At 42.1% G+C, this 1153433-nt stretch overlaps 1 protein-coding gene across 1 annotated transcript; it reads left to right on the top strand.

Annotated features, from left to right (window-relative positions):
• The first annotated feature begins 562629 nt into the window (after window positions 1–562629).
• Window positions 562630–1052009, top strand: LOC124606299 (beta-alanine transporter-like). The gene is made up of 11 exons (XM_047138280.1): window positions 562630–562899; window positions 653740–653843; window positions 711861–712015; window positions 828879–829047; window positions 869064–869190; window positions 944967–945085; window positions 953085–953299; window positions 968032–968210; window positions 1012698–1012876; window positions 1035065–1035121; window positions 1051525–1052009. The coding sequence occupies exons 1-11, from the start codon at window positions 562630–562632 to the stop codon at window positions 1051742–1051744; spliced, it is 1794 nt and encodes a 597-aa protein (XP_046994236.1). The 3' UTR covers window positions 1051745–1052009.
• The last annotated feature ends 101424 nt before the right edge of the window (window positions 1052010–1153433 follow it).

Here is a 1153433-nt window from a genome sequence, read left to right as displayed (position 1 = left end):
CCCAAAGAGAGGTATAGTCATCGATGCACGTAATAACTCTCTTTCCTAGAACTTTGGTCAGTATTTTATCTGGTAAAATGTACGTAAGAAACATGTAGCGCAATATTCTGTCCGTCTCGTCTTTAGTGGGGCAGTAATTTATTGTTAATCTCTATGATCAAAATGGAAATAACCGTGGCTATCGGTTTAAACTTTCCAAAAAAATTAATCAATGTTTTACGTATAATAATCAATTCCTACATGAGAGTTAATTAATATAAATTTCGCAACAGGAAGAGCAAAATTTGTAGCTACTTATATATTACATATAACAAAAAGTATTTACTTAAGTATATCAGCGACCAATCTGAGAATTGGGATATTACAAAAAACAGCTAATTAATTAACTTGAAGCTCAAGGAGGTTTTTAATAGCTACTCGGATGAAAGCAGCAAATATACAATATGGGATTTCTTATAAGATTACATCGTGCCTTTCAGGATCAATAGCAGAACAGAAGTGAATCATTTCATATCAGTCGTAACAATTTATCTTGTGTAATTCCAGCGATAACAAAATTTTAAATAAAGATCAGAGTTATAGATACTACGAGTACTTTATGTGCATGGCAAAGATTACCGTGATGACGCAAAGAGCGTTAACGTAGCAAAATTTATATAAGATTTACATAATGAGATGACATTGTTTGTCATCGATAATGAGGGATGTAAATTTTAGCAGCAATACACATGAAGTGTTAGTTCCAGCATTAGGTTCACTTCCAATCGACTGCTCTGCACCATGTCAAGCAATGCATACAACGTTATAGTTAGTGATACCTACTGTATGAAGGAGCTGTTAACGCCATTATCCCTCTGTTAACGCAGCTATTCTTAATTTAATGGCTCATTTGAAACGAAAGAGGCCACTTACGGCGCTTGGTACAAACACAAACATATTTTTCCTTGACTCTCATCAAACCCGTATGTAAATTTGTAAATGACACCGGTAATGGATGGCAACTGCGACATCTAACATTCACCTCTGACCCAAGCAAGAGCGTAGTAAAGCGAATTTGTAAATCAACCCACGCCCATCTGGTGCAAAGAACGAAGCAAGAAGTGCGGGAAAATTTAAAAATTATGTTTGCAGACTCATGCCGGTAAATCTCATTCATTTTTCCTGTACAGAGGTTTTTGTATTATTATAATTTCCGCGGTGTTTCAATGTGGTGCATGGAAATCGCTTCTGCCTGCCACAAAATGTCCCTTCTATAAGAATTTAGATGTTTCCAGCAGTCACGAAAGGTATCACCGTTTTTCACCCTCGAGTACCAGCCATTCCTTCCCTGACTGGAGATGTCGTCGTATCAGGACCCTGAACTTGTAATCACGAGGAAGGTCTCTTACAGGATTTTAGACATGCATTACACCTGTAATGCGGAATGAAAATTTTTAGCAGCTATGCACATAAGGTGTGTGATGTTAAGAACGTATTACTTTCAGCAGTGTTAGCATTCCGTTGCTAACGATTTCGATGTTGAAAATAAATCATCTTGGAAAATCTGTCTTTCTGCCGGTAACCTGCGTCGCACTTGTACGATATTTCGACCGTGTAACTCGCAGTCTCCATCAGATGCTCCCTGAGGCTGAACCCTCCGCCACTCCAGGTCCTCCGTCCAAGGCACGCGCCGCTCACTGGCAGCAACTGTAGTATTTTCCAGCCGTAGCTGTTCCGACTACTGTGCGTGCACCTTTTGGCCGTTTTCAGTTACTAGTTGGTCATCCGACATTCTATCCTACCTCCAAGTTGTACTGGGTTTTCAGTCTTCTGATTGCCGTCATTTAAGCTTTCCTGTGCAGTATGATGATCTATTTCCGTACCCGGCTGCGTCAGGCTCTCCGCCCGAGGTCCGAACACGCTAGAGACGGATGTCGGATTATTTTTGGCCGCTGATGTTCGACTTCCCGTTCGTTCTCGCCTTGACCTTCTTAGTTACTTGATTTGCTGTCTGAAGTATCACCGTCTGTTCGCCCTGTGTTGGTTGTGCTGGGTTACTTGCCCTGCCATCAATTCCAAAGTTATTTCTCCAGGAGTTTGGATGTTGCCTCCACTGCGTCTGTAGAAGATTGACTGCCAGATTCTAGGCGGAACAAAGCACAGCAACAAGGCATGCTACAGTTGATAAAGTGTCCAGCAATGTTCATTTGTCTAGCTAAAAGCTGTAGTAGAAAATACTAGACCACTACTGTCTACTGCAGGTCACAACATACGTACAATTATCCGGTAAACGGGATGTGGCTAGTACTGAAATAAATGTTTTAACTTGGAAATGTAACTTTTCAGGTGTATTTTTACGATAAAGATCACTGTTAATACTGCTAAGTCCGTACTAAGTTTCTACACAATGTAAAGCTCCCACGCACACCACAATCACACACGTAGCCAGTTTATGGTATTTACACCCTTTACCGAAGTTAATAGAGTTCACCGGATCGTTTAGCTATGAAACTGCTCGCTCAAATATTGTGCACTCTGCTCCACACGTAATACCTGTTCCAGTCTTAGATCGCACAACACGCCACGCGGTTTTAACTAACAGTCAAAAGCAAAAATTTTGATATTCCGTCCGAAATTCCACATGACTTCCACTATACCGTTCACTTACTTACACTTTGTACTACTTCGCTAACTCGTAATTAGCATATCACAAATAGCAAATCAGGTTGCAGTATTATCCCGCGCTAACCCACGCTTTACTTCAATGACCAATCATAGTAAAACATTTCTTTCTATGGCAATTGCTAAATAAATAAACTCAGAAAAGTATCAAATATAAAATTACTCCTTCCGAAATTGCCTATTAATTTGTGTTCTACTCACGATTTATTAGTACCGCAAACTGACTGCACATTTAACTAGAGTAAATCCCCTGTATAGTTTAACTGGTACTTCGTGAACAAACAAAACAATTTTCATATGCTTCTGTTCTTCTTCACTCATACAACACTCACACTGCTAATTACTACACATATAAAACAATTATGATTATGCAAATACATTAAATATTAATCAAACATAATTTTACAACATTGTTTTGACTACAACTGCTAGCACTGCCCGTCAACTGCTGACCTCTGCCGCCTACTAGTACAACTACGTGCAGCTCTGTAACTCAGGTCCATGTCAGCTGGTGACATCTGTCGACGACTCATGCCTATAACGATATCGTCCTAACAAGTGACAGGAGGGATGCGAAGGCGCTTGAATCTGCTTAGTGAATTCATCTCTTGGTCTTCCTCTATGGTTTTCATCCTCCGTGCTTCCCTCCAATATTAAATTGGTGATCCCTTCATGCCTAGCAACGTGTCCGACCAACAGATTACTTCTTCTAGTCAAGTTGTGCCACAAATTTCTTTTTCCCCAATTCTGTTCGGTACCACATCATTAGTTACGAAATCTACTCATCTACTCTTCAGCATTCATCTCTAGGACAACATTTAGAAAGCTAGAAAGCTTCTATTCTCTTCCTGTGTAAACTAGACATCGTGCATGTTTCACTTCAATATATGGCTACACTCTATACAATACAAATACTTTCAGAAAAGGCTTCCTGACACTTAAATCTGTTCTAGATTTTGTTCAAAATTTGTTAAAATTGTTCTTCAGAAACACTTGCCTGGCCATAGCCAGCGCACATCTTATATCCTCCCTACTTCGACAGTCATCAGTTATTTTGCCTGACAAACAGCAAAACTCATAAACTACTTTAAGTGTCTTATTTCCTAATTTAATTCCCTGAACATCACATCATTTAATTCGACTACATTTCATTATCCTCGTTTTGTTTTTGTTGATGTTCATCTTATATCCTCCTTTGAAGACACTGTCCATTCCCTTCAGCTGCTCTCTGCCACGTCCTTTGCAATATCATCGACAAACATCAAAGTTTTTATTTCTTCTCCGTGGATTTTAATTCCTACTCCACTTTTTTCTTTTGTTTCCTTTACTGCTTGCTCAATACACAGGTCGAATAACATCGGATATATGCTATAACTCTGCATCAGTCCCTTCTCAACCACTGCTTCCCTTTCGTGCCCCTCGACTCTTATAACTGCCATCTGGCTTCCGTACAAATTGTAAATATCTTTTGCTCCATGTATTTTATCCTTACCACCCTCAAAATTTGAAAGCAGGTATTCCAGTCAACATTGTTGGAAGCTTTCTCTAAGTATACAAATGCCATAAGCGTCAGTTTGCCTTTCCTTAATCTATCTTCTAAGATAAGTCGCAGGGTCAGCAATGCCTCGCGTGTTCCAACGTTTCTACAGAATCCAAACTGAACTTCCCCGAGGTCGGCTTTTACCAGTTTTTCCATTCGTCTGAAAGGAATAAGTGTCAGTATTTTGCAACCGTAGCTTGTTAATTTGACAGTTCGGCAATTTTTACACCTGTCAGTATCTGCTTCCTTTGGAATTGGAAATATTGTATTCTTCTTGAGTGTCTGAGGGTATTTCGACAGTCTCATACTTCTTGCTCTCTAGATTGAAGAATTTTGTCATGGCTCGCTCCCCCAAGGCTGTCGTAGATCTAATGGATTGTTGTCTATTGTTGTCTACTCGTGGGGCCTTGTTTCGACTTAGGTCTTTCTTATTCACTGAAGACATAAAGTCTGTAAATGAGTCCGCAATCATTTTTTGGCATTTCATTTTTACAAGTCCGTCTTGTTAATACAGGTTTCTTTCACAATATTACCGGTTTCGGCTATGGCCATCTTCAGGTGATTAAAATATTGTGATGTAAATCATCGTCAAGTCAAACATGTGAGTACATGGTTGGTCTTTCGGTGCTCTGCCAAACTCTGCACGCAGTATCATGTCTCCCATTTCATCTTCATCTATGTCCTCTTCCATTTCCATAAAATCGCCCTCAAGTACCTCGCCCTTTGTAGACCCTGTATATACTCCTTCCACCTTTCCGCTTTTCGTTCTTTGGTTAGGTCTTGTTTTCCATCAGAGCTCTTGATATTCACACATGTGGTCCTCTTTTCTCCAAAGATCTCTTTAATTTTCCTGTAGGTAATATCTATCTTACACCTACTGATAAATGATTATACAACCATATACTTGTCTTTTAGCCATCCCTGCTTACCCATTTTGCACTCTCTATCGATCTCATTTTTGAGACGTTTGTATTCCTTTTTGTTGTGTACATAGTTCCGCGTACTCAGCGCGTACACAACTTTCCCACTAGAGCGCGCCCCGCTAAGCACAACAGCGCAGGCGCAGCGCTCGTCCGTCTCCGCACTACGAGATAGCGCTGCCTTAGAGACGGACCAAATTCTGCTTCCGCCGATCCAAGTATTAATATGTAATGCAGCCAATGTGATTGCTGCTAACGTAGAACCTTTTCTCCTCGCGGATCAAACTCGCGCAGTGATACATGAATGCACGAGGTGTTATAATGAGTTCACAGACCTCCGATTAGTCAGTCTGCATTTGTCTGCACCAGTCTGTACCAGTCTGCATTTGTCTGTACCAGTCTATACTCAAGTTTCAGTCTGCACCTGATAAGATTATCATATTCCTGTACATAGCCATGAAGATAAATGTATAGACACTTTGTCAAGTATGAGAGATGTGTGAGAATAAGATTAACGTACCAAGACAAAAGGAACTTCAGATTGTCAGTTGTAAATAGCATCTAGAATCACGTTAGGTAAGGTTTATGCTTGTTATATATTTTAATAAAGGTGTGTGAAAATTAATCAAGTTATATTTAAAGTTGGTCACCGTCAATCTGCTACTCTAAGCGTCCAAGTGGCATTTCTATCATCTGACCTAATGGCAGAAGATAAACACGCCACGATAAGACCACGAGACATATTGCTGACACTCGCCTACTTCGTTAGAGCGACAAGTCAAATAATATGATGGTGTGTGTACTGAAGGTCTTACAGTACGCACACCACACTTTTCCCCTGCTTCATTTACTGCATTTTTATATTTTATCTTTTCATCAATTAAATCCAATAACTCTTCTCTTACCCATGGGTTTCTACTAGCCCTCATCTTTTTACATACTTGATCCTCTGCTGCCTTCACTAGTTCATCTCTCAAAGCTATCCATTCTTCTTCTACTATACCTCTTTCGCCTGTTCTTGTCAATCGTTCCCTAATTCTCTCTCTCTCTGGTTATTCCAGTTTCTCTAGGACCCATCTCCTTAAATTACTACGGTTTTGCTGTTTCTTCATCGTTAGCCTACAGTTCATAACCAATAAATTGTTGTCTGTGTCCACGTCTACCACTGAAAATATCTTACAATTATCTGTCTTACCATTATATAAACCATCTGAAACCTTCCAGTGTCTCCAGGTCCCTTCCACGTATACAACCTTCTTTCATGATTCTTAAACCAAGTGTAAAATTCTGTTAAGCTATGCTCTGTGCAAAATTCTACCAGGCGGCTTCCTCTTTCCTTTCCTACCTCCAGTCCATTTTCACTGACTACTTTTCCTTCTTTTCCTTTCCCTATTTTGATTTTTACTGCCGTGGCTGTTCCTGTCTGGTTTGAGTATATCGAATAACAAGAAAATAAGAATAACAATTGATGATAATAGTATGTGATAAGTTTATACAAACTAGGCGCGCTTTAGCAATGGCTTTTGCGTTCAGCTGTGGTAAAAACTGATGTTTCAAAGAGAGCGCCGCAGCGCGTAGTGTGAAGCAGTCGCCCTCCGTTTCTGGCAATGGCGCCGCTGTGGCAATCGCAGCTTTGGTGTCTCTCTCTGGTAGGAAAGGGGAAAGGTTGCCTTTTCACTTGCATTTAAGGGGCGCTGTGATCTAGCTAAGGGGTCAGTTGGCCAGCCAGGTCAGTGTGGGTCAGCCAGTGTCTGTCTGTCGTCCGGAGTGCTAGTATGTATTAGACCGCCAGTCTGCAAGAGTTTCTTCAGGCAATGGTCATTGGCGGTTGGATCGATCGGTTGGTCGGTCGCACACTGAGACACAAGATGACTTGTCCGTCTTGAGCGTCGGCGCATGTGAGGTCGCCACGTCAGTCCAGTGGGCCGCGCCGTATAGCGAAGGGTAGTGGCTTCGCGGCCGACACGAGAGCAACAGGAGTCAACCTACGACATCGGTCTGGCCGGAGCGAGCTGCGACGGCTTGAGACGGGAGATCGGCACGCCTTCATGCGTCCGTTGAAGCGGCTGGCAGCGGATGGTTCGGGAGAGTGTTTTGTGGGTGCTACGCCAGGTCTTCGCCAGACATCGTAGTTTATTAGAAGTTAATTGATTCGTAATATGTTGTTTCATTTACTTCTTAAATTCTACTTGTTTTCTTGGTTAGTCACTTGTCCCCAGCTTGGTCATCTGTCTCCCGTCCGCATCCGTTAGGCAATAGTGTCTATCTGTCTGCCTGTCGGTCTGCCGTACGTTAATAGCTGCCTCTCTCATGTTTGTCGGATTCGGTGTTAACGAAATTATTGCTTGAAGTGTAACGGCTGAATTCCTGAAATATGTTTTTATCGTGCCTATCATTTTGAGAGGCGGTATATGTGTAATGTAGAGCATGTCTGTATATTTTATGTACGACTGCATTTCATCGGTTTTTATATAAATGGTCATTTTAATGTATAAAGTTGCCACCCTTACACCGTAAGAGTTTTTTTTTAAAATAAGATTTCACCTACAGTTGCAAGTTAATTTTTTTAATGTTAGTGTTTTGTACCATTTCCATCCCTCCTACGCGGTGCATAGTTTATGTGCTCGTGTGAGTTGTTAAAAATTTTAGTTTAAAGTAATCTTATGTGTTGCAGATTTGCACCAGGGTAGTCTTTCAGAGGTTGTTGTCAGTGGTCGTGATTACGGCCGTGTCAAAAGGGAGCGGCAAGGTTCTCAGCCCGAAAGCTCATACTGTCAAAATTGGTTCTGTCTGCCGCTGAATAAATTGTAACTTGGTATTTAGAGGGTGCTTTCTGATTGTAATTTTAAATTTGTTTAAAAAAAGGGCTTTAGGGATAAAATTTCCATTTGTTGAAAGAAATTTAATTTGTTTCCATCGGTTACCCACTGGCAACTACTTCCACGCTCACATAGTTTGAGTAAATTTGTTAATGTTCTTGATGAATCTCTAGTAAATAAAGTAAATTCTTACGAAAAGGTTTTGAAAGTAAATTCGCGATTCATGCGTGAAGTCCGTTCATTGTAAATTGACCGTGATTTTGCTGAAAATATCGGACTTCGTAGTTTGAATAATTCCAAAGCTTTGTTTCGTACTGAACCTTTGATATAATTCGTGACACGGAACCTTAAGCCTTGCCAAGACGCGGTTTAATTGGAACAACAGCTCGTAATATAAATGAAACACACATTTAAATGATAGCACTGTATTCACAAAATATCATATTAAATTAACAATATAGACACTGAAATTCTGTTGCTGTGTGCACGATGAGTAGGCCTAGTGAGATTGCGTCATTATATATATATATATATATATATATATATATATATATATATATATATATATATTAATGGCAGTGTGCCAAACAAATATCTGCCGCTATGGCAGTATTGCGTCCAGTCAGGACGACTAGCAGAACTAAAAAAGTTGCCGTCTTCTCGGCAAGACAACTGAACTGCGTAATTATTCTAATGTTTCAGTGGTTTCATGCCAGAATCGATACAACGGATTATACTAATTAATATCTTATGTAAGTCTTTATTTATATGCTGGTCTTATTTCTACGTGTCTGCTATATATCCACTCTCACCCTGCAAATGTGCCTTTAAGCCACTATCGAATTCCAGTCTCCCTTGACTATTAAATTTTCGTCTAACTTAACCACCTGAATAATTTCTTTTATCGCATCACACGTTTCTATTAATCACCTGCGGACCTAGCTGGTATATAAACTTGTACTACTGTTGTAGACGTGGGCTTCGTATCATTCTTGGCTGCAATATGCATTCACTACGCTGTTCGTAGTATCTTACCCGTGTTCCTATTTATTTGGTCATTCTAAACTTACTCCTGCATTACCCTTATTTGATTTTGTGTTTATGACGTTGTATTCATCTGACTAGAACTGGTTTTTCTCCTGCCACCGAACTTCACTATTCCCCACTATATCTAACTTGAATCTATCCATTTCCCTTTTCAAAATTTTCTAAGCTACCTGCCCGATTGCGGGATCTAACATTACACTCTCCGATCCGTAGAAAGCGTTTTGTTTCTCCTGATAAAAACGTCCTCCTGAGTAGTCCGGGCTCGGAGGTACTTAATCCAAGAGGATGTCATCATCATTTAACCATAGAGTAAAGCTGCAAGTCCTCGGGAAAATTTACGGCTATAGTTTCCCCTTGCTTTCAGCCGTTCGCAGTACCATCACAGTAAGACCGTTTTGGTTGATGTTACAAGCCCTGATTTATGTGTCATCCAGACTGTTGCCCCTGAAACTTGGTTCTGCATTAACGCATTACGATACCTACTAAGTCGCGCTGCCAATCAATAATATTACAGCCCACACTAGACCTCAGAGTATCCGCACTTTAATTATAACCATGTGGTACGTACACCCTCCAGTCTCATTAATGTGGCCATCGCCTAAGTTTGACGTCAACGTGCAGTAAAAATCAAAGACGGCAGGTGGCAGCACTAGCAGCGAAGGGTAGTAAATTGTGTCGGAGAGACGCGGAAAAGGTTGCAATAATTGTAAAACGGAAACGTAGTGATTTATCTGGCGTCAGAAAGGCCATGATCGTTGGCCTTAGAGTCAAGGTGGAAGCATTCCCGTAGTTGCTAAATATGTAAACCGTTCGCATGACGCCATGGTTAAAATGTCCTGTGCACGGCAAAACAGCGCTATGCAAAATCTATGCCGAGGGAACTGTGGTGAACCACACGGACCATAGACGACCAGGGTGAACGACGGTAGAGGAGAGGTGTACGAGCGAAGAGATGCGCAGTATCTGAACAACTGACGGCTCAGATGAACCTAGGGGTCACCAACAGTGTCTCCTTAGCGACCGTTCAGCGATCTTAGTTGTGTATTGGCTCCAGCAGGAGGCGCCTTGTTCATGCACCCATGCTGATTGCTTTCGGTTGGCATCGAAAGCTGGAATTTGCGCTCCAGTAACGCAACTGGACGTCAAACGAGTGGCGACAAGTGGTCTTTCCAGGTGAATCACATGTCATGCTCTATAGGAGAGAAGGCCGTTGACGTGTATGGTGTGAAACATCTGAGAGCATCCATCCTGCAACAATCTTAGGAAAGTTACAGATCAGAAGAGAGAGTGTTGTGGTCGGGGCAAAGTATTCGTGATCTTGAAGTTCAGGAAGGCACAACTGATCAATACACGTATGTATTCAGGAACTTCTCCACCCCTACATGTAGTTTGTTTACTTCTCTACGATGATACATCCCAGCAAGGCATTATAACAAGTTCACCAGGTCGTAGTCTATGTATGTTGTTCAAAGAGCACAAATCTGGATTTATCGTATTTCACTGGCGACTTAAATTTTTAAATGTGTGGGAGCACGTCGGTCGGACTGCACGAACCATGTATCATCAATCGAGAGACCTAGTAAAGATGGCCGCCGCACTTCAGTCTGTACCTTGCAGAGCATCATTCACTCTCTTCCTGCACGTGTTGCAGCGGTGCGTGCCGCGACGTGCGGTATTCAGGCTTTTAACAGAAGCACACACAAATGTGTATGTACGTTTTATAGAGCCGAAAGGAGCCCTTTACGTGAAATGTTGATTGCTAAGAGCGGTTAACTCATTTTATGTCCACTTTCGATATGTTTATAAGATAAGAGATATTTGCGTTTCTGAAATCATCCGACGCACATAAACAAACTAAAATCTAATTTCACCTAAGTTAAAAGTACAGCACTTCATAATTTTTTCTTACGAAATACAAAGGCAATACAATAACGGCGTTTGCTCTTTAATAAAGGCATAGAACCTCTTTTGTCTCTTAGGTCTGGCCTTACAAAGCTAGGTGGAAATTAAGACTGCTGAGATTATGTTGGCAGGTCACAATAAAATTAGCGTTATGGAGGAAGAAATGAGACAGGATGATGGTGAGAGCGTGTGGGTGGTTTGGAGTAGGAGGGGGCTATATTGCGAGCACAGCTTCTGCAGATCTTCCGGAGAACGAACAAGGGGAAATGCAGCCCTTTCGTGCTGCGGGTTGCTGCGATTATGCCAGCTGGGGTTGTTAACTGTTATAACCTCGCCACCAACTGCTACAAGGACGTCCGCTTCGAAATGTTGCGGTGGAGGGGGGGAAGGGGGATGAGGGGGCGCAGATGGAGCAGATAGTGGTCTAAAATCTGGAGCCTGCTTCCACGTGCTGGGAGCCGAATTGGGATTACTACTACAGGAGGGAATGGTCAGATACGAGGAAACTTGAGATTCGGGAGACTGTTGCATCAGCGACTGCGAGGCTCCGCACAGGTCACTCACGTTAAGACATTCTGGTTAAGCAATTTATTAAGGCTAACTGATAAGTGTATAACAGCTTGACACTAATTGAGCACCGACCTCATATCGGAGGGCGCGGGTCGGCTTGGGTTAAAGTGGAACAGGGAATTACAGAGTAAACTGTACGATACTAAATAAATAACGTGTTATGTAAACTGAAGGTGAAGGGGAAAGTAAACTGAAGTAGGTGATGATGTCATATGCTTGCGGATTTTATGCGAACGTATGCCAGACCGGGATTCAAATCCGAGATATCCTGCTTACTTGGCAGTTGCCTTAACCACTGCGCCACCTGGACACAGTGTTTACCGCAGTTGTGCGAACTGTCTGGGTACAGACACCACACATTCATATGAATAAATAACTTTTTCGGAAAGTGCACTGACGCATGTGGATAGTGTTTTACTTTGAACATACGAGCCGGACTCACCATATGTAGATATCCTTGGCGAACCTTCCCTGTCCAGAAAATACGGTCGGTATTTCGTATGTCTTCCTCTAACAACATTTCTGTAGTCTGTCCCTTTCGCCGCAATTTAGGTGCTCAAACTTTCAGAACGTCTGCTAATTGATGTCCGTGCTGAGATAGCTTCGTAGTTCCGAACAGGTGAAAAGCAGGAGTAGTCAGCAACAGTCCGTTCGTAGGGCAATACCTGGAACCCAAATTCGGCGATGACAGCCGTGGTTTCCCGCCTGGTATTGGGACAAGCGCTGCCGTGTTACAAAGCCACTTTTTCGTTACGGTGCACACTCTCCACATATTGCCACCAATCACCTGTTAATATCCGCAGTGTTTACACTTTCCTTACACAGAAACCACGTGGTGTGGTTATGTGCTTGATTATAATGCTCCATGCTGTTCACTCACGTAACGACAGCAGTTGGGAAAATGAGCTGCACTGTGCAGGAATTACACCACTATTATCCTCGTGCTACCTTAATTTGGACAAAAGTACCACCGAATTAATGATTAGTCAATTGGTGCAATATGACACATGGAATGAAAATTAAATGTAAATCAGTATGGAATGACTCTATTGTTTACTATTGCTCTCCATGTCTTAGTCATCTGAAGTAGCCACCGTGGATTTGGAGTCACAAAAGTTTCAGTTTCCACTAGTGCAGAATTAATTATGAGGCTGACTGCAATACGATGTTTATAATCAATTTTTTCATAACTTGAAACACTACTGATAGGGTCATCAGAATTTTATTTTCACTTTGTATCAGTAATTCACATTTACTAACGCGTTTCGAGATTAATTCGTCGTAGAAACATCTGTAAAAGGATTACAAAAGACATACCAGAGTAAAAAAAATTCTGAATCACGATTTGTAGAAATATTTTAAAGCATACACGGGAAACCTATGAACGTACCTGAGAAGAAACGTGGAACTCTTCATGCGCTGTAAGGTTTCATGTAGGAGCTAGCTTCTCTGGAGTACAACTGAGCGTGAATCGAATTAAAAGGTAGCAAAAAACAAGAAATCGGAGGAATAGAAATGCAGAACGCGCATAGACTGTCGATATACCGTTCCAAGCAATAACGCCTGTGGAGAAAGAGTAGGAGCTGCAGAAAGTCACGTTCGTGCTCAGGTGCAGGGCGGGATTGTAGCAATCGCTACATTAATTAACGCATTTGGTAGAAATACCAATGCCTCCTTATCTAAAATATAACAGGCTTGTCAGTCTGTGTGTGAGTGTGTGTGTGTGCGTGTGTGTGTGTGTGTGTGTGTTTGTGTGTGTGTGAGTAAAGTCGATGACATGCCCGACGTGTGATCCGGTGTACCTAATGTACTTCCAAATCTAATAGTCCACATAATGAATCAGTATATGCATACTAATATACACTCGATTCAATGAACGTAAAAAACAAAACATACTACAAAAGCAACTTATGAAAACTTCCAAAGCACCTGTGCAATACGACTGCTCTGTGGTAGTAAAAAGTCATTCGATTTAGACTTCGGGACGAACTATACACACAAAGCCATTCTCGACGAAAGGAGGCTACGGGTACCGGATATGATGTATTACACGATTAGCGTATTTCATATACAATGAGGATGGAGGGTAAATAAAGTTACGGCAAATGTGATACAGAGTGGAAAGGAGAACGACTTCCAACGCTGAAATGGGGAATGTGGTAAGCACAGGGTAACACAATTCTCTCCTTCAAACAGCGTAATTACCAGAGATTCTTCATCAGCAGGAAACGTTCAACAGTGTTGGAGGATAAGGTCTTCTCTGAAAAAATGCTCTTGTGTCATAACTGTCATGGAACTAACGGAGTTCTTGATTCTTGATGCAAGTCAAATATGAATAGTGTGAAAACTAGACAAGAAGAAACTAGGACTATTTCAAATTGGACTACGCGAAAAACTTAACTGGACAGGAAAAGTACGAAATTACGTGGTACAACGGAAATTAGATACCACATGAAAGGACAGGACATTGCTATATTTTCTAAGTAATCGAGGAAAGATTAAAAGTAGAACAGTGTATAGAAAAAAATTTTTAGGTGAAACCAAACTTATCTTTCCAAAGCTGATTACCATGATGTTGCGCTTAGTTTGTACACGGAATACTGTTACTCTCCTGGCGATATACCACTCCCGTTTCACGACAGAGACAGGAACCAGCTCCATTCATTGGTCAAATACGAATATTATTCTCCTGAAATTAGCTATGATCTCTTTCTCTGTCTACTCTGTTCCTTGCACTTATCTTAATGTTGTAAGCGCCCTTTGCTTTCCCCATCCGCACCTGTCTCTCTCTCTCTCTCTCTCTCTCTCTCTCTCTCTCTCTCTCTCTCTTACACACACACACACACACACACACACACACACACACACACACACACTACTTCGCATTGCCTCCATACAAATATTACAGAACACTTCTCGCAGTATGCACACCTACGCCTTAATCATACATTAATAAATCTGAATACGCTGCATGAAACTGTTCATGCAAATGATTTTAGGCACTCGAATTCGAAAAGCAGTTACTTTTTCATAGAGAGAGGATTGCACATACATGTTTAGCTATATTGATGTGATGATGAAATCATTATGTCAACGTCTTAGAATGACATATCATATGTGATCACTGTTGCTTTCATTTATAATTTTCTTCTTTCCCTAAATGAAGAATGAAATTGTTATAGATTCTCTCGAGCATTGTGTCTAATGATATAAGTAGTATAACAGGAAGGTGCGAGTGCAGGTACCCGTCGGGACACTTTATTACCTCACCTAAAGTGAGCCACAGTTCTTGTATCCCAGGCGGCCTACATCAAAATAGCGAGCGAGATAAATATTGATTGGCCTCCCGGGTCTTATATTGACATTCTGCTCAGTATCACAGCCTTGGGAACATATGAAGTACGACCCTATCTGCAGAGTCACTGATTCTGATGGATACTGGCGAAGGGTGCTAGAAATAGCACCACTAATACATAAAGTTTTTAGAAAGAAAACAATGAAATATATTTCGAAGTCAGTACAAACAGGGTACTCTTAACCGAGGGTAGCCTCGACTGACAAAAAAGCATTCACTCGATGACATACTGAAAAAGCTTTGACCTATGAGAAGTTGAACCGGAAGACAGTTGAGAGGGAGAAAATACTGAACCATGAGAATTAAATTTCGGCAACATAATGAGAAGTGGTAGACTTCGGTGAACATTACCGCATGGTTGGTTCTGCTGCTGTCCCACACTACTCGCGATCGCTAAATGCACGAAATGGCTATCGAATCCGAGCGCCAGTGACTAAACTGTGCCCGAAGTATGTAACCAAATACACTTTACCGCAGCATGACGGAGTGTGCCTGTCACCTGATTTCGTATTCATTAACTATACCTTGGCGCATTCTTTGTTTCCGGTACTTCGCGGCTGCTCAAGCGTGCCTTTGAGGAGGGTTCCTAACACGATGTGTTACGTGGCGCGTAACTTCCGATGGGCGATCACACTTTCCACAACAGCTTGTTGCGCATCGAGGAAGTTGCAGGAACCCCTTAGCCCACATTCGAATCATCAGCATCGGCCTGTGATACTGTAATACCGTAACTAATGAGCAGTCAGATAACAGAGCTGATTCAGGGAAATCCCCTTCTTTTCAAGTTACACATCTGGCGTCAGGTCACATATTTCGTTGACTTATATTCAAGTCCCAAACCCCTCCCCCCCCCCTCTTGGACCACTGGGAATTGGTCAAGGTACCCAGAGGAGTTCCTTCTCATACTTTAGGAAACCGTGGAATTTGTATTCAAGGTCATGAACTCTATACCTGTCACGTTATACACTCCTGGAAATTGAAATAAGAACACCGTGAATTCATTGTCCCAGGAAGGGGAAACTTTATTGACACATTCCTGGGGTCAGATACATCACATGATCACACTGACAGAACCACAGGCACATAGACACAGGCAACAGAGCAAGCACAATGTCGGCACTAGTACAGTGTATATCCACCTTTCGCAGCAATGCAGGCTGCTATTCTCCCATGGAGACGATCGTAGAGATGCTGGATGTAGTCCTGTGGAACGGCTTGCCATGCCATTTCCACCTGGCGCCTCAGTTGGACCAGCGTTCGTGCTGGGCGTGCAGACCGCGTGAGACGACGCTTCATCCAGTCCCAAACATGTTCAATGGGGGACAGATCCGGAGATCTTGCTGGCCAGGGTAGTTGACTTACACCTTCTAGAGCACGTTGGGTGGCACGGGATACATGCGGACGTGCATTGTCCTGTTGGAACAGCAAGTTCCCTTGCCGGTCTAGGAATGGTAGAACGATGGGTTCGATGACTGTTTGGATGTACCGTGCACTATTCAGTGTCCCCTCGACGACCACCAGTGGTGTACGGCCAGTGTAGGAGATCGCTCCCCACACCATGATGCCGGGTGTTGGCCCTGTGTGTCTCTGTCGTAAGCAGTCCTGATTGTGGTGCTCACCTGCACGGCGCCAAACACGCATACGACCATCATTGGCACCAAGGCAGAAGCGACTCTCATCGCTGAAGACGACACGTCTCCATTCGTCCCTCCATTCACGCCTGTCGCGACACCACTGGAGGCGGGCTGCACGATGTTGTGGCGTGAGCGGAAGACGGCCTAACGGTGTGCGAGACCGTAGCCCAGCTTCATGGAGACGGTTGCTGGGAAGTGGCGGTGCGGTCCCCTACGGCACTGCGTAGGATCCTACGGTCTTGGCGTGCATCCGTGCGTCGCTGCGGTCCGGTCCCAGGTCGACGGGCACGTGCACCTTCCGCCGACCACTGGCGACAACATCGATGTACTGTGGAGACCTCACGCCCCACGTGTTGAGCAATTCGGCGGTACGTCCACCCGGCCTCCCGCATGCCCACTATACGCCCTCGCTCAAAGTCCGTCAACTGCACATACGGTTCACGTCCACGCTGTCGCGGCATGCTACCAGTGTTAAAGACCGCGATGGAGCTCCGTATGCCACGGCAAACTGGCTGACACTGACGGCGGCGGTGCACAAATGCTGCGCAGCTAGCGCCATTCGACGGCCAACACCGCGGTTCCTGGTGTGTCCGCTGTGCCGTGCGTGTGATCATTGCTTGTACAGCTTCTCGCAGTGTCCGGAGCAAGTATGGCGGGTCTGACACACCGGTGTCAATGTGTTCTTTTTTCCATTTCCAGGAGTGTATAAAATTGCCGGGAAACCCCTCCCATCTGCCTACCTCTCAGCCAATGGAAGCGCAATAGAATGGCGGGAAACCCAATGGACTAACAAGATTCGAGCTCCCCCTCCTTTCTCTGATCATCCCTTACAACTAGTTGAACCGTGGGTACGCCTCGCCATTCGAGGTCTGAGATCATGGGGAGAGTTTCAGGTGTGTTATTAACAGTATTTCTATACAGTGGCAGTTTGTGGAAATAAAATTTGTCGTACAACAAATTAACTATAGGTTATTAGAACGTACTTGTAATTGTACAATATATTTTTTACATTCATTTGCTTGCTAAATTTTTTTTATCGAGAATGCTGTTTGTTATATATACAATGGATTCTTGCAAAGCTCTTTCTTTATAGACACAATAGTTTTATATAAATATATATAGGGTAAATCACATACGTCTTCACCACAATTATTGAGGACATGGAAATTGCCACTGACGTGCAATTTTCACTGAATGGATTGGTAGCCAGAGGCTCGTTTTGTTAGCCAATTAACAGATTGTAATAATACTTAGAGCCTGTTTTTCCTGCAAACATACGCGTTTTTAAATGGAACACTGCTACTGACATTAACAAACTAAAAGTAGAATAAATTAGAATGTCATTCATATCTGTGACATAATTCTAGTGCGAGTCGTTCACAAGGTATTGTACTTTAAAAAATTCACACACCGACACTTGTAGGACACCTGTGGTACCAAACAGTAAAGAACAACACAAGTGCATAAATTAGTTACGTGAATTCAGAACAGTAACGAGGCTAGTTATGTTCGCGCTTCCAGTCTGGTATGGAACGACTGCTGCACACGCTCTAGCACTTCAGAGGAGATGTCTGAGCAGATTGCAGCAATACCCCGTTGCATATAATAAGGGTGCAGTTGGTATGTACTTGTAGAAAGCGATTTGGAAACAATTCGTGGAGACATGGTGTACTATTTCGCGCACAACGGACTGCACAGCCATCATGTAGGTAGCACAGGTTCCTCCTAACCTCCAGAGGAACGTCTTCTTTATCCGTAGAGTATGGTCTGTTATGAGGCAGCGGTGCTTGTTCGCATTCAGTGTTCCGTCTTTGGAAAACGGACCTACAAGCTGATGATTCACTATCCCATACCACACGCTTAACTCCATGAACACTGACACTCAAACTGACGAAGCCAATGGAGATTATCAATAGACTAATAGAGCATGTTTCGGAGGTTTACCACGCAAGGATTGCTAAATGTGGCTCTATCGCTAAAGGCACGTGACACATTTGGAATATCCGGTCTTAATGCTCACGATTCTCATAAACGTTTCTGTGCAGATCTTGACGGAGAGATAAGTGATATAAATGGAACACACGTCAACGGAGAATGCATAACACACTTGCCTGATTCGTGCACTTTCCTCGTGAAACTGCGCGGGGGCAAAAGCGCTCATCAACTGCAATGAAACCTACAATTATGGATAAAGGGATATAAGGCGAAAAATTAGGGCCCATGTACCATCATGTGTCATTCACTGTAACTACGTTATTGACATAAATACCTCTGAAGCAGGTAGACCTTTGGAAATCACAATTTCAGTTAATTAGAACACAGATTGAGTAAGATATCAGACTTCAATAATAGGGCAATAAAAAGAGAGAGATCTTGCTTGATAAGAGTTTAATCAAACCCAAATTGTTAAGTAGCTCTCAAATTTAATTAAAAGGGAACAGGCAGGCCTTCAACAACTTCAGTTAAGTAAAATTACCAAATAGAAAATAGGCAGGTCTTCTATAATAACAGCTTCAGTTAGCCTAAATGAAATCACCAAATAGAATACAGGCTGGCCTTTTTTAATAACACCTTCAGCTAAATAAAATTACCAACAGAAAACAGACAGGCCTTGATTAATAACAGCTTCAGTTACGTAAAATTACCAAATAGAAAACAGGTAGGCCTCCATGAGTAACTGCTTCAGTTATGTAACCAAGGGTTTGAATTGTCGACACAAGGTGTGCACCAGAAGTCTTATACGCAAGGAGCGCAAGACTACAACAAATAGGAATTCCAGGAAAGGTTACAACTAGAGGACCGGTCTTCCAACGCCTTCTTTCCTGGGTACAGATTGGCAAAATAAATATTAACACAGCAAGGTTAATTATGTGAAATCAGCAATAACTAGTAAGACAGTATAACTGCCTCACTGCAAGATACCGCCTCCACAACGACGGCGAAACGGCCGAAAGAAAATATGCTGCCGAATCCAACTACATAGCCTCATCGATTTCATATTTTAGATGCTGTCACCTCCTGAGCCAATAAAGTTAAGAGGGTGATGACGTCTGCAATGCCCAAAGGTATCTCTAAACCAGCACAAGGCGATATTAAAAGAAAGAGGTACTTCTCCTGATGTTCGAAAACGTTTGTCGGGGAGGTTGGCTAAAACCTAACCATCTAGGTACTGCGTGACGTGAGTCGGAGGAGTAGGGGGGGGGGGAGGGGAGGAGGGGGGGGGGGGGGAGTTGGGATTTGGCCACACCAGGGAAGAAACACGTTATCGCTCCGGTTCAGAAAACTCCATCGGTTCACACGGGTTAAGATAGCCTGTTAACAAATAAGTAAAGCCATTATCGACTCAGGAAAAACACACAACAGCCCAACAACCACAATTCAAGGACCCAACGGGTGGTGAAACAGATCGGGTAAGAAATCTCAATGATCGCAACAGACCTATAGGTATCAATAAGACAATAACAGTTAAGACTCTCACCGGTGTGCCACGTACCTGAGTGGGCTGGCCACGCTATACTCGGAGTCAGCCACGGATTCATATCGGCCCACAAATGTGGCCCAGCAACCACTCGCCCGACTCTTTGAGCTAGTGCTCGCCCTATTCGACGGGCGAATCTCTCACACCGACCTCCTCTCTCCGTTACCACTCCCCGACTCGCCTCGCCACAACACGCCCCGTCCTTATCAACTGCTTCGAGGAAACATCTCAGTGGCCTCAATTCAGAGGGACATTACACGACAGAACGAGCTAGTGGCACCAGGAATTCCAAAGGCGACGCCAGCAACCCCGCCACGGCTCATGCAACAGCAGGAAGAACATTAATTTCCATTTCTTCTGTCATCAAATGTTTCATTTTGTTACGTTGTCTAGATGTTACAGTACAACCTTCACATAACTGGATGAAGATAAATAACTGCGAAGATGGTTGACGTCTTTGGGTTCTCTTGCCACATACACTGCACAAGAATGAACTGCATTCTTCCTACACTCTCCATACACTATGACCATTTCGGCTTTCTCTGCATTGGTAAATCCCATCGTTCATTCACAACCAGCACTATCTGACAAACAAGTTGCAAATTACTCAAGGAACACACAACCACACTGTAACATCACATCTCACCTAGCAACCAGGCAGTTGAATGGCGCAAAAATGTTGTTGTGCAAACTATTCAAAATACGATATCTCGTAAACGACAATGATCTTCAAATTTTGTTGGCGTATTTTCACAGCCATATACACACACATGCACGCGTGCGGGTGTATATATGAAGTAACGGAAACTTTTTATGATAAAGCACAAAAATCAAAGTGTATGGAGATCTCTTAGGTACTTTCCTTTAAAACTGCAAGAATGAGAACTATTAGAATCATAGAACAAACTGATTTCAAATTAAATTATAGATTTGTGCTAAAAATTATACAGAGTAATCAGTAGGAAGGGGCTTAAAGAATAGGTTTAAGAGAGGGAATAATAAATGCATATTTTGTTCTCAACGGTGTGGTATTCTCCATCCAATATTACCGAGCGAGGTGGCGCAGTGGTTAGCACACTAGACTCGCATTCAGAAGGACGACGGTTCAATCCCGTCTCCAGCCATCCTGATTTAGGTTTTCCGTGATTTCCCTAAATCGATTCAGGCAAATGCCGGGATGGTTCCTTTGAAAGGGCACGGCCGATTTCCTTCCCAATCCTTCCCTAACCCGAGCATGAGCTCCGTCTCTAATAACCTCGTTGTCGACGGGACGTTAAACACTAACCACCACCACCATCCATCCAATACCTCTAACTTGCAAGCCGTATCTGTATGGAATGATAAAAATAGTTTGATGGACTGTAAACAGGGTGAGGTAAGGAAATCAGCCGTGTACCCCATCTCAATGTCAGCGATCCACTTATTGGGTGACCCAGTTTCATTACTATTCTGAAAGCTTTTGCCCCAAAACTGGCGCGTATTAACGTTGAGAATCTAGATAAGAGAGCTGTATATTACTTTTATATGGTCGCTTCTGGCTAGTGATAGGAATTAATCGAAAGATTAACAGCGTAGAAGCAAACATGAAACATCTAGCGTCCGGGGGCATTATAATTTCCAAGGCATATCATTTCCCCGTAGATCTCCAGGACGTTCCAAAGATAGAGAGGCAGAAACACGACTATTCAATTCACGTATACACCCCAATGTTAATAAGTAGTTAAATAAAGAACATGAACACACTGTGCAGAACAAATATGTAAACCATAAAGTTGTAGAAACCCTCTACTTTTCTTAATTATCAGGTGTGCAACCCAAGCATGTTGATTTGTTGCTATTCCCCGAGGGTGATCGAAAAGCAAGTCCACCTAAGGTCTGCTTAGTAGATATCTCAACTCAGATACTCAGAGAGAGTATCTTGAATGGCACGTCATTGATTGACTGGGCCAGGAAACGCCATTTGTCGAAATAACTGCCAATGGTAAATATTTCATGAAATTTTAGAATACCTTCCGCCAGGAGCAATGTTCCTTAGTTGTACATGTTGATGTAGGGTGACTCCTAGCTTCTTTGGTGTATTGTGTACGCTACAAATCCTCTTTCCACAATAACTTGACAGAACGGCACGTACCATATGCTGCATCATATTAATCTGTATGCTCGTAAGACTCCAGTCACCACAAATTCGAATAAGACGTAGGTGATAATCCTGCGAGATGGTTGCTCGCTGAGCTCAAACTATATGTGTGGAAAATTGTTCGCATTTATTGCATCAATGATCCCATGACCGACTCAGAGGAGAATGATACCTTGCATGAGGTGCCTGCTATCTGATTTATTTGTGGCCTGCCTTTGGAAAGAGAAAAGGAAACGCCACGAAGAAAGCATTGTCATGTAATGGAGAAGTTCCACGGCACATCTCAAAACACGTGCTACTTGAAGTACCAACGGGAACGGCGCATACCTGACTTCTTGCACAATTTGGACTGGTATGATGCTCACTCTCTCTTTCAGAATTTGGGTGTTTTCCGTTTGAAGGATGATGAAGCCAGATTAGAGACAAGACAGAGGCTTTCTGACAATCATGCTTCCCATGCGCTATTGGTAAGTGGAATAGGGTGAGAGGGTACAAAAAGTACTATCCACCACACACCTTTAGGAGCTGGCGGAGTATAATCTAGATGTTTTAGATCCCTAATACCGTTCCTTAGTACTTTTCTTTTCCCAAGAGAATCACGCCAAAAATAATCTCCACTTCCTGGGTTCTTATCCCTTAGTGCAGTCCTGTCTTCAGACACATGTAGAGACTTTGCTTCAGGAGTACATTCATAACAACAGAGCCGCATATCCCTATGATATCCCTGTCAGCTAGTGGCGAAGAAAGCGGCTGTCCACATGAATACCTGGATTCAATGGAGAGAGTGTCCAAGAAACCACATCACCCAGCCCGACCACATTCCCGAGTAGATTAACAGGCAATGCCTCAAAGGATTGAGAATGACCGTGTGGTCAGGGTACAGCAAGAGTTTGGCCTTCCTAACTCAAAAGAATATGCTGGATTATACATGAACACACATGCACACCTGCCCACGGATATTTTCGAGATATTCCGGAGAGTACGCCAGTGCACATAATGTCTGGAATTTGCCATCTGCTTCATCACGCGTGGGCTTTCGTGAGATGCATCGAACTCTTGAATGACGTTCAGATGCTGCTCTTCAAACGCAGGATTTGCAGCGGACTTTGCCAATGCGTGCATGTGGTTGGTTGGTTGATTCGGGTGAGGGTCGTCAGTCCCATCGAATTAGGAAGGATTGGGAAGGAAGTCAGCCGTACCTTATCAAAGGAACCATCCCGGCACTTACCAGAAACGATTTAGGTAAATCAGGTAAGACCTAAATCAGGATGACTGGACGCGCGTTTGAACCAGCGTACTCTCGAAAGCGAATCCAGAGTACTAACCACTGTGCCGCCTCGCTTGGTGCACATGTGCACATGTGCGACAAGGCGATTAACCCATCAAAGAGTGATGAGGAGTACAAGGCAACTGACGACTGACGTTACGTCTTTTACTTGGATGTAAACAACCTCTACTAATAAGCCATGCAATAAGGTCTACCATTTAGAGACTTCTGATTGGTGAGCAAAAGGGAAATCACCAGACTGAATGAAAACCTCTATGATGTGACTGTGGGTGCTGGTGACGGATGTATTCAGGAGTAAAACTTTCAAGTCCGACACATTTGTATGACGAGCACAGCAACGTCCGTCCGTCAAAGTGATTCCCTGCCGAAGCTGTCGACAGCGTTGGGGAATAAGCATCGTTATATCCTCCACAACAGTGACCTCCAGCAATAGCTCATGTTGGGGAAGGGACTTGTTTGAATCAGCCACTGATCTCCATCAAGTAGCTTTGTAACTGAAGGAGAACACTGATGTAAACACCAAATAAGGAGCCACCACCATACTGAATATAATTTAGTCTAAACAGAATTAGAAAGTTCTTATATGATATAAACAATAAACGTATTTTGCAGATAACCAATAGTTTTTTCTTTAGAAGTTTCTGCACGTCAGGGCAAAGAGACATGTGGGCTGTCTAGTGCCCGTACTCATATCCATTTTCGTCATGGGCCTGAAATAAAACCTCCCCACGACTATCTGCTAACTTGGGGAGGCGAGGCGGTTTCATAAATTTCATGTCCAACACATTTTTCTTCAATATCTTGGATTCCAACTCGGAACCACAAGGGCTACTGGACGTAATCATGAATCAGGATAAAGTAATGTAAAAGGTAGGAGTATTTCGCTTGTATATTTTCAAAATTTCGAGACACATATTCCTTATTGGGAGGAATAGGTGGTCCGATTATCAAAGGCGCCTCGTGGCAGCCTGTGTTGATCCATGAATAAAGTGTCATTTCGAATGAGATTTTCACACTGCAGCGGACCGTGCACTGATATGAAACTTCCTGGCAGATTAAAACATTACTGTGTGCAGGACCGAGACTCGAACTCTGGACCTATTCCTTTCGTGGGCAAATGCTCTACCATCTGAGCTACCTAGGCACGACACGTGACTCATTCTCACAGCTTCAGTTCTGCCAGGACCTCGTTTCCTACCTTCCAAACCTCACAGAAGCTCTTCTGCGAACCTTGCAGAACTAGCACTCCTGGAAGAAAGGATATTGCGGAGACATGACTTAGCCACAGCGTGGGGTATGTTTCCAGAATGAGATTTTCACTCTGCAGTGGAGCGTGTGATGAACTGAAACTTCCTGGCAGATTAAAACTGGTTCAGAGTTCCGGCACACACTTTTAATCTGCCAGGAAATTTCGCAGTGTCATTACGTCATCACAAATATTGGCATTTTCTACTTCCTTAATGATTCTAGACTAGAACTCCTTAATTTTCAGAGTTTTGACTAAATTTTGCTTCATCAGAAAACAAAATGTTGCTTAATTTTTTGCGACACTTAGCATTTGTCTTTGCGATTTTTTTTCGTTTGAGAGGAGAATGTGGTGGTGGAGGTGTACGCTATAGTGTGATATCAATCGATTGTAGACCGGGGAACAATCTGATTGGGAATCACTTTCATGAAAATCGGCACAGCTAGTTTAGGATAAGATTGTTCGTCTTTTCTCCATCTCTCTCTTAAGATTAGTTACCTTCTGTTGGTAAAAATTGATACAAACTCTCGGTTATTACTGAGTTTGTCAGTTCACGAACCTTCCCTGATGTAATGATGAACTGCGTTGGTACAACACAGATCCACAGATCTCAAATAACACTAAAACACACTTGAACTGTTATTATATCACAGTGGTAGTTTTCATCAGGTACCAGCGGAGCAACCCGGCGTTGCTCAGGTATTTATTTACTGCTCTGCGTCAACGATCGTACTACCCATGGTCTGGCCCACGCATAATGTTTATGACATAATATCTCCTGACCTGGATGTCGGCCAATTACATAATATTGTAGGTTGATTCGGTGGCATGTATGGATGCTATCTGCGAAATTTTTATTGGATAGTGTTAGTAGCAAAGAAGTAATACAATTGAACATCATACATGTTGCGGCAGTTCTCATGCATCTCATTATTTATGACGTCATATCTCCTGAAATACGTGCTCTACAGTGGTATAATTTTTCACTTACATTCAGTGATATTTGTGCATACTGTCTGTGAAATGTGTTGTGCAAACAAATGGTCGTAAAGAAGTAATGCATTATAACGCCATGCCTCCTGCAATACTTTTACAGCATGAAAAGTTGAGAAGTAGTTAGCGATAACATTTTTTTCCTTTCAACATTTTGTGGGGTATGTCAACGAGAAAATATTTCGTGAAGGTTTGAATTTGAATGTGAAGTTTCATGCACCTCGCTAAGTGCTCTTATGCTCAAATAATGGCTAAACAAAATCTGGGAATTCACAAGTTGTGGGCTACACTTCTTTTTTCATGTCAGCCCCACACCTTTAACAGTAAAGTGGTTCTTCCCCACACAGCAACTGTTGCCTGATCCTAAGTCATACAGTAAAATACATGTGTACTAAGTGCTGAAATCGGTACAATATTTATGGATACCTGTCGTCAATCGTCTTTCAGTTCGATGAGAGGCATCTGCAATAACATCCAAAATTCCTAGACTTTCTTCACTGTTAGGAGAACACATGCCTGTAAAACATTACGAAATTGTCTCAGAAATTAACCACCAAACAACAGAATTTGAGCACGGTTCCAAGTATCAGTAACATGTCCACTAAAGTGTCAGCTCCTTCTTCCTTCCTGTAATAATAATCAACAGCTAGACTACCGATTTTTCCGAACACAAGAATTTCCCAAAGGTATAACAGTGTGCCATTTATCCCCTAAAGAGTTTTTGGCCGGGTTCGGTTATTGCCTCTTTATTTGGTTGCCTTACAAATCCTTAAATATTGTGACTCAGTTTGCCAACCAGTACACGTAACCCATGACTCACTGTGTACTTTCCTATCAGAGGTGAGAATGACTGTTAACATTTTTTCAAAGATACATATGTATGGCAAATACCGTTGATGTAGTCAATTAGCTCATAATCTCATGTTAACTGCCAAAGACTTAAGAAATTTGATTTGAATTAAGGAAGCTGAAACTAATTTAAAACGGAGTGTCGGTGACTGTTGAGTAACTACATAACTAAAATGGTCAAATAATTCTATGGACATGTAACGTGGATCTTAGGAAAGGAGCAGAAAAATAAGTGTAATCGTTCAAAACGCTGTACTGAAGAAGGAAGACAAGAATTAAGCTGATATATCAAGCAGGAATACAAAAGATAACAAGGTGGTATAAAGACAGGCTGACTAAGAAACCAGGTGGAAACTCTTACAAGAAAATACCACAGCTACAGCGGTAGCATGAAGTATAATTATGTTGGAAGATAACTAGAGGTATAGATATCCAGTTGTGGAGAATTATAAAAGTAGAAAACAGATTATAAGAGAAGTTAGATACAGGAGACGTCTAGAAGGATAGGAAAGATCAGCAATAAATGAAACATATAAAAAAGACTGACAGGGAAAGCAGTGGCAAACACCTAAGACCAGGAATCACAGCTGTAGCTGTAGCATAAAGTACAATTTAGTTGAAAGAACGCTTCAGGGCAAAAAACATCCAACTATAGGGAATAATGAAAGCACAAAACAGACTATGATCCATACAGGAGACGTCTAGAAACGATAACTAAAATAAAAAAAAATTTTAATATTGATATCTCAGATATTATAAGCGCCCTACTTTTTTCCCTTTCTCTCTCTCTCTCTCTCTCTGTGTCATTCTCCCACACTCTCTCTTTCTGTCCCTCTTTCATATAAGAGAATCAAAGCCCTGTATGCCATGGAACGAGTTTTATAGCTCTTTGTGTAAAAACCGCAGGTTGGCGCCAGTTTTTTTTTTTTTTTTTTTTTATAATATGTGTTCCAGTTCCAGTTTTAATCATTAAATTATTTACTAATGGTCCATAGCTTTCAGGATTGGTAATTCCTTTAGTCATTTCCGACTGATTTACAGAGAGATCACCTCTGAGTTACTCGTGATACCACGGTGAGATAGAGTGCAACGCGACCCTGCAAATGGGCGCGGGTCGGTGCACACGAGCTTCGCTTTTGTCTCTGGCACTCTGCCATGATCAGAGGCGGTGCCTAATTGCAGCTCTCGCAGATCGCCGGGGTAAATGAAACGAACCTTTCACCCGCCCTTGCTCCGCTTTCCATTCTAAAAACCACCGCTTCTGAATTTCAGATTTGGCAGTGAACCTCAACAGATGTTCACGTAGCGCAGCAAAGAACTGCACTGAATGGAGATTCAGACAGCACAGAGCTATCGCCACGTTCAAAAACGCGCTTCTGTGAAGTTGGCAGGCAGGAACGAGGTTCACTTACACAACTGTAATACACAAACGTATTCTGGCATGCCCACGAACGATAACTACACAGTTGGGTTTGGTCGAGAAGCATTTGAAAAACATGTGGAAAACTATACTACTAAATGTGCCTCCAGTATTAGATGTATCCCTCTTTAAATCCTCTCATTTAGTATAACATTGATTTTAGGCTCAGGGCGTCGGATATTTGTTCCATAAAAGTTTACACTGCCGAACTAGCGATGCTCATTAATTACAGGATGGAAGCTATCACTCATTTAAGCTGTGCTGTAGTAATTAAATGAGGAAATAATAACGTAAAGGGGAAGTCAGGTTCCCCATTTCTTATTTCTACTCTCCTTCGGAGTACTCTGTATCACTGTTGTACAGGAAGATTATAGCTGTTTGTAGAGATATGAATATCCTCATAGTTACCGAAGAGAAGTATATATCACATATCGATACACTATATTAATTTGTTTCAGTAGGGTGAACGATAATTCTTCTGGCAATCGTTCAAAACTACTTTGGAAATTTTAGCGAAGGTCCCAGTACTTTGTCTTGACCAAGGTATCGTCAGTAACGCCTAGGTATGTGTGATACAGTACCGCAAATTAACTGGGACAAGACTCATATTTTACAAGGAACTGAAGTTTGTTAGTTCGAACCAATTTTATCAGGCCAGTTGTTGGACTCTTGGGGACTCTTAGCAACAATTCTAGGATCCCTCCAGTTCAATTGAGTGCTTCTTTGAGTAGCAACAGCGTCTCTTACTTCTGTATTCTCAACAGTAAATTTATTGTTAAAATGGACATTTGGCCTAAATAGTGCGTAAAAACAGTTGCTCTTCATGAACACACATCTATAACTGTAAGAAATTTTGGCTTTTTTGTTAGTGTGGGAAAATCTCGTGTTTCAAGACTTATTGTCTCCTTAGAGGAAAAGGAGGATGTGGACGAAAACAAAGACCAACTCTTAGAACTGACGAAAACGAAGACCAACTCCTAGAACTGACAAAAAACTACCTAGAAACAGTAGAATCCTTCCTGACAAGACAAGTATAGATCTCCAGAGACATATATCGGCTACTTGTGTTGAAACGCTCTTCAGCGATGTAGCGTTGGCTTCTTGAGTGTGGGCGTAAGGCACGAAACGAACAAAAATTCGATTGTTAACACGTACCACAAACAAACGTCGGTTGGCACAGGCCAAAACGTATAAATCTGGTTCCTTCAATAACTGGAAACATATAATTTCCTGTGATTAATCACATTTTATTTTTCCACAATACAGAGGAAAGGTCATCAGGCGAAGCACCCACAAGGCAATGAGAGTTGAGCATCTTGAACACATTGAAAAATACCGTCCCTAAAAATGTTTTGGTGTTTCTTCACTGCAGGTGGTAACGGGGCATTATTTACTGTTGGCATGATCGATTCAACCAAATACATGGATATCCTTAGGCGCAAGATTGTGCCGTTTCTTCAGATCATTGCAGATTGTGGAAGACCATTTAACATGATCTTGCTCAATGTTACACTTCTAAAGCAGTCAGTACGTTAATGGAAGAAAACAGTATCAATGTACTTCAGTGACCTGCTAAATCATGAGTCTTAAATCTCATCAAGAATATGTGCAGTATTGTAAGAGGCGTCTTCGTAAAATTGTCTGTTCAAAACCATACTGCATTTTACTAAATGTGTAAAAGTGCCGTTTCATGACGGTAAGTACGAAAAATTTGCTCTAACCTGATCTAATATATAGTTCAGAAAGTTATTAAAAAAATGAGGGCACATTAATTATTAGTATTCAGTTAGCTACCATAATTATTAGTATTCAGTTAACTAGGAAAGGTATTTTGTTCTTTACATGCGAGGCTCCTCCAGTAAGTATTTCTCTGCAAAATGTATTGCGCCCTTGGTATGTGAAACCTCGCGACTTCGACCAGTATGTGTAGACATTCTCACACCGGCTTATGATGCACACCACAGTATTTTCCCAGTATGATGCCAATTTGCATGGACTTACGGTTTAAAAGTGTGTCTGATTGTGAGCTGCGCTTTGTCGTTCCCTTTCTCGCACCAAAGCAACCATACACTCTCGATGTCGATCGGGAGTTAACCTCTCTCTATTGGAAAGGCCGCATCAGCAGTCGAGTGGAGATGACTTGAGTCTCTCCTTCGACCCTGAGATAAAACGTCAGACGTGACAGAAACCTGGCAAAAGTGCCCCGAAAAAGGGGAAACTCACATATTCGCCAGCAAAATTTATGGTAACCATCATAAACAAACACAGCCGAGTGGGAAATTGACACGAAAACGGCATGTGTGCTCCAAAACGAGATAATATGCATCTGTTGCAGTTTTGTTCAAAAACAGCTTATCTAATGTGCAGAATTATTACTGCATACTTTGGTTCAGAATATTAACCCTTATTTTCGCTATTTAACGAGAATTTTACATTTAAAATCAACTAGGTATCACTCTGGAAACGCCAGACATGTGATTCTTTCAAAGAAGCCACTGTGTGCCATCACTGGACAAAACGCAAAGTAAGGCAAAATTTGGTTTCCCAAAGAGGCAGCATACGTGGTTATATCCTTTGAGGAAAGACATGGGATGTTATCGTGGAACCAAAACATTGCCTTGGACGACTTCTCGCGATATTTCTTATTGACAGCCGCTCCTAACCTCATCACGATATTCGAGAGTATATTGCTCTGACGATTTACTCTTTACAAGCATAAAATCTGTTAGAGCCACATCATTTCCTAAACACACTCAGATTCACCCTGTCCGAAGATGGGCTGGTTTTTGTAATTTACGGCGGTGGTGAATCCATATGATTCCGCCGGTTGAGCTGTGTGACAATGTTGAAAAGTGGTCCATCACAAATTTTCTCTTTTCCCACCGACGCCTCTGTTGCGGTACGCCCGTCTCCAAACCCAGAGCTTCTACTTATCTTGCGATAGCCAACAAGACGCAGAGAGATGGTCTCATCGTTCTTCGTCATTCAGGTCGTTTCTGGTACCTAAAAATCTTGTTACATGATGGTGCCTTATTCCCTTTCACTTCCAACAACTAATCATTGAATCTTGCAGCTTTTCTGTGTTTCAAATGTTACAGACAAGTTACCTCACGGCAGTCCACTTTAATAATCGTCTGTGACATTTAGTTTCGGCCCTCTGGCAGCCAAATGCGGTACTTAGTAACGGAGGTTTCAATGTTCATCATGACTGCAAACATATACCTCCAAAGAAACAAAATGTTAATTCTTTAACTTTAATTTTTCAGAGTGATACTGAAAACTATATTAATACCCTTGCAGTATTTCAGCGGGGTGGACATTAGATGTGTCGACACACACGGCGTCTTGACGGGTTCTGAAAGACAATACAGTTGTGACGGTTACGCCGGAATGGGTGTAACTAGTAAAAGTACATCAGTTGATGTTAATTAGGCAGTTAGATGAAGATAAGTTTGGTTTTAGGACAGGTAAAGTCACCACACAGGCAGTTCTAACCTTTCCGTTGTTAATGGAAAGAAGACTGAAGATTCTTCAAGAAACGTTCTGTATCAAAAATTGTGTAGGACGTTCGAATCCCCGATAAAAATAGGCGCAGCCTAAAGGAGGAGAGAAGTAAAACACAGCCTGATCAAAAACACAAGAAGTGTCAATAAGAACAGAACACCAGGGACGAAATACACAGATTGAAAAGGATGTAAGACAGGGTTGTAGTATCTGGGCCATGTTGTTCAATAATCACTTCTTTCTTGGTCTTCAACTCTCGTTACTCCCTTGTACGTACCGTATTTTACCCGAATGTACCTATTGATTACCCCTGTTTTTCTCATAATTTTGAACAGCTTGCACTATTTTACATTGTCGAACGCTTATTCCATGTCGTGAAATCCAATGAAGGAAACTTGATTTTTCTTTAAACTTACTTCCCTATTAAGCGAAACGTCAGAATTGCCTCTCTGGTGCCTCTACCTTTCCTATAACCAAGCTGATCGTCAACTAATACATCCACAACTTTCTTATACATTCTACTGTATGTTATTCTTGTAAGCATCTTGGATGCATGAGCTTTTAAGCTGGTTCTGTCCCAATTCTCACACTTGTCAGCTCTTGCAGTCTTCGGAATTGTGTGGATGATATTTTTCGAAAAGTCAGATATATTCCCAGACTCATACATTCAAAGTCCTCCAAAGCACTCTTGAATTCTGATTCTAATACTGGATCCCCTATCTCTTCTAAATCGACTACTGTTTCTTCGTCCATCACATCAGGCAAATCTTCCCCCTCATAGAGGCCTTCAATGTACTCTTTCCACTTATTCTCTCTCTACTCTGCATTTAATAGTGGAATTCCCGTTGTACTCTTAACGTTATTACCCTTGCTTTTAATTTCACCAAAGGTTATTTTAACTTTCCTGTATGCTAAGTCAGTCGTTCCGACAATCATTTCTTTTTCGATTTCTTGAAATTTTTCATGCAGCCGTTTCGTCTTAGCCTACCTGCACTACATATTTATTCCATTCCTCAGCGACCTGTGTTTCTGTATTCCTGAATTTAACTGAACAATTTTGTACTTCCTTCTTTCATCGATCAACCGAAGTATTTCGTCCGTTATCCATGGTTTTTCTGCAGTTACCTTCAGTGTACTACGCTTTTTTTTTTTTTTTTTTTTTTGCAAATTCCTTGATGCCCATTTTAAGAGATGTCCATTCCTCTTCAACTATACTGCCTACTGAGCTATTCCTTATTGCCATGCCTAAAGCCGTAGAGAACTTCAAGTGTATTTCATTATTCCTTAGTACTTCCGTATCCCACTTTTTTGCATATTGATTCTTACTGACTAAACTCTTAAACTTCAGCGGACTGTTCATCACTACAGCATTGTGATGCGAATCTATATCTGTTCCTGGGTACGCCCTAAATCCAGTATCTAGTTTCTGGATTTCTGCCTTACCATAAAGTAAACCAATTGAAATCTACCCGTATCACACTGCCTTTTCCAATTATATCTCCTCCTCTTGTGATTCTTGAAGAGAGTATTCGCTATTACTAGTTGCAATTTATTACAGTCTTTCTCCTCTCTTACTCCTTCTACGAAGACCAAATACTCCGTAACTTTTCTTCTACTCCTTCTCCTACAACTGCATTATCGTCTCCCATGACTATTAAATTTTAAGCTGCCTTTATGTTCTATATTATTCTTCCAATATCGTCAGATACTTTCTCTATGTTGTCATCTTCAGCTTGTGACGTTGGCATATATGACTGAACTATTGCTGTCGGATTTGCTTTGCTGTCGAATCTGATGAAAACAAACCCATCAGAAAATTCTTAACGTAAAGTAAAAGCACAGATGTCCCAGTGCTCGAACCGGGCTGGTTCTATAAGAGGACAAGGTCAGCACAACTCACAGGTCAGAGCTGGATATGGTGTCTTTTAAATAGTTGGAGTGCAAAGGACATATATAGGGTGAAGAAAAATTCGCGCACTCAACCTTCGCAGTGAGATTCCTCTCATACTAGCAACACATAAAATTCTCTCACATAATTTCGTCCTGCACATATTTCCGGCAGTAAATGGACGTCAGAGACTGGCTGTCTGGCAAGACCGTATTCATGACCACGGTAGCTACGTCCATTATCATTAAGTAATAGCTTTGTGCAGTTGGTGCAGTTGAAAGTGTTTTAGGTTAGCATGCAGAAAGTGGAGGGTTCGATTCCTTGTCGAGGCTGTTTGGCTTTACTCGCTAAATTCACTCTGCATGATATCTGACACCTTAATCGTCATACTATGGTTACTGTGGGTCTTTTACAATCCATTTGTACTTTTGCTCTACGAGCACATAATTGGAAGTACGATCATTATGACTGGTCAGATTTTAAAGTAGTATTCTGCACGTCGTGGAAGCGAATTGTTTCGCACCACTGTATCCACTAGATTCCAAACCTTTTTTCCGGGTAGTATTCCAATCGATCAGTACCAACTATTAATCTTCCCAAGTTCAGGTCCATTACATTTCGTTGTGGCCTTACGTCACCGATAGGTACTTTGCACATAATTTCCAAACCTGGTTATCATTTGTATATATTATTACTATGGTACCACTAATTATGTCTCTCAGCATTGAATCTGATCAGCACGTGCTGTTTACTAAGTATCTTCATGCGATAATTTTATTATCAATATCATCATTATTATTATTATCGATGGAAATGCTGATACATCACATCCATTACTGGCAGGGAAACACTGTAAAGGGCGGATATGTGTGGCTTATGGAACGGTGTGTATTACAGCATCATGGCTGAATGAAATTGGGAAATAAAAACAAATACATCTCTACCCATAATCGCAGTGCGGGGTAGTCGCGTGGTCTGAGGCGTCTTGTCACGGTTCACGCGGCTGTCCCCGTCGGAGGTGCGAGTCCTCCCTCAGATGTGGGTGTGTGTGTCGACCTTAGCGTAAGTTAGTTTAAGTTACATAAAGTAGTGTGTAAGCTTAGGGACCGATGACCTCAGTAGTTTGGTCCCATAAGACCTTACCACAAATTTTAAATTTTTCGACCCACGCCGGCCGGAGTGGCCGAGCGGTTCTAGGCGCTACAGTCTTGAACCGCGAGACCGCTATGGTCGCAGGTTCGAATCCTACCTTGGTCATGGATGTGTGTGATGTCCTTAGGTTAGTTAGGTTTAAGTAGTTCTAAGTTCTAGGGGACTGATGACCTCAGCAGTTAAGTCCCATTGTGCTCATAGCCATTCGAACCATTTTTGTTTCGACCCACAATCGAACCTTCAGTCTCCTACATGCTAATCCACAACGCAATCCACTGCACCATCTCCACAGAACTACCACTGTGTCCTGACAGAGGTAGGTACCGGACATGTGATTATAGTGTTGCCAAAGGCAAACTTTAACGTCCATTTACTGGCGGAAATATGCACAGGACGAAATTTTGTATTTTTGTATGGATACATTGTGAGGAATCGTGCTGCGATGTCCGAGCGCGAGAATTTATCTTCGCATTTAAATCGAAACGCTGAAGTAAGGCATTTACGCTGCTGTTGTGCGTAATTCGATATAGAGACCTCTCCGATCCAGCAGTTTGCGTTATGTCGCTACGAGCAGTGGGCGCATACCTAGCAGAGGGGAGCTTGCCGGCGGGATCACGCGAGGAACAGTTGGTGTCGTCCCCTTTAATGACACCAGGGTCGGAGCGTGCGGCGGGGCGGCGGTGGCGGCAGCGGCGTCGGCGGTCGCGTTAATAGCGAGGCGGCGCGCACTTCAAACAGCGGCAAACAGCCGGCCGGTAAATACCGGACGCCGCCGTTCATTATGTACCGCGGGGGCGAGTGACCCGCGCCGCTGCTAATTGGAGCGCAATGCACCGCTCCGCCCTGCTCCTTCCCGCACCGGCTGCAGGTCGCGGCCTGGCGACCTCTGCGTGGACCACAGAGCGGGACGGCACCTGCCCCTTTAGCCGTCACGCGACACACTAACCTTTGGATGTCTGACAGACTCGGTGTAGACAGGAACGTTACACATCTGCCTTTACTGCATTTGCTTTACGTATGTCGCCAGGCTTTAGTAGGCGATGTTGCTGTTGGTACGATCTCCCGATCTCGTGAGGCGTCAGACTCTTCAAAGTCCATTGCTCAACGTCTCGATGTCTCTGCTGCCCCCCCCCCCCCCCCCCCACTTCACTTTTTTTTTTTTTTTTTTTTTTTTTTTTTAGGATTCCACTGGTGTTCATGGGTGTCTGAATGCTGCCGGAAAGCAGTCTCGCGTCCACATACAAAATGTCACAATACTGTGGGGTAAAACTGCACACTTAACATTTAATTAGCGATGCACTGAAAGAAACTTTACAAATTCCAACTGACATTTCATCTCACTTTTGCCCAAATTGTAACAGGTCTAGTGAAGAGACACCTCTTCTGGAGTACTACTATGTGGTGTGGTATCAGCTGTGGCTGACAGACGGCATTGAAAAAGTTCAAAGATGGGCGGCCCATTTTGTACCGCCGTGTGACACTGCTACCGACATGAAACGTGAATTGAGATGGCAATCATTCAGACAAAGCCGTTTTTCGCTGCAGCAGGATCGTCTCGTGAAATTTCAGTCAGCAACCTTCTCTTCCCATTGCGAAAGTTTTCTGTTGGCTCCGATCTAAATAGGTAAAAATGATCATTATGATAAAATATCAGAAATCTGACCTAGCACCGAAAAATTTAAGCATTCGTTTTCCTCGCGCGCCAGTCGAGAGTGGAACGGTAGAGAAACAGCTTGAAAATGGTTCGATTAACTCCGTGCCGGGCACTGAATTGTGAATTACAGACTAGTCATGTAGATGAACAAGGACCGAAGTCATATGCAAAATGGACACTTTAATGCGCACTTAGTAAAAAACTAATGCACTCACAATCTTACCAGGCCGTGAGGTAAGAGTGCGTTATTAGTGAAGTAAGTTTGCATGTTATTATTAAAATGAGAAAAAAAAACATAGCCGGCCGGTGTGGTCGAGCGGTTCTAGAAGCCTCAGTCCGGAACCGTGCGACCGCTACGGTCGCAGGTTCAAATCCTGCCTCGGGCATGTGTGTGTGTCATGTCCTTAGGTTAGTTAGGTTTAAATAGTTCTAAGTTCTAAGGGACTGATGACCTTAGATGTTAAGTCCCATTGTGCTCAGAGCCATTTGAAGAAAAAAAAACACATACGTGTTATTCAGTTCTTCTTCTTTATGTAATTTATAATGTTGTGGTTGGCAGGAGAGCAAAAAACACATACGTGTTATTCAGTTCTTCCTCTTTATGTAATTTAAAGTGTTGTGGTTGGCAGGAGAGCCAACACCGTGTTACTAGAGGCGGCCGGAAGGCACGCGTTTTATCTCACGCAGGCTGGCGTGAGGTCTGGAACAGGACAAGGGAATTAGAATTTAGAAAAACGGACGTAGCTGGTGGAATACTTAACTTTAATCCATTAATGATGAACGTCGCTCTTGACGGTACATGATTCACAATATCAATAGTAACTGAATATGGCGCCTTGCTAGGTCGTAGAAAACGACGTAGCTGAAGGCTATGCTAAACTATCGTCTCGGCAAATGAGAACGTAAGTAGGCAGTGAACCATCGCTAGCAAAGTCGGCTGTACAACTGCGGCGAGTGCTAGGAAGTCTCTCTAGACCTGCCGTGTGGCGGCGCTCGGTCTGCAATCACTGATAATGGCGACACGCGGGTCCGACGTATACTAACGGACCGCGGCCGATTTAAAGGCTACCACCTAGCAAGTGTGGTGTCTGGCGGTGACACCACATTCCTCCCCCGTAAATCGGCGTACGGTTGTGGCATAATGCTTCCGCCCGCCGTGGAGAGGACCGCATGTTGACGTATGCGACGAGGTGGGCAGCCTAACAACAGGCGAGGCTGTGCCACCCACACCCTGCCATTCGGACCGCGTGCACGCCAACATGCGGTGTATGCGCCCTCAGAGAGACAGGAGGGGCCGAAGGGTCGACCTCCATCGGGCCGGGGCACCCGACAGGTGAAGACGACATGTGGTCCGGAGCGGGGCGTGACCCAGGGAGGCGCCCGGCGGCTGCAGCGACGCGTCCACTGCGGGCGTCGCCGGCGGGAGAATGGGCGGCGGCTGCAGTGGCGGCGGCGCGTCGCCATGGGGCAAAATGGAAGGCAGCGTCGGTAACACCTGGGGCTTGGGCGAGCCAGTAGATGGGTCCCCAGGGCGCTGATCGGACGGCACCGTCGCTGAAAGCAGACGGGGAGCGGCAGATCCCGTGTGACGACAGAGGCGCAGCTGATTGAGATGCAGACGTACCTCACCAGAGGCCCCGAAAAGCAGATACATAGCGCGGCCGAGGCAGCAAAGAATTGCACCCTTCGAGCCAACGCCGTGAACCTCGAAGGTGGCGATAGTAGACAACGTCGCCTGGAGCTAAAACATTTGTCTGCCGCTGCACAGGAACCTGATGCGGCGGATGTAGCAAAGACATCAAGGTTCGATGATGACGACCGTGGAGCAACTCAGCCGGCGAGCGATCATCTTGGGACTGAGAGCGATACGAGGACAAAAAGAGCAACAACGCGTCCTCCCGAGAACGCGACTCTTTCAACTTCAACATTTGTGACTTGAAAGTCCTGACCAATCGTTGAGGGGCACCGTTTGACTGTGTCAAAATCGGCGCGGACGTCAGATGTTGAATACCATTGGCCTTGCAGAATGACTGAAGGCCTGCGGACATGAATTGTGAGACATTGTCGGAATCAATGGTCTGTGGAAGACCTTCAATGCAAAAGATAGCAGATAACGCTTGGATGGTGGCAGATGACGTCGTGGAAGACATCCGGACAACAAAAGGAAAATTACTGAATGAATCTACCACAACTAACGATCAAGCATTCCAGAATGCACCAGCAAAATCGATGTGTAAGCGTTGCCAAGAGAAAGTGGCTGTTGGCCATGCAAAGAATTTCCGCGGTGGTGCTGATTGTTGTTCGGCACACACCATGCAAGAAGAGCACATATTCGTAATCACGGCATCGATTCCGAACCAAGTACAGTGCTGACGAGTAAGCTGTTACGTTCTCACTATACCTCAATGCACTTGGTGCAGAAGCATTACGACAGTGGACTGTAACGAACGTGGTACCACGACCCTGGACTGATCATTATCAGAACGTAAAAGCAAAATGCCACGTCGAACAAAAAGTCTCTCCTTGTGAGCAAAAAATCGGCTAACCAACGGATCCCCGATCCGTGACTTTGACAAGGGCCATTGCGTAGCAACAAAACGCAGAACGGTAGCAATGACAGGGTCGGCAGCTGTGGCTGTTACTACACGACTAAAATCAATCGGAAACGATTCGACCACGTCATCGGTTTCCGAATCAATGAACATGCAAGCAAGTTCGGAGGAATCGAATGCTCTATTCTCAGCAACAGGCAAACGGGACAACGCATCGTCGTTTCCGTGCTTATCAGTGGACCGATACAAGATATCGTAGCGGTACTGCGAGAGGAAAATAGACCAGCGAATGAATTTCAGCGCTGCACGTGGAGGCACAGGCTTGTTCGAATGAATTATAATTTAGAAAAACGGACGTAGCTGGTGGAATACTTAACTTTAATCCATTAATGATGAACGTTGCTCTTGACACAGCGTTAGTATAATTTATGTACCTTGTTTCTCAACATGTAATATTTACTTTCATTCAACATTTCATTTAATTAACTATTCTGTGGCTTGTAATCAAAAGCCTGCGAAAATATTCCAGTTAGAAGATATGATTTTCAACAGATGTCACAAATGAAGTATTTAGAATATTGATAAGAATTTGTGCCCCTCCTCTCACTTTATAGATTGAATCCACTCTTGTGTTGGTGGATTATTTACTTTTTAATATAATGTGGAGAGTGAAAAGTTTGTGGATTTTCCATCGATGTAGTAAAGTTCGGCCTTTTTCTTGTTGTTGCTTTCGCGGAATCAAATGGAGCCCTCTATGGTTTTTTTCTTCCTTGTGTTCATAATTGGAATTTCAGTTGCTTCTTCAATAGGATCCGAGATACCATTTCTAGCTTCTCCACTTTCTTTGGTCTGATTTCGCAATCTTTTCTTCTTCGCAAAGGAATTATTAATTTGTCCTTCCTGCAGTTGGTTTGTAGATACCTCAACTTTGGTTCTGGAGAGATCCGGATTCAACTTAGGTGTATCATTAAAATTTTCACTCTAACTCTGTTCTGTAACAGTTGAAGCCAGGAAATCTTCCTTGTTGAACATGTGCAAATCGACAAGGTAAGTATCGTGTATGTTGAACGACTTTGTTTCCTACGTAATTGTGCTCGTCCTCTTGCGTAATTACACGTACAGAGATATTCATAAGCCACTGGTCACATCCTTTGAACGAAAGTCCTCCAGCAGCTTTCAAAAGCAGCGATCCGTTGGCTGCAGTTCGTGGCTGCTGTGTCGAGGAATGGTAAGCACCAGAATATTGTGGTCCTTCCAATAAAGGATGGCATTCAGACTCAGATGTGACGAGTATTTGTACAAAATTAAGAAAACCGGATTTTCTACTGTTGGCTGTGTATGTTTTCCAAAATGATGGGACCTTGTGAGACACAGACTTGAGTTGAAACATCCTGTGCCAGAATATCATTACTGACACTGAAGGAGCACTAGTTTTCAAACTCCCCTTCACCATTTTTCGAGGAAAAGTTGATGTATATTTCTGGAAGGGCGTATGATTTCAGGCAGAGACGAAACACGAGCCTTCGGAATCCACAGAAAAAAAGTCTCGGACATGCGTTGGCGTCCAACAAACAGGAAACGAGCATCTTCTTTGATAATTTATCCACTATAATGGAGACATATGTAGTTAAACTAGTCACATATCTAATGTGGTTGAGCTGGCGGGCTTCCAGGCAAAATAAAACTGTTATCATCAACAGACCTCTTTTTCCGAATGCAATTTTGGCTACGCGCATTTGCCATATGTTTCAACCACTTTCGGAACTTCAATCCCCGACTCATCATGTTAATTATATTATCAGTTTAAAATCTATATTTTTCCGTAGTCGAAAGACGATCAAACGAGAAGCTCATTGGCAGTTTGTTGAACCCCATCACAAGTCCGGGGCTAATTCTCTATCGGACCCGAAGGCTAATGTTTCGTCTGTGCATAGAATCATACGTCCACTCCTTTCTGTACATCTTGCTGTTTTGACAAATTTAGGGTTTATATTATTTCTCTCAGCGTTAGTCACGCACTAATCCTCTGAAATCTTTCACTGTCATACCTTAGTAATGTCTGTCCAAAGATCTCCAGTGTACCGGGAGTTTCGGGTGCTGCTCATCATTAAAAGTTTTCCCGAATCTTTCCAGTTACTTTACCTCAGGCCTTGCTAGTATTTGGGGTAGTAGTATAAACTTTAAGCTTATCTTTACGTAGGCAGTAGGCCCCGAAATATAACGAAGTGTAGGTGAATGTACACTTGAAATTGCGTCTAACCAGTTTCAGGCGACTTCTCAGAGCAACTTTAATTATTCCACGTTCCCTAGCCCTTGTCGTTTACATCCCTCAATTTTTCAGATCCTCTTTTGCAGCTTCCAGCTTTGAATGCATGCCTTCCGTTCACTCATTCCTTTTTAGGCACTAAAATAGAGTAATTGTTTCCTTTTAGGCTATAATACCCACCTGTAACGTTCACAAACAGTTCTATCTCCCCATCGACGAGAAAGCTGGTAATTATAACGCTTAGGGTAGGATTATGCCTTGTGCAGTTTTCCCCCACTTGCCACGCGCAATCGTGCCCCTTACTACGCAACTGAAGCTTTCGTCTGCACATGGAAAAACTTGGTAAGAACGTCGATGTGTTAATACACTCCTGGAAATTGAAATAAGAACACCGTGAATTCATTGTCCCAGGAAGGGGAAACTTTATTGACACATTCCTGGGGTCAGATACATCACATGATCACACTCACAGATCACAGGCACATAGACACAGGCAACAGAGCATGCACAATGTCGGCACTAGTAGAGTGTATATCCACCTTTCGCAGCAATGCAGGCTGCTATTCTCCCATGGAGACGATCGTAGAGATGCTGGATGTAGTCCTGTGGAACGGCTTGCCATGCCATTTCCACCTGGCGCCTCAGTTGGACCAGCGTTCCTGCTGGACGTGCAGACCGCGTGAGACGACGCTTCATCCAGTCCCAAACATGCTCAATGGGGGACAGATCCGGAGATCTTGCTGGCCAGGGTAGTTGACTTACACCTTCTAGAACACGTTGGGTGGCACGGGATACATGCGGACGTGCATTGTCCTGTTGGAACAGCAAGTTCCCTTGCCGGTCTAGGAATGGTAGAACGATGGGTTCGATGACGGTTTGGATGTACCGTGCACTATTCAGTGTCCCCTCGACGATCACCAGTGGTGTACGGCCAGTGTAGGAGATCGCTCCCCACACCATGATGCCGGGTGTTGGCCCTGTGTGCCTCGGTCGTATGCAGTCCTGATTGTGGCGGTCACCCGCACGGCGCCAAACACGCATACGACCATCATTGGCACCAAGGCAGAAGCGACTCTCATCGCTGAAGACGACACGTCTCCATTCGTCCCTCCATTCACGCCTGTCGCGACACCACTGGAGGTGGGCTGCACGATGTTGGGGCGTGAGCGGAAGACGGCCTAACGGTGTGCGGGACCGTAGCCCAGCTTCATTGAGACGGTTGCGAATGGTCCTCGCCGATACCCCAGGAGCAACTGTGTCCCTAATTTGCTGGGAAGTGGCGGTGCGGTCCCCTACGGCACTGCGTAGGATCCTACGGTCTTGGCGTGCATCCGTGCGTCGCTGCGGTCCGGTCCCAGGTCGACGGGCACGTGCACCTTCCGCCGACCACTGGCGACAACATCGATGTACTGTGGAGACCTCACGCCCCACGTGTTGAGCAATTCGGCGGTACGTCCACCCGGCCTCCCGCATGCCCACTGTACGCCCTCGCTCAAAGTCCGTCAACTGCACATACGGTTCACGTCCACGCTGTCGCGGCATGCTACCAGTGTTAAAGACTGCGATGGAGCTCCGTATGCCACGGCTAACTGGCTGACACTGACGGCGGCGGTGCACAAATGCTGCGCAGCTAGCGCCATTCGACGGCCAACACCGCGGTTCCTGGTGTGTCCGCTGTGCCGTGCGTGGGATCATTGCTTGTACAGCCCTCTCGCAGTGTCCGGAGCAAGTATGGTGGGTCTGACACACCGGTGTCAATGTGTTCTTTTTTCCATTTCCAGGAGTGTATATCGCAAGGGTGATAACATACCGGAGTATACAATACAAAATTAAATTTCTGAAGGTGATTATTGCTTGAGTTGTAGCTGATTATTCCTACACAAATTTTTCATCTAAAAATAACGTAAAACAGTTCTTAGGATATTGCACAACCATTGGTGCCACGACAACACCCAAACGAAGGCCACAAGAAATAAGCCACAGAGTCTGTTTCCTGAACTGCAGAGTACGAAACTGTTGGATTTTTAAAACTCAGATACAGGCGTTGTGCAGTCTCACCTGTTTCGCAAAGTGCCCTGTTTTCATGCTATTTCCCGAAGAAGTGGAGTTACTGGGTAAAGGTCTTCAGGATGCCACTGGGTGGTCCTGCATCATTAGGTAAGTTCTGGAAGCAGGTATTCAGTGAAAGAGAGAATGCAAAGTAACGTTCTTCTTTTGCTGCCTGGTTTATTTCCTGACAGCTTTGAACGTTCCTCACTAGCCGTGGCTGGATGTTCATGTAGCGTCTACCGACGAAGACGGAAAGCCGTAGCTGTCATCTCTACTGAAATCTCACAGAATTTTTTTCAATAGCGTTGACGGTACTGTGTTCCGTATTCGCGACTAATCGGTGCTAAACACCCAGCGACCCTGTAACTCCACATCTTCGGGAAAATCGGTGGAATGTAGTATTTTATAGGTGTACAAGATATTGTCTGTTCCAATAACTTACGGGTTTGCTGCCGGGTGACGTCGTCAAACACCGCCGATATTTCGACAGGAGCTCACCCTGCCATTCTCAAGGCACAAATGGAAGGAAGAAAAAATGTGCAAGCAAATTTAATACCTCGGTTCACAGAGGAGAGACAAGGAAGACACCACACACAGAACAAGTGTCAACACAACCAAAGATAACCAACTTCAGAAATATCAATAGTTACTATTAATCAACAGGTGAGGTAGCACTAATTCTGTCCCTCTGTTTTTTGATGAGAGACAGAGCCGGATTCAAAGAAGCATTTAAACAAAATCCACCATCTCTGTTAATAAGGTTGCTTGATAGTCTGATTTTAACAGCTTCCTTAATAACACTATCCCAATAGCTGGACGTGCAAGCCAGAATCTCCGTCTTATTGTATTCCATAGGATGACCGTTGTCAAGGCAATGTTCTGGAATTTGCTCGGCTGTTTCAAGTGTGTGTGACGCTTATGTTCAATACACCGGTCTTCCACAGTCCTGATTGTTTGACCAATATATGAGATGCCACAACTGCAAGGAATACGATAGATCCCAGCCTTACGCAAACCAAGATCATCTTTTAGGGACGCCAACTGGGCCTTAATCTTAGCAGGTGGTCGAAAAACACATTTCACATCATATTTCTTCAAACTACGGCCAATCCTGTTGGAAATGCTTCCTGCGTAAGGCAAAAAGGCCGTAGACTTAGGTGCCACTTCGTTGCCATCGTCACTCACCCGTTGCACAGAAGGCTGATGGCGCAACGCGCGTTTGATCTACCACTCACTATAACCGTTCTGACGAAAGGTGACTTCGAGATGTGCTAGCTCAGCTGTCAAACTTTCAGGTTCTGAGATAACGTGGGCCCTGTGAAGTACCCCTTCACGCTGATCTGGATGGTGACAACTATCAGCTCGCAGATACAAGTCAGTGTGGGTGGGCTTCCTATAAACAGAATGTCCCAACGTACCATCAGTCTTCCTTTTGACCAACACATCAAGGAAGGGAAGCCATTCATTCTTTTCCACCTCCATAGTGAACTGAATATTCGGGTGAATTGAATTCAGATGTTCCAAAAACCGGTTTAAATTCTCGCTACCATGAGGCCAAACAACAAAAGTATCGTCTACATATCTGAAAAAATTCGCAGATATCAAGGTCGCTGACTCCAATGCACATTCCTCAAAGTCCTCCATAAACAATTTGGCCACAATAGGTGACAACGGGCTTCCCATTGCAACTCCATCAGTCTGTTCGTAGTACTGACCATTGAATAAAAGGTAATTGGAAGTCAGCACGTGTCGAAACAAATTTGTTAACTCGACACCAAACTTAACCTCAGTTAGCTGCAACGAATCAGAGAGAGGAACGCGAGTGAAAAGAGAAACCACATCAAAACTGACTAAAATATCAGAGTCATTCAAACGCAATCCCTGCAATCGACGTAAGAAATCTGCAGAGTTCTTAATGTGGTGTTTACACCTACCTACTAGTGGGCTCAACAAACTAGCAAGATGTTTAGCTACACGATATGTCGGAGCACCAATATTAGAAACAATAGGCCTCAACGGGACAGCCTCTTTATGGACCTTAGGGAGGCCATATAATCTAGGTGGTACAGTACAGTAAGAATTAAAACTCTTGATAGTCTCCTGTGACTAAGAACTTTTCTTCAGAAGGTTATTTGTCTTTCTCTCAACACTCTTAGCAGGGTCAGCACCGATTTTGCGATACGCCGAATCAGAAAGTAGACACTGCATCTTTTGAATGTAATCGTGCTTATTCAACAAAACGGTGGCGTTACCCTTGCCCGCAGGTAAAATAGCAATATCATAGATATATTCGAGTAATGGGCCCTGATCTTGGAACAACGGAGTCGAAAGCCAAGAGGGAAAATCGTTCTCATTACTGCGACAGTGGACCTCTTCTACAGGAAGCTCTTAGCTTTCGATATTTTGGGAGGAGTTTGTGTGGACCAAAGCAGGAATAAATTGTCCAGTAGTCGCGCTCTCTGAAATTCATCCCTCAAGAGGTATGAACACTTTTTTCAGTAGAAGAGATATGTTACGCAGTAGCAAAATGAACAAGTGGTCATAGCTCTTAAAGTGTGAATTTTAGAGCCTATTTTTACTGTACTTTTTTCTTGCTTTGGTCTATATTACCACCACTGTAAGTTTCCTAACCTGCAATCTTAGCAACAAAAATAACAAGCCACCTGTTTCACTGTCGAATTAGAACGTACTTCGCTTTAGATTTCGACTCGGTCGTTTCCGGACGAGGGTCACTTACCTCAAGACGTTACATTTATCCTTCTGCAACATTCCTGAAAGCTTGTAACATTATCACGGTATCACCCTGTACAAGCGACGAAAGCTGAGCGTACCAGCAGTCATAATATACATTCAGTGGTTTTCTTTGTAAATTCAGGCTGTAACACACGATCTAGGTGGTTAATATGTACTCAGGTACACCTCTCTCTCTCTCTCTCTCTCTCTCTCTCTCTCTCTCTCTCTGTATGCATGGCAGAAGAACAAATGTTGTAGGTGCAATTCACATGAACAGGAAACGAACACCAAAACTTAAAACCAAACTGCGAAGAGAAGAGATGAAATTTAGGTCAATAGGCGCTATGATGGGTTTGAAGTGGCGTGACAAGAGAGTCATGTACGTACGTTGACCATATGTCATCGAACGAAATACTCTATGGACGTATACCGCTAAAAAAGTACCAAAAAATTTTAACTTAAATGTGTATGGGAATGCAACGAACCTGTATGTACAGAGGAGAAATACGGCATGCTACTTAGCGTGGCGGGATGTGTTCGAAAAAACACCTAAATGCTGCAGAAAAGACTGATTTTTAATTCCTCAGTGACTTGTGTGCTCAGTTTCAATGTTATTTACAATATCAATTCCACAAAGGATACTTCAGTCATCAGATTTCATCTCTGCCTGATTCATGATACTCTGGAGACGTAACACCAAAGAAATAAAGTATCAGGGGTTGACGAGCAATACCCATTGCGCCTATCGAGGAAAGCACATTCCAAGCACTGTTGAATCGTGAGATGCGCCGTATGCATCAAAAACAGGAAACGAAAGGGATCGCATTCCTGCTGTGAGCAATGTGATGTGGGGCTGTGTGTCGTGCTTTGTAATGTTATCTAGATTTAGAAAATTCAACAATAGAGAATAGTAAAAGTACATTTTACTTTAATATCTAATCGGTGAGAATAAATTCAGAAGAGTTTTCGGCGATAACGACTCAGAGCAACAGGGCCTGCAGATCTTACAAGCGGACCGTACGAACTTCCCCTCAGCGACTTTTTTCGTACTGATAGGTTATGTACGGTACGACTAGGGATTCAACATGTGAGAACAGGACGACGCAGATCTAGGGAAAACCGAGTTTTCATATTTTGGCCATGCTTATATACTTCGTATGGTCGCTAATACGCAACGTGTCTGCACCGGAGTGAGTAAGCGCCTCGTTTCACAAGCGCGAGGTATCTGGATCGAATCTCACTGCTGATACGATTTCTTTTCGTGAGTTATCTGCACCAGTACTCGGTGATATGCTCCGATATGCGTGTGACGCTGCGAAATTGTGTGATGACCGGGAACCGTTCATGGATGTAAAGCAAGTTAGTTTTGCAATAGAGACATTGAAAAAAAAAAAATTCGCATTCGTGAGGTGCTGGCTGAAAATGACTTACAGGTTCGTGGCTCCCTCAATCGGTAATCACTAGAGTATTGGCCCACCCTTAGCCCTGATGACAGCCTTCACCTACGCAGTCATACGTTCAATCAAGTGCTGGAAGGTTTCTTGGGGAATGGCAACCCATTCTTCTCGGAGTGCTTCACTAGGGAGAGGTATGATGTCGGTCGGTGAGACCTGGCACGAATTGGCGTTCCAAAACATCCCAAAGGTGTTCTATAGGATTCTGGTCAGGACTCTGTGCAGTCCAGTCTGTTCCGGGGATGATATTGTCGTGCAACTCCTCCGCCACAGGCCGTGCATTATGAGCAGGTGCTCCATCATGTTGAGCCATCCAATCATCATCTCCAAATTGCTCTTCAGCAGTGGGAAGCATGAAGGTGCTTAAAACGCCAATTTAGGCTTGTGTTGTGACAGCACCACCCAAAACAACAAGGGATGCAAGCCCCCTCCATGAAAAACACGACCACACCAAGCACCACCAAAAATGGTTCAGATGGCTCTGAGCACTATGGGACTTAACTTCTCAGGTCATCAGTCTCCTAGAACTTAGAACCTATCTAACCTACGAACAGCACACACACCCATGCCCAAGGCAGGATTCGAACCTGCGACCGTAGCGGTCGCGCGGTTCCAGACTGTAGCGCCTAGAATCGCTCGGCCACACCGGCCCGTTCCAAGCACCACCGCCTCCGAATTTTACTGTTGGCTCTACACACGCTGGCAGATGACGTTCCTCGGGCATTCGCCATACTCACACCCTGCCATCAGATTGCCACATTGTGTACCTCGTTCGTCATTTCATACTACGTTTGTACACTGTCCAGTCGTCCAATGTTTACGCTCCTTACATCAAGCGAGGCGTCGTTTGCCTTTTACCGGCGTGAAGTATGGCTTATGAGCAGCCGTTCGATCGTGAAATCCAAGTTTTGTCATCTTCCGCCTGTCATAGTATTTGCAGTGGATCCTGATGCAGTTTGTAGTTAGTTTGTGATGGTCTGGATAGATGTCTATTACACATTACGACCCTCTTCAACTGTCGGCGGTCTCTATCGGTCAACAGACGAGGTCGGCAAGTACTATTTTGTGCTGTACGTGTACCTTCACGTTTCCACTTCACTGTCACATCGGAAACAGTGGACTTACGAATGTTTAGGAGTGTGGAAATCTCGCTTACAGATTTACGACACAAGTGACACCCAGTCACCTGACGACGTTCGAAGTCCGTTGAGTTCTGCGGGGCGCCCCATTCTGCTCTCTCACGGTGTCTAATGATTAATGAGGTTGCTGATATGGATTACCTGGCAGTACGTGGCAGCACAATGCATTTAATATGAAAAACGTATGTTTCTGGGGGTGTCAGGATACTTTTGATCACATAGTGTCCGGTGGACAAAGTTAATAGTATAAAACAAATGAGTCTTCTGGGGAAATCATCATCAAGCTCGTGAAATGAAGCATTCCCGAAAGTCGAGGCATGACTGACAGCACTTCAGGTTTTGAAATATTTCATCCCGAGCTATCAACAAGATTCCTTCCAAGATTTGCACGACTGAAGACTGATACCCATTTATTTGCCATACCGTTCTCGGTTTTGACTGCTGGTGTACGTCATTAATTCCGTATTGAACTGATACACGTAGAGTTCAATGAGTTGTTTGTCCAGCCTGGGAATAAAAAGTAACCCTAAGAGTAACATCCTCCACTACAGAGACAATCCACTAAAGTTATTTAAGTGTTTCGTTGAACATAGATGTGCGAGCATTTTTTTATCTGTTAGTATATTGACAAAATCCTGCCAATTTTTGGGTTTCAGAACTGCAACATGTGTAATATTACTACCAAGAGAACTTAATCTTGAATGCCTGTATTTAAAGCTTGTTTTACTCCTGCACACGTTATTTGCACTATCTAATTTAGTTATTTAATTAAGTAACGGAGATACTGGTATGGCAGAAAAATATGTTTCAAGTAAACACGACCGTTAAATCCTGCTTAAAGAATTAAGCTACAATATCCACCTCTAACAAGTAGACGCACTGCGTTACTTACACGTCTTCCTACATCCCCGCATGTGCAGCTTTCAGCAAAACAACTTCTCACCCACACACCTGCTCGCAATTGCGCAGTGGTGCGGCAAGCCGGAGCGCGGAGCGCGAGATTCCTGTGGGAACGCAAATATTGACTAGGCATGATATAAATTAAATGACTACACTGATTTGATTGAAAGTTCTCATATATCCCTTTTTTCATTTCCAAACTCCGTAACAAAAACCTTTATCTACTTATTTCATGTTAAAGATGAAGAAAAGAGTAGATGGATGATCAGATATTGAAGGTGATGCAACTTTCAACCGTTTTTGTGAAAACTGAGTTTGAAAATAGTAGGTGCGCTTGTGCTTTTAAGCATTGTATTCGCATTATTGTTCACGGAATCTGCAGTCGAGCGAGTATGACATACATCTTCGCCGTAGATGAACGCCTTGTGTATATGTGGCCGTATTCGCAGTGGTGCGGTCCGCTGGTTTAATAGGATGGAGCAAGTGCTGGAGCGTCAGTTATCTCGGCTCACTCTGAAGATGGCTGGACCGTATTCAGCTGAAATATTAGAAGAAGAAGTCGAATTTATGCGGCTGCACGTCCGAAATTTTATTGATCAATTTAGGACGTAGGTTGCATTCTCAACTTTGAGACGTGAAGTGTGGCGTATGGGAGGAATTCGCGGCGGGCTGCATGAAAGTTCTAGGACTGAGGACTGAAAGGAAACGTATTCCAGTCTCCGTCTCTCTCTACAGTTTTAACCCTTTACAACTCCCTTTAGCAACACGAAAATTATTTCCTGGCATCTTAACAGATGTCCAATCGGCCTGCTCCTTCTTCTTGTCAGTGCTTTACACTTCTTCATTTCCTCAATGAGTCCGCTGAGAACCTCTTATCAGCCCACCTACTCTTTGACGCTCTTCTGTAGCACCACCTCTCAAAACCCTCGATTCTCTTCGGTTTCGGTTTCCCCTCAATCTCACTATCACACAATTCTGTGCTCCAAAAGGAGATTCTCAGAAGTTTCTTCCTCAAATTAATGTCTGTGTCTGACACCACAAGTCAGTAGACTTTTCTTGGCAAGGAGTGCCATCTTTGCCTGTCGTAGCCTGCTTTTCATGTCAGTGGTTCTGTAATAGTGGGTTATTTTGCTCTCGAGATAGCAGAATTCCTTCATTTCATCTACTTCGTGATTTCAATTTTGATGTTAGGATCCCTGCTATTCTCATTTCTGCTACGTCTCATTACACTCGCCTTCCTTCGATCTACTCTTAGTCCATATTAAGTACGCATTAGAATGTTAATTCGATTCAACAGATCTTGTAATTGTTCTTCACTTGCACTGAGATCAGCAATGTCATCAGCGAATCGTACCATACCTTCATCTTCAATCTTAATCCCACAATCGTACCTTTCTTTTGTTTCAATCATAGGTTCGTCAGTATACAGATTTAACATTATGGGCAAGGGACTACACTCCTGCCTTACAGCTTCTTTAATCCTAATACTTCGTTCTTTGATTCCCACTCTTAGTGTAGCCTCTTGGTTGTTGTACGTTCCGTATAACACTCATCTTTCCCCATAGCTTACCGCTGTTTTCCTCAGATGGATCATAGAGTTAAAAATGGTTTTTGTAACGTTCTGGACGGTCTGTAAACACTTTCATTACAACATCTGTGCGCTTCGGATTCATAAATAACGCGAAGATATACTTTTCGTGTTACCAAGTGATGAATAGGCCAAGTTCGTTAATCGAATTATGGTGTTCTAGTTCAACATTAAAATTAATGTCACTTATATTCTGAAACAATCAAAAGGTTTCCACATATCACTTGTGCTACATAGTTTCTTCCCTTGAGGTCCTATATTTGTTTAAAATTTGTTATCCATATTATTAATGAATATTTTGGCCAAGTTACTTCCTAGAGTATTACCCACGGCGAAACCGTCTTTTTGAAGACACATCTTCCCATTGAGCTGAAAATACGAGACTCTAGCAGCTTTCCCATCTCAGTGAAGTAGCCTGCATGTAACTTCTTATCCAACGAAAAAATGGCTTTCATAATCTGTAAACTTTTATTGACTGGGTTACTTATGTATAAGCTGGCGATGCCTAGTGACACTAACTTTGTACCGTCTGGATTACAATTTCTGCTACGTTTCAGGAAGTTTATAACCTTTCCTTAGGCTGAAAGATTGTTAAGAAATGTAAACTTCTCTTCATTTTCTATTCAGCACTTTCTGTTCAGTTCATAATAAAAGACCTAACACTGTTAACAAACAGCCTACTCAGTTTCTGTTCTCTATGTGTATTAATTCGAGATCTTAATTTTGTGGTGCTGGGATTCATGTTTTTAACAGACTTCTTTTCGTTTTCCTTACATAGGACAGCGGTATTATCTATGTATCTTTCAAGGTATTACGACAGACTGTAATAGGATCTTTTTATTCTCGATAATGCCATTTGACTTGAAGAAGGGATCTGTTGTCTTAATTTTCTCGTTGTCATACATAAAAACAGAGTTATTGCACTTATCTGCTTGGAAATGATAGATTTCAACTTTTCTAGTGTTTTATTTAGGTTATTTAGTTCTGAAAGTCATTAATAGCTGAGTTATTAGTGTTACGTTACTCCGTTGGCATTTTTTTAATTTTAACAGCAATTTAGTTTATTAATCTTAGCAACTTTAGTGGATAATTTTGTTTCGACACTAATTTATTTGATTTAATTCGGCTTCAGCTCGCTTCAAACATTGTATTGTAGACCTTTAACATTTATTGTATTTATTTGTTAATGCAATTTGAGCGATATTTGCTTCCTTATCATAGGACTTACCATAATCTTCGGTTCAACGATTTTACTACATGCCCTATACGGGTTAGATATCTTTCTCTCGTGTAGCTTACAAGTGGGGTTTTTCTCACACGACAGTGAGTATCACATATAATGCAGTTAAAATGATCCCGAGTCAGAATATTACTTAGTTGCACTTGTATTAGTGAATACTTTCTATTGAGGAAGTATTCAACTTTGTATCATTCACATAACTGCACTTTCATAGTAGTGACGTCAAGACATTATTCCATCCTTGTTCCCTGCCAGTATATTCCTATACTCCGTAAAGGACGTCCAAATACCTATCGATAGCATCCATAACCCGTTCACTGGTTCACTGGACGCATAATCTTTTCCCGCCATACTTTTACGGTTATAGTCAGCGGGTGAATAAGATGCAAGATGTAAGCGTAGAGAGAGGAGCAGAGTGTGGCTCCTAACATTGTACAGTTGCTTCAGAAATTTATTTTCCGATTAACACCAAGATAAAATAGGAGTATAAGGAGGAGGATGTTGGAAGTACAACTACGAGGATTGTCCAGAAAGTAAGTTCCGATTGGTCTCGAAATGGAAACTACTTGGAAAATCCGGTAAAGCTTCGCACAGATGGGTTGGGCAGTGTCTCCAATATGCAAATCGACCGGGTCGCGTCGCTCTTCAGTTTTGAGTAAACAGTGAGCACGTAAAGATGCGTAGGGAACAGAGTCTCCCGCCTAGTATGAGGGCCTGGTTAGAGATTTCGCCTGTATCATGCTCCCCACATACCACAACTGTCGAGCAGTACGTTCTTCATGCCAATTCTCGGCCTCGCACAGGAGGGGCAATGAAAACGCTTCTGCAGCGTTTCCGATGAGAAGTGTTTGATCACCCACAATACACTCCGTAGTTGGCTCCCCCTGAGTCTCATCTCCCCTGAGTCTCTGCTCACAAGTACCACTGACTATGAAGACAAAATTTTTCCACAGACAACAAGCTGCAGACCAGTGCAGCTAACTGGCCGAAAGCACTGATGGCTGCTTTCTATGACGAGGATATTGGAAAGTTGATACAACATTACAACAAAACTTGAACCTGGAGCGGCGCTATGCTGAGAAGTAGGTGGAAGATTTACCTAACTGTTGCAAATAAAACGTTTCTGGTTTTCACTGTGGTTTCCATTTCGCGACCGATCGGAACTTACTTTCTGGACAACCCTCGTATAAAGGAAAAGTTTGGATCAGCAGAATTGGAATCTAAGACAGGAAGTAATGGTGCAGGACTAGTTTGGTAATAAACTATATGGATTCCTGAAACAGTCGATTAAGGAAGCAGCGGAGGAGGCTTTAGAATGGGAGAGAAGATTAAGAAGTTGTTGGAGGAAACGAAGAAACTGTCACACATGGTTATGTAATGAGAGTGAAGAGGATTGAAAAACTGACGAGGAAAAGGCAGGAAATGAAAGGCAAATGGACCAGGAGGAGTCCTGATAAAATTGTGGAAATATAGGCCGTCGGTAATGATGACACTTAAATGTAAATTGTTCAGTCAGATTGTGGGGCGAGAGACATACCAAGAGAGTGATAAATATGTACATAATTACTTGCTACACCCAAAAATGAAAACAGGGAGCCCCCAGCAGTTATACGTGGGATAGTGTAAAAGCATCTATCAGCAGATGTTTGGGCGCTATACTGATAAGTAGGTTGGAGAGTGAGATTGAAAGATGTGAAAGGATTTGGCAGGTTTTATGGTTGTACGATCTTGCATGGACCACGAACAAGAGAGGGGGCGTATTCTTGTAGTCAGGAAGTAAAGCAGACGCTGGCGGACTTAGGAAAAGCTTATGTTTATGTACCAGTCAAAGCACTGTGTGAAGTGATGGTGAATGTACGTTTAGCACAGAAAATATCCCAATTTCGGAAAATATACCAGCAGTCATGCCCAGTGTTATAGTAGGGCGAAAGTCAGAAAGACTTAGATTGTCGTGCAGTACGTCGCCCACCCTGTTTGAAATATATATTTAGTATGTACTGGACAGTTGGAATCAACCGTGCGGAGGTATGGGAATTCCTTTTCAACATGGAACTATCTACGCATTACTATTTGCCGATTATCAAAAACAGAAAGCAGCAGGATGTAGAGTTAACAACAAAAAATTTACTGGAAGCATTTGAACGACCTGGGCTCATAATCACTGTGAACAAAAAAGCTTACTTAGTAGCGGGAGGCGATGAAAGTGGTATAGTACTGTCACAAGTAATTATTAAAGCTGTAATGTAGTTTGAATATTTAGGTTCGATCATCCATAACTCAGGAAGCTGTGAAGCAGATGTGGAAGGCAGGATTCAGCAGGTAAGCGGGATAATTAAGATGCTACCTAGACTTCTCTGGAGCACGACAATATGAAAAGAAAAAAGGAACAGGCTTCAGCAGATAGCAGTTGAAAGTATACAGAGCAAAAGGCTCGACCCTGATGGAGAGGCAGTGAAGAAGAGTGCAAGTAGTAGATATGGAGGGAATAAGACTGAATTGCAATATACTGAGAACAGAGATGAGAAGTAATACGGAAATTAGTGATACACTGATAAGGAACCACTAGTAATGCATGGAATTGAGGAAAACGCTACTCAGTGGTATGGCCATGCACGGTGAATGGAGGGTGGAGGATGGGGAACATCAATGCTGGAAAGGTCGACTCCGGGGAGGAGACGGCACGGACTACCGCGACTAACATGGAGAGCGGCAATAATAGGAAGGATGACAAAGAGAAGTCCGAAAGACGAATACCACAATTAACTAATGAACTTGAATTCCGGAGAATGGGAGTACAGGGCAACTGCTGAAGTATAGAGAAATCCTTAAAAGTAAATGTATGTACATTCCTTCAGAAATGGAAGCTGAAAAAGAAGTTTTCATATATGGTTTCATGGTTGCTCTAAGAGTTGTCTTGGTAAGGTGTGATGATGCGCCCCTGTGACAGAGGACAGAACGCCAAGTACTATAAGCTACGCTTCACTGAAACGCCAGACCCACACACAGCTCACGGAACCCCATTGTTGCCACATTTCGCTGATGCTACCAAGTCGACGAGTTGTGTGATAACACCCTCTGTAGAATCCAGTACTCTGGCAGCAACATTCACGAACATGCGGTGGCATGTTGAACTGTGTATACAGCTGAGTAAAGTATCTTCCTTTCTAAAACGTAAATTTATGTCACATATAAATTTTCTTTCAAGTTATCTTTGCTTTTCTTTTTCTTTTTTGCTATATATTTTCCAGTCTTGTTTTCCTCTACAAATATTACCGTCTACAGCTCCCTTTGCTACCATGGCAGTTAATAGCTGGTGTCTTAACAGATGACCTGGCGTCCTGTCAATTATTCTTGTTAGTGTTTCTCATATATTCTTTTCCTCGCCGATTCTCCAGAGAATTTCTTCTTTCCTTACCTTATCAATTCGCTTAATTTTCAACATTCTTCTACAGCATCACATCTGTAACGGTTCGATTCTTCTCTGTACGGTTTTCCTTTAGTCCATGTTTCACTGTCATAGAAATCTGTGCTCCAAATGTACATTCTCAGAAATCTATTCCCCAAATTAAGGCCTGCGTTTGATATTAGTAGACTGTTCTTCACCAGGAATGTCATTTTTGCCAGTGCTCCGACCGCCGTTGATTATTTTGTACCTAGGTCGAAGAATTCCGTAATTCCGTAACCTAATCTACTTCGTGACCATCAATCCTGAAGTTAAGTTTCTCGCTGCTCTCATTTCTGCTACTTCTCATTACCTTCATCCTCCATCTATTTACTCTCAATCCATATGCAGTAATCATTAGACTGTCCTTTAGATACAGCAAATCATGTAATTCTTGTTCACTTTCACTGAGGATGTCATCAGAGAATGTTATTATTGGAATCTTTCACTCTGAATTTTAATTTCACACTTGAACTTCTCTTTCATTAACTCCATTGCTCTTTTGAGATACAGATTGAACAGTATGGGCGAGAGACTGCATCCCTGTCTTAAATCCTTTTTAGTTCGAACACTTCGTTCTCCATCTTTGATGCCTTTCAGTTTTTATCGTTTTCTCCTCACATCTTCGTCCTTACAGCTGAGACATTCTGAAATTTGTATCCTATCACCCTTGCTGAGCAAACATACCTTCCTACCTTCGTTAACATTCCTTGTAGAACCCGTCGTCACAAATGCTGTCACAGCCTTATTATCGCTGATACCTTCCTCCGTTAACTGATTCGATGAGTTCAGGTCTGTTTGTTGTCAGGAGATCTAAGACGTTACCCTCCCGAGTTGGTTCTCTGACTATCTGCTCAAGGTAACTTTCGGACAGGACATCCAGAACTATGCCACACGAATCCTTGTCTCTGGCACCACTTTTGGTGGGAAGATTTTCTTCCACTGGCTCAAGAATTTGTCTCAGGATCTTTCTTTCAAATTTGGCCAGTTGCTTCTCGTCAAATTTTGTTACTACGCATGTTTCAGTACCTTACGTTATCACCGGCCATACTAAAGCTATATGCAATATAATTTTAGATTTCCTGAACAGCAGCTTAGCTCACGGATGATTTATGAGAGCATGGTAGCACTTGTTGGTGGACGAATTTTGTTTCTGGATTTCAGAACTGGCATTCTTGCTGTTTTCTTCTGGTATAAAGTCAGTAAAACTAGATATGAACCAATATCTATGAATGGGGGTCGATTAGCATAGTCTTTGTTTGTTACTTACTTCTTCCTTCATTTATGAGTATTTTCAGCTGCTTATCAGCTGTTCATAGACTTTTAAGCGGCGACCACGATGAATCCTTCTACATGGCTCAGTGTACCCAAGGAGCTATCAATTAGAGACTGGCTGACAAAATGCCACTGCGTGACAAAATGCCACTCTCACTACGTTTGCATCATGCAGCAAAGATTCTTGTTTTTACGAAACTAAACTCTCTGTACCACTTCCTACATCAGATAGATCGTTCCTTCCCCGGCTGGAACGGGCTACTCTGTACCACTACGTAGCGGCACTGTCGTCGTTCCGGGTGAATACTCAAGTAGTCATGCCGCGTGGCATTGAATAGCCGGCATGTCACGAACAAGTAAAAAGTAAAGTACAAAAAGAAGCTGAACTAAAAAGGATAGTAAAATAAGGTTCACGTAACACGCAGTTGTGACATCACGGCAGATCAGCGTCAGAGTGAGCGCAGCGCTTGTCGGTTGTTAGCCACGGGCGGATCAGGAGTGAGGAGAGTCCAACGTTCACTCTAGCGTGTGTACGTGTCGGGGAGGGCACCGGGCGTGGGCAGCGCGCCCGCAGTCCTGGCCCATCGTCAATTACTCTGCTGCAAAGTGCGTCCTCCGCATCCCCTTTACACCCCCGCCCCACTGCCATTCTGCTAGCGACTGCCGCCACAGCTCGCTACCTGCCACTGTTCCTGTCTCCGCGGCTGTGTTTATGAGCCGAATGCTGAAGTCTGCACACAGGAGAATGAATGTGCAGACTCACTCATTACAGCGCAGTGTCACACGGGCACAGCACCACTGCAGGCGGGGCAGCTCTCGCCTGCAAGTATAGCGTCATTTTTCGACTCGGAACTGCTATTAAACAGACCAAAGATGCAGGGGTATTTGTAAGTTCTACAGCAAACAGACACACATTAGCGGATAGAGCATCTCTCTAAATTTTTAACATATAGTTCAGGCGCCAAATATGGGCACCGTCTGTGACGCAAACGTAAATATTTGAATACAGTACTTCAAAGTATTACAGCTAGCTACCTTGAAAGGTGCTACAGAAGCCTTTATTCTGTTCTGTCCGTTTCCCATCTGCAGCGGCGAACTTATTCGATGCGACAGTACTTAACCAATGGTTCGTTTAGTTGTTCTGACACCCATGGTGCTGCCTGCCACTAATCGAAACTACTAAATATGCTCCACCCACTAATATGTGTAAGTTTTCTGTATCTCCTGTAGTATGCCATGGAGTACTGGAGGAAGTTAAGTGATTTCTGGCGTTCCCCAAGGTAGTGTTATATGCCCTTTGCTGTTTCTTATCTCTATAAACGATTTGGGAGACAATTTGAGATGCCGTCTTAGGTTGTCTGCAGATGACGCTGTCTTTTATCGACTAATAAAGTCATCAGAAGATCATAACAAATTGCAAAACGGCTTAGATAAGATATCTGAATGGTCAGAAAATTGGCAGTTGACCCTGAATAACGAAAAGTGTGAGGTCATCCACATGAGTGCTAAAATGAATTCGTTAAACTTCAGTTATACGATAAATCAGTCAAATCTAAAGTCCGTAAATTGAACTAAATACCTATTAATTACAATTACGAACAACTTAAATTGGAAGGAACACACAGAATATGTTGTGGGGAAGGCTAACCAAAGACTGTGTCTTGACAGGTCACCTAGAAAATATAGCACATCTACTGACGAAGCTGCCTACACTACACTTGACCGTCCTCTTTAGAATACTGCTGCGCGGTGTGGGATCCTTATCAAATAGGACTGACGGAGTACACCGAAAAAGTTCAAAGAAGGGCAGCACGTTTTGTACTATCACGAAATATGGGAGAGAGTGTCACTGATACGATACAGGAAGAAAGGCGTTTTTCATTTCGACGGAATCTTCGCAACGAATTCCAATCACCAACTTTTTCTTCCGAATGCGAAAGTATTTTGTTGACACCGATCTACATAGGGAGAAACGATTACCACGATAAAATAAGGGAAATCAGAGCTCTTACACTATACGAGAATGGAATAATAGAAAATTGTGAAGGTGGTTCGATGAACACTCTGCCAGGCACTTAAATGTGATTTGCAGAATATTTATGCAGATTTAGGGGTAGATATAGATGTAGATGTACTTCTGATTCCTTTATCACGCCTAAATCATGGAAAAGAAAATTTTGTATGTATTTGACACACAGTGGTTACGGTTACTACAAGCCACACCACAAGTTGGGAAACAGGGCACAATTTCTAATAGTTTTCTAACATTATGCGTGGTTTCTGTTTGTTCTAAGTCGTGTCTCCCTACCACTTTCGCGCAACGACGCTCTGAGCGTATTTTTTTAGGGAATTGACTAGTTTGAACCTTAGACCTGTTGCTGGTAAGGAGACGCCAGACCACATATGACATGTAGAGTTCAGAAGAGTTCAGTGAGACTAGCGATGATATATCCAAGTACTTAATGATTTCAGCGTCAGCTCCACTGCACTCCCTGTAAAAGAATCTTAATACTAACTAAATTTAGTGGAAGGGGTTCAAGGCTTTCCTATTTCTAGTTAGCTGGTAAAATAACGTCGAAAAAGCAGTTAAGTTTACCATTGGAAATTTTATTCTACTCACAAAACATTGTTTATAAATTTCACTATTGGTAAAAGGAAATGTTTTAGTAGAGGATGATAAAAACCAACTGCGTTCAACGAAAATGTGAGCTAATATTCCTTGAGTGGGTTTCCAAGTTCTACAATGGATCGAAGGATGACCTATGCCGTATCACATCTAGAATCTAGGTTGAACTTAAGTTTCACAAAAGAGAAAACTTTCAAAATGGTCTACAGTGACCCTCAATTATTGTTAATTACTTATCTAACTTGTCGTAAATTACAGTGGCTGATGTGGCTTCCCAATAATTATATAAAAGGAAAATCATCGCGTTTCAGATTTTAACTTACGTATCAAATCTGAACAGCATGAGCTTCAATTGACGATCGACACTAGTATTACGTAAAATGGGGATGTAACAGATGAGACTTCTGCAGTTCTGAATGAAGCCTTATGCGCTCAAAAATGCGGCATCGCGTGCATTCATTATCTTGTCGGTGTTCATCAGGGGGCAGCGGACAGCACAGCTCCACTCACCTCGTCGTCTCAGAAGCAACTCTTCCCTAACTTCTCCTTCCTACAATTTACCAAATTTGGTTTAAAAAAAACTATCTGGCTGTGTTTTAATCTTGACCAATCGGGTTCGCAATGCTAACCTTAAGCTCCACCTACAAAAATTCTGTCTATCCAATGAGAAACGTTATACTTTTTGTGGTGGGGCAATGTTTTTAAAGTTTGCAATGTAACAGAGACGCGAAAAAGTCTCACGCTAAAACTAGCAGCTGGTGTGGCCCTTCTAATGTCATCATAAGATATATTCTGTTCTTCTGGAGGGCTCTATCTTTTAACATGGGCTGGGGGGGGGGGGACGGGGGTGGTCCTGGTGGTTACTTTTCCTGGTGGCCAATGTTTTTTAGGTTTGCAGAGACGCAAAAAAGTCTCACGCTAAAACTTGCGGCTGGTGTGGCCCTTTTTGTGTTATCGTAAGATCTATACTGATCTTCTGGAAGGCTCTAGCTTTTAACATGGGCTGAGGGGTGGTCCTGGTGGTTAGCTGGCGACGTGGGTGTCTGTCTCTTATCGCAGGGCCTTCTAGCTTAACACGGTTCTGCTCTCGGCTTCTGTTCTCGTTTCTCCCCTCGGAACTGCGTCTGTCTCACGGTGGGAAGGTATGACATGCATTTAGGCATCCTCGTGTTATTCTGTGGTATTCCATTCGCTGACTCGTTACTCGTATTACATTGGTTAATTTAATGTCATGATTTATTCGGAGCTATGTGACATACTATTGGATTTGCTCATCATGTCAGGGTTTTCATTTAAGGTGTTGGATTTGCCTGACACCTTACGTATCACCACCCTTCGAACTTAATTTTTGCACTGAATTTAGGCAATGATTGAATCATTGTATACGTCAGTCAAAAATTATTTCTGTATCTAAATTTTGTTGCCTACTGTTCAGCCACATTATTCTGGTTCTATGCTAGTTTGTATTATTATTTTATATTTTTATATTCTTCCACATTATTCTCAAAAATATGTTTATATTGACAAGAGAAGTATATTTATATATCATTATCATTAATTTTTAATCATTTTCTTTCTTTATTTAAGTTTGAAGTTTGTTCTTTAAGAAGTTTGTTATCGAAAGTGAGGAGTCTTTCAAATCGATTTTCTTAGAAATATTTTTTTTTATAAATGTAGTAATTAAGTAAAATCTATTCCTAACACATTTTATAAATATCTTGCACAAGTAAAATGTTTTTGTTTCTAGACACTCATTTCATTATTGTTACACTAACAAATAAGAATTATTTCCAAGAATTGATTTGACAAAGAAATGTACATACACAAGTATTGAGATATTATCCTAACAAATGATACAAATGTTAAAAAAAGGAAAACATCCAACAAGATAATTTTTTATTCTTTGTTTTTATAAGGAGAAAATAAGTAAAATATGGTTATTCTTTTATTTTTATGAGGAGAAAATAAGTGGCATATAGTTTTAGTGTTTATTATGCCTTACTTTTGTTCTTTATATACTGTCCATTTCAGAACTAGTGACTTATTTTTATCGACAGTCTATTTTTTACTTAAGTCCATAGTCAACTACACATTTCTTTTGCACAATTCTTACATCACATAATTTGATTTCACACATTCACACAATCCGAAGAATGTTTAAGCATGAGGTTGGCGAATGTTTTTGCACGAAGATGATGGACTTGAGTGAGATGGATGTAGGCAAGTATTTGATGTAGAGCTTCGTTCGTCATTCCTTGTTGGCTTTGTAACAGTGTGTTGCTGTTGTAGGGGTCCCATAATGGAATGCAGCTGTGAGTGCAGAATATCATGGTTTACTGGCTTTGTATGTGTGAAAGTCATCGTTATGTGTTGCTGAAAGCGTTCGTTTTTCGTTGTAATACTTCACAGACGACTAGTTTACAATAGGATAGGGATTTGGGAAGGTATGGTGTCTATTCTTCACCCATCTTCTTTCTTGGTCTCCATCTTGCGAATCTTCAACTTCTGGTCATCCTGCTTTTCCTCTGCTTCTTACTTATTTCTTGGTTCTTCTCTGGGCAGGATATGGATATATTTATTGATAACTAGTCGCTTTGAAGTTCTCCTCTTAGTAACAGTTTGATAAATTGTTTGGATGTGTCATTTTTATTTTGTGGAAGTTTTTTCAGTTTTGTGCATCAGCGTGTTGTTTAATAGCAGTAGTGTGACTTTTACACGTAATTTTTTTTTTTTTTTTTTTTTTTTGCCAGTGGTGGCTTGTCCAAGCGGTGTTCTCGTTGGGCCGCTTTTTTGCTCGCTCCGCTGAGTTGGGGCGTTCCGTATCTGCAGGGTTCTGCCACTCTGTGGTTCCGTGTTCTGTCCCAGCAGGGTTCCACTTAGAGGGCAGATTTATTTCCCACTTTCGATACAAGGGCCGTTAGTCTCGCTTTCCTTTCCATTCTCTCGACGCTTCTGCCTTGTAGGAAACGTGTCTTGCTAATTACATCCTTTTCTTTCTTGATACTTCTCGCATTGCAACTTGTGGGTCATTGCATCTGGTCTTTGCTGGAGATATTACAATGTTCCTTACAAGAAGTTTTACTTATAATCATCTAACATATGTCTAGTACCTACATAGTTTTACACCTTCTTAAAAAGCTTTACAAATTTCGGCGCCCTTTCAATGTTACAATTCTAAGATATTTTGAGTCTTAACGTCTACAAGAATCCTCAAATTCGTTTTTTATTTTTGTGTAGTGTCGTGGTGTATAGCATTTTAGTTTTTCATGCTGTTAGACTATCTACGCTTTATCCCTTCACCTTAATCTATGGTACTATTGGTCTTATTTCTGTTTTGGTTTTTATTTAAACTACTTTCTTTTTCCTACCTTCCTCTCTCTTCATTCTTCTTTCTCCTGACGATCTTATCTGCAACATAATCTTGAAATATTGTGCTGATTATTTACCAGTAATAAAATTAATCTTCAAACTTGTACTTAAAGTGTTTAATACTGCCAGTCTTAAGTAAAAATACCTCTGCTTTATCTCGTAAAATACCCTCTAATTCCCTTTTACTGTGTTCTGAAATACCTTGAACTGCTTGCAATTTTTCGTCGATTTCTTTATGGACTTCTAACGTGAGTTGAGGCGATTCCCCCTTTTGTGCATACCATTCTAATTCTTCATCCTCTTCATGTCGCATAATCCTTAATTGTTTGTTTATAACTGGTATTTCTTCTAATTTTAGCTTTTGCTCAAAGAGAAGTGTGACATTCCCGAATGTTATGCTACCTTTCCCCATATCTATTATCGCTCATCTCTCATTTGAAAAATCTGCACCTATAATCAAATGTACAGTTAGTTTAGGTATAACCACGAAGTTGGCTTCGATCTTTTGACCTTGACACGAAAGAGTTAATGTTGTTTGTCTCGTAACTTCCGCAGCATTGTTTCTAATAGGACCTCTTACTTTAATCTTACGTGTTTTCAGAACTGGCAGTTCCTCATTGGCATTACACTGCATGAATAAATTTTCTGAGATCGCAGTTCACTTCCGCTATCCATTACAATATTGACCGGGATATGCTTTACTACGGCCATCACAATTGGTTGAATTTGAAAGGGATGGTTCTGTTCTTCTTCTTCTTGCATCAACGAATCCTCCACTGAATCATACATGAGTCTTTTCAGGAATTTCCCTTGTGAATTCGAACGTTCTGTAGGATAAGCTTCGACTGCTACTTCTCTCTCTTTTATTTCCTCTTCTCTATGTCTTCCTTCATTTATGCTTTCTTCAACATCCTCTAGTTTCTCCTCGTCCTCGTCTATCTTCTCCTTCTTCGTCGCTACTTCCACATAATCGCATCTAAATGCTCTAATTATCGCTTCATAACTTCCTTCATTATACACGTTGGGTTGTGTGTCCACTAGTAACTTATTTTCAACTTCTGTCGACTGCGCATCATCCTCATTGAATTCCCTTTCCCTGGTTTCCATCTCCAATAGCTCTGCAATACTCATTACTTCGTCCTCTCCTCCTACATTCGTTGTGCATGCCTCTGGTAATTCATCTTCGTCGTCAGTATTCTCCCAATTAATTTCGTCCCAATAAGATATTGTTATTTTCCTGTCTTCGTTTTCATCTGGTCCCTGTGGTTTTGTTTCTTCCTTCTTCTCTTCTCTTGATAAGGTATTTACTTCTATGTTCAAGGTGCTGCAATTGTCCTGGGTCGGTAAGTCATTCTCTTTGGCATGGGCGCTTAGCTGTCAATTCGAACGTTTATCGGGGTTTGGTGGTCTTATCTCCACCTCTTCTATCTGTATTCTCTTTTCTTGTTCAGCTTGTTGATAGTGGTTTCTTTGTTGATAATTTGTCGGTCTATTGGTTCTCCGGTACCTGTTCTGGTTGTCGTTATTCCCTCTGTAATAGTTGTTGCCGTTCCTGGGTGAATTATAGTTATTGCCATATTCTCTTCTAAATCCATAACCGGTTCTTTGTGAAAATCTATTGTCGTTTCTTGGTGCGAAGTTATCACGTGGTTCGTAATTATTGTTTCTTCGTACTGTGTCTTGTGGATTCCACTGCTTTTTGCTTTCGTTTTCACGTGCGCTTCGACTTTTTCTTGCGTCATCTTCCGAAAATATGAACTCTAGTTCCCTTAGAATACCTTTAAATGCTTCGACGTCATTGCCTTCGCGACCTACTAATGATTGCTGGTATTTCAATGGTAACTTCATTGCGCATAATTTAATCAACTCTCCGTCACTGTATGGTACATCTAAGCATTGATTTTTGTTTGCCATTACTTCGAAAAATTTCACGCGACTCTTCTCTCCTGAATTTTCAAAATATGGGTTCTGTAATAATTCGTACTTCACTCTGTTCTGTGCTTCGCTGGACCAATATCGTGAGAGAAACTTCTCCCTGAAATCTTCGTACGATCGGCATGTCGCTGCAACATTCTGTATGGTTTCTGCGACTGTTCCTGACATGTGTGCACATATAAAGTCTAATTTGTGTGCTAGCGTCCAGTGTTCTGGTAATCCTACTCGGAATTGATCAATAAAAGTTCGTGGATGTAATGAGTTTCCTTCTCGAAAGTGTTGAAATTTTCTGACTGTGAGGAAATGATCGTTGTCGTACTTCGTCATAGTTCCATACGAAATTCGCGATTCTTCGCCACTTTTGTTTCTGATCATTTCTCCCGTCGGTCTTTCCGGTTGTGGTAGATCCATTGGATATTGTCCACTGTAACTTTCGCCTACCCTTGCGTAGTATCGTTGGAGTGGTACGCAGTAATTTTCTTCCATCGGTTGTGAACGTGTAGCTGAATGCATTGCACTCTACTCTTCGCGACGTGGCTTTCCATTATCAGGTATTGGTTGGGTATCTTGTCGGGCTAACCTTGCCGCTTCATTGCACGATCCAAACTGCCTTGAAACGTACATTTGTGGTTCCGCATGTGTTTGTGGTGCCGTTTGTTCATCAAGAATTTCGAAACGTGTTTGTTGCGGTGCAGGCTGTCTGATTTTACGTATGTTATTTTCCGCCAGTGCTTGGAATCGAAAATGCATGATATCTTCGTTAATTGCTTGTTTTTCCGGTGCTGTTACAGATACGGATGTGGTTGCAGACTCAGTGCTTGTTCGATCATGTTCACTACACTCTTCAATGGTTTGCAACAACTCTGTTCGCAATTTCTGAAATTGTCGCTTCGTTTGCGCTTCTATTTTGGGTATGCGGTTATCATATCTTTTCAGCGCTACTTTTGTGATAAGTTTGTGTAACGCACTGTTTTGAACAATTTCACGCGCTGTACCTGCTGCTTGTCTAGTAATTTCATTTATCTGTTTCTCTGGTTTCTTGACTTCTCCCTGGGTGTTGTTACGTAATGTTTTGATCTCGTCCTGAATGTCATCACGCAATGTTAGTACGTCCACTTGTACCTTGTCAATGTCTCTTCTCAATTGATTGTGACCTGTTTTTAAGTTTCCTATCACTTCTCGATATTCTTTTGCCTCGTCTTCAATATGACTTAGGTGTAACTGAATGTTTTTGTTTTGTTCTTCAATCTCACGCATTTGTCTCGTGGTTTCTGCATTCTGAATTTGAATGTGGTTCGCTATGTCTTTATTTTGCCCTGTCATGGTTTCCGTAATTTGTTGTAATAATTCTGCCAGATTGGTAGGTCCTATTGCGTTTTCTTCCGATGTCCTACGCTCTGTTTTTTCGCCCAAGTGTTGATTTCCAACCGATTGCATTGAACTGTGCGGTGACACGTTTCAGCTCGAATTCCTTGTACCCTGTGGTGAGGGAGCTCTGATTACTTGTACTATGGGTTCTACGTATTCAAGATGCAAGTTAGAATCCTCTACTGTCTCTCTACTTCCCTGCTCCTCTGCCGTATGCTGATTTACGTTTTCTATGCCTTGACGTACATTATCCTCGTTATGGTGCGTTATATGTCCTATTTCTTGCGATACCGCATCGTCTGTCCTACTGTCCTCTATTCTCTGTCCATTTTCATGCTGGGTCTCTACCTCAATTCGGCCAAGGTCTCGATCTGCCATTGCTATTCTTCCCGAATCCCTTATTTTCTATTTTAAAAGCAATTCACGAGCCCTACCTCGAGTCAACATGCGCTCATACGATCTCACGCGTTTCATTAACTTTTTGTTCACACGACTTGACACTTATTATACCCAAGACTGACAATCCATCCACTTACTTGTTGGGTCACAGCCAAGGAATAGAAAAGCAACTGGAATCACTCAATAGAGGAAAGTCCACTGGACCTGACGGGATACCATTTCGATTCTACACAGAGTACGCGAAAGAACTTGCCCCCCTTCTAACAGCCGTGTACCGCAAGTCTCTAGAAGAACGGAGGGTTCCAAATGATTGGAAAAGAGCACAGATAGTCCCAGGCTTCAAGAAGGGTCGTCGAGCAGATGCGCAAAACTATAGACCTATATCTCTGACGTCGATCTGTTGTAGAATTTTAGAACATGTTTTTTGCTCGAATATCATGTCGTTTTTGGAAACCCAGAATCTACTATGTAGGAATCAACATGGATTCCGGAAACAGCGATCGTGTGAGACCCAACTCGCTTTATTTGTTCATGAGACCCAGAAAATATTAGATACAGGCTCCCAGGTGGATGCTATTTTTCTTGACTTCCGGAAGGCGTTCGATTCAATTCCGCACTGTCGCCTGATAAACAAAGTAAGAGCCTACGGAATATCAGACCAGCTGTGTGGCTGGATTGAAGAGTTTTTAGCAAACAGAACACAGCATGTTGTTATCAATGGAGAGACGTCTACAGACGTTAAAGTAACCTCTGGCGTGCCACAGGGGAATGTTATGGGACCATTGCTTTTCACAATATATATAAATGACCTAGTAGATAGTGTCGGAAGTTCCATGCAGCTTTTCGCGGATGATGCTGAAGTATACAGAGAAGTTGCAGCATTAGAAAATTGTAGCGAAATGCAGGAAGATCTGCAGCGGTTAGGCACTTGGTGCAGGGAGTGGCAACTGACCCTTAACATAGACAAATGTAATGTATTGCGAATACAGAGAAAGAAGGATCCTTTATTGTATGATTATATGATAGCGGAACAAACACTGGTAGCAGTTACTTCTGTAAAATATCTGGGAGTATTCGTGCGGAACGATTTGAAGTGGGATGATCATATAAAATTAATTGTTGGTAAGGCGGGTACCAGGTTGAGATTCATTGGGAGAGTGCTTAGAAAATGTAGTCCATCAACAAAGGAGGTGGCTTACAAAACACTCGTTCGACCTATACTTGAGTATTGCTCATCAGTGTGGGATCCGTACCAGATCGGTTTGACGGAGGAGATAGAGAAGTTTCGTCACAGGGTTATTTGGTAACCGTGATAGCGTTACGGTGATGTTTAATAAACTCAAGTGGCAGACTCTGCAAGAGAGGCGCTCTGCATCGCGGTGTAGCTTGCTCGCCAGGTTTCGAGAGGGTGCGTTTCTGGATGAGGTATCGAATATATTGCTTCCCCCTACTTATTCCTCCCGAGGAGATCACGAATGTAAAATTAGAGAGATTAGAGTGCGCACATAGGCTTTCAGACAGTCGTTCTTCCCGCGAACCATACGCGACTGAAACAGGAAAGGGAGGTAATGACAGTGGCACGTAAAGTGCCCTCCGCCACACACCGTTGGGTGCCTTGTGGAGTATAAATGTAGATGTAGATGTAGATGTAGAACTTGTCAACGATGTATCCGTCACCTGCGCACTTGCATTGAGCAGAAAACTTAATTCAAACAATTTTTAAAATTCATAATTTAATTATGCTATTGTCTCTGCTAGAATGTCTCACTTTTCATGAATACTTCATTACTATCTATCGCTGCAGCTGCTGTTTTCAACTATTTATGCCTTTCAAAAAAAAATTTTTTATTATGAAAATTTTTTAACAGGAAATTTTTCTGACCTATTTAGGTAAGTGGTCGAACTACAATCATGGTATTTTACCATCCTGGCAGGGTCGCCATTCTCTAACATTCTGCATGGTTTCTGTTTGTTCTAAGTCGTGTCTCCCTACCACATTCGCCCAACGACACTATGAGCGTGTTTTTATTAGGGAATTGACTAGTTTGAACCTGGGACCTATTGCTGGTAAGGAGACGCCAGACCACACATGACATGTAGAGTTCAGAAGAGTTCAGTGAGACTAGCAATGGTATAACCAAATACTTAATGATTTCAGCGTCAGCTCCACTGCAATCCCTGTAAAAGAATCTTAATACTAACTAAATTTAGTGGAAGGGGTTCAGAGCTCTCCTATTTTTAGTTAGCTGGTAAAATAACGTCGAAAAAGCAGTTAAGTTTACCATTGGAAATTTTATTGTACTCACAAAACATTGTTTATAAATAGCACTATTGATAAAAGGAAATGTTTTAATACAGGATGATAAAAACCAACTGCATTCAACAAAAATGTGATCGAACATTCACTGAGCGGATTTCCAATTTCTACAATGGATCGAAGGATGACCTATGCCTTATCACATCTATAACCTAGGTTTAAATTAAGTTTCACAAAAGAGAAAACTATCAAAATCGTCTGCAGTGACCCTCAATTATCTTTAATTACTTATCTAACTTGTCGTAAATTACAGTGGCTGATGTGGCTTCTCAATAATTATATAAAAGGAAAATCATCACGTTTCAGATTTTAACTTACGTAGCAAATCTGAATACCATGAGCTTCAACTGACGATCGACACTAGTATTACGTAAAACGGGGATGTAACAGATGAGACTTCTGCAGTTCTGAGTGAAGCCTTATGCGCTCAAAAATGCGGCATCATGTGCGTTCATTACCTTGTCGGTGTTCGTCAGGGGGCGGCGGGCAGCACAGCTCCGCTCACCTCGCCGTCTCAGAAGCAACTCTTCCCTAACTTCTCCTTACTACAATTTATCGAAGTCGGTTCAAAGAAACTATCTGGCTGTGTTTCCATCTTTACCAACCAAGGTCTCAATGTTAACCTTAAGCTCCGACTGCAGAAATTCTGTCTATCCGATGAGAAACGTTATACTTTTTGTGGTGTGGCAATGTTTTTAAAGTTTTCAACGTAACACAGATGCGAAAAAGTCTTACGCTAAAACTAGCAGCTGGTGTGGCCCTTTTAGTATTATCGTAAGATCTATACTGTCCTTCTGGAGGGCTCTATCTTTTAACATGGGTTGGGGGGTGGTCCTGGTGGTTACGTTTCGTGATGGGGCAATGTTTTTTAGGTTTGCAAATACGCGAAAAAGTCTCACGCTGAAACTTGCGGCTGGTGTGGCCCTTTTTGTGTTATCGTAAGATCTATACTGTTCTTCTGGAAGGCTCTAGCTTTTAACATAGGCTGGGGGGTGGTCCTGGTGGTTAGCTGGCAACGTGGGTGTCCGTCCCTTATCGTAGGGCCTTCTAGCTTAACACGGTTCTGCTCTCGGCTTCTGTTCTCGTTTCTCCCCTCGGGACTGCGTCTGTCTCACGGTGGGAAGGTATGACATGCATTTAGGTTCAAAATGGCTCTGAGCACTATGGGACTTAACAGCTATGGTCATCAGTCTCCTAGGACTATCCTAAGGACATCACACAACACCCAGTCATCACGAGGTAGAGAAAATCCCTGACCCCGCCGGGAATCGAACCCCAGAAATCCCCCTTGACTATTAGATTTCATTTCCCTTCACGAAAATAGCGTACTGAAACTGGTTCAAATGTCTCTGAGTACTATGGGACTTAACTTCTAAGGTCATCAGTCCCCTAGAACTTAGAACTACTTAAATCTAACTAACCTAAGGACATCGCACACATCCATGCCCGAGGCAGGGTTCGAACCTGTGACCGTAACGGTCGCGCACTTCCAGACTGTAGCGCCTAGAACCGCTCGGCCACCCAGGCCGGCACATGCATTTAGGCATTCTTGTGTTAGTCTGTGGTATTCCATTCGCTCACTCGTTACTCGTATTACTTTGGTTAATTTAATGTCACGACTTATTCGGAGCTGTGTGACATACTACTGGATTTGCTTATCATGTCAGGGTTTTCATGGAAGGTGTTGGATTTGCCTGACACCTTACAGTTTACTGTCGAGTTGTGGTTTTCACACACAAATGTTTTATTCATATCTTACAGAAATTAACAGTACGGCAATAAACATCCTTTTAAACACGCCGCTAATGGCAATCAAATCATTTATAGCAATACGGCAATTTTAAAAAATTCCTTTTAAAAAAAATAAAAGTACCAGTACAGCAATCAACAACCTTTCAAAATACGCCGCTATTGGCAATCAAGTCATTTACGGCAATGCAAAAGTTTAAAGATTTCTTTTAAAAACGGCAATCCAGTCATTAATAGCAATACAACAGTTTAAAATATCTTTTCTTAAAAAAAACAGAAACTAACAGTACGGCAATAACAGCCTTTCAAAACACGCCGCTAACGGCAAGTAAGTAATTTATAGCAATACAACAGTAAAAAAAATTTAAAGAACATTAGTAAACAGGCTATTAAAGTAATTACAGAACCTTGTTAATAAAGTAAGGTGAGGTAGTTAAGCTACCAACACCGCCATTAAAAGAAAAAAAAGAAAATCTAAGTCAAAGGTCTCAGCAAACACACGATTACTGGCAATAAAGGAATTGGGGAATTTAAAAAGTTTTTAAACGAAAGTGTCCTGGAATATCATCAGAACATAACAGTTATGACGGACGTGTAAGGCGGCCACAAATCACCCACTCAGGGATGCTCAACTTGGCAGAATACTGACCAATTTAAATACGCCCGTAAACAAAATTGCCACTCTCAGGCTGGTCACTGCACCGACTTTTAGCCAGCGAAAACTTGTAAGAAGATGGCCTAACTGGCTGACAGAGTTAGAGCTAACGTCGTGCAAGGAAACATTATACCACACAGTCCTGAATGAGCGACCACATGATCAACCAACAAGAAGCAAGAATTTACTCATAACACACGACAGAATAGCGAAACAATTAAAACTACCAAAACTACACCTCCCATCGGGCAGTAACGAGAGGAGGAGAAAAGATCACTGTCTTCACTTACACCGGTACCGGGGACAGGAAACCCGATCGCCGGAGGCAACAAGGCAGAAGAGACACTGGTTACGCAAACTTATTACTTAATGATTAAACCTTCCACTAACTAAACTTGCAATGATGCTCGAACAGGCAGTACACGACCCCAGATGCAAGGATCCACACATCCGACCGCGCACGCGTCGCCAGCGTACCCAACACGCCACGGTCACGCAACAACACGCTCTGTCACCGGAGTTCACGTCTTCTCTGCAACGTTGACGGGTAGTGATCGCTCCTTCATGCGGTATCTTCCTTTTAAACTCCAGTGTTGAAGCGAAGGACTTAAAGAAGCTTGTTCACGTCCCACCTAGGTGAAATGAACAGCAACTACTCGTGGGGCGTTTCTGTATCCAACCAACCCACGGAGAGCTCTTCCGTCAACTCGACTCGCTTGTTACACACAACCGACATACATCACGTGGCGACGCGGTACAACCGACCACGCCTGGTCCGTCCTGGCGAGCCCCACTGCCCTCCCTTGTCCACCAGATTCTCTGAGCGCACGCCCCTACTTCCCTGCCACCACACGAAGTTCCACCGGTCAAAGATCTCACTTCCTCCATAGCAGTTTCCCGGAAGCAAAACGCAAATATCGATAGCACTGAGGGAAAAGACAACCAAGCAGCCACTTAATGACAGACAACATATCAAACAAACATGTCAGGGGAAGAAAAAGAAAACCAATGCAATCTAGATACAAAGTGTAGCACGAGTCGATACACGGCTCAGTATTAGTTAGTAACTGCTTGAATTGTGTTAGTAATTTTTTTCCTTAGTATTTACGTGAACATAATGTGTTTTACTTTCGGAAAGCATATAATGGACAGAAATATTCCCCTCGGACAAAGAAACAATACGGCAGAAGTTGCACGAACTGTGAGAGTTCATCGTGTGTAGTGGAAATTTTAAATGTGGCCATGAAAGTTTAAGGAAGGAAGATTAGAATATAACATCCTGTCGACAACGATGTCATTAGAGACGGAGTACAAGCTTGGATTCTGTCATGGATGTGGAAGGAAATTGACGGTGCCCTTTCAAAGAGACCATCCGGACACTGTGGGGAACGATTTAAGGAAATCGTGGAAAACTCAAAACAGAATAGCTGGACGCGTATGTGAATCATCCTTCTGAACGCGAGTCCACTGTGAAAATCACTGCACCAGCCTGCCTGAGTCCACTGTGATACTCACTGCGCAGCAACTGTCTGTCGCAAAGGCTTAACCAATGAGCGCCGTTCTGGGCGTCCAGTAGATGTATCAACATACTAGTGGCAAGATCGTATTGGTTTACTTATCTTACTTCGGTGACTTACAGCGGAAATAGCTGGTGAAAAATCTCGAGTAAATGCTGGGACGACTCTTTCTGTCATTAAAAGCCATCAGCTAGCGTAGACTTGTGAAATGGATGTTCCCGGAGAACTCATTGTTCATCACAAGCAGCAGTCTCACATTTTCTTCTCTCTCAAAAATCGTTTCAGTGCCGGAACAGAAGAGAATTGAAGCATTTGAGACGTGGTGTAGCAGAGAGACGTCGAAGTGGACTGATAACGAATGAGAAGGTTCTCCGCAGTATTGGCGAGGAAAGAAATATACGAAAAACACTGAAAAAGAGATGGGACATAATGGTAGAACATCTGTTAAGACACCACGGAATAATTTCTGTGATACTAGAGAGACTTATTGACATCTGCTCATGTAAATCGTCTCAGTAAAAAGCAGATATCGGAACCGCATACGGTAACACAATGCAGTCATCAATTACGATTTAACGCCGATAATACGATCGCATGTTTCCTGGCATAACTGGACGTGTCAGACTGTGGCGACTAGTTTCCTTTGTCTTTTTTCGTGACTCCCACAAATTGGTTTCACTCGAAGGAAATGAATAACCCATAATCCTACGGATACGTCAAACTACAACGGAGTGAACTGATTTTTATTCGGTTGTTTCCATCGCTAGCCGCGTGCGCTTATACATAATCAATAAAATCATGGGTTAGGTGGAGGTTGTTAGTATACCAATACAAACCCAAAATGATCTAAGGGCCAAATGGATCTGAAGATTCATATATCCTTCAAGAACACAAAGAAGACATTATAGGCTGAAGTATATAAATATGATCGTTGAAACAAGAAGAAGAATATAGTCTTTCTTGTTGGGAGCAAGTGATACATCTTTACGAAAGAAAGAAAAAAACTGCGTTATATGAGAACAAAAAAAATTACTGTTAAATGTGCTAATTTTATTTATAATAGTAAGCCTACCATCCATTGTTATCAAAGAGATAGCTGAATCTTTGAAGCATGGAGAGGAAGAGAAATCTGACGTCGCCTAATGCCCGCTAACTGCAAAATTTTGGTTCCAAAGAGTGTCTAAGGTCCGTCCTTGACACAGGAAAAAATAAATGAAAGTGGGGGAGAATGCTGCCAGATTTCTTCCAGTCGTGCACTGGATCTCATAGGTAGTGAGGTCAGCGTCACTATAAAACAACACCAGGCTGTTTGAATAACAGAAAAACACACACACACTCTCTCTCTCTCTCTCTCTCTCTCTCTCTCTCTCTGTGTGTGTGTGTGTGTGTGTGTGTGTGTGTGTGTGTGTGGTCGCGCACTACAATCGGCGAACAGTTACGGTGCAATGTGATGGTGTTCCTGCGTACAATTTGTTCCGGAGACAGACTTCACGTGGAGAAAAATCTGCGGGTATCTGGAAGGAGGACGAATTGCGCCTAATGTAGGCCAGGAGTTTGATTTTAATCACAGCGATGTTTCAAGTAGATGAGGAGCGTTCCGAAAAAAGAAGCTTTTGTGCGGAGTAGGAGGTGGTCGACCACGGTAAACTGTAGCAGCAGACGACCGTTACATTGTGCAACAGTCAAGAAAAAACCCCATGTCATACGGCTGTTGTAGTCATTGCAACCACAGTTAAAGGTGCTACCAGGTACGTCATTTCACGCTCCACTGTGGCACTGTGACTGCATGGGGGCAGTCACTCTCTCCCCCCCCCCCCCTCTCTCTCTACTCTCCCTCTCCCTCACACTCACCGTCTTTCCTCTTTCTTCCGACTCCCTGGAGCTGTGTTATAGTTACGCTGACCTCATTCCGTCCTCCTTTTTGTGTACGACTGGAAGACGACTACCAACATACTCCCACGCTTTCACTTGTTTCCACTGAGTTTTAATACGTTAAAATAATTTATCCATCTCCTCCTTATTTTCTGTAGAGAAGTGTATTAAAACTTTCTAGCGACACTGAGACGTAACGTCCGACCACCACAACAACAGGAAACAGTCCTGAAAATGAATAAATTGCCCGTCAGTCCGGTTATATACAAACACCCAGTTATACTGTATACTACCGGAAATGTTTACTAGCCTTACGAATTGGTCAGCAACCGCTGAGACAGCACTTGTCCGAATAAAGGCAGTAAGAATGGGATCCGAGCATGAAGACTACCAAGAATTTTGTATTCAGCTGTAGCTACATTATCTGATGAACAATATGAGTGCACTCTAAAGAACAAAAGCGATCCACACGGTGTTGATTAAATGACGGATCGGAAGAGCCACACCATGCTTGTCATAACAAATCCACTTAAGCTACAGCGTTTTCAGTCTGATACTAACGATTAAAATTCTGAATCTTGTACATATTGATCCATTGGTGTGACACAACAAGCGTGGATAGTCGCTGCCAGGAATAAAAGCCAAATATATGAAGCTTAGTTCGTAAACCTCAAGGAGATACTACTCGTTTACTCCGGCCTCTCTGTGGCCAATCACCCAGACATATGGAGAGCTTAGAGACCGTGAACACAGTGAACGTTCAGGAATGATAAAGTAAATATACCGGTAGATTTTTCATGGTACTACACAAATGCACACTCCTATAAGTTTGGAAGCTTCTGTTGAATCATTGCAAATTGTACAGGTGTATAGCTTGGGGAGATGGACTTAAACGTAGGAGACTCTTCAGTTTAGGTCTCTCTTCGTCGAGTTGCCAGTCTGCCATTTGACCATGTCAGCTAAGAGGGGCTGAAATGTTGGTCAAAACTGCGTTTTGACGACTGCATTCAAAAAGGGAGACACATGTGCATAATATATCCATTCTGTCATGTATATATTTATTTCCAGTACCTTGCATTTGCTTTAGAGAACATACGGCCGTTAATACAACGCTACTAATCCAGGTTGCATAGCTTCGTGCTAGTCCGTCGGATTTTGGGAAACCGAGAATGGACGAAAACAGACGACTGCTCGTAAAACTCCAGTAAACTGAACACATACAGTACGACTACAAGCCGCGCGGTGGGTGTGAATATGCTCACGAAACAAGGTACCAGAGGCTGTAAAGTCGACGTTTTCATGCGGTTCGTACTATAATGAGGTAGCAATGCAAGTAGTATGTCATCAGTCACGTACAGTTCCACATTTCACGACTTTAAGAAAGAGCGCATTTCTCTTAAGAGTTTAAATCTGAGGAATAACGATCAAAAGACAGTGCTGTATCTGGAGGACAGGTGTCTAGGAAAATGTGATGTTTTTTAGTCGGTGTTTCAGTGTGGTAACCGATCTTAGAACCACATGAAGTAAAGAGATTTATAAACCGACATTAGTAGTTTCAGGCTTTCTCTACTATTCTTGTTGTTTTGAGACATGAATTTGTGTTTTCTGCAGCGTCGCTAAATATTACGAGTTCCTAATACATGTTTTATAATATCTTAAACATATTTGGCGGATATTGCTAGTTCTTCAGTTACAGTATTTTATGGTAAACAAATTACAGCATATTTTTAGCACTTATATAAGAAGTGGACAGTTAAGCCAAACTTCGTCGCTCATGCACCTGCAATGGTGCAGAGGGAGGATGTTAACTAGAGATTTGCAAAGTGGCCTTGTTGATCTTGCATAATTAAATCACTGCCCTCCAAATATAAAACAAGAAATTTATTATGTAAGAAATTAAACAAGAATCGAAATTAAGTTAGTTTATTACTTAAAAGTACATGATAAATGTTGTGACATATGTAGACAAGACTAAATTAACACCTTCGCAAATACCTTCGCAAATGAGTCTGGGGCCTGACTAACAAAGTCGTATCGTGATTACCAATAGATTAAAATCAAAATGCAGATGGCGGTATGTGAGGGAATGTATTTGTATTGATGGGAGTAATTGAAGGCCTTCAGATTGTACGGTAAAACCGCAATCAAGTCTTCGGTATGAAACCTGAGATTACTGAAACTGAGTAAAATTGACTTGACTGTACCTATGGATCTTCTCTCTGTCGCGGATACGTCTCACCGTACTAATCTGCAGATGAGGCCAAAGTCGCTGCAAAATCAGTTCTTGGTTTCGTACCAACGGCTTACATCTGTGGCTCATCTAGTCTGCTCAAAGAGGCGCCTGGCTTCAGAGAGGCTCGACAAAAGAGATCTTTCTGTGATGGCTTCCCGCTGCAGAACTACTTCTAAAAGGATTACACACGACTCAGCGTTTTTAATTATCAGAGCACTTTGTTTGGCTGCTCTATGGCTGTTAGAAGTGATGCCTAGTGGAAAGATGCCTAGTACGGAGCTTGTACCCTTCCCAAATCTATTGTTTCAGACTGTTAATCAGTAACACTCTCCCTGACACTTTATGTTGAAAGAATCCATCTCTCTGCTTGTCTCTGTCTATGGCCAATGAGGATGGACCTATGTAGCACAACCATGTTCTCTCTCTCTCTCTCTCTGGCATCTAAATTATTCGTGTTACCAATTTCAATAGTTCTTTTTTTATTTTTGAGTCATCACTCTTCTGACTGGTTTGATGTGACCCACCAATAATTCGTCTACTATGCAAAACTTTTCATCTCAGTGTTGCAATTGCAGACTATATTCTCAGTTACCTGCTGGAAATATTTAAATCTCTGTCTTCCTCTACAGATTGTAGCCTCTACATCTCCCACTATACCCACGGAAGTTATTCTGTCTTAACAGATGTACTGTTACCCTGTTCCTTCTTCTTCCAAGCGTGTCCCGTGTGTTCATTTCCTCGCCGATTCTCCAGAGAACCTCCTCATTACTTACTTTTCAGTTCACCTAATTTTCCAACGTTCTAATGTAGCATCACGCCTAAAAGACTTTGATTCTCTTCTGTTCCGGTTCTCCTACACTCCATGTCCCATTACCATACAGTACTGTACTACAATCGTAAATTGTAAGAAATTTCCTCGTCAATATATATCGTTGGTTCAGTGGTTGGGTTTGCTCTCATCAGAATCGACAGCAAGCCACCAGCGACAATGATAATTCAGGTATACATGCCGATGTCGCAAGCTGAAGAGGAAAATATGGAGATAGTATATGAGAATGTTCAGCAGGTAATCCAGTACGTCAAGGTAGATGAAAACCAAATAGTCATGGCATACTGAAATGCGGTTGTAGTCTCCTACAAGAAGAAACGGTTACGAGAGAATGTGGGCTTAGTACTAGGAAAGTGAAAGGAGAAAGACAGATTGAGTTTTGTAATAAACTTCAGCTAGTACTAGCGAATACTATGTCCAAGAGTAACAGAAGAGGAGGATCAACTTGGAAAATTCCGAGAAGTAAGGGAAGATTTCAGTTAGATTACATCATGGTCAGGCAAAGATTCCGGAACCATATACTGTATTGTAAGGCGTACCCAGAGGCATATATGGACTCAGATGACAAAGTACTAGTGATGAACAATGGGGTGAAGTTTAAATGACTAGTCAGACAGAATCAATAACGGGAGAAGTGGGATACGGATGTACCAAGGAATGAAGAGACGCGCTTAAAGTTCTCTAAGGCTATGGAAGGAACAGCTCAGTTGGCGGTTCAGTTGAAGAGGAATGGATGTCTCTAAAATGTGCAATAATGAATGCTGGAAAGAAAAACATATGTACAAAGTAGGTAACTGGGAAGAAATCATGGGTAACAGAGAAAATAACTCAGCTGATCGATGGAAAAAGAATGTACAAAAATGTTCTTGGAAATTAAGGAATACAGAAATACAAGTCGCTGAGGAATGAAATCGACTGAAAGTACGGGGAAGCTAAGACGAAATCGCTCCATGAAAGTGTGAAGAAACTGTGCAAGAATGATTGTCGGAAGCATTGACTAACTACACATAAAAGTAAAAACAACATTCGGTGAAGTTAAAAATAAGGGTAGTAACATTAACAGTGCAATGTGTATTCTAAAGTTAAATGTTAAATGCAGAAGCGAGAGAGGACAGGTAGATGCCTCTACGAGGAGAAAGACTTGTATGATGTGACAGGAGATGGGAGTAGATAGCAGAGGTAGATTATCCAGTATAATAAGTAGAATTTACAAGAGCTTTGGAAGACTTAAGATCAAGTAATGCAGAACGGACAGATAGCATTGCACCCGAATGTCTAAAATCATTGGTGGAAGTGGCAACAGAACGACTGTTCATCTCGGTGTGTAGAATGTGTGCGTCAAGCGATATAACATCTGACTTTCGAAAAAATATTATCAACACAATTTCGAAGATAGCTAGTTAATGATAAGTATAAGAAATGAGAATAGCTAGAAATTTAGCATGTGGATTATTGGTCACGAACTAGACAAAATTCTGCTACATGCATACAAAGTAACATATGACGGATGGAGAAAGAAGGACATCAAAAGCAGGTTAGCACTCTCAGAAAAGGCATTCCTGGGTAAGACCAATATCAAATATAGGCCTTAATTTGAGGAAGAAATTTCGGAGTATGTGCATTTTGGGCACAACATTATAAGGTTGTGAAACATGGACCGTGGGATAACCGGAATAGAAGAGAATCGAAGCATTTGAGATATGGCGGTACAGACGACTGTTGAAAATTAGGTAGAGTAGTAAGATAAGGAATGAGGAGGTTCTGCGCAGAAGCGAAGAGGAAAGAAATGTGCGGAAAACACAGACGGGGAGAAGTTACAGATCTGTGAAGACATCAGGTAATAACTTCGGTGGTAACAGATGGATTTGTAATGGGGTAAAATTGGAGATGAAGAAGAGGGTGGAATACACCCTCCAATTAATCGAGGAAGTCGGTTGCTGCTCTGAAATTAAGAGGTTATCACAAGAGAGGAATTCGTGGCTCGCCGCATCAAACCAGTCAGAAGACTGATGAAAAAAAAAATAGCTGTGAGGCCAGCACTGAAAAAACTCTGGTTGGCAGCAATGCTGTGAATGGCTAACTTCAATACTAAATAACTCGTAAACCACAAAACGTGTGGAATTTTTTTCTTAACGATTATTTCTCAGCACAGGCTCCCCGGTAACACCCTTAAAAGATTCTCAGACTGTTTCTGATGTATATCTTCTCACTCATTCTCAGGGTTTGAATCATTTTATTTAATTATTTTTTTCAATCTAGGGTTGTTAATTTTTTAAAAACATAAATTCGTACCTTACTTTAAGGAGAAATGAGGAAAAACAACTTTTTCAAAAACTATGTACTTTCACTTATTCAAATAAGAGTTTTTCGTACGTCTGGCATTAAGTGTGAAGTTCCGGCTTCCTTTTAAGATTTAGTAACTTGTGCTACCTTATAAATTCATGTTTAAGTAAATTATCAACTACGTTTTTATTTTAATTTATTAAGCGCTCTCTCTCCCAGCTTGCCTGCACTTATCACTGATAATTCTGTTTCGGTAAAAGCAGAAGTGTTTCGAAAAAAAGCATGTAAAATAGAATTTCCTAATTGTTTGGGGAGTTAATCAGTTGCTTTTAAGCATATAGTGTGATTTAGCTGAAGAATTTTTTTTTCTGTGACAGATATTTGTCATCATACGTTAATTTTCTATGAATTTCTTCAGTTAATACAGTTTCAAAAAATGAATCATCCTTGCAAGTACTTTATATCGCATTGAATTTATCCTGAGAATTATTCGTTATCCAGTCATTTGATATCTTCCATCACCACAGCACTAAGCGTTTATCCAGACTCAGAGTTGGCTATTAACAAAACGCTGTTCATAAACATAGAAGATAAACTGAACTAAAAGCTATTTATTGGTACTCAGTAAAAAGCAGATATCGGAACGGCAGTAACAGTTAAAACATACGGTAACAAAATGCAGTCATCAATTACGATTTAATGGCGATAATACGATCGCATGTTTCCGGGCATAACTGGACGAGTCAGACTGTGGTGACTAGTCTCCTTTCTTTTTTTATTCGTTGTTCGTGACTCCCACAAATTGGTTTCACTCGAAGGAAATGAATAAACCATAATCCTACGGATACGTCAAACTACAACGGAGTGAACTGATTTTTATTCGGTTGTTCCCATCGCTAGCTACGTGCGCTTATACATAATCAATAAAATCATGGGTTAGGAGGAGGTTGTTACTGCACCAATACAAATTCTGATTGGTTAATGGTCTAAGGGCCAAATGGATCTGAAGCTTCACATACCCTTCAAGAACATAAAGAAGACATTTTTCAGAAAAAGCAAAAAATCAAGTGAATCAAAGTACTAGAAAAAAAATTTCATTGAAATAATCGCAATACATGCTTACAAGACTCCTCAAAAGCACTTTCAACAGATACTGACCGTACCCCTGATCTGTTGCAGCCTTTTGTGTACGTAGATGATATTATCCGACTAATTATAATGTTAACACCGAAAAATGAAACGATAAACAATGGGACGAAAGAAGTAATATGCTAGGAGACAAAATAAGAGGAATAACTTAATTTCCTGCTTCCAGTTATACTTTGTTTCTTTCTAATTTCGTTAAACTTGTGGAGATTGTTCGACCAACTTCATCCTGAATTTATGAAAAAGCATTAAAGACATTTGGAGCATTTACTTTGCCCCAGTTAAGAACCCATTAAGAGCTCAGGCATTACGTACAAGAAAAGTAGTCCACATTTTCTAACCAAGAAACCGACGACGAAAGCTTGTTTGCTGTATTTTGTAACAAATTTAGCTCCATCGTGTACAAATTAAAAGTGTGTCAAGAACAAGAGGAGAGCGCTTCTCGTAAACTTGTATTGCACAGCATTAACGTATCACCTACATTCTGAGGGTCTCCACTAAAGGCGAAAGAAAGTTAAGACGGTGGGTTGATTTTGAATTATGTACGGTGATGTCTTATATATTCTCGGTACCAAAACATTGAAGAGACAGCAGCAAACGTTCACGTCAGTTTATTGTCCAAGCCGTAAAATTTTTTTCATATAGTCCCAGAGTAAATCGAGTAGAAAGAAATCTGACGTAATTACAAACAGCAAGAAAGTCTGTCTGCTGTACGTCTTTTATAAACCAGGCTCTTGTAAGAAGAGATGGTGCATTATTGATAGAATACCGTATATAAGAGAAAAAAAACCTGTTATCATTAAGTTACAGAAGAGAGAAACTACCATTTTTCTCCACGTTGTGCTACAAGACAAATAACGAAAGTAAAGTTTACTTGAAAGTATCAGTTAGAACCACAGTGCCTTCTGAATTCTTTTCCTATAGGTTCTTGCCGTGTTCATTGACTGGGACGAATAGGCTGTACTGTCTCCTTAATGAATGAAAAACCAAATTATGAGGAACGAAACTGCATCCAGTTATGTAGGAGAGAGACAAGTTTATATAATTAGAATTGTCTTTTATGGAACGTCACCTTGTTCTTTCTAGTTAACTCCAATTTATTTGTCCATTTCTCGCAACTTTTTAACTGCAAAAACTACATCGCCTCAACAGTTAGGTATTCAGCTACAACCCCTTTTAATAAAATATTTCTTGTCATTTGATTGGAAAGGAAAATGATCTTAACTTCGTACTTACCCCAAACCATTTTGTATTTTCTGTCTGACCCCAACACCGTTTAATAGTGTTCACAACTGTGTATATCTGCGCCATCCTCCTCTTCAGAACGTCAGTAGTTGTCTAATGTCGGTGCCCGCTTATAACTGCATTTGTGCCGCTGATGAGGACACTTCGGTGCCCCAGTAATCTTTTATTCTGCCTCCATGCAGTCACTATTCATGAGAATGGTGGGACGTAATCAGAAACGTTCAGTTGGGCTGAAGGAAAACTTCGGCTAATATCGGACTGTTTCATTATATGAATAATTTAAAACCTCACATCTGAATTTCACGTTATATTACAGAGTGAAAACACAGTGGTGTGAATTTTTAACAGTTTACGCTGGTTTTATAATTGTTCACCGTTGTCGCTGTCTCTGTACTTTCTCGTTCTTTGTAAGGGCTGTAGTATTGTCTCGTTACTCAAAACGCACACACTTCAGTCGTGATAATTGTACTACAGTAGTAATAATATAATGACAACTGAGAAACTATTTGAAAACTGTAGGTAATTTCTTTCCCAGAATTTCGGCACGTAAAGTTTCCGATTTTAACTTGTTTGCAAGGATCGGAAGCTCGTGAGGAAGAGTAAGAATACTTGAATCAGCGTGCTTATAGGACACTGTATCTGCCATTTTAACTTTGCACAAATGGCTGCCAGTTTTTCGTGAGCAAGGTAGGCGATCTCTGTCACAACAAAGCTACTGTTGCTATTTTCACCGGAGGTGATGGTATGGGGGACGTCAGGCGTGGCGCGATGACGATTATAGTCACCCAGGAAGTAATAACGTGTCATTAGCGTCCGAACGGCCACTGGTATAATTCTAAGATCAATCAGTCTAACCTAAAAACCTTTTATGCATTTTATCTCACAGAAAACGTAGTGTCCTCAACAATTAGTATCAAACTAAATCACGCGTTAGAGCGTGGTAACTGCGGCGGAGCACTGTCTCGAATATCAGAAATGAAATACAATGAGGAAAATAAAGTGGTACAAAAGTCAAGTTTCTCGGACAGCGTAATTAAGGAGTCTATCGGAATAAAAATGTCAGAAAACCTAATGAACAGGGACGGACGTTCCAGTTTACATAAGGCGTGATTTCCGACACTGTTTAAGGTATCACCATGTATTAGATCCACCAGAGTTGGGAAATGCTAACAGGAGCTACTCCTGACGAATTATTAGAGAAAGCTCTAAAAGTAGAAGGGTATGGAAGGGTGGAGTGAGCCTCGATTTTCGAATTCATTGTCAGCTTTCAATAGCAGCTCGAGACCTACAGTAGTTAACAGCCTGGAGGAAGTTCAATGGATACATAAAGCGGTTCGAAATAAATGTGAAAATATCTCGAGAATGCACGCTTGAATATAAATGCGGATGTTAGCCAAGACTGCAGGTTGCGCTGTGGTATTTGACAGCTATGTAGTGTCCTCAATACGTCGTAAGGGTCAGTCGTGCGCAGAACTGTCTTGCGAAATAGTGTGTGCTTTATGTCTGACGAAGTGAATTCGAACACGAGCAGATTGTTGGTACTCGTATGGCTTCCGTAGCTAAGATGGCTGAAGTGTCGGGTGTTTCATGGCCCACCGTATCAAAGGCTTATACCGCATACAGAGAAATCGGAAAAAACGTCATCCGCTAAGTCACAAGGTAAGCAAATGTGTGTGTGGAGTGATCATGACAGGAGGTCACGGAATAGGATTGTGACGACAAATAAGAGAGCGACAGCTGCTAAAGTCACTGCAGAACTGAATGTTGCTCTTACAAACCCGGAGAGATCGAAAACAAGACGATGAGTACTCCACAAGCAGGAAACTGCAGGGCGAAGTGGAACACCAAAACCAATTATGCAAATGCCTTTAGCAGAGAATCGTGCTACCGAAGCCATAGAAGCTGGACTACGGAGCAATGGAAGATTTTTATGTGGGCGGATGAGTCTTGTTTTACAATGTTTTCAACTTCTGGCAGAGTTTACGTCACAAGAGTCAAACATGACGGAGATTGGGTGATGATTTGGACACCCTTATTGTGGTATTCCATTGGTCTCACGACTATTCGCAAGGTCGCAGTACTGCCAGGGTTCATGTGACTATTTTGGCTGACAAGACCATCCCACCCGGTGGTACTGTGTTCCGAGACGACAGGGAACCTGTTCACGCAGTTTGCGTTGCCCGGGATTGGTCTAGTGAGCACGAGGATGAAGTCTACTTTGGAGAAAAGATGTGTGATCGTTATCCGCCTCCATCAAAGCATACATATCCGAAGGAGCATTGCATCTTAATTCGGAATGACGCACGCACTGCAGTGTCGTATCTATCCACCGACACCGGGCTAGCGACTTGCAAGTCAAGTATCTCCCGCGTACGGGAATGTACGTAATGGATGTATGGGTACAGGTTGTTAACACGTGGTTGGCGATATATGGGAGTTTGGGTCTGGCCGTGAGCCGTGCTCGAATATCCAAATTGTAAGGCGACCGCTCGCAATAAACCGGAATTCCGAGTTCGATTTCCGACCAATTTCGAATACATTCATGTGTAAATTTTAATGGCTGAATTTTTTTTTTTTTTTTTTTTTTTTTTTTTGCACTAGACCTTATCAAATTTTGTGTTCCAGCTTGACATTCACCTAATGGTGCTTAATGCCAATTTTACTTTTCACAACAGCTATAATGTACCAAAAGTTTCGATTTGCTACTGAACTATGGGACTCGGTAGCTTCCCGGTAGACTAACAGCTAATCATGTGAGAAATACTTTTTACATTTTTGTTCCGAATTTCTTTCAGAGAATGTAAGTTCGACAAATATTTTTATAATTTTTATAATTTTCTTCCCTTTTAAAAAATACTATTCGATAATTATTCATTTTAATCAATAGCGCATCACTTGATGACGCACGTGTATCCGTGTGGAGCAGGTAGTGTTTAGAATAAAAGATCCCAAAAAGATAAAGCGGCTTGAAGAGTCTTCGTTCACTGTGAATCCCATCAATTCCTGATATCTTATAATTCTTAAATAGCAACAAACTCTAGTTTGTACTGTTGACGAATGACGTTTATTTCAATCCGCTGCAATAATGTATTTATCGTTTACGCAACGTAGACGATCGAGCCACATTAATGTGACCACCGCCTATAATCAATGTCAACCTGCAGGAACCAATTTCAGACGGCAGGTGGTAGCACTGCCAGAGGAGGCTATGTGAAGTGTGTCAGGAAGACACGGAAAACAGAGCAGTTGTTGTCATAATTGTGGAAAGGGGCGGTTTATTCCATGTCCATAAGGGCATGGTTATTGGCTTTTCGGGCAACAGTGGAAGCATTTCCAAAATGTCCATATTTGTGAACTCTTCGTGAACCGCCGTGATTAAGTTGTACCGTGGATGGCAAAATGGCGCTATCCAAAACCGGCTGCAAGACGATTGTGGTGTACCACGGGTAATGGATGACAGCGAATAGACGAGCAGCTTTTGGGCAATTGACCGCCGAGATGACCAGCAGAGTCTTCTCAACGAGCGTTGGACGAATCATGCAGTTGACACCTGCTTAATGCAGCTATCCTAATTGCTATTCATCGGCGACTGAGACTGGAATTTGCAACGAATACAGCAACTGGACGTTCACCGCGAGGCGAGAGGTAGCCTTTTCAGATCAACCATCTTTCATGTTTAATCAATCAGTCGGTCGTCGGCGTGCACTGCGTGAAACGTCTGAAGGCAAACAGTATGCAACAATCGTCGGTAGAGTACTGGCACAGGAAGGAGCATTATCGTCCAGGGAATGTTTTCCTAGTCTTCCCTAGGTGACTTCGTCATTATGAAAGGCAAAACGGATCAAGACAAATATGAAATATTCCTTGGGGACCACGTCCACACCTGCCAACAGTACAATCCAACGTGTCGAACAGATCCCAGTGTACATGCGTTTACGTGACTATAAGAGGCCCAGGATGAGTTTACTAAACGCCACAGATTAAAACCCGATAGAGAACATGTGGTACCGCCTCGATCAGTCTGTTCGCGTCACAGATCCTTCACCGAGAAACATAGCCTGTTTATACATTCCACTTGAGTCGGCTTGGCTCCACTTCCCTTTCCCACCTTCCAGGAAGTCTCTCACCCTCATCCGGCATGTCTCACAGCGGACCGCGCTAGAAAGGTTGGTTATTCAACTTTTTGACAGGCGGTAACATTAATGTGAGTGGATCGTGTAGCACACTGTACCAACGATCATCTAGTTTGCACTGTTGACGGACATGTTTATTTCAAACTGCTATAGTACCCATGTTTCGAGTGACGTTAACACATACTCGTATTCCAGATAACCAACAAAGAGTCCTCCACACCATGAGGGCTGTTACAGTTCAAGGTCAACTTATAGTATACCATTTGTAGCCACACAATTACATGTCACGTAGTAATCATTCGACGTGATGAAACTTCATCACTTGAAGCCTGGAAGAGAGTGTGACTTCAATACGACGATGCAGCATCTTTATTCGATATTAACTTCTTTCAGTCCCCGAACGACGTATATCGAAAACGGTGGATAGCAAAAGATGATCCTGTGTAATGATCAGTGGATTTTGTTGCTCACAATAAATCATTGGTGTACGAATTCTGAGACGAGATATATGAACAGACCTTTACAGTGCCTGCACTGGCACTAGGTTGTTGTCATTTTGAACATTTACTATGGACATAACTTAGTGTTGTGTGATGTACGTTCGTGAAATGGAAGTTGCTTATGTGAATAAAAAAAATAATCTTTCGTAATCATTAATTAATCGAACAATTAAGTGAGTAACAAACGGACCCCACGCGCTAACGATAAATTACGTGGAAGGAAATGATCGGGGATCAGTTAAACATCATTTCCATTTATAAGAGATTTATTACAAAATATTACAAAGAGCAAATATCCCATTATACAATAGGCAAACTTTCTGAATGTACCCAATGGCTATTTGAGCTTAATAAATATAGAATAAACTGAATCAGAAACGTCCTTTACGAATTTAAGGAGAATTCCACAGAACACTACAATAAAACTTGAACAAGGGATAACGAAATTTGCTATAGGTTTGATTTCACAAACGAAAGGAAAACACTATCACTGTCAACAAATGGCGAAATCAATGTCATAAAAAGGATCACTGGCCTTCTAGAATCATAGAGCACACTTCAAATTTACAAATGGGATGCCGAATTATATGAAATAAAGAACGTGATGGGTAATTACGACAATTACTTATTAATACACACCAATAAAGTGTTACCTCTATAACTAAAAGCCCTGGCGTTGCTGCCTCTGCATCACGGGGTCGCGGAATCGATTCCCAGCCACGTTGGGGACTTTTTCTGCCTGGGGACTGGGTGTGTGCGTTGTCCTCATCATTTCATCATCATCATCATCATCAACATCATTCGTAACAATGGCTCGACTGGACTGTGTAAAACTTTGGACTGTGGAAAAATTGGCATATTTTACGGGCGCTGATGACCGCGCAGTTGAGTACTCCACAAGCCAAACATCATCACCATCACCTAAAACCCCCTTTATTCAGATGATTCGGCCAGTACCAGATAATAAAACTTTAAAAATATCCAACAAATTAAGAAACGGTCAGTCACAGCTCTTCAAAAGATTAAATCTGGCCAGCGCCAGGTAACAAAACTGAGAGAAATTTAAAAACCTGAGCAACGGCCGTCCACGGCCCTGCAAAACATTAACCCAACAGAGTGAAGTTTCTAATCTCACGTTAATTAAAACACGAAGTAGGATAATAACTTTGTTAAAATAGTAAAATAAAACACAAATATTACAGTTACTTCAGTAAACGACCTTCTTTTTCTGGTCATCAGTCTATTGACTGGTTTGATGCGGCCCGCCACGAATTCCTTTCCTGTGCTAACCTCTTCATCTCAGAGTAGCACTTGCAACCTACGTCCTGAATTATTTGCTTGACGTATTCCAATCTCTGTCTTCCTCTGCAGTTTTTACCCTCTACAGCTCCCTCTAGTACCATGGAAGTCATTCCCTCATGTCTTAGCAGATGTCCTATCATCCTGTCCCTTCTCCTTACCAGTGTTCTCCACATATTCCTTTCCTCTCCTATTCTGCGTAGAACCTCCTCATTCCTTACCTTATCAGTCCACCTAATTTTCTACATTCGTCTATAGCATCACATCTCAAATGCTTTGATTCTCTTCTGTTCCGGTTTTCCCACAGTCCATGTTTCACTACCAGACGTACATCCTCAGAAATTTCTTCCTCAAATTAAGGCCGGTATTTGGTACTGGTAGACTTCTCTTGGCCAGAAATGCCTTTTTTTCCATAGCGAGTCTGCTTTTGATGTCCTCCTTGCTCCTCCGTCATTGGTTATTTTACTGCCTAGGTAGCAGAATTCCTAACTTCATTGGTTTCGTGACCATCAATCCTGATGTTACGTTTCTCGCTGTTCTCATTTCTTCTACTTCTCATTACCTTCGTCTTTCTCCGATTTACTCTCAAACCATACTGTGTGCACATTAGACTGTTCATTCCGTTCAGCAGGTCATTTAATTCTTCTTCACTTTCACTCAGGATAGCAATGTCATCAACGAATCGTATCATTGATATCCTTTCACCTTGAATTTAAATTCCACTCCTGAACCTTTCTTTTATTTCCATTCATTGCTTCCTCGATGTACAGATTGAAGAGTAGGGGCGAAAGGCTGCAGCCTTGTCTTACACCCTTCTTAATACGAGCACTTCGTTCTTGATCGTCCACTCTTATTATTCCCTCTTGGTTGTTGTACATATTGTATATGACCCGTCTCTCCCTATAGCTCACCCCTACTGTTTTCAAAATATCGAACAGCTTGCACCATTTTATATTGTCGAACGCTTTTTCCGTCGAAAAATCCTATGAAAGTGCCTTGATTTTTCTTTAGCCTTGGCCGGCCAGTGTGGCCACGCGGTTAAAGGCGCTTCAGTCTGGAACCGCGCGACCGCTACGGTCGCAGGTTCGAATCCTGCCTCGGCCATGGATGTGTGTGATGTCCTTAGGTTAGTTAGGTTTAAGTAGTTCTAAGTTCTAGGCGACTGATGACCTCAGATGTTAAGTCCCATAGTGCTCAGAGCCATTTGAACCATTCTTTAGCCTTGCTTCCATTATTAGTCGTAACGTCAGAACTGCCTCTCTCGTCCCTTTACTTTTCCTAAAGCCAAACTAATCGTCACCTAGCGCATCCTGAATTTTCTTTTCCATTCTTCTGTATATTATTCTTGTAAGCAGGTTCGACGCATGAGCTGTTAAGCTGATTGTGCGATAATTCTCGTACTTGTCAGCTTTTGCCGTCTTCGGAATTGTGTGGATGATGCTTTTCCGAAAGTCAGATGGTATATCGCCAGACTCATATATTCTACACACCAACGTGAATAGTCGTTTGGTTGCCACTTCCCCCAATGATTTTAGAAATTGTGATGGAATGTTATCTATCCATTCTGCCTTATTTGACCGTAAGTCCTCCAAAGCTCTTTTAAATTCCGATTCCAATACTGGATCCCCTATCTCTTCTAAATCGACTCGTATTTCTTCTTCTATCACATCAGACAAATCTTCCCCCTCATAGAGGCTTTCAATGTACTCTTTCCACCTATCTGCTCTCTCCTCTGCATTTAACAGTGGAATTCCCGTTACACTCTTAATGTTACCACCGTTGCTGTTAATGTCACCAAAGGTTGTTTTGACTTTCCTGTATGCTGAGTCTGTCCTTCCGACAATCATATCTTTTTCTATGTCTTCACATTTTTCCTGTAGCCATTTCGTCTTAGCTTCCCTGCACTTCCTATTTATTTCATTCCTCAGCGACTTGTATTTCTGTATACCTGATTTTCCCGGAACATGTTTGTACTTCCTCGTTTCATCAATCAACTGAAGTATTTCTTCTGTTACCCATGGTTTCTTCGCAGCTACCTTCTTTGTACCTATGTTTTCCTTCCCAACTTCTGTGATGGCCCTTTTTAGAGATGTCCATTCCTCTTCAACTGTACTGCCTACTGCGCTATTCCTTATTGCTGTATCTATAGCGTTAGAGAACTTCAAACGTATCTCGTCATTCCTTAGTACTTCCGTATCCCACTTCTTTGCGTATTGATTCTTCCTGACTAATGTCTTAACTTCAGCCTACTCTTCATCACTACTGTATTGTGATCTGAGTCTATATCTGCTCCTGGGTACGCCTTACAATCCAGTATCTGATTTCGGAATCTCTGTCTGACCATGATGTAATCTAATTGAAATCTTCCCGTATCTCCCGGCCTTTTCCAAGTATACCTCCTCCTCTTGTGATTCTTGAAGAGGGTATTCGCTATTACTAGCTGAAACTTGTTACAGAACTCAATTAGTCTTTCTCCTCTTTCATTCCTTGTCCCAAGCCCATATTCTCCTGTAACCTTTTTTTCTACTCCTTCCCCTACAACTGCATTCCAGTCGCCCATGACTATTAGATTTTCATCCCCCTTTACATACTGCATTACCCTTTCAATATCCTCATACACTTTCTCTATCAGTTCATCTTCAGCTTGCGACGTCGGCATGTATACCTGAACTATCGTTGTCGGTGTTGGTCTGCTGTCGATTCTGATTAGAACAACCCGGTCACTGAACTGTTCACAGCAAAACACCCTCTGCCCTACCTTCCTATTCATAACGAATCCTACACCTGTTATACCATTTCCTGCTGCTGTTGATATTACCCGTTACTCATCTGACCAGAAATCCTTGTCTTCCTTCCACTTCACTTCACTGACCCCTACTATATCTAGATTGAGCCTTTGCATTTCCCTTTTCAGATTTTCTAGTTTCCCTACCACTTTCAAGCTTCTGACATTCCACGCCCCGACTCGTAGAACGTTATCCTTTCGTTGATTATTCAATCTTTTTCTCATGGTAACCTCCCCCCTGGTAGTCCCCTCCCGGAGATCCGAATGGTGGGCTATTCCGGAATCTTTTGCCAATGGAGAGATCATCATGACACTTCTTCAATTACAGGCCACATGTCCTGTGGATACACGTTACGTGTCTTTAATGCAGTGGTTTCCATTGCATTCTGCATCCTCATGTCGTTGATCATCGATGATTCTTCCGCCTTTAGGGGCGATTTCCCACCCCTATGACAGGAGAGTGCCCTGAACCTCTATCCGCTCCTCCACCCTCTTTGACAAGGCCGTTGGCAGAATGAGGCTGACTTCTTATGCCGGAAGTCTTCGTCCGCCAATGCGTAAGAAGTAAGAGTTTGCGGTGGCCAAAGTTCAGGAATGGTATTATGTGGTATTAATACTAATCGGTATGATACAGGATTAAATTAGACAATGAGTAAAGCAGAGGAAACTTGGTGTGATGAAGAATATGAGGAAATTATTAACAATTATTAATAATTAATAATAATAATTAATAATAAGGATGATGTTTCCAGTTATGATAGGTTGTAGTGATTTAATAATCATGTGTCAAGAACAAGCGTGAGAATAGTAATGTTAACGCTACACCTATATTTTCGAGGGTTTCAAGGAAATAATCCATCATAACAATAGCAGTTAAATAAGTAGAGTGGTAACCATAATGTTTAGTGCGAATACCAACTAGAATAGTTATGTTAAGAGTTCCGATGTTCTGAAATTTTGAATGTGATATGGTATGTAACATAAAAAATTATCCAGATTCTTGCAACGACAATGCAGGTTGAAACCTCGTTCTTTCGGATATTACCTCCGTTGTCTCCTTCAGGAACAACTGTCGTGGAAAGATGTACGAGAATATCTTATTCAACTGCGCGGTCGCAAATACTTCCTTCTTCTGTAATATGACATTTCCGCGCTATGGACTATTTTAATTCGCGTAGATAATGTTCGAAGCACTGTTTAAAAGGACACTGGAACTTTGGACTGATCCTGGGCACACGATCGCATTTCATAACATTCCCGTGCTTGCTTTAACGAGTGACACTCAGTAAGTACTGCATCTTCTTTATTTATTTGGCAGTTGCGTTTGAAAAAAAAGCGGAATTGCTTGTTTGACATCGTGAGATATTCCCGCTTCAACTTCTAGAGTTTCACAGAGTTGCGATTCGTGGCAGCGCTACAGACAGCCTTCAAAATTTCGTTTGTAACGGAGGTGAATTGGAAGCAGAGAGCTATCACTGAGTTTCCTTTTGACGGGAAACAGGAGCATCGCAGATATTCATAGGCGCTTGCAGAATGTCCATGCCGGCCGGGTGGCCGAGCGGTTTAAGGCGCTACAGTCTCGAACCGCGCGACCGCTATGGTCGCGGGTTCGAATCCTGCCTCGGGCATGGATGTGTGTGCTGTCCTTAGGTTAGTTAGTTTTAGGTAGTTCTAAGTTCTAGGGGACATGACCTCAGATGTTAAGTCCCATAGTGCTCAGAGCCATTTGAACCAAGAATGGCCATGGAGAAATAGCAGTGAACAAAAGCACCGTGAGTCGGTGGGTGTGGCGTCTATAATTATCTCAACAAGGGCTCTCAGCTGAACGATTGTGGTGGTAATACTGAAGCATTTGTGTACCAGTTGGAGTACTCAAAGGACTGTGCTCTCTGGGTTCCTCGCCGCTTAACAGAAGACCAAAAAGAGCAACTAAAGACCATCTGTGCGGAATTGCTCGATGGTTGCGAGGCTGATAGTGTTAATTATTTCATCGAACATCGGCAGAGGCGATGAAACATGGAATCCTCACTTCGAACCGGAACAAAACGGGAATCCATGGTGTGGCGCCACACTACATCCCCTCCGAAGAAAACAGTTCAAAGCCGCACCTTCAATCGGAAAGTCATGGCGACGTTCTTCTGTGACTCTGAAGAGCTTATTCCGTTTGATGTCCTCCCTCCTGGTGCACCGATCAAATCAGAAGTGTATTGCGCTACCCTCGGGAAGTTGCAAACGAACTTCTCATTTTCCATGAGAATGCAAGTCTACGGAACCGGTAGGAGATTACACAACTTCATTGGACTGTTATTCCTCATCCAGCTTACGGCCCAGACCTCGCGTCTTCCAACTGTGTGGCCCAGTGAAGGATGCATTCCGCGGGAAGAAATAACGTGGAAAATAGAGAGGTGGTACCACCCAGGCATACAGGATGTCACAGTAAGGAGACGAAGTGCGTCCCTTCATGTTGAAATAAAATTGTTTTATAACCAAAAGCGTGGGGAGTAAGACGGTCTATTGCAACACTGAATAAAATATACCCACTTTCAGAAAAAACTTGTTGCATTACTTATTGCACCCCCCACCCCCATAGAAAAGAACAAGGCAGTTGACACTTTAGGCCGCTCAGTATGTATGACGAAGAGCCACGCAAACCATTACCTGAGTGCAACCATCCAGCACAACGATCGCCCTGGTACATCTGCAATAAGGAAAGCCTGCCAGGCGAACATCAACAGGAAGTACATTTGTGGAGGCCTTCGCGGCCAGAGTCAGTTGACATAAAAATTTCCTTATTATCGTACCACGTTATAATGTAAGAAACTACGAGGGGGAAAACAATCTTTCGGCCACGGTTGCAGTGGCCTTATTCTGGCTGTAGTAGTTTTAGACCAAGCAGAAGACCGTGGCCGAAACATAAGTATCTACAGTATAGTTTTTTACATTTTGACACGGTACGATGCACAAAGAACTCCATGCCAACAAAACGGAAATGTTCCCCAAACATTGGTACAGTGAAGCACAATATAGAAGGGCAATCAGGAAAGGAAGTAATGCGCAGTAAACACGGAACAGGAGATAGAAGACAAGAGACTCGCTTTCTTTTCATACTTGGCACCCCACTCAGCCAAAAATGACTATAAAAATTCAACTTGAATTAAGTCTTCCGAACTCCTTCTAAGAAGAAACATAACTTGGCTCTGCGAAATACCCACTAAATTTGAACATAACTGGAATATGCAGCATCTCTAGTGAATGTGGCCACCAACATATCGGGCAATGCATCTATATTAAAACCCTGCAAGCAGAACTCGAAGTGTTTGCGCCTGGGACACACGAAGAAATTAGAGATAAGAGAGCATAACATAAAGGTACACCAGACCTACACCTTTCAGAAAACATGGGAGCTATGTCGAACAACCAGCTACTGGCGCAGCTCTATAGAGAAATCCGTAGAAGCAAGGATTCACGAGAACCTGGACATTTGGGACGAAAGACACCGCAGGCAGGACAGTACCAAGCGGTTCATATACGAGTCAGTGTAAATATTACATGCGCAATTTATTGACTCATCGCCAGAAGATGAGGAGTATGGAACTCTTCGAAACACTGTATTTTAACACTGCCACACGGGAGGAGAACCGAAAGCTTTCCCTCGACAGTATACGGCGCGAAAGACAGCGCTCTGATTAGGTTTTAGTTGCAGTCACCGACTCATTTGTTCGCTTATCAGCCGAAATATCGGCCAAAGGAATAAGTTTGGCCCGGATGCACGACCGAAAGATGATGGAATAAAATAGTTCTTTCTATATCTGACGTCACTTAATGGGAAATTCTTTCATAGTGTGTTATTTGTATTTCCAACGTATTATTATGCTTTACTTTTGTAATTGTAATACATCTTATATGAAATTTAAATTTCACGCAGCTTTAACAAATTAAATGGTACAATTGTTTTGCTCATCTCACACCACTAGGATATATCTAGAGAAACAGATATGGCGAGAATATATAGCTGAATAACGCGAAACAAGTCGTCCCACAAAGTTATGATGGTATTGACGTATTACATGATACTGTAACAGAACTGAGTTGTTTGGCTGACGTCCGATATATCTACCTGTTTATCATGTAGTAACTCCGGCAGCCGGCGGTTTCTATGAAACGAATTTATTTTAAAACCTACATACTTATACACCTTACCATGTAAGTGGTGCTCTCTTCTCACATACCATTCGGAGTAGAAAAAAAAAATACAGTTGTTAAGGGCTATCATCAGATATATGTAGGAATGGCTTGTAGCTAAATGAAACACTCGTCGTGCAACTGGTTTCGAAAGCAAGTTTTATTGCTTTATGCAGCGTCTAAAATTGTGTATGTGAGCATCTGTGCCAATAAATATTATCTATTCATATTTGTCGACCGTAATATAAGACCTGCAGAAGTAAAACTCGGAAAGTAATCAGATTAGCGGTAATGAAAAAACTGATTGATGGGCGTTAGTGGGTTAAAGGTGGACTGTTATACTAATTGTCTCTGAATTATTTTTCGCTCGTATTAATGAAAAAATTAGCTTCGCTGCATCCAGTTATAGATTTTACGTAGCCTAGCAAATTCGGATTTTTAATTACAATACTGGGTGACCGTGATATAGAATGTACTAACTTGAGAAATAATTGACGTATTTATTGACTGTATGTTTCTACTGGTGTGGTAATTCATAAAGGTTTTTATTTTTTTAAATATACCCAACACACCTTGATAAGCGCAACTTAAGTGACGTCTAATCCTTATCCCACTTCTCTCCATGTGATTTTCAACGTCGCAGGCGTAACATCTGCGATAGCTGCACGAATGCGATGGCGGAAATCTGGTAGATTACGAACTGGTGTCTGGTGCGCTTGATTCTTGATTGATTGACGAGGGCTGCCGCTGGAAGGACGTACGGATGAATATTACAGTAGCCACTTGAAATACGTGCTCTTTGATGGTGGCTCGACATAGGAAGCAGATTCCTAGTTTCCCGAAGCCGCTTGTCTCATTTCTTGATTGTTGCGTAAGCGGGAATATAGTCAGCCGGTTGCAGTCCATACTCACGCCGAATACGAAATTGTACCAGTAATAACAGACTAAAGTTCCGCGAGACAAAGCACACAGAAGACCTTCTCCTGTGGAGTCCAGATGTCTACTGACAAGTGCTTACGTTTTTTAAAGAAAAGCAATTACATGTTTGCGCACGTGGTACCAACTGCCGGAAGCAAACATAGAAAACACCTTAGATAGCGTACTTGTAGAAGCAAACCACCAAAAAATTTCAGTTACGTCTCAAGTTACTACATCGTTAGCGAAATTGTTCAAATTCAGTCTCCAGATCGCTTTCCCTTATTTCCATATGACCGGTTTCGGGCAACCAGCCTGTCGTGAGATTTCTTACAGAATGTTATTTTACAATTACTATTCGTACAGAATATAAATGGTTAACAATTTAAGTTTATAAAGCTTCAGGATTCTTAAGAAATTTGTTATAGTACAAATCTAAGCAGCAACAAAGTAACGTGTCAAATGTGGAACTGTGAGTTCACTGTTATAACTAGTCCTACACTAACCCACTGCGACTTTATAAAATTTTTATTATGAAACCTGACTGATGCAACACCTACAGCGCAGAAAAGCTCTCTACATTTCTACAAAGTGGACTGATGTAGTTCATAAGGAATGTTCCTCAGTGTAGCAAAGATAGCTTTAAGGTGTTTAATAATAGTAATGGCCTTACGATGTTTCAGTTGTTACTTCTAGGAACATCTTTTATGTGTTATATGAGTCCACAGAGGGTACTTCCAAGCGCTGTAAATTTTGCACCAGTTAGCATCACTAAAACTATTTTTAAAAAATATGTGATAACTGTTTCATGAATTTCTTGTAAAATATTTTAATGTTATTAAATGCCACATACTGTTTTATGCTATAATTGGGAGCATTTCTAATGAATACACCAGTCCCTTCTTTACAAACAAAGAGCACATCTCAACGCTACAGATGGTTCACCAATAAAGGTTCTTAACAGAAAATAAAGCCATGTCACGTTAGTATATGGTTAGTTATGACAGTTAACTTTCAGTTCCACATTCGGAGGTTGCTCCGTTATTGTAGCAAGTGTTATGTTACATGGATCTGTACTGTATCTAATTTCTTAAAAACCTTGAAGCTTTTTAAACCATTTATGATTTGCTCCAGTTGTACTTATAAAATAATTTTATAGTAGTTATGAAGATGGGCAGCTGGCCAGAAACCGATCACATGGAAAAAAGGAAAGCGATCTGGAGACTAAATTTGTACACTTTTTTTATAAGTAACGGTGGCAGTACATCCATGAAGGCGAATACCTCTAGTTTTGATATATTATATTTGATATTATTAGATGTTTAACAGGAACACTCTGTCATAAGGATATTAAAGTCCACATCCGCAGCCAGGGTCGGCACAGATACAAAACTTCTCACTGAAAGCATATTTTTTACGGAAACCAATCTAAATCTAGAGCAGAACAAAACTGAATTTTCCTACCGAGAATGCTGCTGTTTATACAAATGTCTCACATTCCGGAATACACAAACATTACAGGCATAATAAATTTCTAGAACCTTCCAGAAGTACTAAATGTCAAATAATTGATGGCTATGGGAACTAGATTGAAGACCAGCAGCACCGTAAAACAGCGACGGTAAACACTTCACCACACTGCATACAGTACAATTTGCGGCGTTACATGTTTAACCTGTAGGAATAGCGACCCACAGTTTCAGAAGTACTCATTCGGGATGTCCCTTGTATGGCAGCGCCGGCGGATTCTCGCATTCTAATCCTGTTATCACATTCTGTTCTCCATAACGACCATCGGAGGTAGCCCCTCCGACTGAAGCACGCGATTGTCAAATGGGCCAGTAGTATCCCTGAACAAGAAGGCCCATCTTCGGTCTGCGCCTTGGACTGTAGTTGGTATTCATACGGAGGACATGGATGACGTCTCGGCACTTCTATGTTCTTGATGATGGATCATAATCCTCGATTGCGTGTGAGGCGTCTGCCAAGCAACGAGGGATACGGAATGGCCGAAAGTAGTGCATTAGCAACTTTTCCGAAGTTCCTACTTTCAGCACAGGCGTAAAAACCTATACCAACTCTCAAAGACTGTATCTCAGTGGAGGGTAGTCGGATTTATATCGTTCCCCGTCATTTTCCATCCATGGTCGGTAAGCGATCCAGCTGCCTTGCTTCTTCGGTCCTGGTGACGATATGTTCATACAGATCCTGAGTATAGGCCTGCTGAAGCGAGACCAGCATATACATTGTAGTTCCGGCCTCACCACCGTGGAGCAGAATAGTTGAAGCAGGTACGGTCATGCTTCGCAGTGTTGTATATGCATGTCACAATGGGCATTTTGCATTCCAGTGCCACTGTTCGGCATCAACGTATATCGAGTGCATATCCTCCCTACTTTTTATTAAAGTGACCTGTGAGACCATTCATCTGTTGGCGGTAGGCAGTAGTCATCTTGTGAGTGACGTAGAGCTCTGAAATTATCTGTGATACTTTTCTCGACCGAATATCATCAAATGCAGTGCTTTGTGCTTCAGAATAATCTACAAGGAATGATCTACGAGGAACCTTACAATTTTCGGTACTTCTGCAGTCGGCAAGGCTTTGGTGACATCACAGCGGATGAGGTATCCGGTACAGTTTATTATCTATCCTTTCTTTCAGGAGTGCTAGTTCTGCAAGCTTCGCAGGAGAGCTTCTGTAAAGTTTGGAATGTAGGATACGAGATACTGGCAGAGGTAAAGCTGTGAGACCGGGCGTGAGTCGTGTTTCGGTAGCTCAGATGGTAGAGCACTTGCCCGCGAAAGGCAAAGGTCCCGAGTTCGAGTCTCGGTCGGGCACACAGTTTTAATCTGCCAGGAAGTTTCATATCAGAATATGCTTTCTTTCAGGAGTGCTAGTTCTGGAAGGTTCGCAGGAGAGCTTCTGTAAAGTTTGGAAGGTAGGAGACGAGATACTGGCAGAAGTAAAGCTGTGAGACCGGGCGTGAGTCGTGCTTCGGTAGCTCAGATGGTAGAGCACTTGCCCGCGAAAGACAAAGGTACCGAGTTCGAGTCTCGGTCGGGCACACAGTTTTAATCTGCCAGGAAGTTTCATATCAGCGCACACTCCGCTGCAGAGTGAAAATTTCAATCTGGAAACATCCCCCAGGCTGTGGCTAAGCCATGTCTCCGCAATATCCTTTCTTTCAGGAGTGCTAGTTCTGCAAGGTTCGCAGGAGAGCTTCTGTAAAGTTTGGAAGGTAGGAGACGAGATACTGGCAGAAGTAAAGCTGTGAGTACCGGGCGTGAGTCGTGCTTCTGTAGCTCAGATGGTAGAGCACTTGCCCGCGAAAGGCAAAGGTCCCGAGTTCGAGTCTCGGTCGGGCACACAGTTTTAATCTGCCAGCAAGTTTTATTATCTATTTACTTACCATTTGCAATCTTGGCGAACCTCTCCAAGTTTTAGATTCCAATTCGTCTGAAAGGTGGTGCTGCCTGCGGAACTGGTACCAGATGAATCGGAGGTTACTGCGGCACGTGTTTCCGTCGCTGTTCCCTATAGTGGCTCATGTAATTAATGACGAAGCTATCGGAAGAGACCAGGCCAGTGATACTTGGGGTTCACGTTCCAAAACAAAGACGTCATATCACCGGGCCACACTATTCGCGAATGGTTTGAAGAACTTTGTAGACCATTCTAAAGAATGATTGGGCCACTCGCATCGGCCGACATGGATGATCGAGAGGTCGTTCGTGCACAACATCCTGCACCGGCAACACCTCCACTGTTATGGACGGCTATACAGGCAGAAAGACGATTCCTAGAATTGTTGACTCCATGCCATATGGAGCTGCTGCAGTGCGACGTGATGAAGGAGGTCCGACACTATTTCAGAAGGTATTCCATGACTTTTTTCATTCATTGTACTTGGCGGAGCAGTTCGTTGTAGTTATCCTCCACTCATGTGGAGTCAACATAAAACATTACTGTTTCTTACTTACTCGGTTCGACAGTTCTGGTTGCTATAAATGCTGTATCCCTTCTCTTACAAAGTAGCGCATGGCAGAGGAAAAGTTATTGCGGCCTTCCATAACGGCAGTAGGGACCACACAGGGGAATCGACTCTGTTGCCTTTTTCTCTACGTGCAGGCACCTCTTGATGAATTCCTCCGTTATTGTGACATCCCTTACCAGAAGGGCTGGGAGCAGTCTGCATCTTTTATTAGTGAGATTTTAGCAGCTCCTGTCGTATTCGGATTCTTAATGTAGTATTATCCCAGAACAATGGGAATGTAGGACTGCCTCGTTTTCCCCTTGACCGTCGGACCTCTTCTTTAATTGTTCGTTCGGTAAGAGGACTTCTTGCTAATTGTAGCCGAATGTTTTCTTCCGTTCGACCCGGAATTCTCTTCCTTGTTCTCGAAAGCTGCTGGGCTTTGCCTTCCATGTAAACGTACACATCTCTCAAACACATCATGTCATCCCACCTTCTGTAATCGGTTGCTCGGTCGAATACTTTGTCAGTTCGTAGGGTCCCCACCAGCGTCTCTGGTAAACAATGATGGATGTCTGACGGGCCGCTGATTTACTCCTCTACATCTACTCTACACCAGGATCTACAATTACATAGATGCTCTGCAAGCCCCTGAACGGTCCGTGACGGGGGGTATCCTGTAACACTACTAGTAATTTCTTTTTCTGTTGGACTCGCTAATAGATCGAGGAAAAAACAACTGTCTATATGCCTCCGCATGAGTCCTAATTCCTCGTTTCTTGTCTTTGTGGTTCTTACGCGCAATATATTTTGGCGGCAGTAGAATCGTTCGGCAGTCAGCTTCAGAAGCTGATTCTATAAATTTTCTTACAAGGCCTCGAAATCAACGTCTCCTTTCCTCCAGGGATTCCCGCTGAGTTCCTGTAGCATGTCCGAAACACTTATGTGTTGTTCGAATCCACCCGTAGCGAACCTAGTAGCCCGTCTCTGAATAGCTTCGACATCCTACTTCAATCAGATCGGGTACGGATCGAGCAGTACTCAAGAGTAGCTCGCACCACAGTCCTACATGTGGTCTCCTTTACAGCTGAACACCTGTTTCATAAAATTCTCCCAATAAACCGAAGCTGACCATTCGCCTTCCCTACCATAGTTTTCGCATACTCGTGCCATCTCGTAATGCTTTGCAACGTTACGCTCGGATTTTTAAACGATTCGACTCAAACGATTTGACTTTGTCAAGCAGGGCACAAGTAATACTGTATGAGAACATTACAGGATTGATATTCCTACTCATCCGCATTAAGTTACATTTTTCCACATTTAGGACTAGCTGCCATTCACTACGCCAACTATAAATCTTATCTACCTACAGTGACTCAACTTCGACACTTTACCATTCACCGTGGCATCATCGGCAAACAATAGCAGATTACTGCCCACCCTTCCGACAAATTATTTATGTATATAGAGACCAAAAGTGGTCCTATCACACTTCTCTGGGGCACTCCTGACGATACCCTTGTTTGTGATGAACGCCCGTCGTTGAGAGCAACAGACTGGGTTCTATTATTTAAGAAGTCTTCGAGCCACTCAAGTATCTGTGAACTTACTCCACACGCTCTTACCTTCGATAACAGACTGCAATGGGGCACAGTGTCAAATGCTTCCGCAAATTTAGAAATATGGAATCTGCCTGTTGCTCTTCATCCATAGTTCGCAGTGTATCACTTGACAAAAGGACAAGCTGAGTTTCGCACCAGCGATGCTTTCTAATACCATACTGACTCGTGAACATTAGCTTCTCAGTCTCAAGAACGTTCATAATAGTCTAACAGAATTTGTTAAAGGATTCTGCAGCCAAAGCTAATTAAAGGATATTGGTCTGTAATTTTGCGGCTCCCTTCGTTCACCATTCTTATATACTGGAGTCACGTGTACTATTTTCCAGTCGCTTCGGACTTCGTGCTGAGAGAGGGATTCACGATAAATATATTCACGACAAATACACGGTAGTTAAGGCTTGGCTGAAATGGCTCTGAGCACTATGCGACTTAAATTCTGAGGTCATCAGTCGCCTAGAACTTAGAACTAATGAAACCTAACTAACCTAAGGACATCACACACTTCCATGCGTGAGGCAGGATTCGAACCTGTTACCGTAGCGGTCGCTCGGTTCCAGACTGGAGCGCCTAGAACTGCACGGCCACTCCGGCCGGCGATAGGTAAGGGGCCAATGCCGTAGAGTACTCTTCGTAAAATCGAACTGGGATTCCATCCGCACCTGGTTATTTATTTACTTTAAAATATTTCAGTTATTTCTCTGTGCCAGGGGTGCTTATTCCTATGTCGACCATACGGGAGTCTGCCCGATGGTGAAATGACGGTATGTTTGTACGATTCTCTTCTGTGAACGATTTCTTGAACGTGAAGTTTAAAACTACTTTTCTTTTGCTATCTTCAACTGCCACACCAGACTGGCCAGCAAGGGGTTGAATGAACTCCTTAGATTCTTCAATGACTTTACATAAGACCAGAATTTCCTCGGGTTCTCTGTCAGATCTCTTACTAAGAAGTGACGTTGGTAGTTGTTTGCTTCGCCCGAATCTCCACTAACCTTCGCTTTTCGTCATTTATGCGTACTGTTTTAACCACGAGTGCAGCAGCCTCTGCTTCCTCAGCATCCTCCGATTTCTTTACCAAACCATGGTGGGTCTTTTCCATTCTTTATCCACTTACTAGGCACCTAACGCTCCAGATGACTATTTACTCTCATGGTGGGTCTTTTCCATTCTTTATCCACTTACTAGGCACCTAACGCTCCAGATGACTATTTACTCTCTGCTCAAACTTTGCCCATAATTCCTCTTCATCCATGTTGCAGGAACTAAGTTACGCTAATTCACTGCTGTGTCTGGTAGAAACACTCTCCCAACCTTCCTGACTGATTTATTAACTTTCTCAATCATGGTTGCTACAATGACATCATAACGCTAGTACCCGTCTCTATACTGATACTGACGATATGGTCAGGTCTATTTGTAGCTACAATGTCTAAGATTGGTCTGTCTAGGTTGACCGATCTTAAGAATGATGTAATATTTATATTCCTGCTCCTGTCAGTGACGGCGACAAATTTTATTTTACCTAACTGCAGTCGCGGAAATGTTTTGAAGAAACCAGCGTCTCTGCCGAACAACGTCACGCGATACCCATCTAATGTTCAACGTTATTCTGTAGCACTTAATTTCAGAAGTGTCTCTTCTCGTCTGAACTTTTTACCGTCCACGTTTCACTTTCGTGCAAAGCTACATTCCAGACAAATACCTTCAGAAAACAGATCTCCAATACTTAAATTTATGTTAGACAGTAACATTACCCTTTTTCCAGAATTTTTTTCATGCTGTAGTCAGTCGGCATGTTGTATCCTCTCTACATCGGTCGTCGTCATTTTACTTCAGAAATAATAAAACCCGTCTACTATTGTCAGTGTCTCACTTTCTGAATACTAATTCCTTAAGCATAATCTCCTCTTATTCAGAACATCCCATTACCTAATAGACTCTTACAAGAAAACTATTCGTTTCTTTCAATTGTTCTTCCAAGTCTTTTGCTGCCTCTGAAAATACCATAGGTAAAACCCAAATATTCTTTTCCTTCTTTCTAAATCTTAACTCAGTTCTATTTCCCAAATTTGTCTTTATTTCTTTCTACTTCTTGCTCTACGTACAGATTGTATAACATCGGGCTTTGCTACAACTCTCACTCCTTTTGCAACCAAAGGTTGTCTTTCACGTCTTCTCATCTCCATACAATTGATACATTCTTCCTGAAATACGAAGGTATCTCGCCTGTCTCACATATCTTGCACGTTAGGTGAAATAGTTCCTTCTCTCCCAAGGATCCTTTCAACTTACCCAGATCCCATCGCATTAATATCTTATGTTTATAAAAATTTTCAGTCTTAATCAGCAGCTTTCAATCAATAACCTGTGATCCAAGTCTATTTCTGTCGATGGAAATGTCTTGCAATTAAAATATTGTTTCAAAATTTTTGTCCCTAGCTTCCACTGTCGCCAGGCTCCTCCGTAACATGTAATACGTCAGCCTCAGCTGCAAATAGAAACTCATCCTTATCCAGGTTTCGGCCAAAATAATTAGGTCTTCTTCAGAAGCCAGAGACACTAAACTATTGCATGCCAAAGTTTGCCCATGTCGAGTATAAAACCGTAGCACCGTAGTACTACATTACTTGGGCTAAAGAGAAAGAACAGGCCCGACTGGGTGGACGAGGTCGGTAGGCCGCGAGAGCTGCGCCGGAACTAATATGGTATACCGAAAAATAATTAAAAGGGAAGCCCCCCAGTAAAATTTAGTTTCCTCCGCCCAGTCGGGCCTGTTGTTTCTTTTCAGCCCAAGTAATGTAAATTTATGACTGGTTACTACGGTTCCGCAGTTTTATACTTGACATGGCCAAACTTTGGCATACAATAGTTTAGTGTCACTTGCTTCTGAAGAAGGCCAAATTATTTTGGCTGAAACCTGGGTAAAGATTGGTTTGTGTCTGCAGCTGAGACTGACGTGTTAAATGTTCAATTATCACATTTGCTGACAGGGCTGCACAATGTTAAAAATTCTTGCGTTACTACATGATTCTTAAGCCAAAGTTTGACGATTATTATAGAATGCTCTGCGATAAATTTTACTGGGGGGCTTCCCTTTTAATTTCTCTGCGGTAATCGATTTTCTTCTAATTTCCCTTCTCTTCTTTATTGTAGTGTCGAGTTCCTGCCATCCTTCACGAACTTTCGCCTTCCTTAATTACCTTAATAATAATCTTCGTCTCATCATACATTCTTTCAGTCTCTTCATCATCTGCGGAGCTAATCGGCACATAAACTTGTACTACAATGATGAATTTTAGATTCATATCTATCCTGGATACTGTAATGCGTTCACTATGTTGTTCACAATAACTTACTTGCACTCTTGTTTTCTTATTTATTGTCAGAACCAACCCTGAACTACTGCAAAATGTAATTCAGTACTCACCTGATCAGGAAGTCGTTATTCCTGAAACTGCACGTCAAAAATTCACACTACATACAACTACTATCTATTCATTTCCATTTATAAACTCTCTTGCCTACTTACTCGATTAAGAGGTATATTACTGACTATGGGCGATACGAGTAGTTGAGACATATTTGGTTCAAAACCTAAGAAATATTTATCGGCAATAGAGTGACAGTACTAATTATAATCTACATGAGAAACATAACCGTTGCAAAAGGACTAGAAACTCTGTTAAGGAAGTGAAGCGCCTCTCATAAAAAACTTCTGGAAAAGCTAACTACGTCATTCCTGGAAATGAAACTACTGTAAAGCTCTCCAAAGAAATTATTAACGACGAAGAGGTGGTGGTAAGTTAATATGGGCGCAAACTGCTGAGGTCATCGGTCCCTAGCCTTACACACAAGTTAATCTAACTTAAACTAATTTACGCTAAGGGCGACACGAAGACCCATGCCCGAGGGAAGACTCAAACCTCCGATGGGGGGGAAACCGAGCGAATCGTGGCAATTCGCCCCTGACCGCGCCGCTACCCCGCGCGGCTTCGACGAAGAGAGTGAACACTGAACAGCGCGGGTATTCGTTGTTAATGTTTTAAATGTCCTAAGAAGTGGAAAACCAAATGGCAAAGTCATCCCTGTACAAATGTTGCGACTATGGTAAAAATAATTCAGAACTGGTGGCGAGGTTTTGGCATGAGAAATATCACCTCTTCAAGATTAAAGAACACTACAACATGGCTGACGTTCGAACACAGCTGGTCCAGGAACCACTTATATTGTATTAGTGTAGTGCCTGCCTCATTATACAGCCGTGGCATAGAAAAAGATGCCAACCACATTTCCTTTTGGTTGTTTCGACATATACGGCACTACAACGACTACAGAATCTGGTCAACGTGATCTGCCCTCTTCCTAGTTCTACAACCATGTTCCCGGGCTAGAAAATTTTAGAGCTCTCCATCAACTGTATTCACATGTAAGTGAAGTCAGATCACCAGTGAAAGTAATGTAGGTATTTATGATCATGTGTTGACAGCTGTGAAAGTTACTAGCCAGAGGCCAAATGAAAAAAGTTAAATTTTATCTGAGTCGCCCTAGTTATCACCACAGCCACATTAAAAGGACGTATTTAACTTCTGGTCGACAATTTTGTGGACGTGGAGAACTTTCTGTTTTTATGTTGATTTCGAGAGCCATGTGTAGTCCTCTCGTCGGTAAGCGTAGAAGCGAATATTTGTATTTTTAAACGCATCTTCAAGGTGGACATGTCAGATGGGTAAACGAAAGTAAAGAATCAAGTAAGAGAAAAAATAAAAGTTGGGGGACGTGCATCTAGCTCTCGAATGATGTATCCAGTGGCTGCTTAATTGTAATCAAAACGTGGAGCGTTGGGTATCTTCAATAGTAGTCACTGAAGTAAATGCTCTTCGAGATAAAGTGAACACCCTTTGAGACATGACATGAATCATTCTGCGAAGCAATATTTTACGGTAGATCACATAAAATCCATTGCATAAAAAACCCGCTTCTCATTGATTTAAGCTGTATAATGTGAGCCTAAGTGCTACAGTTCTTTTGATTCATCACGAAAATACAACTTTTCATTCGTCAGCTATCAATGTGAATGTCATAGAACAGAACACATACTTCAGCGAATAACCAGCATGGCATGGTATATTGCAAGTGATGTTAGCTGTTGGTGTATGTCACCTGCGGAAGACGCCTGCTAATTTGGTTCAGCTCGTGTATTTGCTTCTCCTTCTAGTACTTTCAAATATGTTATCTGTCGGCTTCTCATGCCTGTCTCACATCATTGTTTACCTTCAGACGTCACTTGAGAAAAGTGCCTCTTTGGGAAACTAATCTACCTGTTGTTAAATGCCATTTCATTCCCTGAGAGTCTCTTATTCTGAAACAGCTATATCGCACCTCAGCCGTTGGTTCTCATAGTGACTCAAGTCCAGTCGTCAGTATGGCAGCATCGGATCCTCTTGTACCTAGAAGGTGGTATGCCTATGACCAAATAGTGTTTTGTTTGTGATGTTGTGTTTTGTGCAGCGTCTATAAATATTGCGAGTTGAGCACATTTAACTGTTTTATAGTATTTTAAAGTCTGCAATACACTGATAATTCTACAGTTGCAGAATTTTATGGTAAATGAAATTCTGCATATGTTTAAAACAACTTCTAAAACGGATGATGGTAAAGCCATACTTGATCGGTTAGGCACCTACTTTCGCCATAGAACATGGAATATTGGCAGAGTAACTCGGTTTAGTTACTGTTTTAACAACTTTACTTGAATTGGAAATGGAAGTTCGTCTTCTTCTCCTACAGCTTATGAAAATGTATTTAACTTGTAACAAGATTTAGAATAACACTTCTGCTGAGTTTTATTTCACTTCCTGATTATTGTTGTGTACTGCAGCTATACAGTGATATGACAAAAGTCGTGGTATAGCGATATGCACATATACAGATGGTAATAGCACTGCATACACATGGCATAAAAGCGCAGTGCATTGGTGGAATGTCACTGGTAATTTGGTGATCTATGTGAAAAGGTCAATGCGTAGGCTAAAGGTAGTTGCAGCGAGGCACATGGGACTTTCCGTTTTGGAAATCGTTAGGGAATTCTGTATTCCAAGATCCCCAGTGTCAAGAATGTGACGAGAATACGAAATTTCAGTTATCACGTCTCACCGAGAAAAATGCAATGGCTGACGAGCATCACTAACGACCGAGAGCAGCAACGTTTTCGAACAGTTATCAGTGTTCATAGACAAGCAGCACTGCGTGGAATAAAGGCAGAATTCAATGTGGGACATACTACGAACTTATCTCTTGGTAGAAATATGGAGAAAATGGATTATGGCAGCAGACGGCCGACGCGAGTACCTCTGCTAACAGCACGACATCGTCCTTGGCGCCTCTCCTGGGCTCGTTAGCCTATCGGTTGGACCATAGTTGACTGGAGAACCGAGTCCTGATCAGACGAATCCCAGTTTCATTTAGTAAGAGCTGATGGTAGGGTTCGAGTGTGAGCGTACTCCACGAAGCCATGGACCTAAGTTGTCAAAAAGGCACTGTGCAAGATGGTGATGGCTCCATAATGGTGTGGGCTGTGTTTGCATGGAATGGACTGGGTGCTCCGGTCCGACTGAGCCGATCGTTGACTGGAACTGGCTATGTTCGGCTACGTACAGACAATATGCAACCTATCATGGACTTCCTGTTCCCAAACAACAAGGGAATTTTTATAGACGACTAAGACTAATGTCACCGTGGCACAATAGTTCACAATTCGTGTTAAGAACGTTCTGGACAACTCGAGTCCGTGATTTGGCCACCCAGATCACCCGACATGAGTCCCGTTTTTATTTTATGGGACGCAATCGAGTCGCGAGTTCATGCGCAAAACCCTGCATCTACAATACTTTCGCAATTATGGACGGCTATGGAGCAGCGTGGTTCAATATTTCCAACGATTTGTTGAAGTAATGCTACGTCATGTTGCTGCACTACGCGGGGCATAAAGAGTTAGGAGATATCCCATGAGTTTCGTCATTTCAGTGTAGAATATATACTTAGGGACTTCGGAAAGTAAGTAACACACACCGTCGCAAGCTAATATCATTGCGCAAAACGAGCCGTCAATTGTCAGAAGAATATACATGTTATTGATGTCCTGTAGAGATAGTTCAAAACATGTGAGTCACAGTGTGCAGGTGGAATGGCACGGCAATCAGAAATATACTCTGGAGTACGCAGGGCCGCACGATTCTTCTCAGAAAAACCTTCAATTGCACACAGTTACACCGTGAAATTTTTGCGGTATGTGGACCAAATGTGAGTTCACCTTCAGTTGTAGTGAAACGATGCTGACAGCTTGACCAACGCCGCATAGACGTCGCTGATGCTGATCGGGAAGATAGGGCACCGACACGAACACAGATGACGATGTTCAACCAATGGAGAAACTGATTCGCAGCAGTCACAGGGGAAAGAGATTTTACAACGCTGAGTACGTTCGCATAGTGATTCTTTAATGGCTCAATGACCAAGAAGATTTTTCTATTGTCGATGAACTGAACTACTGATAGGAACGTCAGACCATTGTTTACAGAGATTGATGGATATGTCGAAAAATAGCGTCATATATCATTGTCACTTGGAAGTGTAGTGCTGCTTTCAATAAAAGTTAAGTAGACTACCATAATAATATGTAATTTAGGTTTCGAAGTCTCCTCGTACAAGAAGCAAGAGGGACGCTGTCAATGTTTTCTGTTAACCTTCACACTGAAGAAGCAATAACGTAAATGTAAGAGCGGTTTTGGAATGGATTTATAATTAAGTTTGAGAGTATAGCAGTGATAAGTTTCATTGATGACGTAGCTGCCTTTAGTGAAAATCATAAAGAGTTACAGGATCTGTTGAATGAAATTAATTATCTATTGGAATGTGGGATGAGAGTATACCAAAGAACGATTAATGAGAAATAGCGGAAATCAAATTACGTCAGTGATGGAGTATGCTTAGGAGACGGAGTGAAGGCATTTTACTATTTTAAGGTAAAACCTAAAGGACTATGCAAATGAAAATTGTCTACCACAAGTAAAGAGGGCATTTCTCGTAAAACAAGTGTACCCATGTAAAAATAAGTCTTCATTTCGGGAAGAAACTTCAAAGAAGTATACAATCAAAGCGTTTGAAGCGTAATGTTACTGAAGATGTCAAGTGGACACAACAAGAATGATTAAAATATCTAGCCCGCATCTCGTGGTCGTGCGGTAGCGTTCTCGCTTCCCACGCCCGGGTTCCCGGGTTAGATTCCCGGCGGGGTCAGGGATTTTCTCTGCCTCGTGATGGCTGGGTGTTGTGTGATGTCCTTAGGTTAGTTAGGTTTAAGTAGTTCTAAGTTCTAGGGGACTGATGACCTAAGATGTTAAGTCCCATAGTGCTCAGAGCCATATGAACCATTTAAATATCTATATGTCCTAAAAGCTATTTATAACGAGAACAGAAAGAAGAATATTACTTCCACAGCTGGCACATATTAAGGAGGCATAAAATTGTGTGGTAGAAACAACAATTGTGATATTGTCTGTATAGAACTACGTTCGCCACGCATACTCAGAAACTACCGTGATAGTCATTTTATAGGGGACCATGTAGAAAATGAGAGACCAAAACGTTTTTAAGCACACACCTTTACAGATAGTACGTCTTTGGCCGACCCTGAGTACTTCATAGGTAAGCAGTAACCATTTATTTGGCGATAGTGGAGGAATAATTTTAAAGCAAAAGTTAATCAATTACAGCAGTTTTGTTACGTTTCTGTACCATTCACATTATTTTCTGCTAAAAGTCGTTGTTAACAATGTTACTTTCTTTTATATGTAAGCAGTATCACGCACTGAATATTGTGATAAGACAGGAAAGGCGTTATACTTCGTACGAACTAAATATCGCGAATCTAGGATTTAGGACAACACAGAACTGTTGATAAAGGGAGAACGAAGAGAGTGAAAACAGGTGCCAGCACTCTTCTTAAAGGGCACTAAGTAGGCCACCAGGCATATCGTCCCCGCCAAACGGTCAATTCACCAAGGAGTGACTTAGCGGGAACCAATGATATACTGCGGAGAAAACTGAAGGTTGGCAGGAGACTCCGATTTAAATTGTGAGAAGGCAACTTAAACTCTATCTCTTTCTCCCTCTCTCTCTCTCTTCATGCACCTAACTAAATAAACATAATTTTCTATTGTTAGGGTGCGAACCTACCCTTTCGATTCGATAGCCAATGAAAACGCCTGAATTAGTCGTAGCCCTTTTAAGTACTATGGCGCAATGGCTGGTAGTTGAACTAAGGCAGTGTCAAACAGAGAACTCACTGACACTCGCAATTCAGTGTACATCACCGGTCTTGGTAAATCTCTTGCAAATACAAAAACTTATAACTCATTCATTTCCCGCCATGTTTGTTTTGCTAGAATTAGAGCCACGTTGTTTGTTTATTCAGAGCTTGGTCCCAGGTGTTCTTGAGCTGCTCGAAGCGGTAAGGTACATCTGCGGAAAGGAAACGTGAATTATGCGGTAAAACAAGATGAATTCCCTCTTTGGTAACGCTAGGTGAAGCTTCACTGCTGAACGCAGACACTCACATGGTTTTTCGGAAAAGTAATCTTCAAATGATTTACTACTTATGACATGTGGGAAAGCGTTTGTTACGATACTGACAGAGCTTTAACATTCTATTGCTCTTGGCTACTACCGGTTCACAGCAAACTGCAACGTGAGCAGACTGGTGAGCGTTTAGATATCAATGGGTTACAGTTAACTGAGATTCGTCGAAAAAAAAAAATCACTGTGTCCAGCTGACCACAATCTCCCTGCTTTTTTTGACAATATATTTCATGACATAAGAAGTATAAAGGCGAGATATTTTACAGAATTGATCAGTAGCAACCAGTTTGGTTATTTATACTGAACCCCATATACAATTCCGATTACTTTCGAATGTATAATCACTTGTTATCATGAACTGCTCCTATGTTTTCCTAAGCTTCGCTAGCTTAACAGGGTTACTCACCATGATAAGTTATTAATGATTTTCATCGGATTAGGAATATTATATTCATACTGCTGAATCATCTTCTGAATACTTAGAATGTTGAAATATTAATTTATGCAGCCTTCTCCGCTAAGTTGTTGAATAATTTAGCTGGGGAGTCGTTTCAAAATGGTTCAAATGGCTCTGAGCACTATGGGACTTAATATCTGAGGTCATCAGCCCCCTAGAACTTTGTTTGTTGTTGTGGTCCTCAGTCCTGAGACTAGTTTGATGCAGCTCTCCATGCTACTCTATCCTGTGCAAGCTTTTTCATCTTCCAGTACCTACTGCAACCTACATCCTTCTGAATCTGCTTAGTGTATTGATCTCTTGGTCTCCCTCTACGATTTTTACCCTCCACGCTGCCCTCCAATACTAAATTGGTGATCCCTTGATGCCTCAGAACATGTCCTACCAACCGATCCCTTCTTCTGGTCAAGTTGTGCCACAAACTTCTCTGCTTCCCAATCCTATTCAATACTTCCTCATTAGTTATGTGATCTACCCATCTAATTTTCAGCAATCTTCTGTAGCACCACATTTCGAAAGCTTCTATTCTCTTCTTGTCCAAACTATTTATCGTCCATGTTTCACATCCATACATGGCTACACTCCATACAAATACTTTCAGAAATGACTTCCTGACACTTAAATCTATACTCGATGTTAACAAATTTCTCTTCTTCAGAAATGCTTTCCTTGCCATTGCCAGTCTGCATTTTATATCCTCTCTACTTCGACCATCATCAGTCGTTTTGCTACCCAAATAGCAGAACTCCTTTACTACTTTAAGTGTCTCATTTCCTAATCTAACTCCCTCAGCATCACCCGACTTAATTAGACTACATTCCATTATCCTTGTTTTGCTTTTGTTGATGTCATCTTATATCTTCCTTTCAAGACACTGTCCATTCCATTCAACTGCTCTTTCAAGTCCTTTGCTGTCTCTGACAGAATTACAATGTCATCGGCGAACCTCAAAGTTTTTATTTCTTCTCCATGAATGTTAATACCTACTCCGAATTTTTCTGTTGTTTCCTTTACTGCTTGCTCAATATACAGTTTGAACAACATCGGGGAGAGGCTACAACCCTGTCTTACTCCCTTCCCAACCACTGCTTCCCTTTCATGTCCCTCGACTCTTATAACTGCCATCTGGTTTCTGTACAAATTGTAAATAGCCTTTCGCTCCCTGTATTTTACCCCTGCCACCTTTTGAATTTGAAAGTGAGTATTCCAGTCAACATTGTCAAAAGCTTTCTCTAAGTCTACAAATGCTAGAAATGTAGGTTTGCCTTTCCTTAATCTTTCTTCTAAGATAAGTCGTAAGGTCAGTATTGCCTCACGTGTTCCAGTGTTTCTACGGAATCCAAACTGATCTTCCCCGAGGTTGGCTTCTACTAGTTTTTCCATTCGTCCTAGAACTTAGAACTATTTAAAACTCACTAACCTAAGGACATCACACACACCCATGCCCGAGGCAGGATTCGAACCTGCGACCGTAGCGGCCGCGCGGTTCCAGACTGAAGCGCCTAGAACCGCTCGGCCACAGCGGCCGGTAGGGGATTGGACCCCCCCCCCCCCCCGTGCCCTGTTTTTCTGACGACATACTGAAGCACCCGTTCATCAGCTAAATTAAACTTGTTCTCGAGAATGGCCGCTGCAGCACGACCGAAGCGTCGGAAATGTAATGTTTTATCATTTTAAGCACTTTATAAGATTACGCAGCGGCACACGCAAAACGATAATAATGAAACGGGCGAAAAAATGTTTTCGTTTAGAATATAAATTCGCCGTCGTGAATATGTAGATGACGAAAACATCGGTGACTGCTTAAATAGGGATATATGAACCCGATTCTGAACAGATAGGTAACGATGATATGCCGAACAAGTGGGTTCAGTAGTGGAACCCGTTATCACGCACAAAGAGGTAATGAGAAACAGACAGAAAAAAGCCGGATGATCAATAAGTGAGATGAAGTAACGTGCGTTCTGAAGACGTAAGTAATACACTGGGGCCTTCAGTTGTGAAGTGTAACATTTTAATACACTAAACAGCAGTTTATTGTTAGGGTTAATCATATTTTTCGTTTAGCCGTGCATGCTCGAGGCAGCAATGAGGTGGAGCTCGCCGTCGTATAGTATTCCTTCAGTCACATGCCGTTACTATTACAGGCTGGAACAGATGCCATTTCGGCATTGCTTACAACACATCTCCAATCGCTGTAGAGACCAGGTCTTGTGTTCGTAACGACTATGGTCAATGACGAATATCACGGGAGGGGGGGGGGGGGGGGGGGGGAGGGCGGAGGGCGCCTTTGGTAAGGCGAAAAATCTGTGGCATCATGGTCTGCTAGAATACTCCATAACCATTACATTTCAGGATCAACAATGGTCTGCGCCGGATGACGTTCTGCGTGAATCTGGTTGTTTTCAACACGTTAAAATCTCTATGTTGCCTGAAACCAGAACGATGATCGTGTATTTCTTTGCTTGTAGGACTGGCGACCAAGCAGAAATTCGTGCTTCTGCAAATAGATCGATACGGTAAGCATACGGCAACTACCATCGTCATCCTTAGCAAAAGATGTTGCTAAGAACTCTAGACAATTTTTGTCCTACGTAAAATCGCTAAGTGGGTCTAAGGCTTATTATCAGTCACTCATTGATCAGGTTGGTGTGGGTGTTGAAGTTAGCAAAAGGAAAGCCGAAGCTGTAAATATGGAATTTACAAAATTCATTCACGTAGGATAATTGTACAAACATACCGTCGTTTGACCATCGCACAGATTCCCGTATGGAGAACATAGAAATAAGCTTCTTTGGCACAGAGAAAGAACTGAGAGAGTTGAAAGAAAATAAGTCACCATGTAACACCCCCGGATGTGCAAATGGGTGGGGTACTTTATAATGACTCCTCGTTTCGTGACCGTTGCTTTTCTTGACCGTGCGCCCTGTCCACACCACGTACCTGGTAATCCCGCGTCGGTCGTACTGTTATGCTCCACACTGCTGCTGGCTGTTGGCTTGCCTGAAATTATCTATCGAAAAAATGCAAGCGGGTTTAGGGCAGCCACTCAACGTTTAAACACATCACTGTCCTATGTCTGGTATGAACATCTATATTCTGAGACGATATGGAAACCACCGGTTGCACTGTTTACACTCTAAATCGTAAATGTTTATCCCATATACAATCTTGATGAATAACAGTCCAAAATATAATTCAGACGAGCGTACGCGTAACCGACACGACGCGGGTGATTGTTGATGATGCGGAAGCCGAATGATCGAACGGAAGTTCTTACTCTCGTCACACATACAGGTACCTGGTAATAGTCCTCCTTAGCACTAGTAATGATATAACACTGTTCGTAAAGTTAATTTTTCAGTTCTCAGCTCTCACGTGTATGAGCGTGCGCGTAACCGTCTCGGCGCGGTTGATTGTTGTTAATACGGAAACGTGATGATCTAACGCACGTCCTCACGCTCGCTACAAGACACTGCCACTTGACTGCATTCTTTTATGGTAACTAATTTTTACTGATTCACATTGGTTCATCCTGGGAGACCGAACACGGCGCGGATGATCGATGCTGTGCGACACGCAACGAGAGGAAACATAAATACGTTATCGACGGCACTGATCATTTTTTCATTACTTCTTGACACACTTTTCTCTGAATCACTTCCCTATTTCATCGCTTTACTGTAACAGCACTTGCAGCAACACTTCAACCTGAATACTAAAAAAGCCTCTCACATGCAGAGCTTCACACTACACAACATAACAGTACCGTGTCCCGCGCTCGACTCACTACAGACGCGGCTGCCCGCAAAGATACTCCACAACTAAGCCAGCGATATGACAATACGCTTACAACCATGTTCGGATGGAATTCGAATTCGGATTTACAAAGAGTGCTCTACAACACTGGTTCTCTTACTTATGTTGCATTTATCAAGAATGTGTCATCCAGAGCTACTGCAAAAACCACAGGTGACTCTAGTATATAAGAAGGGTCAAAGAAAGAATCCGCAAAATTACAGATCAATATACTTCACGTCAGTTTACTGCACAATTCTTGAATATACTCTCAATCCCAATTTAATAAATTTTCGTGGGACAGAAAGCTTCTATTCACGAACCAGCAGGATTTTAAGAACTATCGTTCGTGCGAAGCCCACCTTACAATTTCCTCACATGATATGTGTGAACTATGGATGAAGGGCAACAGGCAGGTTCAATTGTCCTAGATTGGAGAAATTGTTTAGAAAGTTCAGAGAGCCGGCATTTGAAGCTGACTGCAGAAAGATTCCCCCAGCCACTAACGTACATTTCGTGTAAGGATCACGAAGATAAGATTAGAGAGATTAAGGCTCGAACAGAGACATATAGACAGTAGCATTTTCCTCGCTCTCTTTTCGATTGGAAGAGGAAAGGAAATGACTAGTAGTGGTGCAGGGTGCCCTCCACTATGCACCGTACGTTGGCTTGCGGAGTATGTATGTAGATGAAGATGTAGATGTACATATATAGGCTGTGCACTGCATAGAGCCTACACTTCAGGTGTGAGGTTGTTCCTCGGGAAGCACGCGGGATTCTACACGCCAACAGCACTACTCTGAATTTAATTAATAAGATTTGTTCGTTGAACCAGTCAAAACGGAACTCATTAGTATTTCATTTGCAATATGTACAGCGTGCGACACGTCAGACGCAAAGCATAATAAAAATACGATCTAGGAAGACAATTTTAGAAGACGCCAGGAGTGGTGGTTTTACCTGTCGTCTATGTTTGTTCCTTGCCTTGCCTTTTTTTACTTATAAGTTATGTGAAGTGCAACACTTTACAAGTACTAAACAATTACGAAGGAGCTGGTGTTTTAAGGCTGAACGTATGACTAAATATGAGGGTTGGAACTTTAATAGTGACAACTATTTATTTACAGCTCGTACAAAATAGATACATGTTTCAAAGTTTTACTGACCTTCAGAGTAGTCTCCAGCATTGTGTGTAGCACTTTGCCAGCGATGTGGAAGTCGTAAGATACTGTTAGCAGTGCCAGTTGTGTTGACAATTCGTTCGGCGCGGTCTATTGCCCGACGAATTTGTAGCAGTTCTAAAGTGAATGCTGTGAAGTGTTTCCTTCAGTTTAGAAATCGAGTTTGATTTATAAAGGCCTAAGTGAGGGGAGTGCAGTAGGTGGTATAGCACTTAGCAGCCCCATCTGTCAAACAAATCAGTAACAGCTTGCACTGTACGTGATTGAACACTGTCCTGCAAAATGATTGTGAGGTCCTGCAGAAGGTGTCATCACATCTGTCTCCAACCTGTTTGTAGGCTGCGTTCCCAAAATGAACAGCACAGAGACAGAAGTGATGACACTTTCTGCAGGACGTGACCATCATTTTGCAGGACAGTGTTCAAGCACGTACGGTGCAAGCTGTTACTGATTTGTTTGACTGATGGGGCTGATAAGTGCTATACTACCTATTGCAATCTCCTGACTTAGACCTAGTAAGTTCAACTCGATTTGTAAACTGGAGGAAACACTTCACGGCATTCAGTTCAGAAGTGTTACAAATTCGGTGGGCAATAAACCGCGCGGCTCGAACTGTCAACACAACTGGCACTGCTGAGAGTAACCTACTACTTCCACATCGCTGGCAGCGGGCTATACACAATGTTGGTACTACTTTGAAGGTCAATAAAACTTTGAAACACGTATCTATTTTGTACTAGCTGTAAATAAATAGTTGCCACTATTAAAGTTCCAACCCTCGTACATAGGAAAACAAATTTTAAGCTGCAATACGTCATTCATATTAGTATATGAAACTTAAGAATACATTGTCAGGAGAATGCTGCCTGATAGCCTTGTCGATTAAATATGTAGGCAGACAGAGAGATATCGAAGCATTCCAGAGGCGGGCTGTTAGAACTATCTGCTCCGGAAGGTTATTAGTATTTTTTCACCTATCTTTAGAGTTAAAAAATGAAGGTTTCACATAATAGTGTTGTGTACTATCTACAGAATATCTCTTTCTTAAGGTACAAAACTCATGACAGATGTTCCACCCAACTGAAAACTGATAATGCTACTGAGATATCTTTTGCGGATCTTTCATATGCATGTTCAGCTTATAACGTTTGCTTCTCTAATACAGTCCGTCATTTCGACGCACCCCACGGATATGTTCAGTAATTACGGTCAGGCAACCTTTACATGGACTAAGGCCAGGTGCTTCCTGGCCCACCGTGTGTAAACCGATACCGTAATTTAATTGAATATTAATCTGCAAGCCACGGCTTTCTGTGGGAACGGACACGCTTGTTGATCCCTCGAATACAGATTTTAGTGGATGTACATCCGGCTAACACAACACACAAGTACTTCTATTTCGCACCGCCGAAATGATTTGCGCTTTAACAATATTAACAGCTAAAGTAAATACTCTATTCTACGTAGAAGATTCAAGAAAACGTATAAAGAGAAAGACAGTAATGGTGGTATAACATTTGATGTTCATTTACTTCAAGAAAAGAGCATCCAGTTACTATATCACAAAAGGTTTGAAGAGCACATTAGCTTCAATTTAAAAGTAGATAACATCAACCAGGAATGGAGTAATATAAAGGAAGCACTAACGAAAACGGCAACTGGAGTATTTGAGACAAAAGGAATCATAATCCTAAAAAGATTCTAGGGCGCTGAGGTGATGAAATACGTATGCTAACTCAAGATAAAAAAAAGTTTCCTAGTTAAAAATGTTAATTTCCTTACGTCACCAAAATCTGAGACGATATCATAAAAGAAAATCAAGTCTTGTGGAAAGGAAAGTAAAGTGAGTTTAAACCCATAGTTGGGAAAAATGTGTTACAGATTTGAATATGATGTAAGATGAAGAAAAGAAAGCATACAAAATATTGAAACACTTAAGCATTGAAGATGAAATCATTCTAGACATAAATGCAACAGCTGAAACAAATTGATTGCTAAACTATTTAACACCCTGGACAGACGCACAAGATTAGTAGATGGATCTGGCTGAAGTAGATTCGAATGTTTACATAATAACGTTGGAGGAAATACATGATGCAATATCTTTCAGCAAGAACAGGGCCCAGGATGTTGTAAAATATGTATTGACAATATGGTTATACACCCAGAGAACGAAATATAGCTCATATACGCCCAATTTATAGGAAAGGAAATAGAATTGAATTGCAGAACGACAGAGATAGTAGCCTTATAAACGCATATAAATCGTATGCTAGAATTTTAAGGTAATGACTATTCCTAAGAGTAAAAATTATTTCATCAGATGCCAAACACGTTTTTCAAAAATGAAGTTAATGCTGTCGCTGTACCGTCACTATTGTTGTTGTGGTTGTTGTTGTTGTTATTGTGGTCATCAGTCCAAGGACTGATTTGGTGCAGCTCTCCATGCTGCCCTATCCTATGTAAGTTTCTTCATTGAGAGTAATTACTGCAACAGACATCCTTCTGAACCTGCTTCATGTATTCATCTCTTGGCACCCACCTACGATTTTTACCCTCCACACATCCCCACACTACTAAATTGGCAGTCCCGCGATGTCTCGGAATGTGTCCTATCAACCGATCCTTTCCTCTAGTCTAGCTGTGCTACAAATTTATTGTCCGCCCAGTTCTATTCACTAATTCCGTATTTGTTACGTGGTCCATCCATTTAGGCTTCAGAATTCTTCTACAGCTCCATATTTCTAAATCCTCTGTTTTCTTCGGGTCCAAACTATTTACCATCCGTATTTCACTTCCATGATTACACTCCAGACAAATATCTTCAGGAAAAAAAATTATATAATTTAAATCCATATTCGATGTTAACAAATTTCTCTTCTTCAGAAATGTGTTTCTAACCATTGCCACTCTACATTCCATGTCCTCTCTGCATGGCCACCTTCAGTTACTTTGCTGTCCACATAGCAAAACGCAACCACTACCTTAAGTGTCTAATTTCCTAATCCAATTCCCTCACAATTTAATTCGACCTCATTCCAATATCCTTATTTTGCTTTTGTTGACTTTGCATCCCATTTCCATTCCTTTCGACTGCTCTTGCAAGTCCCGTGCTGTCACTCAGAGAATTACAATGTCATCGGCAAACCACAAAGATTTCATTTCTCCTCCGTCAATTTCAGTTCCTACGCCAGACTATTCTTTGGCTTGCTTCTGTGCCTGGTCAAAGTACAGATTGAATAACATCGAGGATAGGCTACAACTCTCCCTCACTGCCCTCTCAACCACTGCTTCCTTTAATTGGCCTTCGACACTTATAACTGTCGTCTGATTTCTGTACAAGCTGTAAATAGCCTTTCCCTCCCCGTGTTTTACCTCTGTTACCTACAGGTTTTCAAAGATAGTATCCCAGTCAATATTGTTAAAAGCTTTCTCTAAGTCCATCTTCTAAGATAACTCGTAGGGTCAGTGTGGCCTCTCTTGTTGCTACATCTCCCTTATATCTGATGTTTCCCGAGGTCGGCATCTACAAGGCTTCTATAAGGTATTAGTGTTATCATTCGTTTTTACAGCGGATGAAGGGAACACAGACAGACTTGACAGTTCGTGTTAGTATTTTGCAAATCATGAATTACTAAACTGTTCATTGGGTAATATTCACACTTTACAGCACCTGATTTCTTGGGAATTATAACTATTACATTCGTCTTGGCTTTCACGGTATTTCGACTGCCTCATACATCTTGCACGCCACATGAAAGTATTTGGTCATGGCTGGATCTCCCAAGGATATCAGCAGTTCGACAGAATGTCGTCTGCTCCTGCGACCCTGTTTCGACTTAGGTTTTTCACTGCTCTGTGACATCCTTCTAGCAGTATCATATCTCCTATTTCACCTTCATATTCGTCATCCTCCATTTCTATAAAGTTGTCTTCAAGTTAATTTCCGCTGTATAAACGCTGAATACACTCCTTCCACGTTTCAGCTTTCCCTTGTTTTCTTAGGACTGAGTTTCCAACTGAGCCTTTGATGTTCATAGAGCCGCTTCTCTTTCTTCCAAACTCCTCTTTTATTTTTCTGTAAGCGTTATCAATTTTCCCCTCAGTTCCTACATCCTTAGATTTGTCATCTAGTCATTCCCGCTTAGCCATGTGGCACTTCTCGTTAGTCTCGCTTTTGAAACTCACGAATTCCCTTTTGCGTGCTTCATTTGCAACATTTTTATATTTTCTCCTTTCATCAGTTAAATTCAATATCTCCTCTGACACCCAAGAATTTCTACTAGGCCTTGGTCTTGTACCAATTTGATCTTCTAAATTGCTGGTAATGCTGTTCAGATTGTTTCAATTAAGTGTCCATGAAGTATGTTTCGGTTTGTATAGGCAATTTTGTCCCTCGTCTTTCCTACAGTCCTTTTCCCTGATCTGGTCAACCGTTGCCTTCTGCTCCTTCTGAAACTCTCAATAACCTATGATTCCTTCAACCTACCCTCTCGTCATCTCCTTAATTTCCTACCATTCTGCAGTTTCTTCAGTTTTTTTCCAGTTCATAACCAAAAGATTGTCGTCAGGGTCCACATCTCCCCTTGGAACTGTCTTACAATTTAAAATATTGCTCCTAAATCTCAATCTTATCAGTATAAAATCAATCTGGAACCTTTCGGTGTCTTCATGTCTCTTTCATATATGTGTCCTTTCATGATTGTTAAATCATGTATTAACGATGATGAAATTATGCTCTGTCCAGAATTCTACCAGACGACATCCTCTTTCATTCCCTTCCTGCTGTTCATATTTGGTTCAAATGGCTCTGAGCACTATACGACTTAACTTCTGAGGTCATTAGTCGCCTAGAACTTAGAACTAATAAATCCTAACTAACCTAAGGACATCACACACATCCATGCCCGAGGCAGGATTCGAACCTGCGACCGTAACGGTCACTCGGTTCCAGACTGTAGCGAATAGAACCGTATGGCCACTCCAGCCGGCTGTTCATATTTAATTACAATTTTTCTTCTGTTCTACTATAAAATTCCAGCTCCCCACCACAATTAAATTTTTATCACCTTTAACTCTCTGAATAACTTCCTTCATCTGATCATATATTTCCTCAACCCCATAATATCTGCAGAGCTAGGTAGCATATTAACTTTAACTACTATCGAGAGTGTGGGCGAAAGTTCTGCCTTGGCTACGATAATGCGTTCACTATTTTGTTCATAGTAGCTTATCCGAATTCTTATTTTCTTGTTCATTGTGAAATGTACTGCAGGAATACCTCTATTTAATTTTTTTAAATTTAAACCCTGTATTCATCTGACTAGAAGTTTCTCATGCCACCGAAAGTCACTAGCTACAAATATATCTCACTTTAACCTATCCATTTCCGGTTTTGAATTTTCTTACCAACCTGCCCAACTAAAAGCTCTAACACTCTACTCTCTGACCTGTAGAACGTCAGTTTGGTTTCTCCTGATGACGATGTCTTCCTGAGTAGCTCCCATTCGGAGATCCGAATGAGTTACTATTTTACTTCCGGAATATTTTACCCAAGAGAATGCATTCATCATTTAACCATATAGTAGAGCTGCAAGCACTCGGTTAAAGTTATGGCTGTAGTTTAACCTTGACTTCAGCCGTTCGCAGAACCAGCACAGAAAGGCAGTTTTGGTTGACACTACAAGACTAGATTAGTGAGTCATCCAGACTGTTCACCCCGTAGCTACTGGAAAGGCTGCTGCTCCTTTTCAGGAACCCCCGGTTTGTCTGGCCTCCCAAAAGGTACCACTCCAGTGTGGTTTCACCTACGGTGTGGCTATCTGTATCCCTGAGACACGCAAGCCACCTCACCAACGGCAGGGTCCATGATAAGGGAATACAATTTACAAATTTATCTTGGTTCATTGACTACGAAAAGATGATTGATAAAGTAAATCGAAACAAACAATGGCAAGATTTAGAGGAAAGGGGGATTCTAATTCACATTATAAGACCTGTACATGGTAGCGAGCAGCAGACAACGTGTTAGACATGAAATCCTCCTTTCCCCTGTAACCTCCCCCTCTCTTATCGACCTTAATGACAGTGAAAAATTAAACCGCGTGTACCTAATGGAAATTTGGGAAAAGCAATCGCCACCGAAGTTAATCTGTCGGTAAAGAGGGAGGAAAGGGTTACATCTAAATGAAAGGAAAAATGCAAATGAAACTGGTGGAAATTAATATTGAAAAGGGGTAAAGTTAATGAAGAAAGTAAATGTGCGGCCGTTACGTTAACAATTAACTAGCGGTAATTAGATATTTCAGATTTGGGGAAAATTACGGTCGCCAGTCCTAAGGACAATTACTAGAGTAACTGAAAAAGAAAGGTAATTACACATATAGTTAGCATTAGAAGCGTGGCAACTGAAGGTTGACACGTGTAGTGTGAAAACTGAAAGTTTGTCAGAAGTAATAAATTTCGCTACACTCTGACTTAATTTAGCAAAAGAATTAATAAAACCGGAAAATGAAAGTTAATTTAGTGACTGAAGTTAATAAGAAGCTTTCTTTCTTAAGCACATCGAAATTCTGTAAAATACGGTTAGTCTTGGACTATCTCAACAATCATTTCGAAAGCTACTTGAATCTACGCAATTTAGGAATAAGAGATTTAGCTTTGAACTTGAATTAAATGATTCTGAACAATTAACAATAGTAAAATTTTGTACGTACCAAGCTGAGCTGCAGTCACAGGTAAGCTAAAATATGGTAACAAAACTCGCACTCTTAATTTGTGCTTGTGTAATCTAAATATTGTAGCCAGCTATGAATACTTTAACTGAACTTTGAAATTAAGGCAGTGAAATTGAATGATGCTGGCGTTTGAATTTCAACGTCACTCGGGTTCATTCCGGAAAAGGAAGGGACCCTGCTTGGTAATGCAATTGGGACAATGAGCAACAAAAGTTCATGCTAAGTTGCTGTAATTTTACGAGGCAAATGGAACAGTTTGAAAAGCTGAGGTCTGCCATACAGTTCTGAAACTTTACGTGATTTTAGTCTTCCTTGTTGGTTGATTGAAGGTTTGAAGTCGTCGATCGAGGAGGTGGCGACAGTCACTCATTGTCGGCTGTCGCTGTTGCAGAAGCTGGATGTTGGCGCGCCTTCTTCTCGACACGGTCACCAGACGAAACGGGCTCTTGATGTGCGCCAGCTAATGCTTCCCGTCCGCGACACCATGTCAGAAACTATCATCGCAAGTCGAGCGCAATTACATGCTGCCAAACCCCGAAAGCGCGGCAACTCGCGGGAGCTACACACAACACACCTGCTCCACTCTCTACTCCAGCCGGACTCCCTCATGCTCTGCCCGCGCTCCACGCGGCAGAGTTAACACTACCAAAGATCCTACACACTTTGATTCTTCACACGACCTATCGATGTAATCGTTCGATAGCAGTTTCCCCTAGGCAAGACCCAGCGTAAAAATACAAATAACCTTTACACAACAAACCAATTATACATCGACATAAATGCATAAATATATATATACAAATAGTAAAACAATTACAATATGTAAAGACACAGAAATATCATATATTCAGGTAGCAAAATTAAGGAAAACAAATCATAGTACAATAGATGGAAATAGGAGGATATGCATTTCCGGCGTTACACGTGCCCCACATTGTCTGAGGATGTTCGTGTAACGTAAACAGACTCAGAAAATGTCCCAAAAAAGAAACCGCGGAAATGCATATGCTCAAAATATCAACAAAATTTAGCATTCGCCTAATTAACCATAAACCAATTTTTAGACGATAATAATTGAGTGGAGACACTCCTAATCTTATCTCACTCTGTCATCTTGATCAAAATAAAACATGTTGACAACATATTAAAATTCATAGAAAATATAGAAAATGGTTTAGCTATTCCAAAATTGTCAAAATCCGTGACACTATCAAGAAATGGAATACTATTTACAAAGTTAATCAGAGTACATGGTCATAAAAACAGGTAGATCAAAATACGCAAATTAATTATTAATTATATAGAATACACATTTTATATAACCTTTTCGTAATTAATACTCTTGCCAGGAGAGTCCACTTAATGCTAAACAAGAAAATAATATTCAGCAGATCGAAAAAAAACATAAATATTGACAGCAGAATTCTTTCACATCAGCTGTCCGGGAAGAAAAACTATTCCGCCTTTCGTACCCGCAAGTACAAAGAATGCCGAGAGCGGCACGGAGAGCCTACGGCGGCACAAGAGCCGTCAGCGGCTCCGCCTCGTCAGTATTGTTGCGCCCGCCTGTGCGGCACGCTTGATCTCACTCGCCTGTCTAACGGCATTTCCAGAACGTCCGCTTCACTGAATTCTTTGGGAGAAACTCACTCCCGAGTAATCTCAAGGAGTCCATTAACATTATCACAGTGGATAACTCAACACTTTCCATCATCACACACATGTACTAGCCTGAAACTTAAAACAGCGTCTAAGTACATCGGCAATGAGTAGTAAAACACATATTCATGAAATATTACAGCTAGTTACAAAATCATATTTACATTGCTTAATCTACTGTGACTCAGCTGAAAACTTAAACTAGCAGCTTTGATTCTTCAATTGATAAATAATCACTCTCTCTTAAATCATTTAGTCAAAATTAATTACTTATTAATTACAACTTCTTTAATGTCCTCTTGGTCAGGCAAAAGCATGGCAATCTAGCAAACCTTAAATCTTACGTTCTATATTTACATACTGTACAAATTACCCATTGTGTGGTATTAATCGATCCTAGGTTGGTACAATTTCAAGTCTACTATATTCCGTATACCTAATCGTTTTCCAGAGCTTGGATACTCCAAGCAATAAGCATTTGTCTGAGGTATACCAATGACTTTATATGGTCCATTATAAACAAACTTAAATTTAGAGATTTCATTGTCTATCTCGCTCGATATCTCATGAGCTTTTACAAGTACTAAGTCTCCGATTGCAAACTTAGCAAAACGCGCTTTAGCGTCATGACGACGTATGCGAGCATCTGCTTTTAGCTTCATTACTTCTCGCAAACGATCTTTTTTCACACTAATACTAATGTCAATCCGTGGGGGGAATTTGATTATCTCTTCCACTAAACTTTTACCTCTGTCATCCAACAGGATTTCCTCTGGAGAAACTCCCGTGGATTCATGTCTCAAGGTGTTCATAATTCTCTCAAATACTGCTACATACACTCCTGGAAATGGAAAAAAGAACACATTGACACCGGTGTGTCAGACTTATCATACTTGCTCCGGACACTGCGAGAGGGCTGTACAAGCAATGATCACACGCATGGCACAGCGGACACACCAGGAACCGCGGTGTTGGCCGTCGAATGGCGCTAGCTGCGCAGCATTTGTGCACCGCCGCCGTCAGTGTCAGCCAGTTTGCCATGGCATACGGAGCTCCATCGCAGTCTTTAACACTGGTAGCATGCCGCGACAGCGTGGACGTGAACCGTATGTGCAGTTGACGGACTTTGAGCGAGGGCGTATAGTGGGCATGCGGGAGGCCGGGTGGACGTACCGCCGAATTGCTCAACACGTGGGGCGTGAGGTCTCCACAGTACATCGATGTTGTCGCCAGTGGTCGGCGGAAGGTGCACGTGCCCGTCGACCTGGGACCGGACCGCAGCGACGCACGGATGCACGCCAAGACCGTAGGATCCTACGCAGTGCCGTAGGGGACCGCACCGCCACTTCCCAGCAAATTAGGGACACTGTTGCTCCTGGGGTATCGGCGAGGACCATTCGCAACCGTCTCCATGAAGCTGGGCTACGGTCCCGCACACCTTTAGGCCGTCTTCCGCTCACGCCCCAACATCGTGCAGCCCGCCTCCAGTGGTGTCGCGACAGGCGTGAATGGAGGGACGAATGGAGACGTGTCGTCTTCAGCGAAGAGAGTAGCTTCTGCCTTGGTGCCAATGATGGTCGTATGCGTGTTTGGCGCCGTGCAGGTGAGTGCCACAATCAGGACTGCATACGACCGAGGCACACAGGGCCAACACCCGGCATCATGGTGTGGGGAGCGATCTCCTACACTGGCCGTACACCACTGGTGATCGTCGAGGGGACACTGAATAGTGCACGGTACATCCAAACCGTCATCGAACCCATCGTTCTACCATTACTAGACCGGCAAGGGAACTTGCTGTTCCAACAGGACAGTGCACGTCCGCATGTATCCCGTGCCACCCAACGTGCTCTAGAAGGTGTAAGTCAACTACCCTGGCCAGCAAGATCTCCGGATCTGTCCCCCATTGAGCATGTTTGGGACTGGATGAAGCGTCGTCTCACGCGGTCTGCACGTCCAGCACGAACGCTGGTCCAACTGAGGCGCCAGGTGGAAATGGCATGGCAAGCCGTTCCACAGGACTACATCCAGCATCTCTACGATCGTCTCCATGGGAGAATAGCAGCCTGCATTGCTGCGAAAGGTGGATATACACTGTACTAGTGCCGACATTGTGCATGCTCTGTTGCCTGTGTCTATGTGCCTGTGGTTCGGTCAGTGTGATCATGTAATGTATCTGACCCCAGGAATGTGTCAATAAAGTTTCCCCTTCCTGGGACAATGAATTCACGGTGTTCTTATTTCAATTTCCAGGAGTGTATTTGTCCCATGCCCTATGGTTGTGATGGCAATAGGTACGGCAAAGTCGGCCTAGCTCGCGCATATACCTCCCAGCGGGATTCCCAGCCGGACAGTAAGCTGAAATATGGATCACCTCGACCCCATTATTTTCCATGCCTTCATTCCACAACTTAGAAGTAAATTGTGCCCCATTGTCTGATAGAATCACCTTGGGCTTACCAATATGAACAAAATAATCGTTCACAAGCTACTATAGACCGCTTTGGCTGTAGCTTTCCTAATCGGGTATAGCTTGATGAATTTGGAAAAAGCTTCTAGCACTACTAAAATGTAGGCAAAGTTTCCTGATGACTTGGGCAAAGGTCCGTACAAGTCCACGCACAGTAATTCAAAGGTGTCGTTAGGCCTTATACTTTGCATAGGACCACGACTCGTACAGTTGGTAACCTTCACCTTCTGACATAAATCGCAAGTTTTCACCCTTTCAGTAACGCGTTTTAACATGTTGTTAAAATGCACTACTTCACACAGCTTTTCCGTACATTTCTTCGGTCCACAGTGACCATACGCCAAATGGTAGTAGTCTATTATTTCCGTGACGAATTTGGTGGGCCAGCATACCCGCCAAATATTACCATCTTCACCCTTACGTATGTACAAGATATGATCGTATATCTTGTAATACTTCCTTAATTTCTCACCTACTGGACTCCTTTCGTCATATCGGGTTTTCACCATATTTAAACAACCATCCTCGTTCTGATGACGACGTAGATTCTTACGGATGTTCACTATTAATTTGCGTCCCTCAACTTCTTTAAAATAGTATAATTTGACCACTCCATCTGACTCCTCTATCAATACATCTTGATTAGACTCGGGCAACCGCGACAGCGCATCCGCAACGCAATTGTCGGTCCCTTTTACGTAACAGATGTCATTGTTAAATTGCTGTAAATACAGCGACCACCTAGTCAGTCTTTCGTGAAGTAGTTTACAATTCTTCAGATAAGTGAGCGCCTTATGGTCCGTATGAATAATCACCTTACGGTCCCATAGGAAACCCTTGAACTTCTTGAATCCCCACACGATAGCGAGACACTCTTTCTCAGAAATCGTGTAGTTTCGCTCACTTTTAGATAAAGTTCGACTCGCGAACGCTATCGTCCGGTGTTCCTTATCCTCTCCTTTACCAACTTCTTGGAACAGTTCTACCCCCACCCCGTAATTCGACGAATCCGTTCCCAGATGGAAGGGTAGCGATAAATCAGGATGAAATAGTATGTTAGATCTTAACAACTCGTCTTTTAATCTCTCGAAAGCGGTCTGACACCCGTCAGTCCACACAAACGGAACATTTTTGCGTAAGAGGTTATTCAAATTTTCATTATTAAACACTTGTCCTTTTACAAATTTACGGTAAAATCCTGTGAGCCCTAGAAAACTTTTTAACTGTTTCCTAGACTTGGGTGGAGGACAATTCCTTATTGCCTCTAGTTTCTCTGGGTCTTTCGTAATACCAGCAGTGGTAATTACATGCCCTAAAAGTTTCAGTTCCTGCTTCACAAATTCGCATTTCTTTAGCTTTAGAGTCATTCCGCCACGGCGCAATGCTCTAAAAACTTCATCTAACAGGTTACAATCGTCATGCCAAGTGGCATTGGCCAACAATAGGTCGTCAACACATACAGTTAATCTTGAACTCAAAGCCGGTCCTAGCACTTTATCTAGGGCCCTGATGAATACGGACACAGATATATTAAGTCCAAACGGCAGTACTCTATACTGATAACACCTGCCCGCAAACAAGAAGGCGGTGTATGGCCTAGATTCTTCTTCGAGTTCTATTTGCCAGTAACTAGCCGTCAGATCGAGGCTAGTCATGAACTTAACGTCGTGAAAACGTTGCAAAATCTCCTCCATACTCTCTGGTCTGTCTGTTTCACGTTGAACGACCCTATTCAACGTGCGTGCGTCAATCACAATACGTACACTACCATCCCGTTTTGCTACAATGACCAAACCGTTATTGTATGGACTTGTACTTCTTTCAATCACTCCCCATTCGATCATCTTATCTATCTCCCGTTGCACTGCTTCCTTTTTGGACAGCGGTATAGCATACGGTCTCACGAAGAATGGTTCGTGCGGAATTACATGCAACTTGCATTTATATCCTTCCACAAGACCCGGTTTGTCTGAAAACACACTCTTATTCCTCATTATCACTTCATACAGGCCTCGTCATTGTTCGTGTGTTACGTTTGACATACCGTCTACAATACTTTCCAACTCAGTTTCTACACTATTGTCAATGCCGAGATTCCTCACATTACAGTAGTTCAAATTCATACCTACATCAATACCATTCGGCCAGTTAACAATGTGTATAGGCTGGTATTGCCTATGCACACCGTCTCCTGCCCCGTCAAAGCTAACTACTATTGTTTTGTGTTGTGACGTACATGTCAAAGTTTTGCTTTCGCAATTAATCACTGCACGGTACTTTAATAGCCAATCTAACACGATAATTACTTCCGTAGTTAAGTCTGGCACGACGACAAACTCTTGTTCAAATCGTGCCCCACATATCTCGAAGTTGGCAAAAATCTGTTTTGTGACCGGTTTACTGGCCTTCCCAGTAGCACCGATAATTATCACTCCTGTTACTGGCATAACTACGATGCCGGGTCTGTCTTTCAGTAACTCAAATATTTTCCCAGATACAGCACTCAGTTCTGCACCGGTGTCAATCAACACGTTTAGTTGTAGGTCGTGCATATTAACAGACACTACTATCTGTCTACACTTGTCCTCGACTGTTTCTTTATTTTCCCACAGTAAATCCTCGTCTATATCCAGGTCATTCCAGAAAAAAACCATCCGGCTTTGATCCTAAATCCGGTTTATCTGGCGGCTTTTTCAGCCTCTGTTCACATACAGTTTTAATTTCAACACGTGTGTCCTGAGGCTTAGTCCGTAGCTTCGCCTCCAATACCGAAACCTTTTCCTGTAACTCGTCAACTAGTGAGTGTTGCTTTGCTATCAATTCACTAATTGTCACCTTCGTTGATCCCTCCTTAGTCAGATTGATCTCATCTGCCAATCTACCTGGAGAAATATGCCCAGTAGTATCTGCAATTACTTCCTCTAGATCTGCGCAACCCACACTGCTATCGTCTGACCATATAAAGTCAGCTCTAACCTCATACACGCTGTAATCTATGTGCTTTTCGACCAATTGTGTCCGGCTATCACTAAAATTTTCGTAATCTTTCTCCTTAATACTCTCGCAATGTTTAAACTGGAGGTTTGCGTCGGATGGGTCGGCTACTTCTACCACTATAACTTTCGGTAAAGTCTGCCGATTAGGGCTAGAACTTTTCGTTACTACTTCAACATCTAACTCCTGCGGGACGAAGCACGACGAATCTTGCTCGTGCTCCCCCTTAACATCAACTATTTCTAGTAAAGTCTGCCGGTTAGGGCCAGAACTTTCTATCACTTCACAATCACTATCTTCCTGCGGGACGAGACGCGGCAAATCCTGCCCGCGCTCCCCATAAACACTTCTCCCGTACAGGCCCCTATAATCTCTTAGTTCGTCGTATAAGCGACCGAGCTGCCTTAACCAGACCTCATCCCTCTCTGCATCCCCTCGCTCGATGACGGACGTTTTATCCAACATCTGATCTTCTTTCAACACTTGCGAATCATTCTTAAACTCAATCTCCAGTTCCGCTGTGGGTATTACAGCTGCCACTTTATAATCGATTTCCGGAACACTACTTAAATTGTTCTCACTGACAGTGAATGTATTTTCTACTGCCGTGTCTACAGCTGATCTACTACTTGTGGGCGCACTCCTTTCTCCTAATACTGGCACACTCTCCCGCCGTTGATTATTCCATACGGAATTTTCATAACGACGACACCTCGGTTTTCTACTGTTATTGGGCCACCAAAATTTCTCCACGCCCGGTCGGCCCCTCACCGACGCGGCTAATGGTTTCCCTGTCTCTTCCCAGCAGATACGCTCCCCGGATGCTGCTGAGGCGGCTGATCACACCCTCTGGCGTTATTACTATTCTGTGTAGCCCGTATCACGTTAGTGTGATACTGGTTTCCGTGATTCCTGTTGTTATTTGCCTTGTACCGATTGTTATTACTGTCGGAACCATTATTGTTATTGCTGCCATGGTTGCGGTATGCATTATTCCCATGGTTATCGTTGTTGTGGTTGCTGTGGTACCCGTTGTTGTTACCACGGCCTCTACCACTGTCGCGATTATTGCGCCAATTGTCCTCGTCCTCCACTCTTTCCAGGATATCATTTATTGTCCTGTAATTGCTTCCTACGTAGCGTTATGCATCATCTGGAAGCTTTTTGTAGAGTTCCCAGACTATTTCGGATTCCGTGCGGCGATCACGCAAATATTCCAACTTGCGGATCCAGCCCTCACAAAACTCCTTCATCGAGCCGCGCGAATTCGCATCGAAAGGCCTCGATACGACAAATTCGCGCCAGACACTTTGCTGTTTTTGCTCTGACCAGTATTCAGCCAGAAACAAATTTTTAAACTCGTCAAAAGTTAGGTTCGTAATGTTGAGGTTTAAGCCCCAACGCTTGGCATCACCAGCCAACACATCAATAACCGCATTAATTTTTCTCTCCTTAGTCCATGATCTGGGTAAAACTCTTTCACAATTTTTAATGAAATCCGTCGCGTGTATACCGCCTTTTTTCAAGGGGTCGAACCGCTCCTCTTTCGTCAACAATTCCGAACTATGTGCACAGATTGGCACATAGCTCTGTTTTTCTTCAAGTTTCTTTTCTAATTCCGACACTCTCGTAATCACTTGGCAAGTGGTTGTCGCAAGCGTTTCCACTTCCCTCTTTTTCTCTTCGCAGGTATTAGCCTGCTTCCTCACTTTGGTATCCGGATACTAAAGCCTTTAAAGTTTCCACCTTCTGTTGATCCTCTTTTCTCACTAATTGAATTTGTTCCGTCACCTTATTCTCGATGATCGGAGCAACTGCGTCTCCTACACTTTTCTCGATTCTGCTAATTTCGGAATCAAAACGAGTATTTATGCTCGCAATTTCCGCCTGAACGCCTATCATTTCCTGTTTAAGATTACCGATTTCGGTATTAATCACGACAATATCGTCTTTGATTTTATCAACTTTTGTGTTTAACAACTTCAACATTGTTGTTAACAACATTAATAGCTTTGTTCTGATTGTCTAGCATTCGTTCAATTTTTTCAGACTGAGCTACTTGCTTGGCAGCCGGAGCTTCTTGCTTGGCAGCCTGATCGTCTTGCTTGGCAGCCTGATCGTCTTGCTTGGCAGACAGAGCTTTAATTTCTGCCGATTGACTCTTGATTTCGTTAATCAAAACATTCAATAAATCGGTTAAATTCCCGGAAACTACCGGTTTTACTTCCGTAGCGGCTTCCTCTTTAATTGTCCCCCCCGTATTCGTCATCAAGGGATTCCGATTTGATTTTCACTTCCGATTCCGAAACATTTTCTAATGTTTGGAATTCCATTTCTGCTCTTTGTTGCGTTTCGGCGGTCGCGTCTTTCATGCTAGCCGCCTGCCCCTGAACAATGGGTACCGCGGTGCGCGTTTCCCACTGTTCGACCGATTGTTCCGTATCCAAGTCTACTAAATTTTGGTAATTGTTGCCTTCACTCATTTTAATATTTTTCAATGTAAATGCCAAATCTCTAATCTAATTAGGATTCCTCACATTAATATTCTCGCTGACGTATCGACCATTTCGTAACCAGTACTTTGTTACGAGATTTGCACAATGCAAAATTCGTGTATAGAACAACCTCAAATCTGTAGATCGTCTTGTCACCAGGTCGCCACGTGTAACCTCCCCCTCTCTTATCGACCTTAATGACAGTGAAAAATTAAACCGCGTGTACCTAATGGAAATTTGGGAAAAGCAATCGTCACCGAAGTTAATCTGTCGGTAAAGAGGGAGGAAAGGGTTACATCTAAATGAAAGGAAAAATGCAAATGAAACTGGTGGAAATTAATTTTGAAAAGGGGTAAAGTTAATGAAGAAAGTAAATGTGCGGCCGTTACGTTAACAATTAACTAGCGGTAATTAGATATTTCAGATTTGGGGGAAATTACGGTCGCCAGTCCTAAGGGCAATTACTATAGTAACTGAAAAAGAAAGGTAATTACACATATAATTAGCACTAGAAGCGTGGCAACTGAAGGTTGACACGTGTAGTGTGAAAACTGAAAGTTTGTCAGAAGTAATAAATTTCGCTACACTCTGACTTAATTTAGCAAAAGAATTAATAAAACCGGAAAATGAAAGTTAATTTAGTGACTGAAGTTAATAAGAAGCTTTCTTTCTTAAGCACATCGAAATTCAGTAAAATACGGTTAGTCTTGGACTATCTCAACAATCATTTCGAAAGCTACTTGAATATACGCAATTTAGGAATAAGAGATTTAGCTTTGAACTTGAATTAAATGATTCTGAACAATTAACAATAGTAAAATTTTGTACGTACCAAGCTGAGCTGCAGTCACAGGTAAGCTAAAATATGGTAACAAAACTCGCACTCTTAATTTGTGCTTGTGTAATCTAAATATTGTAGCCAGCTATGAATACTTTAACTGAACTTTGAAATTAAGGCAGTGAAATTGAATGATGCTGGCGTTTGAATTTCAACGACACTCGGGTTCATTCCGGAAAAGGAAGGGACCCTGCTTGGTAATGCAATTGGGACAATGAGCAACAAATAATCTTTACACAACAAACCAATTATACATCGACATAAATGCATAAATATATATATACAAATAGTAAAACAATTACAATATGTAAAGACACAGAAATATCATATATTCAGGTAGCAAAATTAAGGAAAACAAATTATAGTACAATAGATGGAAATAGGAGGATTGCATTTCCGGCGTTACACCCCCCTCTCTTTTCAGTATATACACTCCTGGAAATGGAAAAAAGAACACATTGACACCGGTGTGTCAGACCCACCATACTTGCTCCGGACACTGCGAGAGGGCTGTACAAGCAATGATCACACGCACGGCACAGCGGACACACCAGGAACCGCGGTGTTGGCCGTCGAATGGCGCTAGCTGCGCAGCATTTGTGCACCGCCGCCGTCAGTGTCAGCCAGTTTGCCGTGGCATACGGAGCTCCATCGCAGTCTTTAACACTGGTAGCATGCCGCGACAGCGTGGACGTGAACCGTATGTGCAGTTGACGGACTTTGAGCGAGAGCGTATAGTGGGCATGCGGGAGGCCGGGTGGACGTACCGCCGAATTGCTCAACACGTGGGGCGTGAGGTCTCCACAGTACATCGATGTTGTCGCCAGTGGTCGGCGGAAGGTGCACGTGCCCGTCGACCTGGGACCGGACCGCAGCGACGCACGGATGCACGCCAAGACCGTAGGATCCTACGCAGTGCCGTAGGGGACCGCACCGCCACTTCCCAGCAAATTAGGGACACTGTTGCTCCTGGGGTATCGGCGAGGACCATTCGCAACCGTCTCCATGAAGCTGGGCTACGGTCCCGCACACCGTTAGGCCGTATTCCGCTCACGCCCCAACATCGTGCAGGCCGCCTCCAGTGGTGTCGCGACAGGCGTGAATGGAGGGACGAATGGAGACGTGTCGTCTTCAGCGATGAGAGTCGCTTCTGCCTTGGTGCCAATGATGGTCGTATGCGTGTTTGGCGCCGTGCAGGTGAGCGCCACAATCAGGACTGCATACGACCGAGGCACACAGGGCCAACACCCGGCATCATGGTGTGGGGAGCGATCTCCTACACTGGCCGTACACCACTGGTGATCGTCGAGTGGACACTGAATAGTGCACGGTATATCCAAACCGTCATCGAACCCATCGTTCTACCATTCCTAGACCGGCAAGGGAACTTGCTGTTCCAACAGGACAATGCACGTCCGCATGTAACCCGTGCCACCCAACGTGCTCTAGAAGGTGTAAGTGAACTACCCTGGCCAGCAAGATCTCCGGATCTGTCCCCCATTGAGCATGTTTGGGACTGGATGAAGCGTCGTCTCACGCGGTCTGCACGTCCAGCACGAACGCTGGTCCAACTGAGGCGCCAGGTGGAAATGGCATGGCAAGCCGTTCCACAGGACTACATCCAGCATCTCTACGATCGTCTCCATGGGAGAATAGCAGCCTGCATTGCTGCGAAAGGTGGATATACACTGTACTAGTGCCGACATTGTGCATGCTCTGTTGCCTGTGTCTATGTGCCTGTGGTTCTGTCAGTGTGATCATGTGATGTATCTGACCCCAGGAATGTGTCAATAAAGTTTCCCCTTCCTGGGACAATGAATTCACGGTGTTCTTATTTCATTTCCAGGAGTGTATATAGACAATATAACCGAAGACTGGATACAGATAATTAAAAAAATTTAAATTAATATTTTGAATGTTTGTGCACAGTTTCACCAAGTAATTGCTAGTCAGAACAAAAATGACTTACAGAAAGCTGCTTTTAGTTTCAGTAAAATGGCCAGAGAATACAACATGAAAATCTCCATTACGAAGACAAAAGCAATGGCATTTTTAGCACAGCATTTCGTGCTAGTCAACATCGAAATAGACAGGCAGACCTTAGTGTATTTTAATAAATTTAAATAGAGTGCGGTATCACCTATGGAACAAATAATGAGATACAAAATAAATTCAGAACAATTCTGCTATTTCTGTAGAACTGTACGCAGAACGTTCGGAAAGAAAGAGTAACTCTACTGTGGTGTATAAGGTTATGCGTATACCTGGTACGTTCCAAGGATGCGTCACCTCAAATCTTAAGAAGGGCAGTGAAATGAGAATAGAACCATGTGAAATGAATTTCCTTAGCTATGTAGTTGGATAGAATTTAATGAATAAAGGGAGAAATGGTGACATTCGAGTTGAACCGAATATGCGACCCATAGGTGACACAATAAAACAATATCAGGTAAGATGAAACGAAGACATGAATCGTGTGCCAGATGTAATAATCAGTAAAACAATACGAGTAAAACAATGTAAACCAAGAGATAAAACATCATCAGGATGACCAATGAAGAGACATCTTGGCCGATTTTAAGCGAGACGGAACGGACCGAAAGACCCAATCCCTGACGTAGATGATTATCGTGGTGACAGTCGTCAAAACGTCTGCGTTAATGGTATTTATGATTTTTCAACCCATGTTCTAAGTGGAGAAGCACTCGTCTCCCTTTCAGACATTTCAGAGCGTAAATATGACGAACAAAAAGTTGCCAAGTTCAAAAGGGATGCCTGCGACAGCTTCGATGAACGCTTGGGTGGAATAAAATATTCCATAATTTTAAATTGGTCGATAGAAAGCAGCGAGTTTCGTGAGCAGACAGCTAGTATATCACTGGATCTCTTACTAAAGCTGCAACATTTCTGCGCCATAAAGTGGAAGGGAATCGGGGAATTGTCCGACAAGAGTGTCACTTATTATTCCGTTTCCCTTTCCTGCATCTATTTTTCATTACAGACTGCGTTGAGGGCGGATTTATAGCACATTCAGCCACTGTGGTCATCTTTATATTCACGGATCACTCGAGAACTGTATCTGGATTATCCTACGCCCATCATACTTATCTTAATCTTAAGCGAAATAAAATAGAGAAAGTATTCATTGAAAACTGTGCAGTAGTGTCGCGACACAGGGGGCGATTTGAGATAATTCAGTTACTTTACATCACAGGGATTCAGTTACAACACGGATCGTCGCGTCATGAGGCAAACTTTCTGTAACGAGGTACTTTATTGGTGATATAATTTTTTAATATGAAGATAAAACTGTCACTTATGTGAGAGTAAACGAGTATGCGCAGCAGATGATCGATCTGCGCTGATTCAGTTTAAAGCGTAGAGTTAAGTTACAGTTAAAATCTGGCTCGTCCGATTAGGACAGCTTTCTTTAACAAAGTACTTTCTGGGCGGTATAATTTTTAAATATGAACATAAGATATTTCCATGAAAGTAAAGGAGTATTCGCAACAGATGATCGATTTGCGATAATTCGGTTAATTTACAGTGAAGGGGTTTCAGTTACAACCATTCCGACACGTAAAATTTTAATGCACTTTCTTGGTTACAATATTTTGTAATATTCGGATAAAACAGACACTTCCGTGAGAGTAAACCTGGTATTCGCAATAGATGGCCAATTAGCGACAATTGGGTCAATCTGAAGCGGAAAGACACAGTTAAAACTTGATTCGTCCCATTAAGACACATGATTTAGAAATTATTTCGTTGGTGGTATAATTTTGTAATATGGAGATAAAAATGAGAGTAAACAAGCATTCGCAACAGATGATCGATTTGTGACGATTCAGTCCATTTATAGCATAAGGTTTAGTTACAGCTAAAATTTATCTCGTCACATTATGCCATATTTTTTTAAACAAAGTGCTATCCTGACATTATAATTTTCCAGCATGGGGATAAAACAGACACTTCCTTAAGGTACACGAGTATTTGCAATAGATGAACGATTTGCGATAATTCAGTTAATTTGTATTGCAGGGATACAGTTATGACGTTTCTCGTCGCAATATGACACACATATATATTTTAATGCACTTTCTTGGGGGTAATTTTGTGAAACATGGAGATAAAAGAGACACTTCCATGAGAGTAAAAGGGTATTCGCAATAGATGATACTTAGTTACCTCCTTATTGTAATAAACACTCCTCCGTTCTGGTCACCTGTCGTCTTCTCTTACTACAATTTACCTCTCGAAAGCCCAAGTTGTAAGTTTTCTGAGTTGTCAGTACCATCACTTACTACGAGTCGATTTCCAGTAGTTTCCCAGAGCAAGATCCAAAACTTCACCATCCTTTGGCAAAAATTCGTTATCGAACGGAGTAGAGAATGCTTTGCGCCACTGATTTTTGTGTTGGTAAGGGACAACGTAATCTGGAATCATCAAATTGAAGTAAATATCCCGTCGAGACTGAGGTCACTGTGTTGAGAGTCTGCGCTCACACGCGCTGTCCCGTGTACGATGTGCACTTCAGCAAATGAGGTGGTCACGCTGTGGTCGACGGCCACAGAACTGCTGTTAGGTCACCTAGTCGACTATGAAACACAGCTAACATGACATCTACCTACTGCATGAGTGTGTAGCGCACGAGGAAAAGTAATATCTATCTTTAATTTTGGATTTCGAAGCATTCAAAAAATCAACACGTGGCTTGCCTGCACAATTGCCGCTGTTCATCATTGTTTTTTAACATGGGGAATTTAACAGATTAAATTTAAAAGTAGTCACAGCGTTTGCATGCAGATTTCATCAAGAAGAGCAAGTAAGTGCAACAAACTGTATTGTAGATCAACAATTTTTTTAATAAATTAAGTTACGTACTTCGCCACTGTGTTGTATTATTTCGTTAAAGCAATGGTACGCTACAACTTCAGACTGTAACGATGGAATAACATGATGTTTACATTACAGGTTTCATAAAGTTGTCCGTCTTGTGTTACTTGCCACCTTCCACTACTTTGTATGCAATTGACGTTGTTTTATATCAATATAAGGAAGACGTTAGATATAAAGTATATGCACAGGATCGAAGAAAAGAACAACTATATATACCAGGTGGCCCACGAACCCCGTCCTCCCTTGATGTTAGTTAATCCCGGATGCTCCGGACGCCGAAACATTTGCGTAAGCGGAACAGTAAAGGGGAATCCACATCAACACAGAGGAGAACTTGCTAAGTATAAGACCAGCAGTTGAAAACAAACCCCTTACAGCTGTAACTGGCCCTCTCGCTCGTCGCTAGAAAACTTGTTTGCTGTAGGAGGGGTGCTGGGTTAGATTCATGGGCACGACAAACGTGTCTGTGTAGAAGACTGACTACCCGTGACCAAAACGATACGCACAAGGGCCATAGCAATTTAATTATCTGTTTTAAGGCATAGCAACATACGACAGCTAATTTATTAACAACACATAATTCGTCAATGACATAAATGCTGTCATATCTTTAATTGCAACAATGAACAGTGAATATAACGAATATCCTACACCTTTAAACATGACTGCTACTCAGAAACATAGGATTATACAAAACAAACTGGGGATAGCGTCTTTTATTACTAATAAAACTTTCTCGGTCCCGGATTCAAAACCAGCCACTGCTTAAATTCTGATTAATAATCAGCACTGACGGCCGAAGCCCCATTCTGCCAACGGCATTGTCAAAGAGGGGAGCGGAACGGACAGATGTTCAGGACACTCTTGGTTCCTTGGGGTGGGAAACTGCCCCTAATGAGGAAGAATCAGCAATGATCAACGCCACGAGGATGCAGAAAGTAATGGAAACCACATAGCGTGTAGCCACAGGACACTTGACCTGTACTTGAAAAGGTCCAGTGGCCAACGATTCCAGACTAGTCCCGCATTCGGATATCCGAGAGGGAATGCCAGGGGAAACGTGGCCATGAGAAAAAAATTTAACAACTACCGGTAGAATAACGTCCTACGAGTCGGGACGTGGAATGTCACAAGCTTGAACGTGGTAGGGAAGCTAGATTATCTGAAAAGGATAATGCAAAACCTCAATTTAGACATAGCAGGGGACAGTGAAGTGAAATCTGAACCAGGCAAGGATTTCTGGTCAGATGAGTATACGGTAACGTCAACAGTGGCAAAAATTGGTAAATGAGAGCAGGATTCTTTACAAATAGGAAAGTAGGGCAGAGAGTATGTTACTGTGAACAATTCACTGATAGGGTTGTTCTTATCGGAATCAACAGTAAACCGATACCGGCAACGACAGTTCAGGCATACGGGCCGATGTCACAAGCTGAAGATGAAGAAATAGAGAAAGTATCTGAGGATATTGAAAGAGTGATTCAGTACATGAAGGGAGATGAAATCTAATAGTCAAGGGGGATTTCCGAGGTTCGATTCCCGGCGGGGTCAGGGATTTTCTCTGCCTCGTGATGACTGGATGTTGTGTGATGTCCTTAGGTTAGTTCTAGGGGACTGATGACCATAGCTGTTAAGTCTCATAGTGCTCAGAGCCATTTGAACCATTTGAACCAAGGGGGATTGGAAAGGAAGTGTAGGGGACGGAATAGAAGAAAATGTTACAGGAGAATATGGGCTTGGAACAAGGAATGAGAGAGGAGAAAGACTGATTGAGTTCTGTAGTAAATTTCAGTTAGTAGTAGTGGATACTTTGCTCAAGAATCACAAGAGGAGAGGATATACTTGGAAAAGACCGGGTGATACGGGAAGACTGCAGTTAGATTACATCATGGTTAGACGGATATTTCGACATCAGATACTGGACTGTAAGGCATAGCCAGGAGCAGATATAGACTATATCACCATGTAGTAGTGGTGAAGAGCAGGTTGAAATTTAAGAGATTAATCAGAAAGAATCAATACTCACTGAAGGGTATACGGAAGCACTATGGAAGGACGATATACGCTTGAAGCTCTCTAAGGCTAGACACAGCAATAAAGAATTGAATTGTCCAGTAGGCAGAAAAGTTGAAGAGGAATGCATATCTCTAAAAAGGGAAATTACAGAAGCTGGCAAGAAAAACAGAGGTACAAAGAAGGTAACTGTGAAGAAACCAAGGGCAACAGAAGACATACATTAGTTGACCGATGAAAGGAGAAGTACAAAAATGGTCAGGTAAATTCAAGAATAAAGGAATGCAAGTCGCTGAGTAATGAAATAAATAGGAGATGCAGGGAGGCTAAGACGAAATAGCTGCATGAAAAATGTGAAGAAATCGAAAAATAAATGGACTTATGAATGACTCAGCATATAGGAAAATAAAAGCAAGCTTCGGTGAAATTAATAGCAAGGATGGTAACATTAAGAGCACGATGTGAATTCCATTGTTAAATGCAGAGGTGACTGTGGATAGGTGGGAAGAGTACACTGTAGTCTTCTATGAGGGGGAAAATTTGTCTGACGTGGTAGAACAAGAAACAGTATTACATTAGAGGATATAGGGGATGCAGTATTAGAATCAGACACTAAGGGAGCTTTTGAGGACTTGAGAACAAATAAAGCAGAAGGGATGGATGAGATTCCATTAGAACTTCTTAAGTCATTGAGGGAAGTGGCAACAATACGACTATGCACGTTGGTGTGTAGAATGTATGAGACTGGGAGACTTTGGAAGAAATATCAACTACACAATTCAAAAGATGCCAAGAGCTGATGGGTGGGAGAACTACAGCACAATCAGCTTAACAGCTCTTGCATCCAAGCTGCTGATAAGGATAATGTAGAGAAGAATGGAAAAGAAAGTTGAGGGTCTGTTATATTACCATACGATCAGTTTGGCTTTAGGAAGAGTGAAGGCACCAGAGAGGCAATTCTGATTTTGCGGTTGATAAGGGAAGCAAGGCTAAAGAAAAATCAAGAGACCTTCATAGGTTTTGTCGACCTGGAATAAGCGTTCGACAATGTAAATTGGTAAAAGATGTTTGAAATTCTGACAAAAACCGGGATGATCTATATGGAGAGGCGGGTAGTACACCATATGTACAAGAGCCAAGGGGGGAACAAGACCCCGCATCTCGTGGTCGTGCGGTAGCGTTCTCGCTTCCCACGCCCGGGTTCCCGGGTTCGATTCCCGGCGGGGTTAGGGATTTTCTCTGCCTCGTGATGGCTGGGTGTTGTGTGCTGTCCTTAGGTTAGTTAGGTTTAAGTAGTTCTAAGTTCTAGGGGACTGATGACCATAGATGTTAAGTCCCATAGTGCTCAGAGCCATTTTTTTTTGGGGAACAAGAAGAGTGGATAACGAAGAACGCAGTGCAAGGATTAATAGTGGTTTAAGTATATGATGTAGCGTTTCGTCTTTACTGTTCAGTCTGTACATATAAGAAACAATGATAATAAAAGTAAGTCTCTGGAGTGGAATTAAAATCAAGGTGAAAGGATATCAGTGATACGTTTCGCTAATGACGTTGCTATTCTGAGTAAAAGTGAAGAAGAATTACATGATCTGCTGAATGGAATGAACAGTCTACTGAGTGCCGAATATGAACTGAAAATAAATCCAAAGAAGACGTAACTAATGAGAAGTAGTAGAAATGAGAACAGCGAGAAATTTAACATCAGGGCTGATGGTCACGAAGTAGGTGAAGAGTAAGGGATTCTGCTGCCTAGGCAGCAAAATAACCAATGACGGTCGGAGCAATGAGGACATCAAAAGCAGACTAGCAGTGGCTAAAAGGGCATTCCTTGACATGAGAAATCTACTTGTATGAAGCAGTGTGAAATACGGAACAGAAGAGAATAGAAGCATTTCAGATGTGATGCTACAAACGAATGTTGAAAATTAGATGGACTGATAGGGTATGAAATGAGGAGGTTTATGGCACTTCATTTCAAGTGACTATGGAATGGAAGGATGAAGAGGCATGTGAATACACTCGTTTCCAAAATTAAAGCAACAAACAGCTATGTCCCGCCCTTTGTCTAATTCACAATATAAACGTACAGACTGTCAACAGATGTCATTACGATCGTGTCCTGCACGGAGGATGTCATTCCCATCAACGGACAACCGCGCCAAGACGGCAGGGCACATATCAAGCGGGGAAATGTTTTCAGGGTAGTCTTGTATCCACAATCGCTGCGTACACAGTCACAGACCGTGCAGTGTGACACAGAGGCTCTCTGCTGTGGAGGGCCATAGGAAGAATGGAAACAGGAGAGTCGCAAACTGATGTGGCCCGATGGCTTAGTGTGAATCGTTCTGTTGTTTCTCGGATGAAGTGGCAGTTTGTAGAGATCGAAACTGTATCCCGAAGACCGGAAAAGGGCCGACCACATGTGACATCAGAAAGAGTGGACCGTTATTTGGCTGTAATGGCATGACGATACTGCCCTAGTACTGCACTGCAAATGCCATCTGACCTCTCAACATCCCCTGGACGTGTTGTATCGAGGAAAACGGTGTACAAAAGGCTTCAGCAGATTGCCCTTTATGGTTGGGTATCTGCTGTCTGATTATCTCTGACGTGTCTTCACGGAAGGGAACGTCAATATGCCGTCCTGACGGTCGAACGGTAGGCCAATATTCTTCTCACAGATGAGTCGTGGTTTGGTCTGTAGAGTGATTCTCGACAGACTCACATCTGGACGTCACGTGGAACATGATGTCGGGACCCAAACATTGTGGAAATAGACCGATGTGGAGAAGGATCCCTAGAGGTGTGGGCAGCGACTATGTTGACCACTCGAACACCTCTTCCTGAAAATGTACGGGTGCGTCACAATATTACTGCTGTCAGGTTAAGGGGGTCTTGGGATCACGTAGGTGGTTATTTCGAGGTGCTGTGTGCCCAGACTTTTTACTGATGGACAATAATGCTCGACCTCATAGAGCACGGGTGGTTGATGTCATTTTGGAAACGGATGATACTGCACGCCTGCCATGGTCTGCTCGCTTTCCCGACATGAATCCGATAGGGCATGTCTGGAATGCGTTAGGAAGACGGGTTACATCGCGTCAGCATCTACCAACCACTCTCCAAGACATGTGAACAGCTCTGCAGGAAGAATGGGCAGTATTGCCTCAATACCAGATTGATGACGTCATTCATAGCAAATCCATCGTAGTCAGGCCTGCTTTGATGCCAAAGTTGGTGACATCCTATACTGAGCACAATAAACAGTTGTCAGAATGTGTGTTCAAATTCGTTAAGTTGGAAGAAAACGAAAAACATTTCTCTCTACCCTTACGCATGATGAAGTGGATTCTATTCTATATTATTTACATTGTTTCTATTTCACTGTCATCTGCTTGTACTGTCTTGTACCAAAAGAAACAACCTTGCCACATTTCCATTTGTTAATTTAATTTTGGACACCAGTGTACATACTTGGGAGATGCGTTGCAGCACATTATGACTCGAAATGAATACCACTACAGCAACAACACTACTAGCCTATTACTGTATTATAGTCTTACACATTCCTCTTTGGACATCGTCACTCCAACATCCATCACCATACAGTACGGTTACAATGCTGATGTCGACAAATAAGATGCCTTTTGACTGCGATTGCTCCTGCTTTTTAAACTGAAAACTATTTTAGTTTATGCCTAACATACAAGACATATGTTGTTATTACCCATAGTTCTCACTGATATCAGGTGGAGAGCGAGGTACGAGTAACGACGCAAGTAAATTGAGGCTGGTCTCACTTGCACAGAATGTTCCAGATTGTTGTAAATGCTTCATTTTAACTACTGAAACAGCAGAGTATTGTTTTAATATTTTATTCGTCAAGGCACTAAGTAAAACAGGGAATAATTTGCTTATGTAAGGCAGCAGCAGAAGATTGCTGCAGCTGTCTGTTGACTGAAATAATTGCACGTAATTCGTGCCACATGGTAGTTACAATAATTTTCAAACGAATTACGAGCCAGCCACGACAAGTAAAATGAGTACAGATATCATCCCCTGTTATGGGTTTTGACTGGCCAACAGTGAAAGAAGGACAAGATGGTACATCTGAGGATGATGAATATTTCAGCAGGCACCACCCTTCCGCTGGCCTCTGTTAAAGCGGCTTAACCCAACTTTCGCGTAATAATCGCCCAGCGCATTTATTCTGCTCTCCCTCCGGCTGCTACTGGGCCGCCAACGGAATTCCCTTTCTAAAAGTGAATGGCATTAAAAAGTTCCTCTTTTTTCGTAACTCCAAGCCGCGGGAATTTTTTGCCATGAAGTATTTCCTTAAGTTGTTCTCGCTCCAAGTCCGATTACTGTGTTGCATCAGACAGAAAAGTGAAGAGACCTTCCGAAACGAAGGAGAGATTGATGACGCTTTGTGTGTCTGTCCTTGGATTAAGTAAACGGAAGCTATACAGTTTACCTCCGGACAAAGGAAATAATAAAACGTGTTAGTGCCATAGCAAATTTAAAGCCTTTTCTTAAATATTAGCTACTATATCCGTGGCTTTCAAGTGCATGTCACTTGATTCCTGCTCTGAACTTTTTGCTTAGAGTTTTGTGTGTTTCAGCTATCTTTGAAGGCAGCTCTTAGCTGGAAAACAGGCCTACAGAAATATAGTGGCATCTTGAGGAAATGCGATATCGTAACTGATAGGGATCCAGGTATTGTTGAAAACATTATTACAGTCTTCGACTGTATTTTCTAATAACTAAGGCAAATTTACAATAATTTAAGTGGGAGAAAATAGCCTACTGAAACTGGTTCAAATGTCTCTGAGTACTATGGGACTTAATATCTGAGGCCATCAGTCCCCTATAGCTGAGAACTATTTAAACCTAACTAACCTAAGGACATCACACACATCCATACCCGAGGCAGGATTCGAATCTGCGACCGTAGCGGCCGCGCGGTTCCAGGCTGAAGCGCCTAGAGCCGCTCGGCCACAGTGGCCAGCCTACTGAGAATACAAAATTCATCCCAACTGAAATGAAAAAAAAACCTCTATAATGTGAAGGTATACGGCATAGAGATGCAGTCTCGAACATTGTTAGACACACAACTTGTTGCGTCAGTATGGCTATATGCAGAGTTGTAGAACAGACATATATGCGAGTGTACATTTGTTATGATTACAGAGGGAAGGAGAAGGAGTGAGTTTAAGAGGAGGAATTCAAATGTCGAGGAGGAATAACTATCTGTCGAGCTGAATTTAGAAGATAAATAGTTGATAATGTAGAAGATATTCCCCCATGATGGTACCAACCTTCTGGGACCTGACCCAGAACACAATAATTGCTAATAGGGAACGAAACCCCTAAACGAAGTCAATGTTCGTTAACAGACGCATATACAGTTTCTCCTTGCTTAACTAAACAAGTGTACGCTGCATTTCTGATTGCCACACTCCCAACCTGACAATCAAACATGCCCGTGGTTCCAATACGACAGAGGCCCAGTTCAATTTGTGGCTCTTTCACGTGAACACTTGCGTCACATGTGCTATAGGAAGAGGAGATTTTGTTTCATGGTCGGTTTGTTCACCAACTAGCTCTAACGACAGCTGTTTTCTCTTTTAAAGTAATGTGAAAATTTTCGTGTCTTCCAGTCTTGTCGTCATTATAGGGGTTGATATGGCAATAATGCTCCCTTCCTATAACACTTTTGTAGTAACACCAGCTCTTTCGCCGAGATACAGAATTCTTTTGTGAGACCGTGTCATTCTTGAATTGAGGCTGTGGAGAGACACCTTGGTCAAGGTTGTGAATGTAGAGCATTGTGCAAGTTACGTATATAACAACGTTTTTGGAAAATATCTCCATTTCGGTTCTTGTCATCGTCGGTAGGTCAAACAGATTTGGGAACTCGTGGAACATATTTTCCTCATCATAGATCTTCAAAGATTTACGAAGAGATGTGGTGAAGAATAAATGGTAAGCTGCAGACCAGCCTGTAAAAACTAGACTTTCGAACATTAGCAGAAGCTGTGTCTAACCATGTCCTGTATAGCCTGTACGCTGTGGTTTGTCTTCATCGCTCGTACAACAGCACAAAATGAAACTCCCATATGAGACGCATCGAATGTAGTGACACTCATGCGTAGTGAAGTTGGGGAAACAATAAATTCACTCAAAAGTAAAAACTCTCATGGAATTGATGGCATTTCCAAAAGAGTACTAAAAGCTTCTTCCCAGCACATAAGTAGGATTCTCAGCCACATACGAAGTAGCTCACTGAAAAAAGGCACATTTCTGGAGGGACTTAAATATGATATTGTTAAACCGTTGCTTAAAGAAGGGGACCGTTCTGATGCTACGAACTACCGCCCAATCTCGCTTCTGACAGCTTTCCCCAAAATTCTTGAAATTTAATGTATTTAAGAGTAGCTTCACATATTTGTTAAAATTGATGTCAGTTAGGATTTCAGAAAGGATTTTCAACAGGAGATTCTATATACACTTTTACTGATCAAGTATTAAATGCTCTGCATAACTGAACATCAATTATTGGGATGATTTGTGATCCCTCGAAGGCTTTTGACGGTGTGAATCATCAAATTCTTCTAGATAAATTTTAGTATTGTGGTATGAGTGGGACAGCGAGGTAGTTTAATGCATATTTAACTGGAAGAAATTAACAGTACGGATAGTCTGCAAAAATCAGCAGAGTCCTTTAATTGGGAAGGTATCAATAACAGTGTCGCACGGGTTTCATCCTTGGGCCCCTTATTGTTCTTAATATAAAGGGTAATTGTAATTAAAGTTAAACTTTCAAACCACTGCAGAAATAACACTACTGGTCAGAACGACGCCAAATTGCAACGGAATATTATCGGAGAAGGAGGAAAACGTATGGCAGAAGAAAAATAAATAGTTACCATATGTAGCAATAGATGGCGCTGTAAGCGTCATAATTTAATAGTGGTCGACTACAAATGGAAAACTGCAACGCAATATTATTGGAGAAGGAGGAAAACGTATGGCAGAAGAAAAATAAATAGTTCCGAAATGTAGCAATAGATGGCGCTGTAAGCATCATAATTTAATAATGGTCGACTACAAATGGAAAATTAATGATACCACAGTGCCTAAAGTGTACGTTTGACGTTTAACAAACTGAACTACTCACTATGCATGGGTGTACAGGTGTGATACTGTTAGTTACCTAGGCCCATCCACCACGGCAATGTCATGGTAAAAATCGGTTTTTAATTGCCCTGGGGCCAAAAACCGCACAAAAAGCACCAATAAAACCCAAATCGGATTATTAATTTCCGTGTTACTGGCGCAAAACATATTCAATATGTTGTCCAGCGTTTCCTGCAACCAGTTGAAATCGAGAAACAGCATGTTCAACAACTGATCGAAGTGTTTCCGGGGTCACGTTCAGAATGTGTTGCGCAGTACGTGCCTTCAATGCAGCTAAGTTTGCATTCGAAACACTGAACATAACATCTTTCAGATAGCCCATCAGCCAGAAGTCACATGGAGCAAGGTCATATGATCGGGACAGCCAATCTGTAGGGAAATGTCGGCTGATAATTCTAGCATTTCCAAAATGGCGTTTCAGCAGCTGCTTAACTGGATGTGCGGAGTTGCGCCATCTTGAATAAAAATAAGCCCATCCACGCATCCACGCTCCTGGAGAGCTGGAATGACGTGGTTGCGGCAAAAGACACTCATAGAGCTTACCATGGCGGTACAGGTAACAGGACCGGAAGCGCCTGTCTCTTCGAAAAATTTATGGCCCTATGATAAATGATGCCGTAAAACCGCACCACGAGTGACCTTTTTAGGATGAAGTGGTACTGGTTGATTTTCGTGTGGATTTTCCTTTGTTCATATTCAACAATTCTGTGTATTGACTTCCATCTGACGGGATCCGTCAGATGGAAGTGGGCTTCGTCTGTCCACAAAATCATCCACAGCCGATCATTGTCCACTTCCATGCGAGCAAGAAATTCTAAAGTAATGGTCTCTCTGGTTCGCAGGTCAACAGGAAGTAACTCGTGCAACTGGTTGATAATGAATGGATAGCAAAGAAGGATGTTCCGTAGGATTTTACGCACCGTGCTCACAGGTATGTCCAATGTTCGGGCAATTCTCCATGCAGTACACGTTTGCACACCACCACTCGTCTCCTCCAGCAGTGCTGTGGACTCTGCTTCCACTGACGTTGAATCAGTTTATGTCCTCCCTCTACCAGATTGCACACAAAACGAAGACGTATTTTCGAATTTCCCAATCGTTTTCTCCAGACCTACGGCAGTCATCGGATCAACGCCTTTTTTCAAACCCTTCAGTGTCCGGAACTTCTGCTGAACGACGAGTGCACAGCCACCATTCTTGTAATACAGCTTTGCAAGCAGAACGCCATCCTGCACCAATACAGTCATGGCAAACGTCGCAGACGCAAAGGAGGAGATGCCGTGTACCCGGCGTATTTATACCAAGTACAATGGGTCGTGCGCATGACAGGTGTTTTCATTTACGTATTCTGACACATACAGCGCCATCTATTGATCAATTTCTCCCCTTCTCCGACAATATTCCGTTGCAGTTTGACGTCACGCTGACCGGTGATGTTACTTCTACAGCTATTTGAAAGTTTAATTATAATCACCCTGTATATTAATTACTTGTCTCTCTACATTCATGAAGATGCAAAGTTAGTACTTTTTATCACGCCCAAGAGACACGAATTAGCTGAGGGAGTTGTAAATGATGTCTTTCGGAAAATTATTAAGTGGTTGTCTGCAAATGGACCCCCATTAAATTTTGAGGAAACGCAGGATATTCAGATCTGTACAGTAAATGACATAACATCATTGATAAATATAGGCTTTGAACAGATGTCTGTGGCTAAGGCAGAATATTAAAAATTTTGGGTATGTGCATTGATGGCAAATGGAATTGGAAGAAATACATTATGGTCGGCTGAAACAGTTATGTTCACCTACTTATGCTGTTAGGGTTGTTACAAATTTTTGTGATAAACTTATCTGTAAATGAACCTTTCTTTTCATTCACTGCTTTTATATGGCATTATATTTTGGGGTAATTCATCATGAAGAGAGAAAGTATTCATTGCCCAAAAGCGTGTAATGAGAATTATAGCTGGAGCCCACCCAATATCACGTTGCAGACATTAATTTAAGGGACTCGGGATATTCACAATACCTTCACAATATATATATTCACTAACGAAATTGTTTGTTAATAACCTATCCCATTTAAAATATAATAGTGAAGTACATAGCTACAACAATAAAAGGAAGGACGATCTTCACTACGCTGACTTTGGAACAGAGAGGGGTGAATTACGCTGCCACAAATATCTTTGGTCATTTGCCAAATAGCATTAAAAGTCTAATAGATAGATACCAAGATTGAAAAATATATTTTTTAAATAATTTCTGAATAATAGCTCCTTCTACTCAATAGATGAATTTTTGGATGTTAAAAAAATTATATTGTGTGAATAAAACTTATTTTAGACTGACACATTCTACATCATTACGAAATAGCGCATTCATGGTCTATGGGACAAGTGTTAGTTAATGTAATCTGTCTCTGGTGACCTACATTGCTAGATAACTGCCAGCAAGGTCATGAGGAAAACAGAAAGCAAGGTCTCGCAGAAGACGATGGTTTGTCTAATTAAATTACCAGAGGTGGTCCAGTTAAGCTGTAAAATATGGATTATACATCTTACATGAACATATTGATGATGGGATCCATCAATCGACAATAAGAAACAAATGGTCACTATATGTTTCATTGTTAAAAGACTTCAAAATGTTTCATGATGAATAAAGTCTGTCTTAAAATGAACAAAGGTTTGAATTCACACACGATAGCCTTGGCAAAGGAGGGTGGATACATAATACCAACAGCTTAAATCTGTGTTCGCGAATATGACCAATGACTGTGTAACAAGATAATGAATTAAAAAAAAGTCTCAGGAAAATATGAACAATCACCAGTACTCTCAACTAAGCACATAGTAGGTGAATATATGGTAAGATAAACGCAACCTCGCTGCATGATAAATGACTTTGCGCACAGTAAATTCAAACACTGCTCATACATACCACTCAAATGATGTTTGAGAGAAGGTGATAGCAGTAGTAATGACTGAGGACTCAGTTCAGCCCTGGCGTCAAAGTTCTCCTCTACATAGGAGACACCTCGCTTTACAGCTCTATGACGAAGTGGACAGTTTCAAGCGCTCCAGAGAAGTACTCACTATGATGCACTAAGTAGAAGTGTCTCCTATAATACCTCGAGGAGAAGTGTCTTTTACAACCACCTGAGAAAAAGCATTCTCTTTTTTAACAAAACTTATCTGGATCTGCCAGCCTTGGAATTTAGATGGTCAAGTGCAACAGACCTTGTTAGTTCTGACAAATGATGAATTAATAAACATGCTACGAAATTCTCTACGTTTATTAATTTCGCCATGGTTAACCAATGAAGCATATTTCTCCCTTGGAGCAGGGTGGAATGCAGAAAATCTTCCCCACTAAGTAGCGATTTCTGGTTATGGCCAATAAGAAGGCGTCCATGTAAATATATCCGGCAAATTTCCCCCACTACCAAAATAATTTCTCTGAGACAATTAGAGATCTTCTTACTAAATTTTAAGAAAAATTTCAGCCGGGCTCCTTCTGGACTGATGGATGGGGCCTGGGGCAGCAACATCATGTTTTCGCCTGTCCTTCAAATGTTATGTTTGCTAAAAGGATTCCATTTCGTTTCATGTGCAGTGATGCTCTATAATGGGCTTGGTCACCCTTGTGACTCATTACAGAGGCACTCACTTGGCTGAGTGCTCTTCCCCCTGTCTTGTTGGCCAACGCATTGGCTTTCAGCAGGAACATTTTTTCAACACACACCATTCCATTAGCGACTCCCGCCTTTTACCAGCCAACTAAAAACCCCATACTGGATCACATTACAAAACTCCTCCACTGTCCTTAAACAAAAAGTGATGAAGCTGTTTAAAATTTTAGTCACTGATAATGTTCATTAGCGCTTGCAAATTCCATGCAGCGGTAGTGATTTGCTTTGATTTACTAGTTAGATCTGCATATTGGATTATTTAATTATGTGACAATTTGGGAAATAACCACCAGGTAACACACGGCTTGGTTAGAGGAATTTATCGATACAATTGCTCCAACCACAGTTTCATTCCTGTATCATCCATCTCGTGTTGAAGTTGACTGATGTCACATGTTGCTTCATGCTTCCTGTAGGAGAGAGCTTAATTAAGCAATTAGATCATGAGTAACATCTATCCTGATCTTGAGTTTATGCGTTACCCTCTGTTTGTAAACTTGCCTACAAAAGCGAAAGATTTGCTCGTATACCTTTTGACTCAGTACTGGATGCAACAGGACCTAATGGCAGCATGGAAGGCGCAAGTCTTAATTCCATTTCTGAGAAGTGGGAAAGAGCCAAATGAAACCTGATCACATTGTCGTCGTGTGATACAAAATCGATGGAGCAAATGCAAAATAATGAGACTGGAATCGTTGCTTTAAAATAGTAATTTCATCCCTTGGACTCAATATGTGCCCAGAGGAACCAAAGGGACTTTCGTCGGTCTACATCTGCTTACTATGTATGTCGCATCAGACTTTTAAACGAAGCCAATAGTCAAATGGTTCAAATGGCTGTGAGCGCTATGGGACTTAACATCTGAGGTCATCAGTCCCCTAGAACTTAGAACTAGTTAAACCTAACTAACCTAAGGACATCACACGCATCCATGCCCGAGGCAGGATTCGAACCTGCGAACGTAGTGGTCGCGCGGTTCCAGACTGAAGCGCCTTTAACCGCGTGGCCATACTGGCCGGCGAAGCCAATAGTCGTTGCTGCTTTTCTTAAATTTAAAGGAGCATATGATAATGTTCATGTACTGATTTCCTTCGACAAGTTGGACAAGTTAGTGCGATTTGCAGTTCCTTCTAGAATAATGCATCGGTATCCTGGTCACTCAATGAACAACCCTCGTCAGACTCAGAAGGCTACTTTCTTGGATCTTTCAGTGTTTCCTAGGGATTGCTACAGGACCCAGTTTTAGTCCCCCCTGTTGTATATTCTGTACGCTCCTTATTTAGAACGTGAGTCACCCTCCTCACTAAAATATTTTACTACGCAGACGTCGTAAGCCGTATCCTCTGTCCAAAATAGCATGACGCACTGCAATAAGCAACGTGTCTTTTGGCGTTAATTGAAGGCGGTAGTTTAAAAATGTGAATCTTTAATGTATTAAAACAGCTGACGTAATTAACAATGACAAAGGAGTTAGATATCTACGAAATTAACCAAGAATGCGAATTAACTCATTTCATTACACAAAAAATGAAAAACAATAGTCATAAGCTAGTGCCTTAGAAAATCTGGACACGTGATATGGGATGTGATTCAAATGAACTTGTTTCTGGATGTAACAATTATATTCGTGTATGTTTTACCGTGATTGCCAAAGATTAGAGATTAATGAAATAAAGTGCTACAGAAGCGCATGTGCTGGCTTCTATGGACATAGTTTAAAATATGTTGAACCTTTTACTGCAAACAAGCGTTCAGAATGAAGAGCGAAATTACCGACCAGGGTTAAAAATTATTCAACTTTGCCTACTGTTGTCTCGTTGTTGCTGATGGATCTCACCATACTCATAATGTGCAGGTGGCGGCCGAAGTGTTGGCAGGATCAGTGGTAGGCTCTGTACCAACAACTTGCGTCTAATTTCAGTTTACACGGATGAGAGTCCCTTGCTGTCACTGTCGAAGTAGAGTCGGGATGACTCCTGGCTGTCCAGTACTGTGTGAGGTGGAATCCAGCTGAAAAGTAAGTTTCTCACAACGAAGATAAGTTCTCTGCATTTTTATGGCATCGTGTAATTTTGATGGGCTAAATGATTAACGTTGTTGGTGCTGTCCAGTAAGAAGCTGTCTTAAAAAGTGCTAGTCTCCCTGGCTTAATCTCATTTCGGATGGTTAACCAGGTGCTACTAAAATGTATCCTACTCTGCCTTTCTCTCTGTCTACTGCTGCGTGTCAGTCCACAAGGATGGGCCTCTGCAATCACAACCATGTTTCTTACTCGCACTTAAATAGCTTAGGTTAACATCGAGTATAGATTTAAGTGTCAGGAAGTCGTTTCTGAAAGTATTTGTATGGAGTGTAGCCATGTATAGAAGTGAAACATGGACGATAAATAGTTTAGACAAGAATAGATGCTTTCGAAATGTGGTGCTACAGAAGAGTGCTGAAGATTGGATGGGTAGATCACATAACTAATGAGGAGGTGTTGAATAGCATTGGGGAGAAGAGGAGTTTGTGGCACAACTTGACCAGAAGAAGGGATCGGTTGATAGGACATGTTCTGAGACATCAAGAGATCACCAATTTAGTACTGGAGGGCAGCGTGGAGGGTAAAAGTCGTAGAGGGAGACCAAGAGATGAATACACTAAGCAGATTCAGAAGTATGTAGGCTGCAGTAGGTACTGGGAGATGAAGAAGCTTGCACAGGATAGAGTAGCATGGAGAGCTGCATCAAACCAGTCTCAGGACTGAAGACCACAACAACAACAGGTTAATCAGTGGTAACCGTTTTTATACTTCGTTGAACATTTTGTCATGACTGCTGTGACAGTGTCTCATAAACGTTTTGGTTCCCACTCCCATCTCTCAGATGTTAAGTTAGCTGTCTGTTAGTTTTACCGAATTCTAACTGTCTGCAGTCCACAAGAGCCTGACTTCAGAAGCTTTGCCAAAACAGCATTTCTCTCTGGGCCACACCTTTCACCAAGAACAGGCTGTGTTGTCATTGCACAACCTAGAGGCTCAACCTACGTCCTGACTTTTACTACGTACAGTGCCGAGGCAGCGTACCTCAAAGCAATGTCCAGTATTATCACCTGTGGAGGATCCACGCACTTGTTTTTCTGGGCCTTCTGTGAATTCTACTTTATGACAAACAGAGCGTCCCCTCACCTACAGCCAGGTGCAAGAAGTTTTCATAGAGGCTTCTGATTTAGGTGTACATGCAGTTCAATATAGCAAACTGTAATCTACATTTTTAGTATTGGCAGTCAGTGGTAATTATTCATGTTACATTTTGAGTCAGGGAGCTAAATTATCCTAATTTGATTTGCCTTTTATTTTGGGTTTTACATCAGTTACAGTACACATTGGAAAAAGACGGTCATGTAACTATACCACACGTCAATGAATGGCTGTCTACTATGGGGCTGGCTATTTCGGCTGAGAAATAGACTATCCTTATTACAAATCGAATTCTGCTCACATTGATGGTCACACCAAGTGTAGAAAGTACGCTTTCCACATAGAATGTAATCCTCAGTTTCTAGGAATAATATTCGATTCTTTATTGAACTGGGTACCTCACATTAAACTACAGTTACTAAGCGTGAAAAAGTTTTACATGCAATTCGCTCACTCAGCCACGTGTGATGGGGAATGTATCAATTTACGCACCATGTACTAATGGACTACTTAGTTTCCAGTAGATTAGGGCGGTCTGCTGTATCACAATCTGCGTAAGGTTTATCTCTCGAAATCAGGTATTCTTCAACGCAGAGCCATTCGTAAATGTCTTGCTAACATACGTTCGACGCAGCGAAGACTCCTTTAGTGGCGGCGGGGGATATACCCTTGTCCATTGGATACAAAATGTTGTCAGCTACATTTTATATACAAGGCGTGGTCTTCACGAACAGTTCTGTCTGTAAACGTAGAGACTGCTTTTCCGATTATGTACTACCTCAAATACAAGAAATAAGGTTCAAGCTGGCTGTACCAGCTTTGACACTTGGTCTAGATTATACGTCTTAATCGATATTCTTCGCACGATCTCAACGAGCTGTCAGATTTTCGGCTATTATTTTATGACGAGCTGCTCGGAAATTGATGAGTGCTAGTGGATATTTCTTGTGGGCTGTTATTTTATGTAAATATGTGAAGGTGGGCACTATATCTGACACAAGTTAATTATTCATCCTCCAGTATAATGAATGAGGAATCGTACGACTGCCAAATGAGAGAATCACAGTTACATTAGTTTACTGCGATGAAATTATGCGTAAGCAATTGATAACAAATGGTAATATTAATGTAGTAAGAGTCTAACACATCTGACAAAGAAGTCAAGGGAAGGATGTTAATATCGTCTAAGAAAAGTAACTGCCACCACAATGACTGTCGTTAGAGAACAGTACTGTAGAGGGAAATACATCGCACCAGTGGTTGAAGGCAGACCATTGAATCAAAATACATGGCTTCAAAGCGAAGCTTAATGTGATCGAAGTTTTATGAAATGACTATAATTTCCCTGTGCATCATATCGAAGATGGGGCTCGATATTATCACACTTAGATGGAGACTGAAGTTACTGCAGTATCAGTTATTCGTGACACCAACGGCAAAGTGCAGATGAGACCGAAGTATCTCGAAGTTCCTGGATACACCAGCTCTGGCGGTAGCAGCCTTCAGCGGCTCTCTACAGAGCCCGAGATGCAGTTCGCTGTGAAGTCTGACGGATCATAATGAGGCGATTTGTAACCGAATGTTTCCTACACTCCATTTTCGAGATATGTATCTGTGGCGTCTGGTGCTTTACAGAGAAAAATTCAGCTATCAATTTATGTGCACAGTTGTGCCTTCTGCAAAAACATTTTTCCCCTTTCCACTCTTCTGTCTCTGGAAAGACGGTAAGGTAGCACGATCTAAATTGCAGCTTTAATCGTCTCGGTGCATCTCTTTGGCCTAATTACACAGGGTGAATATAATAAGCTGACAAACTGCAGGAAAGGATTCCTGAATGGAAACGGAGGTATACAGGTCCTAGGAACATGTGTCCAGAAATGTATCATTGCCACAGCAGATGGCGCTGACGAATGAAAGTCCTTTTGTGTTGCATGCTGTGTGATTCACACAGTAAACTGTTAGCAGAAGAATGGTCCGGTATTCATTTCTAGAACAAGCCGAGATGGTGTTTGTGTGCAGCCAAGTAGATGAAAGTGGTACACAGGCTGCACAGATTTTCCAAAACGAGTGCCTTCACAGACACCAACCAAATCACACAAAATTTCAAGCTCTTTTTGGGTCTTTGTGTGACCCTATGCCCTTTCAGGTAGACAAACGTGCAGGGAGGCGGCGGACTGCGCATGCACCACATCCGGAAGAGCAGGTTCTACAGGATATTGAGGCAAACACCAGCACAGTTTCCAGGCGGTAACTCAGAGTAGGATTATGTATAGCCCTCATGATACTGTCCCCATAACGTGCAATCTCATGGCGCCAACTTTGAACATCTGTTGAGAAGTGGATGCGATGAAGGTCTGTACTACCTTCCGGGACGATATGTTGTTACCCGTAAACTGTCCATTCGCCAAGACATGACCTTTTTTCGTCCATATTCAATCAGGAATCCGTCCCTACAATTTGTCGGTTTTGTTAATGTTCACCCTGTATATGTATGTTTTTACCCATGGATCCAGAATTCTTTAAGAGGAGTACACTTGTTGTACTTCTCTATGCCCGTATCTCCTTGTCTGATAAGCTTTCAGATTGCCAAAATGTTTTCTGTTTCTACAGTGGAGACAGTGGCACTTCTTGAGGCACTCAAGATTGTATCTTCAACTCCCTTCTCAAATATATTGATCATGTCTGATTTGCAGAGCGTCCTCAGAAATATTCAACCCGGAGATGGAATTAAACAACAAACCGTTGTGTTATATATTAGACGTTTTTCTGGAATTTGTTGGCCATATAGGGAGTAGGCAACAGACATCCCATTTGCTGGGGTGCATTCCCAAGCTGGCATCCGTTGTAATGAGGAAACTGATGTATTAACGAAGGAAGCTGTCTCTCCAAATTCTTTCCACGGTCTAAAATTTCGTATACGCACTACTTAAGTTAGATTAATGTAAAAAACCCATTGGCAGGAGACATGGAACGTCTCCCAGCGAACAAAGAGTGGTTATTATATTGTGTTACAACCTCGAATTTCTGCAAAACCATAGTGTACGAGGACAAATTTTTACCGATCAACGATTACCACTATTATTCGTCTCTGCTTCAACCAGGCCGCTTTTCCTCTCTATGTACATCGAGTCAACATTTATACTTCTCCTGCATCCGAGAGTGATTCTGAAACCAATTTAAACAATATCTTGTATTCGTGTCCCCAGTCTAACTACGAAAGCGAGGAGTTTTGAAAACACTGCTAGGTATGAGATAGCACTTCTCTGAATCGTCTTATTCTCTTTCTTTAGTTTACCAGACATTCGCTTTCTTAAAGTAATTTTTATTTTACTGAAGCGTATTGAGAAACAACTGTAGGTTTTAATGGTATGCATATTTCATTTTTATGACTTGTCTGTAATCAAATTTCAGAAATTGTTTGAACTATTAGGTTTACGTCTAAATGTGTTAACAGCTGATGACGGCCAAAATTGTGACATGGGTCCTTGTACCAGTAAATAAGCATTTATGTTCTCTCTTCGTAAAATTAAGTGTACATTGTACCATGTTTTCGGTGGCTTAATTGGATGCACACTGTGGAGGCCACATAAATAAATTAAAGTCAGCTCTTAAAGCATATCGGATTTCTCTTGAATGCCTATAGAATTACGTGGAGTAGAAAGATAGTCATATACTTTTAACACCTCGAAAAAAAAAAAGAAGCAGCGTATTTGAAATCTTTACTTTGATTTGATGTGCGTGGTTGATGTCATTGTAAACTAATGTCCCCGGAACACAGTAACGCAGTACGGCGCTACGGGAGACGGGTTTTGGTGAGGGGAGGGGGGAGGGGGGGTGAAACAAATTGGGCCAAAAGTGGAGATGGGCAGTGCCATTACATTCTAGCTCTTCTAGTGTGCGGTAGTACGGTGTGATTTCGTTGTGTACCACGACTGCAGCCCAATTACCAGCGAAGACACAGAACATTCATTACGTACTTTATTTTCTCGAGGCGATATTAAAAAATTTATGACTCTCCTGTTAATGGTGGAGCATTAAACGACTTTAAGACTAGTTTAGGGCTTGTAAGGAGTATTTCTGTGAATAGTGGTATGATACACCTGTAGTCAGTTTCTTACGTATCTTTGGTTCTTTGGAACGTGCCTTCTCTGACTCGGGGCGGAATGAATGTAAGGAAACATACAGATTACTTAATATTTCAAAACTTATACACTTTCTTTTGATGTATGAAAATGTATCTGTAACGTATCTACCAAATAAGTATCAATAAAGCACGGTACGAAATTCACAATCTGTAGAACGAACGGTAAAATGTTTTTAGAGCAGTGTGAAATTCAAGCATTACCTGAGAAAACAAAATGAAAAATTTTAGTTACATCTTGATGCAAAGAAGTATGAGTAGTAAAAATTTAATCAAGTCAATTGTGATCCCAGCAATTCAGAACAAGCATCGGATAGGTATAAAATAATGTGAAAAAATCACTTCAGCTAAATCAGAGAAATATTACTTGAACTCTTCAAGTAGAATACCAGTGATTCAGCCTTGTTTTGTAAAAGAATGTATAAATGACAACGGAACGACAGAAGTCGTCAACAACATACATAGGTAGACTTTTAATTGAGATTACTCGGGCTAGTTCCATAAAAGTATGGAATATTCTGAGCATTTACAACTTTCTCTAAATATTACAGAGTCACTTGTTACAGACAAATTTCACAAAACTCTGCATTTGAAGAACAAATGAAGGGCTGGAAATCAGAGCGGGGCCAACTAAGTTTTCTTGTATTTGGTGCTGATTCCATCTGCGAAAGGTATGCTGAATTACGTAATTTACAAAAAGGTGGGTTTGGTCCAAATCCCTCGTAATGTAATATAATAACAGCGTTACAAAAAAACGCTCTCTATGAAATTACAGTTCTCTTCAGAACTGCTGTGGGTGGTATCCAAGCAGCCAATAAGAACAAAAGACTCATACAATGTGATGAAAGAATTCAATACAGCTGACATAATGCAAGAAAATAATAATATAGCTACAGAAGCAAGGAAACGTTTGCGAAATTGTGATCAGTGGATGAAAAATACTAGAAAAAGGATAAGAAGCGTGGTTCAACAGTATGTTAATTCAAGTGGGAAATGTGTATATACGAAAATAAACGCAGACAAAGAATGTAAAAGGGACTAGTGATGTTCCTACCGGTTAGGCGATGCAAATGACGGTTGCATGTGCACAGTACGGTCCAGTCAATGGTGATTTCGACCAGGCATCATGGAAATACTAATTGAGAAGAATGTCTAAGAAAATAAATTCGTTACAAATTCGATAAGCAAATTAAGTTTCATCAGTTTTTATACTTTCAATACCACCTTTTTCACGTAAAATTCAGGAACTGTAATATTCTTAAGGATAAGAGACACATCCTCAGTTTAGGCAACAGATTAGTAGTGTGACAGCGGGCATCATGTTCGAAAGTCCTGACTCGTTATCTCTCTGCGCCTTTTATCAGTGGTATTACATTACAACTGAGAGAGTTGCTCATGTCAAATGTCGCTGTGATCATCATCAGCACTTCCTTATGTGGAAGGTCATTCCAAGAATCATGATATCCTGCCACATGCCAAAGCCATGAAGAGGAATGACTACAAATGCAGCATCAAGCATCACCCCCATCCCCCATCCAGCGCACTCAGTGCTTCCCTGTGTTTGTGAAAGTGAAATTTCACTGTAGTTTGCATGCATGTTTTGTCTCACTCTCATCAACGATCCTACCCACACTCACCCCCTTGCACTTCTGCAAATTTTGCATGAAACACCTACCCCCAAGATGCCACCACATGCCTATACACCTTGCACCTCTGATGTTCAGCTGTGTTTGATTTACTGTCTGCCAAAAATTCATTTAAGGATTGACTCACATGTGCTGACTTAGGTAACTTTGATTAGATGCTATACGAGTATATCATTCCCCATGGAATATTGGGATGAGTAGATGGTATATTTCACGATAATAAATTCACATTCAACATTTATCTGTAAAATATAGGTAACAAAATACAAATTCACGTTCATTGAAAATGAGATTTTCTTACCATAATTACATTCCCTCAAGATCTGGACAAAATAGTAAAGGCAAGTCCACTGTCACATACCACTTTCTCTGTCGCCAGCAGACGGCTGCACAAACAAATTGGTATTTGTCCATAAAGAAATAAAAATGAACGTTCGTTGGAAAATATAAATAACAAGTTCGTAATCTGTATTTTTTTGGACAAGTGTATTACCTTAAATACCATCCCACAAAACCAGAAGACAGGAAATAGTAGGAAATACTAGCTCGTCCAGTCACCAGCAGATGGCTTAGCTGGTAAATCACGACCGTAGCTTGTTCTTTGTGCCACACCATTGCATGAAGCACCCGTGATGTTGCAAATATTCAAAAATCTCTGCGGAAAATGGCAACAGTGCAAAAAATGTGTAGTTTACAAAGCTAGTTGAGGAGAAATTCGATTTGTAATCCATGATTTCATATCACTACAAATAGAATGCTGCATGGCTTAAAAAAAAAAGAAACCGAGTCGTAAATTAATTATTTTCACACTTGTAAGGTATTAAGAAAATTTTAAAATTTCCATAAAATACAGCAACAGTGCGAGAAAGTGTGCTGGGGTTAACACATGAGAAACGCTGTTTGGTGTCACAATACTGGAAGAAAAGTCTGCAACGTACAAGAAAGCATGGATTAATGTACAAATATAAACTTAGTCGTTAAATTAGTGTATGTAGTCTAAACTATGTACCCCAACAGTAGATTTAAACTTTTAAATCTCATAGGAATTAGGCCTAAAAATATTATTTCATAAAACTAGCCCCACCAATCCTACAACTGCAAAGAAGTGAGTATTACCTAAGCAAATAAGCAGACAGACTGAACGCAACTTTTCATGACACGCTTTCTAATAAAATATTTCGAGGCACCGTAAAAGATATGATATTTACAGTACTAGTCAGTTTAATACATGAAAAGCTTTGTCTCGTGTCACAGTATTATAGAAAAAGGCATCAGTGTAAAAAAAAGAGTGAGTTAATTTGCACACATTCACATACCCATCAAATTTGTGATCAGATGTCTAATGTATATGTCCCAATAGCAGATTTCAAGGTTTGACTTTTTAGGAAGTAGGAGTCAAAATTCGATGTCCTAAAACTACCTCGACCAGGTCTAGATCTAAAAAATACGATGCCATGTAATTAATAGTGTACTAAGTGCAGAAAAATACGTGTTGACTAAGCAGACTTTGTATTACCACTGTCAACAGTCAAAAGTGTTAAACAAATGCCCCAGAAGTATTAAACTGATACTAATCTCTATAACATGTGTTTGGATGTGGAAGACTTTCTGTTATAAAAAATTATTGGATCGCAACTAGAAATGACGTTAGTGTTTCTACTAGCCTTCATATTGCCCCCAGCTGAAATATATGTTTAATGTAGATCCCTCAACCATATTTTCCGTATTATCATTCCTGGTGACCAAAGCTTAAACAAAATGGCTCTAAATATTATGAGGTATGGTACTTCAACATTGCAGTGTGACACCATGACAGTGCCACTTTGCAGAGACAAACATATCAATGTCTTAATATACAGAAAATAGTGTGATTACTGTATCAACAATGATGCAGAATTCTCAGTACTTGCCAAAGTTATGTAATTATATTTCACAACAGAGCAGATGAAAAGTCTCATGTGCATACCTATATAGTCTTGCACGTGGATCAGATATACATTCTGCAACTGCCTGCAGCCATTTAATGCCAGGTGTACAGCGATATGCATGGTCACTTTATAAAAACTAGAGGGTGGTTACCAATAACATTGCCAATTCCTGGCCATCTGATTTGATGTATCTAATGTGTGGTATGTTATTTTTACTCGCCGTTTGGAGGTCACCCACTCTCAGCAGCCATATCGTATAGCATTATCGTACATCACGTGTATGCAGGATTATTATTAGGTTCTACACTCAAAAATCTTCATAGAACTAGCGAAGTAAGCTGCTTCCAATATTGTAGATTTATACTGTAAATGCTTGCAGTATAATATATGCGATATGAATAAATTAATAACATTACAACATATTCGGCTGAAAAAAAGGTGGCAAATAAAAATTTAAGAGCAAATTCAGTGATTTGTGTACGCTACCAAAAGTCGACAGACGGACTGTACTGCCAATGGTATTGTGGAGAACAACACCTCCCCTGTTTTACAATAGCACTTCTGTCAGCGTTGGTGTACCTCATTATAGCCATATACAGATACATTATAATAGTTAATGGACTGCACGTGCACTGGTAGACAGACTGCTGAAGTGTTTCTGCCCCAGTGTTAGCAGCACAGATGGAATGACAGTATACAAGCATAGGATACACATTACCAGATCGGGTGCATAGCAAGTCTACCAACTTATGTCACAATAGTAGCATTTATACTGTAGTGGCGTAATGTAAGTACTGTTTGCTAACGTTAAATTCCGAATGACGTGTGTACCTCGCAGTCTAAATAGTCTAACTGAAGCTGCATACGATTCACACATCCCATACCTATTCATTACTACATTTATACGTAGAACACATCATAAAGTTCGTGGGTAGGGTTATGAATTGTATCCATAAAGCCAAAGTAGCGTCTTTGGTGTTGTTGTAGGCCACAGTGCCACAGTGGTCCCGGCACGATTTCTGCTGCAGCTGAACTGTATTGAGACCTTATTCTGGAAGGGAATCTGAAGGGTTACCTCCTGCACCTATACACACACAGACAAAAACACACACACATATATATATCTGCAGTTGCCATAACTGGCAGCATAATACACAATGTTACATCATGTGCAGCTGCTGATAAAAAATGGCTACCCCTCTTGCGACCTACTGGTACAACATTAAAGAGATGTCAGGTGTACAAGGCTCTTCTTGGTATCAGTCAAAGCTGAGAAAGTGACATCGAATGACTTGGCACCTTGCCTCTTGGGACCTGTTGGTGCAACTAGAGAACAGTTAGTTCACAACTTATCGGCAACAGCTGCACTATGCCTGCTGGAGATATAAATACCAGTAAGCGAGTTCACTTCCTGATCCTGTGTGCACATCACTTTGTATACTGAATCACTACGATTTTATCATATACAGAGAGGTTCCAAGGGAAACTGCCAGCAAGTAGCAATTGACCACTGCCACTCTGACTCTTGCTGACAAAGTCTACAGATGTATTTCTCCCACCCTTCAATAGAAACACAGATGACATACGTTAAATACCTGCCTTAAGTCTGTAAGTGAGGGTGTGAAAAGTAGGAAGTGAATACATCATACAGAATTCTGTTAAAAAATTAGTATGTCATTTATACTACAAACATTAGTAACAATATTTTCAATTTTCTCCAGTAATAACCATAAGCCAAGGCGTTTACCTGTTGGTCTCTTGCTAATCCCTAACAGCACATTGGAGAAAAACCACTTAATATTTCCACTAGCAGAGAAGCCCCTTTTAGACTCCAAAGATCAAAAATGATTGTAAATCAGATCACATGACCTTCTGCTTATTCCTTCTAAATTTTCCTTGTTCTTGGAGTCTAATTGTAAAATTGTAGGTCAAGCACACTATGGTGCATATAGGTGTTTGTCAATTTCTCACTGGTTTCTCAGATATCAGGCGTTTGGCATCATACACCATGCATCAAGCAATAACTGTATATATATATATATATATATATATATATATATATATATATATATATATATATATATATATATATACTGAAGGAACTGTTTAGCATAATATAAAAATTAAAATATAAATCGGAAAAAATAAAGCTAACAACTACGAAAAAATAGTTCCTCATATGAAAGGAAATGCAGATTTTATAAATTAGTTTTAAAATTTAAACTTTAAGAAGAATTTTTCCAATGATCTTTGTACACTGGCTTGGAAAAGATACAGCATTCAAAGGAACTTTTACGGTCTTCTTTTCAACTGCAAAGGCAGCATCGTCCATCTTTTTTTGAGATCGTTTGTGATTGTGCTGCTGGTCTTGGAATATCGCTCTCAAAACATGTCAAAATACGTTCCATGGTTATGTGAAACTCTTTTGGGAAGGTTTGTCTCGTGAGTCTTCCTTTCATTTCTGCTTCAACCAGTCCAAAAGCCAATGACATGAGAAAGTTGTTTCGACTGTTTGTGCCCTTCTACAAGACATAGGCGTTTATTCCATACGCATCTACAAGCCCACATGTCTATCGCATAGGCCAACGCCTAGTTTTTCTTGCCATTGTCTTGATGTGACATAGTAAATCAAATACTTCGACTTCCACTTCATTATTATTCTAGAAATGTACTATGCTCGATTTCCTTACCTTCTCATGTATTTCACCTATCTCATAGATCCTTCACAGAAGAATAACGTTTTTATTTTTCTTTGAGACGTATGACTCCAACATTTTTGCTCTACTGTAAATGAATACAGATGAAGAAACTGGCCTGTTCTTGGTTTGAAATGGGGATTCTAGGTCTTCTGGTTTGTTACTGCGTAAGGTGGCAGTCTGTGTTACTTTTTGTGAGCCCGTTTCTCGGCTACTACACAAGAAGCAAACCAATTGTCGAACGTAATATTGCAGTTGGTACAATTTATAGGGTCACGTAATTTCATCACGTAATATGTTGGAACTTAAATACATTTATCCCATAGTCTATTTTCCCAAATATGGGATGCCCCCATTAAAGTAATACGTCTTCACGTTGTATAATGGTCAAGAAAAACAATGTCAAGTGAGACGCTTCTTTTTTTTGTCCCGCCTAGTGCACCAGGTACTTGTACCACTATACTCTTTCCTGGCATTCTCGATACTTTTTCACGGAAGGGGTGTGTCTTCCAACAATACCCATTCTTGCCACATAAACTTTTCCTTACTTTGCGATCACCTTCATCTGATCAACCAACCTCAAATGGCATTGCTTTGGATTCGTCATCCTCCTTGTCGTCTGTGATATGACCATCATCAGCTTCACTCCCATCTTCGCCTGATTCACTGCAACATAGGATAGGTTTTCACCCGCTTGACACTCAAATTCTCTTATAGTTTCCTCTAGAGTCCTTAATACTTTGTCAGAAGACATTTGCTGTGTCTGCAAAAGTAAGTACCAACTATTTTGTAAACAAAAAAATTATGGTAAATAACAAGGCGGGAAGTTTTTCTACCCCGACTGACAAATTTTACAATCTGCCTGTTAAAGGATGATGGAGAATAAAGCCTGAGCGATTGTAGCCTCCTCGACGTGAACAACAATGCTGAATGGAAAGGGAGACTAAGACTCCCGACGGAGAAGTCTGTATCTTTATATATATACGCAGCACCCAACAAGTATCTGTCTGCATCTCATGGTTATAATGTATAACTAAATTGTCATGTTACCCTACATGTTCTAGTTTGTGTGTTATCAGATGCTTGTGAGATAACCTTAAGTTAATGATCACATGATCAACATAGCAGAAGAGACACTGCAATTTGTAAGCCTCGAGAAATAGATGCAGGTATCTATATATAACTAAGTAAGTATTTAACACATGTCGACTGTGCTATTCTTGAGGAATAGGAGAAATAATTTTGAAGACTTCGTCAATATGACGTTCAAAGCTAGAGGCAAACAATGGCTGCTTGCTTCCCAGGTCCCTTGTGAGTTTCTCTGTTTATTGCAAAATTCCAATCGTCCAATATGTGAAGTGTTGTACCCGTAAGTTCCAAAAGTGAACTCACTTCCTGGCGTTCATATCTTCAGCGGGTGTGGCACACCTGTTGCTTGTAAATGGAAGAGTCACTTGTTCTCTTGTTGTAACAAGAGCTCCAAACAGGCACGATGCCAAATCGCTGGTTCTCAGGTTCCTGAGCTTCACTGATACCAAGACGAACCTTGTGGACTTAACCTGTCCCTCAGGTTGCACCAGCAAGTCTCAGGAGACATGATATTGCTGCGCTGAGTCGTCAGTTCTTTGATTCCACTGCATCGTGTCCTAACTACAGCATTAAGCATCAGTCGATGAGTGGCCTCTTACTACTAAGCTGCGGATGGATAAGCTGTGTTAACTGGGGTGCATTTACATTGGTAATGCTGAAGTAACAGTGAGTTTTCATTGTGTTGATAGTCTGAAGCATTTGCATGAAGCACATGATCCATGGATAGCACACACTGTGTGGTTTTCGAAATGAATGTTCCTGTCTCATTTTAAAGGGCACTGACTTTGGGGATACCATCTGTCGAACAAAAAGTGCACTTATTACGGCAAAATATTAAATTTGAGGTAGATGTTCTGAACAAAGGTGTGTCGTCCGAATATCATGTGGTTGATGGTATTCGCATGTGTAAAATATGCTTCCAGAACGAGATGGATCAATCCATCTGGACACATTACTACCTGTGTAAATTATGCACTCTCCATTTCATCATGTCTTGCATGTTAGCAGCCTGTAACATCTACAGTTACAGTAATCATTCAACATAATTCACGCAGCATCAGAAAATGGTTTTATTTTTTGCATTTGCAATATATTAAGCTCCACAGTTCACAAATTAATATACTAGCTGCGAACGAAGAGCGCTTCTGTGAAGTTTGGAAGGTAGGAGACGAGGTACTGGCGGAATTAAAGCTGTGAGGATGGGGCGTGAGTCGTGCTTGGGTGGCTCAGTCGGTAGAGCACTTGCCCGCGAAAGGCAAAAGTCCCGAGTTCGAGTCTCGGTCCGGCACACAGTTTTAATCTGCCAGGAAGTTTCATATTAGCGCACACTCCGCTGTAGAGTGAAAATTTCATTCTATAAACATCCCCCAGGCTGTGTCTAAGCCATGTCTCCGCAATATCCTTACTTCCAGGAGTGCTAGTTCTACAAGGTTCGCAGGAGAGCTTCTGTGAAGTTTGGAAGGTAGGAGACGAGGTACTGGCGGAATTAAAGCTGTGAGGATGGGGCGTGAGTCGTGCTTGGGTATCTCAGTCGGTAGAGCACTTTCCCGCGAAAAGCAAAGGTCCCGAGTTCGAGTCTCGGTCCTGCACACAGTTTTAATCTGCCAGGAAGGTACAAAAATATACATTGGGAGTGGTAGTTCCTACCGACCACCCTTTACATATTACAATTATGGAGGTTCTTGTATGGAATAGGAGAAGCTGTCAACGAAGAAAACTTTTTTAGTTTAATTTCTAATTTTACATTGCTGCCTGACGCACATTTTATATCTCTGGGTAAATAATGAAAAGTTTATGTGGCAACAGCGTGCATTTCTGTTGTGGTTAAGAAAGTCTTAATATGGGATATTTAATGCTAATTTTCCTTCTGGTGTTGTGCATATGTATACACTTGTCGCCTTTTGACTGTACTCGATTGTTTACAACCAACTCCATGAGGAATTAAATTACTGTGAGGCAATAGTCAGAATGCGCCTCCACTTCTCTGTTGATGATGGCAGATACGCTTCAATATCTTAGCGTCACTGTTATAGTGAGCGGAATGAGTCTTGGGTCTCGCTGTATCGTATTTTGTGGTGACATAGAGCAGCCCGCGGTCAGACGAGGACGACGTCCGGTCCGCGAGCCGCCGCGCCGGGTCGCCTCTGCCCGCCCGCCGTCCGCCGCTAATTAGTCGCTCAAAGGGCGGAGGGTCGGCGGCCGATGTGCGATGCGGGTCGCCGCGCTCCCACAAAAAGGGGCACTTCTCAGCAGCCGACGCTTGCCTCCCCCTACCCCACCCCCTCGAGTGCTGCCCACGTCCTGCTGCTGCGACGCTGTTATTGCTGCGACTGAAGACCGCAGACTAGTCAATGGGCTGCCTGTGTGGAACGCTGAAAATATATTGTAGCCGTCATCCATTGTCCTTGTTGTTTGGTTAAGACGTGCTTCTGTTTTGCGTACGAGGACTGATACAGTCGTAACATCAAGTAATACTGCCCTGAATGTCCACAGACCACCGCACCAGTGTGAGACAAGGAGGCATTACAAATTGGAACTCTCGTATTTTCTGCATTCATACTGGACATGAAGCTCAATGTACGAATATTACTGTTCTAAACTACTACGACGCACCTCTTATAAACATTATAAAAAATCGATTTTGAAGATCGCTATTAAATTCAAACTTTCTGGTATTAGTGGCGTTCTGATACTGTAACTGACAGATTTCTGTTTCGAAGCTACTTACGCTGTACCTTAATTGCTATACAGGCTGTATCTAAAGGGACTTTACGACTTTTAAAATTCGTGCAACTAATTCTTACTGCCTATAGACTTAGTCTTGGTGTCATCTTGAAGAAACATAGATCGTTTTGGCTCATGCAGTACGCTAGGACAGAATTACCCCACCATTTGCGTTCACAGCAGTTGCAGCAAAGATGGCTGTCTTCACCGGACCCAAGCGGGCTACCTGTGTCTTCCGACTTGAATAGTCGTAGTCTGTGAAAACCGTGCTACGTAATTTTCGTACAGAATATGGAAAAGATACTCCCATTAGGCCTACTGTTAATGGATGTTTTACTATAACTGGTTGTTTGGCTAGACTATACAGATCCTCAGGTCGTCCCAGTGCGTCTGACGATGTCATGAACCAAGTGAAACGATCCTGCGTGCTTCTCGAGAACTGAGCGCCCCCGATACGACTAATCGAATTGAACTGTATTGTTTCACAGGAATTTTCAATTTTCAAGCATCTGAGGTGTATATGTGCAGACTGAAGTAACGAATGGAAATTTATATCAAGGGCAGGATTGGAATCCAGGTCTCTTGCTGTCTCGGCAAATGCGCTAACCACTGCAACAGCCTGGCACAGCGGTGTGCTAGGCTATTCCGTGCAGTTGTGAAAAGCCTCTGTGCAGGACTGGCGTAGTGGTTAGCTCATTGTCCTAGCGAGCACTACAGCCGGGTTCGAATCTCAGTTTCGTTACAAATTTACGATCGTCACCTCAGTCAACACACATACACAAATTATACTTTGCGTGTGTTAAGGAAACGGTTGCGCCTGAAAACATAACAGTGTACAATTGTGCACTTTCTAAAAGGTACTAATGGGACTGCTTTTAAGGACTTCCATTTGGAAATTTCACTTCGGATGTATGAAGATTTAACTAGAAACATTATATTTAATGATAAGTCGTCTTTTCACTTAAGTGGTAAAATTAATAATCACAACTGTAGGAGCATGGGCAGTGAAATTCCAGTAAAATCTATGGAGCATGAACCTGATGCCCCAGAATTGAATGTGATGTGAGCGATGAGAGAGAGCTAAGTTTACAGACCCTTCTCATTTTAAGATAAAACTATCAGCGGAATAATGACTGAAATACGCTGGAAAAGTTCTCAATCCCCCAGACTGACACTGATTACCAAGATCGCAGTGTACAGTTAATGCAAGATGGCAGAGAGCCACTCTGCGTTTCCAGTGTCTGGGATTTCCTACATGTTTGCTGTACAGGTGAGTGAATGGACTGAGCTTCAGCTACTACATGGTCATCTCTTTCACGACACCTGACATCTGGTTTATCTTGATGATTCGTCAACCAACCATGTTTGTTCCACCCTTGCCGAGTTTTGAACCAGAAAGCAGAGCTAGAACCTGTCTCTAAACTGAACATAGTCATGCCTGACGTGCTGCAAAGAGTTTCGCAAGACACTGACTTCAGGTGGGAAGTCTGCCGCAAAACCAACGGGAAGTACGTTGAATGTGTTTACGCATAAGGTGAAATACTTCGCACCATAACCACGTCTGTAATTTAAATGGATAAAATATATGAGTTTTCGATACTGTAAAGTCTATTTTGATACACACGTTATTTACTATTAAACTGTAACGTTAATTAACAAACGCAGGAAGTTCTGACATTATAGAATATCATTTATTTTTGTTGTTGTATCTCCAAACTGAATTCATTTTTAGATCTCAAGCTCGCTTTTTCATCAAAATCAACTGTTTGAAGATAAAAATACTTGAATTTTACTTAATATCATTTATTAAACTTACCACAGAAACCTTTTTAAAATGAAATAGCACTTTGAGATTCATATGAAACAGTCGAGATAATATTGAATAGGATTGCAAAAACACAAATACACATTTAAAGTTGAGAAAAAAAACATGTTGAATGTACAAAACATATAATTCTGATATTCCTGTTAATTTAAACTCTTAAAGAAATCAGTCATTGTCCGCACCTCATGGTCGTGCGGTAGCGTTCTCGCTTCCCGCGCCCGGCTTCCCGGGTTCGATTCCCGGCGGGGTCAGGGATTTTCTCTGCCTCGTGATGACTGGGTGTTGTGTGATGTCCTTAGGTTGGTTAGGTTTAAGTAGATATAAGTTCTATGGAGCTGATGAGCATAGATGTTAAGTCCCATAGTGCTCGGAGCCATTTTTTTATGTACTCGACGTGACATGTTTACATTCATCTGTTTTTCAGGCCAAAATGTAATCACCGTTCTCAGTGCCTCCATAGTCAATTACCACAGTCAATTACCAAGTATCCCATATTGCCCGACACCCCATCTTGGACTACCCAACATAAAAACAGAATCAGTTGTATGGGTAGACAAAAATCCAGAAATATATAACAGCCTATTACTCTTCTATTTCATAAATTACATAATTTTCTTTTTAAGAATACATTTGCAGTAATTATTACATATTTTTGAAAACTTATCTGCAAAAGTTTTTGTCAGACTATTAAAGCAGTTTTTCTGTGCCATAGCTCACACGATGTCTGGAAGCAAATAAGACACAACAAAAAATATCGCGCCAACATTTTGAAGTAGTCCATGTGCCTCCCACTGTGGAGCACAACTGGAATACTCAGAATTTCTTATTGGCTAACCGGAGCTGATGTGAAACATATTTTATTTTTTAATTATCAATTTAATGCCTCAAGTAGAGGGTGGAGCGTTTATAAGCCAGGATGGTGCGAGTGGGTGGTGCAGGCGAAGTGGGAATCCATGATGTTCCAGAGAAAGGCAGCTGCAAATGTAACAAGATTTTTTATTGATGCATCTGCACTGCTTGATACACCGCGTCATGACTGACTGACCCCTGTATTCTGTCTGTACGCCCCACGTTGCTGGCACGGTATTGCGCCCTGGGGCCTCGTCAAAACGATCCCGATAGTTCTGACATCCACAGGGGTGTGCCGAAAGTCTCACTGTAACATCACAAGTTTTTATTTCCCATAGTAATGCACTAGCATGAGCTGGCTATTACGTGTTTCTGAGAAAGAGAAAGAATCACATACAGTCACAGGATGGCCAGTTATTGGTTAATGTACTTTTAAGTTACTCTCCTAAGCAAGCGCCGAAATTTTCCAAGCTGTAGTACGTTGTATAGTAAGGCACAGCAGGTGAACAGGATGTAGAAATGTCATCATTAAACGCTTATGCCTTGCAATTGTAGTAGAACATATTCAAAGGCATCTGCGAGCGGCTTTAAATTATTTCGGACACACTGCAACTGTTTGTAAAGTGTCCTATAGAGAGACGGTGTGGCGACCACCATACTACTCAGAATATGTTACCTTTGGCTCAGCATCAGTGGAAGCCTCTGTTCTTAATGTCACGGAGTCCCCCCCGATAGCTGAGTGGTCAGCATGGCGGATTGCCGTCCGACGGGACCGGGTTCGAATCCCAGCTGGGTTTGAGATTTTTCTCCGCTCAGGGACTGGGTGTTGTGTTTTCTTCATCATCATTTCACCCCCATCCGACGCGCAGGTCGCCCAATGTGGCGTCGACTGTAATAAGACCTGCACCAAGGCGGCCGGACCTGCCCCGCATGGGGCCTCCCGCCCAAAGACGCCAAACGCTCATTTCCATTTCTTCATCTATTATAGAGAGGAGAAGCCTTATGTGTGTGGTTCTGGGTGCCTGCACCATGAACATCACTATCCTCCGCAGAGGAGCGGCAATTTGGCGACAGAGGGGCAGACACGGCAAGGTTCAAGAAATTACAAGGGAAAACACTGTAAACTGGCGCCTTGACACACGGCAACTGCCGTCGTAGTCGATCGATAAAAGTCTTTTCGTTTTCGCATTCTTCCCCAATATACGGGAACGACTGAAACTGAAGCATGCAGATCCAAGCCACTGCATGGTTCACTTTATAACAGACCACGGCAAGTACCCAGCACATTGGAACAGCATAGGCCTTTAAAAAAATTGTTCTAATGGCTCTGAGCACTATGGGACTTAACTTCTGAGGTCATCAGTCCCCTATAACTTAGAACTACGTAAACCTAACTAACCTAAGGACATCACACACACACATGCCAGAGGCAGGATTCGAACCTGCGATCGTAGTGGTCGCGCGGTTCCAGACTGTAGCGCCTAGAGGGGCTCGGCCACCTCGGCCGGCGCATAGGCCTTAGCCAATGCGCTACATCCACATGTGGGAATATGAGTCTCCTGAACACTTGGCGTTACATAGCAACACTCTCACTCTCTTAAGACCTGTGAAAGAATATAATGACATCAAAGAAATGTTATACGTTCCAGACAAATGGTGTGCTCTAGGTATTTCAAGAATACCGCATGACGTCTGCATGCAACAAAATCCGTATGGCAGAACTTGAACAAACAAACAACAAGAAAGACAAAAGGATCCTTGGGAAGACACAGACGCAGTCACAGACACCAATGTAGAGCACTAGCGTAGATCCAAGTACAGAAAATGACACATACACAATATTAGACACAGACTCATAACACAAGGATTATAACACCTAAAGAAAATAAATAACCTAATTAAAAGAAAAGCTGACATAGCGCGTAATTGGTTCATGTATCTAAACTGGACTTAAAATACGATAACTAAATAATATAAATAAAAACGGCTATTATAGGGAACGAGACAGTCATTTTTATAACTAAGGAATACGCCATACAGGGAGGCGAGGATCGAAGTTCCGAAGCTTCCCTCCGGCCTATAGCATGTTTTTGTCTGTCTTCTTATACAATTTTACCCTTTACAGCCCCCGCTACATGCATGGAAGTGTTGCTGTAACAGATGTCCTACCATTCAGTACCTTCCTCTGGTCAGTGTTCACCTCTTTCCTCACCGATTCTGTGGAGATCCTCCTGATGCCTTAGGTTATCAGTCCACCCAGTTTCAGCATTCTTCTGTAGCATCACATCTCAAATGCTTCTTTTCTTCTCTGTTCCAGTTTTCGCTATGCCCTTGTTTCACTAACATACAGTGCTGTGTTCCAAACGTACATACATAGAGATTTCTTCCTCAAATTAAGACCCATCTTTACTAGTAGACCTCTCTTTGCCAGGAATGCCCTTATTGCTGGTGCTATCCACTTTTTACATCAATCATGCTCCGTCCATCGTGAGCTATTTTGCTGGCTATGTAGCAGAATTCTTTATTTTCATCTACTTATTGATCACCAACCCTGATATTAAGTTTCCAGATGTTCTCGTCCCTGCCACTTCTCGTTACTTTCATCTTCCTTTGACTTACTCTCAGTCCGTATTCTTTAGAATTAGATTGTTTATTCTATCCTATAAATCATCTTCACTTCCACTGAAGATACCCTTGAATCTCTTTTTTATTTCCTTCATAGCTCCTTTGATGTATGGAATGAGCAATAGGGGAGAAAACTGCATCCCTGTCTTACACCCTTTTAATCCGATCACTTCCTTCTTTGGTGGTCGACACTTACTTTTCTCTCTTGGCCCTTGTACACATTGTATGTTACCCGTCTTTGTCTATAGCTTACCTCTACATTTCTCAGAATTTCAAACTTCTTGTACTATTTGACGATGTCGATTGCTTTTTCCACTTCGAAAAATCCTACGAATGTGTCTTTATCTTTTTAGTCTTGTTTCCAATATCAGTCATGACGTCAGAGCTGCCTCTCGGGTGCCTTTACCTTTCCTAAACAAGAATTAATCGTCATCTAACAGATCATCAATTTTATTATTCATTCTTCTACATACCATCCGTACCAGCATCTTGGAAACATGAGTTGTTAAGTTTATTGTGCGATGATTCCCACACTCGTTGGCTCTTGTAATCTTTGGAATTGTGTAGATGACATTTTTACGAAAGTGAAATGCTATTTTGCCGTGCTCATACGTTCTAGACACCAAGGTTAATAGTCGTTTTGTTGATACTACCCCCGCTGATTTTAGAAATTCTGATGGAATGTTATCAATATCTTCTGCCTCATTTGATCCTAAGCCTTCCAAAGCTCTCTTAAATTCTGATTGTAACACTGGATCCCCTATCTTTTCTATATGGACTACTGTTCCTTCTCCTCGTCATCAGTGGTCTCGCGGTAGCGTTCTCGCTTCCCGAGCCCGGGGTCCCGGGTTCGATTCCCGGCGGGGTCAGGGATTTTCACCTCGAGATGACTGGGTGTTTGTGTTGTCCTCATCATTTCATCATCATCCAGGAAAGTGGCGAAATTGGACTGAGCAAAGATTGGATAATTGTACGGGCGCTGATAACCACGCAGTTGAGCGCCCCACAAACCAACCATCATCATCATCATCCTCGTCATCAGACAAGTGCTCCCCCCTCATAGAGGCCTGAAATGGACACTTTCCACTAATTTGTTCTCTACTCTGTATTTAACAGTGCATTTGAACTGCTAATGTTACTACCGGTTCTTATAATTTCATCGAATGTTGTTTTTTCACTTTTGTATGTACTGAGTCACTTCTTCCGATAATCATTTTTCATTACTTCACATTTTTCATGCAGCCATTTCACCTTACCCTATCTGTAATTGCTATTTATTTCACTCCTAAAAGACTTATATTACTGTGTTCCCGCATTTTCCTGAACATTTTTTTTGCCTCCTTCTTTCACCCATCAGTCGAAGTATTACTTCTGCTACCCATGGTTTTTTGAAGTTACCTTCTTTGTATTCATGTTTGTCTTTCCAACATCTGTGATTACCCTTTTTGGAGCCGTCCATTCCTCTTCAGCTGAACTGCCTACGGAGTTATTATCGCAGTACCTATAGCCTCAGAGAACTTCTAGCCTTCTCTTCATTTCTTAGTACTCTCTATCCAGTTTCTTTGAACTTTGCTTCTTCGTAAGGAGTTTCTTAAACTTCAGCTTACTCTTGATTACTAGTAAGCTATGAACTGAGTCTGTATCTGACCTTGGGTAACCCTTACAATCCAACATATGATTTCTGAATCTCTGCCTGACTGTAACGGAATCTAACTGAAATCTTCCAGTATATCTCGAAATATTCCTAGTACACCTCCTCCTCTTGTGATTCTTGAACGAAGAAGTCCATACTAGCTGAAACTTATTGCAGAATTCAATTAGTTGTACTCTACTTCACTCCTAGTACCAAGCCCATACTCTCCCGTAACCCGTTCTTCTACTCCTTCCCCTACGACCGCATTCCAGGCCGACAGGGCTATTAGATTTTCATCTCCATTTCCATACCGAATACCCATTCACTATCCTCAAATACGTTTTCTGTATCTTCATGTTCAGCTTGCGATGAGGGCATGTATACTTGAACGTAAGAATTTGAATACTAGTCCTTAGACAGTATAAAATAATACACACAGAGTACTCATGATGTATTTCATTTAGTAATGTAAGAAGACATAGTTCTCTATGCAACTTCAGGTGGGAGGGCTCGGTGTTTCAGTCGAGGGCCTCCCACCTCGAAAAGCAACAATACACATCGTAATTTATATATTATATTTAGTTTTGACAGTAAAAGAAAATATGCAGATTGTCACTTCTTAGCTTTCTATAATTTTCTTCTAAATTACTAACATTTATTATTTTAACATGCCGTTTCCCATACCTAATATAATTTTATTTGTAACTCATTGTTATTACCCTTGTTACTCTGCCCAATACAAATGTAGCTAGTAATGTGGAACAAATTACTATTATATGTAAAATTGTGTAATGTACGACCTGCTTTTTAAAATGCCAGGCGGTAGATCTATAAATATTCAACAAATGAAGCGAAAAGAATGCTCGAATGGCCCGACCGTCTAGTCTTAGTTATCCGAGAGCACTCACTGTGTGATCATGGCGCGTAAACGTGAAATGAACGAGAGTGTGAAAGCAAAACTTGATTCGAAAGAATATATACCGAGTGCAAAGGTCGGTGATCGTAACAACGTATGGGAGAATTTTTTGTTAGTGACTAATAAAGACGTCGGCTAAATTTACTGTGACAAGTGTTCTGCTCTCCTGTCTTAGAGATACACAACCACACATATGACGGCACATGTCTGCAGTACACGACAAAATGTTAGTCCGGCAGCATTACCAGTTTCAGTGAAAGCTATGGTGGTTAAAAAGATGCTTATAAATTTTTGCTGGAAATGTTTGTCCATTTACATCAATATTAGGTTCAAGATTTCGCTCGTTATACCAAGAGCTTTTAAACGTCGTTCCAGAATTGGGACATGTAGATGTGTCCAACATTTTACCTCATCCTACACAGTTGCATGAAACACTGAAAGACAAGCCGATGAAATAAAGGTGAGTATGATGCCCAGAATTGTCCAAACCATAGACATGAATGAATGTGGTTGTGCTGAGGATATATGGAGCTATACATATCGGGATGTGCTACCTTTCAATTACTGTGGACTTTGTTTATACACATAAGGCACTGTGACGTAAGGCACTGGTGACCGCTCGCTTTTCTGAGGAGAAAAATAGGAGAATTTATTAAAGACTACACTGAGGAACGAAACGTTATTTAACCTGTAAGATAAATCCCCAGCATTTAATAAAATTTCATTTGTCAGCTGACCGAGATGCTAATATAAGCAAGGAATTCCAGTCCTTTAAGCATTATTCATGCGTTACGTATGTTTTAAACACAGTCATGAAACACAGTTTCGAAACGATTATTTGATAAATGAGGTTGCAGTGGTTTATACTACGACTTATGCACCCAAAGATATTTTCCGTTTAACGAAGAAAACAGGTGACGTGAAACCGATATAGAGAAGCTTCATGCTAGAAACGGAGGTCAGACATTATAGCTTGTATAGAATACTACAGGCTGTAGCTACGCAGTGTGATAATATCATGCAAATGTTTACCGAGAGAGGCCTCTCTGAAAATCGTACTTTTTACGTCAACAACACAGCAAAAGAAGTCGTGACATTTTATTGAGCCATTCGAAGAGGCAATACAAGTGCTGGAATAAGAGAAGTTTCCAACAGTTAAGTTTGTTTTGGTATGGATGCTCAAACTTTAAAGTCATTATAGCCGCGCGGGGTAGCCGTGCGTTCTAAGGCGCCTTGCCTCGGTTCGCGCGGCTTCCCCCGTCGGAGGTTCGAGTCCTCCCTCGGGCATGGGTGTGTGTGTGTTGCCCTTAGTGTAAGTTAGTTTAAGATAGATTACGTAGTATGTAAGCCTAGGGACCGGTGACCCGTTTGGTCCCGTAGGAACTTACCACAAATATCCAGATTTACAAAAGTCATTATAGTACAGGAGTCGAACGTACGGAGGCAAGTTTAAATTAATAGAGATCCAGTTTTCTTCTCTAAAACATGGTACGCTGCGTGTCCAGTAATTGAGAACTGTGCCTAATTGCAAAAGGCCAGTTTCAGTGTGACCGGTATTTTGGTAGTGCAGTACAACAAGCGTATTATCGTGTATTAACTGTAGACAGCGCTGGAAGAATGTACTTTGCGTCTCGGGAGGAAAAGTGGAAATTCGAACGTTGCACACAATAGTAACGTTTTAGTTGTCGATCCTTGATTATTTAAAATTCCCCTTTTCTGACAGAGATGAGACGCTAAACACCGTCGTCAAATACGTGATGAAGTGTCGGTTCCTGATAAGCTAGAACAACAAAACAACGTGGCAGTAATGTATTATGCTGTTCTTGCGATATTTATTTAAGTCCATTGAGATTATGTCAGTCACGTACGGCAGCAAAAAAAAAAAAATTAACTCTCTGTTACCAGAGAGACAAAATTGTGCCCATATCATACTATATCTACCGATGAAGTTGAATTATATTTACCCGTTCGGGTGGGGAAGAAGACGAATCTGCTGAGATGGAAGCGTAATGGAAGTCTCTTTCCAAGCTCTCTAATTTTGGAAGGAGAATGTTTTGTGACCCCAATCTAAAATATGATTAGCGAAAGAAATTTCAGTGCGGCTTGATATCTTATCTTGGATGGCTGAAGCTGACTTGATCCGAAACAGGTTGATTCATTGTAATTATGCTAATAGGGAACAGTACTTTAAACATAGCTGCGCTACAGCAATGGTTCCACGTAAATCAGACTAAGAACAGCCGACCAGTTGCAAAGGATAAAGTAATCTTTACCTAGGTTTCAATAGATATAAATCTATCTTCTTCAGAAGACGGCAGTATTATAACAACATGAAGTGATATGTCCTTATCGTTTAGGCAAACATCTGCATAGTTACATTAATCATATAAAATATAGCCCTGACAACAGGGTTTGTCAAACAAATAAAATAGGTACATAGAAGTTGCAGAGCGCTCTGCCACTTCTATGTACCTATTTTATTTGTTTGACAAACCCTGTTGTCAGGGCTATATTTTATATGATTAATGTAACTATGCAGATGTTTGCCTAAACGATAAGGACATATCACTTCATGTTGTTATAATACTGCCGTCTTCTGAAGAAGATAGATTTATATCTATTGAAACCTAGGTAAAGATTACTTTATCCTTTGCAACTGGTCGGCTGTTCTTAGTCTGATCTAATAGGGAACAATTTGGAAATTTTTGTCCCTGTTAGATTCCTAATTTCTTATGTGGTAAGATTAACATGCAACAACCTTATGACCACTGCCCATCACAACACTGGATGCCGCCTGGTGACGTTATGGGCACGTGACGCGGTCACTATTGTATCTAATCGGAACAGACACGGACGGGGGATCACCATGACGAAGGTATGGGCTGCAAATGGGGAAATCCACTGAGATAAGCAACTCTGACAAAGAGCAGATTATGATGACGTATAGCCCTTGAACGAATATCTCAATAACAGTGAAGTTAGTCGAACGTTCAGGTGCTACTGCCGTGAGCAACTACGGAAAGAGGTAGAACGACAGTGAAACTACCACTGGAATAAAAATGGTTGAACGTCTACTGCTCTTCACAGAATGTTCGGCTCGGAGGCTTCTTTAATTTGTAAAGTAGGGTAAATGGTGACATGTGGCATCCCTGCCGAAAGAGCACAATGCTGGTACACGCACAAATGTTTCGGAGCACAACGTTCATCGCACGTTCTTGAACATGGAGCTCCGCAGCAGACCACTCCTACGTGTTCACTTATTGACCGAACGGCAGCGTTAATTATGACTGACGGGATTTGATCGTCGAGCAACAGAAACCTGCCGTGTTTCCGGGTGAATCACATTTTTGCTACAATAGGTCGATGATCGTCTTCACAAACGCCGTCGTCGAGGTGAACGGTAGCTAGAGCCGTGCAGCTCGCCACGGACGCCTGCTGGTGGGATCAGTATCGTGCTATGGGAAACGTTGTCCTGCACTTGCATGGCGCCAGTGCTAGCAATCGAAGACACGCTGATAACTGCGAACCATCGGCATCACTTCATGCTTGATGTCCTCCACGACGACGCTGTCATCTTTCAGCAGTGTAATTGTTCATCTGTCGGAGTCAGAACCATGCTACAGTGGTTTGAGGAGCTTTATAGTGAACTCACCTTGATGTCTCGTCGACCAAATTCTCCTAATGTAAATCCCACAGAACCCATCTGGGTCAGTGTCGGACGCCATCACCCCGTACGCAGATCAGCGGCCCTCTATTTAAGCGAATTGCATAACCTGAGCGCAAACATCTAATGCCACGTACCTCCAAAAACCTACTAACGAACTGTCGGATCCCTGATACACAGAATCAGCTATGTATTACGTTCCAAAGACGGACAAACAAGCTATTAAATAGGTGGTCATAATGTTCCGCTCATCGCTCATCAGTGTACGTATATTTGAATCAATGAAGCAGATAGTGTTATCAAAAATAGCAGTGCGATTTTTCGTAATGAGACCGACCATCATTACCACAGTTAGTAGTGAGATAGTTTTCTTGTGAAATTGCAACCATTTCAAAATTTTCCTTAGTACATATTAGGTTTCGAGTCCGAGGATGTCTTCATTTTCCTTTTCTGTCTCCAACGCGGCGACAATAGAGGGAATGGATCTGGGTCCAATGGTGCCGGCAGAATTTTGATTAAAACGCAGGGTGGCCCGAGCTCTTAATTCCAGGAAGACAATTGGTATGAAGGGACAAAACTTGTTTAAAAATTACCTGATCCTCCAGATTGAGGATTGGGGTGTTGGCCCTGCCCCCGATCACTCGGAAAACTTCAGTGAGCCCAAAATCCATGACTAAAGTCTCGGAACCTGATCGCAACTAAACGGAATCAACGCAGCAAATGAAATGGTACATAAATTTTATTACATGGAAACTTTATAGCATAGCAACTAAGAAAACGGTAGTATTAAATGGAATCCTTGTGAATAATTTAGACGTAATGGTACCAACAGAAACGGGAGTAAACAGATGTAGTTACTCATACTTACACTGGAGTGAACAAAGAGTATTGGGCAAAGAAAGGAATATCCGTCGCGTTACGTAAAAGTGAAAACGCTACATTAACAAATGGGGTTGCGTGAACGAATTTCTGACGCCTGTAGATATGAAACCAAAAGGATACGACGATCATTGCAGTATATGCACCCACAGATATGCTACTGACTCAGAGAAGATTAATTTCTTTTATGATTTGACAAACCTCGTAAATGGCAATAGAAATAGGAATGATATGCATATATTTGATTTAATGGACGAGTGGGTAAAGAGGATTCCAGTAAGGTTGTTGGCAAATTTGGGAGGATATTGTGAATGATAATGAGGAGAGGTCGGTAGAAATATGTCGACAGAACGTCTTAAGATATGAAACGGCTATTTCAACACGGATAGATCACGAAATATACACACACAAGCTACAAACAAAATAACAATCTATAATTGATAATGCTATAGGCAAAGAAAGTGATCGGCAAAGGTGGGTGATTGCACAGTCTACAGGTGAGTAGAACGTGTATCTGACCATTTCCTGCTTCGGTACATGTCCGAAAACAATTGTAATCAGAAAGGAGAGATTGCGGTAACTTTAATAATATATGTTTACAAGATTCTTTAGCTGTCTTCCTACACAAGCTTAGAGTGAGTGGGAAACTGCATCAGACTGATGAGACGACAGTGCAAGTAGCGTATAAGAAAATTCTGAGAGCTATTCATGAAGCTGACTTTGAAAGTCTCGGTGTAGCTTAGTACACGTATGAGAAATTTAAAAGTGATTCTTGTTTTACAAATAAAAATTATCCGAATATGCGGAAAAAATTAATATTTCGGTCAACATTTGTAATACTCCAATTACTCTCTCTCAAACCCCACCCTATGGGGGGCGAGGGAGAGATTTAGCTTTAGTGAATCAAAATTTACGAAGTAGATAAGTATTTTTTACTTATACGTAACCATTTTCCACCCAAAAATGACAACATGGATTTTCTTGAATTACAGCGCCAAGTACCAAAGCCAAAACAAATGTTTAAAACAAGATGTACATAGTTTTTTATGTCGAAACTGATTCTGCAATAAAAAATAGGGGTTCATATTTGAAATTTTAAAGTTGCCTCCCGCCCCTCTCCCAGGGGGCCGGGCTGGCGAGCTAATTTTAACACCAGCAGATATCCCCTTCGAAAATAATCAACTTAGGATTCTACACATTTCTTCGTGTGAAGCTTATTTTTCAAGTTATTCTGGTTTGTCAACTTCAGATTTACAGTGTATACTACTACACTAGAGTCCTACCACATTCTGGTTCTCGATGCCACTGCCGCCCTGGTCCCGATATGATGAGAGATGGAAGCACGTAACGAACCCAGAAACGTTCTCGAACATGATATTTTTGGAGGTCCAAGTGTTAGGGTGTATGCCTAGTGTCGCATGAGCCTACTGACCCCCAAATCTATGTGAACGGTACACTCAGTAGTCAGCGTTATTGCGACATTTTACTCCTTCTCCAGGTGCGTCTTTTCAGTCGTGCATTCGGCTCTGACAGCATTTTTATTGACGAGTGGCTGTGTAGAACAGCGCACTTGGAGGAGCTCCAGGAACGAGGGGACATTCGGCGAATGGACAGGCCCACCTGTTCCCCTGGTTTAAATCCCTTCGAGCACGTGTGGGATGCGTGCAGCTTACAGCAGTCTGTTCAGATGCACTAGCGACCGCCCAGCAGTTGTCAACCGCGCTGATCAACGAACTCATTCCTTACCAAACTTGTAGGCAGCGTGAGAGCACGTTGCATATCGTGAATTGCCGTTCATGATGATCGTACATCATACTAGAAACCATGTCCAGGCTTTCTAATGTCAATGGGACCTTCAAGAATCGCAGCGACTTCATTGTAATTACTGTCTTTGCATAAAAGATAAAAGTAGCATTTCTGTTGGTCTCATTGCACGTTTCTTTCAGTTACCTTATCCACATTACTATAGAAAATCATCCTACGTAAGGTCCTAGTTTCATGTTACTTAGCCGTGACACATCATGTGGAAGTTACTTTCGTCAGTAAGTTTTGCACGCAATTGTTGGCTAAAATTATGAAGATGCATTTACAAAAAAATGCAGTACTTTAGACATCGTATTACAAGTAAGCGCCATATAAAAGAAAGCCGATTTTCTGATGTATGGACTGCTGTGGAGACCCAAAGAGGAGATGTCAAGCCTAAGAAGGTTCAAATGGTTCAAATGGCTCTGAGCACTATGGGACTAAACTTCTGTGGTCATCAGTCCCCTAGAACTTAGAACTACATAAACCTAACTAACCTAAGGACATCACACACACCCATGCCCGAGGCAGGATTCGAACCTGCGACCGTAGCAGTCGCGCGGTTCCGGACTGAGCGCCTTAACCGCGAGACCACCGCGGCCGGCGCCTAAGAAGGTGGAGCACTAAATACAACTGAAAGAGCTACGGTGGAACACATTTTCCGATAGGGCAGAAACCTAAGTGATACCGCTCCAAGTAGAGTCCGACATTTTTCCATATTCAACAACATGTCAAATTCTTATCAGCTTATAAAGCCTTGTGGATTGTCAACTACTTCATCTATCTAACGTGATATATCGTTTACTTACAATTTTTCTCCATCTTCGTGTGACGTGGTTAATTCCTTCTACTCGATCACCGACCAAGACACTACGTAATTCACAGGATGTTGCTCAACATTTATGTATTTTTTTAAAAAAAAGAAAAAGGAAAAGAAAAATACCAAAGACGAGTGGAGTTCGTTAGTGATGTAATACTTAATAGCAAAGAGTCTAACAGCAAAAGATCACTTCTTCAATGTCTCATGTATGAAAAACCAAGAAGAAATATCGATCACATCTCAACCAGGTACCAGAATAATTACCTAAAATGGAAACTGGGAAACGAGTTAATTCAAGAAAAAATACATAATTAACAATAGTAATCGCAGATGCAGGGGTTGTTCTACGTACATGGAAATATCGAACCAAATATAAAACGCACAAATACGTTTCCTCTACGTGTAAAAGAGGAAAATCTCTGCGGGTGAAATGGAACCATTTCAGCCATCGACTATATTTAATATTTATATTCTACTATTAGGAAATTTCAGCTATCTTTCCGATTTTAAGTGGCAGTTGAAGTACATGTTCTGTCACCAAGCTGTACAGCCAGGAGCATATGGTGGGCAAATATAAGACTTGCAAGAGGCGTTTTCAGTTTTATACGTCAGCTGTCATTTGACAATGGCGTAATGCCTGAAATTTTCAATGCTGTAAAAAAATAGTAATTACACATGCGCCAGGAAATGTAGTCGTTTTTACTACTATAGTACCACTCCGAAAGAAATTGATCGGAAAACTGTTTCGCGTGTACATAACGGAGAAATGTTTGTTTCTGTATCTCAGTAACCAAATACATACTTGAAGTAAAAGTGGCGAAAACAGTTGAATAAATAGTCGTCAAACCAAATCATTAACAGAAAACGATTATAAAACTTCATCGCGATGCATGAAAACAAAATGACGTTATCTCGTATGGCATGCTATAACCTAATTCTGGAATAAATTTTCATTTTAAAGTGATATAAAACAGCGGGACACTCCGCCAACAAAAAAATCTAATACGGAATTAACACTTAATAACGAGCCATTTAATGGAGAAGTTTAATCATCACTAGCAATTCAATCACATCACATTGTCGATATTGGTGTGTCGCACACTGTTAGCGGTATCAATTCCAGTTTAATTAATATCACATGGTCGTATTTCGTATAGTCAGAAAAGAATGCGGTTATAATTGAGGCCCCTACATGTCTGCATACGTGGATAATGAACAAGCAATTTTTCCGTGTTTTATTGAATGTAGTAGCAGCCCTGCTGGTCATTCTGCCACTTGTTCCCGTGCCTGCTATAAATCATGATCGAGTCTCCCATTCACGTTCTCTATATTTGCAGGCTGACGACATTGAGGCTTGTAAAAAGTATCGAAAGAATAGCTGAATAACGAAGATCAGAGTGGCGCACTTCCCGTGTAAATTCAACAGAAGTGGCTCCTATTAAAGCGGTTTATGTCATCTTAATAATTCAGTGTACACATGTAGACCAATAATGTGTTCAGTTTTTCCCCGAAAGTTTAGCTATGCGTACATTGTGGATAAGAAACATTTAATAAAATACATAAGGCAGTTCCGAACTTTACATTATGGGCAACATGATTTACGGATTCAAACAACTCCACATGAAATGGTAAGTCAGTGGGGAGTGCTTAAACTCTAGCGCTTTGTCTTTCTCGCAAGTCACTTGTAGAAATGAAAATTATTCAGATAACCACCAAAAGTTTTAGTCCTTCGACGTGTAATGCTGTAGGTTTCCTACCTAATAAATTTGTGAAGATTCGCATGTTAAACTGAAAAAATAATCTACTAACTTATGTAGCAGCGTAGGCGATCGCTGTTCTCAAGAGCAGACATTAAAAGGTAAATTATTTTGGTTCCACGACAATATATATTTTATATTTTGTTGTGAAATGTGCTGATTGAAATGTAATGACTATGTTCTATTTCCTACACTTCAGCAACTACCCGTACCACACATTAAAAAATGATGAGATGTCGGAGCGACTTTATAATAACTGTTTCTGTTTACATGTATGTTTCAATAATGGCAATAAATTCATGACGGTTATTATCGGTATCTCCGTCTTAAGTTTACTGCAATTTAATTAAAGAGAATCTTAAACCTTACATGTTTCACTTTATTTATAAAACATCTTTTATGACCCGTCTCCAAAAATGGCTCTGAGCACTATGCGACTCAACTTCTGAGGTCATAAGTCGCCTAGAACTTAGAACTAATTAAACCTAGCTAACCTAAGAACATCACACACATGCATGCCCGAGGCAGGATTCGAACCTGCGACCGCAGCGGTCGCTCTATTCCAGACTGTAGCGCCCAGAACCGCACGGCCACTCCGGCCGGCGACCAGTCTCCAAATTAGATACATATGTCTGTATATTTTTGGTTGTGTTATATTAAAAAGAGCATTTGGTTTATAAAGGCAGTGTGCAATTTAATCTCACAAAGCCTCCTATGTTTCTGGCAGAAGTTGTTCACAATGCAACAAGAGGAAAACATGGTCTATCCTCAGACCGGTACCAAGACATTAATTTACGTCTAACTCACATGCCTTCCGTGTTTATTGACTCCATGGTTATTTCAAGTCGTAGAATTTCTGGTACATGTTATTCAACATATAACGAAATGTCAAAGAGAATTTTAAATATCTGATGGATACCAACGAAAGCTGTACAAATTGTTTCAAAGGAAAGAAACAACTTCTCGTTACTTTCGCCTTATTGAATGTAAATGATTTCATCGGAACTAAATTATAAATAGCTCACGGAAAATGTCAGCATAAGTGAACTTTATCATCTAAAATGCAAATTAAAACAAAAGGCAATCTGATCAAACGGATACGATACAATTTCGACGTACAAGAATATATTGTTCTTGTAAAACATAGCAGGAGTTCCGGAAAGTTTATCAAGAGTAATGATGACGTTTTTCACCTGCAACTTTTACAAAACCGACAAAGTTAAATCTCTATTCTATTCGAATGACTCGATGATGTATGAGTTTTCTTGAAGTCTGCGAAACTGTGAATCTCAGCAGAATTATTGAATAGCGAAGCGAAGCGATTTATCAGTTATCGTTTCACACCATTAAGGAATTACTGTAACTACAGGATCCTTACAAATAAATAAGATATAAATTTTGCTGTCATCCAAAATTCCGTACACACTGGCTTCCCTTCTAGGTTCTAGCAAATCGGAAACTCTTTAATATCTCGACGTGAGGATTACATCTACACCAGCATCTAAATGGATACTCCGCAAGCCTGCGGAGGGGACTCTGTACCACTACTAGTCATTTCCTGTCCTGTTCCACTCGCAAATAGATTGAGGGCAAAAATACTGTCTATTTTCCTCCGTATGAACCCGCATTTCTCGTACTTACCTTCGAGGTGCTTAGGCGCTATCTATGTTGGCGGCAGTAGACACGCGCTGCAATCATTTACAAATGACGGTTCTCTGAATTTTCTCAGTAGTGTGTCTCGAAAAGAAACTTCCCTTCAGCGGTTCGCATTTGAGTTCCCGAAACATCTCCGTAACACTATTGTGTTGTTTGAACCCACCGGTAACAAATATAGCTGTCCGCTTCTTCCTTCAACCGGATCTGGTACGAAACACTCGAGCAGTACTCAAGAACTGATCGCAACAGCGTTCTATATGCGGCCTCCTTTACTGGTGAACAAATTTTTTATAAAATTCTCCCAATAAACCGAAGTCGACCGTCCGCTTTTCCTACCACAGTTCCCACATTCTCGTTCCATTTCATGTAGCTCTGCATCGTTACGCCCAGCTATTTAAACGACTTTCCTGCAGGTCATTAACAACACTGTATCCGAACGCTACTGATTTGTTGTCACCACTCAAGCGCATTAGCTTACATTTTTCCACATTTAGAGCTAGCTGCCATTCATCACACCAATTTTATCTAAGGCGTCTTCTACCTTCACATATAGTTTCTTCATTCAATCACTCAACTTCGACACCATACCGTACACCACAGCATCTTCAGCAAACAACTGCATATTGTGGGCCACCCTGTCTGCCATATCATTTAGGTATATAGAGAACAAGAGCAGTTCTGTCACACTTCCTTGGGACACGCTTGACGTTACCCTTGTATCTAATGAAAACTCACCGTTGAGGTCAAAATACTAGGTTACTAGGTTATGTTACTAAAAAGGTCTGCCGGCCAGTTTCTTATCTGTGGACTGATTTCATACGCTCGTACCTTCGTTAACAGTCTGCAATGGGGCACCGTGAAGTAACGGATAAGGCGAACTCTAGATTGCGGATTATTGGTAGAATCCTGATGCGATGCAGTCCTTCAACAAAGGTAATAGCTTATAATACGTTAGTTCGTCCAGTCTTAGAGTATTGTTCGTCTGTATGGGACCCTTACAAGTTGGGTCTGACTCCATGGATTGAGAAGGTCCAAACAAGAGCGGCAAGATTCGTGACTGGTACATTTAGCCATCGCGAGAGCGTTACAGTTCTCATTGAAAGACTGAAGTGGGACACACTTGCAGATAGACGACGCGCTAAACAGAAGGGGCTGCTCTCTAAATTCCGAAATCCAATCTTCGCCGAGGATGTAGAGAATATATTATTCCCACCAACTTTTAAATCAAGTAATGGTCATCATTCAAAGATAAGGAAACTAAGAGCTCGTACTGAGGCGTTGAGACAGTCGTTTTTCCTTTGCGCGATCTGCGAGTGTAACAGAGGGGGGGGGGGGGGAGGGGGAATATTACTTTGGAGCGAAGTGTGCCCTCCGCCGCACACCGCTTAGTGGCTAGCGGAGTATATATGTAGATGTAGATATGAGTTTCAAGTGCAGGAAGAAACGCCTTTACTAAACTCCACTGCTTGATAAAGAAAGTGATGCACCCAGAAGGGTAAGAAGAAACGAAATAGACTGGCTGAAATGGTGTGTGATGCCAGTGTTTACAATATGGAGTCAAAGGAAGGATGTGGTAAGGCAGATGTATGTTCTCCTGACTCAAGCTAATTCACAGCTGTCGTAACATGTCTTTGATATCCTGGATAATGTCACTGAGACAAGGTTGATGTCCAAACTAATCGTACATATCTAGCGAGGACGGATATGGGTATCTAGCTGGCCCTGAGAGTACCGCAGTCTTACGTAGTCAGTTCATAGAGAGAGGTGGCATCTATGAATGAGCTATTGTCCGATACAAAAATGACAAATGGCTGGTTCAAATGGCTCTGAGCACTATGATATGGTCATCAGTCCCCTAGAACTTAGAGCTACTTAAACCTAACTAACCTAAGGACATCACACACATCCATTCCCGAGGCAGGATTCGAACCTGCGACCGTAGCAGTCGCGCGGATCGGGACTGAGCGCCTAGAACCGCGAGACCACCGCGGCCGGCACAAAAATGAAGCAAAGATACTGAGAGGTGACGCATGTGGATGCTAAATTTTCGTGACGTACCAATGTGCAATCAGGGTACTCTTAGTCACTAATAATCATGACTTGCGGTCACACCCAATGGCTCTACACACCATGAAGACATAATCAACACTGCTATACCTCTCCAAAGTCATGAAAGAATGGGTCCTCTCCTCAATTTTCTGCCATACGCGCACACGATGGTTATCTGGGGTTGCGCATAACCATGATCCATTGCTGAACCCAATGCGACGCCATTATTCAGTAGTCCATGCTTCCCAGTCACAGCAGCGCTCCACATCCATCCTTTTGTGTTGTGCTATTGCACCCTATGCGTGGAACGGTAATTACATTGTCCAGCAGCTGCTAGTCTCAGACCAATGGTGTGGAATGATACACTTTTACAGGGAGTCCATTATTTCTTCTGGGATGGTAGGTACAGATGTGGTCAGACACTGTCGACCAGCTCCCTGACGCAGAATATGCCTGGTTTGACATTCGCATACAGTCCACCATCGGGCTTCGTCACTGTAGAATGCTATACCAAACAGGAGTGCAGTATCCTAGACGATTCGACCGGCCGACCGAAAGGAGACGCAGAATAAGGCCCTTGATAACGTGGCATCTTCGTCTACTTCACGCGACCAAACAACATGTGACACTGTTCACGCCCCTTACATACTCCACCAGCTCTACTAACAACGGTAGACAAGAACAACACTACTGCATCCACTACTCACATACCCGCAGATGGTATGTAGCTGTAGGAAGCTGCGGGGACATGTGTTCCTGTCTGATGGATGTTTGGGTGCTTCTCTTTTCGTCGGGTAGTGTATCCAGGCCAACGGTAAAACACCTTTAGTTCAAAATTAAGGAGAAAATGAAATTTCTAACATATGAGCAAAGATTTTCTCACCGTGGTCGAAGATTTTGTATTCGTGCAGCTGCCTCCAAACATCTGTTCAGGGACAGCATCGCAACAATTAGTTTTTCTCGGTATGTACCGGAAATACCCTGAGCAGGCCGGCAGCATTTTACTTCACATAAAAAATAAATAAAATAAAATAAATTGTGGCTCCAGAACTCAGTGGAAGCATGATTTTTAATTATAAGGGATTGTTCAGCATTCTTGCGGTTCCAGTAGCTGATAGCAACTACAGTTTCATATGGTTGCACATGGTGTGTTAAGGAAGAGTTTCTGACGGAGAAGTCTTCAAGTATTCAACGCTTAGTAAAAAATAATAGAACCTAGGTTGCCTAAGCACACCCCTTTGTCAGGGAGAGAAAAATCGGCCACGTTCGTGTTTGTAGCAGATGATGCATTTCCTGTGTTACGAAATTTGATGAAGCTATACACTGTCAACAACAATCGATCATTGTGAAATGTTAGTAGAATATTCAGTTACCGGCTACGTCGTGCACGCCGCACTATTATTATGTTTTTGGGATATGGGCAGCGAATTTTCGGGTTTTACTGAAACCTATGGTACTTGTCTCTGGCAATCCATCACGTGGGACTCCAACTAGACACGTAGCACTCGAATAATGATGACAAAACCAGCGGCTGATGTGGCAAATCCACTATTTTCTTGTAACAATAGACTATAATGAGTAACCTTGTGAAAATCAACAAGTAAAACCAGTACTGACATATATACAACTACATATACTGGAACATAAACTAAGAAACGCCTCGGCCATAGTTTGTCGACATAGATCATGTACCCTGTGGGTACATATTGATAGTGGCTGTTAGCGAAGTATGTGACTGTGCTCGCTTTCGTGGTGTAGCTCTTTGTATGTATGGGTTCCCCTTAAGTCCATTACTTCATGGGTGTATAACAAAAATTGGCAGCAATAGTTACATGCAAATTTTGTTTTATGTGGATGTCAAAGTAATATAATTTAAATTTCCAACCACCTCTTGATTTTGGTGGTATAACGTGCCAATCGGATAGAATTTGGGATGATATTCCTCAGGAGTACATCCAACAAATCTATCAATAATATAAGGATACATAGCTCGTCGTGGGAAAAAAAATGGAAATTTATGTTAAGGTTTTATGGGACCAAACTGCTGAGGTCATGGGTCCTTAAGCTTACACACTACTCATTGTAACTTAAACTAACTTCCACTAAAGACAACACACACACCCATGCCCGAGGGAGGATTCGAACCTCCGACGGGGGCAGCCGCTCGGATCGTGACAAGGCAGCATTAGACCACGCGGCTATCCCGCGCGGCTCGTCGTGGGCTATGCTTGATGGAAGTCTTGCTGTTAGCTAACTTCAGCCGTGACCCACTATCAAACGTGCTTGATAATGGCTCACGGCCATGATTAGCTAACAGCACGTTTGTAATAAACCACAACGCAGCCTACAACGGACATTGCATGTTTTGAAATTGCAATCATCTGTTTGTCTCCATATGTACATCACATCTACATATTTCCATCCAATTCGGATAATTCCTGCGTTTTTTTTATCTTTTACTTTATTATTTTATTTTATTTTATTTTTTGAGCGCAGCTAAAAGTTTCAAATTCCATCAATGACTACGTCTTGCGCTCAGCGTTATATTTTTATTTTATTTGCTTACCCATTCAACCTCATCCCTAAAGCACCTAAAATATGTAGTCCTTTTATACGCGAAGCCATCTGTAGCGAAGCATCTCTTATAAGTCTCGTAAGATGTGTGTCTATAATCTCAAGGAGAGTGTTCAGAGTAGCGCACTACGATTTTCGGTGAAGACTCACGAATGTTCCAACTAAATGGCTTCAAACTATTACAACGATATTAAAATTCGTATTAATATTCATCGCGCTCCTATTTCTACACATAGAATGGTGTACACTGGACAAAGGGAAAAGTTCTCACTTTAATTAAGCAATATTACGATGATGTTAATGATAGTCTTACTGTAAATTGACCCAGTTCTCTAGCTTCAATGACACTCATCTATTGTGTAATACCTCCCACTCCATCTGCCCTTTTTGTGAAGCAACCGTAAAAAGATTATTTTGGAATAAAGTAGTCTGTCTTGCGAAAATAAATCTTTAACGACGTGTTTCGTCTTTGTGTGGCATCATAACGGATTGAGAGAAATTCGTAGAACTGCTATGCTGTGGAGTAAGTGTACGTCCAGATCGAGCTAACTGGGGTCTCCGATACAGTCATGACAGTCATGACAGGAGGTGCTGACACTGCCCAGTGAGGTCGGTGTGATCGTATGCTTATATCAGAACACAGTAATTATACGAATGCCTCTCAATCCATGATAATCTGATGATGCCTTACGCATCATTAAAGCAATCTTTACGCGACCAAGAATATAAGACTATTTCTCGCTATTACTCGTCACTACTCACTCTGTCACCAAAAACAGAATTATCAGTTGAGAAATACTCAGATATCAAACATTACTGCTTTCAAGGATTCGCCGATAAACAACTTTAGGATCATTCGCTCTTTATTTTCTCTTGGTTTAACTTGACTAATATTTGCTCATTCGTCATTTGATTAATTTGTAACGTGTTAAACTGCATTTGGGATTAAAATAAACGGAATACATTGTGCTTTGACATTTTACTTTGTCATTTCGAACGAGGGCTGCACTGTATGGAGGCTATCAAGTTCCACCTGAAAACTGAAAAGTGGATCGTTACGTTAGGGCGTTCCCGTTCATAATTTTTTATGCAGATTACGTTTCACTTCTTTTATTTTGAAATATCATGGAATCTCTGTACTGTTGAAAAACAATGATCGGATGAAACAAATCAGGAAACCCCTGTAACGCGCCATTACGCATCTAATTTTCCGTGCTAATTTTTGCAGAATTTAGAATTTGGAGATTTCAATTTTACTATCGAAGCATTACTGTATCAAATATAAGCAATTTATTGCTCTATTGATACTAAATGAGTTAACTGCAAAGTAAAATATTTATATCTATTAACTGTATAATAAAGAGGCTAGAGTAACCTAACCTAATTAAGTTAGAAGGCCTCACCTGTAGATAAGGGAGATTTTCTGACACACGATTTTTCCCAAAATATGTTTTCCTCTTCCTGAAGAATCTGTGGCTATTATTTACTCCTCGTGTAATGCCAACTATATACATATAGAATTATTATGTTTCTAGGTTGACAAGGTCTGAACTAAAAGCCACGTATTACAGAGCTTCGGAAAAATCTATACTGTACAACTTTTGCAGTATGTATAATATATGAAGATGTGAAGATAGCGGTGAAAAAAAGGTACAGGAAAATCGAGTTTCTTGAGAAACGTAAGAAACAATGAGTCTTTATGTATTCACTGAAAAAATATATCATGGTTTGATTGTAAAATGTTTCTACTGCGAAGTTAAGGCAAAAAACGAAAAGTAAATAATAACAAGATCAAAAATAAGTGAAAAATCTGAGACAAGGGCAAATTTAGTGACATTCATATCCTTCAGTGACATTCATATGTAAAAAATGTGACAAAGTTCGTCTCGATTGACTACAAAAGAAAAAAAAGAAAGAAAGAAAGAAAACTCAAACAGAGCATCGACTCAACCTCAAAGAAATATCGGCTACCAGAGACTTAAACAAAGCAAGAACCACACTCAGAACTAGCACAGAACTTCTAAATACAAAAGTAAGTGCATCAAATAGTTATAATGACAAATGTGATTCAACAGACAATGTCACTCAGAAACATATGAGTCCACAAAAAAATTACAAACAGCATAGCCCGTGTTCTGTAAATTTTTCGCGACTTTCGCATAGTAATCGACGACATGTGATTAAAAAGTCAGTCGAACGGTCTGAAGGGTACCAAAAAGAACGAAATGTTTTCATTTTTGCAGTTAATTGTGGACATCCGTTATCAGTAAAGGTGACAGATGTGCGAACGACTGTAAATGTCCAAGCCTTTGACAAGCCAGGAGCAGGAATTGGAGAAGTGAAAAAAAAAGGTAAAGTCTTGTGGAGATCATGACTCAGAAGACTGCGTTGTAATATGTGCTGATGCAAATGATGTTGCCAGAGATGTACGTAGTGAACTTGTCACAGTTACAGTCTTCTGAATGGTCTGATGCGGCCGGCTACGAATTCCTCTCCTGTGCCAACCTCTTGGTCTCAGGCTACCATGTGCATCAAACGCCCTCAATTATTTCCTGGATGTATTCCAATCTCCATCTTCCTTTATAGATTTTGCCCTCTGCAACTCTCTCTAGTACCATGAAAGTCATTACCTGATGTCTTAACAGATGTCCTATCAAACTATCCCTTCTCCTTGTCAGTATTTTCCATACTTTCCTTTCCTTGCCAGCTCTGTGGAGAACCTCCTCATTCCTTATCTTATCAGTGGACCAAATTTTCAACATTCGTCTGTAGCACCGCATCTGAAATGATTCGACTCTCTTCTTTTCAAGTTTTCTGACAGTCTGCCGTACAATGCTGTGCTCCAAAAGTACTTTCTCAGAAATTTCTTCCTCAAACAAAGGCCAATGTTTCATGCTAGTAGACTTCTCTTGGCCAGGAATGCCCTTTCTAGCAGTGGTAGTCTGCTTTTGATGTCCACCTTGCTTCCTCCATCATTGGTTAATTTTCTGCCTAGGTAGCAGAATTCCTTAACATCTACTTCGTGATAGACAATCCGTATGCTACGTTTCTCAATGTTCTCATTTCTGCTGCTTCTCATTACTTTTTGTCTTCCTTCGATTTATTCTCAGTCCATATTCTGTACTCATTGGGCATTCAGCAGATCATGTAATTCTTCTTCACTTTCGATCTGGATAGCGAATGACAATTTATATACTTTCACCTAGAATTTTAATTCCACTCTTGAAACATACTTTTCTTTCCATCATTGCTTCTTCGATGTACAGACTGAACAGAAAGACTACTTCACCGTCTCACACTGTTTTTAATCTCAGCACTTCGTTCTTAATCGTCCACTCTTGTTATTGCCTCTCGGCTCTTGTACATATTGCCTATTACTTGCCTCTCCCTATAGCATATCCCTATTTTTCTCTGAATTTTGAACATCTTGCATCATCTTACATTGTCGAACGCTTTTTCCAAGTCGACAAATCCTATGAAAAGCCGTGGTTTTTCATTAGTCTGGCTTTCATTATCATGCGCAACATTTGAATTGCCTCTCTGGTGTCTTTATATTTCCTAAAGCAACACTGACTGGCATCTAACACATCCTCAATTTTCTTTTCAATTCTTCTGTATATTCACTGAAGATTAATTATTGAGCTGGTATTGATGATATTCTGGATTATATTATAAATATTACAGCAAGGCACATATGCCCAGCTTTTTTAGACATATGGAAATAATCTTAGTCCATTGGAACTGAAAATACCAAAAGTAATACCCCTTTATAAAAATCGTTGATGGGAAATGAATACGTAACTATAGGCTTCTGTTACTACCGTCAGAGATTTCTAAAACTGCCGAAAAAGCGCTGCTTTCACAACTAAGTACTTTCTCCAACAGCAATAATACTACTTTTGGAGGCCAACATGGCTTCAAACCCTGCAGTCAACCGAAAAAGGCACTTTCGACCTGATAAATCGCGTCTTAAATGCAGTAGACAACCACAGAAATATCTTAGTTTTATTCTTGGACCTAACTAAAGCTTTTGTGTGACAGATCATTCTGTGTTACTGAGAGAACTTGAGCAGTATGGTGTGGATGAAATCAGATTAGGAATACCGCACTCACGTAACTGAAATTAAGGACATGACAGGAAATAAACTACAGGTACGCCTTTGAGAGCTACTTGGGCAAAGGCAAGGCGTTCAACGGGGCTCTATTCTAGGTCCATTTCTTTTTTGTATACATTAATGATTTCAGATTACACATTATGGAGCTAGAACCAGTACTGTTTGCAGAATACACCAGCTTATTGACTGAAGGAAATAAAGAAGAGGATCTTATTGCATCTCCAAAAGATATTATGAAAGAAGTGCCTGAATGGTTTGCCAGAAATAGCCTAGTAGTTAATTCCCAAAAAACAGTACTCATGAATTTCCACGCAGATCAAAATAAAAATGTGTCATAATCAGTAATATGCGTAGATAACCGAAACGTTAATGCTGTCAATGAAATTAAATTTCTTGGGATTCATAAGCAGGGAAATCTTAAATTGGACTCCAAATAACATCGCATCCATAACTAACAAAAAAGACTTACTTAGTCAGAATTATGTGCAACAAAGCTAGTTTAGAAACAGTTAACACCGTATTCTTTGATCGTGCGCATTCAGTACTGAAGTGCCCTATTATTATTTGGAAAATGTACATACGCAAAAAGAGGTTTTAGAAGAAAAAAGGCAGTTACAAAAGTAATGAAACAGGCAAGCAGCAGAAAACTGTGTAAACCTTTCTTTAAACATCGAAAGATATTACCTTTCCCCTGCATTTATATACTGAACTACTGTAAAATGTAAAATTTGAGGCGGGAATGTCGCAATCACTAAAATGTTCCGCGCTGTTATGCCGTGGTCGAATGGATTTCACTTTAAAACCCTAAGTTTCGTCCCCATCTACGGAGGACATTTTCAGAGGGGATCGTAGCTTTCGTATATGTTTGGTTCATACCCTGGCTCGCTACTAACTACAGCAAAATTACGCTTCCGCGAGCTACCGCGAAGCAGCGTGACGTCGCATGTTTTGAATACGCCAGCGCAATTGGCCGTTGTTGACTGCCGTCGTCAGCGTTTGCTATCATCGCGTGGTGGAACACCGGTACACGTATTCTTCAGCAGTGGAATTCAAATGTCATTCAATTTCGCGACCTCCTCCTTCCTATTGAAATTCCTGGGGTACTCTCTATGGTCTCTCTGTACAGCCTTTCATGGTGTCCACTTGTTGCTGCCAGTACTTGAGTACTATTAGAAGGAACTTGGTGGTCTAATTGCGGTAAGGCATGGTTCAGAACAGCTGATCAGTCAGTCTTCCCTCTTCTACAATTGCCCTTGTGCTCTTCGAGTCGTTTTTTGTCAGTTATTTTCGTAGTACCCACATACACCTCCCCACAGCTACACGGAATCCTATAAACTCCGACTTTCTCCAGCGGCTGGCGAGCATCCTTGGCCGATTTTAGGTGATCGTGAATCTTCCATCTAGGTGTGTAGATTACCGCGATGTTCCTTTTTTTCACAATTTTTCTATGCAGTCAGTCGCGTCCTTGATGAATGACAGGAAAACTTTCGATTTCACGTGCACTTGAGCATCGCTATAATTTCTACGCGGTTGTCTTAATGCTCTTTTCACCACAGTGAACGAATAAGCATTCTCGAGCAATGCACGGATGAGATGTTTCAATTCTGCTTCAAGCAACTCTGGTTCGCAGATTTTCCTTGCTCTATCCGCCAACGTTTTTATGATGCCTCGGTTTTGTTGTGGATGGTGGTTCGAAACCCAGTGTAGGTAACGGTATGTGCGTGGGTTTTCGGTAAACCGTGTGGCGCAAGCTACCATCTTCTTTCTAGAAAACTGGTACATCATTGTTTAATCTTCCACCTGACTCCTGGCGTTTTTGTACATTGAATCTTCGGATTGATACCGTTGAGATCTTTGTAAAAACGATGCAGTTCCTCCCTGCCATGACGCCACAGATCAAACGTATCGTCCACGTAACGGAACCAGACATTCGGTTTCTTGTTCGCAGTTTCCAACACCTGGTCCTCGCATTTTTCCATAAAGAAGTTCGCTGTAGCCGGGCTTAAGGGGCTCCCCATAGCGACCCCATACCGACACCATCCATCTGTTCATAGAACTTTTCGTTCCATTTGAAATAAGTGGTTGTGACGCATTATTTAAACAGTTCTGCCACATAGGGAGGAAAAATCCGATTCAGCTGTTTCAGCACTTCATTGATTGGAAACTTTGGAAATTTGTGATAATGTCTTATGGGACCAAACTACAGAGGTCATCGGTCCCTACGTTTACACACTACTTAACCTAACTTAAACTAACTTACGCTAAGGACGGAAGACATACCCATCCCCGAGGAAGGACTCGAACCTCCAACGGGGGGGCGACATTGATTGGAACCATAGTGAATAGCGACACCATATGCAAAATAAGTAATATGTCCTCCATCTGTACAATTGTGTCGTTTAATTTTGCCGAATTCTTGATATACGAATGCGATCGGCCCATATACGGTCGTAATGACGTTCTCAAGAACTTGGCAATCGAAAAGGTGAGCGAACCAACAGCACTCACTATAGACCTTAGAGGTACATGTTCTTTTTGCACCTTTGCCAATCCATAATGTCTTGGTGCTAGCACAACTGAATTTAACAGAGTTTTCTGAACAAACTGTTTGGTAGAGGACTTCTTTATAAACCGCGTAACAGTTCTAAGACCTTTGTGAACGGGGTCTTTAGTTAGTTTCTTATCTGTTTGCGAATCTAATAAGTCGTTAATCTTACTATAATAGTCAGTCCCATTCAAAATAACGGTTGCAACTCCCTTGTCAGCGGACGGAATGATAACACATTTAGGCGTTTTATGCCATTTCCATCACCTCCCGTTAATTCACTTTTTGGAGGTCTTGCGCGATCTTACAGCTTCCGTATGGACTTCTTCGGCCGTAACCTTGTCCACACTACGAAAGCTTGCTTCTAAACTGGCTTTTATTTCTTCTGAAGGCACAGTTCGCGGGCTAATGGCAAACTTTCCAACCCGGCATTCGACAAAGCTGCGATCCCCTTGAAAATGTACTCCGTAGATGGGGACGAAACGTCGGGTTTCAAATTGAAATCCGTTAGACCACGGAATAATAGCCCAGACAATTAATAGAGGACATAATTATAATGAGAAACGAAAATGTTTTTCCTCAAAACAAATGTGCCCATGATGACAGTGACATGTCAGTCAGTGACACAGAACTGTTAGACACTGTAACACCACATTGTGTCAAAAGGTTGCATATCGTACATGAACAAAACTGTGCAACAATCATCAAGACATATAAAATCTCTTCCTGAACTACGAAGCAAACGTCTGTGACAGCTTAACTAATGCAAAACTGCTACTATTTAATGTCACAGTATCTGATGCTAGGAAAACGTTATTCACACCTTTAATTGAAGAAATCAGTTATAAATGTACACTATTTAAAAAGATTTGGAAGTATGAGCTCTATAGATCCAATTTGTTACAAAAAAGTTTCGTGGTTGTGAAACGAACCGCTAAAAAGGTCTTTTCCCCAATACCTTGGGCAAGATATATGTACTGAAAGAGATATTTTTACGAACAAATGAGTATGTACTTCCTGCCACTCTAGTACACTTTAAAACAAAAAACGAATAAAATAAAATAAATGGCACACAAGAATGAGTTATCCGAATGGGACAGAAATCTGTATATGTGATGTACATGAACAGACAAACAAATGATTACAGTTTCAGTAAACTAGATGATTGGTCCACGTCTGGCCTTTATGAAAGCAAGTATCGGGCTTGGCGCTCAGTGCTAGAGTTGTTGGATGTCCTCCTAGGGTATATCTTGGCAAATTCTGTCCAGCTCGTGCCTTAGATCGTTAAAATCTCCAGCAGGTTCGAGGACGCTCCACATAATGCTCCAAACAATCTCAATTGGGTAGGGGACCGGCGACATTGCTGTCCAAAGTAGGGTTTGGCAAGCATGAAGGCAGGCAGTAGAAACTCTCGGCGTGCAAGGGCGGGCAGTATCTTCCTCAACTGTAGGCCCAGGATGACTTGCCATCAAGGGCAAAACAAAAGGGCATAGAATATCGGTGACGTCCCACTGTGCCGTCGGGGTGCTGCAGATGACAACCAAATGGGTCTTGCTACAAAAATGAAATGGCACCCCAGATCATCGCTCCTGATTGTCGACCCGTGTGGCGGGCGATAATTTGATAGCCCACCGCTGTCCAGGGCCTCTCCTGACATGTCTTTGCTAATCATTCTGGCTTAGTTTCTACATCTACATCTACATGGATACTCTGCAAATCACATTTAAGTGCCTGGCAGACGGTTCAGCTAACCACCTTCACAATTCTCTATTACTCCAATCTCGTATAGCACTCAGAAAGAACGACCACCAATATCTTTCCGTACGAGCTCTGATTTCCCTTATATTATCTTGGTGATCGTTTCTCCCTATGTAGGTCGGTGTCAACAAAATATTTTCGCATTCGGAGGAGAGACAGTTGGTGAATGGAACCTCGTTAGAATATTCCGGCCGCGCGGGATTAGCCGAGCGGTCTCAGTCACTGCAGTCATGGACTGTGCTGCTGGTCCTGGCGGAGGTTCGAGTCCTCCCTCGGGCATGGGTGTGTGTGTGTGTGTGTTCGTCCTTAGGATAATTTAGGTTAAGTATCATGTAAGCTTAGGGACTGATGACCTTAGCAGTTAAGTTCCATAAGATTTCAGAGACATTTTGAACAGAATATTCCGTCACAGAGAAAAACGCCTTTCTTATAAACGTCCAGCCCAAATCCTGTATCATTTCAGTGACACTCTCTCCCATATTTCGCGACAATACCAAACGTGCTGCCCTTCTTTGAACCTTTCCAGTGTACTCTGTCGGCCCTATTTGGTAAGGATTCCACACCTCACAGCACTATTCCAAAAAAAGAACGGACGAGCGTAGTGTAGCCAGTCTCCTTAATAGATCTGCTACATTTTCTAAGTGTCCTACCGATAAAACGAAGTCTTTGGTTAGCCTTTCCCACAACATTTTATATGTGTTCCTTCCAATTTAAGTTGTTCGTAATTGTAATTCCTAGGTATTTAGTTGAATTTATGGCCTTTAGGTTAGACTGATTTATCGTGTAAACGAAGATTAACGAATTCCGGGACACGTCACTGAAGATAATTTACTCCAGTCACTGAGATTCCTGGCCGAAAACGAACTCTGCCTTGGCCAGCGAAGTCACCGGATCTCTCTTCAACTGAGAACGTTTTGACCAATATGTACATAGCCCTCCAACCAGCTCGTAATTTTGACGATCTAACTCGCCTCTTGGATACAATTTGGCACGATATTCTCCATGACGACTTTCAACAACCATCAGTCAGTGCCAAACCGAATAACTGCATGCATAAGGGCTATAGGTGGAACCACACGTTATTGATGTGCTCAATTTGGGAAGTTCTTTCTCTTGAATAAACTATCCGATTTTTCTGAAATGCAGAAAGGAAATATTTATAGACTTAACGTTTTCTGTAACCCAGCTTATACGGATAACATTTACCAGACGATTCTTGTCATCCATAAGCACACAAATTAGCAGTTTTTCATTCCACTATCAACCGTGCCGTAACAACGCACCTTTCTCCTAGTAATCTACAAATTGAAATTAATGTAATGAAATGCATCGCTATTGACAGTGGATATAAACAAGACGTAGTAGGTCGTGTCCTTAGTAACGAGACTGTTAAAAAAAGCATCAACTCTACAAAGTAACAGATCTGCATACAGTAGAGAGGACAACAATAAATTCATTTTCATCCCGCTTTTAGGTAATGGGTCATATAGGATTGAACATCTGCTGGTGGATAAATATAAATCCTTGGTAGCTTTTTCTTCTGTTAACAACCTAAATAAATAACTTGTACCTACTACAACAAATGCTGAGTATACGTTCTGTAATTCAGACATTTACAAAACGGTCTACAACAATTGTCGCAGTTACTATACTGGACAGACTATTAGAATAACCAAGATAAGATACAAAGAACATTTTTTGCGAAAGAAATGTGGTAATGTACACAAATCCAACTTTGCATGACATTTATTTATTGCTGATCATACTCCGAAGGATTTAAAAGATACCGTAATCTTACACAAATAAGTAAAAGGGCGTACATTCAATTTTTGGGAAGAGCTCGAAGTTCAAACACTTAGAGAAAACCGATGACTATATTTTAAAATATCAACTTCAGCTTACTAGTAGACATATTCTGGAACACCTTAAGCCTCTACGTCTGGTAGAGTAGCCAAGGTTACCGCTTATAATGGTCTCCAAGCGGTGTTATTTTCATCAAAATGCAGTGTCATTCAAAGTTATTTTACAATGTACACTTCGTCATCACAGTCAAGTTGGCGTTCCACATTTTAGTAATGAACCACCGTGTAGCGTGTAGCAATTGCTCACCCCCCCCCCTCCACCCCTTTTCTCCACCCCTTTTCTATTTTTAGTATGTTTTATTCTGTGTATAACATCGTAATTTCTATGCACATATATACTGCTCAGCGAGGTTTCGTTTGTTTAGAACTTGACGTATTTTATAAAACCCTATTTCTAGTGTATTTGTTCATACAGCATGTCTTAGCAGCAAATTCGCTTAGCATGATGCTTCAGCAAACAGTGCTTCTCGTTCATTTTGCACATATTTTAAAGATTTGCTATGTTTACCTGAGTCTGCGGGGTCTTTAAACACCAAATGACCATAGAGGCACTCTTTTTTACCCCCTCCCCTCTCCCTCTTTTACAGGTTTTAGTTAATATGTTAATTTTTGTAATGAACATTTACTTGGAAATCATACACGCAGCTCATTGCAGCTACGCGCATACAGGACCAGCAGGAGGGCAACGTGCCAAATGGCCCTTAAGGCTACTCGTCCAGTCGGCACAAGTCACAAACTCTGTACGTGGCATACTTGCGCTCGTTAGGATCCGATACTCCTCTTATTTTTAAATATCATATATGTACAAATCTTTCAAAAGACACGCTACACGTTGTTTGATCCACTGTCAAATATGCAGTATTTTAAAAAGTTGTGACACAAAGCTCTATAGCAGATAGATACTAATTTGATGTGTATTGAATGGCGGTCGGGTGGATGACACGCACATGTACACGAGAGAGTCAACGACTCCTACATCGAATATAGATCATATGTGATACTAGGTGATTATGCTTCGCTAAAATTATCTGTAAACGATTCCTGCAGCCTTGCTTACTGTAAGTCTACTATCTGTGCTCCACACACGGTGTCGTAATATTTGTTGATAGGTACAATACATTCTGAATAAGACGGTTTTAAAACTGTCGAAGCCATGGCGAATATGTAACAAACTTGTATTTAGCAACTGATTGGTTATTGTTTCCAATTCTTGAAGCTCTTTTCTGAAACTGTAATCATTGCTTGTCTGTACATGGAAACCACATCTACCGATTTCCGTCTCATTCGGATAATTCATTCGTGACGCATTTTTCTGCTGCCAGCTTTAACTGTCGTACACATAAGATAGTAATGGAAATGGTTCATTTAAGGAAATGTATCTGGCACTTGCTATACCACTTCTTCAGGTTGGTTCTCACCATGAATCAGCCTAACATAAACACCACGAGACTACTACGTAAACGTGTGTCCAACTTAGCGTCAGTATTTTGTTACTACCGAGGTTTTGTTTGCAGCACTCTTGTTTCGACGCTCCTGTCCTACCTTGATTCCTACGTAGAAGAATTCGTTCAGTACTTTCAGCACTGAACCGAAAAATTTCATAAACGTAACTGTTCCATTTTCTTCTAATTTTAATCATTGTCGGCTTGTTTTGTTTATCCTTAACCCACATTTAGTTCTGAGTGGAAGACCACTTTCTTGCAACATTTCCTACACAACTTGCCCACTCTGGGAGAGAAGAAAAATTTTTGGATATTTTTCTCTTGCTCTTTATTTCTCTTTTGATATTTCACTTCCCTACTTGTTCTCTCAGATGAAAGTAAAACAACAACGACTATACGTTTCAGTCTTATCTTACAGTATTCTTTGCTCAGACTTGTACATTTGCTCTCCCTTTTAATAAATCCACTTTTCATATATTTTGTAGATTCTTTATTTCAAATACGTAACCAAAGTGCTCCTTATTCTATCTTACAATGATCTATCTACCTCACAACAAAGTATAACATTACTTACGGCAAATATCACTTACAATATAGCACAAGGAACACTCATAGCTTGGTAGTATTTGTCAAGCTATTGTGTGGGAGCCTCAGTAAGCACGTTACTTTCCATCACAAATATTTCAATCATTTCTCAACAAATCATATAGTGGCAGTGCCCGTTTCGCTTGTCCAGTCATTATCAACAGCCCATATAAAATGCTTCGCTCCTATTAGTAAGTTCACAATGAAATTTTTGATTCTACCACGTTTCAACGCAACCATGGGTCAAGTGTTATTGATGGGTTGTTTTTAATTACCAGATTGACAAAAAATGATGTGAACGTTGACTGATACCTATTCAATAATAAAAACACATAATAATTCGTCAAAACCTGTTTCAAAATTTCGACAATCGGCCTTCAGTATAGAATCAACGAAGAATTTTCTGTTACCCAAACGTTGCTCAACTTTAGGTCTTAAAGGTACAACGGGAGTGATTATTTTATGTTTTATGTTATAGCTAAACGACACGACCATGCAGCCTGTTTTTATTGCAGTCCGAATTAGAATCACAACTACGACTGACTATGATAACGTGAATAAAACTCTCCGACCGATGTGTTAGTTCATAAAGGTATGCTGAAGATAGAATATTCTGTAAAAGCTAGAGCATTGATATTCTGTAAAAGCTAGAGCATTGGTGGAAGGTTTCAGGCAGGAATGAGCCGCGCGGGGTAGCCGCGCCGTGTAGGGTGCCTTGTCACGGTCCGTTCGAGTCCTACCTCGTGCATGGGTGTGTGTGCTGTTCATAGCGTAAGTTATATTAAGTTAGTTTAAGTAGTGTGTAGGCTTAGGGACCGATGACGTCAGCAGTTTGGTCCCATAAGACCATACCATAAATTTCCAAAATTTCCAGTCAGGAATGAAACTAAGTAATCTGTGAATCGCTTACCTGGTAAGAGTAACATCGGCGAAAGATATTGTTCCTATTCCCAGTTACGGTATGTGTTTGAGTTTCAATCTGTCATAAGCTTAGTATATTATGAAGCCGGAAAAGGAACACACAGCATCTGAAGAAAAGTCTTATTAGTGAACTAATGTACCAGGGCGTGCTGAAAAGTAATGCCTCCGAATAATTTATGTGAGAACTCTTAAATCTTTTCAAGTGATGCAAACATAATTACCACTCTTCATCTTCATTCTTCATGTGTATGTATTGTGCACCTTCTGCCGACAGACGGCTCCGAATTGCAGTATGTAACATGGCCATGTGTAACGTAACTACATCGGTGCGTGGGAAACACCATGCTGTAATCTAGTTTCGGAATCGAGGAGTCCGTCCACATATGGAGCATCGTCTCCCTCAGCATGTCAATGCCAGACCACACACCAGCGTTGCGACATCTGCAACAATCCGACGCCTTAGGTTGACTGTAGTCAGCCATCAGTCCCGACTTGATCCCACCTGGTTTCCATCTGTTTCAGAATCTTAAAGGACACCTTCGAGGAGTCGAATTTGATAGTGAGAAAGTATTGCTTGCAGAGGTAAGGCTGTGGCTTCGTCAAGAAAGTCAAACATTATATAGTGACAGTACCAACAAGCTGGTATATCGTTGGTGTTGAGAAATGAGTATGAAGACATGAAGAATAAAGATGTAGAATGTTAACGTAGTTCTTTTTATTTAAAATCTTTAGCTGTTTTGTCATAATATGATAGGACACATTATTTTTCAGTACGTCCTCGCGTTACGTGGTTGAGAAATGTATTCGAATGTCGCAAATAATTCTCATTTACTGATCCGTCTCAGTTGCAGAGGTTTTAATTTAATTGCCTGTTTCGATCGCTGAGGATCATCTTTATACCAAAGTAGATCCATGTATGTGATTCTAATGAGACATTACGGGCTGCTGACGCAGAGTACTGTGTTTTCTGATGCCTGGTTCTGAGCAGAAAAGAGGGGTTGCTGGCTCAACTACTTAGATCTGAAGATGATCCTAATTAATCTAAACACATAATATAATTGAAAATGTTCCACTGAGGCGGAATAATAAATGAGAATTATCTTAAATATCACTACAGTTGCTGAGAGTCTCAGTACGACTATGTCGGCTATAGAGGTATTCATATTTCATTTTATTTCTTTAGTTATTTAACCTGATCTGATTAGGGCCATCAGGCTTTCTGTTACATAGGTCCAGGACTTCACTCATAAGTTACCTATTTTTACATTACAATTACCTAAGAAACAGCAATTTTAGTATAATAAGCACTATTAAAATATTTGAGTACCTGAAGTGCCAACGTAAGTACATAGTAGACATTAGGAATTAATAAAGTTAATATTGACAGTACTTGTACTAATGTACCTGCTGCCATTAATATTGATAATATTGATAGTAATAATAATAATAACGATAATAACAATAACAGTGACAAGAATAATGGCAATTACAACAATAATGACAGTGGCAGGACATAGATCCTGCGGAAAGGAAATTTAAGGAGACTGCACCAGCAAAGAACACTCCGAAATAGCAAAAATCTGGTTGGAAAGAAGGAAGTGTAAATTGTATCATACTCTGAAGAGCCAAAGAACTTGCTCAATATCGTGCAGTGTCCCACGAGCACGCAGAAGTGCCGCAACACTACGAGGTATGGACTCGACTAATGTCTGAAGTAGTGCTGGAGGAAACTGCTACCATTCTACAGGATTGTCCACAAATCCTTAAGAGTGTGCGAAGGGGGAGAGGGGGGGGGGGGGGGGGGGTTGCAGCAGTTTGCAAGGCTTCAGAGGCATGCTCAATAATGTTTGTGTGTGGGGAGTTTGGCGGCCTGTGGAAGTGTTTAAACTCCCAAGAGTGATCCTAGAGCCACTCTGTAGCAATCATGGACGTGTGGGGCATCGCATTATCCTGCTGGAATTTCCCAAGTCCGACGGAATTCACAATTGACGTTTAGGGATGCAGATGATCAGACAGGATGCTTACGTACGTGTCGCCTGCCAGAGTCTTATCTAGACGTCTCAGGGGTCCCATATCACTCCAACTGCACACGCCTCACACCATTACTGAGCCTCCACCAGCTGGAGCAGTCCACTGCTGACATGCAGGGTGCATGAAGTCATTATGTTGTCACCATACTTGTACACTACCATCCGCTCGATACAATTTGGAACGAGACTCATCCGAGCAAGCAATATGTTTCCAGTCATCAGCAGTCCATTGTAGGTGTTGACAGGCCCAGGTGATGCGTAAAGCCTTGCGTTGCAGTCATCAAGGGTACACGAGTTTACCTTCGGCTCCGAAAGCTCGTATAGTTGATGTTTCTTTGAATGGTTCGCACTCTGGCACTTGTTGATGGCCCAGCATTGAAATCTGCAGCGATCTGCACAGGGTTGCACTTCTGTCACGTTGAACGATTCTCTTCAGTCGTCGTTGGTCGCGTTCTTTCAGAATCTTTTTCCGGCCGCACCGATGTCGGAGATTTGATGTTTTACCTGGTTAGTGATGTTAACAGTAACTCGTGAAATGGTCGTACGGTAAAATCCTCTTTTCGTTCAAATAGTTCAAATGGCTCTGAGCACTATTTGACTGAGGTCATCAATCCCCTAGAACTTAGAACTACTTAAACCTAACTAACCTACGGACATCACACACATCCATGTCCGAGGCAGGATTCGAACCTGCTTCCGTAGCGGTTTCGCGGTTCCAGACTGTAGCGCCTAGAACCGCTCGGACACCCCTGCCGGCCCTCTTTTCGTCGCTGCCTTGGAGATCCTGCGTCCCACCGCTCTTGCGCCGACTGTAACACCACGTTCAAACTCACTTAAATCTTGAAAACGTACCATTGTAGCAGCAGTAACCAACCTAACAACTGCGTCAGGCACTTGTTGTCTCATGTAGGTAATGCCGACCGCAGCGCCGTATTCTGTCGTTTTACACATCTCTGTACTTGAATATGCTTGGCGATACCAGTTTCTTTGGCACTTCAGTGTATATGCAACCGAACTTTGATCGATAATATGACGGATTATTTGTTGTTTCTATATAGTCCTATATGCTGCGACCAATGAGACCAGTGTTCCTGCAACGGTAAGGGCTGTCTACCTCATGAATGCTGCCATTTTCACCGTCGAGACAGGGCGCACCATTTCGGCAAAGTCGGCGGTTCACCGAAGACGACCAGAAGCCCGTCAGGTGCTCACACTGTGTCTCCCTGAAGCCGCTAGTGACACGGTATTGAGGCTGATGGATTCATCCTGCTCAAAGCCCCGCCGAGCCAGTAACACTGAAGCCACTAAGCCCACAATACTCGCACGCACGGTAACTTGGTGCTAGCTTTGTACAGTCTCGGTAGATACTGTACAAACACTAGCGAACCACCTCTCCGTAAGGGCAAGGGTTACAGTCCTTGTCCTCAGGTCGCCCGCATTGTCTGATAAAAAGAGAGGGTTATTTCACTTGGCAAACGCTGAAGGGGAATTAAAAAGGATAGATAGAATGTAAGGGCAAGGCGAACAGTTTTAATGATTTTTATTTGCATGTTTGGATGAATAGGCATGTTGACGATAGATAGCCGATCGAAATTACTTCGAACTAAATTAGCTGAATGCAAATAATTTGGCTTTACCTTTGTTAGGTATAGATGGACTACCTATTGGTGACACAGGTCACTCAGCTGAAGCCAAGTACTCGTTTTAAGCGAAATTATTTCCAAGTTATAAACAGTATAACAGTTAAACTGTTATACTGCTTATCATAAACTCGTTACGGACAATTTATTTTTATCACCATGGTCTGTTAATTGCAGTTCTCTAACAGCTACAGAACCAAATTGAATAGAAGTGTGAAAAGTCACAATCCCTGTAATGTCATCACGCAGTCATCGCTTCAAATACCTATAAATTAAAGAATAGCGAGTAGGACCACATTATATTACTGTTTTTGTCTTCGCTTCATGACGAGAGGGATACAAATTATTCCAATTTCTATCGCGAAATATGGTGAACTCCAATTCCTGCTCACATTGTACGCAGTTTGCCATTGGCAGACGGAAACAACTTGTGCATCAGTGTCAAATACTTGAAAATGCGTAACTGATCGTGGGAAGATGTCAAGAATAAAATTCGCAGACGAGAGACTATCTGCATCTTGTGCAGACACCAAGCTGCACATAAGGACATGAAAAAGAAGCAGCAGTTGCAAGGGAGTGACACAGAATGGCAGCCTATTCCTATGTCGTTGAATCTATACGTAGATTAAGAAGTAATACACTCCTGGAAATGGAAAAAAGAACACATTGACACCGGTGTGTCAGACCCACCATACTTGCTCCGGACACTGCGAGAGGGCTGTACAAGCAATGATCACACGCACGGCACAGCGGACACACCAGGAACCGCGGTGTTGGCCGTCGAATGGCGCTAGCTGCGCAGCATTTGTGCACCGCCGCCGTCAGTGTCAGCCAGTTTGCCGTGGCATACGGAGCTCCATCGCAGTCTTTAACACTGGTAGCATGCCGCGACAACGTGGACGTGAACCGTATGTGCAGTTGACGGACTTTGAGCGAGGGCGTATAGTGGGCATGCGGGAGGCCGGGTGGACGTACCGTCGAATTTCTCAACACGTGGGGTGTGAGGTCTCCACAGTACATCGATGTTGTCGCCAGTGGTCGGCGGAAGGTGCACGTGCCCGTCGACCTGGGACCGGACCGCAGCGACGCACGGATGCACGCCAAGACCGTAGGATCCTACGCAGTGCCGTAGGGGACCGCACCGCCACTTCCCAGCAAATTAGGGACACTGTTGCTCCTGGGGTATCGGCGAGGACCATTCGCAACCGTCTCCATGAAGCTGGGTTACGGTCCCGCACACCGTTAGGCCGTCTTCCGCTCACGCCCCAACATCGTGCAGCCCGCCTCCAGTGGTGTCGCGACAGGCGTGAATGGAGGGACGAATGGAGACGTGTCGTCTTCAGCGATGAGAGTCGCTTCTGCCTTGGTGCCAATGATGGTCGTATGCGTGTTTGGCGCCGTGCAGGTGAGCGCCACCATCAGGACTGCATACGACCGAGGCACACAGGGGCAACACCCGGCATCATGGTGTGGGGAGCGATCTCCTACACTGGCCGTACACCACTGGTGATCGTCGAGGGGACACTGAATAGTGCACGGTACATCCAAACCGTCATCGAACAGATCGTTCTACCATTCCTAGACCGGCAAGGGAACTTGCTGTTCCAACAGGACAATGCACGTCCGCATGTATCCCGTGCCACCCAACGTGCTCTAGAAGGTGTAAGTCAACTACCCTGGCCAGCAAGATCTCCGGATCTGTCCCCCATTGAGCATGTTTGGGACTGGATGAAGCGTTGTCTCACGCTGTCTGCACGTCCAGCACGAACGCTGGTCTAACTGAGGCGCCAGGTGGAAATGGCATGGCAAGCTGTTCCACAGGACTACATCCAGCATCTCTACGATCGTCTCCATGGGAGAATAGCAGCCTGCATTGCTGCGAAAGGTGGATATACACTGTACTAGTGCCGACATTGTGCATGCTCTGTTGCCTGTGTCTGTGTGCCTGTGGTTCTGTCAGTGTGATCATGTGAGGTATCTGACCCCAGGAATGTGTCAATAAAGTTTCCCCTTCCTGGGACAATGAAATCACGGTGTTCTTATTTCAATTTCCAGGAGTGTATATCCAAGGAGATACTTCGGAAATGAACAGAAAATCACGGAGGAGTAATAATAACGGCAAAGTATTGATAAATCAAGTGTATAGAATGCATAGTACCTTGAAAATAGGTGATAAACATCAATGAAATTGAATCAATGCTAAAGTAGTGTAGTCGAATTAAAGCACTCAAAGCGACGTGGAAGTAACAAAAACTGAAGAAAAGGGATTTCTCCTTCTTGAAAATAAATTTGGGGTTATAAAGACCTCTCTAAAACTATTTGTCTGGAATACAGGTTGTTGGTAAGCTAGTTATACAAAAGTAACCTTTAATTGTGAAAAGGGTAAATGGCTTGCAGAAATGTCTGTTGCAGCACTGAATGCAGTGTACCTTCAAGATTGATTCCATGCGAACAGTGATAGTTCACGACGTGCCCGCTAGGCTGGATGCGCCAGATTTATTGCAGCAGTCATCACGGAGTAGTATAACGGTGCGCAGCGTTCGCAGTGTTGTTTAGGGTTTCATGAATGCAAATCCGCTACTACAGTTCAGAGATAATTCAGGACTAAGTATCACAGGCTACCACTTCAAGGAAAGATTCTTATTGACTGGAGCAGTCGTTTCACCGAACCTGACTGTCTAACACTTGGGACGCCGGGCCAGGGTCAGCCAGCAGTCCCTGACGCAGCAGTTGAACCAGTCATGCGATTTAGCGCCGCTGTATGGGGTTACGTTAAAGGGTCAGTGTTTTTTCTTGCTCTTTCCTGAAACGTCGACTAGTTGCGACAATGGGTACCTCAAGCACATGCCACCATAGATAAAAACTTGCTTATAAGATTATATAGCGTATTAAGGGGTGCATCAAACATTTCTGTACGTTTTTTACCTTTTTCACAATGAATGGCTACTTTTGTATAACTAGCTTATAGACACTGCCTAGGTTTTGTAGCGAAACTGAGGGTATTATAGACTGGAAATAACGTGGTCCCATGTTAGACACCAAAAATGCAATAAAATTCAAATTAATGATAAAGCACGTACACGTTTTCATTTATCGATCACGAACCACCAATTCAAAATAAACTCATCGTAGATGTGACTGAGAATAAACAAAACTCATTAACTAGATATGTAGGGGAGGGAAAACTACTTTATGTCATCACAGATCGGAGTCAGTTCAACATACAAGCTTGGGCGGCTGAGAGATGCTGATGCCACATGTCGATCTCGCACTACTGGCTGGAAGATGGCAGACCACATCTCCACGTTGCCCAGCCACGAGTCAGTCTTCAGAACGGCTTAATCTCTTTTTCCCTGCACGTTCCTGGAAAAACCCCTCTCCAACCAGAAAACGCAACCCAGCGGCTGTACAACATTACAGCGTGCACAGTGCCAACTGACAGCGGTGGTTAGATTACAGAAGCGATGTTAGTGTTCTATTTGGAAGCTAAGGTCAACGGAAGGATAACACGGTTGTTTCATAATAGAATCACTGTGCTGGAAGAACGACCGACTAACACGATATGGGACATAAATAAGAAAGAAACACTAGGGTTTAAAGACCGGTCGACACTGAAGTCATCAGTGGGAGAACACAACCTCACATTGTTTCAGAGCTGGTGAAGAAAACCGGACGTAAACTTTCAAGGCGGATCATCCCGGCAGGATTTGGGGAAATAGCGGAAAACCTACATCGGGATGGCCAGACACGGTTTTCAATCGCAGTCTAGCCAAATGTGAGTTCACAATGCTAACCATCGCTCCTCCTTCCTCTGTTATTGGAACAGGACGATGTCACAAAGCGATAACAGGAATGCAGAAATTGAATGCAGGAATCTGTCCTAAAGTATGGAACTAATTCGAGATTAGGCTGATATCCCTTAAGAGGGCAGAGAGAAAACGCATTGCCCAACATGCCATGCAAATTACTTATCGTGACACCTCCGTATCTTCTGAGATGGCCTTCTGTGTGACTCTCAAATCACTTCAGAATGAACTGCTAATAATCTCCAGAAGAGTATCCCAAAGCCTTAACTCCGAAAGATTTCCGAAAGTTCTGGGTTATCAGTTCACTGTTTGATCCATCTCACTGCGAACTCCAACTTACTACCACTAATTACTCTTGAGACTACTTTTGCTCGGTAGTTTTTATCATTTACCCTAGCTCTCTTCTTCAGCGCACTGATTTCCTGCTGTAACGTATTTGTCTTTGGAGAGTTCAGTTTGCAATCTGACCGAATGAACAATCCACTCTGGGTAACAACTCCACTCAGTCAAACTTCCCGACGTTACTTTAAAAAGTCGCTGTGCGGCAGGTGGCAAGTAGCATGGAAATTCTCACGTCATTCTCACGCAAACCCCTGTTGAGGTGCTTCGCACAGTTGGTTGCTCGTTCCCTTGAAGCTTACATGCCAGATTTTCTTATGAAAGTCGCTGACAGTACCTTCAAGTGGCTCTAAGGATTCTCGATCTGTCATGGAGGCTGTAGCCTAACAATCTTTTCCAAGTGCCGTCGGTGCACGGGGTTCGGCGACATCCCACGGGTGTCGGTCGGTTTTTAAATAGGACAGCAATTTCACAGTAAAGCTGGCTCTTTGGTGAAACTGCGCGTGTCCATTTTATGTGGTGTTTAGGAATGTCTCACTATATCGCGACGGCTTAAGTGAAGCCCTTTTGTCCTGTGAGTCTGGCTAACGCGTAATACATATTAAACCGAATCGTCTGAAATGCTTTACCACAGAAAACTGCTAAAGACTAAATAATTAAACCGAGTAAACATAGACCTTTGATATTCGCTATGTGAGTGGTAGACAGGTGGCAATCCTCCTGTCAAGTATGTTAGATTAGAACCTCGGTCTTCACCATGGGGCACAGCTTTTAAATATCCAATAGCAGTACCTGCTGTTCCAGCATGAATATGTGAATCGATTAGTGCCTCATTCAGTAAAATCCACCCATCAGCAAAAAGAAAAAAAGCCACTAGCTATCGGGGCGAATAAGCAACTCTTCAGCTTGGTAAACCGAGTTTGAATATTCCATCAAAGAAATGAAATACATGTCGTTCGTAGCACGTAGTGAGACGCAAACAGCTGGTACAATGTAGAAAGCACAAGTAATTTTGTACATCAGTTTTTGTTGTAAAACAAAATCTGTACCCGTATTTGATGAACAGCAGCTTTACAGTTACAGTTACTGACGGTCTAAGGCACAGAACATGTCGGTGCCCAGTTTTCCTGACCATATTCTTATAATTCAGTTCCCAAGAGATCCCACACCGATATAATAGCATAGGCTTCCGCGGCCAGAGTCAGTTGACCAGAGACCAACGTTCCGGCCATAGTGACAGTGGCCTTGCTATGGGACTTTTGAATAGAAGAAAGCCACTGTAACCGAGACCGAAACATTGGTTTCTGAAGTACAGTTTCTTTTTTTCTACGTTATGACCCGATACGGAACTCAGAAAACTTTTATTTCATCCCACACCGGGTTTAGCTGAAAGAGCTTCGGGCGTTTCTGTGTTCAACTTAACTGTCACAGTATTTCCGCTCCCTTCCTCCTAGATCGTTGAACTTGGTATGAGCATAACTTGCTATATGGGAAAAATAGTGGGATGAATGTGTATGAGGCCTCTTTGACGGCTAGGCGTGAGGGTGGGAGATATTAAATGTCTAAATAAACATAACGGATCGATGCTAGGGTGTACTCTAAAGAGATCGGTGTTGCTAGAGTGAGTGGTGACAGTTTCACCGTTAGGTGTTTGGTGGGTAAAATAGGAACACGGCTGCAAATGGTCGAAGTCGATGAATATTTGTGTCGTTTGAACAATATTCATGGATGCTATCACTGATTGAAATGTATCCGTAGGGATGGGAGTGGAGTGGGGAAGGGAAATATGTAATATGTACAGCAGTTTGACCAGATGTGGTACTGTCTGTCAATGAAGTTAAAATCTTCTGTGTTATTAGGCTGCGTCTTCAAAAGTGTTCGACGTTTCGACCCCTCTGATGGGATCTAGCAGTAGTGGACACCAAAAGATCCTGAGGAAGATACCAGCAGAGGGGTCGAAACGTCGAACATTTTAGAAGAAGCATGACGCGGCCTAATAACCCAGAAGATTTTAACTTCAGTGGCAACGGCCACGAAAGCCTGCAGACTTACATAATACGCTGTCTGTTACTATTTGGAAACGGACTGGAGCTTGGAAGAATAGCATAGCATCCCTTCGTGGAGCTGGGGTACGAGAGAGGTACCTTGGGCCAGAAATTGAAATTAATTATTTTAGCTTCGTTTCCAAAGCCCTCAGCCTCTTGGACTGGTGATAGTATCAAGTGTTGGTATTGGGGCGAGATGAAAATAAGTGGCAACGCTGAGCAAGCGGCAAGTTACGTATTACAAGGCCGACCACAATCTTACCATCAGTTTTCTGACGTTTCTTAGCTGCCTTCAGTCATCATAGACCATTAATTACTCCACGCCTACAATATGTTTGGTTGTTGATTTGGTGTCAACGGAATGGTTGTACAATCTTTTACGATACTAGTACAAAGGCAGGGTGCGGGGAGAATGTGGAGAAAACTGACCCCAGCGCCACGCAATCATGCGATGAAAACGTGGACTAAGCGGACGCCGGGGGCGGGCCACGTGGCTGTGATTGGCCCAGAGCGGACGCGCACGGCGGGCGCCTTTTGTCAGCCCAAACAGGAAGGCCTCGTTAGCGGCGCTCGCTAAACGTCGGACGACCGCCTCGTCCTGCGCGAGGACGACGACAGTGGCCGCGCTCCGGTTGCTGCCCCTAACGTCCTGCCGTCGATAACATTGCAGCGTGTCGTAACAGTCGACGTATCTTGACAATATGTTTCATTTACAAATTAACATCGGGGGCTCTTTTATTCCGAAATTGCATAGACGCACAGAGGAACTCTATGTTCTTCGGAGCAAATAACGATAACGGCGGAGCATTGGTTTTCGTGGTTCAAATTCCCACTCGAACACCCAGGTTTACGCCTTCTGCGACTTGTCTGGATCGCATAAAGCAAATTTAGCTCTGGTTTTCCTGAAAAACACACCCTTTCCTAATCTGACCTTCCTCTCCGCTTCTGATGAAAATCTTGTCTTCCTCCTTTTCGGTACAAAATAACCGACTACTGGAACTTTTCGCGATTGTCTGAATTATATGCTGATGACAGACTGAAGTATTTTCACCAGCTGCATGGCTGTTATCCATCCTTACACATGCTACAGTATGCACTACGATTATGTTACCAAACGCCGCGCATGGAAAGCGAAATTTTTCCTGGGCTCAGACCTCGGCCTCTATTGGTAGTACAAAGGTAGGGTCAACTGTTTGGGATAACCATTGGGCCATGGACCATTTGTATACCCAACAGAAGGTTGTATTACTGTGACCATCATACAGTATAAGATCAGATTTTTAATATTTAATAATTATTATTACATTGTGTTTCTTATATAATAGTTTTCAAGCAATTTTGTAAAAAAAATCGATCTCTTTGCGCTTCATTCACCACTGCCAAATTAGAATATACATGGATAAGTTACAGCTAAGTAAGATAGAAAATGACTAATTTCAGTTCACACCAGGTAACAGGTAAATAATGTATATCTGTTAGTCTGCCTATTACAATAAATTAGATTTGAAACCAAAGTAAACTGTTTTTTACAAAATTAAGGGCATAGCATTTCACAGTGGGAAAGTATAATACAAACAATGTGAAATATGGCTTACCTTCTTCTGCAGCAGTCCACGTTTGCCTACTTTCCCTCCCCTCCTTCCAACAGGCCTTCTTGTAAGTGTTAAGAATTGACGTGACTGATATTCTCGAAAACGGTATCGCAGTTGATACGGAGCTTCAAACATGGAAGCATGTTTTTCCTCAGCTACAAGAGTAGCCACGAAACGCAGTTCTGCATTTGCATTCGATAAGTATCAGCATGGCATCGGTTGCTAGCCGCTTAAACATAGTGGATGGAAGCAGGCAATCCTTGGACCTCGGTCCAACCACATTCCTCCGGATTCTTAATTTCGTCATTCCAATTGGTGATACACTCGGGGAATATGCTAGGAAGCAGCAACCTCAGCTGGTGGCAGGGAAACGATTTTGACAGTTGTTCAAAGTGGCGAATTAACTTAGCCTCTGTGTCCGATGTGGCTCAGAGACTCTCCGCTTACATCACCATACAACGTAATAAGGAACCGTTTACCAACCTCTATGACTGGCACCTTGTCTACATTTGAATTTTTAAGTAATTGTATGTCCTATTGCAGTTCAGGATTTTTCTTCATTGTAATGATGCATTGTATAGATTAGAAGCAGTGTGACGGCCACTAATTGCAGCTGACAGAGAAAGAGACAGTGGAGCTGGGAGAGAGAAGGGAAAGTAATGATTTTTTTTTATTTTGGTCGTCAGTCTTGTGACTGGTATGATGCGATCCGCCGCGAATTCCTCTCCTGTGCCAACCTCTTCATCTCAGAATAGCACTTGCAACCTACGTCCTCAATTATCTGCTGGATGTATACCAGTGCCTGTCTTCCTCTATTGTATTTACTCTGTACAGCTCCCTCTAGTACCATGGAACTCATTCCGTGATGTCTTCTCCTTGTCTGTGTTTTACACGTATCTCGTTCCTCTCCGATTCTGTGCAGAATCGTCGTCCCTTATCTTATCGGTCCACTTAATTTTCAACATTCGTCTGTACTACCACATCTCCAATGCTTCGATTCTCTTCTGTTCCGGTTTTTGCACAATCCATGATTCACTGCCGCACGATGTTGTGATCCAAACGTACATTCTCAGAAATTTCTTCACAGAATTAAGGCATATGTTTGATACTGGTAGACTTCTCTTGGCCAGGAATGCTCTTCTTGCGACTGATACTCTGCTTCTGGTTTCCTCCGTACTCCGTCTTTCACTGGTTATTTTGCTGCCTAGGTAGCAGAATTCCTTAACTTCATCTACTTCGTGACCAACAGTCTTGATGTTAAGTTTCTCGCTGTTCTCATTTCTGCTACTTCTCAATTCTTTTGCCTTTCTTCGATTTGCTCTCTACCCATAATCTTTACTCATTATATTGTACATTCCATTCAGCATATCACATAATTCTTCTTCATTTCCACTCAGGATAGCAATGCCACCAACGAATCGAGTGATTGATATCATATCCTTTCACCTTGAATTTTATTTCCACTCATGAAACCATCTTCTATTTCCATCATTGCTTCTTGGATGTACAGACTGAAGAGCAGAGGCGAATGACAACATGCCTGTCTTACATTTGTAGTCTGAGCACTTCCTTCTTGGTCGTCCACTCTTATTATTCCCTTTTGGCTTTTGTACATCTTATATATTACCCGTCTCTCCCTATAGTTTATTCCTATTTTTCTCAGAATTTCAAATATCTTGCTACATTTTAGATTATTCAGTTTTTTTTTACCAGGTCGACAGATCCTATAAAAGTTTCTTGATTTTCCTTTAGTCTTGCTTCCAGTGTCAACGGCATCTTCGGAATTGCTCTCTGGTGCCTTTACCTTTCGTATAACAAAACTGATTTTCATCTAATATATTTTCAATTTTCTTTTCCATTCTTCTGTATATTATTCTCGTCAGCAACTTGGATGCATGAGCCGCAAAACTGATTGTGCGATAATTCTCGCACTTGCCAGCTCTTTCAGTCATCGGAATTGTGCGGATGACATTTTTCTGAAAGTCAAATGGGAGGTCGCCAGGCTTTTACATTGTACACACCAGCGTGAATAGTTGTTTTATTGCCACTTCCTGCAATGTTTTTAGAAATTGTGATGGAATTTTATCTATCACTTCTGCCGTGTTTGTTCTTAAACCATCCAAATCTAATTCTGTTACTACATCCCTTCTCTCTTCTAAATCAACTACTGTTTCTTCTGTCACATCAGACTATTCTTCCCCTTCATATAGGCCTTCAGAGTACTCTTTGAATCTATCCGGTGTCTCCTTTGAATTTAACAAAGGAATTCCGGTTGCACTTTTAATGTTAACACCTGTAACGTCCTTCGGATCTTCGGTCTTGGCTAACACTCAGCGGTAGAGCAATGAGATTGTTATTTCTTATGTATCGGTATAGACGTTACAAACAGAACATTGATGAACTGAACTCGCTACTTGTGCGAGATATATACTTCCGCAAATGTCGTAATTACATCATTTGTAATCGATGGTTTATCAGTTACTTCCTGGCAGATAAGTTCAAATTATTTCCAGCGACACCAAATTCCCTATAGACTGGTTGTAATCTCGAATCTATAATCAGTCGTAACAGTGTTATTAATTCCTAACGGCCGGCCGCGGTGGTCTAGCGGTTCTAGGCGCTTCAGTCCGGAACCGCGCGACTGCTACGGTCGCAGGTTCGCATCCTGCCTCGGGCATGGATGTGTGTGATGTCCTTAGGTTAGTTAGGTTTAAGTAGTTCTAAGTTCTAGGTGACTGATGACCACAGATGTTAAGTCCCGTAGTGCTCAGAGCCATTTGAACCATTTTTAACTCCTAATGTAAAGGAGTTTCTATATAAGCGCCGAGCGCTTCAGTCAAATAATATCGTAGCACGTTATCTCTATAATCAATATTGTAAAACTTGAGTGATAAATGCGTGAATTGACACGATATGCTGATTTATTACACTAAATTATATGCTTCGTAACTATCGCCAAGTTCCATAGTTCATTAGTTATTACGAATGAAATTGACTATCTGTGTTCACTTCCTAAACAGTGTTAACTTCAGGTTATCTAATTAAAAGTCACTTCTGTTTAATATATGCAAGTCCTCTATCTGAATTCTAAATAACGTAATATTTGAACTCAGAGTTTCGTTTCACTGCGTCATAGTAGATCGCAATAATCAATTCTGAAAAAACCATGTAATTGCGCCTACATATACGAGCATTCAAAAGTATGACCTGCTTCGGCTAACTCTCGTAACGTAGTGACAATGGATTGAATTATCCTTAACCATTACTCACGAATCTCAAAGAATACTCACACGGAGTATTCTTTGGGAACGTTGGTTCTACTTTGCGAATTTTAATTATAATGATTTTGCGATTTACTATGATTTTGAATTTTGAGTTTCATTTTACTGGAATCCTATTTTTCTTTCGTATGTTAATAAATTACTAAGTATTAGATTCCTGATTCAATTACTGTTTAATATCCAAACAATAGTGTTAACTGGAAATTTGTTTGCTTTTTCATTTTTCATGGAATTTTGAACTTATTTTGGGAAAATCTTTGGTAATTTTGGAGCTAATTTTTGATTTTCATTTCTCGTCCGAAAAAGTGGAATTACACACCCTTGCTTTTAGTTTCACTCAATGTTGTTTTCACTTTCCTATATGCTGAGTCGGTCCTTGCGACATTCATTTATTTTTAGATTTCTTCATATTCTTCATGCACCTTTTCCGTCATAGCTTCCATACACTTCCTATTTATTTCATTCCTCAGCAATTAGTATTTCAGTATTCCTAAATTTCCTCTAAAATATTTGTCCATCTTCTTTCACCGATCAACTGAGGTATTTCTTCTGTCATCCATCGTTTCTTCGCAGTTATCTTCTTTGTACGTATAATTTTCTTCAGAACTTCTGAAATTTCTCTTTTTAAGGATGTCCACTCCTTTTCAACTGTACTGCCTACTGAGCTATTTCTTATTGCTGTATCTATAGGCTTGGTAAAATTCAAACGTATCTCATCATTCCTTAATACTTCCGCATCCCACTTCTTGTTCTGTTGATTCTTCCTGACTAATCTCTTAATCTTCAGCCTAGTCTCCATCACTGCTAAATTGCGAGCTGAGTCTGTATCCGTCCCTGGGTACGCCTTACAACGCAGTATCTGATTTCGGAATCTCCGTCTGACCATTATGTAATCTAACTGAAATGATCTCGTATCACCCTGTCTTTTCCAAGTAAAACTTCTCTACTTGTTACTCTTGAAAAGTATTCCCTGTTGAAAACTGAAATTTACTACAGAAATCGTTATCTCCTTTCTCGTTTCTTGTTCCAAGTCCATATTATCCTGTAACTGTTTCTTTTACTCCTTCCCCCATACTACAATCCAATCCCCCATGATAATGAGATTTTCATTTCTCTTTATGTACTGCATTATCCGTTGAATATCCTCATATCCTTTCTCTATCTCTTCAGCGTTAGTGAATCCTCATGCCGTTGATAACTGCTGATTCTTCCGTCTTTAGGGGCAGTTTCCCGTCCCTAGAGAGTGTCCTGAACTTCTATCCGCTCCTCCGCCCTCTTTGACAAGGCCGTTGGCAGATTTAGGGTAATAAATACTGAACCACAGCAGAGAGTGGTTGTGGAAAGAAAAAGCAAGGTGACAATGGCTGCGTGAGAGAAACAGAGGGACACCGTCGCTGTGAAATATAGTTGACAATGACAGAACACAAATAGGAAAAAAACTAATGTGACATTGCCAGTGGAAACGTAATGAAGAGAAGGTAAAAGCGGAGGTGGATAAGAGCTAGTGATAATTAGGGAGAAAGTCTATGACCGTGACCTCGAGGATGAAAGAGACAGTGAGAAGATACAGTAACTATGGGAATTTAAGAATGACATAACAGCGGTAAGAGTGAGCAGTGGGGAGACAGCGACAATGGGATGAGACTGTAGCAGTAGGACAGAAGGAAGGCGACTGTAGCTATGAGACAGAAGACAGTGGCAGAGGGACTCAAAGAGATAAGGGAGCGATTTCATCTGAATTAATGTGGGAGAATGGACAAGTGGGGGTGGATTGGTACGACCGACTTACAGGAATGGCCTAACGGGTGTGAGCGAGACACAGTGAGTAGAAGTTGTGGGAGAGGGGGATGAGGTGCATGTTGAAAAGGGTGAGAAGATATTTGCACGCCAAGATTTTTTGAAAATTTTTAAACGTTCTGATGAATGACGAATGAGACACGTGGTACCCCACTTTTCAGTAGAGTCTTTTAAACCCGAGCATAACCGCCTTTCTAGTATTTCGATAGGAGCATTTCCTTGGCTTGCTTACTACTGGCTGATTCTATCCACGATGAAAAACATTGTAATTTCTACAGCTTTTGACCTGATCTGTCATTAAATTCCAGATTTTTTTGGCGCACAGCAACATTGATGGTATATGTCTACACATCTACAAGAATGGATGTATGAAAACTATATGGAAGGACCACGGACTCATCTAACTGTACAGCATTCTAAAATTTTTGTAGGTCTTAGCTTCCTTCGTTGGTATTCTGTATGAAGTGAGGTAATGGAATATGCAAGAACTAATTAATGAAATGACGCTCTAATTGCTAATTTAGAAATTTATGCCGGTTTCAGCTTTAATATCACGTCATTGTCAAGCGTTATGCTGCAGAGAAGCAACTTAATTCGATTCCAATGATCACTATGACGTTGTTTCTCTACACCATAACTTTCAGATATACTTCATAATGGTCTGAGATAAATGCCGAAATTAGTCATGGGGACATTCTACCTCCACTCTGTCGTCTCCCATTTGTTCTTCTATCACATTATCAGACGAGTCCTCTGCCTCATAGAAGCCTTCAATGTTGTCAGTTCACCTATCAGCTCTCTCCCTTGCTTTTTTTAACAGTGGAATTCCCATTCCGCTCTTAATGTTACCACCATTGCTTTTCATTTCACCGAATGTTGTTTTGAATCTCCTACAGGAGGAGACAGTTTTCCGACAACCATTTCTTCTTCAGTTTCTTCATGTTTTTCATGCAGCCACTTCGCCTTTGCTTCCCTGGACTTCCTGTTTATTTCATTCCTAACTGATTTATATTCCTGTAGTCGTTTCCTCCCCTGATCATTATTGTACTTCCTTCTTTGTTCGATTAATTTAAATATTTCTTCTGTTGCCCAAGGTAATCATTGGGCACTAATTTCAGTGCAACAGATAGAAAACTAATGGGGCAAGAAACCAAATGAAAGTTACTAAATCTATAACCAGCAGCTGGAGAACGTAGACCTCATATTCACCAGAATCCGCAAGTATTCCTGAACAACCTCTGAAAGTTTATCTGTGAGGTTGTGGTTCATATATATACATAGATACAGAGAGAGAGAGAGAGAGAGAGAGAGAGAGAGAGAGAGAGAGACATAATAAGAGAGGGGATGGGAGAATGAGGAAGAGGTGGGCTGTAGAAAGTGTAGCCCACATGTGATTATTGTGGATAGAGTTTGAAGTCCATGCCATATCCTATATCTTCGAATAACCACAATTGCAGCATTCACTTCACCTATTTCTCAGTAAACTTTCTAAAATTACGTACTTTTTCTCTATGTATATGTTTACCTTATTATTACAACTGATGAAAGCACTCTTCTTGTTTCAGGTAATATTCCATCGTGCATCTGTATACACGTCACCTCTCCGTCACCATTGTTATGTGCGTATGCATTTACTCTTTTTCTTTATTTTAGTGAACACATATGTCAACTGCAATATACACATTTACTTTCTCGTAAACTATAGTAACTGCAGCCTAAATATATGTATAGATTTTAAAATAATAATATTATGCATAAAATAAATAATGGGTGATAATTATTCGACTGTATAAAATTAAATCGTCATAACTTCTCAACGGTTTGTGTTAGGAAATTGAAACTGCGCGATTGGCCGCGGGCCATGATAAGAATTAGTATGCGCATGCCCACGTGCCTTGCTATCGTCACTGTACAGCTTGGCTGAGTGTATGGAGCTTGCGAAGACTTTTTTTTTTTTTTTTGTCGTCAGTCTTCTGACTGGTATGATGCGGCCAGCCACGAATTCCTCTCCTGTGCTAACCTCTTCATCTCAGAGTAGCACATGTAACCTACGCCCTCAACTATTTGCTGGATGTATTCAAATGTCCGTCTACCTCTACACTTTTTGCCCTCTACACCTCTCTCTAGTACAATGTAAGTCATTCCCTCATATCTTAACAGATATCTTATCGACCTGTCACTCCTCTTTATTAGTGCTGTTCACATATTCATTTCCTCTCAGATTCTGAGCAGAACCAACTCATTACTTACCTTATCAGTTCACCTAATTTTCAACATTCATCTGTAGGATCACATCTCAAATGCTTAGATTCTTTTCTGTTCCTGGTTTTCCCACTGTCCATGTTTCACTACCATACAATGCTGCACTCCAGACGTACATTCCTAGAAATTTCTTCTTCAAATGAAGGTCGGTATTTGATGTTAGTAGATTTCTCTTGTCCATGAATGCCGTTCTTGCCATTTCTAATCTGCTGTTGATGTCCTCCTTGTTCCGTCCGTCACTGATTATTTTACTGACTAGGTAGCAGAATTCCGTAACTTCATCTACTTCGCAACCATCGATCCTGATGTTAAGTTTCTCGCTGTTCTCATTTCTACAACTTCTCATTACCTCCGTCTTTCTTCGATTTACGCTCAATCCATACTCTGTACTCATTAGACCGTACATTCCATTCAGCAGATCATGTAATTCTTCTTCACTTTCACTGAGGACAGCAATGTTATCAGCGAATTGTATCTTTGATATCACCTTGAATTTTATTTTCATTCGTGTACCTTTCTTCTATTTCATTCATTGCTTCCTCGATGTACAGATTGAACAGCAGGGGCGAAAGGCTACATGCTTGTCTTACACCCATTTTTATACGAGCACTTCGTTCTTAGTCGTCCACTCTTATTATTCCCTCTTGGCTGTTGTACATATTGTATATGACCCGTCTCTCCCTATAATTTACGACTACTTTTTCAGAATTTCCAACGTCTTGCACAATATTACAAATTCGAACGCTTTTTCCAGTTCAACAAATCCTGTGAACGTGTCTCGATTTTTCTTTAGTTCTACTTCCATTATTTACTGCAATTTCAGAATTGCCTCTCTCCTGCGTTTACCTCTATTTAAGTCAAACTGATTGTCATCTAGCGCATTCTCAGCCCCTTTTCCAGTCTTCTGTATATTATTCTTGCAGGCAACTTGGAAGCATGAGTTGCTAAACTGATTATGCGATGATCTTCGCACTTGTCAGCTTTTGCCGTCTTCGGAATTGTGAGGATGATGCTTTTTCGAAAGTTAGGTGGTAAGTCGCCAGATTCATACATTCTACAAACCAACGTGAACAGTCGTTTTGTTGCCACTTCCTCGTATGAGTTTAGGAGTTTTGATGGAAAGTTGTCTATCCCTTATGCCTTATTTGATCTAAGTACTCCAAAGCTTTTTAAAATTCTCATTCTAATACTGGATCCCCCATATCTTCTGATTTTACTCCTATTCATCTTGTACCACATGAGACAAATCTCACCCCTTATAAAGGCTCTCAATGAATTCTTTCCACCTATCCTCTGCCTCCTTTGCATTTAACAGCGGAATTCTCGTTGCACTCTTAATGTCATCACTCTTGCTTTTAATGTCACCGAAGGTTGTTTTGATTTTCCCATACGATGAGTCTGTCCTGCCACAATCACTTCTTTTTCGATGTGTTCATATTTTCCCTGCAAACATTTCCCTGCACTCCCTATTTACTTCATTCCTCAGCGACTTGTATTTCTGTATTCCTGAGTTTCCCGGAACCTCCACCTTTCTTCGATCAACTAAAGTATTTCTTCTGTTATCCATGGTTTCTTCACACATACCTTCTTTGTAACTATGTTTTCCTTCCCAACCTCTGAGATGGACCATTTTAGAGATGCCCATTCCTCTTCAACTGTACTGCCTACTGAGCTATTCCTTATTGCTGAATCTACAGCGTTAGAGACTTCAACTGTGTATCGTCATTCCTTAGTATTCTGTATCCCATTTCTTTCCGTATTGATTCTTCCTGACTAATGTCTTAAACTTCAGCCTAGTCTTCAGCATTACTATATTCTGATCGGAATCTATATCTGCTCCTGGGTACAGCTTAAAATCCAGTATCTGATTTCGGAATCCCTGTCTGACCATTATGTAATCCAAATGGAATCTTCCCCTATCACCTGGCCTTTTTCAATTATACTTCCTCCTCTTGTGACTCCTGAACAGAGTATTCGCTGTTACTAGCTGAAACTTCTTACAGAACTAAATTAGCCTTTCACCTCTCTCATTCCTTGTCCGAAGCCTATATTCTCCTGTAACATTCCCTTGTACTCCTTCTCCTACAACTACATTCCAGTCTCCCATGTCTATTACAATTTCAGATCTCTTTACATAGTGTATTACCCTTTCAATATTATCTCACACTTTCTCTATCTCATTTTCAGCTTGCGACGTCTGCATGTATACCTGAACTATCGTTGTAGGTGTTGGTTTGCTGTCGATTCTGATAAGATTAATTCTTTTACTGAACTGTTCACAGTAACACACTCTATGCCATACCTTCATATTCATAACGAATCCTACTCCCTTTATACCATTTTCTACTGCTGTTGATATAACCCTATACTCATCTGACCAGAAATTCTTGTCTTCTTTCCACTTCACTTCACTGACCCCTACTATATCTAGATTGAGCCTTTGCATCTCCCTTTCAAATTTTCTAGTTTGCCTACCACGTTCACGTTTGTGATATTCCACGCCCCGACTCGTAAAACGGTCTCCATTCGTTGATTATTCAATCATTTCCTCATGGTAATCTCCCCCTTCGCAGTACTTTCCCGGAGGGGATCAATAAGAGCCCAACTGCGTCTCAGTGGAAGTTTGCGACCGAGTTCAAGCTGCAAACAACCGGTCCAAGTGTACTAAGAATCAAGAACTAGACTCGCAAGTTCGAGGGAATGGGTAGTATTCCTGAAGACAGTTCTGATAATGTCGGTCGTCCAAAAATGGTAAAAACGCGTCAAAACATCGAGAAGACACGCGCTATGTTCAAACCAGCACCAGGAAATCGATCAGACGAGCTGCACAGTAGGTGGGAATCAATCAGGAGGAACTGCGAAAAATTGTTATTGAAGACCTGCATCTCTCCCAACACAAAATTCATACCCATCAGATATTAAACCCCAAGTCCATTTAACAGCGGTTGTGTTTCACCAGCACCACAATCCACTGAATTGATGAACGGGACTTTGACGTCAATATGGTTTGGTTTATCGACGAAACCCACTCCGTTTGGACGGGTTCGTCAATAAGGGTAACCGGCGCATTTGGGGGTCCGAGAATCCTCATTTCGCGATCGAGATGACTCTTCTTTCTCAACGGGTGACTGTGTGATTTGCAGTGTCCAGTCACAAATAATCGGTGCTATATTCCTTGACGGCTCTGTAACTACCGAACGGTATGTGAAGGTTTTAGGAGATGATTTCATCCCCACTATCCAAAGGACCCTGATTTCGACAAGATGTGGTTCATGCAAGACGGAACTCGATTCCACTGAAGCAGAAAGTGTTTGAAGCCTGGATGAGCCCTTTTGGGACAGTATTCTGACCTTGGGGTACTCAGAGGCCACCGGCAAGGGCCTCGATTGACCACCATGTTCTTCGGATCTGACCACATGCGACACCTCTTTGTGGGGCTGTATTAAAGATAACGTGTGCAGCAATAAGCCCAAAATCATTTCCGAGATGAAAACAGCCGCTGAGAAGGTCATCGACTGCATCGATGTTCCGACATTTCAGAACGTCATGCAGAGTTTTATTATTCGTCGTTACAACTTAAATCCGAATATCTGTAGTGACGCTTACATGTTGAATAAAGTATGTGCACGCCGTAGTTTGTAGATAATTTACGTTTTTTTTTCATATGGTTCAATAATTGTCATCCTGTATGACGACGAGTTACTGACAGCTATTGCATTAAAATCAATTATGATACAGTATGGGACATCGTAATAACCAGTTCTGATTAGCGTATTGCATTCCACTACACTAATCTCTCCATAACTTTTCTTAATACTGACTAGTTATATGGCCGTTGTATAAATTTCAATTCTTTCATTAAAGTAAAATGAATAGCTTTTTAGCTAATGTATATTTGTTAATCGCATTGACTTCGTTGGCAACAGGTGAAAACTGTATTACAATGTGTAGGTATTTCTATAAGTTTTAACAGCATATCTCATTTCATGCAGTTCGCCTGTGGATATTCTTTGACTGATAGCATATAGAAACATTATTTTTCGCGATCCGTACAAAACAAAAGTCAGTACTACGTCGTGTTGCTCCGTATTTCCTATTAGTACAGTCTTTACCGTATTTTCGACTCTATTTCTGCGAATCTCCATACCCTTAGCAACTTACTGAAGCATATCCTAAGCTTAGTCATTTTAATATGCAGGGTACTTAAATATTTTACAGCTCGGCACAAGTTTTCCGCAGTCGAAACTAGACACAATTATGAATTCACTTTCGGTCTGTGTTGCACATGATGCTCTCCATTAGTTTGACGATTAGTGAAATAACTTACACAGTTAACGCAAATCCACAGAACTATATTTTATATTTATTCATCCTTTCTTAGAAATAACCTGTTTGCCTCTGTAGATTTTAGACATTTACGACAATGTTTTCTATTGTAATTCTTTGCATTCAAGATCACGAGTAAAAGGTATGGTACGTATGAATTTACTGTGGAGAAATTATTATCACGATTTTGTTCTTGGGAGTTTAGGTGTGATGGTTATTTGAGGAAATTAAACGGAATTCCGTCACTGAACGAAGAACAGTAATGCTTAATGAATTAACTGTAAAAAAGACAATTTCAATTGTTGAGTAATGATTATGGTAGCTTTCTCTAAGTAACATAAGGTGAAACTAGAATGATTTCTTCATGAGTGATCTGCGTTGACTGAATAAACGACATGTTGACACGTATCTACTGTCGGCCGGATATGGACTAACACAGAAACCTGCATTTCATCCACAGCTCGACCAGCTGTGGCACGCGAGCACGACTCGCAGACCCGTTTAAACTTGCCACTCAATCGTACATCGTCGGGCCTAAAAGCAGACACACACAAGTGAGCAACCGCAGATAATCTCTTATACTGAGAGAATGTGAGTATTACTTACACATTATTTTGTACCGGTTGAGAGAACGTACTCTCCACAAGTGCTAATTTTATAGTATATGAGCAGTGCGTACACCGTGTCTTAACGGTGAAGAGAACACATACTCCTACTTCCTGCGGATTCGGTATGAGTGGAAAGGAGACAGTGATACGTTAAAATATGTAGTTGGTGAAGTGAATAGCACTCGGCTGGCACACTTGGTAGCGCACTGTCAGCAAGAGGAAATTCCAAGAGATACTCAGGCACACAGTTAACGCTTCCTATCATAAATATCCGAACTTCCTGATACGTCCTTATTTAATAAACACTCATGAAATCGATACACCAACGAAAGCGTGCGCAGTGAATAAAATTAAACATGAATTGCTTCAGTGCATGGTACACAAATGGGGAGTCATTTCGCGACGCTTATTTTCTGCTTTTCGCTTACAGCCTTTCGTTGAGTTTTCTACTTACTAATGTAATGTATGGCGTCACAAAATTCATCATGTTTATTGTAAATCAGGAAGTTTCGCACGAATTAATTCAGAAGGCAACACCAACAACTAACAAAAAGTATCCCTGCATTTTCAAATTGCCCGATACGAATAGCCTCATATCATTTTCGCTCTGCATCCTGGTGGGAGAAGAGTTTGTATTAATTCGTTTTATTTATGGCTGCTGTGCCAAAAATTGTTTAATACAGGTCCGCACTGACCTCTGTCCCGGCGGTAGCAGACGATCCGAGGACGAGTGGCGCTAATTAAATTTCCAGCCAGGATAAAGGCTTTCTATATTAAAACCGTCTTCGTAATGTAGATTAATTCGTAACAGCTGTGCCGCTTGGCTGTTTACCTCACCACCTCTCTTCTCCCAGCTCCTCCCCCTTCCCGCCGACACCCCCACCACAACTGCAGCTCACCCCCTAACCCTCCCTGCCCTGTCGCCAACGCCTTGATCGCTCGGCCGCTCAAATAAGATGCAAATTAAAAACGACCACTTCCTCTGACACGTAGTGAGCCGCCTACGAAGATACTGCTACAGCGTTTGCTAGAACTTTTGGACGACAAAGAGCGGCTACTCAGACTTTCGTATTTCTCTTCCCGTAATGCAGAGTAGAATACACACATTACACAAGCTTCTAAAGGATGATGGTGATCAACTTGTCATTAAAGAAGTTTGTCGATCAACTGTGGTATAGCCACAGACAAGTAAAACACTTGAAATAATCATTCAGTTGGGGCACCTTTCACTGTGCTTTATATTAAGAAAGAGCAATGAAACCTTGAAACCTAAGGCTAGCGACCGAGTACAGCCAATGATATTTTTGAAAGCAATGCCTCTTCTTCTTCCCTAAATGAAATGACGCTTCCCAACTACAGTTTTTAACAACGTGAGCAAATGAGACCAACTCACCAATGCTTCCTGCATTTTGTGAATTGGCATAAAAAAGGTACTTCTCAGTTTGTCAGTATATGGTTTTTTTTTTCAGACGGTGATCCTTCCTCAATAACTTGTTCATTTTCGCTACGTTACTGATACAAAGGCAATCAAATTCATTCTGAAAAGAAAATCATTAAACATGTGGCCATGTGACATTTTCCTGGTAATGAAGGGGTATATTCATTATCGATATCTTGCCTCATATCACGAAAAACCGTAGTGAGGTACCGGTACATGTAACCTTTTTTATGAAGTGACAGGAGCTTGCAAGTGTCAAGAATTTTCACAACTACTTAATTACCAACATTTACTTTGTTAGTGTTACCTAAATCTTTCTGCTATATTCGGTGTTACGTTATTCACGCTTACATTTATTGTAACATAAATTAATCTATGAGACGATGTGCCAGAAATAAAGTAGTTTCATTTATCCCATTGCATCATACTAGGCATTTTCTTCTAATGCCTACCTTTCTTTAATTGTATTCTGACTGGTTTCTTGCGGCCCTTATCGAATTCTCTCCTGCGCTAGCCTCTTCATCTGAAATAGCACTTCCACCATACGTCCCCAGTTATTTGCTGGATTTGTTCCAATCTCTGCCCTCCCCCATAGTTTTCACTCTCTATAGTTATCTCTAGTGCCATAGAGGTTTTTCCCTGATGCCACAACACATATCCTGTCATCATGTCCCTCTTTTCTTGTCAGTGTTTTCCGTATGTACCTTTGTTTACCGATTCTGAGGAGAATATTCTCATTCCTTACCTTACCAGCCCACCTAATTTTCAGCATTCTCATGCAGCACCACACCTCAAACTTTCTGTTTCTCCCAGAAATATCTTCCTGTTATTAAGGTGTATGTTTGATGAAAATACACTTTTTTTCCCAATGACCTGCTTGCTAGTTCATGTCGGCTTTTTACGTCCCCCTCCTTCGTCCGTCATCCGTTTTTTTGCTTACAAGATAGCAGTATTTCAACTCTGTCCACTTCGTGATTACTAGTTTTGATGTAAAGCTTATCGCTATTCTCATATCAGTTACTTCTCATACTTCTACAGTATGTTCCCTTGTGTTTTATGATTTTAAGGTTACAACTGTTTCAATATATCTGTACTGTTCACTATGTTTCAGTTATGTCTAACAACGCTCATCAGCATTTTACATCACTCTAAGCCTTCATTCTTATGGTACCACTGAGTTTTCAGTAATTCATGTAAACTTCTCCTTTCTAGGTTTCAGCCTATGGAGGATGGTAATACTTCTTTGTTTCGAGTCTAAAAGTTATGTTTTCAAAAGGAGAATGTATGTGACTGTATATTCTGTGAGTGCTTCGAACGCATGATGCGGAATTTTTCACAGTTAGAATAATTCTTTTCATCAGCACTTGGAATTATTCATCATTAAATGAATTGACACGACACGCACACATATTAATTAAGTTAAAAATAACTAACGAAGTACGTGCCCTTAATTATCTATACCTCGTGCCCAAGCCGCAAAGAAAGATGCGCGGACATATCTAGCAGTGCACATGCAGCACCAAATCGCATATCACCAATAAAGACCCATCCTTTTGAAATTCCATCTGTTGAATACGTTCGTCGTAAAGTAGAGCGAGGAAAAAGCTACCAGCAATGGTGGCATCATATGTAAAACGGCATACATATTCCATCTGTTAACGTTCAACACAGAGGAAAGGAGTAAAATCCAAATTTATGTTCTCTGAGTCGCAAAGAAATTAGCAAAAGGATTGTCAATCATGTGGTCTACGATGCTACTTGTATGGTTACTGATGGCGGGCAATCCCTGTTTTTTTAATTGTTCGCGAAAGGACAGCCTCAAGAGGGATCACAGTACTGCCAGCAGCAGAGGTGGTGCAGTGATGATGACTCTGGATCCGAATTTAATAAAATTGCTTGATTTCCTTGAGCTTCCCAGAATTTCCTCAGAGAAAAGCCCATTTCGTTACTTTTAGGAGGCTATCCCCGATAATTTCACACGTTTCCTGGCAAATCGATTGATAATAAATTTGTTATGTAGCCTTCAAGTCGCGCCTATAAGAGGCTCTAAGTGCAGATCTGACGGAAGTGCGGTGTCCTATAACACTACTTAAAACGTGGTTTGGTCAAATAAAGCTGCATTCAGATATAGACTTCTCAATGTACACTGTTAAACAGCACGTTGTGTCCTTTTACCTCCGGTTGATAAAGCTGAATAGGAAATTAGAATGTTTCCAGAGACCTCGTTTTCGATGAAATATTAAACCTTAAAACTGGTCCCTAAACATGCAAAAATTAGCTGTTATACGTGTTATTTTATTCAGAGCAATGAACAGTATATTACATACTTTTTGTTAATAATATGTTATGTAGGTGCAGTTGACAACAAATATTGAAAATTCAACCACCCTCGTTAAGATTAAAGTTTCATCGACAGAAACTATCAGCGATCGGATGTCTTTGCATAGGTAGCACTGAGTATTTATGGCTGAGTGACTTACACAAGCCTTCCTCCTTAATCAGTCTTTATTAGTGAAAATCGTGCCAAAATCCTACCAGTACTTCCTGAGATTACCCTTCACACACGGACAGGAACATGCACAGTGGCACTTCGACTTAGTGATAAGTAAACATGACATTTAACTACACAACGCCCTCTGAGCTTGGACAGAACATTTCATTATGAAAAGGAAGGGAAACACTACAGAACCACAGCGTTTACAGTCAAGCGCCTGTCACTTTAAAAATACTCCTGCAGTAAATGAAAGCCAAAGATATTGCGTAGCGACATACTTGATAAAGTTTTCGGAGAAATTCGCTGCATGAAAGGAGCACAGGACTTGTCCTTGATTGGAGTAGTCGCTCGTTCTTTAATACCTGTAAAGTCAGCTGGTCGTAATGTTAAAGCTCCTTGAAAAGGAGTGAAGTAGAATTTTTTATGGATACAGAGTTTCGTTAATACTTGCACGTAAAGAAGTATGCTTTACAGGAAAATTTCTTAAATGCTGATGCACATTGAAGGAATTTCGGTTTGCTATAAATTTTAACGAAAATCTCACTTTACTACTTATCGCGCAAAACACTGTAACCACAATTTGTTATTGTACAGCTTTCTAAGGCAGTGGCGGGATGCATCTTCGCGATATACTGTTTGTCGAGTGCGCAATGAATGCACTTCCTTCTGACACACACACACACTGTGTGAAAGCTCATAAGATACGTAATTTCACGTGTCTAAGTTTATCCTGAAAGACGTGAAGATGCCCGTTTCAGCTTTGTAGCCTACTTGTGGTTCAGTAGCTCACACATACACGCTAACTACTGCTTTGAAAGAAAACAGATAATCGCGTAGGTGACATTTGAGTTTGGAAACAGGAAATTAAACCCATTGTGAAAGGTAGTATCTGTGTAAACAAGAAAAGTATTTGGTTGAAAATCTTCTTGTAAGTGTCGAATGAGTGACGAGTGTTAAATGTGGAAATACGAAGTGGCGGCGTTACTAATTGCGGAGTGTCCTATTTTGATGTGTGTCAGCAGGTGAAAGAATATCGTTCACCATAAATTACTCACATGACAGTTAAGAACTACATATGCTAATGTGGTATTGCATTATCGGTTGTGCGGCACTGATCTTTAGCCAAACGGTTACGTGAATAACAAATAAAGGAAATATTCCAACGTCGTATAACATCTCACATTTCCGTTTACACCAAAATTTAAGACGACAGTGGTCCTTCATCAATATCCTATTGTTCTATATTGAGAAGTTACTTACTTATTGTTTCAAGTGATGATTCATGTTGTATGTTGACCATTTCTCTTGGACAGTGTGTATATGAATATGAGCACAGTATAATGTAGCAAACCCTCGAATGTGTCTTAATACGCGGACAATGGAATTGCAGTTGCCTTTTCCAAAGTAATTGCTTCATCGCATGAATGGCTATGATGCGCAGTAGCCTTCATATTTTTAAATAATATCCACTACCTTTCTTTTAAAAGTATTTGTTTCTTTACTAGATTTATGGATTTAAAAGATGCTGTTTCGTTTTAAGCGATCAGTATCGTCACTTTTGCCATCTCTGATGGATATTACAGGGTAGGCTGGGGTAAAGGTGAGCGCTTAACACTTTGTTTTCCCCTTCTAATTTTCTGTTTACATGAGAATGGAAATTGTAGAAAATGCACCTAGGGTCATACTTTTCCCGTTATCATAGGTTCTAGTTTGCTTGTATAATGTATTACAGTTATATTTATTAAAATGTTACGAATGAAAGAAATGGATCTTTGCCCGAGGCCTGAGGTAAACATTCTGTTGTTACGGGCAAAAAAAAAAAAAAATGGTTCTAATTGCCCTGAGCACTATGGGACTTAACTTCCAATGTCATCAGTTCCCTGGGACTAACTAGCCTAAGGACATCACACACATCCATGCCCGAGGCAGGATTCGAACCTGCGACCGTAGCGGTCGTGTGGTTCCAGGCTGTAGCGCCTAGAACCGCTCGGCCACTCCGGTCGCCAGGGGGGGGGGGGGGCAAAACTGCACACAAAAATAAATTATTATAATTATTACAGAATAATGGAGAATTACAGTATTTTTTACGTACTGCCGTTATTAACTTTTGTAATCTATTATCGTATCAGAATCATCATCATCGTCGTCATTACAATCATCATTATCAATGTCTTTATCATAGTTGTCGATTTAAACACCGAAATATGACACTGACATACCACTAATTTAAATAAAAAAGTTTTAACACAAGGAAACACATTGTACTATTACACTAGTCTGCCTGGTATCAGATGATTGAAATTTAATATGCGTTTCAACGTTATTTCTTATCCTGATTCCAGAACTGTTCTTAGTCATTTGTCTAACACGTACAGTTTTTCCTATATCAAAGTGGGTGCGTTTTGGGGACTTGTATTGTGAAATTTCACTCTACAGATTTACAAGCCGTTGTGTTGGCACAACTGGACCAGCTGTTTATTTTGTTGTTGCTTGCAAGTTAAATGAATGCACTAGCATTTCTTGCAGAGCAGTCATTGGTGTGTTTTCTCTTGGGACGGCATTTTTATGTATAACTTTCCCTGACAGGTGTTATTATTTTAATTTTAGGTATGTGGAATACCTCTTCTATGTGTGATAACGTCGACTCGCAAATGTATGAACAGTCCTTATATTTTCTGTTACATTTGTGGAAACTTCAAAGGGCTTCAGCAACGAACGGACATAACAGACTTAGCTTATTATGCTTATTTTAAAGTTAAACTTGGTGACCAGGACAAGGCATGGGGGTCACAGAAAGTCTTCGTTATTGTGTTGAGAGATTGAGATAAGGACTAAGGGAAAGAAATCATTGATGCCATTTGCAATTCCTATATTTTGGATGGAGCCGGAAGACCACCTTAAGTACTACTATTTCTGTTGAGAGAAAGTTCCGGGATGCAGTGCGAAATATAAGAAACACATCGTGTAGCCAAATATTCATATTGGCATTAGGTCCGTTCCACATGGAGAGTACCTGCCTGCCCCTCTCCCTCCATCTCATTTTGAGAACATGGTACCAGATGCTTCTGAAAGTGATTGCCGAAGGTGATACTGGTAGTAACGACGACTAAAAACCTCCACATGACCTAACGTCACACATGTAGGGCGAGATCTGAATTTGCCTGAGGAATCTGCCTTATTACTAGGGTCTCGTCTAAGAAACAAGAATCTTCTTGCACCAGAAACAAAGTTTTCATGGTAGACACACAGATAAAAAGAACTGCTTCCTCTATTCACACATAAGAATTCTTTAGTGTACTGCAATAATGTTAACAAATTAATGCAATTCTATGGAACTGAACATGATTCTAATCAGTGGAGAGGTTTAATAGACCCATTAAAGAGGAGCGTCAAGGGTGTCTTATTTAGGAATATTTAAGGATCCCTTCCTGCGGCTCATTCAGTTCTAGTGAAGAGACATTTGAGAACCTTAAGCCACTGTTAAGAAGTGTAAAATGTGAGGAATATGGGTGGTTTATCTGTAGTGATTGCAAAGTTATGGGACTGCTATTAGGATAACAGGCGGGATATACGAAAATGCTTGCGTTTTATGTCAGTGGGACAGCCGAATGGCTCTGAGCACTATGGGATTTAACTGCTGAGGTTATCAGTCCCCTAGAACTTAGAACTACTTACACCTAACTAACCTAAGGACAGCACACACATCCATCCCGGAGGCAGGATTCGAACCTGCCTAAAGTTTGAGAACAATTTGTACTTACAGTTGAAAACTGTAAGCCACTAACCTCACAGAAAGTATTGATACCCAACTAAAAATCGCGTTTCTTATGTATTACAGTAAAAGTCAACAAAATGAAGCAGACACACACACTGAAAACATCAAAAGAAATGGCTTAACACACATAAAAAAAACGCACTTGAAAATGGGAATTATTTCTCCAAACGCGTCGTGCGAATAGAAAAATAAAGAAAATCGTGACTGGTAGCAGAAGATTTATTTATTTATAAACAATCCTACTTAAAGACTCAGTTAGGCTTTGTAATTATACGCGAGGTACTGGTAATTCTTTGGGATTTAGTTATAGTGAACTGACAGTCACAGATTATATGGTAAATATTTAGATCGAACGTTCCAAGAAATCTGTCTCATGTTTAGAAAGCTGCAAAGCACAAACCACTAACGCAGCACACCAGATTCTTATACCATAAAAGCTCTCAGCTGAAGATGCAGGCTGCCACACAAGTAGGGAAAACACTAGATTCGGGTCTTTGACTCGTGCGCAACTTTGCCACTGCTTACGATAGCGGTTATCTGCAAATGAGAACCGTCGATAGGCATATGCAAACCGTAACGGACGGAAAACATTACGACTGAATTATTACACAGTCAATTCACAGTTCTAAGTAACGGTATTTGATAGGAAAATTTGCTTTTGTTTTCTTCCAGGTTAGTCCATTGATTATTTAACCACTATCCATATCATATATGTCATGTAGTTGCAGCAGAGAAGTATATGACTCCTGATAGTACCATTTTCTTAAATCTTCATAGTGCTATGCTGAAAAGAAGTGAACTGAAACAGCATTTCTCCTGTACCTCATTTACTGGTTAAAACATTCGGGAGTACATATCTTAAGAAAGTTATGAACCCCGAGAAAAAACTGATAACCAAAAGTAGATTTATACACTATTACTTCAATAATGCAAGACATGCAACAAGTATTAAGACTCGACACTAGTTTGGGGGCTTATATGCTACCCCCTGACTCTTGATTTCTTGATGAGTGAGTCCATATTTTTAGTGAAAGTGTAACATATGTTTCTTTAAAGACAATGACAGTGACGGAAGCCTGGAATGATACCAAGGAGCTCGTACCGCTATGTCCATTTTCCAACTGACAAGCACTGTCAAAGGTCATATGCGTTCAATTCTTAGGATGCTGCCTGGTGACTGAGAAGATATACTTGAGGTTGGCACGCGGTATTTAGATGCATATAGCGGGAGAGAGTCACCTGTCTTACCACTTCACAGAGGGACCCTGCATTCAGAAAACCAGTTTCCGGACTTCCCCTTTGAACGTCCTGATTTCGTCATAAATTACCCCAAAATCAGTTCAAGTGAATGAAGTCATGGTTTCATTTGTTAGAGCACAGTGAATGTCTAGCTTATAGGTGAGGCACCATCTGCAATAAGTTTTGGTCATTAATGACCTGGACGTCGAAGGTGAGTTAAAGTGTAACCTTCCTGATTCCCTTTTTTACCTACCATAGCATCTCATTTGATAAAGAGTGCCAAGACAAAACATTTAAAGCAGCTCCCTGTGAACCTTGTTCTAAAAGGGGAAGTCAAATGTAACGAGACAGATGGAAAACAATTAAGTTAACTGTATACTATTAGAAAAATAATCGTCACATCTGTTAGTGTAGTTATTCCACAGTGAGACAAGACGATCAGCACTTTCGTAGAAAAATGTTTTCGGTTGGCTATGAAACTATGATTGTATCCAGGTGTTGATCTCTTTGTCCGAAGAATATCGATGGCGGCGAATCTCTTTCTTCAGGGCTCCAAAAATAATGAAATCTCGTGGGTGACCGTGTGGAGGGTGTTTGAGGGCTTCTCAGTGAAACTCTTGAAATGTAGTCCAAACAACCTTGGCAATATATGGGATAAATGTATTGTAAATTACGTAGATAGCTTTCGAAATAACAAAGCGTTCATAAACTTTTTTCCTAATAATTAGTTTTCATTTGACTGCCCCTTATAGTGCTGCTGCTGAAAATAGGTAACTGCCCACAGGTGACTAAGATGGAAGATAGATTTCTTGTTTTAGGATACTGGATACACCTTTTGGAGAGAAGAAAGTTATACGGTGCACCGCAGCTATTGCAATCTAATAGCATCACAATAGACCCTGGATTTACGTTTTTAATTTTCTTTTTGTGTGATCCCAGTCCTGCCCATACTTATCTTGTGGTTCATGTATAATGAACGCTTCGTCGAAGCGACGTTTGATGAAAATTTTCGTCCATGTCATTTAGTTTCAGTATTACATCGACCGGGAACCCAAGATTGAGCACCATATTTTATCATTGAATTACAAAAGCCACTCGCCATCCATAGTTGAGCGTAATTGTTGAAGTTGTTGTTGTTGTGGTCTTCAGTCCTGACACTGGTTTGATGCAACTTTCCATGCTACTCTATCCCGTGCAAGCTTATTCATCTCCCAGTACCTACTGCAGCCTAGATCCTTCGGAATCTGCTTAGTGCATTCATCTCTTGGTGTCCCTCTGCGATTTTTACCCTCCACGCTGCCCTCCAGTACTAAATTGGTGATACCTTGATGCCTCAGAACATGTCCTACCAACCGATCCCTTCTTCTTGTCAAGTTGTGCCACAAACTCCTCCCCAATTCTATTCAATACCTCCTCATTAGTTATGTAATCTACCCATCTAATCTTCAAAATTCTTCTGTAGCAGCACATTGCGGAAGCTTCTATTCTCTCTTTCTCTAAACTATTTATCGTCCATGTTTCACTTCCATACATGGCTACACACCATACAAATACTTTGAGAAACAACTTCCTGACACTTAAATCTATACGCGATGTTAACAAATTTCTCTTCCTCAGAAATGCTTTCCTTGCCATTGCCAGTCTACATTTTATATCCTCTCTACTTCGACCATCATCAGTTATTTTGCTCCTCAAATAGCAAAACTCCTTTACTACTATAAGTGCCCCATTTACATATCTAATTCCCTCAGCATCACCCGACTTAATTCGACTACATTCCATTATCCTCGTTTTGCTTTTGTTGATGTTCATCTTATATCCTCCTTTCAAGGCACTGTGCATTCCGTTCAACTGCTCTTCGAGGTCCTTTGCTGTCTCTGACAGAATTACAATGTCATCGGCAAACCTCAAAGTTTTTATTTCTTCTCCCTGGATTTTAATACCTACTCCGAATTTTTCTCTTGTTTCCTTTACTGCTTGCTCAATATACAGATTGAATAGCATCGGGGAGAGGCTACAACCCTGTCTCACTCCCTTCCCAATCACTGCTTCCCTTTCATGTCTCTCGAGTCTTATTACTGCCATCTGGTTTCTGTACAAATTGTAAATAGCCTTTCGCTCCATGTATTTTACCCCTGCCACCTTCAGAATTTGAAAGAGAGTATTCCAGTCAACATTGGCAAAAGCTTTCTCTAAGTCTACAAATGCCAGAAACGTAGGTGGTAGGGTCAGTATTGCTCCACGTGTTTCAACATTTCTACGGAATCCAAACTGATCTTCCCCGAGGTCGGCTACTACCAGTTTTTTCCATTCGTCTGTATTGAATTCGTGTTAGGATTTTGCAGCTGTGACTTATTAAACTGATAGTTCGGTAATTTTCACCTATGTCAACACCAGCTTTGTTTGGGATTTGAATTATTATATTCTTGTTGAAGTCTGCGGGAATTTCGTCTGTCTCATACATCTTCCTCACCAGATGGTAGAGATTTGTCAGGACTGGCTCTCCCAAGGCCGTCAGTAGTTCTAATGGAATATTGTCTACTCCTGGGGCTTGTTTTGAGTTAGGTCTTTCAGTGCTCTGTCCCATTTCATCTTCATCTACCTCCTATTCCATTTCCATAATACTGTCCTCAAGAACATCGCACCTGTATACACCCTCTATATACTCCTTCCACCTTTCTGCTTTCCCTTCTTTGCTTAGAACTGGGTTTCAATCTGAGCTCTTGATATTCATGCAAGTGGTTCTCTTTTCTCCAGAGGTCTCTTTAATTTTCCTGTTGGCAGTATATATCTTACCCCTCGCGAGATAAGCCTCCACATCCTTACGTTTGTCCTCTAGCCATCCCTGCTTAGCCATTTTGCACTTCCTGTCGATCTCATTTTGGAGCCGTTTGCACTCCTTTTTGCCTGCTTCACTCACTGCATTTTTGTAGTTTCTCCTTTCAACAATTAAATTAAGTATCTCTTATGATACCCAAGGGTTTCTACTAGCCCTCGTCAATTTACCTACTTGTTCCTATGCTGCCTTCACTATTTCATTCCTCAAAGCTACCCATTCTTCTTCTACTGTATCTCTTTCCCCCATACCTGTCAATTGTTCTCTTATGCTCTCCCTTCAGTTTATCCAGGTCCCATCTCCTTAAAGTCCCACCTTTTCGCAGTTTCTTCAGTTCTAAACTACAGTTCATAACCAATAGATTGTGGTCATAGTCCACATCAGCCCCTGGAAATGTCTTCCAATTTAAAACCTGGTTCCTAAATCTCTCTCTTACCATTACATAATCTATATGATATCTTCTAGTATCTCTAGGATTCTTTCATGTATACAACCTTCTTTCATGATTCTTAAACCAAGTGTTTGCTATGATTAAGTTATGCTCTTTGCAAAATTCTACCAGGCGGCTTCCTCTTTCATATCTTAGCCCCAATCCATATTCACCTACTACGTTCCCTTCTCTTCCTTTTTCTGCTGTCAAATTCCAGTCATCCATGACTATTAAATTTTCGTCTCTCTTCACTATCTGAATAATTTCTTTTATCTCATCATACATTTCACACATTTCTTCATCATACGCAGAGCTAGTTGGCATATAAACTTGTACTACTGTAGTAGGCGTGAGCTTCGTGTCTATCTTGGCCACAATAATGCGTTCACTACGCTGTTTGTAGTAGCTTACCCGCACTCCTATTTTTTTATTCATTATTAAACGTACTCCTGCATTACCCCTATTTGATTTTGTATTTATAACCCTGTATTCACCTGACCAAAAGTCTTGTTCCTCCAGCCACCGAACTTCACTAATTCCCACTATATCTAACTTTACCCTATCCATTTCCCTTTTTAAATTTTCTTACCTACCTGCCCGATTAAGGGATCTGTCATTCCACGCTCCGATCCGTAGAACGCTAGTTTTCTTTCCCCATTTGTTAGTATCTTCAACAAACTCTGTAGAACGTTCTTGAGTTCACACTACAAATAATTCGTATTCATTGGTTTTGGCCTCAGATAACTTTAGGCTGTCATGATGAGTTACTCCGGGAAATTATTCCATACGACATTATGGAATGAAAGTAAACCCTCTTTTTATTTTATACATCACCATCATCTGACGACATCCACTTTGCTGATAATCATTCGATTAGACAGTTTCACATCTCTCCGGTATGCTACTTTCTCCATTTCTGCAATACATAAATTAAACGTTAACCTGCATCATGAAACAACGTATCTAGTGTATATCAATGGTCACAGGGTTTTCAGAGGGAGACAGCTGAGTTTTACTGTTCTGTTTCTTGAATTCAAGTAAGTAACTCATTAATTTTACTCTTCAGTCTTCGAATATTTTGATGTAATAAAGACTCTACGCTGGCTGAGATTTAATTGAAAGTAAATAAAATGTCTGACTACTACAGAAAATTTTCAACCAACATCTGTTTGTACATAGGCAGTATTTCGTAAACACACAGACGGAAAAAATCGCTGCAGCAAGAAATAATTAATCTAGAGAAATTGAAATGGAAATGAGTGTTTGGCGTCATTGGCCGGGAGGCCCCTTACGGGGCAGGTCCGGCCGCCTTGGTGCAGGTCTTCCTACAGTCGACGCCACATTGGGCGACCTGCGCCCCGGATGAGGATGAAATGATGATGAAGACAACACCAAGTCCCTGAGCGGGGAAAGTCCCCGACCCAGCCGATAATCGAAACCGGGCCGCTGAGGACGGCAGTCCGTCACGCTGACCATTCAACGACCGGGGCGGGCATCTAGAGAAATGAAATTTCGGGAATAGAGTTGTCTGGGTAACACTTTTAAGTGATTAACACTGCAAGACCACAGGGTAATGTAAGCGCTAAATAAGCGTTTCCAAATGTAAACTCTTGTATATTAATAACCGGCGTAACCACCAGAACGTTGAATGCAGACGTGCGAGCATTGTGTTGTACAGTTGTCAGAGATCCGTTTAAGGGATGAAGTTCCAAGACTGTTGCACTTGGTCGGTCAATACAAGGACGGTTAATGCTGTTTCTTGATGGCACTGGAGTTGTCGCTCCGACGATTTCCGTTAAGAGCTCAACCGAAGCAGACCTGGTGATCGAGCAGACCAAGGCAACATTTCAACCCCTGTAGAGCATGGTGGGTTACAACTGGTGTACGTGGTCGACCGTCATCCTGTTGGAAGACACTCTCCCCCCCGGGAATGTCGTTCACGAGTGGCAGCGCACCGGGTCGAATCTCGTTTAAATATGCAGACAGGGTGCGTGGGATAACCGCGAGACTTGTTTAACGCGTAGACGGGTTAGTAGCAGGCCGTCAGTTGGCCTCCTTCCAACCAACACACGGCCATCACTGGCACCGAGGCGGAACCAGATTTAATCACAAAACACAACAGAGCTCGCGCTTAACACCACTGAAGTCGCAAATGGCGGTGGTTTGGGCCAGTGAAATGCACGCTATAGGGTATCTGGCTGTGGGGGTCCTTCCAGTAACAGAGTTTAAACGGTTCGTTGTGTCACTGAGGGCCTACATCTGGTCAAATTGCTGCTGCAGAGACAATGCAATGCGCCAGAGCTAAACGCCGAACACAATGATCTCTTCTCTTGGTAATGTCAAGTTGCCATCTGAGCCCGGTCATCTTGCGGACAAACATTCTCGTGACAAACGCTGCCAGCAGTCACTTACAGTGGTTACATTCCTGCCAAGTTTTTCTGCAACATCGCAGGAGGAACATTCTACTCCTCTAGCCTTATTACACGACCTTGTTCAAACTCATTAAGATGCTGATAATGCCATATTTGTCGCCTTAAAGGCGTTCTTGACTAACATCAGTTAAGCCGGTGCAATCTTAAAGGTACCTAACGCTAACGACAGTTAGATCATGTGCATGAATCAAACGTGATTTGCATCTTCATAGTGGGGCCACTAATGCCAACTTTATGCGATTGGCGCGAAAATTGATGAAACGTCATCTTTCAGATGTAGAAACACGCCTACAAATTTTCACGTATGTCGGACAACTCCTTCTTAGCGTTGCGATTTTTTTTGTCAGTTTATCATATTTAAATTAATTCTGAAACTGAAGGTTTCTTTCAATACTAACGTCCCGTATAACTTTGTTTCTTTCCGTATTACCTACCCTAGGGTAGGTGCTACCTCACACCTTTAACCATTGTTATATCAAACGAAGTCGGTCATATTCTCTCACAATAGTTTCAGCCTCCATTTCTATATGTCTTGATACTACCATTTAGTACACTGGATCTCGGTAGCACTGCCAAGTCCACTGCGTCTTCTTTTGGTGAAGTCCTTACAAAATGAGTCCTAGTCCTTGCTAACGTGACCCAGACCAACACTATATTATAAATATTGATGACCAGCTATTCCAATCCTAGTTCATCCAAAAAATATTGGCCTTTACCTCTAGCGTGAGAAACATCTAACAAGAAACCCTTCTTTCCCATTGACCCTACAACCTTACTTATCAATTTCTTGCTGAATGTGCGCTGTACCATGTCTACACCTATATCTGCCAGTGACTCATTCATTTCCAGGTGAAGCAATAGGTGACACATATTCTTCACATTCACCACAAAGTTGTCAGAATATTTGTTACGGCTGTTCTTACCATTACGTGTTGATATTTCTAGTCTTTCTTTTCCCCACATCCTTCTTTACCCGCTGAGATCTCTCACAGCATTAATTAATTCAGTCTGAAGTTCAGCGACTATCCCCTCGTATTCTACTTAATTTCTAAGACTATTATATGTCCTACAAAGCTATAGAAGAACCCAATTTATTGTTCGCAGTTTCAAGGCCACTAAAGTCACACCAATAGAAGATGAACTACAGTATTCATAGCACTCTACCCCAGAATACAACTGCCGAAAATTCATGCATTTTCCGTTCATAGTAAAATAATAATTCGGGCATGGATAACTCTTTAAACTCTTGAGAACCAATGAAACACGTTTAAAAATTTGGGGTACAGGTAGCACTATGTACAAAACCACATTCGAAAATTTTTTGTCACAAATAAACGAAAATCTACCCTACCTTAACGATGTATTAATTAGAGAACGGAGATACTTAACCCTAGCAATACCAAGGCATTTCCCATAATGCGCATTGCCAAGGTGGGGAACTCTGTGCCCACCTCAAAAAATAAGATTAAAAATATTGAGTTAGATTAACAACATAATTTTTAAAGAGGTACTGATGTTTAAGTATGTTCCAGAACCAGAAAATAACTTTTAGCACATTCTTTGGAATATTAGCGTGCTTTCAAAAACATGTGCTACCGACTTTATCACCATCACAAGAAAATTTTAAAAATGCCAAAAGCATTCAATGTTGTGTACTTCTATCCTCATCATACATTTTAAAGGCGCCGAACCATGAAGTATTGAGTACGACGTTCATAGGGAAAAGCGACAGCCACTAAGGAGACTTAAATTTTTAGCTTATGTTTAACTGAAAACTCTGAAACAGATTTGGAATTTGGTAGCAGAATTCATTAAAACCAATAAACCTTTTTTAAAAAAATTAAAAATATTAAGTAATTGACTAGATAGTAATATTTTCAAAAGAGGGGCACAAAGAGGTTCCCCACCACATTGGTATTGTGAGGGTTAAATTTATTGAAAAGAAAAAAAAAATTGAATGAGACATTCTAACTTCATTGGGCCAAAAGTAAACAAGAATTCAGCTACAACCAGATTTTACGAGACTTCAGCATTTTCGGGAGTAATACGTGAGGGAAATGGCCCCCTTCAATTAGAAACGTATTTACTGAGTAACCTATAATAAACTGTTATTACAAACTAAGTACCCTGTCTTTACGAGGGCAGGTAACACGCGCAAGTCACTTAATGCAGAGCTGTCAGGTATAGTCAGAGTTTCGTCAATAATACCCAAATATAAGCAAGATCTGAAAATGTGTTCTGAAACTAATTAAAATTTAGCCAATAAGAAATGGTTGCGTATGACAGAATTCGAAATAGTGCATCTTACGAGCATTTAGGTCGCTTTAAGTATAATGAGAATAATATTGATAATACTGATCTTGCATAATGGATTAATAATTTCTGAACTACGTAGCTAAGCCCAAAGCAGAGAACATCATATGGAAGCAGATCAAAAAGGAATGAAAATGCGTATTTACGTCTATACGATGATCAGTCAAATGGTTCAAATGGCTCTGAGCACTGTGGGACTTAACTTCTGATGTCATCAGACCCCTAGAACTTAGAACTGTTTAAACCTAACTAACCTAAAGACATCACACACATACATGCCCGCTGGAGGATTCGAACCTGCGACCGCAGCGGTCGCGCGGTTCCAGACAGTAGCGCCTAGAACCGCTCGGCCGCCGGCGATCAGTCATAATACCGTTTTTTTTTTTTTTTTTTTTTTTTTTTAGAGAAATCTCACTCACGTACATCAGGGAAATTATACAGTTACGTTGAAGAAAGGATATTTGTAATATTTCAAGTGTATAGTCGTTCGATGGTACATCTATTGGTATAGTTAGATTGAGGATCAGATCAATATTTTAAAAAATACAAAGTAAGCTGTATTGTAAAAGAAACATACTTCAGTATAAGGACGGTGGATCACAGGCTGTGAAAAATGGCGGCTTTCTTTAATGGTAACGTGTCTCGTAAGATCAGTCAGTGTGATATGTCGTGAACAATACATAGTAAACTTTGGTAATGTCTGGCCACTATTTCCTACGACTAAAAATTTTCCCTGAAGGATTCACGGGCATTTTGACTATTGTAACAAACCATTTACTCGCATATCTAACGAAGATTTTAATCTCTCGTCACACTACAGTTCCTTTGTGTTGTGTTGTGCAATTTTAGTGAAAAATTTACTCATCTGTGGAGGAAAATTTTAACTTGAGTTACTGGGTGGAAAGAATACATCAGATGAGAAGTTACCAAAAACAGTCGACCGCTTTTTATCCTGCTCTCATTCCATTGGAGACAATACCGAGCCTTCTTGGGTGAATGATCTCTCAGATTCTTACAGCTAGTGACAAGAATTCCAACTACGGAACTGAGAGGAAAGTTTCACTTGACTTAGAATTATTATTTGCTTGGCGAATTATACAGGACGGAACTATGTACCTTGCAGGGAGTATATAGTCACTTCGATGGCTGCTGTGAAAACGCTATAGACAGTAGCTTCTTCATGGGGAACATATTCTCAACATAATGTTGTTTCATTTTTTGTAAAAGTATTACTACCCTCAAAATGTCAAATCGTATTTTTTCGTAAAGGTGCTCTTTTCTGCTGTAATTTACTTCTAATGATTCACACTTACCATCGACCGTGTATGTGTCAATTCTCTTCAATAAAAATTGTACAAAATGTTTGAAGGCCGTAGGCGCAACTAAATTCATCTAAATTCAAACCCCACGAGGAAAAATGGTGCTGATGATTGTCATAATTCTTACTATTTATTTTATAACAAGTACCGAAAATATTTCAGTACGTAAAATTAGCAGCAGCGAAATTAAAATTGCTACACCAAGAAGAAATGCAGATGATAAACGGGTATTCATTGGACGAATATATTATACTAGAACTGACATGAGATAACATTTTCACGCAGTTTGGGTACATAGATCCTGAAAAATCAGTACTCAGAACAACCACCTCTGGCCGTAATAACGGCCTTGATACGCCTGAGCATTGAGTCAAACAGAGCTCGGATGGCGTGCACAGGTACAGCTGCCCATGCAGCTTCAACACGATACCACTGTTCATCAAGAGCAGTGACTGGCGTATTGTGACGAGCCAGTTGCTCGGCCATCATTAACCAGACCTTTTCAATTGGAGAGAGATCTGTAGAATGTGCTGGCCAGGGCAGCTGTCGAATATTTTCTGTATCCAGAAAGGAGCGTACAGGACCTGTAACATGCTGTTGTGCATTATCCTGCTGAAATGTAGGGTTTCGCAGGGATCGAATAAAGGGTAGAGCCACGGATCGTAACACATCTGAAATGTAACGTCCACTGTTCCTGGATTCATCCGAAAAATGACGTTTTGCCATTCGTGCACCCAGATTCGTCGTTGAGTACACCATCGCAGGCGCTCCTGTCTGTGGTGCAGCGTCAAGGGTAACCGCAGCCATGGTCTCCGATCTGATAGTCCATGCTGCGGCAAACGTCGTCGAACTGTTCGTGCTGATTGTTGTTGTCTCGCAAACGTCCCCATCTGTTGACTCAGGGATCGAGACGTGGCTGCACGATCCGTTACAGCCACGCGGATAAGATGCCTGTCATCTCGACTGCTAGTGACACGAGGCCGTTGGGATCCAGCACGGCGTTCCGTATTACCCTCCTGAACCCACCAATTCCTTATTCTGCTAACAGTCATTGGATCTCGACCAACGCGAGGAGCAATGTCTCGATACGATAAACCGCAATCGTGGTAGGCTACAATCCGACCTTTATCAAAGACGGAAACGTGATGGTTCGCATTTCTCCTCCTTACTCGAGGGATCACAACAACGTTTCACAAGGCAACGTTGGTCGACTGCTGTTTGTGTACGAGAAATCGGTTGGAAACTTTCCTCATGTCAGCACGTTGTAGGTGTCGCCACCGGCGCCAACCTTGTGTGAATGCTCTGAAAAGCTAATCATTTGCATACCACAGTATCTTCTTCCCGTCGGTTAAATTTCGCGTATGTAGCACGTAATCCTCGTGGTGTAGCAATTTTTATGGCCAGTAGTGTATATAGTCCCATGCCTCATACCGAAGATGCACCCATGTACTTCTTATTTCAGCAGAAAACGTATGTAGCAGAATGGGCGCCAGGCTTTTATAGTTAAATAAAAACTGACTACTTCGACATCTGCAACTCGCGCAACAAATACGTTTTCAGGTCGTTCAAAATACAAGCCCGGACGCGAATAATGGTTAACTACCCACTCTACTGTTCTGGTTTGGCCTCAGTTGAGAAAGATTTGTCATAGGTCTGTGGTTAGCTTGGTACGTTTCCATTGCCCCACGTCAAACGGAGACTGAGAAATATACAGAATGAATTGCATTTAACGACGGTCGTTTTTGACCGAACTATAAAAGAAGGAAAATTGTGATTCACTCTTAGTATTTGTGTCTGGTGCAAGACCGAGGGAGTGCATTCATCTTTGTCCTGATTTCTAATTCAAATACATAGAGTAAAGTACTGAAATTTTAGAAATCGAACTTCATGCTACATTTTTGCCTTCATAAAATATTTTTAAAGGCCATTCCATATTTTTCTTCTTTGTATTTGAGTGAACAGCTTTTGTTTGAAAGGAAGTGTTTTCATATCGTTGTTTTTTACTGGAGCCGCGCTGTCGCATTTGGCCGTTTTCTTTCTTCAAATGCAACTTCGTGTGTCCTTCCTTCGGGCCCAGTCTCTCGATAAAAACAACAATTGCCAACATTTATTCTTCTCCAACGGAAACGTTGGCTGACGTTGATCATACCCGAGAGACATTCGAGTGTTTCTGAAGAAATCATAGAAACTCCTACCCCAACGTATAATTAGAAGCAATGGAAATGCCAATGAGCGAAATGTTTAAATCGTAGCTAACTGGCTCCTCTTTTGTTCACTTACAAAGTACTGTAATTGATCGTCTCCTTGAAAAATTTTCTAAAACTATAGTTGTTCTATATCCGAAAGTGTACTCACGACTATCTAACCAATCGTGTCTGTGACGCACAAAGAGTGTAAACTACAGGTAGCTATGGAAACACTGCTTTGCTCTTCAGAGAAGCATCTGTTCAAGAAGCTTTCCATTGGCTATAGCCTACATTCATAGTCGTTAAAACTGCGAAGTACTGCCTTTGCATGAATTGTTACTTTTTATGAAATAATTCCTCGGCAGGTAACATCTAGTTCAGTTGTGACCTTGCAGTTGATTAGCGTGCCACAGACTGGAAGAAGTGGAACTCAGCTAAACGACAAGAAGACTGGGATAATTTCACTATGGTGTGGAAAATGACAAGCAAAACCATCAGGCGTGTGAGGAGATCTTACGGTCGATCAAGACTGGAAAAGTTGGATAAAGAATTTAAGATGTACAACACCAGCAACTTTTATTGGGCCTTCAAAGAGTAACTCTCAGGGTATGGAACACAATGCCTTACTTTAAGAATACGACCGGGGAGCTTGACACTAATAACAGCGAGAGCGCGGAACTCTTGACAAACTATCTTGAGCAATTGCTCAGATGTGAAGAGCCCACGCCTAGACTGCCTGTTGAAGACTCTCAAAGATACACATACCATCTAATCCAGCAACTATACGAAAAGTTGCTAATGCCATCAACCATCTTAAGAAATGCAAGGCACCCAGGGAAGATGGCATCATTGCAGACGCTCCGAAAGCGGATCTTGATCGACTGTTGAGAGACTGGCAGGATCACTGACGACAGGAAATCAGCTATCATACACCTTTATATACGAAAGGTGGTCGCAGAGATGACAGCAACTATCGGGCGATTTCTCTACTGCCTAGAGGATTCAAAGTGCTCTCCAAGATTTTGCTGGACAATATAGAAAGTCAATGTGATCAAACAATTGGTGAATATCAAGGAGAATTTCGACGTGGAAGGTCCTGCACCGAGCACAACATCAATCTGAAAACAATTCTCCAACTAAAACAAAAAAGAACTATGAACTTCACCGTGGTTTTCGTCGACATTACGAAAGCATATAATTCCATCGACAGCCATACACTCTTCTTAGTAGTCCAAGAACGAGGTGTGGATTACTACACACACACCCTCATGTAACAGACTCTCACGGATAGAACCTTTAAGGTGAAGTTCAGAGAAGAACTATCTCGGAGTTTCAACATCAAAAAGGTAGAACGATAGAGTGATGGTCTATCACCCATTCAATTTAATCTGGTGCTTGATAAAGAGATGAAAACCTGGGAATGTACGCTGAGGAATCAAACCAGTTACAATAGGAGCCGGCCAGAGTGGCCGAGCGATTCAAGGCGCTACAGTCCGGAACCGGGCGACCGCTACGGTCGCAGGTTCGAATCCTGCCTAGGGCATGGATGTGTATGATGTCCTTAGGTTAGTTAGGTTTAAGTAGTTCCACGTTCTAGGGGACTGATGACGTCAGAAGATATGTCCCATAGTGCTCAGAGCCATTTGAACCATTTTGAACCTAAACGTCGGAAGCCCCTTTCACAGGAGAGGATGGAGAAATTATCAGCATGACCCAAAAGATATTGGAAACGGAAGAGAGCATTGAAGGAGAGCTAGTCAGAAGCTCCCCTTAATTGGCTTAAATCAATAACAATCTACTTCAGTTATAACTCTTTACACATGGCTGCAAAAACTGACGACGAGAGTGACCTAATTAACTGACCAGACAACTAATTTAACTGTGCTACTCCTCAGCCAGGAAACGTTCCACCCAGTACCTCTTTACTACCATAGTTTAGAATATGTGTTATATTGTTGGTCTGCCTATATCTGGCTGGGGACATTATCCGAAATGTCGGAGGAATGTAAGGGATTAATATCCCTGAACAGTTTCATTCCTGGTAAGGCACCGTGACGTTCAAAGCAACCTTCTGTGGATGTGAGTTTTGTGTCTTTTATAAATGCTGACGCTTTCCCTATTTGTTCCTTTACTTCGTTGTGGCTACTATTAGAATTTCGGCTCAATAGTCCTATTCAACTGGTTTATCATTACCCTACAGAAATTAGTTATTGCTTGCTATCTACACACATCAAAAAAGTGTTCCATCACCTCGATTCCGAGAGTTCAGAAACCTGTACAGAAAATTGGAATAGTGATCAACACAAACATCATTTCTGCCCTTTTTATTGCTCTTGAAAACCACATATTGCACGTTGTACCACCATACACCGAGACCTTCAGAGGTGGTGGTCCAGATTGCTATACACGTGGGTCCCTCTAATACCCAGTAGCACGTCTTCTTGGCGTGATGTATGCCTGTATTCGTCGTGGCATACTAGTCACAAGTTCATCAAGACACTGTTGGTCCAAATTGTCCCAATTCACAATGGCGATTCGGCGTAGATCCCTCAGAGTGGTTGGTGAGTCACGTCGTCCATAAATAGCCCTTTTCAATCTATCCCATGCATGTTAGTTAGGGTTCATGTCCGGAGAACGTGCTGGCCACTTTAGTATAGCGATGTCGTTATCCTGAAGGGAGTCATTCACAAGATGTGCACGATGGAGACCGAACTGTCGTCCATGAAGACGGATGTCTCCCCAGTATGCTTCCTATATGATTGCACTGTCGGTCGGAGGACGGCATTCAAGTATCGTACAGTTACGGCGCCTTCCATGACCACCAGCGGCGTACGTTGGCTCCACATAATGCCACTCCAAAACAGCAGGCAACCTCCACCTTGCTTGAACCGCTGGACAGTGTGTCTAAAGCGTTCCGCCTGATCGGGTTGCCTCCAAACACGTCTCCGATGATTTTCTGGGTGAGGGCATATGCGATACTCATCGGTGAAGAGAAAGTGATGCCACTCCTGAGCGGTTCATTCGGCAAATTGTTGGGTCCATCTCTACCGCACTGCACAGCGTCGTTGCTGCAAAGATGGACCTCGCCATGGACGTCGGGAGTGAAGTAGCGCGTCACGCAAACATTGAGCACAGTTTGAGCCGTAACACAACGTCCTGTGGCTGCACGGAAAGCATTATTCAACATGGTAGCGTTGCCGTCAGTATTCCTCCGAACCATAATCCATAGGTAGCGGTCATCCACTGATGTAGTAGATCTTGGGCGGCCTGTGCGAGGTGTCATCAACAGCTCCTGTTCCTCTGTATCTCCTCCATGCCCGAACTACTTTGGTTCACTCCGAGACGCCCTGACAATCGTTCAGAGGCCCTTCCTGGCACAAAGTAACAATGCGGAGGCGATCGAACCATGGTATTGACCATCTAGGCATGGTTGAACTACAACCAATACGAGCCGTGTACCTCCTTCCTGGTGGAATGACTGGAACTGATCGGCTGTCGGACCACCTCCGACTAATTGGCACTGCTAATGCATGGTTGTTTACATCTTTGGACGGGTTTAGTGACACCTCTGAACAGTCGAACGGACTGTGTCTGTTATGCAATATCCACAGTCAACGTATATCTTCAGGAGTTCTGGGAACTGGAGAGTTGCAACAACTTTTTTTCATGTATGCATATTCACGGAAGTTGTAGGTCGAATAAGCCTGTTGGAACTACTTACGTCGACATGTATAGTAAGAAGGGTACAATTCAACAGCTACAATGAGTCACTTTGTACCAATTACCGCATTCGTCGTTAAGGTGCCGTACGTCTCAAAATGCTCTAGGATCGTCTGCGTAGTACTACGTACTACCCTTCTTCAATTGTAACTGCCTTCTCCTCCTCAATATCGTGTTCTTGCTTGGCGTTTTCGCTAGTATCCATCTGGTAACGCCCGCACTTAGTGTGTGCGTCGTAATGACTACAAGGGTACAGCACGGTGTACCGTCGTAGAGCTGCGGGCAGTGACTGTATACAACCAGTGCAAAAGAGTTAACAAAGTAACACAGCCCATGTGTATATCTCAAGGTCGGATCTTTCCTTTCTTATCAGCGAAGCACATCCTTTGAAACCATTTTCTTCAATCCTGCCTTCCGCGGCGTTTTTCTGAACCTCCAGTGCGCCTGCGATTCTTGTAACACATTCCATGACTAGTACGCAGGTGCATCGCTGGCACACATGCAAATGTTCTAGCGATTTGTAGAGAGAATTTACCTAACGGAATGGTTGTGTGCAACGTCCACGGGAAAACTTGAAGGTGAAAAAGGACAAAATAAAAGAAGCAAAATTAACTGATGGAAAAAGATGTTAATAGAGACCTAATCTTTCCTTATTCTGAGGGATATCTTTAAATTCTTTTATTCGTTGCTGGTTAGATATGCTGTTAGATGTAAACGTGTTCTTTACGTTTGCCTGCAATGTTCATCTGTTGCAGCTTACGTAAATAGCTTTGAAAATATTACTTTGTGATCTACACTGCGGAGGGAAATTTACGTAAGTGTTGATTTTTATAGATCTTTACTTTACTGTTTATCACATGATATATTGGGACTTAGTGGAAGTACTGTTCTCCTGATGTTGCATTTTTGATCAGTGAACACTATTTTTTGTCAACTGCATTTTGGTATTAATTACTTTTCCAGGTAAGTAAGCACACCTTTTTCTATCATTACAGCGTTACTATCATGGCAGTTCTTACTGCACTGTGGCGATTGTTTCCTTGAATGAACCGTTCTGTTTTCATGGAATTGGTACTATACCCGTAAAACATGTTATTTGTACATAGTACAGAAGTTTCTGACAGTCATCCTCAAACGGTTAATACTTTTCAATATACGGGCGCCTGTCTAGTTTGATAGACTAACTGGCTAAACAGCCCTGGAATACTGCTTTCTTGCTTTTCAGCACTACTGCCTCGGGTTTGAATGAGTTCTTGATGCTACTGGCAATGACTAGCACTTGAAACGCTTCCTCCAATCCTTTGAATCGTTGACAGAACATTTCAGTGCCACATAAATTCTTCCACCATACCAATGGGTACCGCCGGCCGCGGTGGATAAGCGGTTCTAGGCTCTTCAGTCCGGAACCGCGTGACTGCTACGATCGCAGGTTCGAATCCTGCCTCGGGCATGGATGTGTGTGTGATGTCCTTAGATTAGTTAGGTTTAAGTAGTTCTACGTTCTAGGGGACTGATGACCTCAGATGTTAAGTCCCATAGTGCTCAGAGCCATTTGAACCATTTTTGAACCAATGGGTACCGACTAGTCTTACGTATGCTCTTGCCTATGACAGCTTATAAAGTTTCACACATACTTAACGCACATTTACTCTTAAATTAAAACAGGTACAACTATGAAATCAGGAAAATATTTATGTTTCACTCATGCATGAGCACATTCACTCATACATAAAGGGGTACAACTATGACTTCAAATCAATATTTGTAAAACTGTATAGATCAATAGGTTACTTCTCGGTTTCAGGAGGGCATCAGTTGAACTTTAATTTTCACTGTCAGCTTTAAATTGTTAGGTGTGTGGGTGTGTCTGTATGTGTGTGAATTCCTTAGGGACCAAAGTACGGAGGTAATCGATCCCTAGACTTACACACCTACTTCAAGTAACTTATGCTAAGAACAACACATACATCCATGCCCTAGGGAGGACTCGAATCTTCGGCGGGAGGGGCCACGCAGTCCGTGACATGGCGCCTCAAACCACGCGGTCACTGAGCGCGGCTAAATTGCTAAGTTATACATCTGACAGCGAGAAGTCTCTGCGTCTGCGTGTGAAGTATCATATTTAGGGATTATCACTATTATGAGGCAGAATATCTGTCTCTATGTTTAATGTATATTATTACTACTGGTATCCACGTCTAATTAATTTCCTTACGTACTGTCAACTCTCGAAGGAAACAATTACTGAAACGACGAACAACGCCCTTCCTTGCTCATCTGTGAATTAACTTCTGCTGCTGTAGACAATCTGTTGAGCTGCAGAGCTTCAGATGTTCTCTGGTTCACTGGAAGACGTTATGAGCCGGCCGCGGTGGCCGTGCGGTTATAGGCGCTGCAGTCTGGAACCGCGGGACTGCTACGGTCGCAGGTTCGTATCCTGCCTCGGGCATGGATGTGTGTAATGTCCTTAGGTTAGTTAGGTTTAAGTAGTTCTAAGTTCTAGGGGACTGATGACCTAAGGTGTTAAGTCCCATAGCTGGTTGGTTGGTTTGTTTGGGGAAGGAGACCAGACAGCGAGGTCATCGGTCTCATCGGATTTGGGAAGGACGGGGTAGGAAGTCGGCCGTGCCCTTTGAAAGGAACCATCCCGGCATTTGCCTGGAGCGATTTAGGGAAATCACGGAAAACCTAAATCGGGATGGCCGGTCGCGGGATTGAACCATCGTCCTCCCGAATGCGAGTCCAGTGTCTAACCACTGCGCCACCTTGCTCGGTAAAGTCCCATAGTGCTCAGAGCCATTTGAACCAAGCCAAGACGTTAAGATGGCGGCCAACTCTCTTGTAATCCCACATTAATTTAGAAAATATTATTAATTCGCACTGCTACTCTGAAACACCGTCATCCTGTATAACTATCACTGTCCTTCAGAAAGGGTATGGGACTGTGGGTCTCAAAACTTTATAATGTGTTTACTCCTCACATTAAATGTCCATTAAAATTAATCAATCAGTTCGCTGTCCAGCTTCTCAGACAGGAGGTGTCAGTAATGTTCACGTCAACACAGACACACATTCATGTCAACGCAGACGGGGAATCGGAGTCCGCTCACCTCAACTGGGCGCCAACGCTCTGCCCGCCCTCTCCGGGCCGCGATTTGCGGCCGCGCTTTTCCCACGTCGCGCATGGGATGACCGTGGCCCGTTCCTCCGCCAGGGCGCACTGAATGTCGCCGTGCTCTATGATTTGTCTACGATGACGCCTGAGCTTTTCTAGAGGGTCAGCGTATATATTGCCCAGCATGTGCACTGGCATGCCAATAAGCACCTGACGACAACGAGCTGTCTCGTTGAAATATTGTGCAGTATTATCTGAAGCGATGTCTGTGAACCAATGAAACAACATCCACGTTTTTAACAAGTTCCATATCGCTGTTGTAGTGTAGAATTTCACTCTGTATCTCAGGCAAAAAAAAAAGCCTTTAATCGTTTTCTATCCGTTCTCTGAACATTCTGAGTATACTTGCATTTTGTCACGACAGTTGGTCCCTTCTCAAAATTATTATGTCTTTATTCTTTGTCTCTATATTCCGTCACTTTTTCTGCGTAGATAAATTGCTCTATTTTCTCTCCGTGGAATCTTGTCTGTTGCATCTCCTCCTTTACACTGGTACTTTCAAAACTGGTGTCTCTTATTAAAATTTTCATATTTAGTTGCAGCAGTGCTTATTATAAAGTAACTAACTGGCTACTTCCTTGTTTCCTCCATTTCTGCACTCTAAAACTGTTTCCACACTCTCAAGAATTTGTATTTCTTCTCCATGTTAGAAATTGCAACTACACTCCTGGAAATTGAAATAAGAACACCGTGAATTCATTGTCCCAGGAAGGGGAAACTTTATTGACACATTCCTGGGGTCAGATACATCACATGATCACACTGACAGAACCACAGGCACATAGACACAGGCAACAGAGCATGCACAATGTCGGCACTAGTACAGTGTATATCCACCTTTCGCAGCAATGCAGGCTGCTATTCTCCCATGGAGACGATCGTAGAGATGCTGGATGTAGTCTTGTGGAACGGCTTGCCATGCCATTTCCACCTGGCGCCTCAGTTGGACCAGCGTTCGTGCTGGACGTGCAGACCGCGTGAGACGACGCTTCATCCAGTCCCAAACATGGTCAATGGGGGACAGATCCGGAGATCTTGCTGGCCAGGGTAGTTGACTTACACCTTCTAGAGGACGTTGGGTGGCACGGGATACATGCGGACGTGCATTGTCCTGTTGGAACAGCAAGTTCCCTTGCCGGTCTAGGAATGGTAGAACGATGGGTTCGATGACGGTTTGGATGTACCGTGCACTATTCAGTGTCCCCTCGACGATCACCAGTGGTGTACGGCCAGTGTAGGAGATCGCTCCCCACGCCATGATGCCGGGTGTTGGCCCTGTGTGCCTCGGTCGTATGCAGTCCTGATTGTGGCGCTCACCTGCACGGCGCCAAACACGCATACGACCATCATTGGCACCAAGGCAGAAGCGACTCTCATCGCTGAAGACGACACGTCTCCATCCGTCCCTCCATTCACGCCTGTCGCGACACCACTGGAGGCGGGCTGCACGATGTTGGGGCGTGAGCGGAAGACGGCCTAACGGTGTCCGGGACCGTAGCCCAGCTTCATGGAGACGGTTGCGAATGGTCCTCGCCGATACCCCAGGAGCAACAGTGTCCCTAATTTGCTGGGAAGTGGCGGTGCGGTCCCCTACGGCACTGCGAAGGATCCTACGGTCTTGGCGTGCATCCGTGCGTCGCTGCGGTCCGGTCCCAGGTCGACGGGCACGTGCACTTTCCGCCGACCACTGGCGACAACATCTATGTACTGTGGAGACCTCACGCCCCACGTGTTGATCAATTCGGCGGTACGTCCACCCGGCCTCCCGCATGCCCACTATACGCCCTCGCTCAAAGTCCGTCAACTGCACATACGGTTCACGTCCACGCTGTCGCGGCATGCTACCAGTGTTAAAGACTGCGATGGAGCTCCGTATGCCACGGCAAACTGGCTGACACTGACGGCGGCGGTGCACAAATGCTGCGCAGCTAGCGCCATTCGACGGCCAACACCGCGGTTCCTGGTGTGTCCGCTGTGCCGTGCGTGTGATCATTGCTTGTACAGCCCTCTCGCAGTGTCCGGAGCAAGTATGGTGGGTCTGACACACCGGTGTCAATGTGTTCTTTTTTCCATTTCCAGGAGTGTATTATATATAATATAAAAGCAAGCATTCAGCATAATCATCAATCTTTTCCACTAATTAAATGGGACATACCTTCTGTACGTCATAACACACCCACGTCACACCATCAACTCTCCTACTTTCATTCGTCGCTTCTATTATAACAAAAATTTGCAGAGACTGAATTTCTCCTAACGGAGCAAATAATTAGGCATTACACATGCAGCAAAGAAGTCATAATATTAAACGTGGGGATGTATACAATTATACTGCGCTGTTTTACATTTGTATTGATACATGCACAAGCGTATGTAGACAAGCTTTTTAATAAAACAGACGTCGTTAAATTTAAAACTTTCCGGCGTTGGATTGTTATATAAAATTTCGGCGCAGGGTATCTGTGCATCTTCAGGTGAATACTAGCGAAAATGCACTGAGCTCAAGTATTTGAGGCCCCACCGGCATAAGCGTGGTGTATTCACTTGGCGCTGCGGATGCAAATCGATTATCTCCATACGGTGAAACCGCAGAACGACACCTGCTACGCAGAACACGAAGCTTTTATATGACAGAATTCCACGCAGATTTTATTAGTAAACCTGCGTCTCGATAAATAAGAGATTTACTCATATTTCCATCGATTCGTTGATGATGCAGCTCCAAATGATTGACGTATGGACGCCAATTTTTGTTTCACTGTAATTCACTTAATTACCAGTGCAAATAAAATGTTCTTTGATAGCGGAATTATTGGCTTGGAGGAGATCGCTAATGTTCTACAATGCGGGCCAACACTGTGCGCGTCGTTTACCTTGTGTATGATTTTCCTCATTCGCACGGAATCCTATAATCACCTGCCTTGCGCAACTCTTAAGTCGTTTTTAAGAGACCCCAATAGCGCCGATATTTTGGAAGGACTGTGAGAGTCTGTTTGACTTTATTTTTTCTTCGTGTTCTGCCTATTTTCTCTGAAACACGTGCAATATATGGTAGGTAAGCAGTCGTTTTGGAATGCCTAATTCTCAGATCGTCATACCGTTTCTACGTTTATAGCGCTCTCTGTAGGAGGCGAAATTTTACCGTCGTCTTCCTGTATTGTCTTTAACTATTAAATTGGTTGTTACTTATCAGTTAAGTGCACCAGTGGTATTTTCAGCCTTGTGACCATTGACGCCCCAGTTACCTGCCCAGGTCATTAGCGTAGTTTTCCGGCAGTGTTTTTCCTCGCCCTGTTGATGCTGTCCAGCACAACGTGTAGTTTGACAGCGTTTTAGTTGTTTGTTCATATTTTTTTCTTAAGAGTGGTTATTCTGCCTTGGCTGTCTTTAGACGCCATTTCTGAGGACATAGTGCCGCTGGTATCTTCGTCCTCGGCTCATATTTTCGGTAGTCGTACCGTTGGTTTGGTGGAAATGAATTGATTAGGTTGCTGGTCTGTCCTTCAGCAATCCCTGGGTTGGGTTGCCATTCGATTATTTAACGTTACTCTTGGCTGCCTGTCTCATCTCACCTTACGTCGGGGCTACCTCCGCAGGCCGACCCATGGAACACTTCTGAGCGCCACTGTTCTGTTGGTTATAGATTGTGATTTTCATTTTAGTCTGATGTACTGTTCGACGCCTTCAGACGTCTATTAATTTCGTTTGTTTTAATTTTAAAATAAGGCCTTCAGACGACTTACACTAAAATTTGAACATTGATTTGTTTAAAAACTAAATTTTGAAAGTTTGTTCTATCAGAAATTCTTGTTATTCAGGCCTTAAAGCCTGAGTTGTTCAATGTCCAGTGTGTGGCCCTCAGCCCAGCTTTTACGTGAAATATTTTTAGGAAAAATCCTTCAGCTGTCTTGAATTAAAATATTGAAAATTAATTTGTTTAAAAGCATTTTTTTTCTAAAAATTTGTTCTATCTCAAATTCTTGTTATCCAGGCCCTAAACTGTGAGCTGTTTTATGTCTTGTGTGTGGCTTTCAGCCAAGTATTTACATGAATTTTTTCGCAAGTAAGGCCTTCAGCCGCGTGTATTCTTTAAAGTAATTTTTACAGCTTTTGTTCAGGCCGTTAACCTTTCTTGTCTTTATAATGTTACTTAAAATCCGTCTTGACTGCAAATTTTTTTTTTATTCATATGACCGGTTTCGGTACATTCAGAACCATCTTCAGATCTGATATTTCAGTTACAGGAGTAACCCGTCCTAATTCAGCAACTTTCACATGCTACGTAGCATGAATGTACCGAAACCGGACATATGAACAAAAAAAAAAAAAAAAAAATATTGCACCCAAGACGGATTTTAAGTAACATTATAAAATCACTTATTGCTGTTATCCCATAAGACATTATGTCTGTTTTTGCAAAATGTCTTGCGTTTGGTGTGGTTTTGGGCCTTTAGCCCAGGAGGCATTGCAAGTTTTCTTAACTAATCCTTCAGCGTTATTGTTTTAATTTGGTCCTTTTATGGCAAGTGAAACTAAGTGGTTGTTAGGAAAATAGAAGTTTGTGTGTTTTGTGCAACTAACAGTAACTGATTACAGCCCCCTCCACAACCATAACCTGATCCACTCTATCCTGCGAAACCAGATTTCAAATATAACTGAACTATTTACAGCCGGCCGGGGTGGCAGAGCGGTTCTAGGCGCTACAGTCTGGAACCGCGTGACCGCTATGGTCGCAGGTTCGAATCCTGCCTCGGGCATGGATGTTATGATGACCTTAGGTTAGTTAGGTTTAAGTAGTTCTAAGTTCTAGGGGACTGATGACTTTAGAAGTTAAGTCCCATAGTGCTCAAAGCCATTTGAACCATTTGAACTATTTACAGTTCTACAGAAAAGGTCTTTGTCGAATAAAATTGGAATGTTAATGTTACTTATTCCTGGGGCAGAATTTGATCACAGTTTGCAGAATCCTTATAATCACTGCAAAAAGTTTGAATCACTGAGGAAGGAAACTGCGACGGTTTTAAAAGAATTTTTCTTAACTTTCTTTAAAAAGTCATCTGGTTTTGTGTCTAGGGTCATTGCTAGAGGAGAGCGACGATTTTTTGGGGTAGTTTTCACATTTTCGTTCTGTGAAAGATTTTTCGTCATTTAGTGTTTTACAAACGCTCTTCCATTTTAGCTAGACTTACACATTTTACTAGCCTGAGCAAAAGTTTCACTTTATATATTACGATCTAGAGGTTTCCTCTATTGATTAGTGACACGCTGAAACATGAAGTAGATGGAGGACAATATGGCTGCCAAATATGTTTACGCCTGCTATGTCTACATTTACCCTCACGTCATGTACTTGACGTCCTTGACTGTACCAGAAAACGTAGCATAGTGGTGGAATATTTCCACAGCTATAATATATGTTACTGGGAAAGGTCTTATCTCTGGTCTATGTCGTGAAGAAAGCTAAACACATCGTTTTTAAATGATGTTCAGTACAGAGTTTCCGTCTGATAATGTTCAGCTTTCCTTTTGAACTAACTAACTATGTACAGATGTACGCATATTCTCTCCATACATTCCAAATTAAAGATTTTAATTTTAATTTTGTTTCTGCATTTGATTTATTAATATTAGATTGTTGTTCAACATGCAGTCTGGTTTATTTTGAATGTCGCTGTGTATTCCCTATTTTTTCCTATGAAAAGCTGCAAACTTTCGCTTCAGAACGTAATATTCCTAAGTTTTCTTCAGTGCACCTGCCTGTGTCTCCACTGTGGGCTTTCTGGCAGAAATAGGCCACGCAGCTGTTTAGCTTGAGTGTACCCATGTGTACACGGTATCCTATGCTGTTAGTCCTACCAGTTTAACCGATATAAAGCCTGTGGCACATAGAACAAATAAATGCAGTATTTTTTGTATGCTGCATTCTGTAAGTTCCAACTATGAATTCATTTATCTTTCAGTTTATTTATTTGTGGAAAATCTAATTGGGAGATTTTCAGCAAGGAACCCTTTGTGACATTTTACCTATATATGCTATGCAGAATAAGCCATCATCGACAAAGTATTACAAAACATGTATAGAGGCTTATTTCAAGGAGTTGAAAGTTAGTTTCTCTGCGTCTCCTATCTACTGTGTCTTACGGGACCATTCACCGAATAGTGCTGCACCATTCGCATTGCCGTAGTACATCTCAGGCATAGATCAAAACGATGTAAGATTAACTGATTCTATTAGCGTAGCTTACCTCCGCTCAAGAGCGTTCTGTTGCAGTCGGTGAGAGCAACAATGTGACATCCAGAGGAAGTAAATTTGTAGGTAAGGTACGTCTCAGCCTAAAAGGCGGTCTCCCTGATCACTACCCATCCCAATCCCCCACCTCCAGCCGCCACTATCTTAGTACTTACTATCTCTCTCACACTCTCACCAAACTCACCCTCCATCAACCCCTCCCCCCACCGCCCCCCCGCACACACCCATCCAGACAAAAACCACGTCAAAGCTACAACTATCAGTTTAAAAAGGCTCCTATTGTGAACGCAAGCGTCTGCGTGAGACTTGTGCGTGCTCGGATCGCAGAACTGACGAACCGCGATGCGCCAGTGTTAACGGCACCCGCGTTAGGTCGCGGCTTTCCTTCCTGCCCACATCACCCGTTAATTAACCGGCGGTGGCGGCGGTGCTAGAGAGCAAGCAGAGTCTGTTTGTGCCGTCCCGGGAAGTTCCTTGCTTCGCAGCTGCTCACGACTCGACTGTGGCTTCCAACTCAGCGCCGAAGGGCGTATACGGAAATCAGTAACTCAGCGGCGGGATGTTCCTTGAACTGCAGCCGTATTGCTCGCGGCTGTGTCACTCTACTACTAGCTGTTCTGATCTTTGTCTAATAATATAGAGGTATCATCATCATCCAGCAACCTCAGAACTTGGAATACGTGCTAACCACCCGTCCCTAATGCCTTTCGTTTAGCGCACCCATCTTCCAGTCTGCTGACAAAAATAGCAGGTTTAAATCGTTTTTCGACTCTTCCTACCATCGCAGACTAGGTCAACCAGTAACATGCCGCCGTTTTTCATGCATTCTCCCTCAATCACAATTCTCTGAACTGCTTTGCCTGACGTGCGCCCTACATGACAGTCCACTCGATCCGCTAAGTTTAAACATTTTCCGTAGGATGATGTTCGCCCGTTCTTTCCACTCGACCTCGTTTTCATCAGGTCAGAATACGCTGCAAAACGCCTTTTTGTAGTAGATATAAAGCTTTTTTCTATTCAGTCAGCTTCTCTTGTACGAGGAATGCATTACAAATGTTAAAGGGTGAGTAGGTTCTTATCTTTGTAGAACATGAAAAAATTATCGAACTTACGGCTTTTCAAATTCGTTCTTCTCCTTGTATTGACCCCTTTAAATCAAGGTCTAATTACCTGGATATTGTGAATCAGTTCCCCAATCATTCTTACCTAAATTTATCTTATGATTTGGTCCATAATCGTCCTCAAGCAAGTGGTGTCTTGTCTTGCTTCACTGTTTACATTACCATGCATGGCTTCATACTTCCGTTGACGTGTGGACTCGCTTTGATAGTCTGATTTATGACATTTTATGACATCGTGCTCTGCTCGTCCTAGTCTTGACTCATAATTGTAATGCCATCTGAGTAGCCAACCACGTGTAATATTCGTTTGATTCTACACCACTTCATTCTTTCCATAATGAATTTTTATTCGGCAGCGGAGTATGAAGGGATTTGAAATTTCCGGCGAGTTAAACGTGCTGTGCCAGGATTCGGACCTCGGACAGATACTTTTATCTTCCTCAGGCAAGTTCTCTAGCGACCAAGCTAACATTTTTGAATCACATGTTTCATTGAAACGATGCACCACTCACCACCTGCACCCAGAGCATTATTTCCGCAAATATTCCTGTCCTGTCTTTCCAACTTCCGAGGAGTTGTCCTGCATAACATTCGGTACTAGTTCTCCTGAAAGATAGGATATAACGGAGAAATGGCTTAGCCCCAACCTTTATGATTGTTATCGGAATTAATTTTCACTCACCACTGGATTTCGCACTGATATGAAACTTCCTGTAGACTAAAACTGGGACCTTTGGGTCTTTGGTTCAGCTTTGAGTCCCGATCTAGTAAATTTCAGTCGCCAGGTAGTTGCACTCCATTGTTGTTTATCTGTGCGCTGTCGACCTATTCCAGCATGAAACTATATTAAAATTATGGCGATACCGTAACTGCCAAAACTGCAAGATTAAATTTTTATTCAATTGACGACTAGTTTCGGTGTACCTGAACCCGTTTTCAAGTCATCCAGACAGAGTAAGGAGTAATTTCCGAAATAACATACAAACCACATCGATGTTACACATATACATGTAACAAAGTTAAATTTAACCATGAACAGTGTCTGAACGAAAACACGTTGAGTCGCAAGTTTGTTCTGTCATTGATCGTAGTTGACTTTGTTACTCTTACATGTATACTCTTTTGTGGTTTGCATAGTCTTGACGTAGTCTGTGTGTTAGTTCGGGAAATACCGTTATCTCTGTCAGGATGATTTGAAAATAGGTTGAGGTAAACCAAACTAGTCAACAGATAAATAGGAAGTGAATCCCACAACTTTGGTTGCTTCTGCATAGCACTCGTTAGCACATGTTACTGTCCTGCAATTAGTCCAGCATGCTGAAAATCCATAAAAGCTAGGTTGTTATGCATTAAATTTCAGATCCGGCTGGACACATCTCCATCATACAACACTGATACTTCCTGCCCATCTGAGATTAATCAGATTTCTAGGTGCATTAGATTCGCTGTTGATATTACTTTTACTTTCTGCGCGAATTCCCTCCTATGTCTTCTAAACTCACTGAATGGGAAAGCTATGTCCACGTTATTTTCATTTTATTTTTCAGATGGCTTCCTCCATTGTACTCTATCGACAGTCACTCTTTGATGAAGCTTCTCCGGTAATTCCTGAAGATAAGTTGTCCCGCTTTTCTTTTGTTATATTAAACAATATCGTTGAGAATACTTTGAGCACCTTGTTAAGGAAGAATACACCTCGGTACTTATGGGAGTCTCACTATTGCCCCGTTTAGGTATTGGGCGTATCAGAGATATTTACCATTAATAAGCAACTGGTATACCTCTGAAAATATTGAGATTTCAAGAGTTACACTTAACCTCTGTTAATTATTGGTCTTGTCTATAAATTGTTTCATTCTTATCTGTTTTCGATAAGTTTTATCCCGGGATGTACCTCTACCGAAGTGCTTAGCTTTCAGATCTATTCCTTCACATACGTAAAAGTTAACTAATAATTATAATTTTGTCTTATACTGCGCGGTTGTAGATTTCTAACCTGGCCCTTGTCCAATCCGGTGGCGTGTTCAGTCTTAATGACGTTGTCGTCGATCACTGTTAGATGAACTTATGTGATCAAAAATGAGGTTTTCTCTGCTTTGAGAAAAGTAATATGGGAAAAACACAACAAGAGACCGAATGAGAGAATGTACATAAAGACATCGTGGGATAATTTCCATTGTACTCGAACGTGATGTAAAGGACAAGCCAGCATTGGAATACCTTCAACAAATAATCGATCATATTTGGTGTCAGCTTGGTACAGGAGAGGGATTCGTAGTGGCGCATCAAACCAGTCATAACACTGAGCCGCACTCCCTACCTCCTTACACAAACACACGTATACACACAAAAAAGGTACAGATAGTACTTCACCTAATTTTCATTTAAAATGAGAAATTGTGTACTTAACTGTAAAAATGTCAATGAATTATATCAAGCAAAGAGGTGGCGCAACGGGTTTTAAAATCCGCCCTGGGACTCGGAAGGAGCAGGTATCAAATTATCGTTTAATCTTTCAATTTATATTAACGGTAAATTACCCGAAACCTGGAACCGTTCAATTCCCCCTTACAACCTTGTTCAGTTCGAGTGCCTATTTCAATGTCAAGACTTAATTGTCGACAAAACAATAACATTCTTATATTTTTATGACGCCCAACAGCATATTATTAAATTCCCTTTATTTATCGTCATAGTTTCTGCCAATTCGACATAACTTAGGTCCTCTTGTTTATAAGATCAAAATTAGATCTGAAAGTGTATTACAATTACTAGCATTCGTATATGCCCATCACTGGAATACCATTGTAAATTATAAAATTAAATGCAATTTCACAGGCCATGAGTCCTTGCTGATACATTGAGACAGACTCCCAGGAACAATCTGTTTTAGATTTAAACCCTTTGCGGTAACGTACAGCTCAGACGGTACTGGAAAGGAGAAATGAAATGAAGTATGGCTAGGGCCTCCCGTCGATTAGACCGATCGCCAGGTGCAAGTCTTTTTAGTTGACGCCATTTCGGCTACTTGCGCGTCGTGGGGATGATGTTGATGCAGACAACACAACACCCAGTCCCTGAGTGGAGAAAATCTCCGACCCAGTCCGGAATCGAGCCCAGCCCCCTTAACGTTGCATTCCATCGCTCTGACCACTCAGCTATCGAGGCGGACAGGAAAGGAGAAAACCTTATATGACAAATTAGGAGTCATTCATCTACTGGGAGGAGGACTCTACGAATAGACTCGTCTGCGGACAAACCTTTGAGCTGGAAATTTGGCACGATCGCCTACAGTAATTTGATGAGGACCGACTAATAATAAATTTTCGTTACAGATCATTTCCCTAGGTATCACGTAGCCTAAAATACACTCCACGTCAGGCATTATTCGTATATTTCTCGAGTAACATAAAAATTTTTCCCCCTCTCGAACATAACTCTCTCGAATTTCCAATCATTTTCAGGAAACTAACTACGCTAACATCTGTAATGAGCCACACCAGACAGTCGCAGGATTGTCAGTAGCAGAAAAAGTAAAATCAAAACGACCTCCTCGAAATACAGTTTGACCTTTAAGAACATCAATTAAGACAGACGAACTAATGTTCATATTACATTCAGTCTCGACATCCAAAATAGACTTATAAATCGTAGGCCTACACCGGAAGACACGATGTATTCTGTGACGAAGCATGCTGCAGACTGCGCGCCAGCTACCAGAAACACGCTATTTACAGCCGACACGTCACCCAAACTCACGGACTTAGAAAAATTTGGAGCAGTAAAGTGCGCTTATCCCGGCATGGCGCTTAGGAGCTGTAGGCGCGATGCCTAACGGGCGCGGTATCTGGCGTGCAGCCATTCTAATTTTTGCTACTGAGGATGTGCTACACTGAGAGCATCCCAGGGTGCCCCAAGGGATAAAACATTAAGAAGAATCGCTTCTCGGCTTTTGGCAACATCAATGTACAGTACTTTTTTTTTTTTTTTAAGGATACAGCTCAATAGCAAATGATCAATGTATGCACCATACATTATTACATACTATTATATACAGTCATATCGTCAACTATTTCACATTTCATATTAACATCCTTACCACGCACAAAAACACAAACATTATCATCATGACCAAGTGTACAAAACCTACAACTTCTAACACACAATGGTTTATAAAAAAAAAAAAAATTGGCGATGTTTCTCCAACACCACGAACTTGAAAGTGATCATAAAAATCCTATAAGCAAGTACATGACGTGGAGGTATCTGCTCCAAAGACGTAGCAAGACTTTCTGCGCACAAAGTTATCATTTAGTTGATGCAGGGTGAGCACATCAGTTTTAACCTGGGTCCAAGTGTCATAATACGAAGAAAAACGGATGTACTTTTTCTTACTTCACCTGATGTCCGACATACCCGGCTACATTACATTTTTGGTGAAGCAGTGGTTTTTAGTGTACTCCGCAAGAGGACACTGCTGCTCTTTAGTGTTAGAATATTAAATGTTTATATGGAAATTTTAAAATAGGGTTAGAAATTACCTCGATAATTATAAATATACGTCCTACATTGAGCGTTATTCGTATTTTTAAAATGAAATCTGAGTTACCAGTCAACAGCGTACATACCACAGAAAATTATATGTATAGGGTCCAAGGATACTGTTTGCAATAAATTATGAAATTATTTTACCCTTAACGTTACTCTACCGACACCTCAGTGTCAAGAAACAATTTGCTTTTTTGTTTAATAGGTGTAGAGTCTACAATGTTACAGAAACCTATAGCCTCTTCTGTACAGGGTCAATGAGTTTTACTATAAGTCTTCCATAAATAAATTTGTGTCTGACACGTTTTCTATCTTGTTACGTCCTACTTTTCAGATAATCGTGCTAGCACAGCAATCTTCCTCCAAACAAACAGTATTCTCGAGGGCACAGGTGTCCGTCGTCTGAAAGGAGGAAAGGTGCTATATTATTTAAAATACTAAAGTGCTACACGTATTATATATAAGAGAGACTGCCAAACGTTATATACAAAGGTCGTACGTGTCTAAGAGCTTCAAGCATTGCAACAAATAGTCTTGACTCTGATCGTGATTGCAGGGTGATTTGGAGGCTAAAGTTTTTTTTTCTAAAATGAGAGCGATAATATTTGATTCAAGATTTGAAAACGCGAAAATTTTATATATAAAATTGTACATAATTCTCCGTTATTGTAAATCATTGCTAGTTCAATGGGGGTCAAATAATCAAATACGTTTTATCTGTAGTAGGGATTAACTTAAACCAGAGAAGGGATACAGGAAAATACAGTGTTAGGTACAAACTGGAAGGGGCATCCCGAGGAATCAAAGACCAGGGGGCTCAATAATTCGGCGTCAACAATGGTCTACGCTTTATTGGTATTTTGTCTTATCTTTCAAATGGCTCAATAACATTCATAGGCTTTGATATGTCTATTTTTGCCAATGAACATGTTAATTAAAACTTGAAGTTCAAATACCTGTTCGTTCTTTCCAAATGCGAAGTCACAAATAGGGTTTTCCATGAAACAAAATTCAGTTCTTCAATGACCTTTGATAATAATCTTTGCAATCAGTGGACTACTAACAGCCTAATGTTGAACCCGCAGTGTGTGGTGTGTGTAGTCCATGACTTGGGCACACTGATTCTGTTCACTATGACCACTTGTAATTAAGTTTATGCCAACATTAGCAGCGACCATGTGTAGTTACTTCTTCCAACTGTTCATCAGATTGTCTAAAATATGCGGAGAGCCTCTTTACAAGTAGGAGGATGAGGAGATACAGACAAACTATTGACCACCTTCACTTTTCCGAGGTTTTCCTAAAATATTTGAAAAGGGGATGTTCAAGCGTCTCCTTAAACATCTGACTGCAGGCAATATATTGTCCAAGCCACAATTTGGGTTGCTTAAGCGTTCCAATATGGGAAAGGCTGTTTACTCGTACTGTGAGAATGAACTTATTGCAAGAGATGAGGAGTTGGAGACTGCTTGCATTTTGTGTGACCTGTCAAAGCTTTTGACTGTGTGAATCGCACCATTCTCATAAGAAAATTAGAGTATTATGGTGTCACCAGCAATGCTGCAAAATGGTTTGAGTCCTACCTAACTAACAGGAAACAAAGGTTGTCATTGAGGAATACCTGTGGAGTAATCAATCAGTCTTCATCTTACTGGAATAATTACATGTGGTTTTCCTCAAGGTTCCATCTTGGGTCCGTTGCTTCTTCTTGTGTGCTCTAATGACCTCTCGTCTCTTACACTAAAATTGCAATAAACAGCAAGTCAAATACAGGTTTAGAAATGGCTGCTAATGAAATTATCATTCACTTTAATAAATGGTTGAAAGCTAATTCACTGTCATTAAACTTTGAAAAGATTCACTGTACTCACTTCAGAGCTTGTCACAGATTTTATTCCAACATGTATATAACATACGAAGAAATGTAAATCGATGAGACTGACAGTGTTAATTTTCTGGAATCACAACTTGGTAATAAATTTAGCTGGGAAGGGCATGCCACAGAATTGCTGAACCACCTAAAGGAGTGAATGATGTCAAAATATAGGAAATATACTCATAATATCTGCACTAGGAATAAGAACAATTTACATAAAGGCCTAAAATCATTTACTGTGGTCCAAATGGTGTCCGGTATTCAGGGACACTCATTTTGAATACATTGCTAGCAACCAATAAAATCTTGTTTTTAGATAAAGTACATTTTAAACAGGGTTTGAAAGACTTTCATAGGGAATTACTTCTGCTCTGTGGATGAATATCATAACAGACCCTGTTAGACCAGCTTAAGTAAAAATGTCTTTTAGATGTCAATTTTGACAGCAGTTGGTCAGAAGCGTAAAGATTAGGTATTTTGTGTGTGAAAATTGTATTAAAAGCGCATAGCTACGTTTCATTCTAAGAGTGCATTAATTGTGTAAAAATTATCCGTTTACTGCAGTGTATTCAATATTTTGACAATTACGTGACAAATGATGAGGGAAGTGACTATTATATCCACATTTTCTATGTTTTTTGTGTTATTATTTATGACATGTACCTTAGACATCTTATTTTTGAGGCTGTGGAACGAAATCCGAATGTAATCTAATTTCATGAGTGTGTCAGACCAACATGTTTCGATACTCGACCAATTAAAACGCTTCGCTAGTTCTACAAGGTCTCCCCTTTCTTGTATAGAAGGCACAGAACGTTCATACAACAGTGTGAAACTGCCAGAGAACTCATCACTGTGATATTTTTGAACTTCTACGTCACAGTGGCTTGAAAGTCACTTATCCCGTTCAAGCATTGGCCCCTTATATCAATTTATTTTGTTGTGGTAGGTCCGTATGATAGCACTAATTCTCGTCACCCATAATGATTTTTAAAGAAAAAATTGTCTGCATTTTTTATTTCAACATGTTTCGGCAGATATACCCATGTTACTGATTTTTTTATAGACTCAAGCTGTGCGGAAAAAATTTGCACACATTTTTCTTTTCTTAAAAACATTCTGGAGAATGACTTGAACACTTGTTGCTCCACTACTATTTGTGACACAATAACGATGACGCACTGCGGTCGCACGTCCACTTCTTTGCACAGTCTGCTCACAACTGACTGGTTGAATGCACAACTGTTTCTTAATAGTTGAAGCTGCGTCCCTTGTATTACAACAGTATAACAACATTGGGTTTCCAGAACCCTTCTGATGATAACGTAGACAATTTACAGTATATTTCTCCTTGCTAAGTCACTTCATAAGCTACATTTTTGTCTCACGCCGGATATACGTGTTTTACAAGTGGGGTAACTTTCAACCTCTGTATCTCGGAAACAGACGAAGATACCAAGAAAAATTTAAACGTTATTGGATAACGGGATCGTAGAAATGAAATCGTAAAAATTGCAGCCATTTACTATGCATAGTAGTATTGCAATCCGTGGCTCGCTTTTGTTTCTCGATAATGGATAAAGATTTTTGAAAACTAGAAGATTACACTTCTAGATAAACGCCTAGAGAAGATACCTTTAAAATTTGAGTAGTTTGCTACTCTTCTTTATACATCCGCTGCTGACCACGAAAAAATGGTGAAAAACACTTTTTCCGTGTTTACTCTGGGACTGTTCTAGAAGTAAATGGTGCCTCCAGAAGCCCCTTATGTTGCACGTAGATCACATCTAATACAAAAAGAACCACCCCGATTTGTTCCATTTGCCTAAGCTGGAGGTATGTGCAATATAGACCTGTACTGCACTGTAGGATAGTTACAGAAATAATATTCTCTTGTTGGGTGTAAAAGTGGTCCCTGCTCCAATGGACATCCAAAACACTTTACCCCACCTTTCTGTGAAAAGTAGAACCCGATGTATGAGCCCGGGAAATATCCTGTTTTTATGCGCGACGTTTTGGACATAGTGGTAGCCTATGTGTACCTGCAAATTATGTGCTGAAACCTACCTCTTGAATGAGTCTGAGTTCATACACATCCAGAAAAAGGCCCCAAGTATGTTTAATATATAGTATGAATAGAAATGTATGAACGAGACATCTCAGAATCTCAGTGATTATATCCGGCTGGCTATGGCATACCTAGAGAAACTCGTGGTCTCAGGTCCTCAAGTTAGAGGTATTATTCACGAGACAACTGCAGGGATGGCGACTAAAATTTTTTTGTGGTGTGGTTATGGTCCCTCTGTTCTCCAGAATCAGAAGTTCTAACAGCAGTAAATCTTCACGGCCAGAAAATGTCCCTAAATGAAATGAAATAAGTAAAATCAACGTAGGTATACTCTGACGGGACCTTTGAATATATACCGCGTACGTTGTTACGTCTCTGTGAAAGTGTACGTACGTGGAAGTGTATGTACGGAGTGTACACGTGTCCATATACGTACGTAATCGTTGCTGACGAGAACGATCAAAGAACTTGTCTGTCCGAAGGAAGGCGAGTATCCTGAATGGCCCGTGATGAAATGTCTTTCAGTATGACTGTAATTAAAGTAGTCAACACATTCATGTCGTTGCAGAAACGCCGTGACGTAATATCGCTAATGGAAAGCAACCGCTTCTACTTTCTATGAATGGGGCAGGCAGCAGCTCCATGTTCGGGATTGCTGAGATCTTAATACTAGCAGTGCTCCTTTGCCCATATGCCACAGCTGGGTCCTGCAGCCTACAACCTGTTTCTGACACATCTTATTGAACCTAAATGGGAGACGAATCTACGATGTTCTAAGTGAGCAACAACAACGTGCACTGTGTGTTCAAATGTGTGTGAATTTCTATAGGACCAAACTGCCGAGGTCATCGGTCCCTGGACTTACACACTGCTTAAACTAACTTATGCTACGATCAGCACACACACACACACACACACACACACACACACACACACACATGCTCGAGGGAGGACTCGAACCTCCGGCGGGAGGGCCCGCGCAATCAGTGTCATGGCGCCTCTAACCACGCGGCCACTCGGCGTGGCGTGCACTGTGTTGTGGAGGAGATCAGTGTTTAACGTGCTATCGACAACGATGTCATTAGGGACGGAGCCCAAGCTCGGATTATGGAAGAAAGGGGAAGGAAATCGGCCGTGCCCATTCGAAGGAACCATCTCGGCATCTGCCTGAATCGATTTAGGGAAATCGCGAAAAACCTAAATCAGCCTGGCAGGACGCGGGTTTCAACCGTCGTCCTGCCGAATGCGAGTCTAGTGTGTCACCCACTGCGCCACCTCGCTCTGTGTTACGGAGAACAAAATGAAGTCCACGGCGCAAATTCGGAATGTATGAGAACGAGTGTCTTATGCATCGCACATAAGTTGTGCGCGCTTACTGAACTGCATACACGAAACGTTTTATTTGAACGACATCCTAAATCGCGATGGACGTATAAGAATCACTACAATTCCCATTACTCGCATGACATAAATGGCTAAATGAATGGTATTGTAGACAATGCTCTTCAAATGCAAATTCTTCAGTCTGTGTGACTATGCTATTGAAACTGCATGTCACTAAACAATAATGCAAAGTATGGATGCTGTCCGGATACCAGATCATTCTAGGTTAATGAAAGCATGCTGATTACGTAATTAACTGATTATACATCAGCATTACTGCTGAAGTTACGCGTAACGTACTGCCGTAACGCAAAGGTCTTTACAAATAGATCGTGACAACTGAAAAGCCATCTATCGCAGATTTGTCGACTTTCAGTTCTCTCGATGAATAGAAGTCTGGACGTCAGCGTATATTTGTGGTAGTGATGAAGGTTTTAATGAGATGAACGTTTCCACTTTAAGCTTTAAGCGACGGTACTGATGTATATACTTTCTGACAATATATCAAATTTCCTTCTGAACAAAGAGATTATGTATTTACTAAAACTAAAAGCCAATTCTCAGTCGTTATATCCAGACTAGCAGTTAAATCAATTCAGGGTGAGTGCCAAATGTCGTGAGTGTTGAATAATTTATCTGTAGCACCAGTCAACTTACTTATTCATTTCTATAATATCCCCGCTTACCGAGTGTTTCCGTTACGGTAGAGGAACCAAATAAAACAAAAGCAATGAAAAATCTCCGGTGTCACTGAAACGTACTTAACGCACTAACGGTAAACAGTTTTACAACTTGTGTTCACTGATGGACATTACCTCACTAACGATTCCTCTATCATTTGATATAAGAAACCTTACTAAACACTGAGCGAGGTCGCACAGTGGCTAGCGCACTGGACTCCCATTCAGGAGGACGACGGTTCGAACCTGCGTTCGGTCATCCTGATTAGGTTCTCCATGACTTCTTTATATCGCTTCAGGCAAATGTCGGGACGGTTCCTTTCAAACGGCACGGCTGACTTCCTTCCCTAATACGATGGAACCGACGATCTCGCTATTTGTTCCCCTCGCCCACATCAACCAACCAACCTTACTGACCTATGGATTAGCTGTGCTCGTGTCAGAGTCTCCATATTATCGCCACAAAATGGTAAGAAGACAACAGAACTGTGAAACTTTTGGGATCCTCCGGCTCATAATCGCGATTGTAGATTAATTTTTAGTTATTGGGAAATACTATCTACGTGTCACTTTGATCGGAGCAAGAAGCAATACACTGAGGTAACGAAAGTCATGGGATAGCGATATGCAGACATACAGATGGCGGTAGTAACGCCTACACAATGTGTAAATGAGCAGCGAATTGGCGGAGCAGTCATATATATTCAGGTTATTCACGTTAAAAGATTTCCGACGTGATTACGATCGTCTGACAGGGATTAACAGACTTAGAACTCTGAATCATGGCTGGTGATAGACACATGGGGCGTTACATTTCGGAAATCGTTAGGGAATTCAGTATTCTGCAATACACTGTGTCAAGGAAGTGTCGAGAGAATCTCATTTCAGGTATTACCTCTCACCATGGACAACGCCGTAGCCGACGACCTTCACTTAACGATCGAGAGTAGTGGCGTTTGCGTAGAGTTGCCAGTGCTAACAAACAAGCAACACTGCGTGAAATAGCTGCAGAAATCAATGTGGGACGTGCGACGAACGTATCCTTTAAGGCAGTGCAGCGAAATGTGGCGTTAATGGCCTATGGCAGCAGATGACCGACGCAAGTGCTTTTGCTACCAGCACGACATAGACTGCAGAGCCTCTCGTAAGTTCGTGACCATATCGTTTGGATCCTAGACAACAGGAAAAAACGTGGCCTGGGTGGATGGTTCCGGTTTCAGTGGTTAGGAACTGACGAAAGTTTTCGAGTGTGGCACAGACCCCACAAAGCCATTGTCCCAACTAGGCACATCTGGCGCCACAAATCTCCGGAAACTAACCGAGTCGAATCCATGATATTCATTATTACTATTGGATTACGTAACAAAGCTAGGCCAATATTAAGCAGGTTATCACGATTTAGCGACTTTAGCCAAAAGAAATCCTCTACCGTGACCAGTGCTATATGCAGATATTCTGAGTAATTCTTGGGGAAAGTATAAGCAATGAAGGTAATTTCGTCGTTTACTTTTGATGAACTAAGATCGTCTACTATCTTTGTAAACTATATCGCGATGAAAAAATTACTTCCGAGTAAGATGACGGTTTCGAAAACAAGATGACTCGCAAGGCTGAATGAGAAACATAATTCATACCGAAAGATATTTTCCTGTGCTGTAATACGTATGTTTGGCCTTAAAGCCAGGTACACTCCTGGAAATTGAAATAAGAACACCGTGAATTCATTGTCCCAGGAAGGGGAAACTTTATTGACACATTCCTGGGGTCAGATACATCACATGATCACACTGACAGAACCACAGGCACATAGGCACAGGCAACAGAGCATGCACAATGTCGGCACTAGTACAGTGTATATCCACATTTTGCAGCAATGCAGGCTACTATTCTCCCATGGAGACGATCGTAGAGATGCTGGATGTAGTCCTGTGGAACGGCTTGCCATGCCATTTCCACCTGGCGCCTCAGTTGGACCAGCGTTCGTGCTGGACGTGCAGACCGCGTGAGACGACGCTTCATCCAGTCCCAAACATGCTCAATGGGGGACAGATCCGGAGATCTTGCTGGCCAGGGTAGTTGACTTACACCTTCTAGAGCACGTTGGGTGGCACGGGATACATGCGGACGTGCATTGTTCTGTTGGAACAGCAAGTTCCCTTGCCGGTCTAGGAATGGTAGAACGATGGGTTCGATGACGGTTTGGATGTACTATGCACTATTCAGTGCCCCTCGACGATCATCAGTGGTGTACGGCCAGTGTAGGAGATCGCTCCCCACACCATGATGCCGGGTGTTGGCCCTGTGTGCCTCGGTCGTATGCAGTCCTGATTGTGGCGCTCACCTGCACGGCGCCAAACACGCATACGACCATCATTGGCACCAAGGCAGAAGCGACTCTCATCGCTGAAGACGACACGTCTCCATTCGTCCCTCCATTCACGCCTGTCGCGACACCACTGGAGGCGGGCTGCACGTTGTTGGGGCGTGAGCGGAAGACGGCCTAACGGTGTGCGGGACCGTAGCCCAGCTTCATGGAGACGGTTGCGAATGGTCCTCGCCGATACCCCAGGAGCAACAGTGTCCCTAATTTGCTGGGAAGTGGCGGTGCGGTCCCCTACGGCACTGCGTAGGATCCTACGGTCTTGGCGTGCATCCGTGCGTCGCTACGGTCCGGTCCCAGGTCGACGGGCACGTGCACCTTCCGCCAACCACTGGCGACAACATCGATGTACTGTGGAGACCTCACGCCCCACGTGTTGAGCAATTCGGCGGTACGTCCACCCGGCCTCCCGCATGCCCACTATACGCCCTCGCTCAAAGTCCGTCAACTGCACATACGGTTCACGTCCACGCTGTCGCGGCATGCTACCAGTGTTAAAGACTGCGATGGAGCTCCGTATGCCACGGCAAACTGGCTGACACTGACGGCGGCGGTGCACAAATGCTGCGCAGCTAGCGCCATTCGACGGCCAACACCGCGGTTCCTGGTGTGTCCGCTGTGCCGTGCGTGTGATCATTGCTTGTACAGCCCTCTCGCAGTGTCTGGAGCAAGTATGGTGGGTCTGACACACCGGTGTCAAGGTGTTCTTTTTTCCATTTCCAGGAGTGTATAATGAAGTCTTATCAGGTAGAATATAAACAATTCCCACTGACCGAGCAGAGATACTTCGCAGAAAATGTGAACCCACGACACTGTTTTCCTGTGCCACATGCCCCAACGTTACAATGACAAAGAGAAAGTTATTCACAACAAAGACAATCTCACGCTAGCTTTAGGATGCATTCTTGTTACGTGGTTTTTGTTGGCTTATCCTGCTTTTCTCCTCCCTTTTTTTTTTTTTTTTTTAGGTCGCTAACTTTTCTTCCAAACACATCTGAAACCGCTTCATATTATTTGCAAACCGTGCTGTTGGTTACAATAAAGTATGGTAGCTGACCGATTCTAAGAAATAATACTATGTGCTATATTATATTGGTACAAAGTTAAACGAAGCTGGTATTCAAATTCTGAGACTTAGGTAAGCTTCCAAAACCAGAAAATGTTCATTGTGTTACTAATAGTGCGACACAAAATTAGTTGTAGTAATAACAGCAGCAGTAATAGTGGTAGCAGAGTTAGGAGTCACATTCGGAAAAAAAAGTGTGGTTTCCTCAGTGCAACGTTCTCTGAATACAGAGCAACCTTTGATCATTTTACGAAGCCCCCGAAGTTATTCTTTACTTTCCCCAACCATCTGGGTGTACGTGAAAGTAAACAACAATGGCACTGAATGTCACTGCTTACGGTGGTTGCATAGTACATGCTGAAATTCAGTTTTCTGCAGAAAAGTATCTCCAGTAATTCTAATATACTAGGCTAGCGGTTAGTTTAAGAGCCTTCAGTAATGACCAATAAATGTATATGATGAACAGTGGAGTGCCAGGCCCATCCTACAGGTAGATGAAATCGCAACACAGGTGAACCAAGTATTCTTATCATTGTCCCTTAAACTCAGTATATCGCAACCTTTGCACAAGTTGCTTACTGAAAATATTTACCAACAAAGGCAGGTAGCAAAGAAAATCGTACGTCAAGCAGACGTTGATGTGCTGTTATCGCTAAATGCAAGTACTTTCTAGGCTCATATTGTTACTTCTGACAAATCGTGCACCAACGAAGAAGAAAATAACGGTCAACGCCGTGGAGCTGTGCAACATTGCATAAATCGGAAAATCTCTACCAGTTCCCCTACTCGATTCGAAAAGAAGGTAGCTGCGGTTTTTTGGCTCAGAAAGAGCGTTATTTTGGTTCGTTTAATGGAGTACGGGTTAAGACAGATTAATAACAAAAATTCGTAAGATGACGAAGAAGCAGACACTGTTGAACTGTCAGTTCCAAAAAGAATGCGCAATGGTTGATAGGGAAAAGTTAGAAGAAATTCGTGCGTCCTTAAGAATACTGATTCGTGAAGCATACGGCTTTCAACGTCATACCTTAGCGAAAGATCTTACCGAGAACCGAGATAATTCTGGCCAAACGTAAAATCGAAAGTCACTCGTCGACCAGTCTGGGGTAGCACCGGAAGTCATCAAAAGAAAAACTTAAGTTTTAAATCACTCGTTTAACAAATCATCTTCGCAAGACGATCGTACCGTAACATAAACATTTAAATTCTGATGCAGGACCTCTTAGAAGTGTTGAAACCTGGTTAATAAGACTAAAAATTGTGACCGGGAGCTCATTTGTTTCAATTTTAATTTATAAACGTTCACTACACCAAGCAGCCATGTTTAAAACTTTGCGAAACCCAATATCGTTTGGATTTAACACAGACTCTCACGTGGTAGTCGTGGGAATAGGCAACCCTGCCTGGGGTGTAGCGACAACAGGAAGAGTTGGAAACAAGCAAGTCGCCAGGTCCGGATCGAGTCCAAGTGCGGCTCTACAGACGGTGCTCTACAGCATGGACCCCTTACTTAAATTGCATTTATCGCAAATATCTCGCCCAGCTCTGTACCAACAGACTAAATGGAAGGGCAGGTGTCTCCTGTCTACAGGGTACTCAGAAACAGTGTGAAAAGCTTGTAAGGGTGTTACAGGGTAGGTTGTGTTGCGATATAACAAGAAAAAACAAAGATACGTTCTACTGTTTAAGAGTTAGTCGGACAGCTGCGTGTGCAAATTCAAGCGGCCTGCCACACGCAGTTTGTGCCATTTCTTCTCTTAGTGTACATGACAGCGCACGAGACTGCTCAGTCTTTGGGTCGGGTTCATTGTTTTGTATGGCTCCCCTGTTCGTGGCGTCAGAGCTCTTCGTCCCTCTGCCCGTAATTTACGGGAATTAGCTGGCTTGTGTGTGCAGCTGTGGTGCCAACTCCCTGCGGCGACCTGTCAATGTTTCACTGCTTCCATGTCACACGCTTCGCCGCTGTTACCCGTGCCAAATGCGGACATACCGGCTATTTGGTAGGTGGTAATAATATTCTGGCTGATCACTGTACTCGTATTTACGTGCAAAACGGCGTGATTGGCTACCTTCAGTGCTAATTAACTTGGAAACGGCGCAAAGTATTGAATTCTTTCGTAACAATTATTTTTGAGCATAACCTAGCCTACAACTCCCTTACTAGCTTCTTAGACTTTATCTGACCACTCTGTGTAAGAACAGTAAAATAACGGACCGGCACGCTTACAGCTCAACATCGGTTTACCGAAGAATTCTTGAACATTTCCTAAGTTCGAGTATAATCAATTTACCTGACGCAGAATAGCTTGTATCCACAAATAAGCAAGGATTTAGAATGCATCGCTGATGAAAAGCTCTGCTTGCCCGTTTTCAAATGATATTCTGACAACCTTAGATGACGGGCTACAGGCATATTCCATACTATTTCAGGGAAGTGTTAGACAAGGTGCCACACTGCTAGCTGTTAACGGAGATCAGAATATACGGAATAGGTTTGCAAACTGTTAACGGTCACAACCTACGGAACAGGTTCCGAGATATGTGAGTGGCTGGAAGAGTGTATAGGTAACAGAAGGCAGTACATCGTACTCGACATCTTTCCTTGGAGAGATGGCGACGTTCTTTAGACGAAACGCTACTGAGACAATTTAGAGCCCCGGCATTTCGACTGACTGCTGAGCAGTTCTGCTGCCGCCAACGTGCATTTCGCCCAAGGAATACGAAGAAAGAGAAATCAGGGCTCGTAAGGCTTATATACAATCGTTTTTCTCTCGCTCAATTCGCGAATTCAGCAGAAAGGAGAATACTTAGTTCTGTAAGTTACTCCCAGCCAAGCATTAACCATTGTCATGCGGCGTATGTCCGCAGTTGTAGCTTTAGTTGATTACAGCTAACGTGCTTTGTCTGAAGTGAAACACTGAAAGTTATCAATCACAACATTCACTACTGATTTTCGTTCGCGTATTGTAAGCCGTACACATGCTGTAAAGATATATCCTGCACCAAGCAGATGACCTCTGGAAGCAGGACTGTGTATGATACGGCCAGTAGCATGCTACTAGAAAACACTGTGATGTGCCGGTCACGTCGAGCCCAGTAAGAACGAACACACCGCGTAGTTTGCTGAAAAACCTTTGGTGTGACTGAGAGACGGTAGCAGATGGCTGGCTAAGCTTATCTGGTAATACGCTATTATACATGAGTAAGATTTAAGCAGGACTGAAGTCAGAGTCAGTAGGTCATTCACAGACCTCGGGCCTATTTTCTGATTCGTATTGGAAGGCTTTATTTAGTGGCATTGACAGCAAATTTAAGTATGCGCTGGTATGTTAATTGTTTGATAAGATGACTTTCGAAGTACTGTAGGGAATCAGGTTTATTAATGCAGCCGAATGAAATTTGAATTCATCACATTCTTCTTCAGTGAGCTTCTTTCAAAAGATTCTGATACATATATAATTTTTTTGTTCATTTCACATGCAGTGACTAATTATAAATCGAAATTAGAATGATAGATTAATATATTCAGCTGCTGACGGGCGTTGATATATATCAATGGGGATAGGTGAAAATTTGTGCACCGACCGGGGCTTGAACCCAGGATCTCCTGTTTATATCGCAGACGATCTATCAATCTGAGCCACCGAGGGCACAGACGACAATGCGACTGCAGGGACCATCTGTCCCCTTTGATATATATCAACATCCGTCAGCAGCTGAGGGTATTAATCTATAATTCTGCTCTCGTTCTAGACGGCTGCAGGTCATCAATGGAGTCTGCTCTTATGTCCGAAAGAACAGACACACCATCCATGTAAGTATGTCGTTCTGGCAATACCAGCCATAACCTTCTTCTTCTGTGCGGATGCACACATATTACCCGAACTCTTACGGGACTTGGTAAGAACGTCTTCCACGAGTAATGGGTGTGTTGGTTAGTGACACTACGAATGTAGTGTGTGGACATATAACGTACGAATGCGGGTCTCGCAGGAGGCGTGCACGAGATACTCCCTTCAGTCGCGGTTTCCTCTGTGCCCTCGGTGGCTCAGCTGGATAGAGCGTCTGCCATGTAACCAGGAGATCATGGTTCGAGTCTCGGTCGGGGCACCAATTTTCACCTGTCCCCGTTGATATATATCAACGCTAGTCAGCAGCTGAAGGTATTAATCTGTAATTATAATATCGTTCTAGACGGCTGCAGGTCATCTATGGTTTCAGTTCTTTCGAACATGTCAGAAAGAACAGACACCATCTCCATATAAATACTATAAATCGTGTTTCACGCACGGACGTTACGTGAATCAAGTAGGCCATAACTATGATTTACATGGAATTTCACGTTTGCTTATTCAAAGAGTCTGAAGTTAAATAGTGATACCCTGACACAGCTTTAAAATTTTGATATCTTTCCAGCCAAATGGAATGGAATCAGTATCTAATAATCTCACGTAGCGTTCTTTCAGCCTTCAGCAAAGATACGTATGTATTGAAATGTTATTGCAAGTAACATATACGTACTGCAAACCTGCAGTTAGCGGGGAGCCGCGCCTGATTTTTTCGTATGTTTTTACAAAAAATGGTTCAAATGGCTCTGAGCACTATGGGACTTAACATCTGTGGTCATCAGTCCCCTAGAACTTAGAACTACTTAAACCTAACTAACCTAAGGACATCACACACATCCATGCCCGAGGCAGGATTCGAACCTGCGACCGTAGCAGTCGCGTATGTTTTTACAGACCAGAAAGTATATCGGCAGATGAATTTGCAGGTGAAGAATCATTTTACATGTAACGTGATTGTTTCGTTTCTTTCAGTTTTCACATTTCCAAATAGGAATTTTAGATTAACAGACCAGTACAAGAATGTCCAATGAACATACTTGGCTACAGACTCTGTTACTTCCACGTTAATGGTGTGAGTTTAAGTGCATATCCCAGTCTAGTACGTTCACGTAATTCAGTCAAGTGTCTACATGTAGCCCATGTTTACTTTCGCAAAGCTAGCTACTCCTTTTCTTCTCCTGCCCTACATTATTACTGTTTGATTTCATTGGTTGAAGCATTTTATTAAAGATGACAATTTATACAGGACATTTTTGCATAATACATTTTTGCACGTAATCCGAAGCCGAAAAGAAGATAGCCGGCGGGAGTGGCCGAGCAGTTCTAGGCGCTACAGTCTGGAACCGCGCGAGCGCTACGGTCGCAGGTCCGAATCCTGACTCGGGCATGAATGTGTGTGATGTCCTTAGGTTAGTTAGGTTTAAGTAGTTCTAAGTTCTAGGGGACTGATGACCTCAGAAGGTAAGTCCCATAGTGCTCAGAGCCATTTGAACCAATTTGAAAAGAAGATACGAGGATTACAATGATCACCAAACAGAGACGTACTATCCGATAACGATGGCACGAGAAAAATTTGTCCAGGATAATATTCGTCATCAAAACGAATGTTTGCAAACCGATGCCTGTCACAGGTAGAATATTCATCATTTCCATTGGCATCTTTTCGAGCTCTCATGGAACATTCCTAAACCAACTTCTTTCTGCAATTGAAATACAGGCTTGGTGAACATCAATTGGCAGGGGAAAGCAAGGAAATGAGAAATAGGTTGATAGGAAACTAAAACCGCCAATAAAAACCTTTACTTTTCGAAGAGCTTTAGTGTCAATATTAGAGCGATATTAGAAATAACAGTAGTATTAGCAGCGGCAGCTGTTACAACAGTAGTTTTGACAATATTTCAGCAAAGTACGTTGCATGTGTTAACAAATCCGTTCCCTAATGCTAGAGTGTTCTGTGGCAGAGCATTAGTCCAGTGTTTGACAGTAAAACTGTGCAACGAGAACTATGTTACGTGTCCAAAGTACCTTCATATTAGCGTACTTTAATATGGGGTCAGCTTTTGTAACGGATTGACTCTGCTCGAGACATATGAATTACTTTTGAGGAATGGCAGTTCATTCCTTCTCAAGAGCCGAAGCAAGACTAGCCCACATGGGCTCGTAACGATTGCGGTCTGTGGATCGTGTGTCTGGTTCTTACCGAGGTGGCGCAGTGATTAGCCCAGTGGACTCTCACTCGGGAGGACGACGGTTCAATCTCGCGTCCGGCCATCCTGACTCAGGTTTTCCGTGACTTCCCTAAATCGCTCCAGGCAAATGTCTGGATGGTCCTTTTAAAGGGCACAGCCGTCTTCCTTCTCCGTCCTTACTTAATCCGATAAGACCGATGACCTCGCAGTTTGGTCTTTTCCCCCAGACAACCCAACTCCTCTGGTTCGTTTTCCCTCTGGTCGCAGGTCGGCGCTCTTGCGCCGCGTCTTCCAGTTTGAAATATACGCAAAGCAGGAGAGTGCTGGGATAGTCACGGGGAGACGAGGAGGAATGAAATCGGTTGGAGGAAACGACTTTGTCACGTGCCGGTGGTCGGTGTCTTCATTCTCTCTGAGGGAGCTGTTGCAAAGGAAACTACTTTTAATATGATTAGCTCATTTCGGTACTCCGGAAGGGCAGCTCCTCCGTGTTGTCGGGCCGTCTTGTGTGGTCTAGTTTGGCGGTGTTTAACGGGCTCTGTTGTTGCGACTGCAAATTGCTTGATTCTGAATCTGCTTACTGTATTCATCTCTTGGTCTACCTCTACAATCCCCTAACCCTCCCCACAGCAATGCTTCCCTCCAATTCTGAATTGGTGATCCCTTGATGTCCCAGAATGCGTCCTAACAGCCTTTCCCTTTTTCTAGTCAGGCTGTGCCACAAATTTCTTTTCTCCCTAGTCCTATTCGGTATCTACTCATTAGTTACGTGATGATCTACCCATTTATTATAATTACAATTTTCACTCTGCAGGGGATTGTGAACTGATATGAAACTTCTTGGAGGATTTGTGGTGTCACCGCCAGACACCACACTTGCTAGGTGGTAGCCTTTAAATCGGCCGCCGTCCGTTAGTATACGTCGGACCCGCGTGTCGCCACTGTCAGTGATTGCAGACCGAGCGCCGCCACATGGAAGATCTAGAGAGACGTCCTAGCACTCGCGCCAGTTGTACAGCCGACTTTGCTAGCGATGGTTCACTGACAAATTACGCTCTCAATTGCCGAGACGATAGTTAGCATAGCCTTCAGCTACATCATTTGCTACGACCTAGCAAGGCGCCATTATCAGTTGCTATTGATGCTATTACATATGAACTGTCAAGAGCGATGTTCACCAATTATGGATTCAAGTTAAGTATTCCAGCAGCTACGTGCTTTATTTGCAACTCTCAATTACTTTACCTGTTTCAGACCTCACGCCAGCCTGCGTGAGCTTAAACGCGTGCCTTTCGGCTGTCTCATAGTGGCTTGGCTGTCTTGCCAAGTCACAACAGGATTAAAACTGTATCCCGGACCGAGAATCGAACTCGCGACCTTTGCTTTTCGCGGGCAAGTGCTCTACCATCTGAGCTACCGAAGCACGACTCACGACCCGCACCCACAGCTTCAGTTCCGCCAGTACCTCCTACCTTCCAAACTTCACAGAAGCTCTCCTGCGAACCTGAGCTACTCGCGGAACTGAAGCCGTGGGGGCGGGTTGTTAGTCATGCTTAGGTAGCTAAGTTGGTAGAGCACTTGACCGCGAAAGGCATAGGTCCCGAGTTCGAGTCTCGGTCTGGAACACATTTTTAGTCTTCCCGGAAGTTTCAAAATTTTGTGCCTTAGGTGCCTTGGGTGTCATAAGGCGGCATCCTATACATGATTCTGGGAGCCCGTCTTGTACCGGTAACTGACCTTAACAGAACCAGCATTTCAACCTGGAAGGAACTTCAGATGGTTGTTTAAAATATCCTTACATTGTGTTTGAGGTTTAGTCTTGGGTGAGCGCCTTTAATTCACAATCAAAACTTTTTCAGTCTCGGGTTCAAATATCGCCGTTGCCTAAATTTCGATTTATAATCGGCATTGGCTGTCGAAGGCTTCCAGCATTAGAAGTGGCCCTCATTCTGCCAACGATCTTGTCAAATAGGGCGCTGGAGCGGACAGAGGTTCAGGGCACTCTCTTGTCCTAGGGGTGGGAAACTGTCCCTGAAGGTGGAAGAATCCACGAAGATCAACGGCATGAGGCTGCAGAAGGAAATGTAAACCACTGCATTAAAGACACGTAAAGTGCATCAACAGGACATGTGGCCTGTGACTGAAGAAGTGTCATGATGATCTCTGCATTGGAAAAACATTCAAGAATAGTCTCCCATTCGGATCTCCGGGAGGGGACTGCCAATGGAGAAGTTACCATGAGAAAAAGACTGAATAAACAACGAAATAATAATATTTTATGAGTCGGGGCGTGGAATGTCAGAAGCTTGAAAGTGGTAAGGAAACTAGCAAATCTGAAAAGTGAAATGAAAAGGCTTGATCCAGATACAGTAGGGGTCAGTGAATTGACGGGGAAAGAACACAAGGGTTTCTGGTCAGATGAGAGTAGGGTAATATCAACAGAAGCAGAAAATGGTATAACTGGAGTAGGATTCGTTATGTATAGGAAGGTAGGGTGGAGATGGTGTTACTGTGAACAGTTCAGTAAAATGGAAGTGCCATGTGGTTAGTGCCTCCCGTCGAGTAGACCGTTCGCCCGGTACAAGTCTTTCGAATTGACGCCACTTCGGCGACTTGCGTGTCGATGGGGATGAAATGATGATGATAACACAACACCCAGTCACTGAGCGGAGAACATCTCCGACCCAGTCGGGAATAGAACCCGGGCCGTTGGATATGACATTCCGTAGCGCTGACCACTAAGCTGACAGTGGCGGATAACAGTGCAGTGATACGGTTGTTCTTATCAGAATCGACAGCAAACCAACACCGACAACGATAGTTCAGGATACATCCGTCGCAAGCTGAAGATGAAGAGATAAAGAAAGTGTATGAGGATATTGAAAGGGTAAAACTATATGTAGAGGGTGATGAATATCTAATAGTGATGGAGGACTGGAAGGCAGTTGTAGGGGAAGCAATAGAAGGAAAGGTTACAGGAGAATATGGGCTTGGGACAAGGAATGAGAGAGGAGAAAGATTAATTGAGTTCTGTTATAAACTACACCTAATAATAGCGAATACTCTGTTCAGGAACCACAAGAGGAGGAGGTATACTTAGAAAAGGTCGGGTGACACGGGAAGATTTCAGTTACATTACATCATGGTCAGACAGATATTAAAAAAGAGATACTGGTAAGTAAGGCGTACCCAGGAGCAGATATAGACTCAGATCGCAATATAGTAGTAATGAAGAGTAGGTTGAAGTTTAAGATATTCGTCAGGAAGAATCAATACGCAAAGAAGTGGGATACGGTTGTACTAAGGAATGACGAGATACGCTTGAAGTTCTCTAAGGCTATAGACACAGCTATAAGGAATAGTTCAGTAGGCAGTACAGTTGAAGAAGAATAGACATCTCTAGAAAGGGTCATCACAGAAGCGGCGCTGCAGTCATGGACTGTGCGGCTGGTCCCCGCGGAGGTTCGAGTCTTCCCTCGGGCATGTATGTGTCTGTTTTTCCTTAGATTAATTTAGGTTAAGAAGTGTATCTGCTTAGGGACTGATGACCTCAGCAGTTAAGTCCCATAAGATTTCACACACATTTCATTTTTCCATCACAGAAGTTGGGAAGGAAAACATAGGTACAAGGAAGGTAACTGCGACGAAACTATGGGTAACAGCAGACATACTACAGTTGATTGATGAAAGGAGGAAGTACAAAAACGTTCCGGGAATACTGAAATACAAGTCATTGAGGAATGAAATAAAGACGGAGTGCAGGGAAGCTAAGACGAAATGGCTGAAGGAAATATGCCAAGACATCAAAAAAGTAATGACCGACGGAAGAACAGACTCAGCATACACGAAATTCAAAACAAACTTCGGTGACATTAAAAGCAAGGGTGATAACAATAAGAGTACAACGGGAATTTCGTTGTTAAGTGCAGACGAGAGAGCGGATAGGTGGAAAAAATACAATGAAAGCCTCTATGAGGGGGAAGATTTGTCTTATGTGATAGAAGAAGAAACAGGAGTCGATTGAGAACAGATAGGGGACCGGGTATTAGAATCAGTATTTAAAAGAGCTTTGGAGGACTTAAGATGAAATTCCATAAGAATTTCTAAAATCTTTGGGGGAAGTGGCAACAAAACGACTATTCACGTTGCTGCGTGGCATGTATGAGTCCGGCAACATACCATCTGACTTCCGCAAAAACATCATCCACACAATTCCGAGACGGCAAGAGCCGACAAATGCGAGAATTATGGCACAATCAGCTTAACAGCTCATATATCAAAGCTGGTGACAAGAATAATGTACTGAAGAATGAAAATGAAAATTGAGGGTGTGCTAGTTGACGATCAGTTTGGTTTTAGGGAAGGTATAGCACGAGAGAAGCAATTCTGTCGTTGCGGTTAATAATGGAAGCAAGGCTAAAAAATATCAAGACACATTCATTGGAATTGTCGACCTGGAAAAAGCGTTCGACAATGTAAAATGGTGCAAGACGTTCGAAATTCTGAGAAAAAAAGGGGAAAGAAGAATTACATGATGTAGTGAACGGAATGGACAATCTAATGAGTACAGAGTATGGACTGAGAGTAAATCGAAGAAAGACGAAGGTAATGAGAAGTAGTAGAAATGAGAATAGCGAGAAACTTAATATCAAAATCGTTGGTCACGAAGTACATGAAGTTAAAGGAATTCTGCTACGTAGGCAGTACCATAACGAGTGACGGACGGAGCAAGGAGGAGATCAAAAGCGTAATAGCAATAGCTAAATGGGCATTCCTGGCCAAGAGAAGTCTACTAATATCAAATATCGGCCTTAATTTGAGGAAGAAATTTCTGAGAATGTACGTCTGGAGTACAACATTGTATGGTAGCGAAACATGGACTGTGGGAAAACCGGAACAGAAGAGATTCGAAGCATTTGAGATATAGTGCTACAGTCGAATGATGAAAATTAGGTGGACTGATAAGGTAAGGACTGAGGAGGTTCTGTGCAGAATCAGAGAGAAAAGGAATATGTGGAAAAGATCTGTTAAGACAAGAGGCAATGACTTCCGAGGTTCTGTGCAGAATCAGAGAGAAAAGGAATATGTGGAAAAGATCTGTTAAGACAAGAGGCAATGACTTCCATGGTACTAGAGCGAGGCAAAAACTGTAGAGGAAGACAGAGATTGGAATACATCCAGTAAATAATTGAGGAAGTAGGTTGCAACTGCTGCTATGAGATGAAGAGAGGAATTCGTAGAGGGCCGCATCAAACTAGTCAGAAGACTGATGACCTATAAAAAAGGTTTGGTTACATCAATATGCTTTTGTTTTAAATGTTATTGAATTTCTTGGTTTAATCTGTTAATCGGAGTTTGCCGGGGTCATTTTAGGCGATTCTGGATTGTTTGCTTAGCCAGCTATTTGCTAATTCACCTGTTGGTGTTTCTAGGAATCTTCTTGTCCCATGACGCTTATTTTACTAACGCCCTCTGTTGCCTGATTGGTCAGCTACTGTTTCTACAGTATATGAGTGCAAGTGGTACAGCCTGACAATGGTGAAGGCACCGGCGACGCGATATTGTTGGACAGTATTTGAGATTCGACGCAGTTCTACGGCGTGGTAACTGCTATTTCAGCAAACTTTTTTATTCTCTGGTTCGCGTGTGCCTAAATATTTTTAGAGTTCTTGTATATTCATCTTTTCGCCTGTTACCGCGCAGTGAAATTATTTGTTGCGCCTTGTCGCCTGAGTAACAAATCCGTCAGGAACATTTCAACTCTTCTAAAGCTGCTATAGTCAATTATTGAAGATCAAGTACTAGGGAGCAACCACTTCTAAACTACGAGCTGGCTGACATGTTCTGACAGAATGAGTCCGTGAAGCACTGCAGAGTGTGGTTGTGAAAAGTCGCACGAAATCAGCAGATGAAAAAGTTCGTCAGTTTCAAAGTGTCGCAAGCAGTTCAGGTAACACAATGACTGTGTTTGAGGAGTTAAGAAGAATGGTGTGCAGTGATCTAGCAGCTCCTCATTAGCCTTACACTCCTGTACGCAGGTACTAAAGAGCGACGCCACTGCACAGTGGGCAACTGAAAACGAGTTATTTGGAGCGAGAAACACGTCATACCCTGAGGCAATTCCATGGGAGCGTTTGGGTTTGGCGAGTCCGGGAGAACGTTACCTGCCATCACATATAGTGCAAACAATGAAATGATGTTATGCTTAGGGAGTGTTTTTCGCGGGCAGAGGGTGCCTTTTATTCCACAATAAAGCACTGAATGCATAATAACACATCTGCAGGTTTCTGTACTGTGTACAGTAAACCAACAGTTCAGTGGTGATGATTGTATTACCATCATAATGCACTTTGTCACAAAATACCATCTGTGAGGTGATGATTCGTGAACAGCAATATTCCTTAATGGATTAGCCTCCCCAAAGTAGCGACCTGAACCCCCCCTTCTAACAGCCGTGTACCGCAAGTCTCTAGAGGAACGGAGGGTTGCAAATGATTGGAAAAGAGCACAGATAGTCCCAGTCTTCAAGAAGGGTCGTCGAACAGATGCGCAAAACTATAGACCTATATCTCTTACGTCGATCTCTTGTAGAATTTTAGAACATGTTTTTTGCTCGCGTATCATGTCATTTCTGGAAACCCAGAATCTACTATGTAGGAATCAACATGGATTCCGGAAACAGCGATCGTGTGAGACCCAACTCGCCTTATTTGTTCATGAGACCCAGAAAATATTAGATACAGGCTCCCAGGTAGATGCTATTTTTCTTGACTTCCGGAAGGCGTTCGATACAGTTCCGCACTGTCGCCTGATAAACAAAGTAAGAGCCTACGGAATATCAGACCAGCTGTGTGGCTGGATTGAAGAGTTTTTAGCAAACAGAACACAGCATGTTGTTATCAATGGAGAGACGTCTACAGACGTTAAAGTAACCTCTGGCGTGCCACAGGGGAGTGTTATGGGACCATTGCTTTTCACAATATATATAAATGACTTAGTAGATAGTGTCGGAAGTTCCATGCGGCTTTTCGCGGATGATGCTGTAGTATACAGAGAAGTTGCTGCATTAGAAAATTGTAGCGAAATACAGGAAGATCTGCAGCGGATAGGCACTTGGTGCAGGGAGTGGCAACTGACCCTTAACATAGACAAATGTAATGTATTGCGAATACATAGAAAGAAGGATCCTTTATTGTATGATTATATGATAGCGGAACAAACACTGGTAGCAGTTATTTCTGTAAAATATCTGGGAGTATGCGTACGGAACGATTTGAAGTGGAATGATCATATAAAATTAATTGTTGGTAAGGCGGGTACCAGGTTGAGATTCATTGGGAGAGTGCTTAGAAAACGTAGTCCATCAACAAAGGAGGTGGCTTACAAAACACTCGTTCGACCTATACTTGAGTATTGCTCATCAGTGTGGGATCCGTACCAGGTCGGGTTGACGGAGGAGATAGAAAAGATCCAAAGAAGAGCGGCGCGTTTCGTCACCGGGTTATTTGGTAACCGTGATAGCGTTACGGAGATGTTTAATAAACTCAAGTGGCAGACTCTGCAAGAGAGGCGCTCTGCATCGCGGTGTAGCTTGCTGTCCAGGATTCGAGAGGGTGCGTTTCTGGATGAGGTATCGAATATATTGCTTCCCCCTACTTATACCTCCCGAGGAGATCACGAATGTAAAATTAGAGAGATTAGAGCGCGCACGGAGGCTTTCAGACAGTCGTTCTTCCCGCGAACCATACGCGACTGGAACAGGAAAGGGAGGTAATGACAGTGGCACGTAAAGTGCCCTCCGCCACACACCGTTGGGTGGCTTGCGGAGTATCAATGTAGATGTAGATGTAGAACACGTTTGGGGTGAGCTACAATGCCGACTTGGCTCCAGACTCCAACGTCCAATATCACTACCGTCTCTGTGCGCTCCAGCTAGTCACTTAACAGGAACTCATGGAACGGTAGGGCCCCAGTTTATCACTAAGGATTTTTCAAGGGAATCTCATTTACTAAACAACTTTATTTTTAAGAAAAGGTAATAATAGTAAAACACAGTGAAATAATCTCTGAGAAATAGCAAAATGATACCCAGCGGTAACAACGGTGATGTCACTGATGACAGCGCCACTACAGCAGAGTTATTAAACACGGTTTTCCGAAACTCCTTCACCAAAGAAGACGAAGTAAATATTCCTGAATTCCAATCAAGAACAACTGCCAAGAAGAGAAACATAGAAATAGATCTCAACGGTGTCGTAAAACAGCTTAAATAACTTAATACAGGCAAAGCTTCCGGTCCAGATAGTATACCAGTCAGGTTCCTCTCAGAGTATGCTGATACAATAGCTCCATTATTAGCAATTATATACAACCGCTCGCTCACAGAAATATCAGTACCTACAGACTGCAAAACTGCTCAAGTCGCACCAATATCCAAATAGGGAAGTAGGAGTAATCCGTTGAATTACAGGCGCATATGAATAACGTCGATTTACAGTAGGGTTTTGGAACATATACTGTATTCGAACATTATGAAGTACCTCGAAGAAAACGATTTATTGACACATAGTCAGCACCGATTCAGAAAATATCGTCCTTGTGAAACACAACTAGCTCTCTATACTTCTGAAGTAATGAGTGCTGTCGACACTGGATGTCAAATTGATTCCATATTTTTAGATTTCCAGAAGGCTTTCGACACCGTTCCGCACAAGCGTCTTCTAACCAAATTACGTGCCTATAGAATATCGCCGTAGTTGTGCGACTGGATTCGTGATTTCCTGTCAAAAACGTCACAGTTAATTGTAATAGACGGAAAGTCATCGAGTAGAACAGTGCACCATCCGGAACACCCGATGCTCTCCAAGGAAGTGTTATAGGCCCTTATTTTTCCTGATCTATATTAACGACATAGGGAAAGATCACAGTAGCCGTCTTAGATTGTTTGCGGATGATACTGTCATTTACCGTCTTGTAATGTCGTCGGATGATCAAAACGAATGTCAAAATGATTTAGATAAGATATCTGTAAGGTGCTAAATCTGGCAATTGACCGTCAGTGAGAGCGCACCGCTAGTTCCTGCTGCTACTAAGGCGAGTACACCGTTCGCTTGTTACATATTTTTACGAACTTCAAACAGGAGGAGTGCAGTAATGGATAGAAACTCTGATTGTTGTGTACAGATGCGAGTTGAGCTGGCGACCCTTCGCTCACAGCTTGAGGCTGCGTTGGCTTCCGTCACACAGCTTGAGGCTGCTGCCAAGGGGCGTCACTGTGGGGGATCGGACGCGGGGATGCGAGGGACGTCGAGCACGTCCCACGTGTCCTCCGACCGGTCCACGTCTGTGACCTCCCCGGGTACTGCCTGCACTGAGGTTGACCCCTCACCCGTGGTCGAGTGGGAGATCGTTCCAAAGTCTGGCAGGCAGCGAAAAACTTTCCTTGGGGCCGATCGTAGGGCCTCCCCGGTTCGTTTGACGAACAGGTTTCGGGCGTTATCTATGGCTGACGATGTCTCTGAGCCGGATGCAGTCGTCCACGCTGTTCCAGAGGAAGCTTCTCGGCCCGCTAGGTCTGGACATTCACAGAGGGTGGGTTTGCTGGTAGTTGGGAGCTCCAATGTTAGGCGCGTAATGGGGCCCCTTAGTAATATGGCTGCCAAGGAGGGGAAAGAAGCCAGCGTCCGCTCTGTGTGCATTCCGGGGGAGTCATTCCGAATGTGGAAAGGGTACTTTCGGATGCCATGAAGAGTACAGGATGCAGCCAACTGTAGATGGTGGCTCATGTCGGTGCCAATGACGTGTCTCTTTGGATAGCAGCAGATTCTTTCTGGTTTCGGACGGCTAGCGGAAATGGTAAAGACTGCCAGTCTTGGTTCCGAGATTAAGACGGAGCTCACCATCTGCAGCATCGTCGATAGAACCGACTGTGGTCCTTTGGTGCAGAGCCGAGTGGAGGGTCTGAATCAGAGGCCCAGGCGGTTCTGTGACCGTGTAGGCTACAGATTCCTTGACTTGCGCCATGGGGTGGTGGGTTTCCGTGTTCCACTTAATAGGAGTCCACTACACACAGGAGGCGGCTACGCGGGTAGCGGGGGCTGTGTGAAAGGGACTGGGCGGTTTATTAGGTTAAAGGGTTTCAGAGAACCACAAAAGGGGCGTCCGTCAGAAAGTGGGCGCGTAAAACACAGTAAGGTAGTTGTAGAAACGATTGTTATTGTAGTTGTAAATTGTCGTAGCTGTGTTGGGAAAGAACCAGAGCTCCAATCCCTAACTGAAAGCATTGAAATTCAAATAGTTGTAGGTACAAAGAGCTGGATAAAGCTGGAAGTAAGTTCAGCAGAAAGTTTTTTCAAACGATCTAACAGTGTTCAGAAAGAATAGATTAAATGCAGTTGCTGTCGGAGGTAATTTGCCTTATAGCGAAATTGCAGTAGATAGTTCATGTGAAATAGGCTTGGTAGAGGTTATACGTGACAGTCGGACTAAATTATTAATTGAATTGTTTTACTGACCTCCCGGCTCAGAAAGAAATTGCTGAACAGTTCAAAGAAAACTTGAGTCTCATTTCAAATAAGTACCTTGCTCATACAACTATAGTCGGTGGTGACCTCAATCTACCCTCAATATGCTGGAAAAATTATACGTTTAAAGCCGGCAACAGGCATAAAACATCATCCGAAATTGTCTGAACGCTTTCTCAGAAAATTATTTTGAACAATTAGTTCATGAGTCCAATCGAAGAGTAAATGGTTGCGAAAGCATACTTGACCTTTTAGCAACAAATAATCCTGGACAAATAGTGAGTGCTGTGACGAATATGGGGATTAGCGACCACAGGGCAGTTGCTGCTAGGCTGAATACCGTAACACCTACAACCATCAAAAACAAACGCAAAGTATATCTATTTAAAAAAGCTGATAAAAGTGCTCTCAACGCCTTTTTAAGAGAGCGACTTCACTCCTTCCGATCTGATCATGTAAGTGTAGAAAAGTTGTGGAATGTTTCCAAAGAGATAGTATCAACAGCAATTGAGAGATATATACCACATAAATTAATAAGTGATGGTACTGATCCCCCATGGTACACAAAACAGATCAGATCGTTGTTGCAAAAGCAAAGGAAAAAAGCATGCTAAATTTAAAAGAACGCAAAATCCTCAAAATTGGCAAAGTTTTACAGAAGTTCGAAATATGGCGCGTACGTCAATGCTAGATGCTTTTAATAATTTCTACAACGAAATACTGTCTTGAAATCTGGCAGAAAACCCGAAGAGATTCCGGTCACACATAAAGCACACCAGTGGCAAGACACAATCTATACATTCACAGCGCGATAACAACGGTGAAGTCACTGATGACAGTTCCACTAAAGCAGAGTTATTACACACGGATTTCCGAAACTCCTTCACCAAAGAAGACGAAGTAAATATTCCTAAAATTCCAATCAAGAACAAGTGCCAAGATGAGAAATATAGAAGTAGATATCCTCGGTGTAACAAAGCAGCTTAAATCACTTAATAAAGGCAAGATCTCGGTCCAGATTGTATACCAGTCAGGTTCCTCCCAGAGTATGCTGATAAAATAGCTCCATATTTAGCAATTATACACAACCACTCGCTCACAGAAAGATACGTGCCTACAGACTGCAAAACTGCTCAAGTCACATCAATACCCAAAAAGGGAAGTAGGAGTAATCCGCTGAATTACAGACCCATATCAATAACGTCGATTTGCAGTAGGGTTTTGGAACATATACTGCATTAGAACATTATGAAGTACCTCGAAGAAAATGATTTATAGACACGTAGTCAGCACGGATTCAGAAAATATCGTTCTTGCGAAATGCAACTAGCTCTTTGTACTCATGAAGTAATAAGTGCTATCGACAGGGTATGTCAAATTGATTCCATATTTTTAGATTTCCAGAAGGCTTTGGACACCGTTCCTCAAAAGCGTCTACTAATCAAACTGCGTGCCTACGGAGTATCGCCTCAGTTGTGCGACTGGACTCGTGATTTCCTGTCAGAAAGGTCACAGTTCATAGTAATAGACGAAAAGTCATCGAGTGAAACAGAAGTAATATCCGGCGTTCCCCAAGAAAGTGTTATAGGCCCTCTATTGTTCCTGATCTATATTAACGACATAGGAGACACTATGAGTAGCCGTCTTACATTGTTTCCAGATGATGCTGTCATTTACCGTCTTGTAAAGTCATCAGATAATCAAAACGGCTTGCAAAATGATTTGGATAAGATATCTCTATGGTGCCAAAAGTGCCAATTGACCCTGAAGAAAGAAAAGTGCGAAGTTATTCACGTGAGTACTAAAAGACATCACCTAAATTTGATTACACGATAAGTCACACAAATCTGAGGGCTGTAAATTCAACTAAATACGTAGGGATTACAATTACAACTAAGGTAAATTGGAACGATCAAATAGATAATATTGTGGATAGAGCAAACCAAAGACTGCGATTCATTGGCAGAACACACAGAAGGTGCAACAGGTCTACCAAAGAGACTGCTTACACTACGCTTGTCCGCCCTATTCTGGATTATTGCTGCGCGGTGTGGGATCCGCATCAGGTGGGACTGACGGATGACATCGAAACAGTACAAAGAAGGGTAGCTCGTTTTGTACTATCGCGAAATAGGGAAGATAGTGTCACAGACATGATACCTGAATTGGAGTGGCAATCATTAAAACAGAGGCGTTTTTCGTTGCGTCGGGATCTTATCATGAAAATCCAATCAGCAGTTTTCTCCTCCGATTGCAAAAACATTCTGTTGGCTCCCACCTACATAGGGAGAAATGATCATCACGATAAAATAAGAGAAATCAGGACTCGCACGTAAAAATTTAAGTGCTCGTTTTTCCCGTGTGCCGTTCGAGAGTGGAACATGTAGAGATAGAGCATGAAGGTGGTTCATTGAACCCTCTGCCAGGCACTTTATAGTGAATCACAGTAATCACGTAGATGTAGACGTAGATGTAGATGTAGACCTGTCCACGTTCGAAGTCGCTGAGGTCGCTGTTAGTGCTATTTGGTAAGTCTTCCCTGCCTTCATTCGTACTAACGGATTCGTCTGTCGTGATATATATTGATCATCTCTGCATTACCTAGCGGAATTGGATCTTACGGTTGCTGAACGCCGATGTTATCAGGTGTCTCGATTCTTTTGATCAGACGGTCAATTTAAATATTTCATCGATGTTCTGTTATGATCTTACCAGGTCGTTATAAGCAGTACAAATCTGTAACAGAATTTTAGCAATGAATTTGCTCAGCAAACTTAATTGGGAATCTGTGGAGGAAATTTGTCGTATAAGGTGAATTTTGAGTGTGGGTATTCTACGTAGACTGTACAACAAGTCCACTGTATCGATAGTACGTATCATGTAGACGTAGACTGACGATTTTGGCGTGTACAAAAAAAAAGTCTCATTTCTCCACGTACCCTGCGCATATAGAACACTAAGAGGTAGAGAGACATTACAGCAAATTACCCTCTGCCATGCTGTGTGCTCTGGCTAGCTTAGTTTTGAAGTAGGTGTCGATCTGGCCAACTGAAGTAAACCGCCGACGGTTATCCATCAGCATCTGCCTGAGCTACCCGTATCACTGGGCTGTAGTATTGGACGAGCAATCGGTTAGCCCATCGCTGTCCCGTATCCTAGTGTCAGATTTCTAAACAGATTTCGACATGCCTGGTTACTGCAACTCCAAAATTACCTTGATTATGTTGTATAAGCTCAACCCTGGAAAAATAAAACATTCCTTCTACCTGAGTTACAAGCTAAAGCATTCGTGTCGTAGTTAGCCAATTTGAATACTCAAGTATTAAAAAATACTTCCCTAGATGTATTTCTTTCTTATCTCTACTTAATTATTAGATCTTGTTTCTGTGTTCATGCATCTCCTGTTTCGTCTCTATAATCCCTGTTTCTCTGTATGTTAGTTTTTTAAATGTTGGTTGTAAGGAATGAGATAAGCAAAATAGATAAAGTCCAATTGTATTGATGACGGGAGCAATCAAAATCGACGAAGTCTGTATCCTTAGCCCAACCTGATCAAGAATTTTGCGTCAGTATTGATCTTGTAATAAAATGATTGATTGAGTGAAGATAGGTCTGAGTACTGATCGTGCAATATGCCTGCAAAGCTACGACAATGATGGCGATCAGTTGCATCATCGTACTTAGACGATGGACGTAGTACATTTGCCCCGATTAATTTGCTGGAATAGCATTTAAAAATCAGGTTAGGAAAGGAGTGGATCATTAAAGAAATGATTAAAATGACTGCTCATAAAATTGTAATTTTCTCAAGTATTACATAATGAAACGACACAACCTTTACGATACCTCCAATCAAGAGGAACGCTACCAAGGAAAAGAAGTCGATGCCGAGGCTCCAGCATAATTTGTTTCTTTTTAACAAAAAACGAATGAAATTCGAGATGTCTTTGGGATTGGAAAGCTGTGGGTGGGACGTGGGCATACGCTCAAGGATACTTCATCTCAATAAAGACAAGGAAATAATTTCCAGTCAGACCCAAAATATGGCTTATAATTTCCAACATATTTTATTTAACAATTGCACACTAGCAAACTGTTGTTACCCCAGAATAATATACATAACTGCACTAGAATTTGAAACATTACTAACCAGACAAAATATTTTCAAGTGTCAAAGCCTACCCCAAACCATTAATAGTTTTAAAATCCTCTTTACTTAAACATTAAGAATTATACAACAATAAATGCTTTACTGAGAAAAACTCTGACACAATCAGGACACCTTTTAAGACATAACAGCAGAAAAACTCACAATTTCTGTTTTTGAATAAGACATTAAAAGCCCAGTACAATGAAAGGCGTCTGCCTTTGCACAGGAACTAGGGTACATAAACACTCACATGAGAACACTTTGGAATGTGTAGAAACCAGAACATATACCGTCTTATAATCCTAAATAATAATTACATAAAGGAAGTAAAACAATGTAGTAAATCTCTTAATTTTACAAAGAATGCCACACTTAATAGCTAAAGACAGAAGGAAGTGCTATAAAATCTAACCTGTGGTTCTTTCGGACTGCATCGGCCGTCACTTAGATAAACACTCCCTGCCAGTATCTCAATGTCAAGTGTGTCCAAAACAGGCAAACCACTGTTCAATGAGTTGTGCACTAGAGGTCACCACGAAACAGATGGCATGGGCGTCAAAACACTGGGAGAGCCGTTAACGGCAAACCGCACGAAATTCAACGTACATACATGCAGCAGGACTTGAATTGGTACCACTTTATTCTGTGGCGTATGCGGTTGCAGGCTGATACACTGCAAAGGAACTTTCACAGGTTTATAGCGTCTAGCAACGCAGAAGAGACCAGCGCCCTCTCAATAGACACAGTCCACACTACCGACCGTACGCACGTCTCCGCCCACAGCCCCACTGCCCACGTGACAGAAAGAGGCAGAGCATGAGCAAAGGCCGGTGTGGCCGAGCGGTTCTAGGCGCTTCAGTCTGGAGCCGCGGGACATCTACGGTCTTAGGTTCGAATCCTGCCTCGGGCATGGATGTGTGTGATGTCCTCAGGATTAAGTAGTTCTAAGTTCTAGGGGACTGATGACCTCAGATGTTAAGTCCCATAGTGCACCGAGCCATTTGAACCATTTTTGAACCATGAGCAAAGAGCAACCGCCGACAGCCAGACTGCGCACCAGAGTGCCAACCAATCGGCCAAAACCAACCATCTCCCCGCATCGACATGCGCTTATATAGCAGAGAAGCGACAAAAGAGGAAAATCGCACCCACGCTGTAGTGTCGATCGCAGAGTTCTTGCATGAATACAGAGAAGCGACTTGGCGTCACGTATAAGTGGAGATCGTTTCAGAATGCTTTATTAAATTTCATCTGCTCTGAAAAACACCTATAAATATTTTTTAAAGTCTAAGACTCAGTGAATTTCTTTGCGAAATAAGTTATAAAATATCGGGGACACAAAAGCCAATATTTGTCGGTATCTCCCCTTTACATCCTCCTCTACTGGAGGGAGATTCAACAATAGGCGGATGTCACATGAATGCTCTGTCCGTTTCACCGAGTATGCAGGCCAGTGAGATCGCGTACTTGACAGATGAATGGACACACGGATGAAAGGGCGCCACCGCAGTCCGTGACTGACGTGTCGTCAGAAAGGCAAGAAGGGTGAGGGGAGGGGGGGAGGGTCCGGTGGAGCCGCGGGCAGAGCTAGCTGACGAGCACGTCACAAAGGCCGGAGAGCGGCTTACTCCGGAGACAAAGGGCCCGCGAGCCGCTCTCATTAATTTCGCCCTACAGTGGCAGCCGGCAGCCGTCGAAACGGCGGCCGCGGCACCTGCTCGCCTGTCCACTGTTGCTCTCTCTGCCCACCTCTGGCAGCAGGAAATGGCTGCCTTCGCCGGAGAAGCCATTTGGCAAACAGCACCTGCCGGCTAGCGCCACAGGTGTAGGACAATGCGCACTTGCGAGAGCTATTTACTGCACTGCGGTTCTCCCCGTCAAGAAACCTCATACTTAAGGTGACGATATACATTTCGCACCGCACAACTCCAAAATGCAATACTTCAGGAAAATCAGCTTTGAGAATTCCATAAAACCTATATTACGAGCATCCTTTACAGTTCAATGAAGTAATTTTGCATGAAATTCCGCTGTAGCCTATACAACGGTAATATTGACATGTAGCGTTGTATGCGTAGAATGTGAAATATTATCAGATACTTATTAATTAGTTCTTTAACTTGTGACATTTGTAATCATTTTCTAAAAACGCTTTTAGTTTTTATCATGACCCCTCAACTAATAAATTAGCCATTTTTCCATCTCAAATAATGTTTTTCTTTTCACTAACTGTAATACAACACAACATTCGAAACTCAATCAGTGATATTTTGATCGCAAGTTAAAACAAAAACAAACGAGAGACAAGCGGAAACTTTTATTACGAAACTGCAAAATACGTATCTGTAATTTATCAAAATTAATACAATTTGATAAAGGGGATGCATATATGAAGGACACTGTAGCACACAGACAATCTATATACACATACATTTGAATAATCCATGGGCTGAGCGGCTGGTCCCGGCGGAGGTTCGAGTCCTCCCTCGGGCATGGGTGTGTGTCTGTTTGTCCTTAGGATAATTTAGGTTAAGTTGTGTGTAAGCTTAGGGACTGATGACCTTTGCAGTTAAGTCCCATAAGATTTCACACACATTTGAACATTTGAACATTTGAATAATCAATATACACGAAAAGATCCACAACGCAGAATGTGCTGCTCATCTTTAGTGACCCATGCACACATGCCACTAGCAAAGCTGAAGCAATCGTGTTCTTTCCATGGGGAATCATAAAGTAGCCTACAACAAAACTGAGACAACTGACAAATTGTGAGATACTGCTGTGTTGTTCTTCGCACAGGCCGAAGCACTTCACACGTATTTTTCAGTGACAAGAACTATAAAGAGCCGATTCTTGACTTGTTGCATATTTCTTGCCAGCGTGCGATTTATAGAACATGCACAAATATTCCCGAGCAATAAGCTGGTCAATGATTCGCAACTATTCCATGCCGCACTTCCCTCCGATAATGGAAGTCTAACATGAATCAACACTTTCGAGAATCAGACGAGATGCAACGTGTCGGAGGAGTCCATACAGCATGTTAACGTTGGAGTCGTGCATACGAAAATATGATTTGCCGCTCTCCGTATCAATAAGTTACTCCGCTGACACACCTGTTGGATTTAGGATATGGACGAGTGAGGCACGATGCTCACACTGCTGGAGGTGCATTACGCAGCTCTCATGGACTTATGTATGGCTGGTCTGTGTGTGTCCATGGAGTATAATGAAATATTATCTATTCTCTGACTTCCTCCTCCCCCCTCTCCCCCCACCCTTCGCCACAACGCACCGACTGCCGCCATCCCTCACTGCTCCCACAATTCAGAAACACATTTGGGTGAAAGCTATAGGATCTGAACCAATTCCTGTTGAGACATGACAGGACTGATAGATGTCACTCACATCTAGGTATACTTAAGTTCTCATGCAGACCAACAGTTATGGACGACAGAATAATTGATAAGATGACTTAGATGGGAACGTTTGCACGACCAGCAGCGTCATCAGCAGTGAGTAATGGAACACAGCGTATGGTTGGGGTGCATATCAGTATTGTTTCCGCGTTATTAGTGCCAAAATCTCTGGGGTTCGGATGCGGAATGTTCTCGATTGGCCTCAGTATTTGCCTGAGATGTGTCACAGTAGTGGAAAGGCGCAGGTTAGCTCCCAAATATGTACCCTAATTTTTTGCATGGCCATACGCGTATTCACTCAGCGCATCGATGTTGTATGTGCCAGTGTGGCAATGGCCTGTGGTGCTCACGTCGGAGACGGTATCATGAGGTCTCATGCCGAGAATTTTCTGGGGTTATTCCTTCCCATGACATCACTGTTTGATGCGGCCCGTTGCGAATTCCTCTCTTGTGCCACCGTCTTTGTCTCAGAAGAGCACATACACCTTACATTCTCAGTTATCAAACCCCTTTCTTAACCTACAGCTTTTGCGCTCTACAGTTCCGTACAGTACCGCGGAAGTTATCTGATGCTCTCTTAAAACGTTTCCTTTCATCCTTTCCCGTCTTCTTATCGGTCTTTCCAAATGTTCCTTTCTTCGTTGATTCTACAGATAAAAGCCTCGCGACTTAATTTATCAGTTCAGCTAATTTTCAACATCCTTCTACAGCACCACAACCCAAACGATGCAGTTATTCACTATCATACACTGAAGAGCCAAAGAAGCTCGTATTCATGCCTATTATCGGGTAGGGCCCCCGTGAGCACGCAGAAGTGCAGCAACACGACGTGACATGGACTCGACTAATGTCTGAAGTAATGCTGTAGGGAGCTAACACCATGAATCATGCAAGGCTGTCCAGAAATCCACAAGAGTGCGAGGAGGTGGCGATGTCTTCTGAACAGCACTTTGCAAGACATTCCAGATATGCTCAATAATGTTCATGTCTGGGGAGCTCGTAGCCAGCGGAAGTTTTTAAACTCAAAAGAGTGTTAGTGGAGCTACTCTATAGAAATTCTGGACGTGTGCGATGTCGCGTGGTTCTGCTGGAATTGCCGAAGTCCGTCGGAAAACAAAATGGACATGAATGGATGCAGGTGATCAGATAGGATGCTTACGTACGTGTCAGCTGTCAGAGTCGTATTAGACGTATTAGACATATCACTCCAATTGCACACGCCCTACACAATGACAGAGCCTCCACCAGCTTAAATAGTCCCTTTCTGAGATGCAGGGTCCACGGATTCATGAGGTTTTTTCCATACATGTTCACATCAAGCCGCGCAATCCAATTTGAAACGAAACTCGTCCGACCAGGCAGCTTGTTTCCAGTCATCAAGACTCCAACGTCGGTGTTGACGGGCCCAAGAGAGGCGTAAGGCCTTGTGTCGTGCTGTCATCAAGGATACACGAATTGGACTTCGGCTCCGAAAGTTCATATCGATGATGTTTCATTGAATGATTCGCAAGCTAACACTTGTTGGTGGCCCAGCACTGAAATGTGCAGCAATTTGCCGAAAGGTTGCACTTCTGTCACGTTGAAAGATTCTCATCAGTCGTCGTTGGTCCTGTTCTTGCAGCATCTTTTTTCCGGCTTGGATGTCTTACCGGATTCGCGATATTCACGGTACACTCGTGAAATTGTCGTACAGGAAAATCCTCACTTCATCGCTACCTCAGAGCTGCTGCGACCTTTAAGTCTTGCGCTGACTGTAACGCCATGTTCAAACTCGCTTAAATCGTGATAACCTGCCTTTGTAGCAGCAGTAACCGATCTAACAACTCCGCCAGACACCTCCTCATAAGTTTCGTCTTTCTTGGGTTTACACTCAATCCAAATGTTGTACTCGTTAGACTGTTCAATCAGTGCAACACGCACTGAAATTATCGCTCACTTTCATAGATGGCAGCAGTACCATTAGCTGTCATTGATATCCTTTGACCAAGAGTTTCAATCCCTCTCCGGAGATGTTCTAATATTCATACCATTGCTTCCTCGATGCACAGATAGACCTGTAGGTCCGAAAGATTGTATCCCTGTCATACAACATTTATTAAGTGAACAACTTCGTCCTTCGTCCTAATTGCTTTCTCTTGTTTCTTGTAGACAATATACTACTTTCTGCGTTTCTCAACTACTTACTCCTATTTTGGGACATATTGCACTATTTTACACTGTCTAATGCTTTTTATAGGTCAAGTAACGTAAAATAAAGATTTGTGCGTTTTTTTATCTTAGTCTTGCTTCCATTGCCACGTTAAACATCGGAACAGCGCTTCCGTTGCCTTTACCTTTCCGAAAGCCAAACATCGTCATCTAATAGCGCCTCGATTTCTTTTTCCATTCTTCTGCTCACTTGCTAGCCAGCAAGATAAAGGCATGAAATATGAAATGGACTCAGCCGATCACTTCCCTGCTTTTACTATTTAGGGGAGCGAGATATTTCCCCAAATGCTGTCTGTATTTCTCCAGTTTCGTAGAATTTGCACACTGACGTGAACAGTCGATCGGTTTCAACTCTCCTTCCATTCCCCCCCCCCCCCCCCCCCCCTGAAAAAAAATAGGAATTTCAGGTAGAACGTTACGAACATCTTCCGCCTTACTTGATTGCTATTATCAGAAGCTCTGTCTCACTCTGAAGCTTGTACTGGATCCTCAATTTCATCCACTACGATCCCATTTCTTCTTCCAGCACGACGTATGATGCGTACAGCCCCTCGTAGTGACCTTTAGTGAACTCTTAGCGTAGACACGATCTCTCATCTGCATTAAGCAGTAGAATTCTTAATTCACTTTTAGTGTTGACACCCATGCTTTTTTAATTTCACAAAATATTGTTTAGAGTTTTCTCTATGCTTAATCAGTCCTGAGAACATTTCTTCTCCGATTCTTTTACATGTTTCCTGCAGCCATTTCGCCTAGGCCTCTATGCGAATCCTAATTTCTCCTATGACTGTCGTCAAAATATTCTGCATTGTCTCCGTATATCAAGCTTGTTAGACAGGTATAGAGAGACGAAGATGAAGCGATCACATCATTTATTACGAATACAGTATATACACTTCTAAATCTCACCGTCTACTTATGAACACTGAAACACAAAGTTCTAAAGAAAATGGTTTACTACTCCCAGATTCTAAGTCCATTCTAGAGGCACTGGATGGAAGGATATTGTCCAGGAAGTTGATACCGATAGGCCATTGGAAAGATCTCGGTGACACTCTTATGCAACTCACAGACAACGTGTAAATAACTCAAAGGTAACTCAGTTATTACTCCCTGTCTTAGTGCTGTGCGGTCCCCTAAATACTCCACCTGCAGAAAGATAGTGTCACGCTGTAGTTCAGTGAAAGTGACTGGATTTAGAGTGAACAATCTGGCGCTCTGTAACAGTGATGGTGCAATCAAAGAGTCCGATTGGAACAGAGTTGCTGTTACACCATTTACATTTGCCGATGAGGCAACTCTGCAGACATGGGTGTACTGCCAGGGGTAGCAGTGCCTTAGGGGAACACAATTTCATTCTGAAGTGAGCCTTACCATATCCGGTCACATTAAAGTGATCAGCTGTCAAACGCCCAAGAAACATATTTTGCAGCATGAGCGGTGAAGGATGAGAGTCAATGAAGTTTTGGAAGATACCAACACGGATGTGGAGCAGTGTCTACTCGGATGTAGTGCCCGGTTGCACTATGTTTCTCGCTTGAGGATCCATGGCGAGAACAGTCTGGTCGAGATGGTTCCACAGACCCTCGATTGGGTTTTATCTTGGAAATTAGGCTGATAGGATACTACGGTAAACTCACCTGGGTGCTCTTTGAGCCACACACGTACTCTGCGAGCGGTGTCTGATAGCAGATGGTAGATGGTCATCCTGAGGAGTACCAAACTGTTCTTATGGGTGGACATGGTCCCCGAGGATAGATACATATTTGTGTTAATCAATTGTGCTTCCAGAAAGACGAGATCACACAGGGAATGCCACGAAAACATTCCCCAGATCATAATGCACCGTTATCCGGCCAGGATCATACGCCTTCAAATGTTTTACGGCGTACAAACCAAAAACGGTCATCTGTCTGATCAAGCATAAAACGTAATTCATCTGAAAGAGCCTCTTGTCGCTACTCAGGGGACGCTCAGTTGCACTAATCGCGTGTCAAATCCACTCTTCATTGTCAATGAACAGCAGTCGGTATGGGTGCATGAACCAGCTGCCTGGTGCAGGTGCCCAGCCTACGCTGAACGGCCGTTGAGGAGATGCTGTTGGTAGCCTCTTGGTTCATCTCGCCGGTAAGTTGCTCAAAAATTGTCCGTATATTCGTCTGTACGAATCTCTGCAGTCGTCTTTCACTCTTGTCAACTATGACCAATGGTGCACCACAGTTTCCTCGGCATGGGGTTTGGACAGCGCCTGTTTGTCACATACGGCATACTTCCACCACGGCGGCACGTTAACAGCTTGCACACTTAGCCGTTTCGAAAATACTTCCACCCGTCCGTCATTGGCCCAAAAGCAAGCAATCATATCCCTCAGGACATTAGATACCTCGCTCCGTCTCCACAATACAACAAACAGACCTCTACCCATGCCTAGTTCCCTCCCCCCCTACCCCAAGACCGCCCCACTAACACGCCTTATGTTACCTCAGTTGGTAGTGACCTGAACATCCCCTCCTGCACCCTCTCATTGTCCACCTCCTCCTCCCCAACTCTATCTCCACCTCAAACCTCTCGCTGTTCATCTCTTCCTCCCCTCTCAGGCCATATCCTCAACATATTCCACATGCATTTAACATTCTTCACGCATATTTGTACACCTCTTTCACATGTATCCCTGGCGAATTTCGCCCTGCAGTTTGAATTTCGCGCGTTTCGAAGTTTGTAATGTGGTTTCCCTGTGGTCTGTATCCTACAATAACATATTTTTGTAGGTGCATTCAGCGGAAATTGTGGATACTACCTGCGAAATGTGTTAGCAGAAAAGTAGTAATACATCTAAAGGTCGTGTATCACGCGGCAGTTTTCCACGCTTCTCAGTTTTTCTTGACAACATGTCTCCTAAAGTATGAGTCGTAAATTCAGTGGTATACGTGAATACTGTCTGTTGATTATGTCCCCAACAACGTTAGTGGAAAAGAAAAAAAATCAAAACGTCCTGCTTAATGTGGCAGCTTTACGGCAAAACAGTGAAAATGTAATGGGCCATAAACTTAATTCCTTTCATCATTTTGTTGGGTTTGTTAGCAGGAAAAGTTTGTAAAGGTTTGAAATTAAGTGTAAAGTTTGTTACAAGTCACTAATTGCTCTCATTATCAAGCAATAGATGATTAAGAATGCGTACTCTCGCGTCGCGGGCTCCACTAGCTTTTCACCACTCCCCAAACCCTGAGTTAGGTAAATGGTTCTTTCCAGATGGGGAGTTGTATGTGAACCAAATTTGGTTGAAATCGGTGTTGTGGTTGAGGAGGACATACGTATGTACAACGATTTCTTAAATACTTTTTTGTTAGTGATTTTCCTGAACTTTTTGTACTTTCAACGTTCGTCGATCAATTGAAATATTTAGTCTGACACCCTCGATATTTTCGCAGTTACTTTTCATACATCTCAAGTACCTCGAAAGTTATTCCCTGATGTATTAACACATGTTCTGTCATCATGTCCCTTGTTCTTGTAGGGTCTTTCAAGGATTCATTTCCTCCCAGATTCTGCGCAGAAACTCCTAATTCCTTACCTTATCAGTCCACCATATTTTCAGTACTCATCTGTAGCACCATATTACAAATGCTTCGATTTTCAATTCTTTTCGTTTTTCCCACGGCCCGTGATTCACTATCAAACAATGCAGTGCTCAAATGTACATTCTCAGAAATTGCTTCCTCAGATTAAGACTTATGTTTGATACTAACAGATTTCTCCGGGCCAATATCGTTTTTTATTTTCCTATGCTAGACTGCTTTTGATGTCCTCCTTTCTCCGTTCATCGTTGGTTGTTTCGTTAGACTACTCAATCCATTCAGCAGATTATGTAAGTCTTCCTCACGGAGGATAGCTATGTCACCAGCGAATCACATCACTGATATCCTTTCAACATGAATTTTAATTCCATTCCTGAATCTTTCCATCACTGCTTCTTCGATGTATATAGTGAGCAGTAGGGCCGAAACATTACATCCCTTACTTACCCTTTTTTAATCCGAGCACTTCTTTCTTGGACTTCTACTCTCGTTATTCCCTCTTGGCTCTTGCAGAGGTTTTATATCAACAATCTCTCTCTATAGCTTACGCCTTGCACCATTTGACATTGTCGAATGCTTTTTCCAGGTCCACAGATCCTGTGAACATGTCTTGATTTTTCTTCAAATTTGCTTCCATTATCTACCGCCAAGTCAGAATGCCCTCTACAGCGTCTTTACCTTTCCTAAAGCCAAACTTATCGCCATCCAACATAACATCTTTCTTTTCCATTCTTCTGTATATTATTCTTGTGAGCAGCTTAGATGCTTGATCTGTTAAGCTGATTGTGCGATAATTCTCGCACTAGTCAGCTCTTGCAGTCTTCATTGTGTGGATGATACTTTTCCGAAAGTCATAAGGTATGTTGCCAAACTCTGCATCCTACACACCAACGTGAATAGTCGTTTTGTTGCGACTGCCATTAATGAATTTAAAAATTCTGATAGAGTGTTATCTTTCCCTTCTGCCTTATCTGATCTTAAGCCTTCCAAAACTATTTTAAATTCTGATTGTAATACTGGATACCCGTCTTTTCTATATCGACTCCTGTTTCTTCCTCTGTCACATCAGACATGTTTTCCCCTCGTACAGGCTTTCAGTATACTCATTCCACCTATCCGCTCTCTCTTTTCCATTAAACAGTGTTACTTTCGGTTGCGTTCTGAAGGAAACTTTGCTTTTAAATTCAAGGAAGGTGTTTTGAATTTTTTGTATGCTGAGTCATCGCTTCCGACAGCTTTTTGCCTTCCGACTCCGTCAAATATTTCCTCCAGCCTTTTCGTCTTAACTTCTCTGCAATTCCTATTTATTTCATTCGTCAGCGACTTGTAATTATGTATTCCTGGATTCCCTTGAACATTTTCATAATTCCTTCTTCCATTCCACAGCGACTTGTACTTTTGTTTTCCTGAATTTCCCTGAACATTTTTGTACTTCCTTCTTCAGAGTCTGAAGGATTTCTTCTGCCACCTATGGTTTCTTCGCAGTTGCCTTCTTTGTACCTATGCTTTTCTTTTCAACCTCTCTCGCTGCAATTTTTAGAGATGACCGTTCCTCTTCAACTGTACTGCCTACTGAGGTATTCCTTATAGCAGTATCTGTAGCCTTAGAGAACTTCAATCGTATCTCTTCATTCCTTTTTATAGATGTCTGTTCTCCTTGGACTGTATTCATCTACAGCATTAGAGAACATCAAATGAATTTCATTAGTCCTGAGTACCTTAGTATCCCACTTCTTTCCATGCTGATTATGTCAGAAAATTCTGTTAAACTTAAGTTTACTATTCATTACTAAATTGTGATTCGCTACTGGGAACGCTTCAAACCTTATTTCAGAACCTGTACTTGACTATTATGAAGAAATTAAAGAAGATTAAGGTATACGTTATTGTATCTCCACCTTCTGGTTGAAGATGTATGGAAATGCTGCCGTTCACTTATGTCGTAAAATGAAACACCTGTAAACGTCCTTTAGATGTTATTTGTTATATAGAAACCAGTTTCGGTGACTCAGTACACCACCTCTAGAGCATAGCTGACGCTGAGGGGGATGAACTCCAGTGGTACTCGCGAGCTCAGCAGTGGTCAACCTCTGTGAACTGGCTTCGCATACTAGTGTAACACCGAACTTGTGTCTGCGGGGCAGTTACATGAAAATCGAACATTCAGTAGAACACATAGTCCGCGCGACACTTGGTCCCACTGTTTTTGCCACCACTGTATTATGGGAACGACACAGTCGCATATCATCGGTGCACACGGTTGTTCGTTTATGACCTTGGTCGATGGCGGATTGGTCTAGCGTTTTCATCCAGCTGTCATACTATCTTACGGCTAGTGCCAACGATTCATCTACCCTTGAGACAGCTCTCGCCCGCTTGCTACACAGACTCCAGCGATTACATAGAAACAAGTTCCTCTGCCATATAATCACAATCGGACGAGGGCTAAGCTTCAGTGATTTGGTCTGGATATACTGCAGCATCCTCTGCACAGCCTGGATCTTTCACTGTGTGATTTTCAGACATTTGGCGACCTGAAGAAAGACATTTGCAAGCGTCGATTTCAATAGGACGAGGAAGTTCCAGGGCGGGTGTGGTTGTGGATCCGTCAGCGACCGACCGCGTTCTAAGTGAGAGAAATTCATCGTCTCGTCTCGCAGTGGGATAAATGTCTTAACGCTTTTGGTGATTACTTTTTAATAGAAGGATTCCAAGATGCCGTTGTGGCGGGTGTTCAGTTTTCATTTAATTCCCCTCATACTTTATCTCTCCATCTTCTGCTTCACACTTCGGCATGGCATGTACACAGAAACTGTCTTTTATTTCTTCCAGATCTGATAACATCCACATGAGCGAACTGCTCGCCGTAACACACGTCTCCCCTATTTTCCTACTAGTATCAAATCGTACTGTCTTAACGCCATTTACTGCTATTGTTAATATGAAACCGTATACATCTTGCTGTAACCGCGACCGGAATGGTTGCGGGGTTGCCGAGAACGAAAGCCCGGCGGGACCGAATCGGAGCGGCCCTCGAACAAACAAAACGGATGAACGGGAAATGATGGACACGAACAACGACTGATGACCGAGCAACAACACGCAAGAAGCAACGGGGTCACAAGCGAAAACCTCACGAATCAACAACGTCCACTCATACACGGAAACAAGGAAGGTAATCACGTTGTTTGTATGCGAGATGTCGATAGACTCACGCGAATAACAGACTGCTTCGCTGAGCGAGAGGCAGGCGCAAAAAATACATGATAGGTAGAGACACCTGTTTTTGGTGAAAATTTTTGTCCGATTTCGTCATTTTTTAAAAGTTATTTCGGTATATATTTCGCTAGTTTTTATTCCATTTCGTCAATAATTTCCCTAGATTTTATTTCCACTTTTCAGCAGTAAAAGGCAAAGGAAATACATTTATGGCACATTTGCAGTGAAAAATCTTTAATTTTACATAAATTGAAAAAGTATAAAAATTATAAATCTTATTAAAACACAAATAGCAAATCATGAAAGTTTGGAAAACATTTATCCTGTACTAGTCTATGTACACAACACACAAGTCAGTCTGAGAAAGACAAGGATACCATGACTTCCATATTACTGGGAGTCAGAGCTCTACTCCTGTCAGACATTATATTGCAATATCTAGAAAATAATCTCTCACTATCAACATTACTGACTGGGATCCACAAAGCCTTCACTGCAGCTTCCACAAAAAGTCCATACTCAGCTTTCAGGGAAAGAAGAATACCAATCACATCAACATCTTTGCCTTCTCTACAAGAACTAGCTACTAAATCCCTAAACAATGTGTATGGTACAAGAAATTCTGACGTTGGAAGTTCTTGTAGAATGGGAATTTTCTTTATCAGCTGAGAGATTTCAGCACTTTCTAAGTTGCCTTTTATTATGTTTCTCGGATCAAACAATTTACCTATAGAAGAAATAATAATTTTTCCTGTATCACACTCCATCAAGTGGTTCAGTTTGGTAAGACTTGCTCTACCTACAGACTGGAAGAGTGATGTTAACTGTACTTTCATATGCTCTGGCAGTTTAAGAAGTTGTTCTGAGGTTGCCTCGAAAAAAAATGTATCCTCTAGTAACTTAAAGCTCTTTGCAAGGTCACCAAGCTTAGGCTGCAGAAGATTAATTAACGGTATCTTGGAGCCCCCTAATGTCAGCAGCAAATTGCAACATTTTAACCAGAGCTCAACAAGAAAAATAGCTAGGCATTGAATTTTTTGGCTTCAGCAGAAGTCAAAGCTTTAAAATAATTGATAGATACACTCTCATGTTCAACAGTTTCAACAAATACCACTATATCACAGAGATATTCTCCAAGGTACTCGACACTTTCAATCCACGAGTTCCACCTGGTGATGAGAGGAAAAGGGAAATGTTTAGCATTTGTGGGTACACCTAGATATTTCTGAGCCTATGAACTGAATGTATGAATGCTTTCTCTTTCGGGTATTAAAGAACATGTGTTTTTTCTGCAAAACACAATGGTTCAAATCACAATGTTCCACAGCCCACACACTGCCAACCAAATTTAATTTATGAGCCCAGCATTGTGTGTGTACTAACGCTTCTGAAACTAAAACCCTAACTGCATTTATATACTTGCACATATAATGGGCTGAATCTGAAGTTATAGAAACTACATTTCTGTACTGAATTTCAAGTTTCTGTATTACTCTCATAATTGATTGCGCATATTCTGTAGCATTTGCATTTTCAATAACTTTCACTCCCCCAACAAATCATTTCTGAACTGCACCATCGCCACAACTACGTACTTTTATCAGAACCACGAACACATGCTGCCTTTTCTGGCTGTCGTTTCATCACAAAGAATTGAAACTCTTTCGTTTTTCACGGCTCCTTTTAATCTTTCCTCTTCTCCTTTGATGATTCGAGGTATGTAACCTTCCCGTAGTCTTCCAGCTGAGGGTAAGTCTCCAGCACCTTAAAAATGTCAATAGATCTGCTGTTAGAGTACTATGTAACGAATTAAATTACCACATTACCTAATTATAAGACTTTTTTAAGAGGATGCTCGAGGAAAAATTATTTCTAATATAGGCCTATTCAGACCAACAAAAATAATTGGCTCTCGAGATTAGCTACTCTTTGCTACGATTAGCAGACGGTAAATTAATTATTTCACAAACCTGGTATGTATTTGTTCATACATTTCCTCAGCACCGGATGATCAACTTTTTTCATCGGAATGTTAGCCTCAATGAAAGCTCGAGTAGTCGATAAAATGATCCTCCTTTACCATTTTTCGCTCGTGACTTCCGTGAGCGTAGCTTGTTTTTTTATACCAGTCGTTGTTAGCGCCTTCTCCTTGTTCTCCTTATGGGAAGAACTGTTATTAATGTGTTTCAGGCACGCGTCCTTCCTCTGCCACTCAATACGCACATTGCAGTATTTACGCATAAGTATCATCCTACTTTTGTCGAAAACATAAAATGCTTCTGATAAAAATTCCTTTTCTCGGTCGAAAACTGTCACTACCATATTAATAATCTGTAGCACGAAAACAAAATACAAAATACCACACTCAATGCACCGGCGATCCACAACGATTTCTAACAAGCAATACTGAACACACCGCCAGAACATTGTAGAATGTCTTTGGAACACTCAATATAAAATATATAGAAATGGTGTACAATCGATATCCGGATCGTATTACCACAACTCCAATCGAATTTCCGCAGTTAGGTTCAAATGACAAGATTTTGCAGAGTTTCGGTCAGTTATTTCGCGATTTGCCTTAAAAGTAAATAGTTTTGCGTTTTCAGCAAAATGTGTAAAATTTCGCGAAAATTTCGCGATTTGCGAAAAACAGGTGCCTATAATGATAGGGTACCTCGCTATTGGCCGCTGGGACCACGTGCTCCACCGTGGCGTTCTCACATTATCCGCGGGGCAGGAGCGCGCGCGCAGCCACGGCTTACGGCGCGACGGCTGCAGAGACCTCTAGTGGTAATCGAGGTCCTTGCCGTCTGGTGCGGATTCGAACCCCGTGGCACTTCGTACCAGACTTCTGACCTGAAATCCATATCTTCGGTGTCCCGTACTGTACATCTCCTTTTCATATTTATAATTCCCTACCATGTTCAAACCTCTGACAGTTCCCAGCTCGAATATTGCTTTTCCTGGTTTTAAACTAATTTCTCATGACTACCTTCCCTTTGGTATTTCACTGCCACACATCCGGAAGTTTTTGCCAATGGAGAGGTCCATCATGAGATTTTTTTTTCAATTACTGGCCACATGTCCCTTGGGTACATGTTGTATTAATTTCAAGCAGTGTTTTCCGTTGTCTGATGCCTCCTCATGCCGATGACAGTTGCCTCTTCGCCTGAAGGACTTCTTCCTCCCTCAACACCAGACGTTTCCCTCAAATGCGGCCCATTCCTCCACCCTGTTTGACAATCGTCTGGCAGGATGATTATTTTTATTCAAAATTCAGTCTCATCAACTTATTGATGTGTATTCAAGCATTATTGTTCATCTTCAATAACAAAAACACCCTGTAACCCCTTCCACTGTACATTTGTGATGAGGTGGTGCTTTGCAAATATCCAATAATTGTGAAACATCATTGTAGATGACCATCAGCTTTTTATTTCTGGGCTCAGTGTTACCGATTTCGATCAGTAGACCATTATTAAGTTGAATGGTTGCTTCCATTCCACTGTAGTATAGTCATTGTATAAGCGGAATTTAGTGCACAATTCTACAGACTTACGTGATGTAATTGGAGCTTGTCGTCGGCAGCTAAATTCTGTCGAAGTTGCCTTGATTTCCGAAGAAATTTTTCGTCATGATCATAGTTCCTAATGTTGCGGAACCCACCTGTATGGAAAACGGAATACTTTCCGATGCGTCCACCATAATAAACAACGTTATGTTAAGAGGTAGCACTGCAGAAGTCATGGTACAGACATTTCTATTATTTCTGAAAATGAACCGTGATGAGAAGTGCTGCGATACTTCATTTGCTATGTTGCTCACCCAGGGAACATCCTGACGAGAGTTTTTGATCTTACCATGACTTTACGGTTGGCACAGAAGCATTTAACCATCTCGCACTTGCTGTAGTAAATTAGCACCCTATCCAGCACGCGGAATGGCGAAATAAAGTTATTTGATGGTACCCATAACCTTCGTACTTCAGGTGTATTTGGAGTAAAACAGCCGTACAACCGCACAACAACATTCTAACTTCTGCCTGTACCTTCAAATTTGAAACAGCTGAAGGCATTCCTCAAAGAGGTAAACAATTATTGTCGTTTATTCCCCCATGTAGCTAACAGTAAACTTCCCTCAGTGCACTCTACTGCACCGTTCTAGTGAACACCAGAATGCAACCAATTTTCGTCTTCTTTTTGCTCCGCATACCTGCAGATCAAAACCTTAGTCCCATAACAGCGACGCATTTCGATATGGAGTAGCTGCTATCCTCCCGAATAAGGACGTAAGTGTTCAGTCGTACTGACACATGTCAGTGTCCGGTATGACCTGGAAGTGTACCCGTTTACCATTTCACGGTTGTATCACGTTCACACGCAATCTGTGACCTGTAGTAATGTACATAATTTTTAGCCGTCATAAAAATCTTATATTTTACAGACACGTCGCTTGATGTAGACGTGCACAGTGTTTTCTATTAATGATGAAGTATACGCTCAAATAACGGTCTACCAAACTAATGTTTTTGAAGTTCACCCCGTGTGGTACAACATGTTGTGTTTTAACAAGCAGTTGTCCGCCTAAATAGCTGAATCGTCAGCCCGGCTCATTGATGTGTGTTGGATCCGGGTTCGATTCTCCGCTGTGTCCGCTATTTTGTCCGCTCGGCGATTGGCGTTGTCCTGGTCATTAGTTCATCATTCGTGCAAGCCGCCGACATGGCGTCAGATAAAAAATAGTAGCACTAGGCTGTCGAAGAACCCCAGATGGGTTCTCCCAGCTAAAAATGATATACCATATTATCATTTCTTTAAACAGATAAACTATGCAAAAAAACAAATAGCAAGAAATCTACAGCACAGTGGCTACAGAAAAAAAATGAGGAGAAAATCGAAAAAAGAACCTAAATATAAATCTGTGTAAACCGCAATACATACTGAGTTACTACACGTACAAAGAACACATATTGTTTGTGGAATCTTCTACGGAAAATAGGCGCATGTACGACTGGGTGCTTTTTTCGTTCATGTTACAGGATCTTTAGATGACTCTGCTGAGAAGCCGAAACTGGTAGTCTGAAAAATAATCTATAAAAGTAGCAGCTATCGGAATATTACGTTCACAATTCTTCGCATCAGCCGCAGTCCCACAATCAATAATTGCACGATAGAGTTAAGTCTACAATACATATCCTTTATTTCAGGACCCTCTACTTTTATCGCATAAAATGCATTGTATGTATTATGAATGTTATTACTGCAATGGACCAGGGGATACCGCACCTCACACAGAACCTTGTCGATGAGATAAGACTTGACACAAGTCACATTTACACTCCAACCAGCCTCCCTTCTTAATGCCAGCAAAGGAGAGAGAGAGAGAGAGAGAGAGAGAGAGAGAGAGAGAGAGAGAGAGAGAAATTTCGTGCTTTACAGAGAGATGAAGCTGTATTTGTGCTTCTCGCTGACAAGTGAAGTTCTTCATCTATCGAATGTCGTAGCAAAGCCTCATCGGTGTTGGAGGGCAAATGCCTAAAACAGGGCCCTACTCTGTAATACAAGTAACTGGAATCACTCAATAGAGGAAAGTCCACTGGACCTGACGGGATACCAATTCGATTCTACACAGAGTACGCGAAAGAACTTGCCCCCCTTCTAACAGCCGTGTACCGCAAGTCTCTAGAGGAACGGAGGGTTCCAAATGATTGGAAAAGAGTACAGATAGTCCCAGTCTTCAAGAAGGGTCGTCGAGCAGATGCGCAAAACTATAGACCTATATCTCTTACGTCGATCTCTTGTAGAATTTTAGAACATGTTTTTTGCTCGCGTATCATGTCATTTCTGGAAACCCAGAATCTACTAAGTAGGAATCAACATGGATTCCGGAAACAGCGATCGTGTGAGACCCAACTCGCCTTATTTGTTCATGAGACCCAGAAAATATTAGATACAGGCTCCCAGGTAGATGCTATTTTTCTTGACTTCCGGAAGGCGTTCGATACAGTTCCGCACTGTCGCCTGATAAGCAAAGTAAGAGCCTACGGAATATCAGACCAGCTGTGTGGCTGGATTGAGGAGTTTTTGGCAAACAGAACACAGCATGTTGTTATCAATGGAGAGACGTCTACAGACGTTAAAGTAACCTCTGGCGTGCCACAGGGGAGTGTTATGGGACCATTGCTTTTCACAATATATATAAATGACTTAGTAGATAGTGTCGGAAGTTACATGCGGCTTTTCGCGGATGATGCTGTAGTATACAGAGAAGTTGCAGCATTAGAAAATTGTAGCGAAATACAGGAAGATCTGCAGCGGATAGGCACTTGGTGCAGGGAGTGGCAACTGACCCTTAACATAGACAAATGTAATGTATTGCGAATACATAGAAAGAAGGATCCTTTATTGTATGATTATATGATAGCGGAACAAACACTGGTAGCAGTTACTTCTGTAAAATATCTGGGAGTATGCGTACGGAACGATTTGAAGTGGAATGATCATATAAAACTAATTGTTGGTAAGGCGGGTACCAGGTTGAGATTCATTGGGAGAGTCCTTAGAAAATGTAGTCCATCAACAAAGGAGGTGGCTTACAAAACACTCGTTCGACCTATACTTGAGTATTGCTCATCAGTGTGGGATCCGTACCAGGTCGGGTTGACGGAGGAGATAGAGAAGATCCAAAGAAGAGCGGCGCGTTTCGTCACTGGGTTATTTGGTAACCGTGATAGCGTTACGGAGATGTTTAATAAACTCAAGTGGCAGACTCTGCAAGGGAGGCGCTCTGCATCGCGGTGTAGCTTGCTCGCCAGGTTTCGAGAGGATGCGTTTCTGGATGAGGTATCGAATATATTGCTTCCCCCTACTTATACTTCCCGAGGAGATCACGAATGTAAAATTAGAGAGATTAGAGCGCGCACGGAGGCTTTCAGACAGTCGTTCTTCCCGCGAACCATACGCGACTGGAACAGGAAATGGAGGTAATGACAGTGGCACGTAAGGTGCCCTCCGCCACACACCGTTGGGTGGCTTGCGGAGTATCAATGTAGATGTAGAACAGAGGAATGTCAGAGCTAATGAAAAATTCTTTTTTAAATTTCGATGTGAAAAATCTCACTGCTCATTTTCCTAGATCTCCCCAACTGTACAAATTACATAGAATACACAAATAAGCCACGACACAGAGGCCTATTGTTAATGCTGTTGGTTCTCCCACGTTTAGGCTAGCAAGATATCGAACTAAGGTGCTGACTCCGACGCTTGGTTGCAGCACACATCCTGTCAGATGTTCATTGAGAAAATTCAACATTTTAGTGTTTACCCAAACAGTTTTTAGTAGCCTGGATGCTATCTCTATGTATATATAAGTACCCACAGAAGAAATATTCAGAATGTTGGCAGAAGATTTTTCTCATGGAAGTATTAAGCTATTCCGGCGTCCTATGACGATCGCATATTTCTTGCATGGATGTCAATTTTATGAAATGAATATAGCTATGGGTCCTCTGTTGTCTCCAGCAAGGGAAAGCTACTGTTTGAGGATGTGCATTAAATTTGTCTCCGTTTCACTCGGATTATCGTTATGTTGACGATTCGTTTCTGGTCTCGCCACACAGTGTCGAAGCTTTTGAGCGGTTCCTTGAGTGCATGAACAGCATGCACCCAAATGTAAGTTTCACTGTTAAGGCAGAGATAGAAGAAAACCTGCCAATGTAAACGTTTTGGTTCGAAGAAAGTCAGATGGGCGACTTGGCCCCTCTAAGTAACGCAAGCCGACGCACACTGATATACATCAGACTGCCCAGAACTTTCACGTTCCTTTCCCAAAAAAATCCACTGATTTACAGAGAGCTGTTTGTGTTGGGGACTATTTGAATGCCGAAATTAATCATATAAACAAGGTCTTCAGAAAGAATGGCAATGGCATAAATGACAGGCAATCAAAAGGTGAAAAAACAATAACATGTGTCACTGACTGTGCTACTTCGTTCCTGCAGTGTTACAGCAGTAGATGGAGTCCTTGGAAGACGAGGAATAACGGCTATTTCTTGTTACTTAGGAAGGCAAAGACGCTGTGTCAATTAAAGAAAGTCCTTAACTTATACTCCCTGGGATTTACAACATGTCCAGTAAGTAAGGAAGCAACTACACTCATTAGTCCATCCGTGCCGTTTCCGACCGCTAGAACTTGGGAAATCAGCAGTCAGCCTTTCAAATTAACAAAACGTACTCTTCGATGAAACAAAAGTTTCGTCCCCCGCTTCCGTCTTTGAAAATTCTTTGATTCAAAACGCTCAAGGTATCAAAAAGTGTGAGAACAGGTTCAGCTGGACAGTGAATATAATCTTCGTGGTGTATGGAAGCGACCTCTGGACCCCGAGAAGAGGCAGGCACTCGTCGACTTGCTTATGCATTTAAGAGAGCAGCCGTGCTCCAGTCCGGACCTCAGCCTATGTCTTTGTGGTTCATGTCCGAACAGGGGACGGCTGGGGTCAGTTACCTGCCTATTTTCTCAATTCCTGCGGCTATTCTTCTACGGATGTCAGGTGGCGCTATAGGGCTTACCCATAATTTGATAGATTGTGTTGACAGGAATTGGTCGTAAGCTGCCATTCTCAATAACTTTAGTCTCATTCAGTACCGTGTTCACCTGTTTAGCATGTGTGTAGCGGTGTCAGGCTGGTGCTGCTTATTCAACTTCAAAGAAGCGTAGTGCCAGGGCGGATGTACGTAGCACATTAGGTTATGATCCCCAGGTGAAGCTAGTGTGTTTATGTTTGATGTTTTACGGGAAGATACTTTCAGCCCTGTTTCTTGGTTATGACCTTTGAATGCGAGAATACGATCCAACTTCTAGGTATTTTGGAGCGTCGTAGTGCCATAGTTGTTACTCTCTTTAGGTAAATTTTACTTTATCCTGGCTTCCCGGTTTCTCAGATGAAAGGCTCAGGCCTGCGTCTTCCTAGGATTTGGCTTCCGGTGGTTATCATTATAATACTTGTCAAGAACCTCGATGGCTGCTGTCGGCTTGGTCTCCACTTCCTCGAAGGTTTTGCCCTGAGCTGCAGTTTCCGTGTCATCTGGACAAATAAATGTTCTTTTTCCAGGGCTGAATGGCTCGTCAATGTAAATTTTTCACAGCAGGAGTGTCAGTAAGCTACCTTGAGGTAGACCAAAGGTCATGAATCGGCTGTTCCTTTTATGCAGAGTGACAAAAACACCTCCTACTTTGCAGCAAACACTGAATGACCTGTGTTAAGCGGTAGTCTTTTTTATACCTTCCCAATCAACTTCTTGCGTTTGACGGTGTCATACGCTGCTGAGTGATGTATGAATACCACTCCAGTGACTTTTCCACTTTCGAATCCATCTGAGTCAGATTGAGGATTCGAACACAGCATGACCATCCTAGGTGGAAACCTGACTGCTCATTTATAGGGTTTTGTGAGATGCGATTGAGGATGAACCATTCCAGGACTTTTTACTGTTGTCAAAGAACAGAAATTAGTTTGAAGTTTCCAAAATCAGCTGGTCCCTTTCCCCGCTTCAGAAGTGCTACAACATTGGCTTTGCCCCAGATCTTAGGTATCATGATATTTAAGATCCATTGCTTTACTACTGGCCAAAAACTTTAATTTGATTTAATCTTAGATCATGTAACCCTACAGCCTTGTTATTCTTCATAGACGGAAAATTGGGTTCCAGTCCTTCCATGGTGAAGGGCTACCAGTGTAGCCTTCTTCATCAATATTTATTTGAAACTTCCTGTCCACAGCTCTTCTTGTAGTTTTCCCATTCAAGAGTAGTTGATGTGCATTTTGAGCAGGTGTTACAACAAATAGGCTTCTAGAACAAGTTGTAGGGTCACTGTTAAGTTTATTCAGCAGCTTCCACGCCTTATGGCTGTTCCGTTTCATGTCTAGTTTTGTCGCAATACCACACCATTTTTCTCTTCTTGTCGCTGATACAGCATTAAATAGTTCCCCTCCTGTTTGAGTTGTTTCTTCAGAGAATGGTTCAGCTTTGTATAGGTGTTCGTATTTCTGGAGGAGAGATCGTGAATCGTTATCTAGTCCAGAGATGTAAGATGTTCTGCATCCCCTATGAATATATCTTTTAAAGACGATCCTAACTGATTTCATAAACCAATCAGACATCTCTGGGTAGCTTTATGACTTCTTTATCCAGCTTGTGACTGAACTTCTCCCACTGGGCTCGCTTGCAAAGGAATCGTCTTTTAAACTGATCGGTTTTCAAGCTTCACCACTGCTGCCACAGAGCAGACCACTGGTTGCTGCGGAGTGTGAGGGAGAGATCCCAAAACCTCCTTCCTTCCTTGCGTTCTGGGCCATATGGTCACTAACAGATATGTAGTCTGGGTTATACTGTCCACGCTATCTGCCACCGATGCATTAATATGAAACCCATGTTTTTAGTCTCCCAGTAACCCCAAGATGTGATATGGCAGTTGAAGTCTCCTGTGACCAGCTTTATTGACTGGAACAGAAAATAAGGAGATTCCCTGAACCTGAAATCAGTATTTGGTGGTTTATGCACTGGTGTCATCGTACGTTACCAGATCTCAACTGTCAGGATCTCTATGTCGTTTTCGGAGGTTAGATCTACTGACTGGATGTTTAGGCCAGATTTGACAAACGTAGCACTACCATGCCTTGTATATGCTCGTTGAAGGATAAAGTCCATTTTTCTTTTAATTTTTGGCCTTCGGTCTTGTGGATATCTGTGGTTCTCCTGCACCAGAAAAACGTCACAAGCTAAGTTACTGCAGATGTGTGACAATAACACTTCTTCGTCCAGCGTCAGTTGATTTTATTGTGAGAACTGGCTTTGAGAAAAGCCATTGTAATTGAGGCCGATCTTTACCTTTACACGATTTCCTGGCGGATCTATTGCAAATGCACTTCTCGAAAATGGTTCAAATGGCTCTGAGCACTATGGGACTTAACTTCTGAGGTCATCAGTCGCCTAGAACTTAGAACTAATTAAACCTAACTAACCTAAGGATATCACACACATCCATGCCCGAGGCAGGATTCGAATCTGCGACCGTAGCGGTCGCTCGGCTCCAGACTGTAGCGCCCAGAACCGCACGGCCACTCCGGCCGGCCAAGGCCGTCTTTTCCAGGCACAACAAATTTGTCAATATATCTGGTGGTTGAAAAACACACTTGATGTCGTGCCTTTTGAGATCTTCTCTTGAAGAAATGCCGCAAAAATAGGACAAGAACGACGTTGCAGTTGGTGCCTCCACACCTTCATTTAGATCCCTGCTTCGAATTTGCTTGGAACAAAATGCATGGCATATCTGTCTATCTCAACAGGTAGACTGTCGGCAACAGAGGACAAATGCACTCTGTGCATCAAAGAGCGTAAGACACTACCGCGTTGCGCAGGATGATGACGTGGCCTGCAAATGTAGCTCCGTATATGTTTATTTGCGATAGGCGCTGTATCCTAGTGTACCATTGGCTTTCCTTCAGACTATTACATCCAGGAGTGTTAACATGCCAGCCTTTTCCATTTCCATTGTGGACTGTATATTGGGATGGAGCGACTTCAGTTACGACAGAAACATAGTAGATGTTTGTATTTCGTGGCTCCACACCAAAATTGTATCGTCTACATACCGCCAGAAGCAGGAAGGTTTGAGACTTGCCGACTACTGCGCTTTTTCCTCAAAGTCTTCCATAAAATAGTTGGCCACCATGGTAGACAGAGAACACCCCATAGCGACACAGTCCACTTGTTCAAAATACTGGCCATTGAATAAGAAATAAGTTGAGGTAAGCGCGTTTAAACGATGTCAGTTTCTGAAACTGGCTGCTAATATGCTATAGTGAGCCCTACAGAGGTACTTTCATAAAGATACAACACCAAAGCTAACTAAAAGATTCAACAGTTGTAACTTAAGTGTCTTCAGGCGTCTTATGAATTCCTCTGAATTCCGAATATCACATTTGCCTATCAAAGGTCCCAACAGTGTAGTAAGATGTTTGGCCAGAATATAGGTAGGAGCTCCAATGTTGCTCACTACTGAGTGAAGAGGAGTCCCATCCTTATGTACATGCATGGAATGTCAGATCCCTTAATCGGGCAGATAGGTTAGAAAATTTAAAAAGGGAGGTGGATAGGTCAAAGTTAGATATAGTGGGAATTGGTGAAGTTCGGTGGCAGGAGGAACAAGACTTTTGGTAGGGTGAATACAGGGTTATAAATACAAAATTAAATAGGGGTAATGCAGGTGTAGGTTTAATAATGAATAAAAAAATAGGAGTGCCGGTAAGCTACTACAAACAGCACAGTGAACGCATTATTGTGGCCAAGATAGACATGAAGCCCACGCCTACTACAATAGTACATGTTTATATGCCAACTAGCTTTGCAGATGATAAGGAAATTGATGAAATGTATGATGAGATAAAAGAAATTATTCAGGTAGTGAAGGGAGACGAAAATGTAATAGTCGTGGGTGACTGGAATTCGACAGTAGGAAAAGGAAGAGAAGGAAACGTAGTAGGTGAATACGGATTGGGGCTAAGAAATGAAAGAGGAAGCCGCCTGGTAGAATTTTGCACAGAGTATAATTTAATCTTAGCTAACACTTGGTTCAAGAATCATGAAAGAAGGTTGTATACATGGAAGAACCCTGGGGATATTAAAAGATTTCAGATAGATTATATTATGGTAATACAGAGATTTTGGAACCAGGTTTTAAATTGTAAGACATTTCCAGGGGCAGATGTGGACTATGACCACAATCTATTGGTTATGAACTGTAGATTAAAACTGAAGAAACTGCAAAAAGGTGGGAATTTAAGGAGATGGGACCTGGATAAAATGATAGAACCAGAGGTTGTATGGAGTTTCAGGGAGAGCATAAGGGAAGAATTGACAGAAATTCGTAGCTTTGAGGAATGAAATAGTGAAGGCAGCAGAGGATCGAGTAGGTAAAGAGACGAGGGCCAGTAGAAGTCCTTGGGTAACAGAAGAGATACTGAATTTAATTGGTGAAAGGAGAAAATATAAAAATACAGTAACTGAAGCAGGCAAAAAGGAATACAAACGTCTCAAAAATGAGATCGACAGGAAGTGTAAAATGGCTAAGCAGGGATGGCTAGAGGCCAAATGTAAGGACGTAGAGGCTTATCTCACGAGGGGTAAGATAGATACTGCCTGCAGGAAAATTAAAGAGATCTTTGGAGAAAAGAGAACCACTTGAATGAATATTGAGCTCAGATGGAACCCCATTTCTAAGCAAAGAAGGGAAAGCAGAAAGCTTGAAGGAGTATATAGAGGGTCTATACAGGGGCGATGTTATTGAGGACAATATTATGGAAATGGAAGAGCAGGTAGATGAAGATGAAATGGAAGATATGATACTGCGTGAAGAGTTTGACAGACCACCGAAAGACCTAAGTCGGAACAAGGCCCCAGGAGTAGACAACATGCCATTAGAGCTACTGACAGCCTTGGGAGAGCCAGTCCTAACAAAACGCTACCATCTGGTGTGCAAGATGTATGACACAGGCGAAATTCCCTCAGACTTCAAGAAGAATGTAGTAATTTCAAACCAAATGAAAGCAGTTGTTGACAGATGTGAAAAATACCGAACTATCAGTTTAGAAAGTCACAGTTGCATAATACTAACGCGAATTCTTTACAGAACAAAGGAAAAACTGGTAGAAGCTGTCCTCGGGGAAGATCAGTTTGGATTCCGTAGAAATGTTGGAACACGTGAGGCAATACTGACCCAAAGACTTATCTTAGAAGAAAGAATAAGGAAAGCCAAACCTACATTTCTAGCATTTGTAGATTTAGAGAAATCTTTGGACAATGTTGACTGGAATACTCTCTTTCAAATTCTGAAGGTGGCAGGGGTAAAATACAGGGAGTGAAAGGCTATTTACAATTTGTACAGTAACCAGATGGAAGTTATTAGAGTCGAGGGACATGAAAGGAAAGCAGTGGTTGGGAAGCGAGTGAGACCCGGTTGTAGCCTCTCCCAGATGCTATTCAATCTGTATATTGAGCAAGCAGTAAAGGAAACAAAAGAAAAGTTCGGAGTAGCTATTAAAATCCATGGAGAAGAAATAAAAACTTTTAGGTTTGCCGATGACATTGTAATTCAGTCAGAGACAGCAAAGGACTTGGAAGAGCAGTTGAACGGAATGGACAGTGTCTTGAAAGCAGGGTATAAGATGAACATCAACAAAAGCAAAACGAGGATAGTGGAATGTAGTCGAATTAAATCGGGTGATGCTGAGGGAATTAGATTAGGAAAAGAGACACTTGAAGTAGTAAGGGAGTTTTGCTATTTGGGGAGAAAAATTACTGATGATGGCCGGAGAGGATATAAAATGTAGACTGACAATGGCAAGGAAAGCGTTTCTGAAGAGGAGAAATTTGTCAACATCGAGTATAGATTTAAGTGTCAGGAAGTTGTTTCTGAAAGTATTTGTAGGGAGTGTAGCCATGTATGGAAGTGAAACATGGACGATAAATAGTTTTAGATAAGAAGAGAATAGAAGTTTTCGAAATGTGCTACAGAAGAATGCTGAAGATTAGATGGGGAGATAACTTAACTATTGAGGAGGTAGTGATTAGAACTGGGGAGAAGAGGAGTTAGTGGTACAACTTGACTTGAAGAAGGGATCGGTTGGTAGGACATGTTCTGAGGCATCAAGGGATCACCAATTTGGTACTGGAGGGCAGCGTGGAGGGTAATAATCGTAGGGGGAGACTAGGAGATGAATACACTAAGCAGATTCAGAAGGATGTAGGCTGCAGAAGGTACTGGGAGATGAAGAAGCTTGCACAGGATAGAGTAGCGTGGAGAGCTACATCAAACAAGTCTCAGGACTGAAGACCACAACAACAACAACAAGCGTCTCAAACGCTTACAAGAGTCGAGCAAATCTGCTACTGCAAAACATTGACTTCTCACAGGTCAAGACAGGGACTCTGGCGAGCACTTACGGCTACTGAAAAGGTTTAGTAAGGAATCAGTTGAGATTAAATTAGTAAGTGAAAAAATAATACAGTGATGGAGGCTGTTCTTTAAATTTTGTTTGGAAATGTTCTCTCTCCCTGGTCAACCAACAGAGGTGCAGAGTTATTATTACCACATCTGCTGGTAATTAATATCACTTAAGATTAGTTCTGGCGTTTATCTTATTTGTGTGTGCTGGCGCTAGTGTTTAGGGTGTGTATGCGCCTTGTCTTTCAGCGTACGTTCTGCATAGCTAGGTTTGAAATCTCCTCGCACAGCGCTCCCTCGTTATATTTGTGCCGCGATAATGACAGGTTTGGCACCTTTGAAGTATCGGTGATTGTTGAAGACCTCAACGGATTTCATTTCGGTATGCTTTTGAACGTTCTATACGCTTGGCTACTCTGTATGTCAATTCCTTTCACACGTGAATCACTATTGTATCGCCGATAATTGTACTCTAATGGTTGTGTAGCTCCACCATTGTGTTATCCTGCCTTTAATAAGGCAGACAGAACAGTACGTCCCCTGAAGCTCTCTGGCGATGATATCATAATATCATCGTTCACTAATATTCGATCTTCAGAGCGATCTAATGCGCTGCAGTTACGGACTGTGTGGCATGTCCCGGTGGAGGTTCGAGTCCTCCCTCAGGCATGGATGTGTGTGTTTGTCCTTAGGATAATTTACGTTAAGTAGTGTGTAAGCTTAGGGACTGATGACCTTAGCAAAATAAGTCCAATAAGATATCATACACATTTGAACTTTGAGTATTCGTTCTTCCTTACCTGCCCATCCCCAAGATCTTCTGGGACCAAGGGCACTCATCTTTATTACTTACTCTCTTAAAATTTTTGCTAGTAAGCAGATGTCAAGATAACACAGCCCATGGTGTGCAGCTATGTCCCGCCCTTCTACGTACCCTAAGGATATAAATAAGGGCCCTGGGAAAGAGTGGGTACCATCTAATGTGTTTGCGTGCACATTTTCTTTCAGACGGCTCCCAGTACCTACTGCAGCCTACATCCTTCTGAATCTGCTTAGTGTATTCATCTCCTGGTCTCCCTCTGCGATTTTTACCCTCCACGCTGCCCTCCAGTACCAAATTGGTGATCCCTTGAGGCCTCAGAACATGTCCTACCAACCGATCCCTTCTTCTAGTCAAGTTGTGCCACAAACTCCTCTTCTCCCCAGTTCTATTCAATACCTCCTCATTAGTTAAGTGATCTCCCCATCTAATCTTCCGCATTCTTCTGTAGCACATTTCGAAAGCTTCTATTCTCTTATTGTCTAAAACTATTTATCGTCCATGTTTCACTTCCATACATGGCTACACTCCCTACAAATACTTTCAGAAACGACTTCCTGACACTTAAAGATAAGAAACCATGCCGGGAGAACAGAATCTGTACTAATAATAAATCTGTACAACTATCTGCCTGTTTTTTTCTGTTTGAACATAGTTTCCAAAACTGCTAGAAAGATTTTCATGGGGTTTTGCAGGTAACTTGAATGCACACCTAGTTTGGGGCACAGCATGGGCCTTATTTAATCAAAATCGGATCACAAAAAAAAAAAACAAGATGTGGTACTAGAGTGGTTCGTCCACATTAACATTATAAATGAGAAGGTAACTGTGTCTGCTAAGTTTTCACTATTCATTTAACCGCTGTCTCTGAAATTTCGTATGTGGATTGCTTGAACCCTGAGAAAGACCACAGACTAGTTTAGAAAGTGTCTAGCGCAAGATAACTGATTTGAACCAAATTAAGCAAATTGTTGGAAAATGATTACTTTTTGAGAGAGCTATATACAGTTTGACATTTTATCTTTACCATTCATGTGAAAGTGCTTTTATTGGTTGATATGTCCTACGTGATACGATGCAAAGTAGTGAATACAAGGCTTAGAAAACTTTAACTGCATTTAATCCATACTTCCTCATTATTTGTTGCCTAACATACACGACGTGTAATTATGGCCACTTAAATAGCATAGCGCTTAGATTCACGCTCCTGGTCATGCCTGTCTGAACGCACTGCTCTGTAGCGATGCAGCGCACGTTGTCGCTTCGTGCGATGGACAGCCTGGAATGGAGGAGACCGATGCTTACCCGAACACGACTGTGTTTACTAAATAAATTACTCCTTTTTCTTCCACATACAGTAGCTTACTTACTCACAATCTGTTGTGTCCCAGGCACAAACTACCAAATGGAAAGTCGGAATTAATTACAACTTAGAAGATTTATTCTGAAAACGAGGTGAAACATACGTCAGCGCAATCGCTCGTGTCCCGGTCCGTAGCCAAATTCCATCTCTCGTAAACGCTATCACAGTAACAGCGTCGCGACTGAGAGGAGACCTTCTGTGTACTTCAGGAGGCCCACGAGACGACTCCCCTTCAGGCCCGCGACTACGCGATTTAACCACTGAGGCCGCATACTGACTGGCTCTGTCGACTCCATCGGTTATGACTGCTGCATCTCCTGAGGCGTCCCCACTGTGAGCACTTTAAAGTATGCCGCGCGGCTGCCACTGGAGCTTTGGTGCACGGTGCTCGAGTAGGCGGTTGCCGCGTCTTACGTGCGCCGACCCCGCTATATGAACGCACGGCACAACGTCACCACTCATCATAACAAAACTACCGACATGCGAATGCATCTTGAGCTAACAGTGACTTACTAATGACACTAAAGGGAATAAGAGAAAAGAAACTTTTCAAACATTCTGCACTTACCTACACTATGTGATAAAAGTAACCGGACACCCCAAAAAACATACGTTTTTCGTGTTAGGTGCATTGTGCTGCCACCTACTGGCAGATACTGCACATCAGCGACCTCAGTAGTCATTAGACATCGTGAGAGAGCAGAATAGGGTTCTCCGTGGAACTCGCGGACTTCGAACATAGTCAAGTGATAGGGTGTCACTTTTGTCATACGTCTTTACTTGAGATTTACACATTCTAAACATCCCTAGGTCCCCTGTTTCCGATGTGATAGTGAAGTAGAAACGTGAAGGGACACATACAGCACAAAAGCGTACAGGCCGACCTTGCCTGCTGACTGACAGAGACTGCCGACAGTTGAAGAGGGTCTAATGTGTAAAAAGAAGACATCTGTCTAGACCATCACACAGGAATTCGGACTACATCAGGATCCACTGCAAATACTGACAGTTAGGCGGGAGATGAGAAAACTTGGATTTCATGGACGAATGGCTGCTCATAAGCCACACATCACGCCGGTAAATGCCAAACGACGCTTCGCTTGGTGTAAGGAGCGTAAAAATTGGACGACTGAACACAGGAAAATCGTTATCTGGAGAGACGATTCACGGTACACAATGTGGCGATCCGATGCCAGGGTGTGGGTATGGTAAATTCCCGGTGAACGTCATCTGCCAGTGTATGTAGTGCCAACAGTAAAATTCGGAGTCGGTGTTGTTAAATGTGTGGTCGTGTTTTTCATGGAGATCTTGTTGTTTTGCATGCCACTATCACAGCACAGGCCTACATTGATGCTTTAAGCACGTTCGTGGTTCCCTCCGTTGAAGAGCAATTCGGGAATGGCGAGTGCATTTTTAAACACGATCGAGCACCTGTTCATAATGCACGGCCTGTGGAGGAGTGGTTACGTGACTATAACATCTCTGTAATGGACTGGCCCGCTCAGAGTCCTGACCTGAATCCTACAGATCAGCTTTAGGAGGTTTTGGAACGCCGACTTCGTTCCAGGCCTCACCGACCGACATCGATACCTCTCCTCAGTGCAGCACCCCGTGAAGAATGGGCTACCATTCCCCAAGAACCCTTCCAGCACCTGATCGAAAGTATGCCTGGGAGAGTGGAAGCTGTCATAAAGGCTAAGGCTAGACAACACCATACTGAATTCCAGCATTACCGACGGAGGGCACCGCGAACTTGTAAGTCATTTTCAACCTGGTGTCCGGATACTTTTGATCACATAATTTAAATTCAACACTGAATGAGGCCTAGTAGGGGACGGGCATTTCGATTTGTGAGACGTTTCGCGATGAAAGTGATAACTGAGGCTGATGCTCCACGAGAATCACTGTTTATTTATGGTGGAGATTGCATCGTACCAGTATTATCTATTTCTTTCACAATTCAGCTCATGTACTGAGACAGGGTTAACTGGCTGCTTGTATATCCTAGTCTCTGTCATCTATTTTCATGATGCCTGTGAGAAATACTGTATGGTGGCAGCTTAATGGTCGCACTTTCTTCTTCTCATACCGCAAGTACTATGTCCTATTTCTGCCAAGGACGGCCATTTACTTTTTCTGATCATTGTGATACACTTCTGTATTGGTTATCTCGACCTATTACGGTCTATGCGGTGCGTCATTGAATTCTTTCGATGTCCTTTACCATGACTATTTGAGAAGAATTCCCAACGCTGGATCAACACTCAAGTATTGGTTACAAAACCGTCTCGTGAACGCAGATGTATTCCATTCTTGCAGACCTCTTATTACAAACGTAAATTTTCTATTGACTTTCTCAATTTCTGATTCTACGTAATCCTTCCGTTTCATACCGTTGCTTAGTACTGCCCCTATATTTATATACAAAGTTACATACTCAAGATATTCGCCACTAGTCTTGTAATTAGCTTGTTTCAGTTAGTATAGGATTTATCTTAAAACAGTTAAGAAAAGCCCGCTTTCATTGAATGAAACGGAAATTTACTCCAAGTACCCTATAATTCCTCTCGATCGAGAAGTTATTCTTTTCTGTACACTAAAGCGACGTCAGCAAAGGAAATTAATGTGTTGCAGATCTTATCAGGTAAACTGCTTACATAAACTTGTATTGAGAAAATTTTACAATTACTTATTTGCAAAACGACATAACTATCTAGAGATACGCTTAAAGAAACAGCAAAAAACTACTTATTATCTTACTGAAGAGAATAATGCATTAAATTATTGTGAGACATGTTCTACACAAGTAAATAACATAAAATGGTCATTAAAAAACATAATCCTGTACCTTCTTCAAGTAAAAACTTTGTTTGAAATGATCATGACCTATTTTTCACTTTAGCTTCAGTTACGCCTCTTATGTAACAAAACTGTTATATACAAACACATAATATGTATCTCGTTGACTGAAAAACACATAGAATTTGTATTTTCTTGTCTGGAGAACACGTACAGAATACATTGAACAGAGGATCATCAGGGTAAATACTAATACGGGAAATTGTCTCCGAAAAGAAATTGCAGTTTTATTTTATAGTTTTCTAAAACATTGTTCCAGGAGACAACGATCTAATAGAATTGTAATTTATTTAGTAAACATAGTCGTGTTCGCGTATAAGTTGTTACTTTTTATTTGTAGTTGGCCAGTTTCGATCTACTATAGAGACGATCATCATAGTAGGATTTCCTGACGTGAAACAGGCCCATCCATGCTGGCGCTGAGAACTACCCTCAAGCAATGTAGGACTGATGATGGTCTTTGTAGTAAATCGGAACCAGTCACCCACAAACAAAATGTAACAACTTATACGCGACCACGACTGTGTTTACTAAATAAAATACTCATTTACCTCTGTTTCCCGAGTTGCAGTTTTTATGTAAATTGCTTGGGTTTCAAAACTGTCGGGAAAGTACTTGAGCGAGTAGTATATCTCATTAATTTTGTTGTCGTTGGTTGGAAAGACATCATTTGGATAAACATGTCTGCTTGGTGGTTCTGGGATATGTGGATATGTCGACCCTGGGATGCAAGAATGCTGTATTATTCTTGCTAGGAATGGCTTTGCCGCAACACTTCGGAAATGTTCTGCAGAAAAGCAGTATTTCATGAAAGTTAAACAGTATATTGAGGATCATCCTTAACAGTAGTCACTATGACTCTGGCGTTTCTGTTGAAATAATGTGAACACAAGTTACTGTAATCATAAACGTCCTCACTATCAGTGATAGTATTCTGATATTGCTTCAAGACCAACTGTAAAATTTCCCTTAGGTCTAGAGCAAACCGACTGATGACCTCAGAAGTTACGTCGCATAGTGCTCAGGGCCTCTAGAGCTAACTATGAGTTCACAGACTTCCGTCACTGTCCACACACTTGAGTCATCTTTTCGCTACTATGAAATCCATATCTGATGTCTGAAAGGAGTGTACTTTGATAGGGAAGATAAGTCTCACGCTCAAAATACGCCTCTGTGCAATTGTAGCCATTAGAAAGCCAATGAGAGTGTTGTTCTTATTCTGTTCCGGACAGCCCTCGCTGAACAACGATATGCTTTTACACAAGATTACTGATACTGAAGAAATCCCAGGAAAAAAGGCATACTTTGGAAATTTTTAGCTTGCCCCTCATGGTGCATATAGAAGGATACTTAAACGTTTCCATCTTATTTCGTCATTACATTGTTAATTTTCAACAGCACCAAAACATAACGCACTGCTGTTGTACGTCAGTTTCTTATGTCTCAAGTCTACTACACAAACAAAAGTAATATAGATATTTTAATTTTACCAACTTCAAGCCAGAAATAAATCTATTATTAGTCACCGTTACCTGATAAGCAAAACAAGGTAAACCCCGTTTGGCCGGTAAGCGCAAACATTCTGTTACTGGAAATAAAGTACAGAAGACGCGGTCTTAAGTCATCTTCGTATTAAACGATGCCAGTTGGGCGTACGAAGACTGTTGTACCCATAGCTAAAAACCATGAAAATGTGGACTTAACGCATTTTGCAAATTCACCATCGGTCCCGTAACGATTTCTTGGGGCACAACTGATATCAGTTTCGTTTCTGTGGAATATTTCATTATTGAGCACTGGGTTCTAGTAATCAAATATTGCTGGAGCCAATCACATACATGTGAAGATACTCCGGGGGAACGTATCCTGGTCTGTGGTCAGCGATTTGATGCTACGTAGAGCGCCTTTCTGGCTTCTGGGAAGATGGAAACCACCTGTTCACTTGTGGCTACCATTTGCAAGACGTCGTGTTTGACCAGAGCAAACTGTGTTTCACACAAGAAGTATTTTTCTCTGTCCGTGTCGATTATTGATCTATGTTTACACCAGTACTGCGCAAACTACTTGGTGGTGTGTGGCGGAGGGTACTATGTGTACTAGTGTTATTTCCTGCTTTACCTATCCCAGTCGCGAATGATTCGCCGAAAGAACGACTGCTAGTGAGTGCCTGTGTAAGCTAATTCCTCTAAATTTAGCCTCGTGGCCTTTTTGGAGAGATACGTACAGGAAGTGCTGACATTTCTAGGAACGTACGCTCTTGGAACTGTAACTGAAAACCACGACCGTGATGCTGAACACCCCTCTGCGACAGGAGTTGGCTGACCGTCACTGTGACAGTTTCGTGCTTACTACGTGAACGTAAGTCGAAACGTGCTGCTCTTCTTTGGATTTTCTCTATTTCCTATAACAATTCTATCTCGTACGGATCTAAGACTGTTGAGCAATATTCAAGTACTGACTGAACGAGTGTTTTGTGACCTTCTTCCTTTGCAGATGGACTATATTGCCTGAGGATTAATCTAATGAAACTTAATCTATCCTCTGCCTTACTCGCGAGTAATATTATATGCTCCTTCCACTTGAAAACGCTCCTTAAGAATACATTTTTAAGGTAGCTGCCTCCAGTGATTGCTCTGCAGTCGTGTGATCTTACAAGGGTCTATCTGTCTATTTATTCGTAGTACGTTAATCTGATTATAATGAGGGTCAATTATCATTGCCAACTTCGGACATCGACCCTGCACAAATATCTACAGGGTGAGTCACTAATTATTGCCACCAAGGATAACTTCGAAAGTATGAGCGGAGCTGAAACGTTTGTGGGACAAAAATTGCATGGGACAACGGGGGTCATAATATGACGTGGGTTTTTTGTTACTAGGTGGGGTCGCTTGAGAGATATGCTCAATTTTTTTTAATGGGATGCTATAGTTAGGTACTCATTGTCTGATAGCGGCTATCGAGAAGAATCCAATGATGTGTAACAGTAAGGTCTTCGAAGATCATGGGAGGTCACAAAGATGTCATGAACGTCCATTTACTGAAGGTGTTCGAAGTGATGACCATTGGTATCAATGCAGTGCTGCAATCTTCTTATTATGGATTGGGTGGTATTCCTTATCACATCGACAGTCATCGAAGCACAAGCTCTAACAATTCTCTCTCACATATCTTCAGCGCAGTTGGAACGTCTTTATAAACAATGTCTTTTACGAATCTCCACAGAAAAAAATCCAGACGCGTCAAAACGGGCGAACGATCCGGCCACTACACATCTCCGCGTCCAATCCATCGATTTTCGAGTTGCCACTGCAGCTCATTTCTAGCCATCAGAGAAATATGTGCCGGACACACATCGCGTTGATACCACACTCTGCTCCATGTTCCTAAAGGCATTTCTTCCAGTAACAGACCTAATGTTTCTAGCAGGAATGTGGTGTACTGCCTACCATTAAGACTCCCTTCGATGAAACAGGGGCCTAAAATTCTGTCCACCAGAATCTCACACCATACATTCACCGACCACGGTTTATCGTGTGCAACTTGCCGCAGCCAACATGGATTTTCAGCTGCGCGATAATGCATGTTATGCAAATTAGCATTTCCAAGGTTTGTGAATGTAGCCACGTCAGTAAACAAAATCAAATTAATAAATGTGTCTTCCCTCTGAACCTGAAGTTAAGCCCATCGGCAAAATCCAGTGCGAAGCATATAATCCGTACCAGTTAGTTCTTGGTGGAGACTGATATGGTAAGGATGATATTTATGGCGATGTAGAACACGAACAACGCTACTCTGGCTCATGCCAGATTCCCTTGCGATTTTACGTGAACTAAAGCAAGGATCTCGATCTACAGTGGCAAGAGTATCAATTTCCGTTTCCTTGTTAGTAACTTTCCTTTGCCGTACATGTTTCCGATGCATTAAAGATCCAGTTTTTCTCAATGTATCATACACATATTAAAATGTACGACATGTAGTGTGAGTACGTTGAGGATATCTTTCAGTGGATAAGTCTCTAGCTCTCACTGAATTTCGTTGGCATTCTCCATAAATGAGAGGTATATCGACTTGTTCTTTGAAGGAATACATCATTCACATTCGGTTGATTCGACGATACTAGTCTTACCGTTCCCATTAGTGTTGTATTGCGAGACCATCGAATGGCGTTTACATGTCAATGGCACGTTAGACGGATACGCCGTATTCGGCGAATATTTACTATTTGCACGATGTACAAGAGAGAATTGTCAGAGCGTGCGCGTCGATAAGTGCCAGAGTGATAAGGACTATCACTCAATCCACGATAAGAATATTGCAGCACTGCATTGATACCAATGGTCATCACTTCGAACACCGTCTGTAAGTGGCCGTTCATGCCACCTTCGTGAGCTTCGTTGACCTTCAAAGACCTTACTGTTACATATCATTGGATTCTTCTTGATAGACGCTATCAGAAAATAATTACTAAACTGTAGCAACCCATTTGAAAAAACTAAGTCGACCTTCATATATCTGTCGCGACGTCACCTAGCAACAAAAGACCAACGTCACATTATGGCCCTCCCTGTCCATGCAACATTTGTCCCACAAACTTTTCAGCTACTGCCATACTTTCTTAGTTATATTAGGTGGCAATAAATAGTGCATAGATGCAAGTTATTTATATACAACGGCATCATCAACGAAAAGCTTCGTGGACCTTCCTACATAATCTCCTAGGTTATTTACATATACCAGGATTCACTCAATCGCCAAATGGAAAACGGGGTGAAAATCAAAAATGTTTTATTTGTAACAGTTAGTTACAGCTTCCAGGTATTCCTCTGCATAGTAGCCTCTCCGACTTAGAAGTCTGGTGTAACGTTGCACGAACATTAAAATACACTCGTCACAGGAGGCAGCCGCCTGTGCTTTCAGCCAGTTCTCTACGCTGCAGCTCTTCGTCTGCACCAAAACGCAACCTTCATACCTTCATAACGAGCCCTTCGTGTGAACGGAGATGAAAATTATGGGCAGCCCTGTCCAGGCTGTAAGGTGGATCTTCAAACACTTCGCATCTTTATTGCTCCTGCAGTATGCCGTCGGGAACTGTCTTGAACAAGGAAGTGCATGACAGTTTTATTATGAGGGGCTGCAAGAAACGAGGCGAAATCTCTAGGCGGCCTCCACACATGGCGGGAGGCACTAATTTCTAGTCACCTTCAACTGCGCATTGTGATCCGGGAATTTAAAACTGTGACGTAACGCTAGTGACGGGCGTACTAGAGAAACATCCCAACACATCTGTGCAGAGCTTAATCGGATTTTCACTTGGTTTCCATTTTGCAAACCAATCTGACCTTAATAAAAGATTGAAGTCGCACTCATTCTGCCAACGGCCCTGCCAAAGAGTGCGAAGAAACAGTCAGAGGTTCAGGGCGCTCTCTGGTCCTACGGGTGGGAAACTGCCCAAGGCGGAAGAATCAGCAATGATCAACGGCATGATGATGCAGAGGGAAAATGCAAACCACTGCATTAAAGTCACGTATCGTGTACCCACAGGACATGTCGCCTGTAATTGAAGAAGCGTCATGATTATCTCTCCATTGGAAAAACATTGTGCAATAGTCACCCATTCGGATCTCCGGGAGGGGATTGCCAGGGAGAAGCTTACCATGAGAAAAAGTTTGAATAACCAACGAAACAATAACATTCTACGAGTCGAGGCGTGGAACGTCAGAAGCTTGAACGTGCTAGCTAAACTAGAAAATCTGAAAACGAAAATGCAAAGGCTCATACCAGATATAGTAGGGGTCAGTGAAGTGAAGTGGAAAGAAGGCAATGATTTCTGGTCACATGAGAATAGGGTAATATAAACAGCAGCAGGAAATGGTATAACGGGAGTAGGATTCGTCATGAATGGAAAGCTAGGGCAGAGACTGTGTTACTGTGGACTGTTCAGTGATAGGGTTATTCTTATCAGAATCATCAGCAAACCAACACCGACTAATGACTACATGCCGACGTCGCAAGCTGAATATGAAGAGATAGAGAAATTGTATGAGGATACTGAGAGGTAGTACAGTATGTAAAGGGAAATGAAAATCTAATAGTGATGGGGGACTGGAATGTAGTTGTAGGGGAAGGAGTAGAAGAATAGGTTACAGGAGAATATGGGCCTGGGACAAGGAATGAAAGAGGTGAAAGACAGTTCTGTAATAAACTTTAGCTAGTTAAGCAAATACTCTGTTCAGGAATCACAAAGGGAGGAGGCATACTTGGAAAAGGCCGGGTGATTTCAGTTAGATTACATCATGACCAGACAGAGATTCCGAAATCAGGAGCAGATATAGACTCAGATGACAACATAGTAGTGATGATGAGTAGTCTAAAGGAGGAAGTGCAGAAATGTTCCGGGAGACTCAGAAATACAAGCCGTAGAGCGATAAAATAAGTAGGAAGTGCAGGGAAGCTAAGACGAAAGGCCTGCATGAAAAATGGGAAGAAATCTAAAAGGAAATGATTGTCTGTAGCACTGACTCAGCATACCGGAAAGTCAAAACAACCTTTGGTGACTTTAAAAGGAGGGGTGATAACATTAAGAGTGCAATGGGAATTCCACTGTTAAATGCAAACGAGAGAGCGAGGAGGTGGAAAGAATACATTGAAGCCTCTATATGGGGGAACATTTGTCTGATGTGATAGAAGGAACAGGAGTCGATTTAGAAGAGATAGGGAACCCGGTATTAGAATCGGAATTGAAAAGAGCTTTGGAGGACTTATGATCAAATAAGGCAGAAGGGGAAGATAACATTCAATCAGAACTTCTAAATCGTTGGGGGAAGTGGCAGCAAAATGACTATTACGTTAGTGTGTAGAATGTACGAGGCTGGCGACATACCACCTGACTTGCGGAAAACCATCATTCACACAATTCCGAAGAGCTGACAAGTGCTAGAATTATCGCACAATCGGCTTAAAAGCTCATGGATACAAGTTGCTGACAAGAATAATCTACAGTAGATCGGAAAAGAAAATTGAGAATGCGCTAAATGACGACCAGTTCGGCTTTATGAAAGGTACAGGCGCGAGAGGGACAATTCGCACGTTACGGTTAATAACGGAAGCAAGACTAAACAAAAATCAAGACACGTTCACAGGGTTTGTTGACCTGGAGAAAGCGTTCGACAATCTAAAGTGGTGTAAGATGTTTGAAATTCTGAGAAAAGTAGGGGTAAGCTATAGTAAGATAGTACATCATATACAATATGTACAACAGCCCAGAGAAAATAATAAGTGTGGACGACCAAGAACGTAGTGCTCGTTTAAAAGGGTGCCAGACAAGGATGTAGTCTTTTGCCCCTACTTTTGGATCTGTTCATCGAGGAAGCATCGATGGGAATAAGTGGATATAAAATTCAAGGTGAATGGATGTAATGGATTCGATCACAACATTGCTATCCTGAGTGAGAGTGAAGAACAATTACATGATCTGCTGCATGGAATGAACAGTCTAATGACCACAGAGTGTGGACTAAGAGTAAATCGAAGAAAGACGAAGGTAATGAGAAGTATTATAAATGAGAACAGCGAGAAACTTAACATCAGGATTGATGGCCACGAAGTAGATGAAATTAAGGAATTCTGCTACCTTGGCATTAAAATAACAAGTGACAGAGAGAGCAATGAGGAAGTCAAAAGCAGACTAGCAAATGGCAAAAAGGTCATTTCTGGCCAAGAGAAGTCTACTAATATCGAATATCGCCATTAATTTGAGGAATAAATTTCCCGGGAATGTACGGATGGAGTACAGCATTGTATGGTAGTGAAACATGGACTGCGAGAATATAGGAACAGAATAGAATCGAGGCATTTGAGATGTGCTACAGACGAATGTTGAAAATTAGGTGGACTGATAAGGTAAGGAATGAGGAAGTTCTGTGCAGAATTGGAGAGGAAAGGAGTATGTGGAAAACATTGATAAGGAGAAGGGAAAGGAAGATAGTACATCTGTTAAGACATGAGGGAATGACTTCTATGGTACTAGAGGGAGCTGTAGTAGACAAAAACTGTAGAGGGAGACATAGATTGGAATACATCCAGCAAATAATAGAGGACGTTGTTTAAAAGCGCTACTTTGAGATGAAGTGCTTTCACGCAGTTTGTTCTGATGTGTCGCACGCTCACAATGCGGAACTGTGTGTAACGCCTTCAGAAAGTCAAGGAATGTGTCTACCTGGCCGCGTGGATGTACTGCTATTGAGTGTTGGACGAAGAGCGTGAGCTGGGTTTTACTCGATCGTTGTTTTTGGAACCCATGTTGATTCACACATAGAGGATTATCCGTCTCCATAGGTATCGTAAAGCGCAAGCATAAAATATGTTCCAAAATATCGCAAAAGGATGACATCAGAGACATAGGCATGTTGTTTGTGTGTCTGTTCGACGAGCTTTTTCGAAAACGGGAATGTTTCGTGTTTTCTCCGATCATTAACAACATTTCGCTCCTGCAGAAGCTTACCTTATACTGGTGCTAGAAAGAGGTATGTCATTTCACTTATTCTACATTGCGTCCGTTGGGTTTCCTCCTGTTGAACCGGTTATTTAAGAAGAGCCTACTTTCCTTAATGAATGTCATAATATTTGAGCTTACATTATCCTCTAAAAGCATGAAGCAGCGATATCAGTCTGTAAATCTGTTCATAGATTATTATCCACTGCAGTAGGGCCGTTCGCTCACTGAAATATGTAGAACTCGAAGTATTTGCGTGAGCTAAACACAACACAACCACGTCCTTAGTACCAACAAAAACTGTATAAAATGGCGGAAACTGCTTATTGCTTCTTCTAGTGCGCATTTAATTCATGCGATCGTAAAATCAGCAAATGACTGAAAAAGTCATCCGTTCCTAGGTACGCTATCTTCTGGGTACAACACTCTACAACAGGATGTGATTTGTATTGTAGGTGGTGTGGTTTGCCTTGCGAAGTATAATTCCGGTTTCAGATTCCAATTGCACTGCCCGTATCATTTGTATGTCAACGTATGTTGACTAAGGCCAAATTAAAAGACTGCTATATTGCTCTAGAAGAACCAATCGACCTGATTGTCTGTATACGGGGATAATAACCTGATGAATAAGAACAGCTGTCACTGAACTTCTGAACATTATTCAACAATTTTGTTAACGTTCTAACTTTTTCCACTTTGGTCTAATTAGACCATCTACATACCTGTAGTACCACAGAATTGTCGCTACCATCGACATCAGCAAGTCGGTACAATTTGAAGTGATCTCATCGTTTTCCTCGGATTTTTCAGCCAACTAAGTCTTTCGAAATGGTGCAACGTTTCAGCGAGTGTCACACCCAACGTCTTCTGGCGAGGTCACTAAGCGGAGCCTTGGTTGTTTTTATATAGTCAAGCGAGGCGGATGGAAGTGGGGCGAGTAGCAGCAGTCGAGTGGCGGCGTGGCCAATCAATCTGCATCCCACACGCTATCTGGATGGCTCAGTGTACTGAGGCCTGACACTGATCTCCAGAGGACCTTAGCTGTTGACTACGTCCTCACCTTACGGCGCCGTCCTAGTCCTAATTTCGATGGCTACCTTTTTTTAGTTAACCACAAAACTCACTGGTACTGCACGGCTTTCTCTGACTGCGTTCCGGAAATTCAGAAGAAGATGGAGTAACCTTCATGGAAACATAGGCTATTTCGATAGAATCACTCGACAGAAGACCCGAGAGCTGAATATTAGTCACATAGACTGTTTTGTTTGTGAAATAATAAAAAGGAATCTGTTATCTCCTGCGACACAAAGTCGCCACTCTGCTCAATGGTATTCAATTTATTTCTCCAATACGAGCCCGTATCTAACGGAATCTTGTCTGGGCAGTAGGGCCCTGAGTCCACAGAGGAAGAGACGTCCAACCGCCACCCCCGCGTCCCGCCACTGTGCAGACGTGCCGCCGGCGCCCCCACCGCCCCCGCTGCCCCCTTGCCGCCCCATGCGGCGCCATTGACGCCCCATCGCCTCGCGTCAGCAGAGCTTGGCCGGCGCCAACCTCGATTCAATATCGGAACTCTGCCCGTTGCGCACACAGCAATAAATCGCGGCAGCAGCAGCAGGAGCGGCAGGTGGATCCCCGGGCAGTGTCGGTAAACCGACATCGACTCCTCCCCTCACAAACGCTCCCTCTCTCTCTCTCTCTCTCTCTCTCTCTCTCTCTCTCTTTCTCACACACACACACACACACACACACACACACACACACACACATACAAATGCAATTGCCGTGAACCACATCTGTGCGGTTTTCTGAGCGACTAAGGTAAACAAGCAAAGCCTCTCCAGACAGTTCATAACGTTCCGTCGAAATTTATTATTGTTTGCAGTGCACACTGATCTCATGGAACGCATAAAAGTTTCTAAATGGTGCAGACGGATAAAAGCCGTTTGTACTGTTATAACAAAAGGTTGCAGCCCTTCCGTTACTGAAACTTTAGAGACCACCATTCCTCAGTTTCGCGATATAACGAGAGCTGCTCAGCGAAATAAACTCTATAAACGTCTGTACTATTCCAGTACACTGTAAATCGATTTCGTAAAGAGCCAAATGATCTCCTGATCTGTAATAATTTCGTTGTTGTTCGTTCACTGGAAATTTGGAAATTTGTGATAACCTGAGGTCATCGCACCCTAGGCTTACACACTAGTTAATCTAACTTTAGCTAACTTATGCTAAGGACAACACACACACTCATGCCCGAGGGAGGACTCGAACCTCTAACAGGGACAGCCGCGCGATCCGTGGCAAGGCGTCTAGACCGTGCAGCTACACCGCGCAGCTGTTCATTTAGTCAACCTACCTAAAAGACTGCAAGTATCACAAAAATGATAGTAATCTTGTAAACTGAATTATATTATATGAATGCGTGGTGTTTCATCCACCTTGGTGGGCGTTGAAACCACTACGTTCAGAGCGGATGTACGATTACGTTCTATCTGCTACGAAAATATCAAAATAGCAAGCACGGAGGACATGGACAGACACTGAATGGGAGTGTTGGTCGGTCGGTAGGCGTATCGAGATTGTCTGCACAACTGCAATAAGCAATGTGTGCGGATGGCGCAGTGATTAGCGCAACTGCTTTATAAGCAGAGGATCCCAGGTTAGAATCCCGGTGCGGCACACATTTTTCACTCGTCGCCGCTGATTACGCATTAAGTTCCGATGCAGCTTGCGTCAACAACCCCTTTCCTTTCCTTTCCATCCCTTTCTCACACGTGTATATTCAATTTTCATTATCTAAAGTAGCGAATTGAATTAACAGCCATAAAATCTTTGAAACAATGATGGCGTATTGTTTAAATCATTTCATTTCTCACTTCATTACTATTACTTGCATCAATTAACAAAACTTAAATGAAGAAAACTAGATTAATTTTGCATTTAATTAGACGTAACTAAACTTGCGGTAGCGCAGTTTGGCGCTCTGCATTAGAATGTTCCTTCGGTTTTGGTTTTCTTTTTTGCAGGATCGTGCCTGCCCTAACCGACATACAATGTTTCTTGACTAATAAAAGTTTAAAAATATTAGAGGCACTGCACTCGTCGACAGGGTGGAAAACAATTTAAGATCCAGGTCTGAATCAACTACCAAACGAACGAAAGTCATTTACAATAAACTTTCAGGTAAAAATCTAAGCCACGGAGTCATTTCTAGTTTTTAGTTGTTAACGTCCGCACTAACTCAGCGTAATCGCATACTAGCCACCAGTTTAAGGTTTCTTCCTGAAATGATACCGAAAATACTAACGGATTTTAATGGTCAGAATGCTGGCACTAGGCAGATGTCCACTCCGATGTATCAGATCTCAGTTAATTTACACCGCACGCAACACGGAAATAACGTTACTCGAAATGAAGTCAGTTTTCACAGAATAAAACCCGGAATGGATAATCTTCATTTACGTTCCTACGTTAACACTTTACGATGTTTCATCCTTCTAAATTTTGTGATAACTCGTAATTAATACATTCCCTTGGACCTCAGCGCAATACGTCAGCCACGACAAGAGATAGACATTTACGCGCCGAGACTTAAACGCCAAGTCTCACTCCTAGTCCTCGTGTGCGCGAAACCACTGTCACCTATTTAGCTGAATCCCAACAACCCCCCCCCCCCCCCAAAAGCGAGGTGCGAGGTAGCGCAGTGGTTCGCACACTGGCCTCACGTTCTGGAGCACGACGGTTCAATCCCACGTCCGGACATCCAGATTTATATTTTCCGTGATTTTCCTAAATCGCTTCAGGCATATGCCAAGATGGTTCCATTGAACGGGTACGGCCGACTTCCTTCCCTAATCCTTTGTTTGGTCTTGTTCGCCAAATCAACCCAACGTACCGAATCGGCTTTCCATTTATACAATTCCCCGTTTTCTGTCTTGAGCCAAATCAATTCCGAAGTTTCTTTATACGCAATTATTAAATAATAAGTTCAAATAAAACAAATAACCCTTTCCTAAAATTTCAGGACTCAACTCGGTATTATGGCTTCTTACAGACCGCCAACTCCCTTACACACCGGGTGATCAAAAAGTCAGTATAAATTTGAAAACCTAATAAACCACGGTATAATGTAGATAGAGAGGTAAAAAAAAAAACATAGTTCACAAAATGTCCGACAGATCTCTTGCGCGCGTCGTTTGGTGATGATCGTGTGCTCAGCCGCCACTTTCGTAATGCTTGGCCTCCCAGGTCCCCAGGCCTCAGTCTGTGCGATTATTGGATTTGGGGTTACCTGAAGTCGCAAGTGTATCGTGATCGACAGACATCTCTAGGAAGGCTGAAAGACAACATCCGACGCCAATGCCTCACCATAACTCCGGACATGCTTTACAGTGCTGTTCACAACATTATTCCTCGACTACAGCTATTATTGAGGAATGACGGGGGACATATTGAGCATTTCCTGTAAAGAACTTCATCTTTGGTTTGTCTTACTTTGTTACGCTAATTATTGCTATTCTGATCAGAGGAAGCGCCATCTGTCAGACATTTTTTGAACTTTTGTATTTTTCGGTTCAAATAAAAGTCCTCGTCATTCCAAGCATGTGTGTCAATTTGTACCTCTCTATCTACATTATTTAGTGATTTATTCAGTTTTCAAATTTATACTGACATTTTGATCAGCCGCTATACAGGGTGAGTCACCTAACGTTACCACTGGATATATTTCGTAAACCACATCAAATACTGACGAACCGATTCCACAGACCGAACGTGAGGAGAGGGGCTAGTGTAATTGTTTAATACAAACCATACAAAAGTACACGGAAGTATGTTTTTAACACAAACCTATGTTTTTTTAAATGGAACCCCGTTAGTTTTGTTAGCACATCTGAACATATAAACAAATACGTAATCAGTGCCGTTTGTTTCATTGTAAAATGTTAATTACATCCGCAGATATTGTAACCTAAAGTTGACGCTTGAGTACCACTCCTCCGCTGTTCGAACGTGTGTATCGGAGAGCACCGAATTACGTAGGAAACGGTGATGGACCTTAGGTACAGAAGAGACTGGAACAGTACATTACGTCCACATGCTAACACCTTTTTATTGGTCTTTTTCACTGACGCACATGTACATTACCGTGAGGGGTGAGGTACACGAACACACGTGGTTTCCGTTTTCAATTACGGAGTGGAATAGAGTGTGTCCCCACATGTCAGGCCAATAGATGTTCAATGTGGTGGCCATCATTTGCTGCACACAATTGCAATCTCTGGCGTAATGAATGTCGTACATGCCGCAGTACATCTGGTGTAATGTCGCCGCAGGCTGCCACAATACGTTGTTTCATATCCTCTGGGGTTGTAGGAACATCACGGTACACATTCTCCTTTAACGTACCCCACAGAAAGAATTCCAGAGGTGTAAGATCAGGAGAACGGGCTGGCCAATTTATGCGTCCTCCACGTTCTATGAAACGCCCGTCGAACGTCCTGTCAAGGGTCAGCCTAGTGTTAATTGCGGAATGTGCAGGTGCACCATCATGCTGATACCACATACGTAGACGCGTTTCCAGTCGGACATTTTCGAGCAACGTTGGCAGATCATTCTGTAGATACGCGATGTATGTTGCAGTGCTCTCCGATACAAACGATCGAACAGCGGAGGAGTGGTACTCAAGCGTCAACTTCAGGTTACAATATCTCCGGATGTAATTAACATTTTACAATGCAACAAACGGATCTGATTACGTATTTGTTTATATGTTCAGATGTGCTAACAAAACTAACGTGGTTCCATTTAAAAAAACCTAGGTTTGTGTTAAAAACATACTTCCGTCAATTTTTGTATGGTTTGTATTAATCAATTACACTAGCACCTCTCCTCACGTTCGGTCTGTAGAATCGGTCCGACAGTATTTGATGTGGTTTACGAAATATATCCAGCGGTAACGTTAGGAGACTCACCCTGTATATGAGGAAACTGCAAAAAGGTGGGAATTCAAGGAGATGGAACCGGGATAAAATGAAAGAACCAGAGGTTGTAGAGAGTTTCAGGAGGAGCATAAGGGAACAATTGACGGGTATGGTTCAAATGGCTCTGAGCACTATGGGACTCAACATCTGAGGTCGATAGTCCCCTAGAACTTAGAACTACTTAAACCTAACTAACCTAAGGACATCACACACATTCATGCCCGAGGCAGGATTCGAACCTGCGACCGTAGCGGTCGCGCGGTTCCAGACTGAAGCGCCTAGAACCGCTCGGCCACACTGGCCGGCTGACGGGAATGGGGGAAAGAAATACACTAGAAGAAGAATGAGTAGCTTTGAGGAATGAAATAGCGAAGGCAGCAGAGGATCAAGTAGGTAAAAAGACGAGGGCTAGTACAAATCCTTGGGTAACAGGAGAGATACTGAATTTAATTGATGAAAGGAGAAAATGCAAAGATGCAGTAAGTGAATCAGGCAAAAAGGAATAAAAACGTCTCAAAAATGAGATCGACAGGACGTGCAAAATGGCTAAGCAGGGATGGCTAGAGGATAAAAGTAAGGATGTAGAGGCTTATCTCACTAGGGGTAATATAGATACTGCTTACAGGAAAATTAGAGACCTTTGGAGAAAAGAGAACCACTTGCATGAATATCAAGAGATCAGATGGAAACCCAGTTCTAAGCAAAGAAGGGAAAGCAGAAAGGTGGAAGGAGTACATAGAGGGTCTATACAGGGGCGATGTTCTTGAGGACAATATTATGGAAATGGAATAGGAGGTAGATGAAGATGAAATGGGACAGAGCACTGAAAGACCTAAGTCAAAGCAAGCCCCAGGAGTGGACAATATTCCATTAGAACTACTGACAGCCTTGGGAGAGCCAGGCCTAACAGAACTCTACCATCTGGTGAGCAAGATGTATGACACAGGCGAAATTCCCTCAGACTTCAAGAGGAATATAGTAATTTCAAACCAAAAGAAAGCAGGTGTTGACAGATGTGAAAAATACTGAACTATTAGTTTAGAAAGTCACAGTTGCAAAATACTAACGCGAATTCTTTACAGAACAAAGGAAAAACTTGTAGAAGCTGTCCTCGGGGAAGATCAGTTTGGATTCCGTAGAAATGTTGGATCACGAGAGGCAATACTGACCCTACGACTTATCTTAGAAGAAAGAATAAGGAAATCCAAACCTACGTTTCTAGCATTTGTAGATTTAGAGAAAACTTTTGACAATGTTGACTGGAATACTATCTTTCAAATTCTGAAGGTGGCAGGGGTAAAATACAGGGAGTGAAAAGCTATTTACAATTTGTACAGTAACCAGATGGAAGTTATAAGAGTCGAGGCACATGGAAGGGAAGCAGTGGTTGGGAAGGGAGTGAGACAGGGTTGTAGCCTTTCCCCGATGCTATTCAATCTATATATTGATCAAGCAGTAAAGGAAACAAAAGACAAATTCGGAGTAGGTATTAAAATCCATGGAGAAGAAATAAAAACTTTGAGGTTCGCCGATGACATTGTAATTCTGTCAGAGACAGCAAAGGACTTGGAAGAGCAGTTGAACGAAATGGATTGGATTGGATTGTGTTTGGGGAAGGAGACCAGACAGCGAGGTCATCGGTCTCATCGGATTAGGGAAGGACGGGGAAGGAAGTCGGCCGTGCCCTTTGAAAGGAACCATCCCGGCATTTGCCTGGAGCGATTTAGGGAAATTACGGAAAACCTAAATCAGGATGACCGGACACGGGATTGAACCGTCGTCCTCCCGAATGCGAGTCCGGTGTTTAACCACTGCGCCACCTCGCTCGGTCTGAACAGAATGGACATTGTCTTGAAAGGAGGGTATAAGATGAACATCAACAAAAGCAAAACGAGGATAATGGAAGGTAGTCGAATTAAATCGGGTGATGCTGAGGTAATTAGATTAGGAAATGAGACACTTAAAGAAGTAAAGGAGTTTTGCTATTTGGGGAGCAAAATAACTGATGATGCTCGAAGTAGGGAGTATATAAAATGTAGACTGGCAATGCAAGGAAAGCGTTTCTGAAGAAGAGAAATTTGTTAACGTCGAGTATTGATATAAGTGTCTGGAAGTCGTTTCTGAAAGTATTTGTATGGAGGGTAGCCATGTATGGAAATGAAACATGGACGATAAATAGTTTAGACAAGAAGTGAATACAAGCTTTCGAAATGTGCTGCAGAAGAATGCTGAAGATTAGATGGATAGATCACATAAGTAATGTGGAGGAATTGAATAGAATTGGGGAGAAGAGGAGTTTGTGGCACAACTTGACTAGAAGAAGCGATCGGTTGGTAGGAGATGTTCTAAGGCATCAAGGGATCACCAATTTGGTACTGGAGGGTAGCGTGGAGGGTAAAAATCGTAGAGGGAGATCAAGAGATGAATACACTATGCAGATCCAGAAGGATGTAGGCTGCAGTAGGTACTGGGAGATGAAGAAGCTTGCACAGGATACAGTCGCATGGAGAGCTGCATCAAACCAGTCTCAGGACTGAAGACCACAACAACAACATATGTTTCATACATGCGTTAGGTACCTACACACCCATAAACTCATTTACTTACATTTACAACATTCATACGTCACATACATACCAAGTATGACTTCCACCCACTCAAGCATTGGAACACATCACATTGGCAATATTTTACGAAAGTTTTAGACAAAATATGAGTTTTCCTGCGTTACTGAAATGTTATACGCCTAATCAGACTTCGTCATAAGTTGTTGCTGAATAGTTATTTACTTATCACGGAGTTAATTATTCATGGAAATTCTAAATACTGTGTTTTGTGTGACTTCGTGCATCTATAGAAGTACTGCAGATATGCGGTTGAAATTAAGGCAGCTGTTGGCTATTGACATAAGAAAATGATCAATGTGCAATTCCATCTGGTGTGGTGAAAAGGTGCTATTTTATTTATAATAATGAACATAATATTTCGGCGTTTGCAAGGTGATGACACTTCATAGCTGGAGCAGCAGCCCATGCGAGGACATCGATCATGGTGAATCCGTGACCTCGTGCAGGCAGCTACCTATCACAAGATTCTGTATGAGTGGTGTACATTGCCACACACTTTGCTGATATATTCTTGTTATTTAAATCAATGTTCGAGTTGCTTTACACTTAGATTTGTATTTCTATATTTGCAGTAAGACACAGTTGTTTTATTTATCCGCAGCTAAGAACGTAACACTTTTTTCACTTTAAAGGTAGGCCATGAATTCAACTCTACGCCTTCACTATCCTAGAAGACCCCCACTTCGACAACTACCCATTGCCAACAGCCAATGAGAGTATGAATACCTCCCTCACACCCCTCAATCCCAGTATTCAGTACCTTAATAAGATCCCGCCGATAGAACTCAATATTCCAATAAAACCACAAGGCATTCAACAGATACTTCATAACAAAACTGAAACTGATCCTGGTAATGTCTTGATTGCAAAAATGTTTATTCACATGACCGGTTTCGGTTCCTCTAGAAGCATCTTCAGGTCTTGAGCATGTGAAGATGGCTGTGTGTGGATGGGGTACTCCTATAACCGAAATTGCATATCTGAAGATGGTTCTAGAGGAACTGAAACCGGTCATGTGAATAAATATTGTTGCAACCAAGACGAATTATAAACAGCATTGTATAACCAGTGATAGAGGTATCCCATCATACATTATATCTGTTTTTGCAGTGCTCCTGGTAATGACTGAAAAACCTACAGACACCCAAAGAAATGCATCCTCTGCTTTCTATAATTTGAAGCCCCCTTTCACAATATAATCCTTCACACGGGTTTCTATTCTAGTCAGTGGATAACCTACCGGTTCCTCATCTTCCTCAAACCTAATAAATCTGCCACTCAAACCCCCTCCTATCGTCTCATCAGCCCCACTTCCGTAACTGAATCGGTCATTTTAGAAACAACGAAACTTCACGTTTTATGCAAAATGAGTTATTTACGTCCAGGCCTTCTTTAAGGGTACCTCCAATGTTCTGTATAGAAACGACGTAACTTCTCTCTACCTGTGTATGTTTCTTGTGTCTGGTAAGATTATTTCAGTTTAAGAAATAACGTAACGTCTGTTCTTTCGGAAATGTCCGAAAGAACAGATACCATCTTAGTATATATATATATATATATATATATATATATATATATATATATATATTATTCACGTTTGGGCCCTACTGGACCACGCGAAGTACAATCACGGGGCATTCAGTTATTTTCTTTTAGACTTTCTCTCTGCCCAAATTGTTTTCATTCCCTCGGAATGAGCTCTTTTCCTTTCATCAGACCATGTGGTTCCAGTTTTCTTTGGTTTTTCAGCTTGACCGACTACCCAGTAATGAATTTTTTGCCTAAATTATTTTCTGTCTTGAATTTCATCTTGTTTTATATCTGCCTCTTTCATGTCCTCTTTTATAGCAGCAATCCATTTTATTGTCTCAAATTTAGCTTTACTTCGATTTTCGTAGAATTCCACTACTTGTTTAGTTAGTCTGGTAGCATCCATTCTTTTAATATGCCCATAAAATTTTAATCTGCGTTTTTTGATATCCGAATATATGCTGGTGTATTGTTGAATTTCACTATTTGCTCTTAGCCTGTATGTTCCTTCTTCAGTATATTTTGGACCTAGAATTTTTCTGATTACTTTTCTTTCTCTTTTTTGGATTTCTTGAGTGTCCTTTTTTCTGTTTAAAATTAGCGTTTCAGCCCCATAAAGGCACTCTGGTTTTATGACCGTGTTGTAATGTCTCAATTTAGAGTACCTCGAGAGACATTTTTTGTTGTAGATGTCTTTTGTAAGTCTAAAAGCTGTCTCCATCTTTTGACAACGAATTTCATTTCCAATTTTTTCTAGACCAGTCTCTGAGATTGTTTCACCTAAATATTTGAATTGCGAAACTCTTTTGATTTTTCCATACTCAGTTTCCAAAAGTTTGGGTGCCAGTTTGTTGCTAGTCATATACTGTGTTTTTTCAAATGAGATTTGGAGACCTACTCTTTCTGCTGTTTCTTTAAGAATTTCTATTTGTTTCTGAGCAATTTGGATGTCCTGCGTTAGAATAACCAAGTCGTCTGCAAAGGCCAAACAGTCAATTCGAATATTTGTTCGTCCTAATTTCACTGGTTGGTCAATTTTGAACTCCAATTTTCGTTCGCGCCACTCTTGTATTACTTTTTCTAGAACGCAGTTAAATAGCAACGGAGAGAGTCCATCAGCTTGCCTCACGCCTGTTTTTATTACAAAGGATTCTGAAATTTCTCCTCTGAACTTTACTTTTGATTTTGTACCAGTTAGCGTGTCTCTGATAATTGCCGGGGTTTTAGGATCCAGGCCTTGTTCTTTCACAATTTGGAAAAGAGATTCACGATCCACTGAGTCATAAGTCTTTCTAAAATCTACAAAGGTACAAACTAGTTTTTTATTGTAAATTTTTTGATGTCTGAGAATTAATTTGAGGACTAAAATCTGTTCTGGGCAAGATCTATTTGGCATGAAACCTGCTTGATATTCGCCAATTTTCCATTCAAGTTGTTGTTGTGCTCGGTTCAGAAGACATTGAGAGAGGATTTTGTATGTGACTGGAAGAAGAGAAATTCCTCTGTAATTATTAACATCAGTTTTGTCTCCCTTCTTATGAAGTGGGGGAATCAAGGCGGTTTTCCATTCATCAGGAATTTTTTCAGTTTGCCAAATGTTTTGCATGATTGAAGTAATTTCTTTAACGGTTTTTGGACCAGCTGCCTTTAAAAGTTCTGCAACAATTCCATCTTCACCAGATGCTTTGTTGTTTTTCAACCTATGAATTTCTTTAATGATTTCCTCTTCATTTGGTGCAAGTGAAACTGGATTGCATTGTTGGGGAATTTTTGGTGGAAATCTTTCTGTGGGCTCGGGGCAATTTAGAAGATTCTTAAAATATTTAGAAAGTTCTTTGCAATTTTCTTGGTTGTTAAGAGCCAACTGTCCATTTTCCTTCTTGAAGCAAAGATTCTGGGTTTGGTACCCCTTTATTTTGGTTTTAAAAGTTTTATAAAAATTTCTGGTATTGTATTTCTGAATATCTTCTTCAATTTCTAAGAGTTGACTATTCTCATATTGTCTTTTTGTTTGTCTAATTAGTTTTGAAGTGTCTTTCTAGTTGTCAGGAATGTATCATATGTGTCTTCTGTCTTGTTGCTATTCCATGCTTTAAATGTCTCTTGTCTGGCTTTGATTGCATGATCACAGTTTTCATTCCACCAAGCATGTTTCTTGTGTTTTCGTAAAGGAATTTGATCTTGAGCTGTTTTGATAATCTTGTGTTTGAGTTGTTCCCAATTTTGTGCACTTGTTTTGTCAAATTCGTCTGCTAATAATGATGGTTGGATTTTACTGGTGTCAAATTTGGGGATTAATGGTGTCCTTTTGTTGAAATTTTGGGGTTTTAGCTTTAGTTTCACACGGGTTAAGTAATGGTCTGAGTCAATATTGGCGCCTTTACGAACTTGAACATTTAAAATTTCTTTGTGACATGGATACGAGATTGCAATATGGTCAATTTGGAATTCACCTATGTCCTTGTTAGGTGATCGCCATGTCTTTTGTTTTGAAGGTTTTTTCTTAAAATGACTTGACATAATTTTGAGATTGAAATTTCTGCAAAATTCTACCAGCCTCTTTCCATTTTGATTGGTCCATTTATGTGCAGGGAATTCACCGACCGTTTTTCTAAATTTTCTCTCTTTCCCTAACTGTGCATATATATATATATATATATATATATATATATATATATATATATATATATATATATAGTTAAGGCTCACCGGCCACTTGACCATCTTCTTCTTCTGTCCGAATGCACAAACAGTTCCCCATCTCTTACGGGAATTGGCAACGCGCCGCCAGTAATGAGTATAATGGGCGGGGCACTACGAATGTAGTGCGGGACAATACGTTGAGAATGTGGGTTTCGCGGGAGGCGTGGCAGAGATATATCCCTGCAGTCGCGCTATCTTCTGTGTCCTCGGTGGCTCAGATGGATAGAGCGTCTACCAGGTAAGCAGGAGATCCCGGTTTCGAGTCTCGGTCGGGGCACACATTTTCATCCGTCTCCGTTGACGTATGTCAACGCCTGTAAGCAGCTAAAGGTGTTCATTTCATTGTAAGCACATGAGAAATGACATTGCAGGGAAGCATGTTTTTCTTTAATGTTGATGCATTTCTTTAGACATCCATCTTAGATTTCAGAATTTCAAGAAGAAAGACGAACAGGATATATACTTGCAAGGTCTCACAGACTGTAACAATGTACAAAGACTTCGTTCCTCTAAAAAAATGCGTCATCCATTAAGCGTAGCCAGAGTTTTAAGATCTTCGTCATACTCAATGATGAAAGGTTGGAGATGTGTCAGAAGGCATTGCTTTCAATAGTCTTAAGGGTGACAGTAGACTCCGTCACCCAAGAGAATTATTGATAGTCGGTAAATGTTCGCTTGATTTAAGAGGAGAAAACCCTGCTTCAAATTCAAATCCTGCCGAAATTAGGATGCTCATTAATCAATATAGTGAGACTTTACCAAGTAAACAGACTCACCATTCCTCCAACGTGAAAAATTACCTTTCTGCAAAGTTAAATGTGAAAATCATGTTACAGATGTTCTCGCAGATACTACTTACCAGTACTACAGTAAATACTTTGAAGACTATTTTCACGCCAATTTTGGGAGGCCTCAGGTAGATGTTCACGCGAAGTTAGGGAACAGAAATTGAAGTTGCCATTCCTTAACGAGGAGGCAAAGAAGATTGCTGAAGAGGATTAATGATCCACAAAAGAAGATCCACAGATCTTACGATGCTCTCCAAGCTTCAACCAATTAGTGTAAAGAGAGCGAGGATATGGCTGTTATAAGATCTGAGTACACGCAGAATATTTCATTTCCTAATATTACGGCATAGGAGTTTTTTTACCTTCGACAGTTAACCCACAACGTTTATGAAATTCATAATGCAAAATTAGGAGAAGGTGAATTTTTACCTCTATGATGAAACGCAAAGTTCACAAAAGACTAAATAAAGTAGCTTCTTTTCTTCGGCATTACGTACATAGCTGAGTTCCGAAGGACGTAAATTAATGTAGTATTAGAAGTTCAAAAGTATGTTCCTGATGAAACGAAACGGAACCAATTCCGTATTTTGACGAATCAGCTGCATTTCTCAACTTCTAATATGGGTCATAGACATTTCGAATCTAGCAAATTTTGTTTTAATTTTACTAAAGCACGTTTTCCAATTCCATTTCGTGTCTCCGCGTAATATTTTCTAAAGTCTTTTGCTGATACATGCTGCATATGTAGTGAACTTCCCGTAGTAATTTATTTGTCCTAAAATGGCACTAAATAGCTTGAAGTCTTTGGCAGCTGGCAGGTTTTTAATTCATTCAGTACGATGTTGGGTTGACCTGATGAAATGTGCAGGCAGAATGTATCCTAAGTACACTCCTGGAAATGGAAAAAAGAACACATTGACACCGGTGTGTCAGACCCACCATACTTGCTCCGGACACTGCGAGAGGGCTGTACAAGCAATGATCACACGCACGGCACAGCGGACACACCAGGAACCGCGGTGTTGGCCGTCGAATGGCGCTAGCTGCGCAGCATTTGTCCACCGCCGCCGTCAGTGTCAGCCAGTTTGCCGTGGCATACGGAGCTCCATCGCAGTCTTTAACACTGGTAGCATGCCGCGACACCGTGGACGTGAGCCGTATGTGCAGTTGACGGACTTTGAGCGAGGGCGTATAGTGGGCATGCGGGAGGCCGGGTGGACGTACCGCCGAATTGCTCAACATTTGGGGCGTGAGGTCTCCATAGTACATCGATGTTGTCGCCAGTGGTCGGCGGAAGGTGCACGTGCCCGTCGACCTGGGACCGGACCGCAGCGACTCACGGATGCACGCCAAGACCGTAGGATCCTACGCACTGCCGTAGGGGACCGCACCGCCACTTCCCTCGCAAATTAGGGACACTGTTGCTCCTGGGGTATCGGCGAGGACCATTCGCAACCGTCTCCATGAAGCTGGGCTACGGTCCTGCACACCGTTAGGCCGTCTTCCGCTCACGCCCCAACATCGTGCACCCCGCCTCCAGTGGTGTCGCGACAGGCGTGAATGGAGGGACGAATGGAGACGTGTCGTCTTCAGCGATGAGAGTCGCTTCTGCCTTGGTGCCAATGATGGTCGTATGCGTGTTTGGCGCCGTGCAGGTGAGCGCCACAATCAGGACTGCATACGACCGAGGCACACAGGGCCAACACCCGGCATCATGGTGTGGGGAGTGGGGAGCGATCTCCTACACTGGTCGTACACCACTGGTGATCGTCGAGGGGACACTGCATAGTGCACGGTACATCCAAACCGTCATCGAACCCATCGTTCTACCATTCCTAGACCGGCAAGGGAACTTGCTGTTCCAACAGGACAATGCACGTTTGCATGTATCCCGTGCCACCCAACGTGCTCTAGAAAGTGTAAGTCAACTACCCTGGCCAGCAAGATCTCCGGATCTGTCCCCCATTGAGCATGTTTGGGACTGGATGAAGCGTCATCTCACGCGGTCTGCACGTCCAGCACGAACGCTGGTCCAACTGAGGCGCCAGGTGGAAATGGCATGGCAAGCCGTTCCACAGGACTACATCCAGCATCTCTACGATCGTCTCAATGGGAGAACAGCAGCCTGCATTGCTGCGAAAGGTGGATATACACTGTACTAGTGCCGACATTGTGCATGCTCTGTTGCCTGTGTCTATGTGCCTGTGGTTCTGTCAGTGTGATCATGTGATGTATCTGACCCCAGGAATGTGTGAATAAAGTTTCCCCATCCTGGGACAATGAATTCACGGTGTTCTTATTTCATTTTCCAGGAGTGTATTACACTTCCATTTGGAAGATGATGAAGGTTCTTTTACGTTTTAAATTCATCTGATAGTCTTCCATTTATGCTAAGCATTTATCTCTGTAACTTATTATATGGCAGATGGAGCACGCTTGGAGAAAGAGAATCTGCATATGAGTTTTTGCACTTCAATTTTTCACTATGAAATTTAAACTTTCTTGTTAAGTCCTGAACTTGGATTATCGATTCTTTGTGAAACTGATTCGGTTTCCTGAAACATCGATAAAATACTATGCCTGACAGCTGCAACATGTAAATGAGATTCATATATGATTCTAGTCTATAATTTCTGAATAAGTCAAGATCACTGGAACGACTTCTGGACCTGAATTTTTCGCTTATGGACAAGCATTAGAATAACAGAAGCTTTGCTAATGTTTGTCCGTACGTGTTCATTATAACCACACTCCTGACGTAAGGTGAAGATGAGTTCAGGTCGAAAGAATAAAACGTTTCTTGGCCGTGTTGCTTCTCGACTTCTAATTTGACCAACTGAACCACAAGCAGCCCCGACCTTTCGAACAGTTGTAAAAGTAATATCGTGGGCTGTAGCAATTCTGAATCAGCCATGCCTGTAAAACAAATTAGAGCAGTATACAAAATTCTCTGAAATCTTCCTGAAAAGGAAACGCCATTAGCAGTCCACAGGGAGTTTTAAACAATGAGAGAGCAAATTTAAGGACCGCACTATGAAAGTGTTACGACACGTATGTGTTTATGGATTAGCCTAGAATTTTTGTTGCCAGCTATACTGGCCGAAATAAGTTCTCTTGAAATTTCGTCGCCAGTTATGGCGGGTTTTCGCCATCGTCAGTTTACTTAAAATCGGCTAGACTTCCACTCTGTTTCCTCCTCGTCGTCAGTTTCAGTAATAGGAAGGTCATAGGGCTCTTGCACTGATGTTTTCTTGTCTTAAGTTCACATAAACAGGTCAATAATATATTGGCAGCAAGAAGCGAACCCCAGATACAGAGTTCCGTGACTACAGGAAGGTGGACTACTGGCACGGCCACCACGCTCACGTCACAGACTCATGCACGTAAAACACAACAACCGCGGCCACACACAAGGAACAAGAACTGTCGTTTATTAAAGTAATCTACGTCAAATTTTCTCTATTCTGATTTGTGAGAAGATATGGCACTGATGAAAGGTTCTGAAAATAGTCTAACCTGAGGCAGTACGTAATTACTACCTAAAGTAACAGAAGTTGAGTATGGACCGCAGTTGTGTCTCACTGTATAACGAAACTTTGATCAACACTTCGGTGACCTTCGATACTCGACGTTAACTGTCCGACGTCTGGGACTGGTCGACAACTGTTGACTGCAAATGACAACCGTCCGATGACTGTAGGTAGGTGGAGCTGAAACAGGTCGAGTGTAGGCTGGCGGTCGATAACATTTTAATCTCCGCGTATCAATGAGCAGATGCGGTGTTATTGGCGAATTTATTAAATAGTTCAGGTTCTCAATGTGCTTTGTGGAGGCATACGTACAAATTGGTGAATGAACGGACTATTCAGGTATTTTTTAGTGGAAGCGTAAAGTAATTTCTGTTTTGTGCATCTCAGAGGCGACTGACCAACCCTTGGGGTGCAACGGTGACACTGCTAGGAGTGTGGCACCGTATGAAATCTGGAGGAGCCACTGCACATTCTTAACGTTTGAAACTTAAACAACAATTGAGTAGAGCACTCAGTCCCGGTGATGAAAATATGGAGTGCTAAGACGCTAAGACGTGATGTTATAGTCTCCTATAACAAATACCTTACGTTCTACAGAATGACACATGAGGTTCAAACAGCAATACTAAATGAATTATTCTATGCCAGTAAATCTCCTGGTAAAAATTGCTACAGCCCAATTTCTTTTAAATCGACAATCAATGCACTTTTCACTTTTGATGTTGTGCCGTATTACTTTCCTTATTAAATAAATGTAATCTAACACTATAGGACTTGGGGATAACAGTCCTTCACCGTCCTCTAAATGCAAAATGGTCTGACCTTAATCTTATGTGAGTTCTAGTGTCAGTGAAGTATTTTGAAATGGATAATGGCATCAGAAAAACTGAATTTTTTGAGACACCATTCTTGTTATTGGTTTGTCGCAACCCACCATGAATAGTTACCCTGTGTCTGCCTGTTCATCTCGGAGTGTGACTTACACCTACATCTTTTCCGGATTTAAATCTCGGGCTACCGCTACTTTTTACGTTCTGGATCTTCTCCTGGAAACAAGGAAGGTATCCAAGATACCTAAGCGCGTGACCCGTCATCCTCTATCTTTTTCTTGTCATCATTCTCCGTATGGTGCTTTCAACGCCAATTCTACAGATAACCTCTTTTATTATCCGTCCATCTAATTTTCAACGTGCTTCTACAGGAACAGACACTTGAATTCTATTCATTCCCGGTTTCCCTACAGTCCATGATTTGATCAATAACCAAAAATAGTAGTCGAGCTCATCGTAACGATCTGTTCGAAATGCTGGAGATTTTATTTACGCTGTGGGAATTAATTTACCAAACAGTTGTACATATCAAAAATAGCATTGGCATTTGGTGCACAGACAGATCTGTCCATGTCCACAGAACTAGATCTAGGCTGAACATATGTTTCGCAAGACAGAATAATGAGTCAACATTCTCTTTCAGGGAATAAAACTGTTCAATAAATAACCAGAGGAGATTAAAGAAACAGTTAAAATTAACCCAGACGTTCTGTTCATTGAAAGATTACTAAGATAACGCTGAGTAAGGATTTGGTAAAAAAAAATAATAATGATAATGAAATATCTAACATTCCTCATAACACTTTCGCATTATATTTTCTCCTTCTGTTTTCCATTTCTAGAAAACCTAAATCCCACAGCAATGCAGTGCATAATACTGACACTTTATCCTCCTCCTGAGCTCAATATCTCAGTCTGTAAAGTGGGATGCTGACCCAGTTTCCATGCTAGCACATGGGAAGTAGCGACAGACAAAATAGTCCTGACATCAGCTAATAGTGTGTGTAGTTTTATGAAACAATCTCTCTCTCTCTCTCTCTCTCTCTCTCTCTCTCTCTCTCTGCGGGCGCGCGCGCGCTTTTCGGCTAAAAGCACTTTCTACTCACAGTGACGACAAATTCTTGGGACCAGCATTCCTTCGCCAGTAAGTGCTTTGAGATGTTCCTCGTCCTTGCAGCTGCACAATTCTTCCAAGCTCCGAATATCGACGAGATTTACTGCCTGCTTGTTCTCAACTCCAGAAAATACTGTTTGAAGGAGAAATGGTTCAAATGGCTCTGAGCACTATGGGACTTAACTGCTGAGGTCATCAGTCACCTAGAACTTAGAACTACTTAAACCTAACTAGCCTAAGGACATCACAGACTTCCATGCCCGAGGTAGGATTCGAACTTGCGACTGCAGCGGTCGCGCGGTTCCAGACTGTAGCGCCTAGAAACGCTCGGGCACTCCGGTCGGCTTTGAAGGAGAACCGTGTACGTGCTCCCATCAATATCTGCTCATGTTGATAAGTTCCTGTCGTCTCACAGAAAATGATGTCTGGTGTGTAATAACAAAATTAAAAGATAGCCTTGAATATGAAAATAAGTGAGAGAGTGACTTGTCATCTCTCAAATACTGTAGCTGTTCTTCCTACGTACGGTCCAAATTTCATCGAGTATGTTACTTGGAAGTGGCTATCACGCCAAAGTTACTTTTGACGTTGAAGTGTAGTCACGACAGTTCTATTGTACCTGACAGATATGATCCTGGTCTAACTTCTCAGTATGAATGTTATCCGCTCATCCTACTTCACCCTATTTTTCATCATTGCTACAACTGCTTTGAACAATATTCTGAAGTAGAATCAGTCATATTTCCAGCAACTATGCATGACGAATGTCGAAAGTTCGGGTGTATGGCCTGCGGCACCATAGGGAGTCTCCAATGTAATCAGTTTATATACGTAGCACAGCAGTGGTGTTAAAATGACTGAATGGGCAGTCACATCTGTATTCCTCCAAGTCCCCCTACACCCCTCGCCGGCCACTCCTTGCTCCATTCACGAATAGTGCGTCGAAAGAAAATGTTGAGATAAACCTCGATATGACTTACGATGGCCATATAGTGGCGTAGTCGCATAGTATAGACCCTTCTGCCTTTTTATGCGTTATTCCATTATTGTGCTGCAACTTTCAGTTGATAATGTTAGAAAGAGCTGGCTACAATCATTACAACGTAACGGACTGCCCTGTCCTCCAGCAGAAAAGTGATCCGTCATAACCAACGCCAACTGCTATACCCTCAAACCAGCGGTATCAAACAGTGTAGTGATTAATGCACAGAACGCCTAATGTTCCGTTGGACTGTGTGCCATGACAGATGTAGTTTTGTTATGTTTCAAATTATGACCGGTGCTGGATTTCACACAGAAACCGTAGCACATCTGTCAGTTCCGAATATCGATTCACATACGTTGGCGTCTGTATGCAGTATGAACAGTTAGCGCATTTCATTTAAGATAAATTAATTCATTTGGCGCAGCAATTATTTCACAGGCTGCTTTTGTATTACCTCTCTCTCACATGTATTTCCAGGTTCCCATCGTCGCGTAATAGATTTCGTTACTTTAGTTTCCTAACTATGCATTATACAGGAAGTCATCATTTTATCTGTTGATAGTCCTGTGCGTTCTTCCATCTTAATTGACGAAATACGATGTCTACAGGGCATACATTAGTGGTGTCTTAATATCTTTACAATATTCAATCTTTTCTGAACTCAGGCTTCTGTCGTTCCTTCTCAGTACTCACAAAGATATTTTTGATTAGCTTTATGTAACTTACACAATTCTATTAGATTCGTATTACTTTTGGTTCAAACGCTTACTTTTTTATATTTTATAAATGGTTCAAATGGCTCTGAGCACTATGGGACTTAACATCTTAGGTCATTAGTCCCCTAGACTTAGAACTACTTATACCTAAGGACACCACACACATCCATGCCCGAGGCAGGATTCGAACCTGCGCCCGTAGCAGTCACGCGGTTCCGGACTGAAGCGCCTAGAACCACTCGGCCACCGCTGACGGCTTATATTTTATAAGATGCTAAAGTTGTTGCTTGGCATTGGCTAGTATTCTCATTTCCTTTGTTACAGGTCTTAATCTACGATCAATTGAGATTCGATAGTTGTTGAGAGTGTCATGCTTTTGTGCAGTTCTCTTGTTGCTGGATGAAATATAATCATTTTTCTGCGGTTCTGTCTGATTTCTTCGTAATAACAGCGTGAAGATTTTTGTCCTTATCCGTAAAGATCTTTAATTTGCATCTTTGGTATATCTACCTTCTTCCCTCAGGATTTCATGCCACACAATCATTTTATTTTAATTTATGTCCCTATTTTCCATGTTGTACAGGGGTTTAAAGTCATTTATCCCCTCCTGCCGTCTATCTCTTTGTCGGCATATTTTGTGGACTACAATTGATTTTTATGACATGAATTTACTTAATTAAATAATATTTTGTCTGAAATTTCTTCAGTATTTTACAGCTGTGTAAAGTGTTTAACGAACTATCTAATCTGTATTGAACCAGATAAATATGGACATGATATTAAAGTTATGCAAAGCGTCCTTCATGTAGGCTAACGATAAGCTGAAACTCGTCTTCACACGTGTCTAGGTATTTTCTGTTCTTCTCGACAAGATTTATTAATATCTGAGGAACGTGAAAACACCACAGAAGTGCAGTCGTTCTCCAAATGTGATCTGTTGCGGTCATTTTAAAATAACTTGTAATCTGCACTAAACATTCATAGGTCACTGATCTCATTCACTGACGCAGGAATAGTTCCTTAATGGTCTCTATAGCATCCTAATAGTAATTCTCTCCTCCAAAACTATGTCAACGATCTTTTTCATGAATCAATACTGGTTCCCTTTCCTCCAATATATCACAGTAAGACACTAGAAATAATTAAAGAAAGTATCATCAGACATCATTATGATCAGCTCATTTCCTTTGGGTTATATAAAAGAAATTCTGCTACGGTTGTTCATTATCGGTAAAGAAGCTGGAGCAGTATTTTAAACGAACGATATATGATCCCATTTTACCACCATTCTGGCTGTACATACCTCGATTCCTAGCAAGTTCAAGCATCAGAATGAACTTGCTGTTGTGCAACAGAGTGAGCGGTGATACGAAACTTTGTGACATATTAAAACTATGCGTCAGTCTGGGACTCGAAGCAGGAACCTATGTCTTCCGAAGCGCAAGTCCCCCCTAAGGTACCCAAGTGCGACTCACAACCTTCCCTCTCACCGTAACTTCCTCCACCTTCCAACCTTCACAGAAGTTCTTCCGATACTTTGCAATTCTAGCGTTCCTGGACTAAAGGAGTGAAAAATTAATTTTAGAAACATCCCTTGAGCTATAGCTAAGGCAGATCTTCGCAATATCCGTTCTTTTAGGACAGCTAGCCTCGCATGTTATGCTGGAGACCTAATGCGAAGGTTGAAATGTAGAAGATAAAGTACTGGCAAAAGTACGCCCGTGAGGATGTGGAAACCTCAGATGGAAGAGTATTTGTACTTAGAAACGCAAAGGTACTGGGTTCGAGGCCGTCTCATACATAGTTTTGACCTGCCATGATGTTCCATTGCAGGACGAAACGCTGATTCTGGGAACAGTCTGCCAGGTTTCAGCTAAGCCAAAGCTTACAAGGGAAAGGAGTCAGTTACGAACAAGCGACTGCGCATGTGTACAACATCAAATGAAAGACCCTAAGATATGTGGGCTCAACAACCGCCGTATTTGAAAAAAACCACCTCTAGTGCTCATGACACCCTCCCATTAACTGTACAGATAGCCATACAATATGTCGAACTACAACACAGGGGGATTTGATGAGAGGCCAGACAAAGATGTAGTTCCTGAAGATGGGCAGCAGCCTTTACAGTAGTTGAAGGGACAACTGTATGAGTGATTGATCTGGCCTTGTAACATGAACCAAAACTGCCTAGCTATGCTGGCTCTGCGAACGTACTGTATGGTTAAATGGTGATGGCATCCTCTTGGGTAAAATATTCTGGAGGCAAGGACTACTCATGAGGATCTATTCATCAGGAGATTAAAAACTGGCGTTCTACGAATCGGACCGTGGAATGTTGGATCCCTTAATGGCACATTTTGGTTAGAAAATTTAATTAGGAAATGGACAGACTGAAGTTCCATGAGTGGGAATTAATGAACTTCGGTGGCACATGAAGCAGGACTTCTGGTGAGATGAATACAGGGTTATAAATACAAAATCAAATAGGGCTAATGCAGGAGTTGGCTTAATAATGAACAATAAATAGGAATGTAGGTCAGCTATTAGGAGCAACATAGTGAACGCATTATTACAGCAAAGATAAACACAAAGCCAACACCCACGAGAATAGTACATGTTTACGTGTCAACCAGGTTCTGAAGAGACTGAGAAATGTTTGAGAAGATAAAAGATATTGCGCAGACAGTTAAGGGAGAATTGTGATGAGGGACTTGAATTCAGTGGAAGTAAAAGGAAAAGAAGGGAAAAAGTAGGCGAATATGGACTGGAGGAAGGGACTGAATAGGAAGCCACCTGGTAGAATTCTGCACAGAGCATAATTTAACCATTGCAGACACTTGGTTTGAGAATAATGAAAGGAGATTGTATACGTGTAACAGATCTGTGGAGGCCGGAAGATACGAGACTGATTATATAATGGTGAGAAGGATATTTCGGAACCAGATTTTAAAGTGATAGACATTTCCAGGGGTAGATGTAGACTCTGACCACACAGTATTGGTTATGAACTGTAGGTTAAAGCTGAAGAATTACAAAGAGAATTAAAGAGATGGGACCACGATAAACTGAAAGAACCAGAGGTTGTTTGAAGTTTCAGAGAGAACATTAGTCAACGGATGACTAGAATAGGGAAAACGATCACGGCAGAAGACGAATGGTTAACTTTAATAGATGGAATAGTGAAGGCAGCAGAGGATCAAATAAAATAGGAGGATGAGATAGTAATGGTAGCAGAGGATGAAATAAGATAAGAAGAACAGGTCTAACACAAATCCTTAAATAATGCAGGATATTTTGAATTTAATTGATGATGGGAAAAAAACTTACAAATGCAGAAAATGAGCAAGTGAAACGGAATACAAACATATATAAATGAGATTGACAGGAAGTCATAATGGCTAAGTAGGAATGGTTAAATGGTTCAATATGCTATATTGTCTATAACTGTAATTATGGTACCGCAGATACATGAAGTGTAATGCGTAATATGCTTTCTAGCTGAATGTGGTGTCAACGAAGTAAAGTTTTTCCCATTATTACGCTTGTTGAGGATGAGAGGTAGTGGCTCTTAAGTCAGTCACAGTTTTTATTCGGCGTACAACTCTGTTAAAACAATGGAAATATGCAGCAACGCGTGTGGATAATCACACTCTCAACATCTATCTACATCTACATGATTACTCTGCAATTCATAATTAAGTGCCTGGCACGGGATTCATCGAATCACCATCAAGCTATTTTTTTCCCGCTCCACTCTCGAACAGCGCTTGGGATAATCGAACATTTAAATCTTCCCGTGCGAGCTCTGATTACTCTTATATTTTTATAATGATCGGTCCTCTCTGTGTAGGTGGGCACTAAGGAACTATTTTCACAATCTGAGGGAAAAGTTGGTGATTGTAATTTCGACAGAAGATCATGCGGCAACTAAAAACGCCTTCGTTTCAGTGATTGTCACCCCAACTCGCGTATTATATCCCTGGCACTCTCTCCCTATTCAACGGTAATACAAAACGAGCAGACCTTCTTTGAACTTTTTAAACGTCCTCCATCAGTCCTATTTGATGCAGACCTCACACCGCTCTGCAGTACTGCCGCGTAGTGTAGCCTCTTCAGTAGAACTGTTAAATTTTCTGAGTGTTCTGCCAATAAATCTGAGTGTTTCATGTGCTTTCCCATGACGTTATCTATGTGATCGTTTCTATTTAAGTCATTCATAACTGTAATCTCACATTATTTAGTGGAATTTGCAGCCTCTCGGTTTGTGTGTTTTATCCTGCAACCAAAATGTAGTCGATTTCTTTTAGTACACATGTGGATGACTTCACACCTTCCATTACTTAGAGTCAGCTACCACTTTTAACATCATACAGATACCTTGTCTAAATCGATTTGCAATTGGTGTTGTTCATGTGGTGACTTTACTAGAAGGCAAATCATAGCACGGTCTGCAAAGTTTTTAAAAGTTCTGCTCAGATTGCTCTGTCCAGTGCTAAATAATTAAACACGACAGGACCTGCGTACGTCTGTTGAATGCTTTAGAACTGGACAGCCAGATTTTTTAAACTTCGTCGTATGCTAAATAAATATAACGACCGAAGTAGAGGATTTGATTCAGAATCCCTGCACGCTTTGTCAAGTCACAAGATCATTATGCATAGGTAATTTCTGTGACTGTGTATTGCGAGACGTGTAAGTTTCAGCCTCACTTTCTCAATAATCGATTCGCATTCCGATGGACAACTGTTGTGAGGACGCGGAATCAATCTGAGGGAATGTATCGCGCAGCGCTGCGCAGAAACCGGAGACGTCAGAGCGGAAGTAAGGTGTCGCAGCGACACCTAATCCCTTAGGATTCAGACGCACCCCCTCCCCCCCCCCCCCACACACACACATACACACACACACACACACACACACACACATACACAAACGCGCGCGCGCGCGCGCGTTTTGGTGTCGTCGAGGCGTGACGTGCGCTAGCAGTAATCAAGCGAAGTGCAGCAGGCGTCGTCTCCAGACGCAGAGAGGTATCGGGCGCTTCACGCTTGGGTGCATCGGCATACTTTTAATATTTTCTCCGGGACGGCTCTCGCCAAAGCAGCCTCGCCCCGGAGCAGGAAACCCTGACTGCGTTTAATTAATGCAAGAAATTTCGAGGTAGTGTACGTGCTGTGAATCCGGAAGTCGGACCAGTCTTAAATTTTGCATGAGCCGCACCTGTCGGATTTCCCGGCTGTTCACCCGTGCCTTGGCAGAAGATGGACAACTGGGGCATATTAACACTTCACAGCTCCTGCCACCAGATTACTCCCAGAGGAACCGTGCTGAGTCTTCCGCAGTGAATATTTCACTATTCTCTGCGCCCGTGCATAGCAAGACAATCAACGTTATACTTGTGAGCCGCATGGCTCAACTCTTCACCCAATATTACATGCACTTTTGCTGCAGATACTTCATTTTGTGAACAGCAGATGTTAATTCTCCCGTCAATTACTTCCACTGCGCTTACACCTTACGGTTAAAGGAAATTCAGAAAGAGCTTTTACTGGATGTAGAGCTTGCCACTCATGGGTTAACATTATTCATGTTTTATAACATTTGATGTACCTGCGAAAGGTCTAAAAATCCTGTCTTGTCATTACATTTTTGTATGCTGAAATTAGTTCTGTTTATAATGGTTATTAAAGAATTCATGGTAAGCGTGTTCTGTTTAATTGAATAAACTAGGACACAGTTTCATTACCAAATTCTTTGTTTTGGACGAATCATTGATAAAAACAAGTACAATACTGTGAATGTTTACGGGATGTTGCATCCTTATTTTCTGAAGTTACAGAGTACACAATTGAACAAAGAAGTCAAACTAACTAGCTAATAACAGTCACTGTGGCAGAGTGGGCTGGTCCCTCACTATTCTTTAAACAATCAGTCCACCTACCTGGTTAGGTTTCCGTTTGTGTGCCCCCTCACTCTGCTGTGGTAATACTAAATATGCTTATACATACCAAGGAAAGGCCACATAACTACAATCCACGAGCAGTAGCTGAAAGTTACTTAAACTATCGAGCGCTCGGACTTCTTGCATGACTCTTCTGAAAAAAGTCTGAAATTGCTTTTAAGTTGGTTCATTGTCTTTAAAACAACGTTACTGACTCTCTCTGTTACAAGTTCACAGTCAAAAGCGGCCAGTAGATATTTAGGCCTACCCGATGTTTTGCACGTCCTAAACACTCACTTACCCACGACTACTTGCGAGTTAACACATTCAGTTGTTCAATAGGCTTCTTGTACAGAAGTGCTCGCCATAATGTCTCGCAATCAGCACTAAATACTCCCGCGCAATTTACGTACCATATGAAATGTTCACACGGGAATATCTTCTAAGAAAACCACACACAATTCTCAAACTTTCACACAATATTCAATACCGTAGTCGATTTTCGTCAGCCACACAAGAAATAAGCAAACACATGATTTTCTTCATTTTGGTACAAATCTGATCAGCGTTTTTAACATAGGTGCTTACCAGAAATGGCTCCTGAGCAGCTATTTCGACTCCTAGAGCTTAGGCACAAAGCCACACCCCAACTCACAGAACATGTTGAATTCCTATTTGCTAGTATTTTAAGCAGACAATCACATCATCTCGAATACTTCTATATACGCGGTATTTCTAATGTCAGCTGATCAGATTAATACAAGTAATTTTGACTAGAACTCTGTAGTTACGAAGCTAAATAATATTTAATGAAAGAAAATACGATTCCTTTCCAAAGAAATAAATAACTAATAAATTTAATACTCAACTCTCCTTCTAACTGCCTTTGATAAACTCAACCTCACCCAGACATACATCACAAATTCCCCTGTGGCACAACTTTCTCAAGCATACATTTACATACATTAATAAAATATTGTATTCTTACTTTACGTATGGCCTCCATTCACTCTACAAATATCTCCAAAACGCTCACACAACCAAAACACGATGAAATAATAATTTTCCAAACCACTTTTAATGACGTCAGAAATCCGTGACAGTGAAACAAAAGAAAATTCCAGGAAATTATATTATTTGAAGCTATTCTCTTGGTTGCAGTTTCCGTTGTCACTATAGATGAATACATTACAGTCCATAACTCAGTTTCACACAGCCAGCACGGGTGTTACGTGTTTTAGGCAAAATGTTGTATCTCCGAAAATACTATAAGAATCTATCCTCTTGGTTGCAGTTTCCGTTGTCACTACACGTGAATACATTACAGTCCATAACTCAGTTTAACAGAGCCAGCACGGGTATTACGTGATTTAGGCAAAATTTTATATCTCCAAAAATACTGAAGTTATCTATTTGAAATTTTAACAGTATGGCTGTTTTATCCATAGAATTGAGCATACTAAGTATGAAAAAGCTCTATTAACATTTAGCAGTACTTCTTCAGATTCATGGAGTGTATGTGTAACGTACTGCACCCAGAGTTAGAGCAAGTACCCGGCTCGCTCAGCCCAGTAGCTAGAGTCAGCTCCATCTGAACCAAAATCTGCTCCCCTCCCGGCTTCACAGAAAGGTACACTTTCAATGCAAGATGAAAATCCGTAATAATTTTCTGCGTCAGAACGTGTCTTTCGGACCAGCATCAATTTGGGCTACAACTAGTCGTAATTCTCTGCTTGCGGAAATGCTGATAATGGCAGCGTGGGTGCAGGAAATCTATGTATTGACCCTCTAAAACTAAATTCAATGAATTAACGTGTCCTGTACTTATTACAAGCGATATTCTGTCTGCTCTTGCAATACTGTACGGGAGTGTCAGTTGCAGGGCAGATATAGTAGTTATACTAAACTCAGTAAATTTCAGTAAATAGGTAGAGGAGACTTAATAGTTTAATTTGTTTTAGGTGCGAAATCTATGGAACGGGGCGGATATTGCAACAGTTTGTACTCAGATCCTTCGATATTCCTTATCGTAAGCAATGTCATAAGCAGGTGTCTTCTAACGAGCAAAATGATTCACTTTTTCTCGTTTCCTGTTACGAATTTTTTATGTAACACAAGTAGCACTTCAATGAGCTTTAGTGGAGTGTTACGTGTGTGAACAAGTCCGTTTGCACATGGTGCTTTTTATATGATTTTACTTACTTACTACCTATGTATAATGTTCTGCATATTCTCCACCATAATGAGTGATAAACTCGTAATGGGAGACGATTTATAACCAAAATTTTTTTGAAGATCAGGGGACTGTCGGAACCGGTTCTCAGTAATAAATATTATTTACTGGGATCTTAGCTAGTCAAAGTTTTTTCAAGTTTAAGAAAGCATTTTGTATTGTATTTGTTGGAATCAGTGTAGAGTATCAAAACAGTAGACAGAAGATAGTTAATAATAAAGATGGTTATTGGCTACGTAGTTTTCCCGTGCACCACAGACAAATTCCAGAGCTTTGTGAAACACCACGTAGCAACTTTCCAGTAAGTTATTCGTTAGCTGGCATCACATGAAAGAGCACTGTACATGTTGGCAAGCATTTAAAGAAAAACTTTTACACGTTTTTCACAGGGTCACACACATGCCTACGGATTACCTTTGTTCAATCCTAGGCTAGTAATTTGATATAAAATTTAATGTAATTTTACTATAGAATTGGAGGTGATCTGCGATAAACAGTCAGTTGCAATTGTGTTATCGTTGTTCACAATCACATTGCTGTTGTGAGATGGTGTTCCACAACTAATTACTACTGTTCGTACGTGACAGGTGTGACATAATTCGAACATGAAAGGCCTCCTGGCTCAGTTTTAGGCATTGCATTGAGCTTGCTCGACACATTGACACCCCAGGTATATCTTTGTCAGCAAAACAGTCAGGTCGCTAGATATATACAACTATTCTTTTAATTCTTCTCCAAACTATGGCTAATTGTAGTTACTACAGCTTGAAAAGGAACCAGTGGTTTCCTTTGCTAGTGTTAAGAATGAAAACATCTAATAAGAGAAATGCAGGGAGCACCTGCAAAACACTAGAAAAAAATTTCTTCAGACTACTATTTCGCACATCTCATGCATATTGAAAGTGTTCACAGGTTCAACATTCCAGTTTGGTGTAAACTGACAGGCATCCACTCATTTGCTCAATCACTACTTCCATGCTTAGGATTAGGTGTGCAATACGATCTAGCTCACCACATTTGACACAATAACTGCGCTTGGATAAACAGATACGGATGTGGAAGGACGTTTAAAAAACATATATTTTTTCGTTAGTCCCTTATTGCATGGTCACTTTCACTACCAAAACCACTTCCCCACAGGTTTCGTTTGTCAGTGTTAATAAGGACTGAATTTAGTAAAAGGAATGAAAAATACATCTGTACAATATTTGACTGTCTTGTTGGCAAAGATACACGTACCTAAAAGAGTCAATATGTTGAGGGGACTTAACGCATTACCCATTAAGAACTCTTAAGCTTAATACTCTAACGCTCCAACAGACAACATTACTCCTATATCTGCAAATACAAATAGCCACACTGGCGATGAACACATAAGTCCCATAAGATTTCACACACGCGATGAACACATTTCTCCGAATGACGGACAACTTTGTTGATACCATCACTCTAGAATGTTCGACTTCGTTCACAGAGCGACACACTTACCTCTTCTGTCACCAATTTATCACTGTTAAAGTGAAGTCCACAAAGATGTTCTTTAAGGTTTTCAAACAAATGAAAATCGGATGGGACCAAGTCGGGACTGTATACAGGATGATCAATAACAGTGAAAGCAGGGCATCGGGTGGTTCCAAATGTCTCAGCGTTTGTGTGTGCTCTGGCATTGTCACGATTAGGAAGAAGGTGTTCCATTCGTGGACAAACTCTTCGAAATCGCAACTAGATTACAGCACGCTGTTTCTCACGCCGATGTTACGCCACCAATACACTGCATTTACCCCAAGTAAGTGTGTGTGTGTGTGTGTGTGTGTGTGTGTGTTTGTGTGTGTGCGCGCGCGCTGTTATTTCTCGATAAAAATAAAAATATGTGTTGGACACATTTTATTTACATAAATTATCAGACAAACTTGTAAAGGTGTGTAGGAACAGTTCTGTCGGGAAATAATTCGATTTGTTGCATAATTACTGCAATCAGGTGACTGTGCACATAAATTGAAGCAGGCTCCCGAGATATAATTAGTGTCAGTTGTCTTTACAGTGTAGATGATGGCGCACCAGTGTGCTCAGCTTTGGCTTAGGTTCTATCCTTACTACCATCCCCTGTCCAATACTTGTATTGCTCTGCAGCCCGGTTTTAGGAAACCAAACAAAGAACAAATTATGCGCCACCTTCTCTGGTGGATCTCATCAATTTGTATGCACAACAGCCTGACTGGCTAACTTCATTGGTAATTTAATCGGAAACGACGCACAAAATCGATTTTCTTTCTTAACAAATATTTCTCACCATAAACTAGTGTGCAACACCCTTACAAGCTTTCCAGAATGATTATGAACACCCTGTGTGCATCATCAATTTACAATTGACAATTACAGTGACAGCCAGTCATTATCACACAACAGTTGTTCTTATTGTTTGTTAGTCAAGTTAAACCCAATGGAGGAAGCAGCAGTTGTGGATCGTGGAACACCTCACTGTCCTGGTCCAACGCTTCTGACAGCATTCCATTCCGCTCCTTTGGCCTGTGGGCGGTTTTTGCTGTGGCTTTGCTATAACAAAAATGAATGGCAACAGGATGCATGGGTCAAGCAGACATCCTGAGGCACTAGGGCATCGCAGAACACGGCCATGTCCTAGTTTGTAATAATAACAACAAAAACTTAAGTACAAATATTGTTAATAAATGAAAAGCACCAGTTTGCCTTTGTTCTATAATATATTGTAGAACAAAAGCAAAGTGGTGCTTTTCATTTATTACAATGTTGTTCCACCAAGAACCGATGGAAGAATCTGTTAATATGATAAACATTGTTAATTTATCGCAAGTAGGTTAGTGCTTCTGTAAAATAAACATGCAGTAATTATCTGTAGCATCATTATAATGTTAACTGCCACGCTGGAGAACGCACGCATAATTGGTTGAAAGTTCATGCTAAAAAAGTGCTGACAGCATCGATCTCGGCCAGATCTGGCAATAATCCTCTACTTCCACATACTCACAGAAGATGTGTTCGATGACATAGTTTTACCTTACAGTTGTTAAAGAAAGAACATATAATCTCAGTAGTTCAGCAGAATGATTAGGCAATAAGTGAACTGTAAACTATCATAATTAATTCTTTCAACTGTTGACAAATAAATCTCTAATTTACTTTAGATTTTGTTATGTAAATGTGAAATGATAATTGTATGAGAGGCACTATTTATTAAAACTGTCTACTACTTTTATGACAAGAATTTATACAGTGTTCGTCCGTGAGAACAAAGACATGTGTCAGTCAGTATTATGAATCACTGTTGCGAAATTAATTTTGAACCAGGACACTATTCTAATAAGTACTGAAATGTACAACTCCTCTAAACTGTATGCTGTGACATGTCAGCATAGTTAATAACGTGGCGCTACAGAATAGGTTGCCTAAGGAATGTCAGAGAAAGGGTAAAGTTTCCAGTCAGCCGTGGAAGTTGTAAAGTAACTGAAGTAAGAAGGCTCACGTAGTGCATGAAGTGCACTGTTGACAGGTGCATACAGCTACATTTGATAGAGAGAGAAAAAACACTATATGCTGCAACTTATTGTAGGCCTTAGAACTAATACGTTCTCAGGAATACGATTCAGGAGGTGTCTCCGCAAACAAAAATCCCTAGCATCTATAAGATTTATAGACTCGTATATACGTTACTGTGGTACCGTGACTGCTCCACATTTGCCTGAGTGTGGCTGCACTACCTTTGCCGATCTCCGACGGGAATCAATAATTTGCGAGTGGGGGGGTTAATGGACGAAGGACGCTGAATTTCATCATGCGTTAAGTTGGAAATTTGGGATAGTCGAAGCTGAACCAGCACGGTAGCTCGGCGTTTGCGGTCACATGCTAGCTGCCCTCTGTAATAAAAAAAAAGTTGAGCAAATGGATCAATGATGGACTTCAACGGGTGTTATGGGACATTCGCCCCGAACGTATGCAACTAACAATACCGAAGAAGATAAGATAAAAGAAAAAACAAAAAAGAAGCGGCTAAGGCAACCGCTCACGAGAAGCGATAAATCAGGGTTCGAATAGCTGACCAGAACAAATTTTCAACATTCGCCATGTCACTTCCGCAATGCCTTGTGTGGCTGGAAGTCTCTAGTTTTTCACTCAGCTTTCCCCTGTCCTTTCCATTCCTCTACTTCATAAGACTGGGGGCTGTAGTCGCCATCGAACCTGCTGAACCTACTGCATAAACGTTCGTTCAGGCTAATCTTTTTAGGCATTTGGAATGCACAATAACATACACAGAACTCCAGTACTGGGTTTTTAAATTTTACTGGTTCGAAAACGAATTGCAAAATCATTTAGACTAACGTTGAGGACCTGGGAGCACTTATTATACGAAAAATGTTACACCTTGACAAAGGGTCACAAAAAAGTAATAATACTGTTTTTATCTGAAGTAATAATGGAGATATGAGATTAACTAACGATTCACTCGCTGAATTCCACTGTCAAGTTAAACTGAAATTAATCAATTTCTTCCAGATTTTTTAAAGATCTCACTGCAGTCTCATAAGTGATTCTAATTTGCCTACTATGTCGAATTCCACAAATGGGTTAGCGTTGATCCGTATATTAAAAACTTAATCTGCGAATCAAAAGTAACGAGCAAAATTGATTTTCTAGCTGAAATAATCATCTATGAGAATTATATTAGTGGAAGTTAGTACCAGGCTGCGTGTTGCCATTCGTAAGGTGGATAGTCTATGCAGCATTTTTTGCTCTGTTGTAGTGCTGCACAATTTTAGCTTTCTGAGTTTGCCATGTAAATATATTTGAAATAGGAAAAGATCTGTTACAGATTTGTACGTAAACTCTACTCGATCATCATTGCACGCATTTTTTCATATTATGTAATGATTATTACACTACTTAACAAATCTGTTTGTTTACCAGTTCAACTACCGCCTTTTTTCCTACCATAGACGTATAATAAAATTTCTCCAACTCTCCAACATTGATACACGTTATCTGTTCTAGAGTCATGTAACAATATCTCACACTTACACACACAAACAAACACAAACAAACACTCGCACACACACGCTCACTCCCACACCCACTCACCCACGTTTGTGTGTGTGTGTGTGTGTGTGTGTGTGTGTGCGCTCATGAACTATTTACAACAATGGGCCTAACAACTGTAACTTTAATACTAAAACAATCAAAATCTTTAAACTGGGAAGGTAAGAAAGGATGGCAAACAAAAATCAAGCACAAAATCATAAATCTGAAAAAAATGCTCCAGCTACACCATAAATATGTCTTACGAAGTCCTCAAATTAATTCTGAGCTACAATTCTCCTACTCAATAGTTCTGCGCCGCCCTTAGTATCACTCAAGTCACAGAGCTCTGTGTACGACACGTACGGGACTTTTAGTTTAGGAGTGAAGTGCAATGGGTTTGCGGAACTACGGAGGACTCGAAACATCACGTCTCATGTGGACTCTAGTTGTGAATGCTTATACTTTACAGTGTGCCCATGTGCCCATACAAACAATAAACAACAACAGTTCATTTACATGAGGTATAGAAGAAAAAGGGAAACTATTGGTACATGTATATGTTAGCAAAATTTCTACTAATTATCTGAGATTGTAACCGAGTCAACTTGAGAAGTGTGTTACAGTTCAGCTATTTGTATTCTTTTACTCCCGGAACCTTGTCGGTTTTCTGTGGATATCTGACTGGAGATGTTGTTTACTGTGAGCAGACATCGCCTGAAAGGAAAAAAGCGACTGTGAAAAGTTAAACTGCGTAGCAGCCACAGAGCCACGTGTAATTTCCTTTATTACGTGTTTCGCTTGTCAGAGGCGAGAATATTCAAAAATTCTGCAGCGAGCGGCTACACGTTAAATAAGTCTGGCTGTTTACAGAGGTAAAGTCAGACGTTGGTGCTGTACTCGAGAACATATATTTACGGTATGGCCTTTGGCTACCAAATTTCTGACGAGGAACGTTAATTATAAAGGAAATAATAAGCGATTAGTGGTTTCCACAATTTCAGTATCATTTTTAATTGCCCAGAAATGAGGAATGCTTAAATCGCGCCGTGAGTCCATGTCTGCAGTGATTTTGACCCCAATATTACTGCTAATTTATGCATGCTGGGTTTCGTTGAACACCGACACTGTTATTCAGTTAAAGTTTGCTGATAGACAATGCAGCGAACTGGTTGAGTCCTTCGCCAACAGTGCTGAACCTAATGAGACTGTTTAAAGGGCTCTGTGACAACACGGGATGTTATAGGGACCCCCTACCCCTCTTTCACTTTTGTGTCATTCTGTTTTGCCGGGTTTACGCCAGTAGACTGGTAATATTACCATCCTCTGAAGACGTATTTATTTATATCCATAACACGTAATGAAATAGATCATACCTGTACTTCTGTTCGTATTTACATTTCACACGTTCATGTTTCTTTCGTAAATGGCTGCGAACACGAAGGCCAGGATCCACGTTGTCACAGTCGTTTTAAGATAAACTAGATCTGTATGATCCATGAATTCGTCACAAACGATGACAGCATCGAAGAAAGAACTAATGTTTGGTTAGAGAACAAAGTTATCTGAAAAATGTCTTTATTCTTTGTGTATATTTGTTCACAGTTCATCAGGAAATGTTCAAAATACTAGCCTAAACTTGAATGCCTTCATCGAACAACCGCCTAATAATTCGTTGCGTTGACCGGTTTCTTGTAATATTTGTTGATATCATCCCCAAGCAATAAACATTCGCCCTATAATTTCTAATTATTTCATTCGATTACACTGGCGTACGCAAGGTTAGTGAAACCGGCTAGGAAAATTCCTAGTTATCTCTTTGAAAACGACGAACTGGCAATATCACATACCTTCCCTGACCATTATCTGATGGTTCAAATGGCTCTGAGCACTATGGGACTTAACATCTATGGTCATCAGTCCCCTAGACCTAAGGACATCATACAACACCCAGTCACCATTATCTGAAGATATATTCAATTATACAGGGTGTCCAACTTATCTGAAGATATTGAAACATCTCGAAATCAACAAATCGGATACACAAGAATTGTAATTCAATAGACTGGAAATAAGAGCCAGTCAGTTGCAAAGTATACATTTACTAAACGTTGACCATGCTTTCGACAGTTATAAAACTGCCTTCTTGAGAAGTTATCATACCTGTTAGCAAATATTACGACATTTAGTGTAGAACAGATATGGTACCATTACAACCAATAAAATAGACTCCTGGAAATGGAAAAAAGAACATATTGACACCGGTGTGTCAGACCCACCATACTTGCTCCGGACACTGCGAGAGGGCTGTACAAGCAATGATCACACGCACGGCACAGCGGACACACCAGGAACCGTGGTATTGGCCGTCGAATGGCGCTAGCTGCGCAGCATTTGTGCACCGCCGCCGTCAGTGTCAGCCAGTTTGCCGTGGCATACGGAGCTCCATTTCAGTCTTTAACACTGGTAGCATGCCGCGACAGCGTGGACGTGAACCGTATGTGCAGTTGACGGACTTTGAGCGAGGGCGTATAGTGTGCATGCGGGAGGCCGGGTGGACGTACCGCAGAATTGCTCAACACGTGGGGCGTGAGGTCTCCACAGTACATCGATGTTGTCGCCAGTGGTCGGCGGAAGGTGCACGTGCCCGTCGACCTGGGACCGGACCGCAGCGACGCACGGATGCGCGCCAAGACCGTAGGATCCTACGCAGTGCCGTAGGGGACCGCACCGCCACTTCCCAGCAAATTAGGGACACTGTTGCTCCTGGGGTATCGGCGAGGACCATTCGCAACCGTCTCCATGAAGCTGGGCTACGGTCCCGCACACCGTTAGGCCGTCTTCCGCTCACGCCCCAACATCGTGCAGCCCGCCTCCAGTGGTGTCGCGACAGGCGTGAATGGAGGGACGAATGGAGACGTGTCGTCTTCAGCGATTAGAGTCGCTTCTGCCTTGGTGCCAATGATGGTCGTATGCGTGTTTGGCGCCGTGCAGGTGAGCGCCACAATCAGGACTGCATACGACCGAGGCACACAGGGCCAACACCCGGCATCATGGTGTGGGGAGCGATCTCCTACACTGGCCATACACCACTGGTGATCGTCGAGGGGACACTGAATAGTGCACGGTACATCCAAACCGTCATCGAACCCATCGTTCTACCATTCCTAGACCGGCAAGGGAACTTGCTATTCCAACAGGACAATGCACGTCCGCATGTATCCCGTGCCACCCAACGTGCTCTAGAAGGTGTAAGTCAACTACCCTGGCCAGCAAGATCTCCGGATCCGTCCCCCATTGAGCATGTTTGGGACTGGATGAAGCGTCGTCTCACGCGGTCTGCACGTCCAGCACGAACGCTGGTCCAACTGAGGCGCCAGGTGGAAATGGCATGGCAAGCCGTTCCACAGGACTACATCCAGCATCTCTACGATCGTCTCCATGGGAGAATAGCAGCCTGCATTGCTGCGAAAGGTGGATATGCACTGTACTAGTGCCGACATTGTGCATGCTCTGTTGCCTGTGTCTATGTGCCTGTGGTTCTGTAAGTGTGATCATGTGATGTATCTGACCCCAGGAATGTGTCAATAAAGTTTCCCCTTCCTGGGACAATGAATTCACGGTGTTCTTATTTCAATTTCCAGGAGTGTACAATAACTGTTTACAAATAATTTTAGTGAAGCATACTCTCCTAGAAACACATATTATCTTTATCCGGATGTAGAAGTCTACTACATGTGCGTGTTATCCACCTGACCACCACCTAAAATGCATCAATTAAAATTAGTAACTACCTACAGAAGAACATTTCTTAAAACTATATAAAATACCACATATTTGACAGTGGATTCAACAACGTGTGACGTGGCACTTGAAAGATTTCTATACATATGACGTTTAAATATAAAACGTGGCCTCGGATCATAAAGAGCCTAAATATGCTACGTACGGAGGTAGGGGCATGCGCTGACTGCCTGAAGAGTAGACACTAGGCTTAGGCGGCCTCTGGTAGAGGGCACTCCTGACCGTCCAGTGTGTGGGTAGCTCCAATGAGTAGCACGCGTAATTTCACAAGTATTCATTACTGGAATTGAAATATTAACTAACATTTTGATAGGCGGAGAGGGGAAGGAAATGTGCCGTTAGAGTACTGTCGTTTACAAACAACCCGAAGGCTCAGTTGAACATAGAAAACTCCTTACAATAGCACAAAAAGAACGGGGAACAATTCTACGTGTATACGGAACCATAACAAGCATGCGTGTCAAAGCAAACTTAGATATCTTAAATGGAAATCACCATTTTTTATTGCAGATTCGGACTCTACGGACAAAAGTACATAAGTTTTGTCTTAAACATTTGTTTCGTTTCGTGACGGGATCCTCTGTGGTCGGAAAAATCAAAATTGCTAGAAAATCGCATCTTTCAAAATTCTGCATGCTGCATGCGCCACTGTGGTTGTGTAGCGAACTACGGCTCATCATAACAGGTAGTAAAGTGCGATCAGAATAACGTTCATTGATTCGATTAACGTTAAGTCAACAACCACCTTTAGCATTACCCTCTGTTCGGCTTGAGATGTTTTATTGCTGTGAATCTCCTAGCTTCCCACATATCGATGTGTTTTCTCCAACTAGAGTATGTGTTCAAAAGTTTGACCTTCAACATCAGTACACTTACCGATTCCTTCCTTCAAAGAATGTGAACAGGGAGAAAGAGTACCATCTGGAATATCAGCACAAGCGTTTGTTATCCGTTCTACGTTGTTCTCGCGGTCTGTTGGTGCTTGCTGATAAACCTAATCTTTTAGATAATCCCACAGAAAGAAATCCAACGGCACTTACGTGTTTCCCTCCCTCCTCCCCCCACCCTGTCACATACACACACACACACACACACACACACACACACACACACACACACACACACACACACACCCATGGAGTGGGGTAGTGGGCTGAGGCACGGATCAATGGATATCCCCATCCGAGAAGAACAAATTTCAAATCTAAATTCATGGCATCCCTTGCGTAGTTTTTGAGATATTTCAGTGACTTCAGATAAACTGAGCACCCTGTAAATTTATACGTACATTTATCCAAGCAAAATTGCAACTATGACAACTTAATTTTTCGCGATGTCAATACTGAATAAATGCTCCACGGAGTTCGTGTCGTTTTATACACTGGTTACAATGTAATTAAGTTCTCGGTTAAAGCTCTCGTTACGCATTCTCTACAATTGAATAAATGCTCCACGGAGTTCGTGTCGTTTTATACACTGGTTACAATGTAATTAAGTTCTCGGTTAAAGCTCTCGTTACGCATTCTCTACAATTTTCCCTCAATTCCAAAATTAAATAGATGTTGCTCCTAATAAGAGACAACCTTTGTCATAGTGTTCCACGGGGGAGCCGAACCGCACAATAACCCTAGGTTCGGTATGGGCGTCGATAGGGTGTGTGGACTGCTGTAGCATCTTGTGGGGGTGTGTACCACTGAGGGCTGCGGCGGGGACCAATTCTTTCCGTCGTTTCTAGGTCCCCAGTTTAATATAATACAATGCAATACAATCCTACTCACTAGCCTTATTACTCAAGGCATGTCCCCGATTAACATATTGTGACTGTTCATTTGGACACGTCGGAAAGAACAGGCACCATTTTGATACTGAAGTCACAACGAGTCAAGACCCAAAGCAATTACGGAAATTAGCTGCCACTGGGTACTGATTCATATCATTTCCGTATGTTGGAAATGTGTGTCAGACAGGGATCCGAAACCTAGTCTCCTGCTTACTTGACAAATGCGCCTACTACTACGCCATCGAGACAAAGTGGTCACCGCAACCACATGGTCTACCATAGCACGCCACCCGCCAGACCCAAATTCTCAGCTTATTCCATATACTGCTGATGAGGTGCCTCTGTTCATTAGCCTCATTACTCGTGAGACCTCACCGGCTCCCATAAGAGCACTAAAATCACATTAGATATCACTATTTCGACAAAACTGATATTACAGAATACTACCTCATCAACGAACATACTGTTATACCCGTAGTGTAGCGGAGTAACTTAATAAAAGCAAGTCTTTCCACCCACGTTGGATACTAATTATGTTATTTTCGGAGTATGCTCATGTAACAGCTCGATATTTAACAATCATGTACAACCGCTCGCTGGACGAAAGATCCGTACCTAAGAACTGAAGCTTTGTAGAGTTTACACCAATACTCAAAAGAATAACTGACGTCGATCTGCAGTAGGATTCTGGGACATACTCTCCAACGAATATTACAAATTATCTGAAACAAAAAGAGCTACTGAGACGTAGTCACCACAGACTGAGAAAATATTTTACATCTGAAAAACAACTAGAACTTAATTCACAAGAAGTAGTGAGTGCTATAGACAGGAAATCTCAAATTGATTTCATATTTCTAGATTTCCAGAAAGCTTTTGACACCGTTCCTCGCAAACGGCTTCCAATAAAATTACGTCACCACTGAGTATCGTCTCAGTTCTGCGACTGGATTCGTGATTCCTGTCGGAAAGGCCATAGCTACAAGTAAATGCCGGAAATTCATCGAACAAAAGAGAACAGATACCTTGCTATCCCCAAGCAGGTATTACAGGCCGGGGGCGGTGGGGCTCACCCGAGATGTGTAGTAGTCTTATCTGCGGCTATCAAGCTTTGCAGGGTGCAGTCGTCTGCAAGTTAGTGCTCACAACGTAAACAACGACGTCTGTGCCACGGGCTCCAAGGGCATCCTCAGTTCATAAGGCCGCTATCAGAAGTGGTGGAGGATGCTCGCCTCACGCATGGCGTGCAAGTAGAGCTTGGAATTTGCAGCATTGCTCTCAGAGTTGGTCGGGGTCCCTTGGTTTGGAGCCGAATGGAGAGTGTCAAGAAAGGATTTGTCCACTCTGAGATCGTCTTAGTTGCAGATTTGTAGGCCTGGGGATTTGTAAGACTACCGTTAATAGGTCACCCTCCAGTAGACACACAGCAAGGGAGGTCAGACCTCGTTCAGACTAAAGACACTTCGACTGCCAAACATTTATCAGTAAAATGTCGAAGTATTTATAAGAAAGTTCCTGAATGTGCTATCCCCCTGTATAGTTCCTGTGCTCATATTATTCTTGGGACCGAGAACCGGCTGAAACAAGAAATGTAAAGCTCTGACATATTTAGTGAGTCATGGAAAGTATGTCGGGAAGACATATTAAAGATCTTAGGAGGGCGAGTGTTCTTTGCAGCTGACAAAAGTATTGTCTCCATGGAGATCGAAGTTGAGTGAGACAGAGACGCTATCTAGACAGGTATAACAGGCCTAGATGAAACCATGTTAGTTGTTAAATGAGTTTACCGGAGCCGGATTTTACCACGACAGTTCCAGAGTCATTCAAAGAATGCCCGTGATCACTGGCGCGTAAATGCCGAAACCATGCGTTACTGTTCGGAGCCGACTTGCCCATTATAGACTGGGATGTATATGGATTCAATGTAAGGGATACAGACAGACAGTCAAGCACTTTTGAAAACGATTTTTGGAAACTGTCTTGAGCAACTAGTTCGGCAGCCCAAAAGCGATGGAAATGTCATAGACCTGGTAGCTGCAAATAAAAGCACTCCGTCCTCAGGCCACAAGTGGCCCATCGGGACCATCCGACCGCCGTGTCATTCTCAGATGAGAATGCGGATAGGAGGGGCATGTGATCAGCACACCGCTCTCACGGTCGTTATGACGGTTTTCTTTGACCGGAGCCGCTACTATTCGGTCGAGTAGCTCCTCAATTGGCATCACGAAGCTAAGTGCACCCCGAAAAATGGCAACAGTGAGTGGTGGCCGTATGGACGCTCATCCAAGTGCCGGCCACGCCCCACAGCGCTTAACCTCGGTGATCTGATGGCAACCGGTGTATCCACTGCGGCGTGGCCGTTGCCTGGTAGCTGCAAATAGGTAGGCCGTTATCGACAACGTCAGTATAGAAACGGGTATAGCGATCATGATGTCATCATACCAACTATGGTTGTGAAAGTTAATAAATCAGTAAAACGGATAGGAGAGTGTTTCTGTTAGAAAGAGCAGATAAGCATTTGTTAGCATTTCACTTAGACAGTGAAATGATATCTAATAGTTCCATTAAGATGAGCGCAGAGCAATTATGGTCAAAGTCAAAGTAGGTTGTAAATTGTGGCCTGGAAAATTATGCACCTGGTAAACGTATTAAGGACGGAGAAGACCCACCATGGTTTAATAACTAGATTCGGTATTGCTCAGGAAGCGGTGTAACTCTCGATTCAAAATAGAACGCGCAAGTTACCATAAGCAAAGGTTGTAGAAATTCGTGCGTCTGTGAAAAGACCTTAGCAAAAGATCTGGTCCTACGTAAAAGCGCTAATTGAGTCTAAGGCTTAATCCATTCACTCAATCACCGGTCTGATATGACAGCTGAAGATATGAAAACGAAAGCCGAAGTTTTAAATTTCACATTCAAGTAATACCCCACGCAAGAGAGTCGTACAAACATGCCGTCGTTTGACCATCGAACAGAGTCCATTACGGAGGACGTAGTAATAAATATCCCCGGTGTAGAGAAAGAGCTGAAGGAGTTGAAAACACCAGGTCCATATGGAATTCCAGTTCGGTTTCTCAAAGAGTACTCTACAGCATTGGAACCTTACTTAGTTTACAGTTATCACCAATCTGCATCCTAGCAGAGAGTTCCAAGCGGCTGGAAAAAAGCGCAGATGACTACTGTGGATAAGAAGGGCAAACGAATGAAACCGCAGAATTATAGACCAATATCCCTCACATCGGTTTGCTGCGGAATCCTTGAACATATTCTCAGATTGGATATACTAAATTTTCTTAAGGCTGAGAAGGTTATTCACTTTTGAATACATCATGAGAGTGGCAGTGATCAATGTGTTACAAATATTTACTATTAAAACCAGTCTTGATCACTATTTATTTATCAATGTGACCAGTTTGGTTAGTAGTGACATCATGCCGTCAGAAGTGGGCGGAGCCTCCATTATATGTAGTAAGACGTGCACTGGTTTCTCCAGTAGTGATTCTCCAACAGAAAGAGTTTCCTACTCAATGGTAATTCATCGTTTTATTGCTTTATAACTTTATGTATTTTCTTTAATGTATGTAGCCCTCTAATTATATCTTTGTATACAACTTGTAGGTCTGATGATGACCACAGCAGTGGTCGAAACCGGTCACCTTGATAAATAAATCGTGATCAAGACCAGTTTTAATAGTGAATATGACAAGATTATGTCCACGAATCGGTATGATTTTATAAAGCATCGCTCGTGCGAAATACAGCTTTCCATTTGACATACTGAAAACTATGGATGAAGGACAACGAGCAGATGTCAAGATTTCCGGAAAGTATTTGACACGGTGCCCCCTTACGGGATGTTAAAGAAAGTACGAGTGTATGGAATAGGTTCACATATACGTGAGTGACTCGATGACTTCGTAAGTTACAGAAACCATATGTTGTCCTCGACGGCGAGCGTTCATCAGAGACAAGGCTATCGTCAGGAATTGTACAGGGAAATCTATACACATAAATGCATGGACAGCATTCTGTGATTATTTGAAGATGGTGCTGTGGGGTACGGCGTAGTTTCGAAGTTGAGTCACTGTAGGAGGATACGAGATGACTGAAACAAAATTTCTGGTTGGTGTGATGAATGGCAGCTAGCTCTAAACGTAGAAAAAATGTAAGTCAACGCGGATGAGTATGACAAGCAAACCCTTAATGTTCGGATTACAGTTTGACATATCAGATCTGGACGTAACGCTGAAAAGCAATATGAAGTGGAACGAGCATATAAGGACTGTGGCAGGAAAAGCGATTGGTCGACTTCGATTTATTCGGAGAATTCTAGGAAAATGTGGTTCATCTGTAAAGGAGACCGCGTTCACGACACTAGTGCGACCTGTTCTAGAATATTGCTCGAGTGTTTGTGATCCATATCAGAACGACATCGAAGAAATTCAGAGGTGGGCTGCTAGATTTCTTACTGGTAGGTTCTTACGACGAAAATGGGCATCCCTGGAGACAAGTGACATTCTTCTCGAGGAACGCTGTTGAGAAAATTCAGGGAACCGGCATTTGAAGCTGACTGCAGAACTATTTGCCGCCTCCAATATAAATTGCCCAGAAGGATCATGAAGAGGCGATACCAGAACCGAGGGCTCATACGGAGGCTTGTAGACAGTCGTTTTACCCGCGTTGTATTTCCGAATGGCACTGGAAAGGAAATGATTTGTATTGTGTACGGGGTACCTTCGCTAAGCGCAGTAAGGTGGACTGCAGAGTGTTGAAGTAGATGTAAGTGTAATCTCTTTATTTTTCCCGATCTACATAAGCGATTTAGAAGATGGGTAGTTCTCTTAGATTCCTTATGGGTGATGCCGTCGTTTACCGTCTTGTAAAGCCATCCGAAGATCGAAATATATTTCAAGGTAACTGTACGTCATGAAAAGTGGCAACTGAATCCAAACAAAAAGGTTATGAAGGAATTTCGGTTACAAGATAAATCATACAAGTCTAAAGGATGAAAATTGTGTTAAAAGCCTACGGAGCCAATTACGAACAACTTCTATAGGAATCATGAAATAGAAAATATTCTTAACGCGAATATAACAAATTTTCTTGAGACCAAGAAGCTTATGACCACAATCAGCATGGTTTCAGGAAGCACCGCTCGTGCAAAAGTCAGTCTGCCCTTTTCTCACTTGATATTCTGCAAATTATGGATGAAGGGTAACAGTTTATAAGACTGTGCTTCACATTTAGAACACTTACTAGATGCAACGCGTCTCCTAAAGACGTTGCCTACACTATGCTTTATTGTCCTCTTCTAGAGTACTGCTGCACGGTATGTGACCCTTAGATTGGATTAACGGGGAACATCGAAAAAGTTCAAAGACAGGCAATTCGTTTTATGTTATCACGAAACAGTAGAGCCAGTGTAAATCATGTGTTACGCGTATTGGTGCGGCAATCATTAAAACAAAGGCGTTTTTCGTTGTGGCGAGACCTTCTCACGAAATTTAGATCACAAACCTTCTTCTCCGAAAACGGAAAATATTTTATTGACTCCCACCTACGTCTGGAGAAATTATATTCGTAATAAAATAATAAAAATCAGAGATCGCAAGGAAAGATTTAAGTGTTTGTCTAAGCCACGTGCAATTCAAGAGTAGAACAATATGAGAATAGTTAATGTGGTTCGACAAACCGGCGGACAATCTCTTCAATGTGAATTGCACAGTAGTCGTTAGATACAGAATCTGTTGAGATCAGGTTCTGTAGCAACAACTTGCACCGAGACAGTGGTTACAGCCTCGACTTTGGATGGCGCTGAAAAGAAACAGACAAAGAAGCAGAATAATCAACAATCTAACGAAATCAGCATTGCTACCAGTGTTCATCGACATAATCTCTGGTAATATACGAAGTTTCACGACTACGTGACGTCTCCACGACATATTTCGGGCAAATGAATAAGGTACCTCCCGGCCTACTGAAATTTTGGGACTATGGCGACGCAGGAAGTCATCGACAGCTTGAGGGTGAATTCAAATGTAGCGCGGCACAATTCTGCTGGACAAATATTCAAGATTACATGTAAATAGACATCCTAAGCGAGTTAACATTCCAATACGTAGGTACATAATATATACGTAATAATAATAATAACGATAATAATAGTAGTACCAGATACAGTAATGCCTACCAGGTATTTCAGTAATTTCACTGTCATTAATCTTCTCATTATCTTTCCACCGAACGTAAATAATGACATATTAGCAGAAATGCATCGAAGTAGTACAGACGAGAACACATCTGGGGGAGAACGTAACCGTTCCCGGGAAGTAAAGAGGAATAATGAGTGATAGTCAGCAGATGAGGTGGAAGACAGAAACTGAACAGAAATAGGTAAGCGGAAAATATGTGTAACGTTGACATAGGCTCGTGTTGGGAAGAAAGAAAACCAACTGATAACGCCGAGATATGAAGCTACGTGAATGACGACAAGAAAAGCTGTAAAGGTTTCCAGTACTCACTTTCACCAAGAGACTAATATCAGTAATACCTTAAAACATCAATTTACCACAGACGCAACGTTGCATATACACACTGAACAAAAGTTTAAGTAAAGCTTCAATTTCCTCAAGCGATAAGACACAGGTTAATGAGTGATTTGTTGAGAGCTGTGTGTAAGCTTCAGTCTTCAGTAAATAAACAGTCAGACTCTTGGACGCATCAGATCATTGACTGAAGATGTGAAATGATGACCCTTCCACGTATTGAGGACAGCAGTGGCTCAGAAATCGACTATGCAAATCACATCATCTCTTTAGCTGTACGATATCTAACTGAGAATGGGGTGGACTAACATCCTCAAACAATGGAATGTTACGCATTTATCAAATGCTAATTCTTAAGGAGTTGTCACTATTCTACCGTGGAGAAAAATAAAGGTAGCAAAGATTAGAAAGGAGTAAAGACCGGACTAGATTTTTTATGGAAATATTTTTATAACTATATGAGGTTCATGTAGATAAGAAACGGATGTCCAGCAAGCTGTGACGTTTTGTTTTCTTCCCTTTGAGCTCTTTAACTGTTCTCTTCAAAAAAAAAAAAAGTGTGTGAAATCTTATGGCACTTAACTGCTAATGTCATCAGCCCCTAAGCTTACACACTACTTAACCTAAATTATCCTTAGGACAAACACACACACACATGCCCGAGGGACGACTCGAACCTCCGCCGGGACTAGTAACTATTCTCTTCCTAATAACACCAGGTCTAAGAGTCTTGATCCAGTGTTGCTCTTATTCGCACACTCGGCTACTCTAAATAGACGCATACTGAAGTTCTATCGCGGTGTTTTGTCTTCAGATAGTACAGAATGACGCGGATTGAACAACAACTGGGATTTGGAGAACAACACTTAATCGTACGTCTTCTTTTTTGTTAGTTTGATTGCTACTGAGGAGAGACATCCTCGTAAGTTTTCCCAGTTCAGTTTAAGAAAGCATATACAATATTGTTTACATTGGTTCACACAAAAATAAAGTAATATTTTGTTTACATTGGTTCACACAAAAATAAAGTAATATTTTAGCACTTGAGAAGGATTTCATTTCTTAAAGTCTTACATCCTATAATTTATGAAGTGCAGTATTTAAAATATTTGTAAAACTATTTTAAAATTTTCGGGACACTCTATTTACTCTTAAAAAGCACCAAAATAATCGTTTTCGGCAGTTTTAAGGTAGTATAAAATTAAGTGACAGATACTCAGGGTTATCCCTACATCTAGATAACCGAAAAAGGTGGTACAGTTGTTAATGCACCGGACTCACATTCTGGACGATGACGGTTCAAACCCGCGTCCGGCCATCCAGATTTAGGTTTCCCGTGATTTCCCTAAATCGCTCCAGGTAAGTGCTACGATGGTTCCTTTGAAAGGATAGGGCCGATTTTCTTCTCCATGCTTCATACAATCTGACCGTGTGCTCCGTCTTCAATGATCGCCATGTCGACGGGACGTTAGACTCAGTCTTTCCTCTTTATTTCGTTCTCGTCTGTGATAGGATAATGGGGTACCATTAAGGAGTACGGAAGGAACTGTTTCACGAAAACGTCTGTTCGGTAATGTCTTCCGGTGTCGTTTGAGAATGACTTGTGGACTTTTCGGTTGAGTTCGAGACCATTGTTCTTCGTCCATCATTATATTGAGAAAATGTTGTCAATTATCCTTGTTACGAAAGCAATGTGCTCGCGGGTGGCGCTTGGATAGAGCTGGATGTCGTCTGCAAATTATAGTTACCAGACTATAATACAGATGAAACATTACTGATATACGACGAGGAAAAGCAACTGAGCGTGGACTGAACTCTGAGGGTGTCCTATGGTTTCCTTGAAGATTTTCACAACCCACAGACGACTCGTTGGTATTGCCGCTTTTCAGAAATTAAACTGTGTTATTTTCATAAGTAATAAATTTAAACTGACAGTTTCTGAAGCATTGTTGATATCTAGGATTGCTAATGGTCGCACCATGTCTTTACATGGCATGTTTACTTGATGTCATCAGTTGCTTTGATTAATGTAGATGGTGTGTTGTGATGTTTCCGGAAATGTTTACCGTGGGTGTTAGGGATTTCAAGATATTCCGCCATGGGTTTACTGACAATGTACTCGAAGGCTTTAGATACAAAGGTGATATGCTGATCAGCGATTCAATGGGTTGTGATTCCTGGATATGGACGATGACATACGTCATTCCTCTGAGTCATTCGATACACACATCACAGGATATCCAGCATCAGTTTTGCTTTTGACTAGCTAGTCGCATCTAGGAAATTCTCTCTCAGGGAGCCATCTATTCTCATTAACTGCCACTGCAGTACAACGCTGAACGAAAATCTGTGAGTTGGACTGGCGTTTATGAAAATAGTATTCTGTAGTCGAAAATACTACATTAATCAAAGCTCGCGGGATGTGTAAACTCATGTAATAGCTACCTTTGTAGCCGGAGATTTGGAGCATACCTAGACCCAGACCCCAACTTCTAGGTGCCAGATACGTTAGAGTTAAAAAAGCTCAGAAAGTATAGAGTGTGTAGAGGAAATTGATGCCGTGCCTTGTCTCCTGACAAGATGGAAGATTATACCCGACTTCTGACACGTATAAGATATGCAGCGATGACATGTTGAGCAGCTACGAGAATAGCATATGAAGCGAAGTAATGCACCCAAGAGGGTAGTGCCAGAGATAAAGTGACTCTGGAACACGAAATGTCATCACAGTATATGATGACCGCTATCTCCTAACATGGACATTTTAGAACATCGTTCAAGTAATCCCACTATCCCTGAAGATAGGTATTTGATGCTACCTTCGTGACACTATCACAAACTGCATATATATGCCCACTGTTATGTTATACGCCTAGAACGAGTGGCTCGATCGCAATATAACTTCGTACATGTCTACAGCCCGCCCGGCTAGCCGCGTGGTGTAACTCGCTGCTTCCCGAGTGGGAAGGCCTGCCGGTCCCTGGCACGAATCTACCCGGCGGATTAGTGTTGGGATCCGGTGCGCCGGCCAGCCTTTGGATGGATTTTAAGGCGGTTTTCTAGTTACCTCGGCGAATGTGGGCTCTTTCTCCTTACTCTGCCTCAGTTACACTATGTCGGCAGTTGCTGCGGAAACACTGTCTGCACATTGGCATACACTATAATTACTCTTACCACGCAAACTTTTGGGTCACACTAACCTGGGATGAGAGGTTCTCGGGGGGTCCACTGTAGGCCAAACTGCAAATAACCCTGGGTTCGGTGTGGGGCGGCGTTGGGGTGGGTCGATGCTGTGGCCTGTTGTGGGGTTGTGAACCACTGAGGGCTACGGCGGGACGAAGCCTCTCCATCGTTTCTAGGTCACCGGTGTAATACACAATGCACACACATGTACACACCATCGGAGGATATATGAATGATTTCGGTTGCAGTTATCTGTGACAGTTAGCATGGGCATCAGAGCACATTAGCGTTGTTCGTGTTTAGTGATTGAGAGTGTAGAGTTATCAGCGCGAAGGACACGGAGATGCTGCCTACTCATGTGAGATAGTGTTATCATCATCACAAAAAGTTGGGTCTCTATTTGGCCATCTGTTTTAATCATGCAATATCCAGATTTGTGTGACATTCTTCTGAAGAAAATAACCTTAGCGTCATCGAAGCCTGGGTCAAGTCTAAAAATAAATAAGAATTTTCAACTCATTGGCTGTTCAATTCGGTAAGAGGAAGCATGCATATTCGCTGTCAAGGTTCCAGTCAACCAAATCTGATCATCGCAGTGGCGGATCGCCATATTATGGACGAATTACATCGTAGCCCTTTCATATCTGCAATTGTCATTCCTGAACAAGTAATTTCCCACTTGAACACTTTGTGTATCATCCTACACCATTCGTCAGAAACGAGCAGCAGCCAGACAGGGAGTACTTACCATCCCATTCCATTCCTTTAGCAGCAGAACACAAACGGCTGCGTTTGGAGTGGTGCAGTGACCGATTACCAGAGACTACTGATAAATGGCGTCATGTTGTGATCAGCAATGTATTACACTTATGCGCTCCTGGGGATGATCATTATCGGCAAGTATGGTGGCGACCTGGCAGGGGTCCCGTTCTTCCAATGTTTTGGTGAGTCATAACGGTGGTACTCTGGCATCACTGAGAAGCTATTGGGTATGATTTCAGGTCACGGCGGTAGTGACTGAGAAAACTATATCGGCATAGCTGTACGTCACGAACATCTTGCGTCGCCACGTCTTAGCTCTCATGAAATAGTATAATGGTGTCATTTTTCAGCAGAATACTGCTCGTCCGTACATAGTACGTGTCTCCATGAAACCTCTGCTTAATGTTGAGGTACTCCCATGCCCAGCAAGATTCCAAGTTATTTCCCCAGTAGAGCGTGTGAGGGAACAGCTCGAACATCTAGTTTGTCCCAGTTCCAGAGTCCACGATGTCAGGTACCAGTTACAACACTTATGGGCCAGCTTGCCTCAGGAGACAGTAAAGCGCTTTTGTGACACCCTTCCATGTCGAATCACGCACGCATTCAGGCCAGAGGGCTTGCAACAAACAAACATTGTGCTAACAGGCCCTGAAGGTCCTACGTCACCGACCTTCCACCTCCTCAGCACTTAGGTGTCACCGGTTGAAGATAAGGAGGGGCATGTGGTCAGTACACCAGTCTCCCGGGAGTTGTCAGCTTTCGTGACTGGTGCCGCTACTTCTCAGTAAAGTAGCTCCTGAATAGGCTTCACAGGGGCTGTGTGCACCCCGCCAGCCAATAGAAATTGGCAAACGCGGACAGTCACCCACTCAGATGTTAGTGACGCGACAGTGCTTAACCTCGGTGATCCAACGGTAACCGGTGTTACCCCTGTGCCAAGGCCTTTGTCAGCCAGTGTATTATCAACTATTACGTATTGTGTGAAGTGAAAACGGATATCACCTGATCGAGGTGGTTTAAAAATTGTACTAAAATCCTGTATGATGCTGTGTTTCACCATAGCTTTGTCTTACTAAATTTCCCCTTGGCTTTGCCTTGCAAAATGTCATAATATACACCCTTGCTTCGAAAATGGCAGGTTCAAATGCATTCCTGGTCTGCAAGTATGTTTTAAACGTAACCTCTGTGATATCTCTGGGGGGCAGCTAGTTCTTAACAACTATCCAACACCAGTGCCGTTGATCTGAAAGATTGCAAACACTATGTGTGGAAGGAGTTTCTCTGGCAAATATCGATGCATGCTCACTTTGATTCCATGAGATAAAGTTCAGATGTTGTAATCCCTGCATACATGTGTTTCATTCTACACAGTCTCTCAACCTGAAGTATAATATGTATGATGACCCGTTGATAATATGTGGTAGAAGGTTCATTAGAATCAAGTACATCGTACATGTTATTTGCTCAAATGTTAGTGTGTTGTGAGAAAACCTATCTGACCTGTCTACATTTTTAAATTACCTGTGACATTAAAAATGAGTCGGCGTTACATCTGGCAGGACTTTTTAAAGATTTTGATATGTTTAAAAAGATTTCCATTTCAAGATTTGTGGTTATCTCCGGATGTATTAAGACGAGTTAACACTTGTAAGCTCAAATTTCTTATATTAAGCTATATTCTCAAAATATTACTGTTTTCATTTGTGTCGGAGATAACAATTGCCCATAACTCATCAATATAAATCATTCAATAATCCTTTCTCAAAACTAAATACTTTGCAAATAAGCGATTTTTCAGTACCCCTGGTCTCCAGTTCAATGATAATTCGAACTATTCATTTTTTCCCAAAAAGTTTTACAATCATCTATCAACCATAAACTAGTTAATGTAGTAACCAATTAGAAAACCAAAATTAACATCACAATTGCTCTGTGGAAACCATACAATCAACGAAGTGTAGTGCATTCATGACCGCATGTGGGTCTATGTGCAGTTAGAAAGTCGCTCTTCTCATCTAACAAAAAGTGCCACTAAAATTCGTGAACAGTTAGTTTATACAGACCCAACAGCCATAGGCTATGCAGATTAAGCAAAACTTCTTTGCCCGACAGAGACTTGAATACAAAACTGATCTTCTTTGCACACTAGACATAAATAGACGTGATATTGCTCTTCTTTTTTGACTAGTAGAAACTACATTTCTGAACTTGAAATTGCGTTAAACTTTTGTACAGCAGTGGGATTCATATACATCTACTACTGTTCCCATTCGCTAACCATGAAAGACGTTAAATTTGTTCGGCCAGGGATTAGCTGCCCTCATTAATATATATATATATATATATATATATATATATATATATATATATATATATATATATAAAAACTGAGTTAAAGGATCAACGATGAACTTGAACAATCAGAATGGGACGCCCGCACCGAACAAAAACAACGAACCACAACGAATGAAATGAGATGCAGACACGGCAGCTCAGCGTGTTCGGTCAGAGGATTAGATGCCATCTACAATTTAAAAAAACTGAGTTAATGGATCAACGGTGAACTTGAACAAGTCATGGGACGTCCGCCCAGATTCTAAACGCCCCACCGCTTAAATTTTGATTTATAATCAGCACTGGCAGCCTAAGACTTCCAGCCTAAAGAGATCACCATCATTCTGCAAACGGCCTTGTCAAAGACGGCGAAGGAGCGGACAGAGGTTCAGTGCACTCTCTTGACCTTGGGGTGGTAAACTTCCACTAAAGGTGGAAGAATTAGCGATCATCAACGGCATGAAGATGCAGAATACATCCTTCATACACAGCATTAAAGACACATAACGTGTATCCACATGTTGTTTGGTCTTTCCTATATGCTGAGTCAGTCCTTGCGACATCAATTATTTTTCGATATCCTCACATTTTTTATGCAGCCATTTCGCCTTAGCTTCCCATCACTTCCTATTTATTTCATTCCCCAGCGACTTGCGTGTCTTTATTTCCGAATTTCTCTGAACATTTTTGTACTTCCTTCTTTTGTCGATCAGCTGAATTTGCTCTGTTACACATGGTTTCTTCGCAGTAACTTCTTTGTACCTATGTTTCTTTCCAACTTCTCTGATGGCCCCTTTCATAGATCACTATTCCTGTTCAACAGAACTGCTGGCTGAGCTATTCTCTATTGCTGCATCTATAGCATTAGTATCTACAGCATTAGAGAACTTCAAGAGTATCTCGTCATAGCTTGGTACCTCCGTATCCCCCCTCTTAGCGTACTGATTCTGCCTGACTAATCTCTTAAACTTCAGCCTACTCTTATCACTGTTACACTATGATTTCTCAACGGAGTATACTCTATTACTAGCTCAAATTTATTTCAGAATTCAATTAGTCTTTCCCCTGTCTCATTTCTTGTCCCAAGCCCATATTCACCTGTAACCTATTCTTCTACTCGTTCCCCTAAAACTGCATTCCAGTCCCCCATGAATGGTAGATTTTCATCTCCCGTTTCGTATTGAATTACTCTGTTCAGTATCCTTATATACTTTCTCTACCTCCTCATCTTCAGCTTGCGATGTCGGCGTGTATACCTGAACTGTCGTTGTTGAAGTTAGTTTGCTGCAGACTCTGATAAGAATAACCTTATTACTGAACTGATCGCAGTCACACGTCCTTTGCTCTACCTTCCTATTCATAACGAATCCTTCTCTCGTTATACCGTTTTCTGCTGCTGTCGATATCACACAATTCTCACGTGGCCAGGAATCCTTGTCTTCTTTCCATTTCACTTCAGTGGCTCCTACTATATCTAGATTGAGTTTTTGCATTTCCCTTTACAAATGTTCTAGCTTCCCTAACAGGTTCAAGATTCTGACATTTCACGCCACGACTCGTAGAATGTTATCCTTTCCTTAGCTACTGAATCTCTTCCTCATAATCACTTCCCCACTGGCCGTTCCTTCCTGGAGATCCGAATGTGGGACTACTCCCAAATCTTTTTCAAACGAAGAGATCATCATGACAGTTTGGAGCATATATCGTGTGTTGTTTCCTGCGAAATTAGCCGTTTAACATAGATTTCATTCGCTAGTAGTGCACGTCTGAATTGTACGTAACGGGAATAAAAGTTCAGTGTCTACTGGGAAACGAAACCTATGCATATCGTTGTCGACTACATACGATTAGACGTAGACTATCTAATTCTCCTTCTCCAACAGCTAGGAAAGGCATTTATGAATTTTAATTGATGTGACGAAAAATTCAGTGTCTTTCTGGTAGTCGAAAGCGTCTCTTATCGTTATTGTTGACGACGAATGAAGAGTCGTTTAAAATCTAAATTGTTTTCCACTAACAGTTACGTGTGCTCAAAACAGATCCCAAATAGACACTAAGAATATTTTTGTGCTGGACAACGATTCGAAACCAAACATACATCTTACATGGAGACATCAAAGGGTTTGGGATCCTGAGTAGGCAAAGAACTGATGGAAGGGATGAAATGATGCAAAAGGGAATATCCAAGTTAGACTGCCGGTCTAGAACCAATATATTCGATATCTCAAGCTCAAATAAATGATGTAATAACTGTGCTGTTACATTCCATGCGGTTTCGTTTATTAACTAAAATAAAGCAAGAAGAATAAGGAAGCTTACTGGTGACAGATTTTCTACATGCTGACACTTTCACCTCTGTTGTAGCCGACCTCGAGTCGATAACGAAAGGACGTCATTTACCTCGTCATCTCAGGTTCAGGCATATCGTTAGTGTTGAGAAAATTTGATACCCCTCTATCGACTGTTCTTAGTTCACAAGCCGACTAGGTGCTGAGTTCCAATCCCTGTATAGCACGAAACTTTACGTCGATCGTTTCAAGTTTGTTACTTGTGAATGCAATGGCTTTTAACATCCTTCTTTGTTTTAGTTGATAGGAACAATAGTTCCTGGATAGGAGTCCCCGTGCAGTAGAAAAGTATTCGTAATATAATTTCAAGTTCATAAATGTAACTGATACTTGTTAAAATGAGGCATGTTACGTCTTCTTATGCCTAGTCATCAATGAAGAGCCGTCCTGTGTTAGAGTCTCAATTACAGTTAAGTCGAAAGATTTTCTTAGATTCCATTGCTTACAGATACTGGACTTTAATCTGTATGCAGAAGAAAACGGTTGGTCATGTCTTTTAAAGTTCAAACATATGCACAACTAACTGCTCATTATTTGTAATGTTGCCTTGTGTTACATAACAAGGGTGTTAGGTGATTTCCCAAATGCACTTAGATCCACTTGTAATCATGAATACTGTGAAAATGCTCGTGTTGCATTGTTGATGGTGAGGTTTACACAGTGCACTTGACGCTGGTAACTTTGTTTTCTAACTGCATTGTTCATGAACCAGTTTACACAAACGACGATCGGTAGTCGGTTTGAAAATGTTTTAGAGAACAAGTATACTTCGAATGAGCTTCGAACTTTGGGACTCATGTCCTTGAAACATTTCTTAGTTGCAAGAAATTTAGTTTTGAGAAAGAATTTTGCCTAGTCGAATGACTGTGCCGAAAGTGGATTAGAGAAGCTGCAAGACAGTTACATTATTTGGACTGCATGCAAATCAGATGGAAAACAATTCAGGTCGTTTGGATATTTTGCAGCATGACGGTGCATAGGAGATTTCGTCGATTAATTTATACGTGCGTCATATTTCTCCAATACTTTTCGTTCGCTATATTAGACGGCGTATACTACACAGTGTATAAGTTTCCTATTAAAAGAGACATCCCAATGTCTCTTATTCGGAAAGATATTAGAGAGGTTCCTCGTTTCTATTAAAAACCACCATTAGAGCAGCATCGTTTTTGCCGTTTATAGGATTTAGACTTTTTGTAAAAGTATGGTGAAGATATAAAATATATCTTATATAAGAGCTCTTCGCTATTGTTTAGAGGCGAGTTTACTCCATAGCATTTCTTAAGACATAACCAGCACCGCCAGTGGGAATGGATATCGATTCAAACCGATATTCAAAATATAATCTGCAGCAACTTTCGTGTTGACAGAACAAGGCAATACCACCAACTGACTTTTCTTCCACAAGGCTGTGCTATAAACTAAGGATCTGCTAAATTTCTTTCGGTAAAATTGAAAAGCAAGCTTACTTCTTTGCAGATAATTACACACAATATAAACTCCTACAATTTTGCAGTACTTTATGCGCTTTAGGTGCAGACTAAGTACTTTCGTTTTAACTTCAGTCACAAAGACATGTGACATGCTGCTTCGATGCTTGTGTGAGAACGATCATGAAAACGTCTGTCAATCATTAGCTTGTGAAGTGATTATTATATTGGTTTCACGTGCAAGGTTCGAATTCATCACATCTATCCTTCGTCAAGCTCCTCGGATGTTTGATGCTACCAGTGTGTGAAGCTGATAAAATTTCGTACGCTCTTTCGTCTTTCTATCACCATCTAGCGTAATATTTTGAGAAAGATGAACGGCAGCATTAGAGGCCTGATGATACTGGGAGGCACATTGCTGAACTATGTGCAATGTATTACTGGATATAAAGGGACATGGATACATTGAAAACTATAATCCTCTAAAGTTTGTTGCTGATCGTTCTTCAAACATAGGCGTCCTTAATATTCCTTTAGACATTTCAATTTTCTGTGCTTCGCAGCAGCACTTGCAAGTGCGTCAAACAGGATAATCTGCGGATACGGCTAATTTCTTATCCTAAAACCGTCCTAAATCGATGATTTACTCCTCGACAGAAAGAGAATTTTTCGCTTCATTAAATAGTTTCAGCGGAAAGTCGCGGTATAGGAGTTAATGTACGATGTACTGAAACGCCACAGAAACTTGTAGGAATTACCTTGAAGGAAACATCATGGAGAAACGAAGCAAAGAATATTTTCAGGAATAAATTTACATGTAAAACGTATTGAGTCCATGCATTCACTTCGTGAGTTCGCTTGTTTCAGTAAATATCCATCTTTTATAACCAAGACAACAAAATCAAATTGGAGGAGTGTATACAAATTCACGGAACAATGTCAATATTTTCCCATTTTAGTTAATAAAAGAAATGATAAGGTAAATGAGTTCAAACTACAGATGCTATAAGATATGTGCACAGCAGATAGAGAGAAAGTGTCGAGTATCAAGTTTCAAAAGTTATGATAATGTTTACATAACTAACGAAGCACAGTGAACGGTTTTGTTACAAGGCGTATCCTCGCCGTTGGCGCATGTTTGCCAGGACAAGCCCTGTACACAAATCTCATAGAGATTATTTCGTTGCTGGAACTTAACAGTATAAGCTCACATCGATCTACAATATCGCATCCGTTATTAACCCTGTTATCGTGATAAGCATTACCAAGGCTATTCTTCCGACATTGACCAAGAGATAGCCCATACGTTAACGCCTCTTCTCCTACACAAAATTTACTGCAGTGCAATAACAAGCATCGGAGCTAGAGTTGTGGAGGTCGGTGTCAATCTGCGGCATCAAATCTACTTATGGGCTTACAAAATCCAGGCCTCGCTGTCGATGCAGCATTAATACGTGACGTACGGCGTTGTTGCAGCTTTTCCTACAGAGCGCCTGATGTACGGTGCCTGTAGAATCCTCGACGAGGATTATTCAAATATGTCCTCGCGCAGCGCTCACGTAACACCTCCATCCTTTTCTGAAAGGTTTCTGTAGGGACACGTCTCTTCCGCTCATTAATAAATGTCTTTCGACGCATCTTTTGTTGAACCTCTTCCTCCATAATCATCCGTCATCCGCAAGAGTCATTCTCGGCTACCTGCCTCTGGTTGGGTCGAGAAAATATTAAAGAGGAGTCTTCTTCGTTTCATTGTGCCCTCATAACTAGAAATTTAAGATCACCTCGGTTTCAAACTAAAGTAAACTAAAGTAAAGTAAATTTTCATGAGGCTGTAGTGAACTAATAACAATTTACTGCAAATTAATAACATACTGTAAATGTAGGAAGCACAATCCATAGATCCCTGGAAGGAAAGAACTATTTAGTGTGATAAAACGGAATGCCCAGAAGTTTTGTAAAGTTATAATAAAAAAATTTAGAGGAGTTGTATAATAAAAACGATTAAAATAGCCTACTGATTTTCGATTTTATTGAACTACTGCATAACAGAAAAGCGACGCACCCAAAATACATTGTGCGAAGTCAGTGTAACTTCGTACATACACATGTCATTGGCGGATATCTAAAATATTGAACATTTGATGGTGAGGACGTATGCATGTGACGTCATGCTCTGTTTCATACAGATGGTATTCCTATTTGCCATTCTGAAGGTGGGCTGTGCCATAAACGCACCAATATAATATTTATGAAGAAGAAGTGATCATAGGAGAACAAAATCTTTCTCTACGGCACTTATGTATAAAGCATTTTCGAACTTGTTGCTGTGTCAATTTAGAGTAAAACCTCGAGCTTTCTACCATTACCAACATCTATGTCAGGAGCAACTGGCTGTCTCAACTGCTGCAACTTTGGCCTTATATAAACCGTAGACGACTTCGGATTGGTCGACAGTACCGTAATGCTGCCGCAGATGGTGTCAAGGTCTGCGCTGGTGGCGCCACCGCACTTGTAGTAGCGTAAACACAGCTATGAATGTCTGTGCTACCTCTCTGCATCGAGAGCTTGCTTCCATGCAGTTCTTTACGCACATTCTTATTCCAACAGGCTCTTCAATTACAGAATCTCAGTATGTACAAGCATCTTTCTTTCTTTCTTTCATTCTTTCGCTTATGCCATAGTCCCGCAGCGATCGCAGAGTCGGCGTGGTTACAGCGGATTTAGCAGTGTTAGTGTGAGGGATGGCCGGATGCCCTTCCTGCCGCCACCCCGTACCCCCCAGGACGGAATCAGTGTACCCCAACTCTCTGTGTCTAGTTTAAATCGTGGAAAAGTGCGGACGTGTTTCAAATGCCTGCGACGCGTGTAACTGACGCGGAACGTGGGGACCTGCCCGGTATTCACCTCGCGGGATGTGGAAAACCGCCTACAAACCACATCCAGGCAGGCCAGCACACCGGCCCTCATCGTTAATCCGCCGGGTGGATTCGATCCGGGGCCGTCGCACCTGCCCGAGTCCAGGAGGCAGCGCATTAGCGCTCTCGGCCACACTGGCGGGTTCAGTATGTACAAGAGTGGCAGAATTTTAATTCGTCGAATATTATTTTGTGTTTGTTCATAGGGCTGTGATCAGAAACTGCAGATTTCTCTAATTCTCGATTTTTTATATGCCGTTGATGTTCTGCAAGCAGTCAGTAACTCTACGGATGGACTGATCGATGTGACAGCTTACGCAGTCACAAGGGATGTAATGAATCCCAAGGTTTTTGACGCCGAGACTGTCCTAAAGAAGCTGTAGCATCTCCTTCCTCTTCTTCGGAAATCGGAAAATAGGTGTTGTACCTCGTTTCCCCAAAACTCTACGTATTTTGCTGTATGTGGTGCCATAGAAAGGGAGGAATACCATGGGTGACTCTTCAAATGAGAGTTCAAAATTTTCGCGTTTCGTCGTCTTGGATAACGCTGAGTTCATATCATGTGAACCATAGCCATTCTCTCGGAACATTAACGTCGGATGACTAATTTTGGAATCCATGTGTCCTCGTCAGAGACATTCTCTGTGTCCAATGTATTTGCTCTCTTCCGGACAGTTCAGAAGGGGGAGGTTTTAAATACATTGGTACACAGAGCAAAATCTCTTTCTTACAAGGACCTCTTGGATTCCGAAATTAGCATATAAAGTACGTGTTGATGATAAAACTTTGGCCGCTAAGATATGAATCAGAATGCGTCGGCTTCAATAAAGAGAGTGGACGAGGTGCCTATCCGACTTATATTGCTCAAGAACATTTGAAAATGGAGATCTTGCTTCTTTCTCTGTCTCGACAGTGAACAAAACCTTTGGGTGGAGGATTTTCATATTTTCAAGGAAATGCTCGAGAGCTTATATGTCGCGTGACCAGACCGTAAACGAGTTGTCAGTGTTACAATAAAATCAAGATGGACGAAGGGGAGCCAGATTTCATGCATTTTTCTCGTGATGTCCCAGAAATAATTTGGCCACCGTTAGAGACAACGGAGGTCCCAATTTTCGCCGATCATTTCATAAAATTTACCGCCATACAAGACATAAGTGCTCGTCATAATATGTCGGAAAAACTTTATCTTTTCAAAAGGGAAATATTCTGCCAGTAGTTTCAGTGCGTCCTGCATCTGAAGTTTGTAAATAGCGAGACCACATCCAGGACCAATGAAATATCATCTGGGCCGAATCTGTCTGATTTTCTCGATGAAATAGTGAGAGTTTTTGATGTGATATCATCGGTCAATTAAGAGAGTAATTTTATTTAGATGCTTGGCTGCTCTTTTGTACGACAATCTCTAGCACAAATTATATGTCTCAATGGAATTTCGTGGTTCCAAGTCATTGATATTTCTTTGTTTGTTGAGCTGTAGTAGTGCTGTGGTGAGGTGAATGTGAGCTGCCGTCGACACTTCGCCCCACACCCAGTCGAGAGATGGGAGAACTGTAGATAAAAATAGATGGCAGTTGTATAAACAGCGTGCAGTGGTATCCAATTTGTACGTTGTATGTGGTGTCCTTTCTTTAACAACCACTAGGTTGGTCTTCCGTATGGTATTATTCATTCTTGTTGATCATATGTGATGCTTAAACGGCGGCCACTGTAGCCGAGTGGTTCTAGGCGCTTCAGCCCGGGACCGCTCTGCTGCTACGGTCACAGGTGGAAAGAGCACAAAAGTTAACAATATAAACATTAGAAATTAAAAACCTTATCTTCCAGGTGAAAATGCGTCACTAAATCTCATTTACAAATTTTTTTTCGCTTAATATTGCAACAAAGCCTGCACGAGATGATACCAAGAGATCCGAAACCAAACGTATTATTGGTGTGTTCGCCATGTACGAATATAAACTGTGTGCTTGTCTTCCTTATGTGTGCTATTGTGATTTTCTTCTTCTAGATTTAGTATAACATGCTTATGGCATTATATGCAATGTGAAATATGTAGAACGCCTGCATAGAAATAAGAGAGGAACTGAAGGCCCTAATATTGCCAGGTAAAATAAATAAATAACTAAAAAGGAAGCTTTTACACAAAATAACCAAAAGGCAATGTAAGAACGCTGTCAACTTCGCATAGACCCACAATGCTAATATGCTATGTAGCACTACTGCCTGCTCTGTTGCCGGTAAGATACGTTCGGCTGCGCAGGGAGCAGATTCAAAACTGGTGGCACTTGTGAAGCGCTGTGTGCAAAAGACACGCACAGGGCAAAACACTGCCCCAGTTTGTACTCTCCAAGGGCAAGCTGCGTTTTTTGCTTAAAAAAAAAAGCTGCATTTTGACTACTGGGGTCGGCCGTCTTACTACTTTTGGCAGACCTTAATTCTCCACACACACCTCTTGCGCAGTATCCACTGTCCCCACCATGCAGCAGAACTGTGCTACGAAGTTGAGGCCGCGGATACTTTAGCATCACATGGAGGTGAGGCTGCGTGGAGTTCTTTTGTCTGTTTTTTGAAGTTATCTTTTATTTATCTTTTTATTATCTTTTTATTTATCTTTTATTTATTTATTCTACTTACAGCATTTGTGAGCGAACTGTGTGTATCAGAGTTAAAATTTGAGTCTCTCTCTCTGGCTCTCTCAATTAGTTCGTGATACAATTCTTCCAGTTCTATTCCTTTCAGGCCTGAATTTTTTCTGGGGGAAGAAAATGATAATACTCAGAGGTGATTTCATGATGATATTAGATGAAAGATTTATACAGAAACATGTACCCCTTTTGAAAACATACTTTGTGAACTTGGTTTCATTTAATGGACGAATATAATTACGAAATATTCTCTGTTGTAATAAATAGTAAAATGATCATTCAATAATTACCATGGAAAATTATAACAACAGTATTCAGTTATACTCTGGAGTACAGTGAACGAGCCACATTTGTGTATTATGACGGTCACAAACTGCAGTGCGCTGCTGCGTTGACTTGATAATATTTTCATATTGATGCCTAACAGTTGGCAGCACTTCCATATGGTCAAACGGTTCAATGTTAACCAAAGTGTACCTCAGGTTTCCAGTGGGAAAATATACTTCTGTTGCTTGTAAGACACAGTAAAATTTAATGTTCACAATTGTAGCAAGAGCGTCTGAAAGCGTTAAAAGTAGCACATTCTGAAATGTTGTCAATTGTAAGCGTTTACGTTTTAGCATACGTGCAACTAACGTATCTACTATACCTATACTACACATCTGATCCAGATAACCTTTATGAATAAAATAGATGTCCTCATGGTCTGCGCGTATATTAATGTTGTTATTTCATTCTAACAATTTAATATGTCCTGCCGTAAAAAAAAAAAAAAAAAAAAATCATCTTGCTTCCATCGGCATTCTGCGGCATTGCACTGGATTCTAGTTCTTGGGGATGCTGATAGTTTCTCCATCATAGGTGTGAAAATGTTCGCATCTGTAGTAAGAACATACTACGTGTGTTGATTGGGATTCGTGTTACAGTTAGAGATCTCCTCAATTAGTCTATTGTGTAAGGTAATTTTAACGTAGATTGGGGCAACAGTCGTGTATTTCAGTTTAAATGAAAGTTCCCCATACGACTGTATAGAGTGTACAGTGATGATTTGGGCGTTTGGCCATTTTCAAGTACAGCAGTGAATATATACATACAAATAAGCATAAAAATACAGTGGACCAGACAATGTTTAACATTATATAGGACAGAAAAAAGTATTTATATTTTAAAATGAAAATGGTCAAAGTCCGAAATCACGATTGTACAATAGAATAAACTATGTATACACCGAAATGGAGGAAGTTTCACTTATAAAATGTTGTCCAGGTATTTTAAGTTAAACACTCCGTCTTTCTACTTTTGGTACATGTCTCACCTTGTTTCTTACTCAGGATGCACCCTACTTTTTCTCTGGTCGTGGGCGTAAAGAAGAAGTTTCTCTAAAAATCCGGATCAACCTTTCTTCTCCTGTGTTTCCATAATTACAACTCTTTTGTGCTTTCGAGATCGATCTGGTGGAGCAGCTTCTACTGCAGCACAGTTCAGTGGTGATTGTTTACTCCCTATGTATTTGAAATGCTCATTTTCATGTTTCAACCTACAGTTTTCTTCTCTCTGCTTCTCCCTTACATCAGCGATGTTATCAACCTATAGAACTGTGATCTGGTCCTTAGCTATATTGTTGTCTCCTTTCAGGATATCAACCTGTCCATCAAGAAGTACCTGTCTTAAGGCATCCAAGTATTCAATCTTCTGTTATTGTCCTGCTACAATTTATACCTCAAAATTTTCACACCGTCTGGCGTTCTCATTATTTAATGCATGGACGATCCCTGTGACTAGGTGACAGTGAATATGATTAACCTGCATTCCAAGTTTTGCACACTTTCTTAGCTCTCAATTCCTATGCAGGGTCATTAACTATCTCATCTACAGTAGGTAGTTTCTCCTCTAGGGTAGTAAACTCAGTACTCAGAAGCTGCTCCTCCTCCATTTTCTTAGCGCCTTTCAGTGATGCAGATTGTGTACGTCTTGCTAATTTCCTCGTGGTTCTGGCGATCGTATTTTGACCACCAGTGTGTTGCTTGACCTGCCCTAAATGAAACAGAAGACGCACCCGCAACACACAAACAAACGTCATGCAATGGCATCCAAATTACTTCCTTAATAAAAGGAACTGGAGCCCATGCAGACTTAAAAAGCCTAACGGTGGCTACATAGTCCACACGGAGGTGTTTCTTGGTTCAAGATGCAAAAGTTCTTTTCTTGTACCCACTTAAAGCAAAACACAATTTCAGCATATGAAGAAGCGACACAATTTTCATTTGTTCTGTGTACCACCTTCATCGTCCTGTGTACTTCTTCTAGGTTAGGGCGCGATTTTAGTTCACACGATGTTCGATGTTTATACCACGATCGACGTTCGTTCTGTGTACCACTAAATGTTATGTCACAATTGTCGTTGGTTCTCTGTACCGCGATCGAAGTTTTTTTCAATACCACAAATCAAAGTTCGTACTGTGTACCACCATATAAAGTGAACACGATCACAATCCTATCCTGGTACCAATATTAAGCTTCAGTCACTACGGAGAAGAGGTAACTCAAAAGCTCGCCACTGCTATGAGTTCTCACATCAAGAAACTTTAATGAAAGGACTTCCACATATCATGACACTCCAGACTTTCCATACTCCTAGCTCTCGGGGATGAACGCTCGTATTATTAGCTGTCACCCATCACTTGGCCCTTCAGGAGCCTCTGCTACTGTTGTGTCACTCCACAACACACTGCCTATCAGTCAGCGCAGGTATTTGCTCGTAGCCTCCGGATGGCGCTGGTGCATCACCGTTCTCGATCCCAGCTCTCTCCCGTACAGTAGAACAGAACTGCAGCAGCCTTTGTGCTACATGATGAAAGGGGTGGAACTAGCTCCGTTCCATAAAATCACTACGCATGCACTGATATAAACAGTAGTTATTGTCAACTATATTGTGTACACACTTATAGATAAGTGCTAAACAGATGTGGTTATGAAATTATACACATTATGAAGAATGCAATCTTTTGACATAATTATTCCTTCCTAATCACTATGTTGCAAGTCCACCACTGAACTCTTCCATCAATGTTTTGCACTTGTGCTAAACCTACATGGGAAACAGTTTGCAGTTTTTATTAAAAGAAACGTATTTCCTGAATGGGTTTGTCATAATTGTGGATATTTCTGGACTAAAACTGCCTAGTTCAGTTAATGTAATTCTTTATTTATTTAATGTCACTATCAAATCTGTAGTTCAGATTAAAGGCAGAATAGTGCTTGGTACACATTGTCAGACTACAGAAAATTAATAAAAGTTAACGTTTTTTAAATTTCTCTTAACAAAACTTTGAACTTGTAAAACAACATTCAGTGTCCATGTCAATAAAAAAAATGCAGTTGCAAGGTGTCAACAGTCAACGTGGCTCAAAATTTTTTACAAAGGACTAGTAAATAAAGAAATACATTAACGGAGCTAGAGGGCTTTATCTAAAAAGAAAACATTTTTGCCCCTGGTTATTTTGAAAGAACTGCAGGAAGTGGAAGTCTGTAATCTGAGGACTTGTAACGTAGCTACGAGACTGAAGTATCTATGTCATGATAGCAGTCAATTTCTTAGGTTTTATAGAATATTTCTCTTATCGAATAAACTGCAGTCGTATTCTACAGCTGGCTTACGTATGCCATGCATTACGAAATATCTGCATTCAGTTTCAGAACTGATTTAAAAAACGTTTATAGAATTTTTTGTGAGGACTAACTTGATGGTTCTATGTTACCATCTATAATTGTATACTGATTCAGGATTCAAATTCTGGTCCATTCCTTTCTCGAACAGGTCATTAACAATTATTGCCATCAAAGCATATCCAGGTCAGCTCTTTCGATGCTGCTACTCTCGTCGTATCGTGAGAGCACGTTTGTGTAGTTCAAAGGCAAAGAGGAGGATCGTGACAAGGAGCAGCTTTGAATAAGCCCATGAGGCGTTCAAATATGCAATTCTCATCTGGCGCAAAACAGTCTGATTCTTAGAATGTGACTTATTATCATTACATTGCGAAATTAAAAAAACTAACCCTCAAATAATATGTTGTAAAATCCGTACACCTTAATATTTAAGCTACTCTCATTTCTGCTAATATTTAATCGTTGAACCGATATTCAGCGCTATAGTTCTACTATTGCTCGAAAACTTTAGTGTAAAAAGGGTTTGTTTTAAATATTGTATTTCTTCCTATAGAGAATAATAAAACGAGGAGAGGCTTCTTTCATTCTTTTTTCTATATTCTAAGTCATGTTGGAAGCTAATACTTTGAATGTATTCTAAGGCAGCATTTGGTAACAGAAAAACCAGAAATCATCTCTAGAAGAATGTAATGATGTCATGTAGTTTATGAAAAGTTTGAGAGACCGTTGTTAATCCCCAAGACTGCAAGAAAGATGCTGTGTAATTTTCTATTGATATTAGAAGCAAATGTCGGTGAACACTATACGATACACAAGGGGCCAAAAGACCTTTTGCCCTTACAATTTTTGTCTTTTAACTCAGTTTTACGATTATATTTTACTTTCATGAAAATCTACATCAGAGAGGTGGGAGGGGGGGGGGGGGAGGAGGGCTAAGGTTTCTCATATCAACACAGCATCCATATTTTCATTGTTGTTCAATGTGACTCTTTTGTTTAATATAATAATATGTCTGGTTTCTTCATCTTTTTGTTTTGTCCTTAGAAGTTAAGGCTATTACCAAAGGACTGTCATTCATATAGTAAATATTAAGACCCCTTACCTCATCTTAAATTGATGTGCGAATCATGCTGTAGTCATCTTGTAGTTTCTCATGCCGGCCAACCAAGTTTATAATCAAACTAGATCATCGGTTCAGCTGGTCCTGCCGTAACATTTATTTGCAGATTTAAGTAGCATTGAAGTATGTGCTGTTACAATTATTTCAGTTTCGCAAGAATTTTACTAAATGACAAAGTTAGAAGTCCTGCTGTGGATTCTTCTGCTCAGGAATTTCAAGATATGATATGCACTACGTTCTCCGTCCATTCTTCATTTCCGATTACAGAGTTGAAGGAGTTTGTAAAGACTATTACTGCATTGAATTCTCCTCATCTACCATGTCCTCTTCCCTTGATATTCGGTAAGATACATCGTCGATCAACGTCAGGTTCACAGGACTAAAGACTGATGTGGCTTCGTCGTAAATATCACTAAGTAAACCATCACAAACACACTCAGTAATACTATGCTTACTTGCGTGGTTTATCTCCATAACACACTGAGGTGCCATTTGGAGCTACCACTCTGTCGAAAATAGAACATAGCGTAATTCAAACTTCCTGTGTACGCTAATGGGAGGGTTAGAACCTGGAATACATCTGACGAAGATGATGTATCACTTCAAAGCAATTTAAATTGTTCTTGGCTCACCAACAGTATTTTGGAAAAATTGTAGAACTGCCATTCAGGGATCGAAACAACTCACAGGAACAGTATTGATAATAAGAGTAAGGAGCTAAGAGGGAATAAGTCGAAAAAAAGCCGTTGTAACTTACAGAAAGCCTACGGTATTTCACTGCCAAGCCGAGAACGCCGCTCCGTTTCCTCGTACAGCAATCGGCCGCCTGTTGCGCGCTCGCGTATCGACCTGTTGTCCGGACCTGCCTCACGAGCCGCTAGCCATGGCTGCTCAAGTACCCCACCTCAGCACCCACCCCGCAACCCCCTCCCGTCGTAATGAAGGCAGGAGAGCTGTTGCGGCGCGCAGTCCCGGACAGCTTCACAGCTTTAATCCTCAACAGTTTGTAACTTGCGCCCTGCTAGCTGCAACGTTGAACACGCTCGTAAATCCACTCACTGTCTTCATTACTGAATAGTCACGCTGTTCCTTGACGACCTATTGTTTCAGAAACGCCACTGTCGGCAGTCTCTTCAAGTACAGTACCACTGACAGACGCCGTCCTCAGAGGAAAGTATCGCAGTCGGATGTTCCTAAGGATTTGCAGAAAGATTTAGACCAAATTTATATTAGGTTGAAACGAGTGGCAAATCTTTTCGGATGTAGATAAAGGCTTAAACATACAGAAAGAAACCTGTTTAGAATCTGATATCAAAATTAGTGGTGAACATGTAGACCACGGCTCATCGTATTAGTTTTTAGGGGTGCCACTATCAAGGGCGCATTCCCATGTGTAAGTAAACATTGTTAATGAAACTTGGCGGTGTGTAGAAGGGTCAAAATAATGCAGTACGTATTTTTTCAGTCATACCGAATTTATCTTCTACATGGTAAAACACGCACTGAAAGTTAATTTGCAATATTACAAATAGGTCGAGAGTAAATAAAATCTAAACAAGTAAATATGCTCAATGTCCTTCATAAATGTAATCAACGATCTTGAAAGTTATATAAACAACTTTCAAAATAATTCGAAATTTATAAAAATGCACCACAACCATTAATTAATTTTACGAGGTTAACAATTTTTTTGTAACGTAAACAGCTCTATCTGAGCTACCTCAATAATGAGGCGACCACATCGAGAATTAAACATGTACATACATCTATTAAATTTTGCTTTATCATATATTTGCAATGAAAACGGCTGGCTTAAAAAAATAAAACCAACAACAAGAGCCACCAAGGCAACCAATTATTTTCCTCTAGAACACTGTAATCATTAAAATACACACAGTTTCTTTATGGGATCCAACAGCTCATATTAATTTCAGGATAACCGCAGGATCTAGCCTTCCAGAATAGAGTGGGCTGTCTGAAACAGGTTAGTTATGATGTACAGGGAATTACACTCTTCAGTAACCCAAAACGCACATAAGAAATACTAGTAATCTGTCTTAAAATGAAACAATCCATTATGTGCTTTCAGTCGATCTGCAACCAAATAATGCAGTTGAAATCCTACGTCGGGGGCTGCATGGAATAAAATGCTACTCTTAACTATAACACAAATAGCAAGATTTTACCAATGCTTGGATAAATAAAAGGCATTAAAAGATTAAAACAGTTTTGCCACAATATGATTTCAAAAGTTCCTTCCTCGATATTTAAATGGCTCTAAGCAGTATGGGACTTAACATCTGAGGTCAGCTGACCCCTAGACTTAAACCTACTTAAACATAACTAACCTAAGGGCATCACACACATCCATGTCTGAGGCAGGATTCGAACTTGCGACCGTAGTAGCAGCACGATTCTGGACCACCTTCCTCGACATGATACATAGATTAGCCAAAATCTCTCTCTCTCTACGGACAACAGAACACTAATCTCAACAAAGAATAGAGTTACTAAATCAAATTCGTTTTAAACCAATCTAAAAGAGAAACAGAAAGGAAAGGAGGCCGTTTATATACGCGTTTTCTTTTCAAAACCTTGACCTATAGGCATCAACGTTGTTACACGATTCTTAACGTCTCTCCGTCGATATCAAGATGCGAAAACTGAGAAACCGTCTAGTCAAAGAGTATATTATTCACAATATAGACTTGAACACCATGCTCTCAAATACCTTCAGACTTATAAACAAGATTAATTGGTGACATTCATTAATGCCAAAGCTGACAAATGTTTGCATATAAAACTATAACCCTCACAATTTATTTGTCTGCACAGTCCTCCCCTTATAACTTGGAAGTCTACAAGTAATACTGTGAGATTCGACCAAATTACTCGTTGCGCCTACAAAAAACACGCAGCCCATTCAAGCGCACACACAGTCGTGATCTCGATGGTGAATTAGCTGGGCCGGCAAGTATAACATCTTCCAATCAATGCTCAGTTTTAACTCGCGTAACTCGAACTCATATGCAGATGACCTTGTGAATAATAGTGCCGTGTGGATAGGGCCTCCCGTCGGGTACACCTGTCACCTGGTGCAAGTCATTCGAGTTGACGCCACTTCGGCGACTTGCGAGTCGATGGGAATGAAATTATGATGATAAGGGAAACACCGCACCCAGACCTGAGCGGAGAAAATCTCCAAGCCAGCCGGAAATAGAACCCGGGCCCTTAGGATTGACATTCTGTCGCGCTGACCACTCAGCTACCGGGGGAGGACACCTTGTGAACATCTGTTGTAAATGCTACCGCTGAGGTTCCGTCCAAGATAACACTGTGCCAGTCCCGCAACATCTGCTCACCATCCGAACGGCTGACCACTGTCCCACAAGACTCACTCGGTTTTCCATTCGCTGGAGGAGACAAGATCATCAGACGATGCATGTACAGCGCTTTTAAACCTCATCACATGACATCGCCGCCGCATAGCTGGACGTCTGGGAAGGCATTACCGAGAGAAGCGGTATCGGTATCTTTAAATATCGCTACCGGACTCGCTGATATTGTCCATTTCAAGCAGCTGAGGCAGCGGCTGTTAAGGCAATAGTTACATTTTATCATGCAACCAGCAATATTAGAAACACAAAAGTTAAAAATCTTCTGGTTTGCTAAGCAGCGTCGTATTTTCTCTAAAAAAATCGACCTTTCGACCCATCTGCTGGTATCTTCTTCAGCTGTTCTAGCCGTATTGGACACCAGAAGATCCTGAAGAAGATCCAGGCAGAGGGGTCGAAACGTTTATTATCTTATAAGAAAGATGACGCGGTCTAACAACCCAGAAGATTTTAACTTTAGTGACAACGGCCACGAAAGCCTGCAGACTTACATTTGAAACACAATCCGCAACAACGCTTTTCAGTATTAAAGCTCCTATCTTCAGGATGTCTAAGTTAGATCTGCATAACGTGAATGTCAAAACGTGCTCAAGGTCAAAATACAAAAGGAAATAAAATTAGTTGAGCATTAAGACCTGGTCTTCCTTTAAAATTGGCAACAGGAGACTCTCTGCTCCACCTATACCGTCCACCAAACGTAGCTTCCGTATATCAGTAAACACCGGACACATCAAGTGCCCCTCCGTCCATCGCTAGTTAGTGAACTTATGTAAGGTTCTCTGACCGACTGCTCTGAGCCTTCAGCCGCTCCATAGCCTTCCAAAGATGTTACAAAGGACATTAGCAGACACCATATCAATGGTTAATCTGTGCAAAATTGTTCTTATTCATTGCGCCGACGGCAACCTTAAAAAAGATCTAAGGAAACCATTGTAGAAGGCATTACCGTTATCGGAAGTATGTATATTAAGCGTATTATCAAACTGAACCTGGCCCGCATCTCGTGGTCGTGCGGTAGCGTTCTCGCTTCCCACGCCCGGGTTCCCGGGTTCGATTCCCGGCGGGGTCAGGGATTTTCTCTGCCTCGTGATGGCTGGGTGTTGTGTGCTGTCCTTAGGTTAGTTAGGTTTAAGTAGTTCTAAGTTCTAGGGGACTGATGACCATAGATGTTAAGTCCCATAGTGCTCAGAGCCATTTGAACCAACTGAACCTGAACATTTTTGGGTCATACGATGTCAAGTAGGCAAAAAAATGATTGAAATGTACTCTAAAAAAGCTGGGCGCAGGAAAAGAAAATCGTGTGTAGTTTATAAATTATGTGAAGTGAAATATACAGGACAATCATGCAGGAAATTTTCGACAAGATGGAGAGAGCATGCAGACACTTTTAGACCAGGCAAATACGGCAGAATGGTGGTTCCCAACCGGCCATAGAGGAGGAGTAAGAGGTGGTACATTTAGAGAAGACAGGAAAGAAAGTCGACCTGCTTGAAGAACTTGAAATAGCAATCGGCTGAGTTAGGTTCCATTACAAACTTAATACACAAACTGACGAGAACTGTAATACTTTATTTAGTGGTTTTAAGGTCTTTTTTATGGGAGGAGATTTGAAAGGTTGACCTCGTCGCGATCATTTTTAACGTTTATATTATTTCTAGTTATAAGCGTCGGTATTTTCTGAGATACAGTTCAGTCCGCCTCTCTAAAATTCAGCAGCCATTCTGGGCTTCCCTTGAAGTTTACCGACTTTGCTTGCCTGCTCGTCTGCAAGGTCCAATTTTGAACATCAATAACATGGTTAAGTAATTGATGACCCATATCCTCTACTAGGTTTTGCAAACTCCAGCAGTGTATTATACCTATCTCATTTCGAGCCACCATTGGAGAATACACTTTTCCCACCGTTACAGCTTCGCCACAGAAGTAAATTTTCGATATTTGTGCTTCACCGATGAAAGGGACAGTTTCCCTTCTTTTGGCTTTTTGAAAATTCAGCCGCGTATTTCTTATATTCAAAACTTAATCCGGCTTGTGAAGAAAGGGCTTTGCTTGGGGTAAGGAACTTCTTCTGAATTTCTCATACACTGTTACCCTGAGGAAGAGCTACATCATGGTGCTCAGATACATCTAACTGTTGCCCATTATCTTATTCCATACTAGTAGATTGCCCATGCATGCGCTCACAAACCAGTGCTACAATGGAATCATTCAGGTCCGTACTGTTGAAATGATGAATTAGCATTTGGCAATATTAATTGAGTTACTGGTTGGCACCTTCCCTGTTTTTGAACAGGTGTATTTTATACACCATACGAACCCTCAGCTTAGCAACGAGTTTATTCAACAACACAAGTATAGTGAACACTGCCTACTACAGACAGTCTGAAGAGCAGTCCGAAGAAAAGTCCCCGTTGATGCCCATGTCCAGAGATTTGTGCGATGCCTTGTAGTCCAAAGAGCGTTCCGTGGGAAGGGAGGAAGGAAGACTGGGTTTAACGTTCCTTCGCCATCAAGATCATTAGTGATGGAGCACAAGCTCAGACTGTGTCAAGGGCGGGGAAGAAAATCGGCCGTACCCCTTAAAAGGAATCAACCCGACCTTTGCCTGCAGCGATTCAGAGAAATCACCGAAAACCTAAATCTGGATGGCCTAACGCGGGTTTTAACCGCTGTTCTCTCGATTACGAGTCCAGTACATTAACTGTTTTGTCGTTCCGTGCGAGAGACATCCTGAAGCGTGTAGTGTTACACGCAAGTCGTGCACTGACGTACAGTTCCCGAGTAGTAGCAAGGGGCGGACGACGCTGCTGTAGAGCTGGCAGTGCTGGTTTCTGTAGCGAGAGGTACCAATGAGAGGACGCCAACGCGCATGTGCTTAATACATTGGATTTCTTTGCCTCCTGCATCATCATGCCGTTGATCATCGCTGATTCTTTCTCGTCTGCCCTCTTTGCCAAGGCTATTGGCACTATGAGGGTGACTTCTTATGGCGGAAGTTTTCAGGTGCCAATGTTGATTATTAATCAAAATGTAAGCTGTGGCTTGTTTCTAATCCGGGACCAAGGACGTTTTTATTACTAATCAAATACGCTACTCATTTTTAAGAAAAAAAATTAAATGCAGACCAGGGGTATCACAGGATAAAGGTGTAGATGGATTGGTCTCGTTGGCAAAGTGGGAAGGGGTCATTTTATGAGGCCTGGCGACGATGTTTCCGTCGCCAAACAGGAACGTATGGAATGGGTAAATGGCCACAGGGGAATTTTCATTTATTTGTTGAATAAAAATGAATTTGCCTTTTCATGACTCGTCCCTGAAAAAAAAAGAAAAACAAGCACGAAGCTACACTTCTGTACCACGCACTTGTGGCGTTGATACTCCACGGACACCGCCGCCCCATCTTCATGGAATGTCTTCTCGCAATGTCTTGTCTTCTCGTAATATCGTGTAGGTACCGTTATCTGTTCACAGCTTTCTGCTTCGTCATTGGATAATACACAGCGTCCGGGTAGACAATAGCGCGGGGACCAACACAAGCGACCGATTTTCGTAAAAAGAGAGCCAAAATTTGACGCATAAAATACCAGGTCTCTTCCGCTGGCCCACAACGTAGCCGGTGTTCGTCTGTATCCAGGACGTTGCAGTTCACACATAAATGAGAAACTGCAAGATGGATTTTATGGAGTGCCTCTCGAGTACCTTGTTTTCTCTTCACTTTCAAGTACCTCGTCGAACGTAAGTCTGAATCTAGCGTTACCGCGCAGACAGTGCGCCATACTACGTTCCAATGCACGGAAGAACATGTCAGTTCCACAACATTAGGCGACCGGTGGCAAAGTGGTTGGCCATTGGTAAGCGATAGACGGGGAGAATGTCCCATAGGTAGCTGTACTCCGTATAAAAACTCCCAAAGTATGGAATTAGCACGAGTATCTCAGTAGGGGCCAACGGAGGGTCAAGAGAAGATGGTGCCAGAGCCTTCATCAGTAAGCCCGTGAGGCTGGTCGGACCTCGCTCCCAAAGCTGGAGGTGCATGCTAACGTATAGAGACACTGCTCGAGAATGAACACTGACAAGGCCAAGTCTGCCCCGTTCTTTAGGAAGCGTGAGGGTTTCGAACCTAAAATGTGACAAGTGAGCCGAATGCCACCATGATGCTCCGAGCTATGTGATTAGGCATCAGTAGTGTTTGCGCTTCGTGCGGAATTTGTGATGTATGATACGCATTAATAAATACGGTCCGTCGATGAAGGTCCAAAGCACGAAGACGATGAAATGATCGTATGACATTTTCGCCGGGAGGCCCCATCCGGGGAAGTTCGTCCGCCAAGAGCATGTCTTATTTCAGTTTCATGTGCAGAAAGTTCATAATTTAGAGCCACATCACTGTGCCAACTGTTTGCACTTTCGTAACTCGTTAAACGGAAATCGGCAGCTCTACCGCTTCATAATGTTCAGTGATGAGGCAACCCTTACAAGAGATGGCATCAACAACATGCACAACATGCAAGTCTGGGCAGACGAAAATCCCCATGTCACGGTAGTATCTCAATTTCAGCGCAGTGTCAATGTCTGGTGTGGTGGTGTGTGTGACCAGTTACTGGGGCCGTTTATTCTCCCGGGAAATTTGAATGGTCAGATGTACGGCAACATTTTACGAGAAGACTTACCGCATTTTCTTGAAGATGTTCCTCTAGAAACAAGACGCCACATGTACGTCCAACTTCTTTGAAATGTGATATGAAAATCTTCACTCGTGTTTCAGCAAGTCGAATTCGGGATACGACGTCTCGTGTCCTATCAATGAATGGACCAGGCATCGATGGGTGGGTCGCATAACGTCTGCGCCGCCCTGTGCCGCTACATGGACCTGATTGCCCTCGCTGAGCTGCATCGTGTACCCGGAGCGATGGCTGCGACAGACTTCAGTCAAGCATTTGATCGCGTCAGTAGCTGAGTGGTCAGCGCGACAGAATGTCAATCCTAAGGGCCCGGGTTCTATTTCCCGCTGGCTTGGAGATTTTCTCCGCTCAGGTCTGGGTGCGGTGTTTCCCTTATCATCATAATTTCATTCCCATCGACTCGCAAGTCGCCGAAGTGGCGTCAACTGGAATGACTTGCACCAGGTGACAGGTGTACCCGACGGGAGGCCCTATCTACACGGCACTATTATTCACAAGGTCATCTGCATATGAGTTCGAGTTACGCGAGTTAAAACTGAGCATTGATTGGATCATGTTATACTTGCCGGCCCAGCTAATTCACCATCGAGATCACGACTGTGTGTGCGCTTGAATGGGCTGCGTGTTTTTTGTAGGACAACAGGCGCAACGGGTAATTTGGTCGAATCTCACAGTATTACTACATTGGGCGACTTGCGTGCCGGTGATCAGGATGAAATGATAATGAGGACAACACAACAACCAGTTAACGAGCGGAGAAAATCTCCAACTCGGCTGGGAATCGAATCCGGGCCCACTGCATGGGAGGTAAGCACGTTATCACTCAGCTAAGCAGGCGGACCACGAAGACGATGATCCACAAGACGAGTACGGCCGTGTTGTAAGAAACTCCGATGATTAAGGGTCGTCACGCGTGAGATGTCGTCCGTAAAGTCGATACCAACACAGAGAAATTTGTCGCACACTCTGAATCGGATGATGCTTGCAGGTGTTATCGCAGTGCCAACATACAAGGCCGTTGATTTATGTTCATTTATACGGCTCCCCGAAGCTTCACCATAAGTGGCTAACCGATCCAAGGCTCTGCGTACATCATGTTCGTCACGAAGAGTTAATATAAGATCATCTGCATACGCAGATCACCTAAAAACTAATCCAGCAAGCGACAAACCCGTGAATCGTTGTCACAGACCGCAAAACAAACGTTCCAATGCTAAAGCGTACACTATTGCAGATAATGGACACCCCTGTCTAACAGAGTGGTGAAAGTGCAAGGTGTTCGACAGTCTGTTGCTGACAAGCACGCTAAATGATGCGCCACGTAGGAGACGCAGAACCACCTCTATGAAACCGCTCGGGTAAAGTGTATTCTGAAGAACAGCAGGTAAGTACTTATGACTGACGCGATCAAATGCTTGACTGAAGTCTGTCGCAGCCATCGCTCCGGGTGCACGATGCATCTCAGCGAGGGCAATCAGGTCCATGTAGCGGCACAGGGCGGCGCAGACGTTATGCGACCCACCCATCGATGCCTGGTCCATTGATAGGACACGAGACGTCGTACCCCGAATTCGACTTGCTGAAACACGAGTGAAGATTTTCATATCACATTTCAAAGAAGTTGGACGTACATGTGGCGTCTTGTTTCTAGAGGAACATCTTCAAGAAAATGCGGTAAGTCTTCTCGTAAAATGTTGCCGTACATCTGACCATTCAAATTTCCCGGGAGAATAAACGGCCCCAGTAACTGGTCACACACACCACCACACCAGACATTGACACTGCGCTGAAATTGAGATACTACCGTGACATGGGGATTTTCGTCTGCCCAGACTTGCATGTTGTGCATGTTGTTGATGCCATCTCTTGTAAAGGTTGCCTCATCAATGAACATTATGAAGCGGTAGAGCTGCCGATTTCCGTTTAACGAGTTACGAAAGTGCAAACAGTTGGCACAGTCATGCGGCTCTAAATTATGAACTTTCTGCACATGAAAAGGATACAGTCCATTCTTATGAAGAATCGTAGATACCTTAGATTGTGAAACATTCAATATCGGAGCTAGGCGTCTTGTACTTGAACAAGGACTGCGCCCTATTGAATTAAGAATGTTTTCCTCTTCTTGAACGTCACAATGTCTTTCGGAGTGAACACGAATACTAGGATGAGTACCAGTTTCTGGAAATCTTCGATATGTTTCACTAAATGGTTTGGCACTGGAATCCTACGATTAGGACACCGACGGTGATATTCGTCAACAGCAGCCATCGCACAACCATCACAGAAGCCCAAAATGCACACCATCTGTCCATACTCCTGCGATGGAAACTTGCACGGCATCGCAAAGTGTACTGTACACAGTAGACAACAACAATAAACTGTGACTGCAGTATTAACAACGTGGTTGTTATGCAAACGTACCACTCGCTGCACTTGTCTGCCTAAGACTGATCGTGTGTCCTGTGAACACAAGTGTAGCGCTCCACATACCGTGGCATATTTCGGACCTCTGTTGTAGCTCCTTAATTATGGATCTGATCACATTACTATAGTTACATTTTTTGTTCCAAATAACCCAAGGAAAACCTCCAGCAACGGAGAAAAGTCTCGTAACTCACTCTGTACAGTAGTCCAACAGGGCCCATTAGCCACTGGAATGTCCTATAAAACGCCAACGGCAACCCATCCGTTCCTGGTGACTTATTGGGTGCCCCTTTTCCTATGCCATCCAACACTTCTTCTTTAGTCACCGGTTCTAGCAGTTCCCGTTGGAGTTTCGGAATAACCGTGGCGTGTGTCATGCAAGGAACAGCAGTAAAGATCTCCGGATTAGATCTCTTCTCCGCATACAGGTGAGAATAATGGGTAAAGTAAGCATTACTTATCTTTCTCTGCGTGAAGTCATCACCTCATGCATCACTGTCCTGTGTTTGCGCTTTCTTCCCATGGCTATAAGGTACATGAAGGGCCGTCCGTTGGCGATTCCGAGCATCTGACGTGTAGGAATGATGGTCCCTTCCAGGCGTTGACGTGGCGGAGCACAGTCTTCCCTTTTGCTCGATTGACAGTCATCTAGCAGCCCGTTGATGGGGGCATAACGGAACACTTTCTGAGGATGGCATAGTAGACGTCTTTAGTGCTGCGACCTCATGCCGCAGCTTCCCTACTAAACGTCTTCAAAGTATGTCGAAGGCTCGGACTGTCCCAGTCCAGTTACCACTGTAAAGTAAACGTAAACGCTCCTCGTCTTCGTAGGAACAGTCTTCACCTGTCACCCACGTCCGCTTGACGCTCCGGTGAGGTCAGGTGAGCGGTGATGAAATTCCACGAGCTGCGGCTGCGCCACACTTGTTGGCGTCAAAGGAAGGTATATGTCGTATCAATCTGATTGATGAATATCCTTTAAAGTGCTTGAAATCCTATCTATTAGCATAGATGATGTCCCTAGTGTCTACCAAACCGAGCTCGCGAATGACAGCACCGAGTGCTGGGTATGGAGAATGCCGAAGATTTCGGTCCTTGGGAGATTGTGTACAATTACAATCACCACCGATCGTCATATCATCCTTCAGATAACTGTCTGAATTCCTCAGAAAAGAATAGCGAACGTTCACGCCTCTTGCTGGTACCGGACAGTGCGTAAAAGTCAACGAGGCGTATCCCGTGGACCGTAAGCGCAATGCCACTGGAATTCGGTGGGGAACGTATATTGGTGGCTCTTAAACCTTCTTTCAGATGTATTTCGACGCCACTCTCAGTGTTATGTACGTCGGGTATCCGGAGATATCCTGGAAGCAAAGTACGTATGCATGCTGCAATAAGGCCACTTCAATGTCGGCCGCGCAAAGTGTGTCGCGTAATGACGCCAACTTCGCGCGTGACTGAGTGGCATTGATGACGATAGTCGCGAATCGGTGTACGAAGGGACGACGAGTTTGGTCGCCATAGCGCCATCCTGTTGACTCTGTTATCATGCTGTCCCTCTCTTTTGCGAGTGGTCTTCCACGTCTTCCTCCCACGATTCACCAGAGAGAGGCTTTCGGTGTGGTATATCGGCTACCAAAGAGGCCCTTATCGTGATTCCTCGCGGCTGCGATGGTGTTGCATCGCCCTCTCCATCTCCGAACGGGTGTCCAGGAGAAGAATAACCCGTCTTCTCAGTTCCTAAAGAGGGAGCAGTATCGGTTGACGCCTCGGTAGCAGGATCGTCCACGGCAATGCTGAAACCAGTGCGATCGTATGTATATGTTCGCAAGAGACGGCGTCCGTAGGTGTGTATTGTGCTTACGGTGCGAACGCTTCTTCCGGACGTGCGTCTTCCTGTCTGAACGTAAGTTTATCTCCGACTCCCTCTGAGAGGAATGCTTGGGTTGGCGCGACTCATGGATCAACATCCATTCGTTCGTTGTTCTGAGAGGAATGCTTGGGTTGGCGCGACTCATGGATCAACATCCATTCGTTCGTTGTGCGGTGGCAGTGGTGTTCTGTTTTATCTGCCACATCTTCTGCAGCGAGCTGGTGGTATGTGTCTCATCAGTAACGTGTCCGTCTATCTGCGGTGGTAACCTATCCAGGCCTCCACCTCCTGACGCCGTAGGTAAGGTCACCTGTGCGTAAGTAATTGCTAGAATCTGTCCACATCCTGAACATGTGCATGATTGTCCAACGTACGTGATAATTGCACAACAACAAGCAATGTTTAAGTATGCTTGGTGAGTTCGATTTTGACCTGTCTTAGACTGTTGACTACGGGATACCTGCTAAAAGTCTGCCGTTTCTCAGCCAAGTCGCTAACTGCAGTCCCGTATGGATTAAGAGCGAAGATAACGGACTAGGCGGGTACCGCAAAAGCTATCTCTAATACCCGGAGGAATCTAATGCGTAGGCCTGCATGTTCAACGGTATCAGTGCCGATATGTTCATCTGAGTGACCAAACAGCTGGCGCCACGTGTAACAGCCTTCACGCATGCTTCTTCACCTATCATATTAATATAGAATACAATGGCCTTGTTCGTAAAGTGAATACCAGTGATGTCCTGCTGATGTAGATGTATTTTATCACGCAAAAAGTATTCAACTTCATATGCTCGTGGTCTTCGATATTCGACTTGGAAACTTATATTGATAGTGTTCTTCTCATGTGAGTTCGAAAAAGTTCGCCATGTCACTTCAATGAACTTGTAGTAAGCGATTCGCAACCGGCCGAAGTGGCCGAGTGGTTCTAGGCGCTACAGTCTGGAACCGCGCGACCGCTACGGTCGCAGGTTCGAATCCTGCCTCGGGCGTGGATGTGTGTGATGTCCTTAGGTTAGTTAGGCTTAAGTAGTTGTAAGTTCTAGTGGACTGATGACATCAGAAGTTGAGTCCCGTAGTGCTCAGAGCCATTAAGCGATTCGCACTCGCGGTTAAGTAAACAAACTCTCTTACGCCACTAGACCGGTAGGACGGTAATCACAAGTCCTCGCCGCTCTATCGCTGACGGCCAAATGCCCCCACACCACGGGTGTTCCTTATCGCCTCCACGAAACTACAAAATTCTGCCGTCTCTATTGTTTTTGTAACTTGATTTTCATGTTCCTGTGTATCTCTCGCACGGATCCCATCACCTCTGCACGTACAAGTAATATCAACAGTTTGCTCACGCGACCTACTGTGTGACGATTGCAAGCCGCATCTGTGAGTTCGGCAGCACTTCTGACGTCAATTATGTCAGCCTGGGTTTGGCAAGACACTTCTGTGCAGGAATGGCCGGTGGCAGATAGTCGTGGTGAGGAACATTAGAAAATCGTTAGAAAATTACCAACAAGACCGTCTCAACTCATGAAATTACATTCAAATGCTTTGTTGTGGTGCCACGCCCGCGGCGTGTGACAAGACACGCGCAGTGTGGTCTCGGATGGCATTCCGCCTCCTAGCCCCGGCGTATGCTCTCCGGATTGCGACGGCTGCAGCTGGCTAGGAGCACATGACTTACTTATGCGAACCACGCTTTACGTGTGCAGTCATTGGTACAGGAGATGACCGGGACACTTGCAGAGGTTGCCAGCCTTCCAGTGGGAATATCCGTCCCTCTGACTTGTAGCGCGAGGTTCCCACAGAGACTGTCCCATCGTAGAAGGGAGGGCAGCTGTACCGCCCCAGTCATGATCCATTGCCCTTGGGCAGGAGCAGAACAGTGCTGGACGGGCCTTAGAGTGATTCATCACTGAAGAAGCACTTAGTATCAAAGGCAGGCTTAGATTTAGGAGAAGATGGCGTGGCGGCCTCTGGTTGGGTTCATGGTCGCAACTTGCTGTTCCATGGTACGACTGTAGCCAGGGTAGACCGCGGTCATTGTCGGGTTTCCGTACTGTGAATTTTTTTTCTTCTGGTCATCAGTCTTCTGACTGGTTTGATGCGGTCTGAACCGTGGTAAAATTTGCTGTTTTGAAGAGCGCGCTGCAGCGCGTAGTGTGAAGCAGTCGCCCTCCGTTTCTGGCGGTGGCGCCGCTGTGGCAATCGCAGCTTTGGTGTCTCCCTCTGGTGGAAAAAGGGAAAAGGTTGCCTGTTCACGTGCATTTAAGGGGAGCTATAAGCTCACCAGAGTCAGTCTGAGAGTCTCGACGAGTCTAGTTGGTCGGTCAGTTGGAGTGAGGCTAGGTCAGTCTCGCGTCACCAGTTGCTGGTCTGGCTCTCGTTTGGATTTGTGCGGCAGTTAGTGTCTGTCTGTCGTCCGAGTGCTAGTATGTCAGTCGTTGGATCAAACCTTAAAGCCAGAAAATGAGAGTCTTGCCACTACGCCAGTAACAGGACTCAGCTAGTGGTCGCCTGGTCGGGGCTGACTTCCTGCATCTGAGTCTGCGCGTCAGGCCGCCAGTCTGGTCGAGTTGCTCGGGCAATGGTCATTGGCGGTTGGATTGTTCGTTGGTCGGTCGCACACTGGGTCACAAGATGACTTGTCCGCCTGGAGTGTCGGCGCATGTGGGGTCGCCACGTGAGTCCAGTGGCCGCGCCGTATAGCGAGGCGTAGTGACTTCGCGGCCGACACGAGAGCAACGGGGATCAACCCACGACATCGGTCTGGCCGGGGCGAGCTGCGACGCCGTGAGACAGGAGATCGGCGCGCCTTACTGCGTTCGTTGAAGCGGCTGGCAACGGACGGTTCGGGAGAGCGTTTTGGGGGTGCTGCGCCTGGTCTTCACCAGAAATCGGAGTTATTAGAAGCTGAGTGATTAGTGATATGTTGTTTCAGTTAATTGTTAAATTCTACTCGTGTTGTCGGTCAGTCTCTCGTCCCCAGCTTGCTCGTTTATCTCTCGTCCGCATTTGTTAGGCAGTTAGTGTCGGTCTTCTGTCTGTCGGTCTGCCATACGTTAATAATTGCCTCTGTCATGTTTGTTGGATTCGTTGTTAACGAATGTATAGAATTAAGGTAAAGGCCAAATTCCTGAAATACGTTTTTATCTTGCCTATCATCTAGCGAGGCGGTATATGTGGAATGTAGAGCATGTTGTACACTTTATGTAAGTCTGAATTTCATGAGTTTTATTTAAATAGTCATTTTAATAAAGTTGCCACCCTTCCACCGTAAGAGCCTTTTTAAAAACAGATTGCACTTTAGGTGGAAAAATTTTCTTTAGTGTGAGTGTTTGTATCATTTCCATCCCTCTTACGGGGTGCATAGTTAATGTGTTTGTGTGAGTTATTAAATTTTTAGTTTAAAGTAATGAGGTGTGTTGCAGATTTGCACCAGTGTAGTTTTTCAGAGGTCCTTGTGAGCGTTCGTGACTACGACCGTGTTGAAAGGGAGAGGAAGCTTCTCACGCCGAAGGCTTCTACTGTAAATAAACATATATATGTATATATATATATATATATATATATATATATATATATATATATATATATATATATCTGCCTGAATAACTGTAACTTGACATTTCGAGGGTGCTTTTCAGCTTTTAATTTTAAATCTGTTTTGAAAAAGCTTTTAGGAATAAAATTCACATTTGTTAAATTGTAACTTGATATTTCGAGGGTGCTTTTCTGTTTATAAATTTTATATCTGTTTTGAAAAAGCTTTCATGAATAAAATTTGCATTGGTTGAAATTTTATTGGTTTCCATCAGTTACTCCTCGGCAACTACTTCCACGCTCACATAGTGTGTTAATGTTCTTGATGAATCGCTAGTAAATAAAGTAAATTCTTTAAGAAAAGATTTTGAAAGTAAATTTTCCCGGTTCACGGCCCACCACGAATTCGTCTTCGGTGCTAACCTCTTCATCTCAGATTAGCACTTGCAACCTACGTCCTCAATTATTTCCTGGATTTATTCCAATTTCTGTCTTCCCCTACGGTTTTTGCCCTCTACAGCTCCCTTTAGTACCATGGAAGTCATTCCCTCACTTCTTAACACAGGTCCTATGATCCTGTCCCTTCTCCAAATCAGTGTTTTCCATGTATTCATTTCCTCTCTGATTCTGCGTAGAATCTCCTCATTCCTTACATTCTCAGTACACCTAATTTCCAACATTCGTCTGTAGCACCACATCTAAAATGCTTCGTTTCTCTTCCGTTCCATGTTTTACTACCATAAAATGCTATACTCACATTCACAGAAATTTCTTCCTCACATTAAGGCCGGTATTTGACATTAGTAGACTTCTCTTCGCCAGGAGTGATATTTTGGTCCTCCTTGCTCCGTCCGTCATTAGTTATTATACTGCCTAGGTAGCATAATTCCTTCAACTATTTCGTGAACACCAATCCTGATGTTAAGTTTCTCACTGTTCTCATTTCTACAACTTCTCATTACCTTCGTCATTCTTCGATTTACTCTCAGTCCATACTTTGTACTCATTAGACTATTCATTCCGTTCAGTACATCATGTAATTCTTCTCAATTTTCACTCAGGATAGCAATGACATCAGCGAATCGTATCATTAATATCCTTTCACCTTGTATTTTAATTCCACTACTGAACCTTTCTTTTATTCCCATCATTGCTTCCTCGATGTACAGATTGAACAGTAGGGGCGAAAGGCTACATCTTTGTCTTACACCATTTTTAATACGAGCACTAGGTTATTGGTCGTCCATTCATATTACTTCCTCTTGATATTGTACTTTGTCCGTCTCTCCCTATTGCTTAGTCCTACTTTTTTCATAATTTCGAACATGTTGCATCATTTTACATTCTCAAACGTTTTTTCCAGGTCGACAAATCCCATGAGCGTGTCTTGATTTTCCTTTAGTCTTGCTTCCATTATTAACCGCAACGTCAGAATTGCTGCTCTCGTGCCTTTACCTTTCCAACCCAAACTGATCGGCGTCTAGCACATCCTCAATTTTCTTATCCAACCTTCCATATGTTATTCCTGTCAGCAACTTGTATGCATGAGCTGCTAAGCTGATTGCACGATGATTCTCGCACTTGTCAGCTCTTTCTGTCTTCGGAAATGTGGGGATGATGGTTTTCCGAAAGTCAGATGGTATTTCGTCAGACTCATACATTCTACACACCAACGTGAATAGTCGTTTTGTTGTCACTTCACCCTATGATTTTAGAAATTCTGATGGAATTTTCTCTGTCCCTTCTGCATTATTTGACCGTAAGTCCTCCAAAGCTCTTTTAAATTCCGATTCTAATACTGGATCCCCTATCTCTTCTAAATCGATTCCTGTTTCTTAATCTATCACATTAGACAAATCTACACCCTCATAGAGGCTTTCAATGTATTCTTTCCACCTATCTGTTCTCTCCTCTGCATTTAACAGTGGAATTATCGTTGCACTCTTAATGTTACCACCGTTGCTTTTAATGTCACCAAAGGTTGTTTTGACTTTCCTACATGCTGAGTCTGTCCTTCCGACAATCATATCTTTTTCAATGTCTTCACATTTTTCCTGAAGCCATTTCGTCTTAGCTTCCCTGCACTTCCTATTTATTTCATTCCTCAGCGACTTGTATTTCTGTATTCCTGATTTTCCCGGAACATGTTTGTACTTCCTCCTTTCATCAATCAACTGAAGTATTTCTTCTGTTACCCATGGTTTCTTCGCAGCTACCTTCTTTGTACCTATGTTTTCCTTCCCAACTTCTGTGATGTCCCTTTTTAGAGATGTCCATTCCTCTTCAACTGTACTGCCTACTGAGCCATTCCTTATTGTTGTATCTATAGTCTTAGAGCAATTCAACCGTATCTCGTCATTCCTTAGTACTTCCGTATCCCACTTCTTTGGGTATTGATTATTACTGGCTAATGTCTTAAACTTCAGCGTACTCTTCATCAGTACTATATTGTGATCTGAGATTCTGTCTACTTCTGGGTACGGCTTATAGTCCTGTAACTGATTTCGGAATCTCTGTCTGACCATTATATAATCTAACTTAAATCTTCCAGTATCACCCGGCCTTTTCCCAGTACATCTTCTGCTATTGCAATTCTTGAACAGGGTATTCGCTATTACTAGCTGAAACTTGTTACAGAACACATTTAGTCTTTCTTCTCTTTCATTCCTTGTCCCAAGTCCATATACTCTTGTAACTTTTTCTCTACTCTTTCCCTACAACTGCATTCCATTCCCACATGACTATTGACTATTAGACTTTCATCCCCCTTTACATACTGTATTACCCTATCAATAACCTCACACGCTGTCTCTATCTCTTCATCCTGAGATAGCGACGTCGGGATGTATACTTGAACTATTGTTGTCGATGTTGGTTTGCTGTCGATTCTAATAAGAAGGACTCTGTCACTGAACTATTCACAGAAACACACCCTCTGCCCTACCTTCCTATTCATAAATAATCCTACTCTTGTTACACCTTTTTCTGCTGCTGTTGGTATTACTCTACACTCATCTGACCAGAGATCTCTGTCTTCTTTCCATTTCACTTCACTGCCCCATACTATATCTAGACTGAGCCTTTGCATTTGCCTTCACAGATTTTCTAGTTTCCCTAACATGTTGAAGCTTGTGGCCTTCCACGCCCCGACTCGTAGAACGTTATCCTTCCGCTGATTATCAATATGTTTCTCATTGTAACCTCCTCCTTGTGAATCCCCTCCCGGATGTCCGAATGGGGGACTATTCCGCAATCTTTTACCAATGGCTAGATCATCATGACACTACTTCAGTTACGGGCCAATCTCCTGTGGATACACGTTACGTGACTTTGATGCATTGGTTTGCATTGCCTTCTGCCTGCTCATGCCGTTGATCATTACTGATTCTTCCTCCTTTTGGGGCAGTTTCCCACCCCTGGGACAAGAGAGTGCCCTGAACCTCTGGCCACTCCTCTGCCATGTTTGACAAGGCCGTTGGCAGATTGAGGGTGACTTCTTATGCCAGAAGTCTTCGGCCGACAATGCTGATTATTAATCAAAATTTAAGCAGTGGCGGGATTCTAACCTAGGACCGAAGACGTTGTGATTATCAATGAAGGACGCTTCCCTCACGCCACGGGACCTGTCCAGAGATTCGAGAGATAATAGACCGCTCCATTGGTACATCAACAGAACGGACTCTGCTAATGGTATACTACCCCTTCCACATCGCTGGCAACGTGTTCTACACAACGTTGGTCACTACTCTGAAGGACAGCAACAGGTGCTAACATGTAAGTCTGTTGTATCGTTTGTGAAAAAAATATTTGCCACTATTTAATTTCCAACCCTCGTACTAATATCACTGATATTATATTATTTTGTAAAGTTCTGCACTTGAGGGAAACAAAATGATCTATCATTACTGTTTTTGCTATGTCGTTAAATCTAAATATTGTTTCCTGTAGAGGCTTTAAATCAAATGTGTTGTACAGCTGAGACAAAAGCAGCTTGTTGATTTTAGCACGAGTGGCCATTAAATATTTTTTGTGTTTTTATACGCATCTGTTTTTATGTTTTTTGTCTCTCTGCAGGTGAGAGTTGTTTTTAATTATTTAATTCGATTTTATTTTAAGCATATTTTTGGACACATTATTTTTGTTACTGTGTTTCCCTGTGGTCGACAATGTTATTCGTTTTTTATATGGAAATCAAGTAGTAATTAAAATCTATTGGAATGCCACAAATATGAAATCATCTGTCCAATTTATGAGTGGCAACTGAATGTGCCGCCTGTATTTACGGAGTGTTTTGACAGCGCACGGTTCCCAGCAGAACAGGCGAGGAATACAACCAGGCTGTGCCTGAGCAACATATGAGTGATTTTATAACTTCCTGAGGCTAGAGAGTGTGCGTTTGTCTCAAGAGTGGAGACGACTCAGTGGGGACTAAAATGGTTGATTATTATGTTTTCAACGGAACCATCTTACGGGCCCTGCAAACATGATACAGAAAAATAAAGACCAGAAAAATCACTGTGATAGTATGAACTCATTTTCAATCACGATTCTAGCACAGATATTATGAAAGCTGAACCTGTCTTAATTACAATATATTAGAAATTTAATTACTGCTGAACCACTGGAGCGATACCATCGTGTGACACATGAGGTGACAGATGGTGACGCCCGTAAACACCACATCACGCTACTTTTCACATCATGCGTGAGTATACTGTGTTATAGACGAATTAATTAAAAGTTTGTATTCGAAATTGCCAGTACTATTAATCATCTGCAGTTCCTTGAACTATGAGTCCAGCATGCGTTTCCGAGAACCCTAATTAACCTTTCTAGTACCTGATGACCCACAGTTTAATCATTCATATGTATTTACTACAATTTTACATAAGTTTTCTTGCGTTGTAAATCCGGATGTAGGCATACTACAGAACCTTCTTTGTAGCTTGTTTAATACTGTCTCGTTATTCTAATAAGAGGCCACAAAATGACCAAAATAATTTTCATTCTTTTATAGTATCGTATAGTATATGAAATTAGATTGAAATTTTAATGATGTTCACTGCTGAAGTGTAACATGGATTGAGTAGTGTATGTCATCACAGAAAGAATTTAAGCTGTAACGCGCGCTTTGTCCTTGCACACTGGGCTGTAGTAGTTGGTCAGTCTGTCGGTGGATGTGCTGCCAAACAGTGGCGTAAGTCACATTATCTAACGTATCGTTGGAATAATTTTTGTATGCACGAGTTAAATACTTCAAATTTTCAGAAAAACTGTAACAATATGTGAGCAGCAGTGACACACTTGGAGTTTTCACAACGGTTTGATAATTTGACGGTTTCAGTGTGTAAAAATAGTAGTCAGTTAATAAAATCAATAACATAAAAATTTTATCCATATGATTAATAAATCATATTTTAACTTTGTTTTGAAATATGAGTCAGCTGTTAACCACAAATATTTGCTACAGTTTATAATTGTTTTTCTGTATGTTCAGGATAATTAATTTTGCTAGAGCTGATAGTGGGAAACTGCACATTCCGATGCTGTATGTTTGCCATCGATTTTCTCGAGTTTATGAGGATTTAAATCAACTTTGTTCACACATATTCTGTATTCAATGCTCTGCTCACTCTGCATGCATTAATTAACGTTTAACTGTCTTTTTAATTTATTTTGAATCTACAATTTATGCGAGCCCACCATTCACACATGTGAGAATATTATATACAGATATTTATTTTATTCCAAATATAACACTCAATTTTCGTCAACATCATTATTCTTGTGGGATTTATTCAGTCATTCTTAAGAGACTGTTATAGGTTCGCTTTGTTATCTGTCTGTTCGGTGCCAATTTTTCAATTGATCGTAAACTAACTTCTTGATAAGAAAGATTCATGAAATTTCAAACATAGCTCATAACTGGATGATAATATTGGGGTAAAAACCAACTACCTGTAATAAGGGGGGAGTATGAGAATAGAAGTGGAGTGGCAAATAAGCTTCACGTGATGCACTGCTAGTCCAATTGGAGTTCCTGCCTGATGGCTGTGCTTAATTACTTTTGCTAGAAAAAATTCTGCAATAACTCATTCTTTTTATAAGCGCACCTCTGCTATGCCTGAAGCACTTTCTACCAAACTTAACGCACTAATTACTGTGGTAGTAAGACCTTTGTAGCATCCCTGCAACTGAGAGCGAAGTTGTGAAGGTGATGTATAAACGGATAACTCAGGGTCACTTGGAGCAACTTCAACCAGATCTGGTGTATATATGTCTCTTTTAATTAAGTTTCTATTAACTCTTTCTATTATGTGTCCGTTTGTCTGTTCACTACAAATTTCCATTTGATTTTACAGTATCTTCCCAGTGTACTAGAGAGGTGAAACTTCCAACAGAATTCAGAACAGGACGACAATGGATTATAACTAGCTTTGTTGTGTGGTGTGCAGCGGATTGTCCATTATTTACCGCTGTCGGTTGCAGATGAGCTACACACTTGAAAATTTCGATACAGCTCAGAATTGGATGACAATGCCATAGTAACTGGCTTTCATGTACGGCGTATCACGTAACGTACTTTCTGTCCACAGCCATTTCAACATTTTCCGGTTCCTCTCGTGAATAGTTAGCGGGGGGAACATTTGCTGGTGAGCTTCCAAGTAATCCCATATTTGTCTGAGTTTTACTTTTACGCCATTTTCGTGAGATACACGTAGAAGGTGGCAATCTATTCGTTGACAGTTGAAGAGAAACTGAAATAAACCTGAAATAGTCCAGTGACTAAGTCGTAGTCTTTTCCAGGCGTTTTAAATCCATTAAAATATGTGGCATAAACAATATTAACAACTAGAAATCCATTATTTATGAAAATAATTTTTATTGTACCGATGTGTTTATATTGGACTAAAAAGAGTAATTTCTGATAGCCTGTTAGAGATTCCTATCCCCTTACAGATAGTCCTGAAAATTTGTGATCATGAATTTTTAATTTCTGTCAAAATACTTGTAAGATTTGCACTGCAGCACCAAAGAAACTGGTATAGGCATGCGTATTCAAATACAGAGATACGTAAACAGGCAAAATGCGGGGCTCCGGTCGGCAACGCCTGTGAAAGACAATAGGTGTCTGGCGCAGTTGGTCAATTTCTGCTGCTGCAACGATAGGTTATCAAGCGTTATGTGAGTTTCAGCATGGTGTTATATTCGGTGCACGAGCCACGGGACACAGAATCTACAAGGTAGCGATTGAGATTTTCCCCTTACAAGTGTACCGTGAATTTCAGGATTCCGGTAAAACATCAAATCAACGACCTCGATGCGGCCGGTAAAAGATGCTGCAAAAACGTAACCAACGACGACAGAAGAGAATCGTTCAACTTGAAGTGCAACGCTTCCGCAAATTGAAGCTGAATTCAACTCGGCGCCATCAAACGGTGTCAGCGTGTGAAGCGTTCATTCAAACATCATCGATTTGGGCATTCACAACTGAAAGCTCATTCGTGTACCTTTGATGTCGTGTGACTAGGGCCTCCCGTCGGGTAGGCGGTTCGCCTGGTTCCAGTCTTTCGATTTGACGCCACTACGGCGACTTTCGCGTTTTTGGATGAAATGATGATGATAAGGACAACACAACATCCAGTCTCTGAGCGGAGAAATTCTCCGACCCAGCCGCGAATCGAATCCGGGCCCTGAGGATTGACATACTGACATTCTGTCTCACTGACCACTCAGCTAGCGGGGGCGGACATCTACCCTTGATGACTACACGACACGAAGCCTTAAGCCTTGCCTGGGCCCGTCAAGATCGAAATTGGACTGTTGATTACCAGAAATATGTTGCCTGGTCGGATGACTCTCGTTTCAAATCATACTGAGCAGATGATCGTTTACGGGTATGGTGACAAACTCATGAATCCATGGACTCTGCATGTCAGCAGAGGACTGTTCAAGCTGGTGGAGGCTTTGTAATGGTGTGGGGCGTATGCCAATGGAGTGATGTGGGACGCCTGATATGTCTAGATATGGTGTGGGGCGTGTGCAGTTGGAGTGATGTGGGACGCCTGGTATGGTTAGATACGATTGTGACAGGTGACACGTACGTAAGCATCCTGTCTGATCACCTGTATCTATTCATGTCCACTGTGCATTCCCACGGACTTGGGGAATTCCAGCAGGACACCACGAAACTCCATACGTCCATAACTGCTACAAGAGTGGCTCTAGGATCACTCTTCTGAGTTAAAACACTTCCGCTGGCCAGTAAACTCCCCAGACGTGAACATTATTGAGCATATCTGGGGTGTCTTGCAGCGTGCTGTCCACAAGCGATCTTCGTACTTTCGTGCTCTTACGGATATATGGACAGCTCTTCAGGATTCATGGTGTCATTTCCCTCCAGCACTGCTTCAAACTTTAGTGGATTCCATGCCACGTCGTGTTGCGGCACTTCTAAGTGTTCGCGGGGGCCCTTCACGATATTTGGGAGGTGTACCAGTTTCTTGGGCTCTTTAGTGTACAATGGAAAAAGTGGGACACATGCTACAGATAACAGGAGGGGAGCTATTCATGCATCAAATGTGTACTGCATGTTCCCCACGTTTTCCGCTACAAGTCGTACAAGTATTTTAATAGCAATAGAAAATTCATGATCACAAATCCTCACAACTATCTGTGTGGGGTTAGGAATCTCTAAGGGGTCTACGTGAAATTATTTTATCCGTTTTAGTCCGGTTAGAAAACATATATAAAAAATTTACTTTTGTTTAAATTATTACTGCTTACTTAATAGACTTACCTGGAAAACCTAAGCTCACGGTAGATAAGGAAATAAACCATATAAAGTGCTAGGCTGGTACTGAATGAGGGAGCATGTAGCCACAAAAAGTTGGACGTAACGTAGCGTAAGGTCATCATGAATTTAGCGCTAAATTTGGCTGGCCCCTTAACAAGAGGCAGTTTAAGGAACAGGAAAAGACAGCTTACGTTAACAGGAAGCAGTGGTGGTGATCTTCATTACAACATACAGCTGTTGGATGACTCCACTTGGGAGGAAACATCGGGTAACTGGAAGAAGGACGAAGTGTGGTGTGACGAGTGAAGCCTAGGAGTTTGGTATTGATCACAGCATTGTTTCACGTTGAGAGGGAGCGTCCCTAACAACAGGGACTTCTCCCCAAAGGAGAGGAGGTGGTCGACCACGGTTACCTACAGAAGCAGATGACCGCTACATTGCGCAGCGAGTAGAAATGGACTCACGACAGCCAGTGAGTGTAATTGTGAAAACAATTAACAGGCCGAAAAACATGTAATCTCACGCTTCACAGTGGTACAGCGACTATATGAGGTGGTCTCTTTGCCAGACGACTAGTACGTTGTGTTCCATTGGCACCAACTTTGCGATTATGCCTGCAGCGTAGGGACTGTACCAACGTGGAATGGGGTAGCGTGCTCTTCTAGGATGCAAGTAGATTCAGTGCATGTAGTGATTTCGGAAGTATCCGCAATCGGCCATAGATGAGAACGCTTAATGCACTCAGGACCATTGTCAAACATCATCGTTTTGGTGGTATGCTGTGGGGAGGCATAATTTTACATGAGCGTACAGACCTCCAAATGTTTGAACACGATATACTCACAGATCGATATTATTGTGACACTGTACTCTTTGCTCATGTGCATCTGTTCAGGCGTGTATTCCGTTCTGGCTTCATTATTATTAATGAGAATGTACTACTGTGGGGAACAGTGCAAGCGGAGGAGCTCTTCCAACGAGAAGATATTAGGCGAACTGGTTGGACTGCCCGTTCCTGGCCGGCCGGAGTGTCCGAGCGGTTCTAGGCGCTACAGTCTGGAACCGCGCGACCGCTACGGTCGCAGGTTCGAATCGTGCCTCGGGCATGGATGTGTGTGATGTCCTTAGGTTAGTTAGGTTTAAATAGTTATAAGTTCTAGGGGACTGATGACCTCAGAAGTTAAGTCCCATAGTGCTCAGAACCATTTGAACTATTTGCCAGTTCCTGCGACTTAAATGTTGGGGAGACGTACTGTAAGATGTCTACATGCACCAACGACCATCCACCATTTGCCGAATTCACTGGTGGAGGACAACTCCCACACGAAATGATTTCCAGTCTTGGGACCAGCACAGGAGCACGTTGTAGAACATGAAATGCCGTCCGCTTTGACCATATCCCACCATCTTCAATATCTATAAATCCCTGTGACTTCAGTATAATCACTGCGTTTGATTATAAGTATAATTTCTGTTAGTCTCATTGCTCTTTCTTTTAGTGTTCTTTCATCGAGCTATGTTACTTGGCAGTGAAACATCATGTGCAAGTTACCTTCATCGTTATGTTTTGCGCACCAGTTTGTATATACCGGTATCATTCCAAAAGTTCTGAAAACTGCAAGACAGAATTGAAAAAACTAACTTATTTTGCAGGTAATATAATCTCCTTTCATGCTAGTCACAGCTTCCCAACGTTTTGTTAATTTCTGTATTCCAGACATGGTACATTTACTGAGTTGTCTGATTACTCCGGTCACCTCAATGGAAGCTTCATCAGTTGTATCAAAAAGTTTTCCAAAGTATTGTTCATTTAATTTGGGGAACAAATCAATGTCTAATGGGCTCATGTCAGGAGTGAAGGAGGGTTGGAACATATTTCCCATATACAGGTGAAACATCCCCTTAGAAAAATTATAAATTACTGTGCTGGTAAACCTCTTACGTTATTTGATTTTAAAACAGCTGAGCGAAACTCAACGTACTCAGACAGTTTTCTCTTTACTTATTCTGATCATCACTAAACTGTCACACAATATTTTTAGCGCAACGCAATCTGACTTTCAATAATCCCTACAAAACAGTGGCCCTGAATAACAATAACCTATACCTTTCATGAATCACTTACCTCACAAAAATCTTCTTTACTTGAACTATAGCAATACAGCGACCGCCAATACTGCCAGCTAAATAAAAGATTCTAACTACCGAAGGCGCTAACTGCTGATAGGCATAGTTAGCAAATGAAAGATTTTGATAGAGAACAAACAATGTATTTACCTTAATAGCGTTCAATATCTAATTTCCTTTTTCTGACGGACTCACGTCCAGATCGTCTGCTCAAAACTCTGGCATCTCTCCCCCCACTTCCACCACTGCTAGCGGCTCACCTCTAACTGCGCAAAGCTACGCGCTGTTCACATCCAACTGCTCAATACTACAATAGCGAATATTCTAACAATGCCAACCAGCCACAGACTGCACACAACACAGTCAGTGATTTTCATAAAGAGCGCTACGTGGCGTTACTAAACAGCCTAATTACACAGGGTGTACATAAAGTCCGAGAACATTTTCAATTATTTATTGCAAAAGAACCAAACATTGTACATATATCATACATGTGTCATTATGAAGAGAAAACATGAAAGTTTTTTTTTCATATATACCGCCACAGCGTAGTTTGGTAATTTGTCGACGGTCAGCGCTAGTCGCAAACATGGCGAATTCATGTGCGTAGCCAGCTTTCCGTGTGCTGGAGTTCGACAAAAACAAGTGTGCTACAGCTGTTCAACTGATGTTTATGGACAAGTACGGCAAGGAGCCACCAATGAGGAAGGCCAATTACCACTGCCATAACAAATTCGTTACGGCGGGTTGCTTGTGTCCAGCAAAGAGAAGCGGACGTCCCATTGTGAGTGAAGTGAATGTGGAGAGCGTGCTAGAGACATTCGTAAGGAGTCCAAACAAATTGGTGCGTCGTGCATCCCGTGACTTCGAAATGGCTTCAATGACAGTGTGGAAAGTCCTGTGACAGAAACTGTCTATAAAACCATTCTAATTGGAGGTAGTGCAGAAGCTCAATGACGACGACAAAGACAAGCGTTTTGAGTTTTGTTCACAGTTGCAACAATTGAATCAGGATGGCGATGGCATTATTGGTTGCTTAATTTTTAGCGACAAAGCCACTTTTCACACTAACGGGAAAGTGAACAGGCATAATTGTCGGATCCGGGTTACAAAGCATCCACACGAATGCACTGAATTTGAGCGTGATTCGCAAAAGTTAAATGGTTTTTGTGCCTTGTAAACTGTACGGACCATTGTTCTTCGCCGAGAGCACTGTCACTGGATATTCCTACTTGGACATGTTTCGGCAATGGCTGATGCCTCAAATCCAATCAGACTCTCCGTTCATCTGGGGCTCCACTCAATTTTCATCGTGAGTTTCGTGAGTACCTGAACACGGGACTGTCGTATCAATGAATCGGCCATGCAACAGCAGGGGACAGCTATTTCATGAACTGGCCTCCCGGATCACCGGATCTCACTCTGTGTCACTTTTTTCTGTGGGGGCACATTAAAGATCTGATGTAGCACAGTTCCGGAATAGAATACGGGTAGCGACTGCCACAGTCGGCGATGCCATGCTAGGACGGGTATGGCAAGAATTCGATCACCGTATTGATGTCTGCCGGACCACTCATGGTTTGCATATCAAACGTTTCTAAAAAACTTTAAGAGTTTCTGTTCAAAATGCAAAATGTATGACATCTATACAATGTTCATTTCTTCTTCAATAAATAACCGCAAGTGTTCCCGAACTTTATGTACACCCTGTTTATTTATCGAGCGTTTCTCCTACTGGAAGGGCAATATACGGTCGGTCTTACATTATTGTGCAAAGTGAGGCCACCAGCTGCAAATCTTTAACTGACGTATGTGCGCAAAATATTTTGTAGACACAGCTTGTAATACGCACCTATTACAGACATCCCCTGGGGCTTTCTATTTGTAGCTATAGCTCCATCCACGTCATACACAAAGATAATTATTAGTTTCGGCTCTGATTGTTGGAGGCTCAATTTTTTCGGGGTTAGAGTATCGACCATTTCCATTGATATGACTGAAACTTCTAGTGTCAAGTGCCACCATCCTTTTAAGAATCTGTTCACCTTCTGTTCGATGACTTTGAGGCCATACTTCTGCGATTTTTGTGTGTCTTGCTTTCTGTTCTTCCCTCAAATCATGCGGAATCCATCTGACAGCAACTTTTTTCTCATCTTTAAATTTTCAGATATGATTCCGCAAACTCAATTGATAGACATTCTGGCCTCATACACAATTTAACCACTTGTTTTTCGGTCACCCTCTCCCAAACTGTCCATAACAACAACCACTTCTTGGGTTCAACATAGTGCTTACCCAACCTTCACAGAAACGAGAAGACCATCGTGATAATGTGCTACGATCCACTACACCATTTCCACATACCTCTCTCAAACAAATGTAATTTTCCATTGCTTTCGATGCAGGTAGGAATTTTATTTTGATACAGGAACTCTAGTCACTACGGGCAGTCCTACCTGACTCGCCTGCAGCTACCTTTTTAAATCGGATTTACTCATGACACAGCCACGTGAACCAGCAAACACATAAACAACCGTCACGCCTAAGATCACACTCACAGCTTATACGAATTTCAATTTCATCACATCACCGTAATGGTCGTGCATGCGAAGAGCGCAGGGCTTTTGAAATGATACTCGTATTATTGGCTGACTTCCATACGACTGATTCAGTATTAAACGAATGAGCTTCAAAGCCACCGTGCACGACAGACCACTCTGTCCCTTCCGAAAATACTGAAAATAACGAGGCAAAGCGACAAATGAGGTCGTGCATTTCCCACACCGATTGCATCCAATAAAACCTCTCTTGCGCTCGTACAAACTGTCTCATACGCTCAGGGAGTAATGTGCCTTCCTCAATGCTTCTTCTCTCTAATATCAAGCTGTACGTCACGCTCATTCATTCGCAAAACAGTACCAAATCCGGACAATGCCTGGTCTTAAATAGGTGTTCAAATGTATTAAGCATGGCAGAAATATCGTGTACAAGCGCTGTTTCATCCCGTATCCTACGCTGAACACGCGTGTTAGTTGCGAGTTAGGAGGCGACAGCTCTGTGTGAGCCGCGAACTACAATAACAGTTCCTCTCTCGCCATATGTTCTCGCTTTCAGTGCAGCCCGCTGGCTTGAATTACCTTACCTCATGAATGAAAGATATAGCCAACACATGCGCAAATTCGTGTAAACGGTGTATTAACCAGTTCGTATGCATCTGTCTCTCTAAATTCTATTGAGTAACATGTCGCTCTGTTCAGACGTGGGACCAACGTAACGGCTAGAACACAATGTAGTAGATTAGCGATCTCATAGCGTCTGCAATACAACGAGAAGCACAAAGGTGTAATCACGAAATTCAGAACGTGGATTATTGCAAATTTTCGAAGCATTACACACAACCATTACTAAGTGAGCCTTGCTAGCTTTCCCGGCAGACTAAAGATTCTGTAACAAAAATTCGCAACTCTCATGGTATCTAACCACAGATTTGTTAGTAGAAGTGACGAGACAAAATTAACTTAAGATTGCCCAGACAGCTGCTTAAAATCCCAGTTTTCAATGGAATTCTAATAGAAACTGGTGTTACGTTTACTGATTACATACTCCTTTTAATTCCGTCACCTTGAATGTAAACTTTACAGCAACCGTTGTCTACTTATTTGTCGCAGATTCACTGTTTCTGGAAATAAATGCACGAAATCGAGTGACAGACCTCTCCTTGAATAGACAAGGTAAAATCAACGTTCACATTTAGTTCCTGTTTGAGCAATGTAAATAGTTCGTAAGGGACGAAGAAAACATAGCCCGAGGTCATAGCTGTTTATCAAAGAAGGTTAGAATCTCACATCGAGCGACGAACACGCTAAGTTTCACGCGAGAGAGGAAACGGAAAAGTCAGTCACGACCTTGTGAAAAAAGGTTAAAATCCTCCCCACTAACTGTTTATCTTACACCAGTGTACATATCTCAGTCCAATATTAATGCTCAGAAATTATTTACATTATTTACAAAAATTTGGCCTAAGGTCAGTCACGGCCTTGTGAAAAAAGGTTAAAATCCTCCACACTAACTGTTTATCTTACACCAGTGTACAGATCTCAGTCCAGTATTAATGCTCTGAAATTATTTACATTATTTACAAAAATTTGGCCTAAGGTTCAAATGGCTCTGAGCACTATGGGACTTACATCAGAGGTCACCAGTCCCCTAGACTTAGAACTACTTAAACCTAACTAACCTAAGGACAGCACACATGTCCATGCCCGAGACAGGATTCGAACCTGCGACCGTAGCAGCAGGGCAGTTCCGGACTGGAGCGCCTAGAACCGCTCGGCCACAAACGCCGGCAATTTGTCGTATGAACTAACAGTAACGCAGTCTGACTTCTACTGATGAAAGGTAGCACGTACACTTTCATATGAAAGGTTGTCTAACATGTAATAAAATAATGCAAATTTTGAACAAAGATATTCAGTTATTCTAACACTCTCTATAGCGCCTAAGTGTAATTGGGTGTTCTCTTATAAAGAAAACGTGTGTTCTGCACATGTAACCCTCAGCTTCTTTTGCCCAACATCTCACAGTAGAAAAAATAAATCACTGTGTAAACATACCTTTATATCTCCAGAGCTGCACCATGTGTCTTTAAGTTCTTAGCAGTTCAAACCTACCATTGTTGATAATTGGATGCAAAGAAGAAAGATTATTTTTTTTCCAGAAGCAGATTCTCATACAGATTAATTCTGCTGGTTTTAACGTGGCCTGTTCCCGCATTAACTAGGATCGATGACAAGGAATAAATAAGAAGATACAGGCTGAGCATGAATGTCGGAATGTTTTGAAAAACTTAAAGAAGGAAGAATAATGAGACATATACTTGAAACTTACTCCTTTTCTATCCAAATAATACGGATGAACACACAGACACCCACCCACCCACCCACACTCACAGTACGTGATCAAAAGTATCCGGACAACCCCAAAAACATGCGTTTTTCATATTAGGTGCATTGTGCTGCCACGTACTGCCAGCTGCTCCTCCTCAGCAACTTCATTAGTCATTAGACATCGTAAGATAGCACAATGGGGCGCTTCGCGGAACTCACGGACTTGGAACGTGGTCATGCGACTGGGTGTCACTTGTATCATACGTCTGTTCGCGAGATTTCCACATTCTTAAACAACCTTAGGTCCACAGTTTCCGATGTGATGGTCAAGCGGAAACTTGAAGGGACACGTACAGCACAAAAGCGTACAGGCTGACCTCGTCTGTTGACTGACAGAGACCGCCGACTGTTGAACAGGGTCGTAATGTATAATAGGGAGACATCTATCCAGGCCATCACACAGGAATTCCAAACAGTATCAGGATCCACTGCAGGTACTATGACAGTAAGTCGGGAGGTGAGAAAACTGTTCATAATGCACGGTCTGTGGCAGAGTGGTTACACGACAATAACCTCTCCTCAGTGCAGCACTCCATGAAGAATGGGCTACCATTCCTCAAGAAACCACCACCTGACTGAACGTATGCCTGCGAGAGAGGAAGCTGTAATCAAGGCTAAGGGTGGGCCAACACCATATTGAACTCCAGCATTACCGATGGAGAGCGCCACGAACTTGAAAGTCATTTTCAGCAAGGTGTCCGGCTACTTTTGATCACAAAGTGTATATATATATATATATATATATATATATATATATATATATATATATATGTGTGTGTGTGTGTGTATGAAATACGATATCATATATCCTGAAGAAAAACAGAGAACAGCCTCATACTCTCAAATCATCGTAATATTACATAAGGAGTGGGAAAGCACCGTAAGACACGTACAACATTAAGGGATGACGTAGTTAAAAACGGATACTGATCCTTTCGCATTGGACAAAGAATCGATCAGGCCAAAGAATACGTCTCTCGTGTACACTTAAAACGTAACTGCAGCACTGCAAAATCATGCAACGTAGAATCACACCAGCGCAATGCCAGGAAACAACGTTTCACGATAACTCAAGGACAACACTGGAGCGTAGAAGTGCCTATCTCAATAATACACTAGACGCTACGTCTGAATTTAACACACAGAACAAGACAGCATCCGCCGTCACTGACAACGCTAAGGACAGAGGCAAAGGCAGACACGAGAATCCAGCGTCACAAGCGGTGGAAAAGGAAGTGTGAGTTGAAATGGTTCAAATGGCTCTGAGCACTATGCGACTTAACTTCTGAGGTCATTAGTCGCCTAGAACTTGGAACTAATTAAACCTAACTAACCTAAGGGCATCACACACATCCATGCCCGAGGCAGGATTCGAACCTGCGACCATCACTGTCGCTCGGTTCCAGACTGTAGCGCCTAGAACCGCACGGCCACTCCGGCCGGCGGAAGTGTGGGCCCCAGCCTTAAGTGGGCCATACGGATTGGAGTAACTTGCGATTCGCATAAAGACAAACGTTATGTGTGACGTGACATACGATTTTCAAGCTAGACCCAGTTTTACGTATATGATTTAGGGCACAGTTTAAATTTAGAATCAACATGGCCTGACGAGCATTTAAACACTATCGCTCAGAAGGGTAAAGTTTGAGTGTCGTGCCTATTACGACAGTTTCCAGTGAATGATAGTGAACCTAGAATATATGTGCTTCCTCTATCGATTTACTGAAGAAATTTTCCTTATTATTAGACCAAACATTGACCATTAAAAGTATTTCGGCATCATGCGACAAACATCGAACTTAAATGAAGGTCCTACCCACTTGGATACAGAAATGACTAGCATTTCAGCGGAAACGTACAAAGTAGGTATGAGTCATGAATCCCACAATCTTGTATACATTTTTTTTCGCAACGGGTCTCTCATCCAGAAACTGCACGTGAATGCAGTTTTTATTGATAAGTTCGTATAATGCTTACACTAACTGGGAATGCGACATCTACAGCGTCTTAGTCCATGAGTCTGGTTTATCATCATCATCATTATCTCTTTACAAGGATGGCGTGTTATAGCCACCTATTCCGTTCTCTGTCATCCATCTTCCTCTTAAGAGGTCTTCTAGACTCTCTCTTTCCAGTTGGCAGATAATTTATTCCTTTTAAATAATGTTTTCTTTCTCTATATGTCCTTGTTCCTTCAAGTTCATTCTTTTATCTAATATACTGTCATTGACTGAACATATTCGTAAATCTGATCTTACTGTCTCATTCTCAATTTTACCATTTACAGCGCGTTATACACCTCTACTTTCTGTAAGCATGACATTTTGGTTGTTTTGTCTGTGATTTGGAACCATGTGCTAGAGTAGTTGTAGCCATAATATTATAGAATTTCCCTCGAATTTCATTTCTTGATTCCCTTCCCAAAGTTCATCAAATTCTTCCACGGATAGTTTGAATTTTATTAACCTTCTTTGCAGTGACTTTTTCCTAGTAGAAATTATTACCATGTCTGGGACGACTTGAGTGGTATATCGGTTCTATAATTTTCTCGTTCATTGTTATTTCCCATGTGACTGGATTCCTCCCTTTGAAAAACTGTTATTCGTAGATAACGTTAAATTGCAGTGTGTTATGTTTTGCCACAGTCTGTGTGCTAGTCTTTGTAAATTATCTTCTGTACCCTGAACAAGTATCTGGTCATCAGTGTGTGATGTTAGATAACATTTTAACACACAACTTCATCTCATCTTTCTACATCACAATTAAGTCGTCAGCCAACAAATTATTTGGACCATAGGCTACAACCTCTTCGAACATCTTAATTCTTAAGATTTTATCCGATGTTTTTCAGGCTGAACTTATAACTGATTTGTATTTATTTATCGAGTCTCTATTTATTTTACAAGTTGTTTAATATACTTTTCATTCCAATTTTTCTGACAAAACGGAGCCTTTACAAATTGCCATAGGCACTCTCGTAATCGACAGCAGCTAAATGTGCTCTTACGCCAAATTTTCGATGTTTTTTCAATATTTTGTTTCGTCACAAACATATCATTGCGCGAACGTCGCTTCCTGAAGTGTTAGTGTTCCTCTGCAGTTAATGCATCAGTTATAGATTACTATCTGCGATTAAGAATGTTGCCCTAAATTATGTATCCTGCATATCCTAAATTTATTCCTGTATACTTTCCTCTGTAATTCCTATTGCTATTTTTAAGTACAGAAATAACGTTATCTGCGTTCCATACTTCAAGTATGGAACACGATTTCCGACACGCATCTGAAAAATGAAGAATGCAAAATTCTAAAATATTTCCTTTGTATTTAATTACTTCTTCATTAATTCCACCTGGGGTAGTACATTTTCTGTTTTTTCTTACATTTAAGGGCTGCTGTTAAATTTATGTATCCGTTTGATATATTATTAGCATTTGTATAGTAACTCTCTTTACTTTCTTCATCACACCATGTTTTCTGTCATGTTCTAGCTATTACTGTATTAAAACTTGCACCATATACCTCTGTTCTATTCGTATGGTTCATAAGTTTAAACGATACCATCGGTCCTCAGTTAATGTGACGTTGAACACTGACAATGAACCTTTCCCAGCGTTCACTGTAGTGCCTTTTCATTAAATTTGTTGTTATACCATTTATATCTATAAATTCCCCCAATTTTCATTCTGCCATGTAATAATTAGGTGTTACTAGCTTTTAATTTTACTTAAGATATTCCTGTTTTCCAAATTATCAAACTCCCTTTTCTGTTTGGTAGTTTATCTTCCCTAGTACCTTATTAGTTACATTCAAAACTAATTTTATTCTCTCCAATAACTCTTCAATACTGTCTTTAGTTTCAACCATTTGCGGTTAGTATGTGAACCTCTGCTGATACAGGTACCTCATGTTTTCTTTCTGTGGAGATAAACTTTAAAGTTTTGTCTTTACACATGTGTGCTCCCTCATCTTGCCCATACGACAATCTTTGAGGTAGCTAGGAAGTGCTTAGAGCCCTTATCATTACTTGTAAATGTGTGAGTACCTCGAATTTAAGAGCATTTTTAGTAGCTCTTTCATAACAAATTACAGAGCGTGAACCTCTTGCATATTAGTTGTATCTATTGATGTCTAATTTTCTAAAGATGATGTTTATAAGTTTTTGGCATTAAATGCAGCAAAATATTTTAATATTTCACCATTTACATTTAAAATCATTGAAGCAAGTGCGCCAACTGTGTTTACTACAAGTGCCTTTCCTATTTTTGTATTTCAGTCTGCTAATATTAATAGATGATCACTTGATTATACACTCCTGGAAATGGAAAAAAGAACACATTGACACCGGTGTGTCAGACCCACCATACTTGCTCCGGACACTGCGAGAGGGCTGTACAAGCAATGATCACACGCACGGCACAGCGGACACACCAGGAACCGCGGTGTTGGCCGTCGAATGGCGCTAGCTGCGCAGCATTTGTGCACCGCCGCCGTCAGTGTCAGCCAGTTTGCCGTGGCATACGGAGCTCCATCGCAGTCTTTAACACTGGTAGCATGCCGCGACAGCGTGGACGTGAACCGTATGTGCAGTTGACGGACTTTGAGCGAGGGCGTATAGTGGGCATGCGGGAGGCCGGGTGGACGTACCGCCGAATTGCTCAACACGTGGGGCGTGAGGTCTCCACAGTACATCGATGTTGTCGCCAGTGGTCGGCGGAAGGTGCACGTGCCCGTCGACCTGGGACCGGACCGCAGCGACGCACGGATGCACGCCAAGACCGTAGGATCCTACGCGGTGCCGTAGGGGACCGCACCGCCACTTCCCAGCAAATTAGGGACACTGTTGCTCCTGGGGTATCGGCGAGGACCATTCGCAACCGTCTCCATGAAGCTGGGCTACGGTCCCGCACACCGTTAGGCCGTCTTCCGCTCACGCCCCAACATCGTGCAGCCCGCCTCCAGTGGTGTCGCGACAGGCGTGAATGGAGGGACGAATGGAGACGTGTCGTCTTCAGCGATGAGAGTCGCTTCTGCCTTGGTGCCAATGATGGTCGTATGCGTGTTTGGCGCCGTGCAGGTGAGCGCCACAATCAGGACTGCATACGACCGAGGCACACAGGGTCAGCACCCGGCATCATGGTGTGGGGAGCGATCTCCTACACTGGCCGTACACCACTGGTGATCGTCGAGGGGACACTGAATAGTGCACGGTACATCCAAACCGTCATCGAACCCATCGTTCTACCATTCCTAGACCGGCAAGGGAACTTGCTGTTCCAACAGGACAATGCACGTCCGCATGTATCCCGTGCCACCCAACCTGCTCTAGAAGGTGTAAGTCAACTACCCTGGCCAGCAATATCTCCGGATCTGTCCCCCATTGATCATGTTTGGGACTGGATGAAGCGTCGTCTCACGCGGTCTGCACGTCCAGCACGAACGCTGGTCCAACTGAGGCGCCAGGTGGAAATGGCATGGCAAGCCGTTCCACAGGACTACATCCAGCATCTCTACGATCGTCTCCATGGAAGAATAGCAGCCTGCATTGCTGCGAAAGGTGGATATACACTGTACTAGTGCCGACATTGTGCATGCTCTGTTGCCTGTGTCTATGTGCCTGTGGTTCTGTCAGTGTGATCATGTGATGTATCTGACCCCAGGAATGTGTCAATAAAGTTTCCCCTTCCTGGGACAATGAATTCACGGTGTTCTTATTTCAATTTCCAGGAGTGTAGTTATTTACTTCAATGTTGCAGTTCTCCGCAAAGTATTTAGAATCTTTGCGTTTTCCTCTTTCGTGTCATATACTACTATGACACAAACCTATCATCTATCACTTCTGAATACAACAATTACCAACCTTCATTTATTTAGACATAAAACTTTACTAATTATTTATTTATTTATTGTTCCGTGGGACCAAATTAAGGAGAAGTCACTATGGTCATGGAACGAATCAACACATGAAATTGTAACACGATAGTAGAAACAGATAAAATGAAATACAAAAAACGTATTCAGGCGACAATTCGTAAGTTTAAATAAAGAAAATCAACAATGTATCACTGGAATTTGCTTAATTTTTCAGCTCTTCCAGGAGCTCCTCGACACAACAGAAGGAGTGAGCCATAAGGAAACTGTTCAGTTTAGACTTAAAAGCTTTTGGGCTACTGCTAAGAATTTAGAGTTCTTGTGGTAGCTTATTAAAATCGGATGCAGCAGAATAGTGCACTCCTTTCTGCAGAACAGTCAAGGAAGTGCATTCCACATGCAGATTTGATTTCTGCCTAGTATTAACTGAGTGAAAGCTGCTAACTCTTGGGAATAAGCTAATGTTGCTAACAACAAACGACATTAAAGAAAATATATACTGTGAGGGCAATGTCAGAATTCCCAGACTATTGAATAGGGGTCGACAAGAGGTTCTTCAACTTACGCCACATATAGCTCGAACAACCCGTTTTTGAGGCAAAAATACCCTTTTTGAATCAGAAGAATTACCCCAAATAATAATACCATATGACATAAGCGTATGAAAATATGCGAAGTAGACTACTTTTCTTGTTGAACTGTCACTTATTTCAGCTACTGTTCTAATGGTAAATAAAGCAGCATTTAGTTTCTGAACAAGATCCTGAACATGTGCTTTCCACAACAGCTTACTATCTATCTGAACGCCTTGGAACTTGAACCGTTCCGTTTTGCTTATAATATGCCCATTCTATCTGATGAAAATATCAGTTCTTGTTGAATTGTGAGTTAGGAACTGTAAAAACTTAGTCTTACTGTGATTTAGCATCAAATTATTTTACACAAGCCACGTACTTATTTCATGAAATACATTATTTGATAATGTTTCAATGTTACACACAAGATCCTTCACTACCAAGCTGGTGTCATCAGCAAACATAAATGTTTTTGAATCACCCATAATACTAGAAGGCATATCATTTATATAAATAAGAAACAGCAGTGGCCCCAGCACCGACCCTTGGGGAACGCCCCACTTAACAGTGCCCCATTGGGACTGAACATCAGTATCAATCTCAATAATGCGAAGAATTACCTCCTGCTTTCTGTTCTGAAAGTAAGAGGCGAACCAATTGTAAGCTACTCCCCTTACTCCATAATGGTCCAACTTCTGCAGTAATATTTTGTGGTCAACACAGTCAAAAGCCTTCGTTAAATCAAAGAAAACACCTAGAGTTCGCAACCTTTTATTTAATCTGTCCAAAACCTCACAGAGAAAAGAGAATATAGCATTTTCAGTTGTTAAACTATTTCTAAAACCAAACTGTACATTTGACAGCAAATTATGTGAATTTAAATGCTCCAGTAACCTTGTATATACAACCTTCTCGATAACATTAGCAAACACCGATGGCATAGAAATAGGTCTAAAATTGTCAACATTATCCCTGTCTCCCTTTTTATAAAGTGGCTTCACTACCTAGTATCTTAAACGGTCATGAAACCGACCACTCCTAAAGAAAAAGTTACAGAAGAAGCTAAGTACTGGCCTAACATACATATAACAATACTTCAGTATTCTGCTAGATACCCCGTCATATACATGAGAGTTCTTGGTCTTTAGTGATTTAATTATTAACTCGATCTCCCTTTGTCAGTATCATGGAGGAGCATTTCAGGTAACAGCCTCGGAACACTTTTTTCTACGAGCGCTATCTGATTCCCTGTTGGGACTAGGTTTCTATTTAGTTCACCTGCTACATTCAGAAAGTGATTATTAAATACTGTACATATTATTAAATACATGTTATTATTATTAAATACTGTACATATTTCAAATATAAGAACATCTACTCCATCCCCAGGATATTGTTACTCCCGTTGGTCGGGGTCTTCTGACCGTCAAGCGAATGTGGATCGATGGGTTAAAGAGGCATCAGCACGACTGACACCGAGAGGACCGACATATCGTTCGCTGTGAGGGTGGGTCGTGTGGGTCGTGCGCGAATATTGCTGCCGAAGAGCATTGCTGGCGAAAGGCAAGAATCGGAGATTCAAACCTGGCATGCCACACAGCTTTAGTCTGCCAGACCACCTCGGTACCACATGAACAGGTCGTAATTTTTGACATAACATCCCATTCAACATGCTCGTTCAATAGACGATAGGTCTATTATTGTAATAGTAATAAGGATGATCTGGCCAGAAAATTGTTTGCTTAAAATACTAAACCGAAATCGGTAAATAATTGTGATTTTGATGGTAAATAAACAGCCCCTTAAAACAACAGTACGATCGGTTTTTTCCATACGCAGTTTATTTTGTCATGTAGAGAAATGACTGCAGCTAAATTTGAAAGACGATACATTAGGATCGTCCTGTTAACTGAATATGAACTGCAGTGAAGTCTAGTTCTACATGCTGCTACAGCACTCCCTTGGCTCTCTTTGAGGTCTAAATGCTGATGTGCCTTCTTTGATCCTCATAACCTTGTTTTGCAGAAGGCCCGTTAGCGGCAGAGTCCTCGACAGCTGAGAGGTTACAAGTGCATTTGACATCGCTAACTTAAATGTGACGTAGGACTGGGGACAGCTCCCGCTGTGCGACAGCCAAGGAGCTCCCTCCCCTGTAAAAAAAAATGACCTCTGACATTTCACTTCTGGAGGCTCAACCGGATATACCCAGGAAAACACAGAGCAGTAAATTAATCTAAAGGTGCCAGAGTCTGAAACGCATTTTAATTCAACTGTAATGATCATTCGCGAACATACACAGATTTGCTATAGATGCAGAAAATGCCTATAAAAAGGAAATAGCTACAAATTTATCACACGTGCAGATTGAAAATCGCTTTTAAATGGAGGAAGCCAAGTGGAATCGATGTTGCTTGGTTATCTAGAAGCATTGAAAATTTCTTGTAAATGGAGGTAGCCAAGCGGAATCGATGTTGCTTGGTTATCTAGAAGTATTTGATTAAGTTCCTGGCAACACTACTAAGAAAGATACACTTTTAGTACGTATATCGACATTCACGAATGAGCCGAAAATTTATTTGTGTAGAGAAACTTTATAATTTTTAGCGTTATTATGCAGCGACAGAAACTGATATTGTTTATATAAGAATATACAGCCTACAGTGGCGGGTTAACTTTATCGTTTACCTAGGATTCAACGTTAGTAATAACGTCTTCTTCAGAACCTGCAAAAAGTTAATATTATAATGTGCTAGTAGATTATATTAGATATGGTCATCCTACAGGATGCAACGTGTAGTACTTACATAAAATATTGTTTAAATGTCTGCATAAAACAAGCCATTTCCTAAGTCAACTTTATAAAACTTGATGCATAACCATAAGGTTTTGTCACTTCCATTAAACAAGCTGTAGCAGTGGAAGACTCTGCAGGAGAGACGCTCAGTAGATCGGTACGGGATTTTGTGGAAGTTTCGAGAACATACCTTCACCTGTATGTTATATATAGAGAAACTTCATCCAGTATCTTCCTAATGCTAAAATGAAAAAAATCATGTGACATCTGCGACTGAAGTGGGACGCGTAAGTTGCTAAGCAAAACACTGGGAAGTAATTTTTTGGCAAACTACCTTCCTGAATCACTCCTGTATGAAATTCGTTAAAACATGCAGGTTTAGAGGGCGGATGCTTCTGAACACATTGTGAATCGTAACAGCTGTGTGTTCCATGCAGGTAGATAATCACGGACGAGCCGACAAATGAAACTGTAGATGCTTTAAAAATGTCAGCAACCATTATATCGAAAGTACATTTATAAAACCTCAGGAAGTTGATATTTTTATGGAACATACGAGTATCTTGCAAACATTGCATTACATTCCCATAGGAGTAATGAAGATAAGATTACATTAACGATTCAAGGATTGCCCTATACTTACAGTGTTAAACTGAGTCAGAAATCAGGAACATCTTTTTCATGAGTTGTTGGGCCTATATTCTAGATCTTTTTCATAGACGGCGGAAATTTTTTCTGCTTCTCTACTGAAATACCCATTTTGGAAAAAAAGTTTGGTTTTCGAGATATTTGATTTTTCTAAATGAAATACATTTTAACAGGTATTTTAAAATACAAATCTCTTAATACAGTTTCACAAATGAGTTAATTAATTATATTAGTAGACCTTAAGCAAACCCTCGTGAAGGTTTCATCTCTCTACTGTAAACAAATTCTGAGAAAATGTAATTTATGCACAAACAAATTAATATTATGCTGTCTAGTCATCTTTAAATAGATTTGCATTTCATTATCTGAAGAGCTGAGCCCTTCCTTGTCTTAGCAAACTTTACTTGCTGTAGTTCGTAATCTTATGCAGAGCCCCATTATCAGTAAAAGTTTTCTCTTTGTTTTATAGCCCTGATTGAATGATTAAACAACACCATAATTGCCACAGTGAAGAGTGTGTATACCCACAAAAACAGTCTTAAGTAGTTTCTTCCATATCACATGGTCCACACTCTTTGGAATTTGAGTCCGATCGTGAAGAGACATCTGTATTGGACTAATATCTACAAGGTCTCTGGTTTTGTTTCGTGCATAACGGCCGATTGCAAATTATGAGGTTGACTTTATTATTATTTAGTTACCTTACCTCTATTGCATTTGAGCCAGCTACCTTCTCCTTTTGGTCATCGCCCATGTTCGCGATTCTCATGGATTGAATCTGTGTGAAAAGACAGCCCAGACTGCTATTCTCATTAATTCGGCATCTGCTGTCTTCTGTCTAATTGCTAGATCATAGCACATCTGAATATCGTCTACAGCAGCATCTGTCAGTCTGTTTTCCCAGCTAAAGGTTTTCGATCCTGTAAAATTTTTTATTTATTTATAAACGTAATCACTTCCTTATGACACATTCATAACCGGTTTCCGCCATACAATGACCATCTTGATTCTAAAACAATACAATATAGAATTTTTATTAAAACCTAAAAATAAGTGCAATATTTAACCAGGCACCTACTATTTCATCTATATCAATGTTTTCTCCTTGTTCTGAAATATTATTTCACTGATTTAACGATCTGTTCTGTAATTTTAAATTTTGTCTCCATTTTACCTAAATATTAATAGTAAATTTGTCACATTTTAGGCTTTTGAAAAATAAAGACTATCTTATAGGGGAAGTGCGCATCTACCGCAAAGAGGGTGAACAAAATCTAACAAAACTTTTTTATCTATATAAGAACGGTGTTTTACATTTTATAGCTAGTTTGACGACGCATGAACCTGTGTTCAGCGTATGCTGCCTTCAGGTATGAACTATGTGTATTTCGCATTGATTCAGTTACATTAGTAACAAGCCTGGTTAAATATTGCAGTTATATTTAGGTTTTAATATAAATTCTCTTTTGTATTGTTTTAGAATCAAAAGATGGCTATTGTATGGCCGAAACCGGTTGTGACTGTGTCATACGAATGTGATTGCGTCTATAAATAAACAACAAATTTTTATAAAATAATTAATCACTCACTCCATTGACAAAACGTCGTTTTTTTTCCGAAAAGGTTTTACATCCCTTAATTTCTTGCCTTTCAAGCTACCCTTTTGAACCATCGAAGTCTTTATCCCATAGTTTTCTGAACGTGGTCAACAGACTCTAGTTTGCAAATCTTCATATTGTTCCGATAGGGCCTCCAGTTCCTCAGTTCCTTTGGATGGCTCTCAGTCACCATCTCTAAGATAATTCATGTATCTAATGTTGTACCATTTTTCTGATGGCTGATAAATACTTCTTACTCCAGTAGCTTCCGTATCACCACTTGAACCGTAATGATTTGCTTCGGATTTCTCTTCAAGTTTATTTGTTACTTTATCTTTGCATATCAGATACCTTATTGAGGCCGCAGATATATCTGTAACAACACCATTCACAGATGTGTGGCCTCTTCCCTACCAGCTCCCATCAAAAGCTTTTAGTATTACTTTCTACAACAGCTCCCTCAACACCATCTTTCATATTTTACTGTTCTGCATCTTTCACAATTTTTACTTCTCCAATGAAGTTTTGGTCAAATTCTGAGGTTGGGGCTGGGAACTTCATTACACCACATAATATGGCACCTGCAGATTTGCCCTTACTTCCTTGTGTCAGTGTACACGCTTCTCAAATTCCTTCGGACTGGGTCTTGCTATGTTGAAGGAAGAAAAGGCAGTCACTTCACCTAATGTGACGTTCACGACAGGTATATTAATTCACTTTCAATGGAAATAATACAAATGGCGCAAAGTCAGTTTCTTAATGTCTTGCTTGCAGCCAACAGAAGAGAGTTAACTGTCATGTACTCAGTTATATTTCTGTAACACAATATGAGCCACAATTTTTTAAAAAGATTTAAAATACTTCTTATCACGTAATCTCACATTTTCGGAAACAACCATTTCCTTACCAAATACCGCGTTCCCTAGATCTTTAATAATTTAGAGACGTTTGAAGTAAGTCAAACATACATTTATTAATCGTGTTCCGTAGATCACACAAGCAAGGAGAACCTGAAGAATGTGGAATGAAACTTACATAATCAAACAATGATCAATAAAACAAAGAAACTTAAATCTATACACTGTATCCTTCTACTCTGAGTGTGGAAGACGCCATCTACCATGTCATTTGCCGCACGTGGTAGCCGCGCGGTCTGAGACGCCTTGCCACGGATCGCGCAGCTTCCCCCCGTCGGAGGTTGGAGTCCTCCCTCGGGCATGGGTGTGTGTGTTGTCCTTAGCGTAAGTTAGTTTAACTTAGATTAAGTAGTGTGTAAGCCTAGGGATCGATGACCTCAGAAGTTTTGTCCCATAGGAACTTACCACCACCATCACCAGCATGTCATTTAGTTCGGGGAGTTTAATAGAGAGGGGAGAACGGTAAATTCACCCTGGTCCTCTTCGAACCACACACGTACACTGCAAGCTGCATGCTACGTTACGTTGCCACGCTGGCAGATACCGTCGTGTCGAGGAGAAACAAACTGATTGTAGGAATGGACATGGTCCACAAGGATAGATGAATACTTGGTCGATCCATTGTGCCTTTCAGAATGACACGATCATCGAGGGAATGTCAACAATGCTGATGTGATACTATCACATGTTTCTCACGAACACGCAACTTGTCGTAGATTTCTGGAAGACGGCGCAACGCCGGAGTGCGTAAAGCAGAGATGTAATCGAGGTGACTGTGCTACGCAGAACACTACCAATGCTCTCTTCGAACATTAGGCGTTTATTTTCCATACACATCTGCGTTAACTCAGTTTTTTCGATATTTAGAGACAGGTGCCATTCATCACACCAACAACAAACTTTTGTGTAGGTCATGTTGTATCCGCCTACAGTCACTCAATTTCGGTACCTTCCCGTACATCACAGAATCATCAGCAAACAGTCGCAGACTGCAGCTCACAGTGTCGACCAATCATTTATGTACACAGAAAATCACAGCGGTTCTACCATACTTACCTGCGGCACTCCTGACGATGCCCTTTTTTTTGTGAACACTCCCCGTCTACGAGAATGTACTAGGTTCTATTACTTAAGAAGTCTTCGAACCACTCGCATACCTGGGAACCCACGAGTCCGTATGTTCGTACCTTCGTCATCAGTCTGTATTGGGGCACCATGTCAAATGCTTCAAAGAAATCTAGGAATATGGAATCTGTCTGTTTCCCTTCATCCATAGTTCGTAAGACACTATATGACAACAGGACACGCTGAGTGTCGCATGAGCGATTGTTTCTAAAATCCTTCTGATTAGTAGAGAAAAACTTTTCCTTCTCACGGAAATGTATATGCGATACGTTTTAAAACTGCAGCACTTGCTTTGCAGAATAGCGGTGATTACCGCTAAAAATGGTAATCTGCCAGATTGCTTTCTTGACACCAGGCCGTCAACAAAGCATCAGTTTTCATTTCTTACAGGCGGAGTGATATTAAGCTTAGACCTTATTCTTGATCGCAGCTGGAACGACCATTGCGATAGTTCGAATAGTAGAACCCATAGTTCGAAACGTAGGACTGAAGTGTAGCTTCTCCATTTTCATTGCGCGTTGAAGCAATAGCCTTAGCTTCTGAGGCTTCAGCGCTAAACATTCATCTAGTAAAATATCTCCTAAGCGTTTGGTCAATGTGATCTGGCGACTGACCGTAATTGTAAGGGATTGCTTTACCGTTTAAGTCCTGTTGAAACCTGGAGGTGACTGTCCCCCTTGGGTCCTATCCAATAGATCCTTCCCGAAAGAGAACATTTGACTGAATGCAATGGGACTACTCGTTCTGAACAATTTCATTTTTTGTGTAATCTCACCAAATTCTATATATCTAAATAAATTTATCATGGACAACAGGATGTAACGCAGTGTAAGTATCATAAAATACAGCTACGAGTGCGTGCTGAAAAGGAAGACCTCCGAATTTTCTGTTATGAACACGGATTGAAGTGTTATAGTCAAGAATGTTACTCGGTTGACTTCCCCACTTCACTGACTGAAGTTGCAGCCCTCTGCTGCTAGTGGACTCCGAACTATGGCGTGTAACACGGCAGTGTGTAATGTAACTATGTCGGTGAGTGAGAAACAGCATGATGTAACGGAGCTTCTAACGCAGAAAACGTGTATCCAGTTCATATCCGTTGACGAAAGAGAGCTGTGTAACGTGATGATTATATCGACGTCAGTAATGTGTGACGCTTTGTTGGTCGTGCTCTTAATACAGAAAATAATGGTGCTAAACTCAACATGGGTGACAGAGCTCGAAGTGGATGACCTCGTGCGGTAACTGTTGGGAAAAATTAATGTAGACCTTCGAGGACTTAACTTTGATAGTAATGAAGTGGTTAAACAAAAGTGATGTCGTGATTCCGTCAACAAAGTCGAACATTCCACAGTGGCGGTATCAATAAATTGCTCTCTCGTTGGGAAAAACGTCGTCATCGCTTGGGTGATTGTGTTAAGAAATAAATACGTAGACATGAAGAATACAGATGTAGAATGTTAATAAATTTGTTTTATTCAAAATCTTAGTGTTTTCACATAGATAGTTCGGAGACACAGCTTTTTAGCACTCTCTCGTATCTCTTCGCTTTGTAAACATTTAGTCAACTTACGCTTGAATTGCCGTTATTTTTGAAAGCATCGCCATCCTAGCGTGTAACTGCATAGGATGAAAAAAATAATGTTCCTTCCAGAATGAAAAAACAATCTTGGTTGAAAAGTTAGTTGATATCAACATCGCGAACTTTTTATTATTTGGAACTACATTGTACGGGGATATACCGGAGGCTCAAATATATACAGGGTGGTCCATTCATAGCGACCGGGCCAAATATCTCACGAAATAAGCATCAAACGGAAAAACTACAAAGATCTAAACTATTCTAGCTTGAAGGGGGAAACCAGATGGTGCTATGGTTGGCCCGCTAGATGGCGCTGCCATAGGTCAAACGGATATCAACTGCGTTTTTTAAAATAGGAACCCCCATTTTGTATTACATATTCGTGTAGTACGTGAAGAAATATGAATGTTTCAGTTGGACCACTTTTTTCCCTTTTGATAGATGGCGCTGTAATAGTCACGAACGTTTAAATACGTGTTATCACGTAAAATTCCGTCAGTGCGGACGGTATTTGCTTCGTGATACATTACCCGTGTTAAAATCGACCGTTTACCAATTGCGGAAGGTCAATATCGTGTTTATGTATGGCTATTGTGATCAGAATGCCCAACGGGCGTGTGCTATGTATGCTGCTCGCTATCCTCGACGACATCATCCAAGTGTCCGGACCGTTCGCTGGATAGTTACGTTATTTAAGGAAACAGGAAGTGTTCAGGCACATGTAAAACGTCAGCCACTTCCTGCAACAAATTATGATGCCCAAGTAGGTGTTGCACCTGCTGTCGCAGCTAATCCGCACATCAGTAACAGAAAAATTGCGCGAGAATCGGGAATCTCAAAAACGTCGGTGTTGAGAACGCTACATCAACATCGATTGCAGCCGTACCATATTTCTATGCACCAAGAATTTCATGCCGACGACTTTTGAACGTCGTGTACAGTTCTGCCACTGGGCACAAGAGAAATTACGGGCCGGTGACAGATTTTTTACACGCGTTCTATTTAGCGACGAAGCGTCATTCACCAACAGCGGTAACGTAAACCGGCATAATATGCACTATTGGGCAACGGAAAATCCAAAATGGCTGTGACAAGTGGAACATAAGCGACCTTGGCGGGTTAATGTATGGTGCGGCATTATGGGAGGAAGGATAATTGGCTCCATTTTATCGATGGCAATCTAAATGGGGCAATGTATGCTGATTTCCTACGTAATGTTCTACCGATGTTACTACAAGATGTTTCACTGCATGACAGAATGGTGATATACTTCCAACATGATGGATGTCCAGCACATAGCTCGCGTGCGGTTGAAGCGGTATTGAATAGCATATTTCATGACAGGTGGATTGGTCGTCAAAGCACCATAGCATGGCCCGCACGTTCACCGGATCTGACGTCCCAGGATTTCTTTCTGTGGGGAAAGTTGAAGGATATTTGCTATCGTGAACCACCGACAACGCCTGACAACATGCGTCAGCGCATTGTCAATGCATGTGCGAACATTACGGATTGCGAACTACTCGCTGTTGAGAGGAATGTCGTTACACGCATTGCCAAATGCATTGAGGTTAACGGACATCATTTTGAGCATTTATTGCATTAATGTGGTAGTTACAGGTATTCACGCTGTAACAGCATGCATTTTCACAAATGATAAGTTCACAAAGGTACATGTATCACATTTGAACATCCGTAATAAAATGTTCAAAGGTACCTACGTTCTGTATTTTAACTTAAAAAACCTACCTGTTACCAACTGTTCCTCTAAAATTGTGAGCCATATGTTTGTGACTATTACAGTGTCATCTATCACAAAGCGAAGAAAGTGGTCCAACTAAAACATTCATATTCCTTTACGTACTACAGGAATATGTAATAAAAATGGGGGTTTCTATTTGAAAAAACGCAGTTGATATCCGTTTGACCTATGGCAGCGCCATGTGGTTTCCCCCTTCAAGCTAGTCTTCGTGAGATATTTGGCCTGGTGACGATCAATGGACCACAGTATATATATATATATATATATATATATATATATATATATATATATATATATATATAACAAGTTCAATATTAATGTGTAGAAAAGTCGCTCAGCACGTTTATCAGTTTTTCATCGAACGCTGTGCACCTTCTCCGATAAGACGCTACTGGAAGTAGACTCTACTTATGTATTATTTTTTATATTGTCATTCCAGCGTGAATGGCAAAAGGCGCTCCCCTAAAGTTATTAAGGTCTTAGCTGTTTTTGACTTTTGTGTTAAATGTGCAGATCATGTAGTTACTATTTCAAATCCCAGTCTCTTTATCTGACCGTCAGACGTGTTTATGTGGTCTTCTAGTTCGTACACTCTGCTTCCTGTAGTGAAACATGGGCAACAAAAATTGTTAAAAACACAACCTAATGGCCTCGAGGAGCGTTTCAGAAACAAATCCGTAGCTACCTAAACGGCAGATTTCAAAAATAACATCAGAGTCCACCGTAGTTACTGCGTTGAATGTGTTACGTGGCTATACAGTGAAATCTCGGGAATGCGCTTTCACATTCCATATATCTCGTATTATGGGGACAATTTTTTTTTGCTGAATATTCTCTCTCATAACTTTCGCTTTCTGTCTGATCCCTTATGAAGCGGATTACAATGTTTTATCGTATATTATTTCGTTGTTCTTACCGACTGCACTCAATGGATTTTTAAGTTACATTGTTTGCCTGCAGTTCGTTGTTTTACGAATAACACATTCAGGGAATCTGACGTTTTGTTGTTCAGCTGTTACGATACTTCAATACTACAGCTGTAGCCTAATCCTCGCATTGCGCGGAACTCAATGGCATGGAGGAAAGCATAGCTACAGGACAAATGCACCCGTGAGGCGATGTGTGGCGATAAGCCTATGCATCATAATAGTGAGACGTACACAACAGTGCGTGGTTTGCGTACCTCGTGAAAGAGTAATAAAATGGTTCAAATGGCTCTGAGCACTATGGGACTCAACATCTGTGGTCATAAGTCCCCTAGAACTTAGAACTACTTAAACCTAACTAACCTAAGGACATCACACACATCCATGCCCGAGGCAGGATTCGAACCTGCGACCGTAGCGGTCACGCGGTTCCAGACTAAAGCGCCTTTAACCGCACGGCCACACCGGCCGGCAAAGAGTAATAAATGAGGAGGGATAGGTAGGCCAGTGTTTATTTCAGTGTTAAATTTGCTGTGAACAGTGTTTAGAACTGGTATCATAAAAATGGTCCCACGCCTTTGACTTGTTGCTCGGTATCGTCTAATTATTCCCATCGATAAATTTCCTGTTATGTAACTATAGACACCCTTGTTGTCGACGACAACAGTTATTTATGCTCACTGCCTACGCATGTGCTGGACAATACATGCTATTATCAGACAGCGAATGATGATAAAAAGAACAAAACATTAAAAGCGGATATTAATTCCTCGAAAGCCAACATTAATAAAGATGAAACTGCATCAATATTCTGTTGTCCTGATAGTAGGAGAAGTGAAAAACATCATAGCTAAATAAATTTGCTGCGAAGTTGCACTGACGCGGAAGGGTTTCTCGAAAATTTTTTTTTCCCCCATGCACCCACGAGTGAGTTCACCAAACTGCATCTCGCAAAAGCAACTGCAGTTCTGCTGCGCAACTTTCTGAATTATGTTTGTGTGTTCACCCAGAAGGAACGCTGCATTCAGACATTTCGCCTTTCATGCAACTTCTCTCGCTTGACGTAATGCAATTTCTCTAACGTGTGTCGCTCCGGAGATTTTGGGTGAATCGCGAAACGAATCCTGGCAAGTACGTCCTGGAACATGGTGCTCTTTCCTCCTCTGCTTTTTTTAGCGCAAAGAATAGAAGATTGCTATTGAAATCCAAACGTAGGACGAATGTGAAGGAGTACGCTTGAATTTCGCCTCAGAGAGCATCTAGAGGACAGTAGGGATTTCAACCGTTTCTCTTGTTGAATGTTTTGTGAAAATTACCTTCCGGATGTTACGAATAATGTGAACAATTATCATTTTCAAATTGGTCCATTGTCTTCAGTTACGAGTTTCGTGGCGCTAGTGCCGTACTACCAAACTATGTATGACACAAAGAGAGGAAAATAAATTAGAAGTAAGATATAAGTGTAGCGAGATGTCGGCAATCAGTCAATTAAAAGGCGCAGCGAAAATTACATTTTGGAAGTGGTGTATTATGTAAACACTATCATTTTCGTATTGGTCCCTTGTCTGAAGTTACGAGTGTCGTGGCTTTAGTGCCGAACTACAAAACTATGTATAGCAAACAGAAAGGAAAGAAGAAAAGGAGAAGTAAGATATGAGTGCAGCGAGATGTCGGCAACCAGTCAATTAAAGGTGCAGCGACAACTCGGGAAGAATGGTTAACGGAATACAGCGAGATGAAGAGGTAAGAGAAATGTGGAAACATTTGGAAAATCGAAAATGGATTTCTTCGGCTCCAGTACAATCAGAAAACAAAGTCGCAGTGAATATAGGGTGAACTCTAATTTCCTAGGAGTGACGTCAGATCCCCATGCGGCCATCCGGACTACGTAATGGGGTGATGTCGTGGCTCTAAGCAGTCATTTCCTCGGAATGCCGCGATAATCTTATCTACTCCGCTTCACATTGTTTCTTCATATAAACTTCGGTAATAGTAAACATCCAAATTTCCTTCCTTTCTAAGACGAATCAACGTCTGGAAAAAATATAACGAACTGTCTGAATTATTGAGAAATTGAAATCACCAAGCTTAAGAAGATGGGTGGAAAATTAAGGACTATATCGAAAGAGGATAATGACTTTTGGAGGGAAGAAACAGAATTCAGTGACTAATCATTTTAATGTGAATGGTTCCATCAACAATTTCTAAATATATCTGGAAGCATTGTTTTAAGTCCTGTGTTCAGCCTGTTAGGATGATTCCTATACCAATATTTTTCCTACCGTGTTTCTGTGTTGTATTCTACAAATAAATCAACCTTTCATACGGATGGTAATTCGTCCGTAGTATATAGTAAAGACCCGTGATGTGATTTTACACTTTGTATTCATTCTAAAACTGCGACGTTCTGCAACTTATTTCTAACTTCAGTAATAATGAACTACAGAATCTTGCTCGAACTGAAGATAACTAAAAATAATAATGCGTTCTGAATTACTTTTGATAATAATTGTAAGAAAATGTGTACTGGTGAATCACGGTTTGGATTCAATCGGGAGTCGTTCATGGTTGAATCTAATTTTTTATGAGTATTAATTGATAAGCGAGATGTAACATGCATAAAGGTAGATAATTAACTTATATGACTGCTGGCAGTTACTTCAAAGAACTTGGCTATTTCTAAATAAAAGGAGAGGGGAAACGAATTACAACTGTCCATAATGTGGTATTACTAGAAGTTTCTTGCATGCTTTTGTAGTTTGTGTACTTACAGAAGTTTTAACGAGGGCTTAAATTAAACTGCAACCAAAGTGATAAATTAGTTGAAAGTCGTTTAAATTTGAAATTGTAACGTTTACATCGGTCTTCGATCAAAAGACTTCTTTTTTAATTTAAATTGATAACAATCCCCGATTAGTAATGCCAGCTATGACAGAGGTACACTTCACAATTTAGTTCTGCAGGAATCGTCACTGCGAAGAAGGTATTTATTCCGAACTGACAGCTGTAATATAGCAGATAGTTGTTTCAGATACCGAGAAAGATTTCTAATATCATGTTCTGTTGGAGGACTGCAGACGGAAGAAAGTGAGTGATAACACTGTTTTCAATGCAAGTTCGATAAGAAAATAATCTTAGTTAATAAAAGGTAGCCAGTGTGTGTGACACAGATACAAACGTTTACCAAAGAATCGAATTACTTGTGCTTCAGAAATCAAAATGTGAGTGAAATGAGTTTAAAAACATACACATCCTCTGTTTCATTGTGTAATTCGGTCTGCAGTAGCTTATGTACCCTCTTCAAATCAATAACGCGATTAACGATACTCGTGTATCAAGTACGGAGGAGCTATTAGCAACCATTAGTCACAACGATTCTTTTGTACAAGAACTTTCTAAGGTACCGCACGGCTGACAGCCAAAATATTCATGAAACGGGCAGTGTTCGTGAACCTTCTTAATAATAATAATATATTTCTCCTCTTTAATTCGTTTCCTGTTATTCATTTTTGACTTTGTCCTCCCATTCAAGCTCTCTCTCTAATCGTTTTCTTCTACATCAGTTTGAAATTCGTCTTACTTTATTTCCTACATCCTTCATATTCCTCTTTCGTTCCATTTCGGCTACCCGTGTTGAACCGTGCGAGCTACGTATTACTTCTATTTTGAACTTTAGTAGTAGTAGTGTAAATTTTTCAATTTCTGCTTTGGTACAAAATTATATGGACACTTGCATAAAGCTTTCGACTACAGACATCATCAGTAAAAGTGAGACACACACACACAATTGATACACACAAGCAAGCACATATCATGCACACATGACCGCCTACTCCAACATCTCGGGCCGGAAAGCAACTGTCTAGTGGGATGCAAGCAGCAATGTTGAGGGGGCGGGGAAGGGAAAGGGGTAGCAGTGTACTGGTGGGGTGAATGGCGAACCGTGTCTGGTGGAGTGTGCAGGGACTAGAATGCCAACAGGCGCAGCTTCACTAAGTTGTAGGGCAGTGAGGTGGGGAAAAAAAGGAGTGAAAAAACAAGAGGGTCGGGAAAACACGGGAGGATGCGTTGGCAGAGGGCGACCAATAAACAGGGTGGGAGATGAGAATGGGGAGGAGGTGATAGGACAGAGGGGGTGGAAACTGTTGTATAGAAAGTGTGGGGACAGTGTGTTACTGAAGGTTGAGGCCGAGATCACCACGGGAGCTGAGAATGTGTTCTGAGGATGACTCCTTCTGCGCAGTTCAGAACAGCTGGTGGTGGAGGGAATGATCCGGATGGTTCGGGTAGTGAAGCAGCCATTGATTTTTTTTTTTTTTTGGGTCATCAGTCTACTGACTGGTTTGTTGCGGCCCCCTTTCCTGTGCTAACCTCTTCATCTCAGAGTAGCACTTGCAACCTACGTCCTCAATTATTTGCTTGACGTATTCCAATCTCTGCCTTCCTCTACAGTTTTTGCCCTCTACAGCTCCCTCTAGTCCCATGGAAGTCATTCCAAGTCATTCCCTCACGTCTTAGCAGATGTCCCATCATCCTGTCCCTTCACCTTATCAGTGTTTTCCACATATTCCTTTCCTCTCCGATTCTGCATAGAACCTCCTCATTCCTTACCTTATCAGCCCACCTAATTTTCAACATTCGTCTATAGCACCACATCTCAAATACTTCGATTCTCTTCTGTTCCGGTTTTCCCACAGTCCATGTTTCACTACCATACAATGCTGTACTCCAGACGTACATCCACAGAAATGTCTTTCTCAAATTTAGGCCGGTATTTGATATTAGTAGACTTCTCTTGGCCAGAAATGCCTTCTTTGCCATAGCGACTCTGCTTTTGATGTCCTCCTTGCTCCGTCCGTCATTGGTTATTTTACTGCCTAGGTAGCAGAATTCCTTAACTTGACTGACTTCGTGACCATCAATCCTGATGTTAAGTTTCTCGCTGTTCTCATTTCTACTACTTCTCATTACCTTCGTCTTTCTCCGATTTACTCTCAAACCATACTGTGTACTCATTAGACTGTTCATTCCGTTCAGCAGATCATTTAATTCTTCTTCATTTTCACTCAGGATAGCAATGTCATCAGCGAATCGTATCATTGATATCCTTTCACCTTGTATTTTAATTCCACTCCTGAACCTTTCTTTTATTTCCATCATTGCTTCCTCGATGTAGAGATTGAAGAGTAGAGGCGAAAGGTTACAGCGTTGTCTTACACCCTTCTTAATACGAGCACTTCGTTCTTGATCGTCCACTCTCATTATTCGAACCTCTTGGTTGTTGTACATATTGTATATGACCCGTCTCTCCCATTGATATCAAGCTTGTTATTTTCAGTTGTATGTTTTGCCGCAGGGTGGTCTAGTTGGCTCCTGGGCACAGGTTGCCGGTGACACTTCATCCTGGTGGACAGCTCTTGATAGTCATACCAATATAAGAAGCTGTAGAGTGATTGCACCGAGATGGTAAATTATTTGGCAGCTTTCACAGTCCCCCCCCCCCCCCCACATGATGGGGTAGGTTTGGCACAGGAAGAGCTGGGTGGGTGTATTGGGCAGGTTTTGCACATGGGCCTTCCACAGAGATATGATCCTTGTGGCGAGGGATTCGGATTCGGAGTGGCATAGGTATGGACTACAATGTTGTGGAGGATTCATGTTTCTTAATTCTGCCTGTCTGCCACTTAACTTGTCTTCTTTACAGTGAGTATTCATCTATCTTTTTCTACGTTGTTGATATTCCTACCTCGAGTTTCCATCGTTTTAAGTTGTTACTCAGATTATTGCATGTGTTTGATACTAGCGGACTCCATTTGGCAAGAAATTTTCAAAACGCCTGCTCAGTATATCCTCCTTACTTCATCTCTCAAGCTTAATGTTCTTTCCTTGTAAGCCTTCATTGTGTCTTTAATGTAATCCTGTAATCTGGTGTTACATATGCCAATAATCTCTTCTCTTCGGCTCTTCACTACTGCCCTTTTTCTTTCCTCTCAGTTCATATTCTGTGCTGTTTGCTCATTTTCTCTCACTGTTTCTCTCATTAAAATCTGATATTTTCAACGAAAACATTGAATAGCATTATATGCATTATATGGATATAGATAGCATTTCTCTCATTAAAATCTGATATTTTGAACGAAAACATTGAATACCATTATAAAGCATCAACTTAAAAAATTTTTAGGTTGAAGAACCATTGATGACATAAGCGTGACACAGTGTATAGGTTTGTTACAATTGTATAATTTTTAGGTGAGCAGAGAAATTTTACTTAATTCCGTTCTGTCTACTTTTGTTCCAGCGTAATTCTTGAATATTACTTATTCATAGATTACGTATTGTCTCATTATTTGCACAGTTTTGCCCTTATAATTATTTCAAAGTTTTGTGAATGATAGTGTCTAGATCGCTTAATGTATTTCTTTAATTTATCACCGTTCTCTATTCATTTCAGTTTCTCTGATCATGAACTCCGGACTCAAAACTTCTGAAACAAAGTTATGCCTCAACTGAAACGAAACATGTCCTTCACTATGGTTTGATGTCGCGCCTACGTCACAATGTCGAAACATCTTTACACATCCAGGTCGTCCACGATGATTCACACGTCAGTTTCAATCACGTTCTCTCTCCACGTGTACGTCATCGAAGCAGATGAATGAGGTATGAAATCATACTTAAAATCTGCCTAATCTGTCAGTTATAACCCTTTCCCTTCCCACTAAAGGAGCCATCCGACACTTCCCCTGTATAATTAAAATCCTTCTCACCTACATCGGTACTCTGCGAACTGTTACGTGCATGGCGGAGTTTACGTTCCCTTATATCAGTTATCAATTTCTAACTGCGCAGTTTATTATCTGTAGCTAGTGTTAGGGATTTCTTCTTGTGGAACATTTTTGGTTGCGGTTCACAAATGCAGCGTAAATGCATGTAACAAATGAGTGTGTCTTTAAAGAAGTAGCGTGGTATTGTTTCACTATTGACATCGCTGTTGTGCCTTACCTACTTTAGTTTTTAAAGCTCGCAATGTTAAACTGAAGTACAACAGCAGGAAATGCGGTATTCTTCAACGTGAAAGGTATGATTAAATTGTAAATCGGAAATAGTTAACTTAATTTCAAAAAAAAATTCTTCACTGACTTAGGTTTATTCATTTTGATTTTGAGACATATTTATATGTAGTTGCAGAATGTCAGTACGAGAACTCAGTTAAAATAATATTGTAAGAATATGTTCGTGAGGTTTACATATTACGTTCTTATATTACTTTCAGTATTATTTTTCGAGTAAAGCATGTGTGTTCGAAAAAGATTTCAAAACATGTTGTACAGTTATGTCCAACTTCCCCCTTGTCTTTCCTAACTTTAAAAATCTTGCAGTATGCCGTACAGAAGTGGGACGGAGGTAGTGACAAATCAACGGTGGCCGCGAAGGTTTAAGGGTTTTAATTTTCAGAAGGTCATAACTGCGTAATATCAGAATTATGACCCAAATTTTCGCGCAGGATCGATCCCTGTACTGACATCTTGTATGTGTGCTCTTCTCTCCGTAAAATATGAGGTGAAGTTAGTTGTGTTGCCACCAAGTGACTGAAAGCAGAAGACGAGGTGATACGTGACTTGTACGACAGAACCGTGCAGACAGACTGTCCATTTCCTTGTGTAACTATTTTTACTAAAAAGAAATCATCGTTGTGGATTTAAAAAAGTGTTGCAGAATAATCTTATAGGTGTTGATATTTACAGATTTGTGATAGTAATTTGCTCTCGAGTGCCACGTTCTGCGTTAGATGTACGCGCTGATAACATCGATCTATCTTTCTGTCAATGTTTGTCCCGAGCCGCATTGAAATCCAGATTTTTACAGTTCATTCAAGAGACACCGTCGACTGTAGATGCTATCCTTCTTGACCTTTAAAAATCATAGTGAATTCAATGCGACATTGAAAAACATCGGAAAAGATATTTGCTTTGCCTGTGTCAGTATGTCATTCTTGAGGAGCTAACGTCACATTGTGGAGAAGCATCCAGCGTACTTACAAGGGAAACACCAAATCGCATACCCCCTCAGACCTAGTGGTAAGATGGACCAGTGGACAGCGCGTCAAAAACTGAATGCAGATCGTGCGTGAAAATAGGAAGAAGGTGTACTAAACTGTGAAAAATGAAGCAAATTAGAAACAGTGAATGCCAAAGTTCAAGATGTGCAACGTCGAGCAAATCTCATTCGCCACGGGGTTATGGTTATGTGATGATGGTGTTGCATGGCGAAGCCGGAGACCCGTATGAATACCTTCCTCATGCCCAGTTCCTTTCCACCAAACTATAAACTGCCCGTCCGGTCATTGACGTGTCTGTTCGCTGTATTCAAATTAGTGTCTGTGTCGTACTGCAACATCCGTTTTCAACACGGCGCTATAAGGAAGTAACCTTCAGTCGAACGTACCTCCTGTTGTCCTACTCATGACCCTTGCGTTCCGTTAGGAAGTTTTGACTTTTGAATTCCTTTTTTGTAATGTAGTTCACACCACTTTATTTGTTCTTTTCATTTCTGTGAGAGGTCTATGCGAAATCTCGCCTCCTTTCACTATTCATCATTTGTGACGGTAATATATTTTTTCCACATGATTCCTATTCTCTAAGTAATATATGGTACACAATTTCCAAGACTACAGAAAGAGGACAGACGCGTCAGTGACTGGACGGAAAGTTCAAAATTTTGTGAAAAAAAATGGAGCGCGATGGAGGTTTGAAACCGGATCCTCCACTTTGGAGTCCAACACCGTTGCCACACAACCACGACGCCAGTGCTATGTAGACTCGATCGAAATTTTATAGCTAGAGCTTAGATCGTTCACCGTTTACATTTTGCATTTTTTTTTTTTTTCACAGTTCAGTACACATTCCTCTTGTTCAGTTTTCGACGGGCTATCCACTGGGTCATCTTACCATTAAATCTGAGGGGGTACGGTGGGGAGTTTCACTTCTTAGATCGATCGTGGTAACTGTACCGTGTACCCCAGGAAACGGTGAGCTGCATTGCGGTGATCGGTTGATAGTGCTCCGCTGCTGAAGGAGTCCAGAGCCGGCAGCCCCAACTGCATTCTTCAAGATAAAGGCCTCAGCTACATAGTACTGACACGGATACTTCGTCATTTCCACAATTTTTTTATTTCATCCGAAATAAATAAACCTTTTGAAATGACGACATGTAACAGTTACTTTACAATCACTTCAGTCACTTCTAACTGCCGGTACTGCTTGCGTGAGTCATTCTCTTTTCATGTAACGAACACTACCCACCTTTTTTTCATTCAGTGATCCCTTTTATCCACTGAAATATACCCCTGGGACCTACTCGAATGTATCTGCAAGAACACGTAAGGGCATTTAAAATTGTTTACATATTCTCTATATATGTAGTACGCTACTGTTTTATCTTAATAATGAATATCACCAAATAAACTGAAGGGTCTCGTGCAAGAAGGGGGTAACTCCGTTTTATCATTCTTTTCAGAAGAGACATAAAAATGATTAACGTGTATCATATAGTCTGAATAGTTCGGAGATATTCTCCAAGCACCTACTTTAAGGTGGTAATGAGTGGGTACAATTTGAAATTCAGACCGATCAGTATTACATATATTAATATAAAATTAAACTGGAAATACTCTGTCTTGCACCAAAATATTAAAAATATATTTAAATAATTGAGGATATCTCATTATTTAAATCATTAACGTGGAAGATGACAAAGTGAACGTATAATAAAGACTTGTACTCTTTGAATCCGTATACAAAAAGAAAATGAAACAAAAATAGCCACTATAGCAAGTGAAATGTTCAATATTTCGGCGTCGTGTTCATCTTTCGGAAAAGAGTCAGTATAGTCTTCAATTCCCACACGTGGGGTACACTTCAGCATGGAACTCCACTGTTCCGCACAGAAATATGCAGAGAGACACACATGTGAAAGTGCTGCATTTCACACTTACGTTATACTTAAAACTGCAACCTCGACAAGTCCTTATCCCTGTTGTTGGTCTGCATCTCATCTACCTCATTCTTGCATCAGAGATGCAACTAATTTTACTGCACACATAGGTGTTATGAACAGCTTTTCGCGAATTTTGGAGATACCACCACCCCCGCCCCTTTTTGCACCACACCCTTTGATTGTCCTTGAAACATGCTTTGAGGCTGGAAAAGTTTAACCACTTGGAACATTTATGGCATTTTTACACTCTCGTTCAAGTAGTCACCCCTTTAAGACGTGTCTATACACTAATAAATGTACTGACGTATTCATCTTTCAAAAATAAAAGCGAAAAATGTTTTCAACAAAGAGTTTAGATAGCACACAGCACTCATAAAACAATTAGAAATGTTAAAAGGAACTGATGTGTTTTTCGTTAACTTATAGAAAACAGACTGATTACTGCTTGTAACATGCTTCATTATTACCATGGAGATACTTTCGCCTCATTCTTTATAACAGATTGTAGAAGGAAACGTTTTCAAACACATCTCACTTTCCCTGTCTAGAGATTTCTATCTGTTCATTGATCTGCTCAGAGTCGTTTTTTTTCGCCTCCCTTTGATTGGAACAGTCCTGACTGATGTGGCGAAAAATATTTTCTTTTCCGATGGCGTTGTCTTTTCAGACACAATGTAAGCGGGAAATGACTCCAGCCTTTTTCCGCTACTCTACACGTTTCACTTATTAGAGAGCAAACCTAAAGGTGCAATGCGACGAAGAAAAGTATAAAGCAGAGTTCTGGATTCGTTTTCCCTTTACATAACAGAACAATGGTGCACGCCCGACTGTGACTTTTGTCCATGCAGCTGACCTGTATCAGCCACGAAAGAAATAAAAAAGCGTTTCCGTCTTATAGAAGTCGTACAACAGGAATAGTGTCGTCAATGAATTGAATTTTGCACTAGATAATAACTCCTATTCCCTTTATAGTTACATTATCATCTATCTTCATTAGACGCTCCATATATATTCATATCGTTGCAGTCTAACAATGAACAGAAGGAATAAAATACACAAGAAGCATGAATCTTTTCGCGAGGTGTCAAGATAAAATGTTACCCAGGATCAGAATGCGAATCTGAACATCTGTTTCTCACAGACGTTAAGTTACCAATTGTCTAATTCATTAGTAGGTCGTCCTATTTCTTTGCACAATTATTCTTCCTGACTACTCTTTTAAAATTCAGCCTAATCTTCATCAGCACTAAATTTTGATCTGCGTGTGCCCCACAATCCAGAATCTGACCCTGGATCTCTGCGTGACGATAATGTAATCTAACTGAAATCTTTCCTTATCTTCTGGCCTTTTCTGAGTTTATCTACTCCTCTGTGATTCTTGAACAGAGTTTCCTCTATTACAAACTGGAATTCATTGAAGAATACGATTAGGCTCTCTCCTCTCTCATTTTTAGTACCAAGCCCATATCCATCTGTAACCCTTTTTTTTACTCCTTTACCTACAACCGCATTCTAAAGTCCATGAGCATTAGATTTTCGTCTCTCTCTCTATGTACTGAATTACTCGTTCTATGTCCTTATATACACTCCTGGAAATGGAAAAAAGAACACATTGACACCGGTGTGTCAGACCCACCATACTTGCTCCGGACACAGCGAGAGGGCTGTACAAGCAATGATCACACGCACGGCACAGCGAACACACCAGGAACCGCGGTATTGGCCGTCGAATGGCGCTAGCTGCGCAGCATTTGAGCACCGCCGCCGTCAGTGTCAGCCAGTTTGCCGTGGCATACGGAGCTCCATCGCAGTCTTTAACACTGGTAGCATGCCGCGACAGCGTGGACGTGAACCGTATGTGCAGTTGACGGACTTTGAGCGAGGGCGTATAGTGGGCATGCGGGAGGCCGAGTGGACGTACCGCCGAATTGCTCAACACGTGGGGCGTGAGGTCTCCACAGTACATCGATGTTGTCGCCAGTGGTCGGCGGAAGGTGCACGTGCCCGTCGACCTGGGACCGGACCGCAGCGACGCACGGATGCACGCCAAGACCGCAGGATCCTACGCAGTGCCATAGGGGACCGCACCGCCACTTCCCACCAAATTAGGGACACTGTTGCTCCTGGGGTATCGGCGAGGACCATTCGCAACCGTCTCCATGAAGCTGGGCTACGGTCCCGCACACCGTTAGGCCGTCTTCCGCTCACGCCCCAACATCGTGCAGCCCGCCTCCAGTGGTGTCGCGACAGGCGTGAATGGAGGGACGATTGGAAACGTGTCGTCTTCAGCGAGGAGAGTCGCTTCTGCCTTGGTGCCAATGATGGTCGTATGCGTGTTTGGCGCCGTGCAGGTGAGCGCCACAATCAGGACTGCATACAACCGAGGCACACAGGGCCAACACCCGGCATCATGGTGTGGGGAGCGATCTCCTACACTGGCCGTACACCACTGGTGATCGTCGAGGGGACACTGAATAGTGCACGGTACATCCAAACCGTCATCGAACCCATCGTTCTACCATTCCTAGCCCGGCAAGGGAACTTGCTGTTCCAACAGGACAATGCACGTCCGCATGTATCCCATGCCACCCAACGTTCTCTAGAAGGTGTAAGTCAACTACCCTGGCCAGCAAGATCTCCGGATCTGTCCCCCATTGAGCATGTTTGGGACTGGATGATGCGTCGTCTCACGCGGTCTGCACGTCCAGCACGAACGCTGGTCCAACTGAGGCGCCAGGTGGAAATGGCATGGCAAGCCGTTCCACAGGACTACATCCAGCATCTTTACGATCGTCTCCATGGGAGAATAGCAGCCTGCATTGCTGCGAAAGGTGGATATACACTGTACTAGTGGCGACATTGTGCATGCTCTGTTGCCTGTGTCTATGTGCCTGTGGTTCTGTCAGTGTGATCATGTGATGTATCTGACTACAGGAATGTGTCAATAAAGTTTCCCCTTCCTGGGACAATGAATTCACGGTGTTCTTATTTCAATTTCCAGGAGTGTACTTTCTTAATATTTCTGCAATATGCTATTACCTTCTGGCTCTCTATTCCTACCAGCGGGTGCTTTTGACCCTTCTCGATATGTTTGCATGAGAGTTTTGTTGTGATCTTCTGCCGACTAGTAATTTTCAGTTAAAAGACACCTACAACGGTGTCTCGTAAATATGTTAATCAAATACATGTTGTTGTTGTTGTTGTGGTCTTCAGTCCTGAGACTGGTTTGATGCAGCTCTCCATGCTACTCTATCCTGTGCAAGCTTTTTCATCTCCCAGTACCTACTGCAACCTACATCCTTCTGAATCTGCTTAGTGTATTCATCTCTTGGTCTCCCTCTACGATTTTTACCCTCCACGCTGCCCTCCAATACTAAATTGGTGATCCCTTGATGCCTCAGAACATGTCCTACCAACCGATCCCTTCTTCTGGTCAAGTTGTGCCACAAACGTCTCTTCTCCCCAGTCCTATTCAATACTTCCTCATTAGTTATGTGATCTATCCATCTAATCTTCAGCATTCTTCTGTAGAACCACATTTCGAAAGCTTCTATTCTCTTCTTGTCCAAACTATTTATCGTCCATGTTTCACTTCCATACATGGCTACACTCCATACGAATACTTTCAGAAATGACTTCCTGACACTTAAATCAATACTGGATGTTAACAAATTTCTCTTCTTCAGAAACGCTTTCCTTGCCATTGCCAGCCTACATTTTATATCCTCTCTACTTCGACCATCATCAGTTATTTTGCTCCCCAAATAGCAAAACTCCTTTACTACTTTAAGTGCCTCATTTCAGTTAAAAGACACCTACAACGGTGTCTCGTAAATATGTTAGTCAAATACATGTTGTTGTTGTTGTTGTGGTCTTCAGTCCTGAGACTGGTTTGATGCAGCTCTCCATGCTACTCTATCCTGTGCAAGCTTTTTCATCTCCCAGTACCTACTGCAACCTACATCCTTCTGAATCTCCTTAGTGTAATGTGCTTAGTCATTTCAAATACATATCTCCTTCTATAATTGCGATGGAGTGATATTTGCTTACAGAAAGTGCTCAGTCATGGCTTTTATAAAAGTATCTATGTATGAGAACGACAGCATGAATTATGCACATCGTGTATTGTAGCAGTCACATAATAGTCTCAACATACAGTCGGTATTGCCACTGTATCTAACGATTTCTTCCCAGTAAGAGCGTGTTCACTATCTAATACATAGTACTTATTCCAATCCGGCAGATCCTCTGCATCTTAAAAAGGTCTGTTCCGGATCAGATACACATCAAAATTCAGACACGCGATAAATGTCAGATGTAGTCTGGGAATCAAACATTTATAAATCAGGATACATTTTGAAAACTGTTAAAGTGTTCGTGTTGTATTCCCATTTTCATTACGTCCACCCCCAGAAGCTGAGTGGTCAGCGAGACAGAATGTCATTCCTAAGGGCCTGGGTTCGATTCCCAGCTGGGTCGGAGACTGGGTGTTGTGTTGTCCTAATCATCGTCATTTCATCCCCATCGACGCGCATGTCGCCGAAGTGGCGTCAAATCGAAAGACTTGCACCTGGCCAACGGTCTCCCCGACCGGAGGCCCTACTCACACGACATTTTTTTTATTTTCATTATCATTCCAGAACATTTCAAGAGTGGATTAACAAAAAATTTATGAAGAATAGAAAAACGTTAAGTTTGTAGATTTAATGCTGCAGATGTTTGCATAGTTTGCATACCCCCCCCCCCCCCCCCCCCACGCCACATTAAATGTAACGCACAGACTGTTCATGGAATCTCAAGAAATTTTCAGTAAATTACTTCTTCGATATATGGCTCAAGTCGATCGACACATTGGCTTCAATGTCACTTATGTTGTCATATCGATAATACTTCATGTGAATATCTGCACTTTGTCGTTTTGTAGTCTCGTTAACCGTGATTACTTTCTCCAGAAAAGAAATTTCCACGTTTTGCATTTTAATCAATTTGTCGCAGGCGTCTATGCGTCACTGTTTTCTCTTTTTCTGGAGTTTAGGGGTGCGGGACAATCTTTGAATACACTTTTTTTCTTCAAAAGATTCTGAACACGTGATTAAAACGTTTTGCTCCACTGTGGTTTGAGACAACAGCCCTGACACACTACTGCGGCACGTCAACTACTTAACAACCCACTACTTAACAAAACCTACTCATGACTTACTGTTCAGATGCACAGCTGTTGTTTACAGATGTTAATTCAAGCTCTCACCATAGCTACTGAGTTGGCTTATAAGGCAGAAAGAAAATCGGTCTCGGAACTTTTTGGGCTGAAGGTGCATGTGTGGCGAGGTATCACAACATCAGAAGTAAGTCTGTGTGCTTTCGCCCAAATTCATTTACACACTTAGGTATGAATTTATCACCATAAAGAAGACTAACGAAGCATATACATACATTTGACAAAGGAAGCGTGTACTGTCCTACGCTAAATACTAAATGGTTGAGACTATAAACACAGAAGACAAAAATACACATTCCTCATGTCTTTTTGACATTCTCCAGTAATGATGATCTCATTACTTACTATTCCTGCAAATCGGTTTCACGTTCCCTCTTTGACTTTCTTTTTCTTTTTTCTTTTTTTTCTTTTAATTTTTTTTTTTTTTATCATCAATCTACTGACTGGTTTGATGCGGCCCGCCACGAATTCCTTTACTGTGCTAACCTCTTCATCTCAGAGTAGCACTTGCAACCTACGTCCTCAATTATTTGCTTGACGTATTCCAATCTCTGTCTTCCTCTACAGTTTTTGCCCTCGACAGCTCCCTCTAGTACCATGGAAGTCATTCCCTCATGTCTTAGCAGATGTCCTATCATCCTGTCAATTCTCCTTATCAGTGTTTTCCACATATTCCTTTCCTCTCCGATTCTGCATAGAACCTCCTCATTCCTTACCTTATCAGCCCACCTAATTTTCAACATTCGTCTATAGCACCACATCTCACATGCTTCGATTCACTTCTGTTCCGGTTTTTCCACAGTCCATGTTTCACTATCATACAATGCTGTACGCCAGATGTACATCCTCAGAAATTTCAACCTCAAATTAAGGCCGGTATTTGATATTAGTAGACTTGTCTTGGCCAGAAATGCCTTTTTTGCCATAGCGAGTCTGCTTTTGATGTCCTCCTTGCTCCGACCGTCATTGGTTATTTTACTGCCTAGGTAGCAGAATTCCTTAACTTCATTGACTTCGTGACCATCACTCCTGATGTTAAGTTTCTCGCTGTTCTCATTTCTACTACTTCTCATTACCTTCGTCTTTCTCCGATTTACTCTCAAACCATACTGTGTACTCATTAGACTGTTCATTCCGTTCAGTAGATCATTTAATTCTTCTTCACTTTCACTCAGGATAGCAATGTCATCAGCGAATCGTATCATTGATATCCTTTCACCTTGTATTTTAATTCCACTCCTGAACCTTTCATTTACTTCCATCATTGCTTCCTCGATGTGCAGACTGAAGAGTAGGGGCGAAAGGCTACAGCCTTATCTTACACCCTTCTTAATACGGGCACTTCGTTCTTGATCGTCCACTCTTATTATTCCCTCTTGGTTGTTGTACATATTGTATATGACCCGTCCCTCCCTGTAGCTTACCCCTACTTTTTTCAGAATCTCGAACAGCTTGCACCACTTTATATTGTCGAACGCTTTTTCCAGGTCGACAAATCCTATGAAAGTCTCTTGATTTTTCTTTAGCCTTGGTTCCATTATTAGCCGTAGCGTCAGAATTGCCTCTCTCGTCCCTTTACTTTTCCTAAAGCCAAACTGATCGTCACCTAGCGCATTCTCAATTTTCTTTTCCATTCTTCTGTATATTATTCTTGTAAGCAGCTTCGATGCATGAGCTGTTAAGCTGATTGTGCGATAATTCCCGCACATGTCAGCTCTTGCCGTCTTCGGAATTGGGTGGATGATGCTTTTCCGAAAGTCAGATGGTATGTCGCCAGACTCTTATATTCTACACACCAACGTGAATAGTCGTTTTGTTGCCACTTCCCCCAATGATTTTAGAAATTCTGATGGAATGTTATCTATCCCTTCTGCTCCAAAGCTCTTTTAAATTCCGATTCTAATACTGGATCCCCTATCTCTTCTAAATCGATTCCTGTTTCTTCTTCTATCACATCAGACAAATCTTCACCCTCATAGAGGCTTTCAATGTATTCTTTCCACCTGTCTGCTCTCTCCTCTGCATATAACAGTGGAATTCCCGTTGCACTCTTAATGTTACCACCGTTACCTGTAATGTCACCAAAGGTTGTTTTGACTTTCCTGTATGCTGAGTCTGTCCTTCCGACAATCATATCTTTTCCATTGTCTTCACATTTTTCCTGAAGCCATTTCGTCTTAGCTTCCCTGCACTTCCTGTTTATTTCATTCCTCAGCGACTTGTATTTCTGTATTCCTGATTTTCCCGGAGCATGTTTGCACTTCCTCCTTTCATCAATCAACTGAAGTATTTCTTCTGTTACCCATGGTTTCTTCGCAGCTACCTTCTTTGTACCTATGTTTTGCTTCCCAACTTCTGTGATGGCCCTTTTTAGAGATGTCCATTCCTCTTCAACTGTACTGCCTACTGCGCTATTCCTTATTGCTCTATCTATAGCGTTAGAGAACTTCAAACGTATCTCGTCATTCCTTAGTACTTCCGTATCCCACTTCTTTGCGTATCGATTCTTCCTGACTAATGTCTTGAACTTCAGCGTACTCTTCATCATTACTATATTGTGATCTGAGTCTATATCTGCTCCTGGGTACGCCTTACAATCCAGTATTTGATTTCGGAATCTCTGTCTGACCATGATTAATCTAATTGAAATCTTCCCCTATCTCCCGGCCTTTTCCACTTATACCTCCTCCTCTTGTGATTCTTGAACAGGGTATTCGCTATTACTAGCTGAAACTTGTTACAGAACTGAATTAGTCTTTCTCCTCTTTCATTCCCTGTCCCAAGCCCATATTCTCCTGTAACCTTTTCTTCTACTCCTTCCCCTACAACTGCATTCCATTCGCCCATGACTAAAGATTTTCGTCCCCCTTTACATACTGCATTACCCTTTCAAGATCCTCATACACTTTCTCTATCTGTTCATCTTCAGCTTGCGACGTCGGCATGTATACCTGAACTATCGTTGTCGGTGTTGGTCTGCTGTCGATTCTGATTAGAACAACCCGGTCACTGAACTGTTCACAGCAAAACACCCTCTGCCCTACCTTCCTATTCATAACGAATCCTACACCTGTTATACCATTTTCTGCTGCTGTTGATATTACCCGATACTCATCTGACCAGAAATCCTTGTCTTCCTTCCACTTCACTTCACTGGCCCCTACTATATCTAGATTGAGCCTTTGCATTTCCCTTTTCAGATTTTCTAGTTTCCCTACCACGTTCAAGCTTCTGAATTCCACGCCCCGACTCGTAGAACGTTATCATTTCGTTGATTATTCAATCTTTTTATCGTGGTAACCTCCCCCTCGGCAGTCCTCTCCCGGAGGTCCGAATGGGGGACTATTCCGGAATCTTTTGCCAATGGCTAGATTATCATGACACTTCTTCAATAACAGGCCACATGTCCTGTGGATACACGTTACGTGTCTTTAATGCTGTGGTTTCTATTGCCTTCTGCATCCTCATGTCGTTGATCATTGCTGAATCTTCCGCGTTTAGGGGCAATTTCCCACCCCTAGGACAAGAGAGTGCCCTGAACCTCTATCCGCTCCTCCGCCCTCTTTGACAAGGCCGTTGGCAGAATGAGGCTGACTTCTTATGCCGGAAGTCTTCGGCCGCCAATGCTGATTATTTATCAAAATTTAGGCAGTGGCGGCGATAGAACCGAAGACGTTTTGATTACGAATCAAAGACTCTACCCCTAGACCACGGGTACCTCTCTCTGTGACTTATTAGCTTCATATCTCCACGGACACGTCTTCAGTGCTTAAGCAAATGCAGTGAGTAGTTTTCGCTAACACTGTAGCTGTGTTGCGTATGGGTCAAAGCTTACATCGTTAGCAGTGGTTGCCTCCAGCACGGCAACCTCACGACTCTCATGCAGCGCTGAAGTCAAAAGTTGCTCGCCGTGTAAGGCAACAGGAACTAGAAGCGTCCTAGGCGAGTGTTGGAATCCGCAAGAGCTGCTAATTCCGTAATCCCTCTACGGAAGCTGTGCGTACGCTCCATACGGCCTTCGAGATACTCACTGTAGCGAAAGAACATGCTTTGCATCAAATACGGTCCAATTTCGGCTGAGAATTGCGGTCTATATGTAAAGACATTAACCGAAGTTGCTCTCTGGCTTGCCACTACAGTACGATAATGGAGCCAACGGCCATACGAGTTTGAATCACCGAAGTCGGTCCCGGTTGGTACTTCGGTAGGTAAGTGTTTTCCATAATATACTTATACATGATCCATTTGTACATTGGTATGCATCCGAGGTCTAGGGGTAGCGTCTTTGAATCGTAATGAAAACGTCTTCCGTCTCGGGTTCGAATCGCGCCGCTGCTTAAATCTTGATTAATAATCAGCATTGGCGGCCGAAGACTCCCGGCATAAGAAGTCAACCTCATTCTGCCAGTGACCTTGTCAAAGAGGGCGGTGGAGCGGACAGAGGTTCAGGGCACTGACTTGTCCTAGGGGTGGGAAACTGCCCCTAAAGGCGGAAGAATCATCAATGAACAACGGAATGAGGATGCAGAAGGCAGTGGAAACCACTGCATTAAAGGCACGTGCTGTACTTCCACAGGACATGTGGCCTGTAATTGAAGAAGTGTCATGATGATCTCTCCATTGGCAAAATATTCCTTAATAGTCCCCCATTCGGATCTCCGCGAGGGGACTTCCAAGGGGGAGGTTACCATGGGAAAAAGATTGGTTAATCAACGGAAGGATAACATTCTACAAGTCGGGGCTTCGAATGTCAGAAGCTTTAACGTGGCACGGAGACTAGAAAACATGAACAGGGAAATTCAGAGGTTCAATCTAGATACAGTAGGCGTCAGTTAAGTGAACAGTTCAGTGACAGGGTCGTTCTTATTAGAATCGACAGCAAACCAACGCCGACAACGACAGTTCCGGTAAACATTCTGACGCTGCAAGCTGACGATGAAGAGATAGAGAAAGTGTATGAGGATACTGAAAGGGTAATACAGTATGCAAAGGGGGATGAAAATGAAATAGTCATGAGGGACTGGAATGCATTTGTATGGTATGGAGTAGAAGAAAAGGTCACTGGAGAAAACGGGAATGGACATCTCTAAAACTGGCCATCACCGAAGTAGTGAAGGAAAACATAGGTATAAGGAATGTAACTGCGAAGAAACCATGAGTAACAGAAGAAATACTTCAGTTGATTGATGAAAGAAGGAAGTACAAAAGTGTTCCGGGAAACTCAGGAATATAGAAATACAAGTCGCCGAGGAAAGAAATAAGTGGGACGTGCAGGAGATCTAAGACTAAATGACTGCAGGAAAAATGTGCAGACATCTAAAAAGACATGACTGTCGGAAGGACAGACTCAGCATACAGGAAATGGCTAAAAAACCTTCGGTGATATTAAAAGCAAGGGTGCTAACATTAAGAGTGCAACGGGCATTTCTGGCTACAATTTTCATATATTTAAAAGATCCACAATTTCATCCTCTACAAACTTCCAAATTTTTTAAATGTCGTTCTGTAACACCCAGTGTAAGAGATGTTCAAGTTTTTTTATATAATTTTATTATTCGTCTACATTGATGCTATTTCCTTCGAAATAGTTCCAATTAGGTATCACACTTATACCAGCTCCTCTTGGAATCCACGAAAAATATCACGAACGGGATCTTTGGGACAGAACTTAGTGCTTTCAACTATGTGCTTTCAATCTCATCTAACCTTGTGAAACCATGGCCCTCTGAGGTTCTCTTAATTTTTGCAAACAGATAAAAACACGGGGTCACAACTGGCAAATACGGAGGCTAGAGCGTAATTAGAGTGGTTTTTTCGCAAAAAATTCGACAACAAGCAAAAGCCATGTATTGTTTCGTCACAAACCCAGGCTCTCATTTCGGATTGCTTCCCACAAACGGGTTTGAAATTTTAGGCAGTATACAAATGACGGTCTACGCCATTGAAATCGAAGAAATCAGTGGGCTGAATCTTCATATAAGACCATACTTGCCCAGTTTTTCTCGGTCTTCGTCATCCAGAATGCCTCCAACTGAGTCTCCGTTTTGAGTCATAACAGTACACGCATGTTTCGTCACCTGTTATGACACGTTTCTGTAGTTCCGCATCGTTGGTGATTTCACTTAGTTGCTCATGAACAGTTTCCATTCGCCGTTGTTTTTGAACGGAAGTCAACACCTTTTTCACAACTTTTATTGTCAAGCGCTTCATACCTAAAATATCCGAACAGATTTCATAGCATGTGTCAGCTGATAATGCCGACATTAGCAGCAACTTCTGTGAGAGTGAATTCGGTGACCATTGATAAACATTTCTTTCACTTTTCCCACGGTTTCATGGATCGTTGATGTGGTGGGGCGCCCAGAACGTTTCTCGACTTCAACTTCTTTACGTCTCTCTTGGAAATGCTTATACCACTCGTGTGACTTTTTTTTACTTATGACAGACTAACCAAAAGCAATATTCAACATTTTAAAAACTTTATTACATTTTTATTAAACTTTTACATCAAAATCTGATGCAAATTCTCTTCTCCATTCTTAAAACAAATCAATAATCGCCACTCGTAAGCAGAGGTAACCATGTCGAGAATTGATGACAGGCTACGTATCCAGTATGGCTACCAGCTTACAAACACGGCTAAAAAATGGTTCGAATGGCTCTGAGCACTATGGGACTTAACATCTGAGGCCATCAGTCCCCTAGAACTTAGAACTACTTAAACCTAAGTAACCTAAGGACATCACACACATCCATGCCCGCGGCAGGATTCGAACCTGCGACCGTAGCGATCGCGCGGTTCCAGACTGTAGTGCCTAGAATCGCTCGGCCACCCCGGCCGGCCAAATACGGCTAAGGCATGTCTAACAGCGTAACAACGATAAATGGTGCTAATCGGACTTCTACAGCCCACTATATTCCAAAATTTGCGATATTTTCGTCATATACTGTCTTTCAGTACATTTTGTGCTCCTAATCTACTTCCGAAGCGGTTTTTTAGCTATGGATTGAAATGAATCTACGGTTTTCCTGAAAAACATTCTCCGTGGCATTTTTGTCACGAATCCGGACTTTCACTGAAATCTGTCGATTGTTTCTATATTCAGTAAATCAGTACTCTTCACGCTCTTCCGCACTAAACAATGCGACACGTTTATGGTATTATGACATGACCTGATCATCCACGAAAAACATTTTCTTATCCAGTGTACCCTTACGTCAAGTGGTCGAAGGCTAAATATTGACAATGCTTATTCTTCTCTTCAATTACAGCGAAACAATGCAAGTGAGCGGCCAACTGTGCTTCATACAGTATGTGCTGCCATCCGCTCTGTTCTTTTGTGTACTTACGAGTGCAGAGACCTTTTCCCTTCCGCCAGCGAGTCATGTCGCACCGTCTGTTTTACCGAGCCTCGAGGTAGCCACGACAGCGGTTTATTGTTCTCGCTCGGCAGACCGCAGTCATCCCTCACTGCACCACACAACCATTCCTCCTACGCCCTGTACCACTTCTTCACGTGTGCCTCCGTCGGCCTCTTCAGCAGTACGTTTGTATGCTTGGGGGAGGGGAAGGGGCGAGGGGGACGGTGGCGAGGGCAGCGTCCCGTAAACACGAACAACCGCGCCTGACAGGTGGTGTGTACTGGTATGGCGGACAGCCGTCGTGGTCCACAGTACAGACGCCATCCTCCGTCACAACCAGACGCAATTACTGCTGGCCGTTGTCTGCACATCCTCCCACAGGCGAGCAGACCCCGAATGTCCCCAGCTATCGCACATCTGCTGTCCGCTATCAGCATCCACTCCACAAGCAGACACGTAGCCAGAGGCCAGTTGTAGCCCCGCTAACACGCCACTTCAGGCGTGTGGCCCTCTGTGGCGGCTAGGACACTAGTGGGGATTACCATGCTATAGTGTGCATCGAGAGTGAGCAACTCTCTAAGTGGCCGGTTGTCACACACTCGTCGGGTGCCGCAAATATTATACGTAACAAACTGATGGCTTACTAGCACAGGATGAGAATACCATGAGTGCTGGAAAGTATTTCTCAAAATTTTTTCTGTGTAAACTTACAGATAATTGAATAATACAAACATTATTACCATTACACATCTTAAGGGGGGTAGGACGTCAAACGGGCCGACTTGGAGCAGGAGAGGCATTGCAGGACATTTTAATTTCCAGTGTCTATACTTTTAGAAATAAATTCATAAAACATTGTCAGCGTCACCAGGAAGGATTCAGAATTCACACCCATTGCAGTGGAAGTTCGAAAACATAACAAAATTTTTTTTACGTGCGAAATTTCATCATTTTTTTCACTTACTAATGGCTGCATTTGTTGCTATAGGTACACTTTTCTTCATAAGTTAGAGAGATTCTCCGATAAATTTTGCACAGCATACATACCATACTCACAGGTGTATGACACTCTAGAATTTATTTAATTTATGAAAAAACGAATGAACTGTTATACTTTAAACTTCATGTTTAGAAAAAACACAAATTTTATAGTTAATTACCTCGATTTTTATCACAGTTTTTAATAGATTTGGAAAATTTTAGAGTTTCATACACCTTTAAATACGGTTTGTATGCTATGCTAAATTCATCGAAGAATCTCATTTACTTATGAAGAAAAGTGTACCTATAGCAACAAATGCTGCCATTAGTAAGTGAAAAAAATGAATAGGGATGATGGGGTACAAGCAGAGGTGTTTGTGTGACTCCGTCAACGAAGTCGAGCATTCCACATTGACGTTACCAACAAACTGATTAGTCGCTGGGATAAGTGTGCTCGTCGCTAGGGCGTGAGAAATAAATCTTTAGACAAGAGGAAATAAGATTTATGATGTTTATAACGTTTTGTTTACTTTAGCTTCAAAAGTTTCCACATAAAAAATTCGAATGCATTACGTTCCAGCTAGCCCTTGAAGAATAGTAGGTACTCTCGAACAGGACAAAAAGTCAACGAAATCTTTTGGAAAGGATGTCAAAATTTAAAGCATTTAAGTCTTTCTTCCTTGACATGCTCTCAATAAGTGGCAGGTGGGATGCATTGTGCAGTTTAATTAGAAAGAATTTCTTAAACATATTGTGAATAAGTTATCCCTTCTAATCTTGTACTTGCGAACGAACAGCTTCAAAAACAATGAACAGACTACTGCTGGAAGGAGGTATTGGTTAATACACAAGTAAAACGCTTAAGACCGCTAAGTCAATCTGAAATACATAATTTATACAAAACGAAATTCTGTATTAAATAGAGTAAATGTAACTAGTGTAACTTCTCAATTTGGTGGTATTATATCTGCATTTTGATGGTTTTTTTTTCTGGTTTAGATTCAACCTTGCTTCATTTTCAAGCAACTCAATAGTTTTAACAGTAAAGAATTTGGAGAATACCAACAACTGCTGAATATTTATAATGGAATACTTAGCATGGGAGCCGCACGGGGTAGCCTCGCGGTCTAGGGCGCCTTGTCACGGTCCTTGCGGCTCCCCCGTCGGAGGTCCGAGTCCTCCCTCGGGCATGGATGTGTGTGTTGTCCATAGCGTAAGTTAGTTTAAGTTAGATTAAGTAGTGTGTAGGCTTAGGGACCGGTGACCTCAGCAGTTTGGTCCCGTAAGACATTACCACAAAATTTCTTACCATGAGATTTACAATCGAACATAATTCTCAGCAGCTATGATAAATAGATTGTTATCAGTGTTGTGATAATCAATCGGTTTGCAAGCGGCAGCACGCGTATCTATCGTGATCCAAAACCTCGCGCATGAAAACGTAATTTTTCGGAGCTCATACTTCGGGCTCTATTGATGATAAACGCTAAGATTAAATATATTGGACAGAAGTTGGGATATGGACTATTTGTATACCTAACGGAAGGATCGTCTTAGAGTCACTATCCTACTGTAGAATGTCAATGTATGAATATTATAAACTCTCTCCCGCTTAAGCAAATGGAGCAAATCGGTTGCTTCTTTTTCCATGTTTAGTATATTTTCGCTGTCACTAGCTGACCAAATCTGGGTCGAGGATTCCAAGACGGATATGCATTATAATGGCCGAACTTTTAAAGACATAATTCTAAGATTCCCATCGGGAATAACCTTGAAAATTTTCTACTTTTTTTATCTGTTTACGAGATACAGAGGTTCAGTGTTGCCTTACTCGTACATGTAAAAGACGCACGTAAAATATGTGTGTGGTGGAAACAGAAAGTGACGTATTACGGAGAAATATCCTATATAGTGTCTCCGTTGTCATTTGAGAATCTCATTTTGTACTGAAGCACATGCAAAATTTCTTTGCGCGTAAAATACGATCTGAAGTGTAATTTTAAGTTTTGCATTACTTCAGTCTTACAGACGTAGACTATCAAAATTTTAACGCTCAATACATTTTTCTTCATACGAATTTTATCCCCTCCTGCAGCAGTTTAAAGAAGGGAAGAGCTGAAAAATGCTCCTTTCGGAAAAAAAGCCAACTGATTCATTCTACCCTCTTCAAAACGTTTAATAATTTTCCCAAAAATTTTGGCATGCGACATATTCACGCTTTTTTTTATTTTGAGAGACACGGAAGAAGTAACAAAATATTCTGGAAGGTAGTAGACAGTGGCTGTGTTACAGACAAAGCGAAGGAGGCAACTGCAGTGTAAAAGAAAGAAAGGGACACAGTTACAGAGGAACATAGTAGATATCGACAGAAGAGAGTTAAGAAAAGAGTGAGGGAGACAGTTCCTGAGAGAAGAAATAAAGAGAGAGAAGTAGTGGAAGTAGGTGAGAACCATTGGTAATGAAAGACAGAGAATGTGACAAAGACAACGAAGAAGAGAGATATTGCGACATTGAGAAGAAACAACAGCAATAGGAAGGAAGGAATGAGAAATAGCAGTAAGATGGAGAGCAAGAGTGAGACAGTGACAGTGAGAGGAGACTGTAGTAGCAGAGTCATAGGACAGAACGAAGGAGACTGTGGCTGCAGGACAGGAGACAATGGCATAGAGACACAAGGAGATAACGACAATGAGTTGGGCTGAGTGAGTGGGTGAGAAACGGCAACTGGGAGAGGACGGATATGAGCGACCTACAGCGACCGACTACCGAGTACGAGTAAATTACAGTTAAGGGAGATTGTGGAAGTTTGAGGTAAGTTACATGTTAAATAAAGCGCGAATATTTTCGCATGACAAAATCTTTGAGAACATTTTTAAGGTGTTGACGAAGGTAGAATGAAGCGTTTGGAAACCCACTTTTCAGCTAGTCCCTTACATAAACAGGAACATATAGCTTTTTTACTGTGCTACAGTAAGAGTATTTTTCCGCTTTCTACTTACGCCCGAAGCTGGGAGCTCCTTTTCAGGAGAACAAGCACAGTTTACAATAATTCCATTTAACAGAACTGCGTTTCATAGAAAACAAATGTTGTAAGAAATTATAAAATTAGAAACAATAAATTTTATTAAATCGTATGCAGTGACTTATTTTTCAGTAACTATTTGTTTGAGGTCTGCTTTGTATCTTATTGTGCTATAACTTTGGTATTATTTGATGGTTTTCTTTCCCTACCCTAAACTGAGTTGTGGATGGCGTTTCTTTAATTAACTCCACGTTCTGAGAAGTAATAATGAAGAACTGTCGCAAAGAAGACATTTTTATGTGACATCCATTATATTAGTCCTTAATACTATTTGTGGAAGTAGGAAGAAAGTCCATAGATATATTCTTTGGTTGTAGCTGACAACGAACATACCTTTATTCCTCATGCCAAAAGTCAGAAAGAAACTGACTCAAGCTGGAGATGTGATACGTGAGATGCTGCCACAACATTTTTTGCTGCTTCCAGTGTGTTTCCTTTTACACTAGTAAAAATATGACTACTGGTTCAGCCATCTAGGCGGTATCAGATGACAATATCCTCACCGGGCCCGTGATATATTTGGAACGGAAATTATTTAACAAACAGAGTGATGGGTAACACTAGTATATGTCTTACAAAAACAGTTTTTGCACAACTGCTACAATTTATCATACACGCCGTTTTTTACAAGTAAACTAACGTAAAATGAAAATTTTAATTTTCCTGTATGACGAAGCAATCAGTGAAAATGGAACATTTGTAATTGGTGTGACTGAAGGAAGGTGGGAAACCTATATTGATGGTTTCTCTGTAAGATTCTCGTACAGAATCTGAGTGATGTTTTCGAACCATTAGACTTATTCATCACTCTCATTAATAATGTAAGTGCTTGTATACATTGCTTATCTTCTCTCTAACACGTCTTTTATTGTCACATAATAGAGCAACTCTGATTTACTTTAGATTTTTCTTTTTCTATGCAAGAACTATAAGAGTTTTATGTGTTAAGTTCTTCCAATGATAAATATCGCGGTCGTGCACGTATTCACACACATATCCCCAATTCGTTTCTTCTTTTACTTTCAATTACAGTTTTCTTACTTATCTTTCAATGAACGATGTATGCAGTGACACATACCCAGAAGAAACAGTCACACAGGATAACCGTATACATTACAAACAAGATAAACGATAACGGAATACAGCACTGCAAATTCATCCGATGCCTTTGTACTCAAACCTCAATTTTTCCAAATGTGCGCGTTGTGGGATTTTTGATTTTTGATTTACCATTACCAATCCCCGAGATTTACTAGTAAACGTAGGTTACGTATCGGATGGATTGCACTTTATGATCTTTGCTGAAAAATGTTACGTGAAATAATTATTGCTAGTTAAATAGTGTTTGTCTGAGGTAATTCAGACCCGAAATTAAAAATTAATAGATTAATATGAGAAATAGACGAGGACTTGTAATATTGACAGAATAAGAAAATTTGGTAACTATCTGAAGGAGTGGCCAACAATTTTTACTTAATTCAGTTCACTTAAAAGTAGAAAATCATCTGCAACAAAATATTTCTGAATGGATGAGCTATCATACGTACAGCAAGGAGATCAGGGCTGATAAAGACGTTGATATGCCACATTTCATGATATAAATACAATACTGAAGTACCTCCTGGCTGTAATTAAAGTGTAATGTAGTATGTTCTTGATACTATGAAATGAGAAAAAGTGAATAAATGTATTTAATTGCTCTTTTCTCTCAAAATGTTACGCATAAAATACATGCACAGTACGTGGAACTTAATATGAGAAAAGCACTAATGAGCTTTGCAGTTGAGTTTAACATTACATTCTTCTAGCCGTTGCAGAAGAGAAGGAACCTACGAAAGTGGTCTGTTTTAGTGTCTGAATTTCTTATGATAAATATGGTTATAGTTCTTTCCATAACCGTTGTCAATTTTTATCTGATAGTATTCCAACGAAAATAAGTATCAGTAGGCAATACGGTCTTGGTTTAAAATGTCGAAGATCTGTATACTCGTCGGAAAATTCTACACAGCTAGCTATCTATCACAGCAAAGAGGTTCTACTGTTACGACTTGAAGTATTCATTAATAAACTAGGCTACGTGGAGACTATTTCAGTGCAATAATAATTTTGCTGGGTACGTACGACGCTTTCTGCAAGGAAACTGTATATTATTTGCTTTTCATCGGACATCCATTTAATAAAAGACTGACCGTGTATCGTTTGCAAGATTGTATCCCTACACTCAGCTCATGTCTGTCTGCAACATTTGTGCAAACAGCAAAACTGTGAACAAATAAGCTTCAAGTGTTAAACAAATTAATGTTCGAGAAACATATCCTGTAATCTGACCTCATTATGAATACATTTTCCAGATTAATTACAACATTTTACTTATATTTCTCTTTACATCTATGTACTTTTAATTCAGCCAACGGCTCCAGTTCGTAAATTCACAAGAACTGATGATTGCTGAGCCGCATCATGGTTTGTACATCTACGTCTCCCAAACACAAACTGGACTCTACACCACCTCGGCTCACTCTCCCGAGTCGCATTGGTCGCTGCCCAACAGGAAGGCCCTTTTCTATTTATTCCAAGTCAAAGCCGCTCCTCACGGAGAACCAGTGTGAACTGTAATTATCGTATGCCAGCGAAACTTGAGAGACGTGTTAACGCTTTAATGGGGGATCGATCGACGCTGGAAAAAATAATTGTTCCAGTTGTCGCCAGTAGGTTCAAATCTAGCGTTAAACACAGTCTATATAACGCTATGACTATCATTTGACAATAGTATCGAAGGAAATTGACGGAGATCCGAAATGTGAAATAATTTGGGTGAAGGTCACGGTTAAAGCAAGCTCAGACATGGTAATTGGATGTCTCTATAGGCCCCCTGGCTCAGCAGCTGTTGTGGCTGAGCACCTGAAGGATAATATGGAAAATATTTCGAGTAGATTTCCCCACCATGTTATAGTTCTGGGTGCAGATTTTAATTTGCCGGATATAGACTGGGAGACTCAAACGTTCATAGTGGGTGGCAGGGACAAAGAATCCAGTGAAACTTTTTTAAGTGCTTTACCTGAAAACAGTTAAACAGAGAACCGACTCGTGACGATAACATATTAGACCTCCTGGTGACAAACAGACCCGAACAATTTGAAATAGTTAACGCAGAACAGGGAATCAGCGATCATAAATCGGTTACTGCATCGGTGATTTCAGCCGTAAATAGAAATATTAGAAAAGGTAGGAAGATTTTTCTGTTTAGCAAATGTGACAAAAAGCAGATTTCAGAGTACCTGACGGCTCAACACAAAAGTTTTGTCTCAAGTACAGATAGTGTTGAGGATCAGTGGACAAAGTTCAAAACCATCGTACAATATGCGTTAGATGAGTATGTGCCAAGCAAGATCTTGAGAGATGGAAAAGAACCACCGTGGTACAACAACTGAGTTAGGAATCTGCTGCGGAAGCAAAGGGAACTTCAGAGCATACATAAACATAGCCAAAGCCTTGCAGAGAAACAAATATTACGCGAAGCGAAATGTAGTGTAAGGAGGGCTATGCGAGAGGCGCTCAATGAATTCGCAAGTAAAGTTCTATGTACTGACTTGGCAGAAAATCCTAAGAAATTTTGGTCTTATGTCAAAGCGGTAGGTGGATCAAAACAAAATGTCCTGACACTCTGTGACCAAAATGGTACTGAAACAGAGGATGACAGACTAAAGGCCGAAATACTAAATGTCCTTTTCCAAAGCTGTTTCACAGAGGAAGACTGCTGTGTAGTTCCTCCTCTAGATTGTCGCACAGATGATAAAATGGTAGATATCGAAGTAGACGACAGAGGGATAGAGAAACAATTAAAATCGCTCAAAAGAGGAAAGGCCGCTGGACCCGATGGGATACCAGTTAAATTTTACACAGAGTACGCTAAGGAACTGGCCCCCATTCTTACAGCGGTGTACCGTAGGTCTCTAGAAGAGCATGGCGTTCCAAAGGATTGAAAAAGGGCACAGGTCATCCGCGTCTTCAAGAAGGGACGTCGAACTGATGTACAGAACTATAGACCTATATGTCTAACGTCGATCAGTTGTAGAATTTTGGTACACGTATTATGTTCACGTACAATGACTTTTCTGGAGACTAGAAATCTGGCTCTGTAGGAATGAGCATGGGTTTCGAAAAAGACGATCGTGTGAAACCCAGCTCGCGCTATTCGTCCACGAGACTCAGATGGCCATAGAGACGGGTTAGCAGGTAGATGCCGTGTTTCTTGACTTCCGCAAGGCGTTCGATACAGTTCCCCACAGTCGTTTAATGAACAAAGTAAGAGCACATGGACTAACAGACCAATTGTGTGATTGGACTGAAGAGTTCCTAGATAACAGAACGCAGCATGTCATTTTCAATGGAGAGAAGTCTTCCGAAGTAAGAGTGATTTCAGGTGTGCCGCAGGGGGGTGACGTAGGACCGTTGCTATTCACAATATAGATAAATGACCTTGTGGATGACGTCGGAAATTCACTGAGGCTTTTTGCGGATGATGCTGTGGTATATCGAGAGGTTGTAACAATGGAAAATTGTACTGAAATGCAGGAGGACCTGCAGCGAATTGACGCATCGTGCAGGGAATGGAAATTGAATCTCAATGTAGACAAGTGTAATGTGCTGCGAATACATGGATAGAAAGATCCCTTATCATTTAGCTACAATATAGCAGGTCAGCAGCTGGAAGCAGTTAATTCCATAATTTATCTGCGAGTAGGAATTAGGAGTGATTTGAAATGGAATGATCATAATAAGTTGATGGTCGGTAAAGCAGATGCCAGACTGAGATTCATTGGAAGAATCCTAAGGAAATGCAATCCGAAAACAGAGGAAGTAGGTTACAGTACGCTTTTTCGCCCACTGCTTGAATACTGCCCAGCAATGTGAGATCCGTACTAGATAGGTTTGATAGAAGAGATAGAGAAGATCCAACGGAGAGCAGCGCGCTTCGTTATAGGATCATTTAGTAGTCGCGAAAGCGTTACGGAGATGATACATAAACTCCAGTGGAAGACTCTGCAGGAGAGACGCTCAGTAGCTCGGTACGGGCTTTTGTTGAAGTTTCGAGAACATACGTTCACCGAGAATTCAAGCAGTATATTGCTCCCTCCTACGTATATCTCGCGAAGAGATCATGAGGATAAAATCTGAGGGATTAGAGCCCACACAGAGGCATACCGACAATCCTTTCCACGAACAATATGAGACTGGAATAGAAGGGAGGACCGATAGAGGTACTCAGGGTACCGTCCGCCACACACCGTCAGGTAGCTTGCGGAGTATGGGTGTAGATGTAGATGTAACTGAAGAACAAAAGGCTGTCGATGAGAGAGACCGTAAGTTGTTGCTGACACTGTTTTATGTTAACGTCGGCAATTACATTTCTGCAGTGAGAGAGTATCACCGGCTGAACGGTCTGACGAAAAGCCAGATGTTATTAAATGATTTAAGGAAGATGATGATGGAATTCGGAACCACCAGTGAGCTTGGTATGACACCTGGAAGAGGAAGGCGTCCTACCACGGTGGAAGCTATTGACGAGGTCGATACTGGTGTATTTGAACGTACAGCACGTGTCAGTGGTAGTGCTAGTACTCGTACAGTGTCACCAGAATTGTCCGTCCCATGGTCAACAGTAAGTTGTGAGGTCTGTTGTACCAGTTGTCTGAGGTCTGTTGTACCAGTACAAGATCCAGACGAGGTAGCAATTGAAACCTCATGATTCGCAGCAACGTCCTGAATTTGTTCTTCAGTATCTGGCATGGATCTAAGTTTTAGACATGTGGCCTGGCAATATCCCATTGAATAACGAGGCACACTTTACACTACAGGGCGCAGTGAGTACACAGAACAGCCGAATTTGCGAGACTGTTAAACTGCGTGTTGTTCACGAACAGCCATTGCACTCGCCGTATATAATTGTGTGGATATGCATTCACAATAACCTTTATTCTAAGTCCGTTCTTTTCTGAAGAGAATACAGCCAGGTTACCTCTCATGCGTCCATGAAATCTGCAGGCCATCGAGACCGCCCCGTACTGCCTGTGATTCCTGTTTTGCAGGAGCGCAACCGTGCGGAAACGACAGTTTTCGTGTAAGATGAGGCAGTACCACACATCGCTAGCCCAGTGGAAGATCCACGTACTGCAGGCTTGCAAGAGTATTTTCGGATGCATATCCTGCAAGATCACATTATCTGATTCAATGAGACCTTTGGCTCTCGGGATATCTAAGGCAACGCGTTTACCACGGACGCGTTCAGTCTCTACCTAATACAGAGGCCTGTACGAAAAATAGCGTTGCTCAGATTCCACCGGAACTGCTGCGAGCAACTGTTGATCACGTCGTTTACGGATGCAGCATCTTTTCGATGTTTCTGGAGCTCATTCTGAACAAATTGCGTATGCGTCGATGTCTGCTCATACGGAACAAATTGTTTAAGTTGCTGTTAATGGCAAAATCAACACTATGCGTTTGTCATTTGTTTGACCTTTTCTGTCCACGTCCCGCTCCTAATCCATCACATATGGAAACATTTCTGTACGTCTTTCTGGTGTTCACAGCGCCACATTTGAACCTGGTGATCATAATTGGAACTAATTTTTTCAACGTAAATCGTTTCCGCATTAACGCACTAGAAAATCTGCCAAGCTTCGCTGTATTTCTATAATTACAGCCCACACTCGACCTCTGTGAGTACCTACACTTCAATTATAAACACTCGATAGCTCTTCTTATTTATCTTTGATCCTTAGTTTCTCAAAACATGCTGTATTTCTTTACATCAATACAACTGAGTTTATTCAGTAATAATGAGAAGGAGAAAGCGAATTACCGGCAAATAATCCCGAAACTAGTCTCCATTGCATTGCATTTGAAGGTAGGGTTTGTTCCGCAGTATTTTGTTGAGAGTATTACTGGTGGTACATGAGTCAGAGAAGATTTGAAATAAAGTCCCTCAATGCTGTGCTGCAAAGAAATTTGGTAAAAGTCTCTCGTAAGTAGGGAGCGAGTTAAATGTACTTCGCAACAGATTCTCGTCTTCTCAGAAGCAGACTCAAGTGATGGGAACGAGGCGGTCCATGGCACAATAGATGGCTCCGCCGCAGTGCTCATCGATCGCTCCGTGCTCTGACGATTGCGAGAAGAACAAACCCGCTCTGTCATCAAAGACCAACGTTGGCTGCAGACGATGCACCGCGTTGCTTGCAGTAAAGCAGGGAGATAATTCCAGGCCCTGACATCTGGCTGGCAGCGTCCTGCGACGCTAGTCACCAAGAGACGTTGGCTAACAGGCTGCCAGTATGTTCTACAAACAGCAGGTACATGCATACGGTGCGTGGCGGAGGGTACCTTGAATGCCTATTAGTCAGTCCCTTTCCTGATTGACTGAAAATGGGGCAAGGAATAAACGACTCTCTATCCACCTCCACACGACCTTTAATTTCTCTTCTCTTGCTGGTCTTTACGCGAAATATGCGTCGGCGGTAGTAGAATCGTTCTACAGTCAGTCACAACTGATGTAATCCTTTCGTGGTTGATGAGATACATATTTACCACTAAAGTAACACGCGTTTAAGCGTTGGATGTTTATCTGTCTTGTCTGCCTAGCGCTAGCATGTAACGAGATGCTTTCATAACTTGGAGAAAATGCTGCGAAACGTGGGGTGGATATATAGAAGGCTGTGAGTGACAAAAAATTGGGTAGCATATGTTTATAGTGTGTCTGTTGTCCGAAGGTCAGATCAAATCACCAAGATCAGATCAAATCACCATCTCCTCCATTTCAAGAATGTCTGAAGCAACTAACTGCATTTTCTTATGCAGGATGGACATTTTTTGAAATATTATTGTGCATCTTAGTAATTCTCGTGGTTTCTACGTAAATATTACGTAGTGGGACGCATAAGTTCCAGAAAATGTAAAAAATTATAGAAAACATTGGTGTTCGGTATGTCGAAGCATTCTTAAAATATTATGTTGAAAACGTGTGTGTGACATTTAATGTTTTTCCTTATCATAAGAATAAACGTATTTTCGTAATGATGTGTCGTCCTGTCTTACGTAATTACCATCCTGATAAAACCATTCAAAAAGTAAAAATTTAACTCTGAATATCCTAGGTTCACATGAAAACATAGGTCTAGTTGGGTTTGTGGGACGTGTCCCACTTCATCGATTTTCAAAATTAGTCAGCCTATAACTTTTTTGATAATGAAAGTGTATTATTTACCAAGAAGGAATATTTTTTGACCTTTTATGGTCCAGATATGTGAAAAATGAATGTTTAACTTGAAACTGTTACGAAAAATTCACAGAATTCTGAAGAAACAGAGACTATTACACTCACGTTTCCAAAAAGAACACGCAAATGACAACAGGTAAAACTTACTCGAAATTCTTGCGTCCGTGAAAAGATCTCTCTACGAAGCATATAACAGCTACCACCCCCATAAATCGGTAAGAGCTCTTGTTGATAACTCAAGAAATTTCTGGAACTGCGTAATACAACTAAGTTTGCCGAAGGCTTCAGTCACTCATTGACCGTAGTGTTCAAAAATGGCTCTGAGCACTACGGGACTCAACTTCTGAGATCATTAGTCCCCTAGAACTTAGAACTAGTTAAACCTAACTAACCTAAGGACATCACTCACATCCATGCCCGAGGCGGGATTCGAACCTGCGACCGTCGGGGTCTCGCGGTTCCAGACTGCAGCGCCTAGAACCGCACGGCCACTTTGGCCGGCGACCATACTGTTGTGACAATAGTTATCAGTAAGAGGCAAGCCGAAGTTTTAAATTTCGTGTTAAGGATATCATTCATGCACTGGGATCTTGCAAATTTATCGTAGTTTGACATGGCACAGACTTCCGTATGGAGGACATAGTAACAGGCAGCCCTGGCGCAGACAAGCAACTGAAAAGTATGGGAACAAATAAGTCACCAGCCTAGGCGGATTCACTATTCTGTTATACAGAGAGTACTCATGTTATTGGTCCCTTACTTAACACGCATTTGTCATGTGTAGCGCAAAGTCACACGCGAATGGATATCAGCACGAATTTTGTAATCATCGAACATGAGAAACTCAGCTTGCCCTCCGCTCACCGATTCCACATTCCTGTATTTTCGAGAAACCGTTTAACACGGTGTCTCACTGCAGAATGTTAACAAAGATCAGAGCATACGGATTACGTTACCAGATACGTACATGAGTGGTTCGAAGACTTCTTAAGTAGTAGAACTCAGTACCTTGCGCTCGACAAGGACTTCGTCACGAGTGTTCCAACGAAGTGTGATAGGACCGGCCATATTTTCTGTATACTTTAATGATCTAAAGGATAAAGTGAGCAGCATCATGCTGGTGTTTGCTGAAGACCCTATGGTTCACGAGAAGTTGTCTCCGTTGAGTGACTGTAGGAGAATGCAGGATGCCTTAGATGAAATTTGTTGTTCACGCGATTTTTCTTTATTTTTTATTTTACATGTCTTGTTCCGTAGATCCAAACTGAGGAGCAAATCTCCAAGGTTATGGAACTTGTCAGTACATGAAACAACAACACATAACTTATAACAGATAAAAGAAAATCTTTGTGAATCCAATAGAACGACAAGCCATTGATTTATATTAACGCAAGCAACAATTTAACACTGGAATCACCCTAATTTTTGAAGGAATTCCTCTACAGAATAGAACGAGTGCCACATGAGGAAATTCTTCACTTTAAATTTGAAAGCACTAGGATTTCTGCTAAGATTTTTGAATTATTGTGGTAGCGTATTGAAAAAGGATGCAGCCTTTCTGCAGAAGAATCAAAGAATTGCAATTCAAATGTGGATTGGATTTCTACCTAGTATTAACTGAGTGAAAGTTGCTAGTTATCGGAAATAAGCTGCTACTGTTAACAAAAACCAGACTAAGGAATATGTATATTAAGAGGCCAATGTCAGAATACCCAGACTAATGAACAGGGGTCGACAAGATGTTCGCGAACTTACGCCACTTACTGCCCGAACCGCCAGTTTCTGACCCAAAATTACCCTTTGAAAAAGGGAAGAGTTACCCAAAAATGTAATGTCGTACGTCGTAAGCTAACGAAAATAAGCAAAGTAGACTACTTTTCTTGTGGAACTATCACTTACTTCAGATATCGATCTAATATTAAAAATGGCAGCTTTAAGTCTTTGAACAAGAACCTGAACATGGGCTTCCCACGACAGTTTACTATCTGTCTCAACATCTAGTAATTTTATGTGTTCAGTTTCACTAATCACATGCCCACTCTGTGAAATTAAAACGTCAGGATTTGTTGAATTGTGTGTACGAAACTGTAAAAGATGAGTCTCCCTGTGATTTAACGTTACTTATTTTCTAGACGTCATGAACTTATGTCTTGAACTGCACTATTTGAGACCTTGGAGTCACTTTGGACAGAGCGCTCACTTACATACGACATCTAGAAAATACTGCAACCAAACTAAAGACGAGGAATAACATTCTCTAGAAGCTTTGCTGCACTACTTGGGGCACCTCGGCTGACACGCTGCACAAGTCGGCACTCGGACTGGCCTAATCGGCCGCGGAGCACTGCGCTCCCGTCTGGATGAACAGTGTTAAAAGAAAAACAAAAATCGGCGTGCAGCTGAATAGCACGATGCGAATTGTCAGCGGGACCATGAGATCAACCCCAACACTTCGACTGTCAGTTATGAGCCACATACCTACCACCTGCGGACCTACGTCTGAAGAATGCTCTTCTCCGGGAATATAGGAAGATAACCGACAACGCTCAGCTCCTTATGCACTGCGACATGCCTGACCTAGAAAGAAACAGACTTCGGTCTAGACATTCAACGACTATAGCAGCCAAGGAGTTTCATAATATAAACTTTAATGCTATAAAGACCTGGAGGGAAAAATAGCGAGAGGTGTGCCCTGAGCATTGTGAAGCATCAATGAGAGGCCCGGATATGAACTATCGTGGAAAACATGGTCATCCTTTAACAGAATACTCACAAATCATGGAAGACGTGCAGATACTCTTAATAAATGGGGAAAAATACCAACTCCCAACTATGACCGCGGAGCCAACAGGCAGACCATCCGCCAATCGTCCAAGAGTGGGACAGAAGAGCATACAGTGGAAAGTTCAGTGATTTTCTGATGGCAACAGGCGTTGAAAAAAGCTTTATACATAATCTTTACGTTTGCATTTAACTGTATTCACCATATATAGTCTTGATAGTTGTACTTATTTGTATTGCCCATTATCTGTACGCTTTATACTTCATATATAGCATATTTTACTGTGTTTTATGTATATCTTATTTTAAACATTTGTAACAAACGTAAAATGATGTGCACTGCCATTTTCTAAACAAATAAATAAACAAATTAGCGTTAATTATTTTCTACAAGTCATGAACTTATGTCTTGAACTGCACTATTTGAAACAGTGCCAATGTTACACACAACATCCCTCACTACCATCAGCAGGCAAAAATATTTTAGTCCCCTGTAATGTTTGAGGGTATATTTTTGGTGTGGTCTTCAGCCCTGAGACTGATTTGATGCAGCTCTCCATGCTACCCTATCCTGTGCAAGCTTCTTCATCTCCCAGTACTTACTGCAACCCGCATCCTTCTGAATCTGCTTAGAGTATTCATCTCTTGGTCTCCCTCTACGATTTTTACCCTCCACGCTGCCCTCCAATGCTAAATTTGTGATCTCTTGATGCCTCAGAACATGTCCTACCAACCGATCCATTCTTCTAGTCAAGTTGTGCCACAAGCACCTCGTCTCCCCAATTCTATTCAATACCTCCCCATTAGTTATGTGATCTACCTATCTAATCTTCAGCATTCTTCTGTAGCACCACATTTCGAAAGCTTCTATTCTCTTCTTGTCTAAACTATTTATCGTCCACGTTTCACTTCCATACATGGCTACACTCCATACAAATACTTTCAGAAACGACTTCCTGACACTAAAATCTATATTCGATGTTAATAAATTGTTCTTCTTCAGAATCGCTTTCCTTGTCATTGCCAGTCTACATTTTATATCTTCTCTACTTCGACCATCATCAGTTATTTTGCTCCCCAAATAGCAAAACTCCTTTACTATTTAAGTGTCTCATTTCCTAATCTAATTCCCGCAGCATGACCCGACTTAATTCGACTACATTCCATTATCCTCGTTTTGCTTTTGTTGATGTTCATCTTACATCCTCCTTTCAAGACACTGTCCATTCCGTTCAACTGCTCTTCCAAGTCCTTTGCTGTCTCTGATAGAATAACAATGTCATCGGCGAACCTCAAAGTTTTTGTTTCTTCTCCATGGATTTTAATACCTACTCCGAATTTTTCTTTTGTTTCCTTTATTGCTTGCTCAATATACAGATTGAATAACATCAGGGAGAGGCTACAACCCTGTCTCACTCCCTTCCCAACCACTGCTTCCCTTTCGTCCCCTCGACTCTTATAACTGCCATCTGGTTTCTGTAAAAATTATAAATAGCCTTTCGCTCCCTGTATTTTACCCCTGCCACCTTCAGAATTTGAAAGAGAGAATTCCAGTTAACATTGTCTAAAGTTTTCTGTAAGTCTACAAATGCTAGAACCGTAGGTTTGAATTTCCTTAATCTTTCTTCTAAGATAACTCGTAGGGTCAGTATTGCCTCATGTGTTCTAATATTTCTACGGAATCCAAACTGATCATCCCCGAAGTCGGCTTCTACTAGTTTTTCCATTCGTCTGCAAAGAATTCGCGTTAGTATTTTGCAGCTGTGGCTTATTAAACTGATAGTTGGGTAATTTTCACATCTGTCAACAAATGCTTTCTTTGGGATAGGAATTATTATATTCTTTTTGAGGTCAGAGGGAACTTCGCCTGTCACATACATCTTGCTCACCAGATGGTAGAGTTTTGTCAGGACTGGCTCTCCCAAGGCCATCATTAGTTCTAATGGAATGTTGTCTACTCCCGGGGCCTTGTTTCGACTGAGGTCTTTCAGTGCTCTGTCAAACTCTTCACCCAGTATCGTAACTCCCATTTCATCTTCATCTACCTCCTCTTCCATTTCTATAATATTGTCCTCAAGTACATCGCCCTTGTATAGACCCTCTATATACTCCTTCCACCTTTCTGCTTTCCCTTCTTTGCTTAGAACTGGGTTTCCATCTGAGCTCTTGATATTCAGACAAGTGGTCCTCTTTTCTCCAAAGGTCTCTTTAATTTTCCTGTAGCAGTATCTATCTTACCCCTCGTGAGATAAGCCTCTACATCCTTATATTTGTCCTCTAGCCACCCCTGCTTAGCAATTTTGCACTTCCTGTCGATCTCATTTTTGAGTCGTCTGTATTCATTTTTGCCTGCTTCATTTAGTGAATTTTTATATTTTTTCCTTTCTTCAATTAAGTTCAATATTTCTTCTGTTGTCCAAGGATTTCTACTAGCCCTCTTCCTTTTACCTACTTGATGCTCTGCTGCCTGCACTACTTCATCCCTCAGAGCTACCCATTCTTCTTCTACTATACTTCTATCCCCCATTCCTGTCAATTGTTCCCTTATGCTCTCCCTGAAACTCTGTGCAACCTCTGCTTCTTTCAGTTTATCCAGGTCCCATCTCCTTAAATTCCCACCTTTTTGCAGTTTCTTCAGTTTTAATCTACAGTTCATAACCAATAGATTGTGGTCAGAGTCCACATCTGCCCCTGGAAAAGTCTCGCAATTTAAAACCTGGTTCCTAAATCTCTGTCTTACCATTACGAAATCTTCTAGTATCTCCAGGATTCTTCCATGTACACAACCTTCATTCATGATTCTTGAACCAAGTGTTAGCTATGATTAAGTTATGCTCTGCACTAAATTCTACCAGGCGGCTTCCTCTTTCATTTCTTAGCCCCAATCCATATTCACCTACTATGTTTCCTTCTCTCCCTTTTCCTACTCTCGAATTCCAATCAACCATGACTATTAAATTTTTGTCTCCCTTCACTACCTGAATAATTTCTTTTATCTCATCATACATTTCCTCAATTTCTTCATCATCTGCAGAGCTAGTTGGCATATAAACTTGTACTGCTGTAGTAGGTGTGGGCTACGTGTCTATCTTGGCCACTATAATACGTTCACTATGCTGTTTGTAGTTGCTTACCCGCACTCCTATATTTTTATTCATTATTAAACCTACTCCTGCATTACCCCTGTTTGATTCGTATTTATAATCCTGTATTCGCCTGACCAAAAGTCTTGTTCCTCCTGCCACCGAACTTCACTAATTCCTACTATATCTAACTTTGACCTATCCATTTCCCTTTTTAAATTTTCTAATCTACCTGCCCGGTTAAGGGATCTGACATTCCACGCCCCGATCCTTAGAACGCCAGTTTTCTTCTTTCCTGATAACGTCGTCCTCCCTCAAGAGGGATGTTATATTACTTAGATAAATAAGAAGCAGGAGTGGCCCAAGGAGTGGCCCAACAACAGTGATCCTTGAGACACCCCCACTTTTAACCGTGTCCCACGCGGTCCCCACATGATAGCCATTCACAGTACTGTGGACAATGACATTTTGCTGTCTGTTATTGAAGTAAGAGATGAACAGATTGTGAGTTACACCCCGTATCCATAATGGCTCAACTTCTGGAGCAACGTTTTGTGATCAACACAGCCAAAGACGTAGTTAAACCAATAAAGATGCGTAGCGTTCGAAATTTTTTGTTTAATCCATACAATACCTCGCAGAGAAAAGAGAATATAGCAACATGAGTTGTTAAAGCGTTGCCGGCCGAAGTGGCCGTGCGGTTAAAGGCGCTGCAGTCTGAAACCGCAAGACCGCTACGGTCGCAGGTTCGAATCCTGCCTCGGGCATGGATGTTTGTGATGTCCTTAGGTTAGTTAGGTTTAACTAGTTCTAAGTTCTAGGGGACTAATGACTTTAGCAGTTGAGTCCCATAGTGCTCGGAGCCATTTGAACCATTTTTTTGTTAAAGCGTTCTAAATCCAAACTGTACATTTCATAGCAAATTATGTTAATAAAATGATCAATTATCCTTAATTACACAGCCGTTTCAATAACTTTAGCAAACACTGATGGTGTAGAAATAGGTCTAAAACTGTCAACATTATCCTTTTCTCCGTTTTTATAACTGTGTATTTTAATCGTTTAGGAAAGTGGCCATTCCTAAAGGAAAAATTGCCAATATGGCTAAGTATACGGCTAACATGTACAGCAAAGTACTTCAGTATTCTGCTAGAAACCCCACCATATCCATGAGATTCCTTTGTCTTCAGTAATTTAATTGTGGACTTATTCTCACCCTTGTCAGTACCACAGAGGAGTATTTCAGGTAACTGTGTCGGAAATACATTTTCCAAGAGAGTTATTGTTTCCCTGTCGAAACTAAGTTTCCACTTCATTCACCAGCAAAATTCAGAAAGCGATTTTAAGTATTGTACATCTATCTGACTTACCAGTATCAGAAACAAGATGGGAACTTGACGTAATCTAGATAAATGAAAGTCATTGCGGATGAGTAGGAAAAAAACTCGAATTCAGCATTCGTAGTATGCTGCTTGGCATAGTCACGTCGATGAAATGTCATCGCGTAACGTTGCAAAGCGATATGAAAAGTAACGAACACTAAAGGACAGCAGTACGTGACGCGAACTTTCGACTTCAGTTTGTTGGGTGAATCTTGGGTAAGTGTAGCTCATCTTTGAACGACCCCGGTTATAGAACACTACTGCGACCCATTCTTCAGCACTGCTTGAGTGTTGCGTTCCCCAGATGGTCATATCAAAGGAAGACTTCGAGGGAATTCAAAGGCAGGCTGCCGGCCTGTGTAACCGAGCGGTTCTAGGAGCTTCAGTCTGGAACAACGCGACCGCTATGGTCGCAGGTTCGAATCCTGCCTCGGGCATGGATATGTGAGATGTCCTTAGGTTAGTTAGGTTTAAGTAGTTCTAAGTTCTAGGGGACACATCACCTCAAATGTTAAGTACCGTAGTGCTCAGAGAAAAGAGAGAGGCAGGCTGCTAGATTTCTCAGCAGTAGCTTTGACCAATAGGCAAGTGTTACGGAGCTACTCTGTGGAGGGAAGACGATATTCTTGTCACGAAACACTATTGAGACCATGCAGTGGCATGCCGAGCGTATATGTAGATGTGCTAGTGACGGTTCCCTTAATTTTCTGCACATAGTCTCGTGAAAAGGATATCTGCCAGGTTAGCCGAGAGCGCTAATGCGCTGCTTCCTGGACTCTGGTAGGTGCGCCCGCCCCGGATGGAATACCCTCGGCGGCTTAACGACTAGGGCTGGTGTGCCAGCCAGCCTGGATGTGGTTCTTACGCGGTTTTCCACATCCCCATAGGTGAATACCGGGCTGGTCCCCACGTCTCGCCACAGTAAGATGACTCGCAGACATCTGAACTCGTTCATACTATTCCATGGAGCACACTAGACGCAGACAACTGGAGTACACTAATTCCCTTCCAGGGGGTACGGGGAGGCGGTATGAAGGGCCTCCAGCCACCCCTTAACATTAACATTGCCAAATCTGTACCTAACCACGCCGACCTTGCGCAACCGCGGGTTACAGGCGCAATTGGAAGAAAGAAAGACGTCTCATGAAAAGAGCGTCATTTCCTTCTAGGGATTCCAATTGAATTCATATAGCATTCCCTTAGTTAGCGTACGCTGAACTAAACTGCAGGTAAGGAATCAAGGAGCACGCCTCCGAAAGTTCTACGATTTCTTACTTGAATCCGAGCTGGTTGTGTTTCCGGAACACTCGAGCAGTACTTAAGAATCCATCGGACTGTTGTCTTACGAACAGTCTCCTCTACAGATAGAATTCACTTCCCTAAAATTCTCCCAATAAACCGACGTCGACCATTAGCCTTCCCTACTCTCGACCTCAGGGCACATTCCTTTTCATACTTCTTCGCAGCGTCATGCCTTGATATCTAATCTACGTGACTGGGTCAAGCAGCACTCCACTAATACTGTCTTCGAATACTACAGGATTATTTTTCCAGCTCATCAGCATTAACTTGAATTTTTGTACATTTGGAGCAAGTTGCCATTCATCACACCAAATAGAATGTGTGTCTAAGTCATGCTGTATCCTGTATAGTCATAGAACGAGAACAATTTCCCGTACACTTGTGTCTCATCAGGAAACTGTCACAGGTTGCTGCTCATCATATCCATCAGATTATCAGTGTATACAGAGAACAAGAGTGATCGTACTAGATTTAAAATGTTCAAATGTGTGTGAATTCTTAAGGTACCAAACTGCTGAGATCATCGGACCCTAGACTTACAAACTACTTAAACTAATTTATGCTAAGAACAACACACACACACACACACACACACACACACACACACACACACACACACACAGAGACACACACACATGCCCCAGGGAAAGACTCGAACCTTCGGCAAGAGAAGCCGCGTATCCGTGACAAGACTCCTCAAACCGCGCGACCATTCCGAGCGGCGTCTCAGATTTCCCTAAGGCACTATTGATGGTACCCTTGTCTCTGATACTCGCCGTCTGAAACAACGCCGTGCGTTCTGTTACTTAGGAAGTCTTCCAGACACTCACGTATCTATCTACACAGAATCCTCCAGCCGTCTTGACAGTCTGTAATTGTGTCCAATATTTTCCAGAAATCTAGGAATGTGGAATCTGCTTGTTGTCTTCCATCAATATTTCTCAGGGCATCGTATGAGAAAAGAGCAAGCTGACTTTTTTACGACTGATGCTTTCTGAATAAAAGCTGACTGACAGATAGAAGCTATTGTATCCAAGAAAAATTGTGTTCGAACTTCGGTTTTTGCAGATATCCACCTGTAGTTTTGCGGATCCGTTCTTCAGCCACCGTATATACACTCCTGGAAATGGAAAAAAGAACACATTGACACCGGTGTGTCAGACCCACCATACTTGCTCCGGACACTGCGAGAGGGCTGTACAAGCAATGATCACACGCACGGGACAGCGGACACACCAGGAACCGCGGTGTTGGCCGTCGAATGGCGCTAGCTGCGCAGCATTTGTGCGCCGCCGCCGTCAGTGTCAGCCAGTTTGCCGTGGCATACGGAGCTCCATCGCAGTCTTTAACACTGGTAGCATGCCGCGACAGCGTGGACGTGAACCGTATGTGCAGTTGACGGACTTTGAGCGAGGGCGTATAGTGGGCATGCGGGAGGCCGGGTGGACGTACCGCCGAATTGCTCAACACGTGGGGCGTGAGGTCTCCACAGTACATCGATGTTGTCGCCAGTGGTCGGCGGAAGGTGCACGTGCCCGTCGACCTGAGACCGGACCGCAGCGACGCACGGATGCACGCCAAGACCGTAGGATCCTACGCAGTGCCGTAGGGGACCGCACCGCCACTTCCCAGCAAATTAGGGACACTGTTGCTCCTGGGCTATCGGCGAGGACCATTCGCAACCGTCTCCATGAAGCTGGGCTACGGTTCCGCACACCGTTAGGCCGTCTTCCGCTCACGCCCCAACATCGTGCAGCCCGCCTCCAGTGGTGTCGCGACAGGCGTGAATGGAGGGACGAATGGAGACGTGTCGTCTTCAGCGATGAGAGTCGCTTCTGCCTTGGTGCCAATGATGGTCGTATGCGTGTTTGGCGCCGTGCAGGTGAGCGCCACATTCAGGACTGCATACGACCGAGGCACACAGGGCCAACACCCGGCATCATGGTGTGGGGAGCGATCTCCTACACTGGCCGTACACCACTGGTGATCGTCGAGGGGACACTGAATAGTGCACGGTACATCCAAACCGTCATCTAACCCATCGTTCTACCATTCCTAGACCGGCAAGGGAACTTGCTGTTCCAACAGGACAATGCACGTCCGCATGTATCCCGCGCCACCCAACGTGCTCTAGAAGGTGTAAGTCAACTACCCTGGCCAGCAAGATCTCCGGATCTGTCCCCCATTGAGCATGTTTGGGACTGGATGAAGCGTCGTCTCACGCGGTCTGCACGTCCAGCACGAACGCTGGTCCAACTGAGGCGCCAGGTGGAAATGGCATGGCAAGCCGTTCCACAGGACTACATCCAGCATCTCGACGATCGTCTCCATGGGAGAATAGCAGCCTGCATTGCTGCGAAAGGTGGATATACACTGTACTAGTGCCGACATTGTGCATGCTCTGTTGCCTGTGTCTATGTGCCTGTGGTTCTGTCAGTGTGATCATGTGATGTATCTGACCCCAGGAATGTGTCAATAAAGTTTTCCCATCCTGGGACAATGAATTCACGGTGTTCTAATTTCAATTTCCAGGAGTGTACATAGTCCCTTCACTTTCCCAAGATGGCCTGGGACTGCGCTGGGAATCATAATCTCTATACGAGCAAGCTAACTAAGGGGCTAGTGTCGGAAAGAACTCTCTGTGTGTCGGAAAGAACTCTCTGTGAAACCTAACAGCAATTCCATCAGGACCTGGCGACTTATTTCCTTCCAGCTATTTTACTTGCATCTCATCTCTTTTTCTGTGTCCTCCATATGGGACTTTGTGCGACAGTCAAACGTGAATGATTTTTTAAACGTGAAATTTAAAACTTCAGCTTTCGGTACGATGTCTCCTATTGCCACACGAGACTGATTGACAAACGGTTAAACAGGAAACTTGTACCCCCTTAGCGGGTTCTCGGCAAGATCTCGGCAAGATCTTTCGCGAAGGCGCATCGATCTTTTTAAATTCAAACTTTCGGCCCTAACAATGCTAAATGTAGAACTCTACGACAATCGATCTCATTAAATAACTCTGTCTGACGTTGACGGCATCACCAGCAGATAACGATTGCGTAACGATGTTTCACCAGAGCCCACGGTCGTTGTCAGCACAACATCGGTCGTCGATTACATGCCCTTTTGCCAAGTGGTCGGATGCTGATCATACGCCCTCAGACTCTGCGTGTTGTTGTGTAGGCGTCCGAGATACCACGTAGTGAATCCGTCGTAATGGATATGTGGCGCCTTGTAATTTCGTAACAACGCTGGTTGCCGAAGGTGGGCGTGCGTGCCTCTGCGCAGGGGTTTGACAGCTGTTGGCATCAATCTGTGCTGGTTGTGCAGTCAAACTCGCGGTATTGATATAAATTATTGGTTCACTTAACATGATAATTCATTGCTTGCAGAACAAGAGATGTTTCCTTAATTCTTCTAAGTTCTGGATACTGTTACTTGTTAAGAATGTGTTAGTATTCTTTTACTTATGGAAGTTAATGATTTTTGTTCCACACACACCGTGTATGATAATGTTTACAAATAAGACATTTTTCTGCTCGTACTACCACAAAGTATAGTGATAGCAAATGTACTCTACTTGAAGGAAATGAAAACGTCAAAAAAAGAACTAAATGTTTGTCCTGTTCTTATACTTCCTCTGTAGACTTAATTATTTTGAGACTTGCAGTAAGTGGCTAAGAAAAATGTACGACAGAATTAAACAGGTTAACGTTAATCGTTTTGGAGGAAGTCTGTGCACCTTTCTTCAACAGCAGTTAAATATGCCGCCAATGCCAGTGATATACATAACATAAGACGTGATTTTTACGATACTGCACGGAAGTTCCTAATATTCTAATGACAGTAAACAGGCTATTTTCCACAAAATTGACAACAACTCATTAAAAATTTGTAATACAAACAATAAGAGTAATATTTTCTTATTGCGCACTTTTTCATTTTGTTATCAAGACTATAGTGCTTTCATAATCTCATAGCGGCTTAACAATCTTTTGTAATAATGTATCACAAAGAAACTAAACATGAATTTATTTCTCGAATACTGAATTTTCCTGCATCGCATACTGGAATTCCGCTGTTGTTTTCGGTTACTAATCTCAATTTCCAGACCATATTCAGGGCCTACAGAGGTGGGATAAATAGTTTATTACAATTTATATCACATGTTTATTTTAAAAATTCTGTGCACTAGCATTTCATTCGTATTCATTCTACCAGAGCTGTCAAATAGAGAATAAATTACTGCAGCTTTACCTGGGCTCTCTCGTTCAGTGGTTTCTGGATACAACGAAAACGCAATCGCTGTAACCTACAGACAGATACGTACATGAATTATTCATAAATTAAACTGCACCCTGTTTGACACGAATGTCCTGTATCTCAATTAGACACAAGTGACCTGTTGCACATAATTTATTTCTCATAAAGAATACAACAACGAGATGGAGTTAGGAGAGTTCTGTTTCCAATTCTAGAGTTTGCCTTAAAACCGAGGATTTCTCTCATGTTACTTTGGTAGGTTGTGTTAACTTGATTTTACGTCGTTATTAACAGTAAAGCGTAGTAGAATTCTAGTAGTTATCACGTAGCTAAACCGAGCGATGGTGTATCATTATGTCTGTTTTAGTATATGTGAAACAATTTGACACATTGCAAACTTCAAACCGTTTTCCCGTATCCAGTTTACGTTGAGGTAGCTACATCCCTTAATAACCTATCGAGTAATACACTGAAGAGCGACAAAAATTGACACATCTGCCTAATATCGTGTAGGGCTCCGCGAGCAGGAAAAATCGCTACAGTGCGACGTGAAATGGACTCAACTAATGTCTGAAGTAGTGCTGGAGGGAACTGACACCACGAATCCTACGGGGCTGCCCATCAATCCTTTACAGTCAGGGGGGGGGGGGGGGTCCGGGGTCCAAGATCTCTTCTGAACAGCACGTTGCAAGGCATCCCACATATGCTCAATAACGTTCGTGTCTGGGGAGTTACGTGGCCAGTTAAAGCGTTTCAACTCAGAAGAGTGATCCTGGAGCCATTCTGCAGGAATTATGGACGTGTGGGGTTTCACATTGTCCTGCTGGAATTGCCCAAGACCGTTGCAGTGCACAATCGACTTCAATGGGTACAAGTTCAAATGGCTCTGAGCACTATGGGACTTAACTTCTGAAGTCATCAGTCCCCTAGAACTTAGAACTACTTACACCTAACTAACCTAAGGACTTCACACACATCCATGCCCGAGGCAGGATTCGAATGTGCGACCGTAGCGGTCGCGCGGTTCCAGACTGTAACGCCTAGAACAGCTCGGTCACCCCGGCCGGCTGGATGCAAGTGATGAGACAGGATGATGACGTATGTGTCACCGGTCATAGTCGAATTTAGACTTATCAGGGGTCCAATATCATTCCAACTGCACAGGCCCCACACCATGCAGAGCCGCCACTAGCTTGAAGAGTCCCCTTCTGACATGCAGGGTCCATGAATTCAATAGGTTGTCTCCATGCCCGTATACGTCCATCCATTCGATACAATTTGAAATGAGACTCTTCCGACCAGGCAATATGTTTCCACTCATCAACAGTCCAGTTTTGGTGTTGACGGGCCCCGGGCGAGGCTTAAAGCTTTGTGACGTGCGGTCATCAAGGGTACATAAGTAAACCTTCAGCTCCGAAACCACATATTGATGATATTTCGTTCAACGGTTTGCACGCTTACACTTGTTGATGGCGCAGCATTGAAAACTTCAGCAATTTGCAGAAGGGATGCACTTCTGTCAAGCTGAACGATCCTCTTCAGTCGTCGTTGGTCCCGTTCTTCCACGACCTTTTTCCGAGAGCAGAGATGTCGGAGATTTGATCTTTTACTGGATTCCTGATATTCGCAGTCCAGTCGCGAAATAGTCGTACAGGAAAATCCCCACTCCATCGCGAGCTCGGAGATGCTGTGTGCTATCGCTCTTGCGCCGATTGTAACACAACTTTCAGACTCACTTAAATGTTGATAAACTGCCATTGCAACAGCAGCCACAGACATTGGTAGTCTTATATAGGCGTTACCGACCGTGGTCACATGTGGCCGTGCGGTGCTAGGCACTTCAGTTTGGAACCGCGCTACCGCTACGGTCGCAGGTTCGAATCCTGCCTCGGGCATGGATGTGAGTGACGTCCTTAGGTTAGTTAGGTTGAAGCAGTTCTAAGTTCAAGGGGACTGATGACCTCAGCTGTTAAGTCCCATAGCGCTCAGAGCCATTTTAACCAATTGTTACCGACCGCATCGCCGTATTCTGCCTGTTTACATCACTCTGTATTTGAATACCCATGCCTATTCCAGTTTCTTTGGCGTTTCAGCGTACTAAAAACACGCTCCACTATCCAAGCACTGACAGATGCCTCAGAGGAGGATTTCACGCCATCAATATAGGCAACAAGCAGCAATTTTTGAATGCGCTACGCCACTCGCCTTCCAGCCAGTGATAGCACATACCGGCCGCCGCTGCGCCTGCCTAAATCAGTGTTCCAGCCGGGAATGATTTTAATAGCGAGGTCATTTGCACTACGCAAGTGGGCCGAGAGCAACTAGCAGTGCTCCTATACGATAATTCAGTAAAGTGATAAGATTCCCTCTCAAATATGTTGCAATCAAATAGTCTAGGTTTGCTAATATATATAGACACAATACTTTAGAATCGTGTAAGGGTTTTATTAGCCCGTTGAAGCTGCAGATAGACGTCATTAAATCTATTGTAAGTATCTGCGAAATAAAAGGCATTAACTGGCGACACAGTTTGCTCTCATGATTACTTTCAGAAAATATGACAGTGCCATTTAACGCTACAGATATACCCTATCACAGTCACCGAAATTCGTGTGCAAAAGTAAAGTAGTAAAATCTTCATTACTGCCCAGGCAAAGCTGTCGAAACACACTGTCATTTTAGAATTGGACTTTGACTAAAATAGAACTCGAATAATTATAGTTAACGATGAGACTTGTAGTTAGGTGGTTTCCTAAAATATGTCAGTACACCACACAATCGGTACAGAAGACATTTGGCTCTTCCTCCTTCGAATAAGCACCAAATCCACGATAGCGACCTACCATTGATGGTACCATGTCAGTAACGCATGCATCAATATTATTCAAGGAATATTATGTTTTGTAAGGTAAGTTTCCATAGTATTAAGTATAGGTAATTTTGTTGTATCTATAATTATATTTAATTGCGAATGACATTTATTCTCCTGATATACTGTTTGCATCCAAATAAATGCACATACGTCATCCATTTATATGCACTCATCAGCCAGAACGTTATGACCACCAGCCTATCATCCGTATAACTCCGTCCAGGCGATAGAAGCGTCACCTTGAATGACTGCTAGTCAGAAATAAACAAGGTGCATATAGGACCACTGAATGTGCTGTCCGTATGTAGAATGGGAAAAGTGCGCGATCTGTCTATAACCGAGGGCAGAATGTTATGGTCCGGAGGCTCGACACGGGCAGTTCGGAAATTTCACGAGTCGACGGGTGTTCGAGGAGTGCTGTGGTGAGTCTCTTCAACACCTGGTGAAATCAAGGTGAAACCACGTCCGGACTTTAGGCTTGGGCGGCCACCCCTCAATAAAGGTTTCAGACTTCGTAGGCTGAGCAGACTGGTGAAATACGACAGACGGCGAATTTTGACGGAAATAACATCAGACTTTAATGCTAAGCAGAATACTAGTGCATCTGAACACACAGTGCATCGAACACTCCTAACGATGGGCCTACGCAGCCGACGACCCGCGTATTTGCCAATGTTAACCCTGCCAATGTTAACACCAAGACGTCGGCACCTACGATTGAAATACACATGTGACCATCGGCACTGTACGTTGGCGCAGTGGCAGAGCGTTACAAGTTTAATGATTCCCGACACCTTCTCCATGATACTGATGGGAGGGTGCGAATCCGTCGTCTTCCAGCTCCTTGACACCTGTACTCCGCAATGTAGACAGTCTCCCGGCGAGTCCATTATGCTCTGGCGAACATTTACTTGGGCATCCATGGGTCCAGTGGAGATCGTGCAAGATGCCATGACGGCCAAGGAGTATCGTACACCCTTCCACGATGATTATGTTTCCCGACGGCAGTGATATTTTTCAACAAGGCAATGCGAAATGTCACAAGGCCAGGAACGTGGTGGAGTGGTTCGAGGCAAATTGATATGCTAGTACCTCCACCTCCCCAGATCTGAGCTCGATCGAACCCTTCTGGGATGTGACTGAACGTGGCGTCAGAGCCCCTCTCCCTGGAATTAACGGGAACTAGGTGACTTGTGTGTTCAGTTGTGGTGTCAACTCCCTCTGGATACCTATCGAAGCCTCACTGTTTCCATGCCACCACCCGTCGCTGCTGTTATCCGTGCCAAAAGTGAACATACCGGCTGTTAGGTAGGTAGCATAATTTTCTGGCTAATCGGTGTGAAAAAAGTATATATGTTCGTTTGTCAAAATCTTGTATTTACGAGAGTCCTTGAAAAATTGCTTTGAGATTTTGCAACAAAATTGAATTCTAATGTGGGCGTGTTTTTAGATATGTAACTCACTAATATATATAGCAAAATATTCTTAAAAAATAACTCGACAAAAACCATTTAGATTTACTTCAAATTTTTACACGTTGCTGTAACAGACCACTGAGACACATGTAGACTATATACTTTTTAGTCTCTGTATATTTAGCATTTTAGCGATGGTCGCGGGACGCCGCTGTTCGATTGAGAATGTCAAATTAAACACCTATGCGCCGTTAGTTTTCAACCTTATTTTATTAAGCCACTAGTTTCGGCGCTTTATTACGCGATCTTCAGGCTCCTGACCGTCGTGGCCGCGTACAGTTCATGAGGCACGGTTATCTGCCACGGTGCTCACTTCCAAGTGCATGGAATGTAAAGAGTTGTTAAGAGTAGTTACATTTCTTTCCAAAAATATCCACCATTTACACAATTCGTCTCTTTATTTTGGCATCTCTTAGGGGCAACGTATTTATAATTTTAGGTACATCCTGATGCTTTACTGTTGAGATAAATTCTTTTATTGAACGTATTATTACAATATTTCCTATATTACAGGTTTTACCACATTTTGGAATTAATTGTGGAATGCAATAAGCGGACATTAATCCATCTTTGTTAGCTGCATGCTATTTCGTAAATAGCGCAGTGATTTCGAACGGTTTTGAAATTTTTTTGTATACATTTCCTGAAAATATTCCCATTGGCCTTATGATATGGGTGCTTTGTAAAAAGACGTTCTCGTAGTCGCCTTGGCTTCACTGCCCGATTGAATTATGATCACACAGTAAACATATTGGATGTTGTTTATTTACAACAGATTTAATGATACCAATTTTCAGATACCCTGGAAAATATCAATGAACCTATTTCTTTTCTTGAGGCATTGGCTCACAGTATCTACGTCTGTCATCTATTGTTAATCCTGTTATGTCTGTCTGTTTTCTTGTATGAACATGTTAATCTCCAAAACTACTAGACGAATATTCGTTAGGTTTACCAATCTAGCTTGAAGTTAGCTTAGATCAACGTTTAGGCTGTGTTTCATCAAAGTCGGATTGCAAAAACAAAAAATATCATGAGTTAAACATTTATTTAAACAGTTGTGTCTGTCTGTTTGAAAACTATGAGACGAATTTCGGTGAGGATTTCACATGTGGGTATAGCTTTGGGAAATTTAAAGTCCTTATATCACCAAAAGCGAGTAAAGAAAACAAAGACATCTTAATTTAATCTGTTATCTAAAATCGTCTGGTGTCGTATACAAAAGAACTAACAGATGGCGCTCTTAGTTTCGTAATACACCAGGGAACCAGTAGGCGGCGCTGTTAGTTGCTTTTAGCTCAGCAGTAGATATTTTCTCGAAAGTTTACTTTACTGAAGTAAATGGCTTAGAATTGACTTTACGAATAGAGACTGTGGTGTACGTACTGTAAGACCTTCGGTACACACACCATCAGTTTATTTGACTTGTCGCTCTAACGAAGTAGGCGAGTGACAGCAAAATGTCTCGTGGTCTTATCGTGGCGTGTTTATCTTCTGCCGTTAGGTCAGACGATAGAAATGCCACATGCACGCTTAGAGTGGCAGATTGACGGTGACCAGCTTTAAACAAAACTTGATTAATTTTCACACACATTTATTAAAATAAAAACAAGCATAAAAATAACTTAACTTGGTCCTGGATGCTAATTACAATTGACAATCTGAAGTTCCTTTGGTCTTGGTATGTTAATCTTATTCTCACATATCTCTTACACTTGACAAAGTGTCTATACATTTATCTTCATGCCTATGTACAGGAATATGATAATCTTATTAGGCGCAGACTGAAACTAGACTGCAGACTAATGCAGACTATCTAATCGGAGGTCTGTACACTCGTTATAATACCTCGAGCGTTCAGGTATCACAGCGCGAGTGTGATCCACGAGGAGAAAAGGTTCTACGTTAGCAGCAATCTCATTGGCTGTGTTACGTATTAATACGCGGATCGGCGGTAGCAGATTTTGGTCCGTCTCTAAGATAGCGCCATCTCGTAGTGCGGAGACGGACGAGCGCCTGCGCTGTTGTGCTTAGCAGGGCGCGCTCTAGTGGGAAAGTTGTGTACGCGCTGACTACGCGGAACTATGTACACAACAGAAACTAACAAAAAAATTTACTTGACTGTGATATACGGATTTACTGATTTCGTATGGTGTATTAAGAACTTAACGGCATTGTTTCTTTTGTTAGCTTTTATTCATATTCTTTGCTAGAAAAAACGAATTTATTAAGTTTGCTTTGTGACTGGGGGCCTAACCAGAACAGTTTGATTTCATTTTGTTTAGAAATAAAAGAACCCATAAAATGGTGAGTCTTTCGAGAGAATAGAGCAGAACGACGAAAAGGCTGAGGACAATGTGGCGTCAAGGAAAAATAAGGATAATGAGTTAGGACATTTAGCGACTCGAGAACATCAAGCTTTTACTCCATCAGAAATTGAGACAGGACGCAACACTGATTGAGGGCTTCGTGCATTATTTCTTACCTACAACACTTCACTCACAGTATCTTAAAGTTACTTCTCTCCAGCACAGCATCCCAGAATTGGAAATTTTGTCGGAAAATGGCTCAGGGAAGCGAGTTTTTTACACCATGATTCCAGCTTGTTCCTTTTAGTTTACATTACACTTTAAACTTGTTCAGTTCCCGTTGAGCTTTCGGGATAAATTTTTGGAAATTTGTGGCAAGTCCCTGTAGGACCCAATTGCTAAGGTCGTTGGTCCCCAGGCTTACATACTACTTAACCTAACTTACACTAACTTACACTAAGGACAACACACATACCCATGCCCGAGTGAGGATTCGAGATTCTGACGGGAGGAGCCGCGCGAGCCGTGGCAAGACGCCTGAGACACCGTGGCTGTCCCGCGCGGCTTTCGGTATACCGTGGCCATAAACACGCTAGGACAGATGTTGTGGGTATGGATCTTAGTTGCTTTTTGTGTGGTCAGCTCTGTGTGGCTGCCTGTCCGACCCCTTAGCTCAGTGATCAGTCCGTCTTACTGCCCTGCAGTTCGCCCTGGTTTGATTCCCGGCCTGGTCAGAGATTTTCTCCGCTCGGGGACTGGGTGAAATTATCATTATCATGCTTCATCATGAAAACTGGAAAGACCTGCAACTCGGCGGCCGAACTTCCCAAATAGGGACAGACTCCCAGCCGTGAATGCCATACTGCCATTTGCTTCAATTTTTGTGGCTGTCTTCCCTGTTACTGAAGGGAATATACTCTTCGTTCATATTCCCATACTACTTCGAATACAGTGTATAAAAACGTTATAAGTCAAAAATAAATTCAATGCCTGCTCGGTCTCGGGCACAGCTATATTTAAATATTCGGGGAACGCCGGGATTGTCAGCCAGCTGCAGAATACTCGTATTTTGATGGAAACTGTGTGCAAGTGGTCGCTATCACCAATGTAAGTGCTCAGTGACGAGATCGACAGCAAACAAAAGAGCCTGTAGCTTGAATGGTCATCTGCGCATGTCCGTCGCACATCGTGGACTGGGTTTGGGGTGGGGGCTGCACCTGTTACCAGTCTGCTTGTCTGTTACAGCAGGATGCAGTTGGAGGACATGCTCGAACTATTCTGGGTCGAAGATCCTCCGTTTGCCGTCACTCTACTGCACCATTTAGTTCGCAGTGACGTAACATGATCTAAAATTTTGCTCAGCCAACACAAATAATGTATATTATGAAATTTAAACTGTTACAGGTAATTTTACGAAACCTCAATGAAAATGGTTTTAAAACCGTTACATCTACCACCCACCATGAAAACTATAACGCCCAGGTTAATTACGACGGTAGTGTAAGTCATCACAAAGATGTTTCACTGGGCTGAGGTCTCAAATCTGAACGGGCAGTCCTTTTTGGGAACGTTCTTGTGTTCGGACAGTTGCTTAACGGATGCTGCTTCATGACAGGTGCACTGTCACGCTGTTTCAAACAATCATCATCTCCAGCATATTGCTTTACTGCAGTAAGCACAGAATGCTGTTAAATGTAATCATGTCGTACCTGATTTGGCATTTTCTTAAGCGTAAGAACGGGACCACATCTTATCCACGGACGGCCAGGGTGGCCGTGCGGTTCTAGGCGCTACAGTCTGGAACTGCGCGACTCCTACGGTCGCAGGTTCGAATCCTGCCTCGGGGATGGATGTGTGTGATGTCCTTAGGTTAGTTAGGTTTAAGTAGTTCTAAGTTCTAGGAGACTGGTGACCTCAGCAGTTAAGTTCCATACTGCTCACAGACATTTTAACCTTATCCACGAAAAACGCCTCCTCCTCCGTAATTAAATGTTGCCCCTACATGTGTTGGCGAGTACTTTCTCCAGTCATTCAGACCTGCTGCTTACAGGATTATTCATTAATAGAAATCACTCATTTCCGATCATCCAATGTCCAGTGAAGTTACAGCACCTCATCTGTCGCTTGGCGCTGCCTACAGAAATGTGTAGCTCTCTAAGGAGCTGCTGGACCACTGTACGCAATTTCTTGTAACATCCTAAGGTCGTGCAGTGGTCGGACTAGTGGTAAACGCGAGTGATTCCTTCCGCTGATTTCATGTGATTTTTTGAAAACACCTTTCGTACTGTTCAGTGTTCGCTGCCCGTCAGTACATGGGCTCTGCCAGGTCTTGGCTTCGATGTAGTTGCTTCGCGGTTACAGTTTACTACCACATCACGAGCAATAGATTTGGGCAGCTACAGTTGGGTTGAAATATCCCTGACGGATTTGTCGACAAGGTGACATCCAACGACTGGGCCACGTTCAGAGTCACTGAGCTCTCCACACAGACCCCTTCTGCTGTTGTTGCTCCTCTAATTACAACACAGCACTCCCTGCCGCCCTTTACACCGCCTGGACGTTCCTCGTGGCACCTAGTGGTCATGGGAGTGTCGGTTAACTTTTGATCAGACAGTGCAACCATAGAAACACTTGACCGTTAATTATCCAGTGTCATTTGCGTAGGCTTTACGTACCAACCTACCAATACTACGATCTGGTACAAGAAACGAAACACTGCAGATAGAACACAGTTTTGCATCAAGTCAACAAAGAGAAGAAACACGGACATGAAACATGTACTTACAATAAAACACAAGTCAGGAATGCCAAATCATAAATTTATAATTCGACTAATTTAATAAATCTACAGCATCGTTATTGCACAACTGTAGCTTACAAAAGTGCATTTAATTTCCATCTTCCGGAAATTAAGACTTAGCTATTTTACTTTGCATTAACTACTGTATAGATAAGCATGTCATCAATGGGTTTTATGTTTCTTTTCATACTGAACATTTGTTGCTTTTAAGCAGTTCTTTACCCTGAACACTGTGCTTCCATCTACTCCTGAATCATTCTTGTTTACTGTCAAGTGTTTTTAAAACCATACAAAATTTAATGGAGCAAATTTACTTCGCAGAACAGCATTCGTTATGACACTGCAAAAACCGTTGCATCAGCCGTAGGATCTCATAACAGAGCCCACACATCAGATTAATTTTTTCCGCAGATTGAGAATTTAGCAGTTATGATGACACAAATTAACAATAGGTTTTTCTACAACTCTAATACATTCGTCAGCAATTCCCTGCGAATTCTTAAACATTACAGGAGTACGTCTTTAAAATGACAAAATCTGTCTAATGAAACATAAGCAATCCTCAGGAACATGCAGAATACCAAAAATAGGACGACCCATTCATGTCCATATTTCAGTCCTTAATCCTTGCCGGGGTGTCATAGGTCTTGGAATTAAATGTCCATCTTGCATGCTACAGAGCTTGTAACTGTCAATGTTCATGTGAGAAGGAATTTAAGGATAGCCACAGGCAAGCATTCTCAAACTACATGCATTCATTCCGAGAGCGGTTTCGATTATTTGTCCCACACACAGGACGGGTTATATACATTTCAAAGGTCGCTTTGTGTACTTGTTTCTGTATTCCTGCATGTATTTCATCCATAAATTCGGAATCGAATCGTGTATTCTGGTTTCCATTTACTTGCAACAAATGATACATTTATTTCAAGTATGAAAATATACTGTTACCGATGTAGATTCAGTTCCTCACTCAAAAGCATATCACTTTATTCCTTCGCAAATAATCAGTGATATCTGTTGTTTGTATTTCTTGATACTGAACATTGACAATTAGAAAACAAACCCGTAAGGACGACGATGTAGGGGCCTGGTAATTATCAAGTCCGAACTTCTCGATTCACTTATGTTAGAGGAACAATCGGTGACGACATAGCTGTTATAGACGCAATAAAAATTGTTGTTAAATCAGATGTTACTACAGGTATAAATATATTGATGCTCTTCAAGCAAACGTATTTAATTACATTCAACAATAATCTTTGACGACGACGACGTAAAGCAGCCATAATTCAAGAGATAAGTTAAACATGTAAGTGCCGAGAAAGATTGTGAGCGAATGTAAAGACGTGAACTAATTCAATATCCTTGTTAGAAAGATGCTACGAAAAAAGGAGCTTCAACACTAATTTAAACGAATTCAATGTCAGGATGACGAAATCGAAACGAAGCCACATTGAACGTAACATCAATGGGAGAAGCGTTCAGTCTATTCGAAAGTACGATGCTGATGACCTATCTCTCGAAAAATACAAAGAAATTTTGGTGTTGCTCGAAACCAGGTAACGCTTTAAGATCATTTAAATAGTTGTTTCGGTTACAAGAAACCGGTATATACAGCCAATTGCCTAGCGACGGGAAATACTGAATGTGCTCTTCAGAAATTACACTGATAGGCCAAAACGCCTGATGGCATTGCGGGCACATAAGAAGGTACCAAAAAGACGTAACCGCAGCGGACTCGGACGGGGCTTCAATCTAGCGAAGACACGGGCAGCAAATGCGGAAATCTGTTGAGATGAGCGACTCTGACAAATGGCACATTATTACTACGCAGAAACTGAGAACGAGTACCTCGAAAACGGAGCAGCTGGTCGAATGTTCACGTGATACTATCGTGAGCATCTATGGAAAGAGGTAGGAAGACAGTGAAACTACCACTAGGCGTTAAATGGTTGGACGTCCAAGGCTATTCACGGAACGTGGGGTTCAGAGGCTTGTGTAACCTGCAAAGAAGGTTAGGTGATGATTTGTGACATCTATGCCGAAAGAGCAAACTTGTGATGCATGCACAGGTGTTTCAGACCACACCGTTCACCGTACGGTATTGAATATGGATCTCCGCAGCAAACCACTCCTTCTTGTTCACATGTTGACCCAGCGACATCGCTAATTACGATTGCAGTGGAGAAGGGAACATCGAGATTCGGACGTCAATCAATGGAAACGTGGCGACTCTTCTGGTGGATCACGTTTTAGCTGCACTATGTCGATGGGCGTCTCCACAAACGCGGTCATCGAGGTGAACGGCGGCTAGAAACATGCAGCGCTCCACGGACAAAGGCTGGTGGGAGCAGTATTATGTCATGGGAGACATTCTCCTGATCTCGCATGGGACCTGTGGTAGTAATCTAAGACACACTGACAGCTGCGAGCCCTCTACATCCCTCCATACTAATTGTCTTCCCTGACGGAAATGTCATCTTTCAGCAGCATCATATATGGTTCAAATGGCTCTGAGCACTATGGGACTTAACTGCTGAGGTCATCAGTCCCCTAGAACTTAGAACTACTTAAACCTAACTAACCTAAGGACATCACACACATCCATGCCCTAGGCAGGATTCAAACCTGCGACCGTAGTGGTGGCGCGGTTCCAGACTGTAGCGCCTAGAACCGCTCGGCCACCCTTACCGGCCAGCAGCATGATAGCTCTTGTCTTGGAGCACTAAAGTGAACTCACGTTGATGTCTCGGCGACATATGCACCTGATTTATATTACTTTGAACACAACTGGTTCGCTATCGAGCGCCATCGACGCGTACGAAAATCAGCCGCCCGTTATTTCCGTGAATTACATTATCTGTGCGTAGACATGAGATGCCACATATCTCGACAATTCTACCAACAACCTGCCGATACCTGATACACAGAATCATTGATTTATTACGTTCCAAAGACGCACAAACATACTATTAAGCAGGTAGTTATAATGTTCTGGGCCATCAGTGTATTTCACTGCGCTAGGTTGTAACGTGATTGCTCCCTTCAAACTACGAACGTCCGCTGAAATGATAAATGTTGAGACGGCTTATCATGGAATATAATATCAAGTCATGCACGCCACCTGGACTCTATGGCCGGCCGCTTTGGCCGAGCGGTTCTTGGAGCTTCAGTCCGCAACCGCGCTGCTGCTACGGTCGTAGGTTCGAATCCTGCCTCGGGCATGGATGTGTGTGATGTCCTTATGTTAGTTAGATTTAAGTAGTTGTAAGTCTATGGGACTGATGACCTCACATGTTAAGTCCCATAGTGCTTAGGGCAATTTGAACCATTTGGACTCTATGGCGTACATGTAAAGTCTACACAGGGTATTGTTCTATCAGCAGGTCTTCGTATGTCGCTGGGGAGATTCAGACGTGCAACCGTTTGGAAAGAGGCACAAGTCCTCGAGAAGGGTTGCCGAAGATGTGTATAACAACAGACCCAGGTTACTATCGTCAGTCTGATACGTAACTACCACTTCCGTACTTCCTTATTATCACCGTTTAGGAGGCCTAAATTTTCGACTGTTTCCATTAACCAGCAACCCACTAAGAACTTTCTTGTAACATTCAATTCACTCTGTTTATCCATGAGATGAATAAGGCAGTATACAAGAACGACCAGCTGGAGCCCGCTGAATTTCGGTATCTACTAGTTACGGTACCGCATATTGGCTTGTATGTAAGATATGGCCTTAATTCGTATTAGACCAACTGTGTGATTTTGCTACACGCTTCCCCGCAGATGGAACCCATTCGGATTAGCAACAGCTTTGGTAGTGTTACACGGTCGTTGATATTCATGTCGGAAGCCTTAGGTTATTGATTATATCATTTCAGGTAGTAAAATCGGAAGCCCAAAACTTCTTTCAAAAACATTAAAGGAATTGGAGGGAACCAATCATGCGGAACAGACAGGCAATTGACACTGATCGTAAACAAATATGGCGTGATGCACTCGATGTAGTGGTAATACACATTTTGACTCGTTTTACGATTAGAGAGCAGTGATCTGGTAAAATTAGGTGGAGGATGCGACTGGATTAGTTGTAGAAGCCCTAATAGAAAGCACTGAAGCTAGGAACGGAAAGCTGGTTTAAGCCGGAAATAAGTTCAGCCGAAATTTTTTCAAACGACCTAACAGTGTTCAGAAAGGATAGATTAAATGTAGTTGGTGATGGAGTTTTTATTGCTGTCAGAATTAATTTACCTTGTAATGAAATTGAAACAGATAGTTCCTGCAAAGTAGTATGGTTAGATGTTATACTTGACAACAGGACTAAAGTATTAATTGGATCGTTTTATCGTTCCCTCGTCTCATAATATATAGTTGCTGAATAGTTCAAAGAAACCATGAGTCTCATTTCAGAAAGGTACCCCACTCATACAATTATAGTCGGTGGTGACTTTAATATACCCTCGACATGATGAAAAGTTATATGTTTAAAACTGACGGAAGGCATGAAACATCATCCGAAATTCTACTGAATGCTTTCTCGGAAAATTATTTTGAACAGTTAGTTCATGAGCCCACTCGAAACGCAAATGGTTACGAAAGCATACTTGACCGCTTAGCAACAAATAATCCTGGTCAACATAGGGAGTATGATGTCGGGTAACAGGGATTATCGACCACAAGGCAATTGCTGCTAGGCTGAATACCGTAATTCCCACAACCATAAAAAAGTAACGCAAAGTACATCGATTTTAAAAAGCTGATGAAAAGGCTCTTAACGCCTTTTTAAGAGACAGTCTCCACTCCTTCCGATATGATCAGGTAAGCGTAGAAAAGAAGTGGAATGATTTCAAAGAGATAGTATTGACGGCAGTTGGAAGATTTATATCACATAAATTAATAAGTGATGGTACTGGTTCCCCATAGTACACAAAACGGGTTACATCGCTGTTGCACAAGGAGAGAAAAACGCACGCCAAATATAAAAGAACGCCAAATCCCCCAGATTGGTAAAGGTTTGCAGAAGTTCGAAATACAGCTCGTGCTTAAACGCAATATGCTTTTAATAATTTCCACAACGAAACTCTGTCTCGGAGTCTGGCAGGAAACCCAAAGAGATTCTGCTCATACATAAAGCACACCAGGGGCAAGACCCAATCAATACCTACACTGTGCGATAACAACGGTGAAATCACTGATGACAATACCACTAAAGCAGAGTTATTAAACACGGTTTTCCGAAACTCCTTCACCAAAGAAGACTAAGTACATATTCCTGAATTCCAATCAAGAACAATTGCCAACATGAGAAACATAGAAGTAGATATCCTCGATGTAGCAAAGCAGCTTAAATCACTTAATAAACTCATGGACTCCGCTGCAGATTATACAATCTCAGATTCCTTTCAGAGTATGCTGATACAATAGTTTCATATTTAGCAATTATATACAACCGCTCGCTCATAGAAAGATCCGTACCTAAAGACTGGAAAATTGCTCAAGTCACACCAATACCCAAAAAGGGAAGTAGGAGTAATCCGCTAAATTACAGGCCTATATCACTAACGTCGATTTGCAATAGGGTTTTGGAACATATACTGTGTTCGAAAGTTATGAATTACCTCGAAGAAAACTATTTATTGACACATAGTCAGCACGGATTCAGAAAACATCGTTCTTGTGAAACACAGCTAGCTCTTTATACCCATGAAGTAAAGAGTGCTATCGACAGTGGACGTCAAATAGATTCCATATTTTTAGATTTCCAGAAAGCTTTCGACACCATTCCTCACAGGAGTCTTCTAACAAAACTGCGTGGACGTGGAATTTCGCCTCAGATGTTCGCCTGGATCCGTGATTTAATATCAGAAAGGTCACAGTTCGTAGCAATAGACAGAAAGTCATCGATTCAAACACAAGTAATATCCGGCGTCCTCCAAGGAAGTTTTTTAAGCCCTCTATTGTTCCTGATCTATATTAACGACGTAGGAGACAATCTGAGTAGCCCTATTAGACTGTTTGCAGATAATGCTGTCATTTACCGTCGTGTAAATTCACCAGATGACCAAAACAACTTGTAAAATGATTTAGGTAAGATATCTGTACGGTGCGAAAAGTGGCAATTGACCCTGAGTAAAGAAAAGTGTGAAGTTATTAACATGAGTACAAAGACAAGTCCGCAAAATTTCGAATACGCGATAAGTCACACAAATCAAAAGGTGCAAATTCAACTAGATCCTTAGGGATCACAATTACAAATAAACTAAATTGGAAGGATCAAATACATAATGTTGTGAGTTGTTGTTGTTGTTGTGGTCTTCAGTCCTGAGCCTCGTTTGATGCAGCTCTCCATGCTACCCTTTCCTGTGCAAGCTTCTTCATCTCCCAGTACCTACTGCAGCCTACATCCTTCTGAATCTGCTTAGTGTATTCATATCTTGGTCTCCCTCTACGATTTTTACCCTCCACGCTGCCCTCCAATACTAAATTCGTGATCCCTCGATGTCTCCGAACATGTCCTACCAACCGATCCCTTCTTCTAGTCAAGTTGTGCCACAAGCACCTCTTCTCCCCAATTCTGTTCAATACCTCCTCATTAGTTATACTGGACGATAACAAATTTTTCTTCTTCAGAAACGCTTTCCTTTCCATTACCAGTCTACATTTTATATCCTCTCTACTTCGACCATCCACAGTTATTTTGCTCCACAAATTGCAAAACTCCTTTACTACTTTAAGTGTCTCATTTCCTAATCTAATTCCCTCAGCATCACCCGACTTAATACGACTACATTCCGTTTCCTGGTTTTGCTTATGTTGATGTTCATCTTATATCCTCCTTTCAGGACGCTATCCATTCCATTCGACTGCTCTTCCAAATCCTTTGCTGTCTCTGACAGAATTACAATGTCATCGGCGAACCTTAAAGTTTTTATTTCTTCTCCATGGATTTTAATACGTACTCCGAATTTTTCTTTTGTTTCCTTCACTGCTTGCTCAATATACAGATTGAATAACATCGGGGAGAGGCTACAACCCTGTCTTACTCCCTTCTCAACAACCGCTTCCCTTTCATGTCCCTCGACTCTTATAACTGCCATCTGATTTCTGTACAAATTGTAAATAGCCTTTCGCTCCCTGTATTTTACCCCTGCCACCTTTAGAATTTGAAAGAGAGAATTCGAGTCAACATTGTCAAAAGTTATCTCTAAGTCTACAATTGCTACAAACGTTGGTTTGCTTTTCCTTAATCTTTCAAAAAAAAATGGTTCAAATGGCTCTGAGCACTATGGGACTTAACATCTGTGGTCATCAGTCCCCTAGAACTTAGAACTAATTAAACCTAACTAACCTAAGGACATCACACACATCCATGCCCGAGGCAGGATTCGAACCTGCGACCGTAGCAGCCGCGCGGTTCCTGACTGAGCGCCTAGAACCGCGAGACCACCGCGGCCGGCCTTAATCTTTCTTCTAAGATAAGTCGTAAGGTCAGTATTGCCTCATGTGTTCCAGTATTTCTACTGAATCCAAACTGATCTTCCCCGAGGTCGGCTTCTACTAGTTTTTCCTTTCGTCTGTAAAGAATTCGTGTTAGTATTTTGCAGCTGTGGCTTATTAAACTGATTGTTCGATAATTTTCACATCTGTCAACACCTGCTTTCTTTGGGATTGGGATTATTATATTCTTCTTGAAGTCCGAGGGTATTTCGCCTGTCTCTTACATCTTGCTAATCAGATGGTAGAGTTTTGTCTACTCCGGGGTCCTTGTTTCGACTCAGGTCTTTCAGTGCTCTGTCAAACTCTTCACGCAGTATTGTATCTCCCATTTGATCTTCATCTACCTCCTCTTCCATTTCCATAATATTGTCCTCAAGTACAATGCAGTTGTATAGACCCTCTATATACTCCTTCCACCTTTTTGCTTTCCCTTCTTTGCTTAGTACTGGATTTCCATCTGAGCTCTTGATGTTCATACAAGTGGTTCTCTTATCTCCAAAGGTCTCTTTAATTTTCCTGTAGGCAGTATCTATCTTACCCCTAGTGAGATAAGCCTCTACATCTTTACATTTGTCCTCTAGCCATCCCTGCTTAGCCATTTGGCACTTCCTGTCGATCTCATTTTTGAGACGTTTGTATTCCTTTTGCCTGCTTCATTTACTGCATTTTTATATTTTCTCCTTTCCTCAATTAAATTCAATATTTCTTCTGTTACCCAAGGATTTCTACTAGCCCTCGTCTTTTTACCTACATGATCCTCTGCTGCCTTCACTACTTCATCCCTCAAAGCTACCCATTCTTCTTCTACTGTATTTCTTTCCCCCATTCCTGTCAATTGTTCCCTTATGCTCTCCCTGAAACTCTGTACAACCTCTGGTTCTTTCAGTTTACCCAGGTCCCATCTCCTTAAGTTCCCAACTTTTTACAGTTTCTTCAGTTTTAATCTAAAGGTCATAATCAATAGATTGTGGTCAGAGTCCTCATCTGCCCCTGGAAATGTCTTACAATTTAAAACCTGGTTCCTAAATCTATGTCTTACCATTATATAATCTATCTGATACCTTTTAGTATCTCCAGGGTTCTTCCATGTATACAACCTTCTTTCATGATTCTTAAACCAAGTGTTAGCTATGATTAAGTTGTGCTCTGTGCAAATTTCTACCAGGCGGCTTCCTCTTTCATTTCACCTACTACGTTTCCTTCTCTCCCTTTTCCTACTACCGAATTCCATTCACCCATGACTATTAAATTTTCGTCACCCTTCACTATCTGAATAATTTCTTTTATCTCATCATACATTTGTTCAATTTCCTCGTCTTCTACAGAGCTAGTTGGCATATAAACTTGTTCTACTGTAGTAGGTGTGGGCTTCGTATATATCTTGGCCACAATAATGCGTTCACCATGCTGTTTGTAGTAGCTTACCCGCATTCCTATTTTCGTATTCATTATTCAACCTACTCCTGCATTACCCCTATTTGATTTTGTGTTTATAACCCTGTAGTCACCTGACCAGAAGTTTTGTTCCTCCTGCCACCGAACTTCACTAATTCCCACTATATCTAACTTTAACCTATCCATTTCCCATTTTAAATTTTCTAACCTATCTGCCCGATTAAGTGATCTGGCATTCCACGCTCCGATCCGTAGAACGTCAGTTTTCGTTCACCTGATAACGACATCCTCTTGAGTGGTCCCCGCCCGGAGATCCGAATGGACTATTTTACCTCCGGGATATTTTACCCAATAGGACGCCATCATCATTTATCCATACAGTAAAGCTGTATGCCCTCGGGAAAAATTACGGCCGCAGTTTCCCCTTGCTTTCAGCCGTTCGCAGTACCAGCACAGCAAGGCCGTTTTGGTTATTGTTACAAGGCCAGATCAGTCAATCCTCCAGACTGTTGCCCTTGCAACTACTGAAAAGGCTGCTGCCTCTCTTCAGGAACCAGACGTTTGTCTGGCCTCTCAACAGATACCCCTCCATTGTGGTTGCACCTACGGTACGGCTATCTGTATCGCTGAGGCCCGCAAGCCTCCCCACCAACGGCAAGGTCCATGGTTCATGGGGGGAGGATCTAAAGATATAGTGGTACCATTAAGCGGACTGTGTCCTCCGTGCAAGGTCGCCTCTCTCAAAGTTGTTACTGAGTTATCGCCAATTTATAACATATTAGCTACCATGTTTTGAGCTCAGTTGGACTCATCTGTGAAGGGGAGTTTGTAAAACTACTGTAGGATTTATTAAACATTTTTCCTACTAACGGATTTTATCACTAGGCGTCATACATATCCAAGATTCAAATACGAGTAGTTGCAGGGTACATGTGGTACGAGTACTGCTGTGTTACATACGCTACCGTCTAAAGCCAAAATATGTGCTCAAATGTTAACTTGTGATTATTTAAACTATGTGAGCCATGCTCTGCGCGTGTTCATCCTCTTTATTGTTTGTCATCTTCTCATAACATACTGTCGCCTCGTTTTCTTATTCCATTAACTGAAGTCACTAATTTCCTGCCTTTCCTGCCCGTGAGTGGCAGCAGCAGCGCTTATCGATAAGTGCACTGTCGTACTATCCCTGGAGCGACCGACAGTATTTCCGGTCGTCGTGTCTCTAGTGTCGAGTAGGGAGCTCAGTCGAGAAGCATCAGGAGTGAAGCCTGGGACGGACCAGCAGTGGAGTCGGTGACGGAGCGCCAGTGAGGTACCGACAGACATGAACTGTCTTGTGGAAGGAGATTGTATCGGGACGACAGTTGGTTGGTCGTTCGGTTGGTCCTCTCATCGGGCGAAGTGCATTGGGTCTTTTGACCGTTTGTGGACCTCGTCAATTCATCATCTTGCTGGACGTGGGTCGGTTCCTTCCTTGTGCGGAGATGTCTGGTGCCCAATGGGCAAGTGTTCCCTGTGCATGGTTGGGTCCGAGCCAGTGTGCCCCTGTCGCCGTGTCTCCGAATTTCGTGCCCCGGTCGCCGTGTCTCCGAATTCCGAACGGACATCGAGTTGAGTCGCACTGGAAATGCAGTCAGTTTCGGGCAGACATGACTCGGTCGACCGTTGCCGACACTCATAACTTCTGTGGGAACGACCTGGGTCGGTGGTTCAATCGGTCGTCCCATCGGAAGACGTGTATGTGGTCGCCGACCGCTTGTGGAAACTCTCTGTGTGTTGAACTGATTCGTCCTTGTTGTTCTACAGTGTTGCCTTTACGATTGTTCGAGTTCTTGTGCAAGTGTGTTTACGTGGAAACGTGTGTAGCTTCTGTGATTTCCACTGAGCATTTGAATGCTGTCTGCATTCTGGAGTAGTCAGTCAGTAAGAAATAGAGCAGCGAGTGTATCGGGTGGAAGGGAACTGATCAGGCTGTCGGTTGCTTCTTCAGCCGCTCCTAGGTCGTGTTGCCACCCGATTGTTTAGTGTTACGCTTGGGTCCCTGTCTCACCTAAACTGTGATAGAGTATCCTCTCCAGGCCGACCCTTGGAACACTCCTGAGCACCAACGTTTGTTGTCTGTGATTGCCATTTTATTTGGACGCAGGTATTGTGCCAGGCCTTCAGCCGTGTATTAATATTGTCCGTTTTATGTTTAGTATATGGACTTCAGCCGAACTTCATGACAACTATTGTAAGCTTAGGCCTTCCGTCGTGTTTTATTTAAAATTATTGTTGCTCTGTATTTAGGCCTTCAGACGTGTTTGTTTCTGAATCTGTGGCTTTAATATGTATATCCTTGTCCGAAAGTTTCTCTTTAATTATCTTGGATTCTTGAAACCGCCTTCAGCCGTGTTCCGTAAACGTTTATCTTAAGGTGGTATTTGATTATTCTTGAGTGCTTATGTGGGCCTATAGCCCACAAGATACTTCAAGTTTTGTTAAGACGTTTTTCTGTTGTACTGTGTAAAAGCTTAAAGTCTCTCTTTTATTTCGTAAAAAAAAAAAAAAAAAATGGCTTTGAGCCGAAGAATTGATTTGAATTTCTCTTAATATGGCCTTTAGCCAAAATTAGTAAATGCCTGGCTTTTAAATAATTTCCTTAGGTGATCTGAAATATTATTTCGGCCACTTGCCGAGAAGATATTGCAATTTTACTTAAGTAAGCCCTTCCGCCGTTACTCTGAATCCTGGTTTAAAAGGAATCATTTAATCTTATTCTGGAGAACGTACTTGGGCCCTCACCCGTGTCGGCCGGTGTGGCCGTGCGGTTCTAGGCGTTTCAGTCTGGAACCGCGTAACCGCTACGGTCGCAGGTTCGAATCCTGCCTCGGGCATGGATGTGTGTAATGTCCTTAGGTTAGTTATGTTCAAATAGTTCTAAGTTCTAGGGGACTGATGACCACAGATGTTAAGTCCCATAGTGCTCAGAGCCATTTTGAACCCTCACCCGTGATGATCTTTGTTGTTTTAAAGAGAAAACTGTGCATTGGTTTGAGGAATAAAGTTATGTGTTCTTGTATAACTAACAGTAATTGACCTTGTCCCCTTTCCACAATCTGATCCGCTCTGTCCTGCGAAACTGGATTCCACTTTTATTACTGGATCGCAGATCTTGTAGACTTCCAATTACTTCTGAATTGGGATCCATATACTCTGCAACATAGGCCCTGTAACAGACCGGAAGTAGCACTCAAAATTGCAATGAAATGAAATATAAAACACGTAAGTGCTCCAAGATCTATTGATACTCATACTCAGGCATTTTAGACATATTTAAGAAGATACAAAAACGTATCAGACCTCATGTATGAAACAATAACATAGTGTAGTTGTGCAACAAGACAGTGTACAGTTTCTGATCGGTCCATAGACAGACAAAGAAACATGAAAAGTTACGTATTTAATATTAGGTTGCTGCATAAGCTCGTAGCGTGTTTGGTCTACACGTTGGTATTCCAGTTGCTGTGGCTTTATATTTCAATTGTCATTTTCTATTTGCATTTCGCTGTTCTATTTCAGTTTACATATTGTCATTCTGTCATTCGGAGGTAGTGAATGGAGATGTTGACCCTAGAAAATGTGCCAAATGGACAAATCGTAGTAATTCTGACATATTCTATTGTCAGAGTTCAGTAAATGGGTGACAGCAGCTGAGGCAGCCAGAAACGTTAGCGTCGTGTACAGGAGTAATTTCACTGGACACACCGCGGTAGATGGCATTCTCGTTTTAAGGAAGACTGTTTTGACCTTAATGACTCTCCACGTTCAGGAAGACTTTCGGGGCTTGATGAAGATCCTTTATTTTATCTATTTATTTAACTTGATCACATTAGGGCCATCAGGCCCTCTCTTACATTGGACCAGTGTTCCAAACATGCAGCATTTCACACATCAGAGTTACATCATGACAATAGTTTAAATAAGAAAATTAGATTACTCTAGTGACAATATGAATAAAGAGTAATGATTAAGACCTAATAAAGTATATGCTTGCAGTATTTTACAGCTGGTGCTATACGTACAAATTATGATAACAGCAATAATAATAACAGTGAAAAAATTAAATAATAATGATAAACATGAGAAAAATGGGCAATAGTAATGAAGATTTGTGCAGATGTACATTAATATCTTGGTGTGTAAAGTAGATGTTTACTAGTATAGCGAGTTTTGGGGAAGGGAGATTTAAGGAGGGGGAGAGGGGGAAGTAATGAGGTAAAGTGCATTCATGTACAGAGGAAGGCATTACTGTTGCTTAAGTAGATACGTCATTAACTGTTTTTTGAAGTCGCACATGTTTTTAAGTTCTCTAACATAACGAGGGACGTTATTCCAGAGTCTGGTTCCCGATACTGTGAAGGACTTGGAATAAGTGACTGAGCGATGCAGTAGAACAGAGAGGATTTTATTATGATGGGAACGTGTGTTTCTGTCATGTTGTTCCGACATAAGCGTTAAGGACGAGGAGAGATATGAGGGACAGTGTACATTTATAAGGCAGTAGATGAGAAATCTCTGCGTTTGTCTGCACGCACCCAGGACAATTTTGCATATGCTGGTGAAATGTGATCAAAAAGTCGAACGTCACAGACATATCGGACGCTGGCATTCATGACCAGCTCCAGACGTCACGAATTTTCCTGAGAGAGGCCTTGTAGGATAATATCGCTGTAGTCAATGTTTGGGAGTATAAGCGTTTGTACTAATTTCTTTTTCAGATCGAAAGGGAAGAGTCTTGTGTATTTTTTGTGGGACATGAAGAGATGATGATGTTTTTTTGCACACTGCAGTTACGTGCTCTGTCCAATTTAGAGTTTCATCTATTATTACTCCCAAACTCTTTGCTGAGGGAGAGAAGTTAATATTTGTTCCATTTAGCATAAGAGATAGTACAGATTCCCAATGATTTGGGCTAATGAGCTTAGAGTGACCAACAAGTACCGCTAGGGTTTTAGAAGGGTTTAGTTTTAGACATATGTCCTGTCTGTGCCCATTTTGATAGTGCACCGAGGTCAGTATTGAAATTTTCAATAGCTTTCTTAAGATTGCTTGGTTTCGCACTTAGATACAACTGGAGGTCATCAGCATACATATGTTATTTGCAATAGGCCAGAACGGATAACACATCATTGACATACAGCGAGAAGAGTGTAGGACTTAATACTGCGCCTTGGGGAACGCCTGACACTACCAGCCGCCATTGTGATTTTATAATACCGGACAGGACGCGTTGCTGACGAGACGTCATGTATGAGCGAAACCATTGCACTGCACTTGGTGAGAAATTTAGACCGCTAAGTTTGGCTAGTAAGAAGTCGACAGTATCAAATGCTTTGCTGAAATCTAAGAAGCAAATGATAGTCGCCATGGCAAGTTTCAGGTCATCTGTCACCTTTACCAGTACGGATGTTGTGCTTCGATGTTTACGGAAACCTGATTGGTATTCGTCTAGTAGGTTGTTAGTATTTAGGTAGTTGGTGAGCTGGTCATGGACTATATATTCTAAGGCCTTTGATAGTGCAAGAAGAAGGCAGATAGGGCGGTAGTCAGAGGGTGCTGTGGCGATGTCATTTTTAGGCAGTGGCTTAATTTGTCCCAGTTTCCAGGCCTCAGGGAAAACACTTGTGATTAATGAATGGTTGAAAATGCCTGTTACAGAGGGCAGTAGTTGATCAGTAATACGTTTTACCATCTGGATAGTGATGCCATCATGTCCAGTTAATGTTTTGACTTTCTTGACAGTATTGCAAGCGACGTGCTGTAGATAGAATTTTTCTTTGCTACAGTCGTTCATCGCCATGAAGTGATCAATAATTCTCTGTTTTTTTGCGGTTCGATTGTGGTTGTAGGTAATGTGAAGAATCGGTTTAGTTCTTCAGCTGAGACCATAAGATATTCAGCAAGTTTTATTTTGCCTAAACCGAGACTATGGAGAATTATCCACAGGATAGCTGGTCTACATCTATTGTCAGCTGATGTACGGGCATGCCTGAGCTTAGCGTTTCTCACTGCTTGACTGACTATGTTTCGTTTCTGCTTGTATACAGTATGATTTTCAGGTTTAGATGTATCTTGTATGCTCGATATGCAACGTCTCTGAGATTCATGAGCTGTTGTAGTTCATCAGTCAGCCAGGGTGTGGGTTTCCTTTTTTCTTTTCTGGTCTATATTGGGGCATATTTGTCATATAGTTGAGTAATTTTGTTAGTGAAATCCTGTAGTTTGTCGTTTACGTCCATGAGGGGAGTAGAGGTCATCCCCCAAACTATTTCTTGGACCTCAGTTTCGAGTTCAGGCAAATTTATGCTTTTGAAGTCCCGGTATGTAGACAGTTTTTGTTTCTTTCTAGGACATTCTAGTGAATATATCATGAAAATGATGTTATGGGCAGACATGCCAGGCGCAGATATTTGAGAGGTGCGGATTATTCTGTTTGGAGATTTCGTTGCGAATGTATCTATGAAAGTGCGACTGGTAGTCTTGTGATGAGTAGGTGCCAGCTGAAGTAGCGTCATATTTGAGGAAGAAAGCATCCTCTTAAATATCACATTGGAAGGACTATTGCGCAGAAAATCAATGTTTTAGTGTCATCTGACATAATTACATGTTCATATGACGATTCGAGACTAGAGAGGGCAGTTTCGAAGCAGGCGAACCTACCAGCTTTAGGAGGTTCGTAAAGGTCACATATTAAGCATTTCCTGTTAAGGGATTTGATCTCTATGAACATATACTCCTCCTGTTTATCTACATTGTTGTCGGATGTATGTAGTACAGTAGGTGACAAATCAGAGCGTATGTGCGCCCTTACTCCGCACCCTCGTCTGTTGCATCTGTGGTGCCTGAGAAAGATACAGCCATCTAGGTTTACGGGATTTGTAGGAATACTCTGACAAAAGTATTACGTGTATATTAGTAGTTTGAAAAATATATTTGAACTCGTCGAAGTGATCTGGCAGAGATTGGACATTTGCATGTGCAATATACAGCTTGGTGCGTTCGGATGTTGATTGCCCGAGGAGGTTGCCGACAGATGTTTGCGGGTCGTGGTTGGCGGTGACAAGAGGGTCTGGCATGAGGAATGCGGAAGGCGTGTGAAAGGGGGGGGGGGGTGAGGGAGTGTCCTCCCAGTACTGTGCAGTGAAAGCGGCCCGAAGGGGGAGGGGGTGGGTCCCCGGGGAGGCAACGGGATCTGAGGCCAAGGTCAGCGAGGTCTGCAACAGTTCTGGAAGTAGCCATGGGCTGGCAGGGGAAGGAATTTCGCTAAACACAAGGGAGTAATCTACACGTAACGGTAGAGTGTGATATTAATTGCACTTATGAGGATAACAACTGGAGTATGATGGTGGGTTGCTAATTAAAGATGGAAGTGAGACTACTTTATGTAATAATTAACAAAATTACATGATAAAAACAATTAGAGATGAAAATAGTTACGTGGAGAAACGAAAAGTTGATAATACAAATAATAACAAAATTACATGAGAAAACAATTAGAGATAAAAAATAGTTATGTGGAGAAACGAAAAATTTGATAATACATCAGTTAAGTTTTGGTTGACAGTGTAAACAATATAAACATACAGGTTAGTTGCAGCAAGATTAGACATGATTTAGCTTCTAAAGCACAGGCTTTCGAGTTCATTAACACTGCAAATTGTTCTCTTTCCGTTTTTGGTCTTAACCATTATCCTGCCGTCATTTGTCCATACGTTCTGTAGCCCAAATTTCGAAATCGCGCTCTTCAAAATATTTAGTCTTTCAGACCTCAGATCCTCGCGCACTAATTTCACTATTATGGGTCTTGGTTTTGTAGAACCTGTCGACCTACGACCCACACTACCACTTAATTCACCAGATCTTGTACCCTCTAAGCATGTCACTCAAAGTCACCTGCAGGCCTAGCTTTTCTTGGACAAGATTTATCACTGGTTCATCTGTGTCCTCTCTGATGCTCTCTGGAATGCCGAACAGTCTGATATTATTGCGTCTCTGATATTGTTCGAGCTCGTCCGTCTTCTCGATCAATTTCTGTTCGAGCAGTCGTGCTTTCTCCTCACTTGCTTTTAACGATGTGTCCAGTGCACGGATCTCGCTCCCATTCGTCTCCAGAGTTTTCTGTATTTTGTCCGTCATTGCTGCAGTGACAGCATCAGTGGCGGTTTCAACAACGAGCCCGAGGGTTTCCTTAGCCTGCAGCGCGTCACTCACCTCAGCCTTCACGAGTCCGGCGACGCCAGCGATGCCGGGCGGAGCAGCCGCAGCTCCTGGTGTGGACTCCACGCCTGCGCTGTCGCCGGCCTGGCCGTTGGCTGCACTGCGCGTTGTTCGACGATTTTCCATTTTAAGTGCGATTTCGTGCAAATGGTGCTCAGTATGTGATGTAAAATACGACACTTGGCAGTAGATATACGGCTTTAGTATATGTAGACTAGCCTAACTGATTTAAACACCTCCAGATTTCACGTAAACTTGCGAGCCAAGCTAACGCACGTCACTCACTCGCCGCCATGTTTGAGCAACTGTCCTTTAAACCAATTCAACCACTATGATCCAAGTCAGTATACTCGGGTACTGGCAGATGTGATGAACTGTGATCATTCCATTACGCGGCGGCATTTGCATGCAATGGGGAAGGTTCTAAGCATGTCCTAAGTCAAAACAGCAAGTATGATCAAGATACCATACGCGTATGTCTGCTCGTGAACAACACCGGCCATACTTACCCTCTATCGTTACCGGTGACGGAACAGCAAGGTAAAGAAAAAAGTTGTTGAGCCCAAACAAAGACCCGTGTTCTTTCACAAAAATAATGTTAGGCGTCGGGTGGATCAGCGACGTTGTAGCGTACTACGAATTCCTTCGTCGATATGTAAACATCACTTCTGACATTTATTGTCAACAACTAAGACTCCCTGCACACGCAGTTCAAGAACAAACTGCGTGAAGTGAAGCTACTCCATGATAAGATTCCCCCACATTCTGCTACTCTGACAAAAATACTGTACAGGAATTGGCTTTGAAAGTTACTCCGCATCCACGTTATTCACCTGATCTTCTAGCCTCAGATACTCACTACTCCGAACTCTATAGAACACTCTTCAGGATGCGCTCCGAAAATGGCTGGACGAGTTTTTCGCCTAAAACCAAGAGATCTCTACAGTCGCGGAATCAGGAATTATCACAATGTTGGCCGAATGTTGTAAATAATGAAGGAGAATGTGTTACTAATGACTAAAGTCTCCGTTATGTGCATCTGTTGCGTTTATAAATTTCCGGAAAAACGATATGCACCAACCCAATAAAATGACTAATGTGCGAATTATTTCTTTGTAGCGCCAAGAATGCTATTTTAATTGTAAGTTACTAAATACTCAAGTAATTAGTAGCTTTTATAGTTGTTCACTTCGCTATACTGACGTTAGCTAGGCTAAAATACCACATCGTATTTAATTCCGATAAACTCTAATTTTTCGATGTTACGTAGTATTTTACTAAAAGTTGTATTGTTACCTCATGGTCCACATGCACATGCCCACATTCTCGTTACTCAACTATCTCGCCTGGATACACTAGTCAATAGAAAGGGCATATTGGTGCAGTTATCACCAAACTGTGGCGTATAAAGTGCGAAATCAAAAAGACTCTTTACTGTATGCCATAGGTAGTAATCACACCACTGACAATTTGCTTATTCGTGGAAGTATGGGTTTATTGCACATAAATGAGTTTTATGCTGCTTGAGGTCATTACAAATATGGCAGACTGGGAATTATACTTACCAGTGAGTGACGGAAGGGTGATTGTTGGAGACAATGAGAGACATTGGTGTTCATGGTTAAAAACATTTCATAATATTCCACAGATTTTGAAACGTATACTGTACAAGAAACTAGATCACAGGCGCAATCTCCAGCTAACATAATAATTTCAATTTTCTCTCCAGCAACAATTCTTTGACGATTCCTTCTCCCTCACTGGAGAACTATCGCAAAACCCAACTGATAGAAGTGACCGTTGAGCATGAAGAGCTACAGCATTATCGACGTTCCTGCCACCTCCTCCATATACGTAAACCGTTCCACTTTTTTCTTTTGTTTTAATAGCCTGCAGTGTAGCTAATAATGCACTCGTATTACGGAAGAACTTATTTATGAAATGAGGAACGACGAGCACGCTAATTATGAAAGAATGAATGTTTCAACACAGCTAATAAGAGAAAACCACAAAACGTATACACGTTTGTTTTCATGTTTTTGATCCACTGCTCTGTTCTCGAGATAATAGCGTTTTGTACCTAAATTGTGTTAATTGTCGATTACAGCGCCATCTCTCACGCATCGTTACATACAAAAGTTACGTATGTTTCCCGGTAGAATCCAATTTCAGAATAAAAGTATGATGTTATGTTTAAGATTTCAAAGTTGATCTCCACCCCATCCCTACTCTCCCCTCCCCCACTGGTGTCACCGGATTGCATTAAAAAAAATACTAAACACGTATTTTTCCATTTTTAAATACGACACGTGGTTTATGAGATTACTCTTCGTCTCAACATTAAAAAACTTCATCCTGAATATTCGCGTTTTACCTTTCTTATGTCTGTCATTCTCTACCCAGAAAGATAGAAGAGCCGATTTCTGTTCAGCCAAATACAATCTAGCTGGTAGACGGCTACAATGGGCCCCTTTCTTTCCAGACGGTTACTGCGAACTGATAGTGATTTTGCCTGTCATCGGGTCCAATTAGTTGGAGCTACAAACCAGGCCAGCTAATAGTCAGCATATTTTGAGAGAGGATTTCACTTCTGAGACTTAGAATAGAACTAATCCCTTAAAAACTTTGGTTTGAACAGGAGCGTGGCATCTACATTTTGTGGAAAGGGGTATACGAATGACACAAAACTATCGTTCGTGGAGTGAGAATGTGGAGCAGGTAATTTACCGAAGTCATTAATATACTTGACATGTGTAGCTTACCTGCCCTAGGTGTTACACCCAAGGCTTGTATGAGTAACTAAAACCCTGTCGCATGCGATCTGGGGGGGGAGGGGGGGGGGGCTGTTATGTTAATCTTGAATAACTTGGAGACCAAATAGAAAAACCTCACTGTTAAAATAGACTGTTACAAATTTAGACGCGTGGCACAGATTTCCAAATTAACAGTCATCCATCCTAGTGGCATTAGTACGTTTCACGAGCGTACGCGTGACTATATGTGACGAGCCTGTTTGACAATTCAGCGATACCGTATCCGAAAAAAACCATTCGTGCTGGAGATATTTAATCGGACAGATTACATGTTTACCTTTCGCTTGAAACGTTCACTCAGATTTATGGCGGACCACACTATTTGTACCGTAACTGTTACGTCGCGGGTGATAACCGTCTCGCGACACGACATACGAGTTTGGAACTTTCATCACCCAAATAAATCACGAGTACCGAGCCATGTGAAATGCACAACGTCCATGGTAAAGACTTTAATTACTTCCTCAAATAACGCAGTTTACATTTCGGAAACATTATATCAGCACTGCACAAGACCTGCTTAACTCAATCCGAACCACAACATATCACGATCGCGTTCTCTGCTCTCCAAGGAGGCTACTATCAAGTATCCCGAGGAAAGGCAGTGATAGAACAGTACGCTTACAAGTGGGTAGCAATAACTGCGAGCATGAGTGGAGCGGGCTCAGTTTTAGATATTACTGTGCATGACTGTGTGACGGCAAAAGAAGAGAAAGTAGTATTCCAGTGTGTCAATAAAAGGTCATCCTTTGAGTAGCCAGTCTAATATAAGCATTCCTTCATATGGTAAGCCGTGAGCAATGTGCAAGTCCCTGGCGAACTGATACAAATAATATGTTTCATGAAGTTGTATGTGCAGAATAATCTATGACAGCACTCTTGCAGTGGATGTGGCAGCTCTCCACTATAATTAGCATGTGGATGAAGTCTTTCGATTGCATAAGAACAAATAGTCTCGGTGTATATCCTGTTAGTTGGCCATACCAGGATAATCATTGTTGATGCACACTGTATCACTGTTGACAAACGTGAACTACAAGACAGCATATAGTGATTAGCCACTTTCATATGAACACTACTCACCCGCCGGTCGTTGTGGCCGAGCGGTTGTAGGTGCTTCAGTCCGGAACTGAGCGACTGCTAGGGTCGCAGTTTCGAATCCTGCCTCGGGCTTGTTTTTTGCGATGTCGTTAGGTTAGTTATGTTTAAGTAGCTCTAAGTTCTAGGGGACTGATGACCCCAGATGTTAAGTCCCATAGTGTTCAGAACCATTTGAAACATTTGAACTACTCACCCGCATCTGATCATTCAATGATCCTTCAACGAAGTTTGTCTATTTCGATACTGTGTCCAAAGTATGTTATCCTATCTGTATTTTCCTTCTCGCACTGCACCCTCTCAGATATGACGTAAGCGATTAGCAGTGCTGTTAGTATGTAAGGTGTTTGTCTTAAGCAATAATTCTCCCAAGAGCTTCATATTTTTCGTCCTTCTACGGTTATAGTGTTTCTTCTTGAATTTCTGGAAATAAGTGTAATAGCAAGGAGTACATCAAGCCCTTGTTTAACTAATTTAGCCATACATTACAATAAAGAAAGACGATTACTGGTAGAGAAGGAATCGATTGGACATAGCCGGATAAAGAAGTCCGCCATGTTGTTTCCTATGGGCGAGCGCGGAATGGTGCTGGTGTTGGTAAACTGACCCCCATTCTTTGGGCCAGTGCTCTATCATCAAGTTAACTTGGTAGTCAAGGAGGTAGCCACTGGGAAGACCTCCTAAGTGTAGCTCAATCAGTTGAAGCTTGTTAAATAATGTACCTTCCGTTCTTGCCAGGGGATCTTTCAGTTTGAGCAGGGGAGGTTGGGCCGTGGCGGGTCCCATGAGGGCGCACGCGTGATCCTATTGTCTCCACTTGTACACGCGTTCCATCGGCTCTGGCTCCCGTTGTATCATCTTTGCTGGGTTATGTCTTCCCTCTGGGACTGTGGCGTGGTGACTAGTGCGTCAGACACGGAGCTGGACGAATGTGCCGGGGTACTCGCCGTCCTGGCTATTGTAGCGAGTTAACAACATTGATTATTGGGTCATGGAGGCCCGCGTTTTCCTGTAGCGTTGACCTTTGCTATCGGAAAGAGCGGTTCCAGACGCTTGCAACCTGGCTACAGCGTGCTTTAGTCAATTGTAAAACACGCCGAGATGTACTGAACAACTTGTTAGCAGTCACGAGCAGCAGGGCAGCATTATTCGGTTTCTACCTGGAGCCCTGAAGCTATTGGCCTCCTTGGCATTTGCTTGAAATTATCTATGAAGACTGTTTAATAAGCACTGTGCTTAAAGACTGTTAATTCTACCCGGTGTGAGCTGACCAGGAACCCAGTTTCGTTATGCGTTTCGGTGACCCCTTTGGAGCTATGTTTCTCAATCTCAGGGCTTCTGTAAGCGCCAAGCAAGTACTTTACAGTGTTAATCTTGTGCTTGGAATCATGGTTTGTTATTATTAACTATTTGATGCTACTGATTGTAATTCCTGTTTGTTGTAGACCTCAATCCCTTCCTGGGGTGAGTTATAGGATTTGGTCCGTAACTAAAATTTTGTGCACCCATCTTAAATGTGTGCACGTACGGATCATGTGCTTGAACTTGCACATGCTCTTTCTCCGCGTTGTACAGTTCAATCGACAACCTGCCTATTGGTGCATATCCCAATTACAGTGTCTATTAGCCCATAAGAGGCCCCACTAAAGGTATTCCTTGTCCTCTCAAATCTTATTTTAAATTGCTGTGTAATTATTCTTTTAAATGATCTCGTACACTGTTTCTTGTTATTGCTGAGAAGGTTAACCAGCAATGTTTGTGAGCTGGCCCCTGCCATATTAAAATTTTGATAACTGAATTTTTAATTACTTGTTTGAGTATTGTTGTGTATGCTAAATTTCATCAAACTGGTTTGCTGTTTGTTGTTTGGTACATGTAGACAGCCTTTTATCGGCAGCGGTTGACGCGTTACTGCTGTCCGCGGTAGGGGCACGTTTTCTTCTGCTTCGGTGGCTTACCCCACATCGTACGAACCGTAAGTGCTGACAGGCCATAGGCAACTAATCGGATCTCTCATCCAGCCTCAAGTTGAGTTGTTTGTTTTTATTCTTTGGGTTTCGTACCACGACGGAGGTGTCACCGGATTAGGAAGTAATTGACTTTGTATTTTTGCTATTGCAAGGCCCTTGTGGACTTGTGATGAAAGTCTTTGGACGAACTGAGTATTGGGTTTCTTGATTTCTGAAATAATTGTCATTACCATTGTACTTCTATTTTAGGGGCCATCTAGTTTATTTAAGTTCCTAACGTGAGTTATGCGTAACGGGATTGTGGCCAATGAGAGAAGCACTACTGTTGCTTCGGTCTTACATGTGCGTAGCGTTTGGGTATCTTGGCCGTATCTCGTCTATATGAGGGCGGAATAATCAGAGGAGATGATGTACTTTAATGTTTTTTGTTTAATGTTCGTTGAACTTATATTCAAATCCTGTCGTGGGATTCGCCGACAGTTGTGGATGAGCTGCGGGGACAGACCGACGACGCAGGTTGATTGCACCTAAAAGATGCTATCGGGCTACTACTGTGTTGCACAATTGACATTTCCTTCGAGTACTATTTTTAATGTTATGTATTATTCAAATGTCCTTATACGCTATGAATTTAATTGAAAATATGAATTATTTGAATGTATTTGTAAATTCTCAGTTGACTCATGATGGAATCGTTATTAAATAAAATTATTAGTTTCCTTAAATTAATCCAAAACTTTGTTCTTGGTATCATATGTAGCCGTAGGAAAACGATGTATGAGTTCTTCAGCCACACTCGGTGTTACGGTTGGTTCATTCGGTTTAAGAATGGCCGGACGGAGCTTAAAGGTGACGCTCATCTACCGTTGACGCTCATGTCAGGCACGTCAACGAAATTGTGCGTGCCAGTCGAAGACTGACTCTCCGAGAGGCTGCAGGAGAATGTAACCTTTCAGTTGGATCATGTGATGAAATCCTGATACATCATCTTGGAATGCGTCGTGTTTCCACCAATTTCGTCAAATGGTTCAAGAGTCAAGACCAGAAAGACCTTCGCCTCCAAATCTGTGAAGGGCTTTAGGATCGCGCAAATGGCAATGAGATGTAACTTAAGAGAATCATAACTGGTGATGAGACGTGGGCCTAAGGTTACGATTGTGAGACCAAGGTTCAGTCTTCACAATGTGTCGGTAAGGGGTCTCCAAGACACAAGAAAGGTCAGGTCAAATGTTAAAGCCATGCTGATAGTTGTATTTTACTGTGAAGGATTATTTCATTATGAATGCGTGCCCCAGAGACAAACTGTTAATCAAATGGTTCAAATGGCTCTGAGCACTATGGGACTCAACTGCTGAGGTCATTAGTCCCCTAGAACTTAGAACTACTTAAACCTAATTAACGTAAGGACATCACAAACATCCATGCCCGAGGCAGGATTCGAACTTGCGACCGTTGCGGTCTTGCGGTTCCAGACTGCAGCGCCTTTAACCGCACGGCCACTTCGGCCGGCAACTGTTAATCGATGATACTACCGAGAAGAGTTGCGACACCCGCGAGAAAATGTGCGAAGGAAGCGGCCTGAAATGTGGCAGGACAGTTCATGGCTGTTGTATCATGATAACTCACCCGAACATTCGTCCCTGTTGGAGCGTGACTATTGCACAAAAAAAAAAAAAAACGAAATCACTGTGCTGTCTCATCCTCCGTACTCTCCACACCTGTCCCCTGTGGACTTCCTTATTTCAAAAGTTGAAAACCCCTTTGCAAGGATGATGATTCGCAACGATAGACGAGATAAAAGAAAATTCGCAGATGGCGCTTCGCGCAATGCAACAAGAGGCGTACCAAGACTGCGTCCGGAAGCAGTAACGGCGTTGGGAGTGGTGTATCAGTTATGGGGGACAGTATTTCGAAGGAGAGCATCCACAAGTGAAAGGTAAGCCTAGAAAAAATTTTATGGATATAATTCCGGAATTTTTTGAACAGACCTCGTACGTTGACAATTTATCAAGCTTTCATTGTGCCGTAACGACAGTCTAGTCCCCAGAAGTGCAGTAGAGGCTATGCAGGAAATAACTGTGGTACCACTATGGGCCTTCCAGCACACGCCGTTCGAAGGTCTGCCTGGTACCAGGTACTACCTACCGCCTGTGACACACCGGCAGAGCAGAAATACGAGAGCAGAAGTGACTGCAATAGCGAAGTACAGAAATCAGAAGCAGAATTACCTAGCTTACACTTCAGTTATTTACCCTCCAGGCGCCCTACCGCCACGCTACCCCGGCTGGCGCGTGGTTCGCCTGCCTGCAGGTCGCTGTGTGACGCCTGCCTCCGACACCGCCGTGGCTGCTGGTCTTGCACTGTGCTGAGCTGCGGCGAGTCACGCCGCGCTGTGTTTTTGTGGCACACCACGTGATTAATGGCACCCGGCGGGCTGACTGCCGTGACCGCACAGCCTGCAGCAAGACAGCGCACTAATTACAAATCATAACCGCTAATCTCTTAAGTGCACTTGCACCGGCTTAGGCTGCAGAGATGTCGCAGTGAATCGCTGCTGTCTCGCACAGATGATAAATAAAGGAATCGTCTCTTCTCACTTGGAGAAAATGAGGTGCCTGTCACTGAACGTGTTTCTTGCAAACGGATTTCGGTAAATGAATCGCAAAAGATGAGCAGAATGATAACATAGAAATAACACGTTGGGTTTGATGGAACTTGACGAAATGTGGAGCAATGACAAGATCTGTTTAAAACGTGGTGCGCTGTACTGGACTTGAAATAATGATACAGCATGTAATTAACTTGAGCAACATCACTATTCGACAGAAGATACGTAGCACCTCTGCTAAAGGTATGAGTGACCTTCACAGAAAAGTTCTCGTCATCTTTCCAGCAAAGCAGCTCTCAGTGTGACAACCCCCTCTATGGAAGACTGCTGACTGTAGCTAATTTCCGAATAGCATCTAAAGGTGCAGTAGATTTATTAGAGTTTTGTCCTTTTGGGGGTCCACAATCTCAATATTAGAAACGAAAACGTGGTTCAGTCAGGTTGTAATTTATTTATTGTCCATGTTATTAACTAATTTCCTCGTCAGTTATTTTCAAGCGCTTAAAATACGTCCACAAAAAATGGTGACATTCTATATATGCATTAAAGGTCTCGTGTAAATACACCACGAGAAAAAAAAAATTGTACACCCCCGTTTAGAAGTTTCCTATTCACTCAATGTTTATTGCTGAAAAGGTCATGTGGAGTCCGTGAAATGATCACATTTACATATCAATATCACGGGTGGCTTCGAGGTACCAGGTATTGACCCATGCTGAAACGTCCATACTGGTAGGTGGCTTAGTGTTCACGGGTGGCTGTGCAGACGCTGACTGTAGTATCCAGTCGATCGTACAGACGGCGAATACAGCGATAGGATACGTTATACCACGCCTGCTCGACCTGTTCACGTAGTTCTGTTAGGGTTATTGTTTGGCGAGTTGCTCGAGTAACTTCTCATCCCATCATATCTCACACGTGCTCCATTCGAGACAATTCCGGATATCATGCTGGGCCAGCGAAGTTCCAGCACGTCTTGCAGCGCGCGTTGAGTTCCACGGGCAGTTTGTAGAAATATGCTTCCGAAATAATTAGCTTTACGTGAGTTGATATTAGAACCCCACTGGACCCTTGGAATAACAGTACCAAATAGTCTGGATAACAAATGATACAAAACTACAACAGAGAAGAGACACAAACAAAAGACGCATTAACGCCATCAAGACACCGGTTTAAACTAATAAGATTTTGGTTGTAGAATCCTCGAGAGATGCCAGTTAGATAACCATGCCTTAGTAAGCAAGACACGCTCTGAAAACATTTAAAAAGTTACGGCAGAATATAATCTAAATGAGAGCTGTACGTCAGTACTGCAAAAGCTATGTTCTGCTTCGGTGCTAGCAGAATTATCACAATAACTTAACAAAAAAATATTTTAAGCGACTCCCATCTGAGGTGATAAATTACAAGCGTTAAACATGGTAGTTAGAAGGAGGTAGGCAAGGTTCTCGTATATACTGTAAATATCATTAACTGTCATCACTCACGCTAACGTTTACATGATAATGATACATACACATATAACATAAAGCATGGCCAGCAGAAACGATAATGGCTCAGCGCCAATTTTCGGGTGAGAACTGTACCGACAACAGTAAAATTCTCCGTGTATAATTTTCCTTTGTGTCGTCCTGTAGTAACAGTTCGTAGCCTTCGAAGTCGTGTGCTAATCAGGCTAATTTGCTTCTCATGGCGCTTCACCAAGTAAACAACGAGGCCTGGAACGCAGGAAATGTACTGTTGGTGTAATGGTGTGAAGAAGATCTTTCTAACTCGGTCACAACGTAGACTAATGTGTCAGTGTACCACATCTAGCCCATCACCGGTGATGAAATCACTCCAGCACACGACTGATTCGGCGAGTTCGACTGAACATGGAAGTCGGCGATACGCCGGTTACCCCCCTGTGGGATTGGGCAGTAAACACTTTCATACCGTTTAAGAAAACACACACTGAAGTGTTCTGCTGACCCCTCACATTTGCGTGGGTCAACCCCCTTCCCTAAAAGTAAACCACCTTGAGCGCTGAATAAACTGACTATGACGTGCAGATTTTCAAGTTTTTACCTGGACCAAATAAGACTTAGTCTTTCCAGTTTTTAAAATTTGTAACAATCGTACTGCACTCAACATCTGAGTGACCTCACACCGATCTACGAAACGTGGCTGAAACTTGTGTGACCTCTTCCGATATGCCTTACTGTGCGCACAGAGGTTACTAGTTCTCAATAGAAACACGGCTGCCCATCCCCAACTAGGTTGGAGGCCTATCTTGCTTATATCTGAGAGCCTCTCACCAATGTGCTACGTGAATGTTATTAACTGCTCCCTTTCAAAACTGACCAGGATATTAGGTGACTAAAAATGGGAAACGAATCTACTCAGATGGGAAATGGTCAAACCAGTCATCATGCCCTGGCTTGGCACAAGCCACAAAAAGCGTGTGAAGACATCAACTATCGCTAAAATGTATAAAATTCCACGTTCATGCCGCGCAATCGGTCCCACATAGTCTATAGAAATCTTGTATGTAGGCTTCTCTTCGTGACTGGACCGTAAAAGACACGGATGGGTATTAGGATTAGGTATAGCTGCCTGACACTGTCCAACTAGCCTTCTGAAGCCAGAATTTAAACAGCGGCAGAAAAGATACTGCTTAATCTTCATCATAGTTTTGAAGGTCCATAAATGAGTACCACAAGGAGAAAACTGGAAAGAAGGAAAAACTGCAAGAATAAGTTCACAGCGAAGATATTTAAAGCTACCCATAATATTTAGTGCGATGACGTAGTGTACCCTTACTCATATAAAACCCCTGAACAGAATGACCTGATGGAGCTGATTTTTAAAACCAGAAATTCTGTGATACTGGTGATGCTTGTCCTTAAAGTTTTGGGAAAGAAGGAACCTTTGTCAGTACGACATTAGTGAACTCAAAATTTCCTTCTTCCTGCAACAGTTCATGAGCCTCCAGGCCAATGGCTGACACTTCCTTTGTATGATTAATAGTACAACAGAAGGATGGAATCCGCACCACCCAATAAGCTATCAGTCACTTTTTGTGAGGATGAGCCGAAAGCCAACTTGATGGCTGTGTTGTTGGCCTGTAAATGAAATTTTCTGTGAAGTAGATGGAATTTAAATTTTTGTGGGCTGATGAGAACAGCCAACGCCACCAGCTTACATACCGAATGTTTATGCACTCTAGTAGAAAGAGCTCCTAAGGTCTATGTCACTGGGCAATGGGCTCGCTGGTAGTCTTGCAACAGAATGGTGGCAGTACCTGAATTGGAGGTGTTTGTCTGCAAAATGAATTCGCATTGAAAATTAGGTAGAGAAAGTCAGGAACATTATCATGTTACAGCATAACTAACATTTGGCCTCACACAGCACCACAAATACTTGAAATTATAATAAATTTCTCCCATTGCAAAAAAAAAAAAAAAAAAAGAAAAAAAAACTGTTGCAAAGTACTCTCATGCATTGCAGTGTCACGGCAAAGTGATTTCGTGCAGCACCATTGTTGCACAAAATTGTAGCATCACCGACTTCGTAGGATTAGAGCTGTACTTGCAAGTTGTGATGTACAACAAGTAACAGAAATTACTCAGCAAGTAGAGACACGTAAGTCTGCGTCTTTTCATGGTTGTAGCGTAGAGGCTGAAATTTACTAGAATGTTAGGCCGCACAATGTTACACTACAATATCCTCTTTGTGGCTGAAGTTTACATCATTTTGCCGGTATTTTCTTCAGTGGCTTCTAGTTTTCATGGTCAACTGAACAGCTTATCGTGAACACTGAAAGGCACTGAGGAAAATCCCACCAAAAACGAGAAAACGTGAATCACAAGAAGAAATCATAGTGTATCATGATGTGGCCTAACATCCTAGCAGATTTTACCTGCAAGTCAAATTTTTTCCAACAAATAAATTGCTTGGTAAGGTTCATGACGTCCTGTAAGCAGGTGAGCACCCTACCCGTAAGATTACAAGCCTCACATCTTTACAAAGATATTATGACATCACAGGCACGTCATTGACTTAGACCATATGACACACAGTCGAAGAGGGCAGGATCTACGGCAAAGCGTTTAGTTGGTAAGACACTGCACTGTGATATGCTGTTTAGTTTTCAAGACTAATATATGACAACAAGCTGTACTGGGTTCTGAGCCTTAGTCGTAATTTTTTTTATCCATAACTTCAATTATGCGAAGACCAAATGTGGTAAAACGTAGTATTAGCCTGTCAGTACCATCGATTATATGTTTCAACTGCAGATCGTGATTCATTATGTTCTTCTCCTCTAAAATTATAATTGATGTGTTGACGTATCAGTAATAAACATCTTCAACTTTTGACACACATTTTAGACATAGAAATACTATTCATATTGACATAACTCGCTGGACATTCTAAACGTGAAAATAACATTGTGGCACTTCACATCATTGTAGACGTTTTTATCTTTATCGTCCCTTAAACTGTGGGTCTTCAGTTTTTTTCCACACTGTTCTGTAGCTCATCTCCGTGGCCGAGGTCGCTTGCGCATGCTTGTGCAGTGGCACTTAATCTGGGGATAAGCCAGTTCAAATCCAGTGGGGGAAAAATTTTCACTGCCAGTATTTGACCGGCAAGGAGAGGATAGGTGATGGCGTAAGGATTCTGATCACCAGATCTGGCACCATTGTCCTGGTATAATTACCAAACCTCTCTGCTGTGTCTCACGAAGTGAGAGCGTGTGACATTGTTGACAGTGATCCATATGTCTCATGAGAACATTAAACTTTGTGGCCCTCTTGGCAATGTTCATAAGGAGTAGACTATGTACTGCCATCGGGTTTCACCCTCTTCCTTTTCTAATCATCATCACCATCATCATGATGTCGTAAACAAATTAACAAAAAAATCGTCTTCTCTAGGCCAAGGATGAAATGCTTACTTCCTGCTTGTCATGTTGCATGTCTTCCGTATTTATAGAACAATTTAGACATGGAATAAGCGTACTTGAAATTAATTTGAGAGATCACACATAGAGTTAACACACCACACATAATTGCGTTCTTCCATTATCTACATTAATTGGGCCTGTTTATATGCTTGTGCTCTTGCCGGATTGATATAGTATTTTAGCCAATATATAACGTGTGCAGTTACAGGCTTGCTCAGGTTCGTTTTGGTATATGTTCTAATTTCGGCATAAAATTTAAATGTTAACTGCCTGCTTAATGGTTATTTTTTTGTCGTGTTAGTTTTGTGACAATGTAGATCTAGAAGTAGATTGGGGACACTTAATTTGAGAGTCCTCAGTCGTGTTTTGAGCATCTATTACGGCGTGTATGTGTGTGTGTATGTGTGTATGTGCGTGTGTGTGTGTGTGTTTGTGTATCTGTGTGTGTGCACATGCATTTGTGTGTGTGTCTGTGCGAGTGTGTGTGTGACTGTTTCACAGATCAAAACGTTTACATATCTTGTTCACTCATGTAAGTTCCGTACGTTGGACAGTTTATCTATATTTTTCTTACAGTTCTCTTGAACATGGCGCAAACAATTCACATACTTTAGACCCTAGCCAATAAGATGAGTCTGTGGTTAGATTTCGATTGCCAGTTTCGTTTAATGACCGGTGCGGTACTGGGAAGGGAGTGACTTCTTTATTAGCTAGTAAAAGTACTGGGCTAAGAGCAGCTATTTCGTTTAATTAGGTAGTGGATCATTGACTGAGACTGGGTGATAGGGGTGTACAAAGAGATAAGATCGGAGGAGAAGCGCATGCCCACCGTGGCTTGTGGTATCTAGGAGCGTAACCATCACATTCCAGGCCTCCACATGACAAGGACTGAGGATGTCCAGAGTACGTATTTGGCCTCAGATTGCTATTACCTTCCCACTAGTTCACTCTTGTTATTACCGACCTGCAGCAGAGATGAAGACGTTCTCAGCAACTGTTCAGATTGTAGCAGCAGGCCTCCTTTGCGATTTTTGTGAGTCCCAAGCTACATGAACTCATGTGCTTACATGGTTGACATTCGACCTACAGACAATCCCAGATTAATAACACGTTTCTCTGTAGACTGAAATTATGGCATATCTTGCAGCTCACGTGTACCGTCATTTATGCAGTACTATTTTGGTAACTACATACCGCAATTTGGTTTCAACTACTTACCGTTCAATGTGTCTAGCTGCTGCCTTCATGATTTCTTTTAATTTTTTATCACTGAATGTAGGTTGACGAGAACAGTGTGTAGTCAGAGAGCTTCAGTTGTGTAGTTAGCCAATGCCTTTCAGGACAATCCAGTTGCAGAAGTGTCACATGATACAAAATTTCATGTAGCACATTCACCAAGAGAAATTTTTTGATCAAGCAACTAAAAACTTGGGTGAATAAGTAAGGATCTGTTGCTAAACACAATTTTCATGATTATTCTCTTGATTTGTGGAATCATTTATGAAATCTAAAGCAGTTTTTTTGCAGAACCGCTTTTATTACTACAGATGCATTTGGAATTTTCTCGATGCAAAACAGCGGGCTGTGCTTTCCTACTTCAGACTTTTCAGTAGCCTTTAAATATTGGGTATATGACTTTGCGTGTTTTTGGTACTTGCATTGTCTAATTCATAAATTTCGGGCGTATTATAGTATTTGAGAGTTGTAGCATCGCGTTTTAGTACCTGAATAGTGTAAAATCGCGTAGTCTCCTTCCGCCGCCGAGCAGTGTGTCAGCAGTGCGCAAGTAGTAGCATTACTGCATTTACTAGGCAGTCTTGTATTTTAATAACCGTTTAAATTTGGTGTCGATTTGTTTGTGCTCTCTGTAGATTAGTTCAGACGTTCTTTGCACAACAGTTTTTAGCATGGATAGGGACTGCAACTGCTGTGTTCGGATGCAGGCTGAGTTGGCATCCCTTCGCTCCCAGCTTCAGGCAGTGTTGGCTTCGGTCACACAGCTTGAGGCTGTTGCCAATGGGCATCACTGTGGGGTTCCGGATGGGGGTTAGTCGGGGTCGGCCAGCTCGTCCCACGCATCCCCCGATCGGACTACGACTGTGGTTGCCCAGGATACTGCCCGCATTGAGGCTGATCTCTCACCTGTGGTAGAGTGGGAGGTCGTCTCAAGGTGTGGCAGGGGGCGAAAGACATTCCAGGAGGCTGAACGGAAGGCCTCTCCAGTTTGTCTGACGAACCGGTTTCAGGCTCTGTCTCAGGCTGATACTGATCTTCGGCCTGACATGGCTGCTTGTCCTGTTCCAGAGGTTGCCCCTCAGTCTGCAAGATCCGGGCGGTCGCAGAGGGTGGGCTTACTGGTAGCTGAGAGCTCCAACGTCAGGTGCGTAATGGGGCCATTTGGGATATGGCAGCAGGAGAGGGGAAGAAAACCAATGTGCACTCCGTGTGCATACCGGGGGGTGTCATTCCAGATGTGGAAAGGGTCCTTCTGGATGCCATGAAGGGTACAGGGTCCACCCATCTGCAGGTGGTCGCTCATGTCGGCACCAATGATGTGTGTCGCTATGGATCCGAGGAAATCCTCTCTGGCATCCGGCGACTATCTGATTTGGTGAAGACTGCCAGTCTCGCTAGCGGGATGAAAGCAGAGCTCACCATCTGCAGCATCATCGACAGGACTGACTGCCGACCTTTGGTACGGAGCCGAGTGGAGGGTCTGAATCAGAGGCTGAGACGGTTCTGCGACCGTGTGGGCTGCAGATTCCTCGACTTGCGCCATAGGGTGGTGGGGGTTCGGGTTCCGCTGGATAGGTAGGAGTCAACTACACGCAACAAGCGGCTACACGGGTAGCAGGGGTTGTGTGGCGTGGGCTGGGCGGTTTTCTAGGTTAGATGGCCTTGGGAAAGTACAGAAAGGGCAACAGCCTCAACGGGTGCGGGGCAAAGTCAGGACATGCGGGGACCAAGCAGCAATCGGTATTGTAATTGTAAACTGTCGAAGCTGCGTTGGTAAAGTACCGGAACTTCAAGCGCTGATAGAAAGCAGCGAAGCTGAAATCGTTATAGGTACAGAAAGCTGGCTGAAGCCAGAGATAAATTCTGCCAAAATTTTTACAAAGGTACAGACGGTGTTTAGAAAGGATAGATTGCATGCAACCGGTGGTGGAGTGTTTGTCGCTGTTAGTAGTAGCTTATCCTGTGGTGAAGTAGAAGTGGATAGTTCCTGTGAATTATTATGGGTGGAGGTTACACTCAACAACCGAGCTAGGCTAATAATTGGCTCCTTTTACCGACCGCCCGACTCAGCAGCATTAGTGGCAGAACAACAGAGAGAAGATTTGGAATACATTTCACATAAATTTTCTCAGCATGTTATAGTCTTAGGTGGAGATTTCAATTTACCAGATATAGACTTGGTCACTCAGATGTTTAAGACGGTTGGTAGGGACAGAGCATCGAGTGACATTATACTTAGTGCACTATCCGAAAATTACCTCGAGCAATCAAACAGAGAACCTACTCGTGGAGATAACATCTTGGACCTACTGATAACAAACAGACCCGAACTTTTCGACTCTGTATGTACAGAACAGGGAATCAGTGATCATAAGGCCATTGCAGCATCCCTGAATATGGAAGTTAATAGGAATATAAAAAAAGGGAGGAAGGTTTATCTGTTTAGCAAGAGTAATAGAAGGCAGATTTCAGACTACCTAACAGATCAAAACGAAAATATCTGTTCCGACACTGACAATGTTGAGTGTTTATGGAAAAAGTTCAGGGCAATCGTAAAATGCGTTTTAGACAGGTACGTGCCGAGTAAAACTCTGAGGGACGGGAAAAACCCACCGTGGTACAACAACAAAGTTAGGAAACTACTGCGAAAGCAAAGAGAGCTTCACTCTAAGTTTAAACGCAGCCAAAACCTCTCAGACAAACAGGAGGTAACGATGTCAAAGTTAGCGTAAGGAGGGCTATGCGTGAAGCGTTCAGTGAGTTCGAAAGTAAAATTCTATGTACCGACTTGACAGAAAATCCTAGGAAGTTCTGATCTTACGTTAAGATAGTAAGTGGCTCGAAACAGCATATCCAGACACTCCGGGATGATGATGGCATTGAAACAGAGGATGACACGCGTAAAGCTGAAATACTAAACACCTTTTTCCAAAGCTGTTTCACAGAGGAAGACCGCACTGCAGTTCCTTCCCTAAATCCTCGCACAAACGAAAAAATGGCTGACATCGAAATAAGTGTCCAAGGAATAGAAAAGCAACTGGAATCACTCAACAGAGGAAAGTCCACTGGACCTGACGGGATACCAATTCGATTCTACACAGAGTACGCGAAAGAACTTGCCCCCCTTCTAACAGCCGTGTGCCGCAAGTCTCTAGAGGAACGGAAGGTTCCAAATGATTGGAAAAGAGCACAGGTAGTCCTAGTCTTCAAGAAGGGTCGTCGAGCAGATGCGCAAAACTATAGACCTATATCTCTGACGTCGATCTGTTGTAGAATTTTAGAACATATTTTTTGCTCGAGTATCATGTCGTTTTTGGAAACCCAGAATCTACTATGTGGGAATCAACATGGATTCCGGAAACAGCGATCGTGTGAGACCCAACTCGCTTTATTTGTTCATGAGACCCAGAAAATATTAGATACAGGCTCCAAGGTAGATGCTATTTTTCTTGACTTCCGGAAGGCGTTCGATACAGTTCCGCACTGTCGCCTGATAAACAAAGTAAGAGCCTACGGAATATCAGACCAGCTGTGTGGCTGGATTGAAGAGTTTTTAGCAAACAGAACACAGCATGTTGTTATCAATGGAGAGACGTCTACAGACGTTAAAGTAACCTCTGGCGTGCCACAGGGGAGTGTTATGGGACCATTGCTTTTCACAATATATATAAAAGACCTAGTAGAAAGTGTCGGAAGTTCCATGCGGCTTTTCGAGGATGATGCTGTAGTATACAGGGAAGTTGCAGCATTAGAAAATTGTAACGAAATGCAGGAAGATCAGCAGCGGTAGGCACTTGGTGCAGGGAGTGGCAACTGACCCTTAACATAGACAAATGTAATGTATTGCGAATACATAGAAAGAAGGATCCTTTATTGTATGATTATATGATAGCGGAACAAACACTGGTAGCAGTTACTTCCGTAAAATATGTGGGAGTATGCGTGCGGAACGATTGGAAGTGGAATGATCATATAAACTTAATTGTTGGTAAGGCGGGTACCAGGTTGAGATTCATTGGGAGAGTCCTTAGAAAATGTAGTCCATCAACAAAGGAGGTGGCTTACAAAACACTCGTTCGACTTATACATGAGTATTGCTCATCAGTGTGGGATCCGTACCAGATCGGGTTGACGGGGAAATAGAGAAGATCCAAAGAAGAGCGGCGCGTTTCGTCACAGGGTTATTTGGTAACCGTGATAGCGTTACGTAGATGTTTAACAAACTCAAGTGGCAGACTCTGCATGAGAGGCGCTCTGCATCGCGGTGTAGCTTGCTCGCCAGGTTTCGAGAGGGTGCGTTTCTGGATGAGGTATCGAATATATTGCTTCCCCCTACTTATACCTCCCGAGGAGATCACGAATGTAAAATTAGAGAGATTAGAGCGCGCACGGAGGCTTTCAGACAGTCGTTCTTCCCGCGAACCATGCGCGACTGGAACAGGAAATGGAGGTAATGACAGTGGCACGTAAAGTGCCCTCCGCCACACACCGTTGGGTGGCTTGCGGAGTATAAATGTAGATGAAGATGTAGATGTAGATGTAGAAGAAAATCCTGGTTATAAATGACCGATTTTTTTAAACGAATATCGTGAGGAAGATATTGCATCATGATATTCTTTCAGACTCTTCATAAAACTACTTTTACATGTCTGTTAGCAATAGAACCAGACCAACAGTATTACCGAATGGACAACGTAGTGATATTAACACTAACTTAATACAGAGTTTGTTGTCAAGTGATATCTGTCGTATCGTATTCCTCAAACATGTGATCAATCATTACTGAGTTGAGTGTCAGTCAAACCTATTTCATGTTGAGCTGCACAATGTCAGCCATATATGTATTAATAAATTTCCGAACGTGACAAATCTCTTGGGATATACAACAAACGCTACTAAGTGAGTGTGGTATTACAATTTATCGCTCTATGGATAAGCCGTTTTGATAATTATTATTGTTGTACATGTTGCTGGTTACCTGGTACTGGACATCATGCATTAAAAATTGGTGCTGAACTACCCTTTCGAGTCTGATGGAACAGGGTCACTTCGTTATCTTCTCCACGATGCTTGAAGCGAATGTTGAGGGTTTCACTTAATAGAACACAGGGTAAATGGCTTCCCCAATCTTTTCCAGATGAGCAAGTGCTCTGGTATGCACCACTTACAGAATTAATACAGCATTAAATCGAACATCTACTCCTTTATCTGCTATCCTAGTCACTGTTTTTCAGTTAAGTCTGAAGAACAAGTAAACTGTTCTTGTTCTACCGCTTTTTGTTTATTATCAACTAGTTTTCGCCTTATTGAGCCATCCTCAACGAAACAACTTCTTACCGTCCGCAAGAAACTCAAGTTCTTTGCTAACCTAAGATTATAAGCAACGATATAATCCACTTGCACAGAATGTTGTAAACCCATTTTTTCATAGGTGTAAATTTCACTTTGCGCAATGGACAGTATAAACGCAATAAATAATGAAACTACCCAATACCACAATATTGCAGGCTTATTATTATGCTACAGCATTTGGTGGACCAAATTATGTGGAAGTGGACTGTGTCTTAGCTTATAATGTTTGCTTACCTAAAACCTACTGTCCCTTGCGGACGCCAGTCAGTTGGTAACTGAAGATGGCTTAGCAAGCTAAAACTAATTAGAAATAAAAACAGTTTATTTGTTGTTTAATTTTAAATGTCGAATTGTTCTATCAAGACGTGACTGATGAATCAATAAATAAGAATTGTTTATTACATAGGTAAGACAATGCCAGTTATCTATGTGCTCTACTTAGTTGATGTCAGCGTTTTCTTGTGATACTCTTCTTTTACTTATGCCTTTATCCTGCAATTGCGCGGGATCGGCGTGACTACTAATGGCCGGCCACTATGGCCGAGCGGCACTAGACGCTTCAGTCTGGAACCGCGCGACCGCTAGGGTCGCAGTTTCGAATTCTGCCTCGGGCATGGATGTGTGTGATGTCCTTAGGCTAGTTAGGTCTAAGTAGTTCTAAGTTCTAGGGGACTGATGACCTCAGGTGTTAAGTCCCATAGTGCTCAGAGCAATTTGAAACATTGTTTGAACTCAGACGTTAAGTCCCATAGTGCTCAGAGCCATTTCAACCATTTGAGCTACTAGTGGCTTTCGCGCCGTTAGTTTAAGTGGTGTGTTTCCTGTGCCACTCCATTACCTGCGCTGTACGATGCATCCCTGAAAAGACGCACATGGGTAAGGAGTAGACAGTCACAATAAACTAGAACATAGTATACGGAGGTGAATTCTGTGTAACTGTTGTCTTCAAATAAAAGTGTTATTTCTGTTCGTGTCACTGTGTATTTCTGTCAGTTAACTTCTGTACTATACTGTCGCAGTACTTTCAATGTGTGGTCCAAGATTCTTCGAACTTTGTAACTTGGCAGCGTCACTTGCTAAAGCTACTCTCGTCCATAAGTTCTGCACAACTGTGTATATCGCAGTGAACTACGAACCTCCGTGATTGAAGTTAGAGGTCCAGATATTTTAATAGTCCTGCGTCAGTATTAAAGTAGTATCTTTTTTAACTAGGGCGTTTCCTCGTGGAACGTATAATATACTTGCGAACGCTTCTGACAGATACATGCAACGTACATTACATTACTCTGAGCTCTTAGAATATATCGAAGGCTTCTGGAATGATTCTATAATTACATGACTGGAGTGTTCAGAAATAGGAAGGCATTAACCAATACCAAAGCTTATGATATTTATCTGAATAAATTATAATATTCTTAAAGATAATAACCAAATAATAGGACGTGTCTTCTTTATTGCCAAAATCTTACAATCAGAGTACACAAATGATAATGTAGTTATGAAGTTACTTTCGTCTTGTGTGTTAAAACATGTCCACTTCCAGACAGAATAGATAATGCGTAACCAATGGATTACTAAACAGTATTCTTTTAAAAAGAGACAATAAATAATAGGTAGACCCGTGGTCTAGGGGCCGGCACGGTAGCTCAGCGTGTTCGGTCAGAGGGTTACAAGCTCTCTGTAATAAAAAAACTGAGTTACTCGATTAACAACGAACTTCAATGGATGTTTTACGACGTCCACCCTGAGCAGATGCAACGATCAAAAGCGAACAAAATGAGATTAAAAAAAAGGGGTAGCGTCTTTGATTCATAATAAAAATGTCTTCGGTCCCCGGTTCGATCCCCGCCACTGCCTAAATTTTGATAAATAATCAGAATTGGCGACCGAAGACTTCCGGCATAAGAAGTCAGCCTCATTCTGCCAACGGCCTTGTCAAAGAGGGCGTAGGAGCGGATAGATGTGCAGGGCACTCTCTTGTCCTAGAGCGGGAAATTGCCCCTAAAGGCGGAAGAATCAGCAATGATCAACATGTGGCCTGTAATTGAAGAGGTGTCATGATGATCTCTCCATTGGCAAAAGATACCGGAATAGTCCCCCATTCGGATCTCAGGGAGGGGACTACCAAGGGGGAGGTTACCATGAGAAAAAGATTGAATAATCAACGAAAGGATAACGTTCTACGAGTCGGGGCGTGGAATGTCAGAAGCTTGAACGTGGTAGGGAAACTAGACAATCTGAAAAGGGATATGCAAAGGCTCAATCTAGATATAGTAGGGGTCAGTGAAGTGAAGTGGAAGGAAGACAAGGATTTCTGGTCAGTTGAGTATCGGGTAATATCAACAGCAGCAGAAAATGGTATAACTGGTGTAGGATTCGTTATGAATAGGAAGGTAGGGCAGAGGGTGTGTTACTGTGAACAGTTCAGTGACCGGGTTGTTCGAATCAGAATCGACAGCAGACCAACACCGACAACGGTAGTTCAGGTATACATGCCGACGCCGTAAGCTGAAGATGAACAGACAGAGAAAGTGTATGAGGATATTGAAAGGGTAATGCAGTATGTAAAGGTGGACGAAAATCTAATAGTCATGGGTGACTGGAAAGCAGTTGTAGGGGAAGGAGTAGAAGAAAAGGTTACCAGAGAATATGGCCTTGGGACAAGGAATGAAAGAGGAGAAAGACTAATTGAGTTCTGTAACAAGTTTCAGCTAGTAATATCGAATACCCTGTTCAAGATTCACAAGAGGAGGAGGTATACTTGGAAAAGGCCGGGAGATACGGGAAGATTTCAATTAGATTACATCATGGTCAGACAGAGATTCCGAAATCAGATACTGGACTGTAAGGCGTATCCAGGAGCAGATATAGACTCAGATCACAATATAGTAGTGATGAAGAGTAGGCTTAAGTTCAAGACATTAGTCAGGAAGAATCAATACGCAAAGAAGTGGGATACGGAAGTACTAAGGAATGACGAGATAAGTTTGAAGTTTTCTAACGCTATAGATACAGCAATAAGGAATAGCGCAGTAGGCAGTACAGTTGAAGAGGAATGGACATCTCTCAAAAGGGCCATCACAGAAGTTGGGAAGGAAAACATGGGTACAAAGAAGGTAGCTGCGAAGAAACCATGGGTAACAGAAGAAATACTTCAGTTGATTGATGAAAGGAGGAAGTACAAACATGTTCCGGGAACATCAGGAATACAGAAATACAAGTGGCTGAGGAATGAAATAAATAGGAAGTACAGGGAAACTAAGACGAAATGGCAGCAGGAAAAATGTGAAGACATCGAAAAAGATATGATTGTCGGAAGGACAGACTCAGCATACAGGAAAGTCAAAAAAACCTTTGGTGACATTAAAAGCCACGATGGTAACATTACGAGTGCAGCGGGAATTCCACTGTTAAATGTAGAGGAGAGAGCAGATGGGTGGAAAGAATACATTGAAAGCCTCTAAGAGGGTGAAGATTTGTCTGATGTGATAGAAGAAGAAACAGGAGTCAATTTAGAAGAGATATGGGGTCCAGTATTAGAATCGGAATTTAAAAGAGCTTTGGAGGACATACGGTCAAATAAGGCAGAAGGGGTAGATAACATTCCATCAGAATTTCTAAAATCATTGGGGGAAGTGGCAACAAAACGACTATTCACGTTGGTGTGTAGAATATATGAGTCTTGCGACATACCATCTGAGTTTTGGAAAAGCATCATCCACACAATTCCGAAGACGGCAAGAGCTTACAAGTGCGAGAATCATCGCACAATCAGCTTAACAGCTCATGCATCGAAGCTGCTTACAAGAATAATATGCAGAAGAATGGAAAAGAAAATTGAGAATTCGTTAGGTGACGATCAGTTTGCCTTTAGGAAAAGTAAAGGAACGAGAGAGGCAATTCTGACGTTACGGCTAATAATGGAAGCAAGGCTAAAGAAAAATCAAGACACTTTCATAGGATTTGTCGACCTGGAAAAAGCGTTCGACAATATAAAATGGTGCAAGCTGTTCGAGATTCTGAATAAAGTAGGGGTAAGCTACAGGGAGAGAGGGGTCATATACAATATGTACAACAACCAAGACGGAATAATAAGAGTGGACGATCAGGAACGAAGTGCTCGTATTAAGAAGGGTGTAAGACAAGGCTGTAGCCTTTCGGCCCTACTCTTCAATCTGTACATCGAGGAAGCAATGATGGAAATAAAAGAAAGGTTCAGGAGTGGAATTAAAATACAAGGTGAAAGGATATCAATGATACGATTCGCTGATGGAATTGCTATCCTGAGTGAAAGTGAAGATCAATTAAATGATCTGCTGAACGGAATGAACAGTGTAATGAGTACACAGTATGGTTTGAGAGTAAATCGGGGAAAGACGAAGGTAATGAGAAGTAGTAGAAATGAGAACAGCGAGAAACTTAACGTCAGGATTGATGGTCACGAAGTCAGCGAAGTTAAGGAATTCTGCTAAGTATCCAGGAAAATAACCAATGACTGACGGAGCAAGGAGGACATCAAAAGCAGACTCGCTATGGCAAAAAAGGCATTTCTGGCCAAGAGAAGTCTACTAATATCAAATACCGGCCTTAATTTGAGGAATAAATTTCTGAGGATGTACGTCTGGAGTACAGCATTGTATGGTAGTGAAACATGGACTGTGGTAAAACCGGAACAGAAGAGAATCGAAGCATTTGAGATGTGGTGCTATAGACGAATGTTGAAAATTAGGTGGACTGATAAGGTAAGGAATGAGGAGGTTCTACGCAGAATCGGAGAGGAAAGGAATATGTGGAAAACACTGATAAGGAGAAGGGACAGGATGATAGGACATCTGCTAAGACATGAGGGAATGACTTCCATGGTACTAGAGGGAGCTGTAGAAGGCAAAAACTGTTGAGGAAGACAGAGATTAGAATACGTCAAGCAAATAATTGAGGACGTAGATTGCAATTGCTACTCTGAGATGAAGAGGTTAGCACAGGAAAGGAATTCGTGGCGGGCCGCATCAAACCAGTCAGTAGACTGATGACAAAAAAAATATAATAAAATAAAATAAACGAGGGACTGTGACGACTTTGGAATTTTTCCAAAGTGCGGATACTAAAATATATATCCACATGCACTGCAATGCTTCAGAGTATCAAATAGATTTGTTTTCGCAGAATAAATATTGTCTGCTTTCGGACAAAAAGCGCAATAAAATATTCGAAAAAGAATACATACCGCACATGTAATACCTCACTTCAGCGTTTGGCGCGGTTAATCCGCAACATGAAGGTCCTGTTAATGGATTCCGCTGAGAAAAGCTGTTATACTAGAGCAACGGAACGAACTGCAAATGAAATTATTCAGCTCATTCCGTATCACAATCAGATGTATACGAACCGATTCTACGTCTGAAACTCAGTTCACTGAACTTGAAACAAATTTGCATTTTAGTTTCTATTTTTCTGCGACGTATTCTAATTGTGTCAGTCATTTAATGAAAATCTTGGGTATTAATCTATTCAGCTGTATCTTGGTCCTTTACTACTGTACCACTACCTGTTTTGCGGCATTAAAGCACCATCTTCACGTGACATATGTTTAAAACGTTAGAGCGGAAAAGTTCGGAATCTTTTTCCCAATATTCCTTGTTTGTCAAATACAAAACACCGCTAAAAGATGGCATTTCCTGAGTTAAAAAGTGCTGTGGTTGCGCTTGCCCCTCTACAAGGTTATCTGTATTTAATGAAAAATTCTCGGCTGCATGATTCGTCAGTTTTCTAATATTATCAATGAAACATCGATACACAGGTTCAAAGCTTTTTACAGGATTTTCCGGAGGCATTATCCACATATTTGGTGAATTATATTGTTTTTCTGCCGCAACTTGTAATTGTAATATCTCCTCAGTTATAAAGCACCATCTCCACAGATAAGCAATGCAATATTTATAACTCTAAAATCTGCCTAGGTAACTCTCGAAGAGATACGTAAGTCGCGGCGCTTCGTTGGGTGCATTTTAGTTCATTTATTGACATTTAAAACAACTGAGGCTACTTGTTAGATTTCCTCAACCGTGACCTGAAAGTCTTATTACCAATCGATAACAAGAAAGTGGATGAAATCCAGAGAACAAAGGAAGAAATGAGACTTATTCGGATCTGAAATTCCTCATCTGTTGAAATCCACTGAGAGTGCTACAAACCATGAGGTGCACATTTAATACTAAAACTATTCAGTTTGCTTATTAGAGGCCATTGTAGAGTCTATCTGTGACTTCCCTACCAATCTAGGTGACGTCACAGAAAGTTTCTCGCGTCCATTCATCCAGGATATTTTAAAATTCTTCGTATTAAGAAAAACCATATATTAAACCATATAAAAACTATATATTGATCATTTTTAATAATCTCCGAAACTCACAGTACTGTATATAGTAATGGATGTTCTGTCAAGTGCTCCTCTACCGAAATGTAGTAGCATGAAGAGTGGGTGCTGTGACTAAGTACATTCTTACGTGACACTATCGACCCTTGGCTGGGATTAAGCCTCAAAACTGTGTGGAATGCCACGACTTACTTGAGCACAAAGTGTTTGTTATATGGGGTATTTTATGTGCCGGTAACATTCCCACCAAAAGCGGCCTTCTTTATCCAGAACTAAATGATTGCTAGAACAGGATTTCGTCTAGTTACATACTGAAGAGATACACTATAAATGGGGCATTGAACATTCACAGAACTTAGATTTTACGGCATAATAAGGCAAATGTAACATGAGTCAGTGGGAAACAACCACAATGCACACGTTTTCCCTGGCGAATAATCAGCGTCTTCCCACATCGATTTTTTGATTCGACTGGCTACAGCAAATGAAATTCAATCAAGTGATGGACGGTAAATGTGTCATGGCAACCGAAGGATTCGAAAATTGAGATAGTCGTCCTGCAAGAACACATACAACGATACAGTGAACACTCCGGAGCAGAAGCAGTGAGCAATAATTATTAATCTCAACACCTTGTGTCTATTCTAGTTAATTAATTAATAAGATCGGTATACATTCACTACGAGCGCCAATCTTAATGTACCGGATTGGATGAAATTTACACTAACATGTTTAAGTAAACAGTCACAGTCAAAGGAGAAGGGATAGCACAAGTATCAGTATACTGACTCCCATAGCCTTCGTGATTATTTACTATATAATTAGCATGTGTAAAGATGTCGGTTGTTCAATATACAGGGCGTCCCATTTATTTTGACTACCCCAAATAACTGTTTGTTCAGATGAAAGCTACAAAACCTTTGAAGCAAATGTTCTGTAGCCATAAGGGGACATCAATCAGCATGATTGCCTTCGTTATAGCTTTGATTTTTACAAAGATATGAATAGCGGTATGACATTTTTAAATGGCACCCTGTATTTTATATTCGGTAATTCATTTCCTCTCCTAAAGACCCATTCGAAGTCGGCCGGAGTGGCTGAGCGGTTCTAGGCGCCGCGCGATCGCTACGGCCGCAGGTTCGAATCCTGCCTCGGGCATGGATGTGTGTGATGTCCTTAGGTTAGTTAGGTTTAAGAAGTTCAAAGTTCTAGGGGACTGATGACCTCAGAAGTTAAGTCCCATAGTGCTCAGAGCCATTTGAACCTATTCAAAAATTTGTCACAAACTCGTCCACTTGCTGAAGTTGTCAGAAAACAAATGAAAACCAAGTAAAAACATAACGCATAATCGACTTTGACTCTCCTGTACCATGTTCCAGTAGTAGAACATTCAAAGGTGCTCAAAGTGGCGATCGTGGACACAGATACACTGGTGCACTCGTTCAATGAAAGAACTATTTACTGCTTATAGTGTTGCCTGCTGAAGAGGATTACAAGCAAGCACGATACGTTCCTGCACGTCCTCTGGAGTTGTTGGAATATTGCGATAAACAACGTCTTTAATGCATCCCAAAGAAACAAATCCCTAGAATTTAAATCAGGAGACCTAACAGCCCAAGTAACTTTTCCTCCTCGACCAATCCACCTGGCAGTATACCTTCGGTTCAGGACACGACGTGTACGCAAGGCATTATGTGCTAGACGTCCATCGTATTGATACGACATAAGCATTCTAGTTCTTAGCGGAACTTCATCCAAAAGAGGAGGAAGAATTCGTCTGAGGAAGTTGGCATACGCTGTCCCGTTTAGACTACCGTTGATGAAATAAGGGCCAATAATTGTAATACCAAGCGTCCCACACCAGACGTTAACTCTCCATTGACGCTGATGTTCCACCTGCCTAAGCCATCTTGGGTTGTCGCTGGACCAATAATGTGTGTTCCCTGTATTTACCTATTCTTTGTTTGAGAAGGAACAGTCATCGGTAGATAGAATATTGGAAATAATTTCGGACTGACGACGATTTGCTGCTGTACCCACTGAAAGACCTGTACACGATTCTGGAAATCAACCCATGTAATTCTTGATGCAGATGTTCATGGTAAGTATGGAACCAGTGACGTGTAAGAGACTGTACACTGGTTCTAGAAAAGCTAATCTTGTGTTCAAGCTGTCGTGTGCTCACATTTCGATTCATAGCAACGGAAGCGAAAACAGTAACTTCAGCAGCTCCGTCTGAGCGAGTGCTACGACGATTGCGTTGTCGTGGGTTGGAACTTCCCGTTTCCTGAAGCGTGGCAGCAAGATGAGAAAACATCCGTCGGGAAGGTGGTTTCTTGTCAGGATATCGCTCTCTGTACAGTTCCGCTGCCTGCATAGCATTTACCCTACCTTCAACTACATCAATAAAAGAAACGTTATGTCGATACAATTTGTAGGAAGGACAGCCTTTACTGTATGCCTCTTCTACACTACAGTATTTAAAAGTACTAAACTACTGTACTAAATGTAGCTGTACGTAAGAATCCAGTATTGCAATTACTGTTCTGCTGACTTACATTCACCATAGATGAGTAGCATTACTGCCTTCCCTTCGTTGGTGTAGATTCTACTCACACAACTCTTCAACTGACGATTGGTGACGGAATGACGGGTGTGCTTTTTAATTATGTTTGCATTTGTCCTCTGTCAACGGCAGCACGTGGATGAGTTCCATTACCGGGGAGACCTTCACTAAGCGCTGGGAGCGTCAACGTCAATGTTGTATTATGTACTCAATAAAATTGTGTTTCAGTGAATGGTACCCTGTGATACATTACTGAATAGGTTTTTACGAGAGGAAATGAATTACCGAATAAAAAATACAGGGCTAAGTTTAGAAAAGTCATACCACTGTTCATATCTTTGTAAAATACAAAGCTACAACGAAGGAAATCTTGGTGATTGGTGTCCCCCTGACGGCTAAAGAACATTTTCTTGAAATGGTTCAAATGGCTCTGAGCACTATGGGACTCAACTGCTGAGGTCATTAGTCCCCTAGAACTTAGAACTAGTTAAACCTAACTAACCTAAGGACATCACAAACATCCATGCCCGAGGCAGGATTCGAACCTGCGACCGTAGCGGTCTCGCGGTTCCAGACTGCAGCGCCTTTAACCGCACGGCCACTTCGGCCGGCTTTTCTTGAAACATTTTGTAATTGGCATCTGGACAAACAATTATTTAGTGTGGTCAAGATAAATCGGACACCCTGTATAGCCGGCCATTGTGACCGTGCGGTTCTAGGCGCTTCAGTCCGGAACCGTGCTGCTGCTACGGTCGCAGGTTCGAATCCTGCCTCGGACATGGACGTGTGTGATATCCTTAGGTTAGTTATATTTAGGTACTTCTAAGTCTAGGGGACTGATGACTTCAGATGTTAAATCCCATAGTGCTGAGAGCCATTTGAACCACCCTGTACATAAAAAGTAAGGATGAAAAGAATGGGAAATTATATTTGACATACGTCATCTTCCAATTAAACATCACATATTACTCGAAGAATAGTTTTGCTGCATTCATTCAGACTTTGAGGCGTAGTTTTGGAACATGTCAGTTTATGTTATTCTTACAGGGCCGATAAACATATTTGGGCGATAGTTGCTTTGACTGAATCAACTGCGGGAGCACATGGTTCTGGCAGTTGGAACTGTGCACCATAGTGCTTAGAGCCATTTGAACCACCCTGTACATAAAAAGTAAGGATGAAAAGAATGGGAAATTATATTTGACATGCGTCAACTTCCAATTAAACATCACATATTACTCGAAGAACTGTTTTGCGGCATTCATTCAGACTTTGAGGCGTAGTTTTGGAACATGTCAGTTTATGTTATTCCTACAGGGGCGATAAACATATTTGGGCGATAGTTGTTTTGACTGAATCTACTGCGGGAGCACGTGGTTCTGGCAGATGGAAGTGTGCAAAATTAACAGCCAAAGCCTTCAAGAATCAGTGAAGTAGAGATGCCAAAACCGGAATCAGGCTTCTTAAAGTACAATAGCTACAAGCTGTCTTTCAATTTCAACAGTGGCCATGAGACCGGTCCGTCGTTCTCATTTAGTTTTGACTGCCCAGTTAATGTGTTGACTTCTACGGTCAGGAACTATCTTTACACTGAAGTGCCAAAGAAATCGGTATAGGAATGGGTTTTCAAATACGGCGCTGGGTCTGCAGCGCCTGTATAAGACAAAAAGTGTCTGGTGCAGTTGTTACATCGGTTACTGCTCTTCCAAAGCAAGTTATCAAGATTTAAGTGAGTTTGAACGTGGCGTTATAGTCGACGCACGAGCGGTGAGACAGAGTATCTCAGATTTAGCGATGAACTGAGGATTTTCCCGTACGACGATTTCACGAGTGTACCGTGATTCCCAGTAATCCGGTAAAACGTCACATCTCCGACATCGCTGCGGCTCGAAAATAGCAACGACGACTGAAAAGAATCGCTCATTGTGACAGAAGTGCAACTCTTCAGCAAATTACAGATGCTGGGCCATCAACATGTGTCAGCCTGTGAACTATTCAACGAAACGACACGATATGGGCTTTCGGAGCCGAAGGTTCGCTTGTGTACCCGTGATGAGTGCACGGCACAAAGCTAGACGAACCGCCCGGGCTCGTCAGCGCCGACATTGGACTGTTGATGACTGGAAACATGTTGCCGGCTTGGATGAGTCTCGTTTTAAATTGTAACAAACCGGATGGGCTTTTACAGGTATGGAGACATTCTCATGAACCCATGGACACTGCAGGGGACTGTTCAAGTTGGTGGAGGCTCTGTAATGGCTTGGGGCTTGTGCAGTTGGAGTGATTTTGGACCTCTCATGCGTCTAGATACGACTGTGACAGGTGAAACATACGTAAGCGTCCTGTCTGATCAGCTGCATCCGTTCATGTCCGTTGTGCAGGGTTACAGGAACACTCTTCAGAGCTTAAACACCTCCGGTGGCCACGCATAGATGAACATTATTGAGCATATCTGGGATGCTTGCAACGTGCTGTTCAGAAGAGAATCCACCCCTTGGTAAAGTAAGGATTTATGGACAGCCCTGCAAGATTCTTGGTGTCAATTCCCTCCGGCGCTACTCTAGACATTAGTCGAGTCGAAGCCAAGTAGAGTTGCGGCACTTCTGTGTGCTCACGCGAGCCGTACACGGTATTAGGCGGCTGTACCAGATTCTTTCTCTCTTCAGTGTGTAAAAAGCATTGTGATAGACGACTTGAATGAACAACTGCCACATTTAATTTTTCATTATCGTATAAGCTGGCTTTCCCTTGGCGCCAAATTCGGCTTGGTAGGCTATGATCAGTAGAGGTAAATCAATAATAGGAAGCGGATCATTGAGTCATAAAGTTTTGCAGCTTCTGAAGAAGCATCTACGACCGATATGAAGCCATTATAGAGTGCACATAGCATTCCCGAGAGATTGTGAATCCTCTGCAGCGTATTGCTTCTTCAGACAGAAGATCATATTATTCCGTTGAGCAATTTGCGTAGCAAAATATCAATTAACCTCTCTTGCAGCTATTCTCTAAGAACCGAACTGTGATTCATACATTTTTTTCCTATATTTAATCAGTTACGAGAAGTAATAGATCACATACTGTACAATGCAATCAATGGCCAATAAACCGGTCTCTCACAGAGGACCAGCCTGCCCAGACAGTTTCATTCAAGAATTACGCCGGAGATTCATACAAACTCACAGATAGGGACATCGTATTTGGCCGGAAACAATGTTCTCGTTACTCACGCATTACTTTGTTTGCGTGATGTTCTGAGGCGATACTAATGAGGGACGTTCAGAGAGGAACGAGCTGGCGTCGACACAAGTCTTCGCACTGGCGACTGTAGAGCTAGTGGAGGACTTTGCTTTTGAAGCATAGTGAATGTAAAACACTCCACGGAACATTGGCGGTGACACCGTAGACGAAAGTTGAAAGTGGAAGGAGGAAAGGAGAGGGACTGGATTACTACCGTGGATTAATTTCACAACAATTTAGGACTTTCCATCATTTTAAGGATAATTGTATGTCTGTTAATACGAGTATAAGGGCCATTTGCAATAGATAATTGGATCAGTGTGTAGAGAGTTTACAACTCGAGCTTCCGCAGGTATTGCATTCCCCTACAGGTAAGTACGAAGCAGTATCGAACTCCCAGACTAGCAGCGACATTTGACCGAAATGAACAAAGTTGTCCACAGCCCGACCGAGTACCAACAGAGATGCGGCCTGTGTTGCAGCGCGCCGCTGGAGGAGCGCGACGGCCTGGCGTCGTTCTCGCAGTGCCGCGTGCTGCGGCGCAACTTCTCGGCGCTGCTGGCCGCCGCGCCCTCCGAAGAGGAGCTGCTGCTGCTGCCGCGGCCCGCGGACGACGCCAGCGCCGCCGCCGGGCCCTGCCACAGCGGCTGGCACTTCGACTACTCGCAGTACGCCACCACCGTCATCACGGAGGTCAGTCCGCGCCGCCTACCCCTAATGAGCGCTTCGCAACTGTCCCAAATCCATAGCTTAGTCACTGTAACGTTTTAGGCTGGATATCGGTCCCTTTGGTAACCTGGTCAGTTGATAAGCACTGAATCGAATGTCGCTGGGCATCAGTCTCTCTGAATGAAGCTTTTTCATGCTTTATTTCAGTGAATAATACTTGTAATGCAAATGATATTCTACAAATCGTCAATGATAAACATAAAAGTAAGATCGGTAAAGTTCTGCGTTTTCTGCCTAAAACGGCCAATCAGGCCAGACAATCTGCCATGCCATCCTCTGACGAAAGTTTCCCTTGATGTGGTATGGAGATAACGTGTCGTCAGCAAACCGCCTTCCTGATCCATAGCACGCAAACCCCCTACAGGCGATGAGGATTGCGTAGTCTGGATCTGGAGAGCTATGCCAGCTGAAGCTTAGCTGTAAGACGGGTCATCCAAGTTGGGCAGGACAAAGGGGAGGAAACCTACTAAGTGTGTCCCCCAACGACCCTTTCTCCAAATACCTGCCCTGCCTCTTTTCGTGTCACCTCCAGTTACAAGTAAAGTGATTGAGACAATTTCAGCGACAGGGAAGCCTGCCTCTCTAGGGGAGTAAACCCTTAAAAGAAAATCAGGCAAGCTGGGAGGTCACAACGTGGCAGCCCCATTATCAAAACATATTTTCACCGCCCTCGTAAGGTGACCAGGCGAATGGTTTCAGTTACCACTAATACCCAAAACCAGGTGCAGATCAAGGTCACATCTAATGACAGCAGTGATGTAAAGAGAGCATCCACACAATTTGTTAGAGCAGGTTGCTTACATCAGGGGCAAACATATATTCAGGGGTAAACCTATTGTTATGTTTTAATTAACATGTCCTTAACCCACTGTTCTGTTAAGTGGGTTATGGCCCCCACAGGGATAATCCATCAATCTGATAAATCATCCCTTGTCTTCCCCTTCCTCTCCCCCTCCTCCTCCACCTCCACTCTGGAACTTCCTTCGCTGATACAAGTACACTTCCAGGCCTGAGTTACTTGAGAACCCACTTCCCATTAATTAATTGATTAAATCTGTTAATTAGCCCCTTCCAATCTGGGAGACCTCCCACCATCCACTCGTCTCCTCCAACTACATCTACATCTACATCCATACTCCGCAAGCCACCTGACGGTGTGTGGCGGAGGGTACCCTGAGTACCTCTATCGGTTCTCCCTTCTATTCCAGTCTAGTATTGTTCGAGGAAAGAAGGATTGTCGGTATGCTTCTGTGTGGGCTCTAATCTCTCTGAATTTATCCTCATGGTCTCTTCGCGAGATATACGTAGGTGGGAGCAATATACTGCTTGACTCTTCGGTGAAGGGATGTTCTCGAAACTTTAACAAAAGCCCGTACCGAGCTACTGTGCGTCTCTCCTGCAGAGTCTTCCACTGGAGTTTATGTATCATCTCCGTAATGCTTTCGCGATTACTAAATGATCCTGCAACGAAGCGCGCTGCTCTCCGTTGGATCGTCTCTGTCTCTTCTATCAACCCTATCTGGTACGGATCCCACACTGCTGAGCAGTATTAGAGCAGTGGGCGAACAAGCGTACTGTAACCTACTTCCTTTGTTTTCGGATTGCATTTCCTTAGGAATCTTCCAATGAATCTCATTCTGGCATCTGCTTTACCGACGATCAACTTTATATAATCATTACATTTTAAATCACTCCTAATCCGTACTCCCAGATAATTTATGGAATTAACTGCTTCCAGTTGCTGACCTGCTATTTTGTAGCTAAATGATAAGGGATCTATCTTTCTATGTATTCGCAGCACGTTACACTTGTCTACACTGAGCTTCAATTGCCATTCCCTGCAGCATGCGTCAATTCGCTGCAGATTCTCCTGCATTTCAGCACAATTTTCCAATGTTACAACCTCTCGATACACCACAGCATCATCTGCAAAAAGCCTCAGTGAACTTCCGATGTCATCCACAAGGTCATTTATGTATATTGTGAATAGCACCAGTCCTATGACACTCCCCTGCGGCACACCTGAAATCACTCTTACTTCGGAAGACTTCTCTCCATAGAGAATGACATGCTGCGTTCTGTTATCTAGGACCTCTTCAATCCAATCACACAATTGGTCTGATAGTCCATATGCTCTTACTTTGTTCATTAAACGACTGTGGGGAACTGTATCGAACGCCTTGCGGAAGTCAAGAAACACGGCATCTACCTGTGAACCCGTGTCTATGGCCTTCTGAGTCTCGTGGACGAATAGCGCGAGCTGGCTTTCACACGATCGTCTTTTTCGAAATCCATGCTGATTCCTACAGAGTAGATTTCTAGTCTCCAGAAAAGTCATTGTACGTGAACGTAATACGTATTCCAAAATTCTACAACTGATCGACGTTAGAGATATAGGTCTACAGTTCCGCACATCAGTTCGAGGTCCCCTCTTGAAAACGGGGATGACCTGTGCCCTTTTCCAATCCTTTGGAATGCTTCGCTCTTCTAGAGACCTACGGTACACCGCTGCAAGAAGGGGGGCAAGTTCCTTCGCCTACTCTGTGTAAAATCGAACTGGTATCCCATCAGGTCCAGCGGCCTTTCCTCTTTTGAGCGATTTTAATTGTTTCTCTATCCCTCTGTCGTCTATTTCGATATCTATCATTTTGTCATCTGTGCAACAATCTAGAGAAGGAACTACAGTGGAGTCTTCCTCTGTGAAACAGCTTTGGAAAAAGATATTTAGTATTTCGGCCTTTAGTCTGTCATCCTCTGTTTCAGTACCATTTTGGTCACAGAGTGTCTGGACATTTTGTTTTGATCCACCTACCGCTTTGACATAAGACCAAAATTTCTTAGGATTTTCTGCCAAGTCAGTACATAGAACTTTACTTTCGAATTCATTGAACGCCTCTCGCATAGCCCTCCTCACACTACATTTCGCTTCGCGTAATTTTTGTTTGTCTGCAAGGCTTTAGCTATGATTATGTTTGCTGTGAAGTTCCCTTTGCTTCCGCAGCAGTTTTCTAACTCGGTTGTTGTACCACGGTGGCTCTTTTCCATCTCTTGCGATCTTGCTTGGCACATACTCATCCAACGCATATTGTACGATTCCCACCAGGGAATATGCGGTAAAAAGACTCAGTTTACTGCTTATTTGGTTGGGAATAGATTGCTGTGTATGGAATATTATTTACACTATTTTTAGTGGACAAGGTAATGTGTGAAATATTGTATACTTAAATAATTTATTGGATATGAGGTCCCACTTGGGTAGGAGTTATGTCTGGCCATCATCCCGCTACCCCCCCCCCCCCCCCCCCCCCCCCGCAGCCCTTCCCATTAAGTAATAACTGTAATCACCGAGGAATGGGATGAAACAGCCACCGTTTGGGGTCTCCCACGACCGTGTCTACCGTCAGAGCTCTGCTCTGAGGGTTAAAACCACCCAATGTCCTAATTACGTATCGAGTTACCAAATACCACCAACCACAGACCGAAAATATGCTTCTTTTGATCTAACTGCCGCCAAACAAAGCCTCACGGTGGCCGCATTCTGCTGAATGAGAATTGCGGACTCACTTCCTGTCTCTGTCTCTCTCAACAGGCCACTTCCTGTTTGTCTGTTCGAACCAACGTAGCCAAACATGCAGACGAGTTTTCATCTCTCCCTAGAACATTGTGTTTATATGACTAATGGTGGAGACAAAGGGAGAGCTGACACTATTTTGATACGAAAAACAGAGAAATAATCCATTTGCACTACCCCATTAGATCAATTGTTTAATTTATAGGAGTCAGATAGACAGAGTAGAACACTCACCTCCACCTCACAGTAATTCTTACTCATAATAAAACATATTTTCACACTCAAACATTATGCAAATCAAGTAATGAAATTACACCCTCTAACAGATCACAGTGTTCAATATATTTGAGACCCTGTATGGACCGACGTTTTACAACACAAACACCATCCTTCACCACAGTGTGAAAAAAAATACCTTTTGACAAAAATCCTAGTCACACATAGTCGCGAACCCAAATCGCGCGCTGTCTGCCGACCGCAAGGTTGCTCGGTACACAACAGCTGGGAGCGGGACCTGCACCCATGCTGGCTACGCCGGCAGCTGCACGCACATCCCCTAGCATTCACGTGCCTGTTGGTCAGAGGTCGATGCAGCGCCGGCCGGTTCTAGGCGCTTCAGTCCGGGACCGCACCTCTGCTACGGTCTCAGGTTCGTATCCTGCCTCGGGCATGGATGTGTGTGGTGTCCTTAGGTTAGTGGGGTTTAAGTTGTTACAAGTTCTAGGGGACTGATGACCTCAGATGTTGAGTCCCATAGTGCTCACAGGCATTTGAACCGTTCGGTGCAGCTGTCACCAAGCAGCCAAATGATCAGTTTACATGGGAAAATAATCGTCCAGCGCAAACACCCGTCTCATTGAATCTTCTCACGCAGCACTCACCTCCGCTTCTGTCGCCACTCACCAGCTTACTGGTCACTTCGCCAGCCCCCGCAGTTGTGGGCAAGATCAGACAGGTTGGCCCGTTCTTTGTACCTAACTGCCTGTCACAGGATCAGCTAAATGGCAAATTCCAGTCGCGAAAACCTCGCAAACACTCCTGTGGCCAGCTACATTGCACTGCGAAACACACAGTTGCGGCTTGCATGTATGCTCCAACGTGTTCCACCCTGCCATAGACAACTCACAAGGGGAGGCCACGACGTTTGGAACGCGGATTTACTCTAAACTTCGTACAATCGTAGTTCTCCATGAGGACAACAAAATCTGTAAGCAGTAGCGCGTACTTCTCAAGCGTTACTGAGAAAATCGCAAGATAATTTCGGTCGTCTGATATATATCTGTGAGTGACTATTTTAAGCATGAAGCGGCTGCAGCGGAGTGGTGCCGACACGGTAGCTCAGCGTGTTCGATCAGAACGTTAGCTGCCCTTTATAATAAAAAAAAAACTGAGCGAACGGACGAACGAACAAACAGAACGGATGTCATCGGACGTCCGCCCTGAACAAATTCAACAAACAATATAGAGCAAGATGTTTTTTTTTTAATAAAGTGGTTGGCGTTCAAGGCGCTGGATCGCTGCATCGAGTTCCGTTCATCAGTTTTTTTTTTATTTTTAACAGTCGTTTTCTTTGCTATTTATATTACAATTGATATAATGGGAAACGTACGTGTAATCGGATGAACTTTTATTAAATTTACAATGTTATTTGGCAGTCTACTAATTTTTATCATCACAAATAATATGATATTCATAACCATCGACTAGTAAACGACCAAATGCACAAAGTGATACTGAAAATATATGCTTGTCCGTATATTCAAAACTGTTCGTATTTAATCGAAAGAGAACGAGAAATTGCTTCTCGGAAGACGCTATTAAAATTCAGTCGATACTGCATAACCAATTATCAGCGCCAATTTTTAAGGAAATACTGCGCTGTTCATGGTTTGCTTCAAAATTACCGTCTGAAAGAGAGGTTTTTGAAAATGTTAACGAGGTTTGTTTTTCCACGGAAAATGTCAAAAGACCTTGCGTATGCGGAAACATAGCACTTATTCAATGCAGCTGGTGACGTTTAACTTTATGTTTTCCATGTTTTTACGAAAAATACCACCCTGCAACTTGTACTCGTAATGTCGAAAGCGACAGGCTGCTTCCAGGTATAAGGGACTTCTCAACTCGCGGACAAGCATACATTATCAATATCACTTTATGCATTTGGTTGTTTACTAGTCGATAGTTACGAATATTACATTATTTGTGATAGTAAAAATTAGTAGACTGCCAAATAACATTGTAAATTTAATAAAAGTTCATCCGATTACACGTATTTTCCCAATTATATCAATTGCAATATAAGTAATAAAGAAAATGACTGAGTAGAAAATAAAAAAAAACTGAGGAACGGAACTCGATGCAGCGATCCAGCGGCTTGAACGCCAAACACTTAAAAAAAATGTTCTATATTGTTCGTCGAATTTGTTCAGGGCGGACGTCCGATGACATCCGTTCAGTTTGCTCGATGATCCGTTCGCTCAGTTTTTTTTTATTATAAAAGGTAGCTAACGCTCTGACCGAACACGCTTTTTTTTCATTCTGTTCGTTATTGATCGTTGTGTTTGGTCGTTGCTGACGTCGCAAGACAACCTGTTAAAGTTCAGTGGTTGATCCTTCCACTCAGATTTTTATTACAGATGCCAACCGGCTCTCTTTTAATTTTCTTAGTTTTTTTTTTTTCATTTTGTTCGATATAGTTCGTTGCGTGTAGTCTGGGCGGACGTCACAGGACATCCGTTCAAGTTGATCGTTGAATACTTGATTCAGTTTTTTTTTATTACAGAGAGCACACAGCCCTCTGACCGAACACGCTGAGCTACCGTGCCGGCGCTCTCTGAACGAACACGCTGAGCTACCGTGCCGGCAATATTCGGCTGCAGCCGCTTCATGGTTAAAACGGCCACGCACACAAACACATTCACACACACACATTATATATATATATATATATATATATATATATATATATATATATATATATATATATATATATATATGACGACCGAAATTATCTTGCGATTATCTCGATAACTCTTGAGGAGTATGAGAAGTACGCGCTACTGCTTACACATTTTGTTGTCCTCATGGAGTACTACGAGTGTACGAAGTCTGCAGTAAATCCGCGTTCCAAACGTCGTGGCCTCCCCTTGTCAGTTTAAAAGAATCCACTTTGCCTATTCCGAGACTACGATATTGTTGGCCATACAGCTCGAATTTCTCATGCGAATTGCAATTTCGTCCCTTCCGAAGACAGAAGAATGCGGGGCCTACATGCATTTTTACACTGCTAAAGTATCTTTACTTGTTGTGAAAATTATGTACAATACAGCCTATGCTATATTTCCTCTCAGTGTTCCCTCATGAGCTGAAAAATCTGTATCAATCACCTTAATTTCTACATGTCCTCCATCGTAGGACTAGAATATTAAACTAATTTTTTGCTAATGACGGAGTGCTAAGATCCACCTCTGTCATAGGGCACCTCCTCACATCTAACTCCCTTAAAATAACCAAATGCTTCGCCACACATGAAGTCCCTTAAGGTAACAGCACAGAAAAGCTGTAATTATCAGATTAACAGAATCTTCCGTCGGTTCTTGGTAGAACAACATTATAATAATAAATGAAAAGCACCAGTTTGCTTTTGTTCTACAATATTGTAGAACAAAAGCAAACTGGTGCTTTTCATTTATTATTGTAATTATCAGGTTTATACCACGTATTACTTTCTAAATTCCGTAATAATCTGATTTTATTACATCTCTGTGAAGATGGGATATTGACATTTCTTTAAAACCTATCAACGCTATGCAGAATCACCTGATTAGCGCTCCCACTCCTAAATTATATTCGTGGTATCCTGGCCACCGCTTCCAGCTACCAAGTGGCTCGTCATTCATATCAAACTGATAGGTCAATTAACTTAATTGATCCCGAGAATCCCTTTGAATGGCGAGTAACTTTATGTTTTTTCTCATTCGTCGGAGTACACTAACTAGGTAACTGAAATGGGAATCACTAGAGAGATGATGATGGTCTTTTCGAGAAAGACTATTCACAACCGACATTTTAAGCTGGTCGCAGAAATATGCTACCGCTGACCACGTACATTTCACGTAATCACCGAGCAAAAAAAAAAACTTTCGCAACGACTATGTTTCTTTCACCCTGCGAAAAGACGGTCTTGGTTCTATAGATACACACAAGATATGCTGACGATATCCATGTTAAAAACTGTACGTGCTTTATAAATCGTAGTATGGTATTGCTTCCAAATGAAGTTCTCCTCCACACAAATACCGTGACACTGAATGTAGACAGTGGTTGCGGGGTGTGTATTAAGGGTACATTGTACGTGAAATTCATTGAAATTTGACATTTTCTGTTTTCTGCTTCATAATGTACTTTGGACTTTCCTGAACATTTTCATATATAATACATTGAAATCAGACAATTGTGAGACCTTCAAATAATATTTTGGATGTTGACGTCTAACTGTCTAATTTTGCAGCAACGCAGTTGAGCAGTCTTGAAGGCTGTTTTGTGCCTTTATTTGTGCATACTGCTACGTCTCAGAAGTTGGCATTACGAATAAACAAATCAGTCCTTTGTTTCTGATACTACGTTTCGTTGAAAGTAGTGAGATTATTGGCTGCTTTTGTAGTAAGATTACTTCTAGTGCTTCTTATACGTAAATAAAATGTGTAAGCTTAAAAGTAACCGCAATAAATTCAAATTTGTAGGTAGAAGATTTGTGAGACCTGCATTTTCTTATGAAGTTCTTGAAAACACGTGTGCTAGCAGTGTCATGCTTTGTGTCCGCCTCCACCAAACACTTGGTGTAAATATAGGCAAGCTGATTTTCTGGCACTCTGCATGAATTTACACATAAGCGTTCTCTTCCTTTGGCAGTAATGGAGGCAGTCAAACCTATTTACCTATCTGGCAAATCCTGGGCTACTAAACAAATGTTTACACGTGAAGACACAGAAGGTGACTGAGTCCTTCAATAATGTTGTGTGGTGCCGTGTGCCTAAAAATGTATTTGTTGGCCTTATGACATTAATGGTAGCAGTGTCTGATACTGTAATAACTTTTAATGGTGGAGGCTATGAAAGACTTCAGGTTCTGGAGAAGTTAGGGATAAGATTTGGACAGAACACAGCTAAAGGACTGCGGTAGCTGGATGAGCTTCGTGTATATGAAGCAGAGTTAGCTGCTCAGCAAATGACAGAAGAAGGAAGAAAGAAAAGGAGGAGGCTAGAACTGGGCTGTTGTGAAACCTCATTATCTCTGAACAAAATTTTTTGCAATAAACGACCAGTTTTCCAAAGTTGTCCTGATGGTAGAGAAATGAAATTTTCACAGCACACCAAGTGGCGCGATTCAAAACATATGAAACTAGAATAATTCAAGTATACTGAGTTGTTTTGTTTTATGTTCATTTATTTACAAAATTCTATCAAAAAACTGAGTGTTTGAAAAAAAGGGTAACATGCCCCACAATACAATTTTAGTAATAATTGTAGTTCAATGTATCTAGAACGGTGCATTCAGTAATTATGAAAAATTATAAGATGGTGTCTTAAAAAGTTTTCAAGATAATGGGTCACAAAATTCGGCAATGTAACATTGGCAGCATAGGACATACAATGTCCCCTTAACAGACCGAAAGTGTGGGTGCATATCGCTAATAGTGTGGGCTCATAATAAAATCACCCTTATCACCGAATTTAGAAAATGATTCCACTAAAGAACGTAGTATTTAGCCGATATCTGCAAACCCCCCCCCCCCCCCCCTTGTCGCTGCTAGATATTTCCCACCCTAAGAAACAGTTTCTGTATTGGGTTCTATCTCGATACCAAGTATACAGTGCAACAGAGGTAACGTTAGTGCAGTTTTCATAGTTCATGCCTTTTCTTTTCTCTGTTGGATGGCACAAAAAAAAGAGGAGATAGAGAATGACTGCAGATGTCTTTCAGACTGCTGTTGCTGTGTGTTATTTGGGGATGCTTCGCAGTGCATTAGCAAAATCCTCGTCCTTCTTTCAGTTCCTTATGATATTGAGTCTTCCCAATTTTCTTGATAAGAAACACCACCGTGTCTTGAATGAAAAACAGCCCATATATATATATTCAAGACACGGTGGTGTGTATATATATATATATATATATATATATATATTTATATATATGTATATATATATATATATATTATTGCAGCGGTCGGCTGTTTCTCACTCGAGACAATTTCGTAACGGTTGCTATCGTCGTTGCCATTACGAAAATAATGAAACACCACCGAAACAGCTCATATTGTCTTTTCCAGTACCACGTGATGCAGTAGAAAGCTTAGTTTGGCGCTGCCTTTACACACTGTACGTGGTTCTCATGGTTCTCATTTCCGCTGAGTGGTCAAAACATGGTCTTGCCGCAGTAACTCAGTTCGCCCTGTTTGTCCACGAGTTGAAGAAGGTCTTAGCTATAGCGCTCTCTGACTTCCGCTCAGTTCCGACTTACACTGGAATGATCACTTGGTTGAGGAAAAGTTACAAGAGGCAGAGAGACTTTCTGAAACCACGCTGGAGTTTTGCTGTATGGGGTCCTTAGAACATAGGATTCCGCAACGAACATGTTCGAAAAAGGTGAGTCATTCCGAGATATGGGAGTGCTACGAATATGATTCACCACTGACTGTAATCATTAAAAGACATCTACATCTACGTGATTACTATGCTATTCACAATAAAGTGCCTGGAAGAGGGTTCGATGAACCACCTTCATGCTGTCTCTCTATCGTTCCACTCTCGAAGGGCACGCGGGAAAAACGAGCACTTAAAATTTTGGTGCGAGCCGTGATTTCTCTTATTTTATCGTGATGATCATTTCTCCCTATGTAAGTGGGTACCAACAGAATGTTTTCGCAATCGGAGGAGAAAACTGGTGATTGAAATTTCATGAGAATATCCCGTCGCAACAGAAAACGTTTGTTTTAATGATTGCCACTCCAGTTCAGGTATCAAGTCTGTGACACTATCTCCCCTATTACGCGGATAATACAAGACGAGCTGCCCTTCATTCTACTTTTTCGATGTCATCCGTCAGTCCCACCTGATGCGGATCCCACACCGCACATCTGCATAGGCTCCAAACCAAGTACGTGGTTGAATTGATAGACCTGATCCCAAATCTCGGACAGGGATTTCTACTGGAAAGCATAACACTATAGATCTGAAAAACCATATTATAGGTCATTGGACTCTGTACATATGCTATGACCTCAGTCGAGCTTTACATTTTTTAAACTGATTCCTCACGTAGCATACCATCTACTGTGTGTGATCATTCTCAATCAACAATCATCCTCCATCGCCTATAGCACCGTGGATATATTTCAGAACATATGTTACACTGTCGACATGGTATCGAGACAGAATATGTTACAAATACTGTTTTTTTGCGTGCCACATATCTAGCAGCGACAAGGGGGAGTTACTAGTATCAGCTTAATACTACGTTCCTTAGCCGAATCACTTTGTGAATTCGGTGATATCCGGCCGAAGTGGCCGTGCGGTTAAAGGCGCTGCAGTCTGGAACCGCAAGACCGCTACGGTCGCCGGTTCGAATCCTGCCTCGGGCATGGATGTTTGTGATGTCCTTAGGTTAGTTAGGTTTAACTAGTTCTAAGTTCTAGGGGACTAATGACCTCAGCAGTTGAGTCCCATAGTACTCAGAGCCATTTGAAACATTTTGAACCAATTCGGTGATAAGGGTGATTTTATTATGAGCTAACATGGCTGGCGAGGTGCACCCGCACTTGTTAATACACATCCAGTGAATACCATCTGTATGCAATGTCACGGTATTTGTGTGGTAGACCACCTTATTCGGAAGCAATACCACTCTTCTATTTATAAAGCATGTATAGATTTTAAGCTGGATGTCGTCAACGACCCTTGTGTGTGCCTGTAGAGCCAAGACCGGTTTTATGCAAGGTGAAAGTAACATAATCGTTGTTACAGTGTTATCAATAACGCGGTCCTAATGTGAAATACATGTTGCCGGCCGTAGAATCGTTCTGCGGTTAGCTTAAAATGTCGGCTCTAAATAGTGTTCCTCGCAAAGGACATCGTCTTTCTTTTAGGGATTCCCGTTTAGCTACCTGGGGAATGTACTTCGACTGCTGAAAATAAAGAAATTACTTGCCATGAAAGTGACTCACATGATCAATTTCTTTAATTATCCTATCAATTTGATCCCAAGGACATGCCTCCTGGTGCCTGGAAGCAGTGGCTAGGAAACCGTGGATATGACTCAGGAATGGAAACAGTATTCAGGCGATTTTTCGTTGCGACGATATAATTATACGAAATTTCAGTTTTCCGCCTACACAAGGAGAGAAAACCATCGTAATAATATCAGATGTATTACCGAATTTATTAAGTTATACTTGGGATAAACCTGATATTTACAGCTTCTCTGTGGTGTTACCTTAAGAGACTTCATTTGTGACGAAGAACTGGCTTACTTTAAAGAAGTTCGAATGTGAGGAGGCATTAGGTGACAGGTAGGTCTTAGCACTCCGTCATGGGCCAAAAATGTCCTGAGATTGAGAACGGCCGGCCAGAGTGGCCGAGCAGTGGTAGGCGCTTCAGTCTGGACTGCGCTACCGCTACGGTCGCAGGTTCGAATCCTGCCTCGGGCATGGATGTGTGTGATGTCCTTAGGTTAGTTAGGTTTATGTAGTTCTAAGTCCTAGGGGACTGATGACCTCAGATGTTAAGTCCCATAGTGCTCAGAGACATTTGAGCCATTTGATTGAGGACGTAACAGATTTTAGGCTGAATAGAGCAGAACTTTTTATGTGATGAGAGAGTACTTTAGGAGAAATATACCCTATGCCATACAGTTACATGATTTTCACTACAAGTAACGATACCTTAGCGGCGTATAAAAGCGTATATGCCGTGATTTCTTCTATCTTCGAAAATAATTCGTATAAAAGGGAGAAAACCACATTTTGGGTAAGAAATTCGAGGTGTATGGCCAACAACACCGCTGCATCAGGCTGGGTAAAGTGGATTTCCTAAACTGGGGCTGTATGTCAGGGTGGAATTGGCTGTATACTTCCAGGCCACAAATGTCTGTTTCCCAGCGCACCGCAACTGGCGGCAGCTGTGGTCACGAGGGTCCGGCGACTAGAAGTTGTCAGTTAGCTCAGCCTCTGATGTGTGGTTAGAACCAAAGAATGTTCCGACCTGTCTGATCTTGCCAACGGTAGGGGGGGCTGGCGAAGTGACCAGCGTGCTGGGTAAGCAGGGACAGAAACGGACGTGTGTTTTGCGTAACGGGATTCAACACGACGGGTGTCTGCACTGGACGATTATCCCCACAATGTAAATTGATAGGTTGACTGCCAAGTAATAGTTGCGCCAACCTCGTAGCGTTCTGTATGGTGGCTGTGCGAATGCCGGGCGTTAAGTGTACAGCTGCAGTGGGTGCGGGTCTCTCTTCCTTCCGCTGCAGACGGAGCTGCCCTGCTGTTGGCGGACTGCGCGCTCTTCAGCTATCGATAGTTTGTTTTACCAGTAGGTTTTTTTTTTCACCACGTATGTTTGGTGGAAACGTTGTGTTGGAGGAGGGCGTTTGTGTTGTTGAACGTAGGGGCAAGACCTCCAATATATTTAGCGCTACGATCTACTTGTTGCGGATATGTCATTACTTGATATGCATAATGTTTTCATGTGATACGCAAATGTTCAATATATGTTTTTTTTCCAAGAAGTATCATTATAATGTGGAGGTGAGTGTTTTAAGTGATCTATTTCATTATTGTTGGGAAACAATTAATTTGGTTGGGTAGTGGTTCAGATGGCTCTGAGCGCTATGGGACTTAACTTCTGATGTCATCAGTCCCCTAGGACATAGAATTACTTAAACCTAACTAACCTAAGGACATCACACACATCCACGTCCGAGGCAGGATTTGAACCTGCGACCGTAGCGGTCGCGCGGTTCCAGACTGTAGCGCCTAGAACAGCTCGGCCACCCTGGCCAGCGATAGGATAGTGCAAATGGATTATTTCACTTCATTTATTATACGAAATTGGGTCAGCTCTACCTTTGTGTTCAGCACTGGTAAATAGGAACACAGTATTCCGAGGAGAGATGAAAGCCTCTGTCTGAGAGTTTGGAGATGTTGGTTCATACAGATATTCAGGGAGTGGCCTCTAGAGTGAGACAGGAAGTGAGCCTGCGAGTCCTAGACAACATAAGGCTTTGTTTTGGACCTTAAGATCAATAGAGGCGATATCCTCTTCGTGATCGCTATTACATAGTAACGGGATACGTAATTAGAACAATGGGCGGTTTTGACACTCATGGTGGCGTCCGGACGACAGACACACGCGGAAAATCCCAAATAATAGCTACTATATAGCACTTCATTCCATTTATCGGTGATCGCTGTTATTATGTCATGGGAAGTGGGGTTGGGATGCTATCCTGACCTTTACCCAAGTGGGGGACCCTGTGACCTGCAAACTGATTAAAAAAAAGAATACGCAGCAATATATTATTGACTTTGATTGGAATGTCGTGTCATGAGACACTTCCTCTCCAGCACAGAGTGAATCTTTTTCTGATCAGTTTTTCTGGGTAGTTAGGGAAGGAGGGGCGAGGCATGGGTTGGTGTTACATCCTCTGGTGGTGGCATTGTGCACCACTTCATTCGATCCTTGTTTAAATAAAAAATCTTTCACACATTGCCTTGTATACCAGTAATTGTGTAAAGAGTATTTCATGCACTGCAATCGATTCCCCAGCAAATAGCCAGTGAACTGAGTCTTTTTTCCCACAAATTTCCTGGTGGGAGAGGGTAGGTGGAGAGCTGGGAATTTACTGAGGGAGAGGGTTAATTAATTAAACGATTTAATTAGTTACTCAATTAAACTGGTAGTGTGAAGTGGCTATTAGAATAGCTCAGGCCCAGAAGTGTGCAAGTGCTGGTGAGAATTTGCCAGAAGGTTAGGGAGAGGAGAAGCTGGAGGTGAACGAGGAGAGTGAGTAGGAGGAGTAGGGGCTTTCTCAGGACAGATTATCCGCAGGGTGTCCTAATCCATTAAGCACAACAATAGTTTAAGGACCTGTCAATCGAAAGTGAACAATAGGTTTGCCCCTAAATGTTTCCTTGCCCCTCAGGTAGTCAACATTCACTAACAAATTGTTCCCATGCCCTCTTTGCTGCACTACTACCGATGATGGGATCCGGCAAAAAGATAGGTTAAGAATATATCGCTTGCTAACAGTATTAAGGTAGCAACATGGAACAACAGACATTTAGAAAACAAAGATCGTAAGTAAGGTATGTCGGAGAATATTTAATGTTATATACAGAAACAAGAAAGTAGGAGAGAGCGAGCAAAGAGGTTGCCATTTGCATACATAAAAGACAGGAAAAAAGAGTACAGTCATATAAATGGAAGATTTATAGTTTTAATTGTAAAAGAAGAGAGAAAGAAGTTGACTATCATTGCAGTTTTCGCTCAGGGTGTAATGGAAAAAGAGGAGGCTGTAGATTTCTACGACAAATCGCAACAGCTTTTGGACAAATATAACAATAAGCATCAAATCATATTGTCAGGGGATTTACACGCAAGTGTGGGGAATAAACCTGTCCCAAAGATTGTGGGAACGATGGGAGAACATGTCATAAATAGTAATGGAAGATTGTTTTTTTTTAACAAACTAAAGGTAACCAATACCTACTTCTGCAAAAATGATATCCATAACTACACATGGCCTGTTCGAGGAATTTACATTATGATTAATGAAAAGGTAGGAGAGAATGAAAGAGATAGAAGAGTTGAGAGTGACTATTTCTTGGTGATATCTGAAATAGATATGTCCACTAAATGGAGAAAGAACAAAAGGTTGACAGAAGAAAAGGTGGAGGAAAAAATGTACAAAATATATCTACTAAATGAACAAAGCATACGAGGTTTGTACCACTGAGACTTCATCAAGAACTGGAGAAGAGAGCGGAAGAAATAGGGAAGGAATGGAAAAATATAGAAATTGCTATTAACAAAACTGCTGAAAAAGCCTTAGGAAAATAGAAAATGATAAGAAGGAAGAAATGGTTAAAAATTTGGACACCAGAAATTGATGACGTTATAAAGGAAATGTAAGACACTGATATTAAGTATGTCAATGAACCAACAGAGGAGCCTCTACAGATTTACAAATTAGAGAGAAATACAGCAAATCGAGTAGTGAAAAGAGCTCGTCAAGAATCTTCGGACAGGTTTATAAGCTTTAATACAAAAGGTACTCACGGGAGACAAATGATAGCTTATAAAACAACGAAAATTCTAAATAGAATCGGAAAAAGAAGTTGTTCAAATAAGTAACATCCAACAAGAAAACTGGATAGAACGCTACAATAGCTTGTAGTATGAAGAAAATTGCGTCACGTAGAATATAGAGGATGACCTTTAAATATGATGTGTAGAGCATTTATTTGTGGACGAATTAAGAGAAGTCTCATCTTCACAAAGAAAAAAAAAGCTACTGGTGTGTGTGGTATAAAGGAGTGAACTTCTAAATATGGAAAGAAATTACCACATTTATTTAATGTATGCTGGCGAAGGGAGCTAATCCAATAGGATGGTCACAAGCAAAGATGATATCACTATTTAAGAAAGGAGACCTCTGTAGCTCCGAGATCTGTAGCGGAGTCACCTTACTTGACCCCTTATGCAAGAATAATGAAAAAGAGCGGAGAACAAATGGGATTTCGGAGGGGCGGATCGGCAATAGATCCATTATTTGTAATAAAACAAATAATAGAAAAAAAGAGAGTATAATGAGGAAACCCATTTAGCATTCATTGAGTTTAATAACGCATACAATAATGTTGACAGAAACTGCAGAGAATTATGAGGAAAAGAACATATCCACAACGCATAATAAAGGTTTAAAAAAATCTGTACAAAGAGACAACGGTAATTTTAGATTTAAATGGCACGCTGTTGGATAAGGTTTCATTGCGAAAATCGGGGGCTTCTGGAGATTAAGGAGGGGCAGCACCTTACTGCTGAAATATGATAGTGTCATACATATCCTGTAGCTAGGGAATGGCATAGTTCACCAACGTTTCTAAATAAACAGATTCACTTACATTGCTTTCAAGGAAGAAAAATCGGGCTATCACTCGATGACACATTATTAACCTATAGCACACATTACCCTTTGGACTATCTCGAATGTGTTCTCGTACATTGTGAGGATTTTCTCATCCCGAGATCCGGACATTATTGCGGATATCTGAACCACGAAACGTAGCCTCATCGGAAAACCACACACGCATCAAGAGATCATTGTCCTCATTCAAACCGTTCAGAATGTCCATTTCAGATTGTTCACGCTTTGAGTGGCCCTCTGTTTGTACTTCCTGAACAATTTGGACGTTCTACGCATACAATTTAAGGCGATTACGAACCACTTTATGCACTGAACCATTTGGCACTTGAAGCTCCTACGAATCATATTAATGGATTTCTATGCCGACCTCGGTTTGAATTGTTTGCACATTCTCCTCCGAAACATATGCTCCCCCGCTAAGTGTCCCATTCTGAATCGACCCCGTCCCCATAAAAGCTTCCATACGTGTTCTGATTAACTTGATATTAAGAGCTTTCTTTCCAGCATGGGTCGCAAAACTTCCGGTAGCCATTTTTACGACGTAGCTCACAAAGCGCTTCTTATGCCGAAAGTGTTGAATGAGACACAGCTGTACTGGAACTACTACGGTTCCCTATTAGACCTGTAACATAATACAGACGTTACCGTCAACAATATAGTATTTAATCTTCATATCAGGGTAATATCTTATGGTCACCCTGTGCTTTTTAGGGGAAGCGTTAGGAAATAAGTTGGGCATTGGTCTTGTATCAGATTTGATGGGAGTAGCTGACGAAAGACGTCCCCGAAAGCAGCTCCTATCTCCCTGCTAATAAGGGCTGGTAGTGACTGTCAGTAAATGCTGGTAACGTTGGGCATAGGTTCTAAAAAGGAACCCATAAGCGAAAATCTGAAAAACATTTTGGAGAATTGATAAAGTAGATACAACAAAAACAGGCTGATATGGAAGGATACGGTTAAATTCAAGCAATTTTACCTTGTAGCCTGAAGCAGCCGTAGAGAAATTTTCAAATGAAATCTTAGTAGTTGACGGTTTTGTTTAAGATGAAAGCGATCCGCAAAAAGCAGTAAATTAGGTGCTGATAGAATGCTTGCAATAGGTCTGAAATTGATCAAAATCGACAGACACTTTAACTGAATTACCTTCCTGATACAGGTAACTTAGCAACGTATGCGAAATATCAAATTAAGGTACGTGACAGTTCTCTTTAAAATATTCGTGTCGTGTATTTATATTTCACGTATATAAGACAAATCGTTTTCGAATATTCGTTGCCGAAGAAAGTTCAAGAAAAGTTGATGAATGTAAATACGTAAGAAACTTGCTTCCTCACTTCAAAGTATTGATGTTGTCTTGGAAATGGCCTGCTGGAAGGACCACTATTATCCTAAAAGTTTAGTCATGATCTCGCGCAAAATTCTATCTGACAAATAAGATGTTGAAAAGAGCCGATTCTCATGGTTTCTTTCTGTAGTTTCCTGCACCAGTCCGGGTCTCTCTAGGGACAGAAGACTACAGTGTCAACCACTTGTACGTGTGTCGGAGAGTAGGTTGTGCTGAGAAATAATTGTTGAGGAAAATATTTGATAAGTAGCCGCGTTTCTTGGTTAACTAGTTATGTGTTTAACCAATCGGTCCACTGCGCGTGCAAATTCAAACGGCCCGCCAAATACAATTAGTATCAGGTGTTGTCATAGCGTATATGACAAAGCGCGAGACTGCTCAGACTTTGGCTCTTATTCAGTCCAGTATTTAATTTTTGTATCGCCCTCTTCTTCCGTTTTAGCAAACCAAACTAAACACACGATTGGCGACTGTTTGTGGTGGGCTGTTTGAATTCTTGCTTGCAACGACCTTCAGTGCTAATTACTTGGAAACGGCGCAACATATGGAACTTTTTTCTCAAAAATTATGCCTCAGCACAAGCCACAGCTTTTCAGACTGTTTCTGTTCACTCTGATTAAACAGGTAGATTTTGATATGACTGGCCGTGTACCTGAGGTGGGAATGGGCATAACGCTGCCAGTTCACATCAGATCCGCTCAACGTCACCTACCACGTCAACCAGGAACATTTCAAAACTTTGGCCTCAGCGATCAGCTCTCGTCGGCTCCAAGAAATTGATGTGGGACTGATGCCTTGGTGCCGTGTATCAGAGCCAATCTACTGCTACGACTGATAGCAAGTTCTTGAGGACGGCACCCACGCTCACGGCTAGCCTCTTACACAGACGAAGCGAGGAAGCATCTTCTGGATTCACATATATCAGCCGAACGTTAATGCCCACTTGGTTCCACAGCTCGGTGGACCTACTCAGATAAGCCAGAGGGAGTGATCACGCTGGAGCTGCTAAAGGCGTCTACAGAAGAATTCTGAATTGTGTTACAATGGATACTGTAGTGTTGTCAGAAGTGTGACGTGCCACAGCGAGGGTGACACCTCGGGAGTCAATCTCAAAAAATTATATTCGTAGCATGCCGCATCAACGAAAAGCGACACCGCCATTGCCACACCCAGAAACCTCAAAACAAATAATCTGAAGAAATGATACGTAGTTGTCACCTACTCGTAGAGAGATGTGGACTGAGGTGGCACCTGTGTGTCGCAAGATGTGACGAATAAATGTTTTGCTGACATTCACAAAGAAGGGAACCAAAGTTCTGTCAGGAGGCTTCAGTCTCCTTATTACATTATTTGTTTTAATTGGCGCTGTTAAGAAAGATGGCCTAATAATGATAGCAGCTATTGAGTAGGACATAAATCTTGAAGCTTCTATTGATGGGTGCAGCTTCATAGGAATATACTATGTGATGAGAATCGTCATTGACGCCAACCTCTATCTATAGGCCAAGCTCTGTCCACTTGTAAATTGGGTCAGAGTGACTAATTCATACATAATCGTCAAAAGACCACTTACACAAATGACTCAGAAGCCCTAAAACATCTAATCATTACTTTTAAATAAGTCAGTATTGCGTCACTGTAGATTACTTGATTATTAGGACGTCCAGTACCATTAATATGACCACTGACAGATGGCAGCGCTGGCAGTGGAAGGTACATAAAGCTTGTCGAATTAGTAGGCGGGGGTACGGAAAACTGCCACTGTCCACGTAGTGCGGAAACGAAGCGGGAACATTCCTGAAACGTCTGTCTTTGTGAACTACTCGCGTGCCGCCGTATTTAAAGTATACGGTGCATGGCAAAATGCCGCTATCCAAAACTGGCTTCGAGGCAACTGTGATACACCACGGGGCTTAGATGACAAGGGTGAAAGACTTCAGCGGAGATGTGTGTGGGCGGATAGACGTACGACAGTTGAGTAAGCAAACGCCTAGATGAACAAAAGTGCTACCAATACTGTCACCTCAACGTCAGTTCAGTGAATGTTGCTGAATATGACACTCTGCAGCATGGGCTTCGCTCACACACTCGTACTCACTGAGTGCATCAGCAAAAAAGGTCTGAATTTCCACATCAGTACTACAGCTCGACGGTCAATGAGTGGCGACAGGTAGTTTTTTCCGATGAATAACGGTTTATCCCCCAGTCGACACATTGGTGTGTACGGCGTGAAACATCAAAAGCAAACAACCTGCGGGAATCGCCCAAAGGGCCCCGGCCGGAGGAAGGAGCAGTATGATCTGTGAAACGTTTTGGTGGCATTCATTTGGTGACCTCGTATTTCCGGAAGGCACCCTTGGGGTTCACGTTCGCCCTTTTTTTTTCCTTCAGACTAGCTTGATGTGGCCCACCACAAATCTTCTCCTATCCCAACTACTTCATATCAGAGTAGCACTTACAATCTACATCCTCAATTATTTACTGGATGTACTCCAATCACTGTCTTTCTCTACAATTTTTGCCCTCTGCAGCTCCTTCTAGTACCATGGAAGTCTCTCCTTCGTATCTTAACAGATGTCCTATAATCCTGTCACTTCTCCTAGTCTGTGTTTCCCACGTGTTTCTTCCATCTCCGATTCTGCGCAGAACGTCCTCATTCCTTACCTTATCAGTCCATCTAATTTTAAGCATTTGTCTGTAGCTCGATACCTCAAACGCTTCAATTCTCTTCCGTTTCAGTTTTCCCACAGTCTATGTTTCACTTCCATACAATGTTGTGCTCCAAATGTACGTTCTCAGAGATTTCTTCCTCAAATTGTGGCTCATTTTTTACATTAATAGACTTCTCGCGGCCAGGAATGCCCTTTTTGAAAGTGCTTTTCATGTCCTCCTTGTTCCGTCCGTCTTTGTTTATTTCGTTGCCTAGGTAGTATAATTCCTTAACTTCATCTCCTTTGTGACCGTCAATCCTGATGTTAAGTTTCTCACTCTTCTCATTTCTGCTACTTCTCATTACTTTCGTTTTTCTTCGATTTACTCTCAGTCCATATTCTGTACTCATTAGACTGTTCATTCCATTCAGGAGCACCTGTAATTCTTCACTTTCACTCAGGATAGCAATTACATGGGCGAATCGTATCACTGATGTCCTTCCACCTTGAATTTTAATTCCCCTCCGGAACCTTTCCTTTACTTCCATCATTGTTTCTTCGATGTACAGATTGAAAATAGGGGCGAAACACTACATCCCTGTCTTACATCCATTTTTATCCGGGCACTTCGTCATTTGTCATCCCCTCTTATTACTCCATCTAGGTTCGTGTACATATTTCCTGTCTCTCCCTGTTTCTTACCCTATTTTCATTAGGATTTTGTACATCTTGTACTATTTTAGCCTGTCATACGCTTTTTCGAAGTAGACAAATGCTATGAACGTGTTTTGGTTTTTATTTAGTGTTGCTTCCATTGTCAACCGCCACGTCGTGGTGCCTTACCCTTCCCTAAAGCCAAACTGATCGTCTTCTAACCCATACTCAATTTGCTTTTACGTTCTTGTGTATATCATTCTTGTAAAACTTCTTTGATACGTGGGCTGATAATCTGATTGTACGACAATTCTCGCATTTGTCAGCTCTTGCAGTCTTCGGAATTGTATGCATGATATTTTTCCGAATGTGAGATGGTAAGTCGCTAGACTAGCACACTTCTACACAACAACGTGAATAGTCGTTTTGTTGTCACATCCGTCCATGATTTTAGAAATTCTGATTGAATGTTATCTATCCCTTTTGCCTTAGTTGATCACAAGTCCTCCAAAGCTCTCTTAATTTTTTGTTTTAATACTGGATTCCCTATCTCTTCTAAATCGACTCTTGTTCCTTCTTCTATGCCATCAGACGTATCTTCCCCCTTATAGAGGTCTTCAATGTATTCTTTCCTCCTATCCGCTCTCTCGACTGCAGTTAGCAATGGGATTCCAGTTGCACAAGAGACAGAAAGAATGTTACCATTCTTACTTTTAATGTCACCGAAAGTTGTTTTAACTTTCCTGTATGCTGAGTCTGTCCTTCTGACAATCATTTCTTTTCCGATTTCTTCACATTTTTTATACAGCCATTTCGTCTTAGCTTCCCTGCACTTCCTACTTACTTCATTCCTCAGTCACTTGTATTTCTGTATTCCTAAATTTCCCTGATAATTTTTGTACTTCCTTCTTTCATCGATCAACGAAGTATTTCTTCTGTTACCCATGGTTTCTTCGCAGTCACTTTCTTTGTACCTATATTTTTCTTTCTAACTTCAGTGACTGTCCTTCTTAGAGATGTCCCTCTTCAACCATGGCCACAACAAACAAAATCGTAATACACCTTTCGCATGGAATATAAAGTCTTGTTTATTCCTGTAACGTTCTGTGGCACCCGACGCTGCTGCAAGCGGAGAAAAGAAACTCGTAGTTGTATTCTATGCCAGCATATTGGTAAGTTGATTGAGTTTGTAGTATCACTTCTGAATACACATAACCTAGTTAGGCACAACATACTTGTATCAAGGTGAACAAGGACATACGACTTAATGTAACGGGTGGCGCCAACATAGAATTTCTCAATTTGTACAATCTGTGTCAAATAAATTACACCATTTTCATTGTACTGGTGATAATTAAAATATTAAAACATTTAGTTTACTAGATCGACAGAAAGAATGTTTCGGGCTTTATTTCAATCTGGATTGCTCTACGTAACTGCGAACTGTACAGTACTCGTCATACACTGAAGAGCCAAAGAAACTGGTACACCTGCTTGTTATCGTGTAGGGCCCCCGCGAGCACGCAGAAATGCCGCAACACGACATGGCATGGACTTAACTAATGTCCGAGGTAATGCTGGAGGGAATTGACAACATGAATCCTGCACGGCTCTCCATTAATCCGTGAGAGTACGATGGGCTGCAGACCCCTTCTGAGCAGCACGTGGCAAGGCATCCTAGATATGCTCAATAATGTTCATGTCTGGGGAGTTTGGTGACCATCAGAAGTGTTTCTAAACAGAAGAATGTTCCGGCAGCCACTCTGTAGCAATTCGGGACGTGTGAGGTGTCGCATTGTCCTGCTGGAATTGCCCCGTCTGAATGCACGATGGACATGAATGGATACAGGTGATCAGACAGGATGCTTACATACGTTTCACCTGTCAGAGTCGTATCTAGATGTATCAGGATTCCAGTATCACTCAACTGCTCAGGCCCCACACCATTAAGGAGCCTCCATCAGCTTTTAAGAGTCCCCTGCTGATATGCAGTGTTCATGGATTCACGAGGTTGTCTCCATACCTGTACACGTCCATCAGCTCGATACAATTTGAAACGAGACTCGTCCGACCAGGCAAGATGTTACCAGTTATCAATACTCCAATGTGGACGGGCCCAGGCGAGGCGTAAGGCTTTGAGTCCTGCAGTCATCAAGGTTACATGAGTGGGCCTTCAGCTCCGAAGGTCCACATCGATGATGAATCGTTTAATAATAAGATCATTGGAGACAGACTTTTTACTCAGGTAGGCAAGATCGGCCAAGACATCGTCTTTGGTCTTGTTCAAAGTGATATCTCAACATTGGCATTTAGGGAAACCATGAGAAATGTAACCGGACAGAGGCCTCAGTTCAACTCCTCTATAACTTTAATCCATATCTTAATGTGCTCCTTCTCACTCGGCTGAAAGCAATGACTTTATGTAACTAATTTGTGTTGGTTTTCCATCCCAGGTCTGACACAGTCCTTCCCTCACTACCTCTAAGCTGTCAGTCCGCTATAATGTACGCAAATTCGTATGTTAAAGCCGATTAAGACACGTGCCAGAAGACAAGGTTTGGATATTATAATACTAGAAGCCAACTTCCCTTGGTGTGGAAAACTTCATGAGCAGTGTAAACCGTAACTAGGTGTGATTCTCAGATTCTCAGATTTGTAATATACGGATAGAATAACGTTAATGTAGTAATCTGCAAAATCGTTTAACAATTACACATAAGTAACCGTGTTGTCTAAATAATAAAAATTTATATCTGCCAGGAGGTTTCAAAAATTTACTTGTCTCCCAGAAATATAACTGCACATTAGTCTCATCTAAATACCGAGAAAACGTTCCGAACATAATAACACAGCTCCACACGTTTTTGTAAAATATACAGCACTTGTTAAATAAAATATCAATAGCTCATGTAAGGAGTGCAGGAGAAATAAACAGGGACATCAAGCGACTGTACTGTACTCTCCACCAGTACCTACCTGCACGAGCTAACTTGAAAATGTAGGTGTGTGATGATGATGTCTGGTTTGTGGGGCGTTCAACTGCGCCCGTACAAAGTCCCAGTTCTTTACACAGTCCATTGCTTTACACAGTCCAATCCAGCTATTGTCACGAATGATGATGACGATGAAATGATGAGGACAAATAAACATCAAGTCCCCGAGCAGAGAAAATCCCCAACCAGGTCGGGAAGCGAACCCTGAACTCCGTGATCTAAAATTGTAAGTGTAAAATTAAAGTATTGAACTGAACAAATGTTACTTAAAATCGGTGTCCAGTGGATCACTGGAACACGTTTGAGCCCGCATCATTTCCGTGGAAATTATCTGTTTGTTATGGTTTTAGTTAGTACAACACCATCAGGGGCCGCAATGAAAGGCTGATCTTTTTCTCAAGTTTGGTTGCGTTTAATTTCAAGGGACTAGCTATTCACCTGTATTTGCCCAAATTATTCCACAATAAATTACAGTTACTAATCAGACAGGTAGGGATTTGGGTAATAATGTTCACAATTCACAGTGGTTTGAGTGCAGGAATGTTCAGCTTGTTTCAGATTCAAGTTAAAGATCTGGGATGATAATTGGCAAAAATCAAAAGTCGGAATCCACACTCCAGATTGACGGTAAAATTTCAGAATTTGGAATCGTTCTCCGATGAAAAAAATACACTGAGCCCACAGCTCGAAAGTATTGCTAAATGTTCAATGGCGAAACACGCATGCGGAAAATTTTATATCCACAACTCCACGCTTAGAAAAATCTCAATACTTTCACGAAGTCACTTACTCGCCACTCGCCCAACTGACTGCATGCGAATACTGCCCAAACCGTCTTGCCTCAGCCACGACAGCGGCCGGACAGTTATATTCCTGGATAGGTCACATGAGTCAAGTGAAATATATTAGACTCCTGATCGTGTAAATATATAAGTCTATTGATATATATACAAGTATTATACATGAAATCACTTAGAAAATTTTATAATCTTCTCAGTATTGAACTTATATTTTCCACAAATTACCCTTTTTACCATGGAAAACGTTACTCTTGGTGATATTATTGCCAATAAATATCTACAGTTAATTATGAACCTATTTTTACATTCACAACTCTTGTTACTCTTTATGCTTCCGCTCCTTTTACGATGTAAATTAATCTTGTTATTAAATTCCCAAATAGAAATTGTGCATGGAATAAACGAAAGATCTCTACGCTTGCTGTTCATTGACACTTTGTTTGTAAAAGTCAATGTAGTCGCCACCGAGTTTCAATTTTTTAAATTTAATGCAGCTTACAAGTTGTGTAACATAGAATTACGTAAAAGCAATTCATCACAGAGAGAGCGCACTTATACCCTTGTATTCGCTATAATTTTCCGATTATTTCTGTGGCAATGGCTTTCTCGTGCCTTACGATATACACATTTCATTAGAAAATATCTGATTTTCAGTCTTTAACAAGTTTCTTTAGTCTGTCATGACGGCCCTTTCCACCATTTTTCCCCAACGGTTTTTCAGCACTGGAGAAACCGGCCACGTGCTTTCAGAGCGAGTTTTGTCGTCTGCTAAGCATCAGAATTTTTCGTATATGTTGACTGCTCCAATAGCAGAGCCCAGAGGACGCCGACATCTAGAGGATAAATTACAAAGCCAATACCGCTATGGGCGGGCACGCTCGGCCTCCAGATGACTCACTAACGCCCCCACCGCCAGCTAGCGGAGCGACAACTGTCATACGGAGAACTACCAACTCATTACACCAGTCCGCATCAGCTCTAAAAGTTTACAAGGCGCCTTTCTGGGGGCCGTGCTGCCACAGTTATGAAAGACGATGCGTCAGCGACAACCCAGGAAGTCTGAGCCGATGCGGCTTAGAGAGCATGTTACGGGATTCCAAGCTTGGTCGCCTGGTGATTATTTTGAAGCTGGTACTAACCAACTATTCACATAAAAACTTTTTAGCCGTGTTTCATAACAAAAGACATTAACTTAGTTCCAACTGGACAGTAAACACTGACAAGGTTCTCAACACAAAACGAGTACATAACGGAACAGAGGGTCGAGTAAATTACAGATAGACCTATATATGATTACTGTATATAGATATTACATGTACATGATGGTAAGTTCATATCGGAGCAAGCGAGATTATTATATTTTGTAATTGTCAGCCATTAAGTGGAAGCACACAAGTATGGCCAGGTACTGGGGACGTCCTTAGCTATAATATAGGAAAATAACTTAATATATCAGTTATGAAACGCGAATTAATAAAATTGCTGGATAGGTTCGATTCTTCAGTCTGGAACCGCGCGACCGCTACGGTCGCAGGTTCGAATCCTGCATCGGGCATGGATGTGTGTGATATCCATAGTTTAGTTAGGTTTAAGCAGTTCTAAGTTCTAGGGGACTGATGATCTCAGATGATAAGACCCATAGTGCTCAGAGCCATTTGAACCATTTTTTTTTTAGCGTTCGATTCGTAAGAAAACAAAGGTACCATCTACTGATTATAATTTCCCTCGTGAATCCAATCCTATTCAGTTGTTTGTTAATTAGCACTTCACAACTGTTTTACTAAGGTATCAGCCCAAGTTCTATCTAAGGATGTGCCCAGTACCAAGCCATGTTTACACTATTCCATTTACTGGCTGTTAAATACATACATGAATAATCTCTGTTGTTGTAGATATGAACCTACCATCTCGTACATGTAATACCTATACATAATAATCAGAGGAATCGGTAATCCACTCCACCCTATGCCTGACTATGTACTTGTTTCGTGCTGTGAGCCGTGTCAGTGTTTATTGCCCAGTTGGAACCGCGTTGTTGTCCAGTTTACTGTGTTCCTTTCTATAGTTTTCTTAGGTCACACGCTTTAAAAAGTCTTTCAATGTAATAACTGGTTAGTACAATCTTCGTAATAATCATGTACACATCGTTGCCTTGGTGCATTGGCTCTGCCTGGCGACCAGTTTGAAACCACTTAATATGGGCTCAAAAGTGCATCAGCTCAGTCTTCCTGAATAGTCGTGGACGAATCATTATTACTGACATACCTGTTTTTGCTCATTTAGTCCTTACTGGTGCTATGGATATTCTATTTAGTAAGTTTTATGTATATGAAAAACCAGTGCGACGTTGTACTATTCTCAGGATGTCGACGAGGCTGAATGCAGTTACATAGTCATGGAGGTATGTAAATTTTTGTTACTCAAATAACATGGTTTCTTGCGTGTAGCTGTTGTACGGTCATGCAAATGACTACATTAATGTTATTCTATCCGTAATTTGTATATTTGCTGTCGAAAGTGGCCGTGAAGGAACTACTTAACATCAAGCTATCTTGGATTCTAATACTATAAATTACGACATTCGATCGCCCCAAACAATACGTGTAAAACCTATAGACAAAGTTTGGATTTCTGTGAATCGGAAAAAATATTTCGTGTTTTGCTCATCTGCGAAGGTCACATTCCTTCTAAACGGTTTTAATTTCTAAGTGTTTTGATTACAAAGTTGTTCTCAAACAACACACAACATATTTCCAAGAAGAACCTGTATTTTAGGATCCTGTGTTTCATCTTCACTGATACCATCAAAGAAGATATTTTTCCCGTGTTCCAGCACAACATAACGAAAAACTTCGATAAAATGCTGCGCGTGGAATAATGCTGCGCGTGGAATATCTTCATAAACGTGTTGGTTGATGTTTTCCTAACAGACAACGCAGCATATTGAATTATTGATTTCCGATCAGCATGGAATCAATACAGCCTATACAATATAGGGGAATCTAATCAGTATTCCGACGCCCGCCGCTACAGCGAATTCCGTGCCATGTTTACGTGGCGAAGTCGTACAGTTCCCTGCGATGTTCGTTAGCTGTCAATAATCTAAATCCGATCGAGTGCTCAGCCGCACAGACTACAAAGAGAGCAAGGCAGACTGCCTGTGGTACACGCTCTCCATAGCGATATTTGGATACGACACAAGCATCACGATGAAAGGGTCTGATAAATCTGATAATACAATCTGTCCGCAAAACAGAATTATTGTAGTAATTCTACCCGTCAGTTATTGATAGGACAGCAAATCGCGTATAGTTTTGGAACGAGGCAATTTTACGATATGTGTACCGTGACTGTGTAAAACGTAACTCCCAAAAGAAATTTCAGTGTATAAGCTCTTTCAAAGAGTTCGTGCATAATAAAGATTCACCGAATTCTTCTCGAATACCTTCAGCGTTCATTACTTAGAGTGACATCAGGAAATAACTTCCATAGTACTAGAGGGAGCAGTAGATGTTAAGAACCGCAGAGAAAGACAGATATTTTACCAGAAAGTAATTGAGGACTAAGATTGCAAGTGCTACGCTGAGATGAAGAGACTGCCACGGGAGAGGAATTCGTAGCGGGCAGCATCAGACCAGTCAGAAGACTGACGAATCAAATAAATAAATAAATCGTTAAAGCGTCCACAAATGGCGGGCAGTCGCTCTTCCAGCACCTTGCTTTTATCGTTTTAAATTTATTTCTCTAGATATGCTGCCTGTCCTGGATTGTCAATTTCAATAAGACAAGAAAGTCGTGTGTGTATGAAACGTCAAAATCCTGTAGCATTTGTTTATGTTTGTGTTTTAACAGCGTAAAATTCACTCAACAAATTTCGTATTTGCCTTGCTATTGGCATGTTAGGTGAAGTAAGGAATGGATTTCGTTTAATAATATACCCATCAACTGTGTCACTTGTGCAACACATGTGAAAGCGATCCAACGCAGTATCCGACACATATCCCAACGCTGGTTAAAGTTTTACTTATTTACCCCACAAGTGGAAACATAGAAATTTCGTTGATGCAATTATAAGATTAAAGCTACGAAATAAAGTGTGTTCAGCGAGAGAAAGCTGCGGGGGCTAGCCGATCGGTTTGAAGCGTCTTGTCACTGTTCGTGCGGCTTCCCCCGTCGGAGGTTCGAATCCTCTCTCGGGCATGGGTGTGTGTGTGTCGCCTTAGCTTAAGTTAGTTTAAGTCAGATTAAGTAGTGTATAAGCTTAGGGACCGATGACCTCAGCAGTTAGGTCTTATAAGACCTTACCACAAATTTCCAATGCCCAGCGAGGGAAACGTTTTATAAAATTCAGTAGTGGCTAATTTAGCTTTCATATAAGTATTGTAGTCAAGTTCAAAATTTCTTTGAGTGTTCTTAGCGCACTTACTTAGTTAAATCCGCCAAATCATTTCTAGTTTCGTATTTATCAGGGGCAGATTTGCATTTTAATATCTGTGAAGTGTAAAGTCACGTAGTCGTCTGTCATTTGTTTATTTCTTTAAAATACTCTTTGTACGTTACTGACAGTACAGTTAGCCTTCTGCCGCCGAGCAGTGCGTCAGCAGTGCGCAAGAAGCAGCATTACTGCATTTACTTGGCAGTCTTGTATTTTAATAATCGTTTAAATTTTGTGTGGAATTGTTTGTGCTTTCTGTAGATTAGTTCAGACGTTCTTTGGATAACTGTATTTAGCATGGATATGGACTGCGACTGCTGTGTTCGGATGCAGGCTGAGTTGGCATCCCTTCACTCCCACCTTCAGGCAGTGTTGGCTTTCTTCACAAGCTTGAGGCTGTTGCCAATGGGCATCACTGTGCTGGTCCAGACCGGGGTTTATCGGGGACACCAGCTCATCCCACGCATCCCGTGGTCGGGCTACGGCTGTGGGTGCCCAGGATACTGCCCACATTGAGGCTGACCCCTCACCCGTGGTAGAGTGGGAGGTCGTCTCGAGGTGTGGCACGGGGCGAAAGACATTCCGGAGGGCTGAATGGAAGGCATCCCCAGTTTGTCTGACTATCCGGTTTCAGGCTCTGTCTCCAGCTGATACTGATCTTCAGCCGGACATAGCAGTTTGTCCTGTTCCAGAGGTTGTCCTTCAGTCTGCAAGATCCGGGCGGTCGCAGAGGGTCGGCTTACTGGTAGTTGGGAGCTCCGACGTCAGGCGCGTAATGGGGCCCCTTAGGGATATGGCTGCAAGGGAGGGGAAGAAAACCAATGTGCACTCCATGTGCATACCGGGGGGAGTCATTCCAGATGTGGAAAGGGTCCTTCCAGATGCCATGAAGGATACAGGGTGCACCGGTTTGCAGGTGCTCGCTCATGTCGGCACCAATGATGTATGTCATTATGGATCGGAGGAAATCCTCTCTGGCTTCCGGCGGCTATCTGATTTGGTGAAGACTGCCAGTCTCACTAGCGGGATGAAGCAGAGCTCACCATCTGCAGCATCGTCGACAGGGCTGACTGCGGATCTTTGGTACAGAGCCGAGTGGAGAGTCTGAATCAGAGGCTGAGACGGTTCTGCGACCGTGTGGGTTGCAGATTCCTCGACTTGCACCACAGGGCTCCTTATACCGACTTCCCGACTCAGCAGCGTTAGTGGCAGAACAACTGAGAAAATCTGGATTACATTTCACATAACTTTTCTCAGCATGTTATAGTCTTAGGTGGAGATTTCAATTTACCAGATATAGAATGGGACACTCAGATGTTTAGGAGGGGTGGTAGGGACAGAGCATCGAGTGACATTATACTGAGTGCACTGTCCGAAAATTACCTCGAGCAATTAAACAGAGAACTGACTCATGGAAATAATATATTGGACCTACTGATAACAAACAAACCCGAACTTTTCGACTCTGTAAGCGCAGAACAGGGAATCAGTGATCATAAGGCCGTTGCAGCATCCTTGAATATGGAAGTAAATATGAATATAAGAAAGGGAGGAAGGTTTATCTGTTTATCAAGAGTAATAGAATGTAGATTTCTGACTACCTAACAGGTAAAAACGAAAATTTCTGTTCCGACACTGACTATTTCTAGTGTTTATGGAAAAAGTTCAAGGCAATCGTAAAATGCGTTTTAGACAGGTACGCGCCGAGTGAAACTGAGGGACGGGAAAAACCCACCGTGGTTGAACAACGAAGTTAGGAAACTACTGTGGAAGCAAAGAGAGCTTTACTGCAAATTTAAACGCAGCCAAAACCTCTGAGACAAACAGAAGCTAAACGATGTCAAAGCTAGCATAAGGAGGGCTATGCGTGAAGCGTTCAGTGAATTCGAAAGTAAAATTCTATGTGCCGACTTGACAGAAAATCCTAGGAAGTTCTCGCCTTACGTTAAATCAGTAAGTGGATCGAAACACCACATCCAGATACTCTGGGATGATAATGGCATTGAAACAGAAGATGACATGCGTGAAGCTGAAATATGGTTCAAATGGCTCTGAGCACTATGGGACTCAACTGCTGTGGTCATTAGTCCCCTAGAACTAAGAACTACTTAAACCTAACTAACCTAAGGACATCATACACATCCATGCCAGAGGCAGGATTCGAACCTGCGACCGTAGCAGTCGCACGGTTCCGGACTGCGCGCCTAGAACCGCGAGACCACCGCGGCCAGCAAGCTGAAATACTAAACACCTTTTTCCAAAGCTGTTTCACAGAGGAAGACCGCACTGCAGTTCCTTCTCTAAATCCTTGCATGAAAGAAAAAATTCTTGACATAGAAATAAGTGTCCAAGGAATAGAAAAGCAACTGAAATCACTCAACACTGGATTTGACGGGATACCAATTCGATTGTACACAGAGTACGCGAAAGAACTTGTCCCCCTTCTAACAGCCGTCTACCGCAAGTCTCTAGAGGAACGGAAGGTTCCAAATGATTGGAAAAGAGCATAGGTTGTTCCAGTTTTCAAGAAGGGTCGTCGAGCAGATGCGCAAAACTATACTCCTATATCTCTGACATCGATCTGTTGTAGAATTTGAGAACATGTTTTTTGCTCGCGTAGCATGTCATTTCTGGAAACCCAGAATCTACTCTCAATGGAGAGACGTCTACAGACGTTTTAAGTAACCTCTGGCGTGCCACAGGGGAAAGTTATGGGACCATTGATTTTCTCAATATATATAAATGACCTAGTAGATACTGTAGGAAGTTCCATGCGACTTTTCGCGGATGATGCTGTAGTATACAGAGAAGTTGCAGCATTAGAAAATTGCAGTGAAATGCTGGAAGATCTGCAGCGGATAGGCACTTGGTGCAGGGAGTGGCAGCTGACCCTTAACATAGACAAATGTAATGTATTGCGAATACATAAAAAGAAAGATCCTTTGTTGTATGATTATATGATATCGGAACAAACACTGGTAGCAGGTACCTCTGTAAAATATCTGAGAGTATGCGTACGGAACGATTTGAAGTGGAATGATCATATAAAATTAATTGTTGGTAAGGCGGGTGCTAGGTTGAGATTCATTGGGAAACTCCTTAGAAAATGTAGTACATCAACCAAGGAGGTAGCTTACTAAACACTCGTTTGACCTATACTTGAGTATTGCTCATCAGTGTGGGATCCGTACCTGGTCGGGTTGACAGAGGAGATAGTGAAGATCCAAAGAAGAGCGGCGCGTTTCGTCACAGGGTTATTTGGCAGGCGTGATAGCGTTACGGAAATGTTTAGCAAATTCAAGTGGCAGACCTGCAAGAGAGGCGCTCTGCATCGCGGTGTAGATTGCTCGCCAGGTTTCGAGAGAGTGCATTTCTGGATGAGGTATCGAATATATTGCTTCCCCCTACATATACCTCCCGAGATGATCACGAACGTAAAATTAGAGAGATTCAATCGCGCACGGAGGCTTTCTGGCAGTCGTTCTTCCCGCGAACGAAACGCGACTGGAACAGGAAAGGGAGGTAATGACAATGGCACGTAAAGTGCCCTCCGCCACACCGTTGAGTGGCTTGCGGAGTATAAGTGCAGATGTGTGTAGATGTGTATTCCATTTTACGGCTTGAAATGGAGGTTTCATTTCGATGGACATCTTAGCTGATCATTTCATAAATTAAACATATGGTTGACAACGAATGCTGCAGAAAACACTGTACATTCCAGTACGTCAAATATATCGAGTTTTCCAGCAACATACACTCCTGGAAATTGAAATAAGAACACCGTGAATTCATTGTCCCAGGAAGGCGAAACTTTATTGACACATTCCTGGGGTCAGATACATCACACGATCACACTGACAGAGCCACAGGCACATAGACACAGGCAACAGAGCATGCACAATGTCGGCACTAGTACAGTGTATATCCACCTTTCGCAGCAATGCAGGCTGCTATTCTCCCATGGAGATGATCGTAGAGATGCTGGATGTAGTCCTGTGGAACGGCTTGCCATGCCATTTCTACCTGGCCCCTCAGTTGGACCAGCGTTCGTGCAGGACGTGCAGACCGCTTGAGACGACGCCTCATCCAGTCCCAAACATGCTCAATGGGGGACAGATCCGGAGATCTTGCTGGCCAGGGTAGTTGACTTACACCTTCTAGAGCACGTTGGGTGGCACGGGATACATGCGGACGTTCATTGTCCTGTTGGAACAGCAAGTTCCCTTGCCGGTCTAGGAATGGTAGAACGATGGGTTCGATGACGGTTTGGATGTACCGTGCACTATTCAGTGTCCCCTCGACGATCACCAGTGGTGTACGGCCAGTGTAGGAGATCGCTCCCCACACCATGATGCCGGGTGTTGGCCCTGTGTGCCTCGGTCGTACGCAGTCCTGATTGCGGCGCTCACCTGCACGGCGCCAAACACGCATACGACCATCATTAGCACCAAGGCAGAAGCGACTCTCATCGCTGAAGACGACACGTCTCCATTCGTCCCTCCATTCACGCCTGTCGCGACACCACTGGAGGCGGGCTGCACGATGTTGGGGCGTGAGCGGAAGACGGCCTAACGGTGTGCGGGACCGTAGCCCAGCTTCATGGAGATGGTTGCGAATGGTCCTCGCCGATACCCCAGGAGCAACAGTGTCCCTAATTTTCTGGGAAGTGGCGGTGCGGTCCCCTACGGCACTGCGTAGGATCCTACGGTCTTGGCGTGCATCCGTGCGTCGCTGCGGTCCGGTCCCAGGTCGACGGGCACGTGCACCTTCCGCCGACCACTGGCGACAACATCGATGAACTGTGGAGACCTCACGCCCCACGTGTTGAGCAATTCGGCGGTACGTCCACCCGGCCTCCCGCATGCCCACTATACGCCCTCGCTCAAAGTCCGTTAACTGCACATACGGTTCACGTCCACGCTGTCGCGGCATGCTACCAGTGTTAATGACTGCGATGGAGCTCCGTATGCCACGGCAAACTGGCTGACACTGACGGCGGCGGTGCACAAATGCTGCGCAGCTAGCGCCATTCGACGGCCAACACCGCGGTTCCTGGTGTGTCCGCTGTGCCGTGCGTGTGATCATTGCTTGTACAGCCCTCTCGCAGTGTCCGGAGCAAGTATGGTGGGTCTGACACACCGGTGTCAATGTGTTCTTTTTTCCATTTCCAGGAGTGTATATGGGTATGGGAATACTTACTTATTTTCCCTAGTAGTACTGCTATAGCAGTCATAAAAACGATGATCGGAGGTATCATTGTATTTCTGATTGAAACTTTCGATCCCGTAACGTACCACATGTTTGCTCCTGCACTTTGTAGGTACTTCATTCTCTTTTAAATATTTTTTCCAATGATGATATTATTCGGAAGCCGGCTGCTTGAAGTTTGTTTCAAAAGGTGAAACAAAACCTGAACAGAATAAAACTTGACAAAATGCTCACGACATGTAAAACCTGATTCACTACGCTCAGTACTATCTTGAATCCATTTGCGAAAGCATTTGTCGAACTTCCGATGTTGACGCAGGCGTGTATTACAGTCTCTGCCACGAATCTTCCTAGATCCTTGATGGGTTCTTCGAAATCATTAAAACAGAACAGTACTCCGATATTAATTGTACTTATATGGGTGTAGTTTGACGGGGTTGAAAGGAGTAATGTAGTAGCCTTCAAACAGACACCTAAATCTCCTTCACATCTTTCGTGATTTATTATAGCTTCAGTGTCGTAATCTTTCGTGTTCCCAAAGTGTGCTGTCGCGTTACTGTTAGAATTACAGAGAATCGGAAATAGATGAAAAGGGAAATAAAAAAGTGGGGTCGCAGTACATGATAGCTAAGATACCTCACAAAGTTATACTGTTGTAGTAACATAGGAAAAGAATACTTTCTACACGAAAAGGAACACGATTTATTTTGGAAATGTATAGATTAGAAATAATATTTCGCAGCCCCGTTTTCCTTCTGTGTTATCAACATCCAGTCCCTTTATTAATGTCACAATGGAACACTACCTAAAGATACCATTTCGAGTTTCCTCTTGCTAGTGAAGGTCTAGGTCGCCTTAATCTATGTCAAGAGAGACGTCAGTCTCATAGCATTGAATTTTATCAAATATTTCACTTCAAGGACCTGAGATTTTAAGTTCGGGGTATGAGTATAACCAATATCTGGCCTCATCTTCATAATCGAATCCAGCTATACATGTAAGACAATAGCCTGCAGAACTTACTGTTTCCTGAAAAGTTTCCAACAGACTTTCTGTCGAAGGCTCAGATCAGTTAGTTTGTACACTATTCCTGCACAACATGTCCTGCACATGGATGTGAAGTAATGTCAGCTTTATTTCGAATTCAGCAAAGTCGTGGTTACCTTCTCGTTGCACTTTCGTCTGCTTAGTGATGTCTGGTACAAACGCTTGAATGCATGGGCACATGGATTTTAATATCTTTGTTCGTGACGGGAGTAGTGCTGTCAACGCTCGAGGGTAAAAGGACGAGGCACTGAAACAACATGTCAGAATTGTCACACGTAAAGTGTGGAATGCGAATCTGTTTACTATAGTTACCTCTTCAATAAACATAGACCCAATCTAACAACAGTCAGTTAGTAGCAAACTTATGTAAGTGAGCCGGAATAATGCCTTACCGACAGCCGGCCGGTGTGGCCGTGCGGTTCTAGGCGCTTCAGTCTGGAACCGCATGACCGCTACGGTCGCAGGTTCGAATCCTGCCTCAGACATGGATGTGTGTGATGTCCTTAGGTTAGTTAAGTTCAAGTAGTTCTAAGTTCTAGGGGACTGATGACCACAGATGTTAAGTCCCATAGTGCTCACAGCCATTTGACCTTACCGACATACCACCAGAGTTTCCTCCACAGTGACATGAGAGTAACTGAAAATGTTACCTTAGACAGCAGCAGTAGGACGACGTTTGCTCATCAGACACAGGGATAAAAATGAATGCAAACAACGACAGCCTAAAAAACAAATCACATAATAAAACTTATACACAAACACGCTACTATATTGTACAGATAAGAAAATAATGAAACAACCGAACTCCATCCTAATGAAGAACCTTAAGAGAGTATTCAGTTTGATTTCTGTGTCTAGTGGCTCATAAGAACCCTAAAAAATTATTATTGTAACAATCTTGTGATATTTGTACTAGCCTTACAAGTGATGATACTAATGAACAAATTCATTCGACGGAAATGGACCTGGCTGTGAATAAAATTAATTTTCATCATTTAAGTTTGAATTACCTTCTTCCAAACTTAATGTTCATTTATTTGTATTGAACGATTACGTCGTGCTTATAAACTGATTTGAGCATTTTTTAAATGTGAATGAGCTCTCATTGCTGGCAGTAAGCCTTAGCAACAGTTAAGCCGATATTACATCTTTATCCAGTAATTAATGCACAACAATACTTCAGAAATTTTTTTCTAGTGACATTCCATTTCCCAAATATTATTATAATCCAGGACAAATATAAAAGAACAGTACCTTACTCTTATGATTCCCGTAATTTCAGTGTTTTGAAGACATCATAAACAAACAAATATCGCCGGTAACAGACTGCAGTGTATGACTAAACAAAAAATACCGTACAATTTATAGATCTTAGATGTAATACAGTGTAACAAACATATACTGATTCAGACCGTATTGACAAAGATTCTCTATTAACGACAGCATTTCTTCCGAACGGCTTCACGTAAAGAAGTTTGTCAATCTACTTCATTCATTGTTGTTTATCTTACGTTGTAACCAAATGTCCATTGCAATTTTCGCATCTGTGAGTTAACGAGGATTGCGCTCTCATTTAAATATATGGCCGAAAGAGTCAGCCTACAGGAATTGTGAAACGAACGCTGTCGTCGAGGACTGTGTGCTACAGAGGCCGCAGATTCACTACGAGATGGCGTCTATTGAAGATGTTGCCCAAAAACGCACAAAGCATTAATGGTGAATGAGCCAGGGCTAGAAAAAAACAGCGATTAAAGCAAATAATGAATTGCACACTAATGTGAACGGGGACATAATGCCTAAAAAATTAGCTACCGCCTAGGGAGAGCTCTGTACACGAAAAGATATCATACAAAAAATTAATTCTGTGGCATGTAACCGAAACGTCCAGAACGGAGGAGACATGAAAAATAGCTTAATGGCTGGCGCCCAGTGGTATACAGTACAGCATTCAGTAGACAAGAGATGTATAAAACCGATGTAACCAAAACTTAAAATCCTCTGTGATATGCATACATCCACCGTATTGCTAGCGGGTCGATGTGGTGCAAGCGGCTCAAGGACGCTAGCAATACACCCGAAGACGGAAGACCACGATGCCAAATAGGAAAAAAAGTAAACGCTAGAACAGCTGAAAGGGAGAAATCATAATTAGGAAAACAAGAGATTGCTGGGAACTGCATTAGATAACTTTTAAAAAATCTGTAGTTTATTGTAACATAAAATAAAACACGAAATGATCTGGTTTATATTAGTACCTCCATTTTATAAAACGACCAAAGGATACCATTTAAGTATTATACGGTTGTTATTTTAACTTAGAAACCATCTTAATAACAACCTGCGAGAAATCAGGTAAACAAAATTCAATAGGATAATGTAGTGTCTTCATTCAATCTCACTATTCAAAGTTTAACCTGGAACTAGTTTGAATGACTCCATGATATGTATTTCCTCTTACGCATTTAAAACATTATATTTTGTTTCCTTAAATACATTCTTTTCAGTGTTGAGAACAGAGTGACCTGTTTGTCTAAGAAGAACTGGGATAGCTGTTCTGGGCCAAGCGAGGTTTAAGTGTTCTTTAAACTGTGTATTAAAATCGCATACACGTACATATTTTTGCGGCCAGTCATTACAAGACATTTCTTGTTGTTATTGACAAGATTCAGGTTCTTTTCGATGTCTATAGTTATATCTGCCATATTAAGTTATGTTTATTCTGCCTCTAATCCCTATAGACAATTAGAGAACCATAGGGATTCATTTGAATAGGACCACGACAGAGATTGATAGGATTTTAATCCACAGTATCGTTTTACTGAAAATTGGTCACTCATAAGTTAACATTCACATCTCAGTGACTTAAAATGTGTATCTATAATGTTTCGTTGGTTGATAAAGCACTGATATTTGAATTGCATGTCCGGGGATATCAGTTTTTGCTGTCTCAGACCATCGCTATATCCTCTTCAATAATTTGCAAGTGTGGATGTGTTTTACGTTTTATATCTGGCACCACGTTTTCAATTAAATGCTCCGTCGTGTTAATTGATATTCATACCGGATATTAAGAATCACATTATTTTACACTATCATTTGATAAAGTAATGCAGAGGAACTAGTACTGAAATTATCAACAATTATATCTAATCAGACTGCCCGTTTTAATTTGTCTTTGACTTCTCTCCACATCACAAAGCGAACACAATATTGCACAAACCCAACTAGCTCCTCACAAACAATTTTTTTTCCGGACTGCGAGTCCAATAAAGCGACGAGGAGCAAAAAGCTATTTCGGAATGCAAAAACGTGTTTATTTCTCAATAATGGAGCAATTTATCAGTGAACTGATTTCCTTTATTGGACGCTGTAGAGATGTTGTATCATATTTAGACATGGGGGTGACTAATATGGGGTTGTGTGGTGAATAGGCCTAATGTAGATTTACGCCGTGAGCAGACCATCACTGTTACGATAAAGCAAATGCTCATGGCTATCATTGAATGACTATGTTGTTCTGGTCAAAATTAAAGCTTTTTTGTTATATTTCTTCTAACACTTTTCTTCTTCGTGCATTTTACCTGCTTTGTATGAGCATTGAAGATCTGCTTTACACCCACCTATGGCACCTATAATCTCTTCAGTGATTTCAGACGTAAATCATATCTGATGTATGGGTGACAATGCCCACAAAGAAAATGTTAGATGATGCACTGCAATTTTGAGCATTGCCTGGCAGTCAAGGATTACTTTCCTTAGGCAGTCAGCAAGGCAGTAGGAGACCTCATACTGTGTAAGCAGGTTTTCGCAGCTTTTATTACCTTTGTTTTCTGCTGCGAATCGGATGTTCTCGATACAGACGGTTATTGATCTACTCCACAGACAAAAATTTTTCCTAATTTTTTCCTACAACATTACTACTTTGTTCTCAACTATAGTCGTAATACTCCGATATGAATTTACATGATTTGTATCCAAAAGAGATAGAAAATGTTTCCCTCTCCTTGCTTCCACCATCTTCATCCGAGACCTGTACGTTTTGTAGATAGGTTACGAAAGCATTTGCTTTTGAGCAAGAGTGGATATATGTCTGAATATTCTTCTAAATTGTTTCTGAAAGCAATAAAAATTACTAGGTTGTTGGCTGAGATCGCTGTCCCAAAACTAGAACCATTTTTATTGTAAGTTACACAAATTATGCTAATTACGCATTGCTGGAGACCTCATACTGTGTAAGCAGGTTTTCGCAGCTTTTATTACCTTTGTTTTCTGCTGCGAATCGGATGTTCTCGATACAGACGGTTATTGATCTACTCCACAGACAAAAATTTTTCCTAATTTTTTCCTACAACATTACTACTTTGTTCTCAACTATAGTCGTAATACTCCGATATGAATTTACATGATTTGTATCCAAAAGAGATAGAAAATGTTTCCCTCTCCTTGCTTCCACCATCCTCATCCGAGACCTGTACGTTTTGTAGATAGGTTACGAAAGCATTTGCTTTTGAGCAAGAGTGGATATATGTCTGAATATTCTTCTAAATTGTTTCTGAAAGCAATAAAAATTACTAGGTTGTTGGCTGAGATCGCTGTCCCAAAACTAGAACCATTTTTATTGTAAGTTACACAAATTATGCTAATTACGCATTGCTGGAGAGACTATGGCATGCCGTCTTGGTTCCAGTCTCGATGAAAGGAAAATCCTCATGCTCGCCTCGCTGTAGTAGAGAACAGGCAGCGCTTGTGACAAACTGCTAACGAGCACAGGGATCGAACGATTCACGTGATAGGAAATCCCAATCTGCCAAGTTACAATGGTCATTTTAGTGGGCGGATGAGCCGGAAGAGATCTTTGAAACTCTCTCTGAGGCACCCTCTAGCCCCTGGAAGGAGAAATCACCCCTAAAGACGGAAGAACTCCGTCAACGCATAGGATGTATGATACAAGGGGAAACTACCATATTAAAAATCCATAGGATATTCCATGAAACAGCAGATTCGTTTCACTTGAGAAACGGATAAGAAGCGCACTTTTGTACAAGGTTCCGGAATAGTCCCCCATTCAGATCTCCGGGAGGATACTGCAGAAGTCTGAGCTTCCGATAAAATAAAGGTTATGAAGAATACAGGAGAACGAATTGCAACAAGGAATGTCCGAACACTTCTCAGGTGCTGCGATCTAGAGAACCTCAAGCTGGAAATGACATGAATGCGAACTGATATACTAAGTGCGAGCGAGATTAGATGGCCAGATCGTTGAGACTTTTGAAGTGTTGAATACAGTTACATACGTGGGCGGCGTAGACGAGCGACCGGGAGAAGCAGCAGTAAGAGTAGTCCTTTGCATGGAACTCGGGAGTAAAGTAGATCATTACTAACAAATACGTGGAAAAAATGGGCACAAAACTGCACATGCCGCCATCAACCTATGAAGAAGAAGAAGTGAAAAGGTGCTGTAAACATTGTCAAAGCACAAAACTTTCTTCGAGTAGACTAGAATGCATTAGTGGGTGAAGGAAGAGGTGGCACTATATTGGGACCTTTCGAGCTTGGAGAAAGAAATGAACGGGAACATACATTAGTAGAATTCTGTGCAGAACATCAACTAGTAATATGTAACACGTGGTATCAACACCAAAATGGAAACGATATACTTGGAAAGCCGCTGGAGATGGTGAGAGGCATTAGATCGATTTCATTCTAGTTAGACAAAGGTTCCGGAAACAAATAAGGAACTTTAGAAGCTACGAAGGGCCTGACATTGACAGTGAACATAACATAGTGATAGGAGAATGTGATCCGAAATTCGAAACTTCAAGAAAATAATTTGTGAAAAATGGAATCTCAAGAGACTAAACGATGACACCGTTTTTTTTTTCTGACATACGAGGAACAAACAGACATAGCTACAGTTATGAAGAATATCAGAAATGAGCAAGAAAGAAGTGAGTCTTTTAAAAGCAATTGTCCTACGAGCACCAGACGAAGTAGTTGAAAGACAGTAGGCAAAGCATAGAAAAGAACAGAGTACAAAAATTTATAAATTAAATTAAGTTTAAGAATTAACATGAAAGAAGACAACACTGAGGAAAGACAAAGGCCACAAAGAGTATCGAGGAATGAAATCAACCAAGAGTCAAAAAAGGTTAAAGGGCAATCCTTGGAGAACCAACGCAAAGAGGTGAATGAAATATTCAAGGTAGGAAAGCTGGAATCTGACTATAAATCAATTAAATAATTTTCTGGAAACAGACAAATAAAATGCAGTGGAGTCCAGATTGAAGAAAGGATAGCTTTACATGAACAGAAAGACATATTATGAAGATGTAAACAATACCTTGAAATACTGTATGAGCATAATAAAGAAGACCTGGAACTGTAGAACGCTGAGGAAATCGATCCGAAAGAAGAGGGACACTATATCTTGCACACTCAGCGAGGTGGCGCAGTGGCTAGCACACTGGAGTCGCATTCGGGAGGACGACGGTTCAATCCCGCATCCAGCCATCCTGTTTTAGGTTTTCCGCGATTTCCTTAAATCACTCTAAGCAAATGCTGGGATGGTTCCTTTGAAAGGGCACGGCCGACTTCCTTCCCTGTCGTTCCCTAATCCTATGACACCGATGACTTCGCTGTCTGGTCTCTTCCCCCACACAACCCCAATCCAATATCTTGCGCTCTGAATTTGACCTTGCAGTCATGCAGCTATGATCTGGGAAAGCAAATGGAATAGATGACATACCAGCGGAACTCATCAAGGCTGCTGTAGAACGGCTACAAGAAGAAATGTTCCACCTCATATGAAACCGAGGAGCACCGAATAGACTTTAATACCAAGGAAAGCATCTGCAATATGGGACACTCAATTTGGTAACACACCTCTCGAAGACCTTTCGATCAGGATAGATGAAATGATGACGAACCACCAGTTTTGCTTTAGAAGAAGTGTAGGCACACGAGAAGCAATATTCAGCTTTCGATTAATTCTTGAGAAAAGACTAATGAAGGGTCAAGACACATATATTACCTTCATCGACATAGAGCATGTAGTTAAAAGAGTAGACTGGCAACAACTTTTAAAGATGCTGAGAGAGACTGACATAAAAATAATTCAGAGACTGTGTAGATGAGAGGTGACTATGATAAGGTACGGAGAAAGTCAACAAGAAACTACTACCTAGCAGTGTGTACGAGTGGGCTGCTCACTCTCTCCTGTCTTGTTTAATGGATGCATTCAGAGAGTATCAGATGAAGTTAGAGAGGAACTAGGAGCTGCACGAAGAATTGAAATTAATGGTAAGAAAATCAACATGCTGAGATTTACTGATGATATCACATTGGTAAGTGAAGATACAGACCAATTAAAAACAATGCTGGTGGAGATGGAAACCACCCTCGGCTCTTCCTATAATATGAAAATTAATAAAGGTGAAACAAAAATCTTAGTGGTGAGCAGACAAAACATCGTTGCGCAATGGTCACTTAACAATGAGCGACTGGTGACCGTCGGATCATTTGCCTACCTAGAGAGTGAAATTACGTCAGATAGAAAATAAAGAAAGCTGTATCCACTATGGAAAAGCTGCTTTTAACAAGTGGAGAAACATTTACACATCCAGCAGCTCAGACAAACATCTCAGGAAAAACCTCATGAGCCGGCCGCGGTGGCCGAGCCGTTCTAGGGGCTCAGTCCGGAACCGCGCGACTGCTACGGTCACAGGTTGGAATCCTGCATCGGGCATGGATGTGTGTGATGTCCTTAGGTTAGTTAGATTTAAGTAGTTCTAAGCTGTAGTGGACTGATGATATCAGATGTTAAGTCCCATAGTGCTCAGAGCGACTTGAACCATTTTGAAAAACCTCATAAAACAATTTTTTGGAGTGTACTGCTGTGCGGAAGTGAAACATGGACACTCGGAGAAGCAGAAAAACATAAAATAACAGCCTTCGAGATTTGCTGCTGCAGCAGAATCCTCAAGGTTTCCTGGATAGATAAAGTATCAAACGTAGAAGTGCTCCACAGAGTGGGGGAAAAGAAAACCTCGTCTCATGAAGATAATCGAATGCAGAAGGGACACATAGCTCAACCATTTGCTGAGACATGTTTGTGTCATTAAACGTATCATTGAAGGGATATTGAAACGGAAAATAAAAGCGGCAGACTGAGGCTAGAGTACATCACCCAGACCGTGGAAAATACCAGCTTCACCACCTATGGTTTCTAAAGAGGAAGGCCGAAGAAAGAAATGTATGGCGAACTGCTGCTAACCAACCTGACAGTTGAAAAACGAAGAAGAAGACGCATTAATTACTAATACTGACACACAGTATTGATAGATCCGCACATATACTGAATATTGTCCAAGAACAACAAAAATACTTGCTCATTTGTTTGAGGATAAGTTGTTGCACTTAAACAATGTTATTAACAATGTGTTCTACCATACATACGAAACACAACTGAGGCGTAAATTCAGCTCTCTCTCGGTAATACAAACATCAAATTGTAACACGTAAGTTCCTCCTCTTTTTTGTTGAGTAGAAATTACCATGAACTCTGTAACGTTAGGTTCCATAAATGAGGTAGCAGTACAAAACAGGTTAGCAAAGATGTGTTCTGTGCTCACACGGCATTCCGTTATGTTTATATCATACTGTTATTGATTTCAATCGTTTCTCTAATTAACAGGGTATACGTTAAAATACGGTGCTGCCTAGTTCTCATAGTATGCTTCGGTGCTTCATTACTGATACAGTTTTCAAAATTGATAAATACGTACTCAAATAGTCTTACGGAAAATTTAATATTGTGAACCATACTGAGTAATGTTGGAAACCTATTGAGCAAGTCCTTGAAGGTGAGTAGGTTGTTGTAGTCGTTGTTCTTAGGATTTATACTTGTGGTTAATGTTTAACAAATGTCTGCCCTAATCGTGGGGCATAGCCAGTGCGCACACCGTGATTAATGACCCTTATTAAAACAAAAAGCACCTGTTACCACTTTTCTCTTCTCTCCCCCTCTCTCGGTAGGCCACTTGGGCTGTTATTCTGTATTTATGATATAATTTATAATCCTGTGGTTGTTGCTAACGGACAATAGAATGTATTAAGGATTTAATTGATAACCAAGTAAATATCATTACCGCTACCAACATCAACACATGTGTATCTACTTCACCTCTCACGTATATCGCTAAGATTCGTAATATGGATATGGGATGTTTTTTTCCGGAATAGTCTTACCTTGTTCCACGGTATGGCTTCCTCAATTAAAACCTGGTGTTTCACGAAGTTGAAAATAACCTACAGGTATCTCAGCGCTGGGCTAAGTACAAAAAAAAATATCGTGGAACGCAAGGTAGTTAACAATGACTGTTATATTACAAGATGCAGCGTTGTTAATATTGAATCAGGCACTTTTGAAAAAAATGTAGCCTCTCTAAGGAGTTTGTACCCAGACCGCACAAAATTATCAGCCCAGGGTGAAAAGGGAGTGAAATAAAAATAAAGAAATAAATAAATAATTGAATAAAAAGGGAGATTCCACGGTCTGTTTATGTCTGAATATTCCTTCAGACAAACGCTTCATAATTTTAGCACAGAAAATACACTGGATCTCGCACACAAGTTATCATTAGATTACACAGTAGAAGCGCGTAAACAAACTGCACTGATATACCCTTGGTTCCATGTTTAACAATAGGCACTTATTTACGAGTTCGCGCTGTACTGACCGCCGTAGTAGGAAGGATTGGACCAGTTAAGGCATATGTACTTAAAACACGCTACACTATCCAAGCACCGGCAGCTGCCTCAGTGAAGGATTGCACGCCATGAATATAGGCTAAACGTTGGTCGTTGCGACCGAGCTGTTCTAGGCACTTCAGTCTGGAACCGCGTGACCGCTACGATCGCAGGTTCGAACCCTGCCTCGGGCATGGATGTGTGTGATGTTCTTAGGTTAGTTAGGTTCAAGTAGTTCTAAGTCTAGGGGACTGATGACCTCCGATGTTAAGTCCCATACTGCTTACAGCCATTTGAACCATCTTTTTGAAAAAGGGTTAGCATGCGAATTTTCCCGTATGCATAGATACATACGCTATCATGAGTCTATGTAGCGATAATAATTTGATTGCTGATAAATATATGAACCAAGCAACCTGTCTGCGATATCTTAACCCTATTAGAATTTTATGAGTTCCACCTGAAGTTAGACCACAGGCTGCAGCAGCAAAATATTCCTGAGATACTGAACACATGACAAAGCGTTTCCACCAAGGTCATCGAAAAAGTTACACGGCGATGCAGTGACTGATCTGACAACAGTAGCCTCAGTGGATCGAACACAGAAGATCATTAAAAGATTAATGCAAGAGGTGTATCTTTTCCACAAGAATAAAACAACAAAACTCTACTTGACACACAAGCTTCGTAGCCATTCGGTAGGCTTCCTATGTGATCCCCCAAGAGAGCTCTAAACGTACTCGCTGCCAGTCGTGTTAAACAGCTGTACCGAGATCTAAGTAGCTGGTGACGGCCCCTAGCTCCTATTCATTGTATGCTCCGTCCTTTTGTTCCACTGTGTATACGGTTCGGGTGTGCGCACATTGTACAACGGAGGATAATGTCATCTTTCCGTGGTAGAATGTAGAGCTAGATTGCGGTAAGGCCTAAAGACCGACAGAAAACTCTTGCAAAACATAAATAAATTAGATATGTATCTCTATATGCTGTTTGTTATGTTCCTAGGCATTTAGAAGGCATGGTAATAATTTTCTAAAACACAACATGTTTTAAACAGAGAGTCATCATGGTTGTTACGTTAGAGACGTGGTAAGAACAGAACAATTGATGCCGAGTTAACGCCACCAAACTGAGTGTTAGAAAACTATGACTGACCGAATATAAGAATGGATACACTAAATACAGAGTTTCGTTAGAGATCGAGTGATAAGGTGTGTGCAGTCACGATGCTTAAAGAAACAGCTGTAAATGTTTGTTGAAACCTTGCGTCCTTTTCTACAACCAATATTTATTCGCAGTTCCCAAAAGTGCAAAAGACTGTACTGCTGAATTTTTAAATTACGATGTGACCTCTGTTAGCCTTGCTATATTTTCAATGTGTTCAACAGCTACGACGTGGTCAAATTCAAACGGATTAGAAAATTTTAATGTGAATTCGGTTACAACGTTATATGAACAACAAAGAGTGAATCTGTATTAACAAATTTCTTTATGTGATGCCGTTCAGATGTAAACATACGGAAAAAACTGTGTCATTTATTAAGAAGTCCTTCTCACTAAAGTGTGAACCAGCAATTATGTGACACGTGCGGGAAATGCTTGGGCTCTTCGACATTGATTCACCACAAGATAAATTCGTGATGTGCAACAATATCTTCAGTGACTTTCCTTCACACCCAACACTTTGACCTGGGCGACAGCTGTATCAATTAGGAAAGAGACCTCGTCCACGGAGAAATCAATCCTTGCGTCCATCACCGAGATGAGTTCCAGGTGTAGAATACATTCCACCAATAAATCCTCCACCATGCCTCTGCATCATTCCCCAATTTTATAGCTATCTAAATTTGTATCATTACATTCCCCCCCCCCCCCAAATGAACCATTGAACTTGCCGTTGGTGGGGAGGCGACACAGATAGCAATGCCGTTGAGAGACCAGACAAACGTGTGGTTCCTGAAGAGAGGCAGCAGCCTGGATGATTGACTGAACTGGCCTTGTAACGCTACCCAAAATGGCCTTGCTGTTGTGGTACTGCGAACGGGTGAAAGCAAGGGGAAACTACAGCCGTAATTTTTCCCGAGGGCATGCAGCTTTACTATAGCTTAGACAAGAAAAGAATAGAAGCTTTAGAAATGTGGTGCTACAGAAGAATGCTGAAGATTAGATGAGTAGATCACATAACTAATGAGGAGGTATTGAATATAATTGGGGAGAAGAGGAGTTTGCGGCGCAACTTGACTAGAAGAAGGGATAGGTTGGTCGGACATGTTCTGAGGGATCAAGGGATCACCAGTTTAGTACTGGAGGGCAGCGTGGAGGGTAAAAATCGTAGAGGTAGACCAAGAGATGAACACACTAAGCAGATTCAGAAGGATGTAGGCTGCAGTAGGTACTAGGAGATGAAGAAGCTCGTACAGGATAGAGTAGCATGGAGAACTGCATCAAACCAGTCTCAGGACTGAAGACCACAACCACAACATCATTACATTCGGTAATCTCATGCCTACTGCACCAGTGATCTGATAGATGTGTATGGGGAAGACCAGTAACCGCGTCAGGATAAAGATCTTGTTAAAGAAATTAATCAACACTACATCGGCCAACACTCCAATGTTCAGAATGATATCGGAATATCTCCTACCAGTGCCCTAAGAGCTGGCTGAAATAACGATGGCTAGTCCTGGCTGTACCTGTTTATGTCTCTACAGAGCACCTCGTGCATATCAGTACAGTTAATGTAATTGTAGAACTGAAAAGTTCTGTCGTAATCGCTGGCTCATCAGAGGACTGCTCCTCTGGGGCTCGATGCAGTCGGGATTAGATTCCAAGGCACTGCTCGTCTGGAGGATGAGCAGCGTAGCCGACAACCTGTCTAATGACAGGAGTTTTATGACACAACCGGCACTGATTTCTTGCTGCTGCTAATTAGGTTTACATCGTGAAATATTTTGACTGTATCCATACCAGCCCCTTCTATCCTGTCTGCCCAGGCAATGCCAGTTCGTGCGAAAATTACTTCCGTTGCTGCTTTCCATGCTCTTATTCACGGGCCGGCCGGTGTGGCCGTGCGGTTCTAAGCGCGTCAGTTTGGAACCGCGTGACCGCTACGGTCGCAGGTTCGAATCCTGCCTTGGGCATGGACGTGTGTGATGTCCGTAGGTTAGTTAGGTTTAAGTAGTTCTAAGTTCTAGGGGACTGATGACCTCAGTAGTTAAGTCCCATAGTGCTCAGAGCCATTTGAACCATTTTTTTATTATTCACGTATCCAATCTTCTGATTGTTGTTAGATCTTCGAATGGCATTTTGTTTGTGCTGCGGCTGATTATTGGCATACCCGTCGATTGCAATTACTCCATGCACATAATAACCATTTTGCCTTGACCATGACTCCACATCTTTGTGAATAAAATCAGTCTAAGGCAGAGCTGACATGTACTCTTTCACACTATTTCATATTACCTTCAGAGACATCCAGCAATCTTTCACGAATGTCTAGAGATAATTTGGCATTTAATATTCGTAAAATGTCCAGAACATTGGTTTTCCCCATTATCGTGATTTACTCAGATATTTCTGTTTCTTTACTAAGTCGTTCCTAAAACCCACGCAACCTATATTTTGCGTGGAAAGCATTTCCGAATACGTCATAGATTCCATAGTCTCCATCATCACAGTAGCTCATAACGCTTCACCGCTGTGAATGTAGCCTGATATGTAACTTATATTTTCTGTGTCTGTCCAGAAATTTGGTAATACATTTCGAAAGCCTAATATGAACATGGCTGCATTGACTGTTTACGAGTATTTATCCAGTGAAAGAGTTTAATATAGGTGGTGCTTCAAATTTTTTCATCCATCAACTTCGTTGCGTCAACTTTTATTGGTGGGTTACCAGAATTTCCATGATTTTGTCGTAATCTCAAAACCGTGCACGTTATCACAATGCGATCCAGTGCTTGAGGTTTGTCACCATGCTGCACCTGGCAGCTTGCCCCGACATTCCTGAACAAACCCCCAGACTTCAAAAATCACCAGCATACCAGTTTCTATGGCCTCTTCCATCCATTTTCTATACCGCAATTTATTTACAGCTTCATTTTTGATAGTTATTGGTTTATTTGATTATCTACGTGCAAATTCTCACAGGTAAAATTCAAAATAGCTGCCTGGGTACTTTGATAAACACATTGTGCCACCTCTTCCTCTTTAGAGGCATCCAAATTGCCTGAAAAAAACTTATGTTCCGCAGACCTTATCTCTATCAGCTGTTACCATCCCGTAGATAATCTAGTTACCCTTTCTGATAATTGTTCTATGCTCATATCTATTTTCTTCTATTAGGTTCTAATTTCACCGACTTTGGCGGAAGAAAATTGCATTTCAAACGGAAATTGTTTTTGAGCCTTTCGAATTTTCGCCATATCGTTAGTAGTCCCGTAGCCCGAGTAGTCAACTATTTCTGCCAGGTTGCTATTCAGCCACCTGAATAGAAACATCAGCAAAATCTTCTTGGTTAGGCATAACTGATTGCTTGATACCTATCTCGGTAACTTCAGTTGTCATTTCACTCTGTTTGGCTAGCGTATCTGTATCATATGTTGCCATCTCAGTCTGTCGAGTGGCTAACTATCTAAATTGTTTCAAAATTTCAACGAAAGGGTCTTTCACTGGTTGGCTAGCTAATGCAGCTTCCTGCATTTCATCAGCTTCTTTTTCGGATTGTACTTAAGCCAATTACTGAAGCTCCACCTTATTGTGAACGAGTCTTAGCCACATAACACTGAATGCAGAGAAAATGAAAGTACAAGAAATTCAAATGGCTCTAAGCACTATGTGACTTAACATCTGAGGTCATAAGTCCCCTAGACGTATAACTACTTAAACCCAACTAACCTAAGGACATTACACACATCCATGCCCGAGGCAGGATTCGAATCTGCGACCGCAGCAGCAGCGCGGTTCCGTTCCGGATTGAAGAGCCTACAACCGCTCGGTCACAGCGGCCGGCTATGAAAGTACATTCTGGCCTAGCACGGTACGTATCTTAAAACTTATATTCTCAGCTTACGCTAAACAAGACACAATACACAAATTCCTGAAAGGAACGACACAAAAAGATATCATTCTAAATAGTTCCTAATGTAGCTACACTGGAAACAGTAAATCATGAAAAATTTTATCACTAATGCGAACGTAATCACACGCAGTACCACTTACGTAAATGAAAGGAATGCTGATAGCAGTCAAGTGGCACAGTTGAGGATGTGATGAACGTTTGCTTCTGTTGTATGTATCAGCGACGTGAAATTCTCATGCGATGGTCCTGGGCTTATCAGCCGGATACCTCTGTTTCCACCGATAAAAAGCACGAAACGAAATTACAATACAGAGATTAACACATTTTACACTAAAAATGAAATACATTTCCTGATACCTTGGCACCAGTGTAGAACGCAATAGACAATATTATTTCTTCGACATACGTAAGTTCGTCGAATCGTTATCACGTTAATGGGCTGCAGGGAGTCGACAATTGTGCTACTGTAGCGATTTAAGTGTGGGATGGGTGTAGATGCAGTACTGTATGAAAACTAAAAATCAGTGAAGTAATACGTCCCCCAAATAGCTCAATGGCTGTGGTGCTGGTTCATACTACGCATCCATCCTACACGTAGTCCTACGGCCAGCAAACTGCCGATAGACATACGTGGTGATACTGAGGAAAAAGTTACTACAATAAGGATCGCAAATGTATCTAGAAATTACAGTTATATTCTCCAGTAATATTTCTACACTTTCCTTATCCATTGACGTCAATCGCAACTGAAATCTCGTCCAGATACGGACGTAGTTTTTACATTAAAATCGGTTCCGTAATGGCGACAGCCGCAGTGCTAGTTGTTGCACAAGAAGCACTCGAAACTATTCTTCTCTTTCTAAGAGAATGTTTTATTATCTTTTTCCTATCATAAATTCACGCAATAATGACGTCGCAGTCCTAACACCTAGCTTTCTCGCTGTGAATACATATTGTCGTTGGCACGCAGTTCACGTTTTGGAGTTAACATTATTACATTTATTTATAGCATTGAAAATACAGGGTAAAAAAGTGATAGTACAACATCTAACGTCAAAGATGTTAACCTTTCTCCATCAGTGAGACATCCCTTCTGAACTACTAGTGTGGAGTTAGATACTCCTCAAATTATTCACACAATTCGACGAACGGAAAAGATTTAATCCGCTTACTTTACGCCTGTGAATGATACGGCGATCAGCAAGTAAGCTAGCGCAAGAGACTAAACAAACTGAGACACGTCCAAATCTATGCTCTACAAGCCGCCTTGAGGGGTACGTCTTATAGCACTATTAAATCCCCCTGCCCTGCTCTGTTCGCGAATGGTGCCTGTAGAGAGCGACTATCGATAAACATCTAGTGGCGCTAATTTCTCTGATAATCTCGTCGTTGTCAGTTCACGAGGCACATATGGGGGGAAGTAGTATGTTGCCTATTTGTTCTAGGATTGTATGCTCCCATAAATCGAACATTAAATCTCTTAGTTGTACACAACACCTGTCTTTTACGGGAATTTGTTGAGTATCACCGTCACCCCTGCGCTATTACTATACGATCCCGTTGTGAAATGAACCCCTCTTTTTTTATCCCGCATTAATCCCACGTGGTAAGAGTCCCAGACTGATGCGCAGTTCACAAGAATCGGTCTTAGAAATGCATCGTAAGCAACTTCTTTTGTGGCGGAATTACGATTCCTTAAGATTGTTTTAATAAATTTCAGCTTTAAATCTGCCTTTCCTGTAGTATTTATGATGTGGTCATAACACTCTAGGTCGCGCAGTAAAATTCAAAAATTCCCCACTAGCCATAGGCTTTGTGAAGGATTGTAAGCGGAATATATAATTGAGCGTTTTCTTTATAGATTTGCCGGACCATATCATCGTCTGTATGACAGGCGCTAGTGTCACGTATCTTCTTCCTTCATCCTTACTTTTTAAAAGCCGTTCAACAACAAGGAAATACTGTCGTAGAATAATGAAGGATCAATTTATTATATTTTACTGTTTTTTACATGTTTTCTCGTCGATTAACTGAAGTAATTTATCGTATGAAAAGCACTACGCAGTGCTGTTTTTTACATCGTATTTATTCGGAAATTAAAAAATATCACTACGTGAATCATTTCATGTGTTATATTTCGGCTCTTGACTGTCTCCTAAAATGAATTAAATTGATTTATTTAGCACCCATAAACATGATAGTGCTATAGTATGTTGACAGTGGTGTGTGGTCTACAAGTGGCAGCGCAAATTTATTGTAATCATCAGATGTATAACTAATGTTAAATGAAACTGGCTGCATCGTACGGATATTAAATGCCATTAACATAAAAATAAGATAGTCTTACGTGGAGGAATATTCCCATGAACATACGTAGTCCTTCTTCCATTCAGTTCGACGGCGATTCGATGCGCTTGACTGCACTTCATGCTGTTTCCTCACACTGTAAATATAGTGAAGTTTTGTAACTTTATTCATCTGTGTAATGTCATGTTTCTATTGTATATCGTCAAATATATTTCAGTCACATATATTATTCTCAGACTTTAGTGTAACTATCTAGTAACGTTCTACAGATACTCAGCATTATTATTTATATCATTAGTAAGAAAGTAAGATTTCGTCACTTTTCTCTCTGACATCAGACCTAAATATTTTTCTTGGAATTAACAAAACGTGCGTTGGACGTCAGAGGAGATTAATGGCCCCATTCGTCAAGTTCCGCTGGCTGCCACCACTCATGGAGGCTGTGTTTGGCTGATTGAAGGCACAAATCTACTTTGCATACGAGCAACGTAGCCAATCAACTCAATATTCCCGTTACGCTGCGCAATAATCTATTGTGCCGATTCATTTCTCTTCGTCGTGTCACCTAAACAGAAATGATAGCGTTTTGAACGAGTTAAAAACGACATTTCGTTTGCACTCCCATTACACGCGCAAAATATGTTCTTTCCTCTCATAAAAAGGCTGCATAACACGCGTTTCTGTCAGAGAAAACCTTTTAACAAGTTTTAGAGCTTTCAGACGCGGAGAAATCACATTTGGAATACCGCACCTTTATTGGCTACATATTCGATAAGAGTTCAAAGCATGTTAGCATCCCGTTGTTATTACACTGAAAAGACTGGGTGTTCCAAGTATAATTATTGGAAATATGAGAACAGTTAACAGTTTTTAATCATTAATGGAATAATTAATGCAAATTTTACCCTGCACATAATCTCAAATCCAAAGGTAATTGCTTTACATCCTTTACTTGTTTGAAAGTATAAATCAATTAACGATGTGTTTATTTTAATTACGTTTTCCCTGATACGCCACTTTACATCGTAAAACCTGTTTCCAGTTCTATAAATACGATCATACCGTAGTTCGCATATTATCAGCAGTCTGGCACCCATTGATCATTAAAACGGCTGAGACGGCACCGCGTTAACCATACACATGACGCCTAGCGTGGGGCTACCATGAGGGGCAACTTTATTACCAAAGCAAAAGGGTGCGGATACCAATTTTTGAAATAATATTTAGGAACTAACTGCAGTTAAGAAGTAATGTGCGCCATTGTAGTTCCACTTGGGTATTGTTTTCATCAAATAAAAGTAAAATAACGGAGGAGGAGGAGATTAGTGTTTAACGTTCCATCGACAACAAGATCATTAGTGACGGGGCACCAGCTCGGATTAGGAAAGGGAGGAGAACGAAAACAGCAGCGCCCTTTCAAAGAATTCGATTCCCGGCGGGGTCAGGGATTTTCTCTGCCTCGGGTATGGATGTGTGTGATGTCCTTAGGTTAGTTAGGTTTAAGTAGTTCTAAGTTCTAGGGGACTGATGACCATAGATGTTAAGTCCCATAGTGCTCAGAGCCATTTGAACCATTTGAACCTTTCAAAGAAACCTTCCCGTCATTTGCCTTAGGTGATTTAGGCTGTTGCCGAGCGGCTCTAGGCGCTTCTGTCCGAACCGGGCTACTACTACAGTTGCAGGTTCGAATCCTGCCTCGGGCGTGGTTGTGTGTGATTTCCTTAGGTTAGTTACATTTAAGTAGTTCTAAGTCTAGGGGGCTGATGACCTCAGATGTTAAGTCCCATAGTGCTTAGAGGCATTAGAACCATATGATTTAGGCAAAACACGGAAAATCTACACCAGGATATGGTTCAAATGGCTCTGAGCACTGCGGCTTATCTTCTGAGGTCATCAGTCGCCTAGAACTTAGAACTAATTAAACCTAACTAACCTAAGGACATCACACACATCCATGCCCGAGGCAGGATTCGAATCAGCGATTGTAGCGGTCGCTCGGCTCCAGACTGTAGCGCCTAGAACCGCACGGCCACTCCGGCCGGCTCACCAGGATATCCGTACGCGGGTTTCAACTGTCATTCTCCCGAATGCGAGGCCATTTGCTAACGACTGTGCCACCTCGCTCTTTTACAGTAACGATATCGGAAGTGAAACATAACGTGTAACGCCGAGTGAACATGATGAAGTTTATGATCATATGCTAATACTTAACTTTTTCAGTTAATTCTCGCTTATTTCGACAGGCACTCAGTTTTTTTTTTCAGAGGTTTTTCACACCTTATGATAACCAATAGACATATGATTACTGCCATTTGTTGAACTTAATAATCCAGTTATCAATGGTGACTTTCAGAGATGTTAATCACTTAGCTTACAAGCGTTGAGAAATTATTTAGCAGTAATTACGACGATTTTCCAGTATATTTGGAAACTACGCAGTCAAAATTGTGGTTGAAACTGAACAAAGAATAATCTGTATCCGGCCCACTGGCAGGACCTCGAGTAATCTTACTGTGAAAACATCTGACGTAACGACAAGCCGTCAGTAATCTGTCAGCTTAGAAATGCTGTAGAAAATTGGTCATGCGAAAGGGTGTGTCATACCGAAAAATATACTAGTATAACTCAGATTTTCAGGAACTGGCGGGTACGGAAACTCGGAGTACTATACGAGCGTGACTATGTTCTTTAAACTGTCAAATTTAACATTCTCTGGTATACTTTTCTAATTAGTAACTGTACAATTTCATCAAAAGAGATTTAAATTTATTGTTTTCACAGTGACTTAAAAACAAAGTGTAACTGGAACTCTCATACTTATTCTAATGTCAGATATGCTTGCAAATTTAACCAGTGTTAAAAACGTCATCCAGTCTGTTCTCAGCCAATAACTATAGTTCATTTGTCAGATCAACCAAAGTTTTGCTGATGATGTGTTTGAAATAAAGGTTTCCCTTGAAGCTAACTGACCATGTAACTCGTACTGGAATATTGAAATATTTTAATGGCATGTTAACGAACAGCAATTTCACATGTCATGGGCACAAAACTGATTTCAGTAGAAGAATGACAAACAATGGAGGGAAACTGCAATTGGCGCAAAGTGAACAAAGAGCGGTATTCGAGCAGTGAGGCATTTACACAGAACAAAACCGCAGCACCACGTATACAATGAAAATGGGATTCTGTAACTATTTTTGACGGCTGCTTTAACAGTCCAGTATGTTCTGCAGCTATGGACGCTGTGACCTATGTTGAAATAATAATTCATTCGTTCCACAGGTAGGGCAAAACGAAACAATAAATGTCCACCCCCTCTTTAACTTCGACGTTGGAGCTCATAAGAGAATACGACCCTGGTTTTATGTCCTGAAGTGTAATCTATTTTGCATAAAGCCTGATTACTGAAAAACCAGGATATGCGTTTGCGTGTGTGTGTGTGTGTGTGTGTGTGTGTGTGTGTGTGTGTGTGTGTGTGTGTGCGCGTGTTCTTGTGTGTTGTCTATTTTCGTCAAAGGCCTCGTTGGCCGAAAGCTTATTTTGTGACAGTCTTTTTGTTGTCCCTATCCATGGCTCAGCAACTCCGCTATATTGAAACATAATCTATGTAAGTCTGCAGGCTTTCGTGGCCGTTGTCAGTGAAGTTAAAATCTTTTGAGTTATTAGGCCGCGTCATGTTTCTTCTAAAATGTTTGACAGTTCGACCCCTCTGCTGGGATCTTTCTCAGGATCTTTTGGTGTCCGCTACTGCTAGAACACTGTCAGAGACGAGTGTTGTGTCCACTTATAAAGGGGAGATTTTTTTGGCGTCCATGCTAGAGAAGTGGTAGTATTGGTTAAAATTCATATGGCTACCATTGGTGGCCCATAGTCATAGGCTAATATTCCGCTCTGATGCAGAAGAAGGTGCGTTGGTAGCTCATCTCCTGTTACAGTTGTCGGTCCATTGGATAGAAAAGCACTATTCCACTTCTGCTGGAGAAGGGTTATTGGTTGAAATGCCTGCTACCGCTATTGGTTGGCCGTCATCAGTGGCTAGATATGAAACTGACAGAGCAAGAGAGGGGGAATGTTTACCCAAAACGTTCGTTTCTGGGGTCTCTGTCCGCATAAACAGAATTTTAAAGAAAAATGGTATTCAGACATCTTTCTTTAGCCAAAACAAAATAAAAGACTTTTTCCGACGGAAGGAGAATTGGCCACTCTTCGGGGGCAGGTGGAGGCTTTGTCTGTTAGGCTCATCGAGCTCGAGGCGCAGGCGTCGGCTCGTAGTGGCGTTGGGGCAACTGTGGTGAGACCTATGCCTACTTCGGTGGCCTTGGAATCACATGGAACCCCTGATGTCGCTGCGTCTTCCGGCAGTGAGCATCTTACCGGTCAGCCATCACTCCAGGGTGAATGGCGGACAGTGGTGGGCTCGCGCGTGCCTGGCTGAAAGGCGAAGGTGGGATCTGGCCGCGTGGCAGCTGCCTTACCCCTTTCCAACAGGTACGGGGTGCTTCCTAGTGGTGATGACATCGTTTCCGAGCCACCACAGGATGCCTCGCCTGTTGGGCCAGTGGCCGATTCTCCGGCAAGGTCCCGACAGTCACAGAGGGCGGGCCTATTAGTTATAGGGAGCTCCAACGTTAGGCGGGTTATGGAGCCCCTTAGGAAAATAGCGGGTAGGTCGGGGAAGAATGCCAGTGTGCACTCGGTGTGCTTGCCGGGGGGTCTCGTCCGTAATGTGGAGGAGGCCCTTCCGGCAGCTATTGAACGCACTGGGTGTGACCGGCTGCAGATAGTAGCACATGTCGGAACGAATGACGCCTGCCGCTTGGGTTCTGAGGCCATCCTTGGTTCCTTCCGGCGGCTGGCTGATTTGGTGAAGACAACCAGCATCGCACGCGGAGTGCAAGCTGAGCTTAATATCTGCAGCATAGTGCCCAGAGTCGATCGCGGTCCTCTGGTTTGGAGCCGTGTGGAGGGTCTAAACCAGAGGCTCAGACGACTCTGCGACTATAATGGTTGCAAATTCATCGACCTCCGTTATTGGGTGGAGAACTGTAGGGCCCCCCTAGACAGGTCAGGCGTGCACTACACACCGGAAGCAGCTACTAGGGTAGCAGAGTACGTGTGGCGTGCACACGGGGGTTTTTTAGGTTAGAGGGACCCCCCCGTGGGCGAAACGATAAAATACCTGACGGCTTACCAGAGAGGACATTATCATCGTTGATAAAGAACGTCCGTCCTCAGAGACCAAAAATAGGAAAAGTTAACGTAATATTGGTAAACTGCAGGAGTATCCAGGGCAAGGTTCCTGAATTAGTACCTCTTATTGAAGGAAATAGTGCGCATATAGTATTAGGAACGGAAAGTTGGTTAAAACCGGAAGTGAACAGTAACGAAATCCTAGACACAGAATGGAATATATACCGCAAGGATAGGATAAACGCCAATGGTGGAGGAGTATTTATAGCAGTAAAGAATTCAATAATATCCAGTGAAGTTATTAGCGAATGCGAATGTGAAATAATCTGGGTTAAGTTAAGTATCAAAGGTGGGTCAGATATGATAGTCGGATGCTTCTATAGACCACCTGCATCAGCAACCGTAGTAGTTGAGCGCCTCAGAGAGAACCTGCAGAACGTCGTGAAGAAGTTTCGTGATCATACTATTGTAATAGGGGGAGACTTCAATCTACCAGGTATAGAATGGGATAGTCACACAATCAGAACTGGAGCCAGGGACAGAGACTCTTGTGACATTATCCTGACTGCCTTGTCCGAGAATTACTTCGAGCAGATAGTTAGAGAACCAACTCGTGAAGCTAACGTTTTAGACCTCATAGCAACAAATAGACCGGAACTTTTCGACTCCGTGAATGTAGAAGAGGGTATCAGTGATCATAAGTCAGTGGTTGCATCAATGACTACAAGTGTAATAAGAAATGCCAAGAAAGGAAGGAAAATAAATTTGCTTAACAAGAGTGATAGGGCACAAATCGCAGAATATCTGAGTGACCACCATCAAACGTTCATTTCTGAGGAAGAGGATGTGGAACAAAAATGGAAAAAATTCAGAAACATCGTCCAGTACGCCTTAGATAAGTTCGTACCGACTAAGGTCCAAAGCGAGGGGAAAGATCCACCGTGGTATAACAATCATGTACGAAAGGTACTACGGTAACAAAGAAAGCTTCATCATAGGTTTAAGAGTAGTCGAATCATAGCTGATAAGGAAAAGCTGAACGAAGCGAAAAAGAGCGTAAAGAGAGCAATGAGAGAAGCATCAACGAATTCGAACATAAAACATTGGCAAACAATCTAAACAAGAACCCTAAAAAGTTTTGGTCATATGTAAAATCGGTAAGCGGATCAAAATCCCCTATTCAGTCACTCGTTGACCACGATGACACCGAAACAGAGGACGACCGAAGAAAGGCAGAAATACTGAATTCAGTGTTCCGAAACTGTTTCACTGCGGAAAATCGTAACACGGTCCCTGACTTCAGCCGTCGCACGGACGCCAAAATGGAAAATATTGAAATAAACGATATCGGAATTGAAAAACAACTGCTATCACTTAGTAGCGGAAAAGCATCCGGACCAGACGAGATACCCTTAAGATTCTACAGTGATTATGCTAAAGAACTTGCCCCCTTTCTATCAGAAATTTGTCGTAGATCGCTGGAAGAACGTAAAGTACCTAGCGACTGGAAGAAAGCGCAGGTCGTTCCCATTTTCAAGAAGGGTCATAAATCAGATGCGAATAATTATAGGCCTATTTCGCTTACGTCAATCTGTTGTAGAATAATGGAACATGTTTTGTGTTCTCGTATTATGACGTTCTTAGATAATACAAATCTCCTTCATCATAACCAACATGGATTCCGCAAACAGAGATCATGTGAAACTCAGCTCGCCCTATTTGCCCAAGAAATTCACAGTGCCGTAGACACTGGCGAGCAGATTGATGCCGTATTCCTGGACTTCAGGAAGGCATTTGATACGGTTCCGCACTTACGTTTAGTGAAAAAAATACGAGCTTACGGAATATCGGACCAGGTTTGTGATTGGATTCAGGATTTCCTAGAAGAAAGAACACAACATGTCATTCTTAACGGTTCAAAATCTGCAGATGTAGAGGTAATTTCGGGAGTACCGCAGGGAAGCGTGATAGGACCTTTATTGTTTACAATATACATAAATGACTTAGTTGACAACATCGGTAGCTCCGTGAGGCTATTTGCAGATGACACGGTTGTCTACAAGAAAGTAGCAACATCAGAAGACTCGTACGTACTCCAGGAGGACCTGCAGAGGATTAATGCATGGTGCGACAGCTGGCAGCTTTCCCTAAACGTAGATAAATGTAATATAATGCGCATACATAGGGGCAGAAATCCATTCCAGTACGATTATGCCATAGGTGGTAAATCATTGGAAGCGGTAACGACCGTAAAATACTTAGGAGATACTATCCGGAGCGATCTGAAGTGGAATGATCACATAAAACAAATAGTGGGAAAAGCAGGCGCCAGGTTGAGATTCATAGGAAGAATTCTAAGAAAATGTGACTCATCGACGAAAGAAGTAGCTTACAAAACGCTTGTTCGTCCGATTCTTGAGTATTGCTCATCAGTATGGGACCCTTACCAGGTTGGATTAATAGAAGAGATAGACATGATCCAGCGAAAAGCAGCGCGATTCGTCATGGGGACATTTAGTCAGCGCGAGAGCGTTACGGAGATGCTGAACAAGCTCCAGTGGCGGACACTTCAAGAAAGGCGTTACGCAATACGGAGAGGTTTATTATCGAAATTACGAGAGAGCACATTCCGGGAAGAGATGGGCAACATATTACTACCGCCCACATATATCTCGCGTAATGATCACAACGAAAAGATCCGAGAAATTAGAGCAAATACGGAGACTTACAAGCAGTCGTTCTTCCCACGCACAATTCGTGAATGGAACAGGGAAGGGGGGATCAGATAGTGGTACAATAAGTACCCTCCGCCACACACCGTAAGGTGGCTCGCGGAGTATAGATGTAGATGTAGATGTAGAAACGGATGCACCTGATTACTTCCACAATGCAGACGTCTATCAGGTGTCATGTGGCTGTGGCAAAGTGTATATAGGCGAAACGCGAAGAACTGTAAAAGAACGCATTAAGGAACACGAACGGCACATGCGGCTAAAACAAAGTAAAAAATCGGCAGTAGCGGAACATGACGCGACAACTGTGGCTCTGACATCGAGTTTAATAACATACGTGTACTGGCTAAAGAAACAAACATTTATAGAAGATAGGTCCGAGAAGCGGTTGAAACCTCTAAGAATGCATCTTATTTCAGCAGAGAGGACGGCTATAGGCTTCCGGCATCGTGACTCCCCGCCATCAGGGAGGTAAATACGCGGCCGCTGTGTGTGAGCGGCATAAACAACGGACTGCAAGTCTCCTTGACGGACAATAATGTTTTGGGTAAACATTACCCCTCTCTTTCTCTGATCGTTTCGAATCTAGCCACTGCTGACTACCAACCAATAGCGGTAGCAGGCATTTCAACCAATAACCCTCCTTCAGTCTAAGTGGAATAGTGCCTTTCTATCCAATGACGAAGGACCGCCAATGGCATCCACAGGAGATGAGCTACCAACGCCCCTTCTTCTGCATCAGAGCAGGATTATTAGCCTATGACTATGGCCCACCAGTGGTAGCCATATGAATTTTAAGCAATTCTATCACTTCTACAGCCCGAACGCCAGAAAACTCCCTCCTTTACAAGTGGACGCAACACTCGTCTCTGACGGTGTTCCAGCAATAGTGGACACCAAAAGATCCTGAGGAAGATCCCAGCAGAAGGATCGAAACGTCGGACATTTTAGAAGAGACATTACGCGGGCTAACAGGCCAGAAGATTTTAACTTCATTATCTGACTAATATGATTACAGTTTCGGAGTCGTAAGGACATCAGCGAAGCGCAGCAGAATGAAATAGGTGGTTAACCAGAGTCAACCAAGATGAATGTAAAACTAGAATTGTAACTGTAGCTCCGAAGCATCCAGTAACTGACTATGTAACTAAAGTGTGTAGTGGAGATGCTGATTCGCAGGCAGGCAGGCACAACAAAAAGATTCTCAGATAATGAGTTTTCGGCCTAAATGACCCTCGTCCAAGATAGAACAGACACACACACACACACACACACAGCAGCCCTCAGCTGCGAGAGATTGCAGTCATGTGTGTCTGTGGGAAGAGTTTCGTGTGCGTGTTCTATTTCCGACGAGAACCTTGGTGGGCGAAATTCATTTTCAGACAGTCTTGTTTGTTGTGCCTACCTGCAACTCAATATCTCCGCTATATGATAAGTAGCAACTATACATTTCGTAATATTGTTACATTCCTTCGTGGATTTTCCGTTGTTAACTAAAGTGTATGTTACAGACATAAAATGTGCAGTGCAGAGCAAAACTTTTTCCATATCCACCCTGCGTTACCTAATAGTCTGAAAAACGTGAACTTTTGTGGTAGCTGGTACGTGTCTCGAACTTCCATAGCAACACAGAAATAACTATCTATTGAAATTCTCAATTAATACATTAGTAATCATTGCTTAAGCCGCACTATAAATTAAGTATATTTGGAGAACATAGATCCTGACTAGCCGAACGTGAAGATATGAAAGACATGGAAAGAATTATGAAACAATATCAAGGAAGAGGATAATGAATCTATACGGCCCAAACTGTACTAATATGTAATATAATTATCCATACGCATGTACAGGATAAAATACTGCATGTTGTAAACACAACAAAATGGATCTTGTGCCTTTACATTCATAGTGGATTCCCACATGTTGCCAAAGTTTTTCGAGTAATCTGCAGAAGTTTCGCTTGTAAGTCCTTACACATCCTCCATACAGTCCCGATATTTCCTATGCGACTTCAATATTTTCGTGGTGACTGAAGAAAGTCATCCGTGGCTGTCAAATGGCTCTGAGCACTATGGGACTTAACTTCTGAGGTCATCAGTCCCCTGGAACTTGGAACTAATTAAACCTAACTAACCTAAGGACATCACGCACATCCATGACCGAGGCAGGATTCGAACCAACGACCGTAGCGTCGCTCGGCTCCAGACTGTAGCGCCCGTGGCTGTCGATTTATTCGAGCGAAGAGGTGCATGCTTTGGTACAATCTTGGTTCCGTAGGCTACTGCAAATGAAGGCACTGACCGCGTAGTTCCACAGTGGGAGAAACCTTCAAAGCCGTGATATAGAAACGCTGGGTATTGACTAAAGACATCAATGACAATGATAGAAAGCTCTGTGCTGCTTTTAGAATGTGAGTCGCTCACTGAGCTTGAAACTCTCATTCCATAACTGCAGTTTTATTTACTGACTGAGAGACCAGCGGTTCCGAGAATTTTTTTTTCTGTCATCAGTCCGCTGCCTGGCTTGATGCGGTCTTCCACGAATTCCTCCCTTGTACCAAACATTCCATCTCAGAAGAGAGCTTTCAACCTACGTCATCAAAAATTTCGTGGGTATGTTCCAATCTCTATCTTCTTCTACAGTTTTACCCTTCACAGCTCCCTCTAGTACATGGAAGTTCTTCCCTGATGTGTTAACTAATGTCCTATACCCCTTCTTCTTGTCATTGTTTCCAATATCTTCAGTCCTGCGGAGAACCTCTTCATTTCTTACACGTCCACCCAATTTTCGACATTTTTCTGCATCGCTATCCCTCAAATTCGTCGAATCTCTTCCGTTTCGGTTTTCCCACAGTCCGTGTTTCACTACCATACAATGGTGTGCTTCAATCCTGATTCTCAAAAACTTTTTCGTTAAATTGGGTCCTATCCTTAACAATACTAAACTTCTCTTGGCCGGGTTACCTTTTTTGCAACTGCTAATCTGATTTTGAAGTCCTTTTCGCTCCATCCGTCATGAGTTATTTCGTTGCGTTGATAGCACAATACCTAAACTTCGTCTACTTCGTGAACCCCAATTTTGATGTTAAGTTTCTCGCTGTTTCCATTTCTGCTACGTCTCATTACCTTACTATTTCTTCGAGTTACTCTCAATCTATATTGTGCACTCAGTAGAATCTCCGTTCCGTTCAACAGATCCTGTTATTCTTCTATACTTTCACTGAGGATGCGAATACTATCAGCGAATCTCATCATTGATATCCATTCACCATGAATTTTAATCCCACCTTGAACTTTACTGAACTTTTGCTTCCGTCATTGTTTTTCGATGTATGAACAGTACATCCCTACATACTATATCCCTGCTTTACTCCATTTTTAATCCGAGCACTTCGTTCTGGGTCTTCCAGACTTCTTGTTCCCTCTTCGTTCTTGCACATACTGTATATTACCCATGTTTCCCTATTACGCATCCTAATTTCCTCTGAATTTCTAAATTGTGGTACTATTTTACATTTTCGAACGCTTTTCAAGGTAGCGTCTCGATTTTTCTTCGTCTTGCTTCTATTGTGAACTGCAACGTCATCACTGCCTCTTCGATGCATTTATCTTTCCTAAAGCCAAACTGATCGTAATGTAACACATTCTCAAATTTTTTCCATTCTTCTATACATTATTCTTGTCATCAGCTTACGTACATGAGCTGTTAAGCTGACAGTGAGATCATCCTCGCACTTGTCGTCTCTTACTGTCATCTGAAATTCTCATACGTTCTACTCCTAGAGAATGCTACTGGGTTTCAAAACATAGCCCCCGTACTGAGAAGAGCACTACCCGAAATTCACTAAATTTCAACAGTTTCGTGTTATGTAGGAAAGTGATGAGCAGTCACAACAACAGCCCAACAGATGGCACTTGAGGTTCAGCTGTGTATCAGCGGTAGAGCCAGTGACCTAAGGAAGGGCCCAAACAAGCGTCACCTTTGTTTGAAACAACTGTGATACACACTTAGGTGGATAACCGTAACAGAAAAAAACTGTTGCTGATTACACAGCGAATGCGTCATGAATTAGGACCTGGGCTGCTTCCTCAGAGGCTCCTGTGGCCACACATCTACATCTGCATGGCTGACCTGCAAATCACACGTAAGTTCCTGGCAGACGATTTATCGAACCATCTTTACACTAATTCTCTGTTATCCTACACTCGAACCGCGCGCGGAAAAAGAACACCTATGCCATTCCGTCAGTCTGATTTCCCTTATTTTATTATGATGATCGTTTCTCCCTTCGTAGGTTGGTGTCAAAAAATATTCGCTTTCTGAAGAGGAAGTCGTTCATTTGAATTTCGTGAAAGATCCCGCAGCAAAGTAAAATGCCTTTGGTTCAATGATGTCCACCCCAAATCCTGTATCCCATCGGTGACACCCTCTCCCCTATTTCTCGATACTACAAAACGTGCTGCTCTTCTTTGAACTTTCTCGATGTACTGCGTTAATCCCATCTGGTAACGATCCCACACTGCGCAGCAGTACTCCAAAAGAGGACAAACTTACTGTACGCAGTCTCTTTAGCAGATCTGTCCCATTTTCTAAGTGTTTACCGCCAGTAAAAATCAGCCTTGTTTCGCCTTCTCCACAACATCATCGTAGTGTTCACTTCAAATTTCAGTTGCTCGTAATTGTAATTCCTAGGTACTTAGCTGAATATCTGGCCAATAGATTTGACTGATTTATTGTGTAACCGAAGGTTAACGAATTTCTTTTAGCATTCGTACGGATGATATGACAGTTTTCATTATTTAGAGTTAATTTCTAATTTTCGCATCATACAGGTATCTGTATCGTTTTCCAATTGATTTTCATCTCCTGATGACTTAACTGGACGATAAACGACAGCATCTTATGCAGTATACCTAAGACGGTTGCTCAGAATATGTCATGCGTCTTTTGTGTAGATGAGGAACAACAGAGAGCCTGTAACACTACCCTTGGAATGCCAGAAATCCCTTCTCTTCTGGTTGATGGTTCCCCGTCAATTTCTACTACCTTTGACCTCTCTAAAAAAATGGTTCAAATGGCTCTGAGCACTATTGGACTTATCTTCTGAGGTCATCAGTCCCCTAGAACTCAGAATAACTTAAACCTAACTAACCTATGGACATCACACACATCCATGCCCGAGGCAGGATTCGAACCTGCGGCCGTAGTGGTCGCGCTGTTCTAGACTGAGGCGTACAGAACCCCTCGGCCACTCCGGCCGGCTGTAACCTCTCTGACAGGATATCACGAATCCAGTCGCATAACTGAGACGATATTCCATAAGCTCGCATTTTGGTCACAAGCTTCTTGTCTGATACGGTGTCAACAGTCTTCTGAAAATTCAGAAATACGGAATCAATTTTAAATCCCTTGTCGATAGCACTCAGTGATTCGTGTAAGTAAAGAGCTAGATCTGTTTCACAGGAACGACGTTTTCTAAATCCGTGTTTACTAGGTGTCAGAAACTGTAATTCGTAATGTTCGAACACAACATATGTTCAACAATCCTGCAGCATACCGACATTAATTATATAGGCCTGTAATGCAGTGGGTTACTCCAATTGCCCTTCCTGAATATTAGTGTGACCTGTGCAACTTTCCAGTCTTTGGATACGGATCTTACGTCGAGGGAGCATTTGTATGTGATTGTTGAGTATGGAGCTATTGCATAAGCATATTCTGAAACGAACCTAACTGGTATGCATTCTGGAACGGAAGACTTTTTTTATTAAGTTATTTAAGTTGCTTTACTCATACAAAGATATCTAAGTCCAAGTTACTTACGTTGGCAGCCGTTCTTGATTCGAAATCTAAAATATTTACGTCGTTTTCTTTGGTGAAGAAATATCAGAAGGCAGCGATTAGTAACTCAGTTGTAGCAGCACCGCCATCGATAGTATTTCCATTGCCATTGCGCAGAGAAGGCGTTAAGTTGTGTGTAGCCGCAAGCATACTATGCCTAAGACAACAATCTCTCTAGATTTTCTGCCAGGTTTCGAGACAAAGTTTCGTTGTGGACTCTATTATAAGCATCTCACGTGCTTTTTGTTGTTTCTACAACAGTGTTCTAACCTGTTTTGTGTACCGTGGGGATCAGCTCCGTCTTTCGTTAATTTATTCGGTATAAATCTCTCAATTGCTGTGAATATTATTTTTGAATGCAGGTCACATCTGGCCTACACGTGCATTCTTAATTTGGAGGTAGTGGAGATTGTCTCTTTGGAAGGCATCAAGCGAACTTTTATCTGCTTTTTCAGTTATCTTAGGTGGATTTGGTGTATAAAGTTTTCCTACGACATCCCTGTATTCACTAACCCCTGTATTCGTTTTGATGTTCATTATTAGCTGAGGATTATTTGTTGCTGAGAGGTGAGGTTAGGTTTTCACAGCCGCTTACTATTCGAGTGAGCTCATATGAACTAGATGCTCGAAATAATTTTCAGGAAACACCTGGCGTGTGAAAATTATCTCCCGTCTTTCGCTATTTCCAGTGCGGCACCTGAGGATGGACTTATTGCAGTCCGAAACCGATCGTGTGAAAATAAAGTGATTTACAACTGAAACGGTATTTTCAACCTCTGCTATTTTATTCAGATTGACATGAATGAGCCCCACCGATACTAACTCAAAGGAATCGTCGACTTCCATTTCGCTGCAAGATAAACTACATCTGACAGCAACAAACACGCCAACGCCAACTGTATTTAGCCTGTCCTTTCTGAACACCGTTAAGTTCTTAGCAAAAGTTACGGCAGAACTTGGGTCATTACCGAGTTCAGTGCGTATAACGATTTCAGCAGCAATGCTTTGGTGCTCAGGTACTTTCGAAATACAGATACGACCATTTATATCTTTTATATCTCTGATTCCTAGATCTAAATTCTTCCTGTCTTCGACCTGCGCACTTTGAGACTGAAGCCCTTTCTGTGTTTTCCCGAGGCTCTCTAACCAAAAAAACCGCACAGTCCACGCCACACACACACCCTGCTACCCATGTAGCCGCCCCCTGGTTTGGTGGTTCTTTATATATTGGTTTTTATATATTATGAAAAGTTGAAGTTAATGTTATCTTGCCTGCTTCACAACTGGAAAATTATTTACGACAGCGACTCATTTGTGGTGCTTCTCGCAGCTAATTTGCCCAAAACTGTGTTTTTATAATAAAAGACGCTACATACATGTCTTCGTTCTCACTTCCCACGCACGGGATCCAGTGTTGGATTCCTGGCGGGCGGACCCGTGTCCACTACCGAGAATTTCGCGAAGCAGCCTTAGCGACCCTTTGACTCTTCCACCGCCGCCCTTCGGGGACAACCGCGTCGGCAACACGGCCTCCCGTCGTGCATAATGTTCCGCCCACCTCACAACGGGCGAAGGATCACTTGACCCGCGCCAACCGTCACAAATCGCCGGTGGGTACCACCGGCACTGAAGATTGTCCACCGTGATGTCATGATCCATTCATCCGTGTCGTCGTCGTCGTCCGACGATTCACCTGACCGCCTAGTAACTGATCCTTCTCGTAGTGAGGCGGCGAACACATCGGCTCTGTTTGACCACCACCCGGCTGTACCTGCACCTCTTCCTACGCCGTCCCGCCACCGTGGCGAGTCTTCTGGACACCTTGACCCGTCGGATAGTCCTCTGCCCGTCGCTCCAGACATTCCTCCGCCCCTGCCTGTGGACGCCATACCGGATGGTCCTGTGGATGAGGAAATGGCTCATGCTCCCGACCCTCCTTCTCAAGAGATCCCGTCAAGCCCTCTGAAGAAAGAGAAGATACCCCCCCCCCTCCCCCATTGTGGTATTTAATGTCTCTAATTATATGAAACTGAACACAGCTCCAGCGGCTCATTGTCGGCCAATTGAGAGCTGTTTACCAAAAAGATCATGTGAAATACCTGCTTGACAGTAGGGACGACTATCTTACGATTCTCGACTTCGTAAAATCAAAGGCGATGTCTTACTTTACCCACCAGACGTCGGGTAATCGCCGAACCAAAATCGTCATCAAGGACTTGCCACCAAAGGTTACGGCAGAGGACGTCAAGGAGGAACTGCTTCGACTCGAAGATCCTTTGGTCCACCAGTATAGCAAGAGGGATCCTGGGGCCAGGGCATTGATCCCCTGCCCTACCCACGTCGTCTCCCATTCCCGGAGGGAGGACATAGAGCGTATTTACCAAATCCACTATCTTCTGTACACGAAAGTCCGGACTAAATCTTACGAGGGCCGCAACGTGCACAGTCATCTGTCGCAAATGCCAACGTTTACGACATACTGGGAATTACTGCTCCCTGCTGTAGCAGTGTGTTAAGTGTGCTGGCCCACATCTAGTAGAGAACTGCACACTCTCTGCTTTGGAGAAAGCTACCTGTTCCAGATGTTTTGGAACGACTCACGATCCCTACCACATGGCATCCTGGAGGGGGTGCCCTGTTTACCAGAAGGCGCTGAAGTCTTCTTGTCCTCCCAAAAAGAAACCAAAAACAAATCGACCTCCCCCACCGCAACGGGAGATGGACAACTATCCTGTTTTGCAGGGTCAGCCTGGAGCACTGTCCTCAGCAGCCACTCTGGTGCCAGCCACTCAGGCACCATATGGTTCGATGGCTCCTGTGCCCCTCCCTGCCCAGACTCCCACGACATCCTTTGCTGCTGCAGCCCGGTCCCCTCCTCATTGTCTTCCATGACAGCTCCCACTGCTCACCAACAACAAGAGCCAGCTGAAGCTCCCTCCAGTCCATTTGTGGCTCTGTCCCAGGCCTCTGCCCCTACCCCCACTCTGTCTACTACTAAATCTGCACCTGCCCGCCATAGGGGCAAGCACACCACCTGGGACCCTCCCCCAGTGGTGGCTCCTTTTTCACGAACCCCCACATCCGGGCTGTTATTCGTGACACTGCTCAAAAAATCCGGCGGCCGGAGGACGGGCTCTCCTCGGTTATCGCCCTAGTGGAAGGGCTTAGTCAAATACTGCTGTAATGGCGAATGAACCTCCACACCACCACCAGGACCCTCGGTATCTTGTCACCTGCATTTTTAATGCCAATGGCATAAAACTCATCAAGACAGAATTGAACACCTTCCTCCATGACCAATGTGTGGATGTTTTACTGCTCACAAAAACACACTTCAAACCAGCAGACCATTTCTGCCTTCGCAACATGGTGTGTTACCGCTCTGACAGCCTCGACCGCTGTGGTGGAGGCACAGCTCTGTTCCTCAACAAAGCTCTTGTCGATACCCAAGAGATTCTCCAGCCAATGGAGCACATAGAGGCCACAGCAGTTACCATATCCACATGCCTTGGTGCCATCACCTCTGCAGCAGCGTGCTTGAGCCCAAACAAGCCACTGCTGGAAGCAGACCTCCGCACATTGTCATCCTTCGACAGGCTCATCATTGGGGCAGACCTCAATGCCAAGAACTCAGCTTGGCATTCTCACGTCTCTAACCCCAAAGGCCAGCTCCTCCTTGACCTGGAGGATACTTTAGCACTATCGGTCTATGGCCCCCACGAACCTACCCATATCCCAGTCCATACTAACTGCCATCCAGACGTTCTGTATGTGGCCATCTTCAAAAACATCACCACTAAGTTTTCACTGTAAATTCTCCACGAACAGACCTCTGACCATGAGCCAGTACTCTTGCGCTTCACCAATGCTGCCCTTTCATTTGATGTTTGTTCCACTGCGACCCTCACCAATTGGGACAAGTTTGCCCGGATACTTAATAACACCACCACTCAACACGACCTCGATTTGACAACACCAGCCAATATAGTCCGTGCTGTGGAATACCTTACCGCCAAAATACAGAAAGCAGTGAAACTCTCCACTGCACCTCAGAGTTTAACCCCCCTGGACGACTTGCCCACTCTGTTACGAGAGCTGAAGGTGCAAAAGAACCGCTACCGCCGGCGGTGGAAGCAGTTTCGTGATCCTCAGGACAAACGCCAAATGAGACGCCTCCAGCGCGAATTCTGTCACCACCTCGCCGACTGGAGGTCCGAACAATGGGAGGACAGGATGCCCGCTTTCCTGCTCCACCAAATATCTGACTGGGCTGTCATTGGCACCCTGCAGCGTTCTGTGCCAGCGACTGCCCTTCCTATTTGCACGGCAACAGGCTTGTCGTATGATACCCTCCAAATTGTGGAAACGCTGCCAGATGCGTTCGAGGCCCAAAACCACCCTCTTGTCCAGGCCCTTCCTCCGAACGAACTACAGGAAGAACATGAAGTCTTGACAGCAGTTGCTGCTTTCCGCAACCGCCCACCCCAGTCTGCTCCCCTTCTTACGTCCATGGCAGAAATTCAGTGTATCCTTCGATGGAAACGTGGCCGGTCGGCCCCTGGATTGGACGGAATTTTAAAACATCCTTGCCACCTTCCCCACACCACTCATCTTGTTCACCAAGATTTCAAACTTTTGTCTCACGTCCGGCCTTTTCCCCCCTCAGTGGAAATAAACCAAGCAGATTGCGATCCCCAAGAGGTTCAAGGATCCTACGGTCCCCACCAACAACAGGCCCATCGGCCTCCTAAATACTATGGCGACGGTCCTTGAATCTATGATCCTTCACCGGCTTTCCTAACCACTTGCGGCAGCTGGGACGATCCGTCCAGAACAGTTTGGATTCACTTCGCACCTCTCTGCTGAACTTCAGGTCCTACGGATCACTGAACACATCTGCAAAGGCTTCAATACCGCCAAGTCGACGGCTGCGGTTTTTCTGGACTTGCCAAACGCCTACGACAAGATCTGGAAAGACAACTTCGTACACAAGATGCTGACCCCTATACCGGATATTTATGTCAAGATCGTGGATGACTTCCTCCATGGTAGGACTTTCCTAGTGGCTCAACAGGGAATGCGTTCTGGCATTCGCCAATTGTCAGCAGTCACTCCGCAAGGATCGGTGCTATGTCCCATCCTTTTTAATATCTATGTAAATGAACAGCACTATACACCACTGGCCGCATTACTGATTTCCAATATTGGAAATAATAATTACTTTTATTGTTGCAAAGGAAGAACCACTAATCAGGAGAAGTCTCCTACATTTACATTTATTTCTACTTGTCAAAATTAGCGAATATGAAGATATCTATGGCGACTCTAGTCCGTTATCATTTAGAATTATGGCACTGACCTCTGCACCAATGTTCCCCTACAAAATTTGCATAAAGAAATTAATTTTACCGCTTAACGAATACAGGAGTGGGTACATATAAAAACTGACTGCACTTTTAAGTAAAATTTGATTTTATTAGCCTACATATTACATGACACTTAAACTTTTCGTGCTTCGTCACAGAATGGCTTCTTACAATACGAAGAAACAAAAGGCAAAAGAGAGATCTTTTGAAATAATAATAAAAAAAAAGCAATTACATTCGCAGATCATATTAACTTTTTACAGAGCCTTTGTTATGTTTCTGAGACAAGATAATATCTACATTTCGTTACGCCACCAGTTTTGGTACATAGTGTACCGCCACACTGCATGTGACGGACTCCTAACCTATTTAGAGGAACCCAAAACCCCACCAGCTTTGACGCTAGTTGAGTAAAACTGAAGTGATATCAGGTGTTCCCCAGGGAAGCGTCCTGGGACCTCTGCTGTTCCTGATCTATATAAATGACCTGGGTGACAATATGAGCAGTTCTCTTAGGTTGTTCGCAGATGGTGCTGTAATTTACCGTCTAGTAAGGTCATCCGAAGACCAGTATCAGTTGTAAAGCGATTTAGAAAAGATTGCTGTATGGTGTGGCAGGTGGAAGTTGACGCTAAATAACGAAAAGTGTGAGGTGATCCACATGAGTTCCAAAAGAAATCCGTTGGAATTCGATTGCTCGATAAACAGTACAGTTCTCAAGGCTGTCTATTCAACTAAGTACCTGGGTATTAAAATTACGAACAACTTCAGTTGGAAAGACCACATAGATAATATTGTGAGGAAGGCGAGCCAAAGGTTGCGTTTCATTGGCAGTACACTTAGAAGATGCAACAAGTCCACTAAAGAGACAGCTTACACTACACTCGTTCGTCCTCTGTTAGAATATTGCGGCGCGGTGTGGGATCCTTACCAGGTGGGATTGACGGAGGACTTCGAAAGGGTGCAAAAAAGGGCAGCTCGTTTTGTATCATCACGTAATAGGGGAGAGAGTGTGGCAGATATCATACGCGAGTTGGGATGGAAGTCATTAAGGCAAAGACGTTTTTCGTCGCGGCGAGATCAATTTACGAAATTTCAATCACCAACTTTCTCTTCCGAACGCGAAAATATTTTGTTGAGCCCAACCTACATAGGTAGGAATGATCATAAAAATAAAATAAGAGAAATCAGAGCTCGAACAGAAAGGTTTAGGTGTTCGTTCTTCCCGCGCGCTGTTCGGGAGTGGAATGGGAGAGAGACAGTATGATTCTGGTTCGATGAACCCTCTGCCAAGCACTCAAATGTGAACTGCAGAGTAATCATGTAGATGTAGATGTAGAGAAAGAGCTGATGCTCATGCTAACAGCTGAGTCTGGAAACAAATGTGCGTTCTCTCACACCCCACGATTTTAAATCATGTTTCTGATGTGTGGAGAAAAACAATTGTTGCAATGAACGTCACAACAATGTGATCAGCGAAGCGATCAGATTATGTATCGATTGTTTAAAATGGCCATGGACAAGAGGGTCAACCACTACCATAGTGCCTCTTGTTCCGACGTTCATTGTTAATAGTATCAGCAGTCATAGCCTTTAATGACAAATACCGTACCGTACTTTATCGGTCACCGTTACAGTGATGCCAAATATTAAACCATTAATCAGAGGAAGTGAAATAAATAAAGATATCAATACGAAAGGAGTAATTTGAGTAGAGTGGTATGAATTGTATGCGCCATTAATTTCAACTCTTGATCGAAGAAATGAAAGAAATATAGTTTATATTTTGCTCGTTCCTCGTGCTTCATAATGGTATTAGCAAGTACTAAAAGTTCAGCTGGTAAAAGAAAGTATTCAGAACGCAAGAAACGAAAATTTCAAGATGCGAAGAAAAACAAAGTTGGCCAATAGTTTGAAAGAAAATATCATGTAATATAATGAACCAAAAAAAACATTAACGCATAAGAAAGCTCTTTACCAGAAAGTAGCGGGTACTTTCTAAAACTTTACAGATGCAAATCTTGGTAACAGAAATGTAGTACCAAGATTGTTATGAAACAATACAACATCACCATTTTCAGATGGAACGAGTTACTGTTATCTTATCGTTGCTTAGGTTTTTCCTAATATTTCTGCATGGGGAATCGAGAAACACTCCTTCTAATTTGTGAAAAGTACAATTAAACCACATCACGTCCCAGACATCATTTAGGGCTCACACACAGTTGCTTAAAATGTTCCACAATTGCGTATTGCAGTGATACTGAAGAAACAATATTCTTGAAAGATATCGAAGTAACAACAATGAAAATTCGGTAATAATACACAAGTAATAATGGCTTAAGTTGGATGTATGTATTAACTTCGTTAATAAACTTGACTCTAACAGGAAACAGAGAAGTACAAACACGCATCTTGGAAGATGATGGGTGTTGAAGTAACAAGGAAGGTGAATGCTTTGTATCGCAGCCGAAAAAATACCATTTGCAAGTAAACATTAGATATTTCCTAAAATTGATCACTAGGCAGAACATGACGTTCTCTGCTCTTGTACTTACGCTGCAATACCCATACATTTTCCTTTTGACTTCGAGATTTTCGAGGCTGCAGAGTTTCATAAACTGACCAGCACGGTACAATAGCAGTCACAAAATCATAAATAATTTCCTCGGACTTCTGGAAATTAGCCGATGGACTGAAATGCAAAGACTGAATAAGAGAAAAGGGCTTGACAGAACTTTCTGTGGTCAGAAAGAACTCGGAAATTGAACCACCCACATTTAAAGCTGCTATTCAAGTACCTGCTGATAATTCGGTCGAGTAATTGAGCGCGGAGTTCGCTAATTCAAAACTGAGGACGAGGGGTTAATATTTAATTACGTCTCCGGCAAAACTGTGTGGACGATCTGGGGTAATGGTTTCCGACCCAGTTTCGCTTAAGCGGTGTAAAGAATAATGAAGTACATGGAGCTATTCACAGCTTTTTCCAGTACAAGAACAGGATTAACAATTTCTAAAATATTAAGGTGCGAGATTATTAATTTCTTGGCGTAACGCTTATCGAGGATTTTGTAAATGCTAAACACACCTGGTTCGAGAATAGACAAAAAAGTCTTGCATTTAAAATCCTTTTGTCTCCTTATCCTTAGATTACCCACTCTGATACTGGGAATAAATAGTTGACATGATGTGATTATAAGCTGTACATAGGATTCCATGATACGAGACTGATTATATAGCTAAATTCAACAAAAGTCTTGTTCTCAAAAGCTCTTCACATAGTTAACTAACGAATGTTAACGGCAACATATGGAGTCAGAAACTGGAGATCAGAATCCCTATATGTTTTGTTGCATTTTTACAGGTATACGATTAGCATGCACGCTCATGTCTAATGAGGCGATTAGTTATCAGAGATCAGAATCTCTATATGTATTGCTGAATTTCACAGGTACACGATTAGCATGCATGCTCATGTCTAATGATGTGTTTAGTTATCAGAGATCACAGTCTCTAAATGTCTTGTGGAATTTCACAGGCACACTATTTGCATGCACCCTCATGTCTGATGACGTGTTTAGTCATCAAAGTTAGTTTGCGTGATAAAGGATTGTATTTTAAACAGCGCTATCGCTTAGGAATGTTGTCGATATGTCTAGGAGTCTACGACTATTATTGCTTTTCACAGGAGAAACATCGTTATTGATTTAAATAAGGCTAAATTACACTTTCTTTCGGTTGACTGTGATGTTCCGTATGCATTATTCGATCGAAAGTGTGAGATTGGCCTCTAGATGTCGTGAGAGTCGGATCCGATAAAATAAAAATAGTCGTGAAGTATTGTATTGTGAGGAGAGAAGCAGGAACTCAGGAGAGGTGGGTGACTCCAAATATGGACTAGTCACTGGGTGATACCTCAACTAAAAAATCCATTAGGAACATTTTAACCTTCTCAAGCTGCATAATTGGACTGTTGGTGATGTGATTTTGAAGTGGAAACGCGAAGTAACATCCGCAAATAAACAAATACTCCACAGCCGACGTGATATCAGAGGAAGGACTCCTTCGCGCGTTCCAAACTGCAACCAGTTAGCACAATAACTGTGTGTAGGCAGTTGAAAAGAGTGGGTTAGATTTGTCGAGCAGATTGAGGTAGTGTAGAAAGCGGCGCCACTGGACAATGGATGACAGGAACGCAGAGATATGGAGTCTTACCGTGCGGCAATCGGATGATAGGGTTTGGGTTTGGCGGATTAGTACGTCACCTTTCATCGTGGATAGTGCCGACAGTGGGTGATAAAGAAGGTTGTATTTCGGTATGGGTGTGTTTCTCGCTGCTGGGGTGTGTGCTCTTATTTTTGTCAAGGAGATGCCAAATGCAGAAAGACAGAAACACATTTCAGAGCACTGTCTACTGTGTACCGTTGAGGAACAATTCGGAGACCTTGGATGACAATGCAGCCTGTTATAGTGTTTCCTATAAGGAATTGTTTTGTAGACAATAAAATTATTGAAAAAGAACTGGTCTGGCAAGATTTCCGACTGCCCAAATTGGAGCACTTTTGGGACGGGTTAGATCGTCGTCTTCGCTCCAGACGACAGCATGTGACTTCACTACTTTCTATGAGTTTAGCTTTTAAAGGACGGATTGGCTGCCACTCCTCCACAAACATTCAAACACCTCAGTGAATGTGTACCCAGCAAAGTTCAAGTTGTCAGAAAGGCGACTGGTGGACACCTACCATAATAATATTCAGTGACAGAGTCCAGGCTCTTTTCATCAGAGTGTAGCGCTGTTTCACGTGTATGTACTCCTTTAAGTACCGAAAACCGCTTAACTGATGATTATAAATTTTGGAACCAGGTCTGGAACATCATTTCTGGTTACTGTGCACCGAAATCAATTAATTCTTTCATGGGATGTTACAGATTTTCAAATTTGTCACTAAATTTCAGATTAATTTTATTAGTTATAGATGTACCACCAAAGGTGACATAAGAAAATTTGCGCCGGACATCTACAAATATTACGATTAAGTTGAATTGAATGAAAAAATTTCAAGTTTCAAACTGTGATTCTTCATCAAATGTAAAATTGTATATAAGGCGAAGACGGACCCGTAACGAAAATGACGACAGTCTGTGGCTTCTCTTTGTCCAGATTCTAAATCCTGCGCGGGAATCACAAGATGTGTGAGTACTGATGAATGACGTCGTAATATGTGAGAGGAAATAGATAGGTGTGTGAGCTACGGAAGACTGGGTCGGTTCAGGGAGCGTTCCCTGACAGCTAAAGTGGTAGGGTGACCGCTCGCGATTAGCGGCAGTGTGAGATCGAATCGCGGTCCGGCACACATCTTCATATGTCTCATTACGCAGATAATCTGCATCTGTTAATTGAATTTCACTGTTTAATAAGGTAGTTCGTCTACAAATATTGGAATCTAACAAATGTTATTTTTTACTCAGCTTAGAGAAATGATACACTACTGGCCATTAAAATTGCTACACCAAGAAGAAATGCAGAAGATAAACGGGTTTTCATTGGACAAATATATTATACTAGAATTGACATGTGATTACATTTTCACGCAATTTCATTCATAAATCCTGAGAAATCAGTACCCTAACAACCACCTCTGGCCGTAACAACAGCCTGGGCATTGAGTCAAACAGAGCTTGGATGGCGTGTACAGGTACAGCTGCCCATGCACCTTAAACACGATACCACCGTTCATCAACAGTAGTGACTGGCGTATTGTGACGAGCCAGTTGCTCGGCCACCATTGACCAGACGTTTTCAATTGGTGAGAGATCTGGAGAATCTGCTGACCAGGGCAGCAGTCGAACATTTTCTGTATCCAGAAAGGCCCGTACACGATCTGCAACATGCGGACGTGCTTTATTCTGCTGAAATGTAGGCTTTCACAGGGATCGAATGAAGGGTAGAGCCATGGGTCGTAAAACATCTAAAATGTAACGTCCACTGTTCAAAGTGCCGTCGATGCGAACAAGAGGTGACAGAGACGTGTAACCAATGGCATCCCATACCATCACGCCGGGTGATACACCAGTATGGCGATGACGAGTACACGCTTCCAATGTGCGTTCACCGCGATGTCGCCAAAAACGGATGCGACCATCATGATGCCGTAAACAGATCCTGGATTCATCCAAAAAAATGACGTTTTGCCATTCGTGCATCCAGGTTCGTCGTTGAGTACACCATCGCATGCGCTCTTTTCTGTGATGCAGCGTCAAGGGTAACCGCAGCCATGGTCTCCGAGCTGATAGTCCATGCTGCTGCAAACGTCATCTGTTCGTGCAGATGGTTGTTGTCTTGCAAACGTCCCCATCTGTTGACTCAGGGATCGAGACGTGGCTGCACGATCCGTTATAGCCATGCGGATATGATGCCTGTCATTTCTAGTGATACGAGGCCGTTGGGATCCAGCACGGCGTTCCGTATTACCCTCCTGAACCCACCGATTCCATATTCTGTTTACAGTCATTGGATCTCGACCAACGCGAGCAGCAATGTCGCGATATGATAAACCGCAATCGCGATAGGCTACAATCCGACCTTTTTCAAAGTCGGAAACGTGATGGTACGCATTTCTCCTCCTTACACGAGCCATCACAACAACGTTTCTCCAGGCTACGCCGATCAACTGCTGTTTGTGTATGAGAAATCGGTTGGAAACTCTCCTCATGTCAGCACGTTGTAGGTGTCGCCACCGGCGCCAACCTTGTGTGAATGCTCTGAAGAGCTAATATTTGCATACCACAGCTTCTTCTTCCTGCCGGTTAAATTTCGCGTCTGTAGCACGTCATCTTCGTGGTGTAGCAATTTTAATGGCCAGTAGTATAGGTAAACATGGGATCAAAGTTTTATGTCCTGTGCATGAATAAATCATTAGACATAGATTACAGGTTCGTATAGAGGAAGGAAGTCGCCTGGGTTCTTTCGGAGGGTACAGCTTACCATTGCCTTTGGCTTAAACCTCTGTGCCCAGATGGGGATTTGCACCAACGCCCACCAGGATGCGAGTACTGTTTCTTACCAGTGCCCTATCTTGCTCAGTGCGCTGTAATACCATGAGTAGGATTTATCTCCCCTCCAGTTACACAATTAAAGGCAAATAAATGAAAAGAGGTGAGCTTAAATGGCTTGTCACCTTTCACACCTACCATGCAATGGTTTCCAAGGATGGTGTCTTCGTGCAGAAATTAATACTCCTCTAGTTTAATGTGAGTGGAAAAATAGACAGTGACACCAATTTATGCTGAGTTTCTGCATTAACATATTTTACACCGTTAAGAAAATTTTTTCGTGGTTCATTTTTTGAATAGAGAGTCGTCACTCACATTTGACATAACCCGCCTCTTTCTGTGAGTTACGACATCAGTTTTGTTCGTCAATGCCAAAAACGACAATAAACTGCTGTCTTTATAATTTCACTAATTCGGTGTAGTCCAGGCGTAGTATCACTACCCACAAGGCACTTGAATAAGAAAGACATTGCTGTGTAAGATCCTCAGTCTCATTCACATACACGCAATAGATTTTCTTGTTCACAGACACAGTTTCATTACCTTTGGAAGATAGATTTCCGGGCCATCAACTATTTTAGCTGTTTTCATGTCTACCAACGTCCGGAGAAATACGCGGAGCCCTATGGCAAGACAGCATCCAGTTCATAGTGAATTTGTGCAATTTTGAGTATTAAAGATTATGTATAGCCGAAAAGGACGTATTTATTCCACATACTTTCTTCATAATGACATCAACGCCAGTGGTACATTAACCATCAATTTTCGTCTTTCCCATTAGTCCGGTTGCGTCCGTTAAGTACGCTTAAGAACATCAAGTGCAAAACGGGCTCAAGACTACCGGATCTGCCATCAAAAGCCTGTCATAAAATGTTCAATATGGATATACGAATGTGTTTTCAGTCTATCTGGATTGCAAAGCTTATAAGGGGATATCAATAAATTTTACTCGTGCGGAGCATATTAGTGAACAATTTTCAGTTACAATCAATGTAACCAGTGTTGGCTGTAGAGAATTTTGATTGCTGTACGTATGTCGAAACATTCTCAGTGCCATATGACTCATTAACTTTCTGTGAAAATACTGTGGTCTAACAATACTACTAAAAAAAGGAAGAGTAACATGTGGTAGTGCTATGAACACAACATGCTACACATCCAAATCATAAATACTTGTCCATAGCTCGTGGTCTCGAGGTCACGTTCTCGCTTCCCGAGCAGGGGGTCCCGGGTTCGATTCCCGGCGGGGTCAGGGATTTTCCCCTGCCTCGATATGACTGCGTGTTTGTGATGTCCTCATCATTTCATCATCATTCACGCAGGTGGAATATTGGACTGAGGAAAGGTTGGGAATTTGTACAGGTGCTGAAAACCGCGCAGTTGAGCGCCCCACAATCCAAACATCATCATCATCATCATAAATACTTGTACAAGTGCGAGTGAGAGAGAGAGAGAGAGAAAGAGAGAGAGGCAGAGAGAGGTAGAGAGAATCTCGGGGTACGCCACATAGTTAAAAAATAAAGCTGTAGCAAAGAACTGTGTAGCAGAAGGGCTTTGTCTGGACAATGAATGTGACCATTTGTTTCCACGGCAAAATACTCTTCACACTTACCACGAATGAGTTACCTATAAGTTCAGAGTATTTGTATATATACAAATTGGAAATGATCTAAAACGTCAAGAATCGGCATCCTAAAGTTGTTGTGTACTTATGGTGAGAGGGCTCAAAAACTTGTGTGGTACACCAACACTGGTTGTTATTTTATTTGCATCACGAATAGAAAAGAAATTTAAATGACATAACCGAAGCAAAATTTACTACAGTGCTGCTCATTAATAACCGCTCTGTAACCCACATTTATGGCAATACACTGTAAATATCTACCCTAACGTCTGTAGACACATTCAAAGAAAAAAAAAACGTTGAAATACGGGCGTGTGGTGCTTGTTTTGGGGGTTGGGTTTGGTTGTTTTGGGGAAGAGACCAAACAGTGTGGTCATCGGTCTCATTGGATCAGGGAAGGACAAGGAAGGAAGTCGGCCGTGCCCTTTCAGAGGAACCATCACGGCATTTTCCTGGAGCGATTTAGGGAAATTACGGAAAACCTGCCGGCCGCGGTGGCCACGCGGTTCTAGGCGCTGCAGTCCGGAACCGCGCGACTGCTACGGTCGCAGGTTCGAATCCTGCCTCGGGCATGGATGTGTGTAATGTCCTTAGGTTAGTTAGGTTTAAGTAGTTCTAAGTTCTAGGGGACTGATGACCTCAGATGTTAAGTCCCATAGTGCTCAGAGCCATATGAACCACTTCAACGGAATACCTAAATAAGGATGGCCGGACGTGGGATTGAACCGTCGTCCTGTGCGGCTGGTCCCGGCCGAGGTTCGAGTCCTCCCTCGGGCATGGGTGTGTGTGTTTGTCCTTCGGATAATTTAAGTTAAGTAGTGTGTAAGCTTGGGGAATGATGACCTTAGCAGTTGAGTCCCATAACCTTTCACACACATTTGAACATTTTTTGAACCGTCGTCCTCCCGAATGCGAGTCCAGTGTGCTTGTTCTGGATCTGAATTTGGTGCTATTTACTATGTCAGCCGAAAGCAGAACAGAAACAAAACTGACTGGTAGCAGCTGGGCCATTCGATGGCCGTACACACAGCTACACGCTTCGAATTTAAAAATAATTACTATGAACTTATACCCAGTTGAGTTCCATTAAAAATCCACAGTAAGATGAATAATGATAGAAATATATTGCAAAGACAACATTAGAAGAAGCAGCAAACATGACATACGTGTATATTGTTTCTATAATAGAAACGTACACGTAATCTGCAACGTAGCTGCCGGCCGGTGTGACCGAGCGGTTCTAGGCGCTACAGTCTGGATCCGAGCGACCGCTACGGTCGCAGGTTCGAATCCTGCCTCGGGCATGGATGTTTGTGATGTCCTCAGGTTAGTTAGGTTTAAGTAGTTATAAGTTCTAGGGGACTGATGACCTCAGAAGTTAAGTACCATGGGGCTCAGAGCCATTTGAACCATTTTTTTTGCAACGTAGCTTTGCACATTTACATCTGTTCGTACACTCTCGACAAAATGTAAAATAATTTAAGTGGTTACTGTATAAAGTTCTTTATTTTCGCTGCTAATGAAGCTGAAACTCCATACAGCCAGACAATTTACGTAGGCCATACATTCCCTCCATGTATATCGCCATAAATGGCACACGTAGTAACATTTAGTTGCAGCTTCAACTCGAATACTGCAGCAAATACTTAAGGTATAAAAACACACCTGAGTTCTTGGATATTATGAAACAAAAAACTAAAAAAAACTTCATTTCTGCAATGTTATTGTCTGTGAGTTTGGTTCAGTCTATTGCATCGAACGATGACAATACGATTGTATGTACCGAGCGAGGTGACGCAGTGGTCGGCACACTGGACTCGCATGCGGAAGAGCGGTGGTTCGAATTCCCAGAATTACATATTCCGTTCCATAAATCGCTTAAGACAAATACCAAAATGGTTCCTTTGAAAGGGCACGGCCAGTTTCCTTCCCTATCTTTCCTTAATCCGGGGGGCCGGCCGCTGTGGCCGTGAGGTTCTAGGCGCTTCAGTCTGGAACCGCGAGACCGCTACGGTCACAGGTTCGAATCCTGCCGCGGCCATGGATGTGCGTGATGTCCTTAGGTTAGTTAGGTTTAAGTAGTTCTAAGTTCTAGGGGACTGATGACCTCAGATGTTAAGTCCCATAGTGCTCAGATCAATTTGAACCATTTTTGAACCTTAATCCGGGCATTAAACACTTCCTTCCTTTTACACTGCATTCTTGTATGGGAACCTGCCAATACCTCTGATTGTTCGTTGCATCCTAGTTAACGAAATTCTCCGTTTCACCTCTTGATCGAAATCACGCCATGCATTTTATAGCGCAATCCGTCCGTTCGTTGCTACGGCACGTCAGGTTATTTTTGGAGCACAAATGCGAGGTGAAACTGTACTACTTCGTAGCATCTCAGAATTCTCGTGTTGCTCGCGGCTGTTCATTTTAAATTAATCTCATTATTGCGCTATTTAGGCGAGACACGTATTACACTCTTAAAGTTTCACTTGCTCCCCTGTATAGATTCCTGCAAGCAGTTTCAAGCTCTCATGGCAGTCATCGCATTCATGAGAGCTGTAAAAAAGTGGAGAAAGCTTTCACATAACCTCTTATGTAGTAAATATCAAATAAATAAATACATTAGAAAATAAGTATGATACCTGAAAAAACCATAACGTCCTAACAGTTAGTATCAGGCGGAGAGAAAAAGATGTAAGCGTGGAATCATGGAAATACTGGAGACAAAAATGTTACTGTTGACAAAACTAAGTTACATTCTAGAAGACAGGTTAACTCCCAGCGACAAACTTTCACATCAACATCGTTTGGTTGCAGATGACAAGCTACCTGCAGCAATAAACACACAAGTGATCCAGAAAATTCATCCACACCCAAATGTAAAGGTATTTACAAAAGGAAACGATCTGTTGTTTGAACTAAAAATGCACATAATTTTATAATCATGTTCACATTGCAGAATAAATAAAAACGAAAACCCACTGATGATGGCACAGGGGTGCCGAAACATCTTTGGGTACTGAGAAAAACGGTGTTTTGCATAACTGGTGGACCTGACATCCAACAATTTTAACTGCAAACACGGCCAATACAAGAAGCTGCAAATCAAAATGATGGATTTGAACTTTCCGTATGTGTATGTGGTGACGAATTGGTGATGTCGCAGCCATGCCTGCGTCGTTGTTCCTTTCAAAAAGAAAATAGCTTGAAATAATAAGAAAGATTCTTAAAATTCCCATTACAGAGACCAGCGCTTTAAAACAGCATGGGTTTCTTTTACTGTTATTAGAGAGTTCAGTATTTTATCCATCTTCAGCAACTTAATTTGTATTTATTGAACTAATCAGCAACCAGTTGCACAAAATAAATTTTATTTCCTTAACCAGTTTCAAGATGCGAATACCCTTTTTCTGAATATTATATCCATCGATTATTTGCGAGTGTTAAAAATAAGGTGCATGAAGCGTATTGCTATGGTCATGTGGTTCGCAGTGCCTGTACAAAAACTGAATAAGGCAGCCATACAACTTATATTAGTGACCCTTGTTTATTTCTTTTTATCCTCGAGAGAGTTTCAAAGAGTTAAATTAATCCATTATGTGTGTTTTGTAAGCCAGGTAAAATTTCTGAGTTACTGATACTCAAGGGAAGCTAAGTCAAACGGAAGTCTGTCTTATACAGCTTAATCAAAGCATCTGTAGAGATTCAATCAAGCAGTGGGCCTACAGAGTGCATGATTTGATATCTGTTGTTTTATTTCGTTGGCCTAATTCGCCATTCACTTCTCTCCCTTGGTGAAAGCTCACGGTATGTGGTGATACTATAATCTGAAGTCAGTAATTCTCGGATAAAGAAGAACGAGGGACTTTCGTCATATTACAAACAATTGCGCTACAGAAAGTTCTAATCCCGCTACATACATTACATTCATCTGGTAAGTCAAAGAACATTTACAATGCAAATGAAACTGTGCTCCAGAGGGTACGTAAATAAATTTTACTTGCTAACTCAGGCATGTGGTGAGTCGCATACATTCGTACCTTGGTGGGAGGCTCGCCGTAATATCAGGAGACACATAAGTTCTCATTATCGTAAATCCGGTCGGTCTCTTGCACGTTGCCGCTCCTGAGCCTCGGCGCTCACTTAGGTGTGGAACCTACTCTGCCAGCAAGTACTAACCCAGGACGTGTATGGTTCCCTGAATTCCTCCAAAGTGTGATTTGAACACAGAAAGTAATTACACTGGTATAATGAACAGTAACTCGTCAACGAAGTTCTAAAGTTTACAATGAAGCTCCCAGATAAGATACGAAATGAGAAGCAGCTGAAGGGGTTAAAAGAAGTATATGAAAAGCTCTTCTCAGAGGAAGAACCTGCCAGCAGATATTGCTATTGCACTCAGATACATTTAAATTTGTACGTCAAGGATGGAGCACATAGGCAAATTGGACAACAGGACAACACTTATCATCGTAACCAAGAAACATACGACAACGATTTTGTAGGTATTTGGTATTGGAAAAGGAAACCATTTAAACATAAAAGAGGAAAGGACGAAAGCCAGTACTTAACATGATGCGGGACTAATAGCGTAACACAAAAATATGACTATATTCATCGATATTTCATGGTCCTATATTCGAACGGCAGCACAACTCTTATTTGTTTACAACTGTTTGCTTAATCGCCAGGAACTGTAATGTTTGAATTATCACAGTGCTGCAGACTCCGTCAGGCAGTGAAATACAGCTTTCCGTTAACGAAATAAAAATTTCTGACTTGTTTTAAGAACTTTATTGTTTTGCACAACTAGGATCCGGTTGTACGGTTGTATGGATGTTTTTCAGTGTAGGATTGATTTCAGAGATGGCAAGCAGACTAAGACGAAAATTAGTTGTTAATCCATCGCTTCTCGATTTGAACTATAAAACTTACATCTGTTGACTATTTTGACACAGTTCTATTTCTGTTCTACAATTTCATGACATTTGTTATGATAACATTATTCCAAACGGGAACTGGCACAAAGCTATGTGCACAGGAGGGGATATTTATGTGAATACCCAAGGCACCTAGTTTCACTCCAAGGTAGAAAATGCAACATTATGTAAAAGGGGCGCAAAACGTAATTGTGTTGGCTCCAGGAATAGTAAGTGTCCTACACATATCTGTTTTTAATGTATAATATTGCTGGCAGATTCTATAATCTCCACCTTCTATGGTATTCCCGGAGCCTAGTGCAGCTTGACCTCACAATCTGTCCTATATAGAAAGACTGACACTTTTGATAGATGATCTTACTCCTACCTCCCATGACTGCACAACGTTTATCTTCTGAATTGCAGAAATATCTACATAATATCTTTGTGACGTAGAAAAGTAAATATATACCCACTTCCTTTGAAATGAAACTTATCCTGTTAGACATATTACACATGAAAGGTAACTGCACAATTTTCCCTTTGGTGTATCTACGTTTTTCACTGGGCAAAAAAGAGGGCTGCCTTGCTTCCTTAGTTTCTTATTGACGAAATTATGGATAGTGTTGAACCAGAATACTTTTTTTAATGTTACTGTTTTTGTTATGTTAACATCCTGACCATGTCCATGCTGAGACATGGGGATGCAAAGGAGACCGTTTAGTGGAATGCTGCATGATAGTGTCTTTGAGTTTAGAGGAGAATCTAGGATGAATGTGTGAGTAGAGGATTTTTCTGGTAAATTTTAATTTTTATCCAATCTGGGTCTGTGAGTTGATTTATAGGAAATTAATGGCCGAATTGTCTCCCACCATAGGACATTTCTTCTAGCAAGGGGGATAAAGGTGAGCCCATTGTCAGACTATATGACTGCTTGTAGTATAGCTATATAGCTAATTTTTCACGACCAATATGGAGGTGATAGGATTAGTGATTGGCTTTTGAGATGTGTTACGAATAAAACCATTTAGATCGCTAAAAGTATATTCATTTATTAAGAAGTTTCGACTTTATACTAAACGTTTCTGCTCAGTATCTGACACAAATTAATCACTGATGCCTCTGAAAGTATCCATCAGATACTTAATATATCTGTGGACACTAGAATCAAGGATGTTCATGCTGCAGTGATATAAATGATTGTGCCAGAGAAACCAAAAGTGCTCCTAAGTTATTTTTACACGCAGTAAGCGATACTAATTATTTCAGGTGTCTCATTTGCTCACCCGAAGACATTACAGGTTTGGGTGTGCATACAAATTGTTTCTATACATTGCTACAGTTTCAGTAACACCATACACCTCTTCATACACAATCCCCCCTCCTGCAACCACTACCACTTGGACCCGCCACCGGTTAAATTTTGATTAATAATCAGCATTGGAGGCCGAAGACTTCTGGCATAAAAAAACACCCTAATTCTGCCAACGGCCTTGTCAAAGATGGTGGGGGAGTGGACTGAGATTCTGGGCACTCTCTTGTCCTTGGGGTGGGAAACTGCCCCTAAAGGTGAGAGAATCGGCAATGATCAACGGCATGAGGAAGCCGATTGCAGTGGAAAGCATTGCTTGAAAGACATGTAACGTGTATCCAAAGGACATGTGGCTTGCAATTGAAAAAGTGCCATGATGACCTCTCCATTGTCAAAAGATTCCGGAATAGTCACCCATTCATGAGGAAACTGTCAATGGGCAGGTGACCATGAGAAAAGATTGAATAACCCACGAAAGGATAAAGTTCTAAGAATCGGAGCTTGGAATGTCAGAAGCTTGAACGTGGTAGGAAAGTTAGAAAATCTGAAAAGGGAAATGCAAAGCCTCAGTCTCCGGAGTCAGTGAAGTGAAGTGTAAAGAGGACTAGGATTTCTTTTCAGATGAGTACAGGATAATAGCAGCAAGCAGCAGAAAATGGTACAACAGGAGCAGGATTCGTTATGAATAGGAAGGTAGGACAAAGGTTGTTTTACTGTGAACAGTTCAGTGATAGGGGTGTTCTTATCAGAATCGACAGGAAACCAACACAGACAACGATACATCAGGTACATATCGGAAGCTGAAGATGAATAGATAGAGAAGGAATACGAGGATTTTCAATGATTAATACAGTGCGTAAAGGTAGATGAAAATCAAATAGCAATGGGATAAGGGAATGCAGTTGCAGTCGAAGTAGTGGAAGAAAATGTTACGGGAGAATATGGGCTTGGGACGTGGAATGAGAAAGAGTAATTGAGTTCTATAATAAATTTCAGCTAGTAATAGCGAATAATCTGTTCAAGAATCACAAGACGAAGAGATACACTTGGAAAAGGGTGGGTGGTACCTCAAGATTTCAGTTAGTTACATCTTGGTCGGACAGAGATTCCGAAAGCAGATACTGGACACCCAGAAGCAGATGTAGACTCTGATCACAGTATGGTGTGATGAAGAGTAGGCTCAAGTTTAAGAGATGAGTCAGGAAGAATCAATACGCAAAGAAGTGGAATACGAAAGTACTGAGGAATGACGAGTTTCGCTTGAAGTTCTCTAAGGTTGCTGATACAGCAATAAAGAATAGCTCAGTGGACAGCGCAGCTGAAGAGAAATAGCCATCTCTAAAAGCGGCTATCATGGAAGTTGGAAAGAGAAGCATAAGGACAAAGAAGGTAACTGCTAAAGAAACCATTGGTACAGAAGAAATACTTAAGTCGATCGACTGAAGGCGGAAGTACAAAAATTTCCAGGGAAATGCAGGAATATAGAAATACAAGCCGCTGATGAATGAGTAAATAAGAACTGCAGTGAAGTTAAGACGAACGAATGAAAAATGTGACTCAGCATATAGGAAAGTCAAAATACACTTCGGTGAAATTAAAAGCAAAGGTGGTAAGAAAGAGTACAACGGAAATTCCACTGTTAAATGCAGAGGAGAGAGCGGACGGGTGGAAAGAATACATTCATTGTCTCTATGAGTGGAAGATGTGAGTGGATAGAAGAAGAAACGGGAGCCGATTTAGCAGAGGTAGGGGATCCAGTATTAGAATTTAAGAGGGCTTTGGAGGGTTTACGATCAAACAAGGCAGAAGGGATGGATAACATTCGGTCAGAAGAGACTAGCAATAGAACGATTATTCACGTTGATGTGTGGAATGTATGAGTCAGCCTACATACCATCTGCCTTTCGGAAAAACATCATCCACAAATTCCGAAGACTGCAAGAGCCGATAAGTGCGAGAATTATCGCCCAATCAGCTTAAAAGCTCGTGTATCTAAGTTGCTGACTAGAATAATACAAAGAAGAACCGAAAAGAAAATTGAGGATGTGTTACTTGACGATCAGTTTGGCTTTGGAAAAGGTAAAGGCACGAGAGAGGCCGTTTTGACCATGCGGTTGAGAATGGAAGCAAAACTAAAAAAAAAAAAAAATCAAGGCACCTTCTTATGATTTGTCGACCTGGAAAAAGCGTTCGACAATATCAAATGGTGCGAGATATTCGAAATTCAGAGAAAATTAGAGGTAAGCTAAATAGAGAAAGAGGCAGGGGGGTTAGATAAAGTAAGTACAAGATCCAAGAGGGAATAATAAGAGTGGACACGAAGAACGATGTGCCTGGAATAAAATGGATGTGAGACAGGGATGTAGTCTTTCACCCCTATTGTTGAGTCTGTACATGGAAGAAACAATGATGGAAAAAATGTTTCGCGTATTTTATTGACATTCAAGTTGAAACGACATCAATACGATTGGCTGATGACATTGCTGCCCTGAGTGAAAATGAAGAAGGATTTCAGGATCTGCTGAATGGAATGAACGGCCTAATGAGTGCAGAATATGGACTGAGAGTTAATCGAAGAGAGATGGAAGTAATGAGAAGTAGCAATAATGAGAACAGCGAGAAACTTAACATCAGATCTGACGGTCGTGAAGTAGACGAGTTTAAGGAATACTGCTATCTAGACTGCATGATAACAAATGACGGACGGAGCAAGAGAGACATCTAAAGCAGAGTAGCACTGCCAAGAAGATCATTTCTGGCCAAGGGAAGTCTACTAGTCTCAAGCGTAGACCTTAATTTGAGGGTAAAGTGAATGAGAATGTACGTTTGGAACGCAGCAGGGTATGATTATGAAACATGGACTACTGGAAAACCGGAGCAGGAGGCATTCGAACAATTTGCGATTTGGTGCTACAGGCGAATGTGGAAAACCGGGTGGACTGATAAGGTCAGGAATGAGGAGGTTCTGCGCATAATCACAGAGGAAAGGAATATATGCAAAAGGAGAAGGGACAGGATGATAGGACATCTGTTAAGACATCGGGAGTGAATTTCATGGTAGTAGAGGGAGCTGTAGACCCAAAAATCGTAGAGGAAGACAGAGACTGGAATACATCCTGCAAATAGTTGAGGACGTAGGTTGAAAGTGTTACCCTGAGATTAAAAGGTTTGCACAGGAGAGGAATTCGTGGCGGGCCGCATCAAACCAAATCACATACTCAAGACTCAAAAACAACTAAAACAGATAAACAAACTTCCGGCACAACGGTGTCTAGTCATGTACACGACTGAAGAAGTAAATCAGTTGAGCTGAGTAGAGTAGTAAAGACGCAACCAACAGGAACACTTTTTCTTCGGGTTAAACCAGGTTTGCTGCTTAACTGTTGCTTGTTGTGTTTTTAATTGGCTGTATCTTGGAATCACTTGGGTTTGTCATCAAAAGGAGTTTGTTGCTGGTGGTGTGCAATTTAATCTACATTTTTGAGGGAAGGTTAGGGATGCTAACTTTTACGAAGATTAGGCAGACAGTGAAGTCAAATAATAATAAAGTTAACTGGTACATATTCCCAAACTCAGCACGATTAGTTGCCTCTCGACGGTGCAGTTCCACATTTATGTTTTGTATTATATCAGTGACTAATGTTTTCTCACTTTCACTTTAGCAACCACTAAACCTTTCGCTTACCCTCTCACGTAGTAACTTCGGTGTTCTGCCTCTTACTGTTTCAGTGGGAGCTGGTCTGCGACAGGGACTACTACGCAACGCTGGCACTCGTGCTCCTGGGCGTGGGCGGCCTCATCGGCAACTACATCTTCGGGTACCTGCAGGACAGGTAAGAGGCCAATGGAACACCAACTCGTTACATATTGCTTGGCGTACTGGTGCGCACTGCGAAGTTCTGCTTGTGAAAAGGAGCTCCAGGCAGATGAAACCATCTTCTCCACGGTGGTTCTTGACAGTTTCTCCCGGTATAGTGAGTTATTTCTATCTCTGCGTATTAGTTGTTACACCAGCATTACCTGCAAATGTTATTAAAAATTCGTTCACGTTACAGTATTGTTTGTAGGAAACAAGAAAATAACAAAACCAAATCTGGAATATATTTTGAGTTACAGATCTGTCACCTTTACCATCCCAGATTCCAACGTCTTAGAAGGGGAGGGATTCTACTGCATGAGCAACATCATTGTGAATGCTATGGTTGAAATTCCATCAACAACAGAAACGGTGTAGTGACACTGGGTAACAAAAGCTCAGTAACTGGTCTGTCCCTGGCGAGGTGTTCAGTCACGATTATGCACTGCACGTCTGTCTCCGCAATGTAAGGATGATTCCACGGCTGGTCTGTAGTCACATAAAACTGACACAAGTTAATCATTTGGTTCGATTTCTCCAGGCAATGGAATCTCCTCAGGCTGCCAGCAGCATCAAGAGGTTACACATTCTACACATTCACGAGCTTTAGGCCTAGTGCCCTTTAGCCGTTAGCGGTTTGTGATTGCCATGTAGCTACTGACCTCGCTCGACGTCATACAACCATGATACCGGCTGCGGTATTACTGGTGCTCAACCCACGCCGTATAAGACCCACATCTGGAGCGCGAGCTTCAAACTCTCTTCAACAAGGTTTCACACTGTACCCAGCCGTAAATCGCCGTCTTTATTGACGAGGTCATCAGAATTTTGTTCTCTGTAGCTTCTATAAATACCCATGGCAGAAACCATTGCGCTATGTGAGGAAATGTCTGTCACAGAATGGAATTTGATAAATTTTCTGTTCATGTTCAGCTACTGCCTGTTTTTACGGGTAATGCTGTCGTCGGCACGTCTCAAGTTTAGTCAAGTGCTGTTCTACAGTGCACACAGACTGCCCGAGGTAATAATGCTCACATTAACACAATTTTCGTAAACGCCAGTAGCGCTGAGGTCTACACTGTTTTTCACGGGCGTCTTGATTTGACGTATTTTAACTGGGACCAGAAGATCAACTACATGATTTGGTTAATCTTTCCTCTAACTGAACAAGAGAATGACGAAAATGCAAGCATTTTACTCTACTTCTCGGCGGTATTATGCTCGAGGATACCTCTTGAAATTACTTGCGTTTTTCGTTATTTGTTGTAGCCAATCTCACGGAAGGCATTTTCCAGGTGGTTCAATTCTTATTACTAGTTTCGATTGTCCGGGACTGCTGCAGCATTCTCCTTAGAACAATGCGTCTTCGACCACTGCAGTGGTGCCCGAATGCTTGCAGATATCGATTCGTCGCTTTTCTGCGTACACTTTGTCTGAAATAGCCATTGGATTTCCAGCAGACGAGAACGTCAAACAAGAGCAAGGTTCAAATGGCTCTAAGCACTGTGGGACTTAACATCTGAGGTCATCAGTCCCCTAGACTTAGAACTACTTAAACCTATCTAACCTAAGGACATTACACACATCCATGACTGAGGCGGGATTCGAACCTGCCGCCGCAGCAGCAGCACGGTTCCGGACTGAAGCGTCTAGAACCGCTCGGCCACAGCGGCCGGCCAAGGGCAAGGCGTCGTTTTCTTCAATCTCAGCCGTTGTCGTGAAGTGCTCATAGAAACTACTGAAATGTTCAAAGAAATAGTCTGTTTGTCAGTCCACCATTCAGATCTCTCCAACGTTCTCCATAAATAATAGGCTAGCTATGCTTGGATGTAATTACCTCTGTATCGCAACACCGTGCGCCCGATTCAATTACTCTCCGTCTCAAAAAAATAAGACGACGCCAGGGTGTGTTTGAACAGCTCCTCAGAATTGGGGAACAGGTCTATCCAGTCTTTGATGACAATGAGGGTGAAGAACCAGACCACATTAAAACTAACAATAAAATTACACAATCCAATAAGCAGATGCTTAATTAGGTTGGCCAAATAGACCGTATTTCTAATATGAGGCTTGTAGTGGATAAAGTGCAGAGCACGTAGACTGGGAAGCTGTTTTGTCACTCTTTACGTTGTTAGACGATGATCGTAACGATAGGTCACGGTCGCCCACCTGGTACACTGCTAGCTCTCCAGCTATTTGTTTCAAAATACTCTGAATGTACAGTGAGTCTAAATTCGCAATGCCCACTCTACTATTAGGGGCAGAGAAGGCAAAAAAGGCTATCGGTTGTCAATGACTGTGGGAACCGCAGTCGAAGGTTCGTCGTTGTATAACCAGTTCCGCTTATAGAGTCAGAGGAGATTATATTTTTCGCAGCGAGACTATGCAGTCATAAATTATCAACATTTTATAGGTCTTTTATTATTTAAGTAAGTGTTAGGAAGTCACTGCTATTGTTGTGGTGGCCTTCAGTCCGAGGATTGGTCTGATACAGCTCTCCAGACTACTCCATCGCTCGAAAGCCCCTTCATCTCCGAATAGCTACTACGACCCATATCCATTTGACCTTGCTTGCTTTACTCGTTTCTTGGTCTCCCTCTGCAAAATTTTACCTCCCCTCGCCTCCCCCCCCCCCCTCACACAACCACATAATTTCATCTAGTTTTAAATTGACGATTCCTTTTTCTCTGTGATCGTGTCCTATCAACTGGTCCATTGTTCTACTCAAGTTATGTCACAAATTTCATTTCTCCGCGACTATATTCAGCACCCCCTTATACCTTATGTAGTCTGCCTTCTGTACCACAACATTTCAAAAGCTTCTATTCTCCTCTTGTCCGAACGGCGTATAGCAAACGTCTCCATATATGCCTACACTGCAGACAAATGCTTAGAGAAAAAGCTTCCTACCACTTAAATTTCAATTCCATGTTAACAAATTTCTGTTCTTCAGAAACCGTTTTCTTTACACCACCAGTGTACATATTATATCCGTTCTGCTTCGGCCATCATCATTTATCTTACTGCCCAGTACGCGAAACTCAACTACCACTTTTAGTGTCCCATTGCCTAATACAATTCCCTGAGCATCATCTGATTTAAATCGACTACATTCCATTACAGTTGTCTTGATTTTGTTAATTTTCATCTTATATTCTCCATTCAAGACATTTTCCATTCTTTTTAACTGCGCCTCAAAGTCATTTTTTGTCAACATAATTCCAGTGTTATCGACGAACTTCATTATTTTTATTTCTTTCTCCTGAACTTTGATTCCTTCTCCAAATTTTACAATGTCTTACTTTATTGCTTGTTGAATGTACAGATTCAATAACATTGTGAGTACACTAATATCCTGTTCACTCCCATCCCTACCACCGCTTTAATTTCAAGCCCTTTGTCTATTGTAACGCTGTCTGGTTTCTGTACAAGTTGTATATAACCTTTCGTTCCCAGCATTTCACCCCTGTTACCTTTCTACCACAATTCAGCTCTACATGTAGACGTAGCAAGTCGAAGAGGAAGAGGCAGAGTATGAGGATATTGAAGGGTAATAAACATAAAGGGAGGTGAGAATCTAATAGTCACACGGCACTGGAATGTGTTTATAGCGGAACGAAGAGAAGAAAGCATGACGGGAGAATATGGGCTTGGTGCTAGAAGTGAGAGAGGAGAAAGACTAATTGACTTCTTCAATATATTTCAGCTAATAATAGCAAATACCCTGTTCAAAAATCACAAGAGAAGGAGACATAGTTTCAAAACGCCGAGAGATACGGAAGATTACAGTTAGATTACACCATGGTCAAGTAGAGACTGCGAAATGAGACACTCGATTGTTAGGCGTAGCCGGCCGTAATGGCTGAGCGGTTCTAGGCGCTACAGTCTGGAACCGCGCGACCGCTATGGCCGTAGGTTCGAATCCAGGCTCGGGCATGGATGTGTGTGATGCCCTTAGGTTAGTTAGCTTTGAGTAGTTCTAGGTTCTAGGGGGCTGATGACCTCAGTAGTTAAGTCCCATAGTGCTCAGAGCCACTGTTAGGCGTACACTCAGATCCCGATTCAGTAGAACAACGTAAAAATTAAGTAAGGAATCAGAAGATTATGTGAAGAATGGTAGAGGAAAAAATATACAGAAAACACTGACAAGAAGAAAGGACAGGATGATAGCATATCTGTTAAGGGAAGACAAAGATTGGAATTTATCCAACAAATAATTGAGAACGTAGGTTTCAAGTTCTACTCTTCGATAAAGAGGCTGGCACGGGAGAGGAATTCGTAGCGGGTCAGCAAGTCAGAAGACTGATGACCGAAAGAAACGTTCTGAGATATAGGGTGTGTTCCAATCAACAATTTCAAAAACTATACCTAAATCTATAAAAGTTGTAAACACAGGTACGCACATGACTTGGTATACTGATACTTTGGTAACATTCACATCTGTTAGCATATACTTTCTTTCGAATAGGAGATATTACGTTCTTTTTGAGTCTCAAGGTATTTCCCCTGTGTTGTATATTTTTCACGTTAGCTTTATGGTTAGCGTCTTTGATAAATAGTCAAAATGTGCACGGTCCAGGGTTTGAATACCGCCACTACACGAATTTTGAATAATAACCACCATTGGCGGGCGAGAACTTCTGGCCAACGGCTTTGTCATAGAGGGCGGAGGAGCGGACAGATGTTCAGTTCACTCTCATGTCTATGGGGTGGGAAACTGCCCCTAAAGGCGGAAGAATCGGCAATGATTAGCGGAGTGAGGATGCTGAAGGCAATAAAAAAATGTAACGTTTATCCACACTACATGTGGCCTGTAATTGAAGAAAAAGTGTAATGATCATCCCTCCATAGGCAAAAGATTCCGGAATAATCCTCCCATTAGGATCTCCTGGAGGGGACTGCCAACAGGGAGGTGACCATGACAAAAAGATTGAATGATCGACGAAAGGATAACCTTCTACGAGTCGAGGCGTGGAATGTCAGAGGCTTGAACGTGGTACCGAAATTAGAAAATCTTAAAAGGGAAATGCCAATACTCAGTCTAGATATAGTAGGGGTCAGTGAAGTGAAAAATAAAGACGACATAGATCTCTGGTCAGATGAGTACAGGGTAATATCAACAGCAGCAGAAAATGTTATAACGAGAGTAGGATTCATTATTAACAGAAATGTAGAACAGAGAGTGCATTACTGTGAACAGTTAAGTGATAGGGTTGTTCTTATCAGAATCTACAGCAAACTAGGGAGAAGGAGTGGAAGAAAAAGGTAAAGGGGAATATAGGCTTGGGACAAGGAATGGGAGACGAGGAAGACTAATAGAATTCTGTAATAAATTGCAGCTACTAATCGCAAATACTCCGTTCATGAATCACAGGAGGAGGAGGTATACTCGGAAAAGGGCGGATGACAATTCAAGATTTCCGTTAGATTAAGACATGAACAGACAGATTCCGATATCAGATACTGGATTGTAAGGCGTACCCAGGAGCAGATATAGACTCAGACCACACTTTAATAGTGATGAAGAGTAGGCTGAAGCTTAAGAGATTAGTCAGGAATAATCAACAGACATAGACGTACTGAGAAATAATGAGATACGCTTGATGTTCTCTAAGGTTGCAGATACAGTTATCAAGAACAGCTCTGCGGACAGTGTAGTCGAAGAGGAATGGACATCTCTAAAAAGGGCCATCACGGAAATCAGGACGAAAAACATGGGTACAAGGAAGGTAACTGCGAAGAAACCACGGGTAACAGAAGAAATACTTCAGTTGATCGATGAAAGGTGGAAGTACAAAAATTTTCTGGGAAACTTGGGAATACAGAAATACAAGTTGCCGAGGAATGAAAAAAATAGGAAGTTCAGGAAAGCTAAGACTAAATGGCTTCATGATAAATGTGAAGAACTCGAAAAAGAAATGATGGTGTGAAGGACAGACTCAGCATACAGGAAATTCGAAACAACCTTCAGTGACATTAAAAGTGACCGGGAATTCCACTGTTAAGTACAGCGGAGATAGCGGATATGTGGAACAAATTTATTTGAAGTTTCTATGAGGGGGAAGATTTGTCTGATGTAATAGAAGAAGTAGCAGAAGTCGATTTAGAAGAGACAGGAGACCCAGTATTAGAACTGGCAACTGAACGACTATACATGTTGGTGTGTGGAATGTATAAGTCTGGCGACATACTATCTGACTTTTCGAAAAATATCAGTCACACAATTCCGAAGACTGAAAGAGCTGACAAGTGTGAAAATTATCGCACAATCAGTTTATCAGCTCATGCATCCAAGTTTCTGACAAGAATAATATACAAAGAATAGATAGGCAAATTGAGGATTTGTTAGTTGACGATCAGTTTGGCTTTAGGAAAGCTTAAAGCGCCAGAGAGGCTATTGTTACTAGGCGAGTTATGATGGGAGCAAAACCAAAGAAAAATCAAGGCACGTTCACGGGAATTGTTGTCCTGGAAAAAAGTTGGACAATGTAAAATGGTGCAAAATGTTCGAAATGCTGAGAACAATAGGTGTAAGCTCTAGGGAGAGGTGGGTAATATACAATACGTACATGAGCCAAGAGGCAGTAGTAAGTGTGGACGACCAAGAACAAAATGCTCGAATTTAAAATGATGTATGGAATATATGTAGTTTTTCGCCCATATTGTTCAGTCTGTACATGGAAGACATAAAAGAAAGTTTTAGGAGCGGAATTAAAATTAAAGTCGAAAGGATATCAATGATACGATTCGCTGGTGACATTGCTATCCCGAATGAAAATGAAAAAGAATTACATGATCTGCTGAATGGAATGAACAATCTAATCAGTACAGAATATGGACTGAGAGTAAATCGAAGGAAGACGAAAGTTATGAGAAGTAGCAGAAATGAGAACAGCTAGAAACTTAACATCAGAATTGATGGTCACGAAGTAGATGAAGTTCAGGAATTCTGCTACCTAGGCAGTAAAGTAACCAATGACGGGCGGATCAATGGCAAAATGGGCTTTCCTGGGCAAGGGAAGTCTACATCAAAAATAGGCCTTAATTTGAGGAAGAAAGTTCCGACAATGTACGTCTAGGTTGAACCATTCTGTGGTAGTGAAACATGGACTGCGGTAAAACCGTAACACAGGAGAAACGAAGCACTGAGATGTAGTGCAAAGACGAATGTTGAAAATAGGGGGACTGGTAAGGTAAGGAATGAGTAGGTTGTCCGTAGAACTGGAGAGGAAACGAATATGTGGAAAACACTTATAAGGAGAAGGGACATGATGATAGGATATCTGTTAAGACATGAGGGAGTGACTTCCATATCACTAGAGGGAGCTGTAGAGGGCAAAACCTGTGGAGGAAGACAGAGATTAGAATACATCCACCAAATAATTGAGGACGTTGGTTGCAAGTGCTACTCTGAGATGAAGAGGTTGGCACAGGAGAGGAATTCGTGGCGGCCTGCAGCAATCCTGTCAGAAGACTGTTGAGAAGAAAAAATGTAAACGAAGATTTTCTGATGGCTACCTGTGCCAAGGATTTCAGCAGTCCTGAGGGAATTTCGCTTATCCCAGCGGCTTTGTTTTCGCTTTGAGAATTCAGTGCTATGTCAAATTCTTCTCACAGTACCGTATCTCCCATCTGATCATCTGTGGCTTGCACCTTTCAGCTTTCCCTTCTTTCCTTAGTACTGGTTTGCCGTCTCAGTTCTTTACTTTCATACATATACATCTCTTTCCTACGAAGATCACTTTAATTTTTCTGTCGGCAGCATCCTTATCTCCCTATGGTGTTCATGATTCTTTATCCTCTAGAGATTCTCGCTTAGCCATTTTGCACTTTCTGCTAATCCGTAGGGACGACGAGGTTGACAACCAATGTTTCGAAAAGAAGTGGCTACGCAAAGCAGCACTCCTGGTTGTTGGACCGTAAAGCAGGCGACAATCAGGTTGTTATCCTACCACTGTCTGGACTGTCTCGAGAGACGCCTCCAGCGTTGGATCTCATTGACTGAGGTACAATTGTCTTCAGTGATGAGTTATGCTTCTTAATAAGTCCCGATGACCTACGAAGACCTGTCTGTGGACGCACCGGACAGTGGTGGGGTACAAACCTGAGTATCACCCTCTACTCGGGCAGACAGTCAGGAGTGATGGTGGCGTGCCATTTCCTTTCACAGCAAGACACTTTTAGTTATCATCTGCTTCACCCTTATAGCACAGCACTACGATGAAATCATTCTACGCCCCGTTCTATCGGCGTTCTTGGCAGGCCATCGTGGGCTTATATTTCAGCAAGATAATGTTTAACCGCACACTGCGACAGTTTCTACTGCTTGTCCTCGTGTTTGACTAGCCCGTTCTTGGAGAGCAAGGTCGCCGGATCTCTCCCCAAAGTTAGGGCGTTATGGGCAGGGCCCTGCAACAAGCTCGGTATTTTGACGATCGTGTGGGCCAATTGAAGAAAATTTGGCACGGTATCCCAGAGGACATCCAGCAACCCTTTCGGTCAACCGCAAGCCGGAAAACAGATTGCATAAGGGCCAGAAGTGGACCAACGTGTTACTAACTTCCTCTATTTGTGGATCTATTTCACTTGAATAAATCAACCAGTTATAATGAAATTGTAATCATTTGTTTATCTGTACACGTACAAGAAATCTATCGATTTCCGTCCCATTAGGATAATTTCTTCGTGGTGTGTCCCAGCTGGCATGGCTTCACCAGCGTCCGGTATCACAGTAATTAAACGATGGGTAGAAATATTCCGTAGATGACAGTCAGGAGTGATTCTGGAGCGCCATTTCCTTTCATAGCAGGACACTTTTGGTTATCATCCGCCGCACCCTTGTAGCACAGCATACATGTTTTTGGTATTAAGCTGGCTGGTGGCGGGGTTCATTCCACGTTGACGTGTGAAACGCTGTTTTGTAACGCAGTATTGGGGAAAATCATTGAGAAAATTCGCTTTCTGATGTACCGAATGCCAAATATCTTCCGCGTCACTCCCGCTGCGTAATTTTCCACGCCTGGGATAAATCTCTCGAATGATATTTGCAGCAGTCTTATGGAAATTATAGAAAACCAGGTAACTAGGGAACTACTCATTTATCACATAAACAATAGTCACAGAAGAGACAACTAGCTCATCGACATCGTCCATATTTTATAACTGTTCGATGGGTTAATAAAAAATATTTACTGTGTAAAAAAGAAGACGTCCCTGACGCGACCGACATCCGTGTCACGCCTGTGGAGAACAAAATGGTTCAAATGGCTCTGAGCACTATGGCACGTAACATCTGAGATCATCAGGCCCCTAGAACTTAGAACTACTTAAACCTAACTAACCTAAGGACATCACACACATCCATGCCCGAGGCAGGATTCGAACCTGCGACCGTAGTGGTCGCGCGGTTCCAGACTGAAGTGCCTAGAACCGCTCAGCCACATCGGCCGGCGCCTGTGGAGTCATCGCAGGTGGTATATCACTATAACACCGTCTTCTGGGCACAACAGCAGCATGTTCCATTGTGTTCCTGGGTGCAATACGCACCATTATATAGCAAGAGATGGGAACGCGTAGCGCACCCAGGAACATTTTCGAAGATTATAATTTTCGTGGTGTAAGTGTGATGCTGTGGGGGCATAATATTGCATGGGCGTACTGACCTCCAGATCCTTGAAAACAAATTACTCATTATTGTGACGTGGTACTCCTTCGTCATGTGTGACTTTTTAGGGCCCGTCTTCATTTTTCTGGATAACAATGCATGTCCGTATCGGACAATGCTAGTGGAGGAGCTCTTGGAAGGACCGGATATTCGGTGAATGGAGTGGCTTGCCACTTTCTCGGACTAAAATCCAATCTCAGAAGTGTGGGATGCGTTTGGGGGATGTGCGGCAAATCGCCCGTATGCACCAACGATCGTGCAGAAGTTGTCAGCCGAAATAGTGGAGGAATGGTACCCCCTACCACAATAACGTGTAACTAACCCTGTGACGGGCATGGGAGAACGTTTTGGATGTGAATTGTCGTAGCTGTGTGGGGAAAGAACCAGAGCTCCAGGCGCTAACAGGAAGTACTGAACCTCAATTCGTATGGATACGGAAAGCTGGCTAAAGCCGAAAATAAGTTCAGAGCATGTATTGCCATTCCTTGGTGATCACACTTCCTAATTAGAGCCATGTCCTGCCGTTTTTACTATTCATGGGATTATCATGAATAGCGATGGCTTCAGTCTGCCTATTGTATTTGAATAAAAATCGTCTTTCTTGTTCGTTTCATTGCGTGCTTTTTTACAGTTACCTTCTGTTTTGTATTCTAGCATTTCGTTCTACGTATGGCCAGAGTTTCATCGAGCTATGTTACTTGGCAGTGCCGTATCATGTGAAAGTTATTTTGGTCCTATCTTCATACCGATGTAAAGTTGCACTTGATCAGCAGCCAACTTCTTATATGGAGTATAATTTATATAATACAGTTGAACATAAATAAACATGTAGTTCAATGAAAAGGATTTTAACCGTTATGAACTTCACTAAGTTTAGTTTCTGGTTATATTATTATTGCGATTACAGAAAAATAATATTACATGGGAATATTGACAAAAGGAAAAAAATGCTTTTTACACAACCGATATTAAGAATAAAAGGAATACATAGTTTAAAGAACGTACGTCATAGCAGATCTGTTTATTTTGCAGCTAACAGCATTTCGTGTTACTAGTGGACTAGCTTCTTGACCTGATTTTACATCGTATTCCAAAGAGGCTTTTATCGGATTTTTGACTCCATCATCTTTGGAGAAATGAGACTGTATTCCGTAGACAGACTTTTTTTATTTAATCTTTTCTATCACTACGTACTTTCTCAGTCACCATAAAACTTACCATCCTGCTCCTCCAAATTCTAATGTATCTACTTCTTTCTTTTACGTTTTGTCTGAACATGTCAAGATGTCATTTCCCTGTTGTACGACGATCATGAGATACAACATAGAAATTTCTTCATAATTTCGTATCTCCATTTCATGTCTTGCTGAAGAATATGTTTGTCACATTAACAGACGGTTCTACACTCTTCACTGGTCGAGTTATTTTGTTGAATAGTATTTTATGATTAACGACATTTATTCACTTATACAGTATTTAATTAGTTTTGTGCAATATTTGTCATCAACATAGTTCATTTATTGACCTGATGGAATTACATTTTCCTGGAGACGTATTGAGTCCCAACTTTATCTTTGATAAGAATTAAAGCTGAAGTAATGAATTTAAATTTGAGCCAAAGCTGCGACTTGAGCCTGAGTTTCCTACTTACAAATTAGATGTGCTGTTTACTGCAGCACCCTGGCAATGTGTCCAACACAGCTACATGGACCACCATAGTCGAGTGTCCTCTCTAAAAGAAACTTCAATTCACTCCTGAGCCAATTTTGAATTTCCCTCCACTGACGATTTAAGAATGGGAAGGATAACATGAATTTTGTGTTAGGGATGTGACGTTGAGAGTAAATCTGTTATACCCACAATTCCAGGGTGGGGTAATGGACAGCAGGGGACTAAGGTTCAAATTCTGGCGTTGGCACAAATTTTAATTAATCACTTCAGCTTCCAACAATATCGAAGATAAAGCTGACACTCAGTCTCCAGGCAAATGTAATTCTATCAGATTCCAGTATGAGAGAACCTCGGAAATAGTGACGATTTAGGAAGGGGGAAATGAAGACCGGCTGAGGTGAGAGTTAAAACAATTGGCAATTCTGGGACCTGCCCTACTATCTCCTGTTTACTAGGCATATGTGCTACCCACTATATTTCTTCAGCTTCTATAATTATAGTTCATTTGAGCTATATTGCTTCATTTTTATTAAACCCAATGAAGAAAAATTTCCTAAATACGCATAGAAAAATCTCGGGAAGCTAAGTGGGGGAATTTGTAGTGGGATTAGTTGAGGTGCGGGTGCAGCTTTAGTAGATCTGCCAGGGACGCAGAACTACCTCGCTAGGGGTGAGAAAACTGGTACAACATTCTACTTCAAAGAGATAAAGGTGCTACATTCCTTCTTCGTTTACAGCCTTTTTTTCTTGTAACAGTGTTTTCCAGGTATCTCAACCTTAGCTGCAGCTCACCTCATTGCAGGATTGCGAAATAGTGTGGCGACGATCACGCGTAGTGATTTGACTATTCTGCGTTCACAATAATGTCTCCGGATCCGTTACCTTACCTGTCGGGGTTAGCGATAAAACTCAAGTCGCAGCTGTCGTCGTTACCTTGTCGTCGTTGGACTATACTTTCAGAGTGTGCGCATTTGAAGTAGACATCACTGACGTATTAGGAATATATTCTTCAACATAATTTCTTACGCTGCCGCAATCGAGGAACAGCTTCAGTTCAATGATTGAGATGACAGAGATCGAGGCTTAGTCTCATTCAGGCACAACCTTCTACATGTCCAAACTTGATATCGTACACGTGTGTTGTTTCGCCAGTGACTCATAGATCTTCATCCATTACACGCATGAAAACTGTCGTAGCTCATCTGCACATGAAAGCAGAACACATACTTTCCAGTTTAATCGATATTAATCACTGACGTTTCTAAGTTCACATCGATATGACGCACATAATTTAAACGATTTGTCCGTAGCATTACGCACGAAAACCACATCATCAACTACGCCACACGTAAACAATCAGTGTACTTGTTCTTCATATATATTCCGGATTTGGTGCCCCACAGATCTTACATATTTGGAAAATGTCATCTTACCACCTGGAGCCGCTGGTAAAATACTTTATTTACACAACCAGTTTCAGCCATGTTGTTCTCCACTGTCCTGCCGCTCGACTGTTCAGTATCGATAGTAGAAAACATGGTCTCTCATAACAAAGATATATACAGATACGTTGAAACTACGTTCTAGTACTATATTATTTGAGCGTGTTGACATATACTACTATACATAACGAATAGAATAAAATAATAAATAAATATATATTTATGTGCACTCCCTAGAATTAAAACTTTACAATATGTCTAACAATGTGGTGGCCGTAATGTTAAAGGCAGTGGGCACATTTTATCCGGGTTTAAATTGTTGGGTGGTATCATTACGCACATTTTCATTTTGTAGGTCCCGGAAGCCTTTCGCGTGGTTTGGTATCTGCGTCATTTAATACTTGCTTGTCAATTCACCCTTTAGTTAACTTTTAGTGTCATATGCAGACATTGCCATTCGCATCCGTCCCCAGTGACCGTACATTCCTATTCTTCGCTTTTATTCATTTCTTCTATGCATATTCTGACACACATCCAATAATATAACTTCTTAAAGCATACATTTTGACCCTTGTCAGGTACCGATTCTGTTTTCGTCTTCAGTGACGTGAACATTGTTGATCATCTCATTCTTCGAATATTTTGGTCCTCGTAAACCATGTGAGCTGGAGCTTCTAGAGAAATGTCTTTCCTATTGCCTGAACGAATAGTGTATATGTGGACTTGTTAAATCAGGTTCTTCCTCTTCGTGCACGTACATCGCAAGGCACTATCCCATTTATTCCTATTCTTCAGTTTTCTTCGTAAGTTCTCACTCGATGTGTCTGCTGGTCAGTGAGTAGCCACAGCTTTGCTGCAGTTTAAGTCGAACGAGGCACTGAATGGTAAACAATACTTTTACCACGCCAATACGTAAATGAAGGAAATCCAGTGAGTTTCCTTTCAGTATCGGCTTGTCGTTACTTCACTCCTTGTCATCCACACTACATGCAAATGGTCAAACGACATCCCTCTCCTACCTCAATTTGACCGTACCTTGCGAAAGCGGTGCGCTGCAAGTGCTCGCTGACAGGAAGGCCGTGCCTAGTGAAACGTCCCCTTAGAAAAATTATTAATGTCTGTGCTTAAACTGACACACAATATATTTAGCGCAACGCAATCTGACTTTCAATAATCCCTACAAAAGAATGGCCCTGACTATCATTAACCTATACCTCTCACAAATCACTTACCTCACAAAAGTCTTCGCTACTCAAGCTACTGCAATACAGCGAGCGCCACTACTGCCAGCTAAATAAAAGATTCAAACTACTGAAGGCACTAACTACTGAGCATAGTCAGCAAATGAAAGATTTTGATAGAGAACAAACAATGTATTAACCTTAAAGTGTTCAAAAGTCATAATATATATTATTATTATTATTATTAGCGAATGTCCCCATGGGAGAACGATAAGCAGGTGATTAACATTTCTTAATGTTCTTCTTATTTCCCCAGTATTTCTTCATTGCCTCCCCAAAGGCCTTCTTCCTTTCTTCGGTCCACTTTGGTCGGAAAGGTTTAGATTCCGTCTCTGGAGTAAACTTCCACTTGTCGATTTTTCTTCTGAATGTATCCCGGTCTGATGTGTTTGTTATGTCAATTTTTGCCTTTTTCAAATCCTTCTTAACTTCAGTTACCCAGGGTATTGTTGCCTTAAGTGATGTCATATAGTCCAATAGACGTTTAGTTAACCTGTTTCCAGGTAATCTGTCTATATGTCCATAAAACTTCATCCGCCTCTTCCTGATATCTGCCTCGATGTTTGATATTTTTTCGGTTGTCTCGGTAGTCTGCAGCCTGTATCCATCTTGTGTGTATCGTGGTCCTAGGATTTTTCTAATAATTTTTCTCTCTACTTTCTTAATTTCGTGTAAATCTAATTTTCTATTCAGGGAGAGTGTTTCACTTGCATATGTGACTGTTGGTTTGATGACTGTGTTGTAGTGTCTGATTTTAGTGCCTTTTGATAGACATTTCTTGTTATATATATTTTGAATAAGTCCGAATACTTTCTTGATTTTCTGTAATCGGTTTTTTTGTGCTATTTTCTCAAGTCCTGTTGGTTCAATAACTTCACCGAGATACTTAAAGTGCTTGACTCTAGTTATTTCACCATACTTTGTTTTTAGTTTCGAAATATCTAATTTTGAGCAGATGACTTCTGTCTTCTCAAAGGAGATTTGCAGGCCAACCTTCTCAGCACATTCTTTAAGTGTCTCAATTTGTTTTACTGCTGTTTCTTCACTGTCAGTTATAATTGCCAAGTCATCTGCAAACGCTAAATAAGGGATGTTCAATTTTCCTTTACCTCTTCCTAGTTCAATTGGCTTCCAAAAGCTTTGTTTCCTTAGTGTTACTTCCCACTCTTTCATAACTTTGTCCAAAACTATATTGAATAATAGTGGTGAGATCCCATCTCCTTGTCTTACTCCTGTTTTAATTGAGAATGGTTCCGAAATTTCCCCTCTGAATTTAATTTTTGATTTGGTTTCTGTTAGTGTTTGTTCAATTAGTTTTCGGGTTTTAGTGTCTAGGCCCCGTTCTTCGAGAATGTGACATAGAGACTGTCTGTCTATGGAATCGTATGCCTTTTTGAAATCAACGAATGTGCAGATTATTGGTTTTGACCTGATTGCTTTAATCTTTAAAATAGTTTTAAGGTTGAATATCTGTTCCGGGCATGATCTATTGGGACGAAAGCCTGCTTGGTAGTCTGAAATTGTATGTTCTAGTTGTTCTTGTGCCCTCTTTAGGAGACATGCAGATAGAATTTTGTAGGTAACTGGTAAAAGTGAAATGCCTCTGTAGTTGTTTACGTCTGATCTTTCTCCCTTTTTGTGCAATGGGTGAATTAGTGCACACTTCCACTCCTCTGGGATATTTTCTGTCTGCCAAATTTCTTTGATGATGCTAGTGATCTCTTTTAACGAATTTGGACCAAGGTTTTTCAGTAGTTCAGCTACAATTCTATCTTCTCCCGATGATTTATTATTTTTGAGTTTTCTAATGTGACTATAAATTTCTTCTTGAGATGGTGGTAGTGAAGTCTCATTCGTGTGTTCTGGTTGTAATCTGGGGAATCTTGTACTTGGTTGTGGGCAATTTAGGAGTTGTGAGAAATATTTAGCTAGTTCTTGGCAATTTTCTTTGTTAGTTAGTGCCAATTTTCCATTCTGTTTCCGGAAGCAGAGATTTTGTGGAGTGTATCCTTTGATTTGATTTGCGAATATTTTATAAAAATCTTGAGTGTTGTGGTTCTTAAAGTTTTCTTCAATTGTGTTTAGCTGTTCATTAAGGTATTTTCTTTTAGTTTGTCTAAGTATTTTAGCTGTTTGTTTTCTCACTTTGAAAAATGTTTGTTGTGTGGTTTCTGATTTGTCACAATTGTAATTTAAAAAGGCTTGTTGTCTCTCTTCTAATGCGTTATCACAATTCGAATTCCACCATGGATGCTTGGATATTTTCTTTAACGGAATCAAATCTCTTGCTTTCTGTATAATTTTCGTTCGGAAATCTTTCCAGTTGTTTGTTGGTTGTTTATCCCATGCTTCTGTAATTTCTGATTCCTTGATATTTTTCAAGTCAAATTTGGGAATTAGTGTGATTTCCTTTGGCGTTTCCTTTTTGGAGTGAATTTAATTTTAACTCTGGTAAGGTAGTGGTCAGAATCTATATTTGCCCCTCTGCGGACTTGAACGTCGTGTATTTCTTTCTGGAAGTCATAGGAGATCGCAACATGGTCTATTTGAAATTCACCAAGCTGAAGGTTTGGTGATCTCCATGTTTTTTGTTTCTTGGGGTCTTTTCGAAGTGATGTTGTCACGATTTTTAGGTTGTTTTGCTGACATAACTCGATGAGTCTCATGCCGTTCTTGTTTGTGAATTTGTGTGCAGGGTAATTACCGACTGTTTTTTTATATTTCCTCTCTTTGCCAATTTGCGCGTTGAAATCCCCTAGAAGAATTTTTACATCCTCCTTTGGAATTTTGGACATTTCAGTTTCGAGTTTTTCCCAAAATTTTTCTGTCTTCTCCGGTTCTTTTTTGTTGGCAATGTTGGTAGGTGCATGAACATTAATAAATGTATATATTTTGTTGGTGTGCTTGATTCGCATGGTCATTAGTCTGTTACTGATTTGATTCATGTCTATAACAGAGTCAAGGGTGTCCTTATTTACAATAAAAGCCATGCCAAATATTGCAGCTCCTTTGCCAATTTTCTTGTCTGTTTTACTTTTAAAGATACGGTAATTGTTGTAGTCTATTGTTTCTGAATCAGTGAATCTGGTCTCTTGGAGAGCAAGGATTTGAATTTTCTGTTTGTTGAGTTCTGTTGTAAGATTATGAAGTTTGCCTGTCTGAATTAGTGTCTGAATGTTAAAAGTGCCAATAAATGTATGGGACTTTCGTGGACGTTTACTAGAGAACTCCGACTTTCTCTGTCGTACGAGCCCAAGCTCCCCAGAATCCGATAGCTTGGTTGTCGCCACAGGGCGAGTGGATTGGCCACCTGGGGTAATATTAATTTTACTTGTACGAATCATACTGCTTGTAATTAAGTTCCAGCTAATGCTGGGTAGTTAGAACCAGGGATTGTTAGTTCCTGGAGCTTGGTGTTCAGCCGCACCTCACATGGTGAACAGACGCTGGCCAGAGTACCGGTGGTTGCCACACAGACGTGTCTGGGCTTTTCAATATGCTTTATCTTGTTGATAATGCTTGCCTCTTCCGCCAGTTCCGCCGTACCGATGATCTTCATCTCCGTCTTCACTACCGTTGAGGTCTTCGCCGTATCCCTGGCAAGGGACCCTCACAAGGTACTATCACCCGGGCCAGGTGAACCAAGGTTTTTTTACGAGGTGTTACTCCTCCCCCTCCTCCTTTTACAACCGGGCTTGGGACCGGCTTAGGCGGAGTTCATAATATATATATATATATATATATATATATATCAGTTCATGACATCTGGTCTTACAAATTTTCTGTCTCTGATGGACACACGTCCAGATCATCCGCTCTCAAAACTCCGCCAACTCTCTCCCCACATCCACCACTGCTGGCGGCTCACCTCCAACTGCGCAACGCTACGCGCTGTTAACAGCCAACTGCCCAACACTACAATAGCCAAAAACAATGCAAACCCAGCCACAGACTGCACACAGCACAGCCAGTGATATTCATACAGAGCGCTACGTGGCGTTACCAACATAAAAACCTAAACAGCCTACTTACATAGCCCCCATGCTCCCCACAAAAAATTTTACAAATTGTTTAGGGCAGTGGCCAATACAGATTTCAAGAAATTTTTCGTAATCGTCGATTTCGGCCAAATTTGTGGAATATGTAGGGCTTGGCGAGAAATGAAAGTGGTCGAAGCGGCAGCTCGGTATGGCTTAAGCATTTCAAATAAACAGCTACAGAGAGATATCAAAATACACTCCTGGAAATGGAAAAAAGAACACATTGACACCGGTGTGTCAGACCCACCATACTTGCTCCGGACACTGCGAGAGGGCTGTTCAAGCAATGATCACACGCACGGCACAGCGGACACACCAGGAACCGCGGTGTTGGCCGTCGAATGGCGCTAGCTGCGCAGCATTTGTGCACCGCCGCCGTCAGTGTCAGCCAGTTTGCCGTGGCATACGGAGCTCCATCGCAGTCTTTAACACTGGTAGCATGCCGCGACAGCATGGACGTGAACCGTATGTGCAGTTGACGGACTTTGAGCGAGGACGTATAGTGGGCATGCGGGAGACCGGGTGGACGTACCGCCGAATTCCTCAACACGTGGGGCGTGAGGTCTCCACAGTACATCGATGTTGTCGCCAGTGGTCGGCGGAAGGTGCACGTGCCCGTCGACCTGGGACCGGACCGCAGCGACGCACGGATGCACGCCAAGACCGTAGGATCCTACGCAGTGCCGTAGGGGACCGCACCGCCACTTCCCAGCAAATTAGGGACACTGTTGCTCCTGGGGTATCGGCGAGGACCATTCGCAACCGTCTCCATGAAGCTGGGCTACGGTCCCGCACACCGTTAGGCCGTCTTCCGCTCACGCCCCAACATCGTGCAGCCCGCCTCCAGTGGTGTCGCGACAGGCGTGAATGGAGGGACGAATGGAGACGTGTCGTCTTCAGCGATGAGAGTCGCTTCTGCCTTGGTGCCAATGATGGTCGTATGCGTGTTTGGCGCCGTGCAGGTGAGCGCCACAATCAGGACTGCATACGACCGAGGCACACAGGGCCAACACCCGGCATCATGGTATGGGGAGCGATCTCCTACACTGGCCGTACACCGCTGGTGATCGTCGAGGGGACACTGAATAGTGCACGGTACATCAAAACCGTCATCGAACCCATCGTTCTACCATTCCTAGACCGGCAAGGGAACTTGCTGTTCCTACAGGACAATGCACGTCCGCGTGTATCCCGTGCCACCCAACGTGCTCTAGAAGGTGTAAGTCAACTACCCTGGCCAGCAAGATCTCCGGATCTGTCCCCCATTGAGCATGTTTGGGACTGGATGAAGCGTCGCCTCACGCGGTCTGCACGTCCAGCACGAACGCTGGTCCAACTGAGGCGCCAGGTGGAAATGGCATGGCAAGCCGTTCCACAGGACTACATCCAGCATCTCTACGATCGTCTCCATGGGAGAATAGCAGCCTGCATTGCTGCGAAAGGTGGATATACACTGTACTAGTGCCGACATTGTGCATGCTCTGTTGCCTGTGTCTATGTGCCTGTGGGTCTGTCAGTGTGATCATGTGATGTATCTGACCCCAGGAATGTGTCAATAAAGTTTCCCCTTCCTGGGACAATGAATTCACGGTGTTCTTATTTCAATTTCCAGGAAAAAAATGGCTCTGAGCACTATGGGACTCAACATCTTAGGTCATAAGTCCCCTAGAACTTAGAACTACTTAAACCTAACTAACCTAAGGACATCACACACACCCATGCCCGAGGCAGGATTCGAACCTGCGACCGTAGCAGTCCCGCGGTTCCGGACTGCAGCGCCTAGAACCGCACGGCCACCGCGGCCGGCACTTACACTGCAAATAAACCGAAATGTTCAATATATTGTATTTACTAATATTTTCATAATAGTCATGAAAAGGAAAGACAAATGAAATTTTAGGATAGCAAATAAGTTTCCTGGAGGGGATTGTACATATAGCGTCTACGTGGAGTCTGCTAATCACTCTCGTAGAAGAACTTGTAATTAAAGTGTAGTGGTCTTCGTATTCGCTTAGCTTCATTTAGACCTCCAAGAAGTATTACATGTGGTTTGCGGCAAACTATGCGATGAGAGAGATACTTTGATAAACGTAAACCAACTTTGTTTATCTACAGAAACTTTAAAAGTAACCATTTAGTTGTCAAAATGCAGCGTTTTTAACGCATACAAAATACGGAGATAATTACTGCTTCCATTGTTTCACTATGAGTGTAACTGCAGGACGCGTAAATCATCAACTGCGGAGTAATAAAATGATCATATTTTATATGCGAACTTGTGTACGCCTTCCTTTCCTAGAACTTTATTTGCAGAGTTCCCGCTGATGTAACTACAATCCCTTCTTGGACTTTATTTGCTAACCAAAAATTTTCTCTTGCCTTTCTGTTTCATGAAATTTGATGAAATATTAGTAACTACAATATGGAAGGAAGTTTCCGCACCGGACTCGATCCCAAAACTTTCGGATTCCTGTTGTGTTCTATCTCCTCTGAAGGAAACACTGGTCATAAACTATAATAAATGGCTCATGCCTCGCTGACCTGCGCCAAATCTACTAATTTTTTTCTAAATTCCTAGCCATTTGGATCTCCCGTTTCTGTGAATAATTTCTAGCGAATTAGTGTGACAGTCTGCGTCCCGCCAACTGTTTTCAGCCTTGTATAACTTTTCCCTTTAGTACCTTCACTACGCAGCACTGTGGTACCGAGGCTCATGATGCCCTAAGGCCAAGCAGCGTCCTCAGAACTTAATTATCTTTCTCTGTGCGAGGAATAGCTAAGAAATGCGTCTAGGTAAGGTTTAATTAGAACCCTCGAGTTATCGGTCTCGGCAGAAATACAACTATCAGAATTGTGTGCGAGGTATATTTATATTTACTGCCTATTGTATGCTGAGGATCATATTGTCAAGAAAACAACGAACATAATAACACAACTCCAATGACTGTACTAACATAAAACATTCAGGAATCTATTGTCATTCAAATGTTCTACATCCGCTTGTATGGTGAGAGTTAAAACGTCCGTGACAGTCTAAATGATTATAATTAAATGGGTCAAATTGAATTGGTCAAATTCACGCTGTTTTTAAAACTTAAGTTTCAAATTTACAGGTAGATGTAACAAAACAAGCATTCCAGAATGAGATTTTCACTCCACAGCGGAGCTTGCGCTGATACGAAACTTTCTGGCAGATTAAAACTGTGTGCAGGGCCGGGACTCGAGCTCGGGACCTTTGCCTTTCGCGGGCAAGTGCTCTACCGCCCTTTTTTAAAATTTTGTTTGGTATTGTCCGTTGCGTTTAGTCTGGGCGGACGTCACAAGACATCCGTTGAAGTTGATCGTGTATTCCTTTACTCAGTTTTTTATTACAGAGGGCGAGCAGCCCTCTGAGCCATCTAAGCTACCCAAGCACGACTCACAACCCGTCCGACGGTAGAGCATTTGCCCGCGAAAGGCAGAGGTCCCAAATTCGAGTCTCGGTCCGACAAACAGCGCACACTCCGCTGCAGAGCGAAAATCTCATTCTGGAAACATCCCACAGGCTGTGGCTAAGCCATGTCTCCGCATTATCCTTTCTTCCAGGAGTGCTAGTTCTGCAAGGTTCGCAGAAGAGCTTCTGTGAAGTTTGGGAGGTAGGAGACGAGGTACTGGCAGAACTGACGCTGTGTGGAGGAGTTGTGAGTCGTGCTTGGGTAGCTCAGATGGTAGAGCACTTACCCGCGAAAAGCAAAGGTCCCGAGTTCTAGTCTCGGTCCGGCACACAGTTTTAATCTGCCAGGCAGTTTCAAAACAAGCATTCAGTGATGGTATGTGAATTTTGTTATGAAGTAAAACATATCGCGAAATGTTTCGAGCCTTAGCTCTTCATTGTGGAGCCATTTAGAACTTTGTAATACTACGAAGCTGAGCCTAAGGTAGCTCCCGTTAGAATGTGAATATCACATTAAAAGAGTTACTTCCGATGGTTTGCTACTATTATTCATGGCCTGTTTGCTGGCGGTAAATGGACAAACGTGAACTAAGGTGACGCTATTATCAAATGCTTTCATACAGAAACAGCGTCCTGTTATTCTTTCCTTGGCTGCTGAAGGACAAAAGCCGGTATACATCCATCTGAGAATAAAGAATGTGTAGGCAATTATTGCGAAGCGTCGGGGACAAATGCTACAAGCGGTGCTGCTTCGTCATGACAACGTAAATGTTGTAACGCAGAATTATGCCTACTAAAGAGCGAGACATTCAAGCCCCCGCCCTGCATTCCTGATCTCTCTTTACGCAGTTTTCAAGCCCTCTGTCAAGGAAGGCCTTGAAGGGTCAAGAGCTCTTGCCGGACGAGGATGTGTAGTAGGCAGTTATAGACTTCTTCGCACAGCAGGACACAGTTTGTTTCCAAATGGGTATTTTAAACTGGTGCGTTGCTCAAGGCGACTTTGTGTGACTGACATAATGATTGGGGAATGTAAGGCGTTAGAACGAAAAATTTCAGATTGTCCCTTATAACGTATTTCTATGTTGTGAAAATGGTTGCAGTTTCTTAACTATGTTTTAAACATTCTTTTTTATTGCGATAATGAGAAGATCAGAACACATTTCTGTCTAAGTGTGGAATGTAGCATAGTACGTTATGTGGAGATATCCTAATTGTTATGTGTTATAAGAATGGCGGAAAGTAGGAACTGTAAAGTGAACTATCCTACAATCTACATTAATGATATTGTTAATGTTACAGTACTGCTCAGCGACCTGATTAATCAATCTGAAGAAAATATATCTCATCACACTTCAGACTAGGCATCGACTAATTCCTGGAATTGACCTTAAACCGTTCCAGAATTACCTAAACACTTCTGGAAAAAAAAGCACCACTCCCATACTATGATGCAGTATATCTGTCATAGCAGCTGCTTATTTACTTGAGTACCTTTTGAAAATGTACGTAAGCATCCCTTATAAGATCGTCGAATTAGTAAATAGCAATGGATGAAATGAAAGTACTGCTTGCTTGCTGCAGAAATAAACGTGTAATATGATGCATTCATCTCTGAACATTTCCCTCGTGAAATTTTCACAGAAATCATAATAATTTAGAGCGACAATAATCCGTGGTCACGGCGTAGCGTCTTTGGTTAGTAATCAAAACGTCCTCAGTCCCAGTTTCGAACTCTGCCACCTCTTTAAATACCAATCATCAGCATTGGTGGTCGACTTCTGGCAAAAAAACGTCACCTTCATTTTGCCAACGGCCTTGTCAAAGAGGGCAGAGGACCGGACAATGTTCAGAACATTCACTTCCATTGGGCTGTCAAACGGCCCCTACAGGGGGCAGTAGAATCTGCAGTGATCAACAGCATGAGGAAGCAGGAGGTCAATGGAAAACACTGCACTAAAAAGGCATTTTGTGTATCCACATCATCATGATGAGGTCTCCAATGGCGAAAGATTCAGGAATAGTCCCCCATTTGGATCTCCGGGAGAGGACTGCCAAAGAAGAGGAGACCATAAGAAGAAGATTAAATAACCAACAAAACGATAACATTCTATGAGGCAGGGGGTGGAATGTATGAAATTTGAAAGAGGTAGGGAAGCAGAAAATCTGAAAAGTTAAATACAAAGCTTGAATCTAAATGTAGTAGGGATAGGGAAGTGAAACGGAGAGAAAACAAGGATTTCTGGTCAGATTAATATAGGGTAGTATCCACAGCAGCAGAAAATGGTAAACAGAAATAGGATTCGTTACGAACAGGCGCTAAGGCAGATAGTGTGATACTGTGAACAGTACTGCAATGGCGTTGTTCTCATCAGAATCGATGCAAACCAACACTGGCAACGATACTTCAGGTATACATGCGACGTCGCAACCTGAAGATGATGAGATACAGAAAGTATTTGCACATATTGAAAGAGTAATTTAGTACGTAAAAGAAGAGGATCATCTAGTAGTCAAGGGGAATGGAATGCAGTTATTGGGGAAGGAGCAAGAGAAATGGTTACGGGAGAATATGGGTTTGGTACTAGGAATGAAGGAAAACAAAGACTGAGTTCTGCAATAAATTGAAGTTAGTAATAGTGAATACTTTTTTCAAGAATCACAAGGGGAGGAGGTATACTTGAAAAAGGTCGGGATGCACGAATAGATTTCAGTTAGATTACATCATGGTGAGGCAGATAGTGGATTGTAGGGCGTACCCAGCAGCAGACATGGACTCAGATCACAATTTAGTAGTGACGAAGAGAATGCTGAAATTTAAGAAAGTAATCAGGAAGAATCAATACGCAAAGAAGTGGGATAAAGAAGCGTGAAGGAATGAAGAGATACACTGGAAGTTCTCTGAACCTGTAGATACTGCGATGAAGGAATGAAGAGATACAATGGAAGTTCTCTAAGCCGATAGATGATGCAATAACGTATAACTCAGTAGGCAGTTGAAGAGAAATGGACATCTCTAAAAAGGGCAGTCAAGGAAGTTGGAATGAAACCTGTAGGTACAAAGAAGATAAGTGCGAAGAGACCATGGGTACAGAGGAAATACTTCAGTTGATCGATGTAAAAAGCAAGTACTAAAATTGGAAGAAACACTGACGAAATAAAGAAAAAGTGCAGGGGAGCAAAGGCCAAATGGCTGCTGAAGAAACCGAAAAAGGAAGGTTAGTCGGAAGGACTGCATCAGCATATGGAAAGGCCAAAACGACCTACGGTGAAATTAAAAGCAATGGTGGTAACGTTGGGGGTGCAATGGGAAATCCACTGTTAAATGCAGCGGAGGAGCGAATAGGTGGAGAGAGTACACTGAAGGTATTTTCGAGGGACAATACTTGTCTTATATGATAGATGAAGAAATTGGAACCTATACAGTAGACTTAAGGGAGCCAATATTGGAATTTGAAAGAGCTTTGGAAGATTAATGATGAAAGACGGCAAATGGGAAAGATAACATTAAAACTAAATTTCTAAAATCACTGGGGCAAGTGGAAACAATACGACTATTCATGTTGGTGTGTAGAATATATGAAGGGCTTATTTCAATTGTGGTACAAGTCCGTTTTTGTTCATTCTGAGATACAGAGTCCCAAATGTTAAATGAGAGCTGAAAATTCTGCAGTTGAGATACCAGAAATATTCAAGTTGAATATTTCTGGTATATATTTCTGGTACATATACACTTAAATATTTCTGGTACCTCAACTGCAGATTTTTCAGCGCTCATTTAACTTCAGGACTCTGTATCTCAGAACGAACAAAAATCGGCTTCTACCACTATTGAAATAAGATCTTCATATGAGTCTTGCGACATGCCACCTGACTTGCAGAAAAATGTCATCCACACAATTCCGAAGATTGCAAGAGCAGACAGGTGTGTGAATTATTCTTCTGTATTTAACAAATGATTATTAAATACATTTGCTACCGGCGACCCATCATTTATAGCCCTTCCATTCAGTTCAGCAATGCTGTTGTGTTGTTTTGTGGCTGGTCGCTTCACCACGTTCCATACAGCCTTAAGTCCCTTGTCGGAAGTATTGATTTCTGACACTATGTCAATGTTCTTTAATTTTTTAATAACTTTTGTGTGTGATTTTGAGAATTTTTTGTAGTGTGCAGCTACTGCAGGATCCCTACTTGTTCGTATCAAAAGATACATTTCCCTTCTCCTTTCGCAAGTTCCCTCTAATAACCATGGTTTTTTAAATAGCTGTTTAGAGTCCTTTCTTGCTAGCTTATGCGGAATCTATTTTCAAATAATGATAGGAATTTATCAAGGAATACATTAAATTTTACGTTAGCGTTTGGTTCATTATAAACTACATCCCATGTCATTTTCTGTAAACTGTAACCAAAAACGTTTGTCCTGAGTCATTAATTATTCTAACTGATTCCAACTGAGAGACTGCGATACATTTCTGCAAGGTCTAACGCCAAGCACCTTGCGAATCTTTGCAGGTGGACTAAGAGTATACTGAGCCTCCCTTCCGCTGCCGCGACAAGCGTACTATGCCATGAGTTTCGCAGTGTAAGCACACCGTATATGCATTGCCTAGTAATAAAGCGTTTTAATTGCCCAAAGGAAATATTCACCTGAAGTGATTCGCTTATTTCAAACTAATAGCTACCACCCTGGATGTCCGCCCCTGGTAGCTGAGTGGTCAGCGCGACGAAACGTCATACGTAACGGCCCGGGTCTGATCCCCGGTTAGGTCGGAGATTTTCTCCGCTCAGGGATAGGGTGTTATGTAGTCCTTATCATCATCGTTTCATCCCCATCGACACGCAAGTCACCGAAGTGGCGTCAACTCGAAAGACTTGCACAAGGCGAACGGTCTACCCGACGGGAGGCCCTAGCCACGCGGCATTTCATTACCGCCCAGGATAGCAGTTTTGAGATTATTATTTATACAAGTAGCATATGATGATTTTCTACTGTTTTTCAGACTTCGTGCGCGTTGGAAATTTATTACTTGTTTAGATATAACAGAAACCCAGAATAAATGAAAGCCATCTAGCTATTGGTCGGAAACAAAATAAAGTTGAAAACTGTATATACTGCACTCAAATGATAGAGGTAAGTAATGTAAATTACGATGTTTAAAACACTGTTTATCGCATAAGACAATGCTGATCGGTTTCATTCTATTTGCAGACCGTTTTCAGAGCACTTCTCAAAGATGGTGGTTGGCGGAGGTGATGAACGGTGCCGGTGTGGTCCGTAAAAAGACCAACGTCAACTGCTTTCTTCATCTCTGCCTGCCACCACTGGAGAACGGTATCAAGATGGTCTGCAAATGGACTGAGGGCGGACATCATAGTCATAAATGTTTCCATGCGACCGTTTTCATTTTTAAGTTTAAAATATTGCATTGACATCCCTGTTATTCCAAAACCGTTCACAAGAAACATTACCTTCTCAAAGTTGGATAGGGTAATAAATCTATATGCTCTTTCGTTAACTTCTAAAGCTGACTTGACAATTCGATCACTATGGAGCACCAGTCCAAATTTACTGTTGTTCTTGTCAGGCGCTATGACCAATCAGGTGATGAGAGCTTGGTGATTCTGAAATCCTTCATCTCCGGAGCAGTTGGCGGCCGCCCCAAGGGAATAAAAAACTTTGCGGAGCGAATAGGGCGGTTCTTTACGGAGAGCCACCGTTTGATGATTATGGAGCCGAACAGATATTTCTCGCTGATAACTCGATTTTTGTTCCACGGAACTGTCACAAGGATCTTATTGTTTTAAAATCTGTGACGAGTGAGTGCCGAAATACTAATCACACGACCACGGATGCAAACGCTTGGAATTGGATTGGATGCAGTGGCATGTATATTGTTCTCTTTATGCCAGAAACCCATCAGAAATCTTTGCGTTAACGTCACGGCGGTTGACGCATCAAATTGAAGCTGCTATGTTATCGTGTTTCTATCCAACAGATATTGTCCTTAAAGATATAAAAGCATTGCCGTGAAGGCAGCTTTTTCACAATGCCGAAACCGTGGAGGCGAGTGTTACATCCTGATTGCCGTACCAGCAACGGGATTTCACGAAGCGTACAAGAAAGATGATCCTGCTGTGTGACAAGGGTTCCAGTTTCGCTGAAACTAGCCCAAGAACCGCAACTGCTCTGCAGTAAACTTTTGCGGGGTACTGTGGTAGAATTTTAACGTGAGCTGTGAAGTTCCAACTTAATGAAAACCACTGTCTCATTTCCTGTTACATCAAAAACAGGTAACTGTATGCGTGGTAAATTCACTAAGAAGCCACCGATTTAATCTGTTGCTATGAACCGCAGTACATCCTCACTGTTAATTTGTCGTATGCTGTTTATACTTTCTTGTCCATTCTGTCTCGCGATGTTCAGTACAGCTTTGCTCTTGCCTGCAGCAGAGCGCGGCTTTCCAATGACTTCTGCAGCCAACTACACGGAATTGTAATTTTTCTTTTAGATACGACCAAAACTTACCCATAACACAATTAATGTATTCAGATTTATGACGACGTTTCCACAACAAATAGTGGGATTTAGTTATGGACGGTACCTACAGAGATTTGGAGTCATGCCGACTACAGTGCCGTGGCTAGATGTGCTAGCTTTTTCGGTTGAGGATCCATGATATGCACAACCCGATCGAGGTTGTCCCACAGATTATGGATTGCGTTTAAATCCGGAGAGTTTGGCAGTCAGGTGAGTACAGTAAAATCATCTGATGCTCTTCGAACCCCGCACATACACTACGAGCTGTGTGATACACTACATTGTCCTGCTGGTAGATGCCATCGTACTAAAGAAAAACAAACCGTAATTAGGAGTGGACATTGAACCTAGGATAGATGTATACCTGTGCTGATCCGTTGTGCCCTCCTTAATGACGAGATCACCCATGGAATGGCGTCGATTCTTTCGAAGACTGTAGCAGGGATTTCACACCAAATAAAAATTACCAAACAGCCGTATGTTTTAGAAGTTGTTATTTTATGTACACAACCAGTTTCTGCCATCATCAGTTAATGCCATCATCAGGGTATTATGTGTATCATGTACAGAGAATCAGACGCAACAATGTATGAATGGCTGGACCCATATATACCTAGATTCCCTGAATTTTTGGGGAGTGAATACTTCCAAGGCCTCTCAGATGAATTGTTGTCAAGTCTTCGAAGTCCACAGTCCACAGAAAGTTCGCTGTATCCAGATATTGATGATTCCTCTTACGCATGGTTCAGTGTATCTGTCTCTCTATACATGGTACGCGTTAGGATCTGAAGACGACATTAATGACATACCGAAACAGGTCGTGTAAATAAAATAACAACCTCTGAAAACATACGCCTGTATGGTGATTTTTCTTTGTTAAGTATCTGAACGACCACTGCCCTTATCCGTGATGGATCAACAGAGACTGTAGCAAGATGTTTGTTTTCAGACGAATCACGCCATTCACGCCTACGACCATCTGTCCGATGGAGCATAGAACGTGATTCATCTGAAGTGACCACCTGTCACCACTCAGTGATTGTCCAATTGTGGTACATTCGTGCAAATTCGAGCCTTCGTCAACGATGAACAGCAGTCAGCATGAATCCCTGAACCAGACGCCTGCTGCGGAAGACCACACACAGAAACATTCGTTGAATGGTCGTTGAAGAGACACTTGTGGTAGCTCCTTGGTTCGTCTGGACGGTCAGTTGCTCGACAGTGATCTATGGACCTTGATGCAGCACACTTGTCTCGGCGCCACTTCTTGATAGCTCCATTTTTCCATCCAGGTATACTTTAACCACGGCAGCACGCTCAAAATTCACAAACTTAGCTGCTTCCGAAATGTTATGGCTGCACGGCGGCAATTAACAGACCTTGAAAACGGATAGGAATTAGGAGCTAAACGCACAGGACATTCCACTTTCGGAAATCGTATGGGAATTCAATATTCCCACATTCGCAGTGTCAAGAGTGTGCAGAGAACTTCAGGCTTTACCTCTCGCCACAGGAAACACAGTGGCTGACGGCCTTCACTTAACAACCGAGGAAGCAAGTGTTTGCATAATGTTGTTATTGTTAACAGACGTCCAACGGTGCGGGAGTTAATCGCACAAATCAATAAGGGACGTAAAACGAAAGTATCCGTTTGAAGAGTGCGGCGATATTTGGTGTTAATGAGCTATGATACCGGATGATCGACTCGAATGCCTTTGCTAACGTCGCTTCATCCACCTCTCCTTTGCTCGTGACCACTTCGATTGAGCCATAGATGACTGCAAAATCCCGACCTGTTTAGATGAGCCCCAATTTCAGTTGAGAGGACCTGATGGTAGCGCTCGAGCGTGGAGTAGGCCCCATGAAGCCATAACCCAAGTGGTCTACGAGGCACTGTTGAAGCTGACGGTGGCTACATAATGGTATGGATTGTATATATATGGAACGGACAACGACAACGATAGTTCAGGTATAGATGCCGACGTAGCAAGCTGAAGATGAACAGACAGAGAAAGTGTATGAGGATATTGAAAGGGTAATGCAGTATGTTAAGAGGGACGAAAATATAATAGTCATGGGCGACTGGAATGCAGTTGTAGGGGAAAGAGTAGAAGAAAACGTTACAGGAGAATATGGGCTTGGGACAAGGAATGAAAGAGGAGAAAGACTAATTGAGTTCTGTAACAAGTTTCAGCTAGTAATAGCGGATACCCTGTTCAAGAATCACGAGAGGAGGAGGTCTACTTGGAAAAGCCCGGGAGATACGGGAAGATTTCAATTAGATTACATCATGGTCAGGCAGAGATACCGTAATCAGGTACTGGACTGTAAGGCGGACCCAGGAGCAGATATAGACTCAGATCACAATATAGTAGCGATGAAGAGTAGGCTCAAGTTCAATACATTAGTCAGGAAGAATCAATACGCGAAGAAGTGGGATACGGAAGTACTAAGGAATGACGAGATACGTTTGAAGTTCTCTAACGCTATAGATACAGCAATAAGGAATAGCGCAGTAGGCAGTACAGTTGAAGAGGAATGGACATCTCTAAAAAGGGCCATCACAGAAGTTGGGAAGGAAAACAAAGGTACAAAGAAGGTAGCTGCGAAGAAACCATGGGTAACAGAAGAAATACTTCAATTGATTGATGAAAGGAGGAAGTACAAACATGTTCAGGGAAAATCAGGAATACGGAAGTACAAGTCGCTGAGAAATGAAATAAATAGGAAGTGCTGGGAAGCTAAGACGAAATGGCTGCAGGAAAAATGTGAAGACATCGAAAAAGATATGATTGTCGGAAGGACAGACTCAGCATACAGGAAAGTCAAAACAACCTTTGGTGACATTAAAAGCAACGGAGGTAACGTTAAGAGTGCAACGGGAATTCCACTGTTAAATGTAGAGGAGAGGGCAGATAGGTGGAAAGAATGCATTGAAAGCCTCTATGAGGGTGAAGATTTGTCTGATGTGATAGAAGAAGGAACAGGAGTCGATTTACAAGAGATAGGGGATCCAGTATTGGAATCGGAATTTAAAAGGGCTTTGGAGGACTTACGGTCAAATAAGGCACAAGGGGTGGATAACATTCCATCAGAATTTCTAAAATCATTGGGGGAAATGGCAACAAAACGACTATTCACGTTGGTGTGTAGAATATAGGAGTCTGGCGATGTACCATCTGACTTTCGGAAAAGCATTATCCACACAATACCAAAGACGACAAGAGCTGACAAGTGCGAGAATTATCGCACAATCAGCTTAACAGCTCATGCATCGAAGCTGCTTACAAGAATAGTATACAGAAGAATGGAAAAGAAAATTGAGAATGTGCTAGGTGACGATCAGTTTGGCTTTAGGAAAAGTAAATGGACGAGAGAGGCATTTCTGACGTTACGGCTAACAATGGAAGCAAGGCTAAAGAAAAATCAAGACATTTTCGTAGGATTTGTCGACCTGGAGAAAGCGTTCGACAATATAAATTGGTGCAAGCTGTTCGAGATTCTGAAAAAAGTAGGGGTAAGCTATAGGGAGAGACGGGTCATATACGATATGTACATCAACCAAGAGGGAATAATAAGAGTGGACGATCAAGAACGAAGTGCTCGTATTAAGAAGGGTGTAAGACAAGGCTGTAGCCTCTCGCCCCTGCTCTTCAATCTGTACATCGAGGAAGCAATGATGGAAATGAAAGAATGGTTCAGGAGTGGAATTAAAATACAAGGTGAAAGGATATCAATGATACGATTCGCTGATGACATTGCTATCCTGAGTGAAAGTGAAGAAGAATTAAATGATCTGCTGAACGGAGTGGACAGTGTAATGAGTACACAGTATGGTTTAAGAGTAAATCGGAGAAAGACGAAGGTAATGAGAAGTAGTAGAAATGAGAACAGCGAGAAACTTAACATCGGGATTGATGGTCACGAAGTCAATGAAGTTAAGGAATTCTGCTACCTAGGCAGTAAAATAACCAATGACAGTCGGAGCAAGGAGGACATCAAAAGCAGACTCGCTATGGTAAAAAAGGCATTTCTGGCCAAGAGAAGTCTACTAATATCAAATACCGGCCTTAATTTGAGGAATAAATTTCTGAGGATGTACGTCTGGAGTACAGTTTTGTATAGTAGTGAAACATGGACTGTGGGAAAACCGGAACAGAAGAGAATCGAAGCATTCGAGATGTGGTGCTATAGACGAATGTTGAAAATTAGGTGGACTGATAAGGTAAGGAATGAGGAGGTTCTACACAGAATCGGAGAGGAAAGGAATATGTGGAAAACACTGATAAGGAGAAGGGACAGGATGATAGGATATCTGGTAAGACATGAGGGAATGACTTCCATGGTACTAGAGGGAGCTGTAGAGGGCAAAAACTGTAGAGGAAGACAGAGATTGGAATACGTCAAGCAAATAATTGAGGACGTAGGTTGCAAGTGCTACTCTCAGATGAAGAGGTTAGCACATGAAAGGAATTCGTGGCGGGCCGTATCAAACCAGTCAGTAGACCGATCACAAAAAAAAGAAAGAAAAGCAGGCTTTAGTCATTCATGGATTTCATGTTTTCATGAGAATGCACCATGGGACCGGGCCACAACTATTCACGATTGGTTTGAAGAATATTCTAGACATTTCGAGCTACATTAGTCGCGTAGACCATTTTTGGAACATAATCAAGAGTTCAATTCGTGCATAAAATCCTGCACCACAACGCTTTCTCAATTATTGATGGCTGTAGGGGCAGCATGCTAAGTATTTCTGCAAGGGACTGTCAACGACTTATTGAGTAGATGTCACGTCGAGGTGCTGCACTATGTCACGCAGGAGGAATTGTGACAAGATACTGGAAGTTATCCCATGACCCTTGTCACCTCAGTGTGATCTTCAGCATTCCTCCTATCACCACATTTCAATAGTTTCTACTTTCTTGTGACTAAATTGCCTATCGTCCCCGTTTGACTTCCACATACGGCGACACTCCAGACATATATTTTAAGTAAACACTTCCTAACATTTAAATTGGTATTAGACGGTAGTAAATCGTACTTTTTTACAAATGCTTATCTTGCTATTGCCACCTCTCATTTTGTATCTTTCCTACTTTGGCTGTCGTCAGTTATTTTGCTGCATACATAATAAAACTAATCTAATACTTTTAGTTACTAATTTGCTAGTGCACACTTATTTACAAGACGGAAGTGTTACCGGCAAGTAACATAGCTGGATGAAACCTGGGCCATATTAAGAGAGAATGCTGAAGGCGTTAATCGAAATAAACACCCGATGGGACGAACACAGATGATAATTATACTCTAAGACAGTAATTGCACTGAAGTGACCACGATTTCTGATGGTCGCCTGGGAATTTCTAACTATGGTGTGTGATCATCATGGACCGCAATGCATTGTATCCCATGTGCCGCTGCGCTGGCCACGAGGTTTGTGAGTCGTTTCCATCATAGGGAGTTTCATTCCTCCACCAGGGCAGTTGACAACTGCTGGATGGTCGTTGGTGCATGTGAACATACTGCAATTGATCTTCTCAACATATCCAACACATTCTCTTTGGGATTTACGTCGAGTGAACCGGCAGGAGTATTCGTTCTCCACCTATCGTCTCTTTCCAAAATATGTTCCACCTACGTAGATCACTGCTGCCTTTAATAGCCATCCTTAAAACTGAAGCCTGGGCAAAGTACACCAATGGAAAGACGCCCACGGAAAGGAGTGCAGTGTAATTAACGTTGACCGGTAGGTGTACCGTTTTCACAGGTTTAGATGTCAGTACACCCACTGACATTACGCTTTCACACAGTGGCACCGGGACCACAAAAACTGTCATGTTGGAAAATGTTCTTCGGGACACTACTTGTTTCAAAGTCCCGTCATAAGAGGATACGTCCGGAATCACCAACTGAATCTACTGTCACCTGGATAGAGCACGCTAACAGTCCCTTTATTCTCAGCACGATCGCAAACATTGACTCCAATGTGCGGGTGTCAACGGAACACACTTGTCTTCGGTTAAAGAGACCATCCACAAACAATCGTCGTGCCACTGTGCACCGTACGTTTGCTTGCCTTGCACTCCTGTTAAATGTGGCTACAATTGCACCCGCTGTTCGGCGTGGCTCCCTTCTTGCCTGCTTCCCTGAATGTAGCAGTGATGTGCTGTTGTAGTTGACCGTGGTCGACCATTTAGTCTCCTTCGTGCATCAGTGCCTGTGGCTCTGAACGCTCCCCATGCAAGTGAAAAAGTACTCTGAGCAATATAATCTCCTGGGGTACACTCGTCACTCTTCGTCCTTCTTCCTGCTTCCCGATGATTCCGCCCCGTTTGGAGTCATCGAAAAGTTGCCCCAAGCCATGTTTGAGGAAGAAAACCACCACGGTGCACCATAAATGATCGATTATTGAGACAGACTGTCTTTCCTGTCTCTTCAACTGCCTCAAGACGCAGGTTCATCACCAGTTAGCGCTGCAGGCACCTTGAACCCGTGCTATGTGACGTTCAGCTTTCTGTGCACGACTTGCAACACGCACCCAGACATTTATTCATTTCCTATAGTCCGCTCAGCATCGCCTGATATACTCCATCTACATTTCTTCTTTTATCTATGTATTTCTTACAAATTCTGATGAAGGTCCAGTCCACTCCATTTAATTGCCCTTCTAGTCTATATATAGCTCTGACAGAATTTCATCGTCATCGCAAACCGCTTCCCAATGCGAGTGCACGCTTTCTCTGCGAATTTCATATATGAAGTCTTCTCGGGTTGTCAGCCGAGTAGCGTCGTCGTCGCGTTGCAACGTTTCGATGAAATGTGTCTCCATCACCTTCAGGTGAAGTGTCGGGATATCTCACTTCTCACCTTTTACTTTCCCCTCCTTGGTTAAGTGTATGGAGGAGTTTGTAGCCCGTTGGATTTTACTCCACGAAGTGTGTTGTGAGTGTGTGATTGTATTTGACTCTTCTGGCTGTCTGTGTATGGTGGTGGTGTTCTGGTGGTGTCTACCACTTGCCTGAGGTTGGCGAGATGTTGGGTATTTTAAGGATGAAGGATTGATCTTAGGATTTGGAGAGTTTTGGGATTTTTCTCTTCGACGTAGTCGTCGAAAATCGTCTGGGGCGTTTATGCTTATCGCGGGACATGTCATGCCGACCTAAGGAGTGGACGAGGTTACTTCCATATCTGGAAGAACTCTCGTAGAAGGTCCTTGCCAGATCTTGGAATCTTTCTTGAGGAGTGGGATTTCGCCAGCGGCCTGTATATAGTCGGTGGGGAATCCCATGGGTAGGTTCAGTGCCCTTCTGAGGGCGCGGTTCAGCAGAATCTGGAGCTTGTCCAGGTGCTGCTTTGCTGCATGTACCCAGACAGGACAAGCATACTCCATTACTGGCCGTGTAAGTGCCTGATAGACGTTTACTCCTACAGAGCAGGGAAGGGAGCTGGTTGTGTTGAGCACTGGATATAGGATGGACATTCTGGCACAGACTTTCCTGTGGATCTCGTCTATATGTGGTTACCACGCTATTCTCGATTCCAAGGTTACGCCGAGGTACTTAGCGGATCTTCGCCAGGGGAAGCGTCGGGATAACGTCGGTCGCGGGCTAATATCTCTGTTGGGCTACTCTCCTCTACCGGCCGCCGGCCAAACACGCGCCCGCGGAATCACCCGAAGCGCCTGGATCGGCCGGTGGCTGGGGAGGTGATGGTGGGGCGTGGTCGGGGGGGGGGGGATGAGAGGAGGGGGGAACGCTTCTGCAGGGTTCGAGTCTCGGCGTCCGACTCTGTCTGCTCCGTCTGTGGCCCTTGGTGGAGCGGAACGTTCTTCTCTCATTTACCTGATTTCAGGCTCCCAGGCTGTGCTGTGATTGTAGCCACTGTCGTGGTTGATTAGGCTGTCGTGTAACCATATTTCTATGGACTCTGATCCCAAAATCCGTTTTCACTGCATATTTTCTTTGTGTCCTCGAAATCAAAGGTGTGCTTCTCGTCAATACTATGTTCCGCCACTGCAGATTTGTTGGTCTGATCCAAGCGTACATGCCTGATGTGTTCATTGCCGCACTGTGAGATGCAACGCTGCGTCTGTCCTGTATATTGAATCCCACATTCGCATCCGATCTTGTACACACCAGATGCTGTTAGATCTAGTGGATCCTTGGCTTTACTCGAAGAACACTTTGAAGAAGATATCATCAAGCTCTTTCGCCATGTGCTAACCACCACCTATTTCAAATCTGGTGGGAAGTTCTATGAACAGATAGATGGTGTAGCTATGGCCTCCCCCTTAGCACCAGGCAAAGCCTACCTATACATGGAGCACTTCTAGAAGCTAGTTCTGGTCACTGGCAAACGCAAGCCAAAAGCTTTCTACAGGTACATTGATGATGCTTTCTTAGTTTGGCCACATGGCAGGGACAAACTGCTTGAGTTCCATCAACACCTCAGTGGTATACATGGAAATATCAAATTTACCATGGGGATAGAAGAGAACAGATGCTTACCCTTTCTGGATATCCTGATCACAAGAAATATGGACGGCACGCTGGGACACGCAGCGTACAGGAAGAAAACACACACGGACCCCTATCTTAATGCCTACAGCTGCCACCGCCCTGTGCAACACAATTCTGTACTCATCACCTTAGTGCACAGGGCCAGGTCCATCTGCGATAAGGCAGGTTTGCTGGGAGAATTTCAACACCTCAAGGACACCTTGAAGAAAAATGGATACTGTGAGACACAAATAAGGAGAGCTCTAAAGACGGACCACAAGAAGAGAGAAGAGATACCGGATAAAGACGAAGCAATGTGCTGTGCGTTCTTGCCATACGCTGGTCCTCAAACGGCCAAGTTCGCAACAATTCTCAAGAAACATAAAGTGAACACCGTTCTCCGCACAGCGGGAAAATTCATAGACCTTCTCCGTTCAACGAAGGATCCACTAGGCCTGAACACCTGTTGTGTACAAGATCGGATGCAAATGTGGGATGCAATATATAGGACAGACACAACGTTGCGTCTCACAGCGAGCAATGAACACATTAGGTATGTGGCTTTGGTCAGACCAACCGCCTCACAGCCCTCATAATAGACGATCACACACTATGGCGAGCAACCAGACAATTTACCAAAAGACACGCTAGGCTGCCGCCACTGCACGGTGAGAAGGGTCTCGCCTGCAGCCATTCTGGAAAGGTCTACACCGACACCTTCGAGAATCAGTTTCAAGCGGCAGAACCCCAGGATGACGAACATGAAAAGGTAGTCCATCGTCAACTCGCTGTCTTCCTCATCGCTAAGGAGGACCCAGAGGACCAACCCCCACTTTTCGGGCCCGAAGACGTGACAAAAATAATTAGGTCTCTCCCTCCCAAAAAGGCGCCAGGACACGACAGTATCACCAGCCAGGTAGTTAAAAACCACCCCACTTCGGCTACCGAACTCCTCGCGAACGTCTTCAACGAGATTACTCGTACCTGCGAGATCCCAGCATGCTGGAAACAAACGGAAAAGGTCGAATACACAAACCAGGGAAAGACCCTTTATTCCCGCAGAACTACAGGCCGATTAGCCTCTTGCCAACTCTCGGCAAGATCTATGAGCGCCTCCTGCTTATTCCCATACGAGACCACATCACCAGCGAGCGACTTTTGCCGGATTTCCAATTCGGATTCCGACATAAGCACACCGCCCCACAACAGATCAAGAGACTAGTGGAAGCAGCCACAGGGGGCTTCAACCGCAGAGGCTAATGCGGGATAGTGCTACTTGATGTAGCCAAAGCCTTCGACTCAGTATGGCATAAAGAGCTACTTTACAAGTTATACACACAAGGGTTCCCCAGGAGCTTAGTCAGGTTAATCCAAATCTATCACACGAATAGAAATTTCTCTGTCAAAGTAGAAACAGCCACCTCCACCAAAAGGCGTATTCGTGCTGGGGTGCCGCAACGATCGGTCCTGGGTCCCGTTATGTACAGTCTGTACACTGCGGACACTCCAACAGCTCCCCTGGTGCACACCGCATAGTACGCTGACGATACCGCCTTTTACACTCGTAATGCGAATAAGGACATGGTCATTCGTAGGATAGAAATGGTTTTAGATAACACAGAAACTTGGGCCCATCACTGACGCATCACCATCAATTCTGAAAAGACACAGGTTTTGCTGATCACCTGGAGACTTGGGAGACGTGGACCCCATCAACACCCCACCCCCCCTTTCAAATGCTACTACATGGATCCCGACTCCTCTGGCGCAGATCCGCCAAGTATCTCAGCGTAGCCTTGGGCTCGAGACTAGTGTGGAAACCCCACATAGACGAGGTCCACAGAAAGGTCTGTGCCAGAATGTCCATCCTATACCCAGCGCTCAACGCAACCAGCTCCCTTCCCTGCTCTGTAGGACTTATCTATCAGGCACTTATACGGCCAGTAATGGAGTATGCTTTTCCTGTCTGGGTATACGCAGCAAAATAGCACCTGGACAAACTCCAGATTCTGCTGAACCGCGCCCTCAGAAGGGCACTGAACCTACCCATGGGATTCCCCACGGATGATATGCACGCCGCTGCCGAAATCCCACTCCTCAAAGAGAGATTCCAAGATCTCGCAAGGGCCTTCTACGAGAGATCTTCCAGATCTGGAAATAACCTCATCCACTCCTTAGGTCGGTATTACATGTCCCGCGAAAAGCATAAACGCCCTATGACGATCTTCGGCGACTAAATCGAAGAGAAAAATGCTAAACATCAGCAAATCCTAACACCAATCCTTAATCCTTAAAATACCCAACATCTCGCCAACCTCAGGCAAGTAGTAGACACCACCAGAACACCACCACAATACACAGACAGCCAAAAGAGTCAAAGACAATCATACACTCACAACACACATTGTGGAGTAAAATCCAACAGGCTACAAAATCCTCCATACACTTAACCAAGAAGGGGAAAGTAAAAGGTGACAGGTAGAGACGATATCTCGACACTTGCCCTGAAGATGACGGAGACGCATTCCATCAAAACGTTGCTACGAGACGACGGCGCTAGTAGGCTGACAACCCGTGAAGTCTTCATACATGCTTCCCAATGATTTCACCCCTTCTGAACTACTGTTCGCTTTTCCAGTTTCTCCTTGTTATCCTTCACAGCTTGCTCAATGTACAGGTTAAACTCCTCTCCCTACTCAATTACTAGTTGCTTTTCATATTCTTCGACTCTTATAACTGTATTCTGGTTTTTGTACGAGTTCTATATAACTTTTCGGTTCCTGTTTTTCCTCATGTTACATTAGAAAACTTGTAACAGTGTAGTACAGTCCACACTGCCAATATCTTTCTCTAAATCTATAAATTCTATAAACGTTGATTTGCCTTTCATCAACCTATCTTTCAAGTTATGTCGGAGGGTTGGTATTGACATGCAGTTGACAGATTTATCTTGAATCCAAACTGATATTACTAAAGGTCAATTTCCCTCAGCGTTCCCATTCCTCTGCAAATGATTTCTGCCAATATTTTGAAGCCATGATTTATTAAACTGATGGTTCGATAGTATTCTTTTCTGTAAGAACCTACCCTCTTTCGAATTGGAATTATGATATTTTTCCTTCATTCTGATGGAATCTCATCTGTCTCATTTCTCTTTAGCACCAGACGGAATAATTATGGCAATACAGCCTCTCCAAAGGATTTAAGTAATTCTCAGAGAATGTCGACAACTGCACGGATCTGTTAAATTCTTCCTGTAGTATCACGTCCACCATCTCATGTTCAGCTACTTCTTTCTGTCTTTTTATGCGCTCCAGTCATATTACCGTTACTCCTGCCTGTGTTCGACGTCCATTTGCAATAACCACTCACAGACGGCAGGTGGCAGCAATAGCTGTCGGGAGTATATACAATGAAGGAAGAAAGAAACACGTACCTCTGCCTAATATAGTGTTGGTGCTCTGTGACCACTAAATGCGGCAACACGAAATGGCATGGTCTCGAATAATCTCTGAAGTAGTGCTGCAGGGAACTGACACCATGGATGCTGCAGGGCTGTTCATAAATCTGTCAGAGTACGAGAGAGTGGATATCTCTTCTGAACAGATCGTTGGAAGGCACCCGAGATACATTCAATAACGTTCATGTCTGGGGAGCCTGGTGGCCAGATGAAGTGTTTAACCTCAGGAGAGTGTTCCTGGAGCCACTTTGTTTCAATTCTGGACGTGTGGGGTGTCGCATTGTCCCGCTGGAATTCCCCTAGTTCGTCGGAATACACAACAGACATGCATGGATACATGTGATCAGAAAGGATGCTTGCGTACGTGTCACCTGTCAGAATCGTAACTAGCCGTATCAGGGTCCCATATCACACCAATTGTACACTCCTCACACAATTAAAAGCCTTTACCAGCTTGAGCAGTCCCCCGCTGACATGCGGAGTCCGTGGATTCATGAAGTGGCCTCCATACCCGTACACGTCCATCCGCTCGATAGAATTTGAAACGAGACTCGTCCGACCAGGTTTCCGGTCATCAACAGTACAATGTCGGCGTTGACGGGCCCAGGCGAGGTGCAAAGCTTTCTGTCCTGCAGTCATCTAGAGTGCACGAGTAGGCCTTTCGGGTCCGAAAGCCCATTCGATGATGTTTCGTTGAATTATTTGCCCGCGGACATTTGTTAATGGCCCAGCACTGAAATCTGCAGCAATCTGCGGAAGGGGTGCACTTCTGTCACGTTTAACGATTCTCCTCAGTCGTCGATGGTCCCGTTCTTGCAGGATCTTTTTCCGGCCATAGCGATATCGGAGATTTTATGTTTTATTGGATTCCTGATATTTACAGTTTTCTCGTAAAATGGTCGTACGGGAAAATCCCCATTTCATCGCTACCTCGGAGACGCTGTGTCCCATCGCTCATGCGCTCGTGTTGGTAACCTGCTACAGTAGCAGCAGTAACCGATCTAACAACTGCGCTAGCCGACCGCAGCGCCGGATTCTGCCTGTTTACATGTCTCTGTCTCTGACTACGTATGCCCTCGCCAGTTTCTTTGGCACTTCGCTGTAAAATATGTCTGGAGGCGAGGTAAACTGTGCCATCGTCGTAATGCGGAAACCGAGTGACTTATCTGACATCCAAGAGAGGTTGATCAATTGCAATCGGGCCAAGAGTAGGCATATTTTCGAAATGGCTAACTTTGTTAACTATCCGCGTTTCTCCGAGGTTAAAGTATGCCATGCAAGGCGAAACGGCGCTAGCCATAACGATCGCCGAAGCAACTGTGGTGCACTACGAGCCGAAGATGACAGGTATGATCGACGGCTGCGGAGATATATATTGACGAATAGACGCGGAAGTACTGAGCAATTGATCGCCCAAATAATTCAAGAGAATACCAACAATATCTCCTCAACGACGGTTCAGCAAACAGTGCTGAGTATGAGCCGGCGCAGGAGACCCCTACTTCAAGCACGTATCCTGACTGCTGTTTATCGGCGACGAACACCAATAGACGTGCTCTGAGTGACGACAGGTGACCTTTTCGGACGAATCACGTTTAATGCGTACGCCAGAAACTTCTAAAAGCAGACATCCTCCAACAATTGGCAGAAGGTCTATGCCAGAGGAGAGAGCGTAAGGGCGTGGACAATGTTATCTTGGAATTCACTGGGTGGTCTTGTTGTCCATGTGAATCAACAACAGTACGCGTCTATTGTCGGAGACCAATTTCACTCGTACGTGCAGTTTGTTTCTCCTCGGTATGATAGCGTCTATCACTAGAACAATGTGCCGGCCGCGGTGGTCTAGCGGTTCTGGCGCTGCAGTCCGGAATCGCGGGACTGCTACGGTCGCAGGTTCGAATCCTGCCTCGGGCATGGGTGTGTGTGATGTCCTTAGGTTAGTTAGGTTTAAGTAGTTCTAAGTTCTAGGGGACTTATGACCTAAGATGTTGAGTCCCATATTTCAAAAAAAAAAGAAAAGAACTAGAACAATGCAACGTGCTACACAGCTCTCAGTGTAGGTATGTGGTTCGAAGAGCACCAAGATGAGTTTTTCGTACTCCCCTGTACACCAAACTCCTCGGAAAAAAAACCCAGTCGAGTATCTTTGGTATCACCTCCATCGAACTGTGAGTTTAATGGATTCTCAACCGAGAGACCTAGCGCAGATGGCGACGGCACTGGAGACGTAATGGCTCCACATCCATGTCGGTACCTTCCAGAACCTAAGTGACTCCTTTTCTGCACGACACGCAGCTGTCCGCTTTGCGAAATTTGGTTATTCGGGCTTCTGACAGATGGTCACATTAATATGACTGATTCCTAATATTGCCATCTAGTTTGAGCCTGTCCTTATTAAGTGAACATGGCAGCAGACATATAACGAATTCAAAGATGTGGCTCTAAAATCCATCAAGGCCTATTTATCACATAAGCCGAGGCATGAAAAGTCATGGGATGCCTCGCAATGTCGTGTGAGACTTCCTTTTGTCCGGCGAACTGCAGCTGCTGGAAGTGGTGTGCACTCAGCAAGTCGTTGGAAGTCCCCTACAGAGGTATTGGGTCATGCTACCTCTGTAGCCGTCCCTAAATGCGAAAGCGTTGCCAGTGCATCATTTTTTGTAGGAACTGACCCCTCGATCATTTTCCATATTTTTTTTGATGGAATTCATACAAGGTGAACTGGGTGGCCAAACCATTCAGTACAATTGTCCAGAATGTTCTTCAAACCAATCCTGAACAATTGTGGCCTGGTCATATGGCGCATTATCATCCGTAAACATTTCGTCGTGTTTCGGGAAAAAATGGTCTCCAAGTAGCCGATCATAATCATATCCAGCCAATGATCGGTTCAGTTGAACCAGAAAACACAGTCTATTCCACGTAAATACAGCCCACACAATTATGGAGCCACCACCATCTTGCACAATGCCTTGGTGACAACTTTGTTCTATGGCATCATGGGGCCTGCGTCACAATCGAGCCCTACCTTCAGCTACTTTCAACTTAAATCGTTACTCATCTGACCAGACCACGGTATTTCAGTCGTCTGGGATTCAACCGATATGGTCACGAGAGCAGAAGCGGCGCTACAAGGATGTCGTACTGTTAGCAAAGGCAGTCACGTGGGTTGTCTGTTGTCATGGCCCACTCATGCCAAATTTTCCTGCACCAACCTAACCTATAAGTTCGTCGTACGCCTCGCATTGGTTTCTGCTGTTACTCCAAGGCCGTCGGCCACTGTGTGTGCCTGAAATTTAGCATTCTCGTCACAATCTTGTCACTGGGGATACTGAATTCCCTAACGATTTCCGAAATGTGATTCCCCATGCATCTAGCTCCACCTCTCATTCCGCGCTCGATAATGTTAATTCTGTCAGTGGCCTTAGTCAAGTCAGAAACCTTTTCATATTAATCACCTAATTACAAATGACAGCTCCGCCAAGGCTTTGCCTTTTATACCTTGTGTATGCGATGCTATCGTCATCTGAATATGGGCATATCGCTATTACATTCTCACCTCGGTATATGGGAGAGTTTTAAATGTAACTGGCGTCCTCGTATTGGATGTTTGGAACAAATGTAACATAGATCTCGTGAAGCCTTGTTGGGTAAATTTAGAGAACCTGTATTGAACAATGACTGTGCAACCATTTTGCAGCAATTTCGTGTGAATACGTTGAGGGAGATCAGGTCACGTATTCACTTACACAGACAGTTAATTTTCCTTCGCTCAGTATGCGGATGAAGAAAGATAGAGAACCGGAAACATTTTGACCGTGAAACCTCCGCCAAGCAATCTCCAGGGGATTTGGAGTGTGAAAAAACGCTGTCTGTCTGCAGTACCTCGAGATTAAATAATTATATCGAGGTGAGGCTTTCGAGAAGCTATAGTGGACGATATGGTGAACGTTCTGTCGTTCGCAAGTAATTTATTATAGTTTATAGTCGCTGAATTACGATACTGATTTCGTTTTCAAGGTTCCATACCTCAGTCGGTAAATACAAAATGCTTTCAGGGTCACTTTGTTGTCCGTCCGTCTGCCCAATCGTTACAAACTCGTCTTCTAAGGAACAGGTAAACGTATCAAGTTCACGTCTACGATACTTACTGATATCTATGGTTCTTTGGGGTTGTAGATGACTGAAGTTTCTAAGTCAATGCAGCCATTAGATCAGCCATTTACGTCATATTTTGTGACACTCGCAACCACACTCATCAAATCCTGTAAGGTAATACCGGTTGTCCCATTGCAACCAAAGGAAAAAAAAATACGAATATTGTGAATTTGTGGTTAAGTCACATGAAAAAAGTTTTGTTATTTGTCATCAGACTGGCTATCCACCCCTCTGATAAGACCCTTTTTATCAGAATCATGTGTACAAGTTGAAATATATGTCACATACTAATATCTATGGACTCTTGGCTGAGTAGTAAATACAGCCGAAAGATACGACCATTTGTATCACGTGTTTTGAGTGTCGCATGCTCAACGATCAAAGCCTGTAGAGGACTTCACGTCGGTCCTGAAACTTGAAATTCTTCAAGAAGCGAGGATTCACAGTACAACCAAAGGAAAAAATCTCAACCCTGTTAATCTGTAATTATTTCACATGTGTCGTTTTACCAAAAGTCAGAAGGTATATCGTCAAACCAAACCAACGTGGATAGTAGTTTCTTGCCACTTTTAGAAATTCTGATGGAATTCTGTCTATTGCGCCTGCCTTTATTTGTTCTTAAGTCTTCCAAACCTCTTTTAAATTCTGGTTCTAATACTAGATCCTCCTGTCTCTTCTATATTGACTAATCTTTCTTTTATCACTTCAGGCAAGTCTTCCACCTCGTAGAGGCCTTCAGTGTGCGCATTTCAAGAACCTATTTTCTCCTCTACATTCAACAGTGGAATACCCTTTGTGCTCTTAATATTTACCATCTTTGCTTTTAATTTTACCGAATGTTGTTTTGACTTTTCTGTATACTGAATCGGTCCTTCCTACAATTATTTCTTTTTCCATTCCTTTATACTTTTCATGGAGTCATTTCGTCTTAGTTTCCCGGCACCTCCTATTTATGTCATTCCTAAGCGGTTTCTGCTTCTATATTCCTGAATTTCCCTGAACACTTTTGTACTCCCTTCTTCCATCGATTAACTGAATTTTTTCTTCCGTTACTCTTGGTTTCTTGAAAATTACCTTCTTTGTACCTCTGTATTTCTGTTTAACGTCTGTGACTGCCCTTTCTAGAGATGTCCATCCCTCTTCAGCTTAACTGCCTATTGAGCTATTCCTTATTGCAGTACATATCGTAGCAGAGAACTTCAAGTATATCTCTTCATTCCTTAGCACTTCCTTGTCCCACTTCTTTCCGTTATGATTCTTCCTGACTAGTCTCTTGAACTACACCCCACTCTACCCTTCACTACTAAATTGTGATCTGAGTCTATGTCTGCTCCTGGGTACGCCTTACAATGCGGTATATGATTTCTGAATCGCCGCCTGACCATGGTGCAATACAATTGAAATCTTCCCGTATAGGCCGGCCGGTTTGGCCGAGCGGTTCTAGGCGCTTCGGTCTGGAACCGCGCGACCGCTACGGTCGCAGGTTCGAATCCTGCCTCGGGCATGGATGTGTGTGATGTCCTCAGGTTAGTTAGGTTTAAGTAGTTCTAAGTTCTAGGGGACATCAGATGTTAAGTCCCATAGTGCTCAGAGTAATTTGAACCATTTTGAACCCGTACACCCCAGCCTTTTCTAAGTATAGGTTCTCCTCTCGTGATTCTTGAACAAAGTGTTCGCTATTTCTAGCTTATATTTATTGCAGAACTCAGTTTTCTCCTCTGTCATTTCTAGTGCCAAGCTTATTTTTTCCCGCAACCCTATCTCCTTCTCCTTCCCCTACAGACACATTGCAATTTACATGACTATTAAATTTTCATCTTCCTTTACATACTGAATTACCAGTTCAATATCCTCATATACTTTCTCTTCCTGTTCATCCTCCGGCTTGCGCTATCAGCATGCATACCTGAACCACCGCTGTCGGTGTTTTCTTGCTATCGATTTTGATGAGAACAACCCTATCACTGCGCTGTTCACGAAAGTCACTCTCTGCCCTACTTCCTGATCATAACGAATCCTACTCCCGTTATACTATTTCCTGCTGATGTTAACATTATGCTATACTCATCTGACCAGAATTCCTTGCCTTATTCCCATTCAGTTCACTGATCCCCATTATATCTAGAGTGAGCCTTGTCAATTCCCTTTTCAGATTGACTGGGCTTCCTACCATGTTCAAAGCGTCTGACATGCACTCCACGACTCATAGACTGTTAAGCTTTCGTAGGTTATTTAGTCATTTTCTCATGGTCACCTGACCCTTGGCTGTCCTCTCCCGAAGTTCCAAAGGGGGGACTATTCTAGACCCTTTTTCTAGTGGAGTGATCATCATGACCCTTTTTCCATTACGGGGTACATATCCTGTGGATACACAGAATGTACACGACAGACGAAAAATTGATTACCTTTTACGGCGAATGTCACCAAACAACGAGAGCAGCGGCGCGACTGGACGCTGGGAAGTATCGAGATAGTGCTCTCACGATGTGTCTTTGCAAACATTACAGAGGGAAGTTCCAGAAACTGGAAGAGTGGAGAAGAAGATACGCCAAGGGAAGACAGGAGCAGATGATGAAAGAAATGGAACTAACGTTCTGGCAGTAATATTTTAGCACTGCGCAAGTGTCGCTAAGACGCATCTCAGAAGTTTGAGAGGGATCAACCAAACGAACAGTACGTTACATAGCATACCATCTTGTTCACTTTTAGCTCATCAGCATATTCGTCCTACTAATCTTATCTACGAGAAGTGCAAAGTAATGTGGCATAAGTTCGCAAGATTTTGTTTAAGGAAGGATGATCGTTTGCAAACCATGGACGAGTCAATCTTAGCAACATGCAAAATCGTTAGTTGAAAATCCACACTCACTCATTCAAGTGGATAAAAAGAACGCTCTTGGTCTACCAACATTCGGAGCGTGTTTTTCGAGACCCTCATCAATGGTTCCTGTTTTATCGAAAAAAATGACAATCTCGAATCCCTAAATAAACTGCTTCCGTAGTTATTGGAAGACATCCTACTTTACATAAGGCAATCAGAAAGATGACCGATGTCCCTCCCACTATGGACATTTAATGAGAGACCCTCTTTAGAGAACATTGGGAGAGCGTTTGAATGGTAGTTCAGAAAAGGTAAAATGGTCTGTACAGTCTCGAAAGTCAGCAGTTCTCTACCTTTATCTGTGATGAATATTAAAAGTGTGTTAGGAAACAGCAAGGACTCCACAAGGAATGAAATGTCTTATGACTAGGGCCTGTATTGTCGATAATTCCAGCTGAAATTCAACTTGCGATAATTTTTGCCTTCAATAAACGTGTCAAGAAACATATGATCCGTGTCTGAATTTAATGCTTGATAACATTTAGTGTGACAGGTCAGTCGTTTGTGTAACCTCTTCTCCTGATGGCGGGACAGTGGTTTGGAGCGCTGTCAGCTTAATACTGGATGATCAAGTCCCATACATGTTACGTCGTTGAGGTTCTCTTAGAAGCTCCCTACAAGGGCTACAGTAAAAAGTGTATCATTCCATTAGGAAAAAAAAAGAGGTCGGTGTCGTAATTCAGCGATAAAAATTACTTGCGAATGTCGAGTAATGCATCCATATCACGAAGTTCATGGAGAATTTTCCCGGTGATATCAGTGGACTAGTTTTTGCTCCTGTGTCTCTTCTCTAGAGTTTGCAAGTGTTGAGCATAAGAACAGCACTGGTATGCTTATGAGGCCATAGAAATCACTGTTAAAAAAATCACTCTCTAGTGGGCTTACTGTTTTGTAAATTGAGTTTTATAACTGCGTAATAATGAGGTGTTAGTGCTTTACTGATCTGATTCAGTCAGTATTTAAATTTCACATTTGTTGTGAGTGGGTTTAAATTTACTATCGCATGTTATTTATTTCGTTTCATTTCTTCTACCCTTTGTGGAATTTCGGTATATGCAACACACAACATTTTGATATCTTTCGATTTTCAAGGTTTCCATCATATACTAAAGCAAACTTATGTTCTAGGACAGAAGTCTTGCACTTGAGGACCCGCTGGTGCAAAGGCTCATCACTCGGGTTTCTTCACCGTGAACGCAGCGCCTGAGCTCTTTCTTGACTTTTACCATTTGCTGCTACGTGGTCTTAGTAGATTTACGAGCGGATCGGCAGTTCGCCGACTTCCCAGAGCTGCTGAGTCAGGGCGGACGTCTGCGGTCACCGGACAATGGTGGCTCGTTAAACCGCCTGACGACGATGAGGCCTGCCTGAACGTTTCCTGCCTCACCTAATTCTTGTTTAAAGCGCGTCGTCATTTGGTTAGAGTTACACGTGAAGTGGAACGTAAACCAGCCACGAATTGCTCACGTGTCCCTCTCTCTCTCTCTCTTACTTTCTTTTTCTTTATATTAGTCGTATTAGTCTTTCACCATGGGGCTATAATTAAAGAACAATTAACTTAATCCATTTTAACAGGTAACCAAACTCATGTTTCTCTTTCATGATTTTTTTAAGGAAATGTTTGAATTCAAGGCACAAACTGCAACCATTTTAGTAGGCAGCCAGTAACATACTTTTCCTTTTAGTACCTTTAAAGAAAGTCAGTTAACTCAAGACACAGAGTATTAGGCGCACGGCAATTTCTCTACATTTGTGTAGTAGCTAGCTGAGTTCCTGGCGTTGCACAGATATGTATTTATTAAAATCTTCTATTAATTCACGTCCTCCTGCCCCCGCTCTCTGTCCATCTCCTCGTTCACCACCTATCTGTCCACCTACTCTATTCTTTATACAACTCAATGCCTATCACTCAGTGCCACTCCCCTCCGCCCGTCCCTCTGCACATCTCCACCTCCCCCTGTCATTCTCCTCCAGCCTCTGTCCATCTAGTCCTTCCCCCTCTGCCCATCTCCTCCTCCCCCTCTCTTTGTCCATCAGTTCCTCATTTCCTTGTCTGTCCTTCCACTCCTCCTCCCCGTCTCTCCATCTCCTCCTAACCTCTGTGGTCAACTCCTCCCCTTTTATTTCTCTGTCCATCTCATTCTCTCCTCATCTCCTATTACTGTTGATCCCCTCCTGCCAGCCTCTGCCTCCACCTATCTCCATCCATCTCCTCCTCTTTCTCTGTCCGTATGCTTCTCTCCCTTCTGTATTTACCCCTGAGCTCTCTCACCGGCCGGAGTGGCCGTGCGGCTCTAGGCGCTACAGTCTGGAGCCGAGCGACCGCTGCGGTCGCAGGTTCGAATCCTGCCTCGGGCATGGATGTGTGTGATGTTCTTAGGTTAGTTAGGTTTAATTAGTTCCAAGTTCTAGGCGACTGATAACCTCAGAAGTTAAGTCGCATAGTGCTCGGAGCCATTTGAACCATTTTTTGAACTCTCTCTCTCTCGATCACTTCCTCCTCTTACATGTGCCCATCACTGCCTTCCTCCTCATTGTTTGTCCATCTCCACCTCCCCCTCACCGTTCCCTGGTATCACGCTCACCCCAATTGAAGGATGGTGATTCTTGCATCGTCCCATTTCTTTAAAGACAGTTACTAATATGTGTACGAAGTGTGCTTGAAATCCTTGTAAAGCTTTAGGATAACCATTTTACCCGTCGTTTTGCGCACGTAGACACATGGCAGATATATTTAACAGATATCACATGTGCTTATACACATATTTCATCAGTATCTCGTCCGCCTCGATAGCTGAAGGGCCCATTCGGTCAGAGGTTTATTTGTCCTCTGTAACAAAAAAACTGAGTAAAAGGATCAACGATGAACTTGAATGGCTGTAATGAGACGTCCGCCCCGAGCAAATGCAACGAACAAAAAAAGTGGTCAGCGCGGGAGAATGCAATGCAAAGAGGCCCAGGTTCGATTCCCGGAGATTTTCTCCAATCAGACACTGGGTGTAGTGTTGTGTTCTACATAATATCATCCCCATCGACATGCAAGTCGCCGTAGTGGCGTCAACTAAAAAGAATTTCACCAGGCGACCGGTCTACCCGATGGGAGGCCCTAGCCACACGGCATTTCATTTTCCTGTATCTCTAGGGGACTTCGCCCTGTAGTTTCATTTTTACGCAGTTCAATGGTTATAATGTCGTATCTCCTAAACCTTTTGCTACCTAATAATATAATTTTGCAGGGATATCCAGTGGCACGTGTAGCGACTGTCGGCGAAGCATATTGTGAATAGAGTTATTAGTAAAGAAGCAATTAAAAGATCGTGCATGTTTCTACACATCTCAGTGGTTGTGCCGTACAATGATATACTTTTATAGGTAAATTCGGCTGCAGATGTGAATAGAATTAGAAGTAACAAAGTAATGAATTCAAACGTCGTGCAAGATTTGGCAGTTTTTCACGCATCTCAGTTTTTACGTCATATGTACTGGACTACAAGCTGTACGATGATATAATTCTTCTGGTATTTTCAGTGGCATATGTATGAATACAGTCTGCAAATTATGTCGTGAATACAGTTAGCGGCAAGTAAAACATCCTGCTTATGCGGCGGTTTTACTGCATGGACAGCGAAAATGTAATAATAGACAAACTTTTCTAGTTTGAAAATTTTTTGTATTTTGTCCGGAAGAAAAAGCTACGAAAGGGTTTGGGATTATGTGTAAAGTTTGTTTTAAGTTTCTAAGTGCTCTCGTTCTCTAATAAGGGATCACTGAAGTGCCGCTATTTGTGCGTCATGCGCTACACTTCTTTCTCACCCCTATCCATTTGAAAGGTACGTTTTTCTTACCCCAACAGCCATTCCGTCCTGACAGTATGTGATATATGTACCAGGTTTGGTTGAAATACGTGCATAGTATTAGGAGGAGATGTGGAACACACATACAGACATACATGCATAAAGTTCGTTTTCTTTCCGTAACTCATACTGCGTTTGTTAAAGGAAACTACACAAAGGACTAACTGTATCAAGGGCAACGCATCATGAAATCCTTCTCGTCCCCTTTATGTCCTGTGGAATCTCAATTATCTTATCACTTGAGCAATACTGTCGTACATGGGTTTTCCTTAGCTTTCATGACGGTACTAACGATTACTGCTGTTGCTGATGATCATGTATATAACATTTGTTTTAACGGCGTTTCGGAATGCCTGGTGCGGTCAGTTACTACACTATAAGAAAACATGGCGTTAGTATAGATTATTAGTAACAATGGCGGTGATGGCAAGTCATAGAAACAGAAATACTTCTATTCTGAGCAAAAGTTTCAACAGTTGTAGAATGGACAGGTGGATGAAAGCACCCTAGTGACACAGGTTGACTGCGGTTTGGCAAATAGGCTCAGCTCAGTAAGCCCTCACGCAACGGCCAGAGAGCGGCGCTACGCTGTCAGCTGCAGCTGAGCCGAGGTTATACAGTCAACACTCAGGAAGACTAGCGCAGCGTCAGGCTCCACATGCGACGAGCTGCTCGACACTATAAATGTCTTCCTAGTCAATCAGATTATTGGAGTGGTGGCGCGACTCAGTTCGGAAGATATCCAAGCCTGGAGAGCGGCTTGCCACTTAGACAGTCTTCCTAATCGGTCATATCTTTTGGAGTGACTGTGAAAGTACACAAGCCTGGCCAGCGGCACGCCACTATGATAGTCTTCCTAGTTGCTCAATTTGCTGAATTGGCTGTGTGGCTGCAGAAGGTACGCCAGCATGCAGAGCTGAACCAAGGACCCCAATGCAACATTCAGTGACTTTGACCTTCAAGGGCAAGCCTGCGCTAATGGAGTGTGCCTGCGCAAGGCATGCAGCAACTTGGCAGTAAGTCAGTCTCTGGCGCTAACAAAGTACCCAAGTAAGGCTGCTTGAGGTTGCTAGAAGTCGGGTAGCAGTAGGTTCCCCGACTGAAAGGAGCCAGATCAACTACCAGTAGCCTAAGCTCTATTTGTAGCCCGTAATTCCGCTGGTAACGTTTGCAGCACATAGAGGTAGCTAGCAGATGACGCATTTCAGGTTGAAAACGTACGTGGGTTACCTCTCGTAGCTGTATGCAGTTGACGCGAGAAACGCATAGCTCTGTCCACCACAATCTTGTCGAGGCATCAGCCCTCGTCAAGTAGAACAAGAAAGTAGCCCAGCGTCAGACCTGGAAGTGAAGAAGTCCATGTCACCAAGGTTGCAGTCTACTTCTGTGCTTCCACGCTTTACCACTCTGGTAGCAGTTTTTTGTTGCGCTGGCTGATACCGTTTGTTGCCTACTAACCTCTCCTTTCTCCACGTTCGCTAAGTCTTCTCAAGTTAACCTGTAGCTTTCTGTTTCTAGTGTCTCAACCACGGGTTTTCGACGGCAAGCGTAGAGGCTTGGCGTAACACTGATTCAAATATCTGTTGCCAGGTGTGAACCATACCTCTGAATCCTGTTGTGTTTCCGATTGCTCTGGATCAGTACTTCTGAGAGTAGCAGGGTTTTCCGATACTGAGAGTAGACGTATTACTGGAAACAAACTGCGTAGGTAACCAGTGGTCCCTCACCTTGGTACAAATTTCTGCCGCAGCCCTTGTGCAATTCATTCACATACCAACACTCAGCTATTGACAGCTAATTTTACAGGATGACGAATCTGTGTGTATTATGAAACACATAGTAAAATGCTAATACGCGTTGTAATGAACAGGAATCGAAATCCAAATGATCCCACGCTGGACGCCAAATATAAAGCAAAAGTTCAAAGCAATGATAAAGCAAAAAAGCATTTACATTATTATAATATTTCACAAATCATGAATGGAATTAAGACTGATTTGATTAGCCATAGAGACGACTTAGCGACGCAGGGCGTGGGAGTGAGCGTTATGTCCAAGTTTGGGGGTATGATGCACCATGTGCCGTGTGTTAGTTTCCCGCTGGGTCTCATGCTGTGACAAGTGTCCACTGTTTGACTGATTGCAGCTTTGATCTTCATGTCATTAGGCTTTGGAGGTGACGCTCTGGACAGCTTAACACCGTCCCCCTTCTGCACTTCCTGCCTAATCCAGGTGGAACACTTCTGTGAGGCCGGCACCGTGTTCTTGTGGGACTAATGGGCAATTTCTACGTCCCAGCACTCTCACACTAAGTAATGTATGCAGTAATTAGCTCTTCAAGAACGTATCAATGTTATTTTTGGAAGCCGAATTCAAACTAGCGAAACACAGTCGCATGCTCAAAGCGCGAGCGAGATTGCGCAGTGGTTAGCATGCTAGACTCGCGTCCGGGAAGACGATGGTTCGAACTCCGGTCCAGCCATCCAGATTTATGTTTCCCCTGACTTCCCTAAACCCATTCAGGCAAATGCCGGAATTGTTCTTTAAAAGGGCACGGTTGATATCCTTCCCTATCCTTGACACACTCCGAGCATGTTCTTCGTCTCTGATGACCTCGACGTCGACGGGGCATTAAACCCTATTATCCTTCCTTCCTTATGAATGCTTAAGGATTCACACCCATTCAAATTAGAATGGAGAGTAATACAGTGACAAGAGACATTGAAATGAATAGAGTGATCAGACTAAAAGGCAACCGAGCGAGATGGCGCAGTGGTTAGACACCGGACTCGCATTCGGGAGGACGACGGTTCAATCCCGCGTCCGGCCATCCTGATTTAGGTTTTCCGTGATTTCCCTAAATCGCTCCAGGCAAATGCCGGGATGGTTCCTTTCAAAGGGCACGGCCGACTTCCTTCCCCGTCCTTCCCTAATCCGATGAGACTGATGACCTCGCTGTCTGGTCTCCTTCCCCCAAAAACCACCACCACTAAAAGGCAAGTAGAAAAGATGCAGACGTGCACCGAAACAACCCGAAAACCAGCGTCAGAGCTCTTTACGAGGACTGATCTGAGTGATTTCATTGCTCTCCAACTGACTGATTTACTTGACTGAATGAAACTCAGATTGCCCCTATTCAGAAATTCTGTCCATTTTTCCCCAGCTCTCTCCCTCAGGGCACCAAATTCCCTCTCGCATCATCTTTGTCTTTGGTGGTCTCAGTCTGCAATGCTTCCCAACGAGCGATCGAAGTAGGGTAACTACTTTTGCCAGTCTTCATACAGATTGTCCAGCTTTCTGATCTTGCTTCGCCGACGTCCTGAGCGGCGACTTGCACATAACATGGGAATTCCCGTACCTTTCGCACGCTATGTCCTTTGCAGTACTTACCGGTGTTGGCCGCAAGTTCCCTAGCGACCAACGTGCTGTTTTTGTATCGAAAACTGTTCAGAATTCCTTGTGTTTATCAGTATTCGCGAGCTGTTGAGGATGCAACGTAGCAACAAACCCAGTTCTCGGTAATGGGAACGCCCTTAAGCCGTCGCTCGCGTATTCTAGACTGTCGGAACTTGGTGATGTCTTGGAAGGCCCTTTTCAGAGGGAAACAAGTACTTCAGTTAAAGTATATCTGTCCGTCTTCTGTCATTCTCGAAAAAGTGTCAGCATATGCAGGCACGGCTTAAGTGGGGCCATTTTGTCCCGAGTATCGTGATGGAAAGTATTACAGTATTTAGCCGGCCGGTGTGGTCGTGCGGTTCTAGGCGCTTCAGTCTGGAACCGCGTGACCGCTACGGTCGCAGGTTCGAATCCTGCCTCGGGCATGGATGTGTGTGATGTCCTTAGGTTAGTTAGGTTTAAGTAGTTCTAAGTTCTAGGGGACTGATGATCATAGATGTTAAGTCCCATAGTGCTCAGAGCCATTTGAGCCATTACAGTATTTAAATTTCGCGGGGCTCACAAGTTCATCATTCACAGGTAACAGTCCTTGTATCACACTCATATTGTATCACGTCTAACTTGATGTTACTACAATTGTTTTGGCATAGGTACTCCTCACCAATGACATTCTCACCAACAAAATTTTTGTGAGTGCATGTAATATAGTTTACTTAATCGTTAGGATTTAACATAATGGAAATTTTCTTATTAAACCTCCTAGCGATCGACTACGTGTGTTTCTGTCAACTGATGCCTGAATATAAAATAGTGCGTACATTTTCGATGTTAAGAAACTTTCGTTCGAGTTACATTCTTGTCATCACACAACGACCAAATTTTTTTGCGGTAGGCGTCGATGTGGTGGTGAATCAGAGCTTTTGCAAAATCTACATCATCCAAATTCACCTGATACAGCCACCCATGGCACTCAGAATATCATAAGTGAGGATGACTGCTTGAATCTCAAATGATTGTTTTTAAATCCATACTGCTTTCTTAACACAACGTCAGTACGTTTCAAACTTCGGTCCTAAGTGAGGCGTCTGATTTGGGCGGAAGATTTGTGCGTCTGATTTCATACTCCTTTTCGTAGTTTTTGTCACCGTTGTATTACATCAACATTCCGTGATCAATCATATTGCTCAACTGTCCTTGGTGCTCCCACGCCCCACTGTACTGTTTTCATTTTGTCGCAGCTTTAGACAATCTGCATCCTTTACTGAGACATCCTGAAATTAATTTCTCTTGACCTTTTGCTCTCAATAATACTTTATGTCAGTGCTTATTAATGGTCGTTAAACGGATAAAACTGTCAGTTTATTCATAACTTTTACTATAAACCCGACAGTACGAGCTACGTGCTTTATTACCAATGCTTTACTTTCTCATTTGAAAGGCAACGCCTTTAAGACACTTCCTGTGAATAACAATTGAAAAAACTGCAGTTTCAAGCACTGAATGGATATTTTCGTACTAACACCTTGTGAATTATGGGTGATTTTGGACTAACCGCTGATATTAAAAACGTTACTTAATAAGGACGTTCAATAGTTAACATTAATGACTCAACATTGATAACGCTGCAGAAATATGATTTGAAAATTTGATTGTCATTTTAGAAGTGATGTGAATTATTTTAAAAATCTTATTACCCAACGTGTAAACTACAGTCCTTTGACAGTAGAAAAAAGAAAAACCTTGTGGGTTGGAGAACATTCCTCAAATGGTTGTTAAAGGGCATCATACTCACCTTATGGGTGCAATTTTCTTTCTCCAAGTGCAATTTCAGCCTTAAGGTAGCTATCATGTGCTAACTGTATTTCAGAATATATTAATCTTTAAAATCCTCCGACGTAGTCTGAGGTATATTTACCAGTTGATAAATGCCTTAAAGCCGAAACTGCAATTGTGTAGTGAATAATTTTCACAGCCAACGGCGTACATAACGTTATTTACAAATTTCTACTGACGTTGGACGCCAACCATGAGAAGTTAATTCCATAAATGTCTTAAAGATGTCCTTGTCTTCACAGAAAGCAATCCTTTTTACCTCTGACTAATTTCTCATTATCTCTCATTCTAATTTTATATACATCTGCTGACAAAAACATGATGCACTCAGAAGAAGAGAAGGAAACGATGCTTAACGGCTTGACAGATTTAGTGATATTATTGCAGAGATTACAAAATCGACTTAAATTTTCAAAGAATACGGCATTGTGAGTCACCTTAAGGGTATGACATTCACTACCTCTGGTCTGGATGCAGGCACTGATTCGGTTGGGAAGGGGATGATGAAGCCGGAGTAGCCCCTCCTCAGATAAGCTAACATGCAAGCCCTATGACTGGTCTTTGATTTCCTCGATGCTGGCACATGTACGCAGTAAACATTCGGACTGATCCCGAGAGATCCGCAAAGGACTGTGCTGACTAATGAGCATTCCGTCTCTAGTGAAACACACTTCATCAGAGAAGAGGACTTCAGCTGGAAAATGAGAATCGGCCATAAAGCGCAGCATTATCCGTTGGCTAAACCCGAGATCCACAGTCAGCAGGAGTTGAAGTTTATATTTACAGTAAATGATAGGTGGTAACTGCTGTTCGGTTATTATGTTGCCGTACTGCGCACGACCATCTTACCAAACTTAACTCATAGGATCCTGGCTGGAAGCTCAGTCCAGTTACGCTCTTCTTTATCCACGTCGTGAAGTCTTACGGTTGGCTGTCCAGCAAGATCATTGTATTACTGTAACATTTGTCCTGTTTCCGTTAACAGATGGAGCCTTAGCGTGGTTAGATCTCCTCCTGCGTTAATACCCAGTCCGGTACCACCCGCCAGCTATCCTGAAGTTACAATTTGCTTGCTCACACATGAAAGTCGTAGCTGATAATTCAGTAACAAGATACAACGACATTTCACTACAATTCATCGACTGAACAGGTACATATCGTCATGTAAACACCTACTTTAGTCCTACAGACATTTACATCAGGAATAACGAATTACTAAGCATTTAAAGATATCTACTGCGCTTTATTAGAGTTTCCTCTAGCTGTGACTCCCTATGTACAGATATGTATTAGTCACATATTCCTTCCATACGATGTTAGTAGCCACGTACACATTCGATCAGTGTTTTACATTGAACAAGGAACTACCAGCAGTTTCTCTTAATCCGCTGTCAAAGTTACCTAGTCTTCTTAGTACTATGATCTTTACTTCAAATTGATACTTTATTCTCTCTTCGCCCTTTCTAAAAGTTTCTGTCAAAGTTATCAATCACGAGATCCGCAGTACGTTCGAGAACCGATTCACACGTTATAGATAAAGAGTTATATTCATAGAATTCCCTTCATCAAATAAAGAAAACACATTTCCTCTCTAACATTCCGCTGTTTCTCTTTCTTCCTCTGTCGGTGTCTATCTCCCTCTTTCTGTATTTCTTTCCCTCCCTCTCCCTCTCCCTCTCTCTCACTCTCTCTCTCTCTCCATCTCATTTTCCTTTTATGTCTTACTGGTAATGAGCACAATTCGTCAAAAGGAGACATGCAAGCATACATTCAAAGCAGTCCTAACGACCAATGCAACTCTAAGCTTCACAAAAACTTTTGTGCCTTTTCTTGCATACGTGACTTGAGTTGGGCATTCGATACAAAGGCCTTTTTTGGTGTTTCAGCATCGGGCGACGTCCGGCGTTCTTCATCTACTTGTTCATTGAGTGCTTCTTCGGCATCGCTACGGCATTCGCTCAGGACTTCGTCACGTGGACGCTGCTACGCTTTGGACTCGGTTTCACCGTCCCTGCCATCCTTGGAACACCGTACGTCCTTGGTAAGTGCAGACTATCAAAATGTGTAAAACGAGGCAGCTAAGGCAGGCCATCCCAAAAATACCTATAATGAATGAATACATCGAGGTGCGGATTTTGCCAAATTATAGCGGAAAGTACGGTGAAATTTCTTATGTTCACAAGTAATTTTCAACGTTTATAGTCACCAAATTACGACAATGACTTTCTTTTTCTCGAATGGAACTTGCAGCACAACAACTCTGAGTACTACCAAAATGATTCCTTGTAATTTTACTTTCTGGTACATATTTCTACGAATAGAAGTCTGTAAATAAGTGTACTAACGTTTCTATGCTGAAATGAAATGTTTCATCATAGTAAGGTTAAATAAATGTTTATTGTAAGATAGCATAAACAGGTATGCTGGGTTAGTCAGGGCGATACTGAACATCTTGCTTAGGAGCTGGGCAACAGCGTGTACGAATTTTACAAAATGCATAATACTGTGTTGTCTGTGATAATATTAATTGTTATGCTATCGGTTTCTGTCTTTAATCATCGTCAACGGCAGCTGTACAACATATAAAACTGGAGAATGTGACAATGAGAAACGAAATTTGATCAAAACCAGGAAAACCGATAAAAAAATGGAAATACAAAAATTGTAGCAGATGTATCACATGTCATACATGCTTCGGCATATGGTACGACTGAGAACCGTAACTACCAATAAAAATGAACAGAAGGACAACATGTGATGTATAGCAATACCATTCAAAGAACTTCAATGTCAAAATGACAGTCTTCACCAAATCCAACAAAGTTGCCATGAAACACTTCTGTGGTAATCAGATAACAAAATTGAAGTACTGACAATTCTACACTTGACTGATAATACATAAAATAATAATAAAATCAGTATAAAGTAAAATAATAACAGGATTGTTGATTGTAAAGATGTACAATATTTTATAATCCTGTCAAAAACGTAAGCTTGTAAAATACAAGCTACAGAGCAGTCTATGAAATTATAGTCAACACAGTCACAAAATGTATCTGCAATTCCATCTCTCACGCAGATATAAATTAATGGAGAGATACACTTTGATAAAAAGCCAAAACAAAACATATATGTAAAACAGCCCTGTAGGCAAAAAGACAAGGATGTGGGTAACAACATGTGGAAGGGGGACACAGATGAAACAAAGAGGTGGACATAACTGAAGAGAGTTTTAGTTGAAGAAAGTTCACACAGTTATTTTAAATTATGAATAAACTTACTTAAGGAAATTTTACCTTTGTGTTCCACCAACTCATTGAGTTAGGAGAATAAGTCATCCACTATGTACACAATCACAAAATATAACTGAAATTTCATCTATCATACAGATAAAAATTAATAAAGAGATATGGTATGACAAAAAGTCAAATTAAAGCTTATATGTAAAAGAGACCTGTAAGTTAAAAACCAAGAAAGTGGGTAGTGATAGGGGAGTGAGTGTCCAGGGGAAGGGAGAGGACGCAGATGAAATAAAAAAGTGGGAGAATAGATGAGGAGAACTGTAGTTTAAGAAGGTTCACTCAAGTATTTGACACTGTCAGTGAAATTATTTGAAAGACTTTTGTTTTTGAGTTGCACCTGCTCATTGAGAACTTTTTCTGGATGAATAATTGTATTTTCTAAACTCTCTGTCTCTTCTAGAAAATTCATAATGACACCATTTCAGCTCTAAGCGACGTTTCCATCTGATAAGCAGTTCTATCTAGTTTGATTCTGTGATCTTAAATGTGTACTTAATGCAGAGGTACTACTTAGATAGAGATGTTCATTAAATCTACTTCTTAATTTCCTTCCTGGTCAATATACATTTCCTCGCATTGCAAACAACTCATTTTGTACATATCTGGCTGATAGTAAGTTCATTCTTGGTGAATATTGTGGTGTAATATTTGCCCTAAATTATCTTCAGTTTGTAATGATACTGTCATGTGCCTTCTTTAAAATAAATTTTTGATTTTATCACACAGTTTTCCACAATATCGAAATGTAGCAAAACTCAGATTTGGCCTAACTTTTATCATTTGGCTAAAAAACTGAGAATACCTGCCCAAAGATTGGCTGCCCAAGGATTGGCCAAAGATAAAGATAGGCCAAATTTGAGATTTGCTACAATTCCATAATGTGGAAAAAAGTACCTCATAAAATAAAACATTTATTTAAAGAAAGGAACACTATAGTTTTGTTTCAAACTGGCGATAATTTAGGGCAAAAATTACACAACAATATTCATCAAGAATCAGTTTAAGATCAATCAGGTGCATATAAAATTAGTTGTTTGCGGTGTGACAGAATTTATATTGACCAAATGGGAAGGAAATTAAAAATTAGATTTAATGAGAATTTATATCCAAATAGTACCTCTGTATTAAATATTTATATAATATCATAAAATCTTACATTGAAGAGAATTGCTGATCAGGTGGAAATGTTGCGTAGAGCTCAAAAAGATGTAACTATAAAAGATGTAATTATGAAACTCCTGGAAGAAACAGATTTTTGAAAATATGATTATTCATCCAAAAAAGTTCTCAGTACTCAGGTGGAACTGAAAAACAAAAGTTTCTTAAATAGTTTCATTGACAGTTCTAAATGTGTGAGTGGACCTTCTTAAATTACAACTCTCCTCAACTATGCCCCCTTGTTTTCATTTCATCCATGTGTTCCCCAACCCACTCCCCCACCCCCCTTGCCAGTACCCACTTTCTCATTTATATCCTACAGGTCTGTTTTAGATATATGATTTACTTTTACATTTTATTGTACCATATCTCTTTATTAATTGTTATCTGTATGATAAATGGAAGATTGGGTAGACATTGGATGACACATTCTTCTAACTAATGTGTAACTGTTGAGATGTTTTTCACACGTATTTGTTTTATTTTAACTATTAATACTATAGCTTTTATTAATTTCTATCTGTGTGATATAAGGAATTTCCTTCACATATTGTGATTGTGTGGACTGTAGTTTCATGGACTGCTCTGTAGGTCGCTTTTCACATACTTACATTTTCGACTAGATTATAAAATGATGTAATTTTTACATTCAATAATCCTGTTACCCTTTTAATTTATATTTATTTTATTAATACTTTAATGTAAAGTCAATCAAGTGTAGAACTGTTAATACTATATTTTTGTAATCTGATTGCCACACAAGTGTTTAACGGCAACTTCCTTGGGTTTGGTCAAGACTGTCAATTTTGACTTTGAAGTTCTTTGACTTGTATTGCTATGCATCACATATTGTCCTTTTGTCAATGGGCTATCATATTTTAACCTAGCTACAATTTTTCCTTTTTATTGCTAGTTATAGTTCACAGTGGTAACCCATGTCAAAGTACGTATGATATGTGATACATATGCAATAATTTTTGTATTTCCATTTATTTAACGTTTTTTCCTGTTTTGATCACACTTCGTTTCGCATTGTCAGATTGCTCACTTTTTTATGTTGAACAGCTGTTATTAATTTTGAAAAATCAGGGCGATATGATATTTGCATAGAGTGTTGTGAAGAAGCAATTGTACTATTGCTGGGAGCGCAAGCGGGCCAGGGGTTGACTGCAGTGAAGAGTAAAACGTAGGAGAGTGTTGAGAGAGACTTTCCAGTCGATTTGCAGGGTGTCTCTTTTGTTGAGAAGTGGTGGCTCGGCGAATAATTTGATGTGGACCGGTGAAATACATGTAATTAAATAGGCAAAGTATAAACAGCGAGTTGAAAATCAATATGAAGAGTACTTTGTGCCTAATTTTATTTGTTATGGAACTGCAAGAAGAAGAGATTTTGCACACATTATAAACGAACATTGTCTTACATTGCACCGACTACATCTCAGTCTGAGGTAAGGTTCAACTAATTACTTGGTCAGCTCTGCTTACGTTTAGCCACCGTCGTAGTTCATTTTGTGCTTGAATAATATCGAGCTATGCCAAAATGAAGACCTTCATTTTTACCAAAGACAAAATACCTATGTGGGTCCATGATCTTCTTTGCTAATGATCCGAGAGAGACCTAACAATTGAGATATTATTACAATATTTTACCTAAATAAATAATACTAATTCAAATTTCTATCGTTTTCAAAACAACAACTAACGCGGGTACCTACTTCAGTTTGGTGAACAGCAGTTTAAAATACAGCGCTTAAAAGAGCAAGAATTAGTGAAAGATTTTTTGTTGTTGTACATTTTCGCGGATAATGACTTCTCATTTTTACATAACTGCAATCAGTCAGGAATGTTTGTTGAGGTGTTAAGCAGATAATAGTAGTAATTGCACAAATGATTACCAGCAATTGATAATGAATAGTAATTAAAGTTAAAATAGCATGAAACCAATAAGGCAGTAAGATCACATCACAAACTTTGTCATTCATTTAGAGTAGAAATTTTGTCTTTGCAGATTACATAACTCTAACTCACACGAACGTTACCAAATGACGCGACATCATTACTATCATTTTCAAGCTAAATTACGGCAATCAGTAATCAATGTATATAACAACTTTTTTGAGTAAAATTAGAGACATTGAGAACTACAGTGAGTGACATCGCGAATTTTCTGTACTTACGTAACTGCGTACTTCTGATGAGATCTTGTTGCTTTTTTATTATTACTAACTGATTTCCATGAGTTGCTACTTAGCTGAAATACATTTGTTCGTTGTTACATATCCATATGAAATTAAACCAGGGCAATGTTAACCCATTTCGAGCTGTTTTTGCCTTGCAACAAAACTAATCAAGGTTACGGAAGTTTATCAGTATTAACAAACAATAATTATAGAGACTAATTTTGCCCTCGTAATGAGATGGCGACCGTTAATTTTAACTGATTCATTAATTAAATTCACAACATTTTGCAAATTTATCTTACCAGTGTAATTCCATCCAGCCCAATTTTATATTCATTTGCTGTAACCAAGTTTTCCTTTGTGTCATTTCTGAATGTACTGATCATTGGCTATTCGGTTATTATTGCACCCATATTTCACGGACTTCATTTATTCTTCGTAATGGATGACTTCCCCGTATAACAGGGAACTTAACTTACGCGGTTCTTGTAAATCCTATTTAACCGTAAGTGTTGGTGGTGGCTATAAACTATACAGTGTTTTCAGTGACGTTTGGACGAAACGTCTCAGAGAACTTCAACGAGATAACATGTATTGGACTTGACCAAATAATATCAACGTAACAAACCCTCAAAGCACTGTCCGCCGCCAGAAGAGGTTCCACAAAAGTCAGCCCTATTATACCAAATATAGCCAAGGGCGTAACTCCGGTGCAGTTCTTGATTTCTTATCACCGTTGTCATACCAAGTGATCAAATTGTTGACCATGAGCTACAAAATGATTCGATAGAAACAATACTGCACATTGAGTTTCATCTGGAATTAACGGAGGCATATGGCCGTTTTACAAGGTCTTTCAAGCTTTCTGGAAACGTCGGTGTTTCCTAACAGACCTCTTGCTTTAATTTTCGCTCCAGGTAAGTATAGAGGAGGTATGTTTCATGAGTATCGAGAAAATTTGCGTTTCGTGAATGACCGTTCCACTGCGCTCCAAATGTTGATTTAACAGAGTCTGTCTTTACAGTGCGATATGGGAGAGACATCTGTCATATTGAAATTACTAATTAAGATAATATGTTTACACCCAGGCATATTCTCTCCCTTTTAATGACCAACAATTCTACACAACTTCTTTTCCTGTCGACATTAATGATAGGAACGATCCTACACATCTCACCAAATTCCTGATTTGGAGTTTGAATAGGACTGAAAGCCTTGCGTCCTGTGGCGATGTCTTCCAGTAACTGCCATAGAGGCATATCTTAAGAAGTTGGGATACTTGAGTGTATTCAGATCACCAACAATAACACTTGAATCAGCGATGCTGATCTTGATAGGCATGCATCAAACGTTAATAGACTAAGAGGATTCCTTTTATCCACTTCTTTGAGTCAGCGTGGATTTTCAGCTGACGGTTCGTACATATTGCGAAGACTGATGCATCCGTGATTTGTAAACGATGTTTCTTCCTCAAACAAAATCTTGCATAGATATGCCGCAGCACTTTGCATATTGGTAGATAACATTCCGAGAACTGAGGCATGCGTTGTGAATGTCTCAGTAGCTTTACGAGTAAGTTATCTGATTGCTATAACAGCAGAATGCGTACTGATGGGTTTCAAGCGCACAGGTAAACACAATAATTATACCTGAATTACGCGTTTGCTTATATTTAGTCTAACATGACAGACGTTTGTGGAACGTCTTCTCCTGACGGCGGGACAGACTGCTGCGCCGTTATCTTGATACTATTACATGAAGTCCCATTCGTTTTATGCTGTTGAAGCTCTCTTAGAAACTTCACTCAAATACCACATAAAGAAGTATATAGTTCCACTAGAAAAAAAGGGACACTAAAGTCGGTGTCGTAATTTGGCGACGAAAAACGATAAAAGTTACTTGCGATCGCTGGGATCGCACTCATCATATTTATCCATTCAGGATATATTTTATATTGTGTCGTAATATATGCCTGGGAGCATGTCACACATTTTGATAAGCCAAAACATTAAGCTGGGAAGTTCGCCGTATTAATAAAATCCGCACTCACCATATTTATTCATTCAGGATATATTTTATATTGTGTCGTAATATATGCCTGGAAGCATGTCACACATATTGATAAGCCAAAACATTAAGCACTCACATTGCACAAACTCTTACGGGATTCGGTAGATTTACTCCAGCGAGTAATGAGTATAATGGGCAGGGGCACTACAATTGTAGTGTGTAGACAATAAGTTTGAAACGTGAGTCTCACTGGAAACGTGTCTCAGTATTCTCTGTGTTCTTGATTACTCAGTCGGATAGAGGGTCTGCCATGTAAGCAGGAGATCCCGGGTTCGAGTTCCGGTTGGGGCACACATTTTCAGCTGTCCTCGTTAATATAGCAACGCCTTTAAGCAGCTACGAAGGTCTGGTTATCACTGTGATTTCAAAACATTATAACGACTGTCCACCGCAACGCCGGATGGCGACTGTTGGAGTTATGTGCGCGTGACACGGTAACAAAGGTTGTAAGTGTACCAGGGGATCACACCATCGAGGATATGGGCTGAAAATGGGGAAATCCATTGAGATACGCGACTTTGACGTGGGGTAGAGCATCTCTAAAACGGCGAAGTCGATCGAATATTCACGCCTAAAGTCGAGGGCTCGTACGGAAAAACGTAGGACGGTGGAATACCACTAGGCACTAAATGGTTGGACGTCCACGATTTTTCACAGAAAGTGGGTCAAGGAGGTTTCTTTACTGTGTATAGTAGGATAGATGGTGATCTGTGACATCTGCACCGAAAGAGCACAACGCTGGTGAATGCACAAGTGTTTCCGAGCACACAGTTAATCGTAAAGTGTTGAATAAGAAGCTCCACAGCAGACCACCCCTACGGGTTCAGACGTTGTTCCTATGTCGTCGTCAGTTAAGATGGCAGTGGGCACGGGACCTAGGGGACTCGACCGACGATCAATGAAAACAAGTCGGCTCTTCCTTATACCTACTCAATGATCGACTCTACTAATGCCGTCACCGAGGTGAACGGTGGCTTGAAACGTGCGCACCCCCGGACGCAAGCTGGTGGGAGCAGTGTCTTGCTGTAGGAGACATTCTCCTGAGTCTGCGTGGGACCTGCGGTAGTAACCGAAGATACGCGAACCCCCTGTATCTTTCAGCAGTATGACTGATCGTGTCTCGGAGCCAGAAAAGTGATACAGTGGTTTGAGGAACATTATAGCGAACTCAGTTGATGTCTCGGTGATCATATACGCCTGATGTAAGTGCTATGGAGCTCATCTGGGTCGCTGTGGGGCACCATCAGCGCATACGCAAATCAGCGGCTCGTTATTTACGGGGATTATACGAACTTTGTGCAGACATCTATCGCCAAATACCTCCACAAACCTACCAAAAAGTGTCAGATCCCTTTTCCGCGGAATCAGTTACGTATTTCGTTCCAAAGACTAGCAGAAAATGCTTTGGCTCATCAGTGCAGATATCCACTTACCGCTGCGTACCTTGTACCTACTGTGTAACTTCTCGCTAAAACTAAATACCTTACCCTTTTTAAGTCTTCGTATTATGTCTGCAGTTAACATACAACCATTTACAACGTAAAGCATTTCATGCTGTGAGGTAAGTTTAAAACTGGTGTCAGTAACCTCGCAAGCGTCTACTCCGCAAGGCACTGTACAGTCCACGAGGAAACTTACTTTACATCAATGTTAACAATTTTTAGCCCTAATTCACTCATTTAGTAATGAGTAAGGTAAAAATGAAGGATTACACGTCACGATGCACGATATACTCTTTCTTTGGTTCGTGATATCCATGTAAGTTGTACGATGGAGAAGGCAGCACTGTCACAAACTCTTCGTCGAATACTTGTACTCTAAAGTTACCCACCATTGTTTCGCGATGAAAGCCTCACTTTCCTGCCAATGGAACAGATTAAAATTTTCTGAGGGTTTCTGTCACAGCTCCAAATACGCTGTAGCGACCTACTACGATATTAACGACATGTATGTAAATTCTTCGATATTTACTGATTGGCGTTTTTGATAAGTACTGAAAACGCTAGAACACTTCTCTAGAATTGGCCGCACTACAGTGTTCTACGGTTTTTCTTCACAGTTACACGCAAATTTCCAGTGCCCCTTCCAAAAATTCTAGGTAAGCAGCAAATATATACACAAAGTGACGGATAAAAATCTCAACACCAAAAAATAATTAATGTGGTGTAGCGAAATTGCGGAAATACCTATGTTTAGATAACACATTTGGTGATTAACATTGCAAGATCAGAGGTTAATGTACGCGCGAGATTAATATAAATTTCAAATAGGAAATGGTGATACTTGAATAACCGGTGAAACCGTTAGAATGTTGAATACAAGCATGCAAACGTGGATGCGTTGTGCTGTACATGTGCTGGGTTTCAGTATGTGGGATGGAGTTCAGTACTTGTGGCCCTTGATCGGTCAGTATTGGGACGTTGGAGTTGTCACCGATGATGTCGCATATGTGCTCCATTGGACACAGAATTGGTGCCAATGCTCTGTAGAACATGTTGGGTTGGGGTTGCAACAGCAGTATGTGGGTTAGCGTTATCCTATCGGGAAACACCCCATGGACTGCTGTTCATGAATGGCAGCACGACAGGTCGAATCGCCAGACTGAGACACAAATTTATGATCATGGCGCGTGGGATAACCACGACTGTGCTCCTGATATCTTATGAAATCGCACAAGAGAGCATATAATTTCAGTTGTAGGTCCGGTGTGTCTATCACACCGACAGGTTGGCTGCAAGTCCTACTTTGTCTCCTTCTAATCACCACAGGGTCATCAGTGGCACTAGCTTACATCAGAGAACACAAGTCATCTTTACCTTCCCCTCGAATCAGCTCGCGCTTGACACCACTCAAGTCACAATTGGTGGTGGTTTGTGATAAATGGTTCATAACTCTCCTTGAGGTAACCGATTTGGCACTGTTCGTTGTGCCACTGTTGTGCCAAATACTGCTCAAATTGCTGCTGCAGAAGCAGAACGAAGCGCCTAAGCCATAGGCTGAAAACAATGGTAGTTTGTTCCAGTAGTGCCTCGTGGCCGTCCGGAGGCTTGTCTTCTTGCGATCGTACTTTCTTGTAACCACCGCTGCCAGCAATCATGTACAGTGGCTACACTCCTGCCGAGTTTATGCAGTATCGCAGAAGGAACATCCTGCTTCACACCTCGAACCTCGTCAAACTTATAAATCACGAAGTTTTTATGCTCATAATATCTGTAAATACAAGATGTTAAACCTCAGGTAGTGTGATAATAAATGTCCGGACGCAACTCACCTATTATTACACTTATGTGCCTTTGAACCACGGAATTCGTCGACCTATGGTGGCTTGCATAACTCAACAGTACAGACAGACGTACCGTAAGTGCATTGCGTGGGAGAGATAGCTTTGAAGTGGACAGAGTGACCTTCTCTTACTGAAAAGGGACAGCAGACTTTTCCTTAAAGTGCAAGGGCAGCAATCTGTGCGATTGACTGACCTGCCCTTGCAACATTAGCCACAAGTAATGCTGATCTAATAGAGAGCCTCATGACGCATACAGGGATTAGTGAACACAATGTCACTGCAGCGAGGCTCAAAACCATGTCAACTAAAACCACTAAAAATAAACGCAAAATATATCTGTTTAAAGCAGCAGATAAAAATTCGCTTAATGCCTTCCTAATAGAGTCTTAATTCCTTCCAAGCTAATTGTGTAAGTGTAGACCAGATATGGCTCAAATTCAGTATTCAAATGCAGTATCGACAGCAATAGATAAATTCATACAGCATAAGTAAATAAGAGACGGGACTGATCCACCATGATACACAAAACACGTCAGAAAACTGTTGCAGAAGCAACGAAGAAAACATGCCAAATTCAGAAGAACGCAAAATCCCCAAGTCTGGCTAAGTTTCACGGAAGCTCGAAATTTAGTGCGGACGTCAATACGAGATGCTTTTGATAGTTTCCACAATGAATGATTGTCTCAGAATACGGTAGAAAACCCAAAGAGATTCTGGTCGTATGTAAAGTACACCAGTGGCTAAAAACAGTCAATAGCATCACAGCACGATAGCGATGGAAATGTTACCGATGATGGTGCCACTAAAGCGGACTTACTACATAGGGTTTTCCGTAATTCCTTCACGAAGGAAGATGAAGGAAATAATCCATAATTCGAATCCAGAACAGCTGTTAGCATGGGTGACATAAAAGTAGATATCTTAGGTGTTGCGAAACAATTCAAATCACTTAAGAAAGGCCAGTCTTCCAGATGGTATACCAATCAGGTTCCTTTCAGAGTATGCAGACATAATAACGCCTTTCTTAGCAATCATATACAACCGCTCACTTGACGAAAAGTCTGTTCCTAAAGACTAGAAAGTAGCACACGTCACACTAGTATTCAAGAAAGGAAATAGGAGTAACCTATTGAATTACAGACCCATGTCACTGACCTCAATCTGCAGTAGGATTTTGGAGCATATACTGTACTCGAACATTATGAATCACCTCGAAGAAAAGGACTTATTGATACATAGCCAACCCGGATTCAGAAAATATCGTTCTTGTGCAACACAGCTAGTTCTTTATTCACATGAAGTAATGAGTGCTGTCGACAAGGAATCTCAGATCGATTCCATATTCCTAGATCTCCAGAGGGTTTTGAAACCGTTCCTCACAAGCGACTATTAATCAAATTGCGTGCATATGGGGTATAGTCTCAGTTGTGTGGCTGGATTCGTGATCCTCTCTGAGGGCTCACAGTTCGTAGTGATAGACGGTAAATCATCGAGTTGAACGGAAGTGATATCTGATGTTCCACAAGGTAGTGTCATAGGCCCTCTACTGTTCCTGATTTACATAAATTATCTAGTTGATAGTCTGAGCAGATTGTTTGAAAATGATACTGTAATTTACGGTTTAGTAAAATCATCAGACGATCAATTCCAATTACGAATTGATCTAGAGAGTATTTCTGTGTGGTGCGAAAAGTGGCAATTGGCACTAAACAAAGAAAAGTGCGACGTCATCCACATGGGTACTAAAAGAAATCCGATAAATCGCATAAATCTAAGGGCTGTCAGTTCGAGTAAATACCTAGGAATTACAATTACTAGCAACTTAAATTGGGAAGACCACATAAATAATATTGTGGGGAAGGCGAAACAAAGACTGCGCTTTGTTGGCAGAACACTTACAAGACGCTACAAACCCACTAAAGAGACAGCTTACATTACTACTTATCCGACCTCTGCTGGAATATTGCTGCGCAGTATAGGATCCTTACCAGGATTGACGGAGGACATCAAAAAACTGCAAAGAACGGCAGTCCATTTCGTGTTATCGCGCAATAGGTGTGAGAGTGTCACCGTTATGATAGGCGAGCTGGGGTGGCAGTCACTGAAACAGAGGTGGTTTTCTTTGCGGCGAGATCTATTTACGAAATTTTAATCACCAACTTTCTCTACCGAATGCGACAATATTTTGTTGACACCCACCTACGTAGGGAGAAATGATCATCATAATAAAATAAGAGAAATCTGAGCTCTAACGGAAAGATTTAGGTGTTCCTTTTCTCACGCGCCGTTCGAGAGTGAAATGGTAGCGAATTAGTATGAAAATTGTTCGATGAACCCTCTGCCAGGCAGTTAAGTGTGAATTGCAGAGTAACCATATAGATGTAGATGTGGTCTTGCAGGGCAAGTATTGCGATAAAATTAAGAAAGACCAAATTTCAGTCATTATTAGTTCGAGAACATGTACTCTACTGCATGGCTTAATGATGGTGAAATCCTCCTGCGTAACTTATTCTGGCGGTAAAATTGACCCAGATTTGGATCTCCGGGTGGGAAGAACTCAGGATGTCCTCAATAAGTAAAACAAAATTATAATTGTATGGGTCGAAGGAGAGAATGTTACATCTCTTAATCGGATAGGTTTGTTAAAGAATATTAGAGGGAAATCGATTGGCTGAAGTTAATTGTAGCAGGTGCTAGTGAAATACGTTTGCAGGATGAACAGGACACGGTTACAAATACGAAATCAAGTATGAGTAATGCCAACACGGGTATAATAATCAATAGCAAAACAGAAACTTGGGTAACCTACTAAGAGGAGCAAAGTGAATGCAATGCAGTGACCATGATGCCTACATACAGTAAACTAGTAAAGACTATATGCTATTTAGTTACTTAGTTGATGAAGGGGTTGAAGAGTGTATGATAAGACAAAAGAAATTATTTAGAAAGTTAAGAGAGATAATATTGTAACATTTAGGGTTGCTGGAATCTGATAAAAGGAAAAGGAAGAAAACAGAAAGGTTGTTTAACATAGATGGGTGAAAGAAAAGAAACAAAAATCCACCTGTCTGAATACCGCGCAGAGCATTTCTTGACGAAGAAGTTTCTAAGACAGGACATCTTCAGCCCATCACTGTACGGTAGTGAAGCATGAAATTATGCGAAACCGGAAAAAGAGAGAGGGATATTGCCAATTAAGTGCGCTCCTAAAGTAAGCGATGTGGAGGTTCTTCGTGGAATCGGTGAAGAAAGAGAGGTGTTAAGACAGCAGGGAATAGTATCAACTGCACTTGATGAGGCAGCAAAAGTTAAAAAGTGTACAGGGAGACAGGTAATGCAATACAGCCGAGAAATAAATGACGACGCAGGATCAAGTGCTACTCTGAGAGCTGTACCTGGCTGAATACATCACATCAATCACATAGCTGAGGACTTAAGAAGAAGGAAACTTGTTGAAGAATTTACGTCCGAAGGCTGCATACATGGAGGACATCTGGAGACACTAGAAGCTTTCCGATTTATTATAAAGGTGCATTTCATCTGGTAGCAGATAGTTTAAGTTTCATTTTTTCATTGTGTAGCTGCAGTCAATCAAAAAAAAAAAATACTGCTAATGACGTCTTTCATGCGACAACTAGTGTCGACGGAGTCCATAGGTTTGTTTGCCGTTGCAAGCAAAATGATTCTGAAAGTGGAATTGTAGCATCCGTTCGATAGCTCGGTCCCAGATTAGTTGATTCCGATGCTCGTTGCGTCGAGACTTGTTAACAGGGACAGTAGAACCAGAAGAATAAACGGCAAACCATCAGCAACCCAGTAGCGCTGTGTGCTCAGTGGTAGCAGTCAGTATGGCCCAGGGTGGTGTTGTCACTGCTGGAGTAATCGTTATTCTTAGATTATTAATGGCGCTGTCAAAACATATCGATGAAACAACTGTCCCAGTAAACTAATCGCTCTATCGAACGAGCACGTTAAATTCCGCTTTAAAGATCATGTTGTTTGTATCGGGAAACAAACCGAGGCTTATCTTCGACAATGGGCGTGACATGAAAGACGTGACCAGCACTACTTGTTTGGGCTGATTCCAGTTACACATTGCAAATATCTGTTCAACAACTGGAGAAAATGCACCTGACGTCTCTGAAGTGAGACACTCTGTATAATGGTATGACCTTTAAGATATTTCCAGGGGCTGATGTTGACCTATTGGTTATGACCTGTAGATTAAAGCGGAAGGAATTGCAGAAAGGGTGTAAACTATGGGGATGGGACCTGGATCCAGTGTAGGAACCAGAGGTTATTGAGACATTCAAGAACAACATTATCCAACAGGGGCAGGAATCCAACAGAAGAAAGAAATATGCAAGTTAGCAGACAAAGACGTCTAAAATATGAGATGGGCAGAAAATCGCTGAGGTCGAACGGCTAGAGGATAAATGCGAGGCTTTAGACCATGTATGAGCAGGAGAAGAAGAGATGCCGCCTAGACCTTTGGGGATGACAAAAGCAATTGCTCTAATAACAGGCTAGTACAAAGCAACCGAAATAAAGTTGACAGGTGCAAGTAATATGTAGAAGGATCAAGAAAGAGATATGAATGTGAAGACAGTATCTTTGAAATGAGGGAGCAAGTAAGTTGGAAAGACGACACTGCGAGAAGCCTTTGATACATAGCTGAAAGACCTGCATGAAAACATTCTCTCAAAATTAGTGAGATCAGTGGAAAAGCCAGCGAAGAAGAAACTATTCCACCTGGTATTTGAGATAAGTGAGCCAGGTGAAGTACTATCAGACTTCAAGAATAATGCAATATTTTCAATCTAAAAGCAGATATGTGGTGACACGTGAAAGTAATGTCGAGAAACCCGTTCAATAAATCAGCGAATTGTTTATAGAACAATGGAAAACCCGACCACGGCGAAGGTCACTTTGCCTGCTGGAGAAATAGAGGAAACACCCTATGATTTATTTTAAAACATAGGCTGAAAAAATGCAAAGATACATATTTAGCACGTTTAGAGTGAGAGAAAGCTTTTGATAACACTGACTGGATTACATTCTTTGATATTTTGAAGGCAGGTTTTCCTATTTTAGCAGCAAAATAACTGATGTTCGCCGAAGCAGAGAGAACATGGGATAGAGACTGACAGTAGCAAGAAAAGGATTTCTAACTAAGCGGAACTCGTCAGCACCGAATACACGGGCATTAGAAGACTTCTCTAATGGTCGCGAATTGAACAGTGCCCCGAATATAGAATACATTTCATTTACTTCATATCTATGGTCACAAATTTTTTATCATCAGATTACCGGTTTAGGTCTATAATGACGATCTTCAGATCTCTTTTACAAGAAAAGTCCTAATAGACTGGAGCCATAGTGGCATCGTCAAATGACAAACACAAAATCAGCGCCAACATCGCCAAATATTTATAAATAGTAGTATATACATGAGTCATCTTGTCAGCTGCACAACTGTTCAAAACAGACTGATGACAAAAAATTTGTGACCATAGACGTGAAGTAAACGAAATCTATTCTATAAAGGTACTTGTTTGGTTTATAGACTTGCACGTAGTGACAATGAAGACAAGTATTTTAGAGAAGAAGTGAAAATATGGCTTCAAGATGTAGTCCTGCAAAATAATGTTGAGATTAGGTAATTCCGAATCGTCCTGGGCAAACAAGTAATTTGTGGTCTAGCTTGATTATTTAAGTAGGTGTCGCTGAGTTGTGAAGAAACAGTCAGCCTTGTAATTGACGGAAGTGTGTGTGTGGGGCGGGAATTTTAGAGGAAGACCTGGGCATACACACAGTAACCAGGTTCAAATAGTTGGCGTAATTACACAGAGGTCAAGAGACTTTCGCAGCATAGACTAGAATGGAGAGCTGTATCAAACCAGTTTTAGGACGAGGATCACAACCATAGAAACCTAACTCTTGAATATATTTTACAGTCCTCGTTTTTTACTTCGACTTTTGTCCTTACGACAGTGGAAGGTTTTGATCCATTCATCTGATTTAGTGTATGCAATGTGTTGGATAGTTGCATAGCTCGTTCGTTAGTCAGGAGATTCCTTATGCGCCTTAAGAATGTAGGTTAAAATTTTGCAATTATACGAGGACTTCCAGAAAAGTAATGCCTCCGAATTTTTCATTCTGTTCTCAATATGGATCGAAGTACTGTATGTCACGTACAATACTCAGTCGGCTTTTCCATTTATTTTGCTGACGAATGCTGTAACCCATTGCCTAGACGGCTCCGAATTGTAACACTGAATATGGCGATGTGTAACGTAGCCGATTCCGTGCTAAGAAACAGCTCAGAACACTGAAACCACGAATTCCAGGAGTTCGTCCAAATATGGAGCAACCTCTCCTTCAGCAAAACTACGCCAAACCATACTCGAGAGGTATCATCGATCATCCTCCTTTTTCTTTCTTTTCGTTAGTCTTTTGACTGAATTTATGCGACTCGCCACAAATTCCACTCATGTGCCAACATCTTCATCTCAAAGTAACACTTGCAACCTACTATTTGCCGCATGTATTCCAGTTTAGCTCTTCCTCTACTGTTTTTGCCATCTACAGCTCCCTCCAGTAACATGGAAGACATGCCCTGATGTCTTAACAGGTGTCCTATCATCCTGTCCCTTCTCCTTGTCAGTGTTTTCCATATGTTACTTTCCTCTCCTACTACATGTACATCTACATCCATACACCGCAAGCCACCTGACGGTGTGTGGCGGAGGGTACCTTGAGTACCTCTATCGGTTCTCCCTTCTATTCCAGTCTCGTGTTGTTCGTGGAAAGAATGATTGTCGGTATGCCTCTGTGTGGGCTGTAATCTCTCTGATTTTATCCTCGCAGTCTCTTCACGAAATATACGTAGGAGGGAGCAATATACTGCTTGACTCATCGATAAAGGTATGTTCTCGAAACTTCAACAACAGCCCGTACCGAGCTACTGAGCGTCTCTCTTGCAGAGTCGTCCACTGGAGTTTATCTGTCATCTCCGTAACGCTTTCGCGATTACCAAATGATCCTGTAACGAAGCGCGCTGCTCTCCGTTGGATCTTCTCTATCTCTTCTATCAACCCTATCTGGTACGGATCCCACACCGGTGAGCAGTATTCAAGCAGTGGGCGAACAAGTGTACTGTAACCTACTTCCTTTGTCTTCGGACTGCATTTCCTTAGGAGTCTTCCAATGAATCTCTGTCTGGCATCTGCTTTACCGACGATTAATTTTAAATGGTAATTCCATTCTAAAACACTGCTAATGCTTACTCCCTGACAATTTATGGAATTAGTTGCTTCCAGTTGCTAATCTGCTATATTCAAGCTAAATGATAAAGCATCTATCTTTCTTTGTATTCGCAGCACGCTACACTTGTCTACATCGAGATTCAATTGCCATTCCCTGCACCATGGGTCAATTAGTTAGAGATCCTCCTGCATTTCAGTACAATTTTCCATTGTTGTTACCTCTCAATGTACTACAGCATCATCCGTAAAAAGCCTCGGTGAACTTCCGATGTTATCCACAAGGTCATTTATATCTATTGTGAATAGCAATGGTCCTACGACACTCCTCTGCGGCACACCTGAAATCACTCTTACTTCGGAAGACTTCTCTCCATTGAGAATGACATGCTGCGTTCTGTTATCTAGGAACTCTTCAATCCAATCACACAACTGGTCTGATAACCCATATGCTCTTACTTTGTTCATTAAACTACTGTGGGGAACTGTATCAAACACCTTGCGGAAGTCAAGAAACACGGCATCTACCTGGGAACCCGTGTCTATGGCCCTCTAAGTCTCGTGGACGAATAGCGCGAGCTTGGTTTCACACGATAGTCTTTTTCTAAACCCATGCTGATTCCTACAGAGTAGATTTCTAGTCTCCAGAAAAGTCATTATACTCGAACATAATACGTGTACCAAAATTCTACAACTGATCGACGTTAGAGATATAGGTCTATAGTTCTGCACATCTGTTGGCCGTCCCTTCTCCAATCTTTTGGAACGCTACGCTCTTCTAGAGACCTACGGTGCATCGCTGCAAGAAGGGACGCAAGCTCCTTTGCGTAGTCTGTGTAAAATCGGACTGGTATCCCATCAGGTCCTGCGGCCTTTCCTCTTTTGAGCGATTTTAACTGTTTTTCTATCCCTCTGTCATCTATTTCGATATCTACCATTTTTTTCATCTGTGCAACAATCCAGAGAAGGGACTTCATTGCGGTCTTCCTCTGTGAAACAGCTTTGGCAAAAAGACATTTAGTATTTCGGCCTTTAGTCTGTCATCCTCTGTTTGAGTACCATTTTGCTCACAGAGTGTCTGGACATTTTGTTTTGATTCACCAACCACTTTGACATAAAACCAAAATTTCTTAGGAATTTATGCCAAGTTAGTACATAGAACTTTACTTTCCGATTCGTTGACTCTGCTCAGTTTCTCCACATTCCTCATCCTATCTGTTTATATCATTCTCCGCATTTGTCTTCCTGTTTACCCACAGTCTAGGTTTCACTACCACACAATGCTCTGCTCCAAACGTACATTATCAGAAGTTTCTTGCTCAAATTATGACCTATGTTTGATACTAGCAGACTTCTCTAGGCCAGGAATGGCCTTTTTGCCATTGGTACTCTCATTTCGATATCTTCCTTGCTCCGTCGTTAGTTAGTTATTTTGTTGCCTAGGCAGGAGAAGTCCTTCACTTCATCTACTCCGTGACCATCTTTCCTAATCTTAAGTTTTCACTATTCTCATTTCTGCTAATTCTCATTACTTTGTCTTTCTTCGATTTGCTCTCAGTGCATTTTCTGTACTCGTTATACTGTTCATTCCATTCAGTAAGTTATGAAATTCTTCTTCACTTTCACTGTCGATAACAATGTCATCAACGAATCCTATCATTGATACTCTTTCACCTTGAATTTTAATTCTACTTCTGAAACTTTCGTTTATTTCCATCGCTGCTGTACAGACTGATCAGCAGACGCTCATGGTTCTTGTTTGTAACGTATATTATATGTCTCTCTCTCTCTCTCTCTCTCTCTCTCTCTCTCTATAGCTTACTCCTATTTCTCTCAGAATTTCGACTATCTTGCACCATTTTACACTGTCGAACGCATTTTCCTGGTTGACAAACGCTATTAACGTAACTCCACTTTTCTATACTCTTGCTTCCAATATCAAATCAACGTCAGAATTGCCTCTCTGGTGCCTTTACCTTTCCTCAAAACTAACTGATGGTTATCTAACACATCTTCAATTTTCCTTTCCATTCTTCTGTATATTATTCTTGTCAGGAACTTAGATGCATAAGCTGTTAAACTGATTGCGCAATAATTCTCGCACCTGTCAACTCTTGCATTCTTCCCAAGTGTGTGGATGATATTGTTCCGAAAGTCAGATGGTATGTCGCCAGACTTATACATTCTACACACCAACGTCAACAGTCATTTTGTTGCCACTTCCCCCATTGACTTTAGGAATGGTGATGGAATGTTATCTATTCCTTCTGGTTAATTTGTTCTTAAGTGCTCCAAAGCTCTCTTAAATTCTGATTCTAATACTGGATCCCCTATCTCCTCTTCTGTCACATCAAACAAATCTTCACCTCATAGAGGCCTTCAGTGTAGTCTTTCTACCTATCCGTTCTCTCCTCTGCTTTTAACATCGGAATTCCCATTGCACACTTAGTGTTACCACTTATGCTTCCAACTACACCTGAGGTTGTTTTGACTTTCCTATATACTGAGTCAATCCTTCCGACAATCATTTTTTTTTTATTTCTTCACATTTTCAATGCAGAACTTCTTTTAGCTTCTCTGCAATCGCTGTTTCTTTCATTCATCAGTGACTGTTATTTCTGCATTCCTGAGTTTCCATGATCATTTTTGTACTTCTTTCTTTCACCCATTAACTGAAGTATTTCTTCTGTTCCCATGGTTTCATCGCAGTTGCCTTTTTTGTACCTATGTTTTTCTTTCCAACTTCTGTGATTACCTTTTTTAGAGTTGTCCATTCTTCCTCAACTGTACTATCTACTGAGTTATTACTTATTGCTGTATCTATAGCCTTAGAGACCTTCAAGCGTACCTCGTCATTCCTTAGTACATCCGTATCCCACTTATTTGCACATTGATTCTTCCTCAGTAATCTCTTTAACTTCAGCCTATTCTTCATCACTACAACATTGTGATCTGAGTCTGTATCTACTCCTGAGTGCGCATTACAATCCAGTACCTGATTTCGGATTCACTGTCTGACCATGATGTAATCCTTCATGCAGACCCCAATTCACTCCATCCCATTTTCGTCTGTTTTCAAACTTTTCTTCGTGTACCTCACTTTCACAGTGATGAAGCTGCGCAATTAGAGGTGAGACTATGGGTCCGTTAACAAAGTCAAACATTCTACAGTGTCGGTATAAAAAAAATGGTCTCTAGAAGAGAAAAGTACGTTCTTGCCAGGTTGTCTATAATGAGAAATAAATATTTAGACACGAATAATATACATGCAGAATGTTATGAAAGTTTGTTTTACTAGAAATTCTTTAAGATTTTGCACATAGAAAAGGCTTTAATTTTCAGCCTACCACGTAGATCGTAGGAAGTGATTAGCTGAATCAGTATATAATTAAATGAATGTATAGTACCACGCTTCTAATTTGTGCAAATCTACGCATAGAGAAGTACACCATACATTTGAAAATAAATAATATTTAGTTAGATATCGAGAATGTGTGACTGCAGCAGGATTGGTACTATGTGTTTGGAAAAAAAATTTAGCGTTCGTGATATCACTAATGGACAAAGAGAATTCACAGTTTTCAAATACAAACAACCATCATCAGTATAAGGGAATGACGACAATGAAAATTTTTGGCTGATCGGGACTCAACCGGCAGTTCGTGTTCCTTCTGACATGCATGCATGCAACACAGGCACTGCAGTATCATTATAAAGAGAAGTTTGTCTGCTAATTGGACAGCATGCATTGCAGTTAATTACGAGATGAAAAATATTCGACACTGTGATGAGACAGGACTCATAAAATACATATGTTGAATAGTTTTGTTTATTAGGTAATTGATAAATTCGTTTAATCTTTTTGTCGTTCAGAGCTATAAACTTGATTACCTCGACGTAAAGTTCTTTGTTATGGAATTTTCCAGTCAACGGAAATTCTTCCATTGGTTATTGCAAGTTTGATAAGCAACAGCGTCTTCATTTTCTGCTAGAAATAAACGTTTATATTGGCCTGTAGGCCTCTTAAAGACGCTATATGTCATGGACTCAACACAGATCAACCAAAGCTTAAAACTTCGATAAATGCGTAATAATCCATCGGGTAACTAGTAGTTTATGTTGTATGATACAGCTAACGTCAAAAGCATGTAACGAGAAGCACTAACGCACTTCTTACATGAAGAATTATCCATGCTAATGGTTTCTTGAAGACCATCATTCATTCATTGAAAGCGGGCTAGTTGGCATTAATGTGAAAAGCAAGTTATTCGCAATGTGTGGCACCCTTTGCAAAATACTTGATCTGGTTTCGCCACCGATTTGTTACTTTGAATAACAGTCGGGTATTTGGTGTACTACCCGTCGGCAATGAAATGGTCACCTATGGAAAACAGTTCCTACGTAAAATAATTATCAGATGCCGGTCGGTTAAGGGAAACCACAAAACATAAATTTTAGTTGGTGGGTTGAAATTTGAGCCCCATTCTTCCCAATTACAATACAGAACTTGAACCACCACTAACTCTCAGGGATACCAGAAATGAAACAACAAGAAAAGGAGCGTCTGGAAAATATAGATTCTGTACGAAAGAAAATGGTGAATTGCACGTCAGCTTCCGAAAAGTTTGTCCTTTGTCTTTTCAGACAGAAAAGGGATCCGCCTAATTATTTAGAAAGGGTGTAACAATAACTGGCAAAGCCATTTGTAGCAACTTTCTGGGAAAAAAAGTTTGGCTAGAGAATAAATAATTCATATTTATTCAATAAAAAATACCTCATCTCAAATGTATCGGAAAACTGATGACCCTGGAGCAGTAGCTTTTACTGGACCTTGCATGCTGTTGATTAGTTTAACCAGACTCTGTTCCAGACGGTAAAGAAGTAAGTGGTTTGAAAAAGAGGCCGTGGCGGATTTCGTGGGGGCTGTGCAGGAGTATTTTTCAGAACTCCCTGAATCAAGTGTGAAGATTGCAACTTTAGCGCCAAATAGAATGGAACAGTGCGTGGACATCAGAAGGCATTACGTTGGTAAACAATGGTGTTTAAGAACTAAAAAAACATTAAGTTTGCTACTTCTCATCATACACAGAAGTGACATTCCGTAACAGCATAACAATTTTTTTAAAATCATAAGTCTTCTGGTTTTATGCTGCTTACCACGAATTCCTCTACCGTCTCAACATTTGCATCTCAGAGTAGCACTTGCAACCACATCTTTAAGTATTTGCTTTTCCTTCGTAGTTTTTGACCTCTACAATGCCCTTTAGTACCGTAGAAGTTATTCCCTGATGTCTTAACACATGCCCTACCATTCTCTACCTTCCTCTTGCCAATGTTCCCAATATATTCCTTTCTTCACCGATTATTCGGAGAACTTCCCCATGTCTTACTTTATCAGTCCACCTAATTTTCAGCATTCTTCTGCAGCACTGCACTCAAATGGTTCAATTCTCTTTTCTTCCAGTTCTCCCACAGTTTTTCTTTCCCTGCTGTATAATGCTGTGCCTAAAACGCAGCCGACTGGGGTGGCCGAGCGGTTCTAGGCGCTTCAGTCTGGAACCGCGCGACCGCTATGGTCGCAGGTTCGAATCCTGCCTTGGGCATGGATGTGTGTGATGTCCTTAGGTTAGTTAGGTTTAAGTAGTTCTAAGTTCTAGGGCACTGATGACCTCAGATGTTAAGTCCCATAGTGCTCAGAGCCATTTGAACCTAAAACGTAAATTCTCAGATATTTCTTCCTCATACTAAGGCCTATGTTTGATACCAGTAGATTTCTCTTGAACAGGAAAGCCCTTTTGCCAGTGCTAGTCTGCTTTTTATGTCCTTCTTGTTCCGTCCATGATGGGTTATTTTGCTGCAAGAGTAGCGGAATTTCTTAACCTCCTGTACTTCATGATCATCAGACATTAGGCCTTGTCTTGTAGCAGGCGTTTCTACCGAAACTTGACGTATGAATGTACTCAGACTGATGTGACTAGAAAAAGCTAATATAACATAATTTGGGCATATTTTTACCCACAAATGAACATTGCGTCAGCCTTTCTACTATGGGAGCTACAAACCCACAGTTTCGCTTAATTAGTGGAAAAGGCCCTGTTACTCAAAAGAGACGGGAATGACCCCCTTCTCCAACCAACAGCAATGAAAGTTGTTCATCAGACATGATGGTTCCAGAGATTCGTTGCTAGGGACGGCAGATATATTAACGCATACATGCGTATCGACAGCACGTAGTGGGGGGAGGGGGGGGGGGGCAATCAAAACATCTGCCTCAGGGGTGTGTAGCCTCAACTCTAGTGTCTGTCAGAGCCATGTTCTCGCGACACGACGGAGTAGATAGCAAGCCCGGACTCTGTGAGTTGGACTCCAAGACACTAGAGATCGCAGCATGCTGTGGAAAATGGAAATGATCGTTTGGCGTCATTGGCCGGGAGGCCCCTTACGGGGCAGGTCCGGCCGCCATGGTGCAGGTCTTATTACATTCGACGTCACATTGGGCGACCTGCACGCAGCATGGAGATGAAATGATGATGACAACACAACACCCAGTCCCTGAGCGGAGAAAATCCCCGACCCAGCCCGGAATCGAACCCTGGTCCCTTACGACGGCAGTCCGTCACGCTGACCATTCAGCTGTCGGGGCGGACACAGCATGCTGTTATCCAGCATGACGGTGGATTCGGAGTTCTCGTTGACAGAGGGCGAATAAGCCGCTGTAAACGATGGAGGGTCGAATCAGACCAGTGACACAAAATGAGTGAAGCGGATTCTCGTGCCTCCAGCAGTTTTATAACCTGGGCAGTATGCACTGCTAAACCTTAAGGGCAACTGCATTGCTACGTCTTGATGGCGAGGTTGAATGGTCACCCTTCCCAGTGGCGCCAGTGCGAAGGCAAAAAGATAAACGTCTCTCTCTGCGACCGCGTTAGCCACGAACAACATTTCACCGGAACACTCTTTTCCTAATGGCTATAACCATATCTTCACAGGGTGGAGAAGTATGTATAAAAAGGCTGTGTGCAGAATTCTGTTTTTGGGGGGAGTGGGGGGTGGAAGGGGGGGACGTTTCCTATTGCGGCTGGGAACGTGGGGTAAAAAGCTTTTGTTTTAGCCCGGACCGTTGGTCATCGGTCTTCCTGTAGCTATGCTATAGTATGTTAAGCAACGTTTCAACGTTCATATTTTATGTGCAAATCAGTCACCTTTAAATAAATCCGGACTGGCGCGAGATTTATGGTTTAGATTCCCCGGTGTTTCACGCATTGGTCCAAGATGGGTTCTAATGTTTTGAAAGAAAAATTCTCTTGGACTTTACGGGCAAAAAACTTGTTTTTCTGGGATATTTTTGAAGCGCGTCACCTCTGTTCCTTAAACCTGTACGAATCGGTCCAAGCTTTGCCCAAAGTTAGATAGACGAATAAAGTCAAAAAGATTCTGTTTATCCAATAATAAGTTTTAACGTTTTGAGGAATCTTGCTTCGTTTCGATTTTGCGTCCAAAAAGCAGATTTACCTGGGAGATTTATTAAGCAAGCAACTTCTACACTTTAAACTTCAACAAATCGTTTCAAACTTAACGCGAAGCTAGATAAATGGATAAAGTCAAAACGAATTTTTAATCTAATAACCTTTTTCCGTTGTTGAGATGTGATGGTTTAAAGTCGAGCTAAACGTAGCACTGCTAGTCCTGGCGGAGGTTCGAGTCCTCCCTCGGGCATGGGTGTGTGTGTTTGTCCTTAGAATAATTTAGGTTAAGTAGCGTGTAAGCTTAGGGACTGATGACCTTAGCAGCTAAGTCCCATAAGATTACACATGCATTTTTTTTAAACGTAACACATAAAATTCGATCTTACGTGAACCGAATGCGCGGTAACTGTTTAAAGTGAATCAAACAAATGAAAACTATGCGTTCTTACGATAAAGTTGGAAACTCGCTTTCCAGAATGTTTCCCGAGCGAAAAATAAGTTTTTTGTAAGCTTCTTTAGGCGCGCCGCTTCTGGGTTTCAAACGTGTGAATCTGTTCAAATTTTGTAACAACGTAGACGAATATATGTACTTAATAGCAGTCCTGCTGTTTTGTGAAAGCACGATTTATCGGTATGAAGTTGCACATGAAATGTACGTATAATCCAGTTTTATGCGTATCGCAAGTGCTGAGACGGTTTGAAGTGATTCAGTTGATAGTAAAAAGTATGTTCGTACGGTAATTATGACAAGCTATTGCAAAAATCTCTTACCGTATTTGTTTTAGGGTCGAAAAACCACGGGCTTGCATATGAAACTACATTTCGTAGGACTGCGTTGCAGTTTAATCACTGCATTTGGAAATAATTTAAAAACTTATTACACATGATTATTGTTCGTTGTTTACACGCTACAAACTTAATTCACCGGTCGCTTAAAATCACGGTAAAATATTTCGTCCTGCAAAACAATGCATGTGGCAAACAAGAATTATGCGCAGACCTGTACAGATGTTATACTGTTTGATCCTGTATTTAAAGTTTATCGATGAGTCTGCAGAAAAGGTCTAATCCATAGAAAATGTTTCACAGCGATTTCTTGAAAAAGTATTATGCCACCTAGCAAAAAAATTATGTTTTGACAAAACAAGCTTCAAGTTCGTATATTTTCGTATAGTATTAAAAAAAGTAGTGCATACGTCGTTTTACAGTTCTCCTACCTATTTCAGCCAAACAAACACATAATTTCGATTGGTGGTTGTAACATTTCACGTCCATATTATTCATTTGAGTTTTAGCAGCGGTTCGTTAATTTTAAATATTTATTACTGTATACTTTAAATATAGAATGACAGGAACTCTAAGACAAGAGATAAAAAGAAGACATAAGCCATAGTTTAGTGTTTGTTGCACGTATCATTCACCTTGCGAGGTCGTAAGCTAAAAAGTAAGTTTCACTGCTATTACGGTCGTATCGTACGCTTATTATGTAATATAAGCTATTCACACACGTTATTATCATAACCTTATCACAGTATTTAATAATCCGTTTGATGTAAAGTTTATGTTTGTAGTTACTTTGTGCATTTTGTGATATATTTAATGTTATTTTTGATATGATTGCGTATACAGTTTCATGCCTATATGGACAAAATGATTGTAAGTATAAAACAAAGACATTAAAAAATTAAAAAATATAAAAGAGAATAAAAACAATAAAAGTAAAAATATGAAAAAATAATATATAAAAAACAGAACAAAAACGTCCTGTAGACAAGTAACCCTGCTCTGAGGACGTAGTACGCTATACTGGACAAATTCAACCGTATCAGACTGGCAATCGGAGAGGAGACAGACTAACGATGCCCAATCCAACAAACATGGCTCGAAAGCAAATAAGAAAATTTACTGGATCAGTCATCGCCTGAGTCAACAATACTATACATAGACCGCCAAGCTGCGGCCGTCTAATGTGAAAACTATTTCAGAGTAGAAGTTGTTAACCAGAATGAAAAATGTTCCTGCTATAGTAAAGAAAAAATGGTTACTATGTCTTAAGCAGACCTAGGGATGTAAAAGGACTAGCTTTTCGACTTACCTGACAGCCTTCGAAGACATTTTAACCAAAACAACTTGAGTTAGTGCGCTTATTTACGAGTAAACCCTACGTCCCCAGTGCAATGAGTTCTCTTAGCTGCACATCTGCATTTTCCAGTTTATAGATTAAAGTCCCTGATCATGTCCCTCAAAACCCAAAAGATTCGACCGACATAGCAAACAGTGTGTAATGTCATAGGCAGAAGGGCATACACGTAACAGCTGAAAAAAAATTTTTGGGTGGATAAAATTTGATGGATGGTTTGTTCCTAGGTGGACGCAAAAACATTTTTTTTATATATATTTCTGGCTGGGGAGAGCGGTTGATTTTCTTCCGAGAGGACAATTTCTCCTCAAACTCACGCCTGTTAAATGAACGGCGAAGGATGTAAGTACAAACAGAAACGTATTTATGTGATTCTAAAGAGTGTGTTGCATCTACAATAGGAAGTATCCGACTGTGAGGTCCGTCTAAAATAGCAGGCGTCCCAGAGTGGGGCTGAACTGTTCCAATATGTATACCACACAGGTCGATAACGACCCTGCCTAATATCATAATAACTATTAGCCAATTAGAACAAGGAACGGATCGCTGTAATCAGAAAATCGTTCAGGATCATATTTAGTAATACACATCAGAGCTGTCTTCCTACTCTTACACGACTGAACATCAAATACGCCTGCAAAAAGTCCAAATAACTACTCCAATTTCTTCCGCATGCCGGACAACAAATACATATTTGAAGTCTTAAAATAAGCATGAATAAGAGTTTTCTCACCTGACGCAAATTTCTCCAATTTTTACGAAAACTGCAACCACATTAGATACTAACCTGATTCACTGCGGCTAGCATTCCTGGTACCAGATACCGAGGCACGGATTGACATCCTCACAAGGACATTTTTGGAAATAAAATAAAGGCGTAGGCTGAAATTATTGTATTAGAAGAGTTGTGGTACTACAAACCCAATCTAGAATAGTTTTTAAGACAGCTTATGGACGTGCATAAAGAATACGTGTTTATGCCTAATGGTATAATATGTGCTAATATTGAATATGGTTTTAGACAACGTCGTTATCGATCTCTGTGGTATACATATTAGAAACTCTTTAAGTGAAAACGTCAGAAGTCACAGCTCAGAACCACAGCCGTAGGCCACCCTAGAGAATTGCCTCGTAGTTAAGGAGTCATCTTAAATTATAGGGTGAAATGAATAGGCTTCCAGTTGTTGCCAAAAATAAGAGAGAATAGTCTGTCTGTAAGTGTAGTAATGAGAATTGTGTTCATTCGAGGTTAGATAAAATTCACAGTATGTACGAGGTATTGTATGTCACAAGATAGCGTCTTCTACGTTTTATGGCGTAAGCAAGAGGTATATATGCCGTATTGTTCGGAATTTGGATTTGGCGGTTACTTTAATGACACGCTGCGTCATATTGCACGACGCAACGTGACTAATGACATATTGGATTAAATGATGACATATGTCGTGATATACATGATGTCATGTATTGTGTTGCTTTATTCGACACGATGTATTGTATTAAATGGATGGGTACTCATACTAACAAGTAGATAAGTACGAATATGTTAGGACGTCTTCAGTTAAATGTCTTTGAAACTACCAGATAAATCGAAAAGCTCGTTTGCTCCTTTTACATTGCTAACTCTGCCCAGGACATAGTTGCCTTTTTGTGCTCTTATAGGAGCATTTTTCATTATCGTTCAAATAATTTACAAAGGCGATTTATTATAATCGTGTAATTATTTTGACATAATTGTCTCATAGTTCACCCATCCACAATTCGCTGCTGATTTTATAATTTCGTACATAACTGATATAGTGGTAGATATTCGTATATTAAATTTGTATATACGTCTAATATACATATGATAGACCCATGACTGCAATGATTCGATTAACAATTCCATCATGTGTCAGAACATGTAATCTAAATGCAACTTTATGGACTTACAGCATGCTGATTCTTTGTACGGGCTTGATGTAATGGTTACTTGCCTTCACAAACTTGACAGTAAATCGCCGTGGGGAGATCTATGGTGTGCAAGATTACTGTAGGTTTTGCATGAATTAGATGTCTCTTATTCAAATCGTTCACTATCAGCAACGCACCTTCCCCATAAATGTATAGCTCCTTAATTGTGTCATATCAAAAGTGAAGGGAACATCACATTGGAAAGCTGTTAAAAACAGATTAATATTTAACTACATTAGTTTATCCTTTCTCGAATATGACAAACAAGAAATCACCTGATCCAATGAGCTATCCTATATTGTAAATAAACAGTGAACTTGGACAGCCTTAAAAAAAAAAAAAAAAAAAAAAAAGAACAGGGAGTTGAATTCCCAGACTATCCACTGGTTAGCGCCGGACGAAGTGGTCGTGCGGTTAAAGGAGCAGCAGTTTGGAACCGCAAGACCGCTACGGTCGCAGGTTCGAATCCTGCCTCGGGTATGAATGTTTGTGATGTCCTTAGGTTAGTTAGGTTTAACTAGTTCTAAGTTCTAGGGGACTAATGACCTCAGCAGTTGAGTCCCATAGTGCTCAGAGCCGTTTGAACCATTTTTTATCCACTGGTTAGTGTTTCAGTGCCCCAAATTTTATAGCCGTTAAATTAATCTGCTTGAATGACAACCGTGTGTCACTGTAACTATAAGAATGTGGAAATATTAATGCAGATAATTTGTGAAATAGCCTGCAACTCTTTAACAGTAAATTTAGCGGCAAATCACGTCTATCAGAAGATAAATTAAAGCAGCTGAAATTTGAGAGACTGTTAAAATGAGATTTCGAAGCTCTAGGCCCTTTGTATGTAAAGGGAGATAATATGTCATAATTTTCGGGGACTGCAACGCTTCCGTATGTGAAATAACAGAAGAAAGTTTTACAGGAGACTATGGTCTACGGTACAGGAGACTAATGTTAAAGAATCACAAAAGGATGAAGTATACTTGGAAAAGACATGGAGACACGGGAGGATACCAAATAGATAGGATTACTCATGAACAGACAGAGCTGCTACAGTCGATATTTGATTGTCAGGCGTACCCAAGAGCAGTTATAGATTGAGATCACAGTTTATCAGTGGTGAAGAGTTGCCTGAGGTTTAAGAAAATCGGCAGAAAGATTCAGTGTGGATGGAACAGGTATGCTGAACTATTGAGGAAAGACGAGATGCGTTTGAAGCTTTCTAAGGATGTCGATACAACAATAAGGAACACCAAAGCAGGCAATTCATTTAAGAATGAGTGAAGATCTCTAAAAACGATAATCACAGATGCTGGAGACACAAACATTGATACAAGGAAGGTACCTCAAAATAGACGTGGGTAAAAGAAGAAATAAGAAATAATTCAAGTGAACACGAAAGGTGGAAACACAAAAATGTTCAGAGGAAAACAGGAATACAACAATGCAAATCATTAAAGAATGAAATGAATGGCAAGTGTAGAGCAACAAAGGTGATATGGCAGAGGAAAATGTGAAGAAACCATAAAAAAGATCACGGTCGCCAGAACTCATTCTGCATACTAAGACGTCAAAACAACTCTATATGAGACGAAAAGCAAGAGAATTCCAGTGTTAAAATCAGAGGAAAGAGCAGGTAGGTGGAAAGAGTACAATGAGGGCCCCTTTGAAGGGGAGGACTTGTCTGACGACTTGATGCAAGAAGTAAGCAGAGTCGATAAGGAAGACTTCAGGCACCATGTATCAGAGACACAATTTAAAAGATCTTTGCAAGAGATGAGGTGAAATAAACCAGAAGGGACTGATAACATTTCATTGGAATATGGCAACCAAATGACAATTCAGGATAGTGTGTAGAACCTATGAGACGGGCAATTTTCTTAGAAATATCTTACACACAATTCTGAAGGTAACAAAGGCAGATACAGATGAAAATAAACAGATGAATGGAACAGAAACTTATAGATATGTTCGATGACGATCAGTTTGACTTCAGGAATGATAAAGGTACCAGAGGGGCAGGTACAAGTTAGCACCTGATGGCAGAAACAAAACTAAAAAAAACAAATTAAGATGCACTCATAAGATTTGGGATCCAGAAAAATGATTGACGATGTCAAGTGACGTGTTGTTGTTGTGGTTTTCAGTCTTGAGACTGGTTTGATGCAGCTCTCCATGCTACTCTATCCTGTGCAAGCTTCTTCATCTCCCAATACGTACTGCAGCCTATATCCTTCTGAATCTGTTTAGTGTATTCATCTCTTTACGATTTTTACCCTCCACGCTCCCCTCCAATACTAAATTGGTGATCCCTTGATGCCTCAGAACATGTCCGAGCAACCCATCCATTCTTCTTGTCAAGTTGTGCCACAAATTCCTCTTCTCCCCAGTCCTATTCAGTACTTCCTCATTAGTTACGTGATCTACCCATCTAATCTTCAGCATTCTTCTGTAGCACCACATTTCAAAGGCTTCTATTCTCTTCTTGTCCAAACTATTTATCGTCCATTTTTCACTTCCATACATGGCTACACTCCATACTAATACTTTCAGAAACGACTTCCTGACATTTAAATCTATACTCGATGTTAACAAATTTCTCTTCTTCAGAAACGCTTTCCTTGCCATTGCCAGTCTACGTTTTATATCCTCTCTACTTCGACCATCATCAGTTACTTTGCTCCCCAAATAGCAAAACTCATTTACTACTTTAAGTGAATCATTTCCTAATCTAATTCCTTCAGCATCGCCCGACATCATTCGACTACATTCCATTATCCTCGTTTTGCTATTGTTGATGTTCGTCTTATATCCTCCCTTGAAGCCACTGACCATTCCATTCAACTGCTCTTCCAAGTCCTTTGCTGTCTCTGACAGAATTACAATGTCATCGGCGAACCTTAAAGTTTTTATTCCTTCTCCATGGATTTTAATACCTACTCCGAATTTTTCTTTTGTTTCCATTACTGCTTGCTCAATATACAGATTGAATAACATCGGGGAGAGGCTACAACCCTGTCTCACTCGCTTCCCAGCCACTGCTTCCCTTTCATGTCCCTCGACTCTTATAACTGCAATCTGGTTTCTGTACAAATTGTAAATAGCCTTTCGCTCCCTGTATTTTACCCCTGCGACCTTCAGGATTTGAAAGAGATTATTCCAGTCAACATTGTCTAAAGCTTTCTCCAAGTCTACAAATGCTAGAAATGTAGGTTTGAATTTTCTTAACCTACCTTCTAAGATAAGTCGTAGGGTCAGTATTGCCTCACGTGTTCCCATATTTCTACGGAATCCAAACTGATCTTCCCCGAGTTCGGCTTCTACCAGTTTTTCCATCCATCTGTACAGAATTCGTGTTAGTATTTTGCAGCCATGACATATTAAACAGATAGTTCGGTAATTTTCACATCTGTCAACACCTGCTTTCTTTGGGATTGGAATTATTATATTCTTCTTGAAGTCTGAGGGAATTTCGCCTGCTCACCAGATCGTAGAGTTCTGTCACGACTGGCTCCCCCAAGGCTGTCAGTAGTTCTAATGGAATGTTGTCTACTCCCGGGGCCTTGTTTCGACTTAGGTTTATCAGTGCTCTATCAAATTCTTCACGCAGTATCATATCTCCCATTTCATCTTCATCTACATCCTCTTCCATTTCCGTAATATTGTCCTCAAGAACATCGCCCTTGTATAGACCCTCTATATACTCCTTCCACCTTTCTGCTTTCCCTTCTTTGCTTAGAACTGGGTTCCCATCTGAGCCCTTGATATTCATACAAGTGGTTCTCTTTTCTCCAAAGGTCTCTTTAATTTTCCTGTAGGCAGTATCTATCATACCCCTAGTGAGGTAAGCCACTACATCCTTACATTTGTCCTCTAGCCATGCCTGCTTAGCCATTTGGCACTTCCTGTCGATCTCATTTTTGAGACGTTTGTATTCCTTGTTGCCTGCTTTATTTACTGCATTTTTATATTTTCTCCTTTCATTAATTAAATTCAGTATTTCTTCCGTCACCCAAGGATTTCACCTAGCCCTCGTCTTTTTACCTACTTGATCCTCTGCTGCCTTCACCACTTAATCCCTCAAAGCTATCCATTCTTCTTTTACCGTATTTCTTTCCCCCATTCTTGTCAATTGTTCCTTTATGCTCTTTCTGAAACTCTCTACAACCTCTGGTTCTTTCAGTTTATCCAGGTCCTATCTCCTCAAATTCCCACCTTTTTGCAGTTTCTTCAGTTTTAGTCTACAGTTCATAACTAATAGATCGTGGTCAGAGTCGACATCTGCCCCTGGAAATGTCTTACAATTAAAAATCTGGTTCCTAAATCTCTGTCTTACCATTATATAAACTATCTCATATCTTCTAGTATCTCCAGGGTCCTTCCATGTATACAACCTTCTTTTATGATTCTTGAACCAAGTGTTAGCTATGATTAAGTTATGCTCTGCACTAAATTCTACCAGGCGGCTTCCTCTTTCATTTCTTAGCCCCAATCCATATTCACCTACTATGTTTCCTTCTCTCCCTTTTCCTACTCTCGAATTCCAATCACCCATGACTATTAAATTTTCGTCTCCCTTCACTAACTGAATAATTTCTTTTACCTCATCATACATTTCATCGATTTCTTCGTCTGCAGAGCTAGTTGGCATATAAACTTGTACTACTGTTGTAGGCGTGGGCTTCGTGTCTATCTTGGCCACAAAAATGCGTTCACTATGTTGTTTGTAGTAGCTTACCCGAACTGCTATTTTTTTTATTCATTATTAAACCTACTCCTGCATTACCCCTATTTGATTTTGTATTTATAACCCTGTATTCACCTGACCAAAAGTCTTGTTCCTCCTGCCACCGAACTTCGCTAATTCTCACAATATCTAACTCTAACCTATCCATTTCCCTTTTTAAATTTTTTAATCTACCTGCCCGATTAAGGGATCTGACATTCCAAACTCCGATCCGTAGGACGCCAGTTTCCTTTCTCCTGATAACGTAAGATGTACGAAATTCAGAGAAAAGTACAGAACTGTACTATAGAGAAACACGAACGATATATGATATGAACAAGAACCAAGTTGTTAGAGTCAGACTGGAAGACCAAGAACGAAGTGCTCGGATTAAACTCGGTCTAAGACAGAGATACAGTCTTTCGCTCATACTGTTCAATCTGTGAATCGAAGAAGCAACGACGGAAATAGAAGGGTTTCAGTGGAGGACTCAAACTCAGACTGCAAAGACATTTGGGATATGATTCGCTAATGACATTGCTGTCGACAGTGAAAGTGACGACGAAATAAATGAACTGGTGAATGGAATGAACAGTGCCCTGGGTACAGTATGAGAGTAAATCATAGAAAGACAGTATTAACGAGAAACAGCAGAAATGATTACAGTGTGAAACTTAACATCAAAATTGTTGGTCGCGAAGTTTAATGAATTCTGTTACCTATGAAGCAAAATAAAGAAATAGGGAGAACATAGAAAACAGACTAGCTCAGACAAAGAGGTCTTTTCTGGCCAAGAGAAGTCTACTGGTGTCAAACATAGGTCTTAATATGAGGAGGGAATTTCTGAGAATGCAGTTTTGGAGCACAGCGTTGTATGGCAGTGAAACAGCGTCAGTTTGAAAACCATAACAAAAGAGACTCGGGAGTGTTTGACGTATAGTACAACAACAGAAATCAAGAATAGTGATTAGATAAGGAAAAAGTAGGTTCTCGGCAGAATCGCCGGAGAAAACAACATATGGAAAACATTGACAGGTGGAAGGGACAAGGTGATAGGACCTGGTTCAAGGCATCAGAGAATAACCCCCTTGGAAACTGTAGAGGGTAAAATTGCAGGAAAAGACAGACATTGGAATACACACCATGTTATTGAGGATATAGGTTGCAAGTACTACTCAGAAATGGAAAGGTTGACACCAGGAGAAAGTATTTGTAGCGGGTCGCATCAAACCAGTTAGAAGACTGATGCCTCACAAGAAAGTAAAAGGGCCCTAGTTTTCTAATGGTGAAACAAAACTGTGGTATCTGACATTGGAGCCCTATACTTTGAATTAAACATAAAATAATGCCATCATGATATTTAACGGAGTGCAAATTCATTATAGATGACAGCTCGATACCGATCATAAATGTTCATCATTATGAGAAGAAAATATTCTCTGAAAGCCACCTTTCTACTGTCAGGTGTCACCCACCACCATGTGTTGGTGAATTTATTTAAAGCACCACATTGTTAAACTGATTATACTTATTAATTATAAAATAAATTGCAACTGAGTGCATCATTTTCAATTAAGAATTTTACTGTGTAAACTTCAGGAGTCTATCGGATTACATTTCAGTCATTTCATTCCCGTTAAAAGCATAGGTAGGTTAATTGCAGTTACCTTATGTGATACATGCTCTAAGAAATTCTGTTGTCTGTATTACCAATCACACTAAGCAGTCAAAGAAGTAGAAATCAATATGTTCATTAACTGGTAACTGAGGGTCTTTTTCTCTTCTTTTTACCACACGACCAAGTCACATTTATTTGGCCATTACCTATGTTTAACTTCAGTGTGAAGTAACGACTCACTAAAGGAAGGTGGAAGCAATAGTAGCGGAGGTGATATAAAGCGTATCAGGGGGACGCGATGGACAATGCAGTTGTCTCTCGGGACAAAGGGTGGAAGCACTTCCGGAACGGCTAAGTCTGCAAAATTTTCGCGTGCCGCCGTGGTTAAAGCATGCCGTGCATGGAAAATACGGTGCTGTCAAAATCGGCGCTGAGGCAACTGCAGATACACTAAGACCATAGATGACATGGCTCAACGACGGCTGTGGAGATGTGTACATGCTAACAGACGGGAACTGTTGAGCAAGCCCTGACTGACGAAGAGACTACCACAGTGTCTCCTCAACAGCTGTTCAGGGAACTTTGTTGCTCATGGACCTACACAGCAGACGCCTGTTTCATGCACCCAAGGTGATTTGCTGTTCATCGGAGACGAAGATTGGAATGTACACGCCATTACCGCAGCTGGGTGTTACGATGTGTTCCAAAAGAACCACGTTTTATTCTCCATCAGACAGATAGCCGTTGGCGTGTACGTCATGAAACATCTGAAAGCAAACATCCTGCAACAATCGTCGTTAGGGTCCAGATCGGAGGAGGGAGCGTAATGGTCTTGGGAATGTTTTCTTGGTGATCTCAACATTCTGGAATGCACAGTAGATCAATAAAAATATGTATTTACCCTTGGGGATCCTATCCACCCCTATGTGCAGTTGGTTTTTCATCGACACGATGGCATCTAGCAGCAGGCATTCCAATGCGTCACACGACCTGCAGTGTACGTGCACGGCTCGAATAGCACCAGTATAAGTTTACCGTACTGTCTTGGGTACCAAGCTCACAGGAACTTTGGGACCACCTCGCTCGAGCTCCATGGATGCTCATCCGAGAAACTTAGCGCTTCTGGTCACGGCACTGGACTCGGCATGGTCCCATATGCCTACTGGTACCTCCCAGCATTGACTCTCTTCCTCCACGTCTCGGAGCGGTTCGCCCTTCAGAAGGTGGCTATTCAGACTTTTGAGAAGTGGTCATATTAATGTTACAGGACAGTGTATGAGGTAAACAGAGCTGTTGGAGATACATGTTTATATTATTGCTTTGGAGCACGTCCTTAAAGGCAATGTGGTATGGCCTGGCCTGGCAGGGGGTGGCTGAACGTGGGAGGTGGTAGGCTTCATCGTCCATGCCGTGAAATGTTTGCGTGTGTGTAGGTGTATGTGTTGTAGCTGCGATCAGAAACAAAGTATCGAGCAACAGCTACAAAGCCGATGTGTGTCACTGCCAGACAACAATGTAGCGCTTGAGGGTACTCCTGTGGTGACACCCTCGATCTCTGTCTGTGGCTCTCAGCGACTTCGGGTCTCCTTTGGATGACACATCACACTCTCTTCTCATTACGAGCTAATATTTTGTATTCTACGTTACCTACAGTACAGTTTTTCTCTGTATACATCCTCCGGTGACAACAGTGACTTACCCTGCGTATCTTATCATACATTCAACTGATTTATCGTGTCTTCTGGCAAATCATTTTCTTCTCTGTTATCTACAAAGTTGCTTCATTACAGCGTGTAACTATCCCATTATTTGAAGCATATACGCATCGGACCACAGCACAGAAGTTACACGTTTCCCACCCTCCACGATCCTGCTGACTCATGAATTGTGTTGATTGTTTACGACAAATGTGCAAACGTACAGATTTAGTATCAATCAGATTTTCGGTTCTCTAATGTAACCTAATAGTTTCCTAGACAGATTTCTTCCATTCTTTTTCAGAATTTTCCATCAAGTTTGATAAGTAATAAGTTGCTATTATCTGTGCCGTTACTGTTTGTAACGTTCACTTTTTTTAAACAGTAGTGCTGCACAAGTGGTCTCTTAGTTCCGTTTAACAGTTTCCGTAAACTTACTTCACAAATATTAATAGTTGTTTATAACATACAAGCAAAATTCCTTTCATTAAGTCCACCATCTACGACTGCGATACGTTATCTCGTGAATACCTAATGCTTACGTTTTCATTTTTCTTCCCTTATGTCCCTTTCATATACTTTTCTCTTAAGTGAATCATACAGATTTCTCTTCTTGGAACTGAATCATACACATCACACTTTTCCAAAAGAAAGTTGGATTTTTTTATGCACTAAGTTTTCTGAAAACCACAATAGCCATGAAGGAAGCTCTGTATGAATGCCAAATCAGCGAATTTGTACAGCAGAATGGCAACTTTAAGTGGCTAATCGAGTACAAGTTGGCACTGTAGAGCTCTCTTTTGAGCGATCGAGGAAGTCTTCTCTACACAGGTACAGCCACTGACAAGTCGCCGAACGAAGTGCAAATCCGAAAGCAAGTGACAGTATGCTTCGTCAAAGTGAAATGCCAAACCAGTGAGTGATTTCACACGGACAAGACTGATCGGTGTGTGGAAAGTGAGTTTCTCATATTTTAACATTTCATGTAGCAAAGCAATCACTGTTACTTACGTAGAATGAGCGCAGAAAAAAAGAGTGCAGAACCGAACAGAGTAGCGCTTGAGATGACTAATAGCTACCGCGTAACTCTATAACCATCCTCTATGATACCTACACTCCTGGAAATTGAAATAAGAACACCGTGAATTCATTGTCCCAAGAAGGGGAAACTTTATTGACACATTCCTGGGGTCAGATACATCACATAATCACACTGACAGAACCACAGGCACATAGACACAGGCAACAGAGCATGCACAATGTCGGCACTAGTACAGTGTATATCCACCTTTCGCAGCAATGCAGGCTGCTATTCTCCCATGGAGACGATCGTAGAGATGCTGGATGTAGTCCTGTGGAACGGCTTGCCATGCCATTTCCACCTGGCGCCTCAGTTGGACCAGCGTTCGTGCTGGACGTGCAGACCGTGTGAGACGACGCTTCATCCAGTCCCAAACATGCTCAATGGGGGACAGATCCGGAGATCTTGCTGTCCAGGGTAGTTGACTTACACCTTCTAGAGCACGTTGGGTGGCACGGGATACATGCGGACGTGCATTGTCCTGTTGGAACAGCAAGTTCCCTTGCCGGTCTAGGAATGGTAGAATGATGGGTTCGATGACGGTTTGGATGTACCGTGCACTATTCAGTGTCCCCTCGACGATCACCAGTGGTGTACGGCCAGTGTAGGAGATCGCTCCCCACACCATGATGCCGGGTGTTGGCCCTGTGTGCCTCGGTCGTATGCAGTCCTGATTGTGGCGCTCACCTGCACGGCGCCAAACACGTATACGACCATCATTGGCACCAAGGCAGAAGCGACTCTCATCGCTGAAGACGACACGTCTCCATTCGTCCCTCCATTCACGCCTGTCGCGACACCACTGGAGGCGGGCTGCACGATGTTGGGGCGTGAGCGGAAGACGGCCTAACGGTGTGCGGGACCGTAGCCCAGCCTCATGGAGACGGTTGCGAATGGTCCTCGCCGATACCCCAGGAGCAACAGTGTCCCTAATTTGCTGGGAAGTGGCGGTGCGGTCCCCTACGGCACTGCGTAGGATCCTACGGTCTTGGCGTGCATCCGTGCGTCGCTGCGGTCCGGTCCCAGGTCGACGGGAACGTGTACCTTCCGCCGACCACTGGCGACAACATCAATGTACTGTGGAGACCTCACGCCCCACGTGTTGAGCAATTCGGCGGTACGTCCACCCGGCCTCCCGCATGCCCACTATACGCCCTCGCTCAAAGTCCGTCAACTGCACATACGGTTCACGTCCACGCTGTCGCGGCATGCTACCAGTGTTAAAGACTGCCATGGAGCTCCGTATGCCACGGCAAACTGGCTGACACTGACGGCGGCGGTGCACAAATGCTGCGCAGCTAGCGCCATTCGACGGCCAACACCGCGGTTCCTGGTGTGTCCGCTGTGCCGTGCGTGTGATCATTTCTTGTACAGCCCTCACGCAGTGTCCGGAGCAAGTATGGTGGGTCTGACACACCGGTGTCAATGTGTTCTTTTTTCCATTTCCGGGAGTGCAGCTCCAAAATGCAGCAATACAACGTCTAGACAGAATGTTAAAATTTCGACGGCTTCTGGTGAAAACATTCTATTCGTGCCACTCAACGTGTTACGTAGTCCAATATCACAAAAGTGCTTCTACAGCAGTGGTCTCCTGATCGTCATTACTGAGGCTGTGAGTGTCACTGAGGACAGTTTTCTGAACAACCTTACATCACTACTTACTTCACCTGCAGACTAATAATTATAGCTGTAAAGAGTAGCATGTTTTTAGGTTGGTTAGTACCCTCCAAGCACTTGTGTCAATGGTGATTCAGTAATGCTTAGTTTCCCCTGATCGGCAGGTCAGGTGTTGAAATGCTGAGGCGTGGACGAAAAACGATTAGTCTATACTGACGGGTTTAGTTCACTTAGTGGTGCAGTTACGACCATGCAGAAAGCATCAGGTAGTATTATTATATGACGTGTTAGCGGGAAGGCACATAAACGCAGGGGAACCACAATCAATACATTTAAGTGGGAACATATTAAGGTACCAATCATCTAGCACCCAGTACAGCGTTTAGGGCGACTTGTACTTTAACCTGTTTGCGACACACACTCCTTAGTCATTAACCTCCCGGTCAAAAACTGTAAATCAGATGGAAAAGTAGAGCGATAAAAGCTAAGAGTGATGGATAAAGCACCATTACCAAAGGTTTCCTAGATATTGCGAGCAATCTGAATAGTATCCTCTAATTTAGGAAGCCTCCACGAACTGCAATAGTCCCTTCTTTGAATCAACTGAAGGACGTTTGGAATATAGTTTCCTCTCCACTTGAGAGTGTAATGATGGTAGTGTGTAACGATGGGAATTAGCAGCTCTACAGGGTCTTATAGTGAGTTGTAAACTTTCGAGTGGAACGTCCTGTTTGAAGCAAACCGTATTAAGAGGAAGAGTGATTATTTTGAAACGTCCCATCGACACCGAGGTTATTAGAAACGGAAAATAAACTCAAATTACGTGAAGAGTACATAAGGAAATATGCCTCCTCCTTTTCAAAGAAACCGTCTCGAAGTTTCCCTTAAGAGATTTAGGGACGCCATTAAAAACCTAAATCAGAATGGAAGAACGGGGGTTTGGATCACCATCCTATTGAAGGAGATTCTGTTTTATTACTTCACTACCATCCGTGATTGTTCTATCTACAGATTTGAGTACTATAGTAACAGTCTTCCCCGTCCCTTGCTCGCCGTGGGGGTTTTTCGAAAATTCGTATCAATGGGCTGAAAATTAGCGTTTTTTTGGAATTTAAGGTATTTTTCGTATTCTACACACATTTTAACTCCTTATCAATACACTAATAAAATTTGGGCTAAGGTATTCAGATACATTCTAATTTACGCATTATGGGTAAACTTTTTGTGAATCTGTGCACTCATTGTTGGTTGCCGTAATGTCAACGACCATCCCTGGCGCATTTTTTGCCGCAGTAAACTGAAGCAATCTTTTAAATATAATATTAGTGGATACCTTGAAGAAGAAACCTAAATAAATTGATCACTGAACCACTTTTCTGATTTTTCGTTAGAAATTGTTATTACTAATCAGAAATTATTGCCCTATACAGATGTTTATTCGTTGTGGAGCAGACATTACTAAGGACTTGTGTGCCAAGATAACAAGTTAAATGTGATGTGTATACTTCCCAAGGACAATGAGTGGGCCGGAGAGAGAGCGTTGTTGTCGGACCACAGCCGTGGTGTTCCGTGAGGCTGCGAAATCAGCGCTGCGTCGTCAAGAGATTTCCCAGGGGCACATTAATAACGCAGGTTCTCAGAGGGGCGGTAAAAACGTAAATATGTCTTTAATGTTAGCACGATCCCCAGGGGAAGTCCACCAGACAAATTAGCGCCGCTTCCTCTCTTCTCGTGTACTGAGACATCTTCTCCGTGATATATGAATTGCGTGCGTTAGTTGAAGCTTTTCAGTCATTTATTGTACGTCCCATTACCGTTTGTGTACACGCTTAATTAGAACTGTCGCAGTAAGACGCTGTCGACTTGTTACATTCCTCGGAGATAAATTCTTAAATTCGTTGCCACATTTCCAGAGACATCCTATTATATGCTTATTGTCTGTATCAACGTTTAGTTTCTGTTCTCTCAGGATTAGACATTGCAATGGGCATGAGTAACAAACACTTTAGTTATGGACATGATGATGACTGTCCAGTATATAGTGAACAGCGTTCTACGGCTTGTCTTCATCAACTGTTTCCAAATTGTTGGGTTGGACAGAGAGGATCTGTACTTCGGTCAGTCCATTTTCGTCCTTGAGGAATGCTAAAACACACTGTTCCTAGGGACATACCGAATACACCAGATGATATGAAGTATTTCCGATACGTAATCTGAAATTATAGTGAAACGCTATCACTTGAGCATAAATCTTTATATGGCAACTCGGAAGTTTTAACGAATACCATAGTCGTTATTTCGAACTCCACCTCTGAAAATCAGTTATCGGTCTTCTTCAGGCTCGGAACCATTCACTTGTTTTCGTAATTTAGTACTGACACACTGACAAGGGGACCGTGCGAATTTCCCCTCAGCGATTTCATTGATTCTGACAGAGTGTGTGGACGCAACTCTCGCCCGTTTTCCAGAAAATCGAGTTAGAATATTTTAGACGTGCTTATATGCCTTGTGTGGTCACTAGTATTGAGGCAAGCCGCTGCCGAGAGAGAGTGAGGTGTTAGTTTTATGAGCTGAAAGTCTCTAGACGAATCTCGATGCCGGTACTTCGTCCGTTCGCAAGTAATTCTAGCAACAAATTTATTTTGAGTGTGCAAATTGTCAATATTTAAAAATCATCCGCAGGAGAGCTTCTGTACAGTTTGTAAGGTAGGAGACGAGATACTGGCAGAAGTAAAGCTGTGAGGACCGGGCGTGAGTCGATCTTCGGTAGCTCAGATGGTAGAGCACTTGCCCGCGAAAGGCAAAGGTCCCGAGTTCGAGTCTCGGTCGGGCACACAGTTTTAATCTGCCAGGAAGTTTCATATCAGTGCGCACTCCGCTGCAGAGTGAAAATCTCATTCTGGATTTAAAGATTAGTTTATAATTTTCATAAGCTTAATCCTATGAAAGGCGAAAAGAAGATTGGAAGTGATATGGGATAAGTCAGAACTTTCAGTCACACCTGTATAGTCTTTTCCTTTACGTTGTTGTATCTACATTTGTGACAGATATAATGGGTAACCTATTGAGTGCTGCACAAATCAGGAAATGCTAGTCTAAGAAACATGTAAAACATTAATTATTGCCAGCGCTGAATTGTAGGCTGTGCACCGTTATTTCAGTGTGTCTACTGCGAAGCAAACATGGTTTACATTCATAAATTGTTTTCGGTCATCTCACAATTTCGAGCGTACCACATATATGGAAGCCCATCACCGAAGTGCTGCTTACAACTGACGGTGTACAATTCATTAAATTTTAACGCAGTCGTCATTAGAAGCTACCTCTCTACTCTGTTCGATGATGTACCCGGCATTTTGCAGTCGTATTATATGGTTATTCGCCTGCCTGTAAAAGTAAACAATGGAAGGCTGCACCAGTGGTGTATATTACTTTAATACTGCACCTTCTCAGCCCCTTTCAGTCCTGAATCGAGGGACAAAAGAATTTGTTTTCTTACGTATGGCTCCAAGATCTCGCATAGACGATTCTTGTATAATACCATGGCGAGTTTACCGGTCGTTGTGGATATAATCCTAGGGTTTCTGTATTTTCGTGCGTACTACTCAACAGATGTTTTTCACCCTTCGTCCAAATGAGCCAGTGGCCTCTTCCAAGGAAATGAAGACCATTGGTAGTAACTTTTAGGACTACGCGACAGCATATTGTGCAGTGTAAATCCGTCACCTTTTGCTTATCTTTTCGGTGCACAAGAATATATATCTTCCTCGCTCAGCGGGAACTCAGTCGTGACTGATATTGGCACTCTAAAAAGCTATCGTTCACAAATTAGTATTGTATGACCTCTAAAACTGAAATTCAGTTGTGAATAAACAGGCTCTTTTTTCTCGCATACCTGTTTGATCAGTGTTCATAACAAACTCCTTGTCGTATTTTCGTTTCAGGGCTCGACTCTCGATTCGGAATTTATGCTGCATCTGTTATTTCTGTGGTTAAGCACTTTACCTTTGGGATACAAATCTGGTGATTTTTACCGGAGACATCCGATGTCTTCGTTTGAAGAGAACGACTCACGAATCCGAAATCTGAAAATTTACATAATCCTAACTGAATCTGATAGTTTTCTGATATCAGCAACTTCCATTAAGGCCTCATCACTTTATGGCATGGTGCAAAAAGATCTGAGGATCGTCATCTACCCATCTATCTGTCTATCTACATCCATACTCCGCATGCCACCTGACGGTGTGTGGCGGAGATTGCCCTGAATACCTTTATCGGTTCTCCCTTCTATTCCAGTCTCGTATTGTTCGTGGAAAGAAGGATTGACGGTATGCTTCTGTGTGGCCTCTAATCTCTCTGATTTTATCCTCATGGTCTCTTCGCGAGATATACGTAGGAGGGAGCAGTATACTGCTTGACTCTTCGGTGAAGGCATGTTCTCGAAACTTTAACAAAAGCCCGTACCGAGCTACTGAGGGCCTCTTCTGCAGAGTCTTACACTGGAGTTTATCTATCATCTCCGTAACGCTTTCCCGATTACTAAAGGATCCTGTAACGAAGCGCGCTGCTCCCCGTTGGATCCTCTCTATCACTTCTATCAACACTATCTGGTACGGATCCCACACTGCCGAGCAGTATTCAAGCAGTGGGCGAACAAGCGTACTGTAAACTACTTCCTTTGTTTTCGGATTGCATTTCCTTAGGATTCTTCCAATGAATCTCAGTCTGGCATCTGCTTTACCGACGATCAACTTTATATGATCATTCCATTTTAAATCACTCCTAATGCACACTCCCATATAATTTATGGAATTAACTGCTTCCAGTTGCTGATCTGCTATATTCTAGCTAAATGATAAAGCATCTTTCTTTCTTTGTATTCGCAGCACATTACACTTTTCTACATTGAGATTGAATTCCCATTCCCTGCACCATGCGTCAATTCGCTGCAGATCCTCCTGCAATTCAGTACAATTTTCCATTGTTACAACCTCTCGATACACCACAACATCATCTGCAAAAAGCGTCAGTGAACTTCCGATGTCATCCACAAGGTCATCTATGTATACTGTGAATAGCAACGGTCCTATGACACTCCCCTGCGGCACACCTGAAATCACTCTTACTTCGGAAGACTTCTCTCCATTGAGAATGACATGCTGCGTTCTGTTATCTAGGAACTCTTCAATCCAATCACAATATTGGTCTGATAGTCCATATGCTCTTATTTTGTTCAATAAACGACTGTGGGGAACTGTATCGAAACCGGTCATCGTCTAAAGAAAATATTGTGATCAAAGACTGGAATAAAAAAACATTTGAGTTTTCTGATACTTTACCGACATTAGCTGTGATTCCTGTCGAAACTTTTCTGACAACAGAACTCATTTTGGAAAACCTGTTCTTCTCGTAGTTTCAATACGAAACCTGCGGTCCGCCAGCTGAAAGCCTTTATGACAATCAATAAACCTGACTGCACATTTTGTATTAGTCACGGAGGTTACATTAATTATGTTTCCATATGCTGCTATGCTTTGAAATGCAGTTCTGCCACGTGCATGTGAATAGTGTTTTTGCCAAGTACGAAATTCTAATATTTAAAATTCCTGAGACTACAATATAAACGGATTAACGCTGGGAAATGGGGCGAAAGTAGTTAAAGTTTCTGTTTGCTTTATTCTTTCATATAAATACTACAGTACTCTTCCTGAATTCAGCAGGTATTGGTTTCCTCTAAATTTCTTCTTCTGAGCAAACTTATCAACAAATACGAGGACTGTGCGGGAGGTAGTGCCCAGTCGGGCGCGATATGGAAATCACACTGAAAATACGATGAAACCTAGCATAGACGTGTTGGGCAGTGTCTCTAGTATGCCCGTCGATCGCATCGTGTCGCTCCTTTCAGTTGTGAGAGCACAGTGGCACGTAAAATTGCTAGAAAATAGTGTATTCCGATAAGTATGAGGGCCTGGTGAGAGATTTTGCCTGATGTCGTGCGAATCACATTACGTAACTGGCCTGCGTTTCCTTCGCCATGGCCGGCCGCGGTGGTTTCGCGGTTCTAGGTGCTCAGTCCGGAACCGCGCGACTGCTACGGTCGCAAGTTGGAATCCTGCTTCGGGCATGGATGTGTGTGATGTCCTTAGGTTAGTTAGGTTTAAGTAGTTCTAAGTTCTAGGGGACTGATGACCATAGCTCTTAAGTCCCATAGTGCTCAGAGCCATTTGAACCATTTTAAACCTTCGTCATGACAATTCTCGGCCGCACTCTGCAGGGATAATAACGATGCTCCTGTAACGTTTTCGATGGAAAGTGTTTGATCATTCAAAATACAGATCGTAACTGGTTCCCCTGAGCTTCCTCTTAGTTCAAATGAACCGTTGGCTATGAAGACAAACAGGTGGCTGCTTTGCTTGACTAGGGTCTTGGAAATTTGGTACACCACTACGAAAAACGTAGAGAAGTAGCTGGAAAGTGCAGCTGATAGGTACAAATAACACAGTTTTGATACTGACAATAGTTCCCATTCCACGACCTATCGGATCTTACTTTAGGAATAGACCTCACATACCCTATTACCACTTATAAAATTCAATCGACAAGCGATCTGGTGCTCGAGACTTTCTTAAAGGTGAGCTACACACGGTCTCATGTTGTTCCTCTTCACTGATTCAGTAAGATTATCCTTATGTTCCTCTTCTTACAGTTGTGGCACTATAATCTCAAAGAACTCTTCTAGGGTTTTTCACATATCCGACATGCGGAATAGAGATCTTCGCAATAGAAAGCTCCGTCATAATCTCTTTCTGAGGTGTGAGATCCATGTCATTCGTAGTTTTAGGTTCATCAGTGAAGGTTTGCCGTCTATTCTTGGCGTGCTCAAGAGTTGATACACACTTTTTCCTCCATCATTGTCTTGATAACGGATTTTGATAGTGTTCCTTTCATCAGCTTTCTCTTAACGCATAACAATTTGACCTAGATCTTCTAAGATGTCTTCCAGTCGAATGTTGGACGCATTTCTCTGATGGTACAAGATCTTCTAATAAAACTGTGTGTTGTTTTCACGTCACTAGATCTGACTGTACTGAATAATAACATTCCTCAATTTTGGTTTCGTCTTCTTGCAACATTGCGAAGACTATTGCATGTGTATCAGCCGAGCATAAGGAACATGCTAATGGTTCTTTCAGACCGTCTTGTCAGCCATTTTCTTGTAATAATGATGAGTTTAGGTGCCGGGGGTTTCTGATCCGTGAGTCAGTTGAAGCGTTAGACTGACGCAGGTGAACATGCTTCAGTGGTAAGTGAAATACACGGAGGCTTTTTCAGCACTAATTCAAGATCTTTCCAGATTTTGTGGCACATAGTCTGTGGTGATTCTACTTTATGGACTCAATAAATGACTGGAGGTTTAATTCATTAAAAACATTAAAGCTTGGAATATAAACTTTCCTGTTTCAGTCGCAGTTAAATCAAAGGCCATTTGTGCGTGTTTTTTTAATACATAATTTCTTTTTTAATAAATCTTGCTCTGTTTGTTTTATGGGAAGCTTCTGGAGGGACACGCAAACTATTGATGGCAACGACTCGTTTCGTGTATGCCTGTCGCTCTGCCAGATTCTAAATCCTTCGATTTCAGATACAAGTATCCGTTCTCTGATTAAAATGGCTGTCACCACTTTCGTTTCGAGTGAAACACTTAGTATTTCAACATTTACTACAACCTTAAAATTAGACAGGTCAGTTTCCTGGAGGAAGCTAGTAACAGTCCCTGACTCGTATAAGTATTCTTTTAGAGAAGCAACTGCTGATTCTGACGTTATTCAATTGGTATTTAGAGACGTAATCGAATAGGCTTCCAACGTTTTAATTTCGCCTGAAGGGAGAAATATGTAACAATTCTAACATGGTAATAAGTCAATAGCTATTCCAATAAAGAACAAAATGAGTAAATAAACAACTGGATAGAGTAGTTAATAAATGGCAGATACTGTTGGCACTGCACTCATATCTTGCAATACTATTTGCTCAAATAACATTATGACTCTGAGCACTATGGGACTTAACATCTGAGGTCATCAGCCCCACTAGAACGTAGAACTAGTTAAACCTAACTAACCCAAGGACATCACACACATCCATGCCCGAGACAGGATTTGAACGTGCGACCGCAGCGGTCGCGCGGTTGCAGACTGAAGCGCCTAGAACAGCTCGGCCACACCGTCCGGCGAAGTATTCTTGTTCCCTAGCTTGCTTTCCACAAATGTCGTAGCTATAATCATCTTTGATAGTTCTCCTTCGCTGTTTATTTCCTACCGCAATTTCAGTCAGCAAGTCTAGGACTTACGCATATATATAAACCACAACCTGAGACTCTTCGTGCTCTGGCATTTTCTGTTCTCCTGAGTACAGCGTCTTCATCACAGCTTCACGCACTTTTCTCTCTCCACACATGCCTTGTGATTTTGTACCGACATCGGTTAATGGATTGGTTGGCCCTGATGACGTCATCAGCTCTGAATTACATCTGATCCTTCCGCGCTACACTCCTTCGCTGTTTATTTCCTACCGCAATTTCAGTCAGCAAGTCTAGGACCTACGCATATATATAAACCACAACCTGAGACTCTTCCTGCTCTGTCATTTTCTGTTCTCCTGAGTACAGCGTCTTCATCACAGCTTCACGCACTTTTCTCTCTCCACACATGCCTTGTGATTTTGTACCGACATCGGTTAATGGATTGGTTGACCCTGATGACGTCATCAGCTCTGAATTACATCTGATCCTTCCGCGCTACACTGAGATCCGCGGGAGGAATTGTCATCTGAACAGCCTCCAGTTGCTTCTGACGGCCTTTATTTATTTTGCTGATCGCATCATAGACTGTTGAACCGTAAACCACCTCTTTTTCCAAGGGGTGAAAACCTTTGTCGGATTTTGTGGTCAAATCTGCTTTGGCACCATTAAGTAATATAACACAGAGCTATGGCTCTGCATTGTGAATTATTGGCCTTGTGTTAAATCATTTTTCAATGCAAATACACGGCGTCGACGTTCCTGTCTGAAATGACTCGATTCGTTGCAAATGCGTGACGTCGGGACGTGTACGGAATACAAAAGTGTGACCTTTACGGCAATCCACAGAAATGTAACAGGGAGTATTTGCCTTTATTAAAATCTTCTCTTGCGAGGTCTGATTTATACCATTTTATTAAAATGATAATTTATTTCCACGTAAGTGCTTGCCAACAAAATTTCGTGAAAGATTCTGTCGCAGTGAGAAACGCTTTTGTTTTAGTGACTGCAACCCCCAACTCACATATAATGTCCGTGGCATTATCTTCCTAGTTTCGCAATGGTAAGAGGACGGATAGGCAGTATCTTTAGCAGTCCCGCGGCATTTTCTAAATGTTCTGCCAAAAAGTCGCAGTCTTTAGTTTGCCTTCCCATAATATTATCTAAGTGATCGTTCCAGTTTACGTTACTTGTACTTATGATCTGGAATTAGTTGAATTTACAGCCTTTAGATTTGTGTGATTTACCGTGTAACCGAAATTTGGCGGATTCCATTTAGTTCTTCACTTTTCTTCGTTATTTAGAGTCAACTGTCACTTTTCGCACAATACGGATGTTGTGTAAATCATTTAGGAATTGATTTTGATCACAGTAAATATTATATTCGAAAAATTCTAAGAAGGCTGCTCATATCGTCTCCAAAATCGATTTGTGTAGACCAGGAACGGCATAGGGTCAATAACATTTCCTTGGTGAAATCAAGATGTCATTTCTGTTTTACTTGATGACTTCTATCGGTTACTACGGACTATGGCCTTTCTGGCACAAAATCACGTATCTCGTTCTAGAGCTGAGAAGATACTCCATAGGCACACAGTTTTATTAGAAGTTACTTGTGAGGAACGGTGTCGAAGGCCTCCTGCAAATCTACTACTCGCTCGCCTGTGGGCTCTTTGAATACAAGTGACCACACCAAGTACACGTTCCAGTCACATTAATGTGACCACCACCTATGTTTGATGTCAACGTAGAATAATCAATCACAGACGGCAGGTGGTAGCTCTAGCGGCAAAGAGTATATAATGCGTGTCGGGGGAGGTGAAAACAGTGCAGTCTTTAAATGCGAAAATTTTAGGTTAGGCTTTACCGTGACTGTTACTGACATCGAATGAAACAGCAAGTTTTCTGTTACCAGTCACTGTTCATCTACAGCCACAGTGCATTTTGAAGTTTTCAACCTGCATAATGAGGTGAGTTTACATACGTTAGTATCTCATATGGTGTGTTACGATTTTGGTGTAACTTGTGGCGTTTGTACCGTTACGACAACGTGAGCGACTTATTCGTCCATCTAGGGCTGATACTGGAGAGAGCTGAATTCGGTTGTCGGGATGGGTGGGAGTCGGCTCGACGAGGACGCAGGCGGCCACCCCGGGCGTTTCCAGGTGCAGCGACGCGCAGCGCCACTGGAAACTGATAAATCCCAACGGTGGGAATTCGGACGGCTGTCGCTCGCATTGCCTTTGTGGAGGAGACTATGCCCCCAGTAATGGCGGACTTTGAGACAATCTTAAAGACGGCTAAGCTACAGCCCTTAGAGATTCGACAATGACTCACAACCAATTACTAAAGCAAATCTTTACCGTCCGCCATCTCAGGAAAGTGAGGTGCATCGAATACCGCAATAATACACTCCTGGAAATTGAAATAAGAACACCGTGAATTCATTGTCCCAGGAAGGGGAAACTTTATTGACACATTCTTGGGGTCAGATACATCACATGATCACACTGGCAGAACCACAGGCACATAGACACAGGCAACAGAGCATGTACAATGTCGGCACTAGTACAGCGTATATCCACCTTTCGCAGCAATGCAGGCTGCTATTCTCCCATGGAGACGATCGTAGAGATGCTGGATGTAGTCCTGTGTAACGGCTTGCCATGCCATTTCCACCTGGCGCCTCAGTTGGACCAGCGTTCGTGCTGGACGTGCAGACCGCGTGAGACGACGCTTCATCCAGTCCCAAACATCCTCAATGGGGGACAGATCCGGAGATCTTGCTGGCCAGGGTAGTTGACTTACACCTTCTAGAGCACGTTGGGTGGCACGGGATACATGCGGACGTGCATTGTCCTGTTGGAACAGCAAGTTCCCTTGCCGGTCTAGGAATGGTAGAACGATGGGTTCGATGACGGTTTGGATGTACCGTGCACTATTCAGTGTCCCCTCGACGATCACCAGTGGTGTACGGCCAGTGTAGGAGATCGCTCCCCACACCATGATGCCGGGTGTTGGCCCTGTGTGCCTCGGTCGTATGCAGTCCTGATTGTGGCGCTCACCTGCACGGCGCCAAACACGCATACGACCATCATTGGCACCAAGGCAGAAGCGACTCGCATCGCTGAAGACGACACGTCTCCATTCGTCCCTCCATTCACGCCTGTCGCGACACCACTGGAGGTGGGCTGCACGATGTTGGGGCGTGAGCGGAAGACGGCCTAACGGTGTGCGGGACCGTAACCCAGCTTCATGGAGACGGTGTCCGCCCCAGTAGCTGAGTGGTCAGCGTGACGGCTTGCCGTCCTCTGGGCCCGGGTTCGATTCCCGGCTGGGTCGGAGATTTTCTCCGCTCAGGGACTGGGTGTTGTGTTGTGTTCATCATCATTTCATCCCCATCCGGCGTGCAGGTCGCCCAATGTGGCGCCGAATGTAATAAGACCTGCGATATGGCGGCCGGACCTGCCCCGCGAGGGGCCTCCCGGCCAATGACGCCAAACGCTCATCATCATCATCATGGAGACGGTTGCGAATGGTCCTCGCCGATACCCCAGGAGCAACAGTGTCCCTAATTTGCTGGGAAGTGGCGGTGCGGTCTCCTACGGCACTGCGTAGGATCCTACGGTCTTGGCGTGCATCCGTGCGTCGCTGCGGTCCGGTCCCAGGTCGACGGGCACGTGCACCTTCCGCCGACCACTAGCGACAACATCGATGTACTGTGGAGACCTCACGCCCCACGTGTTGAGCAATTCGGCGGTACGTCCACCCGGCCTCCCGCATGCCCACTATACGCCCTCGCTCAAAGTCCGTCAAGTGCACATACGGTTCACGTCCACGCTGTCGCGGCATGCTACCAGTGTTAAAGACTGCGATGGAGCTCCGTATGCCACGGCAAACTGGCTGACACTGACGGCGGCGGTGCACAAATGCTGCGCAGCTAGCGCCATTCGACGGCCAACACCGTGGTTCCTGGTGTGTCCGCTGTGCCGTGCGTGTGATCATTGCTTGTACAGCCCTCTCGCAGTGTCCGGAGCAAGTATGGTGGGTCTGACACACCGGAGTCAATGTGTTCTTTTTTCCATTTCCAGGAGTGTATTTCAATCTTTAAAACTGCAGGAACTAATATTTCATTGCGGATAAATATTTACATAATGAAACTCTGGATTAACAACATGTCTTTGCTTCATGCGACTCGAACAGACTGTAAGCTACAAATTTTTATCTACTTTATTTATTGATTTACGACGTCTTTTATGTCTATTTCGTTATACAAATGTTTGTCAGATCATCGTATCAGCCGCAATCGCACAGCAAATGAACACAGCAATACCTCATATTGTCATACTTGCGTAGTGATTTAATGCACAATTTACTATTTTGCAGTAATTTTGTTTAAATGTTGATTGCATATGCTATTTAAAACCTGTGTTAATTTATATGTGGCCAGACGAATGTGTTCGCGACACCACAATTAAAAAGAGATCGAAAGGACGCTTATGTCAAGAAGGCATAAAAAACTGTTTAAACAATAATGAAGGACACTCTACAAAAGAACAATCTGTTATCATGTATTGTGAGCAGACTTACGTGAAAATGCTGTATAATTTAATTATGAACAACTATTATCTACATTTTTTGTAAATTAGCTGAGAGTAACCGAAAGTTTATGATATTTCTTTATTTAAATGTTGTTGTAATATATTATTTTAGTCCAGAAAGTGTACAGCTTGAATCAGATCATGCCTGTAGAGCTTGAGAAGATGGCCTTTAACCATCAGAAAAGCAGAGAGTAGCGGAACACTAAGGGAGTCTAGCGAAACCTGAGACTTCTCGAGTAACAAGCACGATGGAGCGATTCCGGACACTTTTACATTTGTGCTGGAAGACGACAGACGTGCTTGTACTAACATGCTTAATTCGGACTTATAGGTGATATATTCCTAGGTGATATATTCTGGGCCGGCCTTGGTGACCGAGCGGTTCTAGGCGCTACAGTCTGGAAACGCGCGGCCGCTACGGTCGCAGGTTCGAATCCTGCCTCGGGCATGGATGTGTGTGATGTCCTTAGCTTTGTTAGGTTTAAGTAGTTCTAAGTTCTAGGGGACTGATGACCTTAGAAGTTAAGTCCCATAGTGCTCAGAGCCATTTTTGATATTTTCTTGGCAGTGAACAGATGCTATGAGACTTTAACTTTTGAGGACACTTTCAGGTTGGATATATATTCATACATAAAAACCTACTTCGGAATTTGCCTTTCTGTGAGGCATCTTGTAAACAAGTCATGTGTGTCAATTTGAAGTTCTAGATTCGCATATCTTACTGTTCGCATCTTTTCTGCGTAATCTTCCATTGATTATATCAATACCTGTTGGAATTGTGGTATACTGTGAAATTTCGAACATTTCTCAGTGCCTCGACTGACTCTTATTGATATCGTTAATTCTAGGCTTAAAACTCTTGAGAACAGTATGCCTATTCTAGTTCGAAACAATGGTTCTGTAACTTCGTTGTACAATAACATGGGAAACTAGTTATTCTGAGAATTTTCGAATGCTTACAAAACTGCATTTTCGTAATTTACCGGTACGATTGTTTTGGATACGTATTTTATCTCGTAGCAAATCAGCGTTTGTGGTTCACATTTTCTCAAAAGAATGTAACACCCCTAAACTTCATTGTATAGATACGCAAATAATCGTGCGGTTTTTAGACTTTTTTGAAGCTATCATTTTCATTTGTATTGACTACATCCAGTCTGTGGCAAATCTCTGTTTGTGATTTAGTTAGTGTAGTATATTTTCTAACTAACATATTGTCTTACATCTACTTTTCCCTTAAAGAAGAGTAGCCCTATACATTACCTGCATTTATAGTAAATTAACTAACCTTTCGAGTTTGCTGTCAACTATAACTATCCTGAAAATGTTTTAGGAAACTAGTAGTTTTTACCAGATGTTTTTGTATCAGCTCAATAGAAACCTCATTTTGTTTATTTACTTCCATTCAGTTGGGGAATTATCAATACTTTAGCTCAACGGCTTAAAACATAATCAGTGATCACAAGTGAAAGTTACTGATTCACTGCCTTGTAATACATTGCACCAGCCAAAATGCAGCCCCACTGTTAATGCTGTTCTACAACAAGGGAGTAGTTGTTTGGCGTTTGTAAGGAGCTGAAAATCACCCTGGCTACTGTCAAACGATTGACAGCTGCAGCGAGTCGGTGTTGGAACAACTCCCAAGAGTTCATGTACCTGTGATAGCTTCACTAGAGTTACCTCCAGTTTTATCCTCTCCCATGGATCCTGTCACCTGTGCAGGAAGTACGGGATCTGTCGATACTCATGCACTTGACAGCGAGTGGTGTCTGGATGGTACAACTAGGCGTCCTATGCATCGTGGATGGGGATCAGGGAGGATCAGGTTGTAGTGCCAATCCCAATAACCAACAAATCTGGAGTGCTGTCTTTCACTGAAACTGAAACTGACCCAGTGGGATTCGCTTCACCTGCTCTGGGAAATCTGTTTTGTATGGTGTCAGGAGGAGACAAACACAAAGGGTAGGGGTCTATTGGACGTCAGCGAATGATGGTAACTTCTTAGGGATATGACAGCAGGGGACAGGAAAAGACACCAGGTGTATACCTGGGAGACTCATTCATCATGTTGGAGACGCAATTTCAATGGCCACTGAGGGAACAGAATGCACCCAGCTACTGATTGTGCCGCACATTGCAACAAATGATGCCTGTCATCTTGGCTCCATGGCTATTCGTAAGTCTTTCAGAGACTGGCAGGACATATTGAGACGATCAGCCTTGCGCATGGAGTTTCATCGAAGCTCACAATTTGCAGCATTGTCCCCAGAACTGATCGTGGTCCTTTGATAATAAGTCGAGTGGAAGGACTGAATCGGACACTTAAAGTTCTGTGACAAGCTAGTCTGCGACGTCTTGGACTTGCGCCATGTGTTGAGAACTGTAGTGTCCCCTAAATGGTTCAGGTGTTCACTACACATCAGAGGCTGCCACTCAGACGGCTGACAGTCTGTGGGGTGAACACAAGGATTTCTACATTGGGTGACTCTCCATCCAGATACCGATAGCTGCAAGAGCTAAAGAAATGCCTCCCACGGGTGAGAGTGTTAAAATTCTGATGTTGAACTACTGAAGCATTCCCAACCAAGTGCTGAGTTTGAAGCGCTCACGAAAAGCAGTGAGGCCCACGTATACTAGGCATGGAAAGCTAGTTGCAATCTGCTTGATATCAGTGAGATTTTTGGAGAAAATTTAAGTGTATGTCGAAAGGATAGGCAAATGGGGAATGGAGGTGTTGTATTTCTCACAGTGGACGAGATATTTAGTTTCATCGAGATGTAGCTTCAACAGCTGCATGTGAGTTTGTTTGGGCAAGAAGCAGTATCTGGGATGAGTATAAAATGATGATTGGGTCCTTCATTTTCCCACCAGGCTCATCTCCTGATGTAACAGAAAACTGTACGCCAAACCTCACTTCATTTGTACCTATGTTTCCCAACATACTGTAATCATTTGGTAGAGACTTCAATGATCCAACAATTAATTAAAAAAATTACAGGTTTGCTAATGGAGGGCGTGTTGAGACAGCCTGTGAAACTTTACTTAATGCCTTTTCTGAAAACTACCTTGAACAGATAAATACTGGAAATATATGGGATCTTTTGGCAACAAACAGACCTGAAATCCTTAAGGATGCCCACATCGGAGCTGGTATTAGTGACTATGACACAGTTGTGGTAACAATAATTACAAAAGTACAAAGGACAACCAAAACTAAAGGGCACCTAAAAGTGAAGATAAACAAATAAAATAGAATACCTTCCGTCGTCACAGGCTTCTTTGTATATCGTTAACACGTCACCTGTCAACTGTAAACAAGAATGGTTTCTGGAACTCTGGAAACTATTAGGTGCAAAGAACTTCTAGCTAATCAGGAACATTCTCTTGAAGTACAAAGACTGCAAATCATAATAACATTATTATTTTGCAATAAATTTTTAAACGACTGTGGAGATCTTTGAGTTGCTGAATACATGCGTTGGAATAAATATTTCAAGGGGTATTAAAACCCTTTTCGGTCAAATTTATGTTTCCTGAATTTCAAACCCGATTATACAATCAGGTGATTTGCTGCAAAATTTTAGTTAAATAATTATGTTGCCGACAGTGGTAAAATTACATATAAATAACAATTTTGTTTGGCATTTAGAGATAGGGGTGAAGCGTGGAGGCCGAGAGTGACAGAAGGGGGGGGGGGGGGGTAGGAGGGGGGCTGTCATGTGGACAGGGAAGGGGAAGAAAACATTCAGATGCAGAGTGGAAGGAGTAAGTAGAGGAGAGCAAACTTTTCCGTAACAGGGGGTCTTAAGATTATATCTTTTACATGTAATGAATAATTAAAGAATGGAGTAATACAATGGTTAATGGTATGAAGATATGCGTATGGATATACAGTTTTGTGCTGTTAGTCGATATACATACAGTTTTAAGCTGACATGAGTAAAAATTGTTGCATCTATATCTACTTGGATACTCTTCAAATCACATTCAAGTTCCTGGCACAGAGTTCATCGAACCACCTACACAATTCACTACTATTCAAATCTCGTATAGCGCGCGGAAAGAATGAACACCTATATCTTTCCGTATGATTCTTATTTCCCTTATTTTATCGTGGTGGTCGTTCCTCCCGGTGTAGGTCGGTGTCAACAAAATATTTTCACATTCGGAGGAGAAAGTTAGTAATTGGAATTTCGTGAGAAGATTCCGTCGCAAAGAAAAACGCCTTTCTTTTAATGTTTTCCAGTCCAAATCTTGTATCATTTCTGTGACACTCTCTCCCATATTTCACGATCATACAAAACGTGCTGCTTTTCTTTGAACTTTTTCGATGTACTCCGTCAGTCCTATGTGGCAATGATCCCACACCGCGCAGCAGTATTCTAAAAGAGGACGGACAAGCGTAGTATAGGCTGCCTCCTTTGTACATCTGTTACTTTTTCTAAGCGTTCTGCCAATAAATCGCAGTCTTTGGTTAGCCTTCCCCACAACATTTTCTATGTGTTCCTTCCAATTTGAGTTGTTCGTAATTGTAATACCTAGGTATTTAGTTGAAATTATGGCTTTTAGATTAGACTGATTTATCGTGTAACCGTAGTTTAACGAGTTTCTTTAAGCACTCAAGTGGATGACCTCACACTTTTCGTTATTTATGGTCAACTGCCACTTTTCGCAACATTCCGATATCTTTTCTAAATCGTTTTGCAGTTGGTATTGATCTTCTGATGACATTATAAGTGATAAACGACAGCGTCATCTGCAAACAACCGAAGACGACTGCTCAGATTGTCTCCCAAATCGTTTATATAGATAAGGAACAGCAAAGGGCCTATAACAGTACCTTGGGAAATCACTTCTGTTTTACTCGATGACTTTCCGTCAATTTCAAGAACTGTGACCTCTCTGAAAGGAAATCACTAATCCAGTCACATAACTGAGACGATATTCCGTAAGCACGCAATTTCACTACGAGCAGCTTGTGTGGTACAGTGTCAAAAGCCTTCCGGAAATCCAAAAATACGGAATCGATCTGAAATACCTTGTCAATAGCACTCAACACTTAATGTGAATAAAGAGCTAGCTGTGTTTCACAGGAACGATGTTTTCTAAACCCATGTTGACTGTGTATCAATAGACCGTTATCTACGAGGTAATTCATAATGTTGGAACACAATATATGTTCTAAAATCCTGCTGCATATCGACGTTAACGATATGGGCCCATAATTTGGTGGATTACTCCTACTACCTTTCTTGAATATTGGTGTGGCCTGTGCAACTTTCCAGTCTTTGGGTACGGATCTTTCGTTGAGCGAACGGTTGTATATGATTGGTAAGTATGGAGCTGATACATCAGCATACTCCGAAAGGAACCTAATTGGTATACAGTCTGGACCTGAAGACTTGCTTTTATTAAGTGATTTAAGTTGCTTCACGACTCCGAGAATATTTACTTCTACGTTTCTGATGTTGGCAGCTGTTGTTGATTCGAATTCTGGAATATTTACTTCGTCTTCTTTTGTGAAGGCATTTCGGAAGGATGTGTTTAGTAACTATGCTTTGGCAGCATTGTCGACGATAGTATTTCCATTGCTATCACCAGAGAAGTGTGATGGTATATTCGTAAATGAGGCCATTCCATTTTTCATTTGGGAACGTCGTGGTAACATAACTAGTCATTTACTGAAAATGTGAAGAAGTGCGAATGGGTCACTCAATGTTCAATTAACAGTTTCCTATCTTGATATCTGGGACAATATCCAGAAGTTTCATTGTCACACTATTATTCTCATACTGAATGGTGTATTCTTTTTGTTTTATTTATTTTTTGTTTCTATATACAGCTACTCTAGAAAAATCTGATAATTATTGGCAGTTCCTGATAACGTACACACCCTGCAATATTGTCCACATAGTGTCAGCCGCCAGAAAATGAGTATTTTGACAGAAGTTTTTACTTAATACTTTTCATTCGATTCGATTCGCGGCGTGGTGCACGTTATAATATGACATTTTGAGAAGAGACCTCCAGGTTAGTTGCAGTAAGTTTAATATTCATTGCGACAGCACTTTCAGTTTTATTTCCATTCTCAAGTAACCTGCGAATACGACATTGGTGAGATTATCTAAATATGCGAGGATCTTCCTAAGTCATGCCAACTGTGGTATATTGTGAAAAATGTGGGGCTTCACCGTCATCGCAGTAAATACATTCGAAGGCCCGCGGTAAACATTAGCGAAATCAGCCGACAGAATGCGACCGCACACCAAGATGGCTCGATACCAGCGCTTGAAACACTTAGTGTGAGGTTGGCCTTCCTAAGAGACGGATCCTCCATCACCCACCATACTCTCCTGACTTCAGTTCACGTGACTTCGACCTCATTCTACAACTGAGGAAACCATTGTGTGAGGGGGAGGCTTTTTTAAACGGGGCGGACGTCTTCACGGCATTTCGGCGGCAGGTGGCACGCGAGTGGCTTTCAACGCCTTCCCATCGTTGACATCTGTTTGTGAGTGCACTACGGCACTATTTTGAAGCAGAGTATTAGATTTTGACCCACTTTTGATTCAAATGTACTCGTGCGCAAAAAATTTACACAGAGTTCCAACATTTGTGTTTCATTTCAGCCTTTACAGTGACCTACTATATTATACCTTATTCTATGTTAGGATCCAGATCAACAATGTTTCAATACACATTGTAGAAATTTTATGTGGCTGAATTATCGTAAGATATACCATAGTTGCCATGACAAGGAATGATTCTCATAGTGGTGGGTGTCCGTGTGTATTGCTATACATTGGTCTTTACAATCAGTTTCATGTGACGTCCATATTGAAGCCATAGTAAACTCTCATTTTGTAACTGTTAGTAATTACGTGACGTAATAATGAGGTATGGAATACGTTTTGACGCTTACTTTATACTATAAAGTACGACTTCACATTTATTTGGCAGTTAGTATACGATGTAGCCCTGTTTACGAAATATTATTAGCTAAGCAACGATAATGTTGCATTTTGCTAATTGGATTTTGCTCTGAATTATATCTTTGGTATCAGTACAGTTTGTTGTCCATATGTACCATCCCAGATTGTGATCCAGTGCGTCAGTAAACTTTACCAGATAATATTTTTGTTCAAAGTCTGTATGTTCGTTGACTGTTTCGTGTGGATAGTCTCGTATAAGATTTATATGATATTCGAGTATATTGATAGTGAATCCTTTCAATATTGTGTGTAGTATTTGATAGTTTCAGCTTTCTCGGCTGTGTGTAGCCACCAAATGTGTAAATGCCACCAATGTATTTGCAGGTAACTTGATTCTGACAATAAAGCCGAAACAGCTGTCGAAAGGAATGTGAAACTTATTGCAGCTAATGTGTACACTACCTTTTCAAAGCTTTGCTTTAGGATATACATATGAGAAATACCGATTAAGTGAGCATGTAAGAGTAGGGGGTGGGGAATCCCTTGGTAACTTGTACAAGTTATTGACAGGTGTTAAGGAAAAAGAAACAATCTGGCTTTGGAGCTAGCTCTACAGAATTAATTACTTTTTCGTTATATGAATCCACAACGTCTATAAAATTTTTAAATGATTGCGTCTTAATTTCAGATGTCAGTGTTTTATTTTATGATTGTGATTTCAGCACTTCTGGTAAGTCAGATATGTGTACAGTATTTAACAGTCATTTTCTGAGCATTGCTGATGGATTAAATAAAAATTTAGTTTCAACAAGGAATCATATAACTCTCTTGGCAAGTGCCTTTCCCAGGATTCTCCTCTGTGATACTGACAAGGCCGAGATTTAATCAGTAATTAAATCACTGCAGAATAAGGTCTCTCGTGGATATGACGGAGGACCTAGCAGAATATTAAAGTACTATGCTGCACATGTTAGAACTGTACTGAGTCATATCTGTAATTTTTCCTTTAAGGACAGTCAGTTTCCTAAACGATTAAAGTACTCAATACTAAAGCCTCTTTATAAAAAGGGAGAAAGGGATAATGTAGACAATTTTGGACCTATTTCTGTGCCATCAGTGATATCTAAAGTTAATGGAAAGGATGTGTATGTAAGGATAATTGCTCATTTACATCACATATTTTGTTATCAAATGCACATCTACATCTACACCTACATCCATACTCCGCAAGCCACCTGACGGTGTGTGGCGGAGGGTACCTTGAGTACCTCTATCGGTTCTCCCTCATATTCCAGTCTTGTATTGTTTGTGGAAAGAAAGATTGTCGGTATGCCTCTGTGTGGGCTCTAATCTCTATGATTTTATCCTCATAGACTCTTCGCAAGATATTCGTAGTAGGAAGCAATATACTGCTTGACTCCTCGGTGTATATATGTTCTCGAAACTTCAACAAAAGCCTGTACCGAGCTACTGAGAGTCTCTCTTGCAGAGTCTTCCACTGGAGTTTATCTATCATTTCCGTAACGCTGTCGCAATTACTAAATGATCCTGTAACGAAGCGCGCTGCTCTCCGTTGGATCTTCTCTATCAACCCCATCTGGTATGTATCTCACACCGGTGAGCAGTATTCTTGCAGTGGGCGGACACGTGTACTGTAATCTACTTCCTTTATTTTCGGATTGCATTTCCTTAAGATTCTCCCAATGAATCTCAGTCTGGCATCTGGTTTACCGAAGAATAATTTTGTAAGGTCATTCGATTTTTATCTCTCCTAATGCCTACTTCCAGATTATTTATGGAATTAACTGCTTCCAATTGCTGACCTGCTATATTGTAGCTAAATGATAAAGGATCTTTCTTTCTATGTATTCGCAGCACATTACACTTGTCTACATTGAGATTAAATTGCCATTCCCTGCACCATGCGTCAGTTCGTTGCAGATCCTTCTGCATTTCAGTACAATTTTCCATTGTTACAACCTCTCGATATACTACAGCATCATACGCAAAAAGCCTTAGCGAACTTCCGATGTTATCCACAAGGACATTCATGTAATACTGTGAATACCAACGGTCCTACGACACTCCCCTGCGGCACAACTGAAATCACGCTTACTTCCGAAGACTTCTCTCCATTGAGAATGACTTGCTGCGTTCTGTTATCTAGGAACTCTTCAATCCAATCGCACAATTGGTCTGACAATCCACATGCACCTACTTTGTTCATTAAACGACTGGGGGAACTGTATCAAACGCCTTTCGGAAGTCAAGAAACACGCAATCCATCTGGGGACCCGTGTCAATGGCCCTCTGAGTCTCGTGGACGAATAGCGCGAGCTGGGTTTCACCCGATCGTCTTTTTTGAAATCCATGGTGATTCCTACAGAGTAGATTTCTAGTCTCCAGAAAAGTCATTATACTCGAACATAATACGTGTTCCAAAATTCTAAAAACTGATCGACGTTGGAGATATAGGTCTGTAGTTCTGCACATCTATTTGACGTCCCTTGTCCAATCTTTTGGAACGTTGCGCTCTTCTAGAGACCTCTGGTACACCGCTGCAAGAAGGGGGGCCAGTTCCTTTACGTACTCTGTGTATAATCGAACTGGTATCCCATCAGGTCCAGCAGGCCTTTCCTCTTTTGAGCGATTTTAATTGTTTTTCTATCCCTCTGTCGTCTATTTCGATATCTACCGTTTTGTCATCTGTGAGACAATCTAGAGAAGGAACTACAGTGCAGTCTTCCTCTGTGAAACAACTTTGGAAAAAGACATTTAGCATTTCGGTGTTTAGTCTGTCATCAATTGTTTTCGTAACATTTTAGTCACAGAGTGTCTGGGCATTTTGTTTTGATCCACCTACCGCTTTGACATAATACCAAAATTTCTTAGGATTTTCTGCGAAGTCAGTACACAGAACTTTACTTTCGAATTCATTGCATGCTTCTCGCATAGCCCTCCTCACATTACATTTCGCTTCGTGTAATTTTTGTTTGTCTGCAAGGCTTTGCCTATGTTTACGTTTTCTGTTTTGTAACTTGGTTGTTGTACCACGGTGGCTGTTTTACATCTTTTACGATCTTGCTTGGCACATACTCGTCTCATACATGTTGTACGATAATTTTGAACATTGTACACTGATCCTCAACTCTATCTGAACATGATACAAGACTTTTGTGTTGAGCCGCCAAGTACTCTGAAATCTGCTTTTTGTCACTTTTGATAAACATAAAAATCTTCTTACCTTCTTTGATATATTTACGGCTGAAATCATCGATGCATTAACCGCTTTATGATCGCTGGTTACCTGTTCTGCATTAACTGTTTCAAATGGTTCGGGTCTGTTTGTCACCAGAAGGTCTAATATGTTATCGCCACGAATCGGTTCTCTGTTTAACTGCTCAAGGTAGTTTTCAGATAATATACTTAAAAAAATTGCACTGGATTCCTTGTCCCTGCCACCCGTTATAAACGTTTGAGTCTCCCACTCTATATCCACCAAATTAAAATCCCCACCCAGAACTATAACACTGCCACAACAGCTACTGAGCCAGGGGGCTTATAGAGACATCCAATTACCATGTTTGAGCCTGCTTTAACCGTGAAATAATTATTTCATAATGTGAAATAATTATTTCACATTTCGCATCTCCGTCAATTTCCTTAGATACTTCTGCACTTTTTATCGCTATAAACACGCCTCCCCCTTCACTGTCCAACCTGTCTCTGCGGTATACATTCCAATCTGAGTTTACAGTTTCATTACTGTTTACATCTAGTTCCAGCCAACTTTCCGTCCCTAGTACTATGTGGGCCTTCTGACCATTTATTAATCAGAGCAGTTCTGGGACCTTTCTATAGACGCTCCTGTAGTTTTATATTACCACATTAATGTTGTCATTCCCTGTTGCTTTTTGCCTACTGCTACCTCTTCGAGTCTGAGGAGGCGTCTTGTCCGGCCTAGGGAGGGAATTCTCTAACCTAAAAACCGCATGCGCACTCAACACACTCCGCTACCCTTTATCCGCTTCCTGCGTGTAGTGCACGCTTGGCCTATTCATGGGGACCCTTCATTTCCCCACCCGATAGCAAAGGTCGAGAAATATGCACCCCAGATCTCCGCAGAATCGTCTGAGCCTCTGGTTTTAAGCCCTCCACTCGGTTCCAAACCATAGAACCGCGATCTGTTCTGGGAACGACACTACAAATAGTTAGCTCAGATTCCACCCCCAGAGCGAGGCTTTCTGCCTTCACCAACTCCGCCAACCGCCTGTATGAACTGAGGATGACCTCTGAATCCAGACGACAGGAGTTATTGGTGCCGAGATGAGCAACAATTTGTAGTTGGGTGCACCCAGTGCACTCTATCGCCACCGGCAGGGCCTCCTCCACATCTCGGATGAGACCCCCCGCCCTCCACAAGCAGACTAACATTGGCCTTCTTCCCCGACCTTTCCGCTAGTTCCCTGTAGGGCTCCATCACCCGCCTGACATTGGAGCTCCCAATCACTAATAAACCCCACCCCGTGTGCCTGCTCGGATATTGCTGAAGGAGCGGCCACATTTCCACTCACAGGCAGAGCCTGCGATGACACACGGCCAGCCTCCACATTGACCCTCCGCCTCATGCGACGCGAACGCCACTGAACCCCCCACTCCCCATGGGGAGAGGGTGGCCCAACTGCGTCGGGTACCCACGAAGATGTCTCGACAGCAGGGAGCGTGGGTGAAGCATGTAACACCTGGGGTGTACCATGCGACGCTCCAGACTCCCCACTGCCGCTACACTCCGAGGCAGCAGCTTGGAGACGGCTGACCACTGGCATCAGCACGTTCAGCTGCTCGCGAACAGTGGCCAGCTGCTCCTGCGTCCGTACACAGCAGTCACACATCCTATCCATCCTAAGAAATCAACAATTTACTGTAGAGAGATAATCAACTTTTAACTCGACTGCTAATTCAATAAAGGCGGCTGATAGCTGACTAAACTGCGGTTGCTAGACACTTCTTGTTGGAAACAATGAAAATAAGCACTACCCGTCTCTGGACTGTATTCAAAACAAACACGAAATCTATGGAACACTATTGCTAGTACTCGAAAATTAAAGCTTCATATAAGCCAAAACACACGGTAAAAGAAGTGACAAGAAAAAAAAACACAGTTACTACTTAAATTTACATAGATTGCAGCACAGCAGATGTGAAGCAGACGACAGTTCGTACATTTCGACTTAGGAAGTGGTTTAACAAATGAAAATAATATAGTCTCTTTTCTCTGCGAGGGACTGAATGGATTAAACAAAAGATTTCGATCGCTGGGCATACTTTTTTATTTAACTAAGGCGTTTCATTGTGTTGATAACAAAATACTGCTACAGAAGTAGGTCCATTATGGAATACAGAGAGTAGCTCACAGTTCGTACATCTCTTATTTTAACAACAGACAGCAAAAGGTCATTATTTAACGTGCTGAGAATGCTATCGTGTGGGGTCTAAGTGGGCCACGATCAAATAGGGGTGCCCCAGGGATCAGTGTTGGGACCACTTCTGTTCCTGATTTGCGTAAATTATACATTCTCTAGTACTACGGGTAATTCTAAAATATTCCAGGTTGCTGATGCTACTAGCGTTGTAGTAAAGGATGTTGTGTGCAACATTGGCTCTGTTTCAAATAGTGCAGTTCATGGCATACGTTCATGGCATGTAGAATATAAACTAACGCTAAATCACATTAAGACTCTGTTTTTACAGTTTATAGCACACAATTCAACAAAACCCGACGTTTTAATTTCACAGAATGGGCATATGATAAGTAAAACTGAACAGTTTAAATATCTAGGTGTTCAGATAGATAGTAAACTGTCGTGGAAAGCTCAAATTCAGGATCTTGTTTGAAGAATTAATGCTGCCATTTTAAGTATTCGAACGGTATCTGAAGTAAATGATCGTTTGGCACGAAATTAAACTACTCTGTTCATTTTCATTCGCTTATGTCGTATGGTATTATATTGTATTTTGGAGTAACTCTTCCCATTCCCAAAGGATATTTTTGGCTCAAAAGCGGCAGTTCAGGCAAAAAGTTGTTTAAGTTCGCTAATCCCTTGTTCAACTCCTGTTCACTAGTTTGACAAATCTCACATTGGCCTCTCAGTATATATATATATATATATATATATATATATATATATATATATATATATGTATATATATATATATATATATAGATATATATATATATTCTATACAGTCGCTTCTTCTTAAAAATATCAGCTTCTTCCAAAGAATTAGCAGCTTTCACTCAGTTACTACTAGGCAGATATCCAATCTGCATTTGGATCGCACTTCCTTAACTCTTGTGCAAAAATGTGTGCAGTATAATGATTCATCCATTTTCAATAAGCTAGCACAAGGATTCAAAAATATTATCCGTAATCCACTCACTTGCAAATCGAAACTGAGTTTCCTCATGGGTCACTATTTCTATTCTGTCGAGGAGTTTCTTGAAATATTAAGCTGATTGATATGTTGCATTGTTGACTACGTTTACTTAACTTTTATCTTTACTTTCTTGGGTTCATAACCATTTTATTTTAACTGCTATTATTTTTATGTTGTATTTTTAAGTACTGACACGTTCCATGAACTTGCATGTTTGCTCCTCAATTTCGTTCTACGGAACTAGACGTGTAAATAAATAAAACAAATAAATAAATCGGTCCCTGTATTGACTGAACAAGAGCAACAGCACAGAACTCTATCCGTAAACTGACATCCGTACCTGCACATTACAATGCAGCAGGCTTGCATACTTACATTCAACGTTCTGGAGACTACTCCGATTATTAACGTAACAACATTTCAACATTTACAGTTACGTGTGGTCTTGCAAAGTTAATCACTTAAATATGTAGCAAGACGAACGAATTCTCAGAAATTTCATTACTGCACATTAATTATATTTTGGTGTTTATGTACACATCTGACAGATTAATTGCCATTCATTTTTCCAAATTTCTATTAGAAGCGAAATCAAAAAATGAACTGCTTTTGTAGGGTAATAATTTCATTTCCATGTAGCGTGAAGTAATGAAACAGCCGTGCAGAGATCCTAGACAATATCTTTGCAGTGGGAGTAGTTGCTTCGAATGTCTACTTCACGACTTGGCAAACATCTCTATGGCAATGTCTTTCATAGCTCTATAGGCTCTTTGTTGTTTTCGCTTATACCCATTTGCACCTCACACTTGAAAGCACTGGCAGGTTGTCAGGAACGTGCTGACATTGACTCGACTGTAGGAGTTCAAAAATGGCTCAAATGGCTCTAAGCACTATGGGACTTAACATCTAAGGTCATCAGTCCCCTAGACGTAGAACTACTTAAACCTAAATAACCTAAGGACTGCACACACATTCATGCCCGAGGCATGGACTGAAGCGCCTAGAACCCCTCGGCCACCGCGGCCGGCTGACTGTAGGAGTGTCTTAGTAGTTAAGAATAAATGTATGCGGTATTTATACACCCATTTCAGTTATTATGATGTCATATTGGTTCAAATGGCTCTGAGCGCTGTGGGACTAAACATCTGAGGTGATCAGTGCCCTAGAACGTAGAACTACGTAAACCTAACTAACCTAAGGACATCACACACATCCATGCCCGAGGCAGGATTCGAACCTGCGACCGTAGAATTCGCGCGGTTCCAAACTGAAGTTCCTAGAAACGCTTGGCCACATCGGCCGGCGACGTCATATTCCTGAACTAATAGTCGTACAATGAAATATTTGTGTAGTTACATTCACCGGCATACGTAGATACCATCTGCGAAATATGTTGTGAAGACGGTTAGTAACAAAGAAGTAATAAATTTAAAAGTCGTACACAATGTGGCAGTTTTTTACGCTTGCCGTACCAGATTTTATGATGACATATCTTCTTAATCATCTGTGGCAACATGAAATAATTTTGTAGGTGCACTTAGCGGCATATATAGATACTGTCTCAGAAATTAATTGAGAAGGGAGTTAGTAGAACAGAAGTAATAAGTTTAAACGTCGTGTATGGTGCGACGTGTAATTGTTTGTAACGTTACAAATTCTGAACTATTGATAGGTAGCTGGTTCTTATTGCCACATCGATTGTGACAGTAATGGACACGTGTACCAGGTGGGACTGATGGTCTTGTAGGAGGTGTGGAACACTCACTCACTCACTCACTCACACACACTCACTCAAACACACACACAGACAACAGCTATATCTACAACCATCTTTAAAATAGATAGAAGATACAACGGTAATAATACTCGTAAGAGCCATGACGTTAAGCTGGACGAGGTGATGTGTGCAATCTAGAAATCTATAGGGATGATAGCCCTATAGGTTCCTCTGCAGGAGGGTTTCCTTTTATTCTGGCAGTTTTTTATTTCATATTTCGGTAATGCAAACACAGTAAGAAATTATCCGAATCATCTAGGGTTCACTGAAGACAGATTTCTCTTACAGTGGACTAGATCATTAGTGCAAAGTAAAGAGTAAGTTAAGGCATCCATTTCTCCATAACATCCTATAGACATTTATCTAGCGAGGTAGCGCAGTGATAATACAATGGATCCGCAGTTTGGAGAACGACGATTAAACTCTTCCTTCAGTCTTCCACATCTAGAATTTCCGTAGTTTCTCTAAAACATTTAAGACAAAGGTAGGTCGGCTCCCTACTTCATTCACCATCCATTACCTACCCGGGCTTCGATTGTTCTCTAACTGATCTTTCTTGTTTCTTTAGAGAAGCATCTATGTTTATAGCCACGCTGATATGTTACAGATGTCAGCAGTTAATTGACGGACAAGCCAGAATAACCCAAAGTGTTGTTACAGTATGAACCTCTAATTGGCTTTCGTGCAAATTAGTTAATCTTTGTGCACGTGTTGCGTAAGCCGTGTGAAGAGTAAATCGGATCGTGTACTGGCAGAATGAGCTCCCCATTAGCGACCCGTGCAAACAACACGAAATGCTCTTAAAAATCTATAATATCAATTAAATGAGTGGATATACGACACGGTCTGCTTTACACTTAATTAAAATGTGTCAGTTACATTTAAAAACAAGCCGACTTCGTTTTAGCGAAAGCATATGCATTTATTTTTGTTACTGAAACAGTATTATAGCTTAACTGTCTTTATAAATGGAATTCCTTATCGTAAATTAGATTTTCCTTTCTGCTTTGTTACTTCTGGATTATAATTTTGTAAATGATGGTCACCGTCCCTACATTCCAATATAATCTAAGTTTTCACAACATTAATAAATAAAATAAAATAAACTGAAAATAACAGCATCAATAATGACTAAAGACGCTAACTGATCACCGTAATTTCGTGGAATTCTTACAATTCTTCAGTAAAACAAGGAGGAGAGTAATCGAAATACATTGCAGTATAAGAGTATAGGATATGAAGACGTTGGCTTACGAGGTTTAAAAAACTCTGTGTTGCCGTTAGATTAGCTTCCCTACACAGTTTGTAGCCACATGTAACCTTTGTTTGAGTACAAAAACCATTTAAAATCTTTTCATCATGGTTTAAAACGTCATTCATATTTTTACTAACAGAATGCCCATCTAGTAACGAAGAATAAATAAAAGTATTGCGTATGACTGTGTTACTTCTCCCCTGCACCCTAGTTGGAAAAACTACAGTCTGCATCATATCATATGCGTTTAGGAGATCTACCAACATCTTTTTTCTTGCACAATCACATAAAAAATTAATTCTGAAGTCACCAAATGTTTCACGTTATAGAAAGTACCAAAAATTAGTTCCAACATCCCTCTCTAGCTGGAGCACAATTGCTGTAAGAGTTAGGGGACCTATAACCAACAACAATAAGTAGTTTCGTTTCACTAAATTCAACTGCCCCTGCACGTCACTCAAATATCGCCTCAATGCAGTGCCGTGACACATCCACGGTCTTAAATGGAATACTATTTTTTACGTATATGGCCAGTCCCCCCTCCACAAAGAATTTACTATAAAACAGCAGATTCGAATCCTTCCTCGGGCATGTATCTGTGTAATGTCCTTAGGTCAGTTAGGTTTAAGTAGTTCTAAGCTGTAGGGGACTGATGATCTCATACGTTAAGTCCCATATTGCTCAAGGCCCATTTCAACCGTTTGTAAGACAGCCAGCTAATCTGTATCCTGACCGAGCGAGGTGGCGCAGCGGTTAGCACAATGGATTTGCATTTGAGAGCGCGACGGTTCAAACCCGTCTCCCGCCATCCTGATCAAGGTTTTCCGTGATTTCCCTAAATCGTTTCAGGCAAATTCCGAGATGGTTCCTTCCGAAGGGCACGGCCGATTTCCTTCCCCCACTCTTCCCAAGCCACTGCTTGTGCTCCGTCTCTAATGACCTCGTTATCGACGGGACGTTAAACACTAATCTTCTTCCTCCTATTCTGTATCCCGTTAAAAGAAGCCTCTGAATTGTGAAATATTTTAAGTAGTGCTCCGACATACCAGTTATGTCAGAACTAACATCTATAAGAAGTTCACTAACTTTATCTGCAATACCTTTTATATTTCGATGAACTATGCTAATTCCTTGACTGTTTGGTCACCTGGCCTCCTCTGAAGGTGATTTCTTTGCTAGAAGGACTTCCTTTAAGGAGGGATACCTATCAGCTGACTTCAGTCTAAAAAGCATCTACTACTACAGGAATTTCTGCATGAGTGATACCACCACCTCCCACTACACTGTCACCTGTAAGCTTTGACAGCCTCCACTTCCCGTACATATTGAGGCGCAGGCCATGCCTAGTGAAACCTGATCTACTGACAGACCCAACTAGCCTCACTGAGATGTGACCCATACCTCCGCCTTCAGCGCCCTCTCCACCCACAATCACTACCTGATCCTCTTTCGTAAAACTCCTACATAACTCCCTTATGCTGTCAGTCACCTGAGACAACCCTGCACTAGGCTTCAAAATGCTGTTGACCTGGTACTTACTATCTAGCAGTAGAACCTTCTTCTTAGTGTTAGAATTTGCAACCGCCTTAGACTTCGAAACTGCTGAGCACTGTTGCATGTTTCCTACAACTATATATAAAAGAGGCTCCTCTCCACTCAACTCTGACAGTTGGTCGAATCTATTGCATACACACAAAGTACAACTGTCTGAATATCTATTCTTCTTAGCTGCATCCTTACCAACGACCAGTTCCCATTCCCCAGTACTCTTCACCTACTTCAACTTCTCTAGTTCATCCTTCACGTCTTGTAACTGCATTTGAAGGGCACAGATCTTACGCACCTGCCCCTCTGTTAATTTATTTCTGCTAAAGATTCTGCATTTCCAGGAGAAGATCTCTATAGATTGCCCACTGGCGTTCCCACTGCATCCCCCTGCCCAAAGAAAATCCCTACAACAGAGCCCACACTTCTAACACATGGCAAAATTTTAACAGTTACTCAAAAAACTAAATGTCTACTGAGCCGTGCTCTCCTTCCTCTGGCGCATCGCCAGAGGGGGTCACGGTACTTAGCATGCGATCGCTGGGGGCTTTCGGAGAGCGAGGACGTGTTAGCGTATGGGCGGTTGGTGGCAGGTGGCCCGTGTGGACGGCTGCGTTTCGCGAGAGGGATTGTATTGCCTTCTGGTGACGCTCACCGTTTGACAGTTTGAATCTGTTTGTGGCCGCGTATGTGTGTTCACCGTTAGATGGTATATTGTCAAACTGGTCTGCAAGTTCGCATCTTGGGGATTCGTGTCGCGGCTTTCTTGTAGTGTTCCCTGAATTTTCCTGTTGTTGTTAACGTGCCTCGTTGAAAGACAATTTGTTTAACGGCAAGCCACAAGAGCGTGCAGTTGAAAATACTGTTACTACAAAATGTTTTACAGCCACTAGCAGTTGTACTCTGTGCTTGTGACTGTCGGGTCGCAGCAGGTCTGGCGACTGATTATTTGTGTTCTCAGCAAGATAACATATTTCTAGTTGTATACATACATTGCTGTTTAAACTCCCTTATTTTTAATGTATGTGTATGCTGGGTCGCAGCAGGTCTGGCGACTAAGTATTACTGTTGTCAGTAACACCTGCTACTTGGTGCTTCAACAATTATCTTGTTGTCGTCCTTTATCTGTCTCAGTTAATATTTAAAAGGTAAAATAATTCTGGGCATTTAATAGTCTTACCCGCAGCAGGTTTACCTGGTAGCTTACGGCCATCAGCTGTAGTATTCTGGACATGTTGCTTGGTTGATTACATTTTTCTAGTTTTACGCACATACGTGCTGTTTAAATCTTTTATAAATCTGTTTAAATCTTTTATTCTGTGATATGTAAATGACTAGCTTTTCAGAGAATTCACACAAGGTTGGCGCCGGTGGCGACACATACAACGTGCTGACATGAGGAGAGTTTCCAACAGATTTCTCATACACAAACAGCAGTTGACCGGCGTTTCCTGGTGAAACGTTGTTGTGATGCCCCGTGTAAGGAGGAGAAATGCGTAGAATCACGTTCACGACGTTGATAAAGGTAGCCTATCGCGATTGCTGTTTATCGTTTAGTGACATTGCTGCTCGCGTTGGTCAAGATCCAATGACTGTTAGCAGAATATGGAATCGGTGGGTTCAGGAGGGTAATACGGAAAGCCGTTCTGGATCACTAGCAGTCGAGATGACAGACATCTTATCCGCATGGCTGTAACAGATCGTGCAGCCACGTCTCGATCCCTGAGTCAACAGATGGGGACGTTTGCAAGACAACAACCATCTGCACGAACAATTCGACGACGTTTGGAGCAGCATGGACTATCAGCACGGAGACCATGGCTGCATCACAGACAGGAGCGCCTGCGATGGCGTACTTAACGACAAACCTGGGTGCACGAATGTCAAAACGTCATTTTCTTCGGATGAAACCAGGTTCTGTTTACAGACTCATGATGGTTGCATCCGTGTTTGGCGACATCGCTGTGAACGCACATTGGAAGCCTGTATTCGTCATCGCCATACTGGCGTATCACCCGGCGTGATGGTATGGGGTGCCATTGATTACACGTCTCGGTCACCTCTTGTTCGCAATAACGGCACTCTGAACAGTGGACGTTACATTTTAGATGCGTTACGACCCGTGGCTCTACGCTTCATTGGATCCCTGCGAAACCCTACATTTGAGCAGCATAATGCAAGACCGCATGTTGCATGTCCTGCACGGGCCTTTCTGGATACAGAAAATGTTCGACTGCTGCCCTGGCCAACACATTCTCCAGATCTCTCACCAATTGAAAACGTCTGGTCAATGGTGGCCGAGCAACTGACTCGTCACAATACACCAGTCGCTACTCATGATGAACTGTAGTATCGTGTAGAAGCTACATGGGCAGCTGTACCTATACATGCCATCCAAGCTCTGTTTCACTCAATGCCCAGGCGAATCAGGGCCATTATTACGGCCAGAGGTAGTTTTTCTGGGTACTGATTTCTCAGGATCTATGCACCGAAATTGCGTGAAAATGTAATCACATGTCAGTTCTAGTATAATATATTTGTCCAATGAATAGCCGTTTATCATCTGCGTTTCTTCTTGGTGTAGCAATTTTAATGGCCAGTAGTGTAGAAATGTCGGTATTTATCATCATCGCGAGGACAGACATTGGTTTCCGATATTCCGCACCGAACCGTGATCCTGTACCCTGTACCTTGGGCGCTTATTTGCGTTGAGAGAGTTGCCTGTTCTGACGAGCGCCACTCGCTACCTCTGTCGGAGGCTGTATTCCTCGATCCCCCAGTACTTGGCCTAGCCCTCCCACTCCCATTCCTACTTAACGATAAATCCAGACTTGAGTAGGACCATAACATCTACATTACCTAAGTTCAATTATAACAGCAGAACTATTTAAAGCATTAACAACAGTGGTTTTCTCTACTGAAAAAGCAACAAATTTTATTGATACTACTATACCACAAGTAATACCAGTACCACCAAAACTTCACATAATTTCTTAGCTAAAACCCGAAATTCAAGAAGCCACTGGAAAACTCAACAAAATTAAAACAGTGAATGAAAATTTTACTAAAATAGTCCACTAGAAACAGTAAGTAACGTCAGCCTGAAACTACCGCACGAAATTTGGTAAACGCCTTCAACGCACAGAAAACTCTAAAAAACACAGTGGGTGAACGTTTCGAAAAGTTTATTGCCACAAACAGCACATGATAACTTTGAAAACTACCAAAATATAATAACTTTATAACAGTGCACAAACAACTTTGTCAGAACCTGAGAACCGCTACAGCTGCAGCTGCCAGCTGCGAAATCTAAACATACTGCTGAGGGATGAGGCATGGATGAACGACCTACGCACACTCACGAATAACAGACCACTCGAGTCAATAACACAGAAAGAAAAATTGAGAAGAATGGAAATCCATTAATAAGTTACTTTTACAGCAAATATTAACACAAATATACTTTAAGGAACTGAAGACTAAAATTTTATAAAATACTAGTAAGCAATTTCAACAGTAGTCCAGCACACGAGAGGTCACACCAATGGCTGTTTGTGGATGACGCTGGAGTTTTCGTTCGATGATGTCCCATATGTGCTCTATTGGAGACAAATCTGGCGACCGAGCACACCAAGGCAACACATCAACGCCCTGTAGAGAATGTTGAGTTATAATAACGGTATGTGGGCGGGCGTTTCTCTGTTGGAATGATGTCATCACAACAGGTACAATCAACCGACTGACGAACAGCTCCTGCTGTTATACGAAATGGCACCCGTTCGTAACTTGACGTGTAGGTCCAGTTCGTCTCGTACACTGATTGGCTGTAGGTGTTCTTCTAACCAACACTGCGTCGTAACTGGCCCCGAGGCAGAACCAGCTTTCATCAGGAAACACAAAAGACCTCCACCCCGCCCTCCAGTGAGCTCCCGCTTAACAACATTGAAGTCGCAAGTGGCGGTGGTTTGGGGTCATCGGAACGCACGCAATAGGGCGTCTGACTCGCAGCTATCCTTGAAGTTCCCGATTTGCAACAGTTTTTGTGCCACTGTGGTGCCATCTGCTGCTCAAAGTGCTGCTGCAGATGCTGTAAGTTGCACCAGAGCCATATGTCGAACACGATAGACTTCCCGTAGTGCCATGTGGCCCTACAGAGCACGATCCTCTTGCGATCGTACACCTTCTTTACGACCGCTGCTAGCAGCGATGTACAATTGCTATATCCCTTCGAAGTCCTTCTGCAGTATCGCAGAAGGAACATCTAGCTTTTCGTAGCCCTATTACAAGACATCTTTCAAACTCATGAGATGCTGAAACTGACATTCTTCACTACAATCACCTCACCACGACTATTCTCTAAGGTAACTAAAGCTCACGGCCGTTACAGAGTGTATTTATGGCACACCTGATTTGCTCCTCACAATGGCACTACGAGCGCAACTCCTAAGTCACTGGTACGAAACGTGAATTGACTTTATCTTTCACATGTAGGAACACCCCTATCCACTTCTGTGTCAACATCGCTTGTTTGGCGTTGCAATCCTTTTTCGGTCACTATAAATATGTGTATCGAGTGAGTGAGAGAGAGAGAGAGAGAGAGAGAAAGAGGTAGGGACAAAATTACTTTTTCATTTGTTTCATGTTTTATTTATCAGCCACGTAAAGTAACAGTGTATAAAAACTCAGCTGAAATGGTTTTAATTTTCAATCACTCACCAAGGTAGCGGCCGGCCGCTGTGGCCGAGCGGTTCTAGGATCTCCAGTCCGGAACCGTGCTGCTGATACGGTTGCAGGTTCGAATCCTGCCTCGGGCATGGGTGTGTGTGATGTCTTTAGGTTAGTTAGGTTTAAGTAGTTCTAAGTCTAGGGGACTGATGACCTCAGATGTTAAGTCCCATAGTGCCTGGAGCCATTTTGAACAAGGGTAGCTAAATAACAACAAAGGATTTTTAACAAGGTAGAGCTTCCTCAACAGAAGCTAAATGTAAAAGTCATTAACTTTAATTAAATCCAGTGCTGACTCAGAGTACTCCAAATAATAAAAGCAATAATAATCAAAAATGGTTCAAATGGCTCTGTGCACTATGGGGCGTAACATCTGAGGTCATCAGTCCCCTAGAACTTAGAACTACTTAAACCTAACTAACCTAAGGACTCTAACCACATCCATGCCCGAGGCAGGATTCGAACCTAAGACCGTAGCGGTCGTGCGGTTCCAGGCTGAAGCGACTAGAACCGCCCGGCCACACTGGCCGGCCAATAATAATCAAACATATTAAAAGCATCAAATAATTTTACGCCTTACGATCGATGTAAATAAAAATTGAAAGAGAAACATAATTAAACTATGCAAAACATCCAATAGACGGAAAGTTTGGCTTCAGTTAATGGGGCTCACATCCCTGCTGAATTATACACTGACAAGTAATTTGAATTATCCCGATGCCTGATATATGTCGAACAATATAGTACTTACATTCATACGCATCAGCAAGACAAACACAGCCGAAATCACTGAGTACCCTTACATAAACCAGCAATTCAATTTAAAAAAATGGTTCAAATGGCTCTGAGCACTATGGGACTCAACTTCTGAGGTCATTAGTCCCCTAGAACTTAGAACTAGTTAAACCTAAGGACATCACAAACATCCATGCCCGAGGCAGGATTCGAACCTGCGACCGTAGCGGTCCTGCGGTTCCAGACTGCAGCGCCTTTAACCGCACGGCCACTTCGGCCGGCAATTCAATTTAAACCTTGTGCTCAGATTCAGGTGTGATGTGTCAGTTAAACTTGCAGCAGTAGCATGAACACATTCAAGCTCATACAATGCGACTGCACGCACACCCCACGCATGGCTATCGCCCGCTAGGGGACTGATGACCTCAGATGTTATGTCCCATAGTGCTCAGAACCATTTGAACGGGATATTGGTACCGACTACAGGTGTCTTCACCAGAATGTCCCCAACTACCAAAAAATACTACAAATAAATATTAGCACAGAGAATAACTAAGAAAAGTATGGTTTTTACTCCGAGCACAGTTATAAGAATTCTGTAGCCACATGTAGCAACTGACGAACAAATCGAAGAGCAATAATGTACTCGTCACAGAAAATACTTCATTAAGAAGGTAATATTTGAACCACATAAAATGAAAGAGCTTGAAACAGACACAAGACTGTTAACTGCCACTAAAATAACAGCTATATGGCGTGGGACGGGACACGCCGCCGAGGGATGTAATAGTAAAATAGTCACTGGAGGTGTAATCAGATAAAGGGGCTCATATGCCGAAGTATCCACAACGTGAACACAGAACAAGTTGCGCATCCATTAACAATCGAAGATACTGAAAGGTGGCTACACTGAGCCACAGCGCCAGAGATCGCGCCAGAGAGTTTTGTTTCGCCGCCTCCACTGGCAGTGATTATTGAGAAGTTGCGGTGGGCAGTGCTTGTCGAGAGCTCGTAGTAGGCAGTTTTGTTGAGAAGTAGCGGAGTGCAGTGCTTGTCGAGATGTGGCAGTAGTCAGTTCTTGTTGAGATGTGGTAGTAGCGAGTTGGTGTGGAGATATTGTAATGATTAGAGTGCTTTTCATCAATATAAATGAAGGTAACAAAACTCCTTTTCTTTTTTTTTCTCATTATTTCAATGTCCTGAATAATGCGTCATTACAGGTTCAGTCAACAAAGCACCTGGCTTGTGTTCTTGTATTAGAGTGTAATTCTGGTTTTCTTACGCAATTATAGTATTTCTAATTTTTTTTTTTTTTTTACTTCAGTATAAATGGTATTTGAAATTTCTTGTCTTATTGAAGAAGAACCGTGCCAGATGTGTACGTTGAGTCATACTTCCACACACAGAACAGTTATACTTGTGCTTTGGTTTCGTAGGTTTTATAGTTGCTGGGGACATAATTAATTAATTGTGTTAACGGAAATTTCATTTCATTCTTTGTTGTTGTTCTATGCAGTCAGATTGCGTACAAATACTAAAACTAGGGCCAACCGTTTACGAAACAGCGTAATCGGACATGCAGCGACTAAAAATAAAAATTATTTTCAAAAATAGTAATTAAGCCCCCGTGCAATACCAGCTGCTTTATTTAAGAAAAATCGTTAAAGTAGCATATAATTGTTCTGCTAACATATCAATTAGCTAGTGTCATGCAAAATGAAAGTTATACAGAACAGTGCAGCAGTAAATACACACATAGAAAAAAATTTTACAACATCACGGTTCCCTGAACTGTGGATATTGTATCACAGAAACAGTCCATTTGACTGTTCAGAGATGTCACTAAGCCCGCCAAAGATGTAAACAACCATGCATGAGCAGCTCCTATTAGACGGAGGGGCTCCGACAGCCCATCAGTTCCAGTCATTCTACCAGAAAGGAGGTACACGTCGCGTGTTATCTGTAGTTCAACAATGCCTAGACGGTCAACGCCGCGGTTCGATCGCGTCCGCATTGTTGGATTGTGCCATGAGAGGTTCTCAACAAGGGAAGTGTCCAGGTGTGTCGGAGTGAACCAATCCGATGTTATTCGGATATCGAGGAGACACAGAAATACAGGAACTGTCGATAACATGCCTCGCTCAGGCCGCCCAAGGGCTACTACTGCAGCCGATGATCCCTATCTACGGATTATGGCTCGCAGGAACCCTGAGGGCCACGCCACCATGTTGAATAATGCTTTTCATGCAGCCACAGGACGTCATAATGCCACTCAAACTGTGCGCTATAGTCTGCATGATGCGCAACTTCACTCCCGAGCCGGCCGGGGGGCCGAGCGGTTCTAGGCGCTTCAGTCTGGAACCACGCTACCGCTACGATCGCAGGTTCGAATCCTGCCTCGGGTATGACTGTGTGTGATGTCCTTAGGTTAGTTAGGCTTAAGTAGTTCTACGTCCTAGGGGACTGATGACCTTAGAAGTTAAGTCCTATAGTGCTCAGAGCCATTTGAACAATTTTTCACTCCCGACGTCCATGGCGAGGTCCATCTTTGCAACTACGACGCCATGCAGCGCGATACATAAAGGCCCAACAACATGCCGAATGGACCGCTCGAGATTGCCATCACTTTCTCTTCACCGATGAGTGTCGCATATACCTTCCATTAGGCAATCATTCGAGACGTGTTTGGAGGCAACCTCATCAGGTTGGACGCCTTAGACACACTGTCCGTGGGTGCAGCAAGGTGGAGGCTCCCTGCTGTTTTGGGATGGCACTGTGTGGCCGACGTACGCCGCTGATGGTCATGGAAGGCCCCATAACGGCTGAACGATACGTGAATGCCATCCTCCAACCGATAGTGCAACCTTATCGGTAGAATACTGGCGAGGCATTCGTCTTCATGGACAACAATTCGCGCCAACATCGTGCACATCTTGTGAATGACTAGCTTCTGGACAACAACATTGGTCAACTAAAGTGGCCAGCATGCTCTCCAGACAAGAACCCTATCGTACGTGACTGGGATGGATTAAAAAGGGCTGTTTATGGACGCCGTGACCCACCAACCACTCTGAGGGGTCTACGCTGGATCGCCCTTGAGGAGCGACACAATCTGGACCAACAGCGCCTTGATGTGCTTGTGGACAGTGTGTCACGACGAATACAGTAATGTATCAAAACAAGAGGACGTGCTACTGGATATTAGAGGTACCTGTGTGGGCAGCAATCTGGACCATCACCTCTGAAGTTCTCGCTGTATGGTGGTACAACATGATGTGTGTGGTTTTCATGAACAATAAAAAGCGCGGAAATGATGTGTATGTTGATCTCTGGTTCAAATGGCTCTGAGCACTATGGGACTTAACATCTGAGGTCATCAGTCCCCTACAACTTAGAACTACGTAAACCTAACTAAGGACATCACACACATCCATGCCCGAGGCAGGATTCAAACCTGCGACCGTAGCGGTCGCGCGGTTCCAGACAGAAGCTCCTAGAACCGCTCGGTCACAACGGCCGGCTATGTTGATCTCTATTCCAATTTTCTGTACGGGTTCCGGAACTCGACGAACTGAGGTGATGCACAACATTTTTGATGTGTGTATTAGGTACATTTGAACGAAGAGATTACAATGTAATAAATGAAGAAAAGAGAGAAGAACTATATTTTTGAAGCTGCTCTGAGATAAATGAGTCATCTTTATGAATTTCTAAGTAATTGATTTACGTGATTCAAAAATTTTATTACATAGCTACAACGTTTAATTAATAATGAAACCATCATTAAAAGAAAGTTACTCGAAAATTGCCTTTCTGTGTGCAGAATACTGAGGTTATGGACTTATTTAGAGTTATGGCCTCTAATTTATAAGTGATCGGCAATGAATGAGCTCGATATGTTCGTACTTTTTATTCCTAAGAGCTGTTCTTTGCACGTAACAGATAATGCTCGTCTTGTTTATCCTACGGTATAGCTAGTTTTATAGACATCTGAGGCTCCAAAGACGAAGTGCACTAGTTTCAAATTACAAATGAGACTACATTTAGGCTATTATTAATAGAAAATGCTACGTTACTGTAATATATGTTTTGAATGAGACGCTGAATCATGTAAGCAATAGGTCCTAAGAGCGGTACCGATTGTTTTTTCTTTTCATTACATTCGTTATTCAGAGAAGTGCTGAAATGGATAAGCAGTTCATCTTTCATTTGGATGAACGAAAAGTCCTCAAAGTTAGAAAAAGTTAGCGTAACCATACGTCATCTGCAATGAAGCTAACAACATAAAATTGGGTTGACAACGACACACAACGGAGTATGAAAGAAACAGCGTGATCTCAGTTAAATAGAGATCGTCAGTGAGCTCATTCATATATTAGAACCCCAAAAACGCAATTCAAAACACAACCTATGATATTCGAATTAGGATACAGACAAAGATATACACTAACAGGAATCAGATAGATGGAAGCTCTATAGGAACACTGTCAGATAATGCGAGGTTATTCTTCCTGGAGGTCCGTATCTTTGTGAATAATCTATTTCGAAAATGTGATTTGCATTCTATTCATTAGAGTTTAAAAGAGGATGAGTTACTCTCTCACCTATTTTTCGCATACAGGAAATTATTAAAGATTGTATCACAACCTGACGCACCTTGAACAAGACTCCAGAGAGTTAACGGCCTGAGCAGACGTTGATGGAGCCTGGTAGGGCGCTAAAAGCATGAGGTATTTTTATGATTCTTAGCTCACATAAACGGCTTGTTGGGAGTTGAAAGCAATTAGCGGCCAGCCCATCCCTTAGCCCAGGTCCACAAATACACAGGGCAGACAGGCACCCCGTTGTTAGGACAGGGCTCCAGCAGACCATTGCCAGGATGCCTACTGTGGCTCAAAACAGAAGCCTGCGCAGGGCGACGGTCTAAAGGAATGTGTCTACAGAGTGGAGTCTTAAACAGGCCATTGTGTGCAGAGCCACACTTAATAAAATTTCACTTCTTTTGTTTTCGACGGTATTGCAAGAAGGCCAGTGAGCCCCTTCCCTCAGCTGCCCTTGATGTATAAGGAAACTCCGGCATCTGAGAAACGTGTAGAGATGGAATCTTCATTACACCTCATAACTTAGACTAACAAGCTCTAATGCCCAGGCGTTTTGGATAACTATCTTTGAGATTGTATCTGTTCACTTATTGCCATGGGAAGAGACATGACTTTCGAGAAAATCATATTTTCCCCTTTGTGAAAACTTATAAAAAACCTGTAATTGGCTGTTGTGTTCATTTCAGAGACGCAGGTATCTTAACTCTTGCCCTGGTTCGACATGAATTTGTGCTGTCATGTGGGAGGGTAGATTTAGCACCTCTAGAGCCTTGTGATTGGCTCAAGACGATTTGAAGGCGTTGTCGTACGTGCACTTTGCTGGAAAACTGAATTTTTTTCTGGTTAGGTGGGAAACACTTGGTTGATGGGCTTTGGTCTGGTAAGCACTTCTGGTCGAAGCTCTGGCACGTGTGGCTGACACTTGGGACCTGTCCTGAGACTGACTTAACTTGCGAGTGGTTTCGACTGCGGAGCCTGTGGTGAAGTTCTTACAGTACATACAGTGTGACTTCATACGTCTCGGTCTACTCGTTTGCCGAGGGCACACTTATTCGTTTTTCGTTTATCGGTCTTGATGTTTGGTAGCCTTGCGCGCTCTGTCGTATAAGTGAACCAAATTGGCCCTTGGTACGACCAGCGAATGGGTGTGTCACACACTGAAATCTACAGTGATTTCAGGGCTCTGCAGGAGAGTAAATTGCAGTCCGTCTGACTGATCGCTAGACCATGAGATTTTTGCGTTTATTTCGCGGCCGTAGTCGTAGTCTCACCTCCTCCATCACACACATCTCGCCAGCTGCAAGTCACGTTACCGCACGAGGTAAAGAGAGTAATGTACTGCCGCTCAGGAATTGTCAAGGCGTACTGATCTCAATGAACACAAGCTCTCAACTGCACCTAAGTACAGAAACTTCAGCTGATTTGATCATTCTAAGTCTTCTCAGCGTCATCTCAATTCAGTTTGTTTTATCCACAATTTTACTGCCAGAGTACTTGATTCACTGATCACCTAGTTAAACTGTCTTTGCCAACCAGGTGCCACACAGTGGAGTGTTTCATCATCTGTTAGTTGTTTAGGGAATTCAATCTATAACTTGTTTAGTATAATTTATATCTTGATTGGTAAAATAAATGTTGTTAGTACACTAAATTTTGCCAACATTCTCAATCAATTAAATAGTCCAAACAAGTTACCTTTCAAATTCTCATACCCATATCTATTTATTGACGTTCTCTGTTTAACCGAGATCGCTTCCCGCGCTTTTCCATTAATACTCAGTTGAGATTTTTATGCTATTAGAGTCACAGCGTATAACGTATGGTTATATAAATATTTTGTAGCTTTAAGGAATTCAGTTACATCTAAAGGAAAAATGACTTTCTTGTCCATCTGATGTAACGCTTTTGTCAGGACTTCCACTTTATTTCTGGATCTACATGGTAAGCAATCTGCTTGATTTAATGTATATATCGGTTATTTCATTTTTTTTATTTCCTGTGATGACCTGAATCAGTAAGGAATAAAGAATAAATTCTGCAGCAGATGTCTAAAACGCAGTTCTTCAAGCTCTCGACAACCGTAGCAAGCCACGTCATCAAAATACCTAAATTGTCTTTTTAAAGCAGCTCACCAGAATGTTTCAAAGAAGAGAAAAGTGGAACGCTTCACTCACAAATCGAGCTCATGATTTAACGTAACACTGGAACCCTTGACGCGGCTTAATTGAAATGAAAAGAGACCACTGTTCATTTCTGGAGAAAGTTGTCATTAGCGACGAAATTTGATGTTTCAATAACAACCTACCACAAATGATAACATGCGCATGGGTCTCTCATTGTTTGCCAAGATTAACGTACGAATACCAAAGGAACTTCAGATTGTCAATTGTAAATACCATCCAGAATCAAGTTAAGTAATCTCTATGCTTTTTATTATTTTAATAAATGTGTGTGAAAATTAATCAAGTTCTGTTTAGAGTTGGTCACCGCCAATCTGCTACTCTAAGCGTGCAAGTGGCATTTCTATCGTCTGACCTAACGGCAGAAGATAAACACGCCACGATAAGACCACGAGACATATTGCTGACACTCGCCTACCTCGTTAGAGCGACAAGTCAAATAATGTGATGGTGTGTGTACCGAAGGTCTTACAGTACGCGCACCACACTTTGTTACAGCGAAGACAATAATTTCGTAACTTCTGTTTTTCCTACAGGTCACATTTACAAATGGTGCTCGAATGCAAATACTGAATCACTCCATCATTCTTTCACACCCAAACCCAACCGCTGCTGTAAGGCGAGGTGCCTCATTTGACGACGTCCCACGCTCAGTACTTGTCATTCATTTTTGGGGTATTTTCCGATGATTCCGACCCCACATGTCTCATATTAAATTTCTGGTCTCGAAGTCACCTACGTCACTTCGGTGGTTTTTAAACGTTAATAATAATCACCTTTTACAAACCAAAACCGGAACAGTGTAGGCGAAGTGGTGAAGCATGCTGAGATAAACGTGTAATGTTGCTTCCAATTCTGGCGTGGGCTACAGATTCAACGTAGCCAGCCGGAGTGGCAGTGCAGTTCTAGGCGCTACAGTCTGGACCCGAGCGACCGCTACGGTCGCAGGTTCGAATCCTGCCTCGGGCATGGATGTGTGTGACGTCCTTAGGTTAGTTAGGTTTAATTAGTTCTAAGTTCTAGGCGACTGATGATCTCAGAAGTTAAGTCGTATAGTGCTCAGAGCCAGTTGAACCATTTTTGAAGATTCAACGTACGTCAACATGAAGATTGTCATTACACAGGCATGTAATATCCTAACTGACGATGTGTTTAGTTTGTTCGTTCAGTACATCATGAAAGCTAAACAGGAAACTTCCAGTCCATTTCCTGACGTCTATTTCTGGCGAATCAATATTAAGGGAACTCGAAGCGTTACGTGAAACTCAGAGGTACAAAAGGAAACCGAAAGGGAACCACGTCAAAAGAAGCACAGCTGGAAGAGAAAGGGGGCCTGATTGATGGAGGAAATCTGAAGAACCGGAAGGCAGCGCGAGGGGAGCGCAGGGGGTATAGGATTTGTATATATAGACAAGTGTGTGTGTGTGTGTGTATGTGTGTGTGTGTGTTCGTATGAAAGGAGTAGCAGAAAAAGGCGCACAAATATTCGACATCGAGCGATAATTTTATTGGAAAATAGATTTACCTGCGCTCCGAACACGAGCGAATAATGAATCTGCGACGAGGAGGGAGACAAAATTCCGTTTTGCAATTCGGGGTCGAGGAGGGCAGGGAAGAAAAGTGCTTGATCACAGGGGGAGAGTGAAGAAGGGAACGGAAAGGAAGGGAAAGAACACAGTGGGGCTTTCTCGCAGCCGTTGGTTCCCGCCGCGCGGCGCCAGACAGTGGCGGGCTGCGTGGTGTGCGGGCAGCCGCGACGAGGCTGCAAGGGGCCGCTCATCCGGCCCCCACAGCCCCACACCAGCGGCACGCGCCGGGGCATTCGCACGGCTAGATTTGGACCCGCCCCGCGCCGCCGCTGAAAGCTTCCGGTTGCGCTCTGTGAGCCCTTTTGGCAAAGTCGAGCGTAATCGCACTCACGCGGTGTGCAGATTTCCCACATGGCGCTTGCGAACTTTTATGCAATCTGTTTTTCCCGTGTAGAGACGTCATCTGACAGAAGTCACATTAGGGTGGTTGTGCTTAAAAAAAGACGCGAAGTTTCTACTAATTCATATTCTTAGTTCCGCATTAGCCACAGTTTATGCCCATCAACAATGGTAACTACGCAGTTTTTATTTCTGCTTAAATGAAACCAGATAATAAACGAAGGTAATGTTAGATGGAATGAAATGATACAGTTAACTATATTAGACTTCAGTAATCCTTCTCTATTTCCGTAATAGCGAGTAAATTGAAATGAAGGTAGCCATTAAAAATAAGTAATATTATAACTACACACGTGTGCTAAACCTAGGCACGAAACTGACTTCCGCCCTATGTGTCACTGCCAAGTAACATATCTCGATGAAACTTGGAGCAAACATAGATACGTTATAATGTAGTAGAAAGCTAACAGAATTAAATATTCAGTTACACTAACAGAAATGACAAAGACAAGAATCACACAGAATTCACCGCAATTCATAATGGTCTCCTAGAAATTACAAAAGGCAGGACATGGTCCGTAGTAGGGGCGAGGTCAACCTTAGACGCAGCGCATGCTTCGCAACGTGTTGCCATCTCATCACGAGCTTGGTAAAATGTTACTGTAGCAGGGCGTCCCATTCATCCATCAGTGTGGTTAACAACTGTTGAGTGGTCTCCCCAACACTTACTACATGAGCTCTATCGGATTTAAGGAGAGGGAGAACGGGAAAGGCTACTCCATTCGCCAAATATGCTGTATTCAAAGACCTTAACTTGTGCTATTTGATGCGGTCGTGCACTGTCATAAACGTGACACCAGGACTGAATACACCCCAGAAAAGTCGCAAATGAGAAAGGAGTACCCTGTTACAATGATGTTGACATCGATAATGTTCCCGGGTGCGTTACGTGTTCGCACCTCTCGGCATGTGACGAACCGTCCAGTATTCCCGAAAGTGATCATTATGGTCTTCCAGGTTGTGGTGAGACGTAATATTGACCTCTGACTCTTGGAATACAATACATAACCGAGTCTATTTTGATATCTTACTCCCTCCACATGTGCGTCTGCTCGGATGTGCATTCGAAAGTGATATATTTTTGTAGATGACAGTGTCCGACCACATCGAACAGCGCAGGCAGAGAAGCTCTAGGAACGAGAAGATATACGGTGATTGCCTTGGCCTGATTATTTCCCAGACACAAATTCCATCGACCTACGCGGTGCATTCAAGTTCTAAGGCCTCCGATTTTTTTTCTAATTAACTACTCACCCGAAATCGATGAAACTGGTGTTACTTCTCGACGTAATCGCCCTGCAGACGTACACATTTTTCACAACGCTGACGCCATGATTCCACGGCAGTGGCGAAGGCTTCCTTAGGAGTCTGTTTTGACCACTGGAAAATCGCTGAGGCAATAGCAGCACGGCTGGTGAATGTGCGGCCATGGAGAGTGTCTTTCATTGTTGGAAAAAGCCAAAAGTCACTAGAAGCCAGGTCAGGTGAGTAGGGAGCATGAGGAATCACTTCAAAGTTGTTATCACGAAGAAACTGTTGCGTAACGTTAGCTCGATGTGCGGGTGCGTTGTCTTGGTGAAACAGCACACACGCAGCCCTTCCCGGACGTTTTTGTTGCAGTGCAGGAAGGAATTTGTTCTTCAAAACATTTTCGTAGGGTGCACCTGTTACCGTAGCGCCCATTGGAACGCAATGGGTAAGGATTACGCCCTCGCTGTCCCGAAACATGGACACCATCATTTTTTCAGCGCTGGCGGCTACCCGAAATTTTTGTGGTGGCGGTGAATCTGTGTGCTTCCATTGAGCTGACTGGCGCTTTGATTCTGGATTGAAAAATGGCATCCACGTCTCATCCATTGTCACAACTGACGAAAAGAAAGTCCCATTCATGCTGTCGTTGCGCGTCACATTGCTTGTCAACATGCCACACGGGCAGCCATGTGGTCGTCCGTCAGCATTTGTGGCACCCACCTGGATGACACTTTTCGCATTTTCAGGTCGTCATGCAGGATTGAGTGCACAGAACCCACAGAAATGCCAACTCTGGAGGCGATCTGTTCAACACTCATTCGGCGATCCCCCAAAACAATTCTCTCCACTTTCTCGATCATGTCGTCAGACCGGCTTGTGAGAGCCCGAGGTTGTTTCGGGTTGTTGTCACACGATGTTCTGCCTTCATTAAACTGTCGCACCCACGAACGCACTTTCGACACATCCACAACTCCATCACCACATGTCTCCTTCAACTGTCGATGAATTTCAATTGGTTTCACACCACGCAAATTCAGAAAACGAATGATTGCACGCTGTTCAAGTAAGGAAAACGTCGCCATTTTAAGTATTTAAAACCTCATTCTCGCCGCTGGCGGTAAAATTCCATCTGTCGTACGGTGCTGCCATCTCTGGGACGCATTGACAATGAACGCGGCCTCATTTTAAAACAATGCGCATGTTTCTATCTCTTTCCAGTCCGGAGAAAAAAAATCGGAGGCCTTACAACTTGAATGCACCTCGTAGTGTTGGATGCTTTGAGGAGATGGACAAGCACCAACGAACATGCAGCATCTGTCAACAACGCTGGTGGGGGGGAAGAATCCCCTGTTACACGAAATCTTTGACAACCCTGTGGTCAGCAAGAAAGCATGTTGCAGAGCATGCAGTGCCTTCCCTGGTGACCATCACCCTATTAAAAGCCCCAACAAAAGTGGTGGTGACTTCAACGTTAAGTATTGTGTTTGAAGAAAAGTGTAATTACAGCTCATCTCATTGCTTGTGTCTTTCAGCGACCTTCTATACTTTACTGTAGCTGCTTCTTCTACGGATGGTCCAAGTTTCATCGAGCAGCATTGCTTGGCAGTGACACATCATGCGAAAGTTTTTACGTACTTGAATTTTGAACAGCTGTAAATTTTTATCCATATTTATAAAACCTAGTGTCCTGACTACCTCACACCCAAACTGCAAGGGACATATACTTGAAATCTGAAGCGGGCGTCGATCTAATAGTGCAAGTGTCCTTTAAGAAGAGATTTTCCGGAATACCATCACTAAGCGGTGAAATAGGGGACGTAAGATTTTTGAAAATATGTCGCTATTGAGACGATTTTGGAGCTACACGTACTAATGTTGGTATTAGATGAATTAGGTTTATTGATAAGAAATAAGGAAATAAGTTTTTCATTATTGTTGCAAATGTAACCCCTATGGGGGTGAGATAGTCGGTGACCGGGCCGTCGGATGGTACTGTTGACCGAGCCATACACTTCGCGACAGGCACATGCGGTGGATCCTCCTTGCTCATTCAAGTCGTTCAAAGCAGCCCTTGTTGCAGGCTTAGGAGTGTTAGCGATCTTCCACTGCGTACCCTCCCTTGTCGCCATCTCCACTGTTGCAAAAGTTGACTCCTGAGCTTTCTGTGAAAATAATTAAGATGGGGAGACCACCTAACGGTAACTACTCCTCAGTCTTGCTATTTTCATCTTCAACTGAGTCTAGCAGATAATCTCTATCTGAATCTGTCAAGTCACTTTCTGATTCAGAATCTCATTTCTTCAGAAAAAAATAAAATTTCATTGTTGGTAAGACCGCACTGACACACCGTAATTGATAATGGTTCTTGCATGTCAGCAAAGACAGTCCAACCTAAGAGACAAGTAACTACACCAGCAAACAAAACACAACTGAGACGTTACCTGTCAGTGCCCAGTGTGGAAACTCTACCGATTATGAGCCTGTATTCATTCGACGCAACGACTGTTGACCGAAACAAACTCCACCGAAAGTACCTTTTCAATTAACAACAGGGTAATTTTCTAAAAAGACGTTACATCAGGGGTCAAACGACCACTCCTGCTGATACACGTACATGTCATAAAATTTCCAAGTAATCGAAAAGGTTTGTAAAATTTCAGTAGCTTACTGTCAATAGCAAATCAACAGGCAAAGTCACGAAGTAGGATGGAAGCATATTAAAAACGAAATTCATTATTGCCGGAATAAAATTTAAAAGGTTCTCGTATGGACTTGACTGGGATTCACTTTAGCTACAGCTGATGGCAGATCAATGGGTATCATTAGAAAAGTTAATAAGAAAAAATAGTAGAAGTTAACAAAATCATATAGAATAGTTAATAAAACTCACAAAACACTTTTTATTATATGATCAGATACATCAATTAGTAAGTATTGGTTCAAATGGCTCTGAGCACTATGGGACTCAACTGCTGAGGTCATTAGTCCCCTAGAACTTAGAACTAGTTAAACCTAACTAACCTAAGGACATCACACACATCCATGCCCGAGGCAGGATTCGAACCTGCGACTGTAGCGGTCTCGCGGTTCCAGACTGCAGCGCCTAGAACCTCGCGGCCACTTCGGCCGGCCAATTAGTAAGTATTCTTCCAAGTAGTTAGGAAGTTAATTTTAGTTGACTACACATTTAATGCCCGAAAAAATCATATGAGTGTCGAATAAGAGACATTAACCTCTTGACCCACCCTCTAACTGCCGATTACTCGAACGATAGTAAGCTGGAAGGTAGGTTACGCGTTGCCCCATTGAGCTGCTTAGCCGTGTGCTCGAACCTACACAAAGTGTACGCACCGTATGATATTTCTAGACTTCGATACAATGTAAAGAATTGTCAAATAATAAAATACGTTCTGGCACAGCCAATAATTTTCAGTTGTCTGCACATTAAATATGGTCGATTAGTAAGTAAAAAAATGGATTACTAATAATTTGTGAATTAACACTTAATTTAAATTAATTATGTTTTGAGAACACTTGTAGATGATTAACAATCTTCAACTGCCTGATATGTTTCGAAACAATGAAGCACATGTAAGGCAAATCCTCAGTTGTTACATTCGCCGTCGTCTCATTCCTACTCTTATTATTTGCGCATTCTTTTCAACCTCTAGTTGTATGATTTTTGCATGGCATGGGATCTATATGTTGTGGAAAGTGAGCCTAGTTTTGTGGATCTAGTTTCATTGATATATCCCTGGCCGATAATGAACGTCCTCTCTTTGAACTTGGCGGCACGCTTAGTAATAATGCTTTGTTATTTTAAGCCTATATGCGGTGTAATCATATTTCGTTTTAGATATTGCTTTGTTGTACGGAATATAGGAAGTACTAGCTGAGGAACCTCGCATTTTCCTGGTGTTTATTTGGAGCTGTCCCAGAGACTTCATATGTGCGGAATTTACTTTTGACTTATAAGGCTTCTTTGTATACAACGTTCGATGTAGTGTTACTGGGGACCAGACCGAAGAGCTCGCTTGGTTCAGTAACACATAAGAGTGACTCTCTAGCGATGGGAAGGGTCCAAGCCTACAACATGCAACATCTGGCCAGGTGCTTCGCTTGTGGTCATGTCATTACATACGCTCACCAGGAACTGTACACGCTTCAAGCGAAATCGAAAACTGTCGGAAATAAGATGGATTATGTGTATAAAAACTAGCTCATCCATCCCATGTTCCACGAAAATTTCCTCGTGTATGGTCTTATGTGGTACGGAAGTAACCTTTAGCGTCTGTGAGGGAAGGATTCTGAGGAGCGAGATAATTCTAGATGCTCTCGATCGGAGTTCTGTTCCACCTCACTCGCGGAAGGAGTTTCCAAAGAGCGAGTTAAAGCACTGTGTTCTTGAAGCGCCTCACATCATTTATTGCATTTTGGAAACCACGTACTTCCAACTCTTTTGGCCATTCTATTGTATTCAGAAAGACACAACTATTTCCTAGCAGTTTTTATTGATAAGTTAAACAAAATCTAAATGTAATGATTAGGCACACAAATCGCGTAGCATACTTAATATAATAGTTTTCTTAATAAAGAATATAAGTAAAACCTGTGGAATGTAGCAAATCAGTGTCGTTAAATATTCAATACACAAAGTAAAATCAGTAGAAATCTTTATACCCTAGCCAGGTAAATTCGCTGTTACTTATTAAGCATCAAGGTAAGATTGCAGTGCTAAATTTTATCACTGACGTAAACTTTCGAAAATACTTTTGTCACTGTGGTAAAGGTACGTTGTTAGGAGGAAGTCAAATACAGGAGAGACTGCTGAAAAGTAATGCCTCCGAATTTTGAATGCTATTCTCAATATCGGTTGATGTATTACATGTAATGCATATTACTCAATAAACTTTAACTCTTCACTGACGCAAATGCAACTTTCTGCCGGTAGAGGGCTCCGAGTTGTAGCCTGTAACATGGCGGCATGTAACGTAACTACGTCCGCGTGTGACAGACAGCGTGCTGAAATCGAGTTTCTAAGCGCCCACACATGCAGCACCATCTTTTTGAATATGACAATGGCAGACCACGCACGACCTCTACGATACCTACAACAATCCGACGCCACAGATTCGCTGTCGTCTATGATATTCCATACACACGACTTGGCACCATGGAATTTTTATTTCTTTCCTAAACTTAAAAGAAAATCTCAGAAGAGTGCACTTTGATATCGACGAATTGGTGCAGCAGAGGTGAGGCTGTGGATCCGTCAACAAAGTCAAGTATTCTACATTGACGGTATCAACAAAATGATCTCTCGTTGGGAGAAACGTTTTCGTTCTCTGGGTGATTACATTGAGAAATACGTATGTGGCCATGAAGAATAAAAATTCAGTGTGTTAATAACGTTCGTTTAATGAAGCAGCTTGAAGAGTTTTCAGACAAAAATTCGGTGAAATCAATTTTCTGCAAACTGTCTTACATAAAATGCATCTGTTCTTAATTTTCGAAGACACAAAGAGAACTCAGTAAGTCCGTATATCCTAGCCTAGTATATCCTCTGTTATTATATATTGGTAAAGATAAGATTGCGACGTTTAGTTCTGTCACTAATGTACACTTTTGAAAATCCATCTGTCACTGGGTTAAAAAACCGACAGCGTCACCTGTTGGTTCTTCAGTGTACCACAAAAGTAACAGCGCCTTCTATTGATTCTTTGGTACACTATCGGTATTGATTAAACATCCAATCTGCTAAAATAACCAGATGTTTCTAGATAAAACTTTAAATTTCGATATCTTTCTTTCGTTATCCGGTTTTGGTGAAATAAGGCTCATACATTGCCACCAGCTACGCTAAAGTTACTTGAGGAAACCACATGACCTTCCGTCTACTTGTTTTGGAGATTAACGTGTTCAAACAAATAACAAGAGAACATGAAACTTTCATAGTGTTATCATTAATATAGATATAGAAGAAGATAACGTTCCGTATCACATATAGCTAAAAATTATGTTATCAGATGTAGATACAAAGGATGTTTCGATACCCTTGCAAGTATTGCATCATAACAAGGAAACCCGCTAACATCTGCTCATTTCCGTGTTGATATCAACAGACAGTTTCACTTGAAGGTAGGATTTCGACGACTTCTGTTTTATTCGGTCATTTCTACTTTTCTGCCTCTAGTAGAAGTAATATTGACGTCCCGTTTATTCTTCCAGTTCTATGCTAATACGCCACTGTAACTTCTCATTACGCATTCCCGTATTTCAAATTTTGCTTTAACTAAATCTCCTGGCTTAATTTATCTATTAAAACTTACTGTCCCAAGATCATTTGGTCAGTTTCCTACTTAGATTAAAAACAGTTATGGGGAAGAATACCAATTACCCATGTACTAATTGTGTCCTCTCTCTAGTACTGAATTTGATAAGTCCATCACCACTGTTTCTGATGTACTGTAATTATATTGTTTTATCCTTTCCTGAATACATTTTGAAATTATATCAGTACTCGATGCTGATTCGCAGGGTTAATGAAATCTGATTTCATATTTCGCCCTTTTCGTATGAATAAATTATTTACAAGACATGGGTCAATTAAACTACCATTAATAATTAATAATTCGTTCCGTTATTTTCAAAATATAAAAGCCTAGCGACTCGCACATATTTCTTCCTTTGCATGGTTTTCCTGAAAATCGGTGTTCGCTCTTCCATTTGCTTAAGCTGTTCTTTCCAGGCTTCAGCGTGGACGCCAAGGTTTTTTGCTTGTTATATTTTTGCTTCCAACTCCATTGCTTCGATGATTGATATCGTCTTAATCATCGGTGCCGTCTTCAATGGTTAATCGTCTTTGACACATTCATAGAGGAAACACAATACACCAATGTTATTATCGGAATGATCTATCAAATTACTGTCGGCAGTAATGACACGCTTATCACTACCATTGGATGTTGTTCAAATGGTTCAAATGGCTCTGTGCACTATGGGACTTAACTGCTGAGGTCATCAGTCCCCTAGAACTTAGAACTACTTAAACCTAAGTAACCTAAGGACATCACAAACATCCTTGCCCGAGGCAGGACTGGAACCTCCGACCGTAGTGGACACGCGGTTCCAGACTACAGCACCTAGAACCGCTCGGTCACGCCGGCCGGCTTGGATGTTGTTTTTGCTGACATGATTTGTATATGGATTATTCAATTTTTGCTTTGAATTATAACCGACACATGTAAACGTAGCGAATATGTACGCATAACTGAAGGAAGAGAATATCGAGAACTGCTGAACCACGAGTCCTACTCGTATTGTGGCGTGTATCCCGCCTGATGTGCCACGAGCCACGCTCGTCTTGTTTACTTTTGGTCGGCGCTGTTTTGTTTCATCTGGAACTGAGGACGTTTCGAACGCCTTATCGTGACTTTTTATTGTGATATTTGACAAGGACACGCCTCCCCATTTGATAGTATATGTAATACTGTCTTGGAATCATTCACAGTCCGATGCAGTTTCCTCATTGCAAAAAAATGGCTCTGAGCACTATGGGACTTAACATCTGAGGTCATCAGTCCCCTAGAACTTAGAACTACTTAAACCTAACTAACCTAAGGACATCACACAACACCCAGCCATCACGAGGCAGAGAAAATCCATGACCCCGCCGGGAATCGAACCCGGGAACCCGGGCGTGGGAAGCGAGAACGCTACCGCACGACCACGAGATGCGGGCTTTTCCTCATTGCACTTCTTTACTGTTACGCCACCGAGTGTTTCCGATGGCTCCTATAGGCCAAGTACTGTAACATCGTGTTAGGGTAGTACATTAGGCAAGCTCGTCCTTGTTGTTTGTGGCCCAAATTCCTTTGGCAGGCTGGTGCTAAATTATTTGTGACCCAACTTCCTTACCACGATTCTACTCATGATTAAAGATCAAGGGGTTAATACTGTATACACTGAAGTGACAGAGATTATGCAATAACGATATGCATATATACAGATGGCCTACACAAGGTATAAAAGGAGAGTGCATTGGCGAAGCTGTTATTTGTACTCAGGTGATTCATACGAAATGGTGTCCGCATTGAATGTGGCCGTATCACGGGAATTAATTGATTTTGAACGCGGAATCGTAGTCGCAGCTGACGCATGGGACGTTCCATTCCGGAAATCGTGAGGGAATTCAATATTTCGAGATCCACAGTGTCAAGAGCGTTTCGAAAATAAAAATTTCAGGCATTACCTCTCCCCATGAACAACGCACAGGATGACGGCATTCACTTAACGTCCGAGGAAGTAGCATTTGCGTAGAGTTGTCAGTGCTAACAGACAAGCAACACTGTGCAAAGTAACCGTAGAAAGCAGTGTGGGACATACAACGAATACAACAGTTAGAACTGTGCTGCAAAATTTGTCGTTAACGGAGAATGGCAGCAGACGACCGAGGGGAATGCCTTTACTAACTGCACGAAATCATCTTCTGTGTGAAGGTTATCCTGGCATGGGACGCCACAATGAATGTTAACGCTGGCAAGGGACGCCACGATGAAAGTTAACCCGTGGTGCTAACTATATAAAATGTTTCAGAATGTAGTAAAATTTAGTAACAACAATAATTTTTATAAGAAAAAAGACATAAATTATAGTTTTTGATTGAATATAGTAAACAACTAACAGTTTCGTTAAGAGAATAATGGACAAGGATTCTGGATGGCCGACGTGAGTCAAGTACTCTGCCCCCAAAAATGTGGATAACGCAATCTGAATTGATCTGACGCTGAGCAGACTTCAATTGATAATCTACAGAAGTCTATACAGGTGCAGCTGAGAACAAGTGGTGGCTGAGTTCTCTAAGCCCTGGCAAGGTCGGAGCAGCAGTACGTTACCCTGTCTGCTTCTTGCAGCCATTTAACTTGCAGCTGCCGAGATGGGTGCGGCAGAGGCGAGGCATAAGACGGCACCTGTGAATCGCGGCCACGAAAGAAATGCAAAATCTCACGGTCTAGCGATCGTAATTTACTATCTATCAGAGCCCTGAAATCACAGTACATCTCAATGTGCGACACACCCGTTCACCGGTCGTACCAAAGACCAAATTGGCTCCCTTATACGACAGAGCGCACAAGGGTACCAAACGTCAAGACTGGTAAACCAAAAACGAATGAGTGTGCCCTCGGCAAACGAGTAGTACGAGACGTTTGAAGTCACACTGTCGGTAGAGTAAGAACTTCACCACAGGCTCCCCAATCTAACTACTTGCAAGTAAAGTCACTTCTTGTGGCAACAAGTGAACGGATACAATCTTAAAGACCTTTATCTAAATCGCCTGTGCCTTGAGGATGTTAGTCCTAGCTATAAGGTGTAATAAAGATTCTATATCTAAACGTTTGTCAGACGGTGGAGTTTCTTATACAACCGAGGTGGCCGATGGAAGTGGGTCACAGGCCTATTTGCAGTATCGATGAACAAGAAAACTTGTGAATTTTTATTACGCATGACTCTGCACTGCCTGGTTTACAACTCCAATGTGTAGATGCGTCCCTTCACTCCGTCGCCGCCAGCCCAGCCTTCAGCTGGCGCCAATCCGGGTATAGCGGCATTGTCCTGCTGGAGACTGTCTTGACTAGGGGCTGCTCTGTCTGCCATGTATGCCTGTGGGCCTGTGTGGTAGGATTCACTGAGGAATGGGCTCGCCACCTATTTCTTTCAACTTCTTACATGCCGTTCCTATGAACTAAGAACCATAATAGTACCTCATGCTTTTAGCACCCTACCAGGCTCCATCAATGTCTGCTCAGACCGTTAACTTCCTAGAGTCTCGCTCAAGTTGTGTAAGGTTGTAACGAAATCTATAATAATTTTCCATGTACGAAAAACAGATGAGAGAGTAACTTGTCCTCTCCGAAGTGTCTCTTATGGGCCCGAGACGATGTCACTAGGACCTGACTTGAAAACTGTGACATGATCATATGAGTCCAGATTTCATTTGCTAAGAGCCATGGTACAGTTCGAATGTGGCTCATACCAGACGAAGAGATAAAGCCAAGTGTCAACAAGGAATTATGCAAACTGGAAGTGATTCCATTTGGGTGTGTGATACGTTTACATGTAATGGACTGAGTCCTCTGGTTCAACTGAACCAATCGCTGACCGGAACTGCTTATGTTCGAATATTAGGAGACCATTTGCAAGTATTAATGTATTTAATGAATCCTAACAACGCCGGTAAGACCTGGAGTATATCGGTAAGGTCTTTGACTATCAATCAAAATGTACTCGGTCCTGGGTTCGAACACTGCCCCCCTCCCCCATTTAAATTTTGAATGAAAATCAGCATCAGCAATGGCGTCCAAACATTTCCGGGATAAGAAGTCACCCTCATTCTGCCAAGGGCGTTGTCAAAGAGGGCTGAGAAGCAGATGGGGTTTCAGGATAATCTCGCCCTTATGGTGGGAAACTGCCCCTATAGGCGGGAGAATCTTCAATGGTCAATGGCGTGAGGATGTTGAAGGCTATGGAAACCACTGCATTAAAGACATACACTGTGTATCCACAGGACATTTGGCTTTTAATGAAGAAATGTCATCATGGTCTCTAAATTGGCAAAAGATTCCACTATTCAGGTTTCTGGTTTGGGACTGCCAAGGGGGGGATGACTATGGAAAAATGATTGAATAACCAATGAAAGCTAACGTTCTACGAGTCAGAGCTTCGGATGTCTGATATTTGAACGAGGTAGGGAAACTATAAAATCTGAAAACGAAAATGCTTAGCTCAGTCTAGATATAGTGAGGGTCAGTGACGTCAAATGGAGAGAAAGTGAACTGTGGTGACATGAGTCCAAGGTAATATCAACTGCAGCAGAAAACGATATAACGGAAACAGGATTCGTTATGAATAGGAAGGATAAGGCAGGGAGTGTGGTTTTGTGAAGAGTTCAATGATAGGTTTACTCTCATCAGTATTGACAGAAAACCGACACCGACGATGGTAGTTAAGGTATACACGCCGAACTCGCAAGCCGAAGACGAAGAGATAGAGGTAGAATATCACGAATGGGGAAATCAGTGCATAAAGGGAGATGAAAAAATAACAATCACTGGGGAATGGAATTCGGTGGGAGATGAAGGAGTAGAAAAAATCGTTACGGGAGAATAATAATTTTTTCTAATTTATTTCGTATGGCCTTCAGTGTTAAGGGCTTTGTTGCAGGAATTAAAGAGGGGAGGACTAATTGAGTTTTGCATTAAATTTCAGCTAGTAATAGCGAATTCTCTGTTTAAGAAGCACAAGAGGAGGATGTATACTTTGGAAAAGTCGAGAGCTAAGGGAAGATTTCAGTTAGATTACATCGTGGTTAGACAGAGATTCAGGAATCAGATACGGCATTGTAAGGCGTTACCAGGAGCAGATTTAGACTCAGATCACTATCCAGTAGTGATGAAGAATAGGGGGGAAGTTTAAGAGACTAGACAGGAAGAATCAATGCGCAGAGAAGTGCGATACGGAAGTTTAAAGGATGAGCAGTAGGAACTACCTTCAGGAATAGCTCAGTAGGCAGTTCAGTTGAAGTATAGACATCTCTAAAAATGCCAATCACCGACGTTGGAGAGAAAAACATGGATAAAGAGTAAAGGCTACTGAAGAAAATGTGAAGAAATTGAAAATGAAATGATTGTTGGAAGAACTGACTCAGTATATACAAAAGTCAAGACAGTGTATATTGAAATTAAAAGCAAGAGTGATATCATTAACAACAGAGCGGGAATCCCTTTGTTAAATGGAGAGGAGAGAGCAGATAAGTGGGACTAGTAAATTGAAGATCTCTATGAGGGGAAAGACTTCTACAACAATGCGATAGGAGAAGAAAAAGGAGTAAATATAGCATAAATAGGGACTCCAGTATTAGAATCAGATATTAAAATCAGTATTTAAAAGAACTGTGGAAGGCTTAAGATGGAATTAGATTTTAAAAGAGCTGTGGAAGACTTAAGATAGAATAAGTTTTGCATTATGTAGGATTTTTAAAATCATTTGCGTTTGTGGCAATAAAACAATTGTTCTCGTTGGTGTCTAGAATGTATGAGTCTGGTGATATGCTATCTGATTTTCGGAGAAGTGTCATCCACATAATTCGGAAGATTGCAAGAGCCAACTGTGAGTATTATCACACATTCAGCGTAACAGCTCATGCATCCAAGTTGCTGACAAGAATAATATACAGAAGAACAGAACGAAAATCGAGGATGTGTTGGACAATGATCAGTTCGGCTTTAGGAAAGGTAAAGGCTCCAGAGAGGCAATTCTGAAGATGAGGTAGATAGTATAAGCAAGACTGAAGCAAAATCAAACCACGTTCATAGGATTTGACGACCTAGAAGGAAAGCTCGTCAATTTAAAATGTATAAGATGTCCGAAATTCTCAAAAAGTAGGGCTAAGCTGTAGGAAAAACTAAGCTGTAGGAAAATTCGGGTAACATGCAATACATGAAGGAACCATGAGGGAAGTGCTTGGATAAAACTGCAATGGTTGTAGTCTGTCACTCTTTTTGTTCAGTCTATAAATTGAAGAATCAATTACAAAAATGAAAGATGGGTTCAAGAGTGGAATTAAAATTCAAGGTGAAAGTATATCAATGATAGGATTCGCTGATGTCACTACTATCCTCAGTGGAAGTGAAGATGAATTACAGGATCGGCTGAATAGACTGAATAATGAGTACAGTATACGGATTGAGAGTAAATCACAGTAAGACCAAAGTAATGAGAAGTAGCAGAAACGAAAAAGGTGACAAACTGAACATCAGGACTGGTGATAACGGAGTAGATGAAGTTAAGGAATACTGCTATCTAGGCAGAAAAATAATCCAGCACTGTCGAAGCAAGGAAGACATCAAAATAAGACTAACACTGGAAAAAGGGCATTCCTGGACAAGCGAAGTCTCTTAATATGAAACATAGGCCTTAACGTGAAGAAGAAATTTCTGACAATGTACATTTGGAGCACAGCGTTGTACGTTATGAAACATCATTGTGGGATAACCGGAACGGAAAAGAATCGAAGCATTTGAGATGTGGTGTTTCAGACGAATGTTGAAATTTATGTGAACTGGTAAGGCAACGGATGAGGAGGTTCTCTGAAGAATCGGCAACGAAAGGAATATAGGGAAACACGAACAAGAAGGGACACGATAGCAGGACGTCTAATAAGATACCGGGAATAACTTCCATGGTTCTGGAGGGAGCTATAGAAGGTAAGAACTGTAGAGGAAAACAGAGATGGGAATACACACAACAAGTAATTGATGTAGTAGCTACTTGAAGACGAAGAGGTTAGCACAGCTGAAAAATTCGTGGCGGTCCACATTAAACCAGACGACTCAAAAAAAAAGTGACAATGCAACGTGTCACCACATCATCATTTTTGCGATTTTTTTTGCCGAATACTCTGGACAGTTCAAACGATTTCTTCACCCAGATCGCCCGACATGAACAGCACCGATCATTTATGGTCATAATAGAGTGGTCATTTCATGCACAAAGCCCTGCACCGGCTACAGTTTTGCAATAAAGGACAACTATAGAGGCACCGTGGCTCATTTTTTTTTCTGCGGGTGATTTCCGACGATTTATTGCGCCCACGGCATGTCGAGTTGCTGCTTTACATCGGGCAAATGGAGATCCGACACGACATTATGAGGTATTCCAAGATTTTGTCTCATCAGTGTAACGTACTGTGCTATTAAGCAGTTTACAAATGGTAGAAGTCAGTGTATGAATGGAAGTTTACTCGGCATTTTTAGGAAGTGTCGTCCCATATTTTAAGGTGAAAGTCTCTGAATACCACCCACGTTTGTGCTCTGCGAGGCGGAGGGTACTGCCGGGGGAGCTGTTGAACTATTGCCTCTTAAGTCGTAGCTACAATATGGTCCATTCTCTTCGAAGCAGACCATAATCAGATTCTAGGTGTTGAGATGGCTGTGCATAAAACTATCAAGAAGGCATTGCAACTAATGACCGTCTAGAGGAATAATGAAAGCAATTATGGAGACCATTAAGAACGCTATCAACACGGAGACAGTAAGATACAGAAACAGTACCTTGCAATTAGTTTTCTCACATCATGCGTTTTCTTCGTACATCTTTCCGAATATAAAGATGTACAGTAAAATATGCAAATGTAATGTACAGCAACTGGTGTTAGATTTCAATACCAGCCTTTTGTTGTGACGCTCACAGATCATCCAGTGCAGAATGACAGAAGCGGCGTGGAGGGACAAAGTGTTAGCACACAGCTCTGTCGGTCGTTGTGTGCATCACAGAGCTTGGAACCCGTACGTCTCTCTCTCAAGCAGTACCTTATTTGCCTTGATGGTGCTAAGAGCACTCGAGCACTGCATCCGCGAGGCGAAACTGAATGAGTGCCACTCGTTCCCCATCACTCGCTACCTACACGGTTCACTCTCACCCGCTTTCACGCATGCGAGCTTTGATTGACCGACTGCGAATCAGCAGGCGCGTAGTCTCTTCTACGTGAATAAGGAAAGACAGTAGTTGGCTTGGTCATCTCGGATTAGATGCAGGACATGGAGATAACTCACACTGCATCTTCTACTCCTGTAATCTGCATGCTTTCAGCATTGTTATGCAACCTGTGGAGGTGGCAGTGTCATTAGGCGACTTCGAGATGGTACTGCTGGGCAACTTCCGCCAAGTTGCGAAAATTTATTCACCCCACCCCCCTCTCCCGTCCCACCCACTCATCGTAATTTCAACATCACTGATGTGCAAGTCGCCCAAATGGAGCCAATGAAAATAAGCAATAGGCCACCTAACTGTGAAGAAGGGGAGTTCCGGCATAAAATCTCACACGCACATTTCACTTCCATCACACCCTGACTGCTCAGGTTCGGAGGCGGACTTCGGTTACACGGATGGCGATAAATCACAGGAAAAATAGGCAACTGTAAAATATCTAGGGGTATTCGGAGAACGACCACCAAAAGCTAGTTGTACTTCACCCAGGTGAAAGGCTTAAATTCCTTGGAAGAATCGTAAGCAAATGCACTTCATTCACAGAAGGAACCGCTCATTCAACTAATTCCAATGTAATAAATGTCACTCTGGAACCCAAATTGGCATTATGGGTAGGTTTACTACTAAATCTGGGGTAGTGGGTATTCCGAGAATAGTCAGAAAACGTGTAACTTCCTGACACTTAAATTTCTTATCACTTATCGTTAGGAGGCTTATCGACATTTATGTCCTCCAATGTACGTTTCACTAATTGGACACGACAGGGAACATAAGTACTGTATCCGTGGTCAGTGGACGAGAGCGACTCTCAGAAAGTAAACAAACAAACTCTATTTCTGACAATAAACAAATCCAGCGGATGAAGGCCGAAATAAGAAACAAAAATTGGCTGTTGGCCGAATTGTAACAAGGAAAAGTAATTCCTGGCTAAATACCTAGAAAAAAAAACTAACTCTTGGCAGAAGGACATTTCTAATAGAACAACAGTTAATATGTACATTCACTAACTAGTTCTGCCGGTAGGCTGCTATTGCAACGTACTTAAGCGCGCTTAAATTAAGCCGTCAACGTAATTAAAAAAAGGAACAATCAATTCAACTATGTTTTCTGGAGTTGAACATCGATCACTGATAGTCAATGTCCACAAAAGCTGAGAGGTTTAAACTTCGGTGTAATGAAAGTCAACAACCAGTATAATTTACAGATCCTGAGAGTTGATACGTCATAGGCCACATGTTGACGTACTTTTCTGGAGACTTCTGGGATCACCAAGAAGACGACTCCGCGTTCTGGAGGAGGTGAACAGCGACGCGTCTTTGTGCATGCACCGAAGTAAACCCTGATTGTGGAAGAGCGGTTGCCCTCGGCGCTTACCCCAGCGGCTAACTCGGCGAAGACTGCCTTCTGTGATCTCTGCTCTAGCTTAAATCGGCTGCCTGCGGCAGAACACTGCGCGCACTATTTTCGATCACACACCTATGCGCAGTAAATTGGTCCATATACGCCGCGACCTTTAGTGGCATATCTGATGCCTACTGGTGGTTGCTAGATACATTAATTTGGAAATGGAACCATAAATACCCTATGCCGCGGGCTGCATGCGGACTTCCAAATTACAGATGTAGGTGAATAACAGGTTTTCAAAAATGAGTGAAGAACTGTACACAATAACGATATCAAATAACAGAAGACGCGAACCACATTCCTGAAATATTTTAGTAAATCAACATTATTCCTTTGTACCTAGTCATTTAGATACTTGTTATCACGATCTGTGTTATGAACGAATTATTACATTAATTATTAATGTAAAAAGTTTAATTAACTGGGAAACACGTGTATTGACAATACTGAATAATGTATAGATCTTAATCATAATAATATATACTATTTTATAAATATATACAAAAATGTTGTATCACTATTGTTTGTACTAAATTAGCGAATGGAATCAATTTTATTTTAGCTGTTTAGAATCTCTGGAATGTAAACAACTAAATTGGAAAGTGTTAAAGTGATGGTGTTCTGTCTACTCTTGTGCACTGCGTGCTAGGCAAATGAATATTTAGCAAATGTATATGAAAAGACATGAGTAAGATTAAGTAAAGATTCAAGTGACTTGAGGTAAGCTCTGAAATAAATCAGTCTTTGTCTGCAGGATGAAATCAAAGGACATAGGTTCACTGGCACATCCTCTTGCAAAGCACCTGATAGTGGGAGCGTGCTGCCGAAATCGAGTGTGTTAATAAATATTAACAAGAAATGAAACAAAAATGTTATTTTATAAATTTTGTAAACTGACGTCAAGAAATTATATAGAGGATGGATGAATTTAAGTAAAATCTGTGTATTTTTATGGAAACGTATGTAACGTGTGTTTTATGGTATCCAACCCAAGTAATTCTTTTTTCTCCTGATTTTCTTGTTTATTACTTTGGTGATACGTAAATGTCCTTTAAAGTGCAGCCATTGGTATATAGAGTAATGAAGCGATGTAGCCGGAAACGTCAGCCTGGCACAGCTCAGCCGCTGGTGGCTACGTGGCACGCCCCTCTAGAGCGCTGCTGCGTTTGCTGGTGCCTCTTCCGAGCTTTGCCTGCCGCGTCGTGAGCGAACGTCTAAATCTCAAAGGGAGAGTGAAGGGGGGAAGGGGGGAGGGGGAGGCGCCCCGCAGCGTGAAGAAGGCTTTCCGCCGCTCAGCCGCTGCCGTCTCGCCTCGCATCCTGACACCTTGCCGGCTGACAAACGACTTCCGACTCCACGCAACGCGCTGTCTCGCCCTCTCTGCGAGATGTGCCGCACGCTGCTCCTGTGCAGAGCTTTGCGTTGTGAAAAATGACGTCTCTGGGACTAATCTCCGGCCCTCAGTAAAAACAGTTGTCAGACCTGACGCCTAGCGCTTCCTCAAATGGATCTGAAGCAGTTCAGGAAAGTAATCAATCAGCTTTCTCATGTTTATACCGCGTGAAAACGAAAAAGGAATGATTCATTCTGTTCGTCTACATCTCTCGCGCAGGGAAGCTCAGTGACACCATTCACTCTCTTAGGAAGACCTTTGGCTTACCGTGCAGAAATGATGACATGTCACAAGTAAAAATCTTCCCAAGTGTGAGTAAAACTAATGCACTAAAGATTCCGTGAAAGCTTGATGTAATATTTCATTCATCGCGCGTATCGAGAACCCCAGTGATTTTTTCCTGTTATCGATATCGACACCGACAAGATAGTGGTCCCCGAAATTCCAAGAACAAATCAAAATCTCTGCACTAGCTGCTCCGATTAGCCCGGACATACGAGAGCAAAAAGCGAGAAGAGAACTTCACTTTACTTATGCGGGGAGAGAAAACTTAAAAAAAAAAAGTTTAAATTAACCTACAAGAACGTGACTACTACTTACATTTTATATTTGCTTGCATTAATATGCGCCCATTATGCTTTGCTGGATAATGAATGCAATATATGTTCAAATGGCAAAGGATGTTTTATGAGGTATAGTTAAAATTTAACAAGTACCAGTTTCCCTGTTTATAGGAGTGCAGGAAGCACCCTATAGGTTTTTATGAGTGTTTTTAAAATTTTCAAAATGCACTCAGGTGACAAAAGTTACGGAATACCTCCGAATATTGTGTCTGACCTCCTTTTGCCCGGGGTACTGCAACTACTCGACGTGGCAGGACTCTAGACGACTTGGACCCATAGCTTCATGGCATCATCACCAAATTCGAACCCTGTCATCAGCCCGTGCCAACTAAAATCGGGATCATCTGACGAAGCCTTGGTTTTCCAGTCGTCTAGTGTCCTACCGATATGGTCACGAACACAGGAGAGGCGCTACACGCGATGTCGTCCAGTTGGCAAAGGCACTCGTGTCGGTCGTCTGCTGCCATAGGCCGTCAATGCCACATTTCGCCGCACTGTTTTAAGGGATAGCTTCGTACCTCTTATAACACCGGTTCCCGTCATATCACTAAAGTTAAGCGCTGTCGGGCTGGGCTAGCACTTGGATGGGTGACCATCCGGACTGCCCAGCGCTGTTGGCAAGCGGGGTGCATTCAGCCCTTGTGAGGCAAACTGAGGAGCCATTTGGTTGATAAGTAGCGGCCCCGGTCTCGGCAAATGACATACGGCTGGGAGAGCGGTGTGCTGACCACATGCCCCTCCATATCGCATCCAGTGACGCCCGTGGGCTGAGGATGACACGGCGGCCGGTCGTTACTGTTCGGCATTTATGGCCTATTCGGGAGGAGAGAAAGTTTTCGTACCTCCTACGTTGCTTTCTGCGATTATTTCACGCACTGTTGCTTGTCTGCTAGCACTGACAACTTCCGTAAAAGCCGTCGACCACTGCGTTGTCTGTGGTGACAGCTAATTCCTGAGATTTGGTATTCTCGGCACGCTCCGCCACTGTGAATCTTGGAGTACTGAACTCCTTAACGATTTCTGAAACAGAATGTCCCGTGCGTTTAGCATTCAAAGTATGTTACTTCCCGTCGTGCGGCCATAATCACATCAGAAACCTTTTCCCATGAATCAGCTGTGTACAAATGACAGTGGCCCTTTCATACCATGTGCACGTGATACTACCGCCATCTGTATGTGTACATACCGCTGTCCCATGTCTTGTGTTACCTCACTGTATGAGACACAATTGTCCGTATCTCATGATTGTATTGACGTGGAAACGTACAATTTCTACACCTCCAAGAGACCATTGACTTTAGTGACACTAATCTGAATTTGAGCGCCGAATTGGTCCAAAGACAGAGGATATTGTCAGACGGACAGAAAGACAGTCGTAAAAAATAACAAATAAATATTTGTTCGTTTTACGTAATAACAAATTAACAATTTCCGGATTTTTTCCTTTACTTTTAATATGAAAAACCTTACTTCTTATGAAATTTCGTGTTTCTAGGTCATGGGTGTGCACCATACGGGTTTTGATGAGTGAGTTCTCGACTACGAAAATATGTGACGTAAATCGTCTATCTTTTGACTGAAATTACTTAGAAGAATAAAATTTTCATTTTTCTAAGGAACCACAGACTTTGCTGAGTGACATAAATTGAAACTTGGAACGTCTAACCTTTCATTGAGAAAAAGGGTTTTTAACAGTCAGAGAACGCATACAAGATAGACAGTCAGACAATAAAGCGATCCGGCAAGAGTTCGGTTCTCAGACACTGAGGAACGGAAACCTAAAAGTAATAACCGTATCTCAAATCTATCAGCAGTGTTCACTTCAGTGACTTCAGTACAACACACAATAATCTACCACTATCTACTGTACTTTTGTATTCATTTATTAGTGTATTTGCAGATATAGTGGAAACTAAGGACGATAGTTAAGTAAGGAAATACGGTACACCGTATTTTTGATGCCTAATTTTATGGTAGTGACTATCAAATAACTGAGTGAGCACTCGAATATGAACTTGGAATCAAAGAAGGAACACGTATTTTGAAATTTCCTCTCTTAGATTTAGGGACTCCTTCAGTGTGTTACATTGCCGACCGCGGTGGTCGTGCGGTTCTAGGCGCTGCAGTCCGGAATCGCGGAACTGCTACGGTCGGAGGTTCGAATCCTGCCTCGGGCATGGATGTGTGTGATGTCCTTAGGTTAGTTAGGTTTAAGTAGTTCTAAGTTCTAGGGGACTGATGATCTAAGATGTTAAGTCCCATAGTGCTCAGAGCCATCAGTGTGTTACATTGTTTATAGGCTCTAGGTAATGGGTCCTTGTAAAATCAGTTACGATATACATTTTGATTCTAGATATGCTCGGTTTCTATGCCGCTGCATGGGCATATCTTTTTACGATCGCAACAATGACAGGTGTTCAACATACTATAAACATTCACTCAGAAATACAGATAGCCAGAGCAGTAGCCTCTGGCATGGCGTGGCTTACCCACGAGCGCTGCTGTTAAGCATTCAGCAGCATCGCTAGCCGGTTACCAGGGTTCTCTCACAGACATCGGAGACGACTGGTTGGGTCGGTGTGGGGCGTGACGGGGGGAGGGGCCGAAGTGGAGTGTGGTGGCCGCTACTGCGCTGTTCCGGGATGATGATAGTTTGGCACCTCTTCCGGGTTCCAGGGGGCCAGGTGATTCGAGGTGCCCAAGTCTTCTCGTCAGTGAAGGAGAATAGGAGTCATCAGCAGCCCCCAAGTACTTCAGGCTGAGGCAGCTGTAGCATCGTAGATCGAATCATCTAGGTAGTCTGAAGATGGAGCACTGCAGGTGCCACATCGGCTTTAGTTAGTTTGCACACTGAGACGTGGGCTTTGGAAATCACGATGTTTGTACCAGCTGGTCTATGCTGATGACCTTTTCATGTGTCAAAATGACCGAATTTGGTCCCAATTTTCTGAGCCCGTCAGCGTTCTGCACCACTATGTCACTACTCCTATCATCAGGTTTTCAGCCTGGTTATTTCTGCAGCTTGTGTGAGCTACACTGATACGACTCACGTGTTGTTACTTCACTGCACTTGATCAACAGAATGACGTTTTGCTTCCCTCTCCTAGACGTCAGTCTACTGGATCGGCTCTTGGGTCATGCTACAAGCAATATCAGATTTTACTCCTTGTTAGCATTACAGTCTACATATTGCGAAGTAGCCTTCCTTGGCTTTAGTTTAACATCACCTCTGGCGCTGGCGCCAACCGCGGAAACCTTTGCCATTTTTACACTTCCACCTGGAATATAGTTAAGTAACGATTTGTAGTTTATTGTCGTGACATTAGGACATTAATGGTCATCCTTAGGTAACAAATGTCTTTGGGATGGTTCCCAAGGCTTTCACCTATCAGATTTTTTTCACGATGGCAATAACATGTTTTCTTCTCATTCAAGTGTAAACATTAGAGGCAAGGAGTCCTGGAAGAAAGCAATATCGGGTAGTGAAGTCTAATTAAGTGAAAGAAGGTCACAACCAATATGCATGCTGTTTGATGATGATGAGAAAGCCAGTCAGTCTGTAATTGTCGTGCTGACAACACAGAAGGCCTAGTATAAAATTTTCAATAACTGCAGTATACTCATGAAGTCGAAGAGACATACACCGACCGTCATAGAATATATAGATCAGGTGTAGCATCCCATATGGAGTGTATTAAAACTCATATTCTCGTAGGCGAGAATAGTAGTTCAGCTCTAGTAAGCGTTTTTTTTTCTGCTGGATACAAATGTAAACAGCAAACTGAACTATATTCAGATAGTTCACTTGTTCACTTTTATTGGATTGTATTGTCTCTGTGGAAACTAAGATATTTGTTCATGGCTGACTGTCTTGATCGAGCAGTTTTAACTAATGTCCCCACACGTTTCCGAGAGGCAAGGAGGTTGCAAGATGATAGGCAAACATTCAAGTGTAGGCAATGAAAATAGATGATTTCAGCTCCACAAATCGAATACGAATTTCATGCAACTGTGTCCAAAAGACTAATACAGTAGTTGTTATAAATGAATTTTAAGTAATATTTAAAGTATGATGGGATCCCATATAGATACAATTTTACTAATGAATAACGGTTCATTATCAGCTCGGGCAGCGGATCGTTCTTTGCTACTTCGGGCAAGGAAATAGTGATGCTGAAAACTTGAAAAACTATGCTACCGTTTTTGTTTTCCAGCCAGAGTGCTAAACAATTTGGGCTAACTATTGGCTATTGCCAATGTATCACAAAAAAGTATATGTTCACTTGTACCAGTCGAGTAATCCATTACGATGTCCTGTGGGCCCAAGAATCAACAGCCACGTCAGCATGCCTTTTGCGAGGGGCATCTGACAGCCCTTATGGAAACCGTACAAGGATTTGTGAGACATTTAATTTAAAATGTAATTACGTTTTTAATATAATAGCGCATTCTGGTACAAATTTCTCTAGCTTTCTCGCCAGAACTACACGGTGAACGAGAACTCCTCGGACAAATTTTCTGAGTTGGTAGTGCGGATCCTGACAAGAAGAAAGTCGAGTCAAAATGGGATCTAAAAGCCATACCGAAATAGCTATGAGTACTTGTTCATCTTCGCTATTGGGAAATATGTCTCTTTAATCGAACAAGTGTTTCTGCATCTTAAGGTATAAGTCTTACTGCTCACGTTTACTGGACATTGTTTCGGTCAATACTATCACCACTTAAAGTTCGTCAGTGTAGTTCTGTTTCACCTTTCATATTAACGCTCCACTATTTACACAGACAGATACAATATGATCAGAACAACAGTGTTAAAGAATGTCAAAATCACTTCTTTGAACGAGCGTAAAGTTCTACACAGGCATTATGTTTACGAGTCCAATAAGCAGGAGACCGAAATCCAGTTCAGCAATAAAGAGACGACTTCTTTCTGACTGGCATGAATGACCAGCGACCAGTTTAGTGGGTCGCTAACCCTCTGTTGCCTTACTTGCAGATTTGCGTCGAAACATTGTAGACGACTGCGGCGCTTAGTGGCTGAGGTATTCATCTGCTGTGGTACTTCCATCTCCCGTAACTTGTCAGGCTGGAACACTACACTTGTATGTGGCTCAAGGCAAGGAGAGCCTGTTGGCAACTAGCGTGGAACATCTACCTTGCATATTTAGTAAGGGTCTAACTCGCACTGCCTAACACCTGCAGCAAGCAAGGAATATTGGTTTTTCGATATCATAGATCATTCGCTGCGGTAACGTATTTCACAGTTGTAATCTCGCATCCCGCTGTTCCGATTTACTAACCGTGAAAAGAATCCCAAACATCATCACTTCATACCAATGGTGTAACGACAGTCTTATTTACCCATCGTAATCCTTCGAAATCGACGATGTCTGTCAAGATGATTATCATCGAAGCAGGAGTGGTTGTTGGAAAATCTGATTATTCTGATATGTGACTCCTATCATTCGGGGGCGATGTGCCTTGCATCAGAACGAAATATGTCTGTTGCATCAGAGTGTGTCATGAACCCTAAATCAGCTATGTCTAGATATCGAATAACCAGTAATGCCACTATGTCAACAGTGATCACAACAATACCTGACCTGTCTCAGAAGAGTTGAAGATTCGCATGCATCGGACGAAAGTGCTGGATATAGAACGTAAAATCGTACACGAGCAAAAACGCATGTTGATTGCTGTATCAAGTACCCCTGCATGAACACTACTGAAAATCTACACGCTGAATGAAATCATGGACCAAATTTCGAGGCTGGTGTAGATACTATACGATGGACATGCAACAGTTGTTGTGCTAGGTTTATGGTTGGACATTAACAACATCGAGAATCGTGCTTAGCCCTCTCCACTGTCATTCACAGTTGCTGTAAAGATTCGTGTACGTAAAAAGATAAAGAATTTTATAAGATAGAGTTGCTGCGTTAAGTAACACAATGTCTGTCAATACAGTACCTTCTAAATGTGACTCACTTCTCATAGCGTAAAATTTCGATAATCCGTGGTAATGTTCGGTATTGTCTCTAACTGAAATGGGATGTAAAAAATTAAAATTTTCGGAAATTTGACTGCAAAATACATTTTTAATTTTAATGTAAACTGCATATAGATAATTTACACTTGCTTATGCCACAGACTGGCCCTCTTTGGTTTCTAAATTATAATACGTCGTATGAATGAAGAAAGTAAATTATTTCAAAAATTTTACAAAGCTTGAACTGTATAGACACGTTTCATAGTTTTTGTGACTATAATACGCGACCGCAGATTTAGTATTGGTGACGATGTGAGAGACCCACGATACTAAGTAACCAGAATTAATCAACGATAAATATGGTTATATTTTGTTGAAATGAAAACAGTCTTTCATCGTTAAAATTTTGCTTTATTTTATGACCAAAATCGAAGTATGAGATGATCATCAAATCTCTCTTCCGAAACTAATAAACAAAACACAGATATCTTATAGCGTGGTGTCACCGTCAACATTACAGTGTAAACGCAACCAGCGTTACGGTATGTTGACGGTGAGCCTATACTGTCATTTACGTTTATTAGACAGTTGTCGTGTTTTACTTCTTTTGGCAGTCCCTATCTTGGCTATGAGTTCTTATGTTTTGATTATTAGTATGAAGACAGACGCAGCTCATAATAAGCTCACAGATCGAAAATGGTGATACTGTCACAGAAAAATTCGAGATCAAATACTGTTTTTAACTCCACAAATTTTGAACATTAAATCGCTGTACAATTCAGTTTTATTCCCTCACACATCATCAGATATGACTATGACTCTAAACAGTCCAGACTAAGGATATACACAAGAAATTTTGTGGGATGCATGAGTTTTATATGGTAATGTTCTTTCTCACCACGCGATATATAAGAAATGCTTGGAAACCAATACACACACACACACACACACACACACACACACACACACATGCATACACACATGGTAGTTTGCTCCTATCAACATCAGTTACTTTGTTGTCCAAATAGTACATGTATTCTGGTACTTCTGGCATCTCATTGCCTAACTTCATTTAAGTTTGTCTTCATCCCATACTTCAATTCGGTGACATTCCATTACCTTTGTTTTACTTCTGTTGTTTCTCGTATAATATAGCTACTCTTTGAGACAGCATACATTTTGTTGAACTAGTCTTCCTAATTCATCCCAATCCCCAAACAGTTAATGAGAGTTATCAGTCTTAATCGTACTAGGGCATTCTATTAAGATATGACTGAATATTTGTATAGCTTTTCTTGAGGCGGTATCTTACTAGTGGTAACACCGGCAGCTGCGATAATTCTAAATGTATTGATAATACGAGGAATATTCGAAAAGTAAACAAATTTTTTCTCTCCCAGTTACCATTGTGTTGTTGTTGTGGTCTTCAGTTCTGAGACTGGTTTGATGCAGCTCTCCATGCTACTCCATCCTGTGCAAGCTTTTTCATCTCCCAGTACCTACTGCAACCTACATCCTTCTGAATCTGCTTAGTGTATTCATCTCTTGGTCTCCCTCTACGATTTTTACCCTCCACGCTGACCTCCAATACTAAATTGGTGATCCCTTGATGCCTCAGAACATGTCCTACCAACCGATCCCTTCTTCTGGTCAAGTTGTGCCACAAACTTCTCTTCTCCCCAATCCTATTCAATACTTCCTCATTAGTTATGTGATCTACCCATCTAATCTTCAGCATTCTTCTGTAGCACCACATTTCGAAAGCTTCAATTCTCTTCTTGTCCAAACTATTTATCGTCCATGTTTCACTTCCATACATGGCTACACTCCATACGAATACTTTCAGAAATTTCTTCCTGACACTTAAATCAATACTGGATGTTAACAAATTTCTCTTCTTTAGAAACGCTTTCCTTGCCATTGCCAGCCTACATTTTATATCCTCTCTACTTCGACCATCATCAGTTATTTTGCTCCCAAAATAGCAAAACTCCTTTACTACTTTAAGTGCCTCATTTCCTAATCTAATTCCCTCAGCATCACCCGACTTAATTAGACTACATTCCATTATCCTTGTTTTGCTTTTGTTGATGTTCATCTTATATCCTCCTTTCAAGACACTGTCCAATCCATTCAACTGCTCTTCCAAGTCCTTTGCTGTCTCTGACAGAATTACAATGTCATCGGTGAACCTCAAAGTTTTTATTTCTTCTCAATGAATTTTAATACCTACTCCGAATTTTTCTTTTGTTTCCTTTACTGCTTGCTCAATATACAGATGGAACAACATCGGGGAGAGGCTACAACTCTGTCTTACTCCCTTTCCAACCACTGCTTCCCTTTCATGTCCCTCAACTCTTATAACTGCCATCTGGTTTCTGTACAAATTGTAAATAGCCTTTCGCTCCCTGTATTGTACCCCTGCCACCTTTAGAATTTGAAATAGAGTATTCCAGTCAACATTGTCAAAAGCTTTCTCTAAGTCTACAAATGCTAGAAACGTAGGTTTGCCTTTCCTTAATCTTTCTTCTAAGATAAGTCCATTAAACACGCGGAAATGGTTATGGGATACCGTGAAATATATTCGCTTCAGCCCCCATTGCTTCATGAGTTCTGATATGTGGAAGCACCTTAGGTAACCTTCGAAATGGCGTCTGTTACAATTAGAGAGCTGTAACTGAGTTTCTTTTGGCGGAAGACCAGACCACCGCAGACATTCACAGGTGCTTGTAGAATGTCTACCGAGACCTGGCACAATTTTGAACATTAAATCGCTGTACAATTCAGTTTTATTCCGTCACACATCATCAGATATGACTATGACTCTAAACTGTCCAGACTAAGGATATACACAAGAAATTTTGTGGCATGCATGAGTTTTATATGGTCATGTTCTTTCTCACCACGCGATACATAAGAAATGCTTTGAAACCAATACACACACACACACACACACACACACACACACACACATGCATACACACATAGTAGTCGTTATATGTATAGAAATACGTTTACTTCAATATGTTTTACTTGTAAGAAAATTAGTGACAACGAAAAATACGTACGCTTATACTAAAGATTGTCCACTGCGCCATTTAGTGAACTGGAAGTATCCATCACTCAAACATTTTTCTCTTTTTTTTCCCTCAGTATTCTAACAGGTTTGCTGCTGCCCGCCATGAATTCCTCTCATGTGCCAAATTCTTCAACTCAGACTAACACTTGCACATTACTTCCGTAATTATTTGCTGAATATATTCTAATCTGTCTTCCTCTAAGTTTTTACCCTCCACAGCTCCTTCTGGTATCATAGAAGTCGTTTCATGATGTCTTAACAGATGTGTAATCAACCTGCCACTTCCTCTTGTCAGTGTTTTCCATACGTTCCTTCCCTCCCCGATTCTGCACAAAACCTCTTCCTTCCTTACCTTGTCAGCCCACCAGATTTCAACATTCTTCTGTAGCACCACATCTCAAATGCTTCGATTCTCTTTGGTACTGGTTTTCCCACAGTCCATGCTTCACTACCATCCATAAAGTGCTCCAAACGTACATTCTCAGAAATTTATTCCTCAAATTAAGGCCTATGTTTGATACTAGCAGCCTTCTCTTCGCCAGGAATGCCCTTTTTACCAATGCTAGACAGGTTTTGCTTTCCTCCTTGCTCCGTCCGTCATTGCTTACTTTGCTGCCTAGGTAGCAGAATTACTTAACTTTATCCACTTCGTGACCGTCAATCCGACGTTTGTTTTCCACTCGTTAGACTGTTCATTCCATTCAGCAGACCACGTTATCCTTCTCCTCGGTCACTCAATAGCAATGTCATGAGCAGTTGGTATCATTGATATCCCTTCATCTTGAATTTTAATTCCACTCCTGAACCTTTCTTTCATTTCCATCATTGGTTCTTTGCCGTAGAGGTTGAACAATAGCTTACCCCTATTTTTCTCAGAAATTCATACACCTTGCACCACTTTACATTGTCGAACGCTTTTTCCAGGCATACAAATTGTTTTATTTAATAAAATTGCAGCCAAATAGCCATATCAGTTACTTAGCTTAACATTGGCATACAAATTGTATGAACGTGTTTTGATTTTTCTGTAATGTTGCTTCCATCATCAACCGCAAAGTCAGATTGGCCTCTCTGCTGCCTTTACCTTTCCTAAAGCCAAACTGACCATCATCTAACACAATCTTCATTTCTTTTACATTTTTGTGTGTATTATTCGTGTCAACAACTTGGATGCATGAGCCATTAAGCTGATTGTGCGATAATTCTCGCACTTGTCAGGTCTAGGAGTCTTCGGAACTGTGTGGATGATATTTTTCCAAAAGTCAGGTGGTATGTCGCCAGACTCATACGTTGTACACACCAACGTGAACAGTCGTTTTATTGCCCTTTTCCTCCAACGATTTTAGAAATTCTGATGGTATGTTATGTATCCTTTCTGCGTTATTTGATCTTAAGTCCTCCAAACCTGTCTTAAGTTCTGATTCTAATACAGGATCCTCTACCTTTTCTACATCGAATTCTGTTTCTTCTTCTATCACATCAGAAAAATCTTGCCCCTTACAGACGCCTTCAATGTACTCTTTCTATCTAACCCCTGTCTCCTCTGCAATTAACAATGGAAGAGGTTAATGCTACCAGCCTTGCTCTTAATTTCACAGAAAATTGTTTTGAATTTCCTATATGCTTCACATTTCTAATGCAGCAATTTCGTCTTAGCTTCCCTCCACTCCCTATTTGTTTCATTCCGCAGCGACTTTTATTTCAGTCTTCCAAAATTTCCGAGAACAGTTTTGTACTTCCTTCTGTCATCGATCAACTGAAGTACTTCTTGTGTTACCCATGGTTTCTTCACAGCTACCTTCTTTGTACGTATGTTTATCTTTCAGACTTCTGTGATGGCCCTTTTTAGACATGTCCATTCGTCTTCAACTGTACTGCTCCTGACTGATTACTTATAGCTGTATCTACAGTCTTAGACAACTTCAAGCGTACCTCGTCATTCCTTAGTACTTTCATGTTCGACCTATTTTGCGTACTGATTGTTCCTGACTAATATCTTATGCTTCAGCCTACTATTCATCACTATTACATTGGAGTCTGAGTCTACATCTGCTCCTGGGTACGTCTTACAATCCGGTATCTTATATCTAACTGGCTCTGAGCATTATGGGACTTAACATCCGTGGTCATCAGTCCCCTAGAACTTAAAACTACTTCAACCTAACCAACCTAAGGACATCACACACATCCATGCCCGAGGCAGGACTCGAACCTGCGACCGTAGCGGTCACTCGGTTCCAGACTGAAGCGCCTAGAACCGCACGGCCACACCGGCCGGCCGATATCTAACTGAAATCTTCCCGTGTCACCCGGTCTTTTCCAGATATACCTCCTCCTCTTGTGATTCTTGAACAGAGTTTTCCCTTTTACTAGCTGAAATTTATTTCAGAACTCAATTCGCTTATCTCCTTTCTCATTTCTTCTCCAAAGCCTTCTCTCTCCTGTAACCTCTGTCCCGACTCTCTCCCCTACAACAGCATTTCAGTCCCCCATGACTATTGTATTGTCGCCTGCCTTTATATACTGTAATATACTTTCCATATTCTCATATACTTTTTCTGTCTCTTCATCTCCAGCTTGCGATGTGTTCATGTATACCTGAACTATCGTTTATGGTGTTGGTTTGCTGTCGATTCTGGTAAGAACAGCCCTATCACTGAACTGTTCACAGTAACACACTCTCTGCCCTACACTCCTATTCATAAATAATCCTATTCCTGTTACACCATATTTTGCTGATGATATTACTCTGTACTCATTTGAGCAGAAATCCTTGTCTTCCTTCCCTTTCACTTCACCGACCCCTACTATATCTAATTAGAGCCTTTGCATTTCCCTTTTCAGATTTTTCTAGCTGCTCTACCACGTTCAAGCTTCTGACATTCCACACCTCGTCTCGTTGAACGTTATCCTTTCGTTGGTTATTCAATCTTTTTCTCGTGGTCACCCGCCAGCCCCTTGGTAGTCCCCTCTCGGAGATACGAATGGGGGCTATTCAGGAATTTCTTGCCAACGGAAAGATATTTATGACTTTTCTTTTGATTACAGGCCACATGTCCAGTGGATACGCGTCATGTATCTTCAGTCCAGTGGTTTCCATTGCCTTCTGCATCTTCAGGCCATTGATCATTGCTGATTCTTCCGCCTTTAGGGACAGCCTCTTACCCTAAGGACAAGAGCGTGGTCTGAACTGTCCGCTCCTCAGTCCTACTTTGATAAGTTCATCGGCAGAATGAGGGTGACTTCTTATGCCGGAAGTCTTCGGCCGACAATGTTGATTATTAATCAAAATTAAAGCGGTGGCGGATTTCGAGCCCGGGTCCAAGAATATCTTATTCTACATGCAATTTATATATCCCGTAAACTGACTCGTTGTTTGCTCCACAGCATCTCAACAGCAGTTGTACACTTGACCTTTGTAACAGGTAACTAATGAAAAGCATTATCTCAAATACCGCCTCCTTAGAGAAGTCAAAGGCAAAAGACAGTCTTCAGCACCGACAGTACAGAGCTAAACACGATTGCGTAACAATGAAAGAGGAGCTACCCCGGAGATAGCATGTCATAGCCGACACTGAGGCCAGTGAATAGTCTTCATGTAGGAATTGGCCGAAGTAAAACAGCCATTTTAAAATACTCTTTGCGATAACCAAGATGTGTTCTGTGTGTCTGCTGCTATGAAGACGATGAGTCATTTCCTTCACTGTCCCGGTTATACCATCTCTTCTGGCATCGTGACTCAAGAGGTCTGATATCGACAAATTCAGCAGCCTTGCAACTTCATTAAATGCATGTCATCGTCAACCTAAGAGGAAGAAGACTCAGTTTCTAACTCCTCATCTCGTTCACGCATAGCCACCGTGTTCTGATGTTAATTCCTTTCGGCTTATCGCCGGAAATGTAATTCCTGTTGACCAGCTAGCCTTTCCAGAATCAAATGGTAGTGGACAACAAAGACCCATTTCTCATCTATTTGCTTGTCAATGTTTCAGCGATCGAGTTGGTGGGCCCGGAGAAGCGCACTACGATGACGATAATGAGCAACATCGCGTACTCGTTCGGGCTGGTGCTGCTGTCTGCCGTGGTGTACCTGGTGCGCGACTGGCGCCAGCTGGCGCTCGCCACGTCAGTGCCGTTCCTCTCCTTCTTCCTCTATTGGTGGTGAGTTGCGTCCTGCTCGACGCCAAGCACGCAGCGAACACATCTGCAGCGCTACACTTTTGGAGTACACAGTCACTTTACAAATTACATAAATGCAACTTCAAATAATGAAAACGGGTAGTAAAGAATCAGATATTGGATTGTAAGTCACAACCAGATACATATATTAACTTTCATTCCCAGGAACGGGGCCCCTACAGCTGTGTCCTTTATCTTATTTCCTCATTTCTTACGTGGTTAAGTAAGGAAATTCCACAGGTCCTTCTCAAGTGGTCCATTTCTAAAATCCAAGTCTCTTTTTATTTCTTTCTGATAGTTCCCAGCCCTTAGTCCCATAGGTCGCTATTGGCACAACAATGGATTTGTATAAGCGAATTTTAACCCTTAAACTCGTTTTTGTGGATCAAACAACGGGGTTTAATTTTTAGATAGCAGCCCTTCCTTGCCTGACACTCTGTTGGACATCTCTGTCTTCTTCCTTCACTTTATAAGATACTATTCAGGTACTTAATCTCTTCACACACTTTAATAAGATGTCTGCCATTGTCCAGGTTACTTCCCTCTGCTCCACAACATAGATATTTCGTCTTCCCAAAATTAATTTTCATACCCACTTTTTATACTCTTCCAATAACTTTCTAAGCACGTAAAAAAATACCTCCTACATCGTTTGCTGTAGCGACCTGGTCATCAGCAAAGAAAAATATTTACATGCACTGGTTCCTTTCTTCAGTCACTGTGCCCATGCACTTTTTACACCACAGATCCAGAGCCTTCTGCAGATACATCTTAAAAAATGTGAGAGACAGACAGCACACTTGATTCAGTCCTTTAGTTATTCTGAAGGACTCTCTAGATATTTCTTTGCCTAGTTATATTATGCTGACCTGTAGAGGTTTATGATACTCCTTAAATAAAGTTTTGGCAGTTCCCCTGACCACAGCAAACCGAACAATAGCCTTAAGGACACTGTGTCCAATGTTCCCTCAAAATCTTTGAAAACCAAACGACTGCTTGGATTCCTTTCCCATCTATTCTCCATGATCCGCTTTAGATTTAAGGAGTTATCTACATCGTAATTAAGTAATGATGACGATAGAATGAAGTTTAAGAGAATCGTTCGAAAGAATCAGCGTGTAAGCAAGTGGGATACCGGAGAAATGAGTTATGACGAAATGTGTTTGAAATTCACTAGCGAAGTGGATACTTCGATAAAGAACCCCAGTGCAAGCACTTCGGTTCAAGCACAGTGGGCCATCACTGAAGCCTACTAGCATTAATTTCCTGGCTATGACTGTTATAACAATTACAATATTAGGTGGAGATCTAAACGTACCAGCTGTAGATATGGGAAACTCCAATCATTAATGCGGAAGTGGGGCATGGTATCGTGAAAATTGCTACAAAAGCCTTATCTAGGAATTAATATGGTAAGCAAATCGGCGAACCGATTCGTCAAGGCAGCATATTAGGTCTAGTCACCGACAAGTTGAGACTTTTCGATTCAGTAAACGTAGATGAGGGAATCTGTGATCTTAAGGCCATTACAGCCATACCTGAGTACGGCCGTGAATAGGAATGTAAAAAAGGTAGGAAGCTATATCTGCTTAGCAACTGCGAGAATAGAGGCGTATTATAGATAACTGCAGCTGTTAACATGAGATACTATCTCCAGGATCGAAAATATCGAGCACCAGTCGATAATGTTTAAAAGTAATTTACAAAACGCCTTAGGCAGCTAAGTGCAGAGCGAAGTTGTTACGGATGAGTAAGATTCGTCGTGGTTCTACAGCCTTGTTGGAAAGCTCTTACAAAATAAAAGAGGGCTTTACTGCGTACTGAAACGTAGCAAAAGTCACAGAAGAGCAATGACTAATGATACCAAAATTGGTGTAAGCAGAGCCGTTCATGAAGCATTCTGTGAATTCGGAAGTAAAATTCTATCTACTGACTTGACAGAAAATCGTAAGATGTTTTTGTCTCATTTAAGTAAGTAAATATATCGCCATCTGTCCAGGCAGTTTACGACCATAATTACATCGAACCAGAGGAAGGAAGTGAGAGAAAATGGAAATTCCGAATTCTTTCTTCGAAAGCGTTTGCTGTGGAAGGCCGTATCGTGATCCCTCCTTCAAAGTATCGACGTTACACATATGGTAATAACTATGCGATAGCAAAGTATTTAAAATTGCTCAACAGGGGAAAACCCACTGTACCTAATGGGATACCAAAACGAATTTACATACATTACGGGAAATAACATGCTCCTTCTTTAGCACCTCTGTACAGTAGGTCGCTGGAGAAGCGAAGCGGTCCTGTCAATTGTCACGTAGGGTCGTCGAACAGACGCACAAAACTGTAGTCTGTTGTAGAATTTTGTAACCTGTATCATGCTCGCTTACTATGACGTGTACGAATCAACAAGGCTTCGGGACACAGAGATCACGTGAAACTGAGCTCTCTGTGTTCGCCCACAAGACCTAGGAAATCAGGATGATGTTGGGTTCGTTCGGGAAGGCATTCTGTACAGTTGCGCACCATCACCTAATGAAGAAAATAAGATCTTTCTGCAAACAAAACACAGTTTTCCATTTTCACCGGAGAGAAAGATTCAGACGTGAATATAACGTCAGGCGATCCGAAGGGACTGTTACAGGACAATTAATTTTCTCAATAAACGGTAATGGTCTATAGGATAACATCGGAAGTTGGGTGAGGCATTTCACCGATGATACTGTTGTATACCGAGAAGTCGTGAGGCTAGAAAACTACTTCAAAATGCAGGAATGCCTACAAGGGATCGACTGCAAGGATTGGCAGATCTCCCTCAACACACAGAAATGTAATGTATGGCCAATAAATAGGCAGAAAGACCCATTATTCTATGATTACAGGGTTGCAGAATAATCACAGGAAACAGTCTCGTCCATATGCGTATGGAGGGATTTAAAATGAAGTAGCCCCGCAAAACTAATCGCAAGTAAGGCAGATGAGAGACTGATATTCATTAAGAGAACTCTCAGCAACATTAGTCCACCAACAAAGGAGGTAGCTCTACTTGCTCTAGTGTGGGAAACTAAAAGGGAGACGTTCTGCATCACGGTTTGATTCGGAAAAAAAACGAGTGCGTTCGTTTACAGAAGAGTCAAAGAAGATATTGCTTCATACATTATTTCAATAGCTTCACTATTTCTGGATATATTTAGCACAAAATGCTGCTACTGTCATAGGCATTGGCTGAATGCCTATCTTGGCTATGATAATGCGTTCACGAAGCTGTTGATAGTAGCTCCTATGCATTTCTATTTCTATATTCATTATTAGGCTTACTCCTGCATTATCACTATATAATTTTCGTTTATGGCTCTGTATCCAACTGACCGGAAGTCCTGTTCTTCCTGCCACCCTTTACATTCGGCTTCAACCTACCCATTTCCGCTTTTAAATTCTGTAACCTACCTACCTCTGTACTACAGAGTGTAGCATTCCACACTCCGACTCAAAATGCGAGTTTTGTTTTATCTGATGACGACATTCTCCCGGGTCTTTCCCGACCGCGTTTCCTAATAGGAGGCTGTTTTACATTCAGAATATTTTAAGCAAGAGAATGCCATCATCATTTAACCGCACGGTAAAGCCACCTGCCGTCGAGGAAGTAAAAACTGTGGTTTCGGCTTTCTTAAAATACTGACTTTCATTTCTTTCCTCATTAAAGATATAAATAGTAACTCCTTGATCAACGAGGGGTGGTAATGTCTAAATAGTTCTCCTTGTGGCATTCCCTGATTATTAATCAACAATTTTAGATATTCGGGAGTATTTTCTTAGACTGAATATCACTAACTGATCTTTCGTCCAGATCTGCTACTTCGGACGTTTCGCGTACGTCATAATTCTATTTGCTCTTTTTTTTATGGATATGTAACTGCAGGGAACTTTTATAGCATTGCGGTGAGTTAAAATTGAGTGAAATAAGTAATGAATGGATTCAATGACGTTAGTAATTCATGCAGTCACTTTTCATTTCTAGAAATGGAATTGGCCGGAGGAGAATTTCATACTGAGCATTGGACTGCTTTCGTCCATACTTTTCCGAGTTGTTTGATATGAAACAAATTAAAAAATTAATTGGGTTATTATTATTTTATTATTAATATTATTTCTAGATCTAGTCTATAACGCTGTAACAGATTGTGCTGTTTTCGAACTTGTTGACCGATTAAAACTATGTGACAGACTGGAAACGACATAGCTCATTATGTGAGAGCACTTACCGTGGGAAGTCCACGATCGACTGCTGTTTCTCCAGACAGTTTTACTGAGCCAGAAGTTTTAATTCCATTTCTGTCCGTAAACATCCACAAACATCGTTTCTATGCTTCTGATTACGACCCGCCTATCTAAGACGTCCCATTTAAAGGTTCTAGATCTAAAACGTCAGAAAGGGCTCTGAGCACTATGGGACTTAACAACTGAGGTTATCAGTCCCCTAGAACTTAGAACTACTTAAACCTAACTAACCTAAGGACATCACACACATCCACGCGCGAGGCAGGATTCGAACCTGTGACCGTAGTGGTGGCGCGGTTCCAGACAGAACGTCAGAAATTTGGGATGATTAGGACTATTGTATGTTTCTAATGAGACTTCTTTCAGAGCTTGTTCAAAGAAATAACTCTGAAACAAGCATTGCCATTGATTCGCGGGTCTCTACAGATGCTAATTCCACGTTGGCTATAACAGTAAATTTTACCAATTACCATTATTGCCAAAATATTCTTCCATAAATGTTGAATCGATCTGGCAACTTTTACTGTGGTCAGTATTTTACTCTTGCCTCTGCTGTTTGCAGCTGATTTCTTCTATTTTTCTCCACGCATCGAGGGTATAGCTATTCTCTTATTCTCAATGAAGATTATTTCTTTACACTACTCAAGTAATCAAGAAAGTGTATCCAAAGAGGTTTCACAGTGATCGCTATCACAAAATCTATTACGACTTACTGAAATGTGTGGCTTGTCGATGCATGGTAAGGTGGAAATGACGGTAGCCTACGTCACTGTAGTGCCTCATAGCGTATGTTTCGTGTGTACGAACTTGCCTTCAAAGAAAGTACATCCAAAAATTATTGCTATATTGCCCACGATAGGAAAGAATTGACGATTTCTGTACTGTTATTCACCATAGGTAGAAAAATGAAAGTGTATCCACTGGAAGCCTTGCAAAGAGCGACTGGAGGCGGTACAGCAAAGAAAGCTGTATTATTCGACTGGATGGAATTGTTTTTCGCCTACTTATCTATCTGACTTGGTTCGATTTACAACAGTAAACGTTAGCGGACTGAAGACTTTGTGAAATGGAACGTCTTGCAGTGGGTAATACCAAACTAAACGGTGTTTAGTCCCCCACTTGTCGCGATCTATTCTTTAACTTTAGAAATAACGTAATATTATTTAAAGAGCAAAACATTTGTGTGGAAAATCTAGTGATGTCCACAATATCGTTAATTATATCGTAAATGACCTTCAGTACTCTAATCTGCTCCCAATGATAATTAATTATTTTAGCAGGGTGGCAGTAGACGTCGCGGCGAAATGTCCTGTGCTTTACATAGGAATGCTGCCCCTGTACCTAACCAATGGCAAATCGATTCAGAGCTATCCAAGCAAATAAGAGATGGATGTGATATCAGGTGAGCGTGAATTAACGTTCTTCGTACATCCATATTTAAGGTGGATGATGATGGGACACGGCTGGTAATATTGGTCCAAGTCGTAGACAGTCCTCTGTATTTGAAAATCGTTCTACTAACACTGAAATGATCATCAGAGGTGATGTTCTGGTGTAAAAAGTCTCGAATCACATAGCTTACCGGCACTGTGGTGCAGTGGTTAAAACAGTTGTGTCATGTATCTAAGAAGCTGGATTCCAAACACCACGCTGGCCGTGGAGGAACATACTTTCTGTGACCTTCTTACAAGACTGTAGGCGAAGGCGATACAGTACGTTTGAGAAAGATATGATGCATTTTCTTTGCCGTCATTGATCTATTCCTGTAGCATCCTTTTCTTTCTTTCTTCCACTTTGTATAGACGGGGATCAGAGATCAGGTAGATCTATATAAAGCACCAAGTATCCATCCCATAAGTCTGACATGACAGTAATATCTGATCGCCGAATTGTTACGACCAGGAATCTTGACAAACCAAAACGAAACTTGTTTTGCAAAAACAGACATAATGTCTGATGGGATAACAGCAATCAGTGATTTTATAATGCTACTTACAATCCGTCTTGATTCCAATTTTTTTATTCATATGACCGGTTTCGGTTCATTCAGAACCATCTGCAGATCTGATATTTCAGTTACAGGAGTAACCCGTCCAGAACCAGCATGTGACGCAGCATCCATGATGTGACGCAGCATGTGAAAGTTGCTGGATTTGGACGGGTTACTCCTGTAACTGATATATCAGATCTGAAGATGGTTCTGAATGAACCGAAACCGGTCATATGAATAAAAAAAAACATTGGAATCAAGACGGATTATAAGTAACATTAGAAACTTGTTTTGATAACTTGGAGTAAGTAGCTACTCTAGTTTTTCCGTTTTTCTCTCCAAGAAATTCAAGACTGCAGATTGTGGCATCATTATGCCGTAACGATACAGAACAGCTGTGTCTATTTCTGTGCTTTATTCGTCAAGAGAAAAGTTAAAGTATTTACTTTAACAAGATCTATGTAGACGAAAATTAAACCCCAAAGTGGAGTAGGCTTCCTGGCACGAAATAATAAACAGTGTATAGACAAATGGTTTCTCTTATGCCTGACAAGTCCAACATAACAGACACCACACAAACACACGCAACACACACACACACACACACACACATACCTGTGGGACTTAGGGAAGGCTACAATTAGTGAGGCTAATGGAAGAGAGCACTAGATGCGCGTGACAGGTTGAGCATTTGGATCGCGTGGGAAGCGTGTCAGGATGGCAGAGATGATTAAGGCATCCGTTCTAGACAAGTTGAGCATCTAGATTCGAGTCACGGTCTGGTACAAATCGTCAACCTTCACTATTGATTTATTTCGATGCCTGTTCGTGGTAGAAGTCGTGATTTCTCGCAATATCATAAAAATCTGTTATCTAGACAAGAAATCTATCAAAAACCTCGAAGAGTCTCTGAACGTCCTTAGCACTAATGCTTTTGGTATGGACAGTGTACTCCATATATGTAATTTTCCAGCGTTCATTCTTGTTTTTTGTCTGATTAAACTCTGTCCTCCACGGTTTTCTTTCTTGTCTCTTCATCTCCAAGTAACTACGAGGGTTGGAACTTACATAGTGGCAACTACTTATTCACAACCGATACAAAAGAGTTACAAGCATGCACTTGTTACTTTCCTTCAAAGTAGTCACCGGCGTTGTATAGAACCCGTTGCCAGCGATGTGGAAGGTGCAGTATACCGTTAGCAGAGCCTGTTCTGTTGATGGTGCGAATGGAGTGGTCTAGTGCCTGTCAAACCTCTTGAAGTGGTTCCTTCATCTTCGGAATCAAATCAAAGTCACAAGGCCGTAAGTCCGGGGAGTATGGTGGATTGTACAGCATTTCCCAGTTCCATCGACCGAACAGAGCAGCCACAGCTTGCGCTGTATGCGCCCGCGCATTGGCATGCAAATTGTTGATTGTGTTGGGGAGAAAGCGTCGCCGCTTCTTTCGCAAAGCTGGTCGCAGGTGATGCTCCAAAATAGAACGGGAATACTGTGCATTAACGGCCTGCCGTGTTCCTGTTTCGAAAACATAATGACACCGTTACGTTATACCGCTCACTATGAGGTGACTGTTTCCCTCGATTGCGCGCATGCCGGTGACGTGGGACGGACAAGTCCATTTGCTCGATGCTAAGGTAGGTATGTCAACAACGTGTGCTATCAGCGACAATAGTAAATTCCATTGTAAAGTGTCTCCACACCAGTGTTGCCACCATTTAAATTCCAACATACGTATGTATCCAACAACTGCTAGATACTGAAGCAGCTGTATCATTAAAATATCACACATCTGGAAACCGGCTCCAACAGATATTTTTCCTCTATTTTTCTGTTTAGTATTACTTCATTTTGTTCTCTCTTTAACCACATGATTTTGGACATTCTTCGAAGCCACCACATTTCAAGTGATTCCAGTTTCGTTATTCCCGGGTTTCCGATGGTCTACGATTCGCTTCCATCCAATGCTGTGATTCGGACGTAGGTGGGACCTCTTCTTTCCATCCCAGTGTACAGGTGTCAGAGAAAGTCTGAAAGCCTTTTAAGGGCATTGCAGGATACGTTTTGCTGGGAAATATTTGTCAACAGCCGGCCGGAGTTGCCGAGCGGTTCTAGGCGCTACAGTCTGGAACCGCGCGACCGCTACGGTCGCAGGTTCGAATCCTGCCTCGGGCATGGATGTGTGTGATGTCCTTAGGTTAGTTAGTTTTAAGCAGTTCCAAGGTCTAGGGGACTGATGACCTCCGAAGTTAAGTCCCATAGTGCTCAAAGCCATTTGAACCAATTGTCGAAAAAACAAATACACACCTTGCACCAATTCATAATTAATTAGTATTGAAGTTAGCCAATCAGGCCGCTGCGCGGGAAAAAATCAAGCGGGCTGCTAGAGGCCGTGTCGGAAAAAGTGTCCTTAGTTTGACTTACTAAAGCCGAACGAGAGAGGAAGAAAAAAAAATGTACATGGCGCGGTAGCAAGGTTCGAACCCGAGCCAGACTGTGAACGGTCTCATGCACTATCATCTACGCTATGAGAACAACTGACACTGAGTACATCTGGCGGCCCGTTAGAAATTGTTCGCGCAGCGGACTCATTGGCTGACTTCAATGCCAATGAAGTCGTAAACGGCTAAAATCAATGATTTTTTTTTCTTAACAATTGTTGGTGAGGGCAACCAACACAGCAACACCCTTCAGGCTTTTCAGACTGTTTCTGACAACCCTGTGTGTTATCCGTCGAGCACCATTATTCCGCAACGAGTGTTTTCCTTATTCCGGTATACTTCAGATCTCTTCCTCACTTCAGTCACCGTCTCTAATCTTGTTTCTTAAACAGGATGATTTTATCGCTCCTTCCACAACCACAACTGTTTGTGCACTTTAAGATAGTGTGCTCGTCCAGGACAATTGCCACTCGTGGTATTTTCCACACCGGCTGTGACACCAGATTCCTTGCAGCGCATGCTAAATGTACGGACTCAAGTCAACTTACAACCACCATCCTTCACACCTACAAATCCATGATCCGCCCCATCCTTTGTTATGCCAGCATCGTTTTGATTTCCGCCCCTCCCCGGTTCTATAAAGCCCTCCAAATCCTCGAACGCCATGCACTCCGCCTCGCCTTCCGCATCCGCCTTCCGTCCCCCACGCGCATCCTCTATGACCTCATCCCCTTCCCCCACCTTCTCCTTTTCCTTGAACACATCCGCACACTATATATTGTCCGCCGACTTGATCCCCTTCACCCCCTGGTGTCTCCCTTCCTCTCCACTCCCAACCAGTTGCCGCGCCTTTACCGTTGTGTCCCTCCCTCTCTCCATCTCCACACCCTCCATCTCCTTTCCCAACACAACTTCCACCGTCTACCACTCCCGGATGATGAGCTTCGCCCTGACATCTACCCTTCCTACCAACTCTAACCTCCTCTTCCCGCCTCCTCCTCAGGGCTCCCTCTCCTCCCCCTCCCTCCTTCTGAGCGGATTTCCCCTCCTACTCCCCGTCTATCTCTTGTGCCTTCTTTCAGTGTCTCTGCGCTCCCTCCTGCCCTGTCTTCCCTTTTCCTCTCCCGCCCCATGTGTCTCCTGCCTCTTCGTGAACCCACGGTTGCCCCTCCTCTCTTCATCCCGCCGCTTCCCCAGCTGCCCCATGCTCTCCCCTCCTTTTCCATCCTCTCTGACCTTCCCCTCGGCAGGTCCCGCCTGGTAATTTTATTCTTCGTCGTGTGTGCTCCAAGTGGGTTTTAAGTGTGTTGTTTCGGAGTGTTTTTAATACTGTGGCCAACTTTTAACCTGTGCATGCGCGTCCAGTGTCTTCTCTGTGTTTTCAGAATCGCCAACTGTGTTTTTTAACTTTCTGGTGAATTTTTTAACTGTTCCCAATGAACTTCTACATGACAGTGTATTTTTACCTCCATTTTCTCCCCTTACTCTGTTTTATGTTCCCCTTTTTTATCTCCTTATGTATGTATTAATTTATTCTTGTTTAGTTATCATGTCACTCGGCTGAAGAGCGGCGGATTGTGCTGCTGACAGCCCTCCCCTGCCCATATGGGGCAGGGGCATGAAATCACAATAAAGAAAAAAAAAAAAAAATCAACTTACAACGTGTTCTACAGTTGGGGGGAAGTAAGAGCATACCTGTTCCACGTTTAATTGTGTCTTTCAATGACAGATGGTTCAGGCTGTGAGTTCGAAGTATATTTCGGCACAAATAATTTACTCACACTACATTATACAGCATTTCATTTTCTGTCCGTCCCCGGTAGCTGAGTGGTTAGTGGGACAGAATGTCTGTCCTAGCCGCGCCGGATTAGCCGAGCGGTCTCAGGCGCTGTAGTCATGGACTGTGCGGCTGGTCCCGGCGGAGGTTCGAGTCCTCCCTCGGGCATGGGTGTGTGTGTTTGTCCTTAGGATAATTTAGGCTAAGTAGTGTGTAAGCTTAGGGACTGATCACCTTAGCAGTTAAGTCCCATAAGATTTCACACACATTTGAACATTTATGTCAGTCCTAAGGGCCCGGGTTCGATTCATGGCTGGGAAGATTTCCTGTGCTCATCGACTGAGTGTTGTGTTGTCCAAATCATCATCATTTCGTTCCCATCGACGCGCAAGTCGCCGAAGTGGCGTAAAAGGGAGAGACTTGCACCTGGCGAACGGTCTACCCGACGGGAGGCCCTAGTCACACGACATTTATTTATTATTTTTGTTTCTGATCTCGGAGTTTTTTTACGGGCGATATCTCTCTAATACAGAGTTACTTGGGTCAGATGGCTGCTTAGCAGCCGTACTGGAGTACTCAACTCCAGTGTTTCTGTCACAGTACCACAACACTGTGGAAACACTTACCTTCTTATGTTGACGTGTGGAGATGTATCCCTAATGATTAAATCACAGGAAAAACAGTTAATATCTCTTCCGTAGGTATGTGAACTATGGTGTAACATATTTTAATACATTTCTGAGTAATGATCTGAAATATTAATGTAGAAAAATGGGCATTAGCACTAAGCTATTCTTTAATATTAGTAGTATGTCTGCTGAAGAGGTCTGTGAAGATGTAAAGAAATAACGCAAAACATGCTTCGCAGCAGTAGTGGATTGTAGACATTTTTAGAATTCTTAATGGACAATAAAATTTTCGGAATTTCTCTGACAGTATTGTTCTGTTTCATTTACTGAGAATAATGAATTCACAAATAAATGTCCCTGCTCATTTAGAATGTTACGGCTTGTTAGCCCCCTGTCAATTTCTGTATCTTACACTTTATTCTGTTAATGCATATTCATGTTCGTTTGTTCCTAGTTAACAATAACGGTTGCAGGGATACATGATTAGCGCTGAACTCCTCGTCTCGTTGTGTACCAGGTCATCACGAACCCAGAGAATAGGGAAGGAAATCCTCTAAGAGGAAGTAACCCGGGATTCGTATCAATTTATCTGGAGAGACCACGGAAAACTGACAGAAGAATAGCCGCAAAGGAACTTAGACCTCCGCAACTCCAGAATTGGAGTCTCTTGTGCTAACGGCTCTATCACCTCGCTCTGTAATATACAAGTCAGAGCGATATTTATATATTATGTTACGGTTGAAGCATATTCAAGAGCTCAAAGTAGACAGTGGTGCATTTTCATACCTGTCACCAAAATTTATAACCATACATTCGGAAGTGACATATCAAGCTATTGAGAAACAAGAAGAAGGGTAAATAGCCTTACATTTGATATCCATGAACCAATTTTTGTGAGAGGCTGATCTGCCCGTGTTTATCTGCTTTCGATGCTGGCTGCCTCTTAATGGGAAATTCCTCCTGGCATACTTTCTCCTCGTTCCTACGATGGAAAACTTGTAGGAATCCCACGGAACTCATAACTGCCGCATTGGAATTCCTGCCATTCTTACGGCGGCGTCTTTGCGTGCGCCGGTAGCACTGTGCGGTTATTGATCGCATCCTCAAAATTTTAGGAACGTAAAATATTTTTCATACGTTCAGGTTTGACGCAGCTCTGATTTCTGTGTACATGCTTCTTAATATACGCTCACAAAACAGGTAGGGAAGTATATTAAGATAATGGGTCAAAATGCCTTGTACCTTGCCTATTTCAGGCTTTGTATAAGTGAAGATTCAATTATGAATCATTTTATTTATTTTTCCTTACACTGATCTCAGAAAAATGAGTATTTATGGTAATAGTTGCTGGGGAGCGGTGAGTTTGTATTTTATTCTGAAGAATGGGTCAAGCGTCTGATCTAAATATTAAGGGAATTGAATGGTTCAGCTCATGATCACTTTTTATTTTTCGGCTCATTGGAATAATGCAAAGCAATTCAGACGGCCTCACTCGACTGGAATCACCAGATGCGGTGGGTATAGTTGTATGCTATGGGACACTTTTGCTTTTCGTGGGACCTGTGGTAGTAAACGAAGTCACCATAACAGTTGTGGGTTACGTGAACATTACTGCAGATCACCTGTATCATTACAAGTATGGTATGTTAACCGACGGCTATCACATCGTCCAGCATGATAACTGTCCGTGTCACAAAGACAGAATCGGGTAACAGTTGCTTGACGCCAACATACTCAACCCACGTTGATGTCATAGCGACAAAATTCACAATATCTGGAAGAGTTTGGAACCCAACTGGGAGGACACCGGGCGTCATCTCCGCGCCCACAAACCACAGACCAGTAATTGACGGGGACAGAGTGCCCTGGAAACCTACAAGTGACTAATCTAATCCATGTCTCGTACAATCTCCGCTGCACTAAATTCCTACGGTGGACCAACCTGCTATTAAACAGCTGGTCATAATGTTTGTGGTCATCAGTAGACCTGAAGTGCCAGCGAAAGTCTACAACTCCAGGTGGGTAGATGCATAATTACACACCGCAGCATTGCTCATAACAAATGCCGGCGCAGATGCTGCGAAACTTCCGACCGTTGCTATGGAAACAAGATGTTGAACTCGAAATCTTCGGCCTAGTGACTGAAGTAACGTACTTTGCTAATTCCCCACTTCAACAGTGCGAAAGTGAAGACAACGGCCACTCACCTTTGGTTATCAGAAGCTGCTTCAGTCTGACCTTCGAATATACTCGATTCAAGCATTATGCTGCAAAATTTCCGCCATATTTGCAGGGACCATCACATAAAGAAAACAGCGAGAATATCCCTCTAGTCTATGACAACCAATAGTACAGTACCCCGCCCAGGAAATGCGGCATTTAGAGAGCTAGGTTGTGTCTTTGTGGGAGAAATGCCTTGTTTGGACATTCCAGTATGTAAATATCGTCAAGCAGGCAATACCCATTGTAACGAGAGATGTGTGCAGAGTCTGCAGCAGTGTACCTAGCGAGAGCAAGTGCTGCTGTGACTAGACTCTCAAACAAAGAATGTAATACACCGTCCAGTCACATTAATGAGACCGTGAGTCAAATGCCAGCGTATGGTCACCTAGGATAGATGCACACTTACGTTGATCTATTGTGCCTTCCAGAATGATTAGGTAACCAAGGAAATGCGACGAAAACTTTCCTCACACCAGATGCCTCCCTCCTCTGGCCTGGACCCTTCCGACGAATGTTCAGAGTGTTTGCTTTCAGACATCTCATGCCACACACGCGAACGGCTGTTATTCCGACTGAGCATAAAACTTGATTCCTCTGAAAAGTCCACCTGGCGCTACTGAGTGGAGCCTGAGTTGCGGTACTCACCTGCAAATTCCAGCCTCTGTCACCGGTGAAATGCAGTTAGCCTGAGTGCATGAGCCAGGAGCCTGCTGCGTAGTCCATATGCAGCCCTGTTCGCTGAACGGTCGGTAAAGTGACGGTGTTGTCAGGCCCAAACTCACCTGGGCGGCCGGTTGTTCACCAGCTGCACGTCTGTGTGCCCGTGCAAATACACGCAGCTGTGGTTCACCACTGTCATATGTGACCCGTGGTGCGTCACGTTTGCTAGTAGCTGTTTTTGGATACCGCCGTTTTACCATGCTTGACGTACAATAAACACGGCGGCACACGAACAGTCTACACACTTTGCCATATCGGAAGTGATTCCACCCTTGGCCTGAAAGCCAACGATCATGCTCTTCTTGGACTTCAGATAAATCGCTCCGTTTCTGCATTACGTCAACGACTGCGCTATTTTCCGCTTCATCCTGACACGATAACGTACCCTCCATTGCTACTATTGCTACCTGCCGCCTGTGAGTAACAAAGTCGGTGGTGACATTAATGTCATTGGAAACTTCCTGGCAGATTAAAACTGTGTGCCCGACCGAGACTCGAACTCGTAACCTTTGCCTTTCGCGGGCAAGTGCTCTACCATCTGAGCTACCAAAGCACGATTCACGCCCGGTACTCACAGCCTTACTTCTGCCAGTATCTCGCCTCCTACCTTCCAAACTTTACAGAAGCTCTCCTGCGAAACTTGCAGAACTGGCACTTCTGAAAGTTTCAGGAGTGCTAGTTCTGCAATGTTCGCAGGAGAGCTTCTGTAAAGTTTGGAAGGTAGGAGGTCTCAATGTCATCGGACTTTGTATAACGTTTCTGGTGCTGAGCGTAACACCTGACTTTCTTTTCAGTACTGCCACTCAGTGCGATCTACAGAGTAAAGCCTGGAATGTGTATAAGTCTAGAAATGACCACAAGGACGAGATACTCCTTTAGGGTCAGCACATTCTTCTAATATGCCAATAAGATAGATATGTCTACGCCCTCTAATCTTGTCTGCTGCATCGTCGTGTTTGCTAAAACTCGAAAATTACTCGTAGATCCACTATACTTGAAAGGAGCGCCCAGGCGGAGTACTGCAGGCACCTACCTCACACTAGCAAGGCTTGTTTGATAGTCGTATTCGTATCGTCTTCACGCGACTTACTATGTATATGCGAGATGTTTTTTGTGGTTGCCGAGGATCTTGTCATTACTGCATTGCACATTCACAACATTGAAATACTGTAGCCTGTCACGTTATCATCAGCAGTCGTTAGCAAGTCATTGTGCCTTACGCTAGCAGTCCTTCGAACATAAAATTGTCAGCTCGCTGTACTCGTAACGAAACCGGCGCAGCACTCCGGACGTATTGGAATTTCGATGCGGCACAGCGGACATTGGTACGCTGCGCAGTATGGAGCTGAGTGGTTTCCGATGCGCTGTACGTTATAAGAAATTCTTGATCGAGTATCTCGTGGCATACGCAAGGAGGAAATTTTAATAACGTGCTCTTCCCTGGAAATCAACTGCACCAACACGACTGCACCTCCCTGTGAGCATCTTTCCTCCGATATTACGCCTTATGTAACACGGGTGGATTTTCTTAGTCGCGCAGGTGAGGCAGGGCTGAAATTTCATCAGCCTGTTGTTACCTACCGATCTATAGGCTCAAAATTACTTACAGGTTTTCCCATTCGAGTGGTGCTGCACCCCTTTGTTTCTCTTGTGTCACAGGAAATCGACTGCGCTCCACATTAACTTAGTGTCCTCTGTGCTATTCGTGTATATACTCATCATTCTATGTGGAGCGAATGATTTTCTAGAATCCAGTTGCTACTTGTATTTCCATAATATTGGCATTACAGCAGCAAAAAGTTTCCTGACTTTTATATTGCGCTCAGAATCCCGCGATGCTTTTGTAAAGCAAAACATATTCCTCTTGGACAGTTTTTCAAAGTTTTTTTTTTTTTTTTTTTTTTTTTTTTTTTTTTTTTACCGTAGTCGTGGTTTCGTTCCTGTTAGACCTCTATCAAATAACAGCTCAATACGACAGCCGACATTCTGTTTCGTTTCTCTTAAGAGGAAACTGTTCGGAAGCATCGATGGAGCACGACTACTGTATAGTTCCCATGCCACTGGTATTAAATGGAAAAACAAAATAAAGTACACCATGAAGGGTATTGAACCAAATAACGACATGGATGCCGTGCTCCTGAGTTAGTGAATGTTCTTTGAAGTATCAGCATTTATACCGAGTGTCAGTTACACGTCATCTAACCATTAAGGCCTAAAACTCCATGCATACTTTCTGTGTTGTACTGTGAAGATTCTTCCGTTTTGGAACGTTTCCTAGCAAATGTCTTCGTGTCAGTGGCTTTATTACATTCATTCACACTACGTGACAAGAACGTTACACTCACAAAAGATATAATCGGATGTCGGAAAGAACAGACACCATATCCATATAAATATAGTTCTGACAATACCGGCCATGACCTTCTTTTTCAGTGCGGATGCACACATATTCCCTGAACTCTTACAGCACCCCAATAATGTATATAAAAATGGAATTTATTCCTTTCTGTAATTCTGACCATTGTCTGTTTATAGCGCCACATATTTCATTCTTGTACCTACTTTCATCGAATTCTGCATAGAAAAAAATCATTAAGCGATAGTAATGTTGTATCTTAATATGTATTTACTATTTCATTTAACTTAAAATCATGATGCAATCCTGCACTAAACAGTGGATTTGGATATCCTGAGATTAATTGTAATGAATGTAAAATTGTTATATGTATACATACTGTCAATAAATAACACAACTTCACCACTTATGCTTTCATTTACTCCATCAATTTTTTTGTAAATTTGGTTGCAAAGATGGTAACCCACTACTTATTAATTGTGATTTCACGTCATTACCCAAACCCACTTCTAATAAAAATATGTGACATTCCATTCAGAAATAAGAAGATGGCGAACTTGTTAGGTTAATATAAGAAAAAAAAACTGTTTCAGATGGTTCACAGTGGTGTGTTTGGTGGCGAAGAGCTGAAGAAGTCTTCACACTGTGTCGATATTTTTTTCCACACAAGCTTTGAATAGCATGAATATCATCTCGAGATAATTCAAAGTTTAAATCATTGTAGCATGGATAATTTATTGCTCCATAAACATCTGAATGTAGAAAACCTAATTTATGACAAATCTCATGTACTAAATCTTCATATAAATTTCTTGGCGATTTTCGCATTTGCCTGCCAGTCTCAAAGTATACATCTCATCTTCACATATATGTATTTCTATGAGACATTATTTATAATTGGTAAAAGAGTGTGTCCTGACATGTTATCTTTCTGATCTAAATCCTTTGAACATCAGTGATGAGATATTTCATAATTAAATATTCATCCTTTACTTGTAATTAAAACTATCGATGTTCATCAACTTTGATGCCATACCTAGCTTTCTCTTTCCTTACACTATTCCTCTAACAGCTGTAGCTGCTAATTTTTCTTCTAATGAGGCATCAGAAGTGTGCATTCCATTTTTTGCTGCTAGTTGAAGTTGATTATCTGCATCAAGTCCTTATTCTAAACCTCTGTTGTCTCTGTGTTCAGTGCTAATGTGTTTAGAAGCTTCATCTAAGTATTAATTCCCTAGTCTCCTCTAGCCAGTTATTCAATTAGTTTGGTTCATGGGCCAAAAAATCTGTGCTCTGGTAGACACATTTCCAAAGGTAATATATTTATTAATGTATTTACTAACGCTTTCCCACAATTTTCATTTTTCAAAAATTTGTGTAACAAGTTATTGATATATCTGATCACTATGAAAGTCCTTTAGGATTATTTATAATAAAATTGCTCAATCTATTCTTTAATATCAATGTTATTAAAAAAAATTCGCTATGTTTGTTCTTATTCACAGTTTTTTTTATGACTTACTGCGAATCTGTCAATTTATTCTCACTCATTTTTCATCCAAACATATTCAAGTGTTTTTTCTGTATACTTTCTAACTATCACCAGTTTTTACATGGAAACTTTATCCTAAATCTGATTTTAATTTTGGATAGTAGACATCTACAAGTTCTTTTATCAAACTTTTAGTTTTTACCTTTAATGTATTTCATTGTATGTGGAGTATTATCTTAATGCAATGCTCATGAATGGTACAATATATTCGCATAATTTGATAAATCAACAGCATCAAATTTTTTTTAAATCACCCACAGAAGCATCTTATTAGTTAAAAGCTTAATCAGACAAACATAACTCCATCGAAAGTAAATGGCAAATAGACCACAAATTTAAATGTATCTACAGGATTTAACGTAAAACTGTACCTTTGTCTTTGATGATTTACTCCAGAACTCTTTCACATATATTTTTAACATCATTGTGGCCTGCATTTGCCTCAGTTTCTTCTGTAAATGTCAATTTCTTTCTCTTCTTCATACTTATTCAAGACACCCTGTATATCTGGTTCACTTAATGTGCGATCAAACGTGGGACTTTCATAGTACTTCAGTTTTTGAAATTATTCAATGAAGCCTATAACTATGATTCTCTTAATGTGCAGTCATCATAGCAGCGCTTTCATCAGACCACTCACATTATGCTACATTTCAATGATATGGAACAATCTGTTTTTCAACCTACTATTACCTTCAGTTGCTTTCAAAATATTGTCCTATAAACCTACAGTTTCTTGTTTCACCTGTTCGATTTAATCAGTAAAATGCTGATGTTTATTTTAATATTATTCATATTCTCTTATAAGTTGGTTTATCCTGTGAAATTTTCAACCTTTTACTGTTTCTTCTAGCTTTTTTAACAACTTGTATGTCATATTTTGTAAACATTTAATACAGATAAAAAGCCATTAAAATATTTTTTACATTTTTGTTTAATATGTTGCTAAGAAATGTTGGATTTTTTATTTTTATTTGTCATTATTAATCTTCCTAGTCCTGTCTGTTGTAAGAAATCCAAACTGGTCCTCATTCCAGCATTTACACAACATTCCTTATCTGCACCAACAAACTCGTGGTAAACATGATTTAAAATTGTGTCAACCTGTCTAAAAATATTTTAAACTTAAGCTTATCTCCCACTAATGGTTTAAGCATTTAAAAACAATCCATTCCTTTTTGTCTACTTCTAGTAAAGTATTCTCTAACCGCTTCATGATTTTCAAGAATCAAATAATCGAATAATACAAGCAAATTATCTTGGCATTCATCACATTATGTGTTTTATTCACATTTCCCTATAAGTGTTACAATTTTCTCATTATTTTTATCTTACACTTCTTTCCCATTAGTATGGGTTCTTGGTATTTTGGCTGATTTAAACTTTTAGACTAAACATACTGATGATTGACTTTATTCAATTTCAACTATTCTAGAACTAGAATGTAACTGTCAATAATTAATGTAACATTCCATAAGCACCTGTCTCTGCTATTGAGCTTCAGACTGAATTAGGCAATGGTGTGCTATGCCTACTTTCTTGTTTATTCTCTGGAAATCTTATTTTTGGTTCCCAGTCAGTTTTCATTTAATTAAAAATGCCTTTACTTATAGTAAATGAACCATCTATTTTAATTCAGTGGTAAGTCACCGGATTTCACAGAAACATTGACTGTATCTACACTAGAATACTGTAGAATGTGGATCTAGTCATTTTTTTAATAGGATTGCGGAGAAGAGAAGTTTGTGGCACAAATTGTTTAGAAGAAGGGATCGGTGGTAGGACATGTTCTGAGGCATCAAGGAATCACCAGTTTAGTATTGGAGGGCAGCATGGAGGGTAAAAATCGTAGAGGGAGACCAAGAGATGAATACACTAAGCAGATTCAGAAGGATGTAGGTTGCAGCAGTTACTGGGAGATGAAAAAGCTTGCACAGGATAGAGTAGCATGGAGAGCTGCATCAAACCAGTCTCAGGACTGAAGACCACAACAACAACAAACTAAATAAGTAAGATTTAAAGCTACCTATTTTACTCTTTCCTTTTGAATGAGTAAAGTAAATTTAATGTAAATGTTTCTAACAAGAATATTGATATTACAAACAGGAGATGTACGGTTTTATCCTAATCATGTTCAATGATTGTTATGGCTGATGGATCAGATCACCTTTCATATGATGGAAAATCAAATAAAAAATTAAATGACAAGTATGTGGAAAAGCTCTTTGACCTTATAACTTAAGAAAACAAAATGCTGGCCAAAATGTAAACCCCTTTTATTTCACCATCACTTTTGTTTTGTTTGACTTGACCTCTTTCTGATCAAATATGCAGGGAAGGGCATAACTCAATAATGGAAAAGTAAAAAAAGTAAGACAAATGTGGTGCTTTATCGACAGAATAAGCTTAGAGACTTCTTTTGAGATTACAAAAAAAATTTTAATGATAGCTAATTTTAGTATAACTTTTACTTTGAGTACAAGTACTGGAGATTCTGTTTTTAGATGAGCTAACTATAAAGAAGCTGGAATTGAAATAAATGATAGCTGTTTAAAAGAAGATGAAAGTGTTGTAGAGTCTATGGAAATTATTGTAGCTATTGTTAAAGATGAGCCTAATAATGAGCTATAATTATGACAAAATATATTGAAATGCCAAAAAATTCTGACATCTTTCCATTAATGCAAACTGTGGACGTCACTTTACTGAACGGTAATTAGAATTTTGAGTTATATAGTATGAATGTGTGTGACTCAGTCCAATTCGATATGCCATATTTTCTTTTTGTTATGTTTCAGAGTAATTCTGAAAACAGTCAGTTGCTTAATTAATCAATGTATGATCATGCTAAGCTATAGAATATGAATTTGGGAAATAGGAGAAGTGAAGTCTTCCCTCAGGACGTTTGGAGCTTAGAAGCACCTGTATTTTAAACGAGTTACACAGTTGAAAGGCGATGTTGATATAAATTCATAAAATTTCATAATCAATTATCCCAATTATGTTATAGACAGGTCTTTTAGGAAGATTAAATTACTGCTCAGAGACTACAATGAAATTGTGTACAACTTTTATTGATAATTCCTGCTGATGCCATTGCTTATATCATTATGTATGGTAGAAAGTATCTCACAGATGATGCACTTCAAGGAATATTAACTGAGAATTGGTAATTGAAAAATATTTGATTCACTTATTACAGCTTTTTGTCTATGTATTCTGGAGCTCAGAGAAGTGCCACAGGATGTAGACTTCAGATCACTGAGTTAACTACTCAGCTCAGGAAGTGTGTCTAGATGATTAACAGCCATCATGCTGCCTCCTTGATAACAAGCTCTGCCTTCTTGTTTCCTCTGCCTTCTTGTGTATCTCTTTCCCACAGTAGCTCCTTCTATATCACCCAGTTGCATTCACTTCATTGACGAACAAGGAAGCGTTTTTTAATTTGTTTATTAGATGTCACCAGTGTATCAAACTTCAATACAAAGTTCCTAACCGATTTTAATGGTTTGAACTTTGGTTTATTGGGTTTAGTATCAGTTCTTCACAGTGGAATTCACTTGAACAACTTATATGAATTTTGTATACTCTGAAACGAAGTTCTTATCACATATTTTCGAAATATATACACATCATGACATAACATTTCTTACTAAAATTTAGCTATTTTATGTCATTTGGTAACAAATTGATCCATCAAGAAATGCTGCATGACTTATGAAAAGCGTTGAATCAGTTTTCACTGCCTCACACTGGTAGCTTAGGATGTAAAGTAAGTGGGATTTTAAGCAATAAATATTTCCTTAGGGGAATTGTTAGGTAAGAATCCTGCTCCAGTATTGAGCATTTTTTTTTAAATTTCTATGTAGTGTAGCTCAGGATTTCTCCATTTGAGGCAGGAATTTTGCAAAGGAAAGTTATGTTCAGAGTAGTAAATTTTCAACTAAGATTTTGTTTCCTTAATAAAATGTTTTTTTTAATAAATGGAGGCTTTATGCTAGAAGATTATTAATGTTAGCAGCTCTAAATTTTTTTCAAAACAAGTAATGATCTTCAGGTAGATGTTTTGTATGACATTACTGGCTGTGTATATATGATTACTAAACACATGGTGAAAATTATTATGGAGTTTAATAACGAATTCAATATTCTTGAACCAAATATGTATGTGTAATTAATAACTGAATGGAATTTTCAATCTTTTGAAGAAGAGCAGAATAAACTGAGTTATAAAGAAATGAAGGAACCTAAATGTAATAATGAATTTCATTATCTAGAATTCCTGATTTAAAAAATTTATTTTTACTTGTCGATATTTATAGTCTATTAGGAAAACATGATTTTACAGGGAACAAGTGATTGTAAGAAATAAATAAAATAACTAAAGAATAGAAAATTTAACAAATTGGAAAACTTCTTTAAAAAATCATAAAAGTTGTTGATAGTAGTGAAAAGTATTAGGCTTTGGGCTATTTTTTCCTAAAAGCCAGAAAAAGTGATGAAATTTGGAGGAAATTTTACGATATTTGAAAAATGAACCAAAAACTAGAGAATTATGCTACTGAGAAAGAAACAAAAGTAAGATTTATGGAGAAATTGAGCTTGTTTAGTAGAATGACAGATGAGAAATAGGCCTTGAATAAATTTCAGCCAGTAATGCTGAATACACAGTTCAAAACGGCTAAAGGAAGAGGTAGATATAGAAAAGGCCAGGAGAAACCAGATGATTCCACCAGGATTACATCATGCTCAGACTGAGATTTCAAAGTTATATTTTTGGCTCTTATGCATATGCAGAAACAGATATTGACTTATGAAACAATTTAATAATGGTCAAGTCTAGGCTTAATTTGGAGAAGCTCATCTAGAAAAACCAATGTTCATAGAATGGGGCCACTGAAGTACTGAAGAATTATGCACTGCATTTGAAGTTTTCTAAGACCGTAAATACTGCTATATTGAATATAACGTTAAGCAATTCTCATAAAAGGACCCACAATCTTATGTACAAGCAAGATAACTTCAAAGAAGCATTGGGTCACATCCTTCAATTGATTGACAAAAGTACAAATTACAAAAATATTCACAGAAATTCAGAAATAAAGAAATGTCAGTCACTTGAGAATGAAATTTGTAGAAGATACATGAAAGCTGAGCAGAAACAGCTGCAGGAAAAATGAGATTGGCTCAAATGGTTCAAATGGCTCTGAGCGCTATGGGAGTTAGCATCATAGGTCATCAGTCCCCTAGAACTGAGAACTACCTAAACCTAACTAATGTAAGGACATCACCCATATCCATGCCCGAGGCAGGATTCGAACCTGCGAACGTAGCGGTCGCGCTGTTCCAGACTGAAGTGCCTAGAACCACTGGGCCACTCAGGCCGGCAAAAATGAGATTAGTAGCACAAATAGTTGTTTGAATATGTGAATTATATCACAAAATAACTTTCTGTGAAATTAAAAGCAGAGTTAAGAGTGATCTTGGAACTACCCTGTTATGAGCAGAGGAGGGGGCAGATATGTGAAATACGTACATTGAGTGTCTCTGTGACGCAAGATACTCGAAAATCTGAAGGAAAAAAACTAACCTATAGAAAAAGCCAGGTAATAAATAATACGTACAGGAAACAGGAGGTAGCAATACTATTATTGGAAGGCCAAGCAGAAGGATCTCGCATTAAAAATGCTGTAAGACAGGGTTGTAGTTCTTTGCCTCTAATCTTCAGTCTATACATTTCAGATGCAATGATAGAAGTAAAAGAATGGTTCAACAGTGGGAGTAAAATTCAAGGGAAAAGTATAATGATGATAAATTCATTGATGAATTTAATGTTCTCAGTGAAAGTGAAGAAGAATTACAGGATAGTGTTGGAAGATAAGAACAGTTTAATGAGAACAGAATGTGGAGTGTGAGTGAACCAAGGAAAGATGAGGGTAATGAGGAGTAGCAAAAGTGAGATTACTGATAAAATAAAAATGAGGGAACCAGGATATCGCCAAAGTTAATGAATTCCTCCATTTGGAAGAATAACAAGGCTTGATGGATGTAGCAAGACGGACATGAAATGCAGATTGTCATAGGCAAAGAGGGCATTCCTTGCCAAGAGAAACAGCTAGTATTATGTCGGCCTTAATCTGCGGAAGAAATTTCTGTGCACGAACTTTTGAAGAACCTCATTATGAGGCGTTGTATGATAGTGAGTTGTGGTCTGTGGAAAATCGGAAACGAAGAAAATCGAAGCGTTTGAGATGATGTGCTACAGATAAAATACGAAGATGTTCTCCAGAATATCGACGAAGAATGGAACATATGAGAAGAAAAACAGGATCACAGGACATGTATTACGACATCAGAGATTAACATTCATGTACTACAGGGAGCTGGAGAGGTTAAAATATGCAGGGGAAGACAGAGATCGGAATACATCCAGCTAATAACTGAACACGTATGTTGGAAGTGGTACTCTTCAGCTGTAGAGGTTTCCACAACAGGGAAATTCGTGATGGCCCGCATTGAACCTGTTAAAAGGATGGTGATTCAGGAATGTGAATTACTAAAAGTCCACAAACATCAAGAACTATATTTAGAAGAAAGATCTTTAAAGTATATTTGTCTCCAGAACTGTAAAGCACTATTTTTGCGATTGTATGAATTATAATTATTTATTTCGTGAGGACTATCTACTTATACATCATCTCCCAGAAAGAAATAAAGTGGTAGTATATTTTCAAATTTTGAAAAGGGAAGACTACAGTGTACTTATTTAGGTGCAACTGGAAAGAGCAATAGGTGATGAAAGTATCTAGTAGGTGAGATAAAGCTAGCAGCACACCGCAATAAAGGCAAACGTGGAAGGAAAACGAAGTTCGCATAGCGTTATAGAAACAGACTATGATAACTACAATTTTTTACTATTGTGATAACAGTACTTGCATTCAAAACTTTTTAAACACGAGTAATATACTACTACACTTACGTTGGAGTTGCTTAAGACTGAACAAACATTCATGCACTGAATACATAGACACAGATTTCTGAGAATAATTTGAAAACTTCTGCTGCAGTAATGTCAACCTACTTTGCCGCATTTTTATCTTATTCAATGTAATTATTAGTTTTTGAACTTCATCTTGAATTTACTTCTGAGTAAAGTGTACAACTGACAATTACATAACTATACAACTCTATATTTTGTCAAGACATCGCAAGACAACTTATTTCAACTACAAAGGACTCCTTTAGTCTTTCAAGTCAAGAGTAGAAATAAGTATCTCGGAAGTCCTCATTCCGAAATAGTTATCAGTTCGTCTCTTTCTTGTTTTCGTTATTAAATATCCTATATTTTCCAGTGTATCATCTTCTATATTCTAGTGTCCATTTGTAACGTGTGCGTTGGGCACACAATACTCCTTAAAGCCTGTGCTATGGTAATTGAGCGGGGTTCACCTTATGAGAAAAGATTTTCTTACAGATATCGACCGCGTGTACCTGAATGGTGGCAAATCAGAATTACACCCACTCTGTAATAACAATGATCCGGCAAGTAAATTCAAAATGCAATTACACGTCAAGATGGACCAAAAGCAACCCTGAAGATGCTACCAGTTTGTTAATAATACGGTCGCCAACCTAATTAGGTATTAACTGAGTTTCTTCCCTCTACAAGTTGGTGTATATTCATGCAAAACAACACGTAGTAACACTGCATAATATAGTAGAATTTTAGAACCAGAAAATCTAATGAGCTGACAGTTTCACGTTCTGTACTGATATGGAAAACCAATGAATACATAACACTACACTACAATGTATACTACAAAACTTTATACTGTCTATTAATCTGATTAAAATCGGACATAGGTTACCCTAGATATAGCACTTTCGAGCCACACACAAAATGTCAATTTTAATAAAGATAAGACACTGATAAATTTTTTCTTTTATATTGACTTTAACTTTTGGTGGTCAAACCAATTTAGAACACTTCAGAATTCAAATGAATAAAATGGGGGGGGGGGGGACTCTGAAACTGTATAACAAAATTGATTACTGAAATTATTATGCGTTCAAGATTTCCAGTATATGAGTTACTACTATTTTTTCTTATTCACTGTTCATTTAAATACTTTTATATCTGTCTCGAAATAATTGAACTTCATTACTATATCAATATTAAAGTTATTCATTTACTGGTTCATTAACAAAACTGTTCTTTAAATACCATTCTAACATAGCTAGGTCTGCAAGTAATTATTATTAACACAAAATTTAATTTTTCATTTCGGGACACTCGGATTGCACAACATTTGGAAAGGACCCTGTCTAGGTTAGTTGTGAGGATAATTAAATGATGAGAAATTTCTGGTAAAATTTAGTTTATTATTGAACAGTTCACTATATGGTCCATATGAATACAGTACTAAAAGTTTCAACCTGCTTGTATCGATGCGGCGGTTGGCGGGCGGTGGCGGGTGAGGCACAGAGCACACATACAACCACAGGTATGGCTCTTGACGTATCGGCACTTTAATTCTTCTTTCCGCCACAATACTTTTCCACTTAGTGCCTATGGACCTTTGCCGTGCTGTGTGGGCGTTGGAACGGCATACCCGAGGCTCGGTGAATCTATGTCTTCCAGGAGAGCCTCCTCGCTCCAGAAGGTGTTGCTCAAACCAGTGCCAAACTCCAACTACTACTGAGCCCGTTGTGCCGTGCAGTGCCCGCGTGCATTTTCCCGCGCTCGCCTGCCATCCACCTTTTACCACTCCCTGACAGGCCGGGTATTCACTCGAGGTTTTGCATTCTACATATTCTAACACATTGCCTACATATGGACCAGACGCACAATTACAATTTTAAACATTTTACAACAGTTCCAAAATTTGTTACATCTCAATTCTATCACAATATTACTTGACATTTGACATAAACATTAATCTTCACATTGAAAGTTGTTTACAGTTTTTTTAACACAATGGCATGAAACAAAAAAAGAAATGAAATCAGAACATCAATTACACTAGTTTATCGAAAAATCAGATGGAAAAGAATATTACTTATATGTACAATAGCACAACGCCGTTGTTGTTACACATTGTTATTGTACCTCACAACCAGGCTACTATTCATATTCATATCAACACCTCAATATACCTGCTAACCCTGCGCTTTACTTCTGAGGGGCTTACCATGCTTCCATGCTTACGTACCGGTATTTTCCCAGAACTCTTTCAATTCACTCGAGTTTCAACAGTAGGTATACGTTCAATGTTGTCTGCAGAAAACACTATAATCGTTCTCCTTTTCATTTTATACCCCAAAGGCTACATTTTCTAACTGTTCCGACGCACTTTCACTCGTCTGATGCAGCGATCCTGCCCCGATGACAGCATAATTTTAATTTCCATTCACTCTGTTTTTGGATATTCTCATTTTTATTAATATTTACTTCTAGCGTTGTAACATTAAGCTTCGCAGTTGTTCGGTTCTATGTCAATCTTGAGACGAACGCTTTGGTCGTTTAGTGATTCTTAAGTATATCGGTCATATATGTTCAAACGTGTAAGACATTTTAACTTTATACCTTAATTACGTTGAAATCAGTTGTTGGTATACTTTGCATTTCAAGTAAGTAAATTTCATTCTGCCGAATTTCAGAATGTGCTTCACTGTTGCATCCCCAAATCATATTACGTGAACGTCATTTGTTTTCCGCGTGATGAATGCATTGGATTTCTTGTTTTGTATAGCCCAAGGATTCCATCATGGTAATACTAAGAATAAAAGAGAGAATCATCTGCTGTGTTTTAAACAAGATGATACTTGCTAGCTGACGTGATGGGTGGATGAAGTTTCCTGTGTAAATGGGCCCTGTATCTGATGTACATTAATAATGATCCTCCAAAATAATATATTAGGAATCGAATGACTTCTCATTGAAACAAGAATTACAATTACTTCAGTTTAACCCTATAAAATGATTCGTAAAAGAGTTGACAACGTATGGCAATACCGCTGTAATAAACATTTGGCACATACGACAAAGGGGTGTGGTGAAGTGATTCTAATAATAACACAAGTGAAATAATTGCAGGTCTCAATTTGGACTTTATTGCCTGATGTTAATTGAGTGGACAGATGGTATAGAATGGAATGTGGTGTAAGATGAAAGTACATTTTTCATCCAGCTAAATGCAAGTCTTCAAAGTGAAGCTTGGATCAATCGAAGTACTTTAAAATGGCATTTATGTCCCAACACAGTCCCTCGAATTTGCTGCAGGATCTATCTATAGTAAATTGTAGGTGGATGCTGTAGTGGCTGAGGACACAGGCACCGTTAGCACCAACCATCCACACTAATGACGAAGTGCAAATCAGCTTGAAACTTCTCAAGAGCCCCGAAAATCAGCTCTGGTGGCAGCAGGCTGTAAGTGGCTCTCACTGATGAACTTGGACAGCAGAGCCTCCCAAAGACCGATTCCTGAAGATCAAGTAATTTCTGATCAAATGTTCATTAAAAAGAAACCTCAAACTGCCAAGTGTTGCATACTTATTTCTATTCAGATTTTGTGGGTTTCGGATCATCCCAGCGATAACCGTTAAAAATGTTCCTTAGACACAGTAGTCCCTTTCCGAAGGGTATTTTGCAGTTGATTAATCAGTAACAGGCGTTCTACCATTTAACACAGGTAAAAGTCATCATACTCTCTCTCCATCACACTCTTACCTGGTTTTTGAAAAGTCCACGATCCAGTGGTGTCTCAAACTTTCAGAGGCCCATAACTACTGTTCCCATTCCATAATCGAGATGTTTACCTGTGGCACCCAGTACTTTCGGCAGAGAAACTGAGATTTCAACTTTTGTGCACGATACTGCACTCTGCTGAAAAGCGTTCCTCCTTTTCAACTCCTGGGTTGTAAAGCAGTCACAGCTGTAGGCTTGAGCCACAGAAGACCCTATCTGCATTAGTCTCCCCTGCTTCGGACATCGAAGTGTGGCATTTCAAAAAGGCTGCTCGTGGCCTCTGTCTCACTGACCTGCACCAGTCCTGAAGCATCATTCCTCGAAACAGCTCCGAGGGTGGCGGCCTAGTTGAGTCCCCAGGCAGCCAGGGTGTTTCTGCACCATCCCAAATCTACTTTCAAAGTCCTCTCATTCATATGAGTGATGCAAATCTGAATAAAAGTGTAAATGAAGAGAAAGGTTACATTAGTCACTTATAGACAATCATTAATACTGTTATTTATTACATTCCACAGCACTGATGAAATATTCGGATCTAATATATCCCTCCTTGTGATTTTACTTACGTCATGAAACCGTTACTGAATGGAATTGAAATGTTTGTGTACCAGTCTCCCAGTGGAGCTCTCTTCGACTTCAGTAAAACAGTACTTTGGTTTCACCTCTGAATAGCATTGAGTCCAACTAATTTTCTGTTTTATGTAAATTAACCAAAAGATGCCAACATCAAGACTAGGCATCACATCTAGTGAACTAGAATCAGATTGAAAAGCTGAAAATGTAAGTATGCACATTCCACAGCTGAATATCACTGGGTACTAAGATTAAGAGGCGAAGGGAATTTTTTGCGTAAGAGGTATGTTCATGGATGTGCTGCTTGACACAGTATTGACAGTTACTGTGATATTTGATGATTTAGCAGAATTCGTGCGTAAGTGTCAGAGAAGCATTAATAAACCATCTGCCACTGTGATTTCACGGTAGGTTTCCAAGACTTGGTGACAGCATTTCATTAGATAGTTTGTACAGTCTGTTTCACTGCAGTCAGTACCAAAGTAGGTCTCGGCGGAGTTCAGCCGTTAGAACACATCCCTGCGAAAGGCAAAGATCCAGAATTTGAGAATCGGCCTGGCCAACAATTTTAATATTCCAAGAAGTTTCATATCAGGGCACACTACGCTGTTGTGTCTAAATTTCGTTTTGGAAACAACCCCCCAGGCTGTAGCTAGGCCATGTCTCCACAATTTCCTTTCTTGCAGGAGTGCTAGTCTTTAAAGTTTCAAAGGACAGCTTTTGTGAAATATGGAAGGTAGGACGTGAGGTAGTGCAGGAAATAAAGCTGCGAGGACGATTTGTGAGTAGTACTCTGGTAGCTAAGTCAGTAGAGCACTTTTCCGCAAAAACTTCCCAAGTTCGAGTGTTGGTCCTGAACGCAGTTTTAATATGTCAGGACTATTCCTACACTGCACACTCCATCTTAAGGTGGAAATTTCAGTAGATATTGAAATAACTAAACTCCAAAAGTTACACAAAAGTCTATTTGAACACTTAACCCTTTCACGTATATGGGACACATTTGTTCCACACATAAATCACCTTACTAATTGGACTGCAATCACAGTTGATGTGCTGCAGATGCACTACTTGAAGCAGAGTTATTTGTTTACTTTAATATCGTACATCTTTGCTTGCAACAATTACTGTAACTACCATTAGTCGTCGGTTATTGTTGGTAGTTCTCACTTCGAGCAGGCACACAAATTTATTCACTTATTGTATGCATATTGTGTTCTCTGCCTTACTGTCAAAGCATGAAAGTATATTCAAGTAAGTTTCTCTTTTACTTGAGACCATTCATTTAGAAAATAATTGTATTTCATCAGTGGAAATCTTTATTTTCATTCTTTGGGACATAGTTGTCCCAATGTACCACAATGGTAATTTGTGTACTTGTTTTTGAATGTCATGAAATCGTTACTATTACGTAATAAAAAACGAGCAGAATGATATTTAAAATTCAGTTTAAAATACGTTATCTTTCATTTTATTAAATAAGCGGAAAAAATTTGTACTGGTATAATTTCAAATCTGCCTTTAGGTCATGTGCTCCAGAAAAAGAGAATTTTTCTTCACTGATGAAAGTGTTATGCAGATTTTGGAGGCTTGCAGTAGTGATGACGAAGATAATCTGTTACTGGATGAAGAAGATAAAATTTTTCTTGAAGGAGATATCAGAACCAAATGCTGAGGTACCTGATTCCCTTCCATATTCACCAGAATTTAAATGGTCTGGAACTTACCAACCAAGACAGTTCAGTGATAACATGAATCATGAATTTGGGAAAGTGCTTTTGTTTAGTGTCAGTGAAAATCGTGAAATGCAACAGCCATTTGAAATTTTTTCTTCCACTATTGGCCTAAAAGATTTGGTGCATGATATATTAATTCCTGAAAGTATTCGGTATGCAGAACAATCAGGCAACGCATTCAGCACAAATGAAATCAAGGCATTTCTTGGTATGAACCTGCTAATGGGGTACCATATTTTGCCTACATTTAGAAGCTACTGGGCAACTGAACCCGATTTAGGTGTTGTTTATATAGCTCAGATTATGCTACTGCATCGGTTTGAAGAGATTAGAAAGTACTTACATTTTTCCAACAATGATATCAGTCAATAAAGGAAGTCTGCACATACAAAAGTGAGACCTTTAATTACCCATTTGAACAAACCCTTCCAGGAATATTTTAGTCCAATAGATGAGCATATGATCAGATTCAAAGACATAATATTATGTGATAGTATGTCAAAAATAAGCCAGTCAAATGGGGTTTCAAAATGTGGTGCAGATGTGATTCGGAAACTGGCTACCTATTTGAGTGTGATTTATACACTGGCAAAAAAAAAAAAAAAAAAAAAAAAAAAAAAAAAAAAAAAAAAAAAAAAAAAAAAAAAAACCTCAGGTCTTGAAGTAGGGCTTGGTGAGTCAGTAGTTCTGCAACTGACAAAATCACTATCCAGACTGGGATGTGAAATTTAAATATATAACTTTTTCAACTCTCCAGCTTTGCAGTATTACTTTGGTTTACAAAATATTAGATCATGTGTGGGACAGTACGCACCAATCGTAAAAACATCCCAAAGACATTCCCTCCAGACAAGGAAATGAAAAGAGGTGATTGATACAGTCTCAGTAACAATGGTCTGACAATTCTCAAATGGATGGATAACAAACCAGTTTTTCTACTGACTAATTTTATTTCCCAATACAATGTACGACAGTGAAGAGCCGTCAGTCTGGTTCTTCTGAAAAGATCAATGTTCAAAGGCAAAGATTAAGTATTACCTGAGAATTTTCTTTGATCTTCTTGACATTGGTATAAACAATGCGTATGTAATATATTCAAAATTGGCAGAAGAATCAGGATTCAAATCAACGCTATCATCCCTAGAGTTCAGACAATCTAATTGGAAATTATTCAAGTCGACAAAGGAATTTATCAACAGTAGTGAAAACATCAAGAAGGTTGCAGACCAGCGGCAATCCAAAGAGTCCAGAGCACCGAATGATAAAATCAGACATAAGGAAGAGATGTGTTCATTGTGCTTCAAAGTGTGTTGCAAATCGCACTTACAATATTTGTGAACAGTGTGGTGTTAATTTAGGCTTTACTTCAAGCAGAAACTGTTTTGCAGAATTTCACATCAAATATACAACATATACACAGCCTCTGTAATTTTTCAATGTATTAAGTGTAATGTGTTCTGTAACTGTCCTTTAAGGAGCACAGGGACAAATACGTCCCACCTTCTTTTTTTTTAGCAGTACAAACAAAACGTTTGAAATAATAACATATTTTGTATATAAAACATCCAGTTACCACAGAGATACAGAAATTTTAATCACTAGCACTTTAGTTTTCTTACATACCTGGAGCGGTTAAAAAATAATGTTAATTACAAAGTTTTCAACGGCTTAACAGAAAGGATGCTAAAGCTGGTTCCATGGATTTAATTGAATGTCTGCAATATTATACACTTCAAAACTGAATTTAAGCTAAATGATTCCATTCACTTAATGTCGACAACAGTAGCAATGCATATATATGACTAAATATTGTTTGGTTAGTTTCTGGTCATCATTGCTGCTTCTCGTGGAGCAGAAGAGCGTCAAGCAGAATCATGAATCGCAGATTTTGTTAGTGGTGACTGCGACATCATTCGCAGACCAGTGAGCGAATTTTTTTGGATAATCGGAGCATTCCATTCATTACAGATATACATACCACATGCTTCTCCGAAGTACGAAGAGGACTGTAGTGTGTACAGTGTTCATCTCAGCTAGTCACGTTTAACAGTAGTCCCTGATTACAAATAATAGTACTTCTCTGGCTATCTGTTTCAGATAGGTATTTTTACTTGGATCTCACAGATGTAGTGTATGTTTCTGATAACGAATTACGAACCAGGGCTGTTTTTGTTGCAAGCTCCGGTAGGTGAAAGAAATGGAACCCACAGTGAAAATCAAGAATGTTTTCTTTCCGGCATTAAACTAAACGTTCCGCCACTTCACTCCATAGTCGGTGTTTCGACTTCGACTTTTGTTGTACTGCTGTAGCAACTATCTATTACCCTCACCACAGAAGATAGCCGCCCGTGCTTCCCGCTAATGCTCTTCAGTATCCAGCATCTCACTGTCAGTGCTATAGTTGTGTCCCCACAACCAGCAGTTCATTGGAACAAATCGGTGTAAGTCCGCAGGAGCCATGTCTGGTCTATAAGATGGGTAATGAAACCATTCCCATCGAAAACGCTGCAGGAGATTTTTTTTAGATGTTGCTGCAGTAAGTTCCTGTAACATTGCCATACTTTCATGTCATGCATGACACTTACGTTATGTGGGCTGCATGAAACCAGGCACAAACCCTCAGAAAATGACAGCACGCTACTTACTCTTGGCAGGAGACACTATCGTTCTAGGCATCTTTGTTTGCTCACTTTGCTCTCGGAACTGAAACATGCACTGTGATGCAATCTATGAGCGTACTAGAGATATTGTACAACACCTCTGCACAAAGCTCCATCGGATTTTAACAGTGTTTTAATTTTGTGGCCGATAAAACTTTAAATGTAAAAAAATGGTTAAAATGGCTCTAAGCACTATGAGACTTAACATCTGAGGTCATTGGTCCCCTATACTTATAACTACTTAAATCTAAATCACCTAATGTCATCACACACATCCATGCCCGAGTCAGGATTCGAACCTGCAACTGTAGCAGCAGCTCCTAGAACCGCTCGGCCACAGGGGGCGGCTCTTGAATTCAACATAACTTGGAAGTTACTGCACTTTCAGTTTGTGCAATTATACTTTGAAGGTCACCACTACAAACGCCTGACCTTCTGCACCAAATGTAAGCAGAATTGTTACTCATGCACGGTTCGTAAATTTATTATTATGGCTACCTTATCCAGTACTCAAAAGTTCTCTCTTAGCTTTGAAACATGCTGTAAAGCGATACCGATCGCACATTACTGGACAATGTCTTTCGGTTTGACTTGCCACGGCGCACGGCCTGTAGTTATCTTTGTGGAATGGGCAACATATATTGGTGCAACATGTCGCTCTTTAGAGTCCTATATTTCACAGAGAAGGTTGTGCTGTGAAATAACTGTTAAAGAAAATATTGGGTACGTTGTGCCCTTTCCTTGTTAATTAGCATTGATGTTAGCCAATCATATCGTTGTGTGCCCTTAATTCAAGCGGTCCTCCATGGACAGTCTCACCGACTGTGTTTTTCGTTTCAACAATGATGAAAAGTCAGCCGTCAGCTGTACAACAATTCTTTTGTCTGGTTCACTTTACCGCTTTCGACAGTATAAACTGTCATCTTGAGAAGTGAAGTTGGCTCAAGTCATTCGTAAGCCTACGTCAAATAAGAAACGGACGGTAGTCCGTTGCTATAGAATCAATAAAACAGAGCGACATCGCTGAAAGTGTATGATATGTGCGATGAGTTGCTAACAGTCCCGTATGAAACCTCACCTCGTATATACTATATGCGGCAAAAGTTTGTTTTCCTAAAACTGAACAAGAGAGCGATATAAAAATTAGCCATCCGACAGTAGTAATTCTCAAACCCGAGCCAGAGACTGAGCCCTCACGACCGTGTGAGAACAACTGACACTAACTGTCTTTGTGGGGCCGCTTTAATTTACGCGCGCAAATGCCTGACTGCCTAATTTCAATGCTAATGAACTCGGAAATGGTGCAACATATCGAAATTTTTTTTCCCATCAGTTATTTCTCATCACCACCTACCCTTCAACGCCGTCACAAACTCTTCAGACTATTTCAAACCACATTCTATAACCATATACCTCGGTGGAAACATTTTTTGCAATTAGCTGAAAGTTTGTAGATGACTTTGGATAACCCTATATTTACTGGTTTTATACTCCTGGAAATGGAAAAAAGAACACATTGCCACCGGTGTGTCAGACCCACCATACTTGCTCCGGACACTGCGCGAGAGGGCTGTACAAGCAATGATCACACGCACGGCACAGCGGACACACCAGGAACCGCGGTGTTGGCCGTCGAATGGCGCTAGCTGCGCAGCATTTGTGCACCGCCACCGTCAGTGTCAGCCAGTTTGCCGTGGCATACGGAGCTCCATCGCAGTCTTTAACACTGGTAGCATGCCGCGACAGCGTGGACGTGAACCGTATGTGCAGTTGACGGACTTTGAGCGAGGGCGTATAGTGGGCATGCGGGAGGCCGGGTGGACGTACCGCCGAATTGCCCAACACGTGGGGCGTGAGGTCTCCACAGTACATCGATGTTGTCGCCAGTGATCGGCGGAAGGTGCACGTGCCCGTCGACCTGGGACCGGACCGCAGCGACGCACAGATGCACGCCAAGACCGTAGGATCCTACGCAGTGCCGTAGGGGACCGCACCGCCACTTCCCAGCATATTAGGGACACTGTTGCTCCTGGGGTATCGGCGAGGACCATTCGCAACCGTCTCCATGAAGCTGGGCTACGGTCCCGCACACCGTTAAGTCGTCTTCCTATCACGCCCCAACATCGTGCAGCCCGCCTCCAGTGGTGTCGCGACAGGCGTGAATGGAGGGACGAATGGAGACGTGTCGTCTTCAGCGATGAGAGTCGCTTCTGCCTTGGTGCCAATGATGGTGGTATGCGTGTTTGGCGCCGTGCAGGTGAGCGCCACAATCAGGACTGCATACGACCGAGGCACACAGGGCCAACACCCGACATCATGGTGCGGGGAGCGATCTCCTACACTGGCCGTAAACCACTGGTGATCGTCGAGGGGACACTGAATAGTACACGGTACATCCAAACCGTCATCGAACCCATCGTTCTACCATTCCTAGACCGGCAAGGGAACTTGCTGTTCCAACAGGACAATGCACGTCCGCATGTATCCCGTGCCACCCAACGTGCTCTAGAAGGTGTAAGTCAACTACCTGGCCAGCAAGATCTCCGGATCTGTCCCCCATTGAGCATGTTTGGGACTGGATGAAGCGTCGTCTCACGCGGTCTGCACGTCCAGCACGAACGCTGGTCCAACTGAGGCGCCAGGTGGAAATGGCATGGCAAGCCGTTCCACAGGACTACATCCAGCATCTCTACGATCGTGTCCATGGGAGAATAGCAGCCTGCATTGCTGCGAAAGGTGGATATACACTGTACTAGTGCCGACATTGTGCATGCTCTGTTGCCTGTGTCTATGTCCCTGTGGTTCTGTCAGTGTGATCATGTGATGTATCTGACCCCAGGAATGTGTCAATAAAGTTTCCCCTTCCTGGGACAATGAATTCACGGTGTTCTTATTTCAATTTGCAGGAGTGTATATATATAAGTGTTGACCTGTATTTACTGGCTCACTATTTCATTAAACAGTCTCAGGTAGATTAACAGTGATAAATACGTTAACACAAACCATTTACAACAAATAACGTTATATTTATGTCGTGATTAATGGAGTAATAACTTGAAGCTATGTTTCTCTTGTGACGAGGAAAAGAATATCTATTGGTTTTGACTATTTTCTCAAAGAATTTCACTCCTTTCCTAGAAATGTTTCTCATGATACTCCATGGTAGCCAGTTCGAAGCAGTTTTTCAGGAGCAACCTGAAACTTGCTCCTTATTTGAGAGGTACTTTGGCTCTTCGTACTTGCAGTAGAAGAAGATTTCAAAAAACAAGTCACATTCTTTGGGCTACATGTCTTTGTCCGTAAAAGCAATGTCTAGTTGTGTATGAGTTAAGTACACTGCCACCAACTGAAACAAATGCCGTTTTGGCCGGAGGACCGAATAAACCCACACAATCTTTAATGATCACACGACTCTAGATCCATGTTATGATCCCGTGTAGTGTTGCCCTCTATGCCAGAGAACCCCTTACAATCAACTGCATTTTTGTTGTAGAAGTAATTTTCCTTTTGACTACATTATCGTAGAAATCTTTCTCACTTAGAAGGATGCAAATACTTGAGCTGTCGGTATTATGTCTTATGAAGCTATATCTTCTTATTAAAATAAGCATATTGTAGGGAGGAGACAACCCTCATTGTATTTTTACAACAATTTATATCTTCAGGCGTAATTACAAAATGTTATTTTGATACTGTAAATGTTTAATTGTAATTTTCTTGTTTTACTACCCACATATGTTTCGGAGAAGTTTCTCTATCTTCAGTGGGTTTTATTTACTATCTGTAGAACACTATATGAAAAATTTGTGCAATAAGATATTTAGCAGCTTCTTGAGAGTATAGTATTTACATTACATTAAGTATTGACAGACATATTAACATGAAGAATAATATCGTGTTACTACGTACTGTGACTGACAGTTCTATCTGGTATTTGCAGCAGAGCTACAATTTGTGCCTTTCAGCACATCATCTGCCACTAATAAGCCTTTATCATAGTTTTGTGGCATAATTTCTCACAAATCAATTTTTTATTTTTTATTTTTTGACGTGACATAATATCCTCGTTTTGTTCCCTTCCTATAATACTACTGTCGTTATATTAAGCTGCTTTGTAGGCAAAGATTCCCTATTTCATTCTTTCACTAGTATCTTTTAGTTTACAACACTACTTTTCGCTAAATGTGTTGAAGTCTGTACTGACTGTGATCAGGCTTTATGAAATGATCGGTGGGGAGTAGAGCAGACTAAGTATTTTTACTCGCTTTTTGCGGATCTCGCATTTTCATGCTACTACAGGGTGCATGAGTGGAGCTTCCTCACATACACTGTTCCACAGCTTATAAGGTGTTCGCTTGTTCCACCATCTTGTTCTAGGCGGGACTTTTACTGTAGGGGTATCACTGTATGTTAATTTGTTTGTTTGTTTGTCTGTTTGTCTGTGTGTGTCTAGGTTTTCTGATAATTCCTTTAAATCTGACAACAGGTTTCCATTGCATAGTGCTTTGCCTTCCACGATGGCTTTCTGAAAATGGCAATTCTTTTCTTTGCATATTGTTCAAGAAATGATAAATAAAACCCACTGATGATCGAGGTATTTTTTCGAGACATGTAGTGAGTAATGAAACAAGAATAATTGTATTTGCAGAACCACATATCCTTCCCACATATTAAAACACAAACGCGTCCAAGCTTGAACCAAATAGTGAATATATATTTAACACCAAAAAGTAATGTTAATCGTATATTGCCTTAAGAGCTCTAGCAAAATGATACCACACCTAGAGATAGGTGAATTTCTAAGGAAACTTTGGAGAGCATAGTTCAGTGGTACCCGTCGGTGTAAAGAAAACATAAATTTTCCTGCAGTTGGATTCGAGACGAGAGAAATATCTCATGTTTCATACAGAGAGAGCCTGAAAGTTGCGTACATATAATCAGCATATCATTTGTGTATTGTCCTACATAGTGTGATTTAATTGATAGTTTTATGATTTGATGTCACACCTAACATTCGTATCAGAAATCTAGAACTGGTCAATACCTGTTCCTTTCTGAATGCCGCGTTGGACTCTTCATCTGTTATATTAAAAAATGAATGTTATTATTATGGCCGTTACAGCAGTCTGGGTATCGTCCCATTGAAATTAACTATAAGATGGGCAGTTCTGCTCACATAGAAGACGTGTGATATTAATGACTGATGCCTGATGGTAGTTAATTGTTTGCTTTGTAAGATAAATTTTTGTGGGCTAACAGGAAATATACTGATGAACATAAAACTTTATGACCACCTGCTTAATAGCTTGTTTGTTGTCCTTGTAATGAAATACATCACTGATTCTGCGTATCACAGATCCGACAGTTTGTTGGTAGGTTTATGGAGGTACATGGATTACATGTCTTCGCACAGGTCATGTAATTCGCTTAAATAACGGGCCGCTGACATGCGTACGTAGTTCATGACGCCCGATAGCAACCCAGATAAGATTGGTACGATTTACATCATTCGAATTTGGTCGGTGAAACACCAACGTGTGAGTTCACTGTAATGATCCTCAAACCACTGTTGCACGGTTCTGTCTCCAAGACACGGGCAATTGTACTACTGAAAAATGACATCGCCGTCGGGGAAGACATCAAGCGTCAGTGTGCCTCCGACTACTACCACAGGTCCCATGAAATGGCAGGAAACTGTCTCCCATAGCATAATACTGTTCCCACCAGCCTGCGTCCCTGGAATCTTTCGAGCCGCCGGTCACCTAGATGACGACGTTTGTGGAGACGGCCATCGAAGTAGTGTACAAAAATATGATTCACTCGAAGTGTCGACATGTTGCTATTGATCGACAGTCGAATGCCGATAGTTCCGTGCTCACTGCAATCGTAATGGATGACGTATACACGTAGGGGTGGTCCGCTGTGGAGGTCCATGTTCTACAGTGTACGATGAACGGTAGGCTCCGAAACACTTGTGAGGGCACAAGTATTGTGCTCTTTCGGCAGAGGTGCCACCGTTCACCGTCTATTTTTCTTGACGGAACAGACAAGCCTCCGAACCCCACGTTCTTTAGTTACGCGTCATGTGCCCGCAACGCGATGATGCGGCATCCATCATGGCGGTAGGCAGCGTTCTTAACGTTTTGGGTGTTCAGTGTATTAAGGATGTTACATTCACAGGATTAACAAGTTGCTCTTATGACGCCTTAGAATAGAAATAAATTTTAGAAATACTTTTATAGTTAACTCAAGTGATAGTGCATGTGTTACAACCGCAGTGCGGTGTTGGAGGTTGTGTGTTGTGTGATGGTTGGTAGCCCTGCAGGGTGCTTCCCGAGTCCCCGCGCTGGCTGCTGGCGAGAGGTCGCTTCGAGGAGGCGGAGACCATCCTGAAGAAGATCGCACGCGTCAACGGCAAGTCGCTGCCGGCCAACTACATGGTGCAGCTCAAGGTGGGTCTCTCGTCTCACGCATACAGAACAATAAGCACAGAAATGGCAGCCAACAACTGATAATCGTCACTCATATGTTGGTCAATTGCTCTTATGGTGCCAGGAGCCAAAATCTTACACAGTCAAATTCTAACTAGAAGGAAAACCATGAATTATTTTACTGTGTATCCCTCGCAATGAATGATACATAAACATTTCCTTCATTGCAAAGGATGTTTTACTTCTTTTGTCCAAAATTTACAAAACATATAAGTGTTAGGCCTCTTCATTCCAATATTGTCAGTCTTATTGCACGTGAATTATTTTTTATTTTGTTTTGATGTTCGTCTCAAATTTCTACTACCGAATGCAAAACAGAACTTTAACCTCTTCAGCTACAGATGAGTTCAAGTGCCTAACATGCCATACATATTTTCATTGAGTGTACTAACAGAAATGCAGTATCATGTTCCTGCCCATGCCGATGTTGTGGCTAATGTTGTGTAGCAGTAAAGGTGAGAAGCTGCACGACCTCAAAATTCTGCAACTCTTATTTCTTTTGAACGTCCAAACTCGGCGAAATGCTTTGCACGTAAACACTGCCACTGTTCGAGTATATTCTTTGTTGCTCAACGTTGCTGCCTAATGTGTACAATATTATTACGCTTCTATAAATCAGAAAATTACGATCCCTCTGCGTGATAACACATTAAAACTGACTCTTACATCCGTTGTTTTTAATAATAAATATTACTCAAGTTTATGGCAACTGTACGAGCAAAACCGGCTCGTTTCACCAAATATGCAGGGGGCTACTGCTTTGAGCCGTGTACCCAAATGACCCTGCACAGTGCGTCCTATCCATACGGGGAACTACATTTAACGGTTCTTCTACAATAAAGGATGTCATTCAGTTTAAACACAGTTTATTGTTTCACTTGTGCCAAGTTTAGCAGCCTTCATGTCTCATGCCAACACCACTCATCCTCCTTAACGAAATAAGTCAATTTCTTTCATGTAGTACAATTTATCAATACACGAATTACTTATTTATTTCACCAAAATTGTTCAAATCTTTCTCCGTTAAATAGGATTTAAAGGTGGTCGCGTGTAAACTAATTAATATTCTTTGAGCTACTAATGGTTATCAAACACATATCCCTCCACCACTTTCAAACTAATCATAACTCACGATTCTTCACAAAGTTATTTATTATGATTATTCAGTCACTTTTTCTGGGTCATCAGTCTTCTGATTGGTTTGATGCTGGCTGCCACGATTTCTTCATTGACTATCATGACTCAAATTAAAGAAAATACCTAATGAGATGCCGCAGTGGCTAGCAAATTGGAGTCTCATTTGGGAGGATGACGGTTAAAATCCACGTCAGGCCATCCTGATTCAGATTTTCCGTCATTTCCCTGAATCGCTTAAGGTTAATGCCGAATGGTTCCTTTGAAGCGCCACAATCGATTTCCTTCCCCATCCTTTCTTAATCTAAGCTTGTGCCCCGTCTATAATAACTTCGCCGTCGACAGGACGTTAAACACTAATCTTCCTTCATTCAAATAATAATTCTCACCGCGTTTTACTTTCCTAAATTAACTTTTTGTCCGCGATTCCACGACATAGCCCGGCCGCCATCCTTGACCATTAGTCAGGGATTCCCCCACTGTTGTGTAATTTTCAGGAGCCTCTGGAACATCCACAATGTCGCAGACTCTGAAAATGAGCTTCTAGAATCGATCTTTAGCAACGGTATCAATGATGAAACCCCTATACATCTACATGGATACTCTGAAAATCACGTTTAAGTGCCTGGCAGAGGCTTCATCGAACCACTTTCACAATTCTGTATTATTCCAATCTCGTATAGCGCACGGAAAGAACGAAAAACAATATCTATCTGTACGACCTCTGATTTCCCTTGTTTTATCGTGGTGATAGTTTCTCCCTATGTAGGTCGGTGGCAACGAAATATTTTCGCATTCGGAGGAGAAAGTTAGTGACTGGAATTTCGTGAGAAGGATCCGGCGCAGCGAAAAACACTAATCTTTTAATGATGTTCAGCCCAAATTCTGTATCATTTCAGTGACACTCTCTCTCATATTTCGCGACAATACAAAACGTTCTGCTCTTCTTTGAACTTTTTCTAGTACTTGTAACGCCGAGAACGCATATCCTCCTATTTCCATCTATTGTACTATAAATTTTTTTCCTTATTTTGTTACCTGAAGATATGACATTTCTGTGTCTTTATATATTGTAATTTTATATATATATATATATATATATATATATATATATATATATATATATATATATACACTCCTGGAAATTGAAATAAGAACACCGTGAATTCATTGTCCCTGGAAGGGGAAACTTTATTGACACATTCCTGGGGTCAGAAACATCACATGATCACACTGACAGAACCACAGGCACATAGACACAGGCAACAGAGCATGCACAATGTCGGCACTAGTACAGTGTATATCCACCTTTCGCAGCAATGCAGGCTGCTATTCTCCCATGGAGACGATCGTAGAGATGCTGGATGTAGTCCTGTGGAACGGCTTGCCATGCCATTTCCACCTGGCGCCTCAGTTGGACCAGCGTTCGTGCTGGACGTGCAGACCGCGTGAGACGACGCTTCACCCAGTCCCAAACATGCTCAATGGGGGACAGATCCGGAGATCTTGCTGGCCAGGGTAGTTGTTACACCTTCTAGAGCACGTTGGGTGGCACGGGATACATGCGGACGTGCATTGTCCTGTTGGAACAGCAAGTTCCCTTGCCGGTCTAGGAATGGTAGAACGATGGGTTCGATGACGGTTTGGATGTACCGTGCACTATTCAGTGTCCCCTCGACGATCACCAGTGGTGTACGGCCAGTGTAGGAGATCGCTCCCCACACCATGATGCCGGGTGTTGGCCCTGTGTGCCTCGGTCGTATGCAGTCCTGATTGTGGCGCTCACCTGCACGGCGCCAAACACGCATACCACCATCATTGGCACCAAGGCAGAAGCGACTCTCTTCGCTGAAGACGATACGTCTCCATTCGTCCCTCCATCACGCCTGTCGCGACACCACTGGAGGCGGGCTGCACGATGTTGGGGCGTGAGCGGAAGACGGCCTAACGGTGTGCGGGACCGTAGCCCAGCTTCATGGAGACGGTTGCGAATGGTCCTCGCCGATACCTCAGGAGCAACAGTGTCCCTAATTTGCTGGGAAGTGGCGGTGCGGTCCCCTACGGCACTGTGTAGGATCCTACGGTCTTGGTGTGCATCCGTGCGTTGCTGCGGTCCGGTCCCAGGTCGACGGGCACGTGCACCTTCCGCCGACCACTGGCGACAACATCGATGTACTGTGGAGACCTCACGCCCCACGTGTTGAGCAATCCGGCGGTACGTCCACCCGGCCTCCCGCATGCCCACTGTACGCCCTTGCTCAAAGTCCGTCAACTGCACATACGGTTCACGTCCACGCTGTCGCGGCATGCTACCAGTGTTAAAGACTGCGATGGAGCTCCGTATGCCACGGCAAACTGGCTGACACTGACGGCGGCGGTGCACAAATGCTGCGCAGCTAGCGCCATTCGACGGCCAACACCGCGGTTCCTGGTGTGTCCGCTGTGCCGTGCGAGTGATCATTGCTTGTACATCCCTCTCGCAGTTTCCGGAGCAAGTATGGTGGGTCTCACACACCGGTGTCAATGTGTTCTTTTTTCCATTTCCAGGAGTGTATATATATATATATATATATATATATATATATATATATATATATATATATATAAATGTCGATGTATAATTGGTTTGTTTTGTAAATATTATTCGTATTTTTACGCTGGGTCTGACCTAGGGAAAACTATGCTATCGAACGATTACATCGATAGGTTGTGTGGAGAACCAAAGTGTTTAGGCTCTTTGGTAGTGTTAAGTCTGCCGCATGGAGCGCGGGCAGAGGGGGTCTGGCTGCAGTAGGGCGGTGGAGTAGGTGTGTCGTGTGACGCTCCCACGAGTTGCCGCGCTTTCGGGGTTTGGCAGCATGAAATTGCGCTCGACTTGCCATGATAGTTTCTGACACGGTGTCGCGGACGGGAAGCATTAGCTGGCGCACAACAAGAGCCCGTTTCGCCTGATGACTGTGTCGAGAAGAAGGCGTGCCAACATCCAGCTTCTGCAACAATGACAGCCGACAATGAGTGATTGTCGCCACCTCCTCGATCGACGACTTGAAACATTCAATCAACCAACAAGGAAGACTGGAAGCACGTAAGGTTTTAGAACTGTATGGCAGACGTCAGCTTTTCGAATTGTTCAGTTTCCCTCCCAAAATTACAGCAACGTAGCATGAACCTTGTTGCTCATTGTCCCAATTGCATTACCAAGCAGGGCCCCTTCATTTTCTGGAAAGAACCCGAGTGTCGTTGAAATTCAAACGCCAGCATTAAAGTAATATCATCCCATTTCACTGCTTTAATTTCAAACTTCAGTTAAAGTATTCATAGCTGGCTACAATATTTAGATTACACAAGCACAAGAGTGCGAGTTTTGATACCATATTTTAGCTTACCTGTGACTGCAGCTCAGGTTGGTACGTACTAAATCTTACTATTGTTAATTGTTCAGAATCATTTAATTCAAGTTCTAAGTTAAATCTCTTATTTCTAAATTGCGTAGATTCAAGTAGCTTTTGAAATGATTCTGGAGGTAGCCCAAGACTAACCTTATTTTATTGAATTTTGTAGAGCTTCAGAAACAAAGTTCACAATTAATTTCAGTCACTAAATTATCTTTCAATTTTCCAGTTTTATTCATTCTTTTGCTATATAAAGTCAGAGTGCAGCGAAATTTATTACTTCTGACAAACATTCAGTTTTCACACAACAGGTGTCAACCTTCAGTTGCCACGCTTTTAGTGCTAATTATATGTGCATTAATCTTTCATTTTCATATATTATAGTAGTTGTCCATAGGACTGGCGAGCGTAATTTTCCCCTAATTCTCAAATATCTAATTAACGCCAATTAATTGTTAACGCAACGACCGCACATTTACTTTCTTTATTAATTTTGCCCTTTTCTCAAAATTAATTTCCACCAATTTCATTTGCATTTTTCCTTTCATTTAGATGTAACACTTTCCTCCCTCTTTACCGAAAAATCAACTTCGGTGACGATTGCTTTTCCCAAATTTCCATTAGGTGCACGTGGTTTAATTTTTCACTGTCATTAAGGTCGATAAGTGAGGGGGAGCTTACATACTCCGTCAGTCCTATCTGGTAAGGATCTCACACCGCGCAGCAGTATTCTAAGAGAGGAGGGACAAGCGTAGTATAGGTAGTCTCCTTAGTAGTTCTGTTATATTTTCTAAGTGTCCTGCCAATAAAAAGCAATCTTTGCTTAGCCGTACCAACAGCATTTCCTGTGTGTTCCCTCCAATTTAAGTTGTTCGTAATTGTAATTCCTAGGTATTTAGTGGCATTTACGGCCTTTGAATTGGACTGATCTATCGTGTAACCGATGTTTAACGAATTCCTTTTAGCACTCATGTGGATGACCTCACACTTTTTGTTATTTAGGGTAAACTGCCAATTTTCGCACCATTGAGATATCTTTTGTAAATCGTTTTGCAATTAGTTTTGAACTTCTGGTGACTTTATCAGTCGATAAACGACAGCGTCAACCGCAAACAGCCTAAGACGACTTATCAGATTGTCTCCCAAATCGTTGATATAGGTAAGGAACAGCAAAGGTCTTACAACATTACCTTAGGGATCGCCAGAAATCACTTCTCTCGATGACTTTCCGTAAATTACTACGAACTGTGACCTCTCTGAGAGGAATTCACAAATCCAGTGTCATAACTGAGACGATATTCGATAATCAAGCAATTTCGCTACAATCCGCTTGTGTGGTACTGTGTCAAAAGCCTTCCGGAAATCCAGAAATACGGAATCGATCTGTGATCCCTTGTCAGTAACACCCAACACTTCATGGGAATAAATAGCTAGTTGTGTTTCACAACCTCAGTCTAAACAAGTATCTTAGGTTAAGTCTTACGAAATACCTACATATACCCTGTATTGCTCAAGTAATATCAGTATGATGTGTGATTGCATGAGCTGCAGCAGAGATAAGAAAGTCCCATCCAGACGACACCTTCCCAATTTTAGTACATCGTAATGGGTTCTGACGTTTCACCAACTGATAATATCTCTTACTTTGCAAGCTAAACCAGCACACATTATCCTTACTTTTAGTTCAGTTTATGCCGCCAGCCCACTGCAACCGCTACTTCATCTTACTAGCGGTAACAGCTACAACTGTATCTTGTAGCCGCAGTTGGATACTACGTAAGCACTCAAGGGCATTGTTCAGTAGAATTTTGACGTTCGCGTTGAACGGGGTCGATAGCACTTCGAAGTATTGAAAACTCGGACTATCAAAATTTAAGTGAGGAGAAAGAACACAGTCGTGTAGCTACTAAAAAAGTCTTAAATTTTTTGTTTGTGGGGATCCACGTCCTCGAGATGCTTAATAAACGTATACATGGTCTGTAGTAGGCTGTAATGAAATGTTTATTTAATCGTGCAGTTAGCTGATTTCGATTAAGCATCACTGTCAAACACCTGTAAAACTACTGTCTGCATACATCTCCATGTATAAATAACACTTTTTTTATCCAACTACTTTGTTATTTAATTACAGAATACCACATCGTACTAGACATTGGATTCGGTAATTAAATACCAATGTAACTGGATAAAGAAAGAGTTATTTATACATGGCAATGTATGCAGACAATTTAGTGTTTCTCCATGTTCGCTTTACAGGTGGTTGACAAGAAGCTTAGTCGAAATTAGCCAATCGCATGAAGAAATAAACATCGCATTACATCATACTACGGACCACGTTTACGTTTATTATTAAGAAAGCCTTTACATCGTAATTTACAGTGCCAAAGTAAAGATTTTAACTTAAGTGTGGTAACAATTTGATTCGTGAAATAGTGATGGAGTGTCTTGTTTGGTGAAGCTGCAACGTTCCCGCGCGGGCGTATTAAGCTAGAGTCTGAATAGCACAATGTAGGTTGATCTCTAATTAGGCTGTTGTTCCATGTCGTGCGTGGCTGCCTCCAGTACACCGTAGCTTTCGGTGTAACCCAATGTCGAGACAACGTCGGCCTCAGAATCCGCAGCACTTCGACCCAGAAACTTGGCACAGTGATTAGCACAATAGACTCACATTCGGGTGAACGACGGTTCAAACTTGCGTCTGGCCATTCAGATTTACACCAGAATTGCTTCCCTTATGCCTTTACCCTTCCTCAAGCCAATCTGATCGTCATCTAACACATCCTCAATTTTCCTTTCCATTGTGCTGTATATTATTTTTCTAAGCAACTTGGATGCATGAGCTCTTAAGCTGATTGTGCGATAATTCTACAACTTGTATTCTCTAGCAGTGTTCATAATTATGTGGATGATATTTTTGCGAATTGCAGATGGTATGTCGCAAGACTGATAAATTCTACACATCGACATGAATACTCATTTTGTTGCTACTTCCCCCAACGATTTTAGAAATTCTAGTGGATTGTTATCCATCCCTTCTGTCTTATTCTATCTTAAGTCCTCTAAAGCTGTTTTAAATTCTGATTCTAAAACTGGTTCCGCTATCTCTTACAAATGAGCTCCTGTTTCTTCTTCTATCACATCAGACGAATGTTCCCACTTATAGGGGTCTTCGATGTACTCTTTCCACCTATCCGCTCTCTCCTCTGCATTTAACTGTGGAATTCCCGTTATGCTCTTGATGTTACCGCCCTTGCATTTAATTTCACCGAGGGTTTTGTTTTGTCTTTGTGTATGCTGAGTCTGTCCTTCCGACAATCATTTCTTTCTCGATTTCTTCACATTTCTTATGCAACCATTTCCACTTAGCTTCACTGCATTTCCTAGTTATTTCATTCCTCAGAGACTAATATTTCTGTATTCCGGAATTTCCCTGAATATTTTTGCACCTTCTTCTTCCATCGATCAACTGTAATGTTTCTTGCGTTACCCATGGTTTCTTCGCAGTTACCTCTTTTGTACGTATGTTTTTCTTTCCATCTTCTGTGATTGCCCTTTTCAGAGGCGTCCATTCCTCTTGCTGGCTACTGAGCTATACCCTATTGCTGTATCAATAGACTTAAAAATACTTAAAGTGTCTCTCATCATTCCTTTGTACTTCTGTATCTCACTTCTTTTCGTAATGATTCTTTTTGTCTAATCTCTTGAACTTCAGCCTACTCTTCATCACTGCTGCAATGTGATCTGAATCTATATCTACTGTTGGATACACCTTACAATCTAGTATTTGATTTCGGAATCTCTGTCTGACCGTGATGTAATATAACCGAAATCTTCCCGTGTCTCCGGTTTTTTCCGAGTATACCACTTGCTATTGTGATTCTTGAACAGAATATTTGCTATTGCTAACTGAAATTTATTACTGAACTCAATTAGTCTTTCTCCTTTCTCATTCCTTGTCCCAAGTCCTTATCCTCCTATAAACTTTTCTTCTAATCCTTCCTCTACAACTGAATTGCAGACCTCCATGATTATTCTATTTTCAGCTCCCTTTAAGTACTGTATTACCAGTTCAATATCCCCATATACTTTTTCTATTTCTTAATCTACAGATTGCGACGTAGGTACGTATGCTTGAATCATCGATTTCGGTGTCGCTTTGTTGTCGATTCTGATAAGAAAAAATCCCTGTCAATGAACTGTTCATAGTAACACACTCTCTGCCCTATCTTACTATTCATAACGAATCCTAATCCCGTTATACCATTTTCTGCTGCTGTTGATGTTACCCTATTCATCTGACCAGAAATCCTTGGCTTCTTTCCATTTCACTTCATTGCTAGAAATGACTTCCAAATTAATTTCTTTAATCACTAATTCGAGCAAACGAGAAATATCTACTGTTTTCAACGTCATGCCCGAACCAGAATAATTGCTTCTATATTTTCCGCAAAATGCACGAAAAAATTAATGGAAACTTCTGACTATCGAACACAAGGTGATCTCCGGACAAAAATTACTACGCATATTATCTTTAGCGCACTGTACGCATGGCATTTCCCTTTCCATAAGAACAATGCCCCCAATGGGATCAGATATCTTGAAGGCATTAATACTATGTCTGCTTATATTCCCGTTCAGTGACTCTTAGGTTCACAAAATTACGAATGGGAGAAACATATAAACCAAACTGTTTAATATTTACATTAAAATTGACTACAATAAGATACATGTTCGTTTCAAAAATTCTTGACTAACAACAAATGTTCTGAATTCCTCGCAATTTGAATGAAAATCTTCGTAATGCATGCTATGTTTAAATCTATTTGCATATATGCGGGGTTTGCAAAATGCTTAGTTATGTTGAGCCTTAGAATGATATCAAAAGCTATGAGCTCATTCTTCTATAATTCCTGCTCAGTATTATAATCGAAGCTGGTTAACACTCCGATTACGAATATTGGTGGTCGACTTGCCGGCGTGTCTGTGTCGCTAGCACCTTGGCTGGTATAGCTCAGATAAGAAACTCAACTGAAGGTGAGAAGGTCTCGAACACTGGGATAAAAAACCTTCTCTTGAATTGGCCTTCAAAAACGTAACATCCAGGTTGATCAAACATTACTATTACCACACAGAAAAGCCTCAATAGTTTTAAATAAATTTCAACAGTTACTGAACATAAATCCATTGATTATTGCCTGTGGATTTCACAGGATATATTCCGATGCCCGACAAAACATAGTGAGGCGCAATGAAACACAACGTAAACAAAGACACAGATATTATTAACTCAGTATAAAAATATTATGCAAACTCAGACCGGAAGCTTATTATGTGATCATTTTAATCATAATTACTTTAGAATTGTTAACTAGATTACCATCTATACCTCTCCATTGGCTCCATTTGTGCATTTCAGTATAGTTTTTTCTTATTCCTTGTTGCCGATAGAGACTCTTGCTTTTGTTATTTCCCAGATTTTGTTTCGGAATTTGGCATTCATAATCGTAAATAAATCTTTATGAGGAACCTCGTTTATGGTCCAACACTATCAGAGTGACTACTATATAAACAAGTTCGTGTATTTCCTTTGCATGCACAATGTGGGGCAGACTGCTGGATACTATCCCTTATCTGATACTGGGCAAGTAAGGTCAAATGGTCACATTACCGGAAATGTGTTTGTGCTATGCTTATTAAGTCATCAGAGTACAACGCAGTGCACGATATTCTGTGATGACACCACGGTCAGAAAGGTATTTGAAGTGGTCACCAGAGGCCCCTAACCCGTCTCAACACAACGCAGTGGCGACTGGCGGACAGGTTCCAATGTGCCATCATCTGGCCCAGTGGCATTAAAGGAAATATGAAAACGTTGTTCCAGTGACTGCAAGCTTAGCCACCTCTTTTAGATGCCCCCGCAACAGGTATCTAAAGGGTTGGAGTCCGACGACTGGATCACCTGATCTCATCTATCGGCCGGGGTAGATGACGTCGAGATACCTTCCCAAGAAAATGCGTAAGTGACCTGGAAATGAGGAAGTTTAGTTGCCTATCTTCCAACAGAGGAGGCACGTTTGACAGTCAGAAGCCCAGATAAGACTCGGCTGTGAGGCATTGTGAATGGATAACTGGTCCCTCGAGGTGGTCGCCAATAGTGCCAGACCACACAACGAAACTGAAGCGGAGCTGATGTCTCTTTCCATCATACGATGTTCTCTGTAGTCTGCAGTGGGTGTTGTGAAGCCTGACGATATCGCTCCGGTAAAGATAGCCACATCCATGAATAGGGTCCATGAGATATATATGTGTATCACTGTGGTCTGTACAACGACGAAGACGGGGCTTATCAACAAAAAAAAATATGAGTTACCTCGAAGAAAGCTATTTATTGACAAATAGACAGATTCAGAAAATTTCGTTCTTGTGAAATACACTCCTGGAAATGGAAAAAAGAACACATTGACACCGGTGTGTCAGACCCACCATACTTGCTCCGGACACTGCGAGAGGGCTGTACAAGCAATGATCACACGCACGGCACAGCGGACACACCAGGAACCGCGGTGTTGGCCGTCGAATGGAGCTAGCTGCGCAGCATTTGTGCACCGCCGCCGTCAGTGTCAGCCAGTTTGCCGTGGCATACGGGGCTCCATCGCAGTCTTTAACACTGGTAGCATGCCGCGACAGCGTGGACGTGAACCGTATGTGCAGTTGACGGACTTTGAGCGAGGGCGTATAGTGGGCATGCGGGAGGCCGGGTGGACGTACCGCCGAATTGCTCAACACGTGGGGCGTGAGGTCTCCACAGTACATCGATGTTGTCGCCAGTGGTCGGCGGAAGGTGCACGTGCCCGTCGACCTGGGACCGGACTGCAGCGACGCACGGATGCACGCCAAGACCGTAGGATCCTACGCAGTGCCGTAGGGGACCGCACCGCCACTTCCCAGCAAATTAGGGACACTGTTGCTCCTGGGGTATCGGCGAGGACCATTCGCAACCGTCTCCATGAAGCTGGGCTACGGTCCCGCACACCGTTAGGCCGTCTTCCGCTCACGCCCCAACATCGTGCAGCCCGCCTCCAGTGGTGTCGCGACAGGCGTGAATGGAGGGACGAATGGAGACGTGTCGTCTTCAGCGATGAGAGTCGCTTCTGCCTTGGTGCCAATGATGGTCGTATGAGTGTTTGGCGCGGTGCAGGTGAGCGCCACAATCAGGACTGCATACGACCGAGGCACACAGGGCCAACACCCGGCATCATGGTGTGGGGAGCGATCTCCTACACTGGCCGTACACCACTGGTGATCGTCGAGGGGACACTGAATAGTGCACGGTACATCCAAACCGTCATCGAACCCATCGTTCTACCGTTCCTAGACCGGCAAGGGAACTTGCTCTTCCAACAGGACAATGCACGTCCGCATGTATCCCGTGCCACCCAACGTGCTCTAGAAGGTGTAAGTCAACTACCCTGGCCAGCAAGATCTCCGGATCTGTCCCCCGTTGAGCATGTTTGGGACTGGATGAAGCGTCGTCTCACGCGGTCTGCACGTCCAGCACGAACGCTGGTCCAACTGAGGCGCCAGGTGGAAATGGCGTGGCAAGCCGTTCCACAGGACGACATCCAGCATCTCTACGATCGTCTCCATGGGAGAATAGCAGCCTGCATTGCTGCGAAAGGTGGATATACACTGTACTAGTGCCGACATTGTGCATGCTCTGTTGCCTGTGTCTATGTGCCTGTGGTTCTGTCAGTGTGATCATGTGATGTATCTGACCCCAGGAATGTATCAATAAAGTTTCCCCTTCCTGGGACAATGAATTCACGGTGTTCTTATTTCAATTTCCAGGAGTGTACAACTAACTTTTAATTATCACAATCTAATAACTTCTATCGACAGGGAATGTAAAATTGATACTATATTTTTAGATTTACAGAATGCTTCCGATACTGTTCCTCACAAGCGACTCTAATCAAACGGCGTGCTTGTGGAGTAACGCCTCAGTTGTGCGATTGGATTCGTGAGTTCCTGTCAAGAAGGTCACAGTTCCTAGTTACGAAAAATGGTCGAGTGAAACAGGAGTAATATACGGCTGGCGTTCCCCAAGGAAGTGTAATAGCCTATCTGCTCTACATCTGATCTTCATAAACGGCATAGGAGACAATCTGAGCCGTTCTCTTAGACTGTTTGCAGATGATGCTGTCACTAACTGCCTTGAAAAGTCATCAGATGATCAAAGCTAATTGTAAAATGATTTGTATAAGACATCCGTAGGGTGGGAAAAGTGGTAATTGAAATAATGAAAAGTGTGATGTCATCCACAAGAGTACAAAAGGGAATCCGAAAAATTTCTGTTACACGATAGATCAGACGAGGCTGTAAATTCAAATAAATACTTATGGACTGTAATTACGAACATCTTAAATTTTAACCATCACGTACACAACGTTTTCAGAAAGCAAAGCAAAGACTACGATTTATTGGCATAACACTTAGAAAGTGCAACAGGCCTGCTAAAGAGACTGCTTACACAACGCTTGTCCGACCTCTCGTGAAATATTGATGTGCCGTGTAGAATTCGCGGCCGCGCGGGATTAGCTGAGCGGTCTGGGGCGCTGCAGTCATGGACTGTGCGGCTGGTCCCGGTGGAGGTTCGAGTCCTCCCTCGGGTATGGGTGTGTGTGTTTGTCCTTAGGATGATTTAGGTTAAGTAGTGTGTAAGCTGAGGGACTGATGACCTTAGAAGTTAAGTCCGATAAGATTTAACACACATTTGAACATTTTTTGAACATACAATAGCGTCGGATGGGACTAACGGAAGACATCGGAAAAGATCAAACAAGGGCAGCTTGCTTTGTGTTATCACGAAATGTGCGAGGGTGTATCACGGACGTGATATATTAGTTGGAGTGCCGATTATTAAAACCATGTCGTTTTTAGTTGCGGCAGGGCCTCCTCGTGAAATTTCTGTCACTAACTTTCTCCTCCGATTGCGAAAATATATTGTTGGAGCCAACATACATATGGAGACAAGATCATCATAATGAAATAAGAGAAATCGGACGTCGCACTAAAAGATATACGTGCTCGTTTTTCCCGCACTGTTGGAAACTGAAATGATAGAGAAATAGCTTGAATGTTGTTCGATGTACCCTCTGCCAAGCACTTAATCGTAAAGTGCAGAGCTATAATACAAATTAAATGGTGATGGCACCGTCGCCACGTAGAAAAATCTGTGGGTGATAAAGCCTCCATGTGTTGTAAGTGTTGTAGATAGTGGTCATTGTCGTGCAGATTGTTCCGTACAGCCGTCTGGCTTACCCAGTGCTGGCGGGCCAACAAACGGCGAAATACTGTTGCCTACGGTTTATGATGCGGTTGTTGAGTACGGACATTCTTATCCCACTACAGTCAAGCAGCCGTAATGCAGTCGGCTAAACTCAGAGCCACCATAAAGTTGCGTTCCATTCTAAAGTTTTTTCGAAGGCCTGAGGCTTCTCAAAAAATAGAGGGACGACACCACCTAACAGATCCGTCGATAGCGTCTGTTACACGGTGAGCATGGAAACTCACGAATTTTTATATCTGCCATGCCTGTTTACAACGGGCGTTTAGTACACTGTCGAAATGCCTTGGCTGGGAGACCTAAATATCTCTTGCATCCCTGTACCTACCGTTGTTAGAGGCACCTAACAGATCGATCCCGATAGGAAGTTTTTTCGTCTCTATGGCATAGTCTACACGCCAGTACGAGCAATTCTGGGGACCAGCTTAGTCCCCGGTATATGTTTCTTTCTCCAACAGCTACACGTGGCTTCCAAGACCCAAATATCCACTGCAAGATTTAATGTTAAATGACCAAAATGATGTTTTGGGCATAAAATCAACGTTAAACTGTAGCCTTGAATATGAAAAATAGTGCGAGAGTGACCTGTCCTCTCTCACGAAAAACGCAAATATAATGCATTACGGCAAGGTAATTAAACCATGCCTCTATGGAAGTGAACGCCAAGCACTGAATTATTTCGTATAAATGTTGCAGAGGTGGCTCATGCTATAAGCCTTAGGTGGAAAAAAGATACAAAAACGGCTTGAAACGAAGAAGAAGTGATGAAGTCTATGATAATACGGAAAAAATAAAAGAAACACTTAGCAAAAGAGCATACGTTTCGGACATTTGACAAGACGAATGACAAAACGGACCATCACGTATTTCTGGAATAATAGATCAACAATAATGTCCGAGAAGTTAGCTGAAACGTAGAAACAGACAAAATGAGAGAATGGAAAGCAGCTGAAAGAGATTATTACAGAAGGAAAGTGTTAAATGTAGAGGGATTCGAAGGCAGCAGCAGTAGAAAAGTGTGAAGCGGCCTGAAGAAAGGAAAAAGTTGGTGCAAATATGAAATAATATTGGAGCTAGAGAAACGAGTAAGTGTCTCTCCGACTCTAGCTGGACAAAATACTAGCAAAAATGTCTGAACACGTGTATGTAACTCACATCCAAATACGGAATTACGTCCGTCCGTCCTTTCTTGTACTCCTGCAGTTGCAGCTGAGGATTAGCACACCAGTATAAGCTCTGTATAACTACCAAAGTCCGCATTTAGGGTCAATGTCCGTCGGGCCGTTGCGCCGGATTATTGCTGCTACCACACCGCAGCACAGCGGTTGCACGGCGGGAAGTTGTCTGCTAGAGAAATTTCTCACCTCCACCAACAGCTGTATCCCGTAGCATTACCACAGCCCAACGAAACTCCAGTCACTGCAAGCGTTTAGACTACCGGGTCCTGTTCGCTCGAGTTATGTTCTTCGCTACACGCTTCAACATTTGAAAACTTATCTACGGACGTACAATAATATAATAACATGGGCCACAATGAAATTGTTTCCAACGCAGTGACGTTCCTTGTTCAATAATTTAGTTTTTCAGTATTCAGAGCATGCGGAACAAATTTATGTAACATAAAGAACACAAACCTATAACATTAATAATGAGCATTTTTCAACTTTTTACTTACATTATCGTCAATAGCATGGCTCTGATTTATATGCACTATGAAGTACAAATAGCTGCAAGCAACTACGCACTGAAGATCTGGTTAATATGCTCTAAAAACTTTAAAATACTCATAAAAAATAAAACATTACTTTAACTCCGATACATTTATTAATGTTGATGTAGTTGTTGTGGTCTTCAGTCCAGAGACTGGTTTGATGCAGCTGTCCATGCTACTCTATCCCGTGCAAGCATCTTCATCTCCCAGCACCTACTTCAAACTACATCCTTTTGAATCTGATTAGTGTATTCATCTCTTGGTCTCCCTCTACGATTTTTACCCTCCACGCTGCCCTCCAATACTAAACTGGTGATCCCTTGATGCCTCAGAACATGTCCTACCAACCGATCCCTTCTTCAAGTCAAGTTGTGCCACAAATTTCTCTTCTTCCCAGTTCTATTCAGTACCTCCTCACTAGTTATGTGATCTACCCATCTAATCTTCAGCACTCTTCGGTAGCACCACATTTGGAAAGCTTCTATTCTCTTCTTCTCTAAACTATTTATCGTCCACGTTTCACTTCCATACAGGGCTACACTCCATACAAATTCTTTCAGAAACGACTTCCTGATACATAAATCTATACTCGATGTTAACAAATTTCTCTTCTTCAAAAACACTTTCCTTTTCATCGCCAATCTACATTTTATATCCTCTGTACTTCGAACATCATCAGTTATTTTGATCCCCAAATAGCAAAACTCTTTTACTACTTTAAGAGTTTATTAATGTTAATAAAGTAATCAAATTATTCTTAAACTTAATCATTAACGAAATTAATGTTTTTTACTCTCTCTATCAATTTATTTCATTATTAGTTGTTTTTATGGCAATAACCTGTTAAATGTTTTTCATAGTTTGTCGGAAGAAACGATTTTCTTCTGTCACATAATGTTTTTATATGAAGAGGAAGATCATCCATCATCACACGAAATTACAGGATATTAGCAAACACAGGCTATGCCATTTACTGAACGAGCATTAAGTTGTTTTTTATGTTGTTCTTGTAGCACTTTATTCACATCGCGAAGAAACATTAAACCTTAACTCCTGTGTTCAGTTTTCTCTACTTTGTTACGAAGACGCTTTGGTATTTCTCCTCATCCGTTCTTCTTCCAAACATATGACTGTGGCAGTGAGTTCACTAAAATAGGTCTCCATTATTATTAATTTACTCGAAGACTCTTGTCATTCAGTTTTGTGCATCACGTCGAGTACCTCTTTCACATCTTTTAAATGATCACTTCAGTCGATGTTCCCTGTCTTGTGATGATGTGTTTTGGGGTAAAGACGTATCTTCCGAATCATGTCCGCAAGTAACTTCGCTCTTGATGGCGCCTTCAGGAACACTTTCCTCACTGAGGAAATTAAGGCATTTAACTTCCAAAAATTGTCCTCGAATTTTCTCTGCACGCAGGTGAAGAGCATTTGCTGAACAAGCTGTACGAGTTGCCTTAGGATAAAACACCAGAAAATCTTTAGCAGCGTTAATCATGCACGCTGGTGCGTCTCTGTCGCCAAGAGTTTTTCCTCATTTTCTTTGGCAGGCTACGAAACAAGTAATGTATTACGAAAATCGTAGCAATCGTTGAATGGTTTGTTTCTTCCAAAACTCTGTAGACTTTGAGATGGTGTATTACTGGCTCATATCCCGCTCTTTTTCCCACGACGACTTCAGCAATAAACCTCCACCACGAATCGGTTGTTTTATCTATAGGTAACAGAAAGTCTGAGTCGGCGGTATCGTGTCTTATTTGTTTCTATTACGTGAAAATAATTACCGTATAGAAAATTAGGAAAGATCGTGGGTGTAATTTGGGGTCTCACTTCTTTGGGGGCGGGGAAACAAGTTCATTAATTGCATAATAAATATGTTTCTTTATTGTAAACTAAAATAAATGAAACTACAGGCGATACGTAAATTTCTATTTGCTTTTCAAACTACTTTTTAATACATTTGAAAGTTTTAAATAATTGACAAATTTTTATAAAGCCGAAAATACTGGAGGAGGTGGCGACGGGGAGGGGGGGAGGGTTACATCTTCATAAGCATTGCCAAGGTAGTATCTCTTTACTCTTGATTCATCAGGAACGTTCGGAATTCTGTTCTAATTTATTCAAAGGGATTTTGCCAAAGGCTAATGCTTTGCACTTACCTTTTCGAAGTTATCATCGCCATCAGTTCGACTTCTGCTTGAAGAAGAAGCTTCTGGTAAGTTAGTTTGGGTCTTGGAGACATTTTTATTAAAATTATTTTTGTGAGCAACTGTTGTGTAACCTGGATAGTTTTTGTCGCAGGGCACCTATAACAAGTAATGCCAGTTTATTTTAGTTAAATAAAAACGACATTTATATATACGAAGATTGCACTGACTTGTAAATATTCGGAAAATACGAAAATAAAATTTACTTCTCTTTCACACACTTGAAACAGTCCTACTTTATAATTCCGGCTGTTGTTAGAGTAGAATTTCCATCAATCCAGTGTCGAAGCTCTTCTCCTGCTTCTCCATATTCTTGCAGCTCAGACTTAATAAATTGCGAGTAACAGCACGTTTGTTACAAATATAAAAGTTAACTGAACAATGAAACTTTACACTTCATGGAAATGTTGTCGTTAAGGCAGACGACTTTTTTTTTTTTTTTTTGTAACTTAGTACAAACCGGACCCAGTTTTATGATACGATGTCCATACCGAGGTTTAAAGATTTGCCGTGTGATTAGTGAACGCTATTTAATTAGTTTTAAGCTGCTGAACGGCGTATTTTTTATATCTATATCAGAAACCATCTTGAGTGATAGCTATATTCTCCTCATTCTTCAGCGCCCGTTTAAGAATTTAGAAACATGATCTGTAACAGTCTATGTACACAGACGGAGCAATAAAAGAGAAATCTGCCCGCGTCTTACTCTCTCGTTCTTAGAGTGTCCTCATGAAATATTTAGATTTCAATAAACATTGCTGGAAAGATAAAATTAATGTAGAAAATGTACAAATTAGTTAAATAGGTACTAACCTCTCATATATGCATTTACTTGCACTGTCATTCAGATATGCGAAGTTCGGGTTCTAGTGACGACTGCGTCAGTGACTGCTGAAGTGTTCCCTGAAAGGTGGGACATTATTAGACATCAATGGACTTCCTCTTACAAAAGCAATTGTCAAAACTAAACGGTTACATATTAACATTAACTGGTCTATTAGGAGCGTGCCCTGCATACTGCCATCTGCTCGTTGGTGTTTACCTTCACAAATCAGTGTAACAGAATGAGATCTGAAAAAGCAAGGAATCACAATTCTGCTTTATTCACTGTAAGTTGCGTGGAACGTAAGGGCTTATTGTAAGAAAGAAGGGAAATTGTGGCTTGATTGCTTACAGAAAGACACTCAGCCTTAATTTTTACTTTCTCTTTACTTAGTTGTCCTTTAATTAGTGTGTAGACGCACCGTCTTTGGTTATGGTTACTGCCTTCTCACTTTCGTTTTTTGCTGTATATACGTGCAGGACGCAAATATTGAAGCCACAATTTGAACCCACGTCTGTATCTGAGGTGGGAACGAGCGATCTTCCATCTACGAGACTATGATCCTAGCCTGATTCCGTTACAGATGGTCAGAGTGTCCGATCTGATATTCATACGTTGCACATGATAACATTGGGAGTGCTATTACTGAACATTGTCAAAAATTTACAGCAATCTGTAAGAAAACGCCGTTGATGGTTATAACTGGTTATCCAAGTCATTGGAAACCGTTCAAATGGTTCAAATGGCTCTGAAACGTCCCCTTTGAACAATTTATACACGACTGTCCTTAAACTGACACACAATATTTTGTTAGCGCAACGCAATTCGACTTTCAAAAATCCCTACAAAAGAATGGCCCAGACTAACATTAAGCTATAAGTTTCACAAATCACTTACCTCACAAAAATCTTCGCTACTCAAGCTACTGCAATACAGCGAGCGCCACTACTGCCAGCTAAATAAAAGATTCAAACTACTGAAGGCACTAACTACTGATAGGGATAGTTAGCAAAGTGAAAGATATTAATAGAGAACAAACAATGTATTTACCTTAATATCATCAAAAGTCATAATATATATAGCAGTTCATCACAAATTACAAAACTCCGCCATCTCTCTCCCCACATCCACCACTGCTGGCGGCTCACCTCCAACTGCCCAACGCTACGCGCTGTTCACATCCAGCTGCCGCTGCCCAACACTACAATGGCAGACAACAATGCAAACTAGCCACAGACTGCACACAGCACAGCCAGTGATTTTTCGTATAGAGCGCTACGTGGCGTTACCAATAAGAAAACATAAACAGCCTACTTACATAGCCCCCATGCTCCCCACAAAAAATTTTACAAATTGGATTGGGCAGTGGCCAATACAGATTTGAAAAAAATTTTCATAATTACAATAACAAAGAAATCAAATGCACACACTTATTGATACAATGTTGGTCAAAAGCTCAAATTTTCTCACAGTCCATAAAGACAGTCCTGATCACTCATCACAGTGAAACTGCCGTTTCTTTTCTCAAAGTCTGAGCAGTAAAAGACAATGCACACGGAACTAGTGGATTTCCATGCCGTCTTGAAGAAGTAGTGTTGTCCTTCCAACGGAAAGACAGTGCTGACTCTTGACATGCAGACAGGTAATGGGCCACAACAGAGCAAACCCACAGCGGAGTCAGTCGAAGTTTTGAAGAATATTGGTGGGTAGGTCATCACAGAGCAGACCCACTGGAGTCCTGGTAGAGATTTGTGGTATTCGTGGGCCACCAGAGGTGCAGATCCACTGCAGTCCTTGTAGAAATAATGGTATTGGTGAGTCATCAAAGGTGTAGACCCACTGTAGTCCTTGTAGAGATGATGGTATTGGTGAGTCATCAAAGGTGTTGTCCCACTGTAGTCCTTGTAGAGATGGCCAGCAGCCATCTGTTGTGACTGTGCAGGTGCACAATCACCATTGAAGAGTCTTGCGGATAATATAGCAAGTCCATAACCACCACTTGTGCACTCACAAAGTTTTTGGAATTGTCCTTAGAACCAGCAATGCTGTTATCCAGTCCCTTGCTGAATTATTAACACATGTGCAAACACTAACAGTCCCTACTTCTCACATATTGTCCATATAATATGACCAACAGAAACGTGTGCAGTGAAATGGAACTTACAAGTTAATAATATGATGAACTGGTGTCAATTACAATTTTATAACATAAGAATACAATTACAAAGGTACAAAATACATTATTAAAGAACATAACAATACAGATAACATTTGTAGTACAGGCTTTATAAAAGAATCGAAATAACATATACATCAGTGTTACAGGAATTATGACATGAGTACATACATAAAAGATCAGAGTAACTTTCGAAACATCAACTTCACACATGAGCATTAAACAGAACAGAATTAATAATATCTAACATTTTTACAAAGTAAATAACATATTATTAATGCCAATTATATTCGAGGATAACAGTATTCCTCATCATAGTGAATGTAGTTTAATATTAAAAGAAGAAAAAATTCTATGAAACTACACAGAGACAGGAAGAAAACCAATACACAAGGGTACACAAACACATAGTGGGATAACACCAATAGGAAAGGACAGGGTTCGCTTTCAGTGTAACATTTGGTACTGCAGTCCAACCCAGAACTTCATATATCTTTCCTCTTATTTCATCCTTTGTTTCCACCAAAAAAATTCTATCTAAGCATGCTTTCTGTATTTATATGTTCACACATTTCTTACCTCAACATTTATTTCCAAGAAAATCCTACCTAAACCTGTTTTCTGTACTTTTTTTCGTATAACTTCTCAATGCATTTCTTCCAATTCATCGCAACTCATTCTCTTAGAGGCTACGCCCTCTTAAGCTAACTTAAATCTACTGAGCTCAGATGCTAAACTAAGGAACGAGGCAATGCAGCAGCACAAAATAAGTAGCACAAACAACAATGACGAAAAAAATGGAAAATTGCAGAGCAAGCTACAGTAAATCTAAATTACCAAGCAATGCAACATTACAACTAATATGAGCCAATGTGCAGCAACAAGAAAAATAAATGAGTAGTAAAATTGACTTAGCAGAGTAACACAAAGTCAAATTCAGTAACACAATGCCTGGCAAACAGCAGTAACTTATACCTAAACATGACATAGCTCAAGCAGAAAAAATATTACAGTAAAAACAACAATGCAGATAAGGGAAATGTATATTGACATCTTAATGTCTATGTAATTAAAGTGGTGCACCACAACAACTGATTGTAAAAAGAAATATTACCATGTACTTGAAAAGAAAATTATGTGTTACTGTTACTAGTTCCTTCTTATTGTTCTTTCCTTTCCAAGTGCTCCTTTTTTAAAGAATGTGGATCATAAAATAATTATTTAATAGATCTGTTGACAGAAAGTGTTCACATTAGCAGATGCATTTAATTTTATTTTATAAAACCAATGCTGCAACACAGCTGGAAAACAGATGTCAAATGAAATAAGCAATTACGCAAACCAAAGCATAAAAACATCATTCAATAGCTATGTGGCATTTCGTAAGTCAGTAGCTCTCAACTCTCGTAGAAAGACACTTGTCATTATCAGGTTTGCAGATGTAAGAATATTTCCCATCAATTCATAAGCATTTCAGTAAATATCATAAATTAAGAGCTCCCAAGTTCGACCGTGTCGTTTTTGCGATGCTTTCTACAAAGGAACGTCAATAGCGAGGATAATGGCCACCCCTTTTTTTTCTTTCTACCTGTGCCACTGAAAGGCTAATGGCTTTTTTTTTGGGCGGCTGTCGCCCAGGTGGGTGCCCGCGACACATTACGTGCAGGTGGTCACTTAACTTTCTTACGGAAATATTTACGACAGCATTTTCCGCTACTGTGACAGTCTCATATACAAAATTTCACGGGTCGAGAATTTGCGTTGCAAATGTGTAGAAACAAAGCCCTATAAATATAACAGTGTCCAAAAAATTTTCGCCAGCATTGTGATACATTCACTCATATACACACATTTCATAATTCTTAAAGTACGATTCTTGGTTTCCAACAACCTTTTTCACAAATCAGAGTCCCTAAACACTACTCATTATTCCTTACCTCATTATACATATACATATTCGTCGAGACTTCTTCAATATTTCATCATGAGAAATACGTAGCATAATAAACATTCCTCAACAACATAATACACATCGTCGTCATAATAATAACATCATAACACCTCAGTCAAATCTCAAAATCGTCATAGCTTTCTGCAATAATTTCAAACCCAAAAAAATATTCTCTGCTCATTTCAATAGTGTCATCTACCTCAAACGTACTTTAAAAATCATGATCCCATACCAAATACATCATTCAAAGCTTTCATAGTATCACAATGGGTCCGAAAAAATATGAACAGTTCACAAAGTACAAACAAAATACAATTTCATAAGTGTGAAGTTATCCATCTGTGTAATTGCGTAAAAATCTGTCACTGATGTAGTAAAAAAAAATGTTTGTCTCTCAGTTGAATGATCAGATAGCTGTGTAATTCTGTGTTAGAGAAATATGGTACCGATGTGTAAAGTTGTATAAGCAAATACCATATTAGCTAGGGTTCCTTGTGCTTGCCAAACACATGGTACGCAAAGTAAGCGTGTACCCCCCTGAGGATTAATGTTATTATACCCTCAGGTGTTACAGATTACACCAATGGAATGAAATATATCACGGAAAACTTTCTTTGTAATTCAAAAATCTTTAAAAATAAATGTTTTAAGTATAAAATTGATCACTCAAATACGTGTACTGTAGCGCTAAACTGTGCGTCTTGTAACATAATCTCTGTGGAAGTGTCGTAGTTATCGTCCTCCGAAAGCTAAGTTCTGCAGAAGTCAATGTACTTACCTCATGGTAAGCAAAAGTGAAATGCTTTGCGTATAGATATCGTAGTTATTATGCTTATTGGCGTGATGAAGAAAGTACTGTACAGTAACGTATTGTTGTGCCACGAAAAAGGCTGTCTCATTGTTGCTATACCACAAAAGTTACTACTAAAACATGTTTTTCTTTCCAGAAGAATTCAGAAAACTGTGCAGATATAAAACAGATACACCGCAAAAGCAACATTGTAAATTATCACTCATTAGTAGCGTCGTAATAAAAATCGTGTAGCTGTCACATAAACTAACCTCTGTGTCATCTGGTATCTCTCAGAAAGCACTTTAAATTCAGAATATATTTTCAAGTAAACCAAAATGTTGCATTAAAATCTCATTAGCAGTACCAGATATAATGTTATTTTTCTCGGAGCCAACCGGCGCACGTGTATGCCTGCGGTGTGAGTCATTGTCTGTCTCTTTGTTGCCGCGCGTCGTTACTGGGATTAGGAGGCCTATTTTCCACAAATTCGCCTTGCCGAGAGGGCCCAGCTCTGTTTAAAGCTCACCAGTTCTGATGGAATTCAGGTCTGTCGTTTTGTCGGTAGTTTACACAGTTTCTTTCGTGTCTGTCACGTGGTGGAGAATTTCTCCCTGAATCGTAACTGCGCGCTGAACTGTTGCGTCTGAAATTATTCTGTCTCCCTTGATAATAATAGTTCTGATTACCATATTGTCTGTTTCTATGGTTATCTCTGTGATAGTCACTTCCGTGGAGAGGTGATCTTTTCCAGTAATTATTATTACTCTGCCAACGGTTGTAATACGGGTGGTGTCTGTTTCGGTCACGATTTGTGTTGTGAGAGTAGCCTTGTCGCGTCCAGTTATTATTTCTTCCATCGCGGAATTGCGACTGATGTGATCTGTAATTGTTGTGCTCCTGCATTCCGCGATTGTCAGTGTCACTTTCCAGTTCTTGTAACAGTCCCTGAAAAGCTTCAATGTCGTCTTTGCAACGTCCTGCCAAAATAATATGTCGTAAATGTTCAGGTAATTTGATTAAGCAAATGCGGATGAGTTCTGAGGGGCTGTATGGGTTTGACAGGTACTGATTCTTGTGCAACATGTCTTCAAAATATTTCACAAGACTGGAGAATTCAGATTGTTCGAAATGTTTCATCATTATGATACCATGTTTTACTCGGTCTTGTGTGGCTTGAGACCAATATGCTGAGAGGAAGGCATGGTAAAATTCTCCTTCACTGTGGCAATCGTGAATGACCGATCGCATTCTTACAGCTGGTTCATTCTCTAAGTAGCCACACATAAATTCTAATCTGTGCTCCAATGACCAGTTGGGAGGAAAATAATGAGAGAATTGATGGAGCCACGCTTGTGGATGAATGTCGTTGCCGGAATTCTTAAATGTTTTGAATTTACGTGTAGTAATGAACAACTTATAGTCAAAATCATCATGTCGGCGAGTCGCATGTCGGTCATTGTTACGTCGTGTCGGCTGTTCAATCTCAAAATTCGGTGCACATTGCCAATTTTTTTCATAATTTCCGAAATGCCCTGTGTTATTAATTTGCGGCTTTTCCGTATTTCTAAGTCCCTCTTCCCGTGTTGGAGCGCGAGTGTCCTCTGAAATACGTAATTCTTGTATTACCTGTGTCAGCTGTTCTTGTACTTCCCGGATTTCTCTTTGGTGTTGTGTATTAATTTGATTCTGAATTTGTTTGAATTTCCTAATTTGTTCGTACTCTTCTGTGTCATTAAAGACTACCGGTCTTGCGTCAATCAGATTATCATCTACCTTCGTAGATAAATTAGTGAACTGATCCAAAAGTTCAGCTACTTTCTCCGATAGTATACTTATTTCCTCAGTGTGTTTTTCTGAACCAAGTTTCAGAGTATCTACTGTGTCCTTAAAGTTTTCCTGAGTTTTTGCAAGTTGCGTAACTGAATCGGTAGATGCAACTGAGTCAAATTTAGCTTGCAAGGTCTCATGATTTTCATGAACAATAATTTGCAGTTCTTTTATGGCTGCTTCGTGATTCTGTAATGCATTTTCATGCCGCGAAAAAATAGGTTGAAAATGCTAACAAATTTGAGTTTTTACGTCATTACAGACTTTTGACATTTCGATTCAATGTTATGTAACTCAGTAGTTAAATCTTCACGCGTTTGTTCAAGAGTTTGTTCCAATGAGTCTAACTTTTGAAGCTGTTGCTGTGTTTGTCTCTGATTTTGTTCCAGTGTGTCTAACAGTTGCTGTGTTTGTCTCTGATTTTGTTCCATTGTGTCTAACTTTTTGAGATTTTGTTCCACTGTGTCTAACTGTTGCTGTGTTTGTCTCTGGTGTTGTTCCATTGTGTCTAACTTTTTGAGATTTTGTTCCACTGTGTCTAACTGTTGCTGTGTTTGTCTCTGGTGTTGTTCCATTGTGTCTAACTTTTCAAGCTTTTGTCCCATTTGTTGCATTAATTGTAATGACAATGCACTGGTGTCTGAAACATGTTCCTCAGTGCTTTTCGGCAGTGAAGTTGCACCGGCAACATTCACATTTTGACAAGCGGAAAATCTGTCTTGACTCATTTGAGAAAACGGTGAGAACCCAAAACCTGAGTCTGCAGTATTTGCAATATTGTGTTCTGTCATTCCCGATTCCTGAGGCGAGCTGTTGCCGACCAATCGATCGATAACGCTTCCCTGTTCACTACCTGTTTCACTGTCTACACCATTGTTTGCCGCCCGCTCCATTTCCCTATGCGCAATTACCAAATTACTACTTTGAACATTAGTTAATTCATTACTCTGCGGCGCTAACACACTGCCTTCGTCTTCACTGTCATTTCTTAGTTTACTTTGGAGCCTAGTATTACGTTTTTCACACGCCATAATTGTCACAATATTTAGCACGATAACACAGAAAAGCACAATTTGAAGAGCAAAATAAAATAACATAGCAATGGAAATAATGTCTACTTAATTGCCAGCGCAGCTGCGAAATACTTGGTGCAAATCTACATGCATGCCACAACTGTTTTACTGTACAACAACGAAAAACTACAACTACAAAGGAAATTCTCTCTACGATTACGCGCTATCAATAAACAATAGCTACACCAATTACACAAACTACAAGAAAAAAATCAGAAGATTCCAGTGAGGTATCCTCGGCTAAGGGTCGCCATATGAAACGTCCCCTTTGAACAATTTATACACGACTGTCCTTAAACTGACACACAATATTTTGTTAGCGCAACGCAATTCGACTTTCAAAAATCCCTACAAAAGAATGGCCCTGACTAACATTAAGCTATAAGTTTCACAAATCACTTACCTCACAAAAATCTTCGCTACTCAAGCTACTGCAATACAGCGAGCGCCACTACTGCCAGCTAAATAAAAGATTCAAACTACTGAAGGCACTAACTACTGATAGGGATAGTTAGCAAAATGAAAGATATTAATAGAGAACAAACAATGTATTTATCTTAATATCATCAAAAGTCATAATATATATAGCAGTTCATCACAAATTACAAAACTCCGCCATCTCTCACCCCACATCCACCACTGCTGGCGGTTCACCTCCAACTGCCCAACGCTACGCGCTGTTCACATCCAGCTGCCGCTGCCCAACACTACAATGGCAGACAACAATGCAAACTAGCCACAGACTGCACACAGCACAGCCAGTGATTTTTCGTATAGAGCGCTACGTGGCGTTACCAATAAGAAAACATAAACAGCCTACTTACAGCTCTAAGCACTATGGGACTTAACATCTGAGGTCAGCAGTCCCCTGGACTTAGATCTGCTTAAACCTAACTAACCTAAGGACATCACACACATCCACGCCCGAGGCAGGATTCGAACCTGAGACCGTAGAAGCACCGCGGTTCCATACTGAAGCGCCTAGAACCGCTTGGCCACGGCGGCAGGCTTTGGAAACCTTAGGCACGATGGGAACGATTGATGCTTACATCGTCAGTATCAACAAAAGTAGGGAAATGGAATATGTATGGGGAGATGAAAATGTTTCCGTTCGAAGGCCGTGCAGTCCGAACCGGTACGCAGATCAGACAAGATCGCGAAGAGCATCGCAGTAATCATCCCACCGCCGCGCTAAGTTACAGATGCCGATTGGTAAATCATCGTGTCCTGCTACATGAAGAAGTCCTTAAGTGCTTGCTGCTCATCCTCGTCCGACAGGAATCGTTGACCCTTAAAGACCTATTTTAAGAAACCAAAGTTGTGATAATCGCATGGCATACTCTAACGCCTCTTACTTTAGTTCGCGTAATCAGGACTGTGGTGCGGACCTTAGTTGGCGTAACTTCTGCGTTACAACATTTGCAATATGGAGAACTGCCTTATCGTGAAGGAGCAATACTAATAGTCGATGGTTTCGACAGTCATTCTGCCCCATAGACACTCTTCATTCTCAGCACATTGGTCCCGTTTGGAGTCATTTGGTAATAACCTCGTCATAGTTCACGATTGCGCACTCACTGCACGCACGTCGGAAAGACTTGAATGCCACACTAACCCCTGACTATATGTCAGTGTTCGAATAAACACATCAGAACTCCACTACGTTGCATTTACGCTGCAGCAACGGCCTCAATCGTAAACTTTTGCGTCTCCCCTTGTAACTGTACGATACACAGATGGTTTCAAAAACTTCCACCGAAGTTTCAAATGAAGAGATAGAGACCGTATATAAGGATATTGAAATGGTAATGCAGTACGCATGGAGCGATGAAAGTGTAATGGTCACGGGCGATTGAATTGCAGTTGTAGGGGAAAGGATGGAAGGAAAGGTTACAGTAGAATATGGGCTTGGGACAAGGAATACGAGAGGAGAAAGATTAACTGAGTTCTGCAACAAATTTCAGCAACTAACAGGGAATAGTGTGTTCAAGAATGACAACAGAAGGGGTATGCATGGAAAAGACCGGATGATATGAGAAGATTTCAGTTAGATAGATTTCAGTCAGACAGAGATTCGGAAATCAGATACTGGATTATAGGGCGTAGACAAGATTCAAATCACAATGTAGTAGTGATGAAGAGTAGGCTGAAGTTTAAGAGATTAGTCAGGTAGAATCATTACGCAAAGAAATATTAAGGAATGATGAGGTACGCTTTAAGTTCTCTAAGGATAAGGAATAGCTCAGTAGACAGAAAGTTGAAGAGGAATGGACATGTCTAAGAATGGCAATCGCAGAAGTTGGAAAGAAAAATATAGGTACAAAGAAGGTAATTGCGAAGAAACCATGGGTAACAGAAAAAATACTTCACTTGATCGATGAAAGAAGAAAGTGCAAAAATGTTTAGTGAAATTCAGGAAAACAGAAATGCTGGTTACTGAGGAATGAAATAAATAGGATGTACAGGGAAGCTAAGACGAAACTATTGCATGAAAAAGATAACAAATGGAAAAACAAATGACTGTCGGAAGGACTGATTCAGCATATAGAAATTCAAAACAACCGTACGTGAAATTAAATGCAAAGGGTGGTAACATTAAGAGTGCAACAGGAATTCCACTGTTGAATGCAGATGAGAGAGCGGATACGTGGAGAGAATACATTGAAGGCCTCTAATTAGAGGAAAGACATGTCTGATGCAATAGAAGAAAAAATAGGGGTTAATTTACAAGAGATAGGGGATTCAGAATTAGAATCAGAATTTAAGAGAGAAAAAATGGATAAATGCCATCAGAATTTCTAAAATCATTGGGGAAAGTGGCAACAGAAGTATTATCCACGTTGGAGTGTAGAATGTATGAGTCTGTCAACATAATTCCTAAGACTCCAAGAGCCGACAAGTGCGAGAATGATCGCACAATCAGCGTAACAGCTCATAGAACGAAGTTGTTTACTAGAATAATTTACACAAGAATGGACAAGAAAATTGGGGATAAGATAGATGACGATCAGTTTGGCTTTAGGAGAGGTAAAAGCACAAGAGAGGCAATTCTAACGTTGCAGTTGTTAGTGTAAGCAAGAGTAAAGAAAAATCAATCACATTCGTAGGATTTGTCGACCTGGGAAATGCGTTAGTCAATGTAAAATTATGCAAGATGTTCGAAATTCTGAAAAAAGTGGGAAAAGGTATACAATATGTACAAGAGCCAAGAGTGAATAATAAGAGTGGACAACCAAGAAAGAAGTGCTCGGATTAAGAAGGGTGTAAGACACCGATGTAGTCTTTCGTCCCTGGTGATTAATGTGTACTTTGAAGAAGGAATGTTTGAAATAAAAGAAAGGTTCAGAACTGGAATTAAAATTCAAGATGAAAGGATAGAAATGATACGATTCGCTCATGAAATTGTGAACGTGAAGAAGAATTACATTATCTGCTGAATGGAATGAACGTTCTAATTACTACTTCATATGGACTGCGAGTAAATCGAAGAAAGACGAAACTAGTGAGTGGTAGCAGAAATGAGAACAGCGAGAAAGTTAACATCTGGATGGATGGTCAAGAAGCAGATGACGTTAAAGAATTCTGCTACGTGCTCAGCAAAGTATTCAAAGACAGTACTGAGAGGAAATCAAAAGCACAGTAGCAATGACAAATAAGGCATTCCTGTCCTAGAAAAGTCTACTATCATCAAACATAAGCCTTAATTTGAGGATGAAATTTCTGAGAATGTCCTTTTAGAGCACAGCATTGTATGGTCGTGAACCATGGACTGTGCCAATACAGGCACAGAAGAGAATCGGAGCATTCGAGATGTGGTGCAAGAGACGAACGTCGAAAATTAGGCAGTCTGATAAGGTAGGTAATGAGGAGATTCTGCGCAGAATAGGAGGGGAAATTAATACGTGGAAAACACTGGCAAGGAGAAGGGGCAGAATGATAGGACATCTGTTAAGACATCAGGGAATAGCTTCCGTGCTACTATAGGGGAGTGTAGAGGGTAGAAACTCTGGAGGACGACAGATATTGAAATACATTCAGCCAATAATTGAGGACGTAGGCTGCAAGTGCTACTCTGAGATGGAGTGGTTGGCACAAGAGAGGAATTCGTGGCGGGCCGCATCAAACCAGTTAGAACCCTGATGATGTAGAGAAATATCAGTTGTTTTCTCTTTAATATTGATCGACTGAGAATTATTGCTCCTCAAATGGAGGCAGGAAAATCCCTCTCAGCTCTGTACTAGCTGGAAGGAACAAGAAAAACAAGTTGGTGCAGGAGACTCCCGTATAGTTGAATTGCAACGGGCCAAAGGTAACGCCTGATTTAAAGTTCCACTTTTATAAGCGTAAATTGGTATAATAAAGAAACAGTTTTAGAACATTTTAATGAAACATCTTTAAAACTTTATGCAGAACTTAAATTGTTGTAGATGTGGTGATCTTCGTCCAAAGGGTAATTTGATGCAGCTCTCCGTGCTACTCTATCCTGTTGAAGACTCTTCATCTCCGAATAACGACTGCAAACCAATATCCTTCTAAAGCTGCTTAGTGCATTTACCTCTTGGTCTCCCGTTATAAGTTTTACCACCCACACTTTCCTACAGTCCTAAATTGGCGATCCGATGTTTCAGAATTTGTCCTGTTAGCCGATCCCTTCTTTCAGTCAGTTTCTGCCACAGATGTCTTGTCATTCCAGTTATATTCAGTACTTCCTCATTAGACACGGGGTCTGCTCATCTAATCTTCAGCATTTCTGTGAGCACCACATTTCAAAAGCTGCTATTCTCTCATTCTCGAAATTGTTTATTGTCCACATTTCCATTCCATACGTGGCTACACTCCATGCAAATACTTACAGAAAAGACTTCCTGACACTTAAATCTGTATTCCATGTTACAAACTTCTCTTCTTCAAGAACACTTTATTGGCCATAGCCAGTCTACATATTGTATCCCCTCTAATTCGGTCAGCACAAGTTATTTTCGTGCCCAAATAGCAAAACCTATCCACTACTTTACGAGCCTCGTTTCCTACTCTACTTCCTTCAGCATCACCTGATTTCATTCGACTATGCTCGATTACCCTCGTTCTGTTTTATTGATGTAGATCTTACACTTCTTTCAATACTCTGTCCTTTCCGTTCAACTGCTCTTTCAAATCCTTCGCTGTCTCTGCGAGAATTAGAATAACTTCGGTAAAACATCGAAGATTTTATTTCTTCTCTGGACAGTAATTCCTTCTCAAAATTTTTCTTTGGTTTCCTTGACTGCTTGCTCAATATACAGTTTGAAAACATCGGGGATATGCTGCGAACATTTCTCACACCCTTCTCAACCACTCCTCCTTCACGCTCCCCAATTCTTATAACTGCTCTCTGTTTTCTATACAATCCGTTAATAGACTTTCACTCCCTGTATTTTACTCCTGGTACCTTCAGAATTTCAAAGAGGGTATTCAAGTCAACATTTTCAAGAGCGTTCTCTATGTCTAGAAATACTATAAATGTAGTTTTGCCTTTGCTTATCCTATCTTCTCAGACATGTCTCAGGGTCAGTATTGCCTCGCGGTTCCTAAGCTTCTCCGAAATTCCATTCTTCTGTAACGAATTCGTGTTATTCCCTCATGTCTTAACAGATGTCCTGTCATCCTGTCCCTTCTCTTTATCAGTGTTTTCCACATATTCCTTTCTCTCAGATTCTGCGCTGAACCTCCTCATTCCATACCCTATCAGTCAACCTAATTCCCAACATTTGTGTGTAGCACCACATCTCAAATGCTTCGATTCTCTTGTGTTCCGGTTTTCCCACAGTCCATGTTTCACTGTACTCCAGACGCACACCCTCAGAAAGTTCTTCCTCAAATTACGGTCGATATTTGATGTTAGTAGACTTCTCTTCCCCAGGAATGCCCTTTTTTCCCGTTGTAGTCTGCCTTTGTTGTCCTCCTTGCTCCGCCCGTCATTTGTTATGTTACTGCCTAGGTGGCAGAATTCCTTAACTTTATCTACTCCGTGACCATCAATCATGATGTTAGGTTTCGTGCTGTTCTCATTTCTACTACCTCTCATTACCTTCGTCTTATACCCTTTTTAATACGAGCACTTAGTTCTTGGTCGTTCACTCTTATTATTCCATCTTGGCAGTTTCACATATTGTATATGACCCGTCTCTCCCTATAGCGTACCCCCACTTTTTTTCAGAATTTCGAACATCTTGCATAATTTTACACTGTCGAACGCTTTTCCCAGGTCGACAGATTCTATTAGTCTTGCTTCCATTATTAACCGCAACGCCAGAATAGCCTCTCTCGTGCTTTTATCTTTCCTAAAGCCAAACTGATCGTCATCTAGTACACCCTCAATTTTCTTTTCCATTCTTCTGTATATTATTCCGGTAAGAAACTTGTATGCATGAGCTTGTAAGCTGATTATGCGATAATGCTCGCACTTGTCAACTCTTGCCGTCTTCGGAATTATGTGGATGATGCTTCTCCTAAAGTCAGAAGGTATACCGCCAGCTCATATATTCTACACACTAACGTGAATAGTCATTTTGTTGCCACCTCCCCCCAATGATTTCAGAAATTCTGATGGAATGTTATGTATCCCATCTGCCTTATTTGATCTTAAGTCCTCCAAAGATCTTTTAAATTCTGATTCTAATACTGTATATCCTGTCTCTTCTAAATCGACTCTTGTTTCTTCTTCTGTCACATCAGACAAATCTTCCCCCTCATAGAGGCTTTCAATGTATTCTTTCCAACTATCCTCTCTCCCCTCTGCACTTAACAGTGGAATTCCCGTTCACTCTTAATGTCATCACCTTGCTTTTAATGTCATCGAACTTTGTTTTGATTATCCTGCATGCTGACTCTGTCCTTCCAACAATCATTTCTTTTTCGATGTCCTCACAGTTTTCCTGCAGCCGCATTTCGTCTTTGTATCCCGGCACTTCCTATTTATTTTATTGATCGGTGGCTTGTATTCCTGTATTCCTGAGTTTCACGGAAAATTTTTGTACTTCCTTCTTTCATCGATCAATGGAAGTATTTCTTCTGTTACCCATGGATTCTTCGCAGATACCCTCTTTGTACCAATGTCTTGTTTCCCAACTTCTTTGATGGCCCTTTCTAGAGATGTCCATTCGTTTTCAACTATACTGCCTCCTGAGCTATTCCTTACTGCTGTATCTATAGCCTTAGAGAACTTCAACTGTATTTCGTCATTCCTTAGTACTTCCATATCCCACTTCTTGGCGTATTGGTTTTTCCTAACTAATGTCTTAAACTTCAGCCTTCTCTTCGTCACTACTATATTGTGATCTGAGTCTATATATGCTACTGGGTGCATCTTACAATCCGGTATCTGATTTAGGATTCTCTGTCTGGCCATGATTTAAGCAAACTGAAATCTTCCCGTATCAACCGGCCGTTTGGAAGTATACCTCCTCCTCTTTTGATTCTCGGGCAGAGCATTCGTTATTAGTAGCTGAAACTTGTTACAGAACTCAATTAGTCTTTCTCCTCTCTCATTCCTTGTCCAGAGCCCACGTTCTCCTGTAACTTTTCTTCTATTCCTTCCTCTACAACTGCATTCCAGTCCCACATGATTCTTAAATTTTGATACCCTTTTGCATACTGTATTACCCTTTCCATGTCCTCATACACTTTCTCTATCTCTTTCTCTATCTCTGTCTTGAGCTTGCGACGTTGGCACGTATACCTGAACTATCGTTGACGGTGTTGGTTTGCTGTCGATTCTGATAACAACAAACCTGTCACTGAACTGTTCACAGTAACATACTCTGTGCCCTACCCTCCTATTCACAACGAATCCTACTCCTGTCACACCATTTTTGCTGCTGTTGATATTACCCTATACTCATCTGATCAGAAATCCTTGTATTCTTTCCATTTCACTTCACTGATCCCTACTATTTCTATATTGAGTCTTTGTGTTTCTCTTTCCAGATTTTCTAGTCTCCCTACCACGTTCAAGCTTCTGACATTCCTCACCCCAACTCGGAGAACGTTATCCTTTCGTTGGTTATTCAACTTTTATCTCATGGTAACCTCCTCTTTGGCAGTCCGCTCCCGGAGATCCGAATGGGGGCTATTACGGAATCTTTTGGCAATGGAATCATGACACATCAATTACAGGCCACATGTCTTGTGAATACACGTTACGTGTCTTTAATGGAGTGGTTTCTATTGCCTTCTGCATCCTCATGACGTTGATCATTGCTGATTCTTCCGCCTTTAGTTGCACTGACCCACCTCTATTACAAGAGAGCATCCTGAACGTCAGCTCCTCCACGCTCTTTGATAAGGGTGACTTCTTATGCTGGAAGTCTTCGGCCGCCAATGCTGATTATTAATCAAAATTTAAGCACCGGCGGAATTCGAATCGGGGTTCGAAAACGGTTCGATTATCCAAAGACACTGCCCCTAGACCACGGGTAACAAATCGAGGAAATGCTAGTGATGATTAAATTGTGCTGTGTACAAAAGTCTACCTGGTGGCATCCTGTTTTATTCCTTTAACCCAGTCCACATTCACTTTTCCTTCCCTTCCTTTTCTTGCTGTGGAATTCCAGCCCACCACAAGAATTAAGTTTTCGTCTCCCCTAACTATCTGAATAATTTCTTTTATGTCATCAAAAATTGCTTCAATTTCTTCCATCATCTGCGGAACTAGCTGGCATATAAACTTGTACTGCCGTTATATGTGTGGGCTTCGTTTCTGTCTTGGCTGCGATAATGCATTCACTCTGCTGTTCAAACAGCTTACTTGCGTTGCTATTTTCTTGTTCTTTCTTAACGCCGTTACGCCATGTGACTTTGTAATACCTTGTATTCACCTGACAAGAGCTGATGTTCCTCCTGCCATCGAAATTCACTAATTCAGACTACGTCTAATACAACCCATGCATTTCCCTTTTTTTTAATTTCCTATCTACCTGCCGGATTAAGGGAACTAAATTCCACACTCCGATCTGTAGAACGCCAGTTTTGCTTCTGCTGATGACAACATCCTTCTGAGTAGTCCCTAAGTGAGAACCACCATCATCTAACCATACAGTAGAGGAACATGCCCTCAGATTATAGCTACCGTTTCCGTTTTTTCTAAGCCGTTCGCAATACCAACACAGCAAGGCTGTGCCTACGGCACAGCTGTCTGTACCGCTGATGCGCTGATGCACGCAAACCCTACCCCCCGCCCCCCCCCCCCCCGGCCCCACGCCGACGTTGTGGTCCACGGTTCGTGGGTGGAAAGCTTAGATATGTAGAACTAAAAAAAAAAAATATTTATAGACACTGCACAGAACACAACCACATATCTCACAACAACAAAAACTGTAGAAACTGCGGAAACTTCTTATGATTGTCTCTAAAGTCACTCACTAGGCTGAAACCCCAATCAGGAAACACCATGGGCTCATGGGTACACTACCCTTTCCTAATAATAATAATCTACGTCTACGTGACTACTCTGCAGTTTCCACCGAATTTCCTGGCAGAGAGTTTATCGAACCACTTTCACGCTATTTGCCGGCGGTTGTGGCCAAGCGGTTCTAGGCGCTTCAGTCTGTAACCGCGCGACCGCTACGGTCGCAGGTTCGAATCCTGCCTCGGGTATGGATGTGTGCGATGTCCTTAGATTAGTTAGGTTTAAGTAGTTCTAAGTTCTAGGGGACTGATGACCTCAAATGTTAAGTCCCATAGTGCTCAAAGCCATTTGAACCATTTCACGCTATTTCTCTCCGCTCTAGAACAGCGTGCGGAAAAGTGAACACGAACTCTAGTTTGCTTTTTGTTACGATGTTCATTTCTCCCTTTTTCTGAGGGCGTTAAGAAAATATTTCCGGGTCCGGGGGAGAAATTTGGAAATTAAAATCTGGTGAAAAGATCTTGCCACAACGAAAACCGCCTTTGTTTTAGTGACTCATTTATTCTATCCGTGACACCCTCTCCACTATTTCACAAAACGATATGCCATTATGAGCACGTTTTATATGTCCTCCGTCAATCCTATGACGTATATGCACAATATCAAAGAAACATTCACAATGCGTTAGAGAAGAATCACCGTAGCAGAAGTTATATTTCGTGCTTCGCGGAACCGGATCAGCTTCAATTTTTAAGAGATGATAAGACTGAAGGGTGCATAAATTCTTTCGCTCTACCGCATCCGGTTTCCGTTATTTTCATTCACCCGTGACACGAGGAATACTTTTCTAACCTTTGTTTTATGCGTTTTAATTTGGTAGTGGGTAGATGGATAAAGTTACAGACAGTAAGGGCGCAGCCCTATGGCTATCAGAAACTACATAAAACATTTGCCAGTCCTAAAAACGGCAGATTTGCATACAGGTCTAGATTCAAGTAAAATGAAGACCTTTAAGCGTACACCGTAACTCTGAGAGGGAAGCGATGGCCCCATGCGTTTCAATTTGTTTCATTCCGCTCATGAATAACACGGCCAGAGAAAAGCTATTTAGTAACCGTAAAGTTGGTGATCGGACACAATAAGAAATCGAAAATGCGTTTTAATATCTAGCGCGAGTTCAGGTGCTCTCTGTCCTTCAAAGAGTCCAGTGGCATCGTTAAAGCACAGGTGTTAATTTTTTTGTCCTTTGATGTGACCTGTGTTTAGCTGAACGTATGGACCACCTCACACCGAGGAGGTGGTCTGCGATGGCCACCGATTGTTGTTGTCCAGCACTGGACCGGCGAGTGATGGAACTTTTCTACGTTATAATCCACTATGGCCGTCGTTGACACCTCTAATCAACATGTTGCCGAAAACAGTTGTCTCTGAAGGCGGCGGTTATTCCTAAATGCAGGTAAATACAACAGACACCCGAAAGGTGACACAGAAATCGGCAGTGCACGTACGACTACGACGAGAGAGTATCCGATGTCTCGGGAGTCCAAGATCTAACCGTTAACGGCAACAGATAACCGACTATCACGCCTATGACCTGCACTAGGTTAGACGATATGCTATACACAAGAATGTTGCGCGGATGAGAGGACAACTCAATTACATAGAGATAGGGCAGGAGGATATGGACAGACGGAGGAGGAAATGGAAAGGGAATGTGGAGAGGAGCTGGACAGAGAGAAGTTGAAAAAGGACATGTACAGAGAAAGGACAAGAAAAAGCGGAGGAGGAGATGGACAGAGTGATGGGAATAGAGGATGTGGATAGAAAGAAGGGGAAAAGCAGATGTAGGGAGACAGGGGGGAGAAAGGAGTACAAAGAGGAAGGAGTCGGAGGTGAGAAAAGATTCGAGGGAGGAGGAGATAGGCTTAAAGAGACTTGAGGAAGAGATAAGGTGGAGGAGGAAATACTCTCTGAGGGCAAAGAGGAGATTAACTAAGAGGAAGGAGCAAATGAAGGGAGGGGGTGGAGATCGTTAGCAAAGGGGCAAGGAGATGGACAGACAGAAGGGGAAGGTGGGAATGGACTAATACGAATAGAAGATTGAAACAAATACATACCAGAGTAACGCTGATCACTCAGACAATTACGAATATGATGACGAAGCAAGGAGCTACCAGTTACAAAATAAATGTAAGTGCACCTAACTACACTCCTGGAAATTGAAATAAGAACACCGTGAATTCATTGTCCCAGGAAGGGGAAACTTTATTGACACATTCCTGGGGTCAGATACATCACATGATCACACTGACAGAACCACAGGCACATAGACACAGGCAACAGAGCATGCACAATGTCGGCACTAGTACAGTGTATATCCACCTTTCGCAGCAATGCAGGCTGCTATTCTCCCATGGAGACGATCGTAGAGATGCTGGATGTAGTCCTGTGGAACGGCTTGCCATGCCATTTCCACCTGGCGCCTCAGTTGGACCAGCGTTCGTGCTGGACGAGCAGACCGCGTGAGACGGCGCTTGATCCAGTCCCAAACATGCTCAATGGGGGACAGATCCGGAGATCTTGCTGGCCAGGGTAGTTGACTTACACCTTCTAGAGCACGTTGGGTGGCACGGGATACATGCGGACGCGCATTGTCCTGTTGGAACAGCAAGTTCCCTTGCCGGTCTAGGAATGGTAGAACGATGAGTTCGATGGCGGTTTGAATGTACCGTGCACTATTCAGTGTCCCCTCGACGATACCCCAGGAGCAACAGTGTCCCTAATTTGCTGGGAAGTGGCGGTGCGGTCCCCTACGGCACTGCGTAGGATCCTACGGTCTTGGCGTGCATCCGTGCGTCGCTGCGGTCCGGTCCCAGGTCGACGGGCACGTGCACCTTCCGCCGACCACTGGCGACAACATCGATGTACTGTGGAGACCTCACGCCCCACGTGTTGAGCAATTCGGCGGTACGTCCACCCGGCCTCCCGCATGCCCACTATACGCCCTCGCTCAAAGTCCGTCAACTGCACATGCGGTTCACGTCCACTCTGTCGCGGCGTGCTACCAGTGTTAAAGACTGCGATGGAGCTCCATATGCCACGGCAAACTGGCTGACACTGACGGCGGCGGTGCACAAATGCTGCGCAGCTAGCGCCATTCGACGGCCGACACCGCGGTTCCTGGTGTGTCCGCTGTGCCGTGCGAGTGATCATTGCTTGTACAGCCCTCTCGCAGTGTCCGGAGCAAGTATGGTGGGTCTGACACACCGGTGTCAATGTGTTCTTTTTTCCATTTCCATGAGTGTATTGCTGAATCGTACATATTCATCTGGGCGAACGGAGTGAAGAAATGATTATTTCTTATAGAGGAGCTACAGAGTTCAAAATGTAGTCAAAATATGTTTTATTGATCAAAAAAGAAATCTATTTCGCCGAAACAGATAAAAACCCGAAACGCGCTATGACATTGTATGTTTGAGTGCCTGAATTCACGGTGATATACACCATCTGATCAAAACTGTCCGGACCACTATTAGCGTATATTTGTAAGAGTATGTCGACCCATCGCCTTTATGCCGGCTTGAATTACTAGGAATACTTTCAGCTGGATGAAGAATATCTGGGTCCTTGGCATACCGTTATTCCCCAAGAGTCGAAACCACAGTGATTTTGGTCGCTGAGGTGTGGAATGAAGTCGACGCTGCAGCTCATCCCAGAGGTGTTGCGTTCGCTTAAAAAAAATGGTTCAAATGGCTCTGAGCACTATGGGACTTAACTGCAGTGGTCATCAGTCCCCTAGAACTTAGAACTACCTAAACCTAACTAACCTAAGGACATCACACACATCCATGCCCGAGGCAGGATTCGAACCTGCGACCGTAGCGGTCGCGCGGTTCCAGACTGTAACGCCTAGAACCGCTCGGCCACTCAGGCCGGCCGTTCGCTTAAAGTTGGGCTCTCAGCAGCCCAGTCCATTTCTACATCTACACCAACATATACACCCCGCCAGCCACGGTACGTTACATGGCGGAGGGTACTGTGTACAACTACTGGTCAGTTCCTCTCTTGTTCCACTCGCAACTCGAGTGAGGGGAAAACGACTGTCTGTACGCCTCTGCATGAATGGTATTTACGCGAAATATATGTTGGTGGCAGTAGAATCGTTCTGCAGTCAGCTTCAAATGTCGTTTCTCTTAATTTACGCAATAGTGTTTCTCGAAATGAACGTCGTCTTCCCTCCAGAAATTCCCGTTTGAGTTCCCGAAGTGTGTGTTAACTCCTACACGTTGTGCGAACCTCCAGTAACAAAACTAACAACCCGCCTCTGAATACCTACTGTGTCTTCTTTCAATCCTGCCTCTTGCAGACCCATAAATACGCGAGCAAAAGTCAAGAACAGATCGCACTAGCGTCCTGTATTCGCTCTCCCTTATAGATGAACAACAGTATCCTAGAATTCTCCCAATAAACCTTAGTCGACCATTCGTCTTCATAACTACGATCCTCAAATTCTCGTTTCATATGGTATCAGTTTGCAACGTTGCGCCCAGATATTTAAACTACTTTCCGATTTACCATTGCGTCAACAGTAAACTAACGTAGATTGCTGCCCACAGTATCCGCCAGATCAAATATGTATACGAAAAATAATAGCGATCATGTCATAGTTCTCAGTGGCACACCTGACGTTACCTTTGTGTCTTATGCACACTCGCTGTTGGGGACAACATGCTACGTTCTGTTACATAAGAAGTCTTCGAGCCATTCACATATCTGAGAACGTATTCCATACGCTCGTAACTTCGTTAACAGTCTGCAGTGGGGCACTGTGTCAAATACTTTCAGGAAATCTATAAATAAGAAACATACTTGTTGCCCTCATACATACTTCGCAGTATATCACACGAGAAAAAGGCAAGCTGGATTGTGCACGAGCTATGTTTGTGAAACCGTGCTGATTCTTGGGCATAAGCGTATCGGTCTCAAGAAAATTTATTGTATTCGAACTGACAATATGTTCAAGGATTCTGCAGCAACGGATGCTAGTTATACTTATCTGTAATTTACGCTTCTTATATATAGGAGTCACCTGCGTTTCTTTCAAGTCTCAGCCGGCCGCGGTGGCCGTGCGGTTCTAGGCGCTGCAGACCGGAACCGCGGGACTGCTACGGTCGCAGGTTCGAATCCTGCCTCGGGCATGGATGTGTGTGATGTCCTTAGGCTAGTTAGGTTTAAATAGTTCAACGTTCTAGGGGACTGATGACCTAAGATGTTAAGTCCCATAGTGCTCAGAGCCATTTTTTTTTCAAGTCTCTTTGGGCTTAGCGGTGGGCGAGACATTCGTGATAGTTACATGCTAAGTAAGAGACTAACGCAGTAGAAATGTTGTTGCCGTGGTCTTCAGCCCGAAGACTGGTCTGATACAAGTCTCCGTGCTGTTCTATCCTATGCGAGAATCGTCATATCCGAATAACTACGGCAACCTATATGCTTCTGAATCTGCTTACAGTACTCATCTAACGGTCTCCCTCTACGATTTTTATCCCCCCCCCCCCCCATACGTATTAAACTGTTCATCAGTTGATGTCTCAGAAAGTGTTCTGTCAACTGATCCTTTATTTTAGTCACGTTTTGCCACAAATTTCTCGTTTCCCCAATTTGTATTCAGTACCTTCTCAATAAGTTACGTAATTTACTCCTCTAATCTTCACCATTCTTCTGTAGCACCACATTTGAAAAGCTTGTACTCTGTTATCCAAACTGTGTATCAACCATGTTCCACTTCCGTATGTGGCTACACACCAGACAAATATCTTCAGAAAGACTTTCTATCAACTCTATATTCGATGTTAACAAATTTCTCTTTTTTAGAAACGTTATCCTTGCTGCTGCCAATCTACATTTTATCCCTCTCTACTTCGTCGATCATCAGATATTTGGCTTCCCAAATAGCAAAACTCATATGTTACCTTTACGTGTCTCGTTTCCTAATCTAATTCTGTCAGTGTCACCTGTTATTTAATTCATACTCCAATTTTTTTCATTGGTTTGATTTAGTGCTTACTCAATGTACAGATTGAATAACATCGGGAACGGGCTACAACTATTTCACTGCCCACAAAACATTGCCTCACACATGCTGCCTTGTGGCAGGACGCATTGTAATACAGACAAAGGGAATCATCGTCATCATCGTCTCGGAAGTATTCCTCTACTATGTTCACTTCAAGATATTATAAATTGTGTTGATATCCTCCCGCATTCAGCATTTTGTTATGTGTAATGCGGAGACAACACGCAAACCACGAAAACACAAGAATACTGAACGTCACCGTTGGCACTACAAATGATGGGAAGTAACGTTTCACAAACATTCATTTGGATTCATTGTATACCTTGATTCATTATCAGTCAATTACAGTCAAACAATGTCCAGCAGTAGCTGTGTTTGTATCGCCTTAAGCGTTGCCTAGCACTGACTGCGGTAATGTGTGGTTTATGGTCAGCTACGCTCGCCAAGCACAGTCACTGCGCTAGCTGGACTTCTGGTAGCGCTTTTGAACTCAGATGCTATTTCTTCCACTGATTTCATGCGATTTATTACAGTCAAGTGCGTAAGAGTAGACGGACCTGTCTCGTTAGTGTATGAGGACTGCTTGGTCTTGGTTTAGCTGTTGTTATTCACTTTCGTTTCCGCTTCACCATCAGCAACTGGTGACTAGGGCAGCTGTAGAATGAGTGAAATCTCCCTGATAGCTTTTTACTAAAGCGACGTGCAGTGACTTCAATTTCGAAGTCACAAAGCTCCACTGGTAGACGCATTATGCCGTTGCTGAATCTTAATTCTCAACCCACTACTCACCGCCTCCTTTTGTACCTACAGTCCAACTTCCTTGACATCTAGTAGTCAATTTTACAGCCGTCCGGATAATTTTCATCAGACAGTTTGCACTGATAAAGTTTTCTCCAGCTTTCAGCCTCGTCAAGTGGTTAAAACCCCGCGAGCTTTCCGTCGAGTGGTCTTGGGCGATCGTCGTGTTCTTCGTGTGGTTGCTGCGCTGTCCGAAAGTCGAAGATGGCGCGGTGGCCTTGTAATCTGATCATCTCCATACCGTAACGTCAGCTCCTATGTGTTTCACTGTTGGCACTCTACACGATGGTAGTAACGTTGTTCAAAGATTCCCCCAACCCGCACCAGAGATGTCAGTGAAGGTGGTGGTGGTGTGTGTTTGCGGAGGAGAGGGGGGGGGGGGCGCTTGCAGAACGACTACATGTCAATCAGCATTTGAAGAAGGCCGAGGAGAACTCGCCCAGAAGCTGTTGGCTCCTTAACCACTTGACGCGACTGGAAGATAAAACAACTTTATCAACAGATGTGTAAAAAGTGAATGATTACTACATTTCGGCGTGTAGTGATTTATTGTGGGTTGTAGATGCCGAAGGCGAGTTGCACCTGCATGATCTATTCTTCTGTTATCCTCCGTGGATCAGGTCTGCGTACTCAGAGCAACACATGAGCTCCGTCAGCCTTCTAAAGTTATCAAGGACGTACTTCATAAAAATAGAATATACGAGATATTGATTCGTTCTTGAAGACGTCACTTAAATGTAAACAGGATTGAAAAGAGGATTATCTTGGTGTCTTTATCTAGGAGAGGGGTACTACGTCATATAGAAAAACCGAGGACCCTAAATATGTGTCGATGGACGACATTACTGAGTCGTGCTTGTCTACGGAAACTATTTTTTCCTAACCACAGTAATAACTTCCATTTTATATCCCGTATGGCGAGAAATGATACAAGACGAATGGCTGGATTGTGACCAGCTTGCAGTTGCGAAATGCGACAGTCTATCGGTAGTACCGATAAAACATAGCCTCCTAATTTGACCACGCCTACACATTATCATAGATACGATAAAAAAGTGGATTAGACACGTGAAGCAGCTGCGCAAATCCTTCTTTAACGCTCAGTGATCTACTCTAGCATAACGGACTACAGCATAGCATGAGGAGCGAAGAGTGGAGATCATACCGTACGGTTCTAGACTGTGAAAGAATCGTAGTACACAGGAGCGTTTTCCGACCCGAGGAACAATATTTCAGTCCGCTACGTTTTCGGGCAGTCAATGAGAGGTCGTACATTTCCATTTCTGACGGGAGGGCCCCCGACAAAAAAAGGCATGCACGACGGCCAGCGTCCTGCGCTTGCGGCGGGAGGCTTATCAGACATTCTGCGGCCTCTCCGCGATGCGCGATTTCCCGAGCTGCAGTCACGGTCAGAGATTTAGGACCGTGCTGGCCAGCACGAAAGCCGCGCTTTGTATTCGCCGGGACGCCGCCGGTGGCTGATTGCACCGGGCTCTGAGCCACGGGTGGCCATTCGGGGCCACCGCAGGCGCTGCTCGCAGCTGCTTTATTAGATTTCCGCGAAACCAGGTTCCGCTGTGAAGCGAGTCTCACACACTCACCGCTTACTCAGTGCCCGCTTATTTCACACAGACTCTGGAGAAATGAATGGAAAACATTTGGCTAACATGTGGAGGCCAATAAATTCAGCAAATAATTCTGTAAACATATTTCTGAGATAGTGTGAAGCAATACCACAATTGTTAATGTTTTGCTTTTATTATATCTACTCTTATGGTAGGAATTATTGTATACATCGCTGGTCTATAACATTCCCGAGCAAGGTAATAAATTCAGAACGAAAGTGTCTATGTACGTTAACTCCTTATTGAAAGTAAGTTCCATTTAACTCGATACATAGCTAACCACGAGTTTTGAGTCTCGTTGTGACCTGGGAAGTCTGCTAATGAAGATGAGACGGATGAATTGAGATGGATGAACAGGCCAGAAAAATTCCTTTTAGCATCCGTTTGTACAATTCCTGGTAGAATTCCTAGAGTATTATTGCTCCTGAAGGCACCAATAGTAGACACAACAACAGTATTAATCAATTACATAAAACCAAAATAGTAACCAATAAGAAGATAAACATCGGAAGCCGCACCCAGAAGAACACTTGTTTAGGGGTGTGGGCAGATGTGGTATACGCGTATACATGGTATACTGCACAACACTCTAGACGGCACAGCTTTCTATCGATATACAATTATCAAATATATGTTCATCGTACACTTTCAGCTACATATTAGGCAGGAAGTCAATCACAAAGCATTTATTACCAGCACGGGCCCTATCTGTGGACAATGGGATCTATGCCAATAGACAGAACAGCGTCGCACATAGACAAAGGGTTTCGTATGTTTATGTATCGAAACTATGAGTATACAAAATATAATCCACCTCAAATAATCATGATAAAATACACTACTCAAGTAGCTTAGTAGCAAGCAAAACTCCAACATGGAAACCTTCCAAAAAGAAGTCAACAGTAGAGTACTAACGAGCCTTGTGCATCCCGTCACCATCCTCCACGTCTAAACAGCCTTATCTATCGCACCTTCTACTGTAGTGGGTAATCAACAATGTTTTTGCTTTATGAAAGTTTATGCCCCTCGCTCACAGTCAGTTCAAAAAAAAAAGTTCAAATGTGTGTGAAATCTTATGGGACTTAACTGCTACGGTCATCAGTCCCTAAGCTTACACAGTACTTCACCTAAATTATCCTAAGGACAAACACACACACCCTTGCCCGAGGGAGGACCCGAACCTCCGCTGGGACCAGCCGCACAGTCCATGACTGCTGCGCCTTAGACCGCTCAGTCAGTAAACAGCACGCAGCCCCCCCCCCCCCCCCCGTTTTCCAGATACGTTTCCCGCTCCCCCCCCCCCCCCCATCCCCGCCCTGAAGGAAACCTTTGCTGGCTCATCATTTTCTTCTCCCTCTTCACACACATTGATTACTAATGGATATCGCACACGCCCTGCAACAGTGACACCAACAGCTGCTTCCGAATTCTGGTATGCTGCCATGTTAATATTAACAAAACTCAACCACCGTACCTCTCCACACTCACTATATCGCCTCTCTAAGGATTATTAACATCTGTGTTCGATTAGTTTGCGTGGGAGACGGGAATCCGCTGAAAGTGAGGGTCTCCATAGACGGATTACAGTAAACCACTTTATTATTACGTGGGTTGTTCAATAACTAACGCAACATACTTCTTTTTCTGGAAACATTAGATTGTTCCCCATTCCTGTGGCTACAAAGCCCTATTTTTTAACGTTAACTTCGTTCAGTGCAACGGCCTTACGTCACCTTATTGGGAGAGCCCTCATGGCACCACTCCACTGGTGGACGTCGGATCCAACTTCTTGCTGCGGCAGTAACCTCCTCAACATCCATTTACTGCTTCACGTGGAGTGCATCTCCACTGGACCAAACAGACGGTCAGTCGTTGCTCTTTATGGTCTTCTGTTAGGCGGGGCGGATTCCAGTGGGCTCACTGCTCTGAGTACCCCAGACGGTGGACAAGTGTTTCAGCACTACCGACAGAGTCGTCCAGTAATGCAGCGAAATCCTTGATTGTGATCTGTCGATGACCTGAAGTGAGAGTGTCCTCACGTTCCAGTACTGCTGGAGTCACAGCTGTGTGCGGCCCGCCGGCACCCAGGAGACCGGACAGGTTTGTGCGACGTTTTCCAGATGAAGACAAACGCCTTGCCAAAAGACTCACCGTGCTTTTTTTCACTTCCACGTCTCCGTGGCACTGCGAAAATCTGCTCAGCTTTTACCCCAAAAGAAAGTGAATGACAGCTCTCTGCTTGGAACGCTCCTCCGTTGATGGCCCTTTCTAGAGATGTCCATTCGTTTTCAACTATACTGCCTCCTGAGCTATTCCTTACTGCTGTATCTATAGCCTTAGAGAACTTCAACTGTATTTCGTCATTCCTTAGTACTTCCATATCCCACTTCTTGGCGTATTGGTTTTTCCTAACTAATGTCTTAAACTTCAGCCTTCTCTTCGTCACTACTATATTGTGATCTGAGTCTATATATGCTACTGGGTGCATCTTACAATCCGGTATCTGATTTAGGATTCTCTGTCTGGCCATGATTTAAGCAAACTGAAATCTTCCCGTATCAACCGGCCGTTTGGAAGTATACCTCCTCCTCTTTTGATTCTCGGGCAGAGCATTCGTTATTAGTAGCTGAAACTTGTTACAGAACTCAATTAGTCTTTCTCCTCTCTCATTCCTTGTCCAGAGCCCACGTTCTCCTGTAACTTTTCTTCTATTCCTTCCTCTACAACTGCATTCCAGTCCCACATGATTCTTAAATTTTGATACCCTTTTGCATACTGTATTACCCTTTCCATGTCCTCATACACTTTCTCTATCTCTTTCTCTATCTCTGTCTTGAGCTTGCGACGTTGGCACGTATACCTGAACTATCGTTGACGGTGTTGGTTTGCTGTCGATTCTGATAACAACAAACCTGTCACTGAACTGTTCACAGTAACATACTCTGTGCCCTACCCTCCTATTCACAACGAATCCTACTCCTGTCACACCATTTTTGCTGCTGTTGATATTACCCTATACTCATCTGATCAGAAATCCTTGTATTCTTTCCATTTCACTTCACTGATCCCTACTATTTCTATATTGAGTCTTTGTGTTTCTCTTTCCAGATTTTCTAGTCTCCCTACCACGTTCAAGCTTCTGACATTCCTCACCCCAACTCGGAGAACGTTATCCTTTCGTTGGTTATTCAACTTTTATCTCATGGTAACCTCCTCTTTGGCAGTCCGCTCCCGGAGATCCGAATGGGGGCTATTACGGAATCTTTTGGCAATGGAATCATGACACATCAATTACAGGCCACATGTCTTGTGAATACACGTTACGTGTCTTTAATGGAGTGGTTTCTATTGCCTTCTGCATCCTCATGACGTTGATCATTGCTGATTCTTCCGCCTTTAGTTGCACTGACCCACCTCTATTACAAGAGAGCATCCTGAACGTCAGCTCCTCCACGCTCTTTGATAAGGGTGACTTCTTATGCTGGAAGTCTTCGGCCGCCAATGCTGATTATTAATCAAAATTTAAGCACCGGCGGAATTCGAATCGGGGTTCGAAAACGGTTCGATTATCCAAAGACACTGCCCCTAGACCACGGGTAACAAATCGAGGAAATGCTAGTGATGATTAAATTGTGCTGTGTACAAAAGTCTACCTGGTGGCATCCTGTTTTATTCCTTTAACCCAGTCCACATTCACTTTTCCTTCCCTTCCTTTTCTTGCTGTGGAATTCCAGCCCACCACAAGAATTAAGTTTTCGTCTCCCCTAACTATCTGAATAATTTCTTTTATGTCATCAAAAATTGCTTCAATTTCTTCCATCATCTGCGGAACTAGCTGGCATATAAACTTGTACTGCCGTTATATGTGTGGGCTTCGTTTCTGTCTTGGCTGCGATAATGCATTCACTCTGCTGTTCAAACAGCTTACTTGCGTTGCTATTTTCTTGTTCTTTCTTAACGCCGTTACGCCATGTGACTTTGTAAAACCTTGTATTCACCTGACAAGAGCTGATGTTCCTCCTGCCATCGAAATTCACTAATTCAGACTACGTCTAATACAACCCATGCATTTCCCTTTTTTTTAATTTCCTATCTACCTGCCGGATTAAGGGAACTAAATTCCACACTCCGATCTGTAGAACACCAGTTTTGCTTCTGCTGATGACAACATCCTTCTGAGTAGTCCCTAAGTGAGAACCACCATCATCTAACCATACAGTAGAGGAACATGCCCTCAGATTATAGCTACCGTTTCCGTTTTTTCTAAGCCGTTCGCAATACCAACACAGCAAGGCTGTGCCTACGGCACAGCTGTCTGTACCGCTGATGCGCTGATGCACGCAAACCCTACCCCCCGCCCCCCCCCCCCCCCCCGGCCCCACGCCGACGTTGTGGTCCACGGTTCGTGGGTGGAAAGCTTAGATATGTAGAACTAAAAAAAAAAAATATTTATAGACACTGCACAGAACACAACCACATATCTCACAACAACAAAAACTGTAGAAACTGCGGAAACTTCTTATGATTGTCTCTAAAGTCACTCACTAGGCTGAAACCCCAATCAGGAAACACCATGGGCTCATGGGTACACTACCCTTTCCTAATAATAATAATCTACGTCTACGTGACTACTCTGCAGTTTCCACCGAATTTCCTGGCAGAGAGTTTATCGAACCACTTTCACGCTATTTGCCGGCGGTTGTGGCCAAGCGGTTCTAGGCGCTTCAGTCTGTAACCGCGCGACCGCTACGGTCGCAGGTTCGAATCCTGCCTCGGGTATGGATGTGTGCGATGTCCTTAGATTAGTTAGGTTTAAGTAGTTCTAAGTTCTAGGGGACTGATGACCTCAAATGTTAAGTCCCATAGTGCTCAAAGCCATTTGAACCATTTCACGCTATTTCTCTCCGCTCTAGAACAGCGTGCGGAAAAGTGAACACGAACTCTAGTTTGCTTTTTGTTACGATGTTCATTTCTCCCTTTTTCTGAGGGCGTTAAGAAAATATTTCCGGGTCCGGGGGAGAAATTTGGAAATTAAAATCTGGTGAAAAGATCTTGCCACAACGAAAACCGCCTTTGTTTTAGTGACTCATTTATTCTATCCGTGACACCCTCTCCACTATTTCACAAAACGATATGCCATTATGAGCACGTTTTATATGTCCTCCGTCAATCCTATGACGTATATGCACAATATCAAAGAAACATTCACAATGCGTTAGAGAAGAATCACCGTAGCAGAAGTTATATTTCGTGCTTCGCGGAACCGGATCAGCTTCAATTTTTAAGAGATGATAAGACTGAAGGGTGCATAAATTCTTTCGCTCTACCGCATCCGGTTTCCGTTATTTTCATTCACCCGTGACACGAGGAATACTTTTCTAACCTTTGTTTTATGCGTTTTAATTTGGTAGTGGGTAGATGGATAAAGTTACAGACAGTAAGGGCGCAGCCCTATGGCTATCAGAAACTACATAAAACATTTGCCAGTCCTAAAAACGGCAGATTTGCATACAGGTCTAGATTCAAGTAAAATGAAGACCTTTAAGCGTACACCGTAACTCTGAGAGGGAAGCGATGGCCCCATGCGTTTCAATTTGTTTCATTCCGCTCATGAATAACACGGCCAGAGAAAAGCTATTTAGTAACCGTAAAGTTGGTGATCGGACACAATAAGAAATCGAAAATGCGTTTTAATATCTAGCGCGAGTTCAGGTGCTCTCTGTCCTTCAAAGAGTCCAGTGGCATCGTTAAAGCACAGGTGTTAATTTTTTTGTCCTTTGATGTGACCTGTGTTTAGCTGAACGTATGGACCACCTCACACCGAGGAGGTGGTCTGCGATGGCCACCGATTGTTGTTGTCCAGCACTGGACCGGCGAGTGATGGAACTTTTCTACGTTATAATCCACTATGGCCGTCGTTGACACCTCTAATCAACATGTTGCCGAAAACAGTTGTCTCTGAAGGCGGCGGTTATTCCTAAATGCAGGTAAATACAACAGACACCCGAAAGGTGACACAGAAATCGGCAGTGCACGTACGACTACGACGAGAGAGTATCCGATGTCTCGGGAGTCCAAGATCTAACCGTTAACGGCAACAGATAACCGACTATCACGCCTATGACCTGCACTAGGTTAGACGATATGCTATACACAAGAATGTTGCGCGGATGAGAGGACAACTCAATTACATAGAGATAGGGCAGGAGGATATGGACAGACGGAGGAGGAAATGGAAAGGGAATGTGGAGAGGAGCTGGACAGAGAGAAGTTGAAAAAGGACATGTACAGAGAAAGGACAAGAAAAAGCGGAGGAGGAGATGGACAGAGTGATGGGAATAGAGGATGTGGATAGAAAGAAGGGGAAAAGCAGATGTAGGGAGACAGGGGGGAGAAAGGAGTACAAAGAGGAAGGAGTCGGAGGTGAGAAAAGATTCGAGGGAGGAGGAGATAGGCTTAAAGAGACTTGAGGAAGAGATAAGGTGGAGGAGGAAATACTCTCTGAGGGCAAAGAGGAGATTAACTAAGAGGAAGGAGCAAATGAAGGGAGGGGGTGGAGATCGTTAGCAAAGGGGCAAGGAGATGGACAGACAGAAGGGGAAGGTGGGAATGGACTAATACGAATAGAAGATTGAAACAAATACATACCAGAGTAACGCTGATCACTCAGACAATTACGAATATGATGACGAAGCAAGGAGCTACCAGTTACAAAATAAATGTAAGTGCACCTAACTACACTCCTGGAAATTGAAATAAGAACACCGTGAATTCATTGTCCCAGGAAGGGGAAACTTTATTGACACATTCCTGGGGTCAGATACATCACATGATCACACTGACAGAACCACAGGCACATAGACACAGGCAACAGAGCATGCACAATGTCGGCACTAGTACAGTGTATATCCACCTTTCGCAGCAATGCAGGCTGCTATTCTCCCATGGAGACGATCGTAGAGATGCTGGATGTAGTCCTGTGGAACGGCTTGCCATGCCATTTCCACCTGGCGCCTCAGTTGGACCAGCGTTCGTGCTGGACGAGCAGACCGCGTGAGACGGCGCTTGATCCAGTCCCAAACATGCTCAATGGGGGACAGATCCGGAGATCTTGCTGGCCAGGGTAGTTGACTTACACCTTCTAGAGCACGTTGGGTGGCACGGGATACATGCGGACGCGCATTGTCCTGTTGGAACAGCAAGTTCCCTTGCCGGTCTAGGAATGGTAGAACGATGAGTTCGATGGCGGTTTGAATGTACCGTGCACTATTCAGTGTCCCCTCGACGATACCCCAGGAGCAACAGTGTCCCTAATTTGCTGGGAAGTGGCGGTGCGGTCCCCTACGGCACTGCGTAGGATCCTACGGTCTTGGCGTGCATCCGTGCGTCGCTGCGGTCCGGTCCCAGGTCGACGGGCACGTGCACCTTCCGCCGACCACTGGCGACAACATCGATGTACTGTGGAGACCTCACGCCCCACGTGTTGAGCAATTCGGCGGTACGTCCACCCGGCCTCCCGCATGCCCACTATACGCCCTCGCTCAAAGTCCGTCAACTGCACATGCGGTTCACGTCCACTCTGTCGCGGCGTGCTACCAGTGTTAAAGACTGCGATGGAGCTCCATATGCCACGGCAAACTGGCTGACACTGACGGCGGCGGTGCACAAATGCTGCGCAGCTAGCGCCATTCGACGGCCAACACCGCGGTTCCTGGTGTGTCCGCTGTGCCGTGCGAGTGATCATTGCTTGTACAGCCCTCTCGCAGTGTCCGGAGCAAGTATGGTGGGTCTGACACACCGGTGTCAATGTGTTCTTTTTTCCATTTCCATGAGTGTATTGCTGAATCGTACATATTCATCTGGGCGAACGGAGTGAAGAAATGATTATTTCTTATAGAGGAGCTACAGAGTTCAAACTGTAGTCAAAATATGTTTTATTGATCAAAAAAGAAATCTATTTCGCCGAAACAGATAAAAACCCGAAACGCGCTATGACATTGTATGTTTGAGTGCCTGAATTCACGGTGATATACACCATCTGATCAAAACTGTCCGGACCACTATTAGCGTATATTTGTAAGAGTATGTCGACCCATCGCCTTTATGCCGGCTTGAATTACTAGGAATACTTTCAGCTGGATGAAGAATATCTGGGTCCTTGGCATACCGTTATTCCCCAAGAGTCGAAACCACAGTGATTTTGGTCGCTGAGGTGTGGAATGAAGTCGACGCTGCAGCTCATCCCAGAGGTGTTGCGTTCGCTTAAAAAAAATGGTTCAAATGGCTCTGAGCACTATGGGACTTAACTGCAGTGGTCATCAGTCCCCTAGAACTTAGAACTACCTAAACCTAACTAACCTAAGGACATCACACACATCCATGCCCGAGGCAGGATTCGAACCTGCGACCGTAGCGGTCGCGCGGTTCCAGACTGTAACGCCTAGAACCGCTCGGCCACTCAGGCCGGCCGTTCGCTTAAAGTTGGGCTCTCAGCAGCCCAGTCCATTTCTACATCTACACCAACATATACACCCCGCCAGCCACGGTACGTTACATGGCGGAGGGTACTGTGTACAACTACTGGTCAGTTCCTCTCTTGTTCCACTCGCAACTCGAGTGAGGGGAAAACGACTGTCTGTACGCCTCTGCATGAATGGTATTTACGCGAAATATATGTTGGTGGCAGTAGAATCGTTCTGCAGTCAGCTTCAAATGTCGTTTCTCTTAATTTACGCAATAGTGTTTCTCGAAATGAACGTCGTCTTCCCTCCAGAAATTCCCGTTTGAGTTCCCGAAGTGTGTGTTAACTCCTACACGTTGTGCGAACCTCCAGTAACAAAACTAACAACCCGCCTCTGAATACCTACTGTGTCTTCTTTCAATCCTGCCTCTTGCAGACCCATAAATACGCGAGCAAAAGTCAAGAACAGATCGCACTAGCGTCCTGTATTCGCTCTCCCTTATAGATGAACAACAGTATCCTAGAATTCTCCCAATAAACCTTAGTCGACCATTCGTCTTCATAACTACGATCCTCAAATTCTCGTTTCATATGGTATCAGTTTGCAACGTTGCGCCCAGATATTTAAACTACTTTCCGATTTACCATTGCGTCAACAGTAAACTAACGTAGATTGCTGCCCACAGTATCCGCCAGATCAAATATGTATACGAAAAATAATAGCGATCATGTCATAGTTCTCAGTGGCACACCTGACGTTACCTTTGTGTCTTATGCACACTCGCTGTTGGGGACAACATGCTACGTTCTGTTACATAAGAAGTCTTCGAGCCATTCACATATCTGAGAACGTATTCCATACGCTCGTAACTTCGTTAACAGTCTGCAGTGGGGCACTGTGTCAAATACTTTCAGGAAATCTATAAATAAGAAACATACTTGTTGCCCTCATACATACTTCGCAGTATATCACACGAGAAAAAGGCAAGCTGGATTGTGCACGAGCTATGTTTGTGAAACCGTGCTGATTCTTGGACATAAGCGTATCGGTCTCAAGAAAATTTATTGTATTCGAACTGACAATATGTTCAAGGATTCTGCAGCAACGGATGCTAGTTATACTTATCTGTAATTTACGCTTCTTATATATAGGAGTCACCTGCGTTTCTTTCAAGTCTCAGCCGGCCGCGGTGGCCGTGCGGTTCTAGGCGCTGCAGACCGGAACCGCGGGACTGCTACGGTCGCAGGTTCGAATCCTGCCTCGGGCATGGATGTGTGTGATGTCCTTAGGCTAGTTAGGTTTAAATAGTTCAACGTTCTAGGGGACTGATGACCTAAGATGTTAAGTCCCATAGTGCTCAGAGCCATTTTTTTTTCAAGTCTCTTTGGGCTTAGCGGTGGGCGAGACATTCGTGATAGTTACATGCTAAGTAAGAGACTAACGCAGTAGAAATGTTGTTGCCGTGGTCTTCAGCCCGAAGACTGGTCTGATACAAGTCTCCGTGCTGTTCTATCCTATGCGAGAATCGTCATATCCGAATAACTACGGCAACCTATATGCTTCTGAATCTGCTTACAGTACTCATCTAACGGTCTCCCTCTACGATTTTTATCCCCCCCCCCCCATACGTATTAAACTGTTCATCAGTTGATGTCTCAGAAAGTGTTCTGTCAACTGATCCTTTATTTTAGTCACGTTTTGCCACAAATTTCTCGTTTCCCCAATTTGTATTCAGTACCTTCTCAATAAGTTACGTAATTTACTCCTCTAATCTTCACCATTCTTCTGTAGCACCACATTTGAAAAGCTTGTACTCTGTTATCCAAACTGTGTATCAACCATGTTCCACTTCCGTATGTGGCTACACACCAGACAAATATCTTCAGAAAGACTTTCTATCAACTCTATATTCGATGTTAACAAATTTCTCTTTTTTAGAAACGTTATCCTTGCTGCTGCCAATCTACATTTTATCCCTCTCTACTTCGTCGATCATCAGATATTTGGCTTCCCAAATAGCAAAACTCATATGTTACCTTTACGTGTCTCGTTTCCTAATCTAATTCTGTCAGTGTCACCTGTTATTTAATTCATACTCCAATTTTTTTCATTGGTTTGATTTAGTGCTTACTCAATGTACAGATTGAATAACATCGGGAACGGGCTACAACTATTTCACTGCCCACAAAACATTGCCTCACACATGCTGCCTTGTGGCAGGACGCATTGTAATACAGACAAAGGGAATCATCGTCATCATCGTCTCGGAAGTATTCCTCTACTATGTTCACTTCAAGATATTATAAATTGTGTTGATATCCTCCCGCATTCAGCATTTTGTTATGTGTAATGCGGAGACAACACGCAAACCACGAAAACACAAGAATACTGAACGTCACCGTTGGCACTACAAATGATGGGAAGTAACGTTTCACAAACATTCATTTGGATTCATTGTATACCTTGATTCATTATCAGTCAATTACAGTCAAACAATGTCCAGCAGTAGCTGTGTTTGTATCGCCTTAAGCGTTGCCTAGCACTGACTGCGGTAATGTGTGGTTTATGGTCAGCTACGCTCGCCAAGCACAGTCACTGCGCTAGCTGGACTTCTGGTAGCGCTTTTGAACTCAGATGCTATTTCTTCCACTGATTTCATGCGATTTATTACAGTCAAGTGCGTAAGAGTAGACGGACCTGTCTCGTTAGTGTATGAGGACTGCTTGGTCTTGGTTTAGCTGTTGTTATTCACTTTCGTTTCCGCTTCACCATCAGCAACTGGTGACTAGGGCAGCTGTAGAATGAGTGAAATCTCCCTGATAGCTTTTTACTAAAGCGACGTGCAGTGACTTCAATTTCGAAGTCACAAAGCTCCACTGGTAGACGCATTATGCCGTTGCTGAATCTTAATTCTCAACCCACTACTCACCGCCTCCTTTTGTACCTACAGTCCAACTTCCTTGACATCTAGTAGTCAATTTTACAGCCGTCCGGATAATTTTCATCAGACAGTTTGCACTGATAAAGTTTTCTCCAGCTTTCAGCCTCGTCAAGTGGTTAAAACCCCGCGAGCTTTCCGTCGAGTGGTCTTGGGCGATCGTCGTGTTCTTCGTGTGGTTGCTGCGCTGTCCGAAAGTCGAAGATGGCGCGGTGGCCTTGTAATCTGATCATCTCCATACCGTAACGTCAGCTCCTATGTGTTTCACTGTTGGCACTCTACACGATGGTAGTAACGTTGTTCAAAGATTCCCCCAACCCGCACCAGAGATGTCAGTGAAGGTGGTGGTGGTGTGTGTTTGCGGAGGAGAGGGGGGGGGGGGGGGGCGCTTGCAGAACGACTACATGTCAATCAGCATTTGAAGAAGGCCGAGGAGAACTCGCCCAGAAGCTGTTGGCTCCTTAACCACTTGACGCGACTGGAAGATAAAACAACTTTATCAACAGATGTGTAAAAAGTGAATGATTACTACATTTCGGCGTGTAGTGATTTATTGTGGGTTGTAGATGCCGAAGGCGAGTTGCACCTGCATGATCTATTCTTCTGTTATCCTCCGTGGATCAGGTCTGCGTACTCAGAGCAACACATGAGCTCCGTCAGCCTTCTAAAGTTATCAAGGACGTACTTCATAAAAATAGAATATACGAGATATTGATTCGTTCTTGAAGACGTCACTTAAATGTAAACAGGATTGAAAAGAGGATTATCTTGGTGTCTTTATCTAGGAGAGGGGTACTACGTCATATAGAAAAACCGAGGACCCTAAATATGTGTCGATGGACGACATTACTGAGTCGTGCTTGTCTACGGAAACTATTTTTTCCTAACCACAGTAATAACTTCCATTTTATATCCCGTATGGCGAGAAATGATACAAGACGAATGGCTGGATTGTGACCAGCTTGCAGTTGCGAAATGCGACAGTCTATCGGTAGTACCGATAAAACATAGCCTCCTAATTTGACCACGCCTACACATTATCATAGATACGATAAAAAAGTGGATTAGACACGTGAAGCAGCTGCGCAAATCCTTCTTTAACGCTCAGTGATCTACTCTAGCATAACGGACTACAGCATAGCATGAGGAGCGAAGAGTGGAGATCATACCGTACGGTTCTAGACTGTGAAAGAATCGTAGTACACAGGAGCGTTTTCCGACCCGAGGAACAATATTTCAGTCCGCTACGTTTTCGGGCAGTCAATGAGAGGTCGTACATTTCCATTTCTGACGGGAGGGCCCCCGACAAAAAAAGGCATGCACGACGGCCAGCGTCCTGCGCTTGCGGCGGGAGGCTTATCAGACATTCTGCGGCCTCTCCGCGATGCGCGATTTCCCGAGCTGCAGTCACGGTCAGAGATTTAGGACCGTGCTGGCCAGCACGAAAGCCGCGCTTTGTATTCGCCGGGACGCCGCCGGTGGCTGATTGCACCGGGCTCTGAGCCACGGGTGGCCATTCGGGGCCACCGCAGGCGCTGCTCGCAGCTGCTTTATTAGATTTCCGCGAAACCAGGTTCCGCTGTGAAGCGAGTCTCACACACTCACCGCTTACTCAGTGCCCGCTTATTTCACACAGACTCTGGAGAAATGAATGGAAAACATTTGGCTAACATGTGGAGGCCAATAAATTCAGCAAATAATTCTGTAAACATATTTCTGAGATAGTGTGAAGCAATACCACAATTGTTAATGTTTTGCTTTTATTATATCTACTCTTATGGTAGGAATTATTGTATACATCGCTGGTCTATAACATTCCCGAGCAAGGTAATAAATTCAGAACGAAAGTGTCTATGTACGTTAACTCCTTATTGAAAGTAAGTTCCATTTAACTCGATACATAGCTAACCACGAGTTTTGAGTCTCGTTGTGACCTGGGAAGTCTGCTAATGAAGATGAGACGGATGAATTGAGATGGATGAACAGGCCAGAAAAATTCCTTTTAGCATCCGTTTGTACAATTCCTGGTAGAATTCCTAGAGTATTATTGCTCCTGAAGGCACCAATAGTAGACACAACAACAGTATTAATCAATTACATAAAACCAAAATAGTAACCAATAAGAAGATAAACATCGGAAGCCGCACCCAGAAGAACACTTGTTTAGGGGTGTGGGCAGATGTGGTATACGCGTATACATGGTATACTGCACAACACTCTAGACGGCACAGCTTTCTATCGATATACAATTATCAAATATATGTTCATCGTACACTTTCAGCTACATATTAGGCAGGAAGTCAATCACAAAGCATTTATTACCAGCACGGGCCCTATCTGTGGACAATGGGATCTATGCCAATAGACAGAACAGCGTCGCACATAGACAAAGGGTTTCGTATGTTTATGTATCGAAACTATGAGTATACAAAATATAATCCACCTCAAATAATCATGATAAAATACACTACTCAAGTAGCTTAGTAGCAAGCAAAACTCCAACATGGAAACCTTCCAAAAAGAAGTCAACAGTAGAGTACTAACGAGCCTTGTGCATCCCGTCACCATCCTCCACGTCTAAACAGCCTTATCTATCGCACCTTCTACTGTAGTGGGTAATCAACAATGTTTTTGCTTTATGAAAGTTTATGCCCCTCGCTCACAGTCAGTTCAAAAAAAAAAGTTCAAATGTGTGTGAAATCTTATGGGACTTAACTGCTACGGTCATCAGTCCCTAAGCTTACACAGTACTTCACCTAAATTATCCTAAGGACAAACACACACACCCTTGCCCGAGGGAGGACACGAACCTCCGCTGGGACCAGCCGCACAGTCTATGACTGCTGCGCCTTAGACCGCTCAGTCAGTAAACAGCACGCAGCCCCCCCCCCCCCGTTTTCCAGATACGTTTCCCGCTCCCCCCCCCCCCCCCATCCCCGCCCTGAAGGAAACCTTTGCTGGCTCATCATTTTCTTCTCCCTCTTCACACACATTGATTACTAATGGATATCGCACACGCCCTGCAACAGTGACACCAACAGCTGCTTCCGAATTCTGGTATGCTGCCATGTTAATATTAACAAAACTCAACCACCGTACCTCTCCACACTCACTATATCGCCTCTCTAAGGATTATTAACATCTGTGTTCGATTAGTTTGCGTGGGAGACGGGAATCCGCTGAAAGTGAGGGTCTCCATAGACGGATTACAGTAAACCACTTTATTATTACGTGGGTTGTTCAATAACTAACGCAACATACTTCTTTTTCTGGAAACATTAGATTGTTCCCCATTCCTGTGGCTACAAAGCCCTATTTTTTAACGTTAACTTCGTTCAGTGCAACGGCCTTACGTCACCTTATTGGGAGAGCCCTCATGGCACCACTCCACTGGTGGACGTCGGATCCAACTTCTTGCTGCGGCAGTAACCTCCTCAACATCCATTTACTGCTTCACGTGGAGTGCATCTCCACTGGACCAAACAGACGGTCAGTCGTTGCTCTTTATGGTCTTCTGTTAGGCGGGGCGGATTCCAGTGGGCTCACTGCTCTGAGTACCCCAGACGGTGGACAAGTGTTTCAGCACTACCGACAGAGTCGTCCAGTAATGCAGCGAAATCCTTGATTGTGATCTGTCGATGACCTCAAGTGAGAGTGTCCTCACGTTCCAGTACTGCTGGAGTCACAGCTGTGTGCGGCCCGCCGGCACCCAGGAGACCGGACAGGTTTGTGCGACGTTTTCCAGATGAAGACAAACGCCTTGCCAAAAGACTCACCGTGCTTTTTTTCACTTCCACGTCTCCGTGGCACTGCGAAAATCTGCTCAGCTTTTACCCCAAAAGAAAGTGAATGACAGCTCTCTGCTTGGAACGCTCCTCCGTTACAGAAGCCAGCTAACTGAAATTCAGGAGACTATTGGGGCTGCAGCGGGAATATTCCGCGATGTCCCAAGACAAATTCCGCATTTTTTCAGTCGAAAGTGGCTGAGAAAAGAATGTATTGCGTTACTAAATGGTCAATCCCCGTAAATGAAGCTGGAACAGACACATGTGGCCGCCTTCCTCCTGAAGTCGACCCACAGCGTCTTAATGCTCGGAGCAGCAGAGGCGGTTGTGCCAGACGGCCACGTATGCAGCTTAGGCAAGGCTCTGACGAACTGCGGTGGTCGTCAGCTGATGACAGCGCTGGCTGTGGAGGCAGCGGCTGCTACAGCCGACGCCGAAATGCTGGTCTCTCACCTCGCTCGCAGGATTCCTGGGACAGCCCGCTTGCGTCGAGCGTCGGACGCCAAGATATCTGCTCCAGCCAGATCATGGAGCTCTAGCTTTCACAGGGAGGAGTGGTTTCGCTCTCTCACAGAGATGTCCTGCACAGCCGTCTAATGCAATACTGTGCCGTTGCGTAGATGCGGGATTCTTGTCACACATTTAAGAAACGCCAAAGACGGCGGTTGTTACTAAATTAACAGACTTCCGGTTATAGCGGTTGTTTCATCTCCATTTTAAACTAACTGTTAAAACCGTTCCAGATAACTGGTTTGTGAAATAACCGAGTTTCGGTTTTTTATTTCTATTATTACCAGTAATCAACGTAGACATCAGATCGTTATTTATGAATTCAAAGACTCTCCTAGTCTTCTGCATTACACGTTTCAAGATGTCTGGAATCAAAATATCAACTAAAATACTTAAATAAAACAAATCAGTCGTTCGACCATTCGATCTTTTCTCGAAAAGTAATTTATGGTTCAATAACACTAAAAATCACCAGTATTCTCCCTATTGTACCAAATAGTTTGGAAAATCTGCTTGGAAATCATATGCTAATCGAGTATCATACAAATATATTGGCCTTACAAATGGTCAGTGCTTAAGGACGAAAAATGTTGATGGACTACTCTTATTTTTCGTATTGAGTTGTTCGTTTTTAAAAGGATACAAGCAGATAAAGGAACATTATTTAGATTAAAGTGCAGATCAGCTACTTCCTGGTTTCTTTATAAACTGTAAATGAGCTGTGAAACTTTTAATATATCGCTGTTGCCATAATTTATTTTCTCTTTTATTTTTTCACAGAAATAACGGATACTTAATAAGCTGTTGTCTGAGGTTTGTGGATTTCTTTATCTTTAATTATTTCTAATATTTTAGCGAAATTTATTTATTGCGTTTTTAACCAGGATTAGGTAACTCCCGCACTCTGAACATGCATACGCATTGTCTAATGGGCCACTTGACGTGGCATATTATTATTGTCTCTGCAGTGCTGTACCGATCCTCATATCATGCGTTTATTACTAGTTCCTGTCAGCATTGTTACAGAAATAGCTTAGATCAATAAATATTGCATCTTTTAAAGAGCAGGTTTATTTAAAAGCCAAAAATTTTTACACTGTGCTATGGCAAATTGATATACCTGTTTTTACCTGTCATTAGATTAGATTAGATTAGATTTACTTTCATTCCAATTGATCCGTAGTGAGGAGGTCCTCCAGGATGTGGAACATGTCAGAAAAACAACAATACATGACAAATATTTAAACTGAAACAAATAAGCTAATGTACCATTCCACAGGTCCCAAGTGGAATGATCGTCATTTTTTAATGAACACTAAGAGTCATTTTACAAATACTATTGCACTGAATTTAAAATAAAAAAGTTTTTTATTTATTTATAAGGTAAGAAACATGTAATACAACTACTGTAATACTTATTTACAATGAACACATTACTGCACTGAAATGGTGCAGAAGTTAGATTATACTTACACACACACACACACACACACACACACACACACACACACACACAAATTTTCAGTGAACACATTACTGCACTGAAATTGTGCAGAAGATATGTTGTACTTATATACAAATCAGTTGGTTTTCCTCAGAAATTCATCAATGGAGTAGAAGGAGTTGGCCACCAATAAATCCTTTAGGCTTCTCTTAAACTGAATTTCATTGGTTGTTAAGCTTTTTATGGCTGCTGGCAAGTTATTGAAAATGTGTGTTCCTGAATAATGCACACCTTTTTGTACAAGACTAAGTGACTTTAAATCCTTGTGAAGATTATTCTTATTTCTAGTATTGATTCCATGAATTGAGCTATTGGTTTGAAAAAGTGATATATTTTTAATGACAAATTTCATTAAGGAATAAATATATTGGGAAGCTGTAGTTAGTATCCCTAGTTCCCTAAACAGGCTTCTGCAGGATGTTCTTGAGTTCACACCACATATAATTCTTACTGCACGTTTTTGTGCCCGGAAAACTTTAGCTTGGCTTGATGAATTACCCCAGAAAATAATCCCATATGACATTATGGAATGAAAGTAAGCATAGTATGCCAGCTTTTTCATTTTTATATCCCCTATGTCTGACAAAATTCGCATTGCAAACAGAGATTTGTTAAGACGCTTCAGCAGTTCTGTGGTGTGCTCCTCCCAGTTGAATTTATTATCAAGCTGTAATCCCAAGAATTTAACACCGTCCACTTCTTCTATCTTCTTGTCATCATATGTTAGACATATACTCTTGGGACACCCCTTACAAGTTCTGAACTGCATGTAGTGTGTTTTTTCAAAGTTTAGTGACAAAGAATTGGCTAGGAACCAGTGATTAATGTCTACAAATATTTTATTGGCTGATCTTTCTAAGACTACACTTGATTTGCTATTTATTGCAATGTTTGTATCATCAGCAAACAAAACAAACTTGGCATCTGGTAATGTTACTGATGAAAGGTCATTGATATACACAAGAAAAAGTAAGGGCCCCAAAATGGAACCGTGTGGGACCCCACATGTAATTAGTTCCCAGTTGGATGATGCCTGATAGCTTGATACATGTCTCTTTCCTAATAACACCCTTTGTTTCCTGCCAGAGATATAAGATTTGAACCATTTTGCAGCATTTCCTGTTACACTATAATATTCTAGTTTACTTAAAAGGATATTGTGATTTACACAGTCAAATGCCTTTGACAGATCACAAAATATACCAGTTGCCTGCAATTTTTTGTCTAATGAATTAAGTACATTTTCACTGTAAGTGTAGATAGCCTTCTCAATATCAGAACCTTTTAGAAATCCAAACTGTGACTTTGACAGTATGTTATTTGAGATAAGATGGTTATAAAGACGACTGTACATTACTTTTTCGAAAATTTTTGAGAATGCTGGCAACAGTGAAATTGGACGGAAATTTGATGCTATTTCTTTATCTCCCTTCTTAAACAGTGGCTTAACTTCAGCATAGTTCAGCCATTCGGGAAATATTCCACTGATAAACGACTGGTTACACAGATAGCTTAATATGTTACTTAGCTCAGAATCACATTCTTTAATTAACTTTGTTGATATTTCATCATACCCACTAGATGTTTTTGATTTTAAAGATTTTATGATGGACATTATTTCTGTTGGGGTAGTGAGGGTCAAATTCATATTATGGAAGTTACTTGAAATGTCTGGTCTAAGGTAATCCATAGCAGCATCTACCGAACCTGACAACCCCATCTTTTCAGTAACAGTTATAAAATGTTTGTTAAAAAGTTCTGCAACACTATACACATCTGTCACCAATGCATCATTTACTCTTAATGCTATTTGTTCCTCTTCATGTCTGGTTCTACCGGTCTCCTCCTTCACTATATCCCATATTGTCTTTATTTTGTTATCTGATATGACTATCTTTTCCTTGTAATATATTTGCTTTGACATCCGTATTACAGTCTTTAATATTTTGCAGTATTTCTTATAATGTGCTATAGCATCAACATTGGAAATGTTTCGGATTGACAGATACAGTTTTCTTTTTGTTTTACAAGATACCCCTATTCCTCGAGTAATCCATGACTTCTTTGTAGACTTTGCTCTAACCTTGGTAAGTTTTGGGTGAAAGCAGTGTTCAAATAAGGTAAGCACTTTATTAGCAAAAATGTTATATTTTTCATTCATGCCATGAGCACTGTAAACATCAGTCCAGCGAATGTCTCTGAGGAGTGTCCTAAAATAATCAATTTTTGGCTTACTGATTACCCTCTTGAGCTCAGATTTAACAGATTTTATATCTTGTTCAGTATTAACATTTAACAGAAGGAACTGCATGTCATGGTCTGAGAGGCCATTGACTATTGGTTTTGTAATATAATTTTGTTCATTTGACTTTTCTATAAAGATATTATCAATGGCTGTTTGTGAGCAAGTGGTTATCCTAGTGGGGAACTTTACTGTGGGAATTAAGTTGAATGATAGTGTTACTAACTCAAATAGGTTCTTATTGGGAGAGTCTTTAAGGAAATCTACATTGAAATCACCAGCAACCACTATTTCTTTGTTTTTGGTTGTTAAATGGGCCAGTACAGCTTCAAGGTGGTTTACAAACAGATTAAAGTTACCTGCAGGTGCTCGATATACACTTAATATTATGAAAGATTTTTTGTGAAATTCTAATTCTGTTGCACATGCTTCCATATGCTGTTCTAGGCAAAATTTATGAATGTCTATGTTCTTAAATTTATGACCGTTCCTGATGAATGTGGCAACTCCTCCTTTCTCCATTTCTGATCTACAATAGTGAGATGCTAACCTAAACCCTGTAACACTTAAAAGTTGTATACCAGTGGTCACATGATGTTCAGAGAGGCAGATTATGTCAGCTGGGTTTGAAGACTCTAATTCATCTATGCAGATAGTTAATTCATTAATTTTATTTCTCAGTCCTCGAATATTTTGATGCAATAAAGATAGCTGACATTTCACATTGACTGACTTAAAATTGGATGGAGTTAAAATATCTGCTGACAGTTGAAAATTCTTAACCAATGGCTGTTTATGTTGATGTAATAAGCTGGAATTATGTTTTTTGATTTCTTTCTCAAACTGAAGGTTTGTCTCAGTTCTAACCTCTCTTAAAGTTTGTTTTCTTTCTGTCCTCCCTACCCTAAAAAAGGGTCTTTTCTGAATCCTATAACCACTGGTATTTTACCACTCATGACAGTGCCTCCCCCCTTTAACTTTCCTGCTATTTCCCCAGCCAATTTACCCTTCCCCTTCCTGTTGAGGTGAAGGCCATGCCTAGTATAATCCCACCTACTGACAGAATCAACATGAACCACACCAATGTGTGACCCCGCACCCGACATGAGCAGCCGTTCCTGCTCCAAATTAACTCTCTTGACAGAAGAGTTCAAATGAGGTCGGTCATGGCGCCCAAGAACAGATACAAGCTCAACACTGGTATGCCTCGATGCTGATGCAATCTTCGCCAGGTCACACTCTATGCTGTACCCAGGATCTCTGTCAATACTGTTACCTGCCCCACCCACTATAACCACGGTGTCTTCCTTAGTGAAATCTTTGCAAAGTGATCCTAAATCCTCTGTCACCTGCTCCAGACCAGCACTAGGTTTAAAAAAATTGGTGACCTGGTATTCTGATCCTAGTTCATCCTGCAAGAGTTGGCCAACACCTCTTCCATGGGAACTACCTAACAACAACACTTTCTTTCTCTTTACTGATTTCCCTACATTCTTACTTTTCAATTTGCTGCTGAAAGTTTGTTGTGCCCTGTCTACACCTGTAACTGCTTGAGGCTCACCAGCTTCTAACTGAAGCAACAGGTCAAATCTATTTTCCACATTCACCATAAAGCTGTCAGACAAAGTTCTAGGCCTGTTCCTCCTGTTGCCTGTTGCCACTTCCCACCTCTCTTTACCCTTCTCCCTCCTTAACCTGTCAAGATCTCCCCTGGCCTTGTCTAACTCAGCCCGAAGGGCAGCAATTTTCCCCTCCTGTTCCAGTATCTTCCTATCTCTACTACAAATCCTACAAAACCACTGATGAGTCTCATTTACTTCCCCTATTCCCACGCCACTACAGTCACCCACATGCAAAAAACTACAGCACCCATCACACCAAAGCCCCGACCTAACAATTCTACGGCAAGTCAAGCACTTTTCACTCATGATAAACGTAATAATTTATTAAGAATAAGTCAGTTAAATTACAGATAAACACGAAAATATGGTTACACAAATTTGGCCTATACGCAACTGTGTGTAAACAAAAACAAAAGTGCAAAGTTTCTGAAACAACAAGTTAAACTTTACGCTACTTTCCGGAAATGCTAGTTAAATAATGAAGAGGTACGCTAAGTTAAATTGCTGGAGAGAGCAAGGAACAACTAAACGAAATTCTATAGATTTGCTGCAGCAGAACGTAAACAGAAAATACGACTGTACGGTCTTTTCGCGTTTTCTGCTATATTACGTAATGAGAAATGAAACCTTTAATGGTACACTTAAACGGCACACTAATACACTTATTTACCACGTAATCAGTACTAATCTATGTGTTTTATAATCTAAAATAACTTATCTTTACGAGAACACCAAACCTCGCGCTAGTCGCTTGGCTGCAGGGCAATAAATAAAGAAAACCTGTTATAACAGAGACCAACCAGTACTGAAAAACACCGGTTATTCAGAAATGAAATACCGGTATCGCTTTTAAGGGGTCGGTTTTCCCACCCCTACGCCAGAGGCGATAAGGTGGTGTGGAGTGTCTTTTGCTGCGTACCTTCGGGGGACGGTAAGCTATCACCGTGCCTTAAAATTCCTCTGCGTCGTGGTATTCCATCCGCACTGTGACTATGGTAAATGTGTTCGTGTAAGGGCTATATTGTATGTTTTGTTAATTACATATTACAGGCTTCTCTATTCTTTATAAAGTGTTTTCAAAGAAAGAGTGGTAAAGAGGATAAGAAGGCGAAGAAATTGTTACTAACTTTTACTTGTAAGTGCTTCTCCACCCTTCAGAAGTTGTCCTGCATCCCATTCGCAAGGTTTCACAATCATGACAGTCTTCTTCCTCATCTTTCAGTTACTCCCCTTCTCCATGTTAATCTCGGCCATCCGATTGCTTTCGGTCATCTTCCTTGCTCCATTCACCGTACATGGCCACTCTATTGAAGTGCTGTATTCCCAGTTCTTAGCACGACTGGTTGTTCCATATCGATTTTTTCTATAATTTAATTTATTCTCCGCTCTGTCCTGCGTGTCCTGGCTGCCCTCTTTATTCCATCTTTACCTACTGCATGTCTGCTTCTCTGCCGCTCCCGAAACTCCATCCTTCTGCACTGGTCGGTAGTAGTTTCTACTATTGTTTATAGAATCATCTTTTTTTTTGTTTCTTTTGATATTGCCCTGCTCCACACAGAACTCCATTTAGCATTTTAACTGCACCTCTTATCTGCAGGATCCTGCGTTCCACATCTACTTCACAATTTCCCGAGGAGTGGATAATGGATCATAAGAATTTCAACTGATTTACAGCTATAGTAGTTCCTTGCTGCAGTACTATATCCATCTACTCTCACTAATAAATATTCTATGTTGTTCATATCTATTCTGAGCGCGCCTCGTTGAGATGCTTCCATTGTCTATTTTATCACACAGAGAGTGATTCAAGAAGATATGCAAATATTGTAATACGTCATTCTACAAGTAAAACTAAGGGAAAAGATCATTTAAATATAGGTCCGCAAGTATTTAGTTTCGGAGGTACGGCTAATAAACAACTTTTCCTGAAATTTAGCAACTTCGCTAATATGAAGCCATTACAAAATTGTACGAGGCTAAAGTAAAGCAAGATTCCCATTTATTTTGTTGTTATTGATCTGTGAATAAAACATGTCACAAACGTGAATATGCAGTAGTTTTTCAGAACATCTAGAGAAGAAAAGGAGTAAGTTCGTAAAATTTTTAATTTATTACCTAAGTGACGCATTTTTTTTTAATTCCAGATAATTGCACTAAGTTTTCAGCAGAAGTTGTAGAGAATTTAATTTTGGAAAAATGATGTTAATAAAGTTAACTGAAACTGTATGAAGCTATCAGATAATCTGTTTTTATTAATATCATAGCACAAGTGAATTCGTGTTAAATCAGAAAAAAAGCTCAGTGTTAAGGAACTTGTACAGTGTACATACAGTTTCACTATACATTCACAATAAATGTTCAAAAATGTCTCCACCGAGTTCATGGCATTTAGCTGCACGTGTATGAACATATTTCGTAGCTCGTTTCAGTTTCACATGGTTGTTATTAATATCGTCTGTTGCATTCATAATGCGAGCAAGTAATGCCCGATACACAAAAACCCATTGGTGTTACGCCTGGCGACCTGGGTGGCCGCAAACATGTAACACCATGACCAATCCATTTCTAAGGAAAATGTTCAGTTAAATGTGTAGTAACGGAGTTGGTGAAACGTGAAGGCGCTCCGCCATGTTGAACATACATTTGCAATCGTGTAGCAAGTGGAACATCTTCGAGCAAGCGAGGCATTTCTTCTTGAAGGAATTGAACGTCTCGCCAGTTATACGTCCTGGGAATATGAATGGTCCAATAAAGTTTGTGCTGATTATACCATGCCACACATTTATGCTAAATCGCTGCTGGAAAAGGCGTTGCACTGTTACATGTGGGTTACTTCAGACCACACGTGCTCGTTATATACATCGTTTATAACATCTCGAGTAAACTGTGCCTCATCAGTAAATAAAACATATTTGTGTAACTGCCCATTAATATTTAGCAAGTTGCACAGCTCCAAGCGAAGGGCAGAATCTCCCGGATGTAAATGATGCACTTTTTGTTTATGGTAAGGATACAGATTATTGTACTTCAGTGTACACCATACCTTATGTTATAAAATGCCTAATCGTTGAGAGATACGTCGTGTACCGGCATCCATAATATCCTCATCATCGTCTTCACGTACTGAGCGCTCGTATTGATTATGAACGCTAGGTAGAGAACCTGCCTCCCATAACATTCGGAATACTCCACTAATGGTTAGTGCATTTGGAACCCTCCGAGTTGAATAATGTACGCGATATACGTTAACTCCAGACGTAGCATTACCATCACATTTACCATAAATAAACTCCATACCGGCGTATTCCTCTGTCGTTAGTGTGAAAGCCATCCCTATTTCATAAATAATCTGCAAACTACAACTACTATGAGATTTCATTTAAAAACACTGTTGTTATTATGTTCTTTTACTAAACAATAAAGAAAACCAACCCTTTTCAAGGTTAGTAAACGACTGAAAAAACTAATTAACCCTCACCAACAACGTTTCCACATTCTTAATGGAAAGTAAACAAAATTACTTGTAACATAATCTTTGCTTCTCTGGATGTTCTTGAAAACTGCTTCAGATGCACGTCGGGGAAACGTTTTATTAGATTCACCAGACCAATAACAACAAAATCAATAGAAATGGTGCTTTACTTTAACCTCGTACAGTGTTGCGATGGCTTCATATAGCTGAAGTTGCTAAATTTGGGGCCAGATCTTTTATTAGCCGTTACTCCGTAACACAAAATTTGCTGATCTTTGTCTATATGAAATTTTTTCTTTAGTTTTACTTGCAGAATAACATTTAAAAATATTTGCACATTTTAGTGAATCACTCTACTTTGTGCTGTCAATAAGTGATCATCGTAAAATAATGACTAGATAATAGCGTGTCGGAAACGAAATCCGCTACCTCCTCATGACTGATTCCACTCTCCAATACATACCGCTGTCTCGGTGACATACTGCAACCTTGTCGAAGTCCTTTCGATGTTTAGTACGCCTCACTCAAATTTCACCCTGTTTAAACTACTGCATGCCACTGGTGGCATATTCTTCGAATTAGGGATATCTGTTGTGCTTCAGCGACTATGTACTCCATCACCTCTTATAGTACGCTGGTGCGTACAGAATCATACGCTTATTCTAAATCCACAAATATTAGGTGTATTTCTGGCCCTTAGAACATGCATTCTCAGTTATCTGTCTAAGGCTAAAAATACGATCCATACAAAATTGTGCAACTGTAAAACCGCCATTTCCTCTCACATCTTTCCTTCAGTCTCTTTCTCCAACTTGTTTTCCAGTACTACACTAAACAGCCTGCTGATAGGAGCCATAACACTAATTCCCGTATAACTATTTGGGTGCTTCTTGTTCCCTCTTCTGTAGGTAGCAGATATGTATGATACACAGCTCTCTCTCTCTCTCTGTCTTTCGTCTCCCCCCATAATATGACTGAACAATTTACATATAAGTTTCGCCAGTTGAGGGTGGGAGGGGGAACATATTTCTACAGTACCACCAAAGCTCCTTCCGGTCCACTTGCCTTTCCATTTCTTGCCTTTCTCAGCATCTCTCTTACATCTTCGTCTAGTATACTTAATGTACTGCATTTGTTTAGACGTCTATCAGGTGGTCTCTTCGTTTTTCTTCTAGAAGCTCTTCAAAGTCCAGTAGATATAGGCAGTATAGTGAGTGCGGGACTGCTAGCCATTTTATTCTTCCTTATCGTCCTCCATTCCTCTGCCGATCCCCTGTATCCAAGCGAATACTGTCTTTATTCCTCTTCGTTAGACTTTAATGTTAATATCTCAGCACTCTTTTCATATGCCTTGTACCTATTCGAGTCCTCTTTACTTCCAGAGTTTAACCACATATAATATAATTGCTTCTTTTTATCAGCCACCTCCACCATCTCCATTCAGTTGTTAATTGACTGCTGCAGGAAACTGTATAGCTTATTAGTACTCCAGTCCTCTTTCACTGCATCCAAAACTTTACTTAATCTTTGCTGATACAAACCTTTCACACTTTTTCCTTGTAGCAGATGTTTCCTACATTTTGGTTGCTCAGTAGTTGTAGTTGCAAAATCCTCGTCTTTCTCCTCTCGTTTCATCTTTCTTTTTATCGGAGTAGCAGTTTTGGAAGGAGTTATACAGTAATAGGAGTTACACTGTGTTCCTCTTTCTATTATTACATCTTTAAACTAATTACTCGCTGCCTCTGCACTATTACTTGTCTGTAACTGATTTTAGGTTGCTTGACGGATTGGCCCAGGTGTGCTTAGTGTTTCGTTTTAGAAATTATAATTACACTATTAATCTCTAGGGAGTCTAAGTGGACCATGGGTCCCCTATGACTTTTCTGAATACAAATTAACAATATGCTTAGCTGAATATTGTGGGCTATAACAGTACTGGACAGAACTGATTTTCTATCTTTAGCTGCGTGTGTGTCTGTTTATAATTCTGAACATTGCACTTCCTGATAGGAATGAGTGCTAAAATTATCTAAAACTGTATAACTTTATCTGAGATAGCATTTACTAAATTACTTGGAAAGTTTAAGACTGTATGTTAAATAATCTTTCCTGCGAAACTCTGTATTGTGCAGTACGTGGACAGTGCTAAAATGAGCGACGTCACAATACGTGTTTTGCAATTCCAGCACACAATACTATCAGAATAAAATTGCTTTGTAAAAGTACAAAACTAATTTTGAAAGAATAAATTAACCAAAAATGTTCCTAAAAATTGCCCTGTGATTTTTCGTAAGCAGCTAACCAAACAACATTCTAAAGGCTAGATAATACACACGCAAAAGTAACACTGCAGTATAAGAATGGAACCGATTGCCGAGAAACGAAATTTAAACTTAACTTTACCTAATGTGAACCTCATATTAATTTTTTAATGTAACACCTGACTATGAAAAATCTTATAGACATGACTGTGATAAAAACTCTCTCTAACAAATTTTCATGTGTTAACTGTGACAATGGAAACTCGATTCGGCTCGAAAGTAATGAACACGAAAATACAGCGCAGCAAGCCAGGTAAAATGGAAAGAAAGCTTGCGCAGTACAGTGCAAGGAAATTCCAGTATTCTCTGCACATTTAGCTTTAGCTTTAATCACTGATTCCGCAAAGAGCAATGCACCGACAAACACAATTAAAATAATTAAATTCGCGAAGACACGCTAGAGGAAATTGCATTTACTGAATAATTTGAAGAGACTAGCATTTAAAAACTGTATTAAAGCAGTGACATCTTCTTTAACAGTTACAACTGTCTTTAAAAAACGTATTTATTATTGAAAACATGACTCTGGCATGATATTAATTATTGAAATGTGAAAGAATGAGAAATCGGTAACTTTCGAGTGCAGATTTTGTCAACAGATAACTTTTCCTACTCATGTCCGAGCAATGAAACTAGCTAACCCGAAACAGTAAATAAAAATTCCACAAAAAACTTACCGTTTCCCCAACGCATCCTATATTACACACAGGCAAGCAATGCAGCAATAACATTACCAGCAAATCTTCGCACTTCTGAAATGAATCTCTGCCGAATCATATTTCGCTACTTAAACATCTTCTGTATCGTTATCACTATGCTTTGCAAACTATTTCCAGGCCTGTGAGTAGTGTGACCAACATGTGACTCACTCACTCACTTGTCACCGAACGCAGTAACTACGACGACAGTGCTACCGGCAACCAAAGATCACAGTGCTCTTACTCAGAACTTCTTGGTGTTTTTGACTACCGTTTTAAAAAGTGTAGAAAGTACAAATATGAAGTATGACACATGGAATTAAAACATAGAGCTCACATTACGTTTCTTAAATATCAAACGTAAAGTAGCAACTTATATCGTCATAATAAAATACTCACAAAATACCCCGAAGAAATTTCCGGAGCTTCGTTGCTGGAGTTTGGGTGCAACATGTAGGGACTGGCTGATTGAAGTTGTATTCCATGTCTCCTTGACTTGGTTTTTCCAGTTAACAGTTTTCGGCGGTTTATTAAACTGGAGAGGGGCAGGAATAATTCATAAAGCTTTAACTACAGAAATTTTTAGTACATAATTTGATCAAAGGTATCGGGAATACCTACACTACTGGCCATTAAAATTGCAACACCAAGAAGCAATGCAGATGATAAACGGGTATTCATCGGACAGATATATTATACTAGAACTGACATGTGATTACATTATCACGCAGTTTGGGTGCATAGATCCTGAGAAATCAGTACGCAGAACAACCACCCCTGGCCGTAATAACGGCCTTGATACGCCTCGGCATTAAGTCAAACAGAGCTTGGAGAGGTACAGCTGCCCATGCAACTTCAATACAATACCACAGTTCATCAAGAGTAGTGACTGGCGTATTGTGACGAGCCAGTTGCTCGGCTACCATTGACCAGACGTTTTCAATTGGTGAGAGATCTGGAGAATGTGTTAGCCAGGGCAGCAGTCGAACATTTTCTGCATCCAGAAAGGCCCGTACAGGGCCTGGAACGTGCAGTCGTGTTTTATCCGGCTGAAATGTAAGGTTTCGCAGGGATCGAATGAAGGGTAGAGCCACGGGCCGTAACACATCTGAAATGTAACACCCACTGTTCAAAGAGCCGTCAATGCGGACAAGAGGTGACCGAGACGTGTAACCAATGGTACCCCATACCATCACGCCGGGTGATACGCCAGTATGGCGATGACGAATACACGCTTCCAATATGCGTTCACCGCTATGTCACCAAACACGGATGCGACCATCATGGTGCTGTAAACAGAACCTGGATTCATCCGAAAAAATGCCAATCGTGCACCCAGGTTCGTCGTTGAGTACACTATCGCAGGCGCTCCTTTCTGTGATGCAGCGTCAAGGGTAACTGCAGCCATGGTCTCCGAGCTGATAGTCCATGCTGATGCAAACGCGTCGAACTGTTCGTGCAGATGGTTGTTGTCTTGCAAACGTCCCCACCTGTTGACTCAGGGATAGAGACGTGGCTGCACGATCCGTTACAGCCATGCGGATAAGACGCCTGTCATTTCGACTGCTAGTGATACGCGGCCGTTGGGATCCAGCACGGCGTTCCGTATTACCCTCCTGAACCCACCGATTCCACATTCTGCTAACAGTCATTGGATCTCGACCAACGCGAACAGCAATGTCGCGATACGATAAACCGCAATCGTGATAGGCTACAATCCTACGTTTATCAAAGTCGGAAACGTGATGGTACGCAGTTCTCCTCCTTACACTTTCATCACAACAACGTTTCACCAGGCAACGCCGGTCAACTGCTGTTTGTGATGAAAAATCGGTTGGAAACTTTCCTCATATCAGCACATTGTAAGTGTTGCCACCGGCGCCAGCCTTGTGTGAATGCTCTGAAAAGCTAATCATTTGCACATCACAGCCTCTTCTTCCTGTCGGTTAAATTTCGCGTCTGTAGCACGTCATCTTCGTGGTGTATCAATTTTAATGGCCAGTAGTGTATTAGAGAATTTTCACATTAAGCGTGATGTATGAATGTTTGTGGAAGATTGAAAGCACATCTTCTCCAAATATATCAGAGGAGGTAGTGATGTTGAATCTGTGGTCTGGACTGAAGTGGAACTTCTGAAACATTCCAGTGGCGTTCCTTTGGCTTCAGGTCGCGGCAGTGTGCGGGCCAGTCCATTTCAGGAATGGTATTATTCTCCTCTTCTGCACTTCAGTATTAGAAGTATACATGACGGCAGGGAACGTTCTGCTGTCATTTGCCAAGCTCAAACCATTCCATCCGACGCACACGTGACATAGCGTGATACATCACTTTAAATAATTCGTATCCAGCCATCCAAATGCCAGTAGCGTCGCTCTTTACACCACATCAAGCGTCGCTCAGCATTGGCTGGAGAAATGAGGGGCTTGTGAGGAGCTGTTCGTACATTACACCGAATTCCTTTCATCTCCCCAAGCACACTCTGCTACCAGGACTGCCGATATCACTTTGGTACTAACAAGTGTCTCATACTACTGATTACACGCTACAATTTACAACCATTCTGTGCAATGCTAGACGTCCCCTGTGCGTCTGGATATGCGGTCCGGAATTGGTTTAGCTGTGTGTATTCTTTCGCGTTTCCAACACATAACAGATTGCCAGCATTCGACTTGGGGAGCATTATAAATATTGAGTCGTATACCATGGATCTGTTATTCAGGTGACGTTGACTACTCTTCGTTCGAAGCCACTGAGCATTCCAGGCTGAACCATTCTGCTGTTATTGCTTCTCCACTCACTACAGTATATGTCACAGAGTAATGTACTTCGGGCAAGTGAGAGACTGTTTACTCTTAGGACAGTGTATCTCTGACACGTTGTATTGTATGTTCTGTGACTATAAAATAAAGTGTTGTTAGACTGCCAATCGCTGCCCTACTGTGATTCTCAATATAAGAATTTGGTGCCGAAACCCGGAATACCACCTTGATCAGTATTGAAGCCGTGGTGAACTCCAGGCCCATCACATCAGGAGATGATTGTGATGCACTCACACCTTCCCATTTTCTGATGGGAGAAAAACTTACGACTATTCCGACGGGACCAGAGCCTTCAGCGAACACGAATTTAACAATGGAATTCCGACTGAGACAGCAACTTTGTGACAGTTTTTGGAACCGTTGGATTAAAGAATACCTACTGGAGCTCCGGAACCACCAGGAAGTTAAACGCCAATCGGGACGAGTCATCCCCTTTCCCCCTGGCGACGTCGTGCTGATCCAAGAGGAGCTTCGTACGCGACATGTGTGGAAGAAGGCCAGGATAGGAAAGGTACTATCGGAAAGAGACGGCAGGGCAATACTCCGGACACCAGAAGGTCACATCATTAGTCTTCCTGTGCAGCTGGCCGTACCTTTGGAGGTCGACCAGGGTGGGGAGGATGTGAGAGAGTGGTGTACTTCGGGCAAGTGAGAGACTTTATTTACTCTTAGGACAGTGTATCTTTGACATGTCGTATTATATGTTCTGTGACTATGAAATCAAGTGTTGTTAGACTGCCAATCGCTGCCCTACTGTGATTCACGATAGAATATTCCCGGTCTCCTTTCATACCTTGACACCCGCCCGTCGCGACTACTAATTGTCAATTCCGAATTAGTTGGGGTAGTTCGGATACTTTTGCTCACTATCAGCAGAGGGGTGCTTTTCGGAGTCCATCTGGAGAAAAAACAAGGCACCTAGAAGTTCAGAGTGAGCGCTTTGCCCCTTCATAGAGCCAGACAGCGGGGGTGTAGCGTTAGCTAGATGAGAGGCTGGTGTAGACCGCCGACTGGGCCAGACAGCAGACTGAAGGCGGCCTGTTGTTGCAGCGCAGGTTCCAGGTGGAGCAGCACGTGCAGCACCGCGAGAAGCAGCGCCGCTACGGCATCACCGACCTGGTGCGCACGCCCAACATGCGCCGCAAGACGCTCATCATCACCTTCATCTGGTGAGTCCGCCTCTCTGTTCCTCTCCACAGAGACTGCTGCGTATCACTGGATATCAGTACGCACCAGTATACCAACAGTACAATAAAAGATGGTAAACACACAGAACACTCAAAATGGGGTAGTTGAGAAATATTCTGTGATGCCTTCAGTAAGCAAATAGGCTGATATGGGGGTTTTATAATGGGGTGAATACAATAAAAAAAAATTTGTTTTATTATAACAGTGATCTGCTTATTCGCACCTAAATTGTTTACGTTAAGTTTTACCTGCCACTACACTAGCGACTTCATGCGTAACACAAATCATTCTGAAACGGACAGCAACTACGTAGAACAATGCAAACTTGGTACCGGATTATAAGGTAAATTCTCTGGGCATACTGAGGAAAAGGAGGTTGAAAATTCACAAGCAGAGACCAATTCTTTTCTCTCCGGCCTGATCGAAGTTGTCTGTCTCTCTGGCGAAAGATTCACACTTCCGATATACAGGGTGAATCTCCTAAAACGTGCCCCGCATACGTTGCAGAAATGGAAAGTACTGTGGATGTGCGGTTATCACAGAATGGATTGGTAGTCATGGGCTCATATTATTACCCAATCAACAACTGTAATAATACTTATGAAGAGTACTTTATTCAAAACACACTCTTTTTAAAAGGAACGATGACTGTTGATACTAACGAACTAAACGTAGGGTAAATTAGAATGCCAGTGGTGTCTGTTGCAGGATTCTAGTGAGAGTCATTTAGAAGATACCGTATTCTGAAAAGTTCCCACACGGACATTTGTACAATACCTTTATTAGCACACACTAAAGAACACCACAAGTGCATACAGTAGTTATGTGGACTCTCTTTAGTAACGAGACGATCGATTATCACAAGTGGTGTTCCAACTGACAACGGGCAGCGGCAATACACGCTCCCATTCTGGTATGAAACGACGGCTGCACATGTGCTAGCATTTCACCAAAGATGCCCGAGAAGGCTGCAGTAATACGTCGTTGCATATCATCGAGTGCAGCTGGTATGTCGTTGTAGACAGCGTGTTTCAGCTTTCCCCACAGAAAAAGTCTACACACTCCCAATCCGGGGAACGGGTCGGCCAAAGTACAGGTCCCCTGCGTGCTATCCATCGATTTGGAAACAACTCCTGAAGATATGCTACAGTACCTTGTCCGGGCTGAACAGCCAACATGTTGGTGCCACTGGTTCCTCCTAGACTGCAGCGGAACGTCTTATAGCATGCTTGGAAGATGGTCCGTTAGAAGGCTACTCTGTTTGTGAGCTCTCGGTGTATCTTCCTATGAAAAACCGGCCTGTTAGCTGATTGATGGCTCACTGTCTCACACCACATGTTTACACATCACGGACATGGAGTTCCACCTCAGGAAGCCAACGCAGATCGTCAAAGGATCAATAGTTCATGTTTCAGTGGTTTATCTGCCCATAATTGGTAAATGTGGCTTCGTCACTAAACAAGATGCATCAGGAGTATTTTGTCTAAATGCCCATGTACAAAAGATAACACGATTCTCATAATCGCTGCCATGACCCTCTTGATGGAGAATAATGTTATAGGAATGGAACCTATGTCACTGGAGAATGCGTAGGACATCCGCCTGACTCATTCCACTTCCTCGTGCGGTTGCGCGGGATCTAAAGTGCGGAACAAGTGCAACAGCGGCAAGACCATTGATTATCCCCTGTCTGCCATTGCTTGTTCCCAACTGTTACGTTGCCTAGGTGTTACACAACCACTTTGACGTAAGTGGTTGAAGAGACTGATAAATAACTGATGAGACGTTTGACGCCTATTGGGATATCTTGCCTCATACACCGCACAGCAACCAACTGCATTCTTCCTACACTGTCCCAACACCCTGAGAATGTCAGCTTTTTCTGCATTGGTCAATCACATCATTAACTCACGTCCCATTGCTTAGACTGCCACTCACTAACTGGCTAGCAAGTCGCAGAGCACTCAAGGAACATACAAGCACGCCGTAAGAAAACATAATAGCATCGTACTTAGCGACTACGCAGGTTGAATGCCACAAACAAGTATCCGTATGGAAACTTTTCAAAATAAGACATCTCGTAAACGACTAGCACTAAAATCCTATAACAAACGCTACTGACATTCTAATTTAATCTACTTTTAGTTTGATAATGTCAATTGGCATTGTTCATTTTTATGTTTGCACAAAAACACAGTTTCTAAATATTATGAAAATCTGTTTATTGGCTAAAAATACGAGCACCTGACTACCAATCCATTCTGTGAAAACTGCACATCAGCAGTACTTTCCGTTTGCACAATATCTGCAGTGATAGATTTAGGTGATTCTCACAGTATGTATATTTTAGACGCCTTCCGTTTAGATTGTTCTCGTAAGTATTAGTCAGTTGTGAAGCACACCCACAAAACAACACTCACGTTATTTCTTGTCGGAAGTACTGTTAACACCATGCCCTGCATGGAGGCTAATTTCTGTATGTACATTTATCATACAATCAACCTCGTGTATAAAATCCAGTAATTCTAGTCCCAGGATTTTTGCTTACAATTATGGTTTATGTATTTATGTCTATTGTTCCACATTTGGTTATAACCCACCATAAGATTCCCAATCCTAGAGAGACATTTCTCTTCGTCGCTCTACATCATAAGACTATTGTAGACTAGACCCAATAGATTTAATGCTACTGATGGAGCGTATTGTTTTAATAGTAAATCTGTCAGCGATAAACTTTCCTCAAAAGGACTATCATTGCAGGGATTAAATCCTAAAAACATTTAACATGGCAAGAATGACATTCAGTTTCTTTTTGAGTATGTCAAATCTAAATAAGGCGAGTTACTGAATACCAAACTTTTCCTACTGCCTGACTTTCCGTTTCACGACCCCAAGACATTTTTGAGAATATTGTCCGTGTTGAGAATTAGTAGAAAAAGTTAAAGTAAGTACAGGATGTCTATAATTTTGTTATACAAAAGTAACCCCTAAATTGTGGAAAAGATAAATAACTTACAGAAATGTTTTATACGGCTCTGAATGTGGTATCTCTTCAAGTTTTATTTACAAATGTTCAGTGTGGCTTCCTTTTGTAATGCGATAAATGTCGCATCTGTAATCACTCTCCTACCAAATCGTATGAAACAACTACTGACGTACGGTGGCAGCTGCTTTTGTTATCCGTTGTCGCAGCTCGTCGGATTTTTCCGAAAGCGGAGGAAGGAACACTCTGTCTTTAACGTAACCTCATACAAAGAAGTGCACTAGGACTAAATCAGGTGATCATGGTGACCAGGTTATCATTCCATCACACCCAATGTAATCTGCCACATTCCTACGGAGATACTTGACAACTTCATGAAAATCATACGGTGGCGTCCCATCTTGCTGGAAAATAAATTCTATGCCTAAGACCTGTTGTAACTGAGGTATTAGACAATGTTGAAGTACGTCCAGGTACGATATGCCAGTTACAGTTGACTAGGCGAAAAGAGCGAGTTGCTGGTTGGTTCAAATGGCTCTGAGCACTATGGGACTTAACTGCTACGGTCATCAGTCCCCTAGAACTTAGAACTACTTAAACCTAACTAACCTAAGGATATCACACACACCCATGCCCGAGGCAGGATTTGAACCTGCGACCGCAGCAGCAGCGCGGCTCCGGACTGGAGCGCCTAGAACCGCACGGCCACCGGGGCCGGCTTGCTGAGATAATTCTGGCTTGTTTTACCTATAGATCATAGTAGTATCATTTTCATTCATAGCAGTTGCCGTCCCTATTTCGTCCTAATTGTAAGGCATTCACTGATGAGGTCAAACACAACCTTCACTCATCTGCAGTGCTTGTAATTTCAGCAATTTATTTTTAATTGTTGTGTAGAATATTACACCGAATGATATCTGTACGTCAGATGTTCTGATGATTGCGTATGTTGTAGTTTTAGGTATGTCACTGGTAATATTGGAACCAGAAGGTTGGCAATATCGCAGAAGCTGACGTACCTGCCACTCTGCAGCACGATATCTTGAAAGAATCAGTTGTATACTAACAGACAGCATGTTGTTTTCCGTTTAGATCATACATTACGATTTTTTAATTCAGAAACGGCTCTTGACTGTCAGACATTTATAATCACTTCTATTCGAACATCTGTTAGTGATTTCTTCGCCATGGCGAGTATTCATGAACTAACTCACTGCATTACAGTAGTCCGACAATTCACAGAACTCTCTACCAGTAGGATTTCCTGTGAACAGTAGTTCAGCGCGAATTAATTATTGACAATACATGCATTATTATATGAAACAGAATCCCATACTGCTTTAAAGCATAAAATGCCAATAGATATCTCAAACGATATTAAAGTCAGACAAAGTATATCATTCCTTTTTGGGTCATATTCATTATATATATACGTACCAATTACTGGTTTGAGGCAAAACTATTTTAACATTCTTGAATTACAAGCAGCTTTCGCCGTCACATACTTTCGCAGCTTAGCTCCAAGGTGTTCCAGAAATGTTGCGAGAAACTCCGATGGGCTGGAGATGGTGATCTTAGGAATAAGTTGAGCGTAGCAGCTCATGTCCGCAAAAGCCATCCAACGAAACCAAATAATGTTGAAGTTATAGGCGCCGTCTCCAGTCAATAGGGCGCCAGTTCGGCAGCAAACGTGGCTCTACACGCTGACGGACTGTCGGTGGAACGTCTCGCAATATTGTTTGTCACTCAGTCACAGCTACTGATTGCCATGTTCGCCAGCTATCTGCTGAATAGAAACGCGTTATCTCCTATGAATGCGATATTCTATTGCCTCGACGGATGACTGTTTCGAACACGGCTTTCTATCTTCTTTTTCTCCTGGCAGACTCTAATATGTCCAATGTTTTTCGCTATACAGGAGAAAGAAACTGCAGATGGAAACCTGTGTCCGAAACCGTCATCCACCGAGGCAACAGAGCGCCACGCCTTCCTACACAGCAATTAGCTCCATCTTTTGCTCTGGCGATCATGGCAATCAGTTGTAATCACTGGATAACAATCAACATTGCGAGACGTTCTGCCTACGGTAAGCCAGTGCACGGAGTCACGTTTGCTACCGAATAGATGGTCATCTGGCAGGCTCAGGTACCTCTACCTTTGACAGTCTGTACCATCGTTAAAAATACGTTTCCGGACACGGGTTCCTATCCTTGACTTGTCCCATGACATGTCTTGTGCAACCCCTCGGACGGCCGGTGTGGCTGTGCGGTTCTAGGTCACAGGTCCGAATCCTGCCTCGGGCATGGATGTGTGTGATGTCCTTAGGTTAGTTAGGTTTAAGTAATTCTAAGTTCTAGGGGACTAATGACCACAATGTTATGTCTCATAGTGCTCAGAGCCATTTGAACCATTTTTTTTTTTTTTTGCAACCCCTCGAAGTTCGTTGCAATGTTTCCGGGACGCTATATATACAGGGTGGTCCATTGATCGTGACCGGGCCAAATATCTCGCGAAATAAGCGTCAAACGAAAAAAACTACAAAGAACAAAACTTGTCTAGCTTGAAGGGGGAAATCAGATGGAGCTATGGTTGGCCAGCTACATGGCGCTGCCGTAGGTCAAACGGATATCAATTGCGTTTTTGTAAATAGGAACCCCAATTTTTTATTACATACTCGTGAACTACGTAAAGAAATATGAATGTTTTAGTTGGACCACTTTTTTCGCTTTGTGATAGATGGCGCTGTAATAGTCACAAACATATGGCTCACAATTTTAGACGAACAGTTGGTAACAGATAGCTTTTTTAAATTAAAATACAGAACGTAGGTACGTTTGAACATTTTATATCGGTTGTTCCAATGTGATACAAGTACCTTTGTGAACTTATCATTTCTGAGAACGCATGCTGTTACAGAGTGATTACCTGTACATACCACATTAATGCAATAAATGCTCAAAATGATGTCCGTCAACCTCAATGCATTTGGCGATACGTGTAACGACATTCCTCTCAACAGCGAGTAGTTCGCCTTCCGTAATGTTCGCACATACATTGACAATGCGCTGACGCTTGTTGTCAGGCGTTGTCGGTGGATCACGATAGCAAATATGCTTCATCTTTCCCCACATAAAGAAATCCGGGGACGTGAGATCCGGTGAACGTGCGGGATATGGTATGGTGCTCCGAAACCAATTCACCTGTCAAGAAATATGCTATTCAATACCGCTTAAACCGCGCGCGAGCTATGTGCTGGACATCCATCATGTTGGAAGTACATCGCCATTCTGTCAGCCAGTGAAACCTCTTGTAGTAACATCGGCAAAACATTACGTAGGAAATCAGGATGCACTGCACCATTTAGGTTGCGATCGATAAAATGGGGGGGAATTATCCTCCTCCCATACTGCCGCCCCATACATTAACCCGCCAAGGTCGCTAAGGTTCCACTTGTCGTAGCCATCGTGGATTTTCCGTTGCCCAATAGTGCATATTATGCCGGTTTACGTTACCGCTGTTGGTGAATGACGCTTCGTCGCTAAATAGAACGCGTGCAAATAATCTGTCATCGTCACGTAATTTCTCTTGTGCCCAGTGGCAGAACTGTACACGACGTTCAAATTCGTCGCCGTGCAATTCATGGTGCGTAGAAATATGGTACGGGTGCAATCGATGTTGATGTAGCGTTCTCAACACCGACGGTTTTAAGATTCGATTCCCGCGCACTTTGTCTGCTAATAAATGTGCGGATTAGTCGCGACAGCAGCTAAAACACCTACTTGGGCATCAGCATTTGTTGCAGGCCGTGGTTGACGTTTAACGTGTGGCTGAACACTTCCTGTTTACTTAAATAACGTAACTATCCGGCGAACGGTCCGGACACTTGGATGATGTCGTCCAGGATACCGAGCAGCATACATAGCACAGGCCCATTGGGCGTTTTGATCACAATAGCCATACATCAACACGGTATCGACCTTTTCCGCAATTGGTAAACGGTCCATTTTAACACGCGTAATGTATCACGAAACAAATACCGTCCGCACTGGCGGAATGTTACGTGATACCACGTACTTATAATTATGTGACTATTACAGCGCCATCCATCACAAAGCTAAAAAAGTATTTCTTTACGTACTACACGAATATGTAATAAAAATGGGGGTCCCTATTTAAAAAAAACGCAGTTGATATCCGTTTGACCAATGGCAGCGCCATCTAGCGGGCCAACCATAGTGCCATCTAGTTTCCCCCTTCAGGCTAGACGAGTTTCATTCTTTGTAGTTTTTCCGTTTGATGTTTATTTGGTGACGTATTTGGCCCGGTCACTATCAATGGACCACCCTATATATATGGAGAGACAGACAGAGAGAGAGAGAGAGAGAGAGAGAGAGAGAGAGAGAGTGGTTTAGCTGCTCCTATCACTGGGTTTTATGCAAACCGCAATAACTTCAAAATCCATACATTTTATACGAAATTATTTTGCTGTTAAATTGCATAATATGTTTACGCTGGAGGCCACAGTTTTCGCGTTATTTATGGAAAACGTGGCTGAAGGTCCCTATCGTAGGTTTTTCTTGAATAATTCGGAAGCAACGGCCTGTAGTGATAACGTATCCCTGCATGAAATTTAACTAAATTAAATGTTCTACAAAAATGTCCTGTTCACCATTTTCTGTAGAACTAATAGTCTGCGTGTAGCTAGCAAGAGTGTATGAAATTCTGCGTAAGCTATCTGAAAGCACTGTGGTTGCATAAAACCAGAGCTGAGTCACCCCCTATAAAAACTTCATAAAATTCAGTTTAGTGTCGGTTGAGACTCACGCAGAATAGTGATACAACAGAAAGTATGGAAAATACAACGTAAACTTTGGTATTTAATCATCCATCAAGTACACCCAGTATACTGTCAGTGAATATCAACCAGCTTATGTGCATCACGAATGGCGCTGCCAGTACTGGTCGCCGTTAACAACGTTGTTTCCGGCACGCCACAGGTTCACTAACACGAGCGTGTACGTGGGCCTGTCGTACTACGCGCCTGCCCTGGGCGGCGACGAGTTCCTCAACTTCTTCCTGGCCGGCGTGGTGGAGCTGCCGACCTACCTGTTCCTGTGGCCGGCGATGGAGCTGTGGGGCCGGCGCTGGACGCTGTGCCTCAGCATGGCGGTGGGCGGCGCCGCCTGCCTCGCCACCGTCCTCGTCCAGAGCAGTGAGTGACCGCCACGTACAGGCTGGCTTGCAGTCGCGTTGCTGGGTTGTCATAGAACGATAAAAGGAGTGGCTGTGGGACTAATTGAACTCTCTAATCCCGATTTTCAGACAGGGCTGGAGTACTTGCTCTCACCTACTAATTTCCTATCGTCTCCCCCGTTGTGGCACAGAATTCGTTACATCCAGCAGGTTCTATTGGTAGCTAAACAGAATTTCCTATACCCTACAATATGGGAATACTACAGCCCAGAAGACGGAGATATTTAATAAAAATTCGAATTGTTCATTATAAACACAAGAAATTCGAGGCAGTCTCTTATATTACACGAGGGACGTTCATTAAGTAACGCAACGCATTAATGCAACAATTTTTTTTCTGAAAGTAGGTTGGATTTATTCAGAATTCCAGTTTACTATACTGGCTACAACATCCTATGTTTCAACACAGTCTACATTCAGTGGTTGGTTGGTTGTTTCGGGGAAGGAGACCAGACAGCAAGGTCATCGGTCTCATCGGATTAGGGAAGGACGGGGAAGGAAGTCGGCCGTGCCCTTTGAAAGGAACCATCCCGGCATTTGGCTTGAGCGATTTAGGGAAATCACGGAAAACCTAAATCAGGATGGCCGGACGCGGGATTGAACCGTCGTCCTCCCGAATGCGAGTCCAGTGTTCTCCACTCAGTGTGACGGCCTTACACCGCCTTACTGTGAGGGCCTGTATGTCTACATGGCAGCACTCTAGTGTTCGCTGTCGGAGCCAGCTTCTTGCTGCAACAGTAACATTTCCATTATCCACGTACTACTTCCTAAAAAGTACATCCTTCATGGAGAGAGTTAGTGGAGTGCCGCAGCTCCATGGATTTACGTTTTGTTTGCGGTTATAAGTGATGAAGTCACTTATGCGAGTGCAGGCTTTCTCGGCGAATTTCATATATGAAGTCTTCGCAGGTTCAGGCCTGAAGATGGAGACACATTCCATCGAAACGTTGCTACGAGACGACGACGCTACTCGGCTGACAACCCGCGAAGACTTCATATATGATGAAGTCACTATTTCATCATCTGTGACGATGTTGGAAAAAAAATTGTCACGATCAGCCTCATAACGTGCGTGTAATTCCGCACAGATGGTGCTCCTTATGGTCTCGTGTTATACGGCGAGGAAGCCAACGGGCACACACCTTTGTGCCCCCAACTGTTCGACGAGTGTGTCGCCACTACCAAAGGCGAAGTCCACTTGTTCAGCGAAGTCTTTGATTCTGATCCATCGATCACCTCGAATGAGAGTGTACGCACGTTCCAGCATTGCAGGAATCACAACTGTGTACAGGCGGCCGGCATCCGGACAATCGGACAGGCAAGAGCGACGACTTGGCGATGATGGCAGACGCCTCACCCAACGGCTCGCTGTGCTTTCGTTCACCAGGGCCCCATAATAATTCTGCGAATGGCCCTGAATATGTTGGATGCCCCTGTTTCCCGCAAAATTAATCTCAATGACGGATCTCTGCTCAGAACACATCTCCGTTACAGACGTCATTTTGAAGGCTAGGTATAGCGCCGCCACCTATCGGAGTTCTATGAAACTATAGTGGCTGAAGCGGAAATATTCCCACCATATCCCACGACAAATGCCGCATTTTTTCAAGCGAAATTGACCAAGGAAAATATCTTGCATTACTTGTGGATGCCCCATATAATAGCAGATACTACACACATAATTAAAGCAACAATTTGACCCAACGTCTTGTGGAAGTCAAGACAGTTTAGTGTAAATAGCAAAACAGTAGCTTTACGTTACGAATAACTTATGCATTCCCTTTTTAGAGTCAGAGAGCCCAAACTGAGAGTTTAGTTGGAAATAATTAACAGTCAAGAGATGTGCTTTGACTGACACCTAGCCAGCGGCGACTCAAATGCAGGTACCGCGGAAGCATGGATAGCTTAGTCATGCCTATCGGCCGAGATGCTGACGGTAGCATCACTAAAAAATCACGACGGAAATAATTCCGAACCGTATTACTGAGAAAAGGTAGTACTAACACGAGTTTCTATGGTCCAAGCGGCTACCAAGTGAGAGAACAGCGTTAACATACATTAAAATGGCAACAACACCCACGCTAGTGCTCATCACAAAGCGCTAGTGCTCATCACAAAGTGCCTCCGACTAAGAACTGCAACCTACTTGGCGGCGAGGGTGTCTCTAGTCAGTTCTGCAGTGAGGACACCGTCACAAAGCTGGCGTCCACCGACATAAAGAGGGACGCGTAATTATTTAAATTTCACATTTAAGAAATCGTTCACGCAGGAGAATCATACATTCCGCAATTTGACCATCGAAGAAACTCCTGTAAGAACGACATAATAATAAGCATCGCTGGCGTAGGGAAACAACTGAAAGAATTGAAAACAAATAAGTCACCACCTCAGGGTAGAATGCCAAATCGGTTTTACGAAGAGCACTGTACGGCACGGGCCTTTACGTAGCTAGCATTTATCGTGGATTTCTCGCGCAGCGCAAGGTCCGAGCAACTGTAAAAAGGCGCTCGTGACTCTTGTGAACGAGAATGGTAAAAGGACAGACCCGCAAAATTATAGACGAATATCCCTAGCATGGGTTTGCAGCACAATCCTTAAACACTTTCTCAGTTCGAATTAATAAATTTGCTTATGAGAATCAGCATGGTTTTAGAAAACATCGCTCGTGTGACAATCAGTTTGTCTTTTCTCACAAGATAAACTGCGAACTATAAATGATTGGCAACGGGGAGATACTATATTCCTAGATTTACGAAAAGTATTGACACGGTGCACCCACTGCGGAATATGAACGAAGATACGAGCATATGCAATAGGTTCTCAGATACAGTAATAGAACCTAATATGTTGTCGACGACGGGAAGTACAGAGTAGCCCAGGCACGCTCCGTACGGTAAAATGGTTCAAATGGCTCTGAGAACAATGGGACTTAACTGCTGAGATCATCAGTCCCCTAGAACTTAGAACTACTTGAATCTATCTAACCTAAGGACATCACACACATCCATGCCCGAGGCAGCATTCTAACCTACGACCGTAGCGGTCGCGCGTTTCCGGACTGTAGCGCCTAGAACCGCTCGGCCACCCGGGCCTACACCTTACGGTAGCTTGGATGTAGATGAAGAGGTAGATGTTCTGGCCAGCGATAGCATGGTCTCTCACGATCAGATGAGATGTTGGAGGGAGTGAAGAGGAGCCAGTTATGCGAAGGCTGGGACGGTTTGCTATCCCTAAGCCTCGCAAAGCTGTGGCTCCAAATTTGAAGTAACGGGTCGGCAACCTTTGTAAATTAAATTTCACCATCTTGTAAGTAATTAGGAGTAATTAATAGGGGGGCAGTAATATTCTTGACATGAACAGGCTCACGGCGTTGTCTATTAGCTAGGGAAAAGTGGGTAACGTCAAATTGTTTGACGACATTTATCGATCAATTAATTTCACCGAGTTTTGTATTAATTTCGTCTATAATTGTCGTGATAATTTCGCCTATAATTGTGATGAGTAATTTTTACGGACAGTCGGTATCTGCCGTCAGTATTAAAGTTTGATTTCATCGCTCTCTCTTCGTCAGGAGGCTTGTTAGCGCTGCAGATACGAAAGTCTCTGCTGTACAGTATCTCCCCGCAGAACATGACAGATGGCGGTTGCGTGGGTGGAAGAGTGACTGTTCTGGAAGCACTGAACTGCGAAACTGGGATGTTTTCACTCTCTCACTCGCGACATCGGCAAACCTCTCTCCACTTTCATCGTATTAATGGGCATCATTATAAACATTATGGCTAATCATCTGACATCTCATCACTGCACTCGTACATGTTTAACACTTGAAGTTTATCGTCACATACGGCCCATAATTACTCGCAACGTGGCTGATGAGAAGGAGGAATTTAAAAATTAATATGAAACATATTTGTTTCAAAAAGAAGTTTAGTTTTATTCAGAATTCCAGTACCTCATAACATTCCTCACCCTCCTGTCTACGGCACACTGTTTTTGAGCATAATCTCCGTTCATTGCGACGGCCTTACGCTACCTTACTGTGAGGTTCTATATGCCTGCATGCTACCTCACTACTGGTCGATGTCGGGACCAACGTCTTACTGCATCAGTAACCTTCGCCATCACCCACTTACTGCTTCCCACGGAGTGCATCATTCACTGGGCCAAACACAATGAAGTCGAACGGTGCGAGATTAGGGTTGTAGGATGGATTGCGAAGAAGAGCCGAATAAAGTTTTGTGAGTCCCTCTCTGGTGCACAGGCATATGTGAGGCCATGCGTTGTTATGGAGAAGGGGAAGTTTGTTTCCACTTTCGCGTCGAAGAACACGCTCAAGTCGTTTCCCCAGATTCCTAAAGGTAGCACAGTACACTTCACAGTAGATCGTTGCACCACGGGAGAGGAAATCAAGCAGAGTAACCCCATCTGAGTTCTAGAAGGGGGTCGCCATTACTTTACCGACTGAAGTTGCAGCTTTGAACTTTTTCTTCAGAGGATAATTGCTGGACTTTTGTATTGCTTCCGGTTTGATGTGATGAATCCATGTTTCATAGCCTGTGAGAACGACCGACAAAACATTACCACAATTAGCCTCGTAATGCGGATGCAATTCCGCACAGATGGTCTTTTGTTTCTCAATATGGACTTCTGGTAGGCGGCTTGGAGCCCAGCGTGCACACACTTTAGAGTGCCCCAACCGGTGGACGAGTGTGTCACCACTGCCAACAGAGACGCCCAGCTGAGCAGTGAGGTGTTTACTTGTGAAACTCCATCACCTGGAATGAGAGTGTCCGCACGTTCCAACATTGCAAGAGTCACATCTGTCTGCGACCGGCCGGCGTAAGAGAGTTCGGATAGATTTGCGCAGCCTTGTTGCGATATGGACAGAAGTCTCACCTAACGACTTACCGCTCTTTTGTTTACTTCGAAGTCTGCGCAGACATTCTGCCAAAGCCTAAGAAAATCTGCGATTCTCTGATTTACCGCCAAAAGTAACTCAAAGACAATTCTGCTCAGAATGCACCTCCGTTTCAGGCGCCATTCTGAAGGCTACTTATGGAACGTCACTTATCGGAACTTCATGAATTTATAGGGGCTGAAGCGGTAATATTTCATGATGTTCCACAACAGTTCTGCACTATTCTTTCAACCGAAATCGGCTGAGCTAGTAACAGACTGAATTTACTGGTGGGAAACTGAAAGTTTTTTGCTAATGAGCTGCCTCGGATTACAAACTGTACTAGAGTATGAAGTAAAGAGAAAGACAGAGCCGTATCCGAACAAAAGGAGCAGACGATTATTTTGCCGGAGTAAAGAGGACCAGTAGATGTGGATTTACGAAAATGTGCATTCCGAACACGTATTTCTACTAATCTCTTAAGAAGTTAAGAGAAAACGAATGCAGCAGCAGTTTCTCCAAGACTTTGGCTGGATCTGCCCACTAAATATAGAGACACAAATAGTGTGGCTCGGTTGCTTAGACGCACCAGAAATATATTGAAAGCACTGCATACCCCTTGGCAGTAATTACTCCGTGCTAAGTTGTCAAATTGTAAACAAATGCAAGTCGAAGGGACAAAAAATTACAGCTATAGGAGACGATTTAACCAAACATACAGAAGCAACAACGGAACTGTGGTAGTTACTGTAACCCAGAAGGTGAGAAACAAGCTGTAATCGGTAGCAAGGTATATTCCCATAGTTTCCGAACTGTAGACTGCAGAATGACTATGTCACTGCATACACTGATATTTACAAAGTTCGATTTCTGTTATTATGATGAAGCAGTATGAAAGGTAATATTTTTTGGAGAAAATTTTGTAAACAAGTACTCTAAGTTCTAAACTTCATTCAGAAGTTCTGCAGCCCCATCCCCAGCCACCTCTGAAGTGTTTATGTAATCAGTCATTTATCGCTTCTTTCACCTCGGTTTCAAATTTGTCAAGGCCCACTGCAGTCTGAGACTCACGTCCACTAGCTAGGTACGTCGGGTCAAAAGGCGGGGAGATGCACGTCTGCCAGTTCCACTAGTATCATCAATAATAACGCACTCTGCTCTCCAAAACAACATTCGGGGTAAAGATTGTCTTACGACTAAACGAAAAAATGGAGTTATCTGGTACTTCATAGGAGAAGAATCAATAATTTTATTTTAATTGTATGTTTAATATCAGTAGATGGTCTTATTTTACCATAGTTGTCCTAAATAAATACTTCTTTACTTTATGTCATTCACAAACAAATACTTAAATACTTCGGTATATGTGTGTGTGTGTGTGTGTTTGTGTGTGTTGTGGTTCTTAATAATTTTTTATGCGTTTCATGTTGGAATTCACAGTTCCTGCTACTTTAAATACCATTACGATGATTAAGACCTTCTAAAAGGTTCATATTTTTCAAACAAACTGTAACTAATCACAAAGTCAGTGTTTTACATAATTTCTCTTAAAATGTATATGTTTTTGGTTACTTTCTACATTGATTGCTATTGATATAAATTGAAACAACAAGTTTATTGTGACCAGTCTCCGTTAATTTATATGCACGACATAATACAGAGTTTTAAACCTCCATCATTATGTGGATTTATGTAGATCAATACGACTAGTATATGTTCTTTTACGACTTTCCAGTAACCTACGGCAGTTTCTGCATTGCACACAGTTTCCTTTTCGTCTTACTACATGACATACACCAACAAACATTGTAGGTATTTCAGTGTGACAGCTTGTGTGATGTTATATGACGGGTAAAGGAACCTGTGACCACGGGAGAAAGTGATGCAGAGTCGTAATACATCATATACTAGACGTATTAATCCACATAAACCCACCTGATGGTGAGATTTAAGCCTTTAGAAAGAGTCGTGAAAATCAATAAATTGTGGCTAGTAATAGTCAACTGAGTCGGTAGTTCACCATTATGAATCCGGACAGTTTATTTTCAAGGATTCAAAAAATAGAAGCTGTACTTAGATAATTTCCTAGTTCCACGCATTTCACATACCTCTGAAGCACAGGATAATTTTTTGTATCCAAATGTATCAAAAACTGCCGATGAAAACATGAATCAGTCAGCACGAACGCACCTCAACTTCCCACGCACCCCGTCCAAGGGAAGAAGGTCGGCAGCTCCGAGTTAAATGACGCGAAATCTGTGCCCTGCGAAAATCTGCTGCGTGATCGGCACTACTGGACAGCCATTCTTGCTGAATAGCGGCAGGTCTAGTGTTTAGTAAAGACCGAACTGCCAATACCTCCGAAACAGTAATTATTCTGTCCACAGCTTTTAGAATTGACCAGAGATCTCAGGAATGTCTAGGCAAGTGTGTCACAGAGCGTAATTACTACTGCTACAGATTTCTCTATGTCACAGACATCAAACGTGACTTTTCTTTGTCATGATCACCGTCGAAATAAACAAGTAGAGGGGTTCATCGTAGTGAGTAATCGTTTCCTTTTTTCCACAGCAAAACAGCATTCGTAATCTGAGAGATTGCCAACACAGCTTTCTTGCTGCAATGTGTAACGATCATTATATATAAATCCTCTTGCCACCACATCTCTCTATCCTGCGTCTTAGTCAGGCTTCTTGTTTAATAATTCATGTACTGGGCTTGAACGTTTCGGTAGCCATCTTGTAATTTTGTGAGTTTCGAACGAAGACGACAGAAAAATTACCACTTTAAGTTCAGTGAATGAATGTGGAGTGATATCCATAGATTATTGATATCTGGCAGTGAGCACCAGCTCTAGATGTTATTACAGATATGAAGAAATGAAGCCGAGATATTATGTCACCTTGTCAGCGTAACTTTCTTTTTTGATATCGTTGGCGTAACACTTCAACTGACATTGAAGATAGTCACTGCTGGGCGAAATCGGTAATCTGCGTATGTTTACCTACAATCTCTAAACATAAATACACTCCTGGAAATGGAAAAAAGAACACATTGACACCGGTGTGTCAGACCCACCATACTTGCTCCGGACACTGCGAGAGCGCTGTACAAGCAATGATCACACGCACGGCACAGCGGACACACCAGGAACCGCGGTGTTGGCCGTCGAATGGCGCTAGCTGCGCAGCATTTGTGCACCGCCGCCGTCAGTGTCAGCCAGTTTGCCGTGGCATACGGAGCTCCATTGCAGTCTTTAACACTGGTAGCATGCCGCGACAGCGTGGACGTGAACCGTATGTGCAGTTGACGGACTTTGAGCAAGGGCGTATAGTGGGCATGCGGGAGGCTGGGTGGACGTACCGCAGAATTGCTCAACACGTGGGGCGTGAGGTCTCCACAGTACATCGATGTTGTCGCCAGTGGTCGGCGGAAGGTGCACGTGCCCGTCGACCTGGGACCGGACCGCAGCGACGCACAGATGCACGCCAAGACCGTAGGATCCTACGCAGTGCCGTAGGGGACCGCACCGCCACTTCCCAGCAAATTAGGGACACTGTTGCTCCTGGGGTATCGGCGAGGACCATTCGCAACCGTCTCCATGAAGCTGGGCTACGGTCCCGCACACTGTTAGGCCGTCTTCCGCTCACGCCCCAACATCGTGCAGCCCGCCTCCAGTGGTGTCGCGACAGGCGTGAATGGAGGGACGAATGGAGACGTGTCGTCTTCAGCGATGAGAGTCGCTTCTGGCTTGGTGCCAATGATGGTCGTACGCGTGTTTGGCGCCGTGCAGGTGAGCGCCACAATCAGGACTGCATACGACCGAGGCACACAGGGCCAACACCCGGCATCATGGTGTGGGGAGCGATCTCCTACACTGGCCGTACACCACTGGTGATCGTCGAGGGGACACTGAATAGTGCACGGTACATCCAAACCGTCATCGAACCCATCGTTCTACCATTCCTAGACCGGCAAGGGAACTTGCTGTTCCAACAGGAAAATGCACGTCCGCATGTATCCCGTGCCACCCAACGTGCTCTTGAAGGTGCAAGTCAACTACCCTCGCCAGCAAGATCTCCGGATCTGTCCCCCATTGAGCATGTTTGGGACTGGATGAAGCGTCGTCTCGCGCGGTCTGTACGTCCAGCACGAACGCTGGTCCAACTGAGGCGCCAGGTGGAAATGGCATCGCAAGCCGTTCCACAGGACTACATCCAGCATCTCTACGATCGTCTCCATGGGAGAATAGCAGCCTGCATTGCTGCGAAAGGTGGATATACACTGTACTAGTGCCGACATTGTGCATGCTCTGTTGCCTGTGTCTATGTGCCTGTGGTTCTGTCAGTGTGATCATGTGATGTATCTGACTCCAGGAATGTGTCAATAAAGTTTCCCCTTCCTGGGACAATGAATTAACGGTGTTCTTATTTCAATTTCCAGGAGTGTAGTAGTTGCTCTCCATCTGGGGCTTTTCAGTACCTTAGAGAAACAAGAAGCATTAGTAGTAATGTGGAACAACAGATATTACTCTAACAGAAGTAGAAATATGACTCCATGACCCCATAAAAGAGTTCAATAATTTTTTGTACATTTTTCTGTGTCGATGATTGTAACTGACCGATATGAGATTATTATTACAGTATTAGCTTGTGGTAGTGCTGTGGGAGGCGTCACTCATCATTACACCTATGGGTTCAAATCACCTACTCGACAGAACGGCCCAATTTTTCTGCCTAAAACTGATTCTGTGTGTGAATAGCCATATGCCGTCACAACCAATTTGAGATTTTCACTCTGCAGCGGAGTGTGCGCTGATATGAAACTTCCTGGCAGATTAAAACTGTGTGCCCGACCGAGACTCGAACTCGGGACCTTCGCCTTTCGCGGGCAAGTGCTCTACCATCTGAGCTACCGAAGCACGACTCACGCCCGGTCCTCACAGCTTTACTTCTGCCAGTATCTCGTCTCCTACCTTCCAAACTTTACAGAAGCTCTCCTGCGAACGAGGAGAGCTTCTGTAAAGTTTGGAAGGTAGGAGACGAGATACTGGCAGAAGTAAAGCTGTGAGGACCGGGCGTGAGTCGTGCTTCGGTAGCTCAGATGGTAGAGCACTTGTCCGCGAAAGGCAAAGGTCCCGAGTTCGAGTCTCGGTCGGGCACCCAGTTTTAATCTGCCAGGAAGTTTCGTCACAACCAATGCTTAGAAAATTCAAGGTGGATTTTGTGAGATACTCTTCATCACGTACTGTACTTGAAGTGATCCATATCGTGATACAGTTAATAGTGTTATTCCACAGTTCTTATTCTGAGAACTTCTGAATGCTTTTTACCTTGCGGAAATTTTTTTCGCCAGGTGTCAGCACATTTGTGGTCCTGTCACACATTCTGGGATCCCCACAGCCTCTCCAGTACAACTCTTTTACCGTATAGCTGATGACACATTTTCTGCTCTTTTAAGTAATCACGTTTCGGTCTGGTCACCATCCTATTGCTTCTGTCAGTATTAATTGTTATCTCTACATGACTCAACTAACTCCAATATTGTCCACGTTAATCAGAACACGTCAGGGTGCTGGAAGTTTCGATAGTTAATCAGATCCGTGTCAGCACAGCAGTCCTCAAGGGAAACAGAAGCACTGCTGCCTGTTGAATGCTAAAGCAGCCACAATGCAGAGTTTCTAATGCATCTGTGACTTCTCTGAACATTCTGCAGTTTGACAAGACTGAGGAGTTCCTTTTTTGTAGATATGCTAACAGAACTTTAAAATTAAGTGATCAGATTTATGTACGAATGGGTACGTACGTATGTATATATACTTGCATGTTATCTCTGTTTGCATATCGAATCAATTTTGTTTCTACTAATTGTGGGAAGCCAACGTTGATAGTAAATGCATGACAACTAATACTGCTGTGACTAAGTAATATGGTATTTAGATAGCAGGTCATCACAGATATTTACAGATCACAATAAACGGCAAGTCGTTTTGTAAATATTTCTGTGACTCCTATGCAGTGATGAAAAGATTTGTACACAACAGAATAAAATATGTAACGTGCTAAAACCAACACGTGCGTGATTACTAGAAAAAATTAATCGTTATTTTCAGCGTAATCTATGACTGAAAACATCGCTCAGGAACTCTCTCGTCCTCATGTTGTTGTTGTCTCCAGTTCGGAAAATACTTTGGTACATCTATTTATGGTATTCTAGCCTGAGCAAGCTTCTTCACCTTCGAATAACTACTGCGACCTACACCCTTTTGAATATGCTTACTGTATTCATGCCTAAGTTCCGCTCTACGATTCTTAATCCCCACACTTTCCTTCATTATCAAACTGACTGCCCCTTTATGCCTCAGGGTGTGTCCTATCGACCGATCCTTTGTTGTAGTCAAGTTGTACCAGAATTTTTTCCGCTAATTCAGGTTAGAAAATCCTCATTAGATATCTAGTCTGACCGTCTAATCTTGACCTATCTTCTATAGCGCCACGTTTTAGAGGCTTCAGTTTTCGTCTTGTCTGAATTTCTTGTCGTCCACGTCTGTGCAAGATTGCAAGATTACACTCCAGACAAGTATCTTTAGAAAAAACTTGTTACCTGTGCACAGAATGTATGCTGCTAACGGAATTTTGAGAGGTAGCATACATTTACGTTCCTTTCGTTTCCTGCTGTGCATTTTCCGTAGATTATAACACCAGAATTGAGGAGACACCCTTCGGTTGCATGAACATCTACTTTATGGGGCAGGAAAATTTTGAGCTATTTCATGATCGCTATAAAATCACGCAGGAATCAAAGAAAAATATTTAAATTCACACCACCGAATGAGAAAGCCATTTTCAAAACTATCTTTTTCATCTTAATGAAGAATATCTGGTGATTAGATTATAGAAGGCTGTAAAAGCTTCCAGCTTTTAATAACTCTTTTTCCATAATTTTTAAACAATATTTCAGGATATTTGATTAACTAAAATTTGTATGAAACATTTCACAATTACAGTCAGGAAAAAAAGAGTAATTTCCGACTCTACTCTTGAGTATCTCACAAGGTGTAATTACATGATTTTGTTTTCATTAGTTGATCCATACGACGAGGTTTTGTTTGCGTCGTTGGAAATTGTTAATGCACATAGGATGAGTTTGTATTCCGAATATGTGATATGAATAACGTGCGATATATTCTCTGTACCTACATTCTTCAAATAAAATTTATAGTCATGGTATTGCCTTTGCAATAATTCGATCATTACTCTTCCTAATTTTTTAAAGAATGTAACAGTAGTGGTTGGCTCTTTGTGAACGACACTGAGTGACGCTGCTAGAAATATGCGTTCCACGGCGCAATGAACGCCTCCAGTGTGCAGTACGTGGAACACGCAGTTCACTCGTGAAAGATACTGCACGTAATGACTGTGCCCACCTCACGAGGTACAGAGGTGTGCAAGCCGGTTCCTGAAGCACCGGTTGTGACATCATAGTTAACAAAAACGTCAATAATATACGAGAACGCTTTCCAAAACATTTCGTTCAAAAGACGGTGTTGTTTGTCCCCTACGCAGTTTTGCATCTTTTGTAGTGACATAGCAAATAGTCCCTTAATAAGCTTCTGTTAGAAATCCTAAAACGTGATACACTTACCGAAGAAGAAGGGCATTGTTCTTTTTATCTGTGTGGAATTCCATTACGTCCTTATCGGGAATAAAATAATGAGAAAGTCGGTTGATTACATAATCATATTAAAGGGAACCTGAAAGTTGATGAAAAATAGCACCACCATCAGTAGAATGATAAACGGCCGTACCAATACACATTTCACGGATGTTATAGTAACAGGCTTAAAATTCCAGGAAGCATCAGGCTTGAAATTCATTCATGAACGACTTAAGTAACACCTTCATCGAACTGGGAGGAAGGATTCGTCTTACTGTAAGTGTGGATAACAGAAGGACATTAATCTGACGGTGCTTACCCTCAAATAACAGAAACCCCGAACAGACAAAATATTTTTATAGAAATTGAATTTGGGATCGTCGCAGTCACAAGACACCTCTAGGCTGCTAAAACCAAGGTGTGTAAACTATTTTCAACATTCGTTTATGCAAAGGGTGTGGATATGGAACCGTGCACGTTGTGTGGAAGAAGAGGCAGTCTAAAACCTAAAACTTTTGTTCTGCAATGATGTAGCGTAGATTTAAACGCTAGAATTGCCAGATACATAAGTACTGTATTGGAGTACGCGTATATCGCTTAGTACTTTAAAAACACTAGATAATTGTGTGACTCTACCTTGAATCTGTATTTCCTATTACACTAAGACTTCTACAAACTGTGAAGCAGCAGTGTTATTGTAGCAGACTAAATCTTTACTCCACTCACTGATTGATTTGTACATATATATGGTTTACTAGGCACGGTACTATTGGACATGATTTTTCTGTAGCATACCTTCGATCCTTGGACTAACTCTTCCATCAGGTCACTCCGAGTCACAAAGCAACTTGACATTTTTTCACATAGACAAGAGATTTCCAAGACTGAAAGCAGTGTCAAGTGACAGAAAAAATATCCTGGCAATGACATAAAACTCAGTCCTCCGCCTTAGTTTTAGAATTTTGTTTCATACTTGCACACAGAAGCAGTTATTACTTTTTCGGCACTCTTCACTTTCAAAACACATTCAGTGCTTACGTTGTTGGTGTTGTTGTTGTTGTTGTTGTGGTCTTCAGCCCTGAGACTGATTTGATGCAGCTCTCCATTCTACTCTATCCTGTGCAAGCTTCTTCATCTCCCAGTAACTACTGCAACCTACATCAACCTACATCCTTCTGAATCTTTTTAGTGTATTCATCCATTGATCTCATTCTACGATTTTTACCCTCCACGCTGCCCTCCAATACTAAATTGGTGATCCCCTGATGCCTCAGAACATGTCCTACCAACCTATCCTTTCTTCTAGTCAAGTTGTGTCACAAACGTCTCTTCTCCCCAATCCTATTCAATACCTCATCATTACTTATGTGATCTACCCATCTAATCTTCAGCACTATTCTGTAGCACCACATTTGGAAAGTTTCTATTCTCTTCTTGTCCAAACTATTTATCGTCCATGTTTCACTTCCATACATGGCTACACTCCATACAAATACTTTCTGAAACAACCTCCTGGCACTTAAATCTGTACTCGATGTTAACAAATTTCTCTTCTTCAGAAACGCTTTCCTTGCCATTGCCAGTCTACATTTTATATCCTCTCTACTTCGACCATCATCAGTTATTTTGTTCCCCGAATAGTAAAACTCCTTTACTACTTTAAGTGTCTCATTTCCTAATCTAATTCCCTGAGCATCATCCGACTTAATTCGACTACATTCCATTATACTCGTTTTGCTTTTGTTGATATTCATCTTATATCCGCATTTCAAGACGCTATTCATTCCGTTCAACTGCTGTTCCAAGCCATTTGCTGTCTCTGACAGAATTACAATGTGATCGGCGAACCTCAAAGATTTTATGTCCTCTCCCTGGATTTTAATACCCACTCCGAATTTTTCTTTTGTTTCCTTCACTGCTTGCTCAATACACAAATTGAATAACATCGGGGAGAGGCTACAACCCTGTCTCACTGCCTTCCCAACTACTGCTTCCCTTTCGTGAGCCTCGACTCTTTATAACTGCCATCTGGTTTCTGTACAAATTGTAAATAGCCTTTCGATCCCTGTCCTTACGTGTACGCAGCCAATGGTAGAATCGGTTTATGCGCTTAGAGAATGGCGATTGTCTTTCTGCAGATCCGTCGCTGACGCTCGGGCTGTACTGCGTGGGCAAGATGGGCATCTCGTCGTCGTACGTGGTGCTGCCGCTGCTCGCCTCGGAGCTGTACCCCACGGTGGTGCGCGGCATCGGCATGAGCACTTCGTCCGTCTTCGGCATGCTGGGTCCCATCTTCATCCCGCTGCTCAACTACATGGTGAGGAGTCTCCGCCGCGCTCATGTGCACCCCGCTGCCCTTCAATATTCTGCTTGACGCGAACGCGACTCCTTATGTACAACTCGCGTGGATCCACGTTCCGGTTCCAGGGTGTGGCGGGAAGGCGGTGAGGGCGAGGGGGGTGGGGAGGGGGAGTGAGGGGTGGGGCGGGTGAGAAGTTTCACCCTAGCTCTCTCACCCCCAAAACATCCAGCCAACAGCCCTCTCACCCTCCCCCCCCCCCCCCCATTCCCCGTCATTTTAACATCTCACTTATGCCTACAACGTTAACAATAGTAACACTGAAATACGCAAAATGCTTGAATTTATTAAAATATGATTCAATTAGAATTTTTTTCTTTATTGTATTTCGATTCCCCCCTGGCAGCAGCGTAATAGGCCGCTCTACAGCCCACAGAAAAATTGAAAAATATAAGAAGAATTAAAACAAACAATAAAAACAGGTGATAAAACGATGACATTGTAAAAAACTGTAAAAAGGAGGAAAGTTGTGGAATTTAAAATATAAAAACACGGCGTTAACGATGCGTTTGAAGACACACAGTAAGTAGACAGGTACAGTTTAGAAAACAACACGGCGACAAAATGGTTCAAATGGCTCTAAGCACTATGGGACTTAACTGCTGTGGTCATCAGTCCCCTAGAACTTAGAAATACTTAAACCTAACTAACCTAAAGACCTCACACACATCCATGCCCGAGGCAGGATTCGAACCTGCGACCGTAGCGGTCGCGCGGTTCCAGACTGTAGCGCCTAGAACCGCTCGCCCACTCCGGCCGCCAACATGGCGACAGTCTGGTTTCTATTCGGACGAGATAAAAAACACAACTTGCGACAGTATGGTGGCTTTTCGCAACACTGACAGGGGACGCACAACACTGAACCTTTACGTTCAAAAATGGTTCGAATGGCTCTGAGCACTATGGGACTTAACTTCTGAGGTCATCAGTCCCTTAAAACTTAGAACTACTTATACCTAACTAACCTAAGGACAGCACACACATCCGTGGCCGAGGCAGGATTCGAACCTGCGACCGTAGCGGTCACACTGTTCCAGACTGTAGCGCCTCGGCCACCCCAGCCGGCTAACGTTTACGTTAAACAGTACTATATAGACGACACTGCGCCAGCTGGGGGTCAGTTACAATAATACACGGTCCTTATAACTAATATAATCTGGTGAAGGAGAAAAGCGAGCTTAAGAATTTTTCTAAAAGTTTACAAAATTTTTAACTGTGTTGATCGCAATAATGTAATATTTCCATTTCATTACTAGTTTTTATTGATTCAAGTGACGATCAATAAATAATGCAGTTTCTATTGAAAAATAGCAGAACTTATTGTGGTACATCGTGGAATATTTCCGCTTCAGCCCCCTATAGTTTCATGAAGTTTTGATAGGTGGCGGCGTTATACGAAGTATTCAAAATATCTGTAATGGAGGTAGGTTTCAAGCAGAGAGCTGTCACTGACTTTCTTTTGGAGGTAAAGCAGATCATTGGAGAGTTTTCTAGATGCTTGCAGAAGGCCTACGGAGACCTCGCAGTGAAGAAAAGCGCAAAAGCGAGATGAGTCTTTGGGCGACGCGTCTATCAACATCGTAACAAGAACACGCAAACCTGGGCAACTCCCCGCGTGGCAGCCGCCGTTACACATCTTTTACTCATAGAGTCATGGAACATGGGTACACTCTCATTCGAGGTGATCAATGAACCACAATGAGACAGAAGATTGCCGTAAGTTAAACTGACATGAACCAACATCAGGAACATAGATATTTCGAGGTAATGAACGTTAAATAGTAACGACATTCCACTCGTGGTAAAGATGATGTGTACGTGCACTGTAGGCAAAAACGATATTATCTGACGTCATTTCTGGATATAGAAAAGGAAAATATAAATTAAGTATTAATACATAAATAATGGAAACATACTTCGCTCATTAATCAACGAAAATTGAACACACTGCTAGTTAAACCAGCGAAGTAATAGAGTGCAATGCAGAATCTACGCTGATAAACAAACATATTATTTCGTGAAAAATAAAGACTCTAGTCTTGTTAAAAAACATATTTTTTTAAAAAAAACAGGAAAATATGAAAAATTTAACATGCCAGGCTTGATAGGAAGTGTTCCTCAGTAAAAGGTTAAGATGTCCTTGTGGCGAAATGGGCTCGACTCGGCAATATCCAGATAGTGAAATATAAAATATGCACAGTTATTCAGTCTAATTTTTCAATATCTGATGCTATTTGAACACTAATTTCTGTTTGTGTTTGTCGGCGTCAGTGAAAAATTGCTGGAACGGCCGACAGGTGGCACATAAGTAGGCGCAGTTATAATTAAAATTACACAATAATATTATTATTAATATGGTAATAAATGAAAAATTGTAAAAAATTATTGTATTAATAACGACTCTACTGTGTTACCCGAATTGTAACTCTGCGTAGTTGTGCGTCATCTGCCGGGTGTTTCTGGCAATTTTTGATTGATCGTAATAAGTACACACAGCAACGAGAGTTCTAATACCTTCACACGGTGATAAACAAGCTTGGCCAACTTGCATGCTTTTATAATACACATTCTGGATATTGAAGAGAGAGATATTTCGTAACGACAACGGCTATACCTTTTTACTCACTTACACTTATTAAACACGTGTGTTCCCTTATATTTAACATTTTTCATATCATCCTACGTTAAAATAATTCATGCGTTTAAGCTGGTCCTGGCATCTTTATTTTTAACGACAAAATATGTCTGTTTAATCCCGTAGGCCCTGTATTGCACTTTATAGCTTTGTTGTTGTAAGTAGCAGTGCGTTAAATTTTCACTCCTTGATGAGATTGGTATGTAATCATCACTTACAGTTTCCTATCTCCTTAATGGCTTAATACTATTTATTGTTCGTGTCGACGTGATAGGTGCTTTCCTTTCCTTTATATGGTACCAGGAAATAATATTAGATGATGGCGTTGCAGACTGCAATGTACACAGACACTATGTACACCATGAGTGGTATTTATCGGTCATTAACTTGAAATACATAATTTTCTTGAAGCTGCTTTAAGTCAGCTTAACTGAAGGCAATTTTATGTTTCTGACTGTTCTTTCTCATGTTAAGCCGATCATCTGGCAACCGAAATAGTAACCAATTGAAATGTAAAATATTTTTTCAATCAAGACAATTAAAAGGTTTGTAAAAAATTTGAAAATAGAAAATATATATAAAACTTTGTGATAGAATAATAAACGTGAAAACCGGTTTGCATTGGGACGGGATAGAGTACGTAACTATAATTTGAGATGGACACAACCTATATAGAGTAAAAAGATTTGGAAACGACGTGGGTCGTGTAATAGACATGGAGACTTTTTAAAATTTCGTACATGGCGGGAGCAGCAACCGTGCAATAAAATCTACTTATAGAAATAGTAAACAGGCAAGCAGTTGCTAAATGGATCGTTTATAAAAACGTCTTCTTCAGAAAGAAATATTGACAACTGTATTACATGTTGTGCCAGAGGTACCTTAAAACATAGCCGACTGACGCTTGACAGTTTGCCATAACATATAATTCAGTTGTCAGTATTTCCTTCGGAATAAAACGTTTTTATAAACGTTGAAACCATGGTAAAGGGTTTTAGCGAACCTTCCATTCTGCAACTGATTGGATGTTTACTACTCCTGCGTCAAGATACAGAGACTCCAAAACGAAGTTTAATAAAAATTGACGCAGGTCACCATAAATTATTTATTTTAAATTCCGGTAGCCGATTCGGTCTTTATAAGTATCTTCAGGCCGAAAATTCCAGATCACATGTGGAAACCGTTCACGGAGTTGTGAAGCGCCGATTGGTACTTGTCGCCAACCGAATAGTTGTACGGAACGAAACCGGTTGCAGGAATTTAAAACATCTTTTTTTTTTTTTGCTACCTGAACTGCTTTTTATTGAAATATTAAATGCGATCATTGTGGTTCCATAGTGACGCCATAAATCATTGTAATAACAATATTCTCTCACAATTATGACAACGTTATAATTTACACAATACAAAATGGAAAAGTGTACTCTATATTATGCGTGTTCGACTTAACACAACGATTCTGGACATAAATCATCAAACGGTGTGTGGCAGTATATCTCGTCTGCCAACGACCTCTGCTAACAAATACAATTTAAAGAAGGCGATACCTTAATATGTGATGTGGAAGCATGTGACGCGATCCTGTTTACAGGCGTAAATCAAGCAGGAAGTGATCATTGGTAAGACCAAAGCTTATCACGGACGCATAGGTGAACAAGAAGGGTCATGCAACTATTAAAACAACGTAAGGAGCCCAAAACTGGCTCATTAATTTGAATAAATGCTGCATCAAAGATTACAAGAAAACAGGAAGACAAATATTAAGCGTTTAAGTCAGGAGGAAAGAGTGTATTAATATGCAGTATCAGGTTTCAGATGTGATAAAACATCAGTTAAAAAGCAGAAGCTGCAGAACAATATGAGGAGGAGGATTCAAACGACGAGAGACAGAAATCCGAACAAACCGACGCAACAGTGGAGCATGATGGTGGATTCCCTAGCTTGCAGGGCGTAACACCTCATTATGGGTTATGCAGGCAGTGTCTGGCAGTTGTCTTCCGATCGCGTAAATCACGTAGGTTATTTACATGTCGCTAACTGTAAACGTTAAACTCTATTTTTGGAGGCTCTTTCTCCTACTAAGGTCCATGGGGCCTTAGAGCCAGACTTTTGCCAACATGGTGCCTAGCATGACGTTTTATCTGATGGACCCTGACTATGTGGACAGTAGCTGCCGGCCTTTGACAAGTATGCCTCCGTGTCTCGTGATTCCTGGACAGAATATTCGCAATTACTAGCTGAATTTCGTAAGAGAACTCAATTAGTCATTCTTCTCTCTCTTTCTAATACCAGCGCACAGTCTCTCGTAGCCTTTTCTTCTTCTCGCTCCCCTGCAACCACATTCCAGTCTCCCATGGCTATAAGATTTTCATCTTCCTTTATGTACTGACCTAAACGTGCTATATCCTCCATGCTTTATCTTTTCATCCTCTGCTTTCGACGTCGGCATGTGTACCTGAACTACAGTTGTCTGTATTGGTTTGCTGTCGATTCTCATGAGAATAACCATATCAGTGCTCACAGTTACTCACTCTCTGCCCTACCTTCCTACTCAGAACGAATCCTTCTCCCGTTATATCATTTTACGCTGCTATAGACATTACCCTATAGTCGTTTGACAAGACTTAATCCTTGTTTTGTTTCCATTTCACCTCACTGACCCCTGCTCTGCACTGAACCATTGCATTTCCCTTTGTAGATATTCTAGATTCCTTGAACTTCTGACATTCCATTTCCCGATTCGGAGAACGTTACCGTTTCGTTAGGTACTCAGTCTTTCTATCATGGTCATGTTCCATTTAGCAACCTTCCCCCAGAGATCCGAATGTGCGACCAGCCCTGAAACTTTGAAAATGGAGAGATCATCAAAACGTTTTTCAGAGCCCATATGGTCTATGAATACACGTAGCGTGTACCTTCTGCACTCTCATGCCGTTATGCCGTTGATCATTGCTGATTCTTAACATCTTCACATAGGTAGTCTCCCCACCCCCTGTCGCAAGGCATATCCGAGACCGAAAGCGTGTGGAAATGTGACGTTTGCCAGCCGTAAACTTCATATTATTGTATAAAGTGATGAAGAAAAACCGTGGGGGCCTCATGTCTGCTACAATTCCAGTTTTGCGAGTTTATGCGGATTGAACATTAAAGCTGAACATTCAGTGCCCTTTGATGTCCCTATGATATGAAAGGAGCCAACTAATCTTGTAGATAACTACTTTTTCTGCATGGTATATTGTATTCACAAACACCTATGAAAGCCGGCCGAAGTGACCGTGCGGTTAAAGGCGCTGCAGTCTGGAACCGCAAGACCGCTGCGGTCGCAGGTTCGAATCCTGCCTCGGGCATGGATGTTTGTGATGTCCTTAGGTTGGTTAGGTTTAACTAGTTCTAAGTTCTAGGGGACTAATGACCTCAGCAGTTGAGTCCCATAGTGCTCAGAGCCATTTGAACCATTTGAACCACCTATGAAAAAAAAAAAAAAGGTTGAATAGCACCCAACCCAACATGCTGTCAGCTTTGTGCACAGTTCCAAAAGGGGTCATCTGCCTGTACTGAATTCAACCTGTGGGGTTACAGCCTGTACCCTTTGGCCTGCGTCTTCGATATAAGAATGTTCATCACAACCTCTTGGTAGGTCGATATAAAATCATTTTTCTGCCATTATATATCCAACTAGGTCACATGAAAAACTTTTAAACGGAAAGAATAAGGGTAGAGACGATTCCACTACCTGAGAGACAAATGAGTGAGACGCGACTCAAGGAACGAATCTTCATTGGTCCAGAAATTTTTAAAATTTGTATGGACCAAGACTTTAAGCTAGAGCTCCGTGGCAATGGAAAACAAGCTTGGGAATGCTTTAAAACTGAGGTGCATGTCTCCTTGGGTAAAAGAAGAGTGGCAGATTATACTGAGGCATTGAATAACGTGATGGACAGGTATCGTCGCTTACTCGTGGGTTGCAACATGACACTCAAAATACTCTTTCGGCAATCGTATTTAGATATTATTTTTAAAAGAGGACAGAGAGTCAGTGAATGATGGTAATCATGAACTGTTGCTCCAGTATTCATCAACAGTGGAAAGAATATATCGGGATCGGTGGAACAGTTCTACACTTGAGGACTACTGTTGTATATTCCTTCAAAATACCGCATAACAGAATGACAGTAATCAAGTAAAGAGAAAGCACCCTGTTCTGTAGAAATCAATGTTTGTTTTCGATTTATTCTCTTGTTTTCATGTATGTTTGAATTGTTAAGTTAGAAGTAGTCGTTTTAAATCGCATTTTTAATTTAAAAATAACATTCGCCACCATTGCATTTGTATTACATAGTGTTGTTAAATGATGCACTTCGCTGATACTCTAATTTATTACTGAGTATTTACAGAACTAGAGATAATATGAAAAAGCTACTAAAATATTCTTTTTCTTTATGATCCCATATCAGTAGAGACGAAACCTTCCATTTAGGTCACAAAAATTTCTTTAGTTGACCAGTGTAGTTACGGTTTGACAGCGCGATGTGTTAAAATTAAGGTGAACCGAAGTTACTACTGCACAGGAGAAATGGTGATACGAAAATGCTGGCTCACTCTCACTTTGAAGACACAGAAAATTAGGGGGCAGGTGTTTTCTTAAATTTTAACGTATATTATTCCCTATGTTACAAAACCATTTTTCTGGAAACAGAGACGTAATTATGTAAATTCATAAATAGACCCATTTGATCGGAACATTAATCAGCATCAAGCAATACGGTAAACCATAGTACAAGTGATAACCAGCAAGTGACTAGTGTACCCTTACTCTTCAATTGCTCTTGATTCAAGATTTGCATGCCTTATATAAATAACAGGATATTTAAAGCATTCTGCACAGTGGAGAAGTATACGTGCAGCCATCTCGCTCCAAGCTATTCCGCGGAAAGACACCCGGGGGGGGGGGGGGGGGGGAGGGGGCAGATAAAGAGCCCATGGCCTGAACAGCTCTCTATATTTGCTGCACGTGGGCATCCAAGCATCATGAATGGGACACAAATACAATTTCCGGTGATGCAACAGGCCCCTAGTGCCAAACGGCCTGCGACTCGGGTGAGTGGGATGAGAAGATACGTTTCAAAAGAAGGCACTGTTAGCGGCAAAAGTAGAAAGATATTTTCTTCTTAGTAAAATACCTCGAAAATGCAGTGGTGGCACTCGATTTAAGAACCGCAGGGATTTTCTGACATAAGTAAACAAGAGGTTTGGCAGAAGTTCATCTGCGCTAACGAGTACTGCGTCATTAGTGAAAATGAGTAACGGAGAGAGAGACAATTTTTTTCTATTTAAAATGTTTGAATGTACTTTACTATTTAACCGCAGAGAGAATAGCTCAGAGAAAGAGACTAGCGTTTTCTTAAGGAGCAATTACACGGCATGGCGAAGCATGGTTTCCTTGTAGAAAATATTCAATCGAAAGCCCTATCTTAATCAGAAACTTAAACTTCTTCAATCAGGTCTTCTCAAGCGACGCCTGTTGATCGAAGCTGCTCTTTTGCCACCGCTAGAGGTGATGTAGGGACTTAGAAAATAAAGGGGCAGATTTGCACTTTGCCATTGCCAACTGTCGTTGGTCCGCGAATGGCTGATTCTGCAGCCACTTCAGCCAGCACCTAACAACACTACGGAGGGATCGAGGGTAACTGTGAGAGAATGTCAAGAAAACTAAAGTTACTTTATAAAAATTCGACCGTTTCAAGCTTCACTATCAAGACTTGCACTTTTAATCAACAGTCTGCTTTCAACTCAGACCATATGTATCTCTTCTGCAGTACTGTCTAACATCATGACAAAATTCCGTATCTGCAGGGTCCCGGTAGCGTGCACCATCTGCATGTACGTGGATACTCTGCAAATCACATTTAAATGCCTGGCAGAGGGTTCATCGACCTACATTTACAATAATTTTCCATTATTTCAAACTCGTACAGCGCGCGGAAAAAACGAACAGCTACATTTTCCCGTGAGAGCTGTGATTTTCCTTAATTTATTGTGGTGATCGTTTCTCCCTATGTATGTGGGATGTCAACAAGATATCTTCGCATTCAGAGGAGGAAGTTGTAGATTGAAATTTCATGAGAAGATTCCACCGCAACGTAAAACGCCTTTGCCTTAATGATGTCAACCACAGATCCACTTTAAGTTGTTCGTAATTGTAATTACTACGTATTTAGTTGAATTTACGACCTTTAGATTTGACATATTTATCGTGTAACCGAAGTTTACCGGATTCCTTTCAGCACCCATGCGGATGACCTCACACTTTTCGTTATTTAGGGTCAATTGCCAATTTTTGCACCATACGGATCTTTTCTAAATCGTTTTGGAATTTGTTTTGCTCTTCTGATGACTTTACCAGTCGTTAAAAGACAGCGTCGTCTGCAAACTACGGCTACTCAGATTGCCTCCAAAATCTTTTATAGAGATAAAGAACAGCAAAGGCCATGTAACACTACATCTGGCGTGTTATAAGAAGTAGCGGACTCTGTGCTACATTCTCTGTCATCCCGTACATTTGATTGGAGGCTAACAGCAGTCGACAGAAAATTACCGTCCCTTGCCTAGGATCACCAAGATAAAATAAGGGAAATCAGAGCTCGTACGGAAAGGTATAGGTGTTCATTCTTCCAGCGCGCTATAAGAGATTGGAATAATAGAGAATTGTGAAGGTGGTTCGATGAACCTTCTGCCAGGCACTTAAATGTGATTTGCAGAGTATCCATGCAGATGTAGATGTAGATGTAGGCTACCGTTATCACTACAACAGTAACGGCCGCGTATGGAGTCTAATCGAGACCAGGAAACATTAACTGCTGTGAAATGGTGTCGCATTATGTTCTAGAGACGAGTCTTAGTTCTGCACAACACCAGATACCAAACGTCGACGAGTCCGTCGGTGACAAGGGAAGAAGTCACATTCTTCCGATGTTTTGGAGAACTACAGCGGTGTTACGTCTGGCGTCAGAGTGAAGGTACGAATTCAGGTGACGGCTAGCTATGATTAAGGGATTTCCGACGGAAAACGATACGTCACAGACATCCTGCGTTCTTGTGTGTTACCTTTCATTTGTCGTTATCGTGTGGCATTCTTCAACTGGACAATTCTCGTACACCGGTTGCACCCTTCCCTATGAACCATCGGCCTGATGTTACGGAACTTCCGTGGGCAGAAAGGTCCGTAGATCTGTCCCGGACAGAACGCGTGTGAAAGCAGCTCGAACGTGAACTCCGTCCTTGTGTCAGTATCCAGGAACTCAAGGGCCAGGTACAAGGGTGAGAGGATGCAATGGCTCTGTGACATCCTTCTCAATCGAATCAGTGCGTGCATCCAGGCCAGACGGGGTGCAGCGTCATATTGATAAGTGGTATCAAGTTCTTTGTATATTTCACTGCAGCTCATAACTGGAATAACACCACAAACCCTCTGAACACGGTTTCAGAGCTTTATCTGCAGCCTGTAAGGAGGCTAAATATTAGCCAAGTTGGAGGAAGAAGGCACACGGATTCAGGACGCAGACTATCTGGATGCTGATTAATAATATACTTAAGGGGCTCCAGAAAGGCTTAAAATCATGAAAAGTTCAATTTTTACTTTTTTGCGTTTTCTGAATCTGCAGACTATTACCTTTTAATAGATATATAATCTGTTTAATTCCGAAGAATACAACTATTTTTAAATTTTTTTTGAAATGTGTTCTGCATGAGCGTGATCCACTGTGGCGCTGTTAAACTGCTGTCAAATGGTGTTATTATTAACGTCCGTGTTCATCAGGTACATTTTAGTGATGTGAGATAAAGTATGTGTTGTGGCTAACCTGTGATGGTTCAATATATATCGCTGGTGTGATTGTCGATTGTTTCATGTTTATTTACTTTGTCGTTATCTCGAAAATATTCGTAATTAATTCTGTTTCTTGAGTCTCTGTTTTGTTGAAGTATAATAATGAGTAAAAGTAAAGTTATTAGAAATCCTCTGAAGGCTTTTAAGAAAAGGAGAAGTGTTGGAAAGCCAAAGGTATGTGTTATTACTGTTAACAATAAAGACGATAACCAAGTGAGTGGACCTAACCTCTCAAGTACACCTGCCCATAGCAGTCAAAGTGGGAAAGAAAATACTTTACAGAAGAAGCGTGGTTCAATGAGTGAAAACTATGAATGGTTTATGGGCGAATCGGATGTGAATGAAATATTTGATATGTCGGTTCTCAAAGGAATTTTTTCAAACTGTGTAAGATGTATTCATTGTAGTGAAGTTGGTCTGGAACTCTCCATAATAAAGCACGTAGGACTTGCTAGTGAAATACAACTCAAATGTGATAAGTGTTCATACATGACCACCTTTTGGAACAGTGTTGCAGTAACTGCAACTGAAGAAAATGGTAGCAAAATCTACGAACACAACAACGAGCGATGCTTGCTTTAGACAAGGAACGCCTTCGGGCTGCAGACAGGGCTGTAAAGAGTCTAGAAATACAAGCAAGAGTAAATAGGAGGAGGAACAAGAGGAAGCTGGAGGAGGAGTTTGCAGAGGATGAAGATAATCCATCCTATGGACCTGGAATGCACTAAAAAGTTAATCCAACCTTCGTCGCTCGATTCCCAAAACTTTTATTTTCTCATACTTATTACATGTTTTCTAAGGATCTTCCAAACATATTTGTTTCAAACTTTCAGTAAATGTTACACAGTACCTTCTGCATAATTTAACACAGCCTTTATCCAAAAAACTGTATATTTTTGAATATACAATTAAAAAATTGCAAAAAAATGTTGTGAATTTTCATTACAATTGAAAAAAAAATCATCTTTAATAACTGAACTAAAATTTTGTAAAATCCCTGTGTTAAGTTGTAGCCCATATTCCAATAAATAATCTGTAAAAAGTTCAACTTTCTACCTCAAATACTCTGTGAGGAAAGATGTAATTTATGAGCGTTATTTTAACATTGCAAGTATAGGGCGTTCCGGAGCCCCTTAACGGCGATCGACTATCCTGTAAGCAACTCTCGCTATACGTGAAAGGTGTGTTCAGGCGGCAACTTATTTATGTATTTGGAGCATGGAGAGAAATATAAGAAACCAGCACGCAGCCAAAGCCAACATGAAACACTTCAGGACCTCAAAACAAAATATTTCGGTCAGGAGCATTTGGCCTTTGACGTGAACTTGAAATGTTGGGTAAGATTTTGTTAGTGCTGACGTAAGCTGTTGTGTCTGTGTCGCTGTTCTGGACTGTGTAGCTGCATTGAATATCCTCAATTCGCATGTCTGCCCGCATGTGAATCCGCAAACTATTCCATCTTGTGCTCATCAACTGTGATACAGTGTGATGCGTAGGCTGTTACTCTCGGCATTGATTGAGCTGCTCACTTTTCCATTCCCTCTCAGTGGACGAAGATATCACATTTTCGTGGAACCGTTGTTGCCAGATGTGCTGGAGAATCTACCTCTGAATGTGAGACAAACGATGTACTTCGAGCACGATGGGGCGCCAGCTCATTTAGTATTACAGTGAGGAGTCACCTGATGTCATTTCTTCCTCTTGGACCATATGAAACTGATGGTGTATGGAATCGTTATGGGAACAGTAGAAGACTGCCGCTGGAGTTGTCGTTACTGCTGGCGCCATTGCGGAGTGCTAGGAATGTTCGAACGGAAGAGACAGCCAATGGTTCTACGATGTACTGCAGTCGTACAGGCCAATGTTCGGGCATTCGAGCAGTTCCTGTGAATGCTAGTGATGAAATTAGCATGATAGACTACCTACATTGTATACTGTTCCTAGCATCAGAAATTGCCGTCAGGGACCATATACACCATAACTAAATATGAAATCTGGTTTCGAAGGACAGAGCGGATTAGGTTGTGGAAAGGCGCCAAGATCAATTAGTTATACAAGAACACACAACTTTATTCCTCCAACCAATGCACAGTTTTCTCTTTAAAACAACAAAGATCAATTCACGGCTGAGGGCCCAAGTAACTCTTCCAAAACAAGTTTAAATGATCCCTTCTAAAACACCGGGAATTCGAGAAACTGCTGAAGGTCTTACTTAAGTAAAATTACAATATCCTGTCAGCTAAAGGCCGAAATTATATTTGAGATCAACTAAGGAAATTCTTTAAGAGCCAAGCATTTACCAAATTTCGGCTAAAAGCTGTATTAAGGAAAATTGAAATTAATTCTTCGGCTGAAAGCACATTAAAGGCTTTTACACAGTACAACAGAAAAATATCTTAAGAAAATTTTAAATATCTTGTCGGCTGAAGGCCCAAACAATTATTCAAAACTAATTAAAGACAACCTTAAGATAAACATTTATAGAACACGACTGAAGGCTGTTTACAGAATTCAAGGTCATTAAAGAGAAACTTTACAGACAAGGATTTACATATTAAAGCCACAGATTCTTAAACAAACGTGGCTGAAACCTAAATAAGAGCAACAAGAATTTTAAATGAAATACGGCTGAAGGCCTAATCTTAAAATAGTTGACGTGAAGTTCGGCGGAAAGCCATATACTAAACATAAAACAGACAATATTAACACATGGCCGAAGGCCTGTCACCGTACCTGCGACCAAATAAAAATGACACTCACAAACAACGAACAGTGGTGCTCAGAAGTGTTCCAGGGGTCGGACTGGGGAGGAAACTCTAACCACAGTTCAGGTGAGACAGACAGCCAAGCGTAACACTAAACAATCGGGTTGCAGTACGACCTACGGATGGCTGATGAACCAACAAACCACCTAACCAATTCCCTTCCACTCGACCAACAGCACGACAACCAAAAGTACCAGCAAAGACGAGGATCACAGAAGGATTATGTCTTAATAATTGACGCATAAACACAGTCAAGGCACAATAAACACTCAAAGAGGAAAAGAGAACAACACCAAGCTGTCGAACTACACGCCGTGCCGAACAGCATCAACAAGGCGAGGAAAACGCACTGCCGCAAAACTACGCTAACGACCAGGGCAGGTAGCCGGTACGTTAACTGCCACAGGGCAGAAGATACAGCTGGTGCACTTCACTAGTAAATTATAATCATTTCAAAGGTTGAACACCATACAGGGACACGGCTGCAAAATTTTGCCAACTCAAACACACCATCACGTTGCTGCTTGCGGGGCAGCCCAGGATGCAACAACCAGCAACCAACGAACAGATGTCACAACGGTTGAGCTTTCATGACAGGTTCACCGATTACTCAACTCTAGTATGCAGGTGCGGTGGGCGACGAACTTAGCAGTTCTCGCAGCTAGAGCCACTTAATAACTCCGACCACGTGCGCACGCCGCCAGCGGCTCCGGCCTCATCACACACCACAGAGACTTCCTCGCTGCTCCGCCGCAACTTCACCTGTGTGTGCTCCCTACCGCCGTTGGATAAGCAGCTGCAGCAGCAAGTCTTATACCCTTAGCTCACTTATTTGTTACGTAGTTTAATTCTTAATTTCTTTGCGTGTTTTTGGTGCTTGCATTGTTTAATTCATAAATTTCGGGTGTAGTATAGTATTTGAGAGTTGTAGCATCGCGTTTTAGTACCTGAATAGTATAAAATCGAGTAGTCTCCATCCGCCGCCGAGCAGTGTGTCAGCAGTGCACAAGTAGCAGCATTACTGCATTTACTAGGCAATCTTGTATTTTAATAACCGTTTAAATTTTGTGTCGAGTTGTTTGTGCCCTCTGTAGATTAGTTCAGACGTTCTTTGCACAACAGTTTTCAGCATGGATAGGGACTGCAACTGCTGTGTTCGGATGCAGGCTGAGTTGGCATCCCTTCGCTCCCAGCTTCAGGCAGGGTTGGCTTCGGTCACACAGCTTGAGGCTGTTGCCAATGGGCATCACTGTGGGGGTGCTGATGGGAGTTTGTCTGTGACGGCCAGCTCGTCCCACGCATCCCCCAATCGGACTACGACTGTGGCTGCCCGGGATACTGCCCACATTGAGGCTGATCCCTCACCTGTGGTAGAGTGGGAGGACGTCTCGAGATGTGGCAGGGGGCGAAAGACATTCCGGAGGGCTGAACGGAAGGCCTCTCCAGTTTGTCTGACGAACCGGTTTCAGGCTCTGTCTCAGGCTGATACTGATCTTCGGCCGCACATGGCTGCTTGCCCTGTTCCTAAGGTTGCCCCTCAGTCTGCAAGATCCGGGCGGTCGCAGAGGGTGGGCTTACTGGTAGTTGGGAGCCCCAACGTCAGGCGCGTAATGGGGCCCCTTAGGGATATGGCAGCAAGAGAGGGGAAGAAAACCAATGTGCACTCCGTGTGCATACCGGGGGGAGTCATTCCAGATGCGGAAAGGGTCCTTCCGGTTGCCACGAAGGGTACAGTACGCACCCATTTGCAGGTGGTCGCTCATTTCGGCACTAATGATGTGTGTCGCTATGGATCGGAGGAAATCCTCTCTGGCTTCCGGCGGCTACCTGATTTCGTGAAGATTGCCAGTCTCGCTAGCGGGGTGATAGCAGAGCTCCCCATCTGCAGCATCGTCAACAGGACTGACTGTGGAACCCTTGGTACAGAGCCGAGTGGAAGGTCTGAATCTGAGGCTGAGACGGTTCTGCGACCGCGTGGGTTGCAGATTCCTCGACTTGCGCATAGGGTGGTGGGGTTTCGGGTTCCGCTGGATAGGTCAGGAGTCCACTACACGCAGCAAGCGGTTACACGGGTAGCAGGGGTTGTGTGGAGTGGACTGGGCGGTTTTTTAGGGTAGATGGGCTCGGGCAAGTACAGAAAGGGCAGCAGCCTCAAAGGGTGCGGGGCAAAGTCAGGATATACAGGGGCCAAGCAGCAATCGGTATTGTAATTGTAAACTGTCGAAGCAGCATTGGTAAAGTACCGGAACTTCAAGCGCTGATAGAAAGCACAGAAGCTGAAATCGTTAAAGGTGCAGAAAGCTGACTGAATCCAAAGATAAATTCTGCCGAAATTTTTACAAAGGCACAGACGGTGTTCAGAAAGGATAGATTGCATGCAACTGGTGATGGCGTGTTTGTCGCTGTTAGTAGTAGTTTATCCTGTAGTGAAGTAGAAGTGGATAGTTCCTGTGAATTATTATGGGTGGAGGTTACACTCAACAACCGAGCTAGGTTAATAGTTGGCTCCTTTTACCGACCTCCCGACTCAGCAGCATTAGTGGCAGAACAAGTGAGAGAAAATTTTGAATACATTTCACACACATTTTCGCAGCGTGTTATAGTCTTAGGTGGAGATTTCAATTTACCAGGTATAGACTGTGACACTCAGATGTTTAGGACGGGTGGTAGTGACAGAGCATCGAGTGACATTATACTGAGTCCACTATCCGAAAATTACCTCGAGCAATTAAACGGAGATAACATCTTGGACCTACTGATAACAAGCAGACCCGAACTTTTCGACTCTGTAAGTGTAGAACAGGGAATCAGTGATGATAAGACCGCTGCAGCATCCCTGAATATGGAAGTTAATAGGAATCTAAAAAAAGGGAGGAAGGTTTATCTGTTTAGCCAGAGTAATAGATTTCAGACTACCTAACAGATCAAAACGAATATTTCTTTCCGACACTTACAATGTTCAGTGTTTATGGAAAAAGTTCAAGGCAATCGTAAAATGCGTTTTAGACAAGCACGTGCCGAGTAAAACTGTGAGGGACGGGAAAAACCCACCGTGGTTCAACAACAAACTTAGGATACTACTGCGAAAGCAAAGAGAGCTTCACTCCAAGTGTAAATGCAGCCAAAACCTCTCAGAAAAACAGAAGCTAAACCATATCAGCGTAAGGAGGGGTATGCGTGAAGGGTTCAGTGAAGTCGAAAGTAAAAATCTATGTACCGACTTGACAGAAAATCCTAGGAAGTTCTGGTCTTACGTTAAATCAGTAAGTGGCTCGAAACAGCATATCCACACACTCCGGGATGATGAAGGCATTGAAACAGAGGATGACACGCGTAAAGCTGAAATACTAAACACCATTTTCCAAAGCTGTTTCACAGAGGAAGACATCAATACGGTTCCTTCTCTAAACCCTCGCACAAACGAAAAAATGGCTGACATCGGTATAAGTGTCCAAGGAATAGAAAAGCAACTGGAATCACTCAACAGAGGAAAGTCCACTGGATCTGACGGGATACCAATTCGATTCTACACAGAGTACGCAAAAAAACTTGTCCCTCTTCTAACAGCCGTGTACCGCAAGTCTCTAGTGGAACGGAAGGTTCCAGATGATTGGAAAAGAGCACAGGTAGTCCCAGTCTTCAAGAAGGGTCGTCGAGCAGATGCGCAAAACTATAGACCTATATCTCTGACGTCGATCTGTTGTGGAATTTTAGAACATGTTTTTTGATCGCGTATCATGTCGTTTCTGGAAACCCAGAATCTACTCTGTAGGAATCAACATGGATTCCGGAAACAGTGATCGTGTGAGACCCAACTCGCTTTATTTGTTCATGAGACCCAGAAAATATTAGATACAGGCTCCCAGGTAGATGCTATTTTCCTTGACATCCGGAAGGCGTTCGATACAGTTCCGCACTGTCGCCTGATAAACAAAGCAAGAGCCTACGGAATACCAGACCAGCTGTGTGGCTGGATTGAAGAGTTTTTAGCAAACAGAACACAGCATTTTGTTATCAATGGGGAGACGTCTAGAGACGTTAAAGTAACTTCTGGCGTGCCACAGGGGAGTGTTATGAGACCATTGCTTTTCACAATATATACAGGGTGAGTCACCTAACATTACCGCTGGATATATTTCGTAAACTACATCAAATACTGACGAATCGATCAATATCAGGTTACAATATCTCCGGATGTAATTAACATTTTACAATGCATCAAACGGCACTCACTACGTATTTATTTATATGTTCAGATGTGCTAACAAAACTAACGGGGTTCCATTTCAAAAAACGTAGGTTTGTGTTAAAAAACATACTTCTGTGCATTTTTTTATGGTTTGTATTAGCCAATTACACTATCCTCTCTCCTCACGTTCGGTCTGTGGAATCGATTCGTCAGTATTTGATGTGGTTTACGAAATATATCCAGCGGTAACGTTAGGTGACTCACTCTGTATAAATGACCTAGTAGATAGTGTCGGAAGTTCCATGCGGCTTTTCGCGGATGATGCTGTAGTATACAGAGAAGTTGCAGCATTACAAAACTGTAGCGAAATGCAGGAAGATCTGCAGCGGATAGGTACTTGGTGCAGGGAGTGGCAACTGACCCTTAACATAGACAAATATAATGTACTGCGAATACATATGAAGAAGGATCCTTTATTGTATGATTATATGATAGCGGAACAAACACTGGTAGCAGTTACTTCTGTAAAATATCTGGGAGTATGCGTGCGGAACGATTTGAAGTGGAATGATCATATAAAATTAATTGTTGGTAAGGCGGGTACCAGGTTGAGATTCATTTGGAGAGTCCTTAGAAAATGTAGTCCATCAACGAAGGTGGTGGCTTACAAAACACTCGTTCGACCTATACTTGTGTATTGCTCATCAGTGTGGGATCCGTTCCAGATCGGGTTGACCGAGGAGATAGTGAAGATCCAAAGAAGAGCGGCGCGTTTCGTCACAGGGTTATTTGGTAACCGTGATAGCGTTACGGAAATGTGTAGCAAACTCAAGTGGCAGACTCTGCAAGAGAGGCACTCTGCATCGCGGTGTAGCTTGCTCGCCAGGTTTCGAGAGGGTGCGTTTCTGGATGAGGTATCGAATATATTGTTTCCCCCTACTTATACCTCCCGAGGAGATCACGAATGTAAAATTAGAGAGATTTGAGCGCGCACGGAGGCTTTCAGACAGTCGTTCTTCCCGCGAACCATACGTGACTGGAACAGAAAAGGGAGGTAATGACAGTGGCACGTAAAGTGGCCTCCGCCACACACCGTTGGGTGGCTTGCGGAGTATAAATGTAGATGTAGATGTAGAACTGCCACACACACCATGACAGCCCGCATCTCGTGGTCGTGCGGTAGCGTTCTCGCTTCCCACGCCCGGGTTCCCGGGTTCGATTCCCGGCGGGGTCAGGAATTTTCTCTGCCTCGTGATGGCTGGGTGTTGTGTGATATCCTTAGGTTAGTTAGGTTTAAGTAGTTGTACGTTCTAGGGGACTGATGACCATAGATGTTAAGTCCCATAGTGCTCAGAGCCATTTTTTGAACACCATGACACGGAAATATAAGTGCCACACCAAAGAAGTTGTACTAGTATCGATAGACGCTGCTGCTGCCACTGACGGAGGCAAGTGAGCAACTCGTTCAGATAGTAGCTGAGGGAGGAATAGGAAGCCACTCGATGGTGACAAAATGCCCAAAAAAAAAAAAAAACTGCATTAACGCGAGCCGACCACCGCTCAAAATATCCACACATCAAAAAAAGTTTTGCATCACCTCGGTTCCGAGAGTTTTGGAACCTGTACAGAAAACTGGAATAGAGGGCAACATAAACAACATTTTCGTCCTTTTTGTTGCTCTTGAAAACCGCACGCGCTGCCGTTACGGTCGCAAGTTCGAATCCTGCCTCGGACATGGATGTGTGTGATATCTTTAGGTTATTTAGGTTTAGTATTTCTAAGTCTAGGGGACTGATGACCTCAGATGTTAAGTCCCATAGTAGTGATGAGAGCCATTTGAACATTTTTCTTTTTTTTCTTTTTTTCTTTTTTTTAAAAAAAACCACACAGTACATGTTGTACCACCATACAGCGAGACCTTCAGAGGTGCTGGTCCAGATCGCTGTACACACTGGTACCTCTAATACCCAGTAGCACCTCCTCTTGCACTGATTCATGCTCGTATTCGTAGCGGCATACTATTTATAAGTTCATCAAGGCACTGTTGGTCCAGGTTGTCCCAGTCCTGAAGGGTGCTTCGGCGTGGATCCCTCAGAGGGGTTGGTGGGTCATGTCGTCCATAAACAGCCCTTTTCAATCTATCCCAGGAATGTTCGATAGGGTTATGTCTGGAGAACTTATTGGCCACTCTAGTCAAGCAAAGTCGTTATCCTGAAGGAAGTCATTCACAAGATGTGGACGATGGCGGCGCGAATTGTCGTCCATGAAGACGAATGCCTCGCCATTATGCTGCCGATATGGTTGCACTATCGGTCGGAGGATGGCATTCACGTATCGTACAGCCGTTAGGGAGCCTTCCATGACCACCAGCGTCGTACGTCGGCCCCACATAATACCACCCCAAAACAGCAGGGAACCTCCACCTTACTGCACTCGCTGGACAGTGTGTCTAAGATGTTCAGCCTGACCGAGTTCCCTCCAAAGACGTCTCCGACGGTTCTCTGGTTGAAGGCATATGCTACACTCATCGATGAAGAGAACGTGATGCCAATCCTGAGCGGTCCATTCGGAATGTTGTTGGGTCGATCTGTACCGCGCTGTATGATGTCGTGGTTCCAAAGATGGACCTTGCCATGGTCGTCGGGAGTGAAGTTGTGCATCATGCAGCCTATTGCACACAGTTTGAGTGGATACACGACGTCCTGTGTTTGCACGAAAATTATTATTCTACTTGTTGGCTTTGCTTTCAGGGTTCCTCCGAGCCATAATCCGTAGGTAGCGGTCATCCACTGCACTAATAGCCATGGGGCGGCCTGAGCGAGGCATGTATTCGACAGTTCTGTCACTCTGTATCTCCTCCAAGTCCGAATAACTTCGCTTTTGTTCACTCCGAGACTCCTGGACACTTCCCTTGTCGAGAGCACTTCCTGCCACTAACAAGGGGAGGCCGCCAGTTGTGAAATTCAGATTCGATTCATATTGCGCATAATAAAAGCTCATGGCCAGAGGTGTAATGTGGCAAAGCACCAAGATGCACTTCTCAGCCGTTGTCGAGAAAATCGACAGTTAAAAGAAACCGTTGCGGTGAAATACTCTCTACGATTAGTAATTCTCTACAGCGTCGTGGCGCAGCGGTAGGCGCTCTGGTTCATAATCCGAAGGTCGCCAGATCGAATCTCGCGCTATGCAACCTCTTTTTTTTAGTATTTTTTTATAATTTATATATATATATAATTCCCGGCAATCAGTTGCAACAATTATGCATATAATAAGTTGTTGAAAGTCGTTTGCCGTGGAAAAACTGGCGACTTCGAACATCATTATGTTTTCCGCAAACAAAGTTGTATTTCACAAATGTTATTAATTGTCTTCATAATGTTATCCATGTATAGTTAACGGAAGACGTAGAAACGATATTCCGAAACGAATACGTATAGCGTAAGTCAAGCGTTCGAATCAGAATAGAGTCCCCACGAACACAAATTTGCTGTGGCAGGTATGAAATATAAACTCCGTTACTCGCTCGTTACACTTGAAGGACAGATGTTGAATGGGCCGAAACGAGCCGCCGCATAACAGCGTAGTTGCCTGCTAACTTCGAAAGAAGGTAGATGCGGTCCCTAGCGCAACTTATAACATTGTCGAAAATCAGTGCGGACGGGAGAGCTTTCGTACACCCTGTTAAAAAAACGGAAAAATGGAGGCGGTACAATTGGAGAGCGATCCGCCTTCACCAACATGCATAAGCAATTCATTAATAGTATATATATATATATATATATATATATATATATATATATATATATGAATTACAAAAAACTAATAATAAAAAAAAAATTGCATGGCGCGAGTTTCGATCCGGCGACCTTCGGATTACTAACCCGAGATCTTACCGCTGCGCCACGACGCTGTGAAAAAGCAGTTAATCGCAGACAGTATTTCACCGCAACGGTTTCTTTTAACAGTCGATTTTCTCGACAACGGCTGAGAAGTGCATCTTGGTGCTTTGCCACATTACACCTCTGGCCATGAGCTTTTATTATGCGCAATATGAATCGAATCTGAATTTCACAATTGGCGGCCTCCCCTTGTAAGTAACAATGCGGACGGGATAGAACCGCGGTGTTGACCGTCTGGACATGGTTGAAGTACAGACAACACGATCCTCGTACCTCCTTTCTTATTGAATGACAGTAACTGATCAGCTGTCGGACCTCCTCCCAATAGGCGCTGCTCATGCATGGTTGTTTACGTCTTTGTGCGGATTTAATGACATCACTGAAAAGTCAAAACGACATCGTCTGTGATACAATATCCAAAGCCAACGCCTATCTTCAGGAGTTCTGGGAACCGGGGTGATGCAAAACTTTTTTTCGTGTGTATATTTGATTTCATATTCTCAAATTTCTGTATTTAATTGAACGATTATTTTCAGAACACGTGGTGTTAGTCTAGAGATCGTTCACACATAAGGCTAGACAAAGGTTCGCACATACGGCTAGAGATCGTTCATACACGCGTGTATCAATAACATCAGTAGCCTTTGAGGAACGCAGGACCTGCCACTGCATCTGACTTACTATATCTTCCTATTGAGAAGGACAAGCTGAGTTCTGTTCGCGAAGAAGTCTACAGTCGAGTCACAAACCTGTTCATATTTACCATGTCGCCGTTCTTTCTTTCTTCTTCGCATTACGGAACCGTTATTCGGACATTGAAGACGGGAGACGAAATCAGTCGAAGAAGAGACTCTACAAAATGGGTTGTCCGCCCAGCTGTCGATCCCACACCCCTGCCTATCATTGAGGGCCCACTACATGCAGAGCTATCCGACCACCTCTCACAGCTTGATTTAGATCTTTAACCTGTCGCATGCCCCTGCTTACGATGTTCCGGACTCCACTGAAGTACTCCATTCGTTTTGTGGCATTAGCACTACAATATATTACGTTTATTATACACCATCTCCGAGATTTTAATGTGACTGAATTGTTTTAATACGTTTATGTACGTGGATATTATATTTACTACACGTTAGAACTGTATGCCGGCCTGGGACCTAGTTCGCTTATACTTACTAAATGCGTGTAAAATACTAGTGCAGGCCTCTGCTGAACAAATGGTACAAATGCAATTTAACAACTTTTGACTTACATAAAACACCTAAAAACTGAAATTGCGAAGATCGTGTAGCCACTTAGTATGCAACGATTTCAAAGCTCGATTAAGCCACGAAGGCTTTTGAATTTAGCCAATAGAATCTTCACTCAGGTCGCAGCTGAGACTAGTCATTTAATTTGGAAACCTGCGAAAACTTGCACGGTGGTATAATTTTTATGGACTTTAAATGGGTTGTTTAAATGTTGCCAGTATTCCACATTAGGTGTCCGGCATTTTCAGGCACATTTACGACCGCACGCCCAATGCAATTTACTCGTGCAGCTATTGCACTGAGAGTGCCAAAATAACGAGTGCGTGCTAAATTCCATTCAATCTCTTACGTACACAACGACCTACTAAACTAGTTAATTGCTATCTCCGAACTCAACTCGTCGATGTTTGTTGACCCACGGATGACAGCAGGTAATTACGTTTACTGATTATGCGGTCGCCATTAATATCGCACCTCATTTAAAATGTATGCACAGAGTAACATTGTTCGAACAAACATTTGCAATTCTGTTTAGCTATAAATATTTTGGAATTCAGCCACTAATACTAGGAACATAATCCAGAGAAACGCGTATCGGGTTTCGAACTACCTTAAAATGGCCACAAAATTAATTCACTTCGAAACTCACATGGTCAAAGTATAAAAGTAAATAAGATTATTCGGACATAAAATCCTCGTCTTACTTTAAAAATGGCAACACCGTATTCCCCGTGCCACTTATTCATGTAACCGCACTTCCACCTAAGCGCTGCTTTCGTAAGATGGTAAACATCGGTTGCATCAGATGTCTCTGCATGCACCGCCAGTTCGTAAACATATGAACGTCTCTGAGAAACTGTATCTTTGACAAACTGTGCTGAGCCATTAGCCGTTACATAAAATCTAAAGATGTTTCGAAGGGCTTGGAGATATATCAATCGAACTCTGCGCCAATCGTTCACATTTATTGTGGTAACGCCAGCTTTAAAAACGATCTAAAAAACCGTTGAAGAAGGCATTAACGTTTTTGCCAGTTTGTATACTAAGTACGTTATGAATCTTAAGCCAATGCATTCCTGTTTTAACGTCTCAAGATGGTCTGGATTCTTTCTTTCCTTATCCACAGGTATGACAAATGTTCAGATGTGTGTGACATCTTGTGGGACCTAACTGCTAAGGTCACCAGTCCCTAAGCTTACACACTACTTCACCTAAATGATCCTAAGGACAAACACACACACCCATGCCCGAGGGAGGACTCGAACCTCCTCCAGGACCAGCCGCACAGTGCATGACTGTAGCGCCTAAGACCGCTCGGCTAATCCCGCTCGGCACACAGGTATCACACCTAAGTCTTCATCTATATCTTTCAGCGGGTGACTCTCATATATGTTTGACGTCCACCTAGCTGCCGTAGTCGCCCAGTCCAAAAGCTTCTACGTGCTCCTTATGGCTTGTCGATTCTTTGTATTGTTTGTTCTATATATTTAACGTTAGACGATGTACATTGTATTTTATGAACGCCTGCCTGTTCATATTTACTTATCCTGTTACGAATTTCAGAGTTTAAAATATATCACATTAACTTCCTGGCAGTGAACGTAAACTGCACATTATATCTCCCAAAAATGTTTGCCTACTTCTGTGACATTTTCCCAAATTATGGTAAGGTAATGATCGTCTTACCACTTGCTATTTCCTCTTTCCGTTTCTTGTGGTCCCTATGGATAAGACTGTTAGCAGCCTGATGATGTTTAACTCATGTAACCTATCTGCAGCACTCATTCCAACGTGATTGGCTCTGTTCACAAACCTTCTAAACACCGCATCTTTATAAATTTAGACGCCAAGACAATTTGGGAATCGGGGCTCTTGTTGCAGTTTGCTTTCTGACAATCTAGAGGACATACGATTTGTCTTTCCTCAGTAGGCCAACTTCTAGGTACAACAAAGAAATACGACTATTATTTTTGAAGTCTACTGTGAAATCGATCTTCTGGTGTAACCCATTAAATGAATTAACTGTGTTATCGATAACGTCTTTGCCGTTGCTGTGGACTATCTTCATAATATTAGTGAATATAACCATTATCTTAACAACAGCTACTTCCGTTCCTTAAGACGGAAGACATCAGACTTTTGCAATTATCAATTTCGAAGCAGACATCTTCAGCACTACCAAAATTTGTGGTTCGGCGATAGAACAATGCGGAAACAGATGTCGAGCGATAAGCAGAAAATACTAAACACATGTGAGTTGATGTTTATGAGTAGTGTGATTAGTGTTTTTTCAGCTAGATACCGGCATTGCTACTTTCATGTCTTCGTCTTATTCGTACGTGTTCCAATTTTACAAATATCTCGTCATCGACTTCCTTCGTTCCGTCATGTCCGCGCTCTTCTTTCTATGTAAATCAGTAACATGAAACTGGCTGCTCTGTATGGATTAAGAACAATCTCTGTCTGTCTGACCCAATATTGCGAAGTATTGGTACATAAGGACATCCACCTACAAAGAAAAGTTATTGAAAGGGTTATATGTTCTGTATGAAACTCTAGGTTGCAGTACAGACCTCTATGAAGCAGTAACGAGATCTTCCGTTCCATTCAGTTTGTCATAGTAGCTATGAGGTAATCAAGGTGATTCGTGCAATATAGTACAACTAAAGAATGTCCTAGAGTCTACTGAGCAATTGTGTCAGTGCTCTGGCGACATTGGCAGACGTTTGCTCTAGGGCAAAAACAGTGGTTCCTCGTCGAACTGAAAATATATCGTCTTTTGATTGGTCTTAGACAACCAGTGACCCCCTACTAGGGAGTGGAACAGTAGGCGAGGCAGAGGGTATGTATGCATCGGTAAGGGACCTCGCCCAGGTCGGTGTTTCACAGTCGCTGCCCATCTCCAGAGACCCCTCGGATTCGAGAAGCGGAATGGTATGTGCGAAAATACTGGACAAAGTGATATGGAGAAACTGTAGCTTAGCCTGGAAATAGAGTTTCTAGCGTAAGTTGTCCTGAAGGGCATTTGGTAAGGGACGGCGTTCGCACTGATGTGGGTTCTGCAATTCTTCACGCGTCCTGAGTCACCTTTGAACCGGCAGGAGCTGCAAATTTTGGGCAGAAGTTGACCAGTTCGTAACGAGCTCAGAGACGCAGAGCAGGATCGAAAACATCTTGAGACTCTGTAGAATGAGAAACAGGAAAGCTGCTACAACAGCACATTCAGGCGAAGTAAATAAACGAAACCTTTGCTTCAATCCGCACAACGGTCCCCATTCCCACTTTAGGAGCTGTAGTCCTTGTTCCATTCCCAGTAGCTGATAGTGATCGAAGAGGAACGACTACACGGTGTGCTTAAGCATACTACAGCAGTTCTGCTCGCAGAAACACACCACTGTTCTGATTTGTTCCATCCTTGTTGCGATCATGCAGCCTGACAGCTGCGAAACAATTTTTTAAGACGGAGAGCTTTTCTCATTTGGCTCTGAAGAGGTGATTATGCTATTAGCTCAATATACTGGCGTATTTCTGGTAAAGAATCGATTGACAAAAGTCCAAAACTGGGTACGGTATCTTTTCATGCGACCATCATTATCTTGGCCTGTGATAATCTTCTATGAGGCAGACCTGTATCAAAAGCCTAAGACGTGAAGTGATGAGGATCCCATCGAGATCAAGAGAATGATAGGTGTCAAAAACACAATTCATTTTAACTGCCAGAGGACAGAAGCTGAAATGAGGGCCCATGTTGTTCCAGTGTTAGACCGAAAACGTGTCTATAGATGCGAAATTCTAAGACTGCACGCAACCACTCATCTCTGAACGTATCCTCTTAATACGTACGACAAGTCCTTAATCTGTGGAAGAGGTTCCTTGCTGAGGAAAATCTGCATTTTTTTTTTCATTTTCCTGCCACAGGCGTCATCGGCAGGTGACAAAGCATGGCGACATTTAAGATACGATTCTGAACCCTTCGACCGTCGAAGATTGTCGCCGTCTCATAGTTTCTCAATGATATTACATTTTATGAGCAATTTTATATCATTATCGAGTTATGAACCGTCTTTTTTTCAATGCTTTATTTCGTAACTACAGTGTCAACGTATCCAGCATGGGCGATCTTGTGCGACAAAGAAACATGAACACCCTCTGGATGATCTTTTATGTTTATTTCATTACCAGTTTCTACTTTTCCCTCTGGTTATATTCAGACCCAGGTCGCTATGACTAGCAATTCGTCATGATGATGATATTTCACTCTGTAGTTCAGTTTTGATTGAAACTTCGCTCTAACAACAAACAACGAGTTGCAGTTGGTTGGTTGGTTGGTTTTTGGGAAAGGGGACCAAACAGCGAGGTAATCGGTCCCATCGGAGAAGGGAAGGAAGTCGGCCGTGACCTTTCAAAAGAGCCATCCCGGTATTTGCCTAAAGCGATTTAGTGAAATCACGGAAAACCTAAATCAGGATGGCCGTGGGCCAGTTAGAACCGTCGTCCTCCCGAATGCAAGTACAGTGTGCTAACCATTGCGACACCTCGCTCGCTGGAGTTGCAGCAATTACATTTGTATCTTAAGGCAACTTAAGGCAACAGTCGGATTTGGTAGTCTAAATAACGATAAAAAGTGACACAGACGGTGTCTGTTGTTATTTACTATTAGGTGAAACGCCCATTAAACCCGCTGGGCAGAACAGGTAATAGGATTCTGGAAAGGGCCAAGGGCTGAAGTGAATTTATGCCTGTAATTGACATTTATTGTAATTTAGCAACTCTTTCACGGCTGAAGGCCTCCAACAAGAAATCTTAACAAGATAAAAATCCAAGTAAGATAGCAATAAAATGATTCAAATCATACCCAAAGTGCAATACAAATGGCTTTGGGCCACAATTAATTTCAAAAATTTTAGAATTTATTACCATAGACCTTTAAAGACAGAAGGCCAACAAGAAATCTTAGAAAAATCAAAATTCAATTAAGACATCAATAAAATAATTAAAAACCCAAAAGGCAGCATATACAAGGTGCAACACAAATGGCTGAGGGCCACAATTAAATTTCAAAACTTCAGAATACATTACCTTAGACCTTTACAGGCAGAAGGCCAGCATGTTTAACAACAAGAAATCTTAAAAATCAACAAGATAAAAAACTAAGAAAGATAGCAATAAAATAATTTAAAGAAACAACATATGCAAGGTGCAATACCAGTGGCTGAGGGCCACAATCTAACTTGAAAATTTCAAAATATATTACCATAACGTTTAAGGCAGAAGGCCGCAGTGTTTAAGCTTAAAAGATAAATTTAAAATTAATTTTGCAAAATTTTAAGAAACCGACAATAACCATAAGCCTAAAATTAAAAATAGCTGACAACAGATAATTCAACGCCGGTGGCACTCAGAAGGCCTCTAGGGAGGTCGGTCTGCCCTCGTTCACTTAGGCGAGGCAGGTGGTGAGGCCAACTATACATGATCCGTCGGAACCCCACCAGGGGGCACCCACGGACTGACCGACACAACAACTTGCTTCCCGTCAATCAGTACATGAGAACCCCAACCGGAAATGTTACAAACGTGATAATCCACAATGGAGTACGTATTAGCTGTCAAAATTACACACCATGTTGGACAGCGACAACAGGTAAGGAAAGGACGCTGCCTGGCCAGGGCAGGTAACCGGAACACTAACGGCCACAAGACAGAAAATTCCACTGGAGCACTCAAATCGTACTCGACCAAAATAGTTAACTGCACCGCATGGCAGCTAAATCCAAGCAGTAGAACCATTTGGTGTTGCTCACCGGAGAACCTCCCTAACAGCTAACCACCGAAGCGAACCACCACATCATGAATAGACGTGGCTTGGGTAGTTGAAACACCTACTCAACTTCGACGCTCTGAGTCGGCGAACCACGTAGCTCGTAGCGATCGGATAAGCTCCACACACGCTCCGACACTGCGCAGATACTGCGACTGCACCGGGCGGAGAACTTCCCTCGTCCGCAACAATCGACCGACTCGCCTCAAAATGCGGACAGCATCTAAATTCGTCGTCAGTCGAAATAACGCCAAGTAGACACACAACCTGTCAAACACTTGCACGAAGACCTGAATAATACACAACACTAACGAAACACACACGGGCGAGTCGTGTCGACGAGACCTCACTGTTGCTCCAACCCGACGTCACTGCACCAGTGCAGCATTGCAACTCTCGACTGACAGGTCCGGACTGCGCCCCAGACACGTTCCAACTGATTAGCAGCCCGAACTCGCGACGAACTCTCGCGCCGAACCCCTTACGACAGACAAGGACCGGGAGGTAATAGCAGTCAAGCAAAGATACTACGAGAGGGGATGTACTGCTACGCGCTGCTAACGCCGCTCACGGTCAGGCAAAGCAGCAACTTAGTGACAGTAGTAATTTAAATTAACGTAGTGAGGTGGAAGTACGTTAAAAAAAAAGAGTGTAAAATACACTCCTGGAAATGGAAAAAAGAACACATTGACACCGGTGTGTCAGACCCACCATACTTGCTCCGGACACTGCGAGAGGGCTGTACAAGCAATGATCACTCGCACGGCACAGCGGACACACCAGGAACCCCGGTGTTGGCCGTCGAATGGCGCTAGCTGCGCAGCATTTGTGCACCGCCGCCGTCAGTGTCAGCCAGTTTGCCGTGGCATACGGAGCTCCATCGCAGTCTTTAACACCGGTAGCATGCCGCGACAGCGTGGACGTGAACCGTATGTGCAGTTGACGGACTTTGAGCGAGGGCGTATAGTGGGCATGCGGGAGGCCGGGTGGATGTACCGCCGAATTGCTCAACACGTGGGGCGTGAGGTCTCCACAGTACATCGATGTTGTCGCCAGTGGTCGGCGGAAGGTGCACGTTCCCGTCGACCTGGGACCGGACCGCAGCGACGCACGGATGCACGCCAAGACCGTAGGATCCTACGCAGTGCCGTAGGGGACCGCACCGCCACTTCCCAGCAAATTAGGGACACTGTTGCTCCTGGGGTATCGGCGAGGACCATTCGCAACCGTCTCCATGAAGCTGGGCTACGGTCCCGCACACCGTTAGGCCGTCTTCCGCTCACGCCCCAACATCGTGCAGCCCGCGTCCAGTGGTGTCGCGACAGGCGTGAATGGAGGGACGAATGGAGACGTGTCGTCTTCAGCGATGAGAGTCGCTTCTGCCTTGGTGCCAATGATGGTCGTATGCGTGTTTGGCGCCGTGCAGGTGAGCGCCACAATCAGGACTGCGTACGACCGAGGCACACAGGGCCAACACCCGGCATCATGGTGTGGGGAGCGATCTCCTACACTGGCCGTACACCACTGGTGATCGTCGAGGGGACACTGAATAGTGCACGGTACATCCAAACCGTCATCGAACCCATCGTTCTACCATTCCTAGACCGGCTAGGGAACTTGCTGTTCCAACAGGACAATGCACGTCCGCATGTATCCCGTGCCACCCAACGTGCTCTAGAAGGTGTAAGTCAACTACCCTGGCCTGCAAGATCTCCGGATCTGTCCCCCATTGAGCATGTTTGGGACTGGATGAAGCGTCGTCTCACGCGGTCTGCACGTCCAGCACGAACGCTGGTCCAACTGAGGCGCCAGGTGGAAATGGCATGGCAAGCCGTTCCACAGGACTACATCCAGCATCTCTACGATCGTCTCCATGGGAGAATAGCAGCCTGCATTGCTGCGAAAGGTGGATATACACTGTACTAGTGCCGACATTGTGCATGCTCTGTTGCCTGTGTCTATGTGCCTGTGGTTCTGTCAGTGCGATCATGTGATGTATCTGACCCCAGGAATGTGTCAATAAAGTTTCCCCTTCCTGGGACAATGAATTCACGGTGTTCTTATTTCAATTTCCAGGAGTGTATATAAAGAAGGGAGCACGAGCCATGCACGGATCATTAGGGACAGTCGGATGCAAACGATACTGATAAAAAAGTAATTACACTGATTAGTGTTTCAAAAGTAAGTGTCATAACTGTCGTAGCTATCTGACTCTGAGACAACAAGGTCGTTGCCTCCATGGAAAAAATTTTCCTGTTGTCTGCGGAAAAATGGTTGCCAACGGTCATCTTTCCAAGTTTGCTCCGACTACGATGCAGAAATTTCACTGTGAAGCCCTTACATATCCTCCATACAGCCCCGATCTCTCCTCATGTGATTTCCATATTTTTCTAGCCATAAAGGAGGAGATCAGTTTCCGTCGATTTCCTTTTCATGACGGACTTAGTTTTACAGCGGGATAAATATATTAACAGTCATGGCGATTACTTTTGGGATAGTTAACAGGTTACTTACCTTTCTCCATCTGTTTTGTTTTCTTCCCATTGCCCTTCATACAGGGAGATGAGAAACAGTATGAAAACTTGTAATGCTACAGTAGGGTAGGTTGTACTGTGAAATAACTGTGAAGAAAAGAAAATCAATACAATGCGCCTCTATGAGTTTATTAGCATTGAAGTTAGCCAATCAAGTCGTTCCTCACGCCAATTCAAGCGCCCTATCAGAGATGGTGTCGCCAAACGTGTTCTTCATTTGGTTCTCTAAAGTAGGACTGATAGAGACCGCCGACATTTGAAGAGGGTTGTAATGTGTAATAGGCAGACAGCCATCCACACCTCCACACAGTAATTCCAAACTGCATCAGGATCCACTGCAAGTACTATGACAGTATGAGGTAGTGGCTGCTCATAAGCCACACATCACGCCGGTAACTGCCAAACGACGCCTCGCTTAGAGTAAGGAACGTAAACATTGGTCGATTGAACAGTGGATAAACGTTGTGTGGAGTGACGAACCATGGTACAAAATGTGGCGATCCGATGGAAGGGTGTGGGTATGGTGAATGCCCGGTGAAAGTCATTTGCCAGCGTGTGTGGTGTCAACAGTAAAATTCGGAGAGTGTGGTGTTATGCTGTGGTCGTGTTTTTCATGGAGGAGGCTTGCTCCGCTTGTTGTTTTTCTTGTAACTATCACAGGACAGGTCTGCATTGAAGTTTTGAGCACCTTGTTGCTTCCCACTGTTAAGGACCAATTCGGGGATGGCTATTGCACCTTTCAACACGATCGAGTACCTGTTCATAATGCACGGCCTGTGGTGGAGTGGTTACACCACAATAACATATCTTTAGTGGGCTGGCCTGCACAGAGTACTGACCCGAATTCTATAGAACACCTTTGGGATGTTTTGGAACGCTGACTTCGTGCCAAGCCTCACCGACCGATATCGATACCTCTCCGGAGTGCAGCATTCTGTGAAGACTGGGCTGCCTTTCCCGAAGAAACCTTCCAGCACCTGATTGAACTTTGCCGGCGAGAGTGGAAACTGTCATCTAGGCTAAGGTGGACCAACATTATATTGAACACCAGCATTATCGATAGAGGGCGCCTCGAACTGGTAAGCCATTATCAGTCAGGTGTCCGGAAAGTTTTGATCGCAAAGTGTAAAAATGGTTCAAATGGCTCTGAGCACTATGGGACTTTACATCTGAGGTCATTAGTCCCCTAGAGCTTAGAACTACTTAAAATTAACTAACCTAAGGACATCACACACATCCATGCCCAAGGCAGGATTCGAACCTGAGACCGTAGCAGTCGCGCGGTTCCGGACTACAGCGCCTAGAACCGCATGGCCACCGCGGCCGGCTCGCATAGTGTATCTCCTCCTCCCACTGCAACATATCTGTTATCAGTCCTCTCGACCGACGAAGCAACCTTTACCACAACCGGCATCGTATACCTGCATATTCATCACCTGTGGGCTACAGACAATGCTCAGGGAATGGTTGAGGCATCTGATCAGCATCGGTTCAGCATCAGTGTGTAGTAAGCGATTCTTGGCGACCACACAATTAAATCTTTAATTATTCCTCAGCGCCACGACGGAGGAACGTATCTGGACTTCCCGCGGAATCTTCTGCCTGGGCAGCTTGAATATGTATCTTTGGCAATACGACTGGTTATGAGGTTTCTGCATGAAGGAGCACCATCTTGCTTCCGCATTACAGTTCGCCGACACCTAAACAACATCTTCCTCAGACGCTGTATAAGACTCTGAGGCCCTGTATCATTGCCTGCTCGATTATCGGACTTAAAACCTTTGGATTTTTAACTCTGTGAGCATCTCAAAAGCGCTGTGTATGCTGAACCAGTTCCTGATATGAGCCCCTTCAACAGCGTGTTCGCGACGTCTGTAACGCTATTTGGTGAGAGGACGGAACGTACGGAAGAATGCGGCAGTCCATGACGAGACGTGAGAACACGTGCGTCGCATTCTGTGGATACCACTTTGAACATCTGTTGTAACTTGTATGCGATGCGGCGCCATTCTGTGCTCCGGAACGGTCGTCATGCACACGCTCCATTTCCGGCCATATGTTCATAGGATCATTTTTCCTCCATGTCCAGTCAGGAATCCGTCCTACAGTTTTTCAGTTTTATTAATGTAACCCTGTAGATGATATGTGCGTATGTGTGGTGAGTGTACTGTAAGATCTTCAGTACACACATCATCCATTGGTCGCTCCATCCATTGACTGGTCGCTCTAACGAAGTAGGCGAGTGTCAGCAATATGTCTCGTGGTCTTATCGTGGCGTGTTTAACTTCTGCTGTTAGGTCAGACGATAGAAATGCCACTTGCACGCTTAGAGCAGCAGATTGACGGTGACCAGGTTTAAACAGAACTTGATTAATTTTCACACACATTTATTAAAATAATAACAAGCATAAAAATTAGTTAATTTGGTTCTGGATGCTATTTACAATTGACAGTCTCAAGTTCCTTTGGTATTGGTACGTTTACCTTATTCTCACATGTATCTCTGATACTTGACAAAAGTGTCTATACATTTATCTTCATGGCTATGTACAGGAATATGGTAATCGTATTGGGTGCAGACTGAAACTTGGCTATAGGCTGGTACAGACAAATGTAGAACTCGTACAGACTGTTCAGACAAATGCAGTCTGGTACAGACTGGGGCAGACAAATGCAGACTGACTAATCGGAGGTCTGTACACTCGTTATAATACCTCGCACGTTCATGTATCACTGCGTGACTGTGATCCATGAGGAGAAAAGTTTCTATGTTAGAAGCAATCTCATTGGCTGCGTTGCATATTAATACGTGGATCAGCCGAACCAGAATTTGGTCCGTCTCTATGGCAGCGCCATCTCGTAGTGCGGAGACGGACGAGCATTGTGCCTGCGCTGTTGCGCTTAACGGGGCGCACTCGAGTGGGAAAGTTGTGTACATGCTGACTACACGGAACTATGTACACAACAGCACACAAGGAAAGCCATGGGTAACAAGCTCGTCCTAAGCCTCTTGAACGATATCAGTCAACTTTGGTACTTATCACTGATTTCCATTCATCAGTCTTCTGACCAAATAGATTGGAAGCAATCTTGATCGCTTAACTTTTTTAATACGGTGTCTGGTTTCGACCTTTTTATCAGATCACCTTCAGACCATGAATGTCTTCAGACAATGATAACAGTACACCACCAGCCACAAGCAAGAGGGTTTCCATGCTCCACCGCCTCTGGCAGACATTCATGGTCCGACGATAACCTCATAAAAAGATCGAGATCGATCACTGTATTAAAAAAGCTAAGCGATCAAGACTGCTTTTAGTTTATTTATAATAATTACAGCTCGCTGTTTTCCTACAAAACAACAATGTTCTTTAAAATGTTACTCCTCTGACTGTTCTGATGAGACTCGCAAACAGTTCCTCTCTTGCGCCAACCTTTTTACCTTGCAACTTACATTCTCAGTTATTTAATGAATGTACTCTCCGTATTCTTCTACAGTTTTCGAACTGTTCAGCTCCCTCTGCTATCGTGGAAGTTATTTTCTGTCCTTACATCCTGTGCCATCTTCTTGTCAGTGTTTTCCATATATTCTTTTCGTCCCTGATTCTCCAGAGAACCTCCTCATTCTTTTCCCTATCAGTCCGCCTCATATTCAACATTCTACTTTAGCACCGCATGACTCACTGCAATACAATGCTGCTCTCCAAACCTACATTATCCGAAATTTCTTCCTCAATTATGACCTATATTTGGTACTAGTAGACTTCTCTTGGCCGCAATGGCCTTTTTGCCAGTGGTGGTCTGCATTTTATGTTCTCCTTGCGCTATCTGCCATGGATTACTTTGCTGCCTATGTAGCAGAATCTACTTTGGGATCACTAATTGTGATGTTATGTTTCCCTCTGTTCTCATTTCTGCTTCTTCTCATTACTTTCACTTTTCTTCCATTTACTCTCAATCCATGTCCGTACTTAATAGAGTCTTCAGACCATTCAACGTATCAGGCAGTTCTTCGTCACATTCACTGAGCAATGTCATCAGATACAATGTAGAAAGGATTACCGTAGGGGTAAGAATCGCCAGCCTCCTATTGGGGTGAGTGTGATAAGTTGAAGTGAGAAGGCAGAACGAGGAGATGTACAGAGAGTGAGGAGGAAGATAGGGATAGTCACAGATAGGAGGAGGATGAGACAGACGGAATGTATGGAAGGGGAAATAGGTAGAGAGAGGGTATAGGAGGAAATGGACAAAGGGAAGGGGAGCAGATGGAGAGAAACAGAGGGATGCAGTGAGATGGTGAAGGATGAACAGACAGAGCGGGAGGAGGAGATGGCCAGAGGAAACGAAGATGAGGAGATCGGCAGGGAGAGAGGAGAGGAGGAGGTAGACGGAGACTGGGGGTTGGATATCGAGAGAGGATGTTGGAGCTGGACAAGCAGAGGGCGAAAGAGAAGGTGGACTAATAGAAGACTGTAGCAAATAAAAAAGATTCGAATAAATGTATTCCTGGGCAGCGTCAGGTACTCAGCGAGCTCTTTTGCATTTACATCTATCAATCTTATTCTTTAAGATTACTCTGCAATTCACAACTAAGTGCTTGGCAGAGGTATCATCGAACCACTTTTAAGCTACTTCTTCAACACTCCACTCACGAACATATCGTATGAAGAACCGTCACTTAAATCTTTGCATGCGAGCTCTGATTTTTCTTATTTTATTATGATGATCATTTCTTCTATGTGTATGGGTGCCAACAAAATACCTTCACACTCTGAGGAGAAAGTTGGTGATTGAAATTTCATAAGAAATTGCTGCCGCATAGTAAAACTCCTTTGATTTAATGACTGCCAGCTCAATTCTTGTATGATTTCCGTGGCACCCTCTCCTCTGTTTCGCTAACATACAAAACGGTCTGCCCGTCTTTGAAGTTTTTCGTTCTACTCTGTCAGTGCCTTCTGATGTGGATAGTACACGGCACAGAAGTACTCCACATGAGGGCGGACAAGCTTAGGGTAAGCAGACTCTTTAGTAAACCTGTTACATTGTTCAAGGCTCCCACCAACAAATCGCATTCATTCGTCTGGCTTCCCCACAACATGTGTTACGTGATCGTTCCAGTTTGAGTTATTCGTAATTTTAATCTCAAAGTATTTAGCTGAGATTACCGTCTTTATATTTGTGAGATTTATTGTGTAACTGAAATCCAGCTAATTCTTTTTAGTGTTTATCTGGCTGACTTCAAACCTTGCTCGAATTAGAATCTGGTGCCACTTCTTGCACCATACAGATATCCTGTCTAAAACATTTTTCAATTCTTTTTATTATCTGATGATATTAAATGATGGTAAGCAACTGTATCATATGAAAACAATGGAAGGGGTCTGTTCAGATTGTGTCTCATATCCATTATGTAGATCAGGAACAACAGAGGGCTTGCAATTTAATTAAAAGCCACTTCGAAGGAACGGTGCCAAATGACTACTGGAAATCGGGAAATATGGAATCAATTGCACATCCCCTGTTGATAGCACCTATCACTTCTTGAGAATAAAGAGTTGGTTGTATTATACGTAAACGATATTTTCTCAATCCGTGTTGGTTATTTATCAATAAATCGTTTTCTTCGGAAGTGATTCATAATTTTCGAACACTGTATATGTTCCAAAATGACACTGCAAATCGATGTTTGTGGTGTGGGTCTGTAATTCAACGGATTACCTTTGTTCCCTTTCAAGGGTGTCCGTGTGACGTGTGAAACGCTCCTGTCTCTGTTTATGGATCTTTCCCCAAGCGAGCGGTTGTATATGACTGCTAAGCGTACTCTGGAAGGACATGACGGGTATACATTCTGGACTGGAAGCCTTGCCTTTCTTAAGTGTTTTAAGTTGCTCCACTTGGCCTTTCTAATTTACTCATGTTGGCAGTTGTTCTTCATTCGGATTCTAGAATACTTACTTCGTCCTCTCCTGTGAAGGAATTTTGTAAACCGCGCTTAGTAACTCTGCTTCAGTGACACTGTCGTCAGTAACATCACTATGGTTATCGCGCAGTGAAGGTACTGATGCATCGTGCTACTTGTATACTTTACGTGCAACTAGAATCTATTTGGGTTTTATGTCAGAATTGGAGACAGAGTTTAGTTGTGTAAATTATTAAATGAATTCGCACTGAAGTTTGCGCTAAATTTCGATCTTCTGTAAAACTACGCTAATCTTGGCGATTATGCGTTGTTTTAAATTTGGCACGCTTTTTCGTTGCTTAAGCAACAGTGTTCTGTCATGTTTCGTGTACCATCGGGGATCATGACCACCTTCTATTAATTACTTGGTACATATCTCTAACTGTTTCTTTGAATTTAAACCACATCTGGTCTATGTGTCAAGCTAATCTTTATCAACTTTTTAAAAGAGATGTATTTTGTGTTTATTTCTAATGAGTTTGGATGTCACGGTATTCAGTAAATCTGTAACAAACTTGAGGTCACTAATCCCTCTTTCTTTCATGTTGCTCATTATCTGGTCGGAGTTCAGCCACGTTGTCTGAAGAAAGGGGGCGGGGGGAAGCGGCTTCGATTAGTAATCAAAAAGTTCTCGGTCTTGGATTACAACCTCACCACTGCATGAATTTTGAATAAAATTATCAGCAATGGTGGCCGAAGCCTTCCAACATAAGAAGTCACCTTCATTCAGCCAACGACCTTGTGGAAATGGGCGGAAGAGCGGATACATGTTCAGGGCACTCTCCTGCTCGTGGGGTTGGAAACTGCCCCCGAGGGCGGAAGAATCAGCAATGATCATCGGAATGAAGGTGAAGAATATGGGAACCACTGAACGGAAGAACATAATGTGCATCCGCTGGATATGTGACCTGTAACTGAGGAAAGTATCATGATGATCTCTTAACTGTATTGTTAAAAGATTCCGGACTCATCCCCCATTTGGATCTCCTGGAAAGGACTGCCAAGGAGGAGCTGGCAATGAGAAAAAAATGGGAAACTAAAGAACGGACGACATTTTTACGAGTCGAGGCATGGAATGTCAGAAGGTTGAATGTGAAAGAAAATTTGAAAAAGGATATACGAAGGCTCAGGCTAGTTAAAGCGGGGGGTCAGTGAAGTGAAATGGAAAGAAGACGAGGATTTCTGTTCAGAAGAGTTAAGGGTAATATCAACAGAAGCAGAAATGGTATATCTGGAGTATGATTCGTTATGAATAGGAAGGTAGCGCAGAGAGTGAATTACTGTGAACGGTTCAGTGATACGATTGTTCTTATCAGAATCGACAGCAAACAAAAACAGACAAGGATAGTCCAAGAGTATATGCCAACGTCGCAAGCTGAAGATGAAGAGAGAGGGAAAGTATATAAGGATATTGAAAGTTTAATAAAGTGAGATGAAAATCTAGTAGCCATGGGGGACTGAAATTCAGTTGCAGGGAAAGGAATAGAAGAAATGTTACAGGAGAATTTGCTCTTGGGACAAAGTGTGGAAGAGGAGAAAGACTGAGTTCTGTAACAAATTTCAGCTAGTAATGACGAACACTCTGTTCGAGAATCACAAGAGGAGGAGGTGTGTTTGGAAAAGGCATAGAGACACGGGAAGAGTCTGGTTAGATTAATTCATGATCAGGTACAGATTCCGAAATCAGATACTGGATTGTAAGGCATATCCAGGAACAGATGTAGACTCAGATAACAATTTAGGAGTGAAAGAGTAGGCTGAAGTTTGAAAGCCTAGTCAGGAAAAATCAATGTGCAAGGTAGTGGGATACGAAAGTACTGAAAAAGGAGGTACGCTCGAATTTCTCTGAGGGTATGTGTACTGCGATAGGTAGTAAGTTAGTCGGGTGTTCAGTTGAAGAGGGGTATACATTTCTCAAAAAGCCACTCTCAGGAATGAAAAACGTAGGTATAGGATGGTAACTGGAAAGAAAACATGGGTAGTATAGAAATACTTCACTTGATCGATGAAAGAAAGAAGTACAAAAATATTCAGGGATATTAAGAAATGAAGTAACTAGAAAGTTCACGGTAGCTAAATCGAAAAGACGGCATGAAAATGCGAAGAAGTTGAAAAAGAAGTTACTGTAGAAAGGACTGACTCAGCATATAGAAATATCCAAATAACCTTCAGTAAAATTAAAAACAAGTGTGGTTACATTAAGAGTGCAGCGGGAACTCCACTGTTAAAATGAGAGAAGAGGCCGTATGGATGGAAAGACCACAATGAAGGCTCCTATAGTGGGAAGACCTGTGTAGTGACCTGATTGAAGAAAAAATATGAGACGACATAGAAGATATAGAGGATCGAGTACTAGAATCAGAATTTAAAAGAGCTTTGGACGACTTAAGATCGAATAAGGCAGGAGGGACAGAACACATTCAATCAGAATCTCTAATACCATTAGGGAAACTGGCAGCAGAACGGCCGTTAATATTTTGTGAAGAATATGCGAGTCTGGTTATATACGACCTGACTTTCAAATAAACGTCATCCATACAGTTTCGAAGATCGTAAGAGCCAACAAGTGCTAGAATTACCGTATAATTAGCTTAACAGTTCATTCGTCCAAGTTGTTTAGAAAGATAATGTGCAGAAGAATGGTAAAGAAAAATAAGGGTGTGTTACATGACGACCAGTTTTTCTTTAAGAAGGTAAAGACAATGCAGAGTCAGTTATGACGTTGGGTTTGAGAGTGGAAGCCAGACGAAAGAAAAATCTAGATATTTTCATAGGTTTTATCGACCTGGAAAAATCGTTCCACAATGTAAAATGGTACAAGACGTTGAAAATTCTGATAAAAATAGGGTTAAGCTGTAGAGAAAGACGGGCGATACTTGTACAAGAGCTAAGAGGAAATAATAAGAGTGGAAGACCAAGAACGAATTCTTCGGATTAAAAATGACAGGGATGAAGTTTTTCGTCCGCACTTTTCAATTTATCCGTAGAAGAAGCAACAACGAAAATAAAAGAAGGGTTACAGAGAGGAATTAAAATGAGATATGTAATGGGCGTCAATGAGATTCGCTGATTACATTGCAGTCGTAAGTGATAGAAAAAAAGAATTAAAGTGTCTGCTGAATGGAATGAATAGTATATTGAGTACAGAATATCGGTTAATAGTAAATCAAAGAAAGACGTGAGTAATGAGAAGTAGGAGAAATGAGAATATCGAGAAACTTATTATGGAAATCACGAAGTAGATGAAGATAATGAATTGTGCTACCTAGACAGCAAAATAACCCACATCGGACTGAACAAGGAGAACATGATTAGCGGACTAACACTGACAAAAACGGCATCCCTGGTCAAGAGAAATCTAGAGGTGGTATCAAACATAGGCCTTAATCTGAGGAATAAAATTTGGAGCGCAGCACTACATTCTAGCGAAACACGGACAGTGGAAAAACCGGAAAAGATGCGAATCCATATGAGAAATGGTGCTACAGAAGTCATTCAGTACGGTTTCGGAAGAAGTTCTATGCCTACCACCGAATGATATTTTATGCATACCACCGACATTAAACAGTAATTTCGCCAACATATCGAGGGTAGATTGAAGTCATGAGAAAATGTATTTCTATTATTGGGGTACCTATTTGAAATGAGACTCAAGTTTTCTTTGAACTGTTCAGCAGTTGAATCATCTGAGTCCTGCGGCCAGTAAAAGGACCCAATTATTAATTTATTGCTGTTGTAAAGTATTAACTCGTAGGAACTGCCTACTTCAGTTTAACTACAAGGTAAACTACTTTAACAGCAATGAATTATTCTCCACCGGCTGTATTATTCTACTCTTTCTGAGCACAGATAGGTTCTTCGTAAAAATTTCCGATGAATGTTTTTCCAACTTAAGCCAGATTTCCGTACCTATGACTATTTGAGATTCAGTGCTTGCTATTAGCGCTTGGAAGTCTGGTACTTCTCCAACACTGCTACCACATTTACAGCTATAATATTCATTGTTCTTATGTCTATATTCTGCCTGTGTTTTTCCTACACACTGTGAAAGTGAAGCCCTTTTTCAACGTTTCCTACACCGTCTAACCTAAAATAACCATCCAGTCCCCTCCACACAACCACCGCTAAGCGTGTAGCCACTTCCTATATATAGTGGACTCATATTTAGCAGAACCCGGAAACCCACCAACCTATGGCGCAAGTGGAAGAATCTGTGACGCACACACCCGCACACTCGTCAGAACGTCTGACTCAGACGGTCCACTCAGCTGTCTCCCAAAGGACCACAGTCGGTTCTATCGACTGTACGACACATGGTGACCTCCTTCTTCATTTCGTCAGAAAGGCTATTTTTTACTATTTCAAATAGCTGCCTGATAAACAGAGATATTCTCTTCTGATCCATAGCGACGCATGTAATTAGTAAAAACACGAGCCACCACCTGCATCTGGCTGCACCCACTGCTTCCAAACATCGAGAAGACTTCCTTCTTCATCTGGAATAACTCCTCTCAGTAAGCAAGCAGTCTGCACATTGGATTCCTTCCCCTCCCTCAAAGCTATATACCTAAGGGGTCCCATTATGAGCTGCCAACTGCCAGTAATCCCATCCTATATGGATTCCCAGACCATGCAGGCTGACAGCATTCCTCTGGAACAGGCAACTGACCTCATCTGCCTCAATGACTCCATTGGCCATAGATAGCGTCCAAAACCTGTTTGTCAGACAAACTGAGGACAAATTCCCATCGGTCTCTCAGAACGTCTCTCACTGCCGATCATACCTTGGAAAGACCGCCTACTCAACCATGGGTGAGAGATCAACCTTAGTGCGCGCAATACCCGGGGCTGCCGCAGTAGTTGACCGACCTGAGACACGTGGATAATCCTGGACATCCCTCGGATCTCCCCACCTAGCCCCCCCCCCCCTCCCCATAGTGATGCCCATTGGAAACAGCTGCGCTATCGAAGTCAACGCCACCTAGAGCTGACAGCAAAGGGTCAACAACTCAGCTCGCATATCACCACAGCAATCGCAGTTCCAACCCATACTAAAGACGGCCTCGTAAATACTGAGACATGCACAAAATATATATAGCTAAGGAACACAGACGAAGTCTAAAATTATTCAATTCGCATGACAAGCTGTGTAAACTCACAGTTTCTGTACTCGCAAACGAAATGTGTACTCGCTGTTATCTGTGAACGTTGGTCTGCTCTAACTGATGGTCTGGTCAACACCACCGTTGTGGTGTTCTAATACATCCAAAAAGGACAAGAATTAGTTACTAATGTTAACATGAAAAAAAGAGAACAAACTCCGGCAATATGATACACAGTGCGAGTTGACAAGCAATTACTTGTAACTTCACAATTTTCGGCCACAGTCAACTCATAAGAATGTTTTTGAAATATGTTAGTGTGCAAATCGCACAAACACTATTAACAAACTTTTTTTTATGAATGTGTGTTCAAAAAGGTTTCTAATGACTGGTCAAATGGACATTGGTTGGTTCTTATCACCAAATAAATTAAGCGCTCAGATGGGAAATGTATTTGTTTCTGTTTCTGAAATCCAGCGGTGGCGAAACTGCATTGTGCATGCGTGGAGTAAGCAGTCAGTCACTGTCCTGCGAAATGAGCAGCAAACCCGAAGCGTGCAGAATATAGGTGGCAACATCCCAAAAATGCGTCTCTGGTGGAGCCAAAAAGACTCTCTCCCCCCCAGATTGAAACAAATAGCGGGCCATATATACTGCTAAAAATATAAACTCAATGGAATATACAGTTTGTCACAGAAGGATTACAGCTTAAAAAATTCGCATACGTCAGCAAAAATATGAAAATTTTTTACCGGGAAACTTCTGAAAATGAAGTGACTCATACTGAAGTGATCGAATATTTTATTACAAAGGTAAAACGTTAGACGGCTAGTATTCGTGAATCTTCCGTTTATAATACAGATCACCCTAAAATTGGAAAAGATATACTAACTAGAATGACCCTTTTACAAAAGGGGAAAAAGCATAAAGAGGCGACTGTGCAGTCAAATAATGCACTTACACGTTTGTATACAGTAATGCCTAAAATTAGTGTGGGTGACTCATTGTTATTAGTCCAATATAAATCTGTTCCAAAATCGTATCTACTGTATAACAAATTCGGTGGCCCAATTCGAATCTACAAGCAGAACAGTGTTCCTAAATGACGATTATATGTTACTACGCATAAAAAGGTACTGTACACTTTATTTAAAATGATAAACATATCGCTTACAGCTTAGGTTCTCCGTGCGCGGAGCGACTCAAATGATGCCCGTTGCTGACGCGAATCGGTATCCGGTCGACTGCGAATCACATCCTCTGTATTTAAAAAGGGCTTCGCAGACGGCGCGACTGCAGAGTGACTCGAACCTCCAACGAATCGCTCGCAGCGCGTTACCAACCACTCGTCAGCTGCTCGGCGTCGGCCTTGCAGCGTCATCTGAATTGTATCTTGTCCTCGGACACAATTATGTATTGATTTGATTTGAAGGTGAACGAGCAGATTGTGAACATTGGGAAAACATTTCATTTTATACAATTAAAAGCTCCCGGGCTACTGCTGCAGGGATTTGTCAGGGAAGCGGTAGGGTAAAGTGCGAGATGCTGAAAACAGCCTTCAAGACAATAGCGCTGCCGATCAGTTTTATAAAATAGTTCGGCAAGCAGTTGGCCAACAATAAATGGATGACTTTACGAATCACGCAGATACTGAAAGCTAGTTCGGAAATAGGGTTGCGAAAGACGATAATAATGTATGTACCTTCATTTAATAATGTGCTCATTGTGAAGTTTATATTTTCTTTTATAATTTTCTATATTTGTTCGCCGCATCTATAAAAGTAATCAGCACTTTCGGACCTCAAAGAGATAAACATCATGCTCCACACAGACACATTCTCTAATGTTCGTATTGTTATGACAGGAGAAACCAAATCTCAGCAGCGATGTTTACTCATTCTATGAAAAGCTTTGAATTTCGATGCTGAGTGTTGCAGTTGCTCGGCTGCTACAAAGAGCCTGCAGTTTATGATTGTCTTGTTGCTTGGATGAATGCAGAACTCCCTTCGTTTTCTCATTCGTATGTAATGAAAATATAGCACCACGTGTTTGTCTGAGGATTTATCTGCACTCGACAACTCGAGTGTGACAGAAAGATACACGGGTGACACAAACAATATTTCCTTACCTCTAGCGTGGCACACGGGAAACACAGTTCCCCATTTCAGAGTTGCACCATGTGTGCAACTGCATTACCAACCAGTCGGCAACCGGTTACCCGTTTCGATCGCCTGCCCGTTGCGTCCCTTTCCAGTGACACCGTTTTGGCCGGCTTCAGAATCATTCCGGTGCTATCTCTATGACAACTGGCGCTCTGTTGATTAGTGTAAGCTGTGACTGTTGCTGAATGGTTATGCTCCACTGGCGCTGATGTACGGGGCTTTGATGCGGTATGTGACGTTACAGGGGGAGGAGATGCTGGTGCTGCCGCTGATGACGATGGGGGCGCTGCTGGTGGCGGGCAGCGCGTGCAGCCTGCTGCTACCGGAGACGCTGCACCGTGGTCTGCCGCAGACGCTGGAGGACGGCGAGGCCTTCGGCCGCGACTGGAGCTGGAGGGACTTCATCCGCTGCTGTCCGCCCAGGTAGGTATTCAGTCCACCGCGGTGCGCTTTCACCGCGACAATCCATTCTGATGTGAAGGTTTTGCCTGGTAGCGTGTGCGCGACTGCTACGGTCGCAGGTTCGATTCCTGCCTCGGGCATGGACGTGTGTGATGTCCTTAGGTTAGTTAGGTTTAAGTAGTTCTAAGTTCTAGGGGACTGATGACCACAGATGGTAAGTCCCATAGTGCTCAGAGCCATTTTTTTGGTAGTGTGTGCCCTACGCTGACCTGTTCGTGTACCTTACACATTGCCTCTTACTTTTTGAGACGGGGAGATGAGCCATACCCGACTCCAATCCATCCGGCTGATTTTAGACCGTTATTCTTGTACACCGGTCGTTCTGAGTGTAGATTTCAGAATGCTTCATCGTTGTTTTTTTGCAATTTCTGGACTCGACCACAGTCTCCACCTCATGGTATGCTATATGAGAACAAAACACTATGCCATTCACAATACATTCAGACGATTCACTGGCAGATGGCGCATACGACTTACCTCCTTTAGGTTAACTGATAACTCTATTGTGACAGGAAGGACGTCTGGGCATACACTGTGCATTATATATATCCCACTTAAGTTGGTGTAACGTTTGCGTTACGACATCTCCAATATAAGGACGTGCGTTATTGTGAAGCAACAACAGAGTACTTGCCGTACCACTCAGCAACAGCGGTTTTAGACACGCGTTCGTCCCAGAGACATTCTTTATTCTCTGACATGAATATCTACTGGTGTTCGTCTTTCGCCAGAAAGGAAAGGAATAACAATTCCTTGTTTCTGTTTGTACACATTTGGCTATTACGTTGCCATAGTTCACTCTTAAGCATTTACCGCAAGCACGTCGGAAGGACACAAATTACGCAATAATCCCTAGCCTACATGTCAGTGCTTACGTACACGCAGAAAGGTCGCGCTACTTTGCACGTACGCTACAGCAACTCCCTCAAATGGAAACTTTTTGATTGTCCCGTGTAGAATCAACTACTTCTACCCTTACATGCAAGACCATTTCACGAGTGTACGGTGAATATCAAGAATCAGGTAAAACTTCAAATCACCGACATCGCTGCGGCCGGAAAAAGATCCTGCAAGAACGGGACCAACGACGACTGAAGAGAATTCTTCAACGTGACAGAAGAGAAATCCTTCCGCAAATTGCTGCAGATATCATTGTTGAGTCATCAGCAAGTGTCAGCGTGTGAACCATCCAATGAAACACATCGATATGGCTGTCGGAGCCGAAGGTCAACGCGTGTACCCTTGATGACTGCACGACACAAAGCCTTACGCCTCGCCTGGGCCCGTCAACACTGGCATTGGATTGTTGATGATTGGAAACATGTTGCCTGCTCGGACGAGTCTCGTTTCTAATTGTATCGAGCTGATGGACGTGTACGCGTACGGAGACAACTTTGTGAAACCATGGGCCTGCATGACAGAATGGGGGCTGTTCATGTTGGCGGAGGCTCTGCAATGGTGTGAGGGTGTACTGTTGGAGATATGCGACTTTGACGGGTGACACGTACGTAAGCATCCAGTCTGATCACCTGCATCAATTCATGGCCATTGTGGATTCCGGCAGACTTAGCCAATTACAGTAGGACAATACGACGCGCCATACGTCCAGACATTCACTCTTCTGAGTTTAACCATTTTCGCTGGCCACCAAACCTTATTGAGCATATATGGGATGCCTTGCAACCTACTGTTCAGAAGACATCTCCCCCCCCCCCCCCCCCTTCGTACTCATACGGGTTTGTGAACAGCCCTGCAGGATGCGGGATGTCAGTTCCCTCCAACACTACTTCAGATGTTAGGCAGGTGTACCAGTTTTCTTTCCTTCTCAGTGTATAACGAGTGCCTTTGTCTTCTATGTCTTCTGTGGTATAACAGCCGAGGCTACTCCTGTGTATGCACTAAGGTATTGGTGCTCTATCTAAATGTTCAATTTTTAAGAGTAATGTTTCATATAGTACTAAATCTTACCAGATTTTGACGCTTTGAATCCCCATTTCTTACATCTATCACTCCTCATGACTTTCGTTATCGAGTTGTTCACTCTAAAATTAAAAAAAAAAAAAACTGTTTGCTTTATGGTACCTCGATACTTTAGGAGAACAGTACATGAGATTTGTTTCGCAAATGACGCCAGTAAGTTCTAGCACAAACAGCAACCAAAGCATCATAGACCAATCCAAGCTGTCTGAAGACAATTCCCTGAAGATAAGCATGCAGTTCTCGAAATATGTCTCGATTTAATAAGTAAAGTTGTACCAACAATTGATGTAATATATTAATCATATTTTCTGTCACGTCATGAACAAAATGTTTTTACCGTTAATTATTTCTTCATCTGTGATCTGATTATTAATTTCCTTGGAGATCAACTGCAGCGCTGCTCAGTCAGCAATTTTCCGATCGGATTGGTTCATTCACATAATGCACAAGTCGATCGCATCAGAATGTTAGTGTTGGTACATCCTTCCTACTGTTCTAAAGTTAATAACATACGAAAGAGATTACAAATTGTGCTTGCCTTTAAAACTATGACATTTTATAGTTTCGTCTAGTTAAACTTAAGGAAAATGTCACTGAAAATCATTCACCCCCCGTACTACCAATTATTATTATCCAGAGTAATTTTTCTGCTTGAGAATCGGTAGAATCATATGGGACCATTGGCATACATGTGAACAAGCGAGCACTCTCGAAATGGTAATTAAGGGCACGTGCCTCGTCCGAAAACCGTCTAAAATGGCCTAATCAGCACCAACATTAAGAACTTGCCTGGAAGTGAAATTTGGAAACAGTGACTCTGTTGGCTGTCAGTGTGCTTGACAGAAGGATTTCCAGTATATCCTATTCACCAGGTCAGGTGCCTCACACCCGTTAGTCCGGAAATAGGCAGTGGAACTGTAAGCTGAAATGGAAATTTGGCATGGTGACGTCTATTTGGCACAAAAGCAAATTTTTAAATGGTCTCCCCAAACCTTAGGAGTATGATCGTTCGATATGTGCACAGAAGCATGCCTTTCTTCCAGATGTTGTATTCCTTGTATCCCTTGTTGGTCATCGGTAAACGCTCTTCAGACTCTGTTTTCGTTGATATGTGTGTTAATTTTTAGAATTAAGAGTTTAGTGGTCACGAGATTCATCGAAAACACAGAATGCTACCTGTTTCTAAGATTAATTTTCTTAACAGGTGCTCGAAATCTGCATCTGGCTTTAGAGCCGTCGATGTAGGAGCAGAAATGCTGTGGGTACTTAACAGAATTTTTTGTGATAATAGCTCCGTTGAATCTGTCACCGTAATTACTTTAGTTTATGGATACTGCCTTTTGTCAGATTTTCTGGCTTAACAATACTGACCCAGGGACGGCATATATCGCTGAGGAATACCCTACGAACCTTCAGTCCGAGTACTTCACTGTAAACATTCATGTCTCGCCGAGAGCCCGTAGATATTGAATATGACAAATGCAGTCGATAAAAGATAAATGTTTCTTACTCAAACATAGATTTAATACCATCTTAAGTGTCCATGGTAGCTTGCATAACGCTATTCTTACTGCCATAAAGAGCTTTGAGCAGTGACCATTTTTCTCCTCGTAGGCTTTGACAGACACTATGATCCCTGACAACATTTCACAGGTGGTCCTTGTAGATAACAGCACAGAAACATGGTTTTATGAACTTCAGAAAGTGACCAGTTTTCATTAACGCGCTTCTCAAAGTGTTTAATAAAACATGGCGGTGTTTCCTGCTCACCCTTCATTGTAGGAAGTTTTATCGTGTATAATAGGATAAGTGAGGCTACAGTCCCTGCGTTGTGGGTGCACTGAATTGCAAATTGTGAACTTGCATACAGTGTTTTCTTTCCCATTTCCTATCAAGTTCTTCTGAGAGCACGTGCAGCAGTATCCATATTTCGTCGCACTCGCCTATATCACAACTGTATTTGTTATGGTCGAAAAACTTGTGAATATCGTCGTCATAGCTTGTTAATATCTCTAAAGTCTCCTGCAATCCATGATGCAGTAATTCAAGTCCTCAAGTGACGTCCAGTCTGTATACGAGTCTCCCTTCTTGTCAAGGGACATGAAAAGTGTTTTCCACGCCCATCGTCTCACCAGTTGATGTTTTTGCCGATACCTACTAAAGCACAAGGAACACTATTACACAGTAATGCTTTATACATAATTATTACTTGAAAGTTCACAAATCCAGTCCACACTAGATCGTTGTAAAGTTGTAGTCATACACCAAGAGTAGAATCCAGGTAGTATGGTAATCGAGTTCTTTAGCATCTTTGTATATCAATGTATTCGAATCCAAAGAGTTGTCCATCTTTAATAAGCAGCTGAGTCATCCATGCACAAGTCAATACAGTACGACAAGATTTTGAAAGAGTTCATGCTGGCAAGGAGGATTGTTTTATATTTCCTGCATGATATCAGACATCAGGCCTATGTTATAGCGTGTCTTATCAGCTGCAGATGAAGTCGTCACAAGTACATAAAGGGTGACAATAGTCATGTTACACTTCCAGTACCGTCTCTCCTTTTGCCCGACTTGGTGTAGCAACTCGACGTGATGGAACTCAAGAAGTCGCTCGCAGTCCCCTAGAATTATATTGAGCCATGCTGCCCCTATCGCCGTCCAGCGAAAGTGAGGCCAGTGCAGGATTTTGTGCAAGAACTGACATCTCGATTATGCCCCACAAATATTTGATTGGATTCATTCTGGTTCATGTGGGTGGCCAAATCATTCGCTAGAACTACCCAGAGTGTTCTTAAAAGCAATCACGAACATTTGTGGCTCTGTAAAATGTCGCATTGTCACCCATAGAAATTCCAACGTTATTGTGGGACATGAAGTCCACAGATGGCTGCACATGTCTCCATGTAGCCGAAAATTCTTATTTCTAGTCAAAGATCGGTTCAGTTGAACCAGAGGACCCAGTGAATTGCTTCTAAACAGTGCTCACACCATTTTGGTGCTACCAACAGCTTGCACAATACCTTGTTGACAGCTTAGGTACTTGTCCTCGCTGGGTGCCCCACACTGGAACCCTACCATCAGCTCTTACGAACTGCAATTGGGACTCATTTTATCAGGCAACAGTTTTCCAGTCGTCCAGGACCCATCCGACATAGCAGGCGCGGCAGGCGATGTCGTGCTGTTAGCAAAGACACTCGCGTCGATCGTCAGCTGCAATAGCCCACCGACGCCAAATTACGCCGCACTCTCCTAACGATTACGTTCACCGTACGTTCCACATCGATTTTTCCGGTTATTTCACGAAGTGTTGCTTGTATGTTTGCACTTACAACTCCACACAATCGCCCCTGCTCTCGATTGTTATGTAAAGGCTTTCGGCCACTGCGTCCTCCATGGTGAGATGTAATACCAGAAATTTGATGTTCTCGGCACACTCCTGACTGTCGATCGTGGAATACTGAATTTCCTAACGATTTCCGAAATGGAATGTGCAGTGCGTCTAGCACCATCTAGCATTCGGCGTTCAAAGTCTGTTAATTTTTGTCGTGCGGTAATAGTTACGGCCGAAACATTTTCACGTGAGTTACCTGAGTACAAACGACAGCTTCACCACTGATACTAAAATGTAAACTTTCACGGCCGGAAATATCATGTCCATTATAATTATCCGGGCTGTTATGCCGCGGTCGGTTGATGAATTCTGTGGTGATTCCCAACGTTTCGTCTCCGACTGCGGGAGACATCTTCAAGGGGGTCCGTAGCTTGATGGAAGGTCCAAAACACACACTGGCTCGCTACTGACTGCCGCTAAATTCCGTGTCCGCGCGCCCCCGCGCCGCGGCGTGACGTCACGTGTTTTGAAAACGTCAGTGCAATTGGCCGCTGTCCGTCGCCGTCGATCGCCGTTGCCATCACCCAGTAGTGGACGAGTGGTACACATCTTCTTTAACACCGGCATCCATATACCGTTTAATTTGACGCCCTCCTCCTTTCGGTTGAAATTATTTGGGTGTTTAGCGATTTCGATTGCCTCCCTGTAGAGCCTTTCGTAGTATCCGCTCGTGGCTGCTAGTACTTGCGTCTCCTCGAAACGAATATTGTGGTTCCCTGGCTGGAAAGCATGCTCCGCAACAGCTATCCGTTCCGTTTCTCCTCTTCTACAATTTCCTTTGTGCTCTTCCAAACGTTTAGAAACAGTTCTTTTGGTGGTACCCACATAAACATCACCACAGCTGCATGGGATCCTATACACTCCAGATTTTTCCAACGGTTTGCGAGCGTCCTTGGCAGGCCTAAGGTATTCCTGTATCTTCCTGGTGGGCTTGTAAATTACGGTAATATTCCGCTTCATCAAGATCCTCCCTATTCTTTCCGTTACATTTTTAACAAACGGCAGGAAAACCTTAGATTTTGCAGTAGCCTGTACGTCAGTATGATTTCTGCGTGGCTGCCTCAACGCACGTCTTATTTCGGCGGACGAATATCCGTTCTTCGTTAGTGCATTGTGGAGATGTTCCATTTCAGCGTCGAGCAACTCAGGTTCACAAATGTTTCTAGCTCTGTCCGCTAACGTCTTGATAACACCCCGCTTCTGTTGTGGGTGGTGGTTCGAATCCCGGTGCAAATAACGGTCCGTGTGCGTGAGTTTGCGGTACACTGAGTGGCCCAAACTACCATTTTCGTTTCTAAACACAAGCACATCGAGGAAATGTAGTTTGCCGTCTACCTCCTCCTCCATTGTAAACTGAATTCTTGAGTTTATACTGTTCAGATGTTCGTGGAACCGGCTTAGTTCCTCCCTACCATGTCTCCACAACACAAACGTGTCATCTACGTATCTGAACCATACATTTGGTTTCTTGCTGGCAGTACCTAAGGCCTGTTCTTCGAATTTCTCCATAGAGAAGTATGCCATTACGGGACTTAGGGGGCTTCCCATAGCCACGCCATCCGTTTGCTCATAAAACTGTTCATTCCACTTGAAGTATGTGGTCGTCAAACAACACTTAAACAGCTCTAAAATATCGGCAGGAAAAATTCGATCCAGCTGTTCCAATACATCATTAAGTGGAACCATGGTAAACAGCGATACCACATCGAAGCTGACCAATATGTCCTCCGGCTGGACCACTATGCCATTCAAGCTGCTGATGAAATGTGTCGAATTCTTTATATACGAGTCCGAACGGCCCACATATGGTTTTAACAGCGTATTCAAAAACTTGGCTAACGAGTAGGTGGGCGAACCAATGGCACTTAGTATCGGTCTTAACGGAACATTTTCTTTATGAATTTTGGGCAATCCATAAAGCCTCGGTGGTAGCGCAACCGAACTGCAAAGACCTTTCTGTACACTCTCTTCAATGGAGGACTTTTTTATTAACCGCGACACAGTTCTGAGAACGTTGTTAGTGGGGTCCTTGTTCAGCTTCCTTTATGCTTGCGGATCCAGTAGATCCGTAATTTTTCTCTGATAGTCGGCCACATCCATAACCACCGTTGCGCTTCCTTAGTCAGCTGGGAGAACCAAAATACTGTCGTCGTCATTCAGGAGTTTTAAAGCTCTTCTCTCACCCACAGTTATATTACTTTTCGGCGGTTTTGCATTGGCTAATATTCTCACTGTTTCTGTACGGATTTCTTCAGCTGTTATGGAATCTACACTGCGAATTCCTGCTTCTACATTGGCAATAATTTCTTCCGTGGGCACAAAACGCGGACTAACAGCAAAATTTCCTCCCTTGGCAAGCACAGATGTCTCATCGTCAGATAACGAACGTTTGGACAAATTGATAACGGTCCGGGAAACGTCTAAATCCCGAACAGTCTGATTAGGTAGCAAATCTTTCAAACTTCTTCTTCTGTCTACTAGACGTCGTCAACATACGCTTCCCCATGGTATCATGCAGTAGTCTATCAATTTTATCCCAGTCACCGCTGCACAGTTTATTACTGATCGTAATATGGAGAGACATTAACTTACAGTTTGTGCTTGCCAAGTCCCGTCGGGTCTGCTGAATGCGCTCTCGTAGTAAGGCCTCCTCAGTCCGTTGGAAAAATCTGGAGTGTATAGGATCCCATGCAGCTGTGGTGATGTTTATGTGGGTACCACCGAAAGAACTGTTTCTAAACGTTTGGAAGTCACAAGGGAAATTGTAGAAGAGGAGCATGCTTTCCAGCCAGGGAACCACAATATTCGTTTCGAGGAGACGCAAGTACTAGCGGCCACGAGCGGATACTACGAAAGGCTCTACAGGGAGGCAATCGAAATCGCTAAACACCCAAATAATTTCAACCGAAAGGAGGATGGCGTCAAATTAAACGGTATATGGATGCCGGTGTTAAAGAAGATGTGTACCACTCGTCCACCACTGGGTGATGGCAACGGCGATCGACGGCGACGGACAGCGGCCAATTGCAATGACGTTTTCAAAACACGTGACGTCACGCCGCGGCGCGGGGGCGCGCGGACACGGAATTTAGCGGCAGTCAGTAGCGAGCCAGTGTGTGTGTTGGACCTTCCATCAAACTTGTTAGTGACATATGTTCCTTCATAAGGTTCATACCCATATGGTGTTCGCATTATTGCATATAATGTAACACGGAACACGAGACGACAAATAAACAGCATATAATACTCTTTACGTAAAAGGGCAAAGTTTAGTAACTGTGAATGAAAACTTTTTTTTTAGTCATCTGTCTTTGGACTAGTTTGATGCGGCCTGCCACAAATTCATGACTTCCTCTCCTGTGCCAACCTCCTCATCTCAGACTAGCACTTTCAACCTACGTCCTCAATCATTTTCAGGATGTACAGTTTTGCCCTGTACAACTCCCTATAGTACAATGGATTGGTTCGTTGGTTTGGGGCATAAAGGGATGAAACTGCAGGATCATGAGACACTTTTTCCTCAAGCATACAAATCTACAAGAGAAAACAATTTAAAAAACCAGCTGGGAGAAGTAAAAGCGAGTAGAACTATTGGAGATTCACATTGAAAGAGAAAACGAAAGAAGCGAATGACGGGCAAATGTACATTAAAAGAAAAGGTAGAGTAAGGTATTAAAATCATATAGCAGATGGCCTGGCCTAACTGTGAGCCTGCCACTCTGCAACATACTAAAATCGCCAGCCTAAATGACGTGAGAAGAACACACAACCTAACCGACAAGGTGAGAAGAACACACATAGGGAAAAGACGAACTCCAAGGCGAACAAAATGAAAGAAAGAGTGATGAAGAGGTAAAAGGGAGGGTGGAGGTCTGATAGAGAAGGCCATACACTCATCCTTAGATTGTATAATAACCACTCCCCCCCCCCCCCCCCCCCTATGAAGAAACGTAAAACTGAATCGGCCCTTGAGGCATGTCACCCAACACCGTAGGTAGGGTGATGGGAAGGTTAAAAGTCTGACTCAGAGCAATTAAAGTTGAGCATTCCAACAAGAGGTGGACAACAGTCATACGGGAGCCACAGTGACACCAAGGTGGGTCCTAGCAAAGAGAGGTTGCCATGTGTTAGACAAGTATGGCCAATGTGGAGCCGGAAAAAGACAACAGAGCCCTTGTGAGTGGCTCACATGGATGACCATCACACATTCGTTGTCTCCTTGATAACATGGAGTTTACTTGGGGTACTGAATGTGCGCCATTCACTTTCTCAGATCACAAAGACTTTTCGGTGGAAGACCGTTCGGAGATCAGTCTCCGGCAGGCCGATCTCTAGAGTTGGCCCAACGGTAGCCTGTTTGTTCAGGCTATCGGCAAGTTCATTGCTCAGTATCCCGTCATGTCCTGGGCATAAAGAGACTAGTGAGTAGTTATTACCAAAGGATGTCAGCGTGCATTGGTCGAGAGCTTGTAGGCTGCTTAATGAGTCACAACAGATGATGAAGGACTCACAGGTGCAGGAGCGGATATGCTCAAGAGTGCGTTAGATGGCTACCAACTCTGTACTCAAACACTGCAGCCATCTGGCAAGGAGCGCTGTTCAGTATGTTCAACGTGATCGTATGCGAAGCCAACGAGACCGTCGACCATTGACCCATCGTGTAGACTATTCCTGAGCCCTCACACTTGCTGAGAAGAGAGAGAAATTGCCAGTGTAGGGCCTCAGGTGGGAGGGAGCCTTTTGGGCCTTGCGATAGGTCCAGCCAAAGCCATGGCCAAGGTATAGACCATGGGGGTGTTCATAAGTGAACCTGCAGGAAAGGTGGTATAGGGGAAGCGTCGAGTTCATTAAGAAATGACCAGACATGGATGGCAAGGGGACTCCCAGTTATGGACTGCAGTTGTGGGAGATGGATCACCATGTTAAGGAAAGGGAATGGAAGTGTGAATGACTAGGCAAACTATGAATGTTTGTGGTATAATTTGCAGCCAGTAGTAGCCGCCAGAGCAACAATTGAGGAACGCCAGCTTCCACAAGGAGGCTTTTCAAGGACTCAGTCAGAAGGCACCTGTCGAAAGTGAGACTACACAGTGGTGGGTAGGGTCCAGGAGGCGCAGTGCAGAGGGCGATGCTGTACGATGCACCAAGTTCCCATAGTCAATACAGGACAGTAAGAGACCTTTGTAGAGCTGCAGCAGTGCAGGACAGTCAGCACCCCAGTTGGTGTGGCTCAGGCATTGAATAATATTAAGATGGCCCCAGCACTTGTCCTTAAGATGATGATGATGGGGAAGCCAAGTTAAGCGGAAATCAAAGACCAGTCCCAAATAGGGGTAGGCCTCCACTACATCTACTAGCTGATCATCGAGATGACGCTCTGAATGTGGTAGACAGTATGATGACAGAAGTGCATGATGCAAGTCTTGGCAGCCGAAAACTGAAAGCTGAGAGAGAGCTTTCAGCCACACCAAAAGAAGAGGAGCAGAACAAAATACAAAAATCGTCATCACATAGGAGAGGAGATACTGACGACCCTACTGCTAATGCGACACCATTGACAGAAACTGAAAAGAGTGGGACACTCATAACAGAACACTGTGAGATCCCATTCTCTTGCATATGGGTTGCCCTGTGGGAAGCACTGATGTGAACTCTGAAAGTGTGTGGCGACAAAAAGTTTTGTATAAATACCGGGAGTGGGCCCCAGAGACCCCACTCAGGCACGGTATCGAGAATGTGGTGTCGCTAAGTGGTATAGTACGCCTTCGTCAAGTCGAAAAAGATGGCAATAAGGGGCTGTAGCAAAGAAAGGCCAATCTAATGCAGACTCCAGGTGGACCAAGTTGTTGATGGTGGACCGCCCTTGGCGAAAACTGCCCTGGCGTGAAGCCAGAAGGCTCCAAAACTCAAGGTGCCAACACAAGTGCTGGCTGAGCAAACGTTCGAGCAGCTTACACAGAACGTTTGTGAGGCTGATAGGATGATAGTGGGTTCCTACCAGGCTTTAGCACTGGATCGGTGATACTTCCCCGCCATTGCGCCAGATGCGATTGAAGATGGTCAGAAGGTGGCGCTGGGAATTCGCTGACAGATGTTTAAGCATTTGTGAATAGATGCTGTCTGAGCCAGGGCGTTACATTCGCTGTTTGAAGAGATGAAAGGTGATGTAGTAATTCTCAGATGCAGAACTGCAAACATAATGCTTGGCTAGATGCTCTGTGATTACGTCTGGATCAACAGATATAGCTCCACTAGTGGAAGTTCCAGGTCCACCTGCAGGTGTCTGATAGCTGTAATATCGCCAGAGCTTGGTCTAAACCTGGGAAGCGGAGGTTCGTGTACCTATGGTGGAGACATAGTGTTCCCAACATTCCCAGTTGAGTAGGCAGACCTGGGCATGGAGCCGTTTGAAGGCTAAGAGCTTCTCCAGGGAGGGGTGGCGCTTATGACACTGGAGGGATCACCTACGGTCTCTAATGGCTGTAGCGACTTCCGGCGACCACCAAGTCACTGACTTCCACTGAGAGCAACTGGAGGAACAAGGTATTGCCGATTCAGTTTTGGCCATAATGGTATTAGTGATGGTATGGGTCACCTCATCGATGGTTGCATGAAACTGGGATTCAGTGCTGGTAGGGGAGGTGAAAATGTCCTATTCAGTCATGGGAAGAGCCCAGCTAGGCCAGCATCGAGATGAGGGACCCTGGTGTAGTGACAGGAAGAGAGGAAAGTGGTCACTACCACACAAGTCATCATGAGCTTGCCAGTGGAGAGACAAGAGAGAGTCAGGACTGCAGAATGAGAGATCTGTGGCCGACTATGTCCCATGCACCACACTGAAACATGTAGGGGCACCTGTTTTCAGGAGGAATACGTCGAGTTGAGTTAGGTCCATGACATCTTTACCACGGTCAGTAAAGTTGGTCCACCACACAAAGGGTTATGGGCATTAAAATCATCCAGAAGTAGAAAATATGGGTGGGATTGTGAAATGAGTGCAGCCAATATATGGGGCACAGCGTCACCACCTTCAGGAATGTAGGTGTTAAAGACGACAATTGCCTGCGTCGTCCTCATGCTGACAGTCACAGCTTCTACAGGTGTTTCAAGGGGCACAGGTTCGCTACAGATAGAGATAAGTACAAAGATACAAACTCCACCTGACGGTCAGTCACAAGCAGTATGGTTTTTTGCAGCACCCCCGATAGCCACAAAGGGTCTGGATCCCCATTGTGGGAAACCAGGTTTCCTGAAGGGCAAAGAAAAAGCAGGTGTAACGCCTAAGATTTGTCGTAACCCAGGCAGGTGGGAGAAAAAACCGACCCAGTTCCACTGTATGATGATGCTATCTGGAATTGGGGGAGGCTCATAGCGACCAAGGAGGTTGAGTATTTGTATCCATTGACATTGTGGATGAGGCGTTGGTGAGATCCAGGTCCTCAGGGGAAGCTCAAACCTCCAATTCGTCCTCAGATGCAGAACCAGTAGGGAGTGGTCATGTTGAGGCCTCTGGAGGGCCATGTATCTTGGCAGACTTCTTTGTTTGCTTGCGCTCTCGCATTTCTTTAGGGGCTTGCTGCTAAGACTTCTCTGAAGTAGCTTCAGGCACGGAGGAAGACTGTGAAGTTCTGTGTCTCGCAGTTTGTAGCTCCTTCAGCCACTGGCGAGTGTCCACTGTGGTGTTGAGGAGAGAGACCCAAGGGACCCCTTCTGTGAGAGAGGAGCCTGAGGAGCTGTGCCCTTTCCAGCCACGGCTTGGTATTGGTACGAAAAAATTGAAAGAAAAATCGTTTTTTGGGTTTTGTAAAGAACCGGCCATGCCTTCATAATCCACTGCCTCCATTACAATCCAACGTAGTCGACGTTAGAGGCAAAAGAGCCAGAAGATTTGCTCCACATGCTTAAGCTTGTGGAAGTGTATAATATTCATACTTTGACACTGTACGGCAAGATATTCACGTTAAGATGATCCTTCTGTTCGGTATAGAGATGGTCTCTAGCTCAAGGGCTATCAAAAACACCTGACCTTACCTTTGTATCACGAATAGAATAGGAGATATGAGACGCGGAATAATCCAGGTTTTAAACGCGGGGTTTTGAAAAATATTAGGCAGCATATGCTGTCGTGCACGTACCGATATAAATTTTATTTGCAAATGAAAATTGGTCGAAATGTGTAAACATTCAACGGATTGAGTGGCAGCATAAACATGTGAAAGAACGAGAAGTAAGTGCAAAATTAAAGTGCTACTCTTAGCTCAATACGTAAACCAACAGCCTTATACAAAAGTCATGTGACTATTTTTGTTTGATGTTGGCAACATGTGCAATGTGCTTGCTCACTTCATAGATATTCCTACTCTGGAATTTGAGAGAAGAGGAATTTGTGGTACAACTTGACTAGAAGATGGGATCGGTTGGTAGGACACGTTCTGAGGCATAAAGGGATCACCAATTTAGTAATGGAGGGAAGCGCGGAGGGTAAAAACCACAGAGGGAGACCAAGAGATGAATACAGCAAGCAGATTCAAAAGGATATAGGTTGCAGTAGTTATTCGAAGATGAAGAGGCTTGCACAGGATGGAATAGCATGGAGAGCTGCATCAAACAAGTCTCCAGATGAAGACCACAACAACAACAGATATTACAACTTCATGATACTTTTTCTATACCCTTAGAGGAACTTAATGCGGTCAGAGGTAGAAACGTAGAGTCGGCTTATCTGTGCAGTGAACGTTTCAATGTAGAGATCAGCGTTTTCGTTGGCAAAATATAATGCCTTTAAATCATGTGACTTTGTGCCGCTTACTGGTACAAGATCAGTAGTTAAAAGTTGGACAGAAGTTGAGCAATCGGAACACAATACACCTTTTTGGCTAGGTGCAGTTATGCAAGGATCAACAGTGTGAAATACAGCAAGTCTGTGAACAAACCCCTTGTCCGTCGAACTTCTCCTTTTTCTTTTACTAGTTCTACACTTCAGGTTTTGTGCAGTCATGCCCGTTCCGGTTTTACAAGTGTCTCCAGCGTGTCGTGGCTCGTCTGTTTTCTCTACTTCCTCTCGGCTTGTAATTCAACGCTGCCTCAGAGGTCTGGTGTATTCCATTCTTTGTGCCTTATCGATCCAGTTCTGTGCATTATGCAATATTTTGTTATGTGAACATTCTACATTTCAGGTTTTTCTAATGTCTTCATTTCGTATTCTATCCATTCACGCAAATTCCCTAACAGTTCTTAGAAAACGTCATTCCTGCCGATAATTTTACTCAATCGCGTTTGAGCCGGCGTCAAGGCTTCGCTGCCATAAAGTGATCTTCGTAAAGCCATTACTACATAAAATTTTCTTGTAGTTTCTTCCCGAACTCTGTGCATAAAAGTTCTTTGAATGGTCCCACATACAATTTGAAATTGGCAAACTGTTTGCTCAATATCTTTGTCATTATAAAATATTGTCACTCTGAAGGTATTTAAAATCCGGTATTTCTTCTACAATGTTTTGTAGTACGGTCTTTGATCTGACTGAATGGTTTCCTCTGAAAGCCATAATTTTCGTCTTATTGACTGAGAGTTTCAAATTATTGGACTGACATTTATTACTGGTTAAAAGAGACTTTGATGTCTGTAACTGTGAAATGTTTAATTACATTATTATTTGATAGTCTGCAAACGAAGAGTGTTTGAATAGAAACTGTTGGATAATTTACCAGGACACGATGAAAAGTGAAGACGTCGGATTTTAAAGTCTTCACATGAAAATTTCGGACACATTACATTACAACACTCCTCTTGTAATTCCCATATCTACTTTCAATTACCATTACTTTGAGGTGTCGTCAATATTTGTATTAAAAATAGTGATTGACAACTTAAACATTTCCTGAGTCTTGTATTTGCATGAACCCTTTCACTTCTTTTAATTCCCTTGTCTAAGATAATGCTTCTATACAGGCTACTTATTACCGAAATTAGGTGTTGTGGCTATCCCTCGTTTCACAGTATCTGCTACAATTTAATTTGATTTAGCGTGTAAAATGCATTATCAAAATCTGTAACAGCGAGATGAATTCCCAATTTTTTTTCCTTTGTTCTATTATATGTCTTATGGTGAAGGAATTAACTATGCACGAACTCCCTTCCCTAAATCCATTTGGTTCTTCCCCTAGCAGAAAATCTGCGAAATTTTTAATCTATTATTTGTTGTTTTAGCACAGCTTTCATATCCTGTATTCATGAAACTAATACTTCTCCAAATCTCACAATTTCTGCAGTCCCCTATTTCGCATAGATCATTCACAGTTATTTACAAAGAGAGTGGTATTTGTTAGTTTTGGCTGCATTTATTGAGTAGATATGAAATTCACATGTAGCGTATTATATCACTGTATTTAATAATTTCCATATTCACCCCATCTAATTAAAAAACCTTCCAAGTTTGTATAGCTTCTCATATTGTATCTAATTCTTGTTATATTATGGGGTCTGCTTCTGGGCCTTTATTTCCAAGAGAGACATCTATTTCTGTTGCAGTCACTTTCTAATTGAGGCACTATTGTTTATACTGTTTGTCCACGGTTGTTTACATAGTACATTTATTTTTGCAGTATCTTTTCTGGTTCAAGTGCTTAATATCAGTAAAATCAGATGAGCTGCCCCTCTTGTACATCATGCACCATCTCACGTACAAATTGTTGTTTGCTTCCTAGTGAGTCTGTCTGGTTACTTTCTTGAAAACTGTTCTTTCCTGTTTATGTGCATCATGTAATAGATTTGTTTTATTTCCGAAGTATATCTTTTATTCCTTCCGTGTACCCTCTCTTGCTTCATTTAATTCTGCGCACCACATTTTCAAAACCTTTTTCTTCTTATCTTTCTTTTCTTTCCCTCGGTCTGCAGTTTTATAGATTACCCTTATTTTTGCTATATAAACTAGTCAGAGTCAAACACTCAACACAGTATAAGATCACAATGTAGGTAGTCCGTAAGAGGGTCGTCAGCACGTATCTTGTGAGCAAGTAAACTGAATACGCCACTGGCTTGTTGCTGTGTGGGCAGTTTTCTCCCGCTATGGAGATCACGAGATCAGTCAGGTGATGTGGAGTAGAGGATGTCGGCTTGTCAGCGACCTGTTGCGTTGTCTACTGCGCTTATGTGACACCACGGCCTGTCTGAACGAGTAAATACGCTGGCCGGCAAGAAAGCGAAGCTCCCTGAAGTGGAAGAGGACACTATTCGAAACTTCTCGGGTTGTGAGAGCACATGATCTTATTTCTGTGACTACAAAATTGAGTCAAATTTACGAAGAACTCAGCAGTCCGAACCCAGATATTAGAGTGATGTGGCAACCACTGTGACCTGGATGTATGCATCAATTCGATCGGATATGGTGTCATAAAGCCATTGTTTCCTCTTATGATGCTATCTGACCCTCAACTGTAGTAAATGGTCCATGATATCCTGGATAACGGCACTGGGATGGAGACGACGTCCGTGCAGGTCGCACACATATTCCATCTCGGACAGATATGGGGATCATGCTGGCCATGGGAGTACCTCAACATCAAACAGGCAGTTCATGGACATCCGTGTATTATCCTGTTAAAAATCGGCGCTGGAGAGGTAACTCAAGAGGATGCAGGATGTCCTTGACCTACCGCTCTCCCATCAGAGTTTGCTCAGTTAATACCAGCCGTAACCCGAAGTAAGACCCGATGGTATTTTATAATACGAACAGCATGTAAAAAATTTTCATTCAGTTGAAAAAGCAAACGCCAATCGCTGGGACAGAGTGGTGTACATAAGGTAACATGCAAGCAGTGTGAAAATGGGTATATCGGTCAATAAGACAGGGCTATGGCAGTTGGGCTATACGAACAGGGATTAAGGACGAAATATTATACCTTTCCTGGTCATCTTTTCACAGAATACCACTCACGTAACATTGAATGTGTAGCTTTTCATTTGTTAAGAAAACAAGAAAAATGACTTTACTGGAAATCAGCAAACACATGACAAAGAATGCCAGGTTACAATAAGATGATCAGGACCAGTTTCCTATCTCGCCTTTGTTAAATTAACTTTTCGTTACAGATAATAGATTCAGACTGTTAACTGATTTCCCCCCCCCCCCCCCCCCCCCCCGTTCCACAGTTAATGTAATTTTTTCAATGTGACAAAAAATGTAATTATTTCCTATGCTAAAACAGTATGTCATTTTTGTATCTTTCGAGGTATATAGTATGTGTGTAGGCCGCACATAATGTTCATCTGTTTTCGCGACGTTCAGATGTCACTTCAAGATGGTCTAAGAAGCCGGAAGCCAGTTCGTGGTCAAATGAATGTAATTTTTCAGAGCATTTAGAGGTTCTTCCTTCCTTCATTATTATCATGTTCAGCCAAGAACCGACGGAAAATTGATGTAATGTTAATCCAGCGGCATTCATCAGCAATGTACGCTTCCCGGTTAAACCACCACTCCGAGCAAAGCCGTTTGTGTTGTGATGTTCACTGCATCGTACGCATGAGATGGCAATTCAATAGTCTGGATTGTGTTAGTCACCGACCAGAGGTGTGGGATGACACAGAATTTTGCAGGGGAGCCCACTACTTGTCTCTAATGACTGGTGCAGATTTGAACATATTATGATAAGCTTGGTGCACAATACGGCGATACTACCTTTTGGTGGGAAAACGTGTACCGATCCACTGATACCTTGGCGACGAGACTGCCTGCTCTCGTGTCTCTGTGAAGCCAAACATCGGGCTACTGTACTTCCGAATCACCCACAAATATGAATATTGTGTGACTCCACCAGCCCACAAAATGGAGACCCATTGCGAAGCCCCTTTCAAACTCTGTCGGGTGCTGATAAAGCTGCCTCACACGTATTCGTGGCATTTCCGTGTCTTCACAGTGACGATATTCACGCCCTTGATCCAACTTATAAGGTTAGGTAACAACACTAAGACAGTCTGGTGGCAGTTCCACATGTCACATTGGACTGGAACTCTGATCTTTTATTTACCTGTCGGTGGTATGTACGTGTACGAGGTCAGTATGACATCTGGCGACGTCCTCTGAACGCTCCGTTTTTTTTTTGTTTTCTTTTTTTTTCCAGTCAGTGTAGTCTCAATCTCGGAGTCTGTCTACACCACCACTGTTACTCCTTTCACGTATTTTTGTTTGCATCCTTAGTAGGAACAACCAGTCATCTTTGCTGAAGGTAATAAATAAATGTGTAAGTATGCATATGTCTAACATTGAAGTTTCAGTAGTTGGTTCAAAATGAAAAAAAAAAAATCAGACATCCATAGGAGTGCAGTACGCCATGTTCATTCCATGGATATTGGTAATCTGTGGAAAAGAATCAAATATGGGAGATAAACAATTTAATGCAGGAGGAATGCCAATCATCGAATCCCAGCAAATACTATTAAACCTGTCCAGCATCATGTATACGTCTAGAATACAGCACATAATGTACTGTGAATGCAGAAGATAAATTGGAGGTACTTAAATGTGACGTTAATGAAGGCTGTGGAAAAGTGAAATACGGAAGGAGCAGATTATGGAGAAAAATGTACGATAACAAAAGTATACAGAATTTCTTTCCGGATGGACTGTCAATTTTCTTTTGCACCAGGTTCGGCGTTCTAGAATATTAAGCTGGACTTGTTGGCGAAAGTAGAGGGAAACCAACGAGCAAGTAGGTAAAAGCAAGTTAAGTTAAGTAGATGTGGAAACATTCGTACAACAAAAGGTGGACTTTGAATACTAATAACTGTAAAGGAAAAGCGGTCCACAGTGACTTGGAAGCTCTGGCTGATGTTCTACTTACAGAGCTTTTCTGTAGAAATTCCTCTTTACTTTCGTCTTTTAAGTTGCTTTTGTGAACCGGTTTCGCTATAGGAGAGATGCTTTATCTCTAGATACGGCTTCTCCTTCTCAAAACCCTTGCTAACGAGCAGTTACTCGAAATGAAACACTTGCAAGACAGCCAAGGAGCTACACAAATGTTGAAAAGCCACAAACGTCAAAGAAAAATGACGGTCAGAGAACAATCGTAATTGAGAAATAGCATCTAATACTTAAGGGCACAGAGTGGACGAAGTAAGAAAAAGAAGCGAATCAGACTTGTTAAAGGGCTCTGGAGTACCTATTAGAGTACTGCTGGCTAACTGTAACTCTCTGATTCCATATCTGAAAATACTAATTGTCATATTCAATGTGAATTATGAATAACATAAACAAAGAATTATCACAGTGGACTGATCGCTACCTTGACAATACGCATCAGTGACACCAGCAATTTTAAAAACGAAGTCTATAATTTATGTTCTCTTTTAATCCTGTCTTGTTATAAAATCTTTCCGCTTACCGCATTTAAAGCGTTTGAAGCACTTGTGTTACGAAAAGGGAAAGTAAAATTGTTACCACCCAGTATACAGCGTTGTATGGGATTTACAAAAATCTTTTCATATTGCATGTCAAAGCAAGAGACTTCAGTAAAATATCTGACTAAATGAGGAACATAAAAATTCTGCATTGCACCAAATGATTGTTATAAAAGCAATACGTTGAATTCACAATGTCATCTTGTATGGTCCCATGAGAGTCATTAGCAACCCAAGCTACCAACTGGGACCCTTGTGAAAAATTCACATGTCAGTTTTGTCCACGAAACTACATAGTCAGAGATGACTGATTAAATGTCATCTTGTATGGACCCATGAGAGTCATTAGCAACCCAAGCTACCAACTGGGACCCTTGTGAAAAATTCACATGTCAGTTTTGTCCACGAAACTACATAGTCAGAGATGACTGATTAAATCCTTAACTTATCGCTGTGAACTTAGCAGTGAATTTCATTATAGGTAACTACACTCCTGGAAATGGAAAAAAGAACACATTGACACCGGTGTGTCAGACCCACCATACTTGCTCCGGACACTGTGAGAGGGCTGTACAAGCAATGATCACACGCACGGCACAGCGGACACACCAGGAACCGCGGTGTTGGCCGTCGAATGGCGCTAGCTGCGCAGCATTTGTGCACCGCCGCCGTCAGTGTCAGCCAGTTTGCCGTGGCATACGGAGCTCCATCGCAGTCTTTAACACTGGTAGCATGCCGCGACAGCGTGGACGTGAACCATATGTGCAGTTGATGGACTTTGAGCGAGGGCGTATAGTGGGCATGCGGGAGGCCGGGTGGACGTACCGCCGAATTGCTCAACACGTGGGGCGTGAGGTCTCCACAGTACATCGATGTTGTCGCCAGTGGTCGGCGGAAGGTGCACGTGCCCGTCGACCTGGGACCGGACCGCAGCGACGCACGGATGCACGCCAAGACCGTAGGATCCTACGCAGTGCCGTAGGGGACCGCACCACCACTTCCCAGCAAATTAGGGACATTGTTGCTCCTGGGGTATCGGCGAGGACCATTCGCAACCGTCTCCATGAAGCTGGGCTACGGTCCCGCACACCGTTAGGCCGTCTTCCGCTCACGCCCCAACATCGTGCAGCCCGCCTCCAGTGGTGTCGCGACAGGCGTGAATGGAGGGACGAATGGAGACGTGTCGTCTTCAGCGATGAGAGTCGCTTCTGCCTTGGTGCCAATGATGGTCGTATGCGTGTTTGGCGCCGTACAGGTGAGCGCCACAATCAGGACTGCATACGACCGAGGCACACAGGGCCAACACCCGGCATCATGGTGTGGGGAGCGATCTCCTACACTGGCCGTACACCACTGGTGATCGTCGAGGGGACACTGAATAGTGCACGGTACATCCAAACCGTCATCGAACCCATCGTTCTACTATTCCTAGACCGGCAAGGGAACTTGCTGTTCCAACAGGACAATGCACGTCCGCATGTATCCCGTGCCACCCAACGTGCTCTAGAAGGTGTAAGTCAACTACCCTGGCCAGCGAGATCTCCGGATCTCTCCCCCATTGAGCATGTTTGGGACTGGATGAAGCGTCGTCTCACGCGGTCTGCACGTCCAGCACGAACGCTGGTCCAACTGAGGCGCCAGGTGGAAATGGCATGGCAAGCCGTTCCACAGGACTACATCCAGCATCTCTACGATCGTCAGCATGGGAGAATAGCAGCCTGCATTGCTGCGAAAGGTGGATATACACTATACTAGTGCCGACATTGTGCATGCTCTGTTGCCTGTGTCTATGTGCCTGTGGTTCTGTCAGTGTGATCATGTGATGTATCTGACCCCAGGAGTGTGTCAATAAAGTTTCCCCTTCCTGGGACAATGAATTCACGGTGTTCTTATTTCAATTTCCAGGAGTGTATGTAGTATTGCCTACTTCCATATCAGTGAATGTTATTCCCTCAAATGTAATAGTACTGGAATCCATTTTTGATAATTGCTTGGTTCTAACCGGTTATTTGTATGGAATTGGGGATGCTGAACGGTTAGTTTGTTCGTCGAAACGTGAAAAGATAGCACGAGATCAATGTGCGCACTTCGGTGAGCAGATGATGCCTGGGGTTGGAAATTATTAGCATAGTTGTCCATACATAACCAGTTATTGATGAAACGGCCCAGGGCCACGTTTTGTACATACATAGTACGGAAGTCCAAGCACTTTAATCTCTTCCACAAGTAGAAACAGTATTAAAGGACAATATTTTAAGTGAAATGTGAATCATACATAATTATCTGGAACCTAGTAAGGATTTCGTTATCTACCATACAAAAATATTTTACCGTCTACACATCGGTTTTCATTTAACTGACTCTGTCATTTCTCATTGTTTCAGAGTGGGAGATGTGTCAATGGAAGATAAGCCAACGTCCTTAGAATCACCACTAAGAAGGTAAATCGCCTTTATGAATCTTGTGTACTGTGTTTCCATTTCATTAAAGGCCAGCTTCCACAAGGAAAATATCAACAGGAAGACCTAATTACACTTTTTAAAATATTATACTGTTAAGAACATTCATGTGAACGTATGCATATGTAAAACATTATGCTTATATTATATATTTACTTATTTTGCATAAATTGTGCACAATTGGGCCTCATGTTTCTCCAAACTAAATTATCAGTCCGTTAATAGTTGAACAGAATCTTTGTCATGTCAAACAGGTTACCTAGTTAACTTTAAAATGCTGTTTAGTTAAAATGATAACGCTTCTTATCACAATACGGAATTAATGTAATTTTATTCGTCAATTTTTGCTTCAGAATTTTTTATATTACTGTGAATGATTTATGAACTACTATTTAATGCAGTTAAATTATGGTTATGCTTACAATGCGGAAGAAAAGCTAATTGCTTCTGATGTGCTATTTGTTGGAAACTTTATTCGGCCTAGTTTTAGCTTATTATCGAGCATATTAATATTAAATTATCGCATTCTAAAAACAGAATATTCTACATAATTTAGTAAGTTACCTGTAATCATGATCTTCAGCATCATGAAAAGCGGTACTGCAAAATTCCTTAATTCTCTTGCATTACTCCTTTAGGTCACACTAAGGCTATTAATTACGAGCTTACAATACCATACGCATCACGGAAAACATAATTATATGCACCTCATCTGAGAGAAGTTCTAACAAAGCAATGTAATTTAAACGTGACTCCAGCTTAGAGCGTCCACCGGCTACATGGACTTGTATCATTCTCTGATACAGTAACAACGACAGAGCCCCAGCTGTCTGATCTATGCGGCTGAAAAATTCTCTCTCGTTCATCAGAGAGTACATATAAGTCATATCATATTGTGCATGAAATAATGAATGAAAGTGCAATGAACAGAAAGACAGCTGTAATCGGTTATTTATTTATTGTAAACACTGTTTTCGCTGCTTTAAAACAGCATCTTCCAGTGAAATCAGTGTCACATTGGTGCGCGAAGAAGACCTGACCTTCGTATTCAAAGATCAGACCGCTGAAGAAGGGAAGTCTTCAAAATAAATAAAATGGGATATTGGAGAAAATAGTGCCATGGAACACCTGCGGTGATAGCAAGGGCACAGCACGGAAGGCGGTCAGGTGTGTACTAACACCAAAAGGCGACATACGGTGGGAGACGCTACAGAGCGCATGAAATTTAACTGCTGTAGCTGCCTGCATTATATATTTTTCTTAATCATTAGTCTTCTGACTGGTTTGATATGGCCCGCCACGAATTCCTCTCCAGAGCCTACCTCTTCTTATCACTTGGAACCTACGTCCTCAACTATTTGCTGGGTGGTATCCCAATTTCTGTCGTCCGCTACAGTTTTTACCCTCTACAGCTCCCTCTAGTACCATGAAAAATATTCCTTGATGTATTAACAGATGTCCTATCATCCTGTCCCTTCTTCTCGTCTACGGCCGCAGGTCCAAATCCTGCCTCGGGCATGGATGTGTGAGATGTCCTTAGGTCAGTTAGGTTTAAGTAGTTCTAAGTTCTAGGGGACTGATGACCTCAGCTGTTAAGTCCCATAGTGCTCAGAGCCATTTGAACCATTTTGAACTTCTTCTCGCCAGTGTTTTCTATACTTTACTTTCCTCGCCAGTTCTGTGCAAAACATCCTCATTCCTGTCTTCTCAGTCAACCCAGTTTACAACATGATTCTGTGGCATCGCATCTCAAATTCTTCGATTCTCTTTTCTTTCTGGTTTTCCTCCAACCCTATTTCACTACCCACATAACAAAGTCCTACATTCTACATGACTTGGTGCTGAACTTAATACTCTGTCAGAACATCTTACGTAATTTAGGTCTGTTATGTGGATGAATTTCACAAGTTTATCATGGAAATACATTGAGTCACTCTATGGCCATGTCGTATGGGATTTACGTAGTGTATTTGTGACTATTGTGTAATGTGACAAGAGTAGCTGGAGGAAATACATAGGTAGGCTACATCCAACTGGACATACCTCAACGACCACCAATGACTATTACAACAGTTGCGTACATACGAGTATACTGATAAACACACTCAAACCCATCAGCTTACTGTTCTGCAACAGAAGAGAATAGCACCCAGTATTTCAAATGTTATTTGCAACTGCTACAGACGGGTGTAAATGTTTGCATGGATGGTCTCAGAGCATCCAAGTCATGACTGCATCTTCAGCTGAACTAAAATGGCAGTCCCTAGAGGGAAGACGACGCTCTTTTTGCGAAAAACTATTGCGAAGACTTAGGGAATCGAAATTGGCGGCTGACTGCAGAACGATTCTACTTCCGACAAAGTACGTTTCACGTAACACTCTCTAATACAAGAGAAGAGAAGAGAATTAGGGCTCTTACGGAAACATCTTCCCCATGAACCATGGTTCTTGCCGTAGGTGGGGAGGCTTGCGTGCCTCAGCGATACAGACAGCCGTACCGTAGGTGCAACCACAACGGAGGGGTATCTGTAGAGAGGCTAGGCAAACGTGTGGTTCCCAAAGAGGGGCAGCAGCCTTTTCAGTAGTTGCAGGGGCAACAGTCTGGATGATTGACTGACCTGGCCTTGCAACATTAACCAAAACGGCCTTGCTGGGCTGGTATTGCGAACGGCTGAAAGCAAGGGGAAACTACGGCCGTAATTTTTCCCGAGGGCATGCAGCTTTACTGTATGGATAAATGATGATGGCGTCCTCTTGGGTAAAATATTCCGAAGGTAAAATAGTCCCCCATTCGGATATCCTGGCGGGGACTACTCAAGAAGACGTCGTTATCAGGAGAAAGTAAACTGGCATTCTAGGGATCGGAGCGTGGAATGTCAGATCCCTTAATCGGGCACGTAGGTTAGAAAATTTAAAAAGTGAAATGGGTAGGTTAAAGTTAGATATAGTGGGAATTAGTGAAGTTCGGTGGCAGGAGGAACAAGACTTTTGGTCAGGTGAATACAGGGTTATAAATACAAAATCAAATAGGGGTAATGCAGGAGTAGGTTTAATAATGATTAAAAAAATAGGAGTGCGGGTAAGCTACTACAAACAGCGCAGTGAACGCATTATTGTGGCCAAGATAGACACGAAGCCCACGCCTACTACAGTAAAACAAGTTTATATGCCAACTAGCTCTGCAGATGATGAAAACATTGAAGAAATGTATGATGAGATAAAAGAAATTATTCAGGTAGTGAAGGGAGACGAAAATTTAATAGCCGTGGGTGACTTGAATTCGATAGTAGGGAAAGGGGCTGAGAAATGAAGCCGCCTGGTAGAATTTTTAACACAGAGCATAACTTAATCACAGCTAACACTTGGTTCAAGAATCATGAAAGAAGGTTGTATACATGGAAGAATCCTGGAGATACTATAAGGTATCAGATAGATTATATAATTATAAGACAGAGATTTAGGAACCAGGTTTTAAATTGTAAGACATTTCTAGGGGCAGATGTGGACTCTGACCACAATCTATTGGTTATGAACTGTAGATTAAAACTGAAGAAACTGCAAAAAGGTGGGAATTTAAGGAGATAGGACCTGGATAAACTGAAAGAACCAGAGGTTGGTCAAAGTTTCAGGGAGAGCATCAGGGAACAATTGACAGGAATGGGGGAAAGAAGTACAATAGAAGAAGAATGGGTAGTTATGAGGGATGAAATAGTGAAGGCAGCAGAGGATCAAGTTGGTATAAAGACGAGGGCTAGTAGAACTCCTTGGGTAACAGAAGAAATATTGATCTTAATTGATGAAAGGAGAAAATATAAAAATGCAGTAAATGATGCAGGCAAAAAGGAGTACAGACGTCTCAAAAATGAGATCGACAGGAAGTGCAAAATGGCTAAGCAGAGATGGCTAGAGGACAAATGTAAGGATGTAGAGGCTTATCTCACTAGGGGTAAGATACGTAGATACTGCCTACAGGAAAATTCAAGAGACCTTTGGAGAAAAGAGAACCACTTGTATGAATATCAAGAGCTCAGATGGAAACCCAGTTCTAAGCAAAGAAGGGAAAGCAGAGAGGTGGAAGGAGTATATTGAGGGTCTATACAAGGGCGATGTACTTGATGACAATATTATGGAAATGGAAGAGGATGTAGATGAAGATGAAATGGGAGATACGATACTGCGTGAAGAGTTTCACGGAGCTCTGAATGACCTGAGTCGAAACAAGGCCCTGGGAGTAGACAACATTCCATTAGAACTACTGACAGCCTTGGGAGAGCCAGTCCTGACAAAACTCTACCATCTGGTGAGCAAGATGTATGAGACAGGCGAAATTCCCTCAAACTTCAAGAAGAATATAATAATTCCAAACCCAAAGAAAGCAGGTGTTGACAGATGTGAAAATTACCGAACTATCAGTTTAATAAGTCACAGCTGAAAAATACTAACGCGAATTCTTTACAGACGAATGAAAAAACTGGTAGAAGCCGACCTTGGGGAAGATCAGTTTGAATTCCATAGAAATGTTGGAACATATGAGGCAATACTGACCCTACAACTTATCTTAGAAGAAAGATTAAGGAAAGGCAAACCTACGTTTCTGGCATTTGTAGACTTAGAGAAAGCTTTTCACAATGTTGACTAGAATACTTTCTTTCAAATTCTGAAGGTGGCAGGGGTAAAATACAGGGAAGAAAAGGCTATTTACAATTTGTACAGAAACCAGATGGCAGTTATAAGAGTCGAGGGGCGTGAAAGGGAAGCAGTGGTTGGGAAAGGAGTGAGACAGGGTTGTAGCCCGTCCCCGATGTTATTCAATCTGTATATTGAGCAAGCAGTAAAGGAAACAGAAGAAAAATTCGGAGTAGGTATTAAAATCCATGAGAAGAAATAAAAGCTTTGAGGTTTTGCCGATGACATTGTAATTCTATCAGAGACAGCAAAGGACTTGGAAGAGCAGATGAACGGAATGGACAGTGTCCTGAAAGGAGGATATAAGATGAACATCAACAAAAGCAAAACTAGGATAGTGGAATGTAGTCGAATTAAGTCGGGTGATGCTGAGGGAATTAGATTAGGAAATGAGACACTTAAAGTAGTAAAGGAGTTTTGCTATTTGGGGAGCAAAATAACTGATAATGATCGAAGTAGAGAGGATATAAAATGTAGACTGGGAATAGCAAGGAAAGCGTTTCTGAAGAAGAGAAATTTGTTAACATCGAGTATTGATTTAAGTGTCAGGAAGTCGTTATTGAAAGTATTTTTATGGAGCGTAGCTATGTATGGAAGTGAAACATGGACGATAAATAGTTTGGACAAGAAGAGAATAGAAGCTTTCGAAATGTGGTGCTACAGAAGAATGCTGAAGATTAGATGGGTAGATCATATAGCTAATGAGAAGGTATTGAATAGGATTGGGGAGAAGAGAAGTTTGTCGCACAACTTAACTAGAAGAAGGGAGCGGTTGGTAGGACATGTTCTGAGGCATCAAGGGATCACAAATTTTGCATTGGAGGGCAGCGTGGAGGGTAAAAATTGTAGAGGGAGACCAAGAGATGGTTACACTAATCAGATTCAGAAGGATGTAGGTTGCAGTAAGTACTGGGAGATGAAGAAGCTTGAACAGGATAGGGTAGCCTGGAGAGCTGCATCAAACCAGTCTCAGGACTGAAGACCACAACAACAACAACACGGAAACATATACACAGTCGTACCTCGGATGGCTCTGAGCACTATGGGACTTAACTACTGAGGTCATCAGTCCCCTAGAACTTAGAACTACTTAAACCTAACTAACCTAAGGTCATCACATACATCCATGCCCCAGGCAGGATTCGAGCCTGCGACCGTAGCGGTCGCGCGGTTCCGGACTGAAGCGCCTAGAACAGCTCGGCCACCCCAGCCGGCACAGTCGTACCTCGAGTGGAACAGGAAGGGCAAGGCTCGTAGAGGTAATAGCTATTCTCCATCGTGCACTGTATGACATGTATATCTACATCTACACTATTACTCTTGAGCTTGCAATTACTTCTAAGTGCCGGGTAGAAGGTTCATCGACCAACCTTCAGACCATTTCTCTATTGTTCCGTTCTCGAAAAGCGCAGAGAAACTAACACATATCTCCGTGAGAGCTCTGATTTCTCTTATTTTGCTTTCATCATCAATTCTACCTATGTATGTGGGCGCCGACAAAATATTTAGACACGCTGAGGAGGAAGTTGATGATCTCATGAGAAGATATGCTGCAACGAAAAACGCCTTTGCTTCAATGATTGCCACCCTAAATCGTGAATTATATCCGTGGCATCCTCTCTTGCATTTCGCTATAATACAAAACAAGACATTCTTCTTTGAACTTTCTTGATGTCCACCGTCATTCCTATATGATGCGGATCCGACCTCGAACAAAAATACTCCAAAAGAGGGTGGACAAGTGCATTTAAACAGTCTCTTTAGTAAAGCTTTTGCATATTCTGAGCCTTCTGCGAATAAACTTGTCTTTGATTTCCTTTCCCCACAAAATTAACTACGTGACCTTTCCAGTTTAATTTATTCGTAAGAGCCATAACAAAATATTTAGTTGAGTTTACAGTCTTTAGATTTTCGTGAGTTATCGTGTAACTGAAATTTAGCGAATTCTTTCTAGTGTTCATTTGGATGCCTTCACACATATTATGATTTAGAGTCCAGTGCCACTTTTTGCATCATACAGATATCTTGTCTAAATCATTCCGCAATTCGTTTTCATCACCTAATGACTCAACAAGACGCTAAATGACAGCATCATCTGTAAGAATATATAAGAGGACTGCTCAAATTGTCTCCTAAATAGTTTACGTAGGTCAGGAACAGCGGAGAGCCTATAACATTTTTCTGGGGAATGTCAAATATTACTTCTGTTTTATTCGATGACTTTCACTCATTTAATACGAGCTGTAAACTTCCTGACAGTAATGCCAAATCCAGTCGCACAACTCAAACGAAATTTTACTAGAAGTCTCTTGTGGTGTCAAAAGGCTTCTGGAAATCTAAAAATATTTAATCAATCTGACAACTCCTGTGTATAGCACACATTACTTTGTGGTAATAAAGAGCTAGTTGTGTTTCACAAGAGCGATGTTTTCTGAACCCGTGTTGTTTGTAAAGAAAGCGTTGTCTTGAGGTAATTCATAACGTTCGATCACATTATATGTCCCAAAATCCTACCACAAATCGACGTTAATGATATGAGTCTGTAATCCACGGCATTGCTCTTATTTCCTTTTTGTGTATTGGTGTGAGTTTTTCTATTTTCTTTAGGGGCGGATCTTTCTACGAGCAAGCTGTTGTATAAGATTGCTAAGTATCGAGCTATTGTATCTGCACAGTCTGTAACGAACATGAATGGTATACGGTCTAAATCGGAGCCTTTCCTTCATTTGAATAAGGTACTTCGTTACACAGAGGATATATATTTCTAAATTACTCATATTGGCAGCTTTCCTTTATAGGAATCCTAGATTACTTACATCGTCTTATTTTGTGAATATAAACCGTGGCAACTCTGCTTTAGTGGCGCTGTCGACAATAACATCACCATCGCTATCGCGCAATAATGTATTGATTGCGTCTTCCCGGGGGTGAACTTAACACAGGACGAAAATTTCATTGGATTTTCAGGCAGATTTCGAGACTGAGTTTCGTGGTGGAAACTATTAAAGGTATTTTGTATTGAAGTTCACGCTAAATTTCGAACTTCTGTAAAACTGGACCAGTGTTGGGGATTTTAGGTTCTTTAAAATTTGGCATGTTTTTTTTGTTGATTCTGCAACAGTGTCCTGACTTGTTTGGCGTGTCCCGCGAACTCAGTATCAATTCCTTTGAATTCAAACCACATTATAGACTGGATGGAATGGAGACTGTCTCTTAGGAAGGCATGAAGCGAATTTTTGCCTACAGTTTTACATAAACATATTTTGCGTGTATTTCAAATTTGTTTGGATTTTACAATCTTTAGTCTCGCTAGAACAAGCTTGTGGCCAGTAAACCCCGCATCTCTCCTGATGCTTTCTATAACATCTTTCGCGGTATATGTGTAGACGTTTTTACAGAAATACATAAAGAAAAGTGCTAGTAAGTTACAGACACTTACGTTAGAAATAAAGAACGACATATTATATCGATGTTGATGGTCGTTAACCATTATTGTTTAACTTTCCTCTTCCTATTCTCCTCTTTATTTGAATAGGCTCCGCTGACTTACTGACGTTAATGTATGCTTCACAAAATAGTAGTTTTCTGTGAAAGGTAGACTTTGGAATAACATAATTCTGCAGTAATAGCAGCAAATGTCGACATCGTTTTCTTTTTAAGGGCCCCTTTTTAATTGAAGTGGGACGCTTTTCACATGGTAGAATCAGCTAAGAACAAATGAGGAATCGTAAGATTCAAAATTACATGTGGAGCGGATTCTTGCCTTTTAATTATGTTAGGCGCTATGTAATTGCGCTCACATATCTAGTGATTCTGAATACTCGTGTTTCCATAATATTAAAGTTTCCGTTTTGATGTTATTTACCGGCCTCTGTTTTCTGCTGTTGCAGATCTACAAGTTGTATAGGTTAAATACCATCTGTTGCAATCGTAGTGAAATTTTTACGAGGACCAAATGCGTTTCACTTTATTTTAAAGCATCTTCAAATGTTCAAATGGCCCTGAGCACTACGGGACTTAACATCGGAGGTCATCAGTCCCCTAGAACTTAGAACTACTTAAACCTAACTAACCTAAGGACATCACACACATCCATGCCCGAGGCAGGATTCGAACCTGCTACCGTAGCAGTTGCGCTGTTCCGGACTGAAAAGCCTAGAACCGCTCGGCCACCGCGGCCGGCTAAAGCATCTTCATTGGTCACTGTAACAATATGGACATTCTCTCTAACAATTTTGTTTGCTGGGCTTATGATCAGTTCGCAAGCTCTACTTGTTACTCTGAATAGTGTTAACTCTTATCGTTACTCACTGGTTTTGGTTTTTTACGTCATTCTTCCTGTTCGTCCACATCTGTGTGTTAGATTTTAGCACACAACGCTTTCACTGCAACAATTATATTCGTGTTTCTGTGTTGTAAAGAACATCTTCCACCTCGACATTTCGAATGTTTTGTTTTGGTTTTGTGTGATACTTTCGTCTTTTGATTGTTTTGGTGGCAGTGGGAGTGTTTGCTATCTCTCTCTCTCTCTCTCTCTCTCTCTCTCTGTGTGTGTGTGCTCCTATTTTAGGCTAGAGTGTGTTTATATTTTTCTCCACGTGGCATATGTATGTGTGTATGTGTGTGTGTGTGTGTGTGTGTGTGTGTGTGTGTGTGTGTGTGTGAGAGAGAGAGAGAGAGAGAGAGTTGCTTCACTATGGCACAGTGATAGGTAATCTAAGTTGGATGTATTGAGGAGTTTCAGGTATATTTTGTGGCATCTAAGGTGTTATTCTTTCTCTAGTTTCTGTTGCTAAAAAAATAAAAAGATACGAGTTTCGCCTTTTGTTAGACACTCACTAGATTTAGAAAAAAATCGAGTTGATGACGGAAAACCGTAATTTTAATGCTACACATCGACGGATTGTCTAAAAACAAACTTTTTATTAAAGTAATATGGGTTCCAAAGTTAATAATATTCGAGTTATTAATGCTTCTGTGTTTTCATGCTGTAGCTTTGATACACATCATTCTGCACCTGTAGCAGGGCGGGATTGGCGCGCGTGTGGTCAAGGCATTAAACTACCAAAACGCTGGTCCGTCTTCCATTTTTCTTACTGGCTTTTTCTCTTTCAATATTTTTTCGATGTATCTGATAATATTCTAGCAATTAGAATACCTTTCATTGTCGTTTCTTTAAAGCAAAACATCCGGAGGCGTGATTAATAATCAAATCAGTGTATATAATGCACCAACAGCTATTTTTATCGTGGTACGTAGCAGAAAAATACACCTAAAATGCATTATTGCTTAATCGTAACTGATCGTCTATCCATGAATGGCCTCGCAATCAATGAGGTGAAACTTATCACAGAAACAAGCAAAACGTAAATATGTCCTGCGCCATGCGCAGCCGACGAACAAAATCCCTCTTCATTGTACATCTTTTCCGCCTCGTTGTTCGTATGAAACATATATAATTCACCTTGATTAAAGCCGATCTGTCTGATATCAATTTCGGTGCGTACCAAACACATAAAAGCATCTCCTGAAAGACAGGAGCGGACAACTGGTTATGGACCAACTTAAATCTACCTGTCGGAGAAAGTAAAGAGGTACATTCCGGAGGTATCACTTTCATGATGCAGATCTGTTGAGAATCAGCACCTACGACAGTCCTATTCTAGCGCACCATGTATCTCGATGAAAATAGCTTTCAATACATGTATATTTATTTGATTATTAGTCACACTTCCCAGTGCTTGCGTTCAATAAAGGCAATGAAAGGTATTCCCATTAGCAGAATATTGTGATGCACCGAAACAAATAATGTCGAATGAAAGGGAGATACGACTAACAATCGCACACGGATCGATTATCTTGTAGCACAATATCTCGACTGCTTTTCATTTTTTTCGAACATTACAGGCATTATTTTTATTAACTTCGAAGGAAGGTCACACAGAGTTTTAGAAACCAGCAAGGTGAAAAACAGATGTATAAAGCAGCTCGCGAACTCTCTACTGATTTACCTTTTTTCTTTCTTTACCTTTCTTCTTAATATTAACCCAGAATATCCTGCCTTTTTTTCCAAACGAACCTTCATGGCATCCAAAGGATGGCAGTAACGCTCGAAATCTATGGTACTTTGAGAAAGACACTAGAAAGAAAACTAGAATAAATTTGTCTCTATTTGGCACTATAGACAGCGTCACAATGACGTTCATTAACGAAGTGCCAATAATCAAGGATATTTTTCTCGCTGTCGGTAAACAACTGGTGAACTGAGTGTCAACAAATCCAGTTCACTGAGTTCGTGTTTGTGGGAAGTATAACGAGTCCGGTAAGAGGAGCAGGTGAGAAGATTAAGGCCAGCATCTGTCGCACCAAAAATCATACACCCATCGCTGATCCACATACTAGACGATGCTCGTCCGTGTCCAGAACATCATGGGCGACAAACAACGGGGTGTTAGCAATACGAATCCCTTGAAGACGTGCTCGGCGTTCTTGCTTCTCACTGACCGCAAGGTTCCATTCAGGTTGGACGTCAGTGACAAGATATGGAACGCACACCGATCGCCAGACGACACCCCAATCGACGTGGAGATGTTTCTACTCTATCACCTTTGGCGACCCGTTGTGCTGAAGAAAGCCATAGATCGACTTCATGGGCACGAATCACATTAGCAACATCCCATTACGGAAATAGCTTATTTCGACGAAAAAATGGCGCAAGTAGTGGTAAAATAACGCTGGCGGGGCGTCCGAAGGCTGGATAGGGCCTGAGAGAGAGAGAGCTTGGTGCAAGGGCCTTCAGCGAAATGCTCGTAAGGCATATGGGACAACGGAGTGACAGCACCATTTGAGAGCTGACGAAAAGCACTATTGCTCAGTCAGGAACATGATACAGGCCTAAATTGCCCCTGAACAGCGGAAGGGGAGGGTCTCGAACGGTACCTGTAACAGTAGGCCATTGCAAAAATATGAACCCCGTATTGCCAGCATACCGCGGGCCATGGCTGGCAGAATGGGGAGTGTCTGTGCTACGTGCGGATACCCGACACCAAAAATATATTAACATACTTTGTTCGTTGTAGAAGATCGAGTGCCGGTAAGTGATGACCTTGAGACACGGGCGTTGAGGGCAGTCGTGAGCCGCACATCACTTGCGAAATCGAGTGCTAAGTATCGGATGGTAGCAGCCATACGCAATGGAGCAATATTGTCAATAATAATCCCAACACTTATTGCCATAGCACTCGATTTGCGGACGTTAAGGCAGCCAGCAGCAGGTTCGCAGTAAGTGTAACCCCGTGTCAAGTACTCCCCGGCCTCAGCGCCGCTACGAAGTTCGAGGACGGGATCTTCTGCATAAGCAATGGAGCTTAATACATGGCACAGTCACTAGAGACAAGCGCTGACGGAGGCCACGGAGCAACGGTTCCATGGCGACAGCATACGACAATGCAGGCATCCTTGACACACTGAATGCTGGATCAAGTTGGAAGGAGTGAGGCGGCCACTGTAGAGAACCCGGGAGGTTACTCTGCAGAGGAGAGGCGATACGACGTCGACGATAGATCTTGGTATCCCGTACTGTGGAGCACCAGTTCCAGGTAGTCATGATCGACGCGATCTAACGCCTGGCTGAAGTCAAGAGCGACCAAAAGTGCAAGCACACGACGAGCGTGAGCAAGAGAGATTGTGTCCCGATAGTGAAAAGGACAGTGCGGATGTTATTGGCACCTCCCAAAGAGGTTTGATCAGGGAAAACACGTACCGGACCGTCCGTTTAAGGCGTGCAGCCGACAGCCAGGTATTGATGTTTGTGTCGCAGTGGGGCAACGCCAAGGGGTGATAGTTGCATATGCTTGATGTATCAGGAGGCTTGTGGATGGGACTGAAGAGACGTTCGAGGAAACGTTCTTGGATCTGCACGATAGGCGACGTAATTTTCCGACAACTTTCCGTTCACACTGGCGCCAATGTGGGACGAGATGTTTGATGAAACTCTAGTGGGAGGTCGTCAGACCCAAGTGACTTGTTTGTAGAACCCACTTGAATTGTATCACCGTCTTCTTCCTCCATGACGTCGGCAAGCTAATCTATCCCCATGAACCGAACCGAAAGAGACTCGGAAGACCGCTGTAAGGTTGGAATGGTTGTGACGTTGTGCAGCGTACAAAATAACATAATATGCATGGACGGCAAAATCGTTTTGGTACCTAAGCGCTACCAATCCTCAATCGTAAGAAATTAATAAAAGTCCTCCCATTATAGCGCAATTTCACTGTCATATGGGACACTGACGGACGCTCCAGGGCTAACCTGTCGTCTTTGCGCGCCGTAACCATCCATAGATCCTTCAAGGTGATGTCAAGAGTAAGCAGTGAGTGGTGACTGGGCACTGTTCACTGTCGTCTGACACTCCGGGGCCAATACGGCATCACAGTAAATTTCCAGAGAATGGTGCAGTAGAAGTCCTGTGCTTGTCGCTGCCACACTGTGCCCTATGTTCCGTAACTAGTCAAAGCATTGCAGAGAGAAAGCTTTGTGCAAAGCACCCACCATGACAGGGAGAACTGATATGCACCGAGGCGTCGACGGCAAGCTGTCGATGTAGTCTCAATGTGCTACCAGCTGTGAGGTGAAGTAAGATTTATTGTGTTGAATTTCCATGGTCCCCAGTTGCGCCACATCCTCTGGCGGCAGAGACTGATGGCACAGAGACTGATGGCACAGAGAACGCAACGGGCCAGATTCAGCAATCTGTAACCCATAAAAAAATCACAGGAGATATAAACATGATCGAGGCGACTGGAAGAACGGCTAGCGAAATGCGTAAAACGCTGACGAACGCCATAAACATGCTCCCAAAGGTCCGCAAGGTTGAAGTGCTGGACAACTGCCCCTAGCACCGCTGTGGAGTGTGACATGGCACATTGGGCGCCTGAGTGGAGTCGAAATCGCCTTCCATGGTTAAGGCATCCTGCCAACCCAGGAAGAGAGGCGTGACTTCCTCGAAAAAGAAAGTAGAACGATCGCGGCAGTGATGACACGTAGACGTTGATGATCTTGATGCCGCAAAACGTGAGAGCTATGCCTCCGTCATCTGGGAGATAGCAACTGCAGCACGTAAGAAAATCGCCACCGTGCTATTAGTATGGGAAGCATGGGAGATATGTGCTGTAAAGCCATGGGAAGCCAAAAGCGTTGAAACATCTAGCTCTTGAAGAAGGGCAACGTCAGCATCCTCAGCATACAGCATTTCATGGCGCAATGCCAGTTTAGAGAACATGCGAACGGTATTGACACTGACTGTGGCTAGGCTATAAGTTTGAAAACCTGTCCTCATGAAGAGGGCGGGTGATGAAAACACAGAGGAAGTACAGGGAACTCCTCGTTAGGAACCCGTAGGAGGGCATGTGACTGTGACAGGAAGGGAGCCGACCCCACCAGTGAGGCTCATCGCTATGTACATCTCCAGAATGTCCATCCTTAGCATCGACGTCGTCCGCCCAGCAGACAGACGTCTCACCGAGTCTCTTGCAGAGGAACACTGCCAAAGGTGCGCCCACAGGTAGCGTCGAAAGCAGAAATGGGAGCAACTGCATCAGACACAGGCGGAGGAAGGTCAGCGACGATTCTGACGTCGTCCTGTGCTAGGGTGTCAGATGACAGCGAATCATCAGTATGATATTCATCATCCCGTGCACACAGGCGATGGAGACAGTCACCAGAGGGCGTACTGCTCTGTCTGTTCCGTTCCCTCGGCGATCGTTGCTACCTAACACATTGCTCCTTGTCGGATGACGGATGGTGGTCGATCGGCATGTGGCCAGATGGCAGAATAGCAAGGTCGGTACAGCTCTATAATCAAGAACCAGGGCCATCGTCCGTTGGTACTGCCTCTAGCGGGAGCGTAGGAGAGACATGCAAAACGTCGTCTAGAGGAGTGGATGCCGGCGCTGACCGATTCAGAGTGGGCGCAGCCAGCAGCCCAGCCGCGAAAGCTTGAATTAACACAGGTTGCGTCGCCGAGAGAGCGATGTCTGTGATCGGCGTCCGAACCAGTCTACGTTGGATATACTCAGAAAGGACATGGCCTTCCTGGTGACAACATGGAAAAGCGCGCGTCTGCCCACCGTATATGACGACAGCCCTGCAGTCGGCAATAACGCAGTAAGAGGGCACATGACTTCTCCGTTCAGTTCCTCTCTGATGGATACAATTGAGGATACACTAGACTTAGCACCTGTTCCACTTTTCAACAACGTTACTGATGACACTGTCGGAAATTCCCACCGTTTGGAGGCCAAAACCAGCATGATAACCAAAGACAGTTTCTATTTGGCCATTAGAGTATAGGAACTTGAGATGGCTATCGTGGTGCTACACAACGTCGGTGCTGAGCTCTTCATTCACCAGTTTTATATTCAGTGGTACTAATGTTCAAAAAATAAATCCCGAAAACATATCGAAGGCAGAGACGCATTTCGTCCCTTATAAAGCGTTCTGTTTCATACGCTTTTGGTCGTTCAAGAGCCAACAGAAATATTAATTTCATCGTAGCTTGGCAACAGGAGAACGCCATGATGGTGGATGAATTCAGACCCTAAGACAAGCCACTGCGAGGAAGTAAACAAACGCGCGTACGCTCGCAAGCAGCACGACACGCGAAACGCATACAACGCGTGCTCGCTTTATCACTGCCAGAGGCAGACCGACCGCTAGACCTCCGACCTCGCTCTCCTAGATGCGTAGAATTACGGTACCCAACTTAGAGCACATAAGCATAGAACCTTAATAACTCGATCATTATTATCTTTGGACCCCCTTCTACATTAATAAAAAAAACGGTTGTATTGAGACGATCTTTTTATGTAGAGTATAGAAAAAAGATTTTCAATCATCAACTTCGACCTCGACTTTTTCTAAGGGAAACTAGGAAGTATCTAGGGAAAAACCGAAACACATGTCTCTTTACTTTTGGCACAAAACTTCCTTGGAAAACTTTATCAAAGTCGGTGCCGCAGACGTCAGATCCTTCCCGTGTGAGCACACATTCGACTACTTGCTGTTTCCTTCTTTAACAAAGGTACTAAATAATTTACTGGTCCTAACGATCATGTGGTACCCGCCTCTCTGTGACGCCTCGAAATGTAGTTGGAGCCTCACAGTCTTCTGACAATTTTTCTTTTTTCTCTTTTATTAAAAAAAAATATTATTCTGTTAGGTTGGATGTGGCCCGCCAAGAATTCGTCTCCTGCGTGAACATTTACGCCTCAGATTACCCTCTGCAATCTAAGTCATCAATAATTTGCTGGATGTATCCCAATCTCTGTCTTCCTATGAAGTTTTTACCCCCTACAGCTCCCTCTAGTACTGTGGAGGTAATTCCTTGATGTCTTGACACAAGTCCTATCATCCATTCCCTTCCTCTTGTCCTTGTTTGACATTCTTTCGTTCTCTCTGTGATTCTGCATAGAATCTCTTAATTCCTTACTTTACCACTCTGGGTAATTTTCAACGTTCTTCTGTAGTACCACATCTTAAATGCTTCTGTTCTCTTCTGTTCCAGTTTTCCCACAGTCCATGTTTCAGAGCCATACAATGCTCTGTTCCAAGCGTACATTCTCAGAAATTTCTTCCTCAGATTGGGCAGTATGTTTAATATTAGCAGACTTGTGTGGCCTGACGTGGCGCTGTGTCGACAGCCTGGTGCTGCAGCACCACCAGAAGGCGGCGGCGGGCAGCGGCGCGGCTCCGCGCGCCTCCGTCACGGTGATCGACGGCGGCGCCGGCGCCAGCGACGCGCCGTCCTCGCCGCGGCAGCTGGACCTTCCTGGCGGCCGCCACTGCGTCGCCGCCGGCTGCGAGGGCGGCGCCGCCCCCGCCTCCACCACAGAACACGCCGTCCGCATCACCGTCGTGTGAAGTCCGCCGCCCGACGCCCCGCTGACGACACAAGTGCCTTCTCCTGTCTGCTCCTCTCCGCCGGAGGGACCAAGCCACACTTTAGACAAACGCAAATGTTACGACGTTTTTACACATTTTATGGAATGTTATATTTAGTAATATATATTTACTGCTACGTGTATTTGATACGACAGAAATTTAAAGAAGAATCTCACGTTGTTACGAGATTGACAGCTGTAGTGCTGTGTCATTTGTTGAGTTAATTAAAGTGTTATAATTACCATTCACTGTTTCATTTTTTCACCACATTTGTGACCTGACGCGGCAAACTGAAGTACTGTACATCCGATAAAGGAGACAAATAATGATAGCAACAGTAATTGCTGCGGAATTCTCGCATTGCTCTGCTGTTGGGCGCTAAACATTTAGCAACAAGTTGTAACACGCCTTTATTTAGGCAGTGTTAGGAATCCTACTGTCTGTAAGACATAACTGGAGAGGAGTCTTAGCAGTATACATGTACAATGCACTGACAATTCACTTTGATGTGACTACCTGTCAAAAAACTTTCTGGGGAACGAATAGCTGCGATACGTGCTGGAAGAGGCAATGAGGTTCTGGAAGGTAACGACAGGTATGTGGAACCATACCGACTCCTGCGCTGGGGCCACATGTGCTAGGTTTCGCGGTTCAGGAACCATTGTGCGAGCAGCCCAGTCAAGGTGGTCTCACAGAGCCTCGAATTGGTGGCTAGGGGATTAAAGTAACTCATCTTTCTGCTCTTCGATCCACTCTCATACACTACGATGCGAGCTGTGTGACTCATTGCACTGCCTTGCTGGTAGATGTCATCCTGCCGAGGAAAAACAAACTGCACGTAGGGGTCAGATATTCCCCAAGGATAAATGCTCATCTGATCTATTTTGTCTTCCAAAATGTGGAGATCACCCAGGGAATGCCAAGAAAACATTCCACTGATCATAATATTCCCTCCTGTTTCCTTCCACACGTTTCACGCTGTAAACGCCTACATCCATCTGGTCGATGGAGTATAAAAAGTGATTAATTTGAAAAGGTTGCCTGTCACCACTAAGTCGACGTCCATTTGCAGTCATGGCGTGCTAATTGCAGCCTTTGTCGCCATGGAACAGCAGTCAGTATGGGTGCATGAACCAGGCATCTGTGCAGAACTCCATAAACAGTAATGTTTGCTTGAACGGTTGTTGAGGAGACACTGATCGTAAACCCTTGGTTCAAGTGGGCGGTTGGTTGATCGACAGTGCACATCTTATTCGTCCTTACGCATTTACTCTACTGTCGTACACACCTGTTACATATGAGCCGCGGTGCATCATCATTTTCTCGGCGCCGGTTATGAAGTAGCCATTTTGCCAGGCACGTTATGCATTAAGCACGGCGGCACGTGAATAGTTTGCAAAGATAGCAGTTTGCAAATGATGTCTCCCCTGGCATTTTGGATGTCAGCTAAACCACTTCGTTTCTCCACTACGATAACGATTGCACTGTTATCCGAGACCATCCGACACTCTTTATATAACTGCTACTTGTCGTCTGTGAGTGGCTACTGCAAGTTCATGTCCAACATGGGCGATGGTTGCTTTAATTTAACTGTACTGTGTACGTCTTTGTGCTCCACTGATCAGTAAAAATTGTTAGCTAACAGCACGTTTGAAAATTTTATTTATTAATTGTTTATTGTGGGATGGTAATTGATTTTCCTTTGACTGGATACTTAATGTTCATCCCTCCTGAAACCGTGTTGCTTTTAGCACTTCGTGTAGCACCAAGTTCACGTTAAAACTTTGCAACTAAGTTATCCCTTTTACATCGGCATAGATATTATTATTTACCTCAAGAGCAAGCCAACGGACCTGGCCACATATACTTCTTCCACTGCCTGTTTCCACATTAGAATTGCTGGGAAACAACAGGTAATATTTTTTGGTACAGGATCATGACCAGACCTAGCTGCTGGAAGTAAGTGCACAATACTCCAGGGAATACTGATTACATTTTGGAGTAATAGCTCCAGCAGGCCTCCTCTGACTGACTCCGTCTGTTCTTACTGAGTTCGTATACAGTATCTGACCAAAGGTATTCGTAAACTCAACATTGGGCATAAACATGGGATGTGTCTACCTTTTGCATTATGATGGACCGAAGTCTGCTGGGACACTTTCAGTGTGGTGTCAGAATGTTTGTGGGGGAATGTCATCTCATTCTTCCTCGAGAACCCAAACCGGAGATGGTAATGACGTACGAAGTAGGGGTATGGAACGAAGTCGTGGTTCTTCCTCGAGAACCCAAACCGGAGATGGTAATGACGTACGAAGTAGGGGTATGGAACGAAGTCGTGGTTCTAACTGATCCGAAAACTGCTAGTTTCGTTTCAGGTCGGGATTCTGGAACGAGCAGTCCATATCATAACTTTTGTTATCCTAACAGCTGCCTCACAGATGCTACTTTATGGTAAGAGCCAGAGCCACGCTCATATGCGCGATCATAGCCTCAGAAATATTCCTATACTGAATGCAGTACACTATATCGTTCCAAACAAAGCATTTTTTGAGTACAAGTGATGAATTTCTGACAGTTTCCTTGCAGAGGACACCTTTGTGTGGAAGTGAAACATGAACTGTCGGCCAACAGCGAAAGAAGAGAATCGAAAAGTTTGCAATGACAAGGAAGTTTACCACAGTTTCAGTGAAGATTCGAACCTAAGCGAAACACTGCAAAGCAGACAGGGCAGGATGATGAAACAAATGTCAAGGCAGCAGGGAGTAGCTTCTATGGTGTTAGATGGAAAGGTCAAGCATAATTACTGGTGGGAAACAGACTTCGGAAAACACCCAGTAGATAAGTGAGGACGTAGGGTGCAGGTGCAACTCTGTGATGGAGATTTTGATACGTGAGAGGTGTTCATGACGGGCTGTATATAAAAAAAAAAAAAAGCAGAAGTCTGATGATCAAAAAATAGAGAAACTTTTCAAAGATTGATTTCTATGCACAATTGAAATTCTGAGAGTGACAAGGATTAAACACAACTGAGACAAAGATTAACCCAAACTTGTGTAAAAACCAAGTGGAGTTATAAATGTCGAAGGACATGAAAGGGATGTAGTAACTGAAAAGGGATTATACACTGAAATAGAGGAAGTGGAGGAGAAATTTGAAACAAGAAATAATGCTCAGAAGAGACTGATAAAACAGTGAGCTTTGTAATTATACTGTAAGTCTGCCAGAGACGGTAAAGTACTTGGCAGATCTAATGAACGTGATACATTGAAGAATATCAAAAACAGAAAAACAGTGGTAGCGGACTGCAGTGGAATCAAATCATGAGAAGCAGAGTGAATTAGATGGTAAATGAGTCACGAAATGCAGTAGACGAATTTTGCTGTTTGACACAACAAGCAAGAGACGCTGGATAAAGTAGAGAGAAAATGAAATTTACGCTGGTTTTAGTAAGAAAAACACTTATGAAAGACAGGAATTTATTACCATAGAATAAAGTGTGTCATGAACTCACTTCTAAATGTATTTACCTAGAGTGTAACTTTATTTAGACTTTACACCGTATAGACAAGAAGGGAATAAGAGGTTTAGAAATCTGGTGTCCACAGAAGGATACAGAGGATTGGATGGGGAGATCAGAAAAATAACGAAGAGTTACAAAATCGACTAGGGGATAAAATAGAGTTATGGTACAACTGGACAGAGAGAAGGGATCCGTCGATATGATAAATTCTGAGGCTTCAGTTTGTTGACTATTCGTTAATAGAGAGAGGGTGGGAAGAGGTGGGGTGGTAGTGGTGATGAACTATAGACAGATGCCGATGCGTTATTGCAGCAAGCAGATTCAAATAGATTATGATTGCAATGGCTATGAATACTGATACGAAGAACTGCATCAAATCAGTCTTTCGAATGAAAGGCGCTGAGCACTATACGACTTAACTTCTGAGGTCATCAGTCGCCCAGAACTTAGAACTAATTATACCCAACTAACCTAAGGACATCACACACATCCATGCCCGAGGCAGGATTCGAACCTGCGATCGTAGCGGCCTCTCGGTTTCAGACTGTAGGGCCTAGAACCGCACGGCCACTCCGGCCGGCTCCTTTGAATGAGAAACATAATATGAAGGCTGTAGTGAAATGACATCAGTAGTAAGGCATCAGGGAAAACCTTCCATGGTGCTAGAGAAATATGTAGAGGGCAAAAACAGCATAGGCGAAGACAGAGATTGAAATACAACCAGCAAGTAATATAGGAATTAGATTTCAAGTGCTACACTGAGATGAGAGAGAGGAGAGAAATACGTTTCGTGCCGCGTTAAACCAGTCAGAAGGCTGATGAATAAAAAAAAAATTTTTTTAAAAAAAATACAAGTTGTTGTGTTGGCTGAAGAGCCAACACCGTGTTACTAATGGAGGCCGAAATGCACACGCTTTTGCTCACGCAGGCTGGCGTGACGAGGGAAGAACTATACTGACGTGAGGTGTGGAACATGACAAGGAATTAGAATTCAGAAAGCGGACGTAATTAGTGTGATACTTAACTTTAATCCATTAATGATGAACGTCGCTCTTGACGGTACATGATTCACAATATTATCTGCTCAGATTACAGTAACTGAATATGGCGCCTTGCTGTTGTTGTTGATGTTGTTGTTGTAGTCTTCAGTCCTGAGACTGGTTTGATGCAGCTCTCCATGCTACTCTATCCTGTGCAAGCTTCTTCATCTCCCAATACGTACTGCAGCCTACATCCTTCTGAATCTGTTTAGTGTATTCATCTCTTGGTCTCCCTCTACGATTTTTACCCTCCACGCTGTCCTCCAATACTAAATTGGTGATCCCTTGATGCCTCAGGACATGTTCTACCAACCGATCCCTTCTTCTGCTAGGTCGTAGCAAATGACGTAGCAGAAGGCCAAGCTAAACTGTCGTCTCGGCTAATGAGAAAGGATGTAGTCAGTGAACCATCGCTAGCAAAGTCGGCTGTACAACTAGGGCGAGTGCTAGGGAGTTTCTCTAGACTAGACCTGCCGTGTGGCGGCGCTCGGTCTGAAATCAGTGGCGACACGCGTGTCCGACGTATACTAACGGACTGCGGCCGATTTAAAGGCTACCAACTAGCAAGTGTGGTGTCTGGCGGTGACACCACACAAGTTTTATGTATTAGTTTCTGCATCCTCATTCCGTTGATCATTGCTGATTTTCCCACTTTTAGAGCAGTATCTCACTTCAACGGAAAGAGGATCCCCTACCCCTCTTTCCGCACTTTCGTCCTCTCTGGAAAGTCCGATGGCAGGGTAGGATGACTCCTTGCTACGGAATCCTTCTGGCGCTACTGTTAAACATTTTTACATAAAATCAAAGTAGTGGCTGTGGTCTAACGTGCGAATCATCCAGTTTTCACTGGTAACGAAAGACGCAGCCCACTTCTCACGGTTACATTATCGTAGAACTGGTAACAAAAATATTGACGTCACAGTTAGCAGAGCCAGCGTTAGCCTACAGGGTTTATTGTGTACGAGAAACGGCGCCACATCCTCAAGTTTGTATTTTAACCAACCAATATACCGAGCTGTAGAGAGTAAACAGACTTTTGAAATCGTGCTGGCGGTTCTTTAGTGTGTAGAGCAGGAAAGGTTAGAGGTGGTAAGTGGATAGGTGTGGTTGCGGTGTAAGTACATATATTTTATTCTAATTTATTAACAAGACACATATCTATTGGAGCGCCTCAGAATATATAATCACATAAAATAATTTGTGCTCAAAATCCTGTCACTTTAAGAAAAGGGACAGGATGTATTTCAATAAATGCCCTCTTAGCGCTAACAAGATTACCCCAGTGAATCTTGTCTAGCAATGAAATGAGCACACAGAAACAGACAGCAAACCTATACGAAATTAATGTACAGCTGTAAAAAACACTAATAACAATAAATATAACTATGTGCTGACTGAAGAAGACTTATAAGTATGCTTATAAATTTACGGAACAGATACACAGAATCCTACAAAAGCTTAAATTAATTTTGCAGTCGCAATTTATCGTTGCAGAGGAGGCTCGCACATTATTGCAATATGGGAGCATAAAAAAGGATTCACTAGCTCTTAAAACTAGATCGTAGGCTTAATACAAGTAATCACACCGCCAAACACAAGCTTAGCAGTGACATAAGAGCATTCCCAAGGAGGCTAAGTTAACGTAGACTACGCTAGGATAGAAGTGTATTTGAAGATGCGTAATAACGAACTTGTAGTATCATTGCCCTTAAACTAATCACTTACGGAACCACTGTCAGTAATACACTTACTGGTACAACGTCAACAACAGTATTAACGAGAACCACAGTCCAAGATTATAACCGTTGTTCAGTCGAACATCATTAGATGTCTCTCTCTCTCTCTCTCTCTCTCTCTCTCTCTTCTCTCTCTCTCTCTCTCTCTCTCTCTCTCTCGCATTGTACCACCGTACGAGCGACCACCAACAGGTAAAATTCATTTGTTTAGAGTCAGTCAGGTCTTCACAGTAAACAAGATATCAGTCATCAGCCACCTCTCAGCTCAGAAGTGAACATGTTAATAAAAAGCGTAGGTGCGGCCGGCACACCAGGTTGCCCTACTGCCGGCAACGCAATTTCCAGCTCCGCCCTTGCTGTGCAACTACCCTAACCTTTTCCCCAGCTTACTTCCTTCCTCCCCGAGTACCTACATACTGACTACCCGCTGTACGTTGATGTCACAGAAAATGGGATACACTGTGTCGAGCCTCCTGTTGCATGGTGTGGAGTAGCAACTCAACATGGTATGGACTCAACAAGTCGTTGGAAGTCCGCTGCTAAAATATTGATCCATGCAACCTCTATAGCCACCCATAACGGCAAAAGTGTTGCCTGTGCAAGGTTTTGTGAACATATGCCACGATTATGTTCCATGTCGGGCGAATTTGCGTGGTCTTAACAATTCGCTCGAATTCTCCAGAACGTTCTTCAGACCAATCACGAACAATACTGGCACATTTTCAACCATTAAAGTTCCATCGTTGTGTATAAGCTTGAAATCCATGAATACCTTCAAATGGTCTCCACGGTGCAGAACATACCACTTTACTGTCAATGATCGTTCAGTTGGACCAGAGGACCCAGTCCATTCCATGTAAATGTAGCCCAAACCATTATGGAGGCCACCAACAGCTTGCACAGCGTCTTGTTGATAACTTGGGCCCATGGCTTCAAAGCGTCTTCGCCACACTTGATTCCTACCAACAATTCATACTATTGTAGCGGCACCACAGTTTAAGATAGGAAAGTTAGATTCGGTGCAACATTTTGTAGCGACAAGTTACAGCCCGGCACAGGCCTGTTGACATTAAGTTACGCTGACCAGCGCTTAGGAAGTAGAAAGGAGGCCACAGGGCCGTCGAACCGCTGAAAAGAGTAAACGCAGCGGTTTGCATGGCGCAAGGTACAGGCAGAAGGAGTCCACTGGTGCAACCTAGGAGTTGTGAGTACGTGACTCGGAGTGGCGCGTTAGCAAAACAGAGGCACATAGCCGCGTAAAAATAGGTGCCGGTCTTCTAACGGGGCATTCAAGTATGGCAGCTCTCCTGGATGACAGGGAGTGTCACACCACCGGCTACCCACAGCAGCACATGGGGCGCTAACGTTCCAATCCCCAGCGGGTCACTGGTTCGACCCTTGAGGCTGATCTGGGGTCCATAGCCAGCCGGCAGTGTGCCACTCCATGGCTCGCTACTGCGGGCAGGCGTCCTGGCTCCCAACACACACTGGAGACAATAATTACAGACTACGGGGCCAACTATATGTCGGACTCAATTAAGGAACTGTGTAAACTGTTGAAAGTAAAGAAGATGAGAACAAGCGCATTGAATCCACAGGTCAATGGAAGGACAGAACGGGTACGCATAGCAGTCGGGAAGATACTGAGGTTTTATGTGGATTCTCATCACCATCAGTGGGACGAGTATTTGAAGCATATTGTATGCGAACACAATGCAAAAGTCCATACAAACACCGGTTTGTCTCCATATGAGGTCGCGTATGAGTGAAAAATGCCATCACCGTTTGATTTGGTGAGGCTACGGAATGGAATGACCGGTGAATCTGTACGTCAGTTCGCGAGAACAGTTCTGGAAGTTTGGAAATGGGTACAAAAGGCGAATAGGAAGGCTTTGGAAAGGCAGGAAGGTGCAGTGAAGTGGAAGGGAACTTTACCACAGTATAGAGTGGGGCAGTGGGTTATGCTGTCCAGCCCCTATACACAAAAAGGGAAAACGAAGAAGTTCCTCACGAGGTATCAAGACCATACCAAGTCATAGAAACCATATTCCCCGTTAATGTTAAGCTTCAGCTGCCATCTAGAACAATGATAGTACTCAATGGGAGGTTGTGGCCATTTAAAGGTTGTCCAGATGTGATTCCAGGCATGTCACAGGAGCGAAAGAGGAAGAAAGAGAGACTGAAGAGAGGTGTTCAGCGCTGAGAAAACCAGGAAGATAGAGTGCAACGTGATGTACCATATGCTTTGCGATCCAGAAAGTAGTAGAGTATTTATAGTATTTTTGTTTTCGTGTCATGAACATTGGGTTTGCATAGAGTAATAAGGCATTGTATTTTCATATGACGTATGTATTTTCGAATATAGCCTGCTGCGGACAGCAGTCATTTTGAAGAGGGAATAAGGGTGATGGTGATTCCGGCCCTCAGGTCACTGAAAAGGAAAGTGTAGCGTCTAACTTATGTACAGTGTTGTTGGAGGAGAAATCAAACGCAGTTCTGGAGAAATAAAAACGTCGGAATAAATTTTGCGGCAAAGCAGTAAGAAATATGTGTTGAACAATGTCAGAGTCGTACGATATCCTGTTTAAATTTTTAGTTATTGACAATGCTGAGTCAGAAAAGTCGTGACTATTGCACCAGTTCATATAATCTAAATTTGAGAATGAAAGTAGTCACACAATCGGTGTTGAGTTTTGATCAAAAATGATGAATGTTGGAGGAAAATCTGTGATGCTACAAACATGGGACACATGCACAGTGCAGTTATTTTTAGCCAAGGGGAAAGGAATAGACTGTCCAAGGGACATCGTGGAGACAAAAGTAAGCTTGCAGCGGGTCAGGAGGCATTGGATCTTCTCCACCTACGAAAATTTGGTAGTAGTAGCAAGTTGTTTTGCGTGGGGAGTATTGGCAGAAGCGAAACGTACAGAGCTCGAGGGTAGTGGAATTTTAATCAGTGGAACTAAGTGTAACATAATAGGACCAACCTTCCACCCGCTAGTATCAATTTCAAGAGTCACACAATCGAATGTTACGCACGCACAGCAGTACTGGCCAGAAGCCACTTTAGAGTTTTGGCCAAGGGAGAATCTGACAGAAATGCCTGAGCTAGCAGGACAGAACGGATTACGTTGTGGAAAGGGGCCAGAATGAGGTTGCTGTTAGTTGCACTCAGCCAGCCGAAGTGGCCGTGCGGTTAAAGGCGCTGCAGTCTGGAACCGCAAGACCACTGCGGTCGCAGGTTCGAATCCTGCCTCGGGCATGGATGTTTGTGATGTCCTTAGGTTAGTTAGGTTTAACTAGTTCTAGGGGACTAATGACCTCACCAGTTGAGTCCCATAGTGCTCAGAGCCATTTGAACCATTTTGAAGTTGCACTCAACATACAAATTTTATTTTTCCACACATAATATTACACAAGAATGCAAAACAATCAGTTGTAATCAACCCTCTTTGATTAACTTTAGATCGGCTTCATACGCCCGCCAAACCCGCTGGGCAGAACAGGTAACTAGGATTGTGGAAAGGGCCAAATACGGCTGGGGTCAGTTTCACCGTCTAATTGGTATTTATCGTAATTTAATAACACTTTTACAATAAAACCGGCACATAACAAGACCATTCCTGAAAGCAACTCTTTCATGGTCGAGGCCTCCAAACAAGAAATCTTATCACATCATAAAGATAAAAATCCAATCAAAATAGCAATAAAATGATTAAAAGAAGAATCACAGCAAAGGAGATAGAACAAACATATGCAAAGACTAATACCAAAGGCTGAAGGCCACAATTAAGGTTCAAAATTTTTGAATATATCACCATAATATTTTAAAGGCAGAAGGCCGCAATGTTTAAGCTTCAAAGATAAATTTAAGAATTAATTATCAAAAATTTTTAATAAGAAAAACAAAACTTACCATAATCCTTAAATTTTCTATAGCTGAAAACAGATAATTAAACACCGATTGCACTCAAAAGCCTCCAGGGAGGTCGGTCTGCCATCATTCCCTTAGGCGAGACAGGTGATTAGCCCAACTACACTTGATCCGTCGAAACAAAACCAGTGGACAGCCACGGACCACCCGACACAACGACTTGCTTCCCGTCAATCAGTAAATGAGAACTCAAACCGAAAATGTTACAAATGTGATAATCCACAATGGAGTATGTATTAGCTGCCAAAATAACACACTGTGTTGGACAGCGACAACAGGTAAGGAAAGGACGCTGCCTGAAATTACGTTAGTGGCCAGGGCAGGCAACCGGAACACTAACGGCCACTAGACAGAAAATTCCGTTGGTACACTTGAATTTGAAACACGGTAGGATAGTTAACTTCACCCAAAAGAACACTGCCTCAGTTTATATCAGTGCCCAGGGCAGGTAACCAGAACACTAACGGCCACAAGGCAGAAAATTCCACTGGTGCACTCGAATGGTAGTCAATCAAAATAGTAAATTGCACTGCATGGCGGCTATATTTCAGCAGTAGATACACTCGGTGTTGCTCACGGGAAAATCTCCCCAACAACAACCAACCGAAACGAACCACCAAAACATGAATGGACGTGGCTTGGGTATTTAAAACCGCTACTCAACTTTGAAGTCCTGGTCGGTGAACCACGAAGCTCGTAGCGATCAGACAGCTCCACACACTCTCCGACACTGCGCAGGGGCTGCCAGCAGACCCAGCCGACTGCACCGTGCGGAGATAGCTTCCCTCGTCCGTAACAACCGACCGACTGCCTGTTATTCCTTCCGCGACTGCTGCTCCGTCGTGACTGCACTGCGGGTGTATCTCCCACTGAATTCCAGACACACGACGGCGGAAATACTGGCTCGCACCCAACCACGCAGAAGAACCATGACCACTGGCTAATCGACATCCCTGCACCAGGAAAAGACCGACCCAAGTTCCACAAGATGGTAATTGAAAGGGCCCAGAAGCACTCAGAGAACCATTAACATGTCATCCAATGAGACAACTGACCTCTCAGAGCCAGTATGCCGACAACATTTATAATAACTTGTCAAATTAAATCACGCCAACTACACACACAACCTGACAAATACTTGCACGAAGACTCGAACGATACCCAAAAGTAACTAAGCACACACGAAGACAAATCAGTAGTCGATGCGCGCGCACACACACACACACACACACACACACACAGAGCCGACTCATGAACGATAGGCTAACCAAAACGCGGTGTCCGATAGGACGACCGACCGACGATCCACCAAGACCGTAGCCTGGCTCAAGTGATGCGTGGCGGCAATGGTCGAGCGAGCCATGTCGACGCAGAACTCACTGCTGTTCCAACCCGACTGCAATAGTGTCGCATTGCATCTCCCCGAGTGGCAGGTCCGAACTGCACTCCGGGCACATTCCTACTGACAGGCGGACCCGAACTGGGAACCCGAAAATGCTTACAACAGACAACGACTGGGAAGTAATAGCAGTCAAGCATACTACGAGAGGGGATATACTGATATCCGCTGCTAACGCACCTCGCGGTCAGGTAAAGCAGCGTCTGAGAGACAGTAGTAATTTAAATTAACGTAGTGAGGAGGAAGTACGTTAAAAACAGGGTGTAACATACATGATGGCGGGAACACGACCCACGCACGGCTCACGGCTTACGGCCACACTGAAAATCACATACACAAGGCCCGAGCATGAAATTGACATAGAAGGTTCTCCTGGAGGTGTCACCCAAACATATTTTCTAAATCTTCAATCTAACAACGCTGAAGGTCTTAGCACTTTAATTTTAATGGAACTCGACTGCAGGCCGTATATTAAGCAATGCGAATTGTTTCAGTCCAATGGAAGAAGGCCTAATCTTAAAACATTTGAAGCAAATTGGGCTGAAAGCCCCATACAAAAACATCAGAAACTTATGCCGTACGGGCAAGACAAGAACATTTATTTAAGAGAAATTAAAACTGCTGAAGGCGACACATCAATCAAATAACTAAAACTCAAACAGGAAGCTACTATGTAATAGACGTGGAACGGCGCTTAGAAGTTCCAAGGATCAGACTGGATTTGCAACACAAACACCCGATTAGGCGAGACAGGCAGCCTGACCAACAATCTCTTAATCGGAAGGCAACCCAACCGACGGACTGCCAACCGACTAATCAACGAAATCAGTTCCGCTCCACGCAACCAGCAAAAAGACAACACGATTTCAACACAGCGACACACAGAATGTGGGCGCCCGCAACGACTAACAACACCTCAGCTGTTGAACTACACGCAGCGCTGAACAGCTGCAACGAGACGCGGAAATTACACTGCAAAAAATTATGTCAACGACCAGGGCAGGTAACCGGAACATTAACGGCCACTAGGTAGAAGGTACTGCATGCGAACTTCAATAACAGGGAGTAAATTAAGTTAAGATCCACAAGAAAACGTCTGGAATTTTAGCCGACTTAAATACAGACACGTTGTGCCTCACCTGAATGTCCCAAAACCGACCACCATGATCAAACGAAGAAATGTAAACAGTTGAGGCTCGATGGTAAGTTAAGTGCACACTCTACTTTCATGTGCAAGATCGGTGGATGACGAACTTCATTGCACACGCCAGCAGCATCTCACACTCCAACCGCACGTGCACGCCGCCAGCAGCTCCAGACCGACTCGGCGCTCTGGGGGCTTGCTTGCTGCTCCACGCCAACCAACCGAATGGACTGCTGGACCATCCGTGACTGCTGCTCCGTCGCGACTGCACTGCTGGTGCGTCTCCCACTCACTAGCTTCCTTTGTACGGACGACGTCCCGGAGACACTGGCTCGGAAGCAACCGTGCAGATGAAACACAACCGACACCTCTGCACAGGAAGGAACAGACCCAAATACACGTCGTCGATGAGACGACAGACTGAACGACCAGACAAGAATCGTCAGCACTGGTACTGGCTGTGCGGACATCACTGGGGCTCCGTACCCGACTGCACTGGTGGTGTGTCCCGTTGGCCTTGCTTTTCCTTCTGCAACTGACTTGACTTCCTTCGGACGGACAACGTCCCGAAGACACTGGCTCGGACGCAACCATCCAGAGGGAACGCAACCAACGTCTCTACACAGGAAGGAACAGACCCAAACACACGTCGTCGATGAGACGACAGACCGAACGACCAGCCTAGGATCGTGAGCATTGGTACTGGCTGTGACGACCTCACTGGGGCTCTGTCCCCGACTGCACTCCTGGCCCTTCTCGATCTGACTGCCAGACACAAGATGACCCGTAAATACGATCGGTCAATCCAGAGATGGTACGTCAGTGAACTTATCGACAGCGCTGATGCTGCCGCTCATGGGTAACTAAGGCAGGAAGTTAGTTACACCTGTAAATGGAATAAGAAAACGAGGTGGCAGTACTATAATTGAAGATGACAAACAATAAATGGCATGAACACGAGCCGTGCACGGCTCTACCTCCCCCTTCAAGGATCAATACAGGGGTCACATTCCAAAGTGAAATTGACCGGCAGCTCCTTAATGAAGGAAAGACAATGGCCATTAGAAAGCCACAAGCACGACACTCGCTCAGACTCACCCCTGCAGATGTAACACACACCCACTGGCCGACCGAAATCACTGCAGCAGGAAGGGACCGATCTAAGTGCCGCAAGATGACCAAATCAAAACCACTGCTAGGTCAGCAACGAAAGAAGCTAGGTACCCGTTCGGACTTCAACTACACAGTCTAAACACTTGCCCATAGGCAACCCGACATCCCTAATCGAAAAAGTTACCGAGTTCTCACAAGGTGGCCAACTTGAAGGATAATCCGAAGCTAAACAGGAAAAGGAGTTACAAGAATTCAAGAAGGCCATCAGAGGTGGGCCACCTACTCAAAAACGCGATAACTGTGCCCGCACCATATTCAACTGACTGACACCAGGTTGAGCGCCTTCCCAAAACACAAATAGTGTCCTCAAGGCTTCTAAAAGCCTTAACAAAATTCAATGGCCGCTGCTGTCTCACACACCACCGCCGGCGTGACGTCAACCAGATGAGGAATGGCAGCGTGTAAACAGGCCAATAAATCAGGAACACTCGCCTCGATCAGTTGGTGCCTTATGACCAACTCGTAAACAAGATGGTGCTTCCAGGGCAGGCCGATCCCCAGACACACTCTGACTGCCATTACAATAAGCACCCGAAACAGACAGTAGCAAAAACAATACAGTGCCACACAACAAAAATACAATTGCAACTGACAGTACCTGGAATGGCAGGCACAAACGTAACCACGTTCTGCTACCAGTGAAATGCTGAATCAACAGGACAGAGCAGATTAGGTTGTGGAAAGGGGCCAAAATGAGGTTGCTGTGAGTTGCACACAACTTACAAATTTTATTTGTCCACACAAAATGTTGCACAAGAATGCAAAACACTCAAAGCTGTAATCGACTTCACTTGATTAACTTTAGATCGGCTGAAGGCCACACTCAGAATCCAAGACGTAAGGCCTCAGTAAGAAATTGACATAGAAAATTCTCCTGGAGGTCTCACACAAACATATTTTCTAAATCTTCAGTGTAAACAGGCTGCAGGCCTTAGCACTTTATTTTAATGGAACTCGGATGGATGCCGCATATTTAGCAATAATAATTGTTGCAATCCAACGGCAGAAGGCTAATGATAAAATATTTGAACCAAATTCGGCTGAAGGCGTCGAACAAACACATCACAACCGTATGCCTTAAGGGCAAGATAACTATATTACTTCAGGATATATAAAACTCGGCTGAAGGCCACACGTCAACCACATAACTAAATCTCAAACAGGGAAGTTACTATGTAACAGACACGCAACGGCGCTCAGAAGTTCCAAGGGTCGGCCTGGAATTGCAACACTAACGCCCGTTTAGGCGAGACAGGCAGCGTGACCAACAATCTCTTAATTGGAAGGCAACCCAACCGACAGACAGCTGACCGACCAATCAACCAAATCAGTTCCATTCCATGGAACCAGCAAAACGACCATAATATACAGTGACACAAAGTTTATTGGCGCCCACAATAACTATCAAAACCTCAGCTGTCGAACTACACGCAGCGTTGGACAGCAGCAACGCGACGAGCAAAATACACTGCCTAAAATTAAACAACGACCAAGGTAGGAAACTGGAACATCAACGGCCACGTGGCAGAAGATACAGCTGGTGAACTTCAGTAACAGGGAATAAATTAAGTTCTACAGGATGACGGCTGGAATCTTAGCCGACTTAAATACACACACGTTGTATCTCGCCGGAATGTCCCGAAAGCTAAAACCAGGATCAAACGAAGAAATGTAAACAGTTGAGGCTCGACAGTAAGTAAAGTGAAGACTCAGCTTTCATATCCAAGATCGGTGGGCAATGACCTTCATTGCACTCGCAAACAGCACCTCACACTCCAACCGCACGTGCACGCCACCAGCGGCTCCAGACTGACTCTGCACGACGGGGGATTGCTTGCTGCTCCTCGCCAACCAACCGACTGCACTGCTGGTCCGTCCGCGACTGCTGCTCTGTCGCGACTGCACTGCTGGTGCGTCTCCCATTCACTCGCTTCCTTTGTACGGACGACGTCCCGGAGATACAGGCTTAGATGCAACCATGCAGAGGGAACACAACGGACATCTCTGCACAGGAAAGAAGCGACCCAAATACACGTCGTCGATGAGATGACTGACAGAAAGACCAGCCAAGGGCCGTTCGCACTGGTACTGGCTGTGCGGACCACACTGGGGCTTGCAACGGGGCGATAAATATAAAGAAGGAGTGCGGCTGAAGCGTCTCACACGAAATATGCATATACAAATGTTGGTTAAAACATATTATTGCAAATTTTGTCTCTCACGTAAGTCTCAGGGGATGATTTCCACACTTGGTGGATTAGTACACTTCCATACCCGCGCATTTGTTATAGTTTTTTAAATTAATTATTCAATCAGACATGAGTACAGTTTATGCTAGGAAACAAAAATTTGGCGATTATTATAACAAAATCAGTTTTTTCACGTCACAGTTCAATCACTATTTATTGGCGTTGTCCTTTTCTTTGACACAATGAAATTAGCACTGGTGAGACGGTTTACAGTTTTACTTATTATAGTTTGACCCCAATAGCAGAAATGTAGGCTACTACAAACGAAAGCTACTCAATCAATTCGAAATGAACCACAAGTCCCACTGTCCTCTTCGTTCTAACAGATTTGGTGTGAAATCACAATTCGCCACATGTTCACTTACGACGATGTATACCTCGTAAATCGTACTCACACAAATAATCGTAGCACTTCCAGTTCACCAAATAGATGCTTGCACACTTGCACTACTAAACAATACTCTTTGTCGAAAAACAATTCTCAAACGACCACGTGGGCCACCCAAAAGTGGGGCTTCCTCGACATCCACCCTCCAAAACGACTGACCAATGACTCACTCCTGGCCAAGATGGCCGTTCGCTTATATAGGCTCGGACGTCAACCCCCTGGTTATTTAAGTCCACTCTCACCAGTTAAGGTCACAAATTTTGATACATACATCCCCCGCCAGAAATAAGTACACCATCGAAACCGCGCTAAAAAGTACATCTTATTTACTATGTTACATCAATTTCTAGGATTATTCTATCTCCCGTAAATCAAGTTTAAGTTTTTGCGAACTTTCGCCACGTAGCACAAATTTGTTTGTTTACATCTGTTCTGCAAAGTTTTAACATACAACTGCATATAGCACCGTTTTTAGACGTAACCTATAGCGGTCTACACATTCAGCTGCTCAAAAACTTCATATCTATAATAATTAATTAACTAAGGGCGATAAATGTCAATAATAATTTGCAAACAATGGATAACTATTGAAAGTTAAATGTATAGTATAACCTAACTAGTTTAACATACGTGTGATGCGACCAAAAATATTATATAGTGCCATTCTTTACGTCGTGAATTTTCTATTGAATTTTATAAACAATTCTCCCTCAAACTTTGTTTATTGATATTTACTGGCGTAATTATTTACGAATCTTAACATACGACTGCGGCACTCGATCCGCTATGGCGTCACGTTTTTAATGAGTGGTCACTCATCCCTGTAAAATGTAATTTACTATTCTTATTAATCTTTCAGTATTCGTGATATTAACCGATTTTGAGGTTACTATAGCTTTTGCGTCTCGTGACTTGAAATAAAGATCGATCTGTAAGAAAGTGCATATTGCTGACCACAATCCACTGCCGCATCGCTCTTCACCCTAAGTTACATAGTTTGCACCTAATGAGCGAAAAATCAATCAATACCCTAAGCTTCGGGCAACGTGGCCGCCGGAGACCATACCACGGACCATTGCAGATCTCGCGCGGGCGCGCCATGCGCTTCTGCAAATCGCGCACCATGTAGCGCGCTCGCTCTCTACAAAGCAATTCTTTCATACTAGATACATTCATCTAGCAACGGGCGTTTCTACCGTCACAATACCCCCACATTCTAGCACACGCGCGCAGTAAATGCGGTAGAAAGCAGAAGTAACAAAAAAACGCAAAAGGAGTGACTGACCAGTCATGTTAAATTATTCCTAGTACGTTAACAGTTTACTTGGCAATCTAGTCGGTGGTGGCATCGCCCTAAACAAAGTAAAATTCCCCACGTTTTTTGTGCCCAACAAAAAATTTGTAACCTACATGTAAATAACCCCGATCCGAAAAATATAATTTTCCTTAACCATGATTCTTAATTCGTGTCTTCTATGTGTGTGTGTGTATAGTACAACAGGCCTGGCAAAGCAAAACAAACAAACAAATTTAACAAAACACAATACCTTTTATTTTTTTTTAAATCTTCCTTATTTTGTGCAGCATATTATGCACACCACATTGTTTCCAATCAATCTATTCACTTTGGACCACGTATCATTTCAATTTGATTCACAAGCACTATCACTTATCACTGCCTAAAATGTCTTCTAGGGATGCCCACAGACTAGATGTAGTACCACAGCTCTTTACTCTGGCGCTATTTCATATCCTCCTACTAGCCAGTTTGTGGAGCACTACAAGGGAACACACAAAATCCCCAATGAAAATCGCATATACACGAAAGTTTACCCCGTTTACCATAGAGTGGTCCTGCCTAGACCCATCCTCATGCAATCCGGAACTGACACAGCTAAGACAGAATTTCAGGGCAAACCACCACTAAGAAACAGCCTAGAGCACAGCTGGGTAGTTGTCCCCAACAATCTGTTCAATACTAGATTAGAAATGCCCACGTCATTGAGGCAGTACTGCTTGGCACCAAAGCCTCCCTAATCAAAATGATACTGATAATGTGGCAGAAATCATACAGACTTGAAATAATATCTGACTGTTGTCGTGGCTTGACAGCAGAAACTAAAAAAACAAAAACAAAAAAAAATTTACTTGATTGTTAAAGACCATCAGTTAAATTCCGGGGTTTGGCAATGTTTCCGCAAGAAAATGACTTAATCTATTTTTAAAAATCACTACTAAAATTCACCTATACACTTTGTTAAAATATCCTCTATTCCTATCATCTAGCCCAGACTGAGATTACAAGCAGCAAATGAACTAACTTTAATTTTACAATCCCCATGCAGTGCTGCTTACACTCATATTCAGTCAACTAACTTAACCCCCATACACCAAAAGGAGTTTTGTGTGTCTACATACAGAACCCAGTGCAAAATATGTTCAAGTTAACAATAAGAACATAAAACCTTGTGCTGTACCCCCCACGCACCAAAATTAAGCAGATTATATATATAATCCCAACTGTTATTCAGATACCATAGCACATAAATTTCTGACTTAACAGCATCCTTGTCTGTTATGGCAATAGGATATGGCCTAGCCTAAATAGGCTCACAGGCTTCACCCTGAGTATATATTCAAAATTTACCACTCTCCCTGGTCTCTTTGAGAACACATCTTTATTCCCTACCAGTAAATTATACGGTTCTTCCCTCTGACTGTCACCAATACCCTCTGTCTCATACACCTTCCTTTTTATCTCCTCCTCCATCCCGACTTCATCCAACATGCACTGGGCCATGTGCATGCTTGCCACTAAATCATCACCTGTAGCATTTACAAATTTTGTCTCCTTTATACATCCCCCAACATTCAATTCCAATACCTGTCCCCAACAGTTAATATTTGCCCAATATTTATTTAAATAATCTGTACCCAGAACCATATTTATACTTAAACTAGCGGAGCCGACAGACGTTGTCCTGCGTCATGTTTCAAGCGATTAGGATATTAAACAAAGTATGAAGCGGAAGACAAATAATATTTCTTTATTTTGAAATATAATCAATTTTTCTAAAAACAATTCGTTATAATGAACAACCTTAGTTTCATTTTATCTTAGCGCGAGTTGATGAACAATATTTTTAGTTAATTCCTGAAGAGTATAAATGAATAATCTTGACGGTTTTCCAACGCAAGAACACGTCACTTATAATTGGCCGTGTGAAAAGATCGGATTTTCTAGATCCAACGCACAAATCGACATTGATGGACCTCGTGCCTTATTAATAGTCATGGCAAATGCCAAGCGAATTGGAAATTGCAGACGTCTGAATGGAATGGGTGAGTCTGAAGGGATCATTGGGATTCATGGCAGGAGAACAACTTCACCTTCAAATTTGCCGTTCAAAATTGTAGCTTCAAGAACATTGCACATCATTTTTTTTATGATTAGTCTTGTACCGGTGCATAGCTTAGGTGCATTTCAATTCAGAAGCAAGATGGTAGGTGAGCTAATTTTTAATCCCAAGTTACGTGGTGGCTTTCCTGGTAAATCCAGCGAATTTAAAAATTCAACAGGATAGTTGACTGGTTCGGCAAGATCGGACACAGTGTCGATCGATTTGAGCAATATCTCATTGCCGGGCAATGACTGTTGTATTTTGAAGTTAATAGCGTCAACATAGATATTTTTTGTGGCCACGCATCATTAATATAATTATCTTGTAAATCTGGAAAAATGCTTTCAATCAAAGCATCTTTCGTATTTACCATGTTGCAGAAATTGTCTGACAATCTGATGTATTGTGTGTCTCCATGCAATGGTATTGTTCCATTTCCAATGTTGAGCAATTGCTCGGAGAATGATAGTGCCAATGGATCGTTTTGCAGTTGAACACATATATCTGTGTTAAGAGATAATGTACTGACATTTCGCCATAGATAAGAAGGTTTTGCGTTAATTTCATCCGCATATGTAGCGCGTGGAATGACCGGCAATGCGTCTAAAATCGCCGAACAGCAGCAGTAAGGCACCACTGAAAAGCCTGGTGTTGTTATTTAGATCTTCGTTCATTCTGGTTCAAATGGCTCTGAGCACTATGGGACTTAAATTCTGAGGTCATCAGTCCCCTAGAACTTAGAACTACTTAAACCTAACTAACCTAAGGACATCACACACATCCATGCCCGAGGCCGGATTCGATCCTGCGACCATAGCGGCCGCGCGGTTCCAGACTGTAGCGCCTAGAACCGTTCGGCCACTCCGGCCGGCCTTTCTTCATTCTATCGAGAGCTTTAAGTGAATGATTGTGGGCCATATGCATTCATCCAAGATATTAATTTTGCATATTTTGCAAAACTTTAGCCATACCCGAATGCTTTTTTATGTTGCACACTGCATCTTGATTTATGTGAATGGTCAACAGCAATTTGAGTGCTGAATGTGCAGTCCATCCGCCATCAAGTAAAGTGGCTGCAACTCCTGATGAAGCAATTACTAACGCAATATAATTTTTGTGATCAAATGCGAGCAATTATTAGTGAGATGGGAAACGTTCTTCCAGTGCCACCTGTTGCGTCCAAGAAAAAGAATCTACCTTTTCCTGCTGTAATTGACAAATTCATTCGATCGTATACATTCTTTTGTTCATCACCGATTAGTTGCTCATTATTTTCAACCAAAGTACTTAAAGAGACCGTATTGAACTGTTGTTCGCGCAGAATCCCGCTGTCTGCTGCTGGGCGGTTAGGTGAGGACATACCAAAATGAATGAGTGGCATTTTCGAAATCAGAATGTATATATTACAGCCGAAAAATCAATATTGGGATCATGATCAGTGATCCGAATGCGATGCCGAATGTAGTCGCTTATGGAATCTTTATATTTGTCCCAGAGGACAAAAGCTTGAGATGGAAAAAAAGGTCATCAACAATATGGCGAATAATTGGCGAATTTGATGAGGAGAGGAACTCAATGCTGCATCTGCAAGTGTAATATCCCAATCGTTGTCATCTTCCAGCAAATGTAATTCGCGACACGCATCATGATATGTGTCGTACACAATGCCATTGACTGTTCGCAAGTAATGGAAGGTCCAGGAACATTAACCAACAATAAACGCAAGAAGAAACATTCGCGTTGCTTTGGATGGACTATGCATAATCGGCCTAATGTATTTCCCATAAATATGCCGTTGTAACCTTCATCCGGAACACCACGCATTCGTGGTTCCCACTTTTTTGACTGTTTGTTCCAAGTGAAACATCGTGGCACACCACTAAACATTAAAATCTTTGCGAATTGATCTGGAATACCTCGTCGGTTGCATAGTTCGAAAAATTCAGTTGATGTCGTTTTTGGGGTAATTGATGCTCTTTATAGAGCTGTCTCTTCCGTGCAATAAACACGTTGTCCATTTACAAGGTGCATGGCCAAATGTACAACAGCAGGGTCTCTTTGGTGTATTAGAAAACCCAAAATACGCCAAACTGCTTCATTGCTGCTGATGTATCGGCCCATTTAATACCGTGTTATTTCAACGTTTTCGTTAACATTGTGAACAGCAAATACAGCCATATCACTGCCTTTATGGACATATTTGCATATATATTTTATGGACATCACCGAACCGTAGAGTTCAATGTTTATGTGTGCTTTGTAGATGATACACAGCAATGGTGAATACGGAACCACCAGTGATTGTCATTGTCAACTGTTGTACCGTTTGACATGCGTAATTGATGTGATTAACCACCATGGTCAGTGTCTCTACGACGATACAATTGATAACCATCGATTGTAGTGATTGTATCATTTATACAATTTTTTGGAATACGTTTCGTATATTTTCCATTGTCCATGCATGGCGCCGTCATGTTTATAGCACCGCATGGAACATGGATCATTTTAGCGGTAACATTGTCATACAATTCTTGATCGATTCCGATCCGGAATTTCTGCTCAGATAATTTTATCAATTTCTTCAGACTATATTTTGTCGACCAACCAAATCAAAATATTTGGCAAACCTCGTTTTTGCCATTCAACAGAATACAGTCAGCATCGTGTTTTACCAAATACAGAGGAATGTATAATCAAGTTCATCAACGATTTTAACTTTTGTCTGAAGAGACGTGCAGTGATATCGGGCCGATCTATTGCCGTTTGACCTTGCAATAACGCAATTTTACTTTCACCCCATTTTGGATTACACGTAAATGTAATGAACAAATCTGGTCGTCCGTACGCGCGCACAAAAGTCATGGCGTCTTGAATATATTTTTGCATACGACGTTGGCTACCAATATATGATAATGAATGGATATATATATTTTTACGAGTCCTACTTTCTACACATTGATCTTGCCAAAAGCCGAGAAGCGATTCTTTTTAGTGTCGTAGCCCCCTGGGGCACTTTGGGATGCTCTCTGGGTTACTCTGGGATGAACTGTGGGTCACTCTGTGATAATATCTGGCTGAGTGTCGCAATCTTAATATAGCACATTTGGTTTTTAATTCTTACTAATTTATTGTTTATTGTTTAATCTTTTTTATTTATTGACCATTATCTAGTTGCTAACCATCCTTATCTATCCCGTGAATTTATTTTTTTAAAGCTATACTTATTGATTTCATTAAAAAATCTTCCTATTAAATTTATTAATTAATAAATTATTGATTATAATCGTATGTGGGCTGCAGGGGCTCTGTCCCCTGGGGAGGTGGGAGGGTGTATATGCATGGCTGTGTTGACTTAGCCGCAGCAGCTACGTAAGGCGGCTGACCTTGAACGAGATTCGCCTGGCTGCCGCTAGAGCTCGGAGGATCGCCCTATAGTTCTAACTAAGCGCGATCCGCTGGAAAGCCTCGCTTCCTACTTTCTACACATTGATCTTGCCAAAAGCCGAGAAGCGATTCTTTTTAGTGTTGTAGCCCCCTGGGGCACTCTGGGATGCTCTCTGGGTTACTCTGGGATGAACTGTGGGTCACTCTGTGATAATATCTGTCTGAGTGGCGTAATCTTTATATAGCACATTTGGTTTTTAATTCTTACTAATTTATTGTTTATTGTTTAATCTTTTTTATTTATTGACGATTATCTAGTTGCTAACCATCCTTATCTATCCCGCGAATTTTTTTTAAAAATCTATACTTATTGATTTCATTAAAAAATCTTCTTATTAAATTTATTAATTAATAAATTATTGATATTAGTTATTCCATCTACGTTACCGACAATATCATCATGCAAATGAATGTATTTCTCAGCTCGAAGTTTCGCTTGATTATACGTGATGTATGGTAATCGCTCGCTTTGAATTTTCGCATACATATCAACGATATATTTATGAAGCAACTGGCGGCATCGGAGAATAATATTGTCTTCATTGGCACGAATCATCAACCCATATGCGTAGAAGTTCATCACGCTCACTTTCGTGCTGGTTTCTGCAGCTGCAAAGTAAAAATATAATTAAGACAAAAAGATATTAATCGTGCATAAAAATAAAATATTAGGTAATGACATGTGTAGATTGTACCTGCTGCTGCATTTCTTTGGTTGATATTTAAATGATATCCATCCTCTCTTTCCCTAAATATCAATGGATATTGCAAAGCGTCGTAAGAGCGATGACTGTCTTCAGTCGTATGCACTGTGTTATCTCTGCGTTGGATTCGTATATCTCGACGTTCAAATGCGTCGCCAGCCATAACGACTGCAACTTTATTACTGGTCGGTGCATTATAACGGCCCGCGTGCTGCCCAGATGGTACTTTGTCTGCTTTGATGACGATCGTATAGTTGTCGTTTTTCAGTCTGTTTGAAACTGTATTGAACAACTGGACCAACTGGTTGTGATTCTGTAAAAACAGTTCTAAAATACCCGCAATTTCTCGCTCCTCCATCTGCTCGATGTGTTTGTACTGGCAGCGTGCATTTATTTGCTGCTCCTCATTACCCATGAAGTAGATTTGCAGAAATTTTGAATCGGTATCGGGCATCGGCATTTAAGAACCAGTTTGATGATACGCTTGGCCCTGTATGTTAAACGTTGATTGAAAATTGCGACCATCCTCATTCTGAACGATTTTTGTTGCTACAAATTACATCATTTGAATGCACGAAATGAATTTGTGTTTTTTACGCAAAAATAATTTAGATTGAGATTTAGCTCGAGCCAATAGTGTTTTCAATGGTTCTGGCGGCGAATTAAATGGTGGCAGTACATCTTTTCCAGACGCGCAGCAAAAACAGGCCAATTCACCTTTGTATTTGAGCGCATGACAGTGTTGGCACTGGTTGTTCACAGCACTGATTACAATTTGTGAATGTGACGAATATTCAATGTACGACTCATATTCAAACGCAAGGCGAAGAAGTGATGCACGTGTCAATGCGCGATACACTCGCTAACGCTGTTGTTCACGTGTTCTGAACGTCTCGGTGACTCCTTGGCGGGCCAGTCTTTGTCTCAATGCATTAGCTCGAAGGCGTTCGTTGCGTTGCTCTTGACTTTCATTGACACGTCTGATTGCTGCCTGGTTTCTTAAATTTTCATTGTCCGTCAATTGATCTCCTGCCGATCCATTCAAACGACAGTTCTGGAGTAATTGTGAATTCAGAGTCCGTCCACCAATATGTCCTCCTTGTCCACGGAGACGTGGCATTATTTTGTGTACGTAACTTAGATGTGAATATAATACACTTAATATTCACTTAAATGCGACACCTGAAATATCAAAATACGCTGTACAAAAAATTAAAATGTCAAAATTACGAAATGCACTTAATATATTACACTCAAATTAAAATGTCGATAAATAAACCAAATCCTATTTACGTAAATTATATTTGAATATAATACGCTCAATATTGCACAGAAAAATGCAACGTCACCTAGCATGCTGATAAAAGAATGTAAATTTTCCAGGCCCCCACTTGAATGCATTCACACAAATTCATTCAAATCGGTCCAGCGGTTTAGGAGGAGTTCAGTGACATACACACGTACAGTAGAATTATATATATAAAGATTCTGAATCACCAGGAACGGGTGACTAAACAACTCTGCACCTATGTTTATGGCTAACACAGCCTCCTTCCTCAATGGTTTGCTGTAATTACCAGTAGCATTTTTTATTCTAACCCCTGTGACCGGGAATTATACCATTTTATCATTCCTGATATAATTGTAGAAACCCTCTGCCATCCCACTGACTGTACTACCTGTGTCCACCAAGGCTTCTTCACTGAATTTAGCTATCTGAACTTTAACTATTGGTTGCACCGTCCGAAAAGTTTTCTGCTTGAGCTCTACTTCTGCTAAGCGATCCTCCTCCTCTTCATTAGCACAGTACTGTTCCATAGTGCATACCTGCCCCCCCCCCCTCCCCCATTGAATAATTCTATTTCATTATCCCCTTCAAATGTTACTACAAAATCATCTTTGTGTTCTCTATTTTCTAAGCCGAACCATCCTAATTTTCTGGCAAAACTAAACTTCTCCTTCTCCCATACCTTTGGTCCCAACTTGTGTATATACTTAGAAAAATCCACCCAATCACTTGCGTCAAAATCATATTCACTCACCCCCATCCAACCAGTGTTCTGTTCAGCCTCTTCCATACAACCATACTGCCCATCCTCCTACACTACATAATTATTCACCTTTTGAACTTCATCTCCCTCGTCACACACTAATTTTCCACAATCTCTAACCCTGCAGTTACTCTCCACAGGACATCCTACCATTTCAATTATAAAATCGCCCCTTCAACCATCAAACCCTTACCCCCACCATATATTTTCGTGAGTACATCATAATATGCCCCATCCTCAACATTTATCAACTTTAAACTGTTCACATAATTATATTTCCCTACTGTACAACTTCTGGAGTATATTTTTGCAACCAGTTTGCCCTTGCTACTCAGTCATTTAAGTCCAATTCAGCTTCCCCCTTAGTTCTCCACTGTTCATTATTCTTAGTTTGCTGTTTAACCCCATGCACGTAAACACTAGCACAATTTGTTTCATCATGTTTCATGGATTCCGATACAGCTTTCCCCACATAAACATCACTTGCATTACTATCCTGCAGATCACAAACAATTTCACCAGTCATCTCAGAACCAGCCCCTTCTGGCTGGTAACAGCTAACCTCATAAATTCCACAAGATACCCACTCTGGTACATATTCATTTATCACTACATCCACAATAGGCACTATGGATCCAAAATCATTACCATCATCTACAAAATCATTAGTTTCAGATACCTTGGCCATCTCAGAATTAACATTATCATCCATTGTATCCACTTCCATTACACACAACTCAACAAATTTCTTACTATTACTTCCACACACACTGTGGTCATCACAACATCCATCTATACCTTCAGACAGTGCCTTAGTTCCTGACCTGTTAATAATGCTCACCAAACCAATACTATCTTTCTCAAAATTCACATCCCTGAACTCTTTACAAAAAACATTCTCAGCATTGATTTCTTCCATTTGGGCTTTTACACCCCTAAAATTCTTCCCCTTAAAAGCTCTCCTTTTGCCATGCTCCGTGCACCAGCACCAAAATACATTTTCGTCAGTTAAAATGGCCTCCATACCACAAATTCTTTCCTCTCTCCTACTTCTATCATTATTGTCATACCACGTTTTAGAATAACCGCGCCTACTCTGACTATAATTATTATTGTTCCATCTCTTGGCCCTGTTGTTTGTAACTTGTCTTGTCCCAAAGTGGGCCCCATTTGAGACAACTCCTAGTTTAAAGGATACTGCCCCTGTTGTGTGCTGCCGTTCTGTCCCCCTCTTCCAGGTCCATTTCGCAGCATTGGCCTTGGTTCATTTCTCACATCACTGCCCCTAAAATTCCTTTGACTGTGGCTCTCTTCATTATATCTTCCCCCATTTCATCTCCAATGTTCATTTATATTTCTGTCTCCATGATGGCTCTGATGATTGTTTCCCCAATTCCTATTTCTATGACCATTTTGATGATTGTTACCCCAATTCATATTTCTTCTCTCCCCCAGATCCCTATGGTTATTCCCTGGATTGTTTCGCTTTGAGCCATGCCTATAGCACATAGCCTGCTCCATCTTCTCAACAAAGTCTAAAGGCTTCTCCACAGAATCAGTGGGGCAAAGTATGAGGTCCCGTTGTAATTCCTCAGGTAGTCTCCTCATTTAAGTAGATATTTCTGTTAACACACCTAATAGCTGATCCAGATGTACTAATTTATTCAACTCTTCCTGGCAAAATTCCCTTATAGTTTGTCTGCCTCCCCTCTATACAGGTCCATTCAAAAACTCATTTTGCAACCTACGCTGCTTATTTTTACTCCAGTATTTGTCTAGAAACATTTGTTCAAATATTTCAAATGAAGTGAACTGCTCCTTAAATCTGTTAGCCCATGTCTGAGCTGAACCTCCCAGCATTCTCTTTACAAATTTTACTCTCGCCTCATCTGACATCCCAGGCAGAAAATAGTCCTTGCAATTGGCCAAAAAATCCACGGCATGATATCCGTTGTCAACTGAAAATTGCTTTCCACTAGGTGCCTGCATTCCTGGATACCCAGCATGACCTGAAATGTCATACAATTCTATCTGGGTAACTTTTTCATTTACTTTTGAGGTGACAATTGCCATTTACTTTCTGAGATCATTAGCTGTGCTGTCTAATTTATTTATCAGCACAGCTTTTGTCTCATCATTGCTAGCCACTACTTTCGCATTAAGTTCAACCAAAGATTGCCTTGTCGCCTCTTTCCTATCGCCACACATCTGCCTTCCCGAAACAATTTCACTCAAGAGCTCAGCGTCAACTGCTTCAACCTTGAAATGCCAGCTATTTTTTCTAATCTATTATCTAATTCGGTCACAATTTGACCACAACTGACTATTTATTTGGCCCACATCAGTTTTTAATACAGCCAATTCATATACCACATCAGTCATCAGAGAACTTAATTCCGAACTTAATTTAGTTGCAAAATTAGTGCCGAAAGCAATCAATTTTTATTACCCACATCAGTTTTAAATGAACCTATTTGGCAACTCATGTTTTCAAGAAGAGCAATTAATTGGTTCAAATGGCTCTGAGCGCTATGGGACTCAACTGCTGTGGTCATAAGTCCCCTAGAACTTAGAACTACTTAAACCTAACTAACCTAAGGACAGCACACAACACCCCGCCATCACGAGGCAGAGAAAATCCCTGACCCCGCCGGGAATCGAACCCGGGAACCCGGGCGTGGGAAGCGAGAACGCTACCACACGACCACGAGATGCGGGCAGCAATTAATTCTTTAGACATTATAGGGATACCGATTCCGTCCTGTCTCTGAGGACTTTGTGGTTCACTACCATTCCCTGACGACCCGCAAACACTAAGTGATTTTTTAATTTCGTGCTCCATTGCCCTGGCTAGCACAAGAACTGAAAACAAGGAAACCAAAAACAAAATTTGCGCCTGCTGTGATCACTTATCATTTCCGAGGGGCTGCGTCGGTCTCGGCGCTGCTGAAGAGGCTGCGTTGCAGAGTGTAGTCATGACCGCTTGTTGCAGGTCCACTGGTCGCCGGACACCCAGCAGCTGCACTCCACCGCCCAGCTGACAATCGGTCGCGCCCGCATCTGCTGGCGCTGGCTGCAGGTCCGCTGGTACTCCGCTCGATCCGCGCTGCGTGGCGTCGTCGAACGGCGATAGTAGGCGCGGGCGCGATTAAACGAAACACACGTTTCAGCGAATGTTCATGCTTCGCCTAGTTCCACTAACCTTCGGGCCTAGTTGCGTAGCACACTTGTATCCCGGACGAGCACCCAATTGCGACATTGCGGTCAAAATAAGGGAGTGCGGTTGAAGCGTTTTCATACGAAATGTGCATATGCAAATGTTGGTTTAAAATGTTATTGCAAATTTTGGCTCTCTCGTAAGTCTCAGGGGATGATTTCCACACTTGGTGCATTAGTACACTTCCACACCCACGCTTTTGCTATAGTTTTTTAAATTAATTATTCACTCAGACATGAGTACAGTTTATGCTAGGGAACAAAAATTAGGCGATTATCATAGCACAATATGTTTTTTCACGACACAGTTCAATCACTATTTCTTGGCGTTGTTCTTTTCTTTCACACAATGAAATTAGCACTGGTGAGACGGTTTACAGTTTTACTTTCACAATACTTTGACTCCGTGCCCCCAATAGTGATAACGTAGGCTGCTACAAACGAAAGCTACACAATCAATTCGAAAAGAACCACAAGTCCCACTGTCCTCTTCGTTCTAACAGATTTGGTGTGAAATCACAGTTCGCCACATGTTCACTTACGACGATGTATACCTCGTAAATCGTACTCACACAAATAATCGTAGCACTTCCAGTTCACCAAATAGATGCTTGCTCACTTGCACTACCAAACAATACTCTGTATCGAAAAACAATTCTCAAACGACCACGTGGGCCACCCAAAAGTGGGGCTTCCTCTCCACCCACCCTCCAAAACGACTGACCAATGACTCACTCCTGGCCAAGATGGCCGTTCCCTTATATAGGCTCGGACGTCAACCCCTCTGGTTATTTACGTACTAGTCTCACCAGTTAAGGTTACAAATTTTGATACATACATCCCTCGACAGAAATAAGTACACCATCGGAACGGCGCTAAAAAAGTACATCTTATTTACTATGTTACATTAATTTCTAGCATTATTCTGTCACCCGTAATGAAGTTTTAGTTTTTGCAAACATAGCCATTTAGCGCGAATTTGTTTGTTTACATCTGTGCTGCAAAGTTTTAACACAGAACTGCATATAGCACCGTTTTTAGACGTAATCTATTGCGATCTACATATTGCGCTGCTCAAAAACTTCATATCTATAGTAATTAATTAATAATGGGCGATTAATGTCAATAATATTTTGCAAACAATGAAAAACTATTGCAAGTTAAGTGTATAGTGTAACTTAACTAGTTTAAAATACGACCAAAAATATTATATAATGCCATTCTTGCCATCGTGAATTTTCTATTGAATTTTATAAACATTTCTCCCTCAAACTTTGTTTATTGATCTTTACGGGCTTAATTATTTATGAATCTTAACATACGATTGCGGCACTCGAGCCGCTATGACGACACGGTTTTAATGAGTGTTCACTCATCCCTGTTGTTGCTGTTGTTGTCTTCAGTCCTGAGACTGGTTTGATGCAGCTCTCCATGCTACTCTATCCTGTGCAAGCTTCTTCATCTCCCAGTACTTACTGCAACCTACATCCTTCTGAATCTGCTTAGTGTATTCATCTCTTGGCCTCCCTCTACGTTTTATACCCTCCGCGCTGCCCTCCAATACTAAGCTGGCGATCCCTTGATGCCTCAGAACATGTCCTACCAACCGGTCCCTTCGTCTTGTCAAGTTAAGCCACAAACTCCTCTTCTCCCCAATTCTATTCAATACCTCTTCATTAGTTATGTGATCTACCCACCTAATCTTCAGCATTCTTCTGTAGCACCACATTTCGAAAGCTTCTATTCTCTTCTTGTGCAAACTATTTATCGTCCATGTTTCACTTCCATACATTGCTACACTCCATACAAATACTTTCAGAAACGACTTCCTGACACTTAAATCAATACTCGATGTTAACAAATTTCTCTTCTTCAGAAACGCTTTCCTTGCCATTGCCAGTTTACATTTTATATCCTCTCTACTTCGACCATCATCAGTTATATTGCTCCCCAAATAGCAAAGCTTCTTTACTACTTTAAGTGTCTCATTTCCTAATCTAATTCCCTCAGCATCACCTGACTTAATTCGACTACATTCCATTATCCTCGTTTTGCTTTTGTTGATGTTCATCTTATATCCTCCTTTCAAGGCACTGTCTACTCCGTTCAACTGCTCTTCCAAGTCCTTTGCTGTCTCTGACAGAATTACAATCTCATCGGCGAACCTCAAGGTTTTTATTTCTTCTCCATGGACTTTAATAGCTACTCCGAATTTTTCTTTTGTTTCCTTTACTGCTTGCTCAATATACAAATTGAATAACATTAGGGACAGGCTACAACCCTGCCTCACTCCCTTCCCAACCACTGCTTCCCTTTCATGCCGCTCTACTCATCCCTGTAAAATGTTATTTACTATTTTTATTAATCTTTCAGTATTCGTGATATTCACCGATTTTGAGTTTACTATAGCTTTTGCGTCTCGTGATTTGAAATGAAGATCGATCTTTAAGAAAGTGCATATTGCTGACCACAATCCACTGCCGCATCGCTATTCTCCCTAAGTTACATAGTTTTCACGTAATTCGCGAAAAACCAATCATGCCCCAAGCTCTGGGCCACGTGGCCGCTGGAGACTATCCCACTGACTGTTGCAAATCTCGCGCGGGCGCGCCATGCGCTTCCGCGAATCGCGCACCATGTAAAGCTCTCGCTCTCTACAAAACAATTCTTGCATACTAGAAATATTCATCTGGTAAAGGGGGTTTGTACCGTCACAGGCTCTGCACCCTATTGCACTCCCCCTGCATCCTGACCGCCCTCCTGGACCGTCTCCAACCCACTGACTTCCTTCGGACGGACGACGTCCCAGAGACACTGGCTCTGAGCCAACCACGCTGAGGGAACACAACCGACGTCTCTGCACAGGAAGGAACTGACCCAAATACACGTCGTCGACGAGACTACCGACCGATCTTCCAACCAACGTTTCTCCCCGCTAGTACTGGCTGTGCCGAACTTACTGGGACTCCGTCCCCGACTGCACTACTGGTCCTGTTCGATCTGACTGCCAGACACAAGATGACCCGTAAATACGATCGGTCAATCCAGAGATGGTACGTCAGTGAACTTATCGACAGCGCTGATGCTGCCGCTCATGGGTAACTAAGGCAGGAAGTTAGTGACACCAGTAAATGGAATAAGAAAACGATGCGACAGTACCATAATAGAAGATGACAAACAAATGGCAAGAACACAAGCCGGGCACAGCTCACTGACCTTGTTAAATCAATCTCTGGAGCCGGGTCTGTTGAGACCGGTAAGGAAGTTCATTGTAAAACAGGAGGGGCGCGTATCAGCCGAATAGCTTGTGCAACATGCCGCTCATTATAGGGAAACGCAAAGGCAAATAACGATCATTTTGAGCATCTCTGTGTCCAGTGTAATCGCAGCCTTAATTTTGCTCCTTTTCTTCTGAGCAACTTATGTACTTGCCACAAAAATAGCCCAAGATATCTATGGAATTCTATTTCATTTTTGCAGGTATTTGTTACAATAATAATTGTAATAATGATCACAGAGTGTCCTAGAACCACATCAGAGTCAACTGTTTTTGAAATTATCACACAGCATTTGTGTTACTCAAAGGGAGTGAAATTTAACAATTAAAAGTAGTTTATAAATAGTAAATAGCCACAGCTGTGTGTAATTATTTAAGCTGGGATATATATATATATATATATATATATATATATATATATATATATATATATATATATATATATCACTGCCTTTTTTACAGATTAGTGGACAAGTTAGTTAGGTAGTTAATATTTAAGTGTTTCCATCAACACTGCTTCTAATTTTTAAGGGTGTTATAGTTTTTGAAAAATCGCGACATATAAATGACAGCAGAACATTTTTGCACGTTTACTGTGATATGTGTGCTTTAAAATGTGAAATAAGTAGATCCAGACTTGGTTGCATCTCTGAACCAGCAGCTCGCATATACCCTTCAAACTCCAGCTGACACCGACATGTCGTCTTGATTAATGCCACTGCAGTAAATGTTGACTCACATAAGTAAGTTGTTGCGGAGTGTAATAACAAGTCGACTGCCCTTCTTGCTAAATTATTATGCCGAGTTTGATCCAGAAATATTCAGAAGACTTCGATTTTCACTTGTTTAGAAATATTCTGTTTCAGAATTCTGGTACCTCGTCATGTTTTACTTATTACAAGATTCTCATTAGTGGTTTGTTACGACAGTGTCGAACTGGTCTTGGATCCAGTCATAATCAGATGAAGGTTTTGTAAATTTGTCCTTGAACTGTTGACGAAGAAGATGTACCACGCCTATTCTATTAACTTTGCCAATGTACAACTTCTTTTCCTTGACAAAATAATTGAGATCACATAACATCTCGTTGTTACCTTTCTCCGTCTATGTTTCTCAAAGTTTAAGTGTTCTGTTATACGAGTACCTAAACACTTTTTCGCTTAGAAACATGACATTACTATTTCGGTCTTGAAGTGATACGTTAAGGTCACTCAGTTTCTTAAAAATATCCGCTAAGTAGCAATACGTTAGAAGCCATTTTTCATCCAGAAAGAAAGCCGCGAGTGTAGGATTGCACTTAAGTATAAAAAGACAAGTTCCATCCTAAGATCCACAAGTCGAAGAAGAATTTTACCACAAGACAACGAACGTATCTCCGTGTGCGATACAAGGGAATCGTCGGTAGCACCTATTTCCTCGCAAACAACGGAAAACAGCCTACTGTTTAAATCTGCTGCTTTCACAAAATTTACGACACTGACTATATCGTTCAGCACAGAATTCCGACTGTTTTATTTTATAAGACATTGCCTCACTGTTTATCACGCAGTGTGTGAATATTGCACGTCCACCCTTGAATCCCTTTTTAGTTCCAGTAAATGCTGCCGCCGTATAGCTACATGTACCAACACAATTTGTCCATGAGAAACCGTTGGCGACGAAAAAGGAATTCACAGGAAACTATCTTAGCCTGTAGTCCTCCTTTCCAGAGCTTTACCATACAGAGCATTTTACAGTTTGATAAGAGCAGCGTATAAAAATAAGAAACTTGAAAAATTTACGATATCAGTACTGTCATCAAGTTGCAAGACGAGCTGTGGTGTATCATGAAGACGTTACAGCAGTTAATTTTTCTTGTCAGAGCCTATTGCATCAATACGAAGACCACGGCATCATCGGAGAGTGGTACCTGCTTCAGACTCTCGCCAAAACTTTCTCCATGCTTCCTTGCGGCTACGGGAAGTAGCAATAAGTAGCCAATATTGCGTAATGATTTGAATTCTTCAACTCATTAAGATACATATTGTATGCTCGTAGGGCTTCATTAGGAACTGATACCTGTTTTTTGAGGAACCTAAATTTCATTTCCTGTTCCTCATGAAGCTAACAAGTATTCGATGGGTTTTCTCACGTGGTTTAGGTGTTCTGTCTGCAGGTGTCTCTTTATGTTTATACTCCTGACGCTACCGTTGACTGAAATCGGAGATGCACTGTGATACTCCTCGCTATTCAGACGAAATCAGGTAAAGTCTGATGACATATAATCAACTTGATTTTTAGACACATTCGTTTTTGTGTCTAGAATTAACAGAGGAAAATGAGCAAGGAGAAAGTACTATGATAAATTCGAACCTTTTTCTTGGAATTTTGTACTTTCAAAGGTGAAGGAACCCTCAGCGAATCACTGTCTTAAGATCTCTTCTTACCACTGCAGATATGCCACGTACACTTGGGTATGGTGGAACTTATATCACTTTATTTTCAATCTGGTTAACAACTTCTGCTTAACACGCTCAAGAATTAAAGTCCTAGTTAATTTACTACTTTTGAGATGAGATCGGAAGTCTGTCTAAAACCTATTGCAGAGTCACTATGGATGTGATTAACATTCATTTAATGTAGTCAGAGTTGCTAGGAAGTAGTGGTCACATTCTAAAGCGGCTTATTGTCATTATGGTGAAAAAATCTTCCTCACTGACTGTTAAATTAATTTTATTAAAAGTCACGACCGGCTTAAGATAAGTGGAGATGCATCTTCAGGTAATCTGTGTAAGATATTGAAAAATTAAGAATTAAAATGATTTGAATAATTGACGATCGTACCCTAAAGCACCATGCATCAATGAGAGCAGAGAACTCACAAGTTTATTGCCATTGGCGGTTGTTAAATGCTTATTAAGTAGTATACCCTGCGGGTGATCGGTCAGTTTTCAGATTTCCTGCTGACAGGATATACTGGTCAATTCTTGTGTAATAAGGCAGCAAATCAACGAGCGGCTTCTTACCTTTGTTCATAGAAATGAGAATCTGACGCTAGCAGTACTTGTTCACCGGGGGTCTTTTGGGTGCATAATATGATATCCTAATACTTCAAAGACAGCCGGCGCCACACTCTATTATTCCCTGCAGCCCCCCTGGTCCACACCTTCATCTTTTTGAGAACGGGTGCTCTATACGACTGCGGCATCTTATAGCATTGCACACTCCCGTGAAGCGGGCGGGTGGAAGTATGAACGTACCATAATTCACGGCACAATCTGCCTCGCGGAAACCTCTTACCACCTCCTGATAACCTGAAGGAAGCGAATACCACTTCAGGTACAACATGCAAAGTGTCGCAGAATTATTGTGACAAATTTCGAGTTGTAGAAATTGCCTTGAGGAACAAATTGAGGATAGGAACCCGTGCCCGTCATTCAGCGACGCTACAGAGCATGGGAGTTATAGGCACTGAACCTGCCGCTATTCCAACACCTCAGCAGCAAATGTTACTTCGTAAGGTGACGCAGTTATGTTTCTCCTGTATTCCGTAAACCAATGGAGATTTTAGAGGGTTCCATCCACCGAAGTTACGGAGCACCCCATTCATAGAAAAGTAGGCCCGTCTAGGCAACAGACAGATCCATCTTCTCCATTTGCGATCGTGAGAGTCAGTAGTGATGACTGAATAACAGCTCTGAAAGATATTCCGCCTACGGTTCATCTGCGTACAAAGGCGTGTTTGCTAACGAAGGGGTGGCGTAGCGGCCGGGCCTCGCACCAACAACTTCGACACTCAGTAGACCAAGCGACACTTTGCCCCATCACGGATCACTTGTTGATACAGCTGTTGATAATATTTCACAGTTTTACACGATATGCTCGTAACTGCTTCGGGAAAGCGTTGACCACCTTCTTCAGTTTTGGATTATAACGAGGGACGATTCTAGAAGTCGGTCAAGTGGAGGGGGGGGGGGGGGGAGGGCTAATGGTGGCGAGGGAGTTTGGGGGAATGGAATATCGCTTAACAAAAGGAGAGTTGCGGTCCTCCTCGGAGAAACTGGTAAAAGTTGGTGGTGCTTAAAGTATTTTTTGGTAACTGTTTTGGAGTTCAGGGTAAAAGAAACCTATTTTAACATGGGAGATTTTCTAAACTACATAAACCATAAAAAAGGTCAACTTACAACAAATAATTTTTCATTAATTTTCTGGATACAGAATATGACATGAATGTAAAATCTAGAGCTTGACATGAGTATAAAAAGAATTCTGTAACAAAATTCACTGGATATTTCCGTCTTCTGCCCAATTTGTCATGCTCTTTCATCTCTGTTTCTTTGTAATGAATATGTCAATGATATTTTCAACGTCCGTATCTTTTTCTTTATGGATATTTGCAACAGTTAATCCATTTAGGCTCACCTGTCCCATTGTGTTACACAGATAAGGCATTATTCATCTGAAAGAAGAGAGGCTTCGTTCAGGAGTGCTTGTGGTGGCAGGAATAGTCCCAAATATTTGAAGTAAAATATATACATTCGGGAACAACTGCTTGTCACGGTTCTGTAAGGCTTCAGTTGCTGTTTCAAGTCTTTTACATTGATCAACAAATTTTTTTCTTCCATAGTTTCAACCCACTTTTCATTAAGAGCGAGAACTCTCCAAAATATTCATATTTCATCGATGGCTGGATCACTACATCCTCACTGTATTTTGAACAGTATGCAGGAATAAGACCTTGAAGTGGTAATATGATGCGAAATCTTTGAGAAATCTTTTTTGTAGCTCGGCAATCAAACGATCCACAACAGGTAAAAATATTGTTCGGGTGAAGTATTCCTTGGCGTTTGAAGCAGGAACGTAGTCCGTTTTTGTCTGTGTTGAAATAGTTCTTGGTACTGTTATTACACTTCCGATATCTTCTGCCAGTTTAATAGCGTCTTCAAAAATACTTCCAAATTCTATTACCGCATCCCTCCATAGATTTTTGAACACCTCAAGCACATCATTTACATGATTTAAGGCAGTTCTTAAATCCATTTTAGGACTTCGGAGCTGTTCTCTTAAAGAGAAGCAATATGCTGCAGTTGCTGAAGCTACTATGACGTATCCTCTTCGGACAGCAGAACTAAACATACAAGCCTTACTAGCAGTTTCTGCGTTGGTTCAACGACTACTTGAAAGTACTTCGAACAAGGCACGACCGAACAAATTGCCCCTTGAAGGTAATAAGCGTATCATGTATTTCCACCCATCTTGTTGGACCCATTGCCTTTAACTTTGTTTTCTTTGTCTCTTTGAACGGTAGTCGTGATACAGCTTCCTCTAGGAAATTTGTTCTGTTTGCAGAGGCAAACAAGATTGCTGAAACTGATCGCACAATACCCATCGTATTTCTAACTGTTGGAGTATCACAAGACTTGAAATGCACAAGTTCAAAGAGTGGCTGAAACAGTGGGTATAAATAGCCGACGGTTCTTTAATTAAAATAAGAGCTTGAACTCCTTTAAATTTCCCAAAATGTTTAAGCCGCCATCGTAGTCATCGATTAAACGTAATATCAGTACTCTTACTTAACTGAACTAGTAAATACTAAGAAAAAATCCAAATAACATGAAGACAGTATTATTTAAAATTAAGATGATACGACCCTTACCACTTGTTTTGTGTTGTCAAAATTGTTGACTGTAGATGCACAATTCTATGACGGTTCCAATTCTGTAGCGTAAGCAACATCAGAATCCCTACGAGGGTTTCTGGCCCTACGCTCAGGTTCTCCAAAATAATCCGTTAGCCTGAGATTCATTGCAGCAACGTCTTTAATCACTCACTCCAGTTGAAGTAATATATTAGATGATATCTGATTTTATACATGTAATATGATTGGGGGAGGGGGGGGGATTATAGCCCCCAAAGCCCTCCCCTTGCCAAAGCCCGTGAATATAACCTCCATAAGACTTCAACATTCCTAAAAAGAACACCTTTCTCTGCTCAAGAGCGAGATTGGGTAACACAAAAATTGAACAATATATTGGAAAGAATCAACTCAGAGCATTGGCTCCTTCATCATTCCTAAAACACCTTATTTTGATACACAACCCGTGCAGTAGACCATTTAACTCACGATCCTGACGACCATCATCTTAATAAGCTACGTACACTAAAGCCCCAATACCATACATCGAAGCTGTTAACGACACGTCATTTAACGTCAACTCTACTACATTACTTTGGCCGAGAGATCGTCAAGCAGACCACAGTTTGCCCAATTCGTACTTACGAACGTAAACTATAGGGTTAATGTCTTTGAGTAATAATCAAAACGCCTTAGGTCTGTGTTCTAACCTCACCATTGCTTGAATATTGAAAATAATAAAAAATCACAAGAAAACGCATAGGAGGAATCGCGGCATGAGAAATCATCCTCATTCTGTCATCTTCCTTGTTGAAGAAAGTGTTGTGTGCTGTCCCTAGGTTAGTTAGGTTTAAGTAGTTCTAAGTTCTAGGGGACTGATGACCGTAGATGTTAAGTCCCATAGTGCTCAGAGCCATTTTGTTGAAGAAAGCAGAAAAACGGACAGAGTTCAGGACTTTTTCTTGCTTTTGCGGTAGGAAAATGCCCCTGAAAGACGGAAGAACTGCCAATGATTATAGTCACGAAGATGCAGAAGGCTATGGGAAACACTGCATTAAAGGAACAGGATCGGTAACCACAGATCATGTGTAATTGAAGAGTGTCATGATCATCTCCCAACTGGCACTACATTCTGGACTAGTCCCCCTAGTCGAATCCCCGGCAGACGACTGCAGAGAGGGAGTTGAGCGTGAGAGAGAGACTGAATAGCCAATGAAGAGATAACGTTCTACGAGTCAGGGCATAGAATATCAGGAATTGGAAAGTGGTAGGGAAGCTCGAAAATCTAAAACGGAAATGCAGAAACTCAATCTAGATATAATGGAGGTCAGTGAACTGAAATGGAAGGAAGACAAGGATATCTGATCGTACGAGAATGCGGTAATACCAACATCAGTGGATAATGGTACAGCAGGTGTGGGAATTGTTATGAGTAGGAAATGAGTTACTGTGAACACATCAGTGATGGGTCTGTCCTCTTCAGAATCGACAAAAAATCCAAAACTTACAACAATAGTTCAGGTATGCATGCCGACATCGCAAGCAGAAGATGAAGAGATGCAGAAGGTATTTGTTGATACTGAACGAATAATTCAGCACGTATAGGGAAATGAAAATCATATGGTCATGGAAGATTGGAAAGTGATTGTAGGGGAAGGAGTAGCAGCAAGGGTTACGATAGAATATGAACTTCATTGAAGGAATGAGAGAGGAGATAGACTAATTGAGTACAGCAGTAAATTTCGCTGGTGATAGCGAATAATCTGTTCAAGAATGGCAAGAGGAGAAGCTATCCTGGGAGAAGGCCGGGAAGTGCAGGAAGAGTCCAACTAGATTACATCGGGGTCAGGCAGAGGTACCCAAAGCAGATACTCGATTTTAAGGCCCATCCGGGAGCAAATATAGACTCTGATCTCTCTTAAAAAATGATGAAGACCACGCTGAAGTTAAAGGGAATAGCCAGAGTGCGCAAAGAAATGGGATACAGAGATACGAAGAAATGAAGAGATACGCTCGATGTTCTCTGTGGCTATAGATACTGCGATAATGAGCAGGTCGGTAGGAATCAGTTGACGAGGCATCTCCAAAAAGTGCAGTCACAGAAGTTGGAAGGAGAAACGTAGTACAAGGTAGGTAACTAACAGGAAACCACGGGTAACAGAAAAAAATACTGCAGCTGTTCGACGGACGAATGGAGTACAGGAATCTGACGGAACTCAGGAATTCATAATTACAAGTCACTTACGAAGGTTATAAGTACTAAACGCAGGGAATCTAAGGCGAAATGGCTGCCTGAAAATGTGACGAAATTGGAAAAGTAATGACTGTCGGAAGAACTGACTCAGCGTATAGAAAGATCAAAGCAATCTTCGGTGAAATTAAAAGCTACGGCGGTAATAATGATAATTCCACTTTTAAATGAAGAGGAGAGAGCGTATAGGTGGATACAGTAGACTGGAAGCCTCTATGGCTGGGGGATTTGTCTGATAATGTGACAGAAGAAGAAACTGGAGTCAACAGGGAAGAGATAGCGGATCCCATATTAGAGACAGAATAAAAAAGAGCTATCGACTAGGGTCAAATAAGGCAGAGATGATCGATAACATACCTTCAGAACTTATAAAATTAAGTGCTAACCTGAGGTAAAAATGTTGGCTCAGGAGAGGAACCCGTGGCAGGCCGCATCAAACCAGTTAGAGAAGACTGACGATTCAAAAAAAATGAAAGTCTATCAATGGAATTAACCTGCGTGCTACCCTGGCCTGTAATCTTTTCGACAGTGTCAGCAAAGGTAACTCGACTTTCAAGAAGTTAAGGAATGGATCAATCTCAGTTAGTGTTTCATGTAGTGCTGCTCCCCTTATGCTAACCCAACAGTCTCTGCTAGTTTTCGCCAAAGCTGCTGGGTCATCTCTGGTACTGTTTATGTGGAGACCTGTCCAAACTATCACCGTTACGTTTCTGACTGCCGTTCCTGTACAATAACAGCAAAAGAGCAAAACTACTAGGAAATTCCATAAACTTTTTTTATTAGCAACACACACTCACAATGTACAACCATGCTCTTCTACTATTTGTGCCATATGATATCTTGGAGTGGTAAGTGGCTGGAAGTTGTTCGCTGTAAACACTTATACACCTTATTACAATTCAGTAATGACACATTAACCACTTATAGGAGAGACTCGGAATCAATAACACAGAAAACGCATTGCGTTCAAATTTTGCAAACATAGCTTGACATAATCATAATCCAAACATTGCTTTACCAATAGTTATAGGACCCCTTACACTAAATACCATCTTGGCAAACACAAGATAAACACGTTGAATGTTACCTCGTAATAAAAAGAGCACAAAGACTCAGTAAGCAAACCTGTAATTAATATATAACTGTAAAGAACAATAATAATGAAAAAGGCTGTCGTGTCGATGCTCAGAAACTGTATTTATCAGCTAAAGAAGCACATATGCGGCCTGCCGCGAATTCCTTTCTAGTGCCAACCTCTTCAACTCAGAGTAGCACTTGCAACCTAAGTCCTAAATAATTTCCTGGACGTATTCCAGCTTCCGTTTTGCTGTACAGTTTCTTACTCTCCCCTCTTCAGCTCCCTCTAGCACCATGGAAGTTATTCTGTGAAGGCTTAACAGATATCCTACCATGCTGTCTCTTCTTCTTATCAGTGTTTGCCATATATTCATCTCCTCGGTGATTCTCTATAGGACCTCCTCATTTCTTATGTTATAAGTCCACCTAAGTTTCATCATTCTTTTGTAGCACTACGTCTGACATGGTTCGATTCTTTTCTGTTCCGGTTTTCCCACAGTCCATATTCATTTTATCATGGCCTATGTCTAACTACCACACAATCCTGTGCTCCAGATCATCATTCGGAATATTTTCCTCAGATTGACAGCTATTTTTGATACTAGTAACCTTGATCAGAAATGCTCTTTTGGCCAATGCCATTTTTCTTTTTATGCCCTCCTTGTTCCGTCCGCCATAACTTATTTTGCAGTGTAGGAGGCATAATTCCTCAACTTTGTCTACTTTGAGTCCCCAATTCTGATCTTGTATGTATGTATTAAAGCGGGGACCTAGAAACGACGGAGGGGCTTCGTCCCGCCGTAGATCTCAGTGGTTCACAACCGCAAAAAAGGCCACGGCAGTCCACCCATCCCGCCGGTTCGGCTCCCAGTGGCAACCCCCCCCCTCCCCCGCCCCACACACTGTTCCCACCGGGGGATCGTCTCATACCAGACGAGTGTAGCCCCAAATGTTACGTGGTAGAGAAATTATGGTGTACGCGTCCGCGGAGAAAGTGTTCACGCAGCAATAGCTGACACAGTTTAGCTGAGGCAGAAGAAGGGGAACAAGAGCGCATTCGCCGAGGTAGATGGAAATCCCCCTTAAAAACCATCCACAGGTTGGCCGGCACACTGGACCTCTAATCCAGCGGATTCGTGCCGGGGACTGTGCCTTCCCGTTCGGCAAGCAGGCCGTTTGAGCGCATGGCTAGCCGGGTGGGCCAAAAAGAAAATGGTTCAAATGGCTCTGACCACTATGGGACTATGAACATCTGAGGTCATCAGTCCCCTAGACTTAGAAGTACTTAAACCTAACTAACCTAAGGACATCACACACATCTATGCCCGAGGCAGGATTCGAACCTGCGACCGTAGCAGAACGTGGTTCCGGACTGAAACGCCTAGAACCGCTCGATCACACCGGCCGGCACCGGGCGAGCCAATTCTGATCTTAGTCTGTCGCTGTTCTCATTATTGTTACTTCTCATTACTTGCATCTTTCTTCGATTTATTCTTATTACATATTCTATGCTCATTACAGTGTTAATTCCGTTCAGAAGATCTTGTAATTCTTCACTTTCACTGAGGACAGCAATGTCACCAACGAACCGCATCATTTGTATTCTTCCACTTTGAATTTTAATTCCACTCTTGAACCCTTGTTTTATTTCCAACATACCTTCTTCATTGCATATATAGAACAGTAGAACAGAAGGATTACATCCCTGTCTTACACCCTCTTTAGTTATGAGCAATTCGACCTTTCTCTTCTACTCTTATTGTATCCTCTTGGCTCTTGTATATATTGCATATTAGCCGTCTTTCCCTACATCCTACCCCTATTTTTCTCAGAACTTCGAACATATTGCACACTTTAATGATGTCGAACGTTTTTTACAAACTGACAATCCTATGAATGTGTCTTGTTTTTTCTTTTATCTTTCTTCCAATATCAACCGCAACCTCAGAATTGCCTCTCCTAAACGCAAACTTACCGTCATCAACCAAATTCACAATTTTCTTTTCCATTTTTCTGTGTACATTATTCTTGTCAGCAACGTGCATTCATGAGCTGTTAAGCTGACTGTACAATAATTCTCGCATTTGTCCATCCTTACTGTCTTGTGAATTGTGTGGATAGTATTTTTCCGAAAGTCACATGGACTGTCGCCAGACCCATACATTCCACACACCAACGTGAGCAGTCGTTGTGATGCCACTTCCCTCAATGATATTAAGTATTGCAGCCCTGTCTTAATTTCTAATTCTAGTACCAGATCACCAATCGTCTCTGGGCTGACTTCTGTTTCTACTTCTATCACGTCAGTGGACATGTCATCCTCCTCAAAAAGGTCCTCATCGTACTCTTTCCACCCATTGAATTCTTAACATCACCACTGTTGCTTTTAATTTAAGCAAGGGTTGTACTGACGTTTCTGTATACTGAGTCAGTGCTTCCGACAAACATTTCTTTCTCGAGTTTTTCACATTTTTAATGGAGCCATTTCGTCTTAGCTTTCCCGCACTTCCTATTTATTTCATTCCTCGGCAACTTGTATTTCTCTACTCCTGATATGGCCTGAATATTTTAATACTTCCTTTTTTCGTCGATTAACTGAAATATTTCTTCTGTTACTCATGCGTTCTTGGAAACTACCTTCTTTGTATCTATGTTTTTCTTTTTAACTTCTGTGACTGCCCTTTTTAGAGATTCCCATTCCTCTTCAACCGAACTGCACACTGAGCTATTGATTATCGCATACTCTTTAGCCTTAGAGATCTCTTCGTTCCTTAGTACTGCCGTGTCCCTCTTTCTTGCGTGTTTATTCTTCCTGACTGATGTCTTAAGCTTCAGTTACTCATCATCACTACTACATAGTGATCCGAGTCTATATCTGCTCCTGGGTACGCTATGCAATCCAGTATCTGAATTCGGAATTACGGTCTGACGATGACGTAGTTTAACAGGAATCTTTCCATACCTCCCGGCCTTTTCTATGTATACCTGGTTCTCTTGTGACTCTTGAACAGATTAGTCGCTGGTATGAGGTGAAATTTATCGCAGAATTCAGTTAGTCTTTCTCCTCGTTCATTCCTGGTACCGTAACTCTTTCTTCTGCTGAATTGCTCATTCAGTATCCTCATATAGCTTCTCTATCTCGTTATCTTCTGCTAGCGAAGTCGACATGTACCTAATCTGTCGTTGTTGCTGTTGGTTACTGTTCACAGTAACTCAGTTTCTGCCTGCCTTTCCATTCATAATGAATCCTGCTCCAGTTATACCTTTTTCTGCTGCTGTTGATATTACCTTATACTCATCTGACCAGATGTCCGCCCCAGTAGCTGAGTGGTCAGCGTGACGGATTGCCGTCCTCTGGGCCCGGGTTCGATTCCCGGCTGGGTCGGAGATTTTCTCCGCTCAGGGACTGGGTGTTGTGTTGTGTTCATCATCATTTCATCCCCATCCGGCGTGCAGGTCGCCCAATGTGGCGCCGAATGTAATAAGACCTGCGATATGGCGGCCGGACCTGCCCCGCGAGGGGCCTCCCGGCCAATGACGCCAAACGCTCATTTCCATTTCCATCTGACCAGATATCATTGTCTTCTACCCATTTCACTTCATTGACTCTCACAATATCTAGATGGAGAATTAGCATCTCATTTTCAGATTTTCCAGCTTCGTTTCTTAGTTCAGTCTACTTACATTCCACGCCACGACTCATAGACCATTATCTGGTTATTCAATCTTCTTCTTTGGCCATCGCCTAGGATTCCGAAAGGAGGATAGTCGGAAATATTTTGCCAATGGAGGGATCATGATGGCATTTTTTCGTTTACAGGCCACGTGTCCTGAGGGTACACCGTATTTGTCTATGAAGTAGTGATTTCCATGGCCTTCTGTATCCTCATGTTGTTGATCATTGCTGATACTCGCACATTTAGGAGTTTTTTCCCACCTCAAGTGCAAGGGAGAGCTCTGAACTCCTGCCCGCTCCTCCTCCCTCTTTGACAAGGTCGTTGGCAGAATGAACGTGAGTTCTTATGCCGGAAGTCTTCCGTCGCCATTCCTGATGATTTTTGTTCCAAATTTAAGCGGGGCCGAAAGCGTTTTGATTGGTAACCATAGCAGCTAGCCCGAGACCACGGGTGCTGCAGAAATTCCATAAAAGCTTAAATTAATTCTGCTATACGAATTCAACACAACGGTAATAATAATTTGTAGTAGTCCACAGCAGGAACTGGCTTTACGGAAAATGAGAACAACGAAACAGATTTCAATAGTTGCAAAGATCAGTAGAAATTCGTGCGTATGTGATAAGATCGATGTGCGAGGCATACAACAACTAAACTACCACGATTATACCTTATCAAAAGGTCTGGCTAACAACCCGAGACAATTATGATCCTATGTAAAATCGCTAAGCGGGTCTAAGATTTCCATTTAGTCACTTGTTGATCAATATGGTGTAGCAGTTGAAGATAGGAAAACGAAAGCGGAAGTTTTAAACTAAGGGATTAAGAAATCGTTCACGAAAAAGAGTTGTACAAACAAACCGTCGTTTGACTGTCGTACCGGCTCCCGAATGGACGATGTACTAATTACCATCCTTGGCGTAGAGAAACAACTGAAATAGTTGAAAAATAACAAGTCACCCAGGCCAGATGGAATCCCAATTCGGTTTTACAACGAGTACACTGTGTGTTGGGCCCTTACTTAAATTGCATTTATCGTGAACTTATCTTCCAGTGCGAAGTCCCAAGCGATTGGAAAGGAGGTAACTCTTGTATATGAGAACGGTAATGGAATGGACTCATGAAATTACAGACCAATATCGCTAACATAGGTTTGCTGCACAATCCTTGAACATATTATCAGTTGGAATATAATAAATTTTCTTATGACCAAGGAACAGCTCGGTTTTAGAGAAGATCCCTCGTGCGATGCTCAGCTTGCCATTTTTTCACACGATTTACTGAGAACCATGGACAAAGTGCTACATGCTGATTCCAGATGTTCAAATGTGTGTGAATTCCTACGGGACGAAACTGCTGAGGTCATGTGTCCCTAGACATACACACTACCTAAACTAACTTGCGCTAAGGACAACACACACACCCATGCCCGAGGGACGACTCGAACTTCCGGCGTTAGTGTCCGCCCGGTTCGTGACATGGCACCTCTAACCGCGTGAACACTCAGCGCGGTAGCTGATTCCATATTTACGGATTTACGGAAAGCATTTGACACGGTGGCCGACACAGACTGTTGACGAAGGTACGAGCATGTAGAATAGGTTTCCAGATATATGAGTAGCTCGAAGACTTCTTAATAGAACCAAGTATATTGGGTATCGTCAGGTGAACCCTACGAAGATGGGATAGGGCCGTTATTTTCTAAATACATTAATGATCCGGCGAACAAGATGGGAAGCAATCTGCCAGTGCTTTACGGTGTTGCTTTGGTGTACGTAATAATGACAAATTTGGGTGGCTGTAGAAGGATACAAGTAGAGTTAGAGAAAAATTTTAGTTAGTGTTATGAATGGCAACTAGCTCCAAATATAGAAAAATATGTGTTAATGCGGACGAGTAGGAAAAACTAACCAGTAATATTCGGATACAGTGTTATCTGTGTTTCTTGACATAGTCACGTCGATGAAATATCCGGGCGTAACGCTGCATTGCGATATGAAACGGATAAGCATGTGAGTATCGTTAAGGGACGGTGAATGGTCGACATTGGTTTATTCGAAGAATTCTTGGGGAAGTATGGCTCTTCTGTAAAGGAGACCTCATATTGGATCCTAGTGAGGCCTGCTCTTGAGTAAAGCTCGGATGGTTAGGATTAAAGGAAAACATTGAAGCAATTCAGAGCAAGGCTCCTAGATTTGTTACCGGTAGGTTTGAAAAACACGCAAATATTACGAAGGTGGTTCGGGAGAATCCTTGGGGGGAAGGGGACGTTATTTTCAAGGAACGCTATTGAGAAAATTTAGAAAAGCTATATCTGAAGCAGATTGCGGAACGATTCTACGGCCCGACAAGATACACTTCGGTTAAGGACCACGAAGGTAAGATGCGAGAAATTAGGGCTCTTACGGAAGCACATAGGCAGTCGTTTTAATCATCGTTTGTTTGTGACCGGAAGAGGTAAGGAAATGACTAGCAGTGCTAAAGGGTATCCTCGTCCATGGGGCGTACGATGGTTTGAGAATTATGTATGTGAATGTAGATGTAGAAGTGAAATTAATGAACCACTGAGGATGAAATGAATGAGGATCTAAACACACTGGAAACCTACCCTCCATTTATTTAGTTCAATCTGGGAGGTCATAGAAAACCACGATCCTCGTTTCAAGCCTTTACTATCAAATCTGACCTGCCTGTAAATCAATGCAGCATGACTGTAGTTAGGCGACTAGGACTTTCCCACAGAACAATAAAATAAAAGCAAACGAAGATGAAGCCGTGTTAACCAAGACAAAACTGAAATTAGAATCATCGTTGTGTTCCTCATGCATTTACTAATTCCATACGTTGAAAGAAATTACATCATATAGATTCAATTTGTGCAGTGCAGATGTTTTTGGCTTTTGTGTCCTACATCACCTAATAATCTGAACACCATGAGGTAGTGTGGTACCGAAAGACGTAGCCCATTAGTTAGCACACTGGACTCCTGGACTCGCATTCGGGTGGACGATGGTCCAAACCCCCTTCAGCCATCGCGATTTGGGTTTTCCATTATTTCTCTAAATGGCTCCACGGAAATGTCACGACGGTTCCTTCGAAAAGGACACGATCCGAGCTTCTGCTCCGTAGGAAACGATCTCGGTATCAATGGGACGTTAAACCCAATCCTCATGCCTTCCAGGTAATGAGGTATCAGAAACTACCTCTAAGACTCGGTCTCCGTTAGCATATGTCTCGTAGTCCAACAGCGACACACACATGACTGTAAAACTGAAATTTTTGTTGGCTTTCAATATATAGCACGCTTTGATTACAACCAGCACAATGGGGTACGTTTCGAGAAATTGGTTCTTGAGTAAACACATGTGAAATTATTGAAAACAAGAGATTTAACCAAACGAGGACTAGGGAGGGAGGATAATAGATTCGTAAAATGCTGAAGCTTTGCTCAAACTTAATATACAGTAATGACTGTTACTCGAATACAGTACTAGATACTTCAAGTATAAATACGATGCTAATTACGATCGGATTCAATAGACAAAAAATGATTACAGAATATTGTTATTAATTCCAAAAATATTGCTTTACGACTCGAAGAGCATTTAAACAATTCATTTGAGCTCTCCGATGAAGGAATTTAAAAGTGGACATTGTTCCCCACATGTTCTACGTAAATTGAAAGCGCTAACCATTACCTAACAGTCCTCACGTAAAATACAACGATTGCAGAATGTACATTAAATACAATGACTGCAGCACGTACCGAGGACAGATATCTAACTCTCGATGATTTGAAACGCCACGTAATTTACACCCTCGTAAACGCAGTACAAATATGGCCTGGAACAATATAATCATAATCCAGATGTCGTATTAATATGCCCATTTCACTATCACAAGGCGAATAATATACAGCACGAGGCGAATCGGTGCGTGCAATAATTACCGCAGCAGTAAGAAAAGCACATGTGTGTGTGGTCATAAAACCAATTCTGCCGTCACGCGTTTATATTGGCTGGCAGCAGTCAGAGCTCACACGACCCGTCATGGCGAAACGTACTGTTCACACCCAGAAAAGTACTGTTCCAACCGACAGATAGGACACAACATATAGTTGGTACAGAAAAGTTAATACTGTCGCGCCCATGAGTACGCGGCGCAAAAGGTACTTTGCTCCAAACCAGACACCTTTCAGTATGAAGTGGTATCACTGCAAGCACTTCCGATACGCTGAACTCATACTGCAATGGGCTCTTACTATATCGTTTCCTGTATCAGTATGACTGTTGCACCCTAGGAGAGCATGGAACTCTGCTTCAGGTTTCCGCAAATTCGTGTATGAATTGTATTATTGAACCACAACCGGTTAGTGATACACATGGAAATCATCCTGCCCTATGTCTTAGTGATCTAGGGAAAATATGGAAAAGTTAAATATGCACAATGAAACCTCTGTACTGCAGTATACGAGTGCAGAATTACATAGTCTCATCCACTGTACCAACTATCTCAATGTGCAAATAGAATAGTTGTTCGCCCTTTCTATTTCTAGATCTACTACAAGTATTTCTTCGCAGTATATTTAATTATTGTAGAGACAATCAGGTCCATTAAAATGAGTTATTATTTGACAGGATTTGGCAAATGGTTCAAATGGCTCTGAGCACTATGGGACTTAACTTCTGAGGTCATCAGTCCCCTAGAACTTAGAACTACTTAAACCTAACTAAGGACATCACACACATCCATGCCCGAGGCAGGACTCGAACCTGCGACCGTAGCGGTTGCGCGGTTCGTGACTGTAGCGCCTAGAACCGCTTGGCCACTCCGGCCAGCTGACAGGATTTAATTTGGTTGCTTTATTCGGATTTTACCCGCAAACCAATCCTATTTTGCCTTTAGAATACCTAGAACAACAAGAATCTGATGCTGTGATTTTGGATGATCATTTCTGTTATGGTCAGCTAAAAGTCTCTGAGAGATGACGGGAGTCCACTCGTTGGGATATAGAGATAATCCACGGTTATATCGATACGTTCCGAATAATATGACATTCATACGTGGCACAAGTACGGAGCTGTAGCAAACTGAGCTGCCAAGAGTCGTGGGATATCACCAAACATCGTGTTAGACCTGCTTTTTCCCGACATACTGCAGCAACAGGACCTGCCATGGACTCAGCAAGTCGTTGGAAGTTCCCTGGAATACTGAGCCTTGCTGCCTCTACAGTCATTCATACTTGCGAATGTGTTTACCACTGCAGGATTTTGTGCATAAACTGACCTCCCTGCTATGACTCATAAATTTTCGATGGAATTTATGTCGAGGGGTCTGGGAGACCAACTCATTCACTACAATTGCCAGAATGCTATTAAGGCCAGTGGTGAAAAATTGTGCCCCGTTGACATGGTGCATTTTCATCCGTAAAAGTCCATCGTTTTCTGGGAACATGAAGTCCATGAATGGCTGCATATGGCCTCCAGGTCACCTGACATGACCCTTTCCAATCAATGATCCGTTCACTTGGACCAGAGAACACAGTCCATTCCGTGTAAACACAGCCCACACGATTATGAAGCCACCACGAGCTTCCACAGTACGTTTTTGACTACTTGGATCTATGGTTTCATGATGTCTGCGCTACATTCGATCCCTACCATCAGATTTTACCATCTGAAATCGGGACTAATTTGACCAGGCCAGTGATTTCCAGTCGTCTAGGGCCCAACCGGTATGGCCTCGAGCCCAGCAGAGGCGCTGCAGGTGATGTCGTGCTGATAGCAAAGGCACTCCCGTCGATCGTCTGCTGCCGTAATCCATTCATGCCCAATTTCGCCTCAATGTCCTAACGGATACGTTTGTCGTAGGTCCCACATCGATTTCTGCGAATATTTAACTCCACCATAAATATGTCGAGAAACTTTTCACTGAATCACTTGACTACATCAGTTTGATTGCCAAGTAATTTAAGTTACAAACTGTTTTAGATTTATTAACTTAACTGATTAAGAGCACTGGAACTCGTTATTCGTTGTGATATCACTGCAGCTCGTTAATGATTTGAAGGTGTCGTCCTGACCGATAACTGAATTAAGAGTATTATGTATCGTGGATAGCCCTCAACCAAATTACTGCTCCACAAAGCCGAAATCTCAGTTTCAATCGGTCGTTTCTCGTAGGTTTCCTAGTTCCAAAGAGGCTGTCAATATAGTCTCCCGTACTAACACACTAAACTCTGAAGTGGATGATATGTTGTTCTTACTGGAATTAAGGAAAATGTGGGAGGGCCCCACCAGCATAACTCTATTTTCAAACAATCTGTTCATTTAACAATATATAAACTGTGTTTTACAGGTAATCGAAACATAAAATTTTCATTAACAAAATGAACAATTTGCAGAATTCCTTTGACCTTAAACCTCAAGTTGAATAAGCTTTTAATATTTGCAAAAGAAATCTGAAGTGCTGCGTTGCAAAACAGCAAAAAATATGACAATGATTAGAAGACGCCCTGACTGCAACCCGCCCGTTATCGTGTGAAACAGCTGTGTTTACTACCGCACTGGACACTGTCTTCTTAAATGCCCCTGTACAACACATGGAAAGTATACAAGCACCACTGACGACAAGACTGATTCAATTAGTCAAAAGAGATGACTTAACTTTTAATCTGAATACTGTATGTCGAAAGGTTCTGGGTTAAGATGCGCACCTGTGCTTAAAGGTTAAACAGATTAGCAAACAACATGACAATGATAAGGCTTACTTCAAAGCAACCAACCTCTTAATTTCAATCGGCAACCAAAGTGCGAGTATATCCCAGCGTGTCCCCTCTGACAAGTTAATTTTGAATAAAGCCCTGGTGACAGTTAGCTGTTAATATTTTCAATGTTAAACCCATTCTCAGATATTGAGACCGCTCTGAAGGAACGTCTTAAACATTACATGTTAACACCTATTACAAAAGAACTCACTCGGTGGAACCACAAGGTCCACGTAAAATATACTAATAATGACCTGGCCTCTCAAAGACAGCAACACACAGCTTAGTAAAACAGGTTGTTCAGATTATAATTAATGACTGAGCAATGCAATTAAAATCAAAGAATTAAAGAGGTTAACAGCTATATCTAACCACAAGGTCCCTCATTTGTTTAACAGCAACCTGCGCCTTAGTACAATTGTTCCGGCTTTGTTTACGACCAACAGCTGATTAATTAGAACATTAGTGATCGGTACAAACCAGAAAGGAAAGGCAATATAATAACGGGACATATTTTCAAACGACCACTAGTATCTTAGTACAAGTATATTTACGACCAAAGAAAGGACCAAGTAAATCTGTGAGGGTCGGGTAGAAACAAGAAACAAGAAACTAATAAGGAGAGCAGGTAGACAGTGAAACAAATCACCACGAGGGTTACAGAATGTTACTCCCCTTTATCGGCAAGCAGTTCCATGGATCCACGGTGCGTCGCAGCGGTTACTGAGTGGTGCCGATGAAAGCCAAATAGAAGAGGGCAGCCAGGCCACGAGTGGTCGTCCTACACAAATGTGGCCAAAAAACCGACGGGATGTCGGCCTCTGCTTCTAGCCCACGCAGACCCCGGTGAAGTATTCCGGTACCCTCGCTCTGTGCAGGCCCTCATTGCGCAGCTTGTGGCTTCGCCCGCTCGGACCACATAACAACCTCACGATGCTACCGCCGATCCCCATACTTCGTCCCCTCTCTCGGGTCAGCGAACCCTGTGTACATATCGGCAAGCAAAGACCTCCTAAGGACACAACCCACAGATACCAACTCTTCCTCATAGACATTGGCAATGGGGCCGCTAGAGGGATAGTAGTGATGAAGAGTAGGCTGAAGTTCAAGACATTGGTCAGGAAGAATCAATACGCATAGAAGTGGGATACGGAAGTACTAAGGAATGAAGAGATACGTTTGAAGTTCTCTAACGCTATAGATACAGCAATAAGGAATAGCGCAGTAGGCAGTACAGTTGAAGAGGAATGGACATCTCTAAAAAGGGCCATCACAGAAGTTGGGAAGGAAAATATAGGTACAAAGAAAGTAGCTGCGAAGAAACCATGGGTAACAGAAGAAATACTTCAGTTGATTGATGAAAGGAGGAAGTACAAACATGTTCCGGGAAAATCAGGAATACAGAAATACCAGTCGCTGAGGAATGAAATAAAAAGGAAGTGCAGGGAAGCTAAGACGAAATGGCTGCAGGAAAAATGTGAAGACATCGAAAATGATATGATTGTCGGAAGGACAGACTCAGCATACAGGAAAGTCGAAACAAACTTTGGTGACGTTAAAAGCAACGGTGGTAACATTAAGACTGCAACGGGAATTCCACCGTTAAATGCAGAGGAGAGAGCAGATAGGTGGAAAGAATAAATTGAAAGCCTCTATGAGGGTGAAGATTTGTCTGATGTGATAGGAGAAGAAACGGGAGTCGATTTAGAGGAGATAGGGTATCCAGTATTAGAATCGAAATTTAAAAGAGCTTTGGAGGACTTACGGTCAAATAAGGCAGAAGGGATAGAAGACATTCCATCAGAATTTGTAAAATCACTGGGGGAAGTGGCAACAAAACGACTATTCACGTTGGTGTGTAGGATACATGAGTCTGGCAATATACCATCTGACTTTGGGAAAAGCATCATCCACACAATTCTTAAGGCGGCAAGAGCTGACAAGTGCGAGAATTATCGCACAATCAGCTTAACAGCTCATGCATCGAAACTGCTTACAAGAATAATATACAGAAGAATGGAAAAGAAAATTGAGAATGCGCTAGGTGACGATCAGTTTGGCTTTAGGAAAAGTAAAGGGACGAGAGAGGCAATTCTGACGTTACGGCTAATTATGGAAGCAAGGCTAAAGAAAAATCAAGACACTTTCATAGGATTTATCGACCTGGAAAAAGCGTTCGACATTATATTGGTGCAAGCTGTTCGAGATTCTGAAAAAAGTACAGGTAAGCTATAGGGAGAGACGGGTCATATACAATATGTACAACAACCAAGAGGGAATAATAAGAGTGGACGATCAAGAACGAAGTGCTCGTATTAAGAAGGGTGTAACACAAGGATGTAGCCTTTCGCCCCTATACTTCAATCAGTACATCGAGGAAGCAATGATGGAAATAAGAGAAAGGTTCAGGAGTGGAATTAAAATACAAGGTGAATGGATATCAATGATACGATTCGCTGATGACATTGCTATCCTGAGTGAAAGTGAAGAAGAATTAAATGATCTGCTGAACGGAATGAACAGTCTAATGAGTACACAGTATGGTTTGAGAGTAAATCGGAGAAAGACGAAAGTAATGAAAAGTAGTAGAAATGAGAACAGCGAGAAACTTAACATCTGGATTGATGGTCACGAAGTCAATGAAGTTACGAAATTCTGCTACCTAGGCAGTAAAATAACCAACGACGGACGGAGCAAAGGAGACATCAAAAGCAGACTCGCCATCGCAAAAAAGGCATTTCTGGCCAAGAGAAGTCCACTAACATCAAATACCGGCCTTAATTTCAGGAAGAAATTTCTGAGGATGTACGTCTGGAGTACAGCATTGTATGGTAGTGAAACATGGACTGTGGGAAAACCGAAACAGAAGAGAATCGAAGCATTTGAGATGTGCTGCTATAGACGAATGTTGAAAATTAGGTGGACTGATAAGGTAAGGAATGAGGAGGTTCTACGCAGAATCGGAGAGGAAAGGAATATGTGGAAAACACTGATAAGGAGAAGGGACAGGATGATAGGACATCTGCAAAGACATGAGGGAATGACTTCCATGGTACCATGGTACTAGAGGGAGCTGTAGAGGGCAAAAACTGTAGAGGAAGACAGTGTTTGGAATACGTCAAGCAAATAATTCAGGTCGTAGGTAGCAAGTGCTACTCTGAGATTAAGAGGTTAGCACAGGAAAGGAATTCCTGGCGGGCTGCAACAAACCAGTCAGTAGACCGATGACCAAAAAAAAAAAAAAAAACGCACGGATAGTCGTCACTACACCTGAGCCAGTGGCGACAAACAGAACATAATGGCGTGACGGCTCAATGGAATATAAGCTTTAATGAAATTTCCTGACTATATGTGTTTGCCATGTCGTGGCTCGAACTGAACACCGTCGAGTCAAGAGTGGTGACTGCTTTCGAAATCTGATCACATGGAACGTCGAAATCGTTAGTGTTCTCTGTTCTCGATATGCGGCATTTAGCGTGAAAAGTCGCCGAATTAAACAGCTTTATGTACGTGTTGCATATGCTCAACATAGTGGAGCCTAAAATTAAGTCTTAAGCTTGTCGGTGGAACAGGAAATTTTAGTTGTATGAAGTCAAGACAAGAAACAGCCAATCATCATCACATTTTCTTTCTACAATATTGACCGTCCGTTATTATGTTTGATAGAGACATTTAAAAGCATTTTCTGTTATTTAAAGCAGCGGGCGATAACATAATCCAATAAAAAATTGTTCAAATGGCTCTGAGCACTGTGCGACTTAAATTCTGAGGTAATCGGTCGCCTAGAACTTAGAACTAATTAAACCTAACTAACCTAAGGACATCACACACATCCATGCCCGAAGCAGATAGGCCAATAGAATCTTCTCCGTGCGTGCTTCGCTTGGTGAACAACAGCCGTCAGCTTTCTTCTTGGCAGCAGCGGCGAAGATGCTGCCGACATCTGTTACGACGCAATTCGTCGACATGAAACAGGTTCAAAAATTATTTAACACACATTTCAAACCATATAACTACACAAATAACACTGACAATAATAATACTAAGTATTTACCATCATATACTTAGAATAAATATAACATATTATTACATGCACAGTGAACAGTAGGAAATAAGATGTAACCGTCTTGATATCTGATTGCACCAGAAGACTTCCGCTCACTGCAAAGAAACATTTTCGCAGTGGGCAAGCTTATCTTTTGAAAATGCCAGCCGCTTATTGCATCTTCGTTTTCTTTACAATACGATCAGTTGATACTTTCATTTCGAAGCAGTTCTATCTTAATAAACGTCCCTCATTCACGTACATCAAATCTGTTTGATTTAGTGCCACAAAGGTTCGTTATTAAATACTAAGTTTATGTAGGTAATATTTGTATTTATTGGGGGCATTTATTCATTTATTTTTGTAGCTATGGATCATACGAGGACTACAGATGTTTTAGGATGATTTTTTGAGAATTTTTCAGTTTTGGAAATTTGAGTGCAACAAATCAGATATGGAATCATAACATATTTGAACTACCAAGAAATGAAAAATGCCGTTATCCACAAGTGAGTATTATAGTTGATGCAAGTTGGGTTTGTTAGCGATCGATGGATTGTACGTCTCAAGACCGTTTCGTCTGGTTGCGAAACAGGTATTACCTTTTCAGCAGAATAGGATTTTATCGTATCGAGTACGCTAAATTTACTACCAGAATTTTGGCATTTTCAAGAGGTTATTTAGCCCACTGCGAAAACTTTTCTGTTGCAGTGAGCATGAAGATGGTGCAAATGGATCTGAGCACTATGTGACTTAACATCCGAGGTCATCAGTCCCCTAGAACTTAGAACTACTTATACCTAACAACCTAAGGACATCACACACATCCATGACTGAGGCAGGATTCGAACCTGCGACCGTAGCTGTCGTGCGGTTCCAGACTATAGCGCCTAGAACCACACGGACACTGCGGCCGGCGCAGTGAGCATAAATCTCCTTCTAGTGTAATCAGACATCAAGACACTTACTCCATGTTTCGAACCGCTCACTGTGCGGGTAATAATATGTTATATGTATTGTATGTGTATGACGGTAAATTTTAGTAGTATTACTGTCATTATTATTTGTGTAGTTGTAGAGGAGCTCATGAAATGTGAAATAAACTGGTGAATGATTTGGATGAATTGGTGTTACGTAATTCGTGTCTTGCGCACTGGTCGATAGCATTATAACCATGAACAATTAAGTTATGGATAGCTTCCACATTTGAGAGAGCACTTCTCTCACCTTTTGCTGAAGGAAGTCTTCGTCGATTCACGTCACTCTGAAATCGGCGGCGGCACTGTGCATGCGCGAGCTGCTCATGTCGCGCGGTATCTGCGGAGTTGATATCGGCATGACTGCATGGAACGCCATGTCCTCGAGTTGATGAAGGCACGATGCTTTCCACATGCTATCGTGTCAAACGTTAACCGCAACTACTTCAATTCGGGGTAAAGCATCGCTACCAAAGTCAGTTTCAGTGGGCACCCATTTGTTGATCCCAGGACTCGTCAGCGAATATTAGTAAATTTAAGAGCATAGATACACAGCGCAGAAAATCACACATCAACTGAGGTCGCAGCGCGTCATTTGCGAAACACCGCCACCACTGGACGCAGAATACTTGCAAGAAAGCCGCCTTCACGCACGATTGGCGAAACATGTTGGCTTCGCCATTAGTAGACTACAAAGGCTGTAAACCACATGAATTAACGCATTTGCTAGAGTACAGAGTACTGTTCGTGAATGTGGTATCGGTTTTCTGAGAATGAGAGCGGCGTGAGTGAGGGGATAGAACTGCGACTTCTCCCACGTCTTCAAAAGGCATGTTAGCCAGGTATCCGTTCTGTCTACACATTTGTTCGTTTCGGATTTTAGCAGCCAATACGAAATTGTTGTACGAAGATTCACCATGGCATTACCCGTACATCTTCATATACATTAGTGATATGCAATCCACGCTTGAGTGCCTGGAAGAGGATTTTTCGAATCACCTTCAGACTCTCTGCCGTTGCACTCTCCAGTACAGCAAGAGAGAAATGAACACTTAAATATTTCTGTACGAGCTCTGAGTTCCCTTATGTTGTTATTGGAACCATTTCTATGTGAGTTGGTAACAATAAAACATTTGCACATTCACTGAAGAAAGTTTACGTTGTAATTTCCTGAAAAGGTCTCGCCATAAGGAAAAACTTAAATTTCTAATGGAAGCCATCCGAGCTCACTTATCATATCCCTATCTCGTGATGATACAAAACGAGCTGGTTTTCTCTGATATTTTTATGTTCTCTGTCCATCCTGTCTGATAGCGATCCCACACAGCACAGAAAAACTCTCACAGCGAATGAGCAAACAAGGTGCAGACAGTCTCTTTAGGAGACCTGTTGCATCACATAAGTGTTCTGCCAAACGTAGTCTTTGATTTGTCTTTCACGCAACATTATTTACGTGGTCGTCCCAATTTAATTTCTTTGTAACTCATTGATATCTAGTGGAATTAATTTTTCACAACAGTTTAAGCATCATTCGAAGAACATTTGGATCCTTGTGTGTCTTTCAACCCGAAGATCACTTTACCTCTGTTTTATTTATCACTTAAGGGTTTCGAGGTACCTACACATACAAACGATAGACGTAGAAGTGTCCGTCTTATACAGCCTGTGCAGTGACGACTACCGTTGGGACCACACTGTCAAGAGCTATATTTTTATGTAGAGCACTGTATGTAATAAAGCTTTGTAGCGCTTTAATTTCAGATATAGTGCACAGACTGCATGTAAACTCCTTTTGCCTCAGGAAGAAATCTGTAACTCAAGAGACCACTAAAACGAGTGAAGAACAACTGGAAAAATAAAACCGCCTTTAATAGCAAGGGATAAATTTCGCTAACACGTATTACTGATTGAACTTAAAAGTCTGATCCACGACCCAGGAGTAGGATAGCCTATAACTGTAACAGCCGTTGTAGAACAAACAGCAGTTTCAAAACCTTAAATCCTTCGTCGGGGGCGAAGCTGATGATATTTATTGGTGGTGTGACGCAATCGCACTGCAGTGCCGATACACCTGGGCAACTATTAATACATGTCACCGAATGGCTTACAACTTAGCCGTTCGTGGGGATCAAGAGATTTCGGGGGCGCGAAAGGCGTTAAATCCAGAGAAATGTCACACTGCCTACCCATGTCGCACGTAAAGCTGCAGACCTTTAGTGCACTATTCTTGACGCATTTATTCCCATTGTCCAAACAGCAAGGCATCCATCTCTCTCATTTATTGCACGGATGTACTGCATAATTCAGGAAAACTCTGTCTACACAAATGACCGAAAGGAGAAAAACATACGGAGCATACCGACGGAGACTACTAAAAAGCCCTGTCCGAAAAAAAAATCGGGCTCTTGTTATCAGACATTGCATCTCAATGGAGAAAGAAGTATGTAATATCTTAAATATACAATGTATTCCTAAACTGTAGCATTTTTTTCTTGGTATAAGGCGGATTCTAGGAGGATACTTTCTTTATTTTCCTTGGTTTTGTAAACATTTGTTGTTCAGCGTCAATTGAGGCGTGAGGGAGGTCCGTTCTCCTATCAATCATCTGACTCCATGTTTTGTTTACTAGGTAGTGCTGAAAAGTGAAGCCTCCAAGTTTTTAATATGAAAACTCTTAGGAGTTTTTAAATAAAAAAACATTATTAACATGTCTATATAATTATTTCTCACGTAATCATCCGGGCAACCAACACATTTCTCTCAACGAGAGACCGGTTTTCTGATATCGTCACTCTGGAATGTCTGACATTGTGAACGGAGACACAACATCAACTCTGCACGTACCGCTTCATCACTGTTAAAGTAATCTCCTCGAATGTGTTCTTTAAGATTTGATTAATGATGAAAATCTGATGGGGCCAAGTCCAGACGGTATTGAGGATAATCGATGACAGGGGACCCCAGGCGTTGGACTGTTGAAGATATCACAGGTGTTGTCGTGCTGAGGGATAGGGTACTCCATGTAGAAGAATAACTCTTGAAATTCCTGTTTCCAGTTCAGTTCTCTTCGAGTTCCGTCACAGACGTTGAGGTTAGTACCACTACTTCGCTCATTACGAGCACGAATATCCCAACATCGCACATTACTGATGTCAATAGAATCATCACCGTACGCTACTTTCATTCTTTTATGGATTTCAACTGAAAGCAAGTCTTTTTCGCGATTAGAAACTCGATTTTAGCTAATTATTTCTGACGCAACGACATAGTTTCTGGTCGCGCTAATAGAACGCCCTGTCGCCATAAATCATGTACTTACATTAGATCTAAATTTCGTAAACGGCGCAAAATATCAAAATGATTTTTTTTGCAAATGATAGCTTGTAAAGAGTCGCGCATTTTGTCACATGATAAATACCCCAAACCTTTTTATCTGTCGAGATGTGGACGCAATTACAGCTTTTTACAATGGACAGATGAGCTTTTTTGAACGATATTTAATGGCTTGTGGCGTGGAACGCATTAACATTTAAAAGCGTCAAAGCTTTTCATGTTTATAATTAAAGGAGATAATTGCTTTTAAAATCAGTATTTAGTTCATTGCAATATATGAAGTGTGATGGAGGTGAACTGTTGTTTCACTAAGCATCGGTAAAGGGCTATGATTCTTCTCTTTGCAAACTTGGTACACTTTGTGCATGAAAGGATTTCTTCTGATGCGTTCCTAGCTGGGAAGCCCGGCGACCAGGTGGACACAGGTAGTGCGCTCATGGGCGAGCGGCGGTCGCGCGCCTATGTCGGCACGCGCCACAGAGAGCAGGCCCGTAGATGATTAGCGACAGGCGAAGACGCTGCATACATCAACACACTGCCAAGGGAAGCCGTGGACATTCGCACGTGTGCCCGAGGCAGCGGAAACTACAAAGTTAGAACGGAAACCAGCTCTGTCACGATTCTAGGTAACGCGGACAGAGCGGCGAGTTGAATAGCAACAGCACGACTAGGGTGTCCAAGAATCTCAAGTGGCCCGGGGAATTTTGGCCGTTTCCCGCGAGCAGAACACCTGGGATCGTAGCGGCAATACTCAAAGGGAGAAAGCTTGGTTTATTTGTATACTCTGTCTCACACAGAGTATCGATCTCTTTTCCTCACGGAATGCGACGGGACGGAGGGAGGAAATTTTGAAACGGACCTCTTCATTGGCAAAAATCTAATGTTCGCTTTGAAAAATAGTACGAGCTACGTAATTTGCGGAAGGGCGGAGACAAGACCCTGGAGGGGAGCGGCTCTCTCTCTCCAGGTGTGAGGAGCGCATTAGTATTTTGAGCATTCCGAATTTTGCTTCTGAGGAATTGACTGCTTCAGTTAAGTCGCAAGGATTAGCTTATCGCTTGTCATGAGACAATGCACTTTGCATTCGTCGCAAAGAGTGTAGAGAGCAAAGTTTGTTAGATCGAAGTAGGTGAGCTTCACTCACTGTGCACGTTATCATTGATTGACTACATGTCCGATGACGGTAGTACCGTTAGAACAGTTTTGAGCTTTGTTTAATGCAGTTTCACGTAGGTTTGCACTTGCAGATGGACGCATACCGTCGTCCAGTAATCATAACTTCCTGTAGCAGGTTTTGGTCACTATTTTCAGCGTAAGGCATGTTAGACGCTATCAACTACGTCGCCGGCAGCCGGAGTCTTGATGCAGCCTCACGCAATCAGCCGACTCCACCGCCACGCCGACCACGCTATGAACATGGTAATATAGAAAAGGCCCGCTTTCCTAGCTGCGCATTCTTCTTTCACTTTCTTCAATTTCTTTGCAATGTGTTAGATGCTCACAAAGACGCAAGGCACAGAATTCACCGTTTGCCCGTAAAGAGAGTCATATGTTCAGCTGTTTCTTTTTTTATTCCTTCCTCAATTATTTATTTCCTCCAGGTCAACCCGTCTCGTGTAATTTATTTATATGTTGAATTAGCATGAGGTCATACAATGCTCATGTTAAAAGGCAAATACCAGGGCAGGCACTTTATATATTTCACTAGTTGTGAGCTCTTGGTGCCAATTCAATTCTATTTCTTTTTTGATACTTTCTACAGTATCTGGCAACCCAATTTATTTTACTTTTGTTTACCATTAATTGTTAAATGAATTTGACAATATTTCAATAATTATTGAATATGGAGTTTAATGCAGTTTCACTGAGTAAACCACTTATATGTTGAACAGCACTCCTTGCATTTCATTTGTGGAATTTAAATAAAATTCACATCTCTTTCTTCCTCCCACACGAAGTATCTAGCAACATTTAAAATATTCTATATAGAGCTTTAGATCTTGAACCGAAGTCGAATTTTTCTAGTTTTGTAGATAGCAAATTCCTTCTTTTTGCTATAATATATTTCATTTGTTCCAAAAGTATTTCGACTTTTGCTACGATGGATCTTCACTGGTTGTAAATGATAGCTCGAAAAGAGTCACGTATGATAAATACGCTACAGCTTTTAATCTGTCGAGATGTGGACGCAATTACAGCTTTTTACAATGGACGGATGTACTTTTTTAAACGATATTTAATGGCGTGTGACGTGGAACGCATTAACATTTAAAATATTCTATATAGAGCTTTAGAGATTGAACCGAAACCAGTTTGCTAGTATGACACGTAATTGTTCAGTATCTAGAAGTACTAATTTTTTTTAGTTTTGTAGATAACAATTCCTTTTTCTTGCTGTGATGTATTTAATTTGTTGCGGAAGGGTTTTGTATTTTGTTACGATAAATCTTAACTGGAATCTAGATTGATATAGTTTTGTTTTTATATGAGATATTTGTATATTATAAAACTATTTTCCTTTGATAAGCGATATTTGTAGACTATAACACAGTTCACGTCTTATGTATTCAGTAATAAGTGGTTACTTACAATTGTTATATTTGTAGACTAACATCGGCCTGTCGTCTGAACACATACTGGAGGCCACACTATAATTTTACTTACCAAACATAAACACATTTTCACATTACGAATTTTTTTTCTTTGCGTTAGTTGATATGGAATACTATTTCTTTTGTCACAGACTGCAAATATTTTACCGAAAACTGTGATCGTCGTTACTACTGTGTTAACTTTAGTTCTTTTCTTTTTTGATGTACACATTGTCAACCTAAATAAGCATACGCTGAAAACTGAGGCCTGTTCATTTCTGTTTTGTTTATATCTGCGCGCGTGTGTGTGTGTTGCAGGGGAAGGGGGGGAGGGGGGGGGGGGAGGGAGGCAGTGGTAAGTCAGGTATAGAAAGCTGAAAGTAACAGTTGTCAGACAATGGTTTAAATGTTTGGTGTTCAGCTCATTTGAGTTCTCGTTTAAATGTTTTGTGAGGGTGCTCATGTGATGGTAAACTCACTATTTACATTAACAGAAAAAATCGTAGAACAACCTTTCGACAGTTAATTATTGTTATTATAGCAATACCACCCAACCCCTTTCCCCTCACTGTTACAGGAAACTCTTCACAAAACGTTTAAACCTAAATTCTAATCACCTGAATGCCAAATCTTTCAAGCACCGTCTGGTAGCTATTACATTCAGCTTTCTAGATGTAACTAATCACTAACACACACACACACACACACATAATTAAATATAAAGAGAGAGAAACGAACAAACATTAATTTTCAGCATATACTTCGTCAGGTTGACAACATGCTCATGAACAAACTAAATAGGAAGAGAAATAAAGTGAAGACACAGTTGTTAAGACTTAAAATCACAGTTTTCGGTAAATTATCAACAACCAGCTACAGGAGAATAATAGTGCTTCACAGAAATTAGGGTAATGAATACGAAAATTGCGAAGAAAAAAGTTCGTAACGTGAAAATGAGGCTACGATTCGTAAGTAAAGTAATAGTGTGACCTCCAACATGTGACCAGACGAGAGGACACTACATGAGAGCCAAAAACTCAAATAACTGTAACTAATCAATCATTCAAGCAAAACATGAGACGTGAACTGTTTTATAATCTACAAATATGGCGTATCAAAAGAAAACTGTATGATTCTAGATTCCAGGGAAGGGGTGTCAAAGTAAAAGGCGCTACGCCTCTGGAACAAATAAAATACATTGCAACAAGAAAAAGATGTTTGTTATTTACAAAAAAATACATATGATAGGAAAGCAAACAAACTTTCCTGTTCATTATTTCGTTTTTCCTTGAAACATTTTGTTCATTTTCTACTTTTAGAACACTTTATAACTACATTTAATAACGCCAACTTGCCAGTGACTCCCAGCATCACTAAAATCGCCTTTACTCGGTTAAGTCAATTTCTTTTAACGAAAGACTGTACATCCCTGATTACATCTTTGTGGCAAACATTTTGGCACAAAGTACCAGGTATAATATTCTTAGGACCGTCTTCTGCATCAATAAGCTATGGAGGACAATATATAATACCAGAAGAGCATTCTCACTAAGCACAGTCTTGCGAGTAGTTACGAAGGAGCAGTCATAATAATTAGTATGACAGTTATCGCTTTATCCTTTATGATAGAACGGTCGAGTCGATATTTGGTTGGCAAAATGTCGTATTTATTTTTTGATTAACGTGCTGCCCCGATGCAAACTGTAATTGAAATTAATTTCATACGACGTTAATGCATTCTTTAAGACGTCAGAGAATGGCCGCACGATATTTGAATGTAGTGGAAAAGCCTTTCCTGAACAAAAACGTGTGGTAGCATATGCAAAACTGCATTACGATATATTTGGGATCGATGATTTCCACGCAGTTTGAGAACTAGTTTTTGATGTTGCTGAGTAACACACACAATAACTTTTAAATGAACTGTATTATTGTTTATTAAATTACGATCCAGGTTCAGTCTTTCATACCATTTTCAAACGACTGAGTTTAGGTCGTTAATGTATTTTACAGGACATCAAGTTCCAAATTGGCCATAAATTAAGAAAAATATTTGCTCTCCACGAAATTCTAGATGATTTTACATCTGGCATTTCCTGGGAGGGAATATTTTTTTTAGTTTATAGCCAATTTTGAGCTTGATTTTACATCTGGTATTTCATGTGGAGTGAATATTTTTCTTAATTTACGCCCTGCAAAATATATTAATGACATAAACTCAATCACTTGACTTCGATTAATGAGGGAATACATGTCTTAATAATAATATCTAAAATTGCCAAAACAGTAATTCAATCTTACCATTTGCTGACTGTCGGCGTTACAAAATTGCATTCAGGTTATAACTTTCTTCTAACACGAAGCTGTTTGCACTGAGTAACAGAGATGAACACACAAATTCATCACAAGAGTTAGGTATCAGAGGTTATGTTAAATAAATATTCTGGAAATAAATACGCAACTGAGGTAGATAATCAGATGTGCTTCTTGTTGCTGCAGGGTTGAGTTAACAAGGAACACAATTCACCTCGCTATACGTTTGTTCTCGTTTCAGCGTAAAGACTGTGTTGATACAGTGCTCCACACTAGCATATCCAGTGTAAACCTCTTCATCTCTACATAACTACTGCATCCTACATCCATTTGAATAGGTTTACTGTTGATCAGCCTTGGTCTTCCCTTCTATAATTTTGCCTCCATTACCAAACTTACGACTCCTCAGTTTGATTCAGTATCTCTTTATTATTTATACAATCTACATATCTCCAGCATTACTCTTTAGCATCACATTTCGAAAGCATCCATTCTCCCCTTGACAGAACTATTCATCATCCACGTTTCACTTACACACAAGGCTACACTCCATACAAATACCTTCACAAAATATATCCTAAAATTTAAATTTATATTAAATGTCAAAAATTTTTCTTTTCCAGAGACGCTTTTCTTGCCATTACCGATCTGCATTTTATATGTTCTGTATTTCTACATTGTCAACTATGCTTCCCTTTCAAGTCCTTGAAGTCGTACAGCAGCAGTCTAGTTTCGGCACAAGTTATACATAATCTCCTGTCCCCATTTTTTTATCCCGGATACCTTCACAGCTTCAAAGAGAGAATTTCAGTGAACGTTGGCAATAGCCTTCTCCAAATATACATATGCTACAAACACAAGTTTGCCTTTCTGTTGCCTATCCACTAAGATAAGTGGTAGTATCAGTATTGGCACACGCGTTAACTCATTCCTTAGAAATAAAACATGGGCTCAAGTTAGTTTGTATAGCGCTTCTCCCTCTCTACATATTCCTTCCACATTCCAGTCTTCTGATCTTCGTTTAGTTCTGGCCTGTCCTCTGCTCTAATATTCGTGCAGTTGGTTTTATTTGCTCCAAAGTTTTTTTTCTTTTTTTAAAAATTTGACATCTATCCTTTCCAAGTGCAAAATAGCAAAGCAATAATGATTATGAGAAAAATCAATGTTGTTGAAACACTCTTAAATCTTCCTCCTAGACGTTCTTGATTTGCAATTTTGAACTTACTGCCAATGTCATTTTCAGACATGTCTATTCGCTATATCCTTCTTGATATGCTGTATATTTGTATTTTCCCCTGCTGTCTGTTAAATTCAATGTATCATGTGTTATTCAACGACTTCTACTGTACCTTTTTCCCATTTACCTCCTCTGGTGCCTTCGCTACTTCTACTATTAGAAGTACACCATCCTCTGTTTCAGTCAGTCGTTGTCTAAGGATCCCTATAAGATTATCGACAAACTACCAGTCTTAATTTATTCAAGTCCGTCTCCTTAATTTGTTGCCGTTAGCTATCTCTTTGCCGGCAGTGGTGACCGAGCGGTTCTAGGCGCTTCAGTCCGGAACCATGCGACTGCTACGGTCGCAGGCGCGAATCCTGCCTCATGCATGGATGTGTGTGATGTCCTTAGGTTAGTTAGGTTTAAATAGTTCTAAGTCTAGGGGACTGATGACCTCAGTCCCATAGTCCTCAGAGCCATTGGAACCATTTGCTATGTCTTTAGTTGTAAACTGCAGTTAATAACCAATAAATTATCGTCTGCACCTGCATATGAAAATGTCTTATATTTTAAAATCCGATTTCGAAATTCTATTCCGCACAGGTATTCTTATTTTATGATTCTTAGGCAAATTGTAGGGGTGTTTATATTATGCTATGTGCAGAATTCTACCAGGTGGCTTCTCCTTTCATTCCTTCTTCTGAGCCCGTGTTCTCCTATATCCTCTTGCTATTCCTGCTACCGAATTTCAGCCTCTAATCAGATTTAAATTTTTTCTTTCTTAACTGTATAATCTACTTCATATTATCATACTTCAATATCTTCATTCCCTGTGGTGGTGCTAGGCATGTTATCTTATACCATTGTGGTGGGTGAATGATAGATTTTCGTCGGTCTTGGCTGTGATAATATCGATGGAGTCGAATATTGTGATATTACCTCATTGATTGTTTCGATACCTAGCAATCACAGTTTGATTAAAATACATGAGCTTAACATAGCATATACTGAGGATCAACCGTCAGACATTTTGAGTTGTAAATAAATGCCTACGGAATGAAAGGTAATGTACTATTATTACAGTAAACTGCAAATCGCAGTAGTAGATGCCGCTGTGAGTCACAGCATGATTTTGTTCTAGGGCGATCGGTTTTCTAAATGTTGCCAACTATATAATGAAATAGGGAACAATTATGAGCAGTAATTCAACAAATATGAAATAAGAAAACAGGAGTAGTGAATTATGCGAAAGAATATATCTTAAAAAATTTAAAAACAAGAACGTCTTCACCAAACTTCGTGTATCTTTCGTGTAGGTTGACGGAATAGTTAATCATATGCGCAGTGGTTTGCTCAGAAATTAGTTCACGCATTTAATTTCTATCGGCATTTCATAAATGAGACACCTACAAAATAAACCTATTCCTTGTAGCTAACTGTCAACGTAAAATGTATCCTACCCTTCCTTCTGACGATACTGCAGCGTTTCCTATTTCACTCATGTTTGACCGGATTTCCTGCAATACTACGTTGTATCTTGTGGCTCTTTTCACCTCTGACTGTCGTTTTGGGCATCAATGAGCATGATTAATTTCAAGGGAAGTACAAGTCTACCAGCTGAACTTTGTATTCTAGTTCGCCTACAGGTGAGAAGTTACTTTCAGCTGAAGAAGAAGGTGTCGCCCAACGAGGCTGTTTGGGGTAGAACGGCTGTCGTCACACAGGTCAGAGTCCAGGCAGTAAGACGCCAGAGACTGAGCTCAACTATTATATAACAACAGGATTTCCAGTAAAGTACTGGAGACGAGGATGCGGCCGCTACTTGGGAGCGGTATCTGGCGTCGACCTCTGGAGCACGCGAAGCGAAACGGCGCATCGCGGAGCTGGCTGCAGCACCTGATGTGGGCGGTAGCTTCAGGCCGCTGGTAGCTCACGTAAGTGCCGCGACAGACGCAGCTGACGCCAACTAGGCAGCAGGTTTGCAGAGAGGTTTGCAGTTGGAGTTTAGGTGACGGCAGTGAGACGTGACAACACAGGCAGAACCTCACTCTGGGCCTAGGCGTACCCCAGAGACGTTTCGCAGTGGAACGAAGGCTGCTCAGAAGTTGGGTTACCTGTCACCTCAACAGGTGAACAGTTCTACTCAGTGACCCCTTTCGTGGAGATTGGATGAATGTGTCACCTTGCCTAACGTTTATGTTGTTGCCTTTGGCGATGGAGCCACGTAAGTGAGGTTTCTGCGACTATCATTCGGCCGCCTTCGGCATCTTATTACAATACTGACATAATATGCATGGCACTCAGTTGTTATGAAAGTCCACTAATAGAAGCAGAAAGTTATTTCGCAATTTGACACTCCTGAAAAGTTATCAGTGTATTCAACTGGAAGGAAAACGCTCAATAAGTCAGCTTTATAACACTTTGGAAACAAAAACATCCAGCGTTTCAATTTGTCTCCTAAATTACATTAACCTACGAATTATGACAATATAGCTAAGATAGCCTCCATTTATTGCGACAACTTGTCTGTGCGAGGTCGAGAAGCTTTTTCCTTGCTCACCTTCCGAGATGCTAAACGAAACATAACTTGCAACCTGTAGAGAGAAGTCATGATATGGGGAGCCACAGTAAAATAAATACACATTTGTGTAAAGAGTTATCGCTTGAAACTGCATCTTCCTGAGAGGTGGTGGGCATATCATTACCTAGTCCACGTTCATTTCTTACTCACAGTCTGTCAGATTGAGGATAAACATAATAGAATCTGATCCGTGCATATTTGAGTTTCCTGGTGCCACCCGCATCTGATGTCGACGTTTGGTTCAACAGTTGTTCGAATTTTAATCACGTAGCGCATTATCATTCGGGAGACGAGTGGCAGTCATGGTGCACCACTGCCACGGAAAGTGGCAAGATGTGGTCGCAGGAAGTACGAGCCTGCTTTATGGTTGGGTGCGAAAGCCCCGAGAAGGGCGAAAGTTGGTCATCCCGGATTTTCTAGAATACTTCGCTGAAACTAAAACGTAAAACACAGTTTCGGATTAATAATACCCCCTAGCTACAGCAAGATGGGCACACCTCTGGCCCTGAACAGGGGGAGGAAAGTGTTAGTCCCTGTGCAAAAATACATTTTTTATTACATGGATCCATCGCAGAATTATTACAATAGGGGCTCTGAGTGAGAAGGTCTGTGCTATGGTAAGTGAGTGGGGTTAACCTTATGAGAAAGGATTTTCATATAGATATCGACCGCGTGTACCTGAATGGTGGCAAATCAGACTTACACCCACTCTGTAATAACAGTGATCCATCAAGCAAGTCCGAAATGCAATTACACGTCTGGATGGACCAAAGGCAACAGTGAAGATGCTACCAATTTGATAATAATACAGACGCCAGCCTAACTGAATTTCTTCCCTGTACAATTTGGTATATATTCATGCAAAACAACACGTAGTAACACTGCATAATATAGTAGAATTTTAGAACCAGAAAATCTGTTGAAGTGATAGTTTCACATTCTGTACTGATATGGAAAAACCATGAATACATAACACTACAATACAATGTATACTACAAAACTTTATACTTTCTATTAATGTGATTAAAGTCGGGCATAGGTTACCCTAGAAATAGGACTTTCGAACTACACACAAAATGTCAATTTTGATAAAGATAAAACACTGATAAATTTTGACTTTTATATTGACTTTAACTTTTACTGGTCAAACCAATTTAGAACTCTTCAGAATTCAAATGAATAAAAAGTGGGGGGGGGGGGGTTCCTGAAACTGTTATGATCACTGTATTAAAAAAAATGATTACTGAAATAATTATGCATTCAAGATTTCCAGTATATAAGTTACTGCACTTTTTATCTTATTTACTACTCATTTAAATACCTTTATGTCTGTCTCGAAATAATTAAACTTCATTACAATATCAATATTAAAGTTATCTTTCAACTTTGTTAGACCTTCGTTATTCATTTACTGGTTCATTAACAAAACAGTTCTTTAAACACCATTCTAACATAGCTAGGTCTGCAAGTAATTATTATTAACACAAAATTTAATTTTTCATTTCGGGACACTCGGATTGCACAACATTTGGAAAGGACCCTGTCTAGGTTAGTTGTGAGAATAATTAAATGATGAGAAAGTTCTGGTCCACACGATTACTGTACTAAAAGTTTCAACCTGCTTGTACTGATGCGATGGTTGGCGGGCGGCAAGGTGGCGAGGCACAGAGCACACATACAACCAAAGCTATGGCTCTTGATGTATCGGCACTTTAATTCTTCTTAGCGTCGCAATACTTTTCCATTTAGTGCCTACGGAATTTTGCCATGCTGTGTGGGATTGGGAATGGCATACCCGAGGCTCAGTGAAACTACGTCTTCCAGGAGAGCCTCCTCGCTCCAGAAGGTGTTGCTCAAACCAGTGCCAGACTCCAACTACTACAGCTGACCCCGTTGTGCCGTGCAGTGCCCGTGCGCATTTTCCCGCGCTCGCCTGCCATACACCTTTTACCGCTCCCTGACAAACCGGGTATTCACCCGAGGTTTTGCATTCTACATATCCTAACACATTGCCGACGTATGGACCAGATACACAGCTACGATTTTAAACATCTTACAACAATCTCAACATTTGTTACATTTCAATTCTATCACAATATTACTTGCCATTTTACATAAGCATTAATATTCGCATTGAATCTTGTTTACAGTTTTCTTATCACAATGGCATGAAACGAAATAGAAATGAAATCAGAACATCAATTACACAAGTTTAACGAAAAAACAGATGGAAAAAATATTACTTATATGTACAATATTACAACATCGTTGTTGTTACACAAGCCCCTGTTTCCAGTAAATTTCACTAAGTGCAAATTTTATGGGAACACTGAATTTTATATTTATACAGGGGTTCTGAATCTTTGTGTGAATGTATGATCATAAAATTTTGTATCACTAAACTTCCTATCACTCACATTATATAGGTCTATACTTTTTAATATACCAAAAACATTTACCTATCATTTACTTAAGTGCCTTTGGCACAGTCCAACCTCCTATCACAACATAATTCAAATAGCAAATTACTCATTATAATTAAATTTCTCAGATAAATAAAATCAAAAACTTAGAACACAAACACTTAACTACAAATCAGATACAAATACCTAGATACACTACAAAATAATTTGTGGCTGCTTGCATTGAATGGCAGTCATTTGCTTATTTATTAATAAACACACGATATTATTTGGAAAAATCACTACATATATTTGCTGCCTATTATTCAAATTTGGGCAGTCCATTTCGCACCATTTTATCACATCACCTTTAACACACTTACAATCCTCCTTGGACTATTTATCTGCCCTCTTTGGTGTTTGGCAGTCCTTTATATCACGACTCACGTACTGTCCACTTTGATTTTTGGTAGTCCCATCTTTTATTTGGCTTGCAGCATTTGCTTTTCTTTTCAGCCCTTTTCTGCATACATCTTTACATTTATAGTACGTTTGGTAATCTGAAACTTACGTAAGTACATTAACACACTGATAGTGGTATACATACATTAACAAATACTTGTTACACTTAGAATAAAATAGTTTCCTCGCAAGATACAGCACATTTACTGCAGATTGCTTTCTGAGTGTACTTAGGTCACTCACTCCTAGGAACATACTGTGTCAGGTCCACAACGTTTCTTACACCTAAAGGTCTCTTGGATTTTGGGTAGATCAGGTAGTAAGTATTATGGTGTGGAATGTCTGTATTATATACGGTCCATTATAAATATTTTTAAATTTGGAGATTTCATGGTACACTTCACTACATTTTTCGTGGGTTTTTAAAAGAACAGAATCCCCAATTTTAAATTTTGAAACTTTAAGGTTTTTGTCATGTCTTTTAGATCTAGATTCAGCCTTTTGCCTTGCCCTTTTTCTGACTAATTCTTTCTTTTGATTCAACCCCAAGCTTGGACAAGGCGGAAACTCTAATTTTTCCTCAATTAAACTTTTACTTCTGCTGCCTAACAACATTTCTTCCAGTGCGAACCCAGTAGATTCCTGATGTAAGGTGTTCATGACATTCTCAAAGTCCGATATAAATCTGCCTCAGGCTCTAAATCATGCCCCTTCCTGTTTTTTCCAAAACACACCTTGGTGGACTGTGACATTCTCCCAAGATACGTTCCTGACCCGTGAACCATTTATATCTGGTGGCTTTCTCGGTTTCTGGAGTTCAAAGTCTTTGCTTACTTGAACTCTTTGCAAAATAGACACTGAGTCATCAGGTGGCTCTTTCTTTCTGTGTTCAGTCTCAACATCTGGGTTTTGTTTTAAAACTTCGTCATCGGTAGGTACAATATCGCAATTGGATGTATTACCATTATTTTCACTAGTACCGAAATACCCATGATCTGAACTATCGTCAGAATCCGGCCATTCTGGATCGCTTTCAGGTTCTAACATAAAAGCTTTTCTGAGACAGGCACTAAGTTCTTCCTCTGCATTTTCGTCAGGCTTTGATTTTAACTCAATATCCTCTTTTGGCAAAACGACTTCATTATCAGCTTTATTCACTTCCAGTGTTACTTCATATTTAGTGTAATCCTCATGGACTTCAATTACTCTGCCCCTTCCCCACGGTGCCATTCGGTAACAGCTTGTACCGTTGGTGGATCATTAACAGAAGTTACTTCCTCGTCAGTGCTTGGGCTTTCATCCTCCAATTCCTTCCAATCTTTAACCATTGTCCTATCAGCATCACGCATACTTTGCGCGGCGCTATTTACTCTCTCCCCTTTAAATTCGGGCCACGTCACCTTATCGAATTCCCCACTATTTCCTTTAACACTAATTAACCTCCTTGCCTCATATTCCTTCTTAAAATCCTCCCGCTCACATTGCTTGAGGCTCATGTACAGATCGTCGATCTGCGCACACCAATTAGTTACTTCTGCTAATTCATTCTCACCATTTACTTCATTGTTAACACTTCTAACCGCATCCCTCTGTGTATCCACTCTTCTGTCCACTATTTCCTTCACCACGGAATTACCACTCATAATGTAATCGCCACCTCTTACAGCAATGTTCGTACCTAATTCTGCCGCCTTGCTAGCGGGTTCTCTCTGAACAGCTGATCTGCTAGGCTGGGCCGTTGCCCTCTGATGCTCCACTCGCCTGTTAACATGTAGCGCACTGCGCGGTGAAGATGAATCGTCTGTGTACGCACCTGATGCTTGTTTCGCAACAACACACTGTGTCGTTCCACGCCTGTCCCTAAGCTGTCTCATAACTTTACTGTCAGTCTGGTAATGTTTCTTAATTCGTTTGCCGGTATGTTCTGTCCGCTTCCATGTGGCCCGCAACGTTCGCGGAAATCAGTTTCCCGCGTCGTTATTATTTTGCGCAGTGTATCCTCTACCGCGACCTGGATAACCCCCTCTTCCTCTTCCTCTGCCTCTACCTCGCTGTATCATATTTACGCGAAAACCATCGCCTCTCATCAATGGCATGAAACAAAAAAGAAATGAAATCAGAGCATCAATTACACAAGTTTAACGAAAAAACAGGTGGAAAAAATATTACGTATACGTACAATATTACAACGTCGTTGTTGTTACAAACCTAACCTAACTTAACCTAACCTGACTTAACCTAACCTAACCATGCACTAACTTAACATTGATGTCATGTGTCTGACGCCACAGTGTGCTAAAAAGTTACAATTAGGAGTAGGTTGCTTTTGTTCTCAGCATAGCGTGGCGGGTTTTGACGTAGGTCACACCTTGTAGCTGTTAGTAGTTTAACATCGACAGTGATATGAGGTTTATTGTCACTTCAGTATAGGCTAACTATGAACAACACCGTATGAAGTGACCCTGACTGTTGTTCAAAAATTATATTTTTAAGGAATTAAGCTATTTCAGTTGTGTCATGGCGTTTCTCTTATAAAGTCCCATATGGTAGCACCTTGTGCTTCATATCCCATTGTGGCCGCTTGCTCGTCAAAGTTAGTCTGGGAAGACGTGTCTCACATGAGGGCTCCAATAATTCTGGGGTGTGCAAATTTATCTTTGGTTTGAAACTCCTATTGATGTACACCGAGTCAATCGAACAAAAGGGCCGCGACAATGCAGCCTCTTTTTTCTTGATCCACTGGGTACTTGTTTCCTGGTGTACTAACCTTTTCCAGGCACATCACTTTTCAGTTGGAAAACTACAACATCACGAGTGAAGAGCAGGTGTAGCTCTAACAGGCGGCAGCTTCACTAATGCAGAAATAGTTAGGTCACGTACGCCTCTTATTCCTGCGGTTGCAGCAACAGAAATTTCTTTACTACAGTGATGTTGCATGTCTTTTGTCCTCTTCACCCATCTAAAAAATATCGATGCATAAACATCAACGGCAGGTGAATTAGGTTACAAACTGGTGCATCGTGCTTGCGAGAATCTATATGGCGATTGCTACAGCGTGCACAGAGTGTAAAAATTCGTGCAGCATTCTCCACGCAACAAAGTGTTAAAAGCAACATCTATACGAGTGGAGTGGGGTATTAGCTGGTCTTTTAAAAGCCATAAAGAGTTTGAGTCCTTTAATCAGCCGTCAACCCATAGCTTAGACAGTCATGCTGGCTCCCTCAAGATAATTGAGGCGGCTTGAAAGCGGCTAGGGCTCATCATCTGTCGACTGAGCAAGGCTATCTGGTACCATATGGAAATGAAGAAGTGCAGGGCTAAGGAGAGACTCGGAGTACATGCCACGTAATACACGACTTTTTGGGTGTTAATGATGCATCAGAGACCAGCGCGACGAGTGACTGCTCGAGAGCGAAGTCAAAAAAATCTTTCTGCAGGTGCTGGGCATTCTTGCAAAACACCAGAACGGAACGAATCGAAGTAGGGAATAACTAGATTTTATATCACACAGTAATGAAGATGATAATATTGATCATAACTAAATTAAAATGGAGGTCATCTGCACTGAATTTTTCAATGTACTCTAATGTTACTCACTACGATAATGAAATGGCTACAGAAACTGTTTGATAACAGTAACGAAAGCCGAAAATGAACAGATTGTAATTGAGGTGGGCGCTTCAGGACGTAGTGGTACTGTAAACACTCAGCGGGTGAAAAGTTTTCGTATTGTCTTTAATCGCTGCACTATGCATTTTAAATTCTAAGGTAAAATTCTGACTAAAATCTGAGGCTGATGATGTGCAGTATTATGTGAAACTTTGGGATTCATTTCGTACGGGAACGTGTTTAGACTGGATTTCCTAGCTTGAAACTGGAATGAAACAGGACATGTAAAAGCAGTTTTCTCAATAACGAGTACAAAAGGATGACCATGTAAGTTCAATAGTGAAAGTTATTATTGCTAAGTTCGACTCATAACTGAGTTCTGTGGGCAAATGAATGAACAAGAAGCTATGATAAAACCCACTAAGACGTTATAGGCAATAAAGAATGCCTTCTACATCTCCACCGATCAGGTAGAGGTAAATAAGCGGTATGAGAGGAAGCTGAGAGTAAATAAATAACCAGTACAAATGGTAACAATATGTAATTTTGCTAAAGTTATTTTAGTGGCGTTATAGAAGGGATGCCTCGTAAATTGGCACTGAAAAAAAGGGTTTGGGTCATTTGGTAGTATACAGCTGGCACGTATTACCGTTGTGGATTCAGCAACTATCGCAAAAGGTAATATAGCATTCGCCAGTTACCTCAGCAGAAGGAGCTTTTATTAGATGTCGGCAGTTCAAATATTTTCCTCTGCAAGGGGGTGTGGACCCAAAGTTATTTATAGAATAGTTGCCAGTGGCTCGGACAGAGCAGGAACAAATTTCTTTTGTAATGGAACATCTGAAAGAGGAAGTACTTCACAGCATGAATGAAATTTCAGATATTAATACTAATCTGAAGGAATTTCGTGACAAGATTCTAAAGGAACATTTGTTTCGGAAATTAAAAAAAAAATGGATCTGAGCACTATGGGACTTAACATCAGAGGTCATCAGTCCCCTATAACTTAGAACTACTTAAACCTAACTAACCTAAGGACATCACACACAACCATGCCCAAGGCAGGATTCGAACCTGCGACGTAGCGGTCGCACGATACCCGACTGAAGCGCCTAGAACCGCTCGGTCACAGCGGCCGGCTCAGAAATTCAGAGCGGGTTATTAGTCGGTAGCATTTCAAAAGCTATCAGTGACACTGCAGGACCCAGAAAAGGTTTTGTGAGTACTGTTGTAGACCTATGTAGGTCGGCGTCAACAAATTACTTTCGTATTTGAAGGAGAATGTTGGTGAATGAAATTTCTTGAGAAGATTCAGCCGCAACGAGATATGCCTTTGTTTTCATGATGTCCACCCCAAATGCTTTATCATGCCCGTGACGCTCTCTCCTCTGTTTCTCGATATACTCCGGTTATCCTGTCTGGTAAAAATCCCATACCGCGCAGCGGTACTTTAAAAGAGGACGGACAAGCGCAGTGTAGGCAGTCACTTTCGTAGATCTGTTGCATATTCTAAGTGTTCTGCATATAAATCGCAGTATTTCGTTCTCCTTCCTCACAATACGATTTATGTGTTCTTTCCAATTTAAGTTGTTCATAATTGTAAGTTCCAGGTATGTAGTTGAATTCACGGCCTTTAGATTTGATTGACTTAACGTGTAAACGAAGTTAAACGGATTCCTTTTAGCATTTACGTGGATGGCCTCACACTTTTCATTACTTAGAGTTCATAGTCAATTTTCGCAATATGCAGATATCTTTCTAAATTGTTTTGCAAGTTTTTGTTACTTTCTGATGACTTTACTAGACGATAAACAACAGCATCATCTGCAAACAGCCTAAACCGGTTGCTCAGGTTGTCTCATAAATCGTTTATAAAGGCAAGTAACAGCCGAGGGACTGTAAGACTACCCTGGCGAGCAACAGAAATAACTTATGTTTTACTACAGGACTTTCGGTCAATTATTACTAACTGTGACCTTTCTGACAGGATATCACGAATCAGGTCGCATAACTGAGACGATATTCCATGAGCATGTAATTTTATTACAAGCACCTTGTGAGATAGTGTCAAAATCCTTCAGGAAATTAATAAATAAGGAGTCAGTTTGAAGTCCCTTGTCAATAGCACTCAATATGTCGTGTGAGTAAAGAGCTAGTTGTCTTTCAGAGGAACTATTTTTCCTAAATCTGTGTTTACAGTGTGTTAACAGGCCGTTCCCTTCGAGATAATTCATGATATTCCAAAAACAACAAGAACAAAAGTTAACAGGACTGCATGTCAATGAAGAACATTTAGTTGACTAATCTGGGAACTTTGGGATCTGATATAGGACATGGGAAATGACTTACACAGTAATGCAGCTCTGGGTCAGGACTCAAGAATTCAGAACAACTGAATTGCTCAGACGTGCCAGACGACGAAAGTGATTTGTATTTGACAGGAAATCGAAATACTAACAGCCAAGCAAGCTATGTATTAATGTTTAATTTGTTTTACAGGCCTGATAAGAATGGTGGGTCGTTCTGTATGTATGTCACTTATTGCTTCACTTAACAACAATTCAAATAAATGGGGCCATATTCAATAACTATTGTTATAAGAATTAAATAACATTTGTACTCGCACAAATTTTGTTTAAATTTAATTAAAGAATTTAAATCCCTTTTGTTGCTGAACTAACACAGTACCGTGAATTAACAGTTCGTAGCAGCACACCATGTAACTAACTGCTAAGTAGTTGTAGCAAAGTATCAAAATATTACACGTTCAGCTGGTTTTATTATGAAATGAAGAAAGTTCAGCTTTTACTCTCAAACGAACTCCAACACTGACGAATTTGCGTAAAATTTTTACGAAGCAAGTTCACACAAAATCATGTAAAATGTTCAAGTACACGAACTTTTCTCATTAAACTCCTCAGTTTTCGATGTCGATACACGAGAGTTTTACAACTTCCCCAAGTCTTCCTTATGAAAGTTTCAAACACTTCTAACATCGCCACTTAATCCGTCACTCATCCACACACGTATCTTCTCCCTTTCAAGACTCCAAATCATTTGTGCTGGACAAGATACACTATGTGATCAAAAATATCTGGACACAAACAAAAACATACGTTTTTCATTTTGGTGCATGGTTTGTCACATACAGCCATTTACCCCATATCAGTGACTTCAGTAGTCATTAGACATTGTGAGAGAGCAGAATGGGGCGCTCCGCGAACTCACGAACTTCGAACGTGGTCAGGTGATTGGGTGTCACTTGTGTCATACGTCTGTACGCGAGATTTACACACTACTAAACATCCCTGGGTCTACTGTTTCCAATGTGATAGCGAAGTGGTAACTTGAAGGGACAGGTACAGCACAAAAGCATACAGGGTGACCTCCTCTGTTGAGTGACAGAGACCGGCGACAACTGAAGAGGGTCGTAATGTGTAATAGGCAGACGTCTATCCAGACCATCGCACAGGAATTCTAAACTACATCAGGATCCACTGCAAGTACTAGGACAGTTAGGCGGAAAGTGAGATAACTAGGATTTCATGTTCGAGCGGCTGCACGCCAGTAAATGCCAAACGACACCTCGTTTGGTGTAAGGAGCGTAAACATTGGACGATTGAACAGTGAACAAATTTTGCGTGGAGTGACGAATCACGGTACACAATGTGGTGATCTGCTGGCAGCGTGTGGTTATGGCGAATACCCGGTGAACATCATCTGCCAACGCGTGTAGTGCCTACAGTAAAATTCGGAGGTGGTGGTGTGAAGGTGTGGTTGTGGTTTTCTTGGAGGGAGTTTGCACCCCTTGTTGTTTTGCGTATCACGATCACAGCACAGGCCTACACTGCTATTTCAAGCACCTTCTTGCTTCCCTCTGCTGAAGAGCAATTCGGGAATGGCGATTGCATCTTTCAACACATCGAGCACCTGTTCAGAATGCACGGCCTGTGGCGGAGTGGTTACACGACAATAGTATTCCAGTAATAGACTGGCCTGCACAGAGTCCTGACCTGAATCCTATATAAAACCTTTGGGATGTTTTGGAACGCCGTCTTCGTGCCAAGTCTCACCGACCGACATCGATACCTCTCCTCAGTGCAGCACTTTGTGAAGAATGGGCTGCTATTCCCCAAGAAACCTTCCAGCATCTGACTGAACGTAAGCCTGCGAGAGTGGAAGGGGTCATCAAGGCTAAGGGTGGGCAAACACCATATCGAACTCCAGCATTTCCGATGGAGGGCGCACGAACTTGTAAGTCATTTGCAGCCAGGTGTCCGGATACTTTTGATCACTTAGTGTAACTGTCCGCTATTTATGCATTTAGCCTGTCACTGTGAAAATTTTCATACATTTATTTCTTGTTTATCTAACAGTCATTGCTTCAATATTTAACACATATATGTAACGTATCAGTCAATACGGAAATTTCCTCAGATTCTTTGCTGACTTTTAGTTTTATTCTTTTTAGTTTTATTCTGCAATAATTCACTGTAAAATATTTTTAAAAGTGTTGAAGTAAATACTTTTATGGACAGGTACCTTGGACTAGTTTACTATACTGCCACAGCTTTCATTAGTTGCTTACCATTTTCTGGGGAGGGGGGGGGGTATAGGGGGTTTCTGAACAATTTCTTGTATCTCAGAAAGTACACTTTTGATTTAAAGTATATGATATGCACAAAAAAATTTTACTAGAATTCTCTGATAGATCTTCTGAAGAGCTGAAACTTCCTGTCAGATTAAATCTGTGTGTCGGAACGAGACTCGGACACGGAACCTTTACCTTTCGCGGGCAAGTGCTCTACCAACTGAGTTACCCAAGCACGACTCACGCCCCGTCCTCACAGATTTACTTCTGCCAGTGTGTCGTCTCCTATCTTCTAAACTTTACAGCAGCTCTCCTGCGATCGTTGCAGAACTAGCACTCCTGAAAGAAAGGATATTGAGGAGACATGGCTTAGCCACAGCCTGGGGGATAGTTCCAGAATGAAATATATATATAGTTAGGAAAAATAGTCAACGAGTTAATGATATATTAATTTCTTGTGTTCATTTCCTTTGGAAAAATTAGATAACAGGTGACCATGAACCTCACTAATGGCCGAATGTGCCGGATTTTTCCGTATTTTGTACCAAATCACCAGTTTACCTGCTGCATTCATGCAGCTGTGGTATTTCTCAAACTACCGTTTCCACCAAACACTTAGTCTGTAATCTGTATTCAGCTGAACTATGTGACTCAAGCCCTTGCCACTTTTACTTGGTGATCACTATGACCAGGCGCAGCCTGCCTCTGAGCACAGTCTAGAACAACGAACACTCTCCCTCTGCTGTCAGATAAATTATGTGCTCAATCACATTTATCTTGAAAAGTTCCGACGTTTACCTGTATTTGAATGTTATCTCAAAACGGACACGAAAATACAAAACAGTGTTCCAGCAAGTCATTCGGAAATAGTACACAGTAAGACTTTGTACACTACTGGCCATTAAAATTGCTACACCAAGAAGCAATGCAGATGACAAACGGGTATTCATTGGACAAATATATTATACTAGAACTGACATGTGATTACATTTTGACGCAATTCGAGTGCATAGGTCCTGAGAAATCAGTACCCAGAACAACCACCTCTGGCCGTAATAACGGCCTCGATTCGCCTGGGCATTGAGTCAAACAGAGGTTGGATGGCGTATACAGGTACAGCTGCCCATGCAGCTCCAACACGATACCACAGTTCATTAAGAGTAGTGACTGGCGTATTGTGACGAGCCAATTGCTCGGCCACCATTGATCAGACATTTTCATTTGGTGAGAGATCTGGAGAATGTGCTGTCCAGGGCAGCAGTCGAACATTTTCTGTATCCAGAAAGGCCCGTACAGGACCTGCAACATGCGGTCGTGCATTAGCCTGCTGAAATGTAGGGTTTCGCAAGAATCGAATGAAGGGTAGGGCCACGGGTCGTGACACATCTGACATGTAGCGTCCACTGTTCAAAGTGCCGTCAATGCGAACAAGAGGTGACCGAGACGTGTAACCAATGGCACCCCATACCATCGCGCCGGGTGATACACCAGTATGGCGATGACGAATACACGCTTCCAATGTGCGTTCACCGCGATGTCGCCAATCACAGATGCGAAAACAGGACCTGGATTCATCCGAAAAAATGACGTTTTGCGATTCATGCACCCAGGTTCGTCGTTGAGTACACCATCGCAGGCGCTCCTGTCTGTGATGCAGCGTCAAAGGTAACCACAGCCATGGTCTCCGAGCTGATACTTCATGCTGCTGCAAACGTCGTCGAACTGTTCGTGTAGATTGTTGTTGTCTTGCAAACGTCCCCATCTGTTGACTCAGGGATCGAGACGTGGCTGCACGATCTGTTACAGCCATGCGGATAAGATGGCTGTCATCTCGACTGCTAGTGATGCGAGGCCGTTGGGATCCAGCACGGCGTTCCGTATTACCCTCCTGAACCCATCAATTCCATATTCTGCTAACAGTCATTAGATCTCGACCAACGCGAGCAGCAATGTCGTGATACGATAAACCGCAATCGCGATAGGCTACAATACGACCTTTATCAAGTCGGAATCGTGATGGTACGCATTTCTCCTCCTTACACGAGGCATCACAACAACGTTTCACCAGGCAACGCCGGTCAACTGCTGTTTGTGTATGAGAAATCGGTTGGAAACTTTCCTCATGCCAGCACGTTGTAGGTGTCGCCACCGGCACCAACCTTGTGTGAATGCTCTGAAAAGCTAATCATTTGCATATCACAGTATCTTCTTCCTGTCGGTTACATTTCGCGTCTGTAGCACGTCATCTTCGTGGTGTAGCAATTTTAATGGCCATTAGTGTATTATCCCCTTTCTTCTGAATCATTTTTCATGTCCTCAGAAGCTTGTCTTTGCATTACGAGATTTGGATTTTTCAGTTGCGAACCAAGGAAGAGGAAAATCAATCACGCACTTTCGTATTTGCATGTGTAATTTTCGCAGCAGCTGAAAGAAATTGTTGTTGGATTGGACGGATAGGATTTGGTGTTTGTAAACATATCCACACTGTGCTAAGAGACAAGAATGATGCCCGGAATTAGTAATGAAGAAGGGGGCGACGTTGGTGAGCAGTTGTGGGTTAGAAACCCACCGAGCTACCCCTGTCCCACAGTTTCGACGTGTCTCACCTCGAAGGAAGAATCACTATTGGCGACCATTCCCGATCCACTGTTCACAATCAAAGACAAAATAAAGGGTACTCGCCGGCCGGAGTGGCCGAGCAGTTCTAGGCGCTACAGTCTGGAACCGCGCGACTGCTACGGTCGCAGGTCCGAATCCTGCCTCGGGCATGGATGTTTGTGATGTCCTTCGGTTAGTTAGGTTTAAGTAGTTTTAAGTTCTAGGGGACTGATGACCTCAGAAGTTAAGTCCCGTAGTGCTCAGAGCCATTTGAACCATTTTTGAAACGGTACTCGAATGTGTTGCAAGTAAAAGTGAGATTTAAAAGTGACGATACTTGTGAAGTGAGGAAAAGAGAGTGGTAGGTACACGAAAATTGTTTGTTATTTCTTAAAAGGTTCTAGTACTTAACGTATGTGCATATTATTTGTGTGGTTGCTGTGTAGCAAAAGGATACATCGCATTTGATATGACCAAAATGTTTCAGGAATATTTAAAATTTAGGATAAATGCAAATGACTAATGCAAAATCATTATCATTATAAAAAACTTCATTGAGAGTAAAATTACATCGTTACTTCGAAAGATTAAGTTGATATGGAAACTTTATACTGCGTTATTGATTTTCAGAATTATAATTGTACTAAAAACATATTTTGGCAGGAGTGACATGGCAGTTACATGCTATTTCCTTGTTCACACACACTTCCTAACCGAAGACCACAAAATCCCTTGAGTTAAGGAAGAGCATAAGGTGTATTTAGAGAGGACATAAAACCATGGTCACGCGATTTATCTGTTCATTGAAACCGGCTTCTAAGCCTGACGGTTGATTCAAGAGTTATGCGAATTTCAATTTAGTAGCGCAACAGAATTCGGGAAGGCGAACACCAACCCCGTCACACCGCTGCCGCCCGGGTCCGCTAAAGATGGGATTCCTATGCAGCGTCTGGCGCATGCGGCCGCCGTTGTGGGTCTGCCGCGCTGTACTGCTACAGATGGTGTTAAAACGGGACTGTGTCCCACGTTGCGTCAGCTGCGGCCGCGTGTGAGTGTGGCCCAGCCGGTCTGAGAGCAGTCTAGATGCAGCCGCAAAGGATAACACGACAGCATGTCCGAGGGAAAAGTACTGTTCACGGCGGTGGAAGATGAGAAACTGATAGAAATGGTTTCTAAATTTCCTTGTATCTACGATGTATCGTTACCAGTATACAAGGACCAAACTGTGAAGGATAATGCTTGGAGAGAGACAGCGGAATTCGTGGAAAGAACAAGTAAGAAAAGTACATTATACTTTCTGTTTATTCATAATGTTTATTACTTAGTTATCAGGCAAATAATGCATATTATAATAAACTAGAATAAGTAGCATCGTCCCACATAATATTCAGTTATTATTATAATAATGAAGTGTACACAAAGTGAATACCAAAACCTGATTTATGTTATAAAAGTTCAATTTATTATAATTTACATACAAATTTTTAAATATTATTCAGTAACGCTAGGGAGTTCAAAGCCTACTGAGTTCTGTTAACGTGATCACTTTGCCACGGTGCTATCCCTGCACCTGCACGGTTGTTGAAGTATTCTGAATCTCGCACAGGAAATCCATCAGCATGTGCATAACCGCCACTCCTTGCTAACGGTCTAAGATTTACAATAGGTAGTGGTTCACTTCTGTTTAATTCAAAACGAGGCTTGTTATTTTTCTCTAAGAATGTATCTCTAAGTAAATTGTGTAAACAGCAAGTAACAATAATCAAATTATCAGTCGTTTCTGGCTTCAGACTGATCGCGAATAAAATATGCGAAATACTTGACTTAACAGAGCGAAGGAATTTTCAGAAACTATACGAGCTCGTGAAAGACGGTAGTTACAAATAGCTTTTTTTGGCAAGTACTAGCAACTCGACGAGAGAAACGGTTCATCTTGTTTGGATGTAATCGAAGTGCCTCGTCGCTTACAAAAACATGTGGCACAACTATGTCCGAATCCGGCAGCTTTTTAGGCGGAGGAAACATCCTACCACTTGAAAACAGTTTCCCGATATTACCTTTATCAAAAATTCCACTGTCACCTTCTTTCCCATATGACCCGACATCAATGAAAATGAATTTGTAGTTCGCGTCAACCACAGCAAGAAGGGCAGCAGAGAAAAAAATGTTTGTAGTTGTAATACAATGAGCCTGACAGTGCAGGGGAAAAAATTCGCACATGTTTTCCATCGATGGCACCAACACAGTTAGGAAATTGCCATTTTTCTTCAAATTCCTTACATTTTGATTTCAGCTCGTTATGACATCGGTGGCAAAAGGATTGGCAGTAACTTCTTACGTAGTACTGACAGCACAACTTGTATGATTTAACCAATGTAAGATGGAGATATTCTAAATGCAAATGACAGTGATCTGAATGTTTCCCCTGTTGCCATAAACCTGAAAACAAAATAAAAATAAGAGAGGTGTAACTTTTAAAATTACTATTATTTTTACATGTAAGGAATATTAACGTACATAAGTATTTGACTGTATAGTGTTTTATAGCTGAAGACTGCAAAAAAAGATGGAGGAATATAAAAGACACACATCAAAAAGGCAGAGAAAAGGAAAAAGTACTAGAAGTTTTGCTTCCAGTAAAGGAAATAAATGGCCACTGGCTGATATGTTAACATTTTTAAACAAAATGGATCACAAGCGAGTATAAGTTGCCATACAATTTGCCTGTTTACTTTTTTCTGTTTCATTTTATTATTGACACTTAATTACCTGTATTTTTGTAATATATTTCACAGAAGTTCATCCAACATTGAGGCAGATGAAGTGCAAAGCCCACAATATGATGGTGAACCGAGTAACAGAGAGGTGTGCCAGACATCGCCTATTTTGTCAGAAAAAGAAATTTTTTCCGAAGACTGGAAGACATCGCGTCGTTCAGACCACCCAGGAAAAGGTCTCGACAAAATGAAAAAAATCATGGATTTGATGAATTCTCGGTGGGCCGAGAGAGAAACCTTAATGAAAAGACTGGTTGAAGAAAAGTGTGATGATGACATTGATTTATTTTTTAAAAGTATCGCCCGCAGCGCAAAAAAATTTAATCATAATTTGATCAATGAAGCCAAACTCAGATCCTTGCAGATGCTTATTGTTTTGGAGAATCGCAGTTCATTTGAATACTACTCTTCCGCGCGTCTTTCATCTCCGAGTACTTTCTCATACTCAACAACTCCAACGACATCAATTGTGGATAACACTGCCATCACACCATCTGACAACACAGAGACCGAAAACGCAGCTTACGAACTCATTTAATGTTGCGATAAGTGTTAATTTCAAATTTTTGTACTGTGATGTTTTCATTTTTTACACTGTGTGCATTATTAATAAATCAATAACAAATTAACAAATTTTACTGTACATAACTCAATGCTAAAGCTACTTTTTCATCTGGTGTTAAGGGTATGATTAGCTGGAAGACGATTTCTTCTGATATCTTCTTTGACGAGATCGAGAACATAGTTAAACTGCGCTATATTCAATCTGAAATACTCTCTAAATTTTTGGTCATTTTTTAACAAGTTCCCATTGATGAGTTGTTCAAAACAGCCTTCCTCAGTTCTTGGGAGGTAAATCGGTTGTGTTTCAGCATTTCGCTCACATAGCTGAAGCTGAATTTCTTCATCTTCAACGTCTTCTAACATTAGATGAAACAAAAAATTACGCTCAATCATCCTTTCGGCACAGACGCAGCAGACCAGCTAAACACTGTGCGGCCGCCGCTCTATAGGAATCGCCAGCTGTGCGTCAGCCGCACTACGTCAGACACACAACGGCTGCCGCATGCGTCAAACGCGGCATACGAATCCCACCTTAAATGTGTTGTAGCGAGTTCTCGCGGTGGGGTAACCCGAGGCATCTCGAGTATTCTATAAGTCCGGCTTAGGAATACTTTCACCGAAATTAGGTGAGACCCAGCTCTATTGGAAAGACGTCGTTTAACAACAGCAGAATACACACGTTCTTGCACCAGAGGGGTGTAAAATCAACTTACTCGGTCCGCAAAAATTGTAGTAGACAAATCGATGACAAATTCATTACAACAAGTGCTTTGAGTGACATTACTTGTGAATTACTGTTGTGGTTTATGTAAGTAACTATATTACGAGTATTAGACAACGCGATCTGTTTGATGTCATAGGTTGCTAAAAGGTTAGAAGCAAGGGGCAAGAGATATTTACGAAGTACAACTTCGTGCAGTCGCTTATGGATGCGACTTTCTTGGGTGCTCAAAAGTTACACTGACGGAAAGAAAAGGGCGGAGTACCAAGAAACATTTAATATAGAGGAATGAAATTTTGGGTTATATTCGTCCAGTTAACACATATAAGTAATTAACATTGCAAGATCACAGGTTAGTGTCAGCGCGATATAAACCATTTCAAATGTGAAATGCAGGTATCTTAATAAACAGTGTAAGCATCACAATGTTGAAAGCAAGCGTCCAACCGAACATACATTGTGCTGTACAAGTGCCGGAAGTAACTTTACAGGATGAAGTTACGTGTCTGTAGCACTTGGTAAATACAGGGACGGTTAACGGTGTTCGTGGATGACGCTAGTGTTGTCGTCCGATGGTGCCTGTATAAACTCGACTGGAGACAGATCTGGTAATCGAGCAGGCCAAGGCAACACGTCGACACTCTGTAGAGCATGTTGTCTTACAACAACGGTATATGACGGAGCGTTATCCCTCTGGAATCGTGTTCTTGAATGGCAGCACGACAGGTCGATTCACCAAACTGACTTATAAACCTGCAGTCAGGGTGCGTGGGATAACCACGAGAGTACGCCTGCTGTCACACAAAATTGCACCGCAGACCATAACTCCAGGTGTAGATCCAATGTATCTAGCACGCAGACGGAATGACTTCAGGGCGTCAACTGGTCACCTATTTGTAAGAGTTCGTTGTGACACTGTGGTACCGAAGTTATATTGTGTAGGAGCCGCCCCGATAGCTGATAGGTCAGCGTGACGGATTGCCGTCCTAAGGGCCAGGTTCGGTTCCCGGCTGGGTCGGGGATTTTCTCCGCTCATGGACTGGGTGTTGTGCTGTCTTCATCATCACTTCATTCCCATCCGCCGGGCAGGTCACCCAATGTGGCGTCGAATATAATAAGACCTGCACCAAAGCGGCCGGAACTGCCCCGCTAGGGGCCTCCCGGCCAATGACGCCAAATGCTCATTTCCATTTTTTACATTTTGTAGGCAATTACATCGAACTGGTGGCTTCGGTGGGAGCTTCATCACTTCTAGTATGATGCACATTTATTTATGATTTGAAATTGTTACTGAAGTACACCAACTCAACGGGACGACGGAGGGCCTGGAGAGGATAACCAGTTTTTCGAGGCGCATTGGGTACTTATTTTTTGACCAACCAGCCTGTTGCTAGGCCATCATTTCATTCGAAGATTTGGTATGTGGTACTACTTGAAGAACAAACTCAGAATGTGAGTAGACCAGGTACGGCAGGTAAGATTTAACAGGTTGCAGCGTCGCTGATAAGGAGCGCGTCGCAGAAATCGTCAGGTGGATCCAATGGAGTCCTAGACTGCGAGCGCCTGTTATTCATCCAATTATGGATACAGAGAATTCTTTCCCACAGAGCCGCTGCATAGGTCTATTCTTTTCATATATCTTGAAAAACATGATCGATCAATAAAGCTTAATGGACCAGGTGAACTATACGAGCTCTGCAATATTAAAGAGAGAGCTCTGCTAGAGAACCATTCATGTACAGAGTAAATAGGCTGGTTAACAGTAAGTCATGTTTATTAATGGTAATAGTCTTCATGTGATAGAATAGTTGCTGCCTAGCAGGCTAGTGTTAGATTGTTGAGACTTGATAGTGGAGACACAAACTGATGTGCATAAGGATAAATGTGTTACACAATGTGTCTAAACCGGAGATCAGCTGGCAGACTTCCCTGTAATGTAGGTTGTAAAGTCGTTTGACACATGGTTCCTTTGAAAGGACGCTGCCGATTTTCTTCCCTATCCTTCCCTCATCTGATGTGACCGACGATCTCGCTGTTTAGTCCAATCCACGCCCCCCTCTCCCCCCTCCCCCCCCCCCCGTCCCCTCTACCCAAATTAACCAACCATCAACTAAACTTTGACGCAAGTAATTTTGATTACATGAGTCGAATTAAGAATAGATGATTAATTTTAGACGTTAATTGTGTATCAAATTTGTAATCATACTTCGTGAGCCTCTGGAGTCTACACAGTGAATGGGCAAATACCCTAAAATATGCCTACCTCCAATATAAACGAACAACATAACTATCAGTTGTAAATTCCGCTCAAAACAGTACGTAGAAAACTTTAAAATCCTCTTATGAGTGAACACCATGGCGTATAGAGACACAAGTACTTTGTGTGGTAATCAGTCTACTGTGTCTTACAGAAAGTATTTCAAACCTACGCTTTTACATAAGTCTCTATGTTTATGTTTCCTTTTCATTTTACAGTAAATTTTACTCTGCACTGGTAACTTCAGCTTGACAATTTAGGATTCTGAGATTTATTGTGAAAGTTATAATAACATTACATTGTAGATGACCCTTAACAATAATAAAAGGTCATGAAGGCGATGCCATTTACCATTAGCACCGGTTCAGCAGCTATACGTCCTTATGCCACGGAAAGTCAGTGTCACAAGGAGCAGACAATTCTACATGTGCTGTCTCACATTTATTTCAGTTACGCATTCGCAGCGTACAGCAGACCAAAGAATGAATATCAAATCTCTTTCAGAGGCCTAGGTAAGTGCTCCGAAGTAAATTAATTAATTCATAAGTAGAATGGAACAGTAAATACGGTGCGAATAAAATTTATTTTAGACTGTGCTACATACAGAAAGATAAAATCTCTTTGTTGTACCCAGAAATTCAGCCCTGCCTTGAAATGATCTATATGTCTCTATGTAGAGAAAGTAGAATTCAGCGTATAGGAGTACACTGCAGTGCATCCAAATGGTCTTGACGTACTTATAGCTGCTGCAAAGTGAAACAGAAAATGTCCTAAGGATTTGATAACGGACAAAACAGTCAGGTAATTAACATGGCGGTTAGCTATGCGGTTATCGGAAAGCTAGGCAGCATGCTACTAATCTCGTTATGCTGACCGCAAACCGCCGCCATAGAACCGCAAACAGAGAGGGTTCTGAAGGTTATCTGTTCGTATTCTGTCTCCAATTGTCATTTAGACGTGTTCATGTATATTACGTACGAGAGTGATGTACAGAATTATGGACGAGTGTACGGACTTCGAAAGATAATTTAACTGGGAAGAAGCTCATCTATTTTCTTAAAGTATACGACGATGGGTCAACGCCAATTGGTTCACTTGCTGCACTGTTTCACTGGTTTGAAAAGTTGTTCTGCCATCCCAAATTCAAGCAACCACACTATTATGGTCACTTTTAATATTTCGATATTATTGTCTAGCCCTACAACGAACTAGACAGAACTCCTCACGGATTTGAATAGCTGTAGATCTCATTTGCGCACAAAAATCGAACTGTAACTCTCACTCCGGAAATTACAAGATCAACGATTTTCGAAGAACTGTTGTTTACTTTCGCCTACAGTCAAGCGAGTACTGTATCAAAACACTGAATTCTGATGCTTCATAAGCAGTTAATAGATGACAGTGCATTCATGGAAATATGTTACATCCTACCCACATTTAAAGATCAACAGATAGCCTTTACTTTTCGAATATGCTTTGTACGTAACTATTTTCTCACTGTGATATTTGGTGTCCGATATCTTTTTTTGTTTTTTATTTTTTTTATTTTTTCTGCTTCTATTGTTTTTTATCTTTCACGGACAAGTGCTTTACCAATTTTTTTATTTAATTATTTATTTTTTTCGGGCAAGTGCTGTACCAGCGCTCTTTTTCCGGCTTTTATTATTTTTAGGAAAATGGCTCTTTTGTAGAGAACAAAGAAAATAAACACCTAACACATGAGCAAAATGTTACAGGTAATGAGAAAACAAATAAAAACCTCTGTTTATGAAAACAAAAGACGACGATCTTCACAAAATAAAACAATATTACTTGGATATGTGATACATAAATAAGTATACTTTCGCAACAGCCTTCTTCTTCTTCTTCTTCTTCTTCTTTTATAATGTAATTAACTAAACAGTCTCAACATCATCAGCAACCCAACTTTTCTTTCTTTCGTTTTTTTTTATTTTACAGGAGAGTACATCAGAAAGAAAACAAATAGGCTGCAGATACAGAGCTAATCGTGAATATGATAAACATGTCTAAGGAAAAAAATTAAAAGATGAAGAGAAAAGATAAGTGAAACAAACTAGGAGTACCTGCTGCGCCACGCTCCACTTTCTTGCGCCGTCAGAACAACGTCCATTCTGTCATTCTCCATTTGAAGGGGAACGTGTGATCGTCCAGTATTGGCTGGCACGTTTCATTAAAATTCCGGTTCCAAAGCAGGTTGGCGAAAATACTTTGTAAACAGTTCGCGAAAGTAGCCCGATAGTGTCGATGTCGGCGAAGGGTATGGTGGTGTACTTGGAGGCGTGTCCAGAAGTCCGATGGATCGACGATGCCGTCCCAGAAGAGATAGTTGATAGCCTTGCCACTGATCCATGTGTTAGCGTTCCACTTAGACGATGGAAAGTAGGTCGTGTCTGCATATGTCAGTATGGTAGGAGAGACGTGATGTGGGGTACTCGGAGGCAGAAATCTACAATCTTCCGTTCCAGGGTCCAGACAGCCCCTGCTGCCCCATACTCAAAACGATATAAATCTGTATCTTTGACATAGCACTTGAGGCACAGGGGTGAGACCACGAGCGCGTTGCGATGCTGTTTCTGTCTTGTAATATACTTGCCGTTGACGAGAAGGTACCACGAAGCGGTAGTGTCAGTGGTGTGGTATGGTTGGTGCATCATTTCCCAAACGGTAGGCCATGAAACCTGGGGGTGACGTGCTTCGACGGGGTTTCGGGATGGGTACGTGAGAAGAAGGCGGTAGATATCGCAGGTGGTCATCTTCTTGGTCCTAGGGAGCTCAGTGCATATGTAGCTGTATTCCAAAAAGAAACGACGATGTGCGACATCTGAGGTGGGATGTGCGCCAAAGACGTCGGTGGGTGTCTCGAAACAGGAGCGAGACAGGTGGGGAACATTCCATCAAAATTAGTGTTTTGGCTCTTCCACTGCCCAAGCATAGTATTGGTTAAGGTGCCGTAGTCATGGCTCTCACTTTAACCACGTCGATGTCACCATCCCACCTCGGTAAGGCGAGGGCCTCATACTGGAACATATAAAATACCCGAAAGCTGCCTGTAGTCCGGCTGACATTGTCGCAGTGACGAGCAGAGTCACCGCGATGTGAGGTATCCGGGCTGCCAGATGGGTATTGACGAAGGTGTCTCTCTGGCACATATTCAGCGGACGTAGTAGGTGATTTTGTATGTTTGCCCGGATACGTTGCAGTAGCGCCCGAAAACTGATCGCCGAGGTGCGGCGAATGTTTCGCTGTACACCAGTCCGAAACAGCGAAGGATATCCATCAGTTGAAATGGGACTGCGCAGTCTGCGGGAAGACAGCGGCCGATGTTGCCGCATGAATTTGCGACGTTCATAGTGCTCCCTGCCCCTGCCCCTGCACCGTAAAGAGTAACCCACTGCATCGCAACACGTACGTCGGCCGCCGAACGTACGACGAGGACCAAGGCATCCGCGTAGGCTCGGCAGTGGAACACATGATCCCGGAGTGGAATATCTGTCAAGCGTCGCTGTATTCCGGAAATGAGTGGTTCCATCGGAATGGCATAAGGAACTGTCGACAGTGGTCAAACCTGCTGTACTGAGCATTCAGTCCGTATCGGTTCTGTAAGTCTGTCGCTGTCGTGAAGCCTCTACATTGCCCCACGAAGTAGCCGCATAATCACGTGTGTGAACGTCGGGGGAATCGCCATCCGGTCCATCACTGCGGTGAGGAATCCATGATTGACGAGGTCAAACGCTTGATTGAAGTTGGTGGAGATTAAAGCTCCTGGCAGACGCGAGTGTGTTGCCACAGCGATCACATCTCGATATTCACTGAAGGCTATGCGTATATTATGACCGCCGCCAGAGGAAGTTTGTTCGTGAGAAAGAATTTCTCGTCATACGTGTTTGAGTCGCACAGTTAGAAGGCGTGTGAAAACGTTGAAGTCGCAATTAAGTAACATAATCGGGTGATAGCTATCGATTCGTGTTCCTACTGCATGACCGAGCGAGGTGGCGCAGTGGTTACCACACTGGACTCGCATTCGGGAGGACGACGGTTCAATCCCGTCTCCGGCCATCCTGATTTAGGTTTTCCGTGATTTCCCTAAATCGTTTCAGGCAAATGCCGGGATGGTTCCTTTGAAAGGGCACGGCCGATTTCCTTCCCAATCCTTCCCTAACCCGAGCTTGCGCTCCGTCTCTAATGACCTCGTTGTCGACGGGACGTTAAATACTAACCACCACCACCATCCTACTGCATGTTTCGGGACTGGTATGAGTAAGCCTTCCATGAACGTTCCAAGCGAGAGCGCCAAGCCAGACAAAAGTTGCCAGTACATGTCTCTCCATAGTGGCTGCATAAAAACTTGGAATGTTCCGTAAAATTCGAGCGGTAAACCATCCGGACCGGGAGACCGATTCAGTGATCCTTTGGCCTCAGCGCCATGGACGTCGTCGGTGGTCACTTCCGAAATCAGGAGGGTTGCAGCTGCGGCATTTGGTGTACACTCTATCTCCTTGGTAACGATAGTACCATTTGTCATTAACGCCTGTCGGCGTCGGCGAACATTTTGAACAATATGATGCATAGAGGGTTCTTCACTGTTAATTCTATCTTAGCCGCGTGCTCGCACAGTGGTTTCTCCTGGACGGCACCTGGTCAAGGATAACATTTTTGCTTTGATGCGTTGAGTTTCTTTTAGACGGTCCAGGGATGGAGGATGATCCATGAGCTCGCATAGAGCGCTGTAGTACGGATCTGTTGTGTGGTGATTTCATCTGGCTTTATCTCTGCCGAAGTGTGTCAAGGTGCGTCGGACAGCAGGATTGGCACACAGTAACCACCATTGCTATGTAGTCTCGCAAACCCTTGATGCGTTGAACACAAGCGTGCCACATGTCGATGACCTGTTGCTGACATTCAGGGGCCACAGTACCGTGAGGTCGAGTTTCCAGGTCCATCACAGCGCCCTATAGATTGTCTACACAGGTTCACGGTAGACATGTAGATGTCATGACCCGAAAAGGCAGACGGCCAACGTTCCATGTCGAGCAGAAGAGGTTTTACAGTATGAGAGATAGTACATTCTGTCGAGTCGGCTGGCGGAGTGGCTCGTGAGGTTTGTATGCCCCAGGCGGTTACCGTGTACCACTCTCCAAGTGTCGAGGAGACAAAGGTGGCTGACGAGGAAGTGAAGTTCCGGACATATGGTGAATTGAGTGTATTGGTCCCTACGATCGAGAACACAGTTTATATCTCCACCTACGATGAGATGGTCCTATCTGGCGAGGAATAAAGACGTGATATCCTCCGTTCATCAGTGCCCGATGGGGCGTAGAGATTTATGATTTTGATTCCCTTAACTGTTATGGTTACCTCTCGTACCTTTGGGAGACATGCGACATCGGAAACTGCAATCCCTTCTCGGAGTAGGATGGCTGCGCCTGTGTATTCCCTACGTTCCCTACGTACGGCGTACGTCTCGTATCCATAACACCCGGACCAAGTTTCTGTCCTTAGTTCTTGTAGCAGGACGATGTCGATGTCCGCTGCTCTTAGAGTATGACGAAGCAATTGAATTTTAGCGTGAGAGCCGATATCATTGGAGTTGATAATAGCTATTCGGTAAGCCTGATGGGGGATCCGTGCTGTCAATAGGTTCGTAGTTAGTGAAGGTCGCCGTGGTGGAAGTCCATTGTAGACGCAGGAGTCGTAGAAACGTCCCCCGTTTTAGGGTTAGTCTAACGAAGAAACAGATCTCATTTACTCATCGGGTGGAGGCGGTAAATCCGGTCATCCGCCCATGAAAAATGTCCGTCAGTTTCAACACTGGGAAAGGTGGCCGAGTCGGCTCAATTGCTTCTGTGATGACGGGCGTGCTATGTTCCATGGCTTCTGGGCGCGGGGCTTGCTCACGATCTCTGTTGGACGGCTGGTGGATGACGCCTCTCCTTGACAAAGAAAAAAGAGTTATTGTGTACTCCGTCAGTTTTATGCTCCATCTCTTCGCCTTGCGGAGGGGGCACAGTGGCCAATTCTGATGTCTTGCGGCGTTTTTCTAGTTGTTTGGGTGACTTTTGCTTCCGGCAATGTGATTCAGTGTCTGAGGAAGGAAAAGATTCGCTTCGTTCCGGTACAAAAAACGCGGGTGCTATGATGTGGTCTTCAGTCTCCATAAAACTCTAGATGGTATACTTGTGATCTTCTAGCGTGGGTGTGTCCGGCTGTAAGTCACGTTCGTGGGCGGCTCTGACGGGGGCAAGGTGCTGCGACGCCTCCGGGTGTATCGGTCCAGAGAGACGCTCATGCACTGCGTCTTGTGACGGCTGGACGTGCAGTGTCGCCGCGTAGGTGATTGGAAGGGCGGTTGTGGTTCAGTCGGTGTTCGTATCGTCGTGCTGTAGTTGTGTGATGCGGCGTTTAATGCATTCATTACGGACGTGGCCTTATTTTCCACGACCGGAAAATGTTCGTGATTGTCCGTCGTAAATGACCAACGCACAGCAGCAGCCGATAGAAATGTAGGATGGGACGCGCCGTTTAGTATCTATTCGGACTTTTTTCATGCCACTACGCACCGGATACGTCGTAAACTGTGTCCTTGTCTCGGCTACGCGATCATGGACTTTTCCGTACTGGCTTAGCGCCGCGATCACTTCGTCTTCATTCACCTCGAAAGGCAGTTCGAATACACGGATGGTTCGAAGTCCTGCGTGGCCGACATCCAATGGCGGATGCTGCCGTCGGAGTGTCGGAATTTCGGTCAATGACGCGTTCGTTTCATGACCTCGTTGCAGGCAGCGTCGGAAGTCATCTTTACATAAACGACGCTGCTAATGATCGATATTTTCGTGTATGCCGATGATATCGTCACGGGGGATCTTCACATTTTTGCGTAGGAAGCGTTCGACAGCCATTGCTTTGGGTCACGCGAATTCATTTGAGAAGGTGAACTTAAGAGTGTTCTTCCTATAAGAGTTGGCCATTATAACCCGTTCGCCTGCGAAGCGCGCGCAGCGGCGTCGACGGCCGAGTGTGGTCCGCACTGCTGCCCTGCCAACTGAGCTGCGCTAGCGTCCTCAGTCTTAATTCTGCCAGTGCCTCGTCTCCCAGACGAAGCTCTTCTGCGAACTTTGCAGAACTAGCACTCCTGGAAGAAAGTATCTCAGGAAGTGTTATACGTCACACTAGCATCTCAGATGGTACAGTTTGTGTTTTGGGACACCTGCGAACCATACACATTTTGAATTAGTACCTTCTACTGATTGTATCAGAAGCATGGTCGTGGAAACACTGAAGGAATTAACTGTTCACTTCCATGGCTGACAGTTATTTGCGCGTCATGTAAAAGACTGGTTCTGTTGGCTGAGTATCTGCTTTTTAAAGACAAGTTGCTACATTTGTCCACTTCAGTTCCACTGGTGCGCCTACAATTACCACGCTACAACATCTGAAAAGTGGGAAAAGAACATTCATAATAATAATTGATTATCTGGGGGGATACTCGGCCTAAAAGTGAAAATACTGAGACTCTGCATACTTTGCCAATACAAGAAAAACGTAGAAAAATGTTGTTGTCGTTGTTGTTGTTGTGGTCTTCAGTTCTGAGACTGGTTTGATGCAGCTCTCCATGCTACTCTATCCTGTGCAAGCGTCTTCATCTCCCAGTACCTACTGCAGCCTTCATCCTTCTGAATCTGCTTAGTGTATTCATCTCTTGGTCTCCCTCTAGGATTTTTACCCTCCACGCTGCCCTCCAATACTAAATTGGTGATCCCTCGATGTCTCAGAACGTGTCCTACCAACCGGCCCCTTGTTCTTGTCAAGTTGTGCCACAAACTCCTCTTCTCCCCAAATCTATTCAATACCTCCTCATTAGTTATGTGATATGCCCATCTAATCTGCAACATTCTTCTGTAGCATAACATTTCGAAAGCTTCTATTCTCTTCTTGTCTAAACTATTTATCGTCCACGTTTCACTTCCATACATGGGTACACTCCATACAAATACTTTCAGAGACGACTTCCTGACATTTAAATCAATACTCGATGTTAACTAATTTTTCTTCTTCAGAAACGCTTTCCTTACCATTGGCAGTCTACATTTTGTATCCTATCTACTTCGACCATCATCAGTTATTTTGCTCACCAAATAGCGAAACTCCTTTACTACTTTAAGTGTCTCATTTCCTAATCTAATTCCCTCAGCATCACCCTACTTAATTCGACTACATTCCGTTATCCTCGTTTAGCTTTTGTTGATGTTCATCTTATACCCTCCTTTCAAGACACTGTCCGTTTCGTTCAACTGCTCTTCCAGGTCCTTTGCTGTCTCTGAGAGTATTACAATCTCATCGGCGAACCTCTAAGTTTTTATTTCTTCTCCATGGATTTTAATACCTACTCCGAACTTATCTTTTGTTTCCTTTATTGCTTGCTCAATATAGAGCTTGAATAACATCGGGGATAGGCTACAACCCTGTCACACTCCCTTGCCAACCAATGCTTCCCTTTCATGTCCCTCGACTCTTATAACTGCCATCTGGTTTCTGTACAAATTGTAAATAGCCTTTCGCTCCCTGTATTTTACCCCTGCCGCCTTCAGAACTTGAAAGAGAGTATTCCAGTCAACATTATCAAAAGCTTTCTCTAAGTCTACAAGTGCTAGAAACGTAGGTTTGCCTTTCCTTAATCTTTCTTATAAGAATAGTCGTAGGGTCAGTATTGCCTTACGTGTTCCAACATTTCTACGGAATCCAAACTGATCTTCCCCGAGGTCGACTTCTATCACTTTTTCCATTCGTCTGTAAAGAATTCGCGTTAGTATTTTGCAGGTGTGACTTATTAAACTGAAAGTTCGGTAATTTTCACATCTGTTAACACCTGCCTTCTTTGGGATTGGAATTATTATATTCTTCTTGAAGTCTGAGGGTATTTCGCCTGTCTCATACATCTTGCTCACCAGATGGTAGAGTTTGGTCAGGACTGGCTCTCCCAAGGCTGTCAGTAGTTCTAATGGAATGTTGTCTACTCTGGGGGCCTTGTTGCGACTCAGGTCTTTCAGTGCTCTGTCAAACTCTTCACGCATTATCATATCTCCCATTTCATCTTCATCTACATCCTTTTCCATTTCCATAATATTGTCCTCAAGTACATCGCCCTTGTATAGACCCTCTACATACTCCTTCCACCTTTCTGCTTTCCCTTCTTTGCTTAGAACTGGGTTTCCATCAAAGCTCTTAATATTCATTCAAGTGGTTCTCCTTTCTCCAAACGTCTCTTTAATTTTCTTGTAGGCAGTATCTAGTGAGATAAGCCTTTACATCCTTACATTTGTCCTCTAGCCGTCCCTGCTTAGCCATTTTGCACCTTCTGTCGATCACATTTTTGAGACGTTTGTATTCCTTTTTGCCTGCTTCATTTACTGCATTTTTATATTTTATCTTTTCATCAATTAAATTCGATATTTCTTCTGTTACCCAAGGGTTTCTACTAGCCCTCGTCTTTTTACCTATTGCATAAAATACGTAAATTAAAAGTTACATAAATTAAAAGTTACATTTATCCAAGAAAATTGTAATGACGTCCGAAGTCAAACAATTAGAGGAAACCTGCAAAATCCCTAATATCTGAAGATCATCTAAAGCATTCTCTTACGCTTTCAGCAACTAAACCATAACTCCGTATATTTCATGACAACATTGCACATTAGTGACTCGTTTTAAAATGGAAACAGGCATGGAAAAACATTAATGATGAGATATTGAATGCATTTTTAAATTGAATTAAGAAGTTTCTCATCAGATTACGACTGCATGTGTTTCAGTTCTATTGTCGAACAACATAAAACTTGTAAGTGAGAGAACGCAATTTCACATTGCAAGACGCAAAAAAGCGCACACATTATGCCACCTATTCTGTTGTGGAAAGTCACGCTGTTAACGGAGCATTCGACAATAGGAAACAGTTTCGAGTCTTAATGGCACACAGTCGACACCAGAAAAACGCAAAGGAGAGAAATATTTACTTATTTGTCAGGACAGCTGAGGAGCGGAGAGGAGTGCAGTCGTGATTTTACGGAAGATATACCAGATCGGACAACCGCGATTTGCTTGCCTAAATGCGGAAAAAAAACAGTTGAATCCATTTCAAAGAACTTACTCCATTGTCTCCCTAAGTCGATTAAGATAAATCCCGGAATGATTGGCCTACCAGAACTTGTCGGCGGAGTGAAGGCTTCATTGTCAAGTACATTTTAAACAGTTATCGTCGTTTTTTTTTATTTTAGGAATTTCCCTTTGATCATTGTTCCGAGCTATTATTCCTTCTTTATTCATATGTTTGGACTCGTGCGGAACGTGTTAAATAGTGTTTCAGAGAAAATTACGTTCGTGGGACATTCTTAATGCACAGGAGACCGCGCGATGGCGACCGGCCGTCGTGTCATCCGATGCAATATGACGCCGGGCGGGTTCGGAACGGAGGGGCATGGGGTCGGAGCACAGTGCCCCAGGCTCTTGTCGCCTTTCTGGAACTTGGAGGTGGTACCTACGATTCAAGCAGCTCCTCAGCTGCCAATGAGTCTGACAAGGGAATGTTCCAATCCGACCTGACATGTCGTAACCTACCCCGAAATTTTTGGCGCAGGAAAAATACACCGAAACAGGCTGCATCGTCACACTTTTGGCAGCCAAGGTGTGCTGCAAGTATGGTTAAAATTGTAAACTTACTCATTTTTGCCAAACGAAGAACGGCTTAAAACAGCGGTTCGTACAGCCCTTCCTGTCAAAAACGCGAATAGGCGGATAAGCAATCACAGTCGTGGCAAGAGAAGCTAGCTCCGTGTAGCGCCACGTCCACAGTGCACACACGATTTTTAAGTACTTAAACCACACTGACAATGAATCAAATCATAAACTTTTTGAACAACTTGCAGTTCATATCGACAGCCATACTACGGCTGAAATATGTTACTAAAGCTACTAGCAGAGGAAAGAAAGTCAAGGAAGTGTATCATGTTACATTAGAGACGACTTCCATCAATTATGACTGTACTCTGTCAACAATTAATATTTCATAACAACTCTTGCAGCAAAGCTCTTATCAGAAATTGTGAATAAACTAGTGAAAGAGTTTCTTCATTATTCTCTGTCACAAAAATGTGAAATGTCTATTTGATGTCGAAAACATGCATTTTCCTTACACCAGCCACAGATGATAAAAGAAAATTTATTGCATTCAGCCTCTTTAGAGTAACTGCTACTTTTATTTAAAAAGAACTGGTGTGGAATAAGAAATGGTCGTGGCAGTTGTTCTGCATATTGTGCTGCGAACCAGGCATACTTCATCAAGTTCGGAGGAGATCAGTGTTTAGCGTCCCGTCCACAACGAGGTCATTAGAGACGGAGCACAAGCTCGGATTAGGGAGCGTTTGAGAAGGAAATCGGCCGTGCCCTTTCAAAGGAACCATCCCGGCATTTTCCTGAAATGATTTAGGGAAATCACGTAAAACCAAAATCAGGAGGCCGGACACGGGTTTGAATCGTCGTTCTCTCGAATACATCAAGCTCATAAAACGTACTGATGCAAACTTGCAATACAGAGAACACTAAAGTTTAAGAATTCTGTTCCGCTGATAAACATGAAATGTCGGAAATGGTAACGTCCGATTTTTTTTTTAATTGAAAGGCTTAATCACACTTTAACTTCCAATCGGAATCCGAATCAATTTTCGCCGTTCGCATAAAGAAAATGGTGTTATGTGTACGCCAAGAGTCCAACGAAATACATGAATTGTTTTCTTCAAATGGTAAGAAGACTTTTCGGATGGAGCATTGAAAAATATTCTCTCCCATTTTCTAGATTTTCCTACGTCGATTACAGGACTTTTGTAAGAAAACGGCCTTTTTGTAAAGTTTTGGTCCTAATTTGCCTTGACGTTATTAAAGACAGAGATAAAGTTGTAGAGACAAGAATCCACTGATATTTATTACAGGCATTCTTGTATACAAATACATCACAAGACTCATCAACTGCAGAAATGACTGTGTCTTCTTTTCGCTCGAAATAATGAAGTTTGCAGAAATTCTAGAAGCGTTTAAGGGTAGCAAAAAGCTTCATCTTGCCTTCTGCTTTGAATTTCGGTGTAGTATTACGTATTAAAAGCATCTCCTCTATACAATTTCCTGATGTAAACTTCGCATTTTTTGACCTTCTTTTCATATAATTTCCTGAATATGTCTAACCACATGGAAATCAGTAACGTTCATCTCACTTGCAATTCAAACCGCCCAGTCTAGCAGAACTCTCTCTCGGCAACGGTGATCTGATTGTCGCCGGCTATTCTAAATCTTTCGAATAGTTTTTCTTCCACACTTTCACGAGTTTCTTTTTGGAGCATATTTCATACTTCGTGCAAATTTTTCTTCCATTTATGCAATTCATGTTCAGGCCTTACGAAAAGAAACTAGCTCTCTACACTATTTAATTTTAAGCATTTCCCCATTTTTCGTTTTACTGACAAATTTTCTGACTTTCATCGCTCACTGAAAGCTATTATTGTGCAT

This window comes from Schistocerca americana, chromosome 3 (assembly GCF_021461395.2).
Source record: "Schistocerca americana isolate TAMUIC-IGC-003095 chromosome 3, iqSchAmer2.1, whole genome shotgun sequence".
NCBI classification, from domain to species: domain Eukaryota; kingdom Metazoa; phylum Arthropoda; class Insecta; order Orthoptera; family Acrididae; genus Schistocerca; species Schistocerca americana.
The sequence above is the reverse complement of the archived record's forward strand: the minus strand, read 5'-3'. Positions and strand labels throughout refer to the sequence as shown.

What these genes read in the sequence shown, in the direction of transcription:
- LOC124606299 (XM_047138280.1), top strand. Translation starts at nt 562,630, where the DNA reads ATGAACAAAGTTGTCCACAGCCCGACCGAGTACCAACAGAGATGCGGC. An exon ending in TCCTTCTTCCTCTATTGGTG is followed by an intron (nt 829,048 to 869,063) that starts GTGAGTTGCGTC and finishes GTAGCCCTGCAG; the next exon opens with GGTGCTTCCCGAGTCCCCGC. An exon ending in TTAGAATCACCACTAAGAAG is followed by an intron (nt 1,035,122 to 1,051,524) that starts GTAAATCGCCTT and finishes CTGTGTCGACAG; the next exon opens with CCTGGTGCTGCAGCACCACC.